Genomic DNA, 1,095,762 nt, shown 5'->3' with positions numbered 1-1,095,762 from the left:
TATATAATTTTGATTTTGTTAATGTTAAAGTAGATTATTGTATTAGTTTCATTTTTTAATGTAAATTAAAGTTTATTTGACAAAAATTGAATATCAGATATTTTGCAAATCTTTACCTTTTAGGATCCACCAATTTCATATAAACCAAGAAAACATATATATATATATATGTACATACATGCATGTACATATATATGTATATGTACATACATGCATGTATGTATTAGTGTTGCACTGCTTTTGGCCTTATATCTCAGGGTTGAACAAACCGATTTGGTTCAAATATTTCTATATAAAGAAACTGATAATATTATTTTTTTTTCAAAGTTCGAGAAGAGAGTAGGGGATATTGCTGAAAAATCAGTTTCGTTTATTTTTCAGAGGAATTTTAGAGAATCACTTTATTAAAGTAGATTTGTTGTTACTTACAACGCATTTATAAATAATCCAAAAACATTTTTCAAAAATTCAACCCCAACTTCTTAAAATTGAAATATATGTTTTTTTATTCTTTTAATCTATATCCCTTCCACAAAAACATTTTGACAGTTTATCTAGAAATGTCTACAGGATTTTTTTTTAAATTAAAGACCCTGGGCCTAAGATGGAGGAAAAAATTTTACAATGATAAATCTGTGTAAAGTATTGTATGATTTGACAAACGTGCCCTGAAAAGTCATACTTTACCAGTTTTTAATTTATTTAAATAACCTTTTCCGGTATTGATAAACTAAAGCCTAATGTAACTATATTTATGTGATTGAATTTAGGTACTTCTAAGAAAACGTTTACTTTACTTAAATTATCCTGGCTAAAAGCTTTTTTCAAGTAAGCCCCGCACCCTTATTTTTTCTCTCCAATTCCAAGAAAAAAAGTGCGGGAGTACTCGAATAAATACGTTAAGTTGAATGTATAGATGAAATATTCGTACATTTAACTTATGTGAAATTTTAATTTTTAAATATCAAATCTAACGTTCAATTAATAAATTTAGAGTTTAAAATGATTGGAACGGATGATTAATAATTTAAATAATCTCACGTTGTTATATAATTGCCAAAATATTAACCTTGCCCTGGTTACTTTTAGATCATGAATGTACGATCAAGATAGCATATCCAATTATTTTAATCACATTTTCCTTGTAATTAACTGGTCTTTCTTGTTTATTTATTAATTGATCTTTAATTGAATAATTACTAAATTGAATTATATATATAATCGATTCTTTTTTTGCTAGAAAGTTAGGTATAGTTTTAAGTTTTAGTCGATTAGTAACCATAAAGGACAGTTCCGGTCCTTGCAATTCATTTAATAAGCGTGCGTTTCAGTTCAGTACAGTGGATTTAAACTTCTTCTGTAGTAGCTGTTTAAAATTACTTTCTCTGACCTAGTATTTTTTTTTTTTATTTTTATATAACTGACTATATTGGCAGAATTGCTCTCTCTCTCTCGCTCGCTATCTATCTCTCTCTGCAATGCCGTTTCGTTATTTAAAATAACTTTGCCGTATCATAAATGAGGTGCGTTTTCGTGATTTTTATATAATGTTCGTTGAAAATATTTTCTTTATAGATTGAATTTTTATTGTTCATTACACGAGAAAAAAATTAGTTTATATTGAATTTTTCAGGAATCACGCGATATTGTTGTATTATTTTAATAACTTATTTGTGAGCTGTTTTATTATTTGGATATTATTAATGTACTATATTTACTTCAGTAATCTACGCAGATTTTTCCCCCCAGATTCAGAAAAATGGGGAATTATACGAATTTTGAATTTAATTTAATTTTGGATTTATCATTTGTTTAATTGGATCGATGCTATCCTGAATTCCTTTGTGTTTCTACTAATATTATAACCTATATTAATAATATTTATTACATCTTACATTCTCATTTATCTGTTTAATTGATTCCACGATGCGTTCATTCTTTTCTTTGGCTTTCATCTAATCTACTAATCTACTTAATTATCATCGTCCTTTAATAAACGATATTCCTTCTGAATTCCTTCTGATCGTTTGTGTTTCGATACCCCCAAATATGCTGTACGCATACAGAGTGATCAGGAGGAAAGGGAAGGGAAGAATCAGTTTTGGAACTGATTCTAGGCCTTGAAATACGGAAAAAATTCATACAAGATATGTCCGAAAATGCTTTGTTATCGAGATACGAGTAGCATAAAATTTCGTCCGGACTTCATTCCCCCCGGTGAAGTGAGATCGTATTGTAATTTTTTAGCCGTTATATAATGGGTAAACTTGATGGTTTTTAATGTTTGTGAAAAATCAGGTCCCAAACTGTATTTCCCGCAATTTTCATGATATTCCACGAAAAAGAGAAAAATTCGGTGACGAGAAACATTTTTTTAGGTTCGAAGTATAACTTTATTAAACGACTAATAAATGCGTAAATTTTATTATAAAAACTTTCACATAATTTAATTCTGAGAAAATTTATGTAATAAAGTTTCTGAAAAACAATAAAAGATCAAATTTTATTACTAAAAGCAAAATTTAACAGTTAAGTTTTGTTTTTATATAAATAGAGTTATGGGAATTGTTTTTTTTTTTGGTTTTTTTTTTCAATTTTTCGCAAACAAGAAATCACGTTTACCTTACATAACGGCTTTAAAATTTCAGTACGATCTTATTTCACCTGAGGAACTGAAATCCGTGCGAAATTTTACGCTAGCCGTATCTCTATAACAAAGCGTTTTCAGACTTTATTTTCTAACATTTTCTTTATTTCTAGCTCAAGAATCAGTTACCAAATTATTTCCCTTTCCTCCTGAATCGCTTTGTATAATTTCAAGAATATCTGTTTAGATTTATATTTGATGCGCGTATATTTATTTATTTTGTGCATGAAAGTTTTTCTTATGTCGATCTTCTTTTTATCTTTACTGCACTTTGTCATTGTAAAGATCGAAGTACGTCGTTACTAAATTGCAGTAATTTATAACTTCTGATGTATTTTTCCGCTTTTTTAATGTTTAATCGTTTATTTTTTTTCTTTCTGTCACGCTTAATTATCCTTGTACTCTTATACTATTTATTTTCAAAGTGAATTTCTTTATTGGTAATAAACCCATGACGTTCAAAATTTCTTCTAACCCATTTTTAATTCTTTTGAAAAGTATAATGTCATCAGCGATTCTTTACAATATTCTACTTTTCTTGTTTAGTTACTCCTCTATTAATTTATTTAAAAAGAAAATTCTTGTATTATTTTTTTCTTTATGAAAGATGTAAAGTAATTGTGGTTGCTACATCCTAGTTTCATTTCTTTTTGAATCAGATCTTGTCTTTCTTTATTTTCTTAATCTTACAGATTGTCCATTTCTTCATTATTTATATTTCAGTCCGATTGAAAATTAAGAAAGGTTTTTTCTATTCTTTATCGTGGATTGTTTTGTTAAGAATATACCAGAATAATTGTATTAAAGGGGAAGGTATGGTGATTATACCAAAAATAGGGTATGGGGATTTTAAAATTTTTTATGTTTTCTTAGCCAACTAGTTCGCCTAGATCAAAAAAAGTATATATGTGTGTACATATATGTCGCACTGCTTTTGGCCTTATATCTTATAGGATTGATCGAATTGATTTTCCTCAGGTTTGGCTCAAGTACTCCTACATATGGAGCATTGTTCATATTTATTTTGTTTTCAAAATTCATTAGAGTGGGAGATATAACGAAAAAAAAAACAATTTCGATTTTCTTCAGAGGCATTTAAAAAAAAAATGTTTAAACCAAATTTGTTTCCTACAATGCATATATAAATAATCAAAAAAAAAAGATTCTTCCCAAAAAATCGACCGCCCACCACTTAAAATTGAAATATGTTTTTTTTTACTACCATTCTTAATTTTAAATATTTTTCAAAACTTTTTTGTAAGTTTATACTTCATATATAGAGCTATTAAGAAATGTATACGTCTTTTATAAATTATAGACCCTGAACTTAAAATGGAAAAAAAACACTTTACGATGAAAAAGATGTATAAGGTATTTTATGACTTGACCGGCCTAGCCGGGAAATTCATAAAACACTTTGTCAGGTTTTTTTTATTGTCTTAGTGGTTTAATTAATAAAATTATAATTATACAATACGTAAAATATAATTTTATTATTATTTTGTATTTTTAAAATTATAAAAACCGTCTGAAAAAGGAAAAATCTCTGCGACAGCAGAGATTTTTAAACAGTAAGTATTAATAATTTAAACAATATATTTATATATTATTTTTTTAGATATAATACTTTACAAAACGTGTAGTAGTATATGACTTATATCAGAGGTTCTCAAACTTATTTTACTCATAGACCACTTTCAAAATTTTGCTGGTTCCGGTGGACACCCTGGAGCTACATTTCTACTATATTTCCAGTCGACGGAAAATGTGAAGATTAGATCTAACTATGAAAATTTGCGTTACGGCTTAGTTCCACGAACTAACAGCTTCCAAAAAAAAGTGATAATTGATCGGTTAAATTTTGATCGACTGTGCTGTGAGTGGATGTCAAAAAAGTAAAGTTGGCCGATCAAAAAAAAAAATGCTTCCATCCGACTTTACATTTTTGACATCTACTCACAGCACAAGAAAGCAATCGATTCTCACTTATTTTATTTAGAAAACTTCCCGTTCAGAGTGGTAAAAAGCAAAAGAAAAATAGTATACATTTTGTGTTGCATTTATTCAAATATGTAATATTTGGAAACAAATGAGTAACGTTTATCCTTGGTAATCGTATTTATATTAGTGAAGAATCAAACAAGCTCATGCAAGATTGCTAGCACACACACACCACAAGTCGTATTTCGTCCCTTTGCACGTCTGAACAAGCGTTGCAGACAGCAGCGGCGGCAGCGGCCGCGCTTTGCAAGTCTCGACACGTTCGTTGTACTGAATATGGAATATGCAAGTTTTTACAAGTAACAGTCGCGCTGAGCTTCTCAAAACAATCTGCCTAGATTGATACGCAAAATCAAGCCAACATTTTAGTTCTTCACTATCGAAACCAGATGAATTTTCGTGGACCCCCGCTTACGAACTGTGAACCCCCACTTTTTTGTCACGCCAACGTAGACCCCTGTCGAATCTCCTGTGGACTCCTGGGGGTCCACCTGGACTACTTTGGGAATCAATGACTTATATAGATTTATTAAGGGATACAAACAGCTTTATAAAAAATCTGATGTCACCAAATGACTTCTTTGTACTCCTAATTAATTACATATACACATTTTTGAAAGTGCGTAAAATTTTATTTCATTAATTTGATATTTTTTCATTTTTAAATGATTACTATTTATCGTAAAATTTGTTTTACAGTCAGATGTTAATAATTATTAATAAATCAATATATTTAAATTAAAAAAAAGTTAAAAAAAAGGAGATGAAGTCCGATTGAACCGATGTGCCTTCCCCATGTAAGATCCAAATATTTCATTAATCAAATATCTATTTGCTATAATTCTGGAACCATAATAAGCATAATATAAGTACCACTTATGATATATAGTTAAAAATCTCTCAATGAGGGCTTATTACTGCAGTTAAGAAAATGTCCAAAATCCATTTCTTTTTATTTTGGGCTTTTTTTGACACTTTTGGTCTAGTCGGTTGAAATCGAAAGGGAAGATACACAATTAGATGTTACAACAGTCCTAAATCCAAAATTTCAGCATCCTACGGCTAATCGTTTTTGAGTTATACGAGACACATATGGACATACGCCATGCCGAAACTAGCCAAAATGGAATTTACGTTGAAATAAAACCGAAATTTTTGCGATCGCAATACTTCCTTTACTTCGTACAAGGAAGTAAAATTAAAATATTACAAAACGTGATGTTACAATATGTTATAAGAATTCCTAACCGTAACTAATCAAACTGAAATTTTTGTGAAATTAAGTTAATTTTAATATTTTCTAAAATGTTCAGTTTAATTGTGGCTTAAATTTATACATTAAAATGTTAATACCATAGATTAAATTATTATTTAACAGAAGAATCCTATAAATTAGAAATTAAATTAGTTCTTACAGTAATTATCTGTGGTTTCCGCAACACGTAAACTCAATTACAAGTTTAACTTTAATAAAAGATTTGTCTTCTTGTTGTTGCTGCTATTCACTTTACGTGGATGTTTTATTTATTTAAAATACCTCATTGCTTTGTATCAAGCTTGTCGAATGGTAGTTATATACAGGGCGTTTCTCGAACAAACAGGACCAATTTTATGTCTAAAAGTGAAAAAAGTTCATATAAAAACATAGGTTTGGAAACACTTTGTTTCCGATTTATAGTTTGCGAAAGAATTCGCCGTGATTTCTGCGTCAAGATGCATATGTGTAAAAAAGATGCATATTTATATGTCTGAAAAAAAATATAAACATCTAGAATGCCTGATAAATAAATTAGGACAAACGGGAAGAAATCCCGCTTTGAAATTCAAATTTTTGGAATTTAATGGATTATTTTTGACCTGAAAATGGAATAAAGAGGTCCCAAAATTTTATCTCTAGTAAATTTTGAGATAACTATTATAAAACACAATTTGTTAGGTTTGGCACAATAACTTCGCTAATTTTGTCATCATTATGTGGCCAAAAAAGATTGTATTATAATTTTTTTTTTTAATTTTGTAAGCTTTTTTTCGATTTGTTTGTTTATAATAAAAGTCAAATTTCTCAGTCTTCTTCATGTTCAATTGATGTTACTTACGTAGGTTTTTTGAGAATTAAATTCACTACAAATTTTTGTTTCTTTATTGGCAAAATTTAATGAAAATTCTAAGTCAATTTAAAAAAATTATTTTGTAACACTTGATTTTTTGCGTTTCGCAATAATTTTTTCAGAAATTACTAGATACAATTCTGACCTCTTTTTCAGGTTAAATAAACCTAAAATGTTAAATAATCCGGCTTATTGCCCGACTTTCTCGGCCATTAATAATAAAAATTAAAAGAGTTAAAGCTAAACAACAATATTTTATTTTTTAGAGGTGGGAAAAAATTTTAAGAAAAATATTCTTGTGTAGATTAAGCTTAACAAATTCGCTCAAGTAAAGTTTTCTCTAAATCTCTAACACATCCTTCAATAAAGGCTAAAATAAAAAATGTAAATTTCAAGAAACTTTTTCTGTATTTTAGGTCCAAAATCTAATTTTTGAAAAATTGTGTACATTTTTTTGTAGCTCTATATATGCTCTTGCAAAATGTTTTTAAAAATATTTAAACCGAAAGGGAGATAGAGGAAAAGAACAAAAAACATATATTTATATTTGAAGAGATGGGGATTGATTTAAAAAAAAAAACAAAAAAAAACTTTTTTTGGATAATTTATATCCATTATAGGCATTATAGGTAACAAATTTGCTTTAAAAAAGTTTTCTAAAATCCTGTGAAAGTAATCGAAATTGATTTTTTTTGTGATATCCCCCATTCCGTTAAAGAATTTTGAAAAAAATGAATATGATCAATGATCCGTATATGGAAATATTTGAGCCAAACTGAAGAAAATCGGTTTAGTCAATCGTGAGATATAAGGCCAAAAGCAGTGCGACACACGTACATAGATACGGTTTTTTCTGTCTAGCTAAACTAGTTAGTCCCTGAAACATAAAAAGTTTACAAAAAATCCGACATCCCATTTTTTATCTGATCACCATACTTTCCCCTTTAGTATAGCTAACCTAGCTATATTGGCCGAGATAAAAACTATGAGAGTTAAGAAATTTCACTTTTATTAAACGTGATAAAAAATACTTTTATACTATAAGAAACATTTTATATATTTTACTTATAAATTCTTCCTGAGGATGGCAGAATAGCCGAAAGCGCTTGAGGAAGTCAAAGGAATTTTGGTGAGCTGTTCTTAAAATTATGTACGCGTATAATACCTACTACAGTAATACAAAAAGTTAAAGGGACATCTATATTTTATGATAAAAAGTGACTGTATTCAAACTACTTTAACTTGGCAACCTAGAGGCTTAGAGAAACGAATAAAATAAAATTAGAGCTCGAATACTCTACTTGTTGACGGTACATTTCAGATTTCAAAAATTATCAAATTACAAAAAAAAATCAGCGAGAAGAAAAGGTTTTCTTCGTGTTTGATCGAACGCATGGGGAAACGAAATTTTTTCAGTAAACTGTATTAAAATCGTTTAAAAGCTTAAGACTCTAGCTGTAATTTATTTTTTGTATGTCTTATGTTTTTTTCTGAACCGAAATATTCCACTATAGAGAGAAATGGCCACTTGTCTTTAATGCTGCATATCTCCCGATCTAAGTAACGTACTGGTACAAATAAATATGGAAATTAAAGGGTTTTCATCTAACTATATAGATACACATTAATAATTGTTTTGAAAGAAATTTTAATAAAAATACTTCCATAGATGATTAAATATGCGTTTTAATTGCTCTCATTTCAAATTTAAGATTCAACTAAGAAATAGGATATCCCACGTTTAATAACAATAATTGCAATTGCTGTTTTTAAGAGCGCATATTAAAAACAGCAATTGCAATTATTATTTTTAACAGATGGTAAGTTAAAAATTTTGGGGGCGCTAGAAAAATTTCTCAGTGTGGGCGGTGGGTGAAAACGTTTGAGAATCAGTGCTCTAGAGCTATGCTACTAGAAGGAAATATGGTAATCGGTCAAAAAATTTTTTTTTTCATTTCTCAACATTTCGTGACCCAAGAACCTCAAAAAACAATAAAAGGTGGGGGGTAATGAATGTACGTACATGTGTTGATTTGTTTAAAGCTTAATAACTTTTTGCTGGATTAACCGAATTTGATGAAATTTTGCAGAGGCTTGTGCATATGAGATAATTTTTTGGTAAACTTTTGGGAGTCAGTATCTTCAGTGGGCGGGATAGACGGTTTCTTCGATCAACTTTCTCAAAATTTTGCGAATACAATCCCACTTTATATTAATCATACATCCGTGCTTATCTTACCAAAAAAAAATTCATCCCCAAATTCCCCTTTCACAAAAATTGAAAAAACTATCCTTTTATTTATTGCATTTGTTTTATCCGAATTCTTCTTTCTACCCTTAGTAGGAGTAGTAGTAGTAGTGCAAGCGGCCCAAGAAAAAAGTTACTTTAGCGGCAACATTGGTTGCAGAGCCGATCAAAGTTTGAAAATATCGATTTTTTTAAACAAATTTTTCCAAACTTTTTTGGTTTATTTAAAATTTGATTAATATTAAACTTTATAATATAAACATTTAGTAATAATATTACAATAAATTTCCTCATATTTCACCATCCCACCGACAAAAAAATTAATCTTAAGAAACTTTTTGTTTGTACTTTTTTTGGTGAATTTTTTTCAGTTTTCCGTTTACCTTAGTGAAGATAGAAAAAACAAAAAAATTCTTGTAAGGTAATTTTTGAGGAGGAACAGAAAAAATAAAATGATTTTTTTGAATTTTTAAAAGTTTTGTTGGTTTATTTAAACATATAATGATAATTCTACAATAAAACTTTAAATTAACCCCCCCCCCTCCCACCACCACACCCCAAAAAATTAAATTAGGTAACTTTTTTTCACTTATTATTTTTCCATTGTGTATAAGAAACCAATGGCAGGAAAGTGTTACAACTTTTTGTCAGCTTTTGTTTACGGTGAAGAATATCTGTTAATTTTATGTTTTGATGTTGTAAAAATATGTTGTCAGTACTATGTACATGTATTTAACTCGACTCGAGCAATAATAATTTTTTTTTTTACGGAATAAATTGCTTATTTTTATGATTGCCTTGAACTAACCTTTATATTAAATCTTTTAAATTTATGTTATTAATAATAGTAATGGGAACACAATATCACATAATAATTTGTAATTTCCTATTAATCGCTATCGACTATTTTAAATTTTATGACTGTATGCTTTTTAACCTTAAAAGTAAAACGTTCTTTGATATTATTGAAAAGTTTTAACTCTAGAATATTTATACAATAAAGACCTTCAAACCACTTCATATTTATATTTGTAGATTAAACAATGTCCGTAAATAATTCGTTTTTTCTTTGTAAATTATAACATGAAATTTAGTGAGAAAATAAAATTTTAAGTAATCTCATGATTTTTTTCTTTTTTCACAATAAATTAGTTCTGTTCTATATAAATATTTTGATCTAAAAATATTTACTACATCCTTTACAATCTACACTTCCTTCTTTCGCTAGATTAACTAATCGTGAAGGTCTCTTATCGATCTATGTAATCAAATCTCTTGTAATTCTTGTATTTGAAAATTCTTTTTTATGATATCCTACCATCGATTTCTGTCTTTTTAATTAATTTTTAATAATTCTACTTAATTTCGAACTTAATCTACTTCCTTTAAACTTGACCGTATTTTTACATAAATATATTTCAAAAATGTACATTTTTCCTTTCCGACTATTGAAGCTAGCACATACATAATTGAATTTTTTTTACTATTTGAAATCTTTTAACGCTCTTAAAGCCTTTAATCCCATGCTGATTCTTTCAGTTTATCTTTATAAACCTTTGCTAAATTATTTTCAACTTTTTTTGTATTTAAGGAAGTATTTATTTCGAACTAATTTTTTTTTGTTTTTTTACCGACTTTTCGAAGAAAGAACGGTATTACTTTCGGTCGCACGGTGGGATTCGGGAGGTAAAAAAAAGTCCTTTACATTCTAAGGAAGACATGAGGAATACGAAAATACTATTCACGTGAATGTAATTGCTTTGTGTATATATATATAATATGTATGTATAACATTTTTGGCTAGAAAATTTCTAAAACTATTAAATCAATTTCATTGAAGTTTAAATAAGCTGAATGTGAATATCTGAAGCTGTGAATGTGAAAATTTGATTAAGATTGGTTGAATCGTTCTTCTGTTATGCTGAATTTAAGGTCGACAGCGGACTTTGTATGGTGTATTTTTCATACCGGCTTATGTAGTGAGTCACAGTGGTGAACGAGTTTATACTTGCTTGTGTGCAACGTCTCCTCGTTTATTTTTAATTATTTCATTAAATTACAGTTATAATAATTTAATTTTCTTATTAACATAATTAATATAAAAAGTAATATAACATTAAATAAACAAAATAAGTATACCTCTTTTAGTTTTCTTATTTAATGGATGTTTTTTTTTTAATTTCTTGCGTAAAAAATTACACAAAATAAAATAACGAAAAATTGGTTTTCTTGCGGAGAACTGAGCCAAACGTCTTTAATAATATATGTTCAAGATTTACTTTTCAATTAATTTACAGATTTTAATGTGCGTTGTTAATTTTTCCAGATCACTTAAAGGGAAAATTTTTAAAATAAAAAATTACTTTTCCTTTTTTTGTAAGATTTGAAAAAACTGTTAATGTTTTATTGGAATCATTTCTTAGTAATTAGAAGTGTAGTCTTAAAATTTCCAGCACCGGAACGTTTGATTGTGTGTTATAGCAGACCGCAAGAATACGGTCCACAATCAGAGGCGGCTGGTTACGTAACAGTATCGTGAAAAATGCACATTCATTTCCATGTTTATATTGATAAGAACCAAAAATTATATTTTTTATATCAAATACTTAACTTTTCTTCATGAATTAGATTTTCAGCAACTTATTTTGTCACCGTTTACCTGTACATGTTTAAGCAACAGCAGCATCCTTCGTCACATAACGTTTAAAGAATTGATAAAATTTAAACCATTAAGAATTATGATAACAATGAATACTTAATCTTAAAATAAGATGTAGGCCACACTTTTAAGTCATAAATTTCATGTGAAAGGACAATTTATTGTTTCTTCCAAAAAAACAATACCGGAACGGCGTTCCGGCACCAATGGATTGGTCATGGATTTTTGTAGCTAATTATATTATGATATTCGATTAATTTTCATATAAATTAGGGCAAAAAATAATACAATTTTCGCTTTCCAGAAAGTATTAACTTAATTCAGGAACAATCTCTTTACACTGAATTGTTACATTCGTTTCTCCATTTTTTATTTTCCTCATGCGGGCTGTATTTATTTATTTATTGGTTGTTTTTTTTATAATTAGATCACATATTAAATTAAATATACGTAAAAGAAAAAAAATTAATAATAATTTAAAACTTTTTGTTTTGTCTTTCTGAAGTCCGCTTCAAATTACGATATTTTTTAATATGACGGTGAATTTTAAAATTTGATTTTACATATCTCATTATAGATAACTGTAATTTAGTCTTTTGTCATTTAGTTATACTTAAAGAATTTTTTATCGTCGTAATTTTACATATAATTACAACAAACTATTTATTGTAATTACTTTAAAAAAATTGTTTGTATGATCTACCTGATGGATAATTTATATCCGCACTTTTTTATATAGCTCCTTTCCGTACTTTTATAGTCTTGTACAGATTAAGGCTGACCATTCCTGAGATGTGTGGTTAATTAAACCTCAACCACCAAAGTACACCGGTATCCATTGTCTAGTATTTAAATCCATGTAAAAGCAACCAACGTTTTCTAGGATTTGAACCTGAGAACATTTGACTTCGAATTCGGCTGTTAAACAAGTGATTTGCGACGATCAGTTTACCACTAGACCACCCCGGCAGTTTTGAATTTATTTTTTGAGATGCAGACTATAACCTCTCATTCTTCGCTCGTTGAAATGAAAAGAAAATTATTGGAATTTACGTTTACCTGAATTAAACTGGTTTATTCAGTCCAATTAATTTTTTTAAGAATGTTTATATTGTTTAATTATGTATTTAATGCTAACAGGTTTCTTTTTTTGCCTCGGAACTCTTCATTTTTATTTATGGTAGTTTGCTTTCATTAAAACCAAATTTTATCGTTTCTGAACTTTTCCAATTTATTGATAAAAAAAGTTAAACTTTTCAAGTTAATTTATTTTCATGTTTTAATTACCTCAAAATATAGATTTTTAAAACGAATATAATCTGCCTTTTTTGGACCGTTTATCCCAGTAGAAATTTATTAATTCTTTAGGAAATTTGAAATAAAATTAATATGGACGGCTAAAATCTGTTTCGTTTTTACCGATTTTTCGAAGAATACGGCATTTACGTCGCATGGCGGGAATGGCTGGTGAAAATTAATTTTCTATACGTTTCGAGATACGAGGAGTACGAAAATACAATTCACTTAAAATGGGGTTTCTTTTTATATATATAAGGCCTATGTATAAAACTTTGTAGCTCGAAAATGTCCAAAACTATTAAAATCAGTTTCATTGAAATTTAGATATGCTGTAGTAGTTTGTTTGAAATTGTGAACCTGAAACTGAAATTTTGATGAAGATTGGTCGAGTCCTTGAGCTACGTTCAATTTATGATCGTAAAAGATTTGAGATTATGTCGAATGTTATTAGAGTTATATTTTTAATACACGCTTACGCAGTGAGTTACAGGATTCAGTGAATTGAAACTCGATGCTTGTGTGTAGGGTACACTGGTTAACCGAACGTATGTAATACGTTTACTCTGAAAATCTGGGCGTTTCTGACTGCGAAATGGTTGGAAACGAAAGCTCTGTCATCTTGCGCAAAAGTTATTTTCAATTTAAACCGCTACCTTTTGTAGATGAATCTTACGTGGTACATAAATATAACTACGCCTGCGTTTAACTCTTGACATATACGTCCGCTCACGCATAATTACATCACGTGTAAAAATAAATTTTCGTAATTGACTCCTCTTTTTTTTATGCAGTTTAATGTAAAAAAAGAATCTATTATATTTAAGTAAAAGTGAAGTTATTTTTCATAAAATTAATTTGAAAGTAAGCTTAAATATAGTTTTTATCATATGTAATAAGTTTTCCTAACAATGAAGTTTTATTCGCAGTTTTGTTTTTTTTTTTACTTTTTAGAAAGCGCTGTTTAGTTACGGACAACAACAATAAGACTAAGTATCTGTAGAATGTTTTATTATACGTCAAAAGTAGGACATATTTCAGTCAAAATGTTTAAACTTTACTAGAAATAAAATTTTAAAGAAATAATAATAATAATAGTGAATTATTTACTTGTACACACATATCTTATTGTTTTTAAAATAGATTCTAAAAAACTATTCATATATACACAAATTTATTTTTGTATAACTATAACTAGAAATTATATGCGAATAGTTTAACACAATCGAATGAATATAAAACAACCAAACGAATGCTGTTTTGAAACGTAATTTTAAATTGCAATTTTAAAATATTCCATTTCTTATTAAATATTCATATCACATTATTTTATAACTATTATTCCTTTTCTCAATTTAAATGTAAGACTTAAATTAAACAGTTTAAATTACATACATAACAGCTGATGTTTATTTGAAAACAAATTGGATTTAATCAGTTTGTTTTCATTCTTATTTATCAACAAAAAAAAATTCTGTAATAAATTCTAATTTACTTAATTGATAAGATTAAAAAATCATAAATTTTATAATTTTCTTTTCCATTTAGATTATAATTTAACCTAACATTCTTAAATTTTTTATTGAAAATATTTATAATTTTTGATTAAAAATGAATAATAATAATAATTTATCGTTTTAAGGAGAAATTTTTAATCGTTTAAGAAATAATATATACATACACATACAGGAGAGAGAGAGAGAACATGCAAATTAATGTAAAGTTTAAAAAAAAAAATACTATACCGTATTTGATAAAAATGGTGGATACGTTTTTGATGTATTAGAAAAAATAATACTACATTAAATTTCTATGATTTGCGATTTATGCTAATTGATTATATTATTTAAATTCGCAGGCATTAGTAGTTCGAAAATTGACGACTCTGAGCTAATTGCACCCATTGGTTGCAATTTGTGTACTATTTACAACAGTACACGCGACATTTTATAAGATTTAAAATCTTATACGCATGGCAATATATATGTTATTCAAATTATCCATGCAATTGTAAAATTGTTCGTAACGAATTATTCATAGCTAAACAATATGTTATGATGACGATGTAAATATTAAATCATTATACTCCAGTTAGTCTGTAATGGAAAAAAGAAATAATCTTCTTCATACAACCGAAAAGTTAATAATTTATTTAATTGTACGATAATTATATTAAATAATTGCACCGTGATGACAGGTGGCTATCGTCACATCAGGTTTGAATGAGAAAAGGTGTTGTGCAAGTAGGCATTACTGATTCTTTACTTTTTTTACATAAATAATTATATAAAGAACTTACAGATTTCCTTATACGCTTTATAAGACTTTTCTTTTATAAGTATATTGTGCGAAACATTCTTCATTAACGTTCAGATATAGGCAATGCAATATTTTCAGGAAAGCATGAGAAAAGGTGGTTTCACTTACACCAACTCGCCAACGTTTAATTTTTACGGCTATGAGATAAAGCTCATCGCAGGAGTACTGATGTACATATACTAATATTATTTAAGATTAATATATACAATAATTACTTTTAACTCATAAGTTACATTAACGCAGGATTTAACCTACGAATGAACAAAGAGGTAACCGTATAAAAATAGGAAGATATACGTCTTGAATGAAGTGTAGTCTTGTACAGTCTCGGTTCGACCATTCCTGAAATGTGTGGTTAATTGAAACCCAACCACCAAAGAAACCGGTATCCACGATCCAGTATTAAAATCCGTATAAAAGTAACTGCCTTTACTAGGATTTGAACCTTAGAACTTTCGGCTTCGAAATTAGCTGATTGGCGATGTTCACCGTTAGACCGACCCGGTGGGTTGAGATATACCTATTAGTAGTATATATCAATCCACCGGGTTGGTCTAGTGGTGAACGCGTCTTCCCAAATCAGCTGATTGCGAACTCAAGAGTTCCAGCGTTCAAGTCCTAGTAAAGTCGGTTATTTTTAGACGGATTTGAATATTAGATCGTGGATACCGGTGTTCCTTGGTAGTTGAGTTTCAATTAACCTCACATCTCAGGAATAGTCGACCCGAGACTGTATAAGAATACACTTCATTTACATTCATACATATCATCCTCTGAAGTAATACCTTCCGGTGGTTCCGGAGGGTAAGCAGAAAAAGAAAATTAGTAGTATATACGTTTTTAAAGGTGCTGAATCATCCAGCTAACGCCCCTATCGTTTGAAAATAATTTTTCGCTTTGTAAAAATGGTTGTAACGAAATTAGATTTGACCTTCAATGCTGTGCTGGCAGAACGAGAATGGGTCAAAGTAATAGATATCTATTTCAGTATTATCTTTAGACTTTAATTCCTGCTAATAAATACTCTATTAATCATACTTGCCAGAAATAGATTAATTATTTCGTTTACTTTTTTTCTGAGACGGAGAGTAACAGGCCTATTATCATTATTCTAGACTTAATTAATTTTGCAAGTAATACCTAGGATATATACAAACAAGAAAAGGAATGATTTGACTAATGAAGGTCAAATTTTGCTAATAAATTACTAGATTCTTATTGGCTTTAAAGTACGCGTGTCTGTGACATGCGCTTAAAAATGTTTACTCTATAATTTTTTATTTTTTAATTCTAAATTATTTGCGACTTCTAATCTTTAAAAAGTCTAACCCTCAGTGTAAATGGATTTATTTATAACTGCATTTTTTCTTGATGATATCGCCACAAAGCTTGAAGCCTGTTTGTGGTATACGGAAATAGAATTTTGTAGCGTATGAAAAATGCCATTCTTGACCGGGATTCGAACCCGGGATGAAAAGCCTGAGACACTACCACTCGCACCACGGAGGCCGGCAGGTTTAATCATCTGTGTTTAATTATTTAAATTTAATGGAGACTTTTTTAGTAGCTAAAAATATTCGTGTAATACATTTTTAAAAATGTTACCAACAATAAAAAATAAATATTACATAAAAGTTAATTCAATTTCGATCAAAAACAGGTTTACAGAAAGTATATTAATTTTTTTTCAGTTTTTAATAACACTATTAAGAAGATTGTAATAGTAATAATTTATTTAACGGATTATTATTTGATTTTACTCGTACCTACGATTTTTCAAAAGTGAGAAAAATCAACATAATTAAGTATTACAATTAAAAATAAAATTACAATTTAAGCATCGGAGATAAAAAGACTGTTCTAATTATATTTATTTCTTTTTTTTTATGAGAATACACGCCCGTAGCGAACGGGGGGTTAAGAGGGTTATAGCTCCCTTCGAAATTGTCGGGGAATGGGTCATCACCCGACATTATTAGACTTTATCATTCAGAGATTAAATCTAGTAAGTTGGGTCCAAAAAGTCCGTTTAAGAATTTTACATTTTCGTAATGTGTAACATCTGAAAAGTATTTTCACGAAATTTGAGATAAATCGGTACATAATCATCTCCCTAGTCAATTAATGCTCTCCTATATACCTTAACCCACCGTTACTCGACCTTGCAAGAGTAACGCCCTTACTCGACGTGTAAGCGGCGCGCTCACTCTGACGTAATACTAATAAAAATAATTGATTATTGGGGATTTCCCGCAAGCCAGAAATGCAACACTTTCTTATCGCATTCCAAACACACGTGTAGGTCTAGATGGCGTTCCAAGAATCTTCAAAAAGTTTTTAAGTTTTTTTGCCAGGTTCAGCCGGTCCTGGAAAAGTGGATTATTATTAACTAAAAATTTTAGCGATGTATTATGATAATAAATATTCTGAATCTGTCCTCCAACCGGAGTATCTTATTTGCTGCGGAGATAAAGTCATTAAATTTAAAATGCTATCTAGAAGCGATTATAGTTTTGGATCACTGCAATAAAGATTATTTGCGGAATATCCATTATCCCTTGCAAGTTTTATCGACTTTTCCGGTAACATGTATTAATTAATGCTCGTTCTCCACTATGAAGAGAGTCAAAACGATTGCGCGTAACAAGTCGGGGTATGGAAGATTAAGTTCGTTAGTTTCTTTATCAGTGCGTAGAGATATTATTGTTAATCCTGATGAAGTTTTAAATATTTTGGCGAGAAAAAAAATCGACGACTAGCTTTTTAATAATTCATAACTTTTATTGGAGTGTAAATGTGGATTATGAAAAAAATTATACATTAACATTATGATTATTATTTGCGTAGTAAATGATGTATTGAATCTAAGCCTGTGTTTTGTATTTTTCAAACTCAATAAATGTAAAAACCGTTTCAATATAAAATGATTTTCATTATTACTATTATTATTTTATCATTATCATCAGCCCCCCTAGCCCCTCCCTCGAAAAAAATCCTAGCTACGCCCCTGGAATATTAATGTAACAACAACTTGTGCTGAACACAAGTAAGACATCACTTTTTAAGTTAAGTATCATATACTACTATACACTTGGTCGGGCTACCAAATACCAAGCTGACATGCTTGATGTGTAAAAATAAATTTATTCCGATGAAGATGGTAACGGGAAACTACATCGCTTTTCACTTTCTTTCATATGACTGTTGCGGGATGATTGTTATGCTTTAGAATGGTTATGACATTTTGTAAATATTTTGTGATTCGTGTCAGGTTGCTATGATATTGATTTCGGCACCTGTCGTACAAGAAATGTACTTTTCCAAAATCAAAATTTGATGCATATATATATATATATATATATATATATTTTTTTTTTTTTTATGGCCGCAAAGGACCACTTTAGTCAGAATAATTCAAGTCTTTTTTGCCGATCTTTTGGCCTTTAAGTTCTTAGCTTTTACTTTCTCCTAATATTTAGTCATTCTTAATGATCTTGCTTTACGATCCTCTTCTGAATAAACCCTTTTTGTATAATTAAAAGTTGGTATTCGGATCTTTAATAACAAATTTTAATTTTTCGGATTTATTAAGTAAATCTTCGTAAGTCAAATTTAATTCTTGAATGTCTTCTTAATTTCTTTGATCCATAATGGCGGATTTTTTAAAGACCAAAATCGATCGATAATTCTCTTAGTAATCCTATCCTGCGGTAATCTTAACAAGTGTGCGCAGAAAGAAATTCGCTTCTTTTTCATAGTATCAATTAAGGATTCCAAGTTTTCGTACAGAAATTTATCAGGCAATAATGTGTACTGATTTTCGTGTTTATATTTTTTGTTTATGCAGGTTCTAAGAATCCTGCGTTCAATTTTAAGCAAAGGTTCAGTCCTATTTTTCTGATTTAATCTAAATAAAGTCTCGCTCGCGTAAGTAATTACTGGTTTAACCACAGTTTTTTAATGTCTAATTTTAGTGTTAATAATAATGCATTTTGTTTTATTAATAAACTAATTCTGGGTATTTTTTGTGTTTTATGCAAGTTTTTTTTATTTTATAAAATAATCTGTAAACTTCAAAATCCGTAAAAGTAAAATTTATGATGTTGTGAACAGAAGAGGATGTAAAAATTGTTTATTTCCGCGCGTTATATTTTTAATAGTATTAGATGCGTAATAATAAATTTCTTATTTGGTTTGTACAATTATTTTATTTTCATTTATTTGACCTTGTCCTAGCAAAGTACAGTAAAGTAGTATTTTAATTCTGCATTATTAAGTAATCATTAAATTCATGTCACTTAATTTATTTTAACAAAGTAATTAATTGTAAAGAAAAAGATTATGTTGTTTTATAAAAAGAAATAAAAAACTTATTCTTAAGTTATACAATCTGTCAAATAATTACAGTTATTGTATATAATTAATTGATTATTAACGTGAAAAAAAAAATACTTCAAGAAAATTGTCTAGAAGTAACTTCCAAATAGTTATTAAATATAATTTAATTTATCATTTATCAATGTCAGTCATAGAGTTTTTTTAAATGCTGTAGTAGTCAGTATCAGTTTAAAGTAGACTTCTAAGAACAGTGACCTAGCGCAAACACATTTTGCTTTGTACGAGTTACTTATTAAATTGAATGATTTATCACAAGAACCATATTAAAATAGTTAATTGTAAATAAATGATTGATTTTTTTTATTATTACAAGATTTTATAAGTTGAATTTCTATTCGCACAAATAGTCTTATAAATACATTTGGAATACCATTGTACTTGTACTGACTGTAAAATTGAATGTTTTCACTTGGCATGTTATAGTTGATAGGCAGATGGTTAATAGTTGGAACTGCTTGTGCCAACTCCCTGCTTGTGTCGATGTGTATATTTAGTATTAATTTTTCTTTCTAATTTGTATAAATTTTACGTTTCCGTGTAGATAGCGCTATAGCTCTAGAAGGGAAATTATTGTAATCGGTCCAGTTTGGTTATATGCGGTTTTCACCGGATCTTGACGTTTTGACACCTAAGGAATAAAAAAAAACCGGATGTTAATGTTCGTATGTACACGTCTGTGTTCGATGTTTGCCTCTAAATCACCTTATATTTCCAGAACTATTAGACCGATTTTGACCAAACTTGGTCAGATTACTTCTATATATATGAGGCATTAATGCCATTAAATGTTCAACTTAAAAGATCAAGGGGGCGAGGCTGTAGTGCAAGGTCAGTATCTCGAGATTTCGTCTAATTAAGGTCATATTTTTCTTAGGCACATTTGTTTTTTGTTTTTTTTGTCTTCAGTCATTTGACTGGTTTGATGCAGCTCTCCAAGATTCCCTATCTAGTGCTAGTCGTTTCATTTCAGTATACCCTCTACATCCTACATCCCTAACAATTTGTTTTACATATTCCAAACGCGGCCTGCCTACACAATTTTTCCCTTCTACCTGTCCTTCCAATATTAAAGCGACTATTCCGGGATGCCTTAGTATGTGGCCTATAAGTCTGTCTCTTCTTTTAACTATATTTTTCCAAATGCTTCTTTCTCCGCACATTTGTTAACAATTAAAAAAGAATATTTTCAAAAAACATCACCACCCCAAAAAATATTGTTGTAGTCGACTGCTGTGTTGTGACGTCACAGGTGAATGGTAGAATTAAATAAATGAATAATGTTAAGATGTAAAGAAGTAAGTCGGTCTGGCTGGGTCTCGAACTCGATCGCCCGGTTGATTCTGTGCGTTAAGCCTCGCGGCTACACCAGTTTTCCGATAGTACAAGCGAAACTTGTTCTAAATAAGTTGTGAAATTATATTGGTTGTTAGTGCCGACCTTCGCCGCTAGTAACGCCACACTCGCGCGAATTAAATACGGTATGCGCGCACGGTTTGGTTAGAATAATTGAATTAAATAAATGAAAAAAACAAAAAAGATTTAAATAAAATGAAAAAAATATTTTTAATTAAGTTGCATGTGTATCTGCTTTTAAGCCGTGCATCAGAAACGACGACAGGAACGTCGAACTACAACTAGTAATTGTAATCCTTTGGTTATTTTATAAATTATCGAATTTTATCGTTTAAGCCGTGTGACGGGCAAGGCCTACAGCTTTGTTTCCAGCTTTCTTAACTATCCATTATACTAAAGTTTTATGTAAAATTTATTTTTTATGGAAATACATAGTAGTTAAAAACTGAAGTGAAAGAAAGACGTTTTTTAATGGGATTTCGACAGGTCTCTTGATGTAATTTTCGAATATTTATAACGACTCAGAGTTTATAAATTATGCTTAGTATTTTTTGTTTTTTTTTTTAAATAAAGCTACACTCAAGTAAAATTTCGTTCAAATTCGTTCATAGTTTTTAAATTTATCCCCGAATATATTCTTAAATAGTAATATTTCGTAAAAGTTAAATTGGAATTTCATAGATTTGAGTATTTTAGAAATATTTTTCTATTCGTTAAATTTTTTTAATACTATGTATACTAATTATAAACTTATTTAGATTTTTATTTATTTATTGTAGAAATTACAACATTAAATATTAATAAATTTAAAAAAAAAAAAAAAAAGATTTATTAGTCTACTTTTTTTTAACTTGTTCTCATATTACTTTTTTCACTTTCTTCGTACAGGAAAAAATTGTATTTCCTATAAATTTCAGAACGATACTTTCATAATCATCGTATGTATCTTCTTGAACTTTATCAATTTACAAATTATGGTACAATTTTCTTAATCTTCTATAGCAGAATCTAAATCTGAGTTAAAAACAGCTTTCTACCTTTCTTTAAGTAATAATCTCTTGTACAGATGTATTCCGTCTCATATACTGATTGAACTAAAAAGTTGCTTTTCTCGTTACTAATAAGAAAATTTTTAATAAAATAAAAGACAAATAAAAATTTTTTTATTAAAAGTTTTTTTAAGTCTTCTACGAAATGTTAATTCATTAACGTTTATCAACGAATTATTTTTTTTTAGTTTTTTCTCAATATATAGAACAAATTAAATTCTCAATCGTCTGCTTGAGGTAACCCAGTAATTTTAATTTGAAGATTGTCGATTCCTCACTGTAAAATATTACAATCACAAATCACATGAGTACATAATCATCCAGTTGTTTCTTGACATCCTATCCATTAAGAAAAGTTTGTTTGAAGTACGTTTTTAACTTCCAAAGGATAATAAAGAGGTCTCCAGTTTTGTTACCAGGAATAAAATAAAGAATTCTTTAAAGTTTATTTTGCATTGCACTCTGAATACTCCCTGATCGATTATTTTGATATGTCGTTTCTGTTCGTCTAAGTACCACATAAAAAGCGCATGAACCGATTTGAATAAAACATTTATACGTACTTGGATTGAAAGTTTAGCTGTTTGTATTTATGCATTTAAAATATTTGTAAGAAAATTCATCCACTAAAGATTGCAATTTAAACCAAAAAATTTACGGGATTGAAATGAAAACTCATTAAATTTGTAAGAAAGTTTTTAGAATTTTTTTTTAATTGTCTCGCTAAGGATCAGTCAAGATATAACGGTTTCAATAAGAAACCATGTTAAGAACTTTTTGCTGCAAGATAACTTCAGATTATTTACCTTTATGTAATAAAAACTATATCAGGAAATTTTACATAATAATTTCATCAAAAATTATTTCATTTGACAGCTTTTGCTAACATCTTTAGTAATTCCTTGGACCCATTATTAAAAACCACGTTTGGCTCCTTCGTTACATTGGCAATGTTATAGATTTCTTTCTTTCATTAATATCTGATTTCTCTTTCTTATTCTCTTCCCTCAAAATTTGAGTGCTTTCGATCAACACTTTACCACTTATTGGACTTATTTTTCAAGTAACAGTTATTTCAGCCAGATTAAAAAAATAAATAAAATAACTTATATTTATATTGATAACTTAAATATAAATGCGAATAATACCCCGAACAACCTACTAGGGTTAGGTAGCGGACAAAATACATTTGTAGCTACAAAATCATTTTTCGTGGTATATTTAATTTTTTACGCGGTAAATTTTTAAAAAAATATTTAATTTATTAGGCTGTTTTTTTATTATTAACTAGCCGGGTGAACCCACCGGGTTGGTCTAGTGGTGAACGCGTCTTCCCAAATCAGCTGATTTGAAAGTCGAGAGTTCCAGCGTTCAAGTCCTCGTGAATGCAACTGCATTCACGAGGACATTCACTGCAACTGCAACTGCATTCACTTTTATATGGATTTGAATACTAGATCGTGAATACCGGTGTTTTTTTGGTGGTTGGGTTTCAATAAACCACACATCTCAGAAATGGTCGATTACACTTCACTTACACTCATACATATTCTTATTTATCCTCTGAAGTAATACCTGACGGTAATTTCCGGAGGCTAAACAGGGAAAAGGCTATGTTTTAATTATTTTTCCGCCAACACAAAAATTCGTTTATATTTTATCCATTTAAGTGCTTATTATCAATGTAGTTAAAAAAATGAACCAAATAATAATTATGTATCAGTTGATAACTAACTATTGCAGATTTAAAATGTCTCATCTGTTACAGAATTTAAACGTCCATGCACTGGAACTGCCTCACCTTGTACCTAAAAAAAAGTTGGAAATTTAAATAGTTTCTTAAATGTTTTTTAAACATATTAAAATTTTATGTATAATGTAGATTTCATAATTTAGACCCTGGTTTAATTTTTTTTTCTTTTTTTCTTAAAAAATATTACTACTGTATTTATGAAACAAATGATGTTTAATTGAATAAAAAATAATGATATAAATAATAATTGAATAAATTCATACTGTCATTATTATATCTTTAAGGTATTTAGACCATGTTATTGTACAAATAATAAAAATAAAATAGAATAATAGTATGACATTAATCTGGATTGCCAGTGCTGGATTCCTAGTGTTGTAGTGATGTTAAGTTTCAACTAGATTAACTTCTCCTTTGAAATAATGCTTGGTAATGCTGTATTAATAGAATGAGTGAGTAAATGACATACTTACCATATTTGTATTAAACTGTTAAGTATTAAATAAATTTAAAAATGTTTATCGTATTTAATACGCATTAAATAAATACTGAGGTAAACCACAAATATTAGTTCATATGTTTTATTTTTATGGAAGATATAAATTATCGTATTGAACAGCTGTTAAAAATGTTATCAAAAATAATAATGAGATCTGGGGCAACACTCCAGTATAATATATTTGTATAAAACATGCACACATACATCTCTTATATAAAACAAAATGTCCTTACTGATTCACCGACTCATAATCAACGTACAACCAAAACTGTTATAGGTAGAATGTTGAGATTTTCAGGGTACCTTCGTATCTTTAAGTAAGCGTGCACTAAGAAAGGATTTTGCGAAATTTTGATTTTAAGGGGGTTCAAATCGATAAAAAACTAAATTTCGTGTTAACAGCGTTATATGTTGGACGTAAAAACAACATACCCTATAATAAATATTTTACGATTCCATTGCAATGTTTCCGATATGTGTGTCCGCTGTAGACTAAAAAACTACTGGACCGATTTACGCGCGGGGAAGAAGGAAAAAATAGGAAAAGGGAAATAGGGGAAAATCGAAAAAGGTAAGAAGGGGATAATGGGACGGGAAAAAGTAAAGGGGAAAGGGAAGTAAGGGAAAGAGAAGCGGGAGAAAACGGGAAGGGAGAGCGAAGCGAGCCGTGACCCTCTGATCGTAACGGAAAGCGCAAGTAACCATAAAGCATGGGCGAAGCCGCGATTTGGATGCTAGATTTGGTATAGTAGTAAATTTTTTGATTATCTTTATTGGATTTTTATATTGAACTGCTTTAATTCATTCATAAAATGGATCGGTCTAACAAATATTGTTCAATCTTCTTATCTTCCTTTTTTTGTTTTCCTTTATTTAAGTTTTGGGCAACAATTCATTGTTTATCGTATATTCCTTCAGTATTTTTAAAAATAAAAATAAAAATTTTTATTTACCGTTTTATCAGGATTTAATGAAAATCTAAATATAATATTGTTGATTAAATATTTTTTTATTTATAAAAAAATAAGTTTGCTATTAAAAAAGCATTGCGAGTGAAGCTACATCTATATTGTGGGCGAAGTCACGACGACGGGGTACGCTAGTGTAAAATATATATATATATATATATATATATATATAGTATATACTTTCTGTATATCGAATAAAACATTTAGGTAGTGTAAAAACACTAAATAACCCTGTTATAGGCTATTCCCTTGTTTTTTTTTTGTTTTTTGTTGTTTTTTTTTGAAGATAAACTGATAAATAGAAAAAAATAATGCCATGTCAAAATTGAAACAATTAAAATATTACCGAATGTTACAGTTAAAAGTGAGAATATTATGGCATTAAATAAAATTTTAAAAAAATCTGATGTGGACACCACATGACTTCTTTATACGCCTATTAAATTACATATACACATTTTTTGCTGCACTACATTTATACTAATTTCATTTGAAAGTGAGATACGGTCCTGCAATTCTTTAATGAAATGGAAAGTTATACAGTTGCTGAAACCGGAGAACGTGTAAACAAATTATGTTCAGAAGAATTATATCAAACCAAAGAGCGATTAAATGATTGGCAACAAAGAAAAAAATATATGAATTGGTGATCAATTCCGACTAGGGAGAATATTTTCCGACAATTTCAGTGGAGTAATGAACTAAAAGTTAAGACAATTTATTAAAGATCGGACATGTTGTTCATTGGACATGGGTTTATTTTTCAGTCACTCTGTTGTTAACTTTAATGTTGATAAAACTAAACAGAAATTCTAGAATAATTAAATAAAACTAGAAAATCCAAAAATAATATGATTCTAAATTATAATTTTCAATTAATATTAAATAATCCGATGTACTACATATACACATATGTAATAATGGCTATTAAATTACATACACCCATTTTCAAAAGTGTATAAAATTTTATTTCATTTATAATTTTTATTTTTTTTTATTGTTATTATTGAATTATGAGTTTTTGTAATTTTTTTTTTACATGACGGGTTTTTTTTTTGTCTTCAGTCATTTGACTGGTTTGATGCAGCTCTCCAAGATTCCCTATCTAGTGCTAGTCGTTTCATTTCAGTATACCCTCTACATCCTACATCCCTAACAATTTGTTTTACATATTCCAAACGTGGCCTGCCTACACAATTTTTCCCTTCCACCTGTCTTTCCAATATTAAAGCGACTATTCCAGGATGCCTTAGTATGTGGCATATAAGTCTGTCTCTTCTTTTAACTATATTTTTCCAAATGCTTCTTTCTTCATCTATTTGCCGCAATACCTCTTCATTTGTCACTTTATCCACCCGTCTGATTTTTAACATTCTCCTATAGCACCGCATTTCAAAAGCTTCTAATCTTTTCTTCTCAGATACTCCGATCGTCCAAGTTTCACTTCCATATAAAGCGACACTCAAAACACACACTTTCAAAAATCTTTTCCTGACATTTAAATTCATTTTTGATGTAAACAAATTATATTTCTTACTGAAGGCTCGTTTAGCTTGTGCTATTCGGCATTTTATATCGCTCCTGGTTCGTCCATCTTTAGTAATTCTACTTCCCAAATAACAAAATTCTTCTACCTCCGTAATCTTTTCTCCTCCTATTTTCACATTCACTGGTCCATATTTGTTATTTCTACTACATTTCATTACTTTTGTTTTGTTCTTGTTTATTTTCACGCGATAGTTCTTGCGTAGGACTTCATCTATGCCGTTCATTGTTTCTTCTATATCCTTTTTACTCTCGGCTAGAATTACTATATCATCAGCAAATCGTAGCATCTTTATCTTTTCACCTTGTACTGTTACTCCGAATCTAAATTGTTCTTTAACATCATTAACTGCTAGTTCCATGTAAAGATTAAAAAGTAACGGAGATAGGGAACATCCTTGTCGGACTCCCTTTCTTATTACGGCTTCTTTCTTATGTTCTTCAATTGTTACTGTTGCTGTTTGGTTCCTGTACATGTTAGCAATTGTTCTTCTATCTCTGTATTTGAAATCTATTTTTTTTTTAAATGCTGAACATTTATTCCAGTCTACGTTATCGAATGCCTTTTCTAGGTCTATAAACGCCAATTATGTTGGTTTGTTTTTCTTTAATCTTCCTTCTACTATTAATCTGAGGCCTAAAATTGCTCCCCTTGTCCCTATATTTTTCCTGAAACCAAATTGGTCTTCTCCTTACACTTCTTCCACTCTCCTCTCAATTCTTCTGTATAGAATTCTTGTTAAGATTTTTGATGCATGACTAGTTAAACTAATTGTTCTGTATTCTTCACATTTATCTGCCCCTGCTTTCTTTGGTATCATGACTATAACACTTTTTTTGAAGTCTGACGGAAATTCCCCTTTTTCATAAATATTACACACCAGTTTGTATAATCTATCAATCGCTTCCTCACCTGCACTGCACATCACGGGTTAATAATGTATTAATAAATCAATAAAATTAAATTTAAAAAAAAAGATTTCAAAAAATAAATTACAAAAAGAGATGAAATCTGATTTTTTTTTATGAAATGATTTTTTTGAAGATATGAAATTTTTTTATATTTGAGAACAGTTCTTTTATCATTCTATCCCCGTTACATCGGGGTGAGCTGTATTTCCATTTGATTTAAGGAAAGGATATGGTAAATCCTTAAAAATATTATTTATTCTTTATTAAACTAAAGATAAATAAATATGTAGTGTCGAAACGATCATGTATTCGTTGAAGAAAATCGTTTAATTTAGTCTACAAAATTATTTAATATGATTTTATTAGAAGTAGTCATACTAAACAAAATAATAAAGTATTATTTAATAGTAATTAGTATATTTTACCTTTGTAATGATTTAATATTACAAATTATAAGTAATGAAACTAAAAAGTGGAAAAAGTATAGCGAGTGATTCAAAAAGAACCTTACAACTTTTAAAGCATATAAAAATTTATTTAGATAACTTATTCGGTTACGGTCTCATTTCACAGCAAAACACATAATTGATTCGCGTATTTCATTCGTACCGAATTCGGCCACCAGTGTTAAAAATGAATACTACTTACTGGTGGGGAACGTGTTGCTGTGTTTTGTTTCTACGATTTGCAGTCAGCGTTCAACGTATTTTCGTAGGGAGTCTGCTAGTAGGCGTACAATTTACTCTTGGCAATAAACCTTCGTTGAGACAGGTAGTTCTGTTAAATATACAAAACTACTAGGACGTCCACGCCTTCCTGAAGCTGCTGTGAAACAACTCTGAAATAGCTTTACACGTAATCCGAAGAAATCAACTCGACGACGTGCCTCAAATGAGTCTGGCATTCCACAAACAACTACTTGGCGCGTATTACGGAAACGATTGCATTTGAAGCCGTGCAAACTATCTGCGGTTCATCGCATTACAGATATCGACAAAGTTGCTCGGCTGCAGTTCTGTGTGGAAGTGATTGAAGAATTGAAGACAACGATACATTTTTAGGCAATGTAACTTTTAGTGGTAAGTCAACGTTTCACATCAATGACGTGATGAACACCCATAATTGCCGAATATAAGGTAGCGAAACCCTCATAAAATGTTGCATCACATTCGTGATATCCCAAGGACAATGTTTCTTTTGTGCCCTAAGCAAACAGACTGTACGGCCTGTTTTTCTTTCAGGAGGCAACCTTAAATGGTATCGTTTTCTGGACATTCTTCAAAATGTTCTAATTCCTCTGTTAGACAATGATGATCAAGATGGACACCGTTATTATCAGCAAGACGTGGCACCACATCACTATCGCCAAGAAGTCCGAGATTTTCTTGGTACTCGATTCCCAGGTAGGTAGATGGGTTGTAAAGGTCCAAATGCATGGCCACCTCGCTCCGCAGATTTTTTCTTGCGGTGTTTCATTAAATATCAAGTCTATGTACCACCTTTGCCTGTTGAGCTGAGACTTCGAATTAACGCCGCAGCTGCAGAGGTAACGCCCAACCCAGCGGGTTGGTCTAGTGGTGAACGCGTCTTCCCAAATCAGTCGAGAGTTCCAGTGTTCAAGTTCTAGTAAAGGCAGTTACTTTTATACGGATTTGAGTACTAGGTCGTGGATACCGGTGTTTGGGTTTCAATTAACCGCACATCTCGGGATTGGTCAAACTGAGACTCTACAAGACTGCACTTCATTTACATTCATACATATCATCCTCTGAAGTAATACCTGAACGGTAATTCCCGGAGGCTAAACAGGAAAAGAAGAGAGGTAACGCCCAAGTTGGTGGATTAAGTCTGTAACAAACAACTTCAGATGGGATGTATGTCGCATTACAAATGGAAGCCATATTGAACCAAAGAGAATGTTGGGTGACAAACTTGATGTGTTTTTCTATGAAATGAGACCTCTACCGAATCTGTAAGTTATCTCAATCAATTTTTATATGCTTTTGAAGGTTTGATGTCATTTTTTAATTACCCGGTATTCCTACTAATGTAAATATTCATAATATTATATTATTTCGTAAATATTCAACGTTGTTAAACGTTTGTGTTAAAAAAAAATATTAGTACAATTTAAGAGTAAGCAAGACAAAGAGAAAAGTTTATAAAATCTATTTTAATTTAGACAAGATCATTTATACAACCTTCAATTAAGTAATCGAACTGTAGAAAATTACGAATAGAAATCATATTAAAAAATGAGTGCTGACCGATAAAATATTATAGCTGCTATCCTTCGAAATATCAATGAATTGTTTATTATCTTCGTTGGATCTATTTGCAGGATTCTAATTTTTTTTAATGTTTAGTTTCTTATTAAAGGTTTTTTTTAATGTAAAATTTCACCAAAGTTGAAAAATAATTTAAAAAAATAAAACGTTGAAAAATAATCTTAATGTGAACGGTTTGCTATACGTAAATATAAGAAATTAAAGTATATCGGCAATTTAAATATTGATCTTGAAGACTGACTAAAACAATTGTTGTGGATTAGGGAAAATCTTATTTTTGAGCGTTTTGTTTAGAAAATTTAATTTCTTTATTTTTAGGTACGGTGTATTTAGGTTATTGTAGTATAATACTGCAAGAAGTGGTGCTCTGACGCGATTACTATCGGGTTCTACTAATGCCATAAAGATATTGACAATATATCAGTTCTAAAAACATAAAAAGTGACTCGTATCGGTTATTTTCACGCATATTAATACTAATATGCGATATAATTTCGTGTACAATTATTTGTAAAAACAAATCCTTTTAGTTATAATATATGACGCGAATAGCTGAAAGCGCGTCATAAAGAAACTCCTACAGTATATGTAATTATATAATATTTATATATAATTATTGTACTCCTATAATATAAATCACGAAGAATGTAAAAAAATTTCAGATATTCTACTGGTGTAAATAAAGAATTAAGTTCATCTAAACGTAGGTTCGGAAACGCTTCGTTAGCGCGATTGTCGACTAGTGAAATATTTCTACCTGATTTCTGCGCCTTTGGTAAAATTAACCCAGATTGTAATTCTTGGGACCCAAAAATCTATAAAAACCAAAACTGTATTTTTAGTCGTTTTCGAGAAATCTGCAGTAAAAGACAAAATATTTCAGTCAAAAAATTCACTATTTTATGTTTGCCGTTAAATAACTTTTTTAATCGGGTAATAAAGACGTAACGTTTTAAATAAGACTTGTAGAGAATTTGATTCTGAGTAAAATTGTAGGAGTAAAGTCTACTGAAAATAAATACAAATTTAAGATTCACCGGGTTAGTCTAGTGGTGAAAGCGTCTTCGTAAATCAGCTGATTTCGAAGTCGAAAGTTGCAACGTTCAAATCCAAGTTAAGGCAGTTATTTTTATTCGGATTTGAAAACTAAATCGTAGATATCGGTGTTCTTTGGTGGTTCGTTGTGGTCAATTAACCACACATATAAGAAACGGTCGACCTGAGACTCTACAAGGCTGCACATCACTTACACTCATACATAACATCCTCTGAAGTAATAGTAATACCTGACGGTGATTTCCAGGAGGCTAAACGGGGGAAAAAACTTAAGAATTTCGAAGTTTATTATAAACAAAACGCATCAAAATCTGGAACATTTTAATTAGGTATTAAACGAAACCCACCGGGTCGGTCTAGTGGTGAACGCGTGTTCCGAAATCAGCTGATTTGGAAGTCGAGAGTTTTAGCGTGTAAGTCCTAGTAAAGTCAGTTATTTTTATACGAATTTGAGAATACTAGATTCTGTATACGGGTGTTCTTTGGTGGTTGGGTTTTAATTAACAACAGATCTCAGGAATGCTCGAACCGAGAATGTTCATTTCATTAACACTCATACATATCATCCTCATTAATCCTCTGAAGTATTATCTTAAAGGTAATTACCGGAGGCTAAACAGGAAAAAAAGAAAAGGAATTAAACGAAAAAGAATTTCAGTTACAGTTTGATTTAATTTTATTAATTTTACCGGAGGACAGGGCGATATCTTTCGCCGACTGACACTCGCGCTAACTAAGCGTTTCCGAACTTATGTTTATATGAACTTTCTTTTTTATTTTCACCGGTAGAACATGTCCTGAAAGTTTTTTACGTTCTTTTTACATCTCGCTACTATACAAAGAGACGTCTTTTGTTTGCTTCTAATAACCGCGAAAAAACTGCCGAACGAATTATTACGAAATTTTAACTGAGCTTTCTTATGACCCTCAGAAAGTTTACCACAGTTCAAACTCGTCTACTATCTCGCTACTAAGTAAATCGTAAATAAATAACTTAAAACTTCTTTTAGTTATAATGACATTATAACTAAATATCAATAGATATCGAGTGTCATTGACTATATCGATCATTGTCTATGTTAATATCGACTTTTTCAGGCAGTTATGTGGTTTACTAAATATAACGTCATTTGTATGAAATCTCAACGTACTGGTCTATCGGTAAACTCATCTTCGCAAAATCAGTTTTTTAATAGCTGATTTTCGAAGTCGAAGGCTCTTGAGGTGTCAGTCCTAGTAAAGGTAAGTTGCTTTTATAAGGATCTGAATACTAGACATTGGATACTGTTGTACTACTTTGGTGGTTGGGGTTCGGTTTACTACACATTTCAGGAATGGTCGGCCCGAGTGTACAAGATTACACGTTATATATATCGTTAGGTCATGGGAGGGGTCGCTTATCGTTTAGTAGTTGAACAGATTACAACGTACACATTAGGAATAATAATAAAAAAATAAAATCGTCTATAAAATATCAATTAACATTACTATCGTAATACACTCAAAAGAAATTTACTTTGCTAATAGAATTGAAGGGAATGACCACCATTTTACATATTTAACAACTGAAAAGTTGTTATTCATCCAACTTACTTAATTTATTTTATCCGGTAAGTTGTGAATAGGGATAAAAATGAGAGCAACAGCCTTCGGATAATAAACTAAAAAACTATTTCCAATTTTTGAACTTCTGTACGTATTTAGGTCGGGCAAAATCGCGACAGAGGATGCTAGTATCCATAAACCAATACTAATCATATTTTTTCCAAGTACACAGAGCTTGATCTCATCTCATTTTTACATATTTGTCAAATTAAATTAAAAATTCAGCCAATTGTCGTTTACGATGCCAACAAATATGTAAGAAAATTATTATTATTTTGTTTTAATTTTTAAATGTAATAAAAACAGCTTGCATTTCCACTAAATAATAACATTTATTTGCTTTTGTGTGTGCATATCTTTTGTTTTTGTTTTTTTTATATAGAATTTGATACTTCAGTTAATTCATATTTTCATTACGTATGTATTTGTTACATAATTATTTTAATTTTAATTTGACCCTTGTTCCATCCTCCCCAAAAGCGCTTCAGATAATGTTTAACAATAAAAAAAAAAAAAATACTGTGAACAATGGAGATAAATAATTAATATGGAGAATACAAAGGTTTTCAGGAGTGGGGTCGGTTAGCGACACATGAAAAATGGTTTTGGGGAAATGAGCAAATCGAGGCGGTCAATAGATACAAATACGTTACTTTCACTTCTTTGTTCTCATTTGGAGACTAGGAATAAATTTCGTTGTTGCGGACAACATTTTTGTGGTATGTTATTTATTCAATTTGCCTCGAATATTATGAGACTGGATCGGCTCTCTAGAGTGTAAAACTAGGCGCGGGGTTCGTGCTTCCGCGAACTCGGTTAACTAGTTCAGAGGATACCATATTTATTACTATGAGATGTAAAAGGTTGGTGAAAGACGACTCACATTAAAGCCCAGTAGGGCTACGAGCGGGGGGGGGTGACCGGAAGCGTCTTGGGCGGGTGTCTCCCCTAAGGGGTTGGGATTTTATCTTTTGGTATCAGTAGACAAATATGTTTTGAATATGGAGCGTTTTTTGGCTAACAATGAAAAACCGGTGAAAAGTAAACGGGAAGTTTTTGAAGCAACAAGGGCAGCGGTAACTTACGGGGAACAAGTTTGAGGTTATCCTAGATGAATTAGGGGTTTTGTTAAGGTTTTTTTTCTTCTTAAAAAGTAATTCTGTTTGTCGCAGTCCACTCCTAATTATGTTATATACTTGGAAACATAAAAGATTAATTTATTTCATTTTACTTTTAGTATGAATTATAAATATATTAAACTTAAAAGAAGATCCGTTGGCCGCGTAAACTCGCTATTAAAGTTATCGAATATAATATCAGATTGTATAGGGTGTGGTTAATGACGAAAATGTATGGCTGCGAGTTTAGCTTGGGTGTACAACCGAATGAATGGTGTGAATGACTGCACGAAGAAGGATTTAAAGGAGAAATGGATGGCGCGTGCGGAAAAGTCGTTACTTCACAATATTTACCGTCGTTTGGATCATGTACTTGAAGGTCGGGATTATTTTACTGGTAAATTTAACGGTGGCGAAATGTCGGTAATATTTAGGTAGTGCGGTGCACTTTGGAGATAAAATAAAAGTCCGGGTAGCGAGACGGGCATTGGCTATGCACATAATGCGACAGACTGGAGAAAGAAGACATATCACATTTTGTCGAAGGGTGCCCGGTATTAGCGTGTATAAGAAATTCTAAACTGGGCAATAATATCTTTAACAGAAGAACAGATAATTAAACTAGTTAATGGAAGGGATTGGAAAAGGCTGATAGGATCTATTAGGTGTGCTTGGTCTTACAGATGTAGTTTAGTTGCTGAATTTAATGCTTAAGAATCAAATATGGAGGTGTGTTATCCAGATGCTTCGATTTTAGGATGAAGTATATATCGCCAGTCCCGCTGCACTGAAACATTTAAGTTTATGTAAGTTTAAAAAGGCGATGTCATAAATAAACACATTAATAAAATGTATGTTCAGAAGAGTGGGTGCGGATTGATGGTTTAATTGTACGTGTTGTTTTTTTTTTGTCTGGTTTTAGTTTACTTTCATTTCCGTTAATGGTAGTAGTATTTGGTTTATTTCTGGGAATTATTTATTACTTTTCGCCTCTCATTTGATTATTATAAACTCGTGTTGTTTATAGTAAACTTTTTAAATATTAGAACTTGACTTGATAGACGACCAGTGGTCATGTCTATAAAATGTTGATGTATTCTTATTGTAATCTCCATTGTGAGATAAACATTTTGTTATTATTATTATTATTATTATTATTATTATTATAACTTTTATTTTAATAACTTAATGATGAAATAAAGTAGATATTTGTTAATTTGAATAATACGATTTCTCTTTGGAAAATCTCATTTCTCTTCTGGCTTACCGCATTTGATATGTGGTTACACTGAAAGTAGATCAGTTAATATCACGGTTCCAGAATTCTCATCTATCTGTTTTTTTATAGTTTTATTCATAATTTCTTAGACTTATGTTTCAATAGCTTGAGTATTTTTTCTCCCGTATTTGAATCGCTACATTACACTATTATTAACAAATTATTAAACGCTTACTTTTATTTTTTATAATTTTTAATTTATTTATAGATTATTTCGTATAATAAAATACTAAATACAAATATAAAATACTGTTTACAAATTATATTCTGTTAGAGAAAGCTATAATATCCATAAATTAAATTAATATTTATTTTAAGCTTTAAATTATTAAAGTCGAGTTTACAATTTATTTATTCGTTCGGTTCTACAACAGTAACATTTACCGTTGTAATAAATTTTCGTAGCGTGTGAAAAATGTCTTGGTTGACGGGAATTCAAATCCCGATGAAAAGTATAGAGATCTCTGCCGTGGAAATCGGTATTAGATTTTTAAAGGTATTTTACAGTTATTAAAAATATGAAAATCCTTATTAAAATATTTCAGTCGTTAAGGTGTAAGGACTGAAAGATGTAGGGAAAACACATTTAATTTGCCGGTAAGGTGGGTTTTCACTTTTTTAATAGTTTATTAACATATCGGCGGTAACCATTTTGACAAAATGTATTTTACAGTATTTTGTCCGATTATAGTAAACAACATTCTGTACGAAATGATATAAAAACATGTTCACAATTTTTCAAAAGTCCTCAGAATTTTGATTTCGAGAAGTTTGTATTTATAATATTATTTTTCATTTTAACAACGATTTGGTTTATAGAATTTTGATTAAACGAGTTCAGCGTTGCTTTTTAATTTGTTTTATTAATTTTATGACGGTTATGTAAATGTGTTTATTCTGATTAAGAGAGTTTATACAAATTAATGAACTACGCCATATTTATCTCGTATCTCCTTATTTGTGTGACCAGATGTACGTGTGGTATATGATACATTGTATGTTTATGTATACGCGCAAAGTAATTAAAATGTGCAAACAAAATGTCCTTGAAATTCATTAATAAGGAAAATCAATGTATTGCAAGGAATATATTATTTCTGTACAGAATTCAAACTTAGTTGTTTTTTTTTAAAGAGATAATCTTAAATAAATATTATATTGGAATGCAATATTGCAAATATTACACCTTATTAATCAAATATAATATTACTTAATTTCTATGAGGAAAGAACTTCAACAGTTGAATAAATTAGTCACACGCCACGTAATTCCGGAAGGACGAAACTATTGTTTTAGAATATCTTTCCTTTTTCTCGTTTTACTAGTTGCAGTATTTGAGCGTATATTTATTGCTAGTCAATACAGATGTTTTTATTAGAAATATATTTATCCTGATCCGAGTTAAAATGCTCCCGATGGAATGTAGATAGGATGGTAGGATGGATATTAATTAAATAAACCTTGAACAGTTCTGGATGGGATAGATCGTGAATGCCGGCGTTTTTTGGCGGTTGTGTTTCAATTAACCGTACATCTCAGGAGTGATCGAACTGAGACTGTACAAGACACTTCATTTACATTCGTAAATTTAAATTTTAAAAAAATATTTTTTTTATTCCTCTGTAGTATTATCTCATGGTGGTTTCAGAGGCTAAACAGAAAAAAAGGATGGGATTATTTATATTTTTTAATACTTATTCTCGGGTAGACCGATTCCTTCTTTCTTTCTCATCTGTTTCCTTATTCGTCCTCATTTTGAATCGTGTGGTTGTAGTATTTAGATCTGATCGTTCTTGATTCAAGCTGAGAATGCAGGACCTGTAGAGGTAGTATATTTTTTATGCCTATTTTTTGGTTGCCTGTAGATAGGTCTGGAGATATATTTTCTTGTCCAGGAGATGCACAATATCTCTAATCTTTGAAGTACCTAAATTTTATGCCTACTTAACCTGAATGCAAATACAAACATTACGTCTCTTTATAATTCTTTGTCGTTAATATTTTATTCATTTCCATTTCGAATTTTTAATTTGTAGTTTACTTAAAAGAATATAACACTTCTTTTTTTTTGTTTTTTAGTCATTAAAAATAAAAAATTACCGACTAAAAACATTCACCTGAAAAATATTTATTTCTGTTTCTTTATTATTTCTTCTACGTAAAAAAAAAGCCATAAACACGACTAATCTATATCTTATTTTTCTGCTTTTTTTTATTTATATTCTTAAAAAACGGATTATAATTTTAAGTTTGAAAAGTTGGTAACTGTGATGATAATGATGGTTGTTGTGAGACGCCGGTACACAGCATATACGTTTTCATACACTTATTGTAATCTAAGTGTGCAAAATCTATAGGAACTAGTATGTACGTATATAATACAGTATTGTATTGTGCAGCAGAGATGCATCGGATGGAAGGAAAGAGAAGACAATCGCATCTTCGGCGCACCCGTCTGGTTGCTCACCCGATTTAGAAAACCAGTTGTGTGAAGGTGCGGTTAGACGGCTGACCGAGAAGTGGAAAGGGAAAGGGTAGATGCAGATGGTATTATCGTCTTGTCTGATGGTTAATTCTCTCTCTTTCTAGCTATATCTCTCTTTCTCCATCTCGCGCGCGTCATTAGCGGCTGAGGTCAAGTTAATAATGAAAAGAAATAAATATATTCGGCACCAGTCAGTTTCTCCTTGATGGCCCTTTGTTAAAATAGAGACCTCCTGGCACGTTGAAAATGCACGTTTCTTTTATATAAACCCCGCGTTAATGAACTGTTTTTATATGTATCACCAGCTCATTATACTGTAAATCGGTTGAAAGAAAAAGTATTGTTTTTACTTTGGAAATTTTTTTTAGTGTTATCGTATATATATATATATGTTTGGCTAAAAATTTAAATGTTTTTATATTCTTGATATCGTCCATATTAAACCATTTTTCTTGAGGTTTATTATTATTATTATATCATTAGGCTATTTTTTTTAAAATTAAATTTTTGTTCCTGCGTTGTTCAAAATTTTTTTTCCAATGATTATAAAAAACTGGTTTCAAATTTGATTTGCTTTATCTTTTTGTCCGCGTATCAGGCACGATAAGCTATATTATTTAACGAAATTTTCAGGGTGATATTATTACAATTAATCAAATTTAAACCTATCTTATAATTTTTATATGGAGCCTGATCATTTCTTATTGAATTACATGGATTTCTATTAAACAGCGCAGGATCAATTTTTTTTTGTTAACCTCCGCGACCACCGTTAGGTATTGCTTCGGAGGATGTGATGAATGATTTGTAGCGTATGTGAAAATGCCATGCCTGACCGGCATTCGAACCCGGGACCTCCGGAGGAAAGGCCCAGACGCTACCATTCGCGCCTCGGAGGCAGGCAGGATCAGTTTATTACTAAAGAATAAGTTAACGAGTAAAAGATTAAAATCCACGGTATTTGATACGACGTCAGTAGGAAAACCGTTTTTTTTTTAGATTTTAAATTCAAACCTAAATTCTTCGGTTGGAAACTTTTTTTTGTATGATTTAAAACCTGAAAATCTATTCTAGCAAATATTTAGTGATAAACATAAAAGATAAAACAAATAAATTTTGTAGAAATTTAGTGAAAATAGTTTTGAAATTTCAAATCCTTATCGCAGGATGTACATACTCGGGACAAAAGAAACAACTTCCAACGGTCAAAAATGAAAATAGAAGTTTAAAATATACAGCTCTTTGTCGTTAATAAGAACGAAACGTGGAAAAGGTTGGTCAGAATAAAGAAAAGATTTTGATTTGTGTTATTACAGAAAAAAATTGATTTTTATCGAGGTTAAGTCAAAACCAAAACGAAGAGACTTTTTTAAATAAATCAGCAAAGAGAGAAATTTACAACAAAATCTTTTGATAAACCAGTTAATGGAGATATACAGATTAGAATGTATGAAACGGATAACGGAGGATGTCTTGCATGAATAATGTTGAGATTAAGAAATCCTATAAATATTCTTTATTTGACTTGGAGGAAATGGAAAAGATTATCAGACCAGTAGAACGACTCAAGATCTAAAATGAGTTTTTTGAAGGCTTTTTAAATTTCGGATAGAAATACCGATGATGAGCCGTGCGAAGATAGACTGTGGCAATCAAGCTTCAGCAAAATACGTAACTACTAAAAAAAATTAAAAAAATCAAATAAACAATACTGTAAACTTATGAAAGATCAATGATGATCTGACCAATTTTAGAAGGACGGCACTTATGTGTGGTTGGTGCATGTGTTGTAACTTGTACTGTAGTCGCACTTTAATTTAAACATAGTTCTTCTAACTGCAAACATTTTGAATGAAATATTTTTGTCTATTTTAAGAGTAAATAAGTTTTTCCCTGCAAAAGCACATCTTTTTGAAACAATTATGCAATACTTCGTAATGTATTCTAGGCTTGCGTAAAGCTATTGAATTGTTTTCAAACAGAAGGCTATGATTCTCAAAAATGGAAATTCTTTCCTTCACAACTCTTTTTGCTATCCGGTTGGTAACTGAAACGTTATGAAAATATTTCCGAACTGTTATAGTATTGTTAAAGACTATGATTATTACAAAAAGTGATCCTGTCTCTCTCTCTCTATATATATATATATATTTATATATATACACACATACACACACTCATTAATTAAAATTCTTTAAAAAAATGTTGGAATCGTAGATCTCATGTTGCTGTTTATAAATAATAATTATTTTTGTAATAATGTATACAATTATAATACATTTTAAATATAGTATATATTATTTGTAAGTATGATTAATGCTGATTTTTTTTTTTTTTTTTTGTTTCAGATTTACTTATTCTGTACGGATACAAATCAAATTAATATGTAAACGAGAAACGTGAAAAAAATTTGACGGTAATTATTACAAATTTTAATTACTCTTTAATATTTATTCAATTAAGAAACTCATTTTATTCATCAAAACTTCTTGGTTAGTTAATAGTTGAGATCCCAACCGATCAGTTATGTGGTGCTGTATTACCCTGGTTTAAGTATCAGGTAATGGTAACTATAGTTAACTTTAATTCTGATTGTAATGATTCAATTAATGGCAGTGTTGTCAGTATTTTTTAATTTTATTAACGAATAATCGAACCCAGGTCAAGATCGATCGAAGCTGACCTTATAATCATGGACAAGAGTATTTATCGTACAATCTTTCTTATTGGTGGATGTTAAGCTCCTTTACTTAACTGGTCTTTAATTTTCAGTTATGGGTTGCTCCTTCGGGAGCAGTTTCCTGTATACAGTTCCTAGACCTTGGATCATATTATTTCTTCATAAGACCGTTAGGTGTTATTCTATGAAAATTTTGTGTTTGACAAAATAAATTGAATGTTATATTCCAAATAAAATGTATGTTATACAGTTAGAATATTGTATTACCTCTATCGCTCAATTCTATCATCACTTTTCTCATTTTTTTTTTTTTTTTTATTGATGCAAATTACTCTTTAACACTTCTTAATCTCACCTTTATTAAACGTTTACGACTCAAGTTTTCATACTTATTAAACCTCCGACCCGGTAATTATATAATTTTACGCTAAACACTTAATTTTACTTTTCTGTCTAGCGTTATAGCAGAGCTATAGATATATATATGGGAAAGTATTGTAATCGGTATAATTTGGTCATATGCAGTTTTCACCGGATCTTGATGTTTTAACACCTAAGGAACCCAAAAAAACCGGATGGAAATTTTCCAGATGTTCATAAGTACGTGTGCTCGGTATCGCACTCCTTATATATCCAGAACTGCTGGACCGATTTTAACCAAACTTGGTCATATTACTTCTATATATTATATATATAGAATATTATATAATATATATTCTATATATTGATGCCATTAAATTTTTAACTCTAAAGGTCAAGCGGGTGAGGCGTTCAGCAAGATCATCATCTCCAGATTTCACCCACTCAACCCACCGGGTTGGTCTAGTGGTGAACGCGTGTTCCCAAATCAGCTGATTTGGAAGCCGAGAGTTCCAGCGTTCAAGTCCTAGTAAAGCCAGTTATTTTTACACGGATTTGAATGCTAGATCGTGGATACCGGTGTTCTTTGGTGGTTGGGTTTCAATTAACCACACATCTCAGGATTGGTCGAACTGAGAATGTACAAGACTACACTTCATTTACACTCATACATTTCATCTCCTCATTCATCCTCTGAAGTATTATCTAAACGGTAGTTACCGGAGGCTAAACAGGAAAAAGAAGAAGATTTCACCCACTCAAGCTCTTATTTTTCTTAAGCACACTTGTTAATAATTAAAAAATAATAATATTTGCAAAAATCTTTTTTTGCAAAATCGCACCCTCGCTCCAAAAAATTTTCTAAATAAATTATTGGCTAAGTGGGTATACTGCGTCAATAGCACCTCTCACCACAAAGAGCGCTAGTGTAGCATTGACATACGACTGCTGTAGTCGTCATCTATGTTGTGATGTCACTGTTGGGCGGTAGAATTAAATAAATTAATATTTAAGTGCAATAAAGTATTTAAAGTGGCTAGAAGTACCGCCACAACAACGCTAACAAAAAACGTTATGCGTGCACGCTTTTGTTAGAATCATTGAATTAAATAAACAAAAAGTATTATATTTAAATAAAATGTTAAATATTTTGAATTAAATTCTTTGTGTAAGCCGTGCCTCAGAAAAAAGCCGCGTAACGAAAAAGTCCTACAACTGTGTTGTCAGTTTTTTTTAATCTTAGTCCACTTATCTTAATCCTTTTATATTAGTCCATTGTTAAAAAATTATGCGCAACTTTTTTTTTTTTTTTATTAATTTTAGAGCGAATTTCCTTATCTTTTAGTAAACCTCTATCAACAAATAATTTTATTTTTGTGCAAGTTTACATGATACTACTGTTACCAATGTTTTAACCTTTGTTAACTATATCTTAACTTCATTTTTTTTTTTTATAAAAGGTCTGTTTTTTAAACGATTTACGAGCATGAAATTTATTATTTGATTTTATGTTGCTTTTTTTTACGGATATTATTGATCAATTGAAAACAATACTCGATGGATAATAATTTTTAATTTAATATATTTATGTTGATACAGGGTCATTTAATACGTAAGGATTTTAAATTCTTTAATTATTGGACTCTTTCCCAGTTTTCTATGATGTAATAATGCAGTAACATAAATAATGAGAAATGATTTATAATTAACCATATTTACTCAAAGTGCTAGTTATATTTTCTCGTCTTCTTTTTCTTATAATCCAACAGTACAACTAACTATTCACCGAGTAAACAATTTTTTTTGTAAGTTATTCTGAAAATTTCTAAAGAGCTTGTGCAACTTTCTTGATTCGGAGCTTGTACTTTGCTATCTCATATTCATGTAATGACTGTATCTGTACGGTTTTAATAATCTGTTCATCACCTGTTAATTATGACCGGTATCCGGATACAATTTCGAGAAGCCGTTCAGCATTATATAAAAATATAAACTTTTCCTTCGGGCCTAGAGCTTATTAAGGTCGTTTAAGAGAAGACAAGCGCTTAACCATTTCTACCACCCGGACGCGCTCAAGTAGTCAACATTTGAGAATGTTTGTGTACATTTCTGGTAATTACGACGTAATTTTTAAACTTGAAAACTATTAATATTTTTAAAATTGCATTTTTATTTACGATTACTGGACCGTGACAAGAATTAGTTATAAAGTCTAGCAGCACAGTGTACAGGTGGCCTTGGTCAAGAATTATGGGATATTGGCCGGTTCTATTTACCAAGAGGTATATGTTTCACTATAAATAATGGTTTTTATTGAAGTAATTAGTATTTTCTTTATAGCATCTTCTGACTAACAACCATTTAGTCAGCCAAGTTCACGGTCGTATAGATCAAATATAATCTCATGCAATCAATAACCGACAATAATAAGCATTATACCTTTTGTTTTAAATAATTAATTAACCTGCGATACGGTCTACCAGATTTTCATGCAATGCTTTTTTTAATGTTTGCTTACTAAAATTATGTAGTAGGTTTCCAAATTAATATCTTCTTAAGGATTTCTTCCTTTTTTAAGATCGTGAGGGTTTTTTCTCTTCTCTATACTCCTTTTTCTTTCTGTTAGTAGTAAATAAATGTTTAATGGAGTTTTAATTTTCAAGAATTTTTTTCATAAAATTTCTTTGCCGAGTTAAAATTTATAACATCGAAAATTAAAACTAAAAAATGTATAAAACATTTAACAAAGATTTAGAAAATATGTTTTCTTGATGAAAAATTTTCGTCTTTTTATATACAATTATTATTTCTTTGTTCTGAATTAAGTATAATATTTAAATAATTCATGAAGAGTAGGGCGGGATAAGCTCCTCTATAAATATTTAGTTATTAAAATTAAAGACCGTGAAAGTTGATAAATAATATGCTACACCTAACCTAGGAAAATAAAGTCGATTTTTCCGAAAGATTGTGAGAGAGTTAGGCGTCTACTGCCTTGACCTCTGCTACGAGTGATTTATTTTTAATATCTACTCATAATGACTTTTTATCACAAGAAATTTACGTAATGTGTAACTGTAAATTTTTATTGATTTAACTAGATAAACTATTTATTTTAAAAATAGTTTTTTTGTTAATTGCAATTGTATAGCTACCGAAAAGAAGTCGTTGATTCCATCCATAGCCAGGGGCTTCTCTGGCTGTAAAAGATAAAAAGATAATTCCTTTCTTGGATGTCAAGGATAATTCTTTAGGTCTCGATTTCTTCCGCGCAAAAAAACTAGAGTGTCAGACCTTCACCAACAACGGGAAGTATGAGATCAAGAATAAGGAAAAGCGATCGGTGGCGGTGAGAAAGAACGATTTGCCCTTCATGGTAGATCAGGATAGTTAACCGCGTTAACGCGTATTTCAGCGTTATAATTTCATCGTGCAAGTTACATTATGCCGGCCTCCGTTGCGCGAGTGGTAGCGTCACGGCCTTTCATCTGGAGGTCTCGGGTTCGAATCTCGGTTAGGCATGACATTTTCATACACGCTACAAATCATTCATCTCATCCTCTGAAGCATGCCTAACGGTAGACCTGGAGGTTAAAAAAAAAAGTTTCATTATAATCTATATATTCAATTAACACATATATTTATAATTTGTTTTTATAAGAATAATCAACTCTTTCTCTTTGTTTTATACGAAACAATGATATAACAAAAAAAAAGTACGATAAACTGTTATTGTAATAAACTGGAAAACATGAAACCAATCAGAAACAATTTATAAAAATTTTATCTAAAACTGACCATTTCAATTTTGTAAACAGCTGTTATCAGTTGGCGCTGAGGAAATAATTAATAGAAAAAAAATAAATGTGTATAAATAAAAATGGAAATGTTCGTTTGTTCAAAATCTTAAATTTCCGAAAGTTCACCGATTACTTTAAAATTATGACACAACGTTGCATTCGAATGCGCGCGTGTTTTTATATACCTATTATTTATATACCTAAGATGCCACACCTGGGACAGGTATAAACATGTTTTTATTTTTTTTAAAAACAGCTCTATCTGTTGGACGTAAAAACAACATACGCTCTACTAAATATTTTACGATTCCACTTCAGTGTTTCCGATATGCCTGTCCGCTACAGACTAAAAAACTACTGGACCGATTACTCGCGGGAAAAAAGGGAAAAATCAGAAGAGGTAAAAGGAAAGAAGGGGAAAATGGAAAAAAGTAAAAAAGAAATGGAAAGGGGAAAGGAGAAAAAATAAAAAGGAAAGAGGAAGGTGAAAAGATAACTGGTGGAAGGAAAGGGAAAGTGGGAGGGATAGGAGGTAACGGGGGAACGGGAATATGGTAAAAATGAAAATGGGAAAAAGGAAACGGAAAGGGGGAAAGGTTAAATTTTGTGAAGTTCCGTAATGTTCATTTTGTAAATGTTTTATCAAACTTTCAATTGTGTTCATTTAATCTATATATACACTCAAATCTAGCAATAGCGAAGCATTGCCGGGAGTGCTAGTAAATAAATATTGATAAATAATATTTACGAAACGTTATAAACTTCTAACGGTATTTGTAATTTTTTTATGTATATAAATATGCAGTCCCTGTCGAAAGCATAAAATTAGTGTAGGATGTAAAATTATTCCCAACAATATACAGAGAAAAATCCAAATTTTACTTATTTAGAAAAATATTGTTCTTGGTTCTGTATTGTAATTCTGTATTGGTTCTGTAATAATCAAAATTATTAAGTTTTTTATGGGGTACATATAAAAAAAATTTCAATATTCTACAGTTTGATTGATTATTAAATAAATAATTTACGCAAATTATTTTCTATCTCGTTGATATAAATATAGTAGTAGAGTATAATATATTGACTTTAAGATCAGAGTCTCTGTAGGTATTTCTTGTTTTGTTTTTCTAGATCTGTACTTTTTTTATTTTTAACCTATCTATCTTCGCAGTTAATCTTTACGGTTGAGAAATCACGTAGGCCATGAGAACTTGAATGTACTGAATGAAAATTACAATATTAGTACTAAGGAATATGCAGTAGAAAAACCAGGTATCATGTTGTCTCAATTCTTAATCTCTTTCCTCTTTTGTTGTTTTTTTAAATTATCTTAATTTTATTTTTATTTATTGCTATCTTTGATTGTAAAATTGTAAATAGTTTATTTCAAAAAAGCTTTTTATAAAACTTAGGTAAATCTATTTTCCATATAATTATTATTGTTTTAAATACGATAATGTTAGTGTGTACGCGACGTTAAATAATAACTGTTAGCCTTTAAACGTTACAATTAAGCAATTAATAAAATTCAGCAAAATGCAATGAAGAATTTGAAAATTATATTTTACTCTAAATACGAGTAAACTTCTCGTAGCCCTTTCAGCGACATCCTTGTTTCAAACTTATTTTAGATTATTGTTTGAAATTTTTTGTGTAGTATTTCTATTGAAATCACTTCAACATTCTATTTCGTATTTGCCATCGTTTATTTATACTAATTAGCAAATTTTTTTTTTTTTTTTTATGTGATTATTTCAGTAATATTAAAAAAAAGATAGACATTTTTAGGATTTCTCTTTAATTTTTCGAAAACCATTAAATCTTACTTTAATCAAATATCATCTTCTGTGGGGATATCTGACTGATTGATTTTTAATTCAGTTGCATATCCTTCAAGCTATAAATTTCTAGTGGTTGAATAAACTTTTGAGGAAACCTTAGCTACTCTTAAGTGGATTTTTCGTACCTGGAGAAAAGCAATCGGTTACAAATTAAATAATTGAACTGATCAATGAAAAATTATGATTTGTTTGCGTTGACTCCATTTTAAGTAAAGACACAACTATTTCCTGAGAAGAATTATTGATGAAATGTATTTCTATCGCCTGAAGGAAGAGTTAAAGAATATTCCTGCGGGCAGAATTATTTTTCTCGTTTAACGATTCGTCTACGGGTAGATCGTCCCCCAATTTTTCTCTTAATATTTATTCCTTACTCGATAAATTTTTTTGTATTTGGCTCAACATTCCATGAATTCACGGTAAGAAGTGAATGGGACTTTAGATTTACTGCCTCCTTCGCATTTATTTTTTTGGTAGGATTGGCTTAAATTTCTGAGACCATTGTTTTATTTCAGGAAGTTAAATAGAAGTCGGAACTGAGGTATTTTTTATATATGTATATATATTTAAAGCTGGTTCTTCAAACTTATCCGTATTTATATAAGCCAAAATACGTTCGATTAATATTTTACCTGTTCAAAATATCTGCTATTTTAAAATTCATTCCCAGTAAAACCAAAATCTGTCGAAGCATTTTATTGTATTTTCTCACATTTTAATAATTTTGCATTTGACCTCAATGTTGTACTTGTCGATGATAATTTACCTCAGTTTTAAAATCCAGTACTTAAGTTTTCTTTAGATTTAAGAGATAAATACATCTGTTTTTTAAAATGTAAAGTAGCAACTGGAATGCATAAGCGTCGCTACTACACTACCCACACAGCGTTTGGGGTGTAATCTGTAAGAGAATAAACCTGCAGTCAATTGTTAACATTTTAAGGAAATTAAACAACTGGTAATATTTCGATTTTATATCATTTTCCTTTTATTCTCAAATATCATAATAATAAAAAGAATTAGCTGTTATTACACAATAAATACATTGGATGAAATGTAATTTAAAATTACATTTTCCAATAATTATTTTTAATTATATATTTTTTTTAAATTTATTTACCAAAATACATTAATTAATGAAAAAGACTTATTACAAGAAACAACATTTTTGACATCATAGTTACATTACTTACTGTAAAAATGTTTCACATTTAATTTGATATCACGGGTTAATCATTATTAATAAATAAATACATTTAAATTAAAAAAAAAAAAAGTTAAAAAAGAGATGAAGTCTGATTTGAACCGATATGCTTTCCCTTGCAAGATCAAAATATTTCATTAATTAAAATTTTATTTGGCTGTAACTCTGGAACCAATGAAAATAAGTACCAGTATCGTTGAAAAGCTCTCAATGAGGGCTTATTACTTCAGATAAAAAATTCCAAAATTCAAATTTGTTTGGATTTTAGGCTTTTATATTTTTCAGGCCCGATTTCATATAAATCTACCCCTTAATTTGGGTCACAAGAATTACAATCTGGCTTAATGTTACCAGAGGCGAAGAAATAAAAAGCAAATTCTTTCGCCAGCCGATACTCGCTAACGAAGCGTTTCCAGACGTATGTTTATATGAATTTTTCTTTACTCTTTTTTTACCAGTAGAACACATCCTGAACGTTTGTATAATTCTTTCTGAATCACTGGCTAAATCATCTGTAATTTATTCCTTTATTTAATCCCGTTTCTAATCTTAGTTATTTTTACAGATTAAAATAAAATTTTATCTTAGTTTGAGAATACAGATTTACAGTGATTTAAATTTAATTATTGTTTAAATACCAATAAGATTATTGTGAAACGAAATTTACCAAGTAAATATTTATTTCTCTGTTTAATTCTTTTTTAAGTAATATATTTAATTACACAATAAATAATTTGTTGTTACTGTCACGTTAAAATTTATTTTCTTTTATTTATTATTATTGTTGACGGTAATTTATTTAATAAAAGACTAGTTTAGTGAATTAATCCAACTTCATTCTAATCGTATATTTATTATCTAATAATAAATAAACCGTGTCTGTTTTACTGTTATTTTTGTGTTGTGTGTGCGCGCGGTCGTGCTTGTTTACACGGATGCATATATAACATATTTCGCAAATAATCACAGATGTAAATTAATAGATTTTAGCAGCGATGAAAAAACATGAATTCTTGTTGTAAGCAGGTATTACTTTTATAATGCAGTGACGGTGTGTTTGAATATTTTGACTGTTCCCCATTTCTAATTACAACAAAAATAAATTATGTTTATATTTTTATCTACATGTACATTACGAATTTATTTGATATCATCTCAAAATGTGAACGTTGTGAATATTTCCAACGTAATATTCTTAACGAATAAGACTAGAAAAAAAACACACGCAACATAATTTGTTGTAGTAAATTATTTAAACGTAGTACTGTTTAACAGCTTTTACAGAAAATTAAAATTCTTTAATCGTCTTCGTTATACACCTACATATACAGGAACTTTTAAACAATTACCGTAATTTCAGTTTTACAACAGTGTCATGATCATTAAAATTAATTTCATTTCCCTACAGCTTACCCCCATGTATCCTGTTAATTATCATAATACACCCGGTACGTTTTGTAACATAACTTTGATTAGATATCCAGGAAATGCTCTTTCGAAATCAGAATCTTTATTATGCATTCATTTAAAAGTCTTTTTCGATTACTGATAGCCCTCCAGGCTGGTCTAGTGGTTAATTCGTCGTCGCAAATCAGCTGATTTTGAAGTCGAGAGTTCTAAGGTTAAAATCCTGGTAAAGATAGTTATTTTTACACGGATTTGAATACTAGATCGTAGATACCGGTGTTTTTTGGTGGTTGGGTTTCAATTAACCACACTTCTCAGGAATGGTCTGCCTAAGACTGTACAAGACTGCGCTTCATTCACATTCATACTCTGAAGTAATACCTTACGGTGGTTCTGGAAGCTAAAAAAAGAAAAGTAATTCATTGCTGATAATGATAGTGGAAATGGTAGGGTTGATTTAGGAAATCAATAAAAATTATTTTTTTACGAATACCAGAGTGCGAAACCAACCCCCTTTTTTTATTTGTTATTAAATACCCCAGGAGCAACCGGCATCCGCCTTTCGGCATTACCTCAATGGCTCCCGAGTGTCGTGACAGCAGATTACCGCACCCTGTTACAGTTCCTACCGGAGCCGCTCATCAGGGTCTCCCCTGGATCACTGGAACCTTCCGACACCCTCTCTGGGTAGCCGAAATGCCCCTCTTCAGGAGAGCTACTCTTCCCGGCCATAGCATACAAGGATCCGGACATGCGTTACACATGCCTCACGCCCTCACATTCCTCGAGGGTCCTCCATGTTATCATCAGAAGCACCCCTACTCCTCCACTCGTGCTTGTGGGTGAGCAAGGTGTGCTTGGCAAGGGGAAGACGATCCTTTATTCCCAGGTTTTTCATACACAAAACTTATTGTGTTTCTCAGATATTGGTTCTGTGTATTTAATAAAGGCAATACTTATCCAGCTAAATCAAGAATATAAAAGCATCGTAAAAAGTTCCGCTTCCCTTAAACCTTGTAAACATCTCACTTCTGTGCCTGTACAACCTCCATATAATAGTATGATTTACAGTTATCAGCTTTGATATGGATATTGCCCGTTCATCTTTTTTTGGGGATCTGGTTGAACGATTTATAATTTGGTTTCATACTTTAATGATCATTAATTATGATGGGAACGGACAAAGATTTTAATGAAGAAACTAGGAGTCGGTTGTCAGGCTATTCTTTATTATTTAAAAGAAATCTGTTGCAGCATTCATTGATCAGTAATATGTTGTTTTATTTTTTTGGTTGAGATAACTCAGTCTCCTGGATTGTGGACAATAGATATCTAATTCCTAAGAGAGAATTTGAAGCACTCCTTTGGATGGGGTTTTTAGTTTCATTCGCTGTCCCTCTATAGGTACTTCGTCATTTTTTTCATTATTCGCCGGTTTCCTGATTTCTTCCTTGTTGGTGTTCAGTATGTTTTAATAAAATGATTAATACATCCACGGTAAGGTTGTCACTTGAACTTATGTCTTGTTGCTTTCATGCTATATATTTTTTTGACGTGATATCTATTTCTGAAACTGTTCGGGAAAGATAGTCGTACTACCTTAGCATTAGGCTTAGGTACTTATCGAACAAAAACAATCCTTCTAATTTGTCATAATACATATTACTCGTTCCTTACGAACAGATCTGGAAGTATCGACAATCATGTGTCGATTTTCATAGCTTATCAGATATAGGTGAAATTTAATTAGCGATTTTTCACGAAATATCAACGATCGAAGACAATTTCACTTGTCTTTTATAATTTATTTTCGTAATCCTTTAGTTTATTTTTATATACTTATGCTATAAATGGAGGTGAGATGGGTAGTAATTCGCAATTGTGATGGCGGTTAAGTTTGTAATCAACTAAAATAATAGTTTCTACGGAAATAAGAATTTTTTAAATGTCATTTCCACCATGTCAGTATGGTATTTAATTTTTTTTTAACGTAAGATTATATCGATTAGTGCCTGAATCCAAATATAGAGATACGTAAAAAGATTATTTAAATGAATTGGAAGACAAATTACAGTAAGTTTAATCCTAATTACCATTTCGGTATTTAAGAAATATCATCGGTAGATATTACGGAAACATTATAAATAAAATAATAATAGATTAGGGAAAAAATTTCAGAATTTTAACTTACCATCGAACGGTACGAAACAGTTTCAAACGTCACTTGTCACTTCAGGAAGTCGCTATAAAAGTAAAAATTTAGTTTTAAACCTGTCAATTTAATCTGTCCATCACTACTTGAACGTAAAAATTACGAAAGATAAGTCATCTTAATCCAATCAAATAGATATCCACGCCATGAACAAAATTTAAGTATCTGTTTTATATTATTATTGAAAATTTTCAAAAACGGATATTTATTAAATCTAAAATTCATAAAACATATTATTAGTCTCCTATTGTTATACAGTAATGAAGTTTCTACTTCACTGTCGATAAAGTAAGTTTTCCAAGTTTCTAATTCTGTTTATTACTACATTTTTTAAACGATCGTTCTTAATTAATTACTTTTTGTTGGTTTCAACTGATTGCTATGATTTTTTTTTTATACTTCAGTAAGTACTATTCTACTGCAGTTTCATTTTATCTTTTAGTTTACCCTTTTTACCTGAAATTGAAATTATTATCTTTATAAATTAAGTGTCCGCCCTTTCGACGGATTTAGTTTTATCATCAGCGTTTCCGAGAGTTTTCTTAGTATTAACATTGAAGTTGTGATTTTTAAAACTATTGTTTTTTTTTTGTTGTTTTACCTCCGGGACCATCGTTATGTATTACTTCAAAGGATGAGATGAATTGTGGCGTATGAAAATTCCTTGTCTGACCGGGATTCAAATCCGGAACCTCCGGATGAAAGGCCGAGACGATCTAGTATTCAAATAGAACTACTGGACCTGGGGTATTGAAAAGCCACACATTTTCTTTGAATTTCTGTTACACTCACAAAAAATAGGCGTGTGGTGTGCGATTTCAAACGACTAATACAGGTCGTTTGATGAATAAGGTCCCTTTTTTTTTAAAAAAAAAAGCTATTGATGGTATTATCTACCAAGAAGTTATCCAGAGTTCTTAGCTCTACTACAAGAGGAGGAGCATGGCCGCTGGTTGCAACAGGATAGCACCATTTACCATACAGTTCGCTCTACTATGGAGATACTACACAATTTTTTCGTTGGAAGAGTCATTTCTAAAGGATTGTGACCACCAATATATATATATAGATATATATATAAAATATAAGATCTGTTAGATCTACACTTCTTTTTGTGGTATACTTAAAAGAAATTGTTTGTAGGAACAATTCATACACCCTGCAGGAATTGAAGATGAGCATTACCAATATCATACAAGAAGTAGACATAATACAGCTAACAAGAGTAGGCAGGAACATGGTCAAACGTGTTGATAGTTCATAGAAGTAGATGGACATCATTTTCAACACTTTCTGTAAATTATTATATAAACGTTTACCAAAAAGCTACTATAAATTAAACTAAGTGATGGAAGCTGTTTTAAGTTGAACAGCCTGTACTTAATAGTGTTAACGATCCAGTACAATAATCTAAGTAGGTACGAGATAAGTGTACATGCGACGTGGACTGCAATGCCGATCCATTTGATTGTTCAGCTTAACTTAGTCGTACAATAACTATCTATAATAATGTAACTACGTGTTATAGACGATTACGATAAGATCTGAAGAATTTAAAAGATTAATATAATAAATGTTCGTAATATTTCTACGTTACAAACAAATCGTGACGTCGGTACAAATTGGTTACAATGATATATTGCGTCGTTATTGTCTGCATTATATTATTAAAAAGTACTACAAGTGTAAAAATGTAGCTTTATCCAGCTTCTCTCGGCTACTGAACGCTTAGCATCGTAAATGATTTATTCATTTTCGTGTGAAAAAAATCTATAATAAAAAATTATTAAAATTATAATTTTTAATACATTATTTTTAATGGACCCCTTTTAAAACTATTAAAAAAATATATTCTATATTATAGTGAATTCTGTTTAAAAAGTATTGACTTAATGACTCTTTAATAAAAAATCTCCTTTTCTTTTATTGAAATCCACGCTAAGCTGGGAAATGTAAAAATAAATAAAAATTGTGATTAATAAAGAATCGTTTAAAAATTGTGATAAATACTTAAGCAAATTGTACGGTATTAATTAATTAGTAATTTTATACAGGTTTACTAAATACTGACAGAATATGATAATATATCATTTTAGCTTAACACGGGTAGAAGCTACAGATTTCACAGTTTGAAATCAAACAAAATTCGATCGCTATTGCTATCCCAACGGTTTCAAAATTATTGATAAAGTTGTCAATTATTATTCTCACGAACGGATTCAAACTAAAGATGATAGAACAAAACTCATCCGTTGAACATCTGAAAAAAGTTAATCAAAGAAAAAATATATTATTTAACTACAAAAAATAAAAGAAACGTCGATTTTGAAATTTACATTCGTAATTAGAATTGCAGGTTGCCTAGAAAATGTTATCTGTTTATCATGGATAATAAATTTCCATATATTATTATTGTTATTGTTAATTAAGTGTAATTTATTATTCTCTATCATTAATTACAAATTTTATGGCATTGAAGTAATAAATTCACAAATAGATGATAATTGGTTCGCTCGTATTTGTTGCCATTTCATACATAAACGATTAATTAATTTCAAAATTACAAGGAAAAGTGTAAAAACCTTTAAACTCATTTTTTATTACACAAAAAAACTCAAAAAAAATTTCGAAAGGAAAAAAACGAATATTTGCTAAGTTCATCCCAAATGATGATCGACTAGAATGCGTTACACAATCGCGGTCAACAGCTTATTTAAAAATCCTGATTGTAAGCATTTTTTTTTTTTTTTTTTTGCTGTATCCAAGTTACTTTTTCTTTAATTACGTCAGTGATATTGATTAGATAAATTTGGTCTGTACATTCTCTTATATCACGATTTCATTAATTTCTAATTAGGCTTAAATCACAAAAAAATTGCTTCTAATTTTATCAGTTTATTTCCAAAAATAATAATTTCAAACATATTATAATTAAAATAAAATTAATGAGGAGAAACATATCGCTTGAGATTTGGAGGAAACATTAATCGTGATTCCGGTCGTCAGTTGATTGGGATCTGTTATCTAATATTACATTATCATTTTAGTAAGTTTCCACAAATGTTATTTTCTGCCTGCATTTTGTCAGTTTTAACACATTTGGTCGGTTTTTCGCATTCATAGTGTTTTTTTTTTTTTTTGTAAATAGACATAAATAGAAAGATGTACTTTAGTCGATCTGCTATCGTATATTGTAAATTCTTTAATCTAGATTAATCTGAAAAAAACACTTTCTTATTTATTACATTCTATCACTTTCTCTGTAAAAAGAAAATGTTAAATTCTATAAAAATTTTAAGAAAAAAAGGGCAGAATTAAATAGATTTGCTTTATTTATTCCGAATGACAATTTATCGAAAACTTTGATCTAATATTACATCATGCTTAAGAGATTTCCCTCAATGGTTTAATGGTTACTGAAATTTTATTAGAATTTTTTTCTAGATAGATTTTTTATATTTGACTTTTTCGAATAGATACGGTTAAGTGTAGTTTGTAATATTAAGTCTGTCATGACGTTATATTTCATAGGGGTATTATTTCATATTAGATTAATTTTTTTGGTATTTTATCAGTTTAAAGAATAATCGTCTCGAGAAAATATTTTGAGAATTTATAAAACTACCATCTTGTCGCGGGTTCTCTCGCGCTATATGCATATACAATTTCAAAAAATTGGGTATCGTTTTTTAGTTGAGTGAACTATTGGTCTTAAACGTGATAGCTATTCGCAACTTACCGGATAAAATAAAATGTTTAGATAAAGGATTTGTTTCCAAAATTAAATTTTTAATGAATTGTAATGAAAGGATATTGAAGTTGTTCACGAATTACTTTGCTCCCAATATAACTATGTCCAGGAGTTTCATCAATTTTTTTTTCATTCGAATGGTTACAAATTTTAATCATGTATGTACCTATTTGACTATCTTTCAAATTTAGATATTCAATTTCAAGGCGATAACCAAAAGCTGATCTGACACGTAACGTATTTCTTAATGGTTGAACTAGAATTTGAGCGTATACGTTGCTCTTTAAGTCTGAAAACGCTCTGGCAGATTCACGTTCTTTACGGAGATTAATTCTAGAAGTTCTTCCTATTTATGACCTCGGTTACTAGGCGTTACAAAAGTTTTAATTCAAATTCTTAGTTCAGTATATAAATTTACAGTGCCGTTTTACTCACGTGAGGATGAATTCCCGCGGGTCGCCGCCAGATTTAACCCACCGGGTCGGTCTAGTGGTGAACGCGACTTCCCAAATCAGCTGATTTGGAAGTCGAGAGTTCAGCGTTCAAGTCCTAGTAAAGCCAGTTATTTTTACACGGATTTGAATACTAGATCGTGGATACCGTGTTCTTTGGTGGTTGGATTTCAATTAACTACACATTTCAAGAATGGTCGAACTGAGAATGTACAAGACTGCACTTCATTCACACTCATACATATCATCCTCATTCATCCTCTGAAGTATTATCTAAACGGTAGTTACCGGAGGCTAAACAGGAAAAAGAAAGAAAGAAAGGGTCGCTGCCAGATTAGACAAGATGTTAAATTTAGTAAACAAACATAATTATTTTCTGAAGTCGATATTTTATCGAAATTAGTATTCCTTAAAGCATCAAACGTTTTTAAATATTTAAACGGTCGTTGTTCCATTTAATTTTATTATCAAACTAATTAATTTTTACAAATATTATAATACAAATTGACATTTTATAGATAATAGCATTAAATTATAGACAGTACATTACATTATAGACAATACATTAAATTTACTAAATCACATAACTGTCCGAAGATGTCGATATTAACATAGACCACGATTTAGAAGAGTTAGACACATTATTATATTTTTTTAGGTTTAGACAGTAACAATCGATTTAGACGACATTAAGTTTAGTAAAAGAAGTTCCATGTTGATTAATTATAGTTTTTTTACCGAGTTTTCGTATAAATATACTTTACTACTTTCGGTCGAATGGAGGGGATTGAGGAGGTAAGTTAGATTTCTTTTTCAGGTGTGAGGAGTACGAAAATACCATTGACTTAAAATGTAATTACTTATGTATTTGTACATATATATATATATATATTTTTTTTTAATACAAATAATTCATCAACGTACTGACCACTGTACTAATTAAAACCAAAAAATAACAACTTAACCGCCAAAACACAGTTAGAGAAAAACCTAAAAAAACTGATATCAATAGTCGACTTTCGGGGGATCCCACATCAACAATCTGTACACAATTCCATAATTACAAAAACAAATAACAAAACATAAAAACTTAGAAAACGTAAACACTCGTAACAACCCCATAATTTGTAATAACAAAACAACTGCACTTCCATTACTGGAGTCGAAGTAATCAACATGTTTGTGTGTGTGCGTGCGTGTGTGCGTGCGCGTGCTCTTATGTGTAAAATTTGTGGCTCTAAAATTTCTAAAATTACTAGATCAATTTTATTGAAATTTAGATATGATGTAGTAGTATATCTGATGTGCATGTAAAAATTTAATGAAGGTTAGTTTCCTGAGCTAAACTTAATTTACGATCGCAACAGATAACATAACCTCGACCCACCGGGTTGGTCTAGTGGTGAACGCGTCTTCCCAAATCGGCTGATTTGGAAGTCGAGAGTTCCAGCGTTCAAGTCCTTGTAAAGTCAGTTATTTTTATAGGGATTTGAATACTGGATCGTGGATACCGGTGTTCTTTAACGATTGGGTTTCAATTAACTAACCACACATCTCAGGAATGGTCGAACTTAGACTGTACAAGACTACACTTCATTTACACTCGTACATATCATCCTCTGAAGTTATATCTGAACGGTAATTCCCGGAGGCTAAACAGGAAAAAGAAAGATAACGTAACCTCAATTTGAGGTTATGTTGACTTTGTGTTGGTATTATTTTCATACGCGTCTTATGCAGTGAGTCACAGTGGTGAGTGAATTTATACTTGGTGCTTATGAGTAAGGTCTACTCGTTAATCGAACGTATGTAGTGCGTTGTACTCTGGATATCAGTAGCGCGTTTCTGACTGCGAATTAGTTTCTGACTAATAATAGTTTCTTATTATTAGTTTAGGGCGTCAAAACTAAAAGTCGATCTTCTTGCGCAGAACTGCGCAAGATTTTTTTATTTATGATATATATAGTAGTGTAATTGGAGAGCTTTGAATTGCGGTAAAAATTCCGGCGGTATAAATAAACTGCATTTAAAAATTTGGGTATCGATTGGTTCTGTAGTTATCGCGGTTATCGGAACAAAGGAAAAAGATCTTTCTTTACATACGTAGTTGTAGATTAACGGAGAAAAACATCTATCTGAGGATTGGTCTGTTAATACTGTTCAATCGTAACATCATCACGTTCAATTTTCTTAAAATCTTATTTTTTGCTTTTATTTGTCAGTCTAACTTTTTCTTCTTTTATTTTTTTATTTTAACTTAAAGACGTATTAGCTACCAAAATGTGATAGATATCGCAACTCTAATTTCTAATTTCATTATTAATTACGCGTAATAATAAAAGATAATAATTTTTTTTTAGTTAATATAACGTACTACTTATATTTTTATAGCATATTAAGTATAGTATACTACGTAAATACATCTTCCTGCAACCTTCATTTTCGTAGGTAATCTTAGAATCTTTCTCTGTCTATCCAGATGGAAAATCTAATACTTGGATGTTTTTATGCACGAGTGATACGAGGAAATAATTATATTTGCAATTTTTTCTTTTTTTTTTTGACTGGCGGAGGTGAAAGTGATTTTAACGTGGTTTTCCGTAGAGTTAGATAATTATACTTCTCAAATATAATATCAGATTATGAATTGTTTTTTTTTTATCCGGGTCGATGCAATTTTAGAAATTCTTTTTAACTTATTTCTTATTAAATTACATATTATAGTAGTTTTAGAAGTTAGATCATTAGACGATACGTCTGGTCGTCTTGTAATCATCCTAACCACGTAGGTTATGCTTCTTGTTTGTCCACTACAAAGGTCAATTACCTTCTTGACCGCAAGGAATACCTGCCTATCTACTTTTGTGTGTATATTTATTTGTATTTGTATGTGTGAAGAGAAACGAGTTGGACATTTGTAATGAGTTATGTTCGGTCAGCAAGTCCATATTGTGTTTTTATAATGTATGTTAGCTAGAAGATCGCGTTCTTCCGTGTTTTGAATCGTTTATTATATAATTTTATTTTTATCTTATATTTATATTTTAAATTAGAATTGTTGTAATTTTTTATTAGTTATCTTCAATTATATTGAGATATATGTATATGAATTGATTCTGTATCGATGATAATTAAAAAATTAACCTCCAATTATAATGTATTTACTTACATTTTCTTCGATATACTACGTCATGCTCTTGTTTGTTTTTTAAAAAGTAACATTTTTAAGATTGAGACTACTATCTATATATTATTTATTTATCCTTTTACTTATAATTAAATTAATTGATGTTCGCGAGGGTATCTTTTATTACCTTGGAAAGAACAAAAATTTTACAAAACATATACGTAAAAATATTATATCTGAAATGGATTCCTAGCGAGTAAATGAGAAAAAATTATTTTCGCAAAATGGACTGATTTTTTTCGGATATAAAAAATATATTTATTTATTTTACCAAAAACATTGCTCAACTGTATTCTTTTCAGTTACGTCTCTTTTGCTGTACTAGATACATTATTTCCAAATAAATGACCAAAATTGGACAAAACCAATCGGGAAAAAAATTCTGCTGGATTTTAGTGTAGTGTCATATTAAATATTATTATTAAAATATTCAAATCAATGAATTCATTTTTTATTATTATTATTGTGTACTGATATTATAATGTCCATCGATTAGAATAATATTATTAATAGAAAGCAGTGATATTCGTAATAGAATTTTACTACGTAACAAAAAAATAGGCTTGTGTATGTGTGTGTGTGTTTGTGTCAAGCTCGCATTCTTGATTTAATTTTTTTATTGTTTATTTTATGAATTGATCGTCAGCAGGGAAATGCTTTAAAAAAACGTCCTGGAGAAGGGAACGGAGCCTTTTTAAATATTTTATGGTAAGTAAAACATATAGACTTTTAACAAATCGCGATATGTTTTTTGGTTAAGGTTTTATAAAATGTAAAATTAAAAGCATTCAGTTATTCTTGCCAACCTAATCTATCAAAGGTCTAAATTTATCGTAATAAAAACAGCTGTTTTTAATTTTTATTTATACATAACATTTTTTTATTTATTAAATTTTTCTCGGTTTTGTAATTAATAATAAAAGTTGATTTTTTGTTTGTTTTTCAAACGCTTTATTACATCAATTTTCTCAAAATTAAATTCTCTAGCAGTTTTGATAATAAAATTCACGCATTAATTAGTCTTGTAACAAAGTTATTGTACTTCAAACACGATAATTATAAATAATCTGCAAGCTGATAGTTTTTTAAATTTACTCTTATTGTTTGTTATTAATAGTTTGTATTACATTTAGTGAAACAAATAAAAACAGGTAAAAAATTATCAGCTTGCATTACGGTGCGCAAGCGTTCTGCTGGGTTAATTGTGTGCAAAAATTCGATTATTTGTCAACGGTTTTTTTCCAATGAAGTGTCATTTTGTTTAAAATAAAATGCGTAATAATGTTTGTAATAAGTAAAAATTTGATCGAACAAAATATTTACAAAGATATTGAAAATTAAGAAATTAAGATGGCCGCCATTTTGAAGGTGATGTTTCAAAACGTTTTTGTAGAATAAGACGCTTGTCTTAGATTTGCCAAATTTAATTAAAGTAGGTTTACCCGTTCCTGAGAAAAAAATTTTTTTTGTTAAAAATCACAAAATGGGGTCCAAAAGGAAAACTAAGCAAAATAGGATATAAGTCGATATGAACTTTTTTTGCTCGTTTTGGTGTCCTGAATGAGTTCCTGTGGAATTCTCTATCCGTGCATGTATATATATATATATATATATATATAAAGATAATTTTTAAAAGATCATTTTTCCCATTCAGTCGTGTTTGACCCTTGGCGATTCCATAGATGGAATTTTCCTGGCAGATTGTACGGGTTGTTTACCATTGCCTTCCCAAAGTGGTTAATTGCAACACAACCACCAAAGAACACTCCTATCCTCAATTTATTATTCAAATCTATATAAAAGCAATAACTGCCTTTACAAGGACTCGAGCCTTAGAACTCTCGACTTCGAAAGTCAGCTGATTTTGCGACAACGAGTTTAACCACTAGACTAACCCGTCGGGTTTATATATATATATATATATATGTGTGTGTGTGTGTGTGTGTGTGTGTGTGTGTGTGTGTGTGTGTGTGTGTGTGTGTGTGTGTGTGTGTGTGTGTGTGTGTGTGTGTGTGTGTGTGTGTGTGTGTGTGTGTGTGTGTGTGTGTGTGTGTGTGTGTAGCTACGAAAATATTACGTAGCCTGTTTTATGAAAAAAAATAGTTTAACTAAAATTTTGTATAAATAGTTAAAATTTTGTTTTAAATTACTGATGCATATAATATGGATAACTCAATTTTGATAAATCCCAAACGGATGAATTAGAGTATTTTCAAAAATTTAACTCGCGGAAATAATATTCCCATATATTATTCACCTTTCTTTCTTTTTCTGCTTCGCCTTTGGGAATTATCATTCAGGTATTATTTCAGAGGATATGTATGAGTATAAATGAAGTGTAGTCTTGTACAGTCTCAGTTCGACCGTACCTGAATGTGTGGTTAATTGAAACCCAATCACCAAAGAACACCGGTATCCACGATCTAGTATTCAAATCCGTATAAAAATAACTGTCTTTACTAGGACTTGAACGCTGGAACTCTCTACTTCCAAATCAGCTGATTTGGGAAGATGCATTCACTACTAGACCAACCCGGTGAGTTATATATGTGTGTATTATTCACCTGGCAGAACAGGTGGTTGATTCAAGGAATCAAGAAACACTACGAAAAATATATATGACACGTTCTCGGTTTTAACCATTTTATTTTCTGAATAATTGAATTATTTAGCTATATCTTCACCGAAAATCGTTTCTCGTAGTTTAAGAAATATAATAACAATTTAAAAATATATATGTATCTAATCGGCTCAAAGTTTTCTTGAGTCGATAAAAATCGACGTTTTGCTTTTGCTTTATACTTGTTCCCGTAGTTACATGGATAAATGTAGCTACAAATAATATGCATTATATGCTACTAATAGATGTATTACTAATATTCAAACTGGTTTGTTTGAATACTGATCAGTCTGTCGGTAATAAATTATTAAATTAATTTTTCAGTTGGCGTTTTAAATGTTGCACGATTTTTTATTTCAATTATTTATAGGCTGCTTTGACGTATTTTCCTGTTCTGAACTACGTAGCTGGGTTGATAATAGCAGCTCATTGTCTGTTTTATTTAATCTGAATTGTTTTACAGATAACTAAGCGATTATTCAATTTATAACTTCATCGATTTAAATGTAGAAAGAACAGAGAACTATATTTTATTGTACCAGAAGCGCTTTCTGTCTCGTAATAATTTTTTTAATTTATTTTTATTTTTTTTAAAAGGTATTGTCGATAAAAAAAAATTGCTATTGGCCGTTTTATTAGATTTGCCCTTTAAAAATCTCATTTTATTATTTAAATTGTCGTAAGTAACTCTGAAAGTATAAGTATGTCGGATAATTAGACGATGATAATATTCATTGTCTGTAATTGAATTAATCAATATTAGATTAGATTTTTACCTTTAAATGTCTCTGTTAGCAGTATAAGGTTTTCTGTAACATATATTAAGAAAAAGTATAATTTTCCGACTCAACAGCAGTTTAAAAATTAATTGCAAGGTGAAATTTTATTTGTTTCTCCCTAAAGCAAAGAAATACTTTAAAAAAATAAAGAAGGTGGAAAAGTTTTACTTAGGAAGGAGTTAAAAAGACGGGTTCAACTTTTCTTTATTAAATAGCTACATAAATAGTACGAAAGTTCAAATTTTACGGTTAGAAATTTAGCAAAACTACTTTCCAAGGGATTCGTTTAGAGAATGTTTTAAAATGTATATTATTCGTTATATTAATGAGATAAAAGTAAGATTAAGTCATTCATAACGTACTATTTTTACAATTTATTATGTAAACAAATTCTTTTATATTTTTTCCGTGCAGACACCGCAGAATAAACAGTTAAACTTAATCTATAAATTTTTTAGGAGTTTAAAAGGAATTAAATTCTTATAGAAATTTTACTTATCGTAGAAATTACAAACAATTTTTCTTATACGTACAAACAATTAATCTGCATGAAAATAATAATTCTTAATAATTATTATAATAATTTTCGTAATAATTAGGTTTATTTTTATAGAATTAAAAAAAAAAGCTATGAGAAAAGTAAATAGGTATACAAATTATAAATTTGATATTATAAATACGTTTTGTTTAGTTCAAAAAATTTAAAAAAAACTTGCGCAGTTCTGCTCTAGAAAAAAACCATTTTTCGTTATTTTATTTTGTTTCCTTTTGCCCCATTCAAACATATATCCATTCATCATCACCCACAAAGTAGGTAACGCTATCTAAATACGCCGAACAATATTGCTAATAATAGATACCGCAGATAAAGAAACGTCAACGTTCCAATCTGCATATAACAAACGACGCTTTTAACTTACCCCGCTTAAATTTTTTTCGACTGAGAATTGAAAATTTTGTAGCCTATGTGTGTTTCTCTATAAAAAAGAAAGAAAATTAAAAAAAAAAGATCATCGAAATCGGTGCAATAGTTTTTTGTGTTATTGAATAATTATATATTATTATGATTAAATGCTATGTGGCAGGAAGGAGGATCAACGTTGCCATATTCTTTACAGGTAGCCAACTGGTATGCCTCTATTTAAATTGGATATGAAAAGAAAGTAGCACGGAATGTAAACTTAAATAATTTATAGACAAAGGTGTAAAGATATTTATGAACAATAGTAAGAATACCAATAAGTTAATGTGTGGATTTAATTGTTCACTTTGATACAAAATTAATAGTTTACATCCGTTGATATTTTTTTATTCTTCTTACGGGAATAAAAGAATTTATTTAGCGCCGCCTGCCTTTGTGGCGCGAGTGGTAGCGTCTCGTCCTTTGAGCCGGAAGTCCTGGTTCGAATCGCGGTCAGGCATGGCATTTTTCATACGCTAAAAATTTTCATTCGAGTTAAATGATCATATCAGTCGATGCCCGACCATCTCATAATAAAAAGGATTACAGCTTTCCAATATTGATGAAGAAACTTCATTGTTGTTAATTAATATACATAGTAGCTTCAATGTTTAAAATTTATTAATATATTTCTGTTGTAAGAATATTGCACGTTACCCCCTCCCTTAACTTTTATTCACAGGAGGGGATCTCTTTTTGATTGGCTTAGGGTTCATTCTTTATCCTTCTTGAGATACGTTTTTATTTTATCCCACCCCGTGTAAGGAGCGTGCGTCAGGTCGAGGTGAGCAATCTCAGTTGAGAATCTTTCAGTTGTTTAGGGAGGGTTTTAAGCTAAAATTAACACGATTAATTTAACCGAGTAAATTCTAGTAAAAAAAACTTGGTAAATAATGTTGGCTTCTACATCTTATTGATCATTTATTAGTCTGTGGTATTCAAATATCTCCTTGCATTGTTTAAAGGATTTTTCAAAAATTCTCTATTGGTGCCCCCAACGCGCGCGCACACACACACACATTCACACAATATTTAAATACTAAATAATGAACCATTTTCATTTTTTGGTGACTCAAATTTTTTTCATCATTGGTTTTAAATAATAATTTTCAACAAAAACTGTAAAAACATTATATATTGTTTACGTTATGCTACTTGGATTTATGATAAATTACAGGTTATCACGGTCTGCTCTTCACGATGTTGTTAATTGTTACTATAGATTCTTCAACACACAGTTACAAATAAATTTATGATTATTTGAAAGGTTTTTTTCTATTTATATTAAGCAATATGTAATTAAAATAAACTGTATATATATATATATATATATATATATATATATATATATATACACACACACAACATATTTGTAACTTAATTTAACATTTATGAATATCAGTTCATTCTATTCGCTAGGTAATAATAGTATTTTTTTCTCATTACCAGTTCTCTTCATATTTTCGTATTCAGATTATTTAAATGAACAAAGTGGTTTTTAATTTTTGAAATATAACTAATTTTTTTAATAAAAAAAATGTTTTTTAATATAGATTCAGGACTCATAAAACGCATAATTGGACGAAAATAATGGGAAAAGATTGTTAATAGATAATTTTGCATACTTTTCTTTGGTATCAATCGAGACGAGTTAGGTTGGTTTATAATGCAGTCAGGAAAAAAATAATAAATACGATGTTTTATTGAAAAAAAATAAAAAAGCCATCTTCAATTTTTAACAATAATTTTGCCGAGAAAGCAAAGTATTAAACTTCAAAATCGCTTTCACAAGTACTTAAATCCCGTTAGTAAAATAAATTTGTGCGCTCTTCACTTTATATATATATATATATAGATATATATATATATATATATATATATATATAGAGAGAGAGAGAGAGAGAGAGAGAGAGAGAGAGAGGTTAATTATTGAATTTTGTACAAATTCTTCGCAAATGACATAATCATAAAATAAAAACAGTAGTAATTAAGCTGCAATTTGTTATATTAAACATCTTAAATAATAATTAATAACCAAAATATCGATAAAGTTTGTTTATAATATCCCTTCCACATACAATTTTATAATAATTAAGAAAAATCTGAGTCATCGAAATAGTTAAGTTTTAATTTTTTTATCGAGAAATAATTTTTCATTATTTGTTTTGTGATGCAGCATCGCGTACTTTAGCGGATTTTTTTTTTACATTTAATTGATCAGTTTTGTTGCGTTTTTTTAGCGTTTATAATGGTTAATTATTATAATCCATTGCAGTATCTATTTATTTTTATTGATATTATTAATGCCTCATTGTATGGGGTTTTATTCGCAGAATACAGCCCGTTCCAGTATTCTTTGTCTATAATGATTTCTGTTATTTGTGATTTTGCGTTATCTGTCGTTACTGGAATCTATTTTATACTTCTTTACAGGTTTTTATTAATTTATTTTTTAATATTGATTTTTGTAATGTTTGTATCTGAATTACGGTATTATTTTTAAATTATCTGTGTGCCTATTTATGAATTACACATTACGTGAAATTTTTTTGCATGTGACATTCATTTACCAGATGTTTCTGTCGATTTCGCGTGAATTTTATACCTAGAATAAGTTTTCAAAATAAATATTAGGTTTTTCTTAAAATTTTACCGTAATTAAAGATAGATGTTTTATTGACCATATTGGGAAATCGTTTTGTTTACATTTAAATTTGTATAAACCTTAGATCGAGTTAAAATAATATTTTGCATCGAATTTAAACGATAGAAAAGGTGGACCGGGTCCTCTCCTAGAATTCATTAATTATTCACTATAATATTGTTAAGAAGTTTTATATATTTTGGTCTTCCCCTTGCCCTCCAAATTGAATTTTTGAAAAATAACGAAAAACGTGCCTCTGTTTTCGAAGAAAAATTTAAATACCGTTTTCACTACTGTCAAACGTTAATGAAAACCTTTGCACATCCCCAAATTGGATTTTTCGAAAACAGTGAAATACGTATAATTTTTTGTTTCAAAATAGTGTTTAAATAATAATCACGACTAACACCTTCAGTTCCTAAGATTAAAATTTTTGGTCCTTTGAATTATTTAAAAATGGTGAAGCACGTGTTAAATTGTTTTTAAAGAATAGTAAATATTCACGATTATGGTTCCTATTCACGACCTCCGTTCCTGAGATATAGAAGAATTTTTATTAAAAAGTTGGCTTTTCTTCTTTCATCCCTTACAGGCGGAGTTTATCAAAATTATTCCGTAGTAGCGGGTCTACGTTATAGAAACAATGTATTCTTCAAAATACATCTATGTAGTGTTAAAGCAATTAGATCTGCGCGTTGATGGCACTTTGTTAACATGATTTATTTGTAATTTTAACAATGGATGATTACAGACCTTTTTGTAATATATATTTCTACATAATAAAATCATAAATTAAGTAATTCTTCATAATTAATCATTAATTAAATTAAAATTATATAATTCAGTTGATGTTGTGGCCATCCTAAGGTATTTCACTTTGATAAAGATTTATATATTAATGTTACGCTTAGCTTAGCAAATCTTTACATTCCTATATGATTACTCGTATTACTTACTGTACTGTATAATTCGCTACTCAAGTGTAAGCCATTCTAACATTTCTCTTCACGCAGACTACTAATGCGCGTAATTTTTCTTTAATTTCTTAAAATGATTATGGAAGGTAACAACTAGCTGGTTACAAAGAACGGGGAGCAGGTCGGTCAGGGGTAGCCTTGACCGGGTTTGCCAACAACTTGACCCTCCTTGTGATGACCAAGATGGGGCGGATTGTGATGTACACTAGAAACGAGTCGATAAGTATTATTGTTTCGCGTTTGCAGGATATGGGGCTTCAGCTTTCGCCGGAGAAGACCCAAGCGGTCGTGTAGTTTCGGGTAGGCGTAAGCCGATCCCGATTTCGTCTAGGGTCGGTATCGCGGTAGTTCACCCTATCCCTGCAGTGAAGTATCTCAGGGTATGGATAGTTGAAAACGCCACGTTTCATATATGTAATAGAATTATCGATTAAATCTGAAAAACGGTTACCGCCATCATCGGTCACGACCAACATCGGGGGTCTCCGCATATCGAAGTGGAGGTTCTTGACCCAGGAAGCGCTCCCGCAAGGTTTTTACAGATCACTAGTCTGGTTCTTCGCGCTGATAAGGGGGAGAGTCCGTGCGTTCTTAGCCGGGTGCACAGGGATGTTTCCCTTCGGATATGCTGCGGATACAGGATAATCTCAGGCGATGCTGCCGTCATAGACTTGCGCTTCTGCATCTCCTCAATCGGAAGAGGAAGAAGATGTTCAGGGAAGCAAGGCGGATATGCGGAGGCATTGCTTGTCCACAATTATGAGGAGAAACGGTAACGGTCTACGAGGAGCAGATGGATCCATAGGCTGATCCCGGAATTCCAGAAGTAGCAGGCCCGTAAGAAGGATGAACATAGGTACGAGTTGACACAATTCCTTACCGGTTACAGATGTTTCCAACCGTATCTAGTACGTATGAACTCTGTACGGGATGGAACTATTGCTGGGAGGGCATCACAAAGCGCAAGATGTTTTTGTGCGATTGGTTCCTGCGGCATAGGGAATTACGCTCAAGGGAATTGGGCATGCTAAATTAGATCCGACCCCAAGGTAGAATAACAAAGGGGAAAAGGTTACAGAGAATATTAGTATTAGAAATATTAACAATCCAATTTGTAAAATGTTCTTGCAATGCGATATTTTTATATCGGTCCGGATATTGGTAAAGAAACGTCTCTGTTACTTCAAACGCATACATGAAAACCAATATTTATTAATTCCATTATCCATTTTTGTGTATTAAAAATATTCTTACTAATTTTGATCTCTCATTGCTGACTGGTTCGATACAATAATCAGGGGTTAAACAAAAATAATCGTTTTTTTTTAAGTTTAGATGTTTCATGTATTTCTAAATAACTGATAGATCTGTGTTAAGATATTACTCGACAAAAAAGTATTCGCACTATTTTGTGTAAGAGTAGGTATTACAGTTTAAGGTAACTTAATGAAGGATGCTTTTTAAAAAAGGCAATACAGACCTGATTTTGCGCTTTTCTTTTCCTACAAAATCAGTTAATACGCTGCTTTATATTGTCTATGTGTTGTGAAATAAAGTGTGTGATTAGCCTGTACTCCACTTAAATTAAACCTTTATAATCCTCGCAATATTACGGTTTGGATTTAATGAAGCGTGTACATCGTAAAACACGTTTTAAAAATATTAGAGAATCATGTTGATTAGAATTTGAAACGGTACGTTTAGCGTGATAAACAGTGGTGGACGAATAAGGTGAAAATTAAGGTCAAATTAGTTCATGTTTTATAAAAACGTTCTGAATGCTCGGTTAAAAATTACGTTCAACCAAATGTGATGTATTTTAAGATTATTTTCTGTAACGATTTCAGTTGTGATCGTTTTTATTAATTTAACAATTTTTTTTGTTAAAAAATCGTTAGCATTCACTATTTCGCTACACAATATAGAAACGCAAAAATGTTGATTGTTAATCGATGTTAATGGTGGTAGTACTATGCATCATGCTTCTTGAAACGATTGTCTATTTCTGTAGGATTTTTTATTCTGACCTGGGCCGGACCTACAATTAAGTATAACAGCCCAAGGTAGTGTCCTGGAACTCTTAACAGGTCATCCCGCCCGCCGGCAGTACGTCCGGTACGACAGATCGGCCCGCCGGTTGAATCTTCATTATATGCCTGCTTCTAACCCGCGGGGCGGGGTGAACCAGGCCCGACTATATTGTTCCAGGGCCCCACCCCAGGAGGCAGGACTCGCCAAGTGCCTCAAGCGAAGGGGATATCCCCGCCGTGACTCGATCTTTTTTGAACACAAGGGTTCAGGAGTCCCCGTGCCTCATCACTACCGCCCATCCGTGCAAGCACGGAAGAACGGTAGCTCCGCAGGGGGCTGTCCCTCACTCCCGCGTCTCCCCCGCAGGCAGCTCAGTCTGCACCCACTCACGGTATTCGTCCTCATTCGCCTTTAAGATTTAAGCCACCAGCCTCAATTGCCCGCCATTCGTCCACACCCGTAGCATGAGGTAGAATCTGTACATCAAGTAGAAGAATTTGACGTGATCCACCTTAGGCGAGAACTCTCCTTTAATTCCGCCTACCTAGAGCATTCGTAAAATGGTTGTTGAGGGGAGTCCAAGAGCCCACAGTAGATGCAGTTGGGAAACTCGCGCCCTCTAAATCTGTGTAAGTAGGTCCCTTTCCTGCCCGAAAAGAAGTTAAGAGACGTAGTAACCGACGTCCCCATTCCTTCTCCGCAGCCACGGCCCCAGTCCGGGGATCAACTTGCGGGTCCAGGCATCTGTATGCGTAGTATTGCCATTTTTTAAGAGGAGGAGGACGGCATTTCTGTAGGTGTAAACCTATAAAATGGTAAAGGGTTGATTTTAATTTTATTAATGTAGTGCAAACATTCATCACGTGATACGTATTGAAATTGAACTAAAAATCGTAATTTTTATTGTAATGTAGGCATACTTAAGTAAAGGAACAGATTCGGAATTCTATCCGTAAGGTTTTTTGTATGTTTAACAAAATGGATAGATTTTTACGATTCTTGTATTTATTTTATAAAGAAAATTCCTATGGTAAATAACTTAAATTGAGAAATTTTTTTTAATTAAAATAAATTCATTCTGTAAGGGATTTAAAGATTTTTTTTTCATCTGCTGTCTCTCTTTTTCTGTTTAGCCTCGGAACTACCGTAATGTATTACTTCAGAGGATGATATGTATGATTGTAAATGAAGTGTAGTCTTGTGCAGTCTTAGGTCGACCTAAGATGTTTGGTTAATTGAAACCCAACTACCAAAGAACACCGGTATCCACGATCTAGTATTCAAATCCCTATAAAAGTAACTGCCTTTACTAGGATTTGAATGTTAGAACTCTCCACTTCGAAAGCAGCTGATTTGCGATGACGAGTTAACCGTTAGACCAGCACGGTGGGCTTCCATAAACGTACTAAAAAGCTTCAAAATTTTAATAATTTATTTTTTAATATAATAGGATTCTTAAAACCAGCCTGTGGTGTAGTGGTAGGACTTTCATCTGGAGGTCCCGGGTTCGAATCCCGGTCATTTTCTATACGTCAAGAACTCCACCGGGCTGATGACCACAGCAGTATGCCCGTTAAACTCAAAAAATGAACGTTGCATGAATTCTTTCTTTAAATTTTGATTTTTAAGTCGGGACAAATTTAGTGAATAGTTGTAAATTTTCCCCCAATTTATAAAAGTCGAAATAGTATAATTTTTTTTTATTTTGGGCTGATTGTAATATCTTTTTTTTATCCAAAATTTCCAACTTAGGACCAGGCAAATATCACTTCCTTCTAGCTTCTTTTCTTTTTTTCCATGAGTTTCTCATGTATTCAGCATGTCTTCGTTTTTCCTCATCTTTTATTTTCTTCTTGTTCTTTTTTCTCCTATAAAAATGTTTATACTTTATATTATTTTTCGGAAGCTATCTATCGCAAAATTCTTTTTTTAAACCTTTTCTTTGGAGGTCCTCTTCCATCTGTTTCAGGTAATTTGATTTGCTTTTCGTGTTCCACAGCTTGTCTTTCGTTATTTTATTAATTTTAAGATTTGTTTTGTCCATCCTGCTCACGTGACGCAAGATTTAACTTTATTTCCTTATCGCTGTTTCTAAGTCTTTTTATTTTCGTTAATATATCAGTCTAACGTCTTTATAGGGGATTTCGTGATCTTGGAGAGATATGTTATTATAGATATCTTTGTCGATAAATCTAAGCTTCTCCAGTTTAAATATTCTATTTTCAATTGACGTTTTATATATTCCTATTCTGCTTAGATCTCTCCTTATAAAGCCAAACCGTTTAGCCTTATTTTTAAACAGTTACGTATTTTTGCTGTACATATATGTAATAAGCCTATTAAAGGAATATTATATCCCGATTTGATAACACGCCATTATTAGCAAGAACGTGCTTCTAAATAAAACTCTTTTAAGTTCTCCTGCTTAAAGTTGTTGGTGACATTTATCTTTCCGTATTTAGTACCTATTTTTTTTTTTTGTGAATGATTTGATGTTCATGAAAGGAAATCATGATTTCCGTCTTGCTGAAGGATACCTGTAGTGTTATTCTTATAATTCGTCTATATGTTTTATTTAATTGTTTTGTTTATTTTTTAAAATTAATATTAAACTTATATTTTACTATAAAATTATTAATTTCCTTTTTAGAATATCATTTTCGATAGCCGATTGATTCGGACAGTTTATAATATATATATTTTTTTTTTATATTTCCGAGGGTGCAATATTCTTATGCTTTTATATTTTTATAGCATCAAACTTCGTGTGATGAATGCGTATTATCAGTACGAAAGTAAAACAAGAAATTACAATATAAGAATGGAACGTAGCAATTTATATATTTTATCGTAAGAGTTAAAAGTAATTCTGATGAGATTACTCATTAATTATTATGATTTGAGAAAGTTTATAGTTCACACGTAACAACTCATTGTATTATGATAAATATGTATTTATAATAATTAATTTTATCTTAATCATCTTTTTCTTAAGCGATAGTCATTATTATTAGTACAAACGTTTTCGCTACTAGTTACTAGTTATGGTGTTTAAAGTGTAGTTGTAATTGCTTTTAACATTTAAATTTATTACTAGGTTTTTTGATTGAAACAAGTTTTTTGATTTTTACATTATGTACAGTTGGAATTTTAGCGAGTTGAATATTTAATATTTTATTCGAATATTTTTTATTGTATTAATGTTAAGAAAATAATTTTTCTTTTTTTATTTGTCATTATGACCTTGAAAATTCATTTGAACAAAGAATAAAAAGACATAATTAAAAAGTCTTTTTTTTTTCAGAAATATAAACAATTAAATTAAAATTTATATTGCAGTAATTAAAATTATTATAATTTATGATGTCAACTCGAATCCAGAAATTCAAATGTAATAATATTAAACACACGTATTTATTATAATTATGTCAACGTAATTTATGTAGAAAGTTATCTGGTATCGGTATTAATAGAGAAATTAATTATTTTCTACGTGACGCCGGATTTTTTACATTCGTTAAATAAATTTTAAAACAAAACAAAAGGCAATGCAAATAAATAACACATAATTGTGGTAATTATTAAAACTGAAGCGAAGCACGATATTCTAGATGAAGTCGGTGTTGTAAGGATAAGTATTACAAATACTTATCCGGTTTACTTATAACCCACAGGGTTGGTCTAGTAGTGAACGCGCCTTCCCAAATCAGCCGATTTGGAAATCGAGAGTTCTAGCGTTCAAGTCCTAGTTAAAGGCAGTTATTTTTATACGGATTTGAATAACATTGTGGATACCGGTGTTCTTTGGTGGTTGGGTTTCAGTTAACCACACATCTCAGGAACGGTCGAACTGAGACTATACAAGACTACACTTCATTTACACTCGTACATATCATTCGCATTCATCCTATTATTTGAACGGTAATTCCCAGAGGCTAAACAGAAAAAAAGTATTAGAAATACGGAATAGAAAATTATTACTTTAGTAACTAATTCAATTACAAAATAAAGAATTCTTTAGTTTATTTTGCATTGCACTCTGAATAGTTCCTTCTCTCTCACACACTCCCTGTCATCAACTCTCTTTTGTGTGTTTTTCGTAATATTTTAGTGTTTCGTACCAGCCTGTAAATTAGATCGATTATTTTGATGTGTCGTTTTTGTTCGTCTGAATAGCTCATAAAACGCCTGAACCGAGTTGAATAAAACATTTATACGTACTTGGATTGAAATTTTAGTTATTTATTACTTATATACCTAAAATATTTGTAAGGAAATTCATCCGCTAAACTAAATGTACGCTTTCTACTGGGATTGCCTAGAACAATAGGTTTTTGTATTTTTTTTTAACTTATATTTTTTGACCTTATTGTAAAATCCTTACTGAAAAACTGGTTTTGTAGTTTTTACTGGAAAATTACACGATTGCTTGTAATTACTATTTATTTGTCGGTTTATTTTGTTTCGATGATTGTTTATTAATCAAAATGGCCATCTAGGTTTAAATTTTAAGACAAACGTTTTTATAAATTATTTTTGAAACGTAACCTTATTTTCTAATTTAAGGAATGAATTAAATAATTTTTTGTAATTTTACGTTCAATGAATTTTTTTTTTAATAAAACAATATTTCAAAATTGTTTGTTTTAGTCCACCGAGAAAATATCTTCCCATAAAAAAATTGTTAAATATTTTTTTACAATTATGTTCTAGTAAAATAATAACGTATTTCATTACCGTGATTATTTTAAGAGAATTTTTCATCGAAATAGTCGGTTTTAACTAATTTTCCATAAAAAGTCCAATTAGGGCAAGAACAATGAAAAAATGTTGCTCGTTTGGCAGATAATAGAATTTATTTGTGCAGTGTTTTTAAACTTTTCATGCTGGTAAAAATTCAATTCAGGTTAATAAAAAAAATCTGGCAATGGAGTTTTTATAGTGTATCTTAATTATAAATAAGAAATCTGTATTTCGAAAAACTGGTTTCAAGATTTTCCCTCGAAACTGTTTTCATTTAAACAGCTATTTTTAAAAAAAATTACAATGTATTATCTATTTGCTGCATTTTTTTTATTAAGATATTATTTCTAAACCACCAAAAAGCCGAAAATAAGATATTTACAAATATCCCTCGGAGAATTTTCACAATATTTTAAAACAGTAAATTTCCTATATGTACGAATATATATATATATATATTTTTTTTTAACTAAGTTTGAACGAAATCGATGTATCTAGTCTGAAGATATTTAGTGAAAAGCAACGTATATAAATAAGTACTTTCATCCGGGAATATGTCTGTGAAGTTTTTTTTGTATTAATAGACTCGTTAGAATGTGAAACGAGATTTGTCAAAATCCCGGTAGATGATTTTTTGACTGATCATTATACTTTACCGGTTTTATATATATATATAAATGTGGAAAGTAAAAAGATTATTTTTTCAGTTTCTTTTTAAAACAAATTTTTGTAATAAAATTTGCAGATTTTAACACTTAAGTTACTTCAGACTCATTCCCAAAACTGTAGCGCGATTTTTATCTATATATATATATATATATATAGATAGATAGATATTATTTTCCTAACATGTAGGTTGCAATTTCTTCAACTAGTGAACATTCCAACCCCATAGGGGAAGACACCCTCTTGTGTCACTTCCGGTCGCCACACCACTACCCACCCTCCCGTTCTTGCCTTGATAGGCTCTAACGGGAGTCGTCTTTCGCTCTCTAACTTTTACTTCTCGTAGTAATAAGCCAGGCTTCGTTGGGATGCCACCGATGTAAATGCCTCGGTAGACATTTACATCGGTGTTTCATAAACTCAGCTTTTGTCTTCGCTGCAGGCCTCTTCCGGAAATCTTGAATGTCCTACTCAACTAGTGAACAATAAGTAACCCCCTCCCCCCCACCGCTGCCGAACTAGATAAGGATGATATGTTTGAAATGTAAATGAGGTGTAGTCTTGTACAGAGGCAAGCTGACCATTCCTTAGATGTGGTTAATCCAACCACCAAACCACCAAAGTACACCAGTATATCCACTATCTAGTATTCAAATCCGTATAAAACCAAGTAACCTTTTTATTAGGATTTTTACCTCGAAACCTTCGACTTCGAAAATCAGCTGTTAACTTATTTGCGACGACAAGTTAACCATTAGATAGGCCGGTGGGCTATTAAATATATAAACAAAATTTTATATTTCGTTATGTTCATTTATAACATTAGGTCACTGTTGTGTATTAAATTTACCTGGCCTGTTGAAATTGTATGTATGTTTTTTTTTTTAATGAAATAATTTATATATATATATATATATATATATATATATATATATATATATATAAAGAACAGTTATTATTAAGAAATAACCGTGTGTAATTTTATTTACTGATGACGTATAGTGTTCTTTTTCTTTGACGACTGTTACTAGTTTCAGTTTAATTTTACCTTATCAAGTTGTTGAACGATCCATATTTTTATAAATTACGTTTTGCTATTTATTATCTTATCTTATTAAGGTTTTTTTCAAATTCTGTCGTGTATTCTACTTTTAGTACAGGCAATTTGTCATCAAAATAGGCTGTATTTGAAAATCCTTACCTACCGATTGATCTTTTTCCATGCGTTAGAGGTGATGAGGGAAGTTTAACTCCAGATTTTTAACATCCCCCTCCAATAGATTTTTGAAAAACTCGAAATACTCAAGCATTTTTTGAAATGCGTTTTTCTTTGAATCTATGCATTTTAGAGGAAAGTTTTTCAAACAAAAAATGTAGAGAACATTCTCCTCTACAATTAATGTCTTTGAAGTTATGCCGTATAATTTGAAATTGAAATACTAGGTGGCGCTAGTTGTAAAAACCGTTGTAAACGACTAGACCGATTTCGAACACGTACCCAATTCACAACATTTTCACACTTTCACAAGCTACAGCTCCAAAACGGTAAGTTGTACAAGAAAATTGTTTAAATAAAAGTTGTCTGTTTTTTTTGAGATTAACAACTTTTCCAAATGCAATACAGACAAAAAACAATTTTTTTCCAGTGAAAAAAACCGAAAAAACACGATTTTTACAACTTCAGTGCCACCTAGTATTTCAATTTCAAATTATACGGCATAACTTCAAAGACATTAATTGTAAAGGAGAATGTCCTCTACATTTTTTGTTTGTAAAACCTTTCTCTAAAATGCATAGATTCATAGAAAAACGGATTTCAAAAACTTTTTGAGTTTTTCAAAATCTATGGGAGGAGGAGGATGTTAAAAATTTGGAGTTAAGCTTCCCTCATCACCCCTAACATACGAAAAAAACATCAATCGGTAGGTAAGGATTTTCAAATAAAAATACAAATTGACTGTACTATTTGTAATCAGCTCACCATAATGAATGTTGATTCTGTAATTACTAAATCATCTTATTTATAGAAATAGTATACATATAATATTATTTTAAACTCTAGAAGGGGTTTTCTGGGACTAGGTTTGTTATCGGCAAATTATCTTCTTATTAATCTTATTTAAATTATAAATGCGCGATAATGTTGTAGAATAGTATTATTTAAAAGTTATAGTTTATTTTATACAGTTTGACACAAATGTCAATTACAATATGAAAAATGTAATTTATAAAATAATTTTTTTTGTAATTAAAGATTAACGATATTGTGTTATAATTTGCTTTATTTGTCCATGTGGTTAGCGATAAAAAATAGTTAAATCTACCTATACTTTTACTTCCTTGTACGAAATAAAGGAAGTATTGTGATCGCGAAAGATTTCGGTTTTCAGATTTCAACGGAAATATCCAGTTTCGGCGTGACGTCTGGTACGTATGTATGTATCTCGCATAACTGAAAAACGATTAGCCGTAGAATGTTGAAATTTTAGATTTAGGACTGTTGTAACATCTAGTTCTGCACCTCCTCTTTTGATTGTAATTGAGTAAACCAAAAGTTCCAAAAAAGCTTAAAATCCAAAAAAAAATTGGATTTTGGACTTTTTCTTAAGTGTAGTAATAAGCTCTCATTGAGGGCTTTTCAGCGATATATCATAAATGGTACTTATTTTCATTGGTTACAGAGTTATAGCCAAATAAAATTTTAATTAATGAAATATTTGGATCCTACAAGGTATGTCGATTCGAATCGGACTTCATCTCCTTTTTTTTGTTAATTTAAATATATTGATTTACTAATAATTATTAACCTCTGATTGTAAAAAAAATACGATAAATAATTATTCCTAACAATAAAAAAAAATGAAAAAATATCAGAAGTTATTATTGAAATAAAATTTTATGTACTTTCCATTTTAAGAACATGTGTGTGTGTGTGTGTGTATATGTAATTTAATATGCGTACAAAGAAGTCATGTGGTGTCCACATCAGATTTTTTATTTAATAAAATATTGTATTGTGAAACGAACCAAATTTTATAAATAGAACGTTTAAAAGTAACTTAAAATTTGGTAACTACAAGTTTTGAAGCTTGTGTAAAATTTGTTCGGTTTGCCGTTTGAAAAGTTTAGTTTTAAATATCTGTCGTAGTTTTAATGGAGGCAATGAATGATACATAGCTTTACAATCGTAAAATAGGAGAAGTAGGCGTCTTGTCTTGTCTTCTTAATTTTAACAGTAAAAATATTATCGCGTTCAGAATTTCGTTTATTGTTTTTGTACTAACTGTGGTCATGCGTAAAATTATCACGGTTTAACAAGGATTTTTTTTATTATCATTGTAAAACTTATTGTATGTCAATTCCTTTCTTTATTTTACACACGTAATGTTTTAATCTTACCGGTTATTAAACGTATTTGCATTTGTTTGTTGTAAATTAATAAGTGTTTTATGAGTTTGATTATTTAATTATCTATAATAAATAATGTTTTAACTTAAATTACACGTACAAATTATTATTCTAGTGTAATATAGGAAATTAATTAATTTTTAAATCTTTTACATAATTCGTTGATAAGTGAAACTAAATAAGTCTTAAACAAGAAGGATCTTAAAGTGATAATCGGTGAAGATAGTTGTTGCTATGGAAACGCACACATTGTAATTTAATGTTCGAGTTGATGACACATGTATTTCCGTAGTAATAATTGCTCCCACCAAGTCGCGTTTATATTTATACGCATCAATTTTTAATTCAACATTGCCTGCTTCTAACTCTCAATCCATAAATTCTTTAGAATTTTACTTAACGCACGATATAAATTTTACTAAGACCTCGTTTTTTCCGTCTGATAAATTACTAATGTTCAAATTTATTATTTTACTAGCTAAATTTATCGGGTGATCGTTCGGTTATTAAATTTTGGTAGAACCTTCGGTCAAATTTATACAAAGGTGTTTCAAATATTATTTTTTCTTCCAGGAATTTTTTTGTTCCATTTGAAACTGAACCGGTCTTAAAAGGTGAAACATATTTTGCATTGTAAACTATTTGAAATGTTATTTAATTTGAGTTTTTCTTTGAGATACGTATTTGTTTGAATGCATATTGAACAATTTAATTAAAAATAAATAATAAATCAAAGTACGTGAAATATAGTCTTAAAACTCAGTAGGTTGCATTTTTATCTAAAAATTTTAAGTAAAAGAAGTAAAATAAATAGATGAATTCATAAAAAATTTACAAAAACAATTAAAATAAAACATCCTTCCGAATTTTATTAGCTTCTTAATTATCCTTTTTTTTTATAATTACTAAGTAACCAAGCGCTGAAAATTTCTTTTCATCAAGAAGTGGTCGAAACTGTGATTTTTCAACCTTAGTTATATGAAAAATTATTATTACCGTAATTTCATTCTTCTGAAAGTTTCGTTAGGCTGAATGAACGGTTTTTTGCGTGACGTCGTATGAAAATAGATGCTCGTAGAAATAAAATAATTAATTTTCTTCTTTAGTTTAATAGAAATTACAAAAATATACAGAAAATTTACAATTTATATTTGTTGTATTTTATTCTATTAAGAATTATTTTACTGGTTTTGTCAACTACCGGTTGTTTTTATTTTTCTACTGATTTAATGGTGTTTGTTTTTTTAATGCTTTTATTATGTATTAGTAGACAGGAATTTAGAATCTATTGATAATATTAAACATTTATAACAACCTGTTTATTATCAAGGAGTTAATACAGTTTATTTAATTTGAATACAGTCCAGATTTATAAATTGTCCAGATAAATTGGTAGAAACGTAGAGTGTTAGAAATTGTAAAATAAATAAAATCAGATGAATTTTATTATTATATTAATTAATTAATTGTATGTTTCTGTTTCTGTTTCTTTGACTCGAGCTGGTTCATTAAATTATAAAAAATCAACAAAAAAATTAATCAGGATAATAATAAAAAAACAGAACAAATTTTTTAATTTGTAACATAATTAGTATAAAATAGCAGCATAATTAGTAATATTGTTACTAAAAAAAAAAAAATTAATACAATTATGTATTACTTAGCAAAACCAATCGTTTATACAGACGAAGGAGCGGCATCGGTTCTATTTATGTGGTAAGATAGAGAAAGTCGTATGAAGAGTGATAAAATCGCTTTTACTGCATATGGTTATATATTTTATACGTGGTAATTACCGTTTTACACCACAAATTACCAAAAGTATTAAAATAAATTTCATAAATTGGAAAATAAGAATTACGTGGGACCGGTACATTTACAAAAACCCAAATCGGGGATGAATGCGTAAGAAATAAACTATTTTCCAGCGTTAATATAATTGCTTCTTTGTTATATGTTTTCATTTTTAAAGTTAAAAAAGTGAAAATTTGTCAAAATACATTTTATGATTGTTTGGCGTTTTTATTTTATCAGTTAACTCGTGCTTCAAATAAGAACTATTTTTTTAAGCTTGCAGGATAAATTTATCATTAACCGATAAAAATTTTTATTATGTTTTAAATATACCGTAGGTTGTAACCCCTCTTTTATTAATGATTGGTATTTTTGACATTTAACAGCAAACGATACTCTTAAAGAAAAAATTCATTAAACCTTAATAGTTGTTATTTGAAACATGTTTCCACTTCGTCTAATGGAAACAGCTTTTCCGTCTACTTGCAAAATTTATATTTGGGTAAGTATTTTATAAGAATTGAAAGAGGAAAATTGATAATAAAATTAAAAACAAGTTTCGTTGGGAAGACTTTTTTTAACGCCCGAAGTGTATACGTTTTAGAAGAAAAAAAAGTTAATTATAAAATAATATTTGATGAAAAAGTTTTACTGGAAACATCTTGAAATATACAAGGATTATAGTGTCTGTGAGAAAATATTTTTTCTTAATTATTTACGCGATTAATATTTTATATTTATTAATAAGACTGGGCATAAATTAAATAAAGCTAATAAAATCTTTTCAAGGAAAAATAAATTTAAAAAAAATACATACTTTCCTCTTGAAACAGTTTTTCAATAATTATTTTTTTTTTCCAGAACAAAAGTTAATGTGTAAAATTCACCGTATTTGTCCAATTCTGCTTTTTTTTAAACTGTAATTCTACATCAGTTTGAAAAATTCCTTTTCTGGATTTAAGAACTTGTTACGAAAAGCATCAATTTTACTGACAAATGCTCATTTTATGTCTGTCTCTTTCCAGAGAGAAATGTCGAGCAATTCTCATTTTTATGGGAATGCGCTTTCTTTATGATGACCGCAAACATTGCCAGTCTTTCATTTAATTTTTTTTTTTTTTGTATATTTGAATTAACAGAGATTATCATTTTCCTTACTCAATTGAGACATTATATAACGTGTCGAATAATTGTCCGCCTTGGTTTAATACCTCAGTCGGGTTTAAATTATTTTAAATATTGTTGTTCGTACAAATAAATAAAAGATTTTACTTAGTTTATAATATAAATTGACTTTTAAAAATTGAAATTTCTTCTTTAAATACAATTTAAAGTTTCTCATTTAAAAAGGAGTCACGAAAAAAGTGAACGTTTGGTCGGGATGCCAACCTGAGCTAGCGAGTAACGAAAAACGTGAGAATTTAGCAAGGATGCCAACCTTCATTTAAATAACCCTGCGTCTGAACGGTTATGGTCATTCTTCTTACGTATATAAAATGTAGTAGATATTAATTAAATTGAGCTTTACATTCATTAAAAAGAATAGCTGATAAGATAGTTTACATAGTATTCTTGGCCCTTGCAAAGCTCGATTAAACATCTGTATTTTCCTTTGTAGCCAGTATAACGATGTCAAGTAGTGGTTATTCATTGGTAGTAATAAATACAATTGGCAGTGACGAGAACGTCATTTGACAACTTGCATCTTGTTTATTCTCTATCTCTTATATTTATTTAGAATTGTATTAGAAAATATGCATTTAACAAGCATCGTAATAGTTCGTGTCGTGAATCTTTTATTTGCAATTTAATTTTGTATTCATTTATTGTATCGTTTATGCAATCGGGTTTGTTTACTTCCGCAATAATGTTTGTTTGTATCAAACTCCATTTTTTTTCCACTTACCTAATAAAGTAAATATTTGTAACATCTTTGCCAAATCGGCTTCGTTTTTTTTATCGTGAAAGATGAGAAATTCAATGACCGAATAAAAATTTAAAAACATTGTTTAGTTTAGCAAAAATGAAATTAAGGATTACATTTTTTTTATAACTTTATAAATAATTGTTATCATTATTTTAAGGTGTACACTTAAGCTTATAAAATTATTAAAAAAAATTAAAAGAATAATAATATATATGTAATATCATTTATATATAAAACGTAGAGTGGGAGATGCACATCAGTAGGGGAAAACCAGCAGACCCCAACTACTACTATCGTGTTTAGCCTAATAGCTATACAGGGTTATCGTAAAAGAATGGTGCGGTTTCAGTAATTCATAAGCAGATTGAAGGGGAATTTTCTAGATGTTATACTGGTATCCCTGAAAGCCTCCGACCCAAAAGTTTGTTTATCAGCAGTTGTAACCACAACGTCAGTTCTTGTATTGTTATTGCGATGAGTTTAGTGAGTTACTATGTTCTCGGATAAAGACAAAGTAAAGTGTGTTTTATTGATGGTTGAATTAAAATCCGTAATTTTAGTTCAACGTGCGTTTCGACGTGAATTCGGAAGAGATCGACCACACAAAAATAACATAACACGTTGGTTCAAACGATTCGAAGAAACCGGATCGGTTAAGAAACAAAAATCAACATGGAATCGTTGCCACCCTCGCGTACAAGAATAGATTAATATAAATGTAATCGTAAATCCTCCCTAAATTCCTATATCCTAATAATGGATAAGGAAAAAGTCGGAAAATAGAAGACGAACAACGGTGAAGAAATCCAGAAGCCGTCCGACGAAGAGAAAGAAAAGTCTGCACTCTCCATTGCGATGCCCTTCTCAGGGCTCACAGGTCTTGCAGAGGTTACGGTTGTAAATATTTACAGCCTACAACCTCGGCGAGACAGGCAAAATGAAGAAAGAAGCAAGAAGGCCGTGTCCCATGATAGCGAATTCAGCGCAGCCTAGACTGCTAAACTAAGAATACCCACAACTTAAAATTCTTATCCTTCCTTTATTTTATCCCGAGGGAAGATCTCCTAACTTTGTTTCACCCACCAACCATCCTTTCATGAATCTTACAATTATATCGTTGCCAGCACATGCGACTCCCTCCGGCGAGGTGAGTGAATTGCATCCCCGAAACACTGGACCCCCAAAAGGTGCATTCCTGCTAAGTCGGAAGACTTCAGCTGATGGACTGAAGGGAAATCACGCCGGGAGAACGAAGCACATACATGACCAAGGTCAGCCCCGGAAAATATTTCAATCTGCTCTAAAGGATCGGAACGCAGTACCCAATTCTGTCCTTAAATAAAATAAATATAACCTCCAATAAATAAATACCCGCTCCTTAAAAAAAAGACAGAGCAGAAAAAGAAAGACGCTTTAAAAGAAAAACAGCAGCGAGGGAATTTTTGTCCAGATTCTGCGATTAGTAGGGAGATACATAAATCTTTCGCTATACTGACTTCCATTCGTTTCATCTTTCTTCCTTTTTTTTTTTTTTTGTTTAACTTCCGGGACCACTTTAAGGTATTATTTCAGAGGATGATATGTATGAGTGTAAATGAGGTGTAGTCTTGCACAGTCTCAGGTCGACTATTCCTGAGATGTGTGGTTAATTGAAACCCAACCGTCAAAGAACACCGGTATCCACGATCTAGTATTCAAATCCGTATAAAAGTAACTAACTGCCTTTACTAGGATTTGAACCTTAGAACTCTTGACTTCGAAATCAGCTGATTTGGGAAGACGCGTTCACCACTAGACCAACCCGGTGGGTGGTTTGTTTCATCTTACAATTATTTGTCAGGCAACCGCCTACAAACACCACACGCGACTCAGTACTAGGGTCCTACCAGGCGGATTCCTATTAGCTCAAAACGCACTAGCACTGAAAGGCCTTTAGTGAACGGATTGAAGGGAATCACAAGGTTATCTCCCAAGGAATAACCCGACTAAAAATTCTTTTCACAACTACGATCTCCAAAAGATCGGAACGCAAACCTAAATTCCGTCTATTTTAAAATAAAAATAAATATGTAACCGTCATTAAAAAATTAAATACCCGCCAGATAAATAAAAAGACCCATCATCAAGGGACTGATGTCCAGGATCTTTACTAAATAGGATAAAAAACACCCTCTCACATTCCTTGCGTTTCATAAAAGATCCCAGAAAAGATCGGTTTGCTCATAGTGACCTTTCATTCTATGATTCTATATCCTTTACGTTTTATGGTATTATGTTATTTGCAAAATATAGAAAAATTATATTACGTTACACACTAACTTTCTGATTCGGTTTCCTTGTTTTATAACTCAACAATAACGATACAATACTTATCTCCTTTTTTTTTGTAAGTACGCATACGTGAAAGAACTGTTGCGATTCATTGTGATAAAACGAATAGAAAATTGGCAGTAGCTGTTCTTACAGAACTGCTAACCGAAATCTGCTTTGATTGATGTCTATAGACGATGTAAATAATATATTAGCTTTCTTGGTATAACAGTGTTAATAGTGTAATAGTATAACAGTTAAGTCAGATAAGTTAGTGAATAATTCTAGCAATTTAGAATTACAAATTAATAAACGTTTATTAGGGTAATATCCGGAATAAACATTATAGCGCGCGGAAATTATTTCCGTCAACAGCTTTCACTAGAAACAGCTTTTTAAGGTTAGCCAAACAGGTTTATTATTAGGATTAAGAAAAATGTTTCTACGTATTATTGAGGTTTTGATCGCATAACTGTGATAATATTAATCAAATTTGTCATCAGTTGTGTGGTTTTGAAAGAAGACATATCACTGAATATTTTTAGAAAGGTTATGATTACATTAGTTTGTTTAAAAGTTATTGTATTGTATCCAAAAAAGTTATAAAAAAATCGGTATTTTTTTAAAATTCTGTTCTGCGCCCATACCCCCAAAATCACCAACCAAGAAAATTTTTTGATTTGTCCATATGTTAAATTTTTTTTTTGTCTTCAGTCATTTGACTGGTTTGATGCAGCTCTCCAAGATTCCCTATCTAGTGCTAGTCGTTTCATTTCAGTATACCCTCTACATCCTACATCCCTAACAATTTGTTTTACATATTCCAAACGTGGCCTGCCTACAAAATTTTTTCCTTTTACCTGTCCTTCCAATATTAAAGCGACTATTCCAGGATGCCTTAGTATGTGGCCTATAAGTCTGTCTCTTCTTTTAACTATATTTTTCCAAACGCTTCTTTCTTCATCTATTTGCCGCAATACCTCTTCATTTGTAACTTTATCCACCCGTCTGATTTTTAACATTCTCCTATAGCACCGCATTTCAAAAGCTTCTAATCTTTTCTTGTCAGATACTCCGATCGTCCAAGTTTCACTTCCATATAAAGCGACACTCCAAACACACACTTTCAAAAATCTTTTCCTGACATTTAAATTAATTTTTGATGCAAGCAAATTATATTTCTTACTGAAGGCTCGTTTCGCTTGTGCTATTCGGCATTTTATATCGCTCCTGCTTCGTCCATCTTTAGTAATTCTACTTCCCAAATAACAAAATTCTTCTACCTCCGTAATCTTTTCTCCTCCTATTTTCACATTCAGTGGTCCATCTTTGTTATTTTTACTACATTTCATTACTTTTGTTTTGTTCTTGCTTATTTTCACGCGATAGTTCTTGCGTAGGATTTCATCTATGCCGTTCATTGTTTCTTCTAAATCCTTTTTATTCTCGGCTAGAATTACTATATCATCAGCAAAACGTAGCATCTTTATATTTTCACTTGTACTTTTATTCCGAATCTAAATTGTTCTTTAACATCATTAACTGCTAGATCCATGTAAAGATTAAAAAGTAACGGAGATAGGGAATATCCTTGTCGGAATGAAATGTATTTTGAAAATGAATGAAAAAAAGAAAAAATTTGATACATTTTGAAATTTTACTACAAAAAAAGGGAAGAATGCGATTCAGGTCGCTAAAAAACTGTAATCTTCTTGTACATGATATACGAGTAATATATGTAAAGGGGAAACAAAACTGGTTCAGAGGTTTTCAACCCGGGTATTTTGATGTCAGTGATGCACGTCGCTTTTGTCGGCCAATGAGATAATCATTTGTTATAATGGAAAGAATTGAACGGGACACGCACATTAGCGATCGTCAGATCAGCAACAAACTAAAAATCAACTGCAAAAACAGTTTGAAGAAGGCTGGATACAAAATAAATTCATTGTTTGGATGCCACATGATTTAACAATGAAAAGTTTAATTGATCGAATTTCCATCTGCGAATCGTTACTAAAACGAAACGAAATCGAACAATTTTTGTAATGGTCCATTACGGGAATGAAAAATGGATTGATAACATACGAAAATAATGTACGGAAAAGATCTGATCAAAGTTGAAACTTTTCAAACGGTGAAAAGCCTGCATTGAATAAAAAGGTGTTGTGTGAGTACGGGTGAGAACAGAAAGGAATTGTTTACTATGAGCTGGTACCCCTGGTCAAACGATTGATTCCAATTTCTGTAATCAACATCGGGAAAGATTTCACCAGACAATCGATATAAAATGATTAGAATTAATTAATAGATAGGAAAGATGTCGTCTTCCATAATGATAACGCAAGATCTAACACATTTTTGGTGACCCGTACAAAATTGAGAAAGCTTGGTCGGGAAGTTTTAACGCATCCACCATATAATCCTGACACTGCACCATTGTCCTGTCAGACTGCTGTTGTCTTAGTATGTACAGAATTATTTTAACGGTGTAAGGTTGGCTTTAAAATATACCTATGAAAATTACTTATCACAATTTTCATGCAGAAAACACCGAAGTTCTGCAGTGACGGGATTATGATTTTTTTTTCACAAAATGGGAAAAATTGTTGACAGAACTGTAGATATTTGGTTTAATAAACTTCTTCTGGAATAAAAAACTGTTTTAAGTTGGTTTTGTTTACTTTCATTGGAAAGTAAACAGAACCAACTTAAAACTTAATTAATCTACTGAAATCGACCCGTTAAAATTTGCCATTTTGTTCTTATTTTCTTACATTCAGTTTCCTCATGGTTTTCCAAGTATATTGGAACCCCATCAGGTTCTTACCCAAAAGCTCTTTTGTCGTTTCTCCTATTTTAAAAGATTCAATTAATCGTTGGTCTTTAAAATATGTTAAATCTTTTGTTTTATAGATTATAGATTTAAATACCGCTATAATTCTTTAGTATATTGATTATTTATTTCACTGTTTCTTGTTTTAATAACAGTTTTTGTGGTGATGGTGGTGATATCGAAGGAAAAAGGAAGAAAATTTTTACAGAAGTTTGCTTCGTAATCGATTAAGGATACCTATCTTGTATGAAGAAAATTAATCGTGGAATGTTGATAATTTGCGTTCGGCTTCAACGATCGAGCTCATCATGTAAGATATATTGAATTAATACATTTTTTATTTGTATTTTAATTTTATCGTTACTTAGTAATTTTATTTATTCATATTTCCAAGCAACCTAATTATTTAAATTAATCTATCAAAATTTTTTGTTATATTCAATGCTATTTTAAGTTCGTTATTTTCAATTAATTAAAAAAAATAAAAAAATAAAAATATTCTGCAATTTTGTTTCTTTGTGTTTTGCTGTTATAATTTAAAGTTAAAGTGTTTTTATACGCTTATATTGTAATTAAACAGAAGTGCATGAGAAAAATAAAGTTAGTATCTTTTTTTTACATAATTAATTTTTTTAATGTATTTTAAATTGTATTGCTATATTTTAGGGTTTGAAATACGTAGTGCTAATTTGTCTTTTCTAACGTATTTCGTGTTCCGATTGAAATTTAAGAAATATATAAATGTATTTTCTAACACCATTGACAACGTATTAACTTCACATTAGATCTGCAAATTATATCATGTCCTTAGAAAATAGTCTTTTTAATGTATATTTTCCAACTGTTCTTGAAATTTTCTGGTAATTTTTTTTTGGTAAAACAAAATAAAAAATCGGTTTGGTTGATTCTTTGTTTGGTTGTTCATTGTTAAGAATAAACGTATGTTGTAATTATTTAAATTTTACTAATTGTCTTGACAACTGCTTGTACCGTCGTTGTTTCTGATTTTTTTCCTTTCTAAACTATTTTTTTTTTCCATTTAATTATTTCTTTCTTTAAATTGTTTTCTTTTGCGTCTTATTCATCCTTATCCTTGTTTTTATTTATTTTCTTAACGCTATTAAAATGTCTCACCTTTGATACATCTTTTCAATTAACTACTAACATTTGTTGTAATTTTTTATATTTTTCAAAATTTTCTTCTTTTATCGAATTTTCTTCATTTTCATTTTTTCATTATATCAGTAAAATTGTTTTATAAAATAATATTATTAGTATGTAATCTTAGAGATGGGCATTTCAAATTTCATCAATGTTTATGGAAAGCTTAATCTTACTTGTTGAAATGTACAAAATTAACTTTCTTTTTTTGTGGTATATTTAATTTCTACCCATTTTTTTTTTTAAATATAATTAATTCTTTCGGATTATTTTTTCTTGTTTTATATGAAAATTTTTTATCACTTCCTTCAACGTAACTAAAATAATTTTAGCAAATCCTTTTGCTAATATTTGGAAAAAATCGTATTTTTTTCAAGTGATTTGTGTGTATAGTTTCATCCTTTCGAATCGTTAGATTAACCAGCTAAACTGCCTAACCGATAAAAACTAAATTGTTTTACTACACAATTTTTAATAAATAAATTTTATTCTGTTTATTACAATTGATTCAAACGAGTATCGATTTATGTGTAACTAAATATCGATAATTAATTTATTAACAGATCATCGACTTACGGATTTCAAAATAAGTATGTAAGGTAGTGTGTAGAATTGTTGAACTTATTTATTTTTAATAAAAAATTTTTGAATAAGATAATTTTAAAGTATTCAGTTCGGGACACCTGAGCGGAGGAACTAAATGTAAGTGGATCGATTAGAAAATTTGATTTCATTAAGTTATAGGCACATTAATTCTACCTTATCAGTTTGAGCTTTGTGTTGATGCATTCATTTATGTTTTTATTGGAAATTTTAGTTTTACCGGATTGACATCCCCAACCCTTTTTGTTCTGTCATTGGTTACAAAAATCCTCCCCGCGTAGTTCCTTAAATAGAGCCGCATCTACCAAACATTCTATCGAAAATTAAAAGCGTGTTTAAGCCCTTGATGTCTTAAATGTGGAAATTTCAGATCTACCTCCAAATTTCTCTTATTAAAAAAAAAAAATTGTTTTATCATTTTCCTATTTATTTTATATTCGATCAAATTTAATAGGAGCAAAGATTATGCTTTTATATTTTTCAACTCTTGCCATTTATTTATAAGTAAATAAAGCGTCTGAGCCGTAAAGTAAAGTGCTCAATCCTTACTATCATCTAAAGTTTTTCTAGTTGCATTTTTATAAAATTTTGGGCATAATTAATTCATATCAATTTTCATTAACACAAACGCTTAAACAAACAAATTTATTCTAAACCGTGTGTTTGTTTCAAAAAAGGATTTATTTTTTTTTGGATTATTTGCGACCAAAGATAACATCAACTTTATGTTGCGTGCCTTTTAAAATTGCCGGTCTGAGCAGATTGACACGAAATTTAAATAAATAAATATTTTTCATCAAATATTTACGAACGGGGCTGTAATCGAACGGTTGAAGACATCTTGTCGTGAAATAACCCCCAAAATAGGAAAGCTATTCTCAAAAATAACAAGCATTCCGAATCTTAAATCAGATGATAAATTGCATCTATTACAAACCTGATGATGGTTTTGCAAATGTGAAACGTCATATCGGATAACTTCTTAGAAAGTGAAGGTTGTATGGTAAAATAAAATGCCGACAGTCAAAGTCAAGTTTTGACGAACTTATTTCCGTAGATTACCGAAGTTAATGTTAGTCATATCTCATTACATACTATTGGCATTTTTAATAGTTTATGCCAATCGATGCCACAAAAAAGATAAAAAAGAAAAAGTTAAATCTTATCCCAAGCTTATTAGGGTAGATAAAGTGAAGAGTGGAACGGTTTCCCGTTAAGTACTTTATGAACCGAAATATAGTGTTGCACATCGCCGTACTGAGGTCTCAAAATTCACTTGATATTCACCTCTACAACTGCCAACTTAACTCGGTTCAACATTAGAACTGGCGCATGATGAACATCATTACTTTCAGAAAAAGCAGCGCTTTATGCTTATTTACTCCAGATTCTTTACGCGCGTAACAGCCGTAATAAAGACGGGCACTTGCTCATTTAATGAAGATTTTTTATTTATCCAAATATTTTGTATTTTTACAATACTACTTTTTGAACTTTATTGATGTTTATCAGAAAAAATTTCAGTTCGTGAAATATTAATCAAAGTTTAATTACAAAGGATGATTATTTTACAATTTTACAATTACCTCCGCACAAGTGTCACTAACTAATCATGTTAACCAAAAAATATATATTCGTGAATATAAATTTATTTTGTTCTTAATTTATGGTAGTATAACTGCTATTACTGTATAGTAATATGCTAAAAATTTATTTTAAACGTAAATTTAACCCGTATATTTTTAGAGTAAATAATGTATATTTGAAACTGTTATATATATTTATTATTTTTTTATGATTTCTTTTAAGTTGTAGTCAATTTTCTTTTCGAGATATGTTTTTATTTTTATCTATATTCTAGTAAGCGATTAAAATTTATAAAAAAATCTCTTTTTCGTTGTATTTTCTTTATTATTATATAATAAAAAAAGTATGATATACGATTAAATCACGTAGACGTAACACATTCACACGTGGTAATTACGGATGGAGAAGTTCAATACTATATGATAATTAACTGATAAAAGAATATGCAAACATAAAATTAAAAGATTTAAATAAAATAATAAAAGTAATTAATGGTAAATAATATATTACATATATATATATATATATATATATATATATATATATATAAAATAATATATGTGTTATATATTGGGTAATATTATTTTTTGTAGGCTGTGATAAAAAAATATCATTACTCTTTTAACTGTATATACATATATATATATATATCTACTGCTGTATTGCTATACTTAGAGCTACTGTTACGTGTTGTACTCGACCTTCAGTTCAATTTGTTCAATTCAGTTGTGAGTGAACTCTTAGCCCATGCGGCACGAGTCAGGCATACGACGTCTGTGCTGCTTTACTCGTCTTCCGTCTTCTTCTTGGTGCCCTAATATATAATATTCATCGACAAGTGTTAACTGCTAATAACGTAAATCGGATACTTGGACCGGTGGTGAACTCAGATGGCACTACAATGGACTCCACTACGGTAAATAAACAAAACTTTTCATCGTATTTTTTTATTTTATTAAAAAGAAATTAAAGCAAAACCTTTTTGCATATGTATTGGGGCCTTTTTTTCACTGCCTTAAGCGTTAGCCTCGCAGTTTGCCTTTTTTTATATATATATATTTATATTTTTTTTTTTAGTTATATGCGTTCGCTTTTTTTTTATATTAGTTAGTTTTGTGTTTTATCTCAGTGGTTCCCATTATTAATTTTTTTTTTTTTTTTAAATCTGATATATATATATATATATTCCTTTTTTACTTTCGTATAAATAACTTTGGGGAAAAAAGAATTAAAATAAAAGATGTAGCCTAGTTCGCTGATAAGCGTAGATTGTAAATCATAAGTAGATTAATGTTTGTAAATTATTTATAAAATCCTGTAAAGTGGAGATTAAAACCAAAATCAGCTATCCCTGTTTAATCAATCGTGTAAAAAACTATTAAAAAATTCTTTTGCATTAATTTTTTTTATTATTTATATTAAAAAATTGTAAATTATTTTATTTAATGACTTTAATCCTTTTTTTTAATCGTCGTTGTCTGAGGACGTATTATCAATATGAAACAGCATAAAATATCGTATGACTTTTTTTTTATTGTAAAATTAATTATAGAAAATTCACACATTTTTTGAGTAATAAAATTACATAAGAATATTAAACAGGTTTTTTAATTAGTTTATTATCTTTATAATGTAATTACCTGTGTATATTTTTTATTGTCAGATTCTTCTATTATTTTACTAACCTATTTTTTTTTTAATATAAATCTATTTGTAGTCGTTATCTAAGTAGATAGTTAAAATCGTCACTTATTTATTGTAAAGATATTTATTAATTCTGTTGTATTTACGATGTAGTAACTTTTATTTTTATTTTATATAAAATGTAGATAAATAACCTTTGATCATTTAATGTTATTATTTTTATTAAGCACACCGATTAAATAATTTATTTTTAATATTCGTGAAAATATATTAAACTAAATCCATTTAAATTCAAAAACAAAAATACATATAAAATTGTTAGTCACCGGATTATTTTTATACAAATAACGTTTTAGTTTCCATCTACAGTTTAAAATATAAAGTAATACGTCGATATTAAAAACTATTTGTTAAAAATAATGTGAACGGAAGTTTTTACATCAAAATCTTCTATTCGACGTAATTTTTTTTCAATTATTTTTTAATTTAATGTTTATAAGTTTGAACTGAAGATGGATGTACTTTTGAAAACTTTCTTCGTACATACATTTAACCTATAAAATTGTGTACTGATATTTTCTCTTTTTTGGATTTATTTTCACGATATAATAGTATATATTATTAGCGGGGAAAGATTTAATTTTTCCTCGTTTTAGTAAAATTTGTAAATTCGTATTGTAATTTAAAACTCTGGGAACCACTGATTTCAATTTACGCTAGCTTGGTTGCTGAAGCCTTTATTAAAATTTGTTCTGTTTTCTCTGTGCGCACAATTTTTCATTTCTTACAACAATTTTGTGTCTTTTATTTTATTTAGACAGGCTTTTTTATACGCATTCTTTAATCGCTTTATCTTTTTTTTAAATTATATTTAAGTAGGTTTCTATTTTATTTCGATTCTATTAGAGCTTAGTGATAAAAAACACTCGAATTTATTTTTTACAATAAATATTAATTCTAATTTTGCTCATTTATCAATTGTTTGAACTAAAGAAGTTATTAAGTCGTATACATTTTTGATATTTTTTATGTCTCATTTTTTGTTTTTTTTTTGTTTAGTAAATTTGTGGTCGTGGTAGTCTCAATCTAATTCGTAATATAACTTTTATTAGCAAAGTTGAATATTATCGAGAAATTCGAGTATTCGTTAATAGTCTTCATGGTAGAATAAGTAAAATTCTATTCGGAATTTTTAAAAAATTCATTTTGTTTAATAACCTACCCAAAATATGAATATATATAGCACAGATTTTAGTGGAAATTCAAAGAATATTAGACTAACTTATAAAGTAGTAATTGGATCGTTTTGCTATCATGCGGATAGTAATTTTCTATTTCCAGAAGGGGGGAAACGACAAAAAAAAATTACGAAGGTTGATTCAGATTTTTTTTAAATCCGTAAGCATGTAAATCACTTAAAATTATTTATCGAAACAGCCGTTGTAAGTTTCAGTGCTTGTTTTACGGATTTTAGTAGTCACCGAAAAACTACTTTTCCTTAAGCAAAGGGAAGGGATCGTTTGCTAACGAGATTAGGATAAATTTATCTCGAAAATTTAGATAAATGGGTTCAAAAATTCGCGGGATATATTTGTAAAAAAAATACGTTTTTTATTACACAAATTATGATGGCATATTTCATCCGGTTTTGTTTGAAGCACAAATCTCGAAAAAAAGGTTTTTTTAGTAATTTAGGAAAAATTTTAATTTCAATTAACCGTCAGTATTGATTAGAATTCTGCGTCGTCTACAATCACCTGCACAGTTGATTTTATAGCGTTTTTCTTTGAGGTTTCAGAACCCAAGTTCTAAACTAATTAAAATTATTCAATGTATAAGGTAAATTACAGTTGAAAAAGCCTACTTAATGTGTTTCTTAGATATGAGAATATCCTCAAATTTTTTATGGAGGTTTTGTAGAATTTTGTCTGTCTTACATCAGAGCCAGGTGGTTGCGACCTGAATGGCATTTTCTAATTTGTACCAGAGGTCGGTCCATTTATATGTCACTTTTAAAAACAATTAACATCCCATTCCACGCTTACTTTTTTCTTTTTATTTTAGCCTCCGGAACCACTGTTAGATATTACTTCAAAGGATGAGTGAGGATGTTAAATGTAAATGAAGTGTAGTCTTCTACAGTCTCAGTTCGACCGTTCCTGAGATGTGTGGTTAATTGAAACCCAACCGCCAAAGAACACCCGTATCCATGTTCTAGTATTCAAATCCGTATAAAAGTAACTGCCGTTACTAAGATTTGAACCTTAAAACACTCGAATTCCAAATTAGCTGCTTTCCGATGACGAGCTCACCAGTAGACCAACCCGCTGGGTTATTCCACGCTTACTAGGGCCAGGTGAGAGTTTCCTGGACTTTTTCGCTAGACTGAACAAACTGTTTAATAACAATACCGCAAAAATGAGGTGTCCTTACTGTTGATGTATTAACTCTTGCACCTTGTGCACTACTTGTGTAATGGTTATCAGTATTCTCATAGAAAGCAATAAAGATGCTACTTCTTCCTCAGTTAGTTTTTTATTCTTGTTATTATAACCTCGAACGCGTACCTAAAACGTAATTTAACAAGAAATATAAGATGAATGAAACTTAGGGGAAAATACCCAATCCTTGCCTGTAATCTAATCTGAAATCAGCGTAATCTAGAAGCTAGATTACTTGACAAAAATTTTGGAAGTAATATAAGATACCTTCCTACTCAAAAAGGTTTTTTTTATATAGTTATATTACTCGATTGGAGAGAACGTATCGGTTAGATGTTTGATAAATAAATTAGAAATACAATATCTTGTATTTTTATGGTTTAACTCCCTGAGATTATCTTCGCTCGACGAAATGAATTCATGACTGATCGAAAGTGGTTGTGATCTGAGATTGTTCAAGATTAGTATTTCGGTTAATACTTTATGATGGCCGTAAAATATTGAAAAGAAAAAATCAATTATCTAGATAACATTAAGAAATAAATGTGCGCGTAATTGAATCGTGCGGAATTATCATGTTATTTTAAGTTTTTTATATTTCTTTTAACAGGACTGACTACCAAGTAATAATAAAAGCTTCGTACGATTGTAGCGCCAAACTGTATGATGTTATACCAATTTTTTTTATAAACAGTTAAAACTTTCTCCACCTTTAATATTTAAAACTGTTTGATTTTAATTGTTAATTATACCGATGGAACTGAAATGCAAATCAATTGAAAAATTAAGTAACAAATTTTGAATGAGAAAAAAAGGAATTTTATATTGGACAAAATTTTAAGAATTCTTAAAATAATTTAATACTTTAACGCATTAAAAAAAAAGAAACATTACAACATGATTGCATCAAAACAGTTTTAAAAAAAATTCTCTGTTTTTACTTCCTTGTACAAAGTAAAGGAAGTATTGTAATATCAGTTTTCTGATTTTAACGTAAATATCAATTTTGACCATCCCTGAATCCATTTTGACTAGTTTCGGCGTGACGTCTGTACGTACGTATGAACTTATGTATCTCGCTTAACACAAAAACTATTAGCCGTATGATGTTGAAATTTTGTATTTAGGACTGTTGTAACATTTAATTGTGCACCTCACTTTTGATTGCAATCGACTGAACCAGAAGTGTCCAAAAAAAGCCCAAAGTTCAAAACATTTTGGATTTTGGACTTTTTTTAATTACAATAATAACCCTTCATTGAGAGCTTTTCAAAGATATTCATAAATGGTACTTATTTTCATTTGTTCCAGAGTTATAGCCAAATAAAATTTTAATCGGTGAAATATTTTCGTCTTAAAAGGGGGAAGACACATCGGTTAGAATCATTCATCTCTTTTTTAACTGTTTTTTAATTTAAATATATTGATTTATAATTATGTAATTATTAACCTCTGATTGTAAAAAAAAAATTACGGTATATAATTCAATAATAACAATGAAAAGAGAAAATATTAAAAAATATCAGAAGTTATTAGTGAAATAAATTTACGTACTTTTCATTTAAAAATAATTGTCTATATGTAATTTAATAGACTTAAAGGAAGTCATGCAGTGCCACTTCAGAATTTTTTTCTTAAGGCAGAGAACATAATCTTAAAACATCAAAAACTACGTCATTTTCCTTCGTCTTTTAATGTTGATTTTTCTTTTACTACTTTCCCGGTTATGTATCAGTGAAAGTATGGCGATCAGTCAAAAATTATCTATTTGGGTTTGACAAACCTCCATTTTTTACCCCTTAAGGAATCAAGACAAAAATAAAACGTTTTTCTGGAAGGAAAATTTTTAATAAACTTACATACCATTTTACTCAGAATCGAATTCTTTACAGGTTTTGTTTAAAACCTTTACGTGTTTATCTCTCATTTAACAAAGTTATTTTACGCCAACCATAAAGTAGTATGTTTTTCGACCCCAATCGGTATGTTTTTTTATGTGTTACCCCAGATTTCTCGAAAAACTACTAAAAATATATTACTGAGATCTACTTTTTAATTTTTCAGGTCAGATTTTGTATGGAACCATTAAATTTACCCCCTTTAATTTGGGTCCTAAGAATTATAGTGTGGCTTAGTTTTTACTGAAGGTGCAGAAGTCGGGTGTAAACTTTCGCCAGCCGACATTCGGTAATGAAGCGTTTCCGAAAATATTTTTATATGAACTATTTTCTTTATTTTCACCATTAGGACATGTTCTGAAAGTTTATTATATTGTTCGTGATTCACTCTATATAAATATGTACAAACATATGTATGTAGCACTACTTTTCGCCGAGTATCTTTAGATTAGATTAACGTGGTCATTATATATATATATATATATATATATATATATATATATATATATATATATATATAATAATAATAATAATAATACTTGATTCACCTTAGTACAGAAATTATAAATTAAATAAGATGACACTGCCTTATTTGTTTCATATCTTAAAATAGCCCTTTCGCGGTAACCTACATCTCCAGTATCAAACTACATATTATACTCAATTATAATATATAGAAATTTTTTAATAATATATGAATTTTTTTTTATAAATTTTCAAGAAGAAAAATATAAAAATTCTTTATATTGTAATATATTTATAACAAAGCGGCTATAATATTGGCTAGCCAAGATAATTGATACATTTCTCCTACTTATTTATTTTAATTTTTTATCAGATCTTAGGTCATATTTTTATATATATATATATATATATATAGTTTTATATAAAAAAAAAAAAAAAAAAAAAAAATTTTTTATATATAGTTTTTAATATTTTTTTTTTTTTTTTTTAAATTTTAATTTCTATCATTTATATATTATAAAAAATTGTGATATTTATATTTTAATTCTTGATTTCAATTTTAATTTATACAACAAAAAATTTCTAATGTTATTGAAAAAAATGTATATATTTGATAGATATTTTTTATATATTTGTATTTATATATTTGAGTATCTAATTTGATATAAACACTTAAGACGTAAACTACAACTGAAGATGTAGATTGCCACGAAAGCGTCATCTTATTTAATTTATAATTTCTGTACGTAGGTGGAACAATTTGGATTATATATATATATATATATATATATATTAGTACAGAGGGATTGTGGGTCTTGAAAAGATTGACTTTAGATCAAATCTTCCCATGAGATGGAGGAAATTTGCGAATTTTTCATTTTCGATATCTACCTAGTTAGGTTAGAAAAAAATACCTTTCTTAGCCAAAAATTTGGAAGTTAGAATATATTTAATTTATTCTTTCTAAATAATAATTAAAATATAAACACCTATAATGTACGATCTTGAAATTTTAAAGAAATTAGTATTAAAATACAGCTTTAGTTTATTATAGTAGACGGGAAAGTAAACTTTCATCGCAGGCCTTTTTAAAGTTAATTTTGAACTCTTATTTATTCAAGTAGATTGTGCGCTTAGAGCGAACCTGCATTCTAATCTTTCACTTTATCGTGAATTATGATTTTTTTTTTCTTTACATTTACAGTACGATAACGCGTTGTAATTAATAATGAAAAGTTTCCAAGTATTCAATTTACGTTTATTAATTTAATCTCGATCGGCTGCTATTTTAATAAATTATACGTTTATACGGAACAAATTCTGGGTCTATGCCAATAAGAAATTCAAAGAAGAAAGAAATTCCAGTAAACCGGTTGTCTAAACTAGTGCAATAAAATAATGCAAGATTGTAATAACATTATGTTTAGAGTATATTGTTATTTTTTTTGTATGTTACCTTAGTAAATGTTGATTACTTTGCAAATAGTAGTGTTATTTTCATAACCTATTTATAGAGTTTATACAATTTAAACGAATATCAACATAAAGAAAGATATCCGGTTAATTAATTTCATGTTTCCGGTATGTATTCGTAACTTAATCTACATACAAATTACTTGAAAGTATTTATTGCATGGTTATCGTGTAATTCTTACTAATGTATTGTCAATAGCCTTAACCGTGTTAATACATCGGTAACTGTCATGTAATCATAGAATTTAAGTAACTTCAGTAATAAATTTGCATACTAATGATTACCGTTCGTTTGTATCCTATTCTTAGCAATTTTCCGGTTGTAGATTCTTGTCGGGCATGATATTTGCCCTTAACAATCTCGTTTAAGACCAAAAAACCGGAGAAAACGGATATTAATGAAAATATAAATACGTTGATACGTTATTATACTTTTTGATCAATTCATATATTATCTTTAGTATTTAATTACTTTTATAAACTTTTTTTGGTCTATTTTATGCTTATTTTTAACGATTCGAAATAATTTTTAACGAATAGTTGTTATAAAAGATATAATTACCAAATATATGGGCCGTTGCTCACTTCACATATCTTTTGTTAATCGTTTTAAATTGTGTAAAATAACTTGAAATCGGTTAATGTAGTTCTTTTTTACATATTACACGGCTGAAGTGAACGCTGAGGATAATTCAGTTTGAATACAATTCAACTATTTACTGACGGACTCGAAGTTGCAATATAAGGAAAGTATAATTAAATGTTCAGTCGCATTTAAATATGGGTCTATTCCTCCAGTAAAAACGCTCGATTACAATTTATATCCTATGTAAAGATGTCTTCCACAGCAGGGATTCGAACCGTAAACCTTTAACATAAAAGAGACGCAACTATTCCGCTAAGGAAAGGGATAGCTTTAGAGCTATGCTACAAGTAAAATATAGTAATCGCTCAGAAAATGAGGTGTGATATCTTTCTTGACGTTTCATGATACAGGGACCCCAAAAAGCAAACAAAAAGTAGGGAATAATGTTCGTACCTAAATACTTACATGTGTACTTCTGTTAGCGTGATTGAACCGGATAGACCGATTTTAACGTAATTTGGCACAGAGATTTTATGTATATTGGGCAATTTCTTGGCAAAAGTTTGGTGTGTCACTAACACCGACGGGTGAGGTAGGTTTTCTGGGGTATTTCCCTTGGGAGTCAATTTTCCAAAATTTTGCCAAGATAACCCCACTTTATATAAAGTTTAGTAAATGGTTATCGTACCATTTAAAAAACATATTTGCTTCCCAAATTTTTTCCCTTCCTCAAAAATCGAAAAAACTATCTTTTTATTTATTGCATATTTTTTTTACCGATTTTTATGTCTTCTTAAGCGTAGTATTAGTGCAAGTAGCCAAAAAAAAAAAAAATAAAAAAATGCTTCGGGCGTAATATTGAGGGTGGAGGCCGATCAAAGTTTAAGGATATCAATTTTTGTAATTTTTTCGTAAATCATTATTTTTACACTGAACAGAATGTATTACGAAGTCCTCCCGAGACTTTCATAACCTATTCGTGAATGTAATGGCAAAATTACATATGTCCTAAAATGTTTAGTTTGCGAATTACGGCTAGTGAAAGATTTAGCTCGGATTTCAGCAACCCCAGTGAAATGAAGTCGTCCTGCAATTTTTAGGACAATTATTATGGAGTAGAATTAGTGATTTCTTTTGGTTTTTGACATGAAAAATCGAATAACATAGGTCCCAGAACCGCATATTTAGTATTTTTTGAGAAATCTGGGGTGGAAATCAATAAATTGGAGTAAAAACCCTGATTTTTTTTTAAGTTTGACGTTCAATAACTTTGTTAAATGGATAACAAACAGTTTTAAAACTTGTAGCGAATTTAATTCTGAACGAAATGGTGTAAAGTAAGTTGAATAAAACAAAGTGTAAAAAATTAGATTTTTATGTAGACCAAAGTGCTTATACGGACCAGTTTGTAATAAATGTTATAAAATGAGCCCGCCATTTTCAGCACATTTATTGACACAATTCTGTACTGATTTTGTTGCTCTTTTTAGTTCATCAGGGCTGTCCTTAAGGTTGCTCAATAGCATTTATAATGCGGACCATTAATTCCGGAGAATTTATTTTTGTTTTGTACTCAATATTTTTCTTATTGAATCAAAAACACAGACGCAGATCAGGCAATCTTGGTAGTCAGGAATGTGGACTTCCACATTCCTCGTCGGTAAGCAAAACATACTATTAAAGTTGTCGATTTGTATTCCTCCACTTGCAGAACACAGAGTGAAGCGGACCTTCTGTTGGGTGTAGGTGTTGAACTGGCTGTTTATGATAACAATAAAACTTGTTTTATTGTTTAAGTGTCGTCCAAACCATCGAATTCAAAACTCCGATCCGCTGCGTTGAACTGCATCGATAATTCCATCAACAACAGCGTCTTCTTGGACAGATTGTTCGTAGCTGGTACGAATACTAGGCAGTGAAGCTGCTTCCCGAAGAGTCGTGAAAAACCGCGGCAATTGTTTTGGGATCAGGAATCCTGTCCATTCAGAAAAAGGTATTTCATTATCTACTGCAGCAACTGTTGCATTACCATTACACACACCAAAAATAAATACCATATCAGCGTATTCTTCTGTTGTAAATAAATACGGCATTACTTCTATCGCAGACAGATGACGTTTAAAGTAAAATTCACAGAAAACCTTCACTAACGACAGCAATCAGTCTCCACAGTCTCAGTACCTTATATACTAATGTACTTTACAGAACGATTTAAACATTAATACAGTATTGCGCATTCTTGATCAGCTGTTGTTATTTTATTGGCAACTTTAAAATAACAATTTTTCAAATAATTTATTATATTTCTGTCATTAATAAAAAAATTATTATCTAAATAATTTAATTTATATTTAAAATTATGTTTTTATTACCAATTTAACAAAGTTATTGCGCGACAAACATAAAAAACAGGGTTTTTTACTCCAGCGTAATAGTTATCATCCTAGATTTCTTAAAAACTACTACTGCTACTGTTCTGGGTCTTATTTTATACGATTTTTCCTGTCAAAAACCATAAGATATCACTAATTTTTTCCTCTAACCTAAAAAAATTCAATTCGATCTTATTTTACCGGGGCAGTTGAAATCCGAGCGAATTCTTCCGCTAGCCTTAACTCGCAAACGAAGCATTTTAGGACATATATGTTATACTTAATTTTTTCATTATTTTCACGAGTAGAATAGATTACGAAAGTCCCGGGAGAACTTTGTGATACAGTCTGTGTAAGAATAGATAACCAATGGCAGGAAAGTATAACAACTTTGTCAGCTTTTTTTTTTTTTAAGAGATTGCTGTCAAAGAGGAATTTCCATCCGCTTATTCTTTAAAGAAATAAACGTATTAAGTATACTTTTTCGCATGATTTCTAATTTGTATGAAATGTACTGGAAGATCTTCTATCCATTAACTGCAAGAAATTAATTCCATTAAATTCCAGGAATTAGAGTATTGCTTTTTTTTTACCCTTGGAGCAGAAATCAGGGCAAAATATTTTTCAAATATAACTCGGAAATGAAGCGTTTCTGAACCCATATGATTTTTTTTTCTTTATACTCATTTGGTCCAAAATCATTTTTATTTTTTTTATTTTGGGCTTTTATTGGACACTTTTGGTCTAGTCGATTGCAATCAAAAAGGGAGGTGCTGAACTTGATGTTACACCAGTCCTAAATCCAAGATTTCAACATCTTACGGCTAATCGTTTTTGAGTTATGCGAGATACAAACGTACGTACAGGCGTCATGACGAAACTAGTCAAAATGGATTCAGGGATGGTCAAAATTGATATTTCAGTTGATAAACCAAGATTTTTCGCGATCACAGTACTTCGTACAAGGAAGTAAAAATTCTATAAATTGTCATCAGTTTTATATGAACATATTTTTTTTTTTGATTAAAAAAATGGTGCGTGCATAGAAATAAAATGCTATCTATTATTGATAAATTTCTTGTAGTTTGCTTTTTGGTCTGATTTTGATAATAGGATGAAATATTTAAGAAAAAAAAAAATGTATTACGTCTTCCTTACTTCTGTTTCTAAAGTTATTTTATTAGTTATGGATTTTGTCAGTTATTACTTAGAGAAGTATTTACCAATAGTTTTCTTTAATAAATGATTTGATAGTTTAATTTTAGTTTTTTCCTGGGAGGGGGAAAACTATAAAAGTATACTTTTATTTAATTGAAACGATTAATTAAAAAGATTATCTGTTTATGTAAAATACTGTATAGTATTTAACACAAATTGTATAAGAATGAGCGTTTTGACACGTGCTTATACATAGTATTTATCTTCTAATCGAATGAGAATCAGTTAACATTTTTTGCTGTTTTCATTCAAACTCTCTTGTCATTAAACTTTTCGTAATATCTTATATTTCCGTTAGGATTATAATAATTAATTTCTTATTTTCTACTGTTCCTGGCATTGTCTCTCTAACATTCGTAGTTGACGCGTTTCGGAGTACTTTCATTCTCAAAATTATTTTTAGTTCTCAAATTAGTTTTGAGAATGGAGGTGCTCCAAAACGCGTCAACTACGAATATTATAGTTACAGTGATAGGAAGGGAAGAACATAACACTCAAATCAATCTCTTGTGCGTGCCTTTTTTTAAATTTTTTTATTTTATATCTATAAACCCAGGCATAATTTTTTATTTATTTTGGTATAGAATCCCGTTTTACTTTCTTGGCATCATAGCTCTAGAGCTCTAATGCAAGAAGGGAAGGTGGTAATCAGTCAAAAATGGGATATTAATTTTTTCATTTCTCGACGTTTCATGATCCAGGGACATCAAAAAGAGTGAGGGATGTAATGTTCGTACGTACGTGTGTATACGTGTTTGAAGGTTAATAACTTTTGACTGGATAAATCGATTTTGATGAAATCTTGTATGTGGGACAATTTTTTGATAAAATTTTGGGATCAATTTTATAAAATTTTGCGAATAAAATTAACCTCTTTAAATTAAGCTCAGAACATGCATGTATGCTTATCTTACTTTTTTTTTTTAATTTCCCCCTTAATTCCGATTCCCCCAAAAATCGAAAAAGCTGTTTTTTATTTATTGCTTATTTTTAACCAGATTTTTTTCTTTAATGTTTTCCTTAGCATAGTAGTAGTGCAAGTGACCCAAAAAAATACTTTGAGGGTGGAGGCCGATCAAAGTTTAAAGATTTTTTTTTCGTTTTTTGGTTTATTTAGATTTTATTAGAATTACAATAAAATTTCACCATAATTCACCCCACCACCATAAAAAGAAATATTTGAACACTTTTTATTGGTTGTACATTTTTCAATGTACTTTTTGTAGTATCATCCACTTAACTAAGTAAACGTAGACAAATCAAAAGATTTTCTTAGCAGGTGATTTTGTGGTTGTAGAAAAGATAATAGTATAACAATTTATTTTTTCAACTTTTTCATTTATCATTTATCATATTTTTCCACTATGATTATCAATGTGCCTTTATCTCATGTCTGAGAGTTGATGAACCGATTCATATCCCGCTAAAAATTTCCTGCCATAGCTCATGAAACTCTGCCATTTGAACAAATGTGCCTAACGTTTCTTTAATTATCTCTCCAGTTTGGTCGAACCATCTTTTCGGCGGTCTTCCGCGTTACCTGCTGCCCTCGATTTTTCCCTGTACGACTGACTAGTTTCTCAAGATTTTCACCGGGCCTACGGATTATATTGTCGAAAAAGCGGAGGATGTGCTGTAAGCATATCGCGAACAACCTCCTTTTTAAAATCAGCTTGTTTAAACCAGCTGGGTTAAAATCGAGTTGTTCGTCCTCTTTTCAGTCCTGGCGACGGGGAGCATTCTTCTGTAGGCCCGCATTGCGAATGCATCAATTCTCTTCCGGTCTTCCACCTTGATAGTCATGTATCAGCGCCATACATGACTACTGGGAACACTAGTACTGTATTTTTCCATTATACAACAATAAAAATAACCAATGTTAGGAAAGTATAACAATTTTTTTCGTACGTTTTGATTGATATCTTCCGATTGGATTAATTTAATTTTATTAAATGTAGACGCAAAACATAGCGAGGTCAGTCGTAGATTGGCTCGGTAATAAAGAATCTAATATTTTAGATTGGACCCACCAAGCTCGGATGTTAATCCCATAAAAGATTTATAATCCTACTAAAAGCTTCTGCTTACGTGGAGCAACCCAATGTAGATTAACATTTTTTTTTTTTGTTTTTTACTAAGAAAATCAGCGAGCGATGTTATTCCGAAGCGAATCTTTGAGGTTATTAAAACTAAGAGCTTATTAATAATCCTCCTGACGTAGTAGTTGCCAATTTATTATTATTTTATTTTTTTAATGAAAATTGTCGTTTGCAATACAATTTGGAAGCAGGAATATCATTACTAAAAGTATGGGTGATAAATTCTCCTTTAATTAATATTTTTATTTAAAAATAAAATAACAATTTTGGGAATAAAGTATTACCCGACGTGCTTATTTTAGTACTGGTGTTTGTTTTTTTATCGCATAGTTCCTTAATTCTGCTTTGCTCAAGCGTTCATTCACTAATCGATGCGCAGATCGTATTATTTCTACGATTTGCAGATGACACTTTTCCTTATAGTTTTACTTTGTCGTAGGCTATTACGTAATAATATTCATTATCTTCTTTTTTTTGTCTTATTTTTGCTGCAATCTAATTTTATTAAGACTATAGATAAATAGAACTATGTAATAAAGTTTTATTACCTGATCTAAGTTACTACTATGGCAAGGAAAATTTTATACTACGGTATAATAATTAAAATTAATGATGTATGATTGTATTTTCAGGAAACTTATTTTTATTTATAGATAATAAAATAAAATATGTAATAAAATAATTTATTTTATTTAGTTTCGTTCGTTTATATTTTCGTATCAGTTTACGTAGTGCGGTCTTTGCCGACCTCACTCCCTTTTCATATGCGTCTCTTTATTGGGTTTCATATTTGTTATGCACCGTGCCAACATGTGTATCAAATGTGGACTATCCGTTGGTTTTTTCATCTTAGGTCGTAATAATATTACATTCCAAGTACATAGATTGATTGATTCAGGTTTTTTGTAACTGCAATATTTATTTGTGTTTACGAAATGTGAACCACGATATCAATTTTTATAAGTATAGTATTGGATCTAGGATAGTTTGGAATAGCCTTGTGTTTTTTTTTAACAAAGATATTTTGAAGGTTTTTTTAAAATAATTTTCGTTCCCTTTTGTACATTTTTTCGTTTTTTTTTTTTTTTTTGTTCTTAACTAATAAAAGGTGAATACCCGATTAAAATAACGAAAAAAAGTTTTTGTAAATATTTATGGTAAAATTTTTAGAGTGTGCAGTATCTTTAAAAATCCAAATGTTTCACCCTATTTTTCATATAGAATTTATTTAAATCTGTTTGCTTTAATTCTTATTCAGTTTAATTTTTAATTGTGTTCTACTATTTCATGAGTCTATTACAAAGACGAGGATGTATAAATGAAAACTTTTTCTATAGACCTTGTTCCATTGAAAGGTTTTATTAAAATTCATTCTACGAATAAATAACGTGCTAATAAGTTTTCTAATAATATTTATAATTATTGCAAATTTTATAATTTCAATTTTTTGTAAGTTTTTTGGCGCTTGCAAAAACTATTTTTATTTTTTTTTTCATTTAAAAAGGAGTAGAGATTCTTATAGAATATTCTAAGTTATACATATTTTAGATAATGATTGATTATGTTGTTAAAAAAGTACGTGATGCAAGTGTCATTAGTTTTAGTCAAGCTTTGCTTATTTGTGTAAACATACGATTACAGATAACGAAAAGTTAATCTGCTTCCATAAATGTAAAGTTATACGCGTAGGTCGATTGGGCTTATGTTATCTTCAAATATTACTTTAACATGCTGATTTCATTTATTCAAATTTGTAACAACTTCTTTTTAAAAATTGTATGTATTTTTTGTATAATTATAAAAAGTATTCGGCTCATTAGAGGCGGTGTATAATAATTCATTTTTTGTAATAGAAAAGGGTTATATTAATTTGTATTCCTTATCGAGCTGAATCAAGACTACACTATGACACCCCGTTTGAGAGTATCTGCCAAAAACTCTAAACACAAGAATGAAAAAACCCACAAGAAAACCACAAACGGGAGTTAATTACAGTAATGGTTAAGCTTCTTGTGAAAGATCGCGACTTTTCGTTTACTAAACGAAAATACACTAATATAACATCACAACCGCTTTGTTATGCATTATTCTTTATTCGAAGGCTATTTTCAATATTAAATATTCATTAATAAATTAACACTTAATATAATCCACCTTACCAGCACGTTGATATGTACTCTAGATCTTTCGGCTTACTTGGAAGCCATCATCAGGAGTTAAAATTAATAGATTTAAAGTCAAAAGTTTAAAAAATCATGGTTAAAATTTTAAAATAGTCATGACTGTCCCGGTCCTACTAGTATACTCATATTCATTTAATATATCAGCGGTACCATGTTTGAAAAATTAAATATTCATTAATTGACACTTTTACATGTATTTACTCTTTTCTCATCAAGCAAAATGAAACCGCCAATTTTATTCTTCTAACACAGAAAGCAGACGTACGTTTCTTTTATATTTCGTCAGATGGCGCAGGCTACAATCATATATTTAACTCTTTTTCTCTTTTGTTTTTTTTGTCTTCAGTCATTTGACTGGTTTGATGCAGCTCTATCTAGTGCTAGTCGTTTCATTTCAGTATAACCTCTACATCCTACATCCCTAACAATTTGTTTTACATATTCCAAACGTGGCCTGCCTACACAATTTTTCCCTTCTACCTGTCCTTCCAATATTAAAGCGACTATTCCAGGATGCCTTAGTATGTGGCCTATAAGTCTGTCTCTTCTTTTAACTATATTTTTCCAAATATTTTTCTGCTTATTTCTTCATCTATTTACCGCAATACCTCTTCATTTGTCACTTTATCCACCCATCTGATTTTTAACATTCTCCTAAAGCACCGCATTTCAAAAGCTTCTAATCTTTTCTTCTCAGATACTCTGATCGTCCAAGTTTCACTTCCATATAAAACGACACTCCAAACGTACACTTTCAAAAATATTTTCCTGACATTTAAATTAATTTTTGATGTAAACAAATTATATTTCTTACTGAAGGCTCGTTTAGCTTGTGCTAAACGGCATTTTATATCGCTCCTGCTTCGTCCATCTTTAGTAATTCTACTTCCCAAATAACAAAATTCTTCTACCTCCGTAATCTTTTCTCCTCCTATTTTCACATTCAGCGGTCCATCTTTGTTATTTCTACTACATTTCATTACTTTTGTTTTGTTGTTATTTTCACGCGATAGTTCTTGCGTAGTACTTCATCTATGCCGTTCATTGTTTCTTCTAAATCTTTTTACTGTCGGCTAGAATTACTATATCATCAGCAAATCTTTTTCTCATAAAACAAATTACATAATGGCATATAGACGCCATTTTTCATTTCATCAAATAGTAAAAGATAAAAAAAAAGAGTAAATATCATTTTACTCGTATGTTACTCTTTAGAGTAACTCATTTTTACCTTTCAGGTAGGTAGGGTTCAGTTTCTTCGTTCTTAGAAAGTCATTCAGTCTTGTTTGAGACTTGGCTAGATGCGTTTTGTTGTGAGTCCATGTTAGTAGTACACCGCTGGGAATGTCGCTTGTGGAATTCGCATCGGTGGCATCCTGGCCGAGGCTTGACTGAAAATTGTCATTGCCGCGATACTGAAGTTGATCTTCGGTAAAGCCCGATCTTCGGTGTCGTAGCGACCGAAACCGTCACATGGAGGGTGTCTCCCCCTGTGGGGTCAGATAGCAAAAGATATCAGGGTTCAGAAAATAATAGGACGTGTTTCTAAAGGTTATTTAAATAAACTGTTAAATAAATTATACATATAAATATAATAGAATATGAATATAATATAATAATTATTAACAAAAGTAATTGTAATTTTTGTGTACTAAAACGAATGGTAAAAACAGTAAAAGTATGGTTGAATTACCATCAGCTACTTCACGATAAGGTAATTTCCAGTTAAATGGAAATAATACACATAAATAAATGTTTCCGCCGGGAAAACGGTGTTTACGGCTTTGAAAACAAAAGTTTTCTTGTTGATATCGTTAGACAAACGACGTTCATTGTTGGAAGAGTGTATAAAATCGACAACTACAATCTAAACATAATTTTTATGCGCTCTCAAAATCTTCTAAAATAAAATTTAAATTAAATTATGCAAAAACTTGATAAAAATATAAAAATTCACTCTCCACGGGGCTGGCTGCCTTTTTATACGTTCATCTATCGAGGAGTATCTGTTGTTGTCTTATACGTTATTAAACATTATTTTTCTTCTTTGGTTGTAAGAATCCAAATACAGACTATTGTGTTTGTGCGTAATTTTTGGAGTCGTAAATAGCTATTTAGATCTGTGACTACCAAACTGTGCGCCGCGGCGCCCCGGGAGCTGCGGCCTTTTCACAGGGGCGCCGCGAAATATTGTAAAAGCTTCATAATTAATTGAACCAAGACATTTACTTTATTAACATTAAATTAATAATTATAAGTAAAATAATAATGAAAATGAACGAGTTTTATTTATTTCTGTCTCTTACGAGTAGTCGTACTTTTAATGGAAAAATTTAATTGAAAAAGGACGCCGCGACTCGGAAAAGTTTCGAGACCATTGATTTAGAGTAACATTATTTTGATATTTATTATTTTGTAATTGAAAAAACTCCGAGGCGACTGATTTTTTGTAATTTTTTTCAATTTTTTGCACCGCTCAATTTATTAAATATTTTTTATGCGTTTGAATCAAAGAATTGTGTTTTAGAGAAGTTTAAGAACAGCAAATAGTATTCAGTTTCTTTATTTATTAATTTTTTTCGGATTCGGGGCAAACAACTGGTTTTTTTAGGGATACCTTCACACTGTAACTGTTTGTCGGGGTTTTGTATTATTCACCATTTTTTAATCATTCTGTTTTTGTTGGTATTTTCTAAAAACAATTGTTTTTTGAGCTTCTTTTCAACTGAAAATAGTTTTTTTTTTAGGGGGTCGATAAGGAGATTCACTAAACTATTACAAGGAAATTTTTTCCGATTGTTGTGATATCATTTACATTTCGGCGGGCTTGACATATAGGTGTACAACAACGTATTCGGTTATAACAAGCATTGGATGTTGTTATTCTTGAAAATTACAACATTTTTGGGAGCGACTTTTTTTTTTGTATCATGTCGACTACACCGTTTAGCGGCTAAGGAATCTTGCCAATAGACACTTAAAAGAATTCTAGTTTGAACGATCCTCATCAACCCTTTAATTGAAATATTTTTAAAAATTAAAGGTAAAATGGTCAATTTGATTATTTTTTTTTTTCTTGTAGGTTTTTTTTTTTTTTTTTAGTATACTCGTGAAACCCCGTATTATGGAGTCATGTTATACGTAGCTACGCAAGTATATTATTATTGTGATCACTTAAACTTTAGACAAATATGTAAAAATAAGTATAGTAGAACTAATTGTAATATTTGATCTCTTTTTAAATATTTGTTGGTGTTGTTGGTTAATTATGACATATTTTCATAACAATTGCAAAAATTATGTTTGGTACTATTTGTTAGTATTCTTTAAACAATATCATTTCCGGAATAAAATAAAATATTGTAAAACAAACTACAACAGAAATAATTAAATTTTTAAATAGGTTTGGTTATAAATACTTTTAGTAATATCTATTGATCTATTGTATTCTTGCTATTTCTATTTTGAATACTTGAATTTCTTTCAATTAAAATAACATTTTTATTTGTTAGAAATAAAATCATTAAAATTAAAACTTATTTGGGGACTCTCCCCTACAAATGATAATTTAGTAATGTTATAATTTTGATGATTTATAAATTATTTGTCTCCTAATGGAATGGAATGGAATGCAAAGTTGGTGGGAGTTTATAGATTCTCCCTACGGATCGCAGAACCTGGACAGAGTCCCTTGCTGCTGGTTGATTCAATCGGGCGTGTTTTTAAAAGGTTTATTTTAAGTGACGGGTCTAATTTTTCAAGTTTTGTCTTATTTAATATTTAGTATTTTTAAGGACGGATTTAATTGCATTCCAATCCGTTGTTAAACCGGCGTTATCGATCCCATTTTATGGGCCGACCGCAGAAGGCTAGGCTTATGCAACCTGTCCTCCCGACGTAATTCCCCTTCAGACCGTCCACTGAAGTCCTTTCGGTGCTAACGCTTCATAGGCTAGCAGGAATACGCCAAAACGGGGCACTAACTATATGGAGGGAGCAATGCGCGCCCTTCTCCGGAGGAGTCGCAATTGCTGGTTTAAGTTAATTTACATGTAAGTTCTTCATGGCTGCCTTTCAGAACGCATCTCTGCTGGGCTCTTTTCCGGACTCCAGTCCGTGATGTTGGGACGAGTAGAGGGTCTTCCTTCTTCTTCATCTTCTTCTTCTTCCGATGACCTCTTCATTCTTCTTCTTCTTTGACCTGCATTTTCCGAGAATTGGTAGTAACCGAAGTTACATACCATTAACCTTAGTATTCCCGAGGCCCCGAAGGGCTGAACGGGGGAAAGTGCAGGTTTCTTCTTTCTTCCATGCTGTCAGTGGCTGCTGGGCAGATGGCTGCTCAGCTCGTTCCCTCATTCTTCTTTCTTGGAAGGAAAGGAAATAGGAAACTTACAAATTGGTGATACCTATTCGCGATCGCGGTTTTGGGGCGGCGATTGTCTTTTCAGAAGCAAACAGAAGTTCTTTACTCTACATAATATTAATCTCCAGACACACGTGTATCCGGGAAGGGGTTGGAGAGACCGCGTGGCCGCAGTGAAGAAACCATTTGTTTATTGTGGTGGCTGTGGTCTCCTAATGAATTTCCGAGTTTTATACCGTTTATTTTTCTACACTAGAAATAATTTAGTTAGGCCGGTTGTGACATAGCTTTCGAAAAATTAACTCTTATTAACTAACTTAATTTTACATTGTAAATTAACTAGTTCAACTTATATACCGAAAACAACAGGTAAATAATGATATAAAAATATCATCGTAATCTTAATGTCGTTTTACTCAACCTGTAGCACCAAAGTTGCGATAGGAGTTCCTTAGCAATTTGTAACGGACACGACCGGTCAATTTATTTAATTTCAGTTATACGTCTCGCCACCCTTACGTACAAACCTATTCTTTTGATTTATTTTTACTATACTCATTTTAACTTTGATGAGGTCTGTAAACTTTAAAAACTTGTTCAAATCAAACGATCGTAAATTTATTCCACTATCAATTTTACTTTCCTGGCAAAACAGCTATGTTAAAAGGGAATGTATGTTGATCATATCACGTCTTAGGATCCAACTAGTTCATCTAGACAAAAAAAAAATTACGTACACATGTATATTTGTCCCACTGCTTTTGGCCTTATATTTTAGGATTGACCAACCGATTTTCTTCAAATTTGGCTCAAAAATTACTGTACATGTGATATTAATCATATTAATTTTTTTTTCATAATTAGTTAAGGGAATGAACGCGTCTTCCCAAATCAGCTGATTTGGAAGTCGTGAGTTCAGCGTTCAAGTCCTAGTAAAGCCAGTTATTTTTACGCGGACTTGAATACTAGATCGTGGATATCGGTGTTCTTTGGCGGTTGGGTTTCAATTAACCACACATCTCAGGAACGGTCGAACTGAGAATGTACAAGACTACACTTCATTTACACTCATATATATCATCCTCATTCATCCTCTGAAGTATTATCTAAACGGTAGTTACCGGAGGCTAAACAGGAAAAAGAAAAAAGAAAAAGTTAAGGGGATGGGGAATAATGGGAAAACCCCAAATTTGATTTTCTTCAGGAGCGTTTTAGGGAATTCTTTATTAAAGCAAAATTTTTATGTACTGTTCATACATAATTAATCGAAAAATAACAGTTTTCAAAAAATTAACCTGTAGCTCTTCAAATTGAATTTTTTTGCTCAGTCTCCCTTAGCTTTAAATACTTTTCGAAACTTTTATGAAAATTTATACTTCATATTAAAAAATGCCATCAAGAAATGCCCTAAGACTTTTTTAAGTTATTGATCCCGGACTTAAATACAGAAAGGTTTTTTGTTTTTTTTTCTTATTTTCTCTATTTAAGGAGATGTTAGATTTATAGTTAAGCTTAACCTATATATGATAATTTTTAGAAAAATAGTTATTAAAGTTTATTCCCTACCTCTAAAAATTATATGTATTGTTTTTTTTCTTAAGTTTTATTTTTAATAGACCGGAAAGTTATGCAGTACTTAGTCAGCTTTTTTACTTCCTTGTATGAAGTAAAGGAAATTTTGTGATCGCGAAAAATTTCAGTTTCCTTATTTCAACGGAAATATTCATTTTGACCATCCCTGAATCCATTTTGACTAATTTCAGCGTGATGTATGTATGTACGTACGTACGTGTGTACATACTTCAAAAACGATTAGCCGTAGGATGTTGTAATTTTGGATTTGGGACTATTGTAACATTTAGTTGTGCACCTCCTCTTTTGATTCCAATCGACTGAACCAGAAGTGTCCAAAAAAATCCAAAATCATTTGGATTTTGTACTTTTTCTAACTGCAGCAATAAGTTTTCATCGAGAGCTTTTCAACGATATATCATAAGTAATACATATTTTTATCGGTTCCAGAGTTATAACCAGATAAAATTTTAATTAATGAAATATTTGGATGTTAGGGGAAGGCACATCGGTTCGAATTAGACTTCGTTTATTTTTTAACATTTTTTTTAAATTTAAATATATTAATTTATTAACAGTTATTAACCTCTCATTGTAAAAAAGGTTTTACGATGAATAATTCAATATTTAAAAAAAAATTATTAAAAAGAAAAATGAAAAAATATTAGAAGATTTTAATAAAATAATATTTATGTACTCTTCATTTAAAAAAAAATGTGAATTTTTTTAATTTATTTAAAAAGTAGGCGTTCAAGGAAGTCGTGTGTTGTCCACATCAGGTTATTTTTATTAATCTTAGCAATTTCACAGTACCTTAGTAAGATTTATTTTTATGAAAAATGGAAGAAAATCTAAACAAAGGTCAATTTTTTTTTATTAAGTGGATCTTTTTAACCTAATTGTATAAAATAAAATCTTATATAAATTTACCTCTTATGTCCGTTTTGAGCCTTGTTAAAAATTCTAAATATATTTCTGAATAACTGCCATTTAATCATGATCCTTATCCGTTTTGGATGAACAATTGTGTCTAGTTAACGGTGTGTTTTAAGTCAGAATTATTTCACGTATGTTTTGGGTGGAACGGAATATTTTTAGTTAGTGAAAGGAATTTTTTTAATTATTCCGCGTTTGTTGTTCTTTTTGAACACAGTAAAACGTAAGTTTTTATTAGTTATTTCTTGACAACGTAGAAATTACATATAAATTAGCAAAAAGATTTGTGCTTATAGTTACTAATGGAGGTATACCAAAGCAAATAAATGATTAATGAAAAAAAACAATCATGGTTGTATTTCCAAACAGTGTTTATTCCTTTTAGTATACAAATAATGTAAGACACCCATCTATGTAACTCAAGACCAGATTAAAAAATGTTTCGTTATATAATCTTTAAGCCGATGTTTCAAAATAATTGTTTTTTTTTTTTTTTTATTCGGTAATGTCGTATATAATTATTACTAATTTAATTAATATATGTTACTAAATATTACAGTGATAACTTTTTGAACTCTTATTATAAAATCATAATGACAGTTTTACTGATTAAGTTGTAATACAATTTTTTATGCTAAATTTGATTTAGTTGTATGTAATGCAGTTTTTTTATTATTCATTTCTAATCTGTTTCACTTACAATCCCTATTCAAAAAATAATAAAGCATTTGTATTTTTCATGTAGTTATAAATTTATTAAATATGACATTCTGTTGAAATACTGCATTTTGTTGTTTTTTTTTTTTTTTGGCTGTTCATTTGAGATAATTATTTTTATTATCATCTATTATTAAAATATGTAGATTTATATAAAGAATAATATTTTTACTCTTAATTTTTATTAAGCCTCTTTTCATTGGTAATGATCAATTGACTCCATTGTTAATTTAAATATTCAAATTTATTATTGCGTAGGAAGATTTCCTTGCATAATATAACCTCTGTCTGATATTTTATTAACCTATTAATAATTGCTCATCTTGTTAAGAGATCACATGTCATGTCAATTAAATTTGTTAATTTTTACTTTTTTTACAGATTTAATGGATTAAGTGCATTTTACCCGTAATCAAAATTGTGCTGAATTACATTTTATAATTTACTTTTCTATCACTTGATTGAACTTCGTTTCGTGTTAGAATAAAATTTACAAAAATATACTGCTTAACGTGAAATTTATGTTAATCTTATGTTTACCAAACTTTAAGATTTGATTCGTCGGGTCCTAAAAGTAAATCATCATTAGATGTATAGACTTTTTTTTTAAATAGGAATATTAAGATAAGAGAAAATTAGGACTCTTTATTCATTTCGTTTCGTATTTTAAAACGTATTTTTTTTCAAATACAAGTAAATTACTTAATTTTGCCGAAAAATGCCATACACTTCAGACCCTTTAGCTACCTTTCAATGAAATTTAAAAATTTTAACTTCTGGGGAAAATAATAATTTATTTGAAGGCTGACATCAGTGGCGGCGGTTCACGTATTGGCACTGTGGAATTGCAGCACCCCCTATTTCCACTTGATATCGATAACATTTAATATAATGAGTGCTTTTCTCTTTATACTTATACAATATGTAATCCTTAATAGCCATCCCCTAGTTTATGAAAACGATACAGAAATCTTGTATGGAACCAGCGGCGTGGTGTTTGGCTGTGTACGCATGCGCATATAGGAAGCTGCACGCGAGGCTGCGAGTGAGAGAGTGCTGTCGGTCTCGCAGTGCCGACCCTATAGTGCCGGTGGAAGGTGGTTTTTTAAACAGAAAATTGAAAAAAAGCAGAAATTGTTTTTTTATTCCGCGTGTGTATGGAACGTTCCTTGTTAATTCCCTTTTTTAGTTTAGTCGATGGAAGGAATATTAAAACGGTTTAGTTGGTTTTTCAATAGTGATCAGAAAATGGCGGAAAGCAAGGGCTCTTTGAGTGCCAAATCTATCCAAAAACATGCTGGAAGGGTGAAAGAGAAGGTAATTAGTAAAAACTAATTATGTATTTGTTTCTGTGTACATAGAAATTTAGGTTAAGCACCGTTGGACTATAGTGTTTTTAAGCGGACATTTTATTAAGTTATTATCTAATAATACTAAAAAATATTATCTGTATTGACATTTTATTATTTATTCGGTTAAACCGAATACTGGTTTTAAGCACAATGTGCTTAAAAACCGGTGTACCATATCCTTGAACGGAATAAAATGTAGAATTAGATTATCCTGCTTCCAGTTATTCTATTTGATTCATTTTTTGGTTCTTTTATTTACAGAAAACTTTAACCAAGGCCTTCAAAAGGCCCAGAAAAAATTTTTCTGGAGCAGCACCCCCACTAATTTTAGCCACGAGTCGTCACTGGCTGACATTCTAAAAATAAAAAATATCATTATAATTTTCATTCAAATCGGTTTGGCTTGTTTTTTACCTCCTTGTATTAAGTAAAGGAAGTATTGGATCGCGAAAAAATTCGGTTACCAAATTTCAACGGAAATATCCATATTGACTATCCCTGAACCCATTTTGACTAGTTTCGGGGTGACGCCTGCACGTATGTATGTATCTTGCATAACTCAAAAACGATTATCTGTAGGATGTTGACATTTTTGATTTAGGACTTTAGTATCTCTAGTATCTCTATTTGTCACCTCCCCTTTTGATTATAATCGATTGAACCAAAAGTGTCCAAAAAACCCAAAATCCAAAACACTTTGAACTTATTGTTAACTGCAGTAATAAGTTCTGATTGATAGCTTTTCAACGATATATCATAAGTGGTTCTTATTTTCATCGGTTCTAAAGTTATAGCTAAATGAAATTTTAATTAATGACATATTTGGATTTTAGGGGAAAGTATATCGGTTCGAATCAGACTTCATCTCCTTTTTTGAAACTTTTTTTTTAACTTTAAATATATTGATTTATAAATAATTATTAACCTCTTATTGTAAAAAAATGTACGATGAATAATAATTCAATAATAACAAAAAGCATATGAAAAAATATCTAAAGTTTTTAATGAAATAAAATTTTATGCACTTTTCATTTTAAAAAAAATGTGTAAATGTAATTTAATATGCGTACAAAGGAGGTTATGTGTTACCCGCATCAGAATTTTTTTAATTAATAGACGTCCAATCGGTCAGGAAAAGGGAAAATAATTAATCAATTTCTCAAACATGGTTACCGCTGATATATTAATAAATTATTAAATATTATGAAAAAGTATAAATCCACCTTACCAGCAATTAATTTTAAAATTCTCAAGATCTTTGAGTCGTTATACAACCTTCAGGAGATTAAAATATCATAATAAATAAAATTAAAATATTAACCGGTCATGACTGATAGCTAGTTATCAGTATCAAATTAATACTGCAGTCGGTAGTCATGATCGGTTAATATTTTTATTTCATTAATATTTTATTTTTTATTTTTATCTCCTGAAGGTGGTATAACGACTGAAAGATCTTGAGAATTTAATTTCAAAATTAATTACCGGTTAGGTGGATTTATATTTTTTAATAATATTGAAGAAACTTATTAAATAGGTATTAATGTTGTAAGAAACTTATAAAATGATGAAAAATATTTATAGTAAAGTGCTGCAGTTCTATTGTATTATCGATTAATTCATTGTTAGTTTTTTTTAGGTAATTACTTGATGCCGGTCCCCGTACCGTAAGTGGTAGTGTCTTGGCGTTACATCCGAAAGTTTCGGATTTGATCCCGGTCAGGCGCATGGCATTTTCTCACGCTCCAAAATTGTCATTTCATCTCATCCTCTGAAAGTAATTACTTAGAGGGTGAAATAAATTTTTATTTGGACCTGGTCTTTTCTCGGGCTGTATTTCTGTCATTCAAATCCATTAGTTTGAATTTTTCGACTTTTAAAAATAATTTCAAAAATACTAAAACGTGGGCTATTAGATCGGTTTCACTGAAATTTAGTTATGCTGAAGTAGTGTATTTGAAGTTACGCTTGTGAAAATTTGAGTGTCGATTTAAGATCAATTAAAGATCGACAACAGACGGTGCAACCTCAATTTGAGGATATTGACTTTGAATCGATGTATTTTTCATACTGTGGCTTTTCCCGTGAGTTACAGTGGTGAGCGAGTGTAAATTTGATACTTGTGTGTAAGATCTAATCGTTAATCGAACTTAAATGTGTTGTACTCTGAAAATCAGTGCGTTTCTGACTACAGAATAGTTAGGGCGTTGGAAACGAAAAATCAGTCTTATTTTAAAAGAAGCAGATAAAAATCTGATCTGGACACCCCATGACTTCCGTGTACGCCTATTAAGTTACATATACACAATTTTTGCCGCACTTCATTTAAACTTATTTCATTTGAAAGTGAGATACGATCCTCCAATTCTTTAATAAAGTGGATAATTACGCAATTTCCTTGTGGTGGACACCACATTTCATCACATTTTTTTATGGGTCGAAAATTTAAACACTTATTAGCGGCTATTAAATAAGAAATTTTCATTAACTTAAAAATATTAAATCCTAAAATTTGTCCGACCTACGGGATATAATTACGTTGAACTGCTTACAATTCAAAAGTACAGATTTTTCTAAGATATCACTCAAATTTATTACCATTTCTAACGATCAATGCTATGTAAAAATCAAAGTCATTAATCCATAGAGATATAAACATTCCGACTATTAAAAAGGAAATTAACCTTTTTTTTTACAAGTTATATATTGCGTTTGGAGTCGCACTGTATGTGTAATTTGTATGTATATATATGTATAATTTGTATATGTCCTGTATGTGGATTACTGTCCCCCAATTCGACGATTGTAACGGCACTGCAGATCTCTTCTAATAATTCTCACACGTACATCTTGCATTTTATCATCTTTCGAAGCCCGCATCACGAATTCTGATAACTGTACAATGAAGTTTATCTATATTATATACGGTTCATATCATTGGCATGGTTCACTAATATTATTAATCCATTCTTTAGTTAAAAGAACATGTCTTTTTATATAACTGACAATATTCCTGTATAATTTTGGCTTTTCATTAATGTAATTTTTATTTATTACTTATTTCTTCATTCCTGTTAGTAATAAAAATTTTATTGGAGTGGCTTCAGTGAAAATTGAAGTATCTGTGACTCATGAGATCGCAGATCTTTTCAGATAAAATTTAAAAAAAGTCGGAAACGTATTTTTGATAATTGTCATTTTAGGCGTAAGATTGATTTTACAAGCTTGTTCGTATTGTTTACGAGTTAACATTGAAATTAAGCATGTTATTGAACCGTACGGTAAGTCTTGCAGATATCATTTCTTCCGCTCAAAGAACAAAAATTTCTGTAATATAAGTAAAACTGTTTTTAACAAAACTATACTGATATCAAAAAAGGTAAGCCACTACATTTCTATTATCAAAATCTGTTAACAATTTAGAATTTTCTTTAAAAAAACATACAAGTTAAATATATTTAATAGACAGTATATATACAATAATAGATAGTAAACAATGTTTAAGCGTTCCATATAATAAAAAAAAAAAGAAAAATTTGTTACAAAACTCTTACCGGCCCGATTTCGTTTATATGTATACATATCACATTTACACAAATAATACAATTCTTAAGATTATTCGTGGTTTAATAAATGAAATCGGACCGGTAAGTTTTGTAAAAAATTTTTTTTTTTTTTTGGCTGTTATATGAAACGCTTAAACATTGTTTATTATCAATTATTGTATATCTGTTGTCTATTACATATATTTAACATGTATTTTTTTTTTTTTTTTTTAAAGAAAATTCCAAATTAATAACAGATTTTGATAATAGAAATGTAGTGTCTTACCTTTTTTCATATCAATATAGTTTTGTTAAAAACAGTTTTATTTCTATTAGAGAAATTTTTGTTTTTTGAGCGGAAGAAATGATATCTGCGAGACACCGTACGGTTTACAATTTCATTGTTTTTTTTTTATATCACTGGGTTTTGTTAGATTATTCTTTTATTTATTTTATTGAATTACTAATTATTATTTTATGGATTTATTATTAAAATTTATTGCCTTAGAACAAACAATTTTTTTTTTATAGTCATATCATTCACTTCATACCATATTTTTCCTTTTTTAATAAAACTAGGATAATCGAAAATCCGTGATGTAATATTGCACTTATTACTTTGTAAATGCTGGCCTCCGTCGCGCGAGTGGTAGCGTCTCGGCCTTTCATCCGGAGGTCCCGGGTTTGAATTCCGGTCAGGCATGGCATTTTCACACACGCTACAAATCATTCATCTCATCCTCTGAAGCATTCCTAACGGTGGACCCGGACCAATCGAATTTATTTCTGTTTTATTATTTTCTTTTTTAACAACACTAGTATAATCTCTTGTAAATTAATACTTTTTTTTTTATTTAAAGAAGGGGAATTAAAAAAAAAAATTGTTTGATCTTCAGTACTTTCATTTACATAACAGTATTTATTATTAGCTGTAGTATATTTTCTTTTAAATTTTATTATTTCAAGTAGATTATTAAGTTTTTGTCCGCTACCTAGTACTATCAAGTACTGCTATCTATCGGCGCGATTCGTAAAGGTACATTAAAAAATGAATAAAATGACATATTCGAGTCCCGCGGTTCATCAAATGGAAAAAAAAGTTGTGTAACAAAATTCGAGGTATTTTTTTGAAAGTATATTTTTATTATTAATCTAATTTAACTAAAATGTAATGTTTTCACGCTTATTTTTTACGATTTTCATTTCACTGTTAGATTGGGTCATGTTTATAAATGTAAACTTAGTTCGTTGACTTCGTCGCCTCTTACACACGAATTTCTAACGAACTCCGTGATTTAGTAAAGATTTTTTTTTAATTTTTCGGTTTGTTTATGCATTTTTTACACGCATTCAGTATAATTTTCAGTTAAAACAGGAATTTTATTTTATTTTTTTAATTTGATTAATTAAATTAGTTTTTAAATTATCCCTTTATCTTTTGTTAACATTAAAGAAAGAAGAATTATTTATAGTACATTTTTTTATTATAATTACTTGTTATGTAATAAGAGTATTTTATATATATATATGTATGTAAAGCTAGCAAAATCTAGAATTCAGCATATTAACTAGAGTTTTACAATACAAGTACATCTGTAACATAATAATTTATCTATATTATTACAAGTCATGAATAGCTGATTGACCTGTAGCAGTTCGACGAGTTTTGCTGTTACAAAGAAGTCTTTCATAAACCCGTATTATTCCGATATTATAACATCATGTTAGCGTTCATGTTTCATGTTGTTTTGTAATTATGGTGACGATGTAATAAAATCGATAACGCGTGCGTAATAAAAAGAGAATGCATACAAGCAGTGGTGGCTCGTAGCTAAAATTAACGGGGGTGCTGCTCCAGAAAATCTTTTTCTGGGCCTTTTCAAAGCCACGGTGTAAGTTTTCTGTAAAATAAAAGAACCGGAAATATGAATCAAATAGAATAGCTGGAAGCAGGATTATAATCTAATTCTACACTTGTATCGCATTTCAAGAATGTGCTACACGGTTTACGGTTTGATTAAAAACCGCATTAATCAAACCGTATTCGGTTTAACCGAATAAATAACTATTAGATAATAACTTAATAAAATGTCCACTTAAAAACAAATACGCCAACGGTGCTTAATTTAAACTTCTATGTGCACAGAAACAAATATGTAATTAGTTTTTACTAATTATATTCTCTTTCGCCCTTCCAGCGTGTTTTTGGACAGATTTGGCAATCAAAGAACCCTTGCTTCCGCCATTTTCTGATTACTACTGAAAAACCGACTAAACCGCTTTAATAGTCCTTCCATGACTGAACTAAAAAAAGGGATCGAACAAGGAACATTCCATTTTCTACCTTTTCTGTTTCTGTTTAAAAAAAACTACCTTCCACCAGCACGCCAGGGTCGGTACTGCGAGAGCGACAGCGCTCTCTCTCTCTCTCCCTCGCAGCCTCGCGTGCAGCTTATTTCTTATGTGCGCATGCGCACAACAGCCAAACATCACGCCGCTGGAACTGTGAAGCGCTCAGTTCCATACAAAGATTTTTGTATCTTTTTCGTAAACTGGAAGGGGATGGCTGCTGACATTAAGCTTAAGGATTATATATTGTTCAGGTATAAAGAAAGAATTAAAGAAAAAAGAACTCATTATATTAAATGTTATCGATAATATCAAGTGGAAATAGGGAGTGCTGCAGTTCCACAGTGCCTATACGCGAGCCACCACTGCTTAAAGATAAACTTGAAACCTTTGAGAATACAATTTACTCGTGTAACTAACTCATCATTGTAAATATATTATTTACAATCAAATTATCTTATTCGACATCAATTACTATATTTCTGATGTGATTTATGTACGGTTATTTAATTTATTGTACTGTATTTAATATTCATAAATAGAATATTTTTAATAATATTTTAATTCATGTGTATAATTGATTATTTTTTATGTTTATTTATAGGTGTTAATAAAGAACGCTTAATTAGATTTTCAACTGTTAACATAAAAAAAATTATATTTACCAAATGCTCTTACCTCAAAACGACCTACTTTTTCGTTTTTGATCACCGCATTCCCAAGCGTCCGTGAAGGTCAATTTAAATATTTTTAATTGAAAGAGAAAATTATGAAATATAATTTTAATAAAGGCTGAAAAAAAAAAAATATATATATATTAATGTAAAAACCTTCCGCCTACGACAACCTTGACCGAAATGACGGTCGTTCAATATTTTTCGCACCTAATTCCAAATGTGTCACAACACTGTCCCTCAACTAGTTTTCTCATACCGAAAAACAGATATTTTTGAGGTAAAAGCGTTTGGTAATTTTTTTTGTGCTTTACTGTGAATTTGTTTTAAGAGGTATTGTAGGCCACTTTTAAAACTACTGTAAAAAAACTTACAACAACGTTGTTATACTTTTCTGGCATTGGTTATATATTCTTTTATCCTAGTGGAAAAATAATTCATGCAAAGAGTTTAAAAATTCAAAAAATTTATATTTATTTTTTTCTGCCCTCCCAAACCCAAAATCACCCCCGAGAAATTTTTGTTGATTTGTCTACGTTTACTATGTTACATGGATGAACTTTTAAAACAATACACAGAAAAATGTACTACCAATAAAAAGTTAACCAGATATTTCGTTTTTCTGGGTGGGGTGAATTATGATGAAATTTTATTGTAATAGTCATATTAAAATTTAAATAAACCAATAAAATTTTATCGGCTCCCCCACTTCCAATATGCTCCCCAAAATATTTTTTGTGTCACTTACACCGTTACTGTGCTTAGGAATAAATAAAAAAATATTTCGGGAAGGGGAATAATTTGAGGGTAAAGTTTTTTACTTCCTTGTACGAAGTAAAGTATTTCGGTTTTCAGATTTCAACGGAAATATCCATTTTGACCATCCCTGAATCCCTTTTGACTAGTTTCGGAGTGACGTCTGTAGGTACGAATGTACCTCGCATAACTAAAAAATGATTAGCCGTAGGATGTTGAAATTTTGAATTTAAGACTGTTGTAACATCTAATTGTGCACCTCCCCTTTTGATTGCAATCGACTGGACCAAAAGCGTCCTAAAAAGTCCAAAATTAAAAAAAAATTGAATTTTGGATTTTGTCTTAACCGGAGTAATAAGACACTGAAAACTTTTCAACGATATATCTTAAGTGGTACTTAATTTTCATCGGTTCCAGAGTTATAGCTAACTAAAATTTTAATTAATGAAATATTTGGATGTTATGGGAAGGCACATCGGTTTGAATCCGACTTAATTCCCTTTTTTATTTTTAACTTCCTTTTTAATTTAATGTATTTAAATCACTGAAATATAGAAATACTGGAATGGGCACTGCCTATGTCCAACGTGAGCGGAAAACAAGCGTGAGACAGATAGATTTAGAGGTATAGTTTTCATTGTTGCACAGTGCAGCGCATGCGCATTGTACCTAACGTACCGTCCCTTCAGAAAGTGATTCCATAAAACTTAATTGTATTTAATATTAAGTGATAAAATCTCATAATTCTATTTAATTAATAGAAAAATTTCAACGCTTATGATTATTAAATAAATGTTGAGTTAATCATTGTATCATACAAATGTTTTTATAAAAACTTTCTACAATAACTTGAATTATGAAAGATAACTTGTGATTTGTGATGAGAGAGATCGTCACAAACATTTTGAACGGACTGTAGACAAAGAGAGGTATACCTCTAAATCAGCTATCTTTGTTGGCAAGGATTTCTAACGCTAGTGCCCGTTCCAGTATTTCTATATTTCAGTGATTTAAATGTTCTACCTGGTAGATTGGGGGTATGATGATCTCATTCAGAAAAATAGTTCGTTTGGAGATAGAAGCTACTATTAACACATGAATATATTTTTTAATATGGATAACTATATAAATTTTATTATTCAGACTAACAAGACGAACATTACAGATTATTTTTCTTTAAAAATAACTATTCCGGACTGAAATAGCTTTTACTTGAAAAGCGATTGATAATTGGAAAACTGTTGGTCCAAAATTCCCCAAACTAGATAAGAATTTTTAAAATAAGAATCGATTATTAGAGAATCAATAGAGGTTATATTTTTTATGTTAGTTTTTGTGCTTTTCACATAAATGTAAAATAAGTAGTCGAAAAAATTACATTTTTTAGATTTTTGATACGAATTTTAGTAATTGAATTTCAAGTTAACAAGAAAAAAAAAAGATAAAATTAAAACGGGAAATAAAATCGATTTTATTTACAATTACTTATTAAGTTTCTTTGGTGGTTGGGTTTCAATTAAACACACATCTCAGAAATGGTCGACTTGAGACTGTACAAGATTACACTTCATTTACATTGGTACATATCCTCTCAAGTAATACCTTACGGTGATTCCCAAGGCTAAACAGAAAAAAGAAAAATAGTTTATTAAGTTTCAAAATTAACATCAAAGATGTGACACTACTGGCGTAGAGAATCAAAATTCAAAAAACTTTTGAATTGTATATTTTTGAAATATTTTTTTTTATGTTTATGCTTTTATTTACTTCCTTTTGATACATTTCAGTAAAAGATTTTTTCAAAATAAAAAAAAAAGTGGGAAAAGTATTTTTAAAATTTCCTCGCTGGTTCCTATTCTAGTAGAGTCCGGGAAGTAAAATAGCAGGAAGAAAAGATGAATTCAGCTTCAGAAAGAGATAGAATCAGGTATCTAATTATTACAAATTTATTAAAATTTTATGCAGAGGGTATTTTAAATCGCGTTATTTAATGAATTCTTTAATAGGCTTGAGACGCTTAAAGCTGTTAATTTGTTTTAAATTTTAAGATAAACATTAGTTTTGTTTTTTTGTAAAATCAAATACAGAAACAGTGTATGCAGTATGTTCAAGAATGTCGTGCTTTTTTGATATAGAATTTCATTCCGTTTTTATAAAATACTGTCATGCTTTGTTTTTTTTGTCTCTAAATGCAGGTTTTAGTCGTGTTTTTCTTTTTATTATTCGTTCGATATAATTTTATACATTAAATCACACATTTATATTATTTATTAAGAATTATTTTGACGAACACGGGTTGTAAAGTTAGAAATAATCAATTAGATGATTATCATAGATACTCGTATAATACGTAACTATAATTTACTGAATGTAACAAACAATTTTTGATAATCCGGGTAATAAATGTTGTTACTAGAAATTATTTTATTATTCTTTTTCTTTCCCTGCTTTATAATGTAAGAGTAAGTACGCTAAACGGGTAAAATTCTACACAACCGGGTTTTTGAATATTTTGATGTTTTATAACCCCGTCTAACAAAAGAACACAATTTTTACGTTGAAACATTTTCGAAGTACGTAAAGTAGATATTTTTTTTTTGTCTTCAGTCATTTGACTGGTTTGATGCAGCTCTATCTAGTGCTAGTCGTTTCATTTCAGTATAACCTCTACATCCTACATCCCTAACAATTTGTTTTACATATTCCAAACGTGGCCTGCCCATACAATTTTTTCCTTCTACCTGTCCTTCCAATATTAAAGCGACTATTCCAGGATGCCTTAGTATGTGGCCTATAAGTCTGTCTCTTCTTTTAACTATATTTTTCCAAACGCTTCTTTCTTCATCTATTTGCCGCAATACCTCTTCATTTGTCACTTTATCCACCCATCTGATTTTTAACATTCTCCTGTAGCACCGCATTTCAAAAGCTTCTAATCTTTTCTTCTCAGATACTCCGATTGTCCAAGTTTCACTTCCATATAAAGCGACGCTCCAAACATATACTTTCAAAACTCTTTTTTTGACATTTAAATTAATTTTTGATGTAAACAAATTATATTTCTTACTGAAGGCTCGTTTCGCTTGTGCTATTCGGCATGTTATATCGCTCCTGCTTCGTCCAACTTTAGTAATTCTACTTCCCAAATAACAAAATTCTTCTACCTCCATAATCTTTTCTCCTCCTATTTTCACATTCAGCGGTCCATCTTTGTTATTTCTACTACATTTCATTACTTTTGTTTTGTTCTTGTTTATTTTCATGCGATAGTTCTTGCGTAGGACTTCATCTGTGCAGTTCATTGTTTCTTCTAAATCCTTTTTACTCCCGGCTAGAATTACTATATCATCAGCAAATCGTAACATCTTTATCTTTTCACCTTGTACTGTTACTCCGAATCTAAATTGCTTTGTTTAATTAAATTAAATTTAATAATTACCTAGATCTTGAATGTATACTTATAAAATTATATATTTCCTTAACGTTTCTATTTTATTTTTTTTTTTTTTACAAGAAAAACTGAAAGTGATAAATTTATTTTTTCATTTTTAAGTTATTTTCTTTTTAAAGAAAAAAATTGAAATTATTTGATAAATTAATTATATGAGTATGTAATTAAGTTTGTAATATTAGTGGATTTTAATTTTTACTTCTTGGTGGAGCGGTAGAGTCTCGGCCTTTCATCCGGAGGCCTCGGGTTCGAATCCCTCCCAGGCATGGCGTTATTCACGCGCAATAAAATTCATTTATAATTTGTTTCATTTTGTTTCTGTAAGATGGCGTAAACCTGCCGTTACTATGTAGATAAACAACAAACAAATATTATATGAAAAAGAAATTGAAGAATATTTGACGAAAGTTTATTTAACTTTAAATAGGTTTAATTTGTTAGAAATATTCAAAATACACAGTACAAAGTACTTTGATGTAAAATATTTGCAATCTTTTATTTTTTCTTAGCTTGACGTCATTTTAATGACTATAGTAATTCGTCGAATACTCTGCGTGTTATTTAGTTTAAACTTTATGCCGACACAAGTGTAGCACTATAAATTGTTTTATTCACGTTTCTCGTTTATAATTTATTATATATTGTGGAAATAATAAAATTTATAATCTTGGTTCTTTATCCGCATCTGCTGTTATCAGTTTTGCACTACGGTAATTATTTGTAGGTAAAATTTAAACGTTTTAATTTTCTCATAACAAATTATTTTTTTTGCATTTAAAAAAAAATATTTTATTAAGTTAAAATGCTTGTTACTTTAATTTTATTTTAAGAATTTATATTGGTTATCAGTATATTACCAAATCTTTAAGCGTAATTTTTGTCTTTTTCGACTTTATATCTGTTCCTATATGAGAAATTGTAAAAGATTTTATACATCATTTACCTTTAAATTACGTAAGAAATTATTTTAATGATTCCTAATTTTTTACTCTTTTATTCTGTAAGTTCTTAAAAAATGAATTTCTCTTTGCTTAAATCTCTCTCGAAGACAAATGCGTGCTTAGTAAAATTAAAAAAAAAAAAAAAAATAGTTTTTTTTACTTTCTTGTTATAGTTTTAGAGCTATGCTACAACAAGGAAATTATGGTATGGGATATCGATTTTTAAAATTTCTTGGCGTTTCATGACTCAGGAATTCTAGAAAAAAGTGAGGGGGTAGTGTTAAATGTTCGTACGTGTAACTTAATAACTTAAATCGATTTTGATGATATTTTGTGCAGGGATTGATGAATACGGGGGCAATTTGTCGGTAAAAATTTGATGTCAATATCTCTAAGGGGTGTTGTAGATAGTTTCTTTAGGGTCAACTTTCTCAAAGTTTTCCAAACATAACCTCACTTTTATTAAGCTGTGTATAAGCGTACAGGTTTATCATTTTTAAAAAAAGTTGTTCTCCAAAATCGATAAAGCTATCTTTTATATTTATTTAATATTTTGTATCAAATTTTTTTTTATCTCTTCCTGGGCATAACAGTAGTGCAAATAACAAAAAGAAAAAAACTTTAATGGCAATACTAGGGGTAGAGGAGCGCATGAAAGTCTAAGTGTAAAAAATATTTTTTAAACTTTTTAGTTTATTTAAACTTTTGATAATATTACAATAAAATTTCATCATAATTCACCCCCCCCCCCCCATCTTTAACTACGAAATCTTGGGTAACTTATTAACAGAAGAGTATTTAAGAATTTATTAAAAAAGTTAATAACAAAGTTGTTATAATTTCTTGGCATTAGTTATTTATTGTTATACAATAATAAAATAATAATAAATGAAAAGTTATAAAAAAATTCGATATTTTTTATTTTGTTCTGCTCCCCTGCCCCCAAAATCACCTACCAAGATAATTTTATGACTTGTCCATGTTAAACAGAAGAAACTAAAAAAATTCCACTGAAAAATGAACAACCCCAAAAAGTTATAAAAAAAATTGGTATTTTTTTAAATTCTGTTCTGCACCCATACTTTTTATGGGTTGTTCATTTTTCAGTAGAATTTTTTTTAGTTCCTTCTATTTAACATATGGACAAATCAAAAAATTTTCTTGGTAGGTGATTTTGGGGGCAGAGGAGCAGAACAAAATAAAAAATATCGAATTTTTTTATAACTTTTCATTTATTATTATTTTATTATTGTATAACAATAAATAACTAATGCCAAGAAATTATAACAACTTTGTTATTAACTTTTTAATAAATTCTTAAATACTCTTCTGTTAATAAATATGTATTTTATAAAAATTAACGATTTGAATTAACAATAAAAATTAAATTTGTTTTATATTTTTATATCCTTGTAATGTTTAATGAACCGCTTTGAGATGTGTTAAAATTTTTATAAAATTATTATTTATATAACATAGCCTGCATATTTCAGATTTATTCCAATATATAAGCTTATCCATGAATAGTCAGACGATCAAATTCTGTCCTATTTATTTATAGATTGAAAGGACACACCTAATTTTACTATTACATAGAGTTACTACATCCGTTTTTATCTGTTATTTGAAATGTTTAAAAGTAGGCTTAGAATAGTATTGTTAGAATAAAATGATGTTACGACTGTCCAATTATTATGTGAAGGACGTACAAGATTATTTTTATTATGATTATTATCTTTTAATTAATATCACCCATTACCTACAATTTAATGATAAATAACAAATAGATTAAAATTAATAGGCTACTTAAATCCTTTAATACTGTATTAAATCGTTGAAGTATTTTTTTATTTTATTTATTTTGTTTTCTTTTAGGATTTAATTTTTAAATCTATCGATATCGATGAAATGGACGAGCTTTCTTGCAGTAATTTTCCGTTATATAGCATAGAAATTTAAAAAGTTATAGATAAGAAACGGTTTTTTTTATAGAATTTAAAACGAAACCTTTTAAAAAGTATTGATTTTTAAGTATGAGTGTGTGTGTGGGTCAAAGAGAGAGTGTATATTATGTATTAAAGAAGAAAGGAAAGAGATATATTTAAAAGAATGGTGAAAACGAAGTACGATTTGACTAATTCATTACTCTGTAGACTAGTTTACGTCTAAGGTTGTTAAATAGCAATAAAAATGAATAAAGCAAATCGAGAAAGATTCTTTATTTTATTTTTACTGTTAAATAAAAAAAAAACCTAATTTTTTATATTCTGTATTCGGGTTTTGAATTATTTTTTGACTGAAATACTCGCCGGCTCAAAAATATGAAAAATAATATTTTACAATTATTAATTACTAATAAAATTAATTCCAGGATTGTATGAACGAGTGTAAACATTCATCTACGCTTAAAATCTTGTACATTATTTAAAGATATCAGGGTCGTTCGGAAAATTCTGGGCCTGATAAAGTGATGGTTCGAGTGTAACTATGACTGTGATGTTTGTGACAAGTATGATCTTCAAATGCCGTACTGTGAAGTTGAGTTTAGTACCCGTATTTGTGGCGATCGAGTAAACAAGTTTTGACGTTAAATTACTTTGTTATAAAAGTTTAACCCCGATGCACATACAAAAAGAGTTATATTTTATTTTAAAGGATTCTTCCCCTTCGTTTTCAACGACAAGAAAGTGAACCGCTGAACGTTTAAACGTATTCGTACGCTTGGGACGTTCAAAAAACGAATAAAATGTTACAAAAAAACTACAATGTCGTATTAAATATTCGCCGACTGAAAGTACGCGAGTTTGGTGAAATAGCAAATAAACTCGATAGACCGTTTCCACTACATTTTATACGATGTTTTGGGTATGAAAAGATTTTGTAAAATGTTCGTTGGTATAGACTGTTTTATCTTCATTTACCCTTCAAAAACGTTTTCATAAAATAAAATTTTAAGAAATAACCAAATAAGATTATAAATTATGGATTTCGTTATCAGAGGTAATGTAAAGAAGAAATTTTTTATAAACATAGATTGGGAAACAAACCTATGAATCGATATATATTTTTTTATAGTTTTTAATTTGCAGTGGTTTTTAAGATAGTTTAATAATTATTAAATTTGTATATAAATAAATTTTTGATTAAATGTTTTCGTTTACTTTACCTTGTAATTTGTTAAAATTAAATGATCAGTACGCAACAGAAAGGAATGAAGAATGCCAGATAAAATGTCAAATGGTAAAAAATAATAAATAGAAATAACTATATTCAAAACATGTTTTGTTTTGTTAAATTAAAACAAATATGACATTTATATAATAAATCTTTTTTTTTTTTGTTACGATTTCATATAAAAAGGAAAAGAAATTACTATAGCTTAAATAATATAGGTTGGCCGTTCGTTACCGTTATAATTCTCTGTTACATTTAAACCAAAACGAATTAAGTGAAATCTGAAATTTACTGAAATAACATGTCAAATCTCAATCTTTCATTATTTTTTTTTTTTTTTGTAACTTTCTTAACCGTTATTTTCAAAGTGAAACGTACACCGCTGTGGAAATAAAGTTGTTTCCAAGTAAGCTTTTAATTAATTATACCTTTAATCTACCGGCCAACCTATACAATTCCTTCTAGATGCATATCTAAGATATCGTGAGTAAAAAAGTAAATGAAATTAAAACAATTATTGTCAATAAATAGTTTGTCCTTTCGTTTAATTGTAAAGTCACCTTATATATATATATATATATATATATATATATATAATGACATTTATTTCTGTAGAATAGTTACGGATGGATATCTTTTATTAATGTGTTGTTAACTTAAAGTATATTTCATTGAATACCACAAACGTCACTTGTTTTTTATGTATTGGCATGTAAATAATTTTTTTTCAATGTGGTGAAGTTTATAACCATTGCATGGTCACTGATCACGAACGTCATTATTTTAAGCTTGATTGAATCTTACGTGACAATATTCTACAATTTTTCTGATGTTACATTACGTTATTATTAGTTAAATACGACGTAATTTTTAACGAGTGTTTACGGTATATGCTCGTGGTATTTATTATTAATTATTATTACTGTATTAATCATCAATTTGTGTGTATTTACTTGCACGCGTTTGTGGTGTGTTCGTTTGAACAATGTTTGTGGTTTTAACAGTCGGTTACCATATTAATTTTATTTGTATTAAAATGCCGATTTTACATCATTAGCAAAATTATTCGTTTACGTACCAATTAATATGATTAATTTCTTTCTTAAACGTTTCATAAAAACTAATATTTTCGTAGTGTGGTAATTTCTTTTGCGAGTGAAGTTTTTACACTTGATTTGTTTGCGAGTTAATCTGTTATTCCTGTAAGTTACACAGTATTTCTGAATTGTGACTTTTTAAAATGGAATTGTTATTCTTCGTGTGTTAATTATTTCGGTGAGTTTTTAATAATAATAATTAATTGTGAATGTATGTGTCTAAGTAAATAATTAAATCGTTTATTCTGATCGATACATAATACATTATACAGATGACGTTATTATAAAATGTGTTAAAAATATAAAACAAAATTGTAAGATAAAAATAAAACAAGTAATGCAATTTAAGTCCACATAGATTATTTAAAATATAAGTGAATAAAATATTCTTTTTAAAGGTAAGTACTTTAAACATTAAAAATTATTACAAAATAATTCACAATTCAAAATCAGGTTTTTTTAAAATGTTTATTTAAAAATTCATCGACGGAATAATACTGTTAATGCAAAAAAAAAAAATAGTTTAATTGTATTTTAAATAAATAGATGGGAAAGTTTTTCAAATGACTAATTTATTAAAAATGACAATGGAGTCATAATAAGGCCCTTTTGTAGTCGGTAAGTGAAGTATTGTATTGGGTTATACGAAAAGAGTCCCGTTGTCTGATTTGGTAGGGGTGGTAATGTTTTCCGTTCATAAACATAAACATGAGAAATAAGTTAACATATTTAATTTGCTAATGTTTGGTCTGCACAATTCGTATTTATAGGCACTAGATAATGATCTGACAGCCCATTCATGTATCTTAAAAAAATTCATTCTGATTTTTGAGGTAGCCCCAGGAGATAACATATTTTATACGAGAATATGTATAGGTATAATAAATATATAATAGTACGCTTAACGTTTTCAAGATACTTTATAGCCAAGTATTATCATCAAACTGAAAGCTGTTTTGACATATGTAATATTATCACCTGCTGCATAAAGCCTAACCAGTACTAGAAGGCGTCCATGGTTAAAGAGTTTCAGTTATTTCAAAATTTTATATAATAGAAAATGATTGGTGTTTGTGAATTAAAAATGTATACTATACGATTAATGCAATTCCTCTTTACCGTGTTTGATTACACTTATTTGTCACAAGTTTGGTACACTACCAAAGGATCGTGAAACATTTCATTTTCTTGAAAAAATCCAGTTATTTTCCTTAAAATAATTTAAAACCATCACTATTGATAAGCAGTGGCGGCTCGCGTATATCTTTTTAATGACTTGGAACTGCAGCACCCTCTATTTCCACTTGATAATATCGATAACATTTAATATAATGAGTCATTTTTTCTTTAATTCTTTCTTTATACTTGTACAATATGTAATCCTTAAGCTTAATGTCAGTAGCAATCCCCCAGTGTATGAAACTGATAGAAAACTTTTTGTATAGAGCTGTGCGCTTAACAGTTCCAGTGGCGTGGTGTTTGGCTGTTGTGCGCATGCGCACATAAGAAGCTACATGCAAGGCATATATTTTTAATAATATAAAATGAAAACTCTAGAACTGAACAGTTCAAAAAGGTTCTGTAATAAAATGAGTCTATTATATAAATACTGAATTTAAAAAAGAAATCGATCTGTGGCAGAACAGACATTATTCATTGTAAATTTTTTTTTACAATTATAGGTTAATCAGTATATAAAAAAAATCAATGTATTTAAAAAAAAGAAAAGAAAAGGAAAAGAAAGAAAAGGTGTCAAATTTGAATCGATGTGCTTTCTCCTTGTAAGATTTAAATATTTCATTAATTAAACTTTAATTTGGCCATAACTCTGGAACCGATAAAAATAAGTATCACTTATGATATATCGTTGAAAAGTTCTCAATGAGGGCTTATTATTGCAGTTAAAAGTCCAAAATCTAATTTTTTTTGGGATTTTGGGCTTTTTTTGGACACTTATGGTTCAGTCGATTGTAGTCAAAAGAGGAGGTGCACAACTAGATGTTACAAATTTTAACATCCTATGGCTAATCGTTTTTGAGTTATGCAAGATCACAATACTTCCTTTACTTCGTACAAGGAAGTAAAAAGGAATTTTTTTAAGTTCTGTTTCATGAACCCACCGGGTTGGTCTAGTGGTGAATGCGTCTTCCCAAATCAGCTGATTTGAAAGTCGACAGTTCCAGCGTTCAAGTCCTAGTAAAGTCAGTTATTTTAACATGGATTTGAATACTAGATCGTGGATACCGGTGTTCTTTGGTGTTTGGGTTTCAATTAACCGCACATCTCAGGAATGCTCAACTGAGAATGTACAAGAGTACATTTCACTAACACTCATACATATCATCCTCATTCATCCTCTGAAGTATTATCTGAAAGTTAGTTACCGGAGGCTAAACAGGAAAAAGAAAGTTCTGTTTCATGAATGTGATTTTATACACTCTTTTATTATCATCTCATAATATATGGCAGTAGATTAAATCTCGTCAGTGTAGATGAGTCATCATGAATTTAATTTTGCTCAGGATATTACTTGGAGTTTAATGTCTTAAACCATAAAATCTGATTTTGAATGAAAATCCATGACACATTCATATGTATATTAACACATTTTTTTGTTTTAATTATTTGTATTACATAGCAATAACACGTGCATATCGATATAATTAAAGATAACATTAATAATAATATTTGAATATACAATTTAACAAAATTTTTTTTAGATTAGACTGATAATTTCACTATAGTCATTAAAAAGATAACAGCATTTATGATAGATGTAACATATTAATAACAGATAGTTTAGTGATCCATATGAAATCAGTTCTTTCAAGCGATTAAATGAAATAAGCTTATTACTTAATTTTTCATGTCTGTTTTTTAGGTGTTTCAGTAAAATAAATTCTTTACTCTTTGATAAAACAAACAATCCTTTCATCTGTTTATAAATCAGTGACATTAGTTTTGTTAATACCAGTTTTTTAGGATAAAAGTTATAAATTTTAATGTTTATGGTTGACTGTGATCATAAAAAATAATAGTTTTTTATATATTAGTAATATTCTTATTAAATAATTAATAATTTATGTTAGACAAGGATGGTATTATTATAGTCATTCCTTTATTTTACTGGAATAATTGAATTCAATGATAATTATATAAAAGTAAAATCAAGTTATTTTTAGCATCATTAGCATTTGGCCACTTCATTGTGGGTTCAAGGAGAATAAAAAAATAAAACTGTGAGATTATGAGAGAATGAATTTCTGTTAAATTTTGCATGCCGATTCTTTTATTTCATAACTCGCATATTGTTAACGTTCTGTTTATATATATATATATATATATATATATATATATATATATTTTTACATATATAATATAATAATTTTACATATAATAATATATATATATATATATATATATGTAATATACATTCATAATCTGTACTGAGATTTTCAGTTTTTTTTTTTTTGTTATTCCATTTCATGTTTGATATACATCCCCATTTTTTTTTAAAAAGTTATATTAAATTGTAAAATGTTTTTAAAAAAACATTTTATAATTTAATACTTTATGAAAAAGATTGTTTTACATAAAATCTTTTTATATAAAAGATAGTTGACCAGTACATTAGATCAATCATTATTTTATTTAGTCAATCACTACCTAGGTAAATAAAATATATCCTCATCTGATACCAAAAAAAATGGCCATTAATTCTGAGTGAATGGGTAATTATATTTTCAAGTAAAATATAATGTGGGCTATTCTTCATATTTGACCAATAATATGATTAAAAAAACTCTTATCAAAAAAAAAAAATTAAACGATACAATGAAGAAACGTTTTCTTTAGATGATAAATTCATCAGATAACAGTTTTTAAGTTAGTCTCGAGTTTTTGAAACTTGAAAATCTCAAAACTTTATGAGAATATAGGATGGAAATTTTGTAGTGTATAAAAAATACCATATTAGACTAGAATTTGAACCTGGATCTTCACGGGATAAAAAGCCAAAATGCTACCGTACTACAACATAAAATTGATAACCTTAATGGTAGTACGTAGAAAGAAATTTCAATTTTTCTATATACTTTCTTGACCGTAAGTAGAATACTGGTTTGTAATGGAATTCAACCCGGCTATAAGATTACAAATTTTTTCAAGTTAGAATTACTTTTTTTCACAATGAAATATTAATAGTATGTAACGTTTGAATAGGACTCTACTATTCAGGTACCAGACATACAGTCTCTTTTACATCATTGATAATTTTTAATGAATGATTCATGCTCATTTGTATCATAATTTCATATGTAATTGACAGATTGATACGACTTTAAAGTTCAAATATATATTGACGGTGCCAAACACATTTTAACTGCTGTTTACTGATCAACAGAAAACAATGCACTAGCTGATGTAGCGATGGTGTTATGCTGTTCACAATAAAGATATGAAATGAAGTTGGAATTTTTTATTGTAGGATACTTCTGTTATCAGAATTTCATCAAACAAAACCTATTTTAATGAATGCCAGACACAGCATCTGAGAGATCCTTGAGTACATATAATCTGGGACTTGTGTAAGGGTTAAACATAATTTTAAAGAATCAAAATATATAATATGAAATAGAATTTTTTAAGACTTATCAAATTCTGTGATCGTGCTAGGATAGGAGATTTGGGTAGGTTAGATTAAACTTGTTAACAAAGAACAACAATTTTCTTTTGACCTTTGGTAATTTGACTTCATTAGAAAGGCCAGATGTGTAATTAAAAAAGGATTAATTTATTTTTATAATGTATGTAATAAAAATACTTTTTAGATTACACAATAAATTACATGATAAGATATTTTACTTGAACAATCTTGGTAATAATCATATTTTTTTCATTATAAACTTTTTTCCTTATTATTTATATTAAAATAGAATACTGAAAAATCTTTAAAAAGAACATGGCTTTTTGAAACAGTAATTTGATTACATTCAGCAGTATTCTATAAAAAGTGTTGATTATTTCAAAACTGGAACATAAAACTGTTGATCATCTGAGATATACTTAACATGAGAACTTTGTCCTACTTTCTATTACTTATAAATTTCTTATTTAGCATTAAGCTATATCATAAAGTTGTATATTTATTAATAAAAATAATTATGTCAGATTTCTGTTATTTTGATACATTGTATTTACATTACACTACGATATTTGCTGAAGTTTCAATTACAGTAAATGAAAGTTTGTAAGTGTGCCCGCGCCTACATACAAAGTTTGTATTTATCCTTAATACAGCGACTATGTTATGATTCAGAATAAAGTTAGCTCGTGCGCTAACTTTCATTTTAAGATATAAAACAATAAGTGTGTATTACAAGATATCGTACATGTTGCATTGTTAAATGTTATAAAATGTTATACCTAGTACTTTGCTGACATTTCGTTGGTGTCAAGGATAAAGTTATATATAATGACAAGCTCAATGAAATGTAATAATGTTAATAATTAAGAATTTCTATTGTCTGTTGTTTTATTATTTTCTGGATATTTTTAAATGCAGATATAAATGAAATAAAGTCAGTTATAATCTTTTCAAATTGTTTATATATAATTATCAATCAAACAAAATTTGCAATTAAGTGATAGTTTATTTATCTTAAAGCACTTTCAAGCACTTGTGTGACCTTAATTAGTACTGTTTTTTTCAGCATTAAGACACCAATTAATGTTGCAGAAGTAATTGAAAATGTCTACGGAAAGAATTTAATTAAAAAATGAATAAAAACACAAATATTCTAAATAGGACCTATAACATAATAGTTGAGAATTAAAAAGATACATCCAAAAAAATTACAATGAAATTGTAAACCGTACGGTGAAAGTGTGGCATATGGCACCTTCTTTCTTTTTCCTGTTTAGCCTCTGGTAACTACCGTTTAGATAATTCTTCAGAGGATGTATGTATGATTGTAAATGAAGTGTAGTCTTGTACATTCTCAGTTGGACCATTCCTGAGACCATCCCACCAAAGAACACCGGTATCCACGATCTAGTATTCAAATCCATATAAAAATAACTGACTTTACTAGGACTTGAACGTTGGAACTCTCGACTTCCAAATCAGCTGATTTGGGAAGACACGTTCACCACTAGACTAACCCGGTGGGTCGCATATGGCACCTGGGGTCGAAACGTGGAAGCCGTGTATCAGGGAGGCAGCCTCTCTGCAGAGGACGTCTTGGCTCAACCACATACAAGAGTAGTCGGGTCGGGCCGCTTCCAGTGACGCATTGAGGACCCTCATGGTGTGAGGGGCGGGCATGCGTGACGGGGAGATATGAGTGGCACATATCCGGACCCTGTGTAGGACAGGGCTGGGAAGGGTAGCTCTCCTGTTGAGGGATGTCTCGGCACTCCAGAAGGGAAGATCGGGACATTCCTTTGATCCAGGGGTGCCTATAAGGGCTCTAAGCTAGGGGGGGCACTTCAACGACTCGACACACGGGCACGATCGAGGCAACGTCTGATTAGGCGATTATCGGTCGTCCCCGTAGTGTTTAAAAAAAAATTTAAAAAAAAGATATTTCTGACCGGCCTCCGTAGCGCGAATGGTAGCGTCTCGGCTTTCATTCGGAGGTCCCGGGTTCTAATTCCGGTGAGGCATGGCATTTTTCACACACGTTACAAATCTTTCATCTCATCTTATGAAGCAATACCTAATGGTACAAGAGGAATAAAGGTATCATTTCTTCTTTTCTTACCAAAATCAGCTGATTTGGAAGTCGAGAGTTCCAGCGTTCAAGTCGTAGTAAAGGCACTTATTTTTATACGGATTTGAATACTAGATCGTGGATACCGGTGTTCTTTGGTGGTTGGGTTTCAATTAACCACACTTCTCAGGAATGGTCGAGCTGAGACTGGTCAAGACTACACTTCATTTACACTCATACATATCATCCTAGTTCATCCTCTGAAGTAACACCAGAACGGTAATTCCGGGATGCTAAACAGGAAGAGAAAGAAAAAATATAATTTCTTCAGCTCAAAAAACAAAAATTTTTGTAATATAAATAAAACTGTTTTTAACAAAATGATACCGATATCAAAATAGGTAAGACATTGCATTTCTGTTATCAAAATCTGTTATTATATAGAATTTCCTTTTTAAAAAAATTACTTGTTAAATAAATGCAATAGACAATAGATATACAATAACAGATAATAAACAACGTTTAAGCGTTCTATATAATAAGCAAAAATAGAAAAATTTGTTACAAAACTTTTACCGGCCCGATTTCATTGTTTAGTAAATCAAATCGGGCCGGTAAAAGTTTTGTAACAAATTTTTCTCTTTTTTGCCTATTATTTGGATCGCTTTAACATTGTATTATCTATTATTGTATGCCCATTACATATATATTGCATACATATATAAATTATTACGTATATATTAAACAAAATTCTAAATTGATAATAGAAATGTGTAGTGTCTTACCTTTTATGATATCAGTATCATTTTGTAAAAGCAGTTTTATTTATATATTACAGAAATTTTTGTTTTTTGACCGGAAGAAATGTATCTGCGAGACTTACCTAACAGTTTACAATTTCATTGTAATTTTTTTAGATATCACTGCGTTTTGTTAGATTATTCTTTTATGAATTATTGATTGTTATCTTATGGATTTATTATTACAATTTATTACCTTTTTATCCCCTGATATTTTGAATGCAGTCTTCTACCCTTTCAGCACTTCCTCATCCTCTCATAGTATGCTTTCCTCCAATTCCATTTCATGTATACTCCCTGTTATTCTCCTTCCATGACCGTTTATCTCATTTTGGACCAATCTATTTTATCATATTAAATTCTTCCACCAAATCCTTCCACATCCATATAGATATTCCATACTGTAGTTCTTAGAAATTTCATTTCGTCTTCTCTACTTCTGCTTATGTCTACTTTTTGCAGTACAATCCACATCTTTGCTAATTGTACTCAGAAAGTTTGGACAACCAAATCTTGTAGTTTATTTTAAACCAATATGGTTTTGAAACGGCAATAATTATTCTAACATGTTAGTACAATAAAATAATTTACTGTAAATAGAGTTGATAAAAACAAAATTGATTAGTTTTTATATTCATATATGTAAAATGTTTGATATTCATTGTACATAATTTTTAAATTGTAATTATATTTTTATTTTGATCATAGTGTATGCAATAAACCTTATTGCAATTCAACGTATAAAAGTAAATGCAATCTATCATTAAATTGTAAATTACGTCAAGATAGTAAAAATGTTTTACGAACATTAGTATTACATCTTATCAATTTTTATTAATGCCTTTACAAGTGCAATTAAAGAGTCAATTGCTTTGGCCTGATTGTCATTAGTTACAAACAAAATATTTCATTCCATCATATTTAACATGAACTATATTAATGGTATGAATTTATTACCATTCATGAGTTTAAATTTGCTCAGTAATAATTATAAATTGTGTATTGCTGTTAATGTAGATGCATTTAATTTTATTTAATACAGGGAAAAAAAATTCAAGTAGTTTTGAACTTTGTTTTAATTACTTATTATTTACAATAATTTAGATTCAGTTTTTCTTCTTTTTTTTGGTGTTAGTTTAAAAATAATACTTTACTTCTTCCAGATTTGATGTTATATAGATAACATTTCTATATATTTAAAACCTAATTAAAAGTTTGTAATTGCTTAGATTTGAATTATTCAGTCCTTAATTTTTTTACTTTCCCTTCTAGCACTGTAGCAGAGCTACTTTCCCTTTAGAAGGGAAAGTATTGAAAGCCCAATTTGGGAATATGGGGTTTTCACCAGATCTTAACATTTTGACATCTAAGGAACCCAAAAAACCAAAAACCGGATGGAAATTTTCCAGATTTTTGTATGTATGCGCACGCGTACATACAAACACATACATGCACATACATGTACATACATGCACATGTTTGGTGTCGCCCTCTAAATCACCATATATCTCCAGAACTGCTGGACCAACTTTGACCAAACTTGGTCAGTAGCAGTTCAAAAAGAGTAAATAAAAATTTGTTGATATTGTTTTCAGAAATTCTGAATTGCAATGAAAAAGAATAATGAAGGATTGAATATTTATACAAGTGTAGAGCATAATGCTTCAAAATTCAAACATTTTAATAAATATCTTGATTGAAATCAATCTGTTAATTTTTCTTTGTACCTAACACATTTTGCAGGAATATGTTCCCATTATAAGTTGATGAATGTAGTAAAGAACATATCAAAAATAGCTGGTATGGTATTAGTAAAGTTTAAAGTTTAATACAAAAAAGTACAGTCTGTTTTTATCAAATTAAAATCTAGGAATTAGTAATTATTGTTAAAATTATTTTTCTTGGGTATAGTGCTCTATTACAGCAAAATACAGACCCTAAACCAAAATAATAAGGAACATGTGAAAAGAAAAGATTTGAGATGTTTGAAATGTTATGTTTTAGAAGAATATTAAAAATGAGTTAAGTTAATCAATTTTAGAATTAAGTAGACTTAAGAATAAGGAAGGTATTTTTAAAACTACTTGTACAAAGAGTAAAAATATTAAATGAAAACAAGGTACTGAACTAAAAAGCAAATAGCATGCTTATTATTTAATGGAGAAATTTAAAATGTCTTAGAGAGGAGGTGAGCAATCTCTCACAAAAAAAAAACTATTTTAAATAATTAATTAAATCTTTTTCTGGAGAAAATATTTTCTCCAAATTTTGTAAATTTATACAACTTTTTGTTATTTATACAATGTTTCTATCAAAAACTGATCACGAGAAATTTATCGTAAATTATTTATAGTTAAGTATCTTTACAAACTGGTTATTCAGTTGTAGTTTTTTGATAAAATTTTGTGTTTTTAATAATTTCATTATCATGGATATTTAAAAATAAAGTTAATGAAATTTTTAAGTTATAACTACGATTTTAAGTAATCTGCAATAATCCTAGGTCCTTTAGTAATTTTTTGCCTAAATTTTAAGTACAGTCTACTCAAAATTATCAATGTTACAGCTTAACCCTTTTGGAAGAAAAAGTTTTGCCTTTTGGAAAAAAATAAGTTTTAAAAACATATAAAGAAATTAAAAATATAGTTTTTTTTTGTCGTTTTGTGATAAGTTTTACTACTTCTTTGCTACTTGAATGTGATAATTCTGTACTATAGTTCATTATCGACATGATAGGACTATAGTTCTTGGTGCGACATTATTATGCTATGCAAACTATGAAGATAAATTAAAAGAAAGTGTTTTCTGTCACTAAAACAACAATCAGTCATGCTTTTTTTTTGTTAAATTGAAAGAATATTAATTTTTATTTTAATATTAATAAATATTTAATATTTTAAATATTAATTTTTTTTTAATGTCTGTTTTTTATTTTTTTATTAGCTGCTGTAGTTTCAGTAAGTGTTTGTTAATGCATTAAGTGGTATGTACATTACTATAATATGTACGATCTATTTATGTGCAGTTATAATGAAAATTTGTTATATGTTAATCCTTATTTTCAATAAACTTCTGCATATTACTTTTACCAGATATGTAATAGTGCGGTGTACTGTACTGTATTTTATTGTTTACCATTATTCCTTAATATAATAGTGTAGGTAAATACTGCACTGCAGTACAGTATTAGATCATTTTAACGCATACTTTATTAAATATTATTTTGGATCAACTGCAATTTTGCTATGATTTTGGATTATCTGCAATCCTCTTCCTGGTTATTACTATGAGGAATCAGGAGTTGACTATAGTATTAACTGTGGCAGTAATTACTTATTAATAAATGTCAACAATACATGATGAAACTAAACCTGATGTTTAATTTCAGCCATCAGTGTAATAGTTCATTAAATACACATGGTTTCAGCTATTGGCAAATATCCTTACTTTATATCTCTCAATTTCCAGGCGTTACAAAACTAATCATCATGTTATAAAGGATATAATTTACCATCATAGCCTCTTATTATCATACAAAAATATTTAAAACTGAATGTTTTCAAGGAGTCTAAACATGTTTTCATGTTGAATTAAATAAAAATGTCTGATATAGTGTTATAAACAAAAAAGAGATTTAACCTGATTTATTCTTTTTGTGGGTTATTTAGAGTTAATTAAATTTGGTTGTGAAAAAAAATCTGATCCTAAAAAAAATCATTAGAGGAAGTTAAAGATGGACTTACATTAAACCAATAATTAAGTATTAGTGTGGAAAATTTGATAAATAATTAATAAAGAATGATTAATAAAAAAATTGGAAATTGGATTTTCAATCGAACAAGTTAACTGATGAAAAAGTAAAAATTATTCTTTTCACTCCAAAACATATTTGCTTTAAGAATAGTCATAATATTCTGTAAATTATTTCCAATTCAAATGTTTAAAACTGAAGCATGTTTAAATATTGTATTATGCATGGTAAATTAGTATACTAAATTAAATTATATGAGATTGTTTTTAATTGAATTCATAAACAAAACATATGAAGTTTGACAAAACATATCAAGCGTATGAAGTTTCACTTAACACATCATCACATTTCATTTTATTATTTCAATAAAAATTAATGTAGTTCAATAGTGTTGTTAATTTATGTCGTGTTAAAGGATTGTACAGAAAAATAATTTTAGACGGAATACTAATTTAAATATTGTTTTTTTTATTTTTATTATAAACACGTGTTATTTCATTTTTTCAAGTTATTTTTTTAACAGCTGAATTAAGTTGTGTAATACATAATACTCATGTGTTATGTACATTACATTAATTATACAGTTGGTAATTGGTTGTCTGCATAATCATCCGTTACAGCTTATGTACTCCTAATTGGCTTTCATTAACTCTGTACTCAAGTTAACTAATGATGTTTGATTTCTGAGATTATCGTTATTTTATTTTAAATTAGTACCTTCATTTTTTTTTTCTATTTAACTCTGAAATTAACGTTTGTATATTTTTTTAATTTAAAAATTTGTTATTTCCATTTGTTTTATATATTTAATAATTTTTCTAATGACATTAAATGCAGTAAAATTTATTACTAATGTAACAATAATTTTTTTTTACAATTTATATTAACTGAAATATGAATTTTAAATGAACAAAGAATTTAAAATAGAGTTAATTTTTTTGTAAAGTGGCATTGACTGCTATATTAGCTACAGAATAAATACCAATGACACAGTGAAAATGCATCCTGTGTAGTTTAATTTTGGTGATGTATGGAAACCAGTTTATTGAACATGGCTCTGTTTGACCTTGATCACAGTCATTTTATCTTACTTCACACCCTTCAATCTTGGAATTACTCCTTCAGACATTCCAGTTATTAAAGAACCATTTGATTGTAATCATGCAATTAATTTTCTCTTAGCCAGAACCCATTGCATTAATTAAAAGTTTGAATTTCATTTTTCAAATTAAAAAGTAATTAATTTGTGGAATATTAAGTACAATAAAATAAACACTAAATTTTTCTGTAATAGTTGTTAGTAGTTGTTAACACCAGTAATCAGTTATTAGCAGAATTTGCTACTAGTTGCCTATTAGTCTCAGTGAAATAATAAATTATACTCTACAACCTGATATTTTCTTAATAACTGGACCATCTTGGGGAGTAATCGCTTATAAAAATAAATGAATGTGTATGTGCAGTGATGCAAAAATTTTACTTTTATAGTTTTTCTAAATTTGGTATTAATTAGCAACAGCTTTATTTAAATTTTACTCAGTATTAATATTGGAATTGGTGTACCTTACATTTTCCACTCGTGGGTTGAATACACATGCAACTTTATATTCTTTGATTTAATAATCATCTTCCATTTTTTTTCTTTTGTATTTACAGAATAAAAACAGTGCTTTTATTTAATAATTATAAGTATTTTTTAAGGTCTTCATTTTGCATGAAACCATTATAGTTATTCCACCACATAACATTTTTTCCACTTGTTCGAGGATTGTGATCGATTGAAGAGTATTGCAAAAGTAGCTTTTAGGTATCTGCTCACTATATATTATTATCATTTGTAGCATAATATACATATCAGTTCTGTTGTCTAAGGAAACATTGAGGAAGATTGATGTAAAAAAACAAATGATTCATACACAGTATAAGTTTGTATCATATATGAAAGGCTTAATGACACACATTCCTTTCAGAGCAGTAGAGCAGGTACACTAATTATTTATATGATGTTGATTGCATAAAACATAATCTCTCTGACAACCAGTATTAATAATTATGGTACCACTGGTGATACAACCTCGTCACCGAATGTGAAAATATCTATTTCTGTGTCAGACTAATTTCATGCCATGAACAATAGTGGCTTTGTATAAAGAAAGCCTTAAGTCTGCAAGCTTATTTATCATTTTAGCCTATATCAATAGCTTTTATATTACATTTTATTTCAGCCCTCTGGAAAAAAGTTAGCTTACTTTTTTTTACTCACATATAAGTAGTTATTTATCATAATATTTATATATTTATTTTGTTGTAAAATAGGTATTTTTTGATATGTTTCTTTATAGAACTATGCTTAAATTTCATTTATTTGTAGTGTTTTATTTACACTCTTAATTGCTTTATTAGTAACTAGCTTACTTGCTTTCTTGTAAATATAGCAGTTTTTATTGTTTTGTTATTTTCTCCTATATCATTAATTATTATATTTTAGTTTATATTTACTTTTATTCATAGATTTTAAGGTGTAAAATGATGTGTCACATATTTTAACACCCTTGTAACCAGCTATTTTCAAAACATCATACTTTGAGTTAACCTTGAATATATTTTGAATCAAATAAGATTAAAAAATTGTTTAAAAATCAGGTGGTTCCTGATTTTTTAATACGTTTTATGTATTAATATGATTACTGTTATTATTTTATAAACTGTTAATCACTCTATATTCAACTGTTATTTAAATTCAAATCTTTATTTAAGAAAATAATTGGAAATAACAGTGTTTCAAAATATGTAGAAAAGTGAGAGTGGATAAAATGCTATAAAAAGATATTTTACAAACATTTATATGTATATAATATATAGTTATACATTTAAATTCCTCTTAAATAAATAAACTATCTAGTGTAGAATATTGAGATCAGACAAATCTTTCCTTAATTGTTCTTGAAAGTACTTTCATGTGATCCAGGTTCCTCCAAACATAATTTTTTTGGTGTATAAATTTAATTTCTTTTTGTCAAATGTTTTATTATTTTTTTTTATTTATTAAATGTATTTTGTATTATTTTATTTTAACACACTTTTTGGAGTTCTATTCATTTTTTTTTTAGATATTTATGTTGTAAATTATAGACACAATAAAAGCTTTTTTTTTTTTATTAATGTAACAGCACACTGGTTGACTAGATCCAGTTGATGATAAATAAGCCAATTATCATGTTTATAATGCATATTAAACATAAAAAATAAATTTCTGGCGTTTAATTGAATTTGTGTTACTCACTTCAATAAAAAAAACAACCAGTGTTGCACTAAAAACAAAATTTATATTCAAATAAATTCATTTAAATTCATTTTTTTATTCATTATGCCAATCATGAATGTTGTCTCTTTACATTATTTATTTAAACAAAAGGATGATGTTTATTTGAATAAAATTTTATCTTTAACCCTGATTGTTATACATATTGTTTTTTTAACCAACTTCAGATATGGACTCTCATGAAAAATCAATTTTAGGGATTTATTGCTCGAGATAAATTTTACGAAGCTTACCAATTGACAAAAATGAATATTTTCTTCAAGTTTTCTAATATTTAGATCTTGAATAATTTTTGGTGGTTTTTGTAGTATTCTTCCTCGTGAAGTATTTTGCCAAAATTACCCATCTTCGACATATAACTTTATTTCAAAATCCTTTAATTCATGTTTCATTTTTTAAAACCATTCTCTAATTTTTCTTTTTATGTTCATCTTATTCCTAAATTTATACTGGGCAAATTATTTTTTTTTTTTTTATAAGAAAGCACTTTTTGAGTTTGATGCTTCTTTTTTTGATTTAATTTTATTTTATTTTAAATTGCACTGTAATTAATGACAACTGTAATTAATGGTAACTTCCCTAACTTTAATATAGAAGGTTACGTTTTCAAATCCCAAGCAGGCTTGGTATTTTTTTCATATTTTATAAAATCCATTTTTCATTAAAAAAATGTTTGGCAGTTGTAATTAGAGTTTAGCCTGGAACTGCAAATATGAATAAATAATAACCAATATTGGCATGCAGTAAAACTACAATTAGCATTCAGTAAAACAATTTGATATTTTATCCTTACAGTTCTCAGAACATTCAATTTTTATAATGCTTCTACCTAAGACATTCTTGGTATTACAGAAGTATCAGATTATGAATTCTTTCATTGTTATGTAGGTCTTTTTAATTTATCTGAATATAAACTGTCTGGTTGAAAATTTGTGACAACCTAAGCAGAATAAAATTCTTCATACAATTTTTTTTCCAGCTATTGTGCTCTTATATTATAAATATTTTTTAAGAATAGTATTTATTCAAGTTTAGATATGTTGCTACATAATTTGTTTTTAATTTCAATTTGTGGCATGTTTTCCATAGAATTTCTTTTTAATTGGAATGACTTGTAATTTTATTAAGAAAAAAAGATAATTATTATACTTCCTGTTGATTAAAACGAGGAGATGTTATTAAACAGACTTTTCATTATTATTATTATATTCTAAATTATTTCATTGAATTTTATTAGAATAAATGCTTAAGTATAGTACTCTTATTGCACTGTTGATATTTATTATTCATTTAAATTAATTATGTAAGCCTTTATATTCAAAGAAATGAATGAATCTGCAACTTTAAATCAGTTTCCTTATCTGATAATGTGACACGTATGTTGAAAGTTTAGCAATGTTAACAACTACTCATAACTATTACATTTAATAAATCCTTGCTGTATCTCTATGTAGATACTCAAAATGTTTTTTAGTACTTCCTTTTAATTTAGAGACTTTTATTTGGGAGTGTAAATGTTCATAAAACACCAGAAGTTAAATAACTTACCTTAGACCCTTCTCAATGTTCAAGATGGATTTGTCTTTCTACTTTATAAGAAAATGTCACATTTCAATTGATGTTTTGGAAAAAAAATTAAAAGTAAATTTGCAAAGTAAGCAGATGTTCATCTTATCCCACATCTTCAGTGGGTAAAAAAGTAACCATCATTATACTTTCCGAGATGAATTTTAGTAAAGTTATAAAAATAATTTTTGATGATCCCAGTCAAATTCATATTTCTCTTTTCACCCAAAATGTCATACTGTATTTTCACTTTAAAGCTTTAATTTTATGTAGTATATTTGTATAACTGTTATTTAAATGTTTCACTTAAAATACCACCTGTTTATCATGTTGATCTTTTTTATTTTATATGTGATCAAAATTTTAAGTAAACATTTTATTATTGTTACCATCTTTTAAGTGATTTGAGTGTTATTTTCTACTTTAACTTTTGTAGTCGATGTGTTTCAGAGTACCTCCATTCTCAAAACTACTCTTATCACTCTAAAGGTAGTTTAGGAGTGCTAAAAGTAGTTTTGAGAATGCAGGTACTCTGAAACAACCCACCGGATTGGTCTAGTGGTGAAATCAGGTTGGTCGTCATCGCAAATCAGCGATGAGTTCTAAGGTTCAAATCCTAGTAAAAGCAGTTACTTTTATATAGATTTGAATACTAGATCATAGATCCTGGTGTTCTTTGGTGGTTAGGTTTCAATTAACCTAACACGTCTCAGGAATGGTTGACTTGAGACAAGACTATAGTTCATTTACATTCATACATATCATCCTCTGAAGTAATACTTTACAGTGGTTCTGTAGGCTAAACTGAAAAAGAAGGAAAGGTATTCTGAAATGCGTCAACTATGAATGTTAGAGTGATAGTGCTGGGAAGGGCAGAAAATAATATTCAAATCTGTTATAAAAATCCTAGCAGAAATACAAAATGTTGTGAAAAAATTGCCTCAATGTTATTGAGTTATTGCTTATAATTTATTACATATGTGGATACAGCACTAGTATAATACCTACTGTCTGCAACCCACTTGTGTCCTTGTATCATTTTCTTAAGCTGTTTTCTATATTTAATTTAAGTTTTAAAGTACATGACAGATCATTAAATTTCACATTAGTTGTTTTCCATAGTAAGTCATACTATATTTTACTTTAAACATAATGTATTTAAAATAGATCACTCTGGGAAAGATTAGACTGAATTATTGATAAAAAATTACTTATAAAATAATTAACATTTTTATCTTTGTCAATCTTTGCAAAGTAGTTTACGTTTTGGTTGTTTTACTTTTTTACATACAAAGTATGTTTACCATAAAAGTTAACTACTTTTATAAAGTTAAGGTAAAATTAAACTTCTTGTGTAAGGTTACTTATATTACAACCAAACTGTCATCGGTTTATAATTATCATGAGAGAAGAAAATTTTAACTTATGAAAAACGCCAGTTGGATTCTTGTTATTCTTTTTTTTTTCTTTTGTATAAATTTTAAGTCGCATCAACTGCTATGGTCATTTGCCATTACTGCGAACATGACATAGTGAAACTATACCCAATGCTGTTTAACGAGTGATGTATTAGAAAGGTGTATCAAACGTGGCTTTGATAATTGACATTTCATCCGTATTTCACACGGTTCAGTTTTTTGAATACTGCCCCTATGTTTTTCAAATTGTTTGGTTATGTATGAATATAGTTTTGTCTTACCCATAGTTATTTAATCCTGACATTTTTTTTTCACCATTTGTTGCTTATTTCATATTCTGTGATACATGTTATTTAATTTAAACTGGTTTAAATGAACTTCTTTTTTTTATAAAATTTTTTCACCTTGCTGAAGTTTAAAATAGTATTTTTGATGATGTTTCAAATATTAAAAAATCTGTACATTTTATTTTCTGTTGCGATATCTGATTTATTTCTTTTAATTTCCTTCTTATACTTTCTATACATAGAATATAGCTAGAATACAATATTAAAGGGGGGAGAAAATATGGTGATCATGTCAAAAATGGGATAAGGGGTTTGTTTGCAAACCTTTTTGTTTTAGTGTCAACTAGTTCATTTAAAAACAAAAAAATGTATGAATGTATGTATATTTGTATATGTATATATATATATTTTACTGCTTTTGGTCCTATATTTCAGGATTGAGTTAATCGATTTTATTCAAATTTTACTCAAATATTTCTATATGTGAGGCATTAATCATATTAGTTTTTTTTTCAAAATTTGTTAAGAGTGGATATCATGAAAAAACCAATTTCTATTTTCTTCAGAGGTATTCTAGAGAGAATTTTATTAAAGCAAATTTATTAACTATAATGTTTATATATGCATTATAGTTAATAAATAATCAAAATGAGTTGTTTTTTTTAAAATATCAACCCCACCTCTTTGTTTTCTTCTAAATATTAATCAGAAATTCTTTGAAAGTTTATACTTCATGTATAAAGCCATCAAGAAGTGCTTACAATTTTTTTTTAATTACAGACCTTTCTTTCTTTTCCTGTTTAGCCTCAGGTAACTACCATTAAGATAATTCTTCAGAGGATGAATGAGGATGATATGTATGAGTGTAAATGAAGTGTAGTCTCTTGTACATTCTCAGTTCGACCATTCCTGAGATGTGTGGTTAATTGAAACCCAACCACCAAAGGACACCGGTGTCCTTTGGTGGTTGGCTTTCAATTAACCACACATCTCAGGAATGGTCGGTATCCACGATCTAGTATTCAAATCCGTGTAAAAATATCTGGCTTTACCAGGACTTGAAGGCTGGAACTTTCGACTTCCAAATCAGCTGATTTGGGAAGACGCGTTCACCACTAGACCAACCCAACCCGGTGGTTTTTAATTACAGACCTGGATCTAAAACAGAAAATTTTTTTGAATCTTGTTTTTCTTTTTTTAGTCTTTATTCAAGGGGTGGTAGATTTAGAGAGCAAATTTGTTAAGCTTAACCTAGATAACTTTAAAAAAAAATTTTCTTGAAATTTATTCCTCACCTCTAAAATATATATATATATTTTTGTTTTTTGCTTTTAATTCATATTAATAGTTGGAAAAGTCATGCAATATTTTGCCAGCTTTTTTATTCCTTTTCTTGGTCTGAAACACCACATTTGTAAAATACACTTACTAAATGTAATCAATCCATCATCCTAAATATTACAAATGATAACAAAGGGATACTGAAGAAGCTGGGATAACCAGAAAATAAAAAGTATTTCTTATTTTATAGGATTTGTTGGGATAGATTTGGAAGTACTTTAATATAGCCACTGCCTGATGCTAACCTACCAATGTAGGAATGAATATTAGACATTTTTAATATCTGCAAAAATGCCATATACAAATAGAGGTATTTTGCACTATTGACTCCACATAGTAGTACATAGATTTGATATGTTACTCTAAACTATGCGACGAAAGTTATGAAAATATTAGAGAAGTGGTAGATAAATAACGTAGTTCAACAGCTGATTATCTTATTGAAAGATTGAAATGTTAACAACCAGTCATGGGTAAAGAAACATGCACAGTAATTGAAGTATCATTATTAGGAATAGCCAATTTAAACATGACTATCCAAACTCATCCTGCTTGATTATAAAATTGAACTCCTGTTATCTTGCTTCTTTTTTGAGGTAGGAAGGGATAGATTCTTAATCCATCTTTTTGATACTCGCACAATTCCACAATAGAGTTTACTGTAACATTACAGTTTATGCCCAATTAACATATGAAAAATAATTTATAGAATTGCTGTCAGCACAAACTATTCAATGATTTCTATAATAGTCGAGTCTTATTCAACACCAGTTTCCTTTTATATTCAATAAAAAACTTTTAAGTGAAATTTTATTTTTGTTTTAGATTGATTATGACTGGAGATACGGTATTAGAACATCGCCGCAGTGAATTTTTAAACGATGTAAGACATAGAAGTATTCGTATGTTGGACAAAGAAGTCCAATATAATTCAGCTGAAATTATGGACTGTGAAGGTGCTGATAGCGGTTTAGGTGGCAGTGGTGACCTATCTACTGTCACCGCCATCGTAGAAATAAATAATTCACCAAGTTATAATGAAAATTATTCATCGCCATACACTAACACAACTAATACAAGTGAAACTAATGGTGTCGAACATAATAATAGTATTATTAGAAGAGATTCTATAGAACAATTACATAAACTTCAAGAAAATAATGATAGTTGTGATTTACCAGATGCATCAGATTGTGCAACTCTTCCGGCTGCATATCGTATAAATTCTTTGGTTAGTTTTTTATTTATCACTTTATCTTAATAAATAAATATATATAGTGTAGTTTTTATTATAGGTATATTTTGTGATACATTTTCAAAACCCGAGAAAAGATGTAATACATGTAAATACTGTATTAATTACTAGGCAATAATGTGAATGCTAAGGTACAATTAATTTACATGTAAGCAAAAATGATTCCAATTCATTTTAAATAAGTTCAAATAAATAGTTAATTTTAAATAAGTTTAATAAATAATAATACACTTTTTTGTCTATTTTTTTAAGATGATTTTATTACTCTTGATTGGACTTATCTTTATTATGGAATTTATTTAATCTATTGATAAAAAATAAAAATTATCATCCAGTGAAAACAAACAGTACTGCATGATTATTTATAGTACAATGCAGAATTTGAACATCATATGTTAAGTAGGTAACAAGCATATTTTCAAAATGTATAGAAACACCTCTATAACCTGACTTACTTATGTACAACATTTTTATCTACACTTTTTTCCAGATGTTATGATGTATTGATATCTGTTATTAAAATTAGAATGATATTGACAGTTGTAATGAAACAAGGAAAGTTTTCCACATACTTTTGTATTTGTGTACACATTTTAAAATCATATCAATTTAATTTTAAAACGTAATTTTGCTAATCTGTTACCAACAGTGTAACTGATCTAATAGAAATCTTCCAACACATACAGCAGGAAGTAGTTATTGTTCTTGTCTATATTATCTAAAATATAGAAAAAAATTAATTCTTAATTTAATCAAATAAAAGATAAATTATAACAAAATTAATTTTGTTTTAATAAAAGAAAATCTCAAAGTTAATCACAAAGTCTAAACAAAGTATTAAAATTGTAATTAACAATTTATATGACATGTATACAATAATAAATGTAATAGCAATATGTTGGACACTTTTTTTTTTGTAATTTCATAATTATCGCGACAGTAGTGAGATGCAGTGCATGCTTTTTGCACTTTTAAAGGTTGCAATTGCTTTTTGACAATTATTCATCCATTCAACTTACCATATTAATTTTGGTATCTATAAATATCTAGTACTTGCTAATGGCTGTATACTGACACCAATTAGACATCTGATTGCCTTAAAGGTAATCTGTATCTAACAATAGGTTTGGTTTTTAACAAAATAAAATACACTTAGTGATGGATAATCTATTATTTAGATTAGGTAACATTCTCACAAGATTCCACAAATTTTAAGAAAGTTATATTCCTTTCAAAACTGCAAAACAGGATGCATAAGATTAGTTAGTGTGTACTAGTATCACAAAACTCACAAGCTTACAATTAAATTGAAGTGACTGGATATATTATATTAGACAGACAGTAGAACAGAACTATAAAGAACGTATCCAAGCACTACCGCACAAAATAGAATTGAAATTTTTAAATAATTTTTTTCAATTAGGACAAACATTTAATATAAAACAATTGCATTAGCAGTTTTCTTAAAAAATTATGTTGGGATATTTTTTTTGTGGTATTGACTTATTATGAGTAATGTTGGCAGTTGAACAAGGTCACGCTGATGATACTTCATACACAAAGAACATTGTGTACTCTGCTATTTTATTATAACAATTATCTAATGAGATTTCTTTTTAATATGTAGTCTTATTGTTTGTACTACATAAAGTAAAAATATTCAGGTATATACCAGCAAAAATAATTACTTTTTTCCTTCATTTTGTATTTCTTACATTGAGACTTTTTATACCAGTAATTTTTTTAAGGTCATCTCTTAAAAAATATTGTTACATGTCATACTGACAATAAGCAGAAATTAAACACGAACTACCCATTTTAAATTTATGTAATAATGTTCAGTAATTTACAATTATTTATTTATTTTTTAAATGTATATTTATGTTTGTTGATACTAATTATTTATAGCTAACTCCTTCAGATTTTGAAAGTAATATTCACTGTTTGTCAGCAAGGATCTTTCCGTTTGGAATATATAATAATTAAATAATACAAATAAAACCTCTTTTAATTTGGTTTATGACAGCGTTTATTTTATTAAACTAGAAATTTCTCTTTGCAACAAAACCAAACCGTATCTTTTTATGTCCTTGTATGAAGTAAAGGAAGTATTGTGATCTCAAAAAATTTCGGTTTTTAGATTTCAATGGAAATATCAATTTTGACCATCCCTGAATCTATTTTGACTAGTTACGGCATGATGTATGTACGTATATCGCACAACTCAAAAATGATTAGCCATAGTATGTTGAAATTTTGGATTTAGGACTGTTGTAACATCTAGTTGTGCACCTCCCCTATTGACTGGACCAAATGTGTCCAAAAAAGCCTAAAATTAAAAAATGTTTTTCTTAACTGCAGTAAAGCTGCATTGAGAGCTTTTGAGCGATATATCATAAGTGGTACTTATTTTCATTGGTTCCAGAGTTACAGCCAAATAGAATTTTTAATAATGAAATATTTGGATCTTACAAGGGGAAGGAAGGCACATCGGTTCAAATCCAACTTTATCTCTTTTTTTTTTAAATTTAAATATATTGATGTATTAATAATTATTAACCTCTGATTGTAAAAAAAGTTTTACAATAAATAATAATTCAATAATAATAATAAAAAAATATGAAAAAATCAGAAGTTATTAATGAAATAAAATTTTATGTTTATTTCATTTAAAAAAAAATGTGTATATGTTATTAAAACGGATGCCCTACTCTACCTGTCCACGCCTTCTAAAATTTAAGGAAGTGTGATTTTTCTGAAAAATTGAAATTTGAAATGGAAACTGAAAAAAATTTATCTCCAAGTTGGGGGGGTGTTCTACCTTTCGGTCATATAACTAGACCAGAAGTTCATTTTTTAAAATGAAACACACGTACTGTCACCTCGAATCTGATTCTAGGGACAAACATATGTAAGTCTTGTCCAGAACATTTTTCCATAAACTGTCATCTTTAACTTCTAAATGACCTTTGAACTTTACCTAGTCCTGAATTCCTTTCAAAAAGTCTTTTAAGCATTAAAAACTTGATTTTTACAAAACAAACTTAAATTAACAATTTGTCCCTAGAATCAAAATCTGCGGCGAAAATATGTGTATCACATTTAAAAAATTAACTTTTGGTCTAGTTATCCCACTTCCAGTCGAAACCGGAAATTGGCAATATGACCAAAAGGTAGAGCGCCCCTACTTGGTGATAATTTTTTTTTTTTGCTTTTTCCAGAAAAATCACTTCCTTCAGTTTTAGAAGGGGTGAACAGATGGTCTAGGACACCTGGTAGTATATTTAATCAACTATACTTACTGGTGCATTTTTAAAATTTTTCTTTAGGTAGTAGTAATCTCTCTGGTTGTTTTCCCTTAAAAATAATAATTCAATACACATGTTTAACTAGTTTCAGTAAACAGATATTAAATCTTATAATAGAAATATTATTATTAAAATATTCTAATAAAAGCAGAAAATCTAGTTTTATTGGCATATGTATTCTTACCTGCACATGCATATGTTTCAAACTAATGTTTAGTTGTAAATTGTATAACATTAGCAGTTATATAATAAAAAATAACTGGTTAATTTATTGTGAATATCTTGAGAAGTAAAAATATGTATATTCTTATTTATTACCTTAATTATTCAAGGTATATTTGTTTTGTTTTTATCATAAACTACTACGTAGCATTTCTAATTTTAAATCGTATAAATATAATAATAAAATTTTATTTAATAATTTAAATTAAAGATAATACTTGCTGTTTAATTGAGCAATGAAGAATATCTCAATATCTCACAAACTGTATTCCAAATATCTGTGTTGTTCTAAAAATTTCTGAATTAAGAGTTTTATGGATAATACTATTATTGATATAATACTTGTTTTGAATATGTTACATTCAGATGAATAAATAATGAAATAGTAATTAAAAACTTTTTTTTATTGACATATTTTTAAAAAAGCCAGTGAAGGGTTGCATAGCTTTCCCAGCTTTACTCTTGACAGACCTTTATTTCAAATACTTATTAAAAGTTCTGGCAATATTTACTTACTGGTACTGAATGTAGCAATGAATATCCACTGTACATTTCCCTTGAAAGATTTTAATAAAATCTCATGTGTTATCTGTTAAAAATTAATAAACATAAAATTGGGTTCCACCTTACTGGCTCATCTATAGAGGTGCAAACTGGAAATTATGCAATCTGACAATTTCATGCCTGTTTCACATGTAATTTTTGAATTCCACTAACAATTTCAGTCACATTACAGTTATTTATTAATTTTGAATAAATGAGCTATCATTATGTTCACAACTAAAACCTAACATTTATCTAATAAAACTTTATTTGTTAAAACTAGTAAACCTTACTCGTTATTTACACAGGTATTAATGATTATAAAAAAATTAACTGTCCAATGTTTTGGAATTTTAAAAATAAGCTTTTCAATTTATTTATATATTGTGGAAGATGTTTATTCATGAAATTTCATAGAAATATCTCAGTTTGTCCTTAAGATATAGAGTTTAATTGAAAAAACACAAAATGCCGAACAGAGGGAAAATAGAGGAAATAAAGAATTTATTTATATAAAAGTTTTTTGTTCACTTTGATGCCTTAAGTCATCTTAACTTCAGCTAAAACCTCCTAGGACATCCTTTTGGAGGAAAAAATAAAACAAAAAACAATTAGTACCGTGATGCCCCTTGATCTGTGGGATTGAAAATCTGGCCAAAACTGTTATATATTTACTCAAATTTCAACTTTTTTCTTCAGGAGGATTTTGAGGCTTGAGGTGAAAACTATTTAGAAGTAATGTTGAATATCCTCCCACTTCTAATTCCAGTTGACTTAAAATTTTGGTAAAGTACTTTAATTTTACCAAAGCTCAATTTTCTAAGACTACTTAACAAAAATTCAAAATAGGGAAAACTACCCTTCTCCCCTTTTGAAAATTGTCCTAAAATCTAATACCACTATCTCAATTATAGATATTTTTTGAGCCATTTTCAAAGACGTTTATAAATGTATGTAAAACAATCCTGTATTTCTACTTTCTCAGATATACCTCTCTTGTTGCTTTATAGGGAAAGTATAAGTTCAGTCCAAGATTTCAGATTTTAGCAAATGGGGTGAAGTATCACAATTTCCTGAGTCTAAAAATTGTGATTATCTTCAGACTAGATCAACAAAACGTCTTTGAAAATGGCTCAAAAAATGTCTATAATTGAGATGGTGGCATCTCAATATCCAGTCTGGAGATATTAATCACAGTTGGTATATCTGATAAAGTAGAAATACAGGATTGTTTTACATATATTTATATTTATTTATATATATTTATAAATTTTATAACATTTTTGTACTTGTTACAATGCAGTATCATAGTACTGCTTTTTTTATAATAATTAAAGTAGAATTTTGGAATTGAAATCCAACATATTATGTTTTTTCACCACAGTTTTGTTGAAAATTATCTAAAACTCTCTGCATTTTAATGACAAGTGTAACTAATTATATTAAATATAGCTTTAAAAGCTTGAGTTGTAATCTATACTTTGTTATGCATAAAATTATAATTGTGGTTGATATTTGATGTGTTTTAGAATATTAATAACATCTTAATATTCTACGCATACACAAAAAGGCTCAAAACTCAACATATTTGAAGATTAGGAAATACTCAAGCACATTCCCATGTGCTTATCCACAGCATTGTAAATATTTGTCTGACAAACAAAAAATAAAAATCGGTAATAACCTCGGTTAATGATAGTGTGGGAATGACTGCACCAGTCATTGAGATGGTTGTGATAATAACTGAAAGTCTTGTGACATGATTTTCAAAACTCTTTGAATTGATATTCTTGTTCAGTTTATCATTTAAAAAGCTGGTAGTTTAAATACGAGGATGTTAAATTTAAATGATATAATTGTACCTTTGTACTTTTATTTCCATTTTACTTAAATTTCAATTTCTTCTCTTACTCTCTTTTTTGTTAAATTGATGTTATATATTTTGTTTTTATATAGTTTATCTTTATTGTGGTTTTTTTTTACAGTTAGAATGTTCTAAAACTGATAATGACTCTGTTGACGAAATTAAAGAACAGTCATCCTTAGTGGTGCTTAATAACACAATCAGTAAGGAGAAACTGAAAGAACTTTCAGAAAAACCAGACGATGGAAATTGTGCACTTGATTGCTTATCATTTACAATACAGTGCTGCGATTGTACGATACTGTAAAAATAATTATGTAGATTTTTAACATATTATTATCATTATCATTTGTTTGTATTTATACCATTTATTATTTTACTTTAATTGGCTTGTTTTAAAAGTCAGTATATTATTCTAATATTGATTTTATGGTATTAATATTGATTATGTAATTTAAAAAAAAATTATATATATTTATATATGTTTGTGTTTTTTTTTTTTTTTTTTAATTTGTTCTCATAATATGTTTTTATTTGTAATTTATATTTTTTATAGTTTTTTTCATAATTTTCATCTACAATTTACTTTAATTCATTATTATGAGTATGCAAATTATTCTATTTTAAAATATTATCATTTATTGTAATAAATCAAAAATTCTAAAATAAATAATAACAATATTTTTATAAGTCTATATTGTTTGTTGATTTCTAATAAGAAAATAACGAACAATTTTAAAAATAATTTGTTTTTATAATTATTTCTTTGTATTTTGTTTGTCTTTTTAATGGGAAGATATATTTTATATCGCTTTACACAATCCATTGTTCCATTTTAGTGCCTTCGTTTGATCTGAAAGATTTATATTGTGTTTTGTATATTTATGTATTTTTTAAATTGTTTTTCAATTTATTTCTGCTTGAAATAATATTTATAATACTTGTTTATTTCTTAATAAGAATGTTAAAGTAATTTGAGGTAAGACTTAGTAGAACAAATTCTTATCAAATTGATGGTGTGAACTTCCTTTTAGCGTTTTAGTTGGAATGCTTTGTTGACTTGCCAAATAGTTCAATAAAGTTAAGTCTGTAACTAAAAAATATGTTGATTGTAAGGTTTAATATAGTAACTTAGCAGAGCTGAATTTTCCTCTCAGCTTAATGTTGGTAAGGCATGCAAGATATTATTTTTTTTGGAGAGGATGTACATAATTATAAATTTAGCCTTATTTTTCAGTAAAGTGAATATTTTACTGATGAATATATATAATATTTTACTTGATGAGACGTATTCCAGTGAAAAACGTCTTAATCCTTAGAATCACTGTACATTCCAGGCTTTAATATTTTTCTGGGCTTCCTGACTATTTGAGCAGTGAGACCTGGTGATATACTTTCATTTTCATCTTTGGAAAGTGTTAGTTGGACTTGGATTTAAAGGTTAACCAGTTTCCTTTAGCTCCACCTCTATTTCCATTTAGGATCAATCGATCTTTGCAGTAGAACTATTCACTTTAAGTGTACTGCTGAACACACTACTAGTGATGTATTTAATAATAATTATGGAAATATTACTTACTAATAATGTGTTGTTGTGAGAGGAATTTTATTAGCAATACACATCAATCCACAGTTTTTTCTTCTTATACTGATATTACCATTGTATAAATTAAAGTTCCACTTGCCAACAATTTTAAAAATATATATCCAAGTACTTTCGAAGCTGTTACTCCACCATCAGGGATTTCCCATAAGATGTTAATTCAATTTCAAATGTATAATTATATTTAAATTAAAAATTGTTACGTTCATAATAGCCGATCGTCAAGAAATAAAATAAATTTTTACGTCAATAAGACTAATGTCATGTCCGTAAGATGATTACAACTATTATGACTATTTCGTAAATTAAATCTGATATTAGCAGTTTACAATTGATGGATTAAATATATGAACAGTTCTCTCTGGGTTTAATATAAATTTATTTATTTTTTATTTTTTTGGATATATATATATTTGAAGTGTGCCTATTAAATAACAAGACCGAAACTCACCACTATTTATATGTTTAATTCTAATGCTTGTGTCTCTATTCAACATAGTCGCCATTCGGACTTGTATAACAATGTGTCTTGTTTTTTATTGATCGAAGATGTAGAACAGATCAGTTTTTGTCAGCTATTTTAAAACATCTGCAATTTTCTTCTTTATTACATAAACTGACTCAAAATTTATTTTCTGTCAAAGAGTTTACGATTCTTACTGTTTTCTCTAACAGGTAGAAACAGTACTGTTTTCTCTAACAGGTAGAAACAGAATCTTGTTTATAAAACAGTACACCTATCTGAATTAATACTTTTTATTAAATACTATTTTGTGCATAGAAATAAAAAATTGTTACTTCCTTATTTATTTTTTTTGGAAAACATGTCAATAATAATTTTAATGATTTCAAATTTGATGTTTATATAAAAATTAATAGGATCCCATCAGGACCTCCTGATAGTGATTTTTGCAATTAAAAATCCTCATCCTTCATTTTATAATTTTTTAATTTTTCCTATGTTCTACAATTACTGCGGTTGATTAATAAATATTGACAATAACTGTTTACAGAGTCTTAACTATTTTCACTTTATGCCTCTAAATTTTATGGAAAGTTTTTTGTTTCATCAACATAAATGCAAATAATTTAATTTCAAAGTACATCTCTTCTATCCTTGGACCTTAAGAAACTATACTGTTATTATATTTTCCCTTATTTTTATAGTAAAAATACATTGTTCATGATTTGTACAAATTTCTTAAGATACCGTTGTTGAATGAGCAAATATGTTTAATTCATTACAAAAATATTAATGCAAAAGTAATTTATACAACAGAATATTGTTACTTGTTATGATAATTGTTAGTATCTGGCTTCTTTTTCATTGCTTATGCATTGTAAACTTTTATAACAAGTTATTATCTTGTAAAAAGTAATTATTTCTGATAAAATTTTAAATTTTCATTAGGGCATTAAACATTTATGAAATAAATTGTTTTTTTTTCTTTTTTTCAATATATTATATATAAGAATAAATTAGTATTAGTTATTTTATATTCCAATAATTAATACATATGTAGATTTAACTTTTAAAATAAAAATGTAATACTAAAAAGAAGCTTTGTAAATATGTAAATTTTTTTTAATTTCTTACATATTATTATTTATTTTATATTTTTTTGCCATCTTAAAGAATGTTTTTTTTGGGGGGTTTTTTTAATAAAAAAAGTTTCTTTTTTTACATATTATAATAAAAAATTGATTTTATTTTTGTGCAAGATAAAAAGTGAATTATTTAATTTGCATTTTAATCTTACAACATTTTCTTTACTCTCAGTTATCTTTTTGAATAATAAATTGATTTTGATTTTTTTTTTAAAGATAATATGTTGAGTTAATTTTGGGCTTATTCATGTGTAATATTTTAACATTTTTAATTAATCCTAATGTTTTTTCATTGTTAAAAAAATTTGAATATTATTTTTTTTTTAAATCACAAAATTAAATTATTTATCTATTCTTATTCTCTTAAATAAGTTTTTTTTTACGTAAATATTTACATTTAAATTTTGTAGTTTATATCAAACTTTTAATTAGGTATTTTTTTTTTACAATAAAAAATAAATTATTTTCTTTATTTAATTATTTATATTTTTTTATGTTGTATTTTTTAAATATATACTAATACTTAATATTAATTTATATATTTAAATCTGAAATAGATATTAAATGGATTATTTATACTGCCATCTAATTTAAGAAATATACTTATTATCAATATAGTAATTTTTTAAAAGAAGAGATTTATGTAAATCCAAGGATTAAATTGTATCGTTGCTATGTCCTGACCTTTCCACTAAGTATTTTCAGATGTCCTAAATTAACGTTCATTTATTAAAAAAAAAATATTAATAGGATATTAAACAATATAATATTAAACAAATATTATTTGTTATCTTTCAGTATGACATAAAGGTTTTTATTGGTGTAGATAATGTAAGAAGCATTCATTTTCCATAAATTTCTGTTGTTCTGATAGCTTTATATAGAATTTGAATTCCTCAAAGCTATTTTAATAGATCTTGGTTTTTCTTAGATTAATGTTAATTATATCAATAAACCTTATTAATCCTTCATAACCAATAGAAAATGTTGTATGTATTGATGGACTTTGACCTGTGGTCAACTTTGGCATACCATATTGTAAAATTGGGTATAATTGAGAAATCCATTATCCATTTGTTGCTAGAGTGACAAATCAAGTAATTGCTTTACAAAATTGTGATTTTCTCAAAAAAAAAAATGTAAAGTTGAAGCGTAAAATTAATCAGTATACGATTAACATCATGAAATAATATATTAGTACTATAAAACTTTTTAAAAAAACTATTCTAGTAATAACTGAAATTTATATATGTTTTTATACACAAAACACACACACACACACACACACACACACACACACAAACATAAATTCATCTATTATATTGTATCTGTTTACAGGTTACTAAAAATCATTCAACTTTCATATAGTGATAAGACATAAGATTTTTATGATAAATATTTCCAGTAAATTATATGTATGTTAAATACCAATTCTAAGAATAACAGATTTCTTTTTTGGATTTAATTTAAATGAACTACATTTATAGAATCTCATTTTATCTTAATTACTTGTGAAACAGCATGTAATATTATAGAAAAAAAAAAACATTAGTATTAAATCAATATTGAACAACAGAATTTTAATACATCCATTGTAGAATAATTTAGGACTTTAGCTTTAAAAATTTGTAAAAATTATTTATTTTTATAAAATTATTGTTGTGCGCAATTAGTATTTATCTTATTTTTCATTTAAATGATAAGAAATCATATAAACTATTTTATGTAAAATAATAAAATTAGGTTTTCTTTTACTATTAATATTTCCTTTTTTTAGATTTTGTAATTTCATTTTTAATAAACAAATTATTCCTTAATTGTTATAAATTAATTTTATTGTCCTTAAGTTGATAATAGTATATTTTATTTTCCTAATGTGTACATTGCAATTTGTTCAACTAGTGAACAATAAACAACCCCTCCCTGCGGCCCATTGAGATGAGGATGACGTGTAAATAAGGTGTAGTCTTATATAGACTCAGGCCAACCATTCTTGAGATGTGTGGTTAATTGAACTCCAACCACCAAAGTACATTGGTATCCTCTGTCTAGTATTCAAATTCAATTCAATGTTTAATGTTTGAATGAAATTAATGTCAATGTTTATTATTAGTTGGTTATATTTGTATTTATTTTATTGTAAATTTATTTGAGTAGTTATAAATTATGTTAATGCAATAAAAAATTAGAGACTGCCTTAATTATTAATGATTGTATTATCTATATATATATATATATATATATATATATATATATAGCCTGATGCTGTTGTAATTTTTTTTATTGAAACCTGTATATACATAATTAACAGGTTATATTTGTTATTTTAATTATCAAATGAAAATAAAAATAATGATTTAGTTAATTAAGAAATTATAATTGTTTTATTTGTAAGGTAATAAGATTGATTAATATATATGTATATAAAATTAATTTAGTCTTTTAAGAAATTGTTTCGTGCTTACTTGTTAGGTAGATTTTTATGATACAATTATTATTTAAGAAAATGAAAGTAATTTTCTTCTTTTTTTGTTAATTTTTTATATAAAATTGTATAATTTTTTGTGCCACCTGATTAAAACCATCCTGCTTTATAAATAGATTAGTGCTTATGAGTTTACAAATAACATGCCAAATTATCAGTCATTCCTTAAAAGTAAGAAAGTTATACAGTAGTATAACATTGGTCATATTTTAATCAAATCCATACGTTGTAATATTATTTTACATATACAATGTATCTTGTATCTTTGAGGATTTCTACAAACTTAAATTGTAATTTTACTGAACGATGCAAACCAGAAAAACTTTATGAATTAGATTGTCCTTTATTAGATTAAGTAAACTGATGTAGCATGCACATTTTCAGGATAAGCAGATCCAGAAGGAAAAACTGAAAATTTGTAACATGTCACAAATTCCAAAAATCCTGTAGTTATTTTTCCAATAAGCATATAATCAAAGTGATATTACAGATTTATTTATGATGATTAATCTATATTCTCTCAAATAAGCACGAGTTATTTAAGTTGTCTGTTTTCAGCAATATTATAAAAAATAACAAACTGCTGTCTAAATTCCTTTCCTTGGTGATACGCAAAAACAATAGTTTGAATAACATAAATATTAACTTAGTATAAATTAATCATCATAAATAAATCTGTAATATCACTTTGATTATATGCTTATTGGAAAAATAACTACATTTAATATTTATGTTATTCAAACTATTGTTTTTGCGTATCACCAAGGAAAGGTATTTAGACAGCAGTTTGTTATTTTTTATAATATTGCTGAAAACAAACAACTTAAATAACTCGTGCTTATTTGAGAGAAAACTCTATTAAAAATAAAATAATAAATAAAATCTTACCGAATAACCACTCTGTTCAGAATCATTCAAGGAAAGAGAACTACTAGGGCCATCCAGAAAGTAATAACTATTTTTGTTTTATAATGAATTTATTGTTTTTATTTTAAATTTCATACAAGCATTATAATCTGAATTTTTAACTGCTTTTCCACATAATCACTTATTAAGTTCAGACAACTAGCCTTGACAATTGTGATTAAAGCTGCGCACATGTGATGTGCAAATGGTTTTTACTTTCTGGGCGACCTATGAGATATTGTATTTAAAAGTGTTATCTATCTAAACTTCCATTTTATTTTGGGATATTTATGATTTCATCAAAATTTGAATGCTTTTACCTGCAATCTACCTTCAAAAAGTAACCTCATGATTTGGAATATGGTTTCATTCATGTATCATTTGGCAATGAATTGCCTACTTCAGTTTAAAATGTAAAAAAAATTAGAATCACTGTTAGATCTGCTTTATCAAAATATTTAAAAAATGGTATTTCTTGTAAAACAATTGCTTTTTAAATGTTTTTTAACAATTCTTATTAAAAATAAAAAACTTAGTATGATCAAACAGCTTAAAGTTAGCTTGAAAAATTATTCCAATGGTGTTTAAAATTTTCAGTTCTGAGTTTTAAAGTAAACAATAAATAACATTCATTAAAAATCAGTCAGATGGGGAGATAAAGTATTTTAATTCTTAGCATTGAATGTTTGTCATGTTATTTGTAAACAACATCATTGAAGTAATGACATTTATTTTTTATATAATGTATTAGGTCTGAGAATTAAGTTAGATACCTAATCTTTGTGTTAACCTGCTATCCAGCTACCATCTAAGTTTGTCCTGTGATCCACTATAGTTGGTATTGATATCATAGTATGTAAGTCATAATTAAAAAATGGTATAGCCTAAATAATATTAAGGTTCATTTTGCATTTCATATTTATATATATATATATATATATATACATTTTATCTTGACATATATACATATCAAGATAAAATTAAGGATACAGATAGGTTAGAGATATGGGATAGATTTCATGAAAAGTTTGAAACCTTACTATGGTTATCTTTTGAAAAATCAGCTTCAAACTTGATAGAATAATATTTTTAGTATTCAGAAATTATGTCAGAATACAAGGAACTAGAATGTAAACTAATGCAAGGAGGGAAAGTATTCTCTTTACCAAATATCACTATCACCAGAACTCACACACACACACACACATACACACAGCTGATGCAGATTCCAGCATAGTGACAGTCTGTTCTTTGAAATAGCAAATTCATGCCTCTTATAATGAATCACAAGCTCTCAAGGTACAATTGTTTAAATTCAACAAGTCATATTCTAAAGGATTTTACTATTAATCAACATATTGTTTATCAAAGTAGTTCACAAATCTATCATCTGGTGTTTGCCCAATATTGATTTGTTCGTTATGGGCTGAATCTGTTTACCCAAATTATGCAAAATACTTGCTTGATAAGCAGTTGAAGTAAATCTTACTGCTGCTTCATAAAAAAAAAAAACTGGGTTCTGTAATGAATAATCTCAAATCTACTCATTAAATTCCACTATTGAATGGGCTGTGTTTGTGATTTTGATATTTGGTATAAGAAATAATACATAGATGTTAATATATCATATATATATTCTTCAACACCTAACTTATTTTGAAAAAAATAGTGAAGTATTAAATCTGTTTATTGTAAAATATTTTAATTTCAATTAATTAAATATGTTTATAGTCTAGTGAAACTACATTCTAATCTATAAATATTAATATAAAGTATATTTATAACACGCTAAAACATAATTTTTAATAAAGGCAATTTTTTTGAAATGCAGATGTTACGTTTAAGTATTCTATATCCAAACATTCAGTATCGTTTTCAAAATATTTAAGTTAAATAATTTAACCTTTTTAATCTATTTTTCAAGTTGTCAGCAAATTTGAATATAAGGAGTGGAGACATTTGTAATTAAGAAAATATTCCTCAATTTTTAGTTCAGAAAATTTCTATATATCTTTGTTAATAAAATATAAACCTAAAAGGTTTTTTTTAATTCAGAATTAAAGTCCTAGTAATCATTACCAATGGGATGTAATCATTACCATTTTTTTAAGTATATTAATATATTAGTTTCACTAATTTTTTTTTTCAATAAAATTCCATTTTGTTTTGTGTTCCATCTTGTTTTCAAAATTTTTATCTAAGCTTTTTTTTATATAATCTTTCTTTTAACCTAATCAATGTGATCATTCAAATTTCAGTTCTTTTAACAACAATGGTCACATTTTCATAAAACATATCCAACAAACCATTCAGAATAGCACAGGTAAGTTTTCAAACAGTTTTAAACATGTAGTACAAACAACACTGATTGCTACGGTCTAAACTTAGTTAAATAGAAAACATCAAACTCTGTGTTTTGTAATTTTACGTAAGTAAAAGGCAACATAATTTACACTTCATTAAATAAAAGTAATTTCAAAATAAAAAATTCCAATCATTTGAATCTAGTAGTACTACAAGTATGTATCTTAAATAATAATGTATTGTGTGTAGAATTCTATAAAGAAGATGCAATTGTTAGAATGATGAGCAAGACTCATCAAAGAAGCTGAGGACTGTATGAGAACCAATACTAGTCAAAGTGAATGGGTTAAGTAAAATTATATTTATTTTGACTTGTTGATTCCCATTGAGCATTATAAAATTGTTTTCATCAACAAAGAATAGGTTAATATGTAGTAATTATCAAGCTGGGTTTCTAAGTCAGCTGGTCTTTGGCCAACATTTTCCTTGTTTATTTTATTCATGTCATCTTCATTGGCAAAATATATATGTAAATTTAATCTCAAAGTTATAATATCAAAACAATTACGTTTTTAAAAGATGATTAAATATTTTTGTGGATGTGATATCTTCTCTCATCTTATATTTATAACCATTTATCTTTATGTGTGGATAAGAAGGGTAAATTTTCTAATTTTTGGTTCATTCCATGTTCCCATCGCTTAATAACTTTAAGTATTTAAATATGTTTATTCTTTGATACATATAAAAAAATAAAATGATGGAGTTTATGGGACCAAATATTTGTTACATTATTTTTTTAAAGTTATGAACACAATTTTATCGTATTTTTCATATAAATAAATTAAAAGTAAATACTCTATGGATGTTAATTAATTTCAAATATTTTATTTTCTGAATGATGTTGAAGATTGTGCTAACAAAGGTACTGCATTGTGATAAACTTTTCTGTGATCAGTTCTCATTTAAGTAATGAAAACAGTTGCATATTTAGATACATTATGAGCTGTTATGTCAAAATATGTTTTCTGTGAATTTTTTTTAAATAATTTTTTCTAGATAAAACATTTTAATATGAAATTAAATATATTATATAATTACATTTGGTATATAAGATAATAAACTAATATTAATTCTTATTATAAAATAATAAATACTGTCTAATTATTTGATTTAGATTTTGTAAATAATTATAATTTTACAATAAAATAACTATTGTTTAAAGAGATATTTTGAAAATTATTATTTTTTCATTCTTTTATATAATAAATTAAAATATTATAAGATAATTTATTAAAAGTATTTGATTTGATTTAAATAAATGTTTATTAAAAATGTTAACAGTTTTTTTTTATATCATTTTTAAATTTTATTTGCCTCATAAAATTAATATATTTCATGTAAAAGTTATTTTATTCCTTTGTAGTTTGTTTTTTTCATTTATTTTCAACTAATGTTATTAAATACTTCAGCAATATTCTTCTTTAATATTTTCATATTACATGGTAACCACTATGATAAGTTGCCTATGTCATCTAATAGGTTTTGAATATTACAAGTGCATGAACTGTTAAAAAAGTTTAGGAAATAACGTATTATATAACTATTAAAAAACTTTAGAACATCAATACTAATCTCTCATGCACTTATTCCTCTGGGTAACAAATTAACCTTATCTCGGCCAATGAAAAAGAAGCTGTCTTAACATAGTACATATATTCATAAAAATTTATTACAAAATGTTAGTATTTTTAATTCACTTTTACAAACTACAGGTTTTTGTATAATAACAAGTAGCGTATAAATTTTTTAAATTAATAAAATGTGAAGAAATTTTTATAAAATTACAATTATTATATGCAACATATTTGCTATCAGTACAACATAAAGGACTTAGAAAAACATGCTAAGCTGTGACATGATTATAATGCTGTGCATTGCAGATGGAATTCTTATAAAAAATCAAAATTAATAAGATATAGAAAGAAGCATTCTATTTATTTTTATTCTGGTTTGAAATATTTTTCTCCATAAGTCTTTCTTTTAATTCCCAAATCTTTGATATTCAGTAATAATGTAGAATTCGAATCTATCTCAAACCACTGATTAAGGTTCATCTGTCAGCAAATGCATGTACTGTTTAAATTTTTGCTAACTTTTAATGCATATTTATAGTACTCGCATTACCAGTTTCACACCTACATTAACATTAACTTTTAACATAATGTATGTAAAGTATTTTAGTTAATTTATAAGTACAAAAAAGTCGGGCTGTTATCCTGAGTGCTTTGTATCTGTTATTACAAACATTGAAACCAATGTTGCTACTTTGAAACCATATTGCAAATTTTTGTGGGTTATACACACTGAAAACCAATGATATGCACATTTACAATGTGTCTAAATCACAAAAACATAGAGAGGTGTATTCATATAACAAGTAGCTGTGTAACTGCTGTTACAGTTACAGTGTAGCTCATAGTCCGTGTGTGAGATGCTACCCAAAAGTTCCTGAAATTTGTGTTAAGTGCATGAACAAACACTGATACAACTAAATACCTATAATAGAGTAATACATCTTTCATGAGTCAGTATGCCTGACAACTTCTTTCTACCTAACTAGATATATTCATTGTTGGCTGCCAGTTTTTCATTGTAATGTTTGCTTGTGATTATGATTTTGCAATGACAGATCTGAAAGAGCAACATATCTGTATTAAATTCTGTTTTAAATTTTGTAAAATAGACACAAATATAAATGATTAATTTAAATGGTTTAAAAATAGCTAAACATCTGTTGATGAACATTTGGGATCTACTGGAATTACACTTGAAAATTTCATTAGTTTTTAGAATGTAATTATGGAAAATTGAGGCAGACCATCAATGACATTGTAACATCATGGGATTATCATACAACACATCAGCTGTGATTATCACATTGAACATTAAAAGGTTTGTTGCAAAGTTAGTGCCATGATTTCTGAGTGATGAATAAAAACAATATCACGTAAATTTCTCCAGTTACTAAAAGAACTGCTTTGAAGTGATCCAGATTTCATTTTTAAAGTCATCATAGATAATGAAAGCTGAATATGGATATAACCTTGAAATTAAGCAATTATCGATCCACTGGAAAACCCACCTTTACCTTAATCAAAGAAATCCTTTTATGATAATAGCAATATCAAATCCTTATTGATCTATTTCTTCATTGCTAATAGGTTTAGCCATAAGAAGTTCATACCTTTTAGTCAGATAATTAACGGAAAATTCTATCATGCTGAGGATATGAGAAGGAAATGTTCAGAGAAGTGGCACAGGAATCCTTCACATCACAACAATGTAAAAACATATACCACTTTCATCATCCAGCAGATTATTGTTCTTTATCGACTGTTCTCATCCAAATTGGCTCTGTGCGGTTTCTTTCTATTTCCCAAATTGAAGGGCAAAGATTTGACGTTATAGAGGGGGCTTTAAATGGAATCATGGGGCATGGGGATTACTGAACACACTTACCAAAAATGACTTTCAGGTCCTTTATGTTCGTGGTAGAAGTGTTGGGATAAGTTTCTAAGCTCCCACGAAGACTACTTTGAATGTGACAGTGGGAATAAGATCCAAGTATGATGCAATTACACCTGTATTTTATTTTGAGTAGTACCTCTTACACTACTGTGAACAGAAAAATCTTACCTTCTTTTACCATTACATCATACTGCATATCAAAGGTTTTTTCTGTTTCACCAAATGAAATAAAAGTGTATATTTCATAGGAGTGCTAGAATAAGGATACCTAATATGCTAATAGTGGGATAATGTGTAAACAAGAGTTACTGGTGGGTGTCAATGTGAGATAAATGTAGGCTGCTAATCTGCATGTGTTTTGTGTGCATTATGTGCAGATTATACAACTCTACCTCTTTCTCTCTCATTCTTCTAAAAGTTATTTGTATCAGCAGTTATTTTATGGGCATGGCTGTAATTTCACTAGATGTAACAAAAAAATAGGAAAATTGCTATCGTATCTTTGACCTACTTATTTTTAAACACTGAAATATTTCATCTTTGAGAAAGTTATGTGTAAAGAGGGAGTTTAGTATTTATCTGACAGAACAAAATATCTATAGAAACAAACTTTTTGTGTTCTAGCCACAAAATATTTGTGGATACATGTTCTTCTTTTCCCTTTTGGTACGTAAAAATTTATGGAAGATTAGTTTTTCTACATGAAAGAAATAGGAACAAATTTTAAGGAGGAAATATTATGCTGCAAGGTATATGGTCGTAAAGCTATAGAATCTCATAAATTTCATAAGATTAGCTCTGTATGTGTATGTGAAAGGTGTGAAGAAGTTTAGGTGGGCCTTTAGGTTGATTAATTGCTTAAGTATACTGTGACATTAACTAATAAAAAATCACCTAATCTAATAAACAACAAAGTACAGTTGTAGAAACCACCAAATTTGTTTAAGGATGTGCAATTTTTGTTAAAAAGAATAATCACTTGTTCTTTTCTTTTACAAAAGCAAAATTAGTCTGCCAATGAATTTTTAAATACTAATTAAAAAAAAAACGAATCTTTGCATTGCATTCTTTGCAATCATGTGTTTGTATTTTAATTATAGTTAATGTGGGTTATAACCACATATGTTTTATTTTACAATTAGCTGTTATGATCAGGCTTTAATCAATGGTTTTATCATGTTTTCATTGATCTGTACTAGCAAATGCTGCGAATGGTTTTTTATCATTAGAGTTTCATATTTATCTCTATATGACAGTCTATAATATGTACCAATCGCTCTATAAGATTTATTTAAGTTAAGTTGCATACTTTCTCATGAAAATGTGCAGAAAATTTCTACAGACCCAAAAACAGATGCGTTATTCTCTATATAAATATTCATTTTACAGTATGTATATTGAAATATTACTTTTTCGGTTCACATCACTAGAAAAAAAATTGAATTGACTCCAAATAAAAAGATAAATATTGGACTAGAAAGGAAAAAATGTTCTACTCTGTCAATACAACTTTAAAAACTTTTATGGAGTGTACCAAATTTTTAATAATTATGAGTGCACAGTATAAGGATTAGAAAATATATTTAAATTATTTAATCTACATTTAACATTTTGCACCTGCTTCAAAACATAAGTTTCAAAGAGTAATAACGACATAGTAATTTTTCTTCTTGATGTCCAGACAATTTTATTCTTTTAGTTTTGTAGTAATCCATCACATTGGAAATGTGGGCTGGCCTACAAAAGAGACTGCTTTTAAGACAAAAAAAGTTCTCTTGAAACAAATTAGCGTTATTCATAATGACAAAAAAATCGAGAGAAAGGGTGCATAGGATTCAGAATCTTGAGTCTGATGTCAAACGTGAGCAGAGGCTGCCTAAAATGCCAGAATATATGAAATTAAAAATTATTGTCATACTTCATCTCAGAATTATTAATACTCATTAACATTATATTAATAATACTCAGAATCAGAACAAAAGTTGAACATTCTATTTTCTTGATAAACCTGATTCTAATATTCCAGGAGAATGTGGAGATATATCCTGTCTTTTATTTTAAAGGAATGTAATTTCTTCACAATGAAATTTGATTTTTGTAAAGAAAAATTTCCATATTTTAATTAATTTTTTTCTCAATGTGGAAAAGTTAAATAATATGGAAATTGCTACTAATGTACGTAAAAAAAATATATAATTTTTTTTTGTTGTTTTTTACTCATACAAATGATGCTTACTTTTGTTTAAATAAGTTCTTAATAAAATAACAAAGAAATTAAATTAGATTGTGAACAAGAAATCATGTAAGTATTCTAATAAAGAATTACGTAAAAAAACTTATTCTACTCTTTGAGATATGGAATCCATGGTGACCATATTTTTCACATCCTTGACCAGTTTTAATCAAAATTGAATAGTATTCATGACCCAATATTTATCCTGACCTCTAGGGGAAGACACCCCGCTTGAGATGATTCCGGTCACCATATCACCCCTTCTATTTCTAGCCCTGATGAGCTTTACCAGAGGCTGTCTTTTAGACCCTCTAAACCTGATTATGACCCAACATTCAGACATCATCATACACAATTTTATAAAAATCAATCCAATCTGAAATTATCAAGCAAAATGATAACTGATGAAAGAAAAATGGCTTATTATATCTCTCACCTGAATCTGCTCAAATACTTAACCGAAGTGACGTGCTAATATAATGGAATTATATATTTAGTACAAAAATATGAGTCCAGAAACAACAAAAAAGAAAAAAGGGTTGTTTGTCTAAACCCCTTTATGAGAGTTTGAATTAGACCGAATATTATAAAGTATCTTAGCTAGCTAAGATGAATTAAATTATGTGAAAAAAGTTTATGTAGCCTTGAGTAAAATATTGTTACAGGACCCATGAGGTCCAAATTTTCCTGCTTCCTTGATTATGAGCAAAATTAAATGGCATTGATGTCCCACATACAGAAATCATTATGCCAAATTTCATCCAAATTGTATCATTTGGTTTGGAGATATCAAGCAAAAATCAGGCTGACATATATAGATCCTTCCACAATTTTTCAATGCCAGAATTGTTTGATTTTTTGATTAGCTCATTAAACATCAATATCAGTAAAATTTAATCTGATTAGCATACTTTCCTTATTTACACAACTGCCCAAAAAGGAGTGTAATATTTTTAGGGTGTATGTATGTATGTTTGTTCTATTGTAGCAGCTAAATGGCTAAACCAATTTAAATGTATGTATGATCCTGTGTTGGAATACTTGCATTACCAGGAGTCATAGTCATATGTATATATACGTATGTTTAAATAAATTTAAAAAAATAGAAAAAAAATTATACTATACACAAAATTATCACCCAAATGCTCCTTATTATCCAACATTAGTACTTATACTATTTTAAAGAGAAATTTTTTTCTCTGGCAGTCATGTTATTTAATTTTTTAATATTTATCTCTTGTTTTCCTTCAATCTCTATAAATTTACATTTTCTTTTTATTAGCCATATAAATAGATGTAGATTCAATATAAAAGCATATATTATTAATCTAAATACAACATATGTTGTAAAAAATTATGTGTACTATTCGAGAAAGTATATATACAAGTTACGTAAACATTATTTTTTATATCTGAATGATGTTTTTTATCTTATGAGCGATTGGCGCTTTTAACTTTCAACACGCCAACATTAAAAGATGTGAACTGATAAAAATTTACCGAATTAGGGGAAATATCCACATGGCAGATAAACACGGTGACTAAATACTGTGTAGCTTCAGAAATATCTAAAATAAATTAATCTATTTGCCAATAAGTAATTTAATTACAATTTTATTAAAATTTTTCATAACTTTATTAAGAATTTTTTGTATTTATTATCCGTGAATTAAAAATTTTGTTCGTTAGCGTTGAAAAAGAATAAAAGTAGGGAAAGTTTTAGTTAAAAATTTTGGTAACATCATTGATAAAGCCGCACGCAGTTGTGTGTTGACTGAATGTGTTTTAGAAGAATGGTGTTTTAGGTTAGTTCGTACTGATTTACATTTAATTTTAATGCGTTTTGTGAATATTTATAATTTTTGTAACTGTGTTCTTTGGTGTTACGTATTCCTAAATGAAAATATACGCTAACAGCATATGTGTACTTTGCACAGCTATAAATTTAACATAATTTGTAGGTTATAGTATTGTTGTAGATTAGACATATAACCTAACAATTACTAAAAGGTAAGCTATTACTTGAAAATATTTGTTTTAATATCTGTAAATATATTTAGCTGGACTCTTTAAACCTCTTTAATTGTAGTCGTCAGGGAAATGAGTGTCTGTTGAGTGCATAACTTTTAATCTTTTTATAACGTTTGGTTTATTTGAAAATTGACTTATTTAGCAGTTGTGGGATGTTGCCTCCACTATTTTAAGGTTACATTTGTTGTTTTCTGTATCTTAAATATTACATATTAGTGCTTGTTTTAATATTATTTTTGTTATCCAATGATAATTCTGTTTTTGTATTGATTTCTTTTAGGTTAAACTGTATTATTAACCATTCAATACCAAATTTTCTGATTTAGTTAGGCTTTTGTTTTCTGATTTCAGAGTAATTTTTGTAATTGTAATACCTTTATAAAATATTGCAGTAGATGGTAAATTAAACTTCTTTTACTTGTCAATATATATATAAAATATCTATAATTCTTCTTCATGTTAAAGAAATGCAAAATATTCTTGTCATGTTAAAAACATATTTATTCATTGGATTTGCCTTTCTGTTAGTGTAATGCAAAAATATTTATCTATATCACAATCAAATTCTCCTTAAGTTATTTATACCTTTTAATAAATATTTAATGAGCTTATTTTCAGTATATTCCTGTTATGGTTATATGAAATGAAAGATGTTAAGATTATTTCCAATTTTGTTACAATTACTAGTCAATACATATTAGAACAATATTTGTCTAGTTATATTGGATTAATAATTTGTGATATTAAATGGTAGGTGAAAACTATCTAATAATTTAATATCAGATACTATGACCGTACAAAGCCTTTATTAATAATAAACCAGATTTGTCTAATGTAGTTGAGTATTTGATGGAACAGGGACACACTGTATTTTATATATAAATAAAAATGTGAGCATTTTAGAATTAAACAAGAAAGTGGAAAGAAACAATTCATTTTAAAAGTATTTCATTTTATGTGTAAAAGTACATAATTTATAAACTATTACACCGTTCTTCACATCAAAATAATTTTCTTAATCAATCTAATGATATCAATAGAGAAGACATTTTAAATGTATGCACTCTGCACTATCCATTTTTTTGGTAATTTATAAATATCTTCCTTATATCTAGTCAATAATATAGTGAAATGTTCCAAAATCACTCCTTGAAGAAAATTATTAGCAGTTTTTTTATTTTATTGATTTGTTAACTTTTTAAAATTATATTCTGGTATAGATTGCTTTAACATTTTAAAATATTTATGTAGAAGCTAAATCATTAAGCAATAAATAAATAAACTTTTTTTGTGTGTTTTAATACTCTTTATAAGTAGCCATGTCGTCTACTGTTTGTGGATAACTTATTAATTATTGCATGACCTCTACTGAAAATAGATCAGCCCACTTTTTATTTAAAAAAAAGAGATAGCAAGCCTTTTGTTTTGGATTACTTCTTTGTTGTGCTCTTCCAGTTATGAGCAACAATTGATTTGATTTGGGAGTTTGTCATTTTTGGGCCCAGTCAGTACATGGTAAAGTCAGAATTGCATTATAATGTTTGCAAATCTTAGAAGACAGTGTTTGTATCATTGACAATGTTGCAAAATATGTTCTCATTATGACCAGGTGACAACATGAGTTACTGTTATACTTATGTTAGAACATATGAAATGAGGTAATCATTTATTGGTTATAAATTTCTCAAAAAATTACATGCATTATTAGTAACAAAAGGTAACATATTATGTAAATAAGGTACATTACTTCTTTACTTCATGAACTTTGAGGTAAGCAAGCTAAACAAAAGAGATATTATGGGATTGAAAAGAAAGTATATTAACTTATTCTCTTTTTATAGCTTGGATTACAGGAATTGAACTCGTATGTTTTATTTATTTTTTTAAAACAGTTGGCTTGACAGTAGAGAAGTATAGATTTACTTAATGCTTAAATAATTTTGTTATAATCTTAATTATAAACAATAAATAAAGAAATAGTGATATTGCGTAGCCCTGTAATGCTTTATTATTTTTTTAGATTGTGCTTCCTGTGACTTTTGTAGAAGAACTTTTGTTTTGTTATACAAAACAAAATGGATGATGATTATGATGAAGATAAGCCATGGGATGGTGATACAGGGGAAGGAGAGGTTTGTTTTTAGTGTTATCTCTTCAGTTTTTAAACTTTTTTCCAGTCAGAACATATTTTTAATTAAATAAAAATTTAATTCAAAAATGTTACTTGTAGTTTGATCTGTGAACTATAGATCTGAAAAATTATGCTAAAAGTGCAACAGTTTTTCAGATTGTTTTAAAAGGTATGATTTATGAGACAACACATTTTTTAATCAATCTATGTTTCTTTTTTCCCATGTAAGTCTCTTCTTCCACAGAATGACTCCATTAGTTTCGTTGGCCATAACTTTTTTGAAAAGGGAGGAGCTTTTCCAGACAGGTGCTTCAAGTTTAGATATAGAATGTAGGATTATTGGCTATGTAATAATACAAAATGTTAAACAGGTTTTAAGTTTGAAAAATTTGAAGTTCTATTCATTTTTTTGATATAATCTCAAAATCATTATTTAAACATTTTTCCTTAAAATAAATATGTTTGTATTATTATAGGAGAAAATTATTATTTTTTTGTTTAAAGGAGATACAGTTCATAGATATCTAAATTCCCACACAAAATTGATGAATTATGCTATTGCATAAAAATATTCTATTTGGATGTTTGTGTGGCTTTTGTATTCATCTTCCATGTTGGATCCTTCTGTGTGAATGTTCATTGCTGAAGGTAAAGTTATATATAACATCCTAGTAGATACAAAAAAGTTAAATAGACAGTGATTGTTATGTTCATGTGAATTATGAACATGTTTCTTTAATTTAATGACATAATTGGATTAGGTATAGATGAAATTTAAAAGAGTGAAGGAACTTTTAGAGTAGTTGGGCAGACTAAAGTAAAACTAGAAAACATATAATCTCTGATGACAGCGTTTCCTAAATCAGTCTAATAGGGCTATTCAGTGACCAACATGTACTCACATAGTAGACTATTGTAAATAAAAGAAAAGATAAAAAGAATTGTATATTTTCTCGTTAATTGGGTGACTTTTTGGGGCAGTTGTGTAGCCCCTGCATAATCTCTACTAGCTTAAATTAAGAATGAATGTCCCTCTTTTTTCCAGCCTCCGGAACCTCTGTAAGGTATTACTTCATAGGATTAATGAGGATAGTTTTATACAGTCTCAGGTTGACCATTCCTTAAACCCACCGGGTTGGTCTAGTGGTGAACGTGTCTTCCCAAATCAGTTAATTTGGAAGTCGAGAGTTCTAGCGTTCAAGTCTTAGTAAAGTCAGTTATTTTTACACGGATTTGAATACTAGATTGTGGATACCGTTCTTTGGTGGTTGGGTTTCAATTAATCACACATCTGAGGAATAGTCAAACTGAATGAAACACTTCATTTACACTCACACATATCATCCTCATTCATCCTCTGAAGTATCATCTGAAAGGTAATTACTGGAGGCTAAACAGGAAAAAGAAAGAAAAGGTCGACCAGTCATGAGATGTGTGGTTAATTGAAACCCAACCCACCAAGTACACGTATGACCAAAGTATCCATAGTCTAGTATTCAGTTCCATATAAAAGTAACTGTCTTTGCTAGGTTTTGAACCTTAGAACTCCCGACTTTGAAATTAGCTGATTTGCAATGATGAGTTAACCACTAGACCAGCCCACTGGGCTTAATAATGAATGTTTACTTTACATCTCTTACACAGTTAGATGTTTGTCTTTCTTTTCCTCCACAAACCTCTACTTGAAGACTTTAATTAAGTCATCAAAAGAATTTGATTAATACATTCCTTTGTGGGAGATGGGTTAACCCAGTTAAGGCAAGAGTGTGGTGTGACTAGTAGAGCATTTGATAATCATGAGAATTTATCAGTTTGTGAAAAGTTCAATTTTATTTTGCATTTATGTAATGTTTAGCGGTTATGTTTGAATTTTTTATTGTGAAGCCAATTTGATTTTAGCCGATTGTGGTAGTAACAGTGAAATATAACACTAATACACTACCACTGTAATGTAAAGGCAGTTTGTACACACATTGTGTACTAGCTTAAAATATTTGGTAGACAACTATTTTCTTTTCCTCTCAAAGAAATGCAGTCTTGGGTAGTATTTGATGCATTCAACTTACCCATAAATTAATATACAGTCATCTTCATGTATTAATCGACTTCAATTAAACAGCTAGAACACAGTCAAGTTTAAAGAAATATTTATTCTTATCTTGCCTTTGCTTAAATTGTAGAATGCTCATGTTTAGCTTTATAAATGAAAACGAACATCTTATAATTTTTAAAATGTTCTTTTCTAACAATTTCCTCAGTCACATTTTGATTTATTCTCTTTTTTCAGATTAAATGGAATTTAGATTCTTCTATTTGGGAATTACAGACGTAATTCCCATATGGCTATAATGCATTTACATTGCGTTTTGCTGGAAATTGTAAAATAGAAAAGCTGTTACTTTATATTTAACAGTATTCCTGTACTTTCATTAAACTTAAATAGTTATTTTATGGTTAGAATATTCTGTCTAAAAAGTGCAAATTAATGAAGTTATTTTATATTTAAATGAAATATTAATATCTTTTCATGTTTTTAAATTTAATTGCAGTCTGATGGAGGGGAGGAAGCTATGGAAAATTCACAAGAAGTTTTAAATGAATGTCTGGAAAAATTTAGTACCCCTGATTATATCATGGAACCAGGAATATTTTCACAGCTTAAAAAGTATGTTAAAATTGTTATTGTTTTTATATTGTGGATTGATTTTATTATATTGTGAAACTTAATTACTTTTATTTATGTAAAATTCCTATAATCAAATGTCTTATTATACACATCGGTTTTATTTTCATGCCTGGCAGCATGGTATTCTACGCACTCTCAAAGAATGTGGAGTCAGGGGCAATATGCTTGGTTTTATTAGGGGTTTCCTGAATGACCGATCTTTCCATGTTCGTGTTGGAAATTCTCTCTCGGGTAGCGCCGACTTGAAGAATGGAGTACCTCAAGGAAGTGTATTCAAGTGCTACCTTATTTTCTATGGCCATCAACAGTATAACTACATGTATGCAGATGCCTGTTTCATGTTTTTTATTTGTTGATGACTTTGCTGTATATATTGTGTCTTGTTGAACAACCACAGCTGAAAGGCTACTACAGAACACTATATCTCGCCTTGAAGCTTGGTTCAAGGTTACCGGCTTCTCATTTTTACCTGAGAAAACAAAATGTGTAGTCTTTTCTCATCTACGGGTTCCCTTTTATTCCGCATGTCTTTCTCAGTGGAGAACTAATTGTTATCTCTCCTGTCAGATTTTTAGGTTTATTTTTTTATATCCGCCTTACGTGGGTCATATGCCTCAAAGAATTAAAAATGAGGTATTCCAAATTTTTAGATATGCTGCAAGTCCTTAGAAATACAAATTGGGATGCCGATCAGTCATGTATGTTGCATTTTTACTACTCCTTGGTTCGTTCCCATTTGGATTATGGTTGTGTCGCCTACTCTTTGGGGCATAATACCGTGCTTAAAATGCTAGATGCTGTACATCATGCTTTCCTTTGACTTGCTACAGGTGCCTTTAGATCAAGCGCTGTCATAAGCATCCTTGTTGACTGCGGTGAGCCGTCTATTTTGTATAGATGGAACCAGGTATTAGCATCGTATTTTAATTCCCTTAAGGAAAAGCCAAATCAACCGAGTTTTAATGCAGTTCTTGAAAATCCTTATATTCGAAGATATGAAGGCCATCCATGTTATATTGCACCTATAGGTATTCGTACCCAGCATTTACTACACCTTATAAATGTTGATGCAGCTTCCATTTTTCCATGTTTGTATCCTGTGTGGAGAATCAACCTTATTAATTTTATGTTTGACCTCATGACATACAATAAAGAGTAAACACCATCTATTTTCTTTCAGCAAATGTTTCACCATATTCTCCAAGGCAAACCTGGACACAGTGGTATACATGGATGGGTCAAAACAGAATGATACCGTTGGATGTGCATTTGTTGTTAATGCCTAAACCTACATGTTTGGTCTACCCACCCTTACAAGTTTGTTTACAGCTGAACTGTATGTTATATACATAAGGCTTTGAATATCATTAACCCTAAGATTGTCATATCCTTATTTGTAGCTACTCGTGTGGTGCTCTCCAGGCCTTAGAAAACTTTTATTCCAGATATCCTATTGTCATTAAAATCTACAATGCAATCGCCGACTTGAACCATCGTAACACACAAGTGAGTTTCTGCTGGATCCCTAGCAACATGGGGATTCTGGGTAATGAATGTGCAGATTTTACTGCTAAAGGTGCATGTAGTTAACCATCTTTCACTAACCTTGTTATTAACACCCGTGTTTATTAACTATGTCAAACAAGCACTTTGTGCAAGGTGGCAAGATGACTGGATTGCCATGTTAGATAACAAACTTCAACATGTCAAAGATACTGCGTTGCCATGGAATTCCTCCCACAGGAAATTTCGCTGAGAGGAAGTCGTCCTTTGTCAATTGCAGATAGGACATATGAGAGCTACTCACAGGTACCTGATGTCATCAGAAAATGCACCGATATGTGTACGATACAAGTGCCGCTTGTCTGTGCACCACATCCTTGTGGATTGCATGTGTTATGCAGCCTTGTATTGTAAATTTAAATTACCCAGGAATTTTCATCAAATCCTGGGCAATAATAAAGAAGTTTTGGACCGGGTAGTTTTATTTTTTCAAGCTATTAGTATTTTAGAAACTTTTTTATAGTGTTGTTAATTTTTTTTTGTACAGTAGTAGTATATTTTTGTGTTTAACATTTTAGCTTGTTTTTTTTTTTTTTTAGTATTTTAGTTTCAGTTTTAATTTGTATTAAAGTTCTACTTTCAGTTTCTATTTTGTTTTAATTTTGTTGTCTTATTGGATTTTATATTTTATTTTAGTATTTCATATTTTTGTTTTCTGAGCGTTTATATCACAAAACTGTTTTTCGCCCAGAAAAAAAAAATAATTGTAGATGAAACATGGATTCACCACTACACTCCTGAGATGAAATAACAGTCAAAACAGTGGACTGCAAAGAGTGAACCTGCTCTGAAAAAGGCTAAGATGGTTCCATTGACCTGGAAGGTGATGGCAACTGTTTTTTTGGGATAGTAACAGAATTTTGTTTATCGATTATCTTCAAAAAGGTAAAGTGACATTATTATACATCATTACTTAATAAGCTGAAGGCGGAAGTTGCAAAAAAAACAACCACATTTGAAGAAAAAGAAAGTGCTTTTTCATCAGGGCAATGTGCCTGCTCACACTTCGATGGTCACCATGGCTAAAATTCATGAATTGTACTTTGAATTGGTTGACCACTCACTGTATTCACCAGATCTGGCTCCAAGCGACTTTTTCTTGTTTCGTAATCTTAAAGTTTTGCTTGGAGGAAAGAAATTTTCATTGGACAAGGCTATTGCATATGTGAACGCCTATTTTGCAGAAAAAGATGCCAGCTACATTTGGAAGGTTAAAGAGGTTAGAACATCGCTGGAAAAAGTGTATCGACTTAAAAGGAGACTTTATTAAAAATTGAAACTATATTTGACAGAAAAAATATGTCTTTCAATGTTAGGCTCAAAAATTTTCAGACAACCCTCGTAAATAGTAGTTTGCTAATAATTTGTATTTGCATTGGAATTAATGCAACTACTCTCCATGCCAAATTAGGTATGTCTTTTAGTTCTGTTTTTGATACCTAGAAGGCAGAATAATATTGATAATTTTTTTTCTTTTATGTACTAACAATTTTATTATAAGATAAATTTATAAACCATTTTAGTAGTTGTATGGGTACTGCTTGCTCAAAATTAGCGCCTCTTGTAATCTTGCTTAACATTGATTATTATTATTTTGAAGGTGTTTTAGGATTAAGATCAGTTATTTATTTAGTATGTTGATATGTAGCATTACAATTTTTATTCCATTCTGTCATGGAGTAGGAGGTCTTGTTTTTGCTGATAAGTATCTTAGCTTGGTTGGTTTATTTTACAGCCAACTGATTAGTAAATAGAAACCAAGGTTAGGTTCTGGTAACTATTCTTATTCCACATATAACTGCTGCTACCAATTAATATTCTTATTTATGTCTTGTATTTGGTAGCATGTGTAGTTTGGTGAATATTTGTGGTAAAGTTTTTCAGATTACCCATAAGTTGCTTTTGGGCTTTTACCATTGTGTGACTACCAAGGAAGAGTATAAGTACTGTTTTTATTGTAGTGATAAAATTATAATTGTAATATAATTATAATTTTTGTTCATTAAACAGTCAAGCTTTTTATATTTTTTTGCAAGTGGATTGTTAATTAGGACATTAAACTATACTGTATTCAGTTAGCTTGTAGAATGAAGAATAAACAAATGTGGCGTTTGTGTTACTGGTTTTGTTATGTTTCTGGTGAGTCACAATGCAGCTGTATCTATATAAAACACAATAATATTATTCATATTAGTCACTCTATAATTAATTAGTGACATAGTACTCATGTAATCAAACATTTATAAATTTATAATATTGTGTATTTCAGTTCTATTAAAACCCTTGACCTTTTCACAGGATCACTATTTTGTTCTTGTGTTCATTTTTGAGATGCTTGTAAATCGGCCAACTGAACACTCGTACATGAAGTTTATTTACTTCTGTCTTTAAGCTAACCGAATTTGGTATAGTAATTCCCCAAAAGTTATTATTGCCTCCTGTACTTTTCCTATTCAGGCCCATTTATAATGCAAGATAACTCCTTTTAATTTAGTTTTGGTTTTTCTTGGTGTATTTGATGTTACTTGCTAATTGATCATAATTCTGCATATTTTGTTACAGGTATTTTCAGGCAGGTGGTAATCCAGAGCAGGTTATTGAACTCTTATCAGATAATTATAAGGCAGTTGCACAAATGGCAAACTTGGTGGCTGAATGGCTTATTCTTGGTGGTATGTCTACATTTAAATTTTCTATGTTTACAATAAATTAATTATTTTTCAAAAGTATGTGTTGAATTAAGAAGATTTAATCTGCAATGAAATGTTTCTAACAGAAATTTTATTATATATTTTGTTTTTTAAGTTTTAAAATTTTAGAAATTTCAATCATTTTTTTTCTAAACGTTAACAATTCTGAGACCCATTTCAAAAATATTTTACTCCAGCTAAGCAAAGAATGAAGTTAGATAACTGTTCAGTTTGAAAAAATGGTTTTGTTCAGAAGTGATGGAGTTCAGTAATGTCATAAAATATTGAAATTTCATAAACCTGGACCAATTTGAGTGATTTCATAAAGTACTGTGGTAATTCATGTGTTAAAGTACTTTTATCTGTTGCAAACAAAGATTAGGACCATTGTATAATTAAATAATGATTTTTAAAATATGAGTAAGGCAGTTGAGTATAGTAAAATTCAAAGAAAGTTGTAGCGATCTGGAAATAAAGACTATCGTACATTTAGTCTGCCTCCACATGTATCTTAGAAATTTAAAATTTTATTCTCTTCAACAAATATATTGTGAAATATCGACAATTATTACAAATACAGTAATAATTATAACAAATGTAGTTTATTTATTAAGTAGCTTACTATTTACAAAAGAAAACTCTTAGGCATTATATAACAATTGTTATCACATACTCTTTGAATGTTATCACACACTTTCTGAGTGTTTGATGGCTCTCAGTAGTATTTATACCTCTGAGGTTACCTGTTTTAACAGCAGCTGATCCATTCATTTGTTTATTCAAGCATAATAATTTCAATTATCTATTGCCTAAACCTTCTACACTATTTTACAAATCTTTTCCATTGTTACTCTTTGTTATTGTTTCTGAATTTTTTCTTTTAAATTTTATTTATCGATTTACTTTCTTCATTTTCTCATTTTTATTCTTGCACTTTCCATTACTGGAAGCTTCTATATGCATTACAATATCATTTTCATGAAAAATATTTTTCTGCCAGGAACCATTTTATTTTGTAGATGTTATACAATGAAAGTTTACAGATGCGAGCGTATTGTGGAATTAGTTCCTGATGAAGTAGAATGATAAGATAATTTTGATTATTTGTTGTAGTTTGTATTTAATGTGAGTAAAATTAAGATTTAATTTTTAAGTAAAATTCTTTCATAACCTGGTTGTTAGGTCGTTAAGCGTTCGAGTGAGTATATGTTTCCCTTCCCCTTTTACCTTTCATTGGAGTGATTTGGAGAGAGATGTCGCGCCTTGACTGCGAACTGCTACAGTCGTATAAGTGATATAAACTCGTAAATGTTATACATTGTATTAAACGTAAGTAAACGAAAACCATTCTAAAGAACAAACCATTACTAAATGCAATTTAAATAATTCTAAACTATTATAACCGTTATTATATAAACTGTAAACTAGTAAGTGTTAAACTGTGTATTAATCAATAATAAACTTCATGTACTGATTAAACAGTGAATCTTATTTTCTTATTCACATTGTCTAATATTTAACATAGGTGTTAGTAACAATGAACTTGCTACAAAATGTATTTTCAAAATGTAACATTCTATTAATTTAAAAATTCATGAAGGATAGAAAATACGTGGTTCATTTCTTTGTCACATATTCATTCATTTGTTATTTCAGAAGATGTAAGGTCAGTTCTCTACTATATATTGTGTTTAAAAAAAGTGTTTCAATGTTCTTGTGTTATGAAGAGGTGAAAGTATTGATAATTAAAAACATTGCTTAGTAAATATTTTACTTTTGTCACTAGAACTTAATTAGCCATGAATCTGTTCTGCTTCTGTGTTTGGCTCTTTTGTTCCAAAGATGGTAATATTGATATTGGGAGGCTTAGCTTTACCTGATAAGCATTACCTGACAATTACATATATAAGGCATTGAAAGCCGCTGTTAAAGAAATAAGTTTCATAATCCATAGGCTGGTCATACCCCATCATGTGTTCTTTGGCACAAACCTAGCAAAAAAAAATCCTGACAAAAGAAATTGGTATGTACCCTGATTTATGATTAGAAATAGAAATAAGGAAAAGATGTGATAAAGGATAAATTACCTAAAGGATGTACTCGGCATGAGACAGACAACCTTGGTCAGAAGTTTATTGAGTCCACCTTTATGCTTAAAGATGAACCCTATAAAAATATTTGGTCCTTTTTTTCAGAGACTGAAGTCATTTGAGAATAGGAGGCTTTATAAAGGAACACCTCCCATCTCCATATATCCAACTGAACTTTTCTTAAAGGAATTTTACAATCTTAGTATTCTTGATCTGTTAGGGTTTTAAAAAAATTAATATTACCAATGTAACATTTTTGTAATTTCTGTTTTTAAATAGCGATTACTACTAACAATTCTTCCTAGAAAACTTATATAATTAAAGCCGACAAGATAAGTTGTAGATATGTTGTCTTATTAGGGATGTGTGAGAAAAGATGAAGATAAGTATTGTGATGGTGAAATTGAATTTAAAGGTTATGAAATCATGGTCAATAGAAGTCTTAATATTGCGTGCATGAATGTCTTATCCTTTATTTATTTTATAGTTCTTGATTGTGATATTTAAAAGTTTTTTTTTGTACTTCAACCTAGTTTTTCCTTTATTTAGTCACTTCATTTTCCAGGAGTGAAAGTAACAGATGTTCAAGCAATGGTAGAAAATCATCTTAAAGATATGATATTAAAGACATTTGATCCAAAAAAGGCTGATACGATATTTAGTGAAGAGGGAGAGGTAATTATTTATAATTATTATCTTTTCATTTTTCATTAAATTTTTATTGATTGCTTTACTAAAAGTTTTTGTTGAGCATTTAAAAAATGTTCAACATAGCATCTAAAAAGATACTAGTGCATTTTTACTATTTTTTGTCTATAATAATTGAAATTATTTTGATATGAGAAACAGATCTGTTTGAAAAAAACTGAATTTTTTTTATATCATTTTTTGAAATTTGGTGTCTGTTTTAAAAGAAATCTGTGTATATATATATATTTTTTTTTGGCATTGATTATATGCATTTGTATATATATTCATAAAATACCAAACCTGAATTTTACAAAAGGTTGTGATCAAACTAAAAGTAATAGAAGTGATTTCTCAGTTTAAACTTAGATGCTATTTTAACAGGTAATATGAGTTTTGAAATTATTAATTTATTGTGATAATAATTTTGGGTTGTAATTTATAAAATACCTATGTTAAATGACATTTAAGATAAATCACCTGTTTAAAAAACTGTTAATATTACACAGTTTATGTAGTGTAATCTCTCTCAGTTGATTTTTTTAATCTTTTCTTTAACATTTCCCTTTTTAAGTTCTTTACTTATTTCATTGTACATCATCCATTTCTCTTTATTTTGTGTTTCTGCTGAGTAGGAATGTAATATATCACATTGTATCGTCAGGTTTAAATTCTTTATTACCTTCTTGTTCATGTTGACTATTTCTAGTTTATATACTTTGGTAAAAATCATACTATTTTTTACATTCTAATGGTAATCTTATATTCCGTCTTAATTTTATAAAATTATACATACATAATCATTGTACCAAGTACCAAAATTGTGTTTTTTTTTGTACTTACTCATTTGTAAACATTTAGAGGGCTGTCATAAATAATTTTTCAAAAGCAAAGTTACGCATAGAGTTAAATATATCAGCAAATCATTTCATTTATGTGTAGTGTAAATATTTATTATTATGTTACAGACGCCAGCTTGGTTGACTGAAATGATTGAACATCCTACTTGGAGGTCATTGATTTATAGACTTGCAGAAGAATATCCGGACTGCTTAATGCTCAATTTTACTATTAAAGTAACTCATTTTTATTTTATAGTTGTACTTAATTCTATTTATGCAAGTTAAAATTCTATTCTTTATATAATATCTTTTTTATCATTTCCTTGACGGTTTAAGCATTTCTTTATTCATTTTTATTTATTCTGCATTAATTAACTTCAATATATTATACTGTCCTGTCAGTAGTTTCCTTTTAGTATTATTCCAATCCTTATTTCTTCATTAATAGTGTTCAAGTTTTTTTTTCATCGCAACTCCTCTCCTAATCTAACTTACTGTTATTCTCTACCAAATTTTATTACCTTTGTATTACTGTTGTTGTAAAGTGAATTTCTTTCCTAACAATGCTAACATGTTCGGTGTATTTATTTTTTCAGCTGTGTTTTGTTTTAACAGCTCTTATCAGATAACTATTATCCGCAATGCTTTATTCATTTAAAATTCTTTGCTAATAAAGCATTTTCTAGTGTATCTATTATATACATAAAACTTCTGTAAATATTATCATTTGTATTTCTCTTAACTCTGTCAATTATCATAACCACTTGATAATCTGTGCTAAATGAGAATTTTTAATGCCCAGTTAATAAAAAACAATCCTTTGAATAAATTTAACTGTTTCTAGAATTCCTTCCAATAGCCATGTTGCATGTTAATTATAAGTTCTATACAGAATACTATGTCAAAGAAAAAAATGAAATAGTTATGCATAATTTTATTTTGCATGAATTAATTAAGAATCGGTTACTTAATTGAAAATATTTTCATTCTAGCAACAGTATCATACTGTAATTTCATTTAATAGTTTTACATCAAAATTACAAAATGGTTTTACATCAAAATTAGAGTCTCATGTCATATATCTTTCTTCTTGGAAACATGTCCAAACAAACAACTTTTATTATAATATCCTTTTTTAAGTAGACTTGCTCATTTTGTACCTGAATTTAACAATGAGTTCTACAATGAAATTAAATTTATAAGATGAAAATTAAAGTAAATTATAAATATTTTTTTTTTTAACCTGTTGTGGAAGGTTTGGTCAGCATCAAAAATAATCTTATGGTATTAGCAAAGTGGCAGACAGTATTCCAAAAGATGATCTAGATCGCTTAGCAACTACTTCACTATACCCCAGTTTTTTTTTTTTTTACAGATGTTTGTAATGTTAGCATGTTCGTGTACCTTGAGTCAGCAATCATTTAATATGACATGGATTTGTTTTACAATTTCATCAATCAGAAATTTGTTTTTCATCAGGTTTGGGGTCCTGAGCACTCATTATGTTGAATGGATGTACAACTACATTTAAATTTAGTAGCCCTCTTTTTTACTTTTAAAAATGAAGAATCCTTTAAAGTGAAATCTAACCTTTTTTCTTTCTTCTCATAAAATTATTATTTAAATTTTCAGAAAATGTCAAAACTTGTTTGATTTACTTGATTGCCATAAAGACATGTGCAACTAAATGCACATGTCTAAAACTCTGCAGCCCACCATCTAAAGGATCATACTTAACCAATATCATTGTCATTTGATCATACTTGCACCATGTTAAGGCAAGAACCTTCTGAACGACCCTCATTTATTATTTTTAAATTATTTTACAAATGACTACAAGAAATCATAAACAAAAGGAAATGAATGTTATTGATTTTGTATATTCAGTGATATATTATGTGAAAATTAGTTGTAAAAGTTTACCTGTAATTGGTTTTTATGTTTGTTTTTTCTTAGTTAATTTCTGATGCTGGTTTCCAAGGTGAAATTACAAGTATATCTACTGCAGCACAGCAGATTGAAGTATTTTCAAGAGTGCTTAAGACTGCTATTTCTGGATTCCTTCAATGCACTGATGATTGGCAGCAGAGTATTGATGAGTGTGCAGTAAGTAAACATTTCAATTTTTTTGTTCATTTATTAAATAATTTTCTAAGATCAGAATCAGTTCCATAAAATTCTTCTACCTTACTTTGGATAATTTGATTATAATTATACATTATATATTCTACTCATGTTAGTTTCGTAATAGGAGAATCTTAGAGTTTTAGTCTCTTATAGGACATTATAAGATGTGCTATATTTTAATTTGTTTAAAAAAACCATCTGTATGTTAGTGCTACAGATACTTCCATTAGGAAAATATTTTATTCTTAGCTAATAGTAAGTAATAGTATTATTTTCTTTCAGAAAATGGTATGTCATGGTCAACATACATATGTTTACAGCCAGGTTTTATTACAAGTTCTAGCGCAAGAACATAAAGGTGGTTCAAATATTAAACGACTTGCGCAGGAGATAACAAAATGTGCTCAAAAAAAGTAAGTTATGCAATATTATATGATGTATTTATTATTATAACTTTGCTGTTTAGTTTTTTAATTCATTTAGAACATTCTACAAAAAACCTTTTTATTATTTACTATTTAATTTTCCTTAAAAATTTTTTTTTTCTAACAAAAAAGCATTTTTTGGAATTCCTTAACCATTAAAATTCAGGTTTTAAAAACAATCTTATTATACATTGCTTCAGAGATATTTTTTAAAATTCTATATAAAAATATATTAAAAATAAAGGTTATATAATAAATTCAACTAAAAAATAACTTTTATTTCAGTCGACATGATGTGACGCCTATTACAATGGCATTGAATGGAGCTGCCAGATATCCTCAAGCATGTCAAGCATTAACATCTATGTTAACAAGAAATGCTCTTAATCCTGCTGATATAACTGTTCTTTATCGTAATTATATAGCTGTTGAACCACCTCCAATCGATCTCATTCGTACACCACAGTTTTTAGGTAAGAATTAAATTGTTTTTTCATTGAACAACTTTTTCTTGTAATTACTTTAATTAGTCTTTTAAGTACAGAAATGTTTAGATAGATGCACAGTAATTCTACTTGGGGTTTTCTGAAATAGTGTTGGCACTGCTAACAGTACAGTATAGAGAAAATAGTATACTTTGAAAGCCAGTCAGTGGTCCAGTGATCCATCAACACTCTGCATATCAACTTTACTTTCTAAACGTTGATGAGTAATACCAAATGTTTTGTGGCTAAAAAGTTGTGATATTGATAGAATATATTTTGTTTCTTTTTGTAAGATATCCTTTTTTGTCTCCCACAGTAGTCGATTCATGCTGTTAGATGTAGTATATCTTTTTTATCTTGAGAACTTAATTTTATTATAATTCATTTATTAGCATCCATTAATAAAGTGTGTCATACACACATATTGGGTGTATTTCCTTATGTAAACACACTCAGCATTATTACATACCTGGGAATAGTTTTGGTAAATTATTTAATAATTTTGTTATAATTAAAACTTCAATTATATTCTGAAATATTATTTAAGTACTTTTATTTGTAATAAATTATCTGAATTCTAAAATCTTTTTGAAGTTCAGTTTTTAGTGCATTTATGCATTTCCCAGTTACTGTTAATTGTAGACCCTTAAAAATAACAGTTTTAACTCCATCATTGCTTTGAAGTGTTGAGTTACAGCCAATTTTTTAATTTTGTGATCAGATGAAAATCAAATTGTAACAAATCAGACCTGTAAGGGGATGATAAAAAATCTGCCACTTACTCTTGTTTACTACATTGTTAGGGATAGCAGCAGCTGTGGATTGTCATGCAAAAATGACCCCCTTGTTAGCTTCCCTCACTGTTCATTCACTCTCACTCACTCACTCACATCCATCTCTCGTAATAATCCCAAACCTGTCCCCTGTATGTTATCACTACCCTCATTACTGCTTCAAAAATAATCCCTTTTACTTTTCACCAGTATTTCATTTTTAGCCAAAAAACTGCTCCAGATATTATTCAAACTATATTTGGCTACTGATACCTGTTCCCTTATGTACTCTCCAAAAGAACAAAGAAGTGAAAGTAACACCCAAGTATTTGTATCTGTTGACTACCTCGATTTTCTCATTTCACTAAAACCATCTTTAATGTCTCCCTAAGCGACTTTCACCTCAGTGGAAATAACTTAACAACTTTGTTGATATGAAACAAATATACAACAAATCTTTCCATCCCCCCAATAAAAGTCCATTCACCCTTCTTATACTTACTGCTCTCATTCATAACAGACAGATCAAACCTCTCACACAATTCAATCACTTTCCACCCCCAAGCATTAACCACCTCATCAGAACACCTAATGGCATTTACATTCCATTTACTCTCTATTTCACCTGGTTGTACCTGTCGATCTCCTGTTCTACTATTAAAATCCCCTAACAGTACAAAGTAACAATTTTTGCCAATGTTTTCATAAAGCTCCATAATCTTATAAACTCATCCTCCCACATCCCACTACTGTTTAAGTAAACTGGAGTTACATACACACAGCAGTCATCCCATTTTACTGTCACAGCAGTCCCTCCCCACAACTTGCATAAACTACAATTCAAACCCTGCAAATTAGATTTATAGGCTAGCATAATTCTACTTTTAGACCTTCCGTAACATCTAACTACTGGAACCCATTCAACTTTCAAATTTTCAAATCGTTCAGCTTTCTCATCATCCACCCAAGTTTCACTCTTTATAAGTGAAAAAAATCATGCAACAATAACTTACCGCTGGAGTCCCGCTACATTTTATCCTAGAATCTTAAGTATTTTATCTCTCTCCTCTTCCTGGCAGACAGCTTCACACTATTGAATCTTCTCGGATAGTCCATTGATTTTTTAACAATTTTCCCAAGTCATAATTTAATTTTGCCACACTGTCTTGCGATCCGCACATCAACTGTCTTGTCGCCATCCAGGTAAATTTTTGACCCTCCATAATCAGCTGTTCCACATTAATAATCATGTTCTTATCGCCATCACTTAAATAACTTTGAATTGCCACAAGCTTTCACCTTTTTTTTCCTAGTTTCCCAACAAAAGTCCTTGTGAAGTATCATGTATTTTTTTTAACCTCTGGGACTACTGTTAGGTTTTGCTTCAGGGAATGAGAAGAATGACAATTACATGTGTTTTTTAATATATTCTCAATGTTGCTATCAATTGGCAAATGCGCAATAATGGAAGCATTGTCCTTTTTTTTACTAAGTGTATGGACCTGATTAATCATTACTTACCGATCTATTTATAACACATCCCTACAAAAGTCCCTGATAATCCCACGGCAATCTGCTTTGGAATTAAATTTCAGCCTTTTGAATATTAAATTATTAGGGGATAGGTCTTTGTAATTATCAAGCCGCTCAAAGTTTTGGCATTTTCTTCCTTCAAAATCCGCACTTCTTCTTTCAACAATCTATTTTCCTCCATGAGATCTCGATTCATAGCCAATTTATCCAAAATATCTTCTTTTTTTGTCAGCTTGGTCAAGTTTTTATCGAAGAATTTCTTCATCATTGCTTCTATGCCTTGAACCAGATCCAGGGATTCGTTTTGCTGCTTGGTCCTCCTCGTCAGGCGAATTTAATGGACAATCCCATTTTCCTTTTTGATAATGCAGCATTACAAATTTATCCATAATTTAAACAAAAGTTGCAAAGAAACACTAACCACTTGGAACACAATTTAAAATATTATAAATAATATTTTATTTGATTTAATGTTTTTTAAAATAAAAGAAACTGATTTGACACAGGGAATGTGTCAGATTTAATAAAATATGTAGAAAATATTATAATTAACCATAAGCAGAACACAATCATAACAACACATGTATCACCAAGCAACGTTGATAAACAGGCACACAGCAGGACGTCCTTACTCCACCAAGGCTAGAACTCAACAAACCTGGTTTTAACACTTAATTTAGACTTACCCAGAGAGTGCTCTTGTTTTCCAAAGATTATTTACATTACTTAACATATGCTTTTGTCACTGAGAGAATTTCTATGGTTTTGTTTCGCTGGTTTTGTTTCTGTGAACTAGTACATTCACAGCACTAGTGCTGAAAGAGAAAGAGTGCTTTCTCTTGTGGCAGTGCCATGGGACTAAAGCCCAGGCTCATAACAGCTTGGGCTATGCAGCAGTCTAATGCAGCTACTGTCTGGCTGTGAAAGTATAAACTAAAACTTAATTTTTATCGCTTCAAGATTTCTTATAAAATATTATTAAGTGCCTCAAATCAAAAGCTATATTCGTTCTTGAAATCCCAGCATTCTTCTTAAGGCATCTATATATATAAAAAATATTTTAGTTATTATGGGGCGTACTTCTGTAGTGTATTTATTGGTTTCTAATAATTATTTTTCAGAATTATTGGTAGATTCATTATTCAAGCCAGGAGTTAAATTAAATCCTGAACATAAACCTAAGTATATATATTTATTAGCATATGCAGCTAGTGTATGTGAACTTTCTAGAAAAAATATTAACAAAGATGAATTAAAGTTAACCATACAAGCTATTGAAAGGACTCATATGATTTGTACAACCAATAAAGGATCTTCCGAATTAATTAGTGAATTATCTTCTTTATATCAATGTATTAAGTAAGTAAATTAATATTAATTTTTATTGTGTTTTTTCTTTTAACTTAATATTATGATTTGTAATATTTATGGTATTTTTTTGCTCTGTACATTATTTTATTTTTTTTAAACATTTGAAATGTTTTCCACCATTAAATTGTTGATGTTATGGAATAAAAATAAATTTATAAAATGTCTTGTAAAAAAATTTTAAAAAGATGAGTAATCTAGAAAAGTGAAATCGAAGTCAAATCACTGTTGAAAGTCATGCTTTATGCATCAACAGTGAATAAATAAATGTAACATAATACGTCATTTAAGAGTTGTTGAAGATAACTTATTTTGAGGATTTTTTCAGTAATCCCTTTCAGTCACAAAATAAAAAATGCATTAAATTTGTTTGCAATTAAATTAAGTATGTGTTTTACTGTTGCTATTGTATGTGCTCACGCACATACAATACTACTTCACAGTAGTATAATTCATTTTTATGGGTTTATTTTCTTTTATTTACTTTAAAAAAAGTTCATCTTGTTTTTTAATTGACTTTCAATTTACATGAACTTCAGCATCCAGTCCTTATAATTATAATTCGTTTTTCCCTACTTTTCTGTGAAATATGCAGACAATTTCTGTGTTGGAGGCGGAGTATCATTTTGTTAGAAAAAATTATTTCAGGTTTTTTCTTAGTACAGGTGTGTTTTCAAAGTAAGATCTGTTCTAAAATAGAAGCAGAACTGAAAAATATGAACAAACTTTATTCCTTATGTATAAAAATTACATTTATTTATTACTTTTCTATACAGCTACCTTCAATTTCAACACACTTTTCATAGCTTCTTCACTCGCACTTCAAGAAATTCCACCATTAATGACTTAAGCCATGCAGTAATGTTATTTTTTTATTTGTCATCATTGTCAAACATTTGTGATCAAAGTCATTTTTAAGATGAAAAAAAAAATAATCTCTGGGAGCTAAGTTGGGGCTATAGCATAGACGATTGAAGCTTTTTCAGTTAAACTTTTCCTATCACCTCATTGTCTGATTTGTCGAGTGTAGCTGAACTTTGCCATGCAAGAATAAAATTTCATGGGATAGCATTACTTGTTTTTTATGGATTTTCTAATTTTTTTTTTAGTTTTACAATAGGTATCAGCATTCACAGTATTTTTCTGCAATCGCTAAATTTGACTAGGAAGACATCCTTCTTATACAAAAAAAAACTAGCCATAAGCTTCTCTACCAAACTTGCTTGTTTGAACTTCTTCAGTCTAGAAAATGTTGAATTCTGATATATTTATTGTTTAGTCTTGACGCTCAAATAAGAAATCCAGGTTTCATCTTTGTTGATGTTATCAAACAATTCATCACCTTTATTTTCATGATGTTTTCCTTGTGGATGTTTGTCAGTTAACATTTTTGATACCCATCTGGTACACAATTTTTTTAGTCCAATTTTTCAGTCAAAATTTCATAAATCGAAGATCGAGAAACATCATGATTCACCAAAGACAATTGTGACTCAACGAAGCACTATTTTTCTTGAATTTTTTTGTCAACATTTTCAGTCAAATCATGTTATCACTGACATTTTTTATCATGAATGTTTGTTTGCCCTCCTTGAAATAAACAGCATCAGTGTTTTACTTTAGTATCACTCATAATATTTGGCCCAACAAATTTGCATGTGAATTTTACTCTCAGAATTGATTTTTTGCCATCAAAAATTGGATTATTCTTTGTACTTCACACTTTTGGGATGACAAATTGTAGCATTATAAATGGATGAATATAAACAACATACAACAAAATGACTAAACTATTGTTCCTAACAGCTGATTATTGATTCAAATAACTGAGCTACGCAAGGACTGTCTGCATTGCATCTATAACTTGAAAAATCAAAATGGATCTACTTTAAAAACACGCCTTTTATCATCCAGCTATGAAGACATCTTAGAGTAATTATCACCATAATGGCTTTTTACTGAAAATTTGGTAATTATCATTTAAGGTTATTTAGGTAGTAAATTGTTAATACATAAATTGTATTCGTCATTTATAGGTTGCAGGGAACCTGACTTAAGATCCATAAAATTAAATTATTGAGGTTGTATATTTTAATGCCATCTTATCATATCTACGTTAAGTGTAAACCGAAGTAGCATTTGCTCCAAAAAAATGACATAGCCGTTCTCTAGAATAACAAGCACTTCATGCCAAGTTTGTTCAGAAAGTGAAGATTGAAGTGGTTTTCTGTGGCCTTTATAATACCTTTATTTAAAGGTAGTTGACATTCAACACTGTAAGTGACAAATTAATTCCATTCATAACAGGTACTAGCTGCTTAATGAATATAATTCACCTCATTGTCTGTGACGCTTGTGTCTCAAATGCTTTACATGATTTATAGGCATAATAAAGACTGGGTTAGATGGTGTAAAACACCTGGTAGTATTGTAGTACTTCCTGCTGTGAAATATATACTGATTTCAGTTAGATCAGAATTATATATGATAAAAGCTATTTATTTGTATAATTTACCATTTATTTTATTGAAATTAATCTCTTTAAGATTCTTATTACTCTGTATTGTTAAATTATATCTTTTAAATTCTACTAATATAAACCACATAGTACAGACAATTGAGATAAGACATTTCTTACCTTAATTTTATCATGATAGTACTTTTGCGGGACCCTGCATCCTCAGTCAAGATTGAATTCATTTTATTAAATTGCACATTAAAATAAAATATTAAGAATATTAAAAATTAACAATATGCTGTTTCATTAAAATAAAACCATACAAATGGTGTAATGTTCATTTCAGTAAAAACTTTTGTTCAGTAAAAGTTTTTGTTAGTAGAATTTAAAATATATAATTTACAATTTACACTGGGAAGAGGGAAAATGAGATACTTATTCTTTCTGCATAACGAGTATGATAAGAATTCTTAAAATCCTTTATATTTTTTATGAACATTTGATAAGTATTTATTTATATTCATGTATATATGTATATTTTACTTTTTGGTGTATGTTGTGAAAGAAATCAGTCTTTCCATTTTTTTCTTTATTTCTTCTAGAACACCTGTCGTGTCAGTTGGTGTAGTTAGATGGGTGGAATGTACAGTAACAGAACCTAGTTATTTCAAGTTGTGTACTGAACATACGCCTATTCATCTAGCTTTACTAGACGAAGTTGTTACGTGCCATCATCTTTTACATCATAGAGTTCTTCAATTGTTTATACAGTTATTTGAATCCAAACAGGATGAATTAGAAATCCTGGTTCAGGTAAGTTAAAAATTATATAAAAAATGTTTGTTACGTTAAAAAAAAAAAAAAATTGCTGCTGCTTAGAGGGAAGTTTTTCTTTCGGTTAATCACTTGAGAAAACATCAGATGAACAGTCATCTGAAATGGAGATCAGTTCTGTTACAGCAACCTGTATCCTTCACCTTTCTTAATTTTTAATTCTCTGGTTTGATATCATGTAGTTTGTTTGGTATGGTGACTTAGGCATATAGTTTGGTAACCCTTGGTGACACTCACTGACCTACGGATTCAAATTCCAGTTCAGATTCAAAAGGAATTACTTATTAACTGAAAATTCCTTTTGAATAAACACATTGTTAATTTATCCAAGACAATCTGTAAAATAATAATTATTTATATAATAACAAGAGAGTGAATAAAAAAAATATTCATTTTTTATGTCCTTTTTTTCATATTTTTCTGGAATTTGATGGGAGTGATTTGTTAGAATTTTTACATCTGTTTGCTCTTCCTAGCTATTAGAGGAATTATATGGATATGTGTAGCATATGAAAAAATTTCAACTCTGGGTTATTTATGAAGTTAGTGGATAATTATAGGGTAGATGGTCAATAATAAATGGATACAGATAATTTAAATGAACATTGATAAAATAGTATAAATCATTTATTGTTAAGGTTTGACACAGCCATTATTTTACAACAATTTTTTTAAATAGCTACTATGAAATTACATTATTGAGCAATGAGGATGGTCGCTAGAGGAGTTGCGAAAATGTAAACAGGCATATGTTTAAAGTTGTTACTTCAATTCTTAGAAAAAAGAAAAATAAATAAAAGACCAATATTAATTTTAGCTAATTATAAATGCTAGAATTATGCAGTGAAACAGTGTTGAACTTTAGCCGAGTATGGTAACTGGTTATTTACATATGGCTCATCAAACATTAATAATTAATCATTATTAATTTATCTGTATTTCTCACCTTTTTATTTCAAGATTCTTTTATTTTCTCTTTTAGATATTCCAGTTATTGTGGAACCATTAGGATGTAAGGGATAGAGTTTATACTCTTATTCAGATCCTGTTTACTTTTGAATCTAGTGTTATTAAACACGTCATGCTCTTCTATTTTCATCATTATTAGAGTAAATGCATATAATCTCATTCTTTGGTGGTTCTGTGATTTGGTACCATTGCTCCATGAACACAGAATACGGAAACATTTTTTACTTGACTTTTTTCTGTTAATAGTTATAAAAAAAAACCTGAGCTTAGTATGGTGAGAGTATATATGAATTTATTTTCAATTCAAAAGCTTTAAGTCAATTGGATTTAGAGTGGGAGATATGGAATATTATTTCTAAACAGTTTTTGCCTCATATGTCATACTAAAAGAATTGAGATTTGGGAGTATATATCCCAAATTTTAATTTTTACCGCCATCAGATAAGGGGCATCCATATTTTTTTACTAAACTATAATTTTTTACCCTTTTTGAACAATGTTGCACCAAATCAGATCAACTTATTGAAGTATATAATCCCTCCGATGAATAAACTTTCAGCGCCAAAAAACAAGGGAGCAGCTAGATATGGGACCCATTAAGATATCTATTTTTTTAAACTTTAATTTTCAAGTATGAAACTGCAAATGTATTTTTAGTATAAATGTAAATAACATGAGAATTTAAAAAGAGTCTTGTAGTACCCAACTTAAGAATTAAACAAATTTTTTATAATTTCTGATACATTTTTGTGGCTCTTTAAAATGTTATATGAAAATCAAATGGGACTCAATATTTTTTTACTTTTTTTGTAGCAATTATACTTTAATATAGTATAATTTTGGTGATAAAAACATTATTCAGTCAAGGAGTCAACTAGGACCAACATTTTTTTTCTCAATTATATTTTTAGAACTGTATAATTTTTATGATAAGAACATAATTCGATCAAGGGTCAAATCAAAGCCAAATTTTTTCCTTTTGATCTTTTTCTCAATGCACTCTAATATTGCATAATTAAGTGAATTTATATTTAAAAATCCTATGGTGTACTTGAAATAAAAATCTGTCGAGGAAAAACTGGGAAAGTTGTGTAGCCAGTTTTTTTAAATTTATAAAAATCTTTCAAATTCATTCAAGGAAAGACAATGAAAGGATTTTACTAAACAGTATTGTTGTTGTTTTTTTTATTTTACAGTTGGAGATGCGTAAAATGCTTCTTGATAGAATGGTTAATCTTTTAAGTCGTGGTTGCGTTGTACCTGTAGTTAAATATATTAAGCAGTGTTGGCTTCGTGGTGATACTGATATTTCACTTATCAGATATTTTGTTACTGAGGTAATTATTATTAATTTGGTATTTTAGTATCGTTTAAGTAGATTGTTCGTTAAATGAGTGTAATCCAAGCTGGTTTAAATTACAGGAAATTTCAGTTAGTTGAAAGTATCAAATCTTCAAATGAATTTTGGGTTGCTTTATGTACCAACAAAATAAAAGTACAAACAAACAAAAGCATCATTATTTACAAAAATTTCTATACCGAAAATTAGAAATGATACTAAATGATCAGCATATGTAGAAAACATTATATATTCCAACACCAGAAACAATAAAATCAGTTAAAAGAAAAATCTAAAATTGAAAAAAAAAACATTAAAAAGTTTCCTAGCTATGGATATGTTGTACATTCTGATCTCCATGCCCGTTTTGGTGTTAAAAATATTTGTGTTGCGAGTTTCTTTCTTGTGACTGTGAAACAAGTGTTTTTTTTTACCTTGATTTTTTCATTTAATTTTATCTTGATGTCTTCTAGAATAAGGCCAATTTCCTTCAGATCCTCTCATATTTCTCTGATCAATCTGCATCCTGTTTTGGTGGTTTTAGTGTCAAGATTGTACTGTACCAGCTGTTTCAGAAGTCTGGATCTAAATCTTGGATCCTCGTGATGTTTCCAAAGAATCCTAGTCTCCTCTTATGTATGATATCAGTGATGGGGTTCTAACTCTTTGTACATGAATTTATTAAGCACAATCCACTGTTGCCCGTCTTACTTGCACTTTTTGTTGATACAGGTTCTTCCAATTCTTCTTTCGATTTTCTGGAGTCTGTCTGTCTTTGATTGTTTGTTCAGATGGAAGAGTGTTTCTGCTGCATATGTGACTTCTGGTTTTATAACTTTATTTAATTATTATTATATGTAATCCAACATTCTCTAATTAATAAATAAATAGATGATTTTACACTTTTTAATTTTAATTGTTGGTTATTTAACTTCTAAATCATTAATATATTGGTTATTATATTTCTAGCAATTATGATTTATTAGCGTAGATGTTAAGCATTTTATTATGAAAAAAAGATATTTCATTTATTTGAATGTAATTCATACCACTGATTAAAAATGTAAGTCGTTAATCTACGTCCAAATTCTCAAGAAATATTTTTGATCTAGGTTTTTTATTGCTAATAGTTGCCTTTATGGACATCCCATTCATCGCTTTGAACATATATTCATGAATTACTCTAAAATTTTTTCTTCAATAAAAATTAAGTTACAATTAAAAGGATAATAATGTGTTTCTATTATTAAATTTGGGGTATGTTTTGCGGTTAATAGAATACAAACATTTGCACAATTCTATTGTTATTTATCAAATTATTGTTTTTTTTTTTTTTTTTGGCAAAGTTTGATTGTATATAGTTTTAAAATCTTTTTTCTCAGCCCTTTCTTCTTTTAAATATTTTTTTCATGTGTTTGAATCAATTTTGAATTTTCATTGTTGTAAGTATGGAATCTACTATCCATAATTTTTGTTTCACATATCATTGATTATCACATATCATGTAACAAATTTTTGATTCCTATTTCTTGAAAATTCTGAAGTTACAAGATTACAAACAAAAATCGAAAAGTTTAGGTGTATCATTTAAATACATTACCTATCTCCTATATACTATTGCAGTCGTCTGAAAATTAAGTTACATTGGTTGTTGAATTTTCATAAATTGAATTGATTTTACTTAATGTAGAAGGACTAGTGCGGGAATGTAATATGTATATACTTATTTAACATGTGGAAAGATAGTTTATCCTGACTGTGATTCATACCATATCCTTTTCCAGGTGAAAATCAGCCACAGTAGAATTCCACTTTGGAGGTTGGCAATTTTTAATCATTTAGAATGTTATTGATTTATTAGTTTTTTTAATGTAATAGCAATTGTCTCTTTGCTTGTAATATTTAAGGTTCTTGAGGCAATTGCACCTCCTTATACCCCAGAATTTGTGCAATTGTTCCTACCAATTGTGGAAAATGAAGAAATAACGGGTACAATGAGAGGGGATGGTGATAATGATCCTGTTTCAGAATTTATCGGTGAGTAATCATTAATGTGTTCTTAGTTTAGGGTTGATGTGTTGCTGTTTTATCTATTGTCATAGAACATGTTTTGTATGCAGCGTCTTCATCTTATTGCTGTTATCACATTATTATCATGATGATATTTCAGTGGTGTAATAAAAGAAGATCCTGTGTTGAATTGTTGCAAGGTACTGCTTGTGCAGGGATCTTGTTAAGGAATATGGGAGACAGGATCCCATCTTGTGGGGATCAGAGATTCATTAATTTGTTGCTTGTGATGTTTGTTGTAGTTTTTTTTTATAGCCGTGTTGAATGTATAAATTGTGTAGATGACAATGTCCACTATCAACCAGAATTGCTTTCTCTAATAATAATGATGGTATATTATCTACACAAGGCTCTGTGATGATTAGATTCGAGGTGTTACTTGTAAGTTTGAACATTATCTGGATTTCACTCTATGTGTAGTATATTCAGTTCAATTAAAAAGGTATAACAGGGCACTACTTTCCTCCTCACTCTATTACATTTGGCCAGGAATCTTTTGTTACTTGAGAATGGAGTCTCCATTTTCCCCAATTGCCTTTTTATATACACAACATTTACAAAATTTACTTATTTTTGTTAATAAATGTACCTTTTGTTTAAAGGCTTAAAAACAAAAAAAAACTGTTTTTATTATGTTTCATTAACTGTATAAATGATACAGCAATATATTTTGCAGTTTTGTATTTATTGTATTAAACGTTCCTGAAACTTTGATGTAGTAATTTGTAAAATGCATTGTGTGTATTATAAAAATGAATTGTGGAAATTCAGTATAAAGATTAATGAAAGAACAGTAGGAAACATACACAGTATATCTGAAAAGTTTCTGAACTAAATTAAATAAAAAATACAGATTTAAAGATAAACAAATTTACACACATCAGCCCTCTACATAGAAGAACCCTTCTCTAGTTATACACTCATTGCAGCACTGGTAGAGCCCGTCAAACGCTCTGGAGAAATCACTTTGTGGGATCGCCTTCAACTGCTCGGTGCGAGCCCTTTGTGTAGCAGAATGTTTCTAAAAAAGCGGCCTTTCATCTTAAACGAGTTGCGAGAACAGAAAATAGTCTGCTGGAGGTAAGTCAGGTGGGATAAGACTGTGATCTGATTTGCAACATAATAACATGTTAAAACTGTTGCCATGTGTGCTGGGGCATTGTCGTGCAAGAGAGTCCAACTACCTGGATCCCAGTACTTGGCCAGATTCAACGAATGCAACACATCAGCCACTACTTCCAAATAGAATTTAGAATTCACGGTTTGACCAGTTGGGACAAATTCATGATGAATCAGGCCTTTTGAGTCAAAAAATGCAGTCAACATCGTTTTCACTCTTGATTTTTGCTGCCTAACTTTCACCAATGTTTGTCCTCCAGGACTCAACCAAGCTTTGTTTGCAGATCATACATGAAGCACCAGCTTTCATCCCCAAGTTACAATTGTTGGCAAAAAATTCGGGTGTATCAGCAGTTTCAATGAATTCTTGAGCACAAGAAAGACGCACTGTTTTTGTTCTTCGGTCAAGAAGTGTGGAATGAAACGAGAACACACCTTTCAGCAGTACATTTTTTCTGTTAGAATTGTATGTACCACGTCTTTACCAATGTTTAGCTCTTCTGCTTTGGCCCAAAGGGTAAAATGAGGTTGTTCGAGCAGGAGTGTGTGCACTCTCACAATGTTTTCATCTTGAACAGATGTTGACAGCCTCCTGCTTCATTCATCATCATCCAACGACTCTCTACCGTCTTTCCACCATGTGTATGTTGTAATACGAGATGCAGGTTCTTCAATGAATGCTTGCTGTATCATAGAATAAGTTTCAACGAAAGATTTCTAAAGTCGAACACAAAATTTTATCGCGCTTCTGTTCCATATCACAAGATCACATGAATACAACATATGCAGCCAAATATAACTAGAGAAATTTTGAAATTTTGCACACACACACACACACACACACACACACACACTTGTCAGGCATCATACTACATAGTTACTTGGTTGTCCGAGAGATGGCACTACTTGTATCAAAAATTTAGATCGGGAACTAAAATTGTTTAAACTTAAATCATTCCTACAGAAGATAAAGACTAAATTCTAATCGGGTTGAATCGGGCTGAATCTCGGTTTTAAATAAACTCAAAATAATAAGCTGTACTCTTCTTATGCCTAAATTAGGAGATTAATGAAAAAAATTATTACTTGGACATTACTTATTTTTATGTTGAAAATTTTCAACTTAATTTGCATAAGAATGCAAAAAAATGTTAAACCCATGTTTCATAATTAAATATACACTGTGTAATAAGTATACTCTTTTTTCAAAGTCTTAAGTAGAAAAATCCTCAAAATTTAATCTTATACTAGTAGACTAAATTCTGTAGATGTAGATCAGACATGCAAAAGAATAGCAATAGGTATACAGTTGACAATAGTTTGAGACAAGTTTATGAATTAGTATTTAACATCACCAATAGAATTTACTGTTGCTTTTGACCTATAAATTGTAAATTGAGTTATATTGATGCATATTAACTGTTTTTAAAAATTCATATTATTAATTTATTTTATATTCATGAGGTTTGGCTTTAAACAATGTTATAGTAAATAACCTATTAACCTTCAATTTATGCCCCATCTTTGTCAACACACTACTGTGTGTGGTTTTTCCAATGTTTAAAACAGTATTGGATGCTTGTAGTGCAAAGACTTCTATGGAACTTAGGTTTTTTTTTTCTTTTGAATGGATCCAAAAGAGGTTTCCTCCAATAAATTTTTGAGCAAAAAATTGGAGAAATAGATAAAAGGCAGAATGTACTGGCACAATCTTTTATTGAGGATTTTAGTTATCATATTTTAACTAATATTCCTATACTTTTTTTGTTATAATTTCTCTCACTATCTTCATATCTAACTGTACCATGTTATTAACATTCACCCCCCCCCTCCATCACAAGCAGAGTGTTTTTAATCTTTCTGCAACAGTTTGTGGGTAAAAAAAAAATTTTTGCAAGCTTTTTAGAAGTAGCGTAATATGAAATGGTCTTAAAAAATTGTTTGATGCAATCTGGCTCTCAAAGTCCCACAGTGTAATAAAATAATAATGTCAGATAAAAAATTGGAAATTTTTTAGGATTAGGTTTCTTAGAAATATATTTATTTTATTGAATTTGTAATATATAGAAATATATAGAGGGAGTATGTATAGAAATCTACGTATATTATAATAGGTGAATAAATAAGCAAGCCAGAAATATACAATTCTTTTTCAATTTTCAAAATATAGATAGATAAGCTTATTTAATTTTAAGTTTTCTTATATTTTAAAACATGGCAAAGATTCATTTATTAAATCTTCTTGGGTTCTCCTTATAACTTTGGATGACTTGAGAAATTTATTTTTTGAAACTGGCCTGAAATGGTTGTAGTACCGAGTCCCACATTTCTGACAGAGTCAATTTAAAAAAAGTTCTGTTTCATTTATAACCAGCAGGTGGTCCATTTATCATTACATAAGGCAACATATCAGTAGTACCAATCTGCTCATGTGAAAAATCACTGGCTGCAGGGCACTTAGTCATTAAATTGGTAAACAGAACTCCAGTTTCCACAAAGTGCTTTTGAAACTGGGGTAGTCATCACAAATTTCAATAACTTAATACTCACGAGGATATTTTTGATGAAAATTGTCACTACTGCTTTAAGCAAATACTTGAAATCAAGAATATGTTCACCAACTCTTACAAAATTTAATTTCTCCATCATCCAGAACAATAGTTTATATTCAAAAAAAAGTTTCCTTTTATCAATAGATGATAGAAAAATATGAGCAAACACTGATTGTGTAATAAAAAGTTTCAAAAGAATCAAAATTTTGGTCTGCTTTGTTATTAGCTACATTATTTCTTGGAAATATCAGAAAGTACTAGTTGAACAAAAATCTGCTATCTTAATAACCTTGACAGAATGATTTGTTGGGTTCATTTATATTCAGGTAAGTCTGACATTGTTCTTTGAGTAGCACTAAAAACTTCAAAAAATCTTTAGCACATTTTACAATTTCCCTCACTACTTCATTACAAACTCTACTAGAAAGTGATCTTAAAATTTTGCTGCTCACTGGAACATCAAACTAAGGCACAAACATAAAGGTACTACAATCCATGATAAATTCACAAGACAGTTTTGTTTGCTTGAAGTTGCATTCAGGCAATTTATAAACTGTCTCTGATGTTGGTGGAGGGAGTATCATTTACATATTTAATCATAATATCTAACTATTAGATATTTTCATGAACTATACATGCTGCCAAGGTAAATGGTAACGACTGAATTTCTTTTGATAAAGAAACCGAAATGGAGTAAGTGTCGGCTATTAAAAGAAGAATAAAAATATTTATTTTCGAAAATAGTCTGTCTCTCAGGACAAAAGATTCTGGAACTTTTCTGTTGCACAAAAAAACTATAATAATCTCCAAGAAACATTTTAAACATAGATTCAGAGTAGCTTGCAAATTTCAAAGTTTTAAATGCTTTTGGTTTATAAAAATAATCTTCAAACCCTTTGATGTCTGCAAAAGTAACTCATACTTATTTCTTGCAGAGAACTTTTATATTTCTTCAGTGAGGGTGTGACCCTTCTGAGCTAGATCAGGAACAGAGGAATGTTTCTCAGTTCTGAAGTTAGTTTAATGAACTAGCTTCATCTGAGCTTCTGAGCTGAATTGAAGCTAGTTCAATTCTGTGTATTAAGTCCCGGGAAACAGATTTTTTTTCTAGAGCAAGTTGATCTTTCATGTGTTTTTCCACACCTAGTAGAATCCATCAAATGCCATACCAACTAAATTAGTTCTTAAAAAAGATGAATCAAAAACAGATATTTTAAATGTATCTAAAATACTTTCCATCAAACCTGCGTGGTATAATTTTTAACAAAGTTGTCAAGATAAATGCAGTTGCATAAGTGTTCTGATGAAATATAAAAAATTGGGACTCTTATGGCAACAATATGCTTAGATCTGTGATTATTACTTTGTCAGCAAAAATACCAACAGGAAGGTCATTATCATTGATGCAGGCTGCAATTTCCTTCCTCAATACAGATTGATTCATGATTCATTCAAACTTATTTTGAATGATTTGAGAATCTCACAGAACTTCCATTGCTATGGAATTCAGTAATTATAGATTCATATGACTTGTACGATGTGTTTTATTTGTAAATTAGATTTACACAATTAAGTAGATTCTTAACTTTTTTCAAATTCTTACACACTTTCTTTTTGACTGTCAAAAATAAGACGTATTATTATTATATTTATGAAGACTAAAATAAGACGATATTGTTAATTTCTAGAATAAGTGACTTTTCTTTTTTACAAAAATTACACATTCATAAATATAAATACAGGTGAATAAAAATTGTGACATTATTACAAACCGGATGTACTTACTTTTAGTTTAAATTTACAATTTTAACTTATGACGATCACTTGTTATGATTTTAACAATTTTATGTTGTGAATTTTATATATTTTTATATTTTAATTTAAATTATTATTATTATAATTATTATTCTCCTGAAGATGGCGTAATAGCCAAAAATATTTGAGGGAATTAAATAATCTATTGGTAAGCTGATTTTAATATTATATTTAAAATAAAATATAATTAATGTTTTTAAATTTCTAATAATTTCATGATTTGCATGAACTTACAGATGCCAAACACTGATTTGTTAGCCCACTTTTGTTTATTGAAAATTCATTCTGACTTTTTGAGGGAGCCCCAACAGATGATAGTATACTTCAGATGGGAATATATGTGAGCATAGTAAATAGTTAATAATGATGATAAGCTTAATGGTTTATTAAGACACTTAAACGCAAAGTAGCACAGTTTAATTTTGTTGCAAATAAAATCAGTTTCATCATCCTAAGAAAATTTTTAATCAAATAAAACACCCACAAATGTTGCTTTATGCATAACAGAAGCACTGTTATTAACATTAATGGAAATTCTGTCCATGTGATTTTATCACACTGCAATTATTTTACAGTTACATGATTAAACTCCACCCAGTAAATAGATTTTTGAACAAATGTAGAATTTTCAAGCGATTTAAATAATTATTCTCAGAATTACATATAGTTGTGTCATCTCCAAAGAGGGTATCAATGAATTGTTCAAGATCTTGAGTCAGATTATTAATAAACAATAAGAAAAGCAAAGGATCAAGGACATTTCCCTATGCTATCCATGTTTTACATCTTGAAGTGAGAACTAGCAAATGTGTAAACTTATCAAAACATGAAATTTTGAAATACATGTTAATGGTTGTTAAGTAGTGACTTAACTATTTATAAGCAACTCTTTATACAATGTTGCAAAAAATTGAAAATGGAATCTTTTTTTAAGGTTACACTATTTAAAATATTTTCTTAAAACTATGAAAATGAGTGTGTTGCTGGATAATGTTTTCCTAAAACAATGTCAAAAGTTTAATACTTAATGTTTTTTAAGAAATATTAAAATTCTGTTTTTCGTAATTTTTAAAAATAATTTGGAAAATACAATCAGGAATTTGGCCTATAATTTTTTTAATTTAGCCTTGAGTTTTTAAGGAATGCAATAATATTGAAAAATTTAAGGCAGTTGGTAAATGTTTCATCACTGAAAGATTCATTAATTCATTTTAAAGAAGAGTAATAATAGCGTCTCTGACTTAAAGTACTGGCAGGAATTTAATTAATATCCGCTGAATGTTAACTCTTTATATTTAAAATGCAAGTTATAACTATCTTTATTTAACTAATTATATCATTTTATTTTTTGTCTTTGATATGTTTTTAGTATTTTAAAACTGTAATGGATTTTATTTAATTGTATATATAAATATACAATCATATTATTTGAACATGTATATGTAGTATCAATATACATGCATACATATTTTTGTTTTCTTTTGTAATATTCTAATCTTTATTTTATGTTGTGATTGTTACAGTCCATTGTAAGGCACATTATATGGTTGTACATCCATGATGCATTCTTATGAAGGATGGTTGTGATGAAGTTACTGTCTGCTGGTCATTGGTTGTTATTGATATTACTTTTAGAAATTGTTATATCTTTAATTTATTAAATTTTATATAAGGAATTCTAATCCAGTGTAATTTAAATTAACGTTCTTTTATTGAATTATACTAGATTAAATTCATCATAGCATTTTAATTTCTCTGAAGCATTATCTGATTTTTACTGCATTCATTCTAGATATAAAAAGAACATTATAAAAAACTTCTGGAAAATTTGCATGGATAATTAATATTATTGTAGAATATTCTAATAGTTCAGCTATACTACCTCTGTGAGTTAGTATGAATGTATGAATCTAAAAGATTTGTTTATTTTCTTTTAGTTATAATAGAACTAGTTTATTTCTTGTTATAGTGTTAACAACAAATAACATAGAGTGTATGCATTATCTTGTACCAATCCACTTTTACAGGAAAAATTCAGTTATAAGTGAATTTCTATATGTCTTCCATAATATTGCAAAACACTGGCTGGAAATGAATAAACAAATTTATAGTGTGTAGTTAATTTAACAGCATTACTATTTTTTGGTAAACTTTTTTTTAGTTTTTGTGCTGATATTAATGGAATTTATTTATTTACTTATGTGATCAGGGCTGGCTTTGCTTGCCCAACCATCTAGAGGGGCTCAAGTTGACATAGGTGAGTCCTAGGGCTGATCTAGTGGCTCCCCAGTGCCTCCAGGGATGACAGGGTTGACCCAGGGTTGCAGAACTTGCTTCACTTACCATCCCCATCTAGTCAGAGGACTTCATCCCTTGGACTCCTACATTGTTTGTTACCCTCATGGTTGTGAGAATAATACTGATAAATAATAGTTAAGGTATCCAAAATTATAGAAAACTGAAAAAGAAACTAAATTAAAAAGACAAAATAGTAGTAACTATGGTAACTAAAGTACACAGTACACAGACCTTTGACAAGGAAAACTTCACAATCTATTTCAGTTGCCATGCTGACAGAAATATAATAATGAATTAAATAAATTGTTTTTCTTTAATGAATATCTTTAATCCACAGCTTCACCTCCAAGGGTAATGGGGCCTCGATCTATGGTGTAAAACCTAACAAAAATACATCCAGAAAATTTAAAAGCAATTGATTGGTTGGACCAAATAAACAGACAAACATTTAGCTTTATATCTAAGAAGATAGATATATCTATTTTATAGATTCATTCATTTCATAAAGGTGTTGTTACTACTGATATGTTAATCATTCCTGTGTAATTAACCAGTAGGTATGTCAAGTAAATTTCCAAACTTGTGTCAGTATTCTGATAACCACTATTTTTGGAATTAATTTAGCAAAAACCACAATGTGATATTTGTCTTAGTTGTACAATGATTTGGTGAATGCAATTTGCTGGGTTTTTTGTTGTTTAAAATGTGTAATTTTTGCCAAATGGGTTTGTGTGAAATTTTGGGAATGAAAAGCTTTGTCAGACTCAGATGAATAAGTGGTAAAAATTTTTATATGAACTTTGTCAGCATAAATAATATTTGAATATGAGCACTGTTTCATGTGATAAATTGATGGAACAGAAAGTTGGCAAAAATGTTAACAGATAGTTTTTAACAACCATTCAATATTTTGATTTTAACTAATAGACATATGTTAGTTTTTCACTTCTTTCTTTTGATATTGATACTTTAGGAAAAACATTTCCAATAAAAGTTATAGAACAGACTTAGACTTAGACTTAGAACAGACTTATAGAACAGATATCTTTTAAATTAAAAAAAAACATCAGGTGAAACTGGAATGAAACAACGAACCTAGAACAATATGATTAATGCATTTAAAAGGAATTATATGAGATGTTTTAATATTTGGATCCAAAAAGTGTTTTGTTATGTTTGATTTTTCTGCTCTCAATTTGAGAATTGGCTTATATTATTATTATTATGCTTTTACGGCCAACATGGGACCACTTAAGTCAATTTTAGTTGGATCTTTTCTGAGAAAAGCGTGTTATTTTACTCTTCCGAGCTGCCCAGTATTTCTTCATCCGTTCAGATCTTGCTTTCTTTTCTTCATCCGTAAACACCCTCTTCGTTGTATTTTCTCGTTTGTCTGTCTTTTGTTTAAATCTAATGCTTTTGTCTTTTAGCTTTGTAATTTTTCCAGTTTTATTCTGTAGGTCGGTCAGGGAAATTCCCAATTCTTTTATATCTTCTCTAATTTCTTTGATCCATCCTACTTCTAGCTTTTGGAACCAAAGCTTTTCAATGATATTTCTTGACAGTCTTGTTTCCGGTGTCCTTATGAGATGACCAAAGAAAGAGATTCTTTTTTCCGCATAGTATCAGTAACAGGCTCTATTTCTCGATACACCACCTCATTTGGCACAATCCACCATTGGCCTTCTTTTTGGTGTTTTTATTGATACACGTTCTGACAATTCTCCTCTCTATTTTCAGAATTTTTTCAATTCGGTTTTTCTGAGTGATTCTGAAAAGGGTCTCGCTTCCGTAGGTGACTACTGGCTGTACTACAGTTTTATAATGTTTAAGTTTTGTTTTAGCAGAAAGGCATTTTTTGTTATATGTTGACCAAGTTAATTTTTGGGATTTAATCATTTTATTTGTCCTGTTTTGCCATGTCACTTTTTCATTTAAATTATAAGTTATTATTTCCCCTAGATATTTAAATTGTTTTACTATTTTAATTTTCTGATTGTTTACCGTAATGTGCTCTATTACCAGAGGATCTATGGCCATTAGTTCAGTTTTTTCGAAAGAGATATGAAGCCCTATCTTTTGTGCTAGGTTTTGAAGGCTCATGATTTGTGTTTTGGCTTCTTGAATATTATTTGCTAAAAGAGCGAGGTCATCTGCAAATCCTAGGCAATTTAGTGTGATGGAGTTTTTCTTAGTACCCATTTTTATATTTTTGGGATTTATTTCATACCATTTTCTCATGAGATTTTTCTCAACGTGGAGGCGCAAACCGATTTTCTTAATTGAGATATTAAGTATGGAGAAAGTTTAAATCGGTTCCGGAATCATTTCATCCTAATTGGCTTATATATATATATATATATATATATATATAAAACTTAACATTTAATGTGATATAGTGTCTTCATTTAAACAAAAGCTTCCCAGGAAATAATGTTAAATTTGTTGAAAAATTTAGAATAATTATTTAAAATTAAATACATTAAAAAATTATAGATTTTTTTTATAAATAATGAAAATTTTTTTAGTCAGTAAGATTTTTTTTATTACCAAATTATAATTAATTATATTAAATTTTTAAATTTTTATTCATGATTGTTATAAATGAATGAACATCTTAAGAGAAACTTGAATTAAAATAATTTCTTGAATATTTTGAATTAATTAATTGAAAAACCTAAAAATATGTATTAAAAATGACTGACAGGTGTAGTAACACTGTTTATATACTTTAATAAACATAAAATGTTTATTCATGTTTGTTATAAATTAACAAACATGAATAAAAATGTTAAAATTTAATAAAATTAATTATAATTTGAGTAATAAGAAAAAAATCTGACTAAAAAAAATTTTTTATTATTTATAAAGAAATCTATAATTTTTTAACTTGTTTAACTTCAAATAAATTTAATAAATTTTTCAACTAATTAAACAGTATTTCCAGTGTCAAATTAAACGTTCAACCTAATAATAGTAATATTTATACCTTTATTTTTATTTCTGTGACGTTTGCATCTCTTACAAAAATATAATTAATTTTATTGTAATTTTGTAACTTTTTCAAAACCTTTTTGATTGTTCTTCAAAATTCTGTACAACATTTTTACATCTTAAATTATAGAATGAATGCTTATAATGCTGCTTCATGTTTTTTTAAACTCAACTTTTTTTTTTGTCATGCTCTATGTATTTCAGTGATTTATTTCTTCAATGTTATTAAATTTTTACTGAACTTTTCATCATTCATATTTCAAGAATATTCATGAAAATCCATTTTCTACATTGGATTTTGAAATTTTTAATTTATTCCTTGTTTAATTTTTTTTTATAGTCAAAAAATTAGCAATTAGCATACATTTTATAGTTTGATTTATATTGCTACAATGGGCTCAACAGTTGTTAACAAATAGTAAACGTTTTATACTTTTCTCTTGTCATACACATTATCCAGCTATTTAATCATTCTGTATAGATTTTGCTGTCATAAAGCTTTTGTTTTAAGGTTTTAATCTATTTCTAATTTTTAAAACAATTATTAAAAGTTAAAGCTTTTCAGTTCTAGTCCTGTTGACACCCACAATTACAGTTTCTCAGTTTGCTGACTTTCCTTCATTGTAGTTTTTTTTTTTTGGATGCTGATGTTTTACTGGAAGACATCTAAAAAAAATTACTTAACTTCCATGATTATTAGACATATAATTTTTATTATAGTATTGGAAAAAATGTCATAAGATGTTCTTATTTTCAGTAATTTTAAGTTGTTTATCATTTAACAAATAATTGGAGTAAGATTACATATATAGAGATCAATTTTACCTAATAAAAGTTAGATAAAAAAGGTTCAAAATCCTGTAAAAATGTTTTTGTCGCTTTTAATTTCAAAAAAAAAAATTAAACTGAAATTTTAATTGTTTAAAGGCAATCTAACCATAAATATTGTTATCCAAAATATATTTAATAGCTAATAAAAAATGCTTTGATGAAATTAGGCTAGTTTATATTTTTTAGTGTTAAAATTAACACTGAAAAAATAAAGGTATATTATTCTTTGAATTAATTACATTTGAATATTAGTTTTATGTATTACACAGGTAGATAAAAACACACACAACACATACTTTATAATTAGCTAATAATCAAGTGTAATTTATCAGAATATTTAAAAAAAAATTATTTGGTTATTTATTATAGTAAATTATTAATTAACCTTGTTGAATAATATTGTTAATTATTTGCTATAAAAAATTGAAAAGAAGTTAACTGAACATTAATATCACATTCTAAAATTATTAAAAAAGTAATTAATCAAAAAATCATTCAGTTGCTGCATATTTGGAATTGCTCTCTCTTCCAGAAGATCTTTGATTTTATAATAACGCATCTATGATGCATTATTTTAATAGCGATGTTGCTCATCATATTATGGAGTCAAATAGTATACTTAATTCGTGCTGAGATTTGATTATTTATGTAGTTTTATCAAATTTAATATGTCTTTAAATTTTATATTGTTCAAGTAAGTTGGGTTTGTGGCTTTTATGTGGTATCAGATTCATATGTTATGTTTAATCTCAGAAAATGTTGGCAAGTTTCAGAAAGTGAAGTGATTTTAAAGGTTTATTCTGTTTGTTATTGTATTATTCTTATGTTCTCTTTGTATCTGTCGGTCATTATTCAACAGTTGCTCATTATAATATTAATTATTATCATAACAATTTTTACCCTTTTACACATTGTCTTAACACAGTTAGTATGTCATGTAATCTTGTTGTTTGTGGCATTGAAACTAATAAATGTGTTATTTTCAAGAATTTTTCTTTACACAATATAATAACAAAATCAGCTTCTACAGACCTCATAAAAATAGGACATTAGCACAAAGATATTAACTACAACATGTTTGTAACTACAAACAATGTTAATCATGAATGTAATACTTTTGAAAAAAGTGAAATTTACAAAATAAATTTGACAAACAACATAACAAATGAAAAAACTGCATTTATCATTCAGTCAAGTAATAAACTGGATTCTAACCATTTCAAGTAGAATTGTGTCTAACAGCACCGCTCCAGAAGATACTGTATCATAGTTCTGAAAATATATTCTAGAAGCACTATTCCAAGTACTTAGAAAGTGAATTATTTTTTAATTTTATTTTTTTAATAGTACAAAAATGCTATTATATTAAGTAAAATATGCTATATTATCTTTCATTTTATTATTAGATTTATAAAATCCAATCACCTTATTTGATTTAATAAATTGAATACTAATATGCGAGTCATCACACTAATTAATGTTACTGTGAGTCATTAGAATCTGAACTGAAGTGTGTAGGAATTTTAGTTTAGTCTATTCTCTGTATTGGCATATTGTCTGAAATAATGTAAAGTACTTTACAGTTATTTATAATTGTATTTTTTTACCATTATTTTCCCTTTCGTCTATCGAAGCATAGTGATTATTGTCATTGATTTTTATGTCTGGTTTTACTCATTCACAGTTTGCGTATTGTACTATTTTTATCATCCTGTTGCCCTCGTTAATTTTTTTTTTAAATTTCAACTTGACTAGACCTTTCTGATAGGTAATGTTTTGTATAAATTGCAGTGGCAACAATGGTTTACAGTGATCCTATGTTATGATAATTTACAGCAGCTTCTGTAGGTTACTGATACTAAACTTTTTTATTTTTCGGTTTAAACAGTTTTACAATAAATATTTATTTAGCTTAAATTATTCTGTTATCTCTTTTTTAATCCTGGCTATAACTTCAACAACACTTCATTATCTTACAAATAATTAATCTTGTTGGCCTAGTACCATGTCTTGTTCCAGGGTCAATAATTCTCTGCTGTCTTTTCATTGGAAATCCCAGATTTATTTGCTTGAATAGCTTATATATTAATATGTTACAATCACTTTGCAATGCAACTGCCAACCATTCTTTTAAGATGTTCCTTTTACCTCTATATATATGCATATATATTCTTCCCTAAATGATAGTAATGTTCAAATTTGCTCTTTTGTTTACATTTCTTAAGTAGTTCATTCTAGCACATCTATTAACTGCTCTTAAAAACCTCATCTCTCCAGTCTCTACATCCTGCTTCTATTTTTTATTTTATTTACAAAAGCCTTTTTTATGTATAGTAGTGTTGGGATGGCAATGAAATTAAACAGATTTAATTGTGGATCTTTCCTGAGAAAGATACAATAGTATCTTATTGCTAAGAATACTTCATATTGTTTCACAAACACTTTGAAAGACTGTTCAGCTTCTTAAAAACATCAATTTCTCCATCTACAAAAATGATTTCATAACTAAGATATTAAATTAATTAATTAATCTGTTGTATAATCATTCCTTTAAATGCAATCTTTTGAATTTTTACCCAAAAAGGTAATAAATTTGTTTTTATTATTTTTTTTTTGAAGATATTTTAATGTTGTATCTGTGACATCTATCTGATGTTGTAAACTGAACTTTGAAAAGAGACTGAAGACTGAGGAATTTGAAAATTCCTCTGTGAGGAAACAAACTATATATAGCTTTATGTGACTCGCTGGTTTATTTTGTCATTTAAGAATTCATTGCTTGTATTGTATCTGTATATATACTTTGAATCGCCGATATCACTAGTTTCACGATTCCTTTTTTTTGTTTATAATCTTTCATGATATATTGACTGATGTTTTCAAAGTCCAGAAAGCGGAAAAGCTTTCAAAATTGAATTCATGTCTAGAATAATTAATTACTTTATAATTAACAATATACGTGCCTAATTAATACCATTTTTTAGAAATTATTTTAAATTATCATTTACAGTTATTTTGTTTCCATTTTATATATATTTGTCACTCAAACTTTTTAAAAGTCATTGGTTTGTCTCCTATACATATTTTTTACTCTCTTTCATCTCAGGAGTTTGTTGCTATCTTTTTTTCCCCCAGTAATTATGTTTACCTTTGTTACAGTATTTTTTTATTGCAGATTCCATGTTTTGATAGTATGTTATACATTACTGTTGTTTTGGTATCACAGTGCCGTTTACATATATTTGCAGTTTAACTGTAACATTAAAAAAGGTTTTAATTAATTATATTGGTTATAAATATCATATTTTACATTATTAGAAATAAAATTAAAATAATACATATCATAGTAAGCTAAAATTATTAAAAAAATGGATTGTACTCTGTACCTAGTGAAAAAGTATTTAATGTATTAAAAATCATTGCATTTGTATTCAAGCAAATTAAACAGTATATTATATACAAGCAAGTTGAATAAGTATATTAACTATATGTATGTAGGCTATTGGATGGTTAATGTATACATGATCTAAAGTATTATTGAACAAATGTTAATTATTATGTGTTCTTTTTTTTTAATGTCTTTAATTTTTATTTTTATATCAATTTCTTTCCCTTCTCTTTCAACTATCATTTGATTTCTGTTGTATATTTTAAAGAAACAAACAAACAAATAAACACACACATTAGTTTTATAATCTTTTAAAAATTATTTTAATGTGCGTCAAAATATGGTGCACCTGCATCATTTAATTCATGTTTCATATTAATGATCAAATATTTAATATCTGGATCAATTTGCTCTTAATTAAGCCCTTACCAACAATATATGAAAAATCCATTAATTACAAGCTGGCCTATTACATAGATGCATATATATTACTGTAATGACCTCCCACCTATTAAACACAGGTTTTATAATCGTATCTTTTGAATTTTCTGCAAGGCTTAATGGTAATTTTCTTTATTTCATGGCTTTATTCTTTGTTAGTATTCAGCTCATTACATTCCACCATGTCTATTACTAATAAGTACTTCTGTGAACTGGTGTGTCACAGTAACATAATTGTAATATTGTTTCCAACATATATAATTGGTATAACTTTGATAAAGTTTATTTATATGGTTTTTATTTATAATGGCAGTAAGTAAATATTTGTAATTTTAATATTTTATGTTTTTTTTTTTAAATATTGTTTAATTCAGTTTAAAATCCCATTGTTTTGTTGTTTTCTTACCACATTGTTCTGAAATACTGTTAATTTGAAAGATAATTAAAAATGTTTAGATTAAAATTTACTTATTTGTAAAGTTATTTTTAACAATTAGATATTTTATTACCTTATTGTAGGTTTTTATATTTTGTTATAAAGTGTTTATATATAAATTTATCGTGTAAATATGTTTATTAATATTTTGTAAATAAATAAAGTATTTAATATTTACTAGTGTTTATTTTTATTAATTTTATTATTGTATATATGCCTTTAATAAAGATTTACTGTTACAAATAACAATGGAGGTTGATGTAGCTGTATTAACAGCAAATATTAATTATATGTACATTGACATTTGATTTCTCAGAGTTGCATTATATCAGTAAAGTAATAAATCTCATAAATAGAATTAGTGAAAGCTTTCATTGCTTATAAAAGCCAAACTAGCCTTCCACCTGCAAACATTTTATATTTTTTCTTTTTGTAAAATCTTTTGTTTATATTTTTACTTCCTTGTACAAAATAAAGGAAGTACTGTAATTGCGAAAATTTTCAGATTTCATTGGAAATATCCTTTTTGACCATTATTGAATCCATTTTGACAACTTTCAGCGTGACATCTGTATGTACATTCGTATGCATCTTACATAACTCAAAAACGATTAGCTGTAGAATGTCGAAATTTTGTATCTAGGACTGTTGTAACATCTAGTTGTGCACCTCCTCTTTTGATTGCAATTGACTGGGCCAAAAATGTGTATACAGTCAAACCTCTAAATAAAGCGGGGTTTCAATTTTGAAACATTGGATTTTGGACTTTTTTGTAACAAGCCCTCGTTGAGAGCTTTTCAATGATATATATCATAAATGGTACTTATTTACGTTGATTCCAGAATTATAGCCAAATAAAATTTTAATTAATGAAATATTTGGATCTTACAATGGGAAGGCACATCTGTTCGAATCCGACTTCATATATATATATTTTGTTAACTTTTTTTTTTTTAATTTAAATATATTGATTTACTAACCACCGATTGTAAAAGAATTTTTAACAATAAATAATTCAATAAGAAAAATAAAAAATGAAAAAATCATGATCATAAATAAAATCATCTTATGATTTTATGTAGTTAATATTATTTTATGTACTTTTCATTTTAATTCAACAATTTTTACCATCGGAGATTAATAATTATTAATAAATCAATATATTTAAATTAAAAAAAAGTAGAAAAAAATACATGTAAATGAAATTGATTCAAACTGATGTGTGTGTGGTTGTGGATCCGACAACTTCTAACTTACACCACATATCTAATTGAGCGATGTGAAACAAAATTAATGTATAAACTGATATAAAATGTTAAGGAAATTTTTAGGACTATTTTTCTAAAGAAAAATTTAAAAAAATATATTTTAGCAATTGTGTAACTGACCATTTTATTAAAGAACTGTAGGATCGTATCTCAAATGAAATAAGTTTAAATGAAGTGCAGCAAAAAATGTGTATATGTAATTTAATACATACAAGGAAGTCATGTGGTATCCACATAAGATTTTTTAAATGAAGTATTGAGGTAAATATAAAATGCATGCAGTCGAAGTCACATTTAAGTCTGTTTTTGTATGTAAACAAATTTTGATCACATCTGTTGTAAATGTAGGTTGTAATTTATTACAGGCTTGACAGTAGCACTTAAATGCTCTTAAAAAAAGAGGTGTAACTGATTAATAAGCCTTTGTTAATCTTGTAGTAAAATGTAAAAAAAAATTTTTGATTGATACTCTTATCTAATAGTATGCAATGAACAATAAAAAATTAACAAAAATTTGTAAAGCTATAGCCGGTTATAATTTCCCGCTTTATTTCGAGTCCATTTAAACAGCTGTTTTGTCAGTTACAAATTTGACGAACGTTGAGTAATTTTTGCTACTTTTATATAAAAAAAAACCCTAATGGATGATATATATTTTCAGTAAATTTATCTACTTTCAAGCACTTATGAATATTTGTTTTACTACAATTATGTACTGTTTTAAGGTTATGCATTTTTCTGTATTCAGCGCTCTCTAACTGCGTGGGAACAAACTAAATTCTCACAGTTCGAGCCAAATCTTCGATGTTAGAGGTTGGATTGCGAGTCGAGTTGTTTCTTTGTGTTTATCGTTCTGTCATGGAAAGAATTTGTGAATAAATATTATGTAGTTTCGTTCAGTTACGTGTTTTAAATTTCTCTTGTTACTTTTTGTGTGAAATCTTGGTGTAAGTGGTTGCACATCTCTCAGGAGTCAAAGGTATTCTTCTCATACATATCACTTAACTTATAGCTTTAAATGATATAGGTTATTTTTATTAAAATTTTGAATATTATGTTCTGTTATGCTTATTTCTTAGTGTGATGTATCATATGTTGTTTCATAGTTGTTCCCACCCATTCTTAATTGAAATGACCTTTGTAAATAAGTGATCTAATTGTAAGTACGATATTCTATTACTGATTGTAGCGCGGTAATTAAAATGTTAATAAAGTGCGACAGTATTTTGTATTTTATTTTGGCATTATGAAACTGTTTCGCGATTTTTAACCGGATTGGAAATTTAATTTATCGACTGACTATATCTAATAGTTCGTTGAAACTATTAAAAGGTTAATAACCGTCGCAAAATAATAACAGTTATTGAATTGCTGTCATGACGATATTTGATCGTATTTACTCAAAGAAATATAATATCAAACCAATTTGTAATTTTTAATTTCCGGAATTCCCTTTTTAAATTATTGAATTACTTTTAGTAAGATTGCAACATGTGTTTTGTCAAGTTTTGTTGTCAAACCTCAGGAAAAGTACTTGTGAAATCGTGTTTTTCTTAACAATAATTACGTAATTTATGTAGTTTCAGAATTTTTTAAACACATTACTGTATGCATTAACAGATTGTAGTTAACTTCTTGTTTTTGTTTAATTTAGGTAATTTCATTGTAAAATTGATGTCATTCTTTTCATTGCATATGTTTCATATAAGGGTTTTAACCTCTAAATTAGTTAATTTTTTAATTCTTGGGTGTTTAATAAAGATTAGTAAATGTTGGTGTTTGTACAGACTCAAATGTCATGGTGTTTAATGTTAATGTTGTAACATTATGTATGTACAAAATTTAGAGCTAATACCTGGTTTTGGGAGTCCCTTACTTACGACAAAACATTAAAATCTTGAATTGACTAGTTGGTCACCTAGTTGATCACTTGATTTAATAACAATATATTTTGTACTGAGTGACTGCTTAATTTATTTTTTATAACAAATCAACTGACCAATTGTGTCTGCTAATGTTTGGGCACCTATATCCATAACCCTTCACTGTACCTACATATTTATTGATTAATTTTAATATAGCTTATGATTTATTAGGTCTTTTTGACAATTAAAGTAAGTGTAATTAAGGTGACATTTCCTACACTGGGAATTCAATATTTCATATTCATGTCCCTGACTGAGAAGACTTTTACAGTTAAAAGAGCAGACCTAGTTTTAGTGTTTTTTTGTATATACTGCTGTTAAATTACTTTTTCATGAAATGCACAGATTTACTACAAGTTTCACTGCAGTTACATTGTAAATTGAAAAAGTAGATATTTGTAAACATTTTATCTTTAATAAATGATATCACGGATATCATATAAACACTTATTACAAAATAATTTCAATATTATTGAAATTAATATATTTTTGCAGTACTCATTTTTGTATTATTTTAGCCCTGTAAGTTGTAGGCTTACACTAGAAGTTTTAATTCCAGTTTATCAAATTTTCACACATTAAAAAAAGTAATTTTTTTTATGTATACTATGCTTATTTTACTGAATTTTTTTATATAAAAGATTATTCTTTCATATAAGTGTGTTAAAAATTCTTTTTATTTTTTGGTTAATTATTTACTTATATTTTGGGGTCAGGATGGTTGTTTGGTAGAATATTTGCTATCAAATCCAAGGTTAATGTTTCAAATCGGGTTCAGTGAAGTTAACATTTGTAATCTTTCCCATAGGTACAGATGAGGGATTTTAAGGAGTCTGGGTATGTTGCTATCTGTGTATCCCTAATACTATTGACCGTATGATATGTCAATGCTTTACTCTTACATTACCTCTTTATGGGTTACCTCATATTTTCTTATTTTCATTCTCGTGTACTTGTTACGCTTCTAATTCTACTTCATAATCATGTACCTTAACATATATAAATTCCCCAGATTGAAAGGTTGTTCTATATTTAAATTAATAGGAAAACTAATTTTAACCTAAACTTAGAATGTTATTATAAATGAACATTTACGGTTTTTAATTCATAGTATTTAAAAGCTCATTGACAGAGTAATTGTGTTACTGTAAAAGAAACACTTTTAATTTTATTTTAAATAGATTGGTAGGAATAATGATAATCCAATTGCATAATAGCTTTTATTTATTGGGTTCATTTTCTGGCAAGATATTGGCATTTTACTTATAATTTTATTTAATTAATTATCATGAAAATTAATTTTTGCTGTAATTAAGCATGATAAGTGGTTATAAATGAATTTGAAATAATTAATCCCAAATTAATCATTTATGCAAGTGTATTTACATTTGTGGCTGTCATTTTTTGTCATATTAGGACTTAGTTATACATGCATAACCATACTTATGTATTTATACTTACAAGTAGTTTTAGGTGTAACGCATTTAATGAATATATTATACGCATTAATATATCTGTACATATTTTATTATATAAATGTGCGGAGAGAATATTAAGTTTTTTACAGTTTCTTCAGTCAGTCAGTGATATACAAGACTGCTAGATCAAATATCAAACTATAATTATTCTTCAGCTTGTAAATAAGTGTAACAACTGAAAAAAATCAAGAGATTTTTTTTTTTAGCAATTTGATAAAAATCATTAAAACAATAATTTTATGAAGTTTATATTTTTGGGTATTATTGTTGAAGTTTAGTACTAGAACTATTATAAATATTTGTTTTAATTCATTTTTAATTACCAATTTACATTACTGCAGGTTTATTTATATTGTTTGTATATTGTAGAAGATTCTTTTTTAATGTTTTTTTTAAATTTTAAATTAGATGTAGAAAGCAAGGCCCGTGTTATTTTTGGATGATTAGTTCATATACAAGCTTTTCAAAGTTTGTTTATGTGAATATGAAACTTAAATTTGTAGCATATGAAAATGTCATGCCTGACTGGGATTCGAACCTAGGACCTCCAGATGGAAGGCTGATATGCTACCACTCCCCCATGAAAATTATCTGTTTGTTATTTTTAATTTTATAGTTGTTTCATGGGGTTTAGGAGGGGATTTATCTTTATATAGGATTAATGGCTTTCTGTTATAAATAACATGGGGCAGTGAGAAGCCAATTTCCCAGATGTCGTATCTAGAGTGCAGTATCCACACTAGGCAATTTAGAAAAAAAATACCCTGTTTAAAAAACCTCAAATACTATTCAAATTAAGGCTTTCAGCTTCAACAGGAAATGCATTTTATTGACCCAATCTACTGGGTTAGTCTAGCGGTTAAACTCATCATTGCAAAATCAACTGATTTTCGAAGTCAAGAGTTTTAAGGTTTGAGTCCTATATGCAGGTTAACTTTATATGGATTTGATTGCTAGAATGTGGATACTGTTGTTCTTTAGCGGTTAGGTGTCGATTAACCACGATCCTCAATCTTCAGGAACAGGCCTGAGTCTGTTCAAGACTACACATTTACACTTATTGCCAGACTGCACATAAATCCCTTAGCATCTCTGTAAAGTATTGCTGACATCATTATGATGTAATGAAGACTTACATCTACGGCTGTCACATGAAAATGCTCATGAATGTTTTGTCTATCACTATGGACTGATTAGAGTGACTAAAGGATGCGATTGTACAAAAATTCTTTGTTTAAATTGATTGTCATCTTGCAGTTATGAAACAAATTATATTATTATTATTATTAACATTAAAGCAGGTTAAACATTTTTTTTTTAAGAATAATAGTAATTTTTAACGGTATGTTTTGATTATTGACTCACTAAGTTCTATTCTATTAAACGTAATGTAGTTAGTTCTTTTGATCTTTAATTTTTAAGAAAAATTAAAAAATCATTACAAAAATTACAAAAAAATTCAAAATTACAAAAATCTTTTGTCATTTTTAAGAAATTATATTTTTTATAGTAGGCAGTAATTTAACTTAATTCTTTTCAATATGATTTTTTTGTCATAAGCTTTTTAGAAAGTTTTTAAATGACAGTTTTTTAGAAAACAGTAGGGGTAGTAAATTTTAATTTTGTTCAGATAATTTCTGGTTTCATTTATTAGAAAATTTTTACTCACTGAATTTATTGTAACGTACTAGTTTATCAGCTTATTACAGTATTGCATTTGTGTTCTAAGTATCTTTTTAATTGTATATATATATATATATTTTTTCCATTTATATTTGTTCTGTGTTTGTGGTACCTATTGAACATTAGAATGATATGTCCATTATGAATTATTAACTATTATAATTTTCCAATAATTTAGATTCAATTTTGCAAAGGTCATTCCAGATAATCAGCATTCCATTGACATTAAATCCAATAATGTTTACTAGCTAAAATTAGTATGACAATGGAATGCTGATTATCTGGAATGACCTTTGCAAAATTGAATCTAAATTATTGGAAAATTATAAAAGTTAATAATTCATAATGGACATATCATTCTAATGTTCAATAGGTACCACAAACACAGAACGAATATAAATGCAAAAAATATATATACAATTAAAAAGATACTCAGAACACAAATGCAATGTAATAAACAGATAAGTTAGTAAACATTATTGGATTTAACAGTTTAACAGCAAGGAAAATGTGGCTCTGGGCTTATATTCCATTAGATCTAGTCCTCATTCATCTGATCTAAAAAATTAGTTATGATTTTAAAATCATTTGACAAATTGTATTTCAGTTCATCCTTTCATTCAATCAATGTTTGACCTAATGCAATTCATTTCTTATTACATAAAATAATCATAATTTTGTTTCTCAGGTATCGAGAACTCAACCTTACCAAATCCTTAAAGAACTCCGATTTACTAGTGTCATGATTAATGTTCCCTTTTTGTATATCTTTCGTCGGTTTTAATGGTCAACTTGTATTTTATGTGCTAGGAAGGCTTCCATGTCATTGCTTTAAAATCCTAATAATTGGAGTTTATTTGTCATGGAATCATTTTGAAAGTAAATCATTTAGATTTAAGGATGATGTAGTTTCATATTCTAGACATTTTTGCTATTTTAATTAGAATTATTATTGATTTGCTTATTTTTATCCCAACAATTAAAATGTTTGATTCATCATCAAATTGGAAAAATTTGTTTTAAAGTGAATGACCCCGCTGCTTATCATGTAGAGTGGGTGATTAAAAATATTTAAATTATTGTGATTCAAGACTGATGTTCCTTCAGCCACATTTTTTATTTACTTGTACAAAGTAACGGAAGTATTGTGATCGTGAAAAATTTCGGTTTTCAGATTTCAATGGAAATATCCATCCCTGATTTTGACCATCCCTGAATCCATTTTTACTAGTTTTTGTGTGATGTCTGTGCATATGTAACTCACACAACTCAAAAACAATTAGCTGTAGAATGTTTAAATTTTGTATTTAGGATTGTTGTAGTGCACCTTCCCTTTTGATTGCAATCGACCGGGCCAAAAATGTGTATACAGTCAGACCTCTAAATAATTAGAGAAATCGGGGTTTCAATTTTGAAATATTTGCATTTTTGACTTTTTGTTAACTGCAATAATAAGCCCTCATTAAGAGCTTTTCAGTGATATGTTATAAGCGGTATTTATTTTCATTGTTTCCAGAATTATAGCCAGATTAAATTTTAATTAATGGAATGTTTAAATCTTACAAGGGGAAGGCACATCGGTTTGAACTCTACTTCATGTTCATATATGTAATTTTTTTTTTTAAATATATAGATTTATTAATGATTTATTAACTTCTGATTGTAAAAAAAATGACGATAAGTAATAATTCAATAATAAAAGAAAAAAAATAGGAAAAAATATCAGAAGTTATTAATGAAATAAAATTTATGCATTTTTCATTTTAAAAATATGTGTATATGTAATTTCATAGGCGTACAAGAAAGTCAGGAAGTCATATCGTGTTCCATCAGGTTTTTTTGTCATAATGTTAGCTGCATTAAGCTAACTAGATGATATAGTTAGCTGCTAGAGTAACTATATCATCCCATAAGAATATTTTATTTTAAATACCTGCATATTTATTTAAAATCTATCAGATTTATTTAACCATTTGTTTTCAAATATAGTACTAATCAAAATAAGTTGTTCTCAGATAATTAATTTACCACACAAGCTTAAGCGTCTATGAATTAATCATCTGAAAAATTACTTGATAAAAATCATATAAAGTGGAATTACACACTAATTTGTTATTTTACACTATTTATACCAGTCCTTTTTCTATACATGTAAAACATCTTAAGGAATAATGGCACTGATCACTCTTGATTTTTTCGAAAATAATGTTATTTATACTGCCAATCCATGTGATGAAAAAAATGTCTCAACATCATTTGTATTTTGGTAGTGTGAATATACAGGTATGAAGAGTATCGCTGTAAAACTAAATTTTAACATTATACGTAAAAGAATTATATAAAATTTTTTTTTGTCATAAATTGGTTTTATGTTCGTTTTGCACATAATAGCAGTATGTGTTTATTTATATATTATTATGAGACAAGATACTAGCAATGAAAGTAAATAATATAAGTGATTGGGTGGGTCTAGGTCGAGGAGTTCATTATTTGCATAGAATATGCGATAAGAAATGTATTAGAAGAAAGAGTAGTAGGAATAACATGCAGAAGGTTTGCTGATGGCATAGTAATTTTATCTGGTGGCATACATTCGTTTCGTATATTGTTATATTGCATTCCTGATAGAAGGAATGAAAATAAATATAGAAAAAACTAAAGTAGCGGAAGTAAACAACAAAGAGAAATCAGCGATACGGATAAGCGAAGGAAGAATAGAAAAAGTATAAAATTACAGATATTTGGGGACTTTGGTGACAAATGACTGGAAGATTACAACGGGAAAACTTAGCAATGGCAAAGGAAGCCTTCAATAAGAACAAGAAATTATTGTACGGTAAAGTCCGGTAGAGTTAAGGAAGAGGTTAGTCAGACACTATTTATGGAGTGTCTGTTGTATGGAAGGGAAGCGTGGATGATGAGGGAGAAGAACTGGATTAGGGTTTTTGTTAGAGATCTGGATACAGAGAAAATAAAGCGGGCAGATTAAGTAAGAGCACTCGCGTGAGAAGTACACAAAAGAAAAGGAAACCGGTTAGGATGTACGGTTAGAGGAACTGGAATCTTAACTACATTAGAAGGAAAAAGGAGAAGAGAATGAAGAAGGATGAACTTAATAGATTAGGTGAAGGTCGGAAACTACAAGGGAATGAAGGAGAAGGCTTGGGATAGAAAATGGATGAAAAAAGAGTTGTGGTGTAAGGGATCTGCTGCTTGGCAGAACACTGTGGTTTGCGTTATTGCTTTTGGTTCTAATCTTATCTTTTTTATTTAACGTTAACATACTTGTCTTCATCGCAATTTTACATCTATTTATTTATCCTTGATCTACCGTGCAGTTTTAAAATCATGATTTCTTTATCTATAATCCTTGTTCTTTCTATTAAATTTTGTAGTAAAACCGATGGTTTTATTTATTTCTTAATAGAAATGACACCATTTGTTTAATGTAAGGTTAATTTTTCTCAGCAGAAGGGTTACTATGTTAATTTATTGATTTTTACATTATTTGTCCCAGATTATCTTACGGATGTGTATAAATAAATCACGATTGGCGCCGGTCAAAGTTAATTTCTCTAAAAGTAATGATGTTCACTCGCTATACAGGCAGGGGTCTCGTGGGGAATAGAATAAAGTTGTTACTTGTAGAGCTGACAGTATGATCGGCTCGGTAAAGAAGGTGATGGTAAATTACTTCACTCCTCGATTTAATTAGTAAGAGTAGCATAGGTTTTTTATTATGTTGCGAATGATAATCTTTTTAGTTGTGAAAGTTAAAATACATATAAAAAGTAATTTTTAATATCGTTTCGGTACAATTTATTTTGTTATGAAGGAAATTTTATAAATTTAGTATTGGAATATTTGATTAAAACGGTTTTTACAGAAGCATTTTTGTGTAATTTACAGTAATGTAATTTTTTTCTTAGGAAAACCTACACTTTAAATGAAAACGCTCAAGCGTTAGCCATTTTTCCATTTATGTTTTCTATCTTGTTTATATTCATTTATGCATAAAGTTTATTTATCGGCTATTCTTTACTGTATCTTTGAATATAGTTTTTATTCGATTACTTTTCTTTTATGCGAGTTATTACTTTTTCTTTTGAGCGTGTACTACTTACCATTATTGTGTCAGAGGGGTCTGCAATTCTATTTTCTCTACTCTTACCGTTTTCTGTTTCTAAGCGGTCGCTTCAGCTCATTCAAACTTTACACGATTTAAGTTCTGAGCCATCCATTCTACTTTCTAATATTGTTGTTTCTTTTCTTTGTATACTTTATTATTTTGCCTTTTAATATTGACTCTCTCCTCGAGTCTTTTCTTTACCTTCAATGACCTTAAAAAAATACAAGTATATATTCTTAATAATATATATTTAGTAACAAAGATTTTATCAATCTCATCTTTTATTTTTTGTCATTATTATACATAATTCTTCGATCTTAATGTTTCTATCTAATTGAAATGTTTATACCTATGTGGTTTGTTATTATGTGGGTGTCTTTTATTGATTTATTTATTTTTTTAATTCTATTAATTTTTGCGATTATTGGTCATTATATGTCATTTTGGAATTTAATTTCGTATAAGTAAACAAAAGAATTCAAAATTATTTAGTAATAATGATATTCAGAAACTGATTTGTTAAACATATCTTTTACTGTTATCTCCTATTCATTTTGTTTTAAATTAATATGATATTTTGAAGGGAAAATTTTGTTTGTTTGATATCAACACACAAGAATCGCAAAATAGAAACTATTACGAATACTCCTAACGTTATGAGATGCACTAAAAAAGAGTGGATTCGTCGAGCGAATCTACTGAACAAAACGGGGGCACTTCGAGCAACTTTGAAGGTAATTAATAACGCCTTCACTAATTTTTAACGTCATTTTTCAGTTGTTTTCAAAGTTAAATTATATTTTATGTTAGAAGTTTTTTACAACCTATGAACAAAATTAGTTATTTCATGCTGGTAAAATTCTTTTTTCATAAGTCAGTCTGTTTTGTTTTTTTTTTTAATTAAATTTTAATATCCTGTATTCAAATTTTTCTTAAGTAATTTACATGAATCTTTTCAGAAATAAATTTTCTACATTTCTAATTGAAAAAAAAAGAAAAGAAATACAACTTAAATAATCATTTAACAAAGTTTTGTTACGTTAAACCCAAAACGTGTTACTTTTTACTCCCAGTTTTTTTATTTTACGTAATATATCTTTAAAACTAATGGAAGTAAAGTTCTGGGACCCATTTTTTTTTTTTTAATATTTTCAGGTCAAAAATCATAAGAAACAACTAAATTCGCCTCTTAATTTACTTTCCCATAATTTCAAGAAGTTTTCATTTCACCGGGGGAACTGAAATCCGGGCGAAATCTTTCGCTAGCCGTAACTCGCTAACGAAACGTGTTCGGGCCTATATCTATATGAACGTTTTTCCGATTTTTAGCTCTAGAGTAGACTTACTTTTAGACTAGAATCAGCTTCCGAGAGATTGCCGTATAGTTTTGATTCGCCTATGCATATATATACTGGGTGATTCAGGAGGAAAGGGATTAATTTGGGAAATGATTCTAGAGCTTGAAATAAGGAAAACAGTCCATATAACTATATAACCGAAAACGCTTTGTTATCGGCTAGAAAAAAATTGCGCCCGAATTTTAGTTCTTCCGGTGAAATGAGGTAATACTGAAATTTTTAAGGGGTTATATTAGGCGTAAACCTGATGGTTTCATATGTTTTTTGACCTGAAAAATCGAATAGAAGAGGTCGAAGAACTGTATCTCCCGTAGTTTTCACGATAACCAACGTAAAACAGAAAAATTCGGTGACACGTTTTTTAGGTTCGAAGTACAATAACTTTGTTAAATGATTATATATACGCAGATTTTGTAGTTAAACTTGTAGAGAATTTAATTCTGATAAAATTGATGTAATAAAGTCATGAAAAACGAAAATACTTTTATTATCAACGAAACTTGACAGAAAAATGTTATGAATTTGTAAAAATTAAAAACAGCCTGTTTTTTTTTTTTTAGTACAATAAATTTAAACCTTTGAAAAATATTAATATAATGTATTTAGACCTTTACTCACTGTCTAAGTAATTAATACTATATTAATTTAAAACAAATATTAGAAAATTCCACCATTGACATCTATACATTTTTCAACTCGTTTCCTTCATTTCTTTTCGCCAACCGGCGCCAGCTAATTCATCAATCGTTGGAAAAATGTAATTATTACATTTACTTTCCTATCATCGTACCTCTAGAGCTAGGCTGCAAGAAGGAAAACATGGAATCAGTCAAATAATGGGGTATGGGTTTTACGCGCATTTCTCGACGTTTCATGACTCAAGGGGTGGGTAATGTTCGTATGTATGTACGTGTGTATTGGCGTGCTTGAGGCTTAATAATTTTTGACTAGATAAACCGATTCTGTACAAAATCGGTTTATTTAGTGTATGGGACAATTAGTTGGTAAAATTTTGGGGTCAGGATCTCTAGAGGATGGGGTAGATAGGTCTTTTGGATCAATTTTCTCAAAATTTTGCAAACATAACCCCCATTTTATAATAGTTCAGTAGATGTTTTTCTTACCGTGCCTCAAAATTCCCCCTTACTCAAAAATCGAAAAAGCTATCTTTTTGTTTTAATTGCGTGTTTTTTAACCAAATTTTTCGTCTTTCTAGGTATAGTAGAATTGCAAGTGAACCGATAAAATACTTTGGGGGCAATATTGGTGACGGGGGAGCCGATCAAACTTTAAAATTTTTAAAAAGTTTTTTAGTTTATTTTTCATTTTTTTAGTTCAGTTCATAGTCATTATTTTTCAAATATATTTGGTTTAAATAACCAATGCCACAATGTAATTACAACTTTTTTGTCAGCTTTTTTTAATCAGCGCTTAAGAAACTTTGAAAGTTTTTGTGTCAAAATGTAAAATCCGTAAAGTTAACAGATTTCTGAAAAAGTGTCGAAGTTTTCAATCGCGAGGCTTTTCGGTTTCTCATAAAATATCAAGTTTTTATGAGCCTTTAATAAATTGTATGATTCTACTCCTTCCCGCATGAATCGATCCCTACTATTTCGCCCGAGGTTCTTATTGCTATCTCAAGTCAAGTTGTACATTCACTTGTTCGTTTACTTAGGCTACAGAAATATTATTATTTTATAAATAACAACCTGTTTTATAATTTTAAAAAATTATTATGGGAGATGGCTTATCAAATTATTTTCATTAAACTTTTGGTTTGAAAAATAATCGCTTTATTTTAATTTTTTTTTGTCTCTAGAAGGTGTGCGTTCCGAAATCCTTTGTAAAAAAATTATTTGTTCTTCTTGTGAGACTTAATTTTTTTTTTTAAGAACATGCACTTAAAAACTCACGGGACACTTCCCCTGGACCGGACAACATTCGCCTTTCCATGTTTGCAGACCTTCCTAATTCGGCACTACAACAACTTTTGAATATTTTCAACGGTTTATTCTCCGAACAAGTCTTCCCTCCCGGCCGGTCAGAAGCATCTATTATACCAGTACTAAAACCTGGTAAAGACCAAACCAACCCCTCAAGCTACCGCCCTATTTCATTAACAAGCGTTTTGTGTAAAATCATGGAGAGAATGGTAAACCGCAGGCTTACATGGTACTTGGAGAAACATGACTATCTCCAGAACAGTGTGGTTTTCGACAAGGACGATCTTCCGTTGACCATCTAATGTCATTAGAAACAGCCATACAAAACGCTTTCCTCAATCGCCAACACTTCGTCGCTATCTTCTTTGATATAAAAAAGGCATATGACACAGCCTGGCGACGTGGTATTCTTAACACCCTCAAAGAATGGGGAATCAAGGGCAATATGCTTGCTTTTATCCGGGGATTCTTAAATCGCCGAACAGCTCGTGTTCGGGTGGACGATTCGCTCTCAGATAGTGTCATCTTGGAGAATGGAGTGCCTCAAGGTAGTGTATTAAGTGCCACCTTATTTTCTGCAGCCGTAAACAGTATTACCAAATGTGTGCAGACTCCTGTCTCATGTTCTCTATTTGCTGACGATTTTGCTATTTACATTGCAAGCCGTTCAACACCCACAGCAGAGAGACTACTGCAGAACACTATATCTCACCTTGAAGCTTGGTCCAGGATTACTGGTGTCACATTTTCATCCGAAAAAACAAAATGTGTAGTTTTTTCTCCGATACGAAACCCTTTTATTCCGCAAGTTTTTCTGAACGGAGAGACTATTACTATTTCTACCTACGTCAAGTTTTTAGGTTTATTTTTTGATAGCCGACTTACTTGGGTCAAACATAAAAGAATTAAAAACAAAATGTTCCAAACTTCTAGATATGATGCGAGTCTGTACTAACACCAACCGGGGAGCCGATAGGTCATGTATGATACGTTTTTACTATTCCTTTGTTCGCTCCCGTTTAGATTACGGTTTTGTCGCCTACTCTTCAGCTCGTCAAACCGTGCTTAAAATGCTGGATAGTGTACATCGTGCTTTCCTTCGGCTTGCCACTGGCGCGTTTAGATCAAGTCCTGTCGCAAGCTTACTTGTAGACTGTGGTGAACCGTCACTTTGGGATAGACGAGACCGGCTTTTATTATCTTATTTTGCTCGTCTCAGAGGACAGCCAAATCACCCGGTTCTTGAGTCGGTCTTTAGAAATCCTAATCTAGGAAAGTATGAGGACCATCCACGTCGTACTGCACCTGTAGGTGTCCGTAACCGGCGTCTGCTGCAGCATATAAACGTTGACACACCGTCATTCTTTCCTACCTATCCTTGCTCATATCCGACGTGGAGAATAAACCTTATAAATTTTACTTTTGACCTTACGACATACAATAAACAATCAGCACCGCCTATTGTCTTCCAGCAAATGTTTCAGTGTGTTCTCTCCAAGATGAAACCAGACGCGGTTGTATACACTGATGGATCGAAACAAAACGATACAGTTGGCTGTGCATTTGTTGTCGATGAAAGAACTTATATGTTTGGTCTACCCGGTATTACGAGTGTGTTTACCGCTGAACTATACGCTATAAATAAGGCTCTAAACATCATTAACCCTAAATATAGAAAAATTCTTATTTGCAGTTACTCGTGTAGCGCTCTCCAAGCCTTAAAAAACTTTTATTCCAAACATCCTATCGTCATTGAAATTTACAACGCGATCGCCGAGTTGAATAATCGCAACACAGAAGTAACTTTTTGCCGGGTCCCTAGCCACGTAGGGATTCCAGGTAATGAACGTGCAGATTCCGCTGCCAAAGAAGCACGTAATCAGCCTCCTTTTACCAACCGAATTGCTACCTCTGATTTTATTAATTGTGTAAAACAATCACTGAGAGCGTGGTGGCAAGGTGACTGGACGGCTACCGTTGATAATAAACTCCGACAGATTAAAGATTCTGTGTTGCCAGGGACTCCTCATACAGAAAAACTCGGCGTGAGGAACTAGTCCTTTGTCGATTGCGGATAGGACACACGAGGATCACACACGATTACCTGGTGACAAGAGGACAAGCACCCCATGACTGTTCCACACATACTCGTGGATCGCATATGTTATGCGGCGTTTCGTCGTAAATTTAATCTACCCAGAAACATCCGTGGTGTCTTGTGCAATGATAATGAAATTTTAACCCGGATGTTTCTATTTCTGCGTAGTGCTCGGTTAATGCAAAAAAATTAATATGCTGGAATTTTAATGCTGGAAGAGTTTTTAATGTTTTTTTTTCTGAGTTTTTGATTTTTTTATCCGATTAGGAGCCTTTTACACTCCTTATCGGAATTTGTTAAATTTTATATAGTTATTATTTTTTTTTTTTATATTCTAAAGACTGTCTGTGATATTAGTTGTAAGATTTTATTAATGTTAGTTTTAAGTTTTATTTAACCTTTTTAATTTTTATTTTTGACCTAGTTTTAATTATATAATTTGTGTTAGTTTTAAGTTTTATTTAATTTTGTTATTTTAGTTTTTAACCTAGTTTTAAGTTTTATATTAGATCCTTTATGGTTTTTAGTTTTTTTTTAGTCCTTTTGTTATCCAAGAATGGGCCCTTTATACCCATTTTGGACTTTGTAAAATTCTATTTACCCTTGGTTTTATATTAGTTTTTACTTGTGATATTAGTTGTAAGTTTTATTCATCTTTTAGATTAGTTTTAAATCCTTTAATTTTTTATATAAAAAAAAGATTCCGGGCGATGATAACGCGCAAGCGTTTTTTGCCCTCAAAAAAAAAAAACAAAAAAAAACGTCTTTATTAATATTCCGGTAACCATACCCAGCAGGTGTTTATAAATTTTTTCGTATGTCACTTTCCGAATCATATCACCATCATTAGTACTTGGACTTCTTACTGTTAAATTTTAAGGTTTATAAGAAAACAAACTAACAATAAAAATAAATAAATTTATAATTTATTATTTAAAGTTTTAAATTCAGCCGTAGGAATTATGTCATCGTATATTCTACATTCTTTTATCATTCATGTATTTGGCTTTCTCAGTTGCAGTAAAAATAAAAACTCTTAATGCTACAGTTGTCACGAATTATAAAATGTAATATTTCTTATCTTTTCCTTATTTAGAATTAAGATAATGTTATTCCAGGCTTTTTCTATGTTTATATACTCGTACTTGCTTTTAGTCGAATCAGCCTAAAAATATCGAAAAGAAATTAAAAAAAAATTATTTTCATTTAAAAAATTTTTTTTTTTAATTGAAAGTTTGTTTTTCATTTATTCCTGAACCCTTATCTAGTAAATCACAAAAAATAATTTTGCACAAGGGAGAAGTAGATTGTATGTTTTACATACGTACGACTATAACTCAGCCAAGTACGTTCGTTGCCGGCCTGCTTGGCGCGAGAGGTAGCGTCTAGGCCTTTCATCCGGAGGTCCCGGGTTCGAATCCCGGTCAGGCGTGGAATTTTCACACACGCTACAAATCACTCATTTTATCCTCTGAATCAATACCTAACGTTGGACTCGGAGGTTAAAAAAAAATGTACGTTCGTTATAACATTCGAGAACGCCCAAAAATTACTTTTAATTTATTTTAGATTACGATAAATAAATCATTTCGTTACATTTATTAAACTTGGTTTGAGCTCCTTTTCTCGTAATCTTTAAACAGATTTAAATGTAGATGTAGGCTAATTTGCTTTAGTTTTGTATAAAGTAGAGGTATCAAGAAAGAATATTCAGAGAAACATTAGACAAAATGAATTTTTTCTTATAGGAGTCTAAAAATACTGTTTCCTAAATTTGCGTATTTTTTCTGATTTTTTTATGTTCCATTGAGAAAAAATCTAATCTAGACAGTTTTTAGTTCTAAATTGAATATTTTATCAGAATAAAATTTCTTACGACTATTTTTAATTCTAATTTCAGTATTTCTGTCGGCCTTAATTAAACTTTTAGGGGCGAGCATCACTTATTAATTGACCTTAATATTTTTTATTAAATTTTTTTGTTGTATTTATGAAACGGTTTCCTAAATGAAGAATTTTATCACAAAAAGGTTGAATAAAGTTATCTTAAAAAGTATAAAGTTTGATATGCTCTAAAAATAAAAAAAGGTACTTAAGTTTTTCTTAAGCACTCAATAAATGGGTATTATACTAAATGCATATTTATTACACGACTGCCCAAAAAGGAGTTAATGTATTTAGGGTGTATGTATGTTTGTTACACCGTAGCAACTCAACGGCTGAACCGATTTAGATGTATGACCCCGCATTGGAATCCGTACATTGCCGGGATTGTCATAAAAAAGTTATACTACATAAAAATAACGTCGCAAAATTTAATACGTTGAACGAAATGAACATCGTCATTTCGAAGATATAGACAACGAGAAGTTTACAGTACGTGGGCATTTTAATCAAGTGAAATATTTTAACCAAGTTATATTCACCGATCTAATGGCAGCGGTCCAAAATTTTGGGGCTCCGCACTTCTACATTACTTTACACTGTCGTGTAACGATCTGCACCGGCCGGACATCGTATTTTTTTTTTTTGGCAGTCGTGTTTTTTAATCTGTAACAGATTTAAAACTTGTTTATATGTTACAAGTGCATATATTGGTGTGAGTCGGGTAAAATAATGTGGAAGATGTTGGTATGACTGGAGCTGGAGTAGGGAGGATTGTTTATCGCCTTTACATTTGAGTATTACCAGTCTCTGTCGAGCATTGGATTTTGAACAAGGGTATGTAATCGTGTTTTGTTTGTTAAAATGCGGTTACTGTTGTAGAATATTTATTCACGATCGATTTTATTTAGAAACGAAATCTCGATATTGTTTGTCGACGAAAGTTCAGGGAGAAATTTGCAAAAGAAGCACTAGTGAAAACTGTTATTCAGAAGTTAGTTAAAAAGTTTCACGAAACAGGTTCGGTGTTATCAGAAACGTGCCCGACACACATCAGTTTTAACGACGCAGGTCGTACAAGACATTAAAGCAACATTTACAAAGTCTCATAAATCTTTGCGGAGACACTAACCCGGGGAAAGAAAATTTCACTAGGTTCAGCCTATACTGCAGTTAGGAGAATGTTAAAATGTTTTCCGTATCGAATGTAGGTTTTTCATCGGCTAAGTAACGCTGATTATGCAGAACCATTACTGTCAGCGGTTCAAGAACTTCATCAGAGGCAACAGCGGCATGTTAGATCAAATTTTTTCACAGAGATGAAGCTTTGTTTCACCTCGTTGGTTATATTACTAGAATTACTGGACCTCTTTATTTCTGTTTTGCTTCCGGAACCACCGTAAGGTATTACTCATCTACTTTCAAAAATACTCTCCAGTGAAAATCGGGTTGAACGGTTTATGAATCAATCGTATACCTAAAAACGCCAGGCCATTTTGTTCCTGAGCGCACAACGAAGTGTCGTCATCAGATATTATATATGCCCGCACAAGATATTTATATTGTAAATAAATAAATATTAAAAGTTAAAACTAAAACCCAGTAATATAAAAACAGCGTAAATGGAAAACGCCTACAAAGTATACTTCCTTTTTCCTGTTTAGCCTCCGGGAATAACCGTCAGGTATTACTTCAGAGGATGAATGAGGATAATACGTATGATTGTAAATGAGATGTAGTCTTGTACAATCTCAGGTCGACTATTTCTGAGATGTGGGGTTAATTGAAACTCAACCACCAAAGAACACCGGTATCCACGATCTAGTATTCAAATCCGGGTAAAACTGCCTTTTCTAGGATTTAAATCTTAGAAATCTCGACTTTGAAATCAGGTGATTTGCGATGACGAGTTAACCACTAGACCAGCCCGGTGGGCTATTTTATATATCTAAAACTTAATTAAAATTTAACCGATCTAGTTTTTGGTTTTTAAATACAAAATTGTTTAAACCTTTTTTTAGTGTTTTCTAGTTTTGATTTATATCACTTATTACATCATTTTCTTATTTATCTGCCCAACGATTCGATAATACAAACGTTTTTGTAACCTAAAACGTTTTTCTGTATTTTTTTAGGATTCTCAATTTATAAAATATATTTCGAACAGGAATATATATATATATATATATTTAACAATTTTATTTATCTACCCGAACGTTTCAGAGACAGTAACGTTAGTTAAACCGGAAAACATATTTTTAACTGGATATGGATAATATCAGTAAAAAACTGATAATGACGATATATCCAACTGTAAAAAAATATCGGTTTAAGAGTATACGTTTTTTTTTTGTACGCTTGTTTACAGAAAATAAAAATAAATAAGACAAGAATAAAATACTTGTAAAAAAAATTGATGTAATTATAGGTAATGTTTTCTATGTAAATAATTTCGTTGGTTAATTAGTAAAACTGGTACTTTTTGTCGATAATTTAAAATGTTATTTGATGACAGTTATACCAAAGGTCTCGCATAGATTCTTCGTCTGAACTGTCACAGAACAACAGAAAGGTCAGTGTATAACCTTTAAAAATAACTATCGTTCAATGACAAAAAAATAAGCTCTAAAATGTTAAAAATTAAGTTATTAAGGGGTTGAGAATAAAATTTATTGCATGAAAAATAATGTCGTTAACACTAATCGGCATCTTTAATAAGTACACGTTCAAGTAATGTTATATATTGTAGAATGATGATAAATCTTAGTTATTGCTATTTGTTATCTCGGCGTGCTTTTTTTCTTTAAAAAAACAGACATTAATCTTTATTAAATGAATTTTTTTTCTTTTACCTATTATCCACATGTAAAATTATTTTATAGAATACAGAAGAAAAGAAAAAAACAAAATTGCTCGTTAAAGAATAAATAAACCTTTTTAACTCTAGTTAAGAATTATTCAAAAAAATCTAGGAAATGAGTTTTTCACAGATTGTAGATTCCATATTCTTTGTTATTTTTTTAATGATTATTTTCTGGGATTGAGTTTGTTAATTGTATTTTAGTTTAACACGCTCGAAGTAGAAACTTAAGGCAAATTCTTTGCACGTGAATTTTTTTTTTTGATCAATGTATTATTATTATTATTAATAAAATTGCAAAAAGAAACACTTTAAATTCCTTTACAGATTATCAAAAATGTATAATTACTAGATGCTGTATTTATAAAATCTCATAGCGAACATTTCATTCTAAAAAAAAAAATGTAATTTATAAAAATAAACTCTACCTAGATTTTCCATACACCATGTTAGAGTCCTCTTTTATATGTTAGGATTTTATGAAAAAGATTTATCTCAAGAAAACAACGATGTTGAGCTGTCTTAAAAATATGATAGTCATTCAATAAACTCGTAATTAAAGTCCCAGATTCTTCTGAATCAACCTATTTATGCCTGCTTGCAAAGAAAAATTTGTTTTGATGTCGGAGCCGGTTTAGCACATTTTCTGTTCAGCCCGGAGAAGACCTCAAAGGCCGTTTGGCAGCGAGTCGGCGAGTCCGTGTTTCGATAGCAGGCCAGTTATATGTTCAGGTTCAAAAGTATCTCGGGCGGTTTCTAGATGAAAAAATGCAATTTAAAAAGCACATTCAATACGTCGCGGAGAAGGACTGTAGTACATTCTTTGGTATTCGTCGTGTGGTTAATCCTGATTGCGGTCTTAACTCTAAGACCATAGTATGCCGTATAAGGGCGTCTGCGAAGCAATTACGCTATATGCGGCGCCAGTCTGGGCGAATAGGCTAAATTTCAAAAGCTATCGGGATATATTGTTGAGTGCTCTACGCGTAATATTGTTAAGCGGGTGATTACCGCACGATTTCATGGGAGGCGATCTTGGCGATTGTGAGCGTGAAACCGATAGATTTTCTTGCGTCAGAGAGGCGTTATGTTGCCAAGAAGTTAGGTGAGTTAACTTCTGAAAAAAATTCGTGAAATTGGGCTACATGGCAATGCTTTGTGGCAGGTTAGATGGGATGAGGCATAGGGCGGACGTTATACGCATAGTCTCTTTCAAGATGTTGTTAGTTTGTAGGGCGTCTGTTGGGTAAACCCGAACAAGTACGTGACGCAATATCTTTCTGAGCTCGGCGCTTTTAGGGATAGGTTATAGAGATTCTGCCTGGTGGACTCGGTAATGTGTCCGTAATGTGGACAGTTGAATTACGTTCATCGTGTTTTATATGAATGCTCCAAGTACGAGTTGATGCGCGCGGAGACTGTTTGTCAGCTCGGTATTATCGGGTCGGCGTTAGGTCTCCGTGTTAGTTGGCAAATTCAGGCCGAATGGGTCGTAGTGGAGAACTTCATAAATTAATTGGTAAAAGAAAGGATTGCTGAGGGGGTCTAGGGTGCTACTTGGGCTTTCCCGCTTTCTGTTTCTGTTTTGTATTCGTGGGTTTTTTGTTCTCGTATTCTTTCTTATTGCGTGAACTCAACTCTTTGCCTTTCGTATAGATAGTGGATTTCAGTTCCTTATTTTTATTACTCATTCTTGTTTGAGACTTAGTTTAGATGCGTTTTCTTTTCTTGAGAGTTCTTAATTATAGTATTGTACCGATGGGAATGTCACACGTTGCATTCTCATCGGTGGCATCTTGGCTGAGGCAAGAACAAGGCTGAGAGATGCCTCTTTTGCCGAGGTTTTGAAGATGACTTCCGGTAAAGGCCGTAAGGGCTAGCTAGGTACGAAGGGAGTGACGTGTTGATCGAAATTGCCGCACGGAGAGTGTCTTCTCCTACAGGGTCAAGATGACGTTTTCATTGCCATTAAACTTAGCACATATAGCGCCTCGCTATATGTGGTTCATACACCTTCGTCCGTGTTATTTGATCGTACGACCGTTGAATTTTAAACGGTTTTTCATTTTTGTAAAGCAGAACACGGATCACTGCACGCGGTTCAATTAATTCGATAACTTCAACAGGATTTACCGTTCTAAAAGTATCGACTAACTGATTTGCCTCCACGGTTATTTGTGTCTTCAATTATTGAATAATCTGGTGTATTTAAAAAAATAATTAAAACTAGATAAATGTTCTCACGTCTTAAAGATATTTTCATGTCAAACTCAAAGATATTTTAAAAAGCTATTAGATAAGGGCTCCATATTGTTCATTGATGCATGCTTTTTTTCTGTCATTGTTAATAAGCTAAACTTTCCAATAATCTGTGTTGGAAGTAGGAGAGGGCGCCTCGATTAGGGTCAACTCCAACCGTTCCCCTAACACCCTTTTATACTTTTATATTTAGCTTACGGTAGTCCTTTCTTTCTTGGAACGTCATTTTTCTTTGTAATTGTTTATGCCGACGCGTAAAGTTGTTTTTATTCCATTAAATTCAAAGTTACGGTCGAGTCTTGTAGTTTACAGGCTTGGTAATTTTATTTTGCATTTTTGTAAGGCTTATCTACGTGTATTTTTAAATAGGTTATTTGGATTTATTTTCGATATCAATTTCTCAGTTTCCAGCTTGTCTGACTGTTGCATCATCATATTGGTGTTAGCTTATTTCATATCTCGCATTATTTAATGCTGTTTAGTCTTATTATATATATTAGTCTTAAGTGTTTTTTATTCTCAACCGATTTCAATATTGTCATAGTTTCTAGAAGTCTATTTCTCTTTGTCTGCCCTGATGTCATTTCTTCAACTTGCGTATTCAGAAATTCATTTTATCAGCCTTACGTAATTCTTTAGTGGTCTGCTCGATTGTAAATTATTTTTGTTTTGCCTTCGTTCCCGAATTCCACACGTTTTCTCTAATCGTTCTCATACTAACACTTAGACACTAATCTTGTTGTCAACACACACACACTCTTCTGTCCATTGCTTTGTTCGCTTCCCCTACCTCTTACCACGCCAGCTTTGGTCATTCTAGTCCTGACTGTGGAGGACCAGGATTAGTCGATGTTCGATGTTCTCTTTCGCTCGTATAATGTTAATACCTTCTTCGTCTTCATAAACGTTGCGGTATTTCTCTGTAAAAATATTCTCTAGTTCTACTCGTCAGTTTTTCGTGTTTTCTATGTTCGTCCAGCCTCGTTTCTTTGTTAAGTTATTCTTCAAATTCGCCCTGTATTACGTCTCTGTCGAAAGTGTTTCAATCACTACATACTGCCAATTCTATCGACGCCGAATCTTCTCGAGCTGCTGATTACATTTTCATCGATGCAGAATCTCTCCAAACTCGTTGCTACATTTTTGAGACGCCACGTCCTGCTCAACCTCTAAACCACGTCTAACCCCTGCATTTCTGATACACCACTGCGGACTACGACCAGGACTACTGTATGTATTCATTTACCTTCATTCACGAGTTCGTTTCTTGCTAATATTTGTGTGCTACAGGCAAGTTCGATTTTCATTATTTATTACGTTAAACAGTTATTTTATCATTAAAATTTGTGGAACATTCAGTTCGTCGTACCTTTACGCATTTCAGTTTCAAGTTTAGTTTAAAAAGCACTTATTCATGACAGGTGGCTTATATAAGGTTATGTCATCGTTCAGCTGCAGCCTATTTTACGGGCTTAATTATTACAATTTGTTGTTATTGTAATTAACTCTATAATTTAATCTTGTAACTTGTTAATCGCCGAGATTATTTCTTTTCTACTCATAAACTGTATTCATATTACTTCTCTTAAATTAACCTAAAGCAAATTACTCCTGATGTGCAGTTTTATGTTTTAGTACTTCTTTGTAATTTTATATTTTCAAGAAAGCTTGTTTACTAATATGAACTCTACTTATATGTTTACTTATTTCAATTTGATTATTGTAATTAACTTTTTTTGTACTAGAATATTATTGTGGCCTTTTTTCTACACTAAACTAGAATTACCTGTTTTTAATTATTTAATGCTAAGCTTGATGTTCATAAATCAGAAATGGCCAGTGCCAATAATAAGATTTACTGTAATTTATTTTTCTAAGTTAATGACATTTTTTCATCGCTAATTTTTCAATATTACAGCTTATGTCAGTAATGCAATAGTTTTCCAGTCGTACTATGTTTATTGATGCTTTGTTTTTCTAAGTATATAATTGTAAATAACGTGTTCTATGTTCTTTTGTTTTCAGGCTTTGTTAAATTGTATATTTTCAAAACGTGTATTTGAAAAATGTTTATTCATGTATTTTCTCATTTAATATCGTTGTTCATATGTTGTTTCAGCTGATATTTATTAAGTATCATTAAGTTATGTTAATTTCATAATTTCATTTTTATTTTTTAAGGTTATGATTTAAATTAAGTTCATTTGTTTTCTTTCCGATTAAAGTCCAATTTCTTTTGGCAAATACAAGTTGTGTGTTTTTTGTTAACTTTACCCGACGGTAGTATTAAGCCGCTTATTTTAAATATATAGATACTTCCTCTCGGTCCCGTAACAAAATAAACGCTTGAAATTCGTCGTCGTTTGGCAAGATGAATAGGAATAATCAATTAGGGGCGTCAACGAAATTTCTACTCGGTATCTGTAACAATAGAATTAAAACTAATCCGTTACTTCCTGAGAAATGTAATTATGTTCAGAGCTCCTTTATGTATAAATACGCCTACTAACCGTTTACTTAAAAACTTTTGCAACAGTTTACGCTTCTAATTTTACAGAGATTTATTAATAAATTTATTTCTCACCAATTCCAAACGTTGTTGGGCCGCTGTGGCCATTTCTTTGGTATTTATGCTTACTATAAGCCGAATTCTATTAAAGTATATATATCCTACGTTACTGATTAGTGAGTGATCTTATATATTAATTTATACGTAGATGCTAGCTCTTTCTCAACCGGTTTAATTTTATCTTTAATGGGTTTTTATGGACGGAGGCCAATTTTATAGAAATAGTCTCGTTAACGAGGTTTTTTTTTTTTTTTAAATTATTCATATACGGAAAGATCTTTTTTTATTACTTCGGTGTTTATGTAGATTTATTTATAGCGAGCAACAAATTTCTTTTTATTATCTAATGAATTTTACCATATAATAAAAGATTTTCTTTTTTTATCTTTTAACGGGTCCTCAGCGTTTTATTATAACTGTATCTTAGTTCATCCTTTGTAAAACTTTACGTGTAATAATATGCAGTGACTGTAAATCTTTGCTTATGATATTTTCCATAATGTTTTATAATAACAAATATTGTACTCGAAAAAGAAGAAATTAAAAGTAGGATTTATGAAATGGAAACGGATTATAAACTGACAGCGGATGTTTACAATAAGAAATTCTTACGCTATAAACCTCAACTGCGACACTGTAAAACAGTAATTTGCCCAGAAGCCTTATATGCAAGCAAATTTTTAGGAAAGTTTAATGTAAGAAATCTCTTAAAAGAAGGAAAGAATCGTAAGGAAGAGTTTTGGACCCGAAAGAATAGAGGAAGGTTATAGTATAAAATCTAACAAATAAATTTACCAGGAAATAAAAATTTTTGAAATTGAAATGTGAATAAGAAGAATGAGGCCGTATTTATAGAACGAGAAGCGATAGACTTACAAAACAATTATTTAACTTTTACAAAAATAGAAAAACAAAAATAGGGTGGAACCGAAAAGTAAATCAACACCTAGAAAAACTGAATAAAAATAGAAAAAAAAATAGTAACAAATAGAATAGAGTTTCGGAAAGTAGTTGAGGATTTCAAACTAGATGAAAAGTGAAAACCAAAGAACAACTTCAGAAGATTTACAAAAGAGCAAACACTAGCGCTCAGAAAAAATGGAAAAGTACTGATGCAAGGGAAAGAAGAGTTTAGATAATTATATATCGGACGATTCAAAAAGGACTTCACAATTTTAAAAGTTATATCAATTATTGAGATAACTTACACATTCGGTTGAGGTCTCATTTCATAAAAAAAAAAAATACCAAGTTTGTCACCCAACATTGACTTTGTTCGATCCGGCTTCCGTTTGTAATGCGACATACATCTTACCTGAAGTGGATTTCATTCCAGAATGTAGCCAGCTAGTGGGGCGTTATCTCTGCAGCTGCGGTATTAATGTGAAGTCTTAGCTCAACAAGGTCAGCAGGCGAGGCGATACATAAATCCGATCATTAATGAAAACCCGCAAGAAAAAGTCTGGGGAGCGAGGTGGTCATGAATTTGGACCTTCACGATCGGTTGACCGACCTAGGAATCGAGTATCAAGAAAATCTTGGATTTCTAGGCGATAGTGAGGCGGTGTCTCGTCTTGGTCATCATCGTATAACCGAGGAATTAGAAACTTTTGAAGCATTTCCAGATAAACGATACCGTTTACGATCGCCTCCTAGAAGAAGAAAGGGCCTGTACAGTCTTTGTTTTGCTTTGGGCACAAAAAACTTTGACCTTATCGCTATCACGATTATACTGCAAAGTTTCATAAAGGTTTTCGCTACCCCCGTATTCGGCAGTTATTGGTGTTAACCGTGCCGCTTATGTGAAACGTTGACTCGTCGCTAAAAATTACATCGTCTAAAAACGTATCGCATGCAGTTCTATCCATCATTCCCATATAAAACTGTGGCCGAGTAACTTTGCCGTCATCTATGATGCGTTGAACCACGGTTAGTTTGTAAGACTTCAAGCGCAATCGCTTACGTAATACGCGCGAAACAGTCGTTTGTGGAATACCAGTCTTACGTCGAGTCGATTTCTTCGGACTACGTGCAAAGTTTTCTCCGAGTTGTTTTAAGCAGCTTCAGAAAGGCGTGAGCGTCGTGGTGATTCTAAATGTTTAATAGAACAACCTGATTCGATGAAGGTTTGATATCAAGAATAAATTGTACCGCCTACTAGGAGGTTTCCTACCGTACTTTCTACGAAAATTACGTTGAATTGCAGTTGCTGACTGCAAGTCGTGAAAACAAAACACTCGTCGATCACGTTTCGCATCAGTAAATGTATCAAATTTTAACAACGCTGGTTACAAAATTGGTGGATGAATTCGGTTTTAATGTACTAGGTCGCTCAAAACTTGATATGTTTTGCTATGAAATGAGACCTCAACCCAATCTGTAAGTTATCTGAATAAATATTTATACGCTTTAAAGTTGTCAAGTCCTTTTTGAATCGCCCGGTATGTGTATTTATTTTAAGAGTTTAAAGTGTCTTCGGGCAAAGGATATATCTCCACGATTTACTGTTAATAATTTATACAATTCGTCATTTTTATGCTTCTAGGAATTTGTAGCTCCGTATATTATATTTTAGTCTTAACTTTAACGAAACTTTTTCTTCTATTTCTGGCAGAATCGTGAAATATTTGCAGACAGGTGTTTAATAATTTTACGAAGATTAATATATTAACTACTGCATCACCTGCACCGATATATAGTTTTACGAATCATCTTTGGCTTTTTTTTAATTTTATTTTTTGACATCTCAAACTTAAAACTACCGTGAAGTTATTTGTTTTATAAATGTTTAATAATATTAAAATTTTTATTTATTTTTTCAATATTAAATCCTCGTCTGTATTATAAATAAGAGTTTCTTCTTATTGTTGCATTATTTTTTTCTCTTATTTAATTGAGGGCGGATGATCAAAACGACTGTTACTTTCACCGTGAGTCATTATGTTATTCTGTTTCTTCGTTTTGCTTTACGTAATTTGTCATAGTAGACTATTAAAATAACCGTGACTATATAATATAGACTATTTCTTGTTGTATAATCTTTTTACATTTTATATTTTATTAATAACGGTTTCCATTTCTTTTATAACAATAAAGTGTTTAAATTAGGTAATTTTCTTTCCTTAAGAAAATAAGTAAAACAGAAAAAAGTATATTAAATTGTAAATTAGTATATTTATCTTTCGATTTACGTAATCGGTGTCAATTTGTTTGTCCATCCCATGGCGTCTCAACTAAGAACGATTAGGGATATTTTCTCTTAATTGACCCCCACGCTTGTAATTTTTCTTATTGTTAAGATTTTTTTTTCCGTAGGTTTCCGTTAATTTCCTTGTTTTATGATAATTGAAGACCATTCTTTTACTTGTTTTATCTTGTAAAAAATAATATTCCATCTTTATTATATACAAAAACGTCTGCGCACGATTTCTCTACCGTTTTACTTTCGAATTAAACGGTTAGCACGCGATAGATTCATTTGTTTTTATTTCTGAACCGAGCGGAGGCCTTTAAAATATTGCCATCTACAAAGAAAAACCAAGCACCTTTTCCAAATCACGTTACACGTATAATTTTTTTTCCATCCATTAAAACCTATTTTTTTAACTAAAAAATAGTAAATTCAGTTATACTACAATATTAGAAGTTTGAGAGAAAAGTACAAATGATTGAATATATTCGTACACAAAAACAAAATCAGGTCTTTCTGTATTTGGGTTCCATTACTAAACAGTTCTTCCGATCTTAATGAAACTGTCAAGTTGATATTAAGTCTTGATTTTTATTAAAACTTAAGTTATGGTATACCGTTTCAAAATGGGTAGCTGCCCACCCTCGTAGTTAAACATATTTTTTTTACTATTCTCTTGTTTAAATGTAATTTTAATTAAAATAGAAATATACTTAAAATTTCGATTAATTTATGTATTAAAAAAACTTTTTTTTTCTCTTTTGTTGGTAGTGTAAGTTAGGTTTACGAATTGCGCACTCTTAATTTTTTTTTATTTTCTGAGAACCTATAGACTAGAGAACAATACGAATAGCGCACCAACTCCTATCTTTTTCTGTTTAGCCTCTGGAACCAGCGTAAGATATTGCTTCAGAGAATAACCCCTATCATTGATCATTAACCGATTATTACCTAAAAAAGAGTATTATATTTGTAATGGAAATCTCCGGTGACCCGTAAATCCCTATCCCTTGTCCGTCAGTATTTTTAATTTCAATAATATTTCTCATCATTTTGTTGTACTCTAAGGTGTTACTTGAGATTGTATTAGGTTGGTATAAAAAAAATTCAGGAGCTACAAATTTCGTAACAAAGCTGGAAGTAAAGCGGGTTGAAGACGTTTGAACTATGTATTTGGTTTATCATTTTTGGAACCTTTTAAAGTATTTATTTTATTTTCGATTTAGTAAGCGGAAGGTTTTACTAACCCTAGCCTAAGTTTAAATATTCTTTTAGAATTTCAAACAGATACTTATGAGGGCTGTTTTTATTTTCAATCTCCGATTGGCTATAAAACTCACATTGCCATAAAATGATTTTATTTCCAGAAGTTGAGTAGTATCTAACTTATTTTTCTATTTAATCGCCAAAAGGATTGACGTATTTGTCGTATCGTGACACCGGCTTTCCGATGCTCTCTTCGAAGAAGTTGGCCGCCAGCGAGGTAAGTATCTTATCTAAGACGTACCATCTGGACAGCCTCCTGAAGTTCTTCGTTGGTAGCGAAGTGTTGTCCGCCCAACCGTACCTTCAATTCTCAAAAGTGGTAAAAATCGTTAGGTCTGGACGACTATACGGTGGACGGTCGAAAACTTCCTACTTGAATTGTTTTTTTTTTCTTTTGAGAGTAAACGGATAAAAAATGCCGTTTATGCACGCCTGGGCTGGCCCAGGCGGTGAACTCAACTCGGGTCCGACTGGATGACGTTAAGAGCCTGTATATTCCCGCACCCTACCGACTAAAAAAAGGGGATGCCTGCAGGCTCGGGGGATCCGAGTCCTCGTGCTTTATCACCGTCGCCCATCCTTGCAAGCGCGGACGAACGACGGCTCCGCAAGGGGCTGTCCTTCCCATCTCGCCTACCGATCGTGTTTTCACCTGATACTCAGGACTTTAAATGGAAGTTTATATCCTGTAGTAGTCCGCTGTCTTGAGATGGTGTTAGATATCGCTCCACCGTCTAAGGTCAGATTCTTAATACTTCCGCTACAAACTTCGCCACGTTATTCGAGCCCGTAGAATTTTTAAGCGTGTAATCGATGCTATTATCTGGAGTCAACCCCTCCAGGTTGAATCGTATCCTAGATAGATACATACCTACAACAGCTAAAAAATGTTTGTTCAACGGTATAGATGTCACTACAGTAGAAGCATCGGGGAGATCCCCTCCTGTGGAACCGATGTAGATATGCTGCAACGCTCCATGTCCGGGGAGGAACTGAGCGAAGTAGAAATCCCCCTCGCCATGCCCTTTTCGGATCCACGGCTCCACTCTCTGTATTAGGCGCCTAGTCCACGCCGCTCTTGGTGGAGGCACTCCCTCCCACTCCAGTCGCCGTTCCTCAGTAGCGAGTCTTTTGGCTTCCGATGCAGCCATACCCTCGTATCTTTTTATCAGCTGAGCAACCCGGAGGTAAATAGGGTAGACGCCCGCAATAACCGCAACTGCCGTGTTGGATATGCGGTATGCAGAGACTATCTTGACAGTCGTCCTTCGTTGGCGGGCAGCGAGCCTTTTCACTATTTTCTTTTTAGTGAAGGCCTCCCTCCAGGCCGGCACCGCGTATAGGAGGAGTATGGACGTAATCGCTGACAATATTAACCTCCTTTTGTTTTGCTCGGGGCCGGTCCTGCTCCTTAGAAGTCTGCCCGAGCAAAGCCGCTTGAATCGTTTGAGAAGGTCTTGCGTCACGTCGGCACAGTGCGGTCGTGCATTGTCGTGGTTCAAAACCACGCCGGAAGAAAGCACGCTTCTTCGTTTGTTCTGGATCGTTTCGCGGAGGCGACGTAAAGATTCACAATAAACTTACTTTGTTATTGTTGTCCTCTGCTCCATAAAGTCCACCGACTAGACACCTTTAAAAAAAACTGTAGCCATTGTTTTCCTGTTGCTCAGTGTCTGTTTGAACGTTTCGGTTTGTTTAGAGAAGTATGCATCCACTGCTTAGACTGTTCCTTGGTTTCTGAATCGTCATACTGGATCCAAGTCTCACGCCAGTAACAGTTGACTAGAAAGTCTTCCCCCCTTCATTATCGTAACGCGCGAGAAACATTACGGCTGACGCCATTCGCCGCGTTTTGTGATAGTCATTCAACATTTTGGGATTCGACGTGCACACAGTTTCCGGTGTCCTAGGACTTTAATCAAAATTGTGTACAGAGAAGACCTTGAAATTTCGGGGATTTCTGCAGAATGTTCACTTATCGTAAACCTCCGTTTGTCGCGGACAAAGTCATCAATACGCTCAACCAGCCGTATAGTAGCGACAGATTTGCGTCGTTACCCGTTCCCGAACGCTACCATCCCGCATAAAGTTTTCACCATACGCTAGGCTCATTCTGAGATGGATTTATATCCTTCTGCTTGCAGAAAACGTATCGCACATCGCAACTCATACTTGGCGGAAGCATCAATCGTAGCGACCATGTTCAATTGCCCGTAGCTCAGCTCAGACTGATGCAATGGAGCCGGTAATGACAGAGGTTTGAGGTGGGGGGAGGGGGCACGTCGCAGTCGCACGACGCGTAGGCCTTGCCCCCGCCGATCATTTGTTTACTTACATGCAGGATCAGAAGTTGAAAAAAAAGCCCTATTTATCTAATTGAAAAATAAACGAACCTGTTAAAATTAAGGATTTTATGACCAGACATTGATATGATTTCTTAAAAAATAAAATTTGTAAATGCTATGAAATGAGCGGACTGCAGTATGTGAAATGTTTGGAGTATTTTATTAAACAATAATTTTAAATTTGAATTTGAAATTTTAAAATTTAAACAGTTTTATTTGTAATAGTAGTAAACAAACTTGCGTTCATTTTTTAATTAGTGTCTTCGTATTATTAACATATTAGCTACAGTAGTATTTATCAATTCATTTAAACGGTGCGCATTTCGTCTGTTAAATATGTATAATCTAGAGTGTAGTGCGCTTTTCATGTGATGTCTTTTATACCAAACGTGATATGCAATTCGGGGTCGCCGCTTTAAACACTCGTTTTAATCGTATTAGTTTGACGTAACTACATTTATTATAAAACGAATATTATTTGTCGTAAATCGAATATTTGTAATAAAGAGAATTTAAAATTTGTAATGTAAGAGCATTTAGTTTGTGAGTTAAAGAGAACATATAATTTGCGATTAGAACTTTTTTAGACCGGTAATGTTGCAATATTAAAAACAGTAATTTAAATTTTTAATCCATACGGAATCGATGTCACTCTCTAGATTTAAAAAAATCCGGCACGCTGGAAGGCGGAGGTAGATTTCACCGCTGCTAAGCGGGGGATAAAAAAGATTTCCACCTTAAAGTTAAGAAAAACTTCAAATTCACTCGATACGACACTGGTTGCATGTGAAAAAAATTTCACATATTTAGCGTACGTCAAGCCCCGTCTTCTTACAATTCCAGCAACATTTTGGTCATCCCTCCGTAAGGATTGGTCATATGAAAAATCGTTTCAGACAAAAGTTTTAGGTAATATTCAGGTACGATTTTGTTTTCAAAACCTCATTTTTTTTCATCCCTTGGCGGATGGTTGGTGATATCAAAAAACTTTACTTAGATAAGTTTTAGGACCTTATCCAAAGAATAGTAGGAACTTTAAACGAATTCGATATTTTACTTAATAAGAAAGTTATAGCGATATTTTGTTTTTTCGAAAAAGTCCGCCCTTTCCATTCCTATGGTCCGATTTTGGCCGTTAACGAACTCGAGCGAGATTTTGGGACGATTACTTTTAAGGAACAATTTGAAAATGATTGGCGCAAAATTACGGTAGTTATCGCGTCCACAAGAAAGTGAAATATATATATATATATAACTTTTGAGCTGACGGTGGTTTTGGGGTCTGGGAGATGTGAAACGCGAAGATATGTCGAATTTTTCCGGAAATCGAATCATGGTACTGTTACAATCGGTAGCTTTCTTATGAAATCTACCTCAAAGAGACCTACCTGACTTACAGAATGTTTTTATTTTTGTGAAATCGACATTATTTTAAATAATTTTTGTTATTCTTTTGCTTTTTCCCGTTTAAAATAATATTTTCTTAGTTTGTCTTTCATTTACACGAACAGAAAATATGTAAACACTAACATTAAATTAAAAGTAAATATATTCTGGACCTATTGTAAACATTTAGAATTGTCAGAGAATCATATTAAAGAATTTTCAGAGATATAATCTAAATTTATTAAAATATAAAATAAATATCCTCGGTTAATATCTATCTTCAGTTTCATTAATTTAGTAAATTTTTTCATTTATTAAAAAAAATTTATTAATTTATTTTATTTACCTTTATGTTCGGTCTACCTGGTATTACAAATGTCTACAATGCTGAACTGCACGCCATCAATAAGGCTTTGTATATCAGTAACCCAAAACACCGTCATATCCTTATTTGTATCAATTCGTGTAGTGCAATCCAAGTTTTAGAACATTTGTAATTCTAGACATTCTATCGTCACCGAAATTCATAATGCAGTCGTAGAGTCGAACCGTCGCAACATACGCGTGAGTTTCTGCTGGATCCCTAGCCGTTTGGCAATCCTGGGTAACAAACATGCGGATTCCGCTGCTAAAGACGCATATGTAGCCAACCGCCTTTCACCACTCTTGTTACTAAATTCTGTTAAATAAACGCTTCGAAGAAGGCGGCAAGGTGATTGGATTGCTACAGCGAATAATAAACTTCGATACATCAAGGATACTGTGCCGCTATGGAGTTCTTCAATACATATAAACGTTTTACAACAGTCTAATTTTTAATCGGTTACGATAGTAATATTACGTCCGGGCGCTGATAACGACATTTGGTTGTGCGCCCAGAAAAAAAATCCAAAAATATTAAAATCATTCTGTTTATTTAAAGTTAAGTAGTATTAAATGTAATTTGTTTTTTATATTATCGGCAATGTACTGCCGTCTGCCTCCACAATATCTGTCATTTAATTTTTTTACTAAGTCTGGAAACGTGTTCTTTTATGCGCGCTATCTATTTTGCTTTAAATTTCAGGAACTATTTTCTTAAAAGTAATCGTAAAAACTGATTTGACTTCTTTCATAACAGGGAGATTGATTCTATTCATTTCTGGGGAGGAAAAATGAAATGTTTGAGTTGGAACTCATCGAGAAGGTTGGACTTTATGAAGGGATCCTCCTACTGTGTTTTTGTAACCTGTCTAAACGTTCTATTAAAAAAAAAGATTGGCGGAAAATCCCCTTCCTAGAAATTGGAATTTTTCATATTTTCCTTACTTTCATCGACTTTAAGTTTTTTAAATTGTTTTTCTCGATGCATCGGTTAAGGATACAGTTTTCTACTGTTATTACAAGGTTGAGTTCATTCTACCCGTAAAAATAGCATTGTATAAACTTTCATGATTTTGTTTTGTTTAAACTTACCGACTTTGAAATTATTTTACTTTTTAAAATTAGATTTTAGCTTGATTTAATTTACGGTGTAGACTGTTAAAATCTTTTTTAAACAAAATAATCGCGTTGAAATAGTCAAAACTGAGTCAGGATGTTTTTAATTTATTTTTTGTTTTTTAATAACATTTTAGTGCATTGTTATATAGAATTAATTAATATTTGTTCATTTTAATAGTTATTTTTTATCGGTTTAAATAATTATTTTAATTAAAAATTATTAGTTAATTTTAAAAAAAATTCTTAAATTTACTTTGTAAGTAAATTAAGTAAATTTGAAAGTTATGGATAATTTTCAGTTTTAGCTGGTAAAGGGTGTTATTTAATTTAAATGCTATTATTCATAAATTAATCCTAAAATGGAAATGTTCAGTTACATCCGTGTCTGATTTTTTATTTTTTTTTATTTTAGGTTTTACGATGTTGTTTATAATCTTAAGTACCGTTGTTTATGATGTTGTTTTACTTTTAAAAATAATACTGTATTATATATATATTTATAATAATTTGTATAAAATAATCCTGTATTATATATGTAAGGATTATGTTTAATCGATTTACAAAATCTATCGATATGTTAGTACTACGAAAATAAATAGGGCATAAAGAAGATATAATTTAATTGTCGGGTTTGTGTTCGATTATCTTATAAAGATTGTATTTAGTATATAACATGTGCAGCTAAGAGTGAGTTTGTCTAGCAGCTGCATTTTAAATCCTGTACTTTACGATAGCCTGTTGGCTAACAGTCTGAATGTTGATGTACGAGTCTACGTAGTACGTGTTAAATGGAAGTGTGGCGTACCTTTTCTGTAGTTATAGTTCTTGTTTTAGACTAGATTTAAACATTTCCTTATTTATAGATAAGTTGAACCGGTTTGATCTTGAAACTTTGTTTTTAATATTTTAATTTATAGGGTGCTTAATTCAATGTCAACAGTATGTAATTTTTTTTTTAATTTTCACATTAAAATATTAATAAAAGTTTGTCGATTGGAATTTTGTGATATCCCAGTTATAATTTAAATTATTAATTTATAACTAGTTTTATTGTTTTATGTGAACGTCATTTTTTTCCTTATTTCTGATAAATAAAAGATTAATTGAATTATACTATTTTTACATATAGTAAACTTGAAAAAATATATCTACTCGTGTACACACACACACACACACACACACACACACACACACACACACACACACACACACACACACACAGACAGACACACACACACAAACAAAGATGATTCACGAAGAGTGTTACAAATTTCCAGGACATGTTCTACTGGTAAAAATAAAGAAGAAAGTTATATAAACATATAAAGCAGCTGACGAAAGATTTCACCCTGATTTTTTGTTGCTTGGTAAAATTAAACCAGACTGTAATTCTTGGGAACAAAATTAAGGGGTAAATTAAGTAATTTGAAAATTGATTAAAAATTTGAAGGAGAAAAAAGGTCCAGAACTTTATTTTGAGCAGTTTTTCTAGAAATCTGGGACAAAAGACAAAAGAAAGGGGGTCGAAAAACACACTATATTAGATTTGACGTAAAATAACTTTGTTAAACGAGTAATAAACTAATAAAAGGTTTAAAAAAACCTATAGAGTATTTGATTCTAATAAAATTGTTAGATTAAAATTTTAATAAAATTATAATTTATTTAAAAATTATAAATAGTTTAATTTTAATAAGAAAAGCACTTTCTGGAATGCAATATCAGAGAAAGTTTTTCAATTACTGCAGACAGGTTTTTCCTCTTTGATGATTTTTTCCGCATAACATGTCGATTCGTTACCTTTAACTCAAGAATTCGAGATTTTAAAAATCTCCACGGTAGAAGTGGCACGGTATCAAATCATAAGGTTTCGTTTTCCAGTTCTGGTCGCTGTTGCGTGACATGATATAAGCAGATAAAATTTCATCGCAGAAATCAGTTGTTTCGCGCGCAGTGCGGCAGATTACGTCGTCTTATTTCAGGTTACCGCTTCTCAGATCCGTACTCACCAAATGAGGCTACAAAAGCCCCATTATTATGTTCGGAAAACGTTCGGTATTCGTTGATAAATAATAAATTTTCTGCTTTATTTTCGAAAAGTACGGTCCATTCACTCCGCCAATCCAAAATCCACAGTAAATAATGGCCAAACTTCGTTACGGATGTAACAATTTTATATTAATCACTCAAGGAGTCTCTTTGCCCCAAATTCCATGATTAGTTGACATATTCGTTCAGTTGAAATTGCGCTTCCTTGCGAAAGGTGATTTTTTCCGACATCCCTTGGTTTTCCAAATTCAAGTGATGAAATCTAGGCACCTCAAACAGTCTGTTGGCTTGAAGTTTAAGTTAGTTAATCTTGTAGATATTCAAATGCATTTTTTTGTTGAGAATTCGCTGCATGGTGCTTTTCGGAACGGTCACTAGTTGTGAACGAATCGATTTCCTCGGACTTATATCGACGACACTTTCTTTCATGACAGCGCGAGATTATGTGACCGATTTAATGTTTTGTTTCCTTGAATTTCTTACTACAGTACCTACGACCCCGCTATACCGCGGCCATCTGGAGACGATTGTTACAACCGCGTTATAGGCTGGGTAACCTTATTTCGAAGCTAAAATAAATAACTTCGTTATTTCGAAGCTAAAGTGATAAACGAAAAAAAACAATGCCAAGCAGTGGCGGCTCGTAGCTAAAATTATTGGGGGTGCTGCTCCAGAAAATATTATTCTGAGCCTTTTCAAGTAAAGAACCAAAAAAAAAATAATCAATGGAGTAGCTGAAAGCAGGATAATAATCTAATTCTACACTTATCACATTCAAAAATATGGTACACGGTTTTACCGAATAAATAAAATGCCAATACAAATATTTTTTAGTAATTAGTAAAAAGTTGCGTAATTTAATGATATTGAGCAGTTAAAAGAATGCATATTCTGTTAAAAAATTAAACGTTAAATTTTAATTGTTGAATATTAATATTGGGATTTTTGCACCCTTTTTTGAATAAAACTTTTACGTGCTTGAATTTTATGATTTAAATTCATTTTTAAAAATAAATTAACATATTCCCTTTACGTAAAATTAATAAATCAATATGAGTGTTTTATTATTAAGTCGTGAAAATTGATGGGTGTTAATTAATTGAAATCGTTTAATTAGAAATCACTTTATAATGTTTTGTAATTGGGCTACCGTTTAGGTTTTATATAAAGTTGTTTTTGATGTCTTACGAGTGTTTTAAAGCTAATTGATTGACTTCATTAAAAAAAAATATCATAATTTCTTTAGAAAATTAATTTGTGACTACGGATTCGATGTACTTTTACAAAGAGTGTGATTTTGTTATTTGTATATAGAATTAAATAGGGTATGAATTGTAGAGATTATTGTACAATATTCATCTATTAAAAGAAAAAAAATAAATTACAGATACTTTGCATGATGATAACAATAATTTGGGCGATGATTTACACCGACTTGCAAACGGAGCCGTTGAGACTTGATTTGTATGTTGCTGTACTACTTTTTCTTCCTGATATTATTAATTCCCTAATTGAAGACTAGAGGTTGTCGTGAGAAAGGAGTGAAGGAAAACATGTTTTATTCCGTTGTGAAGTTTGTTGATTATTATACGAATTAGAATTAGTTATTTTGAATAATATTGACAACAGTTATGTGTCAGCAGTTTTGAATACAAATTTTAATTCACGCATGAGAAAGATTTTGTATTTTGTTTTATTCATGTCTGTCATTACCTATGGGAATGTATAAGTGTGCTAATGTAGTAAATTGTTTTAATTTAAATTAACTAATTTTTTAAATTTAATAAAAAAAAAGTTGCTTTATTCTTGTCTTACATTTCATTTTAATGGAATTACTTATTTAATGCTTTGTTGTAATTTTGTATATTTCATTCTTAAACTTATATTTGTACATGAACAATTTAAAAATATAATTTCATAAGTTTACGGGTAAGATATTATTCGGGTTGCACATTCTGTAATTCCCGATAAAAGACATTCCATCTTGATAAAAATGTTATGATTGAAATTAGCTGTTGAAATTAATTATTATCTTTTTCAGAAAGTTTCGTTAAAATTGGATGAGCTTTTTAATGTGTGTGAAATGAAAGCAAAGAGATTTGCTGACATGTAATTAGTATTTATCTAAGGTATCATAATTACTGTAGACGACCTGAAACGACAAAAAATCATTTCTAAAAATTATACGGTCAGTCCTAAGAATAACAAGGATCCTATACCAAGCTTGTTAAGAAAAATGAGGAATGAAGTAGTTATCCTCTTCACTAAGTCGAATATACTTATGCGTGCCAAGCCCTCTGGATTGCAGATGATATTCAGTTATATGGAAGACTGAAAGATAATTTTACCGTAATACTATCCCGTACTGTAGAAATTAATGCATTATATATGTACGTTTATATATAAAAAGCAATTAGATAGACAAATTTATTTTTATATCAGTACTGTAAATTTCCCATCCGTGGTTCACCACACCTGTTTGCTTGTCGAAACGTAAGTTTTTTGATCAGGTTGGTTAAGATGATGACGTTCTCGGTCAGACTGAAGGAAATCTTCCGTTCCAGATTGATTTTATCATTACTTCATCATATGCATTCTTTTAATCAAGGTTAATTTTATTTTGAAATTACTTTTTGTTTTCGACGTTTATTGAAAATTTTATATCATTGCCAACAGATTTTCAAGTATCAGTTTAAGAAAGGACTGTCCTTTCTTAAAGGACAGTTTTATTCTTTAAATTCTTAAAGAATAAAAAAAATTACAAAAATATATTTGATTACATATAAAAAATTATTTAAACAATTCTTTTATTTAACTAATATTAATATTAACATTAATAAAAAAAGGAAACAAATTAGAAAAACCCTCTAAAAAGTAAAAAATAAGAATTAAGTAAGATTGCGAATTTTAAACAAAAAATATAACATATTAACAAATATAAAAATGCACTGAAAAGTAAAAAATAAATTATATTTAATAAAAAATAAATAATAAATAAATAAAATAAATAATAAATAAAAATAAATAAATGTATAAAACTAATAAATAAAAAATAAATAAATGTAATAATTATTAAATTTTAAAATTAAAAGTAATGAAAATATTTAGTTAAATAAAAGCGTGGCGCAGTTTTTATAATTTATTTAAAACAAAACAACATTTATTTTTACAACAGTTAATCTTCATTTTCATTTTCAATAACGACGCGAGGAGGCGGAAAGATCTGCTGGAACCTCTCCAGTTGAGACTGACTAGCTACAAGCAACAATCTGGGAAAATGCACCCACTCGCTTTCTTTGTACGTGTTCTCACATAGTTGAAGTTCATCTTCGAATTCTGCTTGTAATCTAAGCCAAATTGAACGCATTCTTTCCGCTAAAAGTTTCATTTTAATTAATTATGAATTTTTATTTAACGAATTCATAATTACGATTACGATTATAATAATGATAATAATTAATAATTTTACAGATTACCGTCAAAATGTAAGAACTTTGTGCAAGATTTCTAAATTTAATTTTTATTTTTAATCTTATTAACCCTTAAAGGTCATTTCGGTGTAAATTTGAACCTTCAAAGAATTAAAACCGGAGTTATTTTATTACAGATAAATACATATCAAATTCCGACACCGTAGTGCTGTATTGTCATCGAAGTTACATTACATGTACCAAATTTCATTGATTTTCATACGATAGATCAAAAGATATACATTGATCTGCTTAGATATTGTAGCGTGGTCGCGGTTCGACAAGGATATTGGGAGTTCTGATTTTACTGTAACGTTTACAGCAGCTAATAGAAATTAATACAAAATTAAAAGTGTTTATATTAAAATAACGAGTAAGATAACGATTACAAAATCAGTAATTATAGAAGAATCATTTCCTTCTAATATTTACTAAAGTAACTAGCTCACACTTGTATCAATGAATTTTCATCTTGTCCCCTGTTAACAACGAACTCGCCGAACAGCTTTCTGTACTTAACAGGAGACAAGAACATTATCCTTAAACGCAATACTTTAGTGACGTATTCTTCACTCGTACGCTCGACTGTTTCCATACACTCATTGGGATCCTCGGGGCCAAGGGGCTTACCCATCGGTCGCAGAGCTCGCTTGCTCGTCATTCCCAAACGGGACACCCGCAGAGCTTGCTTCGATCACCACATTCCCATCTACCCAGAAGGCTCCACCGGGTATCTGATGTGAGAAGCAAACGCACCAGTATCCATGCGCTGCAACTGCCGCCTGACTGAACGCAACATTCTTATGGAATGCATACGACATATGCGGCCTTGCGTCGTAAATTTAAACTGCCCAGGAACTTTCGTTAAATCCTGGGCAATAATAAAGAAGTTTTAGACCAGGTGTTTTTATTGGTTTTATTTTTCCGTGGTGCTAATATTTTACATATTTTTTAATACTGTTTTTCACTTTTTTTGGTGGTAGTTGTATGTTTTTGTGTTTTAACATTTAGTTTAAGTTTTTTGTTTTGTCTTTTATTTATATTTTGATATTTAAATTTGTTTTGATTTTGTTTTTAAACTTTTTACTTTAAGTTTTCATTCTGTTTTAATTTTTTTTATTCTATTGTTTTTGTATTTTTGTTACTTGTTTTGTTTTCTGGGCGTTTTTTTATTTTTTTATTTGGTTTTTAAAACACATACATCGTGTTCAGGCGATGATAACGCCGAAGCGTTTTTCGCCGAGAAAAACCAAATTAGAAAAAAAAGAAGGCTCTATCCCTTGTATACCTGTTTTTGAGAATAATACCGATAAATAATAATTATAACGTTCAGGCTTTATAGAAACCTGAAATAAACAAAAGAACAAAAGATAGAATAATAGTAACTATGTTGTATAAAATAACATGTCCTGACTTACTGATTCATCAACGCCCCAGCAAAAACTACCGAAGATATATCAATGAAAATTTGTATATGTGTTCTTCTTACGGTGTAAGCGCACACTAATAAGAAATTTTTAAAAATTTCAAGTTAAAGGGTTAAAATGAATTTTGAATTTTTTTTCTAAACCGGCTGTTTTTTTAACTTCTCGGTAACAAATGAAGAATCAACTTGATTTTTGGTGTGTGTAATTTTAATGTAAATATCTAAAAAGAAGTTTCTAAATTTTTTGAAATTCAATCGATACTCTTCAGATAAATATATTAAAATCATTTTAGCGTTTTTTTTTTAATCGCGATTTTTTAACGGGGCGACGGTGTACGGCGCGGCGGCTCAACCACTACCACAATATAGCCGCTGTTACTGTAGGTACGACGCGACGCTGCATCTGCTTCCGGTTGCTTGATTAAAAAACATAAAATAAAACTAATTAAAAAATCTAAAAGAAAAATGAGAAACGAAGTACGGTCACCTCCCGATGGTGTTTGTCAGGTTACGTTTTAAACCTGGCAAAATACATTTTTACTTGTACTTTGTACGGGTAACCGGTTACAATTAATATTTTTAAGATGGGGCCGACTATATTGAAACTCGCTTCTTCAGACCACTCGGAGTTTCGGATTCTGCACCGACCAAACTGTTGCTTTGAATAAATTACAATACACCGATATTTTTTTATAAATTGAAGAGGCTTTAATTTTTATTTATCATTATTCTCACCAGCATGAGTTCAATGAATACTGCGGGGTGTAAGGGGCAGAGCTTTCTGACTAGGTGGGAAGGACGAGCGAAGCGAGCCATTACCGGCTAAATATCCTCTGACCGCGACGGGAAACGCAAGCGACCATATAGCGCAAGGGGATGCTAGCGCTTATATGTGAAATAATTTATTAAAATAATGTTGCGGTTGAAGCACGACGGGAGAACGCTAGTATATACACATACATACAGTATTCAAAATCGGTTATCGTTCAGAAATTTTAAATCCGAAAGCAGTAAAGACCGTTCCTTAAGGAATTACTTAGCTTGTGATAATATACAATTGAATTACAACAGCGTAACCGATTCATTCAGAGCCTCGCCGAGAATTATTAATTACCAGGGACATATCTATTTATAATATCTTGCGGAATATTATTTTTAGAATTATTTAACAGTGCTTTTAGGTAAATCATTTTGAATTATACTGTAAGAATAATTCAGAATAAATAATTAAAGACGTTATTTTACATATACAGTTATGGTAGCAGGTCATTGCATAATTTATGTTATGGATGGTTTATACTGTTAAATGTATATTTATATATATATATATATATATATATATATACACACACACGTAAGTAGAATCAATGATATCCTTATCTACAAATATTTGTTTAGCAATATAATCAAGTTAGTAATGAAAAAATCTTGCCACTTTCAGGAAAGTAGTCGTATGTCGTTCTCATGAACGAGTGTGTATAGGTGTGTGTGCGCGCGCGCGCTTGCGCTATAAAATAAGAGAATTGTTTGTATGTAACGGTCGGTTAGGCTATAAGTTGTTGCCCTGGCGTTCTCCCTCCGGTTACCGATTGATTGTCCATCTTTCCAGTACTCTCAGTTCTTTTCTTGGTGTGGAATGGATAAATCCAGTCTTCTTTTAAACATCTAGTTTACCGCATCAACGTTACATTTATTTTGATCGGAGTATATATAAACAAGTTTTGTGTATTTGTTATTATCTTTAATCGCGATGAATTTATATTTTTTTCCGTTAAGTTCGCGAGTGTTTGTGCTAATACTTAATATTGTTATTAAATCGTGAAATTGTAGTAAATATTTTATTGCTTTTAGTGAACTGTTTTAGGTTTTTTTTGTTTTTTTTTGGTTATGGTGTGGTGATGTAATTTTAAGTTTATTAATACCGAGCGGTGGTAGGATTTTATTGTATTTTATAGCCTATATATTTTAATTTTAAATTAATTTGTGTATCATGTATAGGGAAATTCCAAAAGATCAAAATCCATTTTCCGATACTAGAAATAATTTTCCGTAAAAGTTTAAAAAATAAATCGGTAAACTATAGCTTTGTCATTTGGTTGTCCACAGATAGTCGTTTATTGCTTCAGCATTGTTGTTCTCTCACATCCGCATCCCCGTCAGATAGTTATTAATATTAAATATTATCTTCAGCTACGTCAACCATAGTAAATTCAGCCTTAATCGTCTTACGTGATGGCTCTAAGTTGTTCCATCGGTCTCTTTCCCGTACTATTATCTTTCAATTAATTTCACTAGTTTTTTACTTTTTCCATCTTAACTGTCGATTTTACTCTTATCCGCAACATGAAGTATCCGTAGATCTATTTTTAATTCGGAACATTGTAACCAAATTATATCCGTTATGATGAAGTATAATTATTATCTACAAATTTAAACGTAAGCGCTTTGTTAGCTTTAAAAGGAATTGGCGATAACGATTACAAAGAGTGAAATAATCGGTAGGAAACTTATATTTCCAATAAAAGTGTGTGAAAAGAGGATTAAATATATATTTATAGTCGGGTTTCATTACACTGTGTTCGGGGTAGAATAGTTATAAAATTTTTAATTTTATAATCATCATTTAACCGGAATAATCGTGAAAATATTAATAAAAATAAATTTGAGGCGTAAATTAACAATTTTATTAATCGTGGCCCGTCGGTGTTGATATATAATAGTTTCCGCTTACCGACAATCTTTAATAGCATGTTTGAGCGCTTTCGGATTAGCAATCCATCCTCAGGAATATTGATTTGTTATAATTATTATTATTTACTTCACGTATTATTAATTATACTAACTTGAACGTTATTTTACCTTTTGACGATGAATTGTTGTTATATTTATAATTTTTGTTTTTAAAATTCAAGTTAGTAAAGCAGCTTACTAAATTTTAAATTGATTTCCTCGGGCGCTTAAATTTTATTTATTAAAAATAAACGGTATAACGATTGAGAAACTATTACAATACGGACGTAATCACGTAGACTTAAAACTTTGACTTTTGACGAATTTTAACAAAACGACGTTCATTTGTTATATATGTATATGTATAATGTAACTGTGGACGATTATAGTTTTATATATGTTAGTTATAATTATCCTCTTGAAGATGGCAGAATAGCCGAAAGCGCTCGAGGAAGTCAAACTGGAATTTGGTTAGCGGTTTTAAAATTATATATAATAAATTAACAAATTAATAATCGGGTCTACGTATTCATAATCCGAAATAGATTTAAGTTATTTGAGTAACTGGAAATTAGTTTGAAGAAATTTAATAAATTTCATACTCATTTCTTAGGATCTGCGAGTAAAATCGATTACATTAGATTTAATGAAATTATTAAAAACTAAGTCGTGATGGTTTTCTGACAATTACTGATCTAGAAAAATTTTATCGTAACGTTTTTCTACTTCCTCATATTTCGTAGTAGGATTAATTTTTTTTTATTTTGATGATAGCCTGTTTTGTATGCGTATGTATACCCCACTGCCGTAAGCAGATATACCAATAAAGGGTCGTTAAAGTATTACTTAAGCATTTTTTTCCAGTTATTTTATCCAGATTCGTTCTTGTGAACAAATATAAGCAAATAACATAATCCCTTTTTTGCTTACATAAGATTTTTTCTTTTAATTTTATTGTTTTTGTTTAATCAGACTAAAACTAATTAATATTATTTATTATTAATATATATTTTCCTTGTAACCGACAAAAATTACAAAGTATATTTAAATTATTTCATCAAATTACGTTAAAAAATTATATAATTTTTAAATATATCGGGTGATTCACGAAAAATTTAGCAAACTTCCACGACATATTTCTCTACTGGTGAAAATAAAGAAGAAAGTTAATAATAAACATAGGTTCGGAAAAAACGTTTCGTTAACGAGTGTAGGCTGCCGAAAGATTTCGCCCTGATTTCTGTGGCTTCCGTAAAATTGAGCCAGACTGTAATTTTTAGGACCCAAATTAAGGGGTAAATTTAGTGGTTTTTACGTATGAAATCTGCCCTGAAAAGTTGAAAAAATAAAAGGATTGTTTAAATATTTGTTAATTACGCAGTTAACAATGTTATTTTACGCCAAACATAAAATAATGTTTTTCAACCCCAATCTTTTTTTTGTCTTTTAGCACAAGATTTTCTCGAAAACTATTGAAAATACTGTTTTAAAACTTTTTTTTATGGCAGATTTCATATAAAACCACTAAATTTATTCCGTAATTTGGGTTTTTTGTAACATTACAGTGATCTTGTCAAACTTATTTTGAACGTTTCCTAGAAAATTTTAGACGTGAAGTAATCTGTATTATTAGAATATACATTAAATATTTATTTATAATACACTTATTTCGATTTTGTTATCTTAGGTAATAGTTTGAATACACCCTACCACCAATCGCCGGTAAAAGTTAACAAAACGCGAATCTTCCTCCTAAGAAGTTTACTTTATAATTGAACGGTCCGTAAGGAAAAACACATAAAATTTATAAGAAAGTATTTCTTGAGATCTTTTTAAAGACGTTTTATATTCATTTTTGGTAATGTTATATGAAAACATTACTGGGAAATAATCTTTGATCACGAGTGAATGTGTGTATATATATATAAACGGTCATTTATTTTGTTGATATATATGAAGTAGTAGCAGGTTATTTTTCATACCTATTATATAATATAGAAGGGCGTAATGGTAGGTTACATAGCGTTTAGCATCCGTGCAAAACAGCGTCGTTTGTTTAGTTTATTATTATAATAATTTATGATGTGGTTAAAATGAAGTTAAAAATATAACCTCAGAAATCGTTTTGCCGTTTATCACAATAATAAATAGTATTTAAAACCGCAGACATTTGGCGAAACAGTTTAACTAGTTAACATAAAATCCCTACGTTATTGAACCGTCGCTGAAGTTATAATACGAGTATATAGCAAATTACAGTATCCAGAATTTAACATTACCCCTATAACTGCCGTTCTCCCATTTCATTCGATTCATTCTGTTCTGTTATCTAGTAATCCTTTAAAAAATCTAATTATCTCTTTAGCTATTCAGTCGAATTTAATTATTGTAGTTGATATTTTTCTTCTTTTAATTAAATTTTATTTTTATTAGTACAAGTTTTTTTTAAATTACTTAAAAATATATTTACGCGTTTAGTTTTTTTCCGTATAACGAATTTACACGTACAGTTTTACGCGGAAGGTATGATTGACGTAAAAATCTGGCATTTCCACAGAACTTAAAATTTAATAGGTTTTTAGTAATTACTTTCAGGAGGATGAAGTTGAAAATAATAATCAAATTAAGAATTTAAATTAGTAACTGTGTTTTTCTGTTATAAACTATTTATTTAAAAATTAATAACGTAACAAAATTTCTATAATTGATTTATTATACCGACAAAAATATTTTAGATCAAGTGAAACATTCAGTTTAAATAAAATTAAATCGGTTAGCCTTGTGATGAAAAATTAAAATTATTCCTGTTTATCAGAGTAACACGGATGGTTAAACCTTGTCTTCTTGTACGTGATATAGTTTTCCGGCATGCATGGACGGTATTGCCTTCCTATGCAGTAAGTTGAGAGTTATAGCTCTGGTCGAACCGATTAAATTTTAACTTTTATACGACTCCTCGATGCCGACAAAGACTGCTTTTCTATCTTTAGGTTTTAATTAATAACATATCCTGGTCTGGGGATTCGCGGTTCTAATAAGCTACGAGCACACTTTTATACGATGCAGCTGCCTATAGGCCCCTAGTCAAGAAAGCTGCAGTAGATAGATATCTTGAGACTTGCAGAACATCATATGTATCAAATAAAAAGCTATTTCTCTTCTAATAACTCCTTATTTTGAAAAAAAAAGATTACAACATAGTTATAGAACTTTACCGTCACGCGGCTAAAGCTGTGTTCCTGGAAAATCCTACAGCTGTGGGTTGTATCAGATGCACGGGTTACACACACAATTAAAAATATTTATTATTTTATTTAAATATAATATTTTTTCGTTTAATTCAATGATTTTCGCGCTTACCGTATTTAATTCGCACGGGTGTGGCGTTACTGTCGACCACGGTCGGTATTTCGCTTGTACAGTCGGCAGACCGGTGTAGCCGCGAGGCTTAACGCACCAGGTACCGAGTCGGCCGGGCGATCGAGCCCGAGACAGAGCCATACTGAGTTAGTTTTTTACACTCAAAACACACACGTACATACAAACATTAACATCCAGTTTTTTGGATTCCTTAGGTGTCAAAACGTAAAGATCCTGTAAAAACCGCATATGTCCAAATTGGACCGATTACAATACTTACCCTTCTAGAGCTTGTTCTAGAGTTGAGGAATAAGTTGCTGTTTTTGGTTTTTTGGGGGTATAACAATTCTGGTGTTGGGGATATAACATTCTGGTATTATTTTCAGTTATATTATTATTAGTTCGCTAAGAACGAATAAGATTTTCAAAAATTCTAATCCCTTATAAAATAGGTAACCTCAGAATCAATTAAACGATTTTTTTTTTTTTTTTGTAAAGAATATCCATCCACCAAACTGTAAGTTAAATTATCCCAAATATATAAAATGGATGTATATAACACAAATAAAGATATTTTTTTTATGGAGACCTCAGAACGTTAAGAAACAAAAAATCCAAGGGTGGGCGATATTTTTTTTATCGATAATATCAGTTTTTCCAGTTTCGATTACCTGTCAGATTTGGAATATCTTTAGTCTAAAAAAATTCACAATAAAAAAAGAGAGAAAATTAGATTGATTGTAATCAGGTGTAAGAATTTAATCGCTTAAATAATAGGTAAAATTAAAATGTTTAACGTTTGTGTGGAATTAAAAATGAAACTTACTGATCTACAGTTTGTGTAAAGGCTTAGTAAATATTACTTCTTATACGTCAATGCTAAATTTTTCGACGGCTCTTGCCAAAGTTATCTTATTCCATCTACATCCTCTTCTTACTGCTCCGTATAATATGAGTTCTCTGAAAAATATCACTAGTCGTGAAATTTAAGTTGTTTGTACATAGCGGTTATTTCTGCTATTTAAAGAAGGGGTGCATTTAAAGCAGGTATTTATAAAAGAAAATTATTTGTATGTAATATTTCATATGTATCTAAGACTCGTAGATTTTTTTTTTGTAAGCATGGGATTTTAAGTTTATAAATATATTAAACAATAGTTTACGTGAAATGTAACATAGATATACAATAGAATAATAATTACCTAAAGAATACAAGAAATAGGTGATTAATTTTTTGTTCATAAGACTGATTTTCATTTGACGGACTTTAGTCATTTTTGTGTTGTAATATTCCTTAAAACCCTAGTCGGATTTAACGTTTTTTGGTTTTTATAACTTTTTACTAGTTTATCAATGTAGAAATTTTTTAATTATTTTTCATTTTTATCAGCGGGTAAAGTTCAGAAATATCTTTTCTGCTTTTTTTTAGCGGATTTGTAACATTTTTATATACATATGCATAAGATTTCTTCATCCACTCTACCGAACTCTAATCTTAACAGATTTTCACGAAAATTGGTTGGATGATATAAACCTGTTGGGAATAGGATCATATTGATTTTCAAGTAAATGGGTTCACTGGACCGGAGTTAAAGTAAAAAAAAATGGGCTTTTGGGTTCGTTTTCAAGGTTAATTAAAACTGGAATTTCGCCGTTTAACGTTCTTACTGCAGCAGAGTTTGGTTTACTTCCTTGTACGAAATAAAGGAAGTATTGTGATCACGAAGAAGTTCGGTTTTCAGATTTCAACATATAAATATCCATTTTGACTAGTTTCGGCGTGACGACTGTACGTACGTATCTCGCACAACTCGAAAACGTTTAGCCGTAGGATGTTGAAATTTTGGATTTAGGACTGTTGTAACATCTAGTTGTCCACCTCCCCTTTTAATTGCAATCGACTTGACCAAAAGTGTCCACAAAAACCGAAAATCCCCCAAAAATTGGATTTGGGACCTTTTCCTAACTGCAGTAATAAGTCCTCATTGAGAGCTTTTCAACGATATATCATAAGTGGTACTTATTTCCATTGTTTCCAGACTTACAGCCAAATAAATTTTTAATTTAAATATATTGATTTATTAATAATTATTAACCTGTGATTGTAAAAAGGTTTTTAGAATAACTAATAATTCAATAGTAATAATAAAAAAAATATGACAAAACATGAGAAGTTATTAGTGAAATAAAATTGTATGTACTTTTAAAACTGTCTATATGTAATTTAATAGGCATTGTTACTTATGTGTAGATGTAATAGATTTGGTGAAACAAATCTGATTATTTAATATTAATTGAAAATCGTATTATTTTTGGATTTTCTACTTTAATTTTATTTAGTTATTCTGGAATTTCCGTTTAATATTATCTACATTAAAGTTATTTTATCTACGTTAAGTGTTTTTACTATAGAGTGACTGAAAAATAGACCCTCACAAGAACAACATATACACTAAGGCATACATGCCCGATCTTTAATAAATTCCTTTGATATTGTCGGACAATATGTCGTTTATCATCATTTCATTTATTTGTTTTTTGTTGCCAATCATTTAATCGGTAAGTGCTTTTATATAATTCTTAATTTATATACACTTTCTCTAGTTTCCTCAATCGTGTAACTGTCCACTTTATTAAAGAACTGGAGGATCGTATCTCACTTTCAAATGAAATAAGTGTAAACGAAGTGCAGCAAAAAATGTGTATATGTAATTTAATTGGCGTCCAAGTAAGTCATGTATGGCCACATCAGATTTTTTTATAGACAATCATAGTTATAATTAATCGAGTAAGTTAATAAATAAATATATATAAATTAATTATTTATTTTTAATAATGTAAAGCAATACATTTATGTCTTGAATTACTTTGCGTAGTTAAAATAATTCCTATTTAACGTTGCCGTTTAGAATTTTATGAAAAATATTTCTTTACATTGATTTAAAATTTAAAAAAAATAAGCGAACTATTTTCAATTAAATTAGATAAAATGTAGGTTAAGTGCCTTAAGCCAAAAAAGATCATAATAATAAAATATTGAATATTTTTCATTATTTTTGTTGTTGGATTTTAAAAAGGGTACCTATTGTTTTTTTTTTTTTTTTTTAAGATGATTCTCGGTTTGTATAACATTTGAGTAGCATTTTTTTAATGACGTATACAATAAACAGTTTTCTCGGTTTTGTTTAGAACGTCAATGTTTTTCCCATGAACCGTCAGAAATACAAAAAAAGAAAGAAACAAAACTGTAATCTTGTGAATTAGAACAAAACAGATTCATATCCGTTAAACTTGTGTGTAGAACCCACTAAATGGTTAGTTATATTAATGTTTTCATATTTTTCTTTCGGATTCAATATAAATATGTTATTATATTTTCCAAAAGTTATACTCATTTGATTTTCATAGTTTTCTTAAAAATATTTCATAAAGTAATCAAAGCTGCGAGTATGATGTATGATGGCTTTGAAATTAAAAGTTTTGAAAATTGTAATAGTTTATCGTCTATTAATACATATTTTGATCTTTAAAATACGACCGCAAATAAATTTTTAAGTCTTTAAGCTTTAAGGTAAAAGCTTTTTTTGTATTCGTAATTTTTATAAAATATGAAAAGGGAAAATAAGAGGTAAACTATTAATTAGAATGTTTTCAATCTATTACTTTGGTTATAAAAAAAAATATTTTGGCAAGAAAAAGTTAACCGTTTTAACTGAACTAAAAGGAATCTGTATTAAGTTGATTTTTGTAATATTTCCACCGAATGGAATTAATTGAATAATGCTGCGACATTTTTTTATATTTCCGATAGAAACGAGGTTTTCCAAAAATAATTAAATAAATGGTAATCTTCAAATATTAAACGTTTCTTGTTCGTAATTCCAATTTTATCGTAATTTTATTTTCTTTGTAAAAAATTGCCTTTACTTATTTGTTATATGGCTGTATTTTAATTTTAATTCCCCGATAATAATGTAGTAATTTATTAATTTTTGAGTATTAAAAAAAAAAAATGTAATACCGAGCGGAATGGTAGCGTCTAACCTTTCATCCGAAAGGTCCCGGTTTCGAATTCCGGTGAAGCATGTAATTTTTCATACGCTGCAAGATTCTCATTTCGTATTCCTAAACACAAACTTTAAGTTTAATCGGTGAATAAATCATCCAAAAAAGAATCCTTGTAGCCTAAGTTAATCTCTCAGATTAGTTATTCAAAATTAATCTTGCTGCTCTGTAAAAAAAAAAAAAGGTTAAGCACATACAAGAGATACTAAATTTGTATTCATTACTTATATCACGTTTACGTGTTTGGACGCTTCATTCTATTTAATGTGATGTTTTTAACATTGACGTCATTTAGATCATACGAGTCTGCGCTTTTGAAGAATCTTCTTATAACCGAGTAAGAATTTTAAAGTAGCCTCACGTAGAACATTTCTTCTTTTAAAAATATGCTAGAACGGTATTTAGTTTTACATTTTGTACTATCTTAACTTGTAACTTGTATTATTTTAAATAAACGATCTGACAATTCTAGGACGTGCTTTCAAATATGCTGTGTTCATAAATAACGTATAATAAATAATAGTGTTAATTTTTTAAATATTGATCCAGATGTTTACGTCTACAAAAATCGGTTAAACTATGAAAAAAAGGATGATTTAACATATGAAATGCTTGAATTGAAAATCGCTTAGGTGTTCCTATTATTAAATTAGTGTTCTTAACTTATTTTTTCTGGTGTTAACTATATTTAGACTATTATCAAAAAAGGAGATCCACTTTACAAACTTTCCCGTACTATTTTCCACACAGAGTAAGTATTATGAAGGAATTGAGGGCAGACTAAATACTAAATCAAACATTGGGGGCTGGCTGAACGGTTTGTAGTTCGCTGAACATGTACAAAATGTGATTTTGGAGATTGGTAAGAGTTTTCATTAAGGAGAACTACATTTATTTTGAGGATGGTGGGTCTTTAGTATCTGAAGGAAAATTAGCTTTTTTTTCTCTTTACAACTCGGTGTAAAAATCATTTATCAATAATGTGTTATCTTATGTCAAACTGCTCCGGATCCTCCAACAGTTGTGGATGAGACTTATCAGATATATATAATAAAAAACAACACTTTTTTGAATGTATTTTTTGTTCCATTACGCGGTCTCATTGAGGGTAGATCATCCGTTCCCTCAATTTCTATCCTACTTTTTTCATATCCCTGTTCTCCTCTGCGTTGGTGTTTTATGATTTTAGCCATCGGTGGAAATGCGATATGCGATAAGGACTGACTATATTAGAGATAATATATTCGTAATATTTGTGAGGTTTGGTTGGGCTGCTCAACCTGTGATCCTATCCGACGACTCTTGTTTGTCTGACTACAAAAGTCTAAACCGTCACAGAAACGATAACAAGTAAAACCGCTCTCTTTATCTCTTTATAATAGTTATATACCTGATAAGTATCTCAACCTCAACGTAGGCTTTTTTTACGTCCACCTGATTGATAGTTTCCAGACAGATTTATTGGGGAGGGATCTGCTTTCATCAAACCGTGTTAGAGATAAAGTAATTATACAGCTAACCTTGTATTGTACTTTATTAACAACAGATTCAGTCGGTGTTTAGCCAAAATACGCTAAGAACCGTGGGAAAAATCACGGTTGTAATAAATGGATGGATGTTAAGAATAGGACTAAGAAAAGTCCCTGAAAAACGTAAGCGATTGCAGAATGGCTTTTCTATGTTTCCTTGGTCCATTATCAACCTAAGATTTTTCGGAATATCAGGGTATCTAGCTAGGATAATTGCAGAAAATTACTGACGCATCATCCGAGTAGGCTTATGATTTTTTTAAAGTTTTCCTTCACCCTTCTCCAGTTACATTACGAGAAAACTTTTACAATATTAAACAGCGTGAATCCTGATGCTATAGTTCATACGGACGGCTCTAAAAACGTTAATTCTGTTGATTATGCTTTTGTGGTTGGCAATAAAACATACAAGCGTGGCCTTCCCAGCATCGTCAGTATTTTCGTTGGGAGCTGTATGCTATTAATAAGGCCCTAAATATAATTAGCCCAACATTTCGACACGCAATTGTCTGTTCGGATTCCACGAGTGCCTTACAAGCGATTAGTGACAATTACTGCAGAGATCCTGTTGTATGTGAGATTCAGTGTAGTATTTCTCAAAACGACTCGACGTAACACAACTGTGAGCTTCTGCTGGATTCTCGGCCGTATAGGAATTTCAGGAAATGAATGAGCCGATAGTGCGGCAAAACAGGCTTGTTGTTTTTAGCCTCGTTTCATTAACGTATTATTTCTGATATAATTGTCTGTTTTCTAAAGAGGGTGGTACGTAATGAGTGGCAAAGTGAATGGAACGCTACCGTCAAAAATAAGCTTCATCCTGTTAAGAAAGCTGTATCACCGTGGAGCTCCTCGTGCAGGAATAACCGTCGAAAGAAGGTTATTATTTGTAGTTTGCGAATAGGGCACGCTAGGCTCCCTCATGAATATCCCATGACTTAAACCGATGAACCCGTTCGCTGCGGCTGCCAACTAACTGATGTTAGTTGGCGGCTGCCAACTAAAGGATGTGTACCACATCCTTGTGGATTGTCTGTTAAGCGGCATTGCGACGGAAGTTTAAAGTAGGAGCTATTAACGAAATTTTTAAAAAAGAACGAGACGATTTTGTACGATTTCTTAAGGCCGTCTGTTTATATTCTAATATCTGATTTTACTATAGTATGTTTCAGCTATTTATGCCGTTTGGCGCTTGGCAGTCGGTAATTTATTGTTTTAATTTAGATTATTAATGTTATATTTCATTGTGGTTTTATTTCGCTTTTAATATACGTCGTAAACCCACCGGGTTGGTCTAGTGGTGAACGCGTCTTCGCAAATCAGCTGATTTGGAAGTCGAGAGTTCCAGCGTTCAGGTCCTAGTAAATGCAGTTACTTTTATACGAATTTGAATACTAGATCGTGGATACCGGTGTTCTTTGGTGGTTGAGTTTCAATTAACCACACATCTCAGAAATAGTCGACCTGAGATTGTACAAGACTACATCTCATTTACACTCATACGTATTATCCTCATTCATCCTCTGAAGTAATACCTGACGGTTATTCCCGGAGGCTAAACAGGAAAAAGGAAGTATACTTTGTAGGCGTTTTCCATTTACGCTGTTTTTATATTACTGGGTTTTAGTTTTTAATATTTATTTTAATATTTATTTATTTACAATATAAATATCTTGTGCGGGCATATATAATATCTGATGACGATACTTCGTTGTGCGCCCAGGAACAAAATGGCCTGGCGTTTTTAGGTATACAATTGATTCATAAACCGTTCAACCCGATTTTCACTGGAGAGTATTTTTGAAGTAGATGAGAAATTTTGGGGGAAACGAAGCTCAAGATGAACATCGGTTGTTACACTGTTGTTCATCTGGAGCGATCTTAAATGGGCATCGACTTCCAAGGTCATTAGCCCCCTTCACATTGTTGAATAAAAGAATAAAATCAACAGCAGGATCGTTAAATGTAAGGGGGTATAGGACCTTACATTTTAATAAAACATATTACATGTAATATTTACACAAAACGCACATACATAACACTTACAAGGTGTAAAAAGCCGTGACGTTTACACGAATCACAAAAATACTAATAAAACATTAAACACAAGTAAAATGAAATACTTCAAAATGTTGGGCAATACCGTGTAAACTTGAGAACTCTATGTTCAGATATAAAGGGCCTTCGCATAGAGGATTCTATCAAACGTAAGACATACTGATTTAGTTGAAGGCTTACTATACACGCGTTAGTAATCCGCTGGCGTTTGATAAGCGTGTAATATTTCTTTGCTATTTTCTAAATCAGCACCGGTATTATTTGTTAATCCGTGCCTCTTTCCGAGGTTTTCATATATTGAACATTCTTCCCATAGATGCTTAAAAGTAATCGGCTTGTCACGTACTGTGCACAATGGTCTTTCTTCTACGGTTAACAAATATGAATTCGTTAAGATTGGACCAATCTTGTTTCTACTGATGTTCTTGTTTTCCGTAATTCTACGGTTGGTTTAAAGAGGTTCACCTTATTATAGTTTAGGTTCATACATACATTATGTTTTAATACAAAAAGAGGTACATGTGTATTTATTTACTTCGTTTTACGAGTTATTGTTTCATTCTATGAAACGTTATCTAAAATAAAAATTGTTAATTATTTTTTTTACAGCAGTTGGATATAACTGTTGTACCGTAATAAACTCGTTGTAACTGTTAATTACAGTATTAATTTTTTTAAATTTACGATCAGATATAATTATTCAACGTTTTGTGATATATATATATATATATATATATATATATATATATATTGTTATTGATATGATTATTCTGTAGTTTAATTATGTTCATTGAACATTATGTTCGATACGATATGTTGTAAAATTTCTATGTTGTACTTTATTACATTTCATTGTGATTAAAATAACATATGTTTGTATTTTATGGAAAACTGGATGAATTATCGATTATTAATTTTAAATCTATTAAAGTAGAAATGGAATTTTTTAATTAAAATTTTTTACTTGTACTCTATTGAAATATTATTCGAAACTGCTTCCTTAGAGAATAAATCACTAAATATATGAGAAATAATATTAAGAAACTTATGAGAAATTATTTTTTACGAAGATTATTCCTGATTTTATTTGCGTTAAATTTATTTATCTATTTTCTTAATAATAATGTAATTCATTGATTCTCAAACCTTTTCACCCACCGCCCACGTTGAGAATCAAAAGTTTTTTAGCGCCCCCAAAATTTTTAAACATATCACCCGTTAAAAATAATAATTGCAATTGCTGTTTTTTAGATGTCTCTTAAAAACAACAATTATTATTTTTAAACGCGGCTATCTTATTTCTTAGTTGAAACTTACATTTTAAACGAGAACAATTACAACGCATATTTAGGTACATTTGGAAGTATTTTTATTAAAATTGCTTTCAAAAAAATTACAATTGTATTCGTATAGTTATATAACAATAGCGATAGCATATGCGGTATAACAATACAATAATTAAAACAAAGCTTTCAATTGAAAAATTACACTTACATTAATGTGAAGGATGAATTTGATGTGCTTTAACGAGTTTGTTAATATCAGGCTCGAATTCACTTAAAAACAGGCGTAAGTCACCGCTTTCGGTAACATGCAGCCGATTTCTCTTTTTGGTTAGCAACGTTGCTACAGCACTAAATCCACGTTCAGATAGATAAAACGATGGTAATGCTATCAAACATTTTTGAACAATCGACCGTAACCCAGGGTACGTACAGTTGCGGGATCGGGAAATGAATGACTGTAACATGATCTTGGGTTAAGGTTTGAGCGGGTGATACATGTTGCAGTCTCAATCTTTAAAGATTTCAGTACCTGAACAAAAGCCAAAAACTTCAACTCTACATTAAATACCTCGCAATTTGTCATTAAAGCTAGATCAGCTACGTCAAAATCCTTTAATTTCCATATTTATTTGTATCAATACGTCGCTTAGATCGGGAGATATGCAGCATTAAAGACAAACGTGGGCTTTTCTTTAAAGCGGAATACTTCGTTTCGCAAAAGTCGTAGATAGACATACGAAAAACAAATTAAAGCTAAAGTCTTAAGCTTTTAAACGATTTTAATGCATTTTACTGAAAAAATTCCGTTTTCGCCACACGCTGGATCAAACTCGAAGAAAAACTTCTCTGATTTTTTTTTAATTTGATGATTTTTGAAGTCTGAAGTAAACTGTTAAAAAGTAGAATATTCAAGCTTTAATTTTATTTTATTCGTCTCTCTAAATCTCTTGGTTGCAAAGTTAGTAGTTTGAATACACTCATTTTTTAACATAAAATACAGGTGTCCATTTAAGTTTTTGTACTAATGTACTAGGTATTTAATTTTAGTTTGAAATATCATGAAAACGTAATTTTTGCCTTTCTTTAATCAGCCATCGCCTTCCTTAGACCACCTTAACGACCCCAATTTTCTGTGGGCTCTCTACCCCCCCCCCCCCCCCCTGAAGGCCTCCAGCGCTCACAATGGGGCGTTACCGCCCACATTGAGAACAAATGATATAATTGGTTAATAACAGTCACGATTAACTTTTTACTTTCTTCGTATCATAGTTCTTTCCTCAAGAGCTATGAATCATCACGTAAAATAGATCGTGGCATCCAGTGCTGCAAGAAGGAAAGTGTGGTAATCGGTCAGAAAATGAAGTATGGAGTTTTTGCATTTTTGACGTTTCATGACCCAGGGACCCCACAAAAATACGGGGGGGTAATGTTCTGGGTTTGAGGGTTAAATGATAGTTAAATGGGTATGAGGTCTGTAAATAAAATAACAAGACCGGTACAGAAAAACCTTTTATTTACAATCCAATTACACATGGACTCTATCACCTTCGAAGTAGTTCCCTTGAGAAGCCACGCAACGTTTCAATCGGGTTTCCCACTCTGCATGACAGTGTAGGAACTCAGAAACCGGAATATCCTTCAGACGGGCGGTTACAATTTTTTTTTTCTACTGTTCCAAAATGATGTCCTTTAAGGTGTTTTTTTTAAAAGTCGGGAACAGGAAAAAGTCGTAGGGACTGAAGTCAAGTGAATAAGGTTGTTGAGGAACTACAGGAATGTCTTTCTTTGCCAAAAACTCATTAGTTTTGAGTGCAGTGTGACAAAGTGCATTGTCATGATGCAGCATCTTTGATGGCTGGTCTCGCGCAGCAACTTTTTTCCGCAGTCTTTCAAGAATTTCTCGGTCCTGTAGGTAAAACCTCATTACGGACGATGCCATTACTACCGAAGAAACAAATTATCGTGGTTTTGATTTGCTCGTTTTTGCTTTTACCAGTAACAACATTTTTTAGAGAATCAAGATAAGTTTCAATTCGCCCTAGAAGATCGCGGCACACTTCCACCCTGTTGTTTTTCTATTAACAATAAGGTTTTGGGACCAATTTTACACAAACTTTTTTCACGTCCAATTTGACTGTCAAAATTTGATGAACCGGTACGGTTCAAATTCAGTTGTTCTGCGATCATTCTGATAGTTAATCGCCGGTCGTACCGTATCAAGTCTCTAATTCGCTCAACATTGTCGTCACTTTTGAAGTTAACGGTCTTCCAAAGCGTGGATCGTCCGCTTCTGATTCTCGGCCATCTGTAAATGCTTTAAACCACCTAAAAAATTGGGCTCGTGGCAGAGCGTCATCTCCATACGGTCTTTTCAATTTTGAAAAGGCTTCAGTAGCATTCTCACCGTGTTAAACAAAATAACTTAATTGTATAACGTTGCTCGTAATTAGTATCACTCGTTTTTGTAACGCACAACAAAAACTCGTTTCACGAAACGTTTGTTTACGTCTCGCGTGGCAACAATTGACTAAAAATATTAATACCTAATATAAATCGGCTGTCCAAATAACCGTATGTTTACTAGTAACTTTACACTGCTGCTGCTTTGGCTGCCCAAAAAAAGACACGAGACTAGTCTCATTACTTTATTTACAGACCTCGTATGTATGTATTTTTTGGGAGACAATTTTTTCACAATTTTACAAACATAATCCCGCTTTATATTAACTTTGGTACGTCCTACATGCTTGTCTTACCATATATTTTTTTTTTAATTTGCCCCCTTCTCTAAAAATCTAAAAACTCTTATTTTTTTTATTACATGTTTTTTAACCGAACATCTTTTAATGTCTTCCTAAGCGTAGTAGTAGTAATAGTGCAAGCCACCCAAAAACTGTTGTAAAAAGCTTTTAATACTATTAAATAATAATGAACTTTTAGTAATAATATTACAATAAAATTTCATCATAATTCATCCTCAACCAAAAAAAAGAAATCTTAGGTAACTTTGGTTGTACATTTTTTAATGGATTTTTTTAGTTTCTTCCATTTAACATAGTAAACGTAGAAAAAATCACAACCCGCATTTCTTTGAAGTTTATTATATAAATATAAATTATATATATAAAATTGGAAAAAAAAAAAAAAAACGTTTGATAATAAAATATCATCATAATTCACCCCCATCCGCAAAAAGAAATCTTTGATTTGTTTTTATTGGTTGTACTTTTTTCAGCGGAATTATTTTTAGTTTCTTCCATTTAACCTATTAAACGTAGAAAAATCAAAATATTTCCTTTGAAGGCGGGAGCAGAAAAAATAAAAAATAACAATTTTTTGAATTTTTAAAACTTATTTTTTTATTTAAACATATAATGATAATTTTTCAATAAGACTTATACATTACCCTCATCCCAAAAAAAAGAAATCTCAGGTAACTTTTTCGTGTATCATTATTTTTTCATCATTAGGAATAAATAACCAATCTCAGGAAAGTATTACAACTTACTTGTATATATATATATATATATATATATATATATATATATATATATATATATATATATATATATATATATATATATATAAGGGAAAATTTGGTGATTAGTTAAAAAAAAAAAATCAGCTATATTGGTTTTGACAAATATCCCCTTTCAAATACTAGAAAGTCAATTAAGCAAGAAAAAAAAATTTTCCGGTATGTATGTTGCACTGCTTTTTGCAGTGCAACTACAGTGCTTTCATATTGGATGAACCAGTTTCGTTTTTCTCAGTTAGTTATATATATATATATAGAAATAGAGAGAGTATTTATCGTGCTAAAATTCTGTGCAAATTTTCTGAAGAGGCGGAAAGACATTTGATAATTTTTAATTTTCAACTTTTTACATTTAGAAAAAATATTTCTTTGCATAAAACGGTAACGCTTAGTACTTATTTAGTTTTTCTTTAAATTATCAATTTAAATGAAAACATTCTAAGGTAAAATCTTGAAACCGTTAGAGAAAGCCGGTTTTTGAAATAGTACAATTTACAAGTTTCTCGGTTGCCAGCTTTATTTTATATCTTAATTTATTAAGCGCGTTATGGAATGCTGAAATTGTTTACTTCAAAAACATACGAAAATGAAGTACTTTTCTTATATAAATTTTCCGTAATTTCTATAAAATTTTATTAAGTAATTTAAAATTTCCAAGAATAATATAGAAAAAAAGAAAAACTTTGGCGTAACGTTTTATTTTTTTCATCAACTGGTTCCCAAGATTGGTATTTAATTATTCGTTTTTATTTTCTAACGCTACTGTAGTTATTATTTTTTTTTTATTGATATTAAAAGGAAGTATATCATAAATAATTAGTCTGCATTTATTTACGTATTAAATAAACACATTCCATTGGAGGACGTTCATCTCATAACCTAGATAATAGCAGCATTTGAGATAAGTTGACCTCTTCAACAGATTTTTTCCGTATTATACGTTATTTTTATTTTTATTTTATTTTTCAATGGGTTTTCTTTTCTTCTTTATGAATATATTATTAATTTTATAATTTTATTGATGTTTAACTGAAAAGTTTTGATAAAAAAATAATGAATTAAGTTTTTTTATTAAGTAATGATTTTTTAAATATTTTTAAGAATTAAGATTTATTCATAAAAATCATAATACATTGTTTTTCTAATAATTTTCAATAAAAAATAATTTTCAATATTTTCCCGTACAATGTGAATATTATCAATTTTCGTTTATATAGTAGTTTGTAAGTAATGAAGAATTATTACAGAAGTAATACTGGTTTTGGACATTTTTGCATATTTTTATGTGCCGGTTGGCTTCTTGCTTGTCGAGTCGGTATTAAAATAATTACCTATGTTGTTTTTATATTTATTATTTAGAATAAAATGATAATACTTTATAAATATTTATAAACTTTAAGTCCTGATTATAACGTTTTAATTATAAACGTTTGTATAAATTTTTCGCTCTCTTTTTAAAAACCACGGTTTCAAAACAGTTAATGTTTTTTTTTTTGTTATTTCCATTTTTTAAGTAAATGTATTTATTTCGTATCATAAAAATTTATCGGAGAATTTTATTATAAGTATGTTTTTCTGCAGAATGTATTGTTATTGCTATGATGATATATTTTTCAGTACTGCATTTAATCGATTATCTTTTTTTTACATTAATCGTAGCTTCTGTCAAATTTATTTATTCCTGATTTAATACGTTAGTGTAAAATATATTTATATTTTGTATTTTAATATTTATTTGCTATTTTTCTTTTATACAAAAGGAAAATATTATTTTTTTAATTGTGAAAATAAAGTCGTGTTTCTTTCTTAGCATTGGTTATTTATTCTTTTTATCTGGAAAAATAATACATGAAAAGATTACGTAAGATTTCTTTTTTTTTGGGTGGCACTAATTTATGATAAAGTTTTGCTGTAAAATTATCATTAAAATCAAAAAAAGTTTAAAAAATTAAAAAAAAATTGCTTATTTTTGCTTCCTTGTACGAAGTAAAGATACTTCATTTACGCAAATAAAAAAATAGCTGTTTCGATTTTTGGGAAGGGGGAAAATTTGGGAGTAAAGTTTTTTTTTACTTCCGTGTTCGAAAGTAAAGAAAATATTGTTATCGCTAAAAATTTCGGTTTTCAGATTTTAACGAAAATAACCATTTTGATCATCCCTGAATCCATTTTGAATAGTTTTGGCTTGACGTTTGTACGTATGTATCTCGCATAACTCCAAAACGATTATTTGTAGGATGTTGAAAATTTGGCTAAGACTGTTGTAACATCTAGTGTGCACCTCTCCTTTTGATTGCAATCGACTGAACCAAAAGAATCCAAAAGCTCAAAATTCAAATAAATCTGGATAAGCTTTCATCGAAAACTTTTCAACGATGTATCGTAAGTGGTACTTATTTTAATTGGTTATTTCTGCAAAATTTTGAAAAAATGGGCCCCCGAAATTCCCCGTACCTCAAAATTGGATATATTGATCACAAAACTTTACCAAAAAAATTTACCACATACACGAGTCTCTGTTCAAATTTTCATCAAAATCGGTTATCAGTGAAAAGTTATTTAGCTTCAAACACGCCAACGCACGTACTTACGAACATCCCACCCCAGTTTGTTTTGTTTTTTTGGGTTCCCTGGGTGATGAAACGTCGAGAAACGCAAAAAACTCATAAGCAATTTTTTGACTGATTACCTTACTTTTCTTCTTGAAGCATAGTTCTAGAGTTATGATGCCAAGAAAGTAAAAAAATTAATTCTTTTGAATTTAGTTCATCACTGCTTAAATTTCCAATACATTCGTCTGTATTTGATGTTTTTTTTTTTTATTCACTTGCCCCTAAATGCGTCCTCTTAATGCATTTTCGGAGGTTACAATATGTCATGTGGAAATGAAATTTCCACATGACATATTCTAACATAATCCACATGAATATTCTGGAATATGTCATGTGGAAATTTTATTTCCACATGACATATTCTAACAGAATTTAATAAGTCATTTGCCGTCTATTAAGACCTAATTCCGCTTTTACTTAGCACTCCTGAATGCAGTCATCCGTATCGTAGCGCCAGTTCTCTCGTTGGTAGGACACGGGCATTCCTCCTGTTATTTATATGTCATCATGGACTTTAGATAACCTTTTTGGTATTCATTCACCAGCTTCTAAATGCCTATCGAAGAGGAACGAACTTTTGTTGGGAATGGCACAATTCGGAACTAATCACAGATTTCTTTCATATGCAAAAAATTTCATATGTTTTTGATCAACATTGTAAGAGCAATCATTTCTAGACGCTTGATTTAGGTTTGGATATCCTTTTTTTAGCGTTGGAATTCGGGTTTGGGTGATGACCATGTGAGCCGAAGACCAGCTGGGGTTCAAACAAGACTACCCGGGCATTTGTAACTACAGTTTTTAGGTCTGGTATAAGACCAAAACTGCCCATCACTAGTTAAAGTTTCTATTGGTTTATAAAGAGTACATTTGACCTTATTTACCTCACATTTTTTCACACGTATTACCAGAAATTCTTGTCAAAATTCACAAATAAATCAACAGCCGGTTATTGAATCGAAGTGATTCTTAACTCTCTGAGTTTAGGCCTCTGTACTTCGGGTTATCACGAATTACATTTGAGAGTTCGTATTTTTCCAAAGTATCACTATTAGTTTGTTACATTCGTAATACCGAATTTTATTAATTTTCTTTTTGCAAAATATGTATATTTTTTTTAGAAAAAAGTTAACGAAAACGAATGACTTTTATAAATTTTGGATGAAATTCTACCTAATGTATTATTTTACATTAAAGTGGTAACAAATATTAATTCATTTATTTATGGAAACGTAGAATTTTTTTTTAGAAAAATCTGGTCACGAATGCTAATTGCTTTATCAGTAATTACACCTATAGTGGTCTATTTTTAGAGGGAATGTTTTTAAAAACGTTAAACATGTTTGTAATATACGCTACCATAATTAAAAATTCCATCCTTCTAACGATGAAAACATTTTTCGAAATTTAATAACAAAATTTCATTAAAAAAAAAATCATGCTTATTTCTTTCAATAAGAATATTCCTATAATTGAAACTTATCGTTTACAGTAACTTCATGATTTATGCAGCGAAGTTGTAAATAGAACGGAGCTGTTGTCTCCGTAGAATAATCAAGTGAGATTAGTTACAGACAAGACGTATATATTACAATTTAATTTTAAAAGCGTTCATTCCTAGGAAAATGAAAACAGAAATATATACAATATTTAGCTTATATTAAAATATGCATAGTTAAGATCTGATAACTAACAACTCTGGGGAAATTCTTCTTGTTTATTATAAAGAAGTTTAATTTGAAGAACATCTACTCAAGATTAGAATATTTTATTTTATTATTGTTTTACTTTGAATGATAATAATAATAATAATAATCATTATTGTGATGTACAATTACATTTATTATTATTTATATCTTTTAATTAAAATCGTAATCGAGTTAAAACGAATTCATCAATTTCCAGTTTTACTGAAACTGTTTTGTGCTTTACTGAAATGTTTATTAATTATTAAAGCGTATATAAAGTGATGGAATTGAAATAGCTTATCAGGTTTGGATTATAATGATGAAAGTTTAGTCAACATTGCGGAAATTATTCACTGACTGGGATTGCTTCGGTCATATTCTCCCATCCTACCTCCCCATTTGTCATCTTCTCATCTCTACGTATCTTCTCTTCTATTCTCGCTCGTTGGATGCTTAGACCATCATTTTCCCCCCCTCTTTTATTCCAATAGGTGCCAGTTATTACAGGTCGGTACTAGTTTAATATTACGAATATTCTTTCGAAGTTTGCCAATATTTATTATTATTTATGTTGGGTTTTGTATCTCTAATAAAATTAAATGAAAGTAAGGTCTTCCTGAATTATCTTTTTGAATTATTACGGTATTTAATGTTATTTTCATTATTAAATAATTATTAAAATTCATAATTCATAATAAACTCAATAAATTCATAATAAACTAAATATAAACAATATTTCATTCAAAAACTGTTTACTACAATTTTACTTATATATATATATATATATTCTTTTTTTCTCTCCACATTTGACTGGTTTGATGCAACTCTCCAAGATTCCCTGTCTAATGCCAGTCGTTTCATTTCGGTATACCCCCTACATCCATAACAATTTGTTTTAGTTATTCCAAACGTTGCCTGCCTGCACAATTGTTTCCTTCTACCTGTTCTACCAATATTAAAGCGACTATTCCAGGATGCTTTAATATGTGGCCTATAAGTCCACATATATTTAGCTATATTTTTCCAAATGCCTCTTTCTTCTTCATTTGTCGCTTTATCCAACCATCTGATTTTTATTAACATTATCCTATAGAACCGCATTTCAAAAGCTTCTAATCTTTTCTTCACAGGTACTCCGATCGTCCAAGTTTCACTTCCATATAACCCTACGTTCCAAACGTAAACTTTCAAAAATGTTTTCCTGATGTTTAAATTAATTTTTGATGTAAGCAAATTATATTTCTGAAAAGCTCTTTTCGCCTGTGCTATTCGGCATATTTTATCGTTCCTGCTTCATCCATCTTTAGTAATTCTACTTCCCAATTAACAAAATTCTTCTTCCTCCTTAGTTTTATCGTTCTATTGTTATATTCAGTGGTCCGTCTACTTTATATATATATATATATATATGAGGTGTGTAAGAAAAGTAATAAGACTGACATTTTACTTACCACAGTTTTTATTTTTTCAAACAACAATATTATACCCTTCAAAGTAGTTCCCTTGGGCAGCTATACACCGGCGGAGTCGTTGTTCCCATTCCTGGTAGCACAGCGCTGGAAGGTTTCAACTGGTAGGGCTTTTAACTGGTCGGTCACAGTCTTTTGAATTTCCTCCAGATTTCCAAAATGACGTCCTTTTAAGATATTTTTTGTGAAAAGGAAAAAGTCACAAGGACTCAAAGTCAGGTTAATTAGGGGGTTGAGGAACCGTAGGAATGCATTTTGAGATCAAAAATTCCCTGATGGAAATGGCCGTGTGACACGGGGCATTGTCATGATGAAGCATCTACTTGTCTGCAATGTCTGGTCTCACCCGAATCACTCTTTTCCTGAGCCTTTCAAGGACACCTTTGTAAAACACTTGGTTGACAGTTTGTCCTGGAGGAAACAATTCTTTATGCACGATACCCCTACTGTCAAAAAAGCAAATCGGCATGGTTTTGATCTTTGATTTGCTCATTCGACATTTTTTCGTTCGAGGATATGACGGAGTGTGCCACTCTTCGCTTTGCCTCTTTGTTTCAGGATTGTACTCAAATATCCAGGATTCATCACCTGTTCACAAGATTGAGGAATTCTTGTTCATTGTCAATCCTCTCAAGAAGATCAATGCACACGTTTCTTCGATTTTCCTTCTGTTCCGTCGTGAGGTTTTTCGGCACCGATTTCGCACAAAACTTTCGCATGTCCAAATCGCCTGTCAAAATTTGATGTACGGTGAAAGCGTTTAAATTTAACTGTTCACTCATCATCGTTATTGTTAAACGACGATCTGATCTCACAAGAACCCACACACGCTCAACGTTTTCGTCAGATTTTGAAGTCGGATGTCTCGCTGAGCGAGGTTGATCATCAACGTGTTCTCGACCTTCCAAAAATGATTTGTGCCGGCGGAAAACTTGTGCTCTTGGTAAGCAATGTTTCCTGTAGGCCTGTTTCAACTTTTCAAAGGTCACACGCGGATTCCCCAAGTTTAACACAAAACTTGATTGCACAACGTTGCTGTAAATTCCGATGCTCTATTTTCGTAACACACAACAAAAACTTCACTGAAGGCGCTGTCAAAAAATAATGCGTTGGCTGAACGGAGTTGAAACTCGTACCGAGCATGTGGAAGGGATGAAGAGAACCGGTCTAGCTCAGACCGGTAGACACAGCGTTGCCAGATCGCTAGCAGTGTTACCAATCTCATTACTGTTCTCACACACTTCTTGTATATATACATTGTTCGCTATTTCGGGTGTTAAAACAACAATCATCAGCAATAGATATTGGAGTAAATGCGTTTGTTTATAAGAAAATAAGTAAATAAACTAATAAAAGAGTAAATTACAAAATAAAAATTACTTGATGAATAAGCATTTTTATTTCCTTAATATTGTAAAACAACTATTTACTAATGTGCTTGTATATATACATAAGAAGACATATTTTACTTGAAAATATTATCTTTATTAATCTCTTGGGTTACCAATCAACTATACAACTTATAAATTAAATTCACTACGTTTCACTTAGAATTCGATCCTTTGTTCATCGTATTTATGAAGAGTATTTTTTTTTTAATTCGAATTATTCCTTGAGGATTAGAAAGATATTTGCGTTCTCCTGCGCGAATCTTTTCCTTTGCGAGGAGAGGGTTCTAGTTTGGTTCTAGGACTCTAGTTTTGAAGAGAAACCTATGCGCTCCCTTCGCGGAAGAAGTCGCATATCGTGTCTGTAGCCGGTTCCCTGAGTAATAATTATAAGATGAAGGAAGGATAGGAAATTTTCGTTATGGAGATTATTCTTCCGGTAGTCTAGACTGAGGTGAATTCGCTGTTGTGGAACGGCCATATTGCTTTTTTCCTTTTCCCTTCATGTCTTCCTCCTTCTTTTTGCGTGACTCTCCTTGTTTGTAAATATTTACAACCGTAACCTTTGAAAGACCTGTGAACTCTGAGAAGGGCGTTACTGTGGAGAATCCAGGTCTCTTCTTTCTCTCCGTTGGACTGCTGTTGGATTTCTTCTCCGTTCTTCGTATGCTGTCTTTCGGCGGTCTTTTTTTGTTTTTCCCTATTAGGGTATAGGAATGTAGGGGGGAGTTTATAATTTAATATTCGATTAATTTATTCGCGACATGTGTACCAAATTTCATAAAAATATCTCATACCGTTCTTTAGATGCACGTGTTTATTGACAAAGCACAAAATGATGGATCAAGGGAAAATTTTCACAAATTTTTTTATACATCTTGATGTCCTGAATCAATCCCTTAAGTTTTGTCAATACCTTATAAAATAGGTGTGTGTGAGCGTGTGTGTGCGTACACACACACGCGCGCGCGCACACACACGTGCTTGATTTTCTTCAGCACCTACTGATATGTAAACATTCAAACGCAATCCAATTTTTTTAGATTTTTAGTAAATTTTTGTAAGCGGTTTTTGAACGTAATTTTATTTTTAGTTTATTCCAATAAACCCGTTCAGCGTACGATTCCATTAATTAAAAAAAAAAAATAAAAAAAAAAAAAAATATATATATATATATATATATAAATAATTTTTTTTATTCTAATTGGTCTCTGATTGCATTATAAGTTGCTATTTATTAATGATTTCATTTTAATTTTCGTTTTTGATTGAGGTTGTACTTATGAAAATGAATCTTGTAAATTGGTTATGAAAAAATATCTTAACTTCCTGAATTTATCTTTAATGTATAGTCTTCATTTGTTAATTCACAGGAAGTAAGCAATAAATGTAAAAAAAATAAATGCGGTGATATCATGAAATGGTTTTGCCCTGCAATTTTTTTTTGTTTTCTAAGTTAGGTTGGATACATTGCAACGATAGATTTTTTTTATTATAAAAATAACATAGGCATAATTTTTGTTTTCCTAAATGTACGCCAATTACTAACATTTTTCTATCAACTTAGAAGTATTTTATAACTAGTCTTGTAGTTTGTATTATCGTCAGGATAATAAAACCGTTATTTTTAATCATTTTGATATACAAATCTCATCATTTTCTTCCATATAAAACTATCATCGGTAAATTCTACTAATGACCTTTTCCGTTTCTCGTTCGTTTTCATTGACTTTTTCCTGAAATGATTTTAAAAGTACGAGGAGATATGTGTATTCTATGTTCAGAATATTTTACGAGCAGAATTCTTAAAAAAAAATTTAGGATTATTAACCGTAAATTGTTTTAGTATCTGTTCTATAATAAGGTTTGTAATGAACTCCACAGTCGTCGGAGTTATTTCTTTCATAATAACCGACAGTAACATTTCAGTTGTTCTGTTTGTTGCTTTGTTTAATAAAGTGTTGTTTCTTTTGTCGGTTGACACCACCGAATTCTCATTTCTTTAACTAGGATACGGTTAACATCGCATTTTCTCAACGTAAAGCACGATTTAGAAATTTAAAGCAGTCGTTCTTTTTACATCAGTTTTTATCGGACTGTGTTTCCTAATAATGATCGGGCTTGCAGTCGTTTATCGCTTCTTCACTCGTAGTCATTTTTCTACATTTCATAGTTTTACTGTATTCGTTTTTTCGACGCGAACAAACATTATTATTTGTCTCGGATGACTATGCGATCCATTTGAGTAGTTTTTCTACTATTTTCTTGAACAGTCGGTACCGACAGTTGATTTTGCTTATTCAAAAACTAAATGGCCCGTTTAAATGTCAAATATGTTATATAGAATTTCTTTATTTATTTAAATCTATATTTAGTATTAAAAAAATTACTTTGTTTTAATTTCCAGGGTCGGTTCTCCATAAGAATATCAAATTAGCATCGCTTTACATAAGGTAGTTAAGGTGAGGTTGTTCAGAAATCGGTGTACATTTTGCAGATAATATTACTCCCTGGATAACGTATCCGAGCGTATAATTACTTTGTTATCGGATATAAACTTAGTTTAGCGTTTCATTAATCAGTAGGTTTATCGTCTTTATTAGAAAGGTGAAATTGTTTTCTTTATTATGTTTCAGGAATCGTTTTAATAAGTCATTACGTACCTATATTTGTTCTATATCTCTTAAACCGTAGGACCGATTTCAACCAAACTTGGGGCAATTTTTACTTACTAACCGAGTAAAAACATTGTGGTTTTTAGACTAGACTAAAGGTCTAGTGCAACATTAGACACCCTGTGGGTATAGGAAGTCTACTCTGAAGGTCTACTACGGGTTAGAACCTTAAAACATTTATAAAAGGTTAAAATTCTGGAATATTTGGTAATATTCTTGTATATTTTCAAACGGTATTGCATTTTGTAAATTTGTTAAACCTTCTAAAAGTTTGTAGAACATAGTTAAAAATGTTTTGACGAAAGTAAAAGAAAAATCAAATAAGTTTGCCCGAGATCGTACGTGAACAGGCTAAATTTAATCGGTAAATTGAACAAGAGGGAAAGTAAAGGAATTTATGTTTGTTGTGGGAAGTTAGGACAGTTTTGTAAAAACAAATAAACGGCCGAGCCAGTAAAGAAATTTTGTCACCCGAGCAACACCGGGTATGTAAGTGAATTACGAATAAATCCTAAAAACTTTATTTAACAAATATTCTATAAGTTTCATGTATTGTGCTTTTCTCTTTTGTTTTTTGTAAACACTGGATGATTTGTTTATTTGCAATGTGTAGGTTAATGCATGAAAAGAGCATATAAATGTTATAAGCATGAATCAGCAAAACGTCTACGCGTATGGCAAATATGTGTTCCTTCGTCTAATATAGCTAAAAATTTAAATCGGTATTCACCGAACAAGAACTTGTTTACAACTTTGAGTAATAATTTAACTAAATATTTTCATTACTTTTAATTTTTAAATTTAATAATTATTACATTTATTTATTTGTTATTTTGCAGTGCACTTTTATATTTGTTAATATATTATATTTCTTTTGTTTAAAATTCTCAATTTGATTTAATTCTTATTTTTTACTTTTTAGAGGGTTTTTCTAATTTATTTCCTTTTTTTTGTTAATGTTAATATTAATATTAGTTAAATAAAAGTTTTTTTTAAAAAATAATATTTTATATGTAATCAAATATATTTTTGTATTTTTTTTAAGACTAAAAAAAGTAAAAAATATTTATTTTCACACATCGACGTTGCATACGTGTACCAAATTTCAATCATTTTCATACGATAGTTCATGAGAAATGAAAATTTTCAACTAAATGCATGAATTTAGCGTAGCGGCCGGGGGGGGGGCGGTCATATCAAATTCCGACACCGTACTGCTGTATTGTCATCGAAGTTACATACGTGTACCAGTTTCATTGTTTTTCATATGATAGATCATTAGATATAGCGGTTGCAAGATTTGATTATTCGTAAAGCGAATTAAATAAAAGCTTTTAAAAATATGATTAAACGATTTATTTTAAGTCGAAAATAGAAAAACCTTTTTAAGTAAATTTATTTAAATGGGGTTTTCCATTAAAAAAAACCGTTAAAAAATTTCCGGTAATAAAAGTTTTCATGTTGTTTGTTTTATATTTCTTTAATGTAAGTTTTTAAATATGTCACTATTAAAATATGTTCAGGAAATTACGTGGAATTTAAATGGATATAGTAACATAATATTATGATGTTACGTGTTAAGTTTCTTAAAATAAAATTAAAAATTTCCTGTCATACCTAGTTCTACCATGTTTTTTTTGTGATTCGGTAAAAAAATTGTTAAAACTAAGTTCATTTAACTTAAGCAGGTACAAAACACTTAAGTAAATTGTATCCTGTACTTTTAAATAACTCAATTTCCTGACTCCCCTCTCTCTCACACTCTGTCTGTGTGTCTGTGTATGTGTGTGTGTGTGTGTGTGTGTGTGTGTGTGTGTGTGTGTGTGTGTGTGTGTGTGTGCGTGTGTGTGTGCGCGCGCGCGTGTGTGTGTGTGTGTGTGTGAAAATTAGTACAGGTTTACAGCGTGGGACAACCCATTAACAAAAGTTTTCTATTTTTTATTTAAATGTAGGCTTAGTCAGTGGTGTACTCGTAAATTTTCCAGTACCGGAACGTTTAATTTTGTATTACAGCAAACCACAAGAATGTAAGCCAACCATAGACGGCTGGTTACATGATAGTGTTATGAAAATACTCGTTAGTTTTAATTATTACATCGCAAGAATCAAAACATCCTTTTCATATCAAATGTTAACATTTTTTCGTTAATTTAATATTTTAGAGTCTTATTTTCTCGCCGTTTGCCTAGAATGTCCAAAAGCAACGACCGCTTTTGTGCGTTCTGATTTTTATCATACGTTTTTATTGACTCCATAATTTATTAATAATACCAGCCGTTCAGAGCTCGGTTCCTTCGCCCGACCGTCTAGCCACGGGGCTCTGCACCCTAGACCCTCGACGCGTTCGTACCTCTATGTTTGCGAGTTTATTATTAAGCATTTTACAGAAATATTTTAAGAAAGTAAACATCGGTGTATAGAGAATATTTTTCTGAAAATGTTGGTGTATTTTATATTTAAAATGCGAATAAGGAGCAAGTAGACGTAGAATTTAATATTTTTTAATAGAAATATAATGTTTAACGCTAGCCATATTGATAACAGAGAGTTGGCTTGAGGACGCCGTCTTCTTAGTTTAGTTTTGTGTGTGTTCGTATAATGTTGTGTTAGTTGCCAGCCCGGCTGCTGCTATTGACACAGCGGACCACGTGATGCGCCTGCCGGATGCGCGCCAACGACTCTCTCCCGCTAAATAAAGAATCCTTTTTTTAACTAGCTAAACTATAAACTAAGCTAAATATTAACTAATAATGAAATTATTAGTTTTATTTATGAAATTAAATAAATAAAATTAACAAATAGCAATAAGTAAATATAAATACAAATGTAAAATATAAATAAAAATAATCTACGCTTAGAAATTTTAAAATAATCTGTAAATTAGTTGAGAACGAGCTGCTTCTAGCGGGAGAGAGTCGCCGTGCGCAGCTACCCGGCGACCCACCATTGGTCCTCTCTGCGCCAATAACAGCTAAAATAAGAATGTGAACACATACAGCAAACAACAAACCCACGGACCATTCTTTTTTATGGAGAGATTTTTTTTTTTTTTTTGTCTTCAGTCATTTGACTGGTTTGATGCAGCTCTCCAAGATTCCCTATCTAGTGCTAGTCGTTTCATTTCAGTATACCCTCTACATCCTACATCCCTAACAATTTGTTTTACATATTCCAAACGTGGCCTGCCTACACAATTTTTCCCTTCTACCTGTCCTTCCAAAATTAAAGCGACTATTCCAGGATGCCTTAGTATGTGGCCTATAAGTCTGTCTCTTCTTTTAACTATATTTTTCCAAATGCTTCTTTCTTCATCTATTTGCCGCAATACCTCCTCATTTGTCACTTTATCCACCCATCTGATTTTTAACATTCTCCTATAGCACCACATTTCAAAAGCTTCTAACCTTTTCTTCTCAGATACTCCGATTGTCCAAGTTTCACTTCCATATAAAGCGACACTCCAAACATACACTTTCAAAAATCTTTTCCTGACAATTAAATTAATTTTTGATGTAAACAACTTATATTTCTTACTGAAGGCTCGTTTAGCTTGTGCTATGCGGCATTTTATATCGCTCCTGCTTCGTCCATCTTTAGTAATTCTACTTCCCAAATAACAAAATTCTTCTACCTCCATAATCTTTTCTCCTCCTATTTTCACATTCAGCGGTCCATCTTTGTTATTTCTACTACATTTCATTACTTTTGTTTTGTTCTTGTTTATTTTCATGCGATAGTTCTTGCGTAGGACTTCATCTATGTCGTTCATTGTTTCTTCTAAGTCCTTTTTATTCTCGGCTAGAATTACTATATCATCAGCAAATCGTAGCATCTTTATCTTTTCACCTTGTACTGTTACTCCGAATCTAAATTGTTCTTTAACATCATTAACTGCTAGTTCCATGTAAAGATTAAAAAGTAACGGAGATAGAGAACATCCTTGTCGGACTCCCTTTCTTATTATGGCTTCTTTCTTATGTTCTTCAATTGCTACTGTTGCTGTTTGGTTCCTGTACATGTTAGCAATTGTTCTTCTATCTCTGTATTTGAACCCTAATTTTTTTAAAATGCTGAACATTTTATTCCAGTCTACGTTATCGAATGCCTTTTCTAGGTCTATAAACGCCAAGTATGTTGGTTTGTTTTTCTTTAATCTTCCTTCTACTATTAATCTGAGGCCTAAAATTGCTTCCCTTGTCCCTATACTTTTCCTGAAACCAAATTGGTCTTCTCCTAACACTTCCTCCACTCTCCTCTCAATTCTTCTGTATAGAATTCTAGTTAAGATTTTTGATGCATGACTAGTTAAACTAATTGTTCTGTATTCTTCACATTTATCTGCCCCTGATTTCTTTGGTATCATTACTATAACACTTTTTTTGAAGTCTGACGGAAATTCCCCTTTTTCATAAATATTACACACGAGTTTGTATAATCTATCAATCGCCTCCTCCCCTGCATTGCGCAGTAATTCTACAGGTATTCCGTCTATTCCAGGAGCCTTTCTGCCATTTAAATCTTTTAATGCTCTCTTAAATTCAGATCTCAGTATTGTTTCTCCCATTTCATCCTCCTCAACTTCCTCTTCTTCCTCTATAACACCATTTTCTAATTCATTTCCTCCGTATAACTCTTCAACATATTCCACCCATCTATCGACTTTACCTTTCGTATTATATATAGGTGCACCATCTTTGTTTAACACATTATTACATTTTAATTTATGTACCCCAAAATTTTCCTTAACTTTCCTGTATGCTCCGTCTATTTTACCAATGTTCATTTCTCTTTCCACTTCTGAACACTTTTCTTTAATCCACTCTTCTTTCGCCAGTTTGCACTTCCTGTTTATAGCATTTCTTAATTGCCGATAGTTCCTTTTACTTTCTTCATCACTAGCATTCTTATATTTTCTACGTTCATCCATCAGCTGCAATATATCGTCTGAAACCCAAGGTTTTCTACCAGTTCTCTTTATTCCGCCTAAGTTTGCTTCTGCTGATTTAAGAATTTCCTTTTTAACATTCTCCCATTCTTCTTCTACATTTTCTATCTTATCTTTTTTACTCAGACCTCTTGCGATGTCCTCCTCAAAAATCTTCTTTACCTCCTCTTCCTCAAGCTTCTCTAAATTCCACCGATTCATCTGACACCTTTTCTTCAGGTTTTTAAACCCCAATCTACATTTCATTATCACCAAATTATGGTCGCTATCAATGTCTGCTCCAGGGTAAGTTTTGCAGTCCACGAGTTGATTTCTAAATCTTTGCTTAACCATGATATAATCTATCTGATACCTTGCAGTATCGCCTGGCTTTTTCCAAGTGTATATTCTTCTATTATGATTATTAAATTGGGTGTTGGCAATTACTAAATTATACTTCGTGCAAAACTCTATAAGTCGGTCCCCTCTTTCATTCCTTTTGCCCAGCCCGTATTCACCCACTATATTTCCTTCCTTGCCTTTTCCAATGCTTGCATTCCAATCTCCAACTATTATTAAATTTTCATCTCCTTTTACGTGTTTAATTGCTTCATCAATCTCTTCGTATACACATTCTACCTCATCATCATCATGGGCGCTTGTAGGCATATAGACGTTAACAATCGTTGTCGGTTTAGGTTTTGAATTTATCCTTATTACAATGACTCTATCGCTATGCGTCTTGAAATACTCCACTCTCCTCCCTATTTTCTTGTTCATCACGAAACCTACTCCTGCCTGCCCATTATTTGACGCTGAGTTAATTACTCTAAAGTCACCCGACCAAAAGTCGCCTTCCTCTTCCCACCGAACCTCACTAATTCCTACTATATCCACGTTTACCCTATCCATTTCCCTTTTTAAATTCTCTAGCCTACCAACCTTTTTTAAGCTTCTAACATTCCACGCTCCGACTCGTAGAATGTTATTTTTTAATTTTCTGGTGACCCCTTCCTTAGTAGTCCCCACCCGGAGATCCGAACGGGGGACTATTTTACCTCCGGAATATTTTACCAAGGAAGGCGCCTCCATTATTGATTTTGAAAATGCAGAGCCACATTTTCTTGGAAAAAAAAAACAGCTGTAGTTTTCCATTGCTTTCAGCTGCGCAGTACTCAGAGGACTGAGTGATGTTGATATGGCCGTTTAAGTCGTTGTGACTTACGCCCCTAACAACTACTGAAAGAGCTGCTGCCCTCTTTCAGGAATCATTCCTTAGTCTGGCTCTCAACAGATACCTCTCCGATATGGTTGCACCTTCGGTCCAGCTGCTCTGTATCCCTGAGCACTCAAGCCCCCTCACCAACGGCAAGGTCTCATGATTCATAGAGGAGGTTATGGAGAGAATAAAAATAAAAGTGAAGTGGGGAGTAGAAATCGATACAAATAAGTTTAATGTTTACAAAAACATTTAACATATGAATATTTGAACAACACAAAAAAAAACACATGTCACTAAAAAATGTTTTATTCCATGGAAATAGTTCAATTTTGATACGCCCAAATGTCCATATTTAATTATAATTATAAAAACTGGCAAATGGATTGATATCTTCCAAAATAGTTGGTTTTGTGTATCTCGATCAGATTTCGTATGCAGTCCGGTATTTTCGAAGCCGTGTTTTTAGACATGTCTGCTAGACATAAACCAACAGGTCACTGATTCGCAACGCTTATTCAGTATTGTTCGATATTTGTGGGGTATTTTTATGCAACAGCAGTGTCCTTCGTGAAACACCATTTCATTAAGTAATTTGATAACCGAATACTTAATGTTAAAGTAAAACAGGTTTTAAGTTAAAACAGATTTTACGTCAAAGAATAAGGTTTTATTTCTCTCAAAAAGCAGTACCGAACAGCGTTCCGGCAACAATGCATCCCTGAGCTTAGTATGATATAGTGATATATTAATATAGCTTAAACACTCCACGAATGTTTTTTTATAATCGTTCTGCTATAATGCTTGTAGCATTATGGTGCAATATTAGCTTCAGTTTTGTGCGGAATATATGTGTATTGTGCGGAATATATTGTGTATATCTTTTATGTGTGTTGTGCGTTTTTAAACGACATTCAGTATATTGAATTTATTGATTTTACGTTATCTGTCAATAAGCCATTGGTCTTTTTACGTTGATTATATAATGAAAGAAAATGTATTTTTTTTTTGTTTCTAAAAATAGAAACTTTTTTGGTTGTTTTTATATTAATTAATCGATCCTAACTCGCTCCGATGAATAAAGAAAATTTTTTACCCGGTATACAGTTTAAAAGTATACTTTTAGTTTTATTCATGTAGGAATTTCAAAACTGTTGTCGACTTAGAATATTTTTTTTTTTTTTAATTTGACACTTGAGTACTTTATTTCCCTGTCTGAGCGGTACCTTACACAAAACTGCCAACTATATAAAATAAAAAAGTTTTCATACTTAAAATTAATTACATAGTAAAATCTATAATAAATAAATTGAGTTACCTAAGCGATATAAAACCTTTCGTTGACAAGTAATGAAAGATGTAAAATAAACTTTATAAATTTACGATTAATGAAACATTTATTATTAATTAGTATTAGCTACACAGTGTTCCGTATTTTTTTAAATTACTTTTAGAATAAAACAGGTTCTATTTGAAAGTGATATTATTTGTAACGGTGTTTTAACATTTTATTTCGTTTAATTAGATCCATCATTTCCTACTTCCACTGTCGAGTAGAGGTAGTTTATGTAATGCATTATTTCCCACAGTAGGGGTTCATTAATATTTTCCTCTAGTTAATACGGTTGTAATATATATATATATATATATATATATATATAAAGCACCTTTCTGGTATAAGAGTTCTTTATCTCACAGTTATGATCAACCCATTCTTTTCAGATGACTAACTAGAAATATTACTTGGATGCCTGTTGCCTGTTATATAACTAAATATAATTATCGATTAAGTTCAGTGAAGAAGCCAACGGGAAACTGCTATGCTGTTCACGTTCCCTTGTAAACCTGGATTAGGGTTTCGTTTCCTAATATATTAGGATAATATATTGATATTTTATTATAATTGGTACATAATAGTACATAAATAGAAAAAAGGCGCAAAAATGTTACACGGTTTATTTTTCATTTCACATGATTTTCTTAAATGTTTTTGCCGGTTGTAACTAAGCAACGTTCATGAATTTAGCGTACTAACAACAAAAACTTTTACAACGAAACCTTCAAAATCCTGAACGTTTTTAGTTTTTTCTTGAGTTGTGATTATTTAACGCAGCTCTAACCCCAATATTTTCCTTTTTTATCCCCAAAAATAAATATAATATTAGATAAATCGTTCGTATAAAGTAATATAAAACGTTCAAACGGATGAATCGTTCGTGCGCTGCGCGCAGCCGCCTGGCGCACCACCGTTGGTCCGCTCTGCGCCAGTAGCAGCTAAAATAAAAATGTGAGCGCATGCAACAAACGCAAGCACCATCTTTCTTTATGGGAAAGAAAGATGATGATATAAATCACGACAGGATTTGGTAGATACTCCATGGATAAAAAGGAAGCCTCCACATTGAATGAATCAAGGGAAACCGTAGTTGAACTTTCGTTAGAGCAGGGACACAAAATATATAATTAATTGTTAAATAAAGAATAGACGTTTTAAAATCCATATTAATAATTTAAAATACAAATTCACGAAATAATAGATTTAATTTTTGAATAAATTTAATAAAACGATTCACAAAGAACGTAAGAAATATTCAGGTCATGTACTGGTGAAAATAAAGGAAAAATTTCTTATAAACATACATTCCGAAACGCTTCGTTAGCGCGAACGTCGACTGGCGAAATATTTCGCCCTAATTTCTGAAAAATTAAGCCGGATCATAATATTTGGAAACAAAATTTCGAGGTAAATTTAGTGGTTTTATATGAAATCGCACCTGAAAAATTGAAAAAAATATACTTTTCAGAAATGTATTTTTAATAGTTTTCGAGTAATATGAGGTAAAAGACACAAAATTGGAGTCAAAAACCGCAATATTTTATGTTTAGTGTAAAACAACGTTGTTAAATGAGCAATAAAAAGATAAAAATTTTAAACAGTACTTATAGAGAATTTGATTTTTAATAAAATTGTATGAATAAAACCCACAGAAACCAGATACAACCGTTGAGAATTTCGAAATCTATTAAAAACATAACTTATCAAAATATTGCAGATTTTAATGAGGTATTAAACGAAACAAAATTTTCAGGTTGATGTTGTAAGCTATGAGAATCCACAATAAATTTAGTTTTTTTTTTTTTTTACGACGAAAACTTTTAAAGAATATGAAACAACAAAACAAAATTTGAAACGTAGTACAGAACATTCAAGTAAAACAAAAATGAAGTATATACATTTAAGTATCTGTACGGTGCAATTTATGGACTAAACTAGAAGTAAGTCACGTAGGTACGGTATTATAAATGAACTCCCATTAATTAGAAAATGTTTGAAAAGTAAACCAAATGAACAGTTGTTGTATATAGTTGGAAAAATATAAATGGTTTGTTATCTTAGTTTTTGCTGTTATTTTTTTATGAATTTGGAAAAAAATTGAGAGAAATACGTTTCGCTTTTGGCTATAAATAAATGAAAAATTGCCCATAAGAATCGTGCGACGTGAAATATATGAAAATAATTTCTGAATTACTGCCGATTTAGAAACTATTTTTTTTTTACGTCATATTGCCTTGGTTATGGCACCGAATATGCAGTTTTTATTACAAATAAAGTCTTCTTTTTTTTAATAAAGATTATTTTTTTAACAAATTGTATCTACAGGAAATAACTTAATTATAATAATTATAAATAACTTCGAAGAATGACTTAATGAATGAAGTGAAAGAGAGGGGTGAATATATGTTGAAGGAGTCTGGAATCCCTTAGGTTTGTTGATGACATAGTTCTGGCAGATAATAAGGAAAAAATGAGTCAAAAGTGTGAAAAATACGGAATGAGAATATATTAGAGTAATACTTAAAGTATTTAATAGGATTACTATTAGATCGAACGGTGAGGAGATAGAACAAGTAGAAATATTCAGCTATTCAGAAAAGAGTGTGTGAGGATATGTGTTGTAAAACAGAATTACGATTACAGTACCGGTTGAGAAAGAAGGTTTTAATAGGAGGAAAAGATTAATCTTTAGACCGTTAAAAAAAAAATAATCAAAGAAAAGGCTAGACGAGGACTGACTATATGTACTTGGCTGTGATGATGTACGTGTTAGTGTAGCGTCATATCATGCTGTAAAATTGACTCTAAGGAAAGAGGATGAAAGAGAATTATAAAAACTTGAAATATGGTGTGGAGAAAAACGGAAGATTTGATAGGATAAGTAAAAGATAAAGAAACACTGTAAAGATTTGGCGAGAAAATATAAAAAGAAAGAAGGCTAAGAAGACAATGTCTGATAAGAAAGTTGGGGAAATGGTAGACCGACAGAAGAGAAACAAGGAAGCATCTTGATAGATTTAGTTGAGATCGTAGGAAGATATGATAACACTAAGAAATTAACATAGAAGATTATAAACCGAGGACTAATTTTTACTCCGCTTGCTTTGATATGAACACAGCCCCAAGGAAGAATTCAGTAGGAATTCGTTACTTTTGCACTTCTTCCGCCATCTTTTTCTGAATAATCCTAACTACCATCGGTCGGTCCGCAGCATAGGAACTATGCAGAGAATGTCACTGGAACAGTGACATTCTCTGGAGTACGGCGAATTCTCTCCGGCATGCTTCCCTGTGCTGCAGGAACCGATCTCACACTACTATCGTGTATTCCGCGGTATCAGCATCCCCGCGCACAAATATTCCTTAAGACACCCATGACCGGTAAGGAACTTAATCAGCTCGTATTCCACTTCCTTGTGTTCGCGGGCCGACGTAAAGTGAGAACCTAACAGACATTTTGTGTGAAGGACCTGCTAAAACAGATTAATTGATTATCGATTAGAAACTTTTTTTTTTTGTATAATTACAGAAAAAATATTTTTTTAATTTGTGTTGTTTCTGGAATTTTGTTTATATAAAAAATATCTGTAGATCAACAACATTCCCTTAGGGTAGAATCACCTGAATTTGATAATAGAACCGAATCTCATTCATATTATAGAATTGTGTACCGGGTTGTAGATAGCATAATTACCATCATAATATGTTCCGCTTCTAAGAACGGGGGAAAAAAGTGTAATTAGTTAAATTATCTATAATTCATAAATAGCTTTGTTTATTTATTTTTGGAAAAAAAGGTTAGAAAATTATTTGGTTTTTCTCTGTGGGCTACGTTTATTTATTTCGTAGTTTTTATTTTATAATCTTTGTTCAATAATAGTATCATTAGACGACAGACTGTAATAATAATTGTTACTTCACAAAAGCACTCGAAAAATAATTTTTTTAAGGCTTTCTATAATTAGTACTTTAATAACACATTAGCCTACATTAACTTGTGTTGCTATGTTAATCTGTTTTTGTTGTTACTAGAGCGCCGCTTACCGTCAAAATACCAAAAAAAACTTATTTTATTTTATTTGTTTTAATTGAAACACGTTTTTGGTAATATTAATTGTATACGAAAAACTAACAATTAGGTCAGGGAAAGATTATAAGACCCGGATTATAAATTTAATATATTTTGTACAGAACTATTTTAATGGCGGTTTTGTTTTTATTTTTATCTTATTGCCGAATTAGTAAATATTTGTTTAACGGGAGATAAGAATCGACTTTGGAATAATATGTTATCCGATTTAAGTATATTTTATCGGTTAATTTCACCCGATTAAAATTCAAAATATTTTAAAATTTAATTCCTTTTTACTTTTATTTTTCAGTCGATATCCTGATTAAAAATGAGTTTTTTTTTTTTACTTTAAAACTATTTTGGTAAAATACAGCTCTGTATTATAAGGACGAGTGCAGACCTTTTATCTTATGAAGAATACGAGTATCTTTACCGAGGCTTCCAATAAATATTTTAATTTTTACCGATTATTTTTTTAACTACAACTTAAATCTGGTTGTTTTTTTTATAAATTGCAACAAAGGAAAACAGTTACAAAATTTAATATTTTTTTTATTTATTTGATTTATATCTTCTCTGTTGTTCTTGATTGAATTATATATCGTTTTTGGATTTTGAGTCTTGGAAGTACTCTTATCAATTTTCGCCGTAACTAGTTCGTTAGGAATCATATTCGAACAAAGGAAATGCATTTTTTACAATAAAATGTGTGTGATATTAACCAATAAAAAAGAAATGTTTTAAATATTTGTTAATTTTATCATATTTATTTATATGTTGGTTAAAGATACCGCATTTTATTGCCGCAATCAATTAGTTCTTGAGGTAAGAATTTATGTTAAAAATTAGAGTAATAGATTTATTGTCTAGCCAATTGATCACATACATTATCCCGCTAGATATCAAAGAATTCATTGATTGTAGAGGTCTTGGTAACCTCACCGTGGATCTAGCAGGGCCCGATCTGATTCAAAATGAGGAAGAAGAGTTCACTGGAGTAAAAAGAAGTGGTTTCTGAGAAGAAACGCTTGGTACAAGACTAACATTTTCACGGAAAGGATAACTCAATATCGCTTAACAGGCGGCGGGCAATCTTTCCGAGATAGAGGTAATTTTTTCCAAAATAGGAAGATTATATCACTGATCTACATTTTTACGTTGATCGGCTTAAATATTTATTTTCAAAAAAAAAACTTTCTTTTCCTTCAATTTCTAAAAGACCCAATCAAGAACAGTTTCAGACTAAAGTGGCCATTTTAAATTATTCTTTAGAGTAGTTGCGGTGTATTCAGCCGAATTAAAAATTTACCCAGAAGTTTCGTTTTATTTCTGGATGTATGTTTATATAAATTATTTTCTTTTACGTTTATTGAAATAATGGAAAAAGTTTTCTCTTTTAATCAACCAAAATATACATTTAGTTTAAATAAAATTGTAGCAGAATATATTAATTAATTTATTACAACTAATTCAAATACTTTACCGCTATTATTTCCTTTTTTTGTTTTTGTTAAGCGCTTTCACAGAGGTCTCTGTATCTTCAGAACAGTTTTTACTTCCTTGTACGATGTAAAGAAAGTATTGTAATCGCGAAAAATTCCGGTTTTCAGATTTCAACGAAATTATCCATTTTGATCATCCCTGAATCCATTTTGACTAGTTTCGTTATGTATTTCGCATAACTCAAAAACGATTAGCCGTAGGATGTTGAAATTTTTGATTTAGGGCTTTTGTAACATCTAGTTGTGCAGATCCCCTTGGCATATCGGTTTGAATCAGACTTCATTTCTTTTTTTCTTAATTTAAATATATTGACTTAATAATTATTAACCTCCGATTGAAAAAAAAATTTTAAAAATCAGAATTTATATACTTTTCATTTTAATTCAAAAATTTTTACCGAGGTTAATAACTATTAAATCATATTTAAATTAAGAACTAACATATATATGTACATGTATGTATATGAAGTCGGATTCGAACCGATATTTGCACGGTTACGAATCCGATATGTTCTCACTTACACCACCAAACTACTTGAGCAATGTGAAACAAAATTAATATATAAACTATTTAAAATGCTGATACTGATACGGACACCACAAAAAATGTGTCCACCAGAATGCAATTTTGTAACTTTCCACTTTATTAAGAATTGGAGGATTGTATTTCACTTTCAAATGAAATAAGTTTAAATAAAGCGCAGCAGAAAATGCGTATATGTAATTTAATAGGAGTACAAGGAAGTCAGTCACGTGGTGTCTACATCAGATTTTTTATATTACAAATAACAATAAAAATTAAAAAAGATTCTTTGCGGAATATGGAAGAAGATAGACTTTTCGTTATTCTATTTTGTCTAAGTTTTTCCGCAAGAAATGTAAATTAAATGAGAAAACTAAAAGAAGTATCATTTTTTATTTATTTATTTATTTTTTTTTTTACTTTTAAGACCATAATGGATCACTTTAGTTCATTTTTTTTGGCAAGTTCTTTCTTTTCTTGCTGATTTGTTGTTTTTCAGCTTTTCTTTTTTGCCAGTAATTTCTAAGGGTTTCAGATCTTCTTGCCCTTTCTTGTTGAGAGTACACCCGGCTTATTGTTTTCTTGGGTTTTGATAGGAATCTTGTTTCTTTATGTTTTAATTTCTCAAAGGTTCCGGTTTTCGTTTTTAGGTTTTCACGGGTTACGTCTAATTCCTCCATGCCTTTCTGTACTTCGTATAACCGGTTCGGTCTGCTTTTCTTGTTCCAGAAAAGTTCGATTATCCGTCTGATAAGTTTGGTCTCTTCCATTCTGAAAATATGTTCTAGAAAGGAAATCCTCTTCTTTCTAAATTTATTAGTTATCCGGATGATCGTTTTGTAAATCTCTTCTTTTGGAATAATTCTTCAAATCCCGTCTTTTTGAATGTTTTTCCCGATGCATCTTCGTAGAATCTGTCTTTCAATCTTTTGCAGTTTGTCGGTAAACCTTGTCTAGTACGGTCCAAATATGGTTTCGCATCCGTAAAGTATTTCTGGTCGGATAACTGAGTTATATTGTCTTATTTTTGTTTTTATGGACATGTATTTCTTGTTTTTATAAATGTTTTGTGTTTTTATTGTGGCTTTGATGAGTTTATTTCTTCTTTCATTCCAGTTTGGATTTTCTTGGAGTTTGTGTGTGATGTTTCCCCCCAAATATTTAGTTTTCTACTAGTGTAATAATAATAATTTTTTAGCGTATAATAATTTTTTATTTATTTAATATTAAAATATATTTTCTTTTTACAAGAAAGTTATATTATTATAACCGTAATTTGATCAAATAATTACGCTACATACAAGCATCAAGTTTAAACTCGCTCACCACTGACTGATTGCTAACCGCGTATGAAAAATACACAAATATAAAGTCAACATAACGCCAAATTGAGGTTATGTTGTATGTTATCGACTTTAAATTGAGCGTAACTGCAGAACGATTAAACCAATCTTATCAGATTTTCACATGTTCAACTCTAGATTCATTTCTATAGCATATCTAAATTTCATTGAAATTGATGTAGTTTTGGTGATTTTCGAGTCACAAAATTTTATACATTATTGGTATTTTCGTAATCCTCATACCTCAAAACGTAAAGGAAATTCATTTTCATCCGCTTATCCCACTTTGCGACCGAAAGTAATTCCGTATTTTTCTTCGAAAAATTGGTAAAAAAAAATATTGTAATTAGGGGTTTTTATCTTATTCATTGAAATAAAATGAGTTTTTATTTTGCCTCTATTACAATAATGAACATTTTAAAATCCTTACACTCGAAAAAATACAAAAAAATTAAGATCAACAATAAAAAAAATAAATAAATAATTAATAATAATAATAATAATAAATAAATAATTCTATGACAAGCTGTGGACAATGAAAAGCAAATAAAATTTCCTGAAACAGATGGAGACCTCCAAAGGATAGACTTTAAAGAGGACTGTTACGATAGAAATAAATTCGGGAAAATAATTTAGATTATAGATGTTCTCGTGGCAGAAAAAATCTAGAAGAGAGTGGACAGATGAGCAGAAACGATACCTTACCGAAATAATGAAAAATGCTTGAAGAAGAGAAAAGAAGCCACAAAAATTATATTTGCGTGTAAGTGCCTTTTCGTACAATGAAAAAAGTCGAACCTAATGATCGGTTTAGGAAAATTATTTTTTTAATAAATAATAATTGACTTATTTGTTATTCGTAATTCACTCTTTTTTTTTGGCTTGATGATATCGCCACATAAGCTTGAAACTTGTACGTGGGATATGGAAATGTAGCGTATGAAAAATGCCATGCCTAATCGGAATTCGAATCCAGGACCTCCGTATGGTATAAATATATATTTAAATATTGCACCAAAATGATATAATTCCATTATCTACCTGTAGATTTTAATAACAGTAGAATAATTCATTTTATTTCAATTATGAGAGAGTAAAAATTTCTCTACAATAAAATTTTATTATTACTTTTTAAAAACTCTATTTGATGAGGTTGATAATTGTGAGTGGAGATTAATTATGTCCTGATGTAATACAATCCTGTAATTTGCAATTAAAATTATAACTACGTAATAGTTTATTTATATTCGAACTGAACCTTTTGTCACTATAGAAAAGCCCTTAATAACAGTACAGAATCGATTGCATTTTATAATCGGTTCGTACCGGTAAATTAATGTTCAGTCAGACATTTAATAATTCTAAACTTATATCCAGATGATTCCAAAAGGGCCTCACAACTTTAAAAGTACATAATAATTAATTTAGCTTTACTTAACAGGTTCGGTTGAGATCTCATTTCATAGTAAAACATCAAGTTTTGACTCGCGTAGTTCATTAGTACCGAATTCGCCCACCAGTACTGTCACCAGTGTTGTTAAAAATGGATACAATTACTGGAGCGGAACGTGCTCGTTGTGTGTTTTGGTTTCACGATATGCAGTCAGTAACTGCAGTTCAACGTAATTTTGGTTGAGAGTACGGTAGGCAGCCTCCTAGTAGGCATAAAATTAACTCGTTGTCATTAAACCTACAAAATCACCTGGACGCCCGCCCATCTCTGAGATTGGTGTGGAACAACTCAAAGCTTTTCTAGCTTTGCACTTAGTCCGAAGAAATCAACTCGTCATTCGTCACGTGAGACTGCCATCCCACAAACGACTGTTTGGCGCGTATCGCGTAAACGATTGCACTTGAAGCCGTACAAACTAACCGTGGTTCAACTCATTACAGTCGACGACAAAGTTGCTCGGCTCCATTTTTTTGTGGAAATCACGGATGCGAACATCAGACGATACATTTTTAGCGATGAGTCAAAGTTTCACTGACGTGTTAAGGTGAACACCCTTAACAGCCGAATATGGGTTTGCGAAAACCCTTATGAAACTTTGCAGCGCATTCCTGATAACCCTAAGGTCGATGTTTTTTGCGCCCTAAGCAAACAAAGACAGTAAGGCCCTTTCTTCTTCCAGGAGGGAACGTAAACGGTAACGTTTATCTGAAAATGCTTAAAAATTTTCTGATCCCTCAGTTAGACGACGATGACCAACACGGGGCACCACCTCACTACCGTCTAGAAATCAAGATTTTGTGGTACTCGATTCCCAGTTCGGTCGATCGGTTGTGGAGGTCCAATTGCATGGCCACCTAGCTCCCCAGATTGGGCCCCACTGTTTTATTTCTTATGGGGTTTCATTAAAGATCGGGTTTATATACCGCCTTTGCCTGCCGATCGTATTGAGATAAGATCGAATTAACCCTGCAGTTACAGAGTTAACGCCCGACTTACTGGAATGAAATCGACTTCAGGCAGATGTTTGTCGTATTACAAATGGAAGCCATATCGAACCAAAGTGATTATTTGGTGATAAATTCGATGTGTTTTTCTATGAAATGAGACTTCAACCGAATCTCTAAGTTATTTAAATAAATCTTTACATGCTTTTAAAGTTGTAAAGTACTTTTTGAATCGCCCGGTATTTTTAAAAAAAATAATCTTTTCTTTTCTAAATTTCTTATATTATTCATTGGAGAATTCGTTTAGTTTAATTTATTTTACCACGTCTGTTCATGTTAATGCGTGTTATTCCAGTTAGGCTATTAAAACACTTATTTTTATGATATTCAGACTTACGTGATAACATTTTTATGTTTAGTGAAATAAATAACTTTTATTATTTTCTGCGTCAGTATACCGTAGGACGAAGTGAAACTAGTTTTGATATTTTATTACTTTAATTATTTAAGTTCTATAAGATTTCAGATTTCACTTATATGATATCATATGATCAAAGTGGATTATTTTAAATTATATTTTTTGTGATATGTTTAAAGTTTTGCTGTTTCTGTTTATTAAATTGCGGAAGTGAAAAAGAATTTTATTTATTTACTTGAATCGTCTTCTTTATTCTTGGTGATTATCCCATTCGATTAAGGATTGACCGCGATTAAAATCTTGTTTTTCTTCCTATTTTATTGCGCTAATATTAATCTTCACATAATTCTTTTTTTCAGTCAGATGATCCTGACATGACCTATATGTGGAAGTTCATCTTAGCGTCACATTAGTTTTGGTTTTAATTTATTCATGCTATTTAATACAAAATTTTGTTATCAAATTAATAACCGTTATCATAACGAGAAAACTGTGGAGATATTCATTATAACAGGACGTTAAGTCGACGCAATTTTAACACACGACCACTTTTATATATTTTACACCCTTTACTAAACAATTCTACTCAATACGACAAAGTTTTAGTTAATTAAAAAAAAAAATCCCTGAAGATGGAATTCGTTGCCGAAAGCGCTATCACGCATTAAAAAATTGTTGGTAGGTCGGTTTTATATTTTAACTATTTGTTGTATAATCATACCAACGGACCATATTTGATAAAAAAAAAAAACTTTATATTTCAGCCTTCTGTTAGGTTGTAGACTCTGTATCTTTTTCCAGATACGTTTCCATAGGCTATCGGTAGGTGTATATTATTTAGCCGTTGGTCTAATTTTATTTTGCTTTCTGTTTCGCATTTGTCCTTTACTTACGTTCGATTTACGCTTCACGGTAACGTACTCTCATCTTACTAGGACAAATCCACAAACCACTCAAATACCAAGACCGCAGAGACCCCAAAGGTCCCCAAATCCATAACGCGGATATAGCGAGAGTTTAAACAAACCTCACAAAAATCCCTTCTTGGAAAAAAGGGATCAAGAATAACGATAGGGATGAATAATAAGAAACGGACGTTTTCGTTACATATGATCCGCATTACACGTTTTTATATGTTAATGAACAGCTTCAATCCATTCGGCTTACAGTTCTTCGAGAAATCAAGATATCTTTGGCCAGAATAAGAGCAAATTAATACTGTTCAAAAATTTTACATCGATTAATATTTTCATTTTACATTTGAATATATCCTGAAAAAAAATTGTTTTCCCTCGTATAAAGAACATAAAAAAAGTAATCGAATTTTCCGTTTGCAAGAACTTTCGCGCCTCCTCAGAATCGGATGATATTCTGAAGTATCGTATTAGAACGTATCTTCAGAATCTCATTCGATGGTACCTAAAGGTTAAATTAAAAACCCTTTTAGAGCAGGTTTTACATTAAGGATAGCTTTTAATTTAACAAGTTGTCCTTAATTCCGATCACGTTTACGTTAAATCTATCTTGCAACTTTAATTGAAATGATTTCGGTAATCCTTGCATATTGCTCAGATAATTTTGAGGTGGAATAATAAAGTAATCCATCTGCAACACATTCGATTGTGAGTTAAATTATTGAATAATTTTACGGAATACAAAAATATCGCGTAGAAATGGGGTTTCTTGAGTAATGTAAAAAAATAAACTTATTTTTTATATTTATTTAAGTATACTATTTTGAAGCTTAAATTATAACAGTTCATGTACTTAAATTATAACTTAGGGTTCATGTATTTCCAGTTCTTAAAGACGAAAGCGAGTTATTTAATGTTGAATTAGCTCTGTTCTGGTGAATACGTTATTCAGCCGATAAACCTGTTCCATCAACACTTCTTAACCTTGCTACTAGGCTACAGCTGTGTATAATATATAACATTATAGTTATCTTTTATTTTATGTACAAAGTTTAATGTCATTATCGCCATTACATTATTAGATTACTTATTGTGCAGCGAAAATAATCTAAGAAATATAATTAAGCCGGTTGCATCTGCTAAATTATTTTAGCGTCTGTTAACATCTGCTGTTTTTATTTATAGGGCTTAGTCGGTTTATATTCATCCTTAATATATATATATGTATATATATATATATATATATATATATATATATATATATATATATATATATATATATATCCTAATATATATGTCCTAAATCCAAAATTTTAACATCATACGGCTAATCGTTTTTGAGTTATGCGAGATACGTACAGACGTATTAAAAGTGTCCAAAAAAAGCCGAAAATCCAAAAAAGTAGATTTTGGAATTTTCCTTAACTGAAGTAATAACCTTTCACCGAGAGCTTTTCAACGATATATCATAAGCGGTACTTATTTTCATACTGACGTCTCGCTGAAACTAGTCAAAATGGATTCAGAGATGGTCAAAATGAATACATCCGTTGAAATCTGGAAACAGACATTTTTCGCACTCACAATACTTTCTTTACTTGGTAAAAGGAAGTAAAAAGCTGACAACAAAGTTGTAATACTTTCCTGGCATTGGTTATTTATTCTTATAGAGTGGACAAATAAAAATGAACCAAAAAAAAATCTTTAACTTTGATCGGCTCCCCCGTCACCAAAATTGCCCCCAAAGAATTTTTTTTGTTTTAATTGCACTTCTATTCTGCCTAAGAAGACAAAAAATTCGGTTAAAAATACGTAACAAAAATTTTTTTTTTCAATTTTTGGGTAAGGCGGAATTTTGAGGAAATTTTTTTGAAATGGTAACAAAATCGTGCAAGCCCGTACAGAATTTAATATAAAATGGAGTTATGTTTACAAAACTTTGAGAAAATTGACCAAAAAAAAAAACTATCTACCCCGCCCTCGCTCAATATTGAATCATACTTTTACCAATTGCCTATACATAAAGAGTCTGTAAAAATTTTTATCAAAATCGGTATATCCAGTCAAACGTTATTAACTATCGAACACGCCAACACATGTAATTGTGTCGTACGTACGTACGAACATTAGTCCAATTTTTTGTTTTGTTTTTTGGGATCCCTGAGTCATGAAACGTTCAGAAATGCAAAAAACGAATACTCCATTTTTTGACTGATTACCATACTTTCCTTCTTGCAGCCTAACTCTAGAGCTATGGTTACAGGAAAGTAATTGTAATAATTCGATTTCTCCGGTTGGCGACAGAAATTGTAAGGAAATGAGTTGAAAAGTGTATCAGTGTCAATGGTGAAATTTCGAACATTTATTTTAAATTAATACAGCATAAAAAAAGCTAGTATTTTTTTAAAAGTATTTTAATTTTTCAAAGGTCTAAATTTACTGTAATAAAACAGCTGTTTTAATTTTTACAAACTGATAACATTTTTCTGTTAAGTTTTGTTTGTAATAATAAAAGTTGTTTTTTTTTTCATAGACTTTACTCCATTAATTTTCTTTGAATTAAATTCGTTACAACTTTTGATGATAAAATTTACGTATTTATCAGTCATTTAACAAAGATATCATGAAAACTACGGGAGATACAGTTCTGGGAACTCTTTGATTCGATTTTCCAGTTCAAAAACATCAAATTTACTCTTTATATAACGCCTTAAAATTTCAGTATGACTTTTTTTTACCAGAAGAATGGGAAATCCGGAGAAATTTTTCGTCAGTCGTACCTCGATAATAAAGCGTTTACGGAATTTCTTTTCTTATTTCAAGCTCTAGAATAAGTTCTCCCGTTTCCTCCTTAACCACTCTGTAAATATGTATATATATATATATATATATATATATATATAAATTTCAACTTTTAAATTTCTATTATTTTACACGAAATTATTAAATATCTATTTAAATTGAAAAGAAAATAAGGTTAAATGTATGATTTTTTGTATAATATACATATACATATACATATACATATACATATATATATATATATATAAAGTAAAAATTGAAATAAAGTATATATATATATATATATATACTTTATTTTAATTTTTAATACAAAAGGTCCAGTAGAACTTTGAATTTTCAAGGTACTTCAAAAAAAAACCTTCCAACCTTTTCCAATTTTTATGCCTCCTGTTCCCGATCAAGATCTGTTAAATGATAAAAATTAACATCCAGACAATAATTATGGTCAGGATGATCATCTTGCATATGGGCAGACAAATCATGAACAATCTGTAATCTACACAGGTTCTAGTTCTAAGATCTTATAAAATAATTTTTATTTACATTTACTTACATATATTTACGCAAATTCATTTACAAAAATGTCTCAAATAGTATGTCTGTCATATTATCGATAAAACTGACCTTTTAGAATTTTACTATTTAGTAAAGACTAGCCGATTTGATGCCAAAGTCGTAAACTTAAATGCCTGCTTGCACAGAAAAATCATCGAAATTCACGTATCATTCAAGTGATTATAAAAAAGTAGATTATAGTGTTTCATGTAGGTATTTATAGTTTTTTTTTTGTTTTTTTTTTATAGAAATTAAGTAGGTCTTAAAAGAACATGATTTAAGGAGAGAAAATAATCTTTTTTTATTTACAAATTCCCTGGATTTTTTTTTACGTTATTTTTTATTAAATCCATATTTTAATGAAAGAATTTAAGGAAAGACGTCCTCAAAATAAATTACAGTATACATTATAAAATAAGTAATTTTACAGTTATTTTAGAGTAAAGTAGTGATAACGGACTGAAAAGTAATAGCAGTCATTAGCGGCTTCTTTATAACATTCAAATAATGGAAAAAAATGACACCAAAATATCTCAAATACAACATTTGTATGCTTCGTTACATAAAGCAAATTCATTAATAATTACTGGACTGTATAATTAGAAAGCCAGAAGAATTTCCGTAGCTAACAGAGTCAGGATTACGTCAGATACAGTCATATTAATGCACAATATAATTACAGTTCACACTGTAATAAGTAAAACACAACTGGTGATATAAATACAAGTAAAGGATAAAAATCACATCATTAACTAACATTAAGAAAAAACAAAAGCACGATGTGAACACGTGAGAAATTAAGTAAAGGGTAAAAAAAAACAAATTAATAATTTGAAATGAACTCGGTAGTAAAAATAAATTCAACTATAAACAAAATAATTAATTTGACAGATTAGTTTGTTTGTGGAGTTCAATTTAAATTTATATATTACAAATTCTTTTATCTTCGCAAATATGAATTAAAAAAAAGAAGTAAATTCTACAAATAATATTAATAATAAACAGATAAAACTAATAAAAAACTTTTACAAACAAATTTTCTAAACCATGAGTTATTTAAAAAAATCTTTTATCTATATAAACAGAGAATCTAGCGGTTTCTTTGAGTTTGTTACTCTTTCACGCAAAATTTACTCGACTGATTTAGCTGAAATTATGCACAGACAAACGTATTTACACAGGACTATAGGGGTTAAGAAAATTTTCACCGTTTCAAGATAGCGGACATTTTAATGTATTGTACGGATTATGTTCCTTGCGATATTGCCAAACCGTTGGTCAAACAAATTTGGAGACCACCTGCAGTATTTAATATCAGATTTCTACGAAAAACGTTAACCTTGCCTTATTCGGTAACTCTTACTGTTATCAAGAAAAATACCCTTTAAAGGTGACGGTGCGGCAGGGAGCCTCAACCAACACAGCCTCTGCCACTGTTACTGCGTGTGCGACGCGACTGGCTGCACCTGCTTTCTGTTACTTGAATAAAAAACATAAATAGAAAGAAAAAGAACACAGAAAAATGAGAAAAGAAGTACGGTCACCTCTTCGTAGTGTTTGTCAGATAACCCTAAGAACCGTACAAAATACTTTTTTACCTTTACGAAGGACGGGTAACAAGTTGTAACTACTGTTTTTAAGACGGGGGCCGACTATTCTGAAATCCGCATACTTTAGATCACTCAAAATTTCGAGTCATGTACTGACCAAACTGTTGCTCTGAAGAGATTGCAATACATTGATAATTTTTATAAACTGAACACGGTTTAATTGTTATTTATCAGTATTCTCAGAAGCATGAGAATAATGAAGAAAGTGGGGATCCTTGCTAAACTAGTATAAACTATTAAATACCCCTCATCGTAGTAAATAATCTAAAAAAATACATCCTGACTGCCATAGGGAAAGACACTCGCCTTATGACGATCCTGGTCGCCACCCCTCCTCCTAAGTTCCTAGCCCTGATGCCTTTAAGGAAGGTTGTTTTTTAGAACATCTAAACCCGATACCATATCACAGTCGTCAGTTTGATGTCAGAATGCCACCGATGTAAATGCCTCGTCAGACTTTTCCGTCAGTGTATTTACACAATTTACCGTCACCTTCGCATGGCTTCTTCAACCACGACCATCTGCCACAATTTAACCGACAAATCGTTACTATCAAATTTACCAATTCGCGGAAGCGCGCTTCCCCACTCCTTCCTCTAACACCGAAGGTCTTATACAAAAAATTTGTCTTATATCTAACTTGAATTACACTATGCACAAAGATCATTACTTGACTGAAAATACACTTTCGATAATCTAAATCTTATTCACATATATATTATGAATGTTTGTTTGTTTGTCCCGTATGCGTTACTATACCGTTTATCGGATTGCGATGAAACTTTGGCGAATTGTTGTGCGCACGCCCGCGAATGTTTCCGAATTAGTTTGGACCCACTAGGTCGCGCTGAGGTTGAAATTTCGAAAAATTGTATTAATGGATCGATTGGGCTCGTATTCAGAATATTTATTAGTTACGTGAAAAGAAAGATTTTTGCAAAAAACTACACCCGTTATGTGGCGCCGGTGTCGAGATATTTACGGAACAAACAAATTTGCAAACAGAAGACTTTCTTCTATATATATATATATATATATATATATATATATATATATATATATAAGGCAATGTTCGTGTGTCCGCTGTAGACTAATAAGCTACTGACCCGATTTACGCGCGGGGGAAAAAGAGGTAAATGGGAAAAGGAAAATTGAAAAAAGGTGGAAAAGAGGAAAGGAAAATGAAAAATGGAAAAAGAGAAGAAAAATGGAGGAAGTAAAAAAGGGAAATAAAGGTAAAAGGGGAAAAACTGAAATAGAGAAAATGGAAAATGGGATAATGTGAAAGGTTAAATTTTGTGATGTTCTGTAATGTACAATTTTGTAATGTTTTATTTAACTTTCAACAGTGTTTACTTAATTTTCATATATATATATATATATATATATATATATATATATATATATATATATACTCAAATCTAGCAGTAGCGAAGCATTACCGGGTCTCCTAGTATACTATAAAAGGAAGTATAACTTTTTATATAAAACAAAATACCAAATGTAACACAATTTTTACATAGGCCAAACCAAAAGGACATTCAATAAATTCTACTCACAACAGTTCGTATGTAGTTTAACTTTGTCAATCATCTGTACGTCTTCAATTTTATAGGCTCAGAAAAATTTCAAACTAAGGATGTTAAGCTATAATCAATCCATTACTTGTAAATTTTTACAACTCGGAGTGGGAAAAATATTTTTTCTCCTCTCCTTAATCATTAAAGCATACATAAAGCAGAGTAATAATCTATTATGAGAGAAAAGTCAATCGATTAAAAGAAGTATTTTTATATTACTGTTTTAAACAGTTCAGATTATAATGTTCTATATCGTTTAACTTATAAAAGATCTTCATTGAAAACACTCGCTTCATTATTTATTTATGAAGTAATAATCGATTGTATGCAGCAGATAGATTAAAAAAGAATAAAAATTAACAATTTTAATTATAACAAGAAATAGGTCAACACTATAAAGACAGGTCTTATAAGACAAGAAACTGAATAGGCAGATTTGTGGAAGTTTATAACAGTGTATTACTAGATACAGAATTACTACAGATACTAGATAGTATTACTAGATGAATTAATAATAACGGCTAAAACTGGTTGTTAAGGTTGCAACAGAGTTTTTTAATGCTCTCCCTCCATCGAGAAAAAAGATAAGAAATTTACGTAGCTGCAGGTTTAGTTTTAGATCTTGTAGAATAAATCTAAAAATTAAACAAAAAAATCTTACTACAATAAACATGATATAAAAGCATATCGGTTGGCCAAATTTGAGGTTAGTTGATAAGAACTGAATTTATGAAGCGTACATTTTGAGATGATAAGTTGCAGTCATCTACGAACAGCAAAGTTAAACGTTTGTGGGATATTAATGATAACTTTTCCGATCATCTAAAGACACTACTTCCTCTTTTAACATTACATTCATAACTTACGATAACTTTTTTAACAATTTTTATTTAAAAAAAGCTATAAATCTGTTAAACAGACCTTCTTTTATACTACATTTTTAATACTTCACATTACAAACGGTTTTTATGTCTATTAATCTGATTTTTACTTCCTTGTACGAAGTAAAGAAGGTTTACAGATTTCAACAGTAATATCCATTTTTACCATCCCTGAATCCAATTTGACTAGTTTCGGCGTGACGTCTGTACGTACCTTGCATAATTCAAAAACGATTAACCGTATTATGTTGAAACTTTGGATTTACGACTGTTGTAAAATCTAGTTGCCCACCTCCCCTTTTGATTGCAATTGACTGAACCAAAAGTGTTTAATAAAGCCCAAAATCCAAAAAATCTTGGATTTTGACTTTTCCTTAACTGAAGTAAAAAGCCCTCATTGAGAGCTTTTTTACGACATATCATAAGTGGTAATTAGTTTCATTGGTTCCAGAGTTATAGCCAAAGAAAGTTTAATTAATGAAATATTTGAATCTTACAGTAAAGGGGAAAGCACATCGGTTCAAATTCCACTTCATCAGCTTTTATTTATTTTTTTTAATTTAAATATATTGATCTATTAATAATTATTAACCTCTGATTGTAAAAAAAGTTTTACGATAAATAATAATTCAATAATAATTTTTAAAAAAATATGAAAAAATATCAGAAGTTATCAATGAAATAAAATTTTATATACTTTTAAAAAATGTGTATATGTAATTTAATAGGCGTACAAGGAAGTCATGTGTTGTTTACATCAGATTTTTCTTTTACTAAACTTTTAATAGTTCACATTACAAATCTTTTTTGTCTACTAATCTCATTTTTTTTTAACAAAGACGTCGATAGTTACCGACTACGAGAAGCTCTAGAGAGGAGCCTATGTCAGATTTGACTGGCTGTTCTGAAGCTGTACTAACAAAGAAAAATGTTTAAAAAAACTGAAATTTAACCATTTCTCTTATAGTCAAGAACAAAGGAACGAACAAGCGGTTGTTGGTCAACCGGTATGGACTTAAAACTCGAGAGAATTTCCACTTAGAAAAATTGAAAATGTAACATCATATAGTTTTTTTATGCTTGTTCTAAAGAAAAAACGTACCTTATATTGTGAAATATAGCATGCTATAATTTTGATAAAAATGTGAAATTTAGTAAAATATATTTCATTTTTTTTAAAGAATTTTAATTCATTTAATTTTTGAAGAACCATTTCAACGAGATAAATTTTAGCGATTTTCTTGCATAACAATTACTTATGTTTTTATTAAAGGTGAAAATATTGTATTGCAAAAAAATACGAGTACAATGCTTTATATGGTAAATATGCTTTAAAATTTTCAATTTTAGTACTTACTATTTTATCTAACTTTAAGTCAAAAGTTATTTAATCTTACTAACAGAAAATCCTGGTAAAATTGAAGAAAAGAGTAAATAATCCTCCATTCCAAATATCCTCCCCCCAAAAAAAAAATATTAAGAATTTTTATTCGTTTTAAGAGTTAAAATACTACAGAATGGCGTACGATAAGTTGACAATTATAAAGTCGATTATAAATAAATGTTTTTTACCTGTTATTTCATATTGTGCATACGTATCCCTATTTATTAGAAATACCAATAGATGTCGCCTAGTCTTTGTATTCGCTTCTGATTCCGCAACACATCAGACATTGTTGAGCTATGACCGATCACTGACGGCTGTCTAATCTACAGCAATTCGGACAATTTCGAGCCATTTTAACACTCTATGAACTCCAGCAAGACCGTAAATTTTAGGCAGAATAAAGGAAGAGTTTTTTTTTTTGTCTTCAGTCATTTGACTGGTTTGATGCAGCTCTCCAAGATTCCCTATCTAGTGCTAGTCGTTTCATTTCAGTATACCCTCTACATCCTACATCCCTAACAATTTGTTTTACATATTCCAAACGTGGCCTGCCTACACAATTTTTCCCTTCTACCTGTCCTTCCAAAATTAAAGCGACTGTTCCAGGATGCCTTAGTATGTGGCCTATAAGTCTGTCTCTTCTTTTAACTATATTTTTCCAAATGCTTCTTTCTTCATCTATTTGCCGCCTCATTTGTGACCTCATTTGTCACTTTATCCACCCATCTGATTTTTAACATTCTCCTATAGCACCACATTTCAAAAGCTTCTAACCTTTTCTTCTCAGATACTCCGATTGTCCAAGTTTCACTTCCATATAAAGCGACACTCCAAACATACACTTTCAAAAATCTTTTCCTGACATTTAAATTAATTTTATTTCTTACTGAAGGCTCGTTTAGCTTGTGCTATTCGGCATTTTATATCGCTCCTGCTTCGTCCATCTTTAGTAATTCTACTTCCCAAATAACAAAATTCTTCTACCTCCGTAATCTTTTTTACTATATCATCAGCAAATCGTAGCATATTTATCTTTTCACCTTGTACTGTTACTCCGAATCTAAATTGTTCTTTAACATCATTAACTGCTAGTTCCATGTAAAGATTAAAAAGTAACGGAGATCGGGAACATCCTTGTCGGACTTCCTTTCTTATTACGGCTTCTTTCTTATGTTCTTCGATTATTACTGTTGCTGTTTGGTTCCTGTACATGTTCTTCTATCTCTGTATTTGAACCCTAATTTTTTTAAAATGCTGAACATTTTATTCCAGTCTACGTTATCGAATGCCTTTTCTAGGTCTATAAACCCCAAGTATGTCGGTTTGTTTTTCTTTAATGTTCCTTCTACTATTAATCTGAGGCCTAAAATTGCTTCCCTTGTCCCTATACTTTTCCTGAAACCAAATTGGTCTTCTCCTAACACTTCTTCCACTCTCCTCTCAATTCTTCTGTACGGAATTCTAGGTAAGATTTTTGATGCATGACTAGTTAAACTAATTGTTCTGTATTCTTCACATTTATCTGCCCCTGCTTTCTTTGGTATCATGACTGTAACACTTTTTTTTTGAAGTCTGACGGAAATTCCCCTTTTTCATAAATATTACACCAGTTTGTATAATCTATCAATCGCTTCCTCACCTGCACTGCTCAGTAATTCTACAGGTATTCCGTCTATTACAGGAGCCTTTCTGCCATTTAAATATTATAATGCTCTCTTAAATTCAGATCTCAGTATTGTTTCTCCCATTTCAACCTCCTCAACTTCCTCTTCTTCCTCTATAACACCATTTTCTAATTCATTTCCTCCGTATAACTCTTCAATATATTCCACCCATCTATCGACTTTACCTTTGGTATTATATATCGGTGTACCATCTTCGTTTAACACATTATTAGATTTTAATTTATGTACCCCAAAATTTTCCTTAACTTTCCTGTATGCTCCGTCTATTTTACCAATGCTCGTTTCTCTTTCCACTTCTGATCACTTTTCTTTAATCCACTCTTCTTTCGAATGAAATATGTTGGAGAAACCCGTGAAAAGCTTTGAAGAGAGACTCTGGATTTCCGTCCGACAAGGACGTCATCTTTCTGATATTATTTTCCAAACCTAAATAAGGTATGTCGATTTCATAAACGTAATAAAAATATTATTATTTAATGTAAAACTCTTTTTTCTATAATTAAAACAACCGAAGTTATTTACTAGTGAAAAACATGCGTTTCCACACTCCACCCTTTACTTCCTTGTCATAGGTATAGCTGGAAAAGTAAAAATAAAACTTTCGAATGAGATACAACTATCACGTAGTAGCCATGAGACAAAAATCATACCAGAAAAGAAGGTATAGCTAAAGAAGGAAGGATAGCTATTTTCAAGGAAAAACCAGGATTCCATGGTAAGAAAAATGGGATGTATAATGGTTTCCCAATATTATTTTCCAGTGACTAAAACCAATCACGAGATGTTTTTTTCCCCCGTTAAGAGCAATACAATTTTTTTATATTATTTTTTTTAAAAAAAATCCCAAATATTGATTAAACAAAATTGAACTTCCACTTGAACTAGAATGATATTAAAAAAACTTTAAATATAGGTGGTCTTTTCTAAAGTTACAGTTAAAATAATATTTATTTCGATTTTTTAATTAAAAACCCAACAGTTATATCCCTGATGTATAAAATTTAATAACTACCTAGTAGTATATAATTAATTAAAAGTCAATCTGGGTATTATCTGGAATCAGTTTTATCGTTGTTTAAACAATCTATTATAGGTGAGGTCCGTTTTACATTGTCAAGAGAGAAAAAATTTGACAGCAGGAAGTAAACAGCATGAAATCAGGTCACATCACGTTTTGAAATCTTAAAAAAAAAATTAAACAATAGATTTCATTAACGGGATTTTTTTTTTGGACATAAAGATATTAATTAATAATCTTAATAATTAATAAAGAATCTAAACGGAAAGAAAAAATAATAATTCTTGAAAATCGAAAAAATTAAGTAACTGTAAAAGAATAAGTGGTGAAATGAAAAGTAAATAAACATAAATATATGCATAAAGCCTACTTATAGAAGCACCTGCTTAAATTGTACACTAATTAAAAGAAGATTATATTTTTAAAAGATATAAAAATGTTGAAATGATTAACTAACCTACATTAAGATAAATAGAAGACAGTAGTAGTATTCACTTATGTACTTTTAAGACCTGGTCACCCTTATTATTGTCAATTATCATGTTTTAGTTAAATAAAAACTTCACCGACCGGTCTGAACTGTAGGTAATAAAAGAAAAGTAAACAGAACTGCAATTCCTGTTCATTTTAAAAATATTCAACAAAAAAAAACTTGTATAAACGGTTTTGTTAACGTAAAAGGAAATATTAAAGTAAAATCAAGAAAAAACAAATAACAAACAACTTAAATTAAACCAGTATTTTGTGAAAAAGTACACAAGAGAATAAACGTTTTTATAAATAATTTAAAGAACGAAACGCCAAGTTCAGTTTAATTACAAATCCGATATATTATTTATCATTTAATCATTACTATTCTTAACATAATAATTTGGTAATTTTTTATATAGGCGAACTGAGTACCACATTAAATATTTTTTTAGTCTTGCAAAATTCTTTCATCCTTCGACTGAGTTGTTTACTCTCCTCTTTCCAAGTTTCTTTAAGTTTATTAGAATAAATATCAAAATTTTTCTGGAAAAAAAATTGAACCGACTACAAAAATAGAAAAAAAATTTTGCACTGAAAGGGAAAAATAATTTTTCTACTAAGCCCTGAATAAAATTGATACTTAATTTTTTAAATCTGTGCCAAATTTTAAATGAATCACGAGTAATACAAATTACGTAGTTTATTTTAATTAAGGTTTCAGGCTAATTCTAAAATTTGGTCCCGACTTCAAAAATTGCATTAAGGGCGTAGTAGAAAATTTTTTTAAAATTTTTTTTGGAGTCATTCCAATTATTTTTTTTACTTTTTTTATTTTATTCTTTTTTAATTTTGAACTTTTTCGAATAGTTAGCATGAGCACGCCTATAAAAGAGACTGCTCGTATAAAAAACGTTTAGAAATAAAATAGGCTCGTTCAAAACGACGTAAAAATCAGGGAAAGGATGCGCAAGAGAATTCGTAAAGTCTATGATATCTACAGTCTATTTAAAAATCTGATGCGGACACCAAATGACTTCCTTGTACGCCTATTAAACTACACATACGTATCCTTAGAGATAAAAATCATAAATTCATTAGCTTTGTCAACGACCTTCACGTTCTATATATTTTATATATGTTCATATAAATAAAAAAAACAAAGCGATCATATATTCTACAAAAAGAATGGACATAATTCTAATTATACTCGGTATACACATTTTATGCTGCGATTAATTTAAACTTATTTTATTTGAAAGTGAGATACGATCCTTCAATTCTTTAATAAAGCGGACAGTTACACGATTGCAATGTGGTGAGCATCACATTGCATCACATTTTTTTGTGATGTTCGTATCAGCATCTTATATTAGTTTATATATTAATTTTTTTTCATGTCGCTCAAGTAGTTACGTGGTGTAAGTGAGAACGTGTGGGATCCGCAAGCATCCATAAATCGGTTTAAAAAAATATATGTATGAAGTACATATATTTTTTAATTTTTTTATAATTTAAATATATTGATTTATTAATAATTATTAACCTCTGTAAAAACATTTTGAATTAAAATGAAAAGTACATAAATTTGTATTTCATTAATAACTTCTATTTTTAATTTTTTTACCGTAATTTTTTTTAAATCACAGGTTTATAATTATTAATAAATTAATATATAAATAAAATTAAAAAAAAAATGTTTGGGATGTAACTATGTAACAAATGAAAATAAATACCACTTATGCTATATCATTGGATAGCTCTCAATGAGAGCTAATTACTGCAGTTAAAAAAAAGTACAAAATCCAAATTATTTTGTATTTACGAGAAACACACATACGTACGTACAGACGTCACGCCGAATCTAGCCAAAATGGATTCAGGGATGGTCAAAATGGATCATTTCCGTTGAAATCTGAAAACCGAAAATTTTCGCGGTCACAATACTTCCTTTACTTCGTACAAGAAAGAAAAAAAAAGTATAAATAAATATTGGATCACAAAAGTATTCCTCTACAGAAAAAAAATTATCGAATTCGGTCCTACGTGGAGGGTAAAAAATTAAAAATAAAGAGAACACGCCTTTTTTGTATTGTAGTCGGTAACAAAATGATTTTAAATATAATCAAAATGAATGCTGTATGTGATCAAGAGGCGTACCCTTATAAATATTAATAAGATACAGCCTACGTAGATGTAAAAAAATTCTAAATAAATTTGACGAAAATATTAATTTATCTTTTTTTGTTATTAAAGACTGTACTATACCAAAATACAAAAAAGTAAATTACGTGTATATGTGTAGAAGCAACAAATATTAGTTACGTAAGAAAAAAAAAATTACCGATAGAATGCGAAAGACTAGCCGGAAATATCATTTTTATAGCTTGATATGCAGAGCAAAAGAACCCGTTTTAAATATTATGTCGTGAAGATAAAATGGTATAACGTTCAAGCACTACAGGTTACGTACTATATATATAATATACGGTAACATCTATATGCAGCCGTGATTGTGAAAGGAGGGGGAAGGGTGAATAACTCCAGGAGGAAATATTACGTGATTGCTTCGGTTGCCAGTGGGCAACAACATACTTGGTTGTAGTTCAAAACGGTCTATACAAGACTAGATGGGATAGAATAATCATACGGACGTTTAAACGTTTATCTATTATTATTTTTGTATTTTTTTTTTTTTTGTTAACATAAAATTACTTGTGTTATAAAAATAAACATGACTATATATACTTTAACGAATACAGTAACGATAAAAATATTTCCGACCATGAACGTGACCGACTAACCTTCTCGTTAATCAACCAACAAATATAATTATTACATATATACGTATATATTATATATATATATATATATATATATATATATATATATATAGGCTATATTATTGTCAAATAATTTTATTCTAAACCCTGGTTCTAAAAAAATTAAATTATATAGACGGATTTCACTAAATCCAAGGGTATTAAAATTACTTTTTTTAAAAAAATTCAACTAAAAAAGATTGAGAAATTTTACTTAAGGAATTAATAACTGACTCGCATCTAAAAAATATACAAAAAAAAACCACAGAAATCGAGGATTGTTTATTTAAACAATTAAATAATTATTTAAACTATTAATCTAAGGCAGATTTTTAATAAAACCCACCGGGTTGGTCTAGTAGTGAACTAGTGAACTAGTCATCGCAAATCAACTGATTTCGAGGTCGAGAGGAATAATAAAAAAGAATCGACAATGTACCATGAAAAAATTCCTACAGCTGAATTTTAAAACTTCAAATAATAGATAATACATTTTTTTTTTGTTCGTTTATGCGGTCTTATAAACCTTAAAACTTGATAAATGAAAAATTTTACAAACACCTGCTGGAAATGGCAACTGGAATTAATAAACGTGTTTGTATGATATGATGACAAACATTTCCTAATTCATTCCGTATTTACTTAAAGTTTATCACGTAAACAAACATAAAACATAAACAGGAGAAGACCAATTTGGTTTCAGGAAAAGTATAGGGACAAGGGAAGCAATTTTAGGCCTCAGATTAATAGTAGAAGGAAGATTAAAGAAAAACAAACCGACATACTTGGGGTTTATAGACCTAGAAAAGGCATTCGATAACGTAGACTGGAATAAAATGTTCAGCATTTTAAAAAAATTAGGGTTCAAATACAGAGATAGAAGAACAATTGCTAACATGTACAGGAACCAAACAGCAACAGTAACAATTGAAGAACATAAGAAAGAAGCCGTAATAAGAAAGGGAGTCCGACAAGGATGTTCCCTGTCTCCGTTACTTTTTAATCATTACATGGAACTAGCAGTTAATGATGTTAAGAAACAATTTAGATTCGCAGTACAGTACAAGGTGAAAAGATAAAGATGCTACGATTTGCTGATGATATAGTAATTCTAGCCGAGAGTAAAAAGAATTTAGAAGAGACAATGAACAGCATAGATGAAGTCCTACGCAAGAACTATCGCCTGAAAATAAACAAGAACAAAACAAAAGTAATGAAATGTAGTAGAAATAACAAAGATGGACCGCTGAATGTGAAAATAGGAGGAGAAAAGATTATGGAGGTAGAAGAATTTTGTTATTTGGGAAGTAGAATTACTAAAGATGGACAAAGCAGGAGCGATATAAAATGCCGAATAGCACAAGCTAAACGAGCCTTCAGTAAGAAATGAAATTAATTTAAATGTCAGGAAAAGATTTTTGAAAGTGTATGTTTGGAGTGTCGCTTTATATGGACGATCGGAGAATCTGAGAAGTAAAGATTATAAGCTTTTGAAATACGGTGCTATAGGAGAATGTTAAGAATCAGATGGGGGTGGATAAAGTGACAAATGAAGAGGTATTGCGGCAAATAGATGAAGAAAGAAGCGTTTGGAAAAATATAGTTAAAAGAAGAGACAGACTTATAGGCCACATACTAAGGCGTCCTGGAATAGTCGCTTTAATATTGGAAGGACAGGTAGAAGGGAAAAATTGTGTAGGCAGGCCACGTTTGGAATAGGTAAAACAAATTGTTAGGGATGTAGGATGTAGAGGGTATACTGAAATGAAACGACTAGCACTAAATAGGAAATCTTGGAGAGCTGCATCAAACCAGTCAAATGACTGAAGACAAAAAAAAAATATCATTTGACACAGCTTCAGTTTCTTGACGAATGGAAATTTTCAAATCTTCGTTTGTGTGTGGCTTGTTCTCGACAATCTTGATTTCTGGTAGCCCCACGAAGAAAGTCGCAACTGGATCGACAGTGAGAGCGTTGGGGCACGATTTCGTCCAAGAAACATCGCCGAATCGTGAAATGACGTCTAGGAAACCATTTGTCGAACAAATGGTTTGTTCGACAAACCGTGTGAGCTGTGGCACTATCCTGTTGTAACCACATTTCTCTCGTGTTCACCCGATGTATTTCCAGTTCTGGACGGAGGAACTTGTTTAACAGTCGATGTACCCCCACCACCTACGTTACAATGATATCACCGCGCAATGCGCGCTGATATCATTGTAACTGCGATTCCCCCTCTTCAAAAAAGTAAGGACCAACAATCCCTATCTTGAAGAAACCGCACCACACTGTTAATTTTGATCTGTGGAGAAGTTTTCGGTGTAGTTCATGTGGGTTTTCCGACAACGAGTACACCGACATTTCTGTACATTAACATAGAGATGGAAACGGGCTTCGTCACTCATCATTATGGCGTTTGCATCTTCCGTAAGAATGGCGTTCATTATGCCGCAAAATTCTTTGCGTTGCACAGAATCCCTTTCAGTTAGCTACTGGACGATTATTATTTTGTACGGTTGAAATCTGAGATCATCGTATAAGATGCGATGAGGCGAACGACGTGACATAACTAGCGCTATAGCCTGCCGCCTAGCAGATCGTTTCGGATTAGCAAGAACTGCCCTTCTCATTACGTTTTCCGGAGTTCGAACTGAGCGGGGAAGGCCAGGTTTTTTTTTCTTTATCACAGGTCCAGTACTTCTAAACGCCTCAATCCATCAAAGTGTATTGTGTTTCGATCTGGAACTGCACCTCGACGTTCGAAATTAAAATTTCGACGGAGTAGACGTTGAACCTTGACCGCAGAATCATGGTTTCTAAAAAACTGCTCGGCAGCAACACATGATGTTCTTCGCTCCAACGCACCATAGCGACCGAAACTACTTAGTCTTAGCTGTCCGCCGAAGGTCAATACCCCCATTCGCTGCTGAGTATTAGAGGTTTAAAAAACATGCGTTTCTTCTGCTCCACTCTGTATATAGATCGTTCAAAAAAAATGTTTTTTTTATAGCTTCGTGCTTTACGGGGATATTAAAAATAAATTAAAAAAAAAGTATATTTAAATATATTGTAAATAATCTGCGAAAAAGGTTTTATTCTAATGCTCCCAAGTCCAACAAATGTATTTTTGTTAGACGGACGTATACGCGTTAGTTAGTACGCACTCGTACACATGTTAGTTAGTCTGTTTTGGTCTTATAACTCTGGATCCCGTTGCCCGATTTTTTGTAAGCTTGATAGATAGGTACTATTTGTGGTGGCGGGGGGGAGTGTATGAAATTTTTGCAAAAATCGGGAAAAGGGTGGGGTGTTATGGTTGAAATAAAATTTCAAATTCTTACTATAGCACTTGAGCAAAAAACCTTTTCCTACAAAAGTTGAAATTATTTGTAGAAATCAAAATTACCCAAAAATTTTATTTAATATTCATTCCTCACCTTAAAATGATTTTGCATATTTTCCTTATTTTTTTAGCTATATTTTGCTTCAGTAATGGAGTTAAGAGTTTTTTTGCGTCTATATTTTCTACATCAGTTGGCCTTTCAAAGCGTTATAAAAATTCTTTGTCTATTCCACTCCATTAATTTGTGGCAACAAAAAATATATGTATTTTAAATTAAATAACATTTAAAAAAAAAAAATTAAATAAATCCATTTCGGAAGTTACCCGTTCCATTTAAAATGTAAAAATCTTAATTTTTGATAGCCCTTTTAGTATTGAAAAAAAAAATGACAAAAATTTTCACCCCTTCCTAGAAAATTACAATATTTTATTTAGAATTATGGATGTATTTTTTTTAGTTCTTAAACAATTTAAAAAGTTATTTTAATTTAACCTAATTGCTTCCCCATAAGCATGGGAACCTCCAACATGAATTATTAATTTTATAACTTTCCCGGTTGCGCCGGTCAAGTTACGTAATTCTCATTGGCGGCTTTTTTAAAATTATAATCTACCCGTTGTTACGTACAATTCAATCAAAAAGCATAATACTTCACTTATAAAAACCTTTTTATATATATTTTGTAATTTTTAAAATCGATATTCTAAATCGTATTTATTAAACGTACATGATGTATCATGTTTTTATTCATTTCTTCTTTTAGTAAATTTTTTTCAGTTTTTTCTGCTGACGGGTTTGTAGATCCATTGAGGTCATTTTCACATCTCGGTCACCAATCGTTTTTTTTTTAGGTTATTTGGATTTCCAAATCATACTCCATCATGTCCTCCATCCATTCACTTTCAACACTCTTCGCGGTCTTCCTTTCTTTTCTTCTTTTCCTTTCCTTTATCTTCTGTCGAACGGTTACCGTTGATAAATTTGGCGTGGACCCGTTCGACGCATTTGTCCATACCGGGAAAGTTTATTGGAAGAGGTAATACTTTGTAATATCCTGATCATATTTCTCTTTTATATACGTCACCGGGTAGATTTTTCACTGTATTCGTCAATTTCTGTTTTATTGTGACATTTGGATCTATACTTTTAACTCGTATATATGAGGACTCTCTGCTATAGTATTAAAAGTAATAGGTTTATGCCAATTAGCTGTTATAAAGACTAGAGTTTTTTCTACGTTACTGAAGTTTAAAAAAAAAAGAAGAAAAGTAAGCTAACAATTTGGTAATATTTTTTTTAAAGGACTTACAATAATTATGTTGTTTGTTTCTTGATATTAATTTTAAATTTTCTTGAAATTATCTTAACCGTTTTTAACCTTAATTATAATGCCTCTATCATCGATGTTAATATGATTCTCGTATATTAAAATTTATCGTAAAATAAAACATTTCATTATTGAGTTTTTTCTTCAAAACAGCTAAGAAAATCTAAGGAAAGTAGCATGTTTTTATACGAAGTAAAGGAAGTATTGTGATGGCGAAAAATTTCGGTTTGCAAATTCCAACGAAAATATCCGTTTTGATCATCCCTGAATCCATTTTGATTAGTTTCGGCGTGACGTCTGTACGTACGTATGTGTGTATGTATCTCGCATAACTCAAAAACGATGAGCCGTAGGACGTTGAAATTTTGTATTTAGGACTATTGTAACATCTAGTTGTGCACCTCCCCTTTTCATTGCAATCGACTGAACCGAAAGTGTCCAAAAATCTTAAAATAAAAAAAAAATTTGTATTTTGGATATTTTCGTAACTGCATTTGGTATTTTCGAAAGCTCTCATTGAGAGCTTTCGATGGTATATCATAAGTGATACCTATTTTTATTGGTTCCAGAGTTATAGGCAAATGAAATTTTAATTAATGAAATATTTGGGTCTTACAAGAACACATCGGTTTGAATCAGATTTCATCTTCTTTTTTAAAAAATTTAAATACATTTTTTAACCCCAGATTATTTATTGTAAAAAAATTTTACAATAAATAATTCAATAACAGCAATATAAAAAAAATAATATAAGAAATTATTAATGAAAAAAAAATTATGTACTTTCTGTTTTAAAAAAATGTGTATTTGTAATTTAATATCCGTACAAGAAAGTCATGTGTTGTCCGCATCAGATATTTTAATACTTCTGTTTTAAAGATTTATAATTATTACGTGTAAATTTATTTACATTGGAAATTTAGTAAACGGAGTTTTCGTTATATTTTACGGTATAATTATTTGCTTAACAAATATATAAAACATAAATTAAACGAGTTAACTAAAAGAGGTATAATTTTTTTATTTATTTCATATTATGATATATTTTCTGTTTATAAGAAAATTTATAACCGTAATTTGATGTAATAATTAAAACAAACGAGTAGAACCTACACACAATATCAAGTTTAAACTCATTCACCACTGTGACTCACGGCATACGCGCGTATAAAAAATGCATCAATAAAAGTCAACATAACTTCAAATTGAGGTTACGTTGCCTGTTGTCGACCTTAAATTGAGCGTAACTCAGGACCGACCCGACCAATCTTCATTAGATTTTCAGATGCACAACTTCAAATTCACTGCTGAAGCATATGTAAATTTCAATAAAATTAATGTAGAAGTTTTAGAGGTTTTTGAGATCAAATTCTATACATAGGCGTATATATATATTTATAAGGAAATTACATTTTAAGTGAATGGTATTTTCGTACTCCTCATACCTCAAAACATAAAGGAAATTCAATTCATCCACCAATCCCTCCGTGCAACCGAAAGTAATACCGTACTTTTCTTCGGTGGAAAAAATTCAAAAATTGTGAAAAAAAATTCTATCATTTTGTTCTCGAATTTTTTTTTATTGGGCTATAATAATATATTTGTAATTTTTACTGAAGTGGTTTTTAAGAGCACTTTTGTTTAAAATTTCATTTATTGACGTTACAACTATAGTCAATTGCTTTTTCATCGGCTTCCTACCCATACGTAACAATCTTTCTGTTGAATGCTTAGATAATTTGGAGTGTAGTATACTTTCGATCTCAAACTGTTATTTAATATATATAAATTGATCTACTATTAAATCATTAACGATTGATTTTTTTTTTTTTGCTTGATGATATCGCCACATAAGCTTGAAGGCGGCTTGTACGTGGGGTATGGAAATGTAGTGTATGAAAAATGCCATGCCTGACCGGGATTCGAACCCAGGATTTCCTGATGAAAGGCCGAGATGCAAAAATAAAAATCACTCTCTAATGACTGATGGTGACTTTAAAAATATATATATATTTTTTTTTATGAAACTCTACTGTGTTTCCATTAAAATAACAGTTATAATAAATACAGTTTAAATGTAAAAGCCTATTTTGAAATTTCATATAATTTTATAAAATAATATTTGTATTGTTTTATATAAAATAGATGAAGTAGATGTATTCTCGATTGTCTATTGTTAAATATATTTTTATCGTTTGTATGAATGAAGTCTTTTGTAGTCGGTTGACGGTATCTACTGTCTGCAGTTTCAGTTTAGCTTTTTTTAACTATCGTACACTAATTGTTATTTACAAAAATATAAAATGAAGCGTTTGATTCGTACAGATATTTCACGATAGTAAATTGTTGGAGTTTACAGTTAAATTTACTGTTAGGATTGACACAAACAAGAAAAAAAGAAATATCTTCTGGGCGGTAGTTGTATCCAAGTTTAGGGCTTTTTTCTGTTTTGTTGTACAATATAAATTCTTAGAGTATATCTACTTGATTTTCTGCTAGTCCATCCCTTTATACGAGGGGCGAGGTTGAAATGTAACGCACAAACGCTTATAACTCGCAAATGAAACAATTATGGCAAAAAAGTGCATTTAATTTACTAAAAAAACTTAAATTTATTTTTCCACTGAGTCACCGGTTTTCTCATTTTATCAATGTCGGCGGTTTCCTTGAACCGTTACTTCAATGTGCCCTTCAGTTCATCATCCGTGTTGAAATAAATACCCTTAGTATTCCTATTTAATTGCGGAAGAAGTAAAAATTACGGGATGCCAAATCTAGTGACTGTGTGGAATAGTTCAAATTTTAACTTCGCATGAGCCTCGGCGGCTGCACGCGATGTGTGTAGCAGAGCGTTAGGGTGTTTTAGAATTATCCGTTTCGTGGGACTGTCGAACAAGACACACATATCTCTTAAGCTGTTTTATAAACACCAAAAACGTGTTTTACTACTTCTTTTTGGTGCTTCTCGTCAGTCGCAGAAACTGATCGACCGCTGAGGTTCATCCACAATATTCGCTTTATCAGTTTCTGATGCACGAAATTTTATTGCCCGTATACTCACAGTTCTTCGACGAACAGTTTCGTCACCATAAATGGCTTTTAAACGACGATATGTGTCACTACCGTTCACTTTTACTGTTGTTAAAATTTCAATCACCGCACTTTGTTTTAGACTCCGTAACAATAGCGACTGATAAAAATAAGGCACAGCGAGTTTTAGACTGTTAGTAGTAGGGAAATGAAACTACAAGATGGATGAATAAAACCTGCGTATCGTTTGCGTTTATTCTCCTGTTGCATTCCGGTGTGCAATAAATTTCAGCCACTCCTCGTTTGTTTTTTTCTCTAAAATAAGAAAAAAATTTAATTTACTTAGCATTTGGCACCGTTGGTATTAATACAATTGTATAAATTAAATTTCCACTTACCAACAATTTAAAAAGTGTAAATCCTAGTACTTTCGGAGTTGTTACTCCATCTTCAGGGATTTTCTAAAAGATGTGAATTTAAATTCAAATCGGTAATCGTTTTTAAACATAACGTTACTGTTTTATTGATGTACGAATTAATTCTATTCTTGACTGTTATGAACATAACAGTTTAATTTAAAAACGATTACTGATTTGAATTTAAATAACATCTTTTAGAAAATCTCTGAAGATGGAGTAACAGCTCCGAAAGTACTAGTATTTACACTTTTTAAATTGTTGGTAAGTGGAAATTTAATATATACAAGAAAAAAATTAACGTATCATTTTTTATTTCCTTTTACGAAGTACAAGGATGTAGTGTAATCGCAGAAAATTTCGGTTTTCCGATTTCAAAGGAAATATCCATTTTGCTCATTCTTGAATCCAGTTTGACTAGTTTCAGCGTGACGTCTGTACGTTCGTACGAATGTATCTCGCATAACTCAAAAACGATTAGTCGTATGATAAAATTTTGGATTTAGGACTGTTGTAACATCTAGTTGTGCACCTCCTCTTTGATTACAATCGACTGGACCGAATGTGTCCAAAACAGCCTTAACATTTTCTTAACTGCAGTAATAAGCCCTCATTGAGAGTTTTCAACAATATACCATAAGTGGTAGTTAATTTAATTTGTTCCAGAGTTATAGGCAAATAACATTTTTAAGTAATGAAACATTTGGATTTTACAAGGGCCCATCGGTTTGAATCAGACTTCATTTTTTTTTTCAATTATTTTTTTAAATTTAAATATATTGATTTATTAATAATTGTTAACCTCTGATTGTAAAAAAAATTATGATAAATAATAATTAATTTAAAAAAAAAAAAAAAAAAAAAATCACAAATTAGTGAAATAAAATTTTATGTAGTTTTCATTTTAATTCAAAAATTGTTGCAGATGTTAATAATTATTAATAAATCAATATTTATATATATATTTTTTTAAATTAAAAAAAAAATATATATATATGTTTATGAAGTCGGATTCGAACCGATGTGTACATGGTTACGGATCCGACAGTTCTCACTTACACCACATAACTACTTGAGGGCCGTGAAACAAAATTATATATAAACTAATATAAAATGTTGATACGGACACCACAAAAAATGTGATGCATGTGGTGTCCATCATAGTGCAATTGTGTAACTGTTCACTTTATTAAAGAACTGAAGGATCGTATCTCACTTTCAAACGAAATAAGTTTAAATGAAGTGCAGCAAAAAATGTGTATATGTAATTTAATAGGCGTACAAGGAAGTCATTTGGTGTCCACATGGCTTTTTAATAATATTTTCATGTTAAGTGTCTTCTGCCTATTTAAATTATTCCGTAACAAGTATTATATGAGGTTATAATTGCATTGAAACAGCATAAGAACATTCTGTGCTACAGAAGAATACGGGGAAAGTATGTGATTGTAGAGTTGCCAAAATATGTGATTTTACAGTATCTTGATACTGTAAAATCACATATTTTGGCCACATACATTACTCTTGAGTAATGCCATCTTGTTTGGTGGCATTATTATACTAGTGTTTATTATAGTATTTATTAGTATTTATTATACGAGTATATTATATTCTATATATATATATATATATATATAAGAATATTTTATATTCTTCATGTGCCTGTCACGTTTTATTTATTTTATTTGATTAAATTAATATTTTGATCGGTTGAAAATTTAATGAGTATTCTTTAAATACCTTTCCGTTCTATTAATAATAAATAATTGGTTTATTAGCTAATAATATACACTTTTTAAATAAGTTCATTACATTGATAAAATTTATCGTTTTATACGTCATTTACATACCTCAAAATTATAATTTGTAATTGTAATGTGAAAAAAGAAAAAAATGTATTTGCTTAAATAAAATAAAGTATGCAGATGAGATGAACTTGGTAAGTTGTTTACGGAAGTTATATTTTACCACTAGCAGACAAGAGTCCACTATTCTCTTCATGAACTGAACATACCCGTAGAACATATAATATTAATGTTATATTTAGATGTAGTGTAACAAAAAAATAAATGAAAATTAAAAAAAGTTTAGCAATTAAATCTTGTTCCAAGAACTGGTTCATTACGTAAAAAATTCTGCTTCATTACTCTTTAGGTTATATATATATATACTTAATTAAATCGATTTTAATTATATATTTTTTGCTATTAAAATGATAATATACTAAATTTATACGTTGATTTTATTGATATATCTATGCTAAAAAATTCAAAATGCGCGTAATAGATTACTTGTAATTTATAATTCTGTATTACATTAGTAAATTTAATTATCTCCTATTTATTTAAATATATAATTCTTGATTTTTCTTCGGATGAGTTGATTTATTTTTATTAATATGAACTTCTTTTTAAAAAGAGGGATTTTAAATTTACATTTTATTTGGTAGTTTAATAAAACAAATTTGTGTACATATTTATTTTGTTTTCTGTTATCTAATTTTCATCGTGTAAAAATCTTAAAATTTTACTAAGTTTTTACATTATTTGTTTTATTTTAAAATAAACTGCTTAGTTATTTATTTAAATAAATATATCAGTTAATATATAGAAAGAAAAAAATATATAAATGCCTAAGTAAAAAGAATTGTTTTTAGCGTTGTAATTGTAATTTTTAAGCGATAGACTTTTCAGTCAGGGATGATTAGTTTTTAATTTCCCGGTAATAGCTATATAGCTGCGCTCCAGCAACTATATACGAATAAAGCATCTGTTTAGCTCTTGCCGGAAAATTAATAAGGGGTAATCTTCTTGTAAGATATAAGAAGAGAAGGTATGCAAATCTGTCAAAATTTTGGGTGTAAAGTTTTGAAATTTCAGCGTTTTATGACCCTCCCCGACCGAAAAATACAAAAACCTGTAGAAAATTCCCGAAGGATTTATGTATATTCTGATAAATATTTCTGGACTGTCTTAATATTAAAACGTGAAATTGTCTCAAATATTTCCATATGCGGGGGATTGATGTCATTAAATCTTGTAGAAGCTTGTTATTTGGCATAGTGGTAGAATTATCCTATATTGAGTAATTATCAGTATTGAAATTTTAAATCGAATAGCTTGAGGTGGGGATACACCTCAATTGTTTTATAATTTTTGTTATAATTTCCAAAACAAATCGCTAAAAAACCTACGAAACTTAAAAAAGTATTTATCTACTTTTTTTTTGTCTTCAGTCATTTGACTGGTTTGATGCAGCTCTCCAAGATTCCCTATCTAGTGCTAGTCGTTTCATTTCAGTATACCCTCTACAACCTACATCCCTAACAATTTGTTTTACATATTCCAAACGTGGCTTGCGTAAACAATTTTTTCCTTCTACCTGTCCTTCCAATATCAAAGCGACTATTCCAGGATGCCTTAGTATGTGGCCTATAAGTCTGTCTCTTCTTTTAACTATATTTTTCCAAATGCTTCTTTCTTCATCTATTTGCCGCAATACCTCTTCATTTGTCACTTTATCCACCCATCTGATTTTTAACATTCTCGTATAGCACCGCATTTCAAAAGCTAATCTTTTCTTCTCAGATACTCCGATCGTCCAAGTTTCACTTCCATATAAGGCGACACTCCAAACATACACTTTCAAAAATCTTTTCCTGACATTTAAATTAATTTTATTTCTTACTGAAGGCTCGTTTAGCTTGTGCTATTCGGCATTTTATATCGCTCCTGCTTCGTCCATCTTTAGTAATTCTACTTCCCAAATAACAAAATTCTTCTATCTCCATAATCTTTTCTCCTCCTATTTTCACATTCAGCGGTCCATCTTTGTTATTTCTACTACATTTCATTACTTTTGTTTTGTTCTTGTTTACTTTCACGCGGTAGTTCTTGCGTAGGACTTCATCTATGCCGTTCATTGTTTCTTCTAAATCCTTTTTATTCTCGGCTAGAATTACTATATCATCAGCAAATCGTAGCATCTTTATCTTTTCACCTTGTACTGTTACTCCGAATCTAAATTGTTCTTTAACATCATTAACTGCTAGTTCCATGTAAAGATTAAAAAGTAACGGAGATGGGGAACATCCTTGTCGAACTCCCTTTCTTATTACGGCTTCTTTCTTTACAGAAATTTATCTACAGAAATTTTAATTTACGTTAAATTTTAACCCCGATCTGACAAGGCCGTACCCAAAATTGTTTTGATATTTTGCTTAGTAGTTTTAAACCACCTTAATCATTAAGAACCAGCTTAGTCGCAAAGTAATTCTGTGTATGAGATCTTAATTTTACTAAGCTTTAGGCCTCAACAGACAAACGGGTAAAGCGGTACCCGATTTTACATTTATTTGTTTTCTGATATCATTAAACAGATTTTATATATTAAAGGGCGAAATTTAAATGTTTCCAAAAGAAAACATGTAAATTGAATATTTCAATCGTATAACTTACGGGATAATCATGTTAAGGATTCTGGAACCCAATCGGGGGAAAGAAATAAAACGAGAACAGTTAAAAAAAAGGTAAAAACAAAAATTACCACGTTTTAAAATAAAAGCCTAATTAAAGAGTATGTGAATGTAAGATTCAGCGCTTACTATAAAATTTACTGAGAACCTTTAGAAATCTTTTTAGAAATCGATTTCTAAAGTCGTTTTATAAAATTCGTTACTAAAGATTCGTTTACTAAATTCGTTATCTAAAATTGTTTTTCAATTTTTATTTTATATTTGATGTGATCGATTTCATGCAGAAGTAATAGTACAGTCATCAATATTTAAAAATCCTTTCGGATTTTTAAGGGCTAAGGAAACTTTTGTAACTCTTTCGCCTGTTTTAAAAAAATTAAATTGTAATATTTAATAAATTTTTTCCATTTGATAAGCTGAGTTCAACAATATGTACAATAACGAAAACCAACCGTATATTTTTCTCCAATAAAAAAGGTTAATGCGTTGGTTTGTTTTGTGCGCTCATATTTTTATTCTAGTTGCTATTGGCGCAGAACGGACCACGTAGTGCACCGGGCGGCTGCGCAGCCGACTCTCTCCCGCTCCCTGTCTTTATTTTGAATGAGGCGCTTCATGTCTTAAAAAATCACAACTCAAGAAACAGCCTAATTTTATACGCTAGAAGCACAGTACGTTGTCAATTAATTTACAGATTATTTAATTTACTTTCTAAGCGTAGATTATTTTTATTTATTTATTATTAAATTTTATTTGTGCAATTTATAATAATTTATTTTATTTATACTGTATGAATTAGAATTTATAAGGTAATTATTATCTATTTATAATTTATTATTAAATTTAAATCGAAGATTAACAATTCTTATTAATATTTTTAAAAAAATATTTATATAATTATTATTCAAACTTATTAATAAAAGAAAGGGATTATTAGTTAATATTTAGCAGTAAAAAAAAGGATTCTTTATTTAACGAATTATTTAAAACTACGTTACAACGGACTGAGGGAAAGAAAGACTAAGAGGCACAGGGAACGGGAGAGAGTCGGCTGGGCGCATTCGCCAGGCGCACACGGACTACGTTGTGCGCCAATAGCAGCAGCTGGCCCGGAAACAACGCTACCTCACACGAACACACACAAGACAAGACTAAACGAATAAGACGGCGTCCCCAACAAAATCCCTTTTATCAATATTTCGTTGTAAAGGTTTTTGTTGTTAGTACGCTAAATTCTTGAAGGCTATATACATGTAGTTACAGTTGGCAAAAACATTTAACAAAATCATGCGTAATGAAACATAAACCATGTAAAATGTTTGCGGCGCCTTTTTTCAAGTACTCAGATTAATTGATATTTCGGAATAAAACTTTAGATCAGTATTTTGCGCGATCGATGTAAATGTACAGTATACTCTCACAATATATTAGCGAGCTATTTACGTTACGGTTTGTTCCTTTTTCATTGCAGCAGTTATTTTTTGTCGTAATGATAAATATTTTTAATTATTTTTCATTTTTTATTATTTACCTTATTAAAACGAACGCACCCAGGTTTTCTATTTTTAAAATCAACCATACATTTTGAAATAGCTGTATTTTAAAAAATAATTTGTAGTAAGATTACAAATGATCAAAGTCGTAAAATCGAATGAAGACTATGAAGAAAGGAAGATTACTTATTGGGCGCTTAATTTATACTTTTTTTTATGAGGTGGATTAAGACGTTTTAAGTTAAAACGTGTTTATAAAGGGTAATTTTAAATAGAACCATCCTGGATTGTGTTTGCCTTTATTATGTGTGAAGTGAGTTATTAAGCTTCAAACAACTAGGTAAAGACATAATCCACTAGTTTAATATTTGATTTGGCCTATTTTATGCGCCTGTTACTCTTTGTACATAAGCTATAGACCAGTATAGAATTTCGATCTGGTGTTAAAAACAGATCTAATTTATTTTTTTGGAGACGTAGTTTTATTTACCGGAGCGAGCAAATATGAAAAATTTTTATCAAAATTATAAAATGAGTTTCATTATAAATTACAATTTTTTTGATAATAAATCAGGTTTGGGATCGTATAATTAAAAAAAAATCCCAGTTTCTCCAAATGATATTACCTTCTTTTTAGAACAGATATTTCTTCAGAACTGTTCTGTTTGAAAGTAGTCAGAAACATAGAAAAAGTTGTTAAGTATTTAATTTTAATCGCAGTTACAATTGCAGTCAAATACCAAATTGATACGAGTAAGTTTGTAACCTATTAATTTCGGAGGGGGCTCGATTTTTGTTTTTAATTGCTTTTCTTTGACTCGCAATGATTTTTTTCTCATGTTTCTCCTCAAATCTTGCATCCTTAATTTAACACATTGCCGATTAATGAAATTTTGCACAGTTACTGAGGTCGGGTGAAAATACCATATTCCATCATTGCTTTTACAAACATCCCCCTGCACGGAGGTAAATTAAGGGTGCAGGTGTAATAATTAACATACTTCCTGAAATTGCCTATTGATGAAATTTTGCATAGTTACGAAGGTCGGGTGACAATACAATATTCCACCATTACTTTTATAAACATCCCTCTGTACTGGGGAAAATTAAAGGTGTGGGTGCAAAAAATGGCAAAATCTACAAAACGGCTATGCGGTGTTTCTCCGGTCGCAGATGACAAATCATAGCCGTTTGACATAAAAACAAAAATGACAAAATCTTTATTGATATACTAGAAATTTCAGTATATGATGTTATCTTTTGAAATCCAAATTAACCTAATTAATTAAAATCTTACAATGTGTGATAATAATTTGATTAATGTATGACTAAAAAGTATAAAGCAAGTTTTTTAATTTTTTTTAATATTATTACATTTCTCAAAAAACTAAACGGTTAATTTTTTGTATTGTTTTTTATTGTATTTAGAATATGGGAAATAAGTTGAATTTTATTTTAACATAAAAAAATATCCACACGCTGTAAAACGTTTTTTAATGAATTTTTCAAACTTTTTATTGTTTAAATCTGTCGACTTGAAAGATTGTTTTATTATTCTGTTCTAAATAAATTTTCATTTAGAATCGAATTCTCAACAAGTTTTGTTTAAAATTTTATGCGTTAGTTATTTTACAACAAACGTAAAAACGTTTATTTTTCGGCGCTAATTTTTTATTCCAGATTTATCGAAAACTATAAAAAATACAGTTGTGGAACTTTTTTTTTCTATTTTTTTTAGTTCAGATTCCATATAAAAGTACTAAATTTATCTCTTAATTTGTGTCTCAAGAATTACAGTCCGGTTTAATTTTAGTTAATTAAATTTTATAATTTTAGTTTCCGAAATGTGTTATGTGAACGTTTTTTTTATTTTCACCAGTAGAACATATCCTGAAAGTTAGTTCATTCTTCGTGAATCAACCTATTTATACAAAGATGGTATACAAAGAATGTTATACTAAAAATAATTGTTAAATTTTATCGATGGAGGTGAAATTCATTCATTTTAAGCGTTTTAGATACGTCAGGAATGTTTAGCAATATCGTTGCCAAAATTTAAACATTTTTCTTTGATGGTTAGTCTGCTTATTTTCATGCGACTTTAAAAAATAATTGCTGAAACAATTAAAATAAACCTAAAAGTTATGTATGTTTTAATTTTTCGTTACGATTTAAAATTTTTGTTTTCTTTTCCTGCCAGTGACGCTCTTACATTAATTTAATATATAATATTATATTAATTTTCAAACTGAAATAATTTTCAATTCCAAAACTTTTGTTTGATTTCAATTAGAACTTTTCATAATGAAATTGTTACAACTATTTGATCGGCTAATTATCTGTGTTTGCCAAGTTGTTGACATTTATGTTTAGCCGTGTAACCTATTTATTTTTATTACCTTGCAACAAGTATTATTTTGTTAATAACAATAATAATAGTGATAAAATAATTTGTTTTAAAGAGTAGTAATAATAGTGATTTTGAAAAGATATATGATTTTAGTAATTTTAACAAGTTTTTTTTGATTCCACCGCTTGCTGTATATAAGTAGTAGGTAGATAGGAGTGTGTTGTTTGACCCTCTGACCTAATACTGCATACATTTCTCGGCTTCATTTAGCTATCTAATATCTAATCTTATTATATCTAACCATATCCTCTACTTTTATTATTTTTTATTACTCTATACAAGTTAATAAACTCATCCGGGTTTTTTACTTCCTTGTATGAAATAAAGGAAATATTATGATAGCGAAATATTTCGGTTTTCAGATTTCAACGGAAATATCCGTTTTGACCATCTCTGAATCCATTTTGACTAGTTTCGGCGTGACGTCTGTACGTACGTATCTCGTATAACTAAAAAACGATTACCCGTAGGATGTTGAAATTTTGTATTTAGGACTGTTATAACATCGAGTTGTGCACCTTCCCTTTTTGATTGCAATCGACTTGATCAAAAGTGTGCAAAATGCCCAAAATCCTTATCTTTCTAAGATCCAAGTTTCATTAATTAAAATTTAATTTGGCTATAACTCTGGAATCAATGAAAGTAGTTACCAGTTATGATATATCGTTGAAAAGTTCTCATTGATGGCTATTACTGCGGTTAAGAAAAAGTCCAAAATTCAATTTTTTTTGGATTTTGGGCATTTTGCACACTTTTGATCAAGTCGATTGCAATCAAAAGGGGAGGTGCACAACTCGATGTTACAACAGTCCTAAATCCAAAATTTCAACATCCTACGGCTAATCGTTTTTTAGTTATACGAGATACGTACGTATAGACGTCACGCCGAAACTAGTCAAAATGGATATTTCCGTTGAAATCTGAAAACCGAAATTTTTCGCGATCAAAATACTTCCTTTACTTCGTACAAGGAAGTAATAATAAATAAACGAATTAAAAATATATTTGTTCAAGAACTACTTTGTTCCCAGCACAACAAAAAATAGTAGTTTCATCTTTCCATTTTTTTTTGATATTGCAATGATTACTTATTTTTAATCGTTTACCTATTTCATTGTCTTTCAAATTCAGTTGATCAATTTCAGAGTGGTAATCAAAAGCTGATTTATGATTTAACATATTTTTTAAATGAAAAGTACATAAAATTTTATATATTCTGACATTTTTTATTTATTGTTTATTTTTATTGTTATTAAATTATTATTTATCGTAATTTTATTTACAATTAGAGGTTAATAATTACGTATAAATCAATATATTTAAATTAAAGAAAAAAACGTTAAAAAAAGGAGATGAAGTCTTATTCGAACGATGTGCATTCCGTTGTAAAGAGCCAATATTTCATTAATTAAAATTTTATTTGGCTATAACTCTGGACCGATGAAAATAAGTACCACTTACGATAAAAAGCTCTCAATGAGGGCTTATTACTGTAGTTAAGAAAAAATTTTAAATACAGATATTTTGGGGATTTTGTGCTTTTTTGTACACTTTGGTAAAGTCGATTGCAATCAAAAGGCGAGGTGTACAACTAGAACTGTACCGAACTAGTCAAAATGGATTCAGGGATGGTCAAAATGGATATTTCCGTTGAAATCTGAAAACCGAAATTAATCGCGATCACAGTATTTCCTTTACTTTGTACAAGTAACTAAAAATTCATAAATTTTCGTCATCCCCTTCTCGGAAAATTTGTACAAAATTTTACCACGGTAAATATATTTTATGTCTAATGACCGAGTTTAAACAAATTCGGTTCACCCAATCTTAAAATAATTAATGAAAAGCGGTGCTGAATATATACATATATACATTTGGAAAATATTGGGTTATTTAGTCTTAATGTTTCCCTTAACGTCTGGAAACGTTTAGATTTGTCGAAACTGGGTAGGTGAATTTTTTTCTTATCTCTTTTCCTTTATATATATATATATATATAGAGAGAGAGAGAGAGAGAGAGAGAAAGCCGGGAAATTAAGTATGTTAAATACATTATTTGAAATGGTATTGATTAAAATGTATTAATCTTAAAATTAGTACTTTATTCGTTATCGAAGCCTCATTTGGAATTCGATCTTCTTGTTTAATGTCTTTAAATTTCAATTAAAAAATTAATTTTTTTATTATATATTAGTTTTAAAAATACGTTACAGTAAATTATTGTTAGGTTTGAAATTGAAATTTAACCCTTTTTAGCACTTCAGTAATTATTGTTTAGCTTGTATTTATTTTTGAGGTGTTTAGGGGTAAAGTGATGACAATAGCCGTGACTGTGATAGTAATTTAATATTCTCCATGTTATTGGTGGATCTACTGAAATGTTTTAACGTCATTTAGCGGAAATATTGGCATGTATAAATTCCTCAACAAATCATAACGCTTTAGTTATATAACTCCTATAAAATAGATATAGCTTTATTTTGTTATTGATATGATGTTTTTATGTCAAAATACTTAAATACATTAAAAAGATTAGTATCTGTTAGGTTTTTATCGTGTTTTAATTAACTCTGTAATTAGTTTTATTTAACTCTATAACAATCTGACAGCCTTTTACTATCTCGATAATTTATATTCACAATTTGTTTCTTTTTTTTAAGAAAATAAAAATAAGCGTATTTAGTTTATATATTTCATATAAATTTGGTAATTTTGCGATTAAATCTCTATTATTAAAATGAATTTTTGATTATACTAGAATTTAAGGTATCTTAGATGTAATGGGATATTTTACAGGGTCACCGTAAAATGCTTTAGACTTTGACGTTAAAGGAGAATGACAGAACGGGTATGTTGGCGCCAGTACTTCAGTATGAAATTCCTTCTGCCTTCTTAACTTAAATTACGTTGAAATCCTTTTTTTCCTTCTTTCCTTCCTTCCTCATTCCTTTGAATGAATAGACGGATAAAATGCAATTTTATTTTTTCGTTTAAATTTCTTTTCCTTTTTTTAACCTTGTTTATACTTTTATTTAGAGAATTGTTGTTTAATCTATGTTCATTTTTGTTGTTACAGTATCTGTAACGACTACGTAGTTATAAATTTAGGAGCGTGTATGCAATATATTATTATATAATAAGTATTGTAGCGAGTGGGTGGGTGGGAGGTTTACGAGCACATGAATGCATGATGATCTCAGCATAAAACTTAAATCGTACCTTAAGTGGACATCTATTAAGTAGTTTGCTTCTTGTTTCTTAAGCGTAGCAAGTTTAAAATACCGTACGAGTGTATGATATAAAATAAACTATGGACTATAGTAGTATTGCATTTGTAGGTCAACATTGTTATTTACTGGTTGTAAACAGAGATGGTTGCATCATCTCTTATAAGGAGATACATATAATCTATCGATCTATAAGTTTAACTAATCACATTTTTTTTTTTAATAATAATTTTTGCGTTTTACAAAAACTAAATCTAAACAGGCGATTATTTCCTTTCATGTGTATAGGAAATCGATTTTATTGTTTAAATTTGAAAGAAAGTTGAAGAGTGAATTTATCTTGGTAGAATATTTGTTAAAATATTCTCACAAGGAGCCTTTTCTTCCTCTTGAATAAAAATACTAGTATTATTTTATGATTATTTTTTTTTTTGTGGACGGAAAACGCTTGGCGTTATCATCGCCCGGATATAAAATTTCATTGAAAAAAAAAATCTAAAAAACTAAAACCTTGAAACTAAAAAATTAAACAAAAACTTACAATTAATATCACAGCTAAACTTACTTTTTAAAAAGAGATTTAAAACTAGTATCACGGTCTTAAAACTAAAATTAGAAATAAGCGTAAAATTAAAAAGTAAAATCAAACTAAAACTAAAAAGAATGTAACAAAGTCCAAGAAGGGTGTAAAGGGTGGTTGTAAACTTGGATAACAGAAAGAAATTAAACCTAGGTTAAAAACGTAAAATATTAAAAGGCTAAAACTTAACAACTAATAACAGATAAAATATCATTAAAAAAACTTAAATATAAATAAAAAAACTAATATATACTGTATATATACAGTTATATATACTATATAGTATATATACTATATATATAGTACTATATAGTATACATATATACATATAGTATAGTATAGTACTATATAGTATACATATAGTATACTATATGTATAGTATATATACTATATAGTTATATATACTATATATAACTATATATTATTTTATATATATATATATATATATATATATATATATATACAAAATAAAATTGAAATAAATTTAACGAACTGCTAGAGGAGTGTAAAAGCCTTCTTCTCGGATAACAGAAGAAAATATAATGAAAAATTAAATACATAACAGTAAAAAAAAAACCACCTCTATTAAAAGTTATGTAAAATATTAATACATCTAAGATATAAAAAGACCCTATCCACACTTCCTTATTATTGTCCAGGATTTGACATATACTTTTATGAAATAATTATTTTTATTGAGTAATAAAAATGTACAAAATAGATTGAAAAAAACCTTTATAAAAAATATATTTAACTTAACTGCATAGTTTCCGTGCAAATTCAAGTACGTGCATCATCATGACTAAAGTAAAGTTCTATTAACCTTTTATCAAAGTGAATCGATCAGTGATCTTGTGTAATCCTTTTTCAATGAATGGTGCCTCTAAAGTACTCCATCCATGAGCTCATAAATGCTCTTGAAGTGTTAAGTAGCCAGCCAGATCTTCAATTTTTTTAAGCAGATGAAAATCAGGTGGTGCCAAATCAGGGTTGTAAAGGGGTGGTCGAAAATCTCCACTTATATTTATTAAGTACATTCTTAATTCTAGCGGTGGTGTTGATATGCGTGCATTTGTATAAAAAAAGAAACGATTTTCTTCGTTATCCCCCGTCGCCAGTCTCCTATCTCAACGTTTCTCATTAAAATTTCTCAACTTCATAAATTCTGCCAATAAAATCCTTTTAAGTTCTAAAACACGGTATTCATCATTCTTTTGTTCGAATTTCTTGTTCAAATTGTTTGGGTTTGTTCGAGAAGTGTATGTGCATCCACTGTTTTGACCGTTCTTCAGTCTATATTTTTAGAATCCTTGCCTCGCTGCTCGTAACAGTGATACTGTCACGAAATTCACTTCTTTTATTCTGGTATCGTTAAAGAAAAGTCATCAATGCTGTTCTCATTCATTTTTTTTTTTGCGGGTAAAACGAAAATCCCACATCGGGCGCAGTAATTTCGACAGCCCAATTTGTCTGTAAGAATTCCGTAAAGAGTAAACCTTGAAATTTGAAGAAACTTTTTATTTGGTTCAATAATTGTGAAGCATCGTTTATCACGGACGCCATTTTCAATTTTTTCAATAAGTCATCACCCAAAGTGGAATATCGCCATCGTCGTGCACATTAGTTCGGTCTTTTCCCTGAATTTCCTGCACAATTTTCTCGTAGAACCATCGCCCTTAACGTTTCGGCTGCAGATATTCTTGTGCTTACAGAAAAGAAACAACAAAAAGCTACGTACCTCGCAACCGGCGGGTGCCGTTACAATCTCCACTTTATATCACCTCGTACTATTCGAGTAGTACTGACAAGACAAAATTGCGACAGACTGTATGTGTAAAGTTTTAAACTTTACCTGATATCTACTGCGTGTGCGCTATGTTGCTATGGAAACCGGTTTGTTTGTAACGCCCTACCGGAGGTTAATTTATAAATAATTTTGTAATTATTTTGGATGTTCAACTTTTCTTGAAGCCTTTATATTTATAAGTACAGAGCGTTTTAAAAAGTCATTTCAGGAAATACATTTTACACTAACATGTAAGGAGACGAAAAAAAAAACTTAAAAAAAATGATATATTTAAATATTCCTAGAAATAAAAAAATAATAAAAACTATTCAAATGACATTTACTTTTATATTACGTGCTGAAAGTATTGCTCCTCTTGTTTGAGGCATATTTCAACAAATCTCTTTGTTATCGAATACATCGCGTGAAATCTGATTTTTCCAGGCAGAGTAAGTCGCGATAGATGTTTCTAATTCTTCAATATTCTTTACTCGGTAGTTTCTTTTGTTGCTTCTCAAAAGAAAACGTTGGTGTTAAAGTGAAGTGATCCTGAAAGTACCTTTAAACTTAAGCAATTGCTGAAGATGTCTACAAATCTAGTATAGAAGTTCTGGTATCGCTTTATCACCTGCAGATGTTTTTTTTTGTTTTTTTTTTTACAAAAACCGAATGACGCTATTTGCCTTTCATCCTGAGATCCCGGGTTCGAATCCCGGTCAAACGTGGTATTTTCATACGTTAAAAATTCATCTATCGTAAAGTAATTAGGCATAAGCCTGTTGTCGCGCTGAAATAAATAATTAAACATATTTCACCGCGTACTACTCCAGTGATACGAAATGAAATGGCTACTATGTGTGACGTTATATGTATTGTTATTTCTGTTAATTTCCATAACAGTATTTCACTCTTATCGATTCGAAAATTCGTTGTTTGTCAAGACGCAAACTTTTTCGAGATGTTCGTGAATAGCGTGCAAATTTTTTTTACTCCAAAAATGATATTTTTATAAGTTTATTTACACAGATTGATATAACCAAATATTGTTCATAAAACGGTTTTATTTATTATATCGATTACATTTAGTTGAATAAGATTTTTAAATTACTTAATATTATTGCATCCTAGACGTAAACTTTCAACTGTAATTCTTGAATTGTTAATATCTTGTTAGGGGAATTAATTAATGAGGTCTCTTTAATATTGTTTCTTGTGTCAATTACTAAGATAAAAGTACTAGGTCGACCACTTTTTAGTGCAGTGAAATTTAACTTATTTATCTTTAATACTACAGTATATATATATATATATATATATATATAGGAATCTCCGGAAAACTTATTCGAGAAAATTAGATTTCAAAAGATGTTATACCACGGTTAATACACATAGAAATCTAACAAACGCCGAACACAAACGTAGATGGGTCTATAAAATTCGAAATGAAGAGGAATTAAGATGAAAAGGAAAAACAAAAATATGTGGTAGTATTCCCAACCCTATGTCGCTGACACAGGGGTATCTCGATCATTGTCTTTGTGCCCGCGCAATACGTGTAGGCGGCCCAATTTAGAAGAAGTAGATAGGGATGGGTAGTATCAAATTCTTTAAAATGTCTATTACGAATTCAGTATCCGAAGGGTGTGTTCGATCATTTTTATTAGACCGCTTTTGTTACGCAACCCGATATGAGCAAAAAGAAACCAAATACAAATTACTAGTTGAATTCGTTCCGATAAGCGATAACGAATCCTTATATTCGAATGCAGTTGTCTGCCTCCCCTTATCTTACGATACTTAAAACCATCTTTGATGTAAAGGCCTAGGAGAGATTTGACAGTGAACGAGAGATCAAGATGAAGTAAATAGAGATAAGTAAATTGATACGGGGGTTAGCGTTAACGCTGAGCACTGAGCTGTTATCGGCTGTACTTTATGATTTTCAAGCTTCAATAAGAAATAAAATAAAATATATACGTCAAAATGAAAATTTCTATGAACAAACGTGGAGCTGGAAGAAAAAGACAATTATGTCGTTAAAATGGTTGGCTCTGTAAAATCATTTAAAGTAAAAATGGTTTTACGGTATCACAACTGCAGGTTGGATCAATCGTCCATTTCCCAAATATGAATGAAGAAAATTGTAGGCCACAGTGAGATTGACTTATTTGTTAAGCATCTTGAAGTACTTAAAGAACGGTTTGAAAAGATTTCAACAGTTTACTATTATCGAGCAATGTTTATTTTTTTATCAGTCCTTTTATTTTCTAAGTAAATGTAATAGAAATGGCTTTATACAGTACAAAGCTTGTTCGAATGAGGGCTGACAAGAACTGGAACTAGGAATTTTGGATTTTGAAAATGGCATTATACTAGAATCCCATATATCAGATGAGAACTTCTGGAATGTAATGGAAAGAGAAAGGTTTCCATTCTTAAGAACATCCTACTAGATAAAATCATTTTTCAGTTGCGCCTTTGCAAATTATTGTTTTCGACCTCGAATATCATAAAATCAAAATACAGATCTCTCTACTCGGCGATGAGTAACTTGATTGTTTACGAAGAGAAATATCATCTTACTGTTATAATTATGAGGAGGTACTGACCTATGAAATCCAATACCAAAGATTACAATGGCTTTGAGAGATTTTTACTTCCTTGTACGAAGTAAAGGAAGTATTGTGATCGCAAAAAATGTCGATTTTCTGATTTCAACGGAAATATCCATTTTGATCATTCCTGAATCCATTTTAACTAGTTTCGGCTTGACGTCTGTATGTACGTATGTGTGTAGGATGTTGAAATTTTGGATTTAGGACTGTTTTAACATATAGTTGTGCACCTTCCCTTTTGATTGCAATCGACTGGGCCAAAAGTGTCCAAAAAAGCCCAGAATTTAAAAAATTTGAATTTTGGACTTTTTCTTAACTGCAGTAATAAACCTTCATTGAGAGCTTTTCAGCGATATATCATAAGTGGTATTATTTTCTCTGGTTCTAGAGTTATAACCAAATAAATTTTAATTAATGAAATATTTGAGTGTTACAAAGGGAAGGCACGTCGGTTCGAATCAGATTTCATCTCCTTTTTTTTACGTTTTTTAAATTCAAATATTGATTTATTAATAAGTATTAACCTGCGGTTGTAAAAGAAAAATTATGATAAATAATAATTCAGTAAAAAGATATGAAAAAATATCAGAAGTTATTAATGAAGTAAAATTTTATGTACTTTTTTTAAAAATGTGTATATGTAATTTAATAGGCGTACAAGGAAGTCATGTAGTGTGTAGCGTCAGATTTTTTATAATTTTTTTTTTATATAATGTATTTTTTTTTTTAATAATAATAATTTTTATGTTTTGTAACATTTTTATAAATGTATTTTAACTTGCATTTTTAACGATCTATAAATTTGCTGTGAAAAAGTAGTTGCTGCTCGCTACCTTTCCGATATTTTAAAATGTGCTGCAGAGCACAAAGACAAGAACCGCATAATGAATGACACGTAACAAATAAAGAAAAGTTAAAAATCCCTGTTTAAAAATGGTCAATCTAGATTGATAGACAATCTACTTCGACATCCAAATTTAGTTAATTAAACGAAGAAGAGATTGGAATGTATGACACTTAGGGTTCAAAAAAAAATACAAAAAACAAAAAAAAATTATAATAATATATTTGATTACATATAAAAAATTATTTTTAAAAAAGCTTTTAATTTAACTAATATTAATAAAAAAAGGAAACAAGTTAAAAAAACCCTCTAAAAAGTAAAAAATAAGAATTAAATCAAATTGAGAATTTTAAACAAAAAAATATAATATATTAACAAATATAAAAATGCACTGAAAAGTAAAAAAATAAATTATATAAATATCTAATAAATAATCAATAAATAAAAAATTTAATAATTATTACATTTTAAAATTAAAAGTAATGATATATGTTGTAATTTTTTTGTAAATTCTTTTTTTATTTTTTAGTTTTTACTCTTAATGAAAAATAAACTTTTTACATCCAAAAAAAATATTCTTAATAATATTTATATCTGATTATTATTGTTTGTTCAAGTTTGTTTGCTTATTAAGACTAAAAAGTAAAAATATTTATTTTTACACATCGAAGTTACATACGTGTACCAAATTTCAATCATTTTCATACGATAGTTCATGAGAAATTAAAATTTTCAACTAAATGCATGAATTTAGCGTAGGGGTAGCGCGTGGGGTCGTGGGGGTGGGTCATGTCAAATTCCGACACTTCGGAATTGTCATCGAAGTTACATACGTGTACCAAACTTCATTGATTTTCATACGATAGATCAAAAGATATAGCGGTTTCAAGATTTGATTATTCCTAAAGCGAGTTAAATAAAAGCTTTTAAAAATACGTTAAGGTATTACACCGAAGAGAAAGGAATAAAACCAATCGGTGAACTAACAACTCCAAAAAATTAATATTTTATGAATATTTTTAAAATTATTTAGGTATGTGTGATGTTTTTTATGTTGATTTTTAACCAAATAAATTTATTTGTTTACACATGTGTACGTTGTGCGGTTTTTCCTTTTTTAAAGTAAAAAAAACCAATAGACATTACTTTCTTTAAATACTGATTGCTTGGCTTTTTATGATTGTTGTGATTATTATTATTATTATTCAGATTGATTATTTAAAAAATAAAAACATCCAGTGTAATTTATACGTTTTATTCATTAAATATCACACACATAGTTTATGTGTATAATAATAATAAAAAATAATTTCAGTTTTTATCCTCACTTTCCATTAATTTTGTTTATAATGACTCTCGATCGTTATTCACCACTTTCTTTCATTATAATCAGCTTTTTATAGATAATAAATCTGCTTTGTTTTTTATATTTTTATAAATAGTTTTCTAACCGATTTATATACGAAGTATTATATGTTATTTTAATAGGGCTGTATGTAATTAGATCCCACCACGCCATAACCAATTTATCTATTATATATTATAAGTTGTAAATTTTTATGGTAATCTTGTATTTAAGAAATCAAAGTATGAGTATATGCTCTATAAATTAATATTACTTTCTTTTTCAGCCATGCGTAATAATTGTTATAAGTATTATAATAATAATTATTAATTTTAGTATTATTGTGCTTTACTGTTTTATTGGGCTAGTTACAGTGAAAAACCTTTAGTTTATCGCTTACTTTCGTTAGATTAATGCATATCGATTGTGTGTTTCTTGTGTTATATTAATATAAAACTATATATTTTCTTTGCCATGAGAACAGTATAGTGAATTTTTATTTGATTTAACTTAGCGACTTCAAAATTGTGGTCGAATTATTTAAATATATCCTGTAATGATTGACTTGAAATGGTCGTAGTAACACATAATAATTTTTGTGTTTTTGGACAGGAATCTAAATCTTATTCAAGGTATGTCTTTAATTTTACTTACATATTTTTTTTTAAGCATGTTCAGTTTAATCGATTATATTAAAATTGTAGCAGTAATGTAATTACTGCTACATATATGTATGTACACATTGACATGTGTATTTATACGACTTATATACTTATACGTACTTATATATATATATATATATATATATATATATATATATATATATATATATATATATATATGTACTATTATATAAAGAGGTGACGGTTTTTGTTTGCTCGGGATAAACAAAACATTACTCGATTAATTGGAACCAAATTTTTACCCATATTTCTTGGCATAACAGAGAAAGTTTTAATTTATATTTAATCTTGGGAAAAAAAATATACACACACACGAGTATGTATATACAGGGTTATCATAAAAAGAATGGTGCGGTTTTGAACGTGGTTTAAATTAAAACAGAATTACTTACAGTTTATGTATTTTATTTTTCAAATTTGTCGTCTCAAACATTTTTTTACATAATTAATAAATTTCAATGTGTCCGCCCTTAGTCGCTCGACAAATGTTCAAACTATACTCAACTTCTCTCCAAATATTAGTTTAAGTGGGTTTTCAGAGCCCCATATTCGTGAATTGTGTCTGTTAACGCATCCATTTACATGGAATGTAGCTTCGTGTGTAAAAATTATATCGTCTAAAAATTATTAGTTTTCATTTATTCTGTCCGACATTTCGACAGCGAAATTGTAACGTGTTACACCATCATCGGGTTTCAATTCCTGCAGTATCTGGATTTTATAAGCGTGTAATTTCAGTTTTTTATGTAAAACTTGTGAACTGTTGATTTTGGAATATCTAATTCGACGCTTCGACGGGGGATGGACTTCCCAGGACTTCTAATTGCCGATCGTCTAATTAGTTCAACCGTTTCGTCTGGTACACTTGGTCTGCCGGTTGATTTCTGTTTCTTAACCGATCCGGTTTCTTCGAATCGTTTGAACCGACGTGTTATGTTATTTTTGTGCGGCGGATCTCTTCCGAATTCACGTCGAAATGCACGTTGAACTAAAATTACGGATTTTAATTCGGCCATCAATAAAACACAGTTTGCTTTGTCATTATCCGAGAACATAGTAACTCGCTACCGCAACAACAATACGAGAACTGACGTTGTGGTTACAACTGCTGATAACCAAACTTTTGGGTTGGAGGCTTTCAGGGATACCAATATAACATCTAGAAATTTCCCTACAATCTTCCTGTGAATTTCTGAAACCACACCATTCTTTTATGATAACTCCGTATATAGTATGGAGATTTGGTGGTTGAAGCACAAACTTTAATGAACTGTGACCGGTTAGTCTCTATCACTGTGTGAGTTGGTTTAGATCGGAAATATTCGAATGAATATTAATACAAAAATAATAGAATTAAGTTTACGTTAAGTAAAAAATTAAATAGATTAAAAAAACATCTGTTTAATAATAACGGGGTTCCCGTGAGGACAGCGTGTAAGGCTAGAGTGGTGATGTATGCGAGCATCTAGCGGGAGGCTAGACCGATCATCATTATTAACTGGTAACGAACGGGTTGCCCCTGGGGCACTATTTTGGTAGGATTAATGGAATTCTCTTATAATATCTCTGCAAACAATCGTCCGATTTTCAAAATTCAAACGGGGTTTTTATTAAGTTAGTTGAAAGCTAACTTTTTCATATATCAGGTACACTCTCGATGTAACAGATCACGTTTATTCGGAAATGTGTATATGAAGTTTTTCTATTTATTTGTTGTAGCATCACGTGAGAACCAACGGACCGATTACTTTCAAATTTGCAGGATGCATTCTTGTTATCACAGGGAAGTTTTAAGCCATCGACCGAGGCCGTAGCTCCGTTAAAGGTTTAGATATTAAAAATATTCATTATTTCTTCGCCTCCAAGGACGGTGAAGTCGTAAATTAAAGATATTCATTAAGGAAAAATATATTAATCCTTTTAATTCATTATTATATTTCTGCCACCACGGCAAAAAAATAAGTTACGAGTATCTCGTCGTCAAAGATGTCTTTACTTTAGTCACCACAGTTACTATTATTCTATCTTTTGTTAGTTTCTTTATCAGGTTTCTGTAATACTATAATTATTATGTATCAGTATTATTCTTATAACCCTAAGGATAACGTACAGTACGGGTGTCCAGCGGGTGGATAGATGGAAATGGTGACCGAAGCAAGTACTGCGGGTGTCCAGGATGTAAATCGGGAATGGCGAGCGAAGCGAGCTCAGCGGCCATAGGGCCATATGGGCCCCGATGAGCCCCTGAGTTGACTACGGGATTCGCCTGGGCTGACCTGAGGCTCCAGGTTTCGGGCCGGCTAGTATATATATATATTCGTATGGTGATATTAAAGTATTGAAACGGCTTTAATACTTACTTACGAAAAGGTCAAGATCCGGTGAAAACCCCTTATGCCCATATTGGACCGATTACAATACTTTCTCTTCTAGAACTCCTAGCGCTGTATAGACGGAAAAATAAAAACAGAGATATCGCTGAAGTTGAAATGGATCGTAAAAAAAATGCAGTCTGACAATTTTTTACCTTTCTTTTTCCCGTTTAGCTTTCAGTAATTACCGTTTAGATAATACTTCAGAGGATGATATGTATGAATGAAGTGTAGTTTTGTACAGTCTCCGTTCGACCGTTCCTGAGATATGTGGTTAATTGAAATCCAACCGCCAAAGAAAACACCCGTATCCAAGATCTAGTATTCAAATCCGTATAAAAGTAACTGTCTTTACTAGGACTTGAACGCTAGAACTCTCGGCTTGCAAATCAGCTGATTTGGGAAGACGCGTTCATCGCTAGACAAACTCGTTGGTTTTACACAATTTTGTACCTGTTTTTACGAACCAATTTAAGTTTTGTTTCGGTTAGGCTAGTTTTTCGGGTGATAATAGTCTCACCTCCGTTGGTTTTTCGCCCACAAAAACTGTATAACGATAAATTTAATTCTTAATAACTCGCTTCGTGATTCAGTAAAATATTTCATTTAATCGTATTTTATTCTTTAATCGATTTTCATTCTATTATACACATAAAAAAAAGCTATGATATCTACTCAATAGATAACCTTTTCTCATTGACCTCGCTTAATTTGGGTGTTTTCTGAGCAACGATTATATTTCTACGTATTTATCGGTCGATTTTCAAAGTAATAGTAGTTACGATGTAATAAATATCAGATATGAATTTAAACTAGATATTTATTGTTTAATCTTTTTGATGAATGAAGAATGAATTTTTTTCTTACATTTTTTTTATTCTGTTTAACATGAAATGTATTGTCAGTTTTTTTAATGTTTTTTTTCGCATTTAAACCGCTTGAGTAATAAGTATACTGTAAAATTTGTACGCTTCCATAATATCCTGAAGTTGCATATTTATTAACTTGAAATCTACGTTATTTTATCTTAATTATTTATCGTATGTTATTTTCTTTATGATTTGAATTATTTTTCTTCTTTGTTTCATTCCTATTTTTGTTTAATATCCGTTTCACATTCCTTTTTTGTTTTAAATCGCCTCAAGTAATATGTACGTATTTTGTACAATTATCAGCATCTTTTTACTTGTCAAGTTTTCTTGAAATGGAATTTTTATGTGATTTATAATAGTTTTTTTTTTGCTCGCCTTAAAATTCATCGTACGGTAATATGTACATTACATTTTAGTATATAATTGTATATTTATTAAAAAAAAAAAAAATGTTATTCCATAATATTTTAATGCAACATTTCAATGTTATTTATATTTTAGTAAATTTTTGTTAAATGTAAATTCTTTTTTAGATATTTTTTAAATGGAAATCCTTGTTTTGCAAATGCACGTATTAATAATATTGAAAGTTAGCATGCGTGATATATATGATAAGCGTTGTTTATCTTCGTTTTGAAAATATAGTTTTATAAAATGTTGAATTTTTTAAAAGATATATTTGTTAAAATTCCGAATTTTGTGAAGTCCATGTTTGTTTTTTCCCACGGTCTATTCGTAGTAATAAAAAAAAGGTTTACATTTCTTTGTCGGAAATTATCCAAATGATTTAATTCCTTGAAATGAATAATTAAAAAACAACCTGAACCAGAATTAAGGTTTTTTATCCGATAGACTGGATAATAATTTTGTCAGTTTTTTATATAATATTTACCGAATATTATTCTTTTTTGTTGGTACGCCTAAGATTTTTATTATTTTAGTTACATCCAGATTTTTTTGTTAGAATTTATGATTATAAATTTTTCTGGTTACAATATGTGTCAAAAAAAAGGTTAGCTTTAAAAAGTCGTGTTTTATGAACGGCACAAAAGAGGTGAAGATCTTCAACCTTTTTTTACTTCCTTTTACGAAGTAAAGGAAGTATTACGATCGGAAAAATTTTGGTTTTCAGATATTAACGGAAATATTCATTTTGACCATCCTTGAATCCATTTTGATTAGTTTCGGCGTGATGTCTGTACGTACGTATGTATTTCGCATTACTCAAAAACGATTAACCATAGGATGTTGAAATTTTGGATTTATGACCGTTGTAACATCAAGTTCCGCATCTCCCCTTTCGATTGCAACCGACTAGACCAAAAGTATCCGAAAAAACCCACAACCAAAAATTTGGATTTTGGACTTTTTCTTAATCGCAGTAAAGCTGCATCGAGAGCTTTTCAGCGATATATCATAAGTGTTACTTATTTTCATCGGTTCCTGAGTTATAGGCAATTAAAATCTTAATTAATGAAATATTTTGATCTTACAAGGGGAAGGCACATCGATTCGAATCCGACTTCATCTCCTTTTTTTAATTTTAATATATTGATTAATTAATAATTATTAATCTCTGATTTTAGAAAACTTCTACAATAAACAATATAATTTAATACTAACAATAAAATGAAAAAATATAAAAGTTATTAATGAAATAAAATTTTATGTATTTTTCATTCAAAAAATGCGTTTATGTAATTTAAGAGGCGTATAAGGAAGTAATTTGATGTTCACATCAGATTTTTATTTTTGAGGCAGTATTTCTAGCTATTCTATTCTATTGTATTAATTTACGATTCGATACAGGATTGACTCGTAAATGAACTCTGTCGGTTAAATGAGTCATTGAAAGTGAAATATACTAATACATTGTATGATTAAAGGTGTATTATATTGGGTGTCAATAGGAGGAAAAAACTGTATTTTAATACACAGATATTTATGTTTCTTTTACTGGCCTTTTTTTGCCGTCGTAAGTTAAAAGGAGGTATCTCCGTATACGCTAGTTTTTAGGTAGGGAAGATTTTCGAATTTTTATACTGAATTTTATATACATATCTGTTATGTACAAGTAATCGACATTTTTAACTTTGTTACATTGTAAAATTATAAATTTATAACAAAATTAGATTTTTTTAAACACTGCAAGTATTTTAACGTTATAATAGTACCTCTAATTAGTCTAATAGATCGTGATTTAAATTCTTTTATTTTTATTTATTTTTTTTTAAACAGAATATTTGTATTTCTGATTAATGCGTACCACAAAAGAAAACATTTTGTTTGTTTATTGCCCTGAATAAATATAGGAAAAAGTAAAGTAATGGAAATAAACAATATAGAGGATTTAGTAGTAAGGACAAGTAAAGAAAGAATAAAAAAAAATAAAAAATACAGATATCAGGGTACTATGGTGCGGAGAATTGGAAGAGGCAACGGAAAAAAGTAAGAAAAATTAGTGACAAAGAAAGTCTTGAATAAGTGGAGGAAATTAGTATATGGTAAAAGTTTAGACTTAGAATTAAGGAAGAGCTAAACGCTTTAAATCAAGTGTCTTTTTAAATGAAAGTGAAGGGTGGACGATGAGGAACATGTAAGAAGGGAGAAAAGACAGGATTAAAGAAGAAAGAGCACTTACGCGGTAAGGGATCTTTTATATAAGGAAAGGAAACCGGTTAGAGGCAGCAGAATCTTAACGGAAGGATGAGTAGAGAGAGAAAAGAAGTGAATAAGGATGATGAAGTTAATTAGACGAGGCGGGGATTGTCCACCGTTGTCTAGTGATTAACTCGTGATCGCATGGCAGCTGATTTCGAAGTCGAAAGTTGTAAGGTTCAATTCCTAGTAAAGGCAGTTATTTTTATACGGATTTGAATACTAGATCGTGGATATCGGTGTTCTTTTTGGTGGTTGGTTAATTAAACACACATCTCAGGAATGATCGATCTGAGACCGTACAAGACTACTCTTCATTTACAGTCGTAGATATCATCCTCTGAATTAATACGTTACGGTGGTTCCGTTCCGGAGGCTAACCAGAAAAAAAGAAAGGGCGATGAGGTGAAGATTGGAAACTACAACGGGACGAAATAGAAAGCGATGTGGTAAGGGACCTACCACCAGGCAGAACACTGGACGATGATGATGTTGTTAGTCCTAAATTTTAACGGTACACATTTATATTTTGTTTACAATTAATTTTATTTTTTAATTTATTTTTGGCTAACATAAAAATTATTATGTTTTGTTTTCAGGTCAGTTAGCGGTCTGTAAATGGAAACGTTTTCATTAGTACTTGTATCCTGTGTTGGCGGCTTATTAAAATGCAAACTTTTAGGTGATATAATTTTTTTTTACACTCTGCATTAATTTTATTATTTACGATTATTCTTTCGTCTTAAAAATAATTTGGAATCCCATAAGTCTTTAATCATTAAAATTATGCTAAGTTATTCTGTCCACGTGTATTGGTTATTTGGAATATACAAACAAACATACACGAATTTTTTTATAGAGTTTATCCCTTTATTATAGCGATAGATCGTTACACATTAAAGTTTTATTTTAAAGAAGTTAATAAAGTAAAAAATAATATTTATTTTAGTTACAGTCCTAGATTTAAGATTTGTGAATTTTATTTGCGTTGTGAATTTTTTGCAACATCGAAATAAAGTGATTTTTTAATTCCGCTCGCATATGTTTTTAATTTTTTGTTATGTAGTTATACTTTACAGCTACACAGTGTGGTATATAAGGAAAAATACGCTTTTCAAATTAAATTTTACTCGTCGTAGTTTTTGCAGATCTTGCCGTTTAAATGATCCCTTCTAACAAAAAAAATTTTAGAAAGATTCTGGAAGGATTTACATACCTACTTATATTGGCATATTTTTTTTTTGTCGATAATCTCCTGACTTGATGGACCGGTTTGGATGAAATTTGGCCGGTTGATTTTTGTTTACGAAATTAAATATGATGATAAAAATTAAATGTCATTCGTGCCATTTTAAATTTGATAATTTAATTTGGTCAAGTAGATACAGACCGTAAAGTTTTGTCAAATTGTACTTCAAGGATAGATGAATTTTTTTCACGCAATTAAACTTCGTTAGCCTCGTAAAATACTTTTTTTTAAATGATTTTTGGTCTTATTCAAATACACCGTACAGAGGTGACCGATTAGATAATAATATTAGATTAGTATATCATCTTTGTTTTGTATTTAGGCAATTTTATTTAGGGGTGGGGGATAATAAGGCTAATTTTTCGTATTCTTTTCATCAGTTATCGTTTTAGTTAACATATCTTCAGACTGGATTAACCGATATTTATGAAATTTTATAAAATGCCTTCTGAATAAGGTCATTTTATGATGTGTGCCGTTTAATTTAGTTATAGTCGATGGAGGGGGGCGGAAAGATACGGCCACTATGGATGGGGTTACGTATCTCAAACTTTTATTTAAAAAATTAATTATTTATTTTTACGCTTGCATACTTTAATTCTCTGCATAATTTTCCTCCTAAATAATAGTCTGTCAAGTAGCTCGCGGTAATCGACGACTGCAGGTTAATCTCGGAAGCCACATTATGAAACTTCATAATTCAAACTTCACGCGATTAACAAATTTATATTTGTTAACCGGCGAAGTGAGACCAATGTGCGGTGTTTGTAATAAAACACTGACAATCAAGCATCTAATAGAAGAGTGTACTATATATGAGGACCTCAGAATGAGGTTCCGTCTTACAAATAATATTAGTGCTGATCTGGATAATGGATATATAAAGAAATCTGGATAATATATATAAAGAAAGAAAGAAACGGTATCGATAAGTTTAATTTTAATTTCACGGTCTTTTGAGAACCTTATCTCAAATTTTAATATCGGGGCCCTTTACACCCCGTAAGTGTTTGCGATTGTCCTTGTCTTTTATGTCTTAAATGTTTTGTGTAGTTTGTGCTTTTAAATAAAATCTAAGGGCCCTTTACACCCTTACATATGACGATCCAGATGGTGATAGTAATTTCTTTTAAAGATTGTGACGAGGGCTAATGACCTTAGCAGTCGATGCCCGTAAAATTCCAGATAAAAAAAAAATAATTATAAAAAAAATAAATAGACCATACAGTGAGAGAATGGTGACTCATATTTTATGGTCACTTATTATTTAGGCTTGATGTGATTAACAATTTTTTTTTTTTTGAAAAAATGAATACCAAAATAAACTGGTTCAAAGAAATTGAAAAATATTTAAAATTATTACTTAATATTTGCAAAGAAATAATTTTCGACAGACAATATTTAATTTTTTGAAAATCTAAAATATTAGGTAAATTTTGTAATATAATTTATTGTCATTTAGGTACAGTCTTGTGTGCAAATTCATATGAACCAGAGTATATTTTCAAAAAAATAAAATTATTATATATGAGGTATGTACAGTTTCTTTTAGTATTTAACATGTCCTCCTTGCTCTTTAATAACTATTTCAATACTTTTAGGCATTGAATTTATAAGGTTTTTACATATTTCTTTAAATTGTTGATCATGAAACCACATTTTTATCACAGCACAAAACGTGTATTTGGTAGTGTATTCCATTTTTCTCAATATTTTCTTCACAGTTGCCCACAAATTTTCAATTGAGTTCAGGTCTGGTGAATCTCTTGGTTCATTCAAAACACTAAAAGTATTTTCAGGCAATACTTGAAAGAAGGAAAACAATTGTACTACATATGGAATCAGTGATACAACATAACTAACTAAAAATTATCTCTTGATTAATTTGCGACTGTTCACATTAATTCACACGACTGTAGGTATGTTACTTTCTGATCGATGTTTTTTCGTATTCACCCCCCCCCCCCATCCGAAAAAGGAAGGGTAAAAATCTCGTTTTTCTTATTTTGCCGTTTTTTGGGCAGTAGTACTTCTTTTCAGCTAGCGGATGAATCAAAATTTCCAGAGAAACCGAAAAGAAAAGACGGTTGATTAACCGAAGAGAGGAGAGGAAAGTTAATGGAAAGAATGAAAATCTAAAAAAAAATAAAGAAGTCAGAACTATGCATGCGTGATCCTTGGAAGATCCGATCGCGCAAAAAAAAATACATATATATATATATATATATATATATATATATATAAAGAACACAAGTAGCATTCTCGTGTAATGTGATTGCGATGCATACATAACCGGTATTCATACGTTTCCATCATCATTGTTATACTAACTAATATGATAAATTGTCATGTGCAATCATTTGACGAAATTTTCATATTGTTGTTTCGTTTTTTTATTCTTAGTTATAAATGAATTGCTTTTATAAAACAGGATTCCTTAAAATAAGTAATAACTTTTTGCCAAAAATTTTTGTATAGTATAATTTTCTTTGATAAATTATCGATTTCTATGTTTCCCTTTTTCTCTCGGCGTTATTTATTTATTCGATCTTCTCTTCTTGTTTAGTTTAATTGTCCTAGAAAACGACTTAATTCAAATTTTGATAATTAACATATACGGTTTTATTATATTAAGAAATAATTAATTCCTTAAAAACATCTAATAATCTTTAATTAAGTTATCTAATTTTAAATAATGAAGCGTTATATTTATAATATTATAGATATTAATATTATTATTACGTAGTACAATTACGTATATGTATTAGAGATCGTAAATGCTATATAGGTAGATTGTAATACTCCGGTACATACATAGAAATTAATTAAGCGGTACTTAATATTCACGGTAGTGTTGAGAGCTCTTAATCTTTATTTCATATCCATTCAAGTTAGCTAGGTAATTGCAATACGGTTCTTTTACACTTTCCAAAGATAACTTGATCGCGTGTCGAGCTTAATTAGTTTAATTATTTCAATAGATTATACGCCTACTCTATTATTTAAAGTCGTTAAAGAGTTAAAAGAATCTACTTGTGTGTGAAACCGAAACTAATCGATGTATAATTAATGCTATCGCTCAAAGATGTCGATTATCTTTATAAAACTCTTTTTTTATTATTATTGTAGAAAATATTTTTTAGTTTTTTTATATTAAGTAAAAAAGATGATAAGAAATTTTGTTTCTGTAAGACTCAACGGTAATAGATTATATATAAAATAATTCTTTATATATAATGGCAAAAGGATTTTAATATTGAAATAAAATTGCAGAAATGGTCGTGTCATAAGAATTTAATGAGGGATTGCTCATTTTATAGGTTTCGGGCAGCGGCGGCTCGTACATAATAGTATTATCCTTCCAAAACAATAGACGCGCGGCTGCTAAGTTGCGCTGTAAGAGCCGTGCGGCTAATAGGTTTGGCCGGCTACAACGTAAGATTTAATTTTTTAACAAAATACCCTACCGAAAAATATTGTAAATATAGCGAAAATATGCATCATCACCGGCGAGAATGGGCTTAATATGCAAATATATATAGTCCAGTCTCTATTTAGTAGATTATTTTTATTTTTATTTTATTTGTATTTCTATTTCTGTCACCGTGGCAACTGAAATATAGTTAAGTAAAATTACTAATCTTTTTTTTCTTTAATGAATATCTGCAAAATTATTATTTATATATATTCTCACAAACATGAGGATACGAAGGCGTCAAAGGTCCAGGGGACGAAATCCTGAACGGCTTCTAACATTCTCAAGGATTCTTACATATCTTGACGTTCTGAAAAATAATTTTCCTATGGAATTTGTGGAAGTATATACGTACGTATATACGACTTTCGCTTGGTATTTCAACGTTGTATGAACCGATACGGATGAAATTTGTCACGACGTGCTATATATGGACATTAATGCCATCGAATTTTATTTACAATCGGTCGGGGGTCCCACAAAGTTTTACTCAAGAGTTTAGGTAAATTTTTCCATTTAATGTCGGTTAGTAACTAAAATATAGAATATTCATATTGTATTTGTTCTTATTTGTTCTTATATGGGGTTCTTATACCCCATATTGGTGGGCGGAAGGATAAAAATCCTTTTTTTGGCGGTTGTGGATTCAAATTCACATTCTTTTACTAATCATTCCGTTATATTAGTATGTTATTTTTGCTATCTATTTGGGCATTTTCATCCAAGATTTTGGAATAATTGGCTAATTTTTTTCATCACGTATCGTTTGCTTGATATTTTATGTTTGGATTAACATAATTTTACGATATTCTTTTCGACGGGTTCTAATTACGGGTCATTGATGCCATTTAATTTGGTTATAAAATTGGCCAAGGGAGTGGAGCGATATGATCACCTTGGATGCTGTATATCAAAATGTTACTCAAAGAGTAAAATCATTTTCTTTATTTATATTCATTAATGTTCCTTCTAAGTAGTAATCTATTGAGGGCTCTCAATAACTTTGTCGGCATTTTAAACAAATAATTCACCTTTATAACTTCTGAAGGATTATCGATCTGAATAATTTCTTTTATTTTTCTTAAAGGCCTTCTTTTTGGAATAGCCATTTAAAATTTCAGTTCACTAGATTTACGAAAAGCGCGAGAATTATGTACGAGGCAATCACGACATCTTTCTTTTAAAAGAAAATAGATGAATCGGTTTGCACCCCTTTTTATCCCTTTTGGAAAGGTAGGGAATTCCTCTGGTAATAACTTTCTGTAGAAAAAACTGTATATCTAACGGGTTTTAGGATTTCAGCTCTAACGGTTGTCTGGTGCGCCTGATTAATTTAACTCCTTGAAGGATTATTATCGATATAAATAATTTTTATTTAAATTTAGCTGAAGCCGATCGCTAAACACCTAAGACTTTTTAAAGACTACTTTTAGGAATTACTGTCAGGTTTCTAGTAATCCGAGAATTGCGTGCGTTAGTCATCAGATCCCTTTCCCGTTTAAATTTTATTATATTATTATTGAACGGACTAAATTATCAACCTGTTTTGTAATTGTAATAGAAAGACTACATAAACTTAACGTAAGGTGTGTAATATTCAAATTAACTTGGTCGCACGAATGCGTAAAAGTTCAGTGGACTAAAAAATCTCACACGTCACCCGCTATTTCAAAACGACTTAATACTTGTAGAACTATGAAATACTTACCAAGCTTTCTATCTCTCTGTAATTTATTGTGGGTAAAGGATAATGCTAAAATAAATACAACCGATCAGGTCTTACTTGAAGGTGATATTACTGGAATAATATGATTTTTCTGCTGTGCGGTAATAGTACAGTTTTCAAAAAGTGTGACTCAACCTTACGGGAGAAATTTTCCTTCTGCGTTGCTGGTTTGATCGAGGAAAAGTGCGTTATACAATGCAGCAGAGAATTTTCATCGTCTCCCAATACATTAGAAGCGCCATTATGCCTAGACACAAAATGCCATCGCAGAAAAGCACGGTGTGGATGCAGCAAACAAGTCCTCCATTACGCGATTGTACGTGTTCCAAGAGACAGAGGATGTGACATATGCAACCAAAAGTGGTCGACCGAAAGTGCTAACACCAGAAAAGTTGATCGATGTGCAAGCTGCATAGTTCCAAGAAGTCTGTGCGATGCCTGTCTAGCCAGTGCGGTCTCTCCGTCGGTATTGCCCACACGGCATCGCGCAAGCGTTTAAAGATGCATTCGTACAAAATTCGTGTTGTTCACGAGTTGTTACCTGCAAACACTGGAAAACTTGTAACTTTCTGTCAGAGGTTCATGTCATCTGGAACGCCAGACGGGGAAATTGATGACTGGTTTTGGTCTGACGGGATACGGTTCTAGCTCGATGGATACGTGAATGCACAGACTTCACGCATTTGGTGTACGGAACTTTACTCTGCGCGGATAAATAGCGGGTGTTTGGTGTGCAATGACATTTAGGCGAATCTTCACGATATTTTTTCACGGCACGGTGAACAGTAAGCGCTGCATACAGATGATGCAACAATTTTGTAAATATTATACCTTCTTTCTTTTTCTTGTTTTAGCCTCCGGTAACTACCGTTCAGATAATACTTCAGAGGATGATTGAGGATGATATGTACGACTGTAAATGAAGTGTAGTCTTGTACATTCTCGGTTCGACCGTTCCTGAGACGTGTGGTAAATATTATACCTGCAGACAGGCTAGAGTACACGTGGTTTCGCTAGGGCTCATACAGCCATCAACACTGTACGTCTCTTGGATCACTGTTTTCATGGACAAGTGATTTCGAAGAGATTGTGGTCTCCTCGGTGACCTGATTTATCCCCTCCTGATTTTTTTCTTGCGGGTATACCTTAAGGGTGCTGCTAACAAAACCTTTCTTCACACCGTTCCCGAATCGCAGAACAAAATTGAACGACGTTTCGCTGCAATTCCTTAACAAAGGTTACATGTGTTTTAAGAGCACGCAACGTCACATTCAATTATGTGAATCGTCGTATAATGGAGGCCACTTTCGACGACTGTTGTAACCGGCTCATTTTCCAATAATGTTGCGTCACTTTTTGAACGCTGTATATACGGTGAATTATTTCCTACATTCTGATAAGCCATTATTTTCAGATTTTTTAAAGTATATTTTGATTATAAAGTATTACTTTGTTATAAAGAAATCCGTTTCGGTTTCTTTTTGACCCGGTTTTTATTTTTATATTAAGATTACTGTAAACGATTGTGTGAATATAGTTTGTTTTGTTTTTGTCTTTTTTATTTATTATTTTTTTAAATAAAAAGAAGAAGAAGAAGATTGTGTCATGTATTCACGAGGGAAATCTTATGCAAAGTAGCATACTGCGCGTCCAGAAGGTTGGACCTAGTGTTTTATGTTCACCCTCTTCACTGTATGAGTCACCACCGGTTGAATTAAATATTTAACTTGAAAAACTTTCTCGCTGGTTTATTGTTACTAAAGTTTCTTTTTCTGTTTTTCTCTTTATAAAGTAAAACATTAAAATACAATACTACCAGTACTTCTATTGGTGCCTTGTCCGTTAACGAATTTATTTTTTTGCCGACAGTGATAAAAAGGATAAATATACATCCGTAATATAATAATAATAATAATAATAAATATATTGAAATATTATTAGTTTTGGATTTTAGCCAAATCTGTGTAATTTCTATTTAAATTTTTTACGATTTATACTCGTATAGTATTTAATGAAATTATAATTTGTTACACAGTAAATATTGCCATTTCTTTTGCTGTCCAGCAAGAAAGAAAGTACGGTAATCTCACAAAATTAGGTACGGGTTTATTTATGTTTATGACTCGGGGATCACAAAAACAAAAAAAAAGTGGGAGTTAATGTTCGTACACATTTGTGTTGGCGTGTTTGTACGCCAACACACAATACGAATTCTTGTGAAAAATACGAACAGTCAAATCTAATTCGTGCCTACCCGAAATACCGAGGCCTAAACTAAGGAACTTAAGAATCGGTTCGATTCAACTACCGGCTGTTGATTTATTTATGAATTTCTGGTAATAGCTGTTTGATACTAATGACGTGTAAATAAGATGAAAACCGATTGACGTTTAACTAGTGATGGGCGGTTTGGGTTTTAAAGGCCTAAAATATGTAGTTCCAGACGCCCGGGCAGTCTTGTTTGAATCTCATTAGGTGGTGTTTGCCTCGCGTGGTTTTCACCCAAATCTTAATCCCAACGGTACAAAAAACGGATTTCCAAACCTAAATCAAGCATCTGTAGTTGTTTGCACGTACATTGTTTTGTATATGAACAAACCCCGTGAGGAGTTCCGAATCGTGCCACTTCGAACAAAAGTTTGTTCCTTTTGATGTAGCATTACTGAATTCAGTTTACTTTGTGCTGATCTTTAACAAACATTTAGAAGCTGGTGTATGAATACCAAACATATTATCCTAAGTCCGCGATGACATATCAGTAAACGAAGGACAGCCTTTGCCGTACCAACGAGAGAACTGGCGTTGCACAAGATAGATGGATGCAGATGACTGCCAAATTAGGTCTTAATAGGCGATAAATGCCTTATTAAATCCTGTAAGAATAGATATCGGTACGCAGTACTGTCATATGGAAATTTTACCGGTGAGAGCACTCATGTAGAGACAAGCTGAATTAAAATATAGAATATGAAATGCGGATTAATGTAATGGAAATTTAAACAAAGCGATGAACAATTATATTCATAAGAATTAATATTTTACTTTCCTAGCATCATAGCTCTAAAGCTATGCAAGAAGTACGGTAATCAGTCAAAAAATGGGGTACGGTTCTTTTTTGCATTTCTCGACGTTTTATTTTCCCAGGAACTTCAAAAAACAAAACAAAGTGTAGGGAATTGTTCGTACGTACGTACGTTGGCGTGTTTGAAGCTTAATGTGACTGGATTAACCGATTTTGATGAAATTTTGAACAGAAACTCGTGTAAACGTGGTAATCTGTCGGTAACACGGTCAGTATCTCCAGGGATAAGGAAAATACTTTCTTTGAGATCAATCTTCACAAAAGTTTGCAAACATAATTCTACTTTACATTTAGCTCAGTAAATGCGTATCTTACCGTTTAAAAAAAAATGTTTGCCACCAAAATTGTTCTCCTTCCCTCAAAATCAAAAAAAGCTATATTTTAATTTATTGTATATTTTTTAACCGATTTTGTTTTGTCTTCTTAGACATACTAGTAATGCAAACGACCCCAAAAAAAATAAAAAACGTTGGGTGCAATATTGCGGGTAGGGAAGCCGATCAAAGTTTATAAATATATTTTTTTTAATTTTTTTTGTTTTATTTAATCTTTTAATAAAATATTACAACAAAATTTCATCATAATTTAACCTCACCGACAAAAAAAAGAAGAAATCTTAGGTAACTTTTTATTGGTTTTACATTTTTCCGTGTAATTTTTTTTATTTCCCTCTATTTAACATAGTAAAAGTAGCCAAATCAATAAGTTTTTTTGAGAGGTAATTTTGTGAGTGGGGGAGCAGAAAAAAGTAAATATAGATTTTTTGAATCGTTTTCCTTTTCATTTATATGTAAAGCTGTACTGTATAAGGTGTTCCACAAAAATATATTTATTCCTATGACCGGTAAATAAATATTTTGTTTATCTTCCGATTCTGTTGAAAAATTCGTACGGAAACAAAGAAATTACAAAATATACATTTTAAAATTTCTTTTTGGCATTCAGTAAATACTCCAGTTTTAAATAATTTAAGAAATTATTTTACAGGTAAACAGCTGCGATTACTGATAGAATAAACTGAGATTACGATAAAAGGAAAACAATTCTTACGTGCAAAGTTACGTATAATTGTAAAAAAGGAAAACGATGATGAAGATTACTCAAACTTAAATCTGTACATTATTATACGTTGATAAACAAATCGTTATTGTATTCCTTCATAAACAACGTATAAAGATGCTTGAATAAAAAGAAAGACGTTGTTTAAGATCTTTTAAAATTTCTTCGTCGATGACCCTCTTAAAGTTCTCGTCTCTATTTGAATTATAAAAGTACAAACTTCTTCAAGTAGCCCGTTAAAAAAAGTCAGTGATTGGCCAGTCCAAAAGTTCACTATTCCGTTCAATCTACCTTCTAGCCGGTTTATCATTTAACGACAGTTTTACAATGTTTTCACTACTTGTTGGAAAGTAACAGAATTGTCTACGAAATATTAATGTATTTGTGTTATGCGTGTGTTCTGTGCAGCGTATTAGCAGATTCCTACTAAATTTTGCAAGTTTCTTCGATTAAAATAATTAAATAAAATTTATATAAACATGAATCCCTTAATGTTTCGTTTTAGAGTTATAGCAGGTAAAAAATTTCATTCTAATTTCTACTCCAACGGTAAATTAAATTCAGTAGTTTCTAAAAAACAAAATGTTGAAAAAAGCGAAAAAAATTGAAATCTATAATCACTATTCTTTTTTAGTTTTGGCGTAAATCTACTTTGTAAAATTACAAATAAACATAAAATTACAGTCGAATTTTTAGAGAATTTAAATTTAATAAAGTTTATGTAAATAAGCCAACAGAAAACAAATACAGTCCGGTAGCGTGCAGCTAAATATATTGAAGTAGGACAAATTTTTGAAAATTTACTTTAACTTTATTAAATGTGTCTGTTATATCGTTATTTCTTTTAAATTGCACCATTTATATGTTAAATAGTGTTAGTAACAAAATTAATTTTCTTGAACTTACAAAATTTTTATAATAAATTTTACATATTTATTGTTAGTTTTTTAATAAAGTTTTTGTATTAAAAACGTAAAAAAAAGGTGGTTTTAAATAACAAATTTTTCTGTTTTACGTGGGGTATTATGGAAATTAGTGGAGTTATGGTACTGGAACTTGTTTTATTCAATTTAAAACCATAAGCCATCAAGTTTACCTCTTAATATTAGATCCTAGAATTTCAATATGGTTATATTCACTCTTTGTCCTGGAAAAGAGCGAATTCTTTCGCTAGCCGTAACTTGTTAACAGAGCGTTTCCGGATCCATTTTTATCTGATTTTTTTCATTGTTTCGCTTATAGAAATGTGCTCAGAAAGCTATTTGCGAAGTGAAATGAAACGATTTTCAGGAACAGATGATTGTTGTATTTTCAGACATTTTCTTTTGAATGCGGATGTAATAAAGAACTTTTGAAGTACATATATATTTTTAGAAATTTTAAATTATTAGTAATTAAATTACAGTTTTTTATACTGATTTGAAGGATGTAAGGATTGTTTAACGAATTGGCCACAGTAAATCTGTCCCAATCTGTCGTATAATTATGATGTAAAGCGTCTAATATATAAGATTCTGCAGTGACAGTTGTTTTCTATGAGAGTGATGATACTCATTATACGACCAGTTTCTGCTCTGTTGTGAACACTTGAGTGAAAAGATATCAGTATGTCAAACGAACATGTTCTCTGCACTTTGTTGGATTTGGTATAAAAATGTGTACCGTTTAATAACTCTTAATGCGAATTAAAATAATTTAGCTTCTTTTTTTTTTTGTAGGAATTTCTGTGTTTTTACTTTCTTATATGAAGTACAGGAAGAATTGTTGTGATCGCGAAAATTTTCGGTTTTCAGATTTCAACGGAATTATCCATTTTCACCATCACTGAATCCATTTTGACTAATTTCGGCATGCCGTCTGTACGTGCGTATGTATGTATCTCGCATAATTCAAAAACGATTACCCGTAGGATGTTGAAATTTTGAATTTAGAACTGTTGTAACATCTAGTTGTGCACCTTCCCTTTTGATTGCAATCGACTTGACCAAAAATGTCCAAAAAAACACCAAAATCCAAAAACACTGGATGTATCGTAAGTGGTACTTATTTTTCAAAGGTTCCAGAGTTATAGCCAATTTTTTTTTTTTTTTTTGTCTTCAGTCATTTGAATGGTTTGATGCAGCTCTCCGACATTCCCTGTCTAGTGCTAGTCGTTTCATTTCAGTATACCCTCTACATCCTACATCCCTAACAATTTGTTTTACATATTCCGAACGTGGCCTGCCTACACAATTTTTTCCTTCTACCTGTCCTTCCAATATTAAAGCGACTATTCCAGGATGCCTTAGTATGTGGCCTATAAGTCTGTCTCTTCTTTTAACTATATTTTTCCAAACGCTTATTTCTTCATCTATTTGCCGCAATACCTCTTCATTTGTCACTTTATCCACCCGTCTGATTTTTAACATTCTCCTATAGCACCGCATTTCAAAAGCTTCTAATCGTTTCTTCTCAGATACTCCGATCGTCCAAGTTTCACTTCCATATAAAACGACACTCCAAACATACACTTTCAAAAATCTTTTCCTGACATTTAAATTAATTTTTGATGTAAACAAATTGTATTTCTTACTGAAGGCTCGTTTCGCTTGTGCTATTCGGCATTTTATATCGCTCCTGCTTCGTCCATCTTTGGTCATTCTACTTCCCAAATAACGAAATTCTTCTACCTCCATAATCTTTTCTCCTCCTATTTTCACATTCAGCGGTCCATCTTTGTTATTTCTACTACATTTCATTACTTTTGTTATCTTCTTGTTTATTTTCACGCGATAGTTCTTGCGTAGGACTTCATGTATGTCGTTCATTGTTTCTTCTAAATCCTTTTTACTCTCGGCTAGAGTACTATATCATCAGCAAATCGTAGTATCTTTTTTTTTTCACCTTGTACTGTTATAAAATTGTACTTTTATAGCCAAATAAAATTTTAATTAATGAAATATTTGGATCGTTGGGGAAGGCACGACGGTTCGAATCAGAATTCACCTCCTTTTTTTTAAATTTAAATATATTGATTTATTATTAATTGTAATATAATTAATAATTATTAACCAACAGTTTTACAATAAATAATAATTCATTAATAACAATAAAAAAATATGAAAAAATCAGATGTTATTAGTAAAATAAAATGTACTTTTCATTAAAAAAAAAAATGTGTGTATGTAATTTAATAGGCGTACAAAGCCGTCATGTGGTGTTCATATCGGATTTTTTTAAATTATTCAGCGGTAAGATTTTTTGCACCTATACTTTCTGTTTATTAATGGTAGAATATTTCAACGAGAAATGTATAAATTTTTCTTAAATGCTGACTTATTATAAAAATTTCTAGACTTAGCTAAAATTTTTAGATTTTTTCTGCTTTCATTACAAGCTGAATAAGTCAGTTTTTTTCCTCCCGGTTACGTATACGTGCGAGTATACAATATGAGAGAGTATTATTACGAGTTCAGCTATTGAACTGTAGTAATTTAAATTTCAAAACAGTTTCTATTCAAATACCGACCGATTGCTCTACTAGACTTTAATAATAATAATGCTACGCCTTAAGTGGTTTTTCATTCATCTTTCTGAATACCGTTTTGCATTCACGTATAATAAAAAACGGTAAAATAACCGTTCCGTTATTACTCGATAATTAACAGATGTCGCGATGAATAATTTTAACTAAGTAATAGTTTCATAAATAAACGTGGATTCCACCGCTTCTATCGGTTTATTTATTTTAGTAGCTTCTCCGGGTGGGTTGCCGTGGCGAGCGACGTTTCGGAATAGGATTATTAGGTGTCCAAAATTGATTATCTCTTCATCCCAAGAACTGAAATACACTTTACTGGTTCTTATTACCCAGCGTGGACAATTGTATCATCGATTTTCGGTTATTGGTCATTTTTCAAGCTACTGCTTCTTCTGGTTAATTTCGAAGATAATAATAATTAGTATTTCTGATTTCATAGATTAAGTAAAAAAAAAGGTAAGAAAAAGATAATATTACCTACCAAAATTGGTCTGCTGGTAAATAAAAATTAGCTTGCTTTCTTAAATTTTTCAATCGTACTGCGTACTAATGATTTGTTTCTGTTTATTTCCAAAAAATTAATAAAATAATCGTAAATACTACTTTACTATATAAATCTACCGTATTATTTCAGCGATGTGCTGAAGTATATTTTAGTTTGTAGCGGGTGGGTAAACGGTTATAGTATTTGGTTGACTTGTCCAAACTACGCTTTCAGAATTGCACGGAAATACACACCGCTACCGTTCCTCTCCTCGCTTTTGTTTCTAGCGGTTATCCGCTGCTGTATTATCACCATTTTCATTTTCCCTAACCGGTTACTGAATTTTCATAGTTTTCCTACATTAATGAAAGCTGTACGGTCATTTTATCTTTCCGTTTATTTATGAGAATAGATGGTACGAGACGATGCGGAAACCGACCGATAGGCAGTAAATAGGCAATAGGTGCTATGCAGTAGGCGATAGGCGATATGCAGTGCTTTTATTTTGCAATGCTTCCCTCATTTTCTGTTAGTCCTGCTGACTACTATATCGTGCCTATTACTTCAATTTATTGTAACTTCGTCGACTTCCATATTGGAATGGTAAAATCCATACCTTTAATCAGGAAGGTTTTGAATTTGAGTGTAGAAAGGGCTGGAGTTTTTCACACTACAAAGAGACTGTTCACAAATTAGGTACATTTTAATTTTTTTTTTAGCCCCCCCCCATCCAACTGTGAGTGAATTGAATTTGCTTGTGTAGAATCTAATTATTATTATTGTTGTTTTTATAGAATTAAAAAAAGATAAATAAATAGGGGGTATCAAGTTAGCACGCTCTGGATCTGTGGATCTAACAACCAAAAATCCAGATTTTGATATACATTCCCAAAATTTTAAAATAATTTAAAATAGTCGTCCGTTGTTCATTTTATTTTGCAAACGTTTTACTTTTTCGGCGTATAAAGCTAGAGCTATATTAAAGGTGAAAGTATGGTGATCATGTCAAAAATGGGATGCCGGTTTTTTTGCAAATGTTCAGTTTTAGGGTCCAATAAGGTTATCTAGACCAAAAAAAACAAAACATACGTATGTATATCGCATTGCTTTTGGCTTTTTATATCGGGATTGATCAAAGCGAATTTCTTCAAATTTGGCTCAAATATTTTTATATATGTGCCTTTGATTTTTTCAGATTTCGTTATGGTGATGAGGAAATCACGAAAAAAACAATTTTTTTTTGTCCTGAGGCATTTCAGAAAAAAACTATTATACCGAATTTGTTTCCTGCTATGCTTACGTAAATAATCCAAAACTTTTCAGAAATTCAATCTCCATCTCTTAAAATTGAAATATATATTTTTTGTTCCCTTGCTCTAGCTTTCTTCAATTTGAATATTTTTCAACTTTTTTTTGAAAGTTTTATTTCATATATATAGAGCTATCGAGAAATTTCTACAGTTTTTTTTTTTTTAATTATAGACCCGAAACTAAAATGCAGAAAAGTTGTTTATGTCTTTATTGAAGGGGGTATTAGATTGGAGAAAACTTAAATTAATAAAATTTTTTACGCTTAATCTGTACTTATAAAAATATAATGTATAAATACTTTTATAAAAATGTTTTTTAAAATTTATTCCCCACCTCTTAAAAAACATATATTCTATGTTTGGCCTTAACTCTTCTTAATTTGTATTATTAATATCCAGAAAGTTAGCCAGGAAAACAATATTTTGATTTTTTTTTTACACTAATTGTCGGAATGTATATTATATTGTTACGTACTTATTACTTCGACGGAGTTTTTTTGTCAAATTCAGTACTTATAGAATTAGGTACGGTTTAAAGTTTGATGAAGAGGCTGAAAATTTTTAAGTTTGACGTTATCCTAATATATGAAAACCGGTATGTATAAAACTTTAATAAAAATAACCAAAAACTTGTAAAACATATCCGAAATGTTTCTGGTACGCTCTACGTATTGTGAAACAATTTATATTATTAGATACATTGAGATCATTTTATCATGTACATCCTGGTATTATACATTACTATGAACAGAGATAATCAAATTTGATTTGATTCCATTCATTGAATGTAGTTATGCATAACTGGTTATGCATAAATGTCTTCCAGCAAGTGTTGGAAACGTCCACCATTATACTGAAGACAGGTCCGAACTATACTTTTTGACACCCTTCGTAGGAGATCAGAACTAATGGAATTCATCTCAAAAAGTATGGTGAGAAGGGTTCGGTTCTGCCTTTAGGAAAATGGTGGACGTTTCCAATACTTGCTGGAAGACATTACCAGTTGTGCATAACTACGTTTTACCAATCGATTTATTACGTCCATAGTGGAGTTATAATATATAGTATCATGATGTGAACAATTAAATGATTTCACTGTATAAATACACAGTAAATATTTGTTGCCGATACACTTTTGTCGATTTTGTTTTCTCCGTTTCATTTTACCTAAATATCTGATTATCTCCGCCTCTTTATCAGAAAAATTAAGATTACACGCGAACTTTTTCCCGTCGCTCTACGATGGTTATGTAATACTTGGACGGCTTCAAAATTTATTTATCCTAAAATAATTGGAGAAGTTAACTATAATTGGCCCTCAACTTATAGAGGGTGATTCTTTAGTGCTGTTACCCGATTGTTAATGTCTGGTAATTTTTTTCTAAGAAAGGGAAATTTTGTTTTGCGACACGAAGTTGGTAGCGCTACTCAACCGCTATAGATACGGCAGTGTGAGTTGATTCTCCTTGAGGTGTGTAAACCTTTGTGCCGTTTCCGGTCGTGTTACGAAGAGAATGTCTTTTACCATAGAACAACGAGTTTTCATTCTTGAACGATATTTTGCTACGAAATCGTACGCGAGTGTAAAAGAATCCTTTCAAATTAAATTTGTCGGTGTTCCTCCGCCAGAAAAAATGACAGTTTCTAAGCTAGCAAACCGATTTCGAGAGACAGGTAGTGTTTGCGACAGAATACGTAGCGGTCGACCGACTCGCTTGACAGATGACATTTTAGAGAATGTGAAAACAAGATAGCTCAATTCTCCGCGGAAAAGTTTACGAAAACTTTCCACGCAAGTCGGTTTGTCGTATTCGAGTGTTCAGAAAGCCGCTAAAACATTGAAATTGTATCCGTATCGCGTACGATTAGTCCAAGAGCTTCAGCCTCAGATTTAAACAAGCGATTGCAATGTCGGTTTTGGTCTCTCGTAAACGATAACGGAATCGAATTTTTAAACACGTTATTCTTTAGTGATGAAGCTTGGATCCATCTCGACGGTTATGCGAACAGTCAAAACTGTCGAATTTGGGCGGTTGAAAATCCTAACTCTTTACAAGACAAATCTTTGCATCCTGAAAAAAATTGGTGTGTGGTGTGCGATATCTCGTCGTCGTATAGTCGGACCCATACTCTTCGAACAGCCAGTAAATGGTGGAGTATACAGGAATATTGTGCGCCAATTTGTGTCCCTCCTGGAACCTCACGAACGGTATTGCTGGTTTCAGCAAGACGGCGCTACATGCCACACGTCTCGAAAACCGTGGATTTTCTGCAAGAGTTCTTTGATGATCGAATAATAAGCAAGGGCTTATGGCCTCCAAGGTCCCCAGACCTCACATCTCCTGACTACTTTTTGCGGGGTTATATTAAGTCCGAGGCCTTCAAAAAAATCCTCACATTATCGATGAACTTAATGTCAATATTACAGACTTAATCACGAATATTTCCAATGCAACTCTTAAAAAGATTTCTGCTAATATGCTGAAAAGAGTCCGTGCGTGTATAACCGCAAGGGGTGGGCATTTTGAGCATATTCTTTAACAATTACGTAAGGAATAGCTTTTTATTAAATCTGTTTTGTAAGTAACAAATACATTTTTTTATTCCACTTAAATTTCCCTTTCTTAAATTACATTTAAAATTGGGTAACAGGACTAAAAAATCACTCTGTAGTTTAAGAAGTGAATTAAATCTGTTTATTAATGTAGTGTTTATTTATTTTGCCTAGTTTGGTTTTTTCAACATAATTTAAACACATTGAACGCGGTAAGTTATTAGAAAATTACGATCATAATGCTTTATTTTTAATATATGATTTTCAGGTTTTCAAAAAAATGTAATTATCTTGTAATTTTCAAAAATTACAGTTCTTGAACGGTTAATGTAATTTTTAATGATTAATCAATCATTAAAAAACGTAAAATAGTTTTATTGAAGATCTTACTACGAACGCCAGTATTTTACTTTCTCATAGCCTGATGGTGCTGTTATAAGTTTTTTTTTTCAGAAAAAGGATTTTTTCAATACATCTCGCCTAATATTCAACGGTATTATTTGCTTATCCTAGATTTACAGCTTTTTCATTTAATATTGAAATCAATTTTCAGACCTAGCGAAGTGTAAAACTAACTGTCAAACGATAAATTATTGCTTCTACTTACTGAATTGAATTTATTCAATCGAAATTTCTGTTACATGAAATTTTTCTTTTACTAACTTTAATAACGTTTATTATTTCGTTTAATACCTTTCCCAATTTTATTTTATACACCTGACGTATAGAAATTTTTTAATTTTGTTATTTGTCTAACTGATAGCAGAGAGAAATTCCTACCCGTCGTTTTAATTGAAATTCTTTTTTTCCTTCACAAACCTTTTTGTATTCTGTTGTTTAATAAAATGATAACGCAGTGTATGTACGGTAATGGTGTTGTTTTAAAACGTAATACGATTTAGTACAAAAAATTTTTTCTAAATTTAATCAAAGGAGAAATAGAAATTTTTTGACTGTCGCATTCAAAACAACTATGAAAACATTAAATACTTTCATTTTTTACTTATAGTAATCGTTTAGTTGCGACGTATTAATTCCCGTTTTCTTTGTTGTTGTTTTTTTTTTTTTTTTTTTATTTTATATTTTGGTTGATTACTGTTCCACAGCGTAAAATAGAAGCATGTACAAGGGAATATGAAATGGTCGTTTTTCACGGGTGAAAAATCCCGTGCCTGATTGAGATTCGAATTGAAAGACTTAGACGCTACCATAATATTGTATCATTTCATTTAAAAATATTTATTTAATCTGGTAGTAGGAATTGTAGATTCGAAAAAGTAAATTTTGTTTAAATTGAGTTAGGTAGAATCTATTCTCGAATCGTATGCTGAAATACTGTTATTTTTAAGTTAATTTTTTTTCAGGATCATTAAAGGAATAAAATACTTATATTGGTATTCTAAATTGTTTTAAAATATGTTTAAAAAGAACCGTTTTGTGAAATTAAATTCTCTGTTTCCTATGAATTATATAATAATGATAGAAGTTTTGATGTACAGTAGTAGCGTTTTATAATTCGGCAACGAGGAATTCTTTCTCTTGTACGATGATTTGGTATGGTTTTTGGTTAAACCAAAGACTTTTTGTTGTTAAAGAAAACTGCGTTCTTGAAGATCAATCAAATGTGATTGATTTTAGTTTTGTATATTAGAATAGCGGTCGGCCTGCAGGATTGTAAATGAATCTTGTCTTATTACTTTGAAAGTACCAGGATTTTTTGTCTTTTAATTAAAAATATATATTTGCTTATGTAAGTTGTTTTGGAATGAAATGTGTTTCGGGAATATGTATTAATTCCGTGACTTAATACATATTAACTCTGTGACTTTCTCACCTCCAAGCTCATCGATGAATCAAACGTTATTTTTCAGTAACGGTTCGTTAACCCGCGATGTAAATTTCCTGAAAGCTAGTTATTTAACGAATAAACGAGACCGATGAACAAACATCTGGTTGCCGACATGTAATCACCAAGAATACAAAACTTCTTTAGAATCAGAAGGATATACATATTTAATAGGGAGGGTTGACAAGACTGAACGGTTTATTAGAATGCAAGAAGCTCACCGTAGTTTTTTTATGATTCACGATACCGATTTAAATAATGTAAATCATACTATTAAGTTTGTCAATCTAATGGTAATTTAATTCTTCGCCGGTCGCGTATGCAATGTCAGGACGCACTTTTTATATGTATTAAAGTTCCAGATAGATTAGCGGTGTTATCTTGTAGACAAGCCTAGATTTCTCAATTGAGCATATTCGCGACAAGTTCGGTTTGCTTTTATCTTGTGTGCAGATACCTACTCCAGGATTGAGCTTCCTGTATGCTCACTTCCTTTTACTGCGTACCAAACACCGCCACGCGCCTTATAAAGTAAGTAAATTTATTCATATCCTTAATTTATTTAAAAACTTGATATAAAATGTTTTTGCAGTTCTGTTATTACGCTTGTATTAATTATTCTTTGAACAATTTTTAACTAATATCGATTTAGAAATTACACAGACCCAGAGGATATTTATCGCTTCATGAGAAAACTTTCAGATGAAGAAAACACTGACGACATTTCAGATTGTGATATTAACGATCCGAACGATGTAGATTTCGAAGCTATTGAAGGGTAAATCTACCATGATTCAGAGCAATTCTTTTAATTAATGAAATATTTGGATCTTACAAGGGCACATCGGTTCGAATCAGATATCATCTCCTTTTTTTCAATTTTTTTTTACTTTAAATATATTGATTTATTAATAATTATTAACCTCTGATTGTAAAAACCTTTTACGATAAATAATAATTCAATAATAAATAAAAAATCCGAGGTTATTAATGAAATAAAATTTCATGTACTTTGCATTAAAAAAAAAAAAGTGTATATATAATTTAATAGGCGTACAAGGAAGTTGTGTGGTGCTCACATCAGATTTTTTTTTAATCACTTGTTGACGAGTTTTGGAACCACTCCATATTGAGTACAAGTTTTGACAATGGAGTAGTTCCTTCCGAAACGCGTAAAAAATAAAAAAATGAAGCTAAGAAGGTAGGCGGTACTAAACATAGAAACAAACAAGTATATTGATAAAGAACTGACTGACAATTATTCCAAGACTAGTCACTCTAAATATACAACTCGATCATTAATTATGACATTTATGCACTTTTTCTAATCACAGTGAAGAAGCTAATCGAATAGATGTTACTGAGCTTTGGTCGTCTGAAATAACTGGAATGACACTTCTTAGAGCTAATTTTAGATATAAGAGATTTATTCTTCTACTCAGATGCGTAAGATTTGACGACGTAACGAAAAGGAAAGAAAGCGAGAAGACAGACAAACTTGCCGCAGTAAGACTTACATAGCTCGTTTGTTTCTAACTGCAAAAATAATTATAATTTCGGCGAATTCGTTACAATAATAGAAATGCGGCAAGCATTTCAAGGTAGGCTTTATTCAGTACATATCTAACAAGCCGGCAAAATACGGGCTGAAACTGTGGAAAACAAGTAGACAGTCATTTTTGACTTCAAACAAGCCAGTTCATATAATTAAGACACTGGTCGAACCGATTTTTTCATCGAACAGAAATTTAACTACAGACAGTTGGTATAGTACTTATGGTGCAGCTTACTATTTACTTGAAAATAAGTTAACCTTTATTGGCTACATTAAGAAAACATGAAGTGAAAATACCCCCCAGAATTCCAAGTAGACAAATCTAAACCGGAAGGATCTAGTTTATTCGACACATCTCTTATTTTTTATATAAACAAGATTAACAGGTCGTTTATATTACTTACCGCAATGCACGACACAGATCAACCGGATGATGAAACTAATAAGCCTTTTGCCATAATGAATTTTAATCGAACAAAGGAGGGGGTCGTCGATACGGTTGACCGGTTGTGCTCAATCCTCAGTACAAAAAGGAAAACGAGGCGTTGGTCTACGGTTATTTTTTTCCGGAAACTAGATATTTCTGGAATTCCCAAGAAACGTTTTTCCTGTAATAATCCAGAGAAAATTTGTAGAGGAAATAAATATTTGATTAATTTATCAACGTACCGACGGAAAAACCTAAAAGTCTCAGTTCAAATTTTGACTCTTCCAAAGGATATTTTAATTTTTTCGTGTCAAAATTCAGACCTCTACCGGAAGCAGAAACAGAAGCTGTGCAAAAGAGATTTTGATCCGTCTGTGGGAAACATAAATATTCGAAGTCAGTGTAACATGACGCTACCTACAAAAGAAATATGTGCCAGAATCATAGCCTCCATGATGTGACTTGTAATCAATCTATGCCGACAACAAGAAACAAATGAAGATGAATGTGATCTTTAAATTTTGTATATATTGTTTATTTGTCAGTAATTGAATATCGATTAAAAAAACAAACCGCACTTTTTATGTATGTTTTTATTTGTTTCGGTATTAAGTAATTTTTTTTGTATTTAAAAATAAATAAATAATTGGGATATCATTTACTATGGTATTTTATTGAAAACAACCCGTACTATGATGACAAAAAGTAATGATTGAACTTTTATTGCTCGTAAAACTTAGGAAAAATTTATACGTCCAAATACCGCTCGCTACCCCCCCGGTAATGCGTCACGAAAAGGCGCGTCCGGCAAAGGATTTAAAAACATACATTGATGGAAAAAATTAAACGTACTAAAAGTATCTTGTATCGCGATATCAATATACGTATAGGTACTTATAGGTAGAATGTTGAAGCTCAAAATGGCCTTGTATTTGTTGCGACTTGAGTTCTTATTGCTATCGAATAAGCAAACGAGATAAGGAGAAAAAATATAGGACTCGATGCCTTGTAGAAGCTGATTAAATGAAGATATTATAATATTATTATTGTTTCAAGTAAAGCTCTCTTATCGTTAGTAAAACTGGTACGTAGAACACGTATTTTTAGTGTTTTAAATGCCGTAGAAGGACTTCTCAAATTTAATCAAATAAGCTTAGCTATATTACTGCGTGTTTAATCATCTTTAAAAGTGAATAGACTATTTATTTTTCACGTTAGATTAAATTAAATTTATTTATAAGTTAATATAATTTTTCTGGTATTTGAAACATTAAAACGATTTCTTTCCCAAGGAAAAAGGAGGTACAGCAAATATCTACGGGGTTAAGGATGAATGAAGTGCTGATCATTGTTTATTAATTAAGGGGGGGGGCATGCTTTTACGTTAATCGGATGAAATGGAGCTACGTTCAAGCGGAAAGAAACTGTTAATATTTAACCTGAATCGTGATGGGCTAATAAATCCCTTCTGAAAAATCGGGAAAGAGAAGGAAAACGATTAATTTGTTTGTTTATAATGCCGCAGGTTTAAGGATTAAAAATAATTATCGCAAAAAATTTGTGATTATTTTTTAGATTTGTCAGCGATTACGATGTTTTCTTTCTCATATGATCCTTTTTAGAGATGAGGGCACATAGAGTTGTGGGATTCAGCGTTTCCTAATAACTGTTTTTGCCAGAAAGGCACTGTGAAATCTTAAAAAAAAGTTACGACATACAGTACAAATTCGTTGGCGTGACCTGTTCATTTTATTAAGGAGGTATGTCTGTTCCACGATAACGTCGGTCAAATTATCCCAAAATAGTTACAAGAAAAAGTTTTAATATTTGATCCTCCTCCGTATAGTCCGGGATATTGCCCCATCTGACTTGGGGAAAATGCATGTAGATTGAAGACGTCTGCTAGACTATTACTGACTGGTTCAAAAAATAGGCGGCGGTAGAGTTCCTTGATTAATATTGTGCTTATTAATATCGTCTAAAAATCTTATCAAAGTTAATATGCGATAAAAGTAACGGGTCTTAGTTAAAAAAAAGCCGGCAGTGAATTGCGTAACTTGATTGGCGTTGTCGGGAAAATACATTTTTTAAAACTTGTTTCGTTTTTGGGATTCCCGTAGCGGGGGTAGGAAGCGTTTGGGTAAAATTAATTTTTAGGAAAATAATCCATTATGGTGATGATAAATTTGAAACAAGACCTGTTTAAAATTATTTTAAAAAATACAAAAATACTGCCGTAATTTTAAATAAATAAAGTTGTAATTTTTTAGGAAGGACGTAAAAATCTTTAGCTAATTTTTTTTAAGAGCTATCAAAAAATTAAGATCTATGTATTTTAAATGTGACGGGTAACCTGCGAAATGAATTTAAATTTCAAACAGTTTTTTAAAAATTCTAAAAAATATTTTTTGTTACTGCAGACCGTTGGAGTGGGATGGGCAAAACTTTCATTGAGGTTTGAAGGCTCATCGATGTAAGAAATAGATGCAAAAACTCCCATTAACTCCTTTTCTGAAGCTGAATACATTTTGACTAGTTTCGGCGTGACGTCTGTACATACGTTGTATCTCGCATGACTCAAAAACGATTAGCTGTAGAATATTGAAATTTTGGATTTATAACTGTTGTAACATCCAGTTGTGCACCTCCCTTTTTGATTTCAATAAACCGGACCAGAAGTGTCCAAAAAGCCCAAAATTCGAAAAAAATTGGATTTTAAACTTTTTCTTAATTGCAGTACTAAGCCCTCGTCGAGAGCTTTTCAACGATATATTAGAAATGGTACTTATTTCTATCGGTTCCAAAGTTATAGCCAAATAAAATTACAATTAATGAAATGTTTTGGTCTTACAAGGGGAAGGCACATCGGTTCTAATCCGACTTCATTTTCTTTTTTTTAATTTAAATATACTATTTTATTAATAATTATTAACTCGTGATTGTAAAAAAAAAGCTTTACAATAAATAATAATTCAATAATAACAATTAAAAAAATCAGAAGTTATTAGTGAAGTTATACTTTTTTTTATTAAGATCACAAATGACCAAGAATTTTTATTTAATATTCATTCCCTCCCCAAAATATTACTTCATATATTTTTCTTCTTTAGTAAAGGAAGTATTGTAATCGAGAAATATTTCGGTTTCCCGATTTCAATGGAAATTTCCATTTTCACCATCCCTGAATCCATTTTGACTAGTTCGGCGTGACTTCTGTACGTACGTATGTATCACTCATAACTCAAAAACAATTAGCCGTAGAATGTTGAAAATTTGGATTTTTACCATTTTATTACATGAAAAGAAAGTAAGTGGTATTTACTATCATTGGGTCCAGAGTTATAGCCAAATAAAATTATAATTAATGAAATATTTTGTTCTTAGAAGGGGAAGACACATCGGTTCGAATTCGACTTCATTTTCTTTTTTTTTAACTTTTTTTTAATTTAAATATATTGATTTATTAATAATTATTAACCCGAGATTGTAAAAAAAATTTACAATAAATAATAATTCGATAATAACAATAAAAAAATATGAAAAAAATCAGAAGTTATTAGTGAAATAAAATTTCATGTACTTTAACAAATTTTGTGTATTTGCAATTTAATTGGCGTACAAGGAAGTAATATGACGTCCATATTAGATATGTTTTGTAACTATCATTTATCTGAAGAAATGTAACGGGAAATAGATTTCTTTGTAAGTACGTGGGATTTCATAAATAATATAACCAGTTCAGTTACTAATTACGTATTCAGCTATTATGCTGTTGAATTTTAGTGAATATTTAATTTTATCGCTATTATAATTATATGTACTTTAATATACTTTTACTTCGTATTTAGAGTATTTTGTCGTAATAGAGTATAATTCTATTAAAGCAAAATGAATTTATTAAAATTTAACAAATTTGTATAAATCATATTTTGAATTACATATCGGTTGTACTTTGTAACGTAAATGGTATTTAACATCCAGGTTATTTTATACTTCTTGTAAAAGTTCATACTCGTTATATTATTTATTGCAGAAAAAATGTGAGTTATTCTATTTCTTCGTGTACGCAATGACAAAAAAATAGATACTCTAGTAACCGCTTCGTAGATTTTATTTTCTTGGCATCATAGAGCAGCATTTCTCAACCGGTGAGTCGCGAAATTGGCTTACAACTTTTCATGTAAACAATATTGAAATAAATTAACGAGATGGTTGCGTTTGTTTTTCATTTAAAAATTTCTCCGTACGTGGATCCATGTTAGAAACACCACAAAAGAAAATTGTTCTTTGATTGTTTTGTCCCTATCTACATAACTGAGAAATGTTTGCCGCATTTGTTGATTCATCAAATTGAATACTAAAAAATTAATTTGAACACACTTGCTGAATCATCTGATTCAGCAAGTATCTTTTTTATCCCCTACTTACTACCAGTGAAATCTACGTTCACGTCCGGCGTGCTGAAAGGGATTTTTTATTTATCGCATAGTTTTTTAAGCAAATATTTTTGTCTTCCAAAACATATTGGTAGTGAAAGTGACCCCGAAAAATACGTTGGGGGCAAGATTGATTGATGGGGTGGAGGAAAACAATTTTTAAAAATATCTTGTCTTTTTAATTAAAAAAATTTTGTTCGTTTATTTAAACTTTTCATAATAATATTACAATAATATTTCATCATAATTCATTCCCACTCCCCAAAAAAAGTTGTGGGTGACTTTTTTCGTGTATTTTACCGCTTTGTTCATTATTTTTACTGTTTCTATACATATATATATATATATATATATATATATATATATATATATATATATGTCTCTTATGCCTTCCTATACCATACATCCGATTGCGATGAAACTTTGGTGAGTTGTTGTACGCACGCCCGCGAAGGTTTCTGAATTAGTTTGGACCCGCTAGTTGGCGCTGGGATCGAGATATTTGGAAAAATTGCATTTATGGTCCGATGTGGCTCGTATACAGAATACATATAAATTACCTGAAAAGAAGTATTACGAAACAAATATATAAACTGTCTTTCTTCTTCTATGTATATAAAAGGCAATTTTTTTTTAATGTTCGTTATAGAAAAAAACTACTTGACCGATTTACGCACGGGAAAATCGGAAAAGGGGAAATTGGAAACAGGGATAATAGAAAAAGGGGGAAATGGGAAAAGGAAATACGATGGGGAAAGGGGAGGAGAAATGGAAGAGGAAATAAAGGAAAAAGAAACAGGGGAAAACGAGAAAGGGAAAAAGGAAAAAGTGGAAAGATTAAATTTTGTGAAGATCCGTAATGTTCAGTTTTTAATGTTTTATCGAACTTTCAGTTTTGTTCATTTAATCTGTATTTACATATATATATATATATGTGTGTGTGTGTGTGTGTGTGTGTGTGTGTGTGTGTGTGTGTGTGTGTGTGTGTGTGTGTGTGTGTGTGTATACTCAAATGCAGCATTAGCGAAGCATTGCCGGGTCTGCTAGTAATCTATAGGAATAGATAAATAAATAACCAATGTCAGGAAAGTATAAGAACTTTGTTTTCAGCTTTTTTCTCCAAGAAATCAAGTGTAAAAATATTAATGCAAGATTTATTTGACTCATCATTTATGACCTGTTTGACCGATCGGTTTATGTTGTAAAACAACAATATCTTGAGATTTCCAACCGGTTCTTTTATGTCGTTTTATCTAATCATTATAGGCGGTTTTGTCATTAAATCTGTTTAACGTTTATATGGAAATTAAAAAATATATTTAAGAATAGGAAATAAATAATTTAATTAAAAAATGAATAATTTACAATAATGAACTCTAACTTCAATTCTAATGATGTAAGTAATAACTGTTATTTTTATACAGAGTGATTCTGGAAGTATTGTTAATACTCTATGAGGTAAAACCACCCGTCAGTGTTAGAAAATAATTACAATAAACCTACGTTTAACTCTTATCGATTGTTGAATGTAATCAGTTATAAATAAGATTATAAATAAGTATTATCATTCTTTTCTGCTTAAGAATATCTATTTACAAGTAGATAAAATTATAAATTTAAACAACCCGCTACGAAATTAAATTAATAATTAAATATTAATTACAAAGACTTTTAGAAACATTCAAAAGCCGTTTTGAAGAAACATATCTACTGCAGCGCCCCCTGGCGGCTTATAACCGTAAAACTGATGTAAAAATCTGTTCCGAGGTGATACCTATGTAATCCAAAAAACTGCATCAAAATCAGCCCAGCCGTTTTAGAGAAACACATCTACTGCAGCGCTACCTGGTGGTCGATAACCGTAAAACATAAGAAAATGTAAGAATCTGCTCTGTAGTAATACCTATGTAATCCAAAAAACTGCATTGAAATCGGTTCAGTAGTTTTTGAGGAAACGGTAACAGACACACACACACACAAAACCTCTTGCCCAAACACATATACCATCTCCGTTCCGTCGTGGGTAAAACTAATGGAAATATTTATTTTTTGGAGAGAACTGGGCTCCCGTTTCAAAAATTTTAAATTGTATATTATTTTCTACGTTAAATTATTATCTGGGTAAAAATGTAGAATAAGATTCGAAATGATAAAAAGAATTTTCCGTTTTTTACCGTTGGTAATGAGGTTTAATTTTACGTTCTGTTTAAATATGTAGTTCAGAAATAATGGTTACAAAATTTAAGTTGGTTAAAATGTGTGAACACGTATAATTGTTAAGCGTGTTTCAATGTCATATTGTCTATCGAAAGGATCTTTAATATAATATAATTCATAACAAAACTACAATAATAATAATTCGATTGATTTTTAAAAAAGATCGTTGTTTAATTATCTTTGGAATAGATATTTATAATAAGAGTCAATTTTATTATTAATTTTCAAATGATATTTATTTATGATTACATTGATATAAAAAAGTTTTTGTTTGTGTTTGTAAAATAATTTATGCATATCATAATCGGTTATAAATGTATAAGAAATATTTATGTTCTGTATAATTTGAAATATTTATTACTTTACAGTAATTTCATCTTTCTGAATATTTTAGGAATGAATTTATTCTTTGAAATTATTATTCGGTTCTTGTTACGTAGATATTAATTCATGCTCGTTATTTGTTTTATTATAAGAAAATTTATTGTAAATATTAATTTCAATTTAATTGAAAAAAAATTCTGATACTTAGTTTTGTATTATTTTATGTAAATACTCGGCTGGTAAGTAGGCGATCAAGTTTTTTTCTACGACGGGTTCAGGATTATATTCTTTATAAAACTGAAATTTCATCTTTATCTTGTTTGATAGGTATTTTATACTGTTTATTGTGTGTGTGTGTGTATATATATATATATATATATATATATATACATTTCCTTTTTTCCCAGTTGAGCATAGATACATAAGTACAGTTTATATAATAATACAGTAATAATGATGTTCACAAATACGTTTATATACGGTTGTCATAATTTGCATTAATTTCTGGATCATTGTGTTCGCGTGTGCGTGTGTATAAATATAATTGGATTTTTGCAATACGTATCTTTGAATTCTCTATTTCATATCCTTGAATATAAACCACACAACATTTTTATACAGCGTGTATAAAAAATAATGACCCGATTTCAAAACCGTACACCTGTGCAACCACGTATTTTTAGTGAATGAAATTTCCATAGTTTGAATGATGCGCACTTCCAAATTGCACTTATGTTGCAGATGGTTTCAGATCATCCTAGAGTCTCAAATATCGGCCACCAGATAGCAATAATAACCCTCAAACGTACGCGTCGAAAAAAACAAGGCGTATATGCAGCAGAAGGCGTTTTGTATTCTACAATTTAGTTAGACAATCGGTAATAAAGGCTCAGCGTGCGTTTAGGCAGAGATTCAGGGTCGATCCACCATCAGCTAAGAACATTCGTCGCTTGTATAAACAGGAAGAATCGGGGCGTTTAGACGGTACGTCTGAAAAGTTCCCGAACTAAATTAAATAAAAATACAGATTTAGAGATAAACGAATTTACTCACAACAACCATCTACATAGAACCCTTCTTGTTATACACTCGTTCAACGTCGGTAGAGTCCGTCAAACGCTCTGGAGAAATCGCTTTGTGGGATCGCCTTCAACTGCTCGTTGCAAGCCCTTTGGATGGTCGTCGAAAAAGCGGCCTTTCATCTTCAACTTGAGTTTGGGGTACAGAAAATAGTCTACTGGAGTCAAGTCGGGTGAATAGGGCCGGTGAGATAAGATGATGATTTGATTTGCGGCGTAATAACGTGTAAAACCGTTGCCATGTGTGCCGCGGCATTGTCGTGCAAGAGGGTCCAACTGCCCGGATCCCAGTACTCGGGCCGGATTCGACGTATGAGGCATTTCATTACTTCTAAATAGATATTAGAATTCACGGTTCGATCAGTTGGAACAAATTCATGTTGAGTCGAAGAATGTAATCGACATCGTTTTCACTCTTGATTTTTGCCGTCTTACTTTCGCCGGTCTTTGTTCTCCTGGACTCGACCAAGCAGCGGATTGACGCTTCGTTTATGGATCGTACATGAAGCACCAGCTTTCATCCGTTACAATTTTTAAAATTTCGGGTCTTTATGTGCAGTTTCAACGAAACTTGAGCGGAAGAAAGACGCACCTGTTTTTGTTCGGTCAAGAAGTGAGGAACGAAACGAGAGTACACCTTTCGGCGGTTAATTTTTTCTGTTATATATGTACCTACCACGTCTTTACCGATGATTAGCTCTTGTACTATGGCACGAAGGGTAAGATAAGGTTTTTCAAGCAGGAGCGCCCACTTTTGCAACGTTTTCGTCGAGAATAGCTGTTGACGGCCTTCCGTTCGTTCGTTGTCATCCAGCGACTCTGCCGTCTTTAAGCCGCTTCTACCACGTGTATGTTGTACGAGATGCGACTTCTTCGTCGAATGCTTGCTGTATCATAGAATAAGTTTCAACGAAAACCTTTTGAAGTCGAGCACAAAATTTTATTGCGCTTCTCTGTTCCATGTCGCGAGCTCGCACAAGGACACGAACACACCGTACGCAGCCGAATATAACTCGAGACTGGAGTGACGAAACGTGATGAAATTTTGCACACACACTCGTCAGATATCGTACTACATAATAGTTCCTTGGTTGTCCGAGAGATGACGCTACTTGTATCGACTACAGAAACTTAGTCGGGGAACTTTTCAGACCGACTGTGTATGTTAGGAAAACTTTCCTAACCACGTACGTTACACAAAATTGTACAACGAACAATTCTCGAAATGTCCACTCGTCGCCCTAGTTAGATCTCACGATACCTTATATGACTGTTTGGCATGTGTTAATAAAACGAAGCTTGCATTTCAGGCCATACCGATTGCAATCGGTTCAAGCTCTTCGTGCAAATAACAAAAAAAATTTTAAGATTTCTCTGATATGCTCTTAGTTGATATGGAAAACGATAGATTTTTATTGCGGTTTGTTTCTAGTGATGAAACAACGTTTAATTTAAGAGGTTTGACGTCAAAATGTTCGCTTATTAGGATTTGAGAATTCGGACGACAGCAACAACCTGATTCACCAAAAGTTAAATGTTGTTGTGCGGTTTCGTTTACGAAAAATTATTTGGCAACTGTAATATTATATACGGAGGAGGACAAGTCCTGTTCATTGAACAAATTTTTGTCGGCTTTTCTATTCAGATTATATTGTTGTAGTAACCGGCGAGGGCGTTAAATGAGAATGTAATCTGAGATAACGAGAAGCACAAGTCTTGTTCATCGGTCAAATTTTTATCGGCCTTTCGATTTAGATTTCTATTTAGATTATATTGTTACCGTAGTAATCTGCAAGGGTGTTAAATGAGAAATGTAATTTGAGATAACGAAGAGGACAAGTCTTGTTCGTCGGTCAAATTGTTAGCGGCTTTTCTATTCAGATTATATTGTTACCGTAGTAACCGGCGAGGGCGTTAAATGAGAATGTAATCTGAGATAACGAAGAGGACAAGTCTTGTTCGTCGGTCAAATCAGAGAATAAAAGTGAGAGTAGGAGACGAAATCACAGGAAGAAAAGGAATTGGAAGGGGAGTCAGGCAGGGATGCTGCACGTCACCGACTCTGTTTTGTATATAACTGGAAGAAATAATTAATTGCTGTTTGAAGGGGAAAAGAGGAATAAATATCGGGGGAAGAAGAATAGAATGTATCCGACTTGCTGATGACATAGCGGTACTGGCGAAGAGCCAAAGTAAACTAAATGAAACGCTCGATGACTTGAATGAAGCTTAACAAAATGTACGGTATTAGCTGGAAAATAGGAACGGATTAAGATAGGAAACGAGTTTTAGAGATTGTGAAGAAATTTCAGTACTTACGGATCTTTATAACCGATGACCTGGCTTGCACAGTACGAATTAAAAAAATAATATCAAAAAGTAAGAAGCAGGCGTTTAATAAGAAGGAAAAACTGCCGTGTGGAAAGTTATACTTAGGGTTAAGGAAGAGGTTAAAGAAATGTCTTATTTGGAGAGTGATGCTCTATGGAGCTGAAACGTGGACGATGAGAAAGGCAGACGGAGAACGGAATCCTGCCTTTGAAGATGCAGGTGTGACGCAGAATGTTAATTGTTAGAAGGCAGGACCATGTAACAAGTGAAAAAAATATTAAGAAGAATCGAAGAGAACAGGATAATGCTGAACGTACATTGTACGAGAAGAAAATGCGCGCGCGTGTGTGTTTATTAGTGGATGCGATGGAAGGAAAGGAAGAGGAAGGAACAGACTTCAAATGGTAGATGAGATTATGGAAAAGGGAAAATACGCGGAAAAAAAGAAGTTAACAAAGGATAAAACAAGGCGAAGAGCACCGTAACAGGATCTGCCATAATGGCAGAACAGTATGAATGAATGATCTATAAAAATTACGTTAAAATAAAACTACGTTTTCTTTTTGCTTATATCATAACGGTTTTAGTAACTCTGTTATAACTTTTTATCGGTATTTAACCTGCTGTTATTTTGGTGTATTTTAATTCTTTATAAATTTCGAAAACATAATATATAAAAAAATTGTCAAATTTTATAAGCAAGTAAATAAATCCCTTCCGTCTCAAATCTATTTATGGAAATAGGGCCGGGTCCATCTGTAAATATAATTTAAACTGTAATCGGTTTTATATAGATTATTAAAAAAACCATTCGTTAAAATTTTTTTATTAATTTTTACTGATGCATGAACCGACACATTTAGGAAATCAGATAATTTAAAATTTTACAGAGATATTTTCAGTAGATTTATTTTATTCGATACAATTTTAATATGGATGGCGAACATTTACTTTCTCGCTTTCGATTCGTTTTACGTAAAATTTCAATACAGTATTCTGTTACATACGTGCGATATAACCCACGTATAATGTTGTATTTTGTTTAAAATCTTGTTCAGAGGTGGTAACATTTTACATTAGACATATATTATAAAAGTAAACAGCCTGTCTAATATGTAATTTAATGAAGTCTACCTTGGAATATTTATCGGACTGTAAAATAAACCTACGCGAACCTTTACTGTCGGTTAAAATATAAACGCCTGTTGTAAAGGATTTGCTCCTACTTAAATGCATGTTTTAGTCGGGTTTTTCTTTTTATTATTCGTTCGATATAATTTTGTACATTAAATCACACATTTATATTATTTATTAAGAATTATTTTGACGAACACGGGTTGTAAAGTTAGAAATAATCAATTAGATGATTATCATAGATACTCGTATAATACGTAACTATAATTTACTGAATGTAACAAACAATTTTTGATAATCCGGGAAATAAATGTTGTTACTAGAAATTATTTTATTATTCTTTTTCTTTCCCTGCTTTATAACGTAAGAGTAAGTACGCTAAACGGGTAAAATTCTACACAACCGGGTTTTTGAATATTTTGATGTTTTATAACCCCGTCTAACAAAAGAACAATTTTTACGTTGAAACGTTTTCGAAGTACGTAAAGTACATGTACATGTTGATATCTCCGGATTGGGTGGACCGATTTAAATGAAATTTGGCAGGGTAATTTTTATGTATGGGACATTGATGCCGTTTAATTTTTATCACAGTTGTTTAAGGAGACCGGGAGATGCGGGGGCAAAAAATACTTTTTATTTGTTGTTCTAGACTCGTAAGCCAAATAGACGGTTCAATCGCATTAGCGTATCTCTTTGATTATGAATTTGGGTAGTCTATTCAAGGGTGGGGGATAAGCCTTTTTTTCTTCATTTAGCGTTTTTCTTTATATCATCAAACTGGATTGTCCTATTTTGATTAAACTTTATACGGTGATTTCTGAATATAACATTGAACCTATTTCGATCCGATTATTAAATAGATACGGTTACCTTAGGTCCGGTATCTCAGAATTTTATTCAAACAGTAGAGTAATTTTATTTTCTTAGGCTCTAGACCTATGCTGTAAGAATGAAAGTACGGTAATTAGCCTAAAAATGGGCTATGAAGCTTTTCATTTCTTGACCTTTCATGACCCAGGGACTCCAAAAAACAAAAACAATGTGAGGTAATGTTGGTACGTGTGTTGGCGTGTTTGAAGCTTATTACCTTTTGACTGGAGAAACCGATTTTGATGATATTTTGTACTCGTGTACACGGGACAATTTGTCGGTAAGTTTTGGGTTCAAAATCTCCAGGGGGTCGGGTAGGTAGTTTTTTGGGATCAATTTTTTAAAAATTTTGCAAAGTCGATCCCATTTTATATTAAGCTCAGTACATGCGTGCTTGTTTTACCAATTTTTTAAAGATTTTGCCTCAGAATTCCTTCTTTCTCGAAAAATCGAAAAAAGCGATCTTTTTCTTTACAAAATATTTTTTAAACGCTTTTTTTTTGTTTTCCTAGCATAGTAGTAGTGCAAGTGACCCAAAAAAATACTTTGAGAGCATTAAGGGGATGGAGTATCCAATCAAAATTTAAAAATATAGATTGTCTTAATTTTAAACATTTTTTTGTTTTTATTTACAATTTTATTAATAATATTACTATAAAATTACATCCTTCACCCGTAAAAAATAAATCTTAGTTAACATTTTATTGATTGTACATTTTTCAGTGGAAGTTTTTTAGTTTCTTCCGTTTAATATAGTAAATGAAAAATAGAAAAATCAAATAAACTTTCGTAGAAGATGTTTTTTTGAGGCGGTGGAATAAAGAAAATTAAAAAATACCGATTTTTTTTAATGTTATAACCGTTACTTTTGGTTTATTTAAAATATATAATTATAATTTTACGATAAAAATTCATCGTAAATTACCCCCACCCAAAAAAAGAAATCTTAGGTTACCGTTTCAGTATCTTTATTTGTCCGCTATAAAAGAATAACCCGTGACGATAAATTATTACAACTTTGTTGTAATAATTTAGCTTTCGGCTAAATAATTCAGCTTTTTTTTTTACATAATGCGTTATTTTTTACGAGACTTAAAGAATGTTATTAGCAGAGTAAAAAGTTCACTGTATAATAATCTTTAAAATATAAATAATAAGAGTTCAGCTTGCCGTATAAAATGTTTAGATCTATTCAAGCGCTTTTGGATCTTTGTCCGTTCTCAGGAATGATTAATTATAAAAACTTTATATAACTATTATTTTAAAATGAGAAAATAAAATAAACTAGAATTTTTTATCCGTAATAATCGATCGTCATATTATTAAAATTATATTATTTTAGTACTAAAATTATAGTAACAGTCATAAATAAACGTAAAAACATGTCCTGTCAGTAAAACAATCTCAGTTGTTTAAAAAAATAATATAAAAAAAAATATAATAATCTTTCAGTATTTGTGGAAATTAATCGATGTTATTTATTTTGGTATATGCTGATTAAGTTATCCTCGATAGCCGGAGTTATGCAATTTTTTACCAGGTTTTTGTGTTTACTAATAATACAGAAATGATTAAAGGATCGTGTTATTTCTCGTTTTTCTCAATTTTCATAAAAGTCTTATTCATAGGCATTAAATTTTTTGCCTACAACTTTCTTATGAATATATTTGTCTTTCAAGTTCAAAAGATTTTCGTTTAAAATTTACTGAATTTTATCTTCGTTCTATAAAGGGTTTTTGTGAGGGAAATAAAGTAACTGCACACAACTGGAGGATATTTAAAATTGTCTGGATGGTCTGCTGCATAAGACTTAATAAAAAAAATATTAATATCGAGTTTTAAAGAAAAGTTGCAGTAAACGTTTGCATTATTATTCTGTAGGGAGTCAGAAGTCCCACAGGCGCTTTGGTTCACTGCTATTTCGCAACGAATAAACTGTAGTTTTTTCAAAAATCTCACCTTAGCACTTGTTAAACAAAGTTTTCTTTTCGATTGCTTCATAGATTTCTATGAAATTTAGGGCAGACGTTCATTGAATTCTGAAAGGAAGTTTTTTTCGTAAAACTAGTGCACCGATTCTAACGTCAATGTTATTAAATGATGAATAATTATATCATCAGTCCTTTCAATATTTTTTTTTGTGGTGAGTACTTCTTACTATGTTTTTGTTTATTTAAAAAAAGAACTCGTTACAGTTAAAAAATCCTACTTGAAGTACTGTTGAAAATGAAACGTTTTTTTGGTAGACTTCTACATTTCTTAAGAATTATTTTTACGAATTCGTAAACGCGTTATATATGTTTTAAATAAATCCGGCGATATACTGTACATATCCAACACGCAATAAAATAAAAAATCTGAGGTAGACACCATATGACTTCCTTGTACGTCTGTTAAATTCATATACGCATTTTTATAAAATGAAAAGTACATATTATTTTATTTCATTAATATCTACTAATATTTTTTGATTTATTTTTTATTTATATTGTTGAATTATTATTTATTGTAAGCCTTTTTTTTTACAGTCTGAGATTAATAATTACTAATAAATCAATAGATTTAAATTTTAAAAAAAGTTAAAAAAAAGGAGATGAAGTCTGATTTGAACCGTATGCCTTTCCCTTGTAAGATCAAAGTACTTCATTAATTAAAATTTTATTTGGTTATAACTCTGGAAGCAGTGAAAATAAGTACCGCTTATGATAATCCTTGAAAAGTTCTCGGTGAGAGCTTATTACTGCAGTTAAGAAAAGTCTAAAATCCAAATTTTTTAGATTTTGGGCTTTTTTGGACACTTTTGGTCCAGTCGATTGCAATCAAAAGTGGAGATGCACAATTACATATTACAAAGTTCTAAATCCAAAATGTCAACATCCTACGGCTAATCGTTTTTGAGTTATGCGAGATACATACGTACGTACAGACGTCACGCCAAAACTAGTCAAAATGGATTCAGGGTTGATCAAAATGGATATTTCCGTTGAAATCTGAAAACCGAAATATTTCGCGATCACAGTAGTTCCTTTACTTCGTAAAAGGAAGTAAAAACCGTTATTAGCAGTTTATTTCATTAAAATAAAAAATGCGGAAGCATTTGTAATATGATAATGGTATAAATGAAAGGGAGATAAAAAATCCCCTTTCGCGTGTTTCTACAGTTTTTTTTTTTTTTATTATAATTTTACTATGCATTATTTTTATTATATAGATATTTTACAGATTTTTTATACTCTTATACATTATATATTTTTTTTAAGATGTCTGAACCGACAAACTGATTACTTTTAATTTAATTTACTTCTTCAAAATATTGTAAAGAGAAAGAAAGGTATTAAAATATAAGAAAGAAGTTTAAAAAAAAATTTAAGATTAAAATATTTTTAGTGAGGTAGTTTTTAAAAGAAACCGTTTCTTATGTTTATAAAGTAATGTGATTAAAGGAAAGAATAAAATTTAGTTGTGAAAAGAACTGATTTCTTAATTTCTCTATAATGCAGGTAATATGTTAAGACATAAATCTAGAAACATTTATATCTTTTGATGTCATATATAAATGTATTTGTAATGTCATATAACTAGAGTTCTGTGAAAACTTTAACGTGACTGGATTGTGAATCTTGGATGAAATCGTAGAGAAAGATTTATATGGGAAGGAACAGATTCGTACATTTATGAAGGGCGTTTAATTTTAAAGTACGTAGAAACCGAAATTGTCAAGTATTGCCTATTCATGACAATTTTTTTTAGAAGTTCTGTCACAACTAACAGTACGGATTTTATGTTTTGGCACAAAAAAGGTTTTAGTTTTGTAGGTAGGGAAACTATTAATTCCAATCGTTTATATTCACAAGTTAAGCTGTTAGATTTTGGGTTTTCCAAGAAAAACCAAAAATGTTTAAAAATATATTCAAGAAAAGATTTCGAATATCGCGGAAAGCTTTGAAATCATAAAAAAACTTCCAACATAATTCAAGTTATCAGCCTAGGTTGAACGGGAAATTATTTGTTATTTTGTTTGTATTTTTTAACTTACCAGTATTAAAGGCTTATTTCATCCGTGATATCCATAGGCACCGGTTTAGCTTTTTTGTACAGCTGCCAAATAAGTAAGAGGTGTTACTGGAAACAGATCCTCCAAATCACATAAAAGCAATCATAAAAAATCCGATGTGGACACCACATGACTTAGCTGTGCGCCTATTAAATTACATATACACATTATTAAAAGTATATAAAATTTTATTTCATTCATAACTTCTGATTTTTTAATTTTTTTTTTTTTTTTAATTTTTAATATTGAATTATTATTTACGGTAAATTTTTTTTACAATCACGGGTTAATAATTTTTAATAAATAAATATATTTGAATAAAAAACAATTTTAAAAAAAAAGGAAATGAAGTCGAATTTGAACCGATATGCCTTTCTCTAGTAAGATCAAAATATTTCATTACTTAAAATTTTATTTGGCTGTAACTCTGGAACCAATGAACATTAAGTACCACTTATATATCATTGAAAATCTCTCGATGAGGACTTATTACTGCAGTTAAGTAAAAGTCCAAAATCCAAATTGTTTTGGATTTTGGGCTTTTTTTGACACTTTTGGTCCAGTCGATTGCAATCAAAAGAGGAGGTGCACAACTAGATGTTCCAACAGTCTTAAATCCAAATTTTCAACATTCTATGGCTAATCGTTTTTCAGTTATGCTAGACACACATACGTACAAACGTCACGCCGAATCTAGTCAAAATGGATATTTCCGTTGAAATATGAAAACCGAAATTTTTCGCTCACAATAGTGAGCGAAATGTCCTTGTCCTTTACTTCGGACAAGGAAGTAAAAAATGCAATATTTATTTGTATTTTTTTAAATAAGTTTTTTTATTATTTTTGTATAAAATTTAATTAATTATATATAGGGTAAAACATTTCTTATATTTTATAAAGCTTTCTAACATTTTAGAATTTTATAAGCCGCTAACTTACAACATTTTCCAGAATTATATATACTTTTACGTGTATCTTTTTTCTTAAACGGTATTCATTATCACCCCCGCCGTTTTAGAAATACTGATTTGAGTTTTTCATTTTTTTTTCTATTTTCCCCTCTCCCCCGAAACGGATTCCACAGTGAAGCGTAAAACAATCCGGGGTAGTGTCCTTTACTCTAATAAGTCGTCTGGATCTTAACCGTAGGAGCCGGGACTCGGTCTTTATGCCTTGTTTGCTTCAAACGAGAACACCCAAACGAGCGTTCTCGCCAAGACTACGGTCTACAAGAGGACGAGAGAGTCCCCGTACGTCATCACTGCTACCTATCTGTGCATGCAGAAACGGATAGCTGGTCGGCAGGGAGCTGTCCCTTATCCCTTCGATGTCCAGAAGCCCTATCCATCTATTCAAGGACCCGTGTGATAAAATCATATAGCACGGAATTTCATTTTGCACGATTTTTTCATATTGTCGAATTCTTACTATATAACAAGTTAAAAGAAAAATGTATTTCTGTATGTAAAATTTATTTCTAAAATGTATTCCGTGTGTATTTCTGTATAAAAATTAAATATCTATAAAAAAATTAAGACATTTCGTTTGCTTTAAAATTAAAAAAAAAAAGATTATCGATATGAATGAAACATATATAAAATTATAAATGAATATTTAATCAAAAGACGCATTATCATTTCTTTCATCAGACTATTATAATGTCATTTACATACTGTTTATTAATGAAGTAACGCTAATAATTAATATTAATTAAAACATGCCTTAACAACCCGTAGAACCGATGTTCAAGGTCATCGGTTGTTTATCGTCTACTCTCTGAACTATTGTTCAAAGTTACTAATACAGTTTAAACCTGAATCTAGAACGAATTTATTTATTCGACACGTATTCTAAATCTTATTAAACGGGGTTTAGAAATTTGCTTCGTCGAATACGTTACAGGAATGAGAGTACCTTCTCATCGGTTTGAGTTTGTTGTTAGAGATCGGTTAGTGACGCAGTTGGAAACATAAAACAGCTGGAGACAACGCTACAAAACCTGACCGATCGATGTGTCTCCCATCTGGGTGTGGTGTTATAGTAGTCGTGTTTCGGTATGGGGTAAGAGACAGGGAGTACATTCGATGTCGCTGTTTTGGTAGATGCTCGGGGGAAATGTTATTTAAAGAGGGGAACGGGTGGGGTTGGGTTTATATAACTCGCCCCCCCATTTCCATCGCCACCTTCTCCTCCTTTATTCTATATAAAAAATAAAAAAAAATAATAAAAAAACTTTTGTTTATCTAGTCAGCTGTGAAAAACAAAAAGTTTTGTTGGCAGACTTTTAATAGGTTGTATCAATTCACCGCAGTTACAATATCGTAATTGATTAAACCAGTCCCCCCCCTCAATTATATGATGTTAAAATATAAATTAAAATTGTATCTATTATCAGAGTTTTTCTTCTTTAATTTATATAAAATTTGATTAAACAGAGGTAATTTTTAAGTAACACTTATTCCTAATTAAACATCATAAATTAATGCTCTGATAATAAAACATTGGCGATTTACTTTAATGCGTAGTACTAATCGTTTTAACGTCTACATTTCTTAAATTTAGTACTATTTTAATCGCTAAATGTCTTTAATAAGAGTGAAATTATATATTCAGTTATTTCTTCGAATCGTGGTTTGCTTCTAGTAGTTGAAGATACTAAGCCTGAGTTTCGAATATAAAATAAGTTCTTTTCCCTCTCGAGGGAATACACATAATGGATCCTTTATCCGGAATAAAGTTGTCTCGCTCATTTTATTCTTATTGTAATAAATTAAGCCGATCTGAATTAATAAATTAAAACTAAAAGTATATCGCAAAACAAAATTGTGGATCCCAATGGATTGTGGTTAAGCCGGTACAAAATATAGCTCTATCAGCAATATCGTAAGCTCCTTTATGTATCACCGGGCATCATTTACCGATGATTAATGAAGTAGTACTTCTTCACTTTTATATATTCCCATTTTTTATTTTTTACCTTTTTATCATGAGGGGTGTCCAAGTAATCTGAAAAATGGCGATTTTCTTAGCGGAGTAGTAGCGTTTCATCCGGAGATCTCTGTTTCGAATCCCGGTCAGGCATATAATTTTTCTTACGCTACAAAATTCCATTTCCATCTATTAGCTTTGAAGCTTCTACGGTGAATTAATCGATTCATCAAGCAAAAAAAAAAATATTGTAAATCAATGTAGAATGAGTATTTAATATAACGGATGGCTTATTGTACATTCACTCGTAATTCGCAAATGAAAAATAAATCAAATAAAACAAATACGGTATAAAAATAAATTTGATTTGCTACAAAACGTATATTTATTTTTCCATGCAGTCGCTATTTACAGCTACATATTTCTTCCAGTGGTGAATCGGTTTTCTCATTCCGACAATGAAGAACGGGAACGATCTTTCCGTAATCCACGATCTCACGGCGTACTTCAGTTCATCATCCGTGGTGAAATGAATATCCTTTATACCTTAATCGCAGGGTCCTAACTCTGGTGAGTACGCTGTGTAATAGGTTAAAATTTTAATTTCACAAAAACCTCGGCGGTTGCACGTAATGTGTGCGCTCAAGTATTATTGCGTTGTAGAATTATCGGTTCCGTGGATTTTCCTACACGAAACACACTCGTCTCCCAAGTATTTATTTAACGTCTTTATGTATCGCACATAATTTACAGTCGATCTGGAGTCCAGGTAATCAACCGTATACACGTGTTTGAATCTCAGAACACTGTCGCGAAAATTTTTTAACAGATTATCGTGTTTTGAATATTTTTGATTCTGTTGAACCGTTTTACCGATATTCCGTGCTTTGCCGTTTTTCTTCTCGGTCTTTATGATGCACCAAGATTTTGTTTAACGTCAATATTTGAATATTAAGTCATCTCCTTCATCGCGATAATTTTCAAAAGCTTTTCACAACATTTATTTCAGTGTTGTTTGTTCTTTTCTGTGAGTTTGCGTTTCATCCACGAGAAGATTTTACGGCAACCCAGTCGTGCAATTATATCTGTCCTACTCGTTCTTCGATGTGTCTAAACGGGTGCGGTGCATTGTTTTATATTATAGTAATTTTTTTAATGGATCCATTCACTTTCTTTTGGCGCTTTTCGTCAGCTCAGAAACCGGTCGTTGACTGTTAGGTCCATCCTCGACATTCAGTCGCACGAAATTTTATTTCTCACCTACTTCAATCGACGGTTTCATCATCTTAAATGGCTTTTCAACCGGAGGTCCCGAATTCCGATTAGGCATGGCATTTTCAATCTTACGAAATTGTCATTTCATCTCGTGCTCTGAAGCGATATCTAACAGCGGTCCCGAAGGCTAAAAGAATTTATTGATAAATGGCATTTAGACGATGATGAATGTAATTGGCGTTCATTTTTTCCGTTGTTAAAAATTCGGTCATTGCACGTTGTTTTTAGATGCCTTGATGTAGCACGCGTACTCGACTACATAACAATGGCGATTGACAGAAAATAACAGTGCCTAGGTCGACGAGTTTTATAATGTTGTTAATAGTAGGGAGATGAAGCTACGAAATGGCAGCACCTATCGCTTTTTATTCTCCCGTTATGTTCCAGAATGCGTTAAATTTCACGATGTCTTTTCGTCTTAAATCAGTTTTACAAAATTCTTAAACAATTTTCTGTTTTTTTTTTTCTAATTTTCGCGTATAAGATTATTTATTTAATAGTTTATACAATACATATTTTTTTTGACGTAGCGAGTAATTTACCATTGCTGGTGGTATAATTATTGTACAAGAAAATTATTTCAATATTCAGTAATATGATTTTAATGAATAAAACCAAGCGTTCTGAAAGACTATGAATTGTTCGTGATTTGAGGGGGAATTTTAAGAAAAGAAAAAGAATAACATTGTGGGGGAATCAAAGGGAATTTTTTTTTAACGAGTTGCTGCTCTGTTTATAAGTAATGGAAGGGCGTGCGGAGCGTATAGGACAGGGGGATAATGTGATTCATCCTATTCACTGGAGTGAAGGAGGATCGTGTGTTAGGAAAATAAAAACGACACGAGCCGGTAGAAGATGCTGTTTTTATTTGCTAGCGTAATTATCAAGCCATTCTTTGGTTATTGTACCTAGACAGCCTCGAAATTGAGTTGTTAGTTGCATAAAAAATAAATATAGTTAAATTTAAGACCATCAATTCGATTTTTTAATTTTATTTTAACGTATAATGTATTGGGACGTATTTATAGTCGGTACAGTTGTACTTCGTTTATCCGGATTGACCTTTGCATGGCCAAGTCTAGATAAACAGAATCCAAAAAATTAAAAAAAAGGTTTATTATACGTACTGGATATATTATTCAAATGTTTAATTCTAGCTGTTAAATTATAATAATTAATTTTATAATTAGTTAAATGCGGACTTCAATGTTTTGTTTTGAACAAAATTCGTATGTTTTGTGCTATACGATTTATATAAGATATTTAAAAATTTAGTAAAAATAAAAAAGAAATCTTCGATAAAAATAATTTCTTGTTGAAACAAATCGTTATTTTAATAGTATTTTAGATTTAAAAAGAATAGTTTATCTTTATTTAATTGCTTATTGCGGATTTAAGCAGTAATTGGATAGTTTGATATCCGGTAAATCGGCGTTCGGATTATCGGTTTCTCACTAGTGTTACGCAAATTATCTTCTTTTTTTTTCTCCGGATAAACCGAGTTCAATTGTACTAAGTATAAATACATTCCAATACAATAGAATAATATTAAAAACTCGAATTAGAGACCTTAGAATTAACAATATTTATTTTTTATGCAACTTACAGCTGAATATCTAGGCTACTTCTTTTTCTCAAAAAAAGTATTTCAAATTAAATAGAAATATTATTTTACTCTTTTGTTTCATAAGAATTACAGGTATTTCTCATTTAATTATATTAAGCACGTTAATAAATGTTTATCGGTTAACATCCGTAAATCTGAACCGTATCATTTTCCTTCTATTCGTATTATCCTGTAAAAAGATAAATTGTTAGTTATCTTTGACATGAAAAGATTCCGTTATTAATATTTTTTATTAAAAAATTATATTTAATATTTTCAGTTATACTGCTGCTATGCGTACATGAGTTTATATCATACTACATTTTTAATAACGTACTTTTAATATCTTCACAGTTATTATACTTACGTGCATACTTAGTCATTATAATAAGAAATAAATAAAAAACATAATCGCGTGACAAGATATAATTACTTTCCACTTGAAAAGAAGTTAAAGGGAAATTTTATACTAAAAAGGGATTTTTTAAATTTATTGAATGCGTTTAAGATACAAAGCATCACTGATTGTATACAGTAGGCGGTTGAATGTAGCTCGTGTTCGTCGGCGAGTCAGTTGATTAACCTACTATTACATTTGTTAAGAGAAACGTGTTTTGTTGTTTATTATGTGACTGGAAGTGATTGATTTTCGTGCTATTATGTTTTATATTATCGGTTCTATGTATTAATCTGTTACTATTTGATTTTAAGTGAACGATCTCAACCGATTTGGATTTATTAAAACAGGTGTTAATATTAAATTTAAATATCTTAATTAGTTTTGTTAGTTTTTTTTACAACTATTTAGTAGTAGTAGTAGTAGCTTAATTTTTTTCCTTCTTTCTGTTTTATTGTATTTTATATAATTATTTTCCGTTCTTGTACAATTACCTTATTTGGGGGGGGGGGGGGGTTAACGATTTTATTATTTGCAATTTTTTAAGAACTGAATAATATCAATACCCCAATATTCTCTCAATTTCTGACATTTATTACATTTACGACTGTAATAGTTATGCTGTCATAAATTTTGAATAAAAAAAATTTTCTATCAAAGATGGATTGTTTAAATTAATTCAATATTTTGTCGAATAAAGGAGAAAACTACAATTTCTTCTTTTTATTTATATTCATTCGTAGATTTCTGGATTCCAATTTCGGTTCAGGTATGATATTATTCAAACGCTAAAAATTTATTATTATCCGTTCGTGATTGTTGTTGGACAATTAGCATGTCGTTGCGATATAAATAAATATATTAATTAATAATAATGATGTTTTTTTTAAATAATTTTATCCGGCCGGTTATCATTATGTATATTGTATGTAAATTGTACTAGTTCTTGGTATGTTTCGAATCATTTTACACGATCTTTTTTGGTGAAATTTTTCGTACAATTTTATGTCTTGTAATTTAAATATATTATACGAGTATTTTTCCATAGATGCATATGATTCTCAATTTTATTGAAAAATACTAAATAAATTTGATATTTCTTCTGTTTAAAATATGTAAAATAAATATATTAAAACGTAGTTTAATACTTACGATTATTATATTACATTTACAGTTAACTTCAGGAATGCGTAGGTAGGTATGCTTCTCCACAAGAAACAAATTAATCCATCGTTTGACTGGAATGTAATAATTTTGAAGGCGTCATTCCACAAATATTTGTGTGGATTATGCATCTAATAAAGGACGCAGAAAATTAAGTTTTATGTAATTATTATTTTAAAAGTCTTTACTATTGTATTTGGTTTCGCCTAGATGCAAAGCCATTTTATCTGCCGCTGAATTCAACCGTTAAATGTTTTGATATATATATATATTTCGTTTTTAATATTTCTCAAAGTTGAAAGGTAATGTCGTTGAGTATATGAATTACAAAAATTAGTTGGAAGCACAATAAAAATAGTAACTAATATGTAAAATATATTTTATTTTTTCATTACAAAGATAAGAGATAAACGCTTAGAAGCTAGGATTTTTAATTTTACTGAACTTCGGTCAGCACGATTCATATGTACCGATTACAGTAATAAATAGTTGCAGTAATTATTTTAATGTGAACTGACTGTCGTTAATTTAACCGTACAGTATTAATACGGGTATACAAATAAAGGATACTTGCGTATTAACGCCACCGCAGCTACAGCTTTATTTAAAAACAAAGTAACGATCGAATTTCGGTGGAAAATGGGCCGATATAGAGTTTAACATAGATTCAAAAAGTCTCTTTATTAATTTTAATGTAATTTGACCAAACTTAACCTACGCTCGCTAATTTTGACTAATTAACACCCTAATATTTTGCAATTATTTATTATTTAAATAACAATAATTACTGAATTTATTAAATAAATACTCAAAAAATTACGGGGTGAATTAGTCAAAATTAGCGAGCGAAGCGAGCGTAGGTTAAGTTTGGTTAAATTATATTTATAAAATAAATAAATATAAATAACCATTTATTAAAATTAATAAACCGACTCGATAAAATAAATACTCAATTTTAAATGAATGTGTAGCTGCGGTGGCGTTAATACGTAAGTTCCAAATAAAGTTAAATTCGTCTTTAATAGAAATAATGTAGTTTGCCCAGTCTTGACCGATAACAAACTGTCGCTGAACACTCGTCACAATTCTATAAAGCAAAACAGTAGATTTTTTGAAGTAATATGTTACCATAACTGATCCATCCATTCGTTCAGCTGAGATGAAGTTTTATATTATTCCTGTATTAAAATTTTTTATGTGAAATTTATTTAGTAGCTGTGCGAAGAAAAAATCTTGCAAAAATGACAGAATCTAATTTTGGCATGTTACCCAGTTCGAAAAATCTAAATTATTTCCCACTTACATTAAACATTAATTTATGTAGATGTTTAAAAAATCTGACGTGGACACCGCATGACATCCTTGTACGCTATGCTCATATTTTTAAAATGAAAAGTACATAAAATTTTATTTCATTATTTTTATTTTTTTACAGTCAGAGGTTAATAATTATTAATAAATATAAATATTTAAATTTAAAAAAAAGTTGAAAAAAGGAGATGAAGTCTGATTTGAACCGATATGACTTCCCCTTGTAAGACACAAATATTTCATTAACTAAAATTTTATTTGGCTGTAACTCTGGAACCGATGAAAATAAGTACCACTTATATTAATTATATCGTTGAAAAGCCTCAATGAGAGATTACTGCAGTTAAAAGAAGTCCAAAATACAATTTTTTTGGATTTTGGGTTTTTTGGTCTATTCGGTTGCAATCAACAGGGGAGGTGCACAACTAGATGTTACAACAGTCAGAAATTCAAAATTTCAACGCCCTACGACTAATTGTTTTTTAATTATACAAGATACATACGTATGCACATAGGTACGTACAGACATCACGCCGAAACTAGTCAAAATGGATTCAGGTATGGTCAGAATGGATATTTCCGTTAAAATCTAAAAACCGAAATTTTTCCCGATCACAATGCTTCAAAATATCAATCTCGAAGTCTGTGTAATCTTTAGCATTGAATTTCATTGGCCAGTACCTTCTCATAATTATGACAATATGATGATATTCCTCTTCGTAAACAATCAAGATACTCATCAGTGAGATTATATTTTGATCTCGCGATCACAATTCTTCCTTTACTTCGTACAAGGAAGTAAAAAAGAATCCTGTATCACAGAAAGTCGTTCTTATTGCATTGTACTGAAGGGATTTTTCTTTTGTCATTTAGACAAAATTTAACCCTAAGGTCATGTTAAACGTGTCATTTATTATACATTTTCATAATTATTTTTACAATTTACTTTTTACTTCCTTGTATGAAGTAAAGGAAGTATTGTGATCTCGAAAAATTTCGGTTTTTAGATTTCAACGAAAATTCCATTTTTACTGTTTTCGGCGTGACGTCCGTACGTAGTACGTATCTGCGTATGTATCTCGCATACCTCAATAACGATTAGCTGTAGGATGTTGAAATTTTGGATTTAGAACTGTTGTAACATCTAGATGTGCACCACCCCTGCAATAGACTGGACCAAAAACAAGCCCAAATTCAAAACATTTGGATTTTATACGTTTTCTTAGTAATAAGCTCTCATTTAGAGCTTTTCAACGATGTATCATAAGTGGTACTTATTTTTTTTTTGGTTCCTGAGTTATAGCCAAAAACGAGTAAAATTTTAATTAACGTAGTATTTGGATCTTACAAGAGGATGGAACATCGGTTCAGATCTCATTTCCGTTTTCTTAACTTTTTTTTAAATTTAAATATATTGAACTATTTGTAATTATTAACCTTTGATTGAAAAAAATCATTTATAATAAATAATAAAAAATATCAGAAGTTATTAATGAAAAAAAAAATTATGTACTTTTCATTTTAAAATATGTGTATATGTAACTTAATAGGCGTAGAAGGAAGTTATGTGGTGTACATATCAGATTTTTATATAATTGTGTATGAACGGTCTGCACTTATTTTATTTATTTATTAAAATACTGAATTGAATTTAAATCACCTTTTTATGTTATATATATATATAGTTTTTTTGTTCAATGCACGTCTACAGGATTCAAATAGAGGAGTAATTAAAACTTGTTGCCTTTACCATAAATGAAGGAAAAAATTGATTGGTAATTCTTAACAATTACTTGATTAACTTAATTGTTTTCATATTTCAATATACCATAATAGGTAATGCTTAGGATCAGGAATAAACAAGATCTAAATGTCGGTAAGCGGGTTTGGACAGCCGGTGACCCGTGCAAGGTCAAACAAAGTCTGCGCCGCGTTTTTAGTACTCTTAGTCAACTCATTTGGCACCTATTTTGTTTTGTGAGTTTTGACCTGTAAATACGCTAATTTGTTCTGCGGAGAAAGGAATAAACCAAAAATCGTCAGAATTCAGACTCTGAATCAGCCGTCGAATATGACTGACGGCGCTCTTCGTAAGGTGATTCCCCCGTACACATGACTAGTTGCACGGAACATATGGTGTAGTCTCTCTGTGTAGCGAGTATTTTTCCGTTCAAACTTAAGTTTGCGTAAGTATTCTACAAGTTGATTTTAAATATTGCCATACCTGGTGGTAACTTATCGCTGATTTCTCTTCACTAAAGCCTAACTTTAACCGTAACCATAATCTCTCCCCATAGAACAGATTTACATCTGAAAAGTTCTCGATAACTCAGAAAACCGATAGCTAATTTAGTAGAGTACTGGTAACCCGGTGCGGTCTTTGATCTTGTCATTGGTCGCACGCTGTCCAAACCTGCTTTCCGAAATTCTTGAGTTTTCCTGATCCTAAGCACGTCTACTGTATTATATTGTATGAACAAAATTTAAGTTGAAGCTCAGCCATTGCCTTTGTACGAAGATCCGAAGTACGAAGAACCGTTCTCTACCGCCAGGAACGAAGTTTTCCCGTAACTATTTTTATTTTCTTCATCAGTCAACCTAAATAGTATTTCTCTTTTTGATCATCTTGGAATTTTTGGTTGTAACAGTTTTTTTATGATGTACGCTTCAGTGACCTTACAGGTTTTGCTTTGTATTAAATTTATATACTCAAATTTTCTATGTACCACAATTTTATTTGTTGTAGAAAGTAATGTAATGTTTATTTGTAGTAAGTCAAATTTGTAATTTATGTATTCTCTTTCTTCAAATAAGGAAATATTTGTAAATATCATGTAACTGAGAAAGTATACAGGGACATGTTCTAAAAATCGTTTCGAATTATATAAAATCATTATGGTTTTTATTTGTTACACGTTTTTATTATGCATTTGCATTTCATACAAAATTGAAGCTAACTATTGTATTGTTATGAGATATGCAGGATGATTTTATTGTACGTTTAATTAAAATGTAGGATGTGTATTTTTAAGGTATTCATACATTGTCTCTCTCACTTGAAGAAAAATTGCTTTTTTTTTTAATCTATTCCATTTTAAAATAAAATTAAAACGCATAAATAATAATAGAAAATAAATTTTATGTTGCACATAACATTTTAAACTACATTCGTACAAAAGTTTTAAAATTTCCAATTATGGTTCTTCGAACCATAACCGAATTAACGAAAGTCAATTTTTTCCTCCACAACGTTTTGCTCTAAGTAATCATGTGTTTCCTACTTTAATAAAACTTAAAAGAAATCTAAGTCGTTTTTTAAAGTTTTGATAAGCGGTCGGGTTCTCTTACCGGGTGATAAACAAGAACTAATTGCCGGAGGAACGTTCAATGATTTAGCCGGTGCGCTATAATTTTGATGTTTAAAATTAACTAAACCGTGACACTAGTGAATTAATAATTATTTACTGTATTCTAATTTAACCTATATAGTTATTCTGCCGTATAATGTGGACCGTTAATATTTTTAAGTAATTATAAAGTAATTAGCAAAAACATGTATAAATACTGAAACAAAACTTTAAAAATATCATTTACTAAACACTATATATTTTTTTAATAAAAACCTGTATCCATGAAATAAAACAACAGCTGGAAAAATTATACATTTTTCAATACGATCACTCTGAGTAAAATAAAAGGTACTGTTTTACACAATGAAAAGTTATTTCAGATAGTATAAACTTATGATAAGGTTACATTTTGGTTTGCGATGGAATGCTCGTTTCGAAGTGGGATTTTATACAATGTGAGGAACATAAAACCGACCCCATAATGAAACCGCTACACAACACTATTTATGAAAGGTTCTCACACAAGTAGCGCGACTAGTGGATGTATAAGTTACTACTTATTGTCGCTGCCGTTTGTCAGGTGGTTACGTGTCACTGCAGTATACGTTTTGTTGCAGTGCAGTTGTGTTTGCGTAAAATGCCTTATTCGATCCAGGAGTGAATAGCTATAGATCAGGCCTATATTCGTTCTGAATCGTTTGAAGAATCGCGTCAAGTATTCGTAGAAAAATTTCCAATGCCAGTATCCCAGCGAAGAGTAGCATACACGATTTAGTTAAAAAATGGTTTACAACAGGTTCGGTTTCAAACGCAAAACGAAATAGGCGACCTTCCCTTAGGATTCTACAGGCCATTGCCGTTATTGAAAGGAGAATTATTGCCGGTCCAAAAATATCACTACGCAAGTTACGTCAACAATCTGGTGTTAAATACACGTCTTGTAAAAACCTTCATGAATTAGAATTGAAACCGTACCGCGTTACAGCTATGCGACAACTGAAGGAGACAGACAACGAGCTGTCAGCAAGGGACGGTGGCCTCCATGTTCCCAGAGTTGTCTGCTTGCGATTTTTTCCTTTGGGGCTCCTTAAAGGAGAGCGTTTATGCATCTAATCCCCGCAATATTTATGAACCGAATGAAGGTGAACATCGAACTAGAAATGAACGCAACCGATACCGTTTTGTGTAAGGCGACTCTCAATATGATCAGTCGAGCACAAAAGTGCATCGATGCCCAGGGTGGTCATTTTGAACTTTTGTAACAATAAGGTAAATTAACGCAACACGTTTTATGTTTTTCTTATTTAATTTATCTGTTTTAATTCATAAAATTTCATTCCAACATAACCTATCGATTCTGCAACGGTAACGTTACGGCTTCGGTTTTATTTTGCTCGCACTGTATATACAGAGCGATGATTCACGAACCGTGCGACAAACTTTCAGGCCGCTGGTGAAATAAAAGAAAGTTCATATAATCGTAGGTTCTGAAACGCTTTGTTAGCGAGTGTCGTGCTAGCGAAAGAGTTCGTGATTTCAGTGAAATTAAGGAAGTTTAATTAAGGAACCGGATTAAGCGATAAGTTTAATGATGTTATGCAAAATCTGACCTGAAAAATTGGAAAAATAGGTTCTCAGAACTTATTTTTAATGATATTTTCGTCCGTTGTACCGGACACAAATCATAATCGATTTTGTCGAAACTCGGTGATGCGATGTAAATCTATTGAGAATATAGTCTTATTGATTTTCAAGCGAATCGATTCACGTGGACCAAAGTTAGAACCAAAAAACCGGGGGTTTTGGATACATATTCAGCTTTTTTCGTTTTACTATTACGCACTATTAAATCTAATACACTTAAACTAATGCTTTCATGAAAACTACAACGTCATTTAAGTACACATAAAATATGAAGCTAATTATTTTAAAATATATTATACGATAAACATTATTTTTAAAATTATAACGACAATAATACAGACAAAAACACGCAAAATAATTAGCACGATATCTAAAATGAAATAAAAAAGTAGTAAAAAATATTTTAGAAAAAGCTTTGGTAAAATGTACTTTCAATAAAAGTGTGTATGTGCTGCGATGTACCGTATTTGATTTATAATTAAATCGAGCTGTAGTTTTCATGAAAGCATTAGTTTAGGTGCTTGATATACTTCATTGGTGACAGATAGCGGAAAAGATTATTTTTTGCAACCTTAAATTGAGCGTAATTCAAAAATGATTCAAACAATCGTCTTAAAATTTTCACATGCGCAACTTCAGCATATCTAAATTTCAGTGAAATTGATGTAGTAGTTTTGAAGATTTTCGAGCCACAAAGTTTTGTAAATAGGCCAGTATATATATAAGGAAATAAGGAAATCCCAATTTAAGTGAATGGTTTTTTTTGTATTTCTCATACTTTAAAATGTAAAGAAAATCCATTTTTTACCCCTCCTGCTACTCCATCATGTCAACGAAAGTAATACCGTACTTTTCTTTTAAAAGTCGGTAAAAAAAGCTAGGTCAGCAATAATCCAAAATGCGATCTGGTATGAAGAAAAGTTGTTAGTTCTAAAAAATTAATTTTAAACTTTTAATCGTTTTGAACGCAAGATATTAACGTAACATGAAATACAAACACCGAAAACAGTATTATTTTCAAAAATCATTATAGCAGTGTAACATTCTTTCTTAACTAAAATCGGAAATCTGCCCTTCAGAAGCACTTACTGCTATAGATTTTTTTTTTTTCATTATTGAACGGTGCATTTTATTTTAATCGTTTTTAAGAATTTAAATATTTTCATCCGTCTAATTCCTTTTAATAACAGAAATTCTTTTTCTTATTTACTGATGATTTCTGTTATCTTTGTATGTATAATGAACTAAATGCTGTTTTATTGAAGTTAAATTTTTATTTTAGTTAGCTCTTTGTACCAAAACAATATTATCCTTCACAAATTAATCTAAAGTTTTCTTCTATGAACCGGTTAATTTTATTTTATTTTATTTTATTTATTTACCTTTTTAAGGGAGAAGTCATTTTAATTTTAAGAGGAAAAATGTTCATGTTTCTCTCTCTATAGCTATAACGTAAAAAAAGCTTTTAGAGGGCAACTTTAATGTTGCCATAGCTACGGCTACAAAATTGTTTTATTGATTTATCAGAGTTTTATTTTGCATCTATATTTATTTTATTTTTTTCTTCGTTAAGGAATGTATACGATATATGTATATTGTTTCATAACAGAAAGAGATACTTTATTATGTTGTTTTACTGTTAATTATACCTCAGTTTTCTTATATTTATGATGCGTATAAAATATCTCAGGTACAAATCGGAGTTGCTTTTTTTTAGAGTAATGGAATCATCAGCGATAAAGAAAAATCGAATAAGGTGTCGCTTGTAGGATTCAGTATCGTCGATTTTTCTCTCTTGGAACACATCGATGTCCAAAACTATATTCGTCTCTTTATTTTTCTGTTTAACTTCCGGAACCACCGTAAGGTATTACTGTATAGGATGATATTTATGAAGGGTAATTGAAGTATAGTCTCGTACCGTCTCAGGATTGAGAGTACATTTGCCGGCAGATTGCCTACATCCGCATACTTACGATATTTAAATTTGTATATCTGTTTTTAGTTATTTTCTCTATAAAATTGTTGTATTTTTATTACTATAAAACAAATGACCTTTCAGCATTTTCTTTTTTAAATAAGATAGGATGCTATTTGATATATATATATATATCCATTTGATTGATACTGCTTTAGTATTAATCAGAAAACGAAAACGTAGATATCGCGGGGAATTAAGTCACCAAGAGTTGTAAATATAACCGCTTTTTTTGTTACTCATTTAACCGCAAAATTTAAAATCAAATAATATATTGACAATCTGATTTACGTAGCTTTTATTATGTAATTTAAAATTTGTAGGGAGTGTCGTACATCTATTACATAAGTAATTTTATGATTAACGATTAATTATCTGATAACCTTGTCAGCTCCCTCTATGAAGACCTTACCGATGGTGAGGGGGCTTGAGTGCTCAGTGACATAGAGTAGCTAGACCGAAGGTTAACCATATCGGAGAGGTATCTGTTGAGAACCAGACCGAGGAATGATTCCTGAATGAGGGCAGCAGCTCTTTCAGTAGTTGTTAAGGACGTAGATCAGGAGGACTTAAACGGCCATATTAACATCACTCGTTCTTCTGAGTACTGTGCAGCTGAAAACAGTGGAAAACAACTGCTGTTTTTTTTTCCTCCAAGAAAATGCAGCTCTCTGCATTTTTATGTAACAAAGATGGAGGCGACTTCCTTGGTAAAATGTTCCAGAGGTAAACTAGTCCCCCGTTCGGATCTCCGGGTGGGAACTACTAAGGAAAGGGTCACTAGAAAATTCTGGTGTTCTCGAAGAACTTTCTACGAATCGGAGCGTGGAATGTTGAAGTCTAAAAAAAGGTCGATAGGTTAGAAAATTTATAGAGGGAAATGGAGAGGTTAAATGTAGATGAAGTAGGAATTAACAAGGTTCGATGGAAAGAGGAAAACGACTTTCGGTCAGGTGATTTTAGAATAATTAACTCAGCGTAAAATAAAGGGCGGGCAAGAGTAGGTTTCGTAATGAGAAACCTTCATTACGAAACAACATTTCGTAATGTTGGTTCGAAACCAATATTACGAAATTACATTTCGTTGGTTCGAAATATATAGATTACTTCTGTATATGGGGCATTGATACGATTAAATTTTCAACTTAAAAGGTCAGGGGGTGAGGCTGTAGAGCCAGGTCACTCTGTATCTCGAGATTTCGCCTAATTAAAATCATATTTTTATTAGGCACAAGAATTAAAAAATAATATTTTGCAAAATCGCACCCACCCCCAAAAAATGCTCTAACTACTGCTATGTCGTGACGTCAGCGGCCGGGTTAGTCTAGCGGTGAACTTCTCATCGCAAATCAGCTGATTTCGAAGTCGAGAGTTCTAAAGTTCAAACGCTAGTAAATATGCTGTACTTTTATTCGGATTTGAATACTAGATCGTGGATACTGGGGTTCTTCGGACGTGATTGGGTTTCAATTAACCACACATCTCAGGAATGGTCGACCTTTTCTTTTTCCTGTTTTAGCCTCCGGTAACTAACGTTTAGATAATTCTTCAGAGGGTGAATGAGGATGATATGTATGAGTGTAAATGAAGTGTAGTCTTGTACATTCTCAGGTAGACCGTTCCTGAGATGTGTGGTTAATTGAAACCGAACCACCAAAGAACAGGTATCCACGATCTAGTATTCAAATCCGTGTAAAAATAACTGGCTTTACTAGGACTTGAACGCTGTAACTCTCGACTTCCAAATCAGCTGATTTGGGAAGACGCGTTAACCACTAGACCAGCCCGTGGGTTAGGAATGGTCGACCTGAGATTGTACAAGACTACACTTCATTTACATTCGTACATATCATCTTCAATTATTCTCTGAAGTAATACCTTACGGTGGTTCCGGAGGCTAAACAGAAAAAGAAAGGTGAACGGTACAATTAAATGAATAATATTAAAGTGTAAAAAAGTAACTCTGTCTGGCTGTGTCTCGAACTCGATCGCCCGGTCGAGTCGATATCTGATGCGTTATGCCTCGCGGCTACACTAGTCTTTCGACCGTACTAGCGAAATATGTTCTATATAAGTTGTGAAATTACATTAGTTTAGTTAGAATCGCGCGCTTTAATTAGAATAACTGAATTAAATAAACGAAAAAATATTATATTTAAATAAAATTATAAATATTTATAATTAAGTTGCGTGTGTAAGCCGTGCATCAGAAACAACCACCAGAAAGAAATTCTAGGTAAATATTTTTTATGTAATTATCATGGAACATTTCCAATTTGAATACGCGTTTCAGTTTTATTTTTTAAAGCATCCTAAAAATTTTTTTTCTAACGTTTACAGCAAAAAAAATTAAGCTTGGAAAATGGAAATTTTAAATAGAAAACAGCATTAATTGTATTATTTTTCGAAGATATTTCAGCTGGTTAAATATAATTACATAATAATTATTAATTCTTTAGGGGTTTCACATTTTTTTTAAATTCAAATATTTTTCTTGATGTAACCTTATTAATAAAGTAGTTTTATTAAAAATAATAAGAAAAGAGACCTTTTCAGATTAAATTCGAGGGAAAATTCTTCCGTTATTTCAAAAGCTGGTTATTTCATTGTTCTTTCCTTTGGCGTGGATAGGGACATATATAATACAAGACAACCGGATTTGTTTTAAATTAAAATGGTTTTATGCGTTTGTTAAATAAAGGGTTGATACTCGTTTATTTTTAAATATGTCTGTTTGGTATGTAGTATTTCTTTTTTTTATTAGTAAGTAGGGTTTTTTATGTTTATTACTGGTGAATTTGTAATGGTTTTTTTTTTTTTAATTTTTACCGCCTCTTTTGCTTATTTAAACTATTTTTTGTTGAATTCGCGTAATTAATAATTATCTATTGTATTTTGAATGTACCTTTTGTAATTATTGAACTATCTCTTTTTTTATCTAAGTATATGTAAATTTAAATAATGTAATTTTGCTTTAATATTCCGTGTGTCGGGTGCTGCTCTTTGTCTTCAATCAAGATAAATTACAATTAATTTTTTATCTATCGTAATATTTTGTTTAAAATATACGTTCCATTGTGTAGTTTAGTTACGTTAAAAAAATAATAAAAATATTTGAATTTTTTTTACTACATATAACATGTTCTTGATTTGGATTTTACCCCTCTCCATAATTTGGGTTAAATTTTATCGGAAAGTCACATGTTTTGTGGTATTTTAAAAGCCCGGGCAGCTCTAGTTATAATATAAAATGGGAAGGAAAGTAAATTACCATTATCCACTGCAAAATTACGCCGATGTCGGAATAGACTTTTTATTTATAGGCGGTGGAAGAAATTGTTTTGAAAGGAAAAAATACAGTTGTTTAAAAATGTGTAGTAAAGTAATAGGTTTTCAAGAATTGTTAAATGTAAAATAAAAAAGTAAAATTAAATTTACATTTCGCTTATTCTTCATTAGAATTTAATATCAACAAAAAAAACATATACGTAAAAAAATTAGATTCTAAGCAATAAAAAATGTAGTTACTGAAATTTAACTGTATTTATTACGTAAAGTAAAAACTAAAAATAGCTGGCATACGGTTGGTAGTAACTTTCCCGCTAATATTATGTAATTATGTGTATCAAGGACTTCGCCCTATTTAGGACAAAAATTAAGAGCACTATTAAACCGCGATAAAAAGTATATTTCAATAAAAGAATTATGAAAAGAAGTTGTTCTACTTTTTGAGTAAATCTTTAAATACGAAATTCATAAGCCCTGATTTCTTTCTGCCCCCTTGACCGATTGTGATCAACGCATCGATGCATTTCTGTGGGTGGTTGTTGCCCACAGTAATAGTTTCAAAGATTGTATTTTAAGGTGGTCGTTATAGTAGTATCCTCTCTGCAATAGGTATATAATAATTTAAAAAAATTTGAAACACCATTTTTCCGTTGTAATAATACTTTTAATTACTCTACCCGTTTTCACATCGGTTGGAAGGATTAGAAAGAAGAATTTGTGCGTTTCAAACTGATGCAAATCGAGCTAAATAATTATGGTCGGTTCGACTTCGTCCGTCCGTGATATTCAGTCGCATTGAGGTTTTATTTAGAAGTATTTACTGATACGTCATTAATAAGTTATTCTTAATTGTTTTACGCATTTTCTTACTCAACTAATCAGAACATACATAAGAAATTTATAATTTTAAAAAAATATAAAAAAGTTTGCAAAAATAGCGTAAAAAACTTTTCCTTAGTAATGAAATGAAAATACGTAGTTTAATTGAAAGTTATTTGAGGAATAAAATAAAACGCAAATTTTCTATCTTTTCCTATAATGAAGCGGAATATTAAACTTCAAACCGATGAGAAAAAGTGAAACGAGAATAATGTATATTCTTTTGATTAATTTACATTAGAATATACCAGGATGCACTTGCGACATAGATATTCACTGTGATAAGATGGTTGTCCTACTATGGTATATTTGGTTGTTGTATGTTTTATCGATGTGAACTCAGTATATTTTTGAAATTATCGTGCCAAATATCACCCAAATCGATCCATTTATTTAGCCTTTTGGGATTTTTCAATATTAAAATTGTTTTTTACAGCGGGCCATGAAACATAAAGATCTGTAAAAATTCCTATATCTAAAATTTGATCGGTTTATAGCCCCCTCTCTGTTATGTAGTAGGCTGTATAGCCCAAATAGAAACTTAAATATAATCCTTACCGTGATAATCTTCAGTTCCGAGTAAGGTTTATTCCTTTCCATTAGGCCTGCTCGTAACGAATTTGTAATTTTTTTATTTTATATTTTAATAATTTCATGATAATAGTTTCCCGTTTTTATTTTTAATAATTTTTTTTAAGTTAACTATTTTTAGGTTAATAATATTATTTTATGATACTGTATAACAAATTACGAAATTGATTTTCTATTTGTTTCGTAATCTTAGATAACCGGTTAAGTTACTGTAAATTAGATGTTAACAATCCTGGTATTTTACTCTTGTTTTTTTATAGCAATTAAAATTAATTTAGATTTTTTAAGAAGAAAACTATACGTATATATGTATATATATATATAAAATTATTATTAAATTAATTTTGAATAGACAAAAAAAGGAGAGGTACTTCAGGAAACTAGTTTTGTTTATGTGATTTAGTAAAAATGAATGGTATACATTTGTTCCTGAAAAAGAAATTCATTTTATAACAAAATAAGATTAAAATGAAAGTAATTTAAACGTGATAAAATGTAATTCTATTTTAATAAAAAAGAAATAGCAGACTGAATGTACATGAGTTAGAAGTATTATGTTTTTTAAACCGGGAATTGCGATGTCGTACGATGCTAAGTAAAGCGTATTATAAAATGAGAATTTAAAAAAATTACTAATATTGTTGGAGTTAAATAAAGTGAGAGAGCTCAGTGTGAAAGAGTTTAGAAGTGGGGTATTATTTGAGGAAATTGTGCTGTCGACTTATTGTACAGATATTAAAGCTACGCCAAAAATTTATATCGATTGTGTAGGCGTAAAAAAAACTATTAACAGAGATTTATGGACCAGATAAATTGTTCTATAACTGGAAATAGTTAACTTAATAAAATATATTATTGTCATTACAACACCCTGTATTAAGTCTAAATTAAAATTAAAAGAGTACCTGGTATTGTTATAAAATTTTCTTGAAAATCAAGAAAGTCAATTCATTTGTACATTATCGTGTATATTTAATTGTATAGAATTCTTTCAATCTGGTTTTGATAATTTATACTTTCCCGACATTAGAGCACTTAAAAGAGGAAACTTGTATTAGCCTAAAAATTATCCCCTTATGATTTTTGAATTCCTGAATGTTTTGAAATTTCCTGCTACGGAAAATACTAAAATTTATGTAACAAAAATATGTGGCGTACGCAACGGAACCCAAGAGTGTCGAGGGATATTTTTCCCCATATTTATTGCAGATCCTGGACATAAGTTCCTTGTTGGCGGATTTTTTAATTAACTGCCGGGTATTTAATTTTTAATAACGGTTATGTATTTCGTTTTAGTTTGATTTTATGATGGACGGAGTTTTAGGCAGTCCTTTGTAGATCGTGTTTGTAAAAAGTATTCTTACTCGGGTTTTTCCTTGGGAAATTAGCAAGACATTTGCGTCGTTCTCCCGACGCCACTCTCCTTCAGGAGAGGTCCGTTGAGGGCCTTTCGCCCTAGCTGAATTGCACCTGATGGGCCCTAGATTTGCGGAGGGACTAATCCATTGCCATCGCGAAGGGAATGCGGCGTAATGCCCTGTTCTATTTTATATCTCAGGAACGATATAACCCGCGCTTTAATATTATAGCTTTTGCGTTACGAAAATTAATTTCTTACGATACGTGAATAAAGTCCGATGAATATTTTGGAAAATAAAGCGCCTCGATGAACTCCTGGGGGAGTGGAGTTATCAAAACGTAACTCATACGTGTTTATTAGCGCATCATCCAGTAATATTTTGGTTAGTTTATCACGCAGTTATGAAGCTTGTTAATGGAAATACGTAATGGGAATTTTATAGCGTATGAAAAATGCCAAGCTCGGCCAGGATTCAAACCCTGGACCTCTGATTATAATGCTGAGACTCTCCAGCTCTGCCATGATCATGATCGTTAAAACTTTTTGAAAGGTTGCAACTCCGCCTGTGATAATTTAAGTTTTTGATTAATATTTTACTGTTTTAAACGATTGAGTTGTTTATAGCTCTTGGAGGGAATGAAGAAATTCTATTGTCGGATCTGTGCAATAAAATATATAATGAGGGTAGACGACCTACAGACTTTCTGGATACAATAATGGTGACGAATCAAAGAAATTTAATGTTATAAAATGTGAAGAAACCGGAATATCAGTCTAATTTCGCGTGCAGCAAAAGTCTTGCTAAGAATTCTGAACAGGAGGTTGTACAATAAATTAGGTGAATATATTGCAGAAGAACAATATGACTAGAAGGGGAGTTGGAACTAGGGATGCCAAAAGACTGCTTCGAATTATTGGTGAAAGATATATTGAAAAGTATATGTTGCATTTGCAGACCGTGAAAAAGCTTTTGATAGAGTAAGATGGGATAAATTGATGATAATTATGAAGAAGAAAGGAATTGACTGGAAAGGTAGGAGAGTTATGAAAGAGTTGTATATGAACCAGAAAACAAAAGTTAGAATAGCGAGACAACGCAAAATATAGAAAGAAAGGGAGTGCAACACGGATGCTGCATGTCACCTACACTATTCAACAGTTATCTAGAAGAAATCATTAACAATGGTTTGGAGGAGTGGCAATAGGTGGTAGAAGAATAGAATGTATACGATTTGCTGATGACATGGTGGTGGTGGCAGAAAGTGTAATAAAGTTAAATGAAATGCTTAACGATCTAAATAAGGCTAGGGATGAAAATTAATAAAAAGAAAACAAAATGTATGATAGTAGGTGGCAAGGATGAAAATATTGATTTACGAATTAGGACTGAGGTACTAGAGCAGGTGGTGAAATTTAAGTACTTGGGTAGCCTCAAAACGGATGATCTTAGCAGTATCACAGAAATCAAAAAGAGAATAGCAATGGATAAGGAGGCATTTAGTAGGAAAAGGAGTTTGCTATGTGGGAAATTGAATTTAGATTTGAGGAAGAGATTTGAGCAAGGTGTTTTATTTGGAGTGTTCTGCTTTATGGTTTAGAAACGTCACTTTAAGAAAGGAAGAAAAACGACGAATTGAGGCTTATGAGATGTAGGTGTGTTGTAAATTGGTAAACGTGTGTTGGCATGATAGAGTAACAATGTTTAGAAGAGTAGAAGAAAGGGATTTGTTAAATATCATTTTAAGCAGGAAAATAAACTGTCAGGACAGTATGAGAAGAATATTCTTACTAATAGATGCGGTTGAAGGATTGATGAATGGAAAAAGAGGAAGGGGAAAAGAAAATTTCAGTTAATCGATAGGGTTGTGGAAGAGGGAAAATATTGGGAAACAAAAACATTTGCACAAGACAGGAACAAGTGGAAAGCAGCCATGGCAAGACCTGCCCCGTTGGCAGAACAAAATGAATGAATGAATGTTTTAAACTATCGAGTAGACATATTTTTCTCTAGATGAAATGCCATCTGGATAACAATAGATTTCTTTTTCTATTACATCGGTAGAAGGTAATTGGCTACTCAGCCAATCTCCGTAGTTAGTTAGCGTCTCTGTCTTTTATCCGGAAGGTCCTGAGTTTGAATCCGGCTTTTTACCTATTTTGGCGATTCACACGTAGTTGTTAAAATACGAGATGTATGAGAAAAGTAATGAGACTTACTTTTACTTACCAACGTTTTTATGTTTTCAAACAACAATATTATCCCCTTCAAAGTAGTTCCCTTGGGCAGCTATACGCCGGCGGAGTCGTTGTTCCCACTCCTGGAAGAAGCGCTGGAGGGCTTCAACTGGTTCGGCTTTTAACTGGTCCATCACAATCTTTTGAATGTTCTCCAGAGTACCAAAATGACGTCCTTTCAAAACATTTCGGGAAAAGGAAAAGTCACAAGGACTCAAATCAGCTGAATAGGGGGGGGGGGGTTGAGGAACCGTAGGAATGCATTTTGAGGTCAAAAATTACCTAATGGAAATGGCCGTATGATACGGGGCATTGTCGTGATGAAGCATCCACTTGTATGTAATGTCTGGTCTCACGCGAATCACTCTTTTCCTGAGCCTTTCAAGGACACCTTTGTAAAACACTTGGGTGACAGTTTGTCCTGGAGGAACAAATTTGTTATGCACGATACCCCTACTGTCAAAAAAGCAAATAAGCATGGTTTCGATCTTTGATTTGCTCATTCGAAATTTTTTCGGTGGAGGAGATGACGGAGTGTGCCACTTGTTTGCTTTGCTTCAGGATTGTACTCAAATATCCAGGATTCATCATCTGTGATCACACGATTAAAAAATTCTTGGTCATTGTCAATCCTTTCATGAAGATCAACGCCCACGTTTCTTCGATTTTCCTTCAGTTCCTTCGTGAGGTTTTTCGGCATCAATTTCGCACAAACCTTTCGCATGTCCAAATCGTCTGTCAAAATTTGATGTACGGTGATTGTGTTTAAATTTAATTGTTCACTCATCATCCTTATTGTTAAACGACGGTCTGATCTCACAAGAACCCTCACACGATCAACGGTTTCGTCATATTTTGAAGTTGAAGGTCTTCCTGAGCGAGGTTAATGTTCAACGTGTTCTCGGCCTTCCAAAAATGATTTATGCCAGCGGAAAACTTGTGCTCTTGATATGCAATGTCCCCCATAGGCCTGCTTCAACTTTTCAAAGGTCACACCCGCGGATTCCCCAAGTTAAAAAAAAATTGATTGCACAACGTTGCTCTAAATTCCGATGCACCATTTTCGAAACATACAACAAAAATACAACTTCACTGATGGCGCTGTCAAAAATAATGTGTTGGCTGAACGGAGTTGAAACTCGTACTGAGCATGTGGAAGGGATGAACAGACCGGTAGACACAGCGTTGCCAGATCGCTCGCTGTGTTACCAATCTCATTACTTTTCTCACACACCTCGTACATATTAATTGAATCCTGTTCTTATTAACAGAGTATGACTTTGTAAATACACGACAATAATAATTTATTACTAACTTGCCGTCTCGACCTTCCAGTTTGAAAGATCCAATGTTTGAATCCATTTAGGCTTTGCGTATTTCATGGGTTGCAGACTTCTGTATTTCCATCCTCAAGCCTCTACGTAGTAATTTGATATTATTTTTTTCTTCTGCTAATAAATATACGAGTTAAATTTTCGTAATGTTCTTTAGCGTTTTCTGCTATTCACGTCATCATTTGTAATATTACAATATTTAAATTAAGTAATGATGTCATAAATAGATTTTTGAGTTTTCATTTTTTCAGAATGTTTAAATTAAATAAACAATGTTGTCATCAGTAGCTAATAAATATTCCTATAAAAAATAAAAATTCTGTATTAAATGAAGTATAAAATATAAATTGTAATTGAAATATTTATTAATTAAAAATATTATTTTCAGATACCAATTCTTTGTTAATAATTTTATTACTTTAAACGAAAACAAAATTTTTATTCGTGTACAAGCCTATACATATTTTTTTTAAATTTATTGTCAGCAAAATTATAAGTATTTTATTTAAAATTTAATTAAGCTTAAATAAAAATTGGTGTATGTTAGTTACATTCATTCATTCATTTATTTATTATTATTTTTTTTTGAAAAGTAATATTAAAAAAAAATATTACGACATTTATTAGGAATAATAAATTGATAATTAATTATTATTAGATCAGTATTTTTAAAAAAGTCTTCTGGCATTACTTTATTTGAGAATTTTTTTAATAGGATATATCCTTTTTTATGGTGGTAACATTGTATTTCATTATAAATTGATTTCTTCATCTATTTTAAATATTCTAACAAAACTGACAAAAAACGTTTTACTACTACATTATTATATGTTTTTATTAATTAAAAAAATGATTCTCCTATTGGTGGCATGAATAGCTGAAAGCGCTGGAGGGTTTTTTTTAACTTTGTTGGTAAGAAGTGGTTTTTCATTATTAATATTTTTATACTAATTATACATATTTCATTAAATAAGCAATGTTTTTGTTCGGCAAACTATAAATGAAATAACTTGGGTTTTTAACATAAACCTTAATACTTGCAGTGCTAGATGATAATTTGTGGGATTTTTTTTATCTCGTTTAAAAGATTAGTGTAGAACCTTTTTTTTATACTTTTTGTTAGATGTGAAACTGTAAGAATAAAAATATTTTTTTATTCTATCACGAGTTGAATTTCACGTTCTATGAAAATTCTGTTATACTTCAACAACTTTTTCTTTATAGTAACTTGAACATTGCGTGGGTATGAATCCTCTAATCAATACATCTAGTATGGTAACTGATAATATTAGTTAGTTTAGATAAGGATTTACGTTTAAGAGAACCAAATTAGTCGCTTGGCATGTATGTTAGCCTAAAAAGCTTTTTAAACTTAAAGTGGCTCCTAATCGTATGATTTTTTTACAGCTTAATACTATGTCCGTAGAAAGACGCAGAACCTAGCTTACAAAATCAGAATCCTTACTTGACAAAAGCAATTTTGTAGTTCGTTAAATTTTGAAGGATCCCGATTTTCATAAGTAAATGTTTAACGGTTTCAGTAATTATTAGAATATTATAAATATTGTTTCATCTTAGGGAAAAAGGATAATTTTGAAACGATTCCGAATTTTTCAACCCCTGAATAATTACAATGTAAAGGGGTTATTTCACGTAGTCAAAAAAAAGATTTAGCAAAGTCTTTGTTGTCTTATTCGACTAATGTAGTCTGTTATATGTAAAGATTTATCTACATTTGTGTGAAGAAATATGCGTCAAGTAAAATTTGATATGTTGTAAAATACGGAACGGTAGAGTATAATCTATTTATATCATGTGGTTGTGGCTGCAGCCTGTTTATGATTTGAAGTAAGGCTGTAACTAGCTTGTTTACTTCGGCGGTCGTTACTAACCGTTTAGTATCAAAAGTTCGTTGTTCCTTGAGCGGGAAACTAAGGTTTGTTTTATCAATAATGTAAGTGCTTTAAAATGAAGTAAATGATTTACGATTCATTAATTTTGCGAAAATTGCCCGCAGTTGTAAAAAAAATGTACAAAATTATTTTGTTTATTGTTATAATATGGAAATGTATAAACAGTTTCATCAAATTTATATATATATATATGTACACAGAAATTCAGCTTAAAATTGTTCAACGTAGTAATTATGCTAAGGTAGATCGTATTTTGTATTTGGCTTATCCAGTATAAATTTAGAAATCAGTTTAATTTAAAGTTTTGTGTGTTTATAAATTTGTCGTATTAAATTCTTTTCCTTTTGTTTAAAAAAAAAGAAGATTCTTGCTCTGATATTGACTAGTTTCTTTGCCTATCAGTTGTTGCTTAGTTAGTCCTGTCAGATAATATTAAAGGCTTATTATTTTCTAGTGTATAATTATCAATTAATATACTTTAACCTTAGTGCAACTAATTAGTTGCAACAAAACTAATTCTAATTTATTAATTCACCTTTTTGGTTTTTTATATAACTTATAAACCACCAAGGTTTAAATACTTGTCTCATAGCCCTCTTCTATTACGTTAGCTACATTTGGTGATGATAGAAAGGAATTTTTGCAAGAAAAAGGTTATCTTAATCGAAAACTTCCTTTAGGTTATATTTGAACGGTTTTCAATCAAATTTATACAATGTTCAAAAAGTGACGCAACCTTATGGAAGAATGCTTTCTCTTTTTGTTGCCGGTTTAATTAAAGAAAGATGGGCTACACAATGCAGCAAAGAATATTCATTGTCTCACAGTACTTTAGAAGTGCCATTATGCCCACACCCAGAATGCTTTCACAGAAAAGTACGGTATTGATGAACCAAACAAGTTCTCCATCAAGCGGCTGTACAAGTCCAAGAGGTAGGGAATGTGGCATATGCAGCCAGAAGTAGACCGAAAGTGCTAATATCAAAAACGTTGATCGACGTGCAAGCCGCATATTCTGTTAGTCTCAAGAAGTCTGATCGCCGCCTATCTAGCGACTCTGGTCTCTCCGTCGGCAGTGCTCACACTGCATCGCGTAGGTATTTAAAGATGCATCCGTACAGAATTCGTGTTGTTCACAAGTTGTTACCTTTCTGTCACCGATTCATGTCATCTGTAACGCTAGACGGTGAAGAACTCGACGATTGGTCTCGGTCTGATGGGGCATGGTTCCACCTCGATCGATACGTGAACGCACAGAATTCATACTTTGGTGTACGGAAAATTCACATCAGCTGCACGCTTCTCCTCTGCACGAACATAAAGCGGGTGTTTGTTGGGCAATTTCACGTAGGCGAATCTTCATGACATTCTTTCATGGCACAGTGAATAATGAGCGCTACCTACAAATGGTGTACGATTTGTAAACACTATATCTACGGACCGGGTAGACTACACGTAGTTTTAGCAGGACAATGCTACGGCTCATAAACAGCATTACGACTTTATCGGGTAGTTGTTTTCACGGACAAGTGATTTCAAAGGCGTTGCAGCCCCTCCGTTATCCTATCCTGACTTTTTGTTGTGGGGATACCTTAAGGATGTTACTTACAAAACTCATCCTCACACCGTTCCCGAATTGCGTAGCGAAATTGTCGCTGCAATTCTCGACAAACGTTGCAAAATGCGTTTAAGAGTACGCAACGTCGTATTCAATGTGAATCGCATAACGGAGTCCACTTTCAACAACTATTACTCATTTTCTTATAAGGTTGTATAACTTTTCGAACGTCATGTAGTTACTCGTTCACCAAAAATTTTTGCGGGTGGGCGAAATTTTTCATAAAGATACCGGAGCCGGTTTCTGTGTGGTTCTTCACTATTTGAACGAAAAGTAACTTGTTAGGCGTATATTTGAGAATATTTAATGCCAAATTGTCGATCGGTGATATGCTTCTTTCATTCTGGGTAAATATCCAGACCTCCAGAAATTCTTTGGAGGAAATCCACAGTTTAGATTGGAGCTTGAAGCCTTTGGATTACGGTGTTTCCTCGTTTCGTATGCGGTTTCCTCGTTTTCGTTCCCTCTGCGGTTAGTTTGACATATTTAATTATTTATTCTCTCTCTTTCTAGAAGTGTTCTATAGGGTTTTGTTAGTCGCTTACTTTGCTGACTTCTGCTGGAAATCTGACCGACCTACTGAACTGAACAATCGGTATTGTATAGTTTAATACGTGGTTATAGCACGGTTCCGGGAATGGATGATGATATCTGGAAAAAAATCAGTTTAAGTTAAGTACACCGCTTTAAGTTGGATTACGCAGAATCTTTGATGTGTAATTTTAATTCGGCAAAAGTATCCTGATCTCCAACTTGTAGACGGGTAAGTATGCTTACACCCAGAAGAGGATCTTTTTCAGGGAATGTTTTTCTCGTTTAACTGTTTCTTTGTAGGTAAACTGCCCCTTCATCCTCCATCCCTTTTCGCTTTTGACGTGGTAAATTTAATTATCGATAGTCCTGTATGTTTTAGTGGTTGACGGGGTGCGCCTATCCATTTTAGTAATATATAACAAGCGGGCGGTGGGACACGCAAGCGAGTGGTGTATGGTACCACGTTTATTCCGCTCACGCTTTTAGGTTAGCTCTAGGAGCTAGTTAGGGTACCGGTCGCTAAACTGTTTCGAGGCTCAGTAGCGGTTTGCAGCGCAGACATTCGGTGTTATGTTTTAGGGCGACCGAACGGGGTGGTGGCGGGAGAAATGCCAAGCAAAACAAAATCGCTTTTCCCTTATCTTTGATCCTTTCGTTCCCGGTGATTTTTGGTATGGATTTTTAATAGATACCGGATTTGAAGAGACGTCTTTGAGTCGCTGTATCACCTTGAGTATCTGTTGTTTAATACGAGTGGCTCTGCCAGTCTTCGTATCTGAAGGCTGTATGTAAAACCCAGTCTGAGATGAAATATTTATTAGTAAAGAAGCCAGGTTTTCTAACTGTTCCGATGCCAACAAAATACAATAGGCTGTTATTCAATTAATCTAAGGATATGGGGTCTTGTAAAGTCTGTGCCCTTTATTTATTGTTCATATGTAATGAATTCATAAAATAAAGCGTCTTTTTATTTTTTATAAAAAAAATTTGATTTGTTCAAGCAGGTACAACGGTTTATCAAACAATTTATCAACGGTTCGTATAATTACTAATTATATTCGTAATATAATATTACTCCCCTGTGCAGTATATCTGAATGTGCTAAAAATTTGCTATTAGGCTTATTACAGCAGCTGATTAAATATAAGTATGTAATATCGTTAATAAAATTTGATCGGTTGACATTTTTAGCTCTGTTTCTTCTTTATACGTTTAAGATTACCAGATGTCACGAAAGCCCTAAAGTGTTCAACATAACAGTAAAAAAGGAAGTTTTTATAGAATTTTATAAAATTTTGTTTGTGTGTTCTGTACCTCCTACCCTTATCGCTATAATATAACTTTGTTTTGATTTATTTTTACTCGGTATGTTTTTTTTTAAATTTAATTAACTTCTCCTTTAAGTCTGTTTTTGTTTCTTTTATTGTTATTTTATTTTGTTTCTTTTTTTTTTATTAACGGATGCGGGTCATGTTTGATGACATCATTATAACAGATGGCAAAGAGCTACTGTTTTTTTTTTTTTTTTTTTTTTAAACTACATGCGCTTTTGAGGTTTATTTTTTTTTTCATCTTCTTATATAACATTATTGTGTCTGCTTTGTTGAGCACTGCAATGGCCTTAAGATTAAACCACCGCATTTTAAAATGGCGAACTTAAGTCGTTACAGATTTTATTCGTTTAGATTTACTCTTTTACTAGCCTTATTCTTACTGTTTATTTTTTAATAGGAAATTTATATATTCAATTATAACTCTTATTAAATAAGGTTTACTTATTTTATTCGAAATGTGATAATTAATTACTAGGGGTATGTTTTCTCCATTTTTTCAACTGCTTTAAAAACATCGACATTTTTTAAATTTGAACGGGTTGCAATTATTTAGTTTTAATCTAGTTTAATCAGAAGTGTGTTGTTTCTATTGGTATTTAAACAATAAATAAATGAATTTTGTATTACTGTTGTTTATTTTTGTTAATGTCGTCTATTATGTCTTGTAGTTACTACAGTCCTAATAATATTTTTTTCTGCAACCAGACGTTAGGAAAAAAACAGTCATCCAATTTGCTAAAGCTCAATCCCTCAGTAGATTAGACATAAAACTCTCTCTCACTCTCTCTCTCTCTCTCTCTCTCTCTCTGGCTGTGTGTGTGTGTGTGTGTGTGTGTGTGCGTGCGTGTACTCGTTCGAACGTCTCAGAATCGGAAAGAATTATGGTTTTTAAAGAGAAACTCTAAAAATGTAAATTATTAAACATGGATCCCGGAAACGCTTCGTTTTTGAGCGAAGCAAAAAATTTCGCCCTGATTTTTCTTCAAAAAGTAAAATGAACCCGTTTAATTATTTCTTGTGGTTTTTGAATGAAAAATTTAACGAAAGTGGTCCTACAACTATTTCCTCAAATTTTTTTAGATAATTACAAGTACAACAAAAATTGATAACACAAAACATTCATTTTTATTTTTAACAAAGAAGAATTTCGTTAAATTGTCAATAAAATAAGATGTAGAAAATTTAATGTGAAAAAATTTATGTTTCTAATGTCAGCTGAGCCTGAAGAAGTATAAGAAATTGATTTTTTATTAAAAACACAAAATCAGGTACGAAAATATAGAATTGTAATTTTAACTCGAAACAAGATTAATTTCGGTGTTGGAAAATATCTAGAAACAAAATCAATCATTAAAAATAAATTAAAAAAAAAAAATCTTCATTAATTTTAAACTTATAGTTGTATACGTTTTGTTTTAATTCTCGTTCTACTCTTCACATTTCTTTTAATTATGTTTAGGAAATTTATTTATTTGATTGTATATCTATCAATTTTAAAAGGTTTAACCTGTTATTATTCGAATAAAAAATTTTTAATATGCTGCTTAGCTTGTTTTGAATATCACCGATATTTAAAACAAGTTTGGCACCGAATAATTAAACAATTTTGAACCGTGTTTATTTGTGTGTTATTTATTTACACTTGTAAAGCGTGTCCTGAAATTCTTCCCGTTTCTTCGTGAGGCTTCCAATATATAAAATATAAATATAATACATATATTTAATAATTAAATTATAATTAATAATATATATATTCACACATTCCATTCTCTCTCTTTCTCTCGTGTGTGTATATATATATATATATATATATATATATATATATATATATATACAAACACACACACACACACATAATATATATATTGTTATACACATATATTATATATATAGAAAAAGACTGAGAGTGCGTCTTACGTTTAATCTACGAGAAATCTCGTGCATAGACAAAAAGCTTTACTGAGACTGTAGTAACTACACGATAGACGACATTATTTCTTCCTCAACACGAAACAAAAAGCAAAATGCATTTATTCAACATTCTAATGACAATTCTTTCTTCCTTTACGCTCGTTATTCTATATTAAATATGTAAATATTTTGCGGGGTTTTTGCCAATTATATTATTAATACGGGAAAGATCATCGGGTATATTAAATTGATTATTTGGATTTTATTTGGAACGAGAGCATACTATCTTAAATAAAAAATAATATTATTGAAAAATAAACCAACTGAACAACCAAGTTTTTTAACTTTTCTGGAATTTGCATTGTTAATATCAATACTAATCGAAGATTATTTTAACTTATTACGTCTATTAACTTAAATTAACTTAAAAAAATGATTTAATAAATTCAATCTATTTCAAGGGGGAAAAAATTATGTTTTTTCATTGCTGCTAAAATGGCAGTATAATGGGAATTTTCAGAACGTTTCTTTATTTTTGAACAATTTTAAATTTTTCCCTTACTTAACTAATAAAAAGTCGAAGACCATAAAAATTTTTAAAACGTATTTCATTTCGAAAAAAAGAGTTTTAAACGGTAATAAATAATAATAAACGATATTAAATTTTAAAGCTGTAATTAAACGGTTAGAACAAAAAAAGGTTTCATAAATATTTCCTCAATTCCTTTAAGTCAATTGCGTTTCAAAATCGTATGTTTCATTTTATGTTTAATTTTTCTTCTAAGAAAATAAGCTAAATGCTAGTCAATTAGAAGTAATTTAATGATTTTTTTTTTAATTTTCTCATTTTTTGATTTGTAATATTACACAATAATAACTGGGAAAGTAAAGAGATGAATTACATTTTTAGGTTAACTGGACGAAAGTTATTAGCTGCTTTAGTTTCTGTGTTGATAATTTATTTTAACGAAGATATTTCTACTTCTGATCATTTTATATAATGAAATTCAGTATTATATTAGTAGAAATATAATAACGGACGGAATCCAGAAGGAGACTAAAAGGATTCCTTTCTCTAATGCTAACAGGTCCATTTAACGATCGTTCTTTGTAATACTGCCCGACGACACATCTACCACAGGTGTTGTTCCATGAGAAGAATTGCCAGACTAGAGTAGGAATTCATGGGAAAATGTAAGGCCTCGGATGATGATTCCCACGCTTTAACTTTAGCTTAGTTAAAAGCTTCGATTACGGTTTACATACTGCCACCCGATAGAAAACGAATAGTACGTGGATGGATCGATAGGTAAACTTTTCTTTATCGGTCTATAAAGTTACCAAGGATACGATAACTTTCTCTAAAAGTCCTCATTTCCGTAGGCCGAATCCAGTGAGCATTAGTTAAAATCCACCGTGGAAATTAAGTTCGGTGGAAAATCAAGGTTATGGAAAGAGATAGGATGAACAATTTACAGGGACGCAAAACTAGATGCATCAGTCCTATTTAAAGGAGTACTTTAAAGACCGTCTTCAGGTAGAGATGCTTTCAAGCAGTTTTACCTAGGATGACAGCGGCATATTTGTCAACGATTTTGTCTCGGCCGACTTATATAGAGATATATGTTGAAATAAATTAGTTTTTCCAGTTTTCGAAGAGCTATCCTAAGCTCAGGAAGAAAATGTTCGCTTATCCTCATAATTGTATATCGTGCGGTAGTATCCAGCAACTGTAAACCGTTTTACCGCCGAATGGTAAAAATCCAAAATATTTCTTTAGATTATTAACCTCCATGACATTGTTATCCCTTATTACTTTCCTGGCATCATAGTTCTGGAGCTATCCTGCAACAAGGGGAGAGTATGGTAATCGGTAAAAAAATCAGGTATGGGTTTTGGCATGACCCAGGGACCAAAGAAAAAAAGCGGGGGTAATATTCGTACGTACGTGTACACTTGTGTAGGCTTGATTGAATCTTGATAACTTGCGACTGGATAAATCAATTTTGATGTAATTTTGCTCACGGACTCTTATATATATGGGGCAATTTGTTGGTAATCGTCTGGGATCAGTATCTCCACGGGATGAGGTAGATATTTTCTTTGGGGTCAATTTTCTCAAAAATCTGTTCAACATAACCCCCATGTATATTATTAAGTTCAGTACATCCTTATCTTACCATTAAAAAAAAATTGCACCCAAATTCTTTTCTTCACCCAAAATCGAAAAAATCTTTATTTTTTATTTATTGCATATTTTTTAACCGAATTTTTGTATGTCTTCCTAAACATGTCCTAAAAGCAATTATGTAAAATACTTTCTGGGAAATATTGGATATGGATCAAAGTTTAAAAATATTGATTTTTTTCTTAATCTTTGAAAACGTTTTTCATTTATTATCATTGTTCCACTATGCAAGAATAAATAAAACCAATGTTAGGAAAGTATAAAAACCTTATCGTTAGCGTTTTTAAATATATTTCGATAGTATTGCTTGAAATAAAACCTGTTGATTTATTTAAGACCCGGATATAAAATTAATTCATGTTTTTAATGTAAATAAAAAGGTTTATTCTTTGAATATAACTAAAAATTGAATAAATGTGATGAGCATTTTTTTTTTTTACATAATTCAGATGTTACTTCAAGCTGTTATTTTTTTTTAAATTATCAGTTCTTCATTTCATATTATTTTATAAAAGTAAGCACGTGTGCCTTTATATGTTTTTATTCCGCAGGATAAGTATTCGGTTCGTTGATGAAATTAATCTTTTCCTGCACGTTTTCCATTTTACATATATTTCCTATTTATATGCATACGTCGTGTCTGTGTAGGCCACACGTGCTACGAAAATTATTATTTATATTTTCTATTTTTAAACTTTTAATTTATTTATTAATTCTGCCTTTTGTTATTATTGAGTTATAAGTATGAATTTGTTATATTTCCGATCCGTTGTTGATTATTAATTAACACAGCATTAAATAATATATAGTATTACTGTACATTTAATTAGAAATGATTGTATTTAATTAATATTGTCATGTACACGCTTCTGTAACGGGTTTTGTTTAGAATTTTTTTATAACCTTCAGTACCTAAATTGGTTTTCCATTCTAGCAAAGTGTTGTAGTGTTTCAATTTTAAAGTGTTAATTATAACTTCTATTTTTAATAACATATAACGAAAACAATAATGTAATTCTAGTGTTTGAAGCTGTTATACCGGTTACATCGGTCTCAGAAGCATCATTTTAATTACGATAACAGTTTTTAACAGCGTATTTAAAAATGTTCTCGCCACTTTACTCTACTAATACGTCGATCTCCGTGGTGGTAACGTGTTCGCTTTTATCTGAAAGGTTCACGCTTTAATCCCGGTTGAAGTTTTCATACGTTGAAATATTTCCATTAATATTCTTTCGCAGAGGCTTAATTTATGGAACGAATTATTTTTTTAAAAATCATAAATTATCATTAAAAAAACAGGATTTAGTGTGTTTTCGTCAAATTATGAAACGTTAATCACATTTTGGTACATACATATTTCATCTTTCAATATTTAACTACAAAATAAAATAGTGTAATTCAAATTATGTTCCTGAGGATGATTTAAGAGCTGAAAGCGCAACTGGTATCGGAATGCTGAGTGGACGTTAATTTTTATTATTTATAATTTTGTTTTATTTATTAATATTACCAATTTATACGGGTATGTATGATAAAATATTAATTTTAGTATTTCTTTGTAATATGTTAATGAAAACCACCGAACCGATTAAAATATAATTTTGTAATGATTAGTATTGTTTCGCATAAGTTTATTAAACTTATTTATTTACATTAGTTTTCACTTAATTAATCCAGATAAAGCCGGTCGGAAAAATTATTAATATTGCGTGATAAATATTTGGCTAAATTTCAAAGTTGAAATTCTCAATTAAAATTTTCGAACAATAACATGTTTGTTATCGTTCTTAATAAATAATTATTGTTGTTTGTTTATATTATTGTATATTTGTAGGATCTGAAGGTAAATACAGAAACTTTGAAAAAAATAGAAAAGAAAGTTTCATGTTTAAAGCTTTTTACATTATCTGACGTTTTAGAAAAATTATCGGGAACGATCAACGATGTCGATCAATATAGAGTATATTTAACTAGAAAAATTTAATAAAAAAAAAAAAATTTAAGACAATTTAAATGAATTGTAAATTTCAAATACTCGCATACTGAACATTGTATGTGTTGATTTTTCATACTCTGTAAAAAAAGAGTTGACAAATAAGTTTGTATACTTTCCTGGCATTAGTTATTTGTTCTTATATAGTAGAAGAATAAAACATGAAAAAAGTTAGAAATTTTTCCTTTTTTTTGCTCTCCCAACCCCAAAATCACCTCCCAAGAGAGCTTTTTCATTTGTTCACGTTTACCGTGTTAAATCGAAGAAAATAATAAAAAATTCCAAAAAAAATGTACATCCAATATAAAGTTACTTAAGATTTATTTTTTGGGGAGGGTGAATAATGATGAAATTTAATTGAAATAACATTATTAAAAGTGTAAATAAATCAAAAACGATTTAAAAAATTTAAATAAAATCAATTTTTTAAAATTTCGATTGGCTCCTCTACCTTCAAAGATTTTTTTTTAAGAGGTAGAGGAACCCCATTCATGGGAGGACCTAAGCAGTGTCAGGCTCGCTAACAGGTTCCACAGTTATAACCAAGGGCGTATGTAAACCTGCGCACTACCGACTAAAACTACACTCCTTACTTCCCCTCTTCTTGGTACCGTTAATAAAGCATTCCATCTGGAAGGGGAAATTTCCCGTACATACACCGATAATAAACGAACAGGATGTCGCACACCACACAAACAGCACTACTGAAGTCAACACACACCGACAACAACATAACGGGATAAGCTTCTTACATTCACAGCACCCACAACAGTCAAGACAGAAATCTCAGTCACACAAGCACTCCAAACAGTCACAACACTTACCACCATCAGACGCACGAGCAGAGTGGACCCGGCCTCATTGCGCCCAGGCGACCCTCACACGTACTGGGGACCCTCTAGGCATTCAACCCAGAACCTGCTCGCTCTCGCGCCATTCTCCTCTGCGGGACTCCTCATATAAATGCAAATTCCTAATGACTGTGCTGACGAATCTTTCCGCATTCTTTTATTGTGCCTCGCCTTGTAATAGGATCCGTAGGATATCCTCAGGGCGGATGTGCTCGTATCTCCGGTTGCGCAGCACTTCTCTACGCTCTGTGGCGAATTGAAAGACTACATGTTGGGGGAGTCTGTTCTACCTCGCACTCCTGGCAATTTTCAGACAAGTCGAGCCCGAATCTGTACAAATAAGACCTGAATTCCTCATAACCTGCCAGGGATTGTGTTGACTGAAAACCCAGCGTGCCACGGGTCCACCCCTTGATGTCCTCAATAAGGCGACGGGTTCTCCTATCCTTCGTGATCCGGTCCCACCGCTCCTGCCATGTTTGTGCAATCTCTTCTACTTCTTCAACAGAGCGCTTCCTTTCTTCTAGTGGGAGTGACCTCAGTTCCCTAGTTCTGCTACGCCGCATTATCATCAAGTCTACAGGCGGGAATCCAGCAATCATCTCAACCGCTTCCTTGGACACCGTTGTATAGGCGGCCGCTACTCTGATGCGCAACACCTCTTTTAGTTGGATTCCAATTTACCCCTGTATTTGGCAAATCTAACAACGCCAGCTCACAACTCAGCGCCGTATAGCAGGGTTGAATAGACTACACCGGTAAGCAGTTTCCTCCTTTGTTGGATGAGCCTCTTGTATTCGGGAGTAGGCTAGCAATAAGCCTCCTCATTTTCTCCGTCTTCTCACAAGCCCGGAGTAAGTGAGTAATAAACCTTACTCTGGAGTCGACCCGGATTTCCAAGTATTTTATGGCCGCCTGGTCACAATTTCTCTGCCATCAAGGATCAGACGTAAAGTTGGCCTCCTCTTGACGGCAGAGATCACCACCGTCTCCATATAGGTCGGTCCTTGGACCGACCCCTTCGGAGATGGTGGTGATTTACCTACTGCTAGTGACCATGCTGGTGACCCCTACGGTACCGTTCTGTCGAGATTTTTCTCAGCATACCCATCACACAGTCTAAAGAACATCCGACGCTCGATGAGGTAATTTCACACCATCCGTCGCAGGTAAGAAGGGACACAGCTGTTGTACTACTAAACCTAGGAAGACATAAAAAAATTCGTTTAAAAAATATGCGGTAAATAAAAAGATCTTTTTTCGATTTTTGTGGATAAGGGGAGAATTTGGAGGAGAAATTTTTTTTTAAATAGTAGGATACGCATGTATCGAGTTTAATATAAAGCGGGGTTATGTTTGCAAAACTTTGAGAAAATTAACCCTAAAGAAACTATTTACCCCACCCTCTACAAATATTGACTCCAAACTTTTATCAACAAATTTCCTCATATACACGAGTCTCTGTGCAAAATTTCATAAAAATCGGTTTATCCAGTCAAAAGTTATTAAGCTTTAAACACGCCAACACACGTTCGTACGTACGAATATTATCCCCACTTTTTTGGGGGGTCCCTGGGTCATGAAAGGCCAAGAAATGAAAAAAACACACATTTTTTGACTGATTTCTATTCCTTGTGGCAGCATAGCTCTAGAGCTACGATGCCAGGAAAAGATTACATATATATAAAAAATATAAATATAAAAATTGGATAAAAAGTTTTTAACTTGTATTATTGAAATACTCTTCGTTGTTGCTTTTTGTTACGTAAGGAGATATCTTGAATGTCACTTTTGTGGGTATGAATGTAGGTATGTTTCCTTTATTTTCTCTTTTTTTTGTATTGGGTTTGTATATTATCCAATTAAGTTATTTACTGTAACTAATTTTTATCTAAAATGCGATGCAGTAGCTAAAAAGCTATTTCTCATAAGATTACAGCCAACTCTCGATTATCCGGGATAATAACCGGGAGGAGGATCACGGATAACACAAAATCATAGCAAACCCAAAATCATGGATCGCGGTTAATCCAAAAATATCATTTAATAAAGTAATGTTAAATGTGTTGAAGATATTTAAAAAGTTAAAACGTGTTAATAAAGTTATTTAATGTGTTAAAATGACGTAATAAGTACTGCAGTTCAGTATTCACATGCCCTATTATATTAAGGTATAACGATAAATAATAAAGTAGAATAAAGTGCACAGCACTTCACTATTACGTACCTGCTAAGTCATATACAGAAATATATACAAAATATGTCAACATATTACAAGTTTTCATTATCACTAATAGTGTACATAAATAGATAGTACATGCAGCAGTGTTTGTGTTATGCAATCCATTAACAAACACTTTTTTTTTTTTTTAACCTCCGGATCCGCCGTTTGGCATTTTTCAGAGTATGAGATGAATGATTTGTAGCGTGTGTAAAAATGCCATGCCTGACCGGGATTCGAACCGGGACCTTCGGATGAACGAACACTTACTACAGTAGCTAACGAGAAAAAAATTAATTGTACATGCTACTCTCATTTTTTTTTTTGTTTTTTTTAATAAGACAAAATTGATTGTTGTTTTAGTGACCGAAAACACTTTCTTTTAATTGAACTTCGTAATTTGCATAGCATAATAATATCGTACAATGAACTGCAGTAGAGTATTATCATATTCAAATCAAACTCGCATTCAAGTAGCCAATGATTAGAGTAAAACTTATCACAGAACAGTGAAAAAACTAAATTTTTAGCTTCTTCATAAGTTTATAAAACGTTTATTTTTCCCATAGAGGCATCGCGGTTTAACCGCTCGAGGATAATCTGAAGTTGACTGTATTATATTTTTCTATGTAATGGGTTTACTTGAAATTACATTAAGCTTTATTGTAGTCAACGTATAAAGCTAATGCGGTATTTTTAAATAATGATATTTGTCAAACTCATATGTTCGTGCTTATTTCAGTTAATATAAAGGTTGTTGAGATGACAACTCGTGCTTCATTCTATGTCACAATTTTTTTTTTTACGTTGCACGTTGTATTTCCGTATTACACAATTGTTCAGTTATTTCTTGCTTTATGCCGTTTATTTATCTTATTCTTTACTTATGTAATCACTAAATACTGATAAATCTTCTTCGTTTTCTCTGCCTTGCAAATGGATTATTAATCGATTAATTTCATTAGCCATCATTAATCGTGGAATTTAACCCTACATCCCATTCGAAACAAATAAAGGGAATCTGTCTCAAAGTTTTAAAAAGATCTCAAAGATCCCTAAGAATTAAAGTAGTTGAATTATCCGGTATTTCTCCATTTACTAATTTTTAGTTTTCCAAAGGCCGTCCAGATCGAATGTATAAAAAAATGTTTATTTCTTAAATTTTTTCTCATGTCTGCTACTGTATCGGAATTCTGATGCGGGCACTACATGACTTCCTTGTACGCCTATTAAATTATATATACACATTTTTTTTAAATGAAAAGTATGTAAAATTTTATTTCATTAACAACTTCCGATATTTCTTCATTTTTTATTAAATTATTATTTATTGTAATATTTTTTTTTATAAACTGTGGTTAATAATTATTAAATAATCAATATATTAAAAAAAAGTGACAAATGAAGAGGTATTGCGGCAAATAGATGAAGAAAGAAGCATTTGGAAAAATGTAGTTAAAAGAAGAGACAGACTTATAGGCCACATACTAAGGCATCCTGGAATAGTCGCTTTAATATTGGAAGGAAAAAATTGTGTAGGCAGGCCACGTTTGGAATATGTAAAACAAATTGTTAGGGATGTAGGATGTAGAGGGTATACTGAAATGAAACGACTAGCACTAGATAGGGAATCTTGGAGAGCTGCGTCAAACCAGTCAAATGACTGAAGACAAAAACAAAATATATAAAAAAAAAGTTAAAAGAAGGAGATGAAGTCTGATTCGAACCGATGTGCCCTTCCCCTAGTAAGACCAAATATTTCATTAATTAAAATTTCATTTGGCTGTAACTCAGGAACCAATGAAAATAAGTATCACTTATGATATATCGTTGAAAAGGTCTCAGCGAGGGCTTATTACTGCAGTTAAAAAAAAGTCCAAAATCTAAATTGTTTTGGATTTTGGTCTTTTTTGGACACTTTTGATTCAGTCGATTGCAATAAAAAAGGGAGTTGCACAACTAGATGTTGTTATAGTCCTAAATCCAAAATTTCACCATCTTACGTGTAATTGTTTTGGAGTTTTATGAGTTACATAAGTACGTACGTATAGTCGTCACACCGAAACAGTCAAAATGGATATTTTCGTTGAAATCTGAAAACCGAAATTTTTCGTGATCCTTTTTTTCGTACAAGGAAGTAAAAATTAAATTTAAAAATGTTGAGGCATTTATTTATTTATAAAATTTTAAAAATATTTAAAATACTTTTCCGGTTGTATAGGTGTAGTTTTTTTGCTATATATTTCCAGATTGCAGTGACCGATTCTGATGAACTTTGCACTATGATTTCTGAATTGACATTTATATTTAATTTTAGTCAAGGGGGTAGAGAAATATTACTCTTTTGGTTCCCGCAGCTGAAACGTTTACTCAAGAGTAGAGTAATTTTTTTTAATGTAATTCTTGACATGCATACTTACATAGTTTAATGTTCCATATAATTTTCCTCATAAATATTTCTTGAGGACGAAGCCCTCAGTATCCAGAAATCTGTGCAGGACGTTTTTACTGTTTTGGGGTCATAGCTATACAGCAATGCTGCAAGAAGGAAATTACGTCAAAAAAATTGGATATGATTCTTTTTTGCTTTCTCAACTTAATGACTTATTGACCCCACCACTTTTTTCCCACCACAAAAAAAGTGTCGGGAAATATACGTATGAAGGCGTGTTTGAAGCTTAATAACTTACGAGTAGTTAAACAGATTTTGATGAAATTTGTACAGATTCGTTTACATGAGGCTGTTTTTTGTGGTAAAAAGTTTGGGGTTTGTATCTCCAGGTGGTGGGGTAGATTGTTTCTTGGATCAATTTTCTCAAAGTTTTGCAAACGTAACTTCACTTTATATTAAGCTCAGTATATGTTGTGCATGTTATTTTTTTTACATTTTTTATTAAATTTTACAATAAAATTTCCTCCCTTCCACAAAAATCGAAAAGACTATCTTTTTATTTATTGAATATTTTTTAACCGAATTTTTTTTCTTCCGGCATAGTTGCAGTGAAAGTGACCCCCAAAAAATACTTTGAGGGTAATATTCATGGGCGGTTTAGCCATGAATTAGTTTAAAATACCAACGATTTTAATTAATAAAATCTATTTTTGGTTTATATAAACTTAATTATAACATTAGTATAAAATTTCATCATAATTTACCCCCAACCCCAAAAAAAGAAATTTTAGATAATTTTTTAATGGGCTGTACATTTTTCAGTGGAAATTTTTTTTAGTTTTTCCATTTGAGATAGTAAACGTAGAAATATAAAATAATTCTTAGAAGGTGATTTTGAAATTGGGGGAGCAGAAAACCCCGATTTATTGAATTTTTAAACCTTTTTTGGTTTATTTAAACATTTATGATCATTTTACAATAAAAATTCATCGTAAATTACCCCCACCCACAAAAATAAATTTTAGGTAACTTTATTCATGTATCATTTTTGTTTCATTTATAAGAATAAATAACCAATTCCAGCAAAGTATTATAACTTTGTTGTCCGATTTTTTAAAAATTTGCTTTTATTGTAATGTTGCTATTTCAAATTATTTTGCTAAAATCTACTTTAATATTGGTGAGGTGTTCAGAGCATTCGTTATTAATTTTTTTTTTTTTTTTTTACTTAATTATACATCCTAAATGATTTAATACCGGTAAACTATTTTTTTTTCATCAAAAAAATTACAAATATTTTGTAATTATTTCCATGATTTCAGGAGAATTACATTTTTTGTATACACCAATTTTTATTTAATTGTGCCGGTTTGCCTTTTTTTTTTTGTGATGGGCAAAAAAAATAAGTTTAGCTGATACGCTTATTTAGATCAGTGATGTATGAAGTAGTAGCGCAAATATTAAAAAAAATTAATTTTTAACCTATGAACCGATAGAATTTTTTTAATGCAGACTATTTGATTGAATGGTAGTCAAATAAATAACATAGTATTTAAACCGTGACAGGTTTTTTTTCTATAGAAACGTTTTCGAATTGTTCTCTTTAACATCTACAGTGTCACTGTCCTTGACTAATGTCTGTAATTGGTGCTCGATTAGGCTGCTTATTATTCTCCGCTTCGTCAATTTATTGTCGATTATTTTAGAACTTCTTTCAACTTAAAGTACTTTTTTTTAATTTAAAGTTCACCGAGCGCTGTTATTTATACTTTGTGAAAATACACTAAGCGTAAATATTTGTATTATATTAGCTTTGTCTAGGGCATAACTCTGTTAAATAACTTTGTCAGACGACCGAGTTGGATCGCATGACTATATCGTATTCCGTATTAATTGATACCGCGTCAAAACATTTACTGTACATTAAGCCATTCAGGTTGGTATATCAGATTTCAATTTCCTTTTTTTCCTAAGACAGGAATTCAAAAAATGTGCCTGTACTAACGATCAGGTCAAATTTTGGCCTTCGTTTATTAATTTATACAATACGTTCTTACAGTGTATTTGTCGCTTAAATTATAAATTTTATTAAAAATATTGCATTATGCGATTAATTTTTTACATTTCCTTTTATGTTTTTAATTGTTCTAACATATATTTTTCATTGTTTCATTTTTTAAATCTGTCTTTCATTTATTTTAACGCGTTATGTCATTCGTATATTTTAACTTTTACTAGGGAGCTGCACTACTTGGCCGCTTAGCGGCCAGCATTTCACCATTCTTCTTACCAGGTTGTAATATAGGAGAACCAGAGACTCAGAGGACGCAGGTGCGTATATTGGCCTGTTTTTTTGTTTTATCTCCAAACTGAATGGATTTTGGCACATGATTTCTGTATACAGGACTGTGATTTTGTGTATTTTAGTCGTAGTTTGTCAAGGGGGCAGGGAGATACGGACCTAATGGACATTTTATCTTACAATTTTACTCAAAGGGTAAGCAAATTTTTTCACATAATTTTATGCCTATTAGGTAGTTAGGACACTTGATAGAATTTTTTCATATATAAACCCTCAAAAGAATTGTAGGCAAAAAACTGTTTTTTTTTCTTTTTCGTCGTTTCTGATCACAAAATCACATTAAAAATTTTTTTTTTTAATAATTAGATGATTCTGTTACATTTTGTCATATTGGTTACGTATTTGATTAAATTTCATTTAAACCTTAACCTTTGTGGTTCCGTGATACCTGGACCCATTATATGTATTCCATATCTCAAGATTATATTCAAACGATAGTTACAATTTTTTCTTAATACCTCCTAAGTAGTTAAGGTACTTTCTTTTGATGGTGTTTTATCTGCTCAAACTCCTGTAAAGAGGTGGAGGCAAAAGTCCAGCTTTTATTATTTTTTGTTTCTGGACTCAAAGTTATTTTTGTAGTAATCAGATAATTCCGTTCCATTAGTAAATCACGTTGGTTATTTATTCGCGCACTTTCATTCAGAAGTTGGGAATAAACGTATATTTTTCCTCGGCTATCGTTTTGCTTTGACAATTTTTGTTTGTTCATTACCGTTCGTTCAAACCGGATTAACCAATTTTTATGAAATTTTGTAGGATTCTTTTGAATGCGGGCCATTGTTACAATTTGTTTACAGTTGGTGTATAGCGTGGGAAGATATCGATCACCGTGAGTCCCGTATTACAAAACTGTACTCGAAAAGTAGTTTTTTTTTTACATAATCGATTTACTTCTGTATCTAAGTACTTTAATGTATTCGAATACTGTAATCTAATTTTCCCCCTCTGGTTCCCAGAGTTTTACGTTTCCTATTCTTCATTTTTCGCAGCTATAAAATGCTATACTCTAATTCGTAAATTTATATCTTTATAATAACAGACTCTTTTACTCTATGAAATCTCATCCGCTTTTGATATTTTCCTATATCGTTCTTTGTGAGTTTATAAATTAAAAATTTATTTTGTTATAAAATATCGAATTCGCTTAAAGTTCCTACTATTCTTTGGATAAGGGCCTAAACGTTATCTAAATAAAGTTTTTTGATATCATCAACTATTGGCCTAGGGAATGGAAAAAATGGGGTCAAGGAAAAAAAATCATACCCCCCCCCCCTTAATAGGCATCGAGTCTATTTAAAGTAGTCGTTAGTCCTCTTAACCTTTTGTCTGAAACAATTTTTGATATGACCAACCCTTGCGGTTAGGAATGACCAAAATGTTGCTGGTATTGTAAGATGGGGCTTGTCGTATGGTAAACATGTGAAACTTTTTTTCACATGCAACCATTGTCGTATTGAGTAAATTTGAAGTTTTTCTTAACTTTAAGGTGGAAATCTTTTTGATCCCCCTACTTTTCTTTCTTTTTCCTGTTTACCCTCCGGGAATCACTTTCAGGTATTATTTCTGAGGATGATACGTATAAGTGTAAATGAAGTGTAGTCTTGTACAGTCTCAGTTCGACCGTTCCTGAGATGTGTGGTTAATTGAAATTCAACCACCAAACACCGGCATCCACGATCTAGTATTCAAATTCGTATAAAATAACTGCTTTACTGGTACTTGAACGCTAGAACTCTCGACTTCTAAATCAGCTGATTTGGGAAGACGTGTTTACTACTAGACCAACCCGGTGGGTTTATTTCCCTACTTAGTACCGGTGAAATCTACTTCCGCCTTCTGGAGTGCCGAAAGGGATTTTTTACTTTACTTTGGCGTCACATATACTTTAGCAATATAAAAATATTTACTTTTTAAATAATGAAAAAAAAAATAATAATAATACTAAATTTGATAGATAGTAATAAATCAAAAGTTAAAAAAATCACAATGATTAAATGTTGAAGATCAACGACTTTTTTTAAATTTATATTTTTCCAATTATATTTTCGAATTAAAAAAAAACAAAAACATAAAAATCAATATATTATAACTTCCCGACAACATTTTAAGTAAAAGACAAACCTTTAATATTTCTGTTGAAAAAAATTAAACAAAATCTATTCCTTTAATACACACGTTAACAAGTGAAATTTCAATTACAGTTTATAAATTAAACTTTATTTATTTATACAGCAAAACAATAGTCTGATGCCCGGTAACAGATTATTAATATTGATAGATGAAAATTCATTTTGTAATGTTTGAGTAATGTTTGACCGTGACTCGAACTCAGAACCGTCGGATTTAAAGCGTAAATACTATCTACCACTCCGCCACGGTTATTGGTTTATGTCAACCGTAATGTTTACATCGGTTTAAATAAACAGATTCGGAAGTTTTTTTATTTGCTTAACAAAAATATTAGTGCGTATAAGCTATATTTAAACTCTAATAACTGTATTATATACTCGGTAAAAAAAGAAAGTTTTTTTAGCGGCCGAAACCTGTTGCTGTGTAAGTTTTCTATGCTTTGTTGGTTATTAATTTAAAAAAAAATGTTTTTCTATTCATTTTCGTGCTTACACATTTTATTTACATATAAAAGTGTGCCTAATTAGTTATTCATTAGAGGAAGATAATATTAATTATTATTTTAAATGTAAAAACTGTTGTGTCCTACATATTATTATTATTATTATTTTTTTTTTTTTTTAATTAATTGTGTCTGAAGGGAAATTTTGTTGATCTGTTTATTTACGTATAATTCATCAACATTATAATCTAAATTAGAACATTGATAATAAATTTTTATTTTTGTAGCACATAGATTATTTTATATTTTTATCAGAATTTTTTTTTCGTTAACCGTACGATAGCTTAAAAAGTCTTAACATCTTTCTTTTTAAACATGCAAAACAAGTTTTTATATAGGATAATATTCCACTTCTAACATCAGTATGCTACTTGAAAATTTATATACATTTCTAGTACGGTAATAGTGTAGTGTAATATGTTGACAACTTTCCTTTTTATTCAGATATAGAGTTTTGGTTTTTTATATATTTATGATTATACATTTTATGTGTCTTTATAACTGTAAACTAATATTTACACACTGTCAAAAAAACATCTAATACTTTTGACCTTTAACTTTTAAATGCTCTCTACATTTCCAATATATATATATATATATATATATATATATATATATATATATATATATTTTCCATTTTACTTTCTTCACACCTTTTAAAATATGTAAAAGAGGGAATGTATTACACATTTATATCCATAAAAAGATAATTTAATTTTAATTTTTTTGTACTTAATGTCTTGACAATAACATTACTAAAATATAATTATTTTGTTTTATTTAGCCTCTATCTTTTTTTGGCTTCAATCTCTGTATTTTTTAAACTATAATTGAAATTTCACTTGTTAACGTGTGTATTAAAGGAATAGATTTTTTGGATTTTTTTTCCCCCCACAAATAAAGGCCGTTCAGGGTAAAGAACTATTAAAGGTTTGCCTTTTACTTAAATGTTGTCGGGAAGTTATAAAATATTGATCTTTTTTTTTTAATTCGAAAATAAAATTGGATAAATATAAATTTAAAAAAAGTCGTAGATCTTCAACATTTAATCATTGTGATTTTTTTAAACTTATGATTTATTTCTATCTATCAAATTTAGTATTATTATTATTATTTTTTTTATTATTTAAAAAGTAAATATTTTTATATTGCAAAAGTATATGTGACGTCAAAGTAAAGTAAAAATTGCCTTTCGGCACTCCAGAAGGTGGAAGTAGATTTCACCGGTACTAAGTAGGGAAATAAACCCACCAGGTTGGTCTAGTAGTAAACACGTCTTCCCAAATCAGCTGATTTAGAAGTCGAGAGTTCCAGCGTTCAAGTACCAGTAAAGCAGTTACTTTATACGGATTTGAATACTAGATCGTGGATGCCGATGTTTGGTAGTTGAGTTTCAATTAATCACACATCTCAGGAACGGTCGAACTGAGACTGTACAAGACTACACTTCATTTACACTTATACGTATCATCCTCAGAAATAATACCTGAAAGTGATTCCCGGAAGGTAAACAGGAAAAAGAAAGAAAAGTAGGGTTATTAGAAAAACTTCTAATATACTCAATACGACAATGGTTGCACGTGAAAAAAGTTTAAACAACAATACGACAACATGTCGTAAATGTTCAGCAACATTTTGGTCATTCCTTGCCGCAAGGGTTGGTCATATCCAAACTTGTTTCAGAATAAGTTTTAGGTAATATTAAGAGGACTAACGACTACTTTAAACCGACTCGATACTGTGCCTATTAAGGGGGAGGTATGATTTTTTTTCTTCGACCCCATTTTTTCCATCCCCTGGCCCAATGGTTGATGATATCAAAAAACTTTATTTAGATAATGTTTAGGCCCTTATCGAAAGAATAGTAGTAATTTTAAGCGAATTCGATATTTTACCTAATAAGAAAGTTACATTGATTTTTTTTCGAAAAAGCCCCCATTTCCACCCCCGTGGTCCGATTTTGCCCATTAACGAATCCAACCGAGATTTTGTTCGTTATATTTTATGTATCTGTTTGAAAGTGATTGCGCATGTATGTAATATGTAAACCTTTGAACTGAGGATGGTTTTGGGTTCTGGGGAATTTAAAACGCGAAGATATGTGGAAAGTTTCCGAAGTCGAATCATGGTATCTATTCCAGGTAGCTTTCTTATGAAATCTACCTAAAAGATGTGGTAATATTTGATGAAGAAAATTATTTGATTTACTCAAATATTTATGCACCATCAGTTTGAAAAATAAATTTGCGGTCGTGTATTAGTTTCATAAATTTTTGTTTTTTATTGTGACGAAACGTTATCTTGTTATTTGATAATCTTTAAAATTTTATTAATATTTAGCTAAATTATGAACATTTCCTCATTTTGATTTTTTTTTATCAGTGAAGAAAATCCAACGAATAAAAATCTGGAAAATATTTTGTAACAATATTTTACAAAATATTATTTTCTCATTATTGTCCCCTTTCCTCTTATAATTCAGTATTCTTAAAAAGTTCTTGTAAAACATAATTATTTGTTTCTTATCGAATCGGGAAAGTTTTCTGTCTTTTTTCCGATATTTCGCTTTGGAAAGGGGTACATTATTTTTTTTTTGTTTTACTTCATGTGAAATGTACCAGTCTTACTAATGAGTTTGAAGACCATAAAAAAAGTATTAATGCGTGTGAAACAACTGAAGTATTAAATTAAGTTATTAGTTATCCAAAAAGGTTACAGCGAAATTTGTTTAAAAAAATACATGTATATATGTAATACACAATATATATACAATAAGATAATAACCAATATTTAAGCGTTCTGTACAATAACAAAAAATAGAAAAATTTGCTACAAAACTTACCGGCCCGATCTCATTTATAGGTAATACATATCAAATTTAACAGAAATAATACAATTCTTATGATTATTCGTTGTTTAATAAATGAGGTCTGGCCGGTAAGATTTTTGTAACAAATTTTTCTATTTTTTTCGTTATATGAAACGCTTAAACTTGTTTAAGCGGCCTTCACAAATCAAAGATCCGCGTGTAATATTGCACTTGTTACTTCGTAAGTGTAACCCTCGATTTTTATCGTAACCGTGGACACGCTTTTTATATTATTATTAAATGAATTTTTTTTTTATTTCTCCATCAAATAGTTCTAACTGTAGAATAAAAGTTTTACCAGTCGAATTTATTTCTGTTTTATGTAACAAATCTTTGTTGTCACATTTTCAAAAATTTCCTACTGTTTGTGTTTTTTGTGTTTTATTAGCAGCTATAATCTCTATATTAATCTCTGTATTTTTTTTTTTAATGAAGTGTGATGGGAAATAAAAAAAATTGTTTGATCTTCAGTACATTCATTTTCATAAGAGCACTTACTATTAAAATAAGCTGTAGTATATTTTCTTGTAATTTTATTATTTCAAGTACATTACCAAGTTTTTGTACGAGATCATTCGTAAATTCAAAGGTGCCGTTAAGTACTGCTACCTAGCGGCGCGATTCGTAAACCCACCTTTTTGAGGAAAACGTAACATAACCGAGTCCGTTATTCATGAAACGGAAGAAAAAACGTTGTCTAACAAAATTCGAAGTATTTTTTGAAAGTATTCTTTATTACAAATATAATTGAACTGAAATATAACGTTTGCATGCTTATTTTTTTAATTTTTCCCTCATTTCATTTCACTTTTAGGTTAGGTCATGTTTACAACTGTAAACATAATTCGTTGACTTCGTCGTGCCGTCCAGTTCTGCGGACTCTTACCGACGAAGATCTAAGGAACTTCCTGACTTTCTCAACAGTAATGGTATTTTATTTATAGCCAAATTCTTACTTACACTTATCAGTGAGAATCAGCAATTTGATTAAATCTGTGTGCTGCTGTGTAGTAATAAATTTGGTTCAGCGATAAACAGCTCTCCTCACTGTTTTGTAATCTCTGAACGGGATACTTGTTGAAAATGGCTGTTCAGTTTTCCACGAATGACTGTCTCGTTTTGTGGTTCCTTACAAGCTTATTATACGGTAGCTAATATTTCCGTACTTTTTTCAAAAACAAATAAACAAATAGAGATTTGCTTGAAATTTAAAAAACATTCTCTGTTCACTTTAATTTCAGTTAATTATTTTTTTTAATTTAGAGGGATTTAGTTTTTGATATTCTGCTTGAAAATAAAAACGAGTATTTCATGGAAAACCGTAATTTATTTATGATTTTCTACTTTTTACTGTGTTACAAGTTTTATTTCGCTTTATTTTGTTGTTTTTTTCTTGTTCAAATATTCCTTCATAATTGCATTATTCCATTTCTTTCTTTCGACCAGTGGATTTAAATTCGTGTTTTTTCGATTTTGACTTGAAAATCTTACAATTTTTTACTAAAAATGTGTACTGGATCGCTTTTAAACTGTATCAAGGTTCTTAATTTTTTGATAGCCCTACTCTTTATTTCTTAAAACAAAAAAAATTAGCCAAAAATTTTCAAATGTTAGTTGAAATAAACGTAAATGTGACAGCTCATAATAATTGAAATTTTGAATTTGAAAATTTTCACATGGATGAAGAGAAAATGAATAGTTTTGATGAAATGACAAAGCTGAAAATCCGTAGATGTATTATAGCAAATGTTGATACAACTAGTGTCAAGCAGAGCACCAGTTGATTGACATATCAACAGAAGTCATTCGGTATTCACTTAGTGTACTTTTAGTTATTGTACATGTTCGAAAAGAACACAAAACAATAGTCCCATCGTTCAATTTTCATTAGGTCCTCCAGAAAGATACCCATAATTAGTTTTTTTTTTGTATTTATTTATGTAATTGTATATAAAAAATTAAAAATAAATATTTTTCAATAAAAATGTGAAAAAAGAATTCATAATTTCTATTACTGTTTTTCAATAAAAAGGAATTATTTTTTCATAAAGATATAAACAGAGCTTAAAATGGTTCAGCCAAAAATAAATTTTATAACTTGACTTGGGTAGCCGGGAAATACAGTGTGATCAAAAAATACGGTGAATAATTTTTTATTAAAAAAAGTAATAAGGTTACATAGAATTCGATTTAATCTCCTTCAAAGTACTGTCCTTGGCTAGCAATGCACTTATCCCAACGTTGACTCCATGACTGGAGGCATTTCTGGAAGGCGTCTTTCGGAAGGGCTTTCAGCTGCTCGGTCGTGGCCCTCTCAATGTCAGCAACGGTGTCAAAACGTTTTCCTGTAAGCACAGTTTTAATTTTTGGGAAGAGCTAAAAGTCGCATGGTGCTAAATTTGGTGAGTATGGCGGATGTGGACAGACAGGGACACTTTTTTCGGCCAAAAACTCGCGAATGAGAAGCGAGGTGTGACACGGCGCGTTGTCGTGCTGAGGAAGGAAGCCATTGATCCATTTTTCTGGTCGCTTTCTCACTCGTCTCATTTGCAATTCATTAGTTAATATGCTTTGAACGGATCCGTACGAGATGTTAAGGTCTTCCGATAGCTCTCGAATAGTCGTTCGTCTGTTTGAACGAACCATTGTTTCCACTTTTTGCACATTTTCAACTGTTTTTGAGGTTACTGGACGTCCCGCACGCTGCTCGTCTTCAACAGACTCATTTCCGTTTTTGAATCGGTCATACCACTTGTACACAGTCTTTTAAGTTAGCGCATTATCGCCGTACACCGATTCTAACATTTCGTGAGTTTCTTTGGCACTCTTTTGCAACTTAAAACAAAACTTAATGTTAATGCGTTGTTCAAAATCCATGTTGTGCGACAGACACGATAAACACAACCTCACTCTAGCGGCTCTGGCAGTTGACCGGCAAGCTCGAACGTGTTACAACTTGTCCCTACATGTCTCAGTTGATCACGCTATTGAACAAATTACAGCATATGGATGTAGCGTCGGCAGTTGCCGCTATAAAAATTCATTCGCCTTATTTTTTGATCACATCTCGTATATACAATTCATTGCCGTCTTTTTTTTTTTAGATTTTATCATTTCAATTGTAATGTCTTTTACATGTTTAATTACTGAATTATAATGTATTTTTTATGTTAATGGAAAGGTTTTTTGTTATAGTTAAAATTATTTAAAGTTATTTTTAAAATAAAAAAGTTATTTTTTAGTTAAATATTTTTTTTAACCATCCTGAACATATTAACTCCGAAAATTCATTTCCCAAACTTGTATTAATGTAGTCTCTCGAAGCAGAAATAAAAATGAAAGTTTTCGTAAGTGTAACGAAGCGTTTTCGGACCATGTTTTAATATGAACCTTTTTTTTTTTTGCATAACTTGTGCTGAAATTCTTTTTGTTTCTTCGTGAGATGAAGAAACGAAAGAATCTTTTAATAGGTCCGTGAATATAGGGGTTTTACTTTGTTTAAAGTATAAAGTACTGCGAATTGTAGATTGCTTTATAATTTTCCGGTTGTTTGATCAAAAATAAAAACTATAAGAAATTAATGTTTTTAAAAATATTCATTGTTTTCTAAAATAATTACGTTGTAAAATATTCTACAGGATTAAATTATTACCTTTCTACTCGACTTTATATAGTATTTAACTTAACCACTCTTGCCTATCTTCATGAATTAGTGCACTATTGTGTGAATAAAACGTTGACTAAATTAAAATTACATGAAGTATCATTATTTTTTTTAGAAATAATAAGTACTCTAAATGCGTTTAAATGTAAAGAGGGCGTTGCGCTTTATTATTTAATTATTTCTTTTTTAACTTTTTTTTTTTTTGTATAGAGCCAATTAGTTGAAGGTAGGCGACTGGAAATAACACTTGAAAGAACTCTGATGAAACAATTACTTTGCCGACGTTTTACAATACAATTTAACTATCTCAGTTAGGTTATCGCTATAAATCAGTTTTGTTGTTTAGGCGTTTATATTATACTGTTATAAATAACTATAACAAATAAATATTCTGTACTGTAGAGAGAAAAGCACACTTAAGTTGAACTAACTAACCGCTTCTTTATACAAATGAGTACATCTACCTAACATAATTATCTACAATTTTTTTCTTACATTCGGTTAATCCTAGTTAATTTATTATTTAGAATTTATAATTAAATCAATTAAAATTTTATTTTATTTAATTCTGTTTATTATCCTTTGTTACTTTAATTTAATGAGTTATTAATTTTTCTGTTTACTTTGATGACGAAGCACTTCGTATATAACATTATTGAGAAATTATTTTTGACGATAAAGTAGCTGCAAAAATTTATTTTTCATGAGATATCAAAGAAACTAGACAAAAGTCATAAGCAACCTTAAGGAAAACCCTTACCTGTGGAAAAATACCCAGCGTTCAGAACAGTTTTTGTAGTAGGGTGCTCATTAATATATTTGCCGATTATTTTCTGTTTTGTTAAGTGTATTTTTAATTTTTTGAAAATATTTTAAACAGTTTTATTGAAATTCATGAAAGTTTACTATGAGGTAATCCCAGAATTCTCCCGTCCTCGGTTTACGCGTCCTCGATACATAAATGAAAAATTCTGTTGTTAAATGTTTCTAAAAAAATCCGATTAATAAATGAAAAAATCTGGCAAAATATTGCATGACTTTCCCGGGAATTACGAGTAACAACTAAAATTAAAAGAGTTGAGCCAAAAGTAAAAAAAAAAACAGTATATTTATATTTTTATCACAGTTGGGGAATCGGTTTTAAGAATGATTTTTCGAAAAATATTCATTTATAGATTAAGATTAACAAAAGTTGCTCAAGTAAAGTTTTCTCTAAATATAACACCTACAATAAAACTAAAATAAGAAAAAAGTTACCCAAAAAAATTTTCTGCATTTAAGAATCGTAGTCTATAATTTTAAAAAGAATATTACATTTTTCTTGGTTGTTCTATGTATGAAATGTAACCTTTAAATTTTTTAAAATTATATTTTATCCGAAAAGAGAGATTTGTTCCAGATAAAAAAACAACGTATATATGTCAGTTTTAATAGATGGGGGTTATTTTTTGAAAAAAAGATTTTTTTTTTATTATTTTTTATATGCATTGTATGTAAAAGATTTTCTTTAATAAAGTTTACTCTTAAATTCCTCCGAGGAAAATCAAAATTATTTTTTCGCGATATCCCCTTCATCCCCTAAATTAAAAAAAAAAGATGTTATGACCAATGCGCCATGTATAGAAATATTTGAGCCAAATTTGAAGAAAATCGGTTTGGTCAATCTTGAGATATAAAGCCAAAAGCAGTGCGACGTATATATGCATGCGTTTTTTTGGTCTAGGTGAATTTGTTGGACCCTAAAACGTGAAGATTTTCAAAAAACCCGATGCCTCATTTTTGACATGATCACCGTACTTTTTCTCCTTTAATATTTAGCAAGCTGCAATTCAGCAAGCTCTTCGCTACACTGAACACTATTGCGAAGAGAGAGTGCTAATATGTTCCGATTCTTTAAGTGCACTTGTCGCAATTCGGAACAAGAACATTAAGGATGTCCTAATTGCAAACATCCTGTCCATTTTATACGTTCTAAATCAAGTGAGGACAGCGATGCGTATTTGTATGGACTCCGGGGGATGCTGGTATTACAGGTAATGAAATCGCAGACGAAGCTGCCAGAAAGGCAACAGTCTGCGATGATTTGGATGCATTTCCTGTAAGAGTGGCAGATGTTAAAAACCGTCTAACAAACATAGTAAAAAACAAGTGGAATGCTGAATGGAGGAGTTTAAATACAAAATTAAACTTGGTAAAAACTTTTCCTTATAAATGGAAAAGCGACTTTAAGTTGACTCGCCGTGAACAAGTAGCGGTGACCAGACTTAGAATCGGTCACACGCGATTAACAAATTCATATTTGTTAACCGGCGAAGAAGACCGATGTGCGGTATTTGTAATAAAACACTGACAATCAAACATCTAATAGAAGAGTGTACCATATATGAGGACCTCAGAAAGAGGTTACGTCTTAGAAATAATATTACTGCTGATCTGGATAATGGAAATGAAGAAAATATAGTTGCATTTTTATACGCCAGTGGACTTCTTAAAAGTCTATAAAATGAAAGTTTAAAGCTGCGACAAAAGAATCTCTAAGCGGTATTTTTATATATACATATAAGGGAGTCTCGAAGCGTGGCACGTATAGTGGCGGGAGGTAGCCCTCTTGCCTAGGCCATTTTGGCTCACCTGCATTCAAGAGCAGTGAGTCGGTGTGTGTCCGATGATGGCATGGGGGACCCTCAAGGGTGGATTGAGGGCGCGAGGCTATGGGTGTGCGCGGTGCATGCCTATAGCCTGTTTATAAGAAGGATTCAACTGCCACGGCACCCTGGCGCGACTGATATACTGCTCAAAGGCGGTTCTGGTCGCCCCGAGGGTGCTCAAACAAACGATAAACGAGACTCGTAGAAGAAAGAAAGAAGGATGTGGTATTGATGGGTTGAATTTTTAATTTCATGGTCTTTTGAGAATCTTATCTCAAATTTTAATATCGGGGTCCTTTACACCCCATAAGTGTTGTGTTTTGTGTAGTTTGTGTTTTTAAATAAAATGTAAGGGCCCTTTACATCCTTACATATGAGATCCAGATGGTGATAGTAATTTCTTTTAAAGAATGTGACGAGGGCTAATGACCTTAGCAGTCGATGCCCGTAAAAATTCAGATTAAAAAAAAAAAATATTTAGCTTACATTTGTCGGGAAAAGCACAGAGTTACGATTAGCGAAAAACATCGCTCTGTTTCTATTTCAACGATAAAATAAATGAAACATTACTGAAATTCCTGCAGTTCAAATTATTTAGCAAAATTTATTGCTTTGTGTTAATTTTAAGATGAAAAAAACGTTTAAATAAGAGGTTCCAAAATTGTACGGCTAATAATTTCCAAGAAAATTGTACATCGAAAAAAATGGAAACAAAAAGACATTTGGAGTAAATTTACTTTATTAAATTTCCAATACATGAATAAAAAATAGTATAAAATATTCGTTGTTTTTATTTTTAAGAAAATTAATTTAAGAAAAATTAACTGAAAATTAATTAAAAATAAGAATTCGCCTTTTGTTTAAATGTACCAAATAGTAGCAAAAATATTTTTTGTTTTCTAACTAAAACAAAATTTAACTGCTCAAAATGATATATATATTATTAAAAATTACATTATTTGAAAAATTTCGTAATTTGTAACAATTACAGTTTATTTATGTAGATTTTTTAAAAATTTTAATCTGTATTTGTCTTGATAGTAGCATTTTTCTTTTGTACTTGGATGAATTTTTAGGTTTACCGATTTTTTTCGTGCTAGGAGGGGGTCCTTTTTACTTAGTTTTATTTTTTCATTTTGTTTTGTTTTTCAAATACTAAGCGCAGTATTTCTTTTGCATATGCGTGTTCAAAATTCCTAAACCTTTTTATTATTATCATTTTGTGGAATTTAGTGTAAATTTTAATAAGATACTGTTCTTTTTGATTTTTCGGTAAAAATTACCCTGAGTTGCCCCATAAGAATTTCGGTTACAGAATCCATTATTCATAAGGCATTGAAAAAAGAATCGGAAAGGGGGTGGCTATTAAACGGGTTGGCACTACAACCGGCCCCTTTAGATAAAATGGCCTATTATCGAGGATTGTTTTTAAGATATAAAGAATCGACCCGGAAAGAGAAAAATATATTGACCCGGCGAATAATAACTGAGGATAGTTGTTGCTATGGAAACAGTTTATTTTAATCGGTGTATGAATTGAGGACGTGTGTTTCCATAGTAACAACAATTCTTCGATTAATTCATTTTTCAATGTACGTTCCTTTGTCCAGTACACTGCATTGTATATTTCTCCGTTACATTTTTTTTAATAATCTGTAATTATAGTTATTGTGTGGTTGAATTTTTTGTAGTAGGAATATATAATAAAAAAATGAACATAAATATTCGTTTTACATCTCTGTGTTACGTTCCGGATAATATTTAATAAAATAATAATCATAAAAATAGCAATTCTATTCTACAGTGGTTTAAATCTAGTGTAGATGAATGTAGTGATAAGATTTTTCTTTCTTGAGAACAAAAGAAAAGAAGTTACTGAGTTTTTTGTGTGGGTATTAAAATATTTCATGCCGGACGTCCTTGGGAAGGTAATGGACCTTCTTGTTGCAGGCTGGGATAGATTGTAATAAAACTGACTGCTGTTTACGCCTATGCAATTTCAATTAATTATTTTTTTTTTTAATATACAGTATTAAAAAAATTATATAAAATTCTGTTCATCGTAAAATAATTTAACCGATTGTATAATATTATTGCCGTATAAGAAATGTATTCTTATACTCGTAAAATTATTACGGTGGTAATGTACGTCATAAGACTTGTTTATTTAAAGGTAATCTAGTTAATAGACGCAAACGAATAAAAATGTATTGTTTGTTTCTATTGGTTTTTAAAGTTGCTAAAAGGAATTTTTTTTTATAAAAAAAAAAATATTTATCTAGTTTTCAATGAAAAAAAGAAAAAGTTTTTTAACGAAATATTTAATCCAGTTTAAATTATTACTATCCTGTAAAGTGTTTAAATTTCCCTAGCTACAACGGTTTTTTTTATTATTACGAAAGAATGAAATACTAAAATTTCCTCGTATTGGAATACTTCGATGTTAAAATTATTTATTAATTGAACTTATTTCTCTCTTATTTCATAGTTATGCAATGAAGGCTATAAAATACTTTTTGCTTATACGGTATGGTTTAATTTTTTAAATTATTTTTAATATAAATCTTACAAATAGATCACAGTTTAACTTACACTTACATATTTAGGAATATTTCGATGTTTTATTTTTTTTTATTTTTTCCCGAATAAAATTCGCGAATTTTAACCGAAGTTACTAAATAAACTTATCTAAACTATAATTATAAACTAAGCATCTAAGTGTTAACATACCGTGTGATTCAAAATGAATATCGGGGTTTTAAAGCTATGTATTGTTTCTCAAATTTCACGTACATAGATTAATTATATATGAGATGAAAGAGCAACTCAAACAGTTTTAGCTGTGCGCAAGCTCAGCTCTAAAATCTGCAGATTATGGTTTGCGTTCCAACTTCGCAAATGAAATGATGCACCTTGACGATAAAGACTTTCTTTATCGTATCGTATTCAGTGACCAATCAACATTTTATGTTAATCGAAAAGTAGATACTCAGTGTGCGTATCTGGGGATCAGAAAATCCTTATGAAATATTGCAGTGTGAACGAGACTTCCCAAAACTGTTTTTTTTTGTGCCGTATCCCAGTGGAAAATTTATGGGCCGTTCCTTCTCGCGGAAGCATTCCTTTGTTTGGAGTGAACTATCTTGAAGCGCTGCAACTATGGCGTTTTCCTCAACTGTAATACTTACCGCAGAACTTTATTTGGCAAGAAGATGGTGGTCTGCTCACTGGCATATCGTTGTACGTGATCGGTTAAATGAACTTCTTTCCGACCTCGGAATCGGTCGTCGGGGACCAGATGACAGGGCTTATTTGCCACGGTCTCCGCGTTCGCCCTATCTGACTCCGTGCGATTTTTTTCTGTGGGAGTATAAAGGATTACTCCTTTATAAATGACTCCAGAATTACTGATTAAAGTGTAGGATGAACTCTCCTACCGCCTGGATGTGTGCCGCGTGACGAGCTGTTCTCAAATTGAACATTTATAGGAAAACCTGTTTGGGTTGCTCTTTCATTTCGTGTATATTTTATCAATGTACGTAAAACTTAATAAATATTATTTAAATTTAAAACCCGACATTCATTTTGAAACGTACCAAATTTTCCGTTTTATACTAATTTTAGTAAATGTTGAAAAACATTAACAAGGCCCGTAAAATTTTCAACCCCCTTTTTATTGTATTGAAGGATAAGAGACGACGGTTTTATCATCCTATAGGCTTCTCAACCGTTAAGGTTATTTTTATACTATCGGAAAGGTTCACTGGACAGTCAGACCGTATGGTTTATGGATTTAAAAGATCCCCAATCTTAAAAACGAACTGAATTTAATCCAGATCTACAGAATCTAAATCGGGGAAAAAAGGACAAAAATAATAACAGAAAGGTTTGATGATGAGACGTGTGACATACACAAAAAGGAAATCGTAAATCTTGTCATGCGATAAATAAAGCTATCTATATCTTATTCGGTTAGCTCAGAGTTCAAGTAAACAAACTGCGCGTACGAGAGTTGTTGAGATGGTCGATTCACAAGCATCTCCTGTAAATCGTGTTGCATATAAAGAACTACGCGACGGTTAATGTCTAGTAATCACGCGGTATTATATTCTAAATTTAAATTAAGTCATTTTATTTGAGTTTTTTAAAAGTTATGGAGTCGTCAATTGTCTACAAACAGTAAAATTTCACTAATACCTTAGATTAAATTTCTATGATTATAAACAAATAATAAATTGAATTTAGTTTTTGTTATCCGATTGCGAGAAATCCGTAGTGCTGTCATTATTAAGAGATAAAACGGGGTGATTTTGTTTTCTATTATATTATTCAATTCCCCGTTACCGTTTTCCAATTTTCCGTTACATGTTTTATACATTTTTTCCATTTCTGCTTTATCGATGGCTTTTAAGCGGGACTTTTTAACATAAGATATTTTAAAAGCAGTATTTTCTGACGCTACGTTACTTTTGATTTGTCCCCAAATTAACTCGATCGGGTTGAGTGCACAATACTAGGGAAGTAATCAAAGCAGGGTTTTACAAGTGGATTTTGTTAATTTATCCACGTTTAAATTACTTTTAATACGCCAAACCCTTTGCAATAATTGGACCGTAGTTCAACCTCTTCAAAAATCAATCCTTTTGAACTAACCCACATTTTGATATTCTTTTCCAAGACGCGGCTGGAATTCTTGTCTTTTTACATGAATGATAAGGCGCGTTGTCTAATACAATAACCGAGTTATCTTCCAGAGGAGGTAATACATCGCTAAACCATTACACAATAAATAAAATTCGTGTACATTTTTACGGATCGCCTTTTTATTGAAATCGTTAACTTTTTCTTCAATTGATCTGCGAGTTTTTGGTTTTTTAGGAAACCGTAATTCATTAGTAGATTCATATTCGTGAATATATGCTTTTGTAATTATTTAAAATGATGTGTTTTTCCGCACGACGTAAGGACTACTTTCACGGCCTTTTTTTCGCAGGGGACATCAGGTATCGTGCACTATTATGAATTTAATGAATCGGTATAGACATGGTGTCAAAATAATGGTGTAATTCAAGTCGTACAGACAAATCTACGAATACTCTACACTCAGATTCCAGTAAATGTAAAAAAAAATGCATTATATTAACTTTAAATAACAGAGTAAATAAATAACAGAAACAATAATACTGAACAGGAGAAGAAAAGGGTGATCATATTAAAAGATCAAGGATTTTTAAGTTAAACTGAGAGAGATAACTTTTGATTACATTGACTATACGACAAATTAATTATACGGTGCCTATATATGAGTAATGATTGTAATTGTTGGATATAGATATGGCCGCGTTGTGAATCGGCACTGATTCAAGGGACGTGACACAGCAAAATCATGACGAACTCTCTCTCACACAAACGTAACGTTTGTTTATTCGTCACCGTGTAAGGTAAACGAATACAGTATAAATAATAGCATCGAGATCTTTTCTTGGCAGCGAATACCTATTTTATCCGTAAACAATATACAGAGATCAGAGAATTTTTCGATTGATGGAAGAAGCACCTTGTTTTCAATGAATTTAATTTGAACGGCTTTAATATATACCGTTAAAACATTTCAATTTCTTCCACTGATTAAACCTTCGAGAAAAGACTTACTCTCTTAGATAACACACACCCCTATACTCAATACTACGTGATATGTTGAACTATCCAACTGAACTGCAAGTCGTCGCTCTACCAGTACGTCACGGACGGTTAACAAATTCCTTTTCTTTTATGGGATCACGACCATGCTAGGCGATACAGTTGTGCATGATAGTTTTATAGTCAACTTAATTACACTAGTGGGCCATCTTTTTTCTTGTTGGTTAAGTATTTTAATATTTACTATCAAACTCGACTCGTGTAAATTATTATTTGGGAACTAAAGTTAATTCATTAATTTTTGTGAATCGGATAATTAAATTTAGATTATACAACGAACTTTTTATTAAATGAAAATTATTTCACTTGTGTAAATTATGGAAAATTTTTAGTTTAATAATTTGAACAAAGTATGAATTTTCTTAATGTTTTTAGATTACTACTTTTCTTAAAGAAAAGTTTTTTCAATTAAAATTCTTAGTTTAGAATGTAGCTGTACGATGAATCCATTTTGTATGTTTTTGTTTTCTCTTATATTTCTAATTTCAATTCACTGTAAAATTATATGAAAATTGGAACAACTAAAATTGAAAATTGTAATAATTTTCCGCTAAAACTTTAAACTTTAAAGACCCCCCGCGTGAGTGTATTTATCTTTTTTTTAAATATTTTTTATTCAGCGGATAAAAGTTGTGTTTATTTAAACGATATAAATTTCTGCTATAAATAAATTATACAACTGTTCAATATTGTTTTGTATAATTTGTTTGCGTAATTGTTTTTTGCCTTTGATCTGTAATTGAGCATCGAGTCATTGTTGCCGGTTTCTTTCCGTCTAAGTTATTTACGTTTATTAAAACTTCGTTCTGCAAAGGCGACTTTTCAGTACAGTTATTAGTTTAAAATTAATCGTTTCCTTCTTATGCCCCAGAGTGCTTACCGATTTCGTTTTCGTGTTTTATCTAATTTTTTTCGAAATTAAATAAAAATAGTGTAACAATTTTAACTGTATTTACTCTGTTTTATAAAGGCCCATCAGTATATTTATAATTTCTGGATGTAATTAATCTCTTTGTCTTTAGGTGATGAATTTTTAAGCCTGTATTGTTACGTCATTGATATTTTAATCGATAGCTTTGTTTCATTATTTTAAGTACTAAATTAAAACCGTTTTTTAACTGGCGTCAAAAAAAAGGAACCATCCAAATTCGACTTGCTTGCATTTTTACTTTTTCTGTTACATACTGTATATTATTTATCTGTAAAGTACGCTATATAAGGGAAAGTATGCTAATCGAGCCAAGTTTTACTTGTTGGAAGTTAAGTAGATCTTTTCGTTTCACGACTCCTTTAAACAAATAAACGTAATTTAATTTTAGGATTAATAATGAAAATATGTATAATTATATATAAATCCTGAAGGATTTACATACGTGCCCGTGCATATTTTAATATTGGCCTGATTATTTTTTGATATCCAGATGGATGGAACGATTTGGATGCAATTTGGGACGATTACTTTTTGTACTGGGGCATTGATGTTTTTTAATTTTTGTCACAATTGGTCAATTTGGTGAAGGGGGCAGGGAGATACAAACCTTACGTGTATTTTATTTTAAAATTTTTCTCAGAGGGTAGGCAAATTTTTTCACAATATTTAATGCCTCTTAGTAGCTAGGATACTTGATGGTGTTTGGTTTTATAAAAAAACCTCATAAAGAACTGTAGGCAAAAAACCCTTTTTTCTTTTTTCCTTTCTGGACTCAAAATCACATTTATTTATTGTTAATTAGATGATTCCGTTACATTTTGTCATTTTGGTTATGTATTTGACCAATTACATTTACACGGGTAGGAGATATTAAGCCTAATATTTTTGTAATTTATATTTTGCTTGAATTAACCGATTTTTAAAACTTGGTACAATTATTTCTGGATATGGGTCATTGATGCAATTTAATTTGGTTACCGTCGGTCAAGGGAGAGGGATACGGTCAACATGGATCCCATATTTCAGAATTTTACATGGTTTTTTTTTGTATAATTTTTTACTTGCGTACTTATATATTTTAATTTTCTTTCTAATCCCTTGGCAGTTAGAGTTGCATAACTTACTCAACGAAGTCGGGACATGAAGAAGTCGGAACTATTTGATGTAGCTTCTACAACGAGCCTATAAAAAAATCTATAATTTCAATGGAAAATTGTTTTCATTGCAACCGACTTCATCTTTTATCTAAGAAATCCAATGTAATTTCAGATTTTTTAACTTACCGTTGTGAAAGATACAGCAAAATTACACTACAACAGGATTCTTCAGTCGAGTTATCATACTTAGAAATTCATTCCTCTCCGTCAGAAATTTTCAACAGTCGATAGATTATGACGTAAATGGAGTTGAGAGCCTCTGTAAAATCTTCTTAAATTTAATTTCCAAGATCGGTGTCAATGATTAATGTAATCTCATCAAAAAATTTTTCTTTCCGAAATTATATTTGTCTACTAGTCGATGTCCTCAGAGAAATGAAGTCGCTGGACTTGGCCTTTTTGCTACAAGCCTTGGCTTTTACGTGTTAACATCTATTGTATAATTTACGTGTAGTTTTAAATTTAAAATTAATGAAAAATATGTACGTTCAAGCTCATATTTTTCTTTTACTAAATACATCGATATCAATTAGTATTTTATTATTTTGTTGAAATACCTTTGCTTATTTACAGTATATTTCTTTCGGTTAACTTAAAGGAAGATTTTGAGGTTATAAAATACCGGTTTAATACGATAATTTGTAACAATAATACTGTTAAATATAGGTAAATTTAAAGTTTTGTTGTATTTTTAGTGAAAGAGCTATTAGGGAGAGATGAACCGGGCACGCTTAGAACGTCTACTGACGGAAATTTTTAATGTCTTTTACTCGCCACTCGTTTGCGCATCGGGCAACGATTTGGTAGTGTTGCGTCCGGCTGTACGGCATCGGTGATTTGTTATAACTAAGCCAATACCTTTCCGTAAGATACGTTCCCTCCCGTTAAAATCTGACATTCAACTCTGAAAAATACGAGACTAACTGAAATTGACAGTCGGACGGATGACAAGAATCAGTCCTCAGTTGGATTGTTAAAATTCAATTAAATTTATAAATATTATCCAGCATATATATTAAAAATATATGACAAACATGCCACTGTTTGGAAATCTTTGGTGATAGTCTTGCGCTTATACTTTTTGTTAACAATGTACATTTAGGAAACTGGAGCGTTATTATGGATACTCTATAAATTTAATTACAATAATTATTAGGATTTTAAATTAAACAATTAAACCGATATAGTTTTCAAACGTGTACTAATACGTATCGGTTTTATTTTAACTTTACTTAAATGATTTTTCTTCTATCTTCGTTTTGCTTTGAATCGATCGTTTCATCTTAATGATTTGTTCATAGCCGTTCTTTTAATCTAAAATATCTTTGATTTAAACTAAAAGAAAATTAATTGAAAATTTAACATTATATCCTAAACGCAAAAAGTAGATTTACAATAAGTTTGACCTTATATTTTGCACAAGTTTATTGATCTTACGTGAGAGTGGGGATAAAGACTTATATTACTATTTAGTCCTGATTTAACTACGCGCCTAGTAAAACGGTCTATAAGTATAGATTTAAGCTAAAAAATAATTGAATTCCCTTTATCTAGAGCCTTAGCTCATCATCGGTATTATTTTACTTTTACGTACTGTAAAAATTACTGTAAGTATTTTAAGTACTGCACGATTTATTTCGTAAAACTAACCCGCTTCAAAAACTAAACAATTTTTTTTTAAACAAGTATAAAACGGGCGATTTTACGATTCTCTGGTAAATTATGTATTTCGTTATAATAATATGTTAGAAAATAATTAATGGCTGGCCCATTTAATAATTTTATATTTATAAATTTTTTATTTTTAGTTATTTTTTATGTCTTGGAAGGCAATCATTTAATATAAAATGTTTAGATCGCCTGTGGGACGGTTTGAGAAATGAGAAGCTGTCTGTCTGTACTCTTTGCTACTTATTACTATTACTACTACTATTTCCGACTTTGTGATTCCGTTGTCTGCTCTGCTTGCCGGGGGGGATTTTCATGAATCATTTTTTTTCTTTCTTTCCTTTCTTTTTTTTTACACATATATTCATCTCTTCACATTTCTTTCATCGTGATTCTTTTTATCGTTCTTTCTCATTCTCAATAATACATTTTACTTCCTTACACGCTTTTATAAATGGCTTCCTCTTGTACCTTGTATAAAACCCTTAAAGGATTATTTCGGGACAGTCTGTCTGCCTGTCTGACTTCCCTCTCCTCCCGGTTCGCCGCTACTCTGTCTTATTTCATAGGAGTAAACCTTAGAATAACTAAAGCTACTTCCGCGTCGTTACCATTTGAATTGTATTTTCTTACCTCTACTCTTTCGTTGTCATTATTATTTATTTATAACTACTTTTAGTTTTGTCTTCGCTTCTTTTCACGTCTTTTTTTTATTCTACTGGTTTTAATTACTGTTTATTTTTGTCCGTCTCTTTTATTTATTTATAGATTTGTCGCTTTTCTTAAACAGTTTTTAGTTTCTATTTCTGTAGTTACTTTATTTAACATTTGTAGTTTAAGATTAAACTCATTGAAACTATTAGTTTATACGTTTCAATAAATAAGTTCATTCTTTAAAAAATATATATATATAAATATAAATGCGATTATGTGTTAGTTGTTATTGCGTCCTTCTCCCTCACTTTTCAAGTCAAAAACAATCATTAAAAATAATAAGTAGTGACAATTTATGCTTACCAGCGTACCGCTAATTATACATGATAAAAAATACATTACAAGTTTATTAGAAGCGGTTAATTATTAAATGGTAATTGATTCATGACATTAAATCAATCTTTTTATCGTAGAAAGGTTCTTAATAGACTTGAATAAAATAAACAGATTAGTAATTAGGTATTTCGTTCTGTCGATAAGGAAATTACAGAATTATCGGTAGATAAACTATGTTTTAATAATAGTTAAAGGAAAGGAAATAGTACGAGTTAATAATTAATAACACTTATTGTTGTTGTACACAATAGGATATAGATTACACGGGTCGTAAAATGGAAAAGTTTAGAAGATATATTCATTAAGTATACAAGGTGTGTATTATTTAATTATAAATAATTTTTTTGTGATAAAGGAATTAATAAAGACTACTTCAATTTTAGATTTTTTATTTACCTATACTTGGAGTAATAACTAACTATCCTGTAATTATAATTTAGGCTTTTTAAATTATAAAACTTATTTACCCAAAAGAAACACGAAAATATTTAACGATTGTATATATTTTATTTTCATGTATGGAATCAAAATCTTAAGATTAATTTCGGATTACGTAAAAGAGATTCAGTGAAACTGGGTTTTTTATTTGTCTATTTGTAGCTTATTTGCTGTTGCAACAACGTAGATATAAAGGAAAAGTATAGCGATCGGCCAAACGTTTTAGCAAACTGATTTTTCTAAATCTTAATATTAAAAAAAAAATCTCTGTCGCAGTAAGCGCGTCAGAAGGGCGGATTTCCGGTTGAAAATGTACCCAAAAATTCAGTTTTTGCCTCTAACTTCAGTTCCTATGTAACGATTCACTTGAAAATCAATAGAAGGTTTATATGACCCCACCGAGTTTTGTCAAAATCGGTTAAGATTTGTATCCGGTAGAGCGGACGAAAAACTGTTATACATGCATATGTACAGCATTGATTTTCAAACTTTTTCCCCCGTCGCCCACATTAAGAATCAGAATTTTTCTAGCGCTCCCAAAATGTTTAAACTTACCATCTGTTAAAAATGATAATTTCAATCGCTGTTTTTAAGATGCGATTTTAAAAACAGCAGTTTAAATTATCGTTTTTAAACATGGCACATTCTACTTCTGAGTTGAAACATATATTTTAAATGAGAGCGATTAAAACTCATATTTAATCATAGTTGGAAGTATTTTTGTTAACATTGCTTTCAAGAAATTACAATTGTATCTGTGTATGTTACAATAGTGATAGAATATTTACTATAACAATACAATAATTAAAACAAAGCTTTTGAAAAATTATACTTACATTAACGTGAAGGATGAATCAGATGTGATTTTTGTTAATATCAGGCTCGAATTTACTTAAAAACAGCCGTAAGTCGCCGCGTTTAAAAGCTTAAGACTTTAGTTTCAATTTCTTTTTTTGTATGTCTACGATTTTTCGGAACCGAAATATTCCACTTTAAAGAGAAAAGACCACATTTGTGTTTAGTGCTGAATATCTCCTTAATTATTATTGTCGGGAGACGATAATAATTAAGGGGATATTATTAATGTATTATAATTTGGAAATAAATATGAAAATGAAAGGATTTTGATATAACTTTAATGAAAAATTGTGAGGTTTGTTATGTAGCGTTGCAGTTTTTTGGCTTTTGTTCATTTTCGAGGTCTTGAAACCTTTAAATATTGAGACTACAACGTGTATCACCCGCTCTCGTTAACCCAAAATCATGTTACAAACTCGATCGTTAAAAATTTCAATACCTCGGCATAAAATGAAAAAAAATCCAACACTGCAACGATACATTAAAGCCCGCACAATTTCTCATTAAAGCTAGATAAGCCGGATCAAAATCCTTAAATATCCATATTTATTTATATCAATACGTTGATTTGATCGGGAGATATGCAGCATTAAAGATAAAAGTGGCCTTTTCTCTTTTAAGTGGAATATTTCGGTTCAGAAAAATCGTAGAAACATTAAAAAAAAAAAGAAATTAAAGCTTAAGCTTTAAAAAAAATAAAATAGAAATTAAAGTCTTAAGCTTTCAAACGATTTTAATGGTATTTACTGAAAACATTTCGTTTCCCACTGATTTTTTTTTAATTTGATGATTTTTTAAATCTGAAGTGCACTGTCAAAAAGTAGAATCTTCAAACTTTAATTTCTTTATTCGTCTCTGTATTGCAAAGTTAATGTAATCAATACAATCATTTTTTATCATTAAATATGGTTGTCCCTTTAATTGTTTGTACTACTGTAGTAGGTATTTAATTTTAGTTAGAAATATCAGGAAAGCATAAGCTTTGCCTTTTTTTATCATCCATCGCCTTCTTAGACCGGCTGAACGCCCCCGATTTTCTTTTGGCCTTTACCGTCCTACCGAGGGAGTGTTATCGCCCACTTTGAGTACGCTTTTGATTTAGTATCACTCGCCCGTTACCTCCACCGCTTATATTGAAACTCTATAGAACTTTTAACGAAGGCTCTAAAAAAGGTCTATGAAAATGTCTATCTTCTAGGATGTACAGAAACAAAATGGCGGCTTTCAAATAAAAATATTAATTTCACGTAAACCACATTTTTTATTCATTACAAATTAATGTGCCTGATTAAGGTTGCTCTGATCTCCGCATCGACTCGACAATAATTATTCGAAAATTGTTAAAAAATTTTCAATATATGGAGCATTGATAGAATTAAATTTTTGGCAAAATTAAAAAAAAAATGTGTTTTTTCGCCATTTAATTTTTAATTTTTTGTATAATTATCGTAAAAAATTTAGCGGTTTTTAGTACGATCAAAGTACTATTTTAAGTAATGCGAGTTATAATCGTACTATTTAGTAGCACTAAGTATAATATTTGAAAGATATAATTAAGTAAAAATATTAAACATTTAATATAAAAATTAGCAGATTATTTGAAATCGCAAAGTTTTAAATTTGATTGAATTTAGAAATAGAATAATTATTTAAAAACTGTTTTTGCCTTCTATTTCGAAATTCCGTTGTCCAGAAAGTTGAAATTTGGTTCAGTTCTTTGTATATCCTAACTTTAAATAAAATTCTCAATATTACGAAATAAAATGTTTAAATAATTTAGAAAAACAATTAAAATTTACGAAAAAAAATTAAATTTCTAATAAAAGGATTTATTAGATACGTTTAAATTTAATTAAAAATTAATTTTACCTTAATTTATTTCTTATATTTACAATACCCGCAGCTCATTCCAACGGTTAATTTGGATCCCAAGAATTACAGTTTGGAGTACTTTTACGGAACACGCAGAAATTAGGATTTTCCGACAGCCGACACTCGGTAAAGAAACTTTTCCGAACCTACGGTTATATTATAAACTTTCTTCTTTATTTTCACCGTTAGAACTTGTCCTAAAGGTTTGCTCTTTTATGTGAAATCACTCAAATTCAGAAATGTTCTTCATTCAAATCTTTTTCTTTTGGATTTTTTTTTAAAGGCCCCGTGTTTTTATCGTTATCACAATTTTTCAGCGTACAACGACCGTAATTTTGCATTTATAGAGAAATTTAATTTTTTAAATTTAAATTAAATTTAATTAAAATTTTTGGTTTTACATGTTTTGGGTTAAACAATAGCTCGATTGTACTGTGTTCATCTCGCATCATGGTTTTATTTCTTTTTGGCCTTTTCAATCTGTAGTAAATATATTTTATTTACATCATAATCTTTAACTCCCATCTTAAAAAAAAAACGAGTTATCTAGTTTCTGGAAGGTTAATCTAGTACCTAGTTGATAAGAATAAAAAAAAACAAATAACTAAAAGCGTTTTAATTTTTTGTGTAGGTTGATTGAATTAACTGTATTATTTTTTTCTATATGTATAAAAATTATTATCGTCGTACGTGATAACCGGTAGAAGTGGGTCGTTTACCAAATGTACATATTAAGAAAGTACAGGATTACCTTTTCATAGACTTGCCGAACAGGTTCACGTGTTTTAGCGGAGATTTATTTGCGTCTGTCTGTTGTATTCAGTATAATTCCGATAATATTTTCTTTTTACATTCTTTCTCCGTCCTGATTGATCGTCACTTTCTTTATAAAAGTGTAATTTATTTGTTCGTGTCTTTCAACCAGCCGTTGAACTTAACAAAGTTTTATCTATTGTTTACTAGATTTCATTTATTTCTTTTGATTTTCTAAGCGTATTTATTTATTTGTACGTTTTAATAGTAATACTAGTTCGGTTCTAAGTGTAAATATTTTTGTTTTCTAATTTTGTGTAAATCAGTCCATTATTGATTTCTTGTAAGTATGCTTTTCATTCGATTTTGTTCTACGCAATTTTTTTAAACTTATTTAAAATTTATTACATGGTAAATATTTTTTTTTTACCTTTTAGTTACCTTCGTTAAATTTTGTTTAATAATATGTTGTATATAAAAACAAGTAAAGCGACATTCTTTATCGGTAAATTCATTATTTATTCGCATATTATTTGTTTATAAAATTTATTAGAAAATCTGCTTTCAAAATTTAAAAAAAAACTTTCTCAAAAAGTATCGGTATAAACTTAAATTTATCATTATACAAAAATTAATTAATATATTAGGTAATAGGTAAGTAATATAATATGAAAAATACAATTGCCGATCGGCATGGCATTTTTCATACGCTACAAATTTCCATTTTCATATTTCCATGTACGTTTTAGCAACTGTGATGAATTAACTCATCAGTCAAGATATAAACAAGATGTTTTACGTTTATAATAAAGATAAATAGATTATTTATATCGTAATCTTGCTATACATCTACATATAAATCACTTTATCGTGTCTATAGAATTAAATGTTAACCCCTATCTCCTATAACAATCTGCTAATAGCATATAAGAACTTTTTATAAACAACCCGAGTAAATACACATTAATATTTGAATTCTTTTAACGCTTAGTATTATAAAATTATCACAGTAAAAATGAATTTTTTATAAACTTACAACAATGCTATTTTTAACTCGTAGATTTTTTAAATCGTCAACATTGAAATCGGAGAAGAGCCGTTCATTTGTATATAAATAATACGATTTACTTAAATAAATCCCGTAAAGAATTTGTAGGAATTATTCGGTAATAATCTTCTTTATTATTCCAAATAATTAATCCGTACGTTAACATTATACGGAGGTCCCTGGTGAAGTATTTGCCGATCTTGAGGTACTGATTCAGGGCATCAAAATAAACGAAAAGGTTCGTTTGGACAAATGCCTTATTTCGCTACATTTCCCCCTCTCTCCGCCATTTTGTGGTTTTCCCACAAAAAAAAATATACGAATTTTAATTAAATTTGGAGTACATTTTTCGAACAACGTCTTCTACAAAATAAAATAAATTTGAAAATTATATTTTATTTATTAATAGCTCCAGCTCCGTAAATATTAATTTAATTGAATTGTTTTATTAGATGAAATATTAAATTTTTTATTGTGAATAAAATGACTTTTTAGTTTTTCAACTAAAACTTCTGCAATGGCTGAAATTGTTAAAAATGGATCGCAAGAAATTATACGGTTTGACAATTTTGTGATTGTTTTATTTCCTTTTCTAATTAAATTACAAATGATTTTTCTGTATTTATAATAATAGAATATTGTTCTATTTTACAACAACTTTAAATACGGTACCATTTTCAAATTAATTTATTTATAGATGTTGTTGGGTAAATGTACACCGAATTTCATTAAAATATCTCTGTTCGTTATTAAGATATTAATTTTTATTGAAAAAAAGAAAAAAACATAAAAACAAAATGATGACAGGAAAAATAAAGCGAAGAAGGGCATTTGCCCGCGTGAATTTTTTTTTGTTTTTTGCGATGTCCTGAGTCAGTCCCTGAAACAACTCCCGGGACACTATGGATAATACATCATTTTTAACTTAACACCCACGATATACCGCTTTAAAATTAATTTTTTTTAATTTTTAACTCATATCTTCTTCGATATCTTCTCTTCTATCTGAAACCAGAATTATTAGTAAGTATGCATTTTTAGTCTCTGTTTATTTAAAAATCATTGTAGAATTTTATCAAATTAGGAAGAATATAAAATATAATCTGTTCTTAAAAAAACAGAAAAAAAAGAAAAGTGATTCATTTGAGATCTATGGTTATTTAATTCGAGTGTTTTATGTAATATTTGAATGGTCTTGAGATTCTGTTGGTTTTGCGCTGAATGGATCACTGGAGTTCATTTTTTTTTTTTGGCAAGTTCTTTCTTTTCTTGCTGATTTGTTGTTTTTCAGCTTTCCTTTTTTGTCAGTAATTTCTAAGGGTTTCAGATCTTCTTGCCCTTTCTTGTTCAGCATACACCCGGCTTATTGTTTTCTTGGGTTATGATAGGAATCTTGTTTCTTTATTTTTTAATTTCTCATAGTTTCCGGTTTTCGTTTTTAGGTTTTCACGGGTTACGTCTAATTCCTCCATGTCTTTCTGTACTTCGTATAACCGGTTCGGTCTGCTTTTCTTGTTCCAGAAAAGTTCGATTATCCGTCTGATAAGTCTGGTCTCTTCCGTTCTGAAAATATGTCCTAGAAAGGAAATTCTCTTCTTTCTAAATTTATTAGTTATCGGGATGAGAGTTTTGTAAATCTCTTCGTTTGGAATAATTGGACGAATTGATTTCGGAACGATTTTAAAATCGTATTTTAAAAATACGATATACAATATTTTGTATTTTCCAAATACAAAATCTTATTTTCTTAAAATCGTTCGGGTCTCCACGTGGTTCGTCTGGATACCTTATGGAGAACTGGAGATATCCATAAGTGGACTAAATCGAAATCGAACCTCTTTGGCTAAACTCCAAAGTTGTAAACTCCTGGGCTTGCCCGCAACACAGGAAAGAAACATCCTAGAAAGTTCAAGTATGGAAAGTTCTTTTATTACTAATTATATCCCTTCTGGTTAGAACCAGAGAAGTTCACCATCGGATCGGGAAGGTGGACAAATAAGAGAAACTTCTAAAGACGAATCGGAGCGTCGGAATACACCCAAAAAACAAACAGTTATAACAAAACAGTTCCACTACTTTGCGCTGTTTTATTATAATAAAATTGCTTTTAAAAAGTGTAAAATTTTTTTAAAGAATTCTTCATTAATTTCCACGTTTAATAATTTTTTACTATTATGAGATTATTTTATGTGCACATCTTGATATTACACTGCAATTCCACTATGGACTGTAATACAGAGATGCTCACATTTGGTTTGATTCACGAAATGTAGTTATGCACAACTGTTAATGTCTTAGTATTGGAAATTTACACCATTTTCCCGAAGGCAGGTCCGAATTCTTCGCACCATATTTTTTGAGATGAATTCCATTAGTTCTGATTTCCTACGAAGGGTGTCAAAAATTATAGTTCCGACCTGCCTTCAGGAAAATGGTGGACATTTCCAACACTTGCTGTAAGACATTACCAGTTGTACATAACTACATTCGGTGAATCAAACCAAATGTATCTCTATAATATAGTCCATACTGGAATTGTAGTGTATAGTATCATGATGTGCAAGATAAAATCATCTCACTATATAATTCAACATGCCTTTTTAGCAAAGTTTTATTGATAAAAAAATGAAACCGTACTTTGTATTGATGTTAAATTTAGGCTATAAGTAATTATTTTGATCAAAATAAAAATATTTTGTGTTATTCGACGAAAATTTTTGTTTGGCGTTAAATAATTAATTGTTAATACATACAAACATACATTCATATATTATATAACAGGATATCCCATATAAAACGCAACCCAACCTTATATTGGTAGGTATTGAAATAATAAAAAGGCATGTGTAAATGTAAATGTAATTTTTATTATTACCATCCATTACCTTACATTTAGAGTAAATGTTGGAAGTGGCCGCTATCTTCTTGAATACAAGCTTCAATTCTTTTTACAGCGTTTCTTGCAACTTTTTTCAGTTTGTGGCTGGATATTTAATACAGCTTGTTCAATATTGACTTTCAATTGCTCAAGTGTTCGTGGTTTGTTGCTGTAGCCTTTTTCTTTGAGGTAACCCCGTAGAAAAAATCCGCCGCAGTCAAATATGGAGATCTTGGTGGCCACAAGCCTCGACCGATAACACGATTACCGAAGAATTCCTCAACGAAATCAGAAGTTGAACCTGCGTAGTACGATGTCGCACCGTCATGTTGTAGCCGCCAGTATCTGTCTTCCTCTTAGAGTGAGATGAACCGAAATAAAATATCCTGGTATCGTTCTGCATTAATGGTGTACTCGAAAAAATAGGACCGATTATTTTCTTCAGCGATATCGCGTACCACACGCCCGACTTCTACGGGTGTAATTGTTTTTCGTGATAAACGTGGGGATTTTCAGCGCTCCAAATACTACTGTTTTGGTTGTTTACGTAGCCATCCAAATGAAACCGTGCTTCATCTGTGAAAAATAACGAATCCATAACGTTAATTCCCTCACGCAGAAATCGACGGAACCGTTGACAATATTGTAGCCGTTTTTCTTCGTCGGGCTCAAGAAGTCGATGAACCGTTTGAACGCGATAAGGTCGTAATCGTAATCGTTCGGTCGACCGATGAACAGTCGATTTAGACAAATTAATTTCAGCAGACAAACGTCTGATCGATTTATTTGGCGAGGCGAGTAATCGGTCTTTGATTTCATTGACTGTATCTGTATTCAACACCGACGCAGATCTTTTGTGTTCCTTGTTATTAACAGAACCGGTCTCTCTAAATTTTGCGACTAACCTTAATACTGATGATTTGTTAGGAGCCGGTTTATCTGGGTACTTATGGCGAAACAAATCTTGCACTGCGACCGCTGATTTCGTACTGAAGTACGACTCGGCAATGAAAACACGTTCATCTAGCGAAAACACCATCTTGTCTCTAGCAATACACCGAACGTTATGATTGCATTGTTGTTACTATCGGTAGTGTTCTACTGCGTCGCCGCGATGTTCAGATGTTGGACGAGTCCATTTCAGTAACGAGTAGGGGAGTAAGCTTGACTTTTGAAATTTCATGGATGAGTGATTGATGGGTTGCGTTATATATGGGACACCTATATATATATATTTATTTATTATTATTTTTTTTTAACTAGCTGAAGGACATACACGCTTTCTTTTTCTTTTTTCTTTTCTTACTTTGTCCATTTTACTCCTTTTACTATCCCATATAGATAGCTGTACAGCAGAGCTATAGCTCTAGAAGGGAAATTATTGTAATCGGTCTAATTTGGGAATTTACGGTTTTCACCGGATCTTGACATTTTGATACCTAAGGAACCCAAAACACCAGATGGAAATTTCCCGGATGTTGATGTTTGTATGTACGTGTGTTCGATGTTGGCCTCTAAATCACCTTACATCTTCAGAAATATTGAACCGACTTTGATCAAACTTGGTCAGATTACTTCTATATATGGGGCACTTATACCAATAAATTTCTACTTAACATTTGAAGATGGTGAGGCAGCAATTTTTTTACAGCAAGGTCGTTCTCATGATCTCATGATTTTGCCTAAATTAAGGTCATATTTTTTTCTTAACCACAATTTTTAACTATTAAAAAATAACGTTATTTATAATAAACCTTTTTGCAAAATTGCATCCCCACCCCCCTAAAAATAGTGCTGTTGTGGTCGTCTGTTGCGCTGTTGTGTTCTATGCAAGTTGTAAAATTACAATGCTCTTGTTAGTGCCGAACGTCACCGCTACTACCGCCTCACTCGCGCGAATTAAATACGGCGTGCCCGCGTGCTTTGGTTAGAATCATTTAATTAAATAAACGAAAGATTTTTAAATAAAATGATAAATATTTTAAATTAAGTTGTGTGTGTAAGCCGTGCGTCAGAAAGAACCTATAGTTTTTACCGAGGGTACCACACCTACAATTGTGTTAGCTTTTTTTTGGGGAGGGGATTTGTTCTGGAATCTTTTCATATTTTTGTTCATTTTTCTCTACTTTTAATATCTTCTGCGGTTATTTGTTTTTCTTTAAAACTTGAGGTTTCTTTAAATCATTTTAGTTACACTTTTTTATTTGCGAAGTGGTCGTGTATTTTCTTTATTATTCTAACATTTCAAATAAAGGCGGCTGTAAAACTGGAATCGTTTCCTTTTAATTGTATTAGAAACTTTTTTGAGGATTTGAGTTCTCTTACATGAATTTCACTTTAAACTGTTTTTTTAGATATTCTTTAATTATGTATTTTGTTCCTTGATCTATTCCTAATCTGATCCGAATTCCTGTAAAAGGACATCCTTCGTAGAAAATTTTTTTAGAGAAATTTTTCAGTTTGTTCATATAGTGATTTATTGGATTGTATTTTCCTGCCTTCTTCGGTTTATATAGGTGGAAAATCTTTCCGTAAGACTTCTTTCGTATTTTTCTTCTTTTAAATAAACTTTTATTACGAGAGGCATGTAAATTTTCTGGATTTTAATACTGTATTGTTTTAATTTTTCATTTCTGGATAAGGATATTTTGCTATAAAAATGTTTAATTATTGCATAGGCTTTATTTATGTGTATTATCCTTTTTTTTAGAGCTTTCTTTTTACCCTGTTTTGTTCTGTTATTTTACCAAGGTTAAATCAATTAAACGTTTCTATTCTGTTTTTAAAGTTAGACTTAAATTTTGTATTTTCGCTGAAAATCTGAAGACCTAGTCTAACAATGATTTTGTTTAAATGTTCTATTTGTTTTTTCATTGATTGTACTTCTACTAGGAACGCTAAATCGTCTGCGAAAACAAAAAAATGCTATTTTGTGTTTTACTTTCTTTTATGTCCTAAACGGTTTTTTTTGTGTTTTTTCGGTATACAGTTAAACAGAATCTGGTATACAGATGGTCCATCTCTTTTGAAACGTCTGTACTTATCAGGAACGGTTCTGAGATTTCTCACACGAATTTCACTTTAAACTCTTTCTTTTGGTTTCTTTAATTATGTTTCTTATTTTCTGATCTATTCCGTATTCCTATAAAATATTAAATATAGTTATTCTGCCTGCAAAGTAAATGCCTTTTTGAAGTTTATATAGGTGGCAACATAGTTTATGGCAGATAAATATTTGTGACTAATTACGGTTTTTAAAGTTAAAAATTTGATTATATTATTGTATTGTTTATTTTTTATCGACTTCCGTAAATTTTAACAATTTTTCGTAGCTTTTGTTCGCTTCTTCCGCTCCGACAAAAATGCTTATATTTATATTTCGTAGGTTTTTAACAATCCCGTATTGCATAAATACGCTTAATTGTTTTGCAATCAAAAGCTTCTGATGCGGGTAGCTGTATTAATTATAGTAAATTTCCGATATTCATTCGACGTTTAAGTTCTTGAAGCATTATGAAATTAAATATTGAAATCGATATGGTTTCTAGGATTTACTAATCTTTGATGTTCCTAGTTTTTGTCATATTCTGTATTTAGGTACAAACATCTTGAGTTGTACAATCTGATGGAAAGGACGATTTAAAAAAAAAAAATATCCGGAGAATAATAAAAACGTATCTATTTTTTTATTAATGTTGATCTCGTTTTGTAAAAATCTTTTGTTCCCAAGAGGCCAACATTCCACCATCGAAAAGAAAAATATATTTTAAAAAATTGTTAGTAATTCTGTGACAAAGAAATGTTTATTGAAATAAAGGTCATAAAATTACTAACAATTTTTTAGGGAAATATTTTTTCTTTAATAAAATGCATCCTGAGCTATACATTATTTTTAAAAAGTTAGTTTAAATATTGGGACACCCCGGTGAATAATTTAGTTTTTAGATTTCTATCAGGATTGTAAATTTTCATCCTATAAGTTTCTTTTAAAGTGTGGTAGTTTCTATTCGTTTGTTCTTACTGGATAAGCGATGAAGACAAATGTACTTAATTTTATAGATACTCGTATTATTCACATTTATAACTACGATCAAACATTATAGAAGGAAGTTGTAGATATCATGTTAATAAGGAAAATTCTATTAGCGATTTTCAAGCCTTATCTTACAGACTGAACGATCTTTACGTGTTAATTCGTATACCAAATTTGCGTATACTATTGTTAAGTAAGTTTCATAACGTTTTATGAACGTAAATTTGTACATGAATGTGGTTAACTATGCCTCGTACTCGGTCGTTTTTATTATTGTAATTAAAATTACACTGATTAAATGTATATATATTTTTTAACCGATAAAACTTATTATATTTTATTTTGTTAATAAAATTTATACCGTTTTTATGTTTACAGGTTGAAAATACGGTACGTAATGCCGTCGGCGCATCTGACGCTGCGAGAGGAGGATGTGGTGCGTCTGGCTCTCGAATTCTTACATAATCGAGAGCTGCACATCTCGCAACTCAGTTTAGAGCGTGAGACCGGTGTTATAAACGGAGCGTATTCAGATGACGTTCTATTTCTTCGGCAATTAGTTCTTGACGGACAGTGGGATGACGTGTTGGAGTTTATACAACCTCTAGAGGCGTTACCGGCCTTCGATATGCGTCGTTTTCGTTACACCGTATTAAAACATAAATACGTGGAGCTTTTGTGTATAAAATCAGAAGCCAGTGGTAACGGTGGAAGTGTAGATAGCGCCGTAGAAGAAGTCGTCAAAGTTCTCGGCGAATTAGAAAAGGTGGTGAGTTCGAAAGAAGATTATTCAAACCTTTGTCTTCTGTTAACGTTACCTAGACTGTCTGATCATTTACACTTTAAAGATTGGAATCCTAGCAACGCGAGAGTCCAGTGCTTCCGCGACGTATTTCCTCTAGTCGAAAAGTTCCTACCCGGCGAACGTAAAACCGATCGCGGTTCGGGCCACGCTTGTTCTACGGCCAAAAACGACCGTTTAGTTCAGCTGATCATCAAGGGTGTGTTGTACGAATCGTGCGTAAATTATTGCCAAGCGAAAGCTACCGGTTCCAAAGATTCTCATAATACCGAAATGAATTTTTCTCGTCTTTTAGACGGTTCTGTCGGTTTCAGTGATTCCGATTTAAGTTTGTTATCCTGGTTACAAAGCATACCCCCGGATACTTTCAGCGTCCCTTTCGAACAGCGTACGTTAAACGTGGACGTCGAACGTCTCGAACGACCGTCTTTAGAGACTTCTTGGACCGAACACATGCTGGTGACTCCGATCAAACCGAAAACGTTTCCGCATTCGGCTATGCCTTTTACGAGACCGCGTTCTGCGGCAGACATCATGTCCAGATCCCTTTTGCCGGCTCTAGAAGGAAGTTCTTCCGCTCGAGTCTCGAAAGCTACCCTTATGGCTCTTTCTACGGGCGATATTTTACCCGACGCGGTCATGTCGAGATCCTCGTTCGCTAGTTTTCATCTTACCGGCCATAAAAGTAATAAACTTATGAACACGTCGGTAGACCGGTTATTCGATAACGATAATGAAGTTTTTCTTAGCAGTAGTTTTACGGAATTTCAATTACCGTCGATTTCGGAAGCCCAGACGGCACCGGAAGCGCGACCGAAAACTCCTGATAAAAAATCAACGACCGGTCTTTCGAACGCTTCTACTCCGGAACATCGATCTACGTCTACGACGGCGAGATCATCGCGACGAGATTCGCTCTCGGATAAAACGACGCTTGTGCTCAACGATAGTTTCGACGGAGATTTGCTCAAAGAATATCAAAAACAAAAACAACGATTTCACGAGAACGCATTGAAAGAGGAAAAATTTATCGGTGACTGTAGCAGATTACCAGAAGATAGGTAAGAATTATTAATTATATATTTTTAGTTACGCTTTTGGTTCGCGTTTTGATGTAATTTATCGCTTTTCAGTATCTATAATTCACCGTAACAAATTGAAAAACTACATGCTAAACCGTCCTAAGTCATTTTTTTGTAATAAACGGTTAGAGTGTTTATTTTGTAGTCAAGTCATACGGGAATATATTGCACCGTTTTATTTCTTTCAAACTGGCCTAAGTCATATGATGTTTTCCAAAGAAGCCTTTGTTATCTGCTCCCTGGGTCGGTCCGGCATTCAAGCATCCGGCTACCGACTCAACCCAGAGGAGTATTCTGTGACTGTCATGGGTCTTCCCACCCCCAGGCAGTATGTCCGGCACGGCAGGTCGGCCCACCGGTTCTGGATCTGCCTCTAACTGACGGAACAGGGATGAAACCAGGCCGTTCCCGGGGTCCCCTCCCTACCAGCCGGGACTCGGCCTTTAATTAATTTTGTTTGCCCGCCTTAAGCTTTGAGGCGAGAGAGGCCGGGCCCGGCTATGCCGTTCCCGGATCCCGTCTCAGACGCCGGTACTAGGTCTTACTTTTATTTTCTCTAAAGAAACCTAAGTCAACAAATAAGCTGACTGAGAGGCTGCAATATTAATCACAATGAACCACGCAATAACACGTGTATAAATGTTTTTACTATTAGTTTTACTGAATTATTGAAAGTACTAGGGCAAGGCTGGCAAGTGTATTACTATAAGCAAATATCAAAAACTTTCTTGATCAGCGAGTTCTCAAAAAACGCAAACTAAACAAGTTTACTTTAGCGGTCCAGATACGCATGAAGTGTTGAAGAAAGAAGTGCAGCTAAATGAAGCGTATCTCAAATATTCAAATTGTTTCGTTTGAAATATTTCATTTCAGATATTCAGCCTGTCGGCTACATAAGCGAAGAAAAAAAAGAACGATCTTCTTAAACTTTTGCGATACGTATCTCTTAATGACGAAGAAAAATATTTTTGCGATAATGCTTTGAGAACAAAGTGTAATGGAAGTGATACAGTGGTTTATGAAGGTTGCTAAGACCCAGGATATTTAAATGAAGTTATTTAATTTTTAAATACTTTTTATAAATGTTCACTTTTTTTGTGACTCCTTTTTAAATAAGAAACTTTAAAATTTATTTAAAGAAAGACTGTTAATTTTTAAAAAGTCCTTCGGACAGCTGGGCTCGGGTCCGAACGACTCCCACAGCTCCTGGCAACTCATTCGGCTCCGTACTGATCACACAGCTCCTGGCGGCTCACTCGGCTTTATCCACGCTATAAAAGTCCCGTACTAGAATAGTTTACTTCCTTTATGGAGAGACTCATCTTCTGTTTGTTTTGAATGTACAAATAATTAATTTACAAGTTCGAGATTATAATAAAAACAATTTATATTATAACCGAAGTCAAAACTTTATTTATTTGTATGAACCGGCGAACGATAAAATATTTAGAATAATTTAAACCCAACCGAGGTGTTGGACAACCGAAGCGGCAAATTATTCGACAGAGGTATCAGTGAAGAAAATTAACCGGTTTTGTAATTATTTTTAAAGTTATATTTCTGATATTTGCTTATGTTGTTCGCCAGAATCTGTTCACATCTACAGATATTTTTTGTGTCGATTCTTTTTATAAATTTATTGTAATAGAAAGTTGTAAACGGTCATTTCTCCTTGTTTCTCCTTGTAATTAGTCTTAAGCGATATCATTAACTAAACATTATTACTTCGTTCATTCCAAAATATCCTAAGTCAGTGACGTAGGATAGAACATACGTAAACTAGAAACTTAGAATACGAATAGGTAGAAACTACGATAGGAAGGACTTAGGACAGAAAATTTCATTTTCAGCAGAAACTTTTCACCGTTTCACAATTTATTAATTGGTTTTTTTAGCTTCCAACAATTTGAAATAATGATTTAGGAGAGTGAAATTTATCTCTTCAATTATGCTTCGTCTGAATGATTACTGTATTTTTGTTTAATCTCATCTTAAATTTAAATTATTAATAATGCTAAGCTGAATGATATTATTTTACGGATTTTTTTTAAAAAGTATACAATTTTCTATTTTTATTCATTAAAGGTTTTTTTTGCTCGATGATATCATCACATAAGCTTGAAGTTTAGGATAAGGAATTAGGATTTTTGGGAAATGGAAATGAAAATTTAGCGCGTGAAAATGACAAGCCTGACTGGAATTCGAATCCGGGACCTCCGGATGAAAGGCCGAGACGCTACCACTCAGTCACAGAGATCGGCAAATCCATATAAATATAAATGTAAATGTTCGTTTGTTCAAAATCTTAAATCTCCGAAAGTTCTTCACCGATGGCTTTGAAATTTTGACACAACGTTGCATTCGAATACGCGCGTGTTTTTATGTACCTAATATGTCACACCTGTGACAGGTAAAAACATTATTTTTTTTTTAAAACAGCGCTATCTCTTGAACACGCGCTAATACTAAATATTTTGCGATTCCATTTCAGTGTTTCCGTTACAGATTAAAAAACTACTGGACCGATTTACGCGCGAGGGAAAAAGGAAGGAAGGGAAAAATGGAAAAAGAAATGGTGAAAGGAGGAAAGAGGAAGGGGAAACAAGGGAAAGATAAATGATGGAAGAAAAGGGAAACGGGGGAAAGAGAATATGGTAAAAATGAAAACGGGAAAAGAGCAAAAAAGGAAAAAGGTAAAGGCTAAATTTTGTGAAGTTCCGTCATGTTCATCTTGTTAATGTTTTATCAAACTTTCAATTGTGTTCCTTTAATCTATATATATACTCAAATCTAGGAATATGGAAGCATTGCCTAGTCTTTTAGTACTTAATAATTACATATGTAGATCGCGCAGATACAAATATCTTATAAAATATATAATATATCTTATATAAAAATTTTTAAATACAAAAAAATACAGTTTTTACAATTTTTTATTAAGATATACGTGAAGAAAGCAATTAAACGTTCCTTGGTGGAAGAAATTTCAACAAAACGAATAACTTAAGAAAAGGATTTGTTTGCTGATTTTTATTAATATTAAGGTAAAATACACAAGTGTTACCAAACAACGTCAACTTACATCATATTGCCTGGGCTTTTAAATGGAATCATTATTTTTAAATTATTTAAATGGTAATTTTAAAATGATTGTATTCTATTAATAATTTACTTATTAAACCACTAAAAATACTTTTTACATCTGCGTTAGTGTCTATCGATAAAATAAAAATTGTTTTCCCGAAAGGCTTGTTATTATCCATGGTAGAACCTTTTTTATTTAAAAGGACACATATCTATTAAATTTTATTGTGTTGAATGTATTTTAAATAATAGAAATATGGTCTTTTAAAATTTAAATCACCTTTTTTTTTTGTCTTCAATCATTTGACTAGTTTGATGCAGCTCTCCAAGATTTCCTATCTAGTGCTAGTCGTTTCATTTCGATATACCCTCTACATCCTACATCCCTAACAATTTGTTTTACATATTCCAAACATGGCCTGCCTACACAATTTTTTCCTACTACCTGTCCTTCCAATACTAAAGCAACTATTCCAGGATGCCTTAGTTTGTGGCCCATAAGTCTGTCTCTTCTTTTAACTATATTTTTCCAAATGCTTCTTTCTTCATCTATTTGCCGCAACACTTCTTCATTTGTCACTTTATCCACCCATCTCATTTTTAACATTCTGCTATAGCACTGCATTTCAAAAGCTTCTGATCTTTTCTTCTCAGATACTCCGATTGTCCAACTTTCACTTCCATATAAAGCTACACTCCAAACATATACTTTCAAAAATCTTTTCCTGATATTTAAATTAATTTTTGACGTAAACAAATTATATTTCTGACTGAAGGCTCGTTTAGCTTGATTCGGCATTTTATATCGTTCCTGCTTCGTCCATCTTTAGTAATTCTACTTCCCAAATAACAAATTTCTTCTACCTCCATAAACTTTACTTCTCCTATTTTCACATTCAGCGGTTCATCTTTGTTATTTCTACAACATTTCATTACTTTTGTTTTGTTATTGTTTATTTTCACGCGATAGTTCTTGCGTAGGATTTCATCTATGCCGTTCATTGTTTCTTCTAAATCCTTTTTACTCTCGGCTAGAATTACTATGTAATCAGCAAATCGTAGCATCTTTCTCTTTTCACCTTGTAATGTTACTCCGAATCTAAATTGTTCTTTAACATCACTAACTGCTAGTTCCATGTAAAGATTAAAAAGCAACGGGGGTAGGGAACGTCGGACTCCCCTTTCATATTACGGCTTCTTTCTTATGTTCTTCAATTATTATTGTTGCTGTTTGGTTGCTGTAAATGTTAGCAATTGTTCTTCTATCTCTGTATTTCAACCCTAATTTTTTTTTAAAATGCTGAACATTTTATTCCAGTCTACGTTATCGAATGCATTTTCTAGATGTATAAATGCCAAGTATGTCAATTTGTTTGTTTTTAATCTTCCTTCTACTATTAATCTGAGGCCTAAAATTGCTTCCCTTGTCCCTATACTTTTCCTGAAACCAAATTGGTCTTCTCCTAACACTTCCTCCACTCTCCTCTCAATTCTTCTGTATAGAATTCTAGTTAAGATTTTTGATGCACGACTAGTTAAACTAATTGTTCTGTATTCTTCACATTTATCTGCCCCTGCTTTCTTTGGTATCAGGACTATAACACTTTTTTTGAAGTCTCACGGAACTTCCCCTTTTCATAAATATTACACACCAGTTTGTATAATCTATCAATCGCTTCCTCACCAGCATTGCGCAGTAATTCTACAGGTATTCCGTCTATTACAAGAGCCTTTCTGCCATTCAAATCTTTTAATGCTCTCTTAAATTCAGATCTCAGTATTGTTTCTCCCATTTCATCCTCTTCAACTTCCTCTATAACACCATTTTCTAATTCATTTCCTCCGTATAACTCTTCAATATATTCCACCCATCTATCGACTTTACCTTTTGTATTATATATTGGTGTACCATCTTTGTTTAACACATTATTAGATTTTAATTTATGTATCCCAAAATTTACCTTAACTTTCCTTAATGCTCCGTCTATTTTACCAATGTTCATTTCTCTTTCCACTTCTGAAATCACCTTAAAAACAGAAATAGTATTTTTATTATTAAAAAACGGTGACATTTAACTATGTTTTCACGTTCCTTACCGATACTAATATTTCTGAATTACAGTAATGGTCTTCAGATATTTCCACTATTCTATCAAAGTTTATCTTTTCTTCCGATTCAAGTCTTATTTTTGTTCAGTTCACATATAGCACTTCTTCTTTTTCTTGTTTAGCCTCCGGAAATTACCTTTCAGATAAGACTTCAGAGGATATGTATGAGTGTAAATGAAGTGTAGTCTTGCACAGTCTCGGTTCGACCATTCCTGAGATGTGTAGTTAATTGAAACCCAACCACCAAAGAACACCGGTATCCGCGATCTAGTATTCAAATCCGAGTAAAAATAAATGGCTTTACTAGACCTTGAACGCTGAAACTCTCGACTTCCAAATCAACTGATTTGGGAAGACGCGTTCACCACTAGACCAACCCGGTGGGTTTCACATGTTGTACTGATCTCATTTAAAATCACCCCTCTTCTTTTAAAGATGTGTTTTTATTTTTCTACCCTTCCCTTTTATTAATATTATTGTTTAACCCCCCTCTCATTCGTTAACCATGTTGTTTTTTGTAATTTTTAACTGGTTCACCTTATTTTTTATAGGTTTTAATTTATCATCATCATTATTTAAAATTCTTGAACTTATTAGTTAAAATTATGACTCATTTTTGTTGTTTTCCACTGTACGTTTGTCACGAAGTACGTGTGGGTGTGTATGTGTGTGTATGCGCCCGCGCTTGGTATACTCATTTTAATTTTTTCAGTTAAAAAACTTTTTTCATTTGTCTGTTGTTTTTTTTTTAACATTGCACTATTTCTATTTTGTTGCTCATTTTGTATGTTTTTTCTGTAGAGATTAAGTGGAAGCGATTGTCTTGTTTTTCTTAACTTCACCTCTTATATAAAGCAGTTTTTCTTTCTCCCTCAAACGCTCTTACTATCTATCTGTAGTTCTTTCCTTCGTTGTATGTTAATCTCCTCTTTTTTACCTTTATTCCTCAGTAAAACACGCTTATCCATTCTCATAGCGGTCTTTTTATTGTATATTAATGATAATGATTGTATTTTATACTTCTATTAACCGATACGTTTTGAAGTTTTTTCTTTCAAATAATTTTTTTTTGTTTTATTTAATTCTGACGTACCGATGAGCGTTAAAGAAATAAAAGGTAATCTCTTAAGTAAATAAATCCATTGTAGCTGTTCTTTATGCCTGTAAATTCTCTTTGTATGAGAGATGCGAGAGTAAAAATAACGTAAACATTTTATTTTTGATACAGTTATCCAAAGAAGATTGTTCCTTTTTACTCGACCGTGTTTAAATAATGTATGTTTGTTTTTCTTCTCTTCTGTAGCTTCATAGATCCAACCGATTACAAATAACTTTTGATAGTAACAGGTTTTCGGTCTGGAAGTAATATATGCTATCTTAAATTTTCTTAACAAATAATGGGGGCGCTACATTGTGGGGAAAACATTAAAAAGTACACTATTTTCCAATTTTAATGTTAGTATTCCTTAAAGAAACGTGTTTTGCCTCTTGTGATATTATCGAAAAACTCATCGTTCTCGAAATGTAGGAGAAAAATGTGCACAGCAGAACAACAGAACTGCATCGCGGCAAGCACCCGCCTGCGCTTAGTATATTGCCGGTACGCGTTGCATTGAATCGATTAAAATTTCTGTTTAAGTAGCACAAAGTTTCTAAAACACAAAATTTACCCTAGTTTGGTATCTAATTGATTAGTATATTGAATGGTAAAGTTATGGAAACAACAAAAATGCGCTAAATAAAATAATTATTTTTTTTTTTTAAAAACCGACTTGTACTTGTACACATCTTCCTAGAAGTTTTTCATTCTTTTCTTACATGCATTTTTTCAGATTACTTTTAGTTAAGTCAGCGATGTGAAATTATTAGTTCTACATTTCATATCGTTATCGGTTGCTTGTGTAGGCTAAATGAGATCGTTCGTGACTTTAATGTTCTCCACTTTGTTAAGACTAACAGGCACCCGAATACAACATAAAATATAGAAGTAAAATTAAATTTTACATCGCTGACTAACTCACCGTATCCGGAAAAAATGCGTGTAAGAAAAGAAATAAAAACTTACTTAATTATTTTTTGCTTGTTGTTCATCATTATTCTAGGTATATGTACAATTAGTAGGTCGGGTTTTCTGTTTCTTTCTTCCTTGTACGAAGTAAAGAAAGTAATGTGATCGCGAAACATTTCGGTTTTCTGATTTCAACGGAAATATCCATTTTGACCATCCCTGAATCCATTTTGACTAGTTTCGGCGTGACGTCTCTGTACGTACGTACGCATCTCGCATAACTCAAAAACGATTAGCCGTATAGGATGTTGAAACATTGGATTTAGGACTGTTGTAACATCAAGTTGTATACCTCCCCTTTTGATTGCAATCGGCTGAACCAAATGTCTAAAAAAGCCCAAAACCAAAATAATTTGGATTTTATACTTTTTCTTAACTGCAGTAATAATCCCTCATCGAGAGCTTTTCAACGATATATCATAATCGGTACTTATTTTCAGTGGTTTCAGAGTTATAGCCAAATGAAAATTAAATTGATGAAATATTTGGCCTTACAAGAGGAAGGCACATCGGTTCGAATCTGAGTTTATTTCCTTTTTTAACTTTTCTTTTAATTTAAATATATTGATTTATTAATAATTTTAACTTCCGATTGTAAAAAAAGTTTTTCAATAAATAATTCAATAATAAAAAAAAAATGATAAAATATCAGAAGTTATTAATGAAATAAAATTTTATATACTTTTCCTTAAAAAAAAAAAAACAAATGTGTTTATATAATTTAATAGGCGTACAAGGAAATCATGTGCGGTTCACATCAGATTTTTTAATAATTATTTTATTGGTCGTTTGAATTAATAATGTTCTTCCTAGTTTTCCTATATTAATTATACTTTTTCATATTTATTTCTAAGATCTGAAAGACTTTGAAAGGAGAAACGGGTAAATTCTGTTGTTAACTCGTACATCTGTTATCGAGCGTAAATGAAATGAAAAAGTGGGGAGTATTATTTTAGGGCATATAGTTGAACAGAATTCTTCCGGTCTTTGATCAGATGAGATATCTAATTAGAAAGGAGAACTAGACATATAATTTTAATTGCCAGGAAGTAATGGATTTATTGCAATTCAATCGTTGCATGTACCGAATGAAAATCCCTTTAATGCGCCTACTGGAACCGTTCATGTTCTTTCTTCCTGATGGCGATAAATTAAAGGTGCGTGTCGAGGGTTGTGTCTGTAATCAGCCTACATGACTGAACAACGCAAGGAAAAAATATATTCCGTGAAAGAAAGATTAATACTCTCGTTATGGCCAATTGGAACTAGATACGGTACAGGAAATATGGAGCGTCGCCTTGGATAAATCGTTTTACCGACGTTCACCTTAGTTTTCTTCTGGATTATAAATAGATGTAGAATATCCATCAACAGCGGTATTTTCCATTTAGTTGTCAACTAACTGAACCGTTGTTAGAAATATGAGGTAATCTAAAATTCTTTCCTTCTCTATTCACCGTAAATATTTTGCGTCTCCGATTGGTGAAGCAGATGCATATCACACTGTAAAAAAGCAACTTCTGTATCCATTATCGGATATAAAGTATAAAATTGTTCCTTCTAAATATTACTAGTGATTTTTGGTAGATTTGTAAAAAAAAAAAAAATTGTAAATATATTTGGGAAACATTTATGTATAATAACTACGTTTACAGTTGGGTTTTTCGTATGGGTTTGACGCGTGAAAACCATCTAACGTATTAGCGGAATTAATCAGAATTATTCTCATTAAAGTTAATGATGTTTATTTTAAATTCAAAAAAATGTCAACGGTTGAGGATATCACTTTTTTTTCATTGAGCTTGACGTAGTGATATGTATAACTTATATTCGGCTTTGTGAAAAAAAGGCATCGGGAAACCATTTCATTCCTTTTTTTTTTAGTAAGTCTAGCTTTAGATGCATATTATACGAGTATATTGAAAATAAATTTTCTATCTTCAGGAGTGAATGTTTTCTCACATGGAATCGCTTTTAATGATCGTGGTTCTGGAAGTTTACTTTGCAAAAATTCATATAATAAAGTTTATTTCAGTAGAAATAAGAAAAAAATTTATTTAATTCCGAAGAACAAAATTTTTATTTTAATAAAAAAATATTAAAATAGATAATAAATTACTAGATTGGAAAAAATATATCGTAATACATATTAAGAAAATCTATAAAATGATTTCGCTTTAGAGTTGTCGATTTCATTCATATGTTTCAAGGTCACGTATTCTATTTTAGACTTAAAATCTCAGCAGAATAATTCCTGTCATTCTAACCGGTTTATAGATTTACATGATCATTCAAAGCCTTTCTCATATCCCGGCCACGGTAACCGCATTGTGTTTTTCTTCTTCATCCCAGGCAGTAATCTTCTGCTTTTACGGTCCCATCGTTGTTAAAAATTTGGGATTTAGGATTTCTATATTCGGGGATGATCCGCTAATCGATAATCTGGAAGTCGCAGTGGGATACAATCCGTTTCACGTAAGTTGTTTACATTTGGTGTTAGACACCATCACGATATATTTTATTAGCCTTGTCGGATATTACTTAAAAAACCAATTTATTTGAAATATCTTTCACTCTCTTTCCGATTTTACTTTTTTGACAAATTTCCATTTGTCAGACACTATATAACAACAGGTTTTTTTAAACGGTAGATTTGTAATCGATCGACGATTTAGTCCATCTTTTTGAAGATATAAAGTTGAATCTACGAGCGTATACAAAAAAAAATCGATTCTTTAGTCAAAAATAGTCCGTGGGCTCTTAGATTAAGTAATAAATTACCTGATGTATTTCCGTAGCAATACTGCGAGAGTTCGCCGACCGTCGGTAGCTTACTGGTAATTGATAATACTGTTCTATTGTCAGCCTTCCAGTAAAGTACGTGTACCTAACATTTCATAGTAGGCTGTATTTTACTTTACAAATAAAGGAAAAAAATATTTTCAAAATTTAACGGTTAATTAATTTTATGAATTTGTTTAGCACCCGTGAAACGCTATATTCTAAATAAATTATACGTTTAAAAATTCAACGACCGTTGATAATTCTCGATCTAGAAAAATTAATAAGTTTTAAGTATCACCTAAAAGTTAAACCACCAATACTGTATATGAAAAGCCTGAAAGAGTTTGCTTACATTTTTTTGTTGTTTCTAATTATATAAAAACGAACACAATAACACGTTTAACATACATTTCGAACTAATTAGACCTAATCAAAGAGCATAGCACGCTTCAGTGCAAATAACAGAGTTGATGTCTGTTTAATGAATTGCAGCTTCTAATCGAATAAATTGTTTACTCGATTACGACTTCATTTTCCTAATATATTCGATAAACAATCAACGTAATCGGGCTTAATTAAATCATAGGAAGTCTCAATCGAGCCTTATATCTTAATTTCTTAGTGAATATTTTTATCGAGTGTTTTATAGTAAAAGACATTCTGGGAGAACGATGTAACGCCTTGACTCATTAGTTGGATGTAATTGGAGGTTGGAGTAATAATCTAACTTTTCCGTTTGTTTCATCATGCAGCCTGCTAAAGGACGAGCAAGTTTAATATCTAATACTGAAAACCTATTCCTACTTTTACGTAAACTTGCTGAAATTTTTAATCTCTGGCATAAATTATTTTGTTGCTCTATTATTTAGTTTATTCTGGAATGAAATGTCCTGTTTAATACGGATTTCTATCTCGCTTAATGATCAATAAGAGTTTTGGATTTTATTTAAAGGGATTTTAAAAAAACGTATATCAGGGTTTGGTCACCGGCAAATAATCTTAAGTAATCGATATTAAAAATGTATTGCAAACGAAAATTCAATCTTTATTACATAATTTACAGTTATGACCATAGATTTAGTTTATAGAATCTTCTTTATCTCTTAAATGTTCGGAAAAGTATATTTTATTTATACAGTTGCTGAAAAAAAGTTTAAATTAATTACTTATGAGTCAGATTTGAAACGTAAAATTAAATTAATAATGCACTTCAGTATTAATTAGTGTGTTTGTAAAAAAATCTTTCATTTTTTGTACAAAAACTACGTCTCTATCGGACAAATTTTTCAGTTTGTAAAATATTTTTCTCATTTTTTTTTCAAATAATACAAATATATTTGATTCGTTGCAATAACTGTTCTGAGTTCTGGAGTTAATTTTATATATCTTTTAGGTACATTTTATAACAAAGCTACCTATTGTAATATCGGGTACCGTGATTCGACTGATGAAAACTTTCGACCTATTTTCTCGTTTCAGATCCCCCACAGTCTAAAACCACGTCAGTTTCAAAAGTATATATGTACATATTTATATATATTTCACATTCGTGTGGACACAATAACTGCCGTTATTTTGCGCCAATCGCTTTCAGATTATCAATCTAACATAAAATATAACGATCCAAAATCTCGGTCGAGTTCGCTAATGGACAAAATCGAACCGTGGGGGTAAAAATGGCTGTGGGGGGCTTATTCGAAAAAACAAAATATCGCCGTAACGTTAAGTAAAATATCGAATTCGTTTAACGTTCCTAGTTCCTACAATTTTTTGGATAAAAGCCTAAAACTTATCTAAGTAAAGTTTTTTGATATCACCAACCACTGGCCCAGGGGGTGGAAAAAATGGAGTTTCGAAGGGAGGTATGATTTTTTCATACCCTTAATAGGCACAATATTGAATCGGTTAAAAGTAGTCTTAGTCCTTTAAATATTACCTAAAACTTTTGACTGAAACAATTTTTAATATGACCAACCCTTGCGTCAAGGGATGACTAAAATGTTGCTGGTATTGTAATAAGATGGAGCTTGTTGTATGCTAAATATTTGAAACTTTTTTCACATTCAACCATTGTCGTATTGAATAAATTTGAAGTTTGCCTTCACTTTAAGGTGGAAATATTTTTTATCCCCTATTTAGCACCGGTGAAATCTACCTCCGTCTTCCGCGTGCCGTAAGGGATTTTTAAAACAAATATTTGAAAAAATTGTCGGAATTATATTTACGTATAGATTCATAAACTGTAGTGCAGACGTTTCTACTATGTATCTTGTCGATCTAATCGACACTGTCCATTTAAAAATTTCGTTTGGTATTTTGCCTTTTCAACCGACATCTTAATTATTTTAGATCTTACAAATCGGTACTCTTTAAATGAAGGTGTTATGACTGATATGAGGTGTCCTGTATAAAACGCAACACATCTAATGTCAGTAGCTATATTTAAATTAAAAAGGCATTTGTAATTTATTAAATTATGTATTTTATTTCTAAACTTTCCAGTACCTTAAATTCTAGAGTAAATGCTGGAAGTGGCCGCCATCTTCACGAATACACACTTCTACCCTTTTCACTTGATTTCTTGCAACTGTTTTCAGAGTTTGGAGATTGATATTTAAAACGGCTTGTTCGATGTTGGCATTCGGTTGTCCAAGTGTTCGTGGTTTGTTGTTGTAGGCGTTTTCTTTCGGTTAACCCCAAAGAAAAAAATCGAGATGTTGGTGGCCGTAAGCCACGACCGATAACGCGATCGACAAAGAATTCTTTAACGAAATCAGAATTTGAATTTGCGTATTGTGATGTTGCACCGTCATGTTGGAACGAGCAGTATCGATCTTGGTCTTCCAAGAATGCAATGAATTGCAATAAAATATTCTGATATCGTTCTGCAGTAACGGTGTACTCGTAGAAAAAAAAACAAATAATTTTTTCGTGATATCGCACACTATACGCCCATCTACTGCAGGTTCAATTTTTTTTCACGATACACTTGGGGATGAATTTTCAGCACGAAAAATCCTACTGATACGGCTGTTTACATTGCCGTCCAGATGATACCGCTCTTCCTTGAAAAAAAATCCAGTCTTACATGAATACCCTCACGCACGAATCAAGGAAACCTGTGACAATATTCTAGCCGTTTTTCTTTTTCTAATCAAGAAGTCGATAAACTGTTAGAATTCGATACGGTCGTAAGTTTTAATTTTTTTCTCGCACAATGAACGGTTGATTTTTGTAAGTAATTTTAACTGACAATCGTCTAATCGATTCCAAGGCAGTTAATCCGTCTTCGATTTCAGCGACTGTGCCTGCCTTCAACACTATCATCGATCTTTTGTGTGTTCTCGTTAATAATAGAACCCGTCTCAAAATTTAGCCCCTAACCTCAAAAATTTTGTTAGATGTCAATTTATCAGGCTACGTACGGCAAAAAGATTCTTGTTCTGCAAACACCGATCGCATATTAAAGTACGAATCAAGAATAAAAACACGTTCGTCTTGTGAAAACACCATCTTCTCTTTAACAATGCGCTGAGCGTTATGATCGCTTTGTTATGGCTATCAGTAGTACTCTACTGCGTCGGCGCGATATTCTCTTATCGGACGAAACGTAGGGGAGTTGGACAGTCAATTCAAATATTATAGAAGGCTGATGGGTGGGTTGCATTTTAAATAGGGACACCTTGCAGTTATTCCTCTTCAAAGAGATTTTTTTCCCTACGGATTTTTATCATCTAATTTGGGTCGGAGATTGTGTGTAAATGTTGTATTATTGGATAATACAAAATAATTTGGACTCGCGTTACTCTTTGCGTGGCTGATTTATTTCTTAATGTTATTTTTGATCGATTATAATTTCGTAATAGTCTGTAATTTTTGTAATAACAGCTTCAGTTAATCTATTTTTACCGCTGATGAATTTGCTGTTAGATAACTTATTCTCTTTAATCTTCTTTGCCTATTATTCATTCCGTTTGGATGTGGCCTACCTATGTATTCCATTAAAACCCTTTTTTAAAAGAATGTACAGTAGTCAAAAATAAAGTTTTGAGAAATCTTAATTATTTTAGTATCGGTTTGGTTATTCTTTGGATATTACATCTGTTATGACTTTAAAAAAAATTAATAGCAAGTTTCGGTAAGCGATGATTTAATGTTATTTTAAAGCGAGAGTTTTAAATTACATTTTGTAATTATTATTATTTTTTTAAATCGATTTGTTTTTAAATTTATTCATCCCTTAAAGAAGCGTTTAAGTTTATTTGTAATATTTAATTCTGTTATTTCTTTTTAATTACATATATATTACGAAATTTTGTAGTTATAAAATGCTTTATGCATGTCTTAATGTAATGGAAATAAATGTTAAAGTAATTTTGTTTTATATATTTATTTTACACCGATCAGATTGTCTGCGGTTATATTTTGTTAGTGCGTCTTATTATTATTAATTTATGTATACGCCCTGATTTGTCATACATATACAGTAATTATAATGTATGTAATACATGTACTTTGTGGTCATCCTTGCACGCTTCCTTTATTACTGTTATTCCGTTTAAGTCTCGTTGTTAAGAAGAGGAAATAAAACAGATTGAATAAAAATTGACTTTGTCTACGTTAGCCGCTTGCCATCTTTACTTTTCTTCTGTGTATATTATTTACTACTGCTTAGCATTATTCCTTAATTAGATTGTTGTTCCGTTGCGTTGCGTTGCGTTGAGCTGACCGGTTGCTTCGCTCTGTTTGTTATTTCACGTATTAGTAATTAATATTAATACCATAACAATACTAGTAATAATAATACGGGTCTTAATTTGCTCTATGGGAATAAATCGTACGTACTTGTCGGGTGTTACAGGCCTTGAAAAAGAGTACTAACTTCCGGAACTATGTACCACCACCACAACTACTCCGCCGCTGATAATAATTCTATATTATTTTTATAATTACGAAAAATATTTCTTTATAATATTTTTTTTCAGTTTTTCTTTAGATTTATAATGTTCTACAAAAAAAAAATGTATTGCAATGAATTTCCAACGAGTAAATATTTAACCGATCAGGGTTTTTTTGAAAAGAACAGTATCTTGTTTAAAATTCTGAATGGAAGTTGGTAAAAATTTTATACATTTCTTTATATATATATACATATATACATATACTACCTACCTGGTCAGAACCCCCGCTACGTTCATTAAACTAATGCTTGTGAAAATAATAACGATAAATTTGTAATTACTTCAGAACAACAGTTTGGTCGGCACAGGACAAAACCTCGAGCGATCTGAAGTATGCGGGTTTCAAAATAGTCGGCCCCCATCTTAAAAATAGTAGTTAGGTAACCGGAGACATGTGCAGCCAGTCGCAGCGCATCGCGTCGTTCACATAACAGCGGCAGTGGCTGTGATTGTTGAGCCTCCGCGACCGGGGTGGCTCTCGCATTTTTAAAGTTACTTTTCTCGAAAACCGAACCGATTATCGAAAAACCGTTTTTTGTTGAAAGTTTAATTTCAAATACCGGGAAGCGGTCTCCGAATTTATTTAACCGACGGTTTGGTCATAGTAACGTTGATTATCGGCAAAGAACGTAATCCATTTGTTGCTGCAAGCCATTAAAACAGCCACCATCTTGAAACGGTGAAATATTTCGTAACGGCAAGAGTACTATGCACTTCCTAGGTATAAAAACCTTTGTATTCATGCGCGCTTTCGGCTCGATCGGTTGAGTAGTTTTTGCGTGAAAGAGTAACAGACTTATTGAAACCGCTATTTAAATATTTTTTTCGGGTAAAGGATTGATTTTGTGAAATTCGTCCTCTGAAAAAGGTATTGCGTTGTGTTCAGTTAACTCATTAATAATAAAATTCATAATACAAAAATAATATCGACTTTATTAATTAAATAAAATCTGAAAATAAATTTAAAACGATTCAGATCTGGTAGCTAACATCGAAATATTATGAAAGATTTTCCGGAATTTTTTTTTGCGAATTATATTTAATTTTTATCCATTAAAATGTTTTTAAAATAACTTTATCTCGACTCGGTAAATCAAAAAATTAGTATCGTATAGTAAAAATTAGTAAACGATTAGAAGTATTGGTATAATCAGTTGATAAATAAGATTTATATAAAAATTAAGTTCATCTTTAAAAAAAATTCTACCGCCTTTGGCTGTTAAGTCAAAAAATCTTTATAGCTTCATATAAATTAATAAATTATGTAATGTACATCATAATATCGACACCATTTATATTATTAGGTGTATTGAGTATTTTTACTGTTTAATCAAAATACATTACTTTAAATTAATCGTAAATAAGAACAAAATAACTATTGTCCTAGTATTTTTACTTCCTGGTACGAAGTAAAGGAAGTATTGTGATCGCGAAAAATTTCGGTTATCAGATTTCAACGGAAATATCCATTTTGACCATCCCTGAATCCATTTTGACTATTTTCGGCGTGACGTCTTTACGTATGTATCTCGCATAACTCAAAAACGATTAGCCGTATAGGATGTTGAAATATTTGATTTAGGACTGTTGTAACATCTAGTTGTACACTTCCCCTTTTGATTGCAATCAACTTGACCAAAAATCTCCAAAAAAAAGCCCAAAATCCAAAATATTTAGATTTTGGACGTCATTTTTAATATGAACATTTTTATTTTTTAATTTCAATATACCGATTTATTAATAATTATTAACCTGTGATTATAAAAACATTTTTACAATAAATAATAACAATAAAAATAAAAACAAATATAAAAAAAAATCAGAAATTATTAGTGAAATAAAATTTTATGTACTTTTAAAAATGTGTACGTATATGTAATTTAATAGGCGTACAAGGAAGTCATGTGGTGTCCATATCAGATTTTTTTGTAAATGATTTCCTGAGGATTTCGGGGAAAGTTAAAAAACTACGGTTTAAATAATAATAATAAAAAATTAAAAAAAGGATAAAACCGGCAATAATAGTTTTATTTATGACAATTAATAAGAAGAAAAATATTTATTAATCGACAATGTTTTATAGAACGCTAATACAACATAACACAATTATAAAATATAATTTTAACAGGTAACACAATGTTTAATAGTTCTCGTGTAACGTATATAAAAATTTATTTGGAAAATAATAAAAATTTATCAATTAGAGGTAAAAAATTCAAATAATAAAATCTATATTACTTTAGGAGAATGGCTATAGTTCTTTAATAAATAAAACCTTTATACAAAACTAATGAAAAATACAGTGAATTAATATACTGTAACTACGATATATATATATATATATATATTATATTTATATATTATAAAAATAATAATTATTATTATTATTAAACGTATTTGAATCATTTTTTCAGTGCGTTTAAAAAAAACCATTGTGGAGGATAAAATTGTATGTTGGTCAATTTTGTTTTTTTTTGGTTCGCGATGATTTCGGTAACTAGTACACTGATAGAGCGGACGATTTCATTCAGGATATGTAATAAACTTAAATTTTTAGTGGACTTCCAAAGAATTTGAAGAAATTGCTACTGTTACTGGTCAAATTTTCTACGGGGATATTGGCGGGAGGGAGACCAACTTTACCTTTGTATGTATGTGTTAAGAGATTTTCGTTCTCTCTACCGGACGCAAATCTTAACCCATTTTGACGAAACTTGGTGGAGGTGATGTAAAACTGTTACACCAACACCAGAAAACTCGATCGACATGCAAGCTGCATATTCTGTTAGTTCTGTTGAAGTCTGTGCGACGACTTTCTAGGCAGTCTGGTCTCTGTTGGTACACGACATCGCGCGATTGTTTAAAGGTGCATCCGTACAGAATTCGTGTTGTTTCCTGCAGACGCTGGAAAACATGTAGCTTTCTGTCACGGTTCTGTCATCTTTTACGTCAGATGGGGAGGAACTCGATGGCCGGCTTTGGTCTGATGAGGCACGGATACGTGAATGCACAGAATTCACGCGTTTGGTTAAGGAAAATCCACATCGAATGCAGGAGTCTCCTCTGAACGGAAAAAAAATGGGTGTTTGGTGTGCAATATCACGTAGCCAAATCTTCATGGCACAGTGAACAGTGAGCGCTACATATAAGCGGAGCGACAATTGCAGACCGGCTAGAAAACACGTGGTTTCAGCAGAACGATGCTACGGCTGATACAGCCTACACACTATGATTTTCTCGGATCGGTTTTTTCATAACCGATTTCGAAAGGGTTGTGATCCCCACGGTCTCCTGATTTATCCCCTCCTGACTTTTTCTTATGGGGATACCTTAAGGATGCTGCTTACAAAATTCATTCTCACACCGTTCCCGAATCGCAGAGCGAAATTGAACGATGTATCGCTGCAATTCCTTAAACACGCGTTTAAGAGCATGCAACGTCGTATTCAATTACGTGAATCGCATAATGGAAACCGTTTGCAACAGCTATTGTAACTTATTCATTTCGCAGTAGACCTCTCACTTTTGAACACCCTTTAAAAGAGACACTAACGTCATTTTATGAACAACCTTTATTAAAGAAAAACAAGATGTTTGCAGACTGAATGAATCTGTTTATCAATCTGGAAAAAATGAATTACCATTAACATAGATATGAAATGCGTATCTTCTTCTAATGTCTTTGATATCTTTTAGATATCATTTTAGATAAAACCATACCATCTAGATAAAATGTTTTACGAATAATCTTTAAACGTTTACCCGAAAAAATAAAATTATTTTTTTTAAATTTGAGATGAGTTTGATTTAAAATTGTTTACACATACTTTCCTAAGAATTAGTTATTTACAAAAAAAAAAAAACTTAAACCAGAGATTAATGAAAATTCTAGTAAGTCTTTCCCGAAGGAACTTTCTTATTAATATTATTATTATTATTACTGTTCTCTCAATTTATTCATTTCTAACAAACTTATCTCTAACTTCTATTTACGCTACAAACGCTAAGTTAATATAATTTATCTATTTCGCATTTTGGCGGTTTTATGGCATATTTTTTTTTTAATTATTAAAACGTTAGCCTATCCGTCATTTTGGGTTCTTATACGTGATTTACAAAACTGATATTTTTAAAGTTTTTGCATTTCAGTAATCCTTACATTAGTGTGTTTGCATCAGTTTTATAGCTTAAACCGTCATTGCGTAACAATCGTTACAAAATTTTAATCCCGGTCAAAATGGCCGAGATTTTAATGGTGAACCCTACGGCCGATTGCGGCTATTCGTATATTTTTGTAACCCTGTATCAATACTTAAATCAGAATCCGAAATAAAAATCCAAAACAAAATGTTTTCACTCGCATCCATATTGTATCAAATAACGAACTGTTTGTTCGTTGAAAATTGATACCTCATTTAATATTACAATTTAAAACAATCACTGCGATTAATCTTTTCACGTTCCTTTCGATTTTTTTTCGTTTATAACGAGATGAATATTAATAATGAAATGAAAAATAATAATAATGATAATTTTTGTCTTGTTTTGTAATTCATTGATTGTATAATTAAAGGTGAAGAGTCACGTGGTAATATTTTAGATTATGATTGATGCATATTTTTTTTTCACCTATACGCGTATAATTTTTTATATACTATATTTTAAAAATAGATATTTATAATTGAGATTTTGATAGAACTGCGATTTAAAATTATTTTGATTTATTTTACTGTAGTGTTCTTGAAGGAGATAGATTTACCTTCTTTTTCTGATTTATGTTATACGTTTATTTTAATTTTGCTTTAATTCCATGTTTTCGTCTTCGTCTCTTTATTTCGATATAATTACAAGTTATACAATACTTTTTCTTCTTTAACTGAAGAGTCTTAATGTAGTTTAAAATAATAACCTTAGAATTTTAGGTTAGATGGATTAAATTCTAAAAAATCGTTTTTTTTTTTTTAAATAAAATTGCTCGAATGATTATAAAAAAGACTTACTTTGCGGTATTCCAAAGATATTCTTTTTTATTTCACCGTACCTTATCTTTATTCATGTCACGCAAGAATGTTTTTAAACAAGGTTTCTATTATAATATATTGTTTAGAATTTTATCGTAAAATATTGCCGATTACGTTTTCAGTTTTTTTTTTAAATCAAGAAGGGTTTTCTCTTATTTTGTATTTTATTATTAATACGTACCGTTTTTAATTTTCTATACTTGTTTTATTATTTACTTATTTTAATTTTTTATACTTGTTTTATATACTTTTAACTAAATTTGTTACCGGGGTTTTCTTTTATTGTTATTTTTCAGTTCCCGCCTTATTTTCCTGAACCAAGTACTTTGAATAAAGTTTTTCAATGATGTTGAATTGAACTTCCCCACCCCCTCTGTATTAACTTTTTAATCGAACGTACTTATCAAATATTTAATTATTTCTTATCAAATCCTATTTTAAATTTTGTTGTATCCGAAATACATATCAATATATAGACAAAAAAAAAATAATAAGGATTCGTTTATTAATTTTGGAAAGTAATATAAAATCGTATTTATTCCGGCTGTAATCTGTTAAGAGTCAGGAGATTTTTGAAAAAAGAATTGTATTCGGCCGCCAAAAAAAATCAAAATTTTGATATCCTTCAAACGGGGAAGCCTAGATGTTGAGATAAAAAATATATTTAATAAAGCTGATAAGCATCCCGTGTTATCAATAATCTTTTTAGGTAGATTTCATAAGAAAGCTACCTATTGTAACGGGTACCATGATTCGACTTCCGGAAATTTTCGACATATCTTTGTGTTTCACATTCCCCGAACCCCCAAAACACCGTCGGTTTAAAAGTTTATATATATACATTTATACATATATTTCACTTTCTTGCGGACACAATAACTACCGTAATTTTGCGCCAATCACTTTCAGATTATCAATTTGACATAAAATATAACGACCCAAAATCTCGGTCGAGTTCGTTAATGAGCAAAATCGGACCATGGGGTTGGAAATGGAGGCGAGTTTTCGAAAAAAAAAAAACAAAATATCGCTATAATTTTCTTATTAAGTAAAATATCGAATTTGTTTAAGTTCCTACTGTTCTTTGGATAAGGGCCTAAAACTTATGTAAGTAAAGTGATGTCACCGACCGTTGGCCCAGGAGATGAAAAAAGTGGGGTTTCGAAGACAAAAAAAAAATCATACCTGCATAAATAGGCACAGTATCTAATCATTTTAAAGTGTTCATTCATTATTCTTCTAAACATTACCTAAAACTTTTGTCTGAAACAATTTTTGGTATGACCAACTCTCACGGCAAAGGATGACCAAAAATGTTGCTTGAATTGTAAGATGAGCTTGTCGTATGCTAAACATGTGAAATATTTTTCACATGCAACCGTTATCGTATCGAGTAAATTTGAAGTTTATCTTAACTTTAACGTAGAAATCTTTTTTATCCTAAAATTACCGCCGGTGAAATCTACCTTTGGCGTGCCGAAAGGGATTTTTTCTTAAATTGTTGTTTACGTGTAAAAGTTCATTTTGTGTATCCATAGCGTAAAATTGGATGATGAATTTTCAGGATATGTGTATCGCGATTTTGAATTTAAGAGCTTTTCTTTTGGGGAAAATTGATCGATCCGGAGTTTTAATCGGGTAAAACGTACAGTATTGAAAAATATTGATAATAATTTTTCTTATAACTACCCCGACTTTCCATCCTTTAGTTTTAAAAAACTATTTTTCAGTTGTCCTTTTGATCGATAGTCTAAACACGTGTAGTTTTAAAATGCACGTATTTACTTGTTTGCGGTTAGACCGGCTGTAGATAGCGTAAATACGATTTCTTTTGGTTTCTTTTCTCGAAATATTCTCTCGTTCTTTCTTCGTCTTTGGTCTTTCTCTCTTCCGACCGTTTCACTTTGGTTTCATTCTTTTCTTTCCTCACCGTTTCAAACTCAACTTCGTGTATTTTTTGTCTGAATAACTTTCATTCCTGTTCTGGGATCCTACGTTCTGTAACCGTTTTTTCTGTTGGGTACCCGACGTTGCTCATTTTGTTCCCAGAGTTTAATGAATATTTGTTTATTTATTTTCTGTTCGTCCGATTTGTACACAGGCCGAGGAATCTTGTCTCTCTTCTTATTGCTTTTTCTATATCCTCTATTTCTTCGTACAATTCTTGGTCGGATTTCATTCTGTACTCTTGTGTTGTATTCTTTGGGCGTACGATTGTTCTCAGTGTTCTCTATGTTGTTTTTATTCATCTCAGGTTTTGGAAAGGTGTGCTTACAAAAAAAGTATGTATTAAAAACTTTTTAAACACCCCAATTCACGTTTCCAAGTACAGATCGGTTGCGAACGTGTATTATATCTTTTTAATATTTATTTTTACAATAGCAAGTCCTCAAATAACAGAAAATGTATATTCACAGTAAAAGTATAGATATTGTTTTCAATGTTATTATATACTCTGGTGAAGAGAGAAAAAAAACTAGATAGGTTATTTCGTCTACTACAATTTCAAGATATTTGTTCTCATTATTACCCCGACAAAGTTAAATTGCACTATACATCGGTGTTGATCGCAGTGCCGTGCCGATCAAGTCCAGATGCAATATTAATTTTGTCATGCGATTCACGTACGTACACTAAATAGATTGGAAACTTTCAAATTATCATGCAACTATCACTGAATACTAATTTAATCAGCCAGTGTTAGCGATGATTTCTCACTTGGGGTGCATATTTTATATATAAAATTAAACCGGTAAGGTCAAAAAATTTGCATTTAGTTTTATTAAGAACATTTTAAGGAACTGGAGCAGATTCAGATTTTGATGCATTTTTGTATCCTCAAAATATAACTGCTGGTAGTATTTTTTGTATTAAAATTCCTTCCATTACTAAAATAAATTATTACCTTATTTTTTATTCACCTATCTAGTTTTACTCTTCTCGAAAATCTATCGAAAACTTTTCTCTTTTGAGCTATTTGTTTTTCTTTTGATTTATTTAACGCATCGTATATCTTCAGTTGTCCGTTTTATAATCTTAATCTTCCTTCGTAGTTTTCCTCTCCATTAACAAATTAACTGAACCCGGTTCATTCAGTTCGTTATGTATGGACCATCAGCCGATTGATATTTTTTACGAGGTTCTGCTACAAATTTCTTTTCTCTTCTGTTCGTTCTAAAATATCTTCATTTATCATCCGATCACAAAATTTTTCCTCCTTAAACATTATATTTCAAAAGGCTTTCAGTATTTCCTTTGCATTTCTTTTCTGACGATTCTTGACGTCGTTTCGTTACTATAATTAATGCATCGGTACATTTATAAAGTTTTTAAAAATTTCATCTAATTCTGTACCTACATATTTCTGTATCGGTGACTTCTTTTCCGAATTTTTCGTACTTTTACCAATTTGCTTTTGATGTTTTATTCGTTTTTTCCTGTGTAATTTCATTACCGAAATAACAAAATTATTCAACTAGTATGTTATGTTTCCCTGCTGTAATTTTTAATTTCTCATTATGTTCTGTTGCATTTCCTTACCTTTATTTATTGTTTTTTAAAGTGAATTTCACTTGTACCATTAAATTCAAGTCGCAATGTTTTTTTTTTTTTTTTTTTTAATTATCTTGTTTCGTTACGTTTATTTAACCTCTTCCATACTGGTTTTTTCATTTTATTTCTTTAAAGCATTGATTCTGAAACTTTTTCGCCCCCCCCCCCGATTGAAAATCAAAGATTTTCTAGCCCCCAAAATTTTTAAGCTTACCATCTGTTAAAAATAATTGCAATTGCTGTTTTCAAGATGCGGTCTTAAAAACAGCAGTTTCAATTATTATTTTTAAACGTGGCATACCTTATTTCTGAGCTGAAACTTACATTTTAAATGAGAGCAATTAAAACGCATATTTAATCATATTTGAGAGTATTTTTATTAAAATTTCTTTCAAGAAAATTACAATCTTTAATGATTCAGACCGTAACATGATCCTGGGTTAAGCTGAGAGCGAGTGATACATGTTGCAGTCTCAATCTTTAAAGATTTCAATACCTCGGCACCAAATCAACAAAAGCCAAAAACTGCAACGCTTCATTAAAGATCTCACAATTTGTCATTCATTAAAGCTAGATCAGCTAGATCAAAACCCTTTAATTTCCATATTTATTTATATCTATACGTTGAATAGATCGGGAGATATGTAACACTAAATACAAAAATTGTCTTTTTCTCTTTTAAATGGTATATTTTGGTTCAGAAAAATCGTAGAGAGACGTACCCAAAAATAAATTAAAGCTAAAGTCTTAAGCTTTAAACGATTTTAATGCAGTTTACTGAAAAATTTCGTTTCCCCCATGCGCTTGATCAGACACGAAGAAAAACCTTCAGATTTTTAAAACTTTTCTTTAACTGATTTTTTTTTTAATTTGATGATTTTTGAAATCTAAAGTATACTGTCAGAAAAAAATAGAGTATTCACTCTTTAATTTTCGTTTTATTTGCCTCTCTAAGTCTCTTGGTTGCAAAGTTAAAGTAGTTTGAATACAATCATTTTTTATCATAAAATATATGTCCCTTTAATTTTTTGTAGTTTGTTAGGCATTTAATTTTAGTTTTAAATATCAGAAAAACATAATTTTTGACTTTTTTTTATCAGCCATCGCCTTCCTAGACGTCTGAACGCCCCGAATTTTCTGTGGGTCTTCTACCCGCCTTGAAGGTCACCATCACCACAAGGGGGTGTTATCAACCACTTTGAGAACGATTGCTTTAAAGCATTCATTCTACTTAAATATCTTCAAAATATTTCTTTGTAAATCTATATTTTATTATAGCATTTTGTCGCATGAAATCTATACTTGTGTATTTTCCTTTGCAATTCCTTGTACGAAATAAAGGAAGTATTGTGATCCCGAAAAATTTAGTTTTCAGATTTCAACGGAAATATCTATTTTGATAATCCCTGAATCAATTTTGACTGGTTTCAGTGTGACGTATGTACGTACGTACGCATGAATCTCGCATAACTCAAAAACGATTAACCGTAGAAATTTTGGATTTAGGACTGTTGTAACATCTAGTTGTGCATCTCCTCTTTTGATCACAATCGACTGGACAAAGTGTCCATAAAAGCCCAAAATCGAAAAAAAATTGGATTTTAGAGTTTTTCTTAACTGCAGTAATAAGCTCTCATCGAGAGCTTTTCAACAATATATCTTAAATAGTACATATTTTCATCGGTTCCACAGTTATAGTCAAATGAAAATTTAATTAATGAAATTTTGGATCATAGGAAGGCACCACATCGGTTCAAATCAGACTTCATCTCCTTTTTTTTAAAACTATTTTTTAATTTAAATATATTGATTTATTAATAATTGTTAACCTGATTTCAATAAATATTTTAAAATAATTTATAATATAATAAAAACAATAAAAAACAAAAAACAAATCGGTTATTAGTGAAATAAAATTTTATGTGCTTTTCATTTTAATTCAAACATTTTTACACAGGTGAATAACTATTAATAAATCAATATATTTAAATTTTAAAAAAAAGTTAGAAAAAATATATACGTATATGAAGTCGAAGTCGAATTCCTTGGTTACGAATTCGACACGCTCTCACTTACACCACATAACTACTTGAGCGACATGAAACAAAATTAATATATAATAAACTAATATAAAATGCTGATACAGACACCACAAAAAATGTGATGCATTGTGGTGTCCACCGCATTGCAATTATGTAACTATCCACTTTATTAAAGAACTGGAGGATAGGGATCGTATCTCACTTTCAAATGAAATAAGTTTAAATGAAGTGCAGCAAAAATGTGTAAATGTAATATAATAGGCGTACAAGGAGATCATGTGGTATCCAATTCAGATTTTTTGTTATACTTTTACATAAATGAACAATTGTTTAACATTTATTTTTTTCTTCTATCTTTCATATACTATTTATTTTATGAGTGATTTTTCACTAAAACTCGTTTGTTCGTAAAGAAAATCAGATAAAATAATGATTTATGGAATAATGTCCTGTCAATTCCAAGGCGGAAATCGAACCCTGGATCATTTGAGCTACCGATTTCACGTCACATATTTAATAATGGATTGCAATATTGTTTAGTAATAATATATGACTTTATCTAAATAGAGTTTAAAAAACTTTACTGCAGCATTCGTTCAGCTAGTATACAAATCATTTACCTGAAAAACAAAAAAAATGATCGTATTGTTTTTACGTCGTCCTTATTTAAACGCCAATCAATACGAAAGTAGTATGCTTTAATGAAGCGCTTTTAGTTTACAGTTGGTAGTTATGGTAATATATTGCACGGCAGGTGGTTTTTAGGTTTCCAGTTTATCAGAGCGAGGCCGCTTAATTTATTATCCGTTTTCCTTTTTAAGTACCCTATATTGAGATTAATTTAATCTACACGTTATTATTTGAACTTAATATTTGTACTTTTTTCTTTATTACGATCAAACTTTTACTAATTTCTTTTTTTATTTTACTTTACTTATTCTTTGATGAATATGTCATTACTATTATTATTAAAAATTTTTTTTTTAATATTGTATTTCTTAAGTAAAAAAAAGCTTATGATATGGACAGAATTAATTATTTTAAAGGAAGTGAAGTGAAAATCCAGTTTTATTCCTTCAATCGGGAGAGAGAAGTTAATAGCATCATTCCTTATCGGCCATCCTGTGGACTGTGGTCTTGCTGTTGGTGTAAATTTAGTTAAACAGTGGGCTAAATTACTTTCTACTGTACCGACTAAAAACAGTGTATATTATGTGTTGTTCAAAAAACATATCAGGATACATTAATGTATTGGTTCGAACTTTCTTTCGCATCATTCTACGCGGTTGTGAATAATACATTTAATAAATCGGAATTGTATTCCCTGAGAGTTGATACTGTTTTATAATGTCCCTTTAAAGAACAGATGTGATATTCAGCTCTGTTTGCATTTCGGTGAACTTAACATACTGATTTATCATAGTATGAAGGCTTTCCAACTGTCCAAAAAGTAACGAGACCAACAGCTGTAATCGGGAAAAACTTTTTTCTGAATCTACATCTACCTGTTGCTTTTCATAATATTTACCTTCAGTGCAAACACTGTTTTCAGCAATCTATCCGCTTTTCATAGACGAAATCCTGGCCGTCTTTCGAAAGCACTTTACATTTCCTCTTCGCGGTTTGTACGACTTCTAGATTAGTCAAAGTTTAGTCATTAACGCCTTTCAGGTGTTTATTCATCTATGGGAAGAACCAGAAGTAGATCTAAGCTGTATGGTGGGTGAGGAACTATTTTAATTTTTTTCCATTAAAAAATTTCGCAACTGTCTGAGCGATGTAGAGGCGCGGATTATCGTAATGCGACAGTTCTTCAACTTTTCCCGAAGTGAATCAGCATTACCACACCGGCGTATTTATTTACCAGAGATTATTTATAGTCACCTCTGCAGGTACTTGAATCCTTCATGATCAAAAAAGGATCAGCATGAATTTAGTATGCCGGCTTCGCTTTTTTTTTGGGTACGATGAATCGACTTCCATTGGGAAGCTTATAACAACAAACTTCCCGATGGATTCTTGTTTGAAAATTGGACCGAACGCTCGAAACAGTGTGCTGCGCTTGTGGTAAGCTATTTTGAAAGGAACTTGTAAATGTAGATTCAGAATAACGTGTTTTTTTTCGGATTTCAGGACCGTAATGGAACATCCAAGACTCGTTAACGGTTACCACATTATGCAAAAAGCGTGTTCTTGTGACGATCCGGCAATTCTTTGCAGACGAATACCCGGTACTCCATTTCGTCAGCTGTTAAAATCCACGACACCCGACGAAAAGCAACGCGTTTCAAATGCATCTGCTTCCTCAGAATATTGTGTACACTGCTTTTTCATATGCGTAGCAGTTCCCCCGATTATACGACGATCTTTTTTAATGATGACTGTCACTGTGTTTCCCATAATTTCTTTAATCGATGTGCTCGGCTTCCCTCTCTCATTATCTCTTCCACGCTCTTTTGTCCGGCCGAAAATGCCGGCTTCTCAACGAAAGAATGTTCCGCATGACACATGCTCTGTATTAAATGCTTTTTCAACATTTCGTACAATTCGAAAGCTGATTTTTTTAAACGGGTACGAAACTGATTTTTTGAATCGCGTAATATCGATCGAGATTTTTTTCTATGATAGGTGATTATTCGACTTCACACCAACAATCACTAACACTTAATGACTACAACAATCAACTTGAAATTGTTAGAGTACGTAGATAATACATCTGTTATGTACTTGTATTTATGCAGGACTGCCACTTTGCGCCTTTTAATTTCCCTGCAAAGATCACGTTCATTACTTTTTGGTTCGCCCTCATATATATATACTAGCTGTACCCGCCACGCTTCGCTGTGGCACATTGTGGTTGCATGGATGAGAAATGAGAAACAAAACAAAGCATACCTTTCATAGAAGTTTAATTTTGCAATACTTGTGGATATACAATATATTTTGTTTTTCCACTGTCTGCGTAGATGTAAAGGCTATCTGGTTTGCCGACACGGGAACACGAACATACAGTTGTCCGTGTGAGAAGCAATCCGCAACTAAATCTAAACCACACAATTCTAAAGATTGATCTTGAGCTTTATTGATTGTGATTGCAAATGCCAATCGAATTGGGAATTACAATCTTTTAAATTGAAATGGTGTATCGGTCGGGATCATGGGTATTCGAGGAATGAGGACATCTTCACCTTTGAAAGGCCCCGTTAAAATCGTTGCTTCCCCTACGTTATTCATCAATTTCTTAACTGCAAGTCGCGTGCCGTTGCCAGAGTTTTGGCCGATTAATATTCCGCAGCAGGATAATTGGCACACCTATTTTCAATTTTAATATGTATGGTGGCATCCCTGGCAGATCAAGCGAGTTTAAAAATTCCTTTGGATAATTAACTACTTCATCTGCTTCGACAACGGTTCTATCGACTTATATGTAATTTCCTCTCTTTGAATGCCGAATTGAATAACATTATTAAGTCGATAGACATCTTTATTCTTTGCGGCTAGGATAGTTCGTTCACTGAGCCGATCGTGATTTCTATGATTAATTTGAATATCAGGAAATAGTTTTTCGATCGGTTCTTCTTTCGCTGTTACTAAATTACAAAAATTATCAGGAAATGATATTCGTGTAGACGTCTCATCGACTGGCAGCTGTCCGTTTCCAATGTCCAGTAACTGTCGTGAGAATACCTCAGCCGATGGATCATTCTGCAACTGGACACGCATATTCGTAGTCGACTGCAATGTACGTCGCCACAGTATTGAATATTTCAGGCAAGCATTTATTTCGTCTGCTGGTGTCGATCAAGAAATTACAGGCAATGTTTGCCTAAAATCTCCTGCGAGCAATAGCAAAGCATTCCCGAATTGTTGAACGTTTCCACGCAAATCTCGTAACGATCGATCAAGAGCTTTAAGCGATTTTTTATGTGCCATCGTGCATTCATCCCAAACAATGAGTTTACATTTTTGTAATACTTTTCCCATACAGGATGCTTTGGAAATATTGCACGTGGGAGTCTCCATGATTTGCATGTTTAATGGCAACTTCAGAGCTGAATGCGCAGTCTTTCTACCTGGTAACAATGTCGCAGCTACTCCAGACAAAGCAAGAGCTAAGGCTATGTCATTTTTTGATCGAACCGTTGCTAGAATCAATCTAACGAGGAATGTTTTCCCGGTTCCTCCTGGCGCATCCAAGAAGAAGGTCGTCCCCAACACCGTCATTTATCATTTGCATTATGCGATCGTAAATGCCTTTCTGTTCACGCGTTAATTTGGAATGTTTGATCGGACATATGACTGAAGATCACCGATGTTGTAACTCTGTTCACGGCGTAAATCCACATCAAATGAAGCAATCGCAGCTCGGGTGGGTGCTGGCATTCCCGATCGACTAACTTTATTTGCAATAGCTAAGCACTTGTTTTCAACATTTATCAATGCTTCGTTGTAAATGCCTTCTGTAAATTCAGACAAAAGTGAATATTTAACCTAACAAAGGATTTTTTGGTTATTATGTAGGGATATTATTTTCTGTGTATTTGGTTATTTGGACTCTTTTTGTTTGCATAGTCTTAAGTGTATCTGGGCTATAAGAAAGTTGGGTGTTTTAATTTATTTACTGTAAGTCATCCTTCTTGGTGGCTTTTCTTTTTGTTTTGGTGTTTTTTTGTTGTTTTTTTTTTTTTTAATAAAATACAGATGTTTTAGCTGTTAAATAAAATTCAAAGAGATTTGTTACTAATCAGTTATGATTTTGTTTACATTTGCAACAGCCATACGGGCTCTTTGTGATTGGTCGTTGTGTTTGACAGCGGCCATCTTGCATTGATCCGATTGGTTTTCCTTTGTTTACATTTCCAAATTAAAACTGTACAAATTAAAAATAGATAAAAACAATCTTTGATGCGGGTTATATATCGTGCTAAAATTTGAGCTCAATCAGTGCAGAACATTTTGAGTTTTTGAAGCGTACACAAACGAACTTAACATTTTTATATATATAGATATAATATATCTAACAAAACACATAGAAATTTTTAAATAAGAGTAACAGAAACTTTTTCGCTATCATTAATGATATCTATACGATTAGCATGTATCGTATACTATAATATAACATTGTTATTGATTATATATGATCAATCGGCCTGAGTTTGGGAAAACGTTAGCTGTTAAATTGTGATTCTGGGATTTAAAGCTTGTTTTGATGTAATTTAATCTAAAATTAAAACATTCATTTTCAAGTAAAATTAATAGAAATCCCGAATGTAGGTGCACTGTAATTGATCGCAGTAAATTTTATAAAATCATTTGAGTACATATTTTATAGTAATGTTTTTTGTAAATTTATCAGATTTCTAAATTCATAATATTATTACGGAACAGTAATATAATTTTTGATGTCTTTTTTTAAACTATTTTATTTGATACGAAACGTAGTAATTATATTTCTAATTTAAATTTTAATTTTTTGCTATTTTTATTCATATATATATATATAGTAGCATATAAAGAAGATGGCTATGATCCAGTAAGCACCGAAATACTCAAGCAAAGATTTTGTTGCCTGGAATCCTTCTAAATGCACGGGCGTTTCCATTGCCGAACTCATACACAAAAATGATGTTTGGGTATGCTTCTTTGGATAATTTATAAGGTATTGTTACGTAATGAAATAGACGCATCCTTCCATTCGCTTATTTAAATGTTTATTGTTTTTCAAATTCAATTCAAAAACATAATTGTTGGAATCGGCTGTTAGTATTGCCTTTTTATGAAATAAATTATTTCGAACAGATAAAGTAATCAAACGTATAATTAGCTTTAAAGATGTACAATGTAATGTTATTTTTGATTGTTTATTTTTCTAAAATATTTAATTCTTTTGTTTTATAATTTGAATATTTTGATTTCGTTTATACCTATATAAAATCTGTCACATTTTAATATTTTTTTTTTTTTGTTTTTAATAAACTTCGAAATTCCTATAATATTTGGTTTCTGTGAACTGTATTCATACCGTTTTACTCAGAATCAAATTCTTAGCAGGTTTTCTTTAAATTTTTATTTATTTATTACCCATTTAACAAAATTATTTTACGCCAAACATAAGATAGTGTGTATTTCGATCCCGATTGATTGTCTTTTATCCAAGATTATTGGAAAAGTATTAAAAATACAGTTCTGGCAGCGATTTTCCTCATTTTTTCAACTCAGATTTCATATAAAACGACTAAATTAAGCCTTTAATTTTGGTTCCAAGAATTGCAGTCTGCCTTAATTTTACCGAAGGCGCAGAAATGGGGACGAATTGTTTCGCCAACCAACACTCTAACAAAACGTTTCCAAACCTATGTTTATATGAACTCTTATTTATTTTTATCAGTAGAACAAGTCCTGAAAGTTTTGTTACATTATTCTTGTGTGTGTGTGTGTGTGTTTGTGTGTGTGTGTGTGTGTGTGTGTGTGTGTGTGTGTGCGCACTGCTTTCGGCGTGACGTATGTATGTTGTACGGATCTCGCATAACTCATAAACGATTAGCCGTAGGATGTTGAAATTTTGGATTTAGGACTTTTGTAACATTTAGTAGTGCACCTTTCATTTTGATTGCAATCGACTGAACCAAAAGTGTGCAAAAAGCACAAAATCCAAAAGATAAAATTGGATTTTTGATTTTTTCTTAACTGCAGTATTACGCCCTCATTGAGAGCTTTGCAACGATATATCATAAGTGGTACTTGGTTTCATCAGTTGCAGAGTTAAAATAAAATTTTAATTAATGAAATTATGTGGATCTTAGAAGGGGATCGCACTTCGGATTGAATCAGAGTTCATTTCCTTTTTTTTAACTGTTTTTTTTAATATTAATACGTTGATTTATTAATAATTATTAACCCGTGATTGTAAAAAAAAATGTACAATACATAATAATAATATTAAAATATATGAAAAAAATCAGAAGTTATTTGTGAAATAAAATTTTAGTGCTTTTAAAAATGTGTATATGTAATTTAATAGTCATTATTACATTTCTGTATACGTAATAAATTTGGTAAAATATCTGATTATTTAATATTAATTGAAAATTATAATTTAAAATCGTATTATTTTTGGATTTTTTAGTTAGTTTCTGTTTAATTTTATTTAATTATTCTAGGATTTCTGTTTAATCTTACCTTCATTAAAGTTAATCAGACAGTGACTGAAAAATATACCCTAACAAGAACAACATATACACTGAGGGCATACGTGCCCGATCTTTAAAAAATTGCAAAAAATTCTTATCTTTAGTTCATTACTCCTCTCGGAGTCAAAGTTGATCATCATTTCGTTTATTTGTTTTTTGTCGCCAATCATTTAATAGCTCTTTGGTTTGATATAATTCTTTGTGTATTAATTTTCGATATAATTTGTGTACACGTTCTCTAGTTTTAAAATTTTCTCTCTTTATATTCATCATTCTCTTTAATCTTTTTATTCTTTCTTTTGTCTTAACGTTTTCTTCCTCTTTGTATTTATATCTTCTCTTATTCTTATTATTCTTTCTTTGTTTTTAACATTTTCTTCCTTTTTATATTTAACATCTTCTCTTAATGTTGAAGAAACTTTTAATCTATCCCAAGATTTCGTTTAAGATTGTTGAATTAATAATTGCATAAATATTTGATGTTAATAAAAACTAATATTGCATCAGTTGTGCAAGTGTTCACTTATTAAAGAATTGGAGCACGTATCTCCCTTTCAAATGAAATAAGTTTAAATGAAAAAAATGTGTGTATGTAAATTTAATAGGCGTAGTCATGTGGTTTCCACATCAAATTTTTAGGATTTCTGTTTTAATCAAACTAAATGGATTTCCATGTTTTGTTTGGTTTTATTTTTCATTTTTATTACGAATATTGTATATATTATTTTAATTCAATAATAAAGTAGTAAAACCTGTTTTTCATTTAATTACTTTATAGTGATTTTATGAATTTAAGTACATTTCATGAAATTACTGGTGCAGTTTTATGTTTTCAAATTTCTGAAGTGGTTTTAGTAAAGTGCTATTTATAATTTGTTTTTATTAACATTATTTAATTGTTATTAAAATCCAAATCTATATTAAAATTTTAAAAGTGATTTCAAAGAATGAATTGTTTTATTAAGAATATTTTAAAGGTTTATTATTTTTTATGAAAAGTTGAAATTTTGAAAATCTATCTAATTTCTTTTTTCTTCGGTTTATGTTTCTCCTTTATATTCCGCCTTAATGTCAACGTGTCTGTCACAATCTTTATCCACAATTATTTGTTATCTTCTTTTATTTTATTTTGATATTAACCGCCTACTATGTTTTTTTAATATTTTCCTGTAATACCACTTTCCAGAAATCCATTTTTCCCCGTAAATTATTAAATTTCATATTTTCAAAATAAATTAATTGTATATGGATTCATATGGACTGAAATTTTTTTTAAAAATATTTCAGTTAACTTATAGTTAGCATAATATGATCTATTATTAATGTTTTTTTCGTAGTATTTTGTGTCTGTCAAGTAGATTTAATTAATAAAAATTAACATAATGTTTTATCATTTAATAAAAACTACTTTTATGAATTTATAATTCTTTGATTAATGTTCGACTTTTTTTATAAATTTATACGGTAAAATTTAATTACTATCTTCTTCAATGACCTAAATCTAAATGTTAAAAAATATATTATTAATATTTGTGACAAATGACTAACTAAAAAAAAGAAGTTTTTATTCCATTATTAATACTTAACATTCCCTTCTAAATATATTAATATTATCAATGTTTTACTTCCTTGTATCAACTGCAAAGAAGTATTGTGATCGCGAAACATTTCGGTTTTCATATTTCAGCGGAAATATCAATTTTGACAATCCCTGAATCCATTATGACTAGTTTCGGCGTGTGACGTCTGTACGTACGTATGTATCTCTCATAACTAAAAAAATGATTAGCCATAGGATATTGAAATTTTGGATTTAGGACTGTTGTAACATGTAGTTGTGCACCTCCCCTTTGATTGCAATCGACTGGACCAAAATTTTCCAAAAAAGTCCAAAATCTTTAGATTTTGGAACTTTTTTTAACTGCAGTAATAAGCCCTCATCGAGAGCTTTTCGATTACATATCCTAAGTGGTACTTATTTTTATTGGTTCCAGAGATATAGCCAAATAAAATTTTAATTAACGACATATTTGAATCTTACAAGGGGAAGGCACATCGGTTCAAATCCGCCTTTATTTCTTTTCTTTTTTTTTTAATTTCAATATATTGATTAATATTAATGTAATTAACTCTGAGTGTAAAAAAAATAAAAATAGTGAAATAAAATTTTATGTACTTTTCATTTTAAAATCATGAGCATAGCGTACAAGGATGTCATGCGGTGTCCACGTCAGATTTTTTAAACATCTACATAAATTAATGTTTAATGTAAGTGGGAAATAATTTAGATTTTTCGAACCGGGTAACATGCCAAAATTCTGTCATTTTTGCAAGATTTTTTTCTTCGCACAGCTAAATGAATTTCACATAGAAAATTTTAATAGAGGAATAATACAAAACTTCATCTCAGCTGAAAGGTTATAATTAACTTTGATTGAAAAAAAATTTACAGTAAATAATAATTCAATAATAGCAATAAAAAAAGAAAATATGAAAAAAATAAAAAAATTATTATTCAAATACAATTTTATATACTTTCCAGATAAAAAAAAGTATATGTAATTTAATAGGCGTACAAGGAAGTCATGTAGTGTCCGCATCAGATTTCTTAGTTTTTGTATTTCTCGTTCTTTTAAAAATTTCGGATTTCAATATATCATCTTTTAATCATTAATACGCAAATAAGCAACGGTATTATTAGGACACTGTTGAATATTTTAATTCACTAAATACTGTGTCGTGACGAATCCAACAGCATGAGCTACTTCGCGACTACATCATCGTTTTCTTACAACGAAAGTGTGGATAAGCCGTTGAGTATGTGTGACGGATGTGAAAACATAATGGGAACATTTACGGTTTTATCTACCTCGGAAGATAAAATGTGTATGTCCGGAATGTAATGGCGTTAACAACAGTGACGTCACATAACCTTAACCTTCGTTATAAAAATATTTTACTACGGAATATTTCAATTTTTATAACAAATTTAGTTTTCGCTTTTACACGTATCATATATTAATAAGTAATATTAGTTTTGTTTCATTAATAATAATCAGGTATATGTAAGGATTAAAACCTACTACAATGGCAAATGAAAAAATGTACCTTAACTTAAACAACAGTTTCTCAATAAACTACCGTAAAAGATACACTATATCCGAAACCAAACCTTATTTCTTTCTAAATTAATTTATAAAGAACTTATTAATTTAACAAAGCCGACCTGGCGGCGCCTGGCAGAGCTTTTTCCTCCTCCTACGGAAAACAAAACAAAAAAAAAGGCGACGTTTATATTCTCGAAGAAAACGCGTGAAAGACGATTTCTGAGAACTCTTTTGTATACGCAATTTCCGGCCTCTAGAAACTTTGTTAAATTTTGTTTTACAATGAGTGGTTTAAATACGTTAAAAAAAAGACCTGTATCAAGTATCAGGTCGTTTCGTTCAATATTTTTATATTAGCGTTCCTTTATAAAAAAATAAATTGCTGTAGAATTTTCAGTAGTAGGCTATTGCAGTTTATGAATAGCGAGTAGCCGCATTTAATCAGTCTCGGAATGTATACAAACATTTTACCTTTCTTTTATGTTGTAAAACTATCTACGTCCGTGGTTCCCACAGTGTGCGTCTTGGCGCTCTGGTGAACCGTCACTTGCCTACAGGGGCGCCGTGAAATCTTATAAATTAAAAAAACATCGGGCTTAAAACCTTAAAAACTTTTCCAGTTCGTGTGGGCGTTTTTCTCGACGGATCGGACTGATTTTTACTTCCTTGTACGAAGTAAAGGAAGTATTGTGATCGTGAAAAATTTCGGTTTTCAGATTTCAACGGAAATATCCATTTTGACCATTCCTGAATCCATTTTGATTAATTTATGTCCGTATGTATTTCGCATAACTCAAAAACGATTAGAATTTAGTAGAATGTTGATATTTTGGATTTAGGACTGTTTTAACATCTAATTGTGCACCTTTGCTTTTGATTTCAATCGATTGGACCAAAAGCGTCCAAAAAAGTCAAAGTTCAAAAAAATTAAATTTTGGGCTTCTTTACTGTAGTAATAAGCCTAGTGTTGTATATATCATAAGCGGTACTTATTTTCATCGGTTCCAGAGTTATAGCCGAATAAAATTTTTATTAATGAAATATTTGGATCTTACACGGGAAAGGCATATCGGTTTATATCCGCCATTTCTTTCTTTTTTTTTAATTTCAGTATATTGATTTATTAATAATAATTATTAACCTCTGATTGTAAAAAACGTTTTACAATAAATAATAATTCTATAATAACAATAAAAAAAGTAATAAAAAAGTAATTAGTGAAATCAAATTTTGTGTATTTACATTTTAATTCAAAAATCTATACAGAGGTTAATAATTAATAATAAATCAATATATTTAAATTAAAAAAATATATGTATATGATGTCGGATGTGTCCTTGGTTACGGATCCGATACGTTCTCACTTACACAACATAACTACTTGAGCAACGTAAAACCAAATTAATTTACAAACTAATATAAAATTCTGATACGGACATCACAAAAAAATGTGATGCAATGTGGTATCCACCACAATGTAATTGTGTTACTGTCCAGTTCATTAAAGAATTGCAGGATCGTATCTCACTTTCAAATGAAATAGTTTAAATGAAGTGCAGCAAAAAATGCGTGTATGTAATTTAATAGGTGTACAAGTAAGAAGTTATGTGGTGTCCACATCAGATATATTTTTATTCTACTCGGAATGACCAACAGATATGTCATCAATCCACAAAATTAATTCTACTGAAAAATCCTCATTTGTTCCTTAATTGAGGAGCTTTTCGGTGTTATTACTCATAGGAAAATCATTTTGATGGTCTGTCATTGTTTGTTGACATATCTACGAGCCATTCCGAGTTGAATAAACAAAAATTAGCCATTCAGAAGAAAGTCTGGATACCGAACTAGAAATAGGTTTTGAATATGTATTTTACCGGTGGTCGGAAAGGAAAGCGAAAAACAAGCTGGTTGGGAGTGAGACATGTTGTAAATGGAGTAGGTTTTAGCCGATTTAAAATAAAATAAAATTGTAATAATAACGCTGTGGAGCAGCATTGATCCGCTATGTTTTTAGCTGACTTTTTTTTGTTATATGTAAAGTTACTTTGTAACGCTGCCGAGCAGCAAGGGGCCAATAGTATTACATAATTTTATTTCCATTCCCAATTCAGTGTCGTAGGACGCGACATCTAACGGACCCGGTGCAAACTTCTTAGTTTCCGTTTATGGAAGCGTATTTTTAGAAAAAACTTATTGGCTGTTTTGCAAAGTTAACTTGTAAGAATATCACGTGAGACGTCCTGGAAAAAGTTAGATTCATCAAGGGCGCCGAGAATCAAAAATGTTTTGGTACCGCTGTTCTACGTATTAGTGTGAAAAATTTATTTCGGTATGCAACAGGATATAAAGATGAAAAATTTTTTTAAAGGCTTACATTGCCAAAATATTGACCTGGCAATTGGTGAGGATCAAGATAAGATTTTAACTTTACAAAACACACATATTTTAACATTTCAAAATAAATATTTTTCATGCCTAATGGAGAAGAACTTTGTTCTACTATAGAGATACAGTCTTGTAGCGATGAAACTGCAGTACCACTTTTAAGTAGAAATTTTATCAAAGGTTTTATATTGATATTGTTTTTTTTAATAATCGAACGTGTACAAGAATATCGACTGTCGAGATAAAATTAGATTATTTGTATCGCGTTGGCTATAAAAGTGGATTATTTTTACATTTTACGTCATTCTATTTTTCGTATATAAATTGTGTGCGAGTAATACATAAGGATTCATCAGTACGTAAAACATTTTTATATTCTTTCCGATCGCCGAATAGCTTTTATGATTTTGTTTATATATTACAGTCTGCTTTGTAATATATAAACAAAATCATAAAAACTGTTTGGCGATGAAAACAATATTTAAGCAGTTATCAATATAAATTCTAGTAACACTTTCCTGAACGAACAGAATCGTTACTATTATTATCGTTATTATTATTACCGTTCTCTCAATTATTAATTCATTTCTAACAAAGTTATCTCTAACTTCTAATTAACTCAGATTATTACGTATTACATGTTTGTGTAATGTATCTGAGTATTATTGTTTGATGTAATGCAATTGGTATTTACAGATGTGATATGTATGTGTAGTATATATGAGTTTATAATTATGTCATTATAATATAATTAACTGAATATGCCAATAATGTCATTATTGTATATTAAGATTACATTAATTCTTTAAGAGATTATTTTTGTTTTAAAGTTCCCATAGATCTCTTGAGCATTATGTGGTAACCAATCAAATAAGTACTCGCATATTACGTTAATCATAATTTATAGTCTTATATGAAATTGATTCCTTATCTGTTACCGATTAAAAACTTATATATTTTTCTATTTTTTTAAATTTAAAAAAAATTTCAGGTGGCGCGAATGGGTTCGTTGTAGTACTTAAATTAAATAAATAAATTTCTGTTTTGGTACTACTTATGTTAAGTTAATATCATTTATTTATCTCGTGTTTTGGCGATTTTTATGGTATATATGTTTTTTTTTTCAATTATTGAAAAGATAGTTTTTCCTCATTTTTAGGGTCTTACACTTGATTTACAAAATTGATGTTTATATATTCTAGAAAACCTTACATTAGTGTGTTTGAAACAATTTGATAGCTTACACTGTTATTGCGTAATGATTATTAAAAAAAATTAATTTTGGCGGCCCTTTGAAGTGTACCTTACAGCCTATCGCAGCCATTTGTGTATTTTTGTGAGCCTCTAACGATGCTTAATCCGAATTCGAAATCAAAATCCGAGATAAAAAGTATTCACACACACACACACACACACACACACACACACACACACACACACACACATATATATATATATATATATTGAATTCAGTAACTAACTAAATGTTCGTTTGTTGAAAATGTTTTACATAACGATGAATTACACAGAAACAATATATTACAGTGTAAATAGTAAATAAATAAATTGTTTATTTTTTGTTTAGGTACACACAGAAAAGAAAATTGAAAGTTTTTATTTTTCATTACGCGATGGGTTTAGAAGAGGTGTTGGAACAAGGGGAGCTATAGGGCTGCTAAGAATGATAGGTAAGAGTTACATGGAAAGGAGGCGGAGAGTGTATGTTGCAATTGCCGACCTAGAAAAGGCGTTTGGCAGAGTTAGATGGGATAAATTACTACTAATTTTGGAAAAGAAGGGAGTTGACTGGAAAGAGAGGCGCCTAATAAAAGACCTGTACCATAATCAGAGAATCAATTTGAGGGTAGGAAACGAAATAGGAGGAAGGATAGGGATTGGAACGGGAGTGAGGCAGAATGCTGCATGTCGCCAACTCTGTTTAGTATATATCTGAAAGAAGTATTTAAATGCTGTCTGAATGGGGAAAAGAAAAATAAAGATCGGGGGAAGAAGAATAGGATGTATACGTTTTGTTGATGACATGGGGGTACTAGCGGAGAGCCCAAGCAAACTAAATGAAATGCTTGATGACTTAAATGAAGCTTGTGAAAGTCAGAGTGTGAGGATCAAACCCACCGGGTTGGTCTAGTGGTTAACGCGTCTTCCCAAATCAGCTGATTTGGAAGTCGAGAGTTACAGCGTTCAAGTCCTAGTAAAGCCAGTTATTTTTACACGGATTTGAATACTAGATGGTGGATACCGGTGTTCTTTGGTGGTTGGGTTTCAATTAACCACACATCTCAGGAACGGTCGAACTGAGAACGTACAAGACTACACTTCATTTACACTCATACATATCATCCTCATTCATCCTCTGAAGAATTATCTAAACGGTAGTTACCGGAGGCTAAACAAGAAAATGAAAAGAAAAGGGTGTGAGGATCAAAAAAGAAAACAAAATGTATGGAATTAGATCGAAAAGAGGAAAGGGTTGAGATTAAGATAGAAAATGAAGTTTCAAAACCGGTGAAGAAATTTTAGTTCTTAGGGAGGTTTGCAACTGATGACCTGACTTGCGCAGTAGAAATTAAAACAAGAATATCAAGAAGTAAGTAGACATTTAACGAGAAGGGAAGACTGCTGTGTGGAAAGTTAACGCTAAGTTAAGTTCGTTAACTTTTTTCTTTTATTTTTTGAAAGAGGTGGAGGAACCCCATTTACGGGTGGTTAGGCAGTGTCGGGCTCGCTAACTGGTCCGCAAGGTGTTATTAAGTGCGTATGTACCGACTAAATCTCCACCCCTGGCTCCCCTACCATCTTGGAACAGCTTAACGAACCATTTCATCAAGAAGTGGATGATAAACCCTCACACACAGTCATACACCAATCATGCACATAGGCGGGAGCACAACCCTATGGGGGAAGAGGCCTTCTATTATGCGCTGACCTGAGTTGCATCTCTGGCAGTGAGCGTTCTACACTTCAGTACTCTTTTAACTATAAGCCTCTATGGTCTCCCCCAAGGGTCAAAGTTCCTTAACTTAGCCTTAAGGAAGAAGTAAATGAAATGTTTTATTTGGAGTGCGATGCTCTATGGATCTGAAAGATGGACGATGAGACAGGCAGGTAGAAAACGAATGAGGCTATTGAGATTTGGGTGTGGCGCAGAACGATAAATATGAGATGGCAAGACCGTGCAGATGAGGAAGTATCAAGGAGAATCGGAGATCGAAGAGAACAGAAAAATGCTGATGTTATTGAGAATAGAAAAAAGGAAGTTGCTTTGCGAGAAGGAAATTTTCCACAAAATTCCTTCTTCCTCCAAAATCGAAAAAGCTGTCTTTTTATTTGTTGCATATTTTTTTAACCGAATTCTTTTTGTCTTCCGAAGCGTAGTAGTAGTAGTAGTAGTGTATTTGACCCAAAACAAATACTTTGTGGGGAATACTAGGAGTGGGGGAGCCGTTCAAAGTTTAAAAATATCGATTTTTTTTTGGTTTATTTAAACTTTTAATAATAATATTACAATAAAATTTCTTCATAATTCACCTCAACTCCACTCCTAAAAAACAAATCTTAGGTAACTATTTATTGGCTGTACATTTTTGTAGTGCAAATTATTTTTATTTTCTTCAATTTAACTTAGTAAACGTAGAGCAATATAAAGGTGATCTTAGAAGGTGGTTTTGGAGGGGGAAGCAGAAAAAAATTTAATGCTTATTTAAACATGTAATTACTCCCACCTAAAAAAAAAAAACAGCTGAGGTAATTTTTTTCCATTTATATTGTTTTTCCACTATTTAAGAATAAAGAAACAAAGCCGTGAAAGTATTATAACTTTGTTATCATATTTTTTTTAAAGGTAATTAAAAGTGTAATTTATAATCAACTGTTTGATTAATAATATTCTATTATTTAACAGAAGTTCGGAACTGATAACTTAGATAATTTATTATTATTAAAAAAAATACATTAATATTTATTAGCTAGTAAAAAATTCGTTTAATTTAAGTAATCTTGTCTATTCTACGGTTTCCATAAATTGTCTATAAAATATTAGGCTTTGCCGGTATACTGTTATACTCTTATAACTTCTACTAAATAATGACATCGGTAAACAGTTGTTTCTTCACCGGCCTATTATAGGGCGTACGTGACAATGCATTCGAAATCTTCTATAGCTTTTTCTTCGTTGTATTTTTATTTTAAAAAGATTAGACGTAAAATTTGTGACCTTCTCTTGTGTACATATATATCATCGATAACATCATGATATTAAGGTAAATATTAACACAGGAAGTTATGGTACCGTAAATATATTTCCGAGATATTGTGATATAATTTAGAAGTTTTAGTTATTTTATTACTATTATTATTTTGTAATTTGTTGAACTTATTAAGCAGTACGTGTGCGTGCCTCTGTGGTTTTGTTTATGATGTAGTTTTACAAGCGTACATTTGAAATAAATGAGAAATGGAATTATTTTGTTTGTTTTTTAAATGCCGTTGTTTGCTAACGAGTACCCGTAAAAAATTCCTCTTTGATTCTAATAAATTACAGTGCATTGTTCAGGTTGCAAGTACGGCTTCATACTTGTTTTATATACATTCCTGTTTCTTATTGAGTAAGCTACCCTTTTGTTTGTTTTAATTTGTTTTACTTCTTTAATTTTTTTATGGCCTTTGTTTATTTGGTATGTGTTTATTTTATTTTACTTAGGTTTGTTTGGTAGTAATTTTATTACCATTATTATTTTTTTTCTTTCCGTAGCGGAGGAAAAAGCTCTGCCAGCCGCCGTCAGGCCCGCACTGACGGCAGTGCGGCGCTCTCACCCGTTAAAAAACCTCCCCTAATACCATGCAGGGGCCGGATCTAAGCCGTATGGTATGTACAGCCCCTGCATGATCACCCAGGCACTCCACTATCCGAATCCGTGTGACCGGAAGGCGTCCCCAGGGGGCGATCGACGAACGACGACTCTGAGGAGACCCCGCCGCCCACCCTCAGAAGCTGGTCTCCCTTGATCACCCGTCATCTCCAAGCCTCCAAGCCTCCATAGATTCGCATCAACTCAGCCTGCCGTCGCCTCTCTTCGTTGACCTTCTCTCGTATCATTGATGGGATCGTAGTCGAGACACACTCCTACTTATTGCTATTGCTGAGCATTACTTCGATTATATTGTTGGCCCCCTCCACACCCTGACCCGCAAGCACTACGCGGAAGTTGCACCATCTAGGACAAAAAAATACTACATGCTCTGCTGTATCCGGTCCGCCGCAATCGTAACAGCGACTTGTATCGCATCTGCCCGTCCTGTACTGGTAGTCTCGAAAACATCCATGCCCAGACAGGAACTGAGCGAATTCGTAGCCTGTATTACCGTGCTTTCGCTCCACCCAGTTCCTGACGTCTCGTATTAGCCCATAGGTCCACCTTCCTTTGTCCGAATCTCGCCACCTGTCACGCCAAGCCATGTAGAGACCGTCAATCGCCTCCTTTCTGTCCCCTCCATTCACTATTGCAGCTCTCATTTGCGCTTGTAAGTCTACGGGCGGTACTCCGGCTATAACCGAAGCCGCCTCGGCGCTGATCGTACGATACCCTGCGATGACACGTATGTTCAGCCTACGTTGTTGCATAACCAAACGCCTCACGTACCTTGCCATCGACAACGCTCCCGGCCATACAAGAACTCTATATAACACCGCAGAAGAGTACACACTGGCCAACGGTTTCCTCTTACCCGTCTGAGGACCTATTAATTGAACATTATTATTCACAACTTTTTTTAAGAAATTAGAAAACCGGAGAAAAAGTTTTAGTATTTTTGTTTATCGAAAATCTACTTAAATAATTTTGTCGCCGATTTCCTCAAATTTATTCATACTCCTATTTTATCTTTATCGGTTTTCTCTAGTCATTTCAACTTGCCGTAAAATATAATTTTTACTAAAATATAAAACACTTTTCGTTTCAACACATTTTAAAAAGTTTTTTCCTGTAAATTAAAAACTCAACGATTTGTTAGTTTTACCCGAAGGTATTGATTATAAATATTTTCTACCGGTTATTTCTTACAGAAATTGGCTGTTTCGATTTTAAATCGTAGATTTATACAAGCGTTCTGCTGCTTTGAAGGATGAACACAATTCAATACTCGTCCAGCTCTCCGTTCGTAGACATATTTTATCGAAGTTTGATTCATACAATGGAAGGGTATGTATTTTAAACTCGTAAATTCACATCGTATAACCTCTTCTGTAGGATGAATCTTTCTTGTTATTTCCGCATCTTGTATTTTCATTTAACATAAATATTTACTTTTATGCCCTATTCGAATTTAAAATGTTTTTTTTTTGGAGTTAACAATTTTTTTTGCAGTTACAAAACCTTCGTAATTTTTATTTCCTTTAAATTCATAAAATACATTCATCAATACATTTATTTTTAAGAGGATTTAGGAAAATTCATTTGTGGATTTTTCAAAATAAGTACCGTAGAATTTGGGTAAAATCAGATTAAAATTCTTTAACCAATAAAGTTAGAAAAAAATATTTTACTTAATGTTTCTTTATATGTGTTAAAAATATTTGTGTATCTTCTTTCAATTTTGAAAGAAATCTCAAATAAACCGTTCAATCTAGGGTTTTGAAATTAAAATTTTTGTTCTACACTTGAAAAGCCTAACTTAAATTGTTTTATATTTTTTTAAATTAAGGTCGTTCGTTTATAAAATAAATTATTACCTACATACCAAAAATTATATAGTACTTTGCAATTTTCATCCTGTTACAACTAAAAAATTATAAAAAAGTTTTATCCTACAAAGTATTCCAGTCAGTTGAAAAAAAAAATGCAAAAAAAATTATTTTTTTGCTCATTCCCTTTTGCTCTGACTATCATCGGTATTACAGAAGTTTCCAAACAAAAACAAATTTTTTACAGTAGAGCGGGACTATTGTCACTTCAAATGATTTTACATACCAGTATTTAACATTATTTATGCTTTTTATAACTCTTGATTACTTAAAAAATAAGAAGTTCCAATTTTCCTTCGTACAAACGAAGCAGTGTTCGTATTCTTTTATAAACTGCATTTCATTTTTGAGATTTTTTTAGGTTTAAAGTAAACGAATTCTTTGTAAAAAAAAAATTTATTTGTCGATATCCGTTATTTATTTATTTTTTTTTAATATCTTTAAAATTTTATAAATATAATGGAAAGCATCTTTTTTCCTTTTTTTTAAAGCGGTAGTTTATCTGTTACTTCCTATAATTGGATTTTTTTTTTAAATTAACAGAATATTGTAAGTTCTAAAATGGTTAAACAAGTAATCAGGTATTTAAATATTAATTCTACGGATGTTATCGTTTTTTTAAGCGCACGTGGTTCTTGTACATTTATCTATTTATTTACATATTTTGTTGTTTACCAAGGAAATAATTTTTTAGGTTAGAAGTTTAAAGAAATTCCTGTTTCCGTAAAAAGGATTTCCTGATTAAGGTATTAATTAGAAGAGATATTTGTTCTGCATGTATCAGATTTAAATTGAATTCCGAACATGGAAAATGTTAATAAGTTTATCTGATACTATTTATTATTATTATTGTTGCTGTTGTTTAATAATTTCCTCTTTCATTTATGTAATTAGAACTGTGAGGCTTTGTATTAATTCTTTTCTTACAATTAAATCTTTTTTAACGGCCAAGATACAATAAACCCAACCGCTCAACCGAGTTGATATATGTGTTTTCATTATATTTGTTACTTGTTTTCTATTAACTGTTTGACGAATGGGGTGAATGTGAAAGTGCTTCTTGCCATAAAACTAAGATTATTTTAAAAACATTTATGGATATTAAAATCGATTACTTCGTCAGAAACATTTTAAAAATGATTATTTTTGTTAGAATTTTCTGTCAAGGAGTTCATGCTATCTTAAATAACAGAATTTTTTTCTTTCTTAATGATATTTTATTAAATACTTTTTATTCCTTTTTAACGGACTTCTAAAAAAAACAAGGCGGTTCTCAATTCGTGTCATATTTTATTTTAATTTTAATTTTTCTACAAAAATAAAGCTTTGCTAGACGGTTCTTGAAATAAAATGGAAATGTTGTGGTTCAAATATTGTTTGCAGAAACATTATTTAAATAAAAAAAAACCTGTTAAAATACCGCATGGCATTCCCGGCTACATCGGTCAAAAAAATTTCCAAATTTCAAATAAAAACAGTTCTGATTTTAGGAACTTCCTTACCCGATGACGAAATTTAGCAAAAGTTTATTTATAAAGAAGCGATTCCTAACAAAATAAATTCATTTAAAAGATAATTCTTTTAATATATTGAAAAAATTTAGAATAATCTTATTGAAAGTAATGGAAAAATTGCTTCTCATTTTGGGCCCGGAATCTAATGTAGGTGTCAAAACTACTTTAACTTAGTAGCTCTTTTAAGTAATGTAGAACACAATTTTTTTTTATATATTATAATAAAGAGTTAGAGCTAAAAATATATGCGAGTATATATAAATATGTAGTTTATAGATGGGGAATAAGTTTTAAGAAAGAGTGTTGTAAAATATTCATTTATAAGTTAAGCTTAACAAATTTGTTTAAGTAAACTATATCTAAATATAATACCCCTCCCCCCTTTAATAAAGGCTATAAAATAAAATAAAAATTCAAAAAAAACTTTTCTGCGTTTCAGTTCAGGGGTTCATAATTTTAAGAAATTGTAGGCATTTCTTGATAGATCCATATATGAAGTTATAAACTTTCAAAAAATTTTTGAAAAGCATTTAAATCGAAGGAGGTAGAGCAAAAGAACAAAAAAAACTTATATTTTAATTGTAATAGGTTGGAGTTAATTTTTTGAAAAAAACATTTCGGATTATTTGTATTGGTATGTATTATAGGTAACAAATTTGCTCTAATAAAATTTTCTTTGAAGAAAATCGAAATCTGTTTTTTCGCGTTACCCCCCACTACCTTAACTAATTTTAAAGAAAGAAATTAATATGATCAATGCGTCATACACAGAAATTTTTGAGCCAAATTTGATAAAAAACCGGTTTGGTCAATCCTGAAGTAAAAGGTCAAAAGCAGTGCGACACCACCAATATACATATGCTTTTTGGTCTACGTGAATTAGTTGGACTCTTAAACGTAAATTTACAAAAAAAAAGACTACATTTTTGATATGCTCGCTATACTTTTCCTTTTAATATATCAATTCTACCTTTATTTGCCAAGAAAGTAATAGAATTCTTTAAAAATGCTAGCTTTTGATTTAAGTAATTTGTTGCTACGGTCTGTGAACGCTTTGCCGTTTAATAATTTTTTTTAATATTTTTTAAGGTCTTACTGTTTAATAATGCAATGATATCAGTTTTTACAGATTTTTTTCTTCTGGAGATCTCGTAATAGCTTTTTTCTGATAATCAAAATAAAATTTTGACGTGAAACGTCTTTAAAATCACACCGAAACATACGGGTAGCAGAACAGAAATTTGAAGCGTAACGAAAAGGACTATATCGTCCTGCCTTAATATCTCCCTAACTATTAGTCTCAGAGACATAAATGCGGTGTCATTTTGTTACTTACACGGTCAGCTCGGCGATAAGACTTTGAGTTTACGTCACTGGTGAGCGGGTTGGCGGGGAGGGGGCACAGCAAAGATCGGTCAAAACTGACGCTCTCGCTCATTTCCATTCACTGTACCTGACGACTTAGACGTGATAGCGCGGTGATTCGTGTTTAGAGTTTGACGAAATAGATCGATTTAAGTAATAATGAATGGATTTTGGATAATATTTATGTGGAAAAAATTAAAGTAAACGTGTAAAAAGGTATAAAAATGCAATATGTCAGCCTCAATTCGCGCAAAAGCTAACCGGAAATATAAATTACGCATATCGTTGGAAAGGGGAGGTTATGGGTCACGGTGTATCCGGTGTAGCGAGACTCGGGAGCATCGCAAAGCTGGCGCGGCGCTCTCAGTGAACGACGCCATCTTGTCGCTTTTGTGAGCACCTCTATCGCTGCTTATTATGCCTTATGTCTCTTCTCATATCACAGACCATTGTTGAACAACATTGTCGAATATTAGTCGAAAGAAATATCATGTACCATTTAGTGTCTGTTTTATTTTAAAATTAAATTTAGTACGCAGTCAATGTCTCGTTTTTATTTCAATCCAGTACATGACTCGTTAACATACAGACCGACCAATTTATCTGTAGAGAGGTGGCCAATAAGAAACCAAAATTTTACATTGGAGACTTTTAGTTTTGTTCAAAAAAAAAATTCGAGGCTCTCCCAGTTAACTCTACAGATAAGTTGGTAGGTTTGTAGCTCGGAGGAACTTCATCCAAGGTGTAACGTTTCACGTTAAACCAAAGGCCGTGCGCACCAACACAGCTCCACCCGATTTTTATTTTTTAACGCTAAACTGCACCGTTAAGTAGGCAATTTAAAGATATATATTTTATTTTTAATCATCATTTCTTAAATTTGGGTTTTAATTAGCGTAATGAAGAAAAAAAGCCTGAGACCATTCCGATATTTTTACGTATTTTTTTTGCGAAAAGAAAAATGTTTATCCAAGTTATTGGATGCAAAAAAAATGTTTATCCAAGGCGTTTCAAGATAATTTCTGGATTTATTAAAAAGATTTCAAAAAACAATTCTATTTATTTTCTTTTTTATTTCGTTTGAATGTACGCGTTTACTATAAAAAAAATATATATATCCTTTTTTTAGTGTCTTTGTATTTAGAAGTTAGTTTTTTCATTGTTTCTGTACGTTCGTTTTCTTATTTTTATTTGGGTTTCTCGCTTTTATCATCTCGTACGAGCTGGATTTTCCCATATAGGCAGTATTTATTTTTTCTTATAGACAAAACTTATTGTTTTGTTTTTAGACTAAAGACAAAACATATATAAATAATTTTATAAAGTAATAAAACAAACTTCAAGAACGCATAAAATTAGAAAAATGCAATACGTATTTTCTTTAATTAAAAATGCTTAGATTTCAATTTTTTTCAATCTGCGCTTATGAACGATTCTAAATTGTTGCTCATAGCTGTTTTTAATTTTTCACTGGACTTTAACACGTTATTTTTTTCTCTTTGAGATTTTACGGCTTTATTTTTGATCGTGATATGAGTAGATGTATTTTAGACTTGGATAAATTTATACCCCTTTTATGTTAAAATTTAACTTACTTATTTTAAGGCGACTGGAAATCACCATTTAACTGTAATTTTTTTAAGCTTTAAACTGTGCATTTATAATGAAAAAAAAAAGTATAATATGTACGACTATTATATTGGATTATGTGTTTTACTTTATTTATCAAACAGTAACAATATTAAAGTTTTATTTTCTAAGAAAAAAGTTTGTCTGACGTTAGTGCCTAGTATAATATCGTATATGCAATATGGTAATACAGTGCGGCAGTTTATTTGCCTATATGTTGCATCGAAGGCGTTTTGTAGTAATAAGGTTTCTCAGGTGTTGAAAACTTGTAGACTGTAGAATCATTAATGGCGAAGTTTCTACTGAATAATTCAATTGAATTTATGTCTCTCTTTTGCTCTTACTAATTTAATTTTAAATTAAATTGTTTGTTTCGATTTCATCGATTTAAATTTCGTATTATTATTATTATTAAATATTACATATTATTGTAAAGAATAATTGTATAAATCTGCTATTTTTAAACAATAATCTCTTACGTGTTTTAAATATACTTCGGCATTATATATATTTAAGTTATTATTTGTTATTATATTGTGATTGTATTTTATTATTTACATATTATTTTGGTATATTATCTCGTTACTTTGGAGAACTAAAAATAAATATTTTTAATTCGTCCTAACTTTTATCTCATTAGAGACTTACGTCAGATTCATTCAAATTATATATTTAGGAGTTATGAGGTCCAGCTTTATCTAATGAACTCTTTAACATTTGGTTGGTTTTTTTCCCCAAAGAATTGATTTGTACATTTAGATATGTCGTCCCCATCAAATCATACAAAAACCAAGGAAACAGTAACCTTAAAGATCCCGTATCTTTATAACGTGATCCAGTGAAATTTTATCTAAAAACACACTATATTCCGCCTAGAAGGAAGCGATCAAGTTTGAGCGAAATAGGTTTACCGAATTCCAAAAATTAAATATATGAGGTACCTATAATAATTGTTAGATGCAAAATTAAATAGGCCGATATTCACTGACAATTTTTACATCCTTATTTTGAAAAAATATATATTATTATATTTAGGAAATATTTAATTCAAATCTTCAATTAAAATCAGTTTTTAAGGTTCAAATATATGTTTATATTTTTTTTTTTTATAGGAAAAACGTTTTTATCATTTAGGAGAAAATTTAGAATAAAAGTTTGCAACGAAAAATATAAAGGTGGAGAACTTATTTAGTTTACGGATATACTTCACCAGGCTCCGACTTTATTAAAATTGTTTATTTATAAGTGAAATTCTGAAACACATGAGTCTAGGTCGGTGGAAGACTTGACTCGTATACCGATTACTGTTACTACGACAACAGAAGCAATACATTTTATTTAAAAACATTTAAAGTAATTATTTATAATTTTTTTGTAGTTTTGTTAATTTATTTATTACGGTAATTTTGTGAAAAAATTTATTTAAAAAAAAAATAATAAAATAAAAAATGACGTTGATAAGATAACGTTTATAAAATTTAAGAAACAGTGATAAACGTTGATAAAAAAAAAAGTAATAGTTTACGTGTTTGCATGATGATGTTTTTCTAGTAAAGGGAAGAAAATGAAATTAACTTGGGTGGTGGAAAGATATAAGAACAGAAGTTCATATACCATAAGACAAAGAGAGATTGAGAGAGAGAGAGAGAGAGTGAGAGAGAGAGCTCTAGAATACGTGTGATGAGGAAGAGGATAAGTAGGCTCAACGTCCCCAGCGTAATCGATCCGGCGCATACATATAAAATTGCTGCAAGGGTTTATTGTTAAATAAAGTAGTCTGTTCACAGCGGGATTCCGAATCGAGACTATGAACCCTACCCTTACGCGTCACGAGTGGATGCTCTTATAGACACTGGGCATTCACTCCGCCCTCTTTATACCAGAGGTCTTATACTTTACCCAGAATTGGAGTAACATAGTTATCTGTGATTTTGGGCTGTTCAAATAAAATATGTACTGTAACAAGCCTGACTGGAGGTTCCTGAAGATACTATCGCCTATCCACAGGATTCTGCGACCCGTGGAATTATTCAACAAAACTATAATCAATCCAGACCTTCTCTGTTGATAAGAACAAATCTGATGTTGACATCACGTAACTTCCTTCAACTTATTTAAACTTATTTCATTTGAAAGTGAGATTCTATCCTCCTAAAGTGGACGATTACACAATTGCTGAAATAATAGTTTTATTAACATCAAATATTTATGCAATTATTAATCCGACAATCTTACATGAAATATTAGGATAAGGTAAAAGTTCCTTTATTACTCGTTTTACTAGATCGATAATATTATTCGTATTTTCATGAGTTGCTGATTAACAAAAGTTTCAGATTTCTGGTGTGTCGTATAAATAAAAGTTACTAATAATTAAACTAATCCGTTTAGTGAACTCCTGTATTCCGGTTACAAATATTAATTTCGACCTTACGATGTAAAATATTCTGTTTTTATTATTGGACTGTCTGATTAATAATCAAAAATGAAAAAGAAACAATTATACAGGAAAAAGAAAGATAACATGAAGAAATATATTTTAAAAAAAACGTCACGAAGATGAATATGAAGAGGAAGAAAATATTAACAACAAGGGAAGAATAAAAAGATTAAGAGAAAATGATAAATATAAACAGGAAGTAAAGGTTAAGACAAAGGAAAGAATAAAAATATTAAAAGAGGATGATGTATATAAAGAGAGAAAATTTGAAAACTAGAGAACGTGTACGCAAATTTAGATCAGAAGAATTATATCAAACCAAAGAACAATTAAATTATAGGCAAGAAAGAGAAAATAAATTAAATTATGATAAACTCCGACTTACGGATAATATTGTCCGACAATATCAGAGGAGTACTGAAATAAAAGATAAGAATGTTTTGCAATTTAATTAATATCGGGCATGAATGCCGCAGTCTATATGTTATTGTTGTGAGGGTCTATTTTTGTCACTCTCTAATTAACTGTAATGAATAGAAAATTATACAGAAATCCCAGAATAATTATATAAAATTGAACTAGAAAATTCAGAAATAATAATACGATTCCAAATTATTATTTTCAGTTAATATTAAATCATCATATGTTTTACCAACTCTATTACATATATTCATATGTATTAATGCCTTTTAATTACATGTACACATTTTTAAAAGTAGCTAAAACTTTACTTCAATAATAACGTCTGATTTTTTCATTTTTTTTTTATTATTATTGAATAATTACTGTTTTGTAAAACGTTTTTTACAATCAGGGATTAATAATTATTAATAAATCAACATATTTAAATTTTTTTTTTTAAATTTAAAAAAAGGAGATGTAGTCTGATTCGAATCGATGTCTCTTTCTTATATGATCAAAATATTTAATTAATTAAAGTTTTATTTGGCTATAACTCTGGAACCAATGAAAATAAGTACATCTTATGATATGTCATTGAAAAGCTCTCAATGAGGGCTTATTACTGCTTTTATGAAAAAGACCAAAATCCAAATTATTTGGGTTTTTTTTGGATATTTTTGGTCTAGTTGATTGCAATCAAAAGGAGAGGTGCACAACTAGATGTTACGACAGTCCTAAATCCAAGATTTCAACATCCTACAGCTAATCGTTTTTGAGTTATGCGAGATAAACACGTACGTACAGACATCACGCGGAAACTAGTCAAATGGATTCAGGAATGGTCAAAATTGATATTTCCGTTGAAATATGAAAACCGATATTTAACGCGATCACAATACTTTCTTTACTTCGTACAAGGAAGGTAATAAGTTATAAGTAAGTTATTAAATAATTTTTCCACATAGTTGCTACCTTCTTATATATATATATATATATATATATATATATATATATATATATATACATACATACTAGCATCCCTGTCGCTACTTCGCTCGCGCTACATGGTTACTTGCGTTTTCCTTCGCGGTCAGATGAAGTTTAGCCGGTCAGGGTTCGCTTCGCTCTCCCTTTCCGTCTAGCCAGGGAGCTCTGCCCCCGTAACTTCTCTGCGTTCATTAAACTCATGGATGTGAGAATAATAATGATAAATAAAAAATTAAAGCGTGTTTAATACATAAAAACCGTCAGTATATTGTAATTTCTTCACAGCAACAGTTTCATCACTACAGGACCCGTTAATTAGTTTTTAGATTTCCGGCCCGGCTTCACTCGCGAAATATATAGTCAGAATTATTTATAAACGTAAATTACCGTCACAAATATTAGTAAATCTTATAAAAATTGATACAGTAGCGGTAGCATAAAACGGCATAGTGATAAAAAAAAATTATGTTTTTTTTTTACCCCGTAAAATAGTAAAATTCAAATAACCCGAAAATGGTTTTTAGATAATTATCTGAAGAGTATTTGTAAGCCCAAATCGAGTGAATATCTTATTTAGTGTAGTCGGAAATGGGGAAAATTTCATTGTGTGAAATTTTTTTACCTTTATTCACCCCCCCCCCCTTTAAACTCGTAATTTCAAAAATTATTTCTTAGAGTACACTTATTCCGTAAGAAGTATGTATACAATTCACATCAGTTTATCTTCAATAGTTTTTGCCGAGCGTTAATTGTCAGCAGGTCGGACTCGTATTTTATATATGTGCAATTTATATACGTAAACTTTTTTCGATATATTCATTTCCTCAATGTGAAGTATTTTTTTTTTAGCTTTGAAGCTTGTACGTGGGAAATGGATTTTTGTAGCATAAAAAAAGCCATGCCTGACCGGGATTGGAAACCGGGATCCCCGGATGAAAGGCCGAAACGCTACCGTTCCGCCATGGAAATCGGTAAAGTGGCGGATCACCGCCGATATTGTTGTTAATTTTTTTCAACATTCACATTTTTAGTAAAGAGAATAGCAATTTAAATCTTTTATTTTCCATTTATAAATTAAAAATCATTTTTAATGAAGAAATAAAAAGAAGTTTAGAATTTTGAATCCGAAGGAAAACGATACATTTTACACAGAATACCAAAAGCTTAATTTTGTCACTGTTAAATTTTTATTTAATTCATTTTAGTTTTTCGTCTGTTTCAGAATTCTTGTTTAAAAAGTAATTTTTTTTTATTAATCGTATCGATATATATAACAAATTTATTATAAAGGAATGTAATAATTAACGGTCGGTATTAAAGGAAATAATTTTACTAAGTATTCTTTAGTATGTCGCCTGTAATTAGTTAGTCTGTAATTTACGGTACAGTTTAATTTATTTAAAAGATTAAAATTATAGTCCGTTTTTTTCAACGTTTCCTTTTATATTTTCTTTCTTGCCGTCATTCTTCTTAAGCTTAAGAGTTTTGCACTCCTAGCATTCTTTTTGTGCCGACTCGCTCGTCGGTTCTATTAAACATGATCGGTGTAAAATTTATCGTGTCATTTATACTTCTAATTCAATTTATTTATTGCTTTGGATTTCTTTTGTGGACGTTGAAATTGATTTTATAACGTAAACGTCCAGGACATTCTACAATAGAATTTGATTACAAGTTTCTTAATTTTAAAATTTTTGGCGAGTAAGAAGGCTAACTTTTAGTAAAGATAATTTGGTTGTAGTTTTTAAGACGGTTAATATTAAGCCGCTTCCTCTTACTCATTTGTTACTACTGCTCTACAACTTATTAAAATTCGTTGTCACTCGCAAATCGCCAGCTTTTTATATTTATTTATTCAATGTTTTGAATAAACTGAATTTTTCTTAAAGGTAGGATTAGCGTGCATGTTGAGCGATTGCAAACGTTTCTTCTGAGTTTATTTAACACAGATGCAAGAATGTAGGTAAAATTTTTCATGGAATAACGTAATTTTTTTATTAGCCTCAAACCGTCGACGTTTCTCAAAGTGCGGAAAAAATCCCGGAGCGTTTCATAGTATAGTCTTATGCCGTAATGAATTTCGCCTGCGTTTCCCGTGTTTCAAAGTCGGTTATTTCTTCTTACGTTTTCACGTATATGACTGCTATCATATTAATCATCAGGACAGAAATAGTTTCTGAACGATTTCATTTGTTACAGAGGTTATGGATAAATTTTGTAAATTGCTTGTAGAAAAAAATATTTTTTTTTTTGTTCCGTAATGTGCAAAGCTTACTGAAACTGGTAAATGACGATTTAAAAATAAAAACGCCGAGAAAAAATTTTACCGGCGAATTGAGGGCATCGCCATCTACAGATTACTTCTTAGGACGAAAATTAATTAAGTGAAATATTAAATTATGTAATAATCCAAGTATAAAATTTTGTAAATTTTACCTGTCAACACTTGTTGAATTTCTTGAAATGTGGGGAAAGAACGATATTATTTTTTTTAAAATATTTTCGAATTTTATTGCTACATAAACGAAACGAATAATATCGAAATTAATTGTTTGTGTGTTCGATGTTGTGCCTTTTTAAACAATTATAAATAAATAGATATGAAATTTTTTTTTCTCCATTAAATGGAATTATCTTACTTTTTACACGTGCTGTGAGGTGAATGTATAAGCGAAAAGCAATTTATTCCGTGTAGCCTTTGAGAATAACTTATAATTGTTAATATTAAGAAAGATGAAAGTACATGCTCACCTTACATATAATTCTCTAAGATTTATCTTTAAAATTTAATGCTGAATTTAATCGTAACTAAGAACCATATTATTTTAATAAATTCGTTATTTTTTACGAATTCTGAATTCGGCCACCGTTGAATTACATTAAGCGAGCTGAAGGTTTGCCCCTGTCTTTATAGACCGAACTGTCGGATGGCTTTGGAGCGAAGGGCAAACGGGGTTTGCTGTACTATCTAACCCGATGACATCATCCTATTACTAATGACATGACACATTTTTATATAAAATGCAAACACAACAGACCGGTACAATACAATGACTAGTACACTAGACACCGCAGCGGCGAGGGGTAAACTTTCAGCTCGCGCATTGTACTTGCGTACAAAGTAAGTGTATTTATCCTGAAGCGTAATTAATTTATTCGATTTGTATTTTGTACTTTATAATATTACATTAACGAGATAGAACTTTATGAAGTAAATAAATGAAACAATTCGGTACAGCATCGACCTCTTGTCTGTTCCCTATTCGTCTGTAATCTGTATCGTAGTAGGTTTTCGTAATGTTTTCCGACCGACATAATGTTGTTCGCTTAATTATAATAAAGCTTCATAATATTAAATTATGAGGCTTCGATATATATTTCTTAAATAATTTTTTTCTCTAGTAAAACCAAGCAAAAAGTTACAAAAATTTCCTTACGTTATATAATTTAATTTACGTCTGATTTTAACAATTTTATTTGTACTATATAACCCGAAACATCTGCTCAGAAATAACATCAGTTAGAAGGAAATTTTCGAACACAAATATGTAACCGAATTACGCGATCGTAATTTTTAGAAACTGTGTTGCCCGCAGCATTATTTTTTGTCTTCATAGATGCTTAATATTTTTTAATATTATATGGATTTTCCTGATAATCTTTTCAACATTAGGTATACTGTTCAACCGTCAAAAGGGTAACGTATTTAGATTAGAGCGATGACTTAAATAGTACGATAAAACAGAGATTTCTGGATAATCGTGCTTGTGATCCGCCAACAAGATCATATTAAGCAGATTTCCTCCGTAAATCCCTAATTTTAGGAACGAAATTACGATGTTAATCCGCAGAATCGAAAATAAGAAAAAATAAAAAAAAAGACCGTAAGAAAAACGAAGAAACTGTGGCAAAAGACAAACTGGTAGAATAATTTAAGGCTGCTTTGGATAATGTATGCCCATTATAACCGTTGCCTGGGAGGTCATAGATTATTTATTCGAATGGATAGATGGATGAGAATGGTTGTTGAGTGATGGACTAACCGATTAACTGACGGGTGGACTGAGACCGAAGACCGATTGACCGGGTGAAAGTTAAAACAATTAGACTTGTTTTTTGTTTAGTATACGTTTAAGATAAACATTTTACTCGAAGATTTGATGTCCGACTTTATGTCGCTTAAAACTAACATTTATTTATACATATTATTCTGAGGTTCAGAGATATTACAACAATTTATAAAATGGAATTTTTAAATTCCCATTAAAAAAGCTGACAACACATTTGAAAAACTTTCCCGGCACGTGTCTTACACACGCATACGCACGCGATTTAATTTAGCACGTCAGTGCTACACTAGCGCTCTTTTTGGTGACAGCGGGTATTATTGAAGCAGTATACCCACTTATCCACTAGTGTAGAGCATTTTTCGGGATGGGGGTGCAATTTTGCAAATATTATTTTTTAATTGTTAATAAATGTGCCTAAGAAAAATATGACCTTAATCAGGCGAAATATCGAGATACTGAGGTGACCTTGCTCTACAGGCTTACCTCCTTCACCTTTTAAATTGAGACTTTGTTGCATCAATGTTCTATATATTGAAGTAATCTGACTAACGTTGGTCAAAATCGATCCAGTAATTATGGAGATATAAGTGATTTAGAGTGCGACACCCAACACACGCGTACATAACGAACATCCAGAAAAATTTTCATCGGGTTTTTTGGTTCCTTAGGTGTCGAAACGTCAAGATCCGGTAAAAACCGGATATACTGAAATTGTAGCGATTACCATACTTTCCCTTATATAGCTATGCTATAGCGCTAGACGAGAAAGTAAAAATTATTCAATCCAGTTAGTTTATTTCAGAGAGAGATTTTCCCGTAATAATGAAAATACTACATCCAAGACTTTTGTCTGATTTTAAATTGTTCTTTTTTTTTGTTGGTCGCCTTTTACAATTCTCTCTCAATTACTTGCATTTAAACTGGGTATATATACATACATATATATATATGTGTGTGTGTGTGTGTGTGTGTGTGTGTGTGTGTGTGTTTTTGTTTGTAGGTTATTTATTTAAAAAAATTCATTATTTTTTATTTTTACAATTTTTGTTTTGTTATTATTTTTGGTTAGTCTATTTATTCCTGGTGGATTTTATTCCCTTTTGATTAATGAATGTATTCTTCTCTATGACTTTGTTTTAATTTTTTTTGTGTCGCACTGCTGTGGTTAAAAACATTTCTTTGTCTTGTACAGTTATTTCATAATTTTGTAAACGTTTTACATATTTCCTTATATATACTAAACCTACTCTGGTGTTCTTGTTATTTTTACGATATCTCTTTCGTGTTTTTTTGCCCTGCAAGAAAAAAATCTGATACGGACACCACATGTCTTCATTGAACGCCTATTAAGTTACATAAAATCCTTTTTTTTTTTTTTTTTAATGAAAAGTACATAAAATTTTATTTCATTAATAACTTCTGATTATTATTTATTGTAAATTTTTTTTGCGATCAGTAGTTAATAAATCAATATATTTCAATTAAAAAAAAAAAAAAAAGTTAAAAAAAGGAGATGTAAGATTCGAATCGATGTGCCGTCCCCTTATAAGATCCAAATATTTCATTAATTAAAATTTTATTTGGCTATAACTCTGAAACCAATGGATATAAGAACCAGTTATAATATATCGTTGAAAAGCTCGCAATGAGGGCTTATTTCTGCAGTTAAGAAAAAGATCAAAATCCACATTTCTTTGGATTTTGTGCTTTTTTGAACACTTTTAGTCCAATCGATTCCACTCTAAAGGGGAAGTGCACAACTAGATGTTACAATCAAAAGTGGAGATGCACAATTACATGTTACAAAGTCCTAAATTCAAAATATCAACATTCTGCGGCTAATCGTTTTTGAGTTACGAGAAATAAATACGTACAGACGTCATGCCGAAACAAGTCAAAATGGATATTTCCGTTGAAATCTAAAAACCGAAATTTTTCGCAATCACGATACTTCTTTTACTTCGTTTAAGGAAGTAAAAATTCACCTCATATGAGATTGCCCATTATAATTCATATTTTTATTTTTGATGTTAAGTTTTGTATTTAAAAATTTTAGATTAGAGAAAATTCACTCGGTTATCTACTATAATTTAAAGAGAAAAAAAGCGATTCCAGTTCATTTCAATTTTAACCGACCTGTCATGTATTATTATAAAACTTAAAAAATTACAACAAAAATCAACTAATTAATTTGTCTGGATGTAACATTCATTACTTTCGTACAAATTTAAATAAAAGTTTAAAAAATTTTTCGTTTGTTCATAAATTTTATTGAAAATTAGTGCAGTTGTGCCAAAATAATGAATACTAAAAATAATTGTATCATTATTATTATTACAATTTAGAAAAAAAATCTTCAAAGTTAATGTTTTGCGATGAAATTTTAATATACATATACATTATTATTGCAATTTTTTTCCACGATTAATATTTGCAATTTTTATATAAATTGCTTTTCATTTTTAAGTAGGCTACGTACATTATTATTGCATTCTAAATTCAAAACCTACTTCATGTGTTGACGAGATGTGTTAACGGTAATTGTCCACCACAGTACTTTCACGTCTAGAGTATTTTCCAGTGTATCGAGTGATTTCTACAGTTTCTTTTTTTTATTATTTAATAGTCATTGCTAAAGATTAGTTTATTATATTACATTAATTTTTTTATTCTACTTTATATCAATGAAAGTTTTATTATCATCACTCGTTTTTTACTTTTTTGTGTTTCTGCTTGATGTATTATTAATATTTTATGAACTTCCAGATTGTTTTTTTTTATTATTAATATTATTTTGTATTTTTTTAATATAATAGTATGGTAATCTTTTTTAAATCTCGATTTAAGATAATTTTAAATTCGGTTTAAAAATCAAATCGTCGTTGACCCAGTTACCGTATATTGGTTTCCAGTTCCTAATTTTTTTCTTCTTTTATTCAGATAATTGTTATATTTGAGATAAACTCAATTTCATTTAAAATATAACTGTCGTTATTATTATTTTTTTTTTTTGTAACCACATGTGTATTTTTTTTCTTTTTTTGTAATGGCGTCAAAACGTTTTTAGTTCATCATTAAACATTTAGCGTTCAACATTAATTAAGTGTTATTTGCGTTGTTACCGTGTTGTTTTTTAAGTTGCCTATTCTCGCTTTTTTTATTTTATTTTACTTTAATAAGTAGTTTTCTTCTATAGTCAAAATTTACTTAATTTTGATTTAAACTTACTGTATATCTAATTTGTCGATTACAGCATTATCCATATTTCACCATTGCATTTGAACATTACAGCATTAGAAAATAATTGTTTTCTTATATAATCCTAGCAGATCCGGCAATGCTTCGCTACTGCTAGATACAAATCTATATACTATATATATATATATATATATATATATAGATTAAATGAACACAATTGAAAGTTTGATAAAACATTAACAAAAGAGCATTACGGAACTACACTAAATTTAACCTTTCTTTCCTTTTTACCCTTTCCCTTTCCATCCCCCATTTCTCTTACCCTTATTTCCCTTCCTCCCTTCATCCTTCCTCTCTTTCCCCTTCTCTTTTTTCTCCTTTCTCTTTTCCATTTTCTTTTCCCCGTTTCCCCCTTTTTTATTTTTTTATTTTTCCATTTTCCCTTTCTTCCCTTTTACCTTTTTCGATTTTCCCTTTTCCAATTTTTCTCTCTTTCCCGTTTCCGATTTTTCCTTTCTCCCCTTTTCCCCGCACGTAAATCGGTCCAGTAGTTTTTTTGTCTATAGCGGACACACATATCGAAAACATTGAAATGGAATCGTAAAATATTTACTATAGCGTGTGTTGCTTTTACGTCCAACAGGTAGCGCTGTTTTTTTACAAAAAAAAACATGTGTTTACCTTTCACATGTGCGAAATCTTAGGTATATAAATAGTAGGTATATAAAAACAAGCGCGTATTCGAATGCAACGTTGTTTCAAAATTTCAAAGCAAACGGTGAAACATTTTTGATGATTTAAAATTTTGAACAAACGAACATTGACATTTTTATTTATGAAGATATTATATATTTATAGTTAGAAAAGATATTTAAGCGGGCTTTTAATGGAATAAAGTATTGTACAGTATAACTCGAAACATTTCCGTTGACTTCCTTTATAAAAGATATCGATCGCTGAAGGAGCTTCTTTCATCCGGGTGTGAATTACTTTGGAAGCGATTCAGAAATGTCTGAAGCACCAAAGATGGAACTAAAAAATATTCAAAACAAATTTTCGGCTGAAAAAAAAGTTAAAAGAATTTGAAAGAAAAGGTTCATAAAGTGAAAAATTTACAAGCAAGTTATATCTGTACTGCATGATAAAATTTCCTCGCTGAAACAACGTAGAATCCCTAAAAAAAATTATCTGCTACGAACAAGAATTCTTTTCTTTTTTTTTTTTTTGAAACGAAGTTTCTTAACGCAGGCTTGGGAATGGGGAGTCATCTCACAGTCACGCGCTAGCTGATTTCCCCACTACCGCGTGTGGTGCAATACAACTGACCATAGTGCAGGAAACACGTGGTAAAACTTAGAATAATGATTAAACTTCAATGTTATGTTTAAACTTCTCTATGTTTTACGTAAATAATTTTTTTTTTATAATGTGTGTTTCATCGTTAGTTCATATTTTATCATTTGTGTTTACGATTTTTGCACTATTAATAATTCATATATCTATATCCATTTCTGGTTAAATTTTATATATATATATTTTTTTTTACCTTATTTTAATGTTGTGTTTACGGCTGTGATATTAATTTTAAATGTATTTAAAATTAATCCATATTAATCTATTCTTGAAAGATGCCCGTAAAACATTAACTTTTCTTCTTATCGAACGGAAAATTTTTTCGGGTTTTTAGTAAATTTCGGAATTACTTTATGGATTTTTATTATAATTTCATTATTAAATTTTTACTAACTCGATTCTTAATGAACAAATGTCAAAAAAAACCTGCTTCTTATAAAGATGAACACTCGTAAATATTTTAAATTAAGACAAAAGATTTCATTCAGAGTTAAATGTGTCGTGAAGTTTCATTAACACTGATTCACCCGTTATTGCCGTAATGAATTATAAAATTGCACATTTAAAAATAATTTTTATATAATTTCATGTAATGATTTATATTATTTTTGCGACTGGTCGTTTCCATAATTGTTAAATAGTAAAATAGCTTTAACTCGTTTGTACATTTACTACTTAAGAAAACGATTGATTATTAATATAAGATTCTCGCTAATCAATGAAATCGATTATTTTTTATTATATCGATTATTCAAATAATGTGTAAGAAACTGTATTATTGTTTTACGATAAAAGAAATTACAGATTGAGGACGGCTGAATTATATGTTATGGTGTTTTGCGGACGATTACGGTAAGGTAAGATTTATATTTATGTTGTAAGTGCTGCAGTACTCTAAGAAGAACTCAATTTATTCGGCTTAATGTCCTACACTAATGACCAATTGTTCGCAACCATTAAAAGAACAAATTGTCCTCGTAGACTCGGAAATGGGTTTGATTTTTCAGCATTTCAGTAATTGTTATTTTCTTTATCTTGCCTATTAATTTAATATATTTTTCTTTTTCTCTTTGAAAAGTAGTTTATTTAAAGGTAATAGAATATGTTAATTCAATTTTTCTTTTTTATTATTATTAAACTGTATTATTTAAAATTGTATTCTGAATTACGTGTATTTATAATTATATGATTTTTGAATTTTTTATGAATTGTTGACTGTGCAATTATTATATACTGAATTTTATATGTACATGTTTATCTGTACTTTTGTATACATGCGAAGACTAATATAATAGCAATAAATAGTGTAACAATTAAAACACCAATTATTACTATCATTCTTATGAGTTGCAATTAATATTAATGTGAAAATGTATTAATATAAAAAATTGTATTCCGAATTGTGTATATTTTAAATTTTGTATTTTTTAATTTATATCTTAATTCTTAACTTATAATTATTGTATAGATTTTATGTACTACTGTACAATATACAAAGGCTTTATGTAGCTGACCTATTGCATAAAAACAAATAAATAAATTATTATTATTATTAACACGTCATTTATTTGGTTTAATGTATTTCTCTAGATTTTTTTTTTATTCTGCACCAATTTTTTAGTTTGTAACAATAATTACATTCGGTAGTCTTTATATTTAAATTTAAGGCTAAAATAAAATAATTTACAACTTTCTATTGTTTAAAAGAAATTAATTTTGCATTAAAAAAAAATCTCATGTGGACACCACATGACCTCTTTGTTCGCCTATTAAATTCCATGTACACATTTTTATAAAATGAAAAGTACTTAAGATTTTATTTCATTATTAACTCTTGATAATTTTTTTTTAAGTTTATTTATTAGTCTTCCTCTTGTAAAACCAAATATTTCATTAACTCAAATTTTATTGGGTTATAACTGGAACCAATGAAAAAAGTACCGCTTATGTTATATCGTTGAAATCTCTCGATGAGGACTTATTACTGCACTTCCATTTTGTCAAAAAGTCGAAAATATATTTTTCTAAATTTTGATTCTAATGTACTAATATTAAAAATGTTGGTTATTGTTTTTTTTTTTTTTTTTTGAACACATTGGCTACAAAAATTAAAACATTTAAGTATAATCAAACAAATAAGTTTTTATTAAAAAAAATTAAATCAATAATATTACTAAATTAAAGATTAATCAGTAACATTTTTTCAAAAACAAATTCCATACATTGATAAGTGTACCCGGAAAGTTATGCAATTCATTATCGGCTTTTTTAATTTTGTAAATTAATTACGTAAAAGAATTTTTCATTTTCTATCTTTCCTATTCGATGTATCCAATCTTTTAATGGAATGTCCTTTTTGATTCTTTTTTAAGAAACTCCAGTTTTTCCATCCCAGGAACATCCATACTGCATGAGGGCATGCAGTAGTATACCGCTTCTGAATGGAAATAATGTATAATTTATGTTTTGCCATAACAGAAAGTTTTTTTTTTTTGTCTTCAGTCATTTGACTGGTTTGATGCAGCTCTCCAAGATTCCCTATCTAGTGCTAGTCGTTTCATTTCAGTATACCCTCTACATCCTACATCCCTAACAATTTGTTTTACATATTCCAAACGTGGCCTGCCTACACAATTTTTCCCTTCTACTTGTCCTTCCAATATTAAAGCGACTATTCCAGGATGCCTTAGTATGTGGCCTATAAGTCTGTCTCTTCTTTTAACTATATTTTTCCAAACGGTTCTTTCTTCATCTATTTGCCGCAATACCTCTTCATTTGTCACTTTATCCACCCATCAGATTTTTAACATTCTCCTATAGCACCGCATTTCAAAAGCTTCTAATCTTTTCTTCTCAGATACCCCGATCGTCCAAGTTTCACTTCCATATAAAGCGACACTCCAAACAGACACTTTCAAAAATCTTTTCCTGACATTTAAATTAATTTTTGATGTTAACAAATTATATTTCTTACTGAAGGCTCGTTTAGCTTGTGCTATTTGGCATTTTATATCGCTCCTGCTTCGTCCATCTTTAGTAATTCTACTTCCCAAATAACAAAATTCTTCTACCTCCGTAATCTTTTCTCCTCCTATTTTCACATTCAGCGGTCCATCATTGTTATTTCTACTACGTTTCATTACTTTTCTTTTGTTCTTGTTTATTTTCATGCGATAGTTCTTGCGTAGAATCCTTTTTACTCTCGGCTAGAAATACTATATCATCAGCAAATCTTAGCATCTAGGTAAAGTAAATTAATTAATATGCAGTTTACCTTCTTTTTCTTCTTATGGACGTATCGAAGCAGTAAAACGTAAATAGTGTTATAAGTTTAGTTGACTTTCCCTAAGAGTATTGATGTTCATTAAACAACCAATTCCTATTAACAGAAAGGTTTCGCTTTGAGAGCCGGTATACATTAATGCGTTTGGTGGATCGGTGAATAAAGCTTAAGGAACCTACTTTACACATTTCTTAGTAAAATTACCAGGGAATATCTGTTATTCTAGGTAACCTACAACTGTTTATTACAAAAATGTCAATTATAGTAATACTTTTTTATTGTCTGCTTACTGGAGACTGTGAAGTAGTAAATTTTTAACGGTGATAACCCGTTACGAGAACGATTAGTATTTATTCCAGAACAACGTATAGTTTTTACACGATCTACATGTATATTATTCATATTTTTCAGATTAAAGAATAATAATGATAAATATTGAATTAGACTACTTTTAAGGCAAATAAGATTTAAAATAGGGTTTTAATTTATTAATAAATAAAGAATTTCTGTGTTTTATTAAATTGGGTTTTTTTCTAGTCGTTAAACTACGATAGAATTAAACCACGGTGTGATGGTGGTAGTATCTTCTTAGCGTTATTGCTTGTCCACGAATTAAAACACTATTCCGTTCTGTTATTTATTTGAGTAAAGTATTAAATTTTATATCAAAACGAGAATAATCATTTTAATAGCAGATATAAAATCTATTAATATTGTATTTATTATCTTGCTTTATTTTTATTACCGTTTTATAATTAAATTGTTCAAATTGTTTCGTTTTATTTTTATTGCCCTATAAAAAGAATATCTTGCAATTTATATTTTTCTTGATTGTTCCAACAGTTAAACTTGTTTTCTTAAATTAAATAATTTATTTCTAATTTTATCGAGCTGGAACTATCGCCAAGTGATATCTTTTACTATTTTTATTGTTTCTATTTGACTAATTTAACTTCAAAATCTTCCTGAGTGTTCGGTCAATCGTTTGATTGGAGGATAAAGATTGAAAAATCCACCCGTAAATGTATAAGTAAATTCTCTTGTCGTTATAAATATTCGTACGTGAAGAATTTTAAAACTTTTTTTAATACATTAGTGTTAATTTGCTGAACGTTACTTTAAAGATTTGTTCTTTTGTGAAAGGAAGACTGTAGAAATAGCGATGAGAAGGTTTTTATATTTTAAAACAAAACTTTTGTCAATTAAACAACTTGTTAACGATATACAAAAATAATTTTAATTTAATTTTAGACCTACGTAAATTTTTATGAGCTTGTTTGGAACCGATAAAAATAATAAATGAACCTAATTTACCTGTTTTTATTTATTTAAATTATTAAAACATAATTTTATACTGATTGAAATCAAATTGAATGGATCATTAAATCTTTATCAATAAATTTTGTGGAATTTTATTATTAGTATCCATCCATCTATATCTAGAAAATGTTTGGCGAGTTGAAACTTATTCTATATCGTGTCTGTGTGTAAACTGTAAAATATTTGTTTTTTTATTGGTTACTTGGTGTATATTGTTACGACATGTGCTGAGCGTAGGGTTGTGTATGTAGGTGGGGGTGTGATGTGTACACGGTTTAGTACTGTGATTTGTAGTTTGGTTACGTATTACACTTAGCCTAAATATGGTGGGGTTTACGATTGGTCAGAAGGATGTTCATTATTCTGATTAGTTAAAACGATGCATTATAACGGTTTCATTTTTGATGTTTCATAGGAAGACGAGTTACGTAATTTTTCTGCTTAAATTAAAAATATTATGGCTAATTCTATACAATTTTTCATTCATTACACTGATATATACGCACAATTATATATACATGTAACAACGAATAGAATTCCCCTCCTTTTTTCGTTTCATGAACCGCCGAGTACAAATAGACAAAAAGGTGGGAAGGTAATTTTTTTTTTATTATGATTGCATTGCTTTTCCCTTTACTGTACACTGTATAATCTTACATACTACTACAGCTACTAAAACTGGCTGGAAAGTAATATTTATTAAAAAAAAAAAAAAAAAAAAAAAAAAATACTAATGTGGCTGTTCAGAAACTTCTCGACCTGTCAAAGAAAACTCAATTTTTCAAAAATATTTAATTTTTATTATTCAGTGAAGTTACCTTACAATTCGGTACATTTAGACGCACGACTTTCCAATTTTTTAATACACTCAGTATAATGCGATTTTCCGATGAAAAATAATCGATTTCTCAGCTTTGACCTCTTCAGGAGGTCACTTTGAAGTGAATCTTCATCTTACCAGACATTTCTTCAGGTCTGGGAGGAGGAAGTAATCGTTGGGAGACAAATCTGGCGCATGTGGAAGCGTTTCGAAGCGTAGGTAATACAGTTTTGCAGCAACTCTAGACGTGCGTGCAGGAACAATATTCGGTGGTGAAAGAGCATCTTGTTTTTACCGATTTAGCCTGAATAGAACCCTTCAACAAACGGTCCAATAATGAAGCATACTCCCCGGCGATTGTGTTTTTTCCAGGTATTGTATGAACACCGCATCACGAAAATCCCCAAAAAACTGTAGACATGACTTTTTCTGCAGGTGGAACCGTTTTTGCTTTCTTTGGCGTACTTTTTTCCGCTCCCATACTGTTTGTTCTCTGATGGGTAATGGTGAATCCAGGTTTCATATACTGTTATAAAATTCTCTACAAACTCAGCGGAATCGCGTTGAAATAAATCTAAACATCCTTGAGAATTGTTAAGGCGAATGCTTGATCGATCTGTTAACAAACAGCGGAAAGCTTTTTCTTACTGAATACATCGCGTAAAAGGTAGTGGACATGATCAAGATGTTTTCAATATCAGCAAGCTGCTCTCGTACCTTTAGTCGGCGATCATTTAACACGGTATTGTGGACTTTTGTGACGATTTTGTCAATCGTAGCGGTTTATGGACGTCCTGGGCGTGTATGATTACGTTTAATTCAGCAGCCCAATTTTGTACCGTCGAAAACGTTGGAAGAATCCTTTAAAGAGAATTTAATTCTTTTTGTAAGTCTGTCCGAATTGAACCTTTTCAGTCCTTTTAAATACTCTTTTTAAAACAGCTCAAACTTCAATTTTATCCATTTTTCAGAAAGTGTCAAAACTTGTTTTTCTTTATGCGATCGCCACTAATAAACAACTAAATGCACGCCATTTAAGTATCATACTTGACAAATATCATAATAATTTGGTCATATTTGCGCCATCTCTGAGGCGGGGCGAGAACTTTCCTATGGTCTTTAAGTGTAATTATGTCTATTGTATGAAGTATATTACGGTGCATACGAGGCTCTGCCGATAAATTTTGCACGTTAGCGTGCTACACGGAGACAAAAGGTACTATCGTGTTGGACGTGGCAGCACATGATAGCTAAAATCCCCCTCTACAAACCTGCGATAATGCGTTGAATTCCGTTTACCGGTTTGTTTTCAGTAGCAGTTAAAATGGAGTCGAGTACGGCCAGTATGTCAACACGGTTAAAAGAGCGTGCAGTGATCGAATTTTTAACAGCAGAAAATGTGAATCCTACGAATATTTTTCATCGTTTAAATGCGGTGTACGGTACTGAAACTGGTGACAGGAATACTGTGAATAGGTGGGCGTTGAAATTTCGCGAATGTGAAGCTGGTAAAACGACAATCGAGGACCCACCTCCCAGCGGACGATCGGTTGCTGTTACTGACTAGAGACATCGAAAGGAGGTAGACGATTTGCTTCAAAATGACCGCCGAATCGCCCAGCAACTAGTCGCTATTCAGTTAGGCCATATTATCGAGCGATCGAGTTATCGTTAAATCTCGAGCGATTGGTACCGCGCAAACTCTGTGATGGCTCTCCGCAAGCTGAAGATTGAGCCTATTCCGCATCCGCCATACTCGCCGGATTTGACTCCGTGTGACTTCCACTTCTTCCCTCAACTCAAGAGGGATTTCAAAGGTAATCGTTAAACCACCGACGATGAGGTGAAGGAAGCTGTGGCCGCTTCGATCCGAGAAAGACGTCAGAATTTTCCGGTGACGGAATGCAAAAACTTGTTAAACGTGGGGAAAAGTGTATCGGTGTAAATGGTGATTGTATTGGAAAATAAATACTGCGATTTGTAACCTAGGTATTGCTTTTATTCATTTTTTAATCATTCCAATATCTTTTCAATCCACGCTACAGATATACGTGCAGAATTTATCAGCCGAACCTCGTAGTATAGTTTCTTACTGATTTGCACCAGTTTTATCGAGCGACTAAAGAAGATTTGATGAATTCGTGTTATTTCCTCTCGGTAATCGTGCGAAAGATCTCTTCTTCAATATTCTGTTTTTTTACTCGCCGATCTTGAAACAGGAAAAAACAAATAGAACACATTCTGCATTCACGTGTATCGGTTTAACAATGTTTTATTAGTTTAACCAAAAATATTCAAACGTGATTCATCGTTCTCAAAGAGATCGAGAGAGAGAAGTATGACGGATTAAAGATTATATCTTGAGTCCTTTGCCAGAAAGTTTAGCCCTTGCCGATTTTTTTATTTATTCTTTCCTAATATCATAAATAAAAATGTCTTTTTATAAATCTTAAAATTTTTCAGTTACAATAATTTCACTTTGGTAAGCTCCTTTTCACATGATGTTACTATAAGCTCATAAAAATTTAAATCGTTAATGATGTTGCGAAACCTTCGTATCAGACTTGTAAATAAAAATTATAAAAAAAAAAATAATATTGATTTACGGAACAATTTCAGATTAAATGATTAATTTTTTTTTTCTTTTCATATATCATAAGTAACGTTATAAATAACATATGGCATCAATTTTTCATTTTAGAAACCAGCTAGTTCTTTAATTTAAATCAATTGTTTTTTTGTTTTTTTTTTTTTTTTATTATTTATTTGGTTTTTTTTTTTGTTAAACCTGTTTTATTTTTCGATTTATTTTTGGAGAAATAAAAAAAATTATTTTTTTTAGAAACATTTTTTACGAGTCGTTTGGTTCCATGTGTGATAAAGAAAATATTTCATTTTTAACTTCTTTTCTTATTTTACGGATTGTAAACCAAAACAGTAAAATCTGGGGTTTTTTATTATTATTGTCGCGACACCTGACCTCTATTCACTTTAATTTTCCTTTCGTTTTATAGGAAAGTAAATGTAAATAATATGTCCTTGGTCCTTAATGATTGTCCTCACAATTTACTTTCTAAGTCTTATTGTTTGTGTTGTCCGTGTGTATGTGTGTGTACAGTATATAGTATGTGCTTTTTTAATCTCATGTTTTCTCTTCGTCCTCTAATTTACTTCAAGTAGGCTAAGTATTTAATCCAGTTATATCAATAAAGTTTCTCTCGCGTAGTTTTTTTTTTTATTATCGATTACATTTAAAAATTAAATGAAAGAAATGAATACAAACATTTAATGTGTGAACATTTTATTATCATGTTCCGTTATTTATATTACCTGTGTTAATGTTTTAATGAATCGATTCTAGCATGCTCACTTCCACATATATACATCTCTGGGGAGTAACTTTCTTTGATATGAATTATTTTTATCTTTTCCCTGTTTTTTATTCCTCTACAAAGTTTTATTATTTTTTTTCTTTCTGTAGAAATTAATGGTTTTTTGTAAGAGTGCAAAAGGAGAAGGATATGAAAATTTGGTGCTGAATTTGAAAAATTTGAAACTTGTTACTAATACTGAAGATATCTAAACATATATGTTTAGATTTTGATTCCGGTTATATCTGTGTAGCGTAATTATGTCAAGAAAAACAAATTTGCAGTATGTATCCACAAAAATTAAAAAAAAAGAAAAATCTAACACACTTTCATTACCAGTTTCCATATGAAATTCCTCCATTCAAGCCAAAATTGCTTTTCCTGAGATGTAATGATGTTTATTGTACAATCTCTCTCTATATTGAACAGAATGATGGATGGTATTATGTAGAACTAAATATCACCAGTACTGGCATGCGTTTGTTGGGTTTAGCGTACTGGTATGAAAAAATATATTCAACTTTTAAAAAACCAACGAACGGGAAACTGCTTCACTCCATTTTTTCCCTAATCGTGATATAGATTTTCTTAATACCAGTATGGGATCCCTTTTATTTTTTGAAATGGATTAATAGTGATCGGTCCCTTATATCAGGTCTATAATCGTTTTGTTACGACATCTAGCATATATACGTTTGAATAAATATGTTAATATCACATGTTTCGAACTTCGTTAATTCCTCACTGAAGATTTCGTTTTATATATTTTTAAATTATTGTATCGTATAGTTGCGGGATGGATTTTGGTTGTAAAATTTAACTTTATGGATAATTCAAAATGAACGCTCATAAATTGTTATTGTACGAAGTGTATAGGTCAACTTATATCTTCTCAAAACGAATGGTTACTGCACGTAAAGACAAATGAAATGCTTTTACGATGTACCTCCCTTCACCGTGGACAACAAATATTTCGATCGTACTTTGTGTGTGTGTGCGTGTGTGCGTGTAAAAGCCGGTTAGAGGACTCCCACCTCTCCTCTCTGGACTACCCTGTAATCATTAAACTCATGCTTGTGACAGTAATAATCTATAAAAAGTATAGTTAAAAGAAGAGAGAGACTTACAGGCCACATATTAAGGCATCCTGAAATAGTCACATTAATATTGGAGGGACAGGTAGAAGGAAAAAAGTTTGCAGGCAGGCAACTTTTGAATATGTAAAACAAATTGTTAGGGATGTACATTGATGAAAACGACTACCACTAGATAGGGAATCTTGGAGAGCTGCATCAAACCAGTCAAATTACTGAAGATATTGTTTGTCCTGAAATCTTGCATCCTTAATTTAATATACTCCTTGACATTGCCGATTAATGAAATTTTGCACAGTTATTAAAGTCGGATGACAGTACAATATTCCACCATTAATTTTGCAAACAACCTCCATACGGGGATAAATTAAAGGTGCGGGTGTAAAAAATGACAAGATCTGTAAAACGGCTATGCGGTGTTTTTGCGCTTATGACAAATTCGATAGTAAAAACTTTACTATTTCGTTACTTTGTATAATAAATCATTTATTGAAAATTTGTTTGATATTTTATAAATATATTAGAAATTTCAATATATGATGTTATCTTTTGAAATCCAAATTAACCTACTGATTAAACGTATGCGATGTATGATAATAATTTCATTAAAGTATGACTAAAAAATATAAAGAAAGTTTTTTAAAAATTTTTATATATTTATTAATATTGAAGTTATCTTGTGCTAATCACTTAATCGCATCGAACGACTGACTGAATTCGACACTACACGCATGTGCGTGCAAACTGATCCACATGGGCCTGCGCAAATCTTCATGGTGTCTTACATCGGCGTGCGCAACTTCCGTAACATGCTGAAAATACACTCCGATCAGTTTCTCCTAACGCGCCAAAAGAAATATAACTTATATATAAGAAAAAACGCGTGTGGACTTATGTGCGCAAGTAAGAAGTTTTACTTCTTACTTATTATGCTTCTTTGGCGTGAATAAAAAAAAGTTTTTTACGCATTCAAACAAATTTGAACCGACTCAAACGATCGATAGACGATATTAAATACCATGAACAAATGTTTGAATAAATAACACTTAAATATAATTAAATAATATTTATTTTATACAGTTTAAAAAGGATTGAAGTATTCGTCGTCCTATAAAACAAAGTTCATCGAATATATTTCGATTAGTTTAGTTCCATTAATTTTTCGGATGACGATTGAATAGACCCGAGGGTTAACAGCGGCTTACGGTATGAAAAATGTAGTACAAATAGTTTTATTTTTTATTAGTGTATTTTATCAAAAATTTTGTTTTTCATAAATTCAATATTATTTATGTAAAATGAAGAATTTATCTCGTGCGTTCTATTTTCTGGGTCATTAAAAAATATAATTTTACTCATAAAAAGAATATTTACATAAATATAGCCTCATATCTTGAAATACAATTTTCCCAAAAAATGAATAAATATACGCTGCAATATAAATCAAATTTTACGAATATGAACAATATTCACAGTTTAAAATATCCGTCTTGAGAAATCCGTGTGTATAAATATATATTTATTACGACTCAATATCTGTTACGTTTAAAACAAAACACGTGCTAATCACTTAATTGAATTAAACGACTGACTGAATTAGAAGCTACACGCTTGTGCGTGCAAACTGATCCGATTGGGCCTGCTCAAATTTTCACGGTGAGTTACATCGGCGCGCGCAGCTTCCGTAACTTGCTGAAAATACACTCCGATCAATTTCTCCTAACGCGCCAAAAGAAATATAACTTGGAAAATTTTAAAGTTTAATTAATATAATAAAATAATCATTTTGATTGGATCAAGATGCAAATTTTAAGAGATCAAACATACAAACAGATGGGCGGCCGTTTTGATTTTTAGGAAGATCATTTGAGCCTTGTTGGAGCGACTATGTTGTAACCTACACCCGAACGACGCTGGGAATAATATTTAATAATTACGAAAGTTATTTGTTTTTATGAATAGAAGAAAGCAAAATGTTTGTTTAAGCTATCTTAAGTGTTTTTTTAAAGCTATCTCTATCTTAATATATTAAATACGTATGTAATTTTATACATCATTAATTGTGCATACGATTTTCATTTTCATCGTGTAAGTTTCTCTCGATTTAATTTAACATTTTATATATATATTTAATGACAATAATTTTAGTTCATTTTATATTTTATTACCTAATAATAATTGTTATTGTACGGTTTATGATAAATTGAAAACAAACGGGGAGGGCATTATTCTGATTTCACTTTTAATTTTTTTTTTGCTTTTACTTTTTTATTACAGTGAAATCATATTCTATTAATGAACGTCAGTTGTTTTATCAAAATTATTTGTTATAACAGATTTTCGCTAAGAATTAGTTACGGTATAGTGTTTTCATTGTTATAATAATAATAAATAAGTAAATAAAAAACTTATTTACTATAAAAAAGCAAAAACTAGTAACAGAAAGATTCGATTCGGTTATATTTTTTATAATAAAGCATAAAATGTATGAGTAATAAAACTAAATACTTCTTTTTTATAGTCCTATAAAGTGCAATAATGATTTTAAAACAAAGTAGATTTATTTGTAGAAATAATTTAAAGTACGGTTTCATAAATACTTTTTACCTGTATCATATTACACAATTAAACTCGGGTAAAAGTTTTTTGTAATAATTAAGCAAAAAAAAAATTAACGGATTTATATTCAGACAATTTACATGTCGATTTTACTACACCGGCAATTATTGTACGTGAGCCGACCCGATAAAAAATCATTCCAAAATGATTCAATTAAAAAATTACACTTAATGTGAAGGATAAATCTGATGTGCTTTAACGAGTTTGTTAGTATCAGGATCGAATTTACTTAAAAACATCCGTAACTCGCCGCGTTCGGTAACAAGCAGCCGATTTTTCGTTTTGGTTAGCAACGTTGCTACAACACTAAATCCACGTTCAGATAAATATGATGATTGAACGTTATCAGAAATCGTTGAAAAATCGACCGTAATCCAGGATACAGTAGCGGGATTGGGTTTTGCAGCCAAGGCTTTTGGTAGCCGTTCATGAATTTTTTTTTTATTTCTTCGTTTGTCGTCAGTTCTATAAATTGTTCTTCTAACTGGGACGATCCTGCTGTGTTGACATTTGAAAAGGATCCAACACCCGTCTGGAATGTCCATATTTAAAATGTCCTGGAATCGTTATTTGAAATCACCGTGTAGGTTCTCCTAGTGTTGGCAGTAAACAAGCGAGTCGTCATCGTTGACGGATAATAATTTATATTTATTGGTATCGATACGTTGCTTAGATCCGGAGATATGCAGAAGTAAAGACAAAAGTCTCCGTTTCTCTCTAAAGTGGAATATTTCAGTTCAGAAAAATTGTAGAGATGGGAAAAAAATTAAAGCTAAAGTCTAAGTTTAAGTTTTTAAACGATTTTAATGCTGTTTACTGAAAAAATTTCGGTTCCCCCATGCTCTCGATCAAACACGAAGAAAACTCAGATTCTTAAAACTTCTCATCGATTTTTTTTTTAATTTGATGATTTTTGAAATCCGAGTATATCGTCAAAAAGTAGAGTATTCAAGCTTTAATTTTTTTGTTCGGCTCTAAGCCTTTTGGTCGCAAAGTTTGAATATAATCATTTTTTATCATAAAATATAGGTATCCCTTTAATTTTTTATACTAGTGTAGTAGGTATTTAATTTTAGTTTGAAAAATCAGGAAAGCATTATTTTTGCCCTATTTTTTTGATCAGCCATCGTTTTCCTAGACCGTCTGAACGCCTCCAGCGATTCAAGAGGTCGTTATCCAGCGCCCACAAGGGGGCACTTTCAGAAAAAATGGGTTAGATCAAACTAAATTACTAGAAGTTGAAATAAAACAAACTTAATAACACCGGCAGTAAAACCAAAAACTGGGTACGCTGTCCGTTAAAAGTTTCTTTTTGATACGAATCATTTGCCATAAACGCCCTCGTGCCGCTTCCTCCATATTAATTTATTGAATTAACTCTTATCAGATTCATTGTGAACGGTAGCTGAACTGAACATTAACTGTACCGCATTCAACGTAACATGAAATGTGGCTTTCAAAGCTTTGAGGTTATCAGAAATAATTTAAAAAAAAATTATTTATATATAACTTTTTATAGTATGTTTTTATACTCCTAAGAGGTTATTTGAAAATGTGTAATGTTCTAGTAAAGGAAGAAAGGAACCCATATAATGTTTTTCTTCCTAAAAAAAAAAAAAATTGTTCGTCATTTACGTAGATTAAATGTATCATTTGCAATTTTCAGTTTAAATACAGTTATTCAAGAAAAGTGTAACAAACTTTCAGACATGTACTACTGGTAAAAATAAAGAAGAAAGTTCATATAAACATAAGTTCGGGAACGCTTTGTTATCGACTGTCGGCTGACGAAAGATTTCACCCTGATTTCCGCGGTTTCGGTAAAATTAAGCCAGATTACAATTTTTGGGATCCAAATTGTTGGGTAAATTTTGTGGTTTTATATGAATTATGATTTGAAAAATTAAAATAAATAGGTCCCACAACTGTAGTTTTAGTAGTTTTTTTTTTTTAAATCTTTGGTTAAAAACCGAAAGATCGGAGTCGAAAAACGCACTGTTTTATGTTTAGATTAAAATAACTTTGTTAAATGAGTAATAAACAGAATAATAAATGTTAAACTCGTAGAAAATTTGATTTTGAATAAAGTGGTATGAATTAAAACCGTAGAAAGTTAATACAAACGTAAGAATTTAAAGTTTATTATAAACAAAGCGGATCAAAATGTTGGAGTTTTAACTACGTTTTAGTCGGTTACACGTTGTACTTAAGGAACATTTTACATTCTTGCTTCGTAAAGTTGAGTATGTACGCTCGCGCGCGCGGGCAATAATCAGTGTTATTTCTGATGGTAATGATGTTTATTATTCATTCAATATCTTACGGTGAAGGTTAAGATACACTAAAAGAACTGAATATAATTTGAATTTCATTCTGCTTGGCTTACTGATGCTCACACATGCCCATGCACTTAAAAATTGCATTTAAATGCGCTTTGTTATCGTTTCATTTTTGCTGTATTTTTTCAGATTGGATTACACCTTCATTGTTTTAAGTGTATGTGCCATTTTTTTAGTTTTTACGTCCGTTTACAAATTGTTTCCGTTTGTCTTTCATCGTATTTAAAAAATTGTTATACGTTTTTAATTTAATTTTTGTTTTTTAAATTTTCTTTGCGTTATATCTATAATAAAACATTTCTAGACTTGGTCTCCAGTTGTTGATTACACTTCCGATCGTTGATTCCCTTAAAAAAATCTGTACCCAGTCTTTCTTATAAAAAATAGGCTGTAAGGCGCATATAGAATAAAACGCGAGTATATCGGAAAATAAAGGAATAAAATACTCTTGAGCTATGATTTACCCTTTGTTAAATACGGGTTTTACTTTAAAGACGGTTGCTTTTTCTCAGGGTAATGATTTTTACTTTACTGTTAGTTCCTGTAGTGAATCGAATAAGTTGAAATTTGTGTGTTCGGTATATTAATGCGCAACAGTTTATTTGGCTCTATGAAGAAGGCAAAGGGAGACCATTTTATTCTCGCTAGTCATGGAATTTTTTAAGATAGGTTGTATTTAACTGAAATCGTCTAAAAATGTTGTTTTTTGGAACCCATATGTTTGAAATGTAAGCGGCCTTGTCGTAGTTTGAGTATATATAAGCAGTCCTATAATTTAATTGATTTTAATATGCGTTTGGTTACGATTATTATCGATTAATTTTCAAATTAAACTATCCGCTACTAGGATGATTTGTTAATAGCGGAACAGTCAAATTTACGGTGTCTGGTTGTAGATATTTAAAAGAGGAAAGTTATAAAGAAATGACTGTTAATGGTATGTCGCCAGTTGTGTAAACGTTAAGAGTTTATAAAAGTAAATAATTTTTTTTTTCAAATTACTTTCAATTAAATCTTATACAAAATTCAAGCTTATTTAAAAATTATTTTATAACGAATATCCAAACTGATATATTTTTTTAATAAAAATAAATATTTATTTCCATATAAGTCTGGTAGTTCAGGATCTCACTTTTCAATTTTTTATCGTTTACTTGAATGATACTCTTTTGGCTTTCCAAACATGTAGAAAAAAGTATGAGGGTATGAGGGCGCGCAGAGGCTATAAGAGATTACGTAAAAATTTCAACTGGTGTATGTAAATTCTTATTTAAAGGTATTTTGAGACTGACGTTACGTTGAGATATTTTTCAAACTTGTTAACAGTTTACGTTGAAAAAAAGTTTTTTATGTATGTTTTTTTTTATTGCAATTATTAAAAATGTATTCTGTATTCATCTGTAAATTACAGCACGTTTTAGATTTCATAAGAAAGCTAGCTATTGTAATGGGTACCATGATTCGACTTCCAGAAAATTTCGAAATATCTTCGTCACATCACCCAGACCCCAAAACCACCGTCAGCTCAAAAGTTTATATATATATATTTCACTTTCTTGTGCACACGATAACTGCCGTAATTTTGCGCCGATCACTTTCAAATTGGTCCTTAAAATTAACTCGTCCCAAAATCTCAGTCGAATTTGTTAACGGCCAAAGTCGGACCATGGAGGTAGAAATGATGGGCTTTTTCGAAAAAAACTAAATATCGCTTTAACTTTCTTATTAAGTAAAATATCGAAGTCGTTTAAAGTTCCTACTATTCTTTGGATAAGGTTCTAAAATTTATCTAAGTAAAGTTTTTTGATATCACCTACCATTTTCCCAGGAGGTGGGAAAAATGGGATTTCAAAGACAAAAAAAAAACATACCTTCCTTAATTAATTATTTGGACGTTAGTTCTCTAAACATTTGTTTGAAACAATTTTTGATTATGACCAACCCTTACGGCAAGGAATGACCAAAATATTGCTGGAATTGTAAGAAGATGGGGCTTGTCGAATGCTAAACATGTGAAACTTTTTTTCACTTGCAGCCATTGCCGTAGCGAGTAAATTTGAAGTTTTTCTTAACTTTAAGGTGGAAATCTTTTTTATCCCGTATTTAGCATCGGTGAAATCTACCTCCGCCTTCCGGCGTGTCGAAAGGGATTTTTTTTTTTAATGTTACTTTAGGAATTGACGTAATGTTTTTTTTTTACAATAAGTAAAAACGTATTCTGTATTCATCTATAAATTACAGCACGTTTTTTTATGTTGTCTCTCCCCCCTCTCGGTGTGTCGTACGTTTGTACGCAAGGTCTCAAGTTTTTTTTTATTGTTTTGTAATTTTCGTTATTTTATAGTAGAACAAAATAACAGCCGCGTGATTCATTTGATTGTATTTTATTTAACTTTAACCTTTATTTATGTATTTATTATTTTTTTTATGATAACATAACGGAAAGAAATAACCTGAGGCTTCTACAGGTGCGCCAATGTCGTTTATAATAGTTTTTAAAATAGGCTATTACGTGCACTATTTTTGTTTTTATTTTTATTGTATTGTGGTGTTATATACTTGCTATATCACGTCTTTGTCTTTTACATCACTTTTAACTTGCATTTTATTCACCTTATGGTATGTAGTAGGATACCGTAGTAATATATCTTAGTCGGCGGTTACCTTTCTCTCCGACGTTCGATCTCTACTAGCCCGGTATTCTGTCGAAAGGAGAGGAGATATCTCTACTCTGCTTGTCTGTTAACGTCAGTGTCATCTGGTTTGTTGTCTCGCACACATCTATTTCTAGTTCGTATAGCGGTCGAGTGATTAGCGGTTTTTCATGTTGATCATCGTGTCCGGGTTTCGTTTTGGATTTATTTATTTTTTTGTACCTTGTGTTTATGTGTTAATAACATATTGTGTTGTGTGTCGAAAGAAAAGTTTGTGTGTAAAATTTTTTTTATCTGTAATAATTTTATAATAAGTAGCGGATTTTTTTTTATATTCGTCACAGTTTTATCTGCTATAATATTTTTGTTGATATAGCATACTACTTTTCATATAAATAATTTATTATTTTATTTACGTATCAAAAAATTGGTATTTTATATATATATATATATATATATATATATATAAGAAATTATATTCTTACCTATTTGCTATTACGTTCTTAAGTAGCTGGAAACGAAGTTTTGGGATTTCGCAAAGAATCTCATTTTATATATATACATATATCGTTTTCCTTTTTCTGTTGACTGCTCATAAATTCTACTAGATAAATTAGACAACATATATACTCAACATAAATTCTACTAGATAAATATCTAAATGGTAACAGCAAGCTATATTCTGATGTTCTTTTATTATGCCGTTTCACTGCCTTACAAATGTTTTCTTTTTTTCGTACGTTTGCACTCGTCAGGATCTATTTAACTAAATTTACGGTTAACTTTAACGTAATGAAAATCTGTTACAACCGGTTTATTCGAATAATATCTTTTTTAATGTCAGTTATAACCGTTTTCTTCGAATAGCAATTTATTTTTTTTTGTCGTACAGTCTATTAGAAATACGTTTACGTACTCTGTACGTAAATAAGTTAATATTTAATTTTTTAATTATACATTTTTATTGAAAAAATTAAGCGTGAAATTCAAATTTGGTTTAATTAATCTTGTATTTTTTTCTAAATTATACTTTTTCTACCTATACGGTTTTATATTGATTAATTTTTTTATAATGCTGTGATCAAAATCATTTCCTTGGTTTCCCTTGATCGTTTCACATAAAATGAAAGTTTCTCGTTTTTATCTGTGGAATAGTAGATCTATCATTCCTGTACAATGTGTAATTTTGATTTATTTCTAAATAGGGATTTATCATAGAAACTTTTTTATCCTTAAATGAAATACTGATGATTCATTATTTTTATGTTGCGGTCATTAAAATTAAAGAATAGAAGATTAATTAAAGAAGACATTTAATTTTTGTTATAAAATTTAAAATATTCTTCTTTTGCTTAATTAATAATCTTGATGTTTGAATTAAAATCTTGAATTTATAGGATTTTTAGTATGCGATAATCGTGATCTTTTTAAAAAATATTTTCTTTAAAATATATAGCAGTTATTAAAATTCCTACCGCTACTTCTTTTATTTTTAGATAGTCTTATCTATCTATCTTAAGTTCGTTTTCCGGAATATTCTGATGTCACGACGTTCCCTTATTTTTACAATCTTCAGTAATTGGACTTATCTGATTAAATATTATTACATTTATTTATATATTAGATATACTCGTGACGTCATACCGGTTTATTATTTGAAAGAAGAATTTAAAAAAAAAGAATAACGTGACAAATATAATGTATATTTAAAAACCGGATTACGAGAGGTACTTATTATAAAGAATAATTGAAAATGCTCTTTGCTTCAAACGTTGAAAGGGATGGGGAGTCCCTGGTATAAATAATAAAAACAGTAATAATAATGATAAAGATGGAGAAAAAGATAGAAAACATTTTTTTCCATCGCTAACAGATCTGTAGATCGAAATGTCAAAACGTAAATAAAAAAAAAATATGTAAATTTGAAAAGGGATTAAATTTTTATTCCAAAATTTATTTTTAAAAGATTTTAAAATAAACGAGAAAGTTGTTGAAAATAATTTATGTAACGGCTGCAATTTACGTTCGAGATTTCACAAATATTTCATATAACAGTTGTATATTGATCGATTTTAATTTTATTCCTTATAAAGTTTTTTATAGAAGTAAAATTAAGTGAGAAAAGAAAAAATAAAACTTTTCTGAAGAAGTGGAAACATTAATTTGTCGAAGTTTTATTTTCTTTGTGCTATAAAGCCTAATTATTCCCTTTTGATATTCAGAATTTTCAATAATTACGGTTTTAATTAAATTCAGATCAGCGTTTTTTAATTTAAGAGAAACAAACAGACTGATCGAAAAGAATATAAAAGTAATAGAAACTACGTGATAAGATTGTAAAAGATAATTTTGAAAACTTTTCGTTGTGTAGGAAGACACTTTTGTGTTACAATATTAATATAGATTTCCACAGCTGTTGTGGACAAATAAATGTAGTTTTTTTACGTTTTTTTTTTTTTTTTAGCAATCATTTATGATTTTGTTTGTTTATTTATTTAAAGTTTTTTAGTGTTATATGTACTTAGTATTGTATGCTATTTATAGATTCCGTCTATACTGTTTGAAAACTGGTCACTTGAAAATATAGGTCAAGTGTATAAGCTTTATTTAATTATATTGTACTGTTCTCAAATTTTCATATTTAAACTTGCATTTCATTAATGATAAATGTATTCAGTGTTTTATGCAAAACAAAACGTTAAAACCTGTTAATATTAATAAGCACGGAATTCTCTATCTTTTCAGCCGGGTTATAAAAGGTGGTCGATGTAATCAGATTGTCAAATTGTACAGGTGGTCTCATTTACAAGTTGTACTCCAATGTAAATGTAGTTATTTTCTGTGAATTGAAAATGTACTTGTAATTTTTTTTCTTTTTAGCAATATATACTGTGTATTTCTAAAATAGCGGGCTGACTATACTTTTCGGATTCTATTTGTAAAACTAAACAAAAAATATCCTTAGGAAAATTGGCAATTTCTACTTAAAATCTGTTAACAAATAGCCGAGGTATGGCAGAAAATTGATGTTGTAATTTTGTCTGTTTTCATGTTCTCCGCTTTACGTTCAATTCGATTAAATAGTAATTGTTTTTATTTATTGTTATTCTAGTATTGTAAATTAGTATCAAATTAAGTAATAATTTTCTCACAATAATAGATCTAATAATTATGACATAAAATTACAACATCAATTTTCTCCAATAATTCAACTATTTGTTAACCGATTTAAAAAAATCGGTTAGGATTAATAGGATTAATATTTTAGCAAATAACATAAATTTTGAAGAAACTAATATTTATGCAGATATAACGGATTGAAAAATAATGTGGCCGCCATTTTGTAATTTGCGAAGGTATTAGTAAGTTTTTGCTAATTTTAAAACTCTATTACAAAGATGTTTACCAAACATTAATGCGTGAAAAATTTTTATATAAAAATAACAAAATGGCGGACAGGGGAAGAAGAAGGAGAAATTACCATTTTTCCTAAGGATATTTTTTTGTTTAGTTTTACAAATAGAATCCGAAAAAGTATAGCCAGTCTACAATTTTAGAAACACTCTGTATAGTATATACATAGTGGACATTTCTTTTAACACATATATATATATTTTATATAAATAAAAACGAAAATATCGTAACAATAGATTCAGCTTAACAATATCTTAATTGTAACATAACTTGAACGCTAGTCTTAAATTTTCCTATAATTTTGTTCTTATGTTTTGGAAAACGCTATTTTGGGGATTTTTCTCATCCAGGATGCTTTTTAAAAGAAATTATATAAAAAAATTAAGGAAAATAATTTTGAAATAAATTTAAAAAAAACAATACTTCTAATGACTTCCTCAACATACGTGCTATTTTTCAATATCTTAAATACTCAATTGTAAATATATTGTACAGTTTTACTATACTATTTAATTTACAATAATTTAAAAAAAATTATAAATAAATAGAGCATAATGTACTAATCCGATAAGCCTTGTTTCTTTTTTTTTCGTGTTTAGCCTTCGGTAACTACCGTTTAGATAATTCTTCAGAGGATGAATGAAGATGATATGTATGAATGTAAATGAAGTGTAGTCTTGTACAGTCTCAGTTCGACCATCCTGAGATGTGTGGTTAAACCCAACCACCAAAGAACACCGGTATCCACGATCTAGTGTTCAAATACGTGTAAAAATAACTGGCTTTACTAGGACTTGAACTCTGTAACTCTCGACTTCCAAATCAGCTGATTTGGGAAGACGCGTTAACCACAAAACCAACCCGGTGGGTAATCCGATAAGCTTACGTGATTATAAAACCACTCTTTTGTCAAAGTTGTAGTATTTGTTTTGAAGTAAAATTGTTATTTAACCAGAATGATATTACCACGGCATCATTAGAGTTTTAACCCTTAATCACATTTATTTCATTTTAAATAAATAAAACCGCATCGATCAATTTCTGATATTGTCAGCTGTATGCCTCATCAATACAATATATACAATTAAACGTTCCCGAAACATTTTCAGCCGGATGAAAACGTTATCGGATATTTCGTTAGTTTGAATTAATCTGTTAAATTTAGTTTAATTACTCGGTTTTAATTAATTTTATTAGAATGGATGAATAAATAAATATTATTAAAACAAAGAAAGTGCACTTAAAAAAACGACATTCTTAAAATAATGCTAATTAAAGTTTCACCAATAAAACGTTCCTAATAAACAATAAACCAGATTAGCATCCGTCGCCTAGTTACTGTGTAACAAGAACTGAAATATTATTATTTTAAATTCTATAAATTTTACCTTTGCCGCTTCCGTTCTCGTGTACATTACAGGATGGCCGTTTTATAACGACAAATCTATACGAACTGAGATCTTACTTTCTTAATTTTGCTTTTAACTTTATTTGTATTACTTAAGAATGTCTAGGCTTTTTATAGCCGTTGTTGATAGTACGAGTATTTTGGGAAGTCAACCGATTACCATATATTTTTGTATTACTGGAAATTTAAAAGGCCTACCTTTATCTTATGTACACTATAGATGCATTTCGTGTGAGGTTTTTATCCGTGGGTATAGATCCATAACCAGTTTTACCTGCGATAATACTGCTTATGGATCTTTACAATTTGGAACTACGGATCTTAACGCTTTACGAATCGTCTATTTAAAAATAGGAAAAGGGGATGAAATGATAAAGAAATAGAAGAAATTTCTCCTTTAAATAATACCCAAAGGAATACTTTCATGGTCTGCCATATTATTATTATTATTATTGCCCGTACTCCTTAGGGGGATTCCTTAAGATTTTCAACCAGTACAGGAGGAACACAACATTGTTAAGGGAGTTTTTCTGTATTCTTCCTCCAGCTTACGTTACAGAAAATTGGTTTTTCTTTTCTTAATTGTAAAAGGTTCACTTTAGGAAAACTTTTTCTTAAGGAAAACCCGCAGTCGTTCTCAAAATTGAAAATTGATTTTAGTTTATTCACCGACCGAATATGAAATAACCATTTACATATAAAAATACATATAAAACAATCGAAGGAAAAAAACGAGTTCCGTAATCTACTAAGAAGTACTAAATATGATTTATATATTCACAGTATAACTGTATTATATAATATTAAGTAGCTCATTATGATTGTTTTTTGTTTGCTAGATTCACTCGAAAGGATAAATACTATCAATATTGTATTTTTTAATGCAAGAACGGTGGCTTCGCATTGATTCTGCGTTGAGCATTGCAGGAAATTCATCGATTCACTTACCAGACTAAAGCGTATATCATTAAAATTTTCCCGTTTAATTAAACCTCTTAAAGTTATTATTCAGTCAAATGTTTATTCTTGAAGATTGTAATCTGTATATCGATTCTAAAAATAACTGTCGATAACTTTTATTTTTTAGTTCCATAGTAACATAAAGCTATAATTTAAAAATTATAATTTCTTAAAAATATTCGTTGCATTTTATATATTTAAATTGTCCGTGTTTGGTTTGCGAATTTTTAATTATATTTATATATTTTTTAAATAAAAAAACTAGAATTAATTTTTAGTACCTTGAATTTAAGTTCGTAAAATTTCAGTTTATCTTATGTGAAGTATAAGTAGGGATGACCATAATATCAGAAGAGCTTATCATTTACGGTCTGATTTTTTAAAATAGTTTTGTCAATGTTAAGGATATAAATGGAAAGTACGACAACGTTTATTTGTAACGGACAACGGGTTCCGGAAATGTTTGAACATTTTTACCCTACTTTTCAAGCCTTTTGACGGTATAGCTGACGCATACAAAACACCTGAGATAGAAAGAATAACATTACATTTAGCTTTCTCTCTGAGAGTAACGATGCTAATTATATAGAAATTCCTTTTTATGTCCCAGAAAATTACGCTCCGTGAAGAAGCAAACTCAAAGTTTATTCAGTTACCTTGGCGTGAAATACTTGGTACTTTAAGAGTGGCCGTTTTGTTTTCAACAATGACGAGTTTCTGGCCGTAAGGTTATGGTACCAAATTACTACGGTTAAATTTTTCAGGTCATCTTTTTAAACAGCATTCAATAATTCACGGCACGCGTTCGACGTTTACATCGCTACTGTTTACCGGCCTTCCTCTTTTTCATCGTCTTCTAATGACCTCTAACCATCACGTAAACGAAAAACACCACTTGAACGACACATTGTTTCATCGTCATATGCTTGTTTTATCATTTCAAACATTTCTGTAGCGCTTTTCCTGATCAAAAACAACATTTCATGTAAGGTGGTTTTTCTATTTTTTAAAAATCCACCCAAAAATATTTTCGCAAAATAGATATACAACACGAACCGCTAACACAAATTGATAAAGATTTGGTTACGTTCGCTAGTTTCTCACGACAGGTTACAACTTCGGTCACGAGATTGCGCCAAAAGGTCCGTTTTTATAGCCTTGGGTATGGAATATTTTCTACAAACCTCGTAGGTTTATGAAAAAACCTAGTATTATATAAGTTTTATAAAAGCTGTTAATTTTTGTTGAAAAAATTTGGTGAATGTTTCGCCCAAATTTTCTTTTGCTGATTTTTTACTTCAGTAACTAATGGTTTTAAATTACTGTAAAAGATTTTTTTGTATTTTGTTGACCGCTTTCATAAAATTAATAATAAAACTTCCACTTGTTGCATTTTTAAATATTAACATCATTATTGTACGACCTCGTTGTGGTTTTTTATTCTCTCTTTTAATTCAGCAGTTAGGTGAGATTGCGGGATATAATTTTAAATCGTTTTTTTTTTGTTGTGTACTTGTAGTATTTTGTTTATTTTAATATTGAAAAAATACATGATAAAATCGTGATTCTTCAGTTTTTCTCGTAAATTGCTGAGAATTTTCTTTTGTTCTCTGGTTCTCTAATATTATCGTTTCTATGAAATAACGATTACAATCAGGTATGCGGTGTTTGGTACAAACTAAAGCTATTATTAAATATTGTGTTGCTTTATCTCATGCAGTTTTAATAAAGTAGCTGGTCAGGATACACTCTTTATGCCGTTTTCTCCGTCTAGCCAGAAGTCTATATCTTGAATTGTTACCACACCAGCACTTTTATACTCGTACTTACGTAGCGATAGGTTTTAAAATTCTATGTATTTTGTATGTAAGAATCACTGTGATGGGAAAATTTACATTTTACTAAGCTGTTGTGTGTGTTCGCTTACGCGCGCGCGCATCAGAAACCTCAGCTCTCCTTTGGTAATTTTAAGTTTTTCTACCTGAATAATTTAGTGATTATACACAAAGATTAAGCAATTCTGAACGGTAGTTAAAAAACGGCTTTTGAACCGTTTCCGAATTTCGATTATTAAACTAACACCACCACCACCATTATCATCCGATATCATTATCCTTACCGCGGTGGTGATATCATCACCAGATCGTCAAATCATCGTAGTTTTACAGGAGTTACTAAAACTAATTATAAAAGAAATCAAATACAAAATAATTTGTCTAATAAATTATATGTTGTGTTCAAAGTTCCACTAATTGTTGAAGATTATATAACGTGAGTCTGAAATTATAAAACAGTCTTTCTCAAGAATAACAGCGTTCCATTCCAGGCATACTGGGAAATGTGAGGAATGAATTGGTTTCCCGATGTTTTCTTCATTGAACCAAACATACGATTACAATATCAACTCACCAAATATACCAAAATGCATGCGATATTTAATCGTTTTAATCGATGCCTTCAAATGGTTCATCATAAGAAATGGCTGTAAATTGAATATCTCCCACAGAAAACAGAATATGATTAGTAGTGACCTTAGATGCTTTAAAATTCACGGTCAGCGAGAAAGATTATAAAAAAAAAATAATTAAAAATATAGCCGTGAAAAATCCAAGCAGAAAGCTAAATGTTAGTTTACAATACATTTATACTGCTAAATTTTCCTTTTACTTGCAGATATGTGCGCATCCCTTGTTCGTGATGTCGTAGTTTATAAGTAATGCTCTTATAACAAATCTTACTTGCCAGAACGGCTAGGTCTCCATGCTCAATCTTCAACACGGTTAGATAAGCGCTTAACCGCTATGCTATCCCGGAAAACCTCTTTAAGCTTAATAGCGATTATGACTAAACTTTTGCCCCGGTTTCAAAATTATCAGAGGAAAATAATCCATTTGATTATTATTGGAGTGTGTTACCATACACTGTGGTAACAAAACTATAATTTTTGTGGGGTTATGATGAACATTTTCATCCAGCCGTTTTCAATTTCAACAGTTTTAAACTATATTCAACAAAAAAATTAACCCGTATCATATTAATTCGATTGGAATACGACGGTCAGTCAGATATGGTTACCGTATGTTATTCTTAATTTTAATTGAGTTGACTTACCCACCGGGATGGTCTAGTGGTGAAATCAGATCAGATGATTTCGAAGTCGAGAGTTCCAACGTTCAAATCCTAGTAAAGGCAGTTACTTTTATACGGATTTGAATACTAGATCGCGGATACCGGTGTTCTTTGGTGGTCGGATTTCAATTAACCACACATCTCAGAAATTTTCGACCTGAGAGACTACACTACACTACACTCATACAAAACTACACTTCACGTACACTCATACATGTCATCCTCATTCATCCTGTAAAGTAATACCTGACGGTGATTCCCGGCGGCTAAACAGGATAAAAAAAGTTTACTTGAAGTCTGTCAAAATGTTATTACGTATAGTTTATCATCTAATATACGTTCAGCCGAGAATTCGAGCGATTAATTCAAAGATGGCTTCCGTTTGGAGGTTTTTTTTATATTATTCATTTAACGTTGACGTAATTCATTATAAAAAAACAAATAGAAATCTGTATTGTAATGTTCTTTTTTGAGTTATCTTTCATTGCTTTCTGATTTATGCTGATAGTTTAACCTTATTATATATATTACAACCAACATCTTTGCTTTTCCGTATCAAATGTCTTAATTTTTGTTTCTCTCTACAGTTTTTGCCTGTAGCATAACTATAAGTGTATGTCTTAATTAATAAATGGTCGACCGATATTGTTCTTCCGCTTTACTAGGTTCTACTACAAATTTCTTTCGTCTCTTATTGTTTTACGACCGCTTCATTTCAAATGTTATCAGCCTATCTCATTTTCAACATCCTTCTATTTCAAGAACGATATTAATTTCCTTTCTGTTTTTCTGTGGTCCAAATTTCAGTGCCGTTAACTTCTATACATCGCATAAATATTTTCAAGAATTTCTCTCTAAGTGTTATCATCTAAATTTGATAAAATCAAATTTGTTACCGGATCAATAATTTCATTCCTTGTGCCAATCTTCTTTTCATATCTTTATTACGTAGTACAACTAATATCATTAATAATTTTATTTAGTTTTTCGTGGTTACTGGTTTTAATTCAGATTTTATTGATTTTTGATTGAAGGGAGAGCCCAAAACAAGACTGAAATTCGTTGTAAGGATGGAATTTTGCCAAAGCACGGTTAAAATTTTGATTTTGATAAAACTAAGTCGTATTTCGTGTTATCGTAAATTTTTCTCGTAGTTAATATCATTTACACCAAATGAACTTTTAATTATTGTCGTAAAATATTTCTTCTGATTTCGTACCTTAACAAAATCCTTTCTATTAATTTTAATGTGCTTATTCATTGTTCCACGAGAAGGTTATAATGTAAAGAGTTGAAGAGTCATTGCAGAAGCAGCAGTGCTACTCGTTTGAGTGCTCTTTAAAAATCTTGGAACGAGATGTTAAGTAGAATACCACTTAAAATTTTTTTGTCACCGAGCGTTGTGCTGCTTACAGTTAGTTGATTGCCTGGCCATTCAATGCTTTCCTTCTGTGTTTTGAATTTTTTATTAGTTTTTTCTTTATTTTAAATTCTGTTTGTTTTCTCTATGTAAAATATAAAATGTTGTGTATTAGTACTGTGAACAGTTTTAAAAAGCTTCTTTAAAATTTATTAATTTTTTTCTAAATTTTTAATATCCGTATTTAAATTTTCTTGCCTTTTTAAAATAATATTTTTCTCGTATGATATTATAGCTTATTTAATATTTATTAAAGTTTTACTTTTTTTCAAGTTCCTTATACTGTCGATATTATTACCGTTCCTTTTTCTTCTGTTTATCTGTAATAATCAATTTAGATTCGGAGTAACAGTACAAGGTGAAAAGATAAAGATGCTACGATTTGCTAATGATATAGTAATTCTAGCCGAGAATAAAAAGGATTTAGAAGAAACAATGAACGGCATAGATGAAGTCCTACGCAAGAAATATCGCGTGGAAATAAACAAGAACAAAACAAAAGTAATGAAATGTAGTAGAAATAACAAAGATGGACCACTGAATGTGAAAATAGGAGGAGAAAAGATTATGGAGGTAGAAGAATTTTGTTATTTGCGAAGTAGAATTACTAAAGATGGACGAAGCAGGAGCGATATAAAATGCCGAATAGCACAAGCTAAACGAGCCTTCAGTAAGAAATATAATTTGTTTACATCAAAAATTAATTTAAATGTCAGGAAAAGATTTTTGAAAGTGTAAGTTTGGAGTTCGCTTTATATGGAAGTGAAACTTGGACGATCGGAGTATCTGAGAAGAAAAGATTAGAAGCTTTTGAAATGCGGTGCTATAGGAGAATGTTAAAAATCAGATGGGTGGATAAAGTGACAAATGAAGAGGTGTTGCGGCAAATAGATGAAGAAAGAAGCGTTTGGAAAACTATAGTTAAAAGAAGAGACAGACTTATAGGCCACATACTAAGGCATCCTGGAATAGTCGCTTTAATATTGGAAGGACAGGTAGAAGGGAAAAATTGTGTAGGCAGGCCACGTTTGGAATATGTAAAACAAATTGTTAGGGATGTAGGATGTAGAGGGTATGCTGAAATGAAACGACTAGCACTTGATAGGGAATCTTGGAGAGCTGCATCAAACCAGTCAAATGATTGAAGACAAAAAAAAAGTCCAAATTTCAAAAAAAATATTTTCGTCAGACGGGCATAAATACGATTTTCTTCAAATTTCGGACAGACCGGTACTGCCTTCGAGGGAAAAATGTATTAAATTTTGGCAAAAATTGGAATAAGTGGCGGAAGTGTTTTGATCGAAATAAAATTTCAAATATTTACTGGGACACTTAAGTAAAACATTTTTCTTACGAAAATTTGAAGATCATAAAATACCAAATAATTTTGATTTAATATTCGCCCCACCCCCAAAAAAATTACATATATGTTTAGCTTTGTCTTGCTTCAGAAAAGGTTTTTTTTTGTATCTACATTTTGGTAAATCAATAGCTCTTCAAACCGGTATACAGATTTTTTCCTAACCCACTCCAATGAATTGTGGTAAAAAAGATATTTTTTTTAATATTTAAAAATGTATTATTAATTTTTTTTATAAATTTATTTTAAATTTAAATCCATCTACTAAGTTACCCATTGCATTTAAAATATAAATCTTAATTTTTTTATACCTCTTACTCTGGTATTTCTTGAAAAAAAAAAAATTAGCCAAAAATTTTACTCCCTTCCTAGAAAATTACAACTTCGTTTCTTTAGAATTATGGTTGTATCTTTTAAAACAAAAGTTTTTTTAAAATTTATTATCACCGTTTAGGGATTATTTTGTTGAAAATTAATTTTACCCGAGTGCTTTTTCCGTTTTGTATGCGACATCCCAAAATGAAAAAAAAATCTTTTCTCAATTTTTTAATTTTTATGATCACAATGTATTTTTTTAAACAATAAATTCGCTAAAATAAGTTAATACCTTTTCCCTGATGGAAAAGCTCCCAAATTTTTTAAAAATCGATTTTAACTTAAATCTATATTTAGCGAATATTTTAATCCTTGGTTATTGCTTTTCAGTAAAAAGGAATTATTTTATCATAAAGTTACAAATATAGTTTAAATGATTGAATTGAAAAACCTTTCTGCCCTATCCAGAAAGATTTTTTCATAAATTAATTGCCGGCTTTTTTATACGCATGTTTTATTCATTTTCCCTACATTAGTATTTTTATTTCCTATTTATCTACTTGTAATTCGGAATTTGATATGTTTATATATTTTTATTTATTCGAAATTTTAAATTATTAGCCTGTAGGAAAGTACCAAATTTCTTTACTGGTGCGTCTTCAACCAGCATCTTAAATACTCCAGTAGTGTATTGATTTTTTTTTATCTGGTTAATTTTGTTAACTTCGTTTAAATTTGGCTTTTTCATTAAAAATTATTTTTTGGGAAGACGAGCATAATTTGAGGTATGATTTCAGTTTGTCTCGATTTATTATCATTTATTCAGCCCCCTTTAATTTAATTAGTTAAATTATTTTGTCTCTGACGTTTCAAAGTATTGGATATAGATTAAAAATAGCCTCGCTGTAGTTTTAAAGTGTTAGAATTACTGCTTACTCTTATACCAAAATATATATGAAGCATGGGCGGGAATTACGGTAGTAATTTAATATCAGCACGTGTTGGTCTTTCTCTGAAGTGGTTGGCTATAAATTCAATATGTTCTTTTATTTATTCTATGTAAACAAGATGAGTATGCAAATTGCAAATATATATATATATATATATACATACACGCTATAGCAATATGTGTTTGTGATCAAATATTTACAACCAAACGTAGTTGTTGGAGTTGTTTGTAATAAAATAAACGTGTGACAAGTTAATGTAAAATCTCATTTACTATTCAGTATATTGCAGTTATTGGGAAACAAACTTTCATTCTTTAAATAACTTACTGTTACTCAGGGAAGATGATATTTAATCTTTATAATAAAGAATGCTAGATGTTCATGCTTACTCGTATATGTGTAAGCCTGCATAATAATATATTCTTTGTTCCATATTTTCAAACCGCCTGATTAGAGCCGATGATAAATTAATTTTTTTAGGGTATGAAAAATACAAAAAACGTAATGGGGATGAACCAATATTTTTACAAACGTATTTATTTATTATTTTCTTTTAAAATTTATATAATATTTCAAATAATTTTAATGTAAGGTGGTAGCTCATTAAGAATTTTTTACTCGTGGTCTATTACTGCGCTGCAGCTTTATTACTACAAAGTAACTAGCAGACACGGCAATGCTTCGCTATTGCTATATGTATATATATATATATATATATATAGAGAGAGAGAGAGTGAGAGAGAGACAGCGAGAGAGTTTAAATGAACACAATTGTAAATTTGATAAAATTAAAAAACTGAACTTCACAAATTTTACTTTACACTTATTCTCCTTCCCCTTTTCCCTTTCCAACTTCTCCCTTTCACCCGTCTCCCTCAACCCTCTCCCAGTTTCCTTTTTACCCTTTCCCGTTTTCCCCTTTTCTCTTTCACCTTTTCCCCGTTTTCCATTTTCCCCTCTTTCCCTTTTGCCCGCGCGTAAATCGGTCCATTAGTTTTTTTGGTTTTTAGCGGACACACATACGAATATGCCTTTTATATATATATATATATATATATATATATATATAGAATAACAAAGTCTGAGTATATTTGTTTCGTAAATTTCTCGACACCCGCCCCACCTAGCGGGTGTAGTTTTTGCAAAAATATTTCTTTTCACGTAACTAATATTCATATTCTGAATATGAACCAAATCGGTCCATAAATATAATTTTTCTAAATATCTCAACCCCAGCGCCATCTAGCGGGTTCATTTTTTGCAGAGATAATTGTTTCCATGTAAGTACCATGTATTCTGAATATGAGGCAAATCGGAGCATAATACAATTTTTCGAAATATCTCGACGCCAGCGCCACCTAGCGGGTCCAAACTAATTCAGAAACCTTCCCTGGCATGCGTCCAACCATTCCCCAAAGTTTCATCGCTATCAGATGAACGGTTTAGGAAGGCATAAGAGACAGACAGACAAACATTCATTTTTATATATATATATTCTTTTTTTTTTTTTTAAATCGGCTGAAAACCTATTCCATTTACAATACGTCTCACATCTAACCCCCCTTATTTTTCTCTTTCGTTTGCAATCAAAAGTAAAATGTGTGCTCAAAATCTATTTCGGGTCCGTCCAAACGTTTTACTGGACGGATCGGGCTTTTTTTTATTCTACTCGGAATGGTCCGCGGATGTCATCAAACATCGACAAACCTTCAAAGCGATTTTCTTGAGCAATATCATCAGAAAAGTTCCTCAGTTAAGTAATAAATGAGGATTTCTCAGAGGAGAATCAAGTTTGAGGTCCGGTGAGGTTGGGGACATGTCTGTGGGTCATTCCGTGCAGAATAAAAAAAAAATATAAGCCCGATCCGTCCAGAACGCCCACGAAGACGGGAAGTAGATTTTCAGCCCAATTTTTAAGTAGATTTCATAAGAAGGTACTTATTGTAATGGGTACCATGATTCTACTTCCAGAAAATTTCGACATATCTTCGCGTTTCACATCATCCAGTCCCCAAAACCTCCGTAGGCTCAAAAGTTTATATATACATTTATATATATATATATGTTTCACAGTCTTGTGGACACGATAACTACCGTTATTTTGCGAAAACCACTTTCAAATTTTTCTTAAAAATAACTCGTCTAAAAATCTTGATCGAATTCGTTAACGGCCAAAATCGGACCATGGGGGTGGAAATGGGAGGGCTTTTTAAAATATATATATATATCGCTATAACTTTCTCATTAAGTAAAATATCGAACTCGTTAAGTTCCTACTATTCTTTGGAAAAGGACCTAAAACTTATATAAGTAAAGTTTTGATATCACCAATCATTGGCCTAGCGGGTGGAAAATGGGGTTTCAAAGACAAAAAAAAAATCATACTTCCCTTAATAGGCACAGTATTGAATCGGTTTAAAGTGGTCGTTAGTCCTCTAAACATTACCTTAAACTTTTGTCTGTAATAATTTTTGATATAACCAACCCTTACGGCAAGGGATGACCAAAATGTTGCTAAACATGTGAAACTTTTTTCCCATGCAACCGTTGTCGAATTGAGTAAATTTCAAGTTTTTCCTAACTTTAATGAGGAAATCTTTTTTATCCCCTATTTAGCACCGGTGAAATCTACCTCCTTCTCCTTCCGGCGTGCCGAAAGGGATTTTTTAAATATATAAGGTAATATTTATCTGATTTGGTTTATTTAGTACTTAACAATCATTGAAATCGGGCGTGTATTTTTACATCCGGTTATTAAATAAATGTCTTTCGTCTCCACCCATGAATATTTGATGAATTACGTTATGGTCTTATTCAGCTACTCTAGAAATAATTGATACATTTTTTCTCTTCCGATATGTTTAATGTCGTTTTACAACTATAAGGTAGAATTTTTATTAAATTTGAAGCGTCTTGGATTTATTGAAAGTCGTAAGATTTTTTTATTAATAGTCTTGTCTTTATACTTTACCTTTCTTTTCGTCTGTCCTTCTTAAGTTTTAATTTTATAAATTACGAAACTGTGATCCCATTTAAATAAAACCTTCTCCGTCGGAAAGTTTGAGAATGTGAACGAATGATAGTCTAGTCTGTTATTAGCATTTCTCAAGTATAGTTGGAAGAACAACGCTATTTTGGAGTAAAAAACGGTTCGCTGTAAATTTTTTTTACTTGTTTCGCATTCTATCAAAAAGTTGATAAAAATTAAAAAAAAAAAGAAAGTTGTCTAAAAATCTTATTTAAATGTCGACTCAACACTTCGTGATTCTCAGGGAAGAAAATAGTTTTCTTTTCTTAAACGTTTTCTTCTATTACGGAAGAAAATACTTACTTTTCTTCCATATTTTTCTTTAAAAAATTATTCTGAGAAAAAATTAGAGCTTATATATTTTTTCAACACCAAACGTTAAAGAATACTTATATTTTAAAAATATAATACGTAGTTATCTTTTATAATAGCGGCGACACCGTTACTTTCTTAGTGAAAATTTGTTTTTCGTGTTTGTTTTCTTATTATGTTACATTGAAAAAAAAAACTTAAATTAAAGCTTAAATGTGTCTCGAAAACCAATTTTCAACAATGAATTTTCGATTATTCTTTGCAATTTCATTTGCCTTTTACAACTATTCATAATTAAATTCAGTCAATCCTGAGATATAAGACTAAAAGCAATGCGACACACAAACATATGTTTATTTTTTTCTAGATGAACTAGTTGGATCATTGTTCGACTCAAGATATTTCTATTTCTTGTTGTTTGTTGGCAGACAGGGTTCGCTCCGGTATTATAAACATAAATAATTCTGAGCGACCTATCAATCGATGTTGATATTAAATTAAAAAATTGTCGATGAAACTATTTTGAAATAAGATTTAGATATTTCTCCGTTTAAATATGTAATGTAAATTTCTTTTGGATGCGGTTTACTTTAAGTTTTTAAGGATATTAAAACAGATAGATATTTAATAAAGTAGTTGAATGGAATTTATGTTGTGCTTACTAACTTAAAATGAATACCGTAAGCTGTTTTATAGCGGACGTGCAGTTTATTAATACGGTTGTAATGTGAATTGTGCAATTTTAATAGCAGATGCACGTTGAATTTTTATTTATTATCGCGGTTATTTGTTTTATTTATCTATTTATTTATATATTTTTATGTTGTATGCGCTTTCGCTTCACGAAGTACAATCGTTAATGTTGTTCTTTCCTTACCTCATGATTTATTTGAACTTCGACTTATTTATTTTTGTATAGGATGGTTAAATATCGTTTGTCTACGTACTATTTATGTAACACGGTGTTATATTCTAATGTAATACGTACGTAATCGTTTAATTTTACGAGCTGTTTTTATAACAAGAATAATTCTGAATTGAAATTAAAGTATTCGTTAATTGTACACGACCTTTAAAGCGTCATGAGATATTTTTAACAGACACGTACATCCTTTACCCGTTTTTTATTTTTCATATAAATTCATAAATAATTTCGGTTACTTTTATTTTTTTGTTAGAGATAAAAGATAAAGATAAAAAAAGATAAACGTAAAAGATAAGGTATTATTATTTAATTTTAATTTTACGTAAAACTATTGTTTATCCTTCTAAGATTTATAGCAAAAATTTCTTCGTTGTTTACCTTATTTTGTTTTTAATATATTTTTGCTGTTAAGTAGTTCTTTTTACAAAACGAACGCTTTTATAAGAATTATTAAAGATAAATTTTCATTTTACAACGTTCTGTTTAATTTAATAAGTTTCATCCCGTAAATTACAAACATTAAGAAAATAAAACCGCATTTAAAAGTTAAAATATAAATTCATTTTTCCATTCGGTTACGTTTTTATAGAAATGTTTATAACGGTCTATAGTTTTTTAGTTCTGGAGTTAAAGTCATAATTTACATCAGGTTTAGAAGCGTGTTAAATTTTCAGTTTAGTAAATTTCAGATAGAAAAGATAAGTATAAGGACGTTGTGTTAACCGTCTCAGCCTTTCATCCGGAGGTCCTGGGTTCGAATCCCGGTCAGGCATGGCATTTTTCATACGCTACAAATTTCCATTAGGAGTAAATGATCATAGCAGTCGATGCCCACACATCTCATTAAATAAATTTAAAAAAAAAAAAAACATGATAAACTTGTAACATTTTGTATGATTTTTTTTTACTAATTATAATTAGTAAAAGAAAAAAAAAAAAAAACATTATTGGGCGAATTGACCCACAGCTAACATAAGGAACCAATCGGCAGATATTTTGGTCGGTTCTAGATAACACGCAGATAACACGCTTCTGATCCTATAAAGCTATTGTGGTCAGACATTAAATAAAACCGTCACATGCGTGATTTTTAATATTTTAGGTGATTGTTTCTATTTGTTTTGTGTGTGTGTGTGTGCGTGTGTGTGTGTGTGTGTGTGTGTGTGTGTGTGTTAGAAACGAATCACAGTTAGTCACCAATGTTAGCTGAAAATAAAGTATTTTAACTTTCCCAGCGAATTAGATAGAATAGTTATATTAAAGGAGAAAGTATGCTGATCATTTCAAAAATTGGGTATCGGGTTTTTTTCCAAATCTTTTACCCTTTAGGTTCCAACTAGTTCATTTAGACAAAAAAAAAAACATATGTTTGTGTGTCATATTGCTTTTAGTCTTATATCTCAGGAATGATTGAACAGATATTCTTAAAATTCGGCTCAGCTGTTTCTATATATGAGGCATTGATCATATTATTTCTTCTTTTTTTTTTCAAAATTCGTTAAAGGTGTGGGGATATCGCGAAAAACCGGTTTCGATTTTCTTCAGAGGTATTTTAGAGAAAACTTTGATAGCAAATTTTTTACGTACAGTCCATATTAAATAATTCAAAAATAATGTTTCCAAAAAATCAACCCCCACCTCCTAAAATTGACATACATATTTTTTTATTATTTTCCTTTATCTCCCTTCGGTTTAAATAATTTTCGAAAAATTTTTGAAAGGATACTTCTTGTGTAGAGATATTAAGAAATGTGTATAATTTTATTAAATTATAGACCCCGGGCCTAAAATACAGAAAGGTTTTGAAAATTTTCTTTTTCTTATTCTATCTTTATAGCCGTGAAAGTCTTGAACTTCGTCAGTTTTTTAAGGTTGACAACAGTACTCTTCTGTTTATTTTTATTTACTACTTTTGGTAATAAATTATTTGATTATTTTTATTAAACGTGTGTTTATTCTCTTTGAATCCGTTTATAAAATCTCTAAATTATTTATTTTGACGATGAAATGAAGACATTCTAGTTATACTCCCGACCTCCATACCCGGATCGCTACGGCGAAACAGGAGTTCCATTATGAAGAACGTTCTCTCAGTGGAAGCTGTACCCTGTATATAAATCAATTGAAATGAAATATCGATAAGGAAGCGCCAAATTTACCCCTCGATTTGTACCCGAAGAATTTTAGTACGGTTTTAATTTTTAGAGGAAGCAAAAATCAGGGCTAAATGTTTCACGAGCCAAAACTCGCAAACCAACCGTTTTCTGACGTACGTTTACATGAATCTTTTTTCTGTTTTTGGCTATATAATCATTTCCCAAGAGATTGCCTGGCAATTTGGAATCGCCTGTATATATAACAAAGAAATTGCCTTACTTGATATATACATCCAAAATAGGCCTTTATGGCTTCTTTTAGCAATAGGTATTCATCTTACCCGTAACACAAACAAAGAAACTGGTAATTATAGTAAATTATTAATGTCCTTTACGGGAAGTAAATAAAGTTGTCTTGGATCGCGAATTATTGTAAGAAAGGTTGTATAGCATTTAAATTACCGTCATTACTGATCGTAATTTGATAAGTAGTTATTTTGTCTTCTTCTTGTTTGTTTTATATTGGATTTCTTAAGCCTCCTTCATTACACTCATTCAGGAAGCTTCTCCATCATTACCGCTCCTTCTTCATCTCATTTCATTCATCAAGTCGTGAATATTGAATAACTTTATCTAGCCTTCTTAATCCGGAACGTCCTTTATTTAAAAACATTTGCATTATTATGCTTTCGATATTTCTATTCATCCATTTTTATAAATTATCCTAACCACCGAGTTAATTTTCCATCTAATAGTATCTTTTTTCTTTACTGATAGATCCTATTCCTGATTCTTTCGTATACAATAATTTTTTGAAATAAAATATCTGGCTCAAAGAATTACTTTATTTCTTTTAGATATTCGCAGACGAAGTTTTTGTCCGTTTAAACATTTTATAGGTTTCCAATGTCGGATATTATCATTAAAGTATTTACATTATTAAAACTAAATTTCTCTGCGTTTTATTTGATCGTGTAACTAATATTTTTATAATTATTTATATGATATTCTCAGGCGGCTGTGTTTTTTAGCAGTATTACATTTTTTCGGCAGTATTTAATGGTTTTCTGTTTTTAACGTAATTTTTGTATAAAATTTAAATATATATATATATATATATATATATATATATTTAATACCACAAACATTTAATTATAATAAAATTATTTGATTATAGTGATTTTATATTTTTATTCAAGTTTATAAAGTAAATTGTAGACCTTGTAAATTGTGTGAAAGTTTTTTTTTTTTAATTTCATTTTATATTGTTTTATTGTAATATCATTAGTGACGGTGATTTAAAATTGAATACAGTGAAAGTGGTTGTTTTTTTGTGAATTTTTTTAAATAAATTAAAAAATGCCAAGAGATCTATTACCAAGCAGAAGACCTCACGCCAGTACATGCTGCCATTCTGAAGATGGTACTGCTACTATGACCTCAAAGTGAGTCATCATTATTTTTTTTAAACAAGTTTCTTTGAAATAATCGATCATCTTCGTCGTGATTATGTTAAGTAGTATATTAAAAAGGAAAAAAAATTATAATAATCTGCTACAGTAAACATTGTATTGGATGTTACCGGATATGATGTACACGTTTAGTTTAATATAGCTAACAGATAACGTATAAGTAAATGGCGGGAGATATTTTGTTGCATTAGATTTTTTTCGTTTTTTTTGTCGACTTAAAATTATCTTTTCACAATCGTCCTTGAGTAATATTAATTTTATTTAGTTTTTTTTTTTCATAATTAAATGGTTGAAAAGTTTTTAATATTGTCACTTCCATAAAAAATTTCACGTTTAGTTGAAATTAGTAAATAAAATTGGGTCAGAATGACAATATCTTTGTTTTCGAGTTACGGCTGCTGAAAGATGTCCAGAATTTTGGTTCGTAGGTTGTATAAAATCCGGTATTTTCTTTTAATGTGCTATTAAGATGGAAGAAGCAGAAGCGATATAAAATGCGGAATAGCACAAGCGAAACGGGCTTTCAGTGGGAAAGCCTGATTTTTGCTTACATCAAAAAATAATTTAAATATAAGGAAAACATTTTTGAAACTCTATGTTTGAAGCGTAGCTTTATATAGAAGTGAAACTTGGAAGATGGGAGTACCTGAGAAGAAAAGATCAGAAGCTTTTGAAATGCGGTGCTGTAGGAGAATGTTAAAAATCAGACGGGTGGATAAAGTGACAAATGAAGAGGTGTTGCGGCATATTGATGAAGAAAGAAGCATTTTGAAAAATATAGCCAAAAGAAGAGACAGACTTAAAGGCCACATATTAAGACATCTGGATTAGTCGCTTTGATATTGGAGGGACTGATAGAGGAAAACGTTGTGCAAGCAGGTAACGTTTGGAATGTGTAAAACAAATTGTTAGGGATGAAGGATGTAGGGATGTACCGAAATGAAACGACTAGCACTAGATAAGTAATTTTGGAGAACTGCTTCAAACCAATCAAATGACTGAAGACATAAAAACACTAATTGTGTTGTTTTTTTATTTTTCTTGAACGAAGTAAAGGAAGTATTGTGAACGATTTTCCAGATTTCAACGGATATATCCATTTTGACCATCCCTGAATCCATTTTGATTAGTTTCGGCGTGACGTCTGTACATACGTATATGTATGTATGTATCTCGCATAACTCAAAAACGATTAGCCCTAGGATGTTGAAATTTTAGATTTAGGACTGTTGTAACATCTCGTTATGCACCTCTTCCTTTGATTGAAATCGACTAGACCAAAAGTTTCCAAAAAGCCCAAAATCCAAAAAAATTGGATTTTGGACTTTTTTCTTAACTGCAGTAATAGCCACTGATGGAGAGACTTTCAACGATATATCATAAGTGGTACTTATTTTCATCGGTTCCAGAGTTATAACCAAATAAAATTTTAATTAATAAAATATTTGGATCTTACAAGGGGAAGGCATATCGGTTCAAATCAGACTTCAACTCCTTTTTTTTTTTAATTTAAATATATTGATGTATTAATTGTAATTATTAATCTCCGATTATATAATTATTATAAAAAAAAGTTTTAATAAAATTTTATGTACTTTTCGTTAAAAAAAAAAGTGTATATACAATTTAATAGGCACACAAGGAAATTATGTTCACATCAGATTTTTTTAAAATAAAAATAATACATTTGCGTATTATTTGATCTGAAAATTATATTTTTTAAATAGTTCCCAAAACTGTTTTTTTATTTTATTATTTTTTTTAGAAAAAAATAAAAAAAGTCTAGTAAAAACATTTATTTTGAGGTTAGGAATTAAATAACTTTATTAAATGCCAATTAATAAATAAACCATTTCAATAAATTTTGTAGAGATTTTATTGCCGATTTGATCAGATGTAAATAAAGTCTATTAAAAAGCAGATACGAGATTTGAAATTCGACTTAAATTAAAAACAAAACTTAACAGAAGTATTTACGATTCAGTAATAATAATAATAATAATCACACAGAAAATAAAATTTATCAATAACCAAGTTAGTAAAAATTAATTTACGTTCAAGATACTGTTGAAAATAAAAAACTAATTAAAGTATAAATAAGTTTCTAACGAATGAATGTTAAAAGGTTTCACCACCAAAATCGAACGTCCTTCCTTCTTAAACTAGTTTCTCGAAGTCAAAGTATTTCTTGTATCAAAGCACGTTCCTTTATTAGGGCAACATTATTTATAAAGTTTGAGAGATTAGTCATTTCCCTTATTAACTTTTGGGTTATAAACTTCACTTTTCATCCATCCAACCACGTTGAAGATAGTCTAATTGAGTGAGGTCTGAAGACGATGTTCTAATTCTAAAGGTTTTATTATGAAATTATCTTTTATTGTACTTTTCCAAACAGTCGTTGAAAATTTGTATCCACGGCTGCAAGTGGATTTCTGTTTTGACCAACGATAAGAATTTCGAGTGTTTTTAATACCGTCACGGGTAAAAGTAGCTTAATTTGAAATCCGTAGTTGTGAAAGTATGCCGCGATTCACATTTATCCAGTAATAAAATTGCAGTTATGTAGCATAATATCTTATTTTTTTAAAGGCGCTGCATTATTTTGAGCGTGAATTGGACACAATTGTTGACCGTACACGAGTTTTTGTAATATTACGAGTTTGTTGCCTACGAATTGTTTACAAACTTGTGGAACTACATTCAACTGTTTGAAGAAATTATTAACTTTATGTTCACCTTGAATAATATTTTAGTACCGTGAAGACTACCCCACTCTCACGAAATTGTTTAAAAAAAAAATCTTACTAAATTTGATTACACGGTTATTAATTAAATATTTTAAATTACTTATTTTTAATTACAGTTAAAAAGTCCAAAATTCTTTTTGTTTGGATTTTGGGCTTTTTTGGACACTTTTGGTCCAGTCAATTGCAATCAAAAAGGGAGGTGCACAACTAGATGTTACAACAGTCCTAAATCCAAAATTTCAACATTCTACGGCTAATAGTTTTTCAGTTATGCGAGAAACATACGTGCATATGTACGTACGTACAGACGTCACGCCGAAACTAGTAAAAATGGATTCGGGGATGGTCAAAATGGATATTTCCGTTGAAATTTGAAAACCGAAATTAAAATTTTTATATACAAAAATTAATTTTAAATTTCAAAACAAAGTCAAAGTTAAGTTAAATTATCATTTCACTTAATTATTTAATTAAGTCAAAAATTAAATTCTAGTTTTGAATTATAATCGCGATCAAACTGTTAAGCGTCTACCAGTACTTAGTATTTATAAACAGCAATGGATCACATTCAAATTAAATTTCAAATCGTTTAGTCAGCGATGCCAACTAGTTAGTCAAAGAAATAACATTTTTCCTACTGTATACGTTGCAATTTGTTCAAGTAGTGAACAATAAGCAACCCTCTCCCACGGCCCAGAGAGATGAGGATGATATATATGACAAGTAAATGAGGTATAGTTTTGCAGAGACTCGTGCCGACCGTTCCTGAGACGTGTGGTTAATTGAACCCCAACCACTAAAGTACATCGATATTCAATGTCTAGTAGTATTCAAATCCGTATAAAAGTAACTAACTTTTACTAAGATTTGAACCCTAGTACTTTCGACTTCGAAAATCAGTTGTTAAAAAAACTGATTTACGACGACGAGTTAACCGGCCCGGTGGGCATAAAATAAAATTTATTCTTATTTGCTTTTTAATTAACTTTATTTATGTCGATTTACTCAGAATTAAAATTTCTACAAAATTTATTGTAAAGGTTTATTTTTCAACGGTCATTTAACGAAGTTTTTTTACGCTATACCTGAAAAATGATCTTTTTGACATAAATTTTTTGTTTTAAGTGACTTTATTAAAAAAAAAAAAAAAAAAAATGTCTATATATATAAAATAAGAGATACAATTCTGGGAAAATTTTTTAAAATAATTTTCAGACCAAATAAATAGAATACATTCATTTTTTTCTATAATTAATGTTTAAAAAATTTTTAATATACATATTACTATACCTATGGAGTTGAAATCACAGTAAAATGTTCCGGCAGCCGTAACTCGAAAACAAAAAATTTCTGGATATATATTTAGTTATATTTAATAGCCTTTTTTCTCATTTTTAGCTCTAGAACGATTTTAGGATTAGTATATTTTCTACGCGTATTTACGTACGCGTATATATACATATTCCACTAAATACACATCTTGTACATTGATATCTAAGTAGAAAATAAAATTTTCTTTAAATTTTAGCTCAAAGATAATGCGTCTTTGGCAAAATTGAATCAGTTAATTTTAATTTTTCACAGGTTTCGCAATATGACAAGACTTTGTCCAATGAATGACAAATCTTATTGAATTACTAGTATTTCCCCATTAGAAAATTGTACATCAAAAGAACAAATATAGTTAAAAATGTTATTTAGGATTATAATATTTTCATATTTCCAAAGAGTAGAAATGATATGACGAAACTTATAGCTACATAATATAGTTATATAGAATGGGTTATATACGAGTTGGTGGATTAAATTCTCATGGGCCCGGGCAGATTCTAGGGTTAGTTTACAGGAGTTTTGTATTGACGGACCCCATCATATAAATTATTTTCACCACCATGTGAAAATAATGTCCCTTTGTTTAACGCGCTCAGTAGCGGTAAACAGATCGTATATACCGTGTGCTGCATTCTGTTGACTGTTCTAGTATTTACTAGCCATCTCCAGACAGAACGGTTAAACGTAGCATTCTATTTTAAGGTTATGTTTATTTGATCTAAGTGATAGTTCTTTTTGTTTTAATTTCTAAAGTTGGGTTAAATACTTTTAAAAAAGGTTTTGTTTCAAATAGCTAAACATATTTTTGAGTTCTTTTAAGTAATTTTATGATAAACATTGGACCTAAATTACCTTACAAAAGAGTTGAAATTGACCGAATAACTTTACCGCTTTAAGAAATTTGTTAGAAGTTTTTTTAGATAAAACAGTAAATAGGTTTGTTGGGTCACAAGAATAACAATAATTCCATTTTACCGATACTTGGCGAAGAAAAGTACGGTATTATATACATTCGGTCGCACGTTGCGATTGTGGTTCGGGGGGGGGGGTGAAATTGAACTTTCTTTAAATATATATTTTGCTTTTATATATATATATATATATATATATATATATATATAATCCTATGTGTAAAATTTGTGGCTCGAAAATCTCCAAAACTACTTGATTAAATTCATTGAAATTTAGGTATGCTGTAGTAGTCTTATTTGAAGTTGTGCCTCTGGAAATTTGATGAAGATTGGTTGAGTTGCTCCTCAGTTACGCTAAATTATGGTCGACAGCAGACAACATAATTTGAGGTATTTTTTCGGTCGTGGTGGGATAGGGGGCTGAAAATGAATTTCATTGCGAAAAATGAGGATTACGAAAATAGCATTCACATACAGATGTTTTTGGCTCCGAAATCTCAAAAATAAAAATCATGTATAAATTCTGTGGCTAGAAAATCTTTTCCAAAACTACTAGATCAATTTCATTGACATTTATTTATGCTGTGATAGTGTATCTGAAGTTGCGTGCCGAAATTTAATGAAAATTGTTTGAAAATTTAAGGTCGACAACAGACAAGGAAACCTCAATTTTAGGTTATCTTGTTAGTTGTAAAAAGTTATTTAGACATTATCTAGTCTGCAAAAAATTATACGAAATAATTTTAAAAAATTATTAAACAAAACAAAATAAAAGTTTATCTTGCGTAGAACTGCGCAAGAACTTTTATTTTATTTTAGGAAGCGAGGCAATTATCAGTTTTTTCTGATGACGACTATAGATTAGATGGTTTACGTAGAAAAAACTACGTACGCCTGCGCACTGGTGTTCAAAATTGCGTTTAACCTTAACACGCTCTGATCTTAAGCCTCTTTGTCGTTGTAATATCTTGTTACCAATAGAAAATATAATCGTATTATTTGTAATACATATTTTTTTTATTTTTTTTATCTTCAGTCATTTGACTGGTTTGATGCAGCTCTCCAAGATTCCCTATCTAGTGCTAGTCGTTTCATTTCAGTATATACCCCCTACATCCTACATCCCTAACAATTTGTTTTACATATTCCAAACGTGGCCTGCCTACACAATTTTTCCCTTCTACCTGTCCTTCCAATATTAAAGCGACTATTCCAGGATGCCTTAGTATGTGGCCTATAAGTCTGTCTCTTCTTTTAACTATATTTTTCCAAATGCTTCTTTCTTCATCTATTTGCCGCAATACCTCTTCATTTGTCACTTTATCCACCCGTCTGATTTTTAACATTCTCCTATAGCACCGCATTTCAAAAGCTTCTAATCTTTTCTTCTCAGATACTCCGATCGTCCAAGTTTCACTTCCATATAAAGCGACGCTCCAAACGTATACTTTCAAAAATATTTTCCTGACATTTAAATTAATTTTTGATGTATTCAAATTATATTTCTTACTGAAGGCTCGTTTAGGTTGTGCTATTCGGCATTTTATATCGCTCCTGCTTCGTCCATCTTTAGTAATTCTACTTCCCAAATAACAAAATTCTTCTACCTCCGTAATCTTTTCTCCTCCTATTTTCACATTCAGCGGTCCATCTTTGTTATTTCTACTACATTTCATTACTTTTGTTTTGTTCTTGTTTATTTTCACGCGATAGTTCTTGCGTAGGACTTCATCTATGCCGTTCATTGTTTCTTCTAAATCCTTTTTACTTTCGGCTAGAATTATAATATCATCAGCAAATCGTAGCATCTTTATCTTTTCACCTTGTACTGTTACTCCGAATCTAAATTGTTCTTTAACATCATTAACTGCTAGTTCCACGTAAAGGTTAAAAAGTAACGGAGATACGGAACATCCTTGTCGGACTCCCTTTCTTATTACGGCTTCTTTCTTATGTTCTTCAATTGTTACTGTTGCTATTTGGCTCCTGTGCATGTTAGCAATTGTTCTTCTATCTTTGTATTTGAACCCTAATTTTTTTTAAATGTTGGACATTTTATTCCAGTCTACGTTATCGAATGCCTTTTCCAGGTCTATAAACGCCAAGTATGTCGGTTTGTTTTTCTTTAATCTTCCTTCTACTATTAATCTGAGGCCTAAAATTTCTTCCCTTGTCCCTATACTTTTCCTGAAACCAAATTGGTCTTCTCCTAATACTTCTTCCACTCTCCTCTCAATTCTTCTGTATAGAATTCTAGTTAAGATTTTTGATGCACGACTAGTTAAACTAATTATTCTGTATTCTTCACATTTATCTGCCCCTGCTTTCTTTGGTATCATGACTATAACACTTTTTTTGAAGTCTGACGGAAATTCCCCTTTTTCATAAATATTACACACCAGTTTGTATAATCTATCAATCGCTTCCTCACCTGCACTGCGCAGTAATTCTACATTCTACAATTTTTTATTAATTGGTATATTTTTTATCTAGATCTAGAAATTATTAAAACAATTGAAAATTAAAAAAAAATATTAGAGGTATATATAGTTCTGGGAACCATTTAAAAAAAAATTTCTGTTAAAATATATATATATATTGATTGAATAAGTGAGGGAAATGCGAGAATGACGTACGTAATCTGTTCTTTAGGTTGTTTTATTTGAGTTTCGTTGACTGCAATGTTTATGAAATTGTCTTCCAGTATTCTCTTAAAAGTCTGTTTACATTCAAAGAAATTTAAGTTGATATTCATTACAATTAATGTAATCAGTTTTTATTCAGTCGTTATTAAATTTAAATTGCTTTTTTTTCTGGAAGAATTTTAATTTTCAAAATTAAATTCTATTACTTGTGTTTAGCGTTAAATAAGAAACTGAAATATTTCATTCGTAATATAAAGAATAAAATATTTTGGATGTATCTTTTGCGCGGTTCGGAAATCAAAGCCAGAACTTACTTACTACTTATTATCGAACTCCTCCTTGTTACCAGGTAAGATTTTTTTAAGAAAAATAGTTAGATTTTTAAAAAAAATCTATCTATTTTAGTAGGTGTGATGGAATTTTTTTGTTGTTCCGTGATTTAATTTTTTAAAAAATCGTTGGATATTTTGTTTATTAGCAGCTATTAAAAAAATAGCGAAATGTTATTTTTAATAGGAGTTGAAATAATATAAATTTCAATTATTTTTTAGTTAATGTAGATTCTCATTTGTTTTCCAAGACGCACACATTTTTGACGGGGTTATTTTAAAAACTGGAACGTAAGGGATTAATAAAAGATACCTCCTAAAAATGCTTGAGTAGAGCATGTTTTTGCATTTATAAGATTAAAATAGTATTTTTTTAAAAAATATATAATTTTGGAATACACAATGAAAAATATTTCGGGAGGTGATTCTAGTCCCTAAAATAAAAAAAAAAAATATATATATACTTAGGTGTACCCATACCCGTACGTAATATAATGCAGTACTGATATTTTTGGACATTTAATTATTATAAAAAAAATTAATATATATTTTTTTTACGATCTAAAATATAAAACAAATCAAAATCTGTATTTTAACAAAATTAAAATAAAAAAATATTACAGATATCGTCCTTGGAAACCACTTTTTAAAAAAATCTGATGCGGACCCCACACGACTTCCTTGAACACCTATTAAATTACATATACACATTTTTAGGTGCACTTCATTTAAACTTATTTCATTTGAAAATATACGTTCCTCTGTTTCTGTAAAAAAGTGGACAGTTACACAATTGCTGAAATATTAGTTTTTATTAACATCAAATATTTATACGATTATTAATTCAACAATCTCATATCACATATTAGAATAGAGTAAAAGTCCCTTTATTATTCGTAGTACTAGATAAGAAAATTTTAAAACCAAAGAAAGAATAAAAAGTTTAAAAGTAGTTGATAAATATAAAGCGGAAGAAAAAAATACCAAGGAAAGAATAAAAATATTAAGAGAAGATGATGAATATAAAGAGAGAAAATTTGAAAAACTAGAGAACGTATACGCAAATTAAGATCAGAAGAATTACATCAAACCAAAACGCGATTAAACGATCGGCAACAAAAAAAAAGGAAATGATGATCAACTCCGACTTAGGGAGAATATTGTCCGACGTTATCAGAGGAGTAGTGAAGTAAAAGATAAGAATTTTTTGCAATTTTTTAAAAATCGGGCATGTATGCCTCAGTGTATATGTTGTTGTTGTGATTGTCTATTTTTCAGTCACTGTAGTTAATATAGACAAAATAAAACAGAAATTCCAGGATAATTAAACAGAAATTAAACTGCAAAATCCAAAAATAATAGGATTCTAAATTGTAATTTTCAATTAATATTAAATAATCAAATGTTTCACCAAATCTATTACATATACACATATGTAATAATGCATATTAAATTCACACATTTCTAAAAGTACATAAAATTTTATTTCAGTAATAACTTACGATTTTTTCATATATATATTTTTTTTATTGTTATTATTCAATTATTATTTATCGTAGCATTTTCCTTCCTTGAATTAATAAATCAATATATTTAAATTAAAAAAGGGTTACAAAAATAACGAGATGAAGACTGATTGGAACCGATGTGCCTTCCCTTGTAAGATCCAAATATTTCAATAATAATAATTTTATTTGACTAGAACTCTGGAACCAGTGAAAATAAGAACCACTTATATCAAGAAACTCTCAATGAGGGCTTATTACTGCGGTTAAGAAAAAGTCCAAAATCCAATTTTTTTGTGGATTTTAGCCTTTTTTGAACACTTTTAGTTTATTCGCTTGCAAACAAAAGAGGAGGTGCACAACTAGATGTTACAACAGTCCTAAATTCAGAATTTCAACATCCTACAGTTAACCGTTTTTGAGTTATACGAGATGCATACGCACATACATATATACATAATACATATATGTACATACATGCATATATATATATATATATATATACATATATGTACGGACATCACGTCGTAACTAGTCAAAATGGATTCAGGGATGGTCAACATAAACATTTCCGTTGAAATCTGAAATTTTTTGCGATCACAATACTTCCTTTGTTTCGTACAAGGAAGTAAACGATAACAATTTAAAAAAATATATGTATATATACGAGTAAATAAAACTTCGTTAATCTTTTATCGTAATAATTGACCAGGAATGTTTTAGTACTGCGTTATGTTACCTTAGGAAAAAATCACTTAACAACCGTAATTTGAAAATAAAGCATTTCCAGATTTTTATGCTTATATATGATTTCTAACTATAACTTTAGAAGCGCTCCCCAAATTAGTGTCTTTTCTTAGTGTAAAATTTTATATATGTAGTTTTCATTTTGTTTTCCTAGACTTAAATAACACGGTGTAGTATTATTTTTCAATTTTGTATGTTTCCGGAAAAATGAGAGATAATTACACGATTTTCTTTCTTCTTCATCTTGGATTATCGGCTACTCACAGACATACCGGTGTGCACGTAATTAGCTGTATGTATCAGTAGGAGAACCGATTTTACATGATAATTACATAATTACCCTCAGCACCGCTTTGGGTAGCGATTGTGTAATCGGTAACAAGATTTATCGGGAGAAATGCTGTAATCCAACCGCTTAAAACGCCTAGAAACAACAAATTTACCTGTATTTTTACTTTTACTAGTCGACTACAGACCGTAGGCGATATTGAGAAAGGAGCGTCTGACTACCAAACAGACACCACGAAACGAGACAATAATTGTTTAAGACCACATTTAGGCAGTTGGCAACATCTTATCACAATTTCTTTAGGATGTAAACTACCTTCATCCAGGATGGAACAGTGACAATTCTGCATTATCCAGTTGAACTAAATGTCGCAACATTTGTCCTCTAGATATTTACGAGCCGCTTTAAAACGAGCCTTTCTTGAGGAAAACTTATCTATCCACAGAATTATGGTGAAAGTATCCAACAAAAGTTCAAACGGTTCGGCTTGTTCTCTCCAATTAGAAAGGTAAAAATCATTTTCTATTTCGTAGGCAGATTTTATACGATCGATGAATATGCGATATTTCAGAAGTCTCCAGATCTCTACTACAACTTTCTTCATTAATATAACTGTGTCTCTTTCTCCTGCCACTAGTGTACCTGTAGTTTGTTACACCCGTGATTTGTAAGCACAAGATGTGTTATTAGGATCCAACAGAATAGCGGTCGAAAACAGTTTTGAGAACTTAACCGTAAGATGGAACTAGTTCGAACCCCGCCCACGAACTATCGACCTTCATGAATTTAGTGTAACCGCTTACGCCTTGAACGCATAGTATGTTAATCCGATACATACGTTATATAATGCTTCACTTGTACCGATGTTTGACGCTAAGGAGATAAGTAGCAATGAGGCTGATATATTTCATCCGGCAGCACACGGAAAACAACCGGCTTATGTAACTAGCGTTATTTACGACTGCCTTTAATATCTCCCATCATTATGTTATGTAGCGTTCTATTATACCCGGTATAGCGACGGGGGATGAATTAATATTTTTTTTAATTTTATTAATCCGATATTAGTTAGATTCGAACTTTAAATCCTTGAATTAGAAACACGCTATATTACCATTTGTACTTTGACGAGCAAATATAATGTATCGGGGCAGAATAGGAATTTGTATTCGAAGAAAAAAATGCCTATTATACTTAGTTTTTTTTTAAGAAAATAATTTAGGTGTGGTGCTCAACTTTTTTTTAAAAATAAATTTAACACACGGACTTATATGTATATTTTTAAATATATATAACACATATCTTGAAGTACTCGCGATTTTATAGTAGTTCGTAAAGTACATAACACGTTTAAAAAAGAATTCACAGACATTATTAACCGATGAAAAATGCAGCGGCACGCGATATTAGTAAACAAAACAAGATCATGCGGTGTTCGGGCGCAGTAAGTCACGTCTTCTTATTTCCCACCTTGTATTCTTTTTTCTGTTTTTACATCTACTTCATGTTTTTTTTTTTAAATGTTACAATATCTTCATCACAGAACGATTTGTTTCCGTATCCCCTCATCACATCTATTTTTTTTTTTATTTTCATATAATTGCAATCAGAATTTTTAAAATAAATTAAAAGTCTTTGTTTTATTATTATTAATTAACGACTTTTCGTCACGAAATTTCTTTTCTGTAGTTATTATTATTACTTTTATTAATATTACCGGTTATATAATTTAGTTTACTTTAATGATATATTTTAACCGTTAACATATTTTTGAACATATTTTCAGTTATGCTGAAATTAATACAAATCAATACAATATAATATAATACAATAATAATACAAATACAATACAATATAATTTAACGATGTTTCAAACGGTGCCTTCGAGTTGGAGTTAAAAGAAATATTTTTCCATTTTAACGAAAATCAATATAGATCTTTTTTAACCGGTTACATTTTCATTTTAGATTAGCTTTAACCTAATCTAAAGCGCTTAAAGTCCTTAAATAAAACCCGCTTTTTAAAGACTTTTTAAATAAAGGCTTCGTAATTTGTAAGTTGATAGTGTAAAAGATTAGAAAAATTGACAAAAAAAACATCGCTATAAGAGGTTGCTTTTAAGGATTTCTTTTTTTCAGTTACATTATATCCATGAAAATTATCCGATTGTAATATGTAGTTTTTAAAAGTGAAATTACCTTTCGCTTTCTTTTTCCTATTTAGCCTCCGGTAATTACCGTTCAGATAATACTTCAGAGGATGATATGTATGACTGTAAATGAAGTCTAGTCTTGTACAATCTTAGTTCGATCATTCCTAAGATGTGTGGTTAATTGAAACCCAACCACCAAACAACACCGGTATCAAAGATCTAGTATTCAAATCAGTATAAAAATAACTGGCTCTACTAGGACTTGAACGCTGGAACTCTGGACTTCCAAATCAGCTGATTTGGGAAGACACGTTCACCGCTAGACCAACCCTGTGGTAATGTTAAATTACATGTATAAGTAGTATTTTTATAATGTTGAAATCTACAAAATTAAAATCCCTCAATATCTTTTTTCCTTGTCGTGTAATAATTTTTAAAATTAATTGGATTCGGTTCCGTAATACGCAGAATTTCATGTTTGTAGATTTAACCATAGGCTGCTACATGCTGAGATCTTCCATGCGTTTTGGAATCATCAGATTATAAGTGAATTACAACAATTCTACTATTTTACCCAGCAATCTATTATTTTACATTTTTATTTTATTTTTCCCAGCACCGTACAAAATAGATATGAAACTTTTTTTTTATTAATTTCTAATATAACAAATAATAGCAACTGTACGAGTATTCAGGTTTATACATTTTATACAGGGATACAGTGGCACGTGTACACCATTCTGGTACTGCTTTTTGGAACAAATTAAAAATTATCGTTTCGCATAAAATTTGTTACAACTTCAATTATGGGCTTTGTTTTATTTTGACATTGATTATTCATTGTTATCATATCTCTTTATGAAACATGTTACCGCTTCCTTAAATCGTTTGTGACTAAGGACTCAGCCTGCTTAAAATTGGTGTATACATTTGAATGGTGAGAGAAAATAAATCACCAAAAATCTAATTCGTGAAAAAAAGTTAAATATTTGACATAAAAAAGGTAAGTTTTACTTCTTATCGGTATGTAAACATCGAAATGGATGTACAATTGTCATGCAGCCATTCATCTGTAGACCATATTCTTGTGGTCTACTGTAATACAAAATCAAACGTTCCGGTGTTGAAGAAATATTTACGTGTGCTCCCCTAATTTAAACAAAGTAATGGTTTTAATATTAACCCGCTGAGTTGGTCTAGTAGTGAACGCGTCTTCGCAAATCAGCTGATTTCGAAGACGAGAGTTTAAACGTTCCAATCCTAGTAAAGGCATTGACTTTTATACCGATTTGAATACTAGATGGTGGATACCGGTGTTCTTTGGTGGTTGGCAATTAACCACATAACTCAGAAACGGTCGACGTGAATCTGTACAAGACTACACTTCATTTACACTCATACATATCCTCATTCATCCTCTGAAGTAATACCTGACGGCGATATTAGTTAATTATTATTGTTTTTTTTTTCATTTAGTTTAGGTTTTTCTATTTTTTAATTTTTTTTTGTCTTCACTCATTTGACCGGTTTGATGCAGGTCTCCAAGATTCCCTATCTACTGTTAGTCGTTTCATCAACCTACATCCCTAACAATTTGCTTAACATATTCCAAACGTTGCCTGCGTTCACAATTTTTTTCTTCTACCTGACCCTCTTATATTAAAGCGACTACTCCAGGATGCCTTAAAATGTGGCCTATAAGTCTGTCTGTTTTTTTAGCTATATTTTTCCAAATGCTTCTTTCTTCATCGATTTGCCGCAACACTTCTTCATTTGTCACTTTATCCACCAGTCTGATTTTTATTAACATTCTCCTATAGCACCGCATTTCAAAAGCTTCTAATCTTTTCTTCTCAAGTACTCCGATCGTCCAGGTTTCACTTCCATATAAAGCTACGCTCCAAACATATACTTTGAAAAATGTTTTCCTGAAATTTAATTTTTTAATTAAAATATTTTATATATTTTCAGCTCTAGAGGTGGAACTGTGGTAGTTAGAACAAATACTACACCTAGACATGGACCTCCTCCTGGTCTTCCTAATGGAGCGACACCTCCACCGACAGCTGCACCATTGTTAGAATCTACTCACTACGACACAATAAAGGTAAGATTATTTATTTTATTTTTATTCATTTTTTTTTTTTGTAGGGTTTCATTAAAGAATAAAGAAAAAGTATATATTTCTTGTACTCGAGTGTAAGTTGCTAATGACTTCTGAATCCTGGCTTTGGCTTACATTGTGTTGTTGGATTTTAATTAACAACACATTGCAGCTTGGCAATCCAAGTAAATAACAAGTACAGATACATTCACTATATAACCAACCCGTAGATATAGTAACCTGAGATCACCGGTTTAACAAAGTTATATTGGTTATTCAAAGACTTTTAGAATATCATACAAATTAATTTAAAAAAAAAATCAAAATTCATTCTGCCGCCCTGATTTACATACTTTAATTTTGTTATATTCATCCCTTATATTAATGATACAGCAATTAATGTTTGATATTTAATACTATGTTGATTTCATTACGTTAAATTGTAAGACTAATTTCTTAAAATGTAATCGTTTATTCACTTAGTGTATTTTTTTTTGTCTTCATGGTTATAATAGTTTTTTTCTTTCACATTATTAAAAACAACTGAATTAATTTTTTTATAGGTAATTTGAATATGCTTTCTGTGTAATATACAATTACGTAATATATACAATTTGATTTAGCATCGATGTTATTGTAATATATGAAAATTGATTAATGTATCGTATTTTTAAGAAGAAATTGAAATATTTATTTGGTAAATAGTTACATACATTTTCATTTCAATGTTTTAATTTTTATAATAGTTGTAATATAATTTTTTAATTTGAATTGCACTCTGGACCATAAAAAGGTTGTAATGACAAAATTAGAAAAATATAATTGTTCTGAACGAACGCTTATAATTTATTCTTAAAACGTTTTTATAAAAAATCTAATGAAATATAAATTTAAAAAAAAAATTGATGGGATTGGAAAAAATCATTTTTATTTTTAGTTTATTAATTTATATTAAAAATGGATATTAAATCTACTAAATTCAGAATGTTTAAAGGATAAAAATTGTATCGGGTAATAATTAAAAATTACATAAATTAACTCAAAAAAGAGATGAGATGAAAAATTTGGATAAAAGCAGAAGGAATGGGAAATCTAGTAAAAAGACTGTATGAAAATACGACTTGTTTATATTTGTACCGTAGAACAACTTGTCCAGATTGACTGATTCATCAACGCCCTGTAAAAACTACTGAAGATGAATCGATGAAAATTTGGATACACGTTTTTCTTAAGTTGTAAATGCACACTAAGAAAGGATTTTTTTTAAATCCGCATTTAAAGGGTTAAAATGGATTTTGAATTTTTTTGAAACCGACTATTTTTTTCAAATTTTTCGTTAATAGATGAAGATATCAGATTTTTTGTCTAATTTTCATGTAAATACCTAAAAAACAATTTTTAGTTTTTTCGAAATTCGACCTTCAAAGGGGTTAAGAAAGGTAAAAAATATTTGAACAGTGATTTCCCCATTTCCGGTTATAATAAACGAGATATCCAGTAGATCGGAGCTTCCGAATACTCTTCAGATCACAGCCACTGTTACTGAATTTGCAACCCGAGTGGCTGTACCTGTCTCCGGTTACTTGACTGAAAAACGGAATAAAAGTAATTGAAAAAAAAAAGAAGAGAAACGAACTACGATCACCTCCTACTGGTGTTTTTCGGGTAACGTTAAGAACCGGACAAAATATATTTTAACCCGTACGGGTAACCAGTAATCACTAATATTTTTTAAGACGGAGGCCGACTGTTTTTAAAAGCAACATTTTTAGAACACGCGGTTTCGGATCCTCTACTGACCAAACTGTTGCTCTGAAGAAATTACAATACACTAAATATATTTTATAAATAGAACAGTATTTAATTTTTATTTATCATCGTTACTCTCACAAGCATGAACTTAATGAACTCAGCGGGGTTCAAGGGGCAGAGCTTCTGGTTGGACGGGAAGGGTGAGCGAACCGAGCCATGACCGGCTAAATTTCCGCGACGGGGACGTATGAATATATAAGATCAAGGTAGCTTAAGCTGTAAATGCCCACTAAGAAAGGATTCTTTGAAATTCGGAGTTTAAAGGGTGAAAATAGAGTTATAAGGATGTTTGGTGTGTTTAATTATCTAAAATTCACATACGAAAAAAAATTTATTTACCGTTTTATCAGGATTTAATGAAAATTTAAAAACAGTATTGTTGATTAAATAATTTTTATCTATAAATAAATAAGTTTGCTTTAAAAAAAAAAAAAAAAACGTGTGAACCGCATTGATATCGCTGGCATAGCCTCGACGGTGGAACGCATTGTTGTATATTCATATTTCTTGTTGGTACCAGTAAAAATATGTTTTTTCATTCCTTTCACCTTTAACAATCGGTTAAATTTATTTCTTTATTTTATTATATATTTTTATTGTTTACTTAAATTTACGTTTCTTATTTATTGATTATAATATTTTTAATTGATTTAATAAACTTAAAACATTAAAATCGTATGCAATTTTAGAATACAGTATACTTTCTTTAGTAATCCTTACATATCGACGTATGTAGTCACGTAGTAACCTCATAGAGCGCATTCAGATCACTTCCACAATAATTTACTAGTACGTTCTTTATACTTATATACAGTACATTGTTTTTTTTAAATTCTTTATTAATTGATCAAACACATCTTTTTATGTCAGACATGATGTATTTCTAAAATATGAGTTTTTCATATTACGTTCATATTTATTAATTGCAGTTACGTAGTGTTTTTGTAAAAAAATTAATTGTTTTATAACGCATGATATCTATTGATTTATGCCCTTCATCTATAAGTTGTGTAATCCAGACAGAATTGTGAAAAACTGTAAAAATTGTTAACGTAAATAATGGACCCGTCAGATAATGAATCGGCCAACTGAAGATCTATGTGTACGGTTGGATAGCAGTTTCTAATATTTAGTTTGGAACAACCTAGCTGGCTCTTAAAAAAAAAAAAATATAGTATAATTTTTCTTATTTTTACGTAAAATTTTTTAAATTTTACGGTGTTTTTTGTTGAGCAATTCTAACTCATTTGTCCTGATCTGGACAACTAAATCGATGTACCAGATCTAAAAATAATTTTTTCATTAGTTCTTATTGATGAGAACTTCTTTTATTAAATTTAACGCCATTGTCTAAAAAAAATCAATTTGTATTATTATTTTAATATACGTAAAACCCGATTAGTTTGGTAATAGAATTAAAGGGATCGACGACTATTTACATATTTTTCTTTAAGAGCAACAGCCCCCAGATAATTAGTAAAAACTTGTTTCCAGTTTTGAGTTCTATACGCAAATAGCGCTGGCAAAGCCGTGATGATATTAGTGAAGCGTTATCCTAACTTGAAAATCAGTTTAAGGCGGAGCGTATTTATTATCATGGAAACGCACGTTATTAACCAATGAAGTAAATTTAATAGATATGTTTCCATAGCGATAACTTCCTCCGCCGAATTATGTATTTGTATCTGTTTTTGCTTATCAAGAATGATCAGCTGTATTAAAATTTTAGAGGTAGTTATATTTCATTACATATTGGCGTTGTTGATTGATGATTAATAAGTTCGATGATTAACTTTTTACCTCTATTTTTTTTTAACGTTATTCTGCTTGGTAGAATTTCGGATATGGACAGTTTATATAATTTTATTTAACAAAAACAATTTAAAAAAAAAGATAAAATTTTATGGCAGCGGTTTAATTAATCTGTTGTAGAACATTCATTTAATGGTCGCTTGTAAAACAGAATTAATTTCCGCTAAGTTATAGTACACGTTTTACGTTTTCTCATTTAATGCACTTGTTTTTCCCCTACGTAGGCATTTACCACTAAGGCTCTGTACGTTATTATCTCCCCTTACTTTGCTCTTGAGAGTGAATAATTTAGTTGACATGATCTACGCCTCCCTTACAAAAAACTTCTTTTAAAATACCGTATAAAACCGTCTTCGTTATAAATGACTGTTTCTATGGAAAAAAATCGAATCGCGTTACTTTCTTGACGCATCTGTTTTTCTCTTTTACTTCCCTATTTTAGTATTTATTTATTTTCTATTCCGCGTATTTTTCGTACCATTATTTCATTTTAATCTATGAAATGTATTTAATTTGATTTACAACTGTGTGCGCGTTTGTGTGCGTTATACAACTAAATTTATTTTAAGTCACGATACAAATTATCATATATGTCGCTGTAATATTATGAAACTTGAGTTATTTTTAGTGGAACATACTTTTTTCTTGCATTATTTTACATTACTAACAATTTTTTTCTCGGCATATTGTGTATCGTATTGAATTTATAAATAAATTATTTATTCTAATTTTTTTTTCACTATCGTTTCAGCTTAAATATTCATGCCGTTTCGTTATTACTGTAATATTCGCATTTATTTTAATTTGTTTATATTTCACTATAATATAATATAATAAATAAATTAATAATAAATTATAATAAATAAATATAATAATACAATATTATAAATTTTTAAATTAATGTAACATATTTAAACGTATATATACAGGTCATTCACGGGAACCGGATGTTTTTAAAATAATCATAAAAAATTGAATATTTACTTTAAAAAAGTTTTATCGGTACTGAAACACTTGTTAAATCAAAACATTTGTTACTTTTACTCGTGAACGAAAAATTGTGTCCGGCAAGTGATGTCCATTTTGGGCAATATATTGTTGTAGCCTTTCACGGTAACCGGCCTCAATTCTTTGCAGCATGTCTACATCAATCTGGGTGACGCGATGACGAATTGCGATCTTTAGGTCCTCCGATGTACGCGGTTTATCGCCGTACACACGCGATTTCAGAAACCCCCACAGAAAAAAATCACAACTACTCAAGTCGGGGGACGGAGGGGGCCAAGGAATGTCGCCGAATCTGGAAACGATCCGTCCCGGAAACAAGTTACGGAGAACAGCCATCGTTGCCGTCGCTGTGTGCGCTGTAGCTCCATCCCGCTGGAATAACACATTTTGAAAATCGATTCCCCGGTTTCGTAACTCGGGGATGAAAAACGTATTCAACATCGCAATGTAACGATCGGCTGTTACAGTTACGGCAGCGTCATTTTCTTCAAAAAAATACGGTCCAATAACACCGACCTTTCCTATTGGACACCAGACAGTCACCTTTGGGCTATGAATTGGTCTCTCGTGAAGCTGATGCGGGTTTCTATCTGCCCGATACCGGCAATTCTGTTTGTTGACGAAGCCGTTCAGATGAAAATGGGCTTCGTGTCATTAACAATAACAAATTTTCATTTTCTTCAAAAACGGTAAGCATTTGTCGACATAATTGTAAACGCTGCGTGAAATCTTGCTCGTTTAACTGCTGCACGACGGCTATCTTGTAAGGATGGAAATGCAGGTCTGTATGCAGAATTCGTCTTACCGTACTTGTGCTCATTTGAAGCGCCGCTGAATGCCTCTGAATAGAGCGGCGTGGGTTTCTGACAACGGCTTCCCTTACTCGTTCGATGTTTTCCGGAGTGCTAGCGTTTCGTCGGGGACCCGGTGGTTTTTTCTTCAATATTGAACCGCTTGTTCGAAGGTTGTTTGCCCATCGCGATATCGTGCTACGAGAAGGGACACTTACATTACGATGGATATTAACTGACGGCGGAAATCTCGCCGGACAGCAGTTACGGATTCGTCATTTCGCACAAAACTGTCATACGCGTACAGGCGTCGGTCTAGCGTCCACGGCTCCATCTCAACGACTAAAATGTAAATGCTATGAACAAAGGAAACGTCAGACACCGGCCACGCGCCACTCCCACCACGAACGCCCGAGTACAACCCACTTCAAAAACATCCGGTTCCCGTGAATGACTCTGTATTTAGACGCATATAGATATACTAAAAATTTCCGCGTATGATTTTCTCAGCTTGAGCTTAAAACTTTTTTTTCTAATTTTATCTTTAATGTCTTACGTATAGGGAAGTTTTATAATATGTTCAAAAGGAAAATATTGCTTCCGGCATCGAATACTCTATTTTTCATTATAGCTGAAATTCCGCCTTAAAAAATCTATATTTTCTTACTAAGATAAAATCTGTATTCATGTTTATATATCGTTATTACGCCGCAAATCAAATCACCGTCTTATCCCACCCACCCTATTCACTCGACTTGGCTCCAGCAGACGACTTTTTTGTTTCCGAAACCGAAGTTGAAGATGAAAGACCGCTTTATCGACGACCTTCCGGCCATCCAAAGGGGGCTTGCACCGAGAAGTCGATGGCGATCCCGCAGTGATATCTCCAGAGCGTTTGACGGGCTTTACCGACGCTGCAACCAGTGTATAACTAGGGTTCTATTTAGCGGGTTGGTGTGAGTAAATTCGTTTATCTTTAAATCTGTATTTTTATTTAATTTAGTTCGGGGACTTTTCAGACATTCTGTGTAGGCAATAAAAACGGAAAAAACGTGGTAAAACGCCCCGTAGAAACGTTTTTATTTCGTGTTTCTTTCATAATTACATCCGTTAATAAAATTTAAACAGTTTTTGTTGAATTTAACGGCTCAAACTTTAATAATATACAGTTACTAACAATTTGCAACGCACGGCTAGGTCGACTAATATTATTTACTTTAATTATGATTTGGATCTAAATTAATTTTCAAATACGCCACACTTATTTCTACCGCCTAGCATCCCTCAGTTTGAAATATGAAACTGTTTCCGTACTTAAATATCGCTCTGTGAAGTACAGTAATGTGTACGATATAGATGGATTTATTTATTTATCTATCCGTGCAGTAATTTTACCTGAATTACGTATTATAAACGCGGTTGTTGATTTAAAGCAGAGTTTGATAACTAACTGGAAGTATTAATGCTAATAAAGAGGCATCGTGGTATTTATCAATTTGTCCATCATCATCGACAAATTTTTTCAATAAAAATTACGCGAGTAAGACAGACTACTGCGCCTAAAATACGTTTTATATTATATTTTACATAAGTTCTTTCGACTGGTAGATTCTCAATTTTTCAAACGCTATAGTCTTTCGAAAAAAAAATGTTTTGAACTTAGAAAGCGATATACCTTTTGTGTAAATCGGTCGGTTTTTAATTTGATCTCTGGACGGAATGTAAGAATAAATTCTCATTATATTTTTGTTAAAAATGTTTCCACCGTATCGGAATATAAACTGGAAAATCCGAAATCCCTTTATCCAGTTTCGTTCTGAAGGTCGGTTTGCATTTTCCAAGTATTTGTCTCGTAAAGCGCTAATGTTTTAGTTTGTATCGTAAAATTCGTTTTTCGTCCCTAAGTGTATATTTCTTTTTTTACTTAAAACACTTTTGTTCTGATTGTTATATCGTTTTACGAAATAAGTTAATTTTATTAAACTTACCTGCGGTTTTATTACGTAGCTAACTTTTCATGAATAGTGTAGCCGTATAATCTAATGTATAAACATAAAAAAATTATTGATTTCTCGTAATTAGAGCTGTAAATATCTGTTTTCTATCCTTTTATGTACGGGGAAACTTTTGAATCGCATTACACGCTTTACCTCGGATGTAATATTATTCTAATAGTCACTTATATTTTCAGTCGTAGAAAATATCTACATAGTATTTATCTATCGTTTATATTTTAAATATTTTTTTTTATTTGAGATTTTTTCCTAGTTTGATTATTTATGTATATTTGATTTTATATCATGTCCCGATGTGGTATTTTGATTATGTATTTACAATACGGTAGCCTGTTGCACGTATAAATATGTGTGGGTTGTAGTTTAATGATCTATACTACGCTGTTTAGTACACCGTTGAATGCGGTTAACCAAATTTATGTCGACCAAAATAACCACGCATTGTGATGAATAATAGTATATTCTGTTATTGTCGTGTATAATATATATATATATTAATATTACGAGGGATGTTTCTAAAGGAAGGTCTGTTTTGGAAAAAAAAAACACTTTTTTTACAGCTGCTCAGCTGCCTTCAACTTCAATACACTTTTTAATAACGTCACCAGCGTCTTCATTCACTCTACATATCCCTCTCACGTATGCGTAGAATTTATTTAATACATTTGGATGTATGTATGTGGATGTGTGTGTGTTAGTATATTGAGAGAGTGTGCATGCGGGTGTATTTACTTAATGGGTGTTATGCTTCCATGTATGCACGTGTTTTATATATACATGCACGCTTACACACAACTACAAACACACACATAAACACGCAAATAAACATACATACACACACATTTACGTACGCATTGCACACCGACATTCACACTCACACACTCACACTCACGGACGTTTTCATCCTCTCATTCGTACAAACATACATATGTACATACACGTACATAAATACCCAGTGCATACGCACTAACACATCCCCTCATTCATACGCACATACAAATGTATGTACATACTCGACACTCGCATACATACACTTTAAAATATACACACATCTGTATGTTTGTGAATGAAGGGATGTGTTACTGTGTATGCATTGAGTATATGTACATCTGTATGTTTGTATGAGTGAGGGGATGAAAATCTCTCTCTCTCACTCTCTCTCTCTCTCTCAATCTTTCACTCACTGGGTGTGTGTGTGTGTGTATTTATTTGCGCGTTTATGTGTGTGTTTGTAGACGTGTGTGTATTTATATTGTGGTAGGTGTCTGTTGGTACTGTGTATGTTTATGTATGTAGTTTTGTTATTGAACTAAGGTGTCCTTTACACAAAAAGCTTACAAATCTATCGATCACCGAGATGTAAATTATAAAAAAACTGAAGTGGCCGCCATTTTTAAATTAGTGAAGCGTGTTGTTTGTATAATTATTTAAAAGACGTTTAAATATTATCGTTTTAACTGTATCTTGAACGGTCCGTCAAAGCCCAGCAGGGAAAGGAACGGGGGAATGTGGCGACTGGATCGTCACTAGCGGGTGTCTTCCCCTACGGGTTTGGGATGTATCTTGTGGCAGGCCGGATGGAATGAAACAGATGGTGGGCGTTATACGCATGATCTCTCTCCAAATGTTATCGGTTTACGGGACGCCTCATGGGTGTATCCTAATAAATATGTGACGCGATTTATTTCCGGCCATGGTGTTTTTAGGGACAGACTGCAGAAATTCGGCCTGTTAGATTCTTGAGATGTATCCTCAGTGTGGACGATTGGACGACACCTACCGTGTTCTTTACGAGTGCTCGAAATACGAGTTAATGCGTACGGAGACCATCCGTCGGCTTGACCTTATCGGATCGGCGGTGGATCTCCTTGTAAACTGGAGAAGACAGGCCGAAAGGGCAGTAGTGGAGAGTTTTGTAGTGTACTTAGCAAAAGAAAGGGTTGCTGAAGGGATCTAGAGCTTTGCTTGGATTTCTCTTTAATTCTGTTTTTATTTATAAATTATGTTTTTGTTGTTCTTGTCCTTGTTTTGTTTCAATGTTACTGTGTTGTTATTGTTCCGTGTAATATTTTTACGTTTCGTGTGTGTGTTGAACTCACTTTTACCTTGTACGGGTAGGTAGTTCAATTCCCTTGTTGGTTAGGTATTTTCAGTCTTACTTAAGACTCTGTGAGCAGTGTGAGATTGTTTTGAGTTCATTAACTAGTACACCGATGGGAATATCATTCGTGGCATTCTGGCCGAGACGGACTGGAATATCTCAAAATCCGAGGATTCGAAGATGGCCTCCGGTATAGCCCATAAGGGTTCGGGACGGACAGGGTGGCGGAGGGTGTCTTCCCCTACGAGATCAGGATGTATCTTGAATTAAGACGGAAATTTTTGAAGTTAATGAAATATTATATATTATTTGAATACAAAATTACTCTATAAAAACTAAAAACAAGATTATTTAAAGCGTGTTGCTTTTAACATTTAAACAATATTTGTAATTATAAAAATTAAAAAGAACTTTTTACGTAAATATTTTAATAATATTGTCTCATTGTTAGAGTTCCGTTGAATTCCTTATCATGATTTCGTATTTTTGTCGATCTGGCTGGCTATAGTCTGTTCTAACGCCCGTTTTGACACAAATTTTATATCCAAATATTCCCTTAACTTAGAAATCCAAGTTTGATAACTTTTGTTTAAAACAATAAATAAACTGTTTTTCAAATAAATATTTTATTTTAAAATTAAAATCATTTTTTTTAAACCGATTCAAAAAATAGAAAAGTATTTTTATTAAAATCAGCAACCAAAAAAACAGAAAAAGTATAAAAATAATATTATTTAAAATTTTAATTTCGTTTTTATGGATTCTAATTTGAAATAGCAAAATTATCAAGAATCGGCAGTGTTTATCTTTATTGTAATTATTTTATTTTTTATATTATAGTAGTAGTAGTAAGTGATTATGAGTCGTGGGTTTACCCGACCGGTAAATCGACACGATTGGGCTTGATGTACACCCACCGAATATGAAAAATGCAGTCAAGTGACAAGTCCGTGGACAAGGCTCGCTTATCAGTTCATACAGATTTAAAAATTATATAGTTTTCTTTTTTTCTTTTACCTGTTTAGCCTCCGGGAATTACCGTTCTGGTATTACTTCAGAAAATGAATGAGGATGATATGTACGAGTGTAAATGAATTGTAGCCTTGTACAATCTCAGTTCGACCATTTCTGAAATGTGTCGCTAATTGAACCCCAACAACCACAGAATACTGGTATCCACGATCTAATATTCAGATCTGTATGAAAGTAACTGCCTTTACTAGGACTTGAACGCTGGAACACTCGACTTCCAAATCAGTTGATTACGCACCTCTAGACCACCCCGGTGGGTTGTACTTCATGAAACTAGTCCCACAATGTTATTCGTATCTAACGGGAATCTAGTCAAAAAATACACATTCAGAAAAAAACGAAAGATGTAGAAAGGAAAGGCTTGGATATTTAGAAAGTTTATGATTAATAATATGAAATTGATCGCCAAATTATAGTTTACTAAAATGTAACCGCTAGTTAAATTGTTGGCGTTGATTGCTGGTAGCTGATTTACCTCTTTTTGTGTAAAGTATTATCTTTTTAATATTAATATATACGTATACCTATTTTAAATATGCAATATTTTATCCATATCATTCCTAGATATATCGTGGGCGTGGTTTGTTTAATAAATATGATTTTTTTTTTTTTTTGTCGTGGGGAGAAGCAGTAAATATATTTCATTTAATAATAGTATTTAATTTTATTTGAAAATCAAAATGAAATGTTCTTTATTTTTTTAAATACTTATGTAAGAACATAAATGTATATATAAATACTTAAGGAACGTTTCTCGGCGAACACTTTAAATGAATCTGTAGGAATAAGCAACACACCAAAAGATTCGGATATCGGATAAACGGAACGGCGAGGTGGTCGTTTCTCGTAGGGAAATTACACGTACAGAAAACATCTTCTTTAACACTTCCATCGAATACACTAGCAGTTACCAAATCTGGAATCACAGTTCGGCTCGATTTGTCCGCTTTGTATTAAGTTTTGCGGTCAAAATGTACCGTTTTGAATTGACAGTGACAGTCTGATAAGAATACGAGCCAATCACGCCCTAACCACACAGTGTGATCCGTTGTATATATAAGTGGAGGATCATGAAGCTGTCTTGGATTTGTATCGGATCAATACTAAAAGTTCTATTTATCGGTGGAATTAGGTTTTGTCAATCATTCACTCGGCGAAAATCCGGCATTGTTCCCAATTAAAAGGGATCAATTTTTTGAACAACCATCAGTTTTTAGGCGTGGAAATTCAAACAAGAATTGAGTATTCTTTTTATAATTTCTTTGGGAGTCTTCAAAGCGGTGGAATCTCGGTACGCCGAAAGTCCAGGGTTAGCTTTTCTTATCTGTTCAATATTTTGCGGTATTCATACGAATTTTGGCCTTCCCGATTTTTTTTTTTTTAATGATCATGATGTCCTGACCTGAAATTCTCCATTCCACGACGTGATAGTGTTAATAAGCTGCAGGACTAGGCGACCAACGTTAAATATTGAAGGAATGAGCTCTAGGTACGCACGAAAAAGTAGTTTTTTAAAAACATTTCCACATTGAAAGGACGATGCGTAGCGTTCCACGACATCATGGTGATGGAAATGGTAGATCCTTACCCCACCACCACCATACGACCATCATCACGCGAGTAATAACCAACCAAAATTCGTCAGATTTTTTTTTTCTGCTTTCTCTCATATATATATATATATAACCCATTACTTAACACAAATCTTAATTTCAATTTTTAAAAACTGTCTAAAGTAAATTGAGATCACAATAGTAACGGGGGCATCATTTCGTGAGTTTATTATACGTATATATAACGCATCACAAATTATTTGTTTAAAACATAATTTATTTTTACATCATCATTGGGCGTGTTCATTTGTTTGTAATGTAATATTATGCAATCCGATTAGACATCTCATCAGTTCATAATCTGTTGTTCTACTTTAAATAATGTATAAAAAAAATTACACGATTTGTTGATTCATTTCGCCTACAAATAACTAACCATAATAGCAGCATTTATTATAAGACTAATAATTCAACTAACACGTAGAAACAAAAGATGAAAATTAATCCTATTTGTCCTTATAGAAAAAAATAAATAAACAATAATATGAGGGTGGAATAGTTTTTTTTATCTTTGCAGTTATCATCAACATCATTATGATTAGTTTATATATATATATATATATTTATGTCCTTGCATAATCTGATTAAATCGGTTATTACTAGTTTACATTCTGGCAAAACAAGTTTACTAATATGGTTTTATGGTAGGTGGTTGAATATCTGGAGGTTAAAAATTATAAAATAAATTTTTAATTAAAACTCTTTTTATTTATTTATTCTTTTTTATGTGTATTTGAAATTACTTAGAATAATGAATGTAATTTTTACTTCCTTGTACGAAGTAAAGGAAATATTGTGATCGCGAAAAATTTAGGTTTCCAGATTTCAACGGAAATATACATTTTGACCACCCCTAAATCCATTTTGACTAGTTTCGACGTGACGTCTGTTCGTACATATGTATGTATGTATGTATGTACGTAACTTTAAAACGACTAGCCGTAGGATGTTGAAATTTTGGATTTAGGACTGTGGTAACACTAGTTGTTTACCTCCCCTTTTGATTGCAATCGTCTGAATCAAAAGCGTCCAAAAAAGCCGAAGATCCCCAAAAATTTGGATTTTGGACTTATTCTTAACTGCAGTAATCAGCCTTCATTGAGAGCTTTTCAACGATATATCATAAGCGGTACGTATTCTCATTGATTCCAGAGAAAAATGAATGAAAATATTTGATTAAAAAAATGTGAATCTTAGCGGAAGGCATATCGGTTGGAATCAGACTTCACCTCCTTTTTTTTAATTTATTTTTTAACTTAAATATATTGATTTATTAATAAAGTCATTGTAAAAAAGTATTACAATAAATAATTTTTTTTAAAATTATAATCTTTAATAGTTCAATCAAAACAAAAAAAATTCGATATATAAAAAAAAAATATCAGAAGTTATGAAATAAAATTTTACGTAAATGCAATTTACACAAAATGGCGTACGAGGAAATCATGTTTTGTCCTCATTAGATGTTTTAAAGAAATTTATAAATGTACGTAATTACATTCCGACAACATTAACTGCTTACAGCATATGTTATTAATTTTTTTTTTAATAAAATTGAAAACTGAAATTAAAAATATTAGTATTATCTGATTTCACATGGGAAATTGAAATCCGGACGAAATTTTTCTCTAGCCGTAACTCGATAGCAAAGCGTTTTTCCTTATTTCAAGCTCAAGAATCAGCTCCCTAATTACTTCCCTTTCTTCCTGAATTACCCTTGATATTAAACCTGTTCTTTTGCTTTAGACTGGATGGACAGATTTGGTTAAAATTTGACACGATGATTATATGATGCGTCGATACCGTTTTGTTCTTGTCACAATTGGTCAGATGGGGAGGGAGATAATACGGACTTTATGGGCTTTCTATCTCAAAATTTTATTCAAAGCTTAGTAATTATTTTATTTTAATTTAATGCCCCTTTGTTATCAAAGATACTTTCTGATTTTGTTTGGTCTTATTTTAACTCCCGGAATGGGGTGCAAGTAAAAAGCACTTTTTTCGTTTATAGATTCAAGACATATTCTTGAACTAATTAGATGATTTCATATTATATCGCTTTGGTTATGTATTTAGACTGATGCATGTAGAGATGGAATAAGCAAAATCTTTTTGCTTTTTTTCGTAGTTGACATTAAGCTTTCGTTTTCATAAATATCTTCATTTCTATTAACCAATAATTTTTATGAAATTTTATATTCTAGCCTATGCGAGTCATTGACGCCATTCAATTTAATTTTAATTACAGTTAGTTAAAATTGCTGTTGGCCAGGTTTTTTTTAAATTTTGTTTTTAAGATGTTGCGGGTATAGGGGGAATGATTCATTTGTTAGATTTTTTTTTTTACTTGCCCTAAAATAAATATTGTTATAATTAATACTTGTACATAAAATTATATTTATGCCGTTCTAGTGTTCACAATTTTTTTTTTTTTTTTTTAATGATAATTAGAAGAAAATTTTTGTTTGTTGTCTAGTACATAGTAGCTTTACATTGTGTATGTATTTAAATACAAACAGCTTAATAAAAATTGACCTCAATTTCAGTATATAGATAATATACTAGGTTTTTTATAATATTGTAATGTACCAGGTTTGTACCCAGTTGTCGTACTTTTGTATGATTTTGTATTCGTTCTTTGTAATTTTTCTTACTGTATTTCGGATTAATAACAATTGATTGTGGAAGAATTTAATTTTCCGATAGAAATTAACGTTTCGGAAATTCTCTGAATCAGAAAAGGCCCTCTGGGTATATGTTGGATTCGTGGTTGCTAAACCTTGATCGATCCGTTTAAATTCACTTCTTTTTGCATATTTTTCGGTTTTTTCTACACGAAATACCAAAAAAATTAAGATTTTCGATGTAGATCGAAAATTTATAAAACACTGACCCGAAAGTTTTGGTCGCGTAAGTAAATATTTCCAAAAGTATAGGTTTTTCTCTCTTAGTCCGTTATTACATTCAGTTTAAAGTTTCTACAATTTTTAGTAGTAGAATAAAACGCAGTAAATGTTAGGTTTGCGTTTTATTTTTATTATTACGATTTCGGACATACAGCAAACGTATTTAAAATGTGACGGATCCTTGTCAAGAATCGAATCAAAAAATCCAGTGTATAACCGTAAAAACTTTTGAGGTCCTCTTTTCGTAAATACAGGTGATTTTTTTACCTCAAAGAAACTACGGTATTACTTTCGGTCCCATGGTGGGAGTTAGAGATGAAATTGAATTATCTTTACGTTTTGAGTAATGAGAAGTACGAAAATACCATAAATTGGAATCTTCTTATATTTATAACTATGTATAAAACTTTGGCTCTCCAAATCTCCGAAACTATTTATTTGATCAGTTTTATTGAAATTTAGATACGCTGTAATAGTGTGTCTGAAGTTGTACGTGTGAAAATTTGGTCAAGATTGGTTTTGTTGTTCTTGAGCTACGCTGAATTAAAGTCGAAAAAAATTTGATGTTTTGTTAACAGTATAGTGGAGTATTTTTCATAGGCGCTTATGCGGTGAGTTACAGTGGTGATTAAGTTGAAACTTGATGCTTGTATGTAGGGTCTACCGGTTAATCGAACGTATGTAGTGCGTTGTACTCAGAAAATCAGTGAGTTTCTGACTGCGAAGTAGTTAGGGCGTCGGAAACGGAAAGTCGTTTTTCCAGTTTTTTAATAGAAATGTGAATTTTTAAAGCGTAAATAATATAAATTATATGGAAGTCTTTTTTAAATTTTTTTTCTCTTTAATTTTCAGGTGTCAGTATTTAATCAGATTTTTTTTTGTATAAAACTTTTTATGTCTTGTTTTTTTTGCAGTTATGGTTTTTTTTTTACTGTTAAAGAAGGATGGATAGTCGAGTATTGTCGGTTCGTTTATTGTTTTATTTTTATACCGATCTAATTATACACCGGTAATTTATTATTTATTTATTTTAATATGTAATCCTACCTGGATTGAATTCAATTAATCAGTGTATGCGTGATTTACCATTTTATATACACTTTACATATTTAATACTGGATTAGAATATTTTATAATTCAATTAGGTTTTGTTATTATACGCTAAATGAAATTCTATACTTTTATTTTATTTTAATATACTAGTATAAGTAAATGCAACGTTTCAATGATGGAGTTGATTACGAATCGTGTTATTAAAAAGGTTTAATACGAATGGGTAGTTAGCTTATAATTGTGCATTATTTAAATCTAGTTATTATACTTTATTTATTGAGAGTTGAGAGCTGTTTATTATTGTTATGATCGTTTCAACAAAAGTGATTCATAAAGAATGTAACAGACTTTCTGGACACGTTCTACTGGTGAAAATAAAATATATATATATATATATATATATATATATATATATATATATATATAGTTTCCGAATCGCTTTATTAGCGAATGGGTGGCTGGCGAAAGATTTCGCCTTGATCTCTGCGTCTTCGGTATTATTAAGCCGTACGGTAATTCTTGATACGCAAATTAAGGAAAACATTTGGTGGTCTTATAAGAAATTTGACCTGAAAAATTGAAAAAAAAAATCCCAGAATTGTATTTTCTGAACTTCTTGAAAAATCTTGGATAAAAGACAAAAGATAGGAATCGAAAACCCACTATTTTATTTTTGTGTAAAATAAATTTGGTAAATGGCTAATAAACACATAAATGTTTTCAACAAAATTTGATTCTGTGTAAAGCGATATGAAAAAATTCACAGAAGAGCTAAATACAAAGTAAATATTTGGAAGTTTATTAAAACAAAAAAAATTTTCAATATTTCCAAACAAAAGAATAAAATAATTTAGAAACAGAATAAATACAAACACAAACATTAAAACCGATTTACAAACAGTTAAATAAATGTTGAAAATGTACTAAAGCTACCTTTTTTTTTGTACGAATTTTTTTCTTTATTTTCACCCGTAGAACGTGTCCTGAAAATTTGTTATATTCTTTGCGAGAATCACACACACACACACACACACACGCACACACATATATATATATAATTATAATATAACATAGAATATGTTGACTCGTGCTACATAATGAGAATGAAAATATGGAAATCGTAGTATTTGAAAATATTAAATAAACCTGCATATGAAACAAGAGTATGTAGAATCGGGAAGATTAAAGGAATTCAATAACCTGATAAAAGAGCAACGGTTAGAGGTCAGTGTTTGGCTTGGTGTTGAAAGACATCTACGTAGAGAATGAGCCGTTTGTACATCAGACAGGGTGTCCTAAATTTATGTGAATAGATCATACATATTGGAGAACTGAATAATCGTATGACAAAGGAAGGAACAACATTCGGTGTAAACCTTTTGTCAGTGGTTACAAGGTCAGCGTCTTGTTGATGTTCTTTAAGCTTCTTGAGGATTTAAAAGACATAAGACTGAAAGCAAGGAAATAATATTAAATAGAATTTATGATGACCCCAATTCTTGAGTTTAAAACCATATTTTCCTTATGCTTGTTCTGATAGGTATCGCCTAAATTTACCAAAAAAAGATGAAGTTTTATTACTCATTTAGGTTTCGAAGATTTACTTTATCGCTGAGGTTTCGCGGTTGCCATGGTATTTTGTTTGCCCCAAACCTTAGATTTGATGAGAAGTCATATTAAGCGGAAGACATTGAAACATTACGGGTGATTAATTCGTGGATTACCTTTTAAAATCTCATTTTTTAAATATTTTCCTGCCAACATTAAGTAATCTTGACCGAAAAAAGTGATTTCTTTTTAAATCCCATGAATGAATTAAGGAGTAAACGTGTTGTAGGTTTTAATATCGTCAGCATTTCGATGTATTTGACACGGTAACTTGCAACTTCGTATTTGGTTCGGTGAAGAAAACAAGTCTCCTTAGTAAACCTGGAATAGGATTATTTTTGTTTTTTAGGGGTAAAGTGTATACTCGCGTCAGGTCGCTTACATCCATTAAGATTCTGGCACATACATACATACATACAACGAATAGATTATTGGAATCCGATGACGTTTGTCATAAGAAAAGTTTATTTAATCGATTTCAATTGGATTTTGTTACGTTATTGAAGTGACAATGAAGATTGCAATAAAAACCGAACCCGTAAAATTAGTGGATGTTCCATATAATAACTTTAATTATCGCTTTAAGACAACCTTTGTGACGTTCCCTTCATGCAGTTTAGGCCGACCTTAAGGTAACCCACCGGGTTGTTCTAGTGGTTTACGCGTCTTCCCAAATCAGCTGATCTGGAAGTCGAGAGTTTCAGCGTTCAAGTCCTACTAAAGTCAGTTATATTTACACGGATTTGAATACTAGATCGTGGATACCGGTGTTCTTTGGTGGTTGGGTTTAACCACACATCTCAGGATGGTCGAACTGAGACTGTACAAGACTACACTTCATTTACATTCATACATGTCATCCTCATTCATCTTCTGAAGTATTACCTGAAAGGTGATTACCGGAGGCTTAACAGGAAAATGAAAGGCCGACCTTAAGGCGGATTTATTATTGGAGAACCTATCCTATTGATTCAGCTATAGTTATGTATTCGCGATTTATTCTTAAAACTACAAAGCCGTAAAAACATTTAGTACGAAACTTTATTTTCAAGTACATTATATTAACGTTTTTCTTACTGAATGGCACGACAGTATTAAAGAACAAAAACCTATAAATTCTGTGTCGGATATAGGCCAATAATATATTATAAGCTTTAATTTAGAAAATTCAATCGAGTGTATTTAGAAGTTTTGTTGTTTCTTTTGCGTTTATATTAGTTTACACATTATTTTATATTTCATGCGTGAGTGGTAGCGTCCTGGGGTCGAATCCCGGTCAGGGTTGGCATTTTCACATGCTACAAAAATTATCATTCGTCTCATCCTCTGAAGCAATACCCAACGGCGGTCCGGGAAGTTAAAAAAAAAATTTCTTGAGCCTACGGATAGCATGAATAAAATCTTTTAAAAGGGCTTATCTCAAGATAAATTTTTATAATCTTCATTCCTCCCGCTGAAATTGGTTTTCTTATGTTTTTGTTACTGTGAGATGTTTGTTTTTAACCATTTTAACAAAATTAATAAACTTATATTGTACCTGCTATATTTGCCGGCCAATCGTAATCATAATTATCTGACAATTCTTAGTTAATAAAGGGTAAATTTGATTACCTCTGTACAGTTTGTTGTTGATTTTGAATTAATTGTTGTTAATTATCGCGATGCTTCGATAAAGAATATATGTTTTTATATTATAACAATAAATAAATTATATGCCTCACAACAAGGATGTCATGGGCATCCTTGAAACCCTTGGCGCCAACAGTTTTTTTTTTTATTAGTGTTATATTTTGATCCTTTATTTTTATTTTATGTGTATAGTATATTTTGATATATTTTATTTTAAAATAATTTGCAGCCTTCAAATGGTTAATATTATTTTTTAATTTTAATCGGTATGTTAATTATTAGTGAATTTAATTTCCGTAGAAATGAAAATCAATTTTAATTAATTAATAAACAAATTAAGTTTTTCTAATCAACGGTTTTATTTTTTAACCTTTGCCATTTTGTTATTAAATTAATTTAGAATGCGCGTAGATTATTGATGTTATTTTCTATTAATAATAACATATATATAATTTTTCTTCTATGAAGTTTTTTTGCCATACAATTTAATAATGGTAGTGATTAATATTTCTTTTATTTATGAAACTCCTTATTTTAATTTATGAAAAAAATTTCTATACGATTACATCATAAATAGTTTTGTACGTTCTTTCCCCCGCAGTCATGTATTCCTTTTACCTTTAAAATATAATTAAGTTTGTATTATGAAAAAATATGTCGATACGTCCGGTATATTTACGTCAGGTAAATTTTATTTTTTGTGAATTTATGTGTGTATATCTGAATCTATTTTGAACATTCATGAGGAGAGTTGTAAATAAATTTATAATTTCTTAGCGTTAAAACAATAAAGCACTTAAAAATTTTAATTGACAAAAATATTAAATGATTGAACGTACTAAGAATTTAATTGTAAAAAGATTTATAATTTGAAAACATTGACGCTTATATATTTTGCCTTGATATATCTCATTTTCAGTATTCCATTGAAGTACGGGGCGATTCTTTTAAAAACAATACCAAATCTTTATATGCTGCAAAACATTTGTGTGAATAATGTGCAGTAAAAATAAAAGTGATATACCAAAAAACTTCTGTACAGAAGTATAGGTATTGATAAATTGCATGAAAATATTGTGTTATGGTATATATATTTATATATAGTGATATAAAAGTTGGAGGCTTCATACTTAAATATTTCAAAACGTGAAGGATACTGTCAGGTAAAACCAAGCGTTGATGCACATAGTTACAAAATTACTACTTTATGGTTTGTTTTGACATTTGTGTCTGCCGTATTGAATCAATTTTTTTATTAAATTGGAGATGGACATGTGATTTTAATGTAAATTTTTACGAAAAAATATACTGAGAAAGTGAGAAGATATTTATTGAGATACTGAGAAGAGAAAACTCGTTTTTCAATAACTATCTTCCACATATAATTATTAAAAATGTATTTCCTAAAATTTTTGAATTTATATACGGACATAGCGCGGGAGAAGCCGCGAAGGTGGTTCCTATTTTAAAATATAAACACATAAAATAGTGTAACTATTATGAAAAACAATCATCATTATTATAAAATAATTTTCAATTCATAAGGCGTTATTCATAAGTTGAAATTTAGTAGAAATAATGAAGATGGACCACTGAATGTGAAAATAGGAAGAGAAAAGATTATGGAGGTAGATGCATTTTGTATTTGGGAAGTAGAATTACTTAAGATGGACGTAGTAGGAGTGATGTAAAATGCCGAATAGCACAGGCGAAACGAGCTTTCAGTCAGAAATATATATTTTGTTTACATAAAAAATTAATTTAAATTTCAGGAAAGATTTTTGAAAGTATATGTTTGGAGCGTCGCTTTATATGGAAGTGAAACTTGGACGATCGGAATACCTGAGAAGAGAAGATTAGAAGCTTTTGAAATGCGGTGCTGTAGGAGAATGTTAAAAATCAAACGGGTGGATAAAGTGGTAAATGAAGAGGTATTGCGGCAAATAGATGAAGAAAGAAGCATTTGGAAAAATATAGTTAAAAGAAGAGACAGACTTATAGGCCACATATTAAGGCATCCAGTTATAGTCGTTTTAATATTGGAGGGTCAGGTAGAAGGAAAAAAATTGTTCAAGCAAGCAACGTTTGGAATATGTAAAACTAATTGTTAGGGATGTAGGATGTAGGGGGTATACCGAAATGAAACGACTAGCACTAGATAGGGAATTTTGGAGAGCCGCATCAAATCAGTCAAATGACTGAAGATCAAAAAAAAACGGGTTATTGAAAATTATTTTAAGCACATATATATATGTACACGTTGAACTGGGTGTAGAAGATCCAGGATTTTTATCAACTTTTCGAAGGAAAGCACGATATTTCGGTCGCATGGAGGAGTGAGGGGTGAAAATCAATTTTCTTTACGTTTTCAGTTATGAGGAGTACGAAAATACCATTTACCTAAACTATTGTTTCCTTACGTGTTTATATAGGCCTATGTGTAACATTTTGTGGCTGAAAGATCACCAAAACGTTTTGATCAGATTCATTGAAACTTAGATATGTTGTGGTAGTGTATCTGAAGTTGTGCATGTGAAACGTTGATGAAGATTGGTCGAATCGTTCTTCAGGTACGCTCAAATTAAGGTTGAAAAAATTTGAGAGGGACAAGTTAAAAGCGTGGTTCGTTATGACGCTGCGAGTTGGAACGTTGACGTTTCGTTATCTGCTATATCTATTTTTTGCGCAAGAGTTTTTTTTTTAAATTGTTTGAATAGTGTTACTTAAATATTCACGACCGAGTAATATTATTTGTGTAAAGAAAATCTTTTTTCTGTATTTAATATAAATTAGCGGAAAGATTTTTTATTAAATTTTTCTGTAATTTATTAAAAATGGCAACGAAAGCATAATAAGGCGCTTTCTTGTAGGTGAAGGTATTGTATTAGATTGTTCTAAAAGAGTTCTGTTTTCTGATTTAATAAGCATGGATATTGTTAGTTTTTAAAAAGTATTATTTTTAGCAAAATAACTATTCTTTTTACTAGTAGTTTAAAAAAATGTTTGCTAAAAAGATGTCAAATGTCAAACACGTCTGGTATCTACATGTATAAATTTATTTGGAAATAAATAAACCAATAAACCCTGTTTGTATCTCCGTAACTTTAGGTTGAGGTTTTACACCTGATTGCAATCGTATTTGACTGTTATTATTAGAACTGCTGTATAATTCAATCAGTATTCGACTATAAACTCCATATTTTGCCTTTTCCTTGAACAGGTCATATTTCATCCATTATATTTTATTTGTAAGTCGAAATGCAATTCTTGCCCCGTCCTTATCACGGCAACTTCTCTTAGCCGGTGAAATGACTTGGTTAGTTTTTACCTGCTGTGACGGCAGTTTTTGTACTTATTTTGTCGATCGGGAAAATGCGATATTCTTGCCAGAAGACAAAAGATTAGTGAACTTAATCGGCTCGATACGCTAGCAAATGTTACTCTTTGTTATGGTCGTCATTTAATGCACCATCAGGTATCGTTTTAGAAAAAAAAATTAATTTATCCTTTTTACTTACCGTATCTTCTGTGCTGCTAGCCGCTTATAGTTTCGTATTGACGTTCAGATTTCGTACGCTGATTAACCGGTTGGTCGTACAACTGATAAATCACCGATCGTTGAATCAGCCGATCGTACAGTAGGGTCTCGAGGTTCATAATTTAGGTTGCTGCGACGGGGTAGGAATTTAGTCGGAAACCTGTGAGAACGGAACAGATTCTAAATGCGAAACCCTTTAAGGATATTAGTAAGCGCATATCATTTGGATCATTACTTACTTTAAACATTTATCGGTTAATCGTCAACTGCACCACCGCAACCATCAGCCTACTAGAATATACAAACATTTCCTCGGTTCAGATGTTTCTCTTCCAGGAGCAAGAATAATTAAGTTCTAGGAGGAACCCAACCTTTAGGAAGCAACACTAAATTGCCCGTAAAAGAAACACGGCTATCTCAAATCCACATTATCACTTTCAAATAAAGCGGGAAACACTTTTTACCATCAACAGAAAGAACGAAATAAAACTGTCAAATTCACTGAATGCTGATAAACCGGAAGACTTGCCCGGTTAGCTTCCCTTAAAATGCGATCCTCTAAGATTCGAATGGATGCTGGAATTTTCTCGATTATCGTGACTGCAAGACTGGAGCATAATGATTTATATTTCCACAGAGGTTCTACTGAGTTTTATTACTTCAGTTCGACTAAACTTGGAGTTAAGTTCATCAATCGTCCTACAGACTCCGAAAATTATGGTTTTGGCAGTAGTATCGGTTGTTTTCGATTATTTTTGCCGGTCACCCCTTTCCCGATCACACCACTAAGGCTGATAGGGGGTCTTACCCTCACAGTATTCTTTTACAGATATAAATCACGTATAGCAAGTTTGGTTGAGATTGCTCCAGGCGTTCCAGTTCCAGAGTTATAATACAACACGCACACATCCATCCATTTTTATATATAGATAGATAGATTCTTCTACTTGAAATTTTTTGTATTTATCTTAAAACGTACACTGTAGCGTGTTTGATGTAGGATGATATTGTAGGAAGCAGAGAATGCTTTTTATGTCCTTGATTTTATAACATATGTAAAGCGGCAATAAAATTCTAATTTAATAAAACTTTAAATTAATTTTTACGTATTTGTTGTTTGGATATTATCGTATAAAATATTTACGGTTTAATTATAATCATCACTTGGACTTAAATAATCATGTTATTATATTAAGGTGAAGTATTTTTCTCTTAATTTTCAATCGATTATTTATTTCAAATGTATCTTCTTTATTTGTCAAGTTTACGTCGAATAATTATAACGTCGTTATGAAAGGATTAACTGATATCGTAGATTATTTGACACCTAACCGTTTCCTTTTTAGATCATATATATATATAATGTACTTTTGTATGTATGTATGAACAAGTTTTGTAGTAAGTTGTTTTACCTTTTTTAGATTTGTTTAGAAAAAAAAAGAAAAAACAACTTTTCAGGGTTTAAATAAACGACACCTGGTTATTATTTATTGTTTTCTTATACTTTTTATTTTTTAAATCTCTACAATGTTATAAGCATACAAAAAATTGCACAGTTGTTGTATGCGTGTTACACATGCTTTTTTTTTACATAATTCAAATTGTATTTAATCTTTTTTTCCTGTAATACTCATATATAAGGTACACTTAAATATACATGACTGGTACTTTGTGATTTTAATTTTATGTTAAATGGCATAACCGTAACATGTGTAGACGACATGATATGAATTGCAACGTCATCGTCATTATTTTCTTATTTTTTTCATTTTTTTTTTTAACCTCCGGAACCACCGTTAGGTATTGGCGCACAGGATGAGATGAATGATTTGTAGCGCGTGTGAAAATGCCATGCCTGACCGGGATTCGAACCCGCGACCTCTGGATGAAAGGCCGACACGCTACCATTCGTTACATCGTCATTATCAAGAAAAATAAACGTCACATGGCAGCTACTAAGGAGAAAGTAAAGTTGTTTTCCATTGTTTTCTTTACCAAGTTGAATATACTATTGCGTGTAGAACATATTGAAATAATTTGTTATATTTAAATTTAAAACGAGTGTTTCACTATACAACATAAGGGGTGTATAATGGATATCATTCCTATCAGCCAACTAAAGCTCCAAGCGCTTTGAAATGGTGGACAGGTACTTGATGGCATTCAGTGACCTAGGCGTGGCAGCGGATTGCTGTCTTGACGATATAAGTTTATTTATTGAAATCATATATATTATTTTTTTAGTAGTTGACGGGTGCGCCTACTCATTTTAGTTATATGTGACAAGTAAGCGGTTGGAACACGTAAGCCGGTGGTGTATGGCACCGCGCTTAGTCCGCTCACGCTGTTAGGATAGCTCTAGGAGCTATTAGGACACTGTTCGTTAAACTGTTTCGAGGCTCAGCAGTCGTATGCGGCACAGACATTCGGTCTTTAGGGCCACCGAATGGGGTGGTGGCGGGAGAAATGCCAAGCAAACCGATCAGCACAATCATTTCTATCAGTAAAAGCAAGTCAAACGATTTACATATATTACTCCTATAAGAAATACTGGATCAGATATTGTAAAATAACAAATTACCTTTCATCGTGAAGTGTTTTTAATTATTTCGGTGTTGTATAATTATATGTTGTATTTTAGTCCATCGTAATCTTTATTTTTCAGGTTATACGGTTAGATTATGTAAAGGTAAATTTGTTAATAAGATCAAATTTTGCACGTCGGAATTTTTGCGGAGCTTGGCGTTTCATCGCAAAAAAAAAACAAATTTTTGGAAAATTTTGGAAGATGTATTTGTACTTTCTGGTTTAACCGGGAAAGTTATGCAACTATTTGCTGGTTTTTTTATAAGGTGATGTAGGATTGTTCGATTTATAATTGAAGAAAGAACTAATTTATTTCAAATCCAGTTAAATATATTAAGGGTTATATTTAAAAAAATAGACTTTCCTGTGGTTATTTTTTTCCACGATGTACTCGGAAGGTATTGCATTAGATTAAAGTGCATCTTATACCAGAAAAACCGCTATTCCTCTATTGAGCTGAGGTTCTCTCTGTAATGTTTTTTTCACGATTGAAAGGCGAAGATTAGTTTGTCGGATTACGCGATTTTGTCCAATATTTACTTTGTCCAATTTACTAAGCACAAGAGTTAATGGTTACAGTTGTTTTCTTCTAGGACAATGTTTTTTTTTTATTGCATTGGTAATTCTTGTTGTTATCAGAATGAAGGTAAACACTTGTGAGCTTGAAAATGTTTTGCATTTCAGAATACCTGACATGTCGGTTGTGAAACATGTCGGGCTAATGAAGAAGGTTGTGCGATATCACTCCCCTTCTCAATTTCCTTAATAAGGTTTTTAAAAGATACTTGTTGCCGTACAAATTTAAGGATGCCAGTCCTTAAATAAGAAAACACTTCTGTCTTATGTCAGGCTTTCTACAAACGCTTATATTTTAAATTGTAGCCGGCCAGGGAACTTCTGTCTTCTTCCTTTTTCTTGGTCTTCTCCAAGTGGTGGTCGACGATGAATTGAAAATTCACTCTCTTACACGCTCTTTTATTGGAGCCTGAGAGTGGTGGGGCTGTAGCGCTGCTATGGTGGGATGATGATTGTATCAGCGCCAGCACACGTCGTTGCTACCGTGTTCGTCCGCCGGTAATAAATTAGGCATCTATGTGGTAACAATATATATAATATGCATTGTTTCATGATTGAAAACTTTACATTAATTTGGACTTGTTTTCTTATTCTTCTATCCGTCTCAGTTTTACGGCTTAGACGCATGAACTATAAACGGCATCAAAGTTGTAATTTTTTCTGAAAGTATTAATTCATTATACAATACAACCAAGTAATCGTACAAATTTATCGGGTTAAATATGATCAATTTATTAGGCGTTAACGTATTTCTATATAACAATGGAGCGGCTCATCAAAAAGGATCTTCACTTCTCACTTTCACCAGTAAGCCTGACATTAAAACAGGTGTTTACTTTCTGAAGTATGTAGTGCGTATCTGTAATAAATCTATTGCGATCGAGAAGAAAGCCGAAAAAGTGGTTTTAAAAACATCTCTGACGTCAACTTATGAAGATTCAACGATTCTACTAGTCTCCTTTGAATCGTTTATTGTTTATTACTAACTTTACGTTCTTAATCTTAAATTTTCACTCAAGCTAAAATAATCTCAAAAAATAAGTAAATAATAATCTACACCGGTTCTGTTCAAAAATTATAGAACTATTTTAACTAAAATCACATTTTTGTAGCTATTACAGTAATTGAAATTGTCCTAAACCTATAAATACCGCCGATGTTCGAAGAAATATACGAAGTTGCGCCCGTGTTTGATTCAACATTTTTTTGGCTTAAATACATATTTCTGCTAAAACATTTACTTGTAAATTTATTACAAGTATCTTTTTTATTGTCGTAGATTTTGGGTATGTAATCAAATTGTTAGGAATTTATCTTTTCGTCTGCAGTTTACAGTGTGGTTATATTGGAGAAATATGTTTTGTCGGAACTTGTTTCATTTTTGTGTTAGTCAAAAGAAATATAAAATTCCATTGCCTTCATCATCATCAATAGTCGCACATCGTTAAAATTTTTGTTTTAGTTAATTTTTTATTTAGTAGATAAATTTTGTAAAGTTTAAATGGAATTTTATCAATGCTATTATAAAAAAAAGGAATTTTGTTAGGTTTTACATTTTATAAACAAGCAATCCCACGTTTCGACCGTGAATTTAATTTCTATTAAATGTATTACGCATATATATTTATTTATTTCACTTCGCACCTTTTAAATATTATATTTTTTATTGTGGGCTATTTTCTTGAACAATTTATTTAAATTTTTTACGTTGATTAAAATTTTTTATTATTTTTTTTATTACATTTTTTAAATTCGTTCTAAATTTTTATTTATGTTTGTTGTATTATATGTTTGGTTGTCTTATTGAATTATTGTCTTGATGCGGTTTGTTACGCATAATTGAAATTTATTCTACTTTTGTTAAAATCTTCGTTGTCTTTTTATATATATTGTTTACATTTTTTTTAACTTGTCTTATAATCTTATATTTGTTCAATTATATTTTTGACAAGTTACGTGCGGGTTTTAATTTGTATATAGCAAATAAAAGCGTGTGAGTTCAGGTCAAGGTTACGTTTTTACCTTAGCTTATATACCAGTTATTCGAGTTGTTTTTATCAGATCTGATTCACCTCTCCAGTTTGTTTATTATTTATATTTATTTAAACGTGTAACCGTGGTTATCAAGATGAAAAGAAACCAAAATAAATCGAAAATGTTATTTATTTATCTGAACGCATCGTACAATTTATATATATTTTAATAATATAAAAATCGATATTTAACTTGTACAGTTAATTATCGAAGTATACTTAAAAAAAAGAAAAAAAGTGGTTTGTAGTATTTTTACGCCTTTTAACAGAAATCTTGTTTTTAAATAATTTTTCATTAATAAGCATTTAAAAATTAAAAAAGAACGCGTTTCTACGTTTATTTTCAAAAAAAGAAAAGAAAAAAATATAAAAATAATGATAATTTATTTCGCTTAACTTATTACTTTGTCTTCCTAGGATAACGTCTTTCCAGTATGAAGTCCCGAATATCTTTTAAAAATATTTTCCTGAAATCCGTGCCCATAAACTTGTAAGATTATTCTATTTAAAAAAAGAAATACTGTTTTGTGTGTGTGTGTGTGTGTGTGTGTGTGTGTGTGTGTGCATGTATATATTTTTTTCTTGGTTTTTCTAAAAAATTTCCCACTTCTACGGTTGAATAAATTACTATTTTAGTGTTGTTTAAAGAAATGTAATAATTTCAAATTAAAATTTTCTGTATATATATTTTAATGTCTGATAAAGCAGTTCCTTGTTAAACCGAGATGAATTTTTTTGCGGTGCGGGAAGTTGAGTCATGTAGTACTCTCGAGTTATTTGTGTTCAACAGCCATCCCTTTTACTTAAATGTAGATGACTCATAGTTTGATGATTCAGAGAAAAATTAATATTTGAACACAAAGCTACTAGGGTTATGTCTATTTTTTTAAAACATATTGTACAAAAAACCTAGCTTATAAACACTAAGTATTTTTGTTTGTGCCCTATTTTTCCCTCTTTGAACTATTTTTTTTTTCGTAATTCTTACTGATCCTAAAATCCTTCTTATTATCGATTTGTACATTTTATTATTAGTATAACATACATCTACTCAACCGAACGACATTCATGTATAATGCTTTTTGCATTTATTGGTGCTGGTATGCGTATTCGTTCAGTTGTTCTTATTGTATTGGTCACGTATTATATAATCTTTCTTTCTTTGTCGTCATCGTCCTCATCTTTTGTCGATCTTAGCATTCATCGATTTCTTAGAAGATATTGTCATTATTCTTTTGTCGTTTTACTACGACATTATTGTTCAATTTTTTTTTTTGCAACAGTTTCTTAATGTATTGTTATTATATCCCAAACATAATATTATTTACGCATAATGAATTTATATTCTGTATAAGGTATTGCATTACGCACAGTTTACTGTGATTTATTTTTTTAACGTGCATCGATTTTTTATTTATGTTTGCTGATAGTATGTAGAATTTAGTATTGTCATATTTGTAGTTCGATTTTGTAATAGGCGTTGGATATTCAAAACTTTGAACTAGTAGTGAATAAATTAATTTTTTTAAAGAAGTGACAAAAGTTATATGCTAAATGTATATATACAGAGTGATTCACGAAAAATGTAAAACACTTTCAGGACATGTACTACTGGTGAAAATAAAGAAGAAAGTTCATATAAACATAGGTTCGGGAACGCCTAGTTAGCGAGTGTCGGCTGACGAAACATTTCGCCATGATTTCTGCACCTTCAGTAAAATTAAGCCAGACGATAATTCTCTACCCACCGGGTTGGTTTTATGGTAATTCAGCTGATTTGGAAGTGGAGAGTTCCAGCGTTCAAGTCCTAATAAAGCCAGTTATTTTTACATGGATTTGAATACTAGATCGTGGATACCGGTGTTCTTTGGTGGTTCGGTTTCAATTAACCACACATCTCAGGAACGGTCGACCTGAGAATGTACAAGACTACACTTCATTTACACTCATACATATCATCCTCATTCATCCTCTGAAGAATTATCTAAACGGTAGTTACCGGAGGCTAAACAGGAAAAAGAAAAGAAAAAGACTAATTCTCTAACCACCGGGTTGGTCTAGTGGTGAACGCGTCTTCGCAAATTAGCTGATTTGGAAGTCGGGAGTTCCAGCCTTCAAATCCTAGTAAAATCAGTTATTTTTATACGGATTTGAATACTAAATCGTGGATACCGGTGTTCTTTGGTGGTTCGGTTTCAATTAACAACACATCTCAGAAATGGTCGACCTGAGACTGTACAAGACTACAGTTCACTTACACTAATACGAATCATCTTCATTCATCCTCTGAAGTAATACCTGACGGTCATTCCCGGAAGCTAAACTGGAAAAACGATGAACGACACTATAATTTTTGGGACCCCAAATAAAAGGGTAAATTTAGTGGTTTTATATGAAATCTGTAAAAAATTGAAGAAAAATAGGTTCCAGATCTATTTATTTAATAGTTTTCTAGATATTTGGGATAAAAGATACTGTTCGAAAAATCACTATCTTAGTTTTGGAGTAAAATAACTTAATTAAAATAATAATCAACACGTAAAGCTTTTAATCAAAACTTGTAGAGAATTTGATTCCGAGTAAAATTGTATTGAATAAAGTCCAAAGGAACCATGTTATTGAAAAATTTATTTTGTTTAATATCTAGTTAAAATTTACCACATTTTGTTGTAGATTGTTTTTAATAAACTTCGTAATTCTTACGTTTGTATTTTGTCTCTGTGGTTTTTATTCATATACCATTTAACATTTTCATTTGTTTATTAAACAATTAACAAAGTTATTTTGTTACGACTAAAAATTTGTGTTTTCGGTCAGAAATGTTTTGCGTTTTACCATATCTTTCTTGATAATTACTAGAGATACAGTTCTGGGATATGTTTTATTCAATTTTTCAGGTCAAAATCCGAGTAAAATTATCAAATGTGCCTGTAAATTAAAATTCTTTCTGGATTTATTTTATCCTTGAAGTAAAGGCAACATTTTCGCGAGCTGTAACTCGAAAACGAAACCTTCCAGGGCTACGTTAAGATGAATGATTTATTTTCAATTGTAGAATACATCGTAAAATTATTTCCATTTCTTTTTGAGAAGTCACGTCACAATATATATATATTGTTGAGCAGTGCATTACTTCTTTCATTCTTTGTTTAGAGGTAAATCGACAGCTTCATAATCTCTCTTTTAGGGAACCAAATAAGTAAATAGTTTGAAGGAGCGATACCTAGACTATATGGAAGACGAGCCGATACCTTAAACTTGATTTTTTGGATTTTTTCAAATTTGTAGGCGGCAGTATGCGTACGAGCATTGTCATGTAACTGAATTCGTTGTAACATTTTTCCTCTCGTTAACTTCGAATTACAGTCTTCAGCCTGTTTTTAATAAACGATTGACTTTAACGACGACTATTTATTGTTAAGCCATTTTCCTGTTAATGTTCCAGTACTGGAGCTTGTGAGTCCCAAAAAACTGACGATAAACAACGTATTACTATTGTACGCCACTTTTTTGTTTTTGAAACAGAAACAAAGACGATTGTAATTCATTATGATTGCGGCAATAGAACTTACTTATCGACTTGCGTAAGTGTTAAATCGGAAATAACGAGTGCATGTGTGTGCGAAAAGATAATATTGCCTACAGAAATAATCATGAAATTATATTGCGGATAATTATTGATTTATCTTGATTTAATTTAAGTAAAGGGTAAAGATATTTTTAGCAATTTAAAATATTAAGAAGGAATCGGCTGATATAATTTATAAAAAAATGTTTCCTTATTATTTAGAGAAAGTCATATGTCGGCATCGTCAGGTAGGCCGGTATTTATTTTTTTAAATGAGTTATTTTGATTACTTTAATAATAGATTATACTTGTATAATTATAATAGTTCTGAATTTTATTATATAAAGATTGTTCAAAGCTTATATAGTCTATATTAATGTTACATCGGTTCACATTCTAATGGTGTTCTGTAGTTATTAAGTGAATGCGTAAGCTTATTTTTATATTAGATTATAAATTATAGAAACAAAAAATATAATATCTTATTTTTAAACTTTAGTTTGTTGACGATAATTCTTGTGAAAGTATTATGCAATTTGTGTACTATTTAATGTTTGAGGTCATTCAAATCACTGTGTTGTTGATAAATTAGAAATAAAAAATTTCTTTCGTGACCTCTAATTAGAAATTTTTCCTTGTATTTGTATTGTCGGTACTATTAAAGTTGAAAGTTTTTCGTCTTATACACATTAGAAATTCTTTTTTTCATTTATTTATTTTACATATATATATATATTTTAAACTGTTGTACCTGTCCGGTTTTACTTTTGTTGCTGTTATGCTGTATGACAGGAGAAAAGGTAAAGGTGCTGTGTAACAGAAAAAGAAACAAATTACAATTTCTAACAAAATTTTGAGAGATTTTAATTATGAGAATATTTGTATAAATAGTCAACAGAAGAAATTAAAAATAACAGAAATATTACTTAATTCAAAACAAAAGAGATTAACAATTTTTTTTTTTGTCTTCAGTCATTTGACTGGTTTGATGCAGCTCTTATTTCACTAAGTTTATTTGTTAACAATTAAAAATAATATTTCTAAAAAAAATGTTTGCCAAATCGCACCTCAACCCTGAAAAATGCTCTAAATAAACTAGCGGATAAGTGGGTATACCGCATCATTAGTCTCGCCTCTCGCCACAAGGAGTGTTAGTATAGCACTGACGTACAACTGCTGTAGTCGTCTCTCTCTTATCTTTTTTTCTGTTTAGCCTCCAGAACCACTGTAAGGTATTACTTCAGAGGGTGATATGTATGAGTGTAAATGTAGTCTTGTACAGTCTCAGGTCGACCGTTCCTGAAATAGGTGGTTAATTGAAACCTAACCGCCAAAGAACACCGGTATCCACGATCTAGTATTCAAATCCGTATAAAAGTAATTGCCTATACTAGGATTTGAACCGTAGAACTCTTGACTTCGAAATCAGCTGATTTGGGATGACGAGTTTAACTACTAGACCGACCCGGTGGGTATTTTATTTTTTTAATCTCCGGGTCCACCGTTAGGCACGCTTCAGAGGATGAGATGAATGATTTGTAGCGTGTGTGAAAATGCCATGCCTGGATTCCAACCCGGGACCTCCGGATGAAAGGCCGAGACGCTACCACTCGCGCCACGGAGGCCGGTAACCCGGTGCGTTAAGGTGTTATGTTGTAACGTCACAGGTGAGCAGTAGAATTAAATAACTGAATAATATTTAAAGTGGCAGCGCGAATGAAATACGATATGCGCGCGCGCTTAGAATCGTTGAATTAAATAAACAAAAATATTATATTTAAATAAAACTATAAATATTTTAAATTAAGTTATGTGTGTGAAGCTGTACATAAAAAAAAGCCGCGTGACGGGAAAGTCTTGCAACTGTGTGTCAGCTTTTTTGTGTTTATTGACAATTTAACGAAGTTATGTACGACAAACCTTTAATTTTTTTTTCACTCCAATTTTTTGTCTTTGCAGCTGTTTTCTCAGAAACTATTAGAAATTAAGTTCTATTATGTTTTATACGATTTTCTGTTTAAAAAAAAGAAGACCACGGAATTTTTCCTTTAAAAAAGTTTTATCCCCTGAAAATCATTTTATCTTTTTAAATAGAAGTATCTTTTGGATGAAATATTTCGATAGGCGTAACTCTATAATAAAGCGTTTCGTACATGGAACTTTTTTTATATTTATTTCCCAAACCGGCCTCGAACTATTGAAATTTAATTGCGAATCATTCTGTGTATATTTATTAAACTTCATGCTTATCATCAAATATAATGCCTTTAGTAAACGAAGTAAAAATATTAATGAGATAATTTTTCCTTTTATTAAATGTTTATCTATTTATTTTGACCTGAACGATGATAACGCGAAAGCGTTTTTTGCCCAAAAAAAGAAACTATTCGTGTCAATTGTCGTATAGCAGTTGGAAATTTTATTATTCTAATGGAGACATAAAATGTGATATCTGTTTGTTTATTACCACAAATATGTCGTGTCCGGGCGATTACGGCGAAGCGTTTTTCGCCCAGAAAAAGATTAAAATTATTAATTTTAACTAATGCGGAGACACATAAAAAATATGAACTAAAAAAAATATTGAATCAAAAGTTTTGATGTGTTCTTGTTTCCGTTTTAATTAAGAATTGTTTCCAATGATTGTTAGTGGAATTAGTTTTTCTCGAATTTCCATATTTTAAATTAGAAATCAAGATTTTTAATGAGTTTTTAATACTTAAAAGTATATTACAGTATTTTGTTCATATAAATAAAATTTTTGTTTACTCTGCTATTATTAGATTTGTTTTTTATTTTCATTTTTAAGATAAGGTATAAACTTTGATTTTGTTTACAATACAGTTACATATTAAATCCACTGATAATGCACACGGTAATATTTTCAATTCTTTGCTAATGGAATTTCTTCTCCTTTTAATTTTTATTTTCTTGAATGACTATCGTTTCTTTTTAATTTTCTGGGATTATTTTTCAGTTTGAATTCTTTAGTTTTGTTTTCATTATATAATTTGTTTATAGTATGCTGACGTTATTGTAAGATATTACAGTGAATAAATTCGTACCTTTTACTCTTTGTTCTATATAAATTATTCTTTTCGTTCGAGTTAAAACAAAGAGATAAAGCAATATCTTACTTTTTTAACTTTGTTTTTTTAATCTATTTCGTTTTTATTGCGACTTTTTTTGAAATTCTACATTTCTTATTGTTTTATCGTTGAGTTTTTCTATCTTTATTAATAAAATATTGTTTGGATCGTGTTTAAAATTAATTAAACTTGTCCACTTTCAAGCGCTTCCTTTCTTTTTTCTTTTTAGCGTCCGGTAATTACCGTTAAGATAATACTTCAGGGGATGAATGAGGATGATATGTATGAGTGTAAATGAAGTGTAGTCTTGTACAGTCTCAGTTCGATCATTACTGAGGTGTGTGGTTAATTTAAACCGAACCACCAAAGACCACCGTTATCCACGATCTAGTATTCAAATCCGTGTAAGAATAACCTACTTTACTAGGACTTGAACGCTGGAAATCTCGGCTTTCAAATCATCAGCTGATTTGGGAAGACGCGTTCACCACTAGACCGACCTGATGGGTTTTCAAGCGCTTCCTGTTTCCACAAACTTGTTTTTTCGATGACAATAAGTAAGTCGCAAGAGCTGACGTTTCAAGTGACTAGTTAGTCTCCACTTGGAAAGTTAATGCTTCTCGCATAGGCAAATCAATGTTGCTCCAAAATCTCTTGTGGTAAAAATCTGTCTGTGTACACTCCAGAGAGAAAAGCTGTAAATATTGTGTACAAGTTAATTCTTTATATTATGTTGTTCATAAATAATAGCACAAAAAAGCTAAAAACATAATATATAAAAAACAAAGTACGGCCACACCTCCTTGTGGTGTTTGTCGTGTAACACTAAGAACCGTGCAAAATACGTTTTTATCTGCTCAAAGGGTGAGTAACCAACCGGCTATAATCGTTATTTTTAAGACTGGGGCTCATTATTCTGAAATCCACACGCTTCAGACCACTCAAATTTCGAGTTCTGTGCTGATCAGATTATTTCTCTGAAGAAATTACAATGCAGTGATAGTTTCTATAAATTTTACAGTCTTTAATCGTTCAAGTTTTCATTATTCTTACAAGCAAGAGGATAATGCACACAGTGGGGGTTCAGGAGACGGAACTCCCTGACCCGCCCTGACCGGCTAATAGATTGTATATGTAATTTTTCATAAAAGAGATTTTTGTCTCTGATATATAAAGGATTATTGTGGTGCACCTCGGTCCATTACAATATTACAGAACTGCGGTTCAATTTTATCATCGAAATAAACAAGTTTCACCGTTGGTTTGTGCATTTATAGTCGTTCCACGCGGTATCACCTTAAGGATCGAAGAAATTGCTGGTATAACGGAAAAAAGTAAAAAAAAAAATTTAATGAAACCGTAGCCAAGTTAAAATGAGAATAATATGTTAAAAACAAAACTATAAAGTTATAAAAATTAGTATAAATTGTAAAACTGAAATGCAGACCTTTATTATCATCTTACGCTAGTGGATTATTTTTAAATAAATGACCGAAATCTTGTCTAAGTTGTCGATGGCACTAAGCTAAGGAAGTTAGTGCCGTCGACAACTTCAGACTTTTTGTAATAAGCTGAGCGTTTAAGAAATGAAAACGAAGCGCGTAAACGTAATCCACATCAGTTACCGCATGCGAAACAGGATGAAGTTTCAGAAAAAAGTGAGGTAGAATTTAGAAATCTTATACCTAGCCTACAAGAACTTCAATCTATTTATGAAAACTTAAGAAATAAAGATAAAATTAATGAAGTCGATCAAAGAGAAAACATCAAAAGACAAAGGAAATAAACGATAATCTTTCTACTGTTGATTCCCATAATGAGATAATCATTTCATCCAGGACAGATTTTTTAGACACCATTTTACATTTTTTCATCTGTAAAATATAAATGTGTAATAATTTTTTCCATTATTTTTATAATTATTGATGTAAATAACGATCGTTGATGTGATACTCCAGGTATTGATTTTCTAGTTGTATTTTTTCAGTTTCTTTTCACTGTTTTTTACTATTAGGTCCTGAATGTGCTGCGTTCAAAGATCTATTTAATTTAAGTTTTTATTGACCGTATTTTACAATAATGTTTTATTTGCAGTGTTATTTATATAATGTTAGCCTGCATTCATCCAATAAAATAATGAAAGAAAAAACAAAACTAAAAAAAAAGCATATATATAAAACATGAATATTTTATAAGAACTAACCGACTATTTAAAATTGAATTCATACCCTTGTGCTTAGCCCCAACAAATCCGTTCAGCATATAATGATTTTGACAATACGGAATTTTCTAATCTCATTTAGAATCTTACATTTTCCTAAAAAAATACTTCTTCATTTCGTCTTCATTATACAAGGAGAAATACAATATTTTAGGGTGAAAATAAAACAGTTAATTCATCTAGGATAAAGTAAACTCCTTCGATGATTTTTTATTTTCCGCTTGTCAAAATATATCAGATTAACACAGCCCTTCAGGCGGTGTAAATTAGTCTGTTAAAATTAGTTCAAAATCTAAATTGTTGTTACAGTTCGTTTCCAATTTTTAGAAGTAACTTTTATGCAACTGTTTTATGTAACAGTGTCCCTTTAGTCACAAAAATGATATCCAAGATTTTTTTATATTTTTAGGGTCTAGAAACTTCAAAACAAGGACATTTATAAAAATTGTGGGTAAGAAGTCTGTGCGTGTATGTACGTAACACTTCCAAAATTGTTTTATACCTCAGTACCCGGATATAAAAAATTTAATTTGATGTTATGTTATTTAAATTTGGTGCTGATATTTTAAGCAAGTGAGGACATACTTAGAGGTAGATACTTAGGCGGTTGGGTTATATCTCGTACGATAAAATATTTACTCTTAATGGCAAAATCTCTCGCCAGCCGACGGCACTCGCTAACGAAGAGTTCCTTTTATACGCCTCCGTACTTGCTTTTCTACACGCCCTGTATTTATAGAAGATTTACAGGATTTATCATTTTAATATTTTCCTACGTTAGCATCATTATTATTACTTCTTATTTACATCCTTCTAATCCAGTCACAGCATAAACAGAATTTTTAGTATTGTTTCAGAATAGTAAAAAAATTCTTCCGCAGTTCTGCACAAGAAGACCGACTTTTCGTTTTTTTTATTTTGTATAATTTTTTTGCTCGGGAAATATATAAAACGTAAATTAAATGAGAATATTAAATGAGGTATAATGTTTTTTATTCGATATTAAAGTATATTCTCTTTTTTATATAAAAAAAATTGAATTATTATAACCGTAATTTGATTAAATATTTAAAAATAACGAGTAGACCCTACACGCAAGCATCAAATTGAAGTTATGTTGTCTGTTGTCGATCTTAACTTCAGGATAACTGAAGAACGACTCAACCAATTGTCATCAGATTTTCACGTGCACAACTTGTTACACTTCTATAGCATGTCTAAATTTTAATGAAATTGATTTAGAAGTTTTGAAGATTTTCGAGCCAAGAATTTTATAAATGAATTTTATTTTTGAGATTTTCGAGCCACAAAGATTTATACATAGTCAATAAATATATATATATATATATATATATATATAAAGGAAATTACATTTTGAATGACATTCTCGTACTCGTACTCAAAACGTAGACAATTCAATTTCATTCCCCAATCCCACCGTGCGACCGTAAGTAGTTAAAAGTCTGTAAAAAATCCCCAAATGTGTTTACTTCTAAATTAATGATCTTATATTTAAATCTGTTTTTTATGTGTAATTTAAATATACGACATATGTACTTATATATATATATATATATATCCCTCTTTTTTATACACTTCCTAAATTATAATAGTGGAACTAAATTAATAATACAACAAATTTAATAATAACTAAAGTTTTTAATCATAATCTGCAATACGTACACGCATTTTTGTGTTTGTATTTAAAAATGAAGTATGGGTGACTGTTTGAAATCTACACGTGAACATTAATAGTGTTCCACTTTCACGTACGATTGTAGTAGCCGAAATCGTGTATAAGCATGACGTGTTTTCATTATGAAGATTATATTTTTATTATTTTCAATACGTAGTATGTTAAAAAAAGAAAAATGAGTATGTTGATTTATAATATGTTTTGAATAGAAGAAAGATATTGGCTTTCTTTTTTAAATAAATTATCGGTGTGATAAATTGATGAGGGTGCTGAATCTGTTAACAGCATTTATTATAACATTACTGGTTTTTTTGTTATCAGTAGGCTAAGATCGGTTTCGCTTGCCAGTACTGAATTGTATTATTGCGTGCGCTGTATGGCGAGCAAGCCGCAAGAAGCGACCTCGTTGTTTAGCGAGTTGACTGGAGGTTGTTGTCGAGTCTGTAATAGTTGTATGTTGGTGGGGATACGACGCCGTCTGTCGTGAACTTCGGTGTGTGTTGTGTTGTTTTGTGTTGCGAGTCGTGTGGCCGACAGCATTCTGTTTTGCCCGACCGGCGAGATGAGTGCAAGCGCTGCGGCCGTGCGTCGATTAGAGGCGCTTTTTAAAGATGTCCATTTGGATTCACCGACACCGCCTCCGCAAGAACGTCGTGCGTCGATCGTGAAAACTGTTAAAGTGGATAAAAAATGTGAATTGCACGGTAATAATACGACCGTTACCACGACTACACGTCGCGGTTCGCTCGGTAACGCGCTTCATAACCGTAGAAATTCAGCCGTCGGTCCCAGACGCGAATCGATGCCGGCGCTTCACGTCGTACCGCCGGCGTCTCTTCGGCGAAGGGATTCTTTGGTTCTCGGTTCTCCTACGAGAACCCTTCAACATCCTTCGGCGTTTCCGTCGACTTTACGAAAAGATTCACTCGGTGCTTCTCTCGGTAACGTTTCGTCTCCGTTCAGAAAGGATTCGCTTTCATTAAGACGCGATTCACGAAGATTTTCAACAGATTCTCTCGACGGCAGTAATCGTAGAAATTCTTGGGATCCTTCCAGACGTGGTTCTTCTAGTTCGTCTGGCGGTTGGGATGATCCTATTTGGGAAGAAACTGTTAAAGTAACACCAAATAAGGTTAGTTCACAAAAAAAAATTTCTACGTAGTAACGTAATTTACAATTTTCAATTTATTATTTTTTTTTTTTTCGTTGAATGTGTACGGATAGTTTTTTTTACAATCTTTTTTCCATTACGCGAATAAAAATAAACATCTGCATATAATTTCCTGAGTTTTTATTTGTTTAATGTTAAAAAAGTTGTTACAAGATGTTTTGTTTTAAAGTCCTTTTTGCACTTTACCGATAATTTTTTCTCATATTGTGGTTTGGTGGTCGAGTAACTTTATAAACTTTTTATTTTTTGTATTTATTTTTTAAATTCCCTGTTTTTCTATCCCAATATAGATATTTGTACAATGTCACCTCCGATAGAATTCGTCTATCGTTTTGGGTAATCGTTGAACTCGAAATTTATTCAAATTTTCCTGAAAATTAATGCATATTCTATCTTTTTAACTCACGAAATTAAGTGTATTATTTTATTCGGATATTTACTGGGAGGACATCATACCATTTTGCCGTACGGTTTGATCTGTACTTGCCTAAATCTTGGAATTTAATACATTTTATCCGTAAAGATTTACCTTAATAGTTGTCAGGAAGTGTAGTACTTGTAAAAAGACTGTTTAAAAAATTTACGGAATGCTTGATTTTACCGGAAATATATGAAGAATATAAAATTAAGTATTTCTTTTACTTTAATTTAAAAAAACTAGTAAATGAAATTATTATTATTTATATCAATTAAACTAACGTGTTTTCTCTATTAAAACAATTTATTATCGGTCTATATTACTTCACTTTTACTTTCTTTTAATTTTAATTGATTCGAGTTTTAATAGAGTAAGGGAGGAAAAATATGTTTTTAGCAAATAAAAAATTTATTACTTTGTTAATTAATATATAAAAAAGAAAAAAGTAGTTAAGGCACGCAATAAAAATATATATTATTACTGTTTTTTTATTAATTATTATTCTTTAATAATTAAATATATTTTATATACGTATCTTTTTTTATTACGTGGTTCATGTGGAACGTTCATAAACGTTACCGCTTTCTACTTATTTTATAGAATAAGAATTTCAGTATTCATTCATTATGACTTGGGCGTATCTCAGGGTACAATCACAAATTAGGGACTGGATTAAGAAAATATAAATCTAACTTAATTTATTTTGAGTCGACTTAAAATATATTTTTTTAAATATCAACTACTGACGAACTTATGTAATAAATTTGCTTATCGTAGTAGACATCGGATAAAACATCATGATGCTAAGAACGTTTTTGTAACTTAAGCCTTTAAAATTTAAGATGAGCGACCCACTTTTACAGTATTACAAAATTTTGGGCAATTTAAATCAAAAACAGTTGATCCTAATAATTATATCGATTAAAATTACCCGTAAAAGTGCCGAATCACACATAAAAATAATCAATTCATAAATAAAAAAGCTGGTAGTATTCCATGACTTTAATAATAATAAAAATTAAAGAGTGTTAGAGCTAACATAATATATGTTAAACTTAACGAATTTGCTTAATTAGTTTTCTTTAAATCTAACAACTCCTTTCAACAAAGGCTAAATAAAAAAAAAAACTTTTCTCCATTTTTTACTTTAATGAATTTTTTTTGAATTTTAGGCCCGGGATTTATACTTTTAAAAAAATGTGGACGTTTCTTGATGCTGGTGTATATGAATTTCAAAAAATGTTTGAAAAATCTTAACCGAAAATAGATCGAGCAAAAAAACAAAACTCACAACATATTTCAACTTTTTTAGCGGTGGGTTTTTTGTTTTTTTTTGAAAAGAGTTCTTTTTAGATTATTTATATAAACATTGTAGATGACAAGTTTTCTTTAATAAAGTTTTCTTTAAAATGCCTTAGAAGAAAATCGAAACCGATTTTTTTGCGATATCCTTCCACCCGCTTAAGAAATTTTGGAAAAAAATATGATCAGTGGCTTCATTATAGAAAACTTAACCAAATTTGAAGAAAATTGGTTTGATAAATCCTGAAATATAAGACCAAAAGCAGTACGATACACATACGTACATACATCTACTTTTTGGTTTAGATGAACTAATGGGACCCTACCCTAAAACGTAAAGATTTCCAAAAAAAAATCCATACCCCGTTTGTGACACGATCACAATACTTTCCCTTTCCCCTTTCATATAGCTATTCTAGCTGCATTCGCTGGGAAAGTAAAATTATATTTTCTTTCTCAATTGATTTTTTGTGTTTGATTGTAAGGCTTAATATAATGTTTTACTACGCGATCTATATTTTGAAAAAAAATTACGGTAGGATATTTGAAGATGATTTCCTCTACGTAATTAACAAAAAACCGACTGAACAAGTTAATAAGCGTCAAACATTTTTTTAATTTTTTTTTACGTAATATAATCTATAAATTTGTCCTGTTAGAAAGAGTTAACAAGGCAAGTGAAAGGAAATTGAAGTTAAGTTGGACGTGTATTTGCTGTTTCCTGTTTATCTACACCTTTCCCCATCTCTGTTGGTTTTGATATTTATTTTACGATGTAATGTACCATTTCCGTGTGTTTTTTTTTGGCTTACGTATCGATCATCTTTTTTTTTTAGCGCACGCAAGGAAACTATGTTTAATATTTAATTAAGCTTTTTTTATAACTTTAATAAAAGATAAAGAAATTTTATTAGAAAAGATAAGTGAAATTTTTGTGAGATATAAGTCGTAAAGTTATCCAATTTATTTGTCAGACGTTATGGTTTGATCAAATTCCTGAAGTGAAGAACGTCTAATCAATATTTAGGATATTTCAAGATATAATTTATTAAATATATAATAATTAAATTATATAATTATAGCGAATCGACTTATAAAAGTACTTTATCCATTCATGCATTAAAGCGAATTACGAATGAGATTGTCACCGGAAAGTAATTTAGATGGCAATTTGCTTTTACGGTCGCAGTTCATTAACGAGTGTCCATATTTAAAAAAATAAGTTCTGTACACTTAATAAACTTAGGAACTTAGGAAAGTTGTTAACGTTTTAGCATTAAATAAGTAGTTGTTATATTTACATTTGATAGAATTGAAAGATTTTTAAAAATTCATCAGTATTAAGAAAGCGTGAAGATCGCTGGGTGTAGTAACATTTTTTTCTGAAAATTACTTTTTTTTTACTTAGAGATTTTAAATAATAAAATAAATATTATACTATTAAAATAAGTTACAGTTTGTTTTGTATTAAATTTCTAATTTTAAGATCATTAACTTTTATTAACGAGAATTTGGAAAGCCCGGTTGTTGGCAGAGTGATTAATGATGTTTGTTTGACTGCATACCTGGAAGTCATTTGAAGCAAAAAATTCCTCATGTTTTAACGTTTCAAATATTTTTAAATTTAATAACTTTATTTAAAGTTAAACCGATTTTTTTTTTCTTTTAATTTGGTGGTATTTGGTATTAATTTTCTGAGAAATTGAGGGTACACTTTTGAGATCGTTATTTTATTCAGATCAGATTTATAAATCCTACTAATTTGTTAAAAAATCTGGTGTCTCAAAAACCTTTAGCGTATAATTATTGAGATGATTGATGATTTTTAAACATTATACCTTTGGAGCTGAGATCATTGATGTAATATTTACGATAACGTAACTCGAACGCAAAGCATTTTCGAAAATCAGATGTTTATAAGACAGCTTCAAATGATTCTTAGGAATAGGCTCCAGAAGATCTGGACGGTAAAACAACCATCGATAACCTTTTATAGTAATTTACTGTTTGTGAGGAACGAAAACTATACTGTTTGCATTGAGTAATATAATGGTGTAGCAAGATCAGTCTAGCGGACCTGAGTAACGGATTCCTGCCGATGAAGAAGAAAATGGTGGAAAATGTAATAATGGAGAAATCAAGAAAGGGGCTAAAAGAAACCCTTTTAGTAAAGGTAACAGGTCCGTTTAAAAATCGTCTTTTGTAATACTGCCCGGTGACACGTTAAACAGATGTTGTTCCGTGAGAAGAGTTACCGGACCGAGGTTTGGAATTTCATGGGAAAATGTTAAGGCGGTCGTTTTCACGGTTCGAATTGGGTCCGGTCCGGCAAGGAAGTAAAGAGCTGCCCTCCGTGGCACGAGTGGTAGCGTCTCGGCCTTTCATCCGGAGTTCTCGGGTTAGAATCCCGGTCAGGCTGACATTTTCACACGCTGCAAAAATTTCATTCGTTTCATCCTCTGAAACAATACCTAATGGTAGTCCCGGAGGTTTAAAAAAAAAGTAACAAGGTAGGGGTATAAATACTCCGGAGAAGACCAGTTAAATGTCAGTACTGTGAATCAATCTAAGCAAGACGTAATGATGTCAGTCTGCGAGATGAGAGTGCTATGATAGAGAAGTTATGCGAATTCGACGCGATTAAGGTGACGTAACAAGTAATTCCAGTACGCGAAAACAACGGCATAGCCGTTGTTTTCTGGGAATACTGGGAACGGCATAGCCGGGCCTGGTTCTTCCGTTGGAGATTAGAGGCAGGCAATTAAAACATCCGGAAAGGACACGTCCCCGAGTCGAGGATACTTAATTGGATGTCCGACTCGGGGATGTAGGGGGAAAAAAAGAAAAAAAATTGGTTAAAAGTGTTAAGACTAACGGTCATGCTAATGTCTTTTGTCAACGGGATTAAATTCTGGTTTTCATTATTTATTTACCTCTGAATAAATCCTGACGATTATTTTAAATTCTGTTTTGTATGTAATTACTGTTTTTATTATTATTATTATTATTGTTGTTGTTGTGGTTGTGATTACTATGATTAATATTAGTTAATTATTGATTATTATTATTATTTGCGTTGTCATCATTATTGTTCTGAATAATTATTGTGGTTGTGATTACTATTTTTATTATTTGTTGGTTATTGATTTGCCTTGTTTTACTTATGTTTTTAAACCAATATATTGTGATTATAGAAACATTTTCTATCGCCATTCTCTCAGTTTCCTGATCGAGCTGCGAACACCCGACAATAGTACGTGTAGTACTTATTTTCTTAAGAGTTTGGAACGAGTAACATCTTAAATCCATCCTGTTTGCGGTTTTTATACGCCTAATGTGATTTTTTTTGTTTGGTCATACAGTAGGTTTAGTTAATTGTTTTTAAATTAATTTTCATACCACCACGTGCAGAATTACTCTTAATAATTATCGATTAATTATTCTTTGATTTATTTTTTAATTTTCTTTGTATATGTATTATTATATGTATATATAATTTACTGAATCGTTTATAAGAAAATTAATTATAACCTCTTTTAATTAATAATAGGATTTCCATAATTATTTAATTTATACATATGAAATGGGTGTGTTTGCGCTTTAACATGGTTGATACGTAAAAGTTGTAATACAGCACAATTTATCGTTATCGAGAAAGTTACTTTTATTCGTCATAAATTATCGTTAAAAATATTTTTTAATATTTCGAAATAGCGCGTTAGTTTTTTTATGTATAATGTCATATTTGCTTGTTTTATAAAGTATTGTGTTGTGTAATATTTAATTAAAAAGTGATAATAAGTGTTTCTGAGAAATACAATGTAATTTTATTTTAAATGTTATGTACATAAACTTACATACATATTCCATTATAATATACAGTGAAATTCATGTTGAAGGGCTTCATTGAAATAAAACCGTTAATTTGTTGTAGGCTCCTTACTTTTATCTTTCTTTTACATAAAATTCGTTATGAAAAAGATTAAGTAGTCTAAGCATTTATATACGCATTGTTTTGTATTTTATTCAGCTTACTATTTTTAATCTGTGCTGGAGACAGAAAAAATGTATTATTCTTACTACTATTGAATGGCGGCTGGCTGCTGCTTTTGCGTTTGCCTCACTTGGCAGATGGTTAAGTTAACCTTGAAAGAGTATACACACACACTACTTCATTTTTATCGAATCGAACTAAAACCATTATTTTATAAGTATAAACTTAAGTTCAAGTTACCATGAACTTTTGTTCAGTCCTCTCTCTCATTCACACTATCTCTCTCCCTCCCACCCCCCTCCCACGCACTCTCTCACTCTATCACTCTATCCCTCTCTCTCTCTCTCTCTCTCTCTCTCTCTCTCTCTCTCTCTCTCTCTCTCTCTCTCTCTCTCACACACACACACACACACACACACACAAGTCTTCAATTTGTGTTTCGTGTGGTTTCTCTCGTATATATAGTTATTTGTTTTGAAAATTACTATATTTTAAATCGGTTTTTTCCAGCGTTTTATGTAAGTAATTTTATAGATGTCACAAAGTACCAGAAATAAAGATGTCCATAAAGTTTTTCCGTAATTACAAAAAACTATTACAGTTACAGCTGTGCGTTTGTGGCAATAGAAAGAAAAGATTATCTGGTTTTTTTACCATGTCAATAAACTTCAACATGTGCGCCTGTTGTCGCTCGTAGAATGTCCAACCGACGGTCAATTTCGCCTCATGTGTTGGTCAACATTTCATCGGTAACATTACCAACAGCTTCAGTTATTCACCGTCTCAATGTGTCCAGATCAGGTACAGGTGTTGCATACACACTGTCTTTAAGATAACCCCAGAGGAAAATGTCTTAAGGGAGTGGGACCGTCGCGCCCGATCCGTCTGCCGTGAAATGATTCATTCAGAAAATTTCGAACTAGTAATCCCCAATTTGGTGGTGAGGTAGGATTTTCCATCCTATTGGAAAACACCCTAGGTTGGAAGTAATTTAGTTGAGGTATAGCAAAGTTTTGCAGCATATCCTGGTAAATGTTAGCTGTTATTGATTAAAACATAACTTTCGGGGGGGGGGGGGGCAACCATATAGGAAATAAGAGTCCCCGGATTGTGTCATCTCTACCAAACCATATATCAAGGGTGCAGTAACTAAACTAAACCCCAATCTCCAGATTATTATGTCGGAATCCAGTAGACGGCTAATCAAATTTAAGAGAAAATAGTGGGAAAGAGACGATTGTTAGAGGAATTGAGGTACGATATAAATATCTTTACAAAAAGAACTTTTTTAAGCTCCTAGGAGATTTTAAGGTTCCTTGTAGGTCGTGGTAATCCATCCCGTGGGAAGTGACGGTGATCTGTATTCTGATGCAATCACGATTTTGTGGTAATGATTATACTGAAAGTTACACGTGCAGGGCAATTGTGTACATCAAAAATTTAATTTCCTCCAGTAGATCTCAAGAACGAGCTAAAGCTTCTCTGAAGAAAACATTAGCTCGTTCTTAAACTGTTAGCTGAATGAAAGAATCCAGTGAAATTACTTATACGTCAGTTTTGATGATAAATTTTATACTTGGAGTTATAACTTCTTTGCTTTGAATAAAAATTCAACATCGTGTAATTTATTTACATAAACTACTTTAGAAATTAAATTTTCTTTGCATTTAGTGTTAAGTTCAATAGTTTTTGTGATTTTTTTTTTAATCCGAGGAAAATATGACGATAAGCGTTTGGAAAAATATTCACCGTGCAAAGTATTATTTAAGAGGATGATATGTATGAATGTAAATGAAATGTGTAAGTCTCAGGTCGACCGTTCCTGAAACGTGTGGTTAATTGAAACCCAACCACCAAAGAACACCGGTATCCACGTTCTAGTATTCAAATCCGTATAAAACTAACTAACTGTCTTTACTAGGATTTGAATCCTAGAACTCTCGACTTGCGATAACGAGTTTATCACTAGACCGGCGGGTTATAATGATTTTCTATCTAGAATTTAACCGATTAGGAATTTAGAATTTGAACATTTTTATTAACGTACTTATAATTAATTAAATTACAATTAGATTTGAATCCTTAGTGAATCTTTTATAAAAACAAATTGTATTAAATTTTTTGTAAGATATGCCAGGAAAATATAATGCGTAAGCACTTGTTAAAATTTATTTTATTTTTACGCGGTATAGGATAAATCAGTTTATTTACTTTAAGAGATAGACTTTTTCCGGTCATAGACCTTGATGAATGGTCATCGACGATTAGAATATGACGGTGGTATATTAATTTAACGGTGTACATTACTATCGGCTAATGTATTCATCGAGCGGTAATGGATGCATCTCATGTAAAAGGAGCTGATTATTATGCCTTAAATATCGGCCAAGGATACTTCGCTGCTTCAGTCGCATTCGGTTGTTTTTTTTTTTTAACTGGTAGTAATGTACGGGCCAATCTTCCATCGAACTGACGATTCAGCACGACATAACAGTATGAATTATTTATTAATTATTATTAAATTAAAATTAGAATGCACTTAAGAAAATTCTGTAATATCCCGTATTCTTTATAGGGATAGCCAAATTTAAAAAGAAAATATTGAAATACTCATTTACGATTATTCTGTTGGTAGTCTAATTACCTGTAGATTTTTAAATAACTGCTCGTGAATATTTTATTTATATACCATTGCCTGTTTGTAATATTGATATAACAGCGAAAATTCCCATTTCATCGAACTCCTTATCTTTCGTTAATAATGTGATGCCCGTTGTTTATAATTTATTTCTGTTTTAATGATTAATTATTAATAATTATTAAGTATTGTATTACGTGGAAAAAAAAATTTTTAATGAGCCATTTTTTTAAAACAATTTCCGGTGTCGTGCGATCTTTGAACTGCAACTACTGGGCGAGCTCACTCGTTCACATACTTATCTATACACATACATTATAACCATGAATCAGTTCGAACGTGATTAACTCCGCAACTATTGCTCTCATTTTTATTTAATTTAAGTTTCTTCTTTAATAAATTTTATTTAAATCCGGGAAGATTTTAATATGCTAGGACATTTTGATTTTTTTGTTCCCCAAGAGGCTCCTTCCTATCGTAAATTAATTTTTTTGTAATTTGTAATTCATTTTATAATAAAATCTATTTTAAGTAATTTAAATCTAAAACAACTTTCGACATTTTTTTTTCTTTTTTGTAGCCGATTTATTTTAGATAGAATTGTTTCGTAAATTTTTTTACTGACGCTGTTTTTATTTTTAAGATTATGAAATTTTATTATGAAGAATTATTAGATATTGATTTAAGATTCGAGATCGGATAAGGTCTTTGACAGACTTACATCTTTCTTCGTTAGGGTAATGACCTTGACGTGTATCTAACCGTTTCACGGTGACAGGTGATATCGTACAAGGATGGAAACTATCGTTCCAAAACATAACTAGTTTTTTTTACAATTCTGTTGTTGAAATTTATATAGATACTCTAGTCTTAATAATATTTATAATTTTATTATATTTATTATTTATCTTGTTTATTATTATTGTTTAATAAGTTTTTATTATTTGTTTTTTTTATTTTGTACGTTTTTTAAATCAATTAAATATAAATTTAGAAGTGGGAGATCGGTTCAGGCGTTCTTCTGATTTAAAAGATTAGAAAGTAAAAAGATTTTAAAAAAATTAATACCATACACGCTAGTAAAATGCTATATAAAATTAATACTATAATTTTAATAGAAGAAATAAAAATATTAACGTTAAAAGATTTATTGACATGACCTACGGAAGTAAAAAAAAAAGAACTTATTGGCTAGTTATATATATAAAATGATTGTCCGTATCAAAATAATATAAAGAAACATAGTACATTTTTATTGTGGAAATAAAAATTATGATGTGGATATGTCACATGACTTCTTTGTACGCCTATCGAATTACACATACGCATTTTTTTTTAAATGAAAAGTACAGAAAATTATATTTCATTAATAACTTTTGATAATTTTTATATATTTTTTTTGTTTTAATTATTGAATTAATCGTAATTTTTTTATAGTTAAATTATTAAGTGTAAACTTGTATAGTTAATAATTATTAATAAATACAAATATTTTAATTAAAAAAAAAGAGATGAAGTCTGATTTGAATCGATGTGCCTTGTGAGATCCAAATATTTCATTAATTAAAATTTCATTTGGCTATAATTCTGGAACCGTTGAAAATAAGTACCACTTATGATGATATGTCGTTGAAAAGATCTCAGGGCTTGTTACTGCAGTTAAGAAAAAGTCCCCAAAATCCAATTTTTTTTTTATTTTGGGCTTTTTAGGACGCATTCGGTTCAGTCGCTTGCAATCAAAAGGACAGGTGCACAACTAGATGTTACGACAGTTCTAAATCAAAAATTTCAACATCCTACGGCTAATCGTTTTTGAGTTATACGAGATACATTCGAACGTACGTACAGACGTCACTTCGAAACTAGTCAAAATGGATTTAGCGATGATCAAAATGGATATTTCCGTTGAAATCTGAAAACCGAAATTTTTCGCGATCACAATACTTTCTTTATTTTGTACTAGGAACTGTAGCGGCCAAAAATAAACAACCTTTGCACTTTTTCGTTAATTTAATTTGGTTACCGTAAGGAACGTCTTGTTCCAACTTGCCAAAACAATGACGCTTCTAACTTGAACCGCTCAAATTTTTTCGACCTTAAATTGATCGTAACACAAGAACGACTCGACCGATCTTCATTAAGTTTTCACGTCTACAACTTCAAGTACACTACAGCATCTCTAAATTTCAATGAAATTTATGTAATAGTTTTAGTAGATTTTCGAGCTACATAATTTGAGCCTTAAATTGATCGTAAATCAAGAAGCTTTATCAATTTTTCACATGTACAACCTCATATAAATTTCAGTGAAATTGATGTATTAGTTTTGAAGATTTTTCGAGCCACAAAATCTTATATATAGGCCTATATGTATATTTATATATAAGGAAACCCGATTTTAAATGAATGGTATTTTAGTATTCCTCGTATCTCAAAACGTATAGAAAATTCATTTTCACGCCCCACTACCACTATGCTACCGAAAGTAATACCGTACATTTCTTCGAAAAGTCTGTAAAAACTTGTTGGCTGGTGGCAATATATACATAAAAATCAAAAACATCCATATCAAAATAATTAAAAGAAACATTTGAAGTGTGAAATAATTGTAGAGGTAAAAAATAATAGAAGAACATCATAAACTATCTCTACCCTAAAAAAGATATATTAGGTAATTTTTTCATACGTAAGAATTAACTTTCTCATAAATTATTCTATATATTACAGTGTATTTTTTTACTATATAAGAATAAATAACCAATGACAGGAAAGTACGATAACTTTTTTTTTGAGACATTGCATATTTTAAATAAAAATGTTCTAAAAAAGTTTTAATAAGGTTAAAAAGATTAATCTAATTAAAAAATTGGTAAGCTTGATTATAGTTGTTTTGTGTTATTGGTGCTGATTTTAAATGATCGTAATTTAAAAAAAAAATGTATATGTTTATTTATTTTGTTATATTTACAAGCCTAGCGTGTATTTATGAAAAGAATTCTACGGTTAAAAATAAAATTTCTATTGTTATGTTAAGATTTTAAAAATATTGTTTGAACCGGGGATCAAACGTTCATCACTTTTATCCATTTTTTACGGTGTACTCTTTGATTATGGATTTTAAAGAAAGCTTTCATAGTAAACCTATTTTTTTTAATGTCTCGTACTGTTATGTGTATTTAAATTTTTTTTTGCTGGAGAAGTATTCAAGAAAATGATTTCGAACGATAAATAAAAGTGAAATCAAGTTATTAAATTGTTTCTTTTAAGATTAAAAAAACCGCAATACTAATTAATGTTGAGCAATTTAATATTATTGTAATAACAATTTTTTATTTTTTTATATAATCTCAGATACCTGATATCTCCTCACATACTTAATAATAATTTTTTTCTGACTTAATTTTACTAATAGTTTCCTTGTTTAATAAATTGGCACGAAGTGGTTTCTATATCTTCCGCATTCCTTAATCGTTTATTAGTCGCTAAGTCGCAATATATTACTAAATACATGATCTAATTAACATTACATCTGTATTAGATATGTATAGCGCTGTAAACAACGCCTACCTACAGCGCAACCATATTACATGCGGGAAAAATGTATACTGAGTTTACAATTGAAGTAAAGAAGAAAATTTTCATCGGAGTAATAAAATTGCTAATAATATTTTATAAATTTTCTCATATTTTTGGACTCTTCCTTGTTTCGATCTTAACCAAAATAAATAAAAGGATAAAGGATAGCGATGCGGATGATTAAAAAAATAAGAAAAAGTCTGTTAGGCTAAATTAATGATAATTGAAAATTCCGTATATAAAGTGTAAAATTAAATAGTAATATTCGTATTGAATACAGGTAATTACAATAAAAAGCCTTATATAAACCTGAGTATTTACAAATCTTCTCCGGTAAATAAATATTTATATTAGAAACGAAAGTCGTAAGGAAAATAACGATTACAGAAGATCGTCAGTACAGACTTAGAAGTACCATAAAAGGTTTTGAATATCTAGAAGAAATAGAACAATAAAGAAAAGTAGGCTAGTTGATTTTTTTGGTCATATCTGTAAAAAGAAGATAAAAATTATTGATTTGACCGAACAAATATTCAACTATTTTCATAAAAGAAAACCAAACCTAATAGTTCACAAAAATTAAAAAAGAGCTAAGAAATTTAGGAATCGTAAAAATAAAAAAAACCACTGAATGTGAAAATAGGAGGAGAAAAGATTATGGAGGTAGAAGAATTTTGTTATTTGGGAAGTAGAATTAGTAAAGATGGACGAAGCAGGAGCGACATAAAATCCCAAATAGCACAAGCGAAACGAGCCTTCAGTAAGAAATATAATTTGCTTACATGAAAAATTAACTTAAATGTCAGGAAAAGATTTTTGAAAGTGTATGTTTGGAGCGTCGCTTTATATGGAAGTGAAACTTGGACGATCGGAATATCTGAGAAGAAAAGATTAGAAGCTTTTGAAATGCGGTGCTATAGGAGAATGTTAAAAATCAGACGGGTGCATAAAGTGACAAACGAGGAGGTATTGCGACAAATAGATGAAGAAAGAAGCGTTTGGAAAAATATAGTTAAAAGAAGAGTCAGACTTATAGGCCACATACTAAGGCATCTTGGAATAGTCGCTTTAATATTGGAAGGACAGGTAGAAAGAAAAAATTGTGTATGCAGGCCACGTTTGGAATATGTAAAACAAATTGTTAGGGATGTAGGATGTAGAGAGTATACTGAAATGAAACGACTAGCACTAGATAGGGAATATTGGAGAGCTGCATCAAACCAGTCAAATGACTAAAGACAAAAAAAAAATAATTGAAGATAGAGAGGAATATAGAAGAAAGTTAATTCGTAAAAGAAGGTTTTCAGAAATGGAAAAACAATCTAAACGTGAAAAAATGGACGGAAAAAAGGAAAGAATAACAAAGAATCAGTATGAGAATATTTTGTTAAAAGAAAAGATCCAAAACTTATGCAAACGCTAGTCTTAACGGAAAAAAAAGAAAAAAAAAGTTTAATATACAATGTACGAACTGTAACATCCTTGCCGCCCACCGTACCTAACCATCCGACTATCGAGTGAACTGGCGGTTTAGAAGTTTCTTTAGTTCACATTTTTTCCGCATTCAGTGTTGTATCTTTGTCACACTATACATTTATTATGGTGTTTATTCAATGTGAACGTAAAAATTACAGAACACTATTACGAAAGTTTGATACGTTGTTAATCGTTATTTGTTTTATTTTTTGTATTTTCTCATCTTTATTCTACTTATTTGTATTATTTTCTGTAATCGGTATGTAGTATATTATATAGTACAGTAAAAGGGTATTGTATTATAATTTTACCAACCGGTTAGATCGCGATGCATGTGTTATATTTATTTGCGTTAAGTGAATGACTCAGTGGCTGTAGTTAGAAAAAAAAAGAGTCAAGGTGAAGTCAACCGAGGCTATCATTTATAACGCTAGTATTGGCTAACACGTAATCTCTCATTACCATATGTGGTAATAAATTAATAAATGCAAGATATTATTTTATTTTAACCGTTTTATATAAATTCCGTACATTTTTATTTACCTTATAAAAATTTACAATACCTTATTTTTTATATTTGTGTTTAATATACACTCTTACTTTTTTATTATTATTATAAACTCCTGTTTACTTTGGTTATGTTACTAAATGAATGCTAAAAACTGATGCGTAATAAACATAATTACTTTTAATATTATATTTAAATGGGGGTCGACTTGAATATGAATAAAACTTGCTTAACATAATATTAACTAATATTGTGTGAAAGTAAATAAAAAAATTAACCGTTTTTGGATAATGATTTGTTAGTAAAGAGGAACTCGGCGAAATCTTTAACGTTGTCTAACAATTATGGGTGCCAAGCGAATCATTTTTTTCTGATAAAATTCCTTTTTTATGGGTTTTTCTTTTATTGTGAAAATTAATATTAAATTTGATATACAGATTTTAAGTTAATGCATTCGTTTGAGGATGTTTTTTTTTACCGGCTTTTCGAAGAAAATTATGGTCGTATGCTGGGATTGGGGGAGTGAAAATGAATTTTATTTTTGAGGTATGAGGAGTACGAAAATATCATTCGATTACATTGTAATTTAGATATGTTATAATGGTGTATTGCGATTGTGCGTATGAAAATTTTATGAAGATAGTCGAGTCTTTCTTGTGTTACGCTCAATTTAAGATCGAAAAAAATTGGGGTTATGTTGATCGTTCAGTGGCGGTATTTTTCACACGCGCTTATGCAACGATAGTGCGTGGTGGGTGAATTGAAACTTGTATGCGTATAACGTCTACCGGTTAACCGAACTTATGTAATGCGTTAAATTCTTAAATCGGTGCGTTTTTGACTGCAAAAGAGTGAAGGCATCGGAAACGAAAAATCGATATTTTGCCGACTGAGGATCGTCGATGCAACATTTTGCGTTGATGTTCTCTTTCTTTGTATCGTATTTTTCCTCCTCTTTCAATAGTTCTTCATTTTTTCGCTTTGTTTGTTCCTTTCTTCTGATCAGACTTGTTGATTTCATTTTCTTCTCTTGGAAATCTTTTACCAGATTTCTGAATTTTGTTCAATTTTGTACTATTTCTTCAATATTTTCATTTCTTTTAGATCTTTTTTAACTTCTTAGGACCATCGATTTCCATCCTTTTTATTGCAAATTTAGTTGAAGATTTATATTTAGAGCTTATCTTTTATTCTCATAACATGGCCGAGGAATTGGGCCCTTCTTTTTCTGATGGGATGGAATGTGACTTCTAAATTTCATTGTATCTATTAAAGATCATTATTACTTCTGAATCTGTAGCCATTTCCAATTATTTTTATTGGTTTTAGGATTTTTCAAGATTTTGCATAATTTTAATGAAACAGAACTTTTTTTTTTTACAACAGAATTAAGAATTATAGTTGCGATTGTGAAAGAAGGTTACTCTGTGGTCCATTGAACAAAGAACTAAGGAAGGAGATTAACAAAGTGGCTATATATGGACTGTAGCATTGTATAATACTGAAACAGGGAGCTAAGAAAGTAGATGAAAGAAAAAATGGAGAATTGCAAAAGAAAGGGAATCGTTTAAAAATATATGAAAAAATAAATGACTGGCTTCGACACTGGGTTAGAAGAAAATGTCTGATGAAGACTGTAATCGAGGGAATGGTGGATGGAAAAAAGGAATGAGGAAATCAGATGCTAGATTAAATTAAGATCGGCCGTACAATAACACCAAGAGATTACGTTGAAAGATTGTGAAGTGAGGATGTACCAAACAATTGTGATGATTTTCCAAAAGGCAGAACTCAATTCATTGATCGGTTAGATATACATCCTTAGCGACCGTGAACGACTAGCCGAAACCCAGAAGTGAGATTCTGCTGGATCCCTAGCGAAGTTGGGATTCCGGGTAATGAACGTGCAGATTCCGCTACTAAAGACGCATCTAGTCAACCGTCCTTCACTACCCGTGTTACTACATCCGACTATTAATCGTGTGAAACACGCACTATGAGTGAAACACTCGCGCGAGGTGACAAAACGACTGAATAGCCACAGTCGACAACAAACTTTGCTATATCAAAGATACTGTGTTGCCATGGAATTCCTCCCACACGAAAATTCGCCGAGAGGAAGTGGTCGTCTACCGATTGCGGATAGGCATACAAGAGCTACTCACGGATACCTGATTTAGCAGAAAATGCACCGGTATGCGTACGATGGAAATGCCGCTTGACTATGAGGCCTTGCGTCGTAAATTTAAATTGCCCAGGAATTTTCATCACATTCTGGGCAATAATAAAGAAGTTTTGGACATGGTATTTTTATTTCACCGATAGTGATCTTGAAATTTTCTTTGTACGGTGGTTGTATATTTTTGTATTTAACATTTATTTTAAGTTTTTTATTTTGTCTTTGTTTTTAGTATTTTAGTTTGAGTTTTAATTTTGTTTTTAAATTTCTACTTTACGTCTTTATTTTGTTTTAATTTTTTGTTGTCTTATTAGATTTTTATATTTCACATTTTTGTTTTCCGGACGATAATAACACAAAAATGTTTTCTACTGCCCCCCAAAACAAAAAAACAATCCCTTTCGGCACGCCGGAAGGCGGAGGTAGATTTCACCGGTGCTAAATAGGGGATAAAAAATTTCCTCCTTAAAGTTAAGAAAAACTTCAAATTTACTCGGTACGACAATGGTTGCATGTGAAAAAAGTTTCACATGTTTGGCATACGACAAGTCCCAAGTCCCATGTCCCATCTTACAATTCCAGAAAAACTTTGGTTATCCCCTACCGTAATGGTTGGTCATATCAAAATTTGTTTCAGACAAAAGTTTTAGGTAATGTTTAGAGGAATAACTACCACTTTAAATCGATTCGATGCTTATTAAGGGAGGTATGATTTTTTTCGAAACCCCATTTTTTCTACTCCCTGGGCCAGTGGTTGGTGATACCAAAAAACTTTACTTAGGTACCTTTTAGGCCCTTATATAAAGAATAGTAGAAACATTAAACAAATTCGATATTTTTCTTAATAAGAAAGCTATAGCGATATTTGGTTTTTCGAAAAAGCCCCTCAATTCCACTCCCATGGTCTGATTTTGCCCATTAACGAACTCGATTGAGATTTTGGGTCGTTAGAATTTATGAATCAATTTGAAAGTGATTGGGACAAAATTACGGCAGTTATCGTGTCCACAAGAAAGTGTAATATATATATATATATATATACGTTTCAACTGATGGTGGTTTTGAGATCTGAGGGATGTGAAACGCGAAAATATGTCGAAATTTTCCGGAAGTCGAATCATGGTACCCAATATAATAGATAGCTTCCTTATTGAATCTACCTAAAAAAAAAACAGAATTCCTCTGAAGAAAAATGAATTAAGGATGAGAATAGAGTTTAGATATGAGAAATGAATGGTCTATCCGTAAATAGAATTCACAATGAGAAATAATCCCCTACACGAAAGAATGTTTCTAAGTAATTTGCCATCCATATTATCCGCATTCTCGTTGTGGTTTTATCAGGAACATATGATATGATTGATCGACGAGTTTGCTTCGAGTAACTCAAGATATCTTCTTAATTTTCACAAATTTCTGTAACTTCATTTATTAAACTACAACCTTAAAACAGGCTGAAGGTTCTTTAAGTAAAACTCTTTTCATTACTCAAAGTAATATAATCTGTGGAAGTATCCAACTAAAAACGATAAAGTCGACCTCATTCCTTCGATTAGAGAATGTATATTGATGTACTCGTATTTAAGACATTATGACAAACAATAAGTTAATAATTGTCCGTTTTATGTATTTGGAAGGACATCGGAGCAAAGTCGTGTTATTGAGACATAACTCAGCGATTTTAGACTGAAAACACGTATTTATTGTAAACTACATTTATTATTATATTTTAATCATACAATTTTGGTTAAAACAATTAAAAAGTTTTATATACTCATATTATCTTTCAAAAGTACAATTTACAGATATTTGTAATGTTTCTTTAAATTATTCAAGATCAGATTAGGTTATACAGGATTATGCCTTGATTTAAGTTATTCGAAGTTTAGAAATATTTACATTATTTTGCTTAAGGTTGGATTGTTACCTCTTTTTTTTTTAGGGAAAGATTACTCAAAATGGATTTCGTTGCTTTAAAAAATATAGCCGCTAATATCTTTGATTTACATTTTACCGACTTTTCGAAGAAACGTACGGCATTACTTTGGATTGCACGGTGGTAGTGGGGAGTTAAAATTAATTTTCTTTACTATTTTAAATTTGAGAAGTACAAAAATACAATTCATCTAAATTGTATTTTCCTTATTTATATTTATATATGTATATGTAGGTCTATGTATAAAATTTTGTGGCTCGAAAATCTCCAAAACTGCTCGATCAATTTCATTGAAATTTATAAATGCTGTAGTAGTGTATCTGAAGTTGTGCATGTGAAAATTTGATGAAGATTGGTCAATTCGTTCTTGAGTTACGCTCATTTTCAGGTCGAAAAACATTTGAGCGGGCTTAGTCAGAAGCGTTATTTATTTATGAAACTGGAAGTTCGAACGTTGACATTTCTTTATCTGCAGTATCTATTGTAAGTATATTGTGTATTCAGAATCATGATGAGTGGGTAGTGTGATCGAGGGGGGCAAAAGCAAAAAAATATATAATTACAAAAGCCGGTCTTCTTGTGCAGAACTGCGCAAAAGTTTTGTAAAATATATTATAAATTATTTTCTTCGGTATAATTTTATGGAAACTGATTTTTTCTTTATATATTTTTTCTGTTTATTGAAATGGAAATTCGGTGAATCTATTAATATGAGAAAGTACGTGAAAGTTATGTAATGAAAAAAATAGTTTTAGAAAAAAAAGTGAATACCGAAAAATCTTGTCAGCGGTTTTTATCTTTTGTCGGTGGAACAGGCATTACCGTAATTATATTGTTGAAAATGTTCTGCTTTTAAGATTGTTTTTTTAAATGTTTTATAAGTAGTATATTTTATTATACGTTTAATTTAAATTGTTATTTTTAAATGGGTTTTACCGTATTATTTTTTATTAATATTAATGTATAACTGTAAAAAAAATAAAAGCGAATTTACTTTCTTTTCCAATCTGCTAATCTTCTCAGTTTTATTTATTTATTATTATTTTTTTTATACAAACGGAAGGAAAACAGAGAAAAATATACAAATTGGTTTCTTTATAACCTTACACGATCTACAACCGTGTGAAATTTAAACAGAAATAATAACTATATCAATTACTTAATTCTTCGTCCAATTTACGCGGTTTTTTCAAGTAAAGAATATCTTTTAACAAATAAAAAACACTGGATTAGTCACTTTTATAAGCTGATTATGAATCCATGTATATTAATAAAGAACAGCAATTATACGGACAGATGTCTTGATGTTAAAAAAAAAGTGAATACAGAATGACGGTTGTTCAATTATTAAAAAAAATCTGATGTGGACAACATATGACTTCTTGTACGCCTATTAAATTGCATTTAGACATTTTTTTTTTTAAATGAAAAGTGCATCAAATTTTATTTCATTAAAAACTACTGATGTTTTTTCTTTCTTTTTTTATTTTTATTATTGAATTATTATTTATCGTTTTTTTACAATCAGAAGTTAATAATTATTAATAAATAAATAAATTTAAATTAAAAAAATTCCAGATTTTTAAGTTATACTTCTTTTGGCGCGTTAGGAGAAACTGATACTGAGTGAATTTTCAGCAAGTTACGGAAGTTGCGCGCGCCGATGTAACACACCATGAAGATTGCGCAGGCCCAAGTCGATCAGTGTGCACCCGCATGCGTGTAGTGTCTAATTCAATCAATCGTTCAATCCAATTAAATGATTAGCACGTCTTGTAAACATAACAAATATCGAGTCGTAATAAATATATATTTATATGCACTGATTTCTGAAGACTGATATTTTAAACTGTGAATATTTTTGTTCATACTGAAAAAAATTATTTATATTGCAGCGTATATTTATTTTTTTATTATTTCGTGAAAATTGTGTCAAGATTTGAGGTTATATTTACGTAATTATTATTTTTTACGAGTAAAATTATATTTTTTAATGACCCAGAAAATAGCACACATCAGATAAATTCTTCATTTTGCATAAATAATTTTCAATTTAACAAAAAAAATTTGTTTGATAAAATAAAATATAAAATAAAAGTATTTGTATCATATTTTTTACATCATAAGACGACGATGCCTATTTAATCTCCATCCGTAGAATTAATGGAACCAAACTAATCGAAATATATTCGATGAACTTTGTTATATGAAACGATCGTTTGATTAAGTTCAAATTTGTTTGAATGCATAAAAATATTCTTTTTTTTTTATTCACGACAAAGAAGTATAACTTCTTACGTGCGTACATAAGTACACAGGAGCTTTTTTTTAATTTTGGTCTTTTTTTGAACACTGTTCAGTCGATCGCATTGAAAAGAGGAGGTGCACAACTAAATGTTGCAATACTCCTAAATCCAACATTTCAACGTCCTACGGCTATTCGTTTTTGAGTTATGCGAGATACATACATACGTATGTACAGAGGTCACGCCGAAACTAGTCTAATAAATTCAGAGTTGGTCAAAATGGATATTTCCGTTGAAATCTAAAAACCGATATTTTTCACGATCGCAATACTTCCTTTACTTCGTACAAGCAAGTAAAAACAAATGGTAACAGCGGAAAAACTACGTAGCAGAATAAACTGAAGCTGTCTGACGTAGAAATTCTCACTCTTGACGTAGGAAATATCAGCTGTTCGTTAAGAATTTTCATTATTATAACTTCTTTTGTTTATTTCAAAATACCGACTCCGCTTGTAAAAATTGTACCGTGGAAAAACAGCATGTTGTGATGTTTATTTTCTGAAGATGTAGAACCGGTCGAAATTCACTCGCTGATGTTAAAACAGTACGGTAAAATGTGTGTTAACCGTGATTTTTTTTTATAAGTGAACGAGAACAACCGTCACGAATTTTCATCTCGGCAAAACTTTCAACTGAAACTTTGCAAAATCGCATTAATGATCTTATTCGCAAGGACAAACAAGTGATAATTTGGAAAATCGTTGCAAATTATAGTGCAAATATCGGTAAGCCACCGCGTTAGTCTAACGGTGAACTCGTCATCGGAAATAAGTTGATCTTGAAGTCGGGAGTTCTTCGGTTCAAATCCTAGTAAAGGCAGTTTACTTTTGTACGGAATTGATAAAATAGATCGTGGATACCGGTGTTTTTTCGTGGTTGGATTTCAGTTAATCACACATCTCAGGAATGTTCCATCTGAGATCGTACACGACACCTCATTTACATTCATACATATAATCCTCTGAAGTAATACCTTACGGTTTGCGGTTCCGGAGGCTAAATAAAAAAATGCAAATATCGGCACTGTTCGTTCAATTATCGGTGATACAAGGTGGGTTCCTTAAAAACTACAGGTGGAGACTTAAAACTACAAACCTATATGCAAAGAATAGTTATATTTTGAAATATATATGTATATTTATTTCTTTTTTATCGTTTGATTTTTTTGTTGAATAATCAATATTGTTTTAATTTTTGTTACGGAGATAAATATATTATTATTTCTATGCCCCTCAATTATTTACCGAGCTATTTTTTCATTGTACGATCATCATGTTGGTGGCGCCATGAATTTTTTCTATTTATTTTATTGTGAATATTTGTATAATAATTGTTATTTATATTAGAATGATTATCAGTTTGTTTTATTTTTATTTTTTTTATCGTAATAGATGAATGTTATCTGAATTTTTTTGTAATAATAAATTACTTTGATATATTGTGTTCATGAGCTTTAATGATAATAGTAGGTTGTTGCCTGCCTACTCGTTTTACATTTTAATGTTTCATTAATATTAATATAATGTTTAATAACATTGAATTATATTACGTTTTTTCTTTGAAATTTTATATAAATCTATTATTATTACTTGTTAAACTATAAAAGGTTATTGGATAACATAAAAATGAATTACTTTTAAAAAAACATTTTCTTTTTCGTGCAAATTTTCATTTTGTCGGTATTATTAAGTTAAATTTTATTTATTTTTGTAAATTATATATTCAATGGAGTAATTGTATTTACCTTAAAATTTACAACTACTGGAACGCCGTGTTATTAATTTTGGCAAATATCAACTACATTCCTTGAATATTTACTTTGAACTTTAGATTTGAGTTAGAATTTTGACTTCTAGGACTACTATGTACTACATTTTTTTACTACAGATGTATTGTAAAAAAAGAAAACATTTTACAAAAATAAAATTAAAATCCTTAAAATTAAAAATAGATTTTATAAAAATTTTTAACGTAATCTTTATCACTTGACAGTCCGTAATTTCTAATACTTCGCTTTTACGAAATGAGTTTTAATTTTGATGTATATCATTATTATACGGGGGGAAACCTGCTAACGAACTACGTATGCGTTACTCATAGAAATATAGAAATACATTGAACAAGACTTGGCATCCGAAGTTCTCAGTGTTCAACAGCTTTTCAAAAAACGCTTTACATGTATATTATCGGAGATAAAAATATACTTTTCATTGAATTCTAATTTCAACATTTCATCACATATCTAGAGTACATTAAATAAAACAAAAATAATAATTTATTAAAACAAAGGTATTATTTATTATTCATCTCAGTATTTGTATTAAAAGTTCTAACGATTCTTTTTATAAATTAATGAATTAAGTATCAATTTACGGGATCGGCAACTTAGGTTGTCCAGCGATGTTTAGGAGTCATTATTAGCCTAAGGATATTGTTATGTCCTTGAACTTATCGGAGGTTTTTTCTTGTCATGTTTATAAATTTTGCTTCTGTTTAATTCAGTTATATAAAGAGAAATAGGGTTTTTGTTTGTTCGGAATAAACAAAAACCTACTTCGTCAATCGCATTAAAAGTTTTACCCGAAAGTTTTTTAGATTTATTTCAGCTTGAAAAAAAAAACAATGTATGTGTAGTAGTGGAGATTTGCTGGTTGAAGACAAACTTTAATGAATTGAATTTATGATAACTGTGAGTCTCTATCGCTATGTGATCTGTGTTTGAAGTGAATGATTCGAATCGGTCGAATGAATATTACAAAAATAATAGAATTAAATTATTTACGGTATATAAAATAATATTAAATTAATTAAAAAAATATTCTGTTTGGGCTTCCCGTAGGGACTGCGTGTGTCTAAAGTGGTTAGGTACGCGAGCACCTCGTGGGAGGCTAGACCAATCATCACCATAACCGGTAACAAACGGGGTGCTCCTGGTCGGGATTTTCAGATTTCAAACGGGGTATTTGTTAATAGGTTGAAGGCTAACTTTTGTATGCATCAGGTGTAATCGATCACAGTAGATCACGGTTATTCGGATACGTATACAAACGTACAGTTCGGGGGTCCACGGGTTGGAGCTCTCTGGGTAGATTGGAATTGGCGACCGAAGCAAGTTCTGCGGGTGTCCTGAGCCCCGATTTTCCTGGAAAATTTGGAATAGCGAGTGAAACGAGCTCTGCGGCATTGGAGTAGGTTCCAGGAGGAGCCCCTAAATTGGCTCCGGGATTCGCCTGGACTCTCCTGAACCCCGATGGTCCAGGTTCTGGCTAGATGGGCCGGCTAGTTGTTTAATATATTAATATATTTAACATTTTCTTCTAAATTGATTGTTCATAATTTATGTAGTTTCTTCTTTTTTATTATTTTATTTTTACTATTCTATTTTTCTTTATTGTATTTTTATGTGAAGAAATCCCTTAAAAAACAAAAACAAAATTCTATCAACCTGCAATGGAACTACTTTTTGTAGTCTGTTTTTTGAGAACAAAAAATTAACTTTTTGTATTTTTTCATTAGTGTAATCTTATTTTAAATAGATCTAAGTTCCTATTGACAACTACGTTTTGTCTCCATGTACGTGCTTAGCGTTTACTTTATACAGTCGGTTTGAATTGTTATTAAAGTATCCCAGAAAGCAATAAAAACGAACAGTGTTGGTGAAATTTACGGCCGCATTCAGTACCCAAAAACGTTATGCTGAAATCAGCTGCTGATTTTATTATATATTTTGCACGTTATGATCATTTGTTTTACTTTTTTATATCTTGTAATTATACGAATTAATTTTTTTTCTTTTCTTTTTTACAGGTGAGAAATTGTATGATTTTCTTATTTGTTCTAACTTCTTTGATGGCAAGTTTTATATTATTTGTTTTTAAGCTATTAAAATTTTAGTAATAATAAAGTTTAGTTTGATCGGGATTAATGACCTAATGGGGTTTTTTTAATACTTTTATTTAAGTCGTGTCAACACTTAAAATCATCAGCGAGTTATCAGTGTAATGTAACTGTACCGGTAAATTTGTAGTCTTGTACAAACTCAGGTTGACTGCTCTTGAGACGTGCGGTTAATTGAAATCCAACCACCAAAGAACACCGGTATCCACGATCTAGTATTCAAATCCAAATAAAAGTAACTTCTTTTATTAGGATTTGAACATGAGAACTTCGACTTCGAAATCAGCTGATTTACGACGATGAGTTTACCGCTAGACAAACCCGGTGGATTAACGACCTACTGTTGTTTTAGATAAAAATATAAATAAAGAATTATAATTTTGAATTTATTATTTATAATATTTTTTGCGACATAATATTGTGCAATGAATTATTACTATTATTATTATTATATTTTATTTTTTCTGCAATCATGTATTCCTTACTTTTTGTAGGCTAGGCTACACTCCAAATATGGAATGAAATGAATGCTGTTACATTTCAAACAATACCGTTTTACATAAAATGAAATAAAAAAAGTTCACTGAACCGCGTTTTTAACAATTTACAGTTACGCGTTTCACGCTTTCCTCGTTAAAACTATTATACTGTTTTTATTTTTTAAATAAATTTCTGATTTTAGTCAGTCATATTACATTTATAACTTTTGTATATAAATATATCGTGCTCTTATATTACGCCTCAGGTGTGTTTAATACAATAGTAATGTTATTTGTTTTTTAATTGCGTTATTAGAATTCCTAAGGCTGTGTACTCGTACATAAACTTTTGTTCTTAAGAAGAATTTTATTTGTTGTAGCAGTTTTTTTTTTTTTCATTTCGTTTGATCGTCTATGAATAGCATTAAAAAACTATTTTACTTTGTATATTGTTTCCTTTTTTCCTATAATTTTTCATTCCAAGTAAAGAAATTTCGCGATCGCGAAAAATTTCGGTTTTCAGATTTCAACGGAAATATCCATTTTGACTATCCCTGAATCCATTGTGACTAGTTTCGGCGTGACGTTTGTACATAGTAGTATTTCCCAAAACCCAAAACGATTAGCAGTAGAATGTTGAAATTTTGGATTTAGGACGGTTGTAACATCTAGTTGTGCACCTGTCATTTTAATTGCAATCGACTGAACCAAAAGTGTCCTAAAAAGCCCAAAATAAAAAAAAATTGGATTTTGTGGACTTTTTCTTAACTGCAGTAACAAGCCCTCATTGAGATCTTCAACGACATATCATCATCATAAGTGGTACTTATTTTCAACGGTTCCAGAATTATAGCCAAATGACATTTTAATTATTGAAATATTTGGTACTCACAAGGGGAAGGCACATCCATTCAAATCAGACTTCAGCTCTTTTTTTTTTTAATTTCATCAAAAGGGGAGGTCTTTTGATTGTAATCGACTGGATCAAAAGCGTCCAAAAAACTCAAAATCCAAAAAAACTTGTACTTTTTCTTAATTGCAGTAATAAGCCTTCATTGAAAGCTTTTTAACGATATATCATAAGCGGTACTTATTTTCATTGGTTCAGAGTTCTAGCCAAATAAAAATTTAATTAATGAAATGTTTGGATATTACAAGGAGATGGCATATCGGTTCGAATCCGACTTCGATCTCCTTTTTTTTTAATATTAATACGTTGATTTATTAATAATTATTAACCTGTGATCGTAAAAAACGTTTTACAATAAATAATAATATTCAATAATAACAGAAAATTAATAATTATTAACTATACAAATTTACAGTTAATAATTTAACTATAATAAAAATTACGATTAATTCAATAATTAAAAAAAAAATATATATATATAAAAAATATCAAAAGTCATTAATGAAATAAAATTATATAAATTAAATAAAATGTACTTTTCTTTTAAAAAAAAATTGTATATGTAAAAAGACGTACAAGGAAGCCATGTGGCGTCCGCATCAGATTTTTTTCTTATATTGGGTAATTTTTTTATTTCTGGTAAATTTATTCATTTGATTTTAAGATATTTTGATTAGTTTTATACTTAAGTCTAAAATCTTTTTTAAATTTCTCCGTTCTTTAATTATTTTTTCCAGCCTTGATTTTTTACAGTTTCCGCAGCGTATATGCATAGTTGTGTAATAATGTTTAAATTTTGCGTAAAAAGAAAGGGATTTTTGTGTAATAGATTTATTTTATAATTTTTTTAATGATATATATATATATATATATATATATATATATATATATATATATATATATATATATGTCATATTTCGAAAGCGGTCGCTTTCCTTAATTTATTTATTTTTTGAATTTTTGTCATTATGTAAATTATTTATGGATTGTAATCTACAAGGTTACAGTTTTACACATCAAACTGTTAATCAGCGGTTAACTTTCGAGATCCATATACCTGGGCGCATAAAAACTCGGTGGAGGGTTTACGGGCAGGAACAAAATGACGGAATCTCAAGGATTGAGCATCGAGATCTCCGCTAGAATTCTCTGCTAATTAATGTGGCGCCAACGTAACACTGACAGCGACCTGTTCGATCAAAATTTGCGAGGATATCGCCTTGTTTTGATCTCCATAACGGTGAATATAAATCGGACTTATTTTTTATTATTTTAATAGCAATTTTTGTAATTTGTCCGCTTTCGAAATAATACCCTTATACATAAATCGGAAGATAGATTCGTAAATAGTAGGCTTGGATTTACAATTATAATTCTGGAATTGCTAATTAAAACAAGAAAGTTTCTTAAATTCTTCTCAAGTTAATTTGATTTTTATCTCGATGCAGACTAAAAAGTAAAAATTATAATTTTTTAAATATCTAATTTATAATAAATTTATTTTTTAATATCTGTAGATAGATTTATATGAAAATTACCTCGACCGATACCTATTCAGACTGATACTTCTAAAATGATATTCAAAAACGGGTAGCGATTTAAACCCAAACATGTGATATTACATTTTTGGTAGCGTCTTTATCTTTCATCCGTAGGTTCTGCGGTACCAGTCCGTGTCAGATATGGAATTTTCACACGCTATAAATTTATAATCTATGTTTCTCTTATTGGGTCTCAGTCTGTTGCTGTATAAGTAAATAATAATTTCGTGAAAATTTCCTGTAATTGTTGAAAATGTATTTTTCAATCGCGGTACACACAATTCTTACGAAACATTTTTTTAGATTAGACTTTAAATTTAATTTTTCATTATTTTTGTGAAAATTATTACTTACATGTGATAAAAAAAAAACACGTAGATAAAAGATTTAATATGCATAATATTATTATAGTAATATTTTATAATCACTTATATCAATGTTTTAAGCCTACAACTAAGTATTTTATATTTTTAATAGACCTAGGTTTACATCGCATGGTTATACTAATGAATTGTAAATCACACGAAACTGCTTCTAAGAAAATTCAAGCGCTTTCAAAATGGACATTGATAAAAAACATTGTAACACGTTATTGTATGTATTAGAAGTGATCCGAGGTGTAGGAAATATAGGCTGGTTACTCATTAGGTTATCGGTTGCCTGCGACCAAGTCGATTACAGACACTGTACTCAATAGTGGTGGCTCGTAGCTAAAATTAGTGGAGTTGCTGCTCCAAAAAATATTTTTCTAGGCCCGTTCAAGGCTATGGTTAAAGTTTTTTTGTAAAATAAAAGAACCGAATAAAAAATGAATCGAATAGAATAGTTGGAAGCGGGATAATTATCTAATTCTACACTTTATCACATTCAAGAATACGGTACACAGTTTTTAAGCACATCGTATTTAACAGCGTATCCGGTTTAACCGAATAAATAATAAAATCTCAATACAGATAAAAGTTTTTAATATTATTAGATAATAACTTGTTAAAATGTCCGCTTAAAATCACTATAGTCCAACGGTGCTTAATTTAAATTTCTATGTACACAAACTAATGCATAATTAGTTTTTACTAACTGCCTTCTCTTTCGCCCTTCCAGCGTGTTTTTGGACAAATTTGGCAATCAGAAAGCCTTGTATTCCGTCACCTTCTGATCACTACTGAAAAAAACAATCAAACCGCTTTCATATTCCTTCCACCGACTAAATTAGAAAAGGGAACTAATAAGAAACGCGCGGAATAAAAAAAAAATACCTTCCACCAGCACGCCAGAGTCGGCACTGCAGGAGAGTCAGTGCTGTCTCTTCTTCGCAGCCTCGTGTACAGATTCCTATGTGCGCATGCGCACAACAGCCAAACACTACGCCGCTGGATCTGTGAAGCGCGCAGTTAGTTGTGAAGCCGCCGCTGATACTCAGACGTTTAATCTGAGTGTAATGAGCACTTGGTCGCGGTAACTATATTTTGTTCATATCTTGAGCGACACTGTCGATTATTTTTCTTCCTGACAAATGCAAAATCTACAATCTGTTTTCTCATCGGCTGATCTCAGTGTATTTAACAAATTATCAAATAATTTTATATTCTTTCTCACAAAATTTAGAAGTGTCTCTTCATATTGTTTTGCTTATGAAAGAAAACTGACAACAAAGTTGTAAAGACCTTTTGGCATTACAATGAAAAAATAATGGTTCATGAAAAAAGTTACCTAAGATCTCTTTTTTGGGATGAGGGTAATTCATGATGAAGTTATCGTTGTATGTTTAAATAAACTATAAAAAAGTTTTAAAAAAATAAATAATTTTTATCCGCTCTCCCACCATCAAAATCACATTCCTAGAAATTTTTTTGATTTTTGGACATTTATTATGTTAAATGAAAGAAAATAAAAAAAATTCCATCGAGGAATGTACAACCTGTAAACAGTTACTTAAGATCTCTTCTTTGGGGTGGGAGTGAATTATAATGAAATTTTATTGTAATAATTTTATTAAAGGTTTAAATAAACAAAAATGAATTTAAAAAAATTCAAATCGATATTTTTAAACTTTGATCGTCTTCCCCACCCCCAAAGTATTTTTTTGGGAGTCACTTTCGCTGTTACTACTACTTTGCCGGTGAAGTCATAAAAACATTCGTTTAAAAAATCTACAATAAGTAAAAAAATAACTTTTTCGATTTTTGGGGAAGGAAGAATTTTGGGGCAAAATTAAAAAAAAAATGTTTAAGATAAACTTACACGCATGCACTGAGAAGCTTAATATAAAATGTATTACAATAAAATAAATCTGTTGTAATAAAATGTGTAGCTTAATGTAATTACGTCTGCTAAATTTTGCAGACCAACAAACTACCTACCTCCCGTGGAGATATTAACCCCAAACATTTAACGATAAATTGCCCCGTATTCACGAATCTCTGTTCAAAATTTCATAAAAATCGGTTTATCCTGTCAAAAGTATTAAGCTTTGTACGTGTTGGCAACACGCCGTCATACGTACATCCATACCTACGTACATACGAATATTACCCCCCCCCCCCTTTTTTATATTTTTTGGAGTCCCTGCGTCATGAAACGTCGAGAAGTGCAAAACACCCATACCCCATTTTTTGACCGATTACTATACTTTACTTCTTGCAACATAGATCTTGAGTTATGGTGCCAGCAAAGTAACAAGACAGTGTAATTTCTTTTTTTCGATGTTATTCCAATTAAGGATGCACCCTTCTTTTCTTTTTTAAATATTTGTTAATAACTTTACCTACTTCCTTGAAGTCGAACCGGTTTATGCGATACTGAAGTGATCATCTATAGGAAAAGCCATCTCCGCCAAATCTTATGATACCAAGAACTTTACAGATCCTATAGGTATTTACATAAAAGCCGCAGAAATCACCGGGGAAGTATATTCAAAGTTAAGAGACTGGATCGATAGCGGTGAGGATTTAACCACAAGATAAACAAATCGACCCGGAAAGGTGCTTTACGGACTCTTCAGTTGTAGGTTACCATTCTGCTCACAATTTCTAGGAAAATGAGGATGTTTTTACCCAAGGTAGATGAAGCTGATTATTTATAAACGATTTTCTTTTGACTATCTTAAATATATATCTTTCCAAGCTAACAACACGTTAAGAATTTTTACACAAATTTTTCGTTCATCAGAATTCTGTGGCTTATCTCGGTTAAATTCCAGTTGAGTTATTGACTCTAATAATATCCTCGTCGGAGGACTGCTTTCTTTTACTATTAATTTACGTAGTTCATCAGTAATTTATAATTTCAGAAAAAAATTGATGATAAACTAAAAGATATTTAAATCAATTTGAGTAATTTTTTGCATTATTTTTATTGCTATCGTAACGGAGGGAATAATTTATTTTATTTTTTCCTAAAAGCCATAACGCTTTAATAATAATAGTTTTCTGTTTAAGCGTACGTTTTTTTTTTTCATATTTGTAATCGTGAAATTTCACTAGATTTATTGATATTTTACGTTATTATATCGATAACCGTTTCGTTCTGATTTTATCTGCTGCACTAACTCCTACATCAGATCGAGATATTTCTACGCATTAGTATTCGTAGCGTGAGTTTTTACGTCGATAATATATACTCGTACAATTCTAGTGTAGGATGATGAAATTACTGTACCGCCTCATACCATCGGGTCGGTCCGTTGCTCGGTTAAACTCGTACGATAACATTGACTACCTACCACAACTAAAAACTAATATAACCGACTATAAAAGCATAAACGATCGGCCTCTTGTTTGTTTGTTTGCTATTGGTCGACGGCTCGCTAACTGGTCCAGTATTTCTATTGTGTATTATTATAAAACCTACTCGTGCTTATAATGTGATATTTATTAATCCACACCCTACTGCGTAGGGTTCACTGTCAAGGTTAGCTTGACAATAACATTTTAGTTCCTTTATTAAGACATAAGATTATTATTTTAATGAAAATTACAATTGTAATTCTAGGAAAGAAGATTCATTATCGTAAATATTTTTTCTGCATTGTTTTTATTATCGTTATAATTACAGTTTATTAACGGTAATCGGTTTTAAATGGTTTCTGAAATTATTTTTTCCGATATTTAGATTTTCGCCTTGTAATATTATGAGTGAGTGAATCGTTTAATTATCTGGAAGTCTTCAGGATATCTGGTACAGATTTATTAAGAACTAGCAGACCCGGCAATTCTTCACTATTGCTAGATTTGAGTATATATATATATATATATAGATTAAATGAAAGTTTGATAAAACATTCAAGAACTTCACAAAATTTATCCATCGGACCTTTCACTTTATCCATTTTTTCCTTCTTCCCTTTTCCCTTTCCCCCGTTTACCCGCGCGTCAATCGGTCCAGTAGTTTTTGTTTAGTTTAGTGCGGACAAACATACGAACATTACCTTTTATATATATAGAAGAAGAAAGTTTGTTTGTATATCTTGTTTGTTTCGTAAATATCTCGACACCGTCACCGCCTAGCGGGTATAGTTTTTACAAAACTTTTTCTTTTCACGTAACTAATATGTATTCAGAATATGAACCAAATCGGTCCATAAATATCTCAACCCCAGCGCCACCTAACGGTCCATTTTTCACAAAAATATTTCTTTTCATTTAACTAATATATATTCTGAATATGAGCCAAGTCGGACCATAAATACAATTTTTCGAATTATTTCGACCCCAGCGCCACCTAGCGGGTCCAAACTAATTCAGAAACCTTTGCGGGCGTGCGTACAACTCACCAAAGTTTCATCGCAGTCGGATGAATGGTATAGGAACGCATTTGGGACAAACAAACTTTCTATATATATATATATATATATATATATATATATATATATATATAAGATTTACTGCCATAAATAGCTGTGCTCCTTAATAGATTGTTTTCATTTACCTATGAAATATCTTTGATTCGCCATTCCTGGTTGCGTTATTAATTTAGAACGATAACAAATGGAGGTTGGTTAATCAGTCCGGAAACTGATAGTATTTAAAATTTAATTACTTTTATTTGGTTTACGTCTGATTTATCATTCGGAAAAGCTAGCGCATAAACTCTGCGCTATCCCTGCGCAACATTTCAAAAATATTTTTTTCCTTTTAGCATTTTTATTTATTTTTGCGACTTTAACCTTCTGGTAATTAGAAATTTAATTGTCGTTGTTATACATACGGTTGTCCCACGAAGAAACGGAGAAACTTTCAGGACATGTTCTTCTGGTGAAAATAATGAAAAAGTCATACAAACATAGATCAGGAAACGTTTTGTTTTCGAGTTACGGCTGGTGAAAGATTTCGCCCGGATTTTCAACTCTTGTAATAAAAAAATAAGTCCTACTGTAATTTTTAGTAATTTAAAATAAATTAAAATCAAAATAAATTTTTGTAATTTATAATAAGGAGTAAAGTTGGTGAAAACTCATTTCAAAAACTTTTTGAGTTTTTCAAAAATCTATGGTAGGAATGGGGGGGGAGGATGTTAAATATCTGGAGTTAAGCTTCCCTCATCACCCTAACGCGTGGACAAAAGATCAATCGGTAGGTAAGGACTTTCAAATACAGCCTATTTTGATGACAAATTGCCTGTACTAAAAGCTATTGTACTACAAACCTAAAAAAAATTGTTTTTCAACACCGAATTTTGTGTTTGTACGACGGATATCTTAAAATTACATGGGTAACAGTCCGGGACCTATTTTATCCTTTTCCCCTGCTCAAAATTACATATGAATCCACGAACTTCACTCCTTAATTTGGATCCTAAAAATTAGAGTAGGGGTTCTTTTTATTACAAGAACTGAAATTCGGGCGAAATCTTTTGCTGTAACTCGAAAACAAAGCGTTTCCAGACCGCCTATATTTATATGATTTTTTTCATTTTCACCAGTAGAATATGTCCTGAATGTTTCTCAGTTTCTTGTTGGGACAACTTATACATAAAATAATTATTTCGCTTTAATATTGTTATACATTTAATATTTAAATATTAATCATTTAATATTTCGCTGTATTTTTTTTTTTTTTTTGAGATTGGCGAAGCGTTTCACAAATTTGCATACCTACTTTAAATTTGTATTTTTTTAATGATTGTTTTAAGGTTAATTTAGATTTAACTTATAAACCACAAATGGAATTGTAACGGTAAAACATGGAGGGAAATATATTTCATCGATGGTTTATTATTTGACTTGAGAGTTAACTTCCGTTAATTCTTTTTTTGTTTTTTAAGAGGTGGAGGAACCCCATTTACGGGCGCCGAAGCAATGTCGGACTCGCTAACAGGTACCGCAAGCTGTTACAGAAATTGCGTATGTACCGCATTTTCCATTTTTTTTTCTGCGCGCTACCGACAAACCTCCATCCTTGGCGACCCCACCTCCTGGGAGACCGCTAATAAAGCATTACTTCAGTGGGGGGGGGGGGAGAACGCCTACACACATTCGGTCTTCACAAGCAAACATCATCCATACCAAACCATTACACGCACACACTGCACGCCACAAATATCTAAAGGAAGAAAACATCCTGAAACATAACACACCTAACAGGTACTACGATATACCACACGCATTTATACAATCAAGCCAACACAATACGAGCGCAAAGCAATCGTGAAGACATGGCTACAAGATATAATAACTTATCCACCAAAGCGCACTCAACGGTTAATTAGATTTCCACAATCTCACCCGGAGTACACAAACACACACCCATCATCTAACATACACACAACTCAACTATTTACCAATTTATTACTTACCCACACGACCGTCAGCCGTAATCATTAAAGACGTGAGCAACTCCCTCAGGCACCGGCCTCACCGCACCAAAGCGATACCCCAACTTCCGTTAATTCTAGGAAGTAATATTTTTTTTATCTATTTACACAGCAACGACAGGCTTACGTCCGCTTACAGTTAATGATGATAATAATTTTGTAGTATGCGAAAAATGACAATGAATTTGATAGTATGCGAAAAAGTCCAAGGCTGACCGGGATTTGAGCCCAGAACTACCACTTGCCGAAACGCTACCGCTCCGCAACGGAGATCGGCTTATTGCTGGTTCAGTGTACTTTTAATATTTTTACTTTCCCGCTTATTATATTATTGCGAATAATGGAAATTTTTGTTAATTATTTTAAATTTAATTGGTATAGGAAATGAAAACAGGCATAGTATTATAACCGCATGATTTTTGCGATCCATTTTAACAGTTTCATTCATGTATCGACTGTTTATTAAATTTCAACAAATGTGAATATCATTTTGTTCACAATAAAAGGTTTAAAATTTTATCTAATCAAAAGTAATTCGGTCAATGTAGTATTTAACGAGTTATTAATCGTTAAATCATTTACAAATTTAAAATTTTCAAAATTAATTTTAGTTTAGAGATGTTATTTAGATACACGTACACCAAATTTCATTTAAGTATCTGAATTCGTTCTTAAGATTACATTTTATTGAAAAAAAAAAAACAAAGTAAAGGTTAGAGAGAAAATGAAGCGAGTAGGCCATTTGTCTTCATGAACGTTTTTGTTTATTTCGATGTCCTGCATCAGTCCCGTAACTTTGGCCAACACGCTTTTGAGACGACTCCTCAAATTTTTCCGTTTGTTAATGTTTTGATAGTCTCAAATATACTGAAATCTTGAGTAGAAGAATTGTATGGATTTGAATGTGTGTCTGTTTGGATTTATGTAGATTGGTTTAATAGTTTATGTAGTACGGAGATTGTTCTGTTATTTTTTTTTTTTTTTTTTAATTCCAGAATGGATTTTTCATTTTTTTTTTGTCAAAAATATAATTTATATTTATATTTTTTACAAAAATCAATTATTAAGTTTCGCTATCCCTATTTTTATACATTTTTTTTAACATTTGTGTCAATTTGAAATTTAAAAAAAATTCAAGGAGTTTTATCTCAACCGAAGTATTTTCTATTTCTTATATTTAAAAATATATATAGTTATAAGTTATTTCGTAACATTTTATGTTTAATTTTCTAATCTGTCGACTTGAAAACGTTTTTATTACTATTATTCAATAAACGGTGCTATATCAAATTGGGAACAGTTTGTATGTTTTATCTTACTTGTAGAAAGTTTTCAGATTTTCTCAAAAATTAATTTTTTCTTTAAAAAGATAGTATAACCTTGCCGTGCAGTGCCTACCGGTCATTACAGTTTTAGCGAGAGTCGACTATTAAATTCTATTTTCTTATTTGTCTTGGTTTGTATTAGGTTTCGACTAGTACAACCTGTTTGGGTTTACTGTAGAAAAAAAAACTAAAAATAAACGTGCGTGTACTTTTCCTGTGGTTATTATTTGATAAATAACTTAACATTTTAACGATTTGTTCTTCTTATCTTCTTTATATTCATCAATTTGCCGATGACATTTTGTTACACCTTTTAAATCAACGAGTTGCATTGTAGGCTTTTTACACTCGCCAGTATCTTAAATATATATTCCGTTGTCTTGTGTTTAGTATAACAGCCTGTAACTCTAATGTATTCATCTTCTTTTAATTTTTAAAATATTACAACCTTTTAATTTTTAAATTTATTACTTATTTCGTTAGTAAAGTTATTAGGTGGATAGTACCCTGAGGCATTTTAATTTTAGTTATAAGAATAAGATGAACGAAGTGAAAGATGTGTTGTTTTTGTTAGACGGAAGATAACTTCTGTCGAATTTCTATCCGAATATCGTGACGTATTTCACGATTATTTTTAAGTAAATCTGTCTATCTTATAAAACTGTTTATTTATTATTTTCTATTGGCTTGTACGTCTTTTTAAATTAAACTCCTCCCATTTTTATAATACACTGTTTATTTTCTTTTTCTTTTTTTTTTTGTTAAAAGAGGTCGATGTACTTATTTATTTATTGCACAGTTATTTAAAATGGATCTTTCATAAAGTGATTTATTTTTGTGCAGTTGAATAGTATTTCGAGATTATTTTTATTATTGAAATCATTGAAATATCTTATTGTATATTTTATATAATCGATATTTTCCATTGTTATCTATATAACATTCTACTAAATCTAAATAATGCAAATAAGCAGGGATGTTTTCAGAGGTTCCTAGTAAATTTTATTAGCATATTCCTATATTTAAGATAATGAAGAAATTGTCGTTTATAATACGGGTCAAGAAATGCTTTTTCTTCAAGTTACGGCCAGTGAAAACGTTTACCCTGTTTTCTATTCCTATGGTAATATACCGGTAATTCAAAAACTACTTGTAGTTTTTGCAATCCCAGTAATTTCTAAGACAATTCTTTTATAATGACCAAAAAATTGGAGTAGAAAAAATACTACTTTCTTCTGTTTAGTGTAAATTTGTAAGTTTAATTTTATTTTCATTATTCAAATAACTAAGTAAATTTGTATAATTTTTTTTTAAATACAGTTTACCACAAAAAATTTACTTAAAATGTAATTGTAAATGACCATTTCGATTATTAAACAATCATCATCAGTACTCGCTACGCAAAAGTAAATGTAACAAAATGAAAAATAAAAAAACATTTTCAACGTGGAATGAAAATGTAATTTATAAATATTGCCTCATTATATTGGTTTAAATAATTAATAATAATAATAATAATAATAAACGTGCCGTTTTTATGGGAAAATTTACCTTCGTAACTCTTGAAGACATCGAATTAGGACTTTTTGTGTCAAAACAATAAAATTGATAAAGTTGCTGCATACACTCTTAAGTGTCTTAAATTGGTTATTGCCTACGCTCTCTTGTTCCTATTTAAAAAAATTAACTACCCATTTTAAATTGTATAAATTAACTCCTTCCCACAACAATCAATCCCCACCGTTTCAAATAAGGCTTACATTCCGATTAACGTAGTATTAACTCGGTTGTATAGTAGCTCGTTCGATTATTTTCGCTACAGTAGTAGTTTTTACGAAAAAATCAATTATTTTCAGAGATCTTTGCTTTTCATATCGTTCCCTTTAATCAGATTATTTTCTAAACATAATAAAAAGGTTTTTTGAGAATTAAAAATTCTTTAACTTTTCTTTATACCCAAAAGTTAAAGTATTTTTAGTGAAATATTTAAATGTTAAAGGTTGTGAAAGTGAAATTACACAATAAAATTTAAAAAAAATTGAAAGACGTGAAAGGGTTTCCCTGGAATAATTATATCATCTTGCAAACTTTTCCACATTTTTGTATTTTAATAAAAGAAATCGCGTACAACATTTTTGTAGAGTCTGTTGTAATTTTTCGCGCAAGGATATATTTTTTAAATGCCATGTCCGTAATGATTTCAAGTAGTTAATATGAATTTTTTATGAGATTTCATTTAAATATCATTGGTGAAAGTAATAGTTATTTATGAAATTATTAATCAAACTGTTTATTTATTTTTTATTATTAAGTATCCATAACTTATATATTTAAACTACCAGTTTTAATTGTAATAATAAAATAATTCTGTTTGCCACATTTGTTTTCTTGTAAACAGTAAAATTCACAATTTTTCGTCCTTTATATCCGTTAGTACTTTCATTCATAATTTATGTAACTTTCGACCTTCGACAATAAGCTACTTTTATAGACTTTTTATAGATTGGGTGTCAGTAGCCTGTAGCCTGGGTTTTTTTATTTCATTGACATAAATAGGATGTGTGTTATATATACTGTTTATTATTATTATATTTCAGATTAAATTAATTATGTTAGCTTAATATTTAATGTTTTAGTTAGTCGATTAAAAATTCTACTCTACTCATGGTGTTATCCGTTAATTTATTAAAGGTTTTTTTTCTCTAATTTTATGTTGTTTTTTTTAATTTATCTCTGGTAATTATTATAATTATCGTTTAATTAATCGCTTTCACGGTACAAATTAGTGTTTAGTTAGATACATCTACTGATATCTTAATTACCTTCTTTATGTACAGTATTTTGTTTATAACGTACGCGGTGAAAACTTGGGGAAAAGATAAAGAAATAGATATGATAAAGTATTTTTGGTGGAAAACATACTCGGTAATAAGAGATGTGTGTAAATAGTGAGACAGAATGTATACTTATGTCTTATTTTGATTTATACACCATTATTACATTACTGTATTTCGTTGTTTTATTCGCCTGAGATTTTAAATTATAGAAAGTATTTCTTTTGTCTAACTGATTTATGCTTTTATAATCATTGTTCTCTTTTGGAAAACAGGAATTTTAGAAAAACAGTCTTTTTATTTAGATTGTTATTGGAAGACTATTTATTGTATATTGTTAAACACTTAATAAATTTATTCTCTATTTATTTATTAAGTTTAAATTTACTTTATTTTGCTTAAAACCGTAATACAATTACACTTTGGCAAATGAAAGAATACAATTGAACTTAAGACTACAATAATTTCTTAATAAAGTATCGTAAAAATGTAATATATATATATATATATCGAACCAAAGGTTGTTGTTCCTTTCTATATTAGTTAATAAAGAAATTATGCAAATAACAAACAATAATCGCTTGAAGAAAACGCAGTAAAAATTATTTTTACGATTTTTTTTTGTATTCAATTCTGGTCTCAAAAATTTCAACAAAAAATGTTTCTACTTTCAGCGATTTACATTATTTTAAAATATAGACCGTTATGTTGGCTCTCAAGTTTCAGGTCCTTTCATCCAATATTTTGGCAATGACGGATCTTAAAAAAAAAAAAATGGTTATACATATCCTGTTGCAAGTATACTACAGAGCAGGTAAGACTATTGTCAATATGAGTGATAGCTTTCAGAAATATTTTCGTAATAGAAATTTTGAAGTGAGAATTATAATTTCCAATCGAAGGATTTTTTGCCGAATTAAAAAGAATGAATTTCGTAAAATCAAATATTTACACAATTATGACATTTTTATTCATTATTTTCTTACATAGGTCCCTTACGGTCTTTCTTATTCCAGCCCGTAAAAATTTCGCTGTGCAAAGCCCCGAAAATAATACGGTATCTCAGCGATATTGGAAATTTTGGAATGTAAATATTTTTAAGAATTAATATTTGATAATAATTTATTTATGCCGTTTAATGGTAGTTAATGTAGTTGTTTTTTTACCTTCAGTGTAAATTTTTATTGTAACAAAATGTTCATAACATTTTACGAACAAAAATGGGAATGGACTTTCGACTTATCTCGCATCTTTCTGACACATCGCATCGTCTCGGTAAATCATGAACTCTTTCGTTAAAGTACAGACATCTCCAAAAAATATATTGAAAAACGCCTAGTTTCAATAAGGTGGGTCAACTTCACACACAGCACTATGAATATTGATGACGAATGTACGCCAGATTTTTGGCAACGATACATTTCGAGAAACTGTGATATTTCATGGCATCTTAGATCCTTTCATCGTGCGATTTCTTTTCGTAGACTTATCTAAAAGCAATGTATACTGCAGTCGATCTCTAGTGTCGAATAAACTGAAAATCAAGATTTGAAAGTAAATTACCAAAATATTATGAAGAATGAAACTCGCTTGCAAGATTCCATCTTGAAAAAATAGATTTACAGTTTTGTTATCGATACCACCGCGTACCACACGGCGGTAACCTTGTTGCTGAATAAGGAACGCTGGTGTAACTGGGTAGGATTTTTTTTTGCGGCAAAAAAAGATTTAATGATTTTTGGACATTTTTTTATTTTTATCTATCCTATCAAACAAATTTTTTTTGGATAATACTCATTCTCTGAGATTATTTTCTGTGAGATTATCAAAAAATGAAAACGGCTAATTGAAAAGGAATGATAGGAAAATACGAATTTTAGTTGGAATATTAAAAATAACTTTAAGTAATTATTTTAAAAAGTACTGTTTTTGAGTGCATTTTTAACATATGCTTAGTCTCAATAAATATTATTACCTATCCAATATCTAGTTTGTACAACGTGAAGTACAGTTACTTGCAAAATTAAATAAAACAGATTTTTTTTAATTATTCTAATTTGCTTATAAGAGTTCCTTTCTGATGATTGTTAATATTGAGCGTGTCTTAACCGTATTGCACATCGGAGATACGTAATAAAAGCTTGCAGGGAATAAGGATTTTATGATATGGGAATTTCCCGGGTTTTATCTTCATATTCCACTAGTTAAAAACCGTTGCTTAACTTAGGACGATTTAAAAAATGACCAATTAGCTCGACTGTGTGTATTTATGACTAACTATTCTTGTATTTCTTACTTTTTTTTAATAATCATATTTTATAATTCAATCCGGCTATCTCCTGGATATTGTAGTAACAAATTCACTTTACGTTCGCAAGATTCCGAATTCTTTTCCAAGTAAAGGTTGAAGTTTTTCATCAGCTAATTTCTTAATCGTATTCCCGATAGAAATTTCGATTGTATTTCGGAAAGTACCAAAAGTTAAAGGTGTACCTGTGCACAAAACCTATTTCTATGTTATGATTTGTAAATTACCTTAATTAAAGTTTATAATTAAGAATTATTATTCTTCTATTCCATCATGATTTAATTAACAGTCATTATTCATCGTTAGGGATGTTACAAAATAATGAAATATGTTACCAAACAATGTGTTCATTATATTAGAATTGGTGCCCTAATTTTGCATTTTATCTTTTAATTTATTTTTTCTGATAATTTCATTGGAGATTTATGTTTTGTTTAATATATATATATATATATATATATATATATATATATATATATATATATATATATATATATATATATATGTGTGTGTGTGTGTGTAATAATCGTGCTTAAAGTAAAACTAAATATAAATTAAATAGCTGTTATTCTTTTCCTTGACTTAACTTATCTCGCCTTGCAGGTGTTTTTTTTCCTATATTGTTGTGTACAACAGCCTTTCACTCTCGCTAAGGAATGAAACTATTATTTTTAACCGCCGATTGCTTTGTTTCTAAAGGCTATAAGGACCTACTATTGTATTTTAAGTATTGTAACAGTTCTATATTATGGTTTATTTCTTTAGGTGTTCTTTGTAGTTATATAAACTGGTTTTTCTTTAAAGATTGCACAACTCAATTAAAATAATTTGCGCCTCATACTGTTTTTATATTATTCTTATTCAGCCACATTGTTTGTTGGCCTAGAGTCCGTGTTTTATTCAGTATTATTATTATTATTTTGTTATTATTAAGTAGACCCTCGAGTACTACAGAATACTGCACAATACTTTCTTTATTTTCTTTTTCAACTTGTTTAATGTTTTGTTTAACCTACATTTAATAAATAAATGTTTTTTTTTTATTATTATAAGTTCATCGTCTAAAAATGCAAACATGATTTCGAATTAATTTAATTAATTAAATGACATTTAAATTAATTTTATTTTGTGTTTACTAATTGGTCTTTTCAGTTTCATCTTTCACTTATTTCTGTAACAATTCAGTCGTCGATAAATTATAAATTTTATAATACCTTTTATAGTATTTATTGAAAAAAAAACCGTCAGAATTTTATGATTATTATTTTTATAACACTGCGATTTCAAGGAAATGAAATTAGTTAACTGAAGGAATGCGGTTGTGTACTACGATAAAACCAGATATATTTAGACTGTGTGTAATAAAAAACCGGATGAACGTAATATTACATTACATGTTATCTCGCTGTCTTCTCTTAAGATTTAATCTCTTAAAAAATGTTGGAAACATTTTATTATATTAAGATTTCTTGAAAAATAATAATTTATTTTTGGTTTTGTTATTAAAATAAATAAAAAAAACTGAGCTACTGTACGGAATTTTGTATAACCGAATTAAATCGATAACTAATAAGAAATATCGTGTAACCGTGCTATGTAAGATAGAAACGTTCGAGTTAGAACGAGAATTAATTTGATTGTTTTAAGCGTTGTCATCTGAACCCACCGTCAATAATAATATAGTTGTAATGTTTCTACGGTAACGGTGACACGATAGGCGGGAGGGAATTGGAAGACACCCCTTCCAGTTTATCACTCGATTTACAAACCTCATTTAACCGGGCGATTCAAAAACGACACTTCAAAAATTTATTGAAATAACTTACAGATTCGGTTGTCTCATTTCATAAAAAAACATATCACGTTTATTTTATCAGCAACATTCAGTTTGGTTCGATATGGCTTCCGTTTGCAATGCGACATACATCCCACTTCAAGTCGATTTCATCCCAGACTGTAGCCAGCAAGTCGGGCGATACGTCAGCAACTACGGCGTTAATCGGAAGTTTTAGCTCATGAAGATCAGCAGCCGAAGGCGGTATATAAACCCGATCTTTAATGAAACACCACAAGGAAAAAATCTAGCAGTCAAATCTGGGAGGTGAGGGGCCACGGAATTAGACTTTCAATTAGGCCATCCACCGACGTGGGAATCTAGTATCAAGAAAATATCGGACTTCTGGGAAGGCGGTAGTGACGTGGTGCCCTGTCTTGCCGATAGTAATGGCGGTCATCATCATCTAACTGAGGAATTAGAAAAATTTTAAGCACGTCCAGATAAACTACACCGTTTACGACTGCTTCCTGAAAGAATAAAGGGCCGTGCAGTCTTTGTTTGCTCATGGAACTAAAGACACTGACATCAAGGGCATCGCGAATGCGCTGCAAAGTTTCATGAGTGTATCGCTACACATTCGCCAGTTATGGGTGTCCACTTTGCCACCGATGTGAAACGCTGAATCATCACTAAAAATTACATTGTCTAAAAACGTATCGTTTTCTGCAATTCTATCCATTATTTGCACACAAAACTGCAGCCGATCGACTTTGTCGTCATCTGTAATGTGTTGAACCAAGGTTGTTTGTACGGCGTCAAGTACAATCGTTTACGTAACACGCGCCAAACGGTCGTGGTTTTTTTTTTTACCTCCGGGACCACCGTTAGGTATTGCTTCAGAGAATGAGATGAATGACAATTAGCGTGTGATGAGAATGAAATGCCTGACCGGGATTCGAACCCGGGAGCTCCGTATAAAAGGCCGAGACGTTACCACGTGCCACGGAGGCCGGCGCGAGGTCGTTTGTGGAACGCCAGTCTCACGTGACGCACAGTGAGTTGATTTCTTCGTACTACGACCACAACCTTTTCCGAGTTCTTCTACAGCAGCTTCAGAGACGCGTAGGGGTGTTGTAAGGTTTGATACCAAGAGTAAACTATACGCCTACTTTTTTTTTTGTTTAACCTCCGGGACCACCGTAACGTATCGCTTTAGATGATGAGACGGATGACAATGTAATGCGTGAAAATGCCATGCCTGATTGGGATTTGAATCTGGGACCTCCGGATGAAAGGCCGAGACGCTACCACTCGTACCACGGAGGGCGGCAAACCATATGTCTACTAGGAGGATCCCTACCGTACTCTCTAAGAAATTTACGTTGAACTGCAGTTGCCGACAGCAAATCGCGAAACCAAAACACACAGTGAGCACGTTCCGCTTCAGTAAGTGTACCAATTTTTAACAACCCAAGCGGCCGATATCGGTACTAATGAACCGAATCAATACTTAATGTTTTACTATGAAATGAGACCTCGACCCAATCTGTAGGTTATCTCGATAAATTTTTATATGCTTTTAAAGTTGTGAGTCGTTTTTAAATCACCCGTTATTGTAAAAATACTCGTACCGAACAAGACATGTATCGACATTATTTTGTAAAAGAATGAATTATAATCGGCGAATTAAATTTATCTTTAACAATTTTAAGGGTAATATTTATTTGAAGTGAGATGGTATTTAAACCGCTTAGTTTAATTTTTGAGGGATTATAAAGTTTTTTTTTCTTTTAAATAACTGATGGATTGGAAAAAATGTTTTCTTGTATTTTTTTTTTGGATATCCTATTCCTAAATCATTATCGTTATTCGTAACAAATGCATTTTGTAACGAGCAGAAACCTCCATCTTTTTTTGCCTTCTCATAAGAAGTTTTCATTTTTTATAATTTAACATTCCATCCGGATTACTTTCTTATATCTTTTGAAAATAAGAAGATTTTAGAGAATTTAATGAGTTGTAATTTTATTACATTGAAATTTCTTTTTGTTAAATACATTTTAATAAAATAAAATAAATTAAATTAAAAGAAAAAAATAGTCTGGTCAGTGGTGAGGGACCAGCAGCGCTACCGTTTTTAAATTGTAATTCGTGATTCTTATAAATGTTAATTTAAACCATTTTTATTAAGAATTGTTTAGATTTTATTATGTTAAATTTATTTTGGTAAGATTCATTCAAAAAAAGCCGTGCTAATGTATTATTTTATTTGTTTAAGTTGGTACTATCTCTGATTATATTATAATTCATGACATATCCCAAATTTAATCAATGTCAAAATAAATGAATCCTGCATCTTCCGTTAAATCATTTTGGATGCTGTTACGTGATGGGTACTCGCTCTCTTTCTCTCTCTCTCTGTCACTATGTATGTGTGTTTTGTTTTGTTTTGTTTTGTATCATGCCTGGCGAGGGTGCGGTCACACACTCGCCGAGCAGATTGGAACAGTGTTAATGGGTCGAGAGAATGTATGACCTTTAGCTTGTGCTTCAGCTTCCAACATAACATAACCACTTTCTCAAGCCTTCTTGTTTTCGTTACTGTGCTGAGGACGTATTTGCAACGGTCAGATCTGTCTTGAAGCAGGTGATTTCTCATATAAGCAACTTCATCCAAGATTACTTGTTAAATATACGACTTGTTTATTATAGTCTTTTTATTAAGTGTTTTATAATAATTATAACGTTTTTTTTTTAATTTCTACCTTAGTGTTTTTCGTTTTCTGTTTCTGTTATGGCAGTTTAATAATAGGTATATTTAATCCTTACTTACTTTAAAGTTACACGTCTATACCGCGTATACTTTCCTTAATCTTTTTTTGTATACGTGTTTTTAATATTTAAATTTATTTATTATCGGGTGAAATGTAATATGCATATAAAAGGTTAACAAAATATTTTATTGTGAACATTTTAAGGATTATTGTTTGGTGTTGGTGTTATTTTATTATATTGTCTTTCGAATTCATTTGAAATAATCTTTTCGTCAGTTTCTCTTTTTATCTTTTACGGTGTATTTCTATACATGCTATTTTAAATGCGTGTCTTATCTACGTTGATCTAAAATTTGGCAAGGATTTTAAATGGGATTCCCTTTTTGATGCCGACAAACTAGAGGTTATCATCGGTTGCAAGTAATTTAACTGACTCGTAATCATCCATCTAGTTCATGATTATTGTTACTTGAAATCAATGTTATAGTAACTGGTTTATTAACATAACTAAGGCCTTTTATTCAAATGTTATGTACAGTTATTTTTTTTTTTTTTTTTTGTTAATTGTTTATGAAAATGTTAATAAGATATTTAGGTTATTCTTTTTTAATAAATTCGTGCTATAATGCGCTTGTTTTGTTTTTACTATTTTTCTGTATTTACTTCATCTGCTATAGCTATACAGCAGGTATTTATGTACGAGTAGATCGGGTCAAGTGAAGAATATGGGTGTTTGGAGACGTTTCATGACCCTCCAAAAAATACAATCATTGAAAAATCCGGAAGGATGTTTGTACATATATTTAATCCTTGATATCACCAGAGTGGTTGAACCGATTAAGATGAAATCTAGCTCGATGATTTCTGTTTATAAGGCGTTGATCCCGTTTAACTTTGGTCACAATCTGTCTAAGAAAAAGGGAGATATCGACGTCATGAGTCCCATATTTCAAAGTTTTAGTCAACTTTTTCACCTAATGTAATATTCTTTAGGTAGCTATTATACTTTCTGATTGGATACAATCGGAAAAATCAAACCTTCATAGAGGGATAAAAGGAAGAAAACCTTTTTATCCACCTTTTGATGAAAGGTACGGTATTACTTTCGGTCGCACGGTGGGATTTTGGGATGAAATTGAATTTTCTTTACGTTTTGAGGTACGAGGAGTACGAAAATACCATTCACTTAAAATGTAATTTTATGTAGGCCTATGTATACATTATTGGATCGAAAATCTTCAAAACTATTAGATCAATTTTATTGAAATCTAGATATGCTGTAGTGGTGTATCCTTCAGTTTTACTTATGAAAATAAGTAAAACGTGAGTTACGCGCAATTTAAGGTCGACAACAGACCCACCGGGTTGGTCTAGTGGTGAACGCGTCTTCCCAAATCAGCTGATTTGGAAGTCGAGAGTTCCAGGGTTCAAGTCCTAGTAAAGCCAGCTATTTTTACACGGACTTGAATACTAGATCGTGGATACCGGTGTTCTTTGGTGGTTGGGTTTCAATTAACCACACATCTCAGGTACGGTCGAACTGAGAATGTACAAGACTAAACTTCATTCACGCTCATACATATCATCCTCATTCATCCTCTGAAGTATTATCTAAAACGGTTGTTACCGGTGGCTAAACAGGAAAAAGAAAGAAAGAAAGGTCGACACCAGACAACATAACCTCAATTTTAAGTATTACTTTCAGTCACATGGTGTGATAGGGAGGTTAAAATGAATTTTTTTTCGTTTAAAGATCTAAGGAGGGACCTTTTTCGGTAAGCGGGTATTAATTTTTTCATCTTTTTTTTTTGCAGAGAAATTGTAAATATAAGCTAACCAAACTTAACCTACGCTCGCTAGTCAAGGTTAGCGAGCGTAGGTTAAGTTTGGTTAGATTATTTGTAATTATAAGCAAACTTACAAGTAGAGTAATATAAACCAGCAATTGCGACTCCTCCGGAGTAGGGGTCGCATTGCTCCCTCCTTATAGTTAGTGCCCCGTTGTGGCGTATTCCTGCTAGCCTATTAAGCGTTAGCACCGAAAGGACTTCAGTAGACGGTCTGAAGGGGAATTGCGTCGGGAGGACAGGCTTCATAAGCCTAGCCTTCCGCGGTCGGCCCATAAAATGGGTTCGATAACGCTTGTTTAACAACGGATTGGAATGCGGATTGGATGCGATAGACAAAACTTGAAAAATTAGACCCGAGATATAAAATAACCCTTTTAAAAACCAAGCCCGATTAGAATGATCCAGCAGCAAGGGACTCTGTCCAGGTTCTGCGATAAGTAGGGAGTAATAAACTCCAGCCAACTTTGCATTCCATTCCATAATTGTAAGCAATAATGCTTATATTTAACCTTTCTTAGGTACATTTGGAAGACCCGTGTTGGAGTAAAACCGACCAGTTTGAGTAGAAATAAAAATATGTAGATTACTAATCCACGATTGATTGTTATTATGGAAAATTGGTCCTTTTTCGGTAAAAATGATTTTTTTAGTTATTTTTTGAATTTAGTTATTGGTTTATTGTTATATAAATGAAAAAAGAGCGTTTTTATTTTTTTTTTTTTACTACTCGTGTATAAAATTTTGTGGGCGAAAATCTACAGAACTATTAGATAACGTTTAAGCTTCAGGTATAAAACTGATCTGAAGAAGTGCGTGTGAAAATTTGATGAAAATTGGTTTATTTGTTTTTCAGTTACGCTCAATTTAAGGTCGATAACAGAAAGCATAACCTCCATTTGAGGTTATGTTGATTGTAGTGGTATATTTTTCATTCGCGGAGTTATACAGTGGATCACAGCGGTGAGTGAATTTAGACTTGATGGTTGTGTGTACGATTTACTCGTTAATCGAACGTACATTTAGTGATGACGTGGAAACGAAAAGTCGGTCTACTTGCGCAGAACTTCGCAAGAATCTTGACTCAATTTCATAATCCTTGTACTAATTAGACAATTCGATTACATCATTAATATGTCACTTCGGTTATGTATTTGAGGAATTTCATTCAGGAGTACTGAATAATAACCTTTTTTATGAAATATCGTGTTGCGTAATATCTTTAAACTGGAATAACCGATTTTTATGGAACTTTATACGATCATTTTTGGAGATGCGTTATTCATGGAATTTAATGTTGGTTACAGTTGTTCAATCGAGTTGAGAAAATACGGTCACCGTTGACTCCTTATCGCAAACGTTTTACTCAAATAGTGTAATAATACATTTTTTCACTAATTGTTTATTTGCATATGTACGTAATTAAATGTTCTTCTTATTTTTTTCCTGAATAGTAGTCTTCTGTTGGGGGTGAAGCCCTCGACAGACAGAGTTGGATCGCCGGAAAGTTTAGCAACCTTTGTCGGTTTTTTAGAAATTTATTTTACTTTGTGTTCAGAAGGAATGTCATTTATTAACATACCCAAGCGTTAAAAAACAATTTTCGTGTTACTTCTATTTTATTTGGATCGGTGTTTTGAATACAGTATGTTTTGATCGGAGAATGTTTTTATTTATTTTCAAGAAGGCTATTAAAAAAATCAGTTTCGTTAAAGATAATTTCAACGATTGGAGCACTCTGATAATCCAGCTACTCTGTATAAATTTAAAATTTATTAAAATCACTTAATTTTTACCGTGCAGCGTAGTACAAGACCTGTATTAGTTTTTGCTAGAATACCGGTGTGATAAATAAAGATAGTTTTGCTTCCATGATCCCATCACCGAGACGGTAGATTAATTCGTATTTGTTTATTCGGAAGCGCACCATGAAATGATGTATTTATACATCATGTCGATGTAGACATGATGTGTAATTATGTTATGATCTGAGTAAAGTGTTTATTTATTGATCGGCTCAGTTTCAAACGGTTTATCTGATTTCACGATGAAAGAAGCTTCTCGGTTTAGTCAGCCAAAATGTATGTATTTTTTCCGCTTATAAATGGAGAACTCCTAAATTCAATGTAGTTCTCGCATTGCTCAGAATATTCTTTTTAGAATTTATATGAAGTGTAGTATATATTTCAAATAAAGGATCGGTTTAAAAAGTAAAAAAAAAAAAAAAAATATTCAATATATCAGACCTTTTCTCTCATTTTTAATCAATTAATTCATAATATAGGTCGTATTTCTATAAAGAAGTTATAAAATTTTATATTTTGATATAAAATAATTTGTCGTTTAAATTATTAAAAAAAGGTTGTTAATAATTTGTTAATTTTGTGTTTATCAATTTTTTGTTGTTAATATCGTATATATAATTTTTTTCGTTTTTGTTTTTTTACAGGTGAGTTTACAGGCAGTCAAAATATAACTTAAGAAAAAAGGCAACTCATTTTATACTTATTACTTCCTTACACATATGATATTACTTGGATCCCCGTCGCGGTCAGTGTTTTTTTTAATTTTATATTTTTTACTCGAGCAACAGGAGGCAGGTGCTGCCAGACATGGCAGTGGCTGTGTTGGTTGAGCAGCCGCGCCACCGTCGCACTAATTAAAAAATCGAAATTAAAAAAAAAAAAATTAATTAGGAAATATTAGTATTGTTATTTCATTTTACCCCTTTAAACTCAGAATTAAAAAAAAATTCTTTCTTAATACCCTTGCTTACATCGACGAATATGTATACAAATTTTCATCAATTTATCTTTAGTAGTAAGTTTTTGCTTGGTGTTGATTATGATTGACTCACGACGTTATTTTATATATATATATTTACAAATGATAAGCCATTTACATTGCGTAATTTACATCCTTGATGTTATAACACTACACATAGCATGGCAGCAGTCAACAGTGAAGATTAGTGGTACAAAATGTAACATTGTTTCCACACGAGGAATGGTTTCATTACTTTGACTTTACCGTATTCTATTTTTTTATTTATTTAATCGACGTTGTAAATATAATAGCTATTATAAGTAAATAATTATTGGTTAAACTTTTTTTTTAATGAAAAGTTCCTTGATGTACCATTATATTTTATAAAAAAAATACTTGCAAATACAACCGTGATATTAGTTTTTTGAAATTCGTTTCACATTCTTATGGAAGAAGATTTCGTATATCTTCGTCAGCTTGTAATCTGATTCACTATAAACAGTTTTTACAACTGTGTTAGTGTACTTTTTACAATTTAAAATGTCATGTGGTTTAACTTCTTTTTCATATGTTTCTCTTCAGTATCTTACCTGTGTTTTCTGCATAATGCTTTACATGTGTAGTTTCCCCGCCCCCTGAAACCGGACACATAATTAATAATAAACTCAGCTCGATGGGGCGGGGGGGGGGGCTGCCTTCACCTCAAACTATCTCGGAAGGACGCAAGGCCCCGTCCAGGCAGCCGAGACTCGGTCTTTTTGCATGCCAAGCCTCAAATGTGGAGTTCCCATTTTTCCCAAAACGGAACTCCGCACCGGGACTCCGGTCATGACGCCCCGCCTTTTGGGGAACCCCCAAAGGGATCTCCCACCGGGACTACAGTCTTACATTTCCCCCAGTGGCATCTGAAAGGAGTCCCACCCGATCGGTGATGGTGAAAGACCGAAGCTTCCCACCCCTCCCGGGTGGAGCTGTCCCTCAAAGACACCACGACTGTACTGTGAAGCAGATGGACCCGTCTTGCGTCCTCGACCTCCGGGCGCATGTCCGTACAACTTGCAGGATGTACATCGAGGCTCCTGCTTATAATCTTTACGTATATGGCCGGCCTTACCGCACGTAAAACAATGGCCACTTCTATCTGCGCCATTACATAAGTGGCCTGGACTCTCTGAAGTAGAGTTCGTCGGAGGCACGCCGCGTCACCCGACAGACCACCCACCCGATGCGAACACGACCATCTGACAGCAGGTTTTTCCGCAAGGAGGGGCGGCACTGGTAATGTTACTACTTGCGTCGAGCCGTAAGCCGGACGCATTGATAAAACATCTATAGTGACCGACTCACCAGTTATTTTACGAATTTCCCTGAGAAACTCAGGTTACGAGGTGTATTTTGAATAGACTCAGGCCGACCATTCCTGAGACGTGTAGTTAGGTGAATTCCAACCAACAAAGTACACCAGTATTTACCGTCAAGTATTCAAATCGGTATTAAAATAATTAACTTTTAATAGGATTTGAACCTCAGAACTTTCGACTTCGAAAATCAGTTGTTAAATAACCGATTCGTGACGATTGGAAATAATTTTTGTTATTTGCAATGTGACTTTTCCGCTTTCTTTTTCCTGTTTAGCCTCCGGTAACTACCGTTTTAGATAATACTTCAGAGGATGAATGAGGATGATATGTATGAGTGTGAATGAAGTGCAGTCTTGTACATTCTCAGTTCGACCGTACCTGAGATGTGTGGTTAATTGAAACCCAACCGCCAAAGAACACCGGTATCCACGATCTAGTATTCAAGTCCGTGTAAAAATAGCTGGCTTTACTAGGACTTGAACGCTGGAACTCTCGACTTCCAAATCAGCTGATTTGGGAAGACGCGTTCAGCACTAGACCAACCCGGTGGGTAATTTACAATGTGATTATTTAGATGAAACATAACGGAGTGTTTAATCAGTAAATAGGCGCTGATTACATTTTCTGGAAAATTTTCATTGCATTTATTTTAATAATATAGTATGTTAAAAAAATGTACGTCAAATTTATTAGTTTTATTTGTTGTAAGATATCTATAACAACATTTCAATGCAATGCTTGAGATCATAGTTTGCAAGGAGTTATTATTTTAAGTGTTTAGTAATTTCCAGAAATTTACCGACGTCGTCGTTGCTCGACATTGTCGCTTGATACTTTCGTATGTTTTAATAAGAGACGAAAAGACAGTTAATCGGTAGTGTTCATTTAATATGTACCAAATTAATCCTGTATTCTTGTTATGTATGTACTCTTAATTAACCTGGGATTTATGTATTTTCTTATTCCCGAGTCAGCTCATGATAGGCAGTGGCTACTTTATGCATTTTCTTATTCTTATCAAATTTTACCGTTTACGTTTTTTCGAGCGGCTCTTTTCATACGAGTAGAGCTTTTAGTGGTAAGTATATCCATGCCTTAATTAAAATAAAATAAACCGATAAAACCATTTAAGAACAATGGACTTAAGTATAACACTTAATTCGATTTTTTTTTAACCCATTTTATTAATTTCCAAATTTATTTTTTGATGAACAAATTTTCGGCATTACTCGTTTACAGCACATCAAAATTACAATCTGAAATTAAAAAAAAATCATTAAAATTTATGAAATAAATAATTTTTGTTATAAATTCTATTTCTATTTACTTTTCAAATAAAGTTTTACGAATAAATTCCGTGAAAAACAAAATTTGAAACGTCTTTCATACGGATCATTTTTGGAATTTTGACCAAGGTAATTTATTTTGGTACACATTAATAAATTATTATGTTAGACGAGTATTTTATTAAAATTTGAAGTTTGTGAACAATGTTTAAATGTAAAAAGAAAGTTTCCGTGAAGTAAATAACCATTAAACTGTTTGACGTATGATTTTATCCGTGCTTGATCTTTCACGAATAGATGGTATTAATTATTCTGTTGTTTTACAATTTTTTTTTTTAATTCGCGTGATTTTACTGCTAAGTAATTATGGGATTAAAGAAATGTTAGGGGCTTGTTTATTTTTGTCAAATACATTTTTTTTTTTTTTTTTGCCAAATGTCAGAGTTCATTTCGTGTTCATTCGTTGATACGCGACGTGGTATCGGAAGCTATCATCGATTAATATTCTATTGATACTCTTTAGAAAATTTAACTATTGTAATTCTCTATTGTTACTACCCATTACTTGCTTGTTTATTTAGTCGTGTACATATTTCTGTTTTGAATTATAATTTACGCTATTAATAAATATTTAATTGAAAATGTTTTTTTAAATAACAATTTTATTTATTACTTTTTTAAATAAAAATTTATTCATATTTTTTTACAAATTTTTATTATTTTTTTAGTTGTTCACTTGTTTTCAATTATTGTCTAGTTAAAGTCAATGTAGAACGTCCAGTACTCTACTCGCGTTTAATAAATTTAATCCTATAAAAAAATCGAGAATGACAAAATACACTTTTTTCTTTTCTTTTTTCCATTTCAGTAATGCGAACCTGCTTATAAAATTGTTCGTATCGAAGTATCAATCTGTTAAAAAATTCGGATATTGAAATTGGAAAAAGGTAGGTCAACTTTGGATGTTTTTTTTTACATTATACGCTCCCTAATTACTTCTTTTTTTCCCCCTACATCCCCGAGCCGGATATCCAATTAAGTATACTCGGCTCGGGGACGTGTCCTTTCCGGATCTTTTAATTGCCTGCCTCTAATCTCCGACGAAGAAACCAGGCCCGGCTATGCCGTTTCCAGCCCCCCCGCCGGAGACCGGGTCTTGGTTTTTCCTTTTGCCGCCGCCGAAGCGTATCCGGGAACCCATACCGCCGGCCGGATCTCTGTCTTTTCATTAATTCACACCTAACGGACCCCAGGAGTCCCCGCTCCATAACGGGAACCCACACACCAGGGCATGTGAGCCCTCAGGAACGGGGCTGTCCGCCCAGCTCTGCTATAAATTAAAACCCTCAGTATCCCTGTCGTCTTGCATCATCATCTTTTATTCTGTCCCTAATTACTTAGGATTAATATTACTTGCTTAGGATCTATATCACATTATACTCTGTTTGAACATATAAAAGAATCTATATCTGCGGAAAATTTCAGTATTTAAATTTTGAAAATAAGGTTACATTTGTCTACTTCGAAATTTTCTAAAACTGTTACTTTTTAAATAGAAATTTAATCAGATTAAATTTATATTTAAAATTTATACATTTAATATTGTAATTTATACATTTTGTAATGTTTTTGTGGCAATTTTTGGTAATTGGTATTGCTTTTTTCCTCTCTGTTTACAATTCATGATGTTAATTTTTTTTTTATTAAAGTTTTTAGGGTTTGTGAATGTGAACAGAACCGATGCACCGGTTCCGGTACTGCATTTTGGAAGAAATAAAAAATTGTCCTTTCACATAAAATTCGTTTTAACTTTAGATCTGAGCTGAGTTTCTTATTTACATTAATTATTGGTTGTTATATTTCTTAATAAAAGGTATTATGACGTCCATAAATGTTGTTTGACGAAGGTCACGGCTATAAATTGTAAAAAATCAGACCGCACAAAAATTGTCCTTGCATTTTTATTTATTTTCCTGTTTAGCCTCCGGGAATCACCGTCAGGTATTACGTTAGAGGATGAATGAAGACGATATGTATGTGTGTAACTGAAGTATAGTCTTGTACAGTCTCAGGGTCTACCGTTTCTGAGATGTATAGTTAATTGAAACGCAATCACCAAAGAACACGGGTTCCCACTATTTAGTATTTAAATATGTATAAAATTAACTGATTTTACTAGGATCTGAACGTTGGAACTCTCTACTTCGAAATCAGTTGATTTGCGAAGACGCGTTCACCACTAGGCCAACCCGGTGGGTCAGTCCTTGTATTTGGATATCCTTAGGTAAACGGTAACAAAATAAGTCGCTAAAAGTTAAATTTACGAAAACAATTTGACATGAAAAAGAGAAGTTTTGGGTTCTTATCAGTCTAATTATCGAAATGAATGTGCATTTTGTAACATTGTTATGTAGCCACTCGCCTGGAGCTGTGGATCGTATTCTTGCGATCTGCTATAATACAAAATCAAACTTTCCGGTACTGGAAAATTTTACGAGTGCGATCCTGGATTTGATATAAAAATGTTAGATATTTCATTTAGTATAACTTTATTCTCTGTTATTGTGTAACCATTATTTTATTATTAAAAATATCTCAACTTATTAGGTAATTCTGTTGGATATTAACGTTGTTCTCACTGTATTAGAATAATTAAAAATTTATTTTGCGAGATAGTGTGATTTAAACATTTGAATCCAAATATAGTTTGATGTAAAATTTAAAATAATAACTAGTAATTCTATGAATAGTAAATCACTTTCATTTTGTACTGAATTTTACAAAATGAGATCTAAAACAAAATCAAATTAACGAAGTAAAAAATACAATTAAGCACAAAACGAAATGGATGATAGCAATTAATTTTGAAAGGTTTAGCCGTCGCAAACATTAATCCTATTAGTATTGTAAGCAAGTATTTTCAGATATACCGCACATCATTTCTGATAATTGTCTTTTTTTTTATTACACGTCCGAGAGTACGGTAAAAATTAAATTTACCGAAAATTAATGTACTGAAAAAGGCACAATTTCGTATAGTAGTGTACTAGGATACCGATCTCACAGACAAACCTTGTACGGAACGATAAGATAAAACGTGAAAAAACAGTGATGTATCTAATACGTAGCCTCTTAGAGACAAATTGAAAACTGTGTGACGTCTCGGTGTAGACAAAGCAGTCGAAGACGTTATTACTCCGCCGATCTCCGTGGGGGAGTGGTAGCGTCTCGGTCTTTCATCCGGAGATCCTGAGTTAGATGGCATTCCCGGTCAGGTATGGCATTTTTAATAAGCTACAGAAATTCCATTATACAAGCTTTACAAAGTGAATTAATTCATTAAACAAATATATTAATTAAAAATATGTCATACCGCTTAATAAGAAAACTTATCAAATTTTATCTTAGTGTAAAATTTCATAAAAATTATAAAACTTATTCTGCTGCATTATAAATACGAAGAAATAGATGAAATTCTAAAAGCTTAAAGATTCGCTTCGCTCGATAATACATTTTAAAGATGGGGAAAAAGTTAATAATTGTTACTTTTAAAGAATAAAAAGTCCATGAAACAGTTGTAGATATTTTTATATCATTTTATTACTTTATACGCGTTTACATTTGTTTGCTACATTTATTCATGATAAATTTGCTAACCTCTTGTTTAGGCGTTAAGGCGATTTCGTTTTAATTTTCATTTCCATTTTAGTTATGATAATGATGGAGGTTTTTAAAGTAGGTTATGGCTTCTGGCTGTATAATTTTTTACGCGAAATTTATTACTTTACATTAAATATTACCGGTAATATTGCTAATTGCTGTGTTTTCTTTTTCGATCGGGTAAATTTGTCTGTTATTTTTCTTATACGTGTTTAATTCCTATGTCATTATAACTAAATTTACAATTTTAAATTGGTCGTTGTAGATAGATTATCATTGTCGTTTTGTTATTATTATTATTATATTAAATAAATTATTCATTATGCAAATATTAAACTATTTATTATAACCAAGTTACTAATACAGCATTTGCGGTTTCTCCGTTGCATTCGTGATGAGAATCGTTTCTGTGGGTTTGTACTTTGGATTGATGTACGTAGCCTATCATTTTAAAAAGAAATTTTTGTCCTTGAGTTATTTTATTGCGTAAGTTGTTTGTTTGTGTGTTTTGCTCGTTGATTATTTAAAATTCTCTCCATATTTTCATTCTTATTGAAGAAAATTTCCTCATTCAATTAATTAATCGATTACAATGAAAAACATCTTCGGAATTTTTTAATATTCTGACTCGGCAGCACCGACCAATTTTCTTCACCGAGAGAGAGAATAGCGCTTAAGGCTCTATCCAAACCGTGAATGTCCGTTCCGTTCACAATCCTGTGGGAGATTTGGACATTTTTTTCTCCGCTTAGAAGTCGTAACTAACATCATTATTATTGCCGATCAAGATTTTGCATAAATTATTAAGTATTTGTTAAAAAAAAAGAAAAAAAATGTATTTTCTTCGGAATTTATAAGTCGCTCAAGAAACTGGTAATGATTTTCTAAAAATACTTCCGCATTATGTAACGTATGTGTTTCCAGCTGAGGTATAAACTTTAAATCAAAACCTGTACCTGAAAATGGTGTTTAAGAATTCAAAATAAGAAAAAGTTTTAACGATTCAGTTTTAATGGAAAAATAATAACCTGCATCCGTCCATGAAAACTCCTGGGGAGTTGACTTAATTTTCCATTACCGACCGGTTAAAATTTGCGTAACTTTGTCATAATATTTGAAAAATACCGTAGCTGTTGGAGATGATTCTTTATCCGGTAGGCCTAGATTTTAGACAACGTGTAGCGGAGATATCAGTCTAAAGCTGTACAAGACGTTTACTAGCCTAACTTACCGTTAGGCTGTAAGTATCTAGAATTATTTTAATTAAGTTTAGTCTGTCAAGATTTCTTCATTGAAGATGAAGACAGAAGCGGAAGTACTTCTGTTGTCGTTATGATGTTAGTTTTAATAGAAAGACAAACCAAAGACGATTGTGGGTGGACAAAATTGTGGAAATAGACCAGAAAAGGGTAATCTTTATAATTTATCCAATATAAGGAAAGAAGAAGAAGAATTTTATTAATTTATTCAGATGTTAGAACGCTTATGAAAAACAGAACGCTTTTTTTAATTTCACAAATTAATTATTCCAAGTTCATTTTTTCCCATTACTCTCTCAATGATTTCAATTAGTATAAATTAATTAACTTAACAATAAAGTTCCCTGAAATATAGTTAAAAACTACAACCTAATCAAAAGAAATAAAGAAAAGTAATAAAAGTTTTTTTCCTATTTTTTTTGTCTTCAATCATTTGACTGGTTTGATGCAGCTCTCCAAGATTCCCTATCTAGTGCTAGTCGTTTCATTTCGGTATACCCTCTACATCCTACATCCCTAACAATTTGTTTTACATATTCCAAACGTGGCCTGCCTACACAATTTTTTCCTTCTACCTGTCCTTCCAATATTAAAGCGACTATTCCAGGATGCCTTAATATGTGGCCTATAAGTCTGTCTCTTCTTTTAACTATATTTTTCCAAATGCTTCTTTCTTCATCTATTTGCCGTAACACCTCTTTTTCATATTATATACATATAATATATTATATACATATTATATACATATAATAGAGAGAAAAAAAACCCTAAAACCAAACTGACCAGTCATCTCCATTCAACACACGACAAGGCAGCGGTCACCACTGTTTACGACATGATAAATGCGTCAGCCAATTTAATAAATTGCAGAATAATTGAATGTTGTAACGATACGATAAAGGATTTGATTAAAACAGTAATATTTGTTGTCAATGCCTTCAGTTACTACTATAATTAGATTTTACCCTAATAAGTAGGAAACCGAAGGAAAATTGAATGGCTACCACATCATGTGGATTAATACCTTACGAATTTCGAACTTTTTTTTTGTCTTCAGTCATTTGACTGGTTTGATACAGCTCTCCAAGATTTCCTATCTAGTGCCAGTCGTTTCATTTCGGTATACCCGCTACATCCTACATCCCTAACAATTTATTTTACATATTCCAAACGTTGCCTGTCCGCACAATTTTACTCATGTATCTATTCCTTCAATATCAAAGCGACTATTCCAGGATGCCTTAATATGTGGCCTATAAGTCTGTCTCTTCTTTTAACTAAATTTTTCCAAATGCTTCTTTCTTCATCAGTTTGCCACAATACCTCATCTTCTGTCACTTTATCCTTATCTGATTTTTAACATTCTCCTATAGCACCAAATTTCAAAAGCTTGTATGTTTTCTTCTTATGGACTCCGAACGTCCAAGTTTCACTTGCGTATAAAAGCTACGCTCCAAACATATACTTTCAAAAATGTTTTCCTGACGTTTAAATTAATTTTGATGTAAGCAATTTATATTTCTGACTGAAAACTCGTTCAGCTATGCTATTGGGCATTTTATATCGCTCCTGGTTCGTTCATCTTTAGTAATTCTACTTCCCAAATAACAGAATTCTTCTACTTCCATAATTTGTTCTCTTCCTATTTTTATATTCAGTGATCCATGTACATTATTTTTTCTACATTTCATTATTTTCGTTTTGTTCTTTTTTATTTTCATGCGGTAGTTTTTGCGTAGGACTTCATCCACGCCATTTATTGTTTCTTCTAAACCATCTTTACCGTCAGGTAGAATTATTATATCATCAGGAATCTTTTCACCTTGTACTGTTACTCCGGATCTAAACTGTTCTTTAATATCATTAACTTCTAGTTCTATGTAAAGATTAAAAAGTAACGGGGATAGGGAACATCCTTGTCGGATTCCCTTTTTATTACGGCTTCTTTCTTATGTTCTTCGATTATTACTGTTGCTGTTTGGTTCCTGTAAATATTAGCAATTGTTCTTTTATCTCTATACTTGAACCTTAATTTTTTTAAATGCTGAACATTTTATTGCAGTGTATAAATGCCATGTATGTCGGTCTGTTTTTTTTTAATCTGCCTTTTAGTATTAATCTGAGCGCTAAAATCACTTTCCTTGTCATTATACTTTTCGTCAAACCAAATCGGTCTTTTCCTATAACTTCTTCCAATTTCCTCTTAGTTCTGTACAGATTTCTAGTTAAGATTTTTGGTGGTGAGTAGTTAAACTAATTGTTCTGTATTCTTCACACTTATCTGCTCCTGCTTTCTTTGGTTTCATAACAATAATAATCTTTTGAAGTTTAACGGAACTTCCCCTTTTACGTAAACCAGTTTGTATAATGTATTCATCGCCTCCTCACCTGCACGGCTGCAGGTATCTCGTCTATCCCAGGATAGACGGTATTTTAACGATAAAAACGCATACGATAATTTTTCATAGTTTAACGTACGCGTAGTGGGAGAACACAAATTGACAACCTCTTCCTCTGATGTTACTAAATATGCAGTTTTTATTTTGCTCTCTTTTTTATTAATTAGGCAAAGTGACTTTTAGCCCAATCTAGTAGTATCTTTCTTTTAATTTACCACTTATCAATTCTAATCAAACACTACTAAAAACATCGGTTATACGATGGTAGATTATGCAATATTAGTACAGAACAAATTAAGAACTGCAGTTGATTTATTGTTTTTGTTCACCAGCCCGATTTAATTTATTTACTTCTACCACCAGATGCTGCTGTATATTGACTGCGTAGTATTTAATCGACACGTTGTATTAATATTGAATAATAATGTGTTAGAATTTCAGGAAATTATTAAAAGATATTTTTTATTTATTGGATGTAGGATTAGAATATACTATGTTGGTGTTAATTGATTACTGGTACTCGTTTTTTGAGGGTTTAAAATTGCGTTTAATTCAAGGTTAAGAGGTAGTCAGTGATTAATGTAGTAGTTTTCTAAGTTATTTCCTAATAAAAAATAATTGGATGTGGCGCCGTTTTTTATATGCAAATATCTCAATTTTAAGCAGCTTTCCTGAGTTGTTAAAATAGTAAGTTCGATTAATTTTTACTTCGAAAGGTAATTTAAAATTATTATCAATCAATCATTACTCCTGTATTATTTAATGAAATCTAATTAAATTTAGTTACTCCTTATAAAACTTATTCATTCTAATTGCATTTACTGTTATATTCAATTAAAGTATTATAAAATAACATTCGGTAATTTGTTAAAAGCGGTCATCGACCCTTTAATAAACAGTCTTATTCGTTATTTGGTTGCTCTGGTCAAGGTTTTATTTCTATTATTCATCGTAGGTGAATCAAATACAGTGCCTTTAGCTTATTACCACCTACTCGGTACAGCATTGAATTACCGAAAAAAAGTCGCTAAATGATCGAACTCTGTTCTGCCCACTTAAATTAGATAAACCGCCTTCATTTCGTCTTCTTTTTATTTACTTATACGAAATAAAGGAAGTATTATGATCGCGAAATATTTTGGGTTTCAGATTTCAACGGAAATAATCCAGTATGATTATCCCTGTATTTAATTTGAGCAGTTTCAGCGTGACGTCTATACATACGTACGTATCTCGCATAACTCAAAAACGATTAGCCGTAAGATGTTTAAATTTTGGATTTAGGACTGTTGTAACATCTAGTTGTGCACCTCCCCTTTTGAGTGCAGTCGACAACCAAAAGTGTCCATAAAAGTCCAATTTGGATTTTGGACTTTTTCTTAATTGCTGCTTTTTCTGTATTCTTTTTTACGTCTACTCTTTCATATTGATAGTGTAATGCCTACTTTGATTGGATGTAGTAATCATTGAGGGTAGTCAACAATAATGTAATCGTTGATACTGATATGGAAGTGTGTGTTGTCATTGGTTTACATGTTTTCAGCTTTCCAATGTTGAATGGATTTATTAATCGGTGAGGGTGGTGAATATTTTTTGCATTCTGTGATACTTAATAGTGATTATGCGTGTTCATTGTTTTAAGTTTTATCGTCTCTCCTAATCTTATTGATATTAATTATTATATTGCTATTGATTATTTGATACTGATAGGAAAACGTGTGTAGTCATTGTTTTACCTGTTACTGGGTGTTTTATAGTGATTGGAATTTTTTTGAAGGCTTAACTGCTTAAAGCAGCAGTTAAAGCCCTCATTGAGAGCTTTTCAACGATGTATCATAAGTGGTATTTATTTTCATTGGTTCCAAAGTTGTAGCCAAATGAAATTTTAATTAATAAAATATTTGGATCTTAAAATGGGAAGGCACATCGGTTCGAATCAGACTTCATCTCTTTTTTTTAACTTTTTTTCAATTAAAATATATTGATTTATTAATAAGTATTAATCTCTTATTTAAAAAAAAAATTTACGGTAAATAATAATTTAAAAAAAAATATCAGAAGTTATTAGTGAAATAAAATATGATATATTTTTCATTTAAAAAAAATGTGCATATGTAATTTAATAGGCATACAAGGAAATCATGTGCTGTCCACATTAGATTTTTTTAAGTAATATCGTCATTTCTATATAAATAAAAGGCAATCTTCGTTTTGTGTGTGCCCTAATAACTTTACCGATTTCGCTGAAAATTTCCCAATTTTTTATTATTATTTACTTTGGGAGTGTTTAGATGTAATTAGTTCCATATGAAAATTAATATTAGCGAATTAATATTGTACGATTTATTGTTTTCGTAAGATACAAAAGTGTAAAAAAACGTCAATAATAATATTAATATTTACATAGAAGATAAAACTTGTATAATTTAAAAATAACAATGCGTCGAAAACGAAAAGGAGGATATTTAAAAATTAAAGAGATAAAACATTTCATTTAATAAAACGTAATAATATTAAAAATGCCTATCTTATGAAAACAAAATTAAAAAAAAAACATGAATAATATGCGTGTAATGACGCGTTTATAATAAATTATAATAAGAGAAAAAGTTTAAATTTAATGTTATATTATAATACAATAGGAATAAAGGCAGCTTACACTTTAATACCAACGCATCACTTTATATTTAAATAGCTTGAAAATAATGACGTGATATTTAATAATTAAAGGTTCAATATTTACTCTAATATAAACGAGGTCGTAGTTTTAAATGGACTTTATTCAAAACCAGTAAAAGATCTTTAATAATTAAACAAAATTGTTTTTATTTTTGTGTAAAATATTTATGTTTCAAACCAAATGAATTACTCAATTTTAAGGGGTTGTAAATGGGTACCTCTCTCCCCGAAATTAAATATAGTTTATTTCATTATATTTTAGGACAATCGAATGTTTAAGGTAGATTTCATAAAGCTACCTATTGTAATGAGTACCATGATTCGACTTCCGGAAAATTTCGACATATCTTCGCGTTTCACATCCTCCAGACCCCAAAACCACCGTCAGCTCAAAAGTTTGTATATACATTTATATATATATATATTTCACTTTTTTATAGATACGATAACTGTCGTAATTTTGCACCAATCACTTTTAAATTGTTCCTTAAAAATAACTCGTCAGAAAATCTCGGTCGAGTTCGTTAAAATCGGACCGTGGGAATGGAAATGACGGCCTTTTTCGAAAAAACAAGATAACGCTATAATTTTGTTATTAGTAAAAATATGGAATTCATTTAAAGTTTTTACTATTTTTTTTTTTTTCTTTTGGATAAGGGCCTAGAACTAATGTAAGTAACGTTTTTTGATATAAGCTACTATTGGGTCAGGGAGTGGAAAAGATGGGGTTCCGAAGACAAAAAAAATCATACTTCCCTTAATAGGCACAGTATCGAATCGGTTTAAAGTGTTCGTTAGTCCTCAAAACATTACCTAAAACTTTTGTCTGAAACAAGTTTTGATATGACCAATCTTTACGGCAAGAATGACCAAATTTTTGCTGGAATTGTAAGAAATTGAGCTTGTCTAATGCTAAATATGTGAAACTTTTTCCACATGGAACCGTTGTCGTATTGAGTAAATTTAAAGTTTTTTTTTAATTTTAAGGTGGAAATCTTTTTTATCCCCTACTTAGCACCGGTGAAATCTACCTCCGCCTTCCGGCGTGCCGAAAGGGATTTGTTTTAATATATTTTTTTGTATTTATATCTTTATGTATTGCGTACTGGTTTATGATCTTCATTTTTATGGTCCTTCTTCGTACCGTAAACAGTGGACTACTATTGTTGATCATGACATGGTTAATAATTTTTTATTTAGAGAATTGTATTCTCGCGTAACAATATATTTATAAATAATTTGAATTATAAATAATAGATACATTTACAGATGATTCAGTTGCTGAATTGTTTCTAAACAAAAAAATTGTCGGGAAATACAAATGAAAACAAAATTTTTGTAATTGGGTATTAACGAATTTCAACTTTGTAGCATAGCTGTGGCGTTTCCACTTGTCATGAGGAAGCTTGTGGATTCAAATAAAAAATAAGCTCGCAACATAGAAGTTGGACTTTGCTGTCTCGCTTCCGGGAAATATCGGAGAATTATCGGATCGACCCGATAATATTGGGTTGACATTAGATCTCCGTGAGAATTGTAAAAACCGAACCGAGTGGGTAATTGTTGAAAATTTCATCGAATACTTGCCAAGATAACGGATTCTCGAGGGAATTAAGGATTCCGCCTGGTCTTTCCTGTGTTTTGGTTTCCTTGTATTATAAAATTTGATGTTTTTGTAATGTTCTTTTTACTTAGTTTTATTTTTGTTTCTTGTTTTGTGTTATGTTAGTGTTGCGTGTTGAACCCAACCGCTAACCTATCGGGTAGGTAGCTGCGTTTTTAATTTCAGTTCCTTCATGTCACTCAGTCTTGTTGAAGACTTGAGATAGATGTGTTTTGTTTTAGAATTTCTTAGTAGTACACCGATGGGAATATCACGTTTGGTATTCACATTGTTGGCATCTGACCGAGGCAAGAACAAGGCTAAGAGATGCCTTTTGCCGAGGTTCTGAAGATGACCTTCCGTAAACCCATAAGGGTACGGTGGCGGTGGTGTGCCATCCAAAACTGCCGCATGGAGGGTGTTTTCCCCTAATGAGGTCAGAATTCGGTCTTAGAACCCGCCGCCTCAGTGCCAAACGAACCGGCCGTTTGGCAGGGAGGCGGCGGCTTCGTGTTTCGATGGCAGGCCAGCGCATAAAACACGTTCAGGCTCAAAAGTACTTCGGAGTATTTCTCGATGAGAAAATACAATTCAAGAAGTACCTTCAATACGCCGTGGAGAAGGCTTGTAGTGCCTTCTTCGGTATTCGACGAGCGGTCAATTCTGATCGGGGTCTTAATTTTAAGACTGTGACTATTCTGCATAAGGGCGTCTTCGAAGCAGTTATGCTATATGCGGCGCCTGTTTGGGCGGAATAGGCTAAAATTTAAAACTTATCGGGACATATTGTTCAGGGCTCAACGCCCTATATTTTTAATAGTAGCGTGTGGCCACCGTGTGAGGACAATTGGACGATGTCCATCATGTTCTGTACGTTTGTTTCACGTATGAGTTGATGCGCACGGAGACTGTTTGTTGGTTCGGCGTTAGATATCCTTGTCGATTGGCGAAAGCAGGCCGAATGGATAATAATTGAGAATTTCATACAGTATTTGGCAAAAGAAAGGATTGCTGAGGGGTTTTAGTAGGATGTCGCCTGGGATTTACTACCGCCTTCTTTTTTTTTATGTAGTTGCTAAGTTGTTGGTTTGTTTTCTGTAGTTTCATTGCTGTTTTCGCTTTGTTTTATTGTATTGCGTGTTTAACTGACTTCTTTTACCTTCGGGTGAATCGTGGATTTCAGTTCCTTTTTCTTATTTTCTTTACTCACTCTTGTTTGAGACTAACGTCAAATTTTTTTTTCGGGGTATAGTAGTACACCGATGATGGAAATTTCAATCGGTGGCATCCTGACTGAGGCAAGAACAAGGATAAGAGATGCAGTATCATTAACGACGCGTAGTTCAAGTTTTCGAATAATATTTACTGTTGCAGGATTTAACTTTGCCACCCGTGCAAATTGCAGATCGTCTGAGAAATGAAACCAAACGATCGCATAATGCGCTATTAATTCTGTGAACGAATGGTTGTATAGATAACAGAGGAAAATGACTTTGTTAACAGACTGTGAATGTTGGACGAAGCCCGTTTCCACCTTTACGGATTTGTTAATAAACAAAATTTCGTTTTTGGACTAGAGAATCCTACACAGTTACACCAGCTGCTGCTACATTGCAACAAGGTTACCGTGTTTGTGATGTCCTGTTGATCGAATGGCATAATTATATTTTTTAAAGAGAATCCCCTCATAACTACAGTCGCATCAGATCGATGCATCGCCCTGCTAAAAAACTTCTTTCTTCAAAAACTACAGACATTTCCAAAGATTGCTGACAACGCTTAGTTTCAACAAGATGAATCGATATCACATACACACAAATATCGACGGCTGCTGTACGCCAGTTGTTTTGCAACCGTATAATTTCAAGAAATGTGAATTATCATGGCTTATCAGGTTTCCTAATTTGTCAGTGTGCGATTTCTTCTTGTAGGAGTCACCCTAAAAGTAAAGTGTAACTGTAGTCTATCTGCTACGACAGAACACCTAAAAGACAAGGTCCGATCAACAGTTGCTGTAATTGGTGTTGAAATGTCGTGTCGAACCGTGCATAGTTTCACTACATGAATTTCTTTTTGCTGTTTTCCCTCCGGTAATTACCGTAAATGAAGTGTACTTTTCCTGAGATGTGTGGTTAATTGAAACCCACCAAAGGAACACCGGTATCCACGATCTAGTATTCAAATCCGTGTAAAAATATCTGACTTTACTAGGACTTGAACGCTGTAACTCTCGACTTCCAAACCAGCTGATTTTGGAAGACGCGTTCACCACTAGACCAAGGTCATGTAGGGTTTCACTACACGACTGGAAGAATGTCTATTTAGAGACGGAACTAACCTGCAAGATTTGAATTTCAAAAACAAATTTTGTGTATATATCCATCAACGGCGTCTTTTTTTCTATTTTTTAAATTTATTTATTTATTAGGAAATAAAAATTTAGTGGAAACATCATGGGCCTCATTATACTGAAATTACTGTAGACATTGACCTGATAGAACAATATAACGTGTAAGATTAAATAAAATAAACACATTTAAAACAAGCAGATAAACATTAAAAGTAATAGAAAGTAAGAAGGGTGTAAAAGGATCCCACCCAGTTGTGTAAAAATAACGCATAATAAAAAAAAAATGTATAAAAAATTAAAAGGCATTAAATAACAAAAAAAAAGAATTGTAAACGGATCTCTTTCTTGCTCACTCTCTGTCTATCTATGTATCTCTATCTCTGAATAACAAAATAACCAACATAAGAGTGCCAATGTCACAGAATGACATAAGAAAACAGGTTTAATAATAACAAATGAAACGCTTAAAAACAACAACGTTCATTAAAAATAAATTATATGAACAAGAAAGTTACAGCAATAACTATATTTTACTATATAACGTATAAATGTCACACGACTTCCTAATTTCAATTAATCTGGCATTTTTCACACGTACAAAAATTCTACGATGTCACACAATTATTACATAGAATCAACAAGGATGGGGTGAATGAAAAAAAGTTAATTTAGGCATTTATTCAGAATTATCAATTAAACATTTTTTTTTATTTCCGTTGAAAATTAATAATTAGGGGTTGTTAATTGTATGAAAAATTCACTTTTAGTATAGCCTTAAGATCAGTACGAAACTTTTATATCGGTACTCCGTTATTTATGAGATTTCTATTGAAAACAGCGATACGGGCAGTTTTATTAACTTATATGATTCCGATTCATTTAGCCATAAATAATACAGATCCTCATCAGTCCGTTTCACCTCTTGCAACAGGATAATAAACAAATAAAATATGGATATAATAGATCAGTTACTAATGTAAACGCATTTTCAAAATAGCGGATTTCACGTTGAATCCTTATATACCATTAATTCAATGTTTTTTTTTTCTGTACCACTATATTGTTGGCTCATTCTGAACAGTTTGTCAGTAGAACTATAATGCAACCAATCCGTTACGCAAAGGAAATTCGTATTACTTATGGATGATGGTCGTTCAAAAACTATAGCTAACTTTAAAGAAAATTAATCGATCGTAGGGTATTGAAAAAAAAACGTTCTTGCTTATTTTTATCTTTCTTCTACGATTCTTCTTTTTTTTTATTTTCTCTCTCTTCCTGGAATAAATCCATTTCAGTGACCCCGTTACATATACAGGTGTCATCAATCACTCATCCATGAAATTTCAAAAGTCAAGCAAGCTTACTCCCCTACTCGTTACTGAAATGGACTCTTCCAACATCTGAACATCGCGGCGACGCAGTAGAACACTACCGATAGTAACAAAAATGCAATCATAACGTTCAGTGTATTGCTAGAGACAATATGGTGTTTTCGCTAGATGAACGTGTTTTCATTGTTGAGTCGTACTTCAGTACAAAATCAGCGGTTGCAGTGCAAGATTTGTTTCGCCATAAGTACCCGGATAAACCGGCTCCTAACAAAATATCAGTATTAAGGTTAGTCGCAAAATTTAGAGAGACCGGTTCTGTTAATAACAAGGAACACAAAAGATCTGCGTCGGTGTTGAATACAGATACAGTCACTGAAATCAAAGACAGATTACTCGCCTCGTCAAATAAATCGATCAGACGTTTGCCTGCTGAAATTAATTTGTCTAAATCAACTGTTCATCCGGCGACCAAACAATTACAATTACGACCTTATCGCATTCAAACGGTTCATCTACTTCTTGAGCCAAAGAAAAACGGCTACAATATTGTCAACGGTTCCGTCGATTTCTGCGTGAGGGAATTAATGTTATGGATTCGTTATTTTTCACAGATGAAGCACGGTTTCATTTGGATGGCTAGGTAAACAGCCAAAACAGTAGAATTTGGAGCGCTAAAAATCCCCACGTTTATCACGAAAAACAATTACACCCGCAGAAGTTGGGCGTGTGGTACGCGATATCGCGAGAAAAAACATCGGTCCTATTTTTTTCGAGTACACCATTAATGCAGAACGATATCAGGATATTTTATTTCAGTTCATCGCACTCTTGGAAGAGGAAGACAGACACTGCTGGCTACAACATGACGGTGCGACATCGCACTACGCAGGTTCAATTTCTGATTTCGTTGAGGAATTGTTTGGTAATCGTGTTATCGGTCGAGGCTTGTGGCCACCAAGATCTCCAGATTTGACTGCGGCAGATTTTTTTTCTATGGGGTTACCTCAAAGAAAAAGCCTACAGTAACAAACCACGAGCAATTGAAAGTCAATATTGAACAAGCTGTATTAAATATCCAGCCACAAACTTTGAAAAAAGTTACAAGAAACGCTGTAAAAAGAATTGAAGCTTGTACTCAAGAAGATGGCGGTCATTTCCAACATTCACTCTAAATGTAAGCTAATGGATGGTGTTGGGTAAAGTTAACAAAAATAAAAGAACACAGTTCGTTTTTGCCAAAAGAAATTGGACTTTAATTAGGAAGAAAACAACTGAACTTATGTTAAATCATAACCTTAAAAAATTAAAAGAAATTATGAAATAAACATAACTTAATTTTATACAGAAATTATACAAGAAATATCAGCATATCAGTTATAATAATACAAGACAAATACATAAAGATAAATATTTCAAATAATAGTTTTAAGAATCTACAATTAAACAAAGCCTGAAAAACAAAGGAATATAAAACACCTTATTTACAATTAGATACTTATAAACATAATATCAATAAAAATAGTGTAACTGGAAAACTGTTGCAATTACTGACATATTCTGTAATAATGAAAATCAGCAATGAACAAATGTCATTAACTTAGAAAACTAATTACATTTCTTATTATTGGCACTGCCCTTTCCTGATTAATGAACTACAAACTTATCATTAAATAATTAAAACTAGCAATTCTAGTTTATTGTAGTAAAAGAAGCCACGATAATCTTCCAGTATATAAAAAAAAGAGTTAATTACAATAATCAAATTGAAATAAGTAAATATGTAATAGACTTCATTTTTGTAAATATGCTTTCTTGAAAATATGAAATTACAAAGTCCAAAATCATAACTTCACAACAGGAGTTATTTTCTTAGATTAATTTAAGATAAGTAATATGAATTCGGTTCATGAGTAGATAATAATAATTATTATCTGCGATTAACAAATTACATTAAATTGAATGAAAGAATCAAGTACAATAAAAACAAATTGTAATATGTAAGCACATAAAAATATGTTGCACATGACAAATAACATAACTTTATCTAAGCCACCTTTCGTGACTGCACTTAAATGAATAAATGGTTTTTTAAACCAAACTTGAAATTGAAATGCATAATGTACGATTAACTGAATGTTTCACAATTTTTACTAATAACGTAACTGTTTACTATAATAAATAATGAAGGATTTGAACATCCCTTAATAACACACGAATATTGGTAAAAAATGAACTCGTGAAATTAAAGTGCACATATACATACAGTTTATCCTTGGCGTAGTCTGCAATGGCTAATCAAAAATAACAGGGGTTACAATTCGTGATTAGAAGTTGAATAGTTACGTAGCGTCTCAGATTTGTAGTAATGAGTTTGGAAAGAATACTGCATCGATGAAAATGTAATCAGCAGCTGGAGAAGATTCGCGTCGATAGAATTGGCAGTTTGTAGTGATTGACACACTTTTAACAGAGACGTAATATACTGAATTGGAAGATTAACTTAACAAAGAAACGAGGAAAAACAAAACAGAGATTGGTGAAATCACGAAACACTGACGAGTAGAACTAGAGAATATTTAGACTGAGAAATACCACAACGTTTATGAGAGTATGAAGGCGACGAAAGTATTTAAACATTATACGAGAGAGACAATTGCAAGCTGATCCTCCAAGGCTGGAGGATTAGCCTTGTGGATCCGCACAACGTGAAAGTCTGAAGTAGAATGCCAAAATGGTGGCGTGGTGAGAACTAGGGGGAAGCAAACCTAGGCAGTGGACAGGAGAGTGTGTGTGTAAAAGACAAGAGATGTGTGCATGTATAGGTTTGGGAACGAAATAAAAAGGGTGCGTGAAGGCAGCAATAAATAATGCGAGAAATGAACATGCGGTCACTATTAATATGACAGAACCGCCCGTCTGACTGACGCCAGGACTTGAGAGCGGATACAATAAACCAAACAAAGATAATCAAACAGATACACATATGACAAGCCCAATACGAAACAGAGTAATTAATTTACCAAGCCTGTAACAAACAAGACCCAACCCTAGTTTTGAATTCATTGGAAATAACGCAACTTTACGCAATGGCGTAAACAGATGGTAATAATAAAAATTACATTTACATTTACACATGCCTTTTTATTATTTCAATACTTACCAATAGAAGGTTGGGTTCCGTTTTATATGGGACACTCTGTACATATATTATATATATATTTGGAATATGGATTCTTCATAAGGGAACTATGACCCAGTGGTTCAAAACTTTATATTGTTTTCTTTGAGCATTTCTAGGAAAGCTCTTTTTTTCTTAGGTTTATAAGGCTTTCTGTTATCTGTAGACTGTCGTGTGTGAGAAAAGCATCGATTTATAGTTTGATAAGAATAATTAATATTTCAAATGTTTTTCACATTCCCCTCCCGCCCTTAAAGTAATATAAATGCCTGTATTTTTAAGTATCTTTCGTTCCGTATTTTCATCTGAACTATATATACGAACTTTTGGTATCTATTTTTAGTTTGAATTTATTATATTACATACTGATTTCTTTTTCGTTTTCTTTTTTTACTTTCTTGTACGAAGTAAAGAAATATTGTAAACGCGAAAAATTTCGGCTTCAGATTTCACCAGAAATATCCATTTTGACCATCCATGAATCTATTTTGACTAGTTTTGGCATGACATCTGTACGTATTTATCTCTCATAACTCAAAAAACGATTAGCCGTAGGATGCTGAAATTTTTGATTTAGGACTGTTGTAACATCTAGTTTTGCGCCTCCCCTTTTGATTGCAGTCGACTGGACCAAAAGTGTCAAAAACCCCCAATATCCAAACAAATTCGGTTTTGGATTTATTCTTAACTGCAGTAATAAGCCCTCATTGAGAGCTTTTCAACGATATATCATAAGCGATACTTATTTTCATTAGTTCCAGAGTTATAGCCAAATAAAATTATAATTAATGAAATATTTGGATATTTGCGAAGGAACATCGGTTCGAATCAGACTTCATCTCCTTTTTTTTTACTTTTCTTTTTAATTTAAATATATTGATTCATTAATAATTATTTATCTGTGATTGTAAAAAAAACTTTTACAATACATAATTTAATAATAACAATAAAATAAAAAATAAAAAAATATCAAATTATTAATAAAATAAAATTTTATGTACTTTTAATTTTAAAAATGTGTGTATATTTAATAGGCGTACAAAGAAGTCATGCATTGCCCACGTCAGATCTTTTAAGTAATATTTTAATAATTAGTATTTATAAAATGATAGGTTAAAAAATGGCAAAGAGTATAAATAAACATTTTACAGAAATTAAATTTGACGCCAACTGATCTACTATTCCACATCCTAACCAAACTTCTGGTTTAAATTCATGACGAGATATTGTAGAAAGTGCACTAATCTTACCCAAAAGGATTTGCAAGTTTTAAAAAATTTATGAATTAAATCTACTAATAAATAGCACAGTAAAATTAAGTTAATTAAACTTAATTTCATTCGCTTTCTCTTCGTCTAAAAATATTGATATAAAATTTATCTACTTAGTATTATTAGTGTTGTTATTTGTTAGCGTAATATACTAGAGCAATAACCTTTGTTAAATTTTACATTTAGAACTTTCAGTTCCTTCTTTTATTACCGTCTTTCAGTATTATTTATATCTTAATTTCAGGTATTAAAATTTAAAATTATTATTTTTTACTGCTTATTAGAGGTTTTTTAAAAGCAAAGATTTTATAAGCACGATTTCACAAAATGTATCTCACGAAGTAATACAGCTTTTAGTTTATTGAATGATTACAAAATCCAAATTATAATTTCGAGAGATTGTGGCGCGTGCTAATGCCATATAAATATTTTTGCGTATTTGTATTATGCAGAATGATTCACGAAGAATTAACAAACTTTCAGGTCATGTACCGACTTAATGCCTCTGGACTAGTATCTTTGAGCCATTTGAAATCATTAGTATTTGAATAAAATGTAATTCAATAGAAGAGTTGCTTATTAGAATATTCAGTTCGGAATAATTAATACAAAACAACCCTGTTGAAATACGGAAAGCCACCAAAAACAGGCTGTTGTTAGTCGGGCAGAGTGTTTTCTTCACTGTTGGGGAATGGACATTTTCAGCAATTTTTTTGATTGTTTGTATTTGTTATTTTAAAAAATTTTTTTTTTTTGTAACATTGAACTTTTTGTTTTCTTTTAATACGTAGCTAAAGTCGCCACATTTTGGTGGCGACTTCGAAATTCTTACTGTGGATATTATTCATACCAGAATAAAATTCTTCTTTACAAGTTTTGTTAAAAACTTTTATCTGCTTATTATCAATTTAACGAATCTGTTTATGCCAAACTTAAAATTTGTGTTTTTCGACTCCCCCAATCTTTGTCTTTTACCTTAGACCTGTCGAAAACGACTAAAAATATCTTGTGGCACTTAAAATTGCTATTTCGACTGTGAGTAAAGTTAGAATTTGCTGATATTGAAATATCTGTTTTAACATCACACTATTACAAGTATGTAGTTTATAAATTTTAATTTACAATGCGATAGGAGAAAGAAAAAGATGTGAAGAAAGAATAATTTCCATTAAAAATTTTGGGAATCTCTTCTGCCTTATAGAAGAGTTGGTTCATTGTTTGTTGAACACAGAACATATTTTGTTTGTGTCTAACAATTGTTTCAGTGTCCAGCGCTATGAAGTGAGTGTTCTCTTTTCTAACCGGCATCCTATATTGTCGAAATGAAAATTCGTTTTTCTTTTAACACTTATCGCGTATCATAGCATTGATGTTAAAACAATATTTCCTTACGTGTTGTAAAAATAATGTAATTTTCTGTCTGTTGAGAATAGAAACAACAATTTTCTTTTTTTTTAGTAACGGCTCCCTTTGTTGAAATCGGAAAATGTTTTTAAATACTTGAACGAAAAATAACTCTTCTTTAATCTACTTAAACTATAAGTTTTATATTATCCCTTATAGTAGGCAGTCCAAAAGAGTATTGTACTTTTTGTTCACGAGACAGTGTTAGCGTATTCTGGAAAAAGTCGAGGAAGACCGGCATGTAAGTAGTCATTACATTGTCAATGACGTAAAAATATCATCACAAAACAGTGTTAAACCGTTTGGAGAAAGGTGGCTACAAAAACGAGCTCGACATTTTGTTTCCACATGGTCTGACTGAAAACTTTACTCGATCGAATTTCTATCGGCAAATCTCTACCGAAACGTAACGAAATTGAGCCGTTTAGGAATCGGTTGATGAAATACGATAACAATGTGCGAAAAAGATGTTGGTCGAAGCGAGGAAAAGCTTCACAGTTTGTGGCAAAGCCCACACCGATGACCAGGAAGGTTATGCTTTGCGTTTGACGGTACTAGAAGAGCATCGCGCATTTCAATACGATATTAAACCTAATTCTTTTATCAAACTTCTGGTTAGAAATAACATTTAGCTTTTTCTTTCGCATACTATACAGCCAAATAATTACTCTGGGCGTTATGAATTACCTTAACCCGTATAGAAAGAGTTTCCGTCTTAGGTATTACATCGACTTGGATGTAGATGCTGTTCTTTGACAGTTTCAGTTTTTGCTTCATGATTGGACACATATTTAGTCTACTACCTCGCCCAAGACTTGTTGTTTACGATGATCATACCTAACTTCGATAAGTACTCGTACATTAATACGAAGTACTTACCTTATATCTGCAATTTATTGATTTTGATTTGAATTATTTCACTGAACCTTCATGTATGGATTTTCATAGAAAAGGAAATTAGATTAACTGCTGCGTTACTTTGTCGTGCTATGGAGATGTGTTGGAAAATCGGTTATATTTAGTCAGTTCCTTTCTTATATTGTAAGCAAATTTATACATTAATACCCCATATTCTAAATAAAATTTAAGTCAATCAGTAAGATAGATACTTTTTTTATGATCCCAAGTTTTTTCCGAATTTCCGAAAGTAGGCAGAATTTTTATACGGCTGGATTTCTTTACGGAGCCAACTCATCAAATAATGCTTGTTAGACATGATGTATTTATGAACAATTAGTCGCAGATTTATCATCTCCGTTGTTATTGAAGTTGTTGTTTTATACGTGAAGTGAATCTTACTGCAAAGACCGCTGACAAGTTTCATTAATATTGTCATGTTTACTTGCATTAATGGGTTTATTTTATAATGCAGAACATGTTTTTTTTCTTATTGTAAGTCAGGGTCAAGTTCATCGCGGTCGGTATTAGAAATCTATGTGTGCGTGTGCGTGCGCACGTTCGTGGGTTGTGTGTTTTATGAGAACAGAAAAGAGACCGTTCATAAGTAGAATAATACATAGAAGAAATACAATCAACATTTTTAACCTGTCTGGAAGTTCTTTCCTTTAAAAGACAAACAATGTACCTGTATCGCTTAACTTTTCAATTACTTGAGTTAGTATGTGCGTTTTTTCTATCGTTTCTCTATTTCTAATCACCGATACCGTATTATATATATATATTTTTTTTTTTTACTTAACTGTATTTCTCTCTGTAGGGAATTATTCTATCTCTAAATGGAATTACCGCCATTTGTTCATTAATTATATATGTGTGTATGCGAGATAGATATCACCCTGAGAAATGACAGTATGATGAATTTCATGAACCGAGTTTAACGTTCTTCGTTTAAGAGTTTTTCTTTTTACTTAATCGATGCCTCATAAGAAGAGCTGTTAAATCAAGTTCAAAATGGCTGTTAGTCTAGTTAACTCAGGCTGAGATAAATTCATATCTTAAAGGTCAATGTACATTCGTACTTTGATTTCACATTTATCTTCAAATTGTATGGAAAGCACTTAGTATTACAAATTAAGCTTTTATAATATGTTATTTTCGATTACTTTCTTAACCCAAACTATTTTTTAATGCAAGATTGATTAAAATAAAAATCTTTGTTTAATTTTATAGCTTACAGCTTTATCTATCTGTTATCTTTGACTATGTATTAATAAGAAGGCAGGATTTATCCAACAAGCAGCTGAATCCATAGTTGGGTTTTTATAGCCACTGGACTGGAAAGAAAGTCCCAGTTTTGATCCATGTTCATGTACAGCCCGTGGGATTAGAGCCCTCACTAAACTACAAACGTTTTTCCTGTTTAGCCTCCGGGAATCACCATCAGGTATTACTAGAGAAGATGATATGTATGAGTGTAAGTGAAGTGTACAGTTTCAGGTCGACCATTTCTGAGATGTGTGGTTAATTGAAACCCAACAACCAAAGAACATTGGTATCCACGATCTAGTATTCAAATCCGTATAAAGGTAACTGCCTTTACTAGGATTTGAAAGCTGGAACTCTCGACTTGGAATCAGCTGATTTGCGAAGACGCGTTCACCACTAGACCAACCCGATGGGTCGAAATTATAAACCTAGAATGTAATAATTCTACGGGTAACTGTAGCTTTAGCACGGTTCCAATTGATGTCCAACCTGATGTCAGTGAACATACCAGGATCAGATATAAGGAAATTATTCCGTTCGAGAAACGAAACAAATATTAAATCCACTCATAAGTCGATCTCTGTGGCAGATTGGTAGCGTCTCGGACTTTCATCAGGAAATCCCGGGTCTGAATCCCGAACGGGCATGGCATTTTTCATACGCTATAAAATTTCATATTCGTATTCCCATACACAAACTTCTTTGTTGTAAGCTTTTGTGATGAAATAATTCATCCGTTAAAAAAAGGGTGCATCAAAATTTTTTTATCAGGTTTTAAACAATCACTCGGTTCACAATTCTTCGGGAGTGTGGAGTATCTTTACGCTTACGGCGGGAGAAAAATATTACTGATAGACGATTTTAGGTTGATCAGTTCAACTCTGTGTTGAAACAAATTAATTTTCATCGTAATATGGAATAGCCGTTCTAGAATATATCAGGATTTCTGAAAAAATCGCCATCCATACTATTCTCTTCGAGTGAAAATACCCGAGTGGACTATATTTATATATAAATATATACCCAATCGTTCAGCCACAACACATTTTAGAATAAGCTAATAGACATTTAAGAGAAAGTAGCATATACGTCAGAGTACATTCTGTAGAAAAGAGAAATTCACTAGTTATATGAGTTGTAAAAATCTCAGCTAGGTAACTGATGGTTATAAAACATTGATACTAAAGTATTCTGTTCGCTTATTGTTTTTTTTTTTTTACCGGCTTTTCGAATAAAATTACGATATTAGTTTCGGTCGCAAGGTGGAATTGGGGAGAAGGTGTAGTTTTGGATTTTCTTTACGTTTTAATTATGAGGAATACGAAAATACCATTCACTTTAAATGTAATATATATATTGAGGCTCGGCTGATAAATTATGCATAATATGCGTAGCATGGGAATAAAGAGAGATATTGGAATGAAATAAAAATGAATAGAAGTACAATACCTTAGCTACAGAATGCACTATTTGTTTTTCAATATGATCCCCGTTTATACTGACTTTGCCCAACGTGTGACACGTTTTTGCATTCCGTCACTGAAAGATTCCGGCGGTCTTTCTCGGATTCAAGTGGCCACAGCTTCCTTACACCTCCATCTCATCGTCGGTCGTGTAATTATTACCTTTGAGATGCAAGAAATGGAAGTTGCTCGGAGCCAAATTCGGCGAGTATGGCGGATGAGGAATAGATTCAAACTTCAGCTTGCGGAAAGCTATCAGAGAATTTGCTCGGTACCCGTCGTGCACATATTTTACGGTAACCCAATCGCTCGATAATATGGCCTACTCGTTCTTTAGATATGCCTAACTGAATAGCGATTCGTTGCTGCGTGATTCGCCGTTACTTCGAAGCAAATTGTCCACCTCCTTTCGATGTTTCTCGATAGTCACAGACAGTGATCGTCCGTTGCGGTGCGTCCTCAATTGTCGCTTTACCAGCTTCACATTCGCGAAAATGCACCGCCCACCTATTCACAGTATTCCTATCGACAGTTTCACCACCGCAAACCGCTTTTCAACGATGAAAAATATTCGTAGGATTCGCATTTTCTGCTGATAAAAGTTCGATCACCGCACGTTGTTTTAACCGTGTTGACATATTGGCCGTACTCGACTCCATTTTAACTGCTACTGAAAACAAACCCGTAATCGGAATTCAACGCATTATTGCAGGTTTGTAGAGGGGGATTTTAGCTATCATGTGCTGCCACGTCCATCTCGATAGTACCTTTTGTCTCCGTGTAGCACGCTAGTGTGCAAAATTTATCGGCCGAGCTCGTCATTTTTTCGGTCGCATGTCGGGATTGGAGAGTGAAAATGAATTTTCTTTATGTTTTGAAGTATGAGGATTACGAAAATACCATTTATACATAAAATTTTTCGGCTCGAAAACTGCTTCGTCAATTTCATTGAAATTCAGATATGCTGTAGTAGGCTATTTGAAGTTGGGTTGTGAATGTGAAGATTGTTTGAAGATTGATCGCGTCGTTCTTGAGTTACACTTAGTTTGAGGATATGTTGACGTGTAATGGAGTATTTTTCATACGCACTTAAAGCAATGAATCACACCGGTGAGTGAGTGATAAGAACTGCACAAGAGTTTTTTATTTCTCAGATATGTTATGTTATCTAACGAATTTATTACATCGGGACATTTTTCCTTCCTCCAAACATCTTTGACTGAGGCCGGTTGTATATGTTCTAGAATTATTGAAAAAGCTGTATTTTATTACTTAAGTTTTATTATTTTACAACGCGGTTTGTTTGACTCATCTGTGAGAATTCACAAACTACTATTTTTACTGCTAAATTTGTACTGGTTTTTTGTTATATTTTCTTAAAGAAGATTAATTAAATTCTTGTATATTTTTTCTAGGTCTGCCTAGACTAATAATTAATTAAACCACCTACCTCGTTAACACTTTAAAATACGGCACGGTATCGTAATGTCAGTGATTGTAATTAAGATAACAGTACCTGTGGAATTGTTAATATATAGTTACGTTTTTTTCTATTGTATGTTCAAACGTTGTATTGTTTTCTTGCTGATATAATTAGCGATTAATAAAAGGAAATGCAAATCTCATCAGTTTATCTATTCTGTTATTATTTCTCTATTAATTTAGTAATTAATTATACAAAAATATAATGTTTTTTTTTTCCTTGTGTCTCATTATTTTTTCTTTTTATTTTTTTCTTAAGATAGCACTCATTAATAAAACTATTTTCTTCCGTAAAATCTAATTTCTTGTGGTCATAAAACGGTTTTAATTATTTAAAAAAAACTTTGTCGTCATCATCATAAATAAATGATAGCTCTTATACAGAAAGCTAATCTTTCCCTTTTCTTTTTCCTGTTTAGCCTCCGGTAGGTACCTTTCAGAAAATGCTTCAGAGGATGAATGAGGATGATATGAATGAGTGTAAATGAAGTGTAGTCTTATACAGTCTCAGTTCGACTATTCCTGAGATGTGTGGTTAATTGAAACCCAACCACCAAAGAACACCGGTATCCACGATCTAATATTCAAATCTGTGTAAAAATAATAAAAATAACTGACTTTACTAGGACTGGAACGCTGGAACTCTCGACTTCCAAATCAGCTGATTTGGGAAGGCGCGTTCATCACTAGACCAACCCGGTGGGTTACCCAAAGCTAATCTGCAGGATTAGTTTATTACTTTCATTTTATTTTGTATTATACATCCTCATAACTAAATTTAAGTCCAATTACAGTTCCATAGTTGGGTTTGTTACTTTTGGGCTGTTATTTCTGAGACAATACTAAAGGTATCATTATACCCGTAGCGTTCTTACTGAAGATTTTACCTTTTTTCAGATTTGAAGCCAATTTTTGGGGCATCACCAGACAACTATCATACAGATTATAACCCGTTACAGTTTGGCTGTTGGCCAAGCAAATTATTAAATGTTTCCTGTCCTTCGATGTTTTTGGTTGTTAGAAAAACTTTGCCATATTTCGGCTTAAAAAATAACTAAATTTATCACGTATTTTGCTTCGAAGTTTTGTTGTGACAGCCGGTTGACTGAAACTTCTTGTTTTGTAACTTGTTGCAATATTTTTTGTGTTTGTCTTATTAATTAAATAAGGAAATTGATGAAAGTTATTAACGATTTACACCCGTTACATAGTAAGATATATAAGGTAAGGTAGATTCGATTTCTCTTCATTTATCATCAGTGTGATAGTTAAGGCAGGACTAAAGAGGTTGCTTGTTAATACTAACTGTTGAATTGGTTTTCTGATTGAACAGTAAAGATATCGACGATAATAATACAGATTTGATTTTCATATATTTTATTTTCCATATTTTTAATTCATTCATGAATTAGTGATTTTTTGTTAAAATTATTTATTTTTACGTTTAATTTGAAAAACGAAGCAGTTTAGAGATAGCAAATCGATTGTATCTTTATTTCGACTAGTTTTGAAAACTGCATTTTATTGTTATTTTCGTAAAAACAAAAAAAAATTCAATAACTTTCATCAGTTTATTCGAGAATAAATTAACTCTTTTGATTTTTTTTTGGTTTGAATGAATGCGGAGGTAAATAAAGCCATTTCTTGTTGATGTCGATTCGTGATAACTTGTAATCGATTGATTTGGGGGTCTTCCCCGTTATCGTTGGAACATTATGTTAGGTTTTTTTAATCGGTTGAGCAATGTAAGAAATATATAGCCGAATATTTCTATTACGTTTGTATGTCTTGATTTTATTTATTTTGCATAGAATTTCAAGCTCTTTCTTAAGTTTCACTCGCTTTGGTAAATTTAACCTATGAATCTCTCACTTTATATCAAATTAGAAAAATGTATGATATCTATATTTATATGGATGTGGACAACTTTGGATTACTATTTTTTTTAATCGACTACTAGATGAAGGATTGATTAGTTTTTTGGCCTGAGCAAGCTAACGGGCGACAGCCTACTCTAAATTAACCCACCGGGTTAGTGGTGAACGCGTCTTCCCAAATCAGTTGATTTGGAAGTCGAAAGTTCCAGCGTTCAAGTACTAATAAAGTATGTTATTTTTACACCGATTTAAAGACTAGATCGTGGATACCAGTGTTCTTCTTTGGTGGTTGGGTTTCAATTAACCACACATCTCAGAAATGGTCGAACTGAGACTGTAAAAGGCTACACTTCATTTACTCTCACACATATCTTCCTCATTCATCGTCTGAAGTATTATCTGAAAGATAATTACCAGAGGCTAAACAGGAAAAAATAAGAAAAGTCTGCGCTAAATTACTACGTGTGGTTAATTTTTAAATAAAAGGATTTAAAAAATCGAGCCTCCTCTATAAATAATGAGACCTTGCCGTTGGTGAGGGGGCTTGAGTGCTCAGGGATACAGAGTAGCTGGACCTAAGGTGCAACCATATCGGAGAGGTATCTGTTGAGAGCCAGACTAAGGAATGATTCTTGAAAGAGGGCAGCAGCTCTTTCAGTAGTTGTTAGGGGCGTGAGTCAGAATGACTTAAACGGCGGAATAAAGAGAACTAGTAGAAAACCTTGGGTTTCAGACGATATATTGCAGCTGATGGATGAACGTAGAAAATATAATAATGCTAGTGGTGAAGAAAGTAAAAGGAACTATCGGCAATTAAGAAATGCTATAAACAGGAAGTGCAAACTGGCGAAAGAAGAGTGGATTAAAGAAAAGTGTTCAGAAGTGGAAAGAGAAATGAACATTGGTAAAATAGACGGAGCATACAGGAAAGTTAAGGAAAATTTTGGGGTACATAAATTAAAATCGAATAATGTGTTAAACAAAGACGGTACACCAATATATAATACTAAAGGTAAAGTCGATAGATGGGTGGAATATATTGAAGAGTTATACGGAGGAAATGAATTAGAAAATAGTGTTATAGAGGAAGAAGAGGAAGTTGAGGAGGATGAAATGGGAGAAACAATACTGAGATCTGAATTTAAGAGAGCATTAAAAGATTTAAATGGCAGAAAGGCTCCTGGAATAGACGGAATACCTGTAGAATTACTGCGCAGTGCAGGTGAGGAAGCGATTGATAGATTATACAAACTGGTGTGTAATATTTATCAAAAAGGGGAATTTCCGTCAGACTTATAGTCATGATACCAAAGAAAGCAGGGACAGATAAATGTGAAGAATACAGAACAATTAGTTTAACTATTCATGCATCAAAAATCTTAACTAGAATTCTATACAGAAGAATTGAGAGGAGAGTGGAAGAAGTGTTAGGAGAAGACCGATTTGGTTTCAGGAAAAGTATAGGGGCAAGGGAAGCAATTTTAGGCCTCAGATTAATAGTAGAAGAAAGATTAAAGAAAACAAACCAACATACTTGGTGTTTATAGGCCTAGAAAAGGTATTCGATAACGTAGACTGGAATAAAATTTTCAGCATTTTAAAAAAATTAGGGTTCAAATACAGAGGTAGAAGAACAATTGCTAACATGTACAGGAACCAAACAGCAACAGTAACAATTGAAGAACATAAGAAAGAAGCCGTAATAAGAAAGGGAGTCCGACAAGGATGTTCCCTATCTCCGTTACTCTTTAATCTTAACATGGAACTAGCAGTTAATGATGTTAAAGAACAATTTAGATTCGGAGTAACAGTACAAGGTGAAAAGATAAAGATGCTACGATTTGCCGATGATATAGTAATTCTAGCCGAGAGTAAAAAGGATTTAGAAGAAACAATGAACGGCATAGATGAAGTCCTACGCAAGAACTATCGCATGAAAATAAACAAGAACAAAACAAAAGTAATGAAATGTAGTAGAAATAACAAAGATGGACCGCTGAATGTGAAAATAGGAGGAGAAAAGATTATGGAGGTAGAAGAATTTTGTTATTTGGGAAGAAGAATTACTAAAGATGGACGAAGCAGGAGCGATATAAAATGCAAGCGAAACGAGCCTTCAGTAAGAAATATAATTTGTTTACATCAAAAATTAATTTAAATGTCAGGAAAAGATTTTTGAAAGTATATGTTTAGAGTGTCGCTTTATATGGAAGTGAAACTTGGGCGATCGGAGTATCTGAGAAGAAAAGATTAGAAACTTTTGAAATGCGGTGCTACAGGAGAATGTTAAAAATCAGACGGGTGGATAAAGTGACAAATGAAGAGGTGTTGCGACAAATAGATGAAGAAAGAAGCGTTTGGAAAAATATAGTTAAAAGAAGAGACAGACTTATAGGCCACATACTAAGGCATCCTGGAATAGTCGCTTTAATATTGGAAGAACATGTAGAAGGAAAAAATTGTGTACGCAGGCCACGTTTGGAATATGTAAAACAAATTGTTAGAGATGTAGGATGTAGAGGGTATACTGAAATGAAACGACTAGCACTAGATAGGGAATCTTGGAGAGCTGCATCAAACCAGTCAAATGACTGAAGACAAAAAAAAAATCGTATCATAACAGGTTTCGGAGAAGATATTTTTTTGTCAATTTTCATTTATTTAAAATATTTAATTTTTGACTTAAAAATGTATTGAAATTTTTTGCTTTATTTTTTTATATAAATTATTAGGAAAGAATCGGAAAACCAAGCGTTCTGCTTTATTTGATACAACTTTGATAAATTTTACTTTTTATCTTAAATTTTATTATCTCTTGATTGTTACGCAGACTTTATCCAGAATTTACACTTTTCTACTGTCAAATTTAAAATAATACTTATAATAATAAAGTGTTGCTGTTCCGATTTATGAATCCAGGTAATAAACAAAATTGTTTATCGTTAATTTTCATCGAAAAATAATTTGTCCTATTCCATCTATTTTTATATAGAAGATAAACTATTTTAATATTAGATTAGATGAATAGAGCGAAATATGCTACTGATTTGTTGAAATGGAATTTTTATTAGAAGTATAAAAAGTTTTACGAAATTTTCTATGTAATAATTTAGAATACTAATTTTACAGAACAGTCGATTTTTTCCCGTTTTCAACTGTTTCAGTTGATAAATGGAACGTTTATCGTATTTTCTCATTTTTTGTATGAAATTGATTATTTGTTTTTAACTGTTTTGAATAGGAAACGTAGGACTAGAGATATTCCTTTGGCCTCGATTTTCAATGATCTGGAATCGGTTATGTTTATACAAGGTCATTGTCGTAGTAATAATATTATTTTTATATTTATTGAATAAGCAGTAATTTTAAAAAATGGAGTGTAGCGTTACGACCCTCATTTCTGATTGGTTGGAATCGATTTGCTCGTATCGTTATCAAATGTCGAAACTCTCCCACAACTTATTCAATCTTGTTTGTTTGTTTTTATTTTTTTTATTTTTTATTTTGAGCTTACTTTGATGTTATCATATTTAGCGTATGTTTTTACTTTCTTCTATGTTCTTTACCGTTGTACGTGAGTCGTATATAATTTAGTTAGCTAGTTCCCACTACTTTTCTTGATCACGACAAAATTTCACCGCGATGCCTTAACTGTCATGCCCTAATTCTCAAGCGCTAGGCTAGTTTATAATATAATAGATCGTTTTGAAATTAAATATTATATATATTACATTTTTCCCGTCTTCATTAATGGAGGTTATTTTACTACGTAAGTTACTGACGTTGCCGATTCATATATATTGTAAAATATACAATATACACGGCTACATTAGTATACGGTTGGGCGTATTTACGCTATGTAATTCCAGAACACTACATATTTTAATTAAACAATTATCTAACGATTCAGTTCAATTACACCGAATTGACTTCAAAGAGAAACAAATCTGGTGGGATACCATATGACTTCCTTGTACGCCTATTAAGTTACATATACACATTTTTAAAAGTACATAAAATTTTATTTTATTAATAACTTTTGATATTTTTTCTTGTTATTATTGAATTATTATTTATTTAAAATTATTTTTTTACAATCAGAAGTTAATAATTAATAAATCAATATATTTAAATTAAAAAAAGCCCAAAAAAAGGAAATGAAGTCTGATTTGATCCGATGTGCCTTCCTCTTGTAAGATCATATATTTCATTAATTAAAATTTATTTGGTTAGAACCGATGGAAAGAAGTACCGCTTATGATATATCATTGAAAAGGTCTCGATTAGGGCTTTTTAACTACAGTTAAGAAAAACTTCAATATCAAAATATTTTTGATTTTGGGCTTTTTTGAACACTTTTAGTCCGGTCGATTGCAATCAATAGGGGAGGTTCATATCTAGTTACAACAATCCTAAATCGAAAATTTCAACATCCTACAGCTAATCGTTTTTGAGTTATGCGAGATACATACGCACATACGTGCGTGCGTACAAACGTCACTCTGAAACTAGTCAAAATGGATATTTATGTTGAAATCAGAAAACCGAAATTTTTTTCGCAATTACAATACTTTCTTTGCTTCGTATAAGGAAGTAAAACGGCAGATGGTAGATGTCATTTAGCGAGTGATTTTGTGTGTGCCCGCTCAGAATTGTTTTGATCATATTTGGCTTAAATTGTTTTTTTTTTCTGGTATATGCAAAAGTTTATCAGTCGTATGACAAATAAATTCCAAATCAAAGTAATATTATTTAAAGTTTTCCGGTAACTAAAGTTTGAGACTAGATAAATAATTGTCCGTTCTTATCTAAAAAAACAGGTTTTTTTTAAAAAAAAGATAAATTCGAATTATTTAAAATCCTTTCTTTGTTAGAATTCGGAGAAATTCGGTAAGGGATAGGATTATGTAGATTTTATTTGGTCAGCTGCTCTTTGTATTACGGTTGTCTTCATATACGATTATAATATGTAAATAAAAAAGTAGTTATTTTTTAATAATGCTCTGTATTTTGTGAATACATAATTTACGTTGTGACTATGTTGTTGTGTTCAGCTTTATCGTTTATTTATCACCTTTTTTTCCTTACTTACCTTGTGTGACATCCGCAAACAAAATGCGAGAATCTTATTAAACGCTTTTAAATTCCTTGTACTATCCGTTTTAATTTTTTAAAGGTCCAGATTTGCTCTGTGAAAAATAAAGCTATACTTAATGATTATTTATTAAAATAAATAACGGTATTTACTTAGAAATAAATTCGGTATGAAAATTGTTATCTACAAAGTATAATATATCATAAGAATCGTTTTACAATCGGTGGATAATGGAAGAAGGGTATGCAACAGCGTCAGTTGTTGACATTAGATGTTAAAGATGAAGTTACGCCTACAAACTAAGATTAGGGGCGGAGCATACCGAAACCACCAATATTTTCTGCTTCCTATTAAAGCTATCCCCATCAGTATAATAAACCTCCTTCTACTTTTGAGCTCAGCCAATCGCTATGAACTGCTGGTTATCTATCCACTCTGACGTGGAATTACAAGCATTAACATCAGTACAGGATTCATTTAAAGTTTTTTTCGTAGATTGCACTCATAACATATTACTTTTTTTGTGTGTAAAATTGTCGCAAATTAACCTGTCTATTCTTCAAAAACAGCTTTAAGTTTATTCTATTTGTTAGTTTCATTTTTTTTATGCGGGCGCACAACGAAGTATCGTCATCACCGCCCGAACACGATGTTTATACAGTAAATAAATAAATATTAGCAAATGGAAAACACCTATGACGTATGCTAAAAGGGAAATAAACCACGACGAATAAAAATATAAAACCGCATTAATAATCTAAATAAAAACAATAAAATTTTCATCTGCGATACATCAAATGGTGTAAATAGCTGTAATATAGTATAGTAAAAATTAAACGTTTGAATATAAACAACGACCCTAAGAAATCGTAAAAAATTCGATAACTTTGTCTCATTGTTCCCTAAGATATTTCGGAAATTAGTCCCTATTTTAAACTTTCGATGAAATGTCGCAAACAGATACAGTCCGCAAGGATGAGGTGTGCATTTGGTTGGCAGTCGCAGCTAATATAAACGGATGCGTAGGTGAGTCATGAGATTTCCGTGAGTGTGCCCTATGCGTAGACGGAAAATTATATCCTCCTCTCGACCGTTATTCCTCTACGTTGATACTTCGTTCTTAGCAGGACGAAGTTTATTATTGACGGTAACATTCTATTCGCTGTACCACTCATCACGTATCGTCCTCTTCAGAAAACAGACAAGATCATCTGAAACAACACGATTAGTGAAAGGAGGCTGGAAACAAGCCTCCTTTCACGCACAAATGTTTTATTCGAAGAAATAAACAGTGCGCATGTATTTTTTACCTCTTAGTTATAAGTTATTTGCGTATCGTTTTTAGAAGGATAAAGCTAAAAGGAGATCGTTATCTAAAAAAAAAAAATTTTCTGAGGCAATTTCTACGGGTTTAGATCATTGTTTTCTACCGCTAACTTTTTCCTTAACCTTCATACTTTTATCTCTTTTTTTCGGTTCTGCGGTAGTAAATATGAATGGCCCTGGTAAGGATGCGTTTAGAGTTTATCGGTCTGTGTGCGATACGTTTATTGTCAACCGATCCGCGAATGGCCTTTTAAACCGATTTACTGTCCTACCTGGTAAAATTGTACTTTGTATTTTGCCGTACTAGCTTATATCTTCTAATAGAAAATATAATTTTGTTATTGTTTGAAGTGTTTTGCTAAGATCGAATGACGGAAAATTTGATGTGGGGAAATCACACGTGTCGTCTAATTCTTCAAAGTGAATTATATACGTGTTTTTAAAAAAATGCTCTAAATATTTAGTAGTAATTTTAACATTTTTTTTCAAATCTGTACGAGTAATTAAATTCTAAATATACGTTTAACCTTGCGTTGCGCACATTATACCACGACTCTTGCTTTTGCCAACTCTGTTTACGTCTTTTCATCTGCACATTTTGTAATTTTAATATCTAAATAACAAAACTATTAATACGTATTGATTTTCAATTAAACATTTTATTAATTAATAATTTTAATTATAATGTATAATTTTTATTAATATGTATTTTAAGTTCTTTTGGTGCGTGTAGAACCTTTATGTTCTGATGCCTTTGTTTTCTCTTCTTTTTAGAAAAATGTTTAATTCTATAGTTATCTTTATAATATATTTCACATATACCAAAACAAAAATTCACTAAACTCATCACATTTTCGAACACCGACGGAAATATTTTCGTGCACATTATTAGCATTAATATCGAATAAATAAAAGCCAATATAAATAAATCAATTTTCATTAAATTATCTGTAGTAAATAATTTGAATATATGTTGCGATATACCATCCATGATTATAAGTGTAAGCAGACGTTACTCGTGTTATTCTTAAACAAGTTTAAGTATCATTCATAAATTTATACCTTTTTAGTAATGTTAATATTCTTCTGTAGTCTTCTGTATACGTCTCCGCACTTTTTTCTAAACCGATTTAAATAAATATCGTCATTATTGTAAATGTATTTTTTTTTGTTTTTTAACTTTTTAATTTACGGTTCATGATAGTGTTTTATAATACAGTAATGTTTTTATTTGTCATATGTTATGTTTGATTTTTATTTTTACTGAAATCATATGTTTGGTGTTTTCATTTTATTCTCTTTTTAAGTAACAGTAAAAGAAGGTGATTTTCAATTTTTTTTTTAAGCGTTTTACTTAAATTTTTGTTTTACTTGATTTAACATAGTTTTTATACGAAAATTAATTGTTTTCTTCGTTTCTTCATTTACATACAGTAGTTATTTAATATTGGATTATTATAACTTAATGATATATAATCTGATTGCATTCACAAATTGTATATAGTTCTTATAAAAAAAAAAAATAATCTGGCGGCAGTTTTTTTGTAGGTTTATTTTTATTTTAAAATTAAATTTTAAACAGAAAAATTAAATTGAAAACTTTAAAAACCTTTACCTTCTTTAAATGTTAAATCATTGATAACAGATGGCTTATATGTTTTTAATTTACCGACGAAAGAGAGAGGTCTTCCTTGTAACTAACCTTTTAAGATTTCATCTGTTGGATTTTTAAAAATTATATTACAGATAGTTTTAAACACTACTATGTGACAACTAACTGCGATTTTGAATTTTTATGAAAGTTTGAAGTAAGGTTTTTTCTTTGTTAGGTGGAATGACGTATGCGTAACTATTTTTCGTAAAATTATGTTTCAAAATGGCGGATGATTTTTTTTTAATAGAAATTTGATGGAAAAGGGAAGACTCCGTCACCAAGTTTCAGCTGTAGCGTTGCGTTTAGTATGTATCAGTATTTACTAAAACAGAGAATTCATGAGATGAACGTTTTGAGGTGAACCCGACAGCCGATCGCGGCCATTCGTACATTTTTATAATCCTCTGACGATGCTTAATCTGAATCCGAAATCAGTATCAGAGACGAGATGTATTCATACGCATACATAAATACATGTTGAATTCGAACCGTTAAGCGAACTGTTCGGTCGTTGAAAATGGAGATATTGTAATTGTATCTACGACAACCGTCAATAAATATTTTCAGGTGACCCTGGAAGTTGTATTTCCAGGGTCACCAGAAAACCACCGTTAATAATAACGGGCCACCGTTATTATTAACACCTTTAGATATTTTTAGAACCGACTAAACCCTTTTCAATCCATTGCATTTTCGGAAATTGGTTTTTTATTTTATTTACATTTTAATAATTTAATATTATTGTAAAGGTACGTCCTTAAATTCTGTTGAAAAATAGCGATGTTTACTGCTAACACAACTACTAGTTAGTTTTTAGTGGTTTCTTTTTTTAAGATATTTTTTAATTCGTATTGGCGACTACAATTTGCAGTCATTTCTTTTTTTATGATGAAATAGGTGTACGAAAAATTCAAGCTTGACTGGTAATCGAACCTAGAACCTTCGGTTGAAAAGATGGACGCCACCACTCAGCCTCGAAAGTTATGAATAGGCGATTTAGAAAATATTTTTTATCGTATGCGGGTCTATAAAGCGATCTTGTTTTAGTTTCGAGTGTATTGTATATTTTTAATTTTGTATCATTAATCCATTAATAATTTTATTAAAATTTATGTCACACTTCCCGTCTTGCCAGGGGGCTCCGCCTCTTGGACTTCCACTTTGTTCATTAACCTCATGCTTGTGAAAATAATAGTGATAAATCAACAATTAAAGTCTGTTCAGTCGATAAAAACTTTTGCGCAGTTCTGCACAAGATGATTTGTCTTATTTTATTTTGTACAATTTTTTGCGCTAGAAATTAACGAATATAAATTAAATGAGAAATCTAAAGAAGTATCATTTTTTTTCCGGCACGGTCACTGTAGGACCGCATAGAATAGTTAACTTCTGGCCAATTTTTTTAGCTCTCAAACATTCTTTCATTGCGCCTTTCCTTATTTATTCCGACCGCTTAAGGTTAGCGCGTTTTTTCTTCTCCTTCTGGATCCCTTTGAATTCTAAGATATTTTTCCTAAGCGCCCTTCCGTCTTTTAAATCCGTCACGTTTTGTTTGCTATCTTTAGGTCTTCTTTAACTTGCTTCAACCATTTAACTTTCGTCTTCCCAACATTACACACAAAAATTCTCCAAAAAACAATTCAAAAACATTCATTCAAAGATTCTCTTCGTAAGTCTGTTTCAATTTATTCTTTTAAGATGCCCGTAGAATTCCAGTCTTAGCTTACGCATTGTTTCCGTAATTTTATCTAACTCCTAGTAAAGTTCCTCATTCTTTCTTAATTTCCAACCATCGTTAGTTGATCTACGTCCTAGGATTTTTCTTTTTATCCGTCTTTCACCAAATTCCAGTTTATTCATTTCCCCTTGATTCAGAGCTACGCATTGTGCATTAATTTTTTCTGTTTAATATTAAAATATATGTTTTATTTATAAGAAAATTAAATTATTGTAACTGATTTGATGAAATAATACACAGCATCAAGTTTCAACTTTTTCACCATTGTGACTCACTCCATATGCACGCGTGAAAAATACACAATACGAAGTTTCCATAACCTCAAATTGAGGTTATGTAATCTGTTGTCTACCTTAAATTGAGCGTAATTAAAGGACTCAACCAATGTTGATAAGATTTTGTCATGCTCAACTTTAAATTCACTACTAGAACCTATCTAAATTTCAATGAAATTGATCTAGTAGATTTTGAGATTTTCGAGCCACAGATTATATATATATATATATATATGGAAATTAAATTTTATGTGAATGGTAATTTCGTACTCCTTATACCTCAAAATATAAAGAAAATTAAACCCTCCCCAGTAATCCCAGGGTGCGACCGAAAGTCATACCGTACTTTTCTTTGAAAAGTCTTACGATCCGTATATTTTAATTTCCTCAGAGGAGTACAATTATATCAGCACAGGACTCGAAACAATGACTTATCTGAAGTATGTGGGTTTTAGAATAGCCGGCCCCATCTTAACAATAGTAGTTATAACTGGTTACGCGTCCGTGGGGTAAAAAATTTTTTCACGGTTCTTAGCGTTACCTTACAAACACCATGAGGAGCTGACCGTACTTTATGTGGTTTTTAGTCAAGTAACTGGACCCACCGGGTTGGTCTAGTGGTGAACGCGTCTTCCCAAATCAGCTGATTTGGAAGTCGAGAGTTTCAACGTTTAAGTCCTAGTAAAGTCGGTTATTTTTACACAGATTTGAATATTAGATTGTGGATACCGGTGTTCTTTGGTACTTGGGTTTCAATTAATCACTCATCTCAGGAATGGTCGAACTGAGACTGTACAAGACTACACTTCATTTACACTCATACATATCACATATCATCCTCCGAAATACATTATCTGAAAGGTAATTACCGGAGGCTAAACAGGAAAAAGAAAGTCAAGTAACCGGAGGCAGGTGCTGCCAGTCGCGTTACATCGTACACCCAATAACAGTGGCAGTGGCTGTGTGTTCATCTATGCCGTACACCGTCGCACATTTAAAGCTCTTTTTCCCGATAACACAAAGGGATAACCAATTAAACAAAGAGATCTTTTTTATGGAAAATTTAACTTCAAATACGGCAAGTTCTCTTCGAGTTCGATTTGACCAGCGGTTTGGCCACAGTAAAGTTGAATATCAACAAAGAACATAATCCGATTATTACCGCAAGCCTTTTTTTTAACGGCTTTTCACCATCTTGGAACGGTGAAGTATTTCGTAACGGCAAGAGCCGTATGTTCTTTCTTTCCAGGTATTTAAAAACTATGTTTATGCAAGATTTCAGCTCAATTTATTTACCAGTTCTTGCGTGAGAGAATAACAGGCCCACTACACCAATTTTATATATATATATATATTTAGTTTTTTAATGTACTATATTTAAATATAAAAGTGTGCTAAGTGCTTATGTTATATTCGATATTTTGATTACCGTCGATAGTATTATTAAGGTAGTAATCGAACAAGTATCGCAGATCACCTTCAAAATCGGCGTAGTATTTTTAAAGAATAACAAGCATACCTTAGTCCTGGAGTATTAGAAAAACGAAGAATGAACTCGTTTCCAGCTGCTTACTTCATCAACCCGAATATATTGTTGTACTTCAGATCTTAAACTTATTTAGAATCGAGTGATATTTAGATTTACAATAATTTTTATTTTTACTGTATTAACTAGCTACGAGTGGACCCAGAAAAAGCGTTTCTGGCTCAGGTTGCGTATGCGTAACACGATAGGAACGACAGGGAGGTAATAATTTATTGAGTTCTTCTTTAGCAGCGTAATTAATACAGATTAAAACGGAATAAAAGATTTTATATTACGATTATTTTACGCTCATCACCTTCACGTCCGTGCAGTAACGTCTATATGTTTTATTCAGAAGGTTCCGGTTTCAAATCCCGGTCTGGCATAGTCATTTTTCTCACGCTACAAAATTCATTTGTTATCATCTACCGTAAAAAATTAAGTAATTATATTTGGAGGTCGGTCTGTTTTTACACTACGAATAAATAAATTATTTTACGCCGTCTCTTAAAGAAATTTAAGCGTTTTAAAATATGAACTTCTTTCTGTTATGACCTAATTTATCTTCAAAAAGTAGCGTAAGTTTATCATTAATATTTAACGTAAATAAGGTTAATGTTTTTATATATGCGTATAAATGTATAAAGTTAATATTTCCGTAGGTTATACAGTAGATTCATTAATATAGCTATTATGTGTTCTGATTTTTTTTTTCTTCGTAGCGTAGCGTTTTTTATTTGATAGTCAGATAATACGTTTCGTATATAACATGTGCAACTTAATTCTTTTATAAAACTCTTTCGCTATTACTTGTAATAACACTGTTATGCATTATAACCGAAATGAATGAGCATTCTGCTTTCGGTACAATATAGTAAAAAAATAACTCATCCTGTATTATAAAAGTATTCGGTTGTCGACCTAGATAGCTTGTTGCTGTAGTATATCGTGTTGTCGGTTGCCCGGTTAATTTAAAATGAACTTCGTCGTCGTTTATCTAAATAGCTGGGTCGGCTTGACATGTAAACAGATGAACAAATTATTACTCTTATAGTACTACTGGACTTAAAGAAACTATTTTGCTTTTATTTCTTTTCTTTTTTTCTTAATCAAATGTTGGTCGAACCGGCAGGGAATGTACCGCTTTGCTCGCTTATTATTAATGTGTTTTTTTTATGAATAGTATTTACGGGAGTTGTAGGAAATAGAACGGTTAATATTAACAAAATGATAAATTCTTCAGTTGTTATCGATTCGTTTAGTTATGCTAACCGTGAATGAATGTTTGAATAATCTTCCCCTTTTTAAGGCATTTTCTGATGTTTTAAAAGTTAACTGTGAATACAGAAGAAATATTATTTACAAACGATTGAAGTACTTGTAATAAATTATCTATTATGTATATAGAATTGTATAATTTCTTTTATTAAGTATTTTTTCCTATTTTAAATAAATAATTATTTCGTGATTTATTCGCTCAAGATGAATTATACGATTAATAGAAAAAAACTCTTACGTGGACACCGCATGAGTTCCTTGTACGAATTAATTTACACATTTTTTGCCGCACTTCATTTAAATTTATACCGGTTAAACTTTATATAACCGGTATACAGGAGAAGTTCACTAAATGGAATAGTTTAATTATTTATTATTAACTTTAATAATACGACGCGCAAGAAATCTGAAACTTTTGTTAATCAGCAACTCGCGAAGATACGAATAATACTGATCTAGAATATCGTATTACGTAACAACAGTTATAAAAAGCATGTTACGTACGAGTGAAAAAGTTACGTATTTTCACGAGCGTATACTATGTGTTAAAGTCGAGTTATGTACTATACTTTTTCTACGACCAGAATCTCTTCCGCCATAACAAAAAGAAAAAGATGTCATTTGAAAGTTACTTACATTTTTATTAAATAGAAATATAAATTTGAAGGATAGAAGTATTTTAAAATTAATAATCTACAAATCATTCTTATTAGAAATTAAAATAATTTTTCTTATAAATACAAATATTTAAAAAATAAATTATTTAAATTTAAATGTCAACAGTAATTAATAAAATAATTTTCAGCAATCACTTTAAATTGAATAATTCAAAAATGTATCCTTAGTGCAAATATAACATTTTATTTTATTGCTCTGTCAAATGATTAAATAAAATTATTATTTTTTTAATTAATATACAATTTTTAGAAGATTTTGTTAAGAAAATCCAAAAATAATACGATCCTAAATTATAATTTTCAATTAAAATATAATCAGGTATAATATATATGGTTATTACCAGCATAACATTCAATTATTCTAAATGTCGATTGCAATCAAAAAGGGAGGTACACAACTAGATTTCAATATTCTACAGCTAATTGTTTTTGAGAATGTGTAAAAGGTAAAACAAAACATAGGCTTTGGAAATAAAATTATTCTAATATACTAAAATGCTTAATGTTTAAGAAAAATTTGTTTTTCGTAAGCAAATTATTTCTAATTCTGAAAGAAAATAACTATAGTGACATTTTTCTATAAAAAGTTAAATCAGTATTACGCGCCTAAGATCCATATTACTGTAGCTAACAAGGGGAAGAGGGCACGCGCTTCGGGACATCAATTTGAACCATATTACGTATGTGAGTAGTACAGGGTTTACGTGTCTTCGTCACAAAATACTAACGCGCAGTATTCAATTATACGCAAGAAATATAGCCCTAAAAATTCCTTTATCATTTTATATTAATTTTGCTTCACGTCGCTCAAGTAGATATCTGGCGTAAGTGAGAACGTGTCGGTCCGTAACCATATCGGTTCAGATCCGACTTTTATATAAATATATATATATATTTTTTATTTTTTTTTAAATTTTTAATACATTGTTGTATTTATTAATAATTATTAACCTCTGATTGTAAAAATGTTTGAATTAAAATGAAAACTACATTAGATTTTATTTCATTAATAACTTCTGATTCTTTTTTCATATATGTGTATATATATATATATATATATATATATATTGAATATTATTATTGAATTATTATTTATCGTTAAAAACCTTTTTACAATCAGACGTTTATAATTATTAATAAGTCGATATATTTAAATTAAAAAAAAAAGTTGAAAGAATATATGTACATGAAGTCGGATTCGAACCATTGTGGTGCCTTCTTCCCCTCGTAAGATCCAAATTTTCCATTAATTAAAATTCTATTTGTCTATGACTCTGGAACCAATGAAAATAAGTACCACTTATGATGATGTATCGTTAGGAAGCTATCGATGGCTTAGTATTCCTGTTAAGAAAAAGTCCAAAATCCAAATATTTTTTTTTTTTTTTTTTTGGCCCAGTAGTTTGCAATCAAAAGGAGAGTTGTACAACTAGGTGTTAAAAATAACAAAATTTCAACATTCTACGGCTAATCGTTTTTCAGTTTCGCAAGATACATACGTACGTACGTACAGGCGCCTCGCCGAAACTAGTCAAAATGGGTTCAGGGATGGTCAAAAAGGATATATCCGTTGAAATCTGAAAACCGAAATTTTTCGCCATTACAATACTTCCTTTACTTCGTACAAGGAAGTTAAAAGGTGATAACAAAGTTGTAATACTTTCCTGGCATCGGTTATTTATTCTTATTTAATGAAAAAATAATTATACAAGAAAAAATGTTTAAAAATTCAAAAATCAATCTTCTTAAATTTTAATCGCCTCCCTTCCTCAGTATTGCCCCCAAAGTATATTTTTTGGGGCTCACTTGCACAGCTACTATGCCTAGAAAAAGATATAAAAAAGATTTGGCTAAAAAATTATTCGATAAATAAAAAGATAGCTTTTTCCATTTTTGAAAAAGGGTGAGTTTTGGGGCAAATTAAAAAAATCGTTAAGATTACCGTGCACAGAACTTAATAAAAAGTGGGATTATGTTTACAAAATTTTGATAAAATTGATCCCAAAATACTATCTACTCCAGTGTGTAAAGGTATTGACCGTAAACTTTTACCAACAAATTGCCCCATGTGCAAGAGAGTGTTCAAAATTTCATGAAAATCGTTTTTTCCAGTCGGGTGTTATCCTTCAGTCACGTCAACACAGACGTACGTAGGAAAATTATCTTCCATTTTTTTTTCGTATTTTGGCGGGAGAATCCCTTGGTCTGGAAATCATACCCCGTTTTTGACTGATTGCCATACTTTTCTTCAGCATATCCCTAGAGCTGTGACGCCAGGAAAGTAAAAAATAAGTGGCAGAAATGGTTGATTTCTATAATAAAATTTAAAAAATCGCAAACTAAGAAGACAATTTAAAGTAAACGGCCGTGTGATTAAGATTTTAATATACTTTAAAATTAGTTTTTTATTTGTCATAACTAAATACGTCACCCTCCTTATTTACATAACAACAGTTACTATTCAGCAGTTGTACCAATCAATCTACGCTCAAATCTGACTTCGAGTATCCTAGTCTTTTTCTGCTTGCTTTTTCCTGTTTAGCCTCCGGTAAGTGCCGTTCAAATAATACTTCAGATGATGATATGTATGAATGTAAATGAAGTGTAGTCTTGTACATTCTCAGTTCGACCATTCCTGAGATGTGTGGTTAATTGAAACCCAACCACCAAGGAACACCGGTATTCACGATCTAGTATTCAAATCCGTGTAAATTCTAGATCGTGGATACCGGTGTTCTTTGGTGGTTGGGTTTCAATTAACTACACATCTCAGGAATGGTCGAACTGAGAAGTACAAGACTATACTTCATTTACATTGATACATATCATCCTCATTCATCCTCTGAAGTATTATCTGAACGGTATCTGCCATTCCTTTAATCATGAACTCATTAAGATACCTTTTATATACTCATTAAGTTTTAGTGAGAATTTCTTTCAAAACTCGCGACTGGCTTGACGTACAATATTACTTGAACTTTTTGATAATATTAAAGAGGTTTGGAGATGATGTCGGACTGTACAATGAATGTTTGCAAAATAAAACAACGGTATCGCGTATAAAATTAAAGAGATTGTTCAACAACACATTGCTCATGTTCAACTATAAAGTCGATGATTTGAGTAGCCCGACCCACCTTTCGGATATTGAAAATAATGGATTATCATATCTCAAGTAGATATATTTTAGGTACTTTAAAATTTCCTGTCTTCGTATTTGTAGAATCTATAAAAAATCTTATTTATATTTGATAAAATTATAATTTATTTACGATTATATAACGATTATTAATTTGTCTTATTATGTATGGTAGTTCCTCCTACTTTCATTGTGTTTTATCGCTTGGAAATGGCGAAATCAACACGAGACTTATTCTCACAATATACGTAATGTTACACTCAACAGATTCAAATACATGTTGTGTTAATAGCGTAGTTCCTGTATTTAATCGTGTCATATTACTTGATTTATATAGAATAATTTCTTATTACACATTAATCAGACTTTTATCAGAAGGAAAATATATGAACTCATTTATTCGTGCTACTTTCATAGTTTAAAAAAAAGAAGTGATTTATGGTTATGATAATGAGTATTTATCCGAATTGTTTATTAATATTTATAAATGCGTAACATAGCGTGTCATTGACGTATACTTACCTAGATACTTGTACGTACAGTTAAGGGCAGTTCAGGTAATGTATTTGCAGTTTAATGCTTTTACCGGTAAAATTGAATGAAATTCATCGACGTTCGTCGGATCCATTAAGTTAATTACTTTTATAGTAAAAGAGACCTGTCTAATGTTGGGAGAGATGCACATACTTGTACGTTCCTGTGTGGTTTTTCTAACATAATTTACTGCTTCTTTGATTAAACTTGACGTTGCACGTACAATAAAATAACTGTCTATTACAATTAGCGGTTTTATTTATTTCAGTTTTTATTAAATGAAGTAATTCTCGTTCAAAAGTTTAAGCGTACTAATAATTTGTATTAGTTTTTTTAATACGAGTATAAAGAGATGCATTAATTTTTTGCTTGCCACTATATGTACCATTCTTTCTTTTAGCTGTGATGCATGTGAAGCACCCGAGTACAATCGGATCTCTTAGTGTTGCTTTCTCTGAGGGTAAAAATGTTTAATATGTAACCAGTCCGTTTGTTAAATAAAATGAAGGTATTATTATTTGGGCTGAGTATAACTTAAATTTCTGCGAGTTGGCTTACTGTTGTTGCACGGAAGTTCAGTGAAGAAGGCAACCTCGTCATTTCTGTTTTCCTTAAATTTTGCACGGATTTACTCTGAGAACGACTATTGTATCTTACGGCTTACTTGCTTCTTTTGTAGTCGGTTATTAATCAACATTTGTCCATTCTGTGGCTGGGTATTCCCGAGACGGTCTTTAATTCAGTCCCAACCGTAAAATTGCTGTCTTAATGCGTAATATAAAACATAATTTAGGTTTTGATGACGGCTGTCGTTAAAAAAGTAATTATTCAGTTTTATTTTATGACAAATGCTTGAAGTAAGCCACTAACTGTAGAATAATGACCTGATTGTACCGTTTTTTCCACCTTAATAATATGAAAAAATAATTACTTCGAGGACAGAAAAGGGCAGTATTTTAAATTTTTATTTGGTCTACTAAGATCAACTCCTACATTTGTAGTGAATTCGTATTCCATAAATCTTATATACAGGTGATTCAAAGAAACGGGAAATTATGAAAGTTGTGTTGGTAGCCGTGGGCGATTGGTACCACTTGATAAGTGGCGCCAGCCTCTCTAACCTAACCTGCCATTTAGTTGTCATAGATCCTTGGAGCGGTGCGCAACGTGCATTTGCTATCAAAGCGTTTTACAAAAACAATGACAGTGTGAAGGGAGCGCTTAGAGAATTTCGCCGTCATTTTAATCTGGGACGGCACGACCGTGTTCCATCAGCACGTGCAATTAAAACACGGATATCTAATTTTGAGGAAACCGGTTCGACAATGAAAAAGAAACCTCCAGGCCGTGAGCGAACCGTCCGTACACCACAGAATGTTCATCAAGCTTTACAAGATGCTGTCACACGAAGTCCACATCGGTTAATCCGTCGTCTCTCAGCATCTTTACAATTTCATAGTTCAAGCGTTCGAAGAATGTTAGCGAAGGACTTGCAATTCCATCCGTACAAGTTGCAGATCGTCCAGGAACTGAAACCGAACGATGCAGTTGTGCGAGCACAATTTTGTAATGTAATGCTTCAGAAGATAAACGATAACGAAGAGTTTGTTCAAGAACTGTGGATGTCAGACGAAGCGCGTTTCCACCTCAGTGGATTTGTTAACGAGCAAAATTTCAGATACCGGGCACAAGAAAATCCTACGCAGCTACACCAGCGTCCGTTGCACAGCCAGAAAGTGACCGTGTGGTGTGCTATGTCATCTTACGGTGTTATAGGCCCTTATTTTTTTGAGGATGACAACGGTCTTGCTATTACAGTTACGTCGGCTCGTTACGTAGCCGTGCTTGAAACCTTTGTTGTGGAACAACAAAAGAGATTTCCACCGATTCTTAACACAGCCTGGTTTCAACAAGACGGAGCAACGTCACATACTGCACGAATGTCGATGGCAGCTGTACGCCGATTGTTTGGACAACGTGTCATTTCACGAAACGGTGACATTAGATGCCCTCCCAGATCGCCTGATCTCTCAGCTTGCGATTACTTTTTGTGGGGTCACCTTAAAAGCAAAGTGTTCCACAGTAGACCTGCTACAACGGAAGAACTGAAGGCATAGATCCGAGAAGCGATTGCGGAAGTTGAGATGTTACGTCAAACCACGAACAATTTAACGAAGAGACTTCGTGAGTGTTTACATAGAAGAGGTCACCTGCAAGATGTCATCTTCAAAAAATAAACTAAAATGTATGTATCCTAAAATGGCAACATTTGTACAATTACATGAAATAAAATTCATTTTCTAAAAAAAATTTTTCATTAACGTTATTTAATTTTTTAAATTTCCCGTTTCTTTCAATCACCTGTATAACGCCGGAAGTTTGATTTTTCTCGAATTACCGGAGAACCAACCTACCAATTGCTTTGAGATTTTAAGGATACGTTCGTGTTATCCCAAGGAAGGTTGTAAACTATAGATCAAGGCCGTAGCTTCCTTGGAGTTGAAGTTGTGAATTAGAAATATTCATTAAAGAAAAAAGAAATGCATCCTTTTACTTCATTATTATATTTCTCTCACCATGGCAACAGAAATATGGATATTCGTCGTCTGAGGTGTTTCTAGTTTAGTTACCGTAGTTATTAATTTCTATTCTGTCTTTTATAATTTTTTTTTTTCAGATTTCTAGTAAGTTTGAATAACTTTATTATTATTTATTAGTGTTGTTCGTTACCCTTTGTGGGGTAACTGCGAGATCTAGGGAGTGGATCGTTCTGGTAGACTGGAATGACGACCGAAGCGAGCTCTGCGGTCTGAGGTATCCCCTGGGTCAATTCCGGAGTTCGTCTGACCTGGGCCCCGACTGGCCGGTTTATATATATATATATATATATATATATATATATATATTTATAAAACACAATTTCGGAAGCAAATGAAAATAAAGAAAAAATTCATAAAATCATGGATCTAAAAATATTTTTCTATTAACAAGAATCATTTCTGATTCTTGTTCTCCTCTAAACGTCAAACCTAAAAAAGTGTTTATTTTTTTGTATCGCCCATTTTTTAATTCTACAGTAAACTCCTTAATCTATCGGCCGTTAATCATCCAATTTGAATAAATGATTCATTGTATTGATAACAATAAAACGCTTAACATTTTATTAAGCAAATTTTAATTTACCGCCATTTTGCAATTTTCAAAAGTAAAATTTTCAAATTATTTATTTTGTAGAAGATATTTTTGGATTAGATACATTTACACCAAATTTAATAAAAAGATCTTAATCTGTTCTTAAGATAAAAATTGTTATTGAAAAACAAAATAGTGGAATAACAAAACTCGATATGGCATTTTGACCGTGAATTTTTTTCTGCTTTGACCTCCTCACTCTTAATCCCTTAAGTTTGACCTTCTGGACCACCTGTATGTATGTAGTATATATACTAGCATCCCCGTTGCGGCTTCACTCGCTCTATGGACTTGCGTTTCCCGATTAATATAAAATAAACAAATTCTCAAGATGATTGTATTTTATTAAACTCATCGCTTTTATATTAACATCGACTACTTTATTTCACGTATGAAATTTTTCTTGAAAAAAAAACGATAGAAAAATACCGTTTTTTGATTGCTTTTTAACGTAACACGAATTTATACTAGTGTAAATTATACAAAAGTTTCTAAGAAATATTCCTTAGTAACTGTTCTTTTTTCACCTGCTTTGATCGAGTTCGGCAGTTTTTTCAACTAACGGTATTTGCTATTTTTTTTTTAAATAACATTAATTTTAGTGACGGATAGTAGTTTTAAAGAATTAAAAGCGAAACTGTTACTTTCTTTTTATAACCAAATAAGAAAAGCACAAAAATTAAAAGGAACAGTTATTATATTACGAGCTTTAATCAGCGCATGCGTAATATCGTTGTATAAATGTCATTCCCTCAACACTGACTATCGAGTGCAGCACCCGTCGTACAGTTACTTCCATAATTAAATAATTAACTTACGGTAATACAATGTATTTTATGCTAAGAAAATATTCGCCGTAAGTAAAAATATTCGTCGTTATTTGAGCCGTAAGTTGAAAACAAATAAATATATTAGGATGTATCTAATATTTAGCTGTTATTTGTACAACTTTTTTTAACATTCGTTAATTGAACACGTCCCTTAAGCAAATCCCTTTTTTATTACGTAGTATACTTTGTATTTATTACGTAAATTTCAGTATATTTACACAAATTTTTCTCGTGTTTTATTTTTTCCCTACAGTTACTAAGTAATATTAATTTCATCACATAAATTTTAGTTAGACTATATATATCATCGATTTTACTAATTTATTTGTTTAAGGTTTATTTATTTTTTTAGTTTCCTAGAAAATATATTAAAAATATGAATGAAGAGGGATAAATTTTTTATTAGCAAGTAAGATTAGCGTATCTAGGTTAAAATATCCATATCGGTGAGGTTAATAAACTTTAGTTTTACGCACGCAAAACAACGTTACATTACTTTAATAATAAGTTTTTAATTTACTTAAATATTTTAAACAGTTTTTTTTTGTATTGATCCCTACAGTGGTTACTTTAAGGTACTTTTATTTTTATTAAAAAAAAACGAAATATTGAAAGTTTATTGAGGTCGGCATATGCTATTTAGCTTGTTTTATTTTTTTTTGTATGTTCTCCACAAAATTATTCGTTCAGTTGGTTACACCCCTTATCTACTCAAGTGAAAAAACTACGCCCCTGAGAATTTAGATAAATATGACATAAATAAATCTAAAAATAATATATCGATTACATCTTTTTTCTGAGAATTATGATTGATATGTGCGAGCAAGTTCATATTTGTACAGTTTGTACGTGTAACATTTACTAAAGAAAGTTATGTTACTATTTTTCTAATTAGCGCGCGCGCGTGTGTTTGTGTAAAATGTGTGTATATATATATATGTATACACACACACACACACACACACTTTTTAACAAATATATCAGATTATGATATGAATACAAACTGAAATCTTTTCATACCGTATCAGATTGGTAAACAAATAGAAAAATTTATAATACCGCAACCCTATATAAATACACGTTGTAGAAGGTAATAAATATACATAATTCATCGTATGATTCTTAATAAAATAATTAAAATAAACTGGGAAATTGTAAAAACTTTCATCATTAGGTTGCGCTACTGTAATATATTATTTATTTCAGCTTCATATTAAGTTATATACGTATTAAAAAATTACTCGTTGAACAACTTGTAAATATATAAATATTATTAAAAATAATAATAATAATTCTTTCTTTTAGCCGTGGTGGAAGTGGAATTATTATTTCAGATAAATTTTATTTCAAAATTTTTTGCTAAATTGACATATATTCGGAAAGTTAATTTGTATGTTGATTATTTTATATTTAAATATATTAAAAAAAAGACGATAACAGATTTTCTAATATAACTGAATACTTTATTGAAATATTTAATTAACGTTTATAATAATATGAGTTAATAATAGAAATCTTTCTACCGTAATAATGTAGAAATAAACATTTTGGAAAATTATTATTTTTTGAAATAAATTAAAAAAACAGTATAAATTAATAAACAAAATGAATTGGATTTTAAACTACCTGTTTAAGGAGCCGTAGGAGTATTAAAAAAAACCCTGATGTAGACACCAAATGACTTCCTTTACGCCTATTAAATTACATTTACACATTTTTAAAAGTACATAAAATTTTATTTCATTAATAACTTCTGATATTGTTTCATTTTTTTATTTTTTATTGTTATTATTGAATTATTATTTATTGCAAATTTGTTTATACAATTAGAGGTTAATAAATTAATATATTTAAATTATAAAAAAAGTTTAAAAAAAGGAGATGAAGTCGGATTGAACCGATGTGCCTTCCCGTTACAAGATCCAAATATTTAATTAATTAAAGTTTTATTTGGTTATAACTCTGGAACCGATGAAAATAAGTACCACTTATTGAAAAGCTCTCAATGAGGGCTTATTACTACAGTTAAGAAAAGTCCAAAATCGAAATATTGTTTGGATTTTGGGTTTTCTTTTATACTTTCGGTCCAGTCGATTGCAATATAAAGGGGAAGTACAGAACTAGATTTTACAACAGTCCTTAAAAATTTCAACATCCTACGGCTAATCGTTTTTGAGTTATACGTACATACATACATTCAGACATCACGTCCAAACTAGTCAAAATTGATTCAGGGATGGCCAAAATGGATATTTACGTTGAAATAAAACCGAAATTTTTCCCGATCTCAATACGTCCTTTACTTCTTACAAGGAAGTAATTACAGTTTTATCTTAAAAGATAATTTTAATTACAATACATCATCGTGCTTAAAAAAAATTAATTTTGATAAATTTTACAATTATCCTGAAGAGATGATAACAACGAAATCGCTACCTATTAGTAAACATAACCGTATATAACTAAACATAATTTAAATTTTAGTCGGTATCAGTATAATAAAATATAAATATTTAAGTATTATTTTATAAAAATTTTAAATATATTTTTATTTTATTTTTAGACAGTTTGTTACATCGAATATTATTTTCTTTATCGGACGTATCGCTGTCATTTTTCATCGTGTACGTCATGATGGATTCGTTCTGAGTGAACTCGCCGTAACCGATCAATAGATACGAGAAATGATGGATTATTTGTTGTCAGTCAGTCAGTGTCGGTTGTTATGCGAGTCGCTTATGTTGCTGTTACGGATTAAAAGAAAGTTCCGTTCTTTAACGAAATTACTAAGACGGAAAATAAATTTTATATGCTGTACTATCCTTTATCGTTTTTATTTACTATGAAGTTTTTTAAGTGGTTTGTTATAGGAACAGAATATTTTATTCGGTATAATTTTGAGGGGGAAATCGACGACTTTGTATTTAGAGTATTTATTTTTTACATTATTAATTTTTTTCATTTCTAAACGGTTAAAGTTATATACGTATATATATACTGACATAATCTTACAATTCTCGAGAACCTGTCATTAGACAAGCCGTACCAAAAAATGACTATAGTTAATAATAAAAGCGTCTCGTGCCAAACTTAATTGAGAAAATGAGGCGTGAATTGATTTCCCATCGCCTTCTTCCGCGATCTAAATGGACTGTTGCATATCAATCGGTACGCAAAACCTACTACAATTATGTCGATAATTAATCATCATGTAAGTGATATGCCTTGTTCACTACAGGATTATACCGGCTGTAGAATTAAAACTTTATTAATCTCGGAGATAAAAAGTAAAATGTTCAGTGCATCTTCAACCTCAGACTGTTCACATCAGAAAGATTTAGAGGGCAGTTAATGTTACTCCATTACAAATTAACATTATTTGTTAAAGTTATCCTAACGTGGACATCGATAAAGAAGGATGCTGTTTTCGATACCTTTAATCGCGTTGTTATCTAACCGGTCGGGGTTTATAGTAAGGGGGAATGATTAAAATATGAGATAGCGAGAGAATGGCGGAACTGTAGGTACGAGTAAGCTACGACGAGAGTGTGTAAATTCTCTCCGTTACTAGTCTATCAAGCACTATACATATATTATACTACCGTTTTTGACCGGCCATTTTCCCTTCCTACCTCGAGGTAATTGCGGCAGGATAATTTTGACAACTGTATCCCCTTCTTTTTTTCATAAAACTACATCGTATAAACCGTCTGCATATTAAAGAGATTCATAAACTCGACAGATAAAAAAAACTAAATTTTTCTTAACGCAGTATACGAGTAAATAATTAATTATTATTAATCGTTTGATTTAACAACATGATGATATTTATTGTATTCGCATAAAAATTTTAAGAAATCGATCTAAAATCTTTGTTGGTATGTCACCTACTGAAATTAAACAGAACTCACCCTGAATATAATATCTATGTTCAAGAAGAAAAACAAACAACTAATGCCGAAAAATGTTACGGAAAATGGTAAATAAAATGGCTTCTCCGTTTACTTCTTTGCAGAATTGATTATATTAATGGTGCACCAAGCCCGTAGAAATTTTGTGTGATGCAGGTCTCAATATCTCATAAGTTTCGATCGGTTGATGAATTTTGTCTTCTTCGTCGACTTCTTCAGTCAAATATTAATATGTCAATATATATATTATGTATATAAATATACAGAATGTTTCTAAAATGTCGGGCTACATTTTTTCGGATTCTACTTGTAAAAACTAAACAAAAAATATTCTTAGGAAAAATGGCAATTTTTCCTTCGTTCTCCCCCTTTCCGCAATTTTGTTATTTTTATATAACGATTTATACCTCAAGTTGTAATTGCGAAATTTTAAGTTCTAATTTTTTGATAATTTTAAAAATTTATTACCAAGACGCTTACCAAAGTTTAATGCGATTACTGTATCCGAACTTGAGATATAAATTATTATATAAAATAACAAAATGGCGGAGAGGGGAGATCGAAGGAGAAATTGCCATTTTTCATACGGATATTTTTTGTTTAGTTTTACAAGTAGAATCCGAAAAAGTATAGCCAGCCCGCCATTTTAGAAACATTCAGTATGTGTACATATGGAACGGAACGCAAAAGCGGTGGGAGTATCAAAATTCTCCCTTCGAATCGTAGAGCCTGGAGTGTCCCTTGCTGCTGTATGATTCTGTAATCGGGTTTGTTTCAAGGGTTTATTTTTTAGTGTCGGTTATAAGTTTTAAGTTTTGTTATATTTACGGACGGATTTGCGATTAGCTTATGTCCATATACTTGCCTGACAGGGCTCGCTTCGTTCTCCCGGCTGTCAAGGGGGTCTGCTCACTAGATCCTGCGACCCAGGTCGACGACGGGGCCGAACCCAGGGCCGCAGAGACCCGTCTAACCAGAGGGCTTCACCCCTGGACCCTTTCGTTGTTCGTTACCCTCACGGTCGTGAGAATAATACTGATAAATAATAATTATAGTATTCAGGCTTTATAGAAACCCGATAAAGAAACCTAAATTACAGAAGACAAGAATAGCAGCGATTACGGTAACTGAAGTACACTGACATTTGAAGAGGAAAACTTCGCAACTTATTTCAGTTGTCGTAGCGACACAAATATATTGAATCAAATAAATCAATTTTTAATGAATATTTTTAATCGACAATTTCATCTGCAAGGAGGTCAGGGCCCTAAATCCACGACTTAAAATCTTCCCTCGGATAACGATTGTATTCTGTAAATTTGAAAGAAATCGGTCGGTTGGTTCTAGCGCGATGGAAGAATAAAAAGACAGACGTTCAGCTTTATACGTAAGATGTAAAATAGGTTATGATTATTATTGAGCGATACTTTTTTTAAATATTTTTGCTTTTTGTTTGTTTCAGGTATTTATGCGGTTTTTAATTACAGTAAGTTTAAATCACTTTTTGGTTATCTATTTTTCAGTAACTAAATTTTTTCTTAAATCTTATTTTTATTAAATTTTAATATTTTTATAGGCTAACTATGTTTGATGCGCTTATTCTGTTTATTAAATTTATAAAATTGAGTTTATATTAAATCGGTATGTCGATATTTCGAATAAAATTGAACCGTTAATTTAATCATAACGGCAAACAATGGTCGTTGCTTGAAAATGGATAAAAAAAAATTATATTGTTTTCACGGTAGTTTTACTAGGTTTAACCGGTTCTGCTGAGATATCCCATCCTTTAGTCGTTGTTTTGGTTTCCGATATTCTAACCGCAAGACTGTTCTTTTATCGGCGGATACGAAGCTAATCATCCTATTATACATGGTTTTCAGTATTTTTATTTTTAACTTACTGTAAATTGTTTCTTAAATCAGAGATTTTTGTAGTTTAAGCGGATTGTTTTAAGCCGATATTTCGTTACACTAAATTAAGTAGATTGATCGACAAAATGTGCTATAACCTTAAGGTGAAAGGATTGTAATCGAAGATCGTCAGAAATACGTGTTACGTTTAGCAATTTGCGATCAGTCATGTTATTTTAATTAATTGATACATCCTGAGTTAGTGTTCCCTGGTTTGTTTTTAAGCCTGGTATCTTATTATCCTCTGAAAAAAAGAAACGGTTTAATTATTCTAATCTAATCCAATTTTTAAATAATTGTTATTCCATGTGAATATTGCTGTTATTCATTTTATAATAATTTTTTAATTTTTTTTACGCGTATAGTACTTGTTTTGTATCAAACATACTATTATAATGGCATGTTTTTTTTGTGTGGGTCATTCAGGAAATAGAACGAACTGGTTAAAAAATGTACCTTCTTCTAGATTTATGGGTTTTGAGGCTTTCTGAGTCAGATATACTGAAATTTTACTTGAAAGAGATTTTTTTTGTGTGTGTGTGTGTGTATATGTGTTTGCATTATATATATATACCCGCATATATATTTATTTGTTTATTCGCATCTATCATCTGTTTGTTTTATACTAAACGGTCGTTTAAAAAAACGTAATAATAAGATGTACTATTTGTGTATTACGGAAAGAGTTTTGTCGTCCAGTAGAATCTTTGAAAAAAAATTTAACGGAATAAAAGTGTTTTACATTATTTTAAATAAGATAAATCATAAAAACATTACGGTTATCCTAATTAAATATTTAAATTATTTATTTATTATACGTGTTAAACGACCTGTACGAGATAAAATAAGTCCCAGAAATCGCTTACCCGTTTCCATGAATAAAAAGTGTCCCGTATCAGGTTTAATAAGATGATTGAAGAATAAAATAGTTTCCCGTAGCTTTCTTCGTTAAGTTTACACACTGTTGATATATCATCATGAAAAGCCCGCTGAAATCCAAGCGATATTCAGACCTTATCTCCGTTTAACACCGGGACACCGTTTTAACACAGCCGTACAATGGACTACCATTGCATGTATATATATATATAAAGTAAATATATATATATATATATTTACTTTCACTGAAAGTAAATCTGATTAATGCCACTTGTACCTTAGATGTTTTGCTTGGTCACAAGAAGAAATATTGTGATAAGTAATGTAAAAAAAGATATTAATGTATTCCTTTCCGCGGGAACAAAATTACACGAACAAACGCACGCGCGCACAGACTCACAGAGAGAGAGAAAGAGAGAATCAGTATGAGAATCTTTAGTGGTCTGACAATAAATAATAATTTAAACTTTTCCCGTTAAATATCATTACTAAATATTAGTAATTTTTTTACATCCTAAAGGATATTGAAGGTATTATACTACGAGTAACGCAGAAGAGTGTAACATTTTTGAATGAATATTTGACAGGTAATTTAAAATCAAACTTTATTATATTTGTTGTAAAATGTTTGTGAACTAATGTCATTTATTTTACATTTATACAACCTATGCATTCACCTGTGTGATCTTGTGGTGTGCGATATCCAAGGGTAACGTTTTCAGTCCCTATTTATTTATTATTATTTTTTTTTTAAGAGGAGAATGAAGCGATACAGTGAATTCCACTCTATACATGCGCATCTGTTAAATACCTTTTTTCTGTTGTATTATAATTAAGAACAAAATGTACGGTTCCATCAACACGGGGTTATAGCCGACACCGCCAGACATTCCGTGAACATTCTGTTGGGATTGTTACTTGGTCGTTTGATTTCCAGGTTCGAAGATGTGTGCCTTGATCTCCCGACCTCAGAATGTATGACTTCTTTCTGCGGGGCTATTGAAAGGAGCGGGTTTACGTCGATAAACCTCTTTTATTAGACAAACTGAAGATAGCTAGCTATTCGCAGAGAGATGCACTTGTTTATTTAGGAGACATTGAAACGTGTGTAGGCAGCTTCACCTCTTGGCTTCAAAACTGTATTTTAGAAGATTGACATCTCCTTCCAGATGTGGTTTTTGTACGTAACACAAATTCCTTCCTACGTCTCTTGGTGCACAATCAATGTTTGGTGTTCTTTGACGGTTTCAATTAACCGCACATCTCAGAAACGGTCGACCTGAGGTTGTACAAGACTGCACTTCACTTACAACACTTACACATATAATTCTCATTCATCCTCTAAGTAATACCTGAAGGTAATTCAGGTTTAGACCGGAGGCTAAACAGGAAAAAGGAAGGCTCGCACAAGGATACCTTATAACTCAAACAGACGCGCCAATTTGTGCTCGCTGCCGACTGACAGTGCACCACATTCTTGTGGATTGTATCTGTTATGCGACATAGCGTCGCAAGTTTAAACTAGGGGCTAGTTTCTGCAGAACAATTATCGTATCCGGGCAATGATAACACGAAACTGTTTTTCGCTCTGAATAAAAATTCTGATGTGGACGCCACATGACTTCCATGTTCGCCTATTAAATTATATATACACATTTTTAAAAATACATAAAATGTTATTTCACTCATAACTTCTGATTTTTTTAATATATATATTGTTATTATTGAATTATTTATTATAATTTTTTTTTACAATCAGGTAAATAATTATTTATAAATCAATATATTTAAATTAAAAAGAAATTAAAAAAAGTAAAATGAAAAAGTTAGAAAATGCTGCAATACAAAAAAAAAAAAAAAAAAAAAAAAAAAACAGGATGAAAATGTTGTAAACAAAGAAAGAATAAAAACAGCATTAAGAGAAGATGATAAATATGAAGAGGAAGAAAACGTTAAGACAAATAAAACGATTAAGAGAGGACATTAAATATAAAGAGAGAGAAATTTTTAAAACTAGAGAAGGTGTACACAAATTAAGATCAGAAGAATTACATAAACCAAAGAGCGATTAAATGATCGGCAACAAAAAACAAATAAACGAAATAACGATCGACTCCGACTTAGGAAGAATATTGTACGACAATATCGGAGGAGTAACGATGTAAAAATGAAGGGTTTTGGACGATGAATATTTCACACGTGAAAAGGATTTTAGCTTGTAAAAAGACGTCCTTAATAATTTGTAAACTTTTGAAAACACTTCATAAAAGGTCCTTAAAATTTTTTTTTTGAAGTGTTCTAATCTTTGATTCTTTTAACGTAAAGATTTCAAACCTTTTATTATTATTATTTTTTCACTAAATAACACTTTTGAAGTCGGTGGTTCGAGGGTCCAGTATCCGACCTTTAAAAAAGTGAAAGTTGTAAACTTTTTACTCTTTAATTTATTTACTTGTTTATTTTGTTTAGATTATTAATCTTTTATTACTTTTCTTGCAAATGAGGTATTTTGAAAACGGTATGACAGTTTTCCAATCTATCATATAAATTACATAATAAATCATTAAAGATAAGAATTTCAGACATTTTTACAACTTTATAATATTTTAAAATTATCGAAGTGAAAACTTTTTTATTTATTGTTTTATATTAATTAAGGCCTTACGTCGGTAGAATAGTTTTCAATTTTTATTTCAGAGATAGGTTAATAAATTTTTAATTTATTTGTTTTGATAACGCAAAATAGTACACAGGCTATACGCTTCGAATTATTCTTATAGCCGTGGCTTGTAATATTTCAAGACAGATTAATGTAGCACAATTTTTTTTTTATATATAAATTGGTTATAGTTTTAAAACGTTTATAGTATATGGTTATAGAACTAGTTTTAAAAAGAATAAAGTACATGTTTATAAAACGAGTTTTCAAGAAAAAAATTATTAACAATTAAAAAAGTAAGTCCGAAGGTTATAATACTTGTTTGTGTTTTAATATTTAAAATTTCTCACTCTATGAAATATTTAAATTTTAAGGTTTATAGGAATCCCGGGAAAATTTATACGAGCATTTTCTTAAAACGTGCAAATTAGATGCTTATTTACCCTTCATAATCGTACGGATAACGTAAGGATGTATTGCTCGTCCCATCAACTACACGTATTGGTAGAAGCAAGGTTACGTTTTTTTTTTATTAATTTACGCTTTATTGTTTTCTTGGAGTTTAAATTAATCGAATCTACCTACCGGTTGTTAACATTGATACAAGCTATTATTTTTAATGATTATTATTAAATAAAATAAGGTGAACCCATAGTTGTTTCTGTACTAGGCTGTTGTACCACGCGGATTTTAAAGTTTAAAAGCCTATATGTTCACCTTGAAATGCATTTTTTTTATTTACATGACCTTTATTTAACAGTGAATCTTGTAGGCGAGTACATTTTTTTATTATAATAATTTGACCTGATTTTACTTTATGTTGTTTGTTTATTTATTTTTTTAAATATATATATTTTAAATTATTTATTGTACACACGCTTTCGTGTTTATTCCTAAATATAATGGCGTTAAAAAGGATTTTTAGTCCTTTCGTTCTTCGTAATTTATTCTAATATAATTCACTGCCACGTGTTACCTTGCTTATCGATTACGTAGTTAGGAATTTTTGGTGTTATACATTTTTTTCTTTTACATCTGCTTTTTTAATTTTTGTGTCGTTGATCTTTTAAATAATTTTTTGTTTTAACGTGTAATTAAATTTTCATATTGAAAATAATATCGATTGAATAGCGTTTGTTATAAATACGAAAGTCTGTTTGTTTACAACATCACGCGAGAACAAACGACCGATTGCTTTTAAATTTTCAGGATTCATTTGTGTTTTTGCCCCGGGAAGGTTTTAAGCCGTAGTTCGAGGCCGTAGCCCCCTTGGAAGTTAAAATATTAGAGATATTCATAAAAATTGATCCTTTTATTTCATTATATTTTTTTTATCACCGCGGTAACAGAAATATAATGGAAGTAAGATGACTAATTCTTTTTCATTATTGAATATCTGTAAAATATTTAATATAATATTCTCACAACCGTGAGGATAACGAACGCGGGGTTCTAGCTAAACGATCGGGCAAACGAAGCGAGCCCTGACCGGCTAGTTTATATGTATTTTTAATTAGAATCTTTAACGTTTGATCGATGATCTGTTTCGATGGTTTTTATTTTTAGTTTTATTTGAAATAAAAAGTAATTTTATCATCAAATTTTTTGGGTCATTTATTAATTAATTAAAAATAAAGGTTATCTGTTGTTTTTTTTCAAAATACTGTGATTGTTTAAAACATTGATTCCCAAAGCGGTCCAGGTGGACCCCCAGGGGTCCACGGGAGATTCGACGGGGGTCTACGTTGGCGTGACAAAAAATGGGGGTTCACAATTCGTAAGCGGGGGTCCACGAAAATTCATCTGGTTTCGATAGTGAAGAACTAAAATGTTGTCTTGACTTTGCGTATCGATCTAGGGCCTAGATTGATACGTTACAAACCTTTTATAAAAAAAAAAGGAGCAGATTCAATATCACAGAACGGGGAGATTTGCGCTTATTCCTAACAAAACTGAAGCCAAATATTGATAATTTGCTGTCAATCCATCAAATACATCCCTCCCATTAAAATTGTAACTATTTTGCGATCGTCATTGTAGAAGTTACATTACGTTATTAATGTTTAATTTTAATTATATTACGACAATTTTATTATATTACATTGCAATATGATAACAATAATAAATAATCGTGTAACGATTACATATTTAAATAAATGCAACACAAAAAATATACTATTTTTCTTTTGCTTTTTACCACTCTGAATGGGAAATTTTCTAAATAAAATAAGCGGGAATCGATTGCTTTCTTGTGCTGTGAGTAGATGTCAAAAATGGTAGCATTTTTTTTGATCGGCCAACTTTAGTGGATTTTTTTTCTTGAGTGGATGTCAAAAATCCACTCGCAGCACAGTCGATCAAAAATTAACCGATCGATTCTCACTTTCTTTTCGGAAGCTTCGTGGAACTCAGCCGTAACGCAAATTTTCATAGTTAGATCTAATCTTCACATTTTCCGTCGACTGGAAATACGGTAGAAATGTAGCTGCAGGGGGTCTACCTGAACCAGCAAAATTTTGAAAGAGGTCTATGAGAAATATAAGTTTGGGAACCTCTGGTTTAAAATGATTATTTTAATTTCATGTGCGTTTCATTTTTGTTGGTACGTTAGCATCATAGCTGTAGACCTATGCTGCAAGAAGAAAAATATGGTAATAGGTCAAAAAATGGTATGTTTTTTTTTTTTATTTCTCAATGTTTCATGATCCAAAGACGCCAAAAAACAAAAAAAAAGTGCGGGGCAATGTTCGCACGTATGTACGTGTGTTGGTGTTTTGAAGCTTAATAATTTTTGACCGGATAAACCGAATCGATGAAATTTTGAACGAAGACTCGTGTATATCGGTTGGCAATTTGTTGATAAAATTTGAGGTCAATTTTATAAAAATTTTGCTAACATAAGCTCACTTTATATTAAACTCATGGCACGCGTGCACGGTTATCTTAGCATTAAAAAAAATGATTGGCCCCAAATACTCCTGTTTTCACGGGAAGCTATTTTTTTTATTTATTGAATATTTCTTAAATGAATTTATTTTATTGTCTTCGTAAGCAAGGTAGGAGTGCAAGTTACCTTAAAAAATACTTTGGGAGCAATATTGAGGATATTTGCCGGCCTCCGTGGCGCGAGTGGTAGCGTCTCGGCCTTTGATCCGGGGTCCCGGGTTCGAGTACCGGTCAGGCATGGAATTTCATACGCTACAAAAATGATCATTCATTTCATTCTCTGAAGCAATATCTAACGGTGGTCCCGGAGGTTAAAAAAAAAAAAATGGAGATAGGAGAGCCGATTAAAGTTTAAAAAGTTTAATTTTTTTCAATTATTTTAAACTTGTTGTGGTTTATCTTCATGTAACATTATTTTTGTACTATATAAGAATCGATAACAATGCTAGGAAAGTATAACGATTTTGATACTAGATTTTTTTCGTCTAGTTATCGTTTTGTTTGATATTATCGGAGTGTGTTTATGAAATTTTATACCATATTTCTAAATATGGTGTCATTAAATTTCGGTTTCAGTCGGTTAAAGTCACGGGAAGATAAAGTCGACATGGGTCCGTACCTCAAAATATTACCCAAGAGTAGAAAATTTTTTACGTAATTCATTAATCGTAATACATAACGTTCAACTTAATTTTCTTCCTACGAAGTTGTCGGTCGAGTGTGAAGCTCTTTTTTTATATCTTTTTCCTCTATACAAGTGGATCCCGAAATTTTTCGAGTCGCAGCGCCCTTTTTCAATTAAAATTTTTCTACGGCGCCCTACCATAAGTAAAAGTATGACTACTCGTAAGAGATAAAAATAAATAAAACTCGTGTAGCTTCATTTTATTTTTTTACTTTATTAACATTAAATTAATAATAAATGTCTTGGTTCAATCTGTTATGAAGCTTTTACAATATTTCACGGCGCCCCTGTGAAGAGGCCGTGGCGCACAGTTTGGTAATCGCTGCTCTTACTGTAATATTCAAAATTTTATCTATAAAATAATATTATTGAATTTAATTTTATCTTCATGTCATTTTTTATTTGTTTTTTTTTTTTTTTAATACTTTATTATTTTGTTTTTGTGTCCTTTTCTACAATGCTTGTTAAGGTTGATAAAAAAAAAGCGAAACGGATTTTCTTTTTTTAATTTATTATTTCATGTTATCGGTTAAAATGTTACTTCTATTAATGTTTGTTGTGACTTGATATATTTATTTTGATAACCTTTTAAAAGATTACAAAAAAGAAAGTTCTCTGTAGTTTATATTATATTATTATTTTTACAATAAATGTTTTGTTGTTTTATAATAATCATAATGGAATAATTATATTTTATTAAATTTATTCCGTCTTTTTTCGGTTTTGTAACGCATTACTTATTATCTCATATAATTCTTAACGTAAGAATATTAAAAATAAATTCGTTTAAATACTCATAAATTTTAATTATATTAGCGTCGACCGTTCTTTTTGTTGTACGTTGTGTTGTTTTCTTAACTTTCACTGAAATCTCGTCATCGTTGTCGTCGTGTTAGTACGAACAATAACAATAGTATTACTAGTAGTAGGGGATTTACTTGTACATGACCGTTTATTCAACGGATACTTTTAGTCGTTCTACCGAAGGAAGTGTTGTATTCGTGCTATCGATTTATAGTATATTCATTCGATGACGTAGTACTTTTTACTATCCGCCTATTTGTAAGTGATGATTTGCAAATTCAGTACAGTACGTGTTTATTTTTTTCCTTCTTTTAATACCGGAAATCAGTGACAAGTAAATTCTTCTCACGGAAGTTTGTATTAAATACGAGGGGAAGGAGGCGCGTTGCTTTACTGAATACTACATACTACTATAGTTGTAAAGAAGGGAGGCATTGCAAATCACATTACGTAAGGTCGGTCGGTTACTTGCTTGCTTGTGGAAAGCAAGTTACGGATGTCAGTCCGCCACTTTGTACTACCATCTTCCGTTGTGTATTTTTTTAAATAATTTTTTTGTTTATACCGCTTATACTGTTTGTTGATTATTTTTGTGTCTAGTGTATAGTGACAAAATTGACCTTCTTCGACAGTGTTGTGTTAAACTTGAATAAATATTGTTTTTAGTTTTATAAGTTAATTAAGTGAAAATTTATCAGGTTTTTTTTTTTTTAATTTAACGAAGCAGATCGCTATTTTTAATTTCATCGACTGTAAAGATGTGTTTATCAACGTCTAAATGCATCTGTAATATGAATTTACGTCAGCAGAATATTACCAGTAATAGCAACAGTAATAATAATAATAATAATAGCAATAATAATACGGTACGTAAATTATTATAATTTGTTTTAAAACTACATATTAATATTTATAACCGTATACGTATTAAGTGTAACTGCTCGCCGCCAATTAGTTCTGTGCCGGCCTCCGTGGTGCGATTGGTAGCGTCTCGGCCTTTCATCCTTAGTTCCCGGGTTCGAATTCCGGTCAGGCATGGCATTTCACACACGCTACAAATCATTCAACCCGTCCTCTAGAACAATACCTAACGCTGGTCGCGAAGGTTAAAAAAAAAGAAAAATTAGTTCTGTAATGTAGGAAGATGCTTTTTAAAATGTAAATTTATTATATTTAATTCTTTATTTTGTAGTATAATTGAAAACCAAATTTTTTTCGATACTGTATTATCCGTTTAACTGTGTTATCGTTGTATCGGATCGGCATAATTCTGTAGCGTTGTATCACAGTCTCCCTTGAACCGACCGGGTAAATGCTGGGGTAGTTCTTTTTTTTTATCAGCGGTGTAGTAATCTACCCGCTCCTGACGTAATATGTATCATTTATTTGTATTACTGGTCGAGATGAAATATATTTTTTTATTTTTTTACGTAATTTCATTGTGGAAGCGAACAGAAAAACCTGTAAAAAGCTACAATTAAGTTTAGAATAATAATAATAAATTTAAAAAAATCCCTTTCGGCACGCCGGATGGCGGAGGTAGATTTCAGTTGGCTAAGTAAGAGATAAAAAAGATTTCCACCTTAAAATTAACAAAAACATTAAATTTACTCGATACGACAATGGTTGCATGTGAAACAAGTTTCACATGTTTAGCATACGACAGAGCTCAATTTCTTACAATTCCAGCAAAAATTTGGCCATCCGTGCCATAAAGATTGGTCATATCAAAACTTGTTTCAGACTAACGTTTTAATAATGTTTACATGACTAACGACCGCTTTAAATCGATTCGATACTGTGCCTATTAAGGGAGGTATGATTTTTTTTTTGTCTTCGAAACCCCCATTTTTTCCACCCTCTGCGCGAATGGTTGCTGATATCAAAAAACGTAGTTTTTTGGATACGGGCCTAACACTTAAATAAGTGTTAGGCCCTTATCCAAAGAATATTGTAGCAACTTTAAACGAATTCGATACGTTAATTAATAAGAAAGTTATAGTGATATTTTGTTTTTTCGAAAAAGCATTTCCACCCCGATTTTGACCGTAAACAAACTCGACCAACATTTTACGACGAGTTATTTTTAAGGAACAATTTAAAAGTGATTGGCGGTAAATTACGGCAGTTATCGTGTCCACAATAAAATGAAATATATATATATATAAACTTTTGAACTAATGGTGGTTTTGGCGTCTGGACGATGTGAAACGCGAAAATAACTCGAAATTTTCCGGATGTCGAATCATGGTACCCATTACAATAGGTAGCTTTCTTATGAAATCTACCTAAATGCTGGCTACGATTTTGCTGAACTTTACTGGCGTGTGACGAAAACCTTTGCTTCACTGATATTAAGTATTTGAAATTATTATTCCCCTTTTCATCTTACACGCACATGCGCGCGCGCACGTACGATTATGTACATACAGGCGACCGTATAAGAGATTCACGTCACTCAAAACCGATAGCTATTCTCAGTACAATAGACATCTCACGCCGGACTTACTACTTAGGTAAGTCAGGAGTTTCCCCGTTACTTTCGTCTCTGATACCAACGTATTTATTCAAAGCCCAGGTAACTACAAGTTATATTCGGTTCTAAATATACACCTTGATTCTATCCAGCAGAGGGATTACCTGTATAGTGAACATCATTAAAATCAGAGAAAACAATCCCGATGTGGTGTTTTCTACATTAGGAGCTTTATATGTATCATGGCCGTAAGAAGGCATAAATTAATATACAACTTTCGGTGAGAAGCATTATATTTTATAAGTTTTCATTTAGTAGATAGAAATCCTTATTAATATTATTTGCATTTAATTTTAGCTACTATATCATAAAATCAATCGTAGCTTTTAAACAGCTAGTAAAAATAAATTGAAATCTTTAGGTGATTTAGCCGTTTTTCTCCCAGGGAATAGCTGTCATAGTAATTGAACATCATTACTTTTAGAGAAAGCAACATGACTTAATGTCCCATATACATCAGATGCTTTACATGAGTAACAACTATAAGAATGACTAGAACAGATAGTGTAAAGCAAGAAAGTAATATAACACTTTTGTCGATAATTTAATTATTTATTTAATTGTCGATGGGGAATTTCATAATTAATGAAAGGTCAAAATAAATTATTTTATAAAAATTTTAGTTAGATTAAAGGAAATATTAAAAGTACAATTTCTGTTCTTAAGATGTTGTTTAAAGTGTTTTTTCGTCATAATTTTTGGCTAATTGAATTAGAAGTTTTTGTAATTCTAAGATTAAGTTGATGAAGTTGAAATAAAAAAATTCTTTAAATATTTATTTATCTCCTAATTTCACGAATGTCTTCCTTCATTTACGTCTATTTCTCTGGTATATTTTGAAAATAATTGCCGTCCTGATAATGCCACAATTTTAGAAAATTATTTTTTTAAATGACTCGATCGGTTTAAACAAACAAAATTTATAAATTTTGTTTGTGTTGGGGTAGTTATGTAATTTTTTTTTTTAATTTAACTTTATTTCCTTTGGTATTTTTGAGGTCACTTTTTTAAACCTAAAGATGCACGGACATTTTTAAAAATCTAATCTTCGAAATATAACACACCTAAACCATAATTCTTATTCTGTTAAAAAACAACACTGCACAAATCGAAAAATAAAAATAGTTCTGGGGTGATAATTATTGTAAATATTTTTACGGAAAAAATTAATTCTTTTGGAAAAACAAAATCTTCTGAATTCTGTCAAAGATTTCTTCCAGTTAAGATTGGCTTGTATTTAAGTATAAAATAAACTTCTTAAATAATAATACGATTCAAATCGTATAGTAGTCTATGCGTGACCGAATTATGTATTCACGTTGCGTTATTTCAAGCATAGAATTTTTTTACTATTTCTGCCGGTATGATACTTTATGTTTGAGCAGTTCAACCGCTTCATCTTTCTGTTGATCGTTTTTATTTTTATTCCTATTAGTATTGCGTTTCTATTGTAATGTAAAACATTGAAATCATTGTGCGTACTTGTATATATGAATGATGTACTGTTAAAATGTAAATTGAAACTTTACGCGCGCTATTGTTTCTCTATGGAAAAATTAATATTAATACACTTTCCTTGCTTTCTATTTTTTTTTTTTTTTTTTTTTTTTTTTGATTATTGCATGTTTTTGTTTCGCTCGTGTAATATTAGAGATATTTAAACAATGAAAATCATATTGTACTCGTAGTTCGTTTATTTCCGTAAGTTATGTTTTGTGTTTTAAGTTACGTATTGTTAGGTCTTACTGTATTCATATTTACTCGATTTTATAAATATATTGTCGTCCGTCACGGTCGGTAATAAATATTTTAAACATAACTTATTTCAGAAGAAGCTAATCCGCGTTTTAATCTTTAATAGAAATATTTTTCCTCGTACTAAATATTTTCCAACACCGTGGCGGAATTTTAGCGTCTGTGCCTTTAAATGCAGTTGGGTTCGGTATTTTGTACTCGTTACAAAAATGCATTTCTTATCTTTACCTCACAAAAGTAACTGTGATTACAGTTGAATGTAAGCTGTAACTGCTAAATAAGTAAAAATGTAAGCGTCTTAATGAAACACTAAGATTGTTATCATTATTATGCTTACATACGAGTATAGTGTGATATTAAAGTATGGAAACAAGTTCATACTTCAAAACAGAGAGATACTAGATGGTAAAAATAAGTGTAGTGATCTACATAGTTACAGAATTACTACTCTATGATGCGTTTGAATATTTGTTCTCAATCTTGTATCCGCCTAATTTAATCGAATTTTTTTTTTTCGATACGAAGGTGATAAATGATGTTAATGTAAAGTCATAATTTTCTGGCGTTTTTTATGGATATTTATAAAACTGAAATGTTTTGTAAAAAAAAAAATAATTAAAGAATTTATGAGAGAGAGATATTTTATTTTTGATGTACGAGTTGCGACAATAATGTAATGAGACTGATGTGAAAAAAAATGTTGCTTACCGTTTTAGTCATGTTTAGTGTAGTCTCCTTCAAAGTAGATCCCCTCTGATTACAGACACTTATTCCAACGCTTCTGCCATTGATGGTAACATTTCTGGAACTCATCTTCTGTAATATCCTCCAGGACCCTCGTTACAGCTTTTTGGACATCTTGTGTTTGTTTGTGTTGACGCCATTTTGTCAAAATGGCGTCCCTTGACCGCCATTTTGACTCTTGGAAATAGAAAAAAGTCGCACGGAGCGATATCTGGTGAATAAGGTGGCTGTGACAGTACTGAAATTTGTTTTGAGGTTAAAAATTGATGTGCCGACAGAGCAGTATGGGATGGTGCACTATCGTGATGCAGAATCCAATTATCAGCAATGTTGGCACGGACACGAAGAATTCGTTTACGAAGTCTTTCTTTATTGCAATTTTTTTCTAATTTGTACGCTGCAATCTGTTCCTCTAGTGAACTATAAGCAACTCGACCACGGCCCAAACAGATGAGGATGGTATGTATCACATGTAAAAGAGATGTAGTCTTGTTCAGACTCGGCCGACGATTCCTCAGACGTGTGGTGAATAACCCTAACCACCAAAGTACACCGACATCCACTGTCTAGAATCCTAATCCGTATAAAATCGACTAACGTTTACTAGGATTTGAACCTCAGAACCTTCGGCTTCGAAAATTAGCTGTTAATTGATTTGCGACGAAGAAAATGTAATATAATTAAAATATTTCATTAACTAAGTAAAATTATGTAATTTACCAGTTAAAGTGAGGTTTGTAACAATTTGACTACAGAGTTTTAATAAACATTAATGTTATTTTAAGGTAAATTAGCAAAATGACCGTGAACAATATGTAAGATGCGCCGTTAAGTTGAATTAGAAATGATTAATGATTCCCTTGCAACATACATGTTGTATATAAAATTCCATACTGGTTGGTGACTGGACACAAATTACTCCTCTAAAAAAGATAGTTTTTCTTGAGAATGACATTAGAATTTTTGCAGGCTTGCGCGTCAAAGAGGTTGTAATTCAGCTTTTCATCCAAATGATCCCGATTAGGCGTGCTATTTTTTGAACATTAAAATACTTCCATTATATATTCTTAAATATATTCTGTAAATTTTAATAATTGTATTTGGATAGATGTACAGATCAAGCTTACCAGGAAAAATTTAGTTAAATGGCCTTGTGAATGGGCATGACTGTCTATACTGGAGCAGTGATATTTCTAGATGGATGTTAGAGAGTCGTATACAGTACTGTGAGAAAGTAAACGTTTTGGCAGGAATTGTTGGTAATCGTATTGTTTAGGCCTTTTATTTTAGATGGCAATCTTGCTACCGTTGCCGTCGATTTTTAAAAAATATAAACGTAGTGCAAAGTGCGGCAGAAACAACGACTCATTTTTAATTTTGTGCTGTTGTTGGTCACGGCTTCCTAGAGAGCTGATGTTTTTACCATTGCGTAGTGCAGTCAAAGCATTTTTGTTCGCCATATTACATGACCTTGGAAGTCAGTACTGAGCGTCGATCGAGTGAACATCGCGCGTTTGCAATTGAAAACTTTATCAAGAGTGCTGATAATGCCTTAAGAACGCAACGTTTGTTTCGGCAACAAATTAGAACGGACAAGTTCCGTCGCGGAAGGCTATTACGAGGTGATTCAGACAGTTCAGAACAACAGCATCTGCTTCAAAGAAGAAGCCACGTGGTAGGCCACGTACGGTTCGCAGCCCGGACAACATTGCAACAGTTAGAACTGCTTTAGAACAAAGTCCGAAGCGATCAGTTCGTCGATGTTATATCGATCGAGATATTAAGTTCCATCAAAATGCAAGTGGTGCAAGAATTATTGCCCTGAAATGTAAAGGGACGTCGAAATTTCTGCACACAGCTTCTGGAGAGGATAAACACCCAGTCTGCTCTGAAAAATATTAATATGCAGTCACGGTTTTAACAGGACGGTAGAACCGTTCACACAGCAAGAACGTCCATGAAAATCTTACGAAGAATGTTGTCAGAGCACTTTGTTTCCCGGTTTGGTCATGTCAACTAGCCACCTCGTTCGCCTGAATTATAGGCGTGTGATTTTTATTGTGGGCATTATTAAAATCCCTAGTGTATGCAAACCGGCCAACAAATATTCTTGAATTGTAAAACAACATTTGCGCCAAAATTGCGGCTGTAACAAGAGATATTATGTAAGGTTATGGCGAGTGTGCGTGCTTTTGCCGAAGATTGCATTACAAAAAATGATGGTCATAAGGAATGTTATGAAATGGTCTTTCAACCTGTGTACAACTAATATATGTTGTTCTAATTCTTCTTGCTTAAAATAAGAAAATAATGTTTAAAATGGCTTATCGTTTTGCCGCGCTCATATTAAAGTAATAATCACAGTGTAGTATTAAGAGTGTTGCCTCCTGTTTATTTATCTATCATATAACTCTCTTTGTTTCAGATTCAGTTTTTTCTTGCCCCAATTTTTTTAATCTTATTTTATTAATTTTCAAACGTTTTTATTCTTTATATATCTTTATATATATATTTCTTGTGTGCGTGTGTATGTCACTAAACTCCTCCTAAACGGCTGGACCGATTTTGATGAAATTTTTTGTGTGTGTTCAAGGGGATTCGAGAACGGTTTACATTCACAATTTGGTCCACTGGAAAATGTTTTTTAAATTAATTTTTTATTTATAAGTAGTTGTTGATTTTGGAATGTTTTATATTGGATCCGGCAGACTGCGCTACCATCGCAGTATCGAATATTCAATAATATTCTATTTTAATTTTAGTTTGTCCCGACAGTTGGTGCTGCGATCAAATTGAGAAAAATATTTCGTAATTTTGTGTTATTATCGTTACAAAAAATCGCGTGCTAATTAAAATATTACATCAAAATGTAATTAGTGTTTGAAGAGTTTTGAAGTGTGCATAAAAAACTATACATTTTGCGAATTTAGTGCGGAATCAAAGCGAGTATAATTCATATAATTTTTTATGAAATTTACACGTGCGTTGATTAACAACCACCCTAACCTACAAATTTATTTGTGTAGCTAATTGATTTCATAACTAATTTTTCATAACGAGAGCGAGCTATTTTAGCCGCAAAAAATTTAGATGTTGACGCCATCAGTTTTAAAATACAACAGTCATTGTTGTTGATCCTGACGAAGTCGTCAACTATCCTGTAGAGTTTTTAAATTCACTAGATTTACCTGGAATGCCACCACATAATTTGCGATTGAAGATCGGCTGGCCTATAATTTTGCTTCGAAATTTAAATGCTCCGAAATTGTATAACGGCACGCGATTAGTTATAAAAAAAATCACGGGCAACATTCTTGAAGCCACTATTTTGAGTGGAAAATTCCAAGGTGAAGTTGTACTTCTACCACGGATCCCGATGATTCCTTCAGATTCACCTATACCATTCAAACGTTTGCATTTTCCAATCCGCTTGGCATTTGCTATGACTATAAATAAGTCACAAGGCCAAACGATGACAATTTGTGGCTTACATTTAGAAAATCCGTGTTTTTCTCACGGCAATTATATGTTGCATGTTCCAGAGTTGGAAAACCATCGAATTTGTTCGTTTATACTCCTCAAGGATTAACCAAAAATATTGTACATCCAATGGCATTACTATGAATTAAGTTTTTGTAAATTAAAAAATATATGTTATAAAATAGTTTGAGTGTAAACTTTTTCACCTTTAATTAAAACAAGTTTAAGTTTTTATTTAATACAGCTTCTACATTTCACTTCGCTCATACAGTATACACGTACTCACACGCTATCGATTGGTCGAATTGTGATAAATGTACATGTAATGACGTTAGATATTGTAATAACTTTTTAATAATAATTTTCATCAAAACGGTCCAGATTGTTACAGCTTATTCAAAAAAGTTTGAAATTTTCGAATTAAAGATGTGTGTGCAGGACGTCTGTCGGGTCCGCTAGTATATACATATATATATATATATATATTTTTTTTTTTTAATACTTTATACATTTTACTTAATAAGTTCAACCCTCCATGTATGTGAAATTTACTTTCGTCTGTAGATTTGTAAAAAAAAATATTGATTTTATTTTATTTGTACACACAAATATATATACTTATACATATGTATTATGTAAATGACATTATTGTTTTCAATTTAAATTAATTTTTCTTGTTAAAAGATCTTTTTGAATAGTAAACAGTAATAGTGTCATTTCATTGTGTCATTTATTGTGAAACAGTGGCGCCACCAGTTTTATTTACTGCATAATAATACATATTTTTTTATATCCTGCTGTGAAAATGAAGCATTATGAAGTGTTTTGTTTTTGTCCCCCCCCCCCATAATCCAATTATTTCTATTATTATTATTTTTTTTTTTTGTTGCTGTAAATCAGAAGAGAGATTTTTATATTTTAAATTTTAATAGAATATGGTGTTGATATTTCTTTTTAAAATACGAGTAGTAAGATTAGAGAGGGATTTTTATTCATTATATTGTATCATTGTGTTTTAAATGACATGGTTATTCGGTTTTTAGAAAACAATTGTGGAGGATTTTAGATTTAGGATTATGTTTGTGTATTTTTTAAATGATTTTTAATTTAGTAAAATTTTATTTCTAAATTAAATATAACAGACCCTTAAATTTAAAATGTTATCTTTTGTTCATATTACTTGTAAATAATAGATTGACAAACAATAGTTGGACAGAGCCATTACATTATGAAAAACCATCATTACAAAAAAAGTAAACTATATATATATATATATATATATATATATATGTATTTTTTATTTTTTTATTTTTCCTATTGCGTATGTTGGTATCTGTTCCATCTGTTCAACTAGTGAATAGTTAGCAACTCCTCCCCTCTACGGTCCAATGAAATGTGGATGATATGTATGATACATATGATGTGTAGTCTTGTACACATCACACGTCTCAGGCCTACCGTTCCTGAGACGTGTGGTCAATTGAACCACAACTAAAGTACACCGGTATCCACTGTCTAATATTTAAATCCGTATAAAACCAACTAACATCTACTGGATTTGAACCTCAGAACCTTCACTTCGAAAATCAGCTATTAAACATCTGATTTGCGACGACGAATTAACCACCAGGCCGGTTCAGCGGTCTATAAACAAAATATGTTATTCGAGTTTCATGAAATTTAATTAAAAAATCGCAACAGCTGTTTGGGTACACAGTACCTTCCTCGGGTATGTTACGAACAAAAAAAATGTTAAAAATTTATTTTGAAATGACTTCATACTATGTCAGTTCTCAAAATCATTAACAACTGATTATTTTATGGTTTTATTAGATTTTCCCACTAATTTTTGAAAATAGAAAAAATACCATAATACCACCAAAATACGAAATAAATTATATTATCGTAAGTAGAAGTTAAAGAGATATTAACTTTGTTAGAAATGAATTAACAACTGAGAGAATAATAATAATAATAATAATGTTCATTCGATAAAATCTTATTCGACTTTTCATCGATAACTTTTTCAAAATAAAAAAAAAAATTAAAATAAAAAACATTTTTTTGTAATTACAAATTAATTCATTAATTCACCAGAGAAGCTTTTGAAAATTTGTATGTGTGGGAATATGGAAATGGAATTCTGTAGCATAGGAAAAACGCCATATATAGCAGGGATTCGAACCCGGGACCCACGGATGAAAAGCCGAAACGCTACCGCTCCGCTGGGAGATAGGCAGATTTCTTTAAAATAAATACGATAGTTAATTTAACTACACATTTACGATTCTATTATTTAGTTATTTTAAAATAATGTTTTGTTGTATTCTAGAATAATTGAAATTCCAAAATCAAAATGGATTTGTATCATTATTTCTAAATATCAGTCTCTCTTGTTACCGTCCTATGTTGAGTAAAATGAAAAAAAAAATTTTTGTTCGAATGTCATAAACGTCCTACTATTTTAAAAATCATTAACTTTCATTATTTTTCAGCGAATAATAGTAATTTTCTCGCGCGCACACACTGGTATAAATGATATCAAGATTAATTTTGATTTTTCTATCACCCCTCCCTCATAATTGGCCAGCAATTAAACCATTACAGTTTCCCTGTCACCCGTTAAACCATTAGAGCCAAACTTTCTGGGAATCTTTTTTTGTGTAACATTTAATATATTTAAGTGGCTCGAGTGCCAAATAGAATTTTTTTTTACTAAGATTTAAAGGGTGAAATAGTGGGATAATTTTTGTTGTGATTAACTAATAAAAACTAAAATCCTAGATTATCATCCAAGTATTCTTTTCTGAAAACGTGATAAAATCCCGATAAAACCTTTTTTTAGGACGACTTTCAACCAAAAATATTGTTAGATTTATATAGCCTTTTGGCGTATTACCTCATTTTAACCCTTTGAAAATAACATTATTTTCCCAAAATTTCATGTTACCCCTAATTAGTTCGTTATTACACTACTATTTTTAGCTAAATTTTCTGCAGTAGTGTAATTTTCCCCATGAAAGCTTTCCTTGGTTTTGCTTTTTTTGATGTTTGATTTGTTTATAAGAATCTCATTTCTATTTTTAGTCGATTTTATGATCAACGTAATAATATTAATACCAAATATTTAATGTAATGTAATATAAGGTAATTTATACGATTGATTCTTAAATATTTATTGATAAACAAATATAGCTGATATTAAGAAATAAAGTAGACGACAATAGGAAATACGAGGTGTGTGTGAGAAAAGTAATGAGGTTGGTAACACTGCGAGCGATCTGGCAACGCTGTGTCTACCGGTCTGTGCTAGACCGGTTTGTTCATCCCCTCCACATGCCCAGTACGAGTTTCAACTCCGTTCAGCCAACACATTGTTTTGACAGTGCCATCAGTGAAGCTGGTTTTTGTTGTGCGTTTCGAAAATGGAGCATCGTAATTTAGAGCAACGTTTTGCAATCAAGTTTTGTGTTAAACTTGGGGAATTCGCGAGTGTGACCTTTGAAAAGTTGAAACAGGCCTACGGGGGACATTGGTTATCAAGAGCACAAGTTTTCCGCTGGCAAAAATCATTTTTGGAAGGCCGAGAACACGTTGAAGATCAGTCTCGCTCAGGGAGACCTTCAAATTCAAAATCTGACGAAAACGTTGAGCGTGTGAGGGTTCTTGTGAGATCAGACCGTCGTTTAACAATAAGGATGATGAGTGAACAGTTAAATTTAAACACTTTCACCGTACATAAAATTTTGACAAACGATTTGGACATGCGAAATTGGTGGCGAAAAATCTCACAACGGAACTGAATGACAATCGAAGAAATGTGTGCGTTGATCTTCTTGAGAGGATTGACAATGACCAAGAATTCTTCAATCGTGTGATCACAGGTGATGAATCCTGGATATTTGAGTACGATCCTGAAACAAAGCGGCAAAGCGAATAGTGGAACACTCCGTCATCTCCTCGACCGAAAAAAAAAACGAATGAGTAATTCAAAGATGAAAACCATGCTGATTTGGTTTTTTGACAGTAGGGGTATCGTGCATAAAAAATTTGTTCATCCAGGACAAACTGTCAACCGAGTGTTTTACAAAGGTGTCCTTGAAAGGCTCAGGAAAAGTGGTTCGCGTGAGACCACAGACTGTAGACAAGTGGATGCTTCATCATGACAATGCCTCGTGTCACACGGCCATTTCCATCAGGGAATTTTTGATCTCAAAACGCATTCCTACGGTTCCTCAACCCCCCTATTCACCCGATTTGAGTTCTTGTGACTTTTCCTTTTCCCGAAGTTGAACATGTCTTAAAAGGACGTCATTTTCGAACTCTGGAAAACATTAAAAAGACTGTGACCGACCAGTTGAAGCCTTCCAGCGCTGCTACCAGGAGTGGGAACAACGACTCTGCCGGTGTATAGTTGCAAAGTATAGTTGCCCAAGGGAAACTATACTTTGAAGGGGAAAATATTGTTTGAAAAAATAAAAACTTTGGTAAGTAAAAAATCAGTTTCATTTCCTTTGTTACACACTTCGTGTGGTTACCAAGCAACGTTTAATGCCATTTATCGATAAATGGCATTAAATATTCCTCTTCGTTAAACTAGTTAAGCCCATTGCCTTCGGAACCACCTTAAGGTATTACTTCAGAGGATGAAATGTATGAATGTAAATGAAGTGTAGTTTTGTACAGTCTCAGGTCGATCATTCCTGAGATGTGTTGTTAATTGAGACCCAACCACCAAAGAACACCGTTATTCGCGATCTAGTATTCAAATCCGTATAAAAGTAACTGCCTTCACTTGGATTTGAAGTTTAGAACTCTTGACTTCGAAATCAGCTGCTTTGCGGTGGACGAGTTTAACCACTAGACCAACCCGATGGGTTTTCTTTTCACTGCTAATAAAAGTTAATTAAAATGTATTAAGAATTTTCATTGTTTAATTCATTGAATGTAAGGTGTTGTACTAGTGCATTGGTGGTACAGAAAAGTCATTTTTTCCTGTACTATCAATGTACTTATAATTGCTGCATAACTTTTCTCACATATATAATAAAGAATTACCTTAATTACTTACTTTTTGATTAACATTTCACAATTATTGTTATAAAGACAGAAAACCTTTGCTTAAAAATATGAAAAATAAATCTTATTTTGAGTGATGATGTTCAGTAGATTTTCAATATTTGATACGTTAAGTCGATAAATAACACATTTCAGCTTTAAAAGTCCAATTCTAATTTAAATGAAATTACATTGAATATAATATTAAATATTTGTTGCAAATTCCATAACCTTAAAATTTATTTTTATAAAATAATGGAGCGGGCTATTTAGATGTTGAAAAAAGCCAGCAATGCCCCGGAAATGGGTGAGACGTGCTATAAAAATTTCACTCAAATGAGGGTTAGTCGGTGACCATTCTCCCAATCATCCAGTCCTATCCAATCTGCGCCCGGCTACAGAGTCTCCAATACCTTCTCACACGCAAGCGAGGGCGCCAACCGTGATTGGCTGTAAAGGCTATCTTTCACCGGTACAACCACTGCCCCCACGAGACCAACTCCAATCGGTAAGATACACCAGTGGGACTACCAGCGCGGGGCCTCCCTATTCCTGTGGTACCTCACTTCTTCGTCACGGCAGAGGTATACCGGATGTTCTAATCCAAACAAAATACCATCCTAGAAACCCTAACCACAGCTTTCTGCATGTGTCATCCATCTCCTAATTCCCATCATTCTCCACATCATCTCTTTCTCGGTCTTCCTCTCTTTTTGCATCCGGTTTTCTAGCAAATACTTTTCTAAATGTTCTATTCTCCGGTATTCTTTGGACATGGTCAAACCATCTAAAATCCTTCCTTGCGTCATCCTTATGGTTATTTCAGGTTCTCCAAACTGGAGAGCTGCTCCAACTCTACGTTAGTTCTCTTTCTCTATTCATTTCAATTTTTTAATGGGTCGCATATTTTCCTTAAAACATTTCTGTCCAACCTTCGCAAATAATCAATCACCATTCATTCACATTTCTGATCTATACATGACACATGTAAAGTCCCTTCCCGAAAAAAAAGAATAAAAAATAAGACATTCTTTATTGATAGGTTAAAAATTGTGTATTTTTAAGCTGAAAATTTTAAATATTTTTCCTAGATACTCGCCATCGTATACAGTTTGTTAAGAATTTTATTGAATCTGATTCCTTCCCTTATCCCATAGGACCAATAAACCAATAAAACCATAAATTTATGGTTTTGATTTTATGAGAGAAGGAACTTAAGGTTTAAGGAAAACTTCTTAATAAATCCGTGGAAGTAAGTTTTTGAATAAAAGCAATAGATATTTTGTTATACTGCTGAAAAGTAAAGGGGTAAATTCTAGGGGTCTCGGTTTCGTTTCTCAGTGAAGTTATATCATATTCCTCGTTAAAATATATGCTAACACTTGTCAGAGATCGTAATAATAAAAATAAAAAGAGCCTATTTCATCAACGATCACAAAGCAATTTGATTTCCATACGGTTATTTCAAGCAAAATAATGATAAAATGTTTTGTTCTGTTCGTGGGTGTGTGTGTGCGCGCGCCCGCTTTACAATGAAAATACAATGAAATTCACTCCCTGTTCTACTACAACTACCATTTATTTGTTATGATGGAATTCTAAATTTTAAACTAGTTTTGTGTTTTAAATTGTATTGTGTTTTGTATCATTGTTTAAAATTAGGTTACACTTTGTAGCCGGTTCGATAATTTTTAGTTGTGTGCAAGTACGTATATAAATCAACGAGATTTTATTTATTTGTTTTTTCCTTTCTGTTCGAGTTATAAATCATTCATTCTTTTTTTCTGTTGAACATTTTTTTTTTTCACCGTCTGACAACAAGTTACTCAATGTGCGATTAAATATCTCCATATACTCGGTAAAAGTTCATCTCTTTTTATTGTCCAGTCTCAGACGGATTGTTGTTCGTTAATGATTAATAAATTTATTTCCATCGATTTAATTACACCGGTAAAATAAATATTCAGATCAAAGTAAAATTAATAAATTACTATTTACATTAATGTAGATGATTATATAAAAATGAAATTGTTAGTACATTCCTTTTAAAGGTTGATTTGATTTCGCTCCTGAATAAAAAACAGCTTATTCAAAAATAAACCAAGGGATACCGTACTTTTTTTAATTAGTACTTAATTTAGTTTTTTTTTTTTACAACTGTTTCCTTATGGAAACCATTTGTAGTAAATTGAATACATGCTCATTTATATTAGTAAATAAATATACTTTTAACTATTGAAAAATATTGTGATTTTTTTTTAAGTAGTGTGGGTGTGTGTGTGTGTACAATGATAATTGAATGACAGTGAAAATTATTTAAGGTTAAAAGATTAATAATTAATTTATGATTATTTGAGTGGGAATTAATTTTTGTTGTACCAAATAAGATATTCTAATTTTCAGCATAATGACGCAATAACGTATATTATGTTTTACAAAAGTATTCTATTACACAATTATTCCACTATACTTATACCTGTATGACACATAATATATAATATGGGGGATGCTCAACAAAGGATGACGTGTCCATTTTTCCCTACTTGGTATGGCTGGAAGTAGGAAGTTAACTTTACTTATTTGGATTTTTAAGCGACCTTGCTGTGACTAAACTGGTTTACCTACAGAATCAGCTGTAGCCGTTTATAAACAGCCACAGCTACATTTTAAATGTCTTCCGCTACCTGGCGGAGATATATTGAAACATCTTTTCAAACGCTACTGTTGTTAGTTTTATATTCTTTGTATAGATTGCGCCACCGTGAATATGTTGTATCGTTTTATCAATTGTTTTTCTAATATGAATATTTGTTTTTATTTTCTTTGTGTTAATGAATGACGTTAATAAAATATTAAATGTAGAAATAAATAAAAAAAGGTTACTTCTTATTCTTCAATGAAATAAAATCTCTTCTAATAATTTTCAGAAGATATGTACAAATCTAATTTTAGTCGGATAAATTTTGTAATAAATGTTATGTTTTCTATCTTCTTCCCCTCAATTAGGCCTGACTTTTTTTATGGATCATCATGTCGTTCTATCCCTTCACCATTTCCTATGATTACCCATTCCTATGTATAATTATATATAATTATACATATTATATATATTCTTTTTTTTAATTTACGATTAGATAAAATAAATAATAATAAACTTAATAAATTCTTCCTATTAAAAGTTTGATAAACGTTTTTACTTTATTTAAAAAAAAAGATTTTTTTATAATTTCAAATATTTTCCTTAAAAATATACCCGTTCGAAATTTTATCTAGTATTTATTAAATTTTCTGCTCATTACTTCTTCCCCTTGCAATTTTTGTTTAAATTCATCGTGCATAACTCTCTTTTAAAGAGCTTAATTGATTTAACTTGTTTTAAAATTTGTGTAGGATGTTTAAAATTCTATGAATTTTATTTATTTTCTATAAACTTTAAAAAAAAAAAAAAAAATACAAAAGAGTGAATGTCCAAATATTGTAATTTACGAAGAAGGGTTGGAATCAGTTGCAAAGTATTGTAAGTCAATGTATAACTTAAACTATAGTCATCAGCATATTACGGTGAATTCAATTCAACAAGTGTTAAAAATATTTTTTGCGTGAAGGTTTATGGCTCCCGGACAATAATCCCGACAGTATACATTTATGCTTCGTCGTTCATGAAAGGGAAATATATTGTGAAAAAGGGAATTTTAAGTCTCGTACATTGTTAAGTTGTTTTACCTCATTCCACATTCAGTACACCAGTCGTACTGTAGAGCAAAAAGCTGCGCTGGTTTTGATATCAATCGATCCCGCCTTACGAATCTTATAGCGTAAGAACTGCCAGTAAGCATTATAAATTAATAAATAAGTTTAAATTGAAATCCATATATACTGATGACCTCTATGATTACAAGTCACGTAAAACTAAATAGCCAGTCCAGTGCCTTGGATCTTTGTCTTCTGTTATTAATTCAAAGCCCGGCCGGTAATAGCGTCAAGTGATATGATATTATTTTATCGAATTTTTTTTATAGGCTTTTTCTGTTTGTTCACTAAAGTTGTTGAATGTTTTAAATATAATCGATATATCTGCAAATTTAACGAAAATCGATTGAAAAATATGAATAAAAATTACAATGAAAAAACAATTTATTTTCACGACTAGACATTTATAAAATAATTTTAACGAAAATAATTTAATCGAAAAATTGAACATTTGATTATAATTCAGAAAACATTATGAATAATTGAGCCCGAAATATAGTTTTAAAAATTCTTTAGTTTTTTTTTAAGACAAATCTTCGTATTACCAAGTCTAGTAACTTACACCTTCAGGTTTTTAATTTTGGAAGTAAAAAAAGCGCTTTTCGTATTAGTTCCCATACTTGTGAGAAAAAATCTAATTAATTCTGTGAAAAGTAATGGGGAGCCTAATAATATCGAAATAATTCAGGACGATTAAAGGACTTTTCCTTTCCTTTTCAGGACTTTTTATATTCCCTACATCCCCTGTCAACAGGAATTTTACCTATCTGGTAAAAACCGTTGGGTTTTGTGAAAATTATCTTGATTTTCAGGAGATAAATTATTTTACCGGTCTTATGATTTTTGAAAAAAAAAATTTTAAGTTTAAAAAGTTTGTACTCTGCTATATAATTTATACTCGTACATAATTTGTATATGACGTTATACAAGATACAAGTCGCTCAAGGAAATTGAATGACCATTCCCAAGAGTAATAATTATCTCGTGCCAGGCTTTTAGGAAAAGCGAGGAGTGAATTGCTCTTCCTTTTCTTTCATCACCGAGTCGGTTATATTGTAGCACATCATAATCTCAGATCGATGCATCCAAAATCTAAATAATACTTACCTGGATATACGAATTGACATCTTCACTCTGTTTAATATAGGAATTGATTGTGTAATGATCATCGTTATTTCTTTGAGAAAGCAACCGTAATCGATGCAATGCGTCTTGTACTCATATCAGATATATCCATTAAAACCATAAAAGAAACTGAAACATAGTATTTGTATCAGTTGAGAAAAAAAAAAGTATATATTTTGTCTAAATATCTGAGTCCCTGTTTGCATTATCTATTAAATTTAACCTGTATATCGTGAAAGTTTCCTTGACGGCCTTAGACTGCGGTTAGAGAAAATGAGTTTTTTTGTGTCTGACTGCATATAATATAAAAAATTTAAATAGTGCCTGATGTAAAATTACTCTACTTTCCTATAGTTTAATTTATAGCAGATTTAAAAATAATTTTTTTAGTTTCGGTAGTATATTAATTTTTTTCTTTTACCATTAACTCAAGAGAGTGGTTACTTCTATACTCGAGTTAATTGAATGTATACGTTAAACGATCAAACAGTCATCCTGATTTACTTTTTCATCAAGTTTTTATTAATTCATCCTTACATTGCGAGTTAAATTATATTTTATGAATTTTAGAAAGATTGATTTACTGATCATGTTGTATTAAATAAATTTAAGAAAAATAAGAATTTTGATCTTGTGTTTAAAAAAAAAATTCTTTTAATAGATTACTATAACATGATATCGTAATTTAATGATTAGTTGATTTTTTTATCTCTCTCACTTCAGTATTAATTTTTACTTTCTTGTACGAAGTAAAGGAAGTATTGTGATCGCGAAAAATTTCAGATTTCAACGGAGATATCCATTTTGACCATCCCCGAATCTATTTTTACTAGTTTTGGCGTGACGTCTGTACGCATGTATGTATATACGTATGTATCTCGCGTAAATCTAAAACGATTAGCCGTAGGATTTTGAAATTGTGGATTTAGGACTGTTGCAATATCTAGTTGTGCACCTCCCTTTTTGATTGCAATCGACTGAACCAAAAGTGTCCAAAAAAGCTCAATATTCTAACAAATTTGGATTTTGGACTTTTTCTTAACTGCAGTAATAAGCTCTAATTGAGAGTTTATTGAAGTTATTTATACCTTTCAATATACCATAAGTAGTATTTATTTTAATTGGTTCCAGAGTTTTATCCAAATGAAATTTTAAGTAATGAAATATTTGGATCTTCAAAGGCATATCGGTTCGAATCAAACTTCACCTTCTTTTTTTAACCTTTTTTTTTTATGTTTAATATATTGATTTATTAATATTTATTAACTTCTGAATGTAAAAAAAGTTGTACGATAAATAATAAGTCAATAATAACAATAAAAATATGAAAAAATATCAAAGTTTTTTTTTTATGTAATTTAATAGGCGTACAAGGAAGTTATGTTGTACCCACATCAGATTTTTATATTGATAAATGTTTGATATTTTACATATCGCTTAAAGTATAATTCTTTTTTTAAGTTTTATGATGTAGATAAAATGGTCCCCCGTTATTTGTAATTTTGAGGATATTTTTTATTTAGCTGAAACTAAAAATAAATTATAAAAAGTAATGAAGGAATGGATTTTTTGCTTGGAAAGAGATTAAATTTAGAAGTAAAAAGTAAATAAACTTTAATAAAAAAAATTATAAATTTTAAAGAAAGTAATGAAAATTTAAATATTAAGATTGGTGAACATAATACAAGATTTTGTAATTGTTTTTGAGTTTAATTCGAGAAAGATGGTTATGCGATCTTTTTGCGCAGTTCTACGTAAGAAAAGTTCTTACGTAATGAAATGTAGTAGAAATAACAAAGATGGACCACTGAATGTGAAAATAGGAGGAGAAAAGATTATGGAGGTAGATCTATTTTGTTATTTGGGAAGTAGAATTACTAAAGATGGACGAAGCAGGAGCGATATAAAATGCCGAATAGCACAAGCGAAACGAGCCTTCAGTAAGAAATATAATTTGTTTACATCAAAAATTAATTTAAATGTCACGAAAAGATTTTTGAAAGTGTATGTTTGGAGTGTCGCTTTATATGGAAGTGAAACTTGGACGATCGGAGTATCTGAGAAGAAAAGATTAGAAGCTTTTGAAATGCGGTGCTATAGGAGAATGTTAAAAATCAGATGGGTGGATAAAGTGACAAATGAAGAGGTATTGCGGCAAATAGATGAAGAAAGAAGCGTTTGGAAAAATATAGTTAAAAGAAGAGACAGACTTAAAGGCCACATACTAAGGCATCCTGGAATAGTCGCTTTAATATTAGAAGGACAGGTAGAAGGGAAACATTGTGTAGGCAGGCCGCGTTTGGAATATGTAAAACAAATTGTTAGGGATGTAGGATGTAGAGGGTATACTGAAATGAAACGACTAGCACTAGATATGGAATCTTGGAGAGCTGCATCAAACCAGTCAAATGACTGAAGACAAAAAAAAAAAACTACGTAAGAATTTTTCAATTCTGTTATCGACCGTAAATTGAATGAAATTCAGGAACGATTCGACCAATCTTCATCAAATTTTCAGATGCATAACTTCATATACACTACTATAGGTTTTCTAAATTTCAATGAAATTGGTCTAATAGCTTTAGAAATTTTCGAACCACAATATTATATACATAGGTTTTTAAATATATATATATAGATAAATAAATAAATAAATATATATATATATATATATATATAAGGAAATCAGAATTTATGTGAATGATATATTCGTACTCCTCGTACCGCAAAATGTAAGGAAAATTAAATTTCACCCCTCCCAATCACACCGTGTGACTGAAAGTACTTCGGTCGGGGGAAAAAGTCGGAATACACAGATACAACGTAAAGACACTGCTACCGGGCGCGAATAAACCGCTAAGGTTCTCTAGAATGCAGTAATTATGTATTTATTTTTTTAATCCTAATTTTTTCAATTAATTATCGTGAATTTTTGCAAGAAAATTCTTTGAATATCAGTATATATATATCATTAACCAAAAATAATCCAATATTATGAACGACGACAGAAAAAGAAGAAATTTCTTCAAATCGTGTTTTATGGAGAATTTAATTTTACGTTTGCAAAATCTGTATTCAAATTTCACAATTTAATCTTTATAATTGAACCGGCAGAAGAACTTAAAATTATAACTCTGTAAAATTAAATAATGATTCGTGAAATCAATCTATTGTCGAACAAAAGGACCTTAAAACACATACAAGTAAAAATATGTTCGGGGTCCTGATTTTATTGAAGGCTTTTCAAAATATGAAACCTACTTTCGTTATATGCGATTTACTTGAATTATATATATATAAATATATAATATAAATTATATATATAATGAATTATAATATAGCATATTTGTGTTATTGTATTTTAAATTAAAACGACAAAATGAAAAATATATTTATTAACTTCAATATCTACATACGAATTACGTACGAGTTTCTTTTTATTAAAAAATTAATTTACTTCTACTATCGTTCTATTGCTAAATCCTTTTATATTGTTTATTTTAAAACTCCGTCGGGTATATATTTCGTGCTGCATTAAAATTGCATAGAGTATAATTGCATTAATATTCCATTAAGTGCAGTACGCTTGTATTAATACAGCTGTTACTCGCTCAGTAGGTCATTTTTACTCGTGTTTTTTTTTGTAAGTATTACAGGTTTCTCGTGACATGTTTTCTAATAGCGACTATATTTACGTAGTCTGTATGCTTTCAATTCAATTTGTTATGTGCAATTTTTATTCGGAATAGCAGTATTTTAAAGCGTATTTATTATTTTTTATTAATACTTTAATCTCTTTGAACATTTCCATGAAATCATTGTAAGACTATCTAACAGTCAATCTTCATTGATCCTATCGAACGATTTTGTTTTTAATCCAAGGAATGTGTAATTTTAAAAAATCCGTATACCTGGAGAGGAACAAAGCATCTACTTCTTCGAATACAAGCGGTGCGTTTTGTTCATTTTTGCGTGATGCTTTAACAAAATCAATCAATTGTAGCAAAATTTATTAAACGGTTTTATGTGGAACGCACTAATGTTTAAAAAGGAAAATTTTTAGTTGCAAATGTAGTCTCTTGAAGAAACGGAAATAATTTTAGAACGTGTTAATACAATCAAACAATATAAAAAAATTCATATAAAATGAAACTATCCTGATCCCCGTACGAGAAGACATCCACTTCGTTACGATCACGACCACCACAATGCGAACTTCATTCGCATTCATACACATTATTCTCTGAAGTAATACCTTACGGTGGTTCCGGAGGCTAAACAAAAAAGGAAAATAAAATGAAACCGCACTAATATTCCTGGGTTATAAATTAAAGGCTAAATTTGGTGGTTTCATATAGTTTTGGCTTAAAAAATTGAATAAAACATACGCCAGAACTGTACCTCGAGTAATTCTTCAGAATTAGTTTAAAAAAAAATTAATATCGCAAAACACAATTTTTTTGGTCTGTACTACAAAAACTTGATTAAATTAGCAGTAACTAAACGATATTTTTCAACTCTGTAGATATCCTACTAGTTTTTATATCTGATATCGTAATATGTATATTAAAAAACGTTTTGTAGAAAAATAATAAAAAAATGAATCGATAAAAAAACAAAAATATCTGAACTTTATACCTAAGAAAATATAAACTTCAGACCGTATAAGAAAGAATTCAATTTTTAGTTTCAATATTTTTAACAGAATGAAAATAAGAATGAATAATCAGATGTTTTACCAAATCTGATGAGGATACATCATTTCCTTGTACGTCAATTAAATTACATATACACATTTTTTTTTTTTAAATGAACAGTACATAAAATTTTATTTCATCAATAACTTCTGATATTTCTTCATATTTTTTTTTTTATTGTTGTTATTGAATTATTATTTATTGTAAAATTTTTTTTACAATCGGAGGTTAATAATTATTAATAAATCAATATATTTAATTTAAAAAAAAGAAAGTTAAAAACAAAACTGAGATGAAATCTGATTCCAACCCATGTGCCTTCCCTTTATAAAATTCAAATATTTCATTAATTAAAATTTCAATTTTCTATAACTCTGGAACCGATGAAAATAATTGCCAGTTATGATATGATACATCGTTGAAAAGATCTCGATGAGAGCTTATTACTGCAGTTAAGAAAAAGTCCAAGTCCATGTTATGAAAAGTTAAAAAAAAGCCCAAAATCCAAACAAATTTGGATTTTGGGCTTTTTTTGGACACTTTTGGTTCAGTCGATTGCAATCAAAAGGGGAGGTGCACAACTAGATGTTACAACAGTCCTAAATCCAAAATTTCAACATCCTACGGCTAATCTTTTTTTATTTATGCAAGATACGTACGTACAGACGTCACGCCGAAACTTGTCAGAATGGATTCAAGGATGGTAAAAATGGATATTTCCGTTGGAATCTGATAAACGAAATTTTTCGCGATCGTAATACTTCCTTTACTTTAAACAAGGAAGTAATAAGGAAACTGTCATTGAAATCATTTTGGTAAAAAGCATTTGGTAAAAAAAGGCTTGTTAATATACATAAAAAAATACGGTTCAAATTGAAAATCTTGCAGTAGTATTGTTTATTTCGACTACTATTCGTTTGCTAATTAAAATCATAATTAACATCGATCGTTATGTACGTTTTAAATTTCCTTTAATGATGAATTAGATAATAGTTAAGTTATAATAATTTTAATTAAGGTTTAATTTACCGATTGAAATTTAAGTCAAATGATATTTTTCTTTAAGTTCCGGTTTGGTTTTTCGGCGTTGTATGATCGCTGTAAGATTATTTTTTATTTTCGTTACACGTATTGTTTTCTTCGACTCGAACACTACTAATAATTGAATGCTGAATAAATATATGCTGAATGCTGAAATGGCTAATAATGCCATTTTGAATGCTGAAATTAGCTGTTAATGTCTTTACACACCTGCTGTCTGTAATAAAGACTGTTTATGTACACAACTAAGTGTCAGTAGTATTTATTTATCTTTTTAAATTATTGTTTTCATACCGTTCTGCTGCACCGGTTAAAATGTCTTTTATTGTTACAAATGAAATGTATTTTAAATTTAATATCTCGTAGTTAATATCTCGTAAGTTAATATCAAGTAACTCATTCTAATTTAAAATTTTACAACAAAACAAAAAAAAATTTGATTCTCAAAAAATCCCTTTCGGCACGCCGGAAGGCGGAGGTAGATTTTAACCGATGCTAACTAGGGGATAAAAAATATTTTCACTTTAAGTTAAGAAAAATTTCAAATTTAGTCAATACGACAATATTTGCATGTGAAAAAAGTTTCACATGTTTAGCATACGACAAACACCACTTTACAAGTTTTACCACCCGTTGGCTGTTATCCAAAGAATAGTAGGAACTTTAAACGAATTCGATTTTTACTTAATAAGAAACTTGTTAAAAGTTGTTTCGAAAAATTTATTTTTCGAAACAACATATTATGCACCCTAATTCATCCCCTATGGTCCAGTTTTTCCCATTAACGGGTCGTCCGAGATTTTGGGTCTTTATATTTTGTGTATCAGTTTGAAATATATATAAAATATATATATACATACATATATACATTAATGTATATATAAACTTTTGGACTGATGATGAAATCTACCTAAAATAGTTATACGTCAAAATAGCACTACAATAACGTAGAAAATTTAACAAAACAGGCATAAGTTTCATCTCGCTCACCACTGTGACTCGATGCATAACCGCCTATGAAAAATGCTATTACTACATAGTCAACATTACCTCAAATTTTTTTAGACGTTAAATTGAGCGTAACTCAAGAATGACTCAACCGATCTTCATCATATTTTCACATACATAACTCCAAATAAAATACTACGGCATATTTAAATTTTTAATGAAATGGATGGAAATAGTTTTGAAAATTTTCGAGCCACAAAATTTTAGCCATAGGCCTATATAAAATATATATATATATATATATATATATATATATATTAATAAGGAAACTCAGGTATTTTCGTACTCGTAATATCTCAAAACGTAAAGAAAATTCATTTTCATTTCCCCCACTTCCACCACAGCCGAAAGTAATAACGTACTTTTCTTTGAAAAGTCTGTAAAAACGTGTAAATAAATAACCTAAATCCTCTTTTACTAAATTTAATATAACTTAATCGCTTATTTCGATGGATATTATGTATATCAATTGTTATTGTCTACGTCAATATAGTCTTCGTCAAACAGTTATTATGCGATTTACTAAATGTAATGTCGTTTTCTATAAATTATCAATTTCTCTTATTGTAATATAGATAAAAATAAATTATTCGACAATAAAATTAAAAGGGAATGACAACTACTTACATATTTAGTATAAAGCTTTGACGATTTGTTCACTATTGAATTTCGGTTCAATATCGACTTCAGAAAGTTATTATGTGTTTTAATAAATTTAATGTAATTTTCTAATTTGACAGCGACCGTGAAAACTTATCCTCGCCCGAGCAAAGTAGAATTTGTGTATATCCTGAACTAAGAAGTTCTATCAGGGTAAGCCATATACACGATCGGCATCTATCCCGATCGTGTGTTATTATTTTCTTATCACCTAGGTCGACGATGTCACGGATAGGAACAATAACTTCTTAAGCGCTACTAGAATTTACGGTCGAAGATAACGTGAATCTACGCAAGAGCATTCTCAAAGATTGAAGAGCAACGTATACGCACGTCTCAAAATCGTGTTCAACCTTGGAGAAATATATTACGTCTCTAATCAGATTTTGATTATCGTTCTAAAATCGATTATCTGAATTTGAAAGATATTCAAATTAAAAAAAACACCGTTAAAATATGTAACCATTGCAGTGCCAAAAAAAATCCGGTGGGGCTGCGTCGGGGCGCACGGCTGTTGGTTAACGTGAAACTTTACAGACCTCGGATTAAGTTCCTCCGAGCTACAGACCGACCAACTTATGTGGGAGAGCCACCATCTTATTTTTTTTAACAAAACTGAAAGTCTCCGACGGAAAATTTTAGTTCCTTCATTTGACCACCTCTGTACAGATAAATTGGTCGGTTTGTATGTTAGCGAGTCGCTTTTAATGTAGTGGATTGAAATAAAAACGAGACGTCGACTGCATTATAAATTTAATTTTAACATAAAACAGACGCTAAATGTTAGATGATATATATTTCGACTAATATTCGATAATTTTGTTGAACAATGGTCTGTGATATGAGAAGAGACATAAGGTGTTCACACAAGCGAGACGACGGCGTCGTTCACTGACCGCGCCGTGCCAGCTTTGCGACGCTCCCGAAACACTGTCGCTCGCTCTGCACCGTACATTGGCGTACCTGTGCGTGGCCCATAACCTCCCCTTTCTAACGATATGCGTAATTTATATTTTCGGCTGGCGTTTGCGCGAGCTGAGGTTGACATATTGAATTTTTATACCTTTTTACACGTTTACTTTAATTTTTTTATGCTAAATATTGTCCAAAATACATTTATTATTACTTAAATCGATACATCTCGACAAACTCCAAACATAAACACGAATCTTCGCGCTATCACGTCTTAAGTCGTGAGCTACACTGAATGGAAATGAGCGGGAGTGCCAGTTTTGGTTGATCTGCACCATGCATACCGCTCGCCAGTGACGCAAACTCAAAGTCGTATCGTCGAGCTGACCGTGTAAGTTATAAAATGTTAACGCATTTACGTCTCTGACACTAATAGTTAGGGAGATATTAAGGCAGGACGATATAGACCTTTTCGTTACGCTACTAATTTGTGTTCTGGTACCCGTATGTTTCGGTGTGATTTTAAAGGCGTTTCACGTCAAAATGGACTGATAAAACTTCAGGACTCAAGGAAAAATAGTTTTTGAACAAATTCACCTTTACCTAATCCTTTTATTTTATCCGGTAAGTTGTGAGTAGCGATAACTCCGAGAACAACTGCCCACACGTAATTTCTAAAAAAGCTGTTGGGGGATGCTAGTTTATTATAATTAATAAATGTGTTTTTGATCGCCGTTAATAGCGTTAAAAATATTTAGTGTTATTAATTAATAATCAAATTTTTAAAAAAAATTATTGATTTTATGTTACTTTCCCGATTACTTGTTTCATTTTATTAATATATATTTTTTTCGAAGGTACAGAAAAATTAAAGATAATTTTATTTTTATTACGTTTTCTTCTAATTAAATTTTTTTCGTGAGAGATATAGGAGGAATAATCATAAAAGTATATATATTAACCGTGTAAAATAATCGTATATTTTATCATCGTCCTCCGATTTCAAAGTTTTTGGATTAACGGTATTTCAGTTTTCGGCCATCTTTCCAGAAATATCTAATTCCGTTAGCAATATTTTTTTAAGATGTAATAAATAAGTTCGATCTGATAAGCCGAATGGAACATTTTTTTTTAACGTGTAGAAAGTAAAACGTAATCGGTACTGCAACGAAGGAATTGGTATTTATAAATAAATAATTTAAAATAACCGGTAGGTTTATTGTTGTAGAAAAAAGGTAGTTAACCGCTTGTATACCTGTTTTTGTAACGTTCATCGCGCATGTTACGATGTGTTAAATTAGAATGACGGTTCGTTTTTTTTCACGTTAATCGTAAAGTTCCTGATCGAATTAACTCTTGTTTGTTGAAGAATGACCGCCAAAAATTGGATAATATATTACTTAACAAAAATCGGTTGTTATCAATGAAAAAAAAAAAAAATTTATTTATTTAGTTAGGTTTATTTTTACGTAAGTAGTCAAAAAAGGGTTCTTTTTTTTGTTTTTCTCCAATTTTTTTTTAAGAAAGTTTAATTAATGAAATCGCATAGATTTACAGAAATGTGATTAGAAAAGATGATAATTTAAATTAATCTACTTTTATTATTTATTATTAATAATCTTTATTACATTTAGTAGAGGAAATAAAATCAGGCAAAAAAATTATCAGCTTGCATTACAGTGCGCAAGCGTACTGCCGGGTTAATTGTCTGCAATAATTCGATTATTTGTCAACGTATTTTTACAAATGAAATGTCATTTTGTTCAAAATACAACGCTTAATTTTTTTAAAAGTAAATATTTGATCGAACAAATAATTACAAATATATTGAAGATTAAAAAGTAAGATGGCCGCCATTTTGAAATTTTTGATGGTGACGTTTTCAGAATTTTTTATTTTGTAGAATAAGACGCTAGTATTATATTTGCCAATAGGTGTACCCGTTCCTGAGAAATATTTCTTTTTTGTTGAAAGTCACAGAAGGAAAACAAAGCGAAATAGGACTTACGTCGATATGAACTTTTTTGCTTATTTTGATGTCCTGAAGTTCGGCTAATACGCCTTGCAACTTTCCGTGTAAGACACCACCCCGATGCATTATAATTATTTAACCTTCAAGTTAATTTATACTACGTCAATTAAAATACTTTTAATATCTTTTTGTAAAATCAGAAAAATTTCTTAATTATATATAAAACCGAATTACGTGGTTTTATTTCATAAAAATATAATAATTTAATTATAATTCTTTGTGTTAAAAAATAAATAAATAAATGAAAGCATTCAAAATTTCATCTGCTCCATTATCCAGTTATTTTGTTTCATTTAATTTTTTTTTTTTTAATTTAAACTTTATTTTAAATTATAATCTTTGGAAATAATATTTGATTATAATAATTAATTTTGTATGCAAATCATTTTTGAAAATGTGTATAATTATTGGCTTTTAAAATTCGTAATTTTTTCTTAATTAGAGTCGTATAGTGGGCTCACAAAAAGAAATGCAATTTTTTTAATTACGTAGACTATAATTGGGTTAGCGGTGAACGGGAAAACAAAAATTTATTCAGTTCAATTTTAAAATTATTATTTTCGTATTAAAATTTTTAAAATGAAAAAAAATTCCTGTTCGTCCATTTAGATTAATGAAATGTTAAGCGTTCTTGATTTGTGTAACATTTTAATTGTATACATGTCAAAGGTATTTTTATTAACTGCATTAGGATAATGTCTGAGAGTCCTTGTTTGTTTATTTTCATGTCGGAGTCCTTGGCTTTTTTTTATTTAATACTTCAATCTACAGAAATGTGTTTTACCATAACAAAAATGCGTAGAATTTATATTTCCGCTATAATAAAATATTTATCGAAAAAACTAGTTAAAGTATTTTCAAAATTTAGATGCTGATAAGAGACGGTTATGTGATAAAAACGGGTTTTTTTGTTCCTAATTGTTAAGGATTTATAATAATAACACTTACAGGGAAAAAGAACAGTCTTTAACCACGGGTAAAAATTTATATTAAAAAATTAAGCCTGCAAATTTTTTTATACTGAAATCTTTTCATTCAGGCAATATTAACCAAAAAATTAATAAAGATTCTTTTAGACAATTCCATCAAAGGTCTGTTATATTTTAAATTAACCTTTTATTTTTTTTAGTACGGACACTCTGTTTTTTTTTTTTTTTAATCAATAATAGTTTTTTATTTTTATGTTTTTCTTTTATGTATACCCAGGAAAATATCGTATTTAATTCAAATTTTGCGCGTCAGGGTTTTTGCAGTTCTTGCACCACGCCAAGCCATTGAAATACGGGTAGTAATTTAGTCTTACAACAGGGAATGATTACATGGTGAATATCATTAGTCTATTAATAAGTAAAAGCACTTATTAGTATACCCACATTAAATGTTAGTATTTTAATATTATTATTATTTATTATATCTTTTTTATGTTTATTATAATTTTTTTTTTGTTCTGATTTTGTTTCAGGTAAGGAAAGAGTTACGAGATACCTATTTGGTTTTATGTAATGTATTTTGTAGGCATTTAGGTGAGTAATTTTTTTTTAGTAAAACTTTATTACGCTTACTTTATCGTTATTGTTATTTTTATCGATTAATTTTTTGTTTGTTCTAAAAATTGATCGGATTACATTATTAAGAAGAAGCATATATGTATAATATAAGTATTAATTAATTGTGGAGGGGGAATGTAGTGAAAAATGAAGGCATTTAAATCGGTTTTCATTTTATTAATTGATGCTGATCTTAAAACTTATCAGTCAAGTTCAACAGATTTGAGTCTTTAGGGGTTAAGATGCCTTGCCTTTCAATGAATTTATAAAAGTAGCCCAGATTGTTTTAAAATTGCTATTTTTTCTACTCTTGTATAAAATAAAATTTTCATTTTCGTTAATGGTTTATATATATATATATATATATTGCATATTACGTTATAAACGGTACATTTTTTTTAGTTATTCATTGTTTATTCAATCATTGCGCTTTAAAATGGAAAAACGTTGGTAAAGAAAAAAAATTGTTTATTTGCTAAAAAAAAATATCTGATGTGGACTCCATATGACTTTCTTGTACGTCCATTAAATTACATAATTTTTTGTTACTTTTTTTTCACTTTATTTTTGTTATTGAATAATTATTTATTGTAAAACCTTTTTTACAATCGCAGGTTAATAATTAAGAAATCGATATATTTAAATTAAAAAAAGTTAAAAAAATGGATCGAACCGATGTGCCTTCCCGTTGTACGATCGAAATATTTCATTAATTAAAATTTCATTTGGCTATAACTCTGGAACCGTTGAAAATAAATACCGCTTATGATATATCGTTGAAAGGTTCTCGATAAGGGCTTATTACTGCAGTTAAGAAAAAGTCCGAAAACCACATTTTTTAGACTTTGGGAATCGATTGCAATCAAAAGGGGAGGTGAACAATTATATGTTACAACAGTCCTAAATTCAAAATTTCAACATCCTATGGCTAATACGTACAAAAGTCACGCCGAAACTAGTCAAAATAGATATTTCCGTTGAAATCTGAAAACCGAAATTTTTCGTTATTACAATATTTTCTTGTACAAGTGAGATAGAGCAAAATAAAAATAAACATCTATTTCGGTTTTAAAAGATGGAGAATAATTTTTTGAAAAAGAAATGAATAAATTTATACGTATACATTGTAGATAACAAATATTTCTTAGTAAAGTTTTCTCTAAAATAGCTCCGAAGAAAAACGAAATTAGTTTTTAGTGATATACCCCACTCCTTAAAGAATTTAAAAAAAAAAATTTATGATCGACGATTCATATATAGAAATATATGTGTGCAGATTTGAAGAAAGTTGTTTTGTTCAATCCTGAGATATAAGGCCAATAGCAGGTGTACCACATTCATTCACTCGTAAATACATACATATGGTTTTTTGCTCTAGATGAATTAGTTGGACCCTAAAACGTAAAGATTTAAAAAAACATCAATACCCCGTTTTTGATATAATTACCCTACGTTACCCTGTAATATTCCTCTGTATTCGCCGGAAAAGTATAATGCCGGTAGAATGAACGGTCTACATTTTTACTGAAAGGTTGCAATTTTACATATAAGTCCAGTTTTTCTTCAAAATCATTGCTAAAAACTTCATCTAAAACGAGCTTTTCGTATTTAAATCTAATTAAAAAAGGTGAATTATTCCATCAAATAAATATTAATGTATTTTCGATCGATAGGATTAGAACAAATTTTGAATTGAAATTATCGATCGTCGTTTTGAATCTTAAAATATGATTAAAATCTAACAAGAGCCTGCCGATGAGATCAAACTGTTATTTATATTATTTCATGTAATTTATGTATGAGATACATAAATAATACTATTTATACGTACAATTTAATTATCACTAAATAAGTACGGTTTATATAATATTTAAATTAATTATGGAATTTTTACAAAATGCATATCTCTAATGCAAAATAGAGGTAAATTAATCCTGTATTGCAGAATTGAGATATAAGGCCAAAAATAGTACCACACATATGTACATACATATGCTTTTAATTCCTTGTATAAAGTAAGGAAGTATTGTTATCGCGAAAAATTTCGGTTTTCCGATTTCAACGGAAATATTCTATTCGATTGAATCCATGGATCCCCTGAATCTATTTCGACTAGTTTCGGCGTGACGTTTGTATGTACGTACGTATCCCGCATAACTCAAAAAAGATTAGCTGTAGATAGTTGAAATTTTGGATTTAGGACTGGTGTAACATCTAGTTCTGCACCTCCTGTTTTAAATGCGATTGGATTTTCAACTTAACTGCAGTAATAAGCCCTCATTGAGAGTTTTCAACGATATACCATAAGTAGTCCTTATTTTCATCGGTTCCACAGTTATAGCCAAATGAAATTTTAATTAACGAAATATTTGGATCTTACAAGAAGAAGGGGTACATCGATTCGAATCAGACTTCAACTCCTTTTTTTTTAAACTTTTTTTCTACTTTAAATATATTGATTTATTAATAATTATTTATCTCAGATTGTAAAAAAATTTACAATAAATAAACCGGTGACAAAAAATTGAAAAAATTTCAAATGTTATTAAGTAAATAAAATTTTATGTGCTTTTCCTTTTTTAAAAAAAAAAAAAATGTGTGTATGTAATTTAATAGGCGTACAAGGAAGTCATGTGGTGTTCACATCAGATTTTTTGGTCTAGATGAACTCTAAAACACGAAGATTTGTTAAAAGCCCAAAATTCCAGTTTTGATATGATCATACTTTCCTTTTTAATTTTTAACTATATTTGCCAGGAAAGTAAAGATTATATACAGATCATTATTTGATTTTATATATATAACGCCACCAGATCTTGAGTTGTGTATGAATATGGCGCTAATAGTACATTATCAGTGGGTAGACCCAAAGATAAGAAGGTAGGAAAATGTTTCCTCTGTTATATATAATAGTCGAGATGGTAAAAACTTGCCTTACTAATGACCGTTAAAATTTTAAATTTAAGGAATACAGATTTCTCTCTTTCTCTCTCTCTCTCGTTCCCTGTTTCACTAAACCACTTACTTTCTTGCACTATTTCCGCACCACACCCTTTTGTACGTTATTATAGTTTTTTAGTAATTGTAATTCATAGTGAAATTAAAACGGAAGTAGGAAATAGACGAAAAAAATCGTTTTATAATAATAGCCTGTTTGGTCGATTACAATCAAGTATTCTGTTACTTCGATTGTAGCTTGTTACTCTTATAGTTTAAATTAAAACTTTTCATTTTTACCATAATATTCTTGAAATTTAATTTTTATTTTCTCTTTTAATCGTTTACACATGTACTTACGTAGTATGTAGACGTAAAATACTTCAGCTATATCTTTTTGCATTTTTAATTATAGATTTTAACTTGATTGCAAGTTGCGAACGTGCTGGTGAATTAGTTAACTGTACTCGTTATTAATTTTTTAAATTGATTTTTAATATATTTTTATTGTAATCCGGATATATTTATCGATTGTTTTAATCGATTTATCGTCGATAGAAAGTAGCCTCGATGCGTACGGCTTCTTTCCACTTTGCTCGCCATCTTGCTGTTTGTCATTAAGTGGGGTGGGATTAAATTTTGTGTTAATTTTTTTGCCGTAGTTTTGCAGAATTAAAGTTTAATTATAATATTAGGTAAAGTAAATTAAAGATCCTTGCTTTACAACATATACATACTATTATTAATATTTGCACGCACACACGCTCGCTCGTTTACGCAATTTGACATTTGCATACGTCTGACGTAATTTTTTTTTTTTTATTACGGCGTTAATGAAATTATTAAAGTTAATATTCTTAAAATACGATTTACTGTTAGCACAGTTAATAAATGATTATAGATACGTCTGATGACCGATACATCAGCCGCCCTTCTCAATAATAATAATGATAAGAATCTTATGCCTATTATTAGGGAAAATGAACGATGTAGATTTTTCACGTTTCCTTCTTTTAAGAGTTGATTATATTGTTATAAGCACAGTAAGCTTTCCGAAATGTAACAGATTTTCAGCCTTATAATTTGATCATCCACATTTTGTTTTATTACATAGACTGGCTGTAGCGTAAATATCACTATATTCAGAAAAAGTTACCGGTGATTTGCATCGCTTTTACCTCAATTGTTTTACACGGTCATACCAGTTTGAAGCGCTGAATAAGTTGTGAAAATCAATAGATTAACTTACGTAATCCGTTTTGCGAAAAACCATTCAGCCAATAACTGACGTTAGGATATATTGCCTTATTTTATTATATTTGTAAATGTTAGAATCTTCTCCGAGCGGTGTATTATTACTTTTCTTTCAAAGGATTTTTTTGTTTTTATGTACAATTTCAATAAATTTTGCCCATAATATCAATTTTTTTTTTTGTTGATTCATAAATTATGTATTCAATTTTGTTAAAGCGATTTTAATGTAACTTATTTGAAGACTATGATAACTTTTATTTAAAGTTACAAACGAGTTAATTTAAATTATACTTAGTGAGTTACGCAAAATAACTTAAAATTTTTTTTTTTCTTTCTAAGCGTACTTATCAAACAAAACTTATTAGGATTGAACGGTATATATAAAACTTGCAGGGGAATTTAAGTTAATGGTTTAGAAATATAATAGATAGGATTTCGTGGTAGAATTTAACCGCAAAATTATAAAGGTAGGTAATATTTTTCCTTAGGAAGCTTGAACTTGTTTTCAGATTTTTTTTTTGTCTTAAGTCATTTGACTGGTTTGATGCAGCTCTCCAAGATTCCCTATCTAGTACTAGTCGTTTCATTTCAGTATACCCTCTACATCCTACATCCCTAACAATTTGTTTTACATATTCCAAACGTGGCCTGCCTACACAATTTTTTCCTTCTACTTGTCCTTCCAATAATAAAGCGACTATTCCAGGATGCCTTAGTATGTGGCCTATAAGTCTGTCTCTTCTTTTAACTATATTTTTCCAAATGCTTCTTTCTTCATCTATTTGCCGCAAAACCTCTTCATTTGTCACTTTATCTGTTTTCAGATATAGAATCTTAATTAATAATATTCAATTAAAATCTTATATATTTAAAAAATTGAGTTGAAAACCTAATTCCAGTCCAGTGTGTGTGTTATACTGGACGGATCGGTTTGATTTTTTTTTATTTTACTCGGAATGACACATCATTAAGCGGTATCGGATCCCAAACTTGAATTTCCTCTGAGAATTCCTCAAAAAATCCTTAATCGAAGAACTTTCCGAGGTTATTACTCACAAGAAAATCACTTGAAGGTTTGTCGATGCTTAATGATTTATCTTCGGATATTCCGAGCAGAATAAAAAAACAGCCAAATCCGTCCAATAGAACGTCTGAACGGACTGCAAACAGGTTTTGAGCACGTATTTTCCTTGTGGTAGGGAAGGAAAGAGAAAAACAAGAGGGTAGGGCGGTGAGACGTGTTGTAAATGGAATAGGGTTTTAGCCGATTTTTTTAAATATGTTACATTTGTTTGTTATAAAATTGTAGAACAGCACGGGTCCACTAGGTTTTAGCCTTTTTATTTGGAAATATAACATTACTTTGTAATAATAACGCTGCAGAGCACCAAAAGGTCTTTAATAATAGTTTAAATTTAATATAAATAAATAAATTTGGTATAGTTTATATTATAATAATATTATACATTAATTTTTTTATTTTATTTTGAATTTAAATATTATTAAATCTGCTTATTTATGGATAATAGTTCTTGTAAAAATAATCATTTGAAATAAATAATTTAATTAAATCCGTACTTAAATTATTACATTTATTTTTCTTTACTATGTGAAAGAAAATGACGTGAAATTTTGTAATGATGGAAAATAAGAACTTAAAACGACCACGAAGTAATCGGTTTTCTGCGAATTCGTTTGTGTCTTTTCGCTTTGTCTTTTCTGGATAAAAGGTCCTTTTCTCTTTAGTTAACCCTTTTCCCTCATTTTGATCCAAATTCTGTCTGAATTTAGATCGGGTTCGATTACATTTAGTACGCGCTATGGATGTTGATACTTATAGAATTTTATCATCCTTTGCAGTAATATAACCAGGTGATCGTGAATTATTGAGCCCATTTTAGGTGTTATAAAAAAAAAAATGCAATGTACTTGCACGCATGTTTTTGCATTGTTGAACTGGGAATTTCAAATAATTTCGTTTACAACACTTATTAAATTCAAACAAGTTCTACACGAGCATCTTTTGAAGCGCGTAAAATGTCTACACGATAATAAATTTCACGCCACGCATTACGAAAAATATTTGGAGTTATTCCGTTAATTACAACTTCGATTCTTCTTTTTAGTTCGTTGATGTTGACAACCTTTGTCGCGTACATCCTGCCTTTGACAAACTCTCAAAGAAAGAAATCGAGTGGCTTAACGTCAGGGGATCGAGATGGCCAGGGAATTGATCCGTCACGGCCGATACAACATCGAGGAGCTTGTTCATGTAGGTAGTCCCTAACATGTAAACTCCAATGCGGTGTTGCGTCATCTTGTTGAAAGTAAAAATCGGGTTGCCGATGCTCAATCTGTGGTACTGCATATTCTGTAACGCGTCTAGATATTGGCTCGGCGAAGAAGAATGGCTCAGTCACTTTATAAGAAGTTAACGCACACCAACAGTTAATTTTTGGGGTATCATGTTGTGTTCATCGAACGGCATGAAAGTTCAAGCTGCTCCAAACCCGACAATTACGACTAGTAACATTGAAGTTAACTTTATCAGAGAAGATTACTTTTTCTAAAAACGCATTATTTTCGTTCGTTTTATCAAGAATGTCACGACAGACTTGTAACGGCGTGGCTTTTCGTCGTCTTCAGGCGCTTGCGGTATTCCCAGTTCTAAACTTGTCCGAACGAGTCTATTTTCCTGGGCTTCTCTGAAAAGTTTCTCCTACTTTATCCATAGTTTCCTCGTAGTTGGAGGAAGGTCTACCAGAACCTTTTTTTTTGTGTATAACTCTTTTTGTATCCCTAAACTGCTGATTCCAATGTTTAATAGTGTCTTTATACAGATCCGCTTTCATGAAACCGTAATACGCACGGTGTTTTCTGTTGCACGCTACTGCCATTGCTCAACTGACGATCCCCTCTGTCGTTACATCGCGCCGTCGTGTTAATTCAAGTTCATCAATAACTCTTGTACGTACACTAATGTTTGAAAAAATCATTCCGCGTTATATTGGTTTGTTCACTTTTTATTAAACGCAGAATAAACAGTTGAATAATTTATGTTCACCGTGTCGTTTTGTAAGGCACGTTTTACGTATGGATCACTCAGGAAAGTCAGTTTTCTATCTTGTGGTTGTATAAAAAATTCAACCGATTATTGAGGTTATTAGAAACAACCCTTCTTCTGTACGTAAGTACTTTCAATTCCCATATAAATTTTAAAAAATTATAAGAAATGTATATCAGAGTTTTAACTGGATTTCTAATCTCCTTGTCAGATTAACAGTTGAAATATTACTAATTGGGGTAAGGAAATCTATTCTGAGCAAAACTTCATGCCTATAATTATAGATTAAAATATTACTTAGTAGGTTAATAATGATTATTAAATGGATTAAAGAAAAGATAAATGAAAAAATGGGGTTAAAAATATATATTATTATGATTAAAAAAAAAAATCAAATTGTATAATAAAATTTAAATAGATATAATGTACTATAAGAAGGTTAGTGTAATTCAGGAGACCGGAAATTAAAATTCATTCATATTCATTTGAAATTGCGGTACACCTTTTTGATTTACTTCACTCACGTTCTACTCTACTGACTTTTTTAATGTCTGATATGATTTCCTGGCAACGTTTGTGAATATTTCTGTCTTATTATAATTTCCTACTCTGTATCATTTGAATCGCTTATACATTTTCAAGTATCATTCCTGAGAGTACACCGTTGTGTAATATGTCAAGTTAGAAAAGTAACTTGTAACAACTTTATAAGCGTTCTAATTATAAACTTTGTATATGGACTGTCACAAACGGCTTATTAGTAATCATTAATTTCCCTTCCGTATATCCAAATCGGGTAAGGATATAATTTCATACGTCTAGTATTATTATGAACTTTTCTAGAATATATACATATATATATATATATATATATATATATATATATATATACTAGAGCCGGCCCGTCAAGCTAGAACCTGGGCCTTCGGGTTTCAGGTCAGCCCCGGCGAATTCCGAAGCCAACTCAGGGGCTTCTCGGGACTTTCCGCGGCCAAGGGATCTACCCCATGACCACAAAGTTCGTTTCGCACGTCACTCCCAATTTGCCAGTGGAACCCGGCGTCCTGGACATCCGGAGAGCTTGCTTCGGTCGCCGTTCTCATCTACGAAGAGGGCTTTAGCCCATGAACCCTCGTTACGTTATACGTTACTCATGGTCGTGAGAATAATACTAATAAATAAAATAAATATAGTACTCAGGTTTTATAGAAACCTGGAAAAGGAATAAAATTACAAAAGATAGAATAATAGTAACTATGATAACTAAAGTACGCACACCTTTCACAACGAAAAATGTATTAATTATTTCTTTGCCATGGGTGCAGAAATGCAAAATGAAGTAAAAGTTAATGTATTTTTCCTTAATTCACGTCACCCTTCTTGGGGGCGAAGAAATAGTGAATATTTTTAATTTTTTAATCTTCCAAGGTAGCTAGAGCCTCTGTCGATGGCTTAAAACTTTCCCTGGGATAACACAGATATAAATCCTGCAAGTAATCGGTCGGTTGCTTCCCGCCTGATGCGATAACATCACAGAACTTTATCGATAAAAGAGACAAACGTTATCTATACAGACATTTCCGAATAACTCTAATCTATTAGATCGAGAGCGTACCCGATGCATGCAAAAGTTGGCCTTCTACTTACTTACAAATACCACGTTTCAGTTTTGAAAATCGAACGATTGTTTGCAGAAATAAGAGTATCCCTCCTAAAACAGAGCCCCAAGGGCATCCCGTTTGTTACCAGTTGATGATTGGTCTAGCCTCCTACGAGGTGCTTGCATACCTCACCACTCTAACTCACACCTAGTCCCCACGGGAAGCCCGTTATTGTTAAACAGAAATTTCTTAAATTTATGTAATATTATTTTATTTAACGTAAATTTAATTGTATTATTTTTGTAAGACAAGGGTTATTTTTTTAAGGTCCGTTCGGTCACGAAATTAAAACCACAGTAAAAATTAAAAAATGTTTATTTGTAATAAGTACTTACATAGTTACGCTATTTCTCGACATAGTCGTCATTCCGATTTAGACATTTGTCGTAGCGTGGTACCAACTTTCCAATACCCTCGTCGTAGAACGGAGCCGCCTGTGTTTTCAGCCATGTTTCTACGCTGGTCTGCAACTCGATGTCTGTGCCAAAATGTTGTCCTGAGACTTACAGTTCTTTCATGCAATTCATTAAAGTTAGCGCTTCAGCCGGCAAATCTCCGCTACTACATAATATATATAAATATATTTTTTAGATTATTCGAGATGAAATATATCAAAACCCTTTTCAGTTATGCCACGAAACACGGGTAAAAATTTGGTTGCGATTGATGGAGTAGTTTTTTATCCCGAACAATCGAAATCCCTCTTCTGCTTTATATAATAGTACAGATCATTTGTTTGACTGTTCTGAAAGGCAGGTGAAAAAGTTTATGATTTATAAATTGAATCGAAACGAATATTTCTGTAGAGACTTTATTAGACGCTCATCTCATTTGTGTACTGTTGTAATATGATCTCGAAAGGAAATCGAAGATTGTATCGACCGTTTTTAAAAGCGTACTCCACAAGATTTTTGACTGTGAAGGTTAACAGTGAAAAAAATGTCATATTTAAGAAAACATTAAATAAAGTTTTGGATATTGATTATTATATCCCCCTCGCTTGTGTGAGTGTGTGTAATAAATAGGTAATCTTTGTTTGGTTGCCATCATGTTACGGTTCATTTGTTCTAGTTAGTGTCAATATATATATAAAATGCAAAATCCTTGCCGTCGTAAACAATCATGGATAACTTGTAGATGTGTGAACGTGTATATATATATATATATATATATTATGAATTGCTCCTTTAATTTTATTGGTTCGTTTAAAACAGTAACAAATAAACTCGTACATATATCGTCACGCTGGAGTTGAAGGGTAGAATGCATTTTACACGGTTATTGACCCCGTTAACGACTATAGACCGCAGTACTGCAGCACAGGGTGCATTGAATTAATTATTTTATTTTTCTTTGAGTTCATTTGCAATTAGTTACATATTACGTTAAGAGTATTGGTTGAATTAATACACCTTTACGCATTGCTCTTGTACAGACAATTTTATACTTAATAGAGCTGTGTGACGACAACGTGGCTTAACTTTGCAGATCAGCATATATATATATATATTATAGGTCTGTACATATATTTATTATTTACATATCCGTTAATCTTCATGCACCAGGTACGTGTACGCATATATTTAAACACACGCGCACTAGCGCGTGCGTACTATATTGTTGCTTGTTTATCATTTAACTAGAATTGACTTCAGTATTGCTGTACTAGTTTATATATACTTTATGAACCCCATCCTTTTATATATATTTGTTTTGTTTTCTTTTTATTTTTTTAATCCGCCTATAATAACGATAGAAAATAGATCAGGCTGCTTAAATGAACTGCCGGATGCTGTAAAATTACATGATGATGCTGTGTGGTAATTTATTTACTGTATACCGTTGAAAAGCCAGCGTATTTGTGTCCATTCTGTTGACCTTACTTGCTATTTTCCAGGCTTACATTTCTTTTAAAATTATTTATACATTTCTATTTAAAAATTAGTGAAAATATATAAAAATTTAGTGAAATTCATGCCGATTTGTGCAAAAAAGACACGCAAAATTATGTTGATAGATTTGACTATGTCAAGCAAAGCCGTGGATGCCATAAGAATGATATTGTTTTTCGACCGTAACGTAATGTTATAATTTTCAAAATAAAACAAAACTTTGGTTGATATTATACATTTTGTTTTATTGCGGTTTTAGTTTTTGCGCTGAAAATAAAGAACCGTAATGAGTTTTAAACTTTATTTCTCTAATTTTCACCCGCTTTTTTCCTTAAGTGGTTTTTTATTTCCCCAGAGAGTACCGGTTCATAATTTCTATATTTCGTAACGTCAGTAATCGGCCAAATATAAGTGTAGTCTATTTTATTTACTTTAGTTATCTTTGAAATTATTTTTTTTTTTAAATTTAAAATATAAGCTGAGCGAAATAATTTTCAAATAAATGTTCGCCGGGACGAGATTGCAAATTATTAATTATCTAATGATCTTCATCCTTTTGATTAGTGGTAAAATAAAATTATAACGGCTACCACTGAGTAACTGTTTTATGGAAATTTTTTCCTCTTTGTGGAAGCACTTTATCAAAATTTCAATTTGGAGTTTTCGGATTATCCACCTTTTATTATGGATAAGGTGCATTGAATTCCAATTTTGTTGTATACAATATTATTGCTATATAATTAAAGCTCATTGAGGTTTTATTGAATGCCGTATTTTGTGTACAAACAGTATTTTTACTTTCTCTTAACAAATTTTTTTTAACTTCATTCTGAATTGTGAATGGTAGAATAAAATTCGACTTTTCGGCTTTGGTAGTAATAATGATATTTATTATTATTATTAATACAGTATTATAATATTACTGCGAATCAATTTAATCTTTAAATGCTATATAAAAAGTCAAGAAAGCGTATAATTTTTTTTTAATGTAATCTGCTTTTATTAAACGAATCAAGTGAAAGCCGGAAATATTATTGTATCGCAACTAATTATGTATAATTTTATTATGTCCCGTGGTTAGTGACAAGTTGTTTGCCGCTTCATTATTATTTTGCTACTTGATTTTTTTTTAATATAGATTTTTTTAATAAATTTTAGTGTATTATTATTATTATTCGATTATGTGTCGGTGAATATATTATACTCCTGAATTATTAAGCTACAAACCAGTACGGTTAATTAAGTATTACTTCCTTCTTCATATTATTATACCTAGTGGTTTTGCATAGTCATTTTATTATCCGTGTTTACTCTTTTATTTATTTATTACTAGCCGCTCCGGGCCCGCTTCGCTCGCCCTTTCCGTCTAGCCAGGAAGCGGAGCCCTCTGCATCCTCGCTATGTTCATTATCCTCTTGGTTGCGAGAATAATACTGATAAATAACAATTAAGGTATTCGGACTTTACGAATAACCGAAAAAGAAACTAAATTATAAAGGACAGAATAGTAGAAACTATGGTAACTAAAGTACACAGACTTTTGAGAAGGAAAACTTCATGCTACCACCTCGATCTACGGCTTAAAATTTTCCCGCGGATAACACGAATGAATCCTAAAATTTGAAAGCAAATCGTCGGTTAGTTGGACGTGATGCTGTTTTGTAATCAACAGAATTACATCTAATACATCACATGAAACCAGACTATAACAACGACAAAGTTAAAGAAGCGTTATACAGACAAACATTACCTCTACCAACAATTACACCAATAGGAAGTGAAAAAGACTCTTTTACTTTAGTATGTAGTCCATACGAAATAGATATAAATTAGTTTTAGGTAGTTAATGTAACCGGACTATGTGGATCCGGATAATAACAAAATAATGTATACTAGATTACAATAAAATGTATGTATAATACATCCAACAACTTTAGTCTGTTATTTTCCTATCCCCGTCATCCGACAATAATATCTTATAAGGTTACACGTGCCGCACATTATTAACACGTGATAATCCTATAAGATGTTGCTTGTTGTCAGTAGTCCGGTCGTGACACTGTTGGATGATGGCCAAGAGGATGGGTGATAGCAGATGGCCGCTTAAGGTCATCTGCTATCACTTCCATTTTTTTGGTTTGATTGTGTGTCTATTAGACACAACTGTAATACAGTTACAATCAAACCAAAAAAATGGAGAGAGGAGGATTAAAGAGGAATAGGAATAAGTATATATTTTCTTTTTATGGATTACTGACAATAACCATATCTCTAAAGGATTATAAGTATTCAACATAGGCATGGATTACGGAACCGGAAAATACCAGACCAAAGACCATGGACATACCCGACACCAACACACCACCGAACGTCCACGTCCACGAACTTTAACCTATTAATCTCCCACTCCACAACCCAACAGTATAAATAGGGAACACAACGGTAAGGCCAACCAGTACAGAAGCGATGATCAACGGCGACGTTATAGACTGTATTATACACGAAGACTGTGAACACGGAGAACGCCTGTGTAATTGTATATATTGTGGCAATAAAGACGAGCAGTGTGTAGGGTGGCTAAGAAAAGTATCAGAAGAAGACTACAAAAAAGATTATATAGAAAACTTCTGGAAATCAGGTGAGAATAGCGAGAATAATAATTTTGGTTTGATTGTAACTGTATTACAGTTGTGTCTAATAGACACACAATCAAACCAAAAAAATGGAGAGAGGAGGATTAAAGAGGAATAGGAATAAGTATATATTTTCTTTTTATGGATTACTGACAATAACCATATCTCTAAAGGATTATAAGTATTCAACATAGGCATGGATTACGGAACCGGAAAATACCAGACCAAAGACCATGGACATACCCGACACCAACACACCACCGAACGTCCTCGTCCACGAACTTTAACCTATTAATCTCCCACTCCACAACCCAACAGTATAAATAGGAAACACAACGGTAAGGCCAACCAGTACAGAAGCGATGATCAACGGCGACGTTATAGACTGTATTATACACGAAGACTGTGAACACGGAGAACGCCTGTGTAATTGTATATATTGTGGCAATAAAGACGAGCAGTGTATAGGGTGGCTAAGAAAAGTATCAGAAGAAGACTACAAAAAAGATTATATAGAAAACTTCTGGAAATCAGGTGAGAATAGCGCATACGACGAACTCAACCACAAACATTTTTTTGGTTTGATTGTGTGTCTATTAGACACAACTGTAATACAGTTACAATCAAACCAAAAAAATGGAGAGAGGAGGATTAAAGAGGAATAGGAATAAGTATATATTTTCTTTTTATGGATTACTGACAATAACCATATCTCTAAAGGATTATAAGTATTCAACATAGGCATGGATTACGGAACCGGAAAATACCAGACCAAAGACCATGGACACCCGACACATACCCGACACCAACACACCACCGAACGTCCGGATAGGGCAGAATCCGTCACAATTTTTCACATATTAATATTAGATTACTCTGTAATCTCATACGACAAAGTTTTCACTAATAGATTTTTCTCTGTTTTAAGATTTTTTAAATTTTTTATTGCTTTGGTGTTAAAGTTAATGTTCCTCGACTTTTATATCGTTTTCTTTAAATTTAGGACGAGTATCAGAATGACGATAGATTATTCAGGTGATTGACGAAAAATGTAACAAATTTTCAGGAGATGTTCTACTGACGAAAATAGAAAATAAGTTCATATATTAACATAGTTTCGGAAGCGCTTTGTTCACGAATGTCGGCTGGCGAAAGATTTCGCCCTTATTCCTGTATCTTTGGTAAAATATACTGTATTTCTTGGGACCCAAATTAAGGGTTAAATTTGTAGTTGTTTTATATGAAATCTGACCTGAAATATTAATAAAAATAGGTTCCAGGTGTGTAGTTTTAGTAATTTTGTTAAATTTGGGGTAAAAGAAAAACATTGGGGTTGAAAACACACTTTTTTTAGTATAAATGGGTAATAAACGCGTAACATTTTTTTTTAACGTAACTTGTAGAGCATCTGATCCTGAATGTTTGAGATTTCTTTGCGTTTGTATTTGTTATTTTCCTAAAATATTTAATTCTTTTGTTTTGGAATATTGAAAATTTTGTTCGATCATACCTAATTAAAATTTGCCACATTTTATTAATACGCTTTGTTTTTAATACTAGCGGGTCAGAGCTCGATTCGCTCGCTCGACTGTCTAGCCGGGGGCTCCGCCCGTGGACCCTCGGTGGGTTCTTTCGTATTCTCATATTTGTGAGAATATTAAATATTTTACAGATATTCATTAAAGTAAAAAAGGTTAGTAATTTTACTTAATTATATTTCTGTTACCGTGGCGACAGAAATAAAAATGCGAGCGCATACAACAGACAAACAAACCGTGATTTTTTTATCGGGGAGAAACTTCAAAATTTCTTACTTTTCCTATACGACACTAATTTTTTCAAACGTTTTCAAGAATCACGTTTAAGTATATTTCGCTGAAGTCGGGTGAAAAAACTTTACGGCACTAATAGAAAAACTTCCTTTACAAAATAAAGGGCAGTCAAAAACGGTGCGTTTGAACGTTTTTAAAATACGAGTATTGTGAATCCTTTTCTTTTAATTTTTCAGATTATTTTAACGTTCAGAATAATATTATAATTATAAAAAATTTGTAGTTTCAAAAATGCAGTTTTTTCTAATCTAATTGATTTTAGTCTTTTTGTTTTCTTAAAAATGTTTCTCGTGGTAGAACGATTATCCGATGTTGCCGTTAGTCGATGCAATAGTGTTGGCCAGTTGATGTAGTGTTGTTTTAGATCGGCTTTTCCTCGGGTTCGATTCCCGGTAAAGAATTTTTTTACCTATAATTTCACCCGTCTTATTTTTCTTGTTAAACAAGTGATGTTCGAAGCTGTAATAAGATAAATGTAAAACGTAGAATTATTTTTAATTCTTTTCGTAATTTTTTTTATAATTTTGGAGTAAGTTTACAAACAATAATCTGAAAATTTGTTTTTAGTTTTTCAGAATTTATTTTTACGATATGTTTCATACGCATACGTAATAAATACTCTTGCTTAATGGTTCTCAAAAAAATTACATTTTTATTTTATTTTATAATATTAATTAAATAAATTTATTAGTTTTAATTAAATAGTGTAAATACTTCGTTTTTACGTATTAATTTAACCGTCATAAGTATAAGTTTTTAGCATAGCGTTCTTAAAATTATTTATTGTTATTATTATGCAGATTCTTGAAAGTATTGAGACTTTCAGATAAATTGAAAAGACGGGTCACAGTTACGTCTAATCAAAGGTTTACATTGTTTCTAAAGTTCCTGGTTATACTGTATGTATACAAATATATATATATGTGAGTGTGTGTGTATTTTAAAAGTTAAAATCCACCCGAATTTCGTTCGATTGTTACATTTTTGTTCTTGTTATATACTTATTTACAGTACTTATCGGTTACATGGCAAATTTTTCAGCGATTGAGTTAAGAATTTTCTGACAGCGCTGCACGTTTTTAGACCGATTTTTGAATTGTGCCGCGGATACGGTTCGTGATCTTGAGTATTTCCAGAGATCGATTGAATGTTTTGAGTGTAAGTCCTATAACTGATATTACTATGGGCACTATTTTTAATTCATTTTGGTTCCAAATTCTCTTGATCTCTATCGGAAACGGGATGTATTTTGTGATCTTCTCTGTATATTTCTGTCGGTTGTTGTCGCTGGGCAGTGTTATATCTATGAGCTATGTCGTTGCGATAGTGTTATCTCTAAACGTAATGTCGGGTGTATTACGGAAAACGGTTTTATCTTTGATGATAGGCCTGTCGTTGTAAATTTTGTACGAGCTGTTCTGTATTAGTGTGGCTGGATTATACTTGTAATACGGCGCGTCTATTACATCTAGTTGATGAGTGTCGACCGGTTTTCGGTGAATTATTTTGGCTACATTGTTGCGTCTTTCTGTGTAGTCAAGTGGCGGCAAGAAGCTTGCATCAGGCGGTTATGTGGTTTATTGTCTTAGGAAACACTTAATTTTCTATAAAGGTCAGAGGCTACGGTTTTGTCCTTTATGTTGAATTTCCTGTAATCGAGTGTGTCGATGACCCGGTCTCGGATAAACAACATGAAGCCCTCAGTTTCAGGAAACAAAGAGCCTTTTTGTAACCGGTCGCAGCTCAGTCGTTTGTCGATGTTTGGCTGAGCGGGTGGGTAGTAGTAGTACCTGCCATGGAGTTCTCTATTTGGTGTCGGATGGCTGAGTAGAGAGGATGCGTTTTTCTTAACAAGTACTGCCCGAGTATATGTACTTGCCTACTGTGAAGCTTCTGAATGTCAACCGTTTCACGTTCTCCATATCGTCGCGCGATTATTATTTTTTTTTACTTTTTTATCGGATGAATGAACGCGTTAAGAAGTTTGAAATTTCTCTTTGTACTCGTATCTCTAGTAAATTAAACTCATTTTTCAATTTTTTTTATTTCTTGGATATTGTATATTATTTGTATGTAAAACCGCAGTATTTATTTTCACTTTCTACGTAGACACGTTATTTTTATTTTTATGTTACACTGTTGTCTATAATAATAATAATATATTCAAGATTAGATCTTTCTAATATCTTACGTTAATTTAATATACGTTGTCTCCTTGTATTTTATTGTAAGACATTTGTGATAACATTATGTTAAATTTTAACATGTAACTTGACGATGTTGTCGTTTGGTTCATTTCATTTTATATACACACCGGCATTAAAAATATAGGGAAGAGATTATGTTTATAAAACGTATCGCTTTTCCTTTTCTAAAAAAAAAATCGACGGCAATTACGTTGAAAATTTAAAATCGAGCTTAAAATGAAGATTTAAAAGCCGACTCATCAGCTTTATTTAAAAGGTGATGAAGCTTTAAAAGTTCTAGGGAGCTTAAAAATCTCCCTAGAGTGATGAAAGGGATAATTTATTATTAATCTAAATTTTTCTTATTTAGGCATACTTTTTTTAATTAATAATAAAAAAAAAAAACTTTCTAAACTCAGCTAAAAAATTCAACGGTTATAAATATTTTTACAAATGCAACTCGATCTTAAACTTCGGTGATGACCTTTAAATGATAATAATATTAGAGTTATTTGAATAAATTATTACTTTTTTTAAAGATGTTAGATTTATCTACGATAAATCCTGATATACCCTCATTGGAAAATAACAATAATTTTTCAAGTTAAATTTAAACAGTTTTTGTCTGTTTTTTGACGGGTTAATGCTATTTTCCATTCTTTCTGCTCTTTGCTACTGATCTTAATGTATTTACTGTTACTTAATTAATTCATATATTCCAATCTTAGTGTTTCGCTACAGTTTTTATCTTACACAAGTCTCCCTCAAACACTCGATTAACTAAATGTCATCTTAAGATCTTTTAATTTTTATTGAATTCAGTTAATTCTCAACGTCCGTATGAAACGGTACATTTTAAAGATTTCGATTCTTTGCCTACCTATTTTTCTTATGGAGCATATTTAAGTCATAAAGTTTAAAGCTCCGCTCTAATATTTATTTAAGGATATATTTCTAATTCTTAGATATATATTTAATACTAGAATACTTCTTTTCCTGTTAGTTTTAATCTTATTTTGATAACTGATCTTCGATTGACTTCATCTTTTACAGTTTTGATACCTAATTAACAAAATTCTCCCATTTCTGGAATATTTTGTTCTTCCGTATTATTTATTTTCCTCGTTACCATTCTACTTTCTATCGTCTTTCATTAACGTTTTTTTATTATTTTTTATGTTCAGACTAAATTTTTGTTTTAGAAAAATGTATGACAATCATTTTTGGTTTCTGGCAAAAGTACATTATTAATGAATCTTAACACACGTTTATTTTCCTTGATAGTTCTAAACTTGTCTTTCAGTTGCTGTATTGTTTCTATGCACAACTTGAAAAGCTGTAGCTTCAGAGTACATTTTGTCCTCTGTTTTAATCAGAGCATGCTTTTCTTCATGTATATTTTTTAAATGTTTTATGATTATTTTACAGATAATAAGTAATTTCTCTCCCTATCGATCTTCGATTTAGTCGAATTTTATTATATTGAATATTAGAAGCGTGTCTTCTAAATAAATTTGAGGCAAAAATGGGTTTTATTATTTCCATACGCTCTCTGAAGCTAGTTTTTTAATTTTGAAAATTTGCCCTATAATCCATTCATAAGGATTGTAAACTGTTTTTTTATTATGGTAATATTTTATTTTAATAAAAATAATTTTAATCGTTAATATTTCACAGTTCAAAGAGAGAATTTACGAAATTTGTTGATATATATTTTTCTACTTAGGGTCTTCAACTTTGATATGGTTTGGAAATTATTTTCACTTGCATTAATTTTTAGAATAATTTTTGAAAAAAAATTCAGGTTGATAGGTTGAAATATCCAAAAAATAGTTAAAAAGTTTAGAAAACTAGAATTTTTCCCCTCCCTGTCTAGATAGCGCTAAGCTCTAGAAAGGAAAGTATTATTGTAATCGGTACAATTTGTGCATACACGATTTTCACTGAATTTTGACCTTTTGACACTTAAGGAACCCAAAAAACTGGATGGAAACTTTCCGGATGTTATTGTTCGTAAGTACGTGTGTGTGTGTGTTCGGCGTTGGCCTCTAAACCACCTTATATCTTCAGAACTACTGGATCGATTTTAACCAGACTTGGTCAGATTACTTCTATATATGGGACATATTGATGCCATTAAATTTTCAACTTAAAAGGTCAAGGGGGTGAGGCTGTAGAGCAAGGTCACCCTCAGTATTTCGAGATTTCACCCAATTAAGGTCGTGTTTTTTTTTTTAGGCAGATTGTTAGTGATTAAAAAATAACGATATTTCCAACAAAAAAAAACTTTTTGCAAAATCGCACCGCCATCCCAAAAAATGCTATCGTAGTCGTCTGCGATGTTGTGACGTCACAGGTGAACGGTAGAATTAAAGAAATGAATTATATTTAAAGTGTAAAAAAAGTAAAACGATGTGGCTGTGTCTCGAACTCGATCGCCCGGTTGACTTGGACCTGTGCGTTAAGCCTCGCGACTACACTATTCTGCCGATTGTACAAGCGAAATTTTATTTATGTAAGTTGTGAAATTACGTTAGTTTAGATAGTGCCGACCGTCGCCGCTAGTACCTCCACACCCGCGCGAATTAAATACGGTATACGCGCACGCGCTTTAGTTAGAATTAAATTTAACAAAATATTATGTTAAATAAAATGATTAAAATTAAGCCGTGCATCAGAAGCAACCTACAGTTGTCAGCAGTTGTCTTACAGTTTTTTTGAAACGAATGCCGTTTTTTTATTTGATTTTACCACTTCAGAATTACCTTCAAACTTTCTTAGCTTCTATCTTGTTAGTGTTTTCTCTCTTCCCAGTTTCTCTTCATTCTCGCCATATATTTTTTTGCCTTTTTCTGACTATTTTCTTTTTGATTTTTTGCTTTTGAAAACCCTTTTTTGCGTTTTTTTTCGTAAATATTTGTCAGTTGTCTTCTTTTTATCCTATTCGTATTACTAATTATATTATATTTTTAGAGTTAAAATCTAATAATGTGTTATACAAAGATGGTACACCAATATATAATACGAAAGGTAAAGTCGATAGATGGGTGGAATATATTGAAGAGTTGTACGGAGGAAATGAATTAGAAAATGGTGTTATAGAGGAAGTTGAAGAGGATGAAATGGGAGAAACAATACTGAGATCTGAATTTAAGAGAGTATTAAAAGATTTAAATGGCAGAAAGGCTCCTGGAATAGACGGAATACCTGTAGAATTACTGCGCAGTGCAGGTGAGAAAGCGATTGATAGATTATACAAACTGGTGTGTAATATTTATGAAAAAGGGGAATTTCCGTCAGACTTCAAAAAATGTGTTATAGTAATGATACCAAAGAAAGCAGGGGCAGATAAATGCGAAAAATACAGAACAATTAGTTTAACTAGTAGTGCATCAAAAATCTTAACTAGAATTCTATACAGAAGAATTGAGAGGAGAGTGGAAGAGGTGTTAGGAGAAGACCAATTTGGTTTCAGGAAAAGTATAGGGACAAGGGAAGCAATTTTAGGCCTCAGATTAATAGTAGAAGGAAGATTAAAGAAAAACAAACCGACATACTTGGCGTTTATAGACCTAGAAAAGGCATTCGATAACGTAGACTGGAATAAAATGTTCAGCATTTTAAAAAAGTTAGGGTTCAAATACAGAGATAGAAGAACAATTGCTAACACGTACAGGAACCAAACAGCAACAGTAATAATTAAAAAACATAAGAAAGAAACCGTAATAAGAAAGGGAGTCCGACAAGGATGTTCCCTATCTCCGTTACTTTTTAATCTTTACATGGAACGAGCAGTTAATGATGTTAAAGAACAATTTAGATTCGGAGTAACAGTACAAGGTGAAAAGATAAAGATGCTACGATTTGCTGATGATATTATAATTCTAGCCGAGAGTAAAAGGAGTTAGAAGAAACAATGAACGGCATAGATGAAGTCCTACGCAGGAACTATCGCGTGAAAATAAACAAGAACAAAACAAAAGTAACGAAATGTAGTAGAAATAACAAAGATGGACCGCTGAATGTGAAAATAGGAGGAGAAAAGATTATGGAGGTAGAAGAATTTTGTAATTTGAGAAGTAGAATTACTAAAGATGGACGAAGCAGGAGCGATATAAAATGCCGAATAGCACAAGCTAAACGAGCCTTCAGTAGGAAATATAATTTGTTTACATCAAAAATTAATTTAAATGTCAGGAAAAGATTTTTGAAAGTGTATATTTGGAGTGTCGCTTTATATGGAAGTGAAACTTGGAGAATCGGAGTATCTGAGAAGAAACGATTAGAAGCTTTTGAAATGCGGTGCTATAGGAGAATGTTAAAAATCAGACGGGTGGATAAAGTGACAAATGAAGAGGTATTGCGGCATTTGGAAAAATATAGTTAAAAGAAGAGACAGACTTATAGGCCACATACTAAGGCATCCTGGAATAGTCGCTTTAATATTGGAAGGACAGGTAGAAGGGAAAAATTGTGTAGGCAGGCCACGTTTGGAATATGTAAAACAAATTGTTAGGGATGTAGGATGTAGAGGGTATACTGAAATGAAACGACTAGCACTAGATAGGGATTCTTTGAGAGCTGCATCAAACCAGTCAAATGACTGAAGGCAAAAAAAAAAAGAAGTTAAAATGATTGAGTAAAGTCCAATCGTCTTTTTAGTTAAAGCATACTTTCAATTATCCCCTTCCCTTTGTTTGGATTTTATAAAAAATTGATAGAATATATAGGATATATATATAGAATATATATATAACCTTTTTGCATGAAGTTATGTAATTGTAGGTTACATAAAGAAAATGCCAATAGAACAAAGTTTACAAATAAATGCAGAACGTAGCGATCGGGGTTTTTTTACCGGATTGATTTCAAAACCTTGAAGGATACAAGAGTCGCTTGGGTGGGGAGAGTCGTGTTTAACAAGTAGCAATATTATATTACCGTTTCAAGCCGGGAAAGTAAAAATAATCTTAATTGTAATGCAGTAATAATATAATTAAGTTAGATTAAGCTTTTGTTTATCTTAACATAAAAACCACTTTCTCAATTTAATAGCCTTTACTGATATTAATATGTGATGTCAAAATTCACGTTTTAATTAATTAATGTCAAGTTTTTTTATCCTTATTTCTTTAAGGAAATGAAATAGTACAAGTAATTGTGACTTAATATGAAATTAATTTATTTTTCAAGTTTTATGTTTAATTTATCTTTTGGCAACAATCTCATTTATCAAGTTTTTTTTGTAATCGGATTTTTTATAAGGAACTGGAAGAAAAATTCGATGTTTAGACAGTTACAACATTTACACGTGTTATTTTGTTATAATCGATTAGAGTAACTTTTAAATTTTAATCTCTAAATTTTTTTTTTTCCGTATTGGACGCAGTGAATATTTTATTATTTAACATTTTTAATTTTTTTTTTCTTTCAGTGGATCGCTTATAATATTCATTACGTTGATCGCTTTTTTAAATTTTTTTATTATCGTTTAGGGTAATTAACCTTGCGCAGCTTTTTTATTCCTAGACCTTTTCCGACGAAGCCGGAAAATCTTAGCGATTCAATCATTAAGTCTTATTTTTATTTTCATAATTAACGTTTTTTAAATATAAGCAAATAAAGATTCGTCCAAATTTTTTAAAATTTTGGGCCTTCCCTATCAATAGCTTTTTCTTATTGATTACCAAAATAAGATTTAAGCATCAAAATTTCCAAATTTCAAATAAAAAAAGTTGGGATTTTGGCGGCTCCCTTAATTTGTGGGAGCAGTTTTTAAAAAAAAAAATATAACGAAATGATCCTCAACAAAAATAAATTAAAATAAAAAATTATTGAAACATATTTTTTTAAAATTAACTATTTTTTATGATAGTAATGAAAAAAGTTGTTTCTTATTTTGGGTTCGGGGTATAATACAGCAGTCAGAGTTACTTTAATTTTAATATTCCTTTAAGCTATAAAGGAAATACAAAAAAAAATTAATAATAATAATGAAAAGTTAAATTTAAAACAAAAAGCAAATATATCTTTTAAGAGGTGGGGAATAAATTAAAAAAGGAATGTATTTAATATATTCATTTATTGGTTAAATTTGACACCCCTCCAATAAAAGCTAAAAGAAGAACGTACAGTTTTTTGAAAAAAGCGTTTATGTTTAAGGTTCGAGTTTATAATTTTAGAAAATTGTAAACATTTTTTGATTGTAACAAATAAACTTTAATAATTTTCTCTAAAAGCCTCTGATGAAAATAGAACATTTTTTTTCACCATAACACCCCATTCCGTAATGAATAAAAAAAAGAGATCAATGCACCCGTACGTAGAGATATTTGAGCCAAATTTTAAGAAAATCGGCACGGTCAAACCTGATATATAGGATCAAAAACGGTGCGACACACATACGCATATACAAGCATATGTTTTTTCGGTCTAAATAATTCGTTCTCAAACGAACGGGTGATAACGCCCCCTTGTGGGCGCTGGAGACCTTCAGGAGGAGCGGAAGAAGGCCCACAAAAAATTGGGGGCGTTCAGGCGGTCTAGGAAGGCGGTGGCTGAAAAAACGCAAAAATGATGTTTTCCTGATATTTCAAACTAAAATTAAATACCTACTACACTAGTATAAAAAATTAAAGGGACATTTATATTTTATGATAACAAGTGGATTGTATTCAAACCGCTTTAACTTTGCGACCGAGGGGCTGGGAGAGACGAATAAAAAAAAGAATTAAACCTTAAATCTCTACTTTTTGACAGCATTCTTCAGGTTTCAAAAATCATCAAATTAAAAAAAAAATCGGTGAGAAGAAAAGTTATAAAAATTTGAAATTTTTTCTTCGTGTTTGATCGAGCAAATGTGGGAAACGAACTGTTTTCAGTAGACTGAATTACAATCGTTTAAAAGCGTAAGACTTTCCTGTAATTTCCTTTTTTGTACGTCTCTCTACGATTTTCTGAACCGAAATATTCCACTTAAAAGAGAAAAGACCACTTTTATCTTCAATGCTGCATCTGCCGATCTAAGCGCAACGTATTGATAGAAATAAATATGGAAATTGAAGGATTTTTGTAATCGCTGTTTCTGCGACTGCATCTTAAAAACAGCATTTGAAATTATTATTTTTAACAGATGGTAAGTTTAAACATTTTGGGTGGCGCTAGAAAACTTTTGATTTTAAATGTGGGCGGTAGGCGAAAAAATTTGAGAATGTACGCTCTAGATGAACTAGTAGGATCCTAAAACGTAAAGATTTAAAAAAAAAACTATTTTATTTATACTTCTTTTCAATCGGTTCAGTGGTTAAAAAATTTTTTTGAACCTCAAAATTAAACATGATTAAAAATAATTTGTTTGATCGACCATACAAGTTTATTTTATTCTAGTAGCATTGACATTAATAAACTAAGCTTCTTTTTGCAAATGATTTTTTTTTTAATTAAACGAAAAAGTAATATATTTTTGTTTACATTTTAATAATTAATAACTGTGTTTAAGTTGACATAAAAGCTTCTTTATGTACGTTTCCACGTGAAAGTTTTTTTCTGTTTAGATATACCTTAGCGTTTACATATGCTACTTAAATATTCGTTTTCTTGTGTCGATTGAAGAACTTAGAAATTATTTTTAGCGCTCACCACGGTCGATTAGAACAATACAGTCCATCTTCCTTTCGCTATTACTGCTATTATTATTATTATTATTTTACCGTATGAAAAGGAAAAAATACAGTCCTGTTTTTTCCTTTCATTACGTGTCTGACGGAGCTTGTAACTATGAATGTATGAACATTTACGCCCTCTAGCTGAACTCTTTAATTTTAAGGTCACTTTTTTTTCATTAAGATCTAAATGACTTTTTAAATTGGTATCTTTTTCTTTTTTATTAAAAGACCACCATCCTTGCATCCATTATTGTAGTAAGAAGCTCGGCTATTATGAAATGCTTTCATAAAGTATGATGCTTTCTTGTATGCAAATTCGTATATATATATCTTTTTAAATGCTTTCCATTACGTTTTTAAAATACACGTAATGATACTTTATAATTTATAGTTTTGCATATAAAACTATTCATTTCTATTTTAGAATTTCTTATAATTTATTTATTTTTTTTAATCAACCTATCTTCCATTCGGCATAAATAAAAAATGAATAACTTTTTGCAAATAATACAAGACCGATGAAATGTAGAATTAGTCGATTTAAAAATCAGGAATAATGATTTAGCAGTAACGGAGTGAAGCTAATTTTAAATTTGATTTTATACTAAGTTAAAAGGAATAATATAAAAGTATTAACGTACGATTACACCGAGTTGATCGTTTAATTAAAAATTTTTTTGGTAGAATTATAAACATTTATCATGGTAATAATATCACGTTATTATCTAAAACATGTAATTTTTTATTAATGTGAAAACTGTACCTTATCAATCTAATTTAAGTAGAAAATTTATCTCGTTTTTTTTTTTGTTTTTAACTCGCTCATTACTGTATCTTTTTTTGGTGGAGAAGGGAGGTAATGTTTAAGAAATTCTTTTATATAATATATATATATAAATATATATATATTTATTCTCTTTTCCTGAAAAGGAGAGGATCTTATTACATCGGTTGTATTTTAATTATAGTCAGCTTCATTCTCGTAAGTTAAGATACTTAGAAAGGATTTATTTTGTTTAAACAGAATTCGTCTACTTAAGATTTACTAACTTCAACAGTGTTAGTATTTAAAGCCTAAGTAACGCCAGTGAGGTTTACTAAGCTAAAAGGAGTTTAAATAATATAGAAAAATAATTTAAAATATCAACGAAAAGAAACTTGTAAGGGAAGAAGAAAATATATACAAATGGAGGCTCTAGAAAATACGGGGGATCAACTGACTGATGATATGAAAGCGAAAAGGAAGTACCGGCAAATTAAAAGATCGGCAGAAGATTTATTGCCTTGAAGGTCGATTATGTGCTGAGACCTGCCAAAGGGTAGAACTGTCATCAACAATAGACGGTTTAGTCCGGCAGAAGTTCTACACTTAATTTTATGTAATTCCTAATTCCCGCAGTTTGTTTTTACTTACTTCTATAAAGTAAAGGAAGTATTGTGTAATCGCGGATAATTTCGGTTTTCATATTTCAACGGAAATATCCATTTTAACCATCCTTGAATCCATTTTTGACTATTTTCGGCGTGACGTCTGTACGCACATATGTATTTCGTATAAGTAAAAGACGATTAGCGGTAGGATGTTGAAATTTTGGATTTAGAACTGTTGTAACATTTAGTTGTGCACCTCGCCTTTTGATTGCGATCGAATTGACCAAAAATGTTCAAAAAAGCCCAAAATTAAACAAATTTGGGTTTTGGAGTTTTTCTTAATTTATATATGTTATAACTTATTATTATTTATGTATATAACTTATTTATATATGTTGTAATTTATTAACGATTATTAACCTCCGATTGCAAAAATAGTTTACTATAAATAATAATTCAATTACAATAAAAAAAAATCGGAGTTACTAGTGAAATAAAATTTTATGTACTTTTCATTAAAAAAAAAAAAATGTGTTTATGTATTTTAATAGGCGTACAAGGAAATCATGTGGTGTCCACATAAGATTTTTTGTCTTGTCTTTTAAGCACTTCATTATTTTTTTTCAGTATAGATCAATTTTTTCTCCTAAACCGTTTTCCGTACAATTTATAACACGTCCAGTAAAGCAAACTTTTATTCCGATATCAAAGACATTTGTGAAGAAAACAGTTTGATTTAATTTAAATTAACCGTTTCCCAAAGCGATATGTCGGATACACCTTTATTTACATCGGAGTAATTTATATTGTGGAGTAGAATAAATCCTATTCTTCTTATTATATTGGTATACGCGCACATGTACCGTACACACAAGTTTCTTTCTGTAAGTTCCTATAACCATTTATTCGGTAAAGCTTAGTTATTTTAATAAAATATAGTAGAAATGTTTAAACCGATATTCCAGTGAAATAAATTTAATTATGCTAGTTAATATTAATCCTTAAAACTAATGTTATTTTTTCTTTAAATTGTGTTTTATACGAGAAATTCTTCAGTATTTTATTATGAACAAAATAAACCTAATTTTTTAAAAATAAGATTAAAATCAACCGAAATATAGACGGTGATTTTGAAAGGTTCAGCCTGCATTACCAGCAAGGTTTCGTTTTTTCTGTTCATAGTAACAAGGAACACTAAAAAGTAGAAAGTTACAAATGTCAAATGTTGGAAAAGAAAAATCTCAGTATTATTATTTAAAAATAGGCTTAATAAATATCAGATTAGAGATAATATTTTTGCTGAAGTGTTCGTAAATGATAGCTTTCAAAACTAACATTCGATGTGAATTTTACAATAGGTCCTCAGTGTATCCACCGTTCGACGTAATGTAACTGTAAACACATTTGTTGAAAGAACCCTTACAAATATCCCAGGTGATTTCAAATAGTTTTACAGACGTCACGTTTCTTTACTCTCGACAGTATCTTGAATGCATTAGTGTTTTCATGCGATTCCACAACTAAAATTCGTTTAGGAGACAATTTGTTTTAAAATATATTTAAATGTCTTTCTTCTTTTCAACAACATTTGTCATTATATTATGTTTTCAATAATATGTTTATTGGCTGGAAATACGGGCCCGTTTTTTAATTTTTTACATTATTAAGCCTACATTTCATCGCTCTAAAAACGTATTACGCTTTGGAAGTTCATTCGTTATCTACTTCAATTATTTTATAATTTTACTTCAATTTTGAACTTAATAAACAACGACCGTTTTATATATATATAATAAAATATAATTTAATTAAGTAACAATTTGATTTGTTTGTCGTCATTATTCATTTAAGTGCATCATTTGAATTTTTCTCTTTAAATTTGTTTTATTGTTAACTATACAATGTTCAATTTACAGATCAGCTTATTTGACCTTTAAAATATCCATTTAATGTGTTTATGTTGTCCTATTTTTACGGACTTTTCGAAACAAACGGTATTACTTTTGGTCGCACGGTGGAATTGCGATTGAATTTTCTTATACATATACTTAAAATGTAATTTATATAGGCCTATGTACAGAATTTGTGGCACGAAAATCTTCAAAACTACTAGATCAATCGCTTTGATATTAAAATACGCTTCAGTAGTTTATCTAAAGTCGTGCGTGTGAAAATTTTATGACGATTGGTTAAATCGTTCTTGAGTTACGCTCAATTGTCCAAAACATTTTGTAGCTCGAGAATTTCCAGAACTACTCGATGAATTTTATTGATATTTAGATTTGTTGTAGTAGTGTATATGAAGTTATGTATGTGAAAATTTGATGACGATCGGGCGAGTCCTTTTTCAGTTACGCGCAATTTACGGTCGACAACAGACAACTTAACTTCAATTTGAGATTATGTTAACTTTGGTGGATTTTTCATCCGGCTTATGCAGTGAATCACAGTGATGAGCGAGTGCAGTGACGAGCAACTTGTGTAGGGTACTCGTTAATCGAACGTATGTAATACGTTGTACTCTGAAAACCAGTGTGTTTTTGACTGCAAAAATGTGAGGGCGTCGGAAACGAAAAGTCGGTCTTCTTGCACAGAATTGCGCAAGAGTTTATCGTTATTGATTTTAGGGCAAAATATTACCATCGAACGTGGGCGAAATACCATTGCTTTATCTCTTATACCCCTTTCTTACTCCGACACACAGAAAAATTATAGTTTATCTTTTATCGTCCTTGATGGACTACAAAATCACTTAGTTAGTCTGTGATAAGAATTAAAATAGAATAAATTTAAAAAAATATTATCTATTTTTCAAAAGTTTGCCAAAAGCAGAGAAAATTTCGTTATAGATTCAGATTCAGATTCAGATATATTATTATTTAAATTGTAGTTTTCCTTTCTGTTTTATACCTCTGTTTAGTTATAAAAAAAATTTATGATCACACCAAGGTTATTATTTTCAACTTAAGATAAAATGAAAGATTAATGAAATGATAAGTGATTTCTTATAGCGGTTTAATTTAAAATACGATTTAACATTATCGAGGAACATTTAAAAATTTATTTTGCAGCTTTGAAAAATTTTTTTTTTTTTAAAGTTGAATAGAGAAATACTACGTTAAAAATAACAAAACACTAAAGAAGAAGGTATTACGGAAACGAAAACCTGACAGCTGTCGTTTTAAACCAAAATATACACACTTTTATATTTTTCATGTTTGCTGCTTTCCTATAAATTTAACCGCTTAACTCAAAGGTCATCTTTAACTGATTAAAAAAATAGAAACAAGTTCTCAGATCGATCCGTATGTTTTTTAAAATATTTACTCGTGATCAAATAAAATGCCTTTTTTTTTTAAATTCCTAGTACAGAAACTAGTTGATTTTAAGATATTTTAATTTAATTTTTTATCTCATTAGTTAGTATTGGGGTTATTATAAAATATTACCCGTAAATAGCCGTAAGACATTTTTATATTCAAAGTATTTTCATAGGAAATTTTGAGAAAATTGGTTAGAAAATTTAAAAAAAGAAGAAAACCAAATTATATTACTCCATAATGACGTAATTTCTTTGCATTGTTATTCATATTTTTATCAGGACACTGGTTTTTTGTTTTCTGTGACATTCTTGTGAATAATTTTTACTTCCTTGTACGAAGTAAAGAAAGTATTGTGATCGGGAAAAATTCACGTTTTCAAATTTCAACAGAAACATCCATTTTGACTATCCCTGAATCCATTTTGACTAGTATGGTGTGACGTTTGTATCTCGCATAACTAAAAAAACGATTAGCTGTAGGATGTTAAAATTTTGGATTTAGGATTGTTATAGCATCTAGTTGTGCACCTCCCCCTTTGATTGCAATCGGCTGGAAGAAATGTGTCCAAAAAAACCCAGAATCCAAACAAAAAGAGTTTTAGACTTTCTTAACTGCAGTAATAAGAACTCATTGAGAACTTTTCAACGATATCGTAAGTGGTACTTATTTTCATCGGTTCCAAAGTTATAGCCCGATAGAATTTTAATTAATGAAATATTTGTATCTTACAAAGGTAAGGCTTATCGGTTCGAACCAGATTTCCTCCTTTTTTTAAATTTAATTATATTGATTTATTAAAATTACTTAAATTATGATTTATTAAAATTACGATAAATAATAATTCAATTAAAAAAAAATTAAAAAAATATCAGAAATATTAATGAAACAGAGTTTTATGTACTTTTAATTAAAAAAAAAAAAATGTGTATATGTAATTTAAATGGCGTACAAGAAAGTCATGTGGTGTCCACATTAGTTTTTTTTATCATAAAGACGGTGATTTTTTTTTTGACTGTTTGATACGGTTGCCCATTCTTTTCTGTTATGTACGAATCATTTAACATCAACAGACTTATTAAATTCGAAGTACGTGATAAAAATTACAATCTTTGTTTTCTTATACTGCTCTTTTGATTGCAATCGACTGGACCAAAAGTGTACAAAAAAGCCCACAATCCAAAAACACTGGATTTTGGACTTTATATTAACTGCAGTAATAAGCCCTTATTAAGAGCTTTTCAACGATACAGTATAAGCGGTACTTATTTTCATTGGTTCTAGAGTTATAAAGAAATAAAATTTTAATTAATGAAATATTTGATCTTACAAGGGGAAGGCACATCGGTTCGAATCAGATTTCATCTCCTTTTTTTTAATTTAAATATATTGATTTATTAATTATTAACCTTTAATTATAAAAAAAATTAATAATAAATAATAATTAAATAAAAACTATTTAAAAAAAAATATGAAAAAAATCAGAAGTTATTAATAATGAAACTGAATTTTATGTACTTTTCATTAAAAAAAAAAATGTGAATATGTAATTTAATAGGCGTACAAGGAAGGAAGTCATGTGAAGTCCACATCAGATTTTTTTTATCATAAAGACGGTGATTTTTCTTTTGACTGTTTGATGCGGGTATCCGTTTTTTTCCTTGAATTTTTACGGGCATCGACTACTAAGGTCATTAGCCCTCGTCACGTTCTTAGAAAGAATTAGTGTCACCATCAGGATCGTCATATGTAAGGGTGTAAAGGGCCCTTACATTTTATTTAAAAGCACGAACTACACAAAAACATTAAGACACAAACAACAAACACAACACTTACGGGCTGTAAAGGACCTCGATATTAAAATTTGAGATAAGGTTCTCAAAAGACCATGAAATTAAAAATACAACTTATCAATACCATTTCCTTCTACCTGTCACGTTTATAGTTTGTTTAAGCACCCTCGGGGCGACCAGAACCGCCGTTGAGCAGTATATTAGTCGCGCCAGGGCGCCGTGGCAGTTGACTCCTCCTTATAAATAGGCTACAGGCATGCACCACGCCCACCCATAGCCTCGCGCCCTCAGTTTACCCTTGAGGGTCCCCCATGCCATCACTGGACACACCCCGACTCACTGCTCTTGAATGCAAACGAGCCAGGATGGCCTAGGCAAGAGGGCTACCTCCCGTCACTACACGTGCCACGCTTCGAGACTCCCATATACATAATGAATTCCACTTAGATTCTTTACACAGCTTTAAACATTTTTCAACTTTTACAGACTTCTAACAAGTCCACTGGCGTGTAAAAATGCAACTATCTTTTCTTCCTTTCCGTTATCCAGATCAGCAGTAATGTCACTTCTTAGACGGAACCTCTTTCTGAGGCCCTTATATATTGTACAATCTTCATTTAGATGCTTAATTGTAAGTGTTTTATTACAAACACCGCACATCGGTCTCTCTTCGCCGGTTAACAAATATGAATTTGTCAATCGTGTGTGATCGATTTTATGTCTGGTCGCAGCTACTTGTTCACGGCGAGTCAACTTAAGTCGCTTTTCCATTTATTAAATTCGAAGTTATCTATTAGAAAAATTACAATCTTTGATTTCTTATACAGTTATTATATCTGCATAACTTCCTATTACCAAACCAATTAAATCTTGGATAGTTAATATCCGTCCACCTATTAATTTATTTCTCCAAGATCACAAATATATGTCTTCTCTTGTTCGGCATAAGTATCCTTCAATTCGAATTTTATCCACAATTTTATACAGTCCACTGTATTTTCAATAATCTTCTGTAAGAGTACATTTCAAGTGTATCTGTATTTTAAATAAAACTAAATACTTCGATAAAATAATGATTTAAAAATTGCAAAAATCGATTTCAAAAAACGCACGTTGAAAGATATTATAATTATATACAGTTTGTATCAATTTCCCGTAGTTTAAAATATAAAGAACAATTGAAATTTTTTTTCCGTCGCCGGTTTTATTAAAAAAAAAAAACACATTATGTAATATATGTTTATTAATTTACTTATTCCAAAACAAGTGGCTATTATTTTAAACGAAACTAAACCGGATTCATAATTCTTTTAAGACATAATTTTTCTTGGCAAACTCTTCGTCGCGTCTTAGAATATTTTTTCTGTTCGTATATTCATTAACATATAACGAATGGGTTAAAAATGAAATTTAATTAATCGGAAATACCGAATAACGTTTTGTATAACGTTTTACATTCATAAGTGTATACATTAAATAAGATTTTCCACTCTCACATAATCAGTAGGTGAGAAATATTTATTATTACCGTTGTTGTCGTCGACGTATTACCATCATTGGTAACACGTAATATTTTAGTTCCTGATATTATAATTGCACTTCCTTGTACGGTAGTTTTATTATTATTATCAGTATATAGTGTTGGTTGTATTAATCTAGTTTTTTTCTTTACATACTTGTATAGATTTTTTTTAACTGTAAAGATTTTATCATTCTTCTGATATTTTTCCTAAAAATCCAGTTAGTTGCAATAGTTATAAAAGAAAGCGAGTAAATATATTATTGCATGGATGACGATCGGTGAAATTTGTCATAACGGACCGATTTGTTGTTGCGGCTTGGCGGTTTTTAGATACGGGGAAAGTGTTATTTGTTTGTTCTCCATCAAGATGTTTTATTGGAAGTATTTGTAAAGCTTATTTTTATAGTCATAGTATTTCGTCTTATTACGTTTTGCTTCATTGATTTTATCGGTTGTTAGTTAATCAAATAGTAAATTACAATTTAGCCTGAAAGGATCGTGTAATTTTTTATAATATATACTTATAAGATTTGATTTTTCTGTAAACAAAGGAAAGACGCGATTTTAACACTTTTCATTAAGCACGTTATCTGTTAACAGGAAAAGTCCCGATTAAAATTATACAAAATGTTAACTACAGGAAGCGTTAAACACTTTTTCCTTCATTTTTTTGTCCTTTGTTTTGATAAAGGGCATTGTCGGTGAATTTCTTCTAAAATACATCCAAAAGGTATAATATTAAAAAACATTTATTTAATTTAGTTTATTTAATTGCATTGATATCTTTTTAGAGAGGAAATTCCGACACGTTTTTCTTCATGAGATGATCAGGCGCACTGAAAATATTAGTTGACACATTTAGATTTCAGCCATTGTTATTGTGCGGCGTATGTCTGTATTTGGAGGGATTAGGAGGTTTTGCTTTATCCGAGTAGTTCCTTTGCTTTTGTTTTTTATACACTCCCGTTAATAAGAGTAAAAATTTTCCGGATAAATTCTCACGGGCAATGGTACTCCCTTCAAACAAATACTTAGCGTATAATAATAACACAATTCTCCAAGACCTTAATACTGATCCAAAGGAGATCTATCCAGAAATCCGCTGAATACTATCCAGGAGAAAAATAAATCAAGCATAAAGGGTAAAATTAATACAAAGGGAAAATGTTAATGTTTAGATTAACTTTTTCCCATATAAAGGGAAAAAGTTAATTTAAAAACGCTAAAGGAATGCTTTAGGAGATCTGTCTTCTAAGCTATTATTTATCAGCAACTTTTCCACGATCAACTTCACAAATTATTTTTCTTGGAAGTGGACACGGCAACCTGAAGCAAGGTCCAGATTTTCATAAAGGAAAACCTGTAATTCTTCCTAAGAATCGGGTTTTATTTTCAATTATATAACTGATTTCTACACTAATTAGTGTTGCCGTGTTAAAAATGTTATATTTAGCTCAGAAGTAAGAAAATGCAAAATATATATTGATAGGTAAATAAAATATCCCGATTAATATAATCTCTCTTTTATTTAAAAATGTAAACAGAAACCTATTTGTTATTAAAAAAAATTGATGTGGACGCCACATAAATTCCTTTCACGCTTATTAAAATTACATATATACATTTTTCTTAAATAAAAAGTACTTAAAATTTTATTTCATTAATAACGTCTGATATTTTTTCTTATACATATTTTTTTATTGTTATTAAATTATTATTTATCGTAAAGTTTTTTTTACATTTAGACTTTAATAATTATTAACAAGTCAAAATATTTAAATGAAAAAAAGGTAAAAATTCTGATTCGAACCGATATGCCTTCCCCTTCTAAGATCCAAATATTTCATTAATTGAAATTTTATTTGTCTATAACTCTGGAACCAATGAAAATAAGTACCACTTTGATACATCGTTGAAAAGCTCTCAACGAAGGCTTACTATTGCAGTTAGGAAAAAATTCAAAATCAAAAATTTGTGGGTTTTTTTGGACATTTTTGGTCCAGTCGATTGCAATTAAAATGGGGAGGGCGGGTGCACAACTAGATGTTACAACGGTCGGTCCTAAATCCAAAATATCAACATCCTATAGCTAATCGTTTTTTGGTTATACGAGATACATACGTACGTACAGACGTCACACCGAAACTAGTCAAAATGGATTCAGGGGTGGTCAAAATGAATATTTCCGTTGAAATCTGATAACCGAAATTCTTCGCGATCACAATACTTCCTTTACTTCGTTTAACGAAGTAAAAAATTTCAATTTTTTTTTTTTTTTTAATAAAATTTTTGGAGTAACATGAATGATATATGAAATTTGGTTCTTGAAGAAAAATTTGTAAATCATTTTTTGGTTCAAAGTTGCAATTTTGCTCGATATCTTTCCTGTGAGACAAGAAATTATATAAAGTTTTTGCTTCTTTTTGTTACAAAAAAAAAATTTGATTTAACTTGTTCTTGTTTAATTATTTTCTGCACGCATATTTTTTTCAGTTTTACATTTTTCTTGTTTCTTTTTTTAAATTGGTGTTTATTATAAGGTTGTATATTGCATGTGTATCACTAGTTGTATAATAGCACATCACTATGTTTAACCACTGTATACTTTTTCTTTTTTATATTCGATGTAAAATATAACATATACGTGTGTACAAATTATGTAGGTTATATATGCGAACAGAATTTATTTCAGATGTTTATAAATATATTAGATATTAAAAATATTTTGTATAAACCTGGTGAAAGTACAGAAAAATCCTGCGATATTAAAATTAATTTTATTTCGTAATATATTCTGCTGTCGGTTAAGAAGAAAAAAATTATTAATGATGGTGTTCTGTTTAAAAAAAAAATGGAAATTATTTTTAAACTGTAATAATAATATATGTCGATAACACGTATAGAAGATATACTTGTATTTTGTGTTTAATTTAAATTAATCATTTTTTTTTATCATGATTATATAGTTGCTGTGTGGATTACAGTCCTCATTTCTTTTTTTTAAATTTTATTATCTCATTTAATTTTTATAAAAAGGATCTGTTGTGTTTTAATAATCTCTTGTATGTAACTATTCTTTTTCAATCTGGTTATTTTTAAATCTGTATTGCGATTTGACCGTCCTCATTGTACGAACAACATTATTAAACCTGTTTTGTTTAATTGATTAATATTTCTATTTTTACTTTTTGTAGCTTCAAGTCACAGGTTTGTATATATATATATATATATATATATATATTTCAATAATCAAAATGGATTATTTTATTTATTCTTTTAAAGGTGTGTAGATTTTAGGAAAACTAAAATTTCCGTATTTCTTTCTTTTTATTTACTCTGTAATTTATATGAATAGGTGACCACAAGGTTAGCTTGGGCTTTTTTTTGTCTTCAGTCATTTGACTGGTTTGATGCAGCTCTCCAAGATTCCCTATCTAGTGCTAGTCGTTTCATTTCAGTATACCCTCTACATCCTACATCCCTAACAATTTGTTTTACATATTCCAAACGTGGCCTGCCTACACAATTTTTTCCTTCTACCTGTCCTTCCAATATTAAAGCGACTATTCCAGGATGCCTTAGCATGTGGCCTATAAGTCTGTCTCTTCTTTTAACTATATTTTTTCCAAGAATTCTTCTTTCTTCATCTATTTGCCGCAATACCTCTTCATTTGTCACTTTATCCACCCATCTGATTTTTAACATTCTCCTATAGCACCGCATTTGAAAAGCTTCTAATCTTTTCTTCTCAGATACTCCGATCGTCCAAGTTTCACTTCCATATAAAGCGACACTCCAAACATATACTTTCAAAAATGTTTTCCTGACATTTAAATTAACGATGATTAGCTTGGGCTAATCAATGTTATTATCATCGGTTTTACTATGAGTCAGCTACAACGAATTGGTGTTCTTCGTCAATAGTTATGGATTAAAGTCGGTTCCTTTCCCGTTTCCGAATTTGGTGATGATTGGTGTATCGGCTTCTGAGCATATAAATGTACAAAATGTATAAATTTAACAACTACCGCTACTGTTTAACTTAAGCGGAAAGTTTTTCCTTAACTTTAAAAAAATAGATCCGCATGCTGTAAAAAATTTCATCCAGACTACATTTTCCCGCATAAATTAGCGATAAAAAATTTCCACAGCATTTTAAAGAATTTATCTCTTCGAGGTTCTTTTTAAATCATCATTATACTAAACGTTTGTCGTCAGAGTTGAAATTTCAGAGATGTAGCCGGTCTTTGCGGGTTGATTTTTTTGTAGTAGTGAGGTATTAGGATATCACTCAGGGCAAAGTTGTTTTCGACCGTGAGGATATAATTTAATGTTGAGAAAAAGTTATTAAGTTTTTCTTTATTGAGACGAAAGTTGTATGAAGAAGGTGCGAGCATGTACCTGTTTGATATGATTTTGGGCCGGTTGGTTGTTTTTGTTCGGGAGTATTTTATGAGCAAACGTTTAAATGAATTCGAGTAAAGTTGGCCCGAGTCTCGAAAGGGCGTGTCGAAGGCTAGTTATTATTATTTTAATAGGATAAGGGTATAAAACGCAATTATTGTCCGGGTTAAATCGCTATACAAGATAATAGAGTCACTTCTTAACGTTTCGTTGAAAAGAAATTTTAACCGGTTGATCGGTGTACGGAAAAATGTCTATAAAACTGTAATTAGCCGTTTTAATAAAGTGAGAAACTTACGTGAGAAAAAATTTTATAAATAGATGTAACAAAAATTAGGGTGTGAATTTTTGTACAAATAATTAATAATTGTTTTACTTTACTTTTTTTTAAGTATAAAAGTGTATGAGGTATTATTAAATTTGTTCTCTTCTTTCTCATTATTTTGTTATATCTATTTATTTATCTATACTTTTTATCGTATACATAAATTAATACCTGATATTAAGTCGTTTTCATATTAAGAAATGATTTGGAATTAATTAATAACGTTTACAGTTTAGTTCGTTACGTTTAATATCATTTTTTAACGGGTAAGGAAAATGAAATACTATTTGTAATCTCTGGTAGGATTACTTCTTTAGTCGATTGCGTATTGGACATACCAGAGTCGCACACGAGTACCTCGTGTCGACAACACACGCACCGCTATGCGTACGATGCACCCCATACTTGTGGATCGCTTATGTTATGCGGCCACGCGTCGTAAATTTAAATTGCCCAGAAACATCCGTCGAATTTTGGGCAATGATATGAAGTTTTAGACCGGATGTTTGTATTTTTGCGTCTTATAGAATTGATTTTATAGAAAGACTTTGATGTTGTTGCGTATATATTTTGTATTGGAAAAATATTTAATTTTTATTTTAATTTTTACGGTTTTGTGTTAGCGTTTAATTTTGTTATCCGAGAAGGGAGCCTTTACATCCCTCTCGGATTTTGTTAAACTCTGTTTATGTTTATATAAATGTTATATAGTTTTTATTTTTACGTTTCTTTTAAATAAATTTATCGTATTTTTAAGATTCCTTCTGATATTAGTTGTAAGTTTTTAGCGATATTAGTTTTAAATTTTACATTTTTCGGCTTAAATGTTCCTTTTGAAACTATTGGGTGGTAGAGGATTTTTTTCTATTAGTACAGAATTTTTTGTAGCCCTATTTATATTTAAAATAAAACTGGACAATTTTAATAAAATAAATTTAATAAAACAAAAACCTAATAAAACAAACTTAGTGTAATCAACTAAGTATAATCGTAAAAATTAGTATTTTTTTAAAATTTCTCTGTTTTGAAGTCTGTACAATATTAAGGATTGGTAAATTAATAGTTAGTTTGTTTATTTTTAATTTTATGCCAACTTCAGAAAAGCAAAATGTAATTTAAAGGTTATTATTTAACATTTCATTCAAAGGTTGTAAATTTAAGATTATTTAATTGTAAAGTTCAATATCGGAAAAGTCGTTATGTTATTAAAATGTACATATAATTTAAAATAAAGTAAATGACATAACGTAATGATGTTATAATCTCGCTGACTACCGTCTATTGACCTTTTCGAGTGTGGAATATCAAATGACATTTAATTATTTTTAATGAATTTTTTATTATCCATTACGCTTAAGACTTTTATACATACACTATAAAAAAGTATTGAATTTTATCGCAATATATTTGATATTTTCAATTTTATTTAAGTAAAAAGTAGTAAAATTAAAAATAACGTGAAAAAATGCGGTTTAACTTTCTATAATGTTTCTAGTGTAGATTATTGTGAAACGTAATTAAATGCGGTACAATATATAAAGTAAATGAATACGGAAGATTACCTGTAAGATACTCGGTTCTGTACTTACGACATCATTTATAAATACCATGTGATTTAGCAGTATACCAAGCGGCGTGTAGCTGTGCACCTGCGTGCGAGACAGATAGAATAATAAGACGGGTGAACAGTTAGATAGTCATTCCTTTACGAAAACATTTCATATAGCCCGTATACTTACATAGTATTACACAGGATAGTTAATAGTGCGGTAAGCCAGCCGTCAGCCTACGTGCACAGCACTACGTCGCTTGCTATATCGGTTTTATATATTTATTATTTTTTTCCATATTTGTTATATGTATATATGATTTCCTTAAAGTTCATTCCATTTAACTTTTTTATTTAAGTAATAATTTAACCGGTAAAGTTCATTTACCGTTCGTTTTTTTTTATAAATGTAAACGTATTTTAAATTTATTATTATTATTTAATAAGAATCTTTTTTTGTTAGATATCATAACTAAAAAAAGTTGTAGGCGACTTGAAACGAGATATTTTTCTTTACCGTAATTTAGGGTAACCTATCTGAAGGTACCTCTTCAAATCAAGCTTACTAAGGTAAACGAGGAGTGCAGTGGTTTCCCGTTGACTTCACTGTGACAAATATACTGTTTGAAAATCGATATACCAAACGCAGAGAAAGTGTTGTATTCCAAAATCTATAAGCGTTATCTTCATTCTGTACATCACAGCGAGTCGATCAGCTATGTAATGAACGTCGTTAATTTCAGAGAAAGCAAATCTGATTATTATATCTTATACCTCAGGTGCTTTACGTCCAATCTCTCCATAACAAAGATTGGAACAAATTGTATCAACCTCTGTCACAGATTGGGGTAGCGCCTCAGCCTTTTTTTATCCAGATAGTTTCGGGTTCGAATCGGGTTAGACGTGGTATTTTCACGCGTTATAAAATATTTATTACATTCCCAATCTTGGTACTTATGTGATGAATTAAAAAAAATGAACGTATCAATTTTGTTGAGATCGAGAGATGCGAAGCGTTTATCAAATAACGGCTGTAAGAAGGTAATACTTTTCATTTTATTATTAAATTTTACGGTTTAAAGTCGACACACAATTAAAAATAAAACAAAAAAAATTACCCGGGAACTTAAAAAAATTGAATAAATTATTTTCTACGACTTTTTTAAAGTTCATCGCATTACTTTTAGGTTAATGTTGATTTTTTTTTATGCACATAACTTATGTAGGTTAAACAAAACACTGCCTGTGTGAAAAAAGCACGGTATGAAATTAAAAAGTTAAGCAAACCTTATAATAAAAAAAAAAAATAAGAAACGAAATTCTGGTGAATGACGTAAAGAGACTACTATAGCGCGTTTTTATTTCCGCTTTGTGTACGTAAATTTATATAAAAATTACATAATTTGAATTTTTATTTTTTTTATAAATGATTTTTAATATGTTTTATATGTTGGACACTTCAGTATAAATCACTGTCCACAAAAAAGAATGGGGGGGGGGGTTTGTTTGTTTATTTGCTCTCATTTTTGTCTAGCTGCTGTTGGCGTAGGGCGGACCAATGGTGGTACGCCGGTCAGCTACGCGCAGCGCACGAACGATTCGTACTTCTTGATACGAACGATTTATTTAAAGTTATTGGTGTTTTAGAATAAAAAAGGAAACAATTGGGGTTAGAGCTGTGTTAAAAATTCACAGCTCGAGAAATAGTTAAAAATGTTCAGGATTTTGAATTTTTTTCGTCGAAAAAGTTTTTGTTGTACGCCAAATTTGTGACTATTATTTATGTAATGAAAGATAAACCGTGTGCGTTTTCGCGTCGCCTTTTTTTCTAGTTTTTCAATAAATATTGCTGAACTTTCACGTGAAAATATATTTAATATTTGAATGACATCAAGTTGCATATCGATATTACGTTATAAAGATCGAAGAATTACTTGCAACAACAAAAAATGATTTTTTAAATCCTCAATTGGACGTGTTACTTTTCTCTTAAATACGAGTAATTGTATATCGGTTTGGGATTTATTTATTTAGGTCAAACTACAAATAAACCACCAATTTTTTCCCGTAAGTTAAATCCAAAAACATTTAGTATATCGTAATCTTACTTTTGGAGCAGAAATCGGTTGTAATTTTTCATCGAACTTCAACTTAAAGTTCCGTAATATAATATATCTTCATTATTTTTAACATTTAAATAGAGGAATACAACTTTTTTTAGATGCTTAAAAATAAGTAGTTTATAGTTTACTTTTTGTTGGTATGTCTTTAATTACTTGATATTACAGGCTGATAAAAAGTTTATGTTTATAATGAAAAAGGATTTAATAGATTCATAAACAATGAAATCAATCATATTGATATATGGAGAGCAACTGTTGGTTTTGCAGATGGTTTGTTAAAAAGGTTTGTTCAACTGTCAACTTAAAAGCCCCCCCCCCCCCTCGATTTTGCTCATGATATTAGAGGGAGCAAAAATTGGACAAGATGGATTCGGTTTTGCAACAGATAAACAAATACGTAAGATAATTTTGCACACTTTATGTAGCAAAAAAAGGTAATGTTGAAATAGATAGTAATACTATTATCGATTTAGGATCGATAAATGATACTATAATAGAAGAGTTTTGTAGAATAGATAACTTAGTGCAGGTAGGACATAATGCTATAATAAGATCGAGGTCGGTTCGTGATAAGACAATGTCTATACTGGGAAAAGCCAAAAAATCCGTGCAAAACTCATATAATAAATTCCTAGGAAATGAGTAAGACTTGTTACTTTACGGCGAAGAGGAAATAAAAATAAACTTTTTGCTTCACGGTCAAAAGTTTTAGAGATTTCGGGAAATATCTTGAACCCCGCAGAGTAAATTTTTATCTGATTAATTTAGCTCCAAAATTCGATGCTTTATGTAATCTTGGCAAAGAAAATATCGGTTTTTAATCGGAGATAATAATAGAGTTAACCGCTGCTCGGCTTGCCTTAGCTAAGTCTAAAGTAGCAGTATAAAATCTTGTATTCTGAAAAATTGAGAATTGGAAGTTATAAAAGTAACCGGCGTAATAAAGATTTACTACGGTTATTTTTAACGATCTTTCTTTTTAATTATAATCATTTTTTTTTTTTTTTTGTTATATTTAACAGTAAAAACTTTCCATTTAATCGAGTTGTTTAAAGTCATAAAGATATTTTATTAATTTCTGTTAATATTTTTAAAACATTCAGTTGATTATAATTGATACTTTTTCAATTTATTTTTATAATCATTTTCCAGAATCCGTAACGCATTCAATCGCACACAAGTTTATATCTTTGCATATTCATTATTATTATTTTTTTTTTCAATATATGATTAAGCATTAAAGAAAATTATATTATAATTTCTCTTTTTATCGATATTACTGTGGAGTTATTATAATAAAAGTAATTTTTAAATTATTAAATGAAAATACGTTTACGTATAATTTATCTGTTTTTAAATATTATTAATTAAAAATGTATATTTAATTCTATTACTAGTAAATAATTATTTCAGCGAAAATCCTTTACTTTTACTTTTTTTGTCATCGTCATTTCTAAAAAGTGTTATTCTGTATTTAATAAAGGTCATAACCGTTTCCGTTTATTAACTAGTTAATATTCAATATCGGTGAAAGTATTAAATGCCGTTATAGCACGTATAGGTAACCGTTTAATTTTATTATCGTTATTAAAAGTTATAATAATTTTAACGATAAGGTAAGTATTATTAATAAAAAAAAAAGAAGGTATTGTATAAATGTTTTTTGGCGCCTGTTGTTGACGACCAGACATGTATATTCTACTTTTAGGGAGTTGTAAAACAAGAGGAATACTTATTCTCAAACAAACATTCCCCGCCAAACGGTTTGCCGTTGCTTTCTTTACTTGGCTGTTTTTGCATATCGATCCGCCAAGACCGATTCATTTTGTTCACCGTAGGGATCGGATGTATCGTGAACATCATTATTCTCAGAAAAAGCAGTCCTGAACAGTGCCGTTTGTATTTCAGAAGCTTATCTTATACCTGTAACAAACTGATGTAAATCGATTATGTAATCGTTTTTTTTTATTGGAAATAATTTATTTTTTGTAGTTGTTTCCTTTCTGTGAAACTGTAAAAAGAAATATATTTTATTTATATTTAATTTGACGCGTACTTGTTCGATCCTGACAGAAGTTAATTATTGCTTTCGAGTAGCAACCAGAAGTAGATTTATGTTTTTTTATATTATCATTACGATCTAGATAAATTGACTTTTCACAATTACTAATTTTAAAACGAAAAGTAAAAATTAAACTTTTAAATATTATTTATTTAAATTCTGGCATCACAAGTGCTAGATCGATTTGGGCATTTCCAACTCAAATTGCATAAGAAACCACCTTACCCTTAATTTAGGTCCCAGAAATTATAGTATAGCTTATTTTTATCAGAAGAGCTGAAATCCGGGCGAAATGTTTCACTAGCCAGACTTATGTTTATATGAACGTTTTTCATTATTTTTAATAGCAGACGTCCTGAAAGTTTCTCAGTTTCTTCGTGGAAACTGTATATTTCAATTACCGCTTATTTTGTTAATTAATTTGTTATTGAATTAATACAAGCTATCCGGTTGGGTATATGCTTGCGTTAAGAAAAATTAGGAGGCCTCCTTTTACCTGAAAGGTATCTCAGCTCCATATATATCGAGCTCTACACAGCCACCTCGTAGGAAACGGTTTTTGAGCAAGTCCTTACGGGAATCACTCCCATCAAACTACCTGAATACCAAGAACATAGTAATTCTAAAAGTCCTCACCACTTTCGTACGAGCCGATAGGTTGCTCCCGAAAACCCTAGAACAACGCGAGGAAGGAAGAAATTAAAGGGTTGTAGTAAGATGTTATACCGATAAAAAGGGAGCGTGAAGCGAGAATTACCCTATGGAGATTTTAAAGGCGGTCTTCAGGAATGGACATCTCTTACCTAATGTGATACGGATGCTAGTTCTCTGACTGTGATCTCTTACTTTAACCGGGAAAGGAGCAGTACATTTTTTTTGGTGCTGATAACCGTGTTTAATATACTGAAGAGTCATAAGGAAAACGTTCTCCTATCTTCGGAAGTTTACGTTGTATGGAAATACCCAAGTCGAAATATTAATCGTTCATCTATTACCCCGTTGTAGGTTTTTATTTTAACCGACTATTTTTCCTTAGGTCATTAATCTGAGTTAAATCCATAAAATTAAAAAAAAAGTACGATTGAAATTTTTCAGGGGAATGTGTAACGTTCGTAAAAAATTTGAAAAAATAATATTTTTTGCCTCAAAAATATTCAAATATTATTTGAGTCGTACGTAGTTAATGTAATATGGAAACGCCGTTTCGGAATTACAATAATGTGGATGATTTCTCTGTAAATTTTTGTGAAAAATATGAATCTCTAAAAGGTTAGAAATTTTTATCTTCGTTTGGATTGAGACGTTTAACTATTTTACGCGAGTAGTTCTCGGCTTTTAAAAGTTTTAAAAACCAGTAGTATAATGAGTATAAAAATATTATATTAAACGCTTAGGACTCTTGACTTCTTTGTTAACGTTCTAATTTTTTCTAGCACTTATTTTTCACTTTTTTCATAATGTAAAGTTTGTAGGACACAGTCTAAAGTTCCTAAGGTAAAACTGATTATTAAGTTTTTTAATTGTCGCTGTGGATGTATATGTATAAAATAATGTAGAAATTACAAGTGAAATGCGTTCATTAAAAAAAAAAAACAAAAAAAAAATACTTTTTAAAATTAATATTTATACAAATTATTTTGATATAAATCAATATTTTTTATTTATACTTTTTCTTTTTTTGTTTCAGGTAAGAAGTCGGAAGTTACTTCACCTAATTGGAGTTAAGGTTTTTATTAACATATAGAGTATGTTTTAATTATAAAATCCGTAAATACGACTATGTTATTGTTATATATACTAGTAAGTTCTGTTAAGATGATAATTTTTTTTAACAAATGTTTGTTTTTTCTCTTATATGGGTGATTTTTTTTAACATTTTCTTAATCTACGTATTACGTAGGTTTACGTTCTTAGATAATATTATTACGGAGTTTTTATCAAAATGAAATTATTACGAGAACTGAAACCAAAAGTGAAATTTTATTTCTGTTTATTAATATATTTTATACAAAAATATTAATTTTAATAAGAGGTATAAATAATTACCCTTAAAAATATAATTTCATTTATATAATATATTGCATAAATGCCAGTAAATGCATAAGTTATTTGCTTCCTAAGACTTGTGTAAAGAATTATGAAACGTTATGCCGTTTCATTTTTTCCGCGTGTTGCAGTATGTAACCGTAGGAAAGTATAAAAAAAATTAACTTTGCGGTTTTTTTTTAATTTTTTGGACTTCAAAAGTACCTGAGAGACCAAAAAATGGAGAAAAAACAGTTTAAAAATGTTATGTGTTGTCTTGCATATTTCGCACGATTTAAATTTGAATAATAAAATGCGGTATAAATTGAATATAAAAAATTAATATTATCGGATCAAAATTAAAAAAAAAAAATGATAACATTTCCCGTTACTAAAATTTAAGTTTTAATCAATTTATATTTTTAAGCGTAGATTTTAGGGCTAACTCTCATCCCCATCGCAAGAAAAAATTATAACCAGATTTTTTTTACAACAAATTGTATCATAAAAAGTAATCTCTTTTGAAAATATTAATTTTTTTTTTAATTTAGTTATTTTAGGGTGTTAAACACCACACTGGGTAAATGTTTGAGCAGGATTACTAGTAATTACTCCTTTGTAATTAACTATCCGCAAACTTTTAACGAAATAAAACATTTCTATACTTTTGAAGGTAAAAAAAGGCCTTATAAAATATTATTGATATGTAATTCCGATAAAAAAATTCTGATGAAAAATAATAAAGATATTTACTAAACACAACATTGAATTTGTAAGGTTAAACATAAATTTGTCTAAACAAAACTAAACGATTTGTAAGTTTATAACCAAAATTAACGTAATAAATATAATTTGTATCTATAATTGTACCTTTAACTAAAACTCACAGTAACAATTTTTTCTTTCCGGAGTAAGACAAAGGTGCATGTTATACTGTGTGTAAATTGAATTTGTCATATCTTTCATTTAGTATACCAATTATATTTGTCGACAAACGGTAACGGTGGATTTCATTGTAAGTCATTACCGGTGTTGGTTTTATTAGAGCCGTTTAACTTTTATAAAATCTAAATTTAATCGAGCAGGTTTGACGCTTTTCTTCTAGATCATCGATAAATGTATATTCCTTGTTTGAATCGTACGAGCCTAATACTTTTCACATCTTTATTTGGTTTTAATGTCATCTTTACAAAAACCAGTAATTCTCAACAACAGTTATTGTAAGGTACAGTACGATACACATGTAGGTTCTAAGAAATGGATATCTTAGAATGGATTTTTATATTCTAAGTAAATACCTCAAATGTTTGGTAACAAAGTTAAAAACAATGTTTCCAACATATTTGTCATTACAAATTGATTTTTTAAACCGTATAATTTTTCTTCACGTGAAAAATGCTTTTAGTTATCAGATTCAGAAAGCTAGACAAACATTAGGTACACGTTAACTTAGCCGATTGTTGTCTACCGATTGGTCAGCTAAAATTTAAATAAAATAAAAGTAATTAATAAGTGATTTATCCAACTTACCAACAAATAAGCGTAAAGTCTTCGAGATCTTTCGTTTTTTCAAACCGTCATCAGGTGTTAAAATATTAAATTTAAGTCAAAAGTTAAATTACGTATACGATCATGACCGCATGAAAATAGTCATGACTGTATACGTATTTTAACTTTTAACTTAATTATAATGTTTTAACTCCTGATGATGGTTTGAAAAACCGAAAGATCTCGAGGACGTTACAGTTACTTGCTGGTAAGGCGGATATATGGAATGGAATGCAAAGTTGGCGGGAGTTTATTTCTCCCTACTTATCGCAGAACCTGGACAGAGTCCCTTGCTGCTGGATCATTCTAATCGGGCTTGTTTTTTTTTAAAGCGTTATTTTAAATGGCGGGTCTAATTTTTTAAGTTTTGTTTATTATTATTTAGTAAATTTAAGACGGATTTAGTTGCATTCCAATCCGTTGTTGAACCAGCGTTATCGATCCCATTTTTATGGGCCGACCGCGGAAGGCTAGGCTTATGAAGCCTGTCTTCCCGACGTAATTCCCCTTCAGACCGTCCACTGAAGTCCTTTCGGTGCTAACGCTTCATAGGCTATCAGGAATACGCCACAACGGGGCACTAACTATCAGGAGGGAGCAATGCGACCCCTACTCCGGAGGAGTCGCAATTGCTGGTTGCGAATATATCTTTTAATTATTTTATTAACATGTACCAGCGGAACCATTTTCAAGAAATTTAAATGCGTTTAAATAATTTTCAATATTTAAATTTACGGAATTATTAGACTTAAAAGTTAAATTATTTTTTAACCTGATGAAAAATGTGAAATAAATATGTCGATAAAGGATAGCGTTTTAAATTTTCTTTTAGAAAAATATACATTTAATTCTATGTAACATATCTATCAAACAGTAATACTCAGTCAAACTAGGACTAAAGTCTGTTTCTCACATTACGTCTTTAAGTTTTGGTTTTTGGGGTTTGGTTGATAGTATGTTTCAAAAATATTGATCTGAGACAGTATTTACTGTCCGCAATTGATCTCCACCAAAAGGTTTAGCAGAGTTTCTTTTTATTAGTGCGTTTGATTACCGCTCGATGATAATTTTATTTCTGACCAGGTATTCAATTTTTTTTTATCTATTACTTATATATTTAATCCTTCCATGTTGAGCTTGCGGATTTTTTTAGTCTATAAGTTTTCTCTATTAAAACAAGAAAGAAAATAAAAAGGATTCATCGAAATCGGTCCAGGTTAATTTTTTTCACAGATTGTAGAAGTGTAAAAACTTCTACTGCTTATGTTTATTTGGGCATGATAACTTCTTTGGATGTTCGCCAAAGAATATATATATATATATATATATATATATATATATATATGTCGTAAATTATATCGTCATAATTAAATAAAATTTGAATATCACTTAGGTAACTGAAGTTGACTGTATAAAAAAAATGTTAGTAAGATCTCCGAATACATAAATAGATTTATATGATACATAAATCTTCGTATTTTTTGAAATTTTTATTTATTTCCAGATTAAAATCTTAAAATGCTGGTTTTTTTTTGCGAAGACGGATGGACCAAGAACGCATTAGGTATTCTTTATTCGTCTAAATACTGTTCACAAACCAGTTTTTTTTTGACAAAATTCAAACTAGTTATTACCTTACAATTGATGTTTTTCATATTTTTATATTATCCCTTAAGAATAACGAAAATTTATTGCCGGTACGTGGTACAGCTTATTAAGTTATATGTTACATTTATTTTCTCAAAGTCTCAATATGCATTTTTCAAACTAGTTTACAATAAAATGGAATACTTTCAGTAGGTAGTTTAAATAATTTATTGCGGATGAACAAATTAATGCTATATAAAATACCGAAATGTCCTGTGCATTTCATTGCGCTTCAGATGCAGATATAAAAATGTTTTTAAGTTATAAGTTCGGCATTAGACCGTTGCTATTTTAGGGTTACTCTATTTTTGGAAACGATTTGTTTCTCATATCGCATCGCACGAGGTTACTAGTCAAACGATAACACCAGTTCGGTTATGAAAGGAATTAAATAACAATTTTTATGACGGCAAATTAATAATGTTAACCGTAATCGGTATGCAAGTAATTTAGTACTTAAATTTTCCAATTATTACCTTTTAATTTCCAAAATATTTAGTTTTAAATACTGCAGTTTTTATGTTTAGATAAAATATTTAATTTTAAACGCTGTAGTTTTTATTTTTAGGAAGCTAGATTTACATACAAAGTTTTTTATTAAAATTTTGAAATCGTGTTGAAGGAACATTTTGTTATTGGTTTTTACCTATTTTTAAAAAAGGACTTATTCATTCCCATAAGAATCAATCCAAATGAATATTCAAGCTTAAAAATTAATTTGTTCGTAAGATCTTACAAAATTGTAAAACTTAATAGTTCGCAATACTTTGATAATTTCAAACACTGTTTTTTTATTTCAAAAAATAGTTTGCTAGATCAAAATTTCAAAAATGGTCAATTCATAAGATCAAAATTTCAAAACTTAGTTCTTAATATTTTGATAATTTCAAAAACTATTTTTTTTTTTTAAGATAAATTCTAAATCTCAACAATAAATAAAATTTTCCAAAAAAATAGTTTTAAAGATTTTGATAAACCAATGCCTTTTTTCTTCCCTACATCCCTGGGCCGGACATCCAATTAAGTATACTCGGCCCAGGGACGTGTCTTTTGACTCTGGCGGTCTTCCCGCCCACCGGTTTTACGCCCGGCACGGCAGGTCAACCGCCCCGGTACTAGATCTTTTCTTGCCTGCCTCTAATTCCCGCCGACGAGGGCAAAGCCCGGCTATGCCGTTCCCCACCCCCTATGTACGCACCCCCAAAACCAGCCACACCGGCCGGGTCTAGGTCTTTTAAGTTTATCCCCGCGAAATCTCCTCGGAGTCCCCGTCCCCTCACCGAAACCTGCACGCCAGGGCATACAGGCTCTCAGGGACGGGGCTGTCCACCTACCCCTATTTACGATTAAACCTAACGATTCCTTCGTCGCGCCTCCTCTTCCTTAGTGCGAAGAACCGTACCGGCGAAATTGTTAAAAACGTTCCGGTTCTGCTCCCTCCTTAGCGACCACTCTACTATGTTAATCGCGTTCAGGTTATTGACTGCTACGAATTGTCTGTATTGTGCCCATCTCCGGCATTCGAACATCGTATGCTCTGCGTCGTACACCTCCTGGCAGTAGTCGCAGTTGGGTGTGTCTCTCTTGCCGAATCTTTTTAAATAGTAACCGAAACATCCACGACCCGACATCATCTGTGTTATGTAAAAGTTCACCTCGCCATATTGGCGATCCAGCCGTGCGTCCAAATCACTTATTAACCTTCTGGTCCAGGCCGCAGCGTTAGTCTCTGCCCGTACTTCCTTCCACCACTGTCGGGTCATCGCCTCGGTCTCAGCTCTACTACACCCTTCCGCTCTCGCTTTCCTGCTCTTGATCTGAAGTTCTATCGGCGGGACCGACGCAAGCACACGTATAGCTTCATATGACAGGGTACGATACCCTGCCGCCACTCCCAACAATGCCGTTCTGTGCATTCTTCGCAGTTTATCCTTGTTTCTTTGCATCCTGATTGCATAAGCCCAAACCGGCGTCGCGTATAACGCCGCAGACACCGCCGCCGACGCAATCAGTTTCCGTTTGGAGGCCCCCGTTACTGTGTATTCCACGAATATAGCATTTGAAGCAAGCATATGATAAATCAATGCTTACTTCAAATGAATTTTACTTATTTCATGATTTTTTAAATATTCTAAGTTTATAACCTCTAAGAAGTTTTCAAAAATTTATTGAAAGTTGTTTTTTTTTTTAACTTATTTTTGTTTATTGTAAGCGATAATCAAAATTATCTGATTCAGTCGTCGATTATTTTGTTATTTGGCTAGCTGTATTTTTATCACAGTAGATTACACTTATTTCTTGTGATGTAACACGTATTGTTTGTTCAGTTTTGCCTTATAAGCAGTTAACCGTTTGGTTTTTATTTGCAATTTTTTTTTTAATTTGATGTTTTACATGATTAACTTATGTATATCATTTCATTGTCGTAATTTACTATATTACCTTTCTTATTTTGTCAGCCTGAACTGATTTTTAATATTTATTCTTATTTTAATTTTGTTTCTGTGATTCCTATTGTTCGTTTTGCATTACTGTGAAATGCTACATTTCAAAATTTTTAAGGATTTTCAGATTTATGTTTGGTCGATTTATATTTACTGCTGTACTCTTCTCTCTTACCTTATTTTTTGTGCTATTCCAATTTTTTTGTATTAATGCGTCTTCCTTGTATTATCCTTTTATCTTTTAGCGCTGTTTGCTTTTTAGAAGAGTAACCGTTCCAATCGACCAGTAATATATTTTGTTAGTTTCATAGTCCGGTCGGGAATAAATGTGTCATCTATTTCGTCGCAGTGTTATTTTTTACACGAAACCGAGCAAAATTTTCGTTTTTAATAAATCGGTTTGTAGTTTCTCTGACATAAGAAACAAAATAGCTTTCAGGAAACGCTTATAATGGTTTGTTGGAGATTAGAAGGGTCTTCGGATATCGGTTTATTTTGCAGTTATCAGATTGAAAATAAGATCATCCGTTGATTCTTTGAACGGGAACGCTTAAGAAGGGATTCAGATATTTTAATGAAATTTGGTACCAAACAACATCTTTTACAATATAAATAATTTTGAAAAATCTTACCTTTAAAAATTAAAAAATGGCAGCCATTAAAATTTTTTTTCAATCATTATAAGCTCTGTAAATATTAGTTTTATCGTATTGCATTCTGACAATTTTTTGTCTTATTTTTAAGGATAATTAACGTCGATGACCGACGAGTTTTGGTATGTTGATAGTAGCAGAATGAAACTACAAGATGGCAGCATCTATCCCTTTGTACGATATTTTTGAAGTTGTAATTCTTTTGCCGCGTTAGGAGAAAGCGATCAGAGTGTATTTTCAGCATGTTACGGAAGTTGCGCGCGCCGATGTAACACACCATGAAGTTAGTTTTTTTAGCGAGTTTATTTTTTTTATTTATTATATGATTATTATTTTCTTTTCGGTCTGAAGTTAGCCAAGTTAGCTAATTGTACTGTTTGTAAGCTTGCTCATATATAAATAAGGTAATTTATTTTATTATTATATCTCGAGTTAATTTATCAATTTGCAAAATTAATTTTAATAGATGTAATTGAAGGAAAATAACCTTTTATCGTGGCCGAAGAGTATCGACTACCTACAAGATGAATTTCGTAGACTTGCGAATAATCGTGTGATAAGTACTTCCGTACAAATAATTGGAGGAGCATATTTAGGCAGAGGAAAAGATATAAGCTTCCCGTGATTTTAAGTGGGGACTTCAATGTTAACTTCAGCCTCGAAAGTTCTCAGTCCATTAGCTGATTTTTTATACGAGGATCTACATTTAATAATGAGTAATGATCCTACAGTTTCTACAACACGACACACCTCTAGTATCGATGCCGTATTTACGCGATATTTAGAAAACGTATCGATAAAACTATTCGTATCCTATTCTTGATGTCGTAAACCGTTGATAACTCTTGTGCCTATTCAATCGTCATCCGCAGAATTAATGGAACTAAGCTAATCGAAATATATTCGATGAACTTTGTTTTATATGACAACGAATACTTTTTAAAATGCGTAAAATAAATATCATTTAATTTAAGTCTTATTTATTCAAACATTTGTTCACCGTATTTAATACGTGTATCGATCGTTTGACTCGGTTCAAATTTGTTTGAATGCGTAAAAAAAATATTTTTTTATTCACGCCAAAGAAGTATAACTTTTTTTACTTGCGTACATAAGTACACACATGTTTTTTTTTTTATTTTCTCCCGCTACGTTCCACTGTGCAAATCATTTAGCCGTCATTCTTATATATTAATTTAACACCGGTTAAAGTCTGATAAAAATCGGGATTAAACACAAAAAATAGAAATTTCTAGTCGATAAGTGAACCTTTCTTTATAAAAATTATGATTTTTTTAAATCAGGGGGTAATGATAGGAGGTTTTTAAGTATCCGCACAATGTACTACATATTATTTACATGTCGATACAGTTATACAATACACGGGTTGCATGTGTTAATTAATAGGTTTATAATTATGATGTACAGTGTATGTAAGTATAGTTATAATGAGCGGAATTCTCATGATGCTTTTCGTAACCACCTTTTTATGGATGTGTATGTGTGTGTTTGCGCGCGTGTACGTGTACATTTACTTCTACGCTACATATATTTCCTTACGTAGTTTGTAATGTAGAACTGTAAGACATATTGGTGTTTAGCGCTTCCTTTGTATCACAATAATTTTTCATAAAATTGCATAATACTCGTTGTATTAAACATTGTAATAAATGGAATAAAGCTTCTGTAAAATATAGCTTTTTGGGAAAATATATTCGTTATATTTAGAATAAAAAAATCTTGAAATAAATAGTAAATAAAATTACAATTAATTTTTTTTAATGCGCTACAGTCGAAACACTATTTAGTGAATAAAATGGCCAGTATGACCAAACATTTTCCGCATTAATATACTATTTAATTAATTAAAATATACCCACTCGATTAATACTATTTCTCTTTTTTATATCTTGCGGTTGAATAAGTCGGTATAAAAGTGGTGTTTGTTGAATTCCCAACCGACAAAATAGTCCGTCAACTTTAAAGTCCAGATGAAAATAATTTAATTTTTCATCGAGTCGAACCTGTGACTCGATAGCGGAAATGTTTTGGTCGTCATACTGGCCATTTTATTCATTACAATAGTTTTTCTACTAACTTCTTGTTGCGTATTTATAATTTTACTTACTGATTAGCATTCTGGAGAGTATTGCGAAACAAGGTGGAGTAGTCTACAAAGGGGTGCGGTGGTGACGAAAGGAGGTTAAAGTTCCTTTTTTATTATTTTTATCAAAATAATGTAGTAGGGGGAAAACGTGTATTTGTTAGAAATAATTAAGCTTCTCTTCTGACATTTAATTTTCCCTTTTAGATTTAAATTCGCCGATCGTGTTGTGCAGAGGTTACATTTGCTTTACTGATGTCATCGGTTTTCAAGTTGTTTTTTGTAAACATAGTAAAGAAAATTTATCGAAAAATTCATTAGAATAAAAAATATTATGCGGATAAACATTTGCGTTTGATGAAATTTAACCTTAAGAAAATTTATTAATTTTCGAACTATAGGGAGGAGGAGTAAAGTTTGTGTGCGCGCGAACTTGCCCTTTTTATTTTAATAATAAAAAAAATTATCTCTAGTTGTCATTCATATTCATCATGGAAAGAACCAACCTCAGCAATTCGTCAATCGTTGTGCACATGTATGTATCAATTGTGCATTATTATGCATCGCTATAAATTTGAGTAGCATTTTGTGTAAAATTAATTTTATTTATTTTTATTTTTTTGCAAAATATTAATTTAATTTTTTTTCTTAAAAAAATAATCTAAGTTTTAGATATTTTTTTTTAATCATCTACTATTTGAAAGGTTTTTTTTACTCTAAATTTTAAAATACATAGTATCTTTTTTAAAAGTGAATTTATCTTAAATATTAAAAAAACATAATCTAAAAAACTATTTCCAGTTCGTGTGGACGTTCTACTGGACCGATCGGGCCGATTAAATTTTTTTTTTATTCTGCTCGAAGCGACCCACGGATATGTCAAGCGTCATCGAGTTACAAATTTGAGTCTTCTCCGATTCCTCAAAAAATTTCCTCATTCATTACTTAATCGAGGAAATCTCCCGCCGTCAGAATTTTGGTGTTTGGTCCTCTGAAAAATTCTTTAAGTGACATTAAGTTTGGGTATAGCGTTCAGGTTAAGAAAAACAGCTTAGAAAATAGAACAACAGTTCCTTACTAATAAAATAGCGAAAGATAAACCGATTTCCTAAATGTAATTTGGGATTATGTTGAGGTTAGTTTCGTTGTCGTCGAATCAATAATGATTCTTCTATAATCATTTGTCTCTTTAATTATTAAACTATCCCCGTACTTAGGATAAAACACTTCGATCATCTTCTCCCCTTTACCACGGTAAAAAAAAGAATCTCTTTCATCAAATCTATGGATTACATGGAAAAAAATTATTTCGTTATTTTACGCGTCGGTCTATTATTCTATTATAAAGTAAACATTGCAGAGTTTTAATAAACATAATTGATATTTGAATAATTTCTCCTATTCCGTTTCTGTAGTCGTTAATGCGGAAAGACTTGAGAAATGCAGCCTTCAGTTTTTATTAGTGATCTACTTCAAAATTTTATTTACTTTCTTCTTAAAAACTAAATAATATTCTTTCTTTAGAAAATTAAAAATTATTCTTTTTTTTCTATTCGAAACCGGTTTGTATTTACTGCTCTTCGTCTATATTACAACAGTTGTAAGGTTATTAATAATTTTTATTACAAAATTTTAGAGCTTAATTTTTCACTATTGTCTGTTTTAGTGGTTTCCTTAATTCATTTTATTATCGAGATGAAACTCTTAAAATAATAATTTATTTGTAGTAACTTATATAAGACTTTTTAAACGTTTTACGATTAAAGTTTTACGAGTACATAAGTAACCTACAAACTGAAAGGATTTCAACGAAGGGAAGACCTGAGCTTACTACGGGTGTGAAGCTGAAATTTACATCGTGTAGTAGTAGTAGTAAACGTAAAATATTAGGCTTTATCATGTTATACCGTTAATTTTCTGTTAGCATTTCATTTAGTCGATTACATTTGCTTATAGAAAACTGAAAAAAGGAAACGAAAAGCATTCTTCTTTTGATCGTCTGATAAATTAATTGGAATTTACGGCTGAAAAAAAAAAAATAGTTCTAAAATTGTATTCTATTTACCGTTCTTTTTCAGTTTTCATGATCAATTTTAAAAGTTTTTCCATTATCAATTGTTTTCACGTTTTCAAGTTTTTGTAAAGATAAATAAAAAAAATCCGGCAAGGAGTTTCACAACTTTTTGGGTATAATAGTAAAAAAAAAATATCAAAATGATCAGTTAAAAACTTTGATTCTACTTCGATCCCGAACGTTTTTACATTAAAAATGCATTATGCAGTATTAGAAGAATAATGATATAAAAAAATAAAAGAAATTATGCAGATTATAAGAACGATATAAAAAATCAAACTTCTCGGTAACGAATTTTCGGTTCCGGTTGACTGACGACCTCAATCACCAAATGACGTTTTTATCATTAAAATTATAATGAATTTAGAATATAATTTATAGAAGGAAAAACAACATTTTTAGTGAAAAATAAAGAAACCTTGTCCTATGTCATATAATATTTTTAATAAAAGCCAAAACTTGAAAAACACATGACGTACCCAAATATTATAAAACAAATTCTTAATTCGGGTCCCACGGAATAACCTTTTTAAAACAAATTATATATCGTTATATTACTACTACATAATGGTGGATTTTTAGTTTTGAAAATTAAAATTAAAAAAAATTTTTTTATCACCTTTTTGTGGCTTAAACCTTTATTTATTGAGTAATTATGTACTTCAATTAATTGGCTCGCTATGATGCAATGTAAATTCAACAAGGCTAAAAAAAATTATAGTTTATTAAAATATATATTAAGGGGTTTTGAAAGTCGACATTTTCAAAATCCGACACCTAAAAGTTTGGTCGTTTCTTGCACTTTCCTTTTATAGCTGTCCTCTACTGCCGCATCAGCAATAGAACTGTAGCCGAAAGTAATATATTTGATAATAAAAGAGAAACTAATACATTTCATAATTAATTTAATCGATTTTATCCATCTACGTTAACTTTTTGTGGCGTAGATTTACTTTTAACGCGTCAGCACGAAAAAATAAACTCGCACGTATACACACAAAGTCATAACACATAAAACCGTAGTGCACACCGTCGTTCAAAGACGGATCGACCTCCAGCGAGTGATTTTCTGAAGACGGAACAATGTTCCGAAACGCGTTAAAAGTGAGTAGATATCGTATAGAAAATTCACAGATGGATATAATTTTTAAGATGAATTTTTAATATATTTTCATTTTGATTAGTCGAATGAAAAAAAATGTATTTAGCCGTTGTGAAATAAAGAAATAATATTTAATAGAAATAAGCGGGATGAAAGGATGCAACATTCGCTTAACGACGTCGACTAAACATCGATATTGTGGACTGAATATGTAAATTGATTTGTAGCCCTAAGTCAAGACTAAACATAACTTTTTGCCACTATACCGATGCGAAATATTTTATCACCTTTTTATTTTAAGTTGAAATAGCTAGTATTAGGGAAATGAATACTAATACTCCTAATCCAAAAACGCCCAATTTTGGTGAGTCTCCAGTTTTTTTTTTTTTAAGAAAATTTACAGTAATGAAATTTTTAAATTACGTGAAAAACGAATAAGGATAAAGTAAGAGTATACCATCTTCAATTTTTTTATCGTTTTTAGAAGTCGTTTATCTTTCTTAAGCTTGAAACTAATCGGCAAAACTGTTACAACACCACTGGGAGAGGTGTTCTATCTTAATCATCGTTTATTGTTTCTGTGATATTAAATCGTTGTAATATTTTTTATTAATAAATACCGTAACTTTGTTCTGCCTTATTCGAGTTTAAAAATTTACGTACCTGTTAATTTACGTTTCGTTATCGCTAGCTGATTTATCTTAAATTTCTCTGGTTTTATATATCTTACTGGATTGAAACTCTTGGTGTAAATTTTGAAAAATATTTCTTACAAAAATTGTTTTAAATGCTTGTACTTACCCGTTTAAAATTTTGGCAAAAATTCATCCGAAACTTAAAAATCATAAAAAAAATTTACTAAAAATTGTTTGTTTTTTGGAATAGGGTACCGGTCTATTTTAGAATAATTTAGAATGTAGCCAATTTATTTTATTTCAGTCAAAATTAGGATGAATTTACTTTTCTAGTCGAGCTTGTCGTTCTTCGCTATTCTGTGAATAAAAACGTAAAATTGTAACAAATCTGTTGGTTTTTTATATTTTAAAATACTAAGAATCAATAAAACATATTTAATTAATAATATTTTTTAAATTAAAATTTTACGTATAAAACTTGCATTATATATAGGAAGATCTCGAAAGGTTTTTCTATCTCGCCTTGCAAATCTGAGATCTAAGCCTTAATTTGAGTCTAGGACCTTCGGTGTAACTTGCTGAGCCAGTCTTAATTAAAATAAATTTATTACATAATTAATTTTGTCTTTTATTTCATATAAATTGTCAAAAATATATCCTAGCAAAGATATATTAAACGCGGCAGGGTTGGTATATAATTAAATAAGTGAAATTTAATCTTACTAACAATTCGTCCGCAGTATCTTTTTTTGTACTTTCGGTCATTCGACCGTCTTCAGTAAAAGCTAATAGAAGAATAACTTTTCCTTAGGATGGTCGAATAACCGAAAGTACTAGAAAAGAGATTGCGGACGAATTAATTGTCGGAAAGGTTGTATTTCATTTATTTATATATAAATAATATTCTAGCAACGTTAATTTAAAACTAATACTGAAAGTAAAAATGTATATTTCAATTTATTAGTTGTAATTTATGTATTTCTAGGTTTAAATTATGAACTTGAACTGTTTTAAATTAAAGATTTTTGTTTTCACATAGGTATTTTTAAACGGAACTTGCGAATATATTAATGTAAAACTAAAAATAAAATAACAAAATTTCATTTGTACATTTGAATGCTGTTCTTATGATGATCGGTCTTTGAGGTGATTGTTATTCTGTATAAAGTGTGTGTTTAAAAGACTTTTTGTCGATAAATTAGTACGTATTAAAAATATATTTTTTAATGGCGGGGAATAAATTTTAAGAAAAGTGAACTAAAAAATATTAATATATAGGTTCAGCTTAACAAATTTGCTTAAATAAAGTTTTAAATCTAACATCCCTTCAATAAAGGTGAAAATAAGAAAAAGAAAATTTTCAGTAAAACTGTTTTGCGTTTTAGGTCCGGGGTTATAATTTTAAAAAACGTTTTAGACGTTTCTTGATAGCTCTATATATGAAGTATAAACTCTCAAAGAATTTATAAAAAATAATTGAACCGAAGGGAGATAAGAGAAAGAACAAAACCATATGTATTTTTAAGAGGCGGGAATTGACTTTTTGAAAAACGTTTTGTGTGACTATATATGCACTGTAGGTAACAAATTTTCTTCAATAAAGTTTTCTCTAAAATGTCCTGAAGATAATTGAAATCAGTTTTTTCGTGATATCCCCCCACCTTAACGAATTTTGAAAAAAATTAAATACGATCAATACCCCATGTATAGAAATATTTGTGCCAAATTTGAAGAAAATCGGTTTGCGGTCAATCCTGAGATATATGGAAATATAGTACGACATGCGTACGCATATATATAAAAACATACATATGTTGTGTTTTTTTGGTTAGATGAATGAGTTGGGACTCTAAAAAGTAGAGGTTACAAAAAATCCGATATCCCATTTTTGACATTATCTTCATATTTTACACTTTTATTTAGATATTCTAGCTATATTCGCCGGGGAAGTAACAATATGTAATTAAAATAAGGTATTATATGACGGGGACGAAGGGGTGCTTGAAACGGTTGAAAAAATAAGTAAAATAATAGCTACATTTGAAACGGTCAGAAAAGTATCGTAAACAGAGTTTTATAAATATTCAGTATAGCTACTATTCCTTTAAAATGGAGGAGTATGCTTGTTAGTGTTTTATTCGGGTTATTATATATCGAATGTAGTAATGGATCAAATTAATTAATGATATTTTTTCATTTACACAAGTGCAATTAATTAAAAAATATTGAATTGAATTTTTTAATTTTAATTTATAATTATTTATTATTTTGTTTTGTTTCGTATGTAAGTATTTTAAAACTAATTTAAATTATGACAGCTTATATCGTAACAGATAAATACAGCAGGACGTACGTTGTATGAAACTTTTTACCGGCCCGAAATTATTTAGCAAGACATCTCAAAAGTGATTAATAAATTTAAAAATGACACGAGTTTCATTTACGGTCGATTAGCGATAATTTGTGACGATAAATAATTTTTTGCCGTTATTAAAGCGAGTATTTAAAGTTGCGAGAGAAAATAAACCAAAAGTCCCTTTAATACGAATGCTTAAAGCCGTGATAAATGCTTGTTTATAAAAAATATATATTGTGGCAATCATTTGAAAACTTTTTTTTAATCTGTTTTTGAGTTATATAAATCTTTATCGGTTCATTACTTTTCGCGTTTTCAAGTATCTTGAACCGGCTTGCCTGTTGGTGTAGCGGTCAATATGCTGCCGGCTTATTTAATCGGTTCTGAGTTCGAACCTCATCAAGCGCCTGATGATTTTCATTATTCATTTTCATTACCGTAAGAAATGAAAAAAAAACCACGGTAAATGCCTTTTATGCGAACATACAAATGAATAAATAATAACGATAATAATGTTTTATAGAAAACTTAATATCGATTTAGAAATAATCGTGTAAACGGCTAGAGTATAATCTCAGAGGAAGGAATTTTCCGTATTACATGTTAAACGATACCTTAATTGCTGCTATTTGATCGGTCAGATATAACGATTTCACTATTCTACTTTTATTTTAATTTAGATAGTTTATTCATCGAGTTGTGATCTCCTAAGTAAAATCCGGAGGTTTTGATCTAATTTTATACGTACGTTTTATATCTTTTAAGGTAAATTATTTTACTATTGTTATTGTACGGTTTATAAAGTTTAAGCGAGTAAGTATTCAGATTCTCGCCGTTAAGTTTCGTATCGGTCGATAGGTAAAGGAAAGGTAAAATCGGTACACGAGATATCTTCGGGAAGGTTGTTGCTTCTACAGTATCGCTGTTACGACTGAATTAAAGTAGCGAGTCTCTTTACTAGAAGGGACGTCGAGGTACCTGTTATTATAGCTGGACGAAGAGAATATAAAGGAAAAGAATAAAAAGAAACGCGGACGGAGAACGAGGTGTTAAAGAGAAAGAGAGGGTTACGGAAAAGTGGGTCGGCCTATGGAGTGCGATGCAGCAGAGCAGATATACTGCAGAGTGCAGATAGGTAGAGAGTGTCGTAGTATTATGCTAGTACCAGTGGAGTGCTGTTCTGTGTGAAGTTGGTCGTTGTTAACGTTTTGTGTATCAGTGCATATACCCGTTTTACATACACCGTGCGCTCGGTTAGTTGTTCGTTAGCGCGGCCTCAACCACCGCGCGTCGCGACGCCAAAATGATGATGCGACGTCCGTGGCCACCCTTATATCGTCCTCCACCGCCGGATTGGAGGGATTATTTTTGTCTTTATAGAGACGCTTTACCGCCCCCAGTGCCTCCACCGCCCTTAGCGTTACCGCCCCATCGTCGTTTGTTAGTACCTTGCGCTTGTCTTCAGCGTACTCGTTCGCGGTCCCTCGATAACGTTAGAGAAGAAGATGATTTTGTAGAATATCAGCCGAGACCTAGACGACATAACGGTAAAGAAAATGTAAAACGACGTTCCATGGAAAATCTTCTAGAACATAGACCTACCAGAAGGAAAACGGTAAATATAATTTTTTTTAAGTACAAAAATATATAAATATATTTTAATTAGTATTTTTCGGGAGTACTCATTATTGTAAGGTACAGTTCGGTTAATCGGTCCTCTGGTTAAAAATAACAAAATAATGTATTTTTCTTTTTAACAAATATTAAAATTATTATTCAAATGTAACTACGAAATCAGTAAAAATCATTCTTGAAAGTTAGATCTAATATTGTAATGTTTTAAAAATCATCGGGTTGTATCTTTTTTTTTGGTAGTTTTTCAATTTATGTTTTGATACAACATTGTGAAGATCAAACAGTACAATTGTACTAGTTCAATTGTAAACGCGATGGAATTTTTTTTTTTTTTTTTAGTATATATATATAACAATTGTTTTAAAAGCTTTTTTTTAAGTATACAAACGATTGTGTATTCATATCAGAACTTAACATATCGATAGCAGAAATTTCTTTAAAAATGATAAAAATGAAGCCGATAAGTAAATTGTTTTAAGAAAAGAATTATTCTTAGCCTCCTTTTGAGATTAATTAACGCATTATTATAATTTAAAAATTTTAAGGATATATGTTTGCCATCTTAAATTATTTTTTATAAATTAATCTATCGTAATTTTTTGTCTAAATTTGTTCTGAAGAAGTAAAGAAAGTAAAGAAAGTTTCAAGGAATATGAAAAGGAAAGGCATTAAAAAAACGAATGTATATTTTAATAATTTAACATTTAAATTCATTCTATTCCTTGCTTTGTAGAAACATTAAAATCGAAATTTTTACGAAATAATAAACTTAAAATAAAAGTGAAAATTCTTGCGCCTGAAAAAAATATTTATAAAAATATATTCAGTATGTTAAATGTATGTATTCTAGAATACAATAAGTATTTTTTTAATGCTGCATTTAAACCGTATAATCGTTTTTAAAATTTTTTAAGTACGTATAAATTTTGCAACTTGGGTTAAATAGTAATTACGAAATTAATCACCTTTTTTCTTTGTTGATGATAAGCTCAAAGCTTGTGCATGAGGTTATGAAATGGAAGATTAGTAATGTACCAGGATTTGAACCCGGAACCCTTGCGGATGTTAGGCTGAGACGCTGCTTTTCCGTCACGGAGCTCGGCAATTTTAAGATTAATATATATCACAATGTTTTGATAACTGTTAAATTTTGTAAAAACAAGGTAGTTAATAAAAAAAATAATAAATCTTTTATATGGAATGATTTTTCATTAAGATTTGAAACATTTTTATATCATCTGCAATTAAAAATTTTAACTTTAAGAACCAATAATTTAATAAAAATAAGCCACGTAAGAAAAACTGAAAGAAGCATAACGTTAAATCATATATAATCAATCGGAGGTTCCGAGTTCGAATCCCGGTCAGGCGTGGCATTTTCATTACACGTTACTAATTATTCATCTCATCCTCTGAAGCAATAAAAAAAAAAAATCATAATACCGATAAGATAAAAAAGTAATAAAAACACATGCGTATTAGATATCAGTTTTTTAATAAATATTATAATTTTAAAAGAATTGTAAAAAAGAAATCGCTCAAAATTATTTTTTGTATATAAAAAAATCCGTAAAGTCTTCATTAACTTTCTATCAGATATTTATTATGATTATTATTTTTTAAATTATGCTATGCTCGACGCTGATGTTATTTTAACCTGTCAATTTATGATCTTAAAAAAATGTTCAAGTTATTAAAAAAAAAAAAAGTAATAAAATTCGATTAGCATCTCGTAGTTAACATTTGTGAAATTACCAGTCTTGTTGTACTACATGCAATCATGCTTACCGATGGTGGGGGGAAGGATAAATAAATCTTTTAATATTCAGGAAGATTAAAATTTAGTGAGAAATTAAACAGCAGGTGATTTTTACTTGCCGGTTTGCCATTTATTTCTCTATACACTGAATTTTTTTTTTTTTACTTTATTTAATTTACTGTAATTTGAAAAAACCGTCATTAATGCGCATAATTTATTATACAATTTTTTTTTTAACTTTAGAATTTTAGTTTTTATTTGTAATTCATGATATAGCTAGTTTTTTTTTTGCATTTACTACGTGTATTTCTATAATCAATTTAAATTATCTTAACCGTATCAGTTTCATTCGATTTTTCGTAATGTTTGATTTCTTTTATTTTTAATTTTCTGTGTTTTTGTGCGTAAACGAATTTTCTTGAATTAATTAAACGGTTTTAGTTGTTATTTAATGAAGCGTTAAAAATCCTTTTGTAAAACGTAACCTACTATTTTCTGGATTTTTTTTAATTTAGTAAAACTGTTATTTATTTCCGTAGATTTTTGTAGGATATTTTAAATATAACAATCTTTATGTTTTTACGGTATTTTACTAGTAATTTATTAAACCCTGTTTAAATTAAAATTCTTTTTCTTTAATACTTTTATATACTTTATATATATATATATATTTTTTTTTTTAATCCACAATAGTTGATATAATGTGTCTCAAAATTTGTGTTAGATTCCGAAAATTGGCTTTTAAATTAATTAAATAAAGATTTTACTTTTTTATTTTAATTTTAATGGGCCAATAACTAGAAAAGGTTATTATCAGACGAACACCAAATTGGAAGGTAAAAGCGTATTAAGTTTAATTATAATGTATTTATAGTGTATTTAATTCTGCACAACATACTGTAACCGAGTAAACGACAATGAAGCAAGTAAAATGTGTTTGGAAATAACGGTATACGAGTATAAAGATATAATGCGATAACATTAAGGGGTTGTAAGGATCCCTCTGAGCTGAAAAAACCAACAAAATTATGTGTAAAAATCCGTCATTCGGAAAATTTAATTTAAAAATGTTTTACAAAACGTAGTCGTTGTAAGTGGGTTTTAAGATCCTATTATAACTAGAAAAAATCTTAAGTATACTTCAGTGAACGAAATTAAATACATAAAAAAAGCTGACGACATTGTTATACTTTTCTGGCATTGGATAGTGGAAAAACAATGATATATGAAAAAAATAATAATTTTTGCATTTTTCTATTCCCCCCTCCAAAATTACCTCACAAGAACATTTTTTATTTGTTTACATTTACTATGTTAAATGGAGGAATAAAAAACTTTCACCGAAGATATATATAAATTCACTAAATATGTATATAAATACATATTAATATTACTATTAATATTAATAATAACTTTTATCGATTGCTTGGGGAAGGGGAGAATTTATTTTTTTTTTAATAGAAAGGAATGCATGCATGCATGTATTAACCTTAATATAAACTGGGATTATGTTTGTAAAACTTTAAAAAGATTTACCCAAAAAACTATGTACTCCACTCTCTGCAGTTATTGAACCCAAACGTTTACCGACAAATTGCCCTATATACACGAATCTGTGCCAAATTTCATCGAAATCGGTATATCCAGTCAAACTTTATTAAGCTTCAAACACACCAAAATACGTATGTACGAACATTAGCTCCCGCTTTTTTTGGGTCTCCTGGGCCATGAAACAACGAGAAATGCGAAAACCCGTACCCCATTTTTCGATTGATTACCGTACTTTCTTGCAGCGTAGTTCTAGAGCTATGATGCCAGGAAAGTAAAAGTGAATGCGGGTTTTAAATGCCTATTACAACGGAAAAAATCTAAGTACACTTGTAACGAACAAAACATACATTTTTTATAATAATGGTTGTTTACGTACAAACAAAACTACCTTATGTGAAGGCGGAAGTATAAAGAACTCTTACTTTAAGTTATTAAACAATATACAAGAATTACAGCACAATTGGAGTCGTTAATCTAATAGCATAAACAAAAAAAATAAATAATTATCTGTTTTGGTTAAATTTAAAAGTAGAATACCTTCTCCAGTCGTGCGTACAAGTTTAAATTTGGGCTGTAATGCCGCATAGCGTACACAAAACAGGAAAATCTGATCGACCGTTATGTTTCAATTATCTGGCTACTTAAACATCGATTATTAAAATGTATTTGTGATCATGCGATTTACAAAAATGTAGGATAATTGAAACTATATTGTTAAAATAACTGTTGTACATAATATTCTATTAAACCCCCTTCGGTATAACGTCAGATTTGGAAATAAAAAGATCCTGTAACAAAAGTAAAAAATACTAAAAGAAAAAGTAAAATTTTGTAAACTGAATCCTGTAGATAGTCGGTTTTGCAATTCCACGTAATGTTTTACCTAATGTTATTCGTATCTTCTGTACGTAAAAAGTGTATTATAATTTTGATATCAGTGAAAAATGTTTTTTTTTTTTGCGATAGTAAATTTTAAATTATGCGGTAAATATAGTGTGATTTCGATCAAAAATTCTCTGAGAATCTGTGTTTATGAATACGCATACACACACACACACACACATATATATATATATATATATATATATCATGTAACAAGTTTTATTGATCTATTGTGATCATTTTGTATATAGTGATACTCAGGAGGAAAAGGAACAAATTTGGGATCTGATTCTAGAGCTTGAAATAAGGAAAAAAATTCATCCAAACATTTGGAAAACGCTTTGTTATTGAGTTACGGCTAGCGAAAACCTTCGCGTGGATTTCAGTTCCCCCTGTGAAAAATGTTTAAGGCGTTATACAAGGGGTAAGCTTGATGGTTTCTTATGGTTTTAATCTGAAAATCGAATAAAAAAGTCCCAGATTTGCATCTATCGTAGTTTCCATGATACCCAACGTAACATTCGGTGACGAAAAAAAAACAATTTTTTTCGATTGAATTACAAAAACTTAATTAAATGACTAATAAATGCGTAAATTTTATTATCAAAACTTGTGGAGAATTTTATTCTGAGTTCTGAATTTTATTCTGTAATTGATCTATATGAGAAAAAAAAATACTTTCATTATTAAAAACAAATTTTTCCCCCTTTCTTTTTTACCCCACCTCCCAGGGCCGAACCCGCAATTAAGCATGAATACAGTTCCGGAGGGTGCCATCGCCTCAAATTACCTCGGCAGAATACAAGGTCCTACCCAGGTAGCCAAGACCCCGTCTTTCGATTAGTCGCCATGCCTCAAATGAAGGGACCCCAGAGGGATCCCCCACCGAGAGTACGGTCTTATTTACCCCTCCCCCAATGGTTCTGCCAGGAGTCCCCGTCCACTCATCGGTGATGAGACGCCGGAGCGTCCCACCTCTCCTGGACGAGACTAACCCGCGCCGGAGCGAGATAAAACAAAAGTTGTTACGAATTTATAAAAATTGAAAAGAACTGTTTTTTGAACAATAAATTTAGACCTTGGAAAAATTAGGTTCGCAATACTAACTGCATGTTTCGAGATTAATTTGAATACTACTCATCATGTCAACATAAATTCGTGGTTACGTGTTAATAGTAAACGTTAGGCGGATTAGTTGTTTTTGAGAATTAAGTAGTTTTTTATGTTTGTTGTACTTTATACTGTACTTATATTTTTCCAGTTTAATCTGAATTTAAAAAAAAGAGAAATTCCGTTTGAACGATCGGTTTTGAAAAATACTACGTCTCTTCACTCACGTTGAATATGCTGATATGATTTTCGTGTACTGCTTTTCAATACCGACGTAAGTATCCTGGACGAATATTTAGAAATAAATAAATATATATATTCGTAAGCCTCCCCCCTAGTATTACAATCAACATTATGTAATCATAATGCTATATTATGATTGATGTGTAGGACGGATTTGATATGATATCAAAGACGGCAACCAGTCTTATATAGACTAAACGTGATAATTATATTATCACGTTTAGTTTGGAGTGATTTTTTTTTTGCAATAATTTAAAAATAATTGTCTAAATGGTTGAAATATATACAAAATTTATTATTCATATAATTAAACACCTCTTAAAATTTGATTAGATTCGTACAAAATATTCTTGAGGTTTCATTTACTCGGAGCATTTTGATAAAACATTACAATTTTAGCAAATTTCTACTAACCATTTACGAGAAACTCTTTTGAAAAGTTGAATTTAAATATCTAAAAAATTAAGCATTTTTTAGTTTTTTGGGGATGAATGCAAGGAGTGCGTAATAACATTGATTTCATGAAATAAAGAAAAATGGTTCCAGGTAACCCGGAAACAACCCTGCAAATATTACGCGGGTGCGCACCTGAGCGAGTATAAGACAATCTCTACTCGATTACCAATTTTTATTCCAACCAACTTAAAAAAGGATGTAATATTCAGTTAGATCATTATAATTTTTTATGAACAGTGTAAACTATACGACCAAATTTACGGATTTCGATGATTTTTTTTTAACTTTTATTTTCTTGAAATTTCTTTGATAGTTCAATATGTAAATATCTTCCAGATAACATGTGCACATGGATCTTTATAAAAAAAAGTACGTGACCATGTAGGCGATTTGAAAATATATATTTTTTTTATTTTTCATCATTACTTAGTAGAGGCTTATTATAGCGTATGTATATTTCAAAGAATTTTCACACAAAATTTCAAGAAGATTAATCAGAAAACATAAAGAAAAAAATGTAATACATGTTTCCGTATTGAAGAAGCCTTATCTTACAGTCTGGGAAAATGCACCCTCTCGCTTTCTTTGTACGTCTTCTCACATAGTTAAAGTTCATCTTCGAATTCTACTTGTAATCTAAGCCAAATTGAACGCACTCTTTCCGCTAAAAGTTTCATTTTAATTAATTATGAATTTTTATTTAACGAATTCATAATTGCAATTATAATAAGATATAAATTAATAATTTTTCAGAATACCGTCAAAATATAATAACTTAGTGCAAGATTTCTAAATTTAGTTTTTAGTTTTAATCTTATTAACCTTTAAAGGTCATCTCGGATCAAATTTGAACCGTCAAAGAATTAAAACTTGAGTTATTTTATTACAGATAAATAAAGTATATATATATATATATATATATATATATATATATATATATATATATACTAAACCTCATTAACAAAAAATATATTTTAAAATACAGCAAATGTCTATAAATACTTACCTTGTTATAAAAACTGCGCCACGCTTTTATTTAACTAAATATTTTCATTACTTTTAATTTTAAAATTTAATAATTATTACATTTATTTATTGGTTATTTATTAGATATTTATTTTTTTATTTTTTATTTTTTTGTCTTCAGTCATTTGACTGGTTTGATGCAGCTCTCCAAGATTCCCTATCTAGTGCTAGTCGTTTCATTTCAGTATACCCTCTACATCCTACATCCCCAACAATTTGCTTTACATACTCCAAACGTGGCCTGCCTACACAATTCCTCCCTTCTACCTGTCCATCCAATATTAAAGCGACTATTCCAGGATGCCTTAATATGTGGCCTATAAGTCTGTCTCTTCTTTTAACTATATTTTTCCAAATGCTTCTTTCTTCATCTATTTGCCGCAATACCTCTTCATTTGTCACTTTATCCACCCATCTGATTTTTAACATTCTCCTATAGCACCGCATTTCAAAAGCTTCTAATCTTTTCTTCTCAGATACTCTGATTGTCCAAGTTTCACTTCCATATAAAGCGACACTCCAAACATACACTTTCAAAAATCTTTTCCTGACATTTAAATTAATTTTTGATGTAAACAACTTATATTTCTTACTGAAGGCTCGTTTAGCTTGTGCTATTCGGCATTTTATATCGCTCCTGCTTCGTCCATCTTTAGTAATTCTACTTCCCAAATAACAAAATTCTTCTACCTCCATAATCTTTTCTCCTCCTATTTTCACATTCAGTAATCCATCTTTGTTATTTCTACTACATTTCATTACTTTTGTTTTGTTCTTGTTTATTTTCATGCGATAGTTCTTGCGTAGGACTTCATCTATGCCGTTCATTGTTTCTTCTAAATCCTTTTTATTCTCGGCTAGAATTACTATATCATCAGCAAATCGTAGCATCTTTATCTTTTCACCTTGTACTGTTACTCCGAATCTAAATTGTTCTTTAACATCATTAACTGCTAGTTCCATGTAAAGATTAAAAAGTAACGGAGATAGAGAACATCCTTGTCGGACTCCCTTTCTTATTATGGCTTCTTTCTTATGTTCTTCAATTGCTACTGTTGCTGTTTGGTTCCTGTACATGTTAGCAATTGTTCTTCTATCTCTGTATTTGAACCCTAATTTTTTTAAAATGCTGAACATTTTATTCCAGTCTACGTTATCGAATGCCTTTTCTAGGTCTATAAACGCCAAGTATGTTGGTTTGTTTTTCTTTAATCTTCCTTCTACTATTAATCTGAGGCCTAAAATTGCTTCCCTTGTCCCTATACTTTTCCTGAAACCAAATTGGTCTTCTCCTAACACTTCCTCCACTCTCCTCTCAATTCTTCTGTATAGAATTCTAGTTAAGATTTTTGATGCATGACTAGTTAAACTAATTGTTCTGTATTCTTCACATTTATCTGCCCCTGATTTCTTTGGTATCATTACTATAACACTTTTTTTGAAGTCTGACGGAAATTCCCCATTTTCATAAATATTACACACCAGTTTGTATAATCTATCAATCGCTTCCTCACCTGCACTGCGCAGTAATTCTACAGGTATTCCGTCTATTCCAGGAGCCTTTCTGCCATTTAAATCTTTTAATGCTCTCTTAAATTCAGATCTCAGTATTGTTTCTCCCATTTCATCCTCCTCAACTTCCTCTTCTTCCTCTATAACACCATTTTCTAATTCATTTCCTCCGTATAACTCTTCAATATATTCCACCCATCTATCGACTTTACCTTTCGTATTATATATTGGTGTACCATCTTTGTTTAACACATTATTAGATTTTAATTTATGTACCCCAAAATTTTCCTTAACTTTCCTGTATGCTCTGTCTATTTTACCAATGTTCATTTCTCTTTCCACTTCTGAACACTTTTCTTTAATCCACTCTTCTTTCACCAGTTTGCACTTCCTGTTTATAGCATTTCTTAATTTCCGATAGTTCCTTTTACTTTCTTCATCACTAGCATTCTTATATTTTCTACGTTCATCCATCAGCTGCAATATATCGTCTGAAACCCAAGGTTTTCTACCGGTTCTCTTTATTCCGCCTAAGTTTGCTTCTGCTGATTTAAGAATTTCCTTTTTAACATTCTCCCATTCTTCTTCTACATTTTCTACCTTATCTTTTTTATTCAGACCTCTTGCGATGTCCTCCTCAAAAATCTTCTTTACCTCCTCTTCCTCAAGCTTCTCTAAATTCCACCGATTCATCTGACACCTTTTCTTCAGGTTTTTAAACCCCAATCTACATTTCATTATCACCAAATTATGGTCGCTATCAATGTCTGCTCCAGGGTAAGTTTTGCAGTCAACGAGTTGATTTCTAAATCTTTGCTTAACCATGATATAATCTATCTGATACCTTCCAGTATCGCCTGGCTTTTTCCAAGTGTATATTCTTCTATTATGATTTTTAAATTGGGTGTTGGCAATTACTAAATTATACTTCGTGCAAAACTCTATAAGTCGGTCCCCTCTTTCATTCCTTTTGCCCAGCCCGTATTCACCCACTATATTTCCTTCCTTGCCTTTTCCAATGCTTGCATTCCAATCTCCAACTATTATTAAATTTTCATCTCCTTTTACGTGTTTAATTGCTTCATCAATCTCTTCGTATACACACTCTACCTCATCATCATCATGGGCGCTTGTAGGCATATAGACGTTAACAATCGTTGTCGGTTTAGGTTTTGATTTTATCCTTATTACAATGATTCTATCGCTATGCGTTTTGAAATACTCCACTCTCCTCCCTATCTTCTTGTTCATCACGAAACCTACTCCTGCCTGCCCATTATTTGACGCTGAATTAATTACTCTAAAATCACCTGACCAAAAGTCGCCTTCCTCTTCCCACCGAACCTCACTAATTCCTACTATATCCACATTTGTCCTACCCATTTCCCTTTTTAAATTTTCTAGCCTACCAACCTTTTTCAAGCTTCTAACATTCCACGCTCCGACTCGTAGAATGTTATTTTTTAATTTTCTGGTGACCCCTTCCTTAGTAGTCCCCACCCGGAGATCCGAACGGGGGACTATTTTACCTCCGAAATATTTTACCAAGGAAGGCGCCTCCATTATTGTATATGTGAAAATGCAGAGCCACATTTTCTTGGAAAAAAAGCAGCTGTAGTTTTCCATTGCTTTCAGCTGCGCAGTACTCAGAGGACTGAGTGATGTTGATACGGCCGTTTAAGTCGTCCTGACTCACGCCCCTAACAACTACTGAAAGAGCTGCTGCCCTCTTTCAGGAATCATTCCTTAGTCTGGCTCTCAACAGATACCTCTCCGATATGGTTGCACCTTCGGTCCAGCTACTCTGTATCCCTGAGCACTCAAGCCCCCTCACCAACGGCAAGGTCTCATGATTCATAGAGGAGGTAGATATTTATATAATTTATTTTTTACTTTTCAGTGCATTTTTATATTTGTTATTATATTATATTTTTTTGATTATTCTCAATTTGATTTAATTCTTTTTTTTAATTTTTTAGAGGGTTTTTCTAATTTGTTTCCTTTTTTTATTAAAGTTAATATCAATATTAGTTAAAAGCTTTTTTAAAAAATAATTTTTTATATGTAATCAAAAATATATTTTTTGTAATTTTTTTTAAGACTAAAAAAAAGTAAAAATATTTATTTTTACACATCGAAGTTACATACGTGTACCAAATTTCAATCATTTTCATACGATAGTTCATGAGAAATTAAAATTTTCAACTAAATGCATGAATTTAGCGTAGGGGTAGCGCGTGGGGGTGGGTCATGTCAAATTCCGACACTTCGGAATTGTCATCGAAGTTACATACGTGTACCAAATTTCATTTATTTTCATACGATAGATCAAAAGATATAGCAGTTGCAAGATTTGATTATTCCTAAAGCGAGTTAAATAAAAGCTTTTAAAAAATGTAATACATGTTTCCGTATTGAAGAAGCCTTTGTAGTAGTTACTTAACGTCGGTTTTCTATTTTATTTTTTAAAATTATCAATCAAGACACAAGTTTTTCACCTTTTTTTTCATATTTTATAGAAAGAAATTTCAGCTAAATTTTTTTTAAACTAAAATCTTAAATTTTCTTTTTTACGTAAAATATATTTTAGTTGGTCCACGTATATTTTAAATAAAAATAAACATTTTAAATAAAATCGGCTTTTTAAAAAATATATAACCGATTTCAAAAATATAGTAACGTAATTTTAATATCATTAATTTATTATTTAAATTTAAACTTCTAAAAAAAATAAAATTCAGGCTACAAATTAATGGTAATTTGGTGTTATGTATAATGTACAGGTGTGTATTATGGTTTTTGCTATCGCATTTATTTTATATCGGCTCAAATAATTGAATTGTATGTAATTTAATGATAAAATGTGAATTTTTAATAACTTTATTGTTAGTAAAAAAACTAAAAATTATATCAATATTACATCCTTGTTTTGGCTATCATTGTTTCTAAAAAGACAGCTATAAGCGCTTTAAACTTTAGATTTAAAGTTTATGTACTGCAAAGTTTCAAAGGGTTTAAACTGTATTCGCATTAAACTTTAAATAATATTTAAAAAATGCTATTTGGGACCTAATAATAAATGCGAATGTATTTATTGCTAGTTTCTCTACAAAATCTTTTATTTATTTTCATTTGCTTAGTCTGGTAATAACCATTAAGAAAATTATTATAAGAGTTTAATAAAAATAACATATTTTGGTTTTATTGAAGCTAAATAATTCTTGTTTTAAAAAAATGTAGATGAATGCTTGATCGAATAAAAAAATATGCACAATATTTTATATAAAAAAGAAATTATTAGATAATATTAGATTTCTTTACTTTTAATACTTTTTTATCTACATCAATCATAATATTTTAATTCTTTAGAAACTTTTATTACACGAGCAGTATATTGTTTTATGTATTCAATATTATTGTGTATATTTATTTATCGTTTTATGATCTTTTCTCTCTCTCTCTCTCTCTCTCTCTCTCTCTCTATATATATATATATATATATATATATATATTTATTAGTTTTACGTATTTAACTGCTATTCATTTGGCTCGTAACTCGAACATTGTTAATATTTAATTTCGTTCAGAACCGTTCAGATGAACGAATTTTCATTTCAAGTTATGCTACTCTCGAATAATATTATATTGTTAATCTAAAATAAGGTCAATTGTTGTGTACACGGTATAATTTTACGTTTTATTAAGGTTTTCAAATATCGTTTATTTGTTATTAGATTTTTTAATTATCGAGTCATTAATATTTATTAATCTACGACAGAACATTATATTAAATCGATTAAAATTAATTTAATTAACAATTTTATGATAATTATTATTTGTATATTTATGGACGATGAACATTATTACACACCATATCCGTGTTCATAACGACTTTGTTGTAACTTGTTATTACCGTAAAGTACATCTAGCGAGGTGTATCATATTGTTACTGACGGTAGTAAAAGCATTAGGCTATGTTAAGTGCGGAATTTATTGCGATAATTATGTCTGAAGCGAATTATTTTTGTGAAACTCTTTGACCGTGTAATAATGTTATCATCTATATTCTTTGTTGTCAAATAAATAAATTTTACGAGATATTGAAACAGGATAACTTGAGCATATACTGGAATTTTGTAGTCAATTTTTTTTTTTTTTTTTTTTTTTTTTAATTTTATTTAAAAATATTATGACCGTCTTCAATATTATGTTGTTTTTTATCCCCGTAAAAATTAATAATAAATTATTGTTTATTATATTGAAGACCGGTTTTATTAAAATAATTTCTCGTATTTATTCGATTATACGACTTTTTTTTATGCGAGGTGATTTATCTGATAATTTGAAAGTTTCTACGACATCCCGGTTCAAATTTATATCCTCTTTATATAAGTCAATCTCTAGTAAAATTACATTAATTTTTTATTTAGATCAGTATACCATTTAAATATGAATTTTTCACCGTTTAGCTTGAAGGAATAAGAAAACAAAAAAAAGAAGTTTTTCTGATCTTTCTATAGACAAAAGGCTTAATTATTATACATTAATAATTGTAATGTGTACAACTCTTCTGACAGTATTTAAATGAAACGACTAAGTCCAGGAGTAGAATTAACGATTATATAATGTTTCCTTCTTTCCTAATGTACGTTTTCATCTGTTCAACTAGTGAACAATGAAAGTCTCCGTGGCGCGAGTCATAGCGTTTCGGCCTTTCATCCGGAGGTCCCGAGTTCGAATCCCGGTCAGGCATGGCGTTTTCATACGCTACAAAAATTTTCATTTCATCTCATCCTCTGAAGCAGTTATTATTTTTGAGGTTACATAAAACATAAATCGGAAAACCCTGTAAACATTGACCACTTAAAAGGCGTATAATGACGAATCTGCATAAAGTTACTAGGAGCGTTTTATCTGGTTTTATTACGGCCACAATTTTTATTGTTACTCGAAAACCAAGGCATTTATCGAGAAACTGTTTGCGCCGTCTTTTTTCGTAAAATCTTAGATTAAAATAATGTATCGCTTGTCACGTTCCTATTATTCTTTCCTAATGAGTACGTTGCAATCTGTTAAACCAGTAAATAATAAGCAACCCCTCCCACCACACAATTTAAAGAATGAAGATGATATGTATGACGTAAATGAAGTGTAGTTATGTACAAACTCAGGCCGACTATTCACGAGACGTGTAGTTAATCGAAGCACAACTACCAAAGTATACCGGTCGGTATCCGTTATCTAGTATTCCAATCCATATAAAAACAACTAATTTTTTTAGAATTTGAATCTTTGAACCTTCGACTTCGAAAATTATCCGTTAAACAACTGATTTGAAACGACTAGATCAGCCCCTCTGTTATATAATTAAATAAAAAATATGGGTCTTTTCATTATGCGCCCTGCACCCTTTTCCTTTATTATTTTTCGCAGATTTATATAAAATTATTATGTAATATCGTTTATATTAAAAAATATCGTTATATTAAATAATAATTAACATCGTTATATTAATTGATATTAATTAATATCGTTATATTAAAAAATTTCATAGGTAAATCATTTTATAAAACCGTGTCGGCATACAGATCCAAAATAACGTTCTAGTATTGTACGCCATGTTAATATCTCGTTCTGTGCACAGAAATAATGTACTTGCCAGTGGCGGCTCGCGTATAGGCACGGTGGAACTGCAGCACCTCTATTCCACTTGATATTATCATTTAATATAACGAGTACTTTTTTCTTTAATTCTTTCTTTATACTTCTACAATATTAAAATCCTTAATCTTAATGTCGGTAGCCATCCCCCGGTTTATGAAAAAGATACAAAATTCTTTGTACGAAACTGTGCGCTTCACAGTTTCATCGGCGTGGTGTTTGGCTGTCGCGCCCATGCCCGCATAGGAAGCTGCTCGCGAGGTTGCGAGGGAGAGGAGCACTGTCGCTTCCGCAGTGCTGACCCTGGCGTGCTGGTGGAAGGTAGTTTTTTTTACTCCGCGTATTGTGCTTAAAACCCGTGTTCCGTATTCTTGAATGCGATAAGATGTAGAATTAGATTATTATTCTGCTTCCGGCTATTCTATCCGATTCATTTTTTTCGGTTCTTTTATTTTACAGAAAACTTCAACCTTTTATACGCGTCTGTTATTTTTTACACAATTTTAAAACAAAGGCTTAAATTTTTCTGGAGCAGCACTCCCACTGATTTTAGCTACGAGCCGCCACTGGACACCTGCATAATAATTTTCCGTTATTCGAAGTATCGTTTAGTTTAGTTTTAGATAGTTGAGCATGTAGAATATGTTAAATGTGCGAGTTTAAGTGCACAGTGTAGCTTTTAAAAATTCTTTATCGGTTTCTTTTTCAACATACGGCAAGTGTGCTTTCGGATGACCTAAATACAAAATGTTAGGTGAAAGTTTGCATTTTATTTATATTCTACTATTGTATGTTCTTTGAGAAGTTAAGGTATTGTTTCGTCGGTTGGCGTGTAACAGTACGCTGTAAAAACATTACGACACGAATATATGAGCCAAACGTTGTACTGCTTTACTGTTAACTTTCAGTGTCCGAGTGGAAAAGTGCTTTGAGTTTTGTGTTCGGTGACTATTTGGAAAAAACAATTCATAACTAATGCGTAAAAAATGAGGGCGCATAAAAGAATTGACCGAAAAGTTCCGCTTAATCTGTGTTTCAATTAAGGTGGTTCATATTAGCGGAGTTAAAATTATCAGGTAATTTCGAAGCTCATATGTGGGAATACGGAACGATAATTCTAGTTTTTGGTTATGAAAATTCCGTACTTTGAATCGGGATTCGTACTCGCAACGTTCCGGATGTACGGCTGAGACGCTTACATTTTATCAAAGAGATCGGTCTTGGAAGTAATGATGTCAGGTTTAAATTACTCGTACTCATTCTGTTTATTTTATTTAAGAATATTTTTACTTAATTTTTTTTTCAATCTGCTTTTGTGTGTGTGTATATGTGGGTGGTTGTGTGTCGTATCTGATTATTCTTTTTTTTAATGGTACCGTTAAAAGTAGATAAAATCTGATAAGTATGGTCCAGGTGTCAGGTCCGTTTTTTAACGTAAACGTATTACCCAAGTTACGCCCATTCATGTTTTATTGTTAATTAGACTCCAGTCGGCAGTTGATACAGATTTTATTTATTTTGTTTACTACATAAAATATAAATTAAAAACAAATTTAATAGTGAGGTCATCATTTTGTTTTTTTGTTATCTATTTTTAATCTTTTTTTTTATTTTGAAGTTCAATTAATTGCTCTTTTTTTCATTGCAGAAAACCTTTTTAATATTTATATTTTGTATAACAGATATTTTACTATTAGAGTATAACTCTATTAGAAAGAAAACAGATTTTGCGAACGCGATTATATTGTTATTGATTTTTATTTTTTTTTTTAATGTAGGTTAATTCCTGGAATTTTTTATTAATGCATTTGCGAATATTTGTGATACATGTACGATGTGTGTAAATAAAGTAATGAAACCGGTTCAGTAAAACATTTTATTTACAATCCAATTATATATGGATTCTATCTATCACCTTTGAAATAGTTCCCTTGGGAAGCCAAGCAACGCTTCAAACTGTTTTCCCGCTCTTAATAGAGGCGTTGTAACTCAGAAACCGGAATATCCTTCAGATGGTCGGTTAAATTTTTTTATACACTTATTTTTCTACCGTTCCAAAATGGTATCCTTTGAAGTGTTTTTTAAAAGTAGGGAACAGGAAAAAGTCGCAGAGACTCAAGTCAGGTGGATAAGGTGGTCGAGGAACTACAGGAATGATTTTCTTTGTCAAAAACTCATTAATTGAGAGTACATTGGACAAAGTGCATTGTCATGATGCAGCATCCAGTTGTCTTTGATGGCTGGTCTTCCGCGGGCAACTCTTTTCCACAGTCTTTTGAAAATTTCTCGGTAAACATTTTGATTTACAGTCTGTCCTGTAAGCAAAAACTCCTTATGTACGATGCCGTTACTATCAAAGAAACAAATTAGCATGGTTTTCATTTGTTCATTTTTGCTTTTTTGTGACGAGGTGAGTTTGATGCTTTAAATCATTTAAAAACTTCGGCGCGTGACAGAGCGTCATCTCTATACGCTCTTTTCAATTTTGAAAAGTTTCAGTAGCATCCTCACCGAGTTAAACAAAAAAACCTAATTACACAACGTTGCTCATAAATAGTATCGCTCGTTTTTACAACGCACAGCCAAAACTCGTTTCACGAAAAATTTTTTTACGTCTCAGGTGGCAACAATTGACTAAAAATATTAATACCTAATATAAATCGGCTGTTCACATAATCATATGTTTACTGTAAAGTTACTACTTTACAGTGTTGCCACTTTGGCTGCCAATAAAAACTAGTTAATATATGTCGCCGGAAGGGATACTTTAGCGGTTATCACATATTTCTTAGCATAGTAAAAATAGTATGTATTACAATTTTGTGTGTGTACACACACATTTGTATTACTCGAGGTCTGTAAATAAAGTAATGACCGTTCATAATTTTCTTAAGGTTGTCCGCACGCATTATTAAAAGTGATTGCTTATTTGATTTTGAAGGTAATATCTTATTTTTAACATATATTTTTCATCTTATCTATTGTAAATAAAATTATTTATCTTAATATTCCTGATTTTTATTACTACGTCGGGCTTCTATTTTATGAAGATGAGTGGGTATTAAACTGAAATAAAGAATTATCATTTCTTGACGCCGATTTTTCTAAAAAACCATTAGGGTTCATATTAGGTCTTATTATAGGTTTTAGAGGTATACATCAATCACCGTACAGAGACTTTGATTAATGAATTTTAGCGTAACGATACGCACAGCGGGAAAACTATAAATTGAATTACTAAAATTGTTCAAATTTTCATAAGAGTTTTTATTTAATTATTTTTTTAATCATTGTATTTTTTTTTTATGGACCATCATTCTGTTTAACAAAACAGTAGAGATGCTTTTATCTACAACTCTGATTGGGTAAATTTTCCCAAGATATCTAAAGATTTTCACACTATTATACCAATCAATCGGTTCGGCCATTAATTTTTAACTTCTTTGTACAAAGTAAAGGTATTATTACGATCGCGAAAAATTTCGGTTTTCAGATTTCAACGGAAATATTCATTTTCACCATCCCTGAATCCATTTTGACTAGTTTCGGCGTGACGTCTGTATGTATGTATCTCTCATAACTCAAAAACAATTAGCCGTACGATGCTATTTTGGATTTAGAACTGTTTGTAACATCTAGTTGTGTATCTCCTCTTTTGATTGCAATTGACTGGACTAAAAGGGTTTAAAAAGTCCAAAATTCAAATTTGTTTAGATTTTGGACTTTTTCTTAACTGCAGTAATAAGTCCTCATTGAGAGCTTTTCAACGATATATCATAAGCGGTACTTATTTTCATCGGTTCCAGAGTTATAGCCAAATGAAATTTTAATTAATGAAACATTTGGATCTTACAAAGGTAAGGCGCATCGGTTCGAACCAGACTTCATCTCTCCTTTTTTTTTAATTTAAATATATTGATTTATTAATAATTTTCAATCTCAGATTGTGAAAAAAAATTTACGATAAATAATAATTCAATAACAATAAAATAAAAAATATCGGAAGTTATTAATGAAATAAAATTTTATGTACTTTTAAATATTTGTATATGTAATTTAATAACCGTACAAGGAAGTTATGTTGTGCCCACATCAGATATTGTTTTGTTCATAAAAATAAAGAAAAATATGAATTTTATAAATAATTGCTCGGTAATATAAATTTCTATATCTATTCACATTATAATATTTAGCGAGTGAATTTACGTCTTGCAGTATATTTATGTAATATTACATCGTTTTTTTCTGATTCACCTTAATGATTTTAATGTAAACACCTTATTTTTCATTTTTATTTTCTAAATATAAGTCGGCGTATTTAATTATTTGTTTATTGTTATTGTAATTTTCTAGTCGTACATTTTTACTTTTTATTCGTTATTTTTTTTAACGATGAAAAGATAGAAGTACTGAAGCCATTCATTCATATTATAACGATTTCATTTATACATTATAAATAATTCTTCATTGCTTTCTTTAAATTCGTATCTGTATTATACTTCTTTTCCTTCTTAGAATTCCGTTTTGTATTTTATTACGACTATAAAACTGTCATATGTCATTTATTATGATATATTATAGTAATTATAATGCCTCTTTATGCTACATTTAATAATTTACCTATTCACTCGTTCAGATCGTAAAATGTTATATATATTTATTGATTAAATTAAACGTTAATATCGTTAATTCCTATAAATGGTAGATCTAGATGGTAGATCTAAATGGTAAACTCGTCCATTTTTTTTTTTTAACAGTAATATATATCTGTAGAATTTTTTATTTTTTAGCCTTTCGGACCACCGTTAGGTATTGCTTCTGAGGATTAGGTGAATTGGCAAGTTTTTAGCTTGCGACAATGCCTTGCCTGACCGGGAATCGAACCCGGGACCTTGAGATGTTAGGCCGAAACGTTTCACTCGCCACGGAGGCCGGTATACGTGTAGAACTAAGAATTTTTTTTTTCTTTATCAGTAAACGTATTAGTTTAAAGTTGTAAAAATAAAAACGAGTTATTAAAATTAAGACTATTTTTAAACTTATATTTAAGGGATACAATAAAAATTATTTAAGAATCTTTTCCGGTAACAGGAAAAATTTATAAAATTACGTAAAACCTTTTAACACCTTCTCGGAATATACTATCATCTTAATATTTTTTTCTTCGGATCTTCTATGAATTAATTTTTATTTTTACACCTCTCAATTTAAAAATAAATCAATAAATTCTTACGTGGTGCGACGGAATGGGGTACATCTTGATAAATTTTTATTTCTTATCTGTCAGAATTTAAGCGTCGAAATTTTTCAATAATGTTTTTTAAATTATTAAAAAATGAAAACCCACCTTATCAGCAAATTAAGTGCGATTTGAGATCTTTCGGTTTATTTCAAAACCATCATCAGGAGTTAAAATATTATAATTAAGTTAAAAAGAAAAAAAAAGTTTTACCGTTTAAGTATATTGTTAGAATGCAAACAGTCATGACTATAATTTTTTAACCTTTGACATTATTTTCGTTTTTTAACCTAATTATAATATTTTAACTTTTGATGATGGTTTTGAAATCAATCGAACGATTTCGGGTCGCATTTAATTTGCTGGTAAGGTAGGTTATCAGTTTTTTTTTAATTTATTAAATTAATCCGCCGGTAACCATATTTGCGAAATTTTTTTTTATAAAACAATATTGTAGAATTCATAGTATCTTCATCTTAGAATAAGCATTTAGTTATAATATAGCATATTAAGTAAAGCATAGTAAATAAAAAGGGCGCCCTACCGCTTTTTCAGCGTTAGAAAATCTCTACCTTTTAAAAGAAAATCTTGGTTTAAAAACTACGTGTTTCACAGTTTCCGTACCGCATCTTATAGTTAAAATCATAATTGAAAAATAAAAATTAAATTTTGGGTCGATATCAGACTAGACGTTATTAAAAAAATGAATTTAAACGTACTTGTAATAAACTAACGATAGACTTAAACGAATACGTACGTTTAAAGTCGTCGTATTTGGAAGGTGATGAAGTCTGATTTTATTCGAAGTAATCTCCTACGTGTAGAGCCTTTTTGTAGCTTTTGGATAGAAAACAACGTTCCCCGGACCGATTTGTAGGCAGACCGTTTCCTCCAGACATCAAGGAGGTCTCCACTTCCTGAAATCCTTAGCAAGAATTCCTTAACAATGTGAAAGGAAAGAGCGGACGATTATCATTCAGCGGGAATAGTTCAAGCAATATCACCCAAAAACCTTAATCCCTTGGGAAATCAGTTTACCTTTATCCAGGTCGGGAGCATTGACCCACCGGGTTGGCCTAGTGGTGAACGCGTCTTCGCAAATCAACTGATTTCGAAGTAGAGAGTTCCAACGTTCAGATCCTAGTAAAAGCAGTTAATTTTATACATATTTAAATACTAAATAGTGGGAACCCGTGTTCTTTGGTGATTGGGTTTCAATTAACCACACATCTCAGTAGCGGTCGAACTGAGAATGTACAAGACTACACTTCATTTACACTCATACATATCATCCTCATTCATCCTCTGAAGAATTATCTAAACGGTAGTTACCGGAGGCTAAACAGGAAAAAGAAGAAGGTTGGGAGCATTACGTTGCTGATAAATTGGAGAGTAGATATACCCGTTCGATTCTTCTCATTTACCTGGCTGAAAGATTATTCATAGAGATTTTTGACGTAGACCTTTAATTTAATTTTCTTAATTTTGGACATCGGATAAATAATTTTCTGTATTTTTTACTACTAAAAATTGTTTTCCTCATGTTTATTCGGTTACAATTAACTTTGTCGATTTTTTAAAGAAAATTGGGAAACTACGTAATGGAATTAATAATATTTTGCTAGATTTTTTATTTTAATTTATCCTCTAAATTCTTGTAGATATTTGTTTTTTTCCTCTCCCGGCGTTGTTGAATCTTGAAGTGATGAGTTTGTGTGTATTTATTATGAAAGATTAGGACGGTTTGCTCAATAAAGACTTCACCTGGGGTTAGGGCTTTTTGTACTATCATCGGGTAGAAAACAAGTATTTCAACGTAAATCAATAGTCCGTGATCGGTTTCATATAACCGATTTATGCCTAGAATGAAATAAAATGGTCTCTGTAAAACTTTACCGCTAATCCGATGAACGAATAGCTAAATCCCGATTAAAACTATCGAGGAGAAAGGGATCAAGGATAAAATAAAAGAATGTATTAAAAGTAACGAAAATCATACGATATTTTTATCCTATAAATATGAGGTGTATATTGCGTATTATTTTTGATTGCGAGACCAACGGTCGAGGGAAATGCTATAAACTTCTCTTTCTGCAATACCTTTCAGTCTAATAAAATAATCGGTTTCTGTTATGGTGTTTTGATATCCGGTAGGAAACTAGTTTCATACGTACGATTCCTTCTTTTCCATAAGAGGTTGTCTTATGAAATTGTTTATTATTATTTTTAATACATTTCTTAAATTATGTGTTTTTGGTTATATAAATCTGATAAAATTTATACAAACGGTTTATAAATTTCACGTTTTATGATTTTGTTACGTAATTAAAAAGTATTGAAACGATATTTGGTTTTGTTAATTAGATTTATTTGTAGAAATTTTGTTTGTAATTAATGGCGTGATTTAACATTTCCTAAATTTCCGCATTTAAATATTTTAATGGCGCGTGTTATGTATTCTTAATAATAAAAAAAAAAACATCTTTTTATACCGGTATAATTTAAAGAGTACATTGTCCGTTTTTAGTGTTGAGAAAATGATGATTTCGTATGTTTTTTTTAACGTCAATACTTTCACTTAGTCAACGGTAAACAGGAAATGTGTATGTGTAAGTGTTTTTTTGTCAAATACTCCCCGGTCACGGCCTTGGTGCTACAGGTTAGTCAGCTAAATCTGGTCACAGTCGTTTTGTTTAGTGCTCTTGACAGCGTCTTGCCGACGCTGTCTGGAAGAAAGGTTGTTCATGTTACAAAGTGGTATATCTACTATTAGATAGATATAATTAGAGAGATAGTTTAAGCGTACGACATTAAATTAAATCTGGCCCGTTGTTACTGGAACTTTTATCTCTATTCAACTGGTTTCATTAGTCGTTAGGTTACAACCGGTGCATATTTTCTTTACTCGAGTTACGTACTATTTTAATTTATTTCTAATCTTTTTTTTATTGTGGTTTTTACTGTATTTATCTGTTCGTTCATTGACTTGTCTTCTTTTTTTTGTACAACTTTCGCTTTTTATATAAAAAAAAATGTTATTGTAAAATTATTTATTTTGTTGATAAATTTTTTTTATTCTACATTATTGTACGTACTTATTTGGTGTATATACAAGTATATATATATCGACTACCTGTCGATTCATATGTTTTCTATTTTTCCTTTCTTGTAAAATTGTTTTATTATTAGATTTATTTCTGGTGTAATATTACTTTTCTTTTGTATTCTATATATGTATTACATTAACTATTATAGTCGATTTTACGTGGGTGTTTTTTTTACGTGTTGTGATTATAGTTCACCTAATGTTATCCGATATGTTCTTTAAATTTGATGTACGGAGTTTAAGTCTTACGCGTATAGGAAAGTTATGAAAGTTTAACCGTTAAAATATAAAGTACCCGGATTTTTTATTTATTGATTTTGCTTTTTAAAAACCAAGGGAGATATTTATTACGTCGGGTGGAAATCGCTTACCTAAGTGTATTATCAGTTAAATTAAAAATTATGTAGGGAAAATTCTACAAAAGCATTCGTAATTTTTTTATTGTTAGCTTATATTTTATTTCAAAATCGGTGGGATTTCTCAGCGTGTTTATTATTTATTTTTTATACTTTCCTGATATCACAGCTCTAGAGCTATTGCAAGAAGGAAAGTTAACCGGTCAAAAAATCGGGTACGGTTTTTTTTTTAATTTCTCGACGTTTCGTGACCCAGGGACCCCCCAAAAAAACAAATAAAAATCGTAGGGGTAATGCTCGTATGTACGTGCGTTAGCTTGTTGAATCTTAATAACTTTTGACTGGTTAAACCGATTTTGATGAAATTTTGTACACAGATTCTGTATATATGGGGCGACTTGTCGGTTAAATTTTTCGGTCGACAACTCAAGGGGGTGAGGTAGATTAGTTTTTTTGGGATCAATTTTTTCAACATTTTGCGAACATAACTTCACTTTTAGTACATGCGTGTATGCTGTTTATCTTATATTTTTTTAAAAAAGGTTTGACCCAGAATTCCCTTCTCCATAAAACGAAAAAATCTCTTTATTTATACCATATTTTGTAACTAATTTTTTTTTTACGTCTTCCTTATCATAGTAGTAGTAGTAATAGTGCAAGCGGCAAAAAATATACTTTAAAGGCAATATTGGAGTAGGAGAGCCGATTGAAGTTTAGAAAACAATCATTTTTTGAATTAAAAAAAAAAGTTTTTTTATTTTCTTTTACCTATATAATCAATACCAGGAAATTATCACAACTTTGTTATCGGCTTTTTTTAATGTATTTTCTAGCCTTATTGTGTACCGCATATATAGATTTCGACGATTAATTTTTATTTTGTACAGTAAGTTCATTCGATGGTTCTGTCGGTTTTTACACGTCTGCCCAAAAAGGATTGTAATGTATTTATGGTGTACGTGTGTTTATGTATATATGTTTGCTCCACCGTAGCAGCTCAACGGTTGAACCGATTTAAATGTACTATCCCGTGTTGGAACCCTTACGTTACCGGGAGTGTTTTAGGCTATATAAATATGTATATATATCGTACATATATACATATATAAAACATATACGTACAAATCTCCGCTACTACGTATGTATGTTTTTTTCCGAGGTGAAATATATCAAAAAACCTTCTCGGTAATCCCAAGAAACATTGATAAAAATTTGGCTGAGTTTGATCAAGTAGTTTTTTATCCCAAACAAACAAAACCCTCTTCTTTATATGTAACAGTATAGAATAACGGTAGAAACAAAAAATTAAAATCATTTATATAGACTGTTAAAATATATTTCGTTACAAAATAGGGATTAGAAAAAATAATTAAACCGATAGGAAAAAAAACCGTACAGAAAAAGTAATAAGTGGTTTTTTTTCAGCCTTTACATTTCAACTTCTAAAAGTCGCAATGTAATTATGGGGTTTATAAGTTGTGTGGTAGTTTGGTTTAACAAATAAATTTCTACTTGCCAACAAACTGGCTATTTCATAATGAATTCATTATAAAGATCTTGGTTCGGTTACTTTTTAATTACTTATGCGCACTTCCTGTAAATAAATTTTCAACGTTAAATTTCATTCGGTATTACCTAACAGTAGTAAATAATATCTTTAATAACGATGAACAAAACCGCAAAATTAAGTTTGTTATCGATAATAAAATAAGATATCGCACGCAACATGCGGAAAATTTTAAACGATATGTAATGTTATAAAAATAGTGTTATATAAAACCTTTAAAAAGAAAAAAAAGATGTTAATTTGACAGCAACAACAGGCCGGTGTTCTCAATAAAAGTGTCATATAATGAATTATAATAAATATTGTAGCGTCTGAAAAAAATTCTATTCCTGACTGGGATTTGAACCTGGGACCTATGCGTAAAGGCAGAGCACAGCCGATGCGCCACAATAATAATAATAATAAAAAATTACAATGAAATTGTAAACCGTACGGTAAGAGTCTCGCCAGATATCATTTCTTCCACTAAAAAACAAAAATTTTTGTAATATAAATAAAACTGTTTTTATCATAAAAATTGTTAATCATACAATTGTATTATTACGATAAATGTGATATGTACGAGTATTTTATTCGGTTTTTAATATTTATTAAACAACGAATAAAATAACCGGCCCGAATAAATCGGGCCGGTAAGAGTTTTGTAACAAATATTTCTTTTTTTTTTCTTATATGGAACGCTTACACATTTTTTATTACCTATTATTGTATATCTATTGTCTATTAAATATATTTAACATGTATTTTTTTTAAAGAAAATTCTAAATTAATAGCATATTTTGATAACAGAAATGTAGAGTACCTTTTTTGACACCAGTATCGTTTTGTTGAAACAGTTTTATTTGTATTGCTAAAATTTTTGTTTTTTGAGCGAAAGAATTGATATCTGCGAGACTTACCGTACGGTTTACAATTTCATTGTAATTTTTTTGGATATCGCTGAATTTTATTAGATTCTTTTTTTTAATGAATTACTGATTGTTATCTTATGGATTTATTGGCTTAGAACAAATAAATTGAATTTCATCGCCAATTTTTTTGTTGTTGATAGTCATATCATTCCCTTCGTACCATATTTTTTCTTTTTTTTTTTTAATAAAACTAGTATAATGACCTTTACGAATCGAAGATCCGTGATGTAATATTGTACTTATTACTTTGTAAGTGTAACCCTCGATTTTTTTCGTGAAATTTGATTTTACAGATTGAATTTATTTCTGTTTTATTTTTTCCTTTTTTAATAAAACTAATATAATCTAATCTCTTGTAAACTGATACTTTTATTTTTATTTTTTTAAAGAAGTGATGGGATTTAAATAAATTATTTCATCTTCAGTTTTTTTCATTTACATAAGAACATGTACTATTATACATATATATATTTTAATTTTATCATTACAAGTAGATAATTATTGTAGCGTACAAGTTTTTGTACGCTACCTAATACTATCAAGTACTGCTACCTAGCGGCGCGTAGGCGCGTAAACTCACCTTTTTGTGGAAAAAGGAACATATCGAGTTCCGCATCAAATTAAAAATGGAAGTAAAAAGTGGAAGTTCATCAAATGGAAGTAAAAATCGTTGTCTAACAAAATTTGAGGTATTTTTTGAAAGTATTCTTTATTACAAATCTAATTGAACCGAAATATAATGTTTTCAAGCTTATTTTATAAGTTTTCCACATTTTCGTTTCGCCGTTAGGTTAGGTCGCGTTTAGAACAGTAAACGTGATTGACGTTGACTTCGTCGCCTCTTACCGACGAAGTTCTAACGAACTCCGTGATAAAACAGAATTAAAAATAAAAAACAACCGATTTCGAAGTCGAGAGTTCTTAGGTTCAAATCCTAGTAAAGACAGTTAGTTACTTTTATACGGATTTGAATACTAGATCGTGGATACCGGTGTTTGTTTTTTTCTTTTTTACCCGGGACCTCCAGATGAAAGGCCGAGACGCTATCACTCGCGCCACGGAGGCCGACTTTCTTTGGTGGTTGGGTTTCGATTAACCTCACATCTCAGAAATGGTCGACCTGATACTGTACAAGCCTACAGTTCATTTACATTCATACATATCATCCTCTGAAGTAATACCTTACGGTAAACAGACACAGAGATAGAAAAAGAGAGTCTGGTTTTAATCTGACGCCGAATTCAAAAAGTTAAAATTTAAAAAAAAATTCTAAAAGACTATTTTTTAATTTTAATTCTGTTTTATTATTAGTATTATTATTATTATTGTGGTACATTGGTTGCGGCTCTGCCTTTTATCCAGAGGTCCCAGGTTCAAGTTCCAGTCAGGAATGGAATTTTTTTCACACGCTACCATATTCATTACTATTTATCATATTGATACTTTTATTGAGAGCACCAGCCTGTTGTCGCTATTAAATTAACTTTTTTTTTCTTTTTAATAGTTTTATATAACATTTTGCTTGCGATATCTTATTTCATTATCAATAACAAATTTATTTTTGTGGTTTTGTTCATTGTTATTAAACACGTATTATTTACTATTGTTACGTAAATACCGAATGAAATTTAACGTTGAAAATTTATTTACAGGAAGTATGCGTAAGTAATTAAAAAGTAACCGAACCAAGATCTTTATAATTAATTCATTATGAAATAGCCAGTTTGTTGGCAGGTAGCAATTTATTTGTTTTCATTGTAAGAGTGGTTTTTTAGCTAAAGATTAGATACATATATATATTTATAATTTCCTTGAAATAAAAATAAACAGGTTTAATAAAAGATATTTGTTTTTTTTTCTTTTCTTAGTGAATAATTTGTTAACGCTAAAAATAAAAAACATTTTGTTTCTAGGATACTTCTCTTTTATTTAACATAAGTAATTCATTTTATTATCTTAAATTTTTATTATATGAAATTGTGTTATTGTTATTTATTTTTTGTAAATTTTTTATGGCTTTCTCTTGATAATAAAATCATTATTTATTCGCTTTCACTAATTTTTGTTTATATATTCGATTTGTGTATGTAGTTTTTTTGTAGAGGAAGGAAATGAATTACTTAATTTTTCATGTTTTTTTTTTTTGTTGTTATATAATTTACAGTGAACTAATTCAGTTAAATTACTTTATCTTCTAACAGTTAGGCCTAATGGTTTGTTTTTTTTAAATGTAATTTTATAGTAATTTAGTTTATTTTCTTTTAAAATAACAAGTATAGTTATCGTTTTTACCTAATTTATTCTGTTGAAAAAAGAAATTCTTTTTATTCTAAAAATAATTCCTTGTTTACTGGTTATTTATGCGTTAAGAAATTATTTAATAACGATTCAATGTTTGAGTGTCTATCCGATGTTATAGAATTCACGAGCGTTTTTAATTCGGCACGTATTTATCGGTTGTAAATAAATATAAACTTGCTTTACCGATTTTCCTTAACGTTAATCCATCTTCTAATTTTTATGATTTTCACTTTTCTTTATTTTCTTTTCCTTTCTTTCATTTGTTTTCTTATAATTCTATTAATTAATTTCAAGTTCGTGCGGTAAGATGTAGTACGTGTTGGATTGTTATTTCCTTATGAATGATCGAGTAAACATCTGATGTACTTAATATCCAAACAGTTTTAAGTACATATGAAATACGTGTTAATAATTAATATTATGTTTACGTGTAAAACAAAAATTAATTATAAAAATGCGATTTAATTTTGTTTAGAAATATAGTATTAATTAATTTTTATCTCTGTTATAATTAAATTATCTCTGTTAATAGAGATTTATTGTATTTGTGTGATACAATACAAGTTTTATTCTTTTACAGATTTTTTTTTGTTCTATTTATTTTCCCAAGAAAAATGAAACCGACATCAAAACCGTGTAGCAGTATATAGAATTATAAAATTCCCACCGTCCCTACCGATGCTACATATTATATCTAATGTATATCGGGTGTGAAAGCTTTAAGACGAGATATCTCGATTTTTTATGATTTTATTGAAGGTGCTACATATCAGAAATTCACATTACTTGCCCTACAGAATACCATATAACATCATCTAACGTGATTCATACATATAGATTATCAGGATTCCCGTTGTCCTTACCTTTCTTTCTTTTTTTGTTTAGTCTCCGGTAATTACCGTTCAGATAATACTTCAGAGGATGATGTGTATAAGTGTAAATAAAGTGTGGTGTTGTACAGTCTCAGTTCGACCGTTCGTGAGATGTGTGGTTAATTGAAACCCGACCGCCAAAGAACACCGGTATCCACGATCTAGTACTCAAATCCGTATAAAAGTAAGTGCCTTTACTAGCATTTGAACCTTAAATCTCTCGACTTCGAAGTCAGCTGATTTGTGATGACTTCATCGCTAGACCAACCCGGTGATTTTTTTTTTTTGGCTCCCCTGAACTGTATTATTTCAACGAGTCTAATTCCTCAGTCGTCTAACGGATTTTATATTCTGATGTGATGTACCAAACATTCTGGTCATTATTCTTTAACGGGTCAACGGTTAACCTTACAGCCCAGCCGGCCGGTTGCTTCGTAAATTCAAGTACTGAACAAACTAAAATCTCCGGATTGGCCCGAAGTAGGGTCCCGTTTGAATATTTTATTTTCGTACCTTAAATTGATGTTTCTGTTAAGATATCGTTAAAAACTATTTATTTTGTGTAACGGTTGAATATACATAAAAAAATATATCCAGAGAATGATGTCATTTAATTTTTTTTTATACACGAAATTTCAATGAAAAAAAGAAGTTACAATATCAGTACTTTAATTTCATACATTTAATATGAACCGGTTTTCAAACGGTAAGAAAGTTATAATCGCCAGAGGTTATATACTGAAAATATTTTTGTGTGTGCGTAATATAAAATAGTTTGAAGGCAATTTTAATAATATTATAAATAAAAAAATAAAAACATTGATACTGAATTCAATTTGATTTTTTCTGGTTAAATTGGTTTTTAATTTTTAAGTAGTTATTTCATCCGGTTTGGTATTTGCGTCGAACACTACTCGGTTATCGTATCGTCTTTTAGCCTTAAATAGAATTGTATTTTTTATTAAAAGGAATTTTTAGAAAAAAAAAGGTAACCGTAGAATGGTATATGGCTTTTATTCTATTCTTATTTTGGGAAAGAAATTTTACGAATTTTATAATGATGATTTTTATGAATTTCTTCTACTAAGCAATAACATTGTAAGTTGTTCGAGAATTTGTTAATATAATAAGCTCTTGAAATGTAATTAAAATCATACGCTTGGAGACATATCTTGTCTACTTCATATATAGAGCGGGCAAAAGTCTGAAACATGTGTTTTATATTGGCTTCTAGTTTATGTAGGAAGTTGTTTGGTACGGCATTTGAAAATTCTTCGTTATAGGTACACAGTTTGTGCTGAAAATGCATTCAAAAATACGGAATGTTCCCAAGATTTACAAAATGTAATTTTTCTTTTTTTTTTAAATGTAAATATGTAACTTTTTTGTAATTCCATATAATCCTGATTTCAACAGGGTTTCTGATTATAATAGTAATTTTTTTTAATTCTTGGTGTCATTGCGACGTCTTATCATAGGTATTCACTCGAGCGAAATGTATAAAGCTATTTTCTTTATCTTTTAATAATATTAAATAAAACTTAATCTTTGTGTAAAAGTTGTTCAATAAACCACGTTCAGTTGTATAAAAATCAAATGTTAAAAAATCTGATGCGGGTAACAATGACTTCTTTGTACGCCTATTAAATTAAATACACATATTTTTTTTAAATGAAAAGTACATAAAATTTTATTTCATTAATAACTTCTGATATTTTTTTCATATTTTTTTTTTTATTGTTATTATTGAATTATTATTTATCGGATTTTTTTTTTACAATCGAAGGTTAATAATTATTAATAAATAAATATATTTAAATTTAAAAGAATAAAAAGGTAAAAAAAGGAGATTAAATCTGATTCGAACCGATGTGCCCTTCTAAGATCCAAGTACTTCATTAATTAAAATTTAATTTGGTTATAACTCTGGTAGCAGTGAAAATAAGTACCCCTTAAGATATATAGTTGAAAAGCTGTCAATGAGGGCTTACTGCAGTTAAGAAAAAATCCAAAATCCAAAAAACAATTTGATTTTGGATTTTTTTGGACGCTTTTGGTTTAATCGATTGCTATCAAAAAGGGAGGTGCACAACTAGATGTTACAGCAGTCCTAAATCCAAAATTTCAACATTCTACAGCTAATCGTTTTTGAGTTACGCGAGTTACACACGTACGTACATATATAACGTACACACGTCATGCTGTAACTAGTCAAAATGGATTCTGGGATGGTCAAAATAGATATTTCCGTTGAAATCTGAAAACAGACATTTTTCGTGATCACTATACTTCCTTTACTTCGTACAAGGAAGTAAAAAAGAAATGTTTTTTCTTCTTTTTTTTGAAATTTTTTTCTCATAATTTATTTTAATAATAAATCATATATTAAAAATAATATATATTTTAATTTGAGATGAGTTACGCGTTAAGTCATAATGATGAAACTGATAAAAAGGCATTCAAAGGTTAAAACACGTATCTTTACGCGGATGGAGAATAGAAAACGAGTAGTATAAATCTTATGGATTTAGAGAGTAGGATCTGTAATAGATTTCAAAAAAGTGAAAATAACTGGACTAATTTTCGTATCTTTTTCTCATTCCCTCTCCTTAACTCCTGCCCTATCTCTCGATGTAACTTTGAAGTGAAGTATTGTTAGCATCTAAGTATTGAACAAAAACGGGTATATTATAGATGTTTTGTGAAACAATCTGTGCATAAATTTTTTATTATTTTATATCTTTTAAAAGGTAAATTGATTAACTTTTTAAATTTCGGTCGAGTGAGTTTCTATGATGAAACAAGACGACACAGTAACACTACGAATTCAAAAAATTCCACTCCCTATAAGTCAGTTTAAAATAAAAAAGAAATAATATTAGAACTAAAAAGACCTTTGTACTTTGTAATAAGGACTATTTGAAAGTTAAAAAAAAAAATTTCTTCCATTTAATAAACCAAAACAAAATTACATTGTTTTGTATTTTCAGTTTTTTTTCTTATGAATTTCAGCGTACTTATGAAGTACTAATGAAAGGCTTTCCAACGCGCGTATCAGACAACTTCCTACATCAATTAGAAATCGAGATAAAACATACATTTCAGACTTTTGCCCAACTATATTTTCAGGTGTCTTATAAGTATCCATATGTAGAATACATAAAAATAAATAAAAGTGGTTTTCATAAAAATATGTTTATTTTTCCTTTGTATAGAATATTATTGGACATCTTTTGTGTTATATATATATATATATATATATATATATATTTATAGAGAGAGAGAGTGATAGAGAGAGAATGAAGGAAATTGGAACTAGTGGTAAGTGGTTGTTGGTTATTGACGATTTGAATATTATGATTAAATTGGCGTCATTTTACGTAAATCCTGTTTAAAAAAAAAAAAAACTAATATTTCTCCAAAAAGAAATGAAACCTTTATAAAAAATATTCCCCTTTGAAAAAAAAGATAGTGTTCTAAAGAAAATTCTATGTTTTGTTGTTGTTTTCTTTTAAACTGGAGTAGAATTACGATTTATAAAATTAATAAATAAAAAAAGAATCGGTAGTTGTTCGTAAATATTGTACTAATTTTAATGAAATAATGATTCAGACAAGTGAACGTATAAGAGAAAAAGGCAAAATGAAGTTATTGTATTTTGAATGAAGTTACTTAACTAAAACATATTTACGAACATACATATTTAAGCGCATGTGCAGTAAGGATGTATGTAGTCTGTTACAAATGATATTTAAAAATTGATTAAAAGAATTTGTATATATGTATTATATCTCGTAAACATTATTAATTTTTTTTTAGAAAGGCGATTTAGTAAAATAAAATCGGACAACAAACATAATGTTTTGGTAGGCTGTATTATTTAATGTGAAAACAAAATTATTCACATAATTTTGATAAAATTGATTTTTTTTTAACAAAATAGCTCATTCCCTAATCATGAATGGATGTTGATAATTGTTTTAATTTACAGGATTCATGTATATCAATTTTTTTCCTAATGTGTACGTTGCAATCTGTTCAACTAATGAACAATAAGAACCCCCCCCCCCCCCCAAACGCTATGTGATGAGGATGATATGTATGAGACGTTAATGAGGTGTACTCTCTAATAGAATCAGAGACTCAGGCCGTCCGTTTCTGAGGCGTGCAGTTAATTAAATCCCAACCACCAAAGTACACCGGTATCCATTGCCTAACTAACCGTTACTAATATTTGAACTTCAGAACCTTCTACTCGAAATTCAGATGTTAAACAACCGATTGGCGACGAGTTGACCGCTAGACCAGCCCTGTGAGCAGCATTATTAATATAGATTATTTTCGAATTCTAAAAATCATTCTAACGTATTTAAGTTCTAATATTTCACATTAGAATATACATTGTTATAAAAAAAATTAATTTCGATTAAATTTTTATTTTTTTAAAAATGAATAGATTAAAGGCAAAACAATAGTTAAAGTTAGATCTTGTTTCAGATAAAATCAATTTAGTCTGTACATTGGAAATTCACAAGACTTTTTCAGACTAGCAGAGCCCAAAATTATATAAAAAAACATTTTTTTCTACATCGTCAACCTGAATATTTTGGGGGGGGGGGTTATAAACGTGCTCCAAATTCTGATTATTTCTGATGGACATACTACAACCGCAGTGTATAATATTAAAGAAAATTAATAAATATTACAAAAAAAATCTAATCTGGACACCACATAACTTCCTTGTACGCCTATGAAATTACGTATATACATTTTCTTAAAATGAAAAGTACATTAAATTTATTTCATTAATAACTTCTGATGTTTATTCATTTTTTTATCGTTATTAAATTTTGATTTATTGTAAAACTTTTTTTACAATCAGAGGTTAGTAATTATTATTAATAAATAAGCATATTTAAATTAAAAGGAAAAAAGTTAAAAAAAAAAAATGACGTGATGTCGGATTCGATCTGGTGTGCCTTCTCCCTTGTAAGATCCAAATATTTCATTAATTAAAATTTTATTTGGTGTGCATACGTACGTATGTATGTATGTATATCGCATAACTCAAAAACGATTAGCCGTAGGATGTTGAAATTTTGGATTTCAACATCTGGTTGTGCACCTCCCCTTTTGATTGCACTCGACCGAACCAAAAGCGTACAAAAAAGCCCAAAATCCAAATTGTTTTGGATTTTGGACTAATAACTGCGGTAATAAGCCCTCATCGAGAGCTTTTCAACGATATACCATAAGCGGTACTTATTTTCATCGATTCCAGAGTTATAGCCAACTAAACTTTTAATTAATGAAATATTTGAATCGTACAAAGGGAAGGCACGTCGCTTCGAATCAGACTTCATCTCCTTTTGATTTTTAATTTTTTTTTTTTTAATTAAAATTATTGATTTATTAATTATTATTAACTTGTGATTGTAAAACGATTTTTACGATAAATAATAATAATTAAAATTTTTCGTTTATAACAAGAAAAAAAACAGAAGTTATTAGTGAGGTAAAATTCTATGTACTTTTTAAAATGTGTATGTGTAATTCAACAGGCGTACAAGGAAGTCATGTGTGTCCAGATCAGATTTTTTTAATTAGATGTCTGAAAGTTTTCGTTGATGAGATAATTCCGAAGCGATTTAAATTTCACCAAATAGAAATAAAAATTAAAAAGAAATTTTAAATAACTATAATTTATAATGTAAATCTGAAGAATAGTTGCATTTAAAGTATTTTTTCAGCCGTATAATGTTGGCCTTATTTAATTAAAAATAAATAAAATCGGGGTTAAAATCATCTTTGTAAATAAAAATCATTTTTAAAAGTATCAAAATAATTCAAAAAAATGTTTTTGTAAAAAAAAATGGATGATTACTGTTCCACGCTTTTATTTACGGTCACGTATCTCCAACATATTTTACGTGAAAAAAGGTTACCACCTTTTAATGCATTTTAGATCTTTGCTTTAGATCTACGATTTTTTATTTACTTTTAAATACATATATTATTAATTGTCTATACAGTATAACAATTTACTGTAAGTAATATCTTCCTTTTTAAATATTGTGTTTAGCATTTGGTTAACTTTAAACGGTTAACGGTTAACTTTAAAAAAATAACTGTTTTGATGTACCGTGTTCATAAAAATATGTAATAAATTTACGTACGAGGCGTTTTATTAATGGACTTTTTGACAACTCTAGTAGCCCTAATTGACAAACAGCGTAATGCTTTTATATTGAAGTTCTGTCTAAAATTCTCCCATGTTTATTTCTTTTCTCCGAATATGTACACTTGTATGAAGTGAAAGCCGCATAACATCGCATTATTTACATACTGGAAAAAATTGAGATAACATCAATTCTGCGATTACGGGATGGACAGTTATATTATTTCTTGTTTTTATTCCCGTTTACAGAATACGTATTTAAATAAAAATATAAATGAATTTGTGTGTGCGCGCGCGCGCGCGTCGAGTCATTAAGTTGAATTGTTATTATTATTAATGTGAAACGGAGCGTGTTTTACGCAGGTATTATAATTATGACGTATGTTGAAAATAGTAATAATCATATCAGATGACCGCCCCGACGGCTTGTTGGAAAGTTAATAAACAAATTTATCTCTCTCTCAACCTTTCTCTGTTATATTGCTTGTCATTATCTATCGCCATTTTAAGATACGTTCTCTATATAATACGTAATTACGTAAATAAATTTCCATTAAAAATTTTTATTGCGCTGTTAATTTTTTTTAGCGGTATTTATTTTCACTTTTTTCGCGCTTACGGGAATTAAAAATCGAATTCAGCTCGTAGGCGATCGATCGTACTTCTTTCTTCTAGTTTGTGGTAAGCTCAAACTAAATAATTGACCGGTTATTCAAGCAAATGGGTTAATGATTGGTCAGATGGCAGGGTAGTATTTAGCAAAAAAAGGAACACACGCTATACGATTTTTTTCTTAATATAGGTTAAATACAAGAGTCGGTAAAATTTAATTTGAAGTTTTTTTATTAAATTTAAGAGATATTTAACTTAAAATGACATTCTTTAAATACGTTATGTAGTAAAAGAAAGATAAATACTATTAATTTTTTTTTAGAAATTTTGTTATATGTGAATATAACAGAATTATATTATGTTAATCTCATATTAATGAGATAAAAATGAAGGATTCCGTAACTCGAATGATGTTGAATTTAATGAAAAGGTTTTATGTAATATGAGTACTAGTAAGACTTAATAAAAAAAATCGACATGTCCATCCCTAAAAATAAATTTATTGCTTTGGAAGTGTTTATAAATAATAATAAAGTTTCTTTTTTTGTATAAAATAATTACAGATCTATTTTTTATAAGTTTAAAACCTTTCCAGATTTTTTATTTATTACGAATAGGGATTTAACCGTTAATTACGAACGGTTTATTATTAAAAAAAAAAAAACTTTGTATACCGTACGGTATACGAAGTTCGTTTCTTAACGGTTGGAATATAAATTCGTATCCCGATGCTTTCGGTTCGTTTCATTTTACGTTAGTGTAGCTTATTCGCTAAATTTGACCGTTTACCCTGTTCATTTGATCTTTTTGCTTCACTTAGCGACCGATGAGAAGAAGGTAGAATGCGGTCAACCTCTACAAATTAAGAGAAGATGTAAGGCAATAAAAAAAGGAATGCGCTTACGCGCACGCATTTATTACGTACAAAATTACAGATATGTTAGTGATGTATGAAAAAGTCCGCCTGCTCTAATCATTTCAACCAGATATCTAAAATAAACCAGATATTTCGACGATAAAGAACTTTTTGTCGCTAATTTAATATTAACCAATATGAAGAAAGTAATTTAAAATCTGTGTAATATACATTACTTATATTACTTTTATATGAAATTTGAATGAGATATTATCCCGTATCGTTGAGTATTGTTATTACCTAGTTTAAAAAAATTATCAGTAAATAGAAAAAAGATTGAATCTGCCTGATGACCCTTACTACGAGTGATGTGAATAAAAATATATTTAATTATTTTAATCAGATCTTCCTCTATTTTTAATTAAATTAAACGGCTGATGAATACGGGTGTAAAATAACGCAAAATACTATAAGAGCGCCGCCCCGTTCCGTTCATCCAGATTTTACGTGAGCTCCAAGAAAACAACACCTAGTAAAACTGCCGAAACAGAAAAGCTTTTTAAGATTTCTTTATCTGTAATAAAAATAATTTACATACTTTCTTAGTCAGCACTATATCTATATAAATAAAACTGTAAATGTTCTTTTGTTCCAAATCTTAGATCTCCGAAAGTTCTTCACCGATCGCTTTGAAATTTTGACACAACGTTACATTCGAATACGCGCCCTGTTTTTATATACATACTATTTATATACCTAAGATGTCACACCTGTGATAGGTAAAAACATGTTTTTTTTTAAATAAACAGTGCTACCTGTTGGACGTAAATGCAACAGACGCTATACTAAATATTTTACGATTTCATTTCAACGTTTCCGATATGTGTGTCTAACTTTCAATTGTGTTCATTTAATCTATATTAGCGAAGCATTGCCGGGAATGCTAGTATGTATATATATATATATATATATATATATAAATCGTTAAGTAAATGGTAGTTGATTAAAGGCCGTTTTACTATAATCTCAAAAAAGTATCTTAAAATTTTAATACATATAAAACTTTAAAAAAAATACATTTTATTATAATTTATTGTTATTTGTAATCCCGAACAAACAAAAACGCTCTTCCGCGTTATATAACAGTATTATAGATTTCGGTAAACTCAAATGTACGAAATATCATTAATCAATTTTGTTTTGCGTTTTGGCAGGTCCTTGTACAAGATGTCTTCTAAACTTTATAGTACTCCCCGATTCACGATTAATGCTATATGGTCTCTTAGTGTTACTATACCTTCTTCCGATTTTAATTGAAACTGTCATCTGATAATTTTTTTCCTTCTCTTCCTCTGTCCATCCATCATTTTCTCGACTGCAGTCTTCAGCTCATTTTCTTCTCAACCTTTATTCTAGCCGATTCGTATTTCTTCTTATACTTTTAAACGTTTGCTTTTCTTCCTCTTTATCATCCCATCTTACATATTCCATTTTTCTCTAATCTTCTTTCATCCTCCTTCCCTGGCGTCCGCGTTACACGATGTGATACTAAACTCTATATATAGCACATTGGTTGTCTCTCCTTAATTAGTCTTTTCTTATTTTTAAATGGTCTAAAGGGTGATATTTACCTCCTATTAAAACCTTTTTTCTCATCGGTACTGTAATTCGTAACATTGTTGTACGACACGTATCTCCGGGTACACTGATATTTTGATATTTGAATCGTTCTACTCGCCGTATCTTCTCATTGTTCGATGTAATATTTATCCTTTCACCGTTTCTCTCTATTTTATATTTTTTACACGTTTTGTTGAAATTTTCAAGTATCTCAGTCACTCTCTCCTTCAGAACCATAGATCGATAAATTTAAGACATTTCACTCTTCTTCCACCTATATTCTCTCTTTCTCTCTTCCTCCATCAAAGCATTCTTCAGTTATTTCTTCTACATACAGATTAAACAGAATGGATGACAAGCAACGCTCTTGCTTGACCCTTCCGAGTTCAATCTCTTCATTTCTCTCATCTTGTTACTTTTGTATTCTGATTCAAGTACAAATCTACTATCACTCTTCAATCTATTCCGTGTTTCTCAGTGAATACATCAGCCTGTATTGATATCTGATAAAGCCTCTTTGATCTTAAATAAATATCTGCGAATAAAAAGTTAAAAAAATTATCGTTTATAACCGTTTGAATTAATAAATAATATTTAACTGTTTATTAAAGATCATCGATCGACCTTGTTGATGTATAGGTATATAACCTGACATAAGCGTCAGGTTTGGTGAAAGTTAAAAACAAACGTCGTTATGTATGAAAATCAGTAAGTTACGTAAAAATTAGACGTTTACCCGCATCGGTTCGAATTCAAAAAACGCGATAACATTTTAAATACCGCCCCTCATAACCTTGATTTGGCCACCATCTTATGCGATCAAAACTTTCTGTTTCTTTTAATATATAAAATATTGTCATTGTGCTTTAAATTATAATCGAAATATGTTATAAAAACAATTTAAAAAATAGAGTTTGTAGTAAAGAAGTTTCAGTAAAATATTGGGAAGAAATTGATACATATAATTATAATTGATATATATAATATTATAATCGATACAACTTGTTTATGTAATCAATTTGTAAATTATTTCAGAAAATTAATGTTAAATATCATTTTGTCTTCCTCCATTTTTCAGCAAATTTAATGAAATGATGATCTGATTTAGAAATTTACTTATCCTGTAGGACCGGGGTGATTTATCCCGGTAGTTTGAATTCTGATATTCTTAAGTAAATTCAGGGGGAATTTTTGTTTTTCAATTAAATAGGAAGATTTTTTTTTATTATTAATAATAGAAACATTGAAATGGAAAAAAAATTGGTTTATATCGAATAATAATTTAAGTATATCTCATAGTAATGGAATGTTATTTTATACTAAATTCTGTTAGGTTATTGAGTTGAAGTAAACAAACTGCGCGTACGAGTGTTCAGGCGGCCGATTTACAAGCATCCTCTGTAAATCCTTTTTTCCTGTTTAGGCTCCGGGAATCACTGTCAGGTATTACTTCAGAGGATGAATGTAAGTGAAGCGTATAGTCTTGTACATATTATAGTCTTTGTACATCCGTATAAAAGTAACGCCTTTACTAGTATTTGAACGTTGGAACTCGACTTCGAAATCAGCTGATTTGCGAAGATGCGTTCACCACTAGACCGACTCGGTGGGCTTCCTGTAAATCCTCATTCGCATAAAAAAAACTACGCGACGTTAATATTCGCTAACCACGAGCTATTATATTTTACAAAACTTATTCATATTTTAAATTTAAATGAATAAATTTTACGGTGACTAATGTGAATAATGATTATTGTGTTGTATATAGATAGGTCGAGTTCTGTATCGGAAGGACTCTGTAGAAACATGACGAAATCACTAACACAAAGCTAACTGAATACAGTATAGATGAAAAGATTTTTGATGAATCTAATTTATAATAATTTTATTTCTGAAATCATAATTTAACCCACCGGGTTAGCCTAGTGGTGAAATCGTTATCGTAAATCAGCTGATTTCGAAGTTCTTAGGTCAAATCCTAGTAAAGTCAGTTATTTTTATTCTGATTTGAATGCTAGATCGTGGATACCGTTGTTCTTTGGTTGTTGGTTTTCAATTAACTACAGATCTCATGATTGATCGACCTAAGATTGTACAAAACTACACTTCATTTACGTTCATACGTACCTTCCTCTGAAGAAATACTTTACGGTGGTTCCGGAGGTTAAACAGAAAAGAGAGAAAAGAAATCATAATTTATAAAATTTATAACCCGTCTGTTAGTTATGTTGATTATTATGTCTAGATGTCGTGAAAATGTAATAAAATTAATAATAATTTACGTAATTGAAGTTTGACGTGACACTTTTATCATATTCTATGAATCCTTTAATCTAGGCATATTGCACGATATCTTATATTTATTGTCCCTCAATTTAACCGTACGATGATTAGCGATGTTGATTGTTATTTGAGATTTTTTTACGATGGTGTAAACGTATAATAAAATATGATGGTAATAAGTAAATAATTTAATATTACCAGCTTTTAATTACATGATTTAGACATTCTGATGGATAATCAATCCTGAGTGAAAAATGTTCAGTTTGATTTATTCAGATCGTTTTAAAAATGTTTTTATTTTAAGATTTTTGTTTAGATATAATGAAAATAAAATGAATTATGCCCAATAATTACAGAGATTTTAAGACAACAATTTACGAAAAATTCATCAAGTAGGCTCTTTATTCCATCTTTGATTTGCTATTTGCTGTTAAATTTATTATCTAGACGATTACGAGTGTATTGTTTTATGGTTTTTATGTGTATAAAATAAAATTACAATAAAATAAATTAATAATTTATGTTTTTTTGATTTTATTGAAGTATTTTAAGAAACTCTATATTCAGGATCTGACTAGTATATGGTTGACCTTTGAATTGCTGTTTGTGTTTATAATTTTTCTGACAGTTTGTGGGTTTTCTGGTTTTTAGGTTTTTATTACACACAAAGAATCTGAAAGTATTGAGGACATATTCTGCTGATGAAAATGAAGAAGTAAGTTTGAAACAACATTTTCCCGAAAACTTCAAAATTTCGATTTATAGTTTGCGAAAAATTCTGCCCTGATTTCTGCTCCTAGGGTAAAATAAGGAGTAAATTTGACGGTTTCATGTGGTTTTTTATCTGAAAAATTAAATAGAGAAAATTAATGTAAACTATAGGACTATAAAGTAAACTTAATGTATATTAAGTATAACTTTTCAAACCGTGCATCGAAGAATTTGATTTCAATATTTACTTACACGTTTCAACAAAATGGATAAAATAAATTTAAACGAATTTCGTGGAAATACTTTTTGTCTTTCATTGTTCCCACAAAATGTGTATTAAACATATATCCATATTATTAAAAATATATCCATATAAGACGAAAACTTATCGAGAAGACGTAAATCTATATAGAAGGGTTTTTTTGTATCTAAATTTATGCATAGGCTTTCCTCGCTCCGATGAATTAAGCTAAATGAATCACTCGTGTCCAATTCTGAAGTATAAAACGTTTAAGTTCTGAAAGATTTATGTACGCAACAAATACAGAATTTATTTGAATTAGATACTAGGTAAAAGATTTATTCGCCGTAGCAAGAAAACCTACGTAAAATGATTCGCTTGCTTTTTTTTTCACGTGCAACCGTTGTCGTATTGAGTAAATTTGAAGTTTTTCTTAACTTTAAGGTGGATATTTTTTTTATCCCCTACTTAGCGACGGTGAAATCTACCTCCCCCTTCCGGCGTGCCGAAAGGGATATATTTTTTTCTTTGTGATTTAAATTTAAGAAAAGAATTCATCAATTTAAATTATAAACATCTTTTAAGAAATAAATTTTTAAAAAGAAGAAAAAAAATTAGGCCCAAGGTATAATGATAATAGATATATTAAAATAAAATGAAGAGCTTTAATAAAAAATTTGAAAAACATTAGACTTACGAAAAAGGAAATTATAATTTTTCGGACATTTAAAAAGAATAAGTGAAAACAGATTTACCAAGAATATATTTACACAACTTTCTACTAACTTAATACCAAACCTAATCGGTTTAAAGAAAAATAATAAAAGAAGTAGACGTAAAAAAAGAGAAAATATATGATAGAGAACTGTTTGGAATAAAATACAAAATCGACAATTTCCAGGAAAAACTAAGAGTAAAAAGAACTAAATCTAAGACAGAAGTAAAAAACGAACTAAAAGTACAAGATGAAACATCAAAACAAATTGAAAGGCAAAACATCATAGCCCTTCAAAAAAAAAAAAAAATGAAATGATTTAACAAGGGTTTATTGTAGACTCTTCCCCCATCCCCGAGAAAAACAAAAACGAAAAAAAAGATTTTGTTAGAAACATTTTTCCTAGATTAAAATTGATAAACCTAGTATCATTTCATTCACCTACTAAGTAGTTATTCGGTAATGAAATATCAGCAATCCAGTTTTTATCTAGGTAGGTAGGCGAACTTAAAAAAAAACTAAGTTTTTTTTCTATGTGGTTTTAAGATCATCTAGAAAAAACGTTCGGTGAATTAAATATCTAAATTCTCTCAGAAACTGGTCGACGGATCGATTTTAGTTTATTTTAAAACAGACTGACCGACCGGTACACGTTTACTTGCCAAAATAGGTTAGGTTTTGCGTAATTTATGGTACATATAGCTTACGTTTTGAGTTCACTTAAGGTATTCGTAAGTTATGTCCCATACGTGATATGCATGCAAGAAAGTCTGTTTATGTGTGTGTGTGTGTGTGTTGGCACAGCGCACACAATCTTATGTGTGATCTTCTTTTAAAAGCTTAGTGACCTTGATTTCGTTTCAGCTGTTTCTTTTCTTTATTGAAGACAATTAGTGCTAGTTGCTTCTTCGATTCGTATACCTTTCTTCATTTTTTCGTTCTCTTGCATTTCTACTTATTATTCATTGTCCTCTCTCTCTTTTATTTCTTCTCGAGTTAAAAATTTTTCTGTTGCAACACAAACTGAACGCATTCAACTCGCTTCGACTTCTTGATCTACTTTCGAATAACAATAATTTTCTTTCGTATACTACGGTGTATGGTATACTCTTGTATTATTATCGTACGCAGTATTTATGTATAAATAGTATATCGAATGATGTGAATCTTACCTTTATTTTTAATTAGTTACGACTGAACTTATTGTTATTGTAAAAAAATTAAAATTAAAAATTTTTAATTCGCGTTTCCTATCATTAAGGTATTTTGTTGTTAATAAAATTATTAAGATGTATTGCTTTATTTGTTGTGATCGAGCATTAATTAATAAAAAGGATGCTGAATTTATTCATTATCTTTGTTTTCGTGCTTTTATCTTTCTGTTTCTTTTATACTCCTATTTCTTTTACTCCTTTCTATACTGATTGTTATTAAATTATTTTATTTATACTTTAAATGTTAGGCTTATTTTTTTTTCCAGGACTTCATATTTAGATAACTGTTTTTTTTTTTGTTTTTTTTACGTACTTGGTTTTATAGCCTTATTTATTTCTAAATGCAATTGTATAATAAAAAAAATTCATAGTATAAAATTCATATAAAATGAAAATTTTCCTTGTATATTAACTTATAATTTCTAAGGAAAAAACGTACCGCCCCTATCGTAAATAATGTTTAGGATCGGTCTTCATTGTTAGATATTTTTTTAACTTACAGTGTGACATATGGACTTCCTCGGCCTATAACAGAATAATCGAAGACTTCTGCAACAAATATCGGTTTAACTATTTACCGGTAGATAATTTTCCCGGTTTCAGAATCATGATAAATTTTGAATCGTTTCATATCGTAGAACATCCGTCTCTAATCACATGTCTTCACCTGTAGATATATTGTAACGCAGTGTTATCCGTAATCCTACATCTACGGACAAATCAAAAATTATATTACAAATAGCATCCTTAATAATAACATTAGTACCTTAGAATGTTTCAATATGAGCACCGTTGGTCGCTCTGTAAACATCCAGCCGATAATCGACTTCTGCCCAGATCCGCTGGATCATCGCAGGCGTAACTGTGGCAATAGCAGCGGTGATCCGTTGTCTTATATGTTGTACATCCCTGATTTTTGTCGCTGTAGAAAATAGCGTATCCCCGTAGAAAAATGTTTACGGGTGTCAAATCTGGACCGGCCCTACCGATCCAGCGATTAGGGTATGTTTCATTGAGAGCGCATCGAACTCTTAGGCTAAAATGCGGGAACCCACCGGGTCGTTCTAGCGGTTAAACTCGTCATCGCAAATCAGCTGATTTCGAAATCGAGAGTTCTAAGGTTCAAATCCTAGTAAAGGCAGTTAGTTACTTTTATACGGATCTGCATACTAGATCGTGGTTGCCGGTGTTCTTTGGCGGTTGGGTTTCAATTAATTACACGACTCAGGAACGGTCGACCTGAGACTGAACCAGACAATAATTCGTTTACATTTATAAATATCATCCTCTGTAGTAATACATTACGGTGGTTCCGGAGGCTAAACAGAAAAAGAGAGACTAAAGTGCGGGGGCACGCACCATCTTGTTGAAATATTACAGCAACACATTTCTTTCTTGTTCAGTTTGGTCAGTTTGCGGGAAAACGTACAGTTGCAGTATATCTAAATAAACATTCCCTACGGTAGTAGGCTCATGGAAAAAGAATGTGCGACCACACGATCGGACATCAAACCGCACCACACGTTTATTTTTGGGGAATCTCTGATACGCTCAATAATTTCATCGGATTGCTAGTATTCCCGTATCCTAAAATTATGCCAAATCATTTAAGACAACGGATCACCACTACTATTGCCACAGTTACGCCTGCGATGATCCATAGGACCTGGGCAGAATTCGATTATCGGTTGGATGTTTGCAGGGCAACTAGTGGAGCTCATATTGAAACATTTTAAGGCAGGTATGGCCAACATACGGCCCGGGGGCTGTATCGGGCCTGCGTAATGGATTTACGCGAGCCGCGAAAAATTTTTCAATATTAGCTTTTTTGTAAGTAATTGAATAATGAAAAATACGGTAATTTAAAAAAAAACTTAACACCTCACATTTAATTTTTTTTTGTTAATTGTACTAAATTACTTACATTTATTCATAAACGTCGTTTTTGTATTTAACATTTTTTAATCTGAATATTCCGTTCGGCTCATGAAAAAAGAAGTTTTCTTTCCAATTCGGCCGGGAGGCAAAAACTCTTAGTCACGCCTGTTCTAAGGTATGTAAAAATACTTTTTCAGTTAATGAATTTTTTTTAATAAAAATACTCTTTTGATTACCTCTAGTTTCTAGAGGTAATTTAAAAAAAAATCGTATCTCAGAAACTAGAGGTAATCAAAAGAGTATTTTTATTAAAAAAAATTCATTAACTGATGCTGTAACCTTTTTTGATGACCTGTATGTCTTAACTCCGATTCTTCCTTTATTTTTGTAAGTAGTAAAGATGATTAATTTAAGTTTTATCTTGTAGATTATGTATTAATTTTGTAGAGTTGTTGGTTATCTAATATCATATTATTTTTTGGTAAATAGTAAATATAAAATTCGCGTACAACTATTCATTTTGTCTCTAATGGTATAGTTGCCTACACTTTGTTAACAATTTATGGACAGTGATAAATAGATCTGTCAATACCTTGTTCGGACTTGTTTATGTAGTTATGTGTAGCTTATACCGTAAAAAATATGATAATGTGAACTACATTCAATGTTTAGCATTGTAGCACATCTCTGTTATTAATTACGTGGTAACTGAAACCGGAACAATTTTATTGTTTATTTATTACTTTGTGTGTATATATAGATTAAATGAACACAATTGAAAGTTTGATAAAACATTAACAAAGTGAACGTTACGGAACTTCACAAAATGTAACCTTTTCCTTTCTCCATTTTTCTTTACCCATTAGCCTTTTTCCCGCTTTCATTTTTACCATATTCCCTCCCCCATATTCCCCTTTCCATTTAAACCTTTTTCCTTCCCCCATTTTTCTTTCTCTATTTCTCTTTCCCCGTCCTCTTTTCTTTTTCTATTTTCCCCTTTCCTTTTGCTTTCCTCCCGTCTTTCCTTTTCTCTGTTTCCCCCTTTTTTGTTTCCTTTTTCCCTTTTACCTTTTTCGATTTTTCCCTCTTTCCCTTTTGCGATTTTTTCTTTTCACCCTTTTTCCCCGCGCGTAAATCGGTCCGGTAGTTTTTTAGTTTATACCGGATACACATATCGGAAACAATGAAATGGAATCGTAAAATATTTATTTTAGCGTGTGTTGCTTTTACGTCCAACAGATAGGCGCTGTTTTTCAAAATAAGCATGTTTTTACCTGTACTGGTGTGACATCTTAGGTATATAAATAATAGGTAAATAAACACACGCATATTCGAATGCAACGTTGTTTCGAAATTTCAAAGCAATCTGTGAAAAACTTTTGGAGGTTTAATATTTTGAACAAACGAACATTAAATTTTTATTTACACACACACACACACACACACACACACACACACACACACACACACACACACACACACACACACACACACACACACATATATATATATATATATATATATATATATATATATATAATTACTATTCTTAAGTGTTCGAAGAAATGTAATTTTATTAAGTGGTAGTAATCCATTCCTATTAATAAAATATAAACATAAATAAATTTAAATCCACTACATATTTGGTCAAATGCTCTTGCCAGGGGAATATTTTGTTCATGCTGTTGTCAGGAGAAAAATAAATAGCTATTTTTATTTTCTTTCTAACCTTTATGTTTATTTTTGTCAAATATTAAAAGATAAATGTTATAAAATATGATTATTAAAAGGAGTACTGTGTTATTTATTATTCAGCTGAACAAAAGTACGTTGTTGGAGTACATTAATCTGTTGTTTTACACTATGTACATGTACTTTTCAGTCTTTCGTATAACGCACGTAAAGCGTCTTAAGATCAAGAGTCACTAGGTAGAGGTTTTTTCACTGAGAGTAATATTCTAGCCCAATTACTGAGGTAAACAGAGTGGTTATCACATTTAGAGCTGACATCTGCTGCATTTCGATAGTTTTAGTATGTCTACGTGAAACGGTATATTTAAATCGATGAAGAAGGTGGCCAAAAACCGTTTCATTCCTCATTTTCCTTAGTAAACCGGCATGGAATGCTTATTATGTTGAGAACGTTTTCTTAATTCTAGGAGTAACTTCTCTTGTGTCAGTCCTTATATAAAATTTTGGTTCTTAAAAATTGAAAATTACGTAAGCGTACTTTAAAAAAAAGAAAAAAAAGTGGCTGTCCACTTTTTTCTTCCAAATCAGTGGGTATTTGCACGGTGATTATAAATGTAATTTAACCAAACTTAACCTACGCTCGCTTCGCTCGCTAACCTTGACTATCGAGCGTAGGTTAAGTTTATTATATTTATAATTTCTCTGCAAGCATTCAAAAACAAGCTAATTTTACAAGTATTAAGTTAAAAAAGAAGTTTTAAAAATTGTCTGTCGGATTACGAATAAAATACTAAAGCTTTTAACTTATATAACGTATAACCTTAACTTATATAATGTTACAATTATGTTGTTTTTTAATGTAAAATTTTATGGAGATTTGTTTTTAACCCGAGTAATAAATAAAATTTTAATTAATTACTTTGTTCTACGAAGTAAAGAAGGTATTGTGATCGCGAAAAAATCCGGTTTTCTAGATTTCAACGAAAATATCCATTTTGACCATCCCTGAATCCATTTTTACTAGTTTCAGCGTGACATCTGTTCGTATGTATGTACGTAACTTGCATAACTCAAAAACGATTAGCCGTACGATGTCATTTTGGATTTAGGACTGTTGTAACATCTAGTTTTGCACCTCCCCTTTTGTTTGCAATCGAATGCATTAAAAGTATCCAAAAAAGCCCAAAATCTAAAAAAAATGAATTTTGGACTTTTTGTTGACTGCAGTAATAAGCCCTCATTGTGAGCTTTTCAACGATAAGTGAAAATATGTGGTACTTATTTTCAGATTTGATCTCGGTTTTTTAACTTTTTTTTTTAATTGAAATATATTGATTTATTAATAGTTATTAACTTTTGATTGTAAAAAACGTTTTACGATAAATAATAAATTCAATAATAATAAAAAAAGAAAAAATGAAAAAAATATTAACGAAATAAAATTTTACGTACTTTTTATTTTAGAAAAATGTGTATATATGATTTAATAGGTGTACAAGGAAGTCATGTGGTGTCCACTTTTAATTATTTTATTTGAAAGATGTACCGGATTTTTTTTAGGTATTCAAATTTGTTTTTTTAGTTACGTAAAAGTATGAAAAATATACTTTTTCATTTTATTTTTTTACTTTTATTCTGACGATGGCGTATAGCTGAAAGTGCTCATGGATTTTATTACTTTGCGCATATAAGGTTGTTTATTTTTATCGATTCTTTTTTTAAATTTTATTATTGGTTTTAATAAATAACCGTGTTGAAGAAAATTATTCCACGTTTGTTTATCTATTTGTTCATCGCATATCAACAGTCCAATCAATTTTAAAATACTTTGTAGGACTTCAATTTATTTCTTACGAAAAAATAATTAATATTGTATTTGTATCTGTGTACACGCGCACACGCTGTGTAACTGTTTATTATAGGGTTTCACTTCTTTTTTTTTGAGGAATGCAAGATTGCACAGGTGATCTTTTAACAGATATCTTTATTAACGAAACAGTAAATATCAGCTGCGGAACGCGGTAGTGAATGTATTTCTTATAGTTACGTTACGTATGTCGATGATTTAATGAAATGTGTTATTGTTATTATAATTGTCGATTACCGTTTATAGGTCGCTTTACGAAGCGTGACTACGTATGGTAATATATAATGTAATTCTGTCATAATGTATTCTATTACTGTTGTATATATGAACATATGTGTTAGGGATGCTCAATATTTGTGTTTTTAATCGACTTAGAAATAAATTAAAAATGGAAAATAAAAACCGGTTACTCTTTACGCGTTTAAGATTCTTAAGATTTCTGTCTGTTATGGAAGTACGTGACTTTTTTACCGACATACTGGGAATTTTATATACTGTAATTTATTTTCAAAACTTCCTTTAATGATATATTTTTATAAGTAACGACTATGTCGGTGTCGACTTGTTAAAGTCTTCTAGACCGTTGCCAGGAATCAAATACGGAACCTTCGGTTTAACAGGCTAGTACGTTACCACCTATGACACCTAGGCGATCTTAATAAAGTCTTCTTTTTATATATGTATTAAAATTTAATATCAAAATTCCATTGAATTATGTTAATATTACGATTTTTGTTTTTAAAAAAATACGTCTTTTATTCTGATTGATACATAATAATACTTTATTTTAAATGTAAATTATAAGTTAAAAAAATTGATGTGTTTAAAATTCATATTAATTATTTTAAATATGAAAGCGTACGTGAAGGTATTAAATATAAAAACTAACTATAAAATTATTCACAAAATTGTCAAGACGGTAATGAAAGTTATTTGTTCACATATGTATGTAAGCGTCAAACGGCGTGCAGAAAATTCAAGATTTTTAATTGGATCGAGAGTATTGCTGTTTATATAAAAAAAGAAAGTATTTAATTATATTTTTAAATAAATTGATGGAGGGTTTTTTTTTTAATTTTTCGGTAATTTATTGGTAATCAGTGGCAGAGAAGCACAATAAGGCTCTTCCTCATAAACTGAAGTGTGTTGAGTTGTACGAAAATAATTGTTTGCTGGTTTGGTAGAGGCAAGTAGATGCCTTTTAGATGACACCATACGATTACTACTAAAATCAGACGTTTTATATAAAATGCAAACAACAGACTAGTAGCATACAATGCCTAGTACACATAGACATAGCAGTTGTCGAGGGCGCAAACGTTCAGCTTTCGTATTGTAAATCGGTGACTATTTTTAGTAAAGATAATACATTTATAAAAAATAAATATATTTCATATCCATATTTGTGGGCGCCAAACTGATAGATTTTATATAGTTTGTCTCATGAACACGTATTGTGTGTGTATATATATATATATATATATATATATATATTTTAGATATATTAGCCGGTCGGGGCTCGCTTCGCTCCGCTCGCCCTTCCCGTCTAGCCAGTAAGATGTGTTTCAATTACGTGAAAAAGAAAGTAAATTACAAAATACACAATAGTAGTAGCTTTAGTAACTAAAGTACACCGACCCATGACAAGTCAAACTTCACAACCTTTGTGAAGTTTGATTCCAGGGAAATTCCCTTCCCTGGAATAACACGAATGTGTGCTGAAAATTTTAAAGCTATCGGTCTGTTGGTTTTCACGTGATGCTGTTGCAAACTGACAGACAGAATCTGGCACAAACTTTAGCATTTATATTTTAGAGAAATTTTTTTATTGGCTGTTGATGTTTTCTTTACAAACCAGTTTAGGTAAAAATTTTGCACTGACATTAAGATCTTTATTTGTTGTATAAAAATAAAATGACATCCTTTCAAAGTAAAAGTCCAGATTTCATACACTTCAGTAGAAGTGTAAAATTTTTTTCGTCATTAATCCTATTTCTTTCTCTCTCTCCCTCTCCTACGCAGTATATATATATATATATATATATAAAAATCTCGTGTCGCGATGTATGTACGGGATAAACTCCGAAACTACTGAACCGATTTTGATGAAATTTCGTAACTATCTAATTTGGTCCAACTTAAAATATAGGATAGTTTTTATCTCAATTATTGACCTCAATATTTGTTATTGCAAATTAAACGTTTATTATACGACAATAGTGTGTTTTTAAATAACCTTGGAAAAGGACATATTCTACTAACATAAATTGCTATTTAATCTTTAAAAACGATCGAAAAGAATTTATTTAACTATGAAGATATATATTTAATTTTTAAATAACCGTGGAAAAGATCATATTCTACTAATGTAAGCAGGTATTTAATTTTTAAATAAGAAAAAATATTTTAACTATAAAGATGGACATTTAATTTTTAAATAGCATCTAATATAAACAGATATTTAATTTTTAAATAACCATCGAAAAACTTTTTAACCGTAAAGATAGACATTTAATTTTTAAATAACCTTAGAAAAGAACATATTCTACTACTATAAACAGGTATTTAATTTTTTTAAAACCGTCGAAAATAATTTATTTAACTATAAAGATAGATATTTCATTTTTAAATAACCTTGGAAATTAGACGTTTAGCGAGCGGTATAAAAACTAAGATTTTCTTAGTAATCATGTAATTTCTCAGCACAATTTTCGTTGTCGCAAAATTAATTTGAAAGATAAAAGGAGAAAAAAGAAAAGGGGAAAGGGAAATAACGGAAAGAGAAATGGCGGAAGGAAAGAAAGATAAAAAGGAGAAAATGATGGAAAAGGGAAACAGAAAGGAAATGTAGTATAAATGATAATGGAAAAAATAAAAACGGAAAAAGGAAATGGAAAGGAGAAAAAAAGAGAAAGGGAAGAAAGAGGACGGAGGAAAGGGAAACAGAAATGAAGGAAGTAAAGGGAAACGGGTAGAAAAAGGAGAATACTGTAGAAAGGGAAGAGGGAAAACGGTGGAAAGAGAAAAGGAATATGGTAAAAATGAAAATACAAAAAAAAACGTGGAAAGGGGAAAGGAGAAAAAAGAAAACGGGAAGGGAGGGGAAGGAAGAAAGGGAAATAGAAAAGGAAAGGAAAAGGAGGAGAAAGTAGTGGAAAGAAAAGAGGGGGAAATGGGTAAAGAGAAAGGGAATATGGTAAAAATAAAAACGGGAAAGGGAGAGAAAGGAAAACAGGGGAAAGAAAAAACGAGAAAAGGAAATGAAAAAGCGAAAGGAGAAAAAAGGAAGAGGGAAAGGGAAATAAGGGAAAGTGAAATGAGGAAAGGAATAACAAAGGGGGATAAAAAGGAGAAGATTGTGGAAAGGGAAGAGAGGAATGGGGGAAAGAGAAATGTAATGCGGTAAAAATGAAAATGGGAAAAGAAAAGCAAGGAAAATTGAAAAAAGAAAAAAGGAAAAGGGGAAAATGTGAAATGCGGGTGTGTGTGTGAAACGCTAAAAAGATAAAATTTAGCAAATGCTTTTTTCTCAAAACGGTCTATTTTTCGGTAAATGTCAACTCCAAGTCTAAGAAATTTTAAATGGAAAGCGTAGGACCAGTATTTTACAAGGAACGGGGTGGATAGTTTCTTTGGGGTCAATTTTCTGAAAACTTTTCGAACATAACCCCACTTTATATTAAGCTTACGAGTACATACTTATGTTATCATTAAAAAAAAAGCCCCCAAATTTTCCCTGTTTCTCAAAAATCGTATCAAAACGCTATATTTTTATTTATTGCATATTTTTTAACCCGTTTCTTTTTATTAGTATTCCTAAGCGTAGTAATAGTAGTAGTAAAAGTACCCCAAAAAATACTTTTGGGTAGTACGTGGGGCGGGGGAGCCGATCAAAGTTTAAAAATATACATTTTTAAACTTTCTCCTTGTTCCATTATTCTTCCGCCATATAAGAATAACAACCGATACCAGGAAAATATAACTTTGTCGTAAGATTTTAAAAAAATCGAATCGGTAATGTCTTTTTTTTTTTTAATTATCTTTTTCAGATTTTTAAATACAAGTATGTTTGTCTATAATTAAAAATGTTAATGATGTTTATTTTTGAACGTTGACAGAGCGGTTATCAGATGTTGTTTAGATAATGATTTCTCATCTTTTACATTTTTTATATACAAGCTTAAAAACCGGATCCGTTCACCGCAACTATTTTATTTTGCGATTGTAAGAAGCCGAATAGCGACAGGCTTTGGTCCGCTTTTACGCATCCGTTTCTCGCTCGGTGATATCTCTCTGTCCCTTTCTCATTTCTCTCTCGCTCTGTATCTTTCTCTGTCATATGTTTTCTCTTTAAATTCAGTAAGTCGTTCTTCCTTTGCTATACGTTTGCGGTTTTGTAATAAATTAGTCGTTTGAACCTTAACGAGCATACGTCGAGGTTTCTCTTGTTTTACAACATAACACGATCACCATTATCAAGATAGAATCTGATTTATATTACAGGAAATTTTACCAAACAATTCTTGATTTTAAGTTATCGCTGTGTATTTTTATCGACGCGATTTAATTTAGTTAATAGAAGAAAAAACTAATGTAAACAAATTAATCTCGCTAAATTAGTACCGATTAGTCAACGTATACAAAGTATCTTTCATTTTTTTAATTTAATTTACGTTTTCATCAAAATTACAATAACGGGTGTTTTTCTGACAAATTTAAATTTTGAAGACTTAATTTGTATGTTTTAGTTGTTTATTGAATCTTCAAGTCGTAAAATCAACTAATAGTAACTCGAGCGGTAATTATTTCATAATTAATACGCGTTTAAATATTAAATTAATAATTTTAACCGGTTTTAAAATGTTATCTCCATTAATATAAATTTTTTTTTTCAAATCGGATGCTTTAAAAAAACGAGAAAGATATTTAAATATATCGTAACTAATGAAAACAAATTTCCTTTGTTTACGTTAACCTTTAACTAACCGGGCGCTTGCACGCTTGAATTATTTATTTTTTTGATAAAGGAAATTTATAATATTCCCTACTTTTCTTGCGTTATTTAATACATGTAACTCGTAAACGGTTATGCGTAATAGAAACATCGGTTTCAGAACTATAAACGGATTTAATTTAAATCCCATTAGAATATCCATCGCGTGAAAAGTTAGCGTTAAAGTTTTTCAGACGATACAGATTACCGGTATAATAAAGTAATTTTAAAAAAATTATAGAAGAAAGTTTTTTTACCTAATTCTTTATGCTTTATCATAACGGCCATCGGTATTAACGACGTATTTATTATAACTAAATTTTTATCTTGTATTATATCTATAGACTTACTAAATGAATTATACATTTTTTCCCATTAATAGTTTTTTTTCTAAGAAATTTTCGCGTAAAATTTCCAGAATTACCTCTTTATTTTTTTCGTGTAAAATTGTTTGCTTTTAATTCTTTTATATAATCCCTTCGAGTCTTTAGCTAAGCCCCAGAAAGTAAATGGAAAAAAATTGTTACCGCTTGAAAACAGATTTTGTTAATGGAAATTGTTTTATATTTCTTTAATTATTATTTTATAAATCGTACTTAAAAAGTTCACAAAACGCATTATAAACAATTAATTCCTTAAAAAATTCAATCCAGAAACCTTTGATTCTGCGTTTGAATTTTATGTTTTACCTAAATTAATTCGAAAAGTTTTTTACTATTTTAAGTATATTTCATAAGAAAACTAATAGATAGCTATTAGAAATAGCATAAGAAAACTATATATTATAATGGGTGTCATGATTCGACTTCCAGAAAATTTTGGCATATCTTCACATTTCACTTCACCCAAAACCCAAAACCGCCGTCAGTTCAAAGGTTTATATATGTTTTATATATATATATATATATATTTCACTTTCTTGTGGACACGGTAGCTGCCGTAATTTTGCGCCAATCTCTTTCAAACTGATACATAAAATATAACGACCCAAAATCTCGGTCGAGTTCGTTAATGGCAAAAATCGGACCTTGGGGGGGGGAGGGCTTTTACGAAAAAAAACAAAATATCGCTATAACTTTCTTATTAAGTAAAATATCGTGTATCGGTTTAAAGTTCCTATTATTCTTTGGATAAGGGCCTAAAACTTATATAAGAAAGGTTTACCGATTCACTAACCAACCGTCGGCTCAGGAGGTGGAAAAAATGGGGTTTCGAAGACAAAAAAAAATCATACCTCCCTTAACAGGCGCTCACAAAAATGCTCACAAAATACGTTCTAAAGAAGTAAATTATAAAAATATTTTATAGAAGATTTGATTCTTCGTTTGAAGTTAAAAAAAATCTTAGCTGGTAAAGTAATTTCAAATTGTTTTATTATCTATTTTTTCTTTGAATTTTTATAATAAAATCCCGTCTAAATGTCGTAAATCTTAGGAGAAAAAATTCTGCTGCTCATTAACAAATGGTTATTAGTTTAAAATTTTTTCAAATGAGATTCAAAATCTCATTTTAGATTTTCTTTGCGTAAACTTATTTGTAGATCTTATTAAACACTTTTCTTTTTTGCGATGAACGAAATTAAAATTAATGAACTAGATACGTATTCTAAATTTATTTTCTCTAAATAAACAAACGAAATAATAAATTTACACCGATTAAATTAAATGATAATAAAGTCTCTTAGATTATTTGAATTTCTGTTTTCATAATATCTAATATTCGCAGCTGATTTATGTTCATAATTCTTCTAAATTTACATTTAATGTGATGTGTGCCTGATATGGAAGTATACGAACTGATCTATCATGAATCTTCTTTTTTTTATTCTGGTTTACCCCGTTCGAAAAAAATATATTTTCAAAACGTATAGTGAAAATGTTTATTATACTATTTTGATTGACGATTTGTTTACGATATATATTCCATTTTTATGTTCAAATTTGTTATATATATATTTTATATATTATATTTTTATAATAAAAACCGTTTTACGAAAAAAAAATTCATTTTATTACAAATATTATATAGATTTAATATATAAAGGAGGTTGAATAAAAGTTTTATGATGAAGGCATTATCTCAATAATTGACATGTCGTTTTAAAAAAGATTTTATTATCGTATTAAATCAAATTTATTTTGAAATTTTATTCAATCGGTCATTATTTATTTTTTCGACCTGCTTTCCTATTTTCAAAATTGGTAGTAATCTTTTTTCTGTTGCATTTTATTTTATGATATTAAATCTATTATAATATTGTTATTATTTAAATTGCTGATTTATAGATATGATGATAAGAGAAGTAATCCAAATATTTTAATTTGATTTATGTATATGTGTATATATATATATATATTTACGTGATTCAAAATTGCACGGCAATCTCCTCTTGGGAGGTGATTGTATAGCCAAAAATAAGAACAAGAGTTCATATAACCATATTTAAGAAAACGGTTTGTTAATGAGTTACGGCTCGCAAACCATTTAGCCCTCTTCTGGGAAATTAAACCGTACTAATATTTTTGGGGTTTCAACGTATACCCAATATTTGTTATATAAAATCCTCGGCTGCATGAAAAATGATTTTCTGACAATTTTTCCGGCTTTTATTCGGGCCTCTTTTCGTAATAAAAAAATGGTCTTCTCTCATTTTCTTTGTCGGTTCATACTCGTATTTTGTAAAAATACGTATCTTAGAAACAAATATAAATAGATAGATACTTTTATAAAAAGAAAAAAAACGGTTTTCATATTGTTCTTTTTTTTATGCTGAACTAATGCTCCATCACTTCTATCTCTAATATTAAAAAGATTATTCTAATGTTTCTTTATCGATGTAAAACTCTCCACTAAGCTAGGATTCAATCGATCGCATTCCTGCTGGACGTTATGGCACTAGCACTGAAAGGGCTTCAGTGGACGCGTCGGAAGGTACATGTAATCGCCCAAGGAATAACCCGTGTACCAAAACCTTTCACAAACACGATCTACAAAGGATCGAAATGCAGTCTCAAACAACGTCTATTTTGAAATCAAAGTAAAAATAAATGTATAACTGTTATTAAAAATAACAGTTATACATAACAGAAAATAACAGAAATAACAGAAAAAACAGAAAAAGTAGCGACCAGATAAATAAAAAGACCCAGCAGCAAGGGACTGATGTCCGGGATATGCAGAAAATAGGAGGGAGGGGGATAAAATATCCTCTCATATCCTTGCGTTCCGTTCCGTTCCTCCGTTGATATAAAAAGATGTTGAAAAAATTTAATTATGAACCAGTTTTCTTATAAAGCCTTTAATTAATTTATTTTTTTATAATGAATTCATTTTTTTTTTGCTGTCATACTTAAAATTAATCTCATATCCTGACTTTATCTTGCCTTTATAAAGATATTCTCTAATTTATCTCGGTAATAAATATGTGTTTATTTTTTATTAATTTTTCTTTTGAACAAAAAAAAAGTTGTCATTCTACCTGTCTTTGCATCTCCATAAACCCGTTAGAAGTAACCGGTATACCTAATCTATATTATGAATTATTCTAGTATAGCTTAAAGCAGATGTAAATAGACACGAGTAATAACACGGATGAGAGCTTCAGTCACGCGTAGCCTGTTGCAATCGTAGACTTAAAATAAAATTGCAGTCATAATATTCAATTCTCTTATAATTTAAGAATAGATTGCGGTTAGAACTTTAAAATTGTTTAAACCAATCGGAACCTAGTGTTTTTAATTTGTTGTGCATTATACTTATTCGAAATAAATTATAATAGTTTTAACTAGTAAAAGCAATTCTTATTAGAGTGTAGTAATTGTCGAATTATTCGGTTTACGGTTAAAATATTTTTGTTTAATTTACTTTTGCTAAGGTTCTATTTTAACTGCTCTTATTAAGCTATAATTTTATACTTTCGAGCTATTGAGTAAACGAGTACGTATTGTTTATAAATTCATCATTGGAGGCACTTTCATTTTATGTATTAAAAAAATTAGTATAATTTTTCTGCCGTTTCGTTAGTTAACCTATTTTTTGTTTTGTTTACTGTTATAAATATAAAATAAAAAAGTGACAAAAATATTATCATTATAAAAACAATCCTTATAAACTTTGGGAATTTAATAAAAATCTTTACATGTAAAAGGTATATTAGCAAGTACCAGTATTTTAATTACGCGCCATTTTCCAACTATAATAATTTAAGCCGCCTTATTTGATATCTGCTTAGTGAGACTTAGAAGTTATTAGAAATGCTACGTTACACGGTTGAGCAATCTTTATTTATTAAAAACACTTTACAGTAATGCGGTTTGCTTGGCGAAAGCAATGAGAAAATTATGTTTTCATTTCGGTAGAAATGAAATACAAATGCCGCATCTGGATCAACTGTTGAAGAATCGATTAACAAATTTGAGCATATGTATTCCTTCAAATCGCTACAAACACAACACGTTGCACTAAACACAAAAACTAAACGAGATATCAGTAATACAAGAAAATGTGGTTACAGAGGAGGTTATACAGAACAATGCTGCCAACCGCACGTCATTAAATATCTCCGTTAACGCGTAATTAAAAAAGTTCTGTTATTTTTTGGATAGACCTCGTATTTCTTAATTAAAATACTGCTTGTTATTGAAACAATATATATATATATATATATATATATATATATATATATATTAATTTAAATGTAATTTATTTAAGTTTATTTTCCTTTTGATTGGATAGAATGAAATATAAGACATATTTTAGTTAAAAATATTATCTTTATTAATCTTTTGGGTTAACCAATCAACTACACAAACTTATAACTTAAATTCACTATTTTATATATGTGTATTGTCACCTGAAGAAGCTTAGAGAATTCTAAGTGAAACGTAGTGAATTTAACTTGATTGGTTATTAATTGGTTGACTGGTTAACCCAAGAGATTAATAAAGATAATATTTTTAAGTAAATTTTATCTGGTTATTATATATATATATATATATAGAGAGAGAGAGACTGTGTGTGTGTGTGTGTGAGAGCCCACCGGGCTAGTCTAGTGGTTAACTTTTCATCGCAAATCAGTTGTTTAACAGCTGATTTTCGAAGTGGAAGGTTTTGATGCTCGAATTTTTCATTAATAGATAACTTTTGAAGTAGATAAATAAAAAAAATTAAAAAGTTAAAATTAGGCAACCTGAAAAACAGAAGTCAAAGGACTTCTGCCAGCTTAACGAGTCTAATATGATCCAGTATATCGATAAAACATTCGCTTATATAAATATAAAACAAAATCCTGAAATTATAAATTATTCAAGTAAATATAATGCATTACTTATTACTAAAGCGATGAAATGTAGTTTATCTGTAAGTTTCAGTATTAATTAGTATTGAGAAATCATAAAAATCAATTACGGTACAACCTTGGTAGAATCCTAATAATTAACAGGGACACGTCAATTAATTCTTTGTAGAAGAATACAGTAATTTTAAAGTGACACCTAATTATTAATTGTCAATCGGTTTCGATTATCTTATCAAATAATATAATTCATAAAGAGTCGATTTAAAGTTAATAAAAACAACGTAATAAACGTTTTAAGATTCCTTTAAAAGCATTCACCGAGATTAACCCGTTTATATCTGTCGATATTATACCCAACAAGTAATCTTGTTACAGCAATGTATTCTTGCTTTCCAACATAGTCGTTCGGAATCTTGGAATGCAAACATTTCTTTTTAGATTTCCTAATCTAAACCTTTTAGAAACGAAGCGATTAAAAAGCGTAACATTTTTATGGATAAATATCATAAGGGATTCTTTTGTCATGAAGTACGCCAAAATTCTTGTTCAGTAAAAATACTTCGAATAACCTCTAGATTTATTGATTTTCTCACAAAGTATATGATACTGTGACCAGTTCTTAATTCTTTATGAAAAAATTACATCGTAATTCCTAAATTTAACTTTATAAATTGTGTTTAACGTACATAAAATCTTAATTTCGATTCACCTTTGTTTTAATTACGTTGTCAAAAATATGGGGATATTTACCCATAAGTATACGATTTTTAAAAAAAAATTGTTTTAAATTAGAAAAATAAGCCTTTAAAGCTTAGCAATTATATATTGGAAAACTTTACATGATATGTTACCTAACCGACAACTGACATGATCCGTCATCCTTCTGCTTTATTCCAGGCTGTCAAGAATTATATATAAACAACCTACGTGGTTGTTACTGTTGACACTAGTAAGATACATTTCTTGTAACTGTTTATAATAATTATTTAGGCCAACAAGTTAACGGCTATTTAATGTTTTACACTTATACAGTTCGTCTTATTTTATATAGTCGACATATCTACATTACTTCGCGTACGGAATTGGATTTAAACAAAACAAACTTGTTTTCATATATTAATCTTTTTTTTTTCTTTTACCAGGGAATGTGGATGGATGGTGGTTGAATGTACGTATCATTATACGGTTTATAAATTCAAGTCGGATGAAATTAGTAGATTCAGTTGTCGGATGTCATACACCCTATTGCTGTTAAGTAGCCTCCATTCACCTCAACCATCGCACTCAAACCGCTTCACTGAAAATTTCAAGAAGAAATTGATTTTAATTTTCATAATTTTTTTTAAAAACTACATTAACATTATTACTAACTATTTTTAAAATGTAATGTTTAAAAGACACTTATATACTACACTATCGTACCGCCTTAAACTACATATTTTATGTTTATTGAGTCTAGAATTATGGTTAGTTATTTTATTCCTACAAAAAAATATTTGTAAGTTAATATTTTTCTGGATTAATAAGCTTTTTTTTTTATATATATTTACAACAATTTCTGACTGAAATGTATATTACTTGAAAACCTGCAAATTTTCGATAAGCTTAATTATAATTTGGGTTAAATTAAGACCACCGTGGAATTTTTACTCTTATAAAAAATATTTTTAAATAGCTTTTACTCATCGCTTTAAAATAGCTTTAGCTTTTAAATAACTTTTCCTTAATAGTTTAGCTTTAGACTCATCGGAAAAGAGTAACGTTACTATACTACCATTATTACTACTTTCGTGGTTTTTTTTTTTTTTTTTTTTTTTTTTTTTTTTTTTTCAGTGGTAGTATTTCTTAAATAAAAATTAACTAAACTACATAAAATTTTATTAATAATATTTAAATAGTAAATTATTATTTGCTATTAACGGAAAAATTTATTTTACAATCAATAAACTTTATTCCTCCTAAATGTGTGTTTTTTCATTCGAAAAAATCCAGTACTATCTTAGGATGAAATTATGTTATCTGGAATATCCGTGCTAATAATTATTGATACGATATAAGCTACTTGTTCGTATATTCAAAAAATCTTATGTGATCACTACATTACTTCCTTGTATGCCTATTAAATTACATTTATAGATTTTTTTTTTTAAATGGAAAGTACATAAAATTTTATTTGATTAATAAATTCTGATTTTCTTTTGTTATTATTGAATTATTTTTATTTACCGGAATTTTTTTTACAATCGGAGGTTAATAATTATAAATAAATCAATATATTTCAATTAAAAAAAAATGGTAAAAGAGATGAAGTCTGATTCGAAGCGATGTGCCTTCCCCGTGTAAGATCAAAATATTTCATTAATTAAAATTTCATTTGGCTATTACTCTTCTTTCTTTCTTATTTCCTGTTTCGCCTCCGGTAACTACCGTTTAGATAATTCTTCAGAGGATGAATGAGGATGATATGTATGAGTGTAGTCTTGTACATTCTCAGTTCGACCGTTCCTGAGATGTGTGGTTAATTGAAACCCAACGACCAAAGAACACCGGTATCCACGTTCTAGTATTCAAATCCGTGTAAAAATAACTGGCTTTACTAGGACTTGAACGCTGGAACTCTCGACTTCCAAATCAGCTGATTTGGGAAGACGCGTTAACCACTAGACCAACCCGGTGGGTTTTGGCTATTACTCTGGAACCAATGAAAATAAGTTCCACTTATATATCGTAAAAACGTTCTTAACGAGGGCTTATTACTGCAATTAAGAAAAATTTCAAAATCTAAATTATTTTGGGCTTTTTTAGACACTATTGGTTCAGTCGATTGCGATCAAAAGGGGAGGTGCACGACTAGATGTTAGAACTGCCTTAAATCCAAAATTTCAACGTCCTACATATAATCGTTTTTGAGTTATGCGAAATATATACATACATACGTACGTACGTACGTACAGACGTCACGCCGAAAGTAGTCAAAATGAATATTTCCGTTGAAATCTGGTAACCGAAATTTTTCGCGATCACAGTGCTTCCTTTACGTCGTTCAAGGAAGTAAAAAGCTTAAAATTAAAGAAAAATATTTAAATTTGTAAAGAGTGATATTAAAGTACGGGAACGTCTTCATATTTCAAAACTGATGGACAGTAGGAGTTAGAAACAAGTGCGGATTTACATTGTTATAAAATTACTACTTTTGGAAATTTTTTCCGCCGTTTTGGATCAGTCACATTGAATCAAACTTTATTACTTTCGCAATTTTTAGTTTTTGTAATTCTGCTTATAATTCTAAAATTAAGGGATTTATCGAGAAACGGTTTTCGTTATCGTTTCCTCTTAAAATTTTACTTTAAAATCATGTCACCTTGGTAAATCATGTTACACGGTCACCTTGGTATTTAAAAAACAAAATTGCAAATACACCTTAAAGTAATAATTTTGTAACTATGCAGATCCGCACTTGTTTCTATTTCCTAGTATACCTCATTTTTGAAATATGAAGACAACCAATTTTGTTCGTGCAAAAATAATTTTATCTAATAAACTTCATGAAATTATATTTATTCGTATCATTAATTAGATGTTTTGATTAAAAAAATTGGTATTATCTTAATTATCAACTGTTAATTAATTTATATATTTATTATCTTACTTTAAATTTCTTATATTATTAACAATTCTTTTTTTTGTTTCAGGTATGTTTCGTATGATTTCTTTAATTATTCAATTATTTGGTAAGTTTTTTATTTATATTTATTAGTTGAATTTTGGTATTTTTTTATACTAAAATTTAAATCTCCTCATGATTTTTAACGGTAATTGTTGAAACGGAAATTAAGGGCAAAATGTAGCCGTTTTGTATGAAATCTGACCTGAAAAAAAAATAGACCCCAGAACTGTATTTTTAGTAGGTTTTGAAGCATTTGGTGTAAAAGACAAAAAAATTGGGTTCGAAAATGTCGTAGTTCATTAAAAACAAAACATGGCATATTTTAACTAGGTATTAAACGAAACAAAATTTTTAATATTATAAAACAAAATTAGATGTTACGACAGTCTTAAATCCGAAATTTCAACATCCTGCGGCTAATCGTTTTTGAGTTATGCGAGATACATACGTACGTACAGACGTCACGCCGAAACTAGTCAAAATGGGTATTTACGTTGAAATCTAGAAACCGAACTTTTTTGCGATCACAATAAATGAAATCACAAATGAAATATTTTAGAATAATAAATTAAGATTTCAACAGTAGAATACATCGTGCAAGTTCATTCCTTGTAGAGAACATTTCTCGTGAATCACTCTGTACAGTAAGAAAATGTAGGGAGTTTATCACCACCCGCTAAATAAACTGTTTCTACGTACATATATCGACATTGAACACGGATAGGTAGGTTACTTCTGTTAGTATAATTGTTAAATTTATTTTACTTTGTGCTATTAGACAATCTTCTGTACTTCTGAGCGTCAGATGGACACAAAAGAAAGTATTATTTAATGAAAGACAGTATGTTTGATCAAAAATGTATTAATGTGAAATATATTAGCTCGTATAAATGTGAAAATTGATGGCGGAATCAAATTATCGATCAATGTGGCGGAACGGTAGCGCCTCGGCCTTTCATCTGGGTGTCCGAGGGTTGAATCGCGATCGGATATGACAGTTTTCACGGGCTACAAAATTCCATTCCATATTCCCACGTAGAAGCTTTCAAAAGCGTCTTTGGTAATTAATGAATAAATTCATCATTATAAAAAGAAATGTATATTCTGAAAGGTTTATGATCCATTGAAGAGGAAACCGGTTGTTATGTCCCTCTTCTTTTTTTTTATCAAGGTTTATCTGTTTATTTTTAAATATAGTTACTGTACTAGTAAGTTATTCGTTAAACTAAATATGTTTCTAATATCTCTTCTGTTTGACTTAACAATAAGTTGTTTATCATTCATTGTTCGTTTTTCTTGTCAGCTGTTAGTCGTTATTTATTTATTCATCGTTCTTTTCCTGCCTTACATTTAGCGTCTATTGTTATTTACTCTCCTTTTTAGTTTATTCAGGTAACTTTTTATATACCCCTGCATTTTAATATTTATGTCCCTGTTTTAAAAATTTATTGTAATTTCATTTTAAGGTTTTTGAGAATATCGTTATTTTTATTACGGCACAGTGTTATTTATATTTAATTTATTTATTTTAATTAATTTGCCGGAATGAGAATAATATTTTAATTTGACCGTCTCATCATTCTATATGAATTCGAAATTCTTTGTACTACGCGGATTATTCAGTTCTTATGTATTACCAGGTGCAGCTTACGGTTAAAATTTCGAAACATAATTCCTGCGAATGTTTTCACATTTTATTTACATTTTTACAAATATTATTTGATTCCTGAACAGAAAAAAAACCAACAAACATTCACAATCTGGTCAAGGATGAACCAATACCCCCCCCCCCTTATTTAGAATGTTTAAAAAATGTATATTTCCTAAGAAAAAATCGTTCCTTTTAATTTTCTCCACACGTTATTATTTGTAGAGCAAGTAAATTTAAAAAAAAAATAAGAGGGGAAGTTCTTTTAGAGGGTGTTTCTAAAATGGGGGACCGGCTACTTTTTCGGATTCTACTTGTAAAACTAAATAAAAAATATCCTTAGGAAATATAGCAGTTTCTCCGTAGTTTTCCCCCTGTCCCTCATTTTGTAATTTTTATATAAAAATGTATATCTCAAGTTCGGATTGAGGAATCACAATAATATTTGGTAATAAAGTTTTAAAATTAGCAAAAAATCAGGACTTAAATACCTTCGCAAATTACAAAATGGGGTCACGTTTATTTTTCAATCCGTTATATGTTCATAAATATTAGTTTTTTCAAAGTTTATGTTATTTGGTAAAATATTAAGCCTTTTATTTTGCACAGCATGACATTTTATTTGTTAAAGTCGGTTTACAAATAGCCGAATCGTTGCAGAAAATTGATATTGTAATTTTGTGTTTGTTTTCGTGTTCTCTACTTTACGTTCGATTCGATAAAATATTGTTTTTATTTATTATTAATTCTAGTATTGTAAATTAGTATCAAATTAAGTAATAATTTTCTCACAATAATAGACCTAATAATTATGACAGAAAATTACAACATCAAGTTTCTGCCGTAATTCGTCTATTTTTTAACTGATTTTTAAAAATAAAATGTCATTTTGTTCAAAATAAAAGACTTAATATTTTAGCAAATAACATACATTTTGGTAAAACTAATATCTATGGAGATATAACGGATTGATAAATAAACATGGCCGCCATTTTGTAATTTGCGAAGGTATTTAAGTCCTGATTTTTTGTAATTTTATAACTTTATTACCAAGAGGCTTACCAAATATTAATGTGATTCCTCCATCCGAACTTGAGATATACATTTTTATATAAATTAAAAATATGGCGGGCAGGAGGAGAACGAAGGAAAAATTGCCATTTTTCCTATGAATATTTTTTGTTTAGTTTTACTACTAGAATCCGAAAAAGTATTGCCAGCATACCATTTTAGAAACATTGCGTACATAAGGTTCAAAATTTCGTACGTTAAATTTATCTGATAGTTATTTCAAACGTAAGTTTTAAAAAAAATATATTCTGAACTAATCTTTTAATTATTCAGTATTTGTATTTTAGTAGTGAATATTTGGTTTGGTCCGGTTTTACCCTATAGAAAGCACAGTACCGGATCGATCTACTCGCAGTCGTTCCCCGCAATATTATTCATATTAAAGCATCTTCAGCGAAACAGTGCACCGTTTCACCCTAAGCAATTATATACCGGCATCTTCATCTTGGACTTAACAAAGTCTGACCTACAGATCCGAAACTGAGAAAAAGAAACTTAAAAAGGATGAAGTTTAAGCTTCTAAAGATGACTTTAAGGTCCTTTCCGAGCAGCAGGCGCTTATCCTGCTCATAACCTACGGGGTATTGTAACTTTTTATCCAGGACGGGACAAGCTTATTATTGTACAACGATTTTGAGAGGACAAATTTTGCGCCCGTAATTTAAACTTGTATATGTATACAAACATATTTTGTACATACCGGGTGATATTTAAGTACGGAAACAGGTTTATACTACATATCTGAGAGGTATTTGGAGGCAGAAAGTAATGGAGTTAAAAAAAATGTTGCATTTTTTGGGTTTTTAATTTTTGTCCGCCATCTTGTATCCTCCATATTGAATTAAACTTAATTTTTTAAAATAGAAAGCTGCACATATAACACGTGATTTCGATTTAAGATTTTACGAGAAAAACAATGGTGAAACCCGGTTTTTTGTTAATGCCATCATTATCGAGTTATAAACATTCAAAATTGTGTATTTTTAACGTATTCGTACTTTTCTTCAAAAGTTAAAAGCCAATCTAGAGTAAGTTCAGGTTTGCTAATGTATCATCTTTGCCCATCTCCTGGTTATTTTACTAGTAATAACAATAATAGTAATAAAAAAATAGCGTTATTCACTTTCTTTTACATTATTATAAATTATAGGAGAATTAAAAAAATAATAATAACGATGTTGTTTAGCAATTTGGGTCTAGATCGTGGATACTAGATCGTGTTCTTTGGTGGTTGGGTTTCAGTTAACTAAACATCTCACGAACGGTCGACCTGAGACTGTACAAGACTACACTACATTTACATTCATACGTATCATCCTCATTCGTACTTTGATGTAATACTTTACGGGTGGTTCCGGAGGCTTAACAGAAAAAGAAAGAAAAAAGAAGTTTGGATTCTTCTGTGTTAACCCTTAAAAACGTCTGCTAATGCTGATCCATAGTACATCGAATTATAATTAAGTTCAATATAGAACATATAGCTTATCAAAATTAACCGTCTCTGATAAAACGCGTCGGTATCTATATTACAACATGTTTTAAATAATATTAAAAGTAACATATTAAAAGATATGTTATACTATTTAATTAAACAGTAGTAGTAAAATCAAAAATTATAAACTTCATATAGTCATGCGTACACTTCCATATATTCTTTTCCATACTGATCTTTTTCTTGCCGCTCTTCCGCGTTATCCTTATGCATACTTTTACAGATTTTTCTTTACCGGTCTACTTCTGTTTCTTAGTTGGATCGGGTACCACTTTTTTTTGTTCTGGCTGTGTGGCAGGCTCGATTCCATGACCCTTCCAATATTTGTAATTCCAGTATGTTTTATAATTCTCAATTACGTTACATTTATTTATTTTTCGCTTCCTCCTCATGATCTCTTTATTCGTTGTTTTTTCATCGTTATTTATCTTTTTTATTCCTAGTGTATTTTCTAATTTACGATCAAATGTTGGAAAAATAGTTTTCACCGAGAAATGCATACAGTTTACTTGTAATTATTATTTTAAGTTAAATCTGATAATTATTTCTGAGATAATTAACATAATTTAATTACAATAGTAGTTTAGATAAAATTGAGTATCCGGTTTTTGTGTGATGCGAGAAAATAGTGATAATCGGCAGTATTATATCGAGAGTAAAAATATCATTACAAAACCGGTAATCTATTTTTGAACAATCTGCAGATGAACTTTTTTTAACGTATATAATATGTAAATTTATTCGAAAAGTTCTAATTCTTTAATAATAATTTAGCTTTAATGTCGTACGTATAAAAAGTTATTATATAGTTTATATATATTTGACGATTATTATTTTTTTTAAAATAATTTTAATATTATAAAAGTACATTTTTGACCTAGATAAAAAAATAAAATGTACGGATCAAATTAAAGAAATATTTTGGTTCGAGTAACACATTCTCGTTTTCTTGACAGGTTTAATGGGACTTGTTACTCTATCACTGTTAGTGTGTGTTGTAGTAGTGGTGGTGGTAGAATTGGTTCTCTTTGTATTGTACATTGTTAGAGTTATCTTTCACGGTAGGCAAAAGCAAAATTATTGTTGTTTATACTATATGTTCAGTCACCTATTTTTTGCTGTTGTCATCTATTGTAACTTAGTAATGACTATGTTTTATGTTATTATATGAAGGTTATAATTTTGTAGATGTTATATTTAAGTAAGAATTATGGCGATCATTTTTAAACTTTGTTATATATTTTGTAGCGTGTTATTGTATTTTGATATAACTTTTTACGCGCTGATGAGAGATTAATTGGATTTTACGAGTATATTGCATCAAAAACAAAATTATGTGCGCTTGTTAACCCCTTCAGGCGCATCTTTCAGTATAAAAAGAGTATTATGCCGATCACCGTGGCGGGGTGGTAGCGTCCCGGCCTTTGGTCCGGAGGTCCCGGATTCGAATTCCGATCGGGCATGAAATTTTTCATGCAAAAATTTTACAAATTTCCATTTCCATATCCCACGAGTTAAGTTTCAAGCTTATGCGGTGATACCATCAAGCCAAAAAAAAAATCCTATCGTATTAGCAAAAAATGTAATTTTCTTACTGCAGTAATCCTCTTCAGACTCGTGGAATACATCTTTAGTTACGTTAATTAACTTAAAAAATACAAATTATTAAAAAAAAATTAGTTTTACGTAACACTGCGTGATTTTAATAAAAGTACACAATAAATGGAGATAGTCCTGGATTCGATTCCGGCGCAGAAGTCTGGTCTATTATTTCATTCATCTCATTCTCCTTATTAAAATATGTACGTAGCATAACAATAAAACAGAATAAAATGTACTAGCGATAACGTGTTACTAACATAAGAATAATGCATATAATTAGTTAGTGTACGCAAAAAAAGTTGTTTGTGGTAATAAAATTGATGGATTGTATACATAAAAATAATAAACTTTAAATAAATAACAAAAATGTAAAGGTTAGGCCCGAAGTGTGAAAATAATAAAAATTATTAAGATCAAACGAGAAAATTTAAAAACGTAATCGACGCAACTACAAAGTGGAGAATAATGTTTTACGATCATTTAAAGAGAATGAATAAAGAGAGATCGACTAGAAATAATTTGAACTTCTTTTTTACTTTTTCTAAGAAGTAAAAATAGTTAGCTTCTAGAGATCTCGAAGACATCGGATTAAGAGAAGAAATTTTAGACCGGAAAATTTTCAAGAAAAAGTACAACAGTTTAAAAGATTTAAAGTGGAAGAGGAAACAAGAACAGGAGAATTGCAGGCGGACACAGCGAAAAATTACGAAAAATGACGACTGAGAGATGGCAGAAGAGATTAAACTCTCCAAGGAAAAATAAAGTTTGTTCACGCGGCCAGAGATAGCAGTTCGAAAAAAATTACAAAAATAAAAAATAATTATTTATCTTATTAATATGAATTATAATATCCGTAACTTAGTATTTTAAAATTTGATAAACGCTTTTAAAATTGGTCTAATCGATCCGACTAAAATTATAAAAAAAGAAATATATCAGTTCTTTTTGATTGAACAGAACATATATACGAGATCTGTTCAAAAAATAACAGTATTTTCTTAATTACGCGCCAACGGAGATATTTAGTGACGTGCGGTTTGCAGCATTGCGATCCGCATAACTTCTACCGTAACCACTTGTTTTTGGATTGTTGATATCTCGTTTAGTTTTCGTGTTATTTTTATTTAAAGGCAACGTGTTTAAGTGTTAGTAGCGATTTTTCGACTGCAATCAAAAAGGGAGGTGCACAACTAGATGTTACAACAGTCCTAAATCCAAACTTTCAGCATCATACGGCTAATCGTTTTTGAGATGCGAGATACAGACGTCACGCCGAAACTAGTCAAAATGGATTCAGGGATGGTCAAAATGGATATTTCCGTTGAAATCTGAAAACAGAAATTTTTCTCGATCGCAATACTTCCTTTACTTCGTACAACGAAGTAAAAATAAAATTAGAAATAAAAGTACTAGATTAAATTAGCATACTTCAGTTTATTGGCAATTTTAATATCCTTTCAATCCAAGATCCGCTTGTTGTTTTACAAAGAAAAAGAACAATATAACAGTTATAATTATTAATAAAATATATATCGAAATTGTTGAAAATAGTAATGAAAACTAGTAAATATAATGATTTGTTTAGGTTCTCATCTATTTTGTTGTTAAAAAACTTTATTTACAGATGAAATGTAAAATAAAAAGAATTAGAATAATTTCGTAAGTTTCACCCATCCACTATATAATTTGTTTATATACGCAAGTAGATAATTTTACTTACAATTCTTATTTTATTGCAAAACTTTAGAAATAATTAAAGGCCTTTTTCCTAAAAACAAAAAAAAAAAAACTGCAAACTGGGATAAAGAAAAGTATGATCAATTTTTTCTATTACTTTCATTCAACAGATAATTTTTTTTTGTAAATCTTGATAAAATAAAAAGTTTTATGCTTTCTGATTTCTAAAAGATTTTACTTTTTTGTTATTTATACGATTTTATTCTTTATTATTTAAGCAGTTTATCTTAGTTTCATTTTTTAAAGTTTGTATTAATACGTTTGTAAACGCTCTGTAAAAAACCAACTAAATATTAAGAGTAATCGAGTTTAACTGGTGAATTTTACGTACAAATTAAAGAAAAATATTTGATTAACTGGGACAAATTTCAGTGTTTGTATAAGTCTGACATATCTCAGATGTAACCGTTATTATTCTGATTTACCTTCTCTGATAGTAACGATGTTCTTTTTTATAACCACTCTTGTGGTGGACATACTAAATATGATAATTATAGACTAAATATTACCTGAATAACGCAATTGATTAGCATGCTGATTTACAAAAGTATTTTCGGTTTAGTAAACAAGGCTACGGGAAACTCATACCTCACTTTCTATCATAATAAAAAATATAAAAACAAAAAAAATTACAAAAATGTGTTTGATGATACATAAAAAATTATTTTTTAAAAAAGCTTTTATTTAACTAATATTAACATTAATAAAAAAGGAAACAAATCAGAAAAACTCTCTAAAAAGTAAAAAAATTAGATTTAAATCAAATTGAGAATAATCAAAAAAATATAATATATTAACAAATATAAAAATGCACTGAAAAGTAAAAAATAAATTATATAAATATCTAATAAATAACCAATAAATAAATGTAATAATTATTAAATTTTAAAATTAAAAGTAATGAAAATATTTAGTTAAATAAAAGCGTGGCGCAGTTTTTATAATAATGTTTTCGAATAAGTATTTACAGACATTTGCTGTATCTTAAAATATATTTATGTTTAATGAGGTTGTTTAGTATATGTTTTGTTGTTTTAAATAAATTATAAAAACTGCGCCACGCTTTTACTTAACTAAATATTTTCATTACTTTTAATTTTAAAATTTAATAATTATTACATTTATTTATTGGTTATTTATTAGATATTTATATAATTTATTTTTTACTTTTCAGTGCATTTTTATATTTGTTAATATATTATATTTTTTTGATTATTCTCAATTTGATTTAATTCTTTTTTTTTTTTTTTTTAGAGGGTTTTTCTAATTTGTTTCCTTTTTTTATTAAAGTTAATATTAATATCAGTTAAAAGCTTTTTTAAAAAATAATTTTTTATATGTAATCAAATATATTTTTGTATTTTTTTTTTTTTTTTTTTTTTACTTTTTAGTCTTAATGAACAAAAAACTTTTTACATCCAAAAAAAAAATCTTAATATTATTTATATCTGAATATTACTGTTTGTTGACGTTTGTTTGTTTATTAAGACCAAAAAGTAAAAGTATTTATTATTACACATCGAAATTACATACGTGTACCAAATTTCAATCATTTTCATACGATAGTTCATGAGAAATTAAAATTTTCAACTAAATGCATGAATTTAGCGTAGGGGTAGTGCATGGTGACGTGGGGGTGGGTCATATTAAATTCCAACACCGTAGTGCTGTTACATACGTGTACCAAATTTCATTGATTTTCATACGATAGAATAAAAGATATAGCAGTTGCAAGATTTGATTATAACAAGCAAATTAAATAAAATCTTATAAAAAATAGTAATAAGCCTGGCATGAAAAGCTTTATAATTTTGGAAATTGCTGAATTTTTTCTATTTTATTTTACATGGTTCGGTTGCATATTATGGATTATGCATTATATATGCATATTATGCATTATGGTATCACACATATGTTCACGGTAAATAGCAGTTACATTTTGTTCTTTTCATGCGACTTTAATGATTAATTTTTTATTTTTAAGTTATTTTTGGAATTATCAGTCAATTTTTAAGTACGTTATGCGATTTAATAAATTTCATATCTGTTTAGTGACAAAATGCGAAATTTTTATCGGCATAATCTTTGGGTACAAAAAGTCTATATCGGCAAATTTGCTACTTATTATTTAAATTAATCAGTTTAATTTGTGAACTTGTAATATATTTCAGAATAAGTTGATATTTAACCGGAATTTAATTTCCTCTTGAGAATTTTTTCGTATTACATTTTTATAATTTAAGTATTTAGAATATTATTAATTTTGTTTTAAATTTATTCATCGGTTTTTGATTGCATTAATTAGAATTCTGTGTTGGATTTATTTAAATATTTTTATGATTTGGTATAATAGATTTTATAAAATTTAAAAATTTGAATTTTTTATAAATTTTGTGAAAAGAATGTTTATTTTTCTTACGGTAAATTGTCATTTTAAAAGTCTGCATTTTGATTTGTTGTTTTTTTTTTTAATAGAGTTGTCTTACTAGTTTAAATGTAAGATGATGACACAATTTTATTTTATTCTTCTTGTGTATTCAGACTCATTTTTGATATTAATTTATTATGTATATACGTTACACAGCTGCTTATATCTTATAAATTAAATTATTATATGTGTGTGTGTGTGTATATATATATATATATATATATATATATATATATATATATATAAATTTGAATTCCGGCCTGTGATATAACAGTAAAAGGTATAATTGGACCTACTCTTTTGTTGTTTTCTTAAATATTTATCAAATCGTTTTTCTTTACGTAAAATGTGTATTTTTTTAACAGATGTAATGAAAGTTTTTACCTATTTTAATTCAGTTGAAAATCAAAACACATTTTAATCAATTTTTATTACATTTACTACGTTACCACAGACTGGAAACTTAATTTCCAAGTTAGAAATAACGAATGGGTTATTCGTTGAGGTAATATATAATTTGCAACTGTTGAATTTAAACTAAAACGTTCGTTCGGCTCTTAAGCGACCGGTTAAATTACGCAGATCGTTTCGACGTCAGAATCTGTCGCATTGATACAAAGATCTAAACGATTCAGCTGTCTCCCTCAAAACTTTCTGTCTGTATCTCTGACAATTATCGAAAAGAGCCGTACGAAAAAATTACCTTTTTCAGTTAGTGTAGTTATGAAAACAGTTATTATAATTAATACTTAGTAAGTCGCTCGCCTATAACAAGGGATTCGAATGTAAATCATCGGTTATCCGTGCATTATCCCGCTGACTTTAATTTGTAAATGTAGTAAACTTATACTGTATATTTAAATCATAAAATATACATAAATAATGCTCGGTATTATTCGTACCTTACAAAATTTAACGTTTAATAATTTAATTTTTTAATAATTCTAATCGGGGTTTACCCTGTAGTAGATAAAATAAAAAAATAAAAATACAAATTCAAATACCCTAGTATAAAGCCTATAAATTTATTTTCCGTGGCCCAAACTATTCTACTCCGGTAGATAAATGAAATAAGTGAATTGAGAGATGCGAAATAGCGTACTGAAAAAAACAAGAACAGGATGGGAGCCAAGTAGTGTGAATGATCATCGGTTAAATATTTAAAATAGTATAAAAGTAGCAGCTGAAGAAACGATAGGAATTAAGAACAGAGAAAGAATACGGAAGGAGTGGGTCGGTGAAGAAATGATAGAAAAAATGAATGAAAGAAGAAAATGAAAAAATGTTTTGGACAGAGGAAGGTAAAAGGAACTATAGAAAGCTTAATAATGAATTAAGAAGAAAAACTGAGACGGCAAGAGAAAAGTGGTTACAGGAAAAGTGTTCTGCAATAGAAAAACAAGAAAAAAGAAGGGAAATACGATCTAATGTACGAAGAAGCTACAGAAATGGTATTCGAGAAAAATGGAAAAAGTTGTACAGTGTATCAGATCGAGTCAAAGAACAAGAACATAGTAACCGAGAGGAATGAAGTGAAAAAGATACGGGAAGAATACATCGTGGATTTATACGCATTGAATGATAGGCCAAGGGGAGTAAATCTAGAAATAGAACAAAGTTGATGAAGATCACAAGCGTTATGATATATTAAAATGTAAAGTATGACCCTGAAAGCGATGGCTAATGGAAAAGCCGGAGGATGTGATGAATTGTCGATCGAGTTGTTTAAAGCTCTTGGAGAGAATGGAGAAATTCTGTTGTTGGATCTGTGCAGCAAAATATGATGAGGGTAGATGGCCTACTGACTTTCTGAATACAATAATGGTGTCATTACCAAAAAAATTTAATGTTAGAAAGTGTGAAGAATACCGGAATATTAGTCTAATTTCGTATACAGCAAAAGTCTTATTAAGGATTATGAACAGGAAGTTGTATAATAAATTGGATAAAAATATTGCGGAAGAAAATATGGCCTTAGAAGGGAAATTGGAACTAGGGATGTTAAAGGACTGCTTCGAATTATTAGTGAAAGATATGTAGAAAATAGAAGAAGAGTATACGTTGCGTTTGTAGACCTTGAGAAAGCTTTTGATGGGATAAATTAATGATAATTTTGAAAAAGAAAGGAATCGGTTGGAAAGATAGGAGACTTTTGAAGAGTTGTATATGAACCAGAAAATAAAAGTAAGAATAGGAAGTGAGACTACGCAAACGATAAAATAGGAAGGGGAGTGCGACAAGGACGCTGCATATTCAACAGTTATCTAGAAGAAATTATCAGCAATGATTTGAACGGTTGGAAATAGGTGGTAGAAGAATAGAATGTGTACGATTTGCTGATGACATCGTGGTACTGGCAGAAAGTGTAACAAAGTTAAATGAAATGCTTAACGATTTAAATAAGGCTAGGGATGAAAATTAATAAAAAGAAAACAAAATGTATGATAGTAGGTGGCAAGGATGAAAATATTGATTTACGAATTGGGACTGAGGTACTAGAGCAGGTGGTGAAATTTAAATACTTGGGTAGTCTCATAACGGAAGATCTTAACAGTACAACAGAAAGCAAAAGAAGAATAGCGACGGGTAAGGAAGCATCGGTAAGGAGTTTGCTATTTGGAAAGTTAAATTTCGATTTTTGGAACAGATTGGAAAGCTGTTTTATTTAGAGTGTTATGCATTATGATGCAGAAATATGGACTTTAAGAAAGAAAGACAAACAACTAATTGAGGCGCTTAAGATGTGGGTGTGGCGTAAAATGGTAAACGTCTTTTGGCAGGATAGTATATCAAATGAGGAGGTGTTGAGAAGATTAGAAGAGGAATGGAATATGTTAAATACAATTTTAAGCAGGAAAAGAAACAGGCTAGGACACTGTATGAGAAGAAAGCGCTTACTAATAGATCAGTTGAAGGTTTGGTAAATGGAAATAGAGGAAGGAGAAGTAGAATATTTAGTCGATTGATGAGGTTGTGGAAAGAGGAAATATACGGAAACGAAAACACTTGCACATTACAGGAGAAGTGGAGAGCAGCCGTGGCAAGACCTCTCCCCATTGGCAGAACACAGTGATTGAATGAATGAATGAAAGAAAGATTTGGAATCAATATTGTTATCGCAAATTTTTATTTTTTTTATTTCTAGAGGAGATCTAGTATTTTGGATATTTGTAAAATTGTAAGGATGATTGATATCAATGTCAGTCTCGAAAATGTCACGCTCTTACGTAATTACTCATTGTACCTGCCGCTAGAAATTTAATTGCTCCAGAAATAATCCTTTATGTGTCAAACACAGACAGACGTAAACGAATTTTAAACAACTAAGTAACGTAACATTGGGGGACAAACGTGTTAATAAATTTTTTCTCTAAAAATGTATTATATTAATATTGTAAAAATAATAATAATAGTGCGCGTGCGTTGTACTACCCGTTTAATAATTATCCTTCACAATAAAAGGCGTGACTAGGTGATTCTGCACGGTTGGCATAGAAAATGATAAAAACAATAAATATTAACGGTATTTACTGTTTGGGACTTAATCCTGGTATTTAACATTTTAATGTTCGATTCAACACACATACCTTGAGAAAAATTATTTAAAAGCGAAAATTGTTAAATACTGTAAAACTATCGTTTTCGCTATAAAGGTTTTATAGTTATGATCAAGTAAATTAATAATTAAAAACGAATTTCTTTTAAAAAATATTATCGTTGCACTTGTTTTTTCCATACAGAAAGCCATCTGCTAGAAACAGCAGCCGAGTTGTTCCGGTTTTTAATAGCATTTATAATCTCAGTGACTTCCTGATTAAGTTATTTCTGTATAATATAGAAATAAAATATACATATTTTATACATTTGGGTACTTAGGTATTAACGCCATCGCAGCTACAGCTTTATTTAAAAACAAAGTAGTCAATTGGATTTCGGTGGAAAATGAACAGTCTCTTTATTAATTTTAATAAATGGTTATTTATATTTATAACCAAACTTAACCTACGCTCGCTAACCTTGACTAATTAACACCGTAATTTTTTGAGTATTTATTTAATAAATTCAGTAATTATTGCAATTATTTATTATTTAAATAATCAAAACACTCCTGTAATTAGTCAAGGTTAGCGAGCATAGGTTAAGTTTGGTTATAAATATAAATAACCGTTTATTAAAATTAATGAAGAGACTGTTTTGAATCTATGTTAAACTCTATATCGGCCCATTCTCCACGGAAATCCGATTGACTACTTTGTTTTTAAATAAAGCTGTAGGTGCGGTGGCGTTAATACCTAAGTACCCGTTTACACCATGTATAACATACATATACTATTATATATACTTATATAACTAATCATCATCATGAGGATATCTGGCCTGAAACATGTCCTATAATTATACAAGGTATAATTACAAGATTGCGTTCCAAAAACCGTTTAAAAAAATTACTTTAAAATCCATACGTAGATGGACATTTCTATTGTTAAATAGTCATCATCAGGAGAACTGCAGAAAAAGGATATATAAATAAATTTAAAATAAGGAAACAAAATCAAAGAAATAATAGGTAATATTAGTTGAAAAGTAAAGTTTTGTGAGGCACTGTAAAACAATATTTTTAGTCGGGATATTTGTGTAAGAATAAAAATTAAAAGTAAATTAATACCGACAATAAATGTAGTTCGTAGTTCTAAGTAATCTCAATAGAAAACGCAAATTTAAACCGTTTAACTTTCCATCCAGGCTTAGTGCAAGCCTCTTTTATTGGTTGGGTTGATAAAACTTATCTCAAGAAAGATTATAACATTACGAATCGTAAACCAATCAAAGAGGTTTCCCCTTCCATGAATAAAATTTAAAGAGGAGTTTTAATGTTTTTATGAGTAAACACTTTTACAAACGGATGTTAAATTTAAATTTATACAAATTCTTTAGATATCCATTTCCTGTCGTTGTTTAACGTAGAAGTTTCTGCTTTATTATTGATAAACTAAGTTTTCCGGTTATCCAATTCCTGCTTATTCCCAGATTTTTAAAAACTACATTTTTTTTTAATCTGATAAACAATTTTATGACCAGTTTTCAGGTAATGCTGGAGTTTAGCCGATTTCTTTGTTACAAGTTTATAATAAGCCAAATGCTTTATTCCAGTTTCATTCATCTTCCAGTTCGCCCTACGTATCCTAAATTGCAGTTACTGTTTTTAAAATTCAATATATAAAGCCGCTCTTTCATAGGATTTATCTTTAGATTTCCTGAGTATACATAAATTTTTAATTTACACTAATTCCTTTTTATTTATTTATATCTTATTAAAAACAAATGATAATTTAAATGAGTTTCAGTATTTAATTTATTCTCGTTAAGCTAAATAAATAGTTTTATTAAATGAAATTTGCACTGTTAGATATGTTAAAAAATGTATTTCTTAGGTGCCTTTTTTCTAGATTATAATCAACTGTCTGTAAAAATAAAACAATTTTTTTTTATAAAACCAGTTCATAAGATACATATGTAAGTAAAAAAAAGTAATAATTTGGTCTCATTTTGAACTGTACCGGACTGTCATGATATTGTGTGAGATAAATTAAAACCGGTTAAATCTGGAAGAAAAAATCTGGTTACTGTGTTTAACTTGTGATTGCTATTAAAATTAAATTAAATGCATTTTTCCAGTCTTATCTTAATTTTTTATAAAGGTGTGTAAACCTACATTAACAGACTGAATTTGAATATTATTCTCTTCTATCTACAAGTTGGACTGTTGATTGCCTAGTTATGGGATTGAATGTAACGCTTGTGAACTTGCTGAAGACAAACATGTATCTTCTACATGCTGATACGAAATAATATGTTACACATTATTGCTGTTATTAATCATCTTTCCCTTTTCTTGTAGTAAATAACCTATCGTAGATAATTATACCAGGGTATATATATATTTTTCGTACACCATGTTAGTAAAATTGAACAAAAAGATCACGTATTTTTAAATAAATCATTAATTTTGTATCTAAAACCAGTCAAAGTGGAATCCAAGAGCTATGCTGCACTGTTGCACGATAGGATACGAACTCTATTTTACTACGAAAAATGCTCCCTGTGGAGATCTTTAATAACAAAAATTAGATTATTTTCATCGATGTTTTTTTTAACTTAATTTACTTATAACATTGCTGCGATAAGTTACTAAAATAATTAATTCTTTGGTTAAAATAGTTGCAAAAATAATATCTACAATTTTTTATAATCATGTTGATTTGTAGGTGAGAATATAATATTATAATTTATAGGTAGGCAGATTAGCTTTGTAGTCGACCGTTGATTTTCTAATCTTTTTCTTTTTCTGTTTAGCCTCTGGAACCCCGTCAGGATTACTTCAGAGGATATGTATGAGTAGTGTAATGCAGTGTAGTCTTGTACAGTCTCAGGTCGACCATACCTGAGATGTGTGGTTAATTGAAACCCAACCACCAAAGAACACCGGTATTCACGATCTAGTATTCAAATCCGTATGAAAGTTACTAGTATTTAAATCCTAGCGCCTTTACTAGGATTTGAACCTTAGAACTCTCAGTCGAAATCAGCTGATTTGCGAAGACGCGTTCATCATTAGACAAACCCGGCGGGTTGATTTTCTAATCTAAGGGAACAGAACGGAACGCAAGGATAAGGGGAGACTTTGCACTTCCTACTAATCGCAGAACCTGGACAAAAGTCCTTTGCTGCTGTCATTCTTTTTATCGGGCGGGTAATTATCTATTTAGTGGCGTTCATAATTATTCTGTTTTATTTATGGACGGAATTATTTGCCGCGTTCCGATCCTTTAGACCGGGGAGAAATTGTTTGACCCCGGATGGCCTTCGGGAGATTAGCCGCGTATGAGCTTCGTTCTCCCTGCTTGATTCCACTTCAGTCCGACCCCTGAAGTCCTTTCGGTGTTAGAGCCTTCGGGCGTAACAGGAATGCGCCTCTCTGGGACTCTAGTGTTTGGAGATTGCAATGCGCTCCCCTTCTCGGAGGAAGTCGCATACGCTGACGGTGACATAATTGTAAGAATTAGGGAATGATGATGGATGGTTGGTGAGATAAAATTAGGGAACTTTTTTCGCTCGGGTTTTCTTCATTTCTACATCTCGGTTGGATTCGGTCGGGTCGGATTCCAGTCCGTGGTAGCGGACTGTATTCTGTATTCTTCTTTTTTCTTTTCTTCATTTTCCTGCCTTTCTGTAAACTGGCTGTAAATAACTTACAAACCGTAAACCTTGAATTGCGAAACGGGGGAAAGTGCAGGCCTCTTCTCTCTTCCGTCGGGCGATTGCTGAGCTTTTCTTCCTCGTTCGTCGCTATCCGTCTACGTTCTTCTTTATCATCTTGATGTGGGAAAGGATATTTGGATCTTACAATTTTTGTAGCAAAAATTCGCGTTCGCGAGTGTCGTGGAGGGTGGAGGCGATCGCCTTATTCCACCTATTCCATGTAGTAAGAAGCTTTATAGATTTCTTTTTAAAAAAATATTAATTTTAAAATCATCCAGACACACGTGTATCCAGAAAGGGTTTGGGTGACCGCTAGGGTGAAAAAGGTGTTCTTCTAGGCCGCGTCACTGCCAACGGTCTGCATCATCTTTAACAGATCTAAAACAGAAACAAAGAAGCATGTCCTTATCTTAGAGGAGAATCACCGCGTAAAGTCGCGGCGCGGTAAAAATACGACCGTCAAGTGTACACGGAAACATTTTTCAGGGCTACGAGTGTTAAATTTTAACGGACTGAAAAATGGTTTTAGAGGGAATTTCGCGAAAATATCAACGATTCTCGGTTCTTCTTATGGTTCTCTACCCGATTAAATTGAATACTCTTTTGAAGTTCTTCACGTAATTTATTTAATGTAGGCAGTTCATTATGTTTTGCGTGAAACTCATTAACTGTTCTTCTTACAACGCCTTGAGCATAACTGCCTTATCCGCTAAATGATTTTGAATGTTGTGTGTACGTTTTTGGTGTGCTGAATGATTACGACTACGATTTCTGTTTAAGAGGATCCTGTTTTTCGTTTAGGAGTTTTTGAACCTGTGATCTCGAAATCCCACAAGCTCCAGCTGCAGCTGTTCTTCTTCACATTTTTGATTGCGTAATAAGTGTTTGTCATCCAATTTAACCTAGCTTCTTTCTTCATAAAATCGTGTAGTTTATTAACTATTTCACGAGCTTGACTACGGAGCTTTTTATTTTCTTCATTAACAACGCGTACAATAAATATTATGTTAAATTTCTTCAGGGTTTCTACTCGTTCTTCACCAAAACTCCACCCACCATTTGCTTATATGTAGGATATAAGCCAGTTATTTAAGGAAGATGTTTAAAACTATATACACCATCAATATTAATACCTATTATAACAAGTGCATGTAAATGTAACTCAAATGAAATATTTTGACACCTTTTATTCGTTTAAAACGGTCATTCATTTTGTAACTCTTTTGATGGAGGGAGTGTAATATTAATCTACGACGGTCATTCAATAATTAAACAAATATTTTTAATGAAGGAAACGTTTAATGCAAGCAATTGAAACTTTTTGTTATTGTTAGTCGGCGGCAACCTTGCGAAGAGTCTTAGTCAGTTGTTCGATTAATATTTACTTAAGCATAACCTCTAAAGTGTTAGTTACGATGGAATGTCCGCTCAAAGAAAGTACCTTTGAAGAACTGCGTTCTGTGATCCGATATTTACTTTCGGAAAGTGTACAACCGTCAGAAATATTCTCTCGGATGAACAAACAGTACGGCAGTAGTTGCATGAACCGTACGAGTTTTTACGCTTGGGTGGAAAAGTTTAGAAGTGATCGCAAAAGCGTGACCGACGAGCACCGCTCCGGGCGTCCGGTAAAAGTGTCGAATTCGGCGTTAGATTGTCGTACGATTCACTTATCCAAGAAGACCGATGACTTACAGTTGAAAAAATTGCTGAAAAATATCTAGTAAGTAATGGCACAACTCATTCCATCATTCATAACAAACTGAACTACCGTAAGACTTGTGTAAGATGAGTTTCCGAAGAGCTTACCGTTCTTCTTAAAGCCGAGAGATTTCACATTTACACCGAACTCAAAAATCGTTTGAGTAACGAAGGTGACGCATTTTTGGACGGGATTTTACCTGCTATGAAATTTGGATACATCATTTTGAGCTGCAGTCCAAGCATCAAAGCGTGCAGTGGAAACACCCTGAATCGCCTGTCCGTAAGAAATTCAAAACGTAACCATCGGCCGGTAAGGTAATAATCATCTTTTGTAGCGCCCGCGTTCGGATTTTCTGTAATTATTTAGAGAAGCAAAGCACTATCAACAGCCTATACTACTCAGCCATGATCGAGAACAAAGTCAAGCCCGCGTTGAAGGGGAAATGTCCGGGATGGCAGAGGAAGGCGTGCTTCTTCAAAACAACGCTCGACCTCATACGGCACATCTGACTCTGGAAACTTTTGGCAAAGTGGGTGGGGAGCTCCTATCTCATCCTCCTTACAGCCGTAACCTTGCTCGTTTGGATTTTTATCTGTTTGGGTCTAGTAAAGAAGCTTTCCGTGGCATCAAGTTCAACGACAACGAAGAGGTAAAAAAAGGTACAAAACCGGCTTCGAGATCAAGGTAACGAATTTTTCACTGAGGAGATAAGGAGACTTAAAAAGATGGGACAAGTGCAGAGAAGTTGGTGGGGATTATGTGGAAATGTAGACAAAAAAAAATTATGTTTATTTAATAAACCATCGTACTTCTAATTGCCTGTTTAATTATCGAATGACCCTCGTATTATTACAAGTATGAACTACTTATATTTATGTATAAGTACGCTAAATATTTTTAATGAAGTTATTGTTTGAAATTAAACAAAATGATAACAAATTTTAATTGTGGAAAGAATTTTTGCTATTTATAAAAGTAGTTATACACGCTATCGAGTCATTCAAAAAGAACTTCACAATTATCAAAGCCTATAGAATTTATTGAGATAACTTATAGATTCTGTTGAGGTATAATTTCATAGCAAATCACATCGAATTTTGACTCGAGTAGTTCATTATTACCGAATTCGGCCATCTTGTCGGCCAGCTGTCACTGTTGTTGTTAAAAATGGATGGTTACATTTACTGATACGGAACGTGCTCGCTTATGTTTTGGTTTCATGATTTGCAGTCAGCAACTGCAGTTGAACGTAATTTTCGTAGAGAGTACAGTACGGAGCCTCCTAGTAGGCATACAATTTACTGTGGGCAACAAACCTTCGTCGAGACAGATTGTTCTTCTTCCAGACACAACGGCCCGTTCTTCTTCCACGAGACAACCGTAAATGTTATCGTTTATTTGGACGTGCTTCAAAATTTTCTAATCCCTTACTTTATACGATGATGACCATGATGGACGCCATTAATGTAATCAAGACGGGGCACCACCTCACTACCGCCTAGAAGTCTGAGATTTTCTTGATATTCGATTCCCAGTTCGGTGGGTCGGTCGTGAAGATCTAATCGCATGGCCGCTTCGCTCCCCAGATTTGACCCCGCTAGATTTTTTCTTTTGGGCTTTCATTAAAGATCGGGTTTAAATACCACTTTTGCCTGCCGATCTTGTTGAGCTAAGACTTCGAATTAACGCAGTAGCTGCAGAGGTAACGCCCGACTTCCTGGCTACAGTCTGGAATGAAATCGACTTCAGATGAGATGTATGTCGAATTACAAATCGAAACAAAGTGAATGTTTGATGTGTTTTTCTATGAAATGAGACCCCAACCGAATTTGTAAGTTATCTCAATAAATGTCTGTATTCTTTGAAAGTTGTGAACTCCTTTCTAGTTCTCCGATGTATTGTAGAATACTCGGTTTCTGAATGAGCCTCATGTTACGAAAAAAGAGTAATATAATGCTCTGCACACCGACTGTCTGCCTCGAGCAAGCAAGATTTTATTTTCATCTTACGCGCGCTGTACTTATGTTTGTATAGTCTATTGTAATATTATACGGAACGGAAGTTACTGAAGATTGTAGAGAGGGCAACGGGCGTTTACTAACAAGTGCGCATGGTCGGACAGGCGATTTCTACAATTCAGTCGACGTTTAGTTGATTTATTGAACATATCAGGCGTTTATTGGTAGAAAATATATTACTATTATCATTTCTTGAATCTTTTTTCAATTTAAATTTAACTTGTTTTATTAAATAAACATGAGTCTACCGGTATTTATGTATCTATGAATTAATTTGTAAATTATATCGGTGAATGGTGTTTTTTCGTTGAACGGTAGCTGTACAACGTAGTTTTAAGACTTTTTTTATTAATATCCGATTTAAAATTAATACTATCAAAAAATACATAATTATTTATTTATTAATATTACTCGGTTGTATAACTACTTTTTATCCGGTTTTTCTCGGTAGCCTACGTGTAACCCTACTCGATACTTGTGAATTTTTTGATAAAATCTTAAATAAATGTTTTATTTTATATATAATTTCTTAAACACGTATTAGTTTGTTTTAGTATTCACAATTCGTTTACCCGCATGTATCTATAACTAATAAATTCAACGCTTAACTGTCTAAAACTACATATTTATTATACGTACTAAATAACTTTATCATATGTATATCCGTATAATTTGATTTATTAAATTACTTTAAATATACTTTTCAACCGCTTTCACAGGTGTTATATTTATGCAAAATCTAATTAAAAGCATCTTTTTTTTATATATATTTCTTTTATAGTATATATCGTGCTAATTTCGTTTATAATTATTATAGTATAATTTCATCGATACACTTACATTTATATTAAAAAAAAAAATTGTGAAAGTTTTTTAAGTTGTAGAGGATCAGTATTTTCTTTGAACTTATTTCCTTAGTTTTGTCACCTGTTAAACACTTAAATAATGTTTGATATAAATGATTTTGTAGTGTGTGTTTTTAAATAGAAATTATTATAATATGTAAATTTAAGGATTAATTATATACGTATATTCTATATTCCAAAGAACGTTGTAGATTTATCTTTAGAAGTGTCGGTTTTGTCATACAATTTGCTTCGTTTATCTCTTTACAGTTATATTTCACATATATTTGTATTTAATTGGCATTTTTATATTGTATGTACGTTCAAATATCATGCGATAAGTGAAGACAAAGTAATCAAGTTCTATAATTTCAAAGTTATCGGTTTGCTATATTTTTTATTAATATAAAGTTGTCGATAGACAAGTATTTTATTATAAATAACTGTTATTGATTATTCAACAATTACAGATCGATCTGAAGAATACACTTTTAAAGTAAAAATTTCATCGATAAAATTTATAGTTTCATAAAAAATAAAATCTTTTGAAATTCAATCTGATTATTAAAGCAGTACGGCAAATTTATATGAATATTGCAATTTTCTTTTTTCTCAAGTAGATTTAACTCTTCTAAAATGGCCGAATAAATGCTATTATAATTAAAGTAAGAGATGAACAGTTGCGGTTTCACATCCGGTTTAACTAGTTCGTATCGAAAAATTTATTCACGGAGACATGGCGTGTTACAGTAGAAAATTGTTGTGGAGATATGTTGGTGTTGGTGTATAGTTATTTTTGTTATTTACTAGCTCCCAATCGCAGCTTCGCCCGCGCTATGTGGTTACTTGCGTTCCCCGTAGCGGTCAATCTTTTTATTTTATGTTTATTAATCAAGTAACCAGAGGCAGGTGCAGCCAGTCACATATACAGTAACGGTGGCAGTGGATGTGATATTTGAGCCAAATACCTTCGCACCCCTTAAAAGAATCGGAATTTTAAAAAAAAACCCGAAAATGGTTTTTAAATATTTTCTTTAGAGTATTTCCAAGCCCACATCTACTGAATATCTCCTTTATTATAGTCGGGATTGAGAACATATACAATCGTTGTTCAAAACTCTTTCTGCCGTTCTTAATTCCCTTTCAAGGTCGAATTTCAAAAATCTAGAAATTGGTTTATCGACATAAAAATTACACTCGCCAAAAATCAGATTGATTTCTTCATTTGTTACAGAGAAATTAAAAAAAATAAGGTTTTAAAAAAACCAATTCAAAAATCAATTTTAACCCTTGAAACTCAAAAAATTTAGAAACTGGTTTTTAGATTTACAAAATCAATCGGTTCAAACCCAGCTCACACAGTGATAGACACTCGGTTCACAATTCATTAAATTTTGTGCTTCAATCGGCAGATCGCCACTACTACATATATGTATGTAAAATATATATATAATTTTTTTCCTAGATGAAATATATTAAAAATAAGCTTTTCAGTTATGTCAAGAAACATTGGTAAATATTTACTAGCGATAGATCGGGTACTTTTTTAAAACGCCCTTCCTCTTTATATAACCGATTGAATTATACTGAAACATGTGTTAGATGCGTATCATCTTACCTTGGATTATAAGAATTTAAAATCGGTATATGTAGGATATTCAACAGTGTTATTTCATTAAAGGACATGAATTTTTCGAAAGAAATTCCACTATTATAAACCGGAATCCAAAATGGAATTCATCGAATTGAAACATTCCAGTTCTCCAATAAAAAAAAATTAAAGATCCAGATTTTTGTGGGGTGCCGACGTACTATTATAAATTAGTCATTACTGTAGAGGGAAGTGCAGAATTTCTATTCTTTCGCATACTTCATAATCAACTCTCGATTAGTAGGGGGGATATACGTAAAATCTCCTGCTATCCTTGCTTTAGTTAATCAACTCTGTAATCTACAACATTCCCTCCACATTAAACTTTTCGTTTTGATTCTCTCAAGAAGTCATTACGTCTAGTTAAGTTTTACCGTAACGAAGAAGGTAAGATAAATATAGAAAACCAAAACAACAAAAAAATTTAATTCTGGTAAAAATATCATTAATCGACGTGTTTATTGTTTGTTACTAGATCAGTAAGAAAAGTGTTGGATAATTGTAGCTTTTAACTATTTCTAAAAATGGGAAAAATATTAGATTTCTTAAATAAACCGTTTGTTTCTTTAATTATTAAACGTTAAGGTTAGGGATCTTTAAATATCTGTATGTACGTATGTAATTTCTGCAGCGCATTTCATGAAGTTTTATTCAATAGATTTCATTTTTTTTTTTTCACGTTTTACTTGTAGTTTTAATTCACTGAATATGTATGATTTTATAACGATTTTCTCTGTACTTTTGAATCCCACAAGAAGAAATCGTGTTATTTGAAATCGTGTTAATACACTTACAAATTGTCTTATTCACTAGTAAATAAATTCTAAAATTTCAATTAATTTGTTTTTAAATTGTTACATCTTAAGATAAATAATTTAAAAATTATTTGACATCTTAAAATGAAAATTTTGCTTGTTTTTACGTATATATATATTTTTTAAATATAATGTGTTTTAAACACGTATAACACATTTTATAAAAAATCTCTCAATTTTGTTTTTGACGTTTGAAGTTTTATTGAAAAAAAATCTGACAATATAGTTGTAATACTTTCCTGGCATTGGTTCTTATGTAGTGGAAAAATGATCATACATGAAAAAAGTTAAAAAAATAATCTATATTTTAAAAATTTTGTAGGCTCCACCACCCCTAATATTGTCCCCAAACTATTTTTTTGACCACTTTCATTACTACAGTGCTTCCTTGTTTCTTTTTCTGTTTAGCCTACGGAACCGCTGTAAATTATTACTTCAGTGGATGAATGAGGATGATATAAATGGATAAATGTTGTGTAGTCTAGTATAGTTTCAGGTCGACCATTCGTGATATGTGTGGATAATTGAAACCCAACCGTCAAAGAACACCCTTATCCGCGATCTAGTACAGTGCTTAGAAAGACATAAAAAGAATTTACTTAAAAAATATGCAGAAAATAAAAATATAGTTTTTTTTTTTAATTTTTGGGGAAGATGACAATTAGGGAGCAGTTTTTTAAACGGTTAGATAAGTGTGTACTGAGCTTAATTATAAAGTGGGGTTGTTTGCAAAATTTTGAGAAAATTGACCCAAAAAAATTTATTTACTCCCACCCCCTGGAGATATTGACCTCTAATTTGTATCAACAAATTGTCCCATATACACCAGTTTCTGTGCCAAATTTCAACAAAATCGGTTCATCCGGCCAAAAATTATTAAGCTTCAAACACGTACATATGAGCGAGCATTTTGGGGTAATTTTTTTATCGATTACCATATTTTCCTTTTGGCAGCAGAATAATAATAGAGAACAAACAAAAAGATAAATGTCGATCAACCGAATGTATTTAGTTATTTTTAATATATGGAATCCACACCAAAATCTCGACCCTAGCGGGTCCAAACTAATTCAAAAACCTTCGCGGGCGTTCGCACAACTCTCCAAAGGTTTCATCGTAAGCGGATGAATGGTATAGCAACGTATACGGGACAAACAAACAAACATTCATTTTCATATATATATATATATATATGGAAGATTTAAAACATTTTTGTATAGAATAATAAAAACATTTTGGTATGGATTCCTTATATAAAAATAACTAAAGACTTTTTTCTTTTTTTTTGTCTTCAGTCATTTGACTGGTTTGATGCAGCTGTCCAAGATTCCCTATCTAGTGCTAGTCGTTTCATTTCAGTATACCCTCTACATCCTACATCCCTAACAATTTGTTTTACATATTCCAAACGTGGCCTGCCTACACAATTTTTTCCTTCTATCTGTCCTTCCAATATTAAAGCGACTATTCCAGGATGCCTTAGTATTTGGCCTATAAGTCTGTCTCTTCTTTTAACTATATTTTTCCAAACGCTTCTTTCTTCATCTATTTGCCGCAATACCTCTTCATTTGTCACTTTATCCACCCGTCTGATTTTTAACATTCTCCTATAGCACCGCATTTCAAAAGGTTCTAATCTTTTCTTCTCAGATACTCCGATCGTCCAAGTTTCACTTCCATATAAAGCGACACTCCAAACATACACTTTCAAAAATCTTTTCCTGACATTTAAATTAATTTTTGATGTAAACAAATTATATTTCTTAGTGAAGGCTCGTTTAGCTTGTGCTATTCGGCATTTTATATCGCTCCTGCTTCGTCCATCTTTAGTAATTCTCCTTCCCAAATAACAAAATTCTTCTACCTCCATAATCTTTTCTCCTCCTATTTTCACATTCAGCGGTCCATCTTTGTTATTTCTACTACATTTCATTACTTTTGTTCTGTTCTTGTTTATTTTCACGCGATAGTTCTTGCGTAGGACTTCATCTATGCCGTTCATTGTTTCTTCTAAATCTTTTTTACTCTCGGCTAGAATTACTATATCATCAGCAAATCGTAGCATCTTTTCACCTTGTTCTGTTACTCGGAATCTAAATTGTTCTTTAACATCATTAACTGCCAGTTCCATGTAAAGATTAAAAAGCAACGGGGATAGGGAACATCCTTGTCGGAACCTCTTTCTTATTACGGCTTCTTTCTTATGTTCTTCGATTGTTACTGTTGCTGTTTGGTTCCTGTACATGTTAGCAATTGTTCTTCTATCTCTGTATTTGAACCCTAATTTTTTTAAAATGCTGAACTAAAGACATTCTGTTTTTATTCTATCTTATATATATATATATATATATATAAATGAATGTTTGTTTGTCCCGTATCCTTTCCTGTATCATTCATTCGATTGCGTTGAACTTTGGAGAGTTGTGCGCACGCCCGCAAAAGTTTCTGAATTAGTTTGGACCGTTTAGGTGGCGCTGGGGTCGAAATATTTCGAAAAATTGTATTTATGGTCCGATTTGGCTCGTATTTGTCCAAAACGACAAAATATTGGTCGATCGATACACAATTAACCATATAGCACGGGCAAAGCCACGACGGGGATGCTAGTAATTTATTAAATATTATGACTTTTTAAATAACTTGTATTGATACCATTATTTTGTCGTTTTATAAAAATTTTGCGAGACCAAATTTCTTGATGATGAAATTATTTTTATGTCCAGGATTCATTTTTAATAAAACGACTTTTTATTTTGGATTAAAGAAATATGAAATTAAATTTATGATAGTACAGTTTGGAAAAAGTTTTAAAACTTTAAATGGAAGATTTAATAACGTTGAACGAAATATTTCTATTTGTTTTTATTAACTGAGAATAAATTTTAAAGGGAAACAATTTAAACATAGACTTTTAAATAATTATCATGGATTTTTTTTAAACAAGAATTTTAGAGTTTTTATTTTAAACTAATCTTGATTCTTTCTTACCAATCATTTTTTACTTGTTAGATATTTATTTGACAAAATATTTCACTGAAATAAGAAATAAAGAAGTAAAAAAGGGGCTCTTTTCGGAGTACAGATAAGAACTGTTAACGTATCTAAAAGAGCACCATTTAATCCATGTGTGCTCTGAATATTTAAGAAATTATAAAATTGCTATGTATCGGTTATATCGTTACATATGTCTCAATATCTATGTTAAATTGTACTCCACTTTTTCTTGCGATCTACGCCTGCACTTGTAGCCTATAAAATTTAATCACCTGACATGTTTACTTTACTATTTCTTCCTATATCGCCACTTTCTTATATATAATATTTATCTTCCCTCTTCATCCTTTCACTCGTTATTTTCATTTATCATCTTTTATTTATTTTTATCTTAAGTGAAATCGTTCTGTTTTTATGGCCGTTTGTTGACATCGCTTTCTGGTAAACCGCTACATGTATCGTTTCATGTCTAGTATGACGTTTCTTTTTTTTTTATCTATCTTAAAATGTATAAACTGTTGTACGATTATCTCTAATATCTTTACACATAAACCTGAAGGCTAATTCGGCTTCTTTCATCATTGTTGTCATCCGATTGTTTAATACGAAGTCGTAAATTTTTTTCACGGGTCTGCGTTTAAAGTAATCTTATTTCTAAGTTTATTGAACTTAGCTGGATACGTCATGTAAATATACAATGATTTTTTACGCGTGATTGGCATGCGCATTAGTTAGCTAAATTTCTTTTGAAAAAAATAATAGGTAAATAATCAGTTTAAAGCGCTTAATGTTATTTCTTTTAATCGCAAATACACGATTCGTTAGCTTTTTGGGTTCTTGAGTAAGTAAGATTTTTGAGATTTGATATTTTGAATATAGGCCAATATATATATATATATATCTTTATATATAAAAATGTTAAGTTCGTTTGTGTACGCTTCAAAAACTCAAAATGTTCTGCACCGATTGAGCTCAAATTTTAGCACGATATATAACCCGCATCAAAGATTGTTTTTATCTATTTTCCGCATCAGTCACATACCCGCCACCGCAAGAAAACAGTTTTTTTAACGGTCAGCTGTGTACCAGTGACCGCGCCATCTGCCGGAAGCGAAGGGAACACTCGCCATACTAGCTAACGACAACCGCAGTCACATGTGAAACAATACCTGTTCCCGATTACGTTGTTTATTAACAAACAAAAAAAAACGTATCCGCTTGCATCTGATTCAGATTATTATACAATCTGAATTAAATATTCACTTTAATCGAGGTACTTTTGTGTGATCGTGTCGTGATTGAGCTGCGCCTTTCACCAAGCTCTGAATTTATTAGAAAACGACCAACAGTGGGATATATGTATTAATGACGCGTGCAACACTGCACATCCAAACCAAATTCGCGCATTATTCGCAATTATATTGACCGCTTGCTTCCCTTCATCTCCTACAGAGTTACGGGAAAGATATCGATCGCATATGGCTGAGGATATTTTGCATTAGAGTACGCCTAGAAAATACCAATATGTCCCTGGAATTTACAGAAGGCATTTACAACAAAGGATTGATAAATATTGAAGACAAGTGCTTAGCTATTGAAGATAAAGTTCTTAGTCGATCGGGAATGCCAGCACCCACCCGAGCTGCGATTGCTTCATTTGATGTGGATTTACGCCGTGAACAGAGTTACAACATCGGTGATCTTCAGTCATATGTGCGATCAAACATTCCCAAATTAACGCGTGAACAGAAAGGCATTTATGATCGCATAATGCAAATGATAAATGACGGAGTTGGGGGGACCTTCTTCTTGAATGCGCCAGGAGGAACTGGGAAAATATTCCTCATTAGATTGATTCTAGCAACGGTTCGATCAAAAAATTACAATTATCCTGATGCGGAATATTAATCAGCCAAAACTCTGCAACGGCACGCGACTTGCAGTTAAGAAATTGATGAATAACGTAGTGGAAGCAACGATTTTAACGGGGCCTTTCAAAGGTGAAGATGTCCTCATTCCTCGAATACCCATAATCCCGACCGATACACCATTTTAATTTAAAAGATTGCAATTCCCAATTCGATTGGCATTTGCAATCACAATCGATAAAGCTCAAGTTCAATCTTTAGAATTGTGTGGTTTAGATTTAGATGCGGATTGCTTCTCACTGGGCAACTGTATGTTGCGTGTTCCTGAGTCGGCAAACCAGATAGCCTTTATATCTACGCAGACAGTGGAAAAACAAAAAAATATTGTATATCCACAAGTATTGCAAAATTAAACTTTGCTTGAAACGTGTGAATGAAACGTATGCTTTGTTTTGTTTCTCATTTCTCATCCATGCAACCACAATGTGCCACAGCGAAGCGTGGCGGGTAGAACTAGTATATATATTCTTCCGAAATTAAAATTTTTTGTTTTTTTTGTTTTTGGATTAGAAGGGTCGTGAAACATCGAGATTTGTAAAAAAAACGTTTCACCCAAAATTTTGACCGATCACGATACTTTTCTTTATAGATATTTATTTGCTGCAGCGACTATGTATACCTATTGCCGGGAAATTAACAATAATAAAATAAAAAGATTGATGTAAATTATTAAGAAAAAACATCGGGCAGGGCTGTGATGGGCCACGGCCGCAAACCTTTAGACCGTAGAATATGTCGTGGTAGTTGTAGAGTTACTATGAAAGAAAGTGACGGTGACGAATTTAATTTTAAAAAGGACAAAATTTAATTGATAATATCATCACACAAGTTAGAAAATTTGTTCAAGCAAGACTTTATTTACAAGATACATTATACAACAAGTAACTGATGTAAGGAAAGAGATGCTGATGTTTCTGGCAAGTTCCAATGCCATCGCATCATTTTCGACGGCCTTTACGTTATCTTTATCGTCCACTACCATATTAGCATCAACAGCAGCAGATGTACTTGGTTGCGGGTCAATGGTACTCCTTTGCTGCGCGCTGTGCTCAATTGATAATACCTTGTCATTCACACGTTGTCGGTAAACCCTTTGACGTTCGACATTATGCTTTTTGGATTAGCCATGACCTGTTTGTTTCATTCTTCCGGTGGCTTTTGCGATACTTTTGAACAAGGTTAACATCCATATTCTGCGATATTTGTCTAAACAGATAATTTAAAAAAAATTAATTACGATTATTTAGACCTTTTAACGATAAATAACGGTATTATAGTACATTACATAAATAGTATTCCATGCGACAATTCAACATCTCACTCAACATTCTATCACATCGGAGTTAAACTAATTTTTGTGCGCATCGAGCGACGCAAAACGAATCTTCTTTCTTTTTCTATTTAGCCTCCAGAACCATTGTAAGGCATTACTTCAGAGGATGATACGTATGAGTATAAATGAAGTGTAGTCTTGTAGTCTCATGTTGACCTTTCCGCAGATGTGTGGTTAATTTAAACCCAACTACCAAAGAACATCGGTATCCACAATCTAGTATTCAAATCCCTATAAAAGTTTATGCATTTACTAGTATTTGAATCTTAGAAATCTCAGCTGATTGGCGAAGACGCGTTTGAAAGCAAAAGAAACCTAAAAGAAAAAATCCCTTTCGGCACGCCGGAAGGCGGAGGTTAATTTCACCGGTGGTAAGTACGGGATAAAAAAGATTTCCACCTTAAAATAAAGAAAAATTTCAAATTTACTCAATAGGACAATAGTTGTACGTGAAAAAAGGTCTACATGTTTAGCATACTGCAAGTCCCATCTTACAATTCCAGCAACATTTTGGTGATCTCTTGCCGTAAGGGTTGGTCATATCAAAAACGGTTTCAAACAAAAGTTTTAGGTATATTTAGAGGACTAACGACCACTTTAAACCGATTCGATACTGTGCCTATTAAGGGAGGTATGATTTTTTGTCTTCGAAACCACATTTTTTGTATCCCCTGGACCGATGGTTGGTGATATCAAAAAACTTTACAGAGAACAGAGATAGGTTTTAGACCCTTATCCAAAGAATAGTAGGAAATTTAAACGAATTCAATATATTACTTAATAAGAAAGTTATAGAGATCTTTTTTCCTTTGCCTCCCATTTTCACCCCCATGGTCCGATGTTGCCCATTAACGAACTTGACCGAGATTTTTGGTCGTTATATTTTACGTATCGGTTTTCAATTTGAAAGTGATTGGCGCAAAATTACAGCAGTTATTGTATCCAGAAGATAGTGAAATATATATATATATATATAAACGTGTATATAAACTTCGAACTGACGGTGGTTTTGGGGTGTGAGGGATGTGAAACGCGAAGATATGTCGAAATTTTCCGGAAGTCGAATCATGGTACCCGTTACAATATCTAGCTTTCTTACGATGAAATCTACCTAAAAATACTAGCAATTGATTTTCTTTCATTTCGAGTTTTTGTAGTACAGTTATGTTAGATGACTTCTATTTTATTTATCTATTTTTTGTTGTATGAATCATTATAAAAACATAACCGTTTTAAATTCAATTGCATTTTTTTTTTTTTTTGGCAATCAGTTGAACTGTTTTGACGCTTATCTAAATCTTTTTTTGTTCTTTAATGTTCTAATCTCTGCAGATCAAAAGATTAATCCAAATATAAGCTAATAACGGTCTGTGATGCATTATTTTTGTGTAAGAAAGTAATTAAAAAAGCTAACTATTTAATCGAAACTATCAGCCTTCCTCGTCCAGTTGTCAAAATAATAAGTAAATAAAATTAAATCGCATCATTATTACATACCTATGAATTAATATACCCAATTACATTTTACTTTCACTCGTTCTCTAGACAAAATAAGATACATACATCTATCTACATGTGCATTATTGTGCCCCCTGGTTTTACTTTATTAACACTTGTAGAGTAGTTTATATATATATATATATATATACGGTAATCGTGTAAAAAATACCGTTTTTTTTAAGTTTTTGGATTTCGGAGGTTCATGAAACGCGTTGAGAAATGTAAAATGAAGGTAAATTCAGGTAGTTCAAACCCACGCGCTTATTTGTCATCTGTTTGGCTTAATAACTCGCAATTGGTTCGATGAAAATTGTTTAAATTTGGCACGGTTGTTTTGTATATTTGGAGTATTGCTGCCTTTTAAATTTGGAGTCGGGGTCTCTAATGAGTGGGAAAACATAGCGGGTCATATTTAGAACAATTTAGTCGGCGTAGTTTTTTAACGTCATTGCCATATTTTTTCAACGAACGAACAGTTTGTTAACGCATTCAATATGCAAGTATCTGCGTGAACACTTTGATTTTGATTTCGGATTCGGATTAAGCGTTGATAGAGGATTACAGATATACACGAATGGCCGCGATCGTTGTCGGGTTTACCCCAATATGACAGTCAAAATAAAACTTTTGTTATAATCATTACGCAATAACGGCGTAAGCCATCAGGTTGGTTCAAACGCACTAATGTGAGGGTTATTAAAATGTATAAAATATATAAATATCAGTTTTGTAAATCAAGTGTAAGACTCCAAAACGGCAGAAAAACTAACGTATTTAGCGTAAGTAGAAGTTAGAGTAATAAGTTTGTTAGAAATGAATTAATAATTGAGAGAACAGTAATAATAATAATAACAGTTATAATGTTCGTTCGGGAAAGTCTAACTTTTTATTGATAACTGATTTTGTTTGTATTTTTAAATTCCAAGGGAATTCAATTAAATTCATTAATTTCAAGGGAATTTCATTAATTTAATAAACCGAATACCCTAAATTTTGATCCGTTACAGGAAGATATTTCCTCCTATTATACTCGTACATTCTATTCTGTAATTACGTGAAGTTTTAAATAAATAGCTGTGAAATTTGTTGAATACTTTTTATAATTATCGGTTTTAATACTAAAAATTACTTTCTTTTTTTATATAAAATTTGTGCGTTTAAATAATTTAAAATATTTTTATAATATTAATTACGGGTTAGGCTAAGTGTACCGTTATACATTTATTTTATTTTGTTTTTATTTTTTCTTCTTAATTGCGGAAAAAAATTCTTTCGCATTTTCTTGCCGGTTTTAATTTTAAATGAGGCTAATTTACTTGTCAATTTAAAAAAAAAGATAATCGTTCTCATAGCTTATAATTTGATATCGTTATAATTACTTATATACTAGTTATTAGTTGTTATTTGTATGTTTAATTTAAATAACAGTTCGGTCGGTTTACCGAGAGAACTTTCTCACGTGTCTATTTTATTAAAAAGTTGCAGAAATTTTAGCGATATTATATATGCGTATTTTTCGTGTTGATTTTAATTAAAGATGTAGCAAATAACGAGGCTATTATGAATTATATATAGATACAAAAATAGAATCCGGTAACCTATTATTAAGAGCCCACCGGGGTGGTCTACTGGTTAACTCGTCATCGCAAAACTGCTGATTTCGAAGTCGATAGTTCTAAGGTTGAAATCCTAGTAAAGGCAGTTACTTTTATACGGATTTAAATACTAGATTGTGGATACCGGTGTTCTTTGGTGGTTGGGTTTCAATTAACTACACATCTCAGAAATGGTCGACCTGAGATTATACAAGACTATACTTCACTTACACTCATATATCATCTTCATTCATCCTTTGAAGTAATTCCTTACGGTGGTTCCGAAGGCTAAACAAAATAAGAACGAAAGTTATTATTAGAGTTTTTCAAATAATCCACCGGTTAGATAAATGACACAGTTTAATTGGTAGATGACATAAATTAAAATTATATTTAATTTTTAACTATATTTTGAACTATATTTTTTTACTATATTACTTTCCTACGTTAACGGTCGGAATTAATTTGATCTAATTTTCGTTTTCGTTGACCAGTACTCTTATGTATTATTATTTAATTAACTGAAATATATTGGTTAAAATGGTTTTTTAATTTAAAAAAATCATCCTTTCATTTGGTCATTTTATTAAAATGTTATAAAGTAGTTAGGTGGTGTGGTTCAGTTACGGCTGATAATTGTTTGAAATAACATCTTGTCGAAAAATATATTGGCTCGAAGCTTCTTTTGAAGCAGTGTAGACTCAAAAAAAGAATGTACGTGTTTTTCGTTACTAAAAATAATTTTTCATGTTTATCACAGTATGATGAATAAAATTTTAATATCTTTTCGAAGAAAAGTACGGTATTACTTTCGGTCGCACGGTGAGAGTGGAGGGGTGAAAATGATTTCTCTTTACGTTTTGAGCAAAGAGGAGTACGAAAATCCGATCCGAGTTGGTATTTCATTTTATATTTATATATATTGATAAGCCTATGTATAGAGTGTTTTAGCTTGAAAAACTCCAAACTACTAGATCGGTTTGACTGAAATTTAGATATGCTGTAATAGGATGTATCTGAAGTTGTGCATGTGAAAATTTGATGAAGTTTGGTAGAGTCGTTCTTGACTTACACTCAATTTAAGGTCGAAAAAATTTGAGCGGAGCAAGTTAGAAGCGCGGTTCGTTATGATGTTGCAAGTTGGAACGTTGGCCAGCCTCCGTGTCGCGAGCGGTAGCGTCTCGGCCTTTCATCCGGCGGTCCTGGGTTCGAATCCCGGTCAGGCACGGTCTTTTCTTCACACACGCTACAAATCGTTCATCTTATCCTTTGAAGCAGTGCCTAACGGTGGTCACGGAGGTTTAAAAGAAAATTGGAACGTTGACGTTTCTTTATCTTTGATATTTATTATTTTACCAATATTAAATAAATTAAAAAAAAAAAAAAAAAATATTATAACCACATTAAATTAACGAAAAATCGGTCTTTACATAAGCCACATATAAACACATACGTACATACTGTACGTATGCGTGTCACATTTCTTTTGGCCTTATATCACAGGATTTCCTAAACGTTTTTCCTCGATTTGGTTTAAAATATTTCCATATATTAGGCATTGTTCATATGTTTTTTCCGAAATTCGTTAAGTTGGTGAGAAATATCGTAAAACAATTTCGATTATCTTTACAGACTTTTAGAGAAAACATTATTAAAGTGTTATATGCAATGCATATATAAATAATAAAATAAAGTCTTTTTTTTTTTCAAAAATTAACCCCAAACTCGTAAAATTGAAATGTATGTTTTTGTTGTTTTGCTGTATCTCCCTTCTGTTTAAATATTTTTTTTTTAATCTTTTGAAAGTTTATACTTCATATTTAGAGGTATCAAGAATGTCTACAATTTAAAAAAAAAATTGTAGATAAAATTGTAGACTCCGGGCCTAAAATGCTGAAAAGTTTTTGAAATTTTTTTTTTCTTATTGAACGGGATTGTTAGATTTAGAAAAAAATTTACTTAAGAAAATTTGTTAAGTTAAATTTATACATGAAATTTTAAGAAAAGGTTTTCTTAAAATTTTTCCCCTACCTCTAAAAAATATATATATTCTGTTTTTCGGCTCTAAATCTTTCAATTATTATTATTATTTTTAATAGCCGGGAAAGTCATGCAGTATTTTATTAGCTTCTTTTTTTTTTAATCGCTATGTTCTAGTGGATGAAAAACAGTTTATCTAATATCTTTTAATTCGTTAGATTGTTGTAATTTAGTGCGCTATCAAAAGTTATCGCCTTTTTTAAATTATAAAAGTTGAAAGTATTAGAACTTTGAAATCACGTTGACATGATTTTTTTTAAAATTGCTTTTATTTAAAGAAATTTATATTTTGAAGCTTGACATGTAACTTTTGTTACGCAGTACTATTTTTATATGATGAGAGTGTTTATTATTTTTTCTTTGCGCAAATTCACGTTTACTTATTAAAATTATACAGGATTCAGTAAATAAAAATTTATATATTATTGTGTGATTCCTACCCGAGGAATCTTCATAATAAATTTGCTAAAATATATTTTTATTACTATAATATTTCGAGTAGATTTATTTAATAATTTTTAAATGCTACGTCATCTAGCATTTCAACTATTTTGCGAATCGTAAACGGAAATATCTATTAGTAAACTCTGAAGTAGTTCTTGCACTGTTGATACTATGGAAACACTCGCATAATACGCATAAATACCTCCTGTTAATATTGGAAATTGTTTTTTCTATACATGGTCTCTTCGTGACCTATGTACTAAACATCGAATTCTCTCTTCTTCAATAAAGAGCTGTTTGTTAATTATTTAAATTAAAAAAATAACTTATACCTAAATTTATGCAGAAAAAGTAATCTGTATAATGGTTTATGAATATTTCATTAAATTTTATGTTCGGGAAGAAGTTAATCGATCGGCAACCAAGTACAAAATGAAACTTAATTAAACGCGAACCATCTAACCGTTAATCTCCTGGACCGTGGCGAAGATTTTAGGTGGTTAAAAGGGCTACATATATTAGACTTTTTTTTTACGTCGGAAATGGGAAAATTTGTCTTAACCAAACGCTCAGTAGCCCGTATCTCCTAAAGTGTGCGGGGTTAAAAAACTACTCTCTCGCGTAACGCGGTGCTGGAACTGTCGTAAAGCTTCAACCTCAGCAACAGGTGCGTCACAGACACACCTCACATGCATACAAATATTTACACGCCACATTCACATCATATTTAGAACTCAATATATACACTAAACACGTGGATTCTTCTTAACCACGAAAAACTGTGCCGGCCTCAGACGGCATGAACACATCCCGCGAGAGCCATTGGTGACAACAATGCCGAGTCACACCCGCCCCCAAAGGCTAGCGCCCAGCGCCGTCCTCAACCTATATCCTCGCTGTCCTCCTCGCGTTCTTCCTCCAGTAGCGTTTGGTAGAGCACCCAACGCGGTCCAACCCTCACCGGACGAGAGCATCAACCGCATGTCTCCCCTCTGCGAGTCCTAACCGTCACATAGCAATTCTTCCTTCCAGCTCGGACACACGAAAAAGGTGTATTCTACCGTGTCCGTTTCTTCGCAATACTGATATTGATCCTTACGCCTTCTTTCAATCCTGCGGATGAAAACCCCAAACGATACGTGACCGGTTAGCCACTTAGCCTGCCACGTATAGTAGACCTTGGTACCTAAAAGTGATTCTTAAGTTATGGCGTCATCTAAGTATTTATTATTACGATTGTTTGTTTCTTGTATCATTTATTTTTACATTACTTTTTCTTTTACCTTGTAATTTTATACGCTATCGTGGATTTATCTTCGATGTTTTTAGTATACATTTAATTAACGTGTTTCAAAGAAACTCCTTTCTACTTTCTTATTATGTTGAAATTTAGTTATAGTTTCTATCAATTTAGCTATGGTTTGCTACGAAACCGATCGTAATTATAATTTGAGATAAAAAAAATTAATTGTACGAACGTTAAATGTTGAGGCAAATTAATTTAAAAAGCCGGGCTTCACGTTAAGGTCTGCTCTTATAAAAAAAAACTTACTTAAACTAACTTCTGCAATATTAGGCTGTTTATTTTTACTTTCCCGTCTAGATAGCGCTATACAGAGCTATAGTTCTAGAAGAGAAAGTATTGTAATCGGTCCAATTTGGGGATATGCGGTTTTCACCGGATCACGCCGTTTTTATTTTTTCTGTTTAGCCTCCGCAACCACCGTAAGGTATTACTTCAGAGGATGATATGTATGTATATAAATGAAGTATTCTTGTACAGTTTTAAGGTCGACCGTTCCTGCGATGAGTGGTTAATTGAAACCCAACCGCCAAAGAATACCGGTATTTACTATCTAGTATTCAAATCCGTATAAAAGTAAGTAGGACTTGTACCTTAGAACTCTCGACTTCGAAATCAGCTGATTTGCGATGACGAGTTGAGTACTAGTTTTGACACCTAAGGAACCCAAAAAACCGGAAGGAGATTTTCCGGGTGTTAATGTTCGTTTGTTCGGTTTTGGCCTCTAAATCACCTTATATCACCAGAATTACCGGGTCGATTTTGACCAAACTTGGTCCGTTTACTTCTATATATGGAATGGCATTGATGCCATTAAATTTTCAACTGAAAATGTCAAGTGGGCGATGCTGTAGAGCAAGGTTACCCTCGCCTAATTGTCGTATTTTTTTTAGGCGCATTTTTTAACAACTAAAAAGAAACAATATTTGTAAAATTGCACCCCCACCGCCAAAAATGCTGTTATAGTCGTCTGCTATGTTGTGACGTTACAGGTGAAGGGTAGAATTAAATTAATGAATAATATTTAAAGTGTAAAAACGTAATTTGGTCTGGCTGGGTCTCGAACTCGATCGTCCGGTTGACTCGGCACCAGTATGTTAAGCCTCGCGGCTACACTAGTCTGCCGACTAGTTCCGACAAAGTAGACTTTGTTCCGAGTAAGTTGTGAAATTAGATTAGTTTTGTTAGTGTCGACCGTTGCCGCTAGCACCGCCACACCCCCGCGAATTAAATACGGTATGCCCGCGCGCTTTATTTAGAATCGAATTAAATTAACGAAAAAAATATTACGTTTAAATAAAACGATAAATATTTTAAATTAAGTTTTGTGTGTAAGCCGTGCATCAGAAACAACTGTGTTGTCAGCTTTTTTCATTTTCACCCATCTTACTACTAGTATAACGCCGGTCGAATAGATGCAATGCTGGATCATTGAACATAGCCGTACCATTTTTGACATTATGTTTTCAATTTGTTTCACGCATGTCAGAATGAATAAAATTAAATATAACTTAAAAAAATAATATTTTTAAATGAAAATGTACTTAATTATGTTTTATTTTTAAGTAAAAGTTCTTAAATAATGAAGAAAGTCCTGAATCTTTAAATTTATTATTTTCCTTTTAATTACAGATAAATTTTTTAATTTTATCTTATTATTTTTATATTTACTTATGTCCGATTAAATTGTTCAAAAATTATTATAAAAATAAATATTCTAGAAATACGTGTCGACATCAAATAAGTTTTTAAAATATATATTTATTAACTGCGTAGTAAGTAAACTTTTCTCTTTACCATTTCGGTATTTTTGGATTAACGATATTCAAGGTATCGAACATATTTTAATACCTATCTGATCAAGGAATTTCTAATATTAAAAAAAATAATAATAAAACTAATAAATCTCTTACGTTGGTGTTGGTAGGTGAATAAGAAAATGTATTTAATAATTAGATATATCATTACTACTGAATAGACGGATTGGAATTTATAAATAAAAATGTGGTTAATTATTTTGATCCAGAACGGGTAATTTTTGATAATTATCGTAAGAAGATAGTAATTAGCCGACGTTTAATCTTGATGGGTACGATTGCAGCTGCAGATGCTATATGATAACGAAGTTGTGTCGGTTTCAATTCTGCAGCAGTAATATAGAAATTATTGTAGAAGAATTTTTTATTTTAAATACTATTTTCTCTCTTACCTATAAGGTAATTTTACATAAGGTATGTCTTACTCTGTGAAATCGTAATTGAATTTATTTATAGGTCTTGTTCGTGTAAATTATATATTAATTACAAATAAATTTTACAGATCTTGTCATATAAATATGACAACGTAAAATCTTACGCATTATAGTAAAGTATTTACTCGAACAAAATGAGTCGATTAATAATCGATTACTGTATGTATCGGCTAATTAATGTAGCCTTTCGTATCTAAACTCTCATAAAGAAGTTAATTATTGTTATTGAATAATTAACTTACGCAGTGCCATATTAAATTAATTTACTGTCGGTCTATCAGTCGATTAGTTTTCATCCTACTATGTAATGCTTTTTTTCTTTTAATAACTTGAGAAACTTTATCGAATTAATATTTTACGTATTCATTTACTATTTATTGCAAAATGACTTCTTACGAAGAAGATTTATGCTGTGGAGTTACACAATCGATTTGCAATCGATCGACAGTTTAATCGATCTCTATAAAGATAACAAGTTGAATATAGGTGAGTATACAACAACTGTAATTCAAATCGATATTTTGGTCAAAGGAAGTCGATTAGCCTTTATGATTAAATAACGGAGTAGCGGTCGGTCGACTGATGTAGTTTCAAAGCAACAGGTGAGAATATGCAAACCCACCGGGTCGGTCTAGCGGTTAACGCGTCTTCCCAAATCAGCCGATTTGGAAGTCGAGAGTTACAGCGTTCAAGTCCTAGTAAAGCCAGTTATTTTTACACGGTTTACACGGATTTGAATACTAGATCGTGGATACCGGTGGTCTTTGGCGGTCGGGTTTCAATTAACCGCACATCTCAGGAACGGTCGAACTGAGAATGTACAAGACTACACTTCATTTACACTCGTACATATCGTTCTCCGAAGTAATACCTGAACGGTAGTTATCGGAGGCTAAACAGGAAAAATAAAGAAAAGAAAAAAGGTGAGAGTATGCAGACAGTCGATAGTTTAATTGATGATCGACTGACCGGTTGTCCGCCTTCCAGCAAAGAATGTGTACCTTACTTTATTTAAAATTTAGTTTAATTTTAAAAGTTTTAGTACCTTTGAAATGCTTTATTCTAAATAAATTCAGGGTGTTCATAAAGTCTTTCCGTTATTACAAAAAGAAAGAAAGGATTATCAAGTTTTTTTTTACCTTATCAATAAACTAGAATGTCCAACCGAAAATCAATTTCACGCCATTTGTTTGTCAACATTTCATCGGTAACTTTAGCAACAGCTTCAGTTATTCTCCGTCTCATGTGTCCAGACCAGGTACGGGTGTTCCATAGACACTGTCTTTAAGACCCAGAGGAAAATGTCTGAAGGGAGTTATGTCTGGTGTTCGTGGTGGTCAGGCAGTGGGACCGTCGCGCCCGATCCATCTACCGTGAAATGATTCATTCAAAAAATCTCGAACTAGTAATCCCCAATATGCACCGATTATTAATCGTTAAATAATTAAAACCGCACAGCTGTAACTAATAGTTTTTTTGTAATAAATTTTTTTAATCATGGAAAAGACTATATGCACGTCCTGTACATATAGCTATTCGAAAAACGACCCGTTAATAATTAAAAATGTAGAAAATAAATTTAAAACACTTCCGGCACTGAATATGAAAAGCCTGAAAATATATGCTTAATTTTTTCTTTAATATAAGATATTTAACATTTCGAACCGATAAACTGTAATCATATCGCTATTTCTAATCGGCTAAGTCGCTTACTCGATAACGCCAACTAATTTATTTATTTTCTATTCCTAATGTGTACGTTTCAGTCTGTTCAGCTAGTGAACGATAAGTCATGGCCCGATGAGATTTGGATGTGCATTATCCGGTCGTAGGCTGTATTAAAAAAAAAACATAATAAAGTGGGATAATCCTACATTGTAATTGATATTTTAGAAAACGATGTTAGTAGGAGAAATTAATGAAAATATTTATTTACGAATGGAGGGGAAAAAATTCACACGTTTTCTAATTAAGGAATTCCTCTTTAAACAGCAATTAGTTGTAGGAGCATTATAAATAATAAACATTATTTTTATAAGTAATATTTAGAAATTAATGAAGTAACACTATAATGCTTATTATTTTTCGGCTTTTATAATAAACGATTTTTTTTTGTGATAAATTAATAAACGATAAATTATTTTATTAATTCATCACAGAACCTTTTGAAACTTGTACATGAGAATATAGAAAATGGAATTCTTTACTTATGAAAAATGTCATGTCTTGCCGGGATTCGAATTTGAGCCCCCTATATGTGACCCTACCGTTCCGCCACTGTGATCAGAAAGTAGATTAATATTATATAGATTAAATAGGTTATTTATATATATATATATATTGTAAATTAATATCGCTTATCCGTTGCTCGTAATATTTTGTTGGCTTGGAACGCAGTCCAAAGCGTTTCTTCGTAGGCGTGGTTTAGTTTTTAGTATACTGTCTAATTTTCTATATAGGGCTATAAATCAGAGTCGTTTTGCTTGTATGTATGTCACCCTACAAAATTGTGGAACCGTTCCTCCTCTCTTTCTACCGTATGTAGAAAATAAAGCGTAACTTCGATATTAAATTCCTATATTGTCTAAATATTTTCATGACGGTTAGCTATTTTGTGTTAAATTATTTATTTTCAGCCCGTTTCAGAAGTATAAAATATAAAAATCGAAAAACAATGTTTCTTTGTAATTATAATATTTTAATTAGTTAAGTTCAGGAATTTCTATTTTTATTATTTTGAAGTTTATCACTTCGTTATAATTCGGTAAAAAAAGCTGCATATGATGTAATCTTCGCTACTTCCGTAACAACTAAAGAGGAATGATTAAAAGAATCAACAAAACAGGAATATTTATGCACACATAGTTATGAAGCATGATAGTTATGCGCATGATTCAGGGGATCCAACCTCCTGGACCCCTTAGTTTTCGTTATCCTCATGGTTGTTGAGAATAATACCGATAAAACAATTATACTATTCAAGGTTTATGGAAACATGAAAAAGGAACTAAATTATAGAAAAGAGAATAGTATTAATAGTAACTACGATAACTAAATTACACAGACCTTTAAAGCTTAATGAAGATACAATGATTTAAATATTATGAAATCCGTTTTCAGGATATTTAAAATTGATCTCAAAAGATTCATTGTAAATGATCAAATGGTACATAGGATTCAGTCGAAAATAATTTTGCATACATATTAGCTCAATCGAGAACTTTTTTTTAATGATTACGTGCGCTTACGCATGTATGTATACAGAGGAGGCACATAGCTAGGAAGCAGTTAAGAAAAAGGCTAAAATCCACATTTTTTTGGATTTTTGGACACTTTTGGTCCAGTCTATTGTAATCAAAAGGAGAGGGTGCACAATTAGATGTTACAGCAGTTCTAAATCCAAAATTTTAATATCCTACGGCTAATCGTTTTTGAGTTATGGTAGATACATACGTACGTACTGACGTCACGCCGAAACCAGTCAAAATGGACATTTCCGTTGAAATCTGAAAACCAAAATTCTTCGCGATCACAATACTTCCCTTACTTCGTACAAGGGAGTAAAAAGTAGAATTTTAATTTAATCAGAATTTTTAATTTCAAAAGAACTAAAATTATTAGGGAATCCGGTTTTCTGTCAGTCTGGGGCTGATATACTTATTCGGTAAAACTTTGTTTTTTAATCCCTTCTGATACATAGTACATATAAATTATGAAATAATAATGGGAAAACAATAATATTAACAAAAAATCGCTTTCGCCACGTCGGAAGGCGAAGGTAGATTTCACCGTTGCTAAGTAGGGAATAAAAAAGATTTCCACCTTAAAATTAAGAAAAACTTTAAATTTACTCAATACGACAATGGTTGTATGTGAAAAAAAATTTCACATGTTTAGTATACGACAAGCCTCATCTTCTTACATTTCCAGCAATATTTTGGTTATCCCTTGCCGTAAAGGATGCTCATATCAACTTGTTTCAGACAAAGGTTTTAGGTAGTATTTAGAGGATTAACGACCAGTTTAAACAGATTCGATAGTGTGCCTATTAAGGGAGGTATGTTTCTTATTGTCTTCAAAAACCCCATTTTTTGTGCCCCCTGGGCCGATGGTTGGTGACATCAAAAAACTTTACGAAGATAAGTTTTAGGCCCTTACCCAAAGAATGGCTGGAAATTTAAACGAATTCGATATTTTACTTAATAAGAAAGTTATAACTATATTTTTTGTTTTTTCGTAAAAGCCCCCATTTCCACCCCGGTGGTACGATTTTGGCCGTTAACGAACTCGAACGCGATTTTGGAACGAGTTATTTTTAAAGAAACATTTGAAGGTGATGGGCGCAAAATTACGGCAGTTATCGTGTCCACAAGAAAGTGAAATGTAAATTAAGTAATGGCTTCCATTACCCATAGGTATAAATTATAAAAGTATAATCAGTGCATGAATTATTTTATTTAAAACTCAAAGTATTCATGTAAATTACGTTTCTTTATTCTTGGATAAAAATGGGAGTTTATTATATACTTTTTTCACGTGAAAAATAAATTCTAATCTATACTCGTTAAGGTTTACGGATTATAGGGTACGTAGGTACACGCTAACTTACAAACTGACGGGTATACTAATTTTAAACTAGAAAATTTGAAGATTTAAACAAAATAAAACTAAAATTCTTTGGATAATCATGATGTTTTAAATATTTGCTAACTGTATTTAATTTAAAGCATTTGTACAATGTGTTATAATTATTCTGATTTATGTTTCTATTCTGGTGCATATTACTGTAATGATTCTGAAGACTGATTTATCTTATTTTGTGTGTTTGCAGAGATAACGTTTTATATATCTATTGACAGTATAAGCCGAACAAAAAAATGATGAAAAACTGGTTTTATCATGTTAGAAAAGTTAAATTTTTGTTTCTTTCTTTTCCTTCTTTTGATTAAGAAAAATGTTTTCCCCGCGTTCTTATGATTAATTTTGTTTGAAACATTTTAATTAGTATTCATGTATCTTCATTAAAATTAATCTTTAATTTTCTCTTTTTCTTTAAAATGTTAAATGCACGTGTAAAATTTACATAAATCCATCCTCTTCAACTACCTTTGTCGTCTACCAATGTCATCTTGCTTTTTCGAAACTTTTTTTATTTTTTAACGTAATTTACAGCTTAGTGATACTAAATTAAATTTTTGTAAGTATAGTTTAACCTGTATACTCTATTATAAAGCGAAATATAGGCCAAATTAACGTAACTTTCGTCGATATTTTTTCGAAAAAGTTAGGTCATCCGTTAGATTCGGATTCGAATCCGTGATAAAGACAAGGAGGATATTTAACTATAAAAAATTTCATATGATAATCCTATAAAAAAAATTCAATTTTGTGTGATAACTTATTCCGGTCTTATTTCGTAAAAGGACACCTTCCTTAATTTTCATTTTTTGAATTTCCATTATGTAAATCATTTATGGATATAGTAATTATACTAGCTGCAGGGCGTGTGTACGGCACTCTCCGCAGCTAGGCCCTCCGAGCGGTTTCTCGGAATGGGATTATAAGGTATCCAAAATTGATTACCTCTTGCGTAAAATTTTTTTTTTAATGATGAAAATTGATATAACTAATGTTAAATTAGAGATTTAACTGTAGAAATTGATACTATCGAATCGAGATTTTCCGTGAGAGATCGGTACATTTCGGTGCTTACGTTTTGGTTATAGTTCATTATTTTATGTAGAAAAAGAAACGCATAAAAAAATGAAAAATATGTAAAAAATTTTAAAACACCACTTAAATTAAACGCACTAAAGGGTAAAAAATAATTTTAGAACGGTATGATGTTTTTGCCAATTTTTTTCTTATGCGTGTTTGCTCCCCACTCTTTGGCCAATCATCACGCATAAAAAAAAAAAAATGGCAAAAATATCAAATTTTTAATTTGAAGCTATGACTTTCACATATCACCAATCTAAGCTTATTGTCAAATCCATTCTGAGATACCGTCCTAAAATTATTTTTTTATATTTTAGTGCGTTTAATTTACGAGTGGTTTTTTTTTTAAAATGTTTTTACATATTTTTTATTTTCTACTTTTTAGTCTTCATAATTTTATTTTTACAGCTGCGCTAGCGCACAGGATTGAACGCATTTAGCATTTAAAGATCGGATAGGTACGTTTTACGGCGGGTGAGTGAAATCATCAAAACGTAGGTCAAAACAATTTTATCTCCGGATAACCAAGATCCAGTCAAAAGAATGCACCCGATGCGTTAAACAATTAGCGCTCGACCTACTGATACATACGCCGTTTGATTGTGAAAATCGGACTAGCGGTTGCCGAGATATTACGGTGTTATCCCATCGCATCCCCTCCACAATTTCCGAACGGCGCCCCGGGAACACTTGAAAATATTTTATCATCCGACGGGAACCAGTGGGAGCGGATAGGATATGGTTGTGGGTGCTCGAAAAATTTTTCCAGAGCGCCAGGACCGACCGTTTTCGAGATATTTGCGATTTTCGTCTGGAAATTTTGATCCCGTGGAAATGTGCTAAATTTTCCCAAAACTTCGATATATATTTCGCGTATATATCGATATATAATAATGTAAAAAGTACACACCTGACCACCACGAGACATGTACTAACGAATCGGGATTTTCCGCTAGTGATCGGTATATTCCGGTGCTAAGCTAAGGGTGACGTACACACAGAACATATACAATGTCGTTTAGTAGGGTAGGATTTCTACCGATCTTATCTTATCACAGTTACATCGGTGGCTCTTTAGCAGTCGGTGCAGTCAATTATTTCAGTCGTGTACTTTGTGCTTGTCTCTATTCGTTATTTTCATCCAACATGGGTTCGATTGCCTTAATTTCAGAGGTGCCAGATTAACAATTTTGGTGTTTTCAAGCCAAAGAGATTTTATGTAATCCTAGGTTTTTCCGTATAGTACCATGAAACATCTCTTTCCTTTAGCATCAGGGAAGATAAGTGATGTAGTGTCTCGAGCTGTTTCAATTCTGCTCGTTTAACGAGCGGTACTTGGTTACAATCCAGAAAATTAGAAGAGGAATTTGTTTATTTCCTGTGCGCATGGAGTAGGGAATATAACAGTTTTAAGTTTTGTAACGAAGAATTTGGTATGGATAGTGCCGCTGTGACTGATCGGTCAAATGTTGTAAGGGACGTTTGTTCGGACTTGTTACTCCGTAATCCAGTAATAATAGGCGGAAATGGTCGTCTGTACATGGAAAAATAGACGAATCTCTTTATTCAAGGCGAATATACAGTGTGGGGACCACACTGTACCTGTACCTGTACCTGTACACTGTTTACCCTCAGCAGTGGTGTTTGCAGAGAATCTTTCGTATATGCGGTCCCTGATCGAACGAAAGACTTATCGCTAAGAGTTATATAGGAGTGTATTAGATCTGGGAAGAACGTAATTTCTGATTGTTGCCGCAGTTACAATGATATACTTATCTACAAGATTACAATTTTACACATCGAACTTTCAAAATCACTCTGTTAACTTTTGAGGTCTAATTGCCGGGCTGCATACAAACACAGTGGGAGTTGATTGACAGCAGCAAAAAGACGAAAGTGTTAGATCAATGTCTGCAGTAGATTCGTACTACTTTCGGGAATTCATATGACGCCTGCGTAACATCGCCAGAGATCCGTGCGATCAAATTTGGCAGGACGTAGCCTTATTTTGGCCTCCACAACAATGAACATAAGTAACGCTTAATTTTTGATATTATTTTAGCAATTCAGGAAATGTGTTCGCTTTCGAAATAAAACAAATTAATCATCTGTAAATAAAATTGGAATTTGTAAACAAATTTTTATATTTTTCAATTAAGTACACTTATAATGCAAAAAAATATAAAAATTTGGGAAGGTTCGTTTTTTCTGATTAATGTTAATAGTTTCTCTGTTTTGTATGGGTTATAATAACTACTACGGAAGTAATAAACATTTTTTTAGGTAAATTTAATAAGAAAGCTACTTATTGTAATGGGTAACTTGATTCGACTTCCGGAAAATTTCCACATATCTTCGCGTTTCACATCCCCCAAACCCCAAAACAGCTGTCAGTTCAAAGTTATACGCGTATATATATATATTTCACTTTCTTGTGGACACGATAACTGCCGTAATTTTGCGCCAATCACTTTCATAGGCAAAATCGGACCATGAGGGTGAAAATGGAGGGGCTTTTCGAAAAAAATAAAATATCGCTATAACTTTCTTATTAAGTAAAATATAGAATTCTTTTGAAGTTCCTACTATTCTTTGGATAAGGGACTAAATTTTTTCTAAGTAAAGTTTTTTAATATCACCAACCATTTGCCAGAAGGTGGAAAAAATGGGGTTTCGAAGACAAAAAAATCATACCTCCCTTAATAGGCACAGAATCGAATCGGTTTAAAGCGGTCGTAGTATACCCGGCAGTTTGTAACTTAGCGTGTACCACCTACATACCCTATGATCCGTAAACTTTAACGAGTATAGATTAAAACTTTTGGAAGTTTTTTCACGTGAAAAAAGTGAATAATAAAATCCCATTTTTGTACAAGAGCACAAAAACGTAATTTACAAGAATATTTTGAGTTTTGAATAAAATAATTCGTGCACTGATTATACTTTTAGGTAGATTTCATAACAAACCTACCTATTGTAATGGTTAATGGCTACCATTACCTATTGTAATGGTAGCCATTACCCATAGGCAATATTGCATTGGTACCCGTAACCGTAACTTATTATATATATATATATATATATATATATATATATATATATTCACTTTCTTGTGGACACGATAACTGCCGTAATTTTGCGCCCATCACCTTCAAATTTTTCTTTAAAAATAACTCGTCCCGAAATCGCGGTCGAGTTTGTTACCGGCCAAAATAGGACCACGGGGGTGGAAATGGGGGCTTTTACGAAAAAACAAAATATCTTTATAACTTTCTTATTAAGTAAAATATCGAATTTCCTACCGTTCTTTGGATAAGGGCCTAAAACCTATCTTCGTAAAGTTTTTTGATGTCACCAACCATCGGCCCAGGGGGTAGAAAAAATGGGGTTTTTGAAGACAATATAAAACATACCTCTCTTAATAGGCACACTATCGAATCTGTTTAAATTGGTCGTTAAGCCTTTAAATACTACCCAAAACTTTTGCCTGAAACAAGTTTTGATATGACCATCCCTTACAGGAAGGGATGACCAAAAGTTTGCTGGAATTGAAAGAAGATGGGGCTTGTCGTATGCTAAACATGTGAAACATTTTTTAAATGTAACTATTGTCGTATCGGGTAAATTTGAAGTTTTTCTTAACTTTAAGGTGGAAATTTTTTTTATTCTTTACTTAGGACCGGTGAAATCTATCTGCGACTTCCGGTGTGCCGTAAGGGATTTTTTTTTAAAATTATATGTGGATATTTATGTATTTTCCTGTTATTTTATGTATTATTAAATTTCGTTTTTGAAAGTTCGCTTACAGCGTTGCACATAATTCGTTATACTGTGTATATTTATAAATTCCATACTTATCTACATAAATCACATTTAACCAGTATGATTAATTACGGTGAACGAATACCTTCTATGTTGTTTTGATCATTTCCGGTTGTGCTTTATTTTGCATAGCATATTTAATGCAGTTGTTGGTGCATACTAAGGTCAGAAGAGGTATAATGATGATGATGGTGATGAGATGAGGTAAAACTAATGAACAGGAATAACTTGTTATTTTATTCAACTTCTTATGACGTTAATGGTGACTGAGTTTCAGTTATTTTTTCGTTCGATAAGTTTTTCTTTTTACACTTAGTAACTTGGAATCTTTTTGTTTTTATGTATTTATTAGTACATTATTATAAATATAAAAGTTAGATAACCGTATATAATATTTCCATTATTATTTATATAGGTGTAAAAATATCGTTAACGATTTTGATTTATACTGATTGTAATCGATAGTTAAAAGCATAAATTTTATTATATTATTTCATAGATACAATCAATATGATTTTTAATGATGATTTATGAGTGTGTTTTTTTTAATCTATGACTCAGTTTATAGAACTGTATTTATTTATGAATAGTCGGGACGTTTTCCCAGTATAATTTTAACGTTTGTTCGTTTTTCTCGAGAATTATTAAATTGAAAGTGAAAAAATGTAAAGTATGCGTTGTGAAAGAAAAATTACGTTTTGCCTTACGATCCTGTTCGTAAGGTAAGTCGTAATGATCTACTTGAAGTAAAAAATTGTATTTTATATCATATATATAAATAAATGTTCGTTGCTAGAAAAGTATAATGCGCTCTAGAAAATTATTCTTTAAATGTGGAAGTATCTTCAGGATGATAATCCTCTGCGAAAGGTACACGAATCATCCTCCCTTTCGCATGTTTCTATTTATGTATATATATTTTTTATTTTATTTTGGCCATCTGTGCAGGGCGTGAATAACTTCTTCTATTCTTAATCTTTTTACTTTTTGTAAATGGAATTTTTTTTTCCTCAGATCACGATAAATTTTTAGTCGATTGTTTTGTTTGTCCTTTAAACCCACTGAAATTTTTGAATTTTTGTTTTGAAATGCGTTCCGATCTTTGTTTCTTCATCGGTGATATTTATTTTTTGTATATCTTTACGGATATCATTGATCCGTCTACTGTTGTTTTGAGTTTAGATGTATATGAGGATAGGTTTTGAGTCTTCGTTATGCAATTCATGCGGAAAATGTGGCCTTAGAATTGAATTTTTGAATTATTTCGGTGAAATTTTACAATATGTGTAGAGTTTTTTGTCGGTTCAGAGTTAGTAATTATCATAGGTTTTCCTTAGGCCTAGGATTTTCCTGAAGATCTTTCTTTCTTTGCGTTCAAGTAATCGGGTTTCGCGATTTATTAGTGGAATTCCGTTGCGTGTAAGCGTTTGGTTCGGTCGACTGTCTTCTTGTAGCGGATCTTGGTGTTGATGGAGATGCATTTTTTATTGCAGATGTTTCCGGTAATACGAATTCCAGTTTGCGTGCTTGTGTCTGTTCATTCTTTTGTACTGATGTTGAGCGTGATAGTTGAAATGCGTGAATTAACTACTTACTTACGTTAATTAACTTTCTTACTAACTTATTTGGTTTGCATTACTTGACTTTTGAATTCTTGAATTCGCTAACTTAAGAAATTTCATCGTTGTCGATACGAATGCGTTTGTGAAAGTCTTTAATATTTGTGATGAATTGTGTTTTTCAAAGAAAACTTTCAGACCAGATTTAGCTGCGATTCTTTTTTGAGTTGTCGGGCTGTGTTTCTTTGTTTTCCAGTAGAACGATGTCGGCAAATGCGAGGCAGATGATGTTGAAATTGTACTTTTGTATCCGAGATGAAGATTTTTCTCTACATATGCATACATATATATTTATTTATTTGTACACTATCCGGTGGGGCTCCAGAGAAGCGCTTCGAGCCGGTTGGACTTCGTTCGCCATTCCCGTCTAGCCAGAGGGTCCGCCCCCTGAACCCCCGCATTGATCCTTACTTTCATGGTTGTGGGAATAATACTGATAAATAACAATTAAAGTATTCAGACTATGACACCTGAAAAAAAAATTTAATTACAAAAAACAGAACAGTAATAACTACAGTAGCTAAAATAAACAGACCTTTGACGAGGAAAGCTTCGTAACTTATTTCTGTGTTTATGTTAACAGAAATATTACAATGAAGTAAAAATATTATTATTTTCTCTTTATTAAATATTTTGACAACTTCACCCCCAAGGGGACTAGGGTCTCTATCTATGAGTTAAATCTTTCCTTGGGATAACGCAAATGTATCCTGCAAATTTCAAAGAAATCTGTCGATTGGTTCTCGCGTGATGCGAAAACAAACACACAGACGACAAACAAACTAATTTTTGGATTTATGTATGATTTATTTACATTATTAAAAAAAAATTATTTTGTATCACTGCTTTTATCAGTAAAAGAAAAATATTGTCCGTTAATGGAAGTTAAATATATTAAATATGACTATAATAATAATAATCGCTTATATATTTCTACAAAAGAATGTAAATTTATATTTTTGTACGAGAATTAAATGTAAAACAAATTTTTAGGGATGTAGGATGTAGGGAGTATACCGAAATGAAACAACTAGTACTAGATAGGGAATCTTGGAGAGCTGCATCAAACCAGTCAAATGACTGAACACAAAAAAAAACTGAACACAAAAGAATTAAAATCGGTCGATAAGTTTTATGTATAACAATATCTATTTCGTAAATAGGGACAAGTAAAAAAGGCCATTATTAGTTCATATTAAAGAAAATTACGAAAAACTTTAGGATTTTGCGTTGACATGAAAAGTCTGTATTTTCTGGGTTGGGAATCTAATAAAAGAGATTCCAATTGCGAAGATTTTCGGTTCCTTGTTTTCAACGGCTAAGGAATTAATACTCCAACCAAATTTCACTTAGAGAAAAAAAATTATTACCTGGACATTTATAAGTGGAAATGGTAAAGGGGCTTATAATCGTAAAAAAAATAAATGCATGAGCGGAGATGGTGATTTGGGGGCTTGAAAAAGAAAATTTTCCAATACAAAATTTGTAGATCGTGTAAAAATCTACAACCTTTGTAGAAGTCCCTGTTTTACATAACCTCAAATTTTCCGAGAAAAATGCGAAAAATCTTCTTTTTTTTCGTTTTTTATTTTTCATTTCCGCAAAAATAATTTAATTTTGATGAAACTTTGTTAAAATATACCTTTCTGTAAATAGTTTAAATACCCACAATTTTTTTTTGACGTCAACTTTCGCCGGAAATCGCAATATATCATTTTTCACTCTTTTTCAACCCCCCCAAATCAACCCTCTACCCCCCCCCCCACGGTCACGCATTATTATTTTTTTACGTTTATTATCAGCCCCTTTACCAGTTTCACTTATAAAAGTACAGGTAACAATTTTTCCCCCCTCTAAATGAGTTATTTCGATCGGATTATAAGTTGGTTTTTTAGTAGTTTTTATCTGGAAATAATTTTTTTTTACATTTGTCGATCAGTGTTTTTCTTTTATTAGTTTTTTTCTTATTTTGTCAACGATACCTTGATGTCCCGAAGAATTATAGTTGGGGTAAGCCCTGTTAATTGAGCACAATTGATTCCTTGGTTAAATTTATCTTGTTTCATCGTTTTTCTTGGTAGTTTTCATATCATCCACTCGTTTTACTTAAACTTAATATCTTTTTCCTTTGTGGTTCTTTGGATTTTGATTTGGCACTTACCGGATCTATGCTGCGGTTGTTAGGGTTTCTAGATTTAGGAATTCATGGTATTTCTGTGGTTTGTCGCGTTTTATTTTGCAAAAATCAACAGTTCTAGAAACTTCATTTCTTACTCGGTGGCCGGACCAAGGTCTTAACTTCAGGTTGCTTATTTGATAAATCGGGTCTCGAGTTTCTAATCGTTCGAGTATATATGTAATTTACTCACATGCATCTCAAGCTTAAAAATAGTGGAACCATAATACTGTTAATTATTTTAAAAGGTTTATTAAAATTTCATAACTTAGAGTTCAAGTTAATAATTTAAAATAAAAAAAATAAAGTAAACAAGTAAATTTTTAGACATGTTAAAAATATCGTGACGAATTTATGTATTACGTGTTATAAAACAAAGAATTTTACCGAGTCATTTGTTAATTATTCTGCTGAATAATTTTGTAAGCTGCTTTATTAAATTATTATCTTTTTTCGTATAAAAACAGAATGTAATTTATTTATTTGTTACTAACTGCTGTGTAACTTAATTTTTACAAGTTAAATGAAACGATCTAGCGTAGATTGTTATTTTTTTAAACCGTTTTCCTTATTTAATTTGATAGGGTCTACTAATTAGTTTACCTTAATTAGATTTCTTTTAATTTACTTTCTCTTCTTTGGTTTTACATTTTTGTTCTTCCGCTTAAAGGTAAAAAGACAGTTTCTTGTTGATTTTTAATACTTTTTATGCACTTATTCTTTTTCTCTCTGTCATACTGGTTTTTGTTTTAAAGTTTTTACATAAGGGTGACACGCGTTGCCTGTAAGTTATTTAAATACATTTTTTAAATGTACGAAGCTTTTTTTTACTTAGATTTAGTTTTAGATCAGTTAATTCGCCGCGAAGCTTGTATGTGGGAATATGAAAATGGAAATTTGTAGCGTATGAAAATGCCTGACTGGGATCTCTGGATAAAATGCCTAGATGCTGTCGCTCCACGGAGATCGGTGTTTAATTAATCGGTTATCTCGATTTCTTTTTTTGTTTCAATTGTATTTCACGATAAAACACGAATCGATCTTAATGAAATCTATTTCTTATTGAATAATTTTGTAAGCTGCGTTATTAAATATTGTTTTTTTCATATAAAAAGAGATTGATTTAATGAAATCTATTTTTTAATTTAAAAATACACATAAGAAAGCCTGATTTCTTCTGAAAAAAATATTAAAAAAATAGTTTACAATCATTCGAGTATGTATGTAATACACATGCATCTCCAGCTTACAGAATAGTGGAACCGTAATATTCTTTAATTGTTTAAAAAGGTTTATTAAAATTTCATAAATTAGAGTTAATGTTAATAATTAAAAATTAAAGTAAATAAGTAAATAAAAATATGTGACCAATTAGTATAGTACATGTTATAAAACAAAGAGCTTTACCGAGTCATTATTTGTTACATTACGATTTGTTCTACAACAAAAAAATAATAGGAAAAAATGGACAACGCTTTCAAGAAAACTAAGGTTGTTGGACATGGTTTTGTAAAATTATTGTTTTTTTTTTTTAAATTGATGTGGACATCACATGACTTCCTTGGACGCCTATTAAGTTACATATACACATTCTTTAAAATGAAAAGTACATAAAATTTTACTTCATTAATAACTTCTGACATTTTTTCATATTTTTTTGTGGTTCTTAAAATATTATTCGTTGTAAAAATTATTTTACAAATAATAATCTATATATATAAAAATGAATGTATGTCTGTATGTCTCTTATGCCTTCCTGAACCGTTCATCCGATAGCGATGAAACTTTGGGGAATAGTTGGACGCATGTCAGGGAAGGTTTCTGAATTTGTTCGGACCCGCTAGGTGGCGCTGGCGTCGAGATATTTCGAAAAATTCTATTTACGGTCCGATTTGCTTCATATTCAGAATACGTGTTACTTACATGGAAAGAATTATCTCTGTAAAAAATGAACCCGCTAAATGGCGCTGGGGTTGAGGTATTTAGAAAAATTATATTTACGGACCGATTTGGTTCATATTCAGAATATGAATATTACTTACGTGAAAAGAAATATTTTTGCAAAAACTATACCCGCTAGGTGGGGCTGGTGTCGAGATATTTACGAAACAAACAAATATACAAACAGACTTTTTTATTCAATATATATATATATATATATATATATATGAAGTCCTGTAAATTTTTGTACTTTAAAAGGGGAAACTTTGGGAAAGGTTTCTGAATTAGTTTGAACCCGCTAGATGGCGCTGGGGTCGAGATATTTCGAAAATTGTATTTATAGTCCGATTTGGCTCATATTCAGAATATGTGTTATTTACATGGAAAGAAATACTTATGCAAAAGTTGGACACGGTCGATAGCGCTGGGGTTGAAATATTTGGAAAAATTCCATTTATGGTCCGATTTGGCTCATATTCAGAATATATATTAGCTACGTAAAAAAAAATATTTTTGCAAAAAATGGCCGCTAGATGTCGCTGGGGGTTGAGATATTTAGAAAAATTGTATGTGTGTCCGGTATGGACTAAAAAACTGCTGGACTGATTTATGGGCGGGAAAAAGGGAAATAGGGGAAAATTGAAGAAGAGGAAAAGGGACAAGGTAAACAGGGAAAACAGGATATAGTGAAAGGTTAAATTTTGTTCATTTTTTAAAATGTTTTATCAAACTTTCAATTGCGTTCATTTAATCTACATATATACTCAAATCTAGCAATAACGAAGCGTTGCCGGGTCTTCTAGTTATTAATAAATCAGTATATTTAAATTTAAAAAAAGGAGATGAAGTCTGATTCGAACCGATGTGCCTTTCCCTTATAAGATCCAAGTATTTCATTAATTAAAATTTTATTTGGCTATAACTCTTTGGAACCGATGAAAATAAGTACAGCTTATGATATGTCATTGAAAAGCTCTTGATGCGGGTTGATTACTGCAGTTAAGAAAAAGTAAAAAATCCAATTTTTTTTTTTGTGTTTTTGTGGACACTTTTGGTCCACTCGATTGCAATCAAAAGGGAAGGTGCACAACTAGATGTTATAACAGTGCTTAATGCAAAATTTCAACATCCTACGGCTGTTTTTGAGTTATGCGAGATACATACGTATGTATAGACTTGTCGAAACTATTCAAAATGGATATTTCCGTTGAAATCTGAAAACCAAAATTTTTCGCGATTACAATACTTCCTTGTACAAGGGAGTAAAAACAGCTAAAATTCTTTCCTTCAAAACCTTTTTTTTTTTTTATTTCATTGTTAATTAAAATGTTGAAATCGTGTATTAAGTAAAGCAATGTAATTATCGTTAAGACATCGATGTAAAATCATTTTCTTACAGTTTACACAGCTAAACATTATAGTGTTAACAATGGAAAATTCGCATGGAGCGTTGTAGGGATAGAGGAGAGGTGTATATTGAAGGGGATAATAACTAATATGTATAAATTCAAAATAAAATATTTTACAACATTAGTTTCCTTATTTAATAGCCGCATTTTGTATTTAAAAATCAGCAAGATACCAATATTTAACACATAAAAACATAGTAAGTATGATATTAACAATAGTAGGTTACATTATACTGTATTATTTCACATACTAGCGTTATTGTATAATAATAAAAATATTCTTTTCCAAAATATCGGTTGCATTCTGAGAACTTTTATGGTTTATTGACAAAGTAGTGGGATGATCATTACATAAAAAAAAAAAAAATGTGTCAAATATCCGTCTTTTGATGTTTTACTAGTGTAAAACTTGATTTTACGCATTGTTACGATTATTTTTTTTTCTTCAAAAGAAGAAGAAATAAATAAGATTTAGTTGTAGTTAGTAGTTTTTAGATAGCAGTTAGTTGATGTACAGTACTAATAAAAAAAATCTAGGACGAAGTGACAATCAATTGTAACCGTTTAAAAAGTATCCCGCGGTGTTCTTGTACCCGCCCTCGACACATTTATCCGTATAAATGTATAAATATATATATATATATATATATATATATATATATATATATAAAATATGAAGAAAAAATGTGGTAAAATTTTTTCGTATTTATCTTTGTTAAAGTGTAATTAAGATATTTTTAAAGAGCTATTAATTAAAAAATAATTATATGCAAACCTTTGCGTGCATCGAGGTTAGATCTGAACATTTACAAGGATTATGGGAGATTGTTGTTATTATTATCATCATTGTTAATATTTTTAAGATACGAACTGTTCTTCTAACTGTCGTTTTAATATTTTTATTATTCTGTACCTTCGATTCTTAATTAGTTTACGTATGGAAAAAGATTTTGTCGAGATTTGTACGTATGATGGACTTTCAGTAATAATTATTTGTATTGCATTCATATTTGACCGTCACCTATTTATAAAAATATATCTTGAAGATAAGTCGGTTAAGTTCATTAAATATGTTTTTTTATCTTAAATTCACGTGCGCATATCTACATGGTTATTAATTAGCTAATCTCACTTAACCCATCCGATTTTTTCTTCTTTAATAAATGACTGTTAACAATGCGGGTTATGTAACGACCTGGAATAATATCAGTGCTATTTAATTGTAGCCATTTTCCGCCCATCTTATCACCGGGCGAGGATGGACTGTTAATTTTATGTTAACGTAACAAGAAATCATTATTACCTAATAGAATCGTGGAACTGTTAGTAATAGAATTTAATTAATGTGATTTGACCTCGATCTTTCAACCTTTTGTATTGAAAGAGTTTAATACTCTTATGTATCTATTCTTTTAACACGGGTGTACGTTAGCCTCGGATTTATGTATTAATCAAATATAAATAAATCGTACTCGGTCTTATTATATGCAACATTAATTTTGATATTTTTTGTACGAGAACTTAAGGGTGGTTTTTTTATTTTAATTGTTGTACGTTTTTGTTAGTAAATTTTTTGCTAAATTATATTCTTAAAAAAATTTTTTATCCTTTGAAGTGTTTTTTAAATTCGGGAACAGTAAAAGGTCGCAGGAGTTCGTCAGGTGAATAAGGCGGTTGAGGAACTACAGGAATGATTTTCTTTGCAAAATACAATTAATTAAGATTGCAGTGCGACAAGGTGCATTGTCATGATGCAGAATCCAGTTGTCTTTGATGGTTACCCGCTGGTCTCATGCGGGTAACTCTTTTCTGCAGTCTTCAAAGAATTTTCGGTAAACATATTGATTTACAGTCTGTCCTGTAGGAAAAAACTTTTTATGGACGACGTCATTACTATCGAAGAAACAAATTAGCGTGATTTTGATTTTCAATTTGCTCATTTTTGCTTTTTTGGGAGGTGTTGAGTTTGAAGTGTGTCACTCCTTGCTCTGGCGTTTTGTTTCTGGGTCGTACTCAAACATCCAAGATTCATCACCGGTAATAACATTTTTAAAAAAAATCAGGATCGGTTTCAGTTCGTCCTAGAAGATCGCGGTACCACCCTGTTGTTTTTTTATACAACATTGAGGTTTTTTGGGACCAATTTTGCACAAACCTTTTTCAGTCCAATTCGTTTGCCAAAATTTGATGGACTGTGGTACGGTTCAAATTCAATTGTTCTGCGATCATTCTGACAGTTAATCTCCGGTCGTACCGTATCAAGTCTCTGATTCGCTCAACATGGTCGTCAATTTTTGACGTTAACTGTCTTCCAGAGTGTGGATCCTCCGCAACTGATTCCCGGCCACCTGAAAATGCTGTAAACCACCTAAAAACTTGGGCTTATGACAGAGCGTCATCTCCATACGCCCTTTTCAGTTTTGAAAAAGTTTCAGTAGCATTCTCACCATGTTTAACACAAAATTTGATTGCACAACATTGCTCGTAATTAGTATCACTAATTTTTGTAACTCGCAACAAAAACTCGTTTCACGAAAAGTTTGTTTACACCTCGCGTGGCAACAATAGTAATACCTAATATAAATCAGCTGTTCTTATAACGATATGTTTACTAGTAATTTTAGTGTTGTCACTTTGGTTGCCAAAAAAGCTAGTCTCATTATTTTATTTACAGACGACCTTGTTTGTATACGAGAATTTTCTGTTCGTAGTGTCATGTTTACTAACGATAGTGACATTATGGACCGTGTGATATATTAATATCACATGTACTGAGACTTTGCTGTTTAACTTTACTGCTTTTAAGTTGGCGTTATAATATTATAGTATAATTAATTTTTTTTGTATCGTTACATCGATTGATTTTTATTTTCCCGGCGAATTTATCTAGATAACTAAGGGGAAAGCATGGTGGTCATAACAAATATGTGTGTGTATGTGTGTGTGTGTGTGTGTGTGTGTGTGTGTGTGTGTGTGTGTGTGTGTGTGTGTGTGTGTGTGTGTGTGTGTGTGGTGTACGTGTGGCTTTTGGCCTTTTATATCTCCGGATTGATCTAAACGATTCTCTTTTAATTTGGCTCTAATGTTTATATATTTGGAGCATTGATCATATTCATTTTTTTTTTTCAAAATTCGTTAGGCGTTAGGGATATCACGAAAAAATCAATTTCGATTTTCTTCAAAGGCATTTTAAAGAAAACTTAGTGGAAATTTTTTTTATTTAGGCCCCGGACTAGTTTTCACAAAATTATGCAAAAATACTCCATTTTACATTAACCTCATTCAGTACATGCGTGCATGCTTACCTTACCGTTTAAAAAATAAATTTTTTTCAAAATTCCTCCTACCCCAAAAATCGAAAAAGCCTACTTTTTATTTATTGCACATATTTTAACACTTTTTTTTTATGTATTCTTAGGTAAAGTAGTAGTGCAGTTGACCCAAAAAAAAAAAAAAATACTTTGGAGTCAACATTGGTGGTGAGGGAGCCGATCAATATTTAAAAATATCGATTTTTTTTTAATTTTTCAAAACTTTTTCGTTTATTTTAACTTTTAATAAATTAAAATATTAAATAATAAGCCTTATAATTAAACTACATCATAATTCAACACCCCCATCACCAAAAAAGAATTTTTAGATAACTTTATTGTTTGTTGATTTTCAGTGAAGTTTTTATAATTTCTTACATTTAACATATTAAAAGTAGAAAAATCAAAAAAAATTCTTGAAAGTTGGTTTTTGAGGTGGGGAGCAGAAAAAAATAAAATAACACTGATTTTTTTAAACTTTTTTTTAATTATTTTAACATATAATTATAATTTTACAATAAAATATGATAAATTCTCCCCACCTCAGAAAAGAAATCTTAGGTAAATTTTTTCACGTATAATTATGTTTCCTCCATTACATAAAATAAATAACCATTACCAGGGAAGTATTATAGCATTATTGTTTTTTTATTTTATAACTAATTAGTATTATAAAATTCATTTTTATTTTTATAGGGAAGTGGTGGCCAAGGAGATAGACATAACACCAGTAATGGTACAGCTAGTAATGCAGGAAGACCAAGATTTTTGCCAGTTACCACTCTTGAAGATGTTCAAGCAGTACGTTGTGCAGAATTTCATCCAAATGGCAATCTGTACGCAGTTGGTTCTAATTCGAAAACACTTAGGATTTGTGCTTACCCAAAACTCACAGACCTCAGGTATATATTATTAATACTTTTCACAGCAGTTATTTTTTAGAATGTATCCTATTTGTAATGTAATAAAATATTTTATTTTCCAAAATTATAAATTTTTTATTCTTGTAAATTTATGACCGGTTAATCTGAATTGCATGTTTATTATTGGATGTCGTAGCATTTTTATAAATAAATAAATCATAATGAAATCTTACAGTTAACTGTTCTTTTTTTTTTATTCAATTAAACTAAAAAAATACATAATTTCTTAGATATGGAAATTACTGTAATTATAGTTCTCCCTTTCACACTTCCTGAACGGATATTCCTCTCATACTGATGTTCTTAAAAGGGACTTGATTACTTTTGAACGACTAAAATTAAGATTTCTCTCAACCTTTCCAATGTCGGCCAAATAATGTAGTAATTTAGCTTTTAATTTGTTTAGGCTCGTGCTCGATTCCCGGCAAAGTGTCTGGCATTTTTTCACCTTTCGTTTCATTTATCATCTCTTCCTTGTTAAAATAACACGAAAATGCTTGTCTGAGATCATATAATAATTTAAAAAGATGCTTGCTGGTTTAGAAATGTATGATTTAACTATATAATACGCATAGGCTGATTCTGGAGGAAAGGGAAAATTTCAGTACTGATTCTAGAGCCTGAAAGAAGGAAACAAATTCATACAAACATATGTCAAAAAAAGCTTTGTTATTGAGTTATCGCTAGCAAATACCTTTATCCTGATTTCAGTTCCACCGGTGAAATAAGACCATAAAGAAATTTTTAAGGCATTATATGAGGGCTAAACATGATGGTTTCTTATGTTTTTTTATCTTAAATATGAAATAAAGTAGGTTGCAGAACTGTATTTGTCCATGGTTTTCATGACATCCAATGTAAAACAGAAAAATTTGGTGATGAAAACATGTTTTTTTTTTTTTTTTAGGTTTGAAGTACAATAACTTTGTTAAATGAGTAATAAACTTTATTATCAAAACTTGTAGAGAATTTAATTCTCATGAAATTGATGTAATAAAGTTTGTGAAAAACAGAAAAAAAAAACACTTTTATTATTAAAAAAAACTTCATCAAAAAATGTTAGAAATTTGTAAAAATTAAAAAAAGCTCTTTTTAGTTCAATAAATTTAGATTGAAAAATTAAAATACTTTTAATTTACTTAAAAAAAAAAAAAGTGGAAAGTGAACATTTTCACGAACAGTAGTAAAAATTCTACTAAATGCGTATTAAATACCATTGTTAGGTATTGCTTCAGAGGATGAGATGAATGATAATTTTTTTAGCATGTGAAAATGTCATACCTGCTGGGATTTGAACCCGGGACCTCTGGATGAAAGGCCAAGATGCTATCACTTGCACCACAGAGGCCAGCACTAAATACTATACTAGAATAAAATATTGTAGTAAAAACAGCTGTTTTTATTTTTTTACAAATTCATATTTTTCTGTTATGTTTTTAATTATAAAAGCTGATTTTTCTTTCATGGAATTTATTACATCAGTTTTCTCAGAATTGATTTCTCTACATGTTTTTATAATAAAATTTTCACATCTGTTAATCATTTTTGTCAGACATAAACTTATTTCCTTATTTCAAACTCTAGAATCAGCTCCCAAATTATTTCTGTTTCCTCTGGAATCACTCTGTATATTTAAGCTTATTTTTATTTTCAACTTATATGAATATTGGAAGATTAAAACACTGCTTTTCATCGTGCATTTTACATAGTCATTTCTTAATGATAATACCCTTTAATGGTCACCAGTAATGAATAAAAATTCTAAATACGAATTCACTGTGATTCCCTGAAACATTTTGTAGGAAATGAGTTCAATCTATTAATGAATTGAACCTTCCATTTATTAATGAGACAAGGATGATAAAGGAACATCATTAGATATCCAGAAATTGTTCACTTAAAAACTGTTTGATAACAATTATTCTCACACAATAGTCATGTATTTTCAATTTATGGACCATCTGAATTTTGTATGGATGTTAATTTAAATGTAGGGTCAGTACTCTATTGAAATAAATAAATGTTTTATTCTAATCAATATATTACTTAGATAACTTTAGGAATGGTTAGATATGCTACTCCATGGAAAAAAAAACTACCCCCAGCATTTGTTTGAATGGAATAAGAGAAGCTATGTTAAAACTTATCAGAACAATGTCACAGAATATACAATTAATTTTAAGATAAAAAATATTTGTGATTAAAGTCTATTTAAATTATAAACACATGAAATAATGATAAGGTAAATAATTAAATATATATAATAACTACAAAATAATAAAAAAATTTGATGGTATTAATGAATGTGCTTAATACAATCTTTTTGACTTTTTTTTGAAGTAGATATCACATTTTAAATGAATTAAGTGCAAAAGATATGGATTATGAAATTTATTTGAATTAAATCTAATTCAAGAATTTGGTGCAGACTTAGAAAAAAAGCTTCAAAGATTGTATTGAGGGCATAATGAGAAAATGATTGTTTTCCTTTTCAATACAATATTTTTTTTTTTTAATTTAAATCTTTCTTTTTGAAGTCTGTTCAGTTTTTTTTTTCAAAAATTGTTTACTCTATTCTTTTTAGTTTTTAACTTCATCAAAGCAAATTTACGGGCAGGCCTATAAAATAGATTATCTTGTAAGAGGAAAGAAAATTCTCTTGAATCAAAACAGGTTCATTAAAAACTATTTAAAGGTGAAAAGGATGCGTAGGATTCAGAGTCAAGTGTCTGCTATTGTTCATGAGCAGAAGCTGTCTAAAATGCAGGAATACAAGAAATGTAAGTTGTCAAAAGAAACGAAGTCTAGTCTATTAAAGGTAACATCGACATGATTTGATCCGCAAGTGTCTTTTATATGAGAATCAAGTACTAAAATGCATAGTTTTGATTCAATAAATGTGTTTCTAATGAATGTTCACATCGATTGACTGTTGTAAGAAATCATCAATATGACAAACTATGAAACGAACAAGCCGATGAAAGACATATTCAACTGCAGAGAATGCATTAAGTATTAAGTAATCTGAGGCATGTGTTTAATGTAGAAGGTTTTTTTGAAAAACATTAAATACTGCCTAGATCAGAATTTTTTGCTCTATACTTTTTTTATAATGGTCCAATACTACTCGGTAATGGTGGAGAATCATCCTGTACTGTTTTAAAATACATTAATCCAAATTCCTGCACTTTGTAAAACGTTTTGCCTGAACAAACAAACAAAAATAGTTAGTAATTTTTATTTAAAATATCTCAGTTTAGGTAACTAGATATTCAGTGTTGTACTGGACCAGAGAAGTAAAAGCAAAAAAAATTTTAAACGTAATATACTTTGGAATAGAAGTAATCTTTCTAAGGGAATGGGAATGGGAATGGAATAAGTTACAACTACTTTGGCGTGGCTGTCCATCTAGGATGTAGATCTATAAAGTTCTTAACTTATTAATATGTAAAGTTTGTAAACTGTAAATTATATATGGAATGCAAATTCATTTATGAATGATTTAATACCAATGTAAAAATCAATACAAATATTTTAACAACCAATCAATATAAAAAAATATTTATTATAAAAGTTATTCGGTTGCAACAAAATAATGTTATTACTTGTATATATTACTGATTGCTGTTTAAAATGTAAATGTGCATTTGTAAAAAACTGTATCATAAATGAATAAGTAAATAATATAAGCTAGTGTGTACATATCAGGTGTTACAACTATAACGGTTGCAGACACCAGTCACTACTCAAAAGAATAAGCATCCCATGCCACTAGTTGTACCTCAGACATTTCACATGCATCACAAGTATACAAAAACAGACAGATAGTGTTCAACAACTTAGGAATAAATCCTTTATGTGGGAAAAAATTACGTTACACATACATTTTCACTCATTAAAGTAAATATTTCACAGATTATAATAATTTTTGTATTCACCATGTTAGTTTTAATTATAGAAATCAGCAAAGCTAAAATTTCCAGTTTAAAAACGTACTTATTAAAAAGACTACAGTAAAACTTCATTGTTTCAGATCTCATTAAATCAGATTTCGCTTAATCCAAATGACAGGTGGTTTTTCATACAAATTTTTATAATTACATTTCATTCTTTCCATACAATTTGCTATTGCATAAGTTAATGAAACATTAACTGAAGGAATAATATCTGAAAATTATTGAAGAGTGCTACTTAGAACAGTAGGAGAAGATGGATTACTAGGTTTGAGGGCAATGAAAATGAGATCCTTGTTACTGTAATTTAATAAAAGAAGAAATTGAAGGTGATATATGTGGTGAAAGCATTTTATTTAAGAACCAAAATAGTGAAGATAAATTTCAAGCTTATGCTTGCAATTAAGTTGCTTGCTCTAAGTCTTGTTTTCAAGTTTGCAGTAAACTTACTTGTTGAATAAACAAAAACTTTCTTTGTTGAATAAAGAAAAAAATGAAGAAATGAGATTGAAATTGAGATAACTTTTAGTAAATTGAAATTTTTTGCTGATAAATTTTTTATTGTAATAACATTCTGAATTTACCTTCACCCAATCAATCCTGTATTCGAAGTTAAAAATGTGAGTGATGTAATGATTTTATTGTAGGTAGATTCCGTATTTTACAAATCTATTTTCTTCAGAACTAATCATATTGTAAAAGAAATTTCAATTTATTAATAGTTCATTAATTAAAAACAATTTAAAATAAGTTTTTGTATTTTACATGTAACACTTAATGTAACTTCAATAGGCAGTGTAACATTTCTGGAATGAAAGAGTTAATCCAGCTGGACCGCATCTGCTGCTATCTAGTTCAAGATGAGTAGAGTTACGCTGTATATAATTTACCAAACTGTAAGGAGAGCACTCCTTTTAAAGATGAAGTTTTTTATAAAAGATTTCCTAACAGATGCATAGGTCATTAGGTTATCTCACTAATATTTTTAAAATTTCAATTAAATAAGGAACAGATTTTCTCAACAAATATCTTTCTCTTCTTGTTGTTTGTTTTGGAATTGCTTATTCATTAAGTTATGTCAGTGTTCTGTCTTGGTATTACTGTGAAAATAATAAGAATTTATTAATGTTTTGAAGGTTTCAAAACTACCAAGTGTTTTCTCATGAAATGAAATTAAAAATTCACACATGTTTTTTTTTTTCAAGTAACTTCAGATATTCCTAATTAGGCATAAATGCTGTATTTTCATGTTTTTTTTCTTCAGTTTGTGCGTAGAATATTTTTATGTTTTGGCAAAGATCATGACTTATGTTGGCAGAAATAATTTATGTATTATATAATGGATGATTTTCTCTCTATTCATAGAAATTAAGTAAGAGCACTGGTTGTGATTAAACCTAATTTTATATTTTACAATGGAACTATATGGTGGCAAGTGAAAGGTAAACACAATATTTTAATGCCAAAGTATTCATTCTAGTGTGCGTAGTATATTTATTTACTTGTAACTTTGTCTTTGTTGTAGCTGATGATTATTCTGGTTCTATTTTATTGAACACAAAACATTATTTAAAAACATTTAGAATATTCTGTTTTAATGGATAATAGTAAAATAACTATACTCTAATCATTGTTCAACATTTCAATTGACGCTCGGAGTAGTAAATTGTAAAGGATTGATAATGAATTACTTTCACTCAGTTATGCTTCAATGAATATGCAGGCTTTTCTTTTCTTTCTTTCCTATTCTTTCTTGTGTATCTGTTTATTTGCTCTTTTTTCCATACTATTAAATTTCTGCATGATTATTTTTAATTCCTTACAGAAATTTTTAATAGTTGGCCTTCCATAACAGAAATGTGTAGAGTTATTTCTATATCAAAAAGATTAATGCTACAATTAACTAATAAACAATCACATTTTAGTCATGTTTTTTTTTTTAATCAAATTAATACATTTAATAGAAGAATAAATGAGATATTTGACTATTCCACACGCATACTGTTGTTCTAAAAATAAATATTTTTGTTTTAAATGTTAATTATTTAATACTCTGCCTAATGAATATAAAGTATTTTGTTTAAGAAGGAATGACATATATCATCTGTACATCTTTTTCTTTTTAAATTGCATAATAAATTTGTATTACAGAAAATTATATTGCAAGTACAGTTTTGTACATTAAGTGGTGTATTAATTTGTTGCTGTGCACTATCTGTTCCAGTCTTTCTATGGGTGTGATGGATGAAAAAGCAATTGAGGTACAAGATGCACTAGTAAGAAATGCTTTGTCTACATGTAATGATTATTATTAGCTAGGTCCCTGTGATGAACTAGAGTAAGGAATTACTTGTAGGTCTGAATATTGTCTTCATTGGCTTGGCATACTGATATGCAGCAGTATGTTTGGCTCAATGAAGAATGCAATAGGAAACTGTTTCAGTCCTCATTTTTCTTAATATTCTTGGCCTGGGAGTTTGTTATTTCTAATTAATGGCTCTACAGTTTTTAACTCATGTTAAAAACGTGAGTTAATCATGTTTTTTGGTCTAAAAACATTATGGCTATAGCGTTTTAACATACACATTTCAAACTAAGTGAAAAGTGTATCTGAGAAAACACTTAATTTCTTAGATCCCAAAATCATGTTTTAGACTTTTTTTGGCTTTTTATCTTTCCAATAAAGGGTAACCAGACTATCGCTGAAAGTATCTCTTCCCTTTGTTATTCTCTTTAAAGAAGTCATCAAAGAAGAAATTCTTCAGACCTTTTTGTGTCAGACATGCTTGCATTGTCTCTGAAACATTTCTATAAATGCTAGATGGATTGCAATTTGAGATTTCATACTGTTGAGTGCTTTTAAAGCATAATTAAAGCATTTTAAACAGCAGGGAGTTACACTTTTACTTATTCTTACAAAAGTATTATTTTGCAACACTTGACAACTCGAAATGAACAGAAGAATGGTAATAATAAATACTTTCTACTTATCCTAATAACACAGATTGCTTTGGTACTTCTAGAATGTCCTTTGAACATAAAATAAAACTAAATTAAATTAAAATTAAAGATAATTTAAAGAGTGGAAATGTACAAAATCCTTGATCTGTACTCCAGAATTATTTTTTTATGATGCTAAAAATTTAATTAAATTTGTATTTTTTTTATAAAAAATATTTTTAATTAATATTCTTATTTGTATCTTTACATGAAATATATAAATAATCTAAATTATGCCAGTTATAATAATGACAGTTTTTATTTATTAGTTTTTTTTATGATTAATTAACCACCTAAGCTCATAGCTTGTGTGCAGGAATGTTGGATGCAATTTTTATTGCATATAAAAGATTCCAAGCCTGTCCAGGGTTCAAACTCAGAACCTTGTGGTTGAAAGGCCAAGATGCTACCACTCGCCATGGAAGTTGGATAATATTTTTAAAAAATCATTTGGACTAATATCTTTAAAAAACATTTTTTTATGTTTTAAATTTTATTTCTGTTAATAATGTCAGTTATATATTGAGATAATTGTAAGCTACATATATATTGATTTAAAGAAAAACTATTCATAATGTACCTAATATGTACAACGGTTATTGTAATTTTGCTTAATTGTAAATAAATATCTTTTTGTAATAATAATAAATATAAACAAGAATTTCAGATATTGTACACGCTGTTTATTGTGGAATACTTGTAATCTTAATTTTATTTACCCCCTGTTATTTAAGAAATTTTAATAAATTATTTTTTTACTTAGTTTAAAAATGGTAATTACTTTTATTTTTAATGTTCAATTTTCATATATAGTATATGTAAATGAAAAAAATGTTTTATATATAAAAATCTACAAGTAAATCTTTATAGATTTTTTTTTTAATAGTATAAATTTATAACATAACTCATGAAATAATTATAACATATTTTTTTGATAACAAACGGTTTATGCCCATTTTATGGTAGTTGAGGAGAATATTTATAGGATGCAAAAATGACAAACATGACTGAATTCCAACTCAAAACCTAACAGAAGTGTTACCATTCTACAATAAGAGTGAAAAATGTTATTATTTAAAAAAATAATGTTAACTAGAAAAAAGGCAGGCCTAAGGCCTGCCTTTGTTACAAGTGCTTAATGTTACAAATGCCAAATGTTACATGGTTTATGTTTCATTACACATGATTTTGTTAAATGTTTTTAAACTAAATAACATTCATGAATTTAGCGTAATGACAATAAAAACTTTTCCAATGAAAGTTTCAAAATCCTAAACATTTTTAGCTGTTTCTTGAGTTGTTTTTTAATACAGCTCTAATCCAATGTTTTCCTTTTTATCCCCAAAACACAAATATAATTTTGGTTAAATCGTTTGTATCAAAAAGTATATATCATTTGAACGAATGAATTGTTGATATGCTGTATGCAGCTGCCTGATGCACCATCATTGGTCCGCTCTGTGCCAATAGCAACTAAAATAAAAATGTGAGCACATATAACAAACATACCCATGCACAATCCTTTTTTATGGAGAGTGATAAGCAAATTTTAATTCACAGTGGAAAACTAATGATTTATAAATTGGCCAGTCTTATGTAAATAAAGGGAGGTTTTGGAATTTGCTTCGATTTGCTTACAATGCGAAGAGAAGAATCTAAAATCACCATAAACCTTATGTAAAACTTGAATAGCTGCTAATAGGAAAATATTTGCTCATACATATTAATCATTTCATACAATATCCTTAAAATGATAGTTAAGTGAAATAATTATCTTAAACATAAATAACAGGAGTTTTATTTTGAAAGGTCGTCATGTTGTTTGTGTATAACAAAAATTACTTATTTTGTATGTTTACCATATTTAACTTATTTTGGTATTCATATGAAATTTTACCCATATCACTCTATGCAAAAATACATACAGCCTATTTAAAACTAAACCTCTTCATAGGAGACTATAAAAAATAAAACTAGTAAGATAGTATATTTACATTTTTTAATAACTCATTAGAAAATTTCTATGAATAGGTATTAACATTTACAAAAATTGCTAATGATAATTAAATTTTTCAAATTATTAATTAATTATTTCTGTTATTATTATTGTCAGACCAATGTAGGTAGTAAGAATAATACATTTAAATAAAATTAGAGAATTAAAATAAATGAGTGAATCAAAACAAATCAACAATGTAGGCTAATTGTAATTCTTCTGGTCTGTTTACATTTAAATTTTGTCATCTCTCTCTTAATTCAACAGATTAGATTATAAGATAGAAATGTACTAAAGTTACTATTGTGAATAATGACGATGAAAAATTAAGACTACATAAAAGAAGAAAGTGAAGTGAGATAAATAACTGGTAGCTATTTAAATATGAGTGCAGTCTTGTTTTGTGTTAAACTGAGTGTGATGAATCATAAGTCACAGCCTGTTTATTTTATTTCCAATGTTATATATATATATATATATATCTTCTCTCATGTCAGTTTTGTTTGTATATTTATTAGAAATGCTTAATTTAACTACAAAATATTTTCTTAAAAATATTTCTAACATTATTGGTTCACTGCTTTAGTGCTATTCTCTCTTCTTTAATATTTTTAATTTTGTTACTGCAACTTACATTTTATTTTTTCCTTTATCAGATTAACATAACATACTTTGCACTTGTAACATAAAATCCTATCTAATTTTTTAGTCATTATTGATTTTATATTATACTAAAAATGATTTTTTTTTTACATACTTCAGTACCATTTAAAATGTTACCAATAACATTACTTTGTGGTAGGAACAAACCTATTAAAATACAAGAACACATAATTATTTTTATAAATTATGTTTTAATTACACTTTCATTCGTAAAAAATTTGTTATTAGAGATCTTTTAAAATAACTTAAAAAATTATCTTGTTTCATATGAATGTTACACTTGTGTGTAACGTTCATATCAATTTCATTTATCAATTTTTTCATTCATATAATTTTTTCACATATATATATATATATATGAATTAGGAGAAATAGCAGGTCTTATCTGATTTTACTTGATGAACAGCCCAGTTCAATTTTGAACTTTCTGCCCAGTTAGATCGAGTGTCTATAGACCTATTCAAGACAAATCCTTGAACATAGCCACTCTTCACCAAATAAATATATAAATATTAATTTACTGCAATAACTGCATAAAAAGGCATCATCAGAATTAAAGGGAAAATGATGGGCAGTAAAAAATAAGAATATATTCAAAGGTTTATTGTGAAACAAGACGTTCTAAAAATTCCACCTGAAGGAGTGCTTCTAAATTGCCTCCAGGTATTCATCCTACAAACAGATATTTGGGAGATTGAGAGTAATTAAACTGGATGGGAGTACTGTATGTTAGTCAATGATTTTGAAATAAATTTTTATACTGTGTAAAAATGTATGGTGTAAAAAATGTATGGTGCTTGCTTTTTCCTCCAGACACTATAGCTTCCTGAGAACCTTGAACCCCATTTATTTACAAAGCAATTGAAGGCTGATAGATTTTGAAGAAATTTAGTTAATACTTTAATTCTCAATTTTGTGGAAATTTGTAGAATTACTTCATTTTAATGTAAGCAGTCTTTATATCCATATTTTATCTCTTATTATGAAGAGAATTTTTTCTCTTTGGAGAAAACTTATGATAGTAATGCATGTGATAATACAAATAATTTTTATAAAGGTTAAATCTGTTTTTAATTGAAAAATATATACATTCTTTTGAGGAAAGTTTTTCCCTACCAAACAATAAATACATGGTTGTAAGTTAAGAATTAGAATTAAATTTCTGATATACTCTATATTCAGTGCTGAGTCAACAATGGATGCCATTGAAAACAAGCTTCCTTAAGGAAAACTCTTATCCAATCCCAATTTTTGTGGTCATGAAAGAACCTGTGATCGTGCATTCAGTATAAGCATTAAGTTCTCTGCTGAAGACTGAATGTTGTCTTAGTGATATATAACTAATATACATAGTATTTTTGGAAGTTACTGCCATATGTTATAGGTGTACTCCCTTTATCAAAATAATTTAAAAGTTCACATTAATATTGTTTTGTAAGATTTTTAGAATTTTTTATTGTATTTAATTTTCAATAAAAATAAATATTTAACAGCTTTATATGATCTTTATTGACTTTAATTACATCATTTTTTGTCAGAATTAAATTCTTTACAAATTTTATTTTTTGAAGTTTTATGTAGTTTTTGATAATTTAACAACCAAACTTGAAAATATTAGATCCAATTTTTGGTTTTACAATAGACTTATCAGAAACTACTGGAAATACAGTTCTGTTACTTATACTTTATACTTTTTTACAATTTTTCTTATAAGATTGCTCATAAAACCATTAATTTTGCTCAAAATTTTGTGTCCATAAAGTTTTAATACAGCATTATTTGACCTTTAAACGCAGAAATCTTTAACTAGCCTCAACTTGAAAAGAAAATGGACCTACATTTATATAAATGTTTTTCCTTTGTTAGATGGTTCCTATAAAGTATGGTTTTTAGAAGGAAAAAATTGTGTAGGCAGGCCACGTTAGGAATATGTAAAACAAATTGTTAGGGATGTAGGATGTAGAGGGTATACTGAAATGAAACGACTAGCACTATATAGGGAATCTTGGAGAGCTGCATCAAACCAGTCAAATGACTGAAGACAAAAAAAATAATAATAAATTAAGTATGGGAGAAACATTTTTGGAAAATTCTGTATAAACAGATTGAATTGTTAAACCACTTAGATGTAAAAATTCACCCATAAGACTATTTGTTTTATATTTAGAAAAATTGATAAAATTAAAAATTTTAAAAACCCACGAAGCCATTTTTAAGAAACATATCTACTGCAATATCCCCTGGTGGCTTATAACTGTAAAACTGATCCAAGAACCTGCTCTGTGGTGATATCTATGTAATGCAATGAGGTGATACTTATGTAATGAAAAAATCGCATCAAAATCGGCCATAAATGCCGTTTTAGAGAAACATATTTCTACTGCAGCGACCCCTGCTGGCCTATAACTGTAAAACATGTATAAGAACCTGTTATGAGGTGATACCTATTTTATAAAAAAAATGCATCAAAATTGGTCCAGTAGTTTTTGAGGAAAATGGTAACAGACACACATACAATCTCTTACCCCAGATGCATATACTGTTTCCATTTCGTCGTGGGTAATAAATCATATATGAGATTTTTGATTAACATCCCTTTTAATTTAATTAAACAGATTATATGACATTTAATAAAATGATTAAATCAGGTGATAATTAGATTGTGATAAACTGCTGAAGTAATCTATATTATAAAAAAATCATTATTCCTAATAATTATTTCATGTATGTTTTGAATATATATTGTTGTATCTCAGAGCTTAATTATTATTAATCTTTTCATGCAAAAGGTAATAGATTGATTTGTAGCTGTGAAAATTAAATTTTATTATTTATTATTAGTTTTCACTTCTCTCTTGTAATTCCCATCCATTGCTGAAAAATATATCCTGGCTAGCCAAATCTAAAATTCTAAAATTTATCAAAGTTAAATTCTATTAATATTCTTATGTGAATTTCATGTCACTTCACAGAAAGGAGAAGTAGTTATCTGACTAAATGCAACTGCCAGATATCCTAAAAATGTGCATATTATCCTATGAATAACTTATGTTTTGAATATAGTGTTACCTAAATGAATATAGTGTTATAGAATTTATAACAATGTAAAATATTTAACAATTAATGAATACCTAATATTGTCAATGTAATTTTGATCTATAGAATTATAATTAAGTTTTTGGGTTGTTGTTAAGCTGTATAATATCAGATAAATAAATAGCACATCAATAAATAACCCAGAATTTTTATTTTTTTATGTGTTCTATGATACTCTATTATAAAATGATCAAATGGCAAACTGCTATTTACAAAGTATTTTGCTCATAAACACAATTAAACAAAATGTAATGGCATATTATAAAATTAGTAATTATAATTATTTTAATTATCAAGGAGAACCTTTTTTTTATGTACTTTGAGAAAGAAACAATAATAAGTAAATTTTAAAATATTTTCATATTCTTGAATAAATTGACAGTTACATACTTATCAGTTAACTAATAATATAGGCCGGCCTCTGTGGCACGAGTGGTAGTATCTTGGCCTTTCATCTGGAGGTCCCGGCTTTAAATGCTGGTCAGGCATGGTATTTTCACATGCTACATGTCATTCATCTCATCCTCTGAAGCAATGCCAAACAGTGGTCCTGGATGTTAAAAAAAAGAAAGAAAAAACTAATAATGTAGAAAAATTCACACTTTATTGATACGATAGAATTAAATTTCTAAAAATATATGAATATTTGATTGTAATAATATTAAACGTACTAATGGAAAAATGAGGTTGTGGGAAGTAGTAAAGTGAAATTTTTTAAGTGGTATATATATAAAAGTAAAGTATGCATATAGTGTTAACTTAATAAAAGTAATTTAACATCTACATGTCAATTAATTTTTCAAGAAATAGGTTTGCTCATCTTAAATAAATTATGGTAGTGTTTGGAAAAATACATTTACTTTATGTACTGTACAACATTGTAATTTTTTGCCATTAACAAATAATTTCTAAATTTAAATTTAGGAAAGTGAAATGTTAATTTACTTTCATGTAGGAATAAAATGTAGATGGTAATTCATTATATATATAAATACTTTTTTTAAGCTGAAAAAAGACTTAATATTTTCATTTACTCTATTTTATTAAAGTTTAATGATGTTCAAATGTGATTGAAAATAATGGGTGATTTATTTGTTAATAATATTTTTTGTTATGAATTGCAACTGAAGCTCAAAACTACATTTATTGAAGTGTCACTTTTAATGCTACTACTGCTGCTAGATTTTTGGCACTCATCTTGCACAAAACTTATGATAACCAAGCTTTCCCGATACAATTTCATGCAGTAAATTACATGAAATTTAGGGGAAATGAAGTTAGAGTTCTGTAATCATAATGCGATGATTTTCATGAATTTTATCATTGATTTTCATCATCAGTTCATCAGTCACAAGGCTAAGACCGACCACTGCGGTCCTCATCTTGAACATTGGTGAGGCCATTTTTAAACTGAATGCACCACTGCCTCACTCCACCTTCACTCATTGTTCCATCTCCGTACATCTCACAAATTTGCCGATAAATTTCAATTGGTTTGAGATTTTTTGCCAGTAAAAACCTAATCACTGAATGCACCTCACAATTCACAGGGTTTTCTATTGAATTGCACATTTCAATAATTCACAACGACCAAAATAGAAAGATCACAGTCTACATGCTACGACAGCTTGATGCGTACTGAGTGTAGAAATATTTCGATGACGGCTCTATCCCCACCCATCTCCATACTAGGCACAAATGTAACTTACTTTCTGGACCACCCTCGTATTTTTTGACAGATTATCAATACAGAAGTGTACTGTACAGTTTTTTACATTCAATCAAAAAATCATGAAAAAGAGTACAGGTTTTTCTTAAAAGATGGAGCAACTTTTCTCACATCAAATGATTCATTTCCACGTGTTCATGTGGCTTTTACAGAACACGCTGTCAGCAGAGGGGGTGTTCTCCACCTACCCAAGATTTTTGTAGTTGCAATTTTTTCCTTTGGGGCTATTTGAAGGATAGAATTTATGAACCAAATCTCCTCATTATTGATGAACTGAAAGTTAACTTTCAACAAGAAATCGACAGCATTAACAATGTTTTGTGAGGTAAATTTCAATTTAACTTATGTTTTCATTTTTTTCATTAAGTGTTACTTGTAATTGCATTTATAGCAGTTTGCAAGTTGCTCACCTGATATTTAATCATATAATGTGGTTATTGTTACATTAATATTACAAACAGTTTATGATTTAAAATTTCTTAGGAATTCCATCATACATGAAAGAAGTAAAAAATATAGATGAACTTATTATATTTTTGTTACATTGTTGTGGTGTTATTTAAGATCTGAAACATGAGCATTAAGAAAATGAGAAAGAAAGTTGGGAGGCATTTAAAATATAGGTATGGAGAAGTTTGAAAAAGATTAAATGGATAGAAGAAGTGAAAAATGAAATAATGTGAAGAGTTAACCAAAACAAAACTGTAATCAGAACAACTCAGAATAGTAAAGTAACTGACTGGGATGTATCATGAGGAAGAAGGCTTGATTAAAGTAATAGAAGGATAAGTAGAAAATGCAAAAAAGAGGAAAGAAATTTTAGAGATTAATATGTTGCAAGTAAAATATGGTTCAGAGAAGGTAACACATGATAATGACATATATATATATATATATATATATCAGCTCCTTGTCACAGCTTCACCCGTGCTATATGGTTACTTAAGTTTCCTGTAGCGATCAGTTTTTTATTTTATGTTTTTTGGTCAGCTAACTCCAGTTGGTTGCCACCATGTTGAGAGGCCCCAAGAGCTTTGACATCATCTCAGGATTCGTGGTGAGGATTCTTCAGGAGAAGGCTCGGGGATGAGGGACAACGCTCTGTGGACTTGCTGTTTCCCCGTGCTTGCACGAGTGGGCACTAGCGATGAGGCACAGGAATTCTTGCACCCCCAAGCAAAAAAGACAGAGTCCTGGCGGGGATACCCCACTCAGGGTGTCCCTGTTAGAGGCATTGGCATAAAGACCGAGTCCTGGCTCCTGGAGTGGGGACCCAGGGACGGCAAAGCCGAGCCTGGTGGATCCTACTCTGGGGGTTTGAGGCAGACGCAAAGTGAGATCCGACCGGAGGGCCGAGACGTGGAGGCCTGTTACAGTAAAGGACACTCCCTCTGGGCTATTTAATACTTAACTGCAGGATCCGGCCTGGGGAGGAGGAAAAAGATAAAAAAATAAAAATTGGAGGCCGGTGCTGCCAGTTACACATACAGTAATGTTGGCAGTGGCTATGTTGGTTGAGCCACAGTATCACATATCTTCGCATCCCTTAAAAAAAATCAGAATTATAAAAAACCCTAAAATTGTTTTTAAATATTTAACTGAAGAGTATTTTGCAAGCCCAAATCTACTAAATATCTTGTTTACTATAGTCAGGATTGGAAAAATTTACAATCACTGTTCAAATTTTTTTTTATCTTTCTTCAACTCCTTTCACGGTAAAATTTCAAAACCTAAAAATTGGTTTGCCATGAAAAATACTCACAAAACAAAAAAAAACAAAATCTACAAAACAAAAACAAAAATTAGGTTGATTTCTTCATTTGTTACCAAGAAATTAAAAAAATAACAGGGTTTCAAAAAAAATTTCAAAAATCCATTATAACCCTTGAAACTCGGAATTTGAAAAAAAAGTAGAAATTGTTTTTTAGATATGTATAATCATTCAGTTCAAACCCAGCTACATAGTTGTAGGACACTCATAGTTCACAATTCATTAAATCAATTCACTAAAGTTTGTGCTTCAACCAGAAAATCTCCACCACTACACATATATATATTTTTTAGAGAGTTTTTGAGATGAAATATATCCAAAAATCTATGTGCCAAGAAACATGGGTAAAAATTTAGTTGCGATTGATAAGGTAGTTTTTTGTTTATCCCAAACAAACAAAAACCCTCTTTCTCTTTATGTAATAGTATATATATTATTATTATTATTTTGATTATTATACATAAATATGTCAGTGGTGTATTAAGGTCATTTAGGCTGTTCTGACACTTAAGCCTCTAAGACCTGTCTCTTTCCATCCCCCCTGTAGGTCCCTACGGAGGCTGGAGTGGTTGTCAGGGGTGATAATTATTATGTCAATAAATTTTTAAATAATGCTAAAAAATAATTTTAAAAATGTTTTCTGCATTTAACATGTACAAATAATGTGTTCAAGTATTTTCAGTAATATTTTTGAATCTTTATTTATGTTGTTCTTATTTTATTTTCATCTTCACACATTTAGTTTACTATTGTTATAATTATTTATTTATTTTATTATTAATATGGAGTTTAACGATTTGTATTTTTTAATTTTATAATTAATTGTTAGTGATGGTGTTCTCTAACATAAATAAATGCTTAGGCAATTAACCATTTTGCAGCACACCTACCCATATCTGATGTGATTCATACGATGTTTTATTGTGCAATGATCAGAATAAAATATTAATTTATTTATAAAAGTAATTAAAGTAAAAATTTTAGACTCAAAATTATATATATATATATATTTGACGGTAAGATCAATCTTGCTTTGTATGTGTGTATCTGGTGGTTTATAAATACTAATATTAAGATTATATATATATATATATATATATATATATATATTAAAATATATTATTATTAAATTAATATACACAGGAAAACCTACCAGTCATAAAATATCAACTAGAGTCATTAAGATTAGTACAAAAAGTTAAAAAAAAAAAATTGCTCTGCTGTCTGACTGCTTTGGTGAAAAAAAACTGAACAACTTGTAAATAATGTTGTGTACTAATTAATGATTGCTTAGTATTATAAAAAAGAGATAATTGTTTATTTTATTAAAATTTATATTATCCATTAATTAATTAATTTTCTGTTGTGTTTTTGTGTTTGCATTGAAGCTTCACTGTAAAATAAATTTTTCATGATTTGTTTTGTTTTTTATCCTACCCTACCAAAGGGCATTTGTATGTGGGTCTGTGTGTGTCCGCCCCCATTAGCTCTTAGCACCGTAATGTACCGATCACTAGCAGAAAATCCTGATTCGTTAGTACATATCTTGTGGTGGTCAGGTGTATACTTGTTATATTATTATATATAGATATATATGCGAAATATATATTAATATATTTTTTTATTTATGTTATTGTTTTTCTTCATAAAATAATGAACTATAACCAAAAAGTAGGCACTGGAATGTACCGATCACTAGCGGAAAATCCCGATTTGTTAGTATCAATTTCTAGAGTTAAATCTCTAATTTAATATTAGTTATATCAATTTTCATCATTCAAAAAATAATATTTTTACAGAAGAGGTAATCAATTTTGGACACCTAATAATCTCATTCCGAGATGCAACATGCCCAGTAGTCCTAGTTGCGGAGGGCACACCTCTGTAGCTAGTATTTTTATATTGTTCAGTTACTGATGCATAAAAGTGAATTCTATTGAATTTTTATGTCAACCTGATGATGCAGTTTTAACTTAAACTTTGATGCATAAACTTTTCTTTTTTTTTGTAATTTATGTGACAAAACTGAGCAGTATTTGAAATAATATATTTCTGGCTGGTTGAATAAATTTTAAAATTCTTAAATTAACTCTTGTAGATGTAGCCCTTATTTAAGTTAAATTAAATATGAAGCTAAACAATTTACTGTAACTTAAATATTTGTTCTGTTAACTTGATATCATTTTAATCAGACCAAGATAATAAATAGTATTATGCGTTCATTAAAATGTAATGTATGTGTAAGAAATAGCCAATTTTTATTAATTTTTATTTTTTCTCTGTATGTAAATGAACTATGATTTATTTTGTCACTGCAACTTTACTTTTTAGACTACTTGGAAATCCAGTTCAATTTATGAATTTTAATAGTGCTCCAACGAATTTGATATATGTGTTTCTACTGAATTTTTTTAAAGCATAATTATGCGCACAAAATGTTAAGTTTAGTCAGGCCATTCTTGTTATGGGCACCATAATTGGACAACAGAAATGATAAGTGATATCCTAAGCTAAAAATATTTGTAACATTAATAAATTCAACTTTTTAAAAAAGATAAAATAGTGCTTATGGTTTTGATTTGAAGGAGATGAGCATAGGCTGTGATTGATTACAATTCCAAGGGATTTTTCATCCTCTTCAAGAACTGTACTTCTCCTCTTGGAAATTTGCTTTGCCAAAAATTCATGGTTATGTAAAGTTGACATATTGAATCATTCTATTTTCCTCTTTCTACATAATGAATTAGGCCATGTTGCCTGTTCCAGTTTTTCTACCTCTTTCTTTGTCAACTCGATTTTTCTTTTTAACCAGTAAAAGTGGTTTTGACCATGAATAATGAATGATATTCCACGTAACTCACCATTTTTTATTTAATTCTGAGTTCCCATTTAGTTTGTAACTGTAATTCATGAAGATTTGATAATTTTATTGTTATTTTTTTTTTATTATTATTTGCTGTATTGTTATGAATTAAATAAATATGCAATTAAATTAAATATACAGTGAAAGAGGTAACATTTTAATGTGCTCCTCTCCTTTTCATAATTGTTCTTTTATATAATTTAATAATATTCTTCTATTTTTTTTTTTTGCAGAGAAGATCATGCAACTTACCAACCAACAGTACTTTACAAAAGAACAAGACACCATAAGGGTTCAATATATTGCATGGCATGGACTCCTATTGGCGATTTAATGGCAACTGGCAGCAATGATAAAACAGTTAAATTGATGAAATTTAATGCAGAAACATCAAACTTAGAAGGTCAAGAAATAGAATTAACTATGCATGATGGTACCGTACGGGATGTATGCTTCTTAGAAGATACAAGTAATAAATCGAGTTTACTTATTAGTGGTGGTGCTGGTGATTGTAAAATATATGTTACCGATTGTGCCACTGGACAAGCTTACCAAGCTCTCTCTGGACATTCTGGTAAGTAATTATCATCATTATTTTATTTTATTTTTATAATAGCTACAATAGGAATATGAATTAGCTAACTATTTCCAATAAGAATTATTTTTTGCCTATTGTTTAATTGCTAGAAATGATAACAAATTGTCAATTGGTTTTTGTATTTTTATTTCATTTGATTTTCATTAAAATTACACTTTACTACTGCAAAATATGTATGATGTACAATATGTTAAAGCATGACCAAATCAGTTTACAGCAAGAACTTGTTTTTCAGAATTTGGTTGGACCAGAACTTATACAGGTAAAAAAACATTTAGATAATTCAGAAAATTACAGTACAAATGACAAAACCATTGTTCCTATTTTCATGGTTTTGGAACAGGCTTTTGAAGCCTAATCGGTATTTTAATGATTGGAATGATTATCATCATCATATCATTGGTAATTAGTTGGGATTTCGTCTGTATTTACTTGAGTAAATAAATAAATAATTAAAATTTGTTAAAAGATTTAATGCCCACTAAGTTTTATAAATCATTTATTTTGACTTGAGATGGTAAACTGATAATGCAGTTGTTCTATCATTTCCCTGTTTTTTTTTTTTTTTTTGTGAGTGCTTCTCAATCTAAATTCTATCTGTTTAGCCTATTTAATTTTGTGCCTTCTAAACAGGTCTACAATTCTGGTGTATGTTATCTTCTTTTACATTATATGCCTTACTTTTATTTAATATTTTTTTATAGTCCATCAAATTTTGATCTCAAAATATGGTCTCCTATTTTATTTAATCCCAAAATACAATTTCCTTTAAGGTTAGCGATCTCTTTATTCTTTTTTAAACCACATTTGGTAGTTTTTCATTTCCATTCAGACCTTTTATAGGATTATACAGACATTTCTATGTGGGAATATATTGATCTGACACTAGTTTCCAGTTTTTCTTCTCTCCCTTAATACTGGTTTTCTGTACGTACCTGAAACTGTTACAGCTCTATTTAATTTCTCCAAAATTCTCTCCTACTATTTTTTTTAAAGTAAATTTATAATTGGAGTAATTATACTTTTCTTTATTTTATACATCTCTTATTTTCAAATTTTTCTGTGCTACTTTTCGTTTTTTATTTTTATTTTCCCATTTATATAGCAGCTGTAGCTATATAGAAGGGAAAGTATGGTGATTGGTCAAAATTAGGCATATTCAGTTTTCACCGAATCTTGACCTCTAGGACCCCAGAAAACTTAAAAATTGCATCGAAATTTCCATGAAAAAATGCATACATATGTATGTGTGTATGTTGGCATGTAGATTGCCTTATATCTCCAGAACTACTTGACCAATTTTCACCAAACTTGGCTGTAATATTTCTATAGTAGGGGCTATGTGCTATTACATTTTCAATTCAAAAGGTTAGGGGTGGGTGATACAGGGGAAAAATGAAATCGTCTCCAGATTTTCCATAATTAAGGTTATTGTTATTTTTTTAATAATTCTATGAATATTAATAAAATAAACAACTTTTGTAAAAAAAAGAAAAGGTTTGGTAAATTTTACCTCTACCCCTAAAAATGTTTTTTGGTGTTTGCCTATAAATCACCTTATATCTTCAGAACCACTTGACCGATTTTGACCAAACTTGGTCAGATTACTTCGATATATGGGACATTGATTCTACTAAATTTTCAATTCAGAAGGTCAGGGTGTGGAGGATACAGGTGGGAAAAACAAATTTTTCTCAGGTTTTTGCATGATTAGATTATAATTTTTTTGATAATTTTATGAATGTTAATAAACAACTTTTGTAAAAAAAATTTTTGCTTAATTTCACGCCCATACAAAAAAATGGTTTTAATTTTGAAGAGTTATAGTAGGCAGTACATGGGTGATTTTTTATATATATATATTTTGTGAACAATTATTAAAAAAACATCTTTAGTGTAATAATCTTTTTGCTAAATTGTACCCCCACTCTAAAATATAGTAATAATTTTGAAACATTGTAAACATTGTTGAAGGTAGGTCTTTTTGTTGCAGTTTTTCTATTAGCATCTCATTAAATCCACAAATTTGTTTCCTATCAAAGTGGGGTGGGGTCTTAATCCACCCCCACCCACCCTCTGACACATCTCACATTCCACTTAGCAGCCCGACTACTGCTGTAGTCCTCTGCTATGTTATGACATCAAAGGTGAGCGGTAGAATTGAATAAATTAATAGTATTTGAAGTGTAAAAATTTATTTAAAGTGGCCGCTTGTACCACTACACCCGCATGAGTGAAATGTGCTTTAGTTAGAATCATTGAATTTAATAAACAAAAAATGTATTTAAATAAAATTATAAATATTTTTAATTAAGTTGTGTGTGTAAGTCATGCATCAGAAAAAAGCCGCATGACAGGAAAGTCCTACAACTATGTTGTTAGCTTTTTTGTATTTATAAAGAAACATGAAACTCTATCCAAACTAAAATAATTCTTTCATAACATATTCTTTATATGTTATGAACTGTACTGTAAGTTGTTAATCATATTTTTTTTATAACTAACATAATACTGATTTTATTTGAAGGTGAATAAAAATATTTTTAGCAAATTAACTGTTAATGTAATTCTTTGTTTTATGTAGTATTATGTGTTTAGAATTCGGAAAATATGCATTCATTTGAATCCACCTATGTACCTTTATCTTCCTGTCTGTAGATAAGAAAAATTTTTGCTAAATCTGTCTTTAAATTTCATTCAGGTTGTACACAAAAGCAGAATTGAATTTATGATTGGTTATTTGATGAGTTGGTAAGCATGGCTTCTCATCTATTCATCTATTGGTCCTAAGTTAAATTTACAGTGAGAGTTGAGAATTTTTCATTATTTCAGCTCATAAAATAAAATAATTTATTTTGTCACCTACCTGTTGCAGTAAATAATGTTGTTATTTTATTAGGATTTTCTTAACGGCTAATTACTTAGATGTCAGTGCTGCAGTTAATAATAAAGTAATTAAAACTTATAAAATGTTGGGTAAAAAAGCATACATGAATTAATTAATGACGGTAAAAACAGTTATAGTACAGTAGTTAGTCTTTTCCAGTCTCAGGCTAATTAGTTTTAAGGTGCTGCTGTTAATTGAACCCTGTCACAAAAGTACACCAGCAGTACAACCACTAAAATCCAATAAAAGTAAATTTATCATTAATTTTAGTTATGTTCTCTAACATCACTGAATGCTTAAAATATCTGATTGATGATAATGTCAATTACATTATATGAAGCGGATTATTTACTCTAAAATATATGTAAGTTTCAGGAAGTAATTAAGTATGCATGCTAAGTATATAAAGTTTTTAAGTTGCTGTGATTTCTTTTTTCAGGACATGTTTTGACACTATATAACTGGGGAGGTGCAATGTTTGTTAGTGGTGCACAAGATAGAACTGTCAGGTTTTGGGATCTAAGAACAAGAGGTTGTGTAAATGTTGTCACCCCTGCAACTTCACCAAACACAAGGGTATTCAATCATTTAATCATTACATTTTTACCTTTTATTTAGGATGTATTTTTGTCTTAAGTTATTTATTTATTTAGAGGAATATTGGCTTAATGAATATAACTTCACCTGAAAGTTATATTGTGTAATTTTGAAATGCTCATAAATTTATTTGCTGGTTCTTGGTCATAGCTTTTTGTTTCCTGTTTACATACTGAAACATATTGTTCATTTAACTTTATTGTTTAAAATTTTTTGTATCAAAAATGATTAAAAACAGATGATGCGTTGTTAAACAGCTGTCAAATTTAATAAAGCAAATTAATTTGCTTTATTAAATTAAAACCGTGACAAATTATCTGACTGTTTTTAATTATTCTAGTTCTAATTATTATCAAGCCGCCATTTTGTTCATATAAATCCTAGAAGTTTGAAACTTTCACAGAACATTTGTAGAACCTTTTTGTAGAAGTTAGAGGTCTTAAACTTTCAGTAGAATCAAAAGCATATACCTCTTCATGGAACACACGGTGTGTATATATATATATATATATTTATATAGATTTTTTATAATTTTTTAATTCAGTGTCTATAATTAATAAATTTAAACAACAAAATTCAGTCAGAAAGGATGTGGCGTGACACACATGTTATAGTAGTGATTTTACAGTCTTTAACTGCAACATCAGCTAAGTAAATACAATAAACATAAAGTCAATGTTTCTTTTATGTTATTTATGAATAATGTTTTTTGCTGTTGTAACAGATCTAGAATGAATTTGTTATAGCTATTTTATTATTATTAGATTATGTTGTTAATTTATTTTTTTGTTTATTCTGAATAGTCATTTTTTTTCTGAAAATATAAATTTAGGTGTTTTCCAGTATTTTTATTTCCTTTTTACCATTATTAATTTTTAGTATTTTAAAATTATTATTTGTATCTGTTAATCTGTATTCTTTATTAATGGCTTGTTATATGATTTGAGGATTGGCTGTTCTGTTTTTATAATGTAATATCAGACTTATTTTGATTATTTTGTTCAAACTTATGTTCATTTGTTAACAGCAAGGTTCACCAGTAGCAGCTATTTGTGTTGAACCATCTGGAAGGCTACTTGTCTCTGGTCATGAAGATGCATCTTGTGTTTTATATGACATTAGAGGTGGTCGTACGCTTCAGTCATTTAAACCTCACACAGCTGATGTACGTTCTATTCGCTTTTCACCTAGTGCCTACTATCTGCTTACTGCTGGTTATGATAACAGACTTGTTCTTACCGATCTTCAAGGTAACTCTTAGTTACTATTTATTATAAAATTTCTAATAGTTATTTACTAGCTAGTTTCTGCATACATGCATATATGCGTGATTGTGTGTCCTCACAGGTGTACATACACACACACATGTGCACACATATACAAAAGTAACAACATTATTTTTGTGGACTCCCTAAATAATGCTTACATAGAATATTTATATGGAGTTAGTTGTTGGACATAGTAATATAGTCGTATTATTGTTGTTAGATACTCCACACATTCATTTCAATTCATGAATACTAAAATAAATAAGGGCTCATTTATCACAGTTTGTATCTGCTAACTGTAAAGTTTCTGGTGTAATTATTTAAGAATAATGTTAGTGTAAAAGTTTACTGATAATACGTGAAATTCATATGCTAAATGAAATTTACTATCATATGAATGATAATAAATTTAAGCAATGGTGTCATTTATTTTTAGAAGAATTGTACATGTTCATTTTCTTTTGTCAGAATAGTAACAAATTCAAAAGGGAACTTACTTGTAAAATTTAGTGATCTTGGAGTCATCATCAATGTCAGTACCTACTGAATCTATAAAAACTTAGACAAACTGCTCAAGACAAAAGATACAGAATGATCTTCAGAAGAATTGAATTTTGATTTGCAATGTTCATTGTATGATGTTACCCAGCAAACTGAATAATTGAGTTGCATTGATGTTACAAAAAATTTTTATTATCCTTTCTAAAGTCTAACTTCACACTAAGTGATTTTTACATCTTTGTCTATCTTAACAGTGGTTTTTATTAAAGCAGTTTGAAAAAGATGAAGAATTAAATATATGCATTGATATAAACTCTTTAATGGGTTTTGCTGAAACGGATACACAAATCAGAAATACAACTCGCCATGTTCTGCGATAATTATTACCCATTTTATCATCCATTTTATACCGTCTTCTAGAGTTTAATGTTATAAATTTATATGTTTATATTTTCATTTGATAAGTATGTATATGTTTTTATAAAATCTGTTATTTGTACGTATTTCATAATAATCATTTCTATGTAAAAATATTTCATAATGAAAAAAAAAAATCTGATGTGGACAACACATGACTTCCTTGTATTATTAAATTACATTTACACTTATTTTTAAAATGAAAAATACATAAAAATTTATTTCATTAAAACTTCTGATATTTTTTTTTGTTATTGAATCGAAATTTATTTTTTTTATAATGAGAGGTTAATAATTAATTATTAATAAGTCAATATATTTAAATTAAAAAAAAGGAGATGAAGTCTGATTCGAGTCAATGTGCCTTTCCTTAAGATCCAAATATTTCATTAATTGAAATTTTACTTGGCTATATTTCTGGAATCAATGAAAATAAGTACCACTTATGATATAACATTTAAAAGCTCTCAATGAAGGCTTATAACTGCAGTTAAGAAAAAGTCCAAAATCAAATTTGTTTTTGATTTTGGGCTTTTTTGAACACTAAAAAAAATTCAGTCAATTACAATCAAAAAGGGAGGTGCACAACTTGATGTTACAACAGTTCTAAATCCAAAATTTCAACATCCTACAGCTAATAGTTTTTGAGTTATGCAAGATATATACATACCTATGTTCCACTGAAACTACTCATAATGGATTCAGGGATGGTTAAAATGGATATTTCCATTGAAATTTGAAACCAGAAATTTTTCATGATCACAATACTTCCTTTACTTCGTACAAGGAAGTAAAAAATTGGTAAAAAGCATAACTTCCTTTTGCAATTTGTAATACATTGCTTGCAATACAGTAAATCAACTGTTGGCTAGGTTCTTTGTTTGCTGTTGTGGTTGTAAACATGTTTAGTTCCAATTCTTTTTTTTAGGTAGATTTTGTAAGAAGGCTACATATTGTAATATGTACCATGATTCGACTTCTGGAAAATGTTGATATATCTTCGCGTTTCACATCCCCCGGACCCCAAAACCACCATCAGCTCAAAAGTTTATATGTACATTTATATATATATATATATTTCACTTCATAATAATTGCCATAATTTTGTGCCAATCATTATCAAATTGTTCACTAAAAATAACTCATCTTAAAATCTCAGTTGAGTTTGTCAGTGGCCAAAATCAGACCACGGGGATGGAAATAGGAGGCTTATTCGAAAAAACAAAATATCACTATAACTTTCCTATTAAGTAAAATATCGAATTTGTTTGAAGTCCCTACTATTCTTTGGATGAGGGTTAAAACTTATCTTGGTAAAGTTTTTTAATATCACCAATCATTGGCCAGGGGGTTGAAAAAATGGGGTTTCGAAGACAGAAAAGAATCATACCTCCTTTAATAGGCCTAGTATCGAATCGGTTTAAAGTGGTCATTAGCACTCTAAACATTACCTAAAACTTTTATCTGAAACAATTTTTAATATGACCAATCCTTGCGGCAAGGGATGACCAAAATGTTGCTGGAATTGTAAGAAGATGGGGCTTGTTGTACACTAAACATGTGAAACTTTTTATCATATTTTTATCACATTGTCTATTGAGTAAATTTGAAGTTTTTCTTAACTTTAATGTGGAAATTGTTTTTATTTCCTACTTAGCACCGGTGAAATCTACCTTCCTTCGCCTTCCGCCATGCCGAAAGGGATTTTTTAAATCTTTATTTGTAAAATTTTTTTGTCACTTTTTAATTACCTTTTATTTTATTTATTTCTTAAATTAAAATTCATTTATTTTTTAAACTAAGCCTTTTAAAAAATTAGTTTTTATTGCCTTTTAGTATTGTGTGTGTGTGTGTGTGTGTGTGTGTGCGTGCGTGTGTGTATGTGTGCGTGTGCGCGCGCGCACACATATATATATATATATATATATATATATATATATATATATTTTTTTTATCCTGTCTTGTTTTTCGAGTTGAGATTGTACTGTACTAGCTGTTTCAGAAGTCTTGAATCTTGCATCCTCATGATATGTCTAAAGAATTCTAGTCTCCTCTTACGCATAGTATCAGTGATGGGTTCTAACTCTTTGTACATAACTTTGTTGGGCATAATCCACCACTGTCCATCTTTCTGTTACTTTTTATTGATCCAGGTTCTTCTGATTCTTCTTTCAATTTTCTGTTGTCTGTCTTTGATTGTTTATTCATGTAGAAGAGTATTTCTCCTGCATAAGTGGCTTCTGGTTTTATAACTCGTTTGTAGTGTCTTATTTTTGCATTTATTAATAGACATTTTTTATTGTAATTAAATTTTGAGTAATATAGTATATAGTACTTAAATTATTATTTATTTATTATTTTATAAAAAGCCTATCAATATAATTTTATTTAGAATCTGATATATAAATTACAATGTTGATGTCTAAGAAAAGTTTAAACTGATAGGGAAAATAATAACTGAATTAATAATTGTGTTTGGGGTTAAAATCACTAGTGGAGAATTTTTTGAAGGTGTAGTAATGAAATTATAAAATGGTAGAAAATGTGAAGTCTGGCAAAATTATTTTATGTATATTTGTAGATTCCATCTTGCTGTATAAGTTTTTTGTCTTTAGTTTTGTTTTTATTTCAAAACTTATTTAAAAAATTTATTTCTGAAGCTTCTTTATTCGTATAATATGGATGTATTTAAATTTTTGTTATTAGGTTATTAATTTATTTAGTAAGTTTTTAAATAATATTTATAAATATAAAATTGAAAACTATATTACTTTTAGGTGATGTATTTTCTAATTGTCTTGACCCTTGTAGTAGAGTTGCCAGGGGATTTGGTCTTCAGCCAGAAAATTATGGCTTTCAAAAAATCAGGCTTGGCATTGTTTCTTGTGCTCAAAAGATTAATCTCTAACTATTAGATATTAGCCTGTTTTACTAGAGAGAACAAATAAATATATTTCTGTCTATAAATAACATTCTTGTGATTGTACTTAGAAAATGGTAAGAGTAATGGGTAAACTAGGAGAATACATATATTTAGTCTTGATATCTGATCATATTAAAAGATGTATTTGTTTCTTTTGTTATAGGAGATTTAACAACCCCGCTACCAAGTGTAGTCGTCGCTCAGCATCAAGATAAAGTTATCTCAGGTAGATGGCATCCTACAGATTTCTCTTTCTTGAGCACCAGCGCTGATAAAACAGCAACTCTTTGGGCTCTGCCTCCTGTTTAAGTTTGTGTATTTTAATTATTATGTATTTTTTTTTTTACTGCATAGTATGAAGCAGTCATCGCATGGCCTCTTCTATGTATGTACTGTCGGACTGATTTTCGATTTATTTTTCTTTTATTTTTGTACTAAAATTATTATTTTTATTTTTTATTTGAATAGTTTCAATTAAGAAATGACTTATTCTAATAATTTTTGAACAAGAAGAGTTATGTATCTCGATAAAAGTTTAAAAGAAATTCTTTTCGATAAATAATATGAATATATTTTTAATTTATTTATATTTATATTATTGTAATTGGCAATAAAAGAACTAAAAAAAGTTAATTAACCAAAATAATGATTTTAATTTTTTTTTTATCATATTAACATAAGTAAATTACCCTTTTTTTATATTTTTAATTTATTATTGTTGTTATAACATATGAGTTTGCTTTAAAACCTAATTTAATAACGTATGTTAATATAAAAAATAATTATTTTTAACAATTTTTGTTATTATGTATTTATTGTTGTAGTAGGGAGATATTATTTAAGTTCTGCTAATTTATATAATATTCACTCTTTATTTATATGTAGTGTGTTTAATAAGCGAAGGCTATCTAAAAATAAAAAAATTATCCTTTATTAGGATACATTTTATCAAATTAACCTCCTACAAATCTGCTGTTAATAATCCATTACTCTTATCATTTTTTTCCATTGTTGGGATGCATCTTGATATTCTTATGTAGAATATTGTGAGATTTTACAGTACATATACTTTTTTATTCTGCCAATTGAAAATTTTTCAAGATAAATTTCTTGCTCGAAAACAAAAATAAGTTTTCAGGATAAGATTTCTTATTAGAAGCAACTTCATATTCATATTCCTTTATAATAATTTTTTATTGTGTAATAGGATTATGGCATTATAATCACACTTTGTTTATCCATACATTGGTCATGTGTTTATTTTTTCCTTAAAATGCTTTAATACCAAAATTAAGTCTTAATAGATTATTTTATCTTTTGTAAGAAAAACTCTTAGAATAATGATAGACTATAAAATAAAAGATATCATAAATATGAAATTATAAAGTTATCTGTAAAAAATGGAGATATCATGATGTTGACTGTCATGTGTCCAATTCTTTTAAATCTGATTATATATATTCTAAAGTTAGTAAAGGAACTTGTATTCCAGCATAATTTATTTATATGTATGTAATTTAAAAATATAATATTGGTTTGGTTAAAGACTTAAAATTATTTTTGTTATTTCCGATAATTCTCCTTTAGGAGAGCACGTGAACTTAAGCCATTCATGGTGGCTTTACTTCCTTTCCTTTTCTTTTCTTCCTAAAACCTCTCCATCTGTTCATTATGTTTCTTCTTCCTCTCCTCCGTCAATCTCCTTCCTATTGTTTCTCTTTTTTGCTCTTGTTCAAGTTTCTTATTTCTAATTTCATCCCTGAATTTCCTTCTGTTCTTGATTTCTTCTTCTGTTTGTACTTCCTGTAACTCCAAAATAGCTGTACTGATTTTCATGAGTAGATATCAGAATAATTCATCTCAGTTGTGTGAGTAACATCATCAGGTATAAACTGATGGGAATAAATGATAGTACATACCATTTATTTTTTATTTAATAAAAAATAATGTTTAATTAGTTTTTTAGATTAATTTATAATGGCATTTATCCATTTTCAATTTTTTTTAAAATTAATTTTATCACATTTTATATAGATTATTTGTAAGAGTAAATTTATGAGATAATTTAAAAAATATTCATCATTTCAGAAATAATTTTAAATTATGTCAACTAAACAAAACAAAATAAATTATAGGCATTTAAAATGGTAGTGCAAATAAAATTTCATGGTGTTTTAAGATTCAAGAAAATTTGATACATATATATTGTTTCTTCTTCATCACATGAATATTGTATATCATTTTTTACCTAATGATCAAAAATAAAATTTATTTTGAAAATGGTTGAACAAGTATATTTTGCTGAAAATATACTTGTTCCTGTTGGTTCTGCAATTATTTTCAGTAAAATATTTCAAGAATTTTAATTGAAAACCGTTTCTATCATTTTCAGTCAATCAGTTCTTAAAATTTTGCATTGCGTGAGGGTATTTTTAAACGTTTTTTATTATTTTTTTAGTGTTGTATACTACATAGATTAAAAACTACGTAATTGAGTTACTAATATAAGTTTTTATTAAATATTCAGTAAAGTATTGATTGTCCATTGCTGTTGAGAATTGGACTATTAAGAGGATGGAAAAATGATCCCTCTTTAGCATTCTATTACTGAATTGTTTCTTCTACGTTTATTGCATGTTATCCAATGTAATAGCATTGTAACTAGTGCAGCATGTGTGAGATTGTGTTAGTATATTAAATTACAGGATTCAACACACTTTTTGACTTGTTATTTATGAAGCAAACATTCAAACTGTGATTTCTCCTTTAGATGCAACTTTTCAGGAAACAAAAAACTGATAAATTACAAAAAACAGAAATTAAATTTTTAGTACTTGACCTTCTACTATCCCAATGATCTTAATTTAAGATTTGCATAATTGTGATGTATGATATGCTAGTTATTTAAAAAAATAAACAAATACATTTAAAATTTGGAGACAAAATGTTTTGTTTGAACACTAAGGAGAAAGCATGTTTTGATTGTTTGAAAGATGGAAAAAGCAAATGTTGGATAAAATAGATAATACTCCCTGATTACTAATATTATTATATTTCACATATTTTTCTTTCAAGTAAAATAGCATGGGGCAAAACTACATTACAGATTTACACTAAAAAATTAATTTTAAGGTTAGATTGTTAGTCAAAGTTCACAAAATTAATTAAATTTTAAAACCAGTGTCTTCGTCTAAACAATTATATCTATCTTTTCACTGCAGGTTGATGTATCACAGAAAATCTTTTTATAGTATTTGAAAACTTCATCAGGTTGATTTTGCCATTCTTCTCCATACATTACTTTTAAAAGTTTTTAAATGTTTTTTCTTTTCTGCTGATATGGGATAACACAGATGGTAATTGTCTTAATACAACTCTTTTTACATTGGCAATTTTAATCTCCTTTTTAAGCAGTTTTAGACCAATATTTTCATTAGCACCTTCAAGTCTGCAGTTTCTAATGCTTTAACCTATACTATACCTTTATTTTTTTATAAAATTATACACTTCAGTTCAGAAATGTTCGGTAAATTTAGGAAATAAGCACTATGCGATTTTGTATCTAAAAATTTCCAGTCAATTCCCACAACCTTAACACTCTCAATTTCTCTGTAAATTTCATCTTATCTTTCTTTTGGATTTTTATTAATAATTTTTTCTACTGCCCAAAGATACGATCCACAGGGAGAAAATTGTGTTCTCTCACTGGGAAATATAATAATAGATTTTCAATGCTTGAATTTGATAAATATAAAAAATATAATATTATTTGAAGAGTTATGTTATTCTTGTTTTGAGAAATACAGTCGTCACTGAACAATCTCAAAGTTTTCTTCTCTTGAAGATTAATTTTACTTAAATGACAATATAAAGCAAATTAAATCTCAATGCTTTACTTTCTCCTTCCTCTTCTGTCCACATGTAGAAAGTTGGATTTAACCTTCCTAAATCCATTATAAACAATCTATGGAAGTTTAATTGCCTCAAGTTATAAACATCTTGAATGTTGTTCTGGGTAGGTGTTGAATTTTTTCAAGTTGATTTCAACTAATTGCTAATTCATCTGTTTCTTTGTTAATAAAAAAAATGCATTTGCTCTTAGCTTATGGATTTGTTTTAAGTCATAACATTTACTCGCTCTACGGAACCTTGAGTTAATTTTTTTATCTTCTGGTCCAAAAAAGAACATGCACTACTTGCTTGCAGAGGAAACTAACGTCTATAATATAGTTATTCACAAATTTCCATCTTAACATTGCAAAATAAACTTTGTTACCATTTTCTTTGCAGTTTTATTATAGATTTCATGAAGCTTTATAATGCTCACAATGCAAGTATATAGATGCTTTGATTTTCTACAACTATCGTGACTTTCTGAAGCTTTTAAGCTAGAGATGAACTCTCTAACTTCTATTTTTTTGTCAATACTCAAGTGGCTTTTTGCTCTTCCTTTTTCTTCAGTAGCTTCTCCAGCATATACCTTTTAAATAATATTGAATAATCTTGTACGACCTACTTTATTTATAGCTAAAAAGCTATTTTTACAAACAGAGATCCTTCCACCAGTGACAGGTGGAATAAAGTAAAAGTTGAGAAAGCATGCTGCGAGCCCATAGATTTTGATTTGTTTTTATTTGGGTCATTTGGCGTATGTTGGCCTATATATAATGTTGGCATATAATAGGCCTATGGCCTATTATATTTTTGTAACAATTAATGACTTAATAGAATCTTGTCACTGTTTGTCAGGAACTTTATAGAGTTCTGATCCTAAAATTTTTAGCATCTCGAGGCCTAACTTTAGAACACGTTAATTTTGTATTTGAATGTTTACATGGAATGTTTAAATTTGAACTTACAGGTGTTATTATTTTAGCCTGCTTTACCTTTCTACCAGTTAACCCACCTCTTTTCTTTTCCACAGTCATTTACAGTTTCCACTAACACACCATGTACTAATATCCTCTATCACAAAATATTTTTCATAATAAATTTACAAAATCATACAGATTATACTGAATACCAAGAAATATAACCAAACTTTTGTTATTTTATTAGACTGGTGTATTTCACTGTTAGTGCACAGATGACATTTTTGAGTAATTTTGATTGGCTAGTTAGAAGAAGCAATATTTGATTGAATACTGTATTGGAGAAACATTCCTTGATTGAAAATCAATATCAATCAAGGAAAGAAATAATAAAAAAAAAGTAAATTTCTTTGTGAGCTTTAAAATGATTAGAACACATGTTTTGAGAATAAAATAGTGAATTAAAAATCTCTTTAACATGAAGAATATGAATGAATATGTACCTAACTTACTTTTTATTTATTTATCTTTTTTTTTTGGAGAAGACACGGTTTGAATGTTTGCTTGCTCCTCATTTATGCAATTTAGTTATTTCAACACATGTAACTGTGCATTATATCTTAAAACATTCTTTTATTTATTACTTATCAAGTACCCGATAATGATGCATAACTTTTGAGTCTGACTATATTGTACTGCACCTGTTTGTTTATAATATCATAGCTCTCATTCTGAACATGGTATAAGTATAACTTTTTTGTGTAGTGTTTACTTACACTCAAATTATTTCTAATTCAGAAAAATTGCAGTATTTGTTAATAAAATGATCTTTATAAGTATGTAGTTGTTGTTTTAGTGTTTAAATTGTTATGTGCACTATAAAATATTAGCTTTGGTTGATAATAACTTATAGCACATCATTTTTTTCATCAGGTTTATTCATTATAATTGATGTAAACATTTACTTATATAATCTTGACAGAGTTTGATTATCGTGATAACAGTCTGAATTTCAAATGAGTAGCTCTTGGATAATTGAAACTTTATTTTATTCATTTTTCTTTTTATATTATTAAAATATTTTTATTTTAACAGCAACAATAAACTTTGTCATAATATTAAAATAATTTCAAATTATTACATGTTTATAAGAAATTCTTAAATTAATTATCATTCTGCTTAATTACTGGTGAAATTTAATGTCTAAATTTTTTAATTTATTTTGAGAAAAGTGATATAATTTAGCTTCATAAATTTAAAAATAAACTTTTTATGTTTATTTATATTATACTTTATCTCAGGTATGTTTGTACTAAGTTGTCAATAACTCGGCTACTATAATCTTTTAACAAGTCATCTTTTTACAAGGGTTTATAACACTAGTATATACTAATCTTCTAAATGCGATTGTATTGATTAATTCACAGAATTAGTTTAAGAAGATCGTCTGTGTTTTCCTGATTCATCTGATGATGCTTTGGATAGTTTGTTAAATAAAATTATTTTCTCTGATTAATTGATACTCATAATTTGAAAAAAACATTATGCATCTATATTACTGTTGAGCTCTGTGGCAGAATTATAACATTCAATTAATGTAGAAGGTTGAAACCTGGAGGTTTGAATCCCAGTCAGACTTGACATTTTTGACTTGACACAAAAATTCCATATGATTCCTAAATACAAGCTTCAAACTTTTATTGCAATTTTTTCAATCCTATAAAAGGGATAATTTCTTTGATTTTTATTATTATTATTACTAATCTGATGCTTTTTCTGCAATTAGCAGTTTCTTCAGTTAATAGTATTATGTATGTATTGGAGTATTCTTTTACAAGTGTTGCATAGCAACATATTTAATTTACTGCAAACATATCACAGGTGAAGTTTAAAAAAAATTGTACTTCATTAACCATTTGTAAAATTTCTGATCAAATTAATCTGATATTGCACATTTATCTAATAATGAGTGAAGAAGCTCAGAAAAAAAAGGAAAGGGTAGAAAATTTTTAAACCTTGCTTAAAAATTACAAAAATTGTAAATTTTATGTGTAATTGTTCTTTATGTACTCAGTGGTGCTGTTGTTAGCTTTCTTTGGATCCTTTGTAAACTCTAGTTGATGATGGCCATTTTGCAGCTAAGCTAAAGTCTATCACTATACCCGGCATTAATCCTAACATCATGTTAGCTGCTTTAATTTCAACATGAATGTAGCCTTTATTATTTCAGAACATTCAACACTTGCACTCCAATCTGCATCACTGTAACAAGTGGAAGTTACTTATTGTTCTCGTTTAAAATACTCTGCAAATATTTATCAAGTCGATCTGTTATTAAGAATCTATAATGCACGATTTATATTCAAATGATCCAGATCCATGCAGAACTGGCATCCCAAAATTTTTCAATTTTCTTTCTTTTTTCCATCGATTGCTCTTCTGCTTTTGCCACCCTCATGTAAAAATGTATTTCAACATATAATGAACCATTCTCCTTTCGTTCCACTTTAACTGCATTTGGATAAAAATCATTCATGGTGATATTAAAGCAGCTAACATGTTATTAGGATTAATGCCAAGTACAGAGAACACAGTTTATACGATAGACTTTGGTTTAGCAGCAAAATGCCCATCATCAATTAAATTGGTTTTGTGTTTCTGTAATTTCTTTTTCATTTAATAGTGTTGATGTTTGTTTATAAATTTTAAATAAAAACATATACTAAATTAGTTTACTTTAATTATCATAGAAATTGTGTTAAAAAAAGTTTAGTAACTTTTAGATGATGACAAACACAAATCAGAATAATGAATTAATTTGCTTCAAAGACTAACCTAGAAATTGAAATATTCTGAGTACTGTTCAAAAAAAAAACTTTCATTCTCTATTTATAAATTAATGTTTAGTATATTTTATACCAAAAATGTTTTAGTGGGTGGTATTTTAATTCATGTCTGTGGAAATTGTTATTATTCTTATATTTTACAATCTTGTATATGTATATATATATATATATACACACATCATTCCAATTATCTGCTGAATTGCAGTGCCTTCATTATTATGTTATTTATTAAAATTTTTCTCTTGTACAGATTTACAAATTGGTATTATAAAAATCTCTCTGTGATGTTTCAAAAATAAAATTATATATAATCATGTGTATTGTTAAGTAAAAATGTTTTGGATGGTTATATGAGAAGAATATATATTTATTCAGAAATCTTTTTTTATGTTTTAATATGTTATGTGCGGTTAAACAATCATGATTGCTGTGTTATTTTTATGACAAAAAAAGAGTTACAGTCAAACTTATGGAAGTTTGTTTTCTTATCTGTGAAAAGAAATTTTTTTCATAAAAACTATTTTTAATAAAATGGCAATAAAACAAAAAATATAATGTTAATACTAATAATTATGGAGTTATTTATACAGGCGCATGTCTATTTCATTATTATTGTATTTTTCACATAAGAAAAACAAAATTAAGATATTATTATTCTTAGTATTTTCTTATTTTATTACAATTGTTATATTTCAGAGGCATACTATAGTAAAAATTACTTTTTAATATTGTAAAAGATTATTAACAAAATGGAAGTTATAAGTAATATCATAATATTCAGACAGATAACGTTCAGTTAGGTAGTTGGAGTTTATTTATGACATCAATAGGGAGTTGTGTTGTCCTAATACCATTTTTAATTTTTTGGTTAATATTTTGATTTTCTTAAAGATTATGCTAACATGTAGTTAATAATAATCATTATCATAAATTTAAAAAAAATATTTTGTGTCCTATAGGTATGAAAGCAAGCATACATGTATAAACTACCCTTCTGTATGCTTTCCATTTGGGAAGAAATGCTTCATGTGTTCACCGATGTATTTGATTAATATGCAATTCACAATAAAACTTCTGAAATGTAAAAGCATTAAAATATGTATTCATATAATTTATGAAATACTGTATCTATGAAATATAATGTAAAATAAATAATTTCAAATTCTTATGTTTTCTCAAGTAAATTATTTATAAACAGGTATTTAAGGTGTATAAAAGCAAACTGAGTACAAAGAAGAATACAAGCCTGATAATTCTGACTTAATGAGACAATATTTGGTTCTGATGAGCAAATAGAAAGTCATCAGTAGTTTATATTGTCATATCTATTCTTTATAGGTATTCTTTTAATATTGGTTTTTTATTGGAAAATTTTATAAACATATGAAGTAAAACTTATAATATATTCTCCCTTTAGTTTAATTTGGCAAAAAATACACCAGTGGAACAATTACCAAAACATGAGTTTTCAGAAAATTAAAATCCTCCACTATTCAATGCAGTTTTATACTTTGGCAAAAAACTCGCTTTTAATAATTTAATTGTTTATAGCACTAGCACTTACAAGGGAGCAGTGCTGTATTTTCTATGTATTATGATTTTGCTACTTAGAATTTATATTTTCATTCTTTATTTTTTGCCAAAAGTTAGAAATTTCATACCAAAAATATAATTTAATCAAATGTCTGTTCTATCAAAATGTGAGTCCTGTATTGTTTATAAAATTATTTTTGATGGTAGCAAGTAAAGAAGAAAGAACAATATATCTAAACCAAATATTCAATATTATATTTGAGAGAGAAAGAGAGACCATTAAGGTAGGTAGTTGGATTTAATTTTAGAAGAGGCATGCCCAGTTTTATTATAATCTCAATTTATTATTTTTTTTTTTCATAATAACTGGCCTGTTCAGCCAAAGACATGGTACTGATAAAATTAGTTCTACAGAAATGCATAATGGGTTTCATAAATATCCTTCACCACTTTTTATAACACTTTTCCTGGAACCTGGAAAGGTTATACAGTTACCACAATAGGGGTTTCCACAACATACTGTAATGTGCCCATAACAATTTTTTTATCACCTTTGAAGTTTTAAATAAATTTTAAAAATATTAACAATTAATGTTTGTTGACATAGGTTGTCTGCTACATAATATTATTCTTTATTGAATTGTTTTAATGGAGATTACAAACATAAAGCCTACTGATATTCATGAAACATTACTTTCTAAAAAGAAAAAAAATAATAATTTCATCTATTTTTATTCCTATTTTATGTTGAAACTGTCATACTTATAGTGTTATTTTAATTGTCATTGAGAAATGTGACATATTCTTGTTTATTTATGTTATTTTAAAGATAATATTTTAAAGAATTTATACAATCATTAGTGACCAGAATTATTTATGTTAAATAATACGGTTTATAAATGTTTATAAAAACCACTGATTAAATCTAGAAAGCTCTAGTGATGATTTTATTTTATAGATTGATAGAATAAAACTGAATAATCGGTAAGTGCAGGAAGTATGAATTTTAAATTAAAAAGATAAAAGTAAATATTTAAAGTTGGAACAACTGTAATTTTTTTCTGATGAAGATATATTGATGATAGATATTTCAGTTTAATAACAATATTGAAAAATAAAAAAGATAAATGATGGAAAAGGAGGTTCTTAAATTTTGTCATATTCTTCTAATAACTTATAAAAAAAGGGAAATATTGACTTTTGTAACTAAAATACTATTATACAATTTTAACTTATTGTAATTTATTTGTGTTGAAAAATTGTTTGTTAAAAATAATTTTTCCTTTCTAAATTTAGAAAAGATTTACTTCATTATTATAGGTTACTTATATTTTAAGAAAAAATAAAAGTGTTTGAAATCTGTTTTATAAACTGAGTGTGAAGTTTTCACTTCTAGGTTATTTAATGTTTACCATTTCACTGTTTATTTGAGAAATATTATTTAATACTTATACAATTTTTCACCCAATATTAAAATTATACACACAGTAAAAATTTGTTTTTTAAATAATTATCAAGGCTTTTTTTAATGATCAATAATCATTTAATAAAAATTATTATTCTATTAGCATATTCACATTTACATAAGCAGATGGCTAGAGTTTAAGCAAATTACTCTTCTAGATACATTAAAGATTTTGTAATATTTTACATTAATTAAAGGTGAAGTAAAAAGAAGATTTCAGTAACTTCTGTAATACAAACTATGTGTCTATAATTTTAAATTATGAACTAAACAGAATTTAAGAGTTACTCTGATCTGCTCTATAAAAGTTTCTTTACTCTTTAATTCCATTTTTGCATATTATTAAACCGGCAAAAAAAATTTGCTTCACTTTTAATATGTGTAATTTTATATCACTTTTAACAATATCAGTTGGCATTACTGTTTGCTTCTACTCTAGTTAGTGCCATTAATATTCAATTGTCAGTGTATATAAAAATGTGTCCATAGGGTGGTAATATTACAAGTAGTTTTTTTTTCTTAAATAGTAAGATTTACAATATTATTTAAAAGTGAATAACGGGTAAGAGTTGAAAAGTAGTATAGAAATATTCTTACCAATGGAAAATCTACAGGAAGTAAGTTAGACAGCTATTTTCAGTTTAATGCTTCTTTTCATTATGGCTAATAAAAAATTAATTAACTGATTTGTTATTCTATTATTATTAGTGATCAATAGTTTTGCACAGTTGTGATTTTCAGTGAAACGTATCTCTCTGTTGTGTTCATAGTTTATAGCTAATGAGCACTGAATGCAAGCAAGCATATAATGTTAGAAAATAATAAAGTTTTATGTAATTCTGAGCACGTTTATATGGAAATAATGCATTTTTTAAAACTTTTACACTTAAATTATTAATTTTTTACACACATATTTGCAGTGCAAGTTTAATTATTTTTTAAAATTTGTTTTCCATTATTAAAAAAAACTCTTCTTGTTATATTTATATGAAAGAAACCTTCACTGGAAAGTTTTTTGAACTGGAATTTTTATATTACCAAGAACTAATTTTATTACATATTGAAATCTTATATACAAATACGGGTGTGTGTTTATACAAATTCTTGAAATTTATACACACATCCATGTTTAAAATTATATATATATATTTTTTATCACTATATTTTGTTCCACCAATGCTGCTAATACAGATTACATTTATTTATTTTTATTAATGCTCAATTTTTTCTTTAATAATATTCTTATTTAATTAAACTTTTTGGATTAATAATGTTCAGATCTGTTTATATATGTAAGGAAAATGTATTGTAAATATTGTAATTTTAAAAAAAAATAATGTAATTTTTTTTTATTTATAATATGTGTGCTTTTGCAAAGTCTGATTAATGGGAACAAGAATTTTGCTATACAATAATTTTTACAATTTTTTTATATACATTCATACTTATACATGGTTCTTGCACTTAATAATTTTTATTATTACATAATAATATCTTTTTTCTATTTTGTTGAATTATAATTATATTTGTAATAATTATCTTAATAAATTTATATGAAAAAAGTTGCATGTTTAAAATATTTTAATTGTGGTTGTGACATAATAATGTGTTTATTTTTTCAAGATTTGAAAATTTTAAATATTTTTCTCTTATTTTAAATGCGGTAAAACATTTTTTTTTAATAAATACCAAAAAAGTAATGTTGTGATAGGTTTATAAATTATAAAATAAATTGTATAAAGAAAACATATTTATTTTTAATAATAATTGTGTATTAATGAAGTATATTATAAATCTCGTTCATGATATTTTATAAGACTGTTGTTTTTTTATGTACAGCATTATTATAATTATTGTTATAAATGTATACATTATTTTTCAGTGTTAGAACTTAGATTTACTACAAGTACAATAAGTTTTCATAATTAAAAATAAACAAAGATATATTATATATATATATATATATATATATATTTAAATATTGTGTTTTATTACATATACATTAGTAAAAATATTATTTAATTTTCTGTTTATTAAATGCAGAATAAATTGTTATAGTTATAGTTCCATTCATAAATGATAGTAGTTTTAGTGAATAATAATATATTTTACAGTTAATAAAAAAAAATAGTTAACCTACAATCCCCGTGTAGCATTATTTTTGGTGTTCTTAATAGTGTCGCATGCAATTTAATTAAACATAATTTGTGATAAAAAATTCCGAAAGTTAAAGAACAAAGATTAAATATGACTTTGTTAATTTTATAGACATTATTCTCTTGGTCTTTATAGACTAAAGTTGATAGAATTAAATGGAATTTTTTCTAGCCGATAAATGTTTTTTATTACAGTACTTAGCTAAGGATCCTTGTTTTGATTTAAAAACCAATGATCGCTCATCTGATTACTTTATTCAGAGTATTAAAATTGTTTTCCTGTTCAACCAATTAAAAATTTGTAGGCCTTCAAGTTTTTTTTCACCTTTTGTACCCACCTACATCTTTTACAAATTGCACCAGCTTTTTGCTCCAAATCGTCTTTTTTATTTTTCTTCTTAATTGATCACTTTAGTTGTTTTTTAATTCTGATCAATATTCTTTAATTCAGCTTATTTTTTACATCCTAATTTTTAATTATTTGTTTTAAACTTTATTTCTGGGTGCCTTAAAATATAAACTATTTACAGTTCTTGCAATTGTTTTCTGTGTATCTGTTTTTTCTCTGATTTGTTATAGCAGTTTATGAACTCTTCTAATATTCAAAATTTCATCTATAACACCCCAGATATAAAGCATTTATTCTTTGCCTTATTGGTTGTTTTGCTATCATAAAAGTACTGCACTAATTTTTTTTAAATATCTTTCTAATTTCTAAATTAATGTCTGATTAATACTTGGAAGTTTAATTTTTGCATAAAGGTTTTTCTTTCTTTACCTTATCTGTTTTTTAACTTCTTCATTCAATCATCCATCTTTTGCAATTTTACTGTCTAAAAAACAAGATTCGTCAACTTTTTGTACTTATTCTAGCTTAATATTTAAAAACTTATTGTTATTGTAGTTCATAATATTTGTTTTATTTTTATTTGTTTTCAAACTAAATTTCTCTCCTACCAGTAAATCCATAATATTATCCATTTCTTAAAATTTTGTTTTAAATAAGATAAGAAACATTGGCAAACTTTTCATATCTTTGCTTATATTTGTAATGCTTTACTTGGTCTCCAGTGGTCCTTTCTGTTCCCTTTTGTAATGGAATGGAAATAAACTACATTATTGCTTTACTTCTATCACAGATTAAAGCTAGGTTTTTCCTTTTATACTATAATCAGCTATGGTACCCGATTTTTATACAAATAATGAATAATCTTTCTTTTTCTTTATTTAGTTTTAATATTCTTTGACTTGAAAATTGTTGAACTTAAGATTGTTGAATCCCTTCTTTAGGTCTACATTTCTTGAAACTTTATTTTTTTTATCCTGTTTTCAATCATCAGTAATCATGATTTAAATCTTTATGGTTTCATGCTAGCAATTACTTTTTCAAATTGTTTCTGGTCAAGTATTGTTTTAAGTTCACCTTTTCATCTTTCACAAGCTCTAGATTTCTCCCTACAGTCATATTTATGATTGATGCAAATTTAAACTGACATCATAAAATCTTTCTTAGCCAAATGTTACATGTAATTATATAATGCAATATTTATTTGAGTAATAAAACTAAAAAATTATGAAAGATTGTTTTTCAGTAGAAATGGGCAAAATATAAATGAAATAGTGAATAATATATTGGTTAAGGAGAAAATGTTCATAGGATAATGGATGACGTCATCTTAATTTTTTTATTTCATTGTAAGTATAAAACCATGACATTAGACAACCAGTTTGAATCCATTAATATACCTCAGAGTATAATAAAACTGAATATGAAATGCCTGGCCTCTTTTCAATTACTCACAACTGATTAGTTATTTTAGCTTAAAAAATAAAAAAGTTGTCTGGAAAAATTATTCTTTTATCAACAGCTATTCTTTTATTTCAACATCTCTAGTGTGCGTGTGCATGTGCGTGTGGGTGTAAGCACGTTTAAATATATATCTAAAGGTTTTTTATGAAGTGTGTGTAAAGAAGATACATGTCAGAATCTAAAAATATGTTTAGATTCATTGGACAGAATTTATTTGACAAAATTTGATGTATTCATAGGACAAAATTTATTTATATACTTGTAAAAAATAAATAATTTTTTACAGTTAATGATTAGACAACTGTTAAATGAGAGAAACAAATTAATTTTACTTTAACAGAATAAAATATGGATTATTAATGCAGTATTGTATAGTCTATTATAATACACTGTACAGATTCTCAGGTCATATTGGAAGGATTCTTGGATAGAATTATGAAATCATTCAGAAGTAATTAATTATTACCTTATGTTAACAAAAATGTATTACCTGATCGCTGATTCAAGACTTCACATATTTCTATGTTTAATTCTTTATTGAAATTTTGATTGTTTGGTCTCTATAATAAGCCTTACTAAGTAAAATTGAAGAGACATTTACTGATATTATTAAAGTTTATTGGTTTTAGATGAATTATTATCGATCACTTATTTCTAACTCATGATGATAATAAAAATTGTTTATTTTATTAATAGTGTTGAAGGTAAGATTTTTGTGGTAATTTAAGCATCATTTATTTTAAAAAAATAATAAATTAATACATTAATTGCTTCATAAAGATAAATTTGAGCTGTAAAATCAGTCATTGAAATTGCATCATTTATGTTTAGTAACTGGCTACCAGATGTGAGTTAATATATGAGAAACACTTAAATAAAATTAAAAAAATATATATTAAATAATTTATTTGTTTATTTTTTCTTGGATCATCCCATCCTTAATTAAGATAATTTTATTTTAAAGCTAAGTTTATTCCATTATTTAAAATGCATACAAACATCTGTGTTATATTTCATAAATAAAATAGAAATAAATTGTTGGGGTTACTTTTGTTACCATTGTTAAATTAACCTTTTTTCAATTTTTTTTTTTTTTTTAGTCGATTGTAACAATAGTTGTTTTTATTCATATATTATTTACATATAAATATGTTATGATTTTCTTCCAGTCTATTATTGCAGCGTACAAATAATCATATATCTGAAAAAATTGTTATTTTATTTTTTAATTGTTATCAATATTGTAGTATGAGACATAAAAAAATATTAATTCATGTATCTAATAAAAGTTGCTAATTGTTGTCACCGCTGCTGCTAAATTGTGTACTCCAGCATATACCTGAAGTCACTTTAAAAAACGTAACCTTTTTTTTGCAACATAGAATTATATATATGTATATTATAAAGATTTACTATGTATAAAAATTAATATTGCTTGTACAGTAAAATGTCATTGTATTATATATATATTCTGTATATTAAATGTATTAATAGTTAATTATATAATTAAAATAAATAGGTAACATACAATCAAAACTTAAAATTTATTTTTACATTCATAATGTTTATCTTTACTATTTCTATATCGTAGGTAAGCAGCCTCCTCCATCTCATTAATATCCACATACTTTTCAACTTCCTTTGGGGGAGGGCTCCCTTTTTCTGTTTAGCCTCCTGAACCGCTGTAAGGTATTACTTCAGAGGATGATATGTACAAATGTAAATGAAATGTCTTACACAGTGTCTGGTTGACCATTCCTGAGATGTGTGGTTAATTGAAACCCAACCACCAAAGAACACCACCAGTATGATGATATAGTATTCATATTTGAATAAAACTGCCTTTACTAGGAGGGCTGAACTGAAATATTTTTAGTTGTAGTCAGATAGATCTGGATAAAACAGGTTCTGTAAAATCAAAAGGTATCTTCTTGATGTAATAGCTAACTGACATTGTATGTTTCTCATAGTTCCTAATCAAGAGGCATTACAATGAAAGGATGTTAAAATGTGTGGTTTAAACAATATGTTATTGGTGAATTTAACTTCAGACAAAGTTCCTCCGATCGAAATTTACCAATAAATGTTAGTTGTTTATGATGATTGATATATTCAATCGAGAACAGTTAGGCAATTCAAAGATAAAGAAGTGAAGCAAGCATATGTGTGGTAAACCATGAACTGGAAGGACTGCAACTGCAACTGATAAGTTCATCAACATCACATTGAGAAAATGATCTGCGAAATTGTGATAGCGAACAAAAAATGTAACTATTAACATTAGCAATTTTTAAAGAGAATGTGGTGGTTCATTTTCTGTGTTACTGAATTCCACAAATTTTGTAATTTCATAAGAAAGCTGAAATAGTTTTTACTTCTCAGGAACTGCTGCAATATATTGAAAAAGTAAGGACTTATTAAAGAAGATTATTACAGAAAATAATTATTGGATTCATTATGATCCCAAGAACAAAAGACAGATCATGGAATACTGCCAAATGGAATACTTAAGGTGAAAAAAATTCAAAACTCAACCTTCAACTTAATGGTCATGTTGATTGCATTTTGAAGGTGTTTTTGAAGTTTTTCTTTAAAATAGGACAAAAATAAATTTTGACTTTTATAACATTTAAAAAACACTCATAACAGATGGGGATAAAAAATTAAACTCAACATGTTTTTGTCAGCTTTCACACAAGTGCAGCAACAAAAGTCACAATTCAGTCCCTGAATTTGTCAGTCCTGCTGCATTCAATATGGGTTTCAGACCTGGCTTTTAGGTTTCCACTAGGTCCTAAAATTAAAGGAACATCTGTAATTAGGAAATTGTTTCAGAAACAAAATATTGATTTTTTTTTAAAAATTAGTCTGGCTTTAATGATAATGTATTGATATAATATAGTAATGAATTGTGATTACATGAAAAAATAATTATGTAGCTTTGAAAATGAAGATAAAACTAGTCAATTTCTTTGATTAAATTACATCTTCCCATTCATTTTTAATTTTAAGTGGAGACAAACTTTTTTGCCATCTAAAATGGCTATGTAATTCAAGTAATTAATAGATTTCACTTACAGGAATTTGTATTTTCTGCATTACATGCTGTCAATAATCTGTTTTATACAAATGGGACAATGTAATCCTATGCGGGCCAAATTAGCTGTTTGCTTACTAGTACCTGAAAGAAACATATGTTTGAAAAGGTATTTCTTATCTATTTAACAAAAATTGGATTTATCTCAAATTCGTATTTAATCCTCATATGACCAGTGACATATATTTTTAGATACTATTTTTCTTCAAATCATTAGAATGATTTGATGCATTTTTCCATTCTTTTCCAGTTTCTTACTTAGCACAATTTTTGACATCCTCGATTATTTGTTTCATATATTCCAATCTGCCTTCCTTTATTGTTTTATCTTCACTTGCTTCTAAAAACCAGATTCCCTAACTCTCATATATTTCCCATACTATATTAAAAATTTGTTTTTACTAGCAAATTTATTTTCTATGTAAAAGCATTCTTTGCTTGCACAAGTGGTTTTGATATCATCTTTACATTGTCCATCATTGTAATTTTATTATGTAACAAAATTCTGCAACTTCTGTTATTCTGTGTTCTGTTTTCATATTATTTATCTCCTCAGTATCCTCATCTTTGTTTCATATCATTTTACGTATGTTATAAACACATACATATGTTTATTTTTGTTGAGAAAATATTTTGTGTAGGTTATAAGGTGTCTGTTTTGCTGTAAAAAGCCAAGGTCAAAACAGATCATATGAGTCATCATTCCTTCAGGTCATAATACAGTCAACTCCCAATTATCCATGAGCAGTTTAATGCCATTGCGGCTTAACTCCCATGCCCCTTAAAAAAAAAGTTTTAAAAACTTATAAGCAAGCTAAAAATTTTTAATTTTTGCATCTTTCTGTACTAAGTTTTACTATATTCATATGCTGCTTGAATGTGTGCTTGTTTTGAGTGTGATAATGCTGTACAATATTTCATTGTGGATATGGTAGTATGATAGTTTATTTTGCAATATTATTACGCTATGCAAACTACAAAATTTAATTAGAAGAAAGTGTTTTCAGTCATGAAAACAATTCTTAGTCGCATCTAATTTAGAAAAAAAAATATCTGAAAGGATAAAAAGCACAGTTTATTGATCTTTTTATAAATATATTTTTTTCTTGTTAGCTACTGTAGTTTTAATAAGTGTTTATTAATGCATTGCATAGTAGATACATTACTGTATGTACAATCTATTTATGTACAGCATTAGTGATAGTGAAAATTCATTTTATATATTAGATACATATTTAATCTAATACATATTTTCAATTAATTTCTGGGTGTTACTTTTACCAGGTATGTAATAGTGTAGTCTACTTTATTTTATTTCATTATTTACCATGGTACTTTAATGTAATAGTGCATCTTTCTTTTTCCTGTTTAGCCTCTGGTAATTACCTTTCAGATAATACTTCAGAGGATGATATGTATGAGTGTATATGAAGTGTGTAGTCTTGTACAGTCTCAGTTTGACCATTCCTTAGATGTGTGGTTAATTGAAACCCAACCTCCAAAGAACACCAGTATCCAAGATCTACTATTCAAATCTGTGTAAAAATAACTGACTTTACCAGGACTTGAACGCTGGAACTCTTGACTTCCAAATCAGCTGATTTGGGAAGACGCGTTCACCACTAGATAACCCGGTGGGTTGGTGTAATAGCGCATGTAAATACTGAACTGCAGTACAGTATTAGGTCATTTTAACTTATATTACTTTATTAATAGTATTTTTGATCAACTGCAATTTTGCTATGACTTTGGATTTTCTGTGAGCCTCTTCCCGGTTATTATTGCGGATAACAAATTGTTGACTACATCTTGCAATGTAAGTACTAGCATGTTTTTTTTTTTTAAGCATAGAGTATATTTATTGTTGAAAATTAGTTAATGACTCAACCAATTGTCATTCTGTTGATTTAAAGTACAATAATTAATTTTAAGACTAAATTTCCTGACTTTGTAGCACCAGATTAGCCTTATAATTTCTTGTTTAACGATTAGATTTTATCAAATATGTGCTGCAACTAATCATAAATGTAGTGATTTTATGATTCATAAACTATTGATTTTATGATGAAGTTAAGTGATTCAGTAAACAAATATGGAGAACTTAATTTATAATTTAAATACTGTTGGTGGTTCAAATGTTTCATTCAAGATGAAGAACATGTTTTAGATAATGTTTTTTATTCAGATGAAGTTCTTTCTTGGTGCATTAACATCAAAACAGTAGAGTATGAAGTTGTAAGAGTACCCCAAATTCACCAAAAAAATCTCTGAAAATTAATATTTGGTATATAGTTTATTGATAAATAACAGACACCATTTTTTTTCACAGAGATATACTCTGAAAATTACCAGGAAATTATTATGAACTTATAAGAGATTGATATCTAAGTTTCTGGTTATAAGATGGCATTACAACACTGCCAATTCAAATGTTCTGATTTGTGAGCTATGGTCTTTCTCTACAAAATTTTTATTTGTGAGATCATCTGAAAGGCAGTTTTCAAGATCTTACAGGGGCAAGTAAAAAAAAACCCCAAAGGAAGTATTTCTGTCAATGGTGTAGACTTTCTACATAGGAAGGCAAGCACTAACTCTATATGCTACCCTGGCTTAGTGCCATTGAGTGGTGCTTCGCCAAGGATGTTAAGTTCCTGCTCATTACTACAATAACAGAATCAATGGTGTACAAACTATTCTCTTCTACTTAATGGGTAGAAGAAGAGTTTGTTTTTCAGAGCACATCTGATCACCTTGAAATGATTAACTCATGTTTAGAGGTAGAATAAGCAACTGATACTGATGACACTGACTTTTGATGCTTGTCATCAAAATGCATTTTAAATAACCATCTAGTATTCTTGTAATTCTCATACAACTCCCTAAACTGCAATTGCAAATGCTGTAGGGTCCACTGCTCGTTTTTAAAATTGTGATAAAATAAGAAATACTAAGTAATTAGCAGCACCACTCAAAATCCTCATTGTAACATTTTTGTACTTTGAAAATATATTTCTTGTATCTAACTTAATGTATACACAATTTTTAATCAATGTATTAAAATGGAGACGTGTCCATTACTTTCATATTTAGTATACATCTTTTCTAAATTGTAAAATTTGGGTAACTGATGAGACAGTCCATAAAACAATTTTGTACCCAACATGTTATGAATGAGACCATGAAATGGTTATATTTAATTTTTGTTGTACAGAGGGATACATGCTTTAGTAACCAATAAAATACAAATAAAAAATTTTAGCCTTAAAGTTTATTGCAACCAGTAATGTAAGGAATGTAATGTAATGTAAGTAATTATTAATGCAATCATTAACTGCCCCATTAATGAAAGAATTTTAATAATAATGAGAATCTTAATAAAAATAGGTATGATCCCCTTTCACCTATGACTGCCGAGAATTATACAAATAATAAGATGAAATATATGTATAATAATAATAACCATACAGAAAATGATTCCAACAATTATTGAAACTCAAATAACCAGAATAAAATTAATAATATATCCATTGTAAGATGTTCCAATATTAGTATCATTGGAGGACCAACATTGCTGAGTGTATAAATTTATTTTATTTATAAATTCTGTAACAGTTAAGAAAGTGCTCTGCTAAAAAAAAAAGGCAATGATTACACCAAAGCATTTTACGCCCAAAAAAGAAAAAATCTAAAAAAACTGATTGTATTTGATGTGATTGATTTTTTTTAATGTTTTATGTATGCATCGGTAGTTTGAAAATGATAAAAATAAACTAAAACATTGTTTTGAAGTAAACTCGTTTGGAATAAGTAATTCTTCTCAGCAAAAGTAATCCTTCCTTATTTATTAAATTTATTTATTTATTCAGTACATAATTATATATACTAGAACTTGATGTCAATGTTACACAAATTTTCATAGTGTGACCCAATACTACCCACCGGGTTGGTCTAGTGGTTAACGCGTCTTCCCAAATCAGCTGATTTGGAAGTCGAGAGTTACAGCGTTCAAAGTCCTAGTAAAGCCAGTTATTTTTACACGGATTTGAATACTAGATCATGGATACCGGTGTTCTTTGGTGGTTGGGTTTCAATTAACCACACATCTCAGGAATGGTCGAACTGAGAATGTACAAGACTACACTCATACATATCATCCTCATTCATCCTCTGAAGAATTATCTAAATGGTAGTTACCGGAGGCTAAACAGGAAAAAAAATCAGCTGATTTGGAAGTCGAGAGTTTCAGCCTTCAAGTCCTGGTAAAGACAGTTACTATACGGATTTGAATACTAGATCGTGGATATTGGTATTCTTTGATGGTTGGGATTCAAATAACCACACATCTCAGCAATGGTCGAATTGAGACTGTACCAGACTACACTTCATTTACACTCATACATATCATCCTCTGAAGTAATCCTGGCAGTGGTTCTGGAGGCTAAACAGAAAAAAGTATGACCTATTACTGGATACAACAATTTTCATGGCCAAAATGCATCAGTAAATTTGAATAATGCTTTGTCAATGAAATTTTTTAAAAATTTATTCAGTGAGTAATTGATTTCCTTTTATGGATCAGCTGAATTAATATTCATGTTTGTGTATTTTGTCTGTTATTGTTTAATTTTGTCAGTCATTACCTGCATTTTGCAAAATACTGATCTATATTAACTTATTCGTACTAGCAATTCACAGGGTTACAAGGTTCTATTGATGAATTACAGACTCCACTTTTTGAATCCTTGCCTCATAGGTATATGAAGTGAGTGATGCTATTCAGTGACAATTATATATAGAATATTAAAAATATAAATGCTTTTATAAGTTTTCTCTCTGGATTCTTTTCTATTTACGCCCACAAGGTTGATACATTTTTAAAGGGATTTGTAAGTCTTGGTATTCCTTTAGTATATGTTCATGTTACTATTTTAGCATTAGGAGACCTAAAACTACCCTTAACAAACCTAAACAGAGTCAATCAAAAAATCAAAGTATCTTTAAATAATTAGTATTCAGCTTACATCATTGTAATTAAGATTTAAATTATCTCAGTCTGGTTACATGGAAGAAATTATTTCTGATTCAATCTTTAATAACTAAAATGTTTATAGTTATTTTTTTAATAATTTGTCAATTATAGCAAAACCAATTAAACAATTATGAATATAAATGTGTTTTCTTTAACAACTTAACAGAAGAAGCAGTATCTATGAAATATAATACTAAAGCGAAAAATATCCAAGGAATCTGTTGTACACAAGTAGGTTAATTTTGTTTAATTACGTTTTTAACTAGCCCAACCATTTAAATGGGAAGCGCAGCCCCCTAGACCCCCGATAGGTTCGTTATCCACATGATTGTTAGAATATTAAATATTTTACAGATTTTCATTAAAGAAAAAAAAATAACCATTTACTTCATTATATTTCTGTTGCCATGATGACAGAAATATAACGTAAAAGTATTCATTTCTGTTTCTTTAATGAATATATTAATTCATAACTTCACCCCCAACGGGGCTAGGGCTTCGACATATGGCTTAAAACCTTGCCTGGGATATCAGGAATGTATCGTGAAAATTTGAAAGCAATCGTTCGGTTGGGTCTGGCATGATGCTATTGCAAACTTTCGAATTTATACAAAGATAAAAATATACATAATAAGTGTATTATTTTATCCTAATACGTTGCCTTTGCTTGGCCAATTGTGTGTATCATTAATGACATTTTAAACATAAAAATTGGCCAATGCCACATCGATATTAACATTCTTCAATGGTTGACATCATGTTACATCATTAAATTATAATATGGCATTACATTTACTTTTAATCTAATAACCTAATTTTATATGTTTCTTGAAAATTATTAAAATACTTGAGTTTGGAGCTCCAGTTTTTCTATAAATGTATTTCATACCTTATATTTCAAATTTTTCTGACGTTTTCATCGGAAATATCTCTAAAAATGTACTTGGACGTCATTAAAAGTTAAAAATTGTCATTTATTAAAAATTAATCGTAAACAATTTCATCAGCTGGTCGCAAATTGATTATCAATCCCTCTACTTTGTATTCGTAGGGAACTAGTTGATGGGAATTTATTGGCTACTGCATGTAAGTGGTGAAAAAATGATAAACTGTGTAAAAATGTTACGGTTTAGAGGTTTAAATTTGAATTACTGACAGTTAATTTAATTATAATTGTCTTTTAAAACTAATATGCCAACTAAAACTTCTAAGAAGGTAGTTGGTATGATAATTCGTAGTAGGAAAACAATACTTAAAGATAGTGTTATGACTGTAAGTATACTTAATTCTGTTATGTTAACAGCTTTTTTTATAATTACGAATTACTGCAGTTTAATACGTATGATATAGTTGAGTTTATTTAATATCTTGATAATTCTTTTTGTGTAATTAGTTGAAGCTGTAGTTTATTTTAAATAGAGGTTAAGCAGGAAAATTTGTTCGGGATTTGAAAAGTATCGGTTGATTAAGGAAAATAGATAGTATTAAAAATTTGACAACATATTTATTGTATAATTTTTTTAATGTTTTAGTTACAGTGATTTATTAGTTTTAATTTTAATTTAGAAGTGTAACCTAACCCAGCAGAGGTACTTAATTATAAATTGTATTCTTATTACAACTAGTATTCCTTAGAAATCTAGAATTCTGTTAATTTAGCAGTTTTTTATTTTTTTTTAATTGCAGAACATTTTATTTCCAATTTTCTTTTTCATTTTATTTATTGTCGTTTTAAATATTTCTGAAGATCAGTCATTACCATCAAAGTGGTTTTATATTTTATAAAACAATTACCCATATTGCTTGATAAAACTGCAGTTTTGTAAACAGAAGTGACCATATAAATGTTGTTTTACTCATTAAAAGTCCTTGGGATGAACATAAAAAGTGTCAAAGCCTGAGATGTGTAGCTTACATCTAAATCCTGAGGGCTTTAAATAGATCGCTTACATTTATTTCAAGAAAGAACTATTTTTTTATCTGGTTTTAAAGAAATATTAATGATTTAAAGTGGTTGTACAATATACAGTCCACAATTTAATTACTTTGTTTACATCGCAGTGTTATTTAGTTGTTTATGTAGTGTGATCTTTCTTAGTCACATTAATATTGTAATTTTATACAGTGTTTCCAAGTGAAAATATTGGAGCAGTCTGGAAGACATTTATAGTAGATTGTCTTTTAATCATCTTAATTGGGACAGAGAATGACTCATAAAAAAAAATTGTTAAAGTGGTGCACCTTTATTTCATATTTGGTGATTAAGTAAAATATATTGTTTGGTAGTGAAAATGCTCTTATACTGACAATATTTTACTGCCAATAGGTAACACATGACTCATGTTTTTTTCTATCTTGTTAAATAACTGGGTACTTACGTAAACGCCACTGCAGCTACAGCTTTATTTAAAAACAAACTAGTCAATCGGATTTCGGTGGAAAATGGGCCAATATAGAGTTTAACATAGATTCAAAACAGACTCTTTATTAATTTTAATAAATGCTTATTTATATTTATTATTTTATAAATATAATTTAACCAAACTTAACCTACGCTCGCTAATCTTGACTAATTAACAACGTAATTTTGTGAGTATTTATTTAATAAATTCAGTAATTATTGCAATTATTTATTATTTAAATAATCAAAACACTCCTGTTAATTAACACTCCGATTGACTACTTTTTTTAAAAATAAAGCTGCGGTGGCATTAATACATAAGTACCAATAACTGCCATCAGTAATAAATTTTACCTGCATCAAGTGTATGATTTAAAGATAATGCATTTCTTTTGTTATTTTGATTTAAAAATTATGCTTTATTTCTTTAATTTTATTGGTACTTATAAAATTTCTGTTGGATATACTGTAGCCAGATTGCTTCTTCCAAAATCTGTGAATTAGCTTCCTTTAGCATACTACTGGAGGAAATTGTAGAGGGTACTTGAATGGTATAGACTATTAGGCCTTTTTAATTTTTAAAAACTTTTATTGTTTTTTACCTACACCATTCTAATCCTCCAACTTCATATCTAATGAAATCACAGTATTGTACATTTCTTGCTTGTAATTACAGTACATATTTATTAACAACAGATTTATATCATGCATTATAATTAAGTAAAAAATCCTTCACAATTGTTAACTGATACTATTTCAGTTTTAAATATAAACTGTTGTGGCATTTTACATAATTTAATATTAATGCCCTTTTAAACTCTCAGTAATAAAATTAAGTTTACTGCAAGAATCTGTTAAGCATTTAGAATTTTTCTAGTGAAAAAGTACAGCTACATGATTCTTGTATATTTTAATATTTATTAATTTCTAAAAAACGACTTTGTACAAGTTATCAAAAGGTTCTCAGCCTAAACAAGTAGGGAATGATTTTAGATCAATAAAACTTATTCCTACCCATATATTCCATCGAAAGTTCAACTAACTGCGTTCATTGTTTTTTACAAGTTACTTAAAAAAAAAACAAAAGGTTTATTTTGCTGTTACTTTATTCTGAATCATTAACAAAATACCATCTTTTTCAAACTCTTTTTAAATTTAAGAAGTAGAAAATATTCAGATGGATAAATATTTGGTAATAAAGTGGTCTGTAACATCTGGGCAAGAGTGAAAATATCATGATCATTCTCTAATCAGGTTGGTCTTTTTCATCACCCACCCCTCTACCATATAATTGATCTCTTCATTATCATTTCTATGTGTATAGTTGTAATGAGATTTTCAGAGCTAAGAATGCAGGTATTGTGCTAATGGTAGAGTCAGTTGATTGAAATTTTGTGTATTAGGGTACCAACTTGACTATTTCTTATATCATGGCTGAATTTCCTGTCATGTAAGGCTAAGATTTCTATTTACTACATTGCTGACAGTAAGCTAGAGTAGTTTACTGAATTAATGTTTCATCCTTCTGAATTATTCATCAAAATAATTTTATTACTCTAAAAATTGAAACTGGCTGTGACCTTTTTATGTTGACTTATAGATCTTAATTTATTTAGCTATGAAGAACCATTGTTTACACTGAAACACTAGATTGTAAGCAGAAACTGTTCTTTTATCTCTCTCTGGAGAGTGACAAAATATTTTGTTTAATGTACATGAAATTACATGTACATGTATAGTATATTATTGGCAAGGAAAATATTTCAACATTCATTTGTTTGTTATCTTTTACTTCTTCAACTACTTATAAATTATAACCCAATGTATATTTTGGACATCGCTAATATATAAGCAATTCTTTTTGTAAAAATTCTCTGATTTCCCAAAATTAGATCATGTACATGATAAAGTTAACATTTTTGAAGGCCCATCAGATCTTACTTCATCTTTGGTCTCAAAATCTACTCAAGAGAATTCCAAATCACCTGAAACTATTCTTTTTCAATTTTTTTTTAATTAATCATATTCAAACAAGTTACATTATTAGTATTCCAAAGGTGCATTAGTGTCTTATGTTAAGCCGTAGTGTACAATGCTTGTAATGAAAACTCTAACTGATATGAATATAAAACTAATAACTAATATATAATATATTATAACTCTTATTATATATTTATTATAACTCTTATATTATAAGAGAATATAACTCTTATTATTTCCTAAAAAAATAAGAGTTATGGTCATATCTTGATCATGAAATCATTTCATGATTTCAGTGATCTTTAAACAAATAACCAGCTTCTAGTTCATAGTGGATATCAAAATTATAATTTGAATTTTTTTTTTTAATCTTCGTATTTTCATTGTCTTATTTTTGAGTAGGATTTGAAATGTTACTGCTGTAGACATATCAGCAAAGTAACACTATTGTATTTTATTTACTTGTGAAACTTGTACACTCGTGAAATAACCTTGATTGTAATTAACCCAACTGAAATTTTTTTTTTCAGTGAAATTATCATGATGACTAATTAAACTATTAATTACCTACAGCATTTCTAATTGTTCTTTTGTTTAGGTTTTCAAATTTATTTTGCTCTTTTATTTCTAATATTTTTCTAAAATAATAATCTAAATTTAAATTACATTGAAGATAATTCAATTGCCTATTTTAATTAAAAAAATAACAATTCGATTACATTTGGAAGAAAAATTTATATTTTATTTATTGTTTACATAAGGTAATGAAAATCTTATTTATTTTGAATTCTTTATTATTTTTGATTCTATGTTAACTTTTTCAACAATTTGTTAGTCCTATTCGTAATATATTTAACTAGTAAGGGCCCCCTTGTAAAATTTATTTGTGTTTCCTGAATTACTAAATTGATTATCTATTAAAATTTGATATTTGTTACAATTAAGTCAGGTTAGCAGAATTTATTAATTTTATTTAAAAAAAGGATCAATGTAATGGAAGTGGAAATGGTACTCTAATAATGTTAATAAATTACTTTCATTATTTGATATCCATTTTTTCTTTTATGTTTTTATGTACGTTTCACATTTCATGCTTATATATCATTAAAAAGGGTTCATTATAACACTTCTAATGAGATGATATCAAAGAACAAACAAATTAACTTTCTAAACAGATCTCATAATCTCATATCACTAACCGCTGAGGACATTTTAATTATATTATTTTTCATTATAGCTGCCAATAAAATATGGAAATTGATCAAAAAAGCATCTAGTTTTTATACATAAAAAAACTTTGTTACAGTTGACATCCCTACATTATGTTGAAAGAGGATGAAATCCACTGCATGAAGAACCAGTTAAGCATATAGTCTCGGCTTAAATTGTATACCAATCTATTTCTAACAGCAGTAATGTTCTTGTACAAGCTATTTATGTTTATTGCAAACAATTTAGGCTACCCATTGTGGGGAGATAGAGCTTCTTTGTTTTCATAAGTTTTGGAAGAAATGAGCTTAGATTTAGATCTTATTTGTCCTTAATGCCCATTAAGCCCATGGTCCTGTCTACACTGCAGGATCTTTAACCAGTTAAATAGTGCTAGAAGCAGTAAATACTGTATCCATTTGACATTTATTATTGGTTAATGATCATCACAGTAGTAGTTGGTAACTAAATTTAAAATAAAATAAGTAATTATACGACAAAATAATAAGCTATATGCCATATTGTGATGCAGGCATTCTACACAGTGTTCTGTTTTTGATTGTCAACAAAACTTTCACCATTTATTGAGTTTATTGTTCTTTTTTTTCTTTGAAGTTTTTCTTTTTTTTAATGGTATTACTCTTGTTTCCTGAAAGTTCTGCAATTTATTATTATTATTTTTTTTTTGTATCTCATCTATTTTCCTTTTAGTATGTTTATATATTTAATCAAATCCTTTTATTTTTGCATTCTCAGTTTTTTACACTGTGCATTTTCATATGTTCGAGCAGTTAAGATATTGCAAGTATTTTTGATAAAGGTTTATAAGTTAATTTTTTCCATATTATGTTGCTGATGAGGTTAAAAAAATTATTTTTTTATTAGACTTATTTATCAGTAAAGTTTAATTTATTGTGCATTTAAAAAATTTCTTATTTTCAATGCAGTTTCTATTTCAAATTTCCAGAATTATATTCATCATTATATATTATATATATTATATTCATCATCTCACTTCCTTCTTCCAGCTCTTGTATCCCAATGGTCTGCATTGTATTTTGTCATCTGAATCATAACATTTTTTAAATCAATGCTCTACTTTATGGGTTAAATGTGCTGATTTTTATCTTTAATTGTTTTTTTTTCAGAATTCTGGAATTGGTGAGCCTAGTGTTTACCATGCGTTGGTTGTCATTTTTTTGGAGTTTTTTGCATGGGGCTTGCTTACCATGCCTATTATTGGAGTAAGTTTTTATTAATTTTTTATGAAAGAATAACTTGTGTTTTAAATGTTTATTCTTTAATAATTTATGACAGTTTAATCATTTTTTGATAATTATTATTATTATTCCACTGCATCCTCGTCATATGGAATCCCTCTTTGAGTTAATTGCTCTTTCTTTCTCTTTCCTCACCTTTCCTTATTTTTCATCCCTTCTTCCTGGAATATGTCCCATTGGAATTAAAAACTGGATCATGTTTGGTGGTCACGTTTAGTATCAACAGGGTAGCTACACTTCTTTAGTAATACTAGGGGAGGGAGGTCCAGTGAGCTAAATACTGTTGATGGGGCTGTCTAGGAGTTCTATTTTCTATTTAGGGGTTCATAAAAACAGAAACTGGCGAGCGAATACCTAAATCTGGGGCTTTATACTCCTAAAGACTGAATTCTCATTGTTATTAATAATTTTGTTTCTAAGGTTTAATTATAAGTATTGAAATCCCACTTTACCTCAGAGGGTTGCACTTCCAAAAGTAAAAATGAATATCCGTTATTTTATAAAACAAAAGTTGGTATAATTCTTTTCAAATAAGTTAAACACCAGGTAAATCTTTGTTCTTAAATACATTTAAACAGTAAGTTTTGGTATACATATGTTAGAAATAATGTCATGGAACATTGAATCTGCATTTTCAGAAAACTTAAAAATGGGATAGGTTATACATAATTTTAGTCTCTCTCTCCCTCCCTCTGTGTGTGTGTGCGCACGCAGATGTATGTGAGTTTTTTTAAATGACAATTAAGTTTTACGTAATGGATTTTAATATAGCAAAAACCGGTAGCCAATGAACAGGATACTTGCCCTTCGCTGTGTGCACCTTGCCATGGGAGCATTAATAAAGTGAAGAATAGAGGATCATCTCTCCCTTTATAACTAGGTAATAGGGGTGAAACTGAAACTTTAATGGGTATTTTGGATAACTGAAATTTTAAATAAAGTGAGCTTACTTGAAACATAAAATGATAATCTAATGGGAAACTGAATTGTGAAGAAAAATATTATTCTAATAAGTCACATTTATTTTTAATTATTACAGAAATTATTAACTTAAGATTGGTTTTGTATTTTACTTATATATATTTACATCATGTGATACACAATAAAAAAATTAACAACTTTTAATTAGGAAGCATTGTGTATCAGTATTTTAGTAAGTTTTTCATTACAGGAATGTGCAGAAAAGATTGCTGCTGAAGCAATAAGCTGTAACAAAGAAGTAGATTCCTATATTATGGTTTTAATATTTATTAAATATGTAATGCACTTTTCTTTCTCTTCATATGAATTAGTATGTTTTATAAAGTAAAATTTAATATGAGGAACTGAATCCAAAATTAGTTGATTATTCCAGTTGTAATATTACAGAACAGCAAACATTTAGTGATTATTGAACAAAGAGGTTTTCAGATAAAACATTGGGAAAACAAGTTTATGGTAAAATTGTATAAAAAGAACTCTGATTCATTACTACTTGATTATTACTACCGATGCACATCTGGCTTCGGTTAATTTGCCAGCCCTTCACTGTGTGAAGGGCAGCGATTAGAAACTTGAAGTATAGAATTATAAAATATGATGCTATACTGAGTCCAGAATAGAAGTAAATTTTAGAAATGACTGTTATTTTTACTGTAAATTGTTCTCACTCTCAGATCAGAAACACTTAGGAAGACTACAAAACATAATAAATTCTTCCATTATTATAATATTTATTATATTATGATTGTTATGCAATTAGTTGCGTCATCATACACTAACTATATTTTATGAAATAAAATTGTGATTAATGAAAATAATTCTTGTTAATGATCATCTTTTTGTTAAGTAGATGTATGAACAATTAATCGTTAATTTTCAATTTCTTATTTTATTATATTAACTGATTTATTTATTTACATAGCTGTTTATTATGTGTTACACCTTTTTCCATATAAATTTAATAACATGTGTAACATACTTCATAGCTTGAACATGTTTTTATTATTGGCACTAATGCAGTTTGTGTGTACTAATAGTAGAAAAAGTAATATAATATATTGCATTATTAACACAATTGTGATCTGAAGAATGGATTTTTTCCATTATATGAGTTTTATTTCTTTATGTCATGTTGGATCTTTCATGATGATTATTTTGATAGATGTTGTTAATAATAATAATTTCTTAATCTTTTGTTTGTTTCAGACATTAAATGATACATTTCCTGACCATACGTTTCTTATGAACGGTTTAATAATGGGAATAAAGGTAAGATTTTTGTTAGTTTTTATATATTTGAATTCTTATCTTTTTCTAGATGTGACAAAATAAAGGCCAACAAAGGGTTGTCTAACTATTGTAGTTTTACCCTTGATAAATTTTTATTTCAAATACACCTCTTGAGTTTTGAAATGTCAATTACTTATGTGCAATATTAGGGTGTAATTGTGAAAAAAATAAAAACTTTCATTGAAAAAAAATTTGGATCCAGTTTGATCTCTTAATCTAATGATGTATTTTAGCTTCAAAATTATGCAATATTAAATGTATATTTCAGAAAAAATAAAATTTTTAGTAAAAGATTTTGGGTCCTTGTTGACACTTTTGACTAAATGATGTTTTAATCATTAAAATTATACTGTATTCAGGGTATAATTTATTTTAAAAAAATTGAGTTCCGTGCATGATATTTGCATCATCATTAGGCGCATAAAATCATCTTTAATAACAGTCACAATTTGAAAAACTTATAAAGTATCAAAAATTATAAAAGATTCAAGCAAGTTTTTTAAATTCTTAAGTTGGGTCCCATGAGTCCTCTTTTTTTAAAATTTCTCTACCCAAATACTAGATGCAGTTGGATTTTCAACCCTTTGTTTTTCCTAATTTGTTTGTTGCAATCTCATCTGGTGAACAATAAGCAACACCCGCTCCCATGGCCCATACGATGAGGGTGGTATCTATGACATGTAAATGAGGTATAGTCTTGTAAAGACTCAAGCCGACTATTTGTAAGATGTGTGGAACCTCAAACATAATATATAATTGAACCTCAAACATATTCATGTTTGAGGTTCAATTAACACCTGTATCCACTGGATACCCAGGATACCCGTATCCACTGCCTGTTATACAAATCCATATAAAAGCAACTAACTTTTACTAGGATTTGAATCTCAGAACCTTTGACTTTGAAAATCAGCTATTAAACAACTGATTTACAATGACGAGTTAACCGCTAGACCAGCCTGATGATGGTAGGCTTTTTTTCTCATTTCTAATTTTTAATCTTGAAAATTAAATGAAAAAAAATTGATTTTTTAAGTACTGGTCCCATTCAGCTCCAAAATACAAGGGAGCTGAATGGGACCATCTCCCTTGTATTTTAGAGTTTTATTGTAGTAATAATTTACATCAATAAATTATTCAACAAGGCTAAAAGAGTTGGTAGTTAATAATAATAAAAAATGAAAAAATGGGTACCGTGATGTCTGCTTGTCTTATAGGGTTGAAAATCAGTACAAAGATGGGATGTAGTGTCAAATATATATGCCAAATTTCAAGTCTTTCGGTCAATAAGTTTTTAAGTTTTGAGGCAAACACTATTTAGAAATATTATGAATATCTCCCTTCCCTAATTACAGTCAACTTAAATGTTTAGAATTCTAAATAACTTAATAAGTAGTTTCATTCTATTAAAAGTCAATTTTCTATGACCGTTATTCAAAAAGTAAAAAATTAAAAATGGTGAAAATTACCTCTCCCTTTTTTAATTTTGTTCAAAATTTTATGTCGCCATTGGCCCCATATGTAGAAATTTTTAGGCCATTTTTGATGAATTTACATTGATCCTGTTCAGAGATATTAATCAAAATACAGGCCAACACACATACATACATACATCTTGTAGAAATTTCTTTAACCGATTTTGTTTTCTAGGCTAAGGAGGTGTTGATGTTTGCAAAAAGAAATCTGATACTCAAAACTTTTGGCTGGTCACTTTCTCTTTATAACTATGCTGTTGCATCATCAATAGATCTTTACTTGGGAAAATAAAAGTTAAAACTTGTTATAAATTAAATCATAAATAAGATTTGATTATTAAGTTTACAACATTAAGTAGTTTTAAATTTTCAAGTAAAGATATCAGATTATGATATCTTAAGTTACACTAGGCAAATGCCAGTTTGATACATTTTAATTTTATTTAATATTTGTTTAGTCCTACAGATATTTCTGGATAGAAAATCCTGTCATCAGAGATCATACAGCATTTATCATTTTTCATCATACAATTATTTATTTAATTTTTGATAAATTTGTTGACATTAATTTTCTAAAAAATCAACTGTAATATGTTTTATTTTGGTAGTCAATTTTTTATTTTTAACATCCTTCTTGTTACCAACTGATATTTATTAGAAAAATGAACATTAATCTAATTTTGATTTAGATTTTAATATTGTAATTGTAGTTTCAGAATGACATAGTTTCTGTATTTGCAATTGCATCTTATTTAAGTGCCATTGGAAATTATTTAGAAATCTTTGAGAGATTGAACTTTTGTAAACATTTTCCAACCCCTTTTTATTCTGTTCTCTAGTTGCATTAATATTCTTGTCCCAAACTTATGTTTGCAGAAAAATCAATATTCTTGTCTCTAATGCAATAAATTGCAGTAATGAGTTATATCTATATATAGTGTATGTAGTATTTAGTATTTTGATTTTAGTTCTGCATTATTTTAGTTTAAAGATATAATTTTTATTGATCATTGAAATTAAAAATATTGAATTATGCAACACAGTAACATAAAAGACAACAATAATAATTATTGACTTTCTGGTTGAGAAATAATACAAATAACTGAAACAAAAGAAAAATAATGATTGTTCTAAAAATAAAAATTAAAGGATTGCAAAGCATATTTTTCCATTCAAAGAAATGTTTTGTTGATTAGTATTTTAGGTATCAATGTACTGAACGGTGCTTCTAATTATTTATATATTCTGTATATTACTATTATATTCATTTCTTATATTTTAAATCTTATATATTTTTTTATATTTTTTATTCTAAATACTTTCATACCATATCAGCTATAGTTCAGCATTTTATATATTAAAGATATTTAAACATTACTAAAATTATTTAAAAGTATAAGAGGAAGAAAATGCTTTCTCAGTTATGTTTAATTAAAATCAAAGTTGAATCATGCTTTAATGGGCCTATTAAAAAAGTTAATAAAAAATAAAAGTTAGTATATGCAAATAATAAATAACTTTTACATTTTTTAGTTTATTAAAAATATGTTGAAAATCTGCATTATGTAAACTTTAAACTTAAGAATATGTACTATGCCAAAAAGCATAAATTTAGTTTAAAACAAAGAAAAAAAACTCTATAAATAAAAATGATACTTCATTTTTGTATGATATTAAACACATGCATGTAAAAATCATCTTAAAGGAATGTTAAATGATTTCAGTCATAAAATTATGTATGTATCAAAATTATTTTCTTTTAATGTTGTTAAGTTAAAAAATGAAGCTTAACAGTAATTTCTTAGTTAATAAAATATAATTTTGGAAGTATTTTTACAGTAGGGATAATAGTTTTTAATGTCATAAATACTGATAAAACATAGTAGAAGGCAGCCGTACAGTAAAGATTATATGTAATTAACTACTAAACAGGATTTATAAAAATATAATACATACATCAGATAGAAAGTAGTAACATAATTTACACATGATTCATATAAAAATAAATGTTGAAATAAAAGTTTATAAAAACCAGCAATAATTATTACAAAATTAAGCAAAGAATCATTACATCATTATCAACGATTAACAGCTTATATAACATTTGGATCAACAGAGCTGTAAGTTATACAAATGATATTGAATTAATTAAAGAACGTATATGTATATGTAATAATAAATAATTTATTTCAGTACTGTGTAAAATTACAACAAACATTCTTTTTGTTAATATTAATGCTGCTAAAATAATTAATTAGATCAAATCTGGAAAAAAACTTTTTTTTTTTAAATATAAAACTTAACAATTTCAGTAATTATAAAACTAAAATTCAAATCCCTCATCTTTAAAAAATTACATATATAAGAGGCGCGGTTGAAATGTAATGAATGGTAGAATGTATTGTGAGAATAAATGTCACACTAAGTAACACGTGCTGCCATCTTATAGTTTCATTCTATTACTGCTACCATTCCAAATTTGTTGTCCCATAACCTCTTATTTGTTGTCTTCACTGTTATGAAGTTGAGTACGTCTGCTGTGTAAACACATCTAAAACAATGTGCAGTGATGGAATTTTTTAACAGCAGAAAAAGTAGACTCCAGTGACAGTTATGTCTAAAAGTCATTTATGGTGATAAAACTTGATCGAAGTACTGTGAGTAAGCGGGCAAAAACCTTTGTGTATCAGAAGCTGGTAAAGCGAATATTCAGATGAACTTCACAGTGGTTGACTGCAGTTTCTGTGACTGATAAGAACCAAAAGGAGGTAGATGAATTCAAAATGAACGTCACATTAAACAATAATACATCACCACCCAGGTAGGCATATCAAAAGAATAAATAGGATACATTATTGTACAACTGAGCTATCATAAAATCTTTTTAGGGTGGGTGCACGCAAATTCACAGAAAAGAAGAAACAACAAAAGGAATGTTGTGAACAGCTTCTGAAACATTGTGCAAGGAAATGACTTCCTTTTGAATATTGTGATGGGAGACAAAACTTGGTTGCATCATTATGACCCAGAAGAAAACCTAAAGATCACGGAATACTGACACTATGGTTCACCACAATCAAAAAATTCAGAACACAATCCTCGGCAAAAAGAATTCTCTTGACAGTGTGTTCTAAGATTTCAAATATCTGTATGTATCAATTGTAAATTCCGTGCAATACATAAAGATCTGTCGTGTTCTGACAATCCATGGAGCTGATAATTCTGATACATGATAATGCTCAGCCACACATATCGAATGCAACCATCAAGACTCTTGTGAAGTTAAAATTTGAATCTATTCAACACCATCCATACTCACCAGATTCAGCAATCATTGATTTCACTTTCAAAGAGGGATGTTGAGAATAGTGATATCATCATGGATATTGAACTGAAGGACACAGTAAGGTTGTTGATCAAGGAAAGACTACCAGCATTCTTCATTGACGGAATGGGAAACTGGTTCACTGTTGGGAGAAATATGTAACTGTAAAATGGTGATTACAGGGAACTAAGTGTAAGTTTTTGTAGCAATAAAATCTTCTTTTATGCCATATATTATTTGACTATATCTTTTCATTTACGAGTTATGATTTAATGTGTATTACATTTCAGCCACCCCTTATATATAACTAAAAACTAACAATTTGATAAATAAACAGTTCAAATTTATGAAGAATAATTGAGAATTTACAAATGACTTAATTAAATTTAATTTATTATAGCAAAACTCATTTTACAAAAAAAATAATAATTTATGAATTAAATATTTGTTTGCCTTAGTAGCAGAAAAATGATGTAATCTATAAAGTATTTCAAATGTTATGTACTGATAAATTAAAATCTATCGGTTTTTTCAGCCGACATGATTGATAGATCATGTTGTTACAAAGAAACAAATATAAGACAGTAATAAAATAGAGCAAGTATTTCAGATATTCTTATTATCTTTTCTGCTCCTAGAGTGTATTTTGATAAAACCTTTGCCATAGTCTTATGTTCTTAAGATGTGTAATAAATGTAATAATTTCTCAAAAATGTTTCATAAAAGTTGAAAATTTTATATAAGATTATGTTGTGCTCTTCATTTAGATTTTGTTTAATTTTTACATGCAGATAAATGAAAATTACATGAAACTATTATGTAGCTATAAATATAAATGCAAACTGTAATTATAGTGAAAGATCAAGTATGAGATTAAAGAGATATGAGATACACATATACACATTGACATATACACAACACACACACACACACACACACACACACACACACACACACACACACATATATATATATATATATATATATATATATATATATATATATATATATATATCTTTTTTCTGAAATTAATCTTTTTAAAATTCATATTATTCCTCTGTACTGTTAAATTATATTGATGTAAATCACAATTTAATTAAATGTTCCAATCATGACTGAAATAAGTATTAAGTATTTCAATCATGACAGAAGTACTTTTGTGACCAAATTAAAGTAAGATATGTCTTTTCTCAGTATTCTTTACTATGTGGCTTATATTATTAAAATATATATAAACAGGGTGTTCAACTTAAAAGAGGATCAATCACTTAGTTTAGTCTTTAAATAATAGTTTATTGGTAAACAATTGTGCAGTAACTTATAAAATGTTTAAAATGATGTCCATCCACTTCTGTGCACTTGTCAGCATGTTAACCATGTTCCTGGCTACTCTTGTTCTATCTGTTTCCTGGGTGGCATTGGTAATGTTTTTCTTCAGTTTTTGCATGGTATGCGGATTGCTCCTACAAATAATTTCTTTTCAGTAATCCCACAGAAAGAAGTTTGGACTCATCAGATCAGAGGATCTTGGTGGACACAATCCTTTAGAAATGATTCTTCCATTGAAAAAATCCTATAGCACCTCCATAGCAGAGCAAGTTGTCCTGTTGTGACCTGCAGTCATGGGCTCATTCTCTGTGGTAAGACTATGAACTGTTGGATAATTTCTTGGTATAGAGTCAGCATCTACATTTAAAAAAAAAAAATGGGGATCCTATTATTCATTACCTTGAAACTGCACATTATATACCTATTTTTTTGGGTGTAGGGAGAGAGTAAAAAAAATGTGCAGGTTTTCAGTACCCCGAGTTCAGTAGTTTTGACTAAACTACTGAGTAATATACCCACCAAGATGAAACCATGCTTCATCTGTGAAAAAACTTAGTTAGCTCATGCTAACTAATGCTGATTCAATATGGCTAACATTTCAGTATTCTCCTCACCGCAGCGTACGCTGAACTTTGTGAAATGTTCTTTTTTCAGCGTAGTTTCCATAAAGATTTATGAGGAGATCTTGTAACTGCTGCTTTAATGTCTTATACAACCTGCATTATTAAAACTGACCAGTGTCGGGCACATTTCTGGTATAGGACAACTTGTTTCATGAAATTTTTTAACTAACTTCTGAATAACACTTTTCACTGGTGCTTCCTGTTCAAATTTCTCCCTGAACTTTCGCTGATACACAGCATGAGATTTTGTCTTTAAATAACTTTCAATCATGAATACACATTTTTCAGTTAACGCATTTTGACAAACCATAACAATTACGCAACCTTGTCAAAAGCCAGTGCTTGACACAGACTGGTGATACTCAAATATGCAGGCAATGAACAGTTCTCCTCGCTCCAGCACCAGTCGTTCCAACATCTTCCACATTAATTTACCCATCTCACAGAAATATATCCATTTTAACAAATATATGCATTTAGTATAAACTACTGGGTGATAGGGCCTCTTTTAAGTTGGAACACTATAAAACTTATAACACTTATTTTATTTATAACACTTTATACTTATTTATAATTACTTATAAATTTATTTTTACTTATAACACTTATTATTTTTACTTATAACTACTTGTTATTGAAGAAGGTTGCAATTCTTTAGTGACTAAGAGTTTCATTGAACATTTGTGTGATTTTTAATTAGTACTTAATTTTTTTTAATGAAAATTCCAAGATGGAACTATGATGTAAGTTTTCATTGAATTAGACATTCTTAAATGTGTTTTTGATGTACATCTCTACAGCAATATTTTTGGTATAAGTCAATGGGTAGGATAAATTTTTTGATAGAAAATAAAACTGATCTACCTAACATTCAGAATTTATTTTTACTAAATTTTTTATTTCCATACTACTAATATTATATTATTTTTATTTTTTTCCAAACCTTATGGCTCTGCACAAATGTCCAATATATACATTTAAATTGCATGAATAATTTAGAATAATTTTTATATATTTTAAACATGAATATCTTAATAAAGTAATAAAACAAAACTCATCTACTAGGAGACATTTTACAATTACTAGATCACCTGCAGCCTTGATTTTTAATTGTAATTTTTTATTAAAAAAATATTCTTTCATTGTTTATTATTATTGATAAAAATATTCATATGAAAAGGAATGTTTTCTTTTTGTTTTTATTCAGGGGTTATTATCATTCCTTAGTGCACCTTTGATAGGTGCTTTGTCAGATGTGTGGGGAAGAAAGTTTTTTCTTCTCATTACAGTCTTTTTTACTTGTGCTCCTATACCTTTGATGACTATCAATACATGGTAAGTGCCTGTATTTTTCTTTTGCTGTAATAATTAGTATAGAGCATGCCTTAAATGTAGTTGTACCGAATGAAATAATAATTCATTACTAAGAAAGTAAAAAAATTTTTCTTTTACTACTGTGTATATTTTCACGTTCTAGTGCTGCCCAATATGCAAGTTCTTGACATATCCATTGCACAGTGGTTAAAGTTACATTAAAATCTGAGTGGTCAGTATAAAGACATCTACTTATGGAGAGCATGCCCAATATCTAATTGTGGTTTCATGAATCGAGATTGACCTTCACAATTTACAGGAAATTGAGGAATGACTATTACTTCATGTACAACTTTTTTCTTGAGATTGGATGTACAGTAAACGGGGTGCTAAGCTAAAATAGACCTGTTGTAGGTGAGACTATCAATCTAGTGAGACAGACACATTCATAGTCCAAAAAACTAAAATTTACTAGGTTAAATTTGAGTTTTCCAAGTCTACTACTGGCAAAAAATTTTAAAGCAGTGTTTGCAGTTTTAAGTCTTACAGATTGACATCATTGAGTGACCTACCTCTGAGAGAGAGTGTTGAAGAAAATTGTTTATTTTATTGAATACTGGTGCCACTGATTATTTGTTTAAATACCCAATATATTTATTTTTAATAATATAGGAATGCTATTTGATTAAATGGCTCAAAAGGAAAGGGTAAGATAAGAGTAAGTTTCCATATCACAATGTTGTAAATTCAATTCAGTATCAGTATCTAATGCAAGCGTGGCCAACAGATTTTCCCTTCAGGCCGAATTGGAAAGAAAACTTTTTTCATGGGCCGAATGAAATATTAAAATTAAAAAATGTTTAATACAAACGATTCATTTAAGTAAACAAAATTTTATTATGGAATTTGTGGTACTTTTATTTAGATTCATTAAAGAAAAAGTTTGTTCAAAAATATGAGTTGAGCTGAAAATTACTAAATATTTCTTGTCAAATTTTTTAAAATTTCTGTATTTTCCATTATTCAATTGCTTATAAAAAAACTAATATTGAAAAATTTTTTGTGGGCTGCATAAATTCATTTTGTGGGCTAGATCCATTTTGTTGGTCGTGCCTGATCTAGTATTGCACCCAGTTACCTAGAGTTGGTTCTGTGTATTTATTGCAAAAGTAGTTTAATCTTGCTACCGATATTTAACATGAATGTTTGGAATTTGCTTTCTAATGAATATAATGACATTGAGTTCCTGCACCTGTGTAGTATTCTGTTGGGAATCAGGGCATGTCGTAACAGACACACTCAGTCTTTATGAAATTGATTGTGTTGTATGGCATTCCAACAAATGTACTTCCCAGTCAAAAGTCAATGTGCATGTTGGTACACAACTGAAAAATTTAAACCTCAGCTTTGTGACCATCATACATAGTTAGGTGTTCAAACTATCAAGTGCTGCTCTGTCACTGTGAATTGGGTAAGGGCCCAAATATAGAAGTTAACTGGAATAATTTCATTGGAGAAGTGTGTATCAACTATATTGAACAGCAATGACTAGGTAAAATTGGGGGGAAATGGTATGATCATCATAATCAATGAGGCAGTGTTCTTGAAGTTCAAAAATGACGCTGGTCACATCTACCTACAACAATTTGTTTTTAGCAGGATTTGTTGTGAAAATTGTGAGTGTATTTTTGTGAAAGTTGTTGACAAATTGATTCAAAATCTGGTGAATGCTACCAAAGGCACTGTTACTGATGGGATCATATTGCACTCTGATTTCTGGCACATGTACCAAAGCGATGCAAAGGAACTGAAAGGGTTTTGCCATTATACTCTGAATCTTCAGTATCATTTTGTTGTCTTCCACAGAGATTCAAACCATTGAATGCTTGTGGGGGTTGCTGAAATAGCAGACTAAAAAACACAGGAGAACTGCTAGCACTATGAAGAATCCTATTTCACCGAATTCTTGTGGCATCACATGATAGAGGATGAAAACTGTTACAGAAAATATTCAATGCAACAAGGGACACCTGACCGCTAGCAGTCAATAAGCAAGTTTTCTTTGATCTTTAAGTTGAAATAATGCAGTAGCTTGTATGTTAACAATGTATAAAGAAATCCATTCTAAAAAGCTACTGATTTGAAGGGAATAAATAATTAGTGGCACTGCTATTCGATAAAAGTACCAAATTTTTTTTGTTAATCACTAAAATTTGCATTGAAATTATTGAAAGGGTAAAAGTGATGGAAATTTCCTTTATAAAATTATATTTTATGTTGTGGCTATTTTCCCATCTTAGTACATAGGTAAATTGTCATAATGTTATATTATGGTGAGTGACACTCCACATGAGGTAATGGAACAGATATGGTTCTCACAAGAAGATAAACTTTTTTGGGTTTTAAGTTTCAAAATTCTTACTTTTTTGGCAGAACTAATTAATTATCTGGACATACTGGAATACTATTTAATGCTACAGTTATAGGAAGATGTAAATTATTAAACATTTTATAAACATATTGTACCACTGCACTTCTGTTATGAACCTAACTGCACAATGACTGCTTCAATTAAATACGCTTAGATAAGTCAAAAGGTAAAGTGAAATTAAAAAGGAAAATCATCATTTATATTTGCACTTATATAAATGAAAAATATGCTTATTTTCAACAAAATCCCTTCTTATGCCTTTGCACTTAGTCTGTCTTTTAATCTTTTTGAATTTTTTTCCTGGAAGTAACTTTTTTGTTTGGAGGTATCCAGTTTGCACCATTTACATGATCTCTTTCATAACAACAAAAATAATTTTCTCAGCTCTTTGAGTTGCCTAAAAAGTTAAAAATCTCTTAGCACTTAGAGCCAGGTCAGGACTGTACATGGGTAATCTTGCAGCTCAAAACTGAGGTCTTGAAATTAAAGGAATGTTTTGTAGATCATATGCAGTCGACATGATTTTTCCTTAAATGCTCCTGCAATCATTTAAGGAAAAATTACTGTGAGTTACTCCTACCTCATAAAAGTTCTAACTGCTATTATTGTCACCAGCAACTTTATTACAGATACATTATTTTTTAATTTTTGTGCTATAGGAGATGAAGAATATTTCTAGACTAAACTTTTTCACTTAATATGGTTCAGATGGACAGACATCTGAACAATTGATGTCTTGTCAACACAATTATAATCAACTTCAGAAATGAATTTCCTTCATTTTCATAATGTATCTTGGGAATTTTCAAATGATTCTCTTTGTGAATACCTGTCAATTGATGGGGAACTTGATGAGCACAGACTTAAAGTTTTAAGAATTGTGGCAGATTTAAAATCTCGAGCCTTAGCTCATATTCTGCTCACTTACAACTTACATCAATCTTAATTCATCAATTGTTGCAAATTTCTTTAACCACTTCCTCTTTGTATACACAAAGAGAAATGCAATTTTTACAGGAAATATTATGTTTATAAAAGTATTTATTAACACAGTCACAAATATATTTCCCTGTAGTAGTGGTTTTAAGGTCTTGGCAAAAAAAAAGAAGTGTTCAATAATACTTAAATTTTATTCAAACCTAATAAAACTTATTAATGATCTCCGTGGTGGAATTGTAGGGTCTCAACCTTTCATCCAGAGATTCCAGGTTCAAATCCCAGTCAGACATGGCATTTTCCATATGCTATAAACTTTCATTTTCATAGGGCAAAATGAGCAAAAGCAGTCAATGTCCATCATCTCAACAAAAAAAAAAATTAAAGAATAAATAAATCTTATTAGTTGGCATTTACCACTTGTGTCAGTACTTTCTTCCAACGATAGAGTGTTACCACATATATGCCTGACTTAATATTGGTGGACAGCAATGGTAGCAACTCGGATATCAGTGGGAGTACGGTACACGTACGTGCTGGTACAAGTGTCACTCCTGCCGTGCTGTTCTCCATTATAGCAGCCCCACCACTCTCAGGCTCTAATAAAAGACCGTACACGAGAGTGAATTTTTAATTCATCGTTGACCACCACCTGGAGAAGACATGGAAGAAGACAGAAGAAGTTCCCTGGCTGCCTCAATGTGGGATCTCCTGGCGGATGCCAACATCCCAGTTGGAGCAGCAGGCCTGGCCAGCCCATTGAGGGAGCCACTGGCTGCAGATGCAACCTTCCCGCTCCAGCTCGCTGGGCTTCAATTGCCCTCGCCGGTGGACTCGGCAGAAGGAGCTGACCCCAGCATGGGATCGCTTGGAGAGAACCATCTTGGCCGTGCCGGTGAAAGATGACCAGCACTGACCCGACACTGCGGGGCTCTGGGAGCCACCACTGCCACGTGGTGTAGTGTAGTGTAGTAGGGCTCCCCACCAACTGCTGCTGAGGGGAGCGTGGTCTGATTTCAATGGACGAGTTGCAATTCCCCGACTACAGTCAAGTTGACTTTGCCGGAGACCAGCTACCGGACATAATAGTTCTTCTCGGAGCTAATACAAAAAACTGTATTTTTCAGGGCTTACCACAAGGTTATAAATTACGAGCCATCGAAGCCAGTTGATGACAAAAATAGCCCTTCTCAGGGCCACTATAAGGTTATAAAGTGCCCATGCCTTTGAATCCATTCGGCAACAAGAGCAAACACAGTATCCCCCAGCAATTTACTGTTCAGATTAATTTCAATGTTGTGAGACATTTATTTTATTCTGTGGGTGATGATATTATTGGATAACGGAATTTTGAATATTGTAAGTTTATTCAGCCCCATCAGTTGATTTGACAAAACACTTCCACATGCGTATAAGGCACTCGGATATCTGCTTATGTTCATCTCCATGCTTTGTAAAACTATATTGTAAGTATTTATCATTGCATTTACAAAGCACAGCTGGTTTTTAGAATTGTGAAAGGAATAATTTCATCTCATATTACTTTAACTAATGCTTGCATGATTGCTTTCACAGTTCCTAGAACTTATTTTAGTTTATCTTTTTCGAATGAGAAATCTATCCATAAAAAAACTGATATAAAGATACTTTTGTAAAATAGTTGCACTACTACCTACTTATGCCATGTGTAAACTGAAATTGGCCAATTTATTCTGAAGACTAATAAACAGTCTAAACGTTTGCAGTGTTGCCAGATTTTTTCAGCAGAAAATCCCTCAGTCTTGAAAAATCCCTGTGTCGAGGGATAAATTCCTCAACATGGCAACACTGATCAGCGATTTATCAAACATCACTCAAAATTATTGGCCAGCAGAAAAATTAAACTCAGCATTGTTGAAGGTATTGTTTACTGGTACAGTCTGTCTCAAAATAAATTTTACCTTATTGGTTTCATGGTAAGTATCAATTACTTTGTCTAGAGACTTCCTGAAAGGCATAAAATTTATTTTAAAATTTTAAATTTTGCAGCGCTTCTGTGGGACTGAGTGACACACCAGTTGGGAACTACTCTAGATAATATATTATAATTTTTTGTTTGTGTAATTTCAGGTGGTTTTTTGCAATGATTAGCATATCTGGTGTGTTTGCCGTTACATTCTCAGTGGTGTTTGCATATGTTGCTGATGTTACAGAGGAGCATGAACGTAGTCTGGCATATGGTTTGGTATGTTCATTTTTATTTAACATTTGTGGTATAGATATTGATGAAATGTTTTTTTTTTACACAGATTTTGAAGTATTGTCTTATTGCAGCTTAAAAATGTTTTTAAAAATTCTAGAAATAACCACTTCTTATGCTTTCAACAATTTATAACATGTAAGTAGAATATTTACTTTGCTTGAAATTTGACCGGTTTTGAAGAGTATTTTATATAGTGAAGAAAAGTATTTAATTCATGGGAAGGTTAAACATATATACCTTTCTGAAATCCATGAAATTGATACCTGTTTTTTTCTGTCCAGGGAAATCTTACAACTGTTATTTACAGGAAAAATCATTCTTGGAAATAAAGACTAATCTAGACAAATCTAGAGAATCTAGATTTGACTAATGATGCTACTGATCCAGTCAAAGTTGTTTATTTAAAGTCCAGCTACATTGCAAAAAAAAGATAAATAAATATGCTTTCTTCATAAACTGAAATTTTTTATTTTTATATTATTTATTTATGTAACTTTTTATAGTTATTATAAAAGAAGATTGATTATTTTGTAGGGAAAGCCTGCTTGAGTGTTTTGTAATGTTAACAAATTATTTTATTCTTCTGTAAATTAATTTTTTATGTTAAACAATTTTCACTTATCTTTTTTATAACAATTGCTAAATTCTTAAATATAGTGGATTCCGGTTAGTAGGACCACTGGTTATTCAAGACGTCTCAGAAAAAAGTTACTCTCTTGCTTTCTGGGGTGTAGGATTGGACCCACACTTTGTCAGAGGTCACAGTACGGTTAAAAAATACCTCTCCTTCTTCCTCAAAGCGATTCAGACCCACTGAAAGATGTCTTTCTGGACATTTTTCTGTGTCTTCAGTCAGAAGACATGGAACCCACCTTGCTGAAACTTTGCTATATCCAAGAGTATTTGACATTATTATATGCATACTCCCAACACTTACACTCGCCTCTGATGCAATATCATTGAGACTTATGCAACGGTCATCTTCCATAAGTTCATGAACGCCCTGAATGTTGTCATCATTGATGCTGTTTCATGGACAGTGTTTGTGATTTTCATTCTCCATTGCATCAAGGCCACTTCAAATTTTTTTGGCTCAATCAGATACTTGAATTTTTGACAGGGTAGCATTTCTGAATTGTGCCTGGAGTTGATTAAAAATTTCAGAGGATTTGACACCTTCATTGGCAAGCAATCTGATTGTAGTTTGTTGTGCTACAGTTGATGGTTTCTCCTGTTCAGATATTCTGCTACTGACAAGGGAACGTGACCTACGGGCATTGCTGGCCAACCGGTTGCTCTTTCTTGAATATAGGAACTATCATTGAATTCATCCATTCATCTGGAAATATAAATTTAATTGTAACATTCATTGACTAGATGTAACAATCTTAAATGCAGAAAAAATCACCATATTTTAACATTTAAAATATTCCAGGAACTTCTCACCTTTAATCTCTCATTTTCCTTTTCTTGCAACGTTATATTTTTCACAACTTTAAAAGCCGTATTTTGATGACCATACAAATCACTTTCTAAAATATTAACAAATCTGTCTCAGGTTTCATTTTGTGACTGTCTTACTGCTGCTGCTTTTGCTTCTTTTCTCTATATTGTAAGTTCTTTTTGTACAATCATTCCTATTCTGCAAATAAGTCGGTTACGCCTCTTTTTTCTGTTTAATCATATTTGCAATTTCCTTATTTCATAGCTTCAATTTTTTTCTGTCACCCAAAATTTTCCTTTACCTAAAGCTTCTCCTGCAACTTTAATAATGGCTTTCTTAATCATCTGCCATTCATTATCTGTATCATCTTGGGTTGCACTCTTTTAAAAATAATCATTCAGTCTGTTTTCATAAAATTTTCTTACCAATGAATCCTGTAAAACATGTACTTTAAAGGCTTTCTGTTCAATAACATTATCTTTAAATTTATTGATTTTCTTCCATTTAACAGTGACAATGATCCTTGGTGCTAGTAAAAAGAGCCCACATTATATATAAATGCTCTCACATTTGAAACATCTCCCCTCAGTTTGCTATTAAGTATAAAGTCATCTATAATCGACCTTTTTCCTCTCTCACTCCACCTAGATTTATGAATATTTTTTTCTTAAAAAAGTAATTATCTGTAATTCACTAAAAGCTGAGAACTCTCAGTTCTTCACCATTGTAATTAATTATATCTTCTCCAAAACTTCCAGCCACCTTCTCCCTTTGCATATTTCATCCCTTTTATTAAAATCACGATAATTATCAAAATTCTCTTTCACTAAATTTATTTACTTCCTGTTGTAACGTGTCATAAAATTTCTCTGTCTCATCCACCCTGCCTTGCTCCGGAGCATAAGCAGCCATAAAAGTTATATTTCTTATCCATTTTCATTCTCGAAATTAAAATTCTGTCATTAACATATGAATAACTATGGGTTGTCACTATTTATATATATATATGGTTACTTCTGTTGTTATTCTATTATGTTGCTGCACACCACTGTATTCACTGAACCGATCGTCTACATCTCTAGTCCGTTTCATCCTCTCATTAGTTTCAGTAATGACTCCAATGTCTGTTTTATTCTCCTTCACTATGTACCTCAGCTCCTTTCCTCCCAAACCACCTCATATGTTCCATCTTGCTGTATTAAGTGTATTCTTTATCCCAAACATCTTATTCAGATTTCTTTTCTGATTACTGTTTCCAAATTTCCTGTCCGTTCTGAAGCTACTGTGAAGCTTACCAGAAATAAAACATTCCTTGCCGTGTTTTGAGTGCTGCATGAAGTAAGACCAGTGGTGGGGCTGCCACGTAGGAGCATCCAGACATTCACTGGGTTTCATTCAGACCTGCTGTCCACTGCACCTTTGGTATTTTCTCCTCATCTGTCATAGAGGTCGTATTAACAAATTTTGTTATTGCAATTGCGTAAAAAATTGTTATTTCACTTATTTAATTTGAAAAAAAATTTTTGACCCTGTAAAATGACATTGTTTATTTTCCATTTTTATTATTAAGGCAGTTTTTATTAATTATTGTATAAAATCATATTAAATCAAATATTTATTTGTCTACAATGGTATATCTTAGACATGGGGAATAAACAGTAAAGAATTTCTTTAATTTTTGTTTTAAAATGTAGGTATCGGCTACATTTGCTGCCAGTATGGTTATCTCACCTGCGTTGGGTGCCTATTTGATGGATGCATATAGTGAGAATGTAGTTGTTGCACTGGCTACAGCCATTGCACTATTGGATGTATTTTTTATATTAGTCGCAGTTCCTGAAAGTTTACCAGAGAAAGTCCGTCCTTCATCATGGGGTGCTCCTATCTCATGGGAACAAGCAGATCCATTTGCAGTAAGTTACTCTACAGTACTGTTTCTGTAGTATGATAGTGATACATATATATTTCATAAAATAGCTCATAAGTTTGTTCATGTGTTGCTTTTACAAACAATAAAAATGCAGTAGATGGTAATAACAGAATAAAGAGATTTAAATAACTTTTAAAGAGATTGTAATGTCATTGAACTAATTTAAATGTCAGGAAAAGATTTTTGAAAGTATATGTTTGGAGTGTCGCTTTATATGGAAGTGAAACTTGGACAATCGGAGTATCTGAGAAGAAAAGATTAGAAGCTTTTGAAATGCAGTGCTATAGGAGAATGTTAAAAATCAGATGGGTGGATAAAGTGACAAATGAAGAGGTATTGCGGCAAATAGATGAAGAAAGAAGCGTTTAGAAAAATATAGTTAAAAGAATAGACAGACTTATAGGCCACATACTAAGGCATCCTGGAATAGTCGCTTTAATATTGGAAGGACAGGTAGAAGGAAACAATTGTGTTGGCAGGCCACGTTTGGAATATGTAAAACAAATTGTTAGGGATGTAGGATGTAGAGGGTATACTGAAATGAAACGACTAGCACTAGATAGGGAATCTTGGAGAGCTGCATCAAACCAGTCAAATGACTGAAGAAAAGAAAAAAAAAATCATTGAGTGGATACTCTTGTGATAAACCTATTTTTTATTCAATAACCGTTCCTCTGTAAAACTTAAGTACAGAGATGTGAATTATAGTAACATGTCATATATCGAAGACTATTCAATTTGTTTTTTTTGTTAGAAAGACCTGTAAGTTTATAATAAAAATACAAATTGCTTAATAATTTAAAGTAGTGATTGCAAAAATCCCTTTAAATATTGACAGTAATATGAACTTAACAGTTAGAAAATTTGCAAACATATATTTTCATAACATAAATTTTAAATATATATTTAACATTATATTTTCAACAGTGCAGCTGTTTTGATTAGTTGAATTATTTATTTTTAATAGTTTTTTCCTCAAAAAAATATGGTTATTGTATTACTAAGAATAATTTTAATATGTTGTGTTGTAACAGTTTTATTTAATTTACATGTTAATAGTTTTTACAGTATAGTATTGATAGCAGCAATTTGTATTACTCCATTATTAATTTGCTATTGATTAAATTGATTGTTTTGAATTGTGGACAAATCTACTCCTCATAAATGTTAATCTTACAGTAAAATATTTCTAAAATGGAACCAATAGAACTTCAAACAAATTTTTGTTTAACAGGTTTCTATTTTAAAGATGGGTTATTTAATTTTGATGAGATTTAAAAAAAAAATTAAACTCATCGTGGTTAGAGGTAGATATAGTTAATCAAGTTTGTTAGTAAAAATCGCTTATTAAAATATGTGTATTGTAAACAATTTAAACTTGAAGTATTATTAAAAAAAAATACATGAATTTCAACAAATAGAATAAGAAGACTTTTGAATTATCCAGTAGCTGTCAAGTCGGTCAGCCAATTACTTTAATGTCAGTAATCTAAAAAATAACCTAGTGCATCATAATATATTCTTTTATTACTATTATTGAATCAACAGCATTGGAATTATGCGATCTTGATTCCATATGATATGTTTTCTTTAACTTTCAAGTCATTTGATGCTTTAAATTCATTTCCCAACATTTTGCAATATTGAGCTTAAATAATTGATTCTGAAATAGGCATTTGCTTCACTTGCATGCTTTCAAACTCCTTTGTTATGTTGTGGTTAATTTTATTAGAGATTATACTTTTGCATTTGAATTGCTAAATCATCAACCAAATCATGAGTGATAAAATATTTTAATATGTAATAAAGATAAATTACAGTATGATATTGCACATAGAAATATTGTATATAGTATTAATTCTAATTACAACATTTAACGCAAAAACGATGTAGTACATTAACAGCTGAACATTATTTAACAATTATCTGGTGACAGATAATGTATGACGGGGTATCTGTTTATAACAGATAATTAATGAAATTATAGATTATTCATAATAATACCAGATTTAGGGTTAGAATTCATTTTATCAATCATATGTTATATTTGTGAGTAATTTTAGAATTCTGTATTGATAGAAAAAATGTAATGTGCTATTTTCTAATTGTGCCCAGAATTGTTGTCTTAACTTGGCGAGAATTCTCTGTTAACTTTTCATTAAAAAAAATACTGAAAAAAAAAACTGAAGCGAAAAGAGTCTCTACTTCAATATTAAAAAGGTTTCTGCTTATTATAGGCCAACTGGAAGTAAAATTGTTTTTCAAATTTTAGTTTTGTTTTTGTTTTACATACCCCACTTGAGAGGGGTTTTTACAAAATAATATTCAGCAGTTTTGGTCAATTTTGTGAATCTATTTATCCATCAATCGATGTAGTAAACATTAAATACAATAATTAATCTAATAATAATGCAGTAATTAATGTAATAATAATATAATGAATATATATAGGTTATTACTGAATGAATTTGAATTTGTTGATTTTAATCTCTTTCAGGCTTTAAGAAAAGTTGGAAAGGATCATACGATTTTAATGTTATGTGTAACAGTTTTCTTGTCATATCTTCCTGAGGCGGGACAGTATTCATGCATATTTGTTTACCTCAAGTTGGTAAGTAAATAAAATTTTTGATTTATTTATTCTGTTATTTTCCTCGAAATGTTTAATTAAGAAGCAGTTTTTACTATTAAACAAATTGGCTACAGGTATACATACATTCTTAATTTTCTTAGATTATAATAACTTAAAGAGGTTGATGAGCACAAAATCTTACTAAAATATATTTCTCATTTTCAGTTATGAAAATTATTTTTAAAAAAAATTGTCTTTGTTGTATAAAATATTGAAGTAAAGTTTCCAGTTTATGCATAATTTATTAAAAATTCAGTGAAAATATTTCAAAATATTATGTTCAATATTTCTTACGGGTGCAGTAGTAAATAATATTTATTGCATTATTGTAAATCGGTTTGTAATTGAATGTTGAAGTTTTATCTGCTATACATGTTTCATATTCTTACACTAGTTTTTTTCTTTTGTTATGAAGGGTGGACAGTTTTTGTGATGTAAATAGATCTTACACTAACTGTTGGTATAAAATATTCACTGCGGCATGCAGTAGTTTCACAAATCGCTACTAATGCAAGATAGGTAATGTTATCTAAAATATGTGTCTTAAAAATTTTGTTGAAAAGATAGTTAGGAGGAGGGTGTTACTATACGATTATTAATTTATATCGAGGAAGAAAATTAAATAATAATAGTAGATTTACAGTTTTGAAAATAAAAATTAAATTTTTTTATAACTTTTTAACATACTTCACATTATAAAAATATAATTTTTATCATGTATTTTTTATCAAATAATAAATTATTATTATTTTTTTCATTTCTAAGCTTTTTACTTCAGAATTTAGTCATGTTAAAATATTTTGTTCATTCAGATTTAGCCAAAAAAGTAAGCAGCTGTTAATGTAATTTACACTTACCAGTTAAGTGGTATTTTTTACTTGTTTCTGAACTTTGCAGCTTTACTATATTTTCATGTAAAGTACATTTCTTGTTAGTAAACTGATCTAAACAACTTAGCTTTTATCCAAAATATATTTCTTTACTAGTACAGATGGTAGTTTATACTATTTTCACAATTGTTATGCATAGAGTAATATTGTTTTATTTATTTTTTTAATAATTTAATACTATGTAATTCACCTGAAGATTTAAACTTTGTTAATTCAGGCTTTTTTCCCTCTGAATTTTTATACTGACTATTAATGGCTACGCTTTTTTAATTCAGTATGTACTTTAATAACTTACTAATTTAGATTATTATAATTTAAATCACAATAAAGAAACTAGAAATTAATTTATTGATTTAAGTTTTTTTAATAATACTATATATGATTTATAGTATTGTGTTGTGTTCCTAGCATAGATGATCTTATATTGAACATTACTGCTCTTCCATCATTTATTTCTGTATGACATAATTACATGACTTATAATTACATATCCTATCCATTACCATTAATCTTTCTTAATTTTTGCTACCATTTATCATTTTTATTATTTTTTTCTTTGTGTGTAATCAAAAAGTAACTAATTGTCACCCTAATCATCAATCTTGTTCAATTTTAATTCTTGGTCATTACTGTCTATATGTAAAGCAATACCACTATTTCTTTATAATATTTAAATAAATCCAGATGTTTATGCAAAATAAATTAGTAAATTTATTTGTACTCATCCAGTTATTCTATTTTTTTTGTTTGTTATTATAAGATATTTAATTATCGACAGTTGTTTTAGTACAATTTATCAGTTACTGTATTTTCTATGCTTCTCATCACTTGATTCATCAATCTGAGTGATGTCACAGTTTATTTTAGCATTATGTTTTGTTTTGATAGAAATTTTTTTCAAGTGTTCTTTTCTAATGATATTTTTACTTTGATAATTTTGTGATTTTATTTTTGTTAACATTACACTATAATCTTTGGCTCTATTTTAGTTTTATTGAAATGTGCGTGTATAAGTAAACAAATTATATAACTTAAACGCTTTGTTGAAAAGATTCAGAAAAACTCGATGCAATAGAAAAGCCAAACAGAGTGTTAAAGATGAAATTGAGAAGAATTTACCATTCCTTTCCTGGAGTATGAACTCCAAAAACCTTAAAAATAATTAAAAATTAAGTGAAAGGTAGATGAATTAAAAGATCTATGTAAATCAATTGTCCATTAAATTTTAATTTATTTGAATTTGCAGTTAAACTATTGAAATTATAGCTTTTTTATATTCTTATTTTATTATTCTTATTTTTATATTCCTCCACTGGCTTTGAATTATCCACATTCTACTGATTTTAAATTGTAATACATAAAAACCCTCCTGCAGAATACTTTTCACCGTCTATTGTATCTCTGTGCTAACCTGGAGCTCACTTTCATGTAGGGGACTAAGTTTGAAGAATGTAAGACTTGCTATACATTCGGCTGTTGACCTGTAAATGAAAACTAAATACCTGGTACCAAGAGCAACTGTTAACTCAAAAGTAATATCAAGATAATTTAAAATTTTTCACTATATCAGTCTGTTGAGATTTGGATTTATGTTCCTTTAGCTTTTTGTTCATTGACAGTGCAGCTCTATCTTGATGAGTAGCGAGTCAGCCAAAGTTGAGTGGCTGCACCAGGGATTGAACTCACGATTAGTTAGTTTTAAATCATGCTAGTAGATAAACTACTCTAAATCTTCTTCCATAACCCATAGTGACAAGTGGTTAGCAGGAACATAGCCCACAGTCTACTAAGATGATAGCTGATGCTGTGTATGTCAGGTCGGTACGTCTGCTGGAGAGCATGAGTGATCACACTTAGAGGTTGACAGGTGATTTCTATTTTTGCAGCACTGATGTGGTTGAGCATTGTGGTCTAAGAGCTAATCTATTGTCATTTATCAGCTACTGTATTTTCCTTGCAAGGATGTGAATTTCTGTCTATTGTATATACATGGCAATTTTATACTACTGTTTTATGTGTTTCTGTAGATGGATATTGTAATAAGGCATGCTGAAAAACTATTGGAACATTAGAGAAAAATGGAATAAGAATGTAGAGTTATTAATGTAAAGGCTAGGGTTGTTAATGTACCCACTGGATTGATCTAACCTAGTGGTGAATGTGTCTTCCCAAATCAGCTGATTTGGAAGTCGAAAGTTCCAGCATTCAAGTCCTAGTAAAGGCAGTTGCTTTATACGGATCTGAATACTAGATCGTGGATACTGTGTTTTTTGGTGGTTGGGTTTTCAATTACCCACATATCTCAGGAATGATCGAACTGAGACTGTACAAGACTACACTTCATTTACACTCATACATATCATACCCATTCATCCTCTGAAGTAATACCTGAACGGTAATTCCTGGAGGCTAAACAGGAAAGAGAAAGAAAGAGTTATTAATGTATCTGAATTATCTGTTTCGAATAACATATCGGCAAGTATGATATGTTTCAATGCTTTTGATTAATTCTTGTCCACATTTGACATTTCCTTATAGTTGTCCAGTCCTCATGGTATTGATTAAAAAACTGTTTGTTCACTATTCCTGTATCTACTTTTGCCCAAAATTATTATTAAACTGATAAATTAGTTTTTATAATTATTACGTAACATTCCACATTCAAAACATTTTGTGTTTCTTGGTTCCTTGTCCTTCATCACTGCCATTACCAAAATGGTCATTTGAAAGATGAAATAAATTTAGTTTTGATTGTATCATCATCTGAATATAAAATTAAAGAAAGAATGTTCTGATATATGTGAGAAGTTATAATATATAGCAGAGGTATGAACTCACTTTATTATATATGACTTTTAATGTGATATATTTGGGAAGCTAATGAATGCCATTAAACATTCTCATAGTTGAATAAAGGAAGAAGTTTAAGCGTGTATTGTTATTTTTTATATAGCTCTCATATTTTTGTTACGTTTAATTACATTATTTGGAATTGTTGGTTATGTAGTGATATCTTGAAATTTAATTTATTTTTTTGGTTAAGTAATTATAACACATAACATGTTTTTATTATAAGTTATAAAGTTTTCTATTTGCTCAGGTTATGGGGTTTAGTGTTGTTATGGTAGCGGTATTTATCGCTACTGTTGGCATATTATCAGTTGGTGCTCAGATTGTTCTCGGCTTTCTGATGAGATCTCTCGGTAGTAAGCATACTATTATGGTTGGACTTCTTTTTGAAATGTTACAACTCATGTGGTATGGATTTGGATCTCAGACATGGTATGTTTTGAAGTTTTTTTTTATATTTTTAAAATTAATTTCTAATTTGTATGCTTTTAATTTTATTAAAAATTTAATCTATTTGTAAGAATTTGTTATACAAGAGTAATGGTGGTGTTATCTAGTTCAGTGTTTTTTTCATTATTAAAATTAATGAATGTCACTAGTTTTTATTTATGGATGGTTTTTTATGTTTTAATTATATTATTTTATTTCCTAACTGAAAATACTGTATACTGTGTACTTACTGTTTACTGTTACTGTGCACTTGTACACTCTGTTTAAAGTTATTATTCAGTGTCTCTGTTTTTTTCTTTTTTTCACACCAGAGGCTCTAGTAGAATACTTTAAGCTTGGAGGAGCACTTTTTTAACGTAACTTCTATTAGAACCAGCTGTAAAGCAACCTTGTAGTTGGGTCTTCACTGTACTATAACACCAGGAAGATGTACATAGAAGCACGAAAGGATAATTTATGTTTCTGATAAACCAAGTTAAAACAAAAGTTGATTAATGGGGATATTTCATGTGCAAAAAATAAACTTTGTAAGTTAATGTGTTTTATAAAATAAAACAGTTTATAAATAATTTAAACATCAATTAAAAATTATACAGTAATTTGAAACGTAATATGTGCTTATATTACATGTACTGTAATAATAAAATGGTACTAAAACAGCAAAGCACTCAATTCAGTACTCATTTTTACTTATAGATGTTGTTAATCAGCTTAACTAAATGTTTGACAGGTGTGCACTCTCTTGTTTCATATCGGCTTTCTTATACACCATCTGTAATATTCATCTATCTTTTCCAGTTGTGACCAAAGCAGCTGTAGTCTTGTAATGATTCAAATAGAGGTAGTCTGTGACTATGGTTATGATCCCTTGAACGACCCAGGATATTGGATATATGAAAAAGAACTTTACTTTCTTGTTATTTTCAATTTATATTATTTATAATTTAAAGGACACTGTGTGATTAAATTGTTCATTTAATCACACAGTAATTCATTTAGTCATTTAATTCATTTTATCATGAATGTCTTCAGCAACGAAAATGCCATCCAGACAGTTGAAAATTTTGATCAGCCAAATTATAATTTGGCAAGTTTTTACTAGGTTTTTGGCTAGGTGGTAGGTAAATAATTTAAACTTTCTAAATCCCAAATTGCATTGAATATTTTTTAATTGTTTAATTTAAAAAAAAAATATGTTATTCAAAAATTGTTCTACATGAAGAATTATGAGAAAAATAATTTCTTTTAAAGTTATAATTTAACAGACCGCAATAAGAGCACTTATATAAAAAAATAAATAAAATAAAACACCAAAAAAATGAGTAATATATGTAATTAAATTTTATTTATTGATATATACCACCTAATACAGAATATTGAGATAAGACATACTTATCATAATTTTTATGAAAGTACTTTCACAGGATCCCACATCCTGTCATAATTGAATTGTTTAAAGTGCATATTAAAAAAATATTAAAGTGTTTTAATTATATTATAATTAGACTATTTTTAGTTTTAAACAATAAAAATATATATATATATATATATATATATATATATATATATATATATATATATATATATATATTTATATTTTATAATTATTTTTATAATTAAAAATATTTTTAACATTTTTAATAGGCAGTTTAATTTAAATATAATTCAATCATAACTGAGGCTGCAGGATTCCACGAAAGTACTTTCATGATAAATTAGGTAAGATATATCTTACTTCAATATTCTACACTAGGTGGTTTATATTAATAAAATTTTAAATATAATTTAATAGTATTTATACATTTATAGTATTATTTATAAATTTTTTGTCTTCACCTGTTTTTATTAATTTGTTTTTTATTATTGAAATTGTATAATCAATGGGAATACTTGGGTACATATTAGTTACATTGAAGCTAATCATTTTAGTTTTATTATTAATTTTTAATTTATTTAATTTATCAATCAATTCGTACTTTTTTTTTTATATTATATTTATATTAATATAGATCATTAGATAATGTAGACCATTAATCAATTTCAAAACCACCCCAAGTTATATAATTACAAAAATTTTTGATAAAGTAGTTAGATCAAAGATTAATTTAGAATATAAATACAATATAAAAAACAGATATGAATTCGTACAGATGAAATGGAACATAACAGAAAAATAAATTGTTTAGATGTAAATATTAAAATAAATAAAAACAATCAAATAATAACTGGAGTATATAAAAACACCTACCTCAAATGAAATCATTATAAACAAAAATTCTAACCATCCTTGGTTCCAAAAAATTAATATTTTTAGGAACACGATAAATAGAGCAGTAAAATACATAAACGATAAATAGGAATTGTATAATGAAATAAATAGTATAAAAATGTGTCTATAAAAAATGGATATCGTACATCATTAATTGATATATATAAAAAATATAATTCATAATTTTTCAATAACAAACATTACTACATTAATACCCATAAATAAAAATAAAAATAGTGAAAATATTTTTATAAAATAATCTTACACAAATAAAATTATAGAAAACTTGATTGATGCATATAACAATAAAACATATAAACCTGATAAGAATTTAATAAAACAGTTAAAATATTATAATAATAAAAAACTAAAAATAAATATGATTCTTCTGGTATTTATAAAATAAAATGCTACAATTGCGAAAAGATATATATTAGTTAAACGAATAGGTCCTTTAAAGACAGATTTAAGGAACATTTTAGATAATTTAAAAATAGAAAAATAGGTTTCTCAACTGTAGCTGACCAATTTAATAAATAATAACCTTAATGTAACTTAGTTTAGAAAATAATTTAGAAATAATCGAAAAAGTAAATATTGAATATGAATATAGTAATAAAAATTAGAAATTTTAGAAAAATTGTATATATATTATATATAAAAATCTGCAAACAGAATTTATTAAAATAATATTAAAATTATTTAAGTTGGCATACAATGATAGGATACTAATAAATTAATAGTTAATGCAATAAGTTTTCATTCTCTTTACTGAACAAATATTTATTCAGAAATTTTTAAAATGTGAAAAGCTAAAATTAATGTGTAAATGTAAAAAAGAAGAATTTATTAAAATAAAAAATATCACTGAAGATAGGCTTGGGCTCGAAAATGTTTCAATGAACTTACAAAAAGTAAAGGTAAGAGTGTTCTCTAATTCGGTACTTTGCAGAGGCTGAAAAAATATTATTATATTATATATTACATATAGTTATTTAACACACAGAGGAAAAAAAATGGACTACAACAAATTTAATCTAAATAAATTAAAAAAATATATATATATACGAGGAGTGATAAAAAAATACAGTGAATAGTTTTTTATTAAAAAAAGTAATAAAGTTACATAGAATTTGATTTAATCTCCTTCAAAGTACTGTCCTTGGCTAGCAATGCACTTATCCCAACGTTGACTCCATGACTGGAGGCATTTCTGGAAGGCGTCTTTCGGAAGGGCTTTCAGCTGCTCGGTTGTGGCCCTCTCAATGTCAGCAATGGTGTCAAAACGTTTTCCTTTAAGCACAGTTTTAATTTTTAGGCAGAGCCAAAAGTCGCATGGTGCTAAATCCGGTGAGTGTGGCGGATGTGGACAGATAGGAACACTTTTTTCGGCCAAAAACTCACGAATGAGAAGTGAGGTGTGACACGGCGCGTTGTCGTGGTGAAGAAGGAAGCCATTGGTCGTCCATTTTTCTGGTCGCTTTCTTCGTACGTCATTTCGCAAATGTTGCAGTACACCCTTATAAAATTCAGAGTTTACAGTTGTTTCCCTTGGAACGAACTCTGATCGCACTATGCCCTCACTATCAAAAAAAAACAACGAGCATGACCTTGATGTTGGATTTTGACTGACGTACCTTTTTAGGGCGAGGAGATGAACTGGTTTTCTATTGGGAACTCTGCATTTTGGTCTCAGGGTCTCTCTATTTACAATTTTGGCAATGAAGTCCGGATCTGCATGAAGACGACCCTTCAGCTCTGTGCAAATTGACACATGATTTTCAAAATCCATGTTGCGCGACAGACACTATAAACACAATCTCACTCTAGCGGCTCTGGCAGCTGACTGGCAAGCTCGAACATGTTACAACTTGTCCCTGCCTGTCTCAGTTGATCACGCTATTGGACAAATTATAGCATATGGACGTAGTGTCGGCAGTTGCCACTATAAAAACTCATTCACAGTATTTTTTGATCACACCTCGTATATATATATTTTTTTTAATGTAAAAAAGAACAATAAATAAAGTAGGATGACCCTTACCTTACTTTATCATATATACAAAAATATGATGTGTTAATAAAACGCTTAATAAGTAATATATGTAATAATACTTCTGAGGTATAAATTTGAGTGGTATGTATAAAATTGTGTGTAATACAATTTGGTCTTACCATATTTATATTGGTAAGACCACTAGATCTTTTAAAACCAGATTCATGGAAATTTTAGAAGTTATAAAAAAGGTAAGTGGGTTTTTTTTAATGTATCAGATCATTTGATTAAAAATAAGCACACAATATCAGATAATCAGACAAACTTAAAAATATTAGAAATTAAAAAATGCCATATGGATAAAATAATAAGGGTTTTGATATTTTAAAAAGGTATTATTTATATAAACAAGAATACATTTTTTATTATCAATCTTCAGACAGAGTTTGAGGATGACATTATTATAAAGGCTGCAGTAGAGAGCACCACTATCTCTTTTGATAATGTTAAGTAATTGATCTTTTAATGTGGTTAGTAAAGTAAATCCAGTGAAATGGCTAGCACATAATTTTACTTTACTTAAGTTTTTGTTTTTACTTTAAAAGTTTTAATTTTTTTTAAATTGTTTAATTATTATGTTTGTTTTAATTTTATTTTTTTATATTGTTCACATATGTAAAAATAATGTTAAATTTTAATTTTAACGTAATTTTACTTACTTAAACTTTATCAATTTTTTATATTTTATGTCTTGTTTTGATTATAATTTTAAATTTTTAATGTAAATAAAAGTTATACATTTTTCTATAAGTTTTTAAAGTATAAGTTAAATTTAATTTAAAAAGGTTTAATAAAATTTAATTAGTTTAAAAGTATTTTTAACATAAAATTATAAGAGAATAAGTGGTATGATATCATGGATTGTGAGTTTATGATATTTTTTTGAAATATATATATAAATATAATGCAGCTGATGATGCAAATTAAGTTTGTGAAATGTAATGAAATAAGGTAAGTCATCCTATTTCAATTATTCTGTATGTGGGGTTGATCTATTAAATATAAATTAAAAAAAAAAGTGTATATATAATATAATATAGTTTTGCTATGTTACAATTACTACAGTTTGATTGTTATAAACGGTGACATTTATTTTGTTTTTTTTTTTTTTTTTTTAGGATGATGTGGGCAGCTGGAATTCTAGCATCTGTTTCAAGTATTACATATCCAGCCATTAGTGCTTTTGTTTCTATGCATTCTGATGCTGATAAACAAGGTATTACATAATTTATTACATAGTTAGTATCTATGTTTTGTAATAATATCTGATATTGTAGAAGTGTAATAATTAGAGACTGGATTATATGCCTTTGCATATTAAGTCTATTCCAACCGGTTATTGCTTATTTTCCTTAGAAATCCAGTGATGATGCGTATTTTCGATATATTTCAATATTTTTCGGTAGAATACCTAGTTATAATAAATCAAATCCTACATTGTAGCCGGCCAAACCTATAAGCTGCACGGTTCTTAGAGCGCACTTAGCTGCTGCGTGTCTATTGTTTTGGTAGGATAATATTATTATGAGGCTAAGTTAAACACAGACTCACACGAGACAAAGACAGATGATTCTGTTCTGCGTCGCGCATGCCTTCTGCCAGTAGGCAATTAAATTACGCATATTATTGATGCATTCATTGCATTAGTTTATTTTATAATTCATTTGTGCAAAGTTTAATGTGTATCATGCCTGCTGAAAAAAAGTGTCTCTTTGTAGATAGCTGACTATCCTGGAACATTTACTTACGATGGAAATGTTTTATATTGTCGAGTTTGCAAGACAAATTTTTCATGCACAAAAAAGTTTCAAATATACCAGCATGTCAACACAAGTTTTCATATCACAGGAATGCAAAAGAAAGGCCCACGACAACAACTTATAAGCAGCAACTAGCAGTGATTTCACTTCCAAAGGTAAACAAAAAAACCACTTGAGTGGTGGATTTATGTGAAGCATTGCTTACAAGTAATATTTCTCTTCACAAAGTTATAAATCCTACCTTTAAAGATCTTCTGCGAAAATATTGCTTAATCAAAATATACCAGATGAATCAGCATTGCGTAAAAATTACATACCGACTATTTACGTACATTTTCTGGTAGAAATACACAATGAACTCAAGGATAACATTAGTTGGATTTCAGCTGAGGAAACTAGCAAAAGTTGTGGCCATTACATTGCAAATTTAATTCTTGGTGCATTAAAACTAGAGCCTTCTTCCTATTTGGTAGCCTGCAAAGACCTTGAAAAGACAAATCATTCTATGATCGCCAGGTTTGTGTATGAAGCTATTAAAAAAACATTTCCTGAATCTTCTGCAGATGAAAGAGTTTTATATTTCTCTCAGATGTTGCTGCCTACATGATCAAGGCACTGAAAGCCCTCCATATATTTTATTCCAATTTGATTCATGTGACGTGCTTTGCTCACGGAGTACATCAACTCGCTGAAAAAATACGATCCATGTTTGGGAATGTAAATAAACTGATTTCATCAACAAACTGTTTCTTAAGGCACCTGCTCACAATAAGGCCTTTAAAGAAAGAATAAGGCCTGCCAAGTGCACCTTTTTCCTCCTGAACCAGTTGTAACTCGATGGGGAACGTGGATTAAAGCTGTACTGTTTTACAATGAACATTTTGAGGCCATCAAAGGTGTAGTAAACGACTTCGATAGTGCAGAGGCTATGGCAGTTTGTCAGCCCAAGGAAGCATTTAATGATTCTAGTATTAAAAAAAACATAGCTCTGATTAGTACTCATTTTTTCCACATATCTGTGAGTATTAAAAAGCTTGAAACTCAAGGTTTGGCATTGACTGAATCCAGTTAATGAATAAAATCCGCAAACAAACTCTGCATTGCCACAGGTATTCCCGTGTAAACTTTAAGAAAGATTTGAAAACATTTTGAACAAGAACACAGGCTTTGAACCTTTGTGTCAAATTGATAGTTTTATTAATGGGACAGATGAACTTTTGCCAGAAACAATAAATGCTAACACAGCACCCAAATTCAAATACTCTCCAGTTACCTCAGTGGATGTGGAACGATCCTTTTCCACTTACAAAAATATTTTGAGTGATCGAAGATACAATTCTTATTACCGAACATTTGAAACAGAACCTGATTGTTTACAATTATAAAAGTAACAAAATGTTAATTTTTGAATTTATCGATGTGTTATACTTGCTAATATAGTATGCTGATGTTGAAATAAAAGAACTAAAAAATACTATTTTTTTTTATTATTCAAAGTTACATATTTTGACACTTTTCATACATATTTCAGGCTTTTTATATTGCATATAATCCGGTCTCTTGTAATAATCTTTAAATATGTTGTATTTATTTTGCGTATATTTAAGTAGAAGAATCCAGTTAACACATCTTTTTATCTACAATAATTCTAGATATTAGATTACCAATTTTTTTATACTAGTTTTATTAATTTTGTGTGAGCCCTCTGATATGATGGCTATAAACATATAAAGTGTAGGAATAAGTAATTAGTAAATTATTATTTTACAGTAAAGGATATTTACAGATAGACTTGTTTTAACAAGTTCTTTTCTAAGCTGCCCTAATGTTTGACTAAATATTGACCTCATGGAAACTGTAAAATAGATTCAGATATCCAGTGGACTACATTCATAGTGTATAAGCATATAAGCTTAAATATTATGTAGGCATTAGTACTTGTCCAAACTTTTCTGTGAGATATATTAATCTTTAATAGATAATTGAGATTCTGTTCTTTTTTAATGGAAACTGTACGTTTTCCTCCTTAAATGGATAAAATCCATTTGTTAGTTGAAATTATGGTCCTATATGGAGTATAATAATTGTTGAAATACTTGATTCAATATAAAAATAAATTTTCTATATATAAGTACACAGAAAATATATTTTTAATATATATATATATATATATATATACTATACATTATTATGAGAACAGAAGAATGCCTATGTACATAAGTAAGAAAGTGCTCCCGTTTATGAATGAATATTATAATTGATTTGTGTAATCTAATGACAAACATGTGACAGCTGCTATCAACTCATCAGCTTGATGTTCATTCCAAATATGTTAAAGATTTTTTATCTAAGTATGTTGTTATTACAGGATTAGTGCAAGGTATGGTTACTGGTATGAGAGGGCTTTGTAATGGTCTTGGACCAGCAATGTTTGGAGTAATATTTTATTTATGTCATGTTGACCTTAATGAAGATTCACATTATAGAGAAGATCAGGGTGAAAATGCAACTGCAGGACATCTTGATTCTATGCCACAGGTTAGTTAAATATATATATATATTTTTTTAAAAGACAATCTTTTCAAGACCCATATCCCTCTGTACTAATATATATTGTATGTATAATCCAACTTGATACACCTAAGTACAAAAATTAAAAAGTAAATAAGATGATACTTACCTTATTTTTTTCATAACCTTTACAATAGTGCTTTCATGGCACCACAGATCTTCAGTTGTATTTTTTGTTTTCTACTTCCTTGTACGAACTAAAGGAAGTATTTTGATCGTGAAAAATTTTGTTTTTCAGATTTCAACGGAAATATCTATTTTGATCATCACTGAATCCATTTTAACTAGTTTTGGCTTGATTTCTGTATGTACGTCTTGCGTAACTCAAAAATGATTAGCCATAGGATGTGAAATTTTGGATTTAGGACTGTTGTAACATCTAGTTGTGCACCTCCCCTTTTGATTGGAATCGAATGAACCAAAAGTGTCCAGAAAAGCTCAAAATCCAAAAGAAATTTGGATTTTGAACTTTTTTTAACTGCAGTAAAAGCCCTTATTAAGAGCTTTTCTATGATATATCATGAGTGGTACTTATTTTCATTGGTTCCAGAGTTATAGCCAAATAAAAGTAATTAATTAAATATTTTGATCATACAAAGAAAGGCACATCGATTTGAGTCAGACTACATCTCCTTTTTTTAATTTAAATATATTGATTTATTAATAATTATTCACCTGTAATAATTATTCATTGTAAAAAACATTTTACAATAAATAGTCATTATTGAGTAATAATAAAAAAACAGAATGAAAAAGTCAGACATTATTAGTAAAGTAAAATTTTATCTACTTTTAAAAATGTGTACATGTAATTAAAAGGCATTATTACATATGAGTATATGTAATAGAGTTGGTAAAACATCTGATGATTTAATATTAACTGAAAATTATATGAGGTTATTTTTTTTCAAGGTCCAATCGGTCACGAAATGAAAACCACAGTGAAAATAAAAAAAATTTTATTTTTAACAAGTACTTACTCAGCTATGCTATTTCTCTACATAGTCACCACTCCGATTTAGACATTTGTCATAGTGTGGTACCAACTTTCCAATACCCTCGTCATAGAACGCAGCCACCTGTGTTCTCAGCCATGTTTCTATGCTGGTCTGCAGCTCGATGTCTGTGCCAAAATGTTGTCCTCCTAGCCAGTGTTTCATGTGAGCAAAGAGGTGAAAATCAGATGGAGCCAAATCCGGGCTGTATGGTGGGTGATCAAACACTTCCCAACAAAAATGCTGCAGGAGCTTCTTTGTTACAGCAGCAGTGTGCGGCTGAGCATTGTCATGGAGAAAGACAATGCCTGATGACAACATTCTTCTTCGCTTATTCTGAATTGCCCTTCGTAGACGTTGAAGAGTCAACAAGGCTGCAGTGATGGTCGTGCCACTTTCCATGAATTCCACCAAAAGAACTCCATTCTGGTCCTAGAACACAGTAGCCATACACTTTCTGTTGGAGAAGGTTCGCTTGAACTTCCTTGGTTTATTGGGAGAATGAGAATGCATCCACTGTTTGGATTGTTTCTTCAGTTTCGAAATGGACCCACGTCTCATCCCCTGTGACAATTTTGTTCAAAAAATCTTCTTCATTGTGATAACACTGGAGAAATGTTAGGGAGGCGTCCATTCTCATTGTTCTGTGATGGTCGGACAGCATCTTGGGAACCCATCTCGCACACAGTTTGCGGTACTGAAGTCTCTCACTGACAATGGTGTAGAGAGCTGACCTTGAAATTTCAGGAAACGAATCACTCAAAACAGAAATTGTGAACCGACAATTTTCTTGAATTGACTCATCCACTCAACTAGATCATCAGTTGACACTCGCTTCCTTTCCTGACTGCCTGCATTATGAACATCTGTACATCCTGCTTTAAAGTTCCTGCACCATTGTCGCACTTTGCTGTCACTCATTGAAGTTTCACCGTACACATTACTTATTCGTTGATGAATTTCAGCTGCATTACACCCCTCAGCCTGAAGAAATCGAATTACCGCACGCACTTCACACTTGGTGGAAGATGCTATTGTTGCAGACATGTTTACGTGCTAGCTGCGTGTTAAGAACTAAACGAAGTGACATGGCGTGATTGAAGGCCATACTAGAGACACTGTGCAACACATATGCACAAAGGTTCATCAGATTTTTGCACGGGTTTTTATTCTGCGATCGATCAGACCTTGAAAAAAAATAACTTGTAATTTAGAATTGTATTATTATTTTTGGATTTTCTAGTTCAATTTTATTTAATTATTCTGGGATTTCTGTTTAATTTTCTATTCATTACAGTTAATTAGAGAGTGACTGAAAAATAGACCCTCACAACAATAACGTATACACTGTGGCATACATGCCCGATATTAATTAAATTGCAAAAATTCTTATCTTTTATTTCAGTATTCCTCTGATATTGTCGGAGAATATTCTCCGTAAGTCGAAGTTTATCATAATTTTGTTTATTTTCTCTTTGTTGCCAATAATTTAATTGCACTTTGTTTTGATATAATTCTTCTGATCTAAATTTGTTTACACGTTCTCTAGTTTTCAAATTTTCCCTCTTTATATTCATCATCCTCTTTTAATCTTTTTATTCTTTCCTTTGTCTTAATGTTTTGTTCCTGTTTATATTTATCATTTTCTCTTAATCTTTTTATTCTTTCTTTGGTTTTAACATTTTCTTCCTGTTTATATTTATCATTTTCTCTGAATTTTTTATTTTTCCTTTATTATTATTTTCTTCCTCTTCATATTCATTTTCTTGACTTTTTTGAAATATATTTCTTCATATTATCTTTCTTTTTCCTGTATAATTGTTTCTTTTTCATTTTTGATTATTCACCAAATAATCCAATAATAAAAACTGAATATTTTACACCGTAAGGTTGAAATTAACATTTGTAACCAGTATACAGGAGTTCACTAAACAGATTAGTTTAATTATTATTACGTTTTATTTATACAACACACCAGAAATCTGAAACTTGTTAATCAGCAACTCACGAAGATACGAATAATACTGATCTAGTAATACGAGTAATAAAGGGACTTTTACTTTATCCTAATATTTCATGTAAGATTGCTGAATAAATAATTGTATAAATATCTGATGTTAATAAGAACTAATATTTCAACAATTGTGTAACTGTCCACTTTATTAAAGAATTGGAGGATCGTATCTCACTTTCAAATGAAATAAGTTTAAATGAAGTATAGTAAAAACTGTGTATGTGTAATTTAATAGGCATACAAGGGATTAGCCAATATTATAGTATTGTATGGATTTAAATTAAATTGGATTTATGCACATCCTTATTTCTATCTGAATAAGTGTTGCCATCTGCTGCAGTCCTTAAAAGAGTGTCATCTACATATTCTGTTTGTAAGTTTGCTTCCCGTAAATTTACATACAATGACACCTAATAATTTTGAATAAAATCAATTCATATTATAATGGTTTGAAATTTACCTTTTGAAATTTATATAAATAGAACAATAAATTAATTAGATGTTAGTATCAAAGGAAACCCACAACCAGTAAAACTACATTATATAGATATTCAAATCATCCTTGGTCACACAAAATTAATATGTATACAAACATGATTAATAGAGCGATAGTTACACATAATATATAAAAATAAATTAAACAAAGAAATAGATATTTAAAATCAAATTGCTGTATATAATGTTTATAGCGACTCATTAATTGATAATATGTACAAAAAACAAATTTCAAAAATTAACAATACTACACATCTAATACCAATAAATGATACACAGAAAATTGACAACACATATTTAAAATATTTATATACTGATAACATTGTTATAACTAAGGTTTATGATAAAAGTAATTTTCAACCTGCATACAAAATAAATAACCATATAATAAAACATTTAAAAAACAGTAATCATACTGATTCATATAATTTATACAATTTGTGTGGAATTTATAAAATAAAATGTAATGACTGTGTCCACATTTATGTAGGTAAAACTAGTAGATCTTTTAAAACCAGATTTCTTGAACATATTAGATACTATAAAGATGGAAAATTGGGTTTATATAATGTTGCTGACCACTTCATTAATAATAAGCATTCATTCTATTCCTGATATTCAAACTAATTTGGAAATATTGGAAATTAAGAAATATAATATAAATAATAATAAAGGTTTAGACATTTTGGAGAAATATTATATAAATATATGGAAATTCAACTTGATCAACTTGCGAACAGAATATGAAGAGACTCTTATAAGGGTGCAGTAGATGCCAACACTTATTCAGATAGAAATAAGGATGTGGATAAACCCAATTTTATTTAAATCCGTACAATACTATAACATTGGCTAGCCAAAACACATGGTATATTTTATCCTATTTATTTATTTTAATTTTAATTTGATAAATTCTGACGTTGTAGTTTTTAATTTTCATAATTTAATTAATTTTTATATATATTTTTAAAAAAAGAAAAAAAAATTAAATTGCGATTTAAAAAAAAGAAGTTATATTTTAATTATTAATTTTCAATTTTAATTTGATAAAAAAGAAATTTCATATATTATTAAAAAATTGTTGTATATATTTTAATTGTCTGAGTTTAATATGTAGTTTGATATAGAAATTAAAAAACGGAAAAAAAACCACTGAAGATGAGAGTTGCCATGAAAGTTTTTATTTTAAACTTTTTAATTTCTGTGCTTAGGTGGATCAAGTTGGATTATATAATATATATATATATATATATATATATATATATATATATATATAAATTCTACTATTTTTTTTTGTAAATATGTATATTTAGTTGTGATTATTTATTATTGGTTGGATATTATACAGTATGTGTATGAAATGTATTGCCTTTTGTAGTGACTAGAAATTTCATTGATCAGCTTTATTTTATTATGGTATTATTGTTAGGTATAGTCAGGTATGTTGATTGTCCTGTTGTTTTTCAATTAGTATGTAGAAGTAATAAAGATTTATTATAATGCAGATTGAAGTGGTTAGTTGTAAAAAGAGCAAATGTTGTGGATCCATTATTAGAAAGGAAAATTGTAATTTGAAAGTAATTAAGTAAAAAATCAAATCCAATGATGTAAAACAGAAAAGAAAATAACATGAGTGAACTTAACATCATAGTGGAAGAAAATACGAGGGTAAGTCAAAAAGTAAAGTGAAATTCAAAAAATCAATATATTTATTTCTACTTACATAAATAATACGAGGGTCATTCAATAAGTCCTTAGAAGATCCAAGAGATGGCACTCGTAGTATCAAAAATGGTTTGTTTTAAGTAAGCTTCATTTGTTGCTAGACAAATGACGCTTACTAAATGACGTTAAAGTTTCAGTTGTATCCATCATGTGGTTTCATTGTCATAGTCGATTGAAGCAACAAGCAATTGTTTATTTAGAAGAATGGAAAAAAGTGAGTTTCACGTGGTTAAACATTTATTTTTAAAAAGGCTTAACACTGAAAGAGATTAAAGCTGAGCGGGATAAAGTTCATGGGACATCTGCTCCTGTGTTCGCAATTGTTTACAATTGGGTAAATGAGTTTAAAACATGGCCATACATCCACAAAAGATGAATGGACATTGTTCAGGACATTCAGTGGAAGTGACCACCCCCAAAATAATGATGAAATTCACGATAACGTTTTGAGTGATTGACAAATCAAAGTGCGTGAAATAGTTGAGGTCACAGGCATATCGCAAGGTACAGTGTTTTCAATTTTAAATGAAAAATTGGGTGTGAAAAAATTTTCAGTAAGATGGGTGCCGCATTTGCTCTTAGTGGAGAATAAACATGATCGTGCGATCAATGTTGAGGCTATTTTGGCGTCGCAATCCTGATTTGTTTCTATGTCGATACATAACTGTTGATGAAACATGGATACACTACTAGACTCCAGAGACAAAGGAACAGTCAAAACAGTGGGATTTTAAAGGTGAACGGACTCCGAAGAAGGCGAAGATGGTGAAATCGGCCGGCAAGGTGATGGCCATGGTTTTTTTGGGATGCACATGGTATCATTACACTGATTACTTGGAAAAAAGGACAAACAATAACCGGAGAGTATTATGTGTTGTTATTGCATCGGTTAAGCGAAGAAATCAAGAAAAAAAATCCTCATTAGAAAAAGAAAAAGATCCTTTTCCATCAAGACTATGCTCAGGTACACACCTGTGCAGTTTCAATAACCAAAATTATGGAATTAAAGTTGAATTATTACAACATCCACAGGATTTGGCCCCCAATGAATTTTTTTATTTCCAAACTTGAAAAAATGGCTCAGTGGGCAAGGGTTCACGTCAAACGAGGAGATCATCGCCCAAACAGATGCTTATTTTGAGGACCTTCCAAAATCCTACTTTTTGGATGGCTTAAAAAAGTTGGAGAAATGCTTGGAAAAGTGTGTAGAGTTAAAAGGAGATTATGTTGAAAAATAAAAGAAAATTGTTCAAAATAATTTGTTTTTCTATCTTTTTCTAAGGACTTATTGAACGACCCTCGTTCATGCATTGTTTTTCAACATAATTCCCTCCTACTTCTATGCACTAAGTCCATCTTTTCACAAGCTTTTAAATTCCTTCCTGAAAGAAAGTTTTTGGTCTGGTGTCAGAAAATTTTTCACCGCTTCTATGGCCTCTTCATCAGATCGATAATGATTCTCTCACAACTCTTTTAATGGGCCAAAAAGATGAAAATCACTTGGAGCTAGGTCCAGACTATATGGAGGGTGGTCCAGCAGCTCAAAACTTAGATCTTGAAAGCAAAGGACTGTTTTTTTGGCTGTATGAGGTCGAGCATTATCTTGAAGCAAAATCTCGCCTTTAGAAAGTTTACCATGTCTTCTGGATTTTATTTTTTGCTTCAGTAAATGCAGTTGCTCACATTGGTGTCACTGTTTACTAATTGACCTTTAGGTGTGAAGTAAACTAAAAGTGAACCTTCCATATTCCAGAATATCGTCATCATTACCTTTACTGCAGAAATCTGAGTTTTGAATTTTTTTGCTGTGGGAGATGAAGGATGTTTCCACACTAAACTTTGCCGCTTACTCTTGGGTTCAAAAGTGATGGATTTATGTCTCATCAGTGGTTATTATTTGCATAAGAAATGAGTCTCCTTCATCTTTGTAGTGTTTCAAAAGCTTCTGGGAAATTTTCAAATGATTCTCTTTGTGGATGTTGGTCGATTGATATGGAACCCAGTGGTCACAGACTTTTCAAAAGTTCAAAGAATCATGGATGATTGAAAATGCGGAGCCATAGCTTATATTTAACTCACTTGCAGTTTCATCAACTGTAATTCGTTGATTATCAGGAATCACTTGTTTAACCTCTCAGTATTGTTGTTAGTTTTTGAAGTGGAAGGCCTACCTTGCTGCTGTTCATCACACAGAGAAAGCCTACCATTTTTAAAGCGATCAATCCATTTGTAGATCTTGCTTCCACTCAAACAACTCTCTCGATATTGCTGTTGGATTCGACAAATAATCTCTGCTGGTTTCATCCCATCTGAACTGAGGAAATATATCGCTGCTTGCATTTCTTCCTTGGTGCAATCAGATAAAGGAGCACTCATTTTAAACAGACTTTTAAACACAATCACAATTAGCCAACAATGAAACAATATTTTTAATGAAGAGCTGATAGAGGTTATGAGTTATAGTAGAATAGTCATTGCTGCCATACATGTGATTGGGAGGGAATTCAAAATTTCCCTTTACTTTTTGACTTACCCTTGTAATAAACCACTTATTGAAGCATGTTTATATTTAGGCAAGAAATATGTCTCGTATAACAAGGGAAATTTTTTCTTTTCACGCTAAAATATTTATACTAAAATTAAAATAAAAACTAGATAAAATTAGTAACTTATGGTGGCAAAACATGGATATTCGGAAAAAAGAATGAAAGTTTGTAAAACAAAAATTAAAAAATTTGTTAGGTTATTATAGTACTAAAAGATTTTTTACATAAATCTCAAATCATAGAAAAATCTGTAGCTAGTTTTTTTTCTAGTAAAAAGATTTGTTGATTGTACATTAATACTCTTGAGGGTAAGTTATTTAGTAATGGAAGGAACAACACAATATAAAAAGAAAAAAAAGATAACTATGAATGAAAGAGGTAATAAGAATGAAATGTGAATGATATTTAGTTAGAATTTGTTATCTTGTATGTGGTCTTTATTAATTTCCTTCTCCAAGGTCATTGTAATTTAGTTAGGTATTAAGCAGGTTGCATAAATTGATTTTTAAAGAACCTTGAAGCCTAATTTCTTAAAACATTTAATTTAAGGTTTCTGGCTGAACTGTTTTAGATAAAAATTGCTTTCCACTCGATCTAGATCTAAAAATCTGGTTTTTTTTTATCTAGATCAGAAATTTTTGTGACATTCATATTCAGCTTAAAATTTAACTGTGATAAAAATTGTAAATTTCTGTTTACTTTTTGTCCTTTCTTATTTATTTATGTGTTTTCTGTTAAAAAAATAGTAATATTAAAAAGTTCTGTTATGGTTTTTAAAGTGGTAAACCATTTTAGAAATTTATACAACTTTAACCTTGTGCTCTTAAAGTATATTTAACTTTCTGTGTTGAATAAGTAGTGTAACGAGTTACCTCCCTGTGGTTGAATGCAAATATACTATTACTGTAAATTTAAAGTTTGTATCAATATACTAATTATTGGACAATGGGCACTAGTTGAATTTTAAGATCGCCAAAGTTTTGACTTGACAGGTAAATACCTGTCAATTTTTATATATTGTAATACAAGTGGGATGTAGTTTATTGATAATAATTATTGCCTTCAAAAAATGTTAAGAAAATCATTCAGGTTGTGATTACATATTTTTAGTCAGTTAACATGCTGAAATACCTAGAAAACGTTTTCAGTTAATATCTATACGCAGTGTAATAGTATATTTAACAGTAATTATTCATATATAAATTAATTGTTATTTAATTTTAAAAGAATTATAAAATTATTTAACAGTTTTAGTTGTATGTGTTCAGATTGAAAATTATTTGTTTCATTTTAAACTGTACATTTTAGTATAGAGATTATAAATATTTTGATATGTGATTATTTCAATTAGTTTAGTTTTGCTTAATCTTTACCATGTGCATGATTATGTTAGCATAATTAATAATAGATTTAGTTAATAGTTAGTTTTCTTGGTTCTTGCAATCAGGATTCTGATTGGAATGTCATCAGACAGGTGAGGTTATTGAATAAGGTGAATTATTTTATCTAGATTTATTCCTAGTATCTGTAACTACTGTTAAGATTAATTAATTTACTGTTATTAATTTCCAGTCAAAGGCTTAGCCAAATTTATATTTTAGATGAACATTTTTTTAACTATATTTGTTAGTCATATTAGTCATATTTTTATTATTGGTATTTGTTTGTGTTAAAGGGTATGTATTTGATATATGGTGAAAAGTGTTTTAAATTTTAATTATGTATTTTTATTTGCTATTTACCATTTATTATATATATATATATATATATATAGGGTATTTTAATATTGCATTATGTACACTTGCGGTAAGCTGCTTTTTTCTAGTATACAAGTTTATGTATCTAAATCAGTGTAGTATTAGTTAATACATTGAATATTTTTGATGATTTTGTTGTTTTTGATCTATAAATGCAATACAGGTTTTTGTATTATGTTCTTATTAGTTTATTTTGACTAATACTAATAATATTTAATAAATTTATATTATCCTTTAATTGAACAGAATGAAATCCACAATTTTAATTTGATTTGCAGTGGTTTTTTTTACTTGAAAATATTCACATGAATGTGAAGTGATAAAATGAAACTATTTCATTTAACCACAGGTTAAAACTTATTCCATGATAAATCTGAATAAATTCTTTTTATCCAGAAAAAATATACCGTAGAGGATTTTCTTATACATGACTCTATCGAGGTCTGTAAATAAAATAATGAGACTGGTTCAGAAAAACTTATTATTTACAATCCAGTTATACATGGAATCTATCACCTTCGAAGTAGTTCCCGTGGAAAGCCATGCAACACTTCAAACGGTTTTCCCACTCTTCATAGCAGTGTTGGAACTCAGAAACTGGAATATCCTTCAGTTGGTCGCTTACATTTTTTTTTTAATGTTTTCAACTGACTATTCCAAAATGGTGTTCTTTGAGGTGTTTTTTTAAAGTCGGGAACAGGAAAAAGTCACAGGGACTCAAGTCTAGTGAATAGTTTAATTTTTTTTTTAAGGTGGTTGAGCAACTACAGGGATGTTTTTCATTGCCAAGAACTCATTAATTGAGAGTGTAGTATGAAAAAGTGCATTGTCATGATGCAACATGCAGTTGACTTTGATGGCTGGTCTCATGTGGGCAACTCTTTTCCACAACAGCCTTTCAAGAATTTCTTGGTAAATGCATTGATTTACAGTCTGTCCTACAGGCATAAACAACTTATGGACAATACCATTACTATTGAAGAAACAAATCAGCATGGTTGATTTTTGATTTGCTTATTTTTGCTTTTTGGGGACGTGGTGAGTTTGAAGTGTGCCACTCCTTGCACTGAGATTTTGTTTCTGAGTCGTACTCAAATATCCAAGATTCATCACCAGTAATAACATTTTTTTAGAAAATCAGAATCGGCTTCAATTCACCCTAGAAGATACACTTCCACCTTGTTTTTCTGTTCAACAGTGAGGTTTTGGAACTAATTTTATTTCATGTCCAGTTTGTTTGTCAAAATTTGATGGACTGTGGCATGGTTCAAATTTAGTTGTTCTGCTGTCATTCTGACAGCTAATTGCCAGTCATACCATATCAAATCTCTGATTTGCTCAATGTTGTCGTCACGTTTTGACATTAATGGCCAGATGAATCGCAGCATCTGATTCCTGGCCATCTGAAAATGCTTTAAACCATTTAAAAACTTGGGCTCGTGACAGAGCGTCATCTCCATATACCCTTTTCAAATTTGAAAAAGTTTCAGTAGCATTCTCACAGAATTTAACACAAAACTTGATTGCACAACATTGCTCATAATTAGTATCACTCATTTTGTAACGCACTACAAAAACCTGTTTCATGAAAAGTTTATTTACATCTCATTGGCAACAATAGACTAAAAATATTAATACCTAATAAAAAACAGCTGTTCATATAACCATATGTTTACTAGTAACTTTACAGTGTTGCCACTTGGCTGCCAAAAAAAAAACCTAGTCTCATTACTTTATTTACAGACCTCGTGTATTCACTATCTGTAAAAATTATTAGGGACTATCTTTAAATTTTAAATATTTATATTTACTCTCTTAAAAAAGTATGTTTTTTGAAAGAAATTAAAAAAAAATCTTAGAAATGAAGTCATTTATTCCCTTTTCTTGTATATATTTTTATTTTTATAGTTTATTCATTACATTGAAAAGTTTTAAAGCTGCATATTTTCATGGTTCTTTTTCTGTAAGAGTTAGTTTCTTTTATTATAATTCTAATATTGTAGTAAACAAATAAAAATTTGTTTTTTATTATTATTTATTTATTTTATTTTTTGAGGTAAGCTATCTTTAAAGTTCCACAGAAGTGTAATATGACCAAAAATTAAATATGAGTGAGATGAAAAGCCTGTTCTAGGAATCTAGGGATCAGACCAGTGCTCTAATCTTTTTTTTTTTTTTCATTTCACACCATAGTGTTGGAACATACCATTTTGGTCCTGGTTATTTTTTTATAGCAGAACAGTTTTGCATTGTTTACTTTGAAGAGAGAATTTTTTTAATGAAAGAGTGGGTATCAACATGTATTGTCATTAGCTCAATGGAGATTGGTAGTGCATGAAAAGTGCCATGCCTGACCAGGATCTCCTCATGAAATGCCGAGTTTTGCTACCTACTCAGCTACAGAGATCAGCTGAAAAAATTATATTTTTGCCCTTATTGTATTTTTTTTATCTATATGAAATGACTATAAAATGTTTTAATCGCTAAATTTCTGTGAAGTCATTTGAGTTGAGGTAAGCGTTAGATATTTTGTTATTAATAGTCTGTTGAATTTATCTGCATGTGATAAAATTAGAAGAAATAGCTAGTACTAGTTTAATGTTGTATTTAATTTCAAGGTAACTTTGGTATGTAATTCGTAAAAGTAGATTATTTATTGCATTGGTTTATACATTAATAAATATTGATATAATACATAATTAAGAAATTGTCTTTTATTATTCAGTGTAAGTTTTTTCAGAACATGTTTAGGTTGTGCATTTATTTATATTTATTTTATTTTGTTACAAAACCTTACTATACTATTATGAGATTGGTTTCTAGTAATTTACAATTACTTATTATAATATGAGTGAGAGCAGATCACTCTTAAAGACATATAATAAACAGTTGTTTTGGATATGAAAAGTGTTGACTGGATTGTTTGAAAAGTGTTGAAAAGAAGATATATTTATTAATTTTTAAATCACATTGACAACTTAAACCAGTCATTTGAACAAGCACCTATTGGTTATCAATACAAGCCAACAGCATCTAAGCAAATCTTTTAGGATTTTTTTTTATCTAAAAGTGTTGATATATTAAATGTAGTGATAGCTATTTGCATTTTATTCTTATTTGACATACTTAAATTTACCAGGATACTACAGCTTGTGATATATTACTGAACAGCTAGAGTTATAAGAAAATATATGCACTCCTACCAAAAATTTGGTAATATAGCCAATTATGTTTGAAAATGTTACTTACATTAGTTATGAGTAGGAGTTTATATTTTTTTAAAAATCCAAATATTCCCAATATTTTTTTTAAACATTGGTATAGTCTATTAACCATTTGAAGCAGAGGTACTTTTTTCTACTTTCTACCACTCCTCATGATTGTAAGATTGTAATTAAATAAAACTTAAATGTTATTTTAAAATTAAAAAAAAAATTTTTAATGAAATTTTTAACAGAACTGTATTTGATTTCCAAATAAATTAATGCCTATAGAAATAAAAGGGTACAAATAAAAGATAGTCCTAACTTCAACCTCAACACAAAAACAACACAATTCTTAAACAATACTCATTTACAAAGAGGGAAGTTATCTAAGTTTTTATATTTTGCTATCTCAAATCTGAAATTCAGGAATAAAATTTACCAAAGGATTCCTAAGGTTATATTATATAAACCTAATAACAGTAAATGATGAGGTTTGATCCATTAGCAATGTGTATACCTGTCTAAATTATAGAACACATTTAAATGTCGTTAAGACGGAACAGTTTTATAAGATATTTTAATGGTAGTCTTGAAAAAGTTAATACATAATCTTTTATTATTTTTCAGGTATTTAGGAGATCACTTTATTTTATTTAACCCCTATTTAGTACTGCTATTCTTATACTAGTGCATATTTTCTTTATACTAAGTTGTTTTTAAATTGAATTTTAAGTTGTAGCTTTAGCTGTACTTTAGTCTTTGGATATATATATATTTATTTATTCATTGGTTAATTTATTTTTTTTATTAAACAAAAATGTTTTATGCACATTATATTATATACAAAATATTGAAATTATAAATTGTTGAACAAATTTTTAACCTTTGTTTATATGTTACAGCTTGTTCCTGGCCCTCCTTTTGTGTTTGGGGCACTTTTAGTTATATGTGCTTTACTAGTAGCTGCTTTTATTCCAGACGGAGTTGGAATGGGTTCTAATCTTCGAACTAGTACACGCAGACAGTCAGGTGAGATATATTTGTTTTTTTGCCATTTTTTAAATTGTTGATATTAACTTTTTTTAATAGGTTTTAAAAACAATCAAATAGGGATTAATCTCTTCACTTAATGAACTAAACTTTTTTATTTTCTTGGGGGAGGAAGTGGAATGATATATCAGTACACAAAAAATGCCCACAAATAATCAGTAGAATGATATTTTGTGTTGCTTGGAGGCAAAGGAGTCTATGTTAATATGAATTTAAACAAATTATTACTATAACTAATCTCTTTTAACCGGTAGATTTTGTAAGTTAATGTTTGTATTTTTTCTTATAGTTTTTAATGAAAATAAATTACTAAACTATCCAGTCAAAGCAGTAGAAAGCTGACTTTTAAACATTTTACAAGCTCATAAAAAGTTTAAAAATAAATTATTTATTTTAATATAGTCACTGAACAAAATATAAAACAAATAAGTAATACAGAAAAAAAAATATTATAGCTATTTTAAATATTTTATAATATAAAGGTTTGCTAAGAAAATAATAGATGTATGCAAACAGCAGATAACACAGTAAAAGCTATCAACTATTTACAAGGGCCATCTTTGTATTTAATTAATTAAGTATTAAATTACAAAATAAAACCCACTAATTAAAAATAAATATATATAAATGTTGACCATGGCAGAGTGGCAGGCAACTTCAACCTAAAGATTTCTTGTATGAATATCTGTCAGATTTGGACTTTTTCAGATACTGTAAAATTTCAATTGCTTGATCTCATATGGAAGCTTTTAGCTTTATGAGTCTTTGAAAAAAAAAATTGAAATGGATTCTTTCTTACAGTTTGGGTTAGGAGGTTTAACCAAATTTGTCTAAATAGACACTCTTATTAAATTATCATCAACATTGCTGCCAAAATTATTGCTGAACTTGTATAACAAAGTGAACTTTTAAAACAGAGTTGAAATGGAAAAATGTGGAGGGTCAGAAACAACTTGCAATTTTTTTTCTGTGGTTATTTAACATAATTGGATGAAGGATTATACTTGGAACCTCAATGAAATAGTTATTGAAAACATTAGTAACCATTTTGGGATTAGTATATGTAATACAGTCTGATATAATTTGTATTCATTGGTATTTTGTGATGCCTTCTCTATGATGTGATTAATTATGTTGCATTTTTTTTAGAGTTAACATTAACACTCAAAATTAAACTTGAATAATAATATTTAATGTGAATAATAAATAATAATAATAAGTTTTCAGCCATGTATTGATGGTTTTACTGCTGCTGTAAAAGAAAAGGGAAAATTTCTTTCTTCTCCTTTATTGATATAACAAACATTTTTTTATTAAAGCTAGTCATCATGGTGGTTTCTTTTTATTATTATTATTATTATCATCTTTTACGATCGCATAGGATCACTTTAGTTAGTCTATTATCCAAGTCTCTTCCATGGGACTGTTTGGGCCTTGCAGTCCTTCTGGTACTTTTTTATACGTTCTGATCTTTTGTGCCCTTTGTAATGTTGAAAATGTTCATGTTGTGAGTTTTTTCTTGTGAGTGTGAAGAGTAAATTTTTGTTCTTGATTTTGTTGTTTAATTTTATTTTATCAACGATTCTTCTAATGTAGGCCAATTTCCTTCAGATCCTTTCTTATTTCTCTGATCCATCTGCATTCTGTCTTGATGTTTTTCAAGTCGAGATTGTACTGTACTAACTGTTTCAGAAGTCTTGAATCTTACATCCTCATGATATGACCAAATAATCCTAGCCTCCTCTTATGCATGGTATCAGTAATGGGTTCTAACTCTTTGTGCAAGACTTTGTTGGGCACAATTCATAGTTGCCCATCTTTCTAGTACTTTTTATTGATGCAGGTTTTTTAATTCTTCTTTTGATTTTCTGGAGTCTATTCAGAGAGACTCCAGAAAAGACTGACAGAGATGGTGCAAGTATGACTAAATGACTATGATTCTTTAGATGGCATGCTATGAAATACCAGGTGTATGCTTTTAATTCCTTGTCTGTGGCAATGAAGCAAAGTAAACAAACTTTGACATTTACTGAAAAATCAATAAAATGTACCCATTTATACAGTAGCATGCAAATTGATCCGAACACAGATGATATTTAATAAAAAGTAACTTTAGTTGGAAAAAAAATCATACCTGTACAATTTGTGAATATATAGTAATTATGTCCTTTATTCTTAATTACTTCGCGTATGTATTTTGGCATTGATTCAACAAATGTGTACTACACATTTTAAACACTTAAAGTATGGGTGTGGTCAAGCAGTATAGCCAAAACATTGAAATAAACAAAAACATTCTGAGTTCAGATTAATTTCCACGCTACTACTATATATATATATATATATATATATATATATATGTGTGTGTGTGTATTTAAAAATGTCATACTAAGAAATTAAAAAAATTCCTTTTTATAGATAACAAGAAAGTTTTAAGACATTTTCTTTTAGAAACAAACATCTTTCACCAAATAAGATTAAAGCTATGTATGGCAATACATAGGTGTGGAAGTTTTATAGCATGAGAAAAGTTCAAAAGTTATTGGTATTTGAGCCTGAAACCCGGTTCTAAATGAAAGAACCTGTCACTTCATGAGGATATATTTCAAAACACCAGTTGTTAAAAATTTAAAAGTGATGTTGAAAATTAAAAAAAAGTAGAGTAATTCAGTAAACATTTAATTTAATAAACATTTAATCAAAATTATCTTGATTGTTACAGAAGAAGTCAACCAGACTATATAAAATGTGTCGCTAATATGGGGGGTATGAAGAAATAAACAGCGATTTGATGACAGTGGTGGGAGAGGGGTCTAAAATGAAGTAAATGAAATTATGTAATTTTTTAATGGATTAACGGTCTATTATCAATTCTGTAGAAAGTTTAAATTCAATTTTTTCCTTTTCTTTTATCATTGTTATGTCTTCTTTCTTTGCTTCTCTTCCTTTTCTTTGCCTTGACCCTCTTTGTTTCCTTTCTTAACTGCTATTCCTTCCTCATTGTGTTCATTACACCAGTTTTTTTCTTTTCTCTACTAATATTGACCTTGTTAGTTTTTTGTGGATTCTGTGTTTTCACAAATTTAAATTAGTATAGTTTGTATACACCTCAAAGTTATTGAAACTACTGTAGTTTGTATACTTTATGTTATTAATAGATGTTGCAAATCTTTATGTACATTCTTAAAGTAATATTATATTTTATATTATTATTATTATCTTTTTTAGGTCTCTCAATGGAAATACATTATGAAATGGAACGAAGTAAAAAGCACGATGGAATTAGTCCATTATCACCTTTAGTAGATAATTCTGCTTTACTTTGAAAACAGCTTTGTTAACCAACACTTTCTATTCATTCATTATTTAACAGCAATAAACAACATAAATTGGATAATTATTATTATATTTTAATTGCGGTTTGTTTATTTATATTGCTGCCAAATGACAGTACAGTATTTCAAAAACTATTTACAATGATAGATTAAAAATATAATAATAAAAAAAATAAAAAGTGATAATTTCTGGTAAGATTTGTAATTGTAATATAATTTTGATGAGTGTATAAATATAAATATTTAAACTGTTAAGTGATAAACTTTTTATTTTATTTTTGTCTGTGTGTTTTTTTAAACTTATTATTTATAATCAATATTATGTTTGATAAATTGTTAAGTAATTGTTATATAATTTAATCATGTAATAGTGTTGTGATATCAATAGGTTTCAATTAATTACATTGACTGATAGCTTGAATACCAATACCAAAGCCACTTAATTTATTTATTTATTATTATGATTATTATTATTATTGTCATTGTTATTACTATTATTATTTTTAATTATTTTAATATGGTATAAAAAATGATGTTTTTGTGATAATATTTGTGTATAAAAATGCACTTGGTCAGTTATTTTGGTACAATGTCTTTTTTTAAAATTTTTTTTTTAGTATAGTCTTAAAGTGAAGATCTAGATTTTAGTTTCTGAATTTTCAACCTACATACTTAAGTATATATATATATATTTTTTTTTTGTCAGACTTCTATATTTTGGGTAGTAATGTATTAGTAATTCTGTTAGAGAAACTAAATTATTTAGTTTTTTTTTTATTATAAAATAAAGTTTTTGTTATAAAAATAAATGTCATATTTTAAATACAGATATTTGTGAATTATATTATGTGCTGTGTGAGTGGTCCAAAAAAAATGTATTCACTATTTCCTAGTCCATCTCTCGTGACAAATTTGACCTGACATGACAATTTTTGGTACTGAGATTGGTTATGGCATGTATTCAAACTGACTACCAGCAGTTTCTATAAAACATCCATGGCGTCGAACTGTACACCGAACTACATCTGTTGGTGTGTCTGGTGTAATGGCAGCACATGACTCTACGATTTTTTCACTTAGCTCGTCAATTATTGTTGGTTTTTGTTGATATACCTTTGAAAAATAAGGGGCTAACCAAACCACGCACTAATAGACTATACCACACAGCAATCCCCAGTAGATTCACTGCCCTGTCCACATAAGTGTGAGGATTTTCAGGAGCTCAGTAGACAATTGTGGTGATTCACAGTACTGTTAAGTTTGAATTTTGCCTCGTCAGTCCACACAAACGTCCCTGAAAATTCCTCATCCTCACCAACCATGTGCTGAAACCGTTCACAGTACTCCATCCTTCAATCTGGGTCGTCCTCATTCATTACATGTAGCAGTCTTGGAATGTATGCTTTCCACTTTGCACTCTTCAGAATACGTCTTACACTTGACTGGCTCACACCACTGTTGCGTGCTCCCTGGTTTGCTGATTTTTGCAGTGATCGGATGAAATGTTGCGACACCACAGCACTGGATGTCGGACTTGTAGCTTTTGTGGTCGGCTGGATCATTCCTTAGGCACATCTTTAAACTCTCTGCCACTGCTGTTGTACCTCATGAATGTTTTCGTACTTCCAGTACCACTTCATCAGTACAGCCTTGCGTTCAACAAATGATAAGTGAACCTCAGCCATTCTTGCTACTCGACTGTTTTCTGCTGCACTGGCTAATATGACAGGCTCGTTCCACCACCAACCACCCGAACATGCGCGACATAAATTGCCAGCTCCACCTGTGACAACAGATTTAATACCTTACATTACACTACACATTGGATTAGTGAGTGTAACTCTAGATATTATTTAATTACAAACAGCGAGTACATTTTTTTGGACCCTTCTGTATTTTGAAATATTACTTGGGTACTCAGAAAATCCTCTGACATCAACATAAAAAAAGTTTAATGTGGCATTTTAATAAATCTGTTAATTAAAAACTTTTCATTTTCATTTGCTTGGGTGTATAATAAAGAAATATTAATTATTATTTGTGATTCCTTGTTTTGTCTTGTGCAGTTTAAAGCCAAAAGTAACAGTTTTAATGTTACATGACTAAAATTGAGACGATTAATAATTTGACCTTTAAAGATTTGATTTAGTTTTGATTAAATTATTTATCAAATACTATATGAACATTTTTTGATTATATTATCATTTATAACAAAACAATGCAAGAAGTAAAGTTGAATTAGATGTATTTTGATGTAAAGTGCATTAATTTTTTATTTTAATATGGTAGATAATCTGAGAAGAAACACAATCTTGAATGTGGTGTTATTTCCAATATAACCATTTGCTATGAACTGATTGAGTTATATTGCATCTCTTAGTTTTTGTATATTGGACAACTCACTTTTTAATTAGATAAAAAAATATTTTTGTGTTACTTTATTTTCAGTTTTTTACGATTTCTTCTTCAGTACACTATAAATTGGAATTACAGAAGTTATGTTATTACAGAAGGCATGGAAGTTTGGCTCTATGTATGTGTATACTTTTGCATAATTATGTGTGTATAGAATTTGTATAATTTTATGTGTACTGTAAATTCCTGTATTTATTCTATCTTATGAAATTTTTTTTGTCATGAAGAGAATTTATTTTTTTTTGTGTTTCATTTAATTTGTATATAGAATATTGTAAAAAAAAGTATATTCAATTTTAACTACAGTTTCAGTGTTATAAATATTTTTAAATAAATTCTTTATTTTAATTCCTTTATATGAGTTATCTACTACTACATTCCAGGTATATATATATATATTAAAAATATATATAATATTAAGTTACTAAATCAGTAAAATTTTATTATAATTGTATTATTTTAAAACTAATAATTTCTTTATTAGTAAATATTTATTATAATTTGTACTTACAGTATCTAATTATGTATCTTATTTTTACTTAACCTAAAATTGTTAAATTTAAATAAATCTTTAGTAATTTTAATTTTTTTATTAAGAAACTAAATATCGATAATTGTTTTTTCTTTAATTTAATAAAATTCTTCTTGTACAGCATTTCATTATTAATTTGAAAACTTTTCATCTGTGTTATAAAAGGAAGTAATAATATGTAGGATTTCTGTTGTTTTTTTTTTAAACAGTTAAAAATATTTAAATTCAGCAGGTATTTTATTATCCATTGGAGCTTAATTTACTACTTGGAAAAACAACCTCTTCAAAATTCTAAAAAAATATTTCTGTTTTGTGATGGAAATTGTTTTAAATTTTAATTTTTATTTACTTTTCCTTCAAAGTTCTTTGCTAAATACTTCTTGAATCACTAGAGGAAACATTTTTGGTCAGGTGAAGCCTTCTTTAAACTTAAAAAACAGGTTTTTACTTATTTTAACTAAAGATTTATAAAAAGATGTTTCAAATCGTATTTGCTTAAATTAAATTCTTATTAAAACTATGATGCTCATCCTGAGCAAGTAAATTCTGAAAAGTTTTGGTAAGTTTAGGTAAGTTTAGGTGTGAAAGTCTGTTTAGCTGTTCTTACATGATTCTTGAAAAGATTGACTTAAATTGAGAAAAATTATTAAAAAGTCTAATTTAAATTTTTATTAATATGAATTATTAATTTACATTTTATTTGATATTATGTTTTGAAACAAGTAAAATACAATAAAAAATATTGATTTTGAGAGAAGCCAATTAAATTTTTTTATTATAAATATCTCCTTTTAAGATTTGTTCTTATCAGAAAGTATATTATAAGTATATAATTACAGGTCGTTGAAAATGTAACAGAATTTTAGTGTATTATAACTGTTTAAAAGATAACTTTATAAGTACGTTATTATGCTTATGTTTAGATATAATAGTTTTTTTTTTAAATGGCGAAGTTAACCGCTTGTGATGTCTGAATACTTGATATTTGTAATGATATACAAATTTTCTTGTATCAAATCTTTTTCTCTGGTATGCTCAATTTGTGCTGCATGCTACAGTATTAAGTGAGCTGAAATGATAATACAAACCTGTATTTTCTATTTTACCTATTTTTAATGTACCTCATCTGTACCTACCTTTTTTCCTAGCAATATATCTTGATAAATTTTCCCAATTGTTCCTAGTGCTTTCTTATTCTATTTAATATTAAATGTTATGTAAACTTTGTTTCAGAAGTGCAAAAGTTTATTTCTTGGAGAAATAAACTTAAAATGAGAAGAAACTCTAAACAAAAGTTTATTTCTTTAACTTTCATCTCCTGTAGATTTTTCATGTTTGTATTTAGACATTTTATTTGTTATTTTTTATATGCTTAGAAATGTGGTTGTCAATTACCTACTTTTTTAAATTTGTATTATTTTTTTTTGTAGAAAAATGTATTATGTTTGAAAAATCAGTATTATTAATTTATTGGATATTTAAATGTATATCACAATAATGTTTTCTTTATTAATGAATTAAATTGCTGTTTTGATAATAAAACTTTAAAAAATAATTTGAGATGTTGTACAAGGAAAATTTCATTATTTTAATAAATAAAATAGTTATTTTGAGCATGTTTCAGTTGAACTTTACATCATTTCTAGTTTAATTATCAATTAGTTTTTAAAAAATATTTCTAAATTGTAACCTTTTTAACTTCATATATTATTAATGCAGTTATTTTAAGATTTTCAGTAAATATTATTAATGCCCTAGACTTGAAACGGTATCAGATTTATATAAAATTGCAGACAATTCATGCAACAGTCGTGCAGTATCAGGGATTATACAAGTAGGCCAAATAAAACCAGCCCCAGGAAATAAGAATTTAAAAATGAAAAGCAAAAAGAAATGTTAGATTACTGACAGTTATTGATTCTTGATTAAAGTGCTTTTGAAAAAAGAAATGTTTAAAATGTTGCAATGTAATTTTAAAGTCTGTTCAAAATGCTCACCGCTAGTCCTTATACAAAGTTCAGCATAGCGGATCTTGTTCAGGAAAACATTTTGCAATTCTTCAACTGGAATCCTAAGAATCTCTTGACATATGTTGTCTTTAGGCTCTTCCAACATCCGTGGGTTGTTCTTGTAGACTATCACTTTCAGATAGGCCCAGAGGTAAAAATCACTTGGCAATAAGTCGGAGATCAGGGTGGCCGCAAGTCCTCAGTGATTGTTCTATCCTTTGTGAAATCTCAGTGGATTCTAGTGAGAGACCGATCAGAAGTGTGGCAAGTCGCTCTGTCTTATTGGAAGTATCCATGAGAAGGTTCTTCTAGAGTCAAGTTATGCATAAATTCTCCATACAGTTGTAAATAGATGTCGGTATTAACAGTCTCCTCAAAGAATATTGGTCCAGTGATCTGACTTCATGAAACTGCACACTGAACATCAATTTTTTAAATCATGGAATGTTTTCTGATGGGTTTCATTTGGGTTCTGTGTAGCATAGTGCCATGTATTCTGAGAATTGACATAATCTGATAAACGGAACCACGCTTTATCTGTTGAATTGAAGAGAAAAGGAACAAAGAATCCTTCGCTAATATTCTGTTAAGAACCACTGGCAGTAATTTACTCGTTCATCGTATCATGTTGTTTTAATTCATGCATAACACTTGCATGATAGACTTTCTTTTGTAAAGTATATAAGTATTTGTGAAGTATATGCAAACATGATGTTTGAAAAACCCCTGTTTATTGGGCTAATCAACGTGTTGACTTGTGAGGACTCCTAATAAGATTCGCTTTATCAGCAACAACTTCTGCAGCTTAAGCAGTTGGTTGTTTCATTCTCTTTGCTTTGGTAACAGAGCCGGTTTTTCACTAAATTTTGAATTGTTGATTTTGTATGAAAACATTACTTCTAGGATACATCCCTTGAAACCTTTCATGAACCAAATTTATTCCAGTTGTTTGAACTTATTATTACATAATGAAAACGCGCTGCTCAGTTGAATACACCATGACCCACAAACATTACAGACTCACTGAACCGGGAACGGAAAGCTGAAGGCTTACGACTGGGTCAATGACCTTTAATTAATACGCATGCACATCAAACATACCATCATATTCTGACACAGATGTGTCGGAAGATACTGTGCAGATGGCTGAGACCAATTTTATTTGGTACATTGCATCTGGTAGTTTTACTTTTTTCACCACCTTGCTCCAGTCTAAGTTTTTCTCTTCATAATCTTGTAAGATCTTTCATTCATTAAACTGCTTAACATCTCCATATATTTTTCTTCCTTTGCAATTCATCTATTTTTCCTTCTATTAGATATATTTTTAAAAATATTTTCTTCCAATAATTTTTCATTTATTATCTGCTTTTATTATTGGTATTTATGAAATAGATTGTTTTTTTGTGACTATTAAAACATTTAAAAAACATATTAAACATATTAAAAAATAAATTCGCTATTTAAAAAATTTAACACTACTTAACATTATTTAAAGAATAAATGTCATAGCCCTTTTGTTGCTCTTTAAAAGTACACATAGCCATTCTTGATGTATTCTGTTGTGATTTATAATATTGTGTGCCAATGTGAATAAAACTTGTTTTAATGAGTAATATTTAAGTTAAATACCTACAAATTTTGAATGTGAACACAAAAATATGGAGGTATTACTGCTTTAATTTCAACAACATTAATTAGATCTTTATATATATTATAGATATTCTTTTTTTTTTAATTTATCCTTTCCTTATATTTTGCTTTGTGTTACTATCATTTAAAAATCAACTTTTTGCTCCTGCTAAATCTGTAGAAAAATGAATAATTTTTTAATGATATCAAAAACAGTATTATAAATTTTTCTTCTTGAAGTGCTTCACAGTTGCATTCCAGTTTTGTATAAATTGTGATGATAGAAATCCTTATGACAAAATTAAATCTGTGCAGTATATAATTTAATCATCTTTTAGGCTTCAGGAATGGAATGGAATGCAAGGTTGGCGGGAGTTTATTTCTCCCTACTTATCGCAGAACCTGGACAGAGTCCCTTGCTGCTGGATGATTCTAATCGGGCTTGTTTTTTTAAAAGGGTTATTTTAAATGGCGGGTCTAATTTTTTAAGTTTTGTTTATTATTTAGTGATTTTAAGACGGATTTAGTTGCATTCCAATCCGTTGTTGAACCAGCGTTATTGAACCCATTTTATGGGCCAACCGCGGAAGGCTAGGCTTATGAAGCCTGTCCTCCCGACGTAATTCCCCTTCAGACCGTCTACTGAAGTCCTTTCGGTGCTAACGCTTCATAGGCTAGCAGGAATACGCCACAACAGGGCACTAACTATAAGGAGGGAGCAATGCAACCCCTACTCCGGAGGAGTCGCAATTGCTGGTTTATTTTACTCTACTTGTAAGTTTTAAAAAGGAGAGGTTGTGTAGAAGCTCTTCATCCGCTTCTGCTATGGCTGCCCTTCAGGACGCTTTAGGCTTCAATATTATCCAAGACGCAGGATGATGACTATTTTAAAACTCGCTTAAAACATATTATTTACTGAAAATCTTCTAATAATATGTAGGAATTTTAACTGTTTATGATTGATGATGAATCTCAAAATCTAGCACAGTCTGTATCTTGTACAGATTTTCATCAAATTGAGATAAGATTATAATTACTGGATTTATAGTGTTTATATTACTCATGTATTTAAATAAATATAAAACTGTTTGGTGTTATGTTTCTCGCTTTTTTCCATTTTTTATGATCTCATAAAATTTCATTTTGATTTTTATAATATATATATATATATATATATATATATATATATATATATATATATATATATACTTACAAACATATTACGATATTTAAATATATGTCGTAACAAACATAGATTAATATTTTAAACTTTTTTATCATTATTTGTGTTGTAGTAGGTTAATTAAATTTATTTTTTCTTGTAGTTTTTCAGTGTTTCTTTATTATAATTGTTGTTACTGTACTGTAATTTATGTTATTAGTGGCTAAATGTATTGCAGTTCTGTCTTGTAAGTATTTCGAATTTTATTATTTATTTTATATTTTTAGTACAACCCTACTCTAACATGATCTAGTAAACTGTGAGTTTAGTAGAGATAATGTAAATTTTTATTAATTATCCCTGCTGATAAATAAAGTAATTAGTCATAGGAAAATAATTTAATTTTTGTTTTATGAAACAATTGTTTTATCATTTTTTTTACAATGTTTTATTAATCTTTATGTAAAAGATTTATGGAATTTAGCAATTGCTGTGCTCAAATTTACTCATTTTATACAACTAAAACTGTGTTTGTTCTAAGGAAGTTAGAATTCATGTATCCTTATGTATTAACCTGTGCAGAATGTGTTATTGTAATATTTTAATGAGGTCGAATTTATATTACTTCCATCACTTTTCAAAGATATCAAATATATATCAAAATAATTTTTTTTTTTTTTTTTTTTTAAAAAGAAAATTTTGCTAAATGGTTACTGAAATAGATTTGAAAATAAAATTTACTCAATAACTGTTTACTGAAAATATGTAACTAAAATATAAATTTTGATGACCAGTTTGATCATATGATGATACTGAGAAATAAGAATTAAAAAAAGTTATTAGTAACTGTTTCATAAGTATTGTTAATGTCATTATTAATTACTAATTAATTGTTATTCTAATTTCTCAATAGATTGATGATGACTGTTTAGCTAAAGAAATGACCTAGATTTACATGTGTTTTTTTTAATATTATATTTACATAGTTTTTGAATGTTTTTTTATTTTTTTAAAAAAAGAATATATATGAATTTTTATAGTAGTAACAAATTAAATAACTACAAAAATCTAAAAACTGATTGATGTTTTAGGGAAAGATGTTAAAAGAATAAACTGTTGTTGAAATATATTAATTTTTTTGTAACTACTGACTAATTATAAGTGATACCTAATTTCTGGAGATCCGTTTTATTGATAAAAAAATGATATCTGAATAAACAATAATAATCTTTCTTTTTTTAATGCATCTTGCTTTTTATGATAGGTTTTATCTCCAATTAAACATGTTACAGTAGGGTTTAACATTATTTTAATTAACTTTTTTTAATTTTTTTTTAAACATATGTGATCTGATGCAATGATGATGGTGTTCTGTAGAATTATAGTTTGTTTGGAGTGTTGTAATTAATACATTTAATTTAATTTTGGATTAATAATTAATTATAAAGTGGATGTATTTTATGAAAGATCTAGTCCATCCAATAATGTAAATTAAATGTATATATTTATATTATATAATATGTAGGGGTTGCTTATTGTTATATTAATTTATTTTTACATTATGCACCTAACAAACACTTGTGAATACATTTAGGCGTGCGTGCGCGAACACACACACAGTAACATTTTTAATTTTTTTGAATTGATAGCATTATTTGCACAATTTTTTTTAATTGCTGTTTTATGTATTTTGTATATTTCCTATTTTCTTATTGCAGTTAATTTGTGTAATGAATTTTTATTATTATTACTATTAATGTATAAGCTTTTCTTCACTATAATTAAAGTTAAAATATTTTTATTGTTAATTGCTGCAATTTCCAATGATATTGATGTTTTTGTTTTATTATTAAAAGCAAGAAAATGATATAAATGAATTTGATAAAATGGTACAAATATACATTTTTTTCTTTGTAAAAACACTGAAATTTTTTAAAATTTTATCTTTATATTGTTTAAAGTTTTTTGTATAGTTTGTTTAAACTGTTGTTAGCTATTTTAGCTTGTGTAACTGTTTACACGAAATGAAACAGGTGTAAGTTATGACAGTAAAAGTTAGTCGTGTTGGAATAAGCAGCCAATTACATCACTGTTTTTTCTAGATATTAATTATTTTATTTGACTTTTATCTCCTATTTTTATACCCTAGATAACAGCATTCCTAAAACTATTCATGAAAAACAAACTGTTACTATTTTTGTACGCAAAAAAAGATGGCATGCTATTGTTAGTGTGTATTTGGTGTTGATTTTAAGTACAATGTTGTAGCCACTCTCAGTTTAAGCCTTGATAATTCTATCAAGGGAGACTAATTGTAGTATAATGATCGGATAATTTCTCCCAGAAGTTTATACTTCCAGCTTGTGATTAATTCAATAATGAAATAAAAGCGACCTGTTCTAGGAAAGTGGATGTTAGAGTAAGTGACATAATTTGCATGAAAGTAGATTGTCGGTTTTTAGGTTAACAGGTGTTAAGATTGCTTCAATAAATTCTTTTGATGAAGTAAAAATGATCCTCTCTAACTTCTTTGTTTGTTAATTTGTTATTTATACTTTAAATATTTTTGTAGTATGTCCAATTGAAAGATACCTAAAGATTATTTATTTAACTAGAGGGTTCCATTCATAAGAGACCTGTTTCATTTCATCTCTAGAATTGAATATTTTTTATTGTATTATTTATTTTTTCAAAAATTAAAGATTGCTCATTGATGGATACAGCTTATAAAGTAAGATAAAAAGTTTTTTTTATGAGATGACAGGCATAGACTGCTTCAGTCATTTTGCTCTATGAGAATGGACATTTGTTGCATATGAAAAATGCCATGCCTGACTGGGATTTGAACCCAGGACCTCCGGATGAAAGGCTGAGATGCTGTTTTATTCATTTGAATATTTACATTTACCAGTTTATAGTTTCACAGACTATTTTTTAGTTATTAAATATTCCATTTCATTAGTCATTTTTTTCAATTGGCTACTTTCATGTAATATTGAAATTAGACATTTTTTTTTGGAATGTGAGAAGTTGAAGCCTGTTGTTTGTGTAAAATGACCTTTCTATTTTTGGCCAAAAGTTAGGATCCCATCAGACACAGTCTCACGACGAATAACACCAAAAGATCTTCAGTGGGTAGACTGGAAGGGGAATCGAGTCAGGAGAGGGATGCAAATATCTTTCTAATCTTCCAAGGAGTAACCCGAGTAAAAATATTTTAAAACCTGATCTACAAAGGATTAGAATGCAATCCCCAACTCTGTCCATCTTTAAATGAAATCAAATATATAACTGCCTTTAAAAAAATTAAATACCCACCAGATGATTAGAAAGATCCAGCAGCAAGGGACTGAGTCCAGTTCTGTGATGCATAAGGGGAAAAATATTCCTAATACCGTGGCATTCTTTTCTGATCTTGTCCGTGTGATGATCGCTCTCTGATGAATTATTAAAATTTTTTAAAGGTAAGTAAGGATATTAGTAACATTATTATTTTCATTGTATTTATTGGTGTATTGATAGTTTAATTATTCAACTGTTTACATTATTACATGATTATTTGAATTCTGCATTCTAAGCAAAAGAATGTAACATTTGACAGTTAAAAAAATTATTTTAGTTAATGTAACAATTGCATCCTGGAAAATTAGAAAAATTAATATTCACTACAAAGGATATATTGATTTTTAACTTGCTGTCATGTTTATATGATACTTGTCTTTAAAAGATTGTGAAATGAAACTGGTGATACAAATAACCCTTGACAATTTAAATCTCTTTCGCATTTTAAAAACTTGAGAAAAATTAATAATCAAATGTATATATTGTTTTTTCTTAAAAATTCAACATTTACAGAAAAATTAATTCCTTTTCTTAAGTATTTTGGAGACAAATTATGTTGAAAAACTGTATGGTGTTACCAACAGAATAGTAGTAATCTCGATATATTTTCATAAAAAATTATTTATGAAAAAAATTTGAACATTTTGTTATATTTTTTTTTAAGAAAGATTTTATTAATGATAGTAAGGGATGTTGATTATCAATACATATTTAGACTAACCTTGAAATCCTACACTTATTTTATCTTGTATCATAATTATTATTATGTAGAAAAAAACAGTTGTCTCAAGTTTTTTTTTTTATAAATGTCATTATTTAAAAAAAAAATTAAGTTACAGAAACAAGAAAAGTATAAAAATGTTTAACACCCTGTCATAATAAGCTACATAAAGCTTTTTCCTCAGGTTTTACCCTGTTGTCCTTTTTCCAGATTGGGTCACATATGATAAAAATTGCTTAATAATTTATGTTTAAGCTGCTGGGATATAGTTCTTAAAATACAAGATCATTTAACCTATACACAGTGTATCTTGTTCAAGTGTTACTTCATCTTAGAAGATAAAGTAATATACTTAAGTATCTTTATTAGTATTAACAGTTTCTATTATGATATAATAACCTTCTATTATGATATAATTTGTAGTTAGTGTTATTAACTATTTATTTAATCTAGTTTAAGGCAGTTCTACCAACATGATCTTTTGCAACTTAATTTGTATAGGACACTTTGAGTTTGAGAATAAACTCATAGTTCATCTGTTTTCATAAATTATTTTTTTTTCTTTTTTTTTAAATTATTTTATCTGTAAGTACTTTTTATATTTTTAATATTTATGAAAATTGATATAAATTACTTGATGTGTAATTTTTATTAATTTAATCTTGAATATGAAGTAATAGTTTGAAAGCGTAACATATTTAAAGTATTCATAACTGTTTCGACTTTTTGGTAGTTTTTAAATAAATCATGTAACAATATATTGTATAAAATAATGTGTATAATAATTTTTTCAGTGATTATTTAATCATCTTATAGTTAGAGTAAGAAATTTTAAATTTAGTTGTCCTACATTTGTTTTTGGCAGTCTTTAGAAAGGTACTTTACAACGATGTGGGATAAAAATAGATGTATAAGAAATTTTTATTACTGTTTTTTTAAACTATGACTGAAGAAATTAAAGTTTGGCCCTAAAACTTATGTTTACAGAGCGACCTGAATTAACATTATAATTTTTCTGCTTTTCTTGTTTACGTGTATTCTCAGGTAATTTTCAGTGATGTATTTAATAGGAGATTTAACTTTCTATTTTATTAAAAGTACTTTTGTTTCCTGTTCTTAAACATTCCACTTTCTCCTCTTTTTTTGTGGAAAAATAATATATATATATATATTTTTTTTTTCTTCAGAAATTAACTGTATTTTTATATTAGAATTAAACAAATACTTGCCTTAATTTTAAGTAATTTTTGGAAATTTTGCTGAAACAAGTTTAATTGTGATCCTGTTTATTAAATAAAAATATAATTTTCAAGTTCATGGAACTTTTTGGGTTACAATTATAAATTACATTTTTTAGAAAACCATGTTTATGGAATATTAAGGATAAAATGTCAAACTTTTTTCCTATTTGAAAATGTTAGAAACTGATAAAATGACAGTTTATTTAAACTGTTTCAATTCTGCGAGGAAAAGATTGAGTTTTCTTTAGACTACTTTTATTTGCAGTCTCAAGTTCAGTATCTTTCTGTTGAACCTTTTTTTTTTTTTTTTTTTACATAGATTTGGCTTGACTTATATTAGCTTAGCATTAGATTATTTTAAGTTTTATTCAGAAAGTTCCAGTGGCATACAACTAAATTAGAAATTAATTGATTACTGTATATAATGGATCCTCTAGATATTTTGTGTGTCTTTGTTTATCCAGTCTCTTAAGCAGAGTTATCACGTGCTTATGTAGCGAGTGTACCCATAGCTTGTTACATCTCTGGATTATCAAGCTAAGATGTAATAATTATTCAAATTTCTCTGAATGATGTTTGGATGATCGTAAAGGAGCTGTTAAGATATAACTAGTATTGTATGCCATTCTGAGAAAAAAAAACATTGTGAATTGATTCCTTTTCTGTTTATCTCTACAAATGCTGTCTTCATATGTATTATGTACACATTGTAGTGATGTATATGAAAAATTATTTAACAAAAAAAAAACTAGTCCTTCATTACCATTAAATACTCTTAGAGTTCTCTAAAAACATGTTCATCTAGGAATTCACAGTGTTCTAGCAATAACACAAATTTCATTTAAAAATATTTCCACTGAATAAAAAAAAAAAAAAAAATTTAATTCAACATGTTGAATCCAAACACCAGGACTCTTGAGAATCATGACCTGTTGTATTACTCTAATATTTTACTGTATTTCTGTTGATTGACTGACATGTAACAGTGAATCTTCTGTATTAAAATTTCATCAATTTACTAAATCAGTTCTCTACAACAAGAACATAACACGATAATAACATGAAACTAATTTTATTTGTAGTATATATAGTTGTTCTGTTCCATGTTGAGCCGGTTGGTGCTGCACTCTAGCATCTACTAGTGCTGGCTGGCGAGTTAGTCCAATATGACCATTCGAGAGTTGGATCCCGCTTGGAGCGGTCATGATTTGTTTAATGTAACATTTCATTCTAGTGCAGAATAGTTTTATTTTGTAGTCTAAAGTCTAATGTAGTTTATAGTGTTTATTGTTAATGTTCAATTGTATAATTTTGACCAATGTGTCATTTATTCATCAGTCTAATGTGACTTTTATTTTCGATATTCAAAAACCACCTAATGTGACAAATTAAAATTTAACGATTCAAGAAGAATATTTTTAGTTCATTTCATCATCTCAACCATCATTTCAACCAAATACAATCCATACTCGCTCTATAATGTAACAATAGTAACTTTCTGTAAACAGTATATATACATAATTAAAAAAAATTTTTTTTTTTAAATGTGCAGTCAATAAAAATACTACCATTCTTTTTGTATGAATATATGTCTGTGACCGTCTCATCTATCATTATTTGAAATATAGCTCCAGGCTTACCATTTTGTTTTTGCCGTCAGCTTGAAAATGCTTTACTCAGAATTCACAGTCATTTCCCTTATACCTTGATATTATCATTTACTTAGAGAAGGTAATTAATTATTCAAAAATACATATCATCTTATTTCTTTGTTATTTGTATATAAATGTTTATTTTGGGTTTTTGTAATGTGTGTTTGTATGTGATTAATGTTGTATTGTAATTAATTGTAATATTGGTTAAATATTATGATATGGTTAATACAAACTGCACTATATTTTGTTGGAATTGGATGTATGCTTTTTATTAATTATAAAAACGAGATAATTTTAATTTAAATTGATATATGAATATAACTTGATTCTAAAAGCACTTGATCATTCTTATTATTAATTGGGAGATTAATTAAATAGTGCACTTGTTGATAATAATTTATGAATTTATATTCATTAAATTAAGTTTGAAGAAGTAGGCTTATAATTTAAGCTATACTAGAGTATGTACAGCTTAATGTACAATATTAATAAAGATAGTATTCTGCTGTTTAGCATACTGCATAGTGCTAGCATTGCCTGTAAGAATATGCTGTTTCTGTCAACTAATTGCATGACATGCTTGATTTAGTTTCATTTATTATTCTTGTTATTTTAAATTACATAATATATCAATTTAACGTCATTATGAAGTGTCATTACATTTAACACTATTTGCATTCAATCTGTTGAAACATACTAGTATGAAGTGTTTCATACTTCTGTTGAAACATAATTATGTTTTACACATAATTATTTAGTTTTAATGAATGTTTTATTTATAGTTAATATTTTCATCTCTAGCTAGTAGCAAATTATATTTGAAATATTAATGTTGTGAAATTTGAGAGCAAATTACTACTATTATTATTATTTTATTATTCATTTACTTTTAATTAAATGAAAAGTAATATGTTAAAGTTTATTATAAATCATTTTAAAATATTCACTAAATGTTTATTATAATTTAATTTTACGTAATGAAAAATGGTGAATTCTTTCTTTAAAAAATGTCTTTAGTTAAATATTCAGTAAGAAATTAAATATAAATTAATTGTCCATTATATAAGTAGCATTATGTTAAAATAATGTTGATTATTAAGCAGTATGTATATATATATATATTTACTTAAACAATTGATCCAGGTTAATGCCTAAGGCCTAAACAATTTTGATCAGGTTTATAAAATTCTGTTTACCTCTATATTGAATATCTTTTGTTACCTTAAGATTAATAGACTACAGTGTTTAATAAGTAGTGATTATTAATTCTTGCATTACTAGTTTAATGTAATGTGTTTTATAAAAACTATATTTTAATGATTAGAAGCATATATTATGTTTCACTGAATCTCTCAAAAAGGATTTCATTGCTTCACACAATCTCTGCACCAGTCTTTGTTATGGCTGAATTTTTTTAAAGCTCATAAGGTATAAGATGTAAAAATGATTTATCCTCTCTGAGAGTAATGATGTTCAGTATTTATGGTTTGTATGGTGAATAGATTGAAGATGTCATTTTTTAGGGCTGAATGTTGTGTTTTAGTGGATTTGTTATGTTGATTTGCTCTTGTATATTTGGTGGAGTGAAGAAGTCCACGAGAAATCAATTACTGCTCTTTTTTAATATACTTGGTGTTGGTGTTATTTTTGTTAATGAAATTTTCAGGAGTAGCTTATATCCTATCAGGTTATCTATAATTATTTGGCTATGGCATGTAATATAGAGGTAATTAGTTCTTCCTCAACGATCACACATACACATATATATATTAGAGTGAGAGAGAGAGTGACGGTGAGGGGGGTTTACTTTACTAGAGTAGAACTACTATGTAGACAATTTTATTCATATGCCAATGATTATAATAATGAAAGAAGGAAGTGTAGAAGGTAAAAAATTATAAAGAAGTATAAAGGATAGCAAAATCCTTATTCCTAAGAAATGAAATCCTTAAGAAAGAAATGAAGGAATAGTAGTCTAACCAGTCTAGTGATTGATGAAAGAAAAGAATGTTTAAAAGTATTAAAATTTTTGTCTTACTATATCGGCTTACAAATTGCAAAATTTTAATTTATTTTAAAACATTTAAAATAATTCTAAGGTAATGAAAAACTTATATGGAAATTGCTTTATTTTTAAATAAAATTGTATATTAATGATATGTAACTAAATTAAAATGTTAAACATAGAAGTTTTTACAGCACTTCATCTTTATAATAAAAAAATTAGTAAAAAATATTTCTTTAATTAAGATAAGGATACTGTATTAACTTATCACAGACTTCTTTTGGTCATGGTGTTTATGTCATTGTGCACCCTATAAAATGAAAAATTCATGCTCAAAAAACAATGGGATGTTTTGAAACTTGCTGCATTTAGCTGAGAGACCTGGTTCTGCCAATCGTAAAAAAACATTCTCTTATTCATGATTGATCAATGTATTACCTGCATTAACTATTTTTCCTGCGTACATATTTTATTTTCCATTCCAGATTCAGCAATTAATTTAGTGGATAGTAAAAACAAATAGTAACAATGAATGGATTACAAGTTGAGAAGGAAACAAGGTTGGGTGTTTTGCTACTTTGTTTAATCATGTCTGTTTAAGTGGTATAATATCTTTTACATACCTATTGCACCATAGGTACTTGCTCTCTTATAAAATGCATCATTTTCATGACTTCATGTATATGAAACACAAACACCATGTATAAAAGGAGTGTTACAACTGATAACTTTATTCTTTGAGGTAATACTTTTATAATTTCCTTAATTGAATTAATTCGCTCTTGTTTTTGGACATGATTTCAATAGTTTATTTTTGAAAAATCTTTAACATTTTAGGAAAAGTCCGTTATACTGTACAATTTTTTTCTCAGTATTACAACACTTTAATTTATAGTATAATCACATACTTGCAATCACATTACAGTTTACATCATGGAGTTGAGTAAAGTGAGTCATCAATCAATGATTTTAATTTCATATATGTTGTTATATGCTGTGTATTTGTATATAATTTTGCTCCAGCTCTAGATGAATTACAGATGTTAACTGTACAAACAAAGTAAAAAGTAGCATTAATAAGTCAGTATAAAAGATTAAGTAAATTCATTCTTCTTGCTTTTAGCATACTACTCTAAAGAATTAAATTCTTATTGTTAATAATGTAACTCAGAATATTTTTGAAAGCATTTCAATCTTCATAATATTATATCCAATTTTTTTTTTTTTTTGTCATTTTGTTATTATATTAACAAATATAATAAATATCAATTTTCAATTGTATTAAAATTCAGAAAAGATATACTGTTAATAGTACTATTTGTTTTTAAATGTTGTATTGAGCTCTATTTTTTATTATAAAAAATAAAGAGATTGTTATAGCAATTAAAAAAAAAATAGTTATGGTGTGGAAAAACATCAAAGTTTGAAAAATCTAAGTAAGTAAATCTAAGTTATCCACTATCTAAGTTATAATCACTGAATTTATGAAGAGATTGAAAAGGGTTATGAAATTTTAAAATGGAAATTATGTGATTTTATTTCTTAAAGTAATTTCTTAAACAAAAATAAAAGGAGAAAATGACTATTTCATTTTCAATAAACAAATAAAAATTTAAAAAAATAAAGAACATACCTATGATGTTTAATTAATTAAACCTTCAAAGTTAAATTTCTGCCTGATAGAGTAATTTTTCATCTGATACTTCTGAAGGATGTCAGAATGTCCTTCAGAATTATTTTTTTCTTTATTTAGAATATTTGCCCTTTCTGATTTCTGGTTTATTAAATGTGGCGGTCTTAATTTTTATTTTTTCAAATAGCTATGCAGTTAATGTAATGTCTAATGTGATTATTGTTTTTATTCTCATCAATATCATTGCCTAAAATGATAAAGAAACTGGTTAATATATCCAGTAATTGATCTCATAAAGAAAGTTGAGAACTATACGACAATAATTTCAATGATTTTAGTTTTTTAATGTTAACATAAGATAACTTAATTTAAATATCCTATTTTTGTAGTAACTAATAAAGTTGCACATGGATTGATATGTTAAGTAGTAAACTTACTTTCTATCAAAAGAAGAATGAGTCTTGATCCATTACTTTGCATTATGATTTTCAGGATATGATTTTGTTTTTGCTGTTTGATAATTTCTAATGCATCTCACACATTATCATAATGAGCATGTTTTCTTTCACATTTAATGTAGATAATTTCGTTAAAAACCATGTACCTGGAAAACCTCATTAATGTGGACAATATATTCAAAATAAATTTTTAAGGTTTCTGTACTTAAAAAAAAAAAAATAACCATTTAGAGCACCATGTTTTTAGGGCATTCAGTGGAATTTTTGAAGAATATAATTCTATCAATTCATTGCTCATCAGACGGAAATTCCTCTGTTTGATGATAATTTATAAAATTTGTAATAATCAGATTGGCATTCCTGTGTAATTGATGTAATAAAATTTAAAGTTCCTTATAGCAAGTTTCATACTTATTTGTTATTTTATATTCCCAGATTAAGAGCATTGCTTGTTTTTTATATGTATGTTGTATATGCTTAATAAAATAAATGAGGATTTAGATCTATTTATAGTTACTCAAAATTTATAAGTGCTCACAAGAATTATAATATGCTCATTATTATAATGTCCTCACAAGAAATTTGGTGGATCATGCAAAGTGATTTTCATTTTATTTTCTTAATTGTTTTAACCAAGTTTTTTGTAAATATGGCTGTTTTGCAACTTTCTAAGCCAGTACAGATATGAACATAAATAAATAAATTGTCCTAAAAATCTTAATTTTTCTGATTTCTTAATCTGAGAGTAAGCTATCAAATTAAATTCATTGGCACAACATGATGTGTAGCAAGTATTTATTTATATTTTTTTTTTCTCTGTGTTTGTCAACAATGGAACAAATTAAAATACCATATCCCAATATATGTTCTTTCTGTTACACCATCACCCAATGCAATGGTGCAATCACCATTGTAGTTATTACACCGCATAATTATATTTCAATAATTATGTGGTGTAATAACTTATACATTAAATAAGTCTCATTGTTTCTAAATAGTTCTGAACAGCCAAAGAAATAGTTGTTTATTAAATAAGATATTTTTACGTTGAAATCACAAATGTTTTTGATCATTTACCTAAAATGACTGCATGTCTGTTTTAAAGTATATGTTCTCATATCTATAATGTTTTAACATTTGAAAGAAACATGATTGTCTTTTTTTTAGATAAATTAAATATTTATCTTTTTAAAATCAATTTTACCTTACTCCTTTTATATAATAAGGATATATATATACACACACACACACACACACACACACAGTACTCTTGGAATGTGTCATAGTACATTAAATAACAAATAACTACTACTGTAGAGGTCCTTCTCAAAAAATAAAATAAAGAAACTTATTCCTAATATACATGCCATTAATCTCAGCACCTAAGAAATCGTACTTTGTTTATTGTATAATTTAATTTGTTATAACGGTTATATTGATGAATATACTTGCCATGTACTTTAGGGATATAGTAACAGAAGCTAGCCTATTATTGAAGAAACATACACAATATACATTTCTGTTAATTAGTCACTGTTAATGTTTGGCTTTACAAAAAGTAGTGCTTTTATTAAATTTTAATTCTATTCATTTAATATCATATTTTGTTTGTATGAGTGCTGTGAAATGTACGATACATGATAAATTTTCTGTTAGATTTAAATTAATTAAAAATATTATTGGTTGTACATATATCTAACATACAAATATTAAATGATGAAATATAACTATTGAATTTTATTCTTTTTGTACCTAAAGTTTTTTTTAATAAGAATAAATCACATGCTTTTGTAATCATGTTTAAAATTAAGTATTGTATTCATATCCTTTTATTTATCTAATAGTGAAAAAGACCAATTAATTTTAGATGTTTCTCTTGCTCATATTATTATATGTACTATATGAAACATTATTCTTGTTACTTTTACTATTATTATTAAAAAACATAATAGCTGTAAGATGTTAATTAGTTTGTTATTATCATAACATTATTATTATATATGTTATTACATAACATTATTATTATATATGTGTTATTAAAAAAAGAAAAAAGTTTTTGGTCTATATGTACATTGTTACTTTATGTACAATTTTTTTCTCATTTCACTTGTAGTTGTTTTAAATTTTCTTAACATCATCAATATTATTAGATTATTTATTATAGTTAATAAATGTTATATGTTGCATTATTGTTCTATTTAAGTACATATTACTTCTATTTTATTTTTTGAATAAAAATTACAATATTAGTAATGAAAATTTAAAAAAAAAAAAAAATCTTATTGATTGTTATGATCATATTAACTTAAAAGTTTGTTATGATCATTTGTGAATATGGATGATTAATATTGATATGTTTAATTTTTGTGTTTTATTTTATTATCCCCTATCTTTTTATAGGCAAACCTATTTTACCTACAGAGTTTGTGCATGTGGCTATAATTTTTTGCAATAATTCATTTGAATGAGTGTCATCTAAATGTAATCATTGGTCAACTGTTTTGTGGTGCTACAATACTCAGGTTTATGCCACTTAAATCATATTTTGAATGATCATTTTAATGGTGTACTTTGACTGTTGGGGGTTCCTTAATGGCAATGTCTCTGGGAACAATAAGCTTTAGACTATGAAAGAAATTAACTATAATCAGAACATATTAGAAGACAGTTTTACAAATTAAAGAAAAACTGAACCATTAATATTTTCACTCTAAATTGTGATTGTGAAAGCACTTTATACCATGAATCCGCATGGTAAAAATTTCCTAGGAGTGTATATGCCTATACATAAAAATTATGATTTTAATTTATGGATGTTTCTTCTTTCCTTTTTCTGTTTAGCCTCTGGAATCGCTGTAAGGAATTACTTCAGAGGATGATGTATATCTGTGAATGTAAATGAAGTGTAGTCGTGTATAGTCTCAGATCGACCATTCCTGAGAAGTGTAGTTAATTGAAATCCAACCACCAAAGAACCGCGGTATCCACGATGTATTCAAATCCGTATAAAAGCTACTGTCTTTACTAGGATTTGAAGCTTAGAACTGTCAACTTTGAAGTCAGCTGATTTGCGATGACGAGATAACCACTAGACCAGCCCATTGGCCTTATGGATGTTTCTTAGAAATAATCGGTGGTCATTGTAATTGGAAAGTATGTAGATCAGTGAAAGAATCCAAAAAATATTGTTTTTCATTAAATTTTGTGCCTTCAATTTTTTTGGGAAAAAAATAGATGTAAATAAACTGTGAAAAAAAATCATTATCCCAATCTCACAAATCCAAAAAATCTATTTTCATCAGATGGATATTTTTGTGTTTATATGTATTTATGTTGGCCTTATAACTCTGGACCCTGTTGACAGATGTTCTTCAAACATGATAGTAGTTTTACGATTTCTAGTACTACCTCAAGGGGGGGGGGGGAAGAATCAAAAACGTTTTGTAAAGAAGTTCGTTATGAAGATCACAAATTACCAAAAATTTTTTTAATATTCACTCTCCCCAAAAAATTACTTTATATATATTTCTTTTTTTTTTTAGTTATATCTTGCTTCAGAAAAGAAGTTAATGGTAATTTTTGCATCTATATTTTTTACTTCAATAGGTCTTTAGTACTATTAAAAGCTTTTGCACATCTCACTTCAATGGTCTGTGGTTACAAAAAAGAAAGAATCTGATGCAGACACCATATGACTAACTTGTACGCTATTAAATTACATATTCATATTTTTTTTTTAAAATGAAGTACATAAAATTTTATTTCACCAATAACTTCTGACTTTTATCCATTTTTTTTATTGTTATTGAATTATTATTTATTGTAAAACGTATTTTACAACCACAGGTTAATAATTACAATAAATAAATATATTTAAATTAAAAAAAAAAAAACTTAAAAAAAAGGAAATTAAGTCTGATTCGAACTGATGTGCCTTACCCTTGTAAGATCTAAATACTTCATTAATTAAAATTTTATTTGGCTATAACTGGAAACAAAGAAAATAAATAAGTACCACTTATGATATATCATTGAAAAGCTCTTGATGAGGCTTTCAAAAAGTCCAAAATCAAAATTTTTTGGATTTTGGGTTTTTTTGGACAAGTCAATTGCAACCAAAAGGGGAGGTGCACAACTAGATGTTACAATAGTTCTAAATACAAAATTTCTACATTCAATGGTTAAAAGTTTGTTAGTTATGCGAGATATATAGACACAGAAGTCATGCTGAAACTAGTCAAAATGGATATTTCCATTGAAATATGAAAATTAAATTTTTCGCGATTGTAATATTGCCGTGTATTGTACAAGGAAGTAAAAAGAGACATTATTCAAAAATGTTCACCTCCTTCCTAGAATTAAATACTTTGTATTTTTTTAACAATTTAAAAAAATATTTTAAACTTGTTATCACAATGTGGGATTATTTTCATAAAAATTACCCGAATGCTCTTCCACTTTAATATGGACACTCCCAGAAAGAAAACAGATTTTTTCATTTTTCAAAAACACAAAATAATTTAACTTTCCAAAATAATAACGACCATTCCTGAGATGTGTGGTTAATTGAAACCCAACCACCAAAGAACACCGGTATCCACGATCTAGTATTCATATCTGTGTAAAAATAACTGGCTTTACTAGGACTTGAACGCTGTAACTCTCGACTTTCCAAATCAGCTGATTAGGAAAGACGCGTTAACCACTAGACCAACCCGGTGGGTTACCTATATACCATTTTTTTTAATTCCTCTTTTAACACCTCCAAAGTGACCGGTCCTCGCCGTTAGGCTTTAACACAATCACTTCAGGGTGTCGTGGCAGTCGTCTACCCCCGTCTTGCCCTCTCCTAGGGCTTCCCATCGGGGTCCCACAAGCTTCATTAAGATGCAGTTGCCATCCCTTATGGACGACCACTGCATCCCTCAACTAGTGGGCTGCCCTTCCCTGTCCTACTCTAGGTTGCTGCACCCGCATTGCGCGGGTCCAGCAAACCGCCGCCGCCCCCCCTCAAATCTGAGGGTCCCCAATGCATCATCGGAGCACCCCGACTATACCTATATATCTTAACCCGCCGTTACTCAACGTGTGAACGTCGCGCTCACTCTGATGCAATACTAATAAAAATAATTGAATATTGGGGAATTCCCGCAAGTCAGAAATGCAATACTTGCTTATCGCATTCCAGACACATAGGCAGCTAGACGGCGTTCCAAGAAACTTCAAAAAGTTTTCAAGTTCTTTTGCCAGGTTCAGCTAGTCCTGGATAAATGAATGGATAAACTAAAACTCTTAGCGATGTATTATGGTAATAAATGTCCTGAATCTGTCCTCCAACCGGAGTATCTTATTTGGTGCGAGGAGTTAAAATCATTAAATTTAAAATGCGATCTAGAAGTAATTGGATCGCTGCAATAAAGAATATTCATTATCTCTTGCACGTTTTAGGGGACTCTTCTAGTAACAATATGTACTAATGAATGCTCGTTCTCTACAATGAAGAGTCAAAACGATTGCGTGTAACAAATAGGGGGGTGGACGATTAAGTTCGTTAGTTTCTTTGTCAATGCATAGAGATATTACTGTTAATCCGGATGAAGTTTTAGATATTATGGCGAGAAAGAAAAATCGACGACTAGGTTTCTAATAATTCATAACTTTAATTGGAGTATAAATGTGGATTATGGAAAAAATTATATACTAACATTATGATTCTTGTTTGCATAGTAAACGGTGTATTAAATCTAAGCACATGTTTTGCATTTTTCAAATGCAGTAAAGTATAAATACTACTTCTACATAAAATGATTTTCATTATTATTATTTTATCATCATCAGCCTCTTGTAAAAAATCCTAGCTACGTGCTTGTAATGCTAATAAAATAGTTATACAACAATATTGCAATACCTTTAATAACCTTACAATAGATGTTCAAAATGATTTCCTGTGATCACATGCAGGTTCGTACACGTTTCGTAACATTTGCAGCCACTATAATGTTTGCTCAGTAATGTTTGAAATCTCACTTTCAATGTTAGCTTTCAATTTGTCAAGTGTATGAGGATTGGTTTTAAAAAGTAGACTTTTTTAATACCTCTAAAGGAAAATGTCTGCTGATGTAAGATCTGGGGATCTTAGAGGCACAATCCTTTTGCTATCAAACGACGGCAAAAAAATTACAGGATATCCAGCGTTTCATTAGCAGTATCACATGTTCCGTTATGGTGCTGGAACCGACATTATAGTTCGTGTAAATCTAACATGGCAATAAACTGGTATAAATCCCACCATCTACAGATTTGTCAAAAAATAAAGATCCTATTTCACGACTCTGGGAAATCGCATACCAAACAACAATTTCACGTGCATGTAATGGTCGTTCGTGAAGCGAGAGGATTTTCAGCGCTCCGTATTCGGCAGTTTTGGCTGTTAAAAGTAGCCATACAAGTGAAACCATGTCTCGTCGCTGAAATAAACACGATCCAAAATTTCAATACCGCTGTTATCAGCAAGAGAACGAAAGTGACGACTATATTGTAAACGTTTTCCGGGGTTTACTTCTATCAGCTCTTGAACGATACCGATGCGATAAGCATGCAATTTTAATTTTTTAGTAACCCTGAAAGCTGTAGATGGTGAAAGCCCAGCCTATGAAAAAACTTTCTAGCGATTTTCTGGATGAACGAATCAAACATTCTTTCACAGCCTCCAGATCTTTTACTCTTAACAATGTTGGTCGATCTGTGCTTTTCCGATTATATTCATTCCAGTCTCACGAAATTCTTTTAATCAAATGCGATATTGTCGACTTATTAGGAACTGAAGAATGGGGAAATTTTATCCGAAACTCGTCTTACACTAGTTAGTAAGGTTTATACGCGGAACACGTTCTTCCTTGGAAAACGACACAGTTAACAGAATTGAGACGAATTTACACTAGTGCATAAGAAGGACATTTCAACTGTTTCAACCTTGAGTATAGAGTTGCCAACTGACATCTAGGGAGAAATAAAATTTACCTGTGCATGACTTCTACCTTCTTAATCTTAGGGTTGCGTCCTTTGTGAAACACCAGTTATTTTATAATAATAAAAAGTGGTCTTACTACCATCATTTAATAAAACATAATAGCATGCTGCTTTTATTGGAATGATAATTGCAAGAAGGATTGAGACCTTAATAAAAAAGATTCCAACTGAATTATCTACTACTACTTCTACTATCAGTTACTCGCCCTGCAATGGAACCCTTGGTTTGAGTACTGAAACAATCTTTCAATTAAATTTATGGCTTTTCATTTTTATCCTGTTGTATTTTTGATAATTATATTTTAAGAAATTAAATACCAAAATACTAGGGGCTGAACTCTTGTTAATAATCTATGACAACAAAAATTAAGTTAATATTAAAGTTTATCTAATATGTACAGGTGATTCAAAGAAACGGTAAATTAAAAAATTAAATAACGTTAATGAAACATTTTTTTTAGAAAATGAATTTTATTTCATGTAGTATAAATGTTGCCATTTTAGGATACATTTTTATTTTAAAGTTTATTTCTTAAAGATGACATCTTCCAGATGACCTCGTCTTCTATGTAAACAGTCACGAAGTCTCTTCGTTAAATTGTTCATGGTGACGTAACATCTCAACTGGAATTTCCGCAATTGCTTCTCGGATCTTTGCCTTCAGTTCTTCCGTTGTAGCAGGTCTACTGTGGAACACTTTGCTTTTAAGGTGACCCCACAAAAAGTAATCGTAAGCTGAGAGATCAGGCGATCTGGGAGGCCATCTAATGTCACCATTTCGTGAAATGAGACGTTGACAATCGGCGAACAGCTGCCATCGATATTCGTGCAGTATGTGACGTTGCTCCGTCTTGTTGAAACCAGGCTGTGTTAAGAATCGGTGGAAATCTCTTTTGTT

The 1,095,762-nt window shown here is 30.3% G+C and overlaps 5 protein-coding genes across 12 annotated transcripts in view; all 5 read left to right on the top strand.

Annotated features, from left to right (window-relative positions):
* LOC142329461 (N-acetylgalactosamine kinase-like) overlaps positions 1-90,421 on the top strand; it is a 241,443-nt gene extending 151,022 nt beyond the window's left edge. The window contains exons 9-11 of the transcript XR_012757514.1: positions 39,935-40,002; positions 86,332-86,486; positions 90,254-90,421. The gene's annotated coding sequence lies outside the window, so the exon portion shown is untranslated. The remainder of the gene's footprint in view (positions 1-39,934; positions 40,003-86,331; positions 86,487-90,253) is intronic.
* A 35,788-nt stretch (positions 90,422-126,209) lies between these two features.
* LOC142329462 (uncharacterized) lies at positions 126,210-157,634 on the top strand. Of its 4 annotated transcripts, none has more exons than XM_075374119.1 (3): positions 126,210-126,334; positions 150,860-151,265; positions 157,348-157,634. In XM_075374119.1, exons 2-3 carry the CDS (start codon positions 150,867-150,869, stop codon positions 157,531-157,533), a joined length of 585 nt encoding a protein of 194 aa, XP_075230234.1. In that variant the 5' UTR covers positions 126,210-126,334; positions 150,860-150,866; the 3' UTR covers positions 157,534-157,634. The 4 variants fall into 4 exon arrangements, with proteins under 4 accessions (XP_075230234.1, XP_075230232.1, XP_075230231.1 ...); XM_075374117.1 differs by having other exon boundaries at positions 126,210-126,344; XM_075374116.1 differs by having other exon boundaries at positions 126,210-126,348.
* A 16,017-nt stretch (positions 157,635-173,651) lies between these two features.
* Positions 173,652-208,259, top strand: TH1 (negative elongation factor complex member TH1). Of its 2 annotated transcripts, none has more exons than XM_075373473.1 (14): positions 173,652-173,701; positions 175,948-176,059; positions 178,608-178,723; positions 182,870-182,979; positions 185,653-185,762; positions 186,743-186,850; positions 188,573-188,722; positions 189,026-189,156; positions 189,454-189,641; positions 193,081-193,318; positions 196,388-196,598; positions 198,785-198,925; positions 200,835-200,964; positions 208,007-208,259. In XM_075373473.1, exons 2-14 carry the CDS (start codon positions 176,003-176,005, stop codon positions 208,042-208,044), a joined length of 1,728 nt encoding a protein of 575 aa, XP_075229588.1. In that variant the 5' UTR covers positions 173,652-173,701; positions 175,948-176,002; the 3' UTR covers positions 208,045-208,259. The 2 variants fall into 2 exon arrangements, with proteins under 2 accessions (XP_075229588.1, XP_075229589.1); XM_075373474.1 differs by having other exon boundaries at positions 173,691-173,906.
* A 10,699-nt stretch (positions 208,260-218,958) lies between these two features.
* On the top strand, positions 218,959-996,317 carry LOC142329404 (WD repeat-containing protein 47). Of its 3 annotated transcripts, XM_075373979.1 has the most exons (9): positions 218,959-219,118; positions 472,246-473,730; positions 588,696-588,831; positions 959,004-959,209; positions 978,535-978,875; positions 982,226-982,362; positions 983,411-983,633; positions 987,656-987,801; positions 996,109-996,317. In XM_075373979.1, exons 2-8 carry the CDS (start codon positions 472,265-472,267, stop codon positions 987,799-987,801), a joined length of 2,655 nt encoding a protein of 884 aa, XP_075230094.1. In that variant the 5' UTR covers positions 218,959-219,118; positions 472,246-472,264; the 3' UTR covers positions 996,109-996,317. The 3 variants fall into 3 exon arrangements, with proteins under 3 accessions (XP_075230094.1, XP_075230095.1, XP_075230096.1); XM_075373980.1 differs by lacking the exons at positions 218,959-219,118; positions 472,246-473,730; positions 588,696-588,831; positions 996,109-996,317 and adding an exon at positions 627,954-628,647 and having other exon boundaries at positions 987,656-988,119; XM_075373981.1 differs by lacking the exons at positions 218,959-219,118; positions 472,246-473,730; positions 588,696-588,831; positions 996,109-996,317 and adding an exon at positions 836,009-836,256 and having other exon boundaries at positions 987,656-988,119.
* A 14,937-nt stretch (positions 996,318-1,011,254) lies between these two features.
* Positions 1,011,255-1,071,822, top strand: LOC142329006 (hippocampus abundant transcript 1 protein). 2 transcript variants are annotated; one of them, XM_075373247.1, is made up of 12 exons: positions 1,011,255-1,011,325; positions 1,016,978-1,017,073; positions 1,019,297-1,019,359; positions 1,027,340-1,027,467; positions 1,032,923-1,033,037; positions 1,036,194-1,036,412; positions 1,038,927-1,039,040; positions 1,043,052-1,043,233; positions 1,048,695-1,048,792; positions 1,051,705-1,051,874; positions 1,065,548-1,065,674; positions 1,068,924-1,071,822. In XM_075373247.1, the coding sequence occupies exons 1-12, from the start codon at positions 1,011,302-1,011,304 to the stop codon at positions 1,069,019-1,069,021; spliced, it is 1,434 nt and encodes a 477-aa protein (XP_075229362.1). In that variant the 5' UTR covers positions 1,011,255-1,011,301; the 3' UTR covers positions 1,069,022-1,071,822. The 2 variants fall into 2 exon arrangements, with proteins under 2 accessions (XP_075229362.1, XP_075229361.1); XM_075373246.1 differs by having other exon boundaries at positions 1,011,275-1,011,511.
* Positions 1,071,823-1,095,762: the final 23,940 nt, after the last annotated feature.

The sequence above is a fragment of the Lycorma delicatula genome, chromosome 8 (genome assembly GCF_047948215.1).
Source record: "Lycorma delicatula isolate Av1 chromosome 8, ASM4794821v1, whole genome shotgun sequence".
In the NCBI taxonomy this organism is placed as follows: domain Eukaryota; kingdom Metazoa; phylum Arthropoda; class Insecta; order Hemiptera; family Fulgoridae; genus Lycorma; species Lycorma delicatula.
The sequence above is the reverse complement of the archived record's forward strand: the minus strand, read 5'-3'. Positions and strand labels throughout refer to the sequence as shown.

Coding starts and splice junctions, on each gene's coding strand:
- LOC142329462 (XM_075374119.1), top strand. CDS start 150,867: ATGACTGGAGATACGGTATTAGAACATCGCCGCAGTGAATTTTTAAAC. Junction 151,266..157,347: donor CATATCGTATAAATTCTTTG/GTTAGTTTTTTA, acceptor TTTTTTTTACAG/TTAGAATGTTCTAAAACTGA.
- LOC142329404 (XM_075373979.1), top strand. CDS start 472,265: ATGCCGTCGGCGCATCTGACGCTGCGAGAGGAGGATGTGGTGCGTCTG. Junction 473,731..588,695: donor AGCAGATTACCAGAAGATAG/GTAAGAATTATT, acceptor ATATATTTTCAG/CTCTAGAGGTGGAACTGTGG. Junction 959,210..978,534: donor CCAAAACTCACAGACCTCAG/GTATATATTATT, acceptor TTTTTTTTGCAG/AGAAGATCATGCAACTTACC.
- TH1 (XM_075373473.1), top strand. CDS start 176,003: ATGGATGATGATTATGATGAAGATAAGCCATGGGATGGTGATACAGGG. Junction 185,763..186,742: donor TATTTAGTGAAGAGGGAGAG/GTAATTATTTAT, acceptor ATTATGTTACAG/ACGCCAGCTTGGTTGACTGA. Junction 200,965..208,006: donor TCCTGTTTCAGAATTTATCG/GTGAGTAATCAT, acceptor TGATTGTTACAG/TCCATTGTAAGGCACATTAT.
- LOC142329006 (XM_075373246.1), top strand. CDS start 1,011,431: ATGCCAACTAAAACTTCTAAGAAGGTAGTTGGTATGATAATTCGTAGT. Junction 1,019,360..1,027,339: donor GTTTAATAATGGGAATAAAG/GTAAGATTTTTG, acceptor GTTTTTATTCAG/GGGTTATTATCATTCCTTAG. Junction 1,033,038..1,036,193: donor GTAGTCTGGCATATGGTTTG/GTATGTTCATTT, acceptor TTTAAAATGTAG/GTATCGGCTACATTTGCTGC.